Source organism: Ambystoma mexicanum, chromosome 9 (genome assembly GCF_040938575.1).
Source record: "Ambystoma mexicanum isolate Mex_15411 chromosome 9, UKY_AmexF1_1, whole genome shotgun sequence".
NCBI lineage: Eukaryota > Metazoa > Chordata > Amphibia > Caudata > Ambystomatidae > Ambystoma > Ambystoma mexicanum.
Window position 1 is genome coordinate 1392778745 of NC_090931.1, and position 943425 is coordinate 1393722169.

The 943425-nt window shown below is 47.0% G+C and overlaps 1 protein-coding gene and 1 pseudogene across 4 annotated transcripts; both read right to left on the minus strand.

Annotated features, from left to right (window-relative positions):
- Nucleotides 1-277110: 277110 nt before the first annotated feature.
- LOC138489144 (peroxisomal trans-2-enoyl-CoA reductase-like) lies at nucleotides 277111-836096 on the minus strand. Of its 4 annotated transcripts, none has more exons than XM_069616796.1 (8): nucleotides 835862-836093; nucleotides 828121-828254; nucleotides 664728-664893; nucleotides 577164-577245; nucleotides 381398-381494; nucleotides 370585-370692; nucleotides 300281-300392; nucleotides 277111-280873 (listed from the first exon to the last, which is right to left on the minus strand). In XM_069616796.1, exons 1-8 carry the CDS (start codon nucleotides 835971-835973, stop codon nucleotides 280785-280787), a joined length of 900 nt encoding a protein of 299 aa, XP_069472897.1. In that variant the 5' UTR covers nucleotides 835974-836093; the 3' UTR covers nucleotides 277111-280784. The 4 variants fall into 4 exon arrangements, with proteins under 4 accessions (XP_069472897.1, XP_069472899.1, XP_069472898.1 ...); XM_069616797.1 differs by having other exon boundaries at nucleotides 280809-280941; nucleotides 835862-836096; XM_069616798.1 differs by lacking the exon at nucleotides 370585-370692 and having other exon boundaries at nucleotides 835862-836094.
- On the minus strand, nucleotides 742484-742637 carry LOC138490036 (5.8S ribosomal RNA; annotated as a pseudogene).
- Nucleotides 836097-943425: the final 107329 nt, after the last annotated feature.

The window sequence follows — 943425 nt, forward strand, 5'->3', positions numbered from 1 at the left end:
CATTTTGCTGCAATCTGTTTTAAACGTTCCACTCAATTTCGAACTGTATGCTTTTGGTAATCCATTCTTTGTGATTATTATTGTTGTTGCATTGTTCCTTTAGTGAGGAATTATATTTGCTTCAAGGTTTTTAACACACATTCATTATTTATTTGTCCATTTCCGAGTGTCATTTCATAAAATTGCAAGGGGTTTTTCTCTCTTTTTTGGGGAGGGAAGGTCAGATTTGGATTCCGTTTCATGTTCCTTATTCCTGATTACCTGCTGCTTCTGTTTATCCACTCAGAATTGATTATTTGTCGGTTGAAGGAACATTGCAGGGGGAATTCTAACTTTGGTGCTATCTTTCCTAAATCAAAAAGTGCTCCTATTGCGCTGTGCTGTGTATATGTTCCACTAGAAGGTTAGACCCTGTGCATTGCTCACATTCTCATTGTAATTTTCACCCACTGGTGATTGCTGCCCCATATTAGTGAATTTTAAAATAAATAAATATTGTATTGTACCACCCCACCTGGTTCATGGTCCATTGAAAAAGGGGTGTGATATAAGTGGTGTACCATCTCAATATTGAACCTATATCATAAAAAGAGATAAGCATTTCAGTTGTGCGCTGCATACTAGGCCGAGACCAAGGTGTGTGGTGCCTGATTGAAATCCTTAACAGGAGGAGCGTGCACTCATCCCTGGGACAGGTGGGGCTCGGCAGGAACAGAACGAGGTACAGTTACCAGTGAGGCCCAGGCGGGCGGAGAAATACAGATGAGCCAGATGGCCCTCCACGGGGAAGCGAGCAGTGGTGGTGGGGAGGCTCCCGGCGAAGACCAGAACCGCCTGGGGAGCCAGAAACAAAGGAGGGAACTGGAGAGGAGGTGAGTCCCAGGGAGCTGGGAAGGCCCTAGTGAGAGTCAAGGAGCGACCTTCAGGGATCTTGACGCCTGGGAGAGCTTCAGAGCTTCAAAGACTATATTGCTGGGCCGGCTTAGTTAAACCCGCCTCTAAACAACTGGATTGGACAATTAATATTGGTTGCCTTCCCTGGGATGTGACTCATTCAGGAGGGTGCATTTTATGATGTAAAAAGACTTCCCACTGACCTTTTTGCCAAAAATCTGTCATACCAGAAATTACACATTTGTACAGTTGTGGCATCTTCATAAATGACATATTCAGGTTACATATTTTATGTAGAGCACAGCTGTGCATTCCTTCAGTTTGTGAGACATTGTTTGTCCTTTTATACTTTTTTGGTCATTTTCAGTGTGGAATATTCGGCCTAAAATCCCATAACTTTATACATGGGTGCGGATGAGCATAAGGGATCTATGTACAAAACTTTTCATTTGCAATATGGATGCTTTTCTTGTAATCCACAATACTTTGCCATTTCTGTCCCCAAAGTGTCCGTGAATTCTACCACGTCTTCAATAAAAGCCCATGAAATCATATTTAAACTATAACATTTTCACATTTTACAAATTGTTGCTGCGAGATTGAAAGTCTTTAAAGATTATTTATGAAATAGTCTTTGGAAGCAAATGGCAATCCTTTCTCTGTCACTGGACCATTTTTTTCTTTATTCAGCTGCCAACAACTGTCACTTCAGCCCTGTGTTGGGTGGGGGTTCCCAGTTTGATTGAAGGTTTTATGGTGCCCTCCACTTCACAGGTTAGTGTCCCAGGACTTCTATTGTCCCAGCCTCGAGCACAGATGAATGTCTGACGAGCGTGTGAACTTTCTTTGTCTTGGTCCATTCAAAGTTTTTCAAGTTAGCAATTATCACTTTCGTGTCCTGGATGTTTATGGTGTGGCTCCCTTCCTAGGGGGAAGCTTTAACTCTGCCAACCGGAAAACCTGTTTTTGACAGCTTGCAAATCCAGCCAAGGTGGTTTAAAACCTTTATTTTCTGATATTTGGTCGTGAATTAAAACAAACCTGTGGAATAAAATAGCCCATGTATGTATCTTCACTAGCCACACACCCCTTCACATTGCTAGGTAATGGCAGGCTTTCCTTCAACAGTTTACTTTTTAAACGGGCATTTTCCTCCTTTAGTTTTGTAAAAGCCCATTTTTACACATGTGTTGAAAACTGCTAGCATTTCCTTTCAAATTCGATTTTGCCATCTGACTTCCCAATATTGCCTTGCAGCCGTAGTTATTTTCTTCTAGGCAGTAGTTTATTTGAAGCACAGATGCATTGAAACTGACATGACTCACATAGCTGGAGTCTCTTTTGAACTACTGAGCTTTGAAACATTTGTAAAGAAATGAATGTGTTTTCCCATGCGAGTAAAAGTGAGGTTCCTTGTTGATTTCTCTCAGAGTTGGTTTGACAGGGCCTGTCATTCAGAAATCATGCCTGGCTTTGCTGAGGCACAATGAGATACTGGGCATGGCATGGCCTTATTAATCACAGTGATTTAAGGAAGAACAGATGGAAATAGCATCAGCAGCATTATTTTAAAGGTGAAATGTTTCCTTTATAATGGAGATCTTGGGCTTTCAGCAAAGCAGGGCTGCCTTTTCACTCCATTTCTTTTGTACTGGTAAGAACACACTGGCACGCTCCCTTAGTGTGTCCCCTTGTTCCACCCTGCCCCTGTGTGCTTGGCAAGAAGGTGCAGCCATCTTTGTGTTGTGCAATTTTGAGGCCGTAGCATTCACATGAGCCAGCACAGCCAATTTGCTGTTTCTACGCATATGCATCTTAGTGATGTGGGGAAATACTGTTGAGTGGGTCAATATATCCCACACCCCTCACTCCTTCTCCCCCAGTGGATGGTGTCGTGATCCACGACCGTTCAGGGATCTGCTCTTCGAAGGAGCTCCCTCAGTCCCATATGGCTCTTTGTCCGGGGCTCCACTTCTCCCCCAGACGTCCATGTAGTCGATAGGGGCGGGGGTTGGCTCAGCACTAGCAAGCGCACCTGTGGTCCCTTGCTCCTTCCTGTCGGTGTTGCCAGATGACATCTCTGAATGGTCCATGATGCACCGCGGTATGAACTCCGTGATCCTTCCAACATGGCCGACAGTTTCGAAAGACTGCACACCAGCCCTTGCACGTTACGTTCGACTTCCTAGAAAACTGCTACGCCCCCGCAGCGCCACGCGTCTCAACGCTACTGCTTGGAGTAGTTAGACGTGTGTTGTCAGAGTCCGCTCCGTGCTCTTTTTTGATTCCTTTGTTTTCCTCCTTCCTATTCCTGGTACCCATTCGTTCCCTTCCTTTACTCCTTCCATGGTTCATTCCTGGATTAATCTAATGCTCGGTCCTACGGTGCTTTGGTTCCTTCCGAGCCTGGACTCTATCTCCCTCCAGGTTCCACGTCCTGGATACTGAATGCTTCCTAGCGAAGGGCAACCAAGAAGTCACACTGGAATCCGAAGACCCGCGCCCAGAACTATACAAGTCTCGGACAGTACGAAAGAAGGAAGCCACTTCCAAGAAGGTCGCAAGTAAGGAGAAACAGGTGAGAAGGGGAGAAACTTGTGACAGATTGAGACGCCTGAAACCTGATACAAGGGCAGATATGGAAGCCGCAGTTCAAGACCTCATGAGAGGTATGCAAGAATTAACCACTGACGTCCAAAACCTCAAGGCTGAGAATGCGGCATTAAAGCAGTTAGTCTTATCTCGTGACTCTGCAGCCAAGGAAAGTGTCCTGTTAGGGGGAGTAGTGGACAAATACAACGGATCATCAAAAACCCTACGTGCCTTCCTTGATTCTTGTTTAGTACATTTCACCTTCAAACCGTACTATTTTTTCACCCCACGAGCAAAGGTTGGATTCATGATATCTCATTTTACGGGCAATGCCTTAACCTGGGCAACTCCCTTAATCAATGCGGGTGATGCTCTCCTGGATGATTATGATGGGTTTGTGGAAGCCCTTAAGGCCATGTTTGATCGCCCAGAACTCATTTATAGTGCACAAGAAAGACTGCTTGAATTCCAACAAGGAACTCAGGATATGCTCACTTATGTGACTCACTTTTAACAGCTAGTAAAAGAAGCCGATTGGTCCCAAAAAGCTAGCTTCACCCTCTTTCGAAGAGGTTTAAATGACGAGATAAAGGATGAATTAGCTAGAGTAGCTCGCCCAAGTTCCATCCAAGCTCTTATGGACCTCTCCCTACAGATTGATTTCTGGATTCAGGAAAGAAAGGCAGAGAAAAGGAAGTCTAAGTCAACATCCCCAAAAGCAGCCACAGGTTATCCCTGCCCAAAAGAAACAACTGCTTTGCAAGTATCAGATCCAGAACCCATGCAACTAGGCGCCTTCCGAGGACCAATTTCTCCCCAAGAAAGGATCCGTCGGATTAATACAGGACTGTGCATGTATTGTGCCTCTAATAAACACCTTGTAAGAGAATGTCCTATAGCGCCACCTCAGCGTTCGGGAAACGCCAGCTCCCGATCCTAAGTGGAGCACAGCTTCGGGAGAAAGATGTCTGCTCCTCATCTATTCCTTCCTTGAAATCTCCAGGACAGAACACTCTTGTGATTCTACAGACATTCGTGTCCCCTTCCAAAGAAGAATCCTACCCCATCCTGGCCTTAGTGGACTGCGGTGCCATGGGCATTTTCATAGACCATGATTGGGTTGTCAACCATCACATTCCTCGAGAAACCAAAGAGATAGTACAACCTGTTGAAGCCATTGATGGCAGTCCCTTGTCCTCTGGACCCATAACTTACAAGGACTTACTACTTTCAATAAACAACCATCAGGAAATACTTAGATTTGACATCATTAAATCTGCTACGGAAACATAATCCATACATCAATTGGGCAGCTGGGCCCTTGTTTCTCGGTTCAGAACATTGCATGTCCCATTGTTTATCTCTTGCCACATTGCCAAGTCCTTCAGCGGACTTCCAGGAGCTCAAGCAACCATCCGTTACTGTATCCAACATTATCCAAATTCCTCAGGTGTACCAAACATACTCAGATGTGTTTTCAGCAGCCATTGTTCAAGCTCTCCCACCTCATAGACCCGGGGATTGTGCCATTGATACAGACCCATCTGCGGTGATTCCCTTCGGAAGAATGTTCATTTTGTCTGAATCAGAAAAGAAAGCTCTCCGAGAATATCTGGACACCAATTTGACAAACGGTACAATTCGACCTTCCAAATCCCCAGCTGGTGCTTCCCTCTTCTTGGTTCCTAAAAAAGACACCAAGGAACTTCGACCTTGTCTGGATTACCGTGGCCTCAACCAATGCACACTCAAGGACCGCTATCCATTACCACTTATTTCGGACATTCTGGAGGCAGTGACGGGTCCTGTCATTTTCACTAAACTTGATCTCAGGGGTGCTTACCATCTCATTCGCATAAGGCAAGGCGATGTGTGGGAAACAGCCTTCAGAACTCCCTTTGGCTACTTTGAGTATCTGGTAATGCCCTTTGGTCTCGCCAATGCCCCTGCAGTATTTCAACGCTTCATGGATCGGGTTTTTTCTGACATGCTGTTCCTTTTTGTCATTGTATATCTGGATGATATACTAATTTACTCCAAGGAACCCCTGGCCCATCAAGAACATGTAAAAGCAGTTTTACAACGCCTACGTGAACACAAGCTCCTGGCCAAACCTGAAAAATGCCTTTTCTATGTATAAACCGTTAATTATCTTGGATTCGTACTTAGTTCCAAAGGTATCCAGCGCTCCTTCCAAGGTTGATTCCATCCTGTCTTGGCCCGCTCCCACTACTGTGAAACAGATCCAATCCTGCCTGGGACTTGCTAATTTCTACAGAAAATTCATACCCGCGTTTTCTGACATAGTACATCCCATTGTAACACTCTTAAAGAAGGACACTCCATTTCAATGGTCCTCGGCTCAAGAGACGGCCTTTCAACAACTAAAATAGGAATTCACTCGAGCTCCAATCCTAGGTCAACCTGATATAGATCCACCCTTCTTGGTAGAGACAGACGCATCCGACTATGCCATTGGAGCAGTCTTAAAACAAGAACTTGAGGACAAGATGGAGCATCCTGTTGCATATTTATCCCGCACCTTCACTCCCAGTGAGACTCATTATTCTGCCCTGGAGAAGGAGCTGTTAGCCATCCGACAAGCCTTCACCGACTGGCGTCATCTTCTTTTGGGTGCTAAACACCCAGTACAAGTTCGTACGGACCATCTAAATGTACAAGCCCTACAATCCCTGGAGTGCAGAAACAGTCGTCAGGCCCGTTGGGCCTTCTTTTTTGCCCAATATCAATTTCAAATTCACCACTTTCCTGGGACACATAACATCATAGCTGATTCCTTGTCCAGACATCCTGATTATGAGCCCCTCGAAGCACAGACCTTTCCCAAGATGTTTCCTAACACCGTGTTTGTAGCTCAAGCCATTTCTCTCCTTGAGGACATTCGTGCAAAGACCCCTTCTTCCGAACTCTGGAAGCAATACAAGGGGAACAATCTAAGGAACCTCATGATGAAGGACGGATATCTCTTCAAGGAAACACAGCTGGCAATACCCACACAAGAACTGAGATTACAAATCTATGCCATGATACACTCCATTCAGGACATCGAAGCATCACCACCACCCTCCATCTTATAAAGAGACAGTTCTGGTGGCCAAGGATGAAAGACGACATAAGAACCTATGTCCAATCCTGTGCAGTTTGAAACCAGAATAAACATGACAACAGAAGACCAGTAGGCCTCTTACACCAACCAGCAATGCTAACACGACCTTGGGAAATCATCGCCACAGATTTTATCGTGGAATTACCCCCATCCAGAGGATACACAACCATAATGGTTACCATCGATTTGTTTACACATATGGCTCACTTTACACCCTTGTTCAAGCTACCATCCTCATCTGAATTGGCTGGGATTTTCCTGGAACATATATTTAGGCTTCATGGACTACCTTCCAAAATCATCTCCGACAGAGGACCCCAATACATATCCCAGTTTTGGAAACAACTGTGTCAAATATTGGGAATCCAGCGCGCGTTGTCCTCAGGATATCATCCACAGACCAATGGAGCAACTGAACTAGTCAACCAGACCCTAGAACAGTACCTTTGCTGTTTCGCCACCATAGTCCAGGATAATTGGTCACTTTTGATTCCTGTAGCTGAATTCTCTTACAACAATTCGGATCATTCAGCTATCAAGACCAGTCCATTCTTTTGTAGTCAGGGATTTCATCCTTCAGTTCTACCATCTGTTCTTCCACATCCTACCCCAGTTCCTGCGGTCGATTCCTGGATTGAAACACTGGACAACGTACACAAAGACGCCAAGGAACGACTGGAAAAGGCCAGAAAAGATGTCAAACGATATGCAGACACCAAAAGGAGACCAAGTGGGAGATAAGGTTTGGCTGTCTTCAAAACTCCTTCCTCGACATCTGCAACCAAATAAACTGGCCCCCAAGTATTATGGGCCCTTCTCCATAAAGGAAATCATTAATCCAGTGGCCTACCGACTCCAACTTCCAGAGTTGTGGAAAAGGATTCATCCAGTCTTCCACACTTCCTTGTTAAAACCATTTGTACAATCCACCCAAACTGCTCCAAGACCCACTCCAGTGATCATCAATAATCAACTTGAATTCGAGGTCTCCAGGATATGTGATTCCAGATACGGACGAGGTCAACTCCAGTATCTGGTTGAATGGAAAGGATATCCTCCCAGCGAGCGCACCTGGGAACCTGTCCACAACATGAATGCCCCCTGTTTAATACAAAGATATCATCGGATCCACCCAGGCAAACCACGAGGTGCAGGGCTTAGGAGGAGGCATACTGTCATGAACCGCCGAATTCGTCCATTCTGGACTTCATGGTCCATGATGCACCGCGGTATGAACTCCGTGATTCTTCCAACATGGCCCACAGTTTCGAAACACTGCAGACCAGCCCTTGCGCGTTACGTTCGACTTCCTAGAAAACAGCCATGCCCCACGGAGCCGCGTGTCTCAACGCTACTGCTTGGAGTAGTTAGACGTGTGTTGTCGGAGTCCGCACCGTGCTCTTTTTTGATTGCTTTGTTTTCCTCCTTCCTATTCCTGGTACCCATTCGTTCCCTTCCTGTCCTCCTTCCGTGGTTCATTCCTGGATTAATCTTGTGCTCGGTCCTACGGCGCTTCGGTTCCTTCCGAGCCTGGACTTTATCTCCCTCCGGGTTCCACGGCCTGGATACTAAATGCTTCCTAGCGAAGGGCAACCAAGAACTCACGCTGGAATCCAAAGACCCGCGCCCAGGCCTATACAAGTCTCAGACACTACGAAAGGAGGAAGCCACTTCCAAGAAGGTCGCAAGTAAGGAGAAACAGGTGAGAAGGGGAGAAACTTGTGACACTATCAGCAGGGGGGGGTAATCCGATGCCATCAGGCGGGCCTCCAAGTACTCGCACCCTCCTGGTTATACTGTGGGGACCCAGTCCTCCAGGCACTGGAGACCTGTGTTACGGCAACGGTGCGTGTACAGCCCTGTCCCCTCAGCTGCGCCTCCGTCTCCGGCCATTACAGCAAGGTCTCCTCCAGTGCTCGTGGATGGGTGCGGATTCATTTCGGGGTGGTGGGAAGTGTCTTTATCCTCCAGGGGCAATCGGAGCAGCCGTCGGTACATCTACTGGGTGCCGGCGGCCATCTTGGAATTCACCTACAGATGTTACTGTAAGAAACTAGAGAGTATGATATTGCAAATGTTGTATTGAAAGCCTGCTTTTGTTTTGTTTTGTTTATTTTTGATTTTAAAGTATTGTATTCTACTGTTGATGGGTTGATCCAATGATAAAAACAAACAAAGTTATGCACACTATCATGAATGTACAAAACCAACCAAAATGCAATTGTACCTACAGATGTTACTGTAAGATACTTTAGAGCTGGGGTGCACAACATACGGCCCGCGGGCCATATGCGGCCCACGGTATTGTGCTTTGCGGCCCCCTGAAGAACAGGACTTTCATAATGAAGTGCGGCCCACTTCAAGCAAAAGAAAACAAAGCTGGCCGCACTTCATTATTAAAGTCTTTGAAGCATGACATGTTGCTGGCATAGGCGAGGCATCCCAGGAGGGGGGTAATTGCCTTTCTAATTGATGGCCTGTTCCCCTCCTCCCAGACTTCCGGCAAAGTACTCTTTGCAAGGGCCTTAAAGGTGCTCCTTAGTCCAGCCATCATTCGCACCTAGCAGCCTCCATTTGCACTGCCTGTGTTCTTTCATCTGGCCTGAAAGGGACACCACAGGAAGCAATGGGCCATGAATATCACTGGGGTGGGGGCTATCACTGATAAAAGCAGGCTATGTACATGGTGGGCACACTTTAGTTTACCAAATGTGCAACTTACACTGGTAAAAAAAAACAACAAAAGACATTTCCAAACTGAAACATGCTTCTGGAATTTACATTCATTTGTGTCCTTTGAAATGTGTTTATTTTTTTTGTCTGTCACAAATACCCTGTTGTTTTTGTCCTTTCCTTTGTGTTTTTTCACAGGATACATTTCTAAAGCTGCTATATGCTTGTCAAGCTGCGTAATCACAAATAAATGCTTCTTTTGCACTGACAGCAGTTATCAGGAAATTAAACGGTGGGTTCATGGGTGCCAATTTTTGATATTCACTGCGCGAGCAAAAATTCCCCCACCCTCACCCTGAATATAAGCAAGCTAGCAGCCCAACATATCCCCTGGCTGCATACATTTTATAGCACTTATTTTTATAAGGAATTGCAAAGTCATAGGATTTGCAGCCAGTTTTAAATATATAACATCTTAGCAACAGTCACTCAACCTGCTGAGCTAACATGGTAGCTTTCTTCTGTAGAACCTGTCTATGAGTCATTAATGTATTCAAAAATCACTATTACCAACAGTGCAGTTCATGTCCATGACTTCAAAGTCAACAGTATTTCATCTCCATCCACACCGACCCTGTGCATACTTTCTTTGACGGTGCACCAGTGGCACTTCTCCATAATGGGCAAGGTTGCACCAACCCACAGCTCTAGACAGAGAGGAAGGGAGAGGCTGTTCCAGAGTAGGGAGCCAGCCGAGGAAAGAGATCGGCCACCAGCTTGCTGTTTAGAGAAGCGCTTGACACGCAGAGAGTTGGCACTGGAGCAGCATAGAGATCTGGAGGGAGAGTATTTGGTGAGAGCCTATCGTAGATACCGTGGTCCCCAGCCCCAGAAAGCCTTATGGATGATGCAGAGGGATTTGAATTTAATACTTGCAGCAACAAGGAGCCAGTGGAGACATTTTAGGGCTGGAGAGATGTGGTCCCCGGGGTTGAGGCCAAGGATAAGTCTTGCAGCTCATTGGATTTTATCCAGTGAGCCATGTAAAAAAGGGGCATTTTGCTTCCCCAACCTTGCATGGCCCATTGGGGATGCTGGCTGATGAACTGCATGTGTGTATGTATGAGGGAGGGGCTCCTGCGCCTCCTACCACATACAAAGGGAGATGGGCTCTTAGTCATCAGCGCTCCGGCTCTTGGGTTCATGTGCGCGAACCAGGAAGCGCTCTTTGCTTCTTTTTTATGCTACGCAGGAGCTGTAGCACTGGGAGAAAACATCAGGACCAGGGCAGAAGGTACTTTAATTTAAATTATGTATGTCATTGTGTGTGCTTGCGTTTTAAAATTATTCCCGGGGTGGTGGGGGGGGAGACCCCCTGCCACCCCCAACACCTCTTGATTGGTTTGGGCTCCCTTGCTACGCTCCATCACACTGGCATATATGGGGGAAATATTTACACCCCTCCAATTTAGTACACAATTTTATCAACACTAGTGCTATAAAGCATGGTAATAAGCAGTATAGAAAAAAAACTATATTGGTTTTATTTTCTTTCCATGGCCTGTACACACCACCTTTGTATGATGCTTCAAATAAAAGTATTGTAAAGAGAACATTCATTTATTGCCCCGGTTACAAAGCAATGTTGATAGTGGGTATTGAAGTCTTTTGTGGCATTACTTCTGAAAGCAGATGTGTTTTGTGGTGGTGTGTGGAGTCATGTAGTCAATGTGGGCAGATCACTCATCAGCCACATCTGCACATCTCTTTTTCACCTGCAGGGCAGCCAGTTCTGTTAGGTTATTGCTGCTGGGCGTGCGGGATGATTCTGTTCTCACACTATTGATAACATGTTGAAGCCCAGGGCCAATTCAGTTTTTCTTCTGGCTTGTTAATAACGTGTACTACAGAATTGAAAGCACAAATAGCAATAAAGACAAGAAGTACACCTCAAAATGCCCATTTGTTCCCCCACATACTTACTATAAATGTCTTAGGAGGGGTCGTAAAATTCACCACGTGCCCCGCCCGGCTACCCCACACAAACAATCTGGCCCCCGGTAGATAGCTTGTAAGGTACATGTCGCCCTCTGGCAAAACTAGTTGTGCACCCCTGCTTTAGAGTATGATATGGCAAATTTTCTATTGAAAGCCTGCTTTTGTTCAGTTTTGATTTAAAGTATTGTATTGCACTTTTCCATCAGTGGGACTCTAGATAGGGTCCCTTTAAGTAGGAGTCCTTTGATACACTATGCATATAGATTTAAACTATGCCGGGTAATGGACAGCCTACCTCCAGCCTGGGTTGTGTCAACGAGCATCTGTGTAATAGAGTACTTTTAACATTATCTGTGCACTATTATTTTGGTGTTAAACCAGATTCTCGCCTTTTTCACAAGGCATTTTGATAGGTTACGGCTATAGTTGGCTCCTGGGTCTATTTTGCTTGGCCCGAGTGGGAAGTGCCCACACATGATACTTTCATATATGGTCAGTTGTCTCATTCGGAGGCTGTATTATAGGCTTGTCAACATGGCGACTATCATCGAGGTATGGACCCAGATAGTCCTTCTTCCATTTTGAACCAAGCTGCATGGCTCGTGACTGCATAGGTTACTTAGCAACCGGTCACGTTGCCTGGCCCATGCTCAAACGCATTACAGACATTATGCTGGCGGCTCCTGGGAAGATTTAGTCCATGATGGTGAGTTCTACCTACTCTGATCAAATTGATGTGCAGCCAATACCCTTGGCCAAGATTAGATCTCACATATAGGTGTAACATGTTGGGCCGGGGCAGCAGCGTGACCAGTTCCCATGGCAACGGCCCGTCTGCATGTTAGTCTACTAAACTAAATGCGCAAGTCCTCCTGCTTAATTTTTATTATATTTTATTTGCTGCAGTAGTAGCTTTGTGCCCCTTCTGGAGACAGGGCAGATTAATTTAACCTAATGTGCCTGGGTTAGCTCATTGACTAAAGACGCATAGTTGTTCCCAGGCACTTTTCATTTGCTGCAGCCCTTCTTCATTCACATTTTAGTTCTCTGTTTAATGTATGCTATATCATTGTAGAGATGGCATTTGGATTTGTTTGGCCACAGTAATGAGTTTGTCATTCCCATGCCCCCCGGACTAAGTTACCTTTAGTACGTCACTGCAGTGATTGTGCTGTAATACTGAGGAGCGTGTTATTGTTTGTATGTCTCCTCATGCAGGCCTCCTGGCTACTGCCATAAGGTAGGGAGTTCAGCATTGCATTAAATGATAATTGGAACAGCCAATGACGTAATTAGACGTCCTATTAAAATTACATCTCACACTCCACTGTTCTAGAATTGATGTACATATGTTTCATTTCATTTGTAGACACAGGATACATTTGATTGTCAAAAGAACTGGTTATGGCCTGATGAAGACCACAATTGGCAGGAGCACCACCTAATGTTCTGGGCACTGGCACGCTCCCTCAGTCAGGTATGAGTCCTTATTCCATCAGTTAACGAACGTCCCAACACTCTCGCTGTCTCTCGTTGGAGCGTGGAACGACACCCCCAGCTTTCTCTTGGATCCTCCCTTATGGTGTTGAGCGACAACCCCAGACTTCCTTGGGTTTCTACTTTCCAGGTACCCGAGGAGGTCCTCCTTGGTATGAAGGTGCAGCCAGTACAAATCTATGAAAGAGAAAACAAACCGGTTACTACCATTTCCCACTAACTACCCTCCAATTGGGTTGACAGCAGTGGGATACGCAGGCATTCAATGATGACAATTGATAATGAAGAAAAATACTCCCTGTTACATAATTATACCGAAAACTTTATCTGTTCCCTTCTGGTTCTTCTTTTCCTTATTCTCATGTTTCAGATGTCTCTTCTATTTGATTCTCTCTGGGCTCCTCAATTTGTTTCAAAGTGAGCCTAGGGTGACAACTCTTTAGCTGATTAATATGGACCCATTTCTCTTCTGTCAATTCGCCTTTGGGGAGGCGGATTCTGTAGGCGACAGGTGAAATTGTATCTACAATTTCAAAAAGACTGCGCCGACTGGGCAAAAATGTGCGCACTTTGGTCTGGTTCCTTTGGAAATTGTGCAAGTTGACCCTGTCTCCTACTTGGTATTCCTTTTTGGTTGTTTTTAGGTCATATTGAGACTTCATGCCCTCTGCAGATCTTTCTAGATTCCGCTGAACGTATGCAAAAGCATGTTGAAGGTGTTTTCTTAGATTTTCAACATACTCATGAGTTGTGGAGGCGTTTATCAGTGTCTGCTCCTGTGTTCTATAGAGCAAATGCTGAGGTAGCACCATCCTTCGTCTGGTCGTCAGCTCAAATGGAGACATCTTCGTTGCAGAAGAAGGTATAGATCTGATGGCCATCAGGACAAGCGGTAATCAGATGTCCCAACTTGGCCTAGAGTCTGCCACAAATCTTTTTAGAATGCTCACAATGGTTTTTTTGTACCTCTTAACTCCACCATTAGAGGACGGCGGTAGGCAATGTGAAGTTTCCTTTTTACCCCAAGTATCTCCCACAACTTTGTCATCACTTCACTGGTGAAGTGACTACCTCGGTCTGACTCAATCCTTTGGGGTAGGCCATAATGAGAGAAGATGTGATTGATCATCAGGGCAGCTGCTGTTTCTGCCTTGCAATTTGGGGCCTGGAGACATTCCACCCATTTGGTCAAATAGCATGTTACGGTTAACATGTACTTGTTCCCCCTAGAGGAGCGAATCCTGGGCCCGATGAAATCTACTTGTAAATCTGACCAAGGCAGTGTCACCCCCCTCTTCTGGAGGGGAGCTCGGTGTGTGAGTGATGTTGGCTGAAATTGTGCACATACAGAACACCCCTTCAAGTATTGGTCGAGGTACTGCCCCACATGTGGCCAGTATGCAACCTCTTGCAAGATTTCTAAAGTGGTATGAAACCCCTGATGACCGGCTGTGGCCACATCATGGCCGTGACTTAGCATCAGGCTTCGGAATGAGGTAGGGACCACCCACTGGTCACAGCCAGATATGGATCTACTTACCAACAAACCATCTTGGATTTGGAACATTTTTGGACATTTCATCAACACTCTGAGGTCCTCTTTCCCAATGTAATCGGTATCCATCAGAGGTCATGGTTCTCGATGTATTGATAACATTTACCAATAATTGGATCCCCTTTTTGTGCCGTGATTAAATCAGCATCTGGGGTCTCCTTACTTCATTGGGCAGTTGAGAGTTCATTGTGAGCATTTGTCTGGGACCTAGTGATAGCATTGACTTGCATTTCCCCCAACAGGGACTCAATCTCAAGGAGATCCCTTTAGATGGCTCCGGTTTTGGCCAGCTGATCAGCTAGGTCACTTGCAGTTTTGTCTGGCCCCTCTATTCTGGAATGACCCTTGATCTTTTTCCAATAGATAGTCATCCCACTAGAGGTGACCAGATCATCAATATTTTGGTTAAGCTTGCCATGTTTAAGCGGTTTGTTGTTAGCACATAGTATGCCTCTGGTTTTCCAATTTACCTGGTGCTCCACGAACCCGTTCCAGACATAATCTGAATCAGTGATTATGACCAGTTCATGGAGTTGGTGTTGGACGGCAGTGAGGATGGCATCATTCCGGGCATCATTCACCCAGGCATACCCAACGCCTGCCACCAGTTGCTTTTCCCATTGTTTTTTATTTTTTATTTCTTTTATTGATTTTATACAAACAAAAACAACGAAAACCAAACAAGCAGCATAATCATAATGGTTCAAATGCACATCAAGTGATCGTAGTCACTGCTCCCATTATCCCACCCTCCCCCCGTGAGCCTATTTGTCCATCTCTTACAGTGTTTGGCACATGCGGCTGAGTTTCGTCTTCTCCGGAGTCATTTGGGTTTGATGTCACTTCAAACAATTCTGTTATTAGCGCCTTCCAGGCCAATAGGGTGCCCACCTCCCCCTCATCGGCCCGGATGCTCGCCTCTTGCCATGCCACCGTTTCAGCCTCCGCCCATTTCTGTAGATCCTTCCACCATACATCCACCTTAGGTTTGTGGCATTTCTTCCACCCCATGGCGATCCTACGTTTCGCCAGCACATACGCCAGATTTCTTAGTTTCTCAATATGTTTGAGTTTCCGCGGCCTAGGGAACCCACCCAGTAAGCAGGCCCAAGCCGTGTCTATAACCAGAGTAACCCCTTTATCAGCTAGTTTCTGCGCCACATCACTCCAGTAGCTTATAATAATCGGGCAAGACCAAAACATATGTGTCATGTCAGCGTTTTCTAGGTTACATTTAGGACACACTTGTATGCCAGCGTTTCGGAACTTAGATATCCTCAAGGGGGTCATATATGCCCTATGCGTTACATACAGCTGAATTTGTTTTAATCTGGCATTTCTAGATACTTTTTTGTGGTAGCCCAGGGCACGCTCCCACATCCCGTCCTCCATTGGGGCCCCCACTTCCGTCTCCCAGTCCAGTCTCAGATGCGTCAAATCTTTCCCCACCTTAGCCATCACCATCTCGTACAGTCTCGAGATCTCATGACCTCCTTCAGACATATCATACATTGTTTCCAAAACTGCATCTGGTTCTTCTATCAGAACTGTTTCTGGCCAGGTGCTCTTAATCAATCGCACCAATCTAATGTATGTGACGTATTGCCCCGTGTGTAGCCCCACCTCTTCGTTGAGTTCTATAAACTCCTTAATGGATCCCTCCTGCCAGACATCGCCTAACGTCGCCAGCCCCACCGATTCCCAGTAGTTCCTAACAATCACCCTTAGCTGATCATCCCCCCCTGTTAAAGCAACCAACGGTACCTGCGGGAGGCACGGGTATGGGACCTCCATTAGGCGACAAGCCCTACGCCAAATTTTCCGCCCCAGCTTCAACATCGCAGGGCGCCCCCTCATGTCAGTTTCGGACAGCCAGATAATTTCTTTCAAATAAAACGGGGCACAGTCCTGCCCAAGTACCCTGTGCTCAGGGGTCACTTCATCGGAGAGCCACTTAGCCACATATTGCAATTGTCCTGCCAAATAATAAACCTCAAAATGGGGCAGTCTGACACCTCCTTTTTCGTAAAAGTTCTGAAGTTTCCAGAACGCCACCCTATTTTGGGTACCGTGCCACAAGAAGTCCCTACACATGCTGTTCAATTTACTAAAAAACGTCTTGGGTATTATGTGTGGGATATTGCTAAAGTAATGCAATAGCCTGGGCAGAACTACCATCTTGAGCATAGCCCCCCGCCCCATCATCGCTAAGATCAATCTTGCCCAGAACTGCAAGCTGTTTCTGATTTTCTCAACGGCTACTTCCGTATTGTGTCTGTGTTCGTCCTGCAACGTGTGATATATATCTATGCCCAAATAGCGAAAAGAGCGCGTTGCCCACGGTACCTGTAGCACCGGCAGACCTCCTGCATGGATCCCCCTTATAGCTACCTAATGGGAACATGACAGACATTTGGGGGTTTATCGAGATGCCCGACAACTCTGCATACCTTTCCATCACTTAGAGTATATATAAGAGGTTTTCTTCTGGGTGTTGTAAATATAGCAACAGGTCGTCCACGTACAAGGATATCAAGTGTTGTTCCCCTCCCACCTCAATGCCAATCGTCTCGTATTGTGCCCTAAGGTATATTGCCAAAGGCTCCAGGGCCAAGATGTAAAGCATCGGGGACCAGGGGCACCCTTGTCTGGTGCCTCTGCCAAGTTGCCATCTTTCGGATATCACCGCTCCAGTTCGGACCCTGGCGAGCGGCTCACTATACAACATCTTGGCCCACCTGACATAGCACGGCCCCATTCCATACCCTTCCAAAGCAGCCAATAGCCATGACCACTTGACCGAGTCAAAAGCTTTAACCGCATCTAGAAACACTATTGCCATCTCACCCTCGTTTTTGACACCCCACTCGACTACCCGATGAAGTCGCCTATGGTTGTGTGTAATGTTCCTGTTCGGGACATAACCCGTCTGATCAGGATGTATGAGTCTACCAATAACTTTCCGCAATCGGTTCGTAAGAAAAGCTATGAGAATATTGCTGTCTTGATTGAGCATCGACAGGGGCCTGTAGGAGCCAACTCTGTGCTCCGGTCTATTGGGCTTGGGCAGCGGTATTATAATCGCCTCTCTAAGTGACTCAGGCAACCGTCCTATCTCAAACGCTTCATTCAACATATCCAGCATGGGGAGGAGGATTTCCTCCTTGTATACTTTATAAAATTCGCTGGGGAACCCATCTGCCCCTGGGGCCTTACAAGTGGGCAGCTGCTTTACTACCTCTTCTAATTCTTCCAACGTGATTGGCTCATCTAACTCCTCCCTCTCTTCGTCGCTTACCATGGGCAGCCCTATGTCTTCTAACGTTTCGTTTATCATGCGCTGGTCACCTATCTCATCATCTCCATACAGCAATTTGTAATATTCCTCAAATTCTTTGTTAACACCCTCTTGCGTGGCCACCTCCTCTCCGTCCTCCCTAATAATGGTCCTAATCGGGGATTTAGGGGTCTCGATTTTGTATAGCCAGGCCAAAAGGCGGCCCGTCTTGTCTCCCCCTGCGTGCTGCCTCTCGACATATTTTTTATAATTAAGATTGCAGAGTCTTTCCCAGTACCCTGCGCATTGTTGCTGTAGTTGGAGTACCTGCTCTGTGTCTACCTCTTCGCTCTTCAGCGTTGTTTCCAGCTCAGTTTCCGCCCTCTGTAGGTCAGCCAAAACCCCACCCTGTAACCCTCTTGACTTAGCAATGGCCGCTCCCCGCATCACCACCTTAAAAGCTTCCCATAGTGTGCCCGCAGAGTCAACACTCCCAGTATTTTCTACAAAAAAGTTGGCAATCACCTCCCTTATATCTTCTCTAAAGATTGGGTCTTTAAGCGCCTCCGCCCGGAGGCGCCATGTAGGGATTTTCGCCCTCGGGGGGCAATATTGCCAACCGAGGGTCAGGGGCGAATGATCCGAGAGGACCCTGGCCTTGTATTCGGTTTGGGTAATCTCGGCCATCACATCTGCTGTAACAAAGACATAATCGAGCCTAGTGTGCAGTTGGTGCGGGGACGAATAGTGTGAGTATTGCCTCTCAGTGGGATGTTTCATCCTCCACGCATCTGTAAAACCAAAATCTGTTAGCAGCGTCCGCAATGCTCTCGCCGCTGGGCTAGGCTTATTTACCCTGTCATCTGACCTGTCCACCGCCGTATCCAACACACAATTGAAGTCCCCTCGCCAGATCACCGCGCTTCACATACACACACTAAGATTGGCATTCAGGGCTCTGAAATATGCTGTTGTGTTTTGGTTGGGGGCATACGTGTTTACTATGCATACCTCCCTGCCCTCTACCAGCCCTCGCAATATAGCCATCCTTCCATCCGTTTCCACCACCTCCTGTGTCAGTTTGAACGGGACATGCGATGCCACCCAGATTAGCACCCCCCGGGCATATGCAGAGTATGGCGAGCCCACTACGGTCCCTTTCCACTTTCTCTTAACTAGGTCCAACTTCTCCCGCGTCAAATACGTTTCTTGTAGTAATGCAATGTCTATTTTCTGCCTTTTCAGATACATCATGATCTTGTTCCTTTTCAGGTAGCTGTTAAGGCCCCTGACGTTCCACGTTATTATCCTGAAGTCCCCCATAGGTCGTTAATAAGCACCCACCCAATCCTCCATCGATTATGTCCCTTCATGCACCGCGTGTGCCGCAAGCTGGTTCTCCCAAATAGGCTCAACTCAAAACGTATGCTCCCCATAACCACACACACACTCAACTCCCCATCCCCCAACTTTCTGCCCTCCCGCCCCTCCCCCAACAGTAACCTCCCCAACAGTTGCCCAGCTCCATTCCTGGATCTCAGGCATCCCCACATCTAGCCCTGCCGAGCACTAGCCTCTACTCAGGGCTCAGTAGGATATAGCCGCCCTAATGGCCGCTGAAACTAATAGTCTATTGGGGTAGGTCGTCCGCGTTCTGTTGCTCCTCCCCAAAAAAAAATGACACAATCGATTGCCAAACCGTTACCGATTACAGTTACACTCACTATATTCCAGTCTGAATCGAGCACCAGGCTCGGATCGTGTAAAAAGTTCAGTTAGGCACAGCTTCTCCATACAATCAGGGTCCTTTTCCTTACTGAATTTTCATTTGGTGTGATCCTGCCGATCCCGATCTGCTTCTTGTTCCGGGCAGCCCTGCAGGTCCAACCATGTGACAACATCCTCGGGGGCATCGAAAAAGAGCCCTTTGTTCATATGTAGCACTTTCAATCGTGCCGGGTACAGAAGCATATATCTGATTCCTGCTGCCCTCAGCCTCCTTTTGACGGCTACATAGCTGTCCCTCTGCCTCTGTACCAGCATCGTGTAGTCCGGATACGCTGTGATGTTAGTGGATGCTCTCTTGATCGTGCCGCCCTTACGAAAGTATTCGAGGATCTTCTCTCTATCTCTGTAATTTAGGATCTTCACGATGATCGGTCTTGGTGGGGCCCCCGGCCGGGGCTTCATCATCAGGGCGCGGTGCGCCCTCTCCACCGTAAATCCCTGCGAGAGATTACCAGCTCCGATCTCTTGCAGGATCATGTTTTCAACATAGTTTGTGGGATCTTGGCCTTCTTCTCCCTCCGGAAGGCCAACCACGCGAATGTTGTTTCTCCTCGCTCTTCCTTCCGCCTCTTCTACCCGATTTTCCAAGTTAGCGACCTGTTGTTTTAAGACATGGATCTCCTTCACATTGCTCGTGCTAACATCTGTATTAATCTTCACCCCACTTTCCAAACCGCTGGTCCTTTCTGCAAGTGCCCTAACATCTTGGCGAAGCAGAGTGAGTTCTGTGCCTACGGCATCGATCTTATTCTCCAGGGCTGTGCGTAGCTCCGCCATTGCCAAGTCCCATTTGGCGCTTAGCCCCGTTATAGCTTCAAGGATCTGGTGCTTGTCCCCTTCGGGGGCATCCTCCGTGGGGGTCTCGATCGCGCTCTGCACAGATGTTGAGGGGGTCCGTTGCGTTCTCGTGAAAGTCTCCATCGTGGGTTGCTTGATCTTAGCTCTCAACCCTTTCGCCGACATGGCGCTTTCTCGCTGCTCCTGTGCGCCTTTGCTTTAGTGCTACTGTCGCACCGTCCTCGGTCCGGCAATGGTCAGGCTATCAGGTCGCCAAGCGCACATTAGAGATGGCACATCGGATTGTCCTGTGGATGGGCTATGGCTTCGCACTCCCCATGCAACTTCCACAGGCCTCGTCACCCAAGCATCCAATGTCATCCCCTCTTACGGTCAGATCGCCGAGGCTCCATTCGCGTATATCAGGCCGGGCGCTTTTGTGGGTTAGACCACTCTGCCATATCACCCAATTGTGTTGCTTCTCCAGGCATTTACCGCAGCCGTGTCCCGCAGGTCCAGGGAATCAGTTTAGTTTCCCCTCGGAGGCCTTTCCTTTGTTAGCCGCCATCTTGGTGTCGCAGCAGCCCCACAATCGCACTGACAAAACCATGTATATCTCACGATTCTCGGGGGCTATGAGCTTCTCCAGCGAGCTTCACGTATCTTGCAGCTTCCGATACCTGACCTTCAAAGTTCTAGGCGCTCGTTGCAGTTTTAGTAGGTAAATTCGGCAAAAATAGAGTCGGATCATCAGGAGCTCCATGACAGATCCCTTATCGTCCTCTCCAAACCCAGATCTTTCCACTCCCTCCTCACCTAATTCACTGGAGTCGGAGCTGCTCTTGGTCAAGCGGCGTCTTGAGAGGTAGTCCTTTTCTTTTTTTGGTGGAGCGGTCCTGCCCCGATTAGAAGCCACAGTGGCTGCCTGTGAGCTGCATCCATGTGGCCCCCTTACAGAGAAAGGCTGGAAATGGGGGAAAAAGCCTTAGAGGCACAAAAACCACACGGAAAGCAAGGATCCGAAAAAAGGTGATGTCCTCCTTGTCCTCCTTGTTGTTGAGCCAGCAATGCCGAATCACCAGGTATAGAAGCTCAACTGGTATCTGTTCGGTAAATACCCGACTGTAGTGGGCCCATTCAGAGGGGAGTGCATGTACGCCTATAGAGTCTTCTGAGAGGGCTACCATGGTTTACGCTTTGCTGTAAGCCATGATGGGAAGGCAGTGTTGCTTACAATAGGACGAGTCGAACCCCAGCTGGTTCTTTGTCCAGTTGATCCGAGGGTTGTGTTTCCTGAGGCAGGTGATACCCTAGATGATAGGAAAATGAGCGGCTCATATAATGTCGAACTTGATGCGTTCGGTATGTTGTGTGATTGTGACGAGCAGGTCTTCGGTGGTATGGATGATGGGACCTGATGAGGGTGGAGTACCATCCTCTCCTTCTACCTTCTGTCCCTCCTAGCGGGCAAGTCTGTGGAGGCCCACCTTGTATGCCCAGACGGTGTCAACAATGTTACCGGCCGCTCCACAATCCAGTAGTGCCAGGGACTTGTCGTTGGTTTATGCAGACTTGGATGGCCACCACCATGAGACTCGTATCTTCTTGGACATCAGTCGAGGAGACCAACAGAGAAACATAGGGACTGATACTCACATTGTACCCTCGGAAACCGGTCCATCCTAGGATCGAGGGCGTCCGTTTCCCGGATGACAAGGTGGTACCTCTGGACAGTCCCTGGGGAGATGTTTGTCTGAGCCACAGTAGGCACAAAGACCCTTCTCCCGGTGCCTTCTGCATTCTTCAGACCCGAGGGGAGCACGCGCAGCTCTGATCTGCATGGGTTCTTCTCGAGGAGATTGCAAAGTGGTGGTGGGAGTGGGTAAGGACTCGCTAAAAGGGAGGTTTCCCCAATGTCTTCTTCTTTCAGATCTTCTCTCCTGGAGCCTGAACTCAATCTGCAGAACGGAGGACAATAGGTCTGTGAAACTCAGAGGCCTTGGTGAGCGTGCAAGCTCGTTCTTGATCTCTTCTCTCAGCCCGCGTCGATAAATGGCATACTGTGTTTGCTCAGGCCAACCGGCCTCTGTAGAAAGGGTCTTAAACATGGTGATGTAGGAGAGCATGTCCATCAAGCCCTGACGTACACCGAGTAGGTCTTCGCAGGCTGTGTAGGTAATCTCCGGACGCTCAAAAGCCTGGTTGAGGAGGGTTTGAAAACCCCCAAAGTCATGAAGAATCGGGTTGGCGTTGGTAACTAGGAGTGTAGCCCAGGCGAAGGCGTTGCCTGTCATATTAGAAATCATAAACCCGATCCGGGCGTGATCTGTAGTGAACGTAGTCAGTCTGAAAGTAAAGTGAACTAAGCAGGCATCTAGAAATTCTTTCACCTTCTTTGGTGTTCCGTCGAATTTGCCGGATAGTAGGGCCATAGAGGGTAGTTCGGAGGGATGGTGGTCCTGTGCAGTTACCAGTTGTCGCAGCATGGTGTTTTCAGATTTTAGAGCCTGGACTTCCTGGGAGAACCCCTGGACCGCAACCAGGAGTTCTTGAACTTGCTCGGCTGTAGCCATACTTTCTTCTTGGCGTTGCAAACTGACAGATCCCTTTTTGTCCTCTCCAACCCCAAATCGTTCCACTCCCTCCTCACCTGATTCACTGGAGTCGGAGCTGCTCTTGGTCAAGTGGCGCCTTGAGAGGCAGTCCCTTTTTTTTGTAGAGTGGTCCTGCCCCGAGAGGAAGCCACAGTGGCTGCCTGTGAGCTGCAGCCCTGTGGCCCCCTTCCCGAAAAAGGCTGGAAATGGGGAAAAAGCCTTAGATCCACAAAAAAACCCACAGGAAGCAAGGATCCGAAAAAGGTGATGTCCTCCTTATTGTTGAGCCAACAATGCCGAATCACCAGGTGTAGAATGAGTCAAACAGCAGGTAATCCGATAAAGAACTCTACTGCAATGGCAGCAGTAAGACTGCGTAAGAAAATAGGAGTGTCCAAAGATGTAGTACGGCGGAGAGAGGCCGCCGCATGGAATCCGAAGGAGAGCTAAAGAAATTAGGACGCAGTGAGATATAGATCAGCCAGAGCAAGGGAGCACAGACAGAGGAGTGAAGGACAAGCTCTGAAAGGAGAAAGGGAGAAAAAAGCTAGACAGAAGCAGAAAGAGAAAACTAGAGAAGCAGAGAGGATGCCCTTCCAGAGATCGAAAAAAGAAGAAGAAGGAGAGAGAGAGAGAAGGAGTACGGAACCGGATCGAGGCCGGCAAGGAAAAAAGGACAGCCATTCCGTGAGAGGAACAACAAAGAGGAAAACTCACTAGCGTGTGGCCGCAAAAAGAATCTACCAAAGTGGTTGGAACGCACCATCTGCAGGGAGTGTTGGGGCTAAGAACCTCTCTGCAGCGGCCATTTGCAAAAAGACTAGACCATCACCCTGCAAAGCGGGAAGAGCGTGACATAACCAGTCAATGTCAGCCTAACCGCCACGTATTCCATAAGCGCCAGTGGCCTGGCCGCATGACACTCCAACACAGGGAAACTTCAGGAATGCTTTGCCACCTACTGTCAAGAAGTTCCCCCCTTCTCACCTGAGTTCGATCTTTGCTGGATTCCTTGGTCGATACCTTCTTGCGGACTGATCGAGTCTTGAATAAGGCTGCACAAGTTTCTTCTGACTCCAGCGTGTGTTCAAAGTTCCGGAATGCAAGGATCCAGGAATCCGGGAATTTAACAGAGTGTGCTACCAGCACACGAGTCCAGGAATCAAGAAAGGGAGGAAAGGGACTAGGAATGGGGTAGGCTGGATGAAGCAAGGGAAACAATACCGCGAGCTACGGAGCACACGTCTGGTCGCTACTTCGCAATAGTATTGATTCGCGCGGAGCCGCGGGAGGCGTGGTCTATAAATAGAACACGCTACGTCCAAAGTGTAGAGCGACGAAGGTGTTTCACAGTGGCCAGCCATGTTGGAAGTACAAGGGAGTGTAAGCCCCGTTGAGACAAGGACCAGGAAGTCCAAAAGGGGTGTGTTCTGTAGTTCATTACAGCATGCCTCCTCCGTAGTAGTCGAGGGGCCTTGAGGTTAGAAAGTGGTTCCCAGGTTCTTTCTCTAGGGCAGAGGTCTTCAAACTGTGGGGCGCGCACCCCCAGGGGGGCGCGGCCGCCTCCTAATGGGGGCGCCAGAGCCCAGCATGAAATGTGTAAAAAAAAAAAAAAAAAAAAAAAAAAACTTCTTTTTTTTTTTTTTTTTTTTTTTTTTTAGATTGGAGGAAATGAGAGGGGGAAGATCACATGGACCATAAAACGGTCTTAGGCGCCAATGAAAACATGGCCAGCAGTTGCAAATGGATATTCAGTCCTTTAGTCACAGACTGAATAGTACCCAAGGGGTTGTTTTTTATTCAAATGTAAACAAATTGTGATATATAAAGAATATTTATTCAGCAACAATGGTCAAAACTACTAGCTGCATAGTGAAGCAACTCCTCAAACTGGCCCACATTGGCCAAAAAAGTGGCCCATTTTGATTGGCCTAGACTAGCATTTTGCATTTTTGGTACAGTCATCGCCCTATTGCCCTATAGGCCAGTCCAAGCCTCCCGACTCATCCATAATGGGTGAGGAGGCATCCACCCACTGGCCACCTCACCCATTATGGAGGAGCCGAGGAGCCAGCGCAGTGAAACACTGAGCACTCCCTCAGCTGCTTTATCCAGCTGAGGGAGTGCTCCTGGGCCAGCTGAACTGTCAAAGGGAAACACTGTTTGCCTTTGACAGTTAATTTCCCCAGCCGCACATGACCACTGAGCCATGCAACGTTGGGGGTGTTTTGCTTCGCCAGCCTTGCATAGCTCATTGGAAATGCTGGCTGGGGCACTGCATGTATGTATGTGCGAGGGGGTGCTCCTGTGCCTCCTCGCACATATGGGCAGAGCAACCTGGAGCGGGGCATTATAGCAACCACGCGCAGGCCCCTGCAGAAGGTACGTTTATGGCGATTTATTTTTTATTTAAATGTGTATGGATGTGTGTATGTTTGTGTTATGGGACTGTGGTGGGAGCAGGATGGGCGGCAGCACTGGGATAGTGGTGTGAGTAGGGTGGGGGAGAGCCCAGGGTCTGTACTGGGAGTAGGGTGCGGTGACAGCACGCAAAAGTTCATAACGATTTCTACATACTGTCCATCCAGCACTTTTAGGGGGGCCCGGCCTGCCTAAACTTGGCTCTGGGGGGGCCCGAGCCAAAAAAGTTTGAAGACCACTGCACTAGGAGGATATCCTTTCCATTCAACCAGGTATTGAAGCTGACTCCGTTTATACCTGGAGTCACATATTCGGGATACTTCATATTCCAATTGGTTGTCGACCAGCAGAGGAGGAGGTCGGCAGGATTTCCGGGAGGATTGGGTGTAGGGTTTTATAAGGATGTGTGAAATACTGGGTGAATTTTCTTCCAGGAGTCTAGTAGTCTGATCCGGTATGAAACTGGATTGATAATTTCCTTGATGGGAAATGGACCATAGTACCGAGGGGCCAACTTGTTTGGCCGTAGATGTCGGGGTAGTAATTTCGAGGACAACCAGACTTGATCACCGATTGCATAAGAAGGACCTGGTCTTCTTTTGAAATCTGCATACCTCTTAGTCTGTGTTCTGGCCCTCTCTAAGTTTTCTTTGGCCTCCTGGTGTACGTTGATGAGGGTTTCTATCCAGGAGTCGACAGTAGGTACTGGTGTAGGATGAGGGAGAACAGAGGGTAGAACCGATGGATGGAAACCTTGGCTACAATAAAAGGGGCTGGTCTTAAGTGCTGAATGATCGGAATTGTTGTAGGCGAATTCAGCCACGGATATCTGGAGCGGCCAGTCATCCTGAACCTTGGTGGCGAAACATCGAAGATAGTGCTCCAGGGTCTGATTAGCACGTTCTGTGGCCCCGTTGGTTTGGGGATGATAACCAGATGAGAGGGCGCGTTGGATTCCCAAAATGCGACATAGATGTTTCCAGAATTGAGAGACATATTGAGGTCCTCGATCAGATATGATCTTGGAAGGAAGTCCATGTAAACGGAATATGTGTTCCAGGAAGATTCCAGCAAGCTCGGACGAGGATGGCAGCTTACACAGGGGTGTAAAATGAGCCATATGAGTGAACAAGTCTATGGTAACCATGATGGTCGTGTATCCTCGGGAAGGTGGTAATTCCACAATGAAGTCTGTAGCAATGAATTCCCATGGCCTTGTTGGCAGTGTAGGTTGCAGTAGAAGACCCGCCGGTCTCTTGTTAACATGTTTATTTTGACTGCAGACAATGCAAGCTTTGATGTACTGCTGTACGTTGGTCTTCATTCCAGGCCAGCAAAACTGTCTTTGTATAAAACGGAGGGTGTTGGTTATGCCACGATGTCCGGAGTGAAGGGTATCATGACAGAGGTTTATTATTCTTTGTTGTAATTTCTGTGTAGGAATGACCAGTGCATTGTCCTTGAATAAATATCCTTCCTTAACTCTTAGGTTCCATGGATTTTTCCTTGAAATATCCTTCCAGAGGCCAGAGGATTGGGTTTGCACTCGAATTTCTTCCAGGAGGTTGACTGCTTGAGCTACAAAGATCATGTGGGGAAACATCTTAGGATAGGCCTTGTCTTCAGTAGTTACATAGTCAGGACGTCGAGATAAGGCATCAGCAATCATGTTTTGTGATCCGGGAACATGAATGATTTGGTTTTTGGTACTGGGCAAAGAAGAAGGCCCAATGCGACTGACGACTGTTCCTGCACTCCAACGACTGTAGAATATGAAGATTCCGATGGTCTGTGCGGACCTGAACTGGATAGCTAGCACCCAGAAGTAGATGTCACCATTCAGTGAAGGCTTGGCAGATGGCTAACAGTTCCTTTTCCAGGACGGAATAATGTGTCTCACTGGGAGTCAGGGTTCGTAAGAGGTAAGCAATGGGGTGTTCCAGTTTATCCTCAAGTTCCTGCTTCAAGACCGCTCCTATGGCGTAGTTAGAGGCATCCGTTTCCACTAGGAATGGCCGATTAATGTCGGGTTGGGCCAAGATGGGGGCTTGTGTGAACTCTGTCTTTAAACGTTGGAATGCCTTATCTTGCGGTGTAGACCAGACAAAGGGGGTGTCTTTCTTCAAGAGGGAACGATCGGCTGAACGATCTCGGAAAAGTTAGAGATGAACTTCCGGTAGAAATTGACAAGCCCCAGGAAGGATTGAACTTGTTTCACTGACGTGAGAGCGGGCCATGCCAGTATAGCCTTTACCTTTGAAGGGTCCATACCAATTCCTTCTGGGCTAAGGATGAATCCCAGGTAGTGAACAGAAGTAACGTGAAACAAGCATTTTTCGGGTTTGGCTAAAAATGTTTGTGTTCACGGAGTCGTTGTAATACTGCCTTTACATGTTCTTCATGCTTTAGAGGATCCTTAGAAAATATCAATATGTCATCCAGATAGACAATGACGAAGAGGAATAACATGTCAGAAAACACCCTATCCATAAAGCGTTGAAAAACTGCGGGGGCATTTGCTAGACCAAAGGGCATGACTAGATATTCATAGTGACCAAAGGGTGTTCTAAAGGCTGTTTTCCATTCGTCTCCTTCCCGGACATCGATCAAATGGTAGGCACCGCGGAGATCCAACTTCGTGAATATTACGGCGCCTCTCACAGCTTCCAGGATATCCGAGATCAAGGGCAGTGGGTACCGATCTTTGAGGGTGCATTGATTTAAGCCACGATAGTCGGGGCAAGGTCTAAGTTCCTTGGTGTCCTTCTTGGGAACAAAGAACAACGAAGCACCCGCTGGAGATTTTGAGGGTTTTATGGTGCCGTTTTCAAGGTTGGTATCCAGGTATTCTCGGAGGGGCTTTTTCTCTGGTTCGGAAAGGATGAACATTCTGCCGAAGGGAATCACTGCTGAGGGATCTGTATCTATGGCACAATCTTCCGGTCTGTGAGGGGGTAAGGCCTGGACTATGGCAGTTGAAAATACATCAGCATATCCCTGATAGGCCTCTGGGACTTGTATGATATTGGAAACCATGAGTGGTGTTTGCTGGTCCTTGGTGGTTCTTTAGGGGGTGTCGAGGAGGGATCCAGGAATAAACAGTGGGACATACAAAACTCTGAGCCTAGGAATAGTGATCCTGCTGTCCAATTGATATACGGATTGTGCTTCTGTAACCAGGGCATACCCAATACCATGGGGTAATGAGCTGACTTAATGATGTCGAATGTAATCCGCTCTTGGTGATGGTTTTGGAAAGCTGAATCTCTTTTGTCTGCAGGCTTACGGGTCCTGAAGTGAGGGGTCTTCCGTCGATTGCTTCCACCGGCTGCATGGTGCTTCGTGTCTCGTACGGAATATGATGACTAACAAACCAGTCTTGATCAATGAAAATTCCCATAGCTCCGCAGTCTACCAAGGCCAGAATGGGATAGGTCTTATTCTTGGAGGGCGACAGGAAGGCCTGTAGTATCACCAAACTGTTTTGTCCAGGAGAGTTCAAGGAGGGAATTGATGTGGAGCAAACATCTCTCTCCCGAAGCTCTGCTCCATCTAGGATCGGGAGCTGGCGTTTCCCGAATGCCGAGGAGGGGCTAGAGGACACTCCCTAACCAAGTGTTTGTCTGAGGCACAATACATGTACAACCCCTTATGAATCCTTCTCATTATTTCTTGCGGGGATATAGGTCCATGGAAGGCTCCTATCTGCATGGGTTCTGGTTCAGAGACTGAGCCTGGGTTTGTGTCCGTCTTGGTGGTACTCTCAAAGGACAGCTTCGGAAGATTACCTCTGGATTTCTTCTTCTCTGCCTTCCTTTCCTGGATACGGAAATCTATTTGCATGGCAAGGTCCATTAGTGCCTGGAATGAGTTTGGGCGAGCCACTCTGGCCAACTCATCCTTAATATCCTCATTCAGTCCTCTCCTGAAAAGGGTAAAACTCGCCTCAGGGGACCAATCAGCTTCCTTGACTAATTGCTTGAATCGAGTAACATAGGTGAGCATATCCTGGTATCCTTTTTGGAAGTCTAACAGGCGTTCTTGGGCACTATAGACCTGCTCTGGACGGTCAAACATGGTCTTAAGGGCTTGTATGAAGCCATCATAGTCATCTATGAGAGCATCGCCGGAATTAACGAGGGGCGTAGCCCAGGTTAAGGCGTTTCCTGAAAGGTGGGAAATTATGAACCCCACCTTAGCCCTGGGAGTTGAAAAGTAGTAGGGCTTAAAAGTAAAGTGGACCAAACATGAATCCAGGAATCTGTGAAGGGTTTTTGCTGACCCATCGTATTTGTCCACCATGCCGCCCAACCACACACTTTCTTTTGTGGCAGAATCACTGGATAGAACTAATTGATTGAGAGCTGCGTTTTCCGCCTTTAGATTCTGCACCTCGGTTGATAGCTCTTGCATACCACGCATCAGGTCTTGGACGGCCGCTTCCATGTCCATATCGAGTTTGGTCGGTGGGCGTCTCAAACTGTCAAGGAGGTCCCCCCTTCTCACCGGAGTTTGATCTTTGCTGGATTCCTTGATCGATACCTTATTGCGGACTGATCAAGTCTTGAATAAGGCTGCACAAGTCTCTTCCGACTCCAGTGTGCGTTCAAAGTTCCGGGATGCAAGGATCCAGGAATCCGGGAATTTAACAGAGTGCGCTACCAGCACAAGAGTCCAGGAATCAAGAAAGGGAGGAAAGGGACTAGGAATGGGGTAGGCTGGAAGAAGCAAGGGAAACAATATTGCGAGCTACGGAGCACACGTCTGGTTGCTACTTCACAATAGCATTGAGACGCGCGGAGCCGCGGGAGGCGTGGTCTATAAATAGAACACGCTACGTCCAAAGTGTAGAGCGAGGAAGGTGTTTCACAGTGGACGGCCATTTTGGAAGTACAAGGGTAGTGTAAGCACTGTTGAGACAAGGACCAGGAAGTCCAAAAGGGGCGTGTTCTGTAGTTCATGACACCTACTACATAGTTCTGTATAAGACTCAAAACCCACTGAGCCAGCACCAAATAGAATTTCTGGAGGGAATTCAACTCCCCTCGGTGAGAGGGGAGGCAAGAGAAATACTTGGACGGGAGGTCACGCAGGCAAAGGTTGAAAGGTCATAGAAGGCCTTCCCCCAAAAAAGGCACCTGGACTGGATGGCTTCACAGCAACCTTTTACAAAACATACGTGGGAGTTGTGGTCCCATATCTCTCCGGCCTATTTAACCACTTCCGGGAGACAGGGAGAATATTGGCCTCTATGGAGGAAGCAATACTAACTCTAATCCCCAAGCCTACTGAAGACCACACCAAATGCACGTCCTACCGATAGCACTGATAAATGTCGATGCCAAAATCTACACTAAAATTCTGCAGAGCTGACTAGAGGCATTTCTTCCAAGTCTGATCCACCCAGACCAGTCAGGCTTTGTACTCGGACGACAGACACTCAATAATATTAGGCAGGTTGCACACTTACTAGAGAAGGCCCACAAGACAGAGACACCCTCGATCCTTCTATCCCTGGATGCTGAGAAGGCTTTTGACAGAGTGGAGGGGACATTCTTTTTTAAGGTAATGGAAAGGATGTGGATGGGAGGGGACTTCCTATGAATGGTGCAGGCCAACTATAAGACACCGAAGGCACGTCTCCTTATAAACGGGTCCACATCCTGGGTCATTCAGTTAAGCAGGGGAACTAACCATGGGAGCCCCCTTCCCCGCCTGCTTTATGTAGTATATTTAGAACCCTTTCTACAGGCCCTGCAAGAATTGAGGGAATGTGAGAAACCAGAAGGTGTCTCACCTGCTAGTCCCCGGGGGTCTCTCTCTCTCTCAGGTGACCGGGGCACAGCCATTGCCTTAGGATCCAGACACTGGGGGTGGACCAGTATGGGAGGAACACCTGGGTGAGGGGTCTTCGGGGAGTGGTACAGCTGATGGCGAGACGCAGTATCCCCCTCCCTGTAATACCTTTACCACATCCTACACTGTAGGATAGTTAGGATTTTAACCCCCACCCCTTTTCCTTCACAAACACTTTCACACGGACAACTGGCTCTGGGAGAAAACAGACTCACACCTGAGCATTGTACATGACATGTCCCATTACTATGGTCAAGCAAGGTCAGGCAATTACTGATAATTACTAACACCTGACTTCAATTAAACTTCCACACACGGATAAAAGGCAGAGCACGAGAGCATACTCTGAGCAAGGCAAAGCACACGAAAGAACAGTGGTCTTCTGGTGGCAGCTGAACAAGGGAAGAAAGACGGCAATCCAAGAAGGATGCACAAGGAGGGTGTCATGCCTGTCAGTCCTCACGTACCTGCTTCTACACGTAAGTCTTCCTGAACTGTAATGTTGCCTGTCCACACGGCCAATAGAACAGCCAAGCCGTTTTATACTCAGTGGAGACTGTTCGGGAAGTTACCTGGGAAACGTTTCCATTAACATTCAACACTTGCATTTGTAACACTCGGTTTCATTGACAATCAACACTCGCAGTGGGGACATCATGTGGTATGTGAGTGGTCACATGTTACTAATGCTCTGGGAACGTTATGACATCACGTGGTATGTGAGTGGTCACGTGTTGCTATTGCACACATAAAGCTTTGCGTGTCACTGCATTCGCTGCTTCTGATCATAATTGATTCCTGGCGTTCCAGAGCTTCACCCGCTTGCTGTGGACATTTTCCTTTTCGGTTCCTACCCAAAGTGTTCTTTCCACAGCAGTTTGTTCTAATCCTTTGTTTTCATTTCGACTCAAGTCCATTCCATTCCACGCGGAACGGCTGCTTCTTTGTACAATCTGGCATTGAAATCTGTTGGCTTCTCATCATAGCAGTCTATCCGCTAGTATTCTATCAGTTACAGTAGTCTCCCCGCTGTCTAAACTTTTATAGGGGATTATGCTTTAACACATAGGTGGTTATGCTTGTGACAATGGGTGGACAGGGACCATTGTTTCTTTCCCTATTTCATTTTCTATGTGCATTAACCAGCCTATAACTGTGGATAAACCTGTCTCCATTACAAGGGCAAGTCACTTCTTTCAGACACCAAAGACTTGGAACAACAACTGCCAATACCAACGTTAGAACACCCTTGGGCATTTCTCCTTAATTCAGGACACGTGCACTGGACTTATTGGACGCTATCCTGAGTGCACCAACCCGACACCAGTGCGGCCCTCGCTCCTTTCGGGTTTAGTTATCTCTACTAACATGCTTTTTCTTTTCGTTGTTTCCCACTTGGATTACCTGGTGTTCATTGGATTCCTACCTGAGACTGGCCTTATCAGCAGGTTAGTGTTTTACGGAAAAGTCCATATTCTATCCGTAGCATTAGTATAGTCTTTAATGTACGTTTTGTTTCTATTGAAGTCTGGCAATTTATTGTTCCTCACACGCCCTTTCCACTGATTGCTCCCTTTGGCTGTCGGCTTTTACAGCCAGAGAGTGACATCAGTTGGAAGGTCTAACTTTGACTGGAAGTCGTTCTACCTCAGGCCACTCCTCAATATCCAGGAACGATTTCCACTTGTATCCTTTATTGTGTTCCAACCTGTATCCTTTGCTTGGTATACTGTTAGTGATATCACTATTAGTACAGTCTGGTTTATGACAGAATCAGAAGCCGTAGAAATGGAGGGCACTGACCCCTTGACTGTCCTAACTCAGCTAGTGGCAGATTTGAGACAGAAGATGATTACGGCCCAGGATACATTGTGCCATCGCGTGCTGCAAGACGCTATGCATGCATCCCCCCAGGGGGGGGGAGGACCCAGCTCCCGTTGCCTTTGGTTCGGGTTTCGCCGCACCACAACGTGAATCGGTTAAGGTGGTAATGCCAACTCAGTTTCCTTTGGCACCTCCTGAAAGGTTCACTGGTGACACCAAGGCATATTGCACTTTCGTAAATCAGTGTCGCCTCCATTTCCTATGCAGGCCCAATTCCTTTCCGGACCTAACGACAAAGGCAGCGTTTGTATTGTCACATCTAGGAGGCCCTGCTGCAGCTTGGGCGAATCCGTTACTGGAGTCTAACAGCCCGTTGTTGTATGATTGCGATGCCCTCCTGTCGGCCATGAGTAAAGTATTTATTTATTTTGTAAATTCTTTTTATGGTTTTCATCATCATAATTAAAACAGGAGAAAAGAAACACAGAAATGAACACAAATCAAGAGCAGCATCCAACTAAACTAAATCCCCTCCCCCCACCATATCACCAATGGATCCCCCCACCCAGCCCTATCCCCGCCACAGATTATCCATAAATGTCCAAAAGCTTAAGTCTCTGGGGGCACCATTGCTCCCTAAAGTCCCCTTTCAAGCATGCCAGCATCTCTCCCCAATCTGCCAGGAAATTCTCCAGCCTGTTATTTACTGCATAAGATGCCCATTCCATCGAAACTATGTCCCACATTTTCCTTAACCAATCTTGCTCTGTCGGGATCGTGGGGCTCTTCCACTTCTGAGCGATGAGGGCCATCGCGGCCAACGGGAAGATAACTTTTGCCTTGGTTCTACCCTTCCCTTCTTCCTCGCCCCCCAAACCTCTCTACCCCAGGAGAATCTCCCGTGGGTCCTGATTGGCCCCCTCCCCCAGTGTCTGAGAGAGGGCCTGCGCTACCCCGCTCCAGAAAGGCCTAATGACGGGACAGTCCCACCATATGTGGGCCGCTGAGCCCCTTTCCCCACATCCCCTCCAGCATTTCACCTCAGACGCCGGGTACATCGTGTGCAAGCAAGCCGGAGTATAATGCCAGCCATACAAATATTTATACCATGCCTCCTGCAGCTGAGTCTCCCTCGCCACACTTGGGATCAACTTCCAAAGCCTCTCCCAGTCCTCCTGTCCCATGCCGAGCCCTGGTTGCTGCTGCCAGCTCCTCATATACGCCCATGTGGTTACTGGGCCTGCCTGCTCTAGTTGTCTATACAGATCCGAAATCAACCCTTTGGAACCTTCATGAGTGGTAAGAAATCGCTCGAATTGCGTGAGGCCCTGCGTCGCTGCCTTCCTTATTTCCCCAGACATTACCCAGTGTCTAATCTGGAAGTAACAATGCCTCTTCCGTTCCCCCACCCCAAATTCCTGCATGCATTCCTCGAAAGTTTTCACTCTTTCACCACTAAACATATCCCTCAGTGTTCTGCAGCCCTCTCTCTCCCACTGTGCGAACGCCCTTGCTCCAGCCCCGGTGTAAAGACCCCGTTATTAAAGATTGGGGTGAATGGGGACGGAAAGGTTGTGATCCCCCGCTTCTCCACTGCCCTGTCCCAGTTATCCACCACTCCCTTCGTAATCGCACTTAAATATAAATGCGATGGCCTCACTCTTCGTGGGAGTCACAATACTTCCCCCAAATGGTGCTGAGCTACGGCCCTATCCATTTTTACCCAGTGTTCAAGATAGGTATCCGAAAACCACTCTCTGATCACCCTTAGTTGAGCGGCTTCATGATAACGGCGAAAGTCAGGGAATGCCAGGCCCCCCCTCTCTCTAGAAGCCGCTAACAGCCGCCTGGATAAGCGCGGCCTCTTGCCCTCCCAGATGAACTCTTTGGCCGCCTTATCTAGTCTCTTGAAAAAACTTTCTGGGACTGGAAGAGGGATAGCTTGGAAAAGATACAATACTCTGGGAAGCACCACCATTTTGAGGACGGCACCCCTTCCCAACCAGGACAGTCATAGAGCGCCCCATCTTCTTAAATCTTTCTTGATAGCCGACAACAGGGGCTCATAGTTGGCCCCGCACCAACCCGCCAGAGAAGGTGTGATCCTAACTCCCAGGTAACGCAGCCCGCTAGGGCTCCACTTAAATGGGGAGGTCACCTGCGTCTCTTCCGCCTCCTGCTTCCCTAGGGTCAGATTCATGAGCTCCGATTTCAGAAAATTGACTCGCAGGCCCGATAGTTCACCAAATCTGGTCAGTAGTTCTATACTTGTTCTAATGGAAACCTTAGGGTTCGTGAGGGTGAGCAACATGTCATCGGCGAGAGCCGCTACTTTATGCTGCCAAATGGTATTCCCTGAATCTCCTCCGCCTCACGAATAGCCAAAAGCAGTGGCTCCAGATATATTGCGTAAAGTAAAGGGGAGAGGGGGCAGCCCTGCTTCGTCCCCCGCCCCAATCTGAACGCTGGGACATCTCCCCATTTACCAGGATCCGCGTAGTAGGGTTCTTATAGTTAGCTGAGACCATTCGTATAAATCCTATACCCAGGCCCATCCTTTCCATCACCTGAAATAAGAGCGACCACTCCACCCGATCGAACGCCTTTTTGGTGTTGAGCACCAAAAGTACCGCCGGAGTGGACGTCTTGCGCGATTTCTCCACCAGGTGGGCCACCCTTCTGATATTATCAGCGGTTTGCCTCCCCACGACAAAGCCTGACTGGTCCTGATCGACCAAAAGAGGCAGGTGCCTTTCCAGGCGCTTCGCCAGGATTTTGGTGAAGATTTTTGCCTCCGTATTTATAAGGGCAATTGGGCGGTATGAGGTACATTCCTTTGGGTCCATCCCCACTTTGTGAGTGAGAGAAATGTTTGCCTCCTCCATCGAGGGAGTAATACCACCCTCCTCACCAAATGTGTTAAACAATTGCGTTAAGTGCGCAACCAAGAGGTGGGAGAACGCCCTGTAGAAGGAGGCCGGGTAGCCATCAGGCCCAGGTGCCTTGCCGAGGGGGAGCGTCGCTATTATGGCCCTAACCTCATCCTCTGGAATTGGTCGGCCTAAATCCTCGCCTTCCTCTCTGGATAATCTCGGGAGATTATATGTCTTCCTGGTTGGGGTCTCCTGCACGCGTGCCCTGGCCTCTTCAACCTCATTTTCCAGCTGAGTTTCCAAGGCCTCTCAGTAATCTATTTCTCTCTGCTTTCATAGCAATGATTTCCCCCCTCAAGGTCGCTTTAAAGGCATCCCACCTCACACTCTGGCTTGTGTCCCAACTGCTATTCCTCTCGAAGAAGTCCCGGATTCTGTCTCCTAGCTCCTCTCGCAATACCTGATCTCTCAGGAGCTCCCCTGGGAACCTCCAACTCCATACCCCCGGCCTACGCCTCCCGAGCCGCATATTCAGTTGCACCACCTTGTGGTCCGCTATCCCTAGGGGGCCCACCTCTACATCCTCCACCTGCCCCACCAAACTAGCCGAGATCCAGATGTAATCAATTCGGGACTGTGTTCTATGGACATCTGATAGAAAAGTAAATCCCTCTTCCTCGCCCCGTATTGCACGCCATACATCGCACAGCTCGGCCTCCTCCCATTTCCCCCTCAGTTGGGGAGATGCAATGGCGCTGCCTTGTTCCCTTTCGTGCCGGGACCGGTCCCCCTTCCTATCCCAGGCAAGATTAAAATCCCCCATCACTATCACCTGTCCCCTAGCGAAATTCTCTAAGGTGCCCAAAGTATCCCGCAAGAATTGGTCTTGGCCCACATTGGGGGCATACACCGAGGCAATAGTATATTGAGACCCCAATATCTCCCCTCTCACCATAATGTATCTTCCATTGTTATCCCTGAGGATATCATGGGGTCTAAAGTTAACTCCCTTCCCAAAAGCCAGGGCGACTCCCCCCCTTTTTGTGGGGCCCGATGCAAACAGTATCAGTGGGAAGCCCCTCAGGCGCAAGCGACCCTGGTCCCTCTTTAATAAATGCGTCTCCTGCAGCGCCAGCCCGCCTGGCTTTTGAGACTTAGTAAACAGCTCCAACTTAGTGCATTTGAGGGGGGAGTTCAGTCCCCTCACATTATGTGTCAACCACCTGAATGCTGTGTAGAGGAGCAGCTTGCCAACCGTACCCCCATGTTAACCTTAGCGCGCCTCCCCTCCTCCTCTTGGAGAAAGTACCGACCTCCTCCCCTTACCTCTGCCCCCTTCCTTTCCATTCTGCCCCGCCCAGAGCTCCATTCTTCTCCATTGGCAACCATGGTGGCCCCCCACCCCCCCCCTACCCTCCTCTCCACCTGTAAACCCCAACTGTGGGTGAGAACACCCCCTCCCCCCTGCCCAGTCCAACCTTCCCCTCGGTCTGTCTCGCCCTCCCTCCCCAACCTAGGGCTAGGACTCCCGCTCCCTCCCCCCACCCACTAAACCAGAGCAAATGCCCCCTCCGCTCCTTCCCCTTCCCCATACCGGGCCACATTGCCCTTGCTGATCCCAAAATGTTGCTCCCCCTTCCCCGAGCTCCTCTACCATCCTTTAGGGTCCACCACCCCTTGCACATCAAGATCCAAATCAGGTACTCCCCTTGCTGCCGTTTCCTCCCTCCGCCCCACTCCCTCCCCCTTCCCACGGGGAGCTGCTGTTCTCTCTCGTGCCCTTCCTCCTCTTGTCTCCCACCGTGGACCATTCCCACGGCCTCTGCCTTGGCCTGTTGTCTCCGGCTCGCCTTGCACCACTCGAGGGATCCTCCTCGAGGTCGATCCGCAGCAAAGCAGACCCCTCCTGGACAGACGTTATCCGTTTCTGTGAGCCTTCCCATTCAAATACAAGGCCGAATGGAAATGTCCACTTGTAGATAACACCGCGTTCCTTCAATACCTTCAGTACCGGCGCCATCTGGCTCCTCTTGACTAGGGTGATATTTGCCAAATCTTGAAATAAAGCTATCTGTTGCTCTTTGTACACTATTAGTTCCTGTTTCCGCGGGGCCTGGAGAACAGCCTCCTTTTGTGCGTATCTAGCAAAAGCAGCTAGTACATCTCTCGGTCTCGAGGTGGGCCCCTTAGCAGGCCTACCCACCCTATGGACGCGATCTACTTCAATGGCATCCGGGCCCGCTTCTCCTAGAATGTTCGCGAAGATACCCTGAACCTCCCGTTTCAGGTCCCTGTCCGAGACTGACTCCGGTAATTGCTTCACTCTTATATTGATTCTTCGCAACCTGTTTTCGACATCCTCCATCTGAATCTCAAGGTTCTGGGTCGCTACATCAAGGCGCTGTATGGCTTCACTATTGGCGGTGGTGTCCTTTTCTATTTCCTGGAGACCCCTTTCCAGAAGATCAGTCCTTTCCCCCAGTTGCCGTAGGTCCCGCTTGATCTCCCAGAGAGCCTCATTGAGATCTGTCCTCATCAACTGAAACTGATCTTGGAATGTCTTAGCCAAATTGGCATGTAGCACCTGGATCTCGCTCAGTACGTCCTGTCTAGCCACCTTGGGACGGCTCTTGCTGTGCCCCCTCCGTCGCTCTTCCCACTTCCGATTCCTCAGCGCCTCCATCCGAGCCCTCACCCATATCCTGCACCGACCACAATGAACGGAGGGTGCCCTGGGACTCCCGTAGGTGCTGCAATGCCTTCCCACTTTTCCCTTTATGGCGTGTAGCCATCTGTCCAAACTGTGGCCCGCTGTGTGGGGGCTGGCTCCTCCTTGTGCTTGACTCCCCTGTGTCCCTCCGGGGTAATCCCTTCACCCTTCACTGAGCCAGTATCTTGTTCCTAGAAAACAACCATTCTGCTGGATGAATGACCGTGACGTCAGAAGATGCCTTGCGAGAGAGAGCGTCTGCCAAGGTGTTTTGGTTACCGGGAAGGTAAGTGATGCAAAAGTCATATTGGGCAAAGAAGGGTGCACATCGGGCTTGGCGGGAATTAACACAATCCATGGACTGCAGGACTCGAAGGTTCTTATGGTCCGTCCTGATCAGAAAAGGGTGAGTACTCCCTTGGAGAAAGTGTCGCCATTCCTCGCAGGCTAGTTTCATGGCCAGGAGTTCCTTTTCCAGGACAGAGTAATTGCGATGACTGGCTGTAAGAGTTCTTGATAGGTAGGCCATGGGATGCTCTACCCCATCTTCTCCTTGTAGCAGTACTGCGCCTATTGCTGATGCGGATGTGTTGGATTCCACTATGAAAGGCCGATCTTGATCCAGCTGTCGAAGGATGGGCGCTGAGCAGAATAGTTCTTTAAGATGTGTAAAGCTATTGTCCACCTGTTAGGTCCACTGAAACGGCCCCGGGGCATTCTTGAGAAGAGATGTGATGGGTAATACGACCTCTGAGATGCGTGGCACAAAACATCTATAAAAATTTGCTAGCCCTAAAAATCTCTGAACTTCCTTGACTGATGTTGGAGCAGGTCAGTCCAAGATGGCCGACACTTTCCTCTTATTCATCTTGATTCACAGTTCAGATAATATAAAGCCCAGATAAGCTATCGAAGATACTCTGAAAATGCATTTCTCGGCCTTCGCGAGTAGGTTGTTTTTCTTGTAGACTGTTCAGTACTTCTTGTACATGTGAGTTATGGATCTGAGGGTTGTGCGAGTAAACCAAGATATCATCTAAGTAAATTATTACAGAAACAAACATAAGGTCTGAGAACAGTCGGTCCATAAATCTTTGGAAAACCGCTGGGGCATTGACCAGCCCGAATGGCATCACCTTGTATTCGTAGAGGCCAAACGGTGTACGAAATGCTGTATTTCACTCGTCCCCTGAGCGTATCCTGAGCAGATAGTACGCGTTCCTTAGGTCGAGTTTGGAGAATGTCGTGGCCCCCTGCACAGCCTCGATGATGTTGGTGATTAATGGCATGGGGTAACGGTCTTGTATGGTAACCTTGTTGAGGCCCCTATAATCAATACAAGGGGCCTCATTACGAGTTTGGCAGCAGCCATGGAACTTTTAGCTCCATGGCTGCCGCCAAACTGGGCTCCTTTACTGGGTTCCCAGAATGGGGAATTAACAGGCCATTCTGAGTTCGGAGGGCCCGGTAATTCCTCCCTCTGGGAACCCGGGCCCAGACCTTCCCATTCCCATCTGAGCCCCCATAGGGCTCATGGGAATGGGAGAGGGAGCTAACAATGGGCCGATTACGACCTGCCCATTGTTAGCTCTCTCTTCCCCTCGCGGGACCCGGTAACAACGCCTGGTTTTACCAGGCGTCCTTACCGGGTCCCGAGGGGACCTCATAATGAGGCGGAATGGTGTTAACGGGCCTGCCACCATTAGCGGAGCCCGTTAACCCATTCCACCTCACTTGTAATGAGGCCCAAGGTCTTAATTCAGCCGAGTCTCACTTGGGAATATAAAAGATTGATGCCCCTGCTGGGGATTTAGAGGGTTGGATGAGTCCGTTATGTAAATTAGCATCCACATATTCAGAAGGGCCTGTTTCTCAGCATGAGAGAGAGAGAACATGCGACCGAACGGAACCAGTGCATTGGGTACCAGGTCAATAGCGCAGTCCTCGGGCCTGTGTGGTGGTAGCTCAACTGGTATCTGTTCGGTAAATACCCGCCTGTAGTGGGCCCATTCAGAGGGGAGAGCATGTACGCCTATAGAGTCTTCTGAGGGGGCTACCATAGTTTACGCTTTGCTGTAAGCCGTGATGGGAAGGCAGTGTTGCTTACAATAGGACGAGTCGAACCCCAGCTGGTTCTTTGTCCAGTTGATCCGAGGGTTGTGTTTCCTGAGGCAGGTGATACCCTGGATGATAGGAAAATGAGCGGCTCATATAATGTCGAACTTGATGCGTTCGGTATGTTGTGTGATTGTGACGAGCAGGTCTTCGGTGGTATGGATGATGGGACCTGATGAGGGTGGAGTACCATCCTCTCCTTCTACCTTCTGTCCCTCCTAGAGGGCAAGTCTGTGGAGGCCCACCTTGTCTACCCAGACGGTGTCGACAATGTTACTGGCCGCTCCACAATCCAGTAGTGCCAGGGACTTGTCGTTGGTTTATGCAGACTTGGATGGCCACCACCATGAGACTCGTATCTTCTTGGACATTAGTCGAGGAGACCGACAGAGAAACCTAGGGACTGATACTCACATTGTACCCTCAGAAACCGGTCCATCCTAGGACCGAGGGCGTCCGTTTCCCGGATGACAAGGTATTACCTCCGGACAGTCCCTGGGGAGATGTTTGTCTGAGCCACAGTAGGCACAAAGACCCTTCTACCGGTGCCTTCTGCATTCTTCAGACCTGAGGGGAGCACGCGCAGCTCCGATCTGCATGGGTTCTTCTCGAGGAGATTGCGGAGTGGTGGTGGGAGTGGGTAAGGACTCGCTAAAAGGGAGGTTTCCCCGATGTCTTCTTCTTTCAGATCTTCTCTCCTGGAGCCTGAACTCAATCTGCAGAACGGAGGACAATAGGTCTGTGAAACTCAGAGGCTTTGGTGAGCGTGCAAGCTCGTTCTTGATCTCTTCCCTCAGCCCGCGTCGATAAATGGCATACTGTGTTTGCTCAGGCCAACCGGCCTCTGTAGAAAGGGTCTTAAACGTGGTGATGTAGGAGAGCATGTCCATCAAGCCCTGACGTACACCGAGTAGGTCTTCGCAGGCTGTGTAGGTAATCTCCGGACACTCAAAAGCCTGGTTGAGGAGGGTTTGAAAACCCCCAAAGTCATGAAGAATCGGGTTGGCGTTGGTAACTAGGAGCGTAGCCCAGGCGAAGGTGTTGCCTGTCATATTAGAAATCATAAACCCGATCCAGGCGTGATCTGTAGTGAACGTAGTCGGTCTGAAAGTAAAGTGAACTAAGCAGGCATCTAGAAATTCTTTCACCTTCTTTGGTGTTCCGTCGAATTTGCCGGATGGTAGGGCCATAGAGGGTAGTTCGGAGGGATGGTGATCCTGTGCAGTTACCAGTTGTCGCAGCATGGTGTTTTCAGATTTTAGAGCCTGGAATTCCTGGGATAACCCCTGGACCGCAACCAGGAGTTCTTGAACTTGCTCGGCTGTGTCACGCTTACTGGGAGACCGGGGTTCGCCACACGTGCTCTTCCTTCCTGGCGCCTATATCCGCGCTTTCGCGCTTGGGGAGGCGCCGGAGGGAGAGCTTCGGGGACCAGGGCTGCAGCTCCTCGGCGCATGCGCGGGAGACCTCGGTCACGGTTCCGCGCATGCGCCGTGGAGTAGTTACCCGGGATTGGAGCGGCTTGCTGTCCAAGCCTCGCTCTGGGTCCGCCGGTGCCCGGCTACCATCAGGCTTGCGTTCCAAGCCTCGCGGGCGCCGGCGGCCCATAAAGGGAGAGTGAGGATCGGGAGCAGATCGCGTCTCAATGCGTTCTGTTCCAGATGGTGCTACTCGCTCTTCCTTGTGTTCCAGCGCCTAGCCTCGTTCCTTACTGCAGCCTGGGGATTCCCTTCCCTGTTCCTCCTCAGCCTGCCTCCTGTTTTCCCCTTGTGTTCCCCTGGATCTTCCCTTGGTTTCCTTTGGTTTTCGCTGGGGTTCCCTGTCTTGCAGTTCTCCTCTCCTAACCTGGTCCTTGTTAAGTTTCCCCATTTTTTCCCCGAGTTTCTTCTCCCTTTGCCTGACTAGTATTCCCTGCCTTCTCTTACCTCTTCTCTCCAACCTTGCGCCAGCCTGTGCCCTGTGGTCTTCTCCCAGTGCCTTCCCTGGTGCTTGCCTCCGCCATCTTTGGACTCTCAAGCATCACAGCATCCAGTGTCTTCTTCTGGAGTACGGCCCTGTCATCTTTGGACTCTCAAGCATCACAGCATCCAGTGTCTTCTTCTGGAGTACGGCCCTGTCATCTTTGGACTCTCAAGCATCACAGCATCCAGTGTCATCTTCTGGAGTACGGCCCTGTCATCTTTGGACTCTCAAGCATCACAGCATCTAGTGTCATTCTCCGGGAGTACGCCTTTGTCTTCTTTGGACTCTTGTGCCCCTTTGCTTCAGCGTCATTTCTTGGGATCGCCTCTCCCATCCTTGGACTCTGGAGCTTCATCACTTCAAGAACTTGTTCCTTCAACCTCACCTGCCTGTGCTTGCACAGTCCCGACGTCACAGGAATCAGGAGAGAGCAGCTTGTGGCGTTGGGAATCGGTCCATCTTTTACCCAGTACCCATTCTGGGTGGAGGAGAGGCTGGTTTCTTGGGTCACCTATTCTTCTCGTCAGTCTGGCTGCCCCATCGAGATCAACCAGATATTCAGGTATGCAACTTTCCCGCGACTCCAACCTTAACAGGCTGTAGCCATACTTTCTTCTTGGCGTTGCAAACTGACAGATCCCTTTTTGTCCTCTCCAACCCCAAATCGTTCCACTCACTCCTCACCTGATTCACTGGAGTCGGAGCTGCTCTTGGTCAAGTGGCGTCTTGAGAGGCAATCCCTTTTTTTTGTAGAGTGGTCCTGCCCCGAGAGGAAGCCACAGTGGCTGCCTGTGAGCTGCAGTCCTGTGGCCCCTTCCCGAGAAAAAAGGCTGGAAATGGGGAAAAAGCCTTAGATGCACAAAAAACCCCACAGGAAGCAAGGATCCGAAAAAGGTGATGTTCTCCTTGTTGTTGAGCCAACAATGCCGAATCACCAGGTGTAGAATGAGTCAAACAGCAGGTAATCCGATAAAGAACTCTACTGCAATGGCAGCAGTAAGACCGCGTAAGAAAATAGGAGTGTCCAAAAAGGTAGTACGGCGGAGAGAGGCCGCCGCATGGAATCCGAAGGAGAGCTAAAGAAATTAGGACGCAGTGAGATATAGATCAGCCAGAGCAAGGGAGCAGAGACAGAGGAGTGAAGGACATGCTCTGAAAGGAGAAAGGGAGAAAAAACTGCAGCTAGACAGAAGCGGAAAGAGAAAACTGGAGAAGCAGAGAGGATGCCCTTCCAGAGATCGAAAAAAAAAGGAGAGAGAGAGAAGGAGTACGGAACCGGATCGAGGCCGGCAAGGAAAAAAGGACAGCCATTCTGTGAGAGGAACAACAAAGAGGAAAACTCACTAGCGTGTGGCCGCAAAGAGAATCTACCAAAGCGGTTGGAACGCACCATCTGCAGGGAGTGTTGGGACTAAGAACCTCTCTGCAGCGGCCATTTGCAAAAAGACTAGACCGTCACCCTGCAAAGCGGGAAGAGCGTGACATAACCAGTCAATGGGCCTCATTACACGGTAGGCGGTAAAAAATGCGATTTACCGTCATGGCGCTATTAGCGCATCCGCCATCGTAGGAGACCGCTAATAGCGTTCCATTACGAGTAAGCGGACACGCGCATAGGGCCATGCCGGTAAATGACCCTACCGCCATGGCGCAAAAGCACCTTACCGGCTCCGACCAAAGTGCTGATAGCACCACCGCCCTCATGCTGCATGCTATTAGCGGTCACCGCTATTAGCGGTCACCGCTGTTAGCGGTCACTGCTATTAGCGGTCACCGTAAAAGACCGGAACCGGAAATAGCGTCATCGCACAGGAACGGGAAAGAGCCCGGCGGCCATCTTGAAAAACACAATCCATTGCCATCCCCTGCACTCAGGACCTGCAGCAACACCACGACTGGCAAAACCACATCCCACAAGAACAAACAATGCCCAAGGCCCTAAAGAAAGCCGATGCGCGCCAGCGCAAAGAACGCTTCTCAAACGAGGAATTGAAAATGCTGGCAGACACCCTGGCTGCAAATGCAGACGTAGTGTTTGCTAGCGACATGCGGCGCCCTGCACTCCTGAGAAAAAAGGAGATCTGGGCTGAGGTGGCGCAGAAAGTCAGTGCGGTGGGCTCCACCCCCCGCACCGTAAAGGACGTGCGCAAGCGGTGGGATGATCTGCGCCTCCGTGTACGCAGCATTTTATCGGCCAACAGGAATCTGGCCATGGGCACAGGAGGCGGAGGAGGATCCCCGATGAAGATGCAGGAGTGGGAGGAGACATGTGCCAGCACCATTGGCATAGAATCCATCGAGGGAGTGGGCCGAATGGAGTGTGGTGTGGCAACAACGTCAGACGGAGGTGAGTGACCACGCTAAACACTGCAATGCTAAGTATGAGTCCCTCCCCCAAATGTGAAATGGGAATTAGCTAATGGATGGGGTCATCACACACACATGTAGACAACCCTGCATATATGCCGTGCACATCCCCACACAACCACATGCATGCAGCACCTCACACACGTGTCACCCTGACTCATGTCCGGATGACCCACCCATCTGGCCAACAACCTGCATGCCCAAACTAGATGTCCAAATCCAAAGAACTGCAGCAACAACAACATATGCATGATGCACGTTGACCCATCATTGATGCTATCCCTGTCTTGCTCCCCCACAGGGTCACATTCTGACAGTGAGGAGCTGGACTCTGCAACGCAGGCCCCACCACCCAAAAAGCAGGCCAAGGGAAAGGATGCAGGCACCAGGCCCAGTACATCGAGGGGCACTGGGATATCTGGAGTGGCCCAGCGTTCAAAAGCCACACACGCACCGACCACACCAAGGGTCGAAATGCCATCCGACACTGTGGTAGCACCCCCACCACCCACCCCCACCACTCAGGAGCCAGTGCCAGAAGGCACACCGTCCGCAGCCAATAGCTCCGTCGGGGAAGCAGCAGCCACGGCACCTATGAGTGATGTGGACGACCCATGTCCGACACCGGAAGGGCAGCGTACACCCATCACCCAGCTGTCCCCACTCCACAGCCCATGCAACACATCCAATGGCAGCATCCATGAGGTGCATGCCGGAGATTTAATGGATGGGTCATTCAGTCCCGTGGCGAGCTCACCTGATGTCGGCCACATGCAGCAAGCTGCGCCGAGGAGTAACAGGGGCAGGGCCGCAGACGACAGCATGAGCCTGATACGACAGCGCCAGGAGGAGCTCAATGCCCTGGTTGCCCGGCAAGTGAGCGAGGCTGCCTCGACCAGGGAGGAGATCCGGGGGTTGTCAAGGGACATGAAAGCTGCCATGGACAGCAACACGACGCGCCTATGTGACGAGATGGCCGCTGTGAGGCAGGTCCTAACGCGCATTGCTGAGGCGATGGAGAGCATGCGTCACACACAGGGAGCAGATCAACCAGCCACCCCCTCGTCTACTAGCTCCGACCAAACAACCATCCTGCGCAGGTCCAGCCGGTCCTTGCAGCGGTCAGACTCACAACCCCCCAATGGTGGTAGTGGAGGAGGGAAGTAGGGTCAGCCTGTCCCTGTTGACACTTGGAGACTAATGCAGCACTGATGTGCACACCATGTTTGGTGGAGTTGTGGGGGGAGGGGGGTGAGGGTGTTTGGGGGAGTTGTGGGGGGAGGGGGGTGAGGGTGTTTGGGGGAATTGTGGGGGGAGGGGGGTGAGGGTGTTTGGGGGAGTTGTGGGGGGAGGGGGGTGAGGGTGTTTGGGAGAGTTGTGGGGGGAGGGGGGGAGGGTGTTTGGGGGAGTTGTGGGGGGAGGGGGGTGAGGGTGTTTGGGGTGGAGGGTACATGCACGTTTGAATGTCATAATGCTCAATACACACGTAATGGCATGGATAATCACATGACTGGACATTGATTATTGTGTATGTGTGCTTTATTGTTGAAGGGTGCACTGTGTTTATGTCCTCCATACACCCCGTGCCCTGAGCTGAACATCAATTGCACCCTCCTAATCCATGTGCATCAGAAACAATGGTCTATCAGGTGCTGCCGCACAGCACGTCCCTCATGGGCATCGCCACCTGCATGACCTGCAGCCCCCTCTCCTCCATCCTCATCCCCGTCATCATCCTCAGACGGTGGTCGCAGTTCAATGTCAGGGGGCATTGGCACATTCCGTCTGATACACATATTGTGAAGCATGACACATGCCATGGTGATCTTGGCCACCTTCTCATGCCCGTACAGGAGTGCCCCGCCCGACCTGCTGAGGCACCGGATGTCACGACTCGCTCCCTTCGCTCCCGTTCCCGCCACTTGGGGGCATGTTTTGGGACTTATTCCTTGCTGGACATTTCCTCCGAACCTAATGCCACAATGTTGTAATGAATTGAGAGCGCTAAATCCCTATTTTCCAAACTACTTCCCTTCCGGATCCATTCCAGGTTTTTGGCAGCCAGCATGCTTCTTTAACCAAATGACTGTGCTTCCCAGAATGCCTGGCCCACTGCTCCACCTCCACCCTTGCAGGACAAGGTTGGGTGGAGGATAGGCAACACCTGTGGCTGCAGGTGCAGCAGTCAGCACACCTGAGGCGTGTGCTCGTTAACAGCTTTAAAAGCCTCAGTCTCACTTCAGTCCAGCGCTGGTCATCGTCTGCAGTGTTCCTGTTTTGACTAGTCCCTGGTTCCTTGCTCCTTGCCATTGTACCTAGTTCCTAGTTCCTGTTTTCTTGTTCCTCCGCCCTGAATCTGATTCATGCGCTAATTGATTTTCTGCTCCCTTGATCCCCTTTTTTGTCTTCCTCTGTTTGCAGGCAGCATTTCTCAGTGCTTTCCCCTTTTAGAAGCAGCCCAGTTTGTCTGTGTTCTATATTTCTTTGACTTTGTCCTTTGCTGCTGTAAACCTTTATGCCTTAGCCTTCCTTTTAGATTAGCTTTCTATCTTTTGCTTGGAGGAGTGGGGGAGGTTTGCCTTGGTTATTTCGTTTTTCCCTGCTCCTGATCCTTACTTTCTATTGTGATCCATTCCATGTTTTCCATTGCACTTCTGCATTTATTTCCCATTTGATTATTAGGTGTGGTGTGTGGTTGTAGCTAGCTCCTGTGTGAATGCTTAGGTTTTCCTCTCTAATTTGTAATCATTATTCCAACTTAGGTATTTAGTTTTCCTCCCATTGCTGTTATAGCCTTTCTGGGTCCCAGTTTCATCAACAGGATTCGTGGGCTAGCTGACATTCAAGAGGTTTATTTTCGTCCTCGTGAGTACAGTTCTTTAGTTTCCTTATTTAATACCTTCAAGAGTGTTAGTCCACAGATCCTGTCATTGCTTGCCCTCCACGTGGGTTTAGCGCTGTCAGTACCTGTAACAGCAATTGGGGGTAAGGCGCTTGCCGACTTTCCTCGCGGTCAGGTGCTTACCCCACATCCCTTTTCACATATTAGTTTTGTTGTCACACTCTATTTGCAATCCTGGGTGTAGTATACATGAGTCTTGGTTCCTGGGTGCACATTTCCCTTGCCATATTCGCTGCCTTTGTACTCGCCTGACTAATCTTGACACCGGAAGCGTTCCTTCAATAGGCCGAATGTCTGCTCGATCACCACGCGGGTACGGGTGTGTGCATGATTGTAGTCCTCTTCGTGCCTGTTCTGTGGGTTCCGCACAGGGGTAAGGAGCCACCTCTTCAGGGGATAACCTGCATCACCTGCATGGGTGCAACAATGGGTATGTGTAAGTGTCTACATAATGTGGAGCGTGCACATATCACACAAACAAACATAGCATTTTCAACGACATCCACTGATCCAAGCACGCATGGCAATCAGGGTAACTGCAATGTGGGAAGGTGAGGTGGTCCTTGCAAGTGGACATGCACCATGCATGCATACGGCAGGGATTGCCATGTCCCACCTGAGTTTAAGTGATTTGTGTTTCCTGGCCCTGGCAACGTTAGTGCCACACTGCTAGTACACTGCCATTCCTTAGTTGATGTCCCCATGCTGTTCTATGGCAATTCAGTGGTGGGGTACGGGTGTGGCTCACTACAATGGCTACAGGGGATCCATTTGTATGCACTCATGTGCACGGACCATTTCTGATGTTGTTCAGCGTACATTTCAGATGTGATTTTGATATGCATGTTGCTGATTTGTGTAATGGGGGGAATGGTGTGTTGTGCGGTGTGCATGTTGTTTGGAATGGCCTGTTTGGCGTAATGGATTGATATGTTTGTCGTGGCACTCACTTCCAGCATGTGGTTTTGTGTCTGGTCCATTGTGGGCTGCCTCACTGTACAGTGCTGCATATATGTATGTCCATTCTTCTCATGACACCAGTTCACGCCCAGTTGGAGTATGCATCTCCCCCCCCCAATCACGCCCAGTTGGAGTATGCATCCCCCCGCCCCCCCAATCACGCCCAGTTGGAGTATGCATCCCCCCCCCCAATCACGCCCAGTTGGAGTATGCATCTCCCCCCCCACTCACAATCCACATCACACTGACATGTGGTTGGCCTGCTACTCACCAAGTAGCCACGAACGTTGTCCAGCATGTCGCTCCATGTATCGTGGTATTGTCGAGTTCCGCAGGACCATTGCATCATGGGTTGAACCGGGATATCGGGCACAGCAATGTGTGATGATCTTGTTGGAGTCACATACCATTTGGACGTTGATGGAGTGGTATTGCTTTCTGTTACGGTACACTGCCTCATTGGCATGTGGGACCACCAGTTCAACATGGGTGCATTCGATGGCCCCGATGCAACTTGGGATGCCTGCCAGTGAATGGAAGCCAACTTTGGTGTTGGAGATCTCCTGGGCAGTCCGTGGCATGTATATGTGTTGACTTGTGTGCTTCAGGAGGGCATCGAGCACCTGGTTCAGTGTGCGTGAGAATACTGGTTGTGATATGCCATGCATCTGACCTACCGTATGCTGGTAGGTGCCTGTGGCCAAGAAGTGGAGCACTGTTACAACCTTCAGTAGAGGGGGGATGGCAGTACGGATGTCAATGAGACTCACAATGTCGTTGTATATCATGTCTACAATGGTGGTGATGGTATCCCAGTCCAGACGGTACAGGGTGTGTATCTGCTCAGGGGTTAGGTTGACTGGACTGGCTCTGATCCTGGGAATTGGTGGCTGCCTCTGTGGTATCACTAGGTGCACTGGTGGTGCTTGCTGCGCCTGTCTTGCCCTCCTCCTCCTCCTCCTGCGTCTCCTCTGTGCTGCCTGTTGTTGTAGCTGCTGCACTGCAATCATGTCCTCTAGCCCATGTAATGCTGCTAGTATTGCATCCATCTTGGTGTGGGAATGGGTGTGGGGAGGGGTGTGGTGTGCTCTTCTGTGCTGCCAGTCTCCATTGCCTCCACCTGTGCTGATTTAGTCCACCTGTGGCAGGTGGGAACTCTGCTGTGCTCTTTTAATGTGTGGTTCGCAATGCCGGTATTAGCGCCTTGCCGGTAAGGGGTTTTTGGGTCTACTACATGCCGGTATTGGCATGTACGCATGGCTCGTGATGCCGTGATATTAGCGCTATGCCGCTATTTCCGGTCTGAGGGGGCGCGCGCTCACGGACTTGCCGCTAATAGTGCCACCGTACTTAGCGGTGCCGCTAATAGCGGTATGTCCGGGTCGTAATTGGGGAGGGGATTTACCGATACCGGTAATCCCTTACCGGTAATGGTATGTCCCTACCGCCTACCGTGTAATGAGGCCCAATGTCAGCCTAACCGCCACGTATTCCATAAGCGCCAGTGGCCTGGGCGCATGACACTCCAACACAGGGAAACTTCAGGAATGCTTTGCCACCTACTGTCAAGGAGTTCCCCCCTTCTCACCTAAGTTCGATCTTTGCTGGATTCCTTGGTCGATACCTTCTTGCGGACTGATCGAGTCTTGAATAAGGCTACACGAGTCTCTTCTGACTCCAGCGTGTGTTCAAAGTTCCGGGATGCAAGGATCCAGGAATCCGGGAATTTAACAGAGTGCACTACCAGCACACGAGTCCAGGAATCAAGAAAGGGAGGAAAGGGACTAGGAATGGGGTAGGCTGGATGAAGCAAGGGAAACAATACTGCGAGCTACGGAGCACACGTCTGGTCGCTACGGAGCAATAGCATTGAGACGCGCGGAGCCGCAGGAGGCGTGGTCTATAAATAGAACACGCTACGTCCAAAGTGTAGAGCGAGGAAGGTGTTTCACAGTGGACGGCCATGTTGGAAGTACAAGGGAGTGTAAGCCCCGTTGAGACAAGGACCAGGAAGTCCAAAAGGGGCGTGTTCTGTAGTTCATGACAGCATGCCTCCTCCGAAGACCCGTTCCTCTGGGTTTGCCCGGGTGTGTAAGGTGAAATCTTCTGAGTAGTCGAGGGGCCTTGAGCTTAGTAAGTGGTTCCCAGGTTCTTTCACTAGGAGGATATCCTTTCCATTCAACCAGGTATTGAAGCTGACCCCGTTTATACCTGGAGTCACATATTCGAGATACTTCATATTCCAATTGGTTGTCGACCAGCAGAGGAGGAGGTCGGCAGGATTTCCGGGAGGAATGGGTGTAGGGTTTTAATAAGGATGTGTGAAATACTGGGTGAATTTTCTTCCAGGAGTCTGGTAGTCTTATCCGGTATGAAACTGGATTGATAATTTCCTTGATGGGAAATGGACCATAGTACCGAGGGGCCAACTTGTTTGGCCTTAGATGTCGGGGTAGTAATTTCGAGGACAACCAGACTTGATCACCGATTGCATAAGAAGGACCTGGTCTTCTTTTGAAATCTGCATACCTCTTAGTCTGTGTTCTGGCCCTCTCTAAGTTTTCTTTGGCCTCCTGGTGTACGTTGATGAGGGTTTCTATCCAGGAGTCGACAGTAGGTACTGGTGTATGATGAGGGAGAACAGAGGGTAGAACCGATGGATGGAAACCTTGGCTACAATAAAAGGGGCTGGTCTTAAGTGCTGAATGATCGGAATTGTTGTAGGCGAATTCAGCCACGGGTATCAGGAGCGACCTGTCATCCTGAACCTTGGTGGCAAAACATCGAAGATATTGCTCCAGGGTCTGATTAGCACGTTCTGTGGCCCCGTTGGTTTGGGGATGATAACCAGATGAGAGGGCGCGTTGGATTCCCAAAATGCGACAGAGATGTTTCCAGAATTGAGAGACGTATTGAGGTCCTCGATCAGATATGATCATGGAAGGAAGTCCATGTAAACGGAATATGTGTTCCAGGAAGATTCCAGCAAGCTCGGACGAGGATGGCAGCTTACACAGGGGTGTAAAATGAGCCATATGAGTGAACAAGTCTTTGGTAACCATGATGGTCGTGTATCCTCGGGAAGGTGGTAATTCCACAATGAAGTCTGTAGCAATGAATTCCCATGGCCTTGTTGGCAGTGTAGGTTGCAGTAGAAGACCCACCGGTCTCTTGCTAACATGTTTAGTTTGACTGCAGAGAGTACAAGCTTTGATGTACTGCTGTACGTTGGTCTTCATTCCAGGCCAGCAAAACTGTCTTTGTATAAGACGGAGGTTGTTGGTTATGCCACGATGTCCGGAGTGAAGGGTATCATGACAAAGGTTTATTATTCTTTGTTGTAATTTCTGTGTAGGAATGACCAGTGCATTGTCCTTGAATAAATATCCTTCCTTAACTCTTAGGTTCCATGGATTTGTCCTTGAAATATCCTTCCAGAGGTCAGAGGATTGGGTTTGCACTTGAATTTCTTCCAGGAGGTTGACTGCTTGAGCTACAAAGATCGTGTGGGGAAACATCTTAGGATAGGCCTTGTCTTCAGTAGTTACATAGTCAGGACGTCGAGATAAGGCATCAGCAATCATGTTTTGTGATCCGGGAACATGAATGATTTGGTTTTTGGTACTGGGCAAAGAAGTAGGCCCAATGCGACTGACGACTGTTCCTGCACTCCAACGACTGTAGAATTTGAAGATTCTGATGGTCTGTGCGGACCTGAACTGGATATCTAGCACCCAGAAGTAGATGTCGCCATTCAGTGAAGGCTTGGCAGATGGCTAACAGTTCCTTTTCCAGGACGGAATAATGTGTCTCACTGGGAGTCAGAGTTTGTGAGAGGTAAGCAATGGGGTGTTCCAGTTTATCCTCAAGTTCCTGCTTCAAGACCGCTCCTATGGCGTAGTTAGAGGCATCCGTTTCCACTAGGAATGGCCGATTTATGTCGGGTTGGGCCAAGATGGGGGCTTGTGTGAACTCTGTCTTTAAACGTTGGAAGGCCTTATCTTGCGGTGTAGAACAGACAAAGGGGGTGTCTTTCTTCAAGAGGGAAACGATCGGCTGAACGATCTCGGAAAAGTTAGAAATGAACTTCCGGTAGAAATTGGCAAGCCCCAGGAAGGATTGAACTTGTTTCACGGACGTGAGAGTGGGCCATGCCAGTATAGCCTTTACCTTTGAAGGGTCCATACCAATTCCTTCTGGGCTAAGGATGAATCCCAGGTAGTGAACAGAAGTAACGTGAAACAAGCATTTTTCGGGTTTGGCTAAAGGTTTGTGTTCACGGAGTCGTTGTAATACTGCCTTTTCATGTTCTTCATGCTTTAGAGGATCCTTGGAAAATATCAATATGTCATCCAGATAGACAATGACGAAGAGGAATAACATGTCAGAAAACACCCTATCCATAAAGCGTTGAAAAACTGCGGGGGCATTTGCTAGACCAAAGGGCATGACTAGATATTCATAGTGACCAAAGGGTGTTCTAAAGGCTGTTTTCCATTCGACTCCTTCCCGGACATGGATCAAATGATAGGCACCGCGGGGATCCAACTTCGTGAATATTACGGCGCCTCTAACAGCTTCCAGGATATCCGAGATCAAGGGCAGTGGGTACCGATCTTTGAGGGTGCATTGATTTAAGCCACGATAGTCGAGGCAAGGTCTGAGTTCCTTGGTGTCCTTCTTGGGAACAAAGAACAACGAAGCACCTGCTGGAGATTTTGAGGGTCTTATGGTGCCGTTTTCAAGGTTGGTATCCAGGTATTCTCGGAGGGGCTTTTTCTCTGGTTCGGAAAGGATGAACATTCTGCCGAAGGGAATCACTGCTGAGGGACCTGTTCCTATGGCACAATCTTCAGATCTGTGAGGGGGTAAGGCTTGGACTATGGCAGTTGAAAATACATCAGCATATCCCTGATAGGCCTCTGGAACTTGTATGATATTGGAAACCATGAGTGGTGTTTGCTGGTCTCTTGGTGGTTCTTTAGGGGGTGTCGAGGAGGGATCCAGGAATAGACAGTGGGACATTGTTTGGCAGAAACCTGTGCAGTTCCCTCTGGGACCACTGCAAAAGATTTAAGACTACAGGCGTTTGGCAGTAAACCCACTTGGTAGCAGTCCGTACCACACAGATTCACTGTGGTAGCTGTGGCTGAGCAGTCAGACTTCCCTCAAGAAGAGTTAGGCAGTATATAGAGGATACATAATAGGTACAGAGGCACAGTAGTACAAGCAAACACTGACCAGAGCTAGGTGTAAAAGTATATACTTATTTATTTCAAAGGCACACTCATAAATTACACTAGCACAGAAAAAGGTAAGTAAGTCAAAACACAGTCACTATTACTTATATTTACATCCCTAGTTATTTGTTGGACAAGTCTAAGTTAACACCACTTATTTCCAAACAGAGGTGAGCGCTTAACGTTAGATGGCACTCCAACAAGTTAGTTAAAAAGGGAGGGAAAAAGGAGCAGAAGTAATGAAAGCAGCAAGGTAAAACACTTTTCACATAAGGTTAGCAAGGCAGTCTATTGTGGAACAAGGAGAATTGGTTCGGGGCCCGCTTTAGGGAGAGCCAGGCGAAAATATGCCCAAGATCACACAATGTCACAAGTCTTGGCAGGTGAGTAGAAAAGGTTTTACTAAGTTTAGAAAAGTTTAGTTAGGGTGTCCCAGGCTTACCCAGGTTCGAGAGCCGAGGGCTAAATCTACCCCGTACAATCGGTGGCAAGGGAAGCCGGGCGGAACACAGTACCTTTAAAAGTGGAAATGATCCTCCCGCGGTGGCAGTTGTTCCTGGTAGTGGGTGCAAGTCGCGGCGTCGTCCAGAGGAAGAGATGATCTCGACGTGGAGGAAAGCTGAAGGTCGTTGCACTACCAGGGAAGAGACCAGCCGTGGAGTTTTCCGGTTACAAAGGATTTTACCCCTCTTTCCCGGTTGAGGTAAAAAGTGGTATCCCGGTTGCCGGGGTGCTTGGCACAGGCAAGGCGGCCACGAGATGCTTCGGGACGGCGAAAAGAAGGTAGAAACTGGTTGTCCCCACCAGTCAAGGGAAGAAGACTCTCCGGCGGGAGATCTCCTCTGTCGTCGGGAAAAAGTGGTGAGACGGTTCCGCAGGGCTCCACCGGTGGTGTCGTCTTGGCAGGTCAGCTCGGCTTCTCCCTCTTCGGCTTCTTAGGTCCTGTGGCGACTTCTGAAGAACCAGTCCCAAAAACCCTGCTTTTATGCAGCAAACCCCCATTCATACAGCCTAGCTGTCACTCAAACATGCTAAGTGGTGAGCGGGGTGGCTCACCACTTGGGCCAATCACACCAGAGTGCGACATGAGTTGGCAAGGCAACTCAGTCCAGGGTGCCTAAACCCCCTCCCACACCCCCTGTGGTACCCAGACAGAATGGCACCACTTTGGAGGGCTTCTGTGCAGAAGCCCGCCAAAAGTGGAACAAAGGCTCGACTCGGGTTCAGGGTTACTGAAGTGAGCCTAGACACCATTTTGGCGGCGAGTTCTGGCAAAGAATCCCAACCGGTGAATTTATATTAAATAAATAAACCGGCGGTATCTTTAACATTGCACCAAAAAGTGGTGCATTAAAAACAATGGGAAATCCCATTGGGAAATATTCCGGTGGAATATTTCCGTGGTATCCACTGCCACCAGCCAGAAACTCGGCGAGGGGGGACGGGACAGTACCCCCTCGACAACAGACCCAGGGGCAATCTAATTGCCCCTACCAGTACTTCCACAGTATGATGGTTTGTACTGGTTAAGTTCCTAAGTTAAGACTAGTAAAGTCAATGGGGACTTTACAGACCTAGGGAGACAGTAGTCAGTCCCAGGGTGTGGAGTCTATGTTTGGGGGTCTCTATGACACCCCTGTGTTACTGCACTGAGGGTGCTGTGTAACACACATTCAAAAACCAATGATAGCCTATGGGGAAAAAATACCCCATAGCCCATAAGCACATAGCAAGTCACAGAAACACTCTCAAGTTATGTCCAAGAGTGAGGGTAAAAGAGTCTCACTCTTGGCAGGAGAAAAAAAGAAACCCCAAAAATCCAGCAAAGCTGCTGGGGGACTCACTAGGTTAGGAAATTCAGCCTAAACAGAGAATTCTCCCTAACACTCGCCCCCCCAGACTAAGGGACAGGAGGATTTAATCCACTCCTGGATGAACCTCATACCTCTAGTCGATGACATACATCCTAGACAGTCCATCAGCATTTTGATGGTGACACCCTGACCTGTGCTCAATGGTGAAATCAAACCCTTGAAGGCAGATTGACCATCTCAATAGTTTTGGATTTTCCCCTTTCATCTGCATTAACCATCTCAAGGGTTGGTGGTCAGTCTGAATGACAAAAGTAGAACCATACAAGTATGGCCTAAACTTCTTCAGTGCCCACACAATAGCAAAGCATTCTCTTTCTATTGTTGCCCACCTTGTTTCAGGATCCTTCAGTTTTCTACTGATGAAGCAAATGGGGTGTTCCCTACCCTTCTCATCCAGTTGGCTAAGAACTGCACCTATACCTACATTGGAAGCATCAGTTTGTACAATGAAAGTTTGGTGGTAGTCAGGAGCTCGGAGTACTGGAGCTTGGCAAAGAGCTTTCTTCAGGTTTTCAAAGGCCTGATTGCATTCCTCATTCCATTTGACCTTCTTAGGGAATTTTGGAGAGGAGATCACATTCAGAGGAGAAGCTATGGTCCCATAGTTCTCAATGAAATTCCTGTAGTACCCAGTGAGGCCTAAGAAGGCTCTCACCTGGGTCTGAGTAGTAGGTGTTGTCCAATTTTGCACAGCTTCAATCTTGCTGAGCAAAGGCCTTATTTCTCCACCTCCTACCTAATGCCCAAGGTAGACCACTTTACTCTGTCCAATTTGGCATTTGCTTGCCTTTATGGTCAGATTGGCCTGCTCAAGAGCCTGCAAAACATGTCCTAAGTGGGTCACATGTTCCTCCCAGGAGTGGCTGAAGACTGCAATGTCATCCAAGTATGCCATGCAGAAGTCCTCCATCCCAGCTAGAACTTGGTTCACCATCCTTTGGAATGTTGCAGGTGCATTTTTCAGTCCAAAAGGCATAACCTTGAATTGGTAGAGGCCAACTGGGGTAGAACATGCAGTTTTCTCCTTGGCATGGTCTGTCAGGGCTATTTGCCAATAGCCTGACGTAAGGTCCAGTGTGCTGAGGTACTTGGCTGCACCAAGTTTATCCACCAACTCATCTGTCCTTGGCAAAGGGTGGGCATCAGTCTTGGTGACTGCATTAAGAGCTCTATAGTCCACACAGAATCTCAACTCTTTGGATCCTGCCTTTGGTACTAACACCACTGGGCTAGACCATGGACTAGTAGAGGGCTCTATTACCCCGAGATCAAGCATCTTCTTGACCTCACCTTTGATGTGGGTTCTGCCATGTTCTGACATTCTGTATCCTCTGCTTTTGACTGGCAGACAGTCACCAGTGAGTATATCATGCTGTCCCCAAGGGGTCAAGCCTGGTGAAAGTGAGAACAGGGGGGCAAACTGATTTAACATAGCCTTGCACTCCTCCTGTTGCTCAGGGGTCAGATCTGAAGAGAGATTAACTCCTTCAACCTTTTCGTCCAAAGGTAAGCCTCTCAGGAGGTCAGGTAGAGCTTCACTCTCCTCCTCCTCTTCTGATGAAGCTAGAAGCAATGCTCCTACTTCTGGTCTAGAGACATAGGCTTTGAGGCGGTTGGTGTGGAAGACTCTGGGAGCTTCCCTGGGTTTGCCCAGATCCACCAGATAGTTGACCTCTCCAAGTTTTCCCACAACCTTGAAGGGTCCCATCCATTTGTCTTGCAAGGCCCTCTGCCTTGTTGGGAGCATAACTAGAACTAGCTGGTCTTGAGTAAACTCAACCATGTTAGCCTTCTGATCATGCCAATGTTTGATCAGAGCTTGGCCAGCTTTCAAGTTGTCACTTGCTTCTGCCATCATGTGTGACATTCTCCTTCGGAGACCTATCACATAGTCAGTCAGTCTGACTGGCTTGGGGGAAGGAGCACTCTCCAACCCCTCCTTAATCAGGGCCAAGGGGCCTCTGACTAGATGGCCATAGAGAACTTCAAAGGGAGAATAACCTACTCCCTCCTGAGGGACTTCTCTATAAGCAAAGAGAAGGCATGGCAGTAGAAGGTCCCACTTCTTCTTAAGGGGTTCTTCTAAATCACCTATCATGCTCTTCATGGTTCTGTTAAACCTTTCTACCAACCCGTTTGTCTGAGGGTGGTATGCGGTTGAGAACTTGTAGGTGACTCCGCAGGTTTTCCACATGGCTTTCATGTAGTTGGACATAAAATTTGACCCCCTGTCAGAGATCACCTCCTTAGGAAACCCAACCCTGGTAAAGATACCAAGGAGGGCCTTAGCCACAGCCTGAGCTGTAACAGTCCTCATAGGAATTGCCTCAGGGTACCTAGTAGCATGGTCTACTACAACAAGGATAAACCTGTTGCCTGAGGAGGTTGGAGGATCAAGGGGACCAACAATGTTAATCCCTACCCTCTCAAATGGGACTCCCACAACTGGGAGAGGCACTAAAGGTGCCACATTCTTGGAACCAACCTTACCAGAAGTCTGGCAGGTATGGCAGCTCCTGCAATATCTATCTACTTCAGCCACCATTTTTGGCCAATAAAAGTAGAGGGAGAGCCTTTCCTTGGTCTTCTTGAAACTCAAGTGACCAGCCAAAGGAATCTCGTGGGCTAGTTGCAAGAACTGTTGTCTGTTCTCTTGGGGCACTACCAGGCGTTGGTAGGCTACAGGTTCAGATTCAGTTGGTTCACTGTAGAAGAGGCCATCTTCCCAGTGTAACCTATACTTCCCAGGCTCTTGCCCATCAGCCTGAGAAGCTGCCTGTTGGCGAAGGCCCTCCAGAGTTGGACATTCTCTTTGTCCCTTACGAAAAGCTGTCCTGCTGGGTCCACCTTCTGCCAGTAAAGACTGCAGCTCAGGATGGTCAGCCGGGTCCAGATCTCCAATAAGTTCTGGGCCTCCTACTAGCTCTTCTTCAGAGTCTAGTTCAACCAGACAGGGTTGTACCTCTCTCTCAGCCTCAGCTGGAGGTGGAGTTACAGGTGTAACTTTGGACAACCTCAGGGAAGTCCTTGTTGGAAGCACTGGAGTGCTTGCTGTAGGCTTTTTCCTAGGAGTCTTGGGTTGCCCCTTTGCTCCTGTTCTGGTAGTTACTGCAGTAAGTTGCTCCAGTGGGAGAGGAGTGATTTCTGTCATCATCTCCTGAGATAAACCTCGCAGGGTTTTCTCTCTTGCAGGTTTTGTGAGCTCCTGTAACCTTTTACTAGGAGGTCTGGGGGTATGTGACACAACTCCAAGAGCTTTCAGGTCATTACCCAACAGAACCCTTCCTGGCACTTCACATTGTATACTGACAGGTATCTTCACAGCCATATCATTACACTGGATGAGAACTGGTAACTGGGGACACATCTGCACAGGCCCTCCAGCTAACTTGGTGAGGCATTTGGGTGCCTTAGCAACATCCTCTGCCTTGAAAAATGATTCATCCACCACAGTTATGCTGGCCCCAGTGTCCCTGATGGCAGGAGTCTCCTGACCATTCACGTGGACACTGTCCTTATAATACTCTTTAGTATTATCTGGGATAGAATTATACACATCTAAGTTCTGTTGTTCCCACAACCCCAGAGAGACTAAAGAAACACTGGCTGAGACTCCAGTGGGTTCATCAGCCAGTAGTAGAAAGTTTCCACTTGCCATAGTGACTTCCTCCTCTGGAGCGAAGGCTAAGGAGACAAGCTGGACCCCTGAAGGTTTACCCTTACATCTGGGATCTCCTTTCACATGGTCAGTAGCCTTACAAACATAACAGGATCCAAAGGTCCTTTGGAATGGAGGCTTGTTCTGACCTCCTTCTGGTTTGGCACCAGAAGGTATGCTACTCTGCTGTGGTTTCCCAGGTGGCTTACCCTTATGGTTTGGTTTGGGGCCCTCTTTGGAATTAGAATTATTAGAATTCTCTTTGGAGTCTTTCTTAGGCTGTCTTCCCTCATCCTTCTTCTGAGTTACCCCAGAATCCTTGTGAGTAGCCCTGTTGGCAACCCACAAGTCAGCAGCCTTAGCTAGCTTCCTAGGATCTAATTCCTGTGAATCAGCCAAGTGCTGTCTGAGCTCAGGAGAGCAGGCATCATAAATTGACTCCATCATTACACGATTTCTCATTCCTTCATAAGTGTTCACTTTGTAACCCTTAATCCATCCCTCTAAGTTTTTCAACCCTTCACACACCCAGGTAGCCCAAGGGGCACCATCATGATTTTTGAGGCTTCTAAACCTCTTAAGATATTGGGAAGGGGTCTTCCCAAACCTAGCTATCAAAGCTAGTTTCACACATTCATACTCTTTCCTATCCTCCTCCCCCAACTCCATTACCGCATCAGTTGCAACAGGGGGGAGCCTAGAGAACAACCAGGTGAGTAACTCATTACCTGTGATGTTCTGGAGCCCATGATTATACTCAAACATAGACAACCAATCCAACACATCCAACTTAGGCTCATACATACCAATCAATTCCTTAGGCATCCGGGGTCTTTTAGGACTGGAACTTCTAGAGGAGCCAGAGAGAGAAGCATTCTCAACAGACAATTTCTTCATTTCTAGCTCATGCTTGAGCTCCATTTCCCTTAGCCTTAGTTCTTGTTGCTTGTGTTCTGTTTGAGCACTAATCCTTCTATGCTCTAATTCTAGTTTCATTTTCTCTAGTTCAAAGTATTGAGGGTTAAATGTGGGACCTGGCAAAGGTCCAGTAGGTACAGCTGGTAGAGCAGACAGAGGCCTAGAGGGAACATCTACAACAGTTTCATCTTCCTCTTCTGGTTCTGACCCAAGATCATCAATACTTTGTTCAATATCAATATCATTGCTGTTCTCTACATTTGCTGGAGTGATAGGTTCCTCTGAACCATCATCCAGACTTTGGTTTTCTAACAACCTTTCTATTAGCTCCATTTTCTTTCCTTTAGTCATGAGATTCTTATGCTTACAGAGAAGTCTTAGACAATCAGCAGTTTTTGTAGCAAGGGACTCTTGACTATAACTTTCCATAGTAGACAGGTTAGAAAATGACTTTTTTTCTTTCTTGTGCTTAAGCTTTGTGGTTAGTTGCACTAAGGTATCTCAAAAGTACACTAAAGTGTATACTCAATACAAATCCCACCGCTGTACACCAGTGTTAGGCAGAAACCTGTGCAGTTCCCTCTGGGACCACTGCAAAAGATTTAAGACTACAGGCGTTTGGCAGTAAACCCACTTGGTAGCAGTCCGTACCACACAGATTCACTGTGGTAGCTGTGGCTGAGCAGTCAGACTTCCCTCAAGAAGAGTTAGGCAGTATATAGAGGATACATAATAGGTACAGAGGCACAGTAGTACAAGCAAACACTGACCAGAGCTAGGTGTAAAAGTATATACTTATTTATTTCAAAGGCACACTCATAAATTACACTAGCACAGAAAAAGGTAAGTAAGTCAAAACACAGTCACTATTACTTATATTTACATCCCTAGTTATTTGTTGGACAAGTCTAAGTTAACACCACTTATTTCCAAACAGAGGTGAGCGCTTAACGTTAGATAGCACTCCAACAAGTTAGTTAAAAAGGGAGGGAAAAAGGAGCAGAAGTAATGAAAGCAGCAAGGTAAAACACTTTTCACATAAGGTTAGCAAGGCAGTCTATTGTGGAACAAGGAGAATTGGTTCGGGGCCCGCTTTAGGAAGAGCCAGGCGAAAATATGCCCAAGATCACACAATGTCACAAGTCTTTGCAGGTGAGTAGAAAAGGTTTTACTAAGTTTAGAAAAGTTTAGTTAGGGTGTGCCAGGCTTACCCAGGTTCGAGAGCCGAGGGCTAAATCTACCCCGTACAATCGGTGGCAAGGGAAGCCGGGCGGAACACAGTACCTTTAAAAGTGGAAAGGATCCTCCCACGGTGGCAGTTGTTCCTGGTAGTGGGTGCAAGTCGCGGCGTCGTCCAGAGGAAGAGATGATCTCGGCGTGGAGGAAAGCTGAAGGTCGTTGCACTACCAGGGAAGAGACCAGCCGTGGAGTTTTCCGGTTACAAAGGATTTTACCCCTCTTTCGCGGTTGAGGTAAAAAGTGGTATCCCGGTTGCCGGGGTGCTTGGCACAGGCAAGGCGGCCACGAGATGCTTCGGGACGGCAAAAAGAAGGTAGAAACTGGTTGTCCCCACCAGTCAAGGGAAGAAGACTCTCCGGCGGGAGATCTCCTCTGTCGTCGGGAAAAAGTGGTGAGTCGGTTCCGCAGGGCTCCACCGGTGGTGTCGTCTTGGCAGGTCGGCTCGGCTTCTCCCTCTTTGGCTTCTTAGGTCCTGTGGCGACTTCTGAAGAACCAGTCCCAAAAACCCTGCTTTTATGCAGCAAACCCCCATTCATACAGCCTAGCTGTCACTCAAACATGCTAAGTGGTGAGCGGGGTGGCTCACCACTTGGGCCAATCATACCAGAGTGCGACATGAGTTGGCAAGGCAACTCAGTCCAGGGTGCCTAAACCCACTCCCACACCCCCTGTGGTACCCAGACAGAATGGCACCACTTTGGAGGGCTTCTGTGCAGAAGCCCGCCAAAAGTGGAACAAAGGCTCGACTCGGGCTCAGGGTTACTGAAGTGAGCCTAGACGCCATTTTGGCGGCGAGTTCTGGCAAAGAATCCCAACCGGTGAATTTATATTAAATAAATAAACCGGCGGTATCTTTAACATTGCACCAAAAAGTGGTGCATTAAAAACAATGGGAAATCCCATTGGGAAATATTCCGGTGGAATATTTCTGTGGTATCCACTGCCACCAGCCAGAAACTCAGCGAGGGGGGACGGGACAGTACCCCCTCGACAACAGACCCAGGGGCAATCTAATTGCCCCTACCAGTACTTCCACAGTATGATGGTTTGTACTGGTTAAGTTCCTAAATTAAGACTAGTAAAGTCAATGGGGACTTTACAGACCTAGGGAGACAGTAGTCAGTCCCAGGGTGTGGAGTCTATGTTTGGGGGTCTCTATGACACCCCTGTGTTACTGCACTGAGGGTGCTGTGTAACACACATTCAAAAACCAATGATAACCTATGGGGAAAAAATACCCCATAGCCCATAAGCACATAGCAAGTCACAGAAACACTCTCAAGTTATGTCCAAGAGTGAGGGTAAAAGAGTCTCACTCTTGGCAGGAGAAAAAAAGAAACCCCAAAAATCCAGCAAAGCTGCTGGGGGCTCACTAGGTTAGGAAATTCAGCCTAAACAGAGAATTCTCCCTAACAGACATACAAAACTCTGAGCCTAGGAATAGTGATCCTGCTGTCCAATTGATATACGGATTGTGCTTCTGTAACCAGGGCATACCCAATACCATGGGGTAATGAGCTGACTTAATGATGTCGAATGTAATCCGCTCTTGGTGATGGTTTATGGAAAGCTGGATCTCTTTTGTCTGCAGGCTTATGGGTCCTGAAGTTAGGGGTCTTCCGTCGATTGCTTCCACCGGCTGCATAGTGCTTCGTGTCTCATACGGAATATGATGACTAACAACCCAGTCTTGATCAATGAAAATTCCCATAGCTCCGCAGTCTACCAAGGCCAGAATGGGATAGGTCTTATTCTTGGAGGGCGACAGGAAGGCCTGTAGTATCACCAAACTGTTTTGTCCAGGAGAGTTCAAGGATGGAATTGATGTGGAGCAAACATCTCTCTCCCGAAGCTCTGCTCCATCTAGGATCGGGAGCTGGCGTTTCCCGAACGCCAAGGAGGGGCTAGAGGACACTCCCTAACCAAGTGTTTGTCTGAGGCACAATACATGCACAACCCCGTATGAATCCTTCTCATTATTTCTTGCGGGGATATAGGTCCACGGAAGGCTCCTATCTGCATGGGTTCTGGTTCAGAGACTGAGCCTGGGTTTGTGTCCGTCTTGGTGGTACTCTCAAAGGACAGCTTCGGAGGATTACCTCTGGATTTCTTCTTCTCTGCCTTCCTTTCCTGGATACGGAAATCTATTTGCATGGCAAGGTCCATTAGTGCCTGGAATGAGTTTGGGCGAGCCACTCTGGCCAACTCATCCTTAATATCCTCATTCAGTCCTCTCCTGAAAAGGGTAAAACTCACCTCAGGGGACCAATCAGCTTCCTTGACTAATTGCTTGAATCGAGTAACATAGGTGAGCATATCCTGGGATCCTTTTTGGAAGTCTAACAGGCGTTCCTGGGCACTATAGACCCGCTCTGGACAGTCAAACATGGTCTTAAGGACTTGTATGAAGCCATCATAGTCATCTAGGAGAGCATCGCCGGAATTAACGAGGGGCGTAGCCCAGGTTAAGGCGTTTCCTGAAAGGTGGGAAATTATGAACCCCCCCTTAGCCCTGGGAGTTGAAAAGTAGTAGGGCTTAAAAGTAAAGTGGACCAAACATGAATCCAGGAATCCACAAATGGTTTTTGCTGACCCATCGTATTTGTCCACCATGCCGCCCAACCACACACTTTCTTTTGTGGCAGAATCACGGGATAGAACTAATTGTTTGAGAGCTGTGTTTTCCGATTGTTTGATAGCTCTTGCATGCCACGCATCAGGTCCTGGACGGCCGCTTCCATGTCCATATCGAGTTCGGTCGATGGGCGTCTCAAACTGTCAAGGAGTTCCCCCCTACTCACCTGAGTTTGATCTTTGCTGGATTCCTTGATCGATACCTTCTTGCGGACTGATCGAGTCTTGAATAAGTCTGCACGAGTCTCTTCCGACTCCAGTGTGCGTTCAAAGTTCCGGGATGCAAGGAACCAGGAATCCGGGAATTTAACAGAGTGCGCTACCAGCACACGAGTCCAGGAATCAAGAAAGGGAGGAAAGGGACTAGGAATGGGGTAGGCTGGATGAAGCAAGGGAAACAATACTGCGAGCTACGGAGCACACGTCTGGTCGCTACTTCACAATAGCATTGAGACGCGCAGAGCCGCGGGAGGCGTGGTCTATAAATAGAACACGCTACGTCCAAAGTGTAGAGCGAGGAAGGTGTTTCACAGTGGACGGCCATGTTGGAAGTACAAGGGTGTGTAAGCACCGTTGAGACAAGGACCAGGAAGTCCAAAAGGGGCGTGTTCTGTAGTTCATGACACCTACTACATAGTTCTGTATAGGACTCAAAACCCACTGAGCCAGCACCAAATAGAATTTCTGGAGGGAATTCAACTCCCCTCGGTGAGAGGGGAGGCAAGGGAAATACTTGGACGGGAGGTCAAGCAGGCAAAGGTTGAAAGGTCATAGTAGGCCTTCCCCCAAAAAATGCACCTGGACTGGATGGCTTCACAGCAACCTTTTACAAAACATACGTGGGAGTTGTGGTCCCATATCTCTCCAGCCTATTTAACCACTTCCGGGAGACAGGGAGAATATTGGCCTCTATGGAGGAAGCAATACTAACTCTAATCCCCAAGCCTACTGAAGGCCACACCAAATGCACGTCCTACCGATAGCACTGATAAATGTCGATGCCAAAATCTACACTAAAATTCTGCAGAGCTGACTAGAGGCATTTCTTCCAAGTCTGATCCACCCAGACCAGTCAGGCTTTGTACTCGGACGACAGACACTCAATAATATTAGGCAGGTTGCACACTTACTAGAGAAGGCCCACAAGACAGAGACACTCTCGATCCTTCTATCCCTGGATGCTGAGAAGGCTTTGGACAGAGTGGAGGGGACATTCTTTTTTAAGGTAATGGAAAGGATGTGGATGGGAGGGGACTTCCTATGAATGGTGCAGGCCAACTATAAGACACCGAAGGCACGTCTCCTTATTAACGGGTCCACATCCTGGGTCATTCAGTTAAGCAGGGGAACTAAGCAGCGGAGCCCCCTTCCCCGCCTGCTTTATGTAGTATATTTAGAACCCTTTCTACAGGCCCTGCAAGAAATGAGGGAATGTGAGAAACCAGAAGGTGTCTCACCTGCTAGTCCCCGGGGGTCTCTCTCTCTCTCTCTCAGGTGGCCAGGGCACAGCCATTGCCTTTGGATCCAGACACTGGGGGTGGACCAGTATGGGAGGATCACCTGGGTGTGGGGTCTTCGGGGAGTGGTACACCTGATGGCGAGACGCAGTATCCCCCTCCCTGTAATACCTTTACCACATCCTACACTGTAGGATAGTTAGGAACTTAACCCCCACCCCTTTTCCTTCACAAACTTTCACATGGACAGCTGGCTCTGGGAGAAAACAGACTCACACCTGAGCATTGTACCTGACTTGTACCATTACTATGGTCAGGCAAGGTCAGGCAATTACTGATAATTACTAACACCTGACTTCAATTAAACTTGCCCACACGGATAAAAGGCAGAGCACGAGAGCATACTCTGAGCAAGGCAAAGCACACGAAAGAACAGTGGTCTTCTGGTGGCAGCTGAACAAGGGAAGAAAGACAGCAATCCAAGAAGGATGCACAAGGAGGGTGTCATGCCTGTCAGTCCTCACGTACCTGCTTCTACACATAAGTCTTCCAGAACTGTAATGTTGCCTGTCCACACGGCCAATAGAACAGCCAAGCCGATTTATACTCAGTGGAGACTGTTCGGGAAGTTGCCTGGGAAACGTTTCCATTAACATTCAACACTTGCATTTGTAACACTCGGTTTCATTGACAATCAACACTCGCAGTGGGGACATCATGTGGTATGCGAGTGGTCACATGTTACTATTGCTCTGGGAACGTTATGACATCACGTGGTATGTGAGTGGTCACGTGTTGCTATTGCACGCATAAAGCATCGCGTGTCACTGCATTCGCTGCTTCTGATCATAATTGATTCCTGGCGTTCCACAGCGTCACCCGCTTGCTGTGGACATTTTCCTTTTCGGTTCCTACCCAAAGCGTTCTTTCCACAGCAGTTCGTTCTAATCCTTTGTTTTCATTTCGACTCAAGTCCGTTCCATTCCACGCGGAACGGCTGCTTCTTTGTACAATCTGGCATTGAAATCTGTTGGCTTCTCATCATAGCAGTCTATCCGCTATTCCATCAGTCATAGCAGTCTTCCCGCTATTCTATCAGTTACAGCAGTCTCCCCGCTGTCTAAACTTTTATAGGGGAATACGCTTTAACACATAGGTGGTTATGCTTGTGACAATGGGTGGGCAGGGACCATTGTTTCTTTCCCTACTTCATTTTCTATGTGCATTAACCAGCCTATAACTGTGGATAAACCTGTCTCCATTACAAAGGCAAGTCACTTCTTTTAGACACCAAAGACTTGGAACAACAACTGCCAATACCAACGTTAGAACACCCTTGGGCATTTCTCCTTAATTCAGGACACGTGCACTGGACTTATTGGACGCTATCCTGAGTGCACCAACCCAACACCAGTGCGGCCCTCGCTCCTTTCAGGTTTAGTTATCTCTACTAACATCCTTTTTCTTTTCGTTGTTTCCCACTTGGATTACCTGGTGTTCATTGGATTCCTACCTGAGACTGGCCTTATCAGCAGGTTAGTGTGTTACGGAAAAGTCCATATTCTGAATGTAGCATTAGTATAGTCTTTAATGTACGTTTTGTTTCTATTGAAGTCTGGCAATTTATTGTTCCTCACACGCCCTTTCCACTGATTGCTCCCTTTGGCTGTCGGCTTTTACAGCCAGAGAGTGACATCAGTTGGAAGGTCTAACTTTGACTGGAAGTCGTTCTACCTCAGGCCACTCCTCAATATCCAGGAACGATTTCCACTTGTATCCTTTATTGTGTTCCAACCTGTATCCTTTGCTTGGTATACTGTTAGTGATATCACTATTAGTAGAGTCTGGTTTATGACAGAATCAGAAGCCGTAGAAATGGAGGGCACTGACCCCTTGACTGTCCCAACTCAGCTAGTGGCAGATTTGAGACAAAAGATGATTGCGGCCCAGGATACATTGTGCCATCTCATGAACGGTGTCCAGTCATTTGGTCGAATAAAAACTGGTCGAATGACATTTGGTCGACGCAATTTGGTCGAAAACCAAATGGTCGAATTTTTATTTTTTATTTATTATATATTTATTTTTCGGGTTTTCGTTTTAAAAAAAAAAAAATTCGACCATTTGGTTTTCGACCAAATTGGTTCGACCATTTGTCTGGTCGACCAATTTTTTTCGACCAAATGTCTGGTAACCCTCATGAACGTGCTGCAAAACGCTATGCATGCATCCCCCCAGGGGGTGGAGAACCCAGCTCCCGTTGCCTTTGGTTCCGGTTTCGCCGCACCACAACGTGAATCGGTTAAGGTGGTAATGCCAACTCAGTTTCCTTTGGCACCTCCTGAAAGGTTCACTGGTGACCCCAAGGCATATTGCACTTTCGTAAATCAGTGTCGCCTCCATTTCCTATGCAGGCCCAATTCTTTTCCGGACCTAACGACAAAGGCAGATTTTGAATTGTCACATCTAGGAGGCCCTGCTGCAGCTTGGGCGAATCCGTTACTGGAGTCTTAACAGCCCGTTGTTGTATGATTGCGATGCCCTCCTGTCGGCCTTGAGTAAAGTATTTATTTATTTTTTTAATTCTTTTTATTGTTTTCATCATCATAATCAAAACAGGAGAAAAAAAACACAGAAATTAACACAAATCAAGAGCAGCATCCAACTAAACTAAATCCCCTCCCTCCACCATATCGCCAATGGATCCCCCCACCCAGCCCTATCCCCCGCCACAGATTATCCATAAATGTCCAAAAGCTTAAGTCCCTGGGGGCACCATTGCTCCCTAAAGTCCCCTTTCAACTATGCCAGCGTCTCTCCCCAATCTGCCGGGAAATTCTCCAGCCTGTTATTTACTGCATAAGATGCCCATTCCATCGAAACTATGTCCCACATTTTCCTTAACCAATCTTGCTCTGTCGGGATCGTGGGGCTCTTCCACCTCTGAGCGATGAGGGCCATCGCGGCCAACGTGAAGATAACATTTGTCTTGGTTCTACCCTTCCCTTCTTCCTCGCCCCCCAAACCTCTCTTCCCCAGGAGAATCTCCCGTGGGTCCTGATTGGCCCCCTCCCCCAGTGTCTGAAAGAGGGCCTGCGCTACCCCGCTCCAGAAAGGCCTAATGACAGGACAGTCCCACCATATGTGGGCCGCTGAGCCCCTTTCCCCACATCCCCTCCAGCATTTCACCTCAGACGCCGGGTACATTGTGTGCAAGCGAGCCGGAGTATAATGCCAGCCACACAAATATTTATACCATGACTCCTGCAGCTGAGTCGCCCTCGCCACACTTGGGATCAACTTCCAAAGCCTCTCCCAGTCCTCCTGTCCCATGCCGAGCCCTGGTTGCTGCTGCCAGCTCCTCATATACGCCCATGTGGTTACTGGGCCTGCCTGCTCTAGTTGTCTATACAGATCCGAAATCAACCCTTTGGAACCCTCATGAGTGGTAATAAATCGCTCAAATTGCGTTAGGCCCCACGTCGCTACCTTCCTTATTTCCCAAGACATTACCCAGTGTCTAATCTGGAAGTAACAATGCCTCTCCCGTTCCCCCACCCCAAATTCCTGCTTGCATTCTTCGAACGTTTTCACTCTTTCACCACTAAACATATCCCTCAGTGTTCTGCAGCCCTCTCTCTCCTACTGCGCGAACGCCCCTTGCTCCAGCCCCGGTGTGAAGACCCCGTTATAAAAGATTGGGGTGAATGGGGACGGAAAGGTCGTGATCCCCTGCTTCTCCACTGCCCTGTCCCAGTTATCCACCACTCCCTTTGTAATCGCACTTAAATATAAATGCGATGGCCTCAGTCTTTGCGGGAGCCACAATACTTCCACCAAATGGTGCTGAGCTACGGCCCTATCCATTTTTACCCAGTGTTTAAGATAGGTATCCGAAAACCACTCTCTGATCACCCTTAGTTGAGCGGCTTCATGATAACGGCGAAAGTCAGGGAATGCCAGGCCCCCCCTCTCTCTAGAAGCCGCTAACAGCTGCCTCGATAAGCGCGGCCTCTTCCCCTCCCAGATGAACTCTTTGGCCGCCTTATCTAGTCTCTTGAAAAATCTTTCTGGGACAGGAAGAGGTATAGCTTGGAAAAGATACAATACTCTGGGAAGCACCACCATTTTGAGGACGGCACACCTTCCCAACCTATGACAGTCGTAGAGCGCCCCATCTTCTTAAATCTTTCTTGATAGCCGACAACAGGAGCTCATAGTTGGCCCCTCACCAACCCGCCAGAGAAGGTGTGATCCTAACTCCCAGGTAACGCAGCCCAGTAGGGCTCCACTTAAATGGGGAGGTTGCCTGCGTCTCTTCCGCCTCCTGCTTCTCTAGGGACAGATTCATAAGCTCTGATTTCAGAAAATTGACTTGCAGGCCCAATAGTTCACCAAATCTGGTCAGTAGTTCTATACTTGCTCTAATGGAAACCTTAGGGTTCGTGAGGGTGAGCAACATGTCATCGGCAAAAGCCGCTACTTTATGCTGCCTCCCCCCAAATGGTATTCCCTGAATCTCCTCCGCCTCACGAATAGCCAAAAGCAGTGGCTCCAGATATATTGAGTAAAGTAAAGAGGAGAGGGGGCAGCCCTGCTTCGTCCCCCATCCCAATCTGAATGCTGGGACATCTCCCCATTTACCAGGATCCGCAAAGTGGGGTTCTTATAGTTAGCTGAGACCATTCGTATAAATCCTATACCCAGGCCCATCCTTTCCATCACCTGAAATAAGAACGACCACTCCACCCGATGGAATGCCTTTTTGGCGTTGAGCGCCAAAAGTACAGCCGGAGTGGACGTCTTGCGCGATTTCTCCACCAGGTGGGCCACCGTTCTGATATTATCAGCGGTTTGCCTCCCCACGACAAAGCCTGACTGGTCCTAACCAAAAGAGGTAGGTGCCTTTCCAGGCGCTTCGCCAGGATTTTGGTGAAGATTTTTGCCTCCGTATTTATAAGGGCAATTGGGCGGTATGAGGTACATTCCTTTGGGTCCTTCCCCTCTTTGTGAGTGAGAGAAATGTTTGCCTCCTCCATCGAGGGAGTAATACCACCCTCCTCACCAAATGTGTTAAACAATTGCTTTAAGTGCGCAACCAAGAGGTGGGAGAAAGCCCTGTAGAAGGAGGCCGGGTAGCCATCAGGCCCAGGTGTCTTGCCGAGGGGGAGCGTCGCTATAATGGATCTAACCTCATCCTCTGGAATTGGTCGGCCTAAATCCTCGCCTTCCTCTCTGGATAATCTCGGGAGAGGGAGGCCCTCCAGGAACTCTCTCTGCGGCTGAGTGTGTGGGCTCTGTGAAGAATACAACGCCCCGTAAAATTCTACCCACCTCCCCTTTATCTCTTCAGCCTGGGTAAGCCTCTTTCCCCTCGTATCTTTAATTTCTGTTATAACCCTCTGCTCCATTTGTCCCCTCAGGAGGCAAGCTAGGAGTGAGTCTGCCTTATTGGCCTTGGCGTAAAAGTTTTGCCTGACCCTGAGCATTGCCTCTTCTGCTTTTTTAGTGCGCAAGATCCCCAGCTGGCCCTCTGCCAGCCTATATTTCCTATATGTCTTCCTGGTTGGGGTCTCCTGCACGCGTGCCTTGGCCTCTTCAACCTCATTTTCCAGCTGAGTTTCCAGGCCTCTCAGTAATCTACTTCTCTCTGCTTTCATAGCAATGATTTCCCCCCTCAAGGTCGCTTTAAAGGCATCCCACCTCACACTCTGGCTTGTATCCCAACTGCTATTCCTCTCGAAGAAGTCCCGGATTCTGTCTCCTAGCTCCTCTCGCAATACCTGATCCCTCAGGAGCTCCCCCGGGAACCTCCAACTCCAGACCCCCGGCCTACGCCTCCCGAGCTGCATATTCAGTTGCACCACCTTGTGGTCCGCTATCCCTAGGGGGCCCACCTCCACATCCTCCACCTGCCCCACCAAACTAGCCGAGATCCAGATGTAATCAATTTGGGACTGTGTTCTATGGACATCTGATAGAAAAGTAAATCCCCCTTCCTCGCCCCGTATTGCACGCCATACATCGCACAGCTCGGCCTCCTCCCATTTCCACCTCAGCTGGGGAGATGCAATGTCGCTGCCTTGTTCCCTTTCGTGCCAGGACCGGTCCCCCTTCCTATCCCAGGCAAGATTAAAATCCCCCATCACTATCACCTGTCCCCTAGCGTAATTCTCTAAGGTGCCCAAAGTATCCCGCAAGAATTGGTCTTGGCCCACATTGGGGGCATACACTGAGGCAATAGTATATTGAGACCCCAATATCTCCCCTCTCACCATAATGTATCTTCCATTGTTATCCCTGAGGATATCATGGGGTCTAAAGTTAACTCCCTTCCCAAAAGCCAGGGCGACTCCCCCCCTTTTTGTGGGGCCCGATGCAAACCGTATCAGTGGGAAGCCCCTCAGGCGCAAGCGACCCTGGTCCCGCTTTAATAAATGCGTCTCCTGCAGCGCCAGCACGTCTGGCTTTTGAGACTTAGTAAACAGCTCCAACTTAGTGCGTTTGAGGGGGGAGTTCAATCCCCTCACATTATGCGTCAACCACCTGAATGCTGTGTAGAGGAGCAGCTTGCCAACCGTACCCCCATGTTAACCTTAGCGCATCTCCCCTCCTCCTCTTGGGGAAAGTACCGACCTCCTCCCCTTACCTCTGCCCCCTTCCTTTCCATTCTGCCCCGCCCAGAGCTCCATTCTTTTCCATTGGCAACCATGGCGGCCCCCCAACCCCCCCTCCCATCCCCCTCTCCACCTGTAAACCCCAACTGTGGGTGAGAACACCCCCCCCCCCCTGCCCAGTCCCTCGTTCCCCTCGGTCTGTCTTGCCCTCCCTCCCCAACCTAGGGCTAGGACTCCCACTCCCTCCTCCCACCCACTAAACCACAGCAAATGCCCCCTCTGCTCTTTCCCCTTCCCCCCTACTGGGCCACATTGCCCTTGCTGATCCCAAAAGGTTGCCCCCCCTTCCCCGAGCTCCTCTACCATCCTTTAGGGTCCACCACCCCTTGCACATCAAGATCCAAATCAGGTACTCCCCTTGCTGCCATTTCCTCCCTCCGCCCCACTCCCTCCCCCTTCCCACGGGGAGCTGCTGTTCTCTCTCGTGCCCTTCCTCCTCTTGTCTCCCACCGTGGACCATTCCCACGGCCTCTGCCTTGGCCTGTTGTCTCCGGCTCGCCTTGCACCACTCGAGGGATCCTCCTCGAGGTCGATCCGCAGCAAAGCAGACCCCTCCTGGACAGACGTTATCCGTTTCTGTGAGCCTTCCCAATTAAATACAAGGCCGAATGGAAATGTCCACTTGTAGCTAACACCGCGTTCCTTCAACACCTTCAGTACCGGCACCATCTGTCTACTCTTGACTAGGGTGATATTTGCCAAATCTTGAAATAAAGCTATCTGTTGCTCTTTGTACACTATTGGTTCCTGTTTCCGCGCGGCCTGGAGAACAGCCTCCTTTTGTGCGTATCTAGCAAAAGCAGCTAGTACATCTCTCGGTCTCGAGGTGGGCCCCTTAGCAGGCCTACCGACCCTATGGACGCGATCTAATTCAATGGCATCCGGGCCCGCTTCTCCTAGAATGTTCGCGAAGATACCCTGAACCTCCCGTTTCAGGTCCCTGTCCGAGACTGACTCCAGTAATTGCTTCACCCTTATATTGATTCTTCGCGACCTGTTTTCGACATCCTCCATCTGAATCTCAAGGTTCTGGGTCGCAACATTAAGGCGCTGTATGGCTTCACTATTGGCGGTGGTGTCCTTTTCTATTTCCTGGAGACCCCTTTCCAGAAGATCAGTCCTTTCCCCTAGTTGCCGTAGGTCCCGCTTGATCTCCCCGGAAGCCTCATTGAGATCTGTCCTCATCAACTGAAACTGATCTTGGAATGTCTTAGCCAAATTGGCATGTAGCACCTGGATCTCGCTCAGTACGTCCTTTCTATCCACCGGGGACGGCTCTTGCTGTGCCTCCTCCGTCGCTCTTCCCACTTCCGATTCCTCAGCGCCTCCATCCGAGCCCTCACCCATATCCTGCACCGACCACAACGAACGGAGGATGCCCTGGGACTCCCGTAGGTGCTGCAATGCAATTCCCACTTTTCCCTTTATGGCGTGTAGCCATCTGTCCAAACTGTGGCCCGCTGTGTGGGGACTGGCTCCTCCTTGTGCTTGACTCCCCTGTGTCCCTCCGGGGTAATCCCTTCACCAGGTGTGTCCACGTGGGACGGCCTTCCAGCACCACGCCTGCCATGACTAAATACCCTAACGGGCCTCCTTCCCCTCCTGCCTCCTGTCGCGCCACCAAGCTGCCGTGCTCCAAAAGTATCTCAGACGGGTGTCCACACCAGGGGGCAAGAGACCACAGGAGAGGCCCAGTGCCAGTGATCTTCAGATACAGGAATCAGTAGGGATCAGTGAAATAGCCCCAGGTGGCACCCCTCCCGGGTGCAGGCATGCACCAGGGCTCACAACAATATATGGCTCTCCTACGCAGAGGGCCCCCGTCTGCAGGTTCATATGCTAATATAGTCACTGAGGCAGAGGGGGTGATCTCAGCCCGCAAGTCTCCCAGAGGGAAGCCGGGCTTTCTAGGGCTGTGACTACCGCCGCTTCATGGGCCACCACATCCAAAAGAGCAGCCAGAGCAGCTCCCGCCTCCCGCTCCTTCTCCTCTGCTGCTGGAGGTCTAGGGGCCTGCCCGCGCCCGTGCCGCTGCTGCCCCCACTCACCGCTGCTTTCGAGAGCTCCAGGCAGCCTCACTCCTCCTCTCCACGCTCGGGCCGCTGCCCGCCGTCCTCCTGGACCTCTCCTGCCTCTCTTCTTGCGACCGTCGGGGGGAGGGAGCCCGCCCGAGGCCGCGAGGCTGCCGGCGGTCACCTCCCGCGGTGGCGCCCCCTCCTCTGGCAGGGCTAGTATTCGGCCGAGGCCGCAGGGCCACACCGCACCCGACCCACTGCCCACAAGCCTCCACGGGGTGCCGAACCCGGGCGCTCGCCTCCCGCAGTCCCCGCAGGCGAGCAACTTCCACCGGGGGCCATCCAGCACCCCCCTCCTCCGCTCCGGCGTCACTCGGCAGCCGTCAGGCGGGCGCATTGACTCTCTCCCTTTGCTGGTCTGCCAAACCGGCCCGGGGCCACCACACTACGGGGCACAGCCTTTAAGAACCCTGTCCTCTGCGTGCCTCGCAGTGCACTCCCGTAGGCGCCGGGAGCTTTGCCGCTCCGCTCAGGAGTTTCTCACAGTTAGCGGGGTGGTGGACCGCTCTGTGACTGCTCCGGAGTCGGGAGCGTCGGACAGCACGTCTACTCCCTACTGTCCGCCATCTTGGAATCTGCCATGAGTAAAGTATTTGATATGCGATATGCAACACAGGCAACCGATTTAGAACTGTTGAATCTACTACAAGGCAATCAGTCCTTGTTGGCTTATCTCGCCCGATTCAACCAGTTGACAGCGGAAACCCATGGCCAGAAGACAAAAAAAATGTGGTTTTCTTCAAGGGTCTATCTGGGGTCTTGAAAGATGGCTTGTCAATGGTACCCGTGGTTCCTGCAGGTTTTACCGAACTACTGGACTTCGTCCTTCAAATAGACGCACAGAGATCTGCCCGAAAAGGCGTAAAGAAACCCTTCTTAACAGTCCCTGGGCATTCTGATGTTCCCCAAAACACCTCCAGTGACCCAGAATCGATGCAAATAGGGGCTATTCGCGGTCGCTTGTCATCTGCCGAGCGGGAAAACCGTTGCAAAAACAATCTATGCATGTATTGTGGTTCTGCTGAACATTTATTGGTTTCATGTCCAAAGAAACCACTCAAAAGGGCGGGAAATGCCAAAGCTCGGCAATAGTGGGGGTCCCTCTGTTGAGTGCCAAACTGGACTCCACTTTACATATGAGCTCCTCCTCCATAGCGGTAGCTGTGTCATTGGGTTTCAAAGGCATAACTATTCAAACCAAAGCTATGGTGGATTTTGGTGCATCCAACAATTACATTGACGTTACTTTTGCCAGACAATCGGCCATTCCCATAGTAACCAAACCAGTCCCTGAAATGGTCAATACTGTCGATGGGTCAGCCTTGTCTTCTGGTTTAGTAATGGAAGAAACAGTTCCTATCAGGGTGTCTTTACCGGATGGCCACTCAGAGGATATGGTTTTTGATGTGATCGCAGCACCTCAATACAAGTTCATATTGGGTCTTTTCTTGGCTCAAGCTACATAACCCAGTTATAGATTGGGTGACAGACCATATACAGTACCCTTCTGATTATTGTAATGAAAGATGTTTTCTAGAACCAGAAGTGTTCGAACGCACACCTGTCCTGGCCTTTCTTGATGGAGTTTCTAATATAGGTGCGGTCCTTCCAATCAAGGTGTCAGTACCTAAGGAGTATATCGGCTATACAGATGTATTCGATAAAGGCAAGGCGAAACATTTACCACCGCATAGACAATATGACTGTCCTATTGAACTGGTTGGCTAAAAACGAAAGAAACATTGTGTGTAACAATCACGCTACAAGAATGCAAGATCTGATGATCTCCATCGATGGAACTGTCCGGAAACGTACCTCGAGCATCTGAGTGACATCTACGGTTGTCGTCAATGCGTTGGACTCCTCAGCATCTCCCTGAAAGACAGTACTTGCATTATTTTGGATAACAATAATTATAACTGAAAACAAAGACTAGAGGACGAGTACTGTGGTGTACCATTAGGTAAAATAATTACACGATAAATTAAAACTATTGATTTACATGCCTAAAACAAGTCAGTGGCAGAATAGCTAAGTAAGATTACCCGATAGGCGCTTGAAGTGGCTGATGACTGCAATAACGACACGGATGGAGAATCTTCCGCCTTCATATTGAGTGGAGACATAAATGGGGAAATTATGGTTAGCTAATGCTACTCACACTACCGCAAGGCCGAGAGCTAAATCCGTAAACTTGACTCACCAGTGGAGGGATGTGGACGAATAGAGTGGGGATAGCGGTTGAGAGCAATTTTCGCCTCGCTCGCGGTGTTTTCTTCTTTATTAGCAATGATGTGGAGTACATGTCTGAGCTAAAGTGCCTGCTGCAGATGCGGTATCGATCACCCCTCTTGTCTGCAAAGACTTCTAGGACTCTACTTTCTAGCTCAGACGGTGGATATCCGCAATATCGGACCCATTCTCTTATCTGATCTATTGTCTTAGGGAAAACATGCATTATAGTACCTTCAGATTTATTATGGGTCTTCGAAGGGCAACCGCCAATGGAACAGGCAGGCATTGTGGAAAGTTCTGAAAAGTAAAGATCAACAATTCTCTATGAATACCAATGTGTTAAAAAATTAAATGACACATAAAAGGTTCGATGCAAGGTTCGTTTTGGTTCTTGGAACTATACACGTTATTCACATGCGGATAAGTATTTCAATAACTTTAAAAAAATAGAAAAATATAATTTGACTAAACTCAGAACATGTGACTAGTTCCTTGCATGTACTGTCGTGAACGAAAAGAAAACATGGATGCAATTTGATGACTACTAGCAAATAGATATAAATTAAAAAATTGGACGCAAAATGATTATGGTACATGGCCTTACCTTGACGAACAAACAGTTAGATGCAGGGATCAGAGTAGTTTCTTGTCGTAGAACAGGGAGCAGTTCACAGGTTGCACACTGACGAGTTTGCTCAAAGTGGTCACGGAAGTTCACAGAGACGAAGAGCAGATAACCAGCACCTTCACGGGTTGACTAGCAAAGCGCAAAGAAGTTCTCATTAGAAATATGAAGTGGGTTATAAAGAATTCGAAACAGGGGTGTGTTTTTGAATGAATGACGTGTATATGTCGTGGCATTATGCGGATTGCAGGGGGGCGTCCAGCGAGAGGGGGGATGCTTGGCAGGAGACACGGGGTCTGGAGGTAGACATGGGAACAACAACCCATGCTCTATAGACCACTTTGAAGTGTACATGGTCTTTGGCACCTCTTGGCCTTTATCGCTCCCTGACAGCTCCACTTGCCAGCAGCACAAGTACCCTGGTGCGAACTGCCTTTGATAGGGCGGGGGGGGGGATTGGGGCGGTGGTCGTGCAGACAAGACACAGGAAGACTCGTGAATGGAGACACACTTATGTGGATTGCAGGGGGGCGTCCAGCGAGAGGGGGGATGCGTGGCAGGAGACACGGGGTCTGGAGGTAGACATGGGAACAACAACCCATGCTCTATAGACCACTTTGAAGTGTACATGGTCTTTGGCACCTCTTGGCCTTTATCGCTCCCTGACAGCTCCACTTGCCAGCAGCACAAGTACCCTGGTGCGAACTGCCTTTGATAGGGCGGGGGGGGGGATTGGGGCGGTGGTCGTGCAGACAAGACACAGGAAGACTCGTGAATGGAGACACACTTATGTGGATTGCAGGGGGGCGTCCAGCGAGAGGGGGGATGCGTGGCAGGAGACACGGGGTCTGGAGGTAGACATGGGAACAACAACCCATGCTCTATAGACCACTTTGAAGTGTACATGGTCTTTGGCACCTCTTGGCCTTTATCGCTCCCTGACAGCTCCACTTGCCAGCAGCACAAGTACCCTGGTGCGAACTGCCTTTGATAGGGCGGGGGGGGGATTGGGGCGGTGGTCGTGCAGACAAGACACAGGAAGACTCGTGAATGGAGACACACTTATGTGGATTGCAGGGGGGCGTCCAGCGAGAGGGGGGATGCTTGGCAGGAGACACGGGGTCTGGAGGTAGACCTGGGAACAACAACCCATGCTCTATAGACCACTTTGAAGTGTACATGGTCTTTGGCACCTCTTGGCCTTTATCGCTCCCTGACAGCTCCACTTGCCAGCAGCACAAGTACCCTGGTGCGAACTGCCTTTGATAGGGCGGGGGGGGGATTGGGGCGGTGGTCGTGCAGACAAGACACAGGAAGACTCGTGAATGGAGACACACTTATGTGGATTGCAGGGGGGCGTCCAGCGAGAGGGGGGATGCGTGGCAGGAGACACGGGGTCTGGAGGTAGACATGGGAACAACAACCCATGCTCTATAGACCACTTTGAAGTGTACATGGTCTTTGGCACCTCTTGGCCTTTATCGCTCCCTGACAGCTCCACTTGCCAGCAGCACAAGTACCCTGGTGCGAACTGCCTTTGATAGGGCGGGGGGGGGATTGGGGCGGTGGTCGTGCAGACAAGACACAGGAAGACTCGTGAATGGAGACACACTTATGTGGATTGCAGGGGGGCGTCCAGCGAGAGGGGGGATGCTTGGCAGGAGACACGGGGTCTGGAGGTAGACATGGGAACAACAACCCATGCTCTATAGACCACTTTGAAGTGTACATGGTCTTTGGCACCTCTTGGCCTTTATCGCTCCCTGACAGCTCCACTTGCCAGCAGCACAAGTACCCTGGTGCGAACTGCCTTTGATAGGGCGGGGGGGTGGATTGGGGCGGTGGTCGTGCAGACAAGACCCGTTTGCCGCAGGGCCTCACCAAGGAGAGGCCATCTAACTGAATGTAAGAGGATGGCTGCAGGATCTACTACATGGAAGGCAGGGGGGTGAGTTTATAAATACCTCACCCTCCCAGGAGAATATATGGGGGTCATCTCTGTACCCGGTGCCCAAAAAGAGGATTTATTATGATCAACCATATTTATTATTTACCTATAACCATGTTTTGTATCAATAAAATCCAACGGCATTTTATTGCCAACGCTTGATGCCAACCCACAAAATAATATATGTATGACTGCTGCATATATGGGTTCAACGGTTATGTGGCTTGAAGGTGTGCGGCCAGCGTGAGGGAGGATGCTGGCCGGAGACATGTGGTGTGACAAGACAAGGCACTGGAAGGCTATTCAACGGAGACACACTAGATTCATTTAAAAAATCAAAACAACCATTGTTGAAATATATGTTGGCCTTTATTTTAGATTTTAATTAAACATAAATAATAAACATTACACATTGTAAAGTTGAGGTTGCAGCACATCGAGGGAAAACCCGCGGTATTGTCCACTGTCACTGGGGAAATGTTGTCTAATGGCAAGTACCGCACAGGCAGGTATTACTCTCCGAACGCGGTGTCCGAGCCTCCCGTGAAGCCACCAAGTGAAGCAACGATAGGCCACCAGCCTGTACCACCTGTGAAAAAGAAAGATGCAAACTGTATTAAACTGACAAAACTTTCTTATCAATGTCGATTCAGGTAAAACATGTCATTTTGCTTAGAAAAAAATTATATCTAGAAAATGCACAATATGGAACCAATTTACATGCGTTCGAATGATATGTAGATGTACTTTTATATGTGGGAGACGACCATGAAATAGTAGTGGCATCACTGACATCACAAACAGAGTATACTTACTCGTTACTCGGATTACGCGGACGAACAGTGCCGCGAAGTTCGTGCATAAGCACCATCATCATCCTCAACACGGTCCGTGAGAGGCAGGCTTCCCTGAACTCTGGCAGCTCGGTGATGCATTGCGGACTTTGCTCGCCTTCCTGCAGACTTTGCTCGCTTTCCGAAATGTAGGCCAAGCACCCGGAATTTTCACGGCAGCAGCAGTTCTCCTCCTCAGTGGGCATTAGCTCGCACCGATTGCACGTGCACCAGGTGGAGACGCCGTCCATGCGACATGGTCCAGGCTCTTCATCCGTTGACTGGTCCTCCCAACTGCCGTCCGAATCCCCATCGTTTCCGCGTGCTTCCCTTTCCAGTAGTTCCTCCTCGGTGTACTCAGGCTCGTACATGTAGGGCATTATTGTAGCCATTGTGTGGTAAACAGAGTAAAATAATTTACCGAGATGGTACAGGTGTTTACACGGGCTACAAGCGACGAAGGTAGCTGACCAGAGCACTGAAACGAGTCACAGAATACTCAAAGTAACACACAGAGAGGAATGGAATCGAAAATCTGCTGCTGTGTGTTGTGAAACGGTCTGTTTATACTTATTGGGGAAAGAGGCGTCCTGCCATTTCCATGGCAACACGTCAATAGCTGAGGCGCAGCGATTGTTGACACGAGACGTGCTTGAAATGGGCAGTACGCGTCTGCTGATGTCAGGCTCAGGGGAGGGGGATTTGATTTAGTGCCGCAAAGGCAGGTGAGCCAGGTCGATGGGGCGAAATGATAGGATTATCACAAAATGGAGGCTGATTTCGAGTGCGATAATGGGCGAAAAGTCGGGTAAGGTCCATAGGAAAGTTTTCTACGATCTACCGATTTATGCTTACAAACACATGGCCGACCCCTAGGGACAATAAAAAAAAATTCCCGGAACTATCCTTTAAACACCGACCGGTCGAGTGTACTCACTGACTCAACAGGAGGATGCAGTCCTGAAGAAGTACATTGACAAGGCACTTAAGATGGGCTTCATACGTCCTTCACAATCCCCTGCGGCCTCTCCTTTGGTTTTTGTCCCCAAAAAAGAAGGTTATTTAAGACCCTGCGTAGATTACAGAGCACTCAATGCTGTTACTGTAAAAATCAGTATCCTTTGCCATTAATTAATGTTCTATTGGATCAGTTGGGCACCTCTGTCATTTTCACCAAACTGGACTTGCGTGGGGTGTACAATCTTGTACGCATTATGGAAGGAGACGAGTCGAAGACCACTTTCAAGATGCGGTATGGTCTGTTGGAATACCTCGTCATGCCTTTCAGTTTGTGCAACACCCCGCGACCTTCCAATACTTTATGAATGACATATTTGGGGACTACATTGATCAGTTTGTTGTTATCTACTTGGATGACATACTGATTTATTCAGCATCTGTTGAGGATCATATTGAACATGTGTCCAGAGTTCTACAAAGGCTGCATGACAATCATCTTTTCGTCAAGGCGGAGAAATGTGTGTTTCACACTCAGGCAGTAGAATTTTTGGGTTATGACATTACCAGTCATAGAGTGAGGATGAGCCATTCCAATACCTAGTTCCATCAAATCCTTGCAATCCTTTCTTGGGTTTGCAAACTTTTATAGGAGGTTTATCCAATCCTTTTTTAAGGTGGTGGCACCACTTACAGCCTTAACAAGTCCAAAGACCGCATTCCTCTGGACCCAAGAGGCTCAGGCCGCATTTGAGTTATTAAAGGAGTAATTTACCACGGCCCCTGTCCTACAACATCCGGATCCAGACATACCATACATCGTAGAAGCGGACGCTTTAGGTGCTATCCTTTCGCAGGAATGTAAAGATACTGGGGTGGAACATCCTGTTGCATTTCTTTCTCGTAAGCTGGCCCCATACGAGAAGAATTATACAGTGACGAAGAAGGAATTGTTGGCTATCAAGGATGCATTCCTGACATGGTGACATCATTTCCTTGGGGCTAAGTATCGGGTGTTTGTTTATTCAGATCACCGTAATCTTCAAGCAATCAAAACAATGAAGTGTCTTACTGCACGTCCCGCTCGGTGGCATTCTTTCTTTGCCCATTTCAATTTCCACATCACGTATCGACCTTCCAGGGAGCATATGCACTGTCCCGTCTCCATAGTAGTGCTAATGAAGAGTGCAGTAAGAAACTTCCGCTCTTGGCGGATAACGTGATTTGCAGTTGTTCTGTACAACCTTCTCTAAAGCAGGATATTCAGGAATGGGTTTCCCAGAATCCACAGGAGGTGCATACTCTCAATCTAGAACTCAGAAATGGCCTCCCTTTCATGCATGGCGTTTTGTATCTACCTAACGAGGAGACCCATAAAAAGCCATTGCGTTGGGGACATGACTCTTTGGTAGCCGCCCATCCGGGCCAAAAGAGGACCTTGGACTTGCTTCAACGATGGTGTTGGTGGCCTAGAATGGCACGGGATGTCATAGACTATGGGCCTCATTACAACCTGCCAGTCCGGGACCGTGCAAAATCCGTGACGGCAGTAAAAACGTTTCCGTGTCCGCAAGGGTGCGGAAAAACCGTCCGATTACACGCTGTCGGTCGCGCGCTCCACACGGACTCGGAAACGTTGTTACCGCCGTCACGGAAAACCCCACGGAAATGGAAATAACGAAGCCACAAGTGGCGCAAAACCCGTTTCCGCCTCCGCCGCCACGGACACGGAACCGGAAATACCATGATCGCCAAAACAGGAAACAGAGAGGCGGCCATCATATAAAAGCACAATCCATTGCCATCCAGAGCCAGCACAAGCACAATCCTGACTCTGAGAAGCCAAAAGGGACCACCAGCATGTCTGCCAGGATTCCTGCTCAGAGGCAGCGCAAACAGCGCTTCAGCGAGGCGGAGCTAACCGTCTTGGTGGAGCACATTGTGGACAATGCTGAGATGCTGTTCAGCGCCGACCAACGGCGTGCCACACAGCAGCGGAGGAAGGAGGTGTGGGCCGAAGCTGCACGCAAGTGTACCGCCGTGGGCGTGGCAGTGAGGAGCGTGAAGGACTGCCACAAGCGTTGGGACGACCTGAGGCTGAGGGTACGCAACCTCATTTCCACGCACCGCCAACGCAGCAGTGGGACAGGCGGAGGACCCCCTTCCCCACTGAGGCTGCAAGCATGGGAGGAGCGTTGCAGCAGTGTCCTCCACCTAGAGGGAATCCATGGGATTGGGCAGGCTGAGGCAGGAGTGAGCCCACCTGCAGATGCCGGTAAGTGCCCAAACATGAATGCCACATGTAAATATGCAGTTGTGAGTACTGGGCCAAAGGACCCATTAACAACCCCCCCCCCCCCCAGGCAGTGCATGTGTGGGCCAAAGGACCCATTAACAACCCCCCCCTCCCCCCAGGCAGTGCATGTGTGGGCCAAAGGACCCATTAACAACCCCCCCCCCAGGCAGTGCATGTGTGGGCCAAAGGACCCATTAACAACCCCCCCCCAGGCAGTGCATGTGTGGGCCAAAGGACCCATTAACAACCCCCCCCCCAGGCAGTGCATGTGTGGGCCAAAGGACCCATTAACAACCCCCCCCCCAGGCAGTGCATGTGTGGGCCAAAGGACCCATTAACAACCCCCCCCCCCCCCAGGCAGTGCATGTGTGGGCCAAAGGACCCATTAACAACCCCCCCCCCAGGCAGTGCATGTGTGGGCCAAAGGACCCATTAACAACCCCCCCCCCCAGGCAGTGCATGTGTGGGCCAAAGGACCCATTAACAACCCCCCCCCCCCCCCGCAGGGGACCCATCATGATCCGTATGGCAACCAATATCACTGAATGCAGACACCAGCAATCAGATGCATGTGACTAACACTAATCAATGTACAATCTTAATGACGCATGTGATGCACCCATCTGCCACCACAACAACACTAATTGCATGCCCTTTGTGTCCCCACAGCCGTTTCAAGTGACAGTGATACTGCACAACAGGCCAGCCAATCAGCATCGGCAAGCACACTAGCCACCGCCACCACACAGGAGGATGCTGCCGGCAGTTCTGCACCTCTGGTCACATCACCAGCCACTACAGATGTGCGGCACACCACCACCACCACCAACATCCCCACCGTCTCCACACTGGCTGAGTCCAGACATGTGCCACGGGAACCTATCATGGCCACCCAACACAACACCGAAGGCAGCAGCACTGCAGAGGGGGCGGCCTGCAGTGATAACAGTGCCCCGCAAGAGCACTCGGAAACGGGGCCACAGGGGGAGATGCCCACATTGGAAGACCTGGGCTCCTTCCATGAGCTGGGGTTCAGCCCCACTTCACTGGGGAGTCCCATGAGGTCGCCCACCCCATCCATGGCCGAACTGAATGCCCGCATGCAGCGGATGGAGGACCAGCAGGCTACCCTCACCCAGCTGGTGGAGAGGCAGCTAGAGGAATCCAGGCTGCAGAGGGAGAGCTACAGCGCCTCAGTGCGTCGCCTGTCGAGGTCCATTGGACGCTTTGCGAGCACCATAGTGACCCTTGCACGCCATGTGCGGGAGGGCAATGACCACACCTCCAGGCTTGTAGAGGCCATGTTGGTTGGCCAACAGGCAAATCTGGCATGGATGCCCTCAATCCCTGATTCTGGCCAATCAAACACTACCACCCCATCCAGCTCCACTACTGCCAGTCCGAGGAGGCGCTCGAGTAGGCTAACGGGTCCCTTGGGCAAGGTTGCACAGAAGCGCACACGGAAGTGATGGCATGTGTGTGGGGCAGTGCAGGACACATGTGGACTACAAGGGTGTGAGAGGGGTGGGCACGTTTGGGTGGTGGGGTAGGTAGTTTTGGGTGTTTGGACAATGGGCTCTGGGTGGGGGTGGGCACGTTTGGGTGGTGGGGTAGGTAGTTTTGGGTGTTTGGACAATGGGCTCTGGGTGGGGGTGGGCACGTTTGGGTGGTGGGTGGCCCCGGGTGTACAGCTTCCCTAACCAATCCACCTTCTTCCCTGTTGTAATTACATCAATACATCACCATTTCAAATCAAGACATACATGTGTGGACATTGATCATTTATTTTGCAGTGCAACTATTAATTCATTCTCGTCGCCATGTTTGTGCATTACTGTGAATGTGCTTTGACTCAAAAGTAAATGCGAATCAGGGCATCCCGTGCTCTCTGGCCATCATGTGGACCCCCAGGGGGAGGCGGTGCCATCCCATCCCCATCTCCATCTCCATCCCCATCCCCATCCCCATCTTCCTCATCTGCGTCTGGTGGCATTGGGATGTTCCTGCGCAGGCATATATTGTGCAGCATGGCACATACGAGCGTGATTTTGCCCGTCTTCACTGGGCTGTAAAGCAGTGATCCGCCAGATCTGCTCAGACAGCGGAAACGGGCCTTCAACAGTCCAAATGTCCTCTCAATAATTCCACGTGTGCGGATATGTGCCCTATTGTATGCCTCTTCATGCCTGTTCCTTGGTCTCCGTACAGGTGTCATCATCCATGGCGTGAGTGCATATCCCGCATCACCTACATGGGATGTAGATGGGGGAACATGTCAGTGTTTGTGGCATCATGTCCTCATCTGCTGCTGTGCATTCTTGTATCATCATTCATTCATGCATATGTGCCATGCAGTGTCTGGAGGTATGTTTTGGCCATCACGAGGTATGTCGCTGACTGCATATGGGCCTACACATTAACGTGCATGTTTGCTGTGCCCTGAGGGTGACATTTGATTGTGTGCATGTCATGGTGCAGTGCTGTCCACACATGGCAGAGTGACTCCACTGTACGGAAGTAGTAAATACACGTCGTCTCATTCACACGCCTCTCGTGCTTTTTGGGGCAGTGTTTCAATTGAGGGTGGGTGTCTGCAGTGGCACAGGGTTCATGGGACAGTGACGGGATTGGCTGTGGCAGCGTGTGCACGGGCACATTGTGGTGCCCTGTCATGTCTACCTTCATGATGTTTGGCATCCGCTGTGTATTTGGTAGATGGAAGGGGGGTGATGCATGTGCGGTCACAGCGGCACACTCACAATGCTCATTGGCCTGGACACACACACACACACCACTCCGACAGGGTTGTAGCATCATCAGCTGTACTCACCCAATAGCCATGTGCTTTGTCCGGCATAGCGTTCCATGTACCGTGGCAACGTGGAATTCCGCAGTACCATTGAGTCATGTGATGAGCCTGGGAAACGTGCACAGCAGTGTGTAATCAGTTGCATGGCATCACAAACCATCTGGACATTCAAAGAGTGATACTGTTTCCTATTGCGGAACACCGCCTCAATTGCATGTGGTACTGTCAGCTCGACGTGGGTGCAGTCAACTGCGCCTATGCAATTTGGCATGCCTGCTATGGCATGGAAGGCCAACTTGGTGGCAATGACCTCGGGGAGGGTGCGGGGTAGGGCTATGTGTTCCGACACATGGCGCAGCAGGGCATCCAGTACCTGTACCAGGATTTTTGAGAAACACGGTTGTGATATGCCGTGCAGCTCACCAACCGTGTGTTGATAGGTGCCAGTGCCAAGGAAATGCAGAACTGAGACAACCTTCAAGAGGGGGGGATGGCGGTGGGGGTGTCAATTAGGCTGCTGATGTTGTCCTCAATCATGGCGGTGATGTGCAGGATTGTTGCACGGTCCAGCCGGTATAGGGTGTGGATCTGTCCTGGGGTGAGGTTCCAGGGTGAGGCCCTGATGCGTGGTATTGGTGGCTGGCGGCGGGGTCGGGCTGGCTGGGCAATGGGGTTTGCCATAGCTGCAGGGTTGGCTGGTTGCCGCCTGCGCCTCCTCCGCCTATGCCTCCTCCTCTGCGCCATTACTGCCACCATGTGCAGTACTGCCTGTTGGTTGAGTAGGCCCAGTCCCAGTGCTACTAGCCCTGCTGCCTGCATGGTTCTGTGTTGTGTTGGGCTGGGTGTGGCCCTTTTGTAGGCTCCCAGTGGCCTGCTAGGTCCAGCTGGGCTGATTTGGTGCACCTGTGCCCTGATTCAGTACAGCAGGCAGTGTATAACGCCATGTTCGCGGTGGCGGCGGTTCCGCCACCGTGATCACGGTATTTCCGCAATTTTTTTCCCGGTATTTCCGTGTCCGCGCTAGTTGTGATGCTCACGGTGTTTCGTGTTGCCGGTAACGGAGGGGTTTCCGTGCAGGCGGAATTAAGGGGAACCCTATTTCCGCGGTGGCGGTTTAGGGTGGTGCTATTACCGGGGCCGCGGGTCATGATTGCGCGGACATGGAAACGGTGCCGGTATGGTTTTACCGGCAGTGTTAATTCCGGACCGGAGTACTTGTAATGAGGCCCTATGTCTCTTCCTGTTCAGTATGCACACAGTGCAAAAACACACCAGGCAAACCTATGAGGCTGTTACGTCCTCTACCAGTGCCACATAAACCATGGTACATGGTTTCCATGGATTTCGTAGTTGATTTACCTCCGGTCCATGGATACGATACTATATGGGTAGTGGTTGATTACTTCACTAAGCTGGCCCTATTCATACCATGTAAGGGAATCCCTACTGCAAGTGTCCTGGCAAATTTATTTTAGCAGCATGTTTTTTGGTTTTTTGGATTACCTTCTGTGGTGATTACAGATAGGGGTTTGCAATTCGCATCCCGTTTTTGGAAAGCCTTGACTTCAGCCCTTCTTATGGATGACCGAATGTCAAGTTCTTACCATCCTCAAACTGATGGACAGACAGAACGAGTCAATGGCACTATGGAACAATATCTACAATGCTTGTGTCTGCAATACCAGTCTACATGGTATTTGGTATTGCCAGCAGCAGAGTTTGCATACAACAACTCGGTGCATTCTTCAACTGGCACCATCCCGTTCTATGCCCTGTATGGACAACATCCGAGGTCCATTCCATTGGATTTGGAACCTTCTGGAGCGATTCCTGGTACGGCCAACAAATTGATAGCTCTCACTGAGTTGTATACTAGAATTAGGAAACATCTGGTGAGGGCTCAGGCTCGCTCTAAATACTATGCTAATAGACATAGGGCTGCGGCTCCTGTCTACAAGACAGGCATGTCTGTCTGGTTATCCACCAGAAACCTGAGGATTCCCAGGAAAAAGAAACTCCTGCTGAAGTTTATTGGTCCTTACAAGATCACTGAGGTGCTCAATACTGCAGTGGTTCGTCTGGAATTGCCCTTACTTTGGCGGGTACACCCCGTTTTCCATGTTTCTCTTGTGAACCCTTGTATTTCCATGACTCGGTTGCCCGTCCGGCCTTTGGCGGTTTCTGTGAGGGGCTCCGACGAATATGAAGTCCGGGCCATTCTGGTCATGAAAATACATGCTGGTATCCCTTACCACCTTTATAGAATGGAAGGGATACGGACCGGAGGACCGGTCGTGGGAGCCTTTGGTAAATATCCATGCTCCGACTTTGTTGCGTCGCTTCCATGCCAGCAGAGTGGTGGGGTGCTCTTTGGGGGATGGCACTGTCATGCCTTCAGTCCTCGCGTACCTGCTTCTACGCGTAAGTCTTCCAGAACTGTGATGCTGCCTGTCCACACGGCCAATAGAACAGCCAGGGCGTTTTATACTCAGTGGAGACTGTTCGGGAAGTTGCCTGGGAAGCGTTTCCATTAACATTCAACACTCGCATTTGTAACACTCGGTTTCATTGACAATCAACACTCGCAGTGGGGACATCATGTGGTATGCGACTGGTCACATGTTTCTATTGCTCTGGGAACGTAATGACATCACGTGGTATGCAAGTGGTCACATGTTGCTATTGCATGCATAAAGCGTTGCGTGTCACTGCGTTCGCTGCTTCTGATCGTAATTGATTCCTGGCGTTCTGGAGCTTCACCCGCTTGCTGTGGACATTTTCATTTTCGGTACCTACCCGAAGCGTTCTTTCCACAGCGGTTCGTTCTAATCCTTTGTTTTCATTTCGACTCGAGTCTGTTCCATTCCACATCCATTCCACAAGGAACGGCTGCTTCTTTGTACAATCTGGCATTGAAGTCTGTTGGCTTCTCATCATAGCGGTTTCTCAGCTATTCCATCGGTCATAGTGGTCTTCCCGCCATTCTATCAGTTATAGGAGTCTCCCCGCTGTCTAAACTTTCATAGGGGATTACGCTTGAACACATAGGTGGTTATGCTTGTGACATTGGGTGGACACGGGCCGTTATTTCTTTTCCTGCTTCTTTTTCTATGTGCATTAATCAGCCTATAACTGTCGATAAACTTGTCTCCATTACAAGGGCAAGTCACTTCTTTCAGACACGAAAGACTTGGAACAACAATTGCCAATACCAACGTTAGAACACCCTTGGGCATTTCTCCTTAATTCAGGACACGTGCACTGGACTTATTGGACGCTATTCTGAGTGCACCAACCCGACACCAGTGCAGCCCTTGTTCCTTTCGGGTTTAGTTACCTCTACTACCATCCTTTTCCTTGTCGTTGTTTCCCACTTGGATTACCTGGTGTTCAATGGATTCCTACCTGAGACTGGCCTTATCAGCAGGTTAGTGTGTTATGGAAAAGTCCATAATTCTGAACGTAGCATTAGTATAGTTTTAATGTACGTTTTGTTTCTATTGCAGTCTGGCAATTTATTATGCATGTGAAAATCCTGATAAGAAATTAACTTTGGTGCTTGTTTGTTACCACATGCCCTCTGCAGTAAGAGACTGTTATTGGAAAGAAGGCTTTGGCAGAAAGCCCTAATACCTATGCTTTGAACTGTATCCTCGTGGCAGAGATGCCAGAGTGTGTGCGAAGCTCGAACGTGCTGCCTTGCCCCGTGCTGAAAACCTGGGGAAGGGAAGCCAACTGCTCAACTATGCTGACATATTATTTCTTGAAAACGTTTCTTTTTGCATACATTATTGTCCCACACCATTTTGTATTTAGAAGCAAGAATTGGCAATAGGTCTATTACTATAGGCCCTTTTATTTTGACAGACTCGACTAGGACGGCGTCATTATTATTTGATGGTCGTAGCTTGCTCCCATCCTTAGATTTAGGTTTAGATAGGCGTTCAACCAACCCATTGAAGTTTAATAAACACCCTTGAACTGTGATCACTTGTGGCTGTCTTCAAGTGTTTGATACCATGCCTTCCTTACAGCAGAAACACAAGGTACCCTTTGGTGGGGTCCAACATAAAGGTGCTGCCTTTGCAGACGACATGCTCTTAACATTATCGAGGCGAGAGAGTCACCGAGGGCATGAAGGGAATTACTAGAGAGCTTTGGGAGAGCCACATCTTAAGATCAGCATTGAGAAGTCAGAGCTGCTCAACGTCACAGTGAGGGGCAATGAGGTAATGGAGCTAAAAGCATCTTCACCTTTTTCATGGAAGTCAGGAGGGATAAAATATTTGGGAGTTCAGAACAGGCCATGGCTATCGGAATGGGATGCATTCAGTTACCCATCTATGTTATCAGAGATAAAGTCGGACTTACAAAAATGGAAGAATCTTAGGGTCTCATGGGTGGGTAGAATGGCGGCAATCAAGAGGGTGACACTCCTGAGGCTGCTATACTTGTTCCAAGCAATGCCCCAGGCAGTTCTGAAATGTTTTTTGAAGGAACTGGCAAAGCTGGCAAGCGATTTCATATGGGATGGGAAGGGGCCGAGGATGAGTCATGCTCTTTTGACAGCCCCAAGAAGGGAGGGCGGGATGGCACTTCCCAACTTTCAGCTATACTACAAAGCGGCCCAAATGCGTATAATTCAGGAGTGGTTCTCCGGGCATAAGGGGAAACAGTGTGTGGCCATGGACAGAGCAGTAGCAAGACAGCACAGACTAAAGCATATGTACCCGAGTGCAATCACAAGATTGATAGCAGACACGTGGGACAGGCTTGTAGGGAAATACAGGATTCCAACCTTCCCATCGCCCTTCACCCCCATTTTTGGCAACACAGATTTCACACGAGGAAGGGAGCAGGGAGCATCTGGCAAATGGCAGGAAGGAGGGTGCCAAGTGCTGAGAAACATGTTTCAGGGCTAAATATCAGGTCATTTATAGAATGCAAGGAAAGCTTTGGGGTGGGGAAAATGAGAGGCTGAGCTATTTTCAGCTACAGCACTGGCTACAAAACATGTGGATAAAAATGGCAACCACCCGACAACTCACCCCCTTGAGAAATTCCTTATAACACATGTCAGGGCTAGAGGCATGGTGTCGAACCTTTACAGGATTTTGAGCAAAGCCACCCCCGAGAGTCATGGCCATATATGGACCTCTGGGAGAGGGTGATTGGAAGGGGAATTAACAGGGAGCAATGGGAGAGACTGTAGAATTTGATACCATGGGTGGCCAGGGCTTCCCAACTGCAAGAATGTTGGTATAAAGTATTATTCGGATGGCACTATACCCCAGCTCGTCTTCATAAGATCTTTCCGGAGGTTGCGCAAGACTGCTTGAGAGGGTTTGGGGGAGTTGCCCTAAGATTGAATCATTCCGGAGGGAGGTGCAGGAGTCAAAAGCCCAGGTGTTCGGGGAAGAGACGCAGGGCCCCCCGGAGGAGGTCTTGCTGGGGGTGGACAGAGGTGCAGAGGATGGTGAGTGCAGCCGAAGGACAAAGGCACAGGTGATACTTACCATGGCAGTAATGATGCTCATAGCCCAACGATGGAAAGGAGAGGCGACCCCCATGATCCAAGATTGGATCCGCAAGATCTGGGACTTTGTTGTGCTGGAATGGGCAACGTACGCCATGAACAATAACTTGTCATGATTCCCCAGGGACTGGAGGAAGGTTCTGGCTTTCCTATGGGAGAATTATAGAGCCCAATGGTACCCCCAGCGCTTAACACTCTTGGACTTAAACTAACAGGGAGATTATGGCAAGGTTTTGGGGGGTTAAAAGGTTTCATGGACTCCAAGGGAAGCAGGGGCTTGGGGGGAAAGTGGGGAGCAAAGGGAGGAGGGCTTGTTGGGGGGTGGGTTGGGAAATATTGTTGGGTATTGTTGGAAATCAATAAAAAAAGTTTAAAAAAATCATCTGTAGGTACAACTGCATTTAGTTGGTTTTGTACATTCATGTGTAGTGATACACAAAATTGCAACCTTGCCAATCAGGGCTTTAGATGACAGCAGTAGCCGCTGAAAGCCAATAGTGTATTCAAAGTATGTGCTACAAATACTGACAGTAGTCTGTTGTAGCACTTCCATTATGCAGTAGTGAGCTACAAGGAATATGCAAGCCTAGTATGAGTGATAGGTCACATTATGCATTGTTGATAGACAGGCAGGGAGAGGGCCCTAGCTCTGTACCTAATAGGTATTTTTGGAGTGTTTGGAACATTATGGCACCTATATAGCGCTTAGATAGCCAGTCTTAAGCGCTATAAACACTAAGCTATGAGTGCATGCCTTTTAGAGCTTGCAGATGGGGTTAATACATCCCTGCTTCCCTTAGAATATTCTGCCTCACTAACGGTAGCCCTGCATGGCCCCAAGCTAATCTTCCTTTTCTCTGGGAAGGCACTGATAAGACATTCCTGAGCTTTCGCAGATGGGAGCCAGGAAGGGGCTCAGAAGGAGCAGTGGAAATTAACAGAGTTGGGTTTTTTCCATGAGCCAGCCTATATTTTGCACAGGGAAAGTTCTGGAACTGTGCGTCATGGACGGGCAGCACGAGATTATAAAATATCCATGCTCCCATGACTCGGGTGGGAGATCGTCCTGTGGAATTGGTTCGTGCAAAATCAAGTGCCCGGAATTGGAGCTCTGACGGCATCCTGCAGCACGGTTCTCTGAGCGGGGCTTGTTACAGCTAGCTTATGAGGGCCAGGGTCTCCCAGTGCTGATTAAAGGGACGTAAGACTATGTTTCTCTATATTTCTCTATGTTTCTCTATGTTTATCTAAGTTCCATGTTTCTCTATATTTTGCATTTGTCTAAGTTTTATGCTTTGTAATCTTCTCTAACTTGAATCCCAAATGTATATGAAATTCACTGCTTAGAATAAAAATACTAAAACTTATTGAAGGTGTCATTTGTCACTAGCATGAGATCACTGCTCAGCACAATAGAACCTGTATTTTGGGCTGAATTGGGTATTTTTTGCTCTCAAAGGGCTGGCCCCGAGGAAGATTTTGCCCATATCAAGACATTTGGTGGCAGCTTTGTGGGATTTGTGAAGAGCAGTGCCTTGCTGTGAAATGACAAATTGTGTGAGAGAACACAGTGTAGAGTGGGGAGCAGGCTGTCGCATTTCCTTGGTGGTCTCACTGCAGCTCTGAGACTTCAAAAGACAGCAATGTTGTGTCGGCTTGCCGTGGCCGATAGCTTGTGTGGTTAAGACTCCCTTCAGTAAATCAGTCGTGACTGACTTATTGCTTGGGAATGGAGCCAGGGAGTACAAGGCGATAAACAAGCGGGAAATGGCTTTGTTTAAAGCACTCCGATGAATGGTCAAGAAAGATGTATGCTCAATTAGAAAAGAATTTTATCATGCGGTTTCCCCAGTTTAAAGTTGTAATTTGAAATGCAAAGTGAGACGGAGTTCTCATCTCTATTCTGTCATGAGGGCAGGAAAAATAATTGCAAGTATTTGACATGCAAATTGTGAATAGTAATCTAACCATTGACTCAGCCCCAGTGTGCTAGCGAGTGGGGGGCTGTAATGTTCGGAGGCGAAGGTTCGCTTTTTTGATGTATGCTTTAGAAGTTTTGACATTCCTGAAAAATAACGTGGGGAATGAGCCGTGCTTAGGAGAAAGAGTAACATCTGTGCTGAGAGCCTAAAGGGTTTGTTTTTTTTCTTTTGGCAACTGTAAATTCTATGTGCTAGTGGTGGCATTCTGTTTTAAGGAAACACACTAAAATGACTATAATTATATTTTAAGCTGTGCCATGCTTATAATGGGTGAGAGACTCACTTAAAAAGAAAGTGAGTGAATGTTATTTGGATTTTCGATTGTTGTGTATTGATTTGAAATTGCAGAATCAGTTTGCAATGGTTTTGGGGGGAAAAAACAATTTATATTTTTCTAAATTGCCTCTAAATTGCCCCAGGAGTATTTTTTGACTGTTCCCACGCTATGCCATGGATTTGTACTGTTGCCTTATAAGTGATGCATGATTTAGAAATAGTGTCCTGTTGACTGTGATACATGGTGAAAAATGTTGTTGACACAATAACAGCCCACAAGCAATATAGAGTGTGGGTTGTTCTTGCAGGAAAGAACCGTGCAGGGAGCTGCACTGAACATGGCATTTTTTAAATGCACTGAAATAAGTGGTTATATTCTGGCAATGGTACAACAGAATGAAAAATCTGTGTGTGATAAGACAGCACAAAGATTTAGTAGGTTGCGGGTTCTTTTAAAAAATCGCACATTGCATTGGATTGAGCTCGTGAAGCAAAACTACAAGGTTACGAGGAAGAAGGAGAGAAAAAAAAACGTATGCTTTTAAATGGGACATTAATCAGTTCAAAACAAGCTAAAAGACGCTTTGACATTTTGCAAAATTACATGGAGTAGAATCTGATGACAAGAAAAGTGCCTCTTTTGAAAATAAGAGTCTTGCTGTGTGTGCAGAGCTTGTGCCTTGAAGCTGTCTTGGGCGAGGTGCAGGAAGGCAAACAAAAGCAGAATACTGCACTCCTGTTTAATGGTGTTTCAGATATGGGAGCTTTTCTGAGTTGCTGGAGCAGTGCAAGAAAGAGTTAATCTGGATGAACTGTCTGAAACGAGTGCCTTCCATTGAAGCCGCCACAGTGTAAGAGTTAAAGGCAAAGAGATAAGCTTGCTGCGCGAAAGATAAACAATGACATTCCTGCATTACATCCCCTGTGAGAGACACGGCAGTGTGAAAAACAAAAAAAACCGAGGAGAGGGGGTGCAAAGACAGAAATGCTGATCAGAAGTAAAGAATTTGCCCAGTAACACTGGAAGGAAAACAAATGCTGCATGCAGAATGGCAGATGGGCACATCACATCTGAACATTTGTGGAACCTGTGCATCTGTGAATGGGATAAGAAAAGACAGCTGCCCATTCCAACAGACATTGCTGTGCAAACTGCATTCCCATGCACCATGTGATGTGAACTGAAGTAAAGCGCTGTGCACTGGAGAAGAAACCTCTAGGCGCTTTGAGAAGAGAAAATACACATCTGGCAAACTGCAAGCTACATTGCCAGGGATGGATTAACTGACAAAGACATTATGGCATTCCAGATGGAAGCAAAACTGACAAAAGTGCTTAGCCGTTTTGCAAGAGACAACATGCAGAGCGGGGCTTTGGAGTACAACATGAACACTGCACATTAGCCATGATCCAGAAGCCTCACGGCTTGGTGCAAGAATGAATGATTTGTTGAAGCAACAAAAGAAACTGACTTAGACTATCGCGCTCAAAGGGGTGGTCCAAGAAACAGCAAACACCCTTTGAAAAAATGACAAGTGAAAAAAACCAGAGGCTTGGAAGACACTAGCTGTATGGAGAAAAATAAACAAAGCTGCTTGTGCAACTGCAGGCGGTATTGGACTGAAGGACTTTACCTTTGAAAAATGGAGTGATGCCAGCAGGGCAAACTAAATCAAGATCATGAGACACTGGAAGCACGTTGGCGCCTGGCATTCGTGATCGCTTTGGTGAAAAAGAAAAGCATTGTGCGACCTGGGTACTTATTATATGGCTTTTGTAAAAGCACAGATCAGTCTGAGGTACCATTGACAAACTATGATCGCATTGCACAAATGAGTTTGTGATTAGGCATTTACACCCCGTATGGTTGAGTGTAAATAAGCCCCCAGAAACATGCAGAAGGGTGATAAATAATTGCAGTAGCAATGATAAAGTGTGTAGTTACCTGATGAGACTTTTTGAAGATGGGGGTGGTATTATGGGAAGGGGTGGATAACGCTGATATTGAAGTTTTGATGACATCCTAATGTGAAGAATAATGACATTGAAGTTTTGATGAAATCCTAACATTTCTGTTTGTATTTTGCCTAGACAAAAAAAAAAAAAAAAGCAAGACAATTTATTTCACAATAACAGGAGTAAATGTGTGCAGTTTGTGGGTGACACTGATCTCAGAGAATATGCGAGTCAACTTTAAACATGTCCTGCACCGCACTCAATGCTGCTATCTGTTCTGCAACCTGCGAAAGGTGTCCAACAGAGTAATAACTTTTGCTGAACTGGCATGGTGCAGACTTGGCTACTTATCAAATATTTGATGCTACACATTCAAATGATTCAGTTGCTGGAAATAACTTAATTGACATGTCTTGCCTTTCTTGTTTAAAGGACTATGGACAATGAGTTGTGGACTGTAACATCATGCACCACAAACAGCGGTGTGACACAGCACTTGAATGCTAACACATTGAAAAATGGTTTTTAAATGCACTTTTGAGATGAATCTGAAAAAACGAAATGGTTTTACTCTTCCAACTGAATTGCTTTAACCAGAGATGTTTTGCTTTTTGAAAAAAAAAAACTTCTATGTTGCACGTAGGCAGGAAAATGATTTATGAATTGTTGGGGCAGCAGAATTATGCAAGTAGGAGCGTAATTTATTTTGAGATAAGATGAGTGCGCACATCAAAGTCACCTGTGCGTAGGTTAAGATTCTTAATTTGAAGTAATGCTGCCAAGTGTGTGAGCTCTAATTTGAGATGGTAACCTTTGAAACACTGGATACTTTTACAGCCACTTAAGGCAGGTAAATGAAACCATGACTGACTTGATGTTTGATTTTATGACACATAGTGTGACACGGTTTTTGTTAAACCAACCAGTTTCATGTTTTTGTGGGGACAGCTGTCTCCAGCACACTAATGCAAAGAGTCACCTTTTTGATTGTAGACATTTGGAATAATTCTTTGGAAAAGCGCTACAAATGAGTATCCACATGGAATTGCTAGCGTACTGGCCTGGCACATTGTCGGGCATCTTTTGTCACTGAATGGATACAACGATTTGTTTAATTTGTTTAATGTGATGTTTTTTCTGACCAAGAACTGCAGCGAGTGTTCTCGCCAAGATTTTATGGACTATAACTTGACTAAATGCATTTTACACAATGATGTGATGAAACAGCCACTGCCGGATAGTAGTATGGTGTTTGTGGCTAAAAACGAATATTGTATATGGTAGATATCCCACTTGAAGAAGGGTATTCTCCAAGTCACAATAGGTAGACACTGTGAACATGTTAGATTTTCCAGTAGTAAGCAACATGTAAATTGTAGGCTGGTAATGCACACCTCCATTATTACAGTGATACACTTAGACATAGATTTATCATGAGGCAATGTTTCCTTAGTACTACCAAGCTGCTACAAATGGAGTCCATTTCTATGGCCCATCACAAGAGTGCGCGTAGCTAGGGAGCTAGATTCATTAATTGCAGGAGCTTTATATGCTTGTGACATAGAAACTGTGCACAATAAGCTAGCCACTATGGGTTCTGATGCCAGCTCTGCTATAGAACTTCTGGCCTAGTGGGGCCCATTGATACGCCCAACACTGCTACAAGTATTGGCAACCACTGAAGATGGCAGAATTTTTAGGTATGAAGACATTTTTTCTGCCATAGGGCAGGTCAACAAGACTGCTAAATACACACGATGCATTGTATGGCAAACATTGTTTAATCAGCAGGTGTTGGCTTTTTATTGAGTGGGGGCGACCATCCTCCACACACTGGCACACAGAGCTACAGTTACCAGCATACATATGGATCAAATTGCTTGCTTTTGATTGCATGAATAACACATGCCATGCTTTGATGTAAATTAGTAGAATTGTTTTTATTTAGATAACCTGGTGCCCATGGGTTCACCTTGTTCACGAAATTAGATGGTTTCTGGTTGGGTTCCACATACATGGGGGAAGTGTCTAGTCACACAGCCCATAGTCACGCTTGAATGCCCTGGGATCAGGGGGAGGGTAGGCCCTTAGAGTGAAAGGCTGCCAGGTTTTAGAATTGGTAACCATACATAAATGCAATAGTGCATTGTAGATTAGACTACACCGGATTGCCTTGACATTTGTGTAGGTATTTTTGTGTAGGCCAGGTTTTGGCAAGGGTATATGTCACTGTTCACTTTGTGTACATTTTTGTTTAGGTAGTGTTTTACCTTGCATGCCACGCTGACTAACCGCTAGAAGATAGTTTGCTTAAACCTCTTGCAAAGCCCCAAGGTCTTTATCACTGCACTAAATACTATATTGATAGGTATTAGTCAGCATTTGTCGCACACACGTTGAATAGGGGTGGAATGTAGTGATACACAAAATTGCAACTTTGCCAATCAGGGCTTTAGATGACAGCAGTAGCCGCTGAAAGCCAATAGTGTATTCAAAGTATGTGCTAAAAATGCTGACAGTAGTCTGTTGTAGCACTTCCATTATGCAGTAGTGAGCTACAAGGAATATGCAGGCCTAGTATGAGTGATAGGTCACATTATGCATTGTTGATAGACAGGCAGGGAGAGGGCCCTAGCTCTGTACCTAATAGGTATTTTTGGAGTGTTTGGAACATTATGGCAGCTATATAGCGCTTAGATAGCCAGTCTTAAGCGCTATAAACACTAAGCTATGAGTGCATGCCTTTTAGAGCTTGCAGATGGGGTTAATACATCCCTGCTTCCCTTAGAATATTCTGCCTCACTAACGGTAGCCCTGCATGGCCCCAAGCTAATCTTCCTTTTCTCTGGGAAGGCACTGATAAGACATTCCTGAGCTTTCGCAGATGGGAGCCAGGGAGGGGCTCAGAAGGAGCAGTGGAAATTAACAGAGTTGGGTTTTTTCCATGAGCCAGCCTATATTTTGCACAGGGAAAGTTCTGGAACTGTGCGTCATGGACGGGCAGCACGAGATTATAAAATATCCATGCTCCCATGACTCGGGTGGGAGATCGTCCTGTGGACTTGGTTCGTGCAAAATCAAGTGCCCGGAATTGGAGCTCTGACGGCATCCTGCAGCACTGTTCTCTGAGCGGGGCTTGTTACAGCTAGCTTATGAGGGCCAGGGTCTCCCAGTGCTGATTAAAGGGACGTAAGACTGTGTTTCTCTATGTTTCTCTATATTTCTCTATGTTTCTCTATGTTTATCTAAGTTCCATGTTTCTCTATATTTTGCATTTGTCTAAGTTTTATGCTTTGTAATCTTCTCTAACTTGAATCCCAAATGTATATGAAATTCACTGCTTAGAATAAAAATACTAAAACTTATTGAAGGTGTCATTTGTCACTAGCATGAGATCACTGCTCAGCACAATAGAACCTGTATTTTGGGCTGAATTGGGTATTTTTTGCTCTCAAAGGGCTGGCCCCGAGGAAGATTTTGCCCATATCAAGACATCATGATAGTGTGCATAACTTTGTTTGGTTTTTACATTGGATAGACCCATCAATTAGTACATCAGATGAAAATACTACATTGCTGGAGCTTCACAATTGTCTCCTCTTTCAGGCCTCCTGGATATTGCAGTGACTACAAATGATTTGGAGAGAGTGTCCTGCATTCCGCAGGTAAGCTTTTTAGAGACACCAGTCCATGAAATATTGGACAAAAGGCTAGATATTATTTACATGGTGATATAACCCTGACACATATATATACTAACAAAAAGCGTTGTTAAAGGGATGTTATGGTTAAGTTGCACTACTAAAAAAACTTGTGAAACTCAATGGAAAAACTTTGTTACAGGAACATTATGGTTACAGGTAAAACCGGAAAAAAACCAAATTCGACAGTTATGGAAAGGTAAGCAACTATAACTCGTGCCACCAGTGTGCACTGCACGAACTAACACCCATGACATCAAAGATGCCATCACAAATCTCATTCATGACATATTGGCGCGCTTTCCTCTGACGCACACCCTGAGCAGCACATGATAGGACAATCACTAGAGTCCCATCCAGAAGGTTTGTGTCCCAGGAGGAGGAGGTGTTGGGAGAAGCCAGGAGCAGGAGAACCGAAGGAAGGGATGTTAGTACAGGAGTTAGACCCAGGCGGCACAATGGATACAATACGGCACAGGGAATAGCAGCGTAGCGTCCGCAGTCTTTTGTGCCAGGTGTAGCGCGTGGAGAAGGAGAGGCAGAGGGACCAGGAGGGAAGGAAGGTAGATGGCAAGGGATTGAAGAGGTAAGGTATGACCAGGAGTCCCGAGGAGAAGGCGCTGCTCAGTATAGCAACAGGAAGTCCAGGGGCAAGCCGGGTCAGACACTAGCAGCTAAAGTAGAAAACAAAATCAGCAGGAAATCTCAAATCCAAAAGGCAACCCAGGTTAGTCACAGTGCAGGAGGCGTCTGGAGCTAAATCAATGAGTAGTAGAATGGTCCGAATGGACAGCTGAGGTCAGCACGGTGAGGACAAACAATACTGCAGAAACTGAACGAGGAGCAGAGTCCGACTTCAAAACAGGGTCGGCAACAGGAATCCAATAGAATGAAACAGCAAAACATCGTAACAGGGAACTTTACAAGGAAGTGAGCTTCGGAAAACAAACACAATCAGAAGCGCCGCTTCAGCCGTCACTTCCAGATTTTTTTTTTTTTACATTTGCTTTTATTGGTTTTTATCATATACAACAATAATTACAAAAAAAATAAATAAACAAAAAGGAACAATGAAGGAACATCAAGATACATACGAAATAATGCACCAGTTGACACAGTTGGGTAAAAGAAAAACAAAAACAAAAAGGCTTGGTGTCAGCTCACAGTGTCATACAATTATCTCAGTTCTCAATGGAGGTGCATTTCCTAATACTCAGAAAGAAAAAACAACTCCCCTTTCCCCCCTCCCCCCCCCTCACTTAACTTGGCACCAGTTCGTTTAGCACAATTAGAGTGTTGAGACGTTGATAGGGCAATGTTTCCGACTCCAGTGTCTGACCACACAGTCTTCGCTCGTGTCAAGAGATTTTCCCCTTTTTCTTTTTTTTTCTTTTTTCAGTCACCACTACCTGGGCATTGGATTTCCATTAGGTCTCCTCAGGTTCATCTGATAGGGACTCCTCATCTGTCGTTAAGTGTCGACTTCTAAAGTCCATCCATAGGGTTTCGCATTGGGTTGCCCTTCCATGCAGAGCAGCCGTTATAGTTTCCATCAGGTAGATGTTGGTGGCTAGGGCAATCCATTCACTCTTCCTAGGGACTGTACCGCATTTCCATTTGATCGCCAGGAGGGCCCTGGCGGCCAGGAGTAGGTAGGGGGTCAGGCCTGTCACTCTGTTCCACTCGTCGACATCTCGTTCCAGGGCAAAAAGCACCAGGTAGGGGTCAGCATCTCTCTGAATACCATCAATTTCCTTGATCCACCCCAGTACTTCGTTCCAGAACACTTTGATACATGGACAACCCCACCACATATGCCAATAATTAGCTGTTTGCCCACATTTCCTCCAGCATGTCGGACTCATTGTCTGAGACATTTTGGATAGCCTGAGGGGGTCGTATTGCCACCTATGCAGAAGTTTGATGGCGTGCGATTTGTACTGACACGATAGCGATGTTCTACAGGCAGCCCTACACATTAGGTTCCATTGCTCCCGGTCTAATTCTTCCCCAAAGTCCTTTTCCCACCTAGCTTTCAGAGGATCCGTGGAGCCATCTCCCGCTGCTATTAGTTCCTGGTACATTATTGATGTGAGACCTTTCCTCTCCACTCTAGAGTCCAATATTTTCTCGAATGGGGTCAATTCTCTGTTCAGCTTGTCCTTCCATTCAGCCTTCGTCAGGACCCCTTTCAGTTGGGTGTATTGGAACGTGGATAGTGTACCTATGCCCAATACTTCCGTCAGTTCCGGGAGGGAGATATAGGAGTCCTTCCTCTGGAGCTGGCCCACTCTCTCTAAGCCAGCTTCATACCAGGATTGGTATCTGCCAACCTCAGGTATGCGATCGTTCATGCCAGGAGACCATAGATGGCTGAGAGGGGATGGCCAAGTGACGATCCCGCGCATCTCCCGATTTGCACGCCATACACTCCAGATCGTGCTCAGTATCGGATGGCCCTTGATTTTCCGTAGTATCCTTTTGTACGGGGCCCATAGCCATTCTGATACTGTGGCCGGTGCAAAGTAATGATTGTCCATTTGGACCCATTGGAGGTCATTGTGTTCTCTGAGGTGGGGAATCATGACTCGTAATTGGGAGGCGATGTAGTATGCTCTCAAGTCCGGGAGCCCAACCCCTCCTCTGTCTTTGGGAAGTATCAATGTGGTGTATGCAATTCTCGGTTTCTTACCCTGCCATATAAATCTCATCAAGATCTTCTTAGCTTCCCTGAAAAACGATTTGGGTATTTCGATTGGTAGCATTTCGAATGGGTACAGGTAGCGTGGGAGGAATGTCATCTTAATCGCGTTGATGCGGCCCAGCCAGGCGATCGTAAGTTTTCCCCATTTCATAAGGTCCGCAGTGAACAGCTGGAGGAGTGGAGGGAAGTTAGCTTCAAATAAGTCATTCAGGTTCCTAGTGATCTGTATACCCAAGTATTGTAGAGTGAGGTGTTCTAGCTTGAGACCTAGCGGGCGAAACTTAGAGTCATTTTCTGTCCTAGTTCCCTGCAGGGGGAATAGAATGGATTTTGCCTTGTTCACTCTGAAGCCGGAGAATTGGCCATACTCGTCCATTAGTCTAAGGACTTGGGGAATTGACTCTGTGGGATTGGTCATGTGTAAGAGAATGTCGTCTGCATATAGCGCTATTTTATATTCCACCGGGCCTAGTCGGATCCCTTCAATCGCAGGGTCGGATCTTATCCTATGTGCTAGGGGTTCTAATGAGTGGGCGAAGAGGATCGCGGAGAGGGGGCATCCCTGTCTAGTCCCTCGTTGTAATTCAAACCAACGGGAGTATTCCCCATTTACGGCTATCGATGCTGTAGGAGCTGTATATATCGCCCGTATGCCCCTCCTAGTTTTGGGGCCTATTCCGACCTTCTGCAAAACGGCTCCCAGGAAATCCCACTCGACTCTGTCAAAGGCCTTTTCGGCATCAATTGATAACAGGACGGGGTCCCCAGGGAGGTCGCGGGCCACATGAATGAGGTGCAATGTTTTGCACATGGAGTCGGCTCCCTGTCTCCCGAGTATGAACCCCACTTGATCTGAATGGACAAGGCGGGGCACTAGCGTTTCTAATCTAGCCGCCAATACCCTGGAGTACATTTTGGCGTCAAGGTTGAGAAGGGAAACAGGGCGATAAGATCTGCAGCTTTTGGGGTCCCTACCCTCCTTGGGAATCACTGTTATCAAGGCTTTTTTAAAGGAGTCCGGGGCCTGTCCTGTCTCTAATATTACATTAAATAGAACTGCGAGGAAGGGGGCTAGTTGTTTGGCAAAGGTCTTATAGAAACCGGCGGTATAGCCATCTTCACCCAGAGATTTGCCTAGTGTTAGCCTTTTGATCGCTTCGTGCACTTCCTGTTCATTAATCGGGGAATCCAGAAACTCAGTTTCTGCGTTCGTTATCGTGGGCATAGGGATTGAAGACAGGTAGGCTGATGGGTCAGGTCGGCCGGGAATTATCTCAGAAGTGTAGAGTCTCTCCTAAAATTTGGCAAAGGATTCTGGGATATTGGGTGGGGCATGGGGAGGGGGGGCAGGGTCGTGCTGCCAGTAAGGCGTCGGCCTTATCGCCTTTCTCATAAAATTTCTGTTTTAAACATTGCAATTTACGCACTACTTGATTGTACTCCAAGAGCCTCAATTCTTCCCTTTTCAACAGCTCAGTTTCCAATTTATTAGGGTAAACTCTCTGTTCTTTTTTCATCTGCGCTTCTAATCGACCTATATCGGCCTTCAACTTTAGCTCTATCATTTTCCGTTCCCTTTTCTTTGTGGCCCCCTCCCGTATTAGAGTCCCTCGCCATGTGGCCTTCCCTGCCTCCCAGATCACTTGTTTGGAAACCTCCCCATCGTCATTAATTTTGAAGTACTCTTCGATTTCGGTCTCCATCGTCGCTTTGAAAACCGGGTCCTTCCAGAGGGTTTCATTACACCGCCATTTCCCTCCCATGGTGGGTAGGTCCGCCCAGGAAATATCGGCTTGCACCATGTCGTGGTCCGACCAGGTTATTGGAATAATATCTGAGTGCTGTGTGGTTGGTATGAGGTCGTTCGACATGCGCGTAAAAGTGTGGTGGGGATTTGAGTAGAAGGTGTATCCAGCTACACCGGGATGCATTATTCTCCATATGTCCCCCATGTTGTACAAGTCCATTATCTCGACGAGGTCGGTACGTCCCTCTTTAATCTGACTCCTTGTGTCTGGGTTCCCCGGTTTCCGATCAATACCTGGGTCTGCCCATTGGTTGAAGTCACCCCCCAGAATTACGTGCCCCGTTGCCTCCATCATTATTTTTGGGATTACTCTCTGTAGGAATGCCGTCTGACCAATGTTTGGGGCATATACAGTAGCAATAGTCACTTTTACTCTGGCTATTTTCCCCGTAATCAGGAGGGCCCGACCTGCCACATCCGACCATGTCTTTTCTACCTCAAATTGGATGCCCCTCTTGAACAGGATGCCAACCCCACCTTTTCTCAGCGGGCCTGAGCCCCAGAATTCCAGACCTCCAGCTTCCCGATGATGCTTCTCTCCTCCCCCTTGGCGAACTTGGTCTCTTGCACAAGCATTATGTCAATGTTGGATCTGCGGAATTCCCTTGCTACTAATGACCTCTTAGTTGGAGAGTTCTGCCCTTTTACATTAATGGACGCCACTCTGAGTGAGTCTTTCATTTTTGGGTTATCAAAAGACGTCCTCTTTGAGTGTCTCTGCAGTGTCTCTCAAGACTGTTGGCCAGACAGTTGCTCGCTTCTCAAGGCCCATATCGACGTTGGTGTTGCAAACGAATCCAAGCGGTGCTTTCATTATTCCCACATCCCTTTCCCTCGTAAGTTGTTGAGGCTCAAAGAAGCCCACAAATTGAGGGTGCTGCATCGGCAGCTTTTGGCGGCGTCCGAAACAGACTAGGTGACAGTGTTCCGTCCATTGTCGGACCATCAATGGGGACCGTTACCTCACGGTCCCATTCAAATTTTGCATCACAACATAAGGGTGAGCCCCCTTCCCACTCCCCCCCCCTCGCTTCATGTAATACAACATCTATAACAACCATAACCATACAAAGATATAACAGTCTAACGTTACGTGCATTCCCGGGGTCGTCTCACTCGGGTTCCTACCCCCTCTTACTTCAGAGGGGTGTTCTACTTCCCTCGTCCCCCGAGCACTTGGCGTCCCAGCTCTCGGTCTCCATATGACCAGCGTCTCATGCTTCAACCATGCATCCTCACTTTTCGTTATCGGGTGTGTTATTGGGTTGTCGATATTTTCTGGATCCGTTTACTCTTTTGCGCCTAGGGCCCTGTAGGTCCCATTGCATTCCGTCTCGTCCGTCATCCCCGTTTTCGCGGTCTTTCGGGCCTGTATTCAGAAGGTCGGCGATGCATTCTTTTATGTCATCCTCTGATCTAAGGACAATTTTCTTACTTCCGAGTTCAAATGTTAGTGAGAATGGGTAGCCCCATCTGTATCGTATGCCCTGTTCTTTAAGCCATTTTGTCAGGGGGCTGCAAAGGCGTCTGAGTGCTAACATGAGCGCAGATAAGTCCTGAAAGATCGTAATTTGCGCCCCTCCCATCGTGAGTGGGCCTTCAGATCTGGCCTTCTCAAGAATCCTAGTCCTGTCCTGGTATCTATGAAATTTGGCCAGGACCGAGCGGGGGCCACCGGTGGGTCCACCAGCGCGATGTATTCTTTCAGTTTTGGGCTTGTCGATTTCTTCATCGGCCGTTATAATTTTTATGATATTGTGGATCGTGTCCTTGAGATCCTTTTCGGTTTCCCCTTCACGTTCCTTAATTCCAAAGAAGCACAGGTTATTCCTTCTTGCCCTATTTTCTAAATCGTCCATTTTAAGGCGCATCTCCTCCTCCTTTTTCTCAGTGTTCCGTATCCTCATGTCCATTTGTATCCCGAGTGTATCGAGCGACGTCTGATTGTTTTTGACACCCTCCAATCTTTCTTCGAAGCTGTCCATTCTCTGGGTGATCTTATCAATCTTGCCACCAAGGTTGGAGCCCATGCTTTTGATCTCGCTTAGTAGTGCCGCAATGACCCCCCTCGTGGCCGCGGCTCCCGCCTCCGAGGCCTCCAGCGACATGATGGAGATGTGCCGCACAGTCGAAGAGGATGGGGTGTATGCAAATCTGGAAAGTCTATGTGCGCCTCCTCTGACGGATGCACCTACCGTCAGAGGAGGCGCACGCCCCTGGCTTGGGGGCCTTGCCCTCTGCGGGGTCGCGTGGGGCCCTTATCACCGGACAGATTCAGCTGCCTCGCTTGTGATGTCGGTCTTCAGTGCAACCTGGGTTCTGCTTACCACCCGGCCGCGGTTCCTCTTCCTCAGGCCGTTGTCTCAAGCGCAGGGGCGCTCCTCACGTGTATTCAATGTGTCTGGGTTCGTGGGTCTAAGGCACGATGGTAGTGTGGTGCCGTAGATCTTCGTGCTCCTTGATCGGGGCTCGGGTTCGGGGTGAGAGGAGGCACACGCCCCGAGTCGGGGGCCTTACCCTCTCCAGTGTGTCCCCGGCGATTGAGTTCCGGGGGCGTTCTTGCACTGCTACAAGGCTGTCGTTCTGGGCGTCAAGGCAGGGTGCCCACTACTAACTCGGATCCTCACCCTGTAACCTGATGTCAGGGTTGAGCCACAGTCTATGACCGGCCAGAACGCGTGTTTCCGCTCGGGATTCTAACGGAACAGTATTCGCGGGGAACGGGCGCGCTAAAGTGGCTGGGCCCTCATTAATTACTGCCTTCCGTGCCCGAGGGGCACATCCATCCACCTTCAGCGGGGGCTGGGCGATTCGTCTTCCAAGCACTGCCCTCAGGAAGTCTTCCGCCGGATTGCCGTGACGCGAGGGCGCGGTCTCGCTGTCATTGCTGGGCCACCTTCGGGCCTAGATATTCACACAGTGATATCTCCGCTTCTACCGGTCCGATTTTGATCGCGTTTGCTCCCAGGTGGGGGGTGGGGGGGTCCTCATACAGTTCCTCAGCACTTCTCAAACGGTGGGGGGGGGTCGTGAGACGGGGGCTCGGGTCACCTCAGGGACCATGGGTGCCGGAGCTCACGCGGAGGTGGTGTTCATCCGCGCGCCCCCTGGTGGCCAGTCCGTCACTTCCAGTTTTAAGCTCTCATTGGGTATGGTGTTGACACCGTACTGCAGGCTTCGGGGTCATGTGACCGCGTGTGATTGCGAATCGTGATGCGGTCAAGCCGGGACTGCGGGAAGCCCAACGTGACCATGGCAACCTCCAATTCGCTTTCCAAGACCCAAAAACAGGACAGGACCTAAGCCTGGAGCCAGATGTTACTAAGCCATGTTGGGAAGCAGGTGAAAGCCGCAATTGAGATGGTAAGCGTGAAGTGGGGGGCCTGACAGCCCCCACTAGCTTTCTGACTACAGCCATAAGGTAGGGAGTTCAGTATTGCATTAAATGATGTTTGGAACAGCCAATGACGTAATTACCTATTAAAATTACATGTCACATTCTACCATTCGAGAATTGATGTACATATGTTTCATTTCATTTGTAGAGACAGGAATACATTTGATTTTCAAAAGAACTGGTTATTGTTACGCTCACCTGGCTCCCACGGGGGCGTCGATCGGAACTGGCCCGCTGTTTCCACCAGCGTGACGCGTAGCGCCGAGATGACTGACTGGAATGGCCCACTCAGCCTAGTTTGTCTGGCTCGCAGGAATATCCTTCTGCAAAGGAGAAAGGGGATTAACCACCCGTGGAATTGAGCGTTAACCCACCTTCCCCACCCCCCGTTGTCTCCCCACAGATCACTCTTGATATCTCCTCTTTAGTCTCACCTGATGGTTTGGAAGGATGAGCTCTCCATCCTGCATCGAACGCAGGGGCGCGTAGATGACCAGTTACTTCACTGGTGTGGAGGAATTGGCGAGTTCCAGAGCGGTATTGACTCTGAGAATCCAGGCAAGGCGCCGTGAGACGGTAGGTAGAAAGAGTTCAAAATGTCTGATCTTCACTCTGTCCGATTTCTTGCAGGTTGCCGGTTTGCCGTCACAAAGAGTTCCACATGGCAACCGGTAAGATTTAGGTAAGTCTGTTGTAGTCCTTTGTTTTCCCCTTAGGGACCGGGGTACGGCGAAGATGCAGTGTAAGCTGCGCCGACCCGAGATGAGCTAATTACCCCCTGTGGTAAATCAGGTAAGTCTTGGGGGAGGAGTAGCTTGCCTTATTGTCCTTTTGTTTCCCCTTAGGGGCCGGGGTACGGCGAAGATGCTGTGTAAGCTGCGCCGACCCGAGATGAGCTAAGCACCCCCTGTGGTAATCAGGTAAGTCTTTGGGGGGTAGCTTGCTTACTTGTCCTTTTGTTTACCCTTAGCTCACCTTGTTGTTCTTGTCTCCCTAGGTGTCGGCGAGCGGCGGGAGATGCTGAAGATCACGATGGAATGCGGAGATGCAGCGAAGGCCGGTGAGTTCAGCGCGGCGCCGCGAGATGTGAGGCGACTCACGTGTGACTTCTTGCTTCCAGCTCGAGTGCGTGATGGATCAAGGATTCAGGTAAGGATTACTGTGATGCTCCTGTTCTAACCTCTTCTCCTTCTTTCTTCTTAGTTCTAGGAGCTCCGGGCTTGAAGCGGGCGTGGCAGAAGACTGGAAGCTGCTGCAGGCACGGTGAGCGTTACGCTGCTGGATGCAGAATAACGCGAAGCGTGTGCTGCTGTTTGGGCGTGGTTTAAATAGCCTTGGAAGAAGTCGCAGGTAAGTATCCTTCCATAGCCCCACCCGAGTAAAAAGTAGTCCCTCAGGTAAAATAGTCCCTCCTAAGCCTCATTTGGCTTGAGGCCTTTTGCAGTATGGTCTGCACCAGGTAAGTATGCAGCATGGTCTGCATCAGGTAAGTATGCAGCATGGTCTGCATCAGGTGGGTTTTTCTACTATGAGCCTGGCGCCCATGGCGCCAGGACTGACTCTGTTTATTAGCCTGGCGCCATAGGCGCCAGGACTGCACCCAAACAGCCCCTAGCTGGGGTATTTGGGCGCGCTCAAAATGGCATGATGCCTGCTTTCGGGGTTGCTGGGCCTGATCTGGTTTTCCGGGGGCAGGCATCATGACAGCTATGTCCTGATGAAGGCCACGATTGGCAGGAGCACCACCTAATGCTCTGAAAACGGCTGAAACACACTGTGTCGACTCTATAAGAAGCCATCACAACACTGCAAACAAGGGGCAGGTCATAGGATAAAAGGACTAGCAAGACTTTAAGTGTCCCCTGATGTGCCAGGGGCTTCTCTGCACTTTATACATACATGTTGGATCTATATTTGTTTGGGTCTTATGTTGAAAACGGAGGGTTTTTTGTGTGTCTGATAAACTGAGTATATTTGTAGCTGTGCAATATGTTTAAGTGTTCATGTATTGTCTGTGGAAATATGTACATTACATGTTTAACCTTTGATATATGAATACAATTATTCTTTTGAAAACATATTGAGTGATTAGAAAAGATTGGGTGGAATACGTGTTACGTGGTGGCCTTGATCACCTTTTTTTGTATTTGTTGATTTTAGCCTGGAAAATTAAGGCCTACAAGGCAACCTAAGTGTGTAGATACCTCACACTGCTCCATACATGCCGCGTCCACGCCAGATTCGCCTGCAAGTTGCAGAGGATTTCAAGCGGCCACTTGGCGATCATAGCTCTGTTCCACTGGACGATTTGGGCGCCAAGCCATCAGGAGCACAGGACTCAGTCCTCAGTGCCACGGTAAACCAGGATTCTGCAGGATATCGGGTATAAGTTCCCTTGGTGCGGCGGAGCTCAAGGAGTTGTGGACATTTTGGTTGGGCTCTCTAGCGCCCCCCCTTAAAATGATATATGTTTAATCAAAGGTTTATTAGGGCCTTGAACAGATGTGGGCCAAAGCAAAATAGAGTCTCAATAGAAGCCAGATGGCTTCTTCTTGAGATAAATGTTTGGTTCCTTAGCTTGCAAGTGCTAATCCCAATTTCTATCCGGGATGAATTATCAATTCACAGTCACTTACAGTCCTGAGGTTTAAGTGTACCTGAATTTCTTGCTTTTTTCTTTGGTCGATGCACTCAATCCATCTGCTTCTCGTCCTGGGTGTTGGTGAGCCCATTGTCCTAGAACTCAAGCCCAAGTGTGTTCACCTCCTAGACAGCTGGGGAACGGTAGCAGTGAACAAAACCCTAGTGTTTCCACCGAGAAGTTGGCAGGCTGTACTTACCTAGAGTCTAGAGTTCCACTTGCTCACCACCACTCTGTCTCAGGGTCCTGCTTCACTCCCCAAATCCCTGTGCTTGCTTCCTCACTCGCTCAGCAGCAGCAGTCTCATGAAAGCAGAATCGAGCCTTCCAAGAACGAAAAACATTCACATAGCCCACCCAAAATTCAGCTTTGCAATAAAAAAAACAGCATACAGCCACTGTTACCAAGAGTCATGGGGTAGAAAACAGTCCACTTCAAAGAACCAGATACATTTTCCCTGTGACTTGTGTTCCTGCAAAAGATACACTGTTGCCAACCCATTTTTTACTATCAACATTTCCACTTGTGAGTGAAACAAAGTTGCAATCTGAGGAGACATAAACATTCTTTCCACGCACAGAAGTATCAGACACACTTGTATATGATTTATCAACCTCTTTCCCTAAAGTAGTGTGACGAATCTGAGGATGTCATCCCTTCTTTCAAAGAGAGGGACCAGGGGTGGACCAGGCTTGGATGGTACCTCCCCAGTACAGTTATCCCCCTGCGGGAGGTATGCCGGGGCAGAATCAAATTGAGAGGTAGTCCCCCTGTAGGACTAAGGACAATCATTATCAGAGAACGTGGTATCAAACCCTTGACTGTGTCCAACCCCTCAGACAAATCCAACTGTTCCCTCCTTAGACAAAACTAATATATATTGTTGCCAAGACAGCCATACTGCTTTACCATGTTGTTACCCAGCTAGTCATCCTAACTTGGATAACAACATTGCAAAGTCAAATAATAGAGTATTGCACAAGTAGCTTGAAAGCAGATAATGTGATAAAGAAGATGCCCAGTATATATTGTTGCCAACCCAAATTGCATTACAGCAATGAAAACCCAGATGATACAAAGTATTGTGCCTATAACTTTAAGACTGGTACTGTGACAAAGAAGATGATCAGGAGGAGAAGGATCACTTGTGAGAAATCAAGCGATTGGCTACACGGAATACAACAATCCGACTCGGGAGATTCGTGGCAGTTCAAGCTTGCAGATTGCCTAGGAGCTGTGAGAGTTCTGGGGAAGCAACAGGGTGTTCTCAAGAAGTCGAGAACAAGAGGGCTTGGGATCCTACCCTTTGAAAGTCAGAGGCATCCCTCTGAAAGTCAGAGGAAACAATTGAGCGACCAAGAATAAGAGAGTCTGGGACCCTACCCTTTGAAAGTCAGAGGGAAATCAATGAGCAACCAAGAATAAGAGGGTCTGGGACCCTACCCTTTGAAAGTCAGAATGAAATCAATGAGAAACCATGAACAAGAGGGTCTGAGACCCTACCCTTTGGAAGTCGGATGGAGACCAATGAGAAACTAACCAGATACAGCATAACTGCGAGTCCAGGACCTGCACCCAAAAGCTACAGGCTCAGGGACCCTAACCAAAGAGCGGGTCTGCGGCCATGAAGTACATCAGAGACAGTTGTACACTTGGCTGGATAGTGAACCAAGAAGATACAACTCAGACAAAAAAAGGGCTTGGCGAGTACTAACGGGAGGACAGGAGGGCAAGTGCCAGGGATTGCATGAGGGGGATGGGGGAGAGGGACCCTATGCTAAGTGTGAGGAGAGGTGGACTGCGCAGGGGGCCTGGTGCCCTATAGAACTCATAGGGAACCAGACAGCCAGTCACTATGGCAGAAGGGGTGTTAGCAGGGGAGGGGGAGAGGGAATGAGAAGAGAAAAGGAGGGTCTTGAAGAGCTTCCAGAACTTAAGGACATTGATCTCAAGGCTGAGTCCATTCCAGATGGAGGCTCCTGCAGAGGAGAGGGATCTACCCCCCACTCTTTGCATAGAGAAGCGTCTGATCTGCAGATAGTTGGAGAAAGAAGACTGAAGGGCTCTAGCAGGGAGGTATTTAGGGAGAGAGAGTTGGATGCTGCATGGTCCCAGGCCCCAGAAAGCCTTGTGGATGATGCAGATGGTCTTGGACTTGATCCTAGCAGCAACCGGGAGCCAGTTGAGAGAGATTTTGGGGCTGGAGAGAGATGCAGTCCCTGGGCTTGAGGTCAAGGATAAATCTTGTAGTCCTATTCTGGATTAGGTGAATGGGACGAAGGGAGGATAGAGGAAGATTGAGGAAGAGGCTGTTGTAGTAGTCCAGCGCAGAGAGGACCAGAGCTCTGGAGACATTGAGTTTCTGGGGGAAGGTGAGGAAAGGGAGAATGCCTCTGAGGGGGTGCAGTTGATAGTTGGTCTTCTTGGCAAGGTCCACGATGTGAGGAGAGAAGGAGAGAGAGGAGTCAAAGATGACACCAAGGTTTTTGCCTCACAAGAGGGTGAGGGGAGGGGACCCATAGAGGGCGACCAGACTTACGGAGATCCTTCTACACTTGGCAGCGGACGTTCCAAGCTAATAGGACACAAGAACTAACAACCCCTCTTCAATTATCAAGTGACTTCAAAGTTAGAAGAAGTCTAGGGGAAAGGAGCACAGGTAATATAGCTCAGTGGCAACGCGCTCGTCTTGGGAGCAAAACAAGGCAGAGCAACACAGGTTTGAATCCCGGGGTCTGTGCTTAGAAACCTTTTCGGTATTTACGCGTTATGAAAAAAACGATTACAATTACAACCCTAGCATGGGAAACTTGTGTTTATAAACATTGTTTATTTCATCACCTTTTATTAACTGAGAGACTGGGAACCTTTCTGTTTGAAAAAACAAGAACGTTTTTTGCTTCAAGAAGAGACCATCCTTGCACAGTTATCTTAGATCATTAGTGTTAGGGACAGAAGTAGGTTTTGGGACGTGACAGTGACAGACTTTTCAGTTTTGGACTTCCTGAATGTTTAATTAGTTTCCTTTGAGGTAGGGAAACCCCTCTTAGCTTTTGGGAAATAGAGGCATTTTTCCAACCTTTTCTTGTTTAATAAAAGTTTAAATATCAGAAACATGCAACGTTGTGTCCTAACCTTACTTCTGCACCCTGGCAGAAGCCAGGGAAGGTGTACAGCTCTCAGGTAGTTTCCCCAGCAGATTATGAGGAGGAATTAATTACAAGATGTCCGACCCTCCAGAGGAAAGGCTGACTCTAAACTGGAAAATAACTCTAAACTGGAAAATACACTTCGGTGAGCCAGTTAAGGGCAACCTACTGAAGCTCCTCACAAGTTCTAGAACACAGATGCTTACCATTACATGGAGCCCAGCCCTATGTTTGGATTAGGAGCAGGAGAGTGGAAACAGGAGTTTGTTTGGAGAAAGTTGGAGGTAAAAGAAAGGGACTGAGCAAGACCTGCAAGAGTGGGGCACAGGTCTAGAAGGGCGGTCAATACTAGAACCTTGCAGCTGGAGACCAGAAGAAGGAGTCAAGAGAGCTGGAGTAAGAGTCACAGAGTGGGAGAGTAATGGCCAAAAAGGGTGAAATTATTTAGAGAGAAAGGGAAGTCCATAGGCGTGGAGATAGTGGGATAGACCTACAGACTATTGAGATGGAAAGTAGAGAGAAAGATGGTGGTGCCCAGATGGGCGAAGAAGGTGTGAGAAACTTGCAAATCTGTGAACGCGAACATAAGATGGAGGTGGCACTCAGAGGAGCAAAGAAAGGGCCCAGAGGGGTGAAGAAGGAAAAAGCGGCATTGATGCTATTAAGGCTGAGAACAGAGTGAGAGAAAGAAGAATGACTGAGTGACCGTAATACCAAAAGAGCCCAAGAGGTGAAGAAGGTTGGAGAGTTGGAAATTGAAGACTGGAGGAGGAATGTTGCTCAAAATGGGGAAGAAGGTGCCATAGGGAGTGGCAAGTTGAGGAAGAGTATACAGAGCAGAGATGGTTACGAAAGGAGTAGGAACTGGAAGAGACCAAAGATGCATACAAAAATGTAATGCGGAAATGGACACCTTGAACAGAGAAGCAAAAGCAGGTGAAGCCGAACTCGTAAAAGGACAAAGGGGGCAGATAGGTAAGCAGCACTCTGTAAAATAGCAGGGTAGAGGAGCCTATGGGGTGTCATCTTGGATGGCTAGCCCCTCATTCAGCTAAGTTCTCCTGAACCTTTAGCTATGAACATTCAACCAAACCTGATATCTCAGTGGCGCTTTATTTCTACTTGTTCATTATTTTGCTGCCACATGGTTAAAGTTCCCTATTAAAACATTGCAAACTCACATTTTCTGTGTTTGTCTAGTCATTAGATTCCCATCACAGTTATGACAGGTACTAGTCTCTCCCCACCTCTGTACATTTGTGATTGTTGGATTGGGACCGCTGTTTTCTGCCATCAATGTTCATCCTTTTCCATTTTGGTTGCCATAAAGATGAACTATAAGCTACAGGCTTGCTAGTGCATAGAGCTACTCACCATACTCAACGAAACCCAATAGGGCAGGAGAGCTCAGTAGATGTGGCCTATGACGATCCCCTGTCTTAGTCCTAGGGTCCGGTTCGGCGTCCCTGCGTACCCCCTCTAAGCCCAACATTTCATGGCAGGACAGGAGCAGTGCCTATCCCTCAGGACCACTGCCTCCAATACCCCAAGGTGCATGCAGCTACCACTATAGAACCCTAGACTGAGCATCAAAGAAAGAGGACCCAGGAAGGTTAGAAAAGAACGCCATTAACATCGGTAGACTGTTATAGGTAATATTTGTCACGTGGTTTTTCACTTCGACTGCACCATTTACCTAAGTTCATGGCAATGGCAATGTTTTTCAGTTTGTGTTTATATTACTGGGAGGCCCTTCTTTGAGATTAAAGTATTTATTATTATTATTTTTATTATTATGGTATTTATTGAGCGCAGACTTAGCTTCGAGAAGCAACGGGGCGCTTTACAGAGGTATACATCAATACAGATACACAACAGAGCACTTTATAGAGGTATACATCAATACAGATGCATACAGAGCGCTTTTCAGAGGTAACAGAACAGATATACAGTGGGGGTAGGACACAGAGGGGCACAGAGGAGGTGTACAGCTTTACAGGGTGGTGGGGAGGAGAGGGGCGGATGGCATCTAGCAAGTCAGGTGGCACAGGGTGCAACATGATGGTCTAGGTGTTGAGGAGGAGAGACTCCTTGAAAGGTGGGCCTTGAGTTCTTTTCTGAATTGTAGGCGCATGGGGGTGTGCCTGATGCTGACGGGGAGGAGGTTCCATAGTCTTGGGGTGTAGGCAGAGAAGGGTTGTTTTCTGGTTCTTTCCATTTTGCAGTGGCGGATTTCAAGTCTGCATGTGTCCTGGTTTCTGGTGGTGCGCTGTCCGCCAAAGATGCTGAGTTTCTCTGCGAGGTAGCTGGGTGACTTTAGGGCGACTGCCTTATAGATGATGCAACAAGACTTGAAAGTGATTTGTGAGTGTAGTGGGAGCCAGTGAAGGTCGATGAGGGCCGGGGTGATGTGGTCGTATCTGCGTAGACCCTTGATGAGGCACATAGATAAGAAAACTCAGACAGCTTGGTATCAGCTCTCCCTCCTGCGGAAAGTCAAGCCCTTCACGAGTAGTTAGATCAGTAAAGAGAAGGTGAGTTTTGTAAGGTGGTAAGAACAAGAGGAAATTATTATCAGGAGATAGAGGGTCGTTGGGGAGTGGTGGATGCAGACCATCAGTGCAAGTTGGGAAGAGGTTGGAAGGTGAAGCGTGTTTCAAGAAGGAAAGGAGTTGTCATCAAGACAAGAGAGCAGTGTGGAAGCTGGAGGTGTATTGCTGTCATAAAGGAGGAGAGAAGGTGGGAAGCTTGAAGCAAAAGAACCCCCAGAAAGACAGCTGGTTAAAAGGATAGGGGAGATGAAATGCCTTAACATCAGTGGCACAGAAAAGAGAACTAGAAAGGGAGTTATAACACTATACCCGAGAAGGCAGGAGGAGACCACGTACCCCATGTAGAAACAGATAATAGAGAAAGTCTGGCAGATCAGGTCAGTCCAGGGCAGAATCCACAACCGGGGGAGGAGATGCAAGATGGTGCACTCACACTGTGGGACAGGTGGCATATTCCTAGGCGAGGTTAGAGAGAGAGTGTCCCAGGGATCAAGACCCCACAACAGCAGATCAGGAACCCCCTCAATGACAGTGATCCCTGAGCCAAAGACGCATCACTACCACATAGATCTTCTAGGCAAGTTATTCCAGCTTTCCCTAAACCCAAGACATGTTGGCCACGGAGGCCTGAGCAGCATACTCATTCAACAAGGGTCTGGTGTCCGCAAAACGTGCAACCTGAAGATAAAGAGCAGGGCCTTCCATTGGACTTAGTAAGAAACTCTGTACTTTAATATGAATTTCCATGAGAGACTGTCACAAATGGCCTGGAGGACTTAGAGAGTTGGGAGTGCCTGCTGAAGCAAGCTAAATTTGAGTTTCCTTATTGCTGCTCCTTTAACTTTCCAGTTATCCCCTACAGTTGCTTTACCTAACCTCACATTAATGCTTGTACAAAACTCAACAAAACACTTGGTTGACATCAACCTAACCTTGCCCCGTTTTCACCCCTTGCTAAGTATTGAAGTGCAGTGGTAAAACAAAGAAGTTCATTTTCAATCTCACATAACTTTGCATTCTGATTCTTGGCGACTTTCCTCATTCATGACATGGGAAATGAAGCTCCAATCATTCTCTCTTTGCTTAATATGTTACTATAAGAATGTGCATGTTGTAATGTTGTTTTATAGTGTGATTTGTGCAAGTATTGTCTATGACACAGAGTATTTGTGTGGGTCTTGCAAGAGAAAGCTTCGAAGATATATGATCGGTTCCATGTGATTACAATGAAAACAGGAATAATGAAAACTTTTCTCGCGACCCTAAATTAATGAAAAATACCAACTGTGTTTTTTTTATTTTTTATTAATGGACAGATTTGAAAAAGGCACGAGATGCCTAAACACGTGTAATCTTATGGGCTTTTCCACAAGAGTGGAATTACATAATTTAAAAAAATCAGTTTTCTCTTGAAACTATTTGTGGCGCAGTCATTTTTGAGATATAACCAAACTTAATCAAATACAGTGTTGCTCCATATTTACTAATACTAGCACCGGCCATTCATACATTTCTCAACACAAAGGTATTTGTCTCTTGACTTACTCAGTGCAGCACCACTTAAAAATGGAGTCTCTTTTCTGACTGTAAAGTGATGTAAATTACCTTTAATACTTCTATATTGTCACGGCTAAGGGATCAAGAGAATGGCAGCAGTGCGCTGTATTAGAAAGTCCAATAACAACTCAAACCAAATTCTCAAGGTTGAAGTTTCTTTACTAAACAAAATAAATGCTAAAGTTGACGACAGAACTGAAGCAATGTTGTGAGAAAGAAGTAACTCGAGTTTTCCAGAGGACCTAGTGAGTCAGTCCTTCTCTTTCCCTTTGTCTCTACCAAGGGGTGATCAAAAATACACTCAGTGTTTTGGTGTTCAAGGGCCACAGCCCTTCCCTTTCTTGGCTCTTGAGGTCAGAAGCCTGGCTTTCAGGAAAGTTTTCTTCATGCTCTTCTTCTCTTGAACTGTTGCCGCCACCATTAGCCTTGGCTGCCCGGGACATCTGTAGGTGGGCCAAGTGCCAGGCTCATATTTATCTTAACTAAGATTCTGGTAGTACTTGGAGTTATCAGCCTAAACCCTGTTGTTGCTTGTCACAGACCCTGCCACAGTTTCTCCCAGCACTAAATAACTTGCTGATGCTTCATTTGGGCACATTTTACTCCTTTGTTATCCTGCCTGCCTTTGGTCTTCTCATTTCTCTCATTGGTCTTCTCTTGTGTCAGGTCTTCTTTTTTCTCCCCTCTCCTCCTCTCCTTTTGGCTTCTCTCCTTTGACCCTATCCACAGGTCTCCTTAGAATCATTGGTTCTCCAGTTTGCATCCTTTTTTTTTTATTTTTTTTTTTAAATATTTATTTTAAACAGGCAGGATAAAACGATACAAAACTTGATCATTCACGACATATGGCATAAAAGTGATACAGTTGGTTGCTCTTCCCTCCCCTCCCCCGGGTCTTAATGTTCTTCTTCCTGTCCCCGCTGGGAGTTATCGTCCCGTAAAGTTCTCCTGGCTAATTGGGGCTTGTATGTCAGGGCTGGATAATTCTGATCAAAGTATAGGATTGGGCCCCAGATGTTCTCGAAGCGATGTAGGTGGCCTGCCCCGGCAGCCGTCACCTTCTCCGCGATTAAGACGTCCCAGATTTTTGCCCACCAAAAAGGCATTAGTGGTCCTTCTGCGGTTTTCCAAGTGCGAGCTATTACATTTCTGCCCGCCAGTAGGCATTGGGATAGTAGTTTGGCCATAGGGCCAGATCTAGGGTAGATCCCGGGGACTGGGGCTCCCAGGAGGATGGGTTCGGGCTCCAGGGGAAGTCGTACCTGAGTGATGTCTGTGATTGTTGCTAGGCATTGTTTCCAAAAGGTCTGGGCCCTCGGGCAGGACCACCACATATGAAAGAAAGTCCCTACGTGGCCGCATTGCCTCCAACAGTTCGGGTTGAGTGTGGGGTTCATATGGTGTAGTCTTAGGGGAGGATAATACCATCGAAGAAGGATTTTGTAGGCGCCTTCTCTGTTCGTAATACAAGATGAGGAAGTGTGGGCCCGCGACCAAATATCAACCCATAGCTGGTCTTCAATTGGGCGGCCTAGGTCCGCCTCCCATTGGGCCATGTACCGGGTTTTAGAGATTAGGAAGTCATTTTGGAGGCGTTTGTATAGGGTGGAGATGCTCCCCCTGGTTGGGAGATCATTTAGGGTCAGTTCAATAGCCGTGGGGGGGTGGGTGGCGGCTTGGCGGGTCTGTGGATGGGAGCACCAGTGGCGCAGCTGAATGTACGTGAATCTGTCCTGTTCCTGAAGTTGGAAGAGTTCTTTACAACGCCCAAAGGTGCAGGGCTGTCCCCCTTCGAATAGTTGCCCCAGGGTCTCCAGGCCTCCCGCTATCCAGGATCTGAAGTTCCGGGTGGACCAGCCAGGGGAAAAAGCTGGGTTCAGGAACACCGGGGAGGAAGGGCTGAGTCCCACTGGGGTTTTCTTTTGTTTCAGCGCTTTATCCCAGGTAGCAATAGTGTGTTTGGTGGCCATCAGGAGGTTCTGCCACTGTCGGCGCTCGGAGGGATTGATATGCGGGAGAAAACGTAGCAGGAGCGGCAGTTGTGCCTGTTCGAGGTCCACCCATCTCGGGCGGTTGGTAAGTATCTGCCATGTTCGGATGCAGGCGAGTTGGGCCGCCATCTGATATTTTTGTAGATCTGGAACTCTGAGGCCACCCAGTCTAGCATTGCCCAGCATCGTGGTCGTAGGGATTCTGGGCTTCCTCCCTTTCCAAATAAATCGTGACATTTTCTTTTGTAGATTCTGAAGGGCAGGTGCCGGGATAGGTACTGGAAGCGAAGAGCAAGCATATAGGAACCTTGGTAGCAAGTTCATTTTACAGGCCGTGATGCGGCCCATCAGTGAGATCTCTTGTGCCGCCCACCGTTTTAAGTCCGCCTTGAGGTCCGAGAACAGTGGGAGAAAGTTTGCCCGATAGACTTCCCCCGGGTCAGCTGGGATCTGGACACCCAAATAACTGATGCTCTTAGTTGTCCATTGTATCGCACATAGTGGGGCCAGAGCCTCCCGGACCTCTCGGGGCAGGGCCACCCCCATGGCAGCTGACTTCCGGAAGTTGATGGCAAAGCCGGTGACCTTTCCATAGCTCTCTATCTCAGCTAGGGCCTGAGGGAGGGAGGTACGAGGTTCTGTGATGGTTAGTAGGACGTCGTCTGCATAGAGGGCCAGTTTATGGTGTATTGTGTTCGATTGGAAGCCCTTGATCGCCGGGTTTCGCCTGATCCGTTGGGCGAATGGTTCCATGATTAGTGCAAAGAGCAGTGGCGATAGCGGACAGCCCTGTCTGGTTCCACAGGTCAAGTCAATAGGGGGGAGAGAGGATGCCATTGACTCTGAGAAAGGTCTTGGGCGCAGTATAGTTAGCCAAAGTCATGGCGCAGAACTCTGGACCAAAGCCAAAGGCCTCGAGAGTAAGCCTCATGAAGTTCCAGTCCACCTTGTCAAAGGCCTTAACTGCATCCAGGGCCAGAAGCACCAGCTCTCGGGAGTCTCGGGAGTCAAGTTCCACCAGGTTCAAAGCTCTACGAATGTTATCAGCGGTAGAGCGGTGTGTGATGAAGCCACTCTGGTCGGCGTCGATTATCTCTGGCAAGATCCGGGACAGGCGGGTTGCTAAAATTTTGGAGTATATGTTGGCATCTATATTGAGCAGAGCAATCGGTCTGTAGGACGCAGGATTCTTCGGGTCACCGCCAGGTTTGGGCAGCAAAACTGTGATTGATTCTTGCATTGACGGGGCTATAGTGCCTGTGGTTCTGAATGAGTTAAACAGCTGTACCAGGGGTGGCAGGAGTTGGGGTTTGAAAACTTTATAAAACTTTGTCGTATAGCCGTCCGGGCCTGGGGCTCGAGATTTAAGGGATTTTATCGCCTCATCGACTTCCTCGTCGGTGATTGGGGCTTCCAACGAGTCCCGAGCTGCGTTCTCCAGTCGGGGGAGCGCCGCCCTTTGCAGGTATTCCCTCTGTTCTTTGACATTCCGGGGCGGGGCGGTCATTACCTGGGTCAGGTGGGTCGATGCGATTTGAAGCTTGTCGTGATCTGAGTATTGAGTCTTGCCCTGCTGATCCCGTAGGCCCACGATTGTGTTATTTCTTCTTATCTTGGCAAGTTTAGCCACCAGTAGTTTGTTTGCTTTATTATTTTTGGCATAATAGAACTGTTTGGCTTTCGTCATTTGATGGGCGGTATATTCAGCGTAGTGGGCTTCAATTTTCTTTTTTGCTATTCGGAGAGCTCGCTGCGTTTTAGGGGTCCAGCCCTTCTCCTTATGGATCCTTTCTGCCCTCTCAAGTTCCTCTTCAAGGCCCTGACGAATTTGTTGTTTATGTCTATGATAGGCTGCCCCTTTGGCAATCAGTTCTCCCCGCACCACTGCCTTCATTGCATCCCAGGTGTTGGCTAGAGAGGTATCTCCGCTAGGGTTTTCCTTAAAGAAATTGTTGATCGTGGTTGCGATTGCGTCTCTGAGTGGCATCTCATTAAGGATGGGATCATATAGAGTCCATCTGCGCCGCTGGGGATCAGGAGGTCCCTGGACTCGGATTTCCAAGGTTACCGGACCGTGATCGGATAGGATTCTGGAGCTTATAGTCACCTCCTCAGTGAAAGCGAAGATTTGCGGAGATATCAGAAGAAGATCTATCCTGGAAAATGTCCGGTGAACATAGGAATAGAAGGAGAAGTCTTTTTCAGATGGGTGGAGCACCCTCCATGAGTCCACCACCCCTAGAGTCCTAAATAATCGCAAGAGGGCTAAGGCCGTGGTGAAGTCCCCGGCAGAGGGTGGATGCGATTTGTCTTTTAAGGGGTACGGGACCCCATTAAAGTCCCCACCGATCACTATCTGGCCCTCCAGAAAGGGAGAGAGCGTTGTGGTTAGCGAATCATAAAAGGGTGCTTGGCCAGAGTTCGGCGCGTATACGGAGACCAGGGAGAACAGCTGTCCCGCTAGCAGGCATTTCACTGCTATGTAGCGTCCCTCCGGGCAGCTTATGGAGTCCAGTATCTGGGGATTCAGCCCCCTCCGGAACAGGATTGCTGTGCCACCTCGCTTGGAGTTTCCAGATGCGAAGAGTTGCTTTGGAAAGTCGCGAGAGTGTAGGCGGCCGAAGTCTGCCGGGAGCAGGTGAGTTTCCTGTAGCATGGCCACAGCGGTAGTATCATTCTGGAGTTTTTGTAGAATTGATTTGCGTTTAGCCGGCAAGTTCAGTCCCTTGACATTCAGAGAGACAAACTTCCAGGTTTGCTGTGCCGGAGCGGGACATGGGGTCGCTGATGAGGCTGGTGGGAGGGGGGGAGCTACTGAGGAATCAGCCATTATGTCGTGGGAAATGTGACCATCTGTTATCCTGCTTCTGGGGTTTTTGCTCGGACCGCCAATGGGAAGTCCAAGATTTAACTGGGGGTGGGGGACCCATTATGGGGTCGGGCCCTCCCCTGGCCAACGGGGCCGTAGAACAAAGAATAGCCAACATGGCTGAAGGTGTGAATAGTCTGAGTGAAATGCTCCAAGGACTCATAGGTGGAATGTACCTTGAAGCTGCGCATGGGCCGTGGGGGGGGGGCCCTCTGCATCGGGGATGGAATTCATCCATGTTTTCAAAAGTGGCGGTCGGCTCTGCAGCGCCAGGTTCGCTAAGCCGGGTCATAGGGGTCAGAAGAGTCCCTCATGGGGTCGCTCTGGGTTATTTCCTCCTCCTAAATCTCGGAACCTTCGACCATGTGTTTTGTTTGGATCTAGGGGAGGCTATGAGGTCCGAGTCAGTCGCCGCTTCAGTGGCCTGTGGGGACGAGGAGTTAGCGGAGACCGGATGCAATATACTTCCAGCGTCATCTAGGTGATTGATCCTACGTATGGTACCCTTATAGGAGAATTGCAAGGCTGTGGGAAAGAGCCATTTGTAGCAAATTTTTTGGGCTTGAAGGAAGGAGGTTAGTGGGCGAAGGGCTCGCCTTTTCTGAAGGGTCAGCGGAGATAGGTCTTGATAAATCTGAAGGGGAATCCCCTGGAAGGTGATTTCGTTCTCGGAGCGACTTATTGCCAATATGGCTTCCTTTGTCGTAAAGAAATGCACCCTGGTGATCACATCAGGTGGGCCGTCTGACTCCACCCCACGGCGGGGGTTTAGCCTGTGAGTGCGATCCAGTAGCAGTAGTGAGTCCTCCATATCTGGGAGGAGAGATTGAAAGAAGAGGCCCACGTATTCGGCTAGCCCTTGGTCTGGGACTGACATGGGAACCCCCCGAATGCGGAGGTTGTTGCGCCGGGCTCTGTTCTCCATGTTTTCCTGCTTATATTCCAGGATTTCATATTTGTCCTGCAAAAGCCTAACGGAGCGCTGGATCTCAGTCAGGGAGGAAGCGTGGTCCTGGGCGCGATCCTCAATCTCTCCCACTCTCTGTTCCATCTCCGAAACCCTTTCATCAGTATTCTCCAACTTGGCGGTAAGCTCAGACATACATGATCGAAATTCGGTTTTAATGTCGGCCATGAAGTCCCGGATATCCTCCTTAGTTGCTAGCGGTCCCTTGTTGTCCAGGGATTCTCGTGAGATGGGGGGGAGAGTGTCCAGTTTCTTTGCTTTGTCGGATGACATTAGCATTGTTGCTATGTCTGAGGACTTGGTGGATTTCGGTTGCCTAGACATAGTGTGGCCCGGCAGGAGTGGGTCAAGGGCTGCAGGCGGCTCAGGCGCAATAGTGGCGATGATTTGAGGGTAGCTTGAGGCCTCTCAGGGGGCTGGGAAGAGTGTTCCGATGTCTTGGTTGAACGTGGGTGATTTCAGTGCGAAGAGGAGGAAAATTGCAGTGTTGTCCCGGTCTCCCTGGTACCAAGTTGGGCAAGGGGATGGCGAATGTGGGCCGGGGCGCCCCAGGAAGCAAACAGGGGGACAAGAGGGAGCAACTTAGATACTGGAGCACACCAGTCCAGGGTAGTCTCCTGGAGTGGAGGGCGCGGATCCAGATCGCCACGGGTGCCAGCAAGATTCTCGGTGGTAGTGGTGGCAGTAGAGGGTCTATTTCAGGGCGTATTGCTCAGTTAAGAGGGCAGCAGAACGTGGCGCCGCTGACCGGGACCACAAGCCAGGAGGTCCACTCCCGCAGGGGTGCAGAGTCTGGAGGCAATAAGGTGTTGCAGTCACCTCACAATTGAAGGGAGGGTTGTTCTGTGTTGCACCCTCGAGGACTCTCCGGCCCCAGCCCCCTCTTCTGGAGTGGAGGCGGAGGGGCGCAGCGGAGGGCGAGAGCAGGGAGACCGCAGCTGCGTGTCGTGGCGCGCCCCAGGCGCGGTCGGGACGGCTGCAGGGTTTTATCCTCCTGGGGATGTCCGGGAGAGGGGCCAAAGCAGAGGAGGCCCGGGGCCCGAGGCACCTACCTCACCCTCCGCCGCCCGCGCGCCTCGTCCCCCAGGGCATTCCCCAGAGCGCCGCCGGGAGTATCAGCTGGGTCACCGGAGTGCGACCTGGGTCCCTCTGGTCATGTGGGGCGGGAGGCTTCTGGGTCCAGATCGACTCAGGGGTCCATAGGAGGAGCTCCGATGGCGAGGCCGCGTCTCGGCTGTCGTCGCTGGGTCCCGTCCGCCATCTTGGATTACGCGGCGGAGGGGCCGCGGGATAAAGATAGCCCGATTATCTTCGTTTCGGCGATTCTGGGTCCCAGCAGCACACCGGCGGGGCTCCGGACCTTCTCACATCCCCTCACCGAGTTGGGTTCAAAAACGCTGCCTGGGAGCCTTAGAAAGCTTGAGATGCAGCGGGCGTCCCACGGAGGCCATCAAGGAGGCGACTGCATAGTCAGCGCTCCAGGCCACGCCCCCAGTTTGCATCCTTTTTAAGTTTCTTGCCACCACCTCTTGGCTCTTATCTCCACACTCCTCATTCTTCTGGGTTTTTGTCCATGTCTCTTTCTCCTCCTCATAACTACTTTTCTTCTTCTCAGCTGCCTTCTCTTTCACCCGTAGTATGATCAAGGTTGAGATCTGTCCTTCCCTTGAGGCTGAGATCTGGTGTTCTTATCCGATTGGACAGGCGACGTGAGAATAAGTAGGGCAGTCCCTTCCAGATACCACCGCGCCCACCCTGATGTAACAGGGGGGTGGGGGGGCACAATGGGTGCCGGGGTGATCTTCCCCAAATCAGGATGGAAAATCCGGTTGACACAATAACCCTCGAAGGCATAGGTGGCAGGCCGTAACCAAAGATTGCAGGACAAAGTAGGGGAAAGCAGCAAAAAATAGAGGATGAACAGAGGAAACTGGGATGAGGAACAGAGGCAGGAGGAAAGAGGGAAGCATCAGACAGGAAGGCAGATACGTAACAGGGAAGAACAGAGAGTGGTAGAACACGTGAGTAAGACCCCTGGAACACACAGCAATGGAGCGTCTTACCTCTGAGGATGGTTTGTGATGCACTGTGTGACTGGGAGCTGGCTATAATGAGGCGGCGTCTTCCAGAAGTGTTGGGTGCTGTAGCAAGAGAAGACTAGAACACTTGTTAACGTTCATACAAAGTGTAGCGTCCCTCTAGTGAAGCGCGTCCAGCGTTGTCACAGAGGCCACTGCGATGCGGTTGGTTCGACATTCTACTTATTTGGTCTCTCTTCCACCTGTTGATAACTCCTCACACCCTCCTCCTCTTAGTTGTTTGATAGATCCTCTCTCCTTCCTTTGCCTTATCCTTTCTCTCTTCCTTTTCATTCTCCCACACCTCCTTGGATGTTCCCTCCTAGTCCTCCTCCCTCAAATAGGTCCTGTTGCCCTTCACCTACTCTCCACTCCCATTATTCGGCAGCATCTCCTCTCTGCCCCTCTGGATTTCTGCCACCTTCTTCTTTCTCTATGCCACCTTCTCGTTATAGTTTTCTGGCCACACACTCTCCTTTCCTCTACACATCTAACTCCTAGCACCCACACCTTGGCAAAAAAAAATGTTCCTTTTATAGACCTGTTGGACTTTCCACTGACACTTTGATTATGTGATTTTGTTCAGCTGGAGTTTTGTTTCATGCCAACCTTGTGGTTTGCTGACTAGCCATTGGATTAAGAATCCCCTAATTGCTTCTTACTCGTTTGCATAAACAATGCAGGTACGCAGATGTTAATTGGAGGGCTCGCCATTTTGGATTCTTTCAATGTGTGACCACGGATCGGGATGCTTGGCCAAAACTTGCAGTCCTCATTCCAAACATTTGGTTAGCGTGCACTTCCTTTTATAAAGCTACTGCGTCTGAAACCCAGCTAGGTAGGCTTACAAACAGCTGCGAAGGGAATGAAGACTGTCTCAGTTTGGACCAGGATTTTGAATTCATATTGTCCTGCTTGTGGGGACCTGTTTGAAGGTCCCATTGTGCAGCGACAGGCCGGGAATCACTGCATTGACTCAAAGCGAGTCATATTCAATGGGCCAGTACATTACACTGAGGCTTAAACACAAGGCATTATGCTTTTACACCTCCATTTAACACTCCACCCATTTCCATTGCGTAAGAGAAGAGCAAAGCAGAGTTTGCATCTCTGCTTTGCTTTCCTCCTCCGTCCAGGAAGAGCACTGTTTTACGCCTGTATGAGAGTTTCCTGTCGGTCAAACTAAAAGATTCCTGTGGAATTCGCCTTGCATTTATGTAAGTAGCAGATGGATTCCTCTCAGGTATACCAACAGTTGTCTCAACTGTCTGATGCAGAGCCTCTTCAAAGTGAACTGCTTGCATTGATCTTTACTGTCTTTGTTGTGCAGCTGGACATCCTTCAAAGAGATAAGGCCTATTCCTGTCTATAGCCACAGGCAAGGCACTGTGGAAACCAGAAGGAAAAGACCTTCTTGCGGAAAAGATGATTCCGGCACAAAAAACCCCAAATATGATAGAGACATAGTGCTGGGTGAAACAGAAGTAAATCCCACGAAGGACTCCGGTAAATGAGTTTCAGCCAGTAATCACTGAGGTGGCGGTACGTGTGGTTGTTTTAGGATAGAGACGGTAGCTTCTTTCAGAATACAGCAAATCCGGGGGTAAACAGCAATAGAGAACTTCGAGAGGTAACAAGGGATGAAAGAGACCAAGGTGAAAGAGGCGAGTAGGCAGAGAGGGCGAAGAGAATTACAAGAGGAAATAATCCAGGCGGCAAGGAACAGGAGATAAAGAATTTGCGTCTTACCAGAGTGGGAGGCAAGGGTTGCAGCGCACTGGCACCACACATCTTAGAATGTTAAGTAAGACGCACGGGTGCCTTATTGGAGGAGGACCAGACCGGTAAACAATGTCTACCATGAGAACGTAATGGAACACAGACGTGGATCCTTTTCCACTTATGCCACAATGACCATCGGCGTGCTGTGACAGTTCCATAGGAATCCACTATAAAAGGCCACAAAAGGGTCAAAGATTGGACCTTCTGCGGCAAAGCCCTCACAGGACAAGGCTGCAGTGTTGAGCAACACAGGTGTGCAGGAGACGCTGCCCGACGATACATAGCATGCAATGTAACATACATGCTTCCGAGCCTTTAAGAACCAAGGATGCGACCCTCTGTGGCAAAGCTGTCGCAGGACAAGCCTATGCTGTTTTAGTGATGCAGGTGTGCAGGAGATGCTGCCCGACGATATGTAGCACGCAACGCAATGTCCACGCTTCTGAGCCTTTAAGAAACAAGGAACGGACCCTCTGTGGCAAAGCCCTTGCAGGACAAGGCTGCGTTGTTGTGCGACGCAGCTGCGCAGGAGACGTAGGGATCGGAACGGGACACGGAATCGAAGAGTGCAAGCATGCAGCACAGCCGTCATCCAGCAGCACCCGCAAAGTAGGAAAGGTGCGGGCAGGGAGGCGCAGGCATTACTGCGTCCTACTAAACTGCCCTACCTCGTGCATATTTTCCTTTCCAATGCATTTTCTTACCTTGCACTGTGTGCCACACATCCACTAGGCTGCCCTTTCTCCAGGATAGCTGTATTCTGTTTCTTCACTACTACTACTGTTTTTTTGCACTCCTCTCGCATCTCCTGCTTTTTCCTTCTAGGTGAAAGCTTGTGGACCCCTGCAACTACTTTCCCTACGGTCGGTATTGTGCCACGGCTCTGTGCTCATGATTGGCTTTTTCCAATAGGCCTTTCTCCTCTTCTCTAGGTTCTCCAACTTTGGCTTCCAGCTCCCACCACCTAGGGGACTCTGAGCTGGCTTTCTTGTAAATTTAGGGACACCAGGCTTACATGCACTCCGGTCAAGCCTGGTTATAACAAGCACGGGTGCAGAGATTCACTCTTACAGGAGACCACGCCAGCATAAGGAATAATTAATACAGAGGGCAAAAGGATTCAATTTACTATCTTTAATTACACAATATAAATTGATTATTTATTAATATACAACAAAGCGCTGTCCTAAATACAGTTAAAACTCCAATTAATGATTAAAGATAAAACTAACAATAAATACCTCATTACACATTTCTAGAATCCAAAAACAGACAACTAATTCAACATAAATGCACACACAAAATACAAAACAAGTACATTAATCCAACTACAAATTGTAGTTCATACACCACAGCTAAACTACTAATTAGGTAAAATAAAGTGCAAAAGTGACAATCTAAAATTTCTGTAGCCTTTCAACTAGGGTTAGTCGCTACCCAACATGTTAATTCCTATCGAGATATTGATGAAATTACAGGAACTTCTTCAGGGGAACTTTCCTTTGAATTCTGTGTTGTCGTTCTACACTCAACTTCAAAAAGGGGATGTGGAGGGCTCCTCAATAGGCATGTGGTATCCTGTATCGTGGAAAACACATCAGAGCAACTCTTCATTAGTTGTTCTTTGTTATTTACTTAACAGATTATCTGAAGAACATGGGTCATCAGTAAATCACTAAATTCCAGAAATCGTTCACTCATTTAGCTAATGTATATTCTTTACATAGGGCATTTCAAGGAGTTTAATTACTCCCATATCTCTCTTCCTATAAAAACACAAGTACAAAGACCCGCCATAAGAGACTACCGGTGGCAGCTACCTCTCACTTTCATTTCATGCTGAACAAAACGTGATTAGTTAAGGAGATCACTTACTCTCCTACTCTCATAGTTGTAATAACTCTGACTGTAAATGAAGAGAAGAAGGTTGTCTTGTCAGCAATAAACAACTGTAGTATGCTGGAAATTATGTACCCTGCATCTGCAATCGAAATAACGTTTTAGCTTCTGGCCAAAATTCTGCCATTTGTATTACCAACACTACCCTTCTTATATTATTAAAATGAAAGATAGATGATTCTAAGGATTGTTGTTACTCAGATTACATAGTACGTTGACACTCGAGTCTCAGGGGCATACGGGAGCGAGTCAAGTTTACTTAAAACATAGTTATGTTTCCATTGCGTCATGTACTGTGTAACTAAAGGCTCATGGTTACTTATTTGTATGGTACACTCTACCTCATTCAGACATCTGAATCATCGCTAGGGGTCGACCTCGTTGGTCTGCTTTGGCTGACGGGAGTCGGCTCCCACTGTTGGTACTTATTGTCTGTGGCTGTTCCGTTGTTCTCTGTACTCTGTTATAAAAGTTGTTACCCTACTGTAACAACTGTTCTTAGCCTGTTCCCTGTACTTGTGTGTTCCTCTGTTCTCTCTTCTCCCTCCCACTCCCATCATACCCCTCCCATGCACCTCAGTTGCTGAGCCTTGCAAAGTGCCTCCTCTCCTCCCTCGCACACCCACTATGGTGCTCTCTATTTCCCCCATCTTCTCTAATTGTTTCTCTAACGCCTATCCTTCTCCTCTCACTAAGTACGGTAGGAAGATGCTTAAGAAGGACACACTGGTCTCCAACCCAGTCTTTCCCATCGATGACACCTATCTCAGTGCTTCCGCTAGAGAGACTCTGACCAGCACCGTCTTTGTCGTTCTTTTCTTTTTTTTTAATGTATATGGTTACAAAAATATAACCTTTCACAAATCTCAGATCAAATATATATTTTAACAGGAACAAACTAAAAAGAAGTTTATACAGTTAACAAACAAAGCATTCGCATCCAGACCAATTCAAACAGAGTTTAAACAATATTTTAAAAGGATTTTACAATACTATCTTACAGTCCTCAAGCATCTTGACAACAGCTATTGTCTTTTGATGCGAATGTCCATCAATCAGGCTTTCCCAGAAATGGTTGTGTGCCCAGTATGTTACATCGGACATAAATCTGCTGAGAAATTGATGCCTAGAATTTCTTGTGCCCACACACTCCATCATCAGATGTTTGATTGATTGTCGTTCCTTTACCCGACCTATGGACCTTGCATATGGTTGCTCTGCTCTCTCCTTACTCCTCCTCACTCATTAATGGTGGCACACGTTGGGAGGTCCTCTTAGCCTCCTTCCATTTCTCCAGAGTCATCATTAATGTCTATCTCAATGGTACCATCCTGGTACAAGGGCCTCAGCCCAACCTTCTACTTTTCGATAGGCACCTCCCTCGCCTCATCACCTTTCTTCCTTCTGTCACCCAGCTTCCTCTGCGCTGGCCTCTCAGCCACCTTTGTCCACCACCCTGGCTCCCTTGCCATCTTCCTCCATGGCTCCCTAGTCACTCCCTCCCTCCGCTACTCTAGCTCCCTTGCCACCCACCTCCATGGCTCCCTTGCCACTCCCACCCCTCTGCTACTCGGGCTCCCTTGCCACCCCCTCCATGTGCTACTCTGGCTCCCTTGCCCTCTACCTCCTTGGATCCCTTGCCACCCTCCCCTCCACTACTCTGGGTCCCTTGCCAGCTTTGGCTCTCCTGGCTCCCTTGCCTCCCTCATCCTCTACCTCTCTGGCTCCCTTGCCAGATGCCTCTCTCCTGGCTACCTCGCCTCCCTTGGCTGCCACCTCTCTAGCCCCTCTGCCATCCACATCTTCCTTGCCTCCTCTACCTTCTTCCCAGGATCCTCTGCCACTTCTGATGGGGACCCCTGTCCCCTGTACCTCTCCCCGGAAGTCTTTCAAAAGTGGCAACCTGCTCCACACTGCTACTTTGAACTGTTGCTCTGCTGCCAAACACCCCTCTGACATCTGCCACCTCCTTGAACTGCTGGGTCTAGATGTTCTCGCTCTTACCGAGACATGGTTTAAGGCCAGCTCTGTCACAAGTTTTGACACACTTCTCCCTGTGGGCTACAAGATCCTCTTCAAACCCAGGCCCAACAGACCCGGAGGCAGAGTGGCCCTGATCTCTCCTGAGTGGATTCCTGTCTCCATCATTCCCACTCAAGCCTACTCCTCCTTTGAATGCCTGGTCTGCAGCCTCTCTGTTTCTCCTGGCTCCTCTCTGACCATGGGCACCTTCTACAGGCCACCTGGCCAGGCCACTCTCTTACTCTCTGAATGGGCTGACCTCACTTCTTCTCTTCTCTACTCTCCTCTCCTCTACCTCCCAGCTTCTCCTCCTTGGGGCTCTCAACATCTGCCTGGACTCTCCTGACTCCTCAGGGCTTTTCCGCAACCTCTGCGACTCTCTCTCTCTTTCCATTCTACCCTCTGGTCCGACCCACTCTGCCAGACACTCCTTGAATGCTCTCATCTCCTCTGACATCCCTCTCTCTAACTCTCTCACTACTCCAATCTTCTGGAATGATCACTTTCTTCTCTCTTTTCACTTGAAGCTTCGTGTTCCCCTGGCAATGGCCCACCCAGAACTGCCACCCTCCTTCACAGGCTTCTGACCCATGATGAGAGTGTCAGTGGCAGCCTTTGCCTCCACCTACTCGTGCGGCTGTCTCCCACCCTGACACAGGCGTTTAGAACTTGCATCTTTCCATCTCTAAGGCTCCTGACATCCTTGTCCCTGTCATGAGTATCCGCCTGAAGGCTGCCAAAAAGTGCAATTCTTGGTACGACTCTGCCATAGCTGCCCTGAAACGCAAGTACAGAGCAGCTGAACGGAAGTGGGGAGCTTCAGGTGCACCCTCTGAAAAACTGGCCTGCCGCCTACTTCAAAGGCAATATAGACTCTGTGTCCTCTGTAAAAAAAGAGACTACATTCAAGCCTGCATCTCCGCGGCATCTAACAACATGGCCAAACATTTTAAAATCTGTGAGGAGCTAGCCAATCTCACTGCAGGATCTTCCTCCACCACACCCACCCAGGCCCTCTGCTTGGCTCTGGCCTCTCATTTCACCACAAAAACTCAGAACATCCTGTCCTCACTCTCACCTGCTCCCCTTCCCCCCTCTACCTCTCGCAGGTCCAACTTGGCTGCCCCCTTTTTTCCCCTCCGCTCCTCCCTCTCCCCTGTCACACCTGACAAGGTTTCCAGACAGGTCTGGACTATGAAAGTCTCATCCAAACAGGTTTCTCCCTGCCCCTCCAGAACCATTAAGGACAACATTGACTCTCTTGCTCCAGCCTTGGACGATCTCTGCAACCACTCCTTTGCCAGTGGAGTTTTCCCCTCTCTTCTTAAGCACTCCCTTGTGCACCCCCTGCTCAAAAAGCCTTCTGCCGACCCCTCCATCCAGTGGTCGAAGTGTACGAAAAGAAGTAGTGGAATTATGTTCCCTACTGGTCTGCACCGCTCCCCACAAACCCCATCACCACGTCCCCTCCCACGCACAATACAATCCCCAAAACACATGTGCCTGCTGTTTAAGGGAACGTCCAGTGCAGTGCACTGAAAGTGCAAGTTTCAACTTCTTCCTACACTTTTATTTCAAAAACGAAACCGCTCTGGAATGGTTTCTCTTTAAAATAAAAGTATAGGAACGGTAAAACTTAATTAAAAGAAGTAGAGGAGCACCGCTCCCGCCCACTTTGACCACTGCCTCCATCCGATCAAACTATTGCTGAATTTCTATTAATCCTTTCCTGGGCAAACTCTTGGAGAAATTGGCTATCTCACAGCTAACCCTCCACACTAATCTGTTGGTTGTCTCCATGACCATCAGTCTGGCTTCAGAATAGCCAGAGGCATGGAAACGTCTCTCCTGAACACCTGTGAAGATCTGATCTCTAACCTTGACTCTAACTCTCCCTCTGTCCTCATCCTCCCCGACCTTTCGTCTGCTTTTGACATGGTGAGCCACAACATCCTGATCACCCATCTCCGAGATACACTGGGCATCACGGATCAGGCTCTGCTGTGGCTATCCTCTTTCCTCTTGGACCGACCATCCCAGGTTGACCATGGGTTCTTCCTCTCCTTCATCACACTCTCAACATGTGGTGTTCCCCAGGGATCTACCCTCTTGCCCTGGTTTTTCAATGTCTATTTGGCCCCCTTGGCCCAACCAATCTCTTCCTAACTTTTATTATTAATGCAGATGACAGGCAGCTCTTTTTCAGGCTCCCTTCGGCCTCCTCCTCTTCCTCGCTCATCCATGACTATCTTTCTGCTATTCAGACATGGTGTGCCTCCAATGATGTCTGCCTTAATGCCAGTAAGAAAGAAAACCTTCTCATCTTGAAGCCTGCTCCCGCTTGGTCAAAGGTCATGGGATATAATTATGTTTCTTTGATAACACACGTAATACAGAGTGGTTTACTAAGCGCAGGATCGGGATTCGAACCTGTGTTGCAATGCATGGTCTTGTTTCCAAGACAAATGCACTGTCCCTGAGCTATCCTTCCACCTCGATGGACTGAGTCTAGCCTCTGAATGTTGACTGCGTCAAGGCCTTTCAACTGTTTCATTTGAAATGGGCCCGCAACCTTGGGATTGTGCAGAGGGGATGCAGGGGTCAGGGGGAGGCTTTAACATAGGAAGGTTAAAAGCTTACCTTAAGGGGTCATTTAGAGTTTCAGCCCCCTCCCCCTTGATGATCTGCACCCCTTTTGGGCATCCCTTTTGTCTCTTTATGTCCCGAATGTCTCCAGAGAATCAAGTCACAACACAAGGCTGTGAGCGTGCGCATATTACCTAACGAAGCCCGTCTTTCTGTAATATGTGGCCCTAGGAGGCCTGTCATGCTTCAAGGAACAGGTTTAAAACGTTGTAAAGCATGGCAAACACTTAGTTTTCCAATAATTCTTCTCATTGCTTATGACATGCGTCACCAGATATCTGCACCAAGTGAAAGGGCTTGTGCCCACTCTTGCGTTTAAAATCACGTCACCTACCCCACCCAGATCGATGCATTTGAGTTACTGGTATATGGGTTTGCCAGCTGAAGGCAAGGGGGCCCCCCAAGACCTCTTGAAATGGGCCCTCGGGTGTCTTCATGCCAGTGCAGTAATGAGAGAGTGAAAGAGAGAAGAAGTAAGGCTATGAAGAGGTAAATGTGGCAAAGTGAATGCAGAACAAGTAAAGACATACACCCCCTGTGCACCAGTCAGGAATGGAGATATAAATATCAGGGCGCTCACTAGAAGGTGGCTGCTGGGTGGAGCGGGGAGCGGGTGCTATGAATGTTTGGTTCTTTGTTCGATGTTCTTAGATCGCCAGGTTTTTTCTGAGATTTTTGTCCAATATTTGTACCGAAAAAACACATTGAATGTTTTTATTATTTTTATTTGTGGGGGTTCCCCGCAAGTCCCCTTCCCTATCATCTAGTCTATATTTACCACATCTCCCTACCGCTTATATCCCCTTACCCACCCATCCCCACATTTTTCAATTCGTTTTTTCGGCCAAAACCACTGCGCGAAAAAAAAGCCTGGTGATGTAACCACACTGTACCGAATGTTTATAGAACTGGGCCAACCTTATTCCTAGGAAGTATGATGCGGCCTCCCCTTTAACTCTACTTAAAGGCAGCCATGAGCTAGGTGGATGACACAGCCCACGGGGGTAGTAGTTAATGAATTACATCAGAGATAAAAACAAAATACAAAAATCGTACACAGAGAGCAGATGACAAAAATAATCATTTACTAGCCAAGTATGACAAATATGCGATAAACAGGAGGCCAGGTCCATGTTATTAGTTCAACACAATCACACACAGCCCATACATTCCAAAGGTTGTGGAAAACATGACGAAAAGCACAAATGTGCGCATGCCTGAACGCTGAGGCGTTGAACTCCCTTCCTGAAGCAATGCCAACTTTATAATCGCCAATCATAGAAAACAACAGAGGAAAGCGCTCTTCTTACAAAAACTTCATTTTGCATGAAGGAGAATACAAATATGCTTTTATATAGTGCTTCGTGAAAATTCCTCCCACCTTCTAAATTGGCCGCTCATGATGTTGAAGGTATTACCTGCAGCAATACTTCCAAACTCAATCCCAGCTACAACGCATGATTCCAAGTCACGTGAATACTTCTGTTACTCCCCATTTTGGAGCCCCATAGAATACCCTGGAGATTTTTTTTATTGCGTGAGGTAATTACCACATGTCGTATGCACCACATTCGGTAACACTTTCGTGTGGAGGCCATTACCTCCACACAAAACAGATGTAACACAGGAGTTTTCTTAACGAAACTCAGTTTGTTTTCAAATACCGAATCTTTTACCAGTACCTCCAAACACATAATCCAGCCTTCAAAGCTCTACTAATCATTGTTATTACCCAATGTAATGGTACTCAATTGATTGACCTCTAAAGGACAAAAGGTCGACTCAGTCCTTGTGTCTACAAAGTAGATGTCTGTAGCAAGGCCCTAACTCCCTGATCTATCTTACCGTTAAATACCCATTTCAGATTTTTTCTTATGTAAAACATGAAATGTTAATGTTTCGATTTTCATTGGAAATAAGTACAAAGAAATCACCAAAATATGACTAGCCAGGATCCAGTGAGCATGCGAGAGGAGGCAAACTAAACATTGGACTGCTCCTCAGTAATCAGTGTTATATCCGCCTTACGTCCCGCTACGCAGGGACGTAAGGTGTCATGAATAAAGGCCCTGCCCCCGCTCCACGTAGGCAGTTCCGGGGCAGGACAGCAACACACGTGTGTCCGTGTCTTTACTGCTCCCGCTGGAGATGCGCAGCGGGGCCTTGCAGCCCGAGGCCTTCATCTCCTGTTTCCCGCCGATGCATCGGCACAGAAACAGGATACAACACTGGCGACGAGGGAAGCGATCAGAGCGGCACACGCGACGCCGCCGCTCAGCACACAAAGCCCTCAGGAAGGGCGAACATTTTTGGAATCACGGTGGGGGGACTCTAAACTCATCCAAATTATTTTTAAAAAAAGTACACGTTGGAGGTCAACAGACTTTCCCACAACTGCCACAATTTCAGCACTGGGAGGCCCAACACCAACGGGCAGACATTTTGGGGCCCAACAGCCGGAAAAAAAAAGGGAGAAGTAGAAGCCTCGTGCCCAGCATTTGGACACACGACGGGGAAGCCAAGTGAAGTCGCCCACAGCATACCAAGGTGAGGGGGCATTGCCACAAGTGCGCACTGACAGACGCCAGATCCACGCAACATGGCGACAGGCACGTCCACTCCCAGGCCCGGGATGCTCTCTAGATTGGCCGCCAACCTGTCACCGTCAGCGCCGCAAGCATGCCCGCAAGGAGGGGCAACCATCGCACTCAGCCCTTTCGATCCATACACCGACCCATCATCGGTTGGCCCACGATGGCAGCTGTGGATACAAAAATTCGAGATGGCCATGGATTGCAAAGACATTACCACGTCAAGAAAAATGAGGTTGCACCTCCTACTGAATGTCGGGGATGAGGTTCTACGCATATTCAACTCGCTGGCGATCACAGACGGCCTCGACGTCTACCAACAAATGACGGATGCCTTGATGGCCCACTTCATGCCCCAGCTTAATCCAGACTATGAAACATTCATCTTCTGCACCACCATTCAGCTGGAGGACGAGACACTGGATGCCTATCACACCAGGCTCCGGAAACTCGCAATCTCATGTGACTTCACCGACATTGAAAAGGAGATCCAACGCCAGCTCATCAATGGGATACACTCAGAGAAGCTAAGGAGGATGGTGCTAAGCGAAAAAGGCCTATCCCTGACCAGAATGCTGGAACTTGGCCGCCAGAGGGAGTTGGCACACGCCAGAGCGGCACACATGGGCACGACCCTGCAGAAACTCCAGCCGGCACTTACAATGGCAACCGTGGCTCAAATCACAAACCGCCAATACACGAGAGATGAGGCCAGCGTAAACAGTACGCACTCCAGATGGCAACAGAGGATCCCACGACCCACGGAATGTGGGTGGTGCAGAGGACCGCGCCAAGGAAGTCGCAACTGCCGGGCCCAAGGTACTACATGCGTTGCATGTGGCAGAAAAGACCACTATGCAAAGGTATGCAGGTCGTCGGGGCTGCCACAACAACCCAAAACACCCCAGGACAAAACCTCGGGAAAGAAAAAGAAACAAGCTAGCGCTCGCCGAGTCGAGACCGCCAATTCGTCGACCGAGGAGGAAGGGGACGATGTGACACACACCCAGCAAGAAGTTGCGAACAACCAATGGAAAAAAGGAAAGAAAGTGTACCTGGTTTCAGCACTAAACTACGGAGACACAACACCCAAATGGAAACTGAGAATACGGAAATGCCAAGTAACAATCCAAGGACAAGACACGTAAATGACCATAGACACTGGGGCATCCGTTAACGTCATGCCACTGACTGCATTCAGAAAACGAAGTGTTTCAGCAAACTATCCAGGAGGTAATACGCGGCATCCCGGGGGTACTAAACGCCAGTGATGACATTCTCATACACACAGAAAACAAGGAAGAACACGTACGACGGCGCCACATGCTACTCAGCAGGCTAGAGAGTGCAGGCCTAACAATCCACAAGGACAAGTGCGAGTTCCTAAAGGAAGATATCTCCTTCTTTGGGTACGCTTTCAAGAGCGCAGGCATCTCGGCAGACCCCCAAAAAGTAGCGGACATCCAGGCTGCCTCACCCCGCACCACACCAATGGAGGTACGCCGTTTCCTAGGAATGGCAACCTACTGCGGAAGGTTCATCCCCAACCTGGCCACACTATCAGAACCCCTAAGAGAACTCACGAAGGCCAGCACGAAATGGGTTTGGGGCCCCACCTGCCAAGAAGCGTTCGAACAAATCAAGGCATCACTCTCGGCAGACACCACCATGGCATATTACGATCCCACAATTATCAACCGAACTGTACGTTAACGCCAGCACAGTGGGTCTAGGAGCCATCCTCATACAGGTGGTCAACACAGGAGAGTCAATGCCGATCGCATATGCCTCCAGCGCCCTGACACCGATGGAGCAACAGTACTCCCATATTGAAAAGGAAGCGATCGCGGTGCTGTGGGGCTGCCGCCACTTTCATCTATATCTGTACGGCCGAAGGTTCAAGGCCTACACGGACCATAAACCACTACTCCCCGTCTTCCCTGGCTCTTGATCACACCCCCGAGCCAGGATCGGAAAGTGGCTACTATACTTACAACAATATGACTTTGAGTTAGCATATCAGCCAGGCATTGGAAACCCAGCAGATTTCCTGTCTAGACACCCAAGAGCGGCCACACCGGGGGAAATACACATGGCGGAAGAAACAGAGTAATACATTTGCCAGGTCATCCACACAATTAAACCAAGAGCCAACAGCATTGAAGACATTGTAGAGGCCACGCAAGCTGACCTATGCTTGCTCCTCTTATTACTGCCTTTATAAACGCCTCTTTCAAAACAGGAACAGTTCCCAACTGCCTCAAAGAGGCGTGGGTACGTCCACTCCTAAAAAAAAAACACACTAGACCCCTCTCAACCTAATAACTACAGACCCATAACAACAGTCCCATTTCTTCTTAAAATATTAGATAAGGCTGCCCACAGACAAATCCAACTGTACCTCGAAACCAACTCAATCTTAGGAAAGAGACAATCGGGGTTCCGCAAAGGACACAGAACGGAAACCGCCTTACTAGACCTGAAAAACCAAATCACCACCATCCTTGATAAGGGCAAGCCTGCCCTACTTCTGCTCCTAGATCTCTCAGAAGCGTTTGATCTCATCGACCAAAACACCCTCACCAACCACCTCACGCATGCAGCGCACTTCTACAATCACGCAGCAACCTGGATCACTTCCTTCTTCGAAGGCAGAGCCATGAAAGTGTTCTCTAATATAGCCAACGCAGAACTCACTATCATAAACTGTGGCATCCCCCAAGGATCTTGTACCACCCCCACGCTTTATAATCTATTTACAAAGCCTCTTTTTGATAAACTGGATGTACTGGGGATCACATACACAAACTATGCTGGTGACACCCAAGTGTTCCTTCCCCTCACCGGGAGCTATCTCCAAGACGCATCTACCATTCAACAAATTTACTCCATAATCCAAGCCTGGATGGCCACTAATGTTTTATGCCTCAACTGGGATAAAACTGAAATCCCCAATACTTGGCCAAAAATACACACTAGCCAAATTGGGTCCGACCTATCTAAACTTCTGCATTGACAACTGTGTCATCCCAATCCTATCCTCAGTTAAAACGCTCGGAGTCCACATTGATGCTACTCTATACATGGATAAACAAGTTAGCGCCATTGTATCGGCCTCCGCCTTGAGTACCAAACTTATCAATGCTATAAAGCCATTTCTAACAAAAGACAACTGCCTCTCCATTGCTAGAGCCACCATAGGAGCTAAATTGGACTACTGCAATTCCCCCCTAGCGGGTACATAAAAAAAAAACATAGCCAAACTCCAAATCACCCAAAACAACTCTCTCAGAGCAGCACTCAGTATTCCTAAAAGAGAACACATCTCTCAAGCAAGAGAAAATGTACACTGGCTACCAGTTAAAGACCAAATCACTTTCAAGATTCTCTCCGCCACAATGCCCACAGGCTGCTGTGCACTTAACAAATGCGAATAAATAATAATAATAATGATGTGATCTAGTGAAAGACACGATCATCTCTGGGTAATAGAAATCTTTCCTACGGAAAATCCACAATCGAACAGCTGAAGCAAAATAATTCCTCACTGGCATCTTCACAGTAAGACAAGACCTATCAATCACAGAGGAAGGGCTTATCCTAAGAGGGACCAGAATCGTCATCCCCGCAAGCATGCAGGACAGAGTCGTGGCGTTGGCGCACAAAGGTCACCAGGGAATGGTAAGAACCAAGGCCCGGATCAGACACCGTGTCTGGTTCCCACATATTGATGAAAAAGTGGAGCAGCTCATTACCACATGTCTCCCATGCCAAATAATGGGGGCGACGCCCAATCCCAAGCCCATACTATAAGCCGAGCGAGGGTCCTTTAGATGGGACGCCATCAGTAGACTTCTGCAAGATACAGGAGGGCACGTACCTATTGGTGGCGATCGACAACCACTCCAGGTACCCTGAGGACGAAATCGTTACCTCCACGGCAGCGCAGCAGGTCATATCCGCAATGGAGAAAATGTTCACCACTCACGGCCTTCCAAGGCGGATTTAGAGTGACAATGGTCCACCATTCCAAGGAGAGGAATTGAAGAAGTACCTCACCGAACTCAACATCCACTACCATCACATAATGCCTAGATGGCCACAGGCCAACTGTGACGTTGAATGATTCATGCGAACAATAAACAAGGTCTTGCACCTGTCGCGTGTCAACGCAAGCCCATGGAGAGTGGACTTATACAGATTCCTGAGGAATTACAGAGTAACACCTCACAGCACAACAGGGATACCGCCGGCGGACATAATGTATGGAACCATCATCAACTCATCCATCCCACACCACCCGAGCAGGAGTACAGACACGTATGACAGTGCACGCACTGAACTAAGAAGGACCGTGGCAAACGAACACATGAGCAACAAGAGGAACGACAAGAGGTCCACCACCGACTCGGTGATCAGGTGGTAATGATGAGAAACCCATCCAAGTCGAAAGTAGACACTCAATACGACTCCGTCCCATGGACCATAACCCAAAGGCACAGGACTATGATAACAGCCAGGAGGGGACAAAGACAAGTCACAAGAAACGCGTCTTGGTTCAAGACAGTACCAAAAGATCTATGGACGGATGGCGAGCCGCAACCTGAAGAAGAAGAAGAGGACCAGCCAAGGGGAGAGAAACATGACCACCAGGAATGCGAAATGACCATGGACGGCAGAGTGGAAGAGCCGCCGAGTGAACCAGAGGTGGGTGAGCCGAACGATGAAGGTGAGCAACCGGGAGTCAGGGGATAGCACCCAGGGGTGAACAGTACGATCTAAGAACTGTGCCCCAGCCCCCAGCCAGACTCAGAGACTATGAGTGGTGGAAGACTAGCCTGAGAGACTACCGAACTCACTGTCTGAAACAGTTGTCTAAAATATATTTGTTTGTTAATGTTTGGTTAAAATAAAGGAGGAATGTTATATCCACCTTACGTCCCGCTAAGCGGTGACGTAAGGTGTCATGAATAAAGGCCCCGCCCCCGCTCTGCGTGGGCAGTTCTGGGGCAGGACAGAAACACACGTGTGTCCGTGTCTTTACTGCTCCTGCTGGAGCTGCGCAGCAGGGCCTGGCAGCCCGAGGCCCTCATCTCCTGTTTCCCGCCGACGCATCGGCAGGGAAACAGGATACAACAATCGGCACCATTCATGAAGTTGGAGCTGTCTCTTGGGAACCAGGAGCTGTTATATAGCTTTCCACAAATGTAACTCCCATATAAGATGCAGTCTATAACTTTGTCAATTATATAAGACCCATTATGCTTTTAAAACTCTTCTAGATGTGTTCTAATCTTAATTTAGACAGATTCCCAAACACACTATTTAATGCCAGGAAGGTATGTTTGCAGTTGGTTTGGGGAGCCCCCTGTAGCTGCTGGTGCCTGTTGGTCTCAAGTCTACCGGACCCATCTCGGCTTTAATCAGGAGTTAAATAGCTCCCAGCAATTTCGAACCGTGCAAGCAGAGTGCAAGGTTTTCCACATAGCCCTCCTCCCCCATTTAGAAAGTATTACACCATAATTGGAAACAGGCAAATACATTTTTATTTTTTGTGATATGGTTTAAAACAAACCATACACATATTAATTACAACATATAATAAAAAGATTGCACAATTCCACAATTAATTCAATGTAAAAAAGCGTTCAGAATAGCATATAAACAAGAATAATGTCTATTATTTTAATTTACAAAACTACATCTAAAACTTCAAAGATATGCATATAAAACTTTACCAAATTGATTTACGTGAGCTCTGTTGGCCATTCATGAGTCTGCCCCAAAAGTATTCCATACTGATAAAATCTGTATTGTGCACAAACACGCTTACAAATGGCTGTCCCTTTCTGGTTCCGGCCTGGGCAATATACAATTAATGGTCCGATTCATGGAGAAGAGCGCATTCATCCGGCAAGGGGGGTGCACCGAGAACAACACTACGCGAGCCTGCGCGCATAAGTAAATCTGCGCGCTCTGCGTATTCATGGATCCAAACGTGCATTTCTTGGAGACACGCAACGGGAATTGAGTTGCGTGAGGAACGCCCACAGCACGCCCCCATGCAATCCAAAAACCAAGCCATTTCCCAACCTAAGCGCAAACGTCTGGGTCAACCCCTGATCTACAATCCAGCACCCCTGCGAAAACGCGAGAGCTCCCTAATAACTCAAAGCTGCAACCCTGCGAAAGCATGCAGCCTTCCTCGCAAGTCAATGCGGCACCCCTGTGAAAACACAAGAGCTCCCTCGTAAGTCGAGGATGCACCAGGATGCACCCCAGCGAAAATGCACAGCCTTCCTCGCAAGTAAATGCAGCACCCCTGCGAAAACACGAGAGCTCCCTCGTAAGTCGAGGCAGCAGCCCTGCGATAACGTGGAACCTTCCACGTAAGTCAACGCGGAACCCCCTATGAAAACGCGAGAGGTTCCTCATAAGTCTAGGCTGCACCCCCTATTAAAATGAGCGGGCTTCCTCGTAAATCAAGGCTGCGAAACTGCAAGTCCCCCTACACCTTAGGCACCCAATCTGCAGGCATATACCCCTACTGCACAACCCCCTCAAGTACAGACACCAACCACCAGCCCCCCTCACCTCTGACACTACCCCAGCCAGCCCCCTTAAGGCCAGACACCACCCACCAGCCCCTGTCGCCTCCGACACTACCCAAGCCAGCCCCCTGACAGTACACCCGCCTCTGCATGCTGCCATCTCCTTCCACACTCCCCCAGATAGCCCTCTCAAGTCCAGACACCACCCACCAGCCTCCCTCACCTCCGACACTACCCCAGCAAGCCCCCTGACAGTACTCTCCCCTCTCCACACTGTCCTCACCTCCAACACTCCCCCCAAGCAGCCCCTTCAAGTCCAGGTACCACCCACCAGTCCCCCTCACCTCTGACACTACCCCAGCCAGCCCCCTGACAGTATGCACCCCTCCCCACACTGCTCTCACCTCCAACACTCCCCCCAGGCAGCCCCTTCATGTCCAGACACTAGCCACCAGACCCCCTCACCTCCAACACTCCCCCCCCCCCCAGGCTGCCTCCTTAAGTACAGACACCACCCACCAGCCCCCCTCACCTCTAACACTACCCCGGCCTGCTCCCTCAAGTCCAGACACCAGCCACCCTCACCTTCAACACTACTCCAGTCAGCCCTGTCAGTGCACTCCCCTCCCCCACACTGCCCTCACATCCGACACTACCCCCAGGCAGCCGCCTGACAGTACACTCCACTCCCCACACTGCCCTCACCTCTGACACTCCACCAGGCAGCCCCCTCAAGTCCAGCCACCAGCGACCAACCCCCCTCAACTCCAACACTACCCCAGTCAGCCCTCTGACTGTACACTCCCCTCCCCACACAGCCCTCACCTCTGACACTACCCCCGCCAGCCCCCTTAAGTCCAGACATCACCCACCAGCCCCCCTCACCTCTGACACTCCCCCCAGGCAGACCCCGCAAGACCAGACACCAGCCCCCCTCACCACCGATACTACCCCAGCCAGCCCCCTGACAGTACACTCCCATCCCCCTCCCCACACTGACCTCACCTCCGACACTACCCAAGGTAGCCCCCTGACAGTCTCCCACACAACAAGTACAATGCATGGCTGCAACTCACCTGAACCTCTGTGGTCTGCCTCTAGCATGAAGCTGAGCCCCAACATGCCCACCACCAACACGATCAACGGGAAGCACCGAACACCATTCCAGGACCGGACCATCCACTGTCACTCCTTTGCAGACCGTAATCTGCAGCACCCCAGCCAGACAGCATCATATTGCACCAACAACACTGTGGCCCTCACATCCACATGTTACAAGTGAATGCAATGCAAAGTGGCATGTGCATGTTGGCCATGGGTCACTGCAAAGGCACCAATGCACAGCAAATTAATGTTACCTCAGGACAGAAGTAAACTCATTTGAACATTGGCCAGATCAACAAATAATGACCTAGCACATCACAGTCTGAGCATAAGTGATCTGTGTCGAAGGGGTGGTAAAGTCCCTGTCAGGGACCACAACATGACCGGCCTGTGCATGGGTGATGTGAGGTCAGAGAGTGTATGACTCACTGAGACAGGAAATGTGTGCTGCCACACAGAATGAGCAAACATGGGTCACAACAGCATTCCAGGGGCAGAGGTGGAGCAAGACATGAGAGCAGGCAGTGTGTGGCTGCACATGCTGTTGGGCGTGTGCGCATGACATGGGAGTGAAACAGCAATGATAAACCAATGTGCAAGTGACGTGACCAGGCCACCCATCCACAGTGAGACCACCTTCCATCGCAACAACATCAATGCGATTTACACAATGCATTGAACAGACCATGGTCACATACACAATTCCAAGCATGTGCAAAGTGGACACATGACCAACAGTGGGCATGAAATGAAAACAATGTGAAATTGTGTGAACACACAGGAACAGGTGGCATTACATCCACAATCAATGCAACCATACCCGTACATCATCTCACACACACCAGAGCCCCCCTGCCCAACCACATTGAGGCCAAACACACAATGAAGCTGAACATGTATATGTAATTCAAAACACCCAGTGCAACCCACAGTTGTCTGATGGACCCACCCCCACATGTCAGGCACAATTGAAAGCATCGAACCACAACCGTCACAGCAACAGCACACACAGACATGCCACAATGCACATGACCTGCAATGGTGAGATGCACTGTGTGAAATGTCAGCAATGAAAGTTGCAGACACACAAATGAACTGCATGAAGCATTGAATGGAACCCTATAAAACCTGTATTAAACATAACTATATACAACTAAATCAGGGAAGGAAGGTACAGGAAGAGACGTCTGTGGCAAATGAAAAATGAAAAGAACCCTATACCTAAATAACTATACACATGAAAAAGAGGGATGGAAAGTCACCAAAGTCTGGGGCAAAAGATAAATAATAATTAATTAAACCTATACCTAAATACTTATATACAAAGGCAGCGAACTAGTGCTCATCCCCAATGTTACCCAACCTGTCGACCAGGGCTGAGTCACACACCACGTCCTCCTCTAATCAGGTTGGGCCCTGTTGATTCCTGGGGGGCTTGCAGGGTGCAAAGCATATGCAGTTTGGCGTCCCGCGCCGCACTGCAAGTGGCCTCCAGGATGGCAGCTCGCCTCCTCGCTCTACGCAGCGCAACCTCAGCCCTGGCCACCATCACCAGTGCCTCATGTGCCTGCTGCCTCCCTGCCAGCAGCTGCCTCTCATAATCACGGAACATGGAAGACAGCGTTGAGCGCTACCACATGGTCCTCCTGCCTCGAAATAGCTGCCTACCTCCTTGTGGTGGACTGCCCTGCAACACTTCGCCTCCTCCTAGTTGCCACCTGCTGCCGCTGAGCCCTGTGCATGCTGCTTTGGTATGCCCTCTGACCTGATGATCTTCGTGGGGGGCGTACAACACCTACACTATGCTGCGTAGCCTGCTGTCCTTCCATTGCCTGTGCCCCTGTCGGTGCCTGGGTAGGCACAGTGACAACCTCAGCTGCCGCACCTGTGACTCCCTCCACATGCGGTGATACAAGCTCTACCAGATGGGGTGTTGGGGGTGGGTCTGGTGCACAGGTGACCGTGCTGGTATTTGGCCTGGAAGGCACCCCGGAGTACAACTGGCATACAAAGGAGGAAGCCGAGGAGGAGGTTGCAGCAGTGAACAGCCCACAAACTCCACCAGGGAACAGGCCCGCTGCCAGCAAGACAACAATGCGGTACAGCTCATTATGATGATGGACAAGCAGGTCATGAGTAGCCTGGCCAACATCACGCATGCCTCTGGTCCACCTCATCAGGCCTGCCAGCAGGGGTAGCACATGTTCTGCGATGGAAATGGTATGCTGGTCTGGGTGTAGGCATCCCGGAAGGCGTGCAGCGTTGCATCGAATGGTCCATGGACAGGATTTTGCACAGGCACCTCCACAGTGGCCTGCACAGCCTCATGCCACTGGGACAGGGTTGCAGCATGCTCTCCTTCCTCGACACCCCCACCTGACCCAAAGGGTTGTGCTGCCACCTCTCCCTCCGTCAGCCTGGATGCCTCCAGGGTGTCTTCCACCTTGGATGGCCCCTGTGTGCCATCACCCTGTCCCACCGCTGCTGAGGAGTCCCCTATCACCTTTACCTCCATGGACTTACCACCAGCAGCCACGCCTGATGTTACAGGCGCTACCTCAGCCACAATGCCCCCCGAAGATGAGCTCTCAGAGGGGAGTGGTTGGGGTCTTTCCCTTTGTCTGGTGGAAAGGTCCCAGCATCCATGCTCTACAGCACTGCCTCTGCCCTCTTCATCAGCTGCAGCAACTGTGGTAAAGGAGACACAGAACAGCGAAATCAGTGTACTGCGTTGAAGCTGGTGTGGCAGCAACAGAATTCACATGAACATGATTTGTCAAAGGCACAATCAACAACATCCACAATCCCACACAAGGACAATCGACATCCAAACAGACACAACAACTCAGGGACGATGCAAACCACAGTCATGACACATACACATGTAAAGGCCGCAAAATGTGGGCATTGCGCAAACACAAACCAAGATGAATGACATGTACCAATGGGAAAGTGAACGTGACACAACTGCAACTTGATGCACATTTATTTATTTATTGAATTTATTTGTAAGGCGCCGAAAGCCTGCAAGCATCGGGGCGCCACATGAAGATGATTACAAACATAAAATAGAGGGACTGGACAATACAGGGCACAAGACACTTGGCATGCCAAGAACAGGTAGAGGCAGGTACTAATCAGGGTCGCTTAGTTCATTTAAATAGAAAGGTTCACAATTGTTTTCGGAATCTGAGGAGGTTGGATTCAACTCTCAGGCTCAGCGGCAGTTTGTTCCAGTGGAGAGCGGACCAGTTTGGAAAGGCTCTGCCCAAACCATTTGCTTTCCTGTGGAGGTTAGTAGTAATGAGCCCTTGGGCCTAATATCTAAGGGAGCGGGTTGGGATGTAGCCTGCAATCTTGGATTTAAGGTAAGCCAGAGATTTACCGTATAGGCACTTGTGTGTGAGTGTCATTGATTTGAACATTACACAGTCGTCAACCCTTAGCCAATGTAATTGCTTCCTTGTGTCACTGATATGATCAGATTTTGTATTATTCTTGATTATACGCACAGCATGATTCTGAATATGCTGAAACTTTGTCAGGCATTGTTTACTTGCCGTAATCCAATCTAGAAAGTATGATCGCTCTGGCTATAGTAGCACAGTTTGATTTGTTAAGTACAGGTCTGATGGCATTTAGTAATCTCAAGTAGTGGGAACAATTTTTGCTGGCAAAGGAGGCTTGAGGATCTTAGCTCAGGGAGGCCTCCAGTGTCATGGCCAGGGCGTTGACACTAGTCACTACTTGGATGTGGGACTCTTTTATCGTGAAAGACTCGTAGCTGGATGGTAGTTTGGGCCTGGCTTCATTCCTGGCTTCATTGGACCCAAAGACCATCAGCTCCTTTTTTTCCCCATTCATACACATCCAGTTATGATCCATCCACTGTTCAATGGTATTGTAAATTTCATTCACCATTTTGTTGTCTTTCGTGTGGTCCCCACTCAGTTCCACTACAAGCTGCGTGTCATCAGTGTAGTTAGTAAAAAAGTTGTTTATATTGTCTAAGGCTTGACACAGGAGGCGTAGATATAAATTGAAAAGTAGTGGGGAGAGACTAGCTCCCACAGAAAATGTTGGACTCACTAGAGAATTTATCGCCTCAGTGTACTCTAGAGATTCGGTCTGCTAAGAATGACATTAGCCAGCCTATGGCTTCCCTAGAGCAGTTGGCAATTTTCTCCAGTGCTTCTTGAAGTAGCTGATGGTCTAGTAGGTCGAACGCAGCACTGAGGTCTAGCAGGATAAGCAGACCAGTATTGCCCCTTCGATGATACTCAGCATTTTTGTCTGCAGATCCAGCATCGCCGTTTCTGTGCTATGGGCAGCACAGAAGCCCAATTGCTGGTGATGTAGTATACCATTGCTCTCTACATATGCTTGCAGTTGTGCAGTAGCAATTTTGTCCATTATTTTTAGTAAGAAGTTGCAATTAGTTATGGGTCTTAGATTCCCTGGCTCCCGTTGGTCTAGGTTAGGCTTTTTGACCAGTGGGGTGATAGTCACCTTTTTTATATTCTTGGGTACCATTTGATCTCGGAAAGAGGCATTAACCATTTTCATGAAAAATGGTGCAAAAATATCCATATTTTAAAGTATAATTTTAGGAGGGAGAGTATTTTGGTGCAAGAATAAGGTTTCATAGATGGCAGAGTGTTGAGCATATCGGCAAACTTAATCTCTTGAAAGCGGAATTTGTCAAGATGGTCTATTGGCTTACTTATGTGTGGTTGTTGGTACTTGATTTTGTTAAGTTGGGCGCTCGCAATAACTTCTCTAGCTTTAGTGATCTTCTTGCTTAATGCAGCTTGAGTGTTTTCACATTCTGTTTGGGATGGGACAGAGTCAGCGAATCAGGCTTGTCAAAAGATTTGAGTATCTCGAAATGTTTAGCTGGGGCATTGTCAGCTGTGGGATGTATTAACCCACTCCGCTATGCTATGCAGCATCACCCTGCCAGTTATGGTGAAAGAAACGGCAACAATGGCGGCAAAACCCTTGTGCGCGCCAAAAACCTACAAAAACCGTGTGCTTCAGCACTCAAAAAGAGGGATGCACAACCTGCCAACCATGGTGCATGTGCGGTGGAATAGAGTAGACCCTGCAAATAATGTGCCAGTGGGTTCCATGACCAGCAAACAGAGTGCAGAGAGAGAAGCAGCACTTTGCAAGTGAAACCCCAAAATGTGCCTACAAATGACATCTGCCTTGTTGCTAAAAACTCCAAAATGCCTATAACACAACACTCCTCAATATTCACAATCTTGCCTGGTGCTAAAATTCATGTATCTAATGAAGCATTGTGAAACATACAAAGTCCTAATGTGAAGAGCAAAACATTCTTCAGACAAACTGGATTGTCTGAAAACAGACAGCCCATGCCAAAATCTGGGTGCAGTACCCTGGGCTACCTGAATGACAGCTGTCAGATGAGTTACTGATGAAACTTTAAAGTGAACTAAAACTAAAAGTCTGCTGGATTAGCAAACATAAAAAGGATTGTTGCCAAAAAGGAATACAGATTTTAGTTGTGTTTTTGATCCCACAGATTTTAAGGCTAAGAAAGTAATGTATTTATGTTTGATGCAACAAATTTGGGTTTTGCTGGATTTAAGAAGTTAATTAGCCTGGCTGAGCTGCAGGAACTGGAAAAGCAGGTTTCTCCCAGAAGGAGGGTCTTCCACTCAGCAGAAACTCACAGGGAGATGATAAATGCGGGTTAGAACAGACCCTTGTCTACAGAAAGAGAAGGAACAATGACAAGCCTTTCAGCCCAGGAAGCGGAGGTGTGAGGGTGGTTTTAAACTCTCCTGGAAGGAACTTCCCCCAAGGAGGGGGATGCACTGGACTTCCAGGAGAGACAAAGGGGTGGAGCCAAGCGACCATCTGCTGTTAAGAATGAACAATGAACCATTTTTAAAAGACTCATAACTTGTTATTCAAAGTGGTGAAAAATATAAAAAAAACAGAGTTGTTAATGTAATTTTTGGCTGCAAGTGTGAAGAGGCAGTAGAACTGTGTGACATGTTCTGGGCAGGAATGGCAATATATGTGGTTTTATGTAAAAGGTATTAATGTTAGAATTGTGAAAATGTACACGCACTGTCATGATCTCTGCTTCCAAAAGGTCAGGGTTTTCCCAACTCCCTTGGAAGCAGATCCATAACCCAGGTTCCGAGTGCCAACCAGTCCCAATTGGGACCTTTTGGACCCAGTCCTGGCGCCAGTGGCACCAGGCTCATAAATATGCCCAGTCCCAGCGCTGGAAGCGCCGGGCTCATAATGCTTGGGTGGACTTACCTGCAGCAGACCATGCTGCTTACTTGCCTGCCAGTTGAGCCTCTGATCCTCTTCTGTTTGGAACTACTTTTCCTGTTGGGTGGGGCAGGAGCCACTCCCTAGATTCAGAACACTGGAACTCTTCTGGAAAGCAGGAACTCTTTTCTTACCTAGGCGTGGCTGTGGAAGGAGACACCTAAGCACTACAGGAGGCTATTTAAACCACACCCGATGGATGAATCTTGCTTTGCGTTATTCTGCATCCACTGCAGCAGAACGCTCATCGTGTCTTCTGCATCTGATCCTGGGCCTAAGGGAAAAGGCTTACCATCCTGAATCCAGTCTTCAGCAACACCTATAAAGACAAGAAAGAACAGGTTAGAATTACGGTCTTCAGTGACAGCTCTCCACTTACCTGGTCCATCGGCTGTCACCAACGCCTCGCGCTGCATTCCGGCATCTGAAAGACAAAGGCTTACCTACTCTTCGTGCGCTCCGGAGGTCTTCACTCTGCATTCCGGCATCTGAAAGACCAAAGCTTACCAACTCTTCGCACGCTCCGGAGGCCTTCGGCGCTGCATCCCGCATCTGAAAGACAAAACAAGGTGCGTTTAAAGACATTGGGGAACTTTAATACTCACGTGCCATTACTCCTTTCCACATCTAACCCAGTGGGTATTCCGGCACCCTGAGCCGCTCCGAACTTGTACCTGCAAAATAAAAAGACAGTTAGAGCGCATCGGAAGCAGGCAACAAGCGCTTACTTACGTGCTTCCAGGCGCTTCTATTCATCACACGGGCTCCATTTTCAACTCACTTCAGCCCGTCATCCGCCATCGCCGGAACCCTGCAAAACAAGAGACATCATTACTAAAGACTTTAAAGACATTAGAATTACTCGAAACTTACCGTTCGTGCAGTAAACGATGGACAGCAGTCCTCTGAAGTCAAGAGGCCTGCTCCCCTTATCCAGTGAAGAAACTGGTTACAGCACCCTGCCCCGAGGCAGATGGAGAGCACGGCGTTCACTTACCTAAGGTGAGAGCGTTAACCTTTGTGGTTCTACAGGAGAAGAGAAAGGGAAGAAGAGAGAGACATTCAATAACCCAGTTCCTTAATCCATATTTTCTATCTGCAGACATCTTACCCTTCGAGTCAGACATACAGTGCACAGAGGTCCAGCCCAAAGAGCCAGCCGTGTGTTACACATCACCTCTGAAGATACGGTATACGCCCAGTCAAGACCTGCGCCTCTACGGGAATCAGGTGAGCGTTACAGAACGCAAAGCCTACCACAAAACTCCCGTCCAGGCGCTATGGAAACCTCGGATACCGACCAGCTAGCCCAGTTACTTGGGGAACTAAGGGCAGAAGTGTATGCAGCCCGTCAGGAAACGAACGCTCTAAGAAGGGAACTGATTATTTCCAAGGAGCGAACAGATGATCTCGCTAGACAATTGCTACAGTCACAAGCCGGACAGACCCCGTTACCCGCATCTGGGGGAAATCTTCCTTCTACATCCTCTATGAATCCAGTGCAGATCAACCTACCTGGGAATGTACCTCTGGCTCCGCCCGAACGATTTTCTGGTGACCCAAAGAGGTTTGCAGTATTTATCAATCAGTGCCGGTTGCATTTGTTATGCCGGCCAGTAGCCTTTCCAACTGATCAAGCTAAAGTAGCTTTCGTACCTTAGTGGCAATGCGGCAGACTGGTCGATCCCTCTAGTAAATCAAGATGATCCGGTCCTCCATGATTTTCAAGCTTTTCAGCTCAGTATGGAAAAACTGTTCGCAAGACATTCACAGGGGCAGGCCTTGGACAATGAGCTTCTTTCGTTGCGACAAGGTAATCAAGACCTTTTGGCTTATATTGCGTCTTTCAACAGACTGATAGTGGAAACTCAATGGCCTGAGGACAAAAGGATTACGCTGTTTTATAGAGGTCTACGTGGAGAGCTCAAAGATGTGTTAGCCCAAGTAGTGAATCCCCCACAAGATTGTTCGGACTATATAGACTTAGTTGTTCAAATAGATCACAGACTGCAGAACAGGAAGGCCGATCGTTCCAAGTTTGATGCTCGAGTATTTTCCAAACCGCCAACTCCTTCCAAAGGAGTAGACTCCGGGGAACCCATGCAAATAGGGGGTCTGAAAGGTCCTCTAACACAAAAGGAGCGGGAAAGGAGAAAACAGTTGCAATTATGCCTCTATTGCGGAAACTCAGGGCACTTTCTTCGAGACTGTCCAGTGAAACCTGCCAAGAAGGCAGTAGGAGCTGCAGTTACCAAAGTTACAAACTCTGAGCAGGGAAACGACCTCGCCCGACAAGAATAGAGGTCCTCTTGCCGAGCGTGAAAACCAGTTCCGTGACCTCGCATTTCGTGATACCTATGGTCCTCATTAGCCCTGATAATCCGGATCGATTACATGCAATTGAAGCTTACGTCGACAGCGGTGCCATCGGCAATTATGTGGATCATGAAATGGTTTTGAGGATGAATCTAACTCTTTGTCCCAAGGCTGTAAAGGACGTCATTACTACGGTGGATGGTACGGAGATAGCCTCCGGGCCAGTAACGCATACCACTCAAGAAGTGACGCTAGTAAGTCAAGATGGACACCATGAGAAGATCGTGTTCGATGTGATCAAGGCCCCTCAGTTTCAGATTATTCTAGGAATACCTTGGTTAGAGAAACACAATCCTCTGATCGATTGGCGAGCAAGAACGGTCCAGTTTCCAGAATGTGTCTCTACTTGTCACCCTCCACCTGGTGTTGCACTGGCAGCAATTTCTTCAGAGACTCTCCAGTTACCTCCCGAATACCTAGAATACCAAGATGTTTTCCGGAAGGATCAGGCTAACTCTCTACCTCCTCATAGGTCTTATGACTGCCAGATAGACCTGATACCTGGATCTACTCCTCCTTGTAGTAGAATTTATGCCCTCACCGAGCCTGAGAACCTTCACCTTCAACAATACCTGGATCAATACCTGGCAAATGGGTTTATTCGTCCTTCCAAGTCCCCTGCTTCTTCAGCTTTGTTCTTCGTTCCAAAAAAGGAAGGAGACCTTAGAACTTGTATAGATTATCGCTCCCTGAACCAGATCACCGTTAAGAATAGATATCCGTTACCTTTGATCCCTGAACTCCTGGACCAAGTAAGAAAAGCATGCATATATACAAAGCTGGATCTTAGAGGAGCTTACCACTTGGTACGAGTAAAAGAGGGCGATGAATGGAAGACGGCCTTCCGCACCAAGTATGGGCTATTTGAATATCAGGTCATGCCCTTTGGACTTTGCAACGCCCCGGCCGCCTTTCAATATTTTATGAACAATGTCCTCAGAGAGCTCATAGATGTGTGTGTTGTTGTTTACATTGACGACATCCTCGTTTATTCTTCATCGGAATCTGAACATCGGAAACACGTGAAAATGGTCCTCGAAAGATTGCGTCAACACAAACTTTTCGCTAAGTTGGAAAAATGTGTTTTCAACGTGACTGAAGTTGAATTCTTGGGATTCATATTATCACCTGGCGGAGTGCGTATGGATTCAAAGAAGGTCGATGCAGTTCTCAAATGGCCATCACCATCCTCCGTAAAAGGTGTGCAAAGCATGTTAGGCTTCGCTAACTTTTACCGCAGGTTTATCCCCGAATTCTCTCGGATAGTCCAGCCCATTACTGCCTTGTTAAAGAAAAACAAACGTTTTGAATGGTCTACCGAGGCGGAACAAGCTTTCCAGGATTTCAAGACTAAATTTATCTCTGCACCAATCTTAAAACACCCTCGCCCCGAACTCCCCTACATCGTGGAAACTGATGCTTCAAGCCTTGCCATGGGGGCAGTTCTATCACAAAAGGACCCGGTAACCAATCAGTTGCATCCCGTGGCATTTTGGTCCCGCAAATTCTCGCCTCCTGAAATCAATTACACGATTACTGACAAGGAACTTCTGGCTATCAAGTCTGCCTTTAAGGCTTGGCAGCATTATCTGCTGGGGGCCCGACACACCGTTACTGTGATTACGGATCACCGAAACCTGCAATATTTGAAAACCGCAAAAGCCCAATCCTCTAGACAACTCCGTTGGGCATTATTCTTTGCCGAGTTTGACTTCATAATTACCTATCGACCTGGTACAAAGAACGGTAAAGCTGATGCCCTTTCTCGGATGGGAGTGGAAGAACACTTGATCAACCCTAAACCTGTACCAATCATTCCTGAAGAAAGAATTCTGGGTGTAATCGCCACAGAATCCATAGAGGAAGTTAAGGATAAAGCCAGGCAACTTGTAACTCCAGCAGACATACAGAATTGGCATCTGCAGGGAAAGGACTTTGCAGTAAAGGACAACTTATTGTATTTCCAAGAACGATTATACCTACCCAGCACAGATTTACAGAAAAAAGTAATCTCTTGTTATCACGATTCTTTAATGGAAGGACATCCCGGTATGGCCAAGACCTCAGAAAAGATCAAGTGCTACTTCTGGTGGCCGTCTTGGAAAAAAGATATCAGAGACTTTATAATGTCTTGTGGAGTATGCGCCCAAAACAAGAGTCAAAAGGAAAGACCAGCAGGCCTCTTACGCCCTATTGACATCCCACCTCGCCCTTGGCATACGCTTTCTATGGACTTCATCACCGATCTACCTCCATGCTCCGGATACAATACGATTCTAGTAATCGTGGACTTATTCTCCAAGATGGCGCATTTCATTCCGCTCAAAGGCTTGCCAACAGCAGCAACTCTGGCCCGAGAATTTCTCGAAAAATTCGTCCGACTGCACGGTTTTCCTTCGGTTCTAATTTCGGATCGAGGTAGTCAATTTATTTCTCATTTTTGGCGAAGTTGCTGTCGGTCGGCTCAAATTGATGTGAGACTATCGACCAGTCACCACCCTCAGACCGACGGACAAACCGAGAGGACCAATCAAACTCTGGAACAGTATTTACGCTGCATGCTGCAACAAACTGAAAAAACTTGGAAAGACATCCTTTGGATAGCCGAATATGCCTACAATAACTCTGTCCATTCGGGAACTGGGAAAACCCTGTTTTTTCTTTTGTACGGCAGTCACCCTCGAACCTCGGAGTTGGATCCCCTCCAAGATCTTGAAACACCAGCAGTAGACTACCTGCATTCTACAATCACCCAAGCCTTTAAGGAAGCTGTTTCTCACCTTCAAAGGGCTAAAGAACAATACAAGAAAGGAGCAGATCAACATCGGAAGGAAGCCCCTCAATATCAAGTAGGGGATCAAGTCTGGTTATCCACCAAGTATCTACCTCTAAAAGGGCCACGCACATTCAACCCAAGATACCTTGGTCCCTATTCCATCACTACCATAATAAACCCAGTAGCGGTCAAGTTGGACTTGCCCCCGCACATGAAGATACATCCGGTCTTCCACGTCTCTCTATTAAAACCCGTGCAACCTCAAACCCGACTAACTAAATCTCCAAAACCTATCCTAGTTGATGGAGAACTCGAGTTTGAAGTCAAAAGCATTCTGGACTCCAAGATCTCCAAATCTAAACTATTTTACCTAATTGACTGGAAAGGCTACGGCCCCCAAGAGAGATCCTGGGAACCTGCTGAATATGTCGACGCTCCTCGCCTAATCAAAGGATTTCACCGAACATTTCCTGACAAGCCAAAACCCCCGGAGAAGCCTGGTTTGGGAGGGACCTTGAGGGGGGGTACTGTCATGATCTCTGCTTCCAAAAGGTCAGGGTTTTCCCAACTCCCTTGGAAGCAGATCCATAACCCAGGTTCCGAGTGCCAACCAGTCCCAATTGGGACCTTTTGGACCCAGTCCTGGCGCCAGTGGCACCAGGCTCATAAATATGCCCAGTACCAGCGCTGGAAGCGCCGGGCTCATAATGCTTGGGTGGACTTACCTGCAGCAGACCATGCTGCTTACTTGCCTGCCAGTTGAGCCTCTGATCCTCTTCTGTTTGGAACTACTTTTCCTGTTGGGTGGGGCAGGAGCCACTCCCTAGATTCAGAACACTGGAACTCTTCTGGAAAGCAGGAACTCTTTTCTTACCTAGGCGTGGCTGTGGAAGGAGACACCTAAGCACTACAGGAGGCTATTTAAACCACACCCGATGGATGAATCTTGCTTTGCGTTATTCTGCATCCACTGCAGCAGAACGCTCATCGTGTCTTCTGCATCTGATCCTAGGCCTAAGGGAAAAGGCTTACCATCCTGGATCCAGTCTTCAGCAACACCTATAAAGACAAGAAAGAACAGGTTAGCATTACGGTCTTCAGTGACAGCTCTCCACTTACCTGGTCCATCGGCTGTCACCAACGCCTCGCGCTGCATTCCGGCATCTGAAAGACAAAGGCTTACCTACTCTTCGTGCGCTCCGGAGGTCTTCACTCTGCATTCCGGCATCTGAAAGACAAAAGCTTACCAACTCTTCGCACGCTCCGGAGGCCTTCGGCGCTGCATCCCGCATCTGAAAGACAAAACAAGGTGCGTTTAAAGACATTGGGGAACTTTAATACTCACGTGCCATTACTCCTTTCCACATCTAACCCAGTGGGTATTCCGGCACCCTGCAGCCGCTCCGAACTTGTACCTGCAAAATAAAAAGACAGTTAGAGCGCATCGGAAGCAGGCAACAAGCGCTTACTTACGTGCTTCCAGGCGCTTCTATTCATCACACGGGCTCCATTTTCAACTCACTTCAGCCCGTCATCCGCCATCGCCGGAACCCTGCAAAACAAGAGACATCATTACTAAAGACTTTAAAGACATTAGAATTACTCGAAACTTACCGTTCGTGCAGTAAACGACGGACAGCAGTCCTCTGAAGTCAAGAGGCCTGCTCCCCTTATCCAGTGAAGAAACTGGTTACAGCACCCTGCCCCGAGGCAGATGGAGAGCACGGCGTTCACTTACCTAAGGTGAGAGCATTAACCTTTGGGGTTCTACAGGAGAAGAGAAAGGGAAGAAGAGAGAGACATTCAATAACCCAGTTCCTTAATCCATATTTTCTATCTGCAGACATCTTACCCTTCGAGTCAGACATACAGTGCACAGAGGTCCAGCCCAAAGAGCCAGCCGTGTGTTACACATCACCTCTGAAGATACGGTATACGCCCAGTCAAGACCTGCGCCTCTACGGGAATCAGGTGAGCGTTACACGCACAGCCCTATGTTAAATACACACATTTGTGGAAAGTTGCATAGAATTTGGAAATTGTGTTCCTAGAGAAAAGGACAAAATTCTGTAGAAAGTTGAGACAAGATCCCACCGCTGCAGGGTTTTGAGGAATAGCTGCTACATAAAATATGGCATCTTTGTGTGTAATTTGTATGAAGGTGACCAATGTAGAAATGTACATTTAGTATCAAATCAGACTTTGAGACCAGTGGCTAAAGGGAGGTCTCTGAGGACTGTAAAGCAAACCGTAAAATGTGACATCATCCGGCATTGATCCAATCACTCAAATTGCACGGCGGGGATGAATTTTGGATAGTATCCCAGCTCACAGGGGCAAGCTTAGCTAAGCCGGCCCATACACCCACTTTGTGATGTCATTGTAAAGCATAAATAGAGACAGCTGACAGCACATATGGACTCACAGATCCACTCACTTTCCTGGTTCCGGCGACGCACTCTGATCCAGCATTCTACATCCAGCTTTAATATTGTTCCAGATCCAGAGAGCAAATCTCTTATCAGCAATAGAGGACTATTGATTTCCAGCAAGGCCCAAATCCTCAAATTTATTCTCTCCACCCAGTGAAGCACTGTGTGGTGTGAGAAGGCCTTTCGAACCAGTATCCTGAAATTCTCTGGCTTGCCACCACTAGGCTTGCCTGAGGAACTCGCTATCCAGCTGATTCAAATACCCACAGACTATTTTGACAGCAGTAGGCGGGATGTTAGACTGCATGGGGAAGGGGACAAGGCGGGTAAGCTGATGGTTTGGTTGATAGGTAGGGAAAACCCGGATCGAGTTATAACCCAACTTAGGTTAAGCACGGGGGAGGTAGTGGGGACCCAGAGAGAGATCAATGGAACCTTTGTGGCATTCTATAAGGAGTTGTACACAAGCAAGGATGGATACGTGGAGGTGGATGCAGAGGATTTTATGGAGTTGTTGAGGTTACCGAAACTAGGGGAGGACCAACGGGAAGAATTGGAGGCCCCGATCAGGGAGGGGGACATTCGCTGGGCGATCCGTACAATGAGAAGAAGCACAGCGCCGGGCAGTGACGGGCTCCCGGTAGAGTTTTATGCAGTGTTTGCTGACCTCCTGGTGCCGCAGCTCCAAAAGGTGTATGAGGAGGATTTTCAGAAGGGTTGCCTCTGTCATGACCACTGCTTCCAAGGAGTCAGGAGCAGCCCAACGTCCTTGGAAGCAGGCTCACAACATTCTTTGCAGACGCCAGCAAGTCCCTTTAGGGACCTTTTGGGCCTTGTCCTGGCACCGGTGGTGCCAGGCTCATTGTGGGGACTGGTCCCGGCACAAGAAGCGCCGGGCTCATAGCAAATACAGAAGTGCTTGGGTGGACCTACCTGCAGCAGACCATGCTGCTTCCTTACCGACAAGATGATGTCTTCATCCTCTTCTGGCAGGAACTACTTTTCCTCTGGGTGGGGCTGGCACCACTTCCTAGGACTGGAACTCTTCTGGAAACTGGAACTCTTTTTCTTACCTGGGCGAGGCTGTGGAAGAAGACGCCTAAGCACTCCTGTGCACTATTTAAACCACACCCGATTGGTGCAACGTGCTTCGGGTTATTCTGCATCAGCAGCAGGACGCTCACTGTGTCAGCTCCAGGGAATCTTCCATTCCGGCTCCTGTGAACGCAAAATCTCCGGATTTACCTGATGAGAATCCAATCTTCAGTCTTCAGCAGCATCTGCAAAACAACAAAAACACAGATCAGCAAAGTCAAGGTCAGCGCTTCAACTTACCCGATCCACCGGAGTGTTTAAGGTATTTGCCGCATTCTTTCTCCGCCATCGAGCCCTGCAAAGACAAAAGAACATTGGTTAGTAACGTTCTGTTTCTGAACGGCTTACCTGTGCAACGTACGCTCCAAAGTCAGCTCGCACCGCACTCCGCCACCTGCAAGCAAAAGAGAGACATTAAGGTGTGTTTAAAGGCGTAGAACAGACTTTCTACTTACGTGCCTTCATATGCTCCATCATCTTGTTCACTCTTCGGCACAAACCTGGGCATCATCTCCGGCGCCTTCATCATTCTCCATCTGAAAGGGAAAAGACATTAAGGTGCGCATTAAAGTACTGTGGCATTCATTCTACTTACGTGCCTCCACGAACTTTGGCATTCTTTCGCCATCATTTCTTCTCAGTGAACCCTGCAGAAAAGGGACGTTAAAAGAGAACATTAAGGACTTTGATATATGCAAAATACGCTCGTGCAATTAACGGCGGCATCGTTCTCAACTTACCCTCTGCAATCAAGAGGCTGATCCCAAATCCAGTGAAGTAACTGGACCCAGAGCCCCTGCACAAGACGCAGGATGGAGAGCCCGGCATTCACCTATTTAAGGTGAGCACAGTTAGCAACCGAGTACCACGGGAGGAGAGAGTGTGGGGGTAGAGACTTCATCCAACCTTCCAGCTACTAATCCCCTGATTTTTCCACTTGTAGACATCTCACCCTCCAAGTCAAGCTTTCGGTGAGAAGGGGGCCAAACCAGGGAGCCAAACGAACCCTACGCCTAACATTGAAGACGGTTTCACCGCCCAGCCAAGACCCGCGCCTCCGAGGGAACCAGGTGAGCGTTGCAAAATGGTGATTCTTCCACGGTTGCTCTATTATTTTACTAATATACCATATGTGGCCAAAAAGGTGTTCTTTAGAATGCGGGACGTGGGGTACGGTGAGGAGGAGGGTGTCTTTAGACATATTGCAGAGAAGCAGAGAGGAAGGGGGACTGGGCCTCCCAAATTATTAAAAGTACTTTGTGGTGACACAATTGCAGTCGATGCTGGTATGCAACCAACTGGGTGGGGAGGCCCTTAAGGGATTGATAGGCTACCTGCCGCAGAATTACAGGCTGGTTGAATTGCTCTGGGACCCACTGGGGGATAGGGGTAGAACTGCAGTATTTGAGGCGGTGAGAGAAACATGGAGGAAGTACGTTGGTGGCAGGGGGGTTGGAGGACGGTATGAGAGAAACCTCCCATGGGGTGTTGATCAGAAGCTCCGTCGGGCGATTGGGAGGGTAGGAATACAGAGGCTCCGGGAGAAGGGATGTGAGAAGGTGGGGGACCTTTTTGAAGATGGGAAACTACTTACCTGCGAGGGATGGTGCCGGAAGTTTGACCTACCACAGGGGCTCTTCTTAGCAATAGGGCAGTGGTTCGTAGGTTAGCGGAGATATGAGCAGGAATTCCAGAGGAGCCAGAGTCTTGTCCAGTGCTCCGAGTTCTGCTGGAGCAGACGGGAGGTAGGGTGCGCATTTCGCTGATTCATAAAGCCCTGCGGGAGGGGAACTCAGAGGGGGAGTTGAAGGTTAAGGAGAAGTGGGAGGTGGACATGGGATGTCAAATACCGGAGGAGGAATGGGCACAGGTCTGGGAATTGGACCGGAAAACATCAAGGAATACTACTAGAGCACACCAGGCGGGTGGAGGACGCCTTAGAAAAGAACAATCAGACCAGTAAGGACCAAACTCAGGAGGTGAGTCCCCTGCAGCAAAAATTGGCCCAATACTCCCAATTCAGGCAGGAAGCACAGAGAGACAATGGGCTCTCTGTGAAAAGAATGACAGGCTCCACCAACAGATAGTCATGCAAGAACAACTCATAGAGACCAGTAAGCCCTTAATAGAGAAGCAAAAAGGTCAGATTTTGGCATGTCATCAGGAAATAGGGGCTGAAAAAGATGAGTTAAGATGGGAGAGAGAAACCCCTGAGCATAACCTCAGGAACCCTGGCATCAGGGACTTTAATCCCTTCAACTCCATGGACTCTGCCACCCCCATGTCCACTGGTTCATATGAACCAAGGGCCACGGGATGGGAGACTCCAACACAATGGGAAATATGGGACTGACGGATCAACGTCTCCCAGAAATGGATGGGCGGGCATCTATGTACAGGTTCCCAAATATTAGGGCCAGCCTCTCTGATCTGGGAGACTCCAGTGAGGGGAGAATCAGAGAACTGGATCCTCAGAAATATCACCTACCAAGAGATCAGTCAATCAAATTTGGTGGGGAATTCCATGAGACTAGGCCCACACATGGCATTTTAAAAACCTCTTCCCAGCTAGGACAGTGGGGGTGGGGGTACTCAGCCAATCCTGGGAGCAAGGGAGAGTCAGAAGACACTTCTGAGCACCACAGGTTCCAAGAGACTAGGCCGCCACATTCTGCAAGCCTTTCCCAAGCCCGCAGAATTAGGGAGAGCCTAGAAGATCAGACAGCCACCTCTGGTAGCAGTGCCTCTGAGTCAGAGGATGAGTGGACCAGGGTGACCAGAACTAAAAAGGCCAACAAAGTTAAGAGAGCTTTACTGAAAGATCCCAAGAAGCAAATAAAGGCTATTAGGAGCGTCATCACGCCCTACCATAAAAATGCCAAATATTCGGTATGGGAGCACCTTGAGCTATTTGAGCAAATGATGGAGACTTTCCACCTGAAGGACAGCCAAAGCTGTATTCAGTATGTCAAGTGGACATTTTCACCTGAATACTCCAGCTTCTTTACTGGGCTGGAGGATCAGAACCATTCAAGATGGTCCACCTATAGGGTGGCCATCTTAAAGCATTTTTCAATCCATAGAAACCCTCAAGAGGCCCGCAAGGTAGCCTACAACCTGCAACGTGGGGAAGACCAGGCCCCACAAGAATTTGCCCAAGAGCAGAAACGTGCCTTTGCGCAGGCCACCAGGAGGGTGACCACAGACAGCAGTGAATTTATCAATACCGTCTTTCATGCCCTCCCTAAATACATTATGACCCAGCTGGTGAGGAACTTTCATGAGAAAAGATCACTAGACTGGGTCATTGAACAAGCAACTCGCATCTACGAAGTGCAGAAGCCAGTAGAAAATAAAAGTGCCAATAAAAATCCAAATCCAACCAACACCCCTGCTGCTGCTAAGGTGGCGGAGGTGAAGGTTGCCCCCATTTTAGATCTGGAGATGGGGGGCCTAAAAACATTCCTGCACAGATCCTACCAACCCAAGACCCAGAAGGCCCTCAGGCCAATCCCAAACAGGGAGTCAGGGAGGTAACCCCACAAATGGGACTGCATCAGCCCCCGTTACAAGGGCAACAGACCCATCCTGGGCTATGTGTGGACTCCTCCAGCCCAAGCGGGGGGGAAAGAGTGGGCTCCAACCAGGCAGCTGCCAACCCAGGAAACTTCCCTCCTCACTTTCCCCAGGAGGGCAGTAATCCCCCAAATGCCGGGTTGAGTTTCTTTCCCCAGTACCCACCAAACACCAACCCCAAAACAACCCTTCGTTCTTTCCCCACTTTCCTGAGCCAGAGAGCCCAATCCAGGAGAGGGGAGGCCAAGTGTGGAGGGGTATTAAAACTATCCCAACCAGGGGTATTATGGGAGAAGGGACAGTTACCCTTCCCGTGATCAACCAAGGGTAGAACAGAGAACCCTATACCAGCCAGAGTGGGTGTCCCAACTGGACCGCCAGGTCCAGAACTTGGCACAGGATCTGGGTTGCATGCTGAGGGCTCAACAGAACCCTCAGATGAGCATGGCAACTCAGAAATCCTCAAATCAATGGTTTGGTGCTCCAGAGCAATGACAGGGAGACAACCCCGACAACCCACCGGTTCCCAGAGAGGAGGCACACGGGGGAGGCGGGTGCAAAGATACTTAGAGGCAGCTTCCTTCCCCACTTGTGGAAAGCCCCTGGAAACCCAGGAACCGAAACCAGAATCTCCTGCCCCCGAAAGTCTGCAACCTAAGGAACAGAGGGCGAGTAGGAGAAATAAAGAGCCTAGAAAGACCCATTTTGTGGAGGAGGTGCCAATCTTCCAATTTGAAGGAGAGGGGTCCTCAGAGGATTCTGGGAAAAGGATCATCTCCTTCAGGGATGGGGGGAACTCCTCCCAAAGAAAAATGGGTCCCAAGAGATCCTGATCAAGACTGGGTAGATGTGGGGACCGAGTCAAAACCGCCCATCATCAAACCCCAGATTGACCAGAAAGATAATCCCCTTGTTCAAACCAATTCTGGTGACTGCCTCCAAAATGGGGTGGGGGCGCCCAGAATCAGAACCAGGGGAGTCTAAAACTTCCCCCATATCCAATTGCCACCCTTTTTTTTACAGGTTTCTAATATCCCAAACAAAATCCTGCCCAAATCACCCCTTTGTCAGAATCCAAAGCAAAGAAATTAACCTACCAATTGGCCAAAAATGTGCATTATCTTTGCCCCCTTGAGGAAAAGGGGGGAAGATGTTATGCCCCGGTCCAAATACAGGGGCAATGTACATTGTTGCCACTGGTGGACACTAGACCCCAAGCCACCCTCCTGTCAAAAAGGGCCTTTGATCAATTTTAATACAAAGTCCTAATGTGAAGAGCAAAACATTCTTTAAACAAACTGGATTGTCTGAAAACTGACAGCCCATGCCAAAATCTGGGTGCAGTACCCTGGGCTACCTGAATGACAGATGTCAGATGAGTTACTGATGAAACTTTAAAGTGAGCTAAAACAGATTTTAGTTGTGTTTTTGATCCCACAGATTTTCAGGCTAAGAAAGTAATGTATTTATGTTTGATTCAACAAATTTGGTTTTTGCTGGATTTAAGAAGTTAATTAGCCTGGCTGAGCTGCAGGAACTGGAAAGGCAGGTTTCTCCCAGAAGGAGGGCCTTCCTCTCAGCAGAAACCCACTGGGAGATGCTAATTGCGGGTTAGAACAGACTCTTGTCTACAGAAAGAGAAGGAACAATGACAAGCCTTTCAGCCCAGGAAGCGGAGGTGTGAGGGTGGTCGTAAACTCTCCTGGAAGGAACTTCCCCCAAGGAGGGGGATGCACTGGACTCCCAGGAGAGACAAAGGGGTGGAGCCAAGCGACCATCTGCTGTTAAGAATGAACAATGAACCATTTTTAAAAGACTCATAACTTGTTATTCAAAGTGGTGAAAAATATAAAAAGGACAGAGTTTTTAATTAAATTTTTGGCTGCAAGTGTGAAGAGGCGGTATAACTGTGTGACATGTTCTGGACAGGAATGGCAATATATGTGGTTTTATGTAAAAGGTATTAATGTTAGAATTGTGAAAATGTACACGGACAGCCCTATGTTAAACACACACATGTGTGGAAAGTTGCATACAATTTGGGAATTGTGTTCATAGAGAAAAGGACAAAAGTCTGTAGAAAGTTGAGACAAGATCCCACCGCTGCGGGGTTTTGAGGAATAGCTGCTACTTAAAATATGGCATCTTTGTGTGTAATTTGTATAAAGGTGACCAATGTAGAAATGTACATTTAGTATCAAATCGGACTCTGAGACCAGTGGCTAAAGGGAGGTCTCTGAGGACTGTAAAGCAAACCATAAAATGTGACGTCATCCGGCCTTGATCCAATCACTCAAGTTGCAAGGCGGGGATGAATTTTGGATTCCAAGCTTAGCTAACCCGGACCATACACCCACTTTGTGATGTCATTGTATAGCATAAATAGAGACAGCTGACAGCACATAGGGACTCACAGACCCACTTACTTTCCTGATTCCGGCAAAGCACTCTGATCCAGCATTCTACATCCAGCTTTAATATTCTTCCAGATCCAGAGCCCAAATCTCTTGCCAGCAATAGAGAACTATTGATTTCCAGCAAGGCCCAAATCCTCAAATGTATTCTCTGCATCCATGAAGCACTGTGTGGTGTGAGAAGGCCTTTTGAACAAGTATCCTGAAATTCTCTGGCTTGCCACCACTAGGCTTGCCTGAGGAACTCGCTATCCAGCTGATTCAAATACCCACAGACTAGGAGGGCAGATCCTGTGCAAATCTGGCGACCGGCCTAGCTGATCCAGTACCGTACCTGATGTGCTGTCTTTCCTGGACCAGACCCAATCCAATGACCAGAGCTGACGGTCCCATTTCATAACTATCCTGTGAGTATTAATAGGAAGAACTGTGACCCATAGTATATTTGCATTGTCTTATCCCTATCTCAAACCCATCCTATCTTTCATTCAGAACCGGTATTGTTAGAACTATCTTTGCGCTGACTCTTTTCTCATCTGAAGAAGTCAAGTTTCCTCAGCGGGCGGGTTACACTGATCACGTGACTGTAAGATCCCTCAGTGGTATTCACTTTTTCATAGTCACCCTCTAGTGTAAGCAAACCCATTTTTTATTTTCAAAGTGCATTTCTGTTTTCCATTCTCGCGCCTATTTTACAAAAACGACCTTTACTAAAACCTCTCTAACTCCCTCAGTTTTTATGATAGAAACGAAATTTCAACTCCTACTTGTACCATCTGTAGCTATCCTGTAGCTCCCGTTATCGCGAATACCGCGCAAGGAAAAGATTGCCGCGAATTACAATTCTGAGAAATTTTTACACTAGTAAAATAGCTTACATTTGTTTCCGACTTGGACTTTAAGATTTCAAATGTTTTCTTTGGACTAAATCTATGCTTGTGATTGTCTGCAACTGTTCAAAGCGGCTCCCATAGGAATTTCTAACACTTTAAGTATTTTTGACCACATTTGGTGTTTTTGCCCAGTCAATTCCAAAGATAATTTAAAAGCCATCTGACAGCTGAAAAGTCAATTCCGTTTTTCTCTTTTGTTTGAAGGCGGAAGCTGGGACTGATATTCTGTTTGATTTGTGCTATTCCTGAATACCTGCTCTCTCCTCCCATCTCTTTACATTGCATATTGGGGGTTGAGGGGTGTTGCAGGGGGAACCTCTAACCATAGTGCTATCTGATCTGAACCAACACAAAAGTATTATTTTCTGTGCTGCATTTGTTTTGCTCATTACTTACTCCTAGTGTATTAAAAGAGATAATTCTGTGTTCTGTCACCCCATTGGTGATTGTTGTTTACCGATTAAAACATATTGTGATTACATTTTAAATACCTAAGTAAATATTTACCTTTGCAAACTAGCCTGATTCCTGGTTCAGTGTGACCGGGGTGGGTGGTCTCAGGAGAAGGGTGTGATATGAGTGGTATATCGTTCAGAATATTGAACATATAGACAAAAATAAATAAGGGTTTCAGCTGTGCTTTGACTTGGGTGTGTGCTGGATTGATATCACTTACACAGCTTTCTGGATTTGTGTGTTAAAGTAGTTCTTTTTTGTTTCCACAAGGTTCCTTTTGTAGGACCTCTCAAGTTCCTTCCAGCTGTTCTTATTGCTACTGTTAGGTTTCTTCAACCATCTAGTTTCAAGCTGTCTTTTCTCCTTTTTTTGGGCTGCTAGATCCGAACTGTACCATTTCTGATGGTTGGTATTAGGTCTGACTAATTTAGGGCGGATAAGGGCTATCTTGTTAATAGGATATGAAGTGTGTTGTTCATATATGAGTATGATTTATTCGCAGGTATCTTCTTCTTTGAGGTCAGCTAAGATTTTATTGGTACAGGACACTAGGTGTGCTCTTTCATTTTTTTGAAATTCCTACATGTCATTTTCTTGGGTTCATTGGGACTTTTTTTAAGTGGAGTGGGCATGGTCAGAGTAAAGGATATTTTATAGTGGTCGGACCAGATGCAGGGAGTGGTCACATTGTTATTAGTCGCTAGATTGCTCGTAAGGATCCAGTCTAGCTGGTGACCATTGTCCATTGTAGGTTCTGAGTTTTCTACTTGAAAATCAAGGTCGGTTAGGGCCTTCTCTAGATCTATCGCCTTTGTATCTTTAGTGTCACCCCTCCAGTGAAGATGAATTGGGTCTTTTGAGTAGGTTGAGTAGTCCCATGAGTTCCTCATTGAACTCTGACGTGAGGGATGGAGGTCTGTAGATAAGGACAATGTTCAAGCAGTTTGTGTCGGTAGGGCAGTGTTTCAGATGAAGAATTTTGCAGCCTTGGCAGGTCAGGGTAGAAGGAAACATTAGGTGCAAGTCCCGAATTATCATTGCTACTCCACCCCCTTTTCCTGTGTCTCTGTTAGTGTGGTGTATGGTGTAGCCCGTTGGGACCGCGATGTTGCAGGTTGGACCAATCGGGTCTTGCAACCATGTTTCGGGGAGACACATGATGTCAATGTTTTCCTCCTGTATAAAATCATGTACGCTTTGGGCATGTTGATTTAGGGAGCACGTGTTTAGCAGACATACACTTAGGTTTATATCTGGCATGATTTCGGTTGAGGTTCTGACTTATTTGTCTTACGTTTATGTGCCTGTTTCTGGGAGGGTTCGCGTTTCAATAGCAAACACTGTAAGGCTTTCTGAGGCTGTATCCTGCCCTGCTCCATGACCAGCATTGCATGTTGTTGGACTGCCTCCAGACGCTGCATGGCATGTAATGCTACCCACAGATTCCCCATGGCTTCAAGACCCATTCTTACTGTGTGCTGTGGGTGAGGCTGGGGAGAGAATGCCAGGGTTCTGGGCCGACGGCGAGGACCAGTGCAAGACCGGCTTGGCTCTCGAAGCGCCGGCGGTGAAGCGCCTGACGTTCCGATTTGTAGGGTGCCGGTGCTTCTGGGACTCGTAGTACTAGGTCGGAGTCTTTAGCCGTTAGAAGAAACATGCAGACAACAGCGGCTTCCCAAGTGACAAGCTTGGGTAGCAGCTGCAGAATCTTGCAGCCAGTAGATGAAACGTGTTAGTTACAGGCTAAGCAGTTAACAGATGCAATCAGATGGAAAAACACACACACACTGTTTTATAAATCACAGCGTGTGTGGTGACTGTTCACAAAGTTGCAGAAGTATAATCACCATTCACATGCACACCGCAAGGTTCTTAGTTCCAACGCACAAGTCGTCAATCCCAAGCTCACAGTTTAACAAATGAATTAGGAGACTTTTCCCTGCCACCTAGAGTAGCGTAATTGTTGCTAGGTTACCACCACCACAACAACCCCCACATCCATGGGAGACTTGCCACCTGGGCTCTGGGGTGGGCAGGGAGTTAACTGGTAGGATGCACACATGCCAAATGCATGGAAGCACTGATGTGCCAGCCCGCTACCATGGACACATTGTGGACAAGACACACAGTGGAATCCTGACCACCAATAGCCAACCATAATTGCACTGCATCCAGCATGGCCATGCAAACACCTGTATGGGCACCTCCCCACACAATCAAAACACACAACATGCTTCCGTCACAACCTGTCTGGCATGCATGCAACACATACATGCCTCAATAGCACAGCCACATGTTGGCATACCATAGCCCCAGGCACATACACATGGCATGCACACACATTAACTCCGAGTGCACAAGCTACACCATGACCAATCACATCAGAGTCCCGGGCAAAATCAACAATGCAATGTAACAGTGCCAAACATCCAAATGCACACGTCACCTCTACATGTGGGGGATGCATAGTCACACAGTGCCTATGTTGGCACAACAACATGGACATCATGCATGCACATGATATAGCCACCACATACTCATCTGGCACCCTTGGCATTCAAGCACATCTCCTCCACTAGTGACATGGCATGTGCTTGGTTGGCCCAACTGTACGTCATACACTGCAAATAGCAGTGCATGTCCAATCCACAGACTTCACACCTCGCACATGGGGTGCGTTGTCCAGGGTCTGCATGCTGATGTTGAACGCTGATAAACACGTGCAGCCAACACAAAGGTTAAAACACAACCAAGCATGCGCATGCACAACACATATGCCTCATTGGGCATTTCACAACATGCCTACTCACCAGCAGACTTCAGGTGGTCTTGCCTTTTGCAGCCCTGGGCATGCAGCACCGGTTAGAACCTGGCCAGGACCTGCATGTTGTTTGTCGAGAGCCTGCACCTGCGCACACAGTGCACCTCCACAGTTGCACTGCGCTTAATGGCGCGCAGGGCCTTGGTGTGGGTCCTGGATTTTAAGTCCTCCCAGCGCTTGTAGAAAGACTTCAAGCAGCAGACTGCCACCCCGTCCACGTTGATGGCAGCCGGTATGTCCCCACAGATCTGTCGACGTCTTTCCTTGCCGCATTGCTTCACTGGGTCCAAGAGGGCTTCATAGTTCTCCAGGACCATTCCCACCAGGATGCCAACTTCCTTGTAGCTGAAGCTGACAGCCCTTTGCCTCACTGCCATGGGGTTGTCACTCTGATCTGAGGAGGATGGTGCAGACATTACAACCCCCGAGGCAGGTGTGGGTGAGTAAGCTGGTCCTGGAGATGGGCCGTGGAGCAGTGGTGGTGGTATGCCGAGATGGGTGTCCGGAACATCAGCTGAGGGGGTCACAGGGCTAGAGACAGGAACACAAAAAATGGCAGAATGACAGGCCCTCCCAACGAAGTGCAGGTGGACAGCAGGCACATGCACAGGACTTGCAGCAGCAGATGGCAACATGGGAGGCAGCACATGGTAGGAGGGGGCAGGCAAAATGTCACGGAGGCAGGAGAGTCATGCATTGCCATGTTTTCCTGATACCAGGGCCCGGTGCAGTGGTGACATGCAGAAGATGTAACTGTCATGTGTGCTGCCTGGGAAATGATCATAAACTTCCATGATGATTCCCTTGGCATCACACACTGCCTGCACATTAATGGAGTGCCAGTGCTTTCTGTTACCGTAGATGTGCTTTGTCAATTGGGGTGGCTATAGCGCTACATGTGTGCAGTCTATGGCACCTAGTACATGGGGTAAGCGTGCCACTGGGAAGTGTGCCACTGCATAGAAATCCTGCACGACTGTCTGCCTTTCTGATGGTGTTCGGGGCACATGCATGGGCTGTTATGCAGGACAGCACCTGGTGTAGACAGCGTAATGGGGTGGCCTGTGATATCCCACCAACTACAGCAGTGGTCCACTGAAAGGACCCAGTGGTAAAGAAATGGAGTACAGTCAGCACATTTTCTAGTGGGTAAGGGTCTGGGAGCAGATGGTTGGTGATGTTAGGCCATCTTCCCACTCATTGACATGGTCTAGGATTATATGGGGGGAACCTGTACCTGTCATAGATCTGATCATCGGGCATCCCAAAAGATGTGGTGCGTGTTGTGAACATCTGGGCCCTGGATATCCTCCTCCTCCTGCAGTGTCCATGCACAATGGTTCCAAGTACTGCTGGATTCATTGTGGCTGTAGACGTTTGTTTGGTATGCATTGCGTGCTTTATACACATTTGTTCCAATGAGTGTTGAATGTGCATTGACATTTACGCCTGCTATCATGTGGAGTATGGATTCCGGGATTTGCATGTACTTTTTTGCAACCCGACGTTCCCAGGTCAAATCCATGAACACGGTTGTATTTGCGGTACGACGTCCTTTCGTCGCAGGATGTTTTTTCGCTGGGTTTTTTACTGCGATTTATTTTTCAAAAAAACCCATCAACCTTTTTAGAAAATCAGGGGGTTGGGGTTGATCTCCCCCCCCCCCAAAAAATGTGATGGGTTTTTTTGGAGAAAAAAAACGCGGTAAAAAACCCAGCGAAAAAACATCCCGCAGTGAAAGGACATGGAACCGTATTTGCAAGGGGCTGGGCGTGCGATTGCATGGCCGTGTACCGTCCCTCAACATGCCCACATTTTTGCACGCTCTTCCTCATTCTGCATGTTCCGCCCCCTATTTTGGTCGATGCGCAGGCCTGCCCCACACTCTCACATTCCACGCAAGTCCCATGAAAGTCCCGCGCAGTCGGTTCCACGTATATACTAACGTGGATTTGCGTGCAGTTTGGCACGCAAGTTCCTTATCTTTAGCGCCAATAATTCCATGAATCAGGCTCTAAGAGTTTTATTGTTTGCGTGATCCCAACAGAATGGCCACATGGCATTTGCTTTTCTCTATTGGTATTGTCTGAATGGGACCGACTCTTTCTAAAGTAGACAGTAAACTAAATCTAAATGTTCTAAAAAATCCCTCTATATCTTGGGTCTGGGAACTGAGTTAAATATGTTGGTAAAGATCCCAAACTCCTAACAAAACTTGAAGATTCCTTCTGAGATGGATTAATTTTATCCTCTAATCTTTTCCTAACTAGAACATTTCTAACATTTTCTTTTTCAGTTTTTGGCAGTTCAGTGTGTCAAACCTCTCGTCTTATTGGAGTTCCCTATGAATTGATTCATCATTGAGGAACACATCAAATAATTAAAAGGGGAGACTTTGCCTTCTTCATAAACACTCAGCAAATAGTACATCAACGAGCCAGGAGAAGCTTGTAAAATGTTGACGATGGATTGATCTAGGGGCTGCTCAGATGACTTCTGACCCCATGACTGCCACCTTTGAAAGGTCGTTTCACTTCAAAATGGGCTTCAACTGGGCTGAGAGCAACACAGAGCACATTACACCACCAACAGAACCACTCATTACATCTGCCAGAAGCTGCCTGCAGAGTTTAGGGGGGCCTAAGGAAGCATCCAGGGTCGATCTGGGGTCTGCACAGGTGACCTTTGACCCCAAAACTGCCATCTTTGATAGGTCTCTCAATCTCCAAAAGGGGCTTCAACTGGGCGGAGAACAAAACAGAGCTCATTACAACAACACCAGAGACACTTCTTCTGTCTGCCTAATGTTGCCTGTAGAGGTCAGTGGGCCTGTAAGAAGTATCCAGGGTCAGTCTATGGGATGCTCAGATGACTACTGACCCCAAAATCTCCATATTTGAAAAGTCTTTCCACATCCAGGACCAACTCCTGCTTCTAGCCAGCACTGCTACTAGTTTTCCCACAGACCTTCCTCCATTTTAACCACCAGTTTGGGGTGCTGGTCTCAGATCACATGACCGGGGTCCCAGAGCTAAAAGCGGAAGACATCTTAAGGTGACTTTGCCCACCGGAAAGCATAGTCACAGCTACTGCACACAGCCGGCACTACTCCCAGTTCCCCACGGAACTGCCTCCATTCTAACCACCAATTGGGGTCGCTTGTTTCAGATAACATGCCAGGGTTTCTGGAGCCAAAAGTGGCAGCATCTTCGAGTGACATTTCCTCATCAGATAGTTTACTAGCTCCATATGGGTGTCCAGCCCATGGGCGTCTTCAGTTAAGGGCGTTTACGTAAAGGGCAATCTCACAGTCTTCTTCCTTCATCATCTTTTGCTTTGCTACGTCCTGCTACTTGTCTGAAAGCATCCATTATGGCTTGTTCTCGGCCCCTCTCTCACCATTAAATTCTCATGCTATGTTTTCCTTTCCCTTCTACTTCTCTCTGCATTCTCCTCTGCTCAGAACCATCCCAACTCCCTTCCCTTACCTATCATCTTTTCTCCTCGACACCACCCCTTTCTTGCTCCTCTACTCTCTCCATTCACAAAACATACTCTAACCCCAGCTTTCTTTACACCTCCTCTTCACACATATACCCCAAGCGTCTCTCTATTTCTCAATGTCGCTATGCTTCTACAACTCACTCTATTTCTGTTGCTCTTTGGAACGAGCAGTCTGTCTGTAATAAAACCTCTTTTACCTCAGACGTCTTCCTTACTCATTCTCCTTCTCTTGACCTCATTACCCTTACCAAAACCCTTCGATTCTGCAACTCTTGCTGCCCTTCATTACCCTGCTTAAACCTTCACCCCTCTCCTCGCCTCACTGACAGGGGTGATGCTGTAGGAATGTTTTCATCTTCTAAACTTCCAATCTCACGCTAATTCTGCCTTTTTCGAATACACTAGCTTCACAATCACTGCCCTCATATGGGATACATATAATCGCATTTAACAGCCACCTGGTCCGGTAGGTCAATTCTTCTACCACCTCTCCCAACTAATTGACTATCTCCCTCCAGATCACCACCTCATTGTCAATGGGGACTTTAACCTCACCTCATTCTATGCTGCTCTATCCAGTGACTTTAACTCGCTTCTCCTTAACCACTAACTCCCTTCTGTCCACTCTCTCTCCACCCATTCATATGCAAACTCCCTGAACTTTATTCTCATCTCCTCTCAACTCTCTGCCTCTAATATCTCCACCGCTCCTTCTCCCTCTGATCACTCTATCGTTTTTGCCTCAATCTCCACTCCTTCTTCGTCTTCACTCTCTAAACCTAATACATCTTTCCATCCTCTGAGGAAGTCCTCACTAACTTGAACACTCCTCTTTATGCTCCCTTCTCTACTCACTACCCTATTTCCACATTTATCCCTTAAATCCTCCTCTCCACAACCCTGGATTAAACCTCTCATCTTCACCCTGAAAACAAGAAAACAACTATGTGGAAAAACTATGCAATTGGAAAAGGTCAGGACACTCCTCAGATCTCCAACTTTACCTCACTGCTCTTCAAAACTACTCCTCGACTCTGCCAAACATTCATCCGTTACAGTAATACCAAATCAGAAGCAGGCTCTGTACTGAGTGTTGAGTAACGAGACTCGAGAGAGGAGGTGTGGCTTGATTCACGCTGAGCACATTGTGCGGTTCTTTCCTCTAAGCATTTTTGGCTCACTGATCGTACTGCACCAGGAAGACGCAGTGCTCGGAAAATGCTCCCTGGCTGTGCGGCGCAAGCTACTTGAAGTCCTAGGGGTGCTAGGGGCCGGCCGCTACTCAGAGCTATCCCACAGAGGTGTGCTGGGAAGGCTTGCCCTTGGGCAGTGCTAGCTGTTTGCTGTGGGCAGACCCGGAGTTAATTGGCAGTTCGACTTGGCTAACATAGATATGTTGGGGAGCTCTAGCTGCCGAGAGTCGAGTGTCGGGATCCATAAAGGAGCCAATGGTGAGCCTGTGCCACATAATTTAGTAGGCACTGAGCCTGAGTGGAGAGCCGCGGGATAGGTAGTGAGGAATTTCTGCTATCCCGGCCCATCCCAGTGGCTGTTTAAAGTACATCTGCCAAACATGACTTCTATCTTGCTCTCATTTCATCTCAATCTTCCCAACCCAAAATCCCTCAACTCAATTCTTTTACCTCCCAAACCATCCTCAATCTCCTGTACTCTTTCCTCAAATAATCTACTTTGCTTCTAAAATTTCTATTAATCTCAGTACCATCGCTACTTACTTTCTACCCCCTCCTTCTGCTCACTTTTCTCCACCACTCCTACCCTCCTCTCCAACTACTATGTTTTCCTTTACACCCACCAACCCTGATCTGATGAGATTCTTGCCTTAACCCTCATGGCTAACCCTTCCTAGGCACCCACTGACTCATTGCCCACGCACATTGCGAAGCACACAGCTCCAATGTTTATCCAAATCTTACTTCCCTCTTCAACATTTCTCTTGATAATGCTACTTTTCCTTAATCCTATAAATCAGCTGCAGCCATCCTTCTCCTTAAGAAACCTGGTTTCGATCCTAACTGTCTTGCTAACCTTCATCTAGTCTCTCTTCGACTGCACTATTCCAAAATCCTAGAGCAAGTGTTATTCAATCGACTCAGTTCCTTGATTCTCATGAACTCCGGAGCCCTCTTCAACCTGACTTCTGACCTCTGCATTCTACTGAGACAGCTTCCGAAAATGTCAGCAACTTCATCTCTTCCGTACGTTATGTGAACCGTTCATCTATTCTTTTTCTTCTCAACCTCTCTGCTTCCTTCGATACTGTTGACCATTCTGACCTTCTTTCTACATTATCTCTCCTTGGATTCAAAGATAAGGCCCTTGCTTGGTTTGCTTCATACCTTGCCCCTAAACACTTTCGGGTGTTCTGAAACATCCTTACATTCCCAATCACTCACCCCCCTTACTGTTGGAGTTTCCTAAGGGTCTGTCTTTGGTCCAATTCTCTCTTCAGCTCTTGGCACCCTGATCACCTCTTACAGCTTCTCCTATGCACTCTTCGCTGATGACACTCAGATCTTCGTCTCCTTACCCCCCTTATCCAATGAGCTGTTGTCAAAAATGTCAAACTGTCTCAAAGCCATTGAATATTGAATGGCGTCTCACTCGCTCATACTCAACTCCACTAAGACTGAAGTTCTCTACTTTCCAGGCAAATAGACTATCCCCTCTTCTCTTCTCTCCTGACTACCTTCCTTACTCTACTTTAGTTCGTAAACCTGTTGTCTTCTTTGACCCATCTCACAACTTCTCGCTGTTAACCTCCAAATCTGCCACTGCAGCCAGACTCAACCTGCTCAATATCAGATAAATCCAACATATTCTTCCTTTCAATACTGCTAAACAGCTCATCTCCTCCTTAGTCCTTTCTGGATGTGACCACTGTGCCAGTCTCATGTAAGCCGTCCCAACTGTGCTTTTCCACATCTGGATAAAGTCCTCAACTTCGCAGTATGCACACTTTCTTTTTTTTTTTGTTGAGTTTTATTGGTTTTCAAAACATATTAATGAAAAGAACAATTACAACATATTGGTATCATTGCCATGCTATATCGAGATAAATGTTGTACTCCTGGAGAAACATGTGTCTGTCGCTGATGACAGTACCATTCCAATTACATTAATATGTCCCTTTCCCTCCCCCTCCCCCCAAAACGGCAGGCAGTTTTGCAAGATTCGATGACAGAGACGTATCTTCAAGTGTACTTTGGACACAGTTCGTGTTTAGTTTACTCATATTCACAGCTTGTGGCAGGCTCTTTCGCCTACGGTTTGGTGAGTGGGGTCTGATCTTTTATTGAGTTTGTGAGCGAGGGGGCTTAGCATCATCGGATCGGTTTTGTCACAGATTCGGGATGTGTAACTCAGCAAAGTCACACCAGAGTTCTTCATGTCGGGCAGCTTTACCGTGGAGGGCCGCTGTGATTTTCTCCATAGTGAATATGTTCGTGGCGATTTCTATCCATTCTGTTTTTGCTGGGAGGTGTTCGGATTTCCATTTGGTCGCCAAGCCTGCTCTCGCTGCTAGTAGTGGTGGGGATGCTATTCCTTTTGTCCTGATTAGTTCTTCTTCGTCCTCTTCTAGGCCGAATAGGATCAGGAAGGGTGTTGCCTTTCTGTCGATGCCGTCTATCTGCTTATTCCATCCTAGCACCTCATCCCAGTAAATGCGTACTTTAGGGCAGTCCCACCACATGTGTCAGTAATTGGCATTGTGTCCACACTCTCTCCAGCATTCGGGGCTGTTGGTATGAAACATTTTAGATAGTCTGTGAGGGTCATATTGCCATCTGTGTAGATGTTTTATGGCGTGTAGTTTATATTGTGCAGCGATTGATATTTGAGATGGTATTTTACAGATTGTGTCCCATGCGTGCTGGTAAAATTCTCTGTTAAAGTCTTTCTCCCATCTGTTTTTGAGGCTTGCGATTGGGTTTTGGCCTTTGTCTAATAGAGCACGATACATGCAGGCGATCAATCCTTTAGTCGTGGTGGCCGTGTCGAGGATTTTTTCAAATGTTGTGAGTTCCCTACATAGCTTTGTACGCCACTCTCATTTGGATAGGACACCTTTTAAGCATAAGTAGAGGAAGACTAGTATGGGGTGCAACTGGAGGGCTTCCTCTAGTTCGGAGATTGCGATGAATTTGCCATTCCTCCATAACTGTCCAACTCTTTCGAGCCCTGCATCGAACCAGGATTGGTATCTGGGGTGTTCGGGAATTTCCTCTCTATTTCCAAGGGCCCATAGGTGGCTTAGAGGGGAAAGCCATGTTGTTATCCCTAGCATTTCTTTTCCTTCTTTCCATATGTCCCATATCGTTGACAGGATGGGGTGGTTAAGTAGTTTTCACGTGAGCTTCGTTCTGGGGACCCATAGCGATTCCGCGAGGATTACGGGGGACAGATTGCCGTTGTCCAGTTGGACCCATTGTAGGTCTTTTCTCTCTCTTAGATGGGGAATGAGTACTCTCAGCTGGACAGCCTGGTAGTAGAGCTTAATGTCAGGGAGGCCTACACCGCCTTGCTCTTTGGGGAGTATGAGTGTTTCGTAAGCTACTGTGGGTTTTTTCCCTGCCCATAGGAATTGTAGTATCGCCCTTTTAACTCGTTTAAAGAAATCTTCTGGGATCTTCACAGGGAGAATTTGGAATGGGTAGAGGAAGTGTGGGAGACTAACATCTTGATGGCGTTGAGTCGTCCCATCCATGAGATCGTGAGGGGTCGCCATTTCACGAGGTCTGCGTGAAACGCTTCGAGGAGCTTTGGGAAATTGGCCTCATACATGTCTTCAATGTTTCTCGTTAGGTTGATATCTAAATATCGAAGCGTTGGGCCTCTAATAGTAAGGCCCAGCTGGGAGAATTCGGAGCGTTGGTGTGTGGTGGGTTCGTGTAGCGGGAAGAGGATGGATTTGGTTCTGTTGATTTTGAAGCCTGAAAGTGCACCGTATTCTTCTATGAGTTGTATGGTTCGGGGTATGGATGACATAGGGTTTTGAACATGGAGTAGGATGTCATCGGCATATACGGCCAATTTAAATTTCCTTCCCTGAACGTGCAAGCCTTCTACCAGTTTGTCCGCTCTGAATGTTTGGGCTAGGGGTTCTAGGGATAATGCGAATAATATTGCTGAGAGGGGGCAGCCCTGCCTCGTGCCTCTCCCCAGGGAGAACCATCGTCAGTATTGTGAGTTCACCAGTACGGCTGCTTGGGGTGAGGTGTATACTGCTTTAATTCCTCGCCGAAGTGTTGGGCAGAGGCCTATTTTTTTTTGCGTTGCCTCTAGGAAGTGCCATTCCACCCTATCGAACGCCTTCTCCGCGTCAATTGATAGCAAAGCAGGGGTATTTGGCATTTTCTTGGCCTCGTGTATCAGGTGCAGGGTTTTACGAGTGGAGTCAGCACCCTGTCTAACAATGATGAACCCAACCTGGTCAGGGTGGATTATGGAGGGCATAGGTGTTTCTAGCCTGACGGTGAGGACTCGTGTGTACATTTTGGCATCAATGTTAAGGAGGGAAATTGGGCGGTAGGATGCACACTGTTTGGGGTCTTTGCCGTCTTTAAGAATCACTGTAATTAATGCTTCAGAGAAGGATTTTGGCGCTGTTCCGGTCTGGAGGATATGGTTAAATAGCTCGACCATGAATGGGAGGAGGGGGTCTATAAAGGTTTTATGAAATCCCACGGTGTAGCCGTCATTTCCTGGGGCTTTCCCTGTCGGGAGCCTTTTGATGGCGTCTTCTAGTTCATCGGGAGTGACGGGGAAGTCGAGTGTATCAGCTATTTCTTGGGTGAGTCTTGTCATAACAATCTTGGCCACATATTTGTTTATTACCTCATCGTCTCGTGTGCTATCGGAGGTATACAATTTGTCGTAGAAGTCAGCGAAGGACTCTGGGACATTAGTGGGGCTCGTTGCTTGGGGTTCATTTATATTTTCTATGGATGACACCCATCTTTCTGCTCTTTGCCCTCTAAGCCTGGATGCTAATAGTGCGTCCACTTTGTCACCTTTCTCATAGTGTTTTTGTTTCAGGAATTGGAGTTTACGGATTACTTGGCCAATCTCCAATTGATGCAGGTCCTCCCTTTTTCGGGCCGCTTCTGCTATTTTCTTCCCTCTCTCAGCACCGTTAGATTGTGCTCAGAAGTCTAATTGTGAGATCTCATTTCTGAGCTTTTTTTTCTATCAGTGTTCGCTCCCCTTTCTTGTCTGCACCCTCCCTCATCAATATACCTCTCCACGTTGCTTTACCAGCCTCCCATACCGTGTTTATTGATACTTCGCCCGTGTTATTCTGGTCGAAGTATTTCTTTAGCCATTTGTTCATGGAATACCGGGTCCTTCCAGAGCATTTCGTTACAGCGCCATTTCGAGTTCCTGTAGGGAAGCACCAACAAGGTAAGGGTGACCGTGACCATGTCGTGATCTGACCATGTTATTGGGGCAATCTTTGCTTTGGACATCGCATCGATTAGACCAGGGGTGAGGTATATATAATCAATCCTGCTATATGTGGCGTGTGGTGCCGAATAGAAGGTGAACCCAGTCTGCTGGGGTTTCATGTGACGCCATGCATCTAGTAGCTTATAGGTGTTCATCATCTCAATTACTTCGGAGCGGCCAGCATCAGGAGGGTCATTCGCGCGCGGGTTTCTGGCTTGTCTGTCTAATGTAGGGTCTGCCCACATGTTGAAGTCGCCTCCCAAGATCATGTCTCCTTCTGCTTCAGGCATGACTTTGGGGACTATATGTTGCAGGAATCTTGACTGTCCAGTGTTAGAGGCATAAATTGAGGCAAGTGTTATGGTGGTATCATGTATCCTGCCCACTAGTACAATTGCTCTACCACCTACATCTACCCAGGTTTTCAAGATTTCAAGTTTGAGGTCCTTGCTGACAAGAATGCCAACACCGGCTTTTTGGAGTGGGCCAGAGCTCTAGTACTCAAGACTGAGTCTGGCTTACAGAACCCTTTGTTCTTCTCCTCTTATGTATCTTGTTTCTTGCAAAAAAAGTATGTTGAGTTTGGCCCTTTTGAATTCCCTGGAGACTAATGACCTTTTGGTAGGGGAGTTGAGTCCCTTGATGTTTAATGTTCCGATTCTGATTGATCCGGGCCTGCCGATTGGTAAATTGCTTGTATTAGCCATAGCCGTGTACTTCTTGTCTGTTCACATGATCCCTTGTTTTGTCTCTGACTGCCAACAAGTTGAGGTTATTTCGTTTGTTGTACTTGTCTGCCTGGAACTGTCTCATTTTCGCCCATCGACCCCCCCTCCCTCCCCTTAACTTTCAGTGTCCCAATTCTCCCCTTCCCCATGCCCCCTCGTCTCCGTCCCCCCTTCTGTCCCTATTCTCCGTCCCTGGTTGGTGGCATCCGATCTGGATCAGATGGGAACAGTCGATCCAACGTCGGCCCACCGGTGGGAACCGTTAACTCACGGTCCGTCTTTCAAACACATTCTCTTTAACATTTGAGCCCCTTTCCCACCCCCCCGACCCGTATAACCCAAAGATAACTTCTGCAAAAGGATATAAGGTGACATATATTACTTTGCCACCCATCATTAGCGGATTGTTCGTCCCCCTCAAAGGGGGTGTGTCTTTCCATAGAGTGTGCTCTTCATGTTGAAACTCTTCCTCTTCATAGTTCAGGTCGCCCAGGTTTTATTGATCTGTCTAGCCCCGCATCTCAGCAACCTCTGTATCATATTCTGTCTGTGTTGTCCTTGTGATCATTTATTGCTGTTCGGTGTCGTATTGCCTTGTCTATATTTCCTCGATCCGTTCAGGGCCATCTTAAGCACTTATAAAAGGTATATGTAACCCATAATAGACAGAACTCACATTAGCTACCTCACAGAATGCAAAAGTGCTCATGCATGGATAGAGACCACCAATTGGAAGGGAGGAGAACGCTACACATACCATAGCATGGATAGTGGAGGCAGATTAGAAACTACCAGAAAGGTGTCTTTATCCAGACAGACTGAGATTAGAAGTGGGATATGGTTTTCAAATAGTGTTGCCATTAGATATCGAAGGAACAAATGCCTGTGGTGTGTGATATAAATATGCTCACTATTAACACAGTGAAACCATGAATAAGGCTTTTATGAAGATCATACCATGAGAAGGAAATCACCCGGAAGGGCTGACAATTTTGAAAGGTTTAGGGACTGGCAATATTGAGAGGTTCGGCAATACAAGATTAAATGAGATGCCCAGGATCACACATTGGGTGAAGGGGTGATGCTGGGATTTGTGCCTACTCTGCAATTTCTGCATTTGAACACTTTCCTTTCCAGTTCTTACCATGAACAAAAACAATCTATTTTTTTTTTTATCGGACTTGGAAAGTACACAAATCACATGACCAAACATTACCATTTTTAAACAAAATATTATAGAAGGGTGTTATGCAAAATGGGAATGATTCTAGCTTCCTTCTCTGCATCATCAAGGGAACTGTATAAGAACCAGCATACCAATCGATGTGATTTAACACATTTAATCTGGGTTTGTCATTTGTATTTTAAAGCTTTAAATACTTCCAAAACAATGGCTTGTGACATTTTCATTTATAAACGTGCATAAAAACCTTTGACTTTTACCAAAAAAGCAAACCGTTTTTTGTGTCAAACAAGCAGACCTTAAAATATCTTTGCCCGAGGCCTCGAACATATGGTCCACTCTCTTCTGTCTACCAACCCTTGGACCCAAATGGCCTACATAAGAAGAAAGATCAAGTAATGGGCTGAACGATACCAGCAATAGGCAAGAAGGCAAACCTCACAGAAGACAGCACAGTAATGTAAGATATATTACATGATTTGACCAGGATCACTGTATCATCTGCTGGCAAATCCAGGATACAAACATGAACGCGGTTGTTCCATAGTCTTGAATCTGGAAACGTATTCACCTCTTGGACTAACTGTTTATGCCATCATTGGAGGCGATTGCCTAGGTTTTACATCACCCCATCAGAACAATCCAATTTCTAGACCTTCACCATACGGATGATATGTTAGTTTTTGTAGCAACCCCTATCTGGTGCAGGTACATTGCTGATAATAGCAGATGTTGTTCTGCAAAACCAAGTACATATGCAGGCAGGTTTATAAACTTCAGACATAGGAAAGGCTCAGCCAGCCTTGCTGGAATGTGATATTCTAATTTTGCATATGACCCCATATATCTGAAATGGGTGCTTCACACACTGAGCTAACTTCTGAACCATTCTGGTACTCAATTTATCAATATGCATTTCACCATTGCCTATTGCACATGATCAACATAATTCTCACAGGAAGGAAATAATGCTACAGAGTTGTGCCATAAGGAACACATAAACTATGTATACCACAGTGAACACAAAAAGCAATAGATGATGAATTGATCAAGGCAGAAAGCACTTGCCAAAACAGAATGGCAATGGGTTTAGAGTCTCAACAGCACCCCATAAAATATCCTGACGTGTGCTATTTAAGACAGGTGAACAATGGAATCTTACTTCTTCAGATCAGCTGGCCATGTGGGGCCCCCTCCAAAGTGGGGGCCCTGGGCAAGTGCCCCTTTTGCCCTCCCATAAAAACGTCTCTGAATCCCTTTACTCTCTTTCTCTGTGGTCCCTGGGGTTCCCATCGTCCTCCATTCTGTCCAGGTTTTTCCTGCTCTCCCCCTTCTGGACGTGTTCCCAGGAGGTCAGCAATTCAGTCTCGAATCTCCCTCTCCGATTTTAGTCAAATTTTCCTGCTTCCATGTTCAAATGAAAGGGAGAAGGGATAACCCCATCTATATTGAGTTCCTTGCTCCTTGAGCCATTTCGTCAGCGGGCTACACATACGCCTCAGGACCAGGGTCAGGGAGGATAAGTCCTGGAAGATGGTAATTTGGGCTCTCCCGAGAGTGAGTGGGCCTCCGGATCTGGCTTTCTCCAGGATCCTGGCCCTGTCCTGATACCTGTGAAATCTGGCTAGGACTTATCTTGGGCAACCGGTTGGCTCTCCTGCTCTATGTATCCTCTCCGTTTTGGGCTCATCGATGTCTTCGTCTGCTATTAGGATTTTAATGATGTCATGAATTGTTTTCCTGAGGTCCCCTTGGTTTCGCCTTCCTGTTCAGGGATACCGAAAAAGCGTAGGTTATTCCTTTTCTCTTGTTTTTCCAAATCGTCCATTTTTAGGCAGAATTCCTCTTCCCTCTGCTCAATTTCTCTTATCCGTGAGTCCATTTGGGTTTCGAGAGTATCTATGGAGGCTTGATTATTTTCGACCCCTTCAAGTCTTTCTTCGATGTTGTCCATTCTCTGTGTTATCTTGTCTATTTTTCTGCCCAAGTTGGCTCACATGTTATTTATTTCGTTCAGTAGGGCTACAATGTCTCCTTTTGTAGCCGCTGCACCCATCTCAGAAGCATCCATCTTCACTTTGTTTGTGCTATCCAGGGCCGGTGGCAGTGGGGTGTAGGCGTATTTGGCCAATTTTACTTTAACGTCCATGTGGTGTTTGCTGCAGTGGAGGAGGTACTCGCCCCGATATCGGGGGCCCAACCCTCTATGCAGTGGTCTGTGCTGGTGGCTTCCGAATGACTCCAGGTGTAACTAGGTGAGCAGGGTTGCTCTGTGAGCGAAGGGCTGGTTCGTGGCGTGCCGTCCGCTATGGGTCCCTCTATGCAATTCCGGCACCACAGACAGTCGAGGTTCGCTAATTTATTCCTCCTTGTTGTGGGACTCTGCCTTGCGTTTACGTCGTGGTGTGATTCGGGCGGGTCCCTCAGCCTAGCCAGGAGGGTAATCTCCTATTTCCCTGCACGACTGGGGTTTTCAGTTTGGGTTCACTATTTTATGTCTGCACCCAGAGATGGGCAATATGCGTGAGGGGTGTTCATAAGATGCAGGTTTTGGGGGTGTAGTCCTGTATTCTCACTTGGCGTGTCACTTGGCTGTCCATTATTATGAGATCTGCGCCGTGCGTCGCGCTCTCAACGGGGTGTGTCCTTGGAACGCTGTGTTTTCAGGCTTATATCAGTGTTCTACTGATTCGTAGTACGGCTTATCAGTGTGACTCGTGGTGGGGGGGTGATGCTTTAACTCTAGTGTTATTGCCTTGCGCTATCTTCTGGTATCTTGGATCGGGATGTCTATTCTGTAGCATAGAGCACTCTTGCGCTGCCTTTTCTTGCAAATTGGGGCTTTCCCAGTCTTTTAAGTGCCCCCATGCAGGGGTGCGAGTGGGCTTCAAAGTGTTACCTCGTTCCAACTTCTTACAGCTCCCCCCTGCAGTGTGTGAATCAGCTTGCTCTCACGTTTTCACATTGTGGTCGTTGTGAGGCTCACTCCCTTTGTACTCACCAAATGATGGTGTAGTGAAGCAGCCTTGCGTGTCCTGTGTGGGTCTGCGGGCCGCTGTGGTGCCCCTACCCTCTCGCTGTGTTGGAGGCCTGTTCCTGGTTGCAGGTGTCCCAAGTTGACACTCCGCTGGTTTGGGCCAAAGGGGATGCCTCTGCACTGCTCCCGCACTGCCGGCCGGGCGCCTTGTTCTTCCTCCGCCCTCACCAGCTCCTGCATTGGTGGACCCGAGGGCAGCGCACGGGCCTCTGCAGCCCACCCGCCACTGCCGGAGGGGCTGTGCTGGAACAGCTGGGCCCACTGCGGAGTCAGGGTGCTCTTTCTGTGGATCCCTCTGTTGGCCCGTGGTCCTCGCCTCCCCCGGGGTCAGCCACCCGAAGGAGGACCCCGGTCCGCTGTCCACGCTGGTTCCAGGGAGCTCTGCGTCACTCGTCAGGTGTGGATAGAGCAGTGCTGGGCTCCATGTTGTGTCAGGGTTTTGTGTTTCGGATCCAGCTGAGGAACGTTCGCCTCTTCTCACGTTGAGGATAGGAGCCTCACACTAAAATGTTATAACGGTGAGGAGGGGGCCAAGCGGAGGATCTCCAATGCTAATGATCCGGACGTCTGGTGGATCTGGGGACGTATCTTTGAACCTCCGTGTGGGCCCAATGTAGTTTCACTTTTATTTTTGTTAACCTGCGTTGTGCGTCGGGCTTCACACAGTGATTTCTTCCCTTTGCTCGCTCCGATTTCGCCTGGGTTTTCACCCACTGAGGGGGGCACCTTCATGCAACACCTCTACAATTTACAGTCCGTGGGGGGTCACGAAGTGGGGGCTCAATTCACCTCGTGGACCCTCGGAGGGAGAGCTCACACGGAGAAGGTGTTCATCTGTGTGCCCCCTGGTGGCCAGATTGGTATGCACACTTTTAAACCTTTCACGCTTTACATCTACCTCCTCGGCCGGCCATCCTCGCTCACTTCATTGCTACTACTCGAGCCACCTGTTTCCACTCTCTCCCACTTCTCTTCCTCTCCCTCTCCATACTACTCCATACTACTCCAACTTTAACACTATTTAAATCCAACTTCAAAGCCCTCATCCTTCCTAAAGAACCTGCTTTCTAGCACTCTTCGTTAATTCATCAACCTGCTTCCCTGTAATTCTGTCCTGTGCTCATTCCTGGGTTATGGTTCTACTTTCCCCTGCAACAGCTGGCCTTCAAGTCACATTCTCTCACCTCATTATCAAGGACCCATGTCCTCCGCTGTCTTCAATGTTAAATTTTGTCTGCGTTTTTGTGCCAAAAAGGCAATGTTTTTCAGTGATTTCTATAAATAAATAACATTTTTAAAGTATATAGTTCTACTTTTTTTCATACAATCAAACATTCGAAAGATACAAATCCCAGCTCGTGGTGGATGACTGTTAGGAAGAATTCTCTATTAAGGCTAATTTCCCAAACCTAGTGTGTCCCCCAGCAGCTTTGCTGGATTTTTGGGGTTTCTTTTTTTCTCCTGCTAAGAGTGAGACTCTTTTTCTCCCACCCTTAGACATGATTTGAGATATCCTTCGACTTTGTAATGTGTTTTATGGGCTATGGGGTCTTTTACTCCATAGGGTTTCATGTGGTTTTGGTAAGTGTGTTACACAGCACCCTCATTGTAGTAACAAAGGGGTGTCATAGTGACCCCCAAACATAGACTCCATACCCTGGGACTGACTACTGTCTCCCAGGGCATGTAAAGTCACCATTGACTTTACTAGTCTTAAGTTGTGAACAGAACCAGTACAAACCATCATATTGTGGAAGTACTGGTAGGGGTAATTAGATTGCCCCTGGGTCTGTTTTTCAAGGGGGCACTGTGCAGCCCCCCCTCGTCGAGTTTCTGGCTGGTGGCAGTGGTTACCACGAGAAATATTCCACCGGAATATTTCCTATGAGATTTTCCCATTCATTTTAAACGCACCACTTTTTTGGTGCAATGTTAAAGATACCGTCGGGTTATTTATTTAATATTTATTCCCCGGTTGGGTCTTTTTGCCAGGACTCAGTTTTAAAATGGCGTTTGTGTTCGCCTCTGTAACTCCAACCCAAGTCGAGCCCTTTGTTCCACTTTTTGGCGGGCTTCTGCACAGAAGCCTCCAAAAGTGGTGCCACTCTGTCTGGGTCTACAGAATGTGTGGGAGGGGGGTTTAGGCACCCTGGACTGAGTTGCCTCGGCAACTCACGTTGGACTCTTGTGTGATTGGCCCAGTGGTGACCCGCCCAGCTCACCACTTAGCATGTTTGAGTGACAGCTAGGACTGATGAATGCATAAAAGCAGGGCTTTGGGGACTGGAACTTCAGAAGTTTCCACAGGACCAAAGAATCCGAAGAGGGAGAAGCTGAGCCAACCTGCAACGATGACACCACTGGTGGAGCCCTGCTGAACCGCCTCACCACTTCCCGACGACAGAGAAGATCTTCATCCCGGAGAGTCTTCTTCCTCTGAACTGGTGGGGATAACCAGTTTGCCCTCTTTTCGCCTTCCTGGATCGCCTCAAGGTCGAATCGCCCGTGCCAAGCACCCCGGCGGCCAGATAGCCACGCTTCACCACTACCGCAAATAAAAGGGTAGTACCTTTTAACCGGGAAACTCCACGGCTGGTTTCTTCCCTGGCAGTGCAACAACGTCCAGCTTTCCTCCACGTTGAGTTCCTCTCTTCCCCTGGACGAAGCACCGACTTGCACCCGCTGCCAGGAACAACTGTCCCCGCTGGAGCTTTCTCACCATTTCAGGTACTGTGTCCCGCCTGGTCTCCCTTGCAACAGACTGATCAAGGTGTCCCGTAAATCCTTGACTCTCTATCCTGGGGTGACCTGGGGACCTGCTAACTAACTTTTTCTGAACTGATCCAACCCTTTTTGAACTATCTGCAAAGACTTTTCAAAGTATTATTCAACTGTGTGATCTTGGACGCATTCTGCCTTGCTCTCTCCAAAAGTGGGCCTGGCCTATGAATTTTCTTGCTCTAACAGTAGACTCTGCCTTTTTCTGACTTGCTGTGGTTCTTTTAAAAGTGTTGGTATTATGTGCTGTCCTAATTCTGCCTTTTCCCTCCATTTTTATTGGAGTGCCATTTTACGTTAAGCCAGGGGTGCACAACTGATTTTGACAGAGGGCCGAAAGTACCTTATATGAGGGCTATAGTGGGCCGAAAATTAAATGTGGGCGGGGCGGTAGGCGGGGCGTGGCAGAGGCTTTTTAAACCCCCAATTTGTATTAAACACATGGAAAAAGAATATGTTTTTGAGGGGTAACGATTTTTATTTGCATTTCAAACTTACATTTTGTACTACACATTTTCCATTGTTATAATTTATTTCTATTTAGTTATTGTATCTCGTCTGTTTAATTAACTTGTATATATTTTATTGACCCTAGATTGGACATCCCATTATTTTGGACTGCTATAGTTTTCTGTTTGGGTTGCCCAAGAGGAGTATGGCCTTCGTTGAGTCAGGTTTCCTCAAAAAGCAAAGGATGTACATCTCCTAACTGTGCCTGTTTTAGCTTTATTATTGGGTTCACTCTTGGAGTGCAACACTATACCCCATGGCTCCCACCCCCAACCAAACACTATGCCCAATGGGTCCCACCCGCAACCAAACACTATGCCCCATGGCCCCCTCACCCCCAACCAAACACTATGCACCATGGCTCCCTCAACCCCCAACCAAACACTATGCCCCATGGCCCCCACCCCTCAACCAAACACTATGCCCCATTGCCCCCTGACCCCCAACCAAACACTATGCCCCATGGCTCCCTCAACCCCCAACCAAACACTATGCCCCATGGCCCCCACCCCTCAACCAAACACTATGCCCCATGGCACCCCCACCCCTCAACCAAACATTATGCCCCATGGCACCCCCACCCCTCAACCAAACACTATGCCCCATGGCACCCCCACCCCCAACCAAACACTATGCCCCATGGCCCCTCACCCCCAACCAAACACTATGTCCCATGGCTCCCTCAACCCCCAACCAAACACTATGCCCCATGGCCCCCACCCCTCAACCAAACACTATGCCCCATGGCCCCCACCCCTCAACCAAACACTATGCCCCATGGCACCCCACCCCTCAACCAAACACTATGCCCCATGGCACCCCCACCCCTCAACCAAACACTATGCCCCATGGCCCCCACCCCTCAACCAAACACTATGCCCCATGGCCCCACCCCTCAACCAAACACTATGCCCCATGGCACCCTCACCCCCAACCAAACACTATGCCCCATGGCACCCCCACCCCTCAACCAAACACTATGCCCCATGGCACCCCCACCCCTCAACCAAAAACTATGCCCCATGGCCCCCACCCCTCAACCAAACACTATGCCCCATGGCTCCCTCAACCCCAACCAAACACTATGCCCCATGGCACCCTCAACCCCAGCCAAACACTATGCCCCATGGCCCCCACCCCTCAACCAAACACTATTCCCCATGGCACCCTAACCCCCAACCAAACACTATGCCCCATGGAACCCCCACCCCTCAACCAAACACTATGCCCCATGGCCCCACCCCTCAACCAAACACTATGCCCCATGGCACCCTCACCCCCAACCAAACACTATGCCCCATGGCACCCCCACCCCTCAACCAAACACTATGCCCCATGGCACCCCCACCCCTCAACCAAAAACTATGCCCCATGGCCCCCACCCCTCAACCAAACACTATGCCCCATGGCTCCCTCAACCCCAACCAAACACTATGCCCCATGGCACCCTCAACCCCAGCCAAACACTATGCCCCATGGCCCCCACCCCTCAACCAAACACTATTCCCCATGGCACCCTAACCCCCAACCAAACACTATGCCCCATGGAACCCCCACCCCTCAACCAAACACTATGCCCCATGGCACCCTCAACACCCAACCAAACAGTATGCCCCATGGCCCCCACCCGTCAACCAAACACTATGCACCATGGCCCCCTCACGCCAAACCAAACACTATGCCCCATGGCTCCCTCAACCCCAACCAAACACTATGCCCCATGGCACCCTCACCCCAACCAAACACTATGCCCCATGGCCCCACCCCTCAACCAAACACTATGTCCCATGGCACCCCCCACCCCCAACCAAACACTATGACAGTTGGACCCCCCAACTCAGCACACACACAAACATGCACCGATACAGACCCGCACCCCCCACCCTCCAAATCAGCACACTCTCAAACATGCACCCATACAGACCCGAACCCCTCACCCCCCAAATCAGCACACTCTCTAACAAGCACCCATACAGACCCGAACCCCCACCCCCCAACTCAGCACACACACTCTCAAACATGCACCCATACAGACCCGAACCCCCCACCCCCCAAATCAGCACACTCTCTAACAAGCACCCATACAGACCCGAACCCCTCACCCCCCAAATCAGCACACTCTCTAACAAGCACCCATACAGACCCGAATCCCCACCCCCCAAATCAGCACACTCTCTAACAAGCACCCATACAGACCCAAACCCCCCACCCTCCAACTCAGCACACACTCTCAAACATGCACCCATACAGACCAGAACCCCCCTACCCCCCGAATCAGCATACAAACTAGCAAGCATGCATACATACAGACCCTGCATCTCAACATACACTGCACTTACACTCCAAAACAAACATTCATGCACACCCGACACCCCCCACCCCCGCATCTCAACATACACACAAAAAACATTCAAATCCAAACATTCATACACATCAGACAACCCCCACACACCCCCACCCCCGCATCTCAACATACACACAAAAAGCCTGAGTGCAGTGATCTAGAAACACGTTTTGTGTGAGTGTCTTGGGTGCGAGAGGCTCTGTGGGAGGATCTGGTGATTTAGTTTGGGCTCTGAGATAGTGGTTGCAGGCTGGTCCTAGATGTGGCACAGTTACTGGTACACTAGTGGACAGGTAGCCTGTTACTGGATGCACTAATAGTGTGTCGGTGGTTTGTGGTTGAGAGGGTAGACGATTGCTTGAGTCTATCTCCACTTTTGGATATTCTGAGTGATGGCTGGCAAGGTGAGTCCCTAGGGGATTCTGCCGTGGGTGTAGTGGAGTCTGGGAGGGGGGGGGGCTGTGGATATAGGACTTGGTAGGGTGAGGCACTGCGATGGGGTAGGGTGCCTTCTCTTGGTAGAACCCTTATATGCCTGCGTAGGTGGCAGGCATGCCCTGGAGTGGGCCTGGGTGATGGGGTGGGCAGTATCCCTTTGTGGCAGTTGTAGGATTGGAGTTTGGGGTGTCAGGTTGGCTAGTGTGTCAGCGATGGGGTGACACATGGTGGTGGTGCATGACGAGAGCCTGTAGTGTCCAGCGTGATACTTTAAGGGCTGTGCTAGTCCAGTTAGTTGTTTGTGGCGTCAGGCACCTGGTGCAGGAATGAAGCTTGTTTACTCACTGTGTACCTAGGCTAGGAAGTGAAAAGCTGGTTTGGTGGTGCTCCTGGAGTGTAGGGTCAGATGTTGTAGGCAAGGGGGGGGTCAGGTAGAGGGACATCAGTGAAAAGGGACGCACTGGGGTACTTTGTAGTGTGGTAGTTATACTCATCTAGTAATGGTGGTAAAAACGGTGTGGATGGTACTGTAGATGGCAAGTGGTTATGCTTCAGTGTGGTAGGTAGCGATATAGGCGAGCAGCGGACCGGGGGCAGAAAGGGCATAGGGGTCACCCAGGAATGCCCATGCCTTCTTTATGGTCTTTAATTTTCACGTTGCTTTGCCTTTTATTTTTATTTTTTTATAATTTGATTTTGACAGCAAATTGGCCTCCAGTTCATCTTTTTGTGTTGCCCTTTTCTGTAGAGGGCTCAAAAACCTACGAGAGTCAATGCTGTTCCTTTTGATCTTTTTTTGCTTACTCTATTTTTTTATTTGGAGCAGTTCCTACCTCTAATACATTTACTTTATGAGATTGGGTCCTCTTGGAGACTGTACCCGTAGGTTATAATATGTGAATTATCATAGACACTCAGAACAGATCTTAAATCCACTTGGCAAAAATGTAACCTATGCAGAATAAAAGTTCCCAAGATGTGAGAACTCCCATCGTCTGCACACTCTCAATGACCAAAACTCAGCCAAATTATTGTGTCAAGAGTTCGTACATATATGTAACAGTCTTAATGCAGTTGTAAATAATCAAGTATTTATAAAAGAAACAAGTTAATATGTGAAAATCAGTTAATATTTGCAAAAGAAAGATTTCCGACAGGTTCCTTTGTTCTTCACAAATTCTCCTTTAATGGGAAACCCAACATGTTTTGAGCTGGTATGCTCTTCATTAGGGGTTCATGCATGTGAAGTATTTTTTTCCACATATCTTTATTGATTTTCAACAGCACACATCAATTCCCTCAAATAACATTGCCTTCCCCTCCCATCCCTCCCTCCCCTCCCCACAAGACCCTTCAGGTGAACAACAACAGTTCTTGTACAGTTCTCTTCTTCCTTTTAACTATTTACATTCGGGGCTTCCTCCCCTCTATTACCCTCACAACATGTCCAGATCCGAATGTTATGAGGGCACTCTGTAGGTAAGCGAGGACACTGCCCCATTTCGTTCGGAAAGCCTCTTGGTTGCCTTGCAGTTCATAAGTCACCCATTCCATCGTCACAAACCTCCAAACTTTCATAAGCCAATCATATATTGTTGTTGGCTGAGGTTTCTTCCAGTGTTGGGCTATTGTCAACCCTGCTGCTATTACCAAATCCATAATTCCTCTTTGTTGGGTTTTCGAGAAATCCCTTTGTTTTAGAACCCACATGCCCAGGAGCCATGTCCTTGGATCTAGGTTATTCGCCCCTGCAACCATTGCGTTGACTTGTTCTATTATTTCTTGCCAGAACATTTTGATCTTCGGGCATCCCCACCACATATGGTACCAATCTCCAGTTGCAGGGCACCCACGCCAACAAGAGTAACTTACAGAGGGAAACATGGCATGAAGTTTCGTTGGTATATAGTGCCATTGGAGTATTACTTTCTGCCACATTTCCCTCAATTGAATGGAGCGGGTTAGTTTGGGGAGTTTGTTCCACAAGTCTCACTATTGCGGTCTCGATATAGATTCCCCAAGTGTTAATTCCCAGTTCTTCATGTATTGCCATACCACCTATTACCCCTGTGAGCTCAGATGAGCATACAGGTTGGTAATCAGTTTACATGTTCCTGGGTCAGTTGTTAGAAACGTTTCAAAGTTCGTGAGTTGTCTAGTGGCCGCTTTCCTGATATCGGGGAGTTGAGGCCAGTGCAGGAGTTGCGTGTATTGAAAGTATTCAGAGGCCGCACCCCAGTTCCTGCCTACATTCTTGGAACATCCTCACTTTCTGATTCTTGTACATATCTTTAATTATGATGCAGCCTGCTTCCGTCTAGCTGGTAAAAGCCTGCCTGTGCAGACCGGGGGAAACTCAGGATTGCCAAACATAGGTGTAAATGGGGATGGCATTGTGGTTAAGGCTCCCCTTTTAAGTGCCCCATCCCAGGTCTCCAGCCCTGCTCCCATTACTTCACTAATGGACGTGTTCAGATGTCTGTGCTTCCTATGATTCCACAAAAGGTTGGACAGGGGGGCCCCTGCCACTGCAATGTCCTGGCATACCCACGCGTGTTGAGGGGACGGGTCTACCCATTGCCTGATGACCCTCAACTGCGCTGCCTCATAATACTTCTTGAAATGCGGGAACGCCAATCCGCCCTCTAGTCTGTGGGCTTTTATGGTCACCCTTGCCACTCAGGGAATCTTATTTTGCCAAGCATATGTCAGTATCATCTTGTTCAGCGCTTTGAAGAAGGCTCTCGGGATCCGTATTGGAAGTGTTTGAAAGTAGTAAATCAGTTTTGGAAGGACAGCCATCTTCACCACCGTTTGTCTACCCCACCATGAGATGTTGAGTGGATTCCATTTTGCCAGATCTTGCTTCAGGCGACGGAGTAGTTGTGGGTAATTGGCCCCGTAGATTTGTTTGATTGACGGTGTCTGCTTAATCCCTAGATAGGTGATTGCCTGATGAGCTATCTTTAGACGGGTTATTTGGGCCAAATTGTTCACTAACGTAGGATCAGCAGTTAAATTCAGCATCTCAGATTTGTTCTCTATCCACCTCCGAGATTTGGGGGAGAGTAACCCCTCTCAGGAATCCCTCCTGTGTTGACTTTCCTGGCCTTTCTGATTTGTACAGAGCTTGATAGTATCTTGCCATTATGCCTCCCATTTCTTCATTGGTCGAGTGTGTTTGCCCATTTTCATCCGTTAGTTGAGCCATTCTGCAGGTTTTGTCCCTGATTTGACGAGCTAGTAATTTGTCCGCTTTATTAGCGCCAATATCGTATCTCTGCTTCACTTTCAGGAGTGCCATTTCGGCATTTCTGTTTTGTATCAGTGCATGCTGCTTCTGCAGGAGTTTCAGAGACATATTTAGCTTCCTAGTCGGATGGGTCGTTAACTCAGCTTGGGTGACTCGGAGTTTCTCTTCTATGTCCTCTTCCCACTTAGTTTACTCCTTAGCCTTGAAAGCTTTCAGCGCTATCAGTTCCCCCCTTAGTACTGCCTTGAAGGCATCCCACACCATGGCTTTTCCCGTCTCGACTGTGTCATTCTCCGCAAAGTACAGTTCTATTTTTTTCTCTGATTTGGTCTACCGTTGTGTGATCATGTAGGATATCGCTCGGGAATTTCACGGCCACATTGTCCCCTTCTGGTTTCTAAGCTTCATCGATATAACAATTGATGCATGATCGGACAGTGTAATTGTGCCTATATTGATGTCCTCTATTTTCCCTAACAGACCTGTGGAGGTCCAGACATAGTCCATTCTTGATTGCGAGTTGTGGACATGCGAATAGTGGGTGAATCCTTGTGCATCCTCCCTCTTGGAGAGCCAGACATTGTGTAACGCCAGTGTGTCCATCATAGTGCTCAGGGCTTTAGATGGGGAGTGCACATATGATCTTGCCCGTAGGCTCCTATCCTGCACTGGATTTCAAGCAATGTTTAGGTCTCCTCCCAATACGATCTCACCTGTCGCAAAGTCTTCCAGTGTTGCGAGGGTTTCCCTTAGGAAATTATCTTGACCTGTATTGGGTGAGCAGACTGACGCTAGGGTGAGGTCTGTTCCCTCTACTTGTACTTTCAGAAACAGGAACCGCCCTTCTTTATCCGCCAGACTCTTTTGAACGTTTGCCCCAAGACTATCCTGTAAGGCTATCAGGACCGGGCTCGTTTCTTTTCTGCATTCGCCTGATAGACTTGCGTAGTGCCTCTGATCCTAATTTTGGCTTTATCCTTTTTCCTAATATGGGTTTCTTTGTACAGTAGAATCTTTGCGTCTTCTCTTCATGCTTGCCTCTCAAGTTTCTTCCGCTTGATTGGGGTATTCATCCCCCTAACGTTATGTGTCAGGATCTTAATCCCTCTCACATTGGTTCTGTCCATGTGATGTCCTTTATTTTGATTGTTGCCTGATAGAATTTGAACTGCCCCTTCAGTAACATGTCACCTTCAGAGTCTTTTTCCCATTTGTCCACCTCAAAATCCCCCTTCCCTCCTCCCTCCCTTCCCACCTGAGTGGGGGCCTGGTAACTAATTGCGTCGGAGCATGCCGCCCCTTGCTCCACGCCCCCATCTTGCCTCAGGTAAAATGTGTGGGGATTCCTAAACCCCATTCTGGACTTCTCTATGGGTCAACTTCTACCCTGCCGGGCCTCGTCAGTGTGGTTGTAATCTAGTTGCTGTGTGTAACTTCCCTCTCCCTCCTGTCTGATATCTTCCCGCTTATTCTCATGAAACCGAGTTTTTTTATGAATTCCTGAGCTGCAGTGGGCAAACTATGCTTATTGTCTTTTCCTTCCCCTGTTTTTCTACTCGACGGTCCTCCAGCTGTTCTGGTTCTTTGGGCCTATTAAGCTCTCCTTAGTTCGTCGTGGCTCTTCCCCTCGTTCCTGCAGTATTCCGAGCAGCTGCTCCCCTTCCTCACATGTCACAATTCGACGTTGGGCCCTTTCCCACGTAAACAACAGACCAAATGGAAAGGTACATTTATATTTGATTTGCTTGGCAATAAGTTGCTGGACCACCGAGCCCATTTGCCTCCTTTTCAAGAGGGGTGATGGAGCTGGACCTCGTGACCGTTGACGGTGACTTGAGCGGAGAGTCTTGCTCTTCTCAATATTTGCTCCTTTTGGGTGTAGCTCGACAGAGCTACCAAGGCATCTCTGGGTCTCGTCCCCGATTCTGGCGAGCGTCTTGGTCCCACCCTGTGAATTCTGTCTATTCGTATCCAGGGTTCGTTATCCTCGCCTAGCACATCTGCGAAGAGTTGTGAGATTGTTGCCCGAAGGTCCTTGTCATGGACGGTTTCTCTTAAATTTCTAATTTGTATATTTGACCGTCGAGACCTGTTTTCAAGATCTTCACACTGGAGCTCAAGGCTATTCGTCGCTATCGCCAGCTGTTCCAGAGTCCCATCTGATTTCTTAGTTTCCTCTTCCAATCGTTGGACCGTCCTTTCCAATATATCCGTTCTCTCCTCAACCTTCACCAGATCCACCTTCACCTCTTGCTGGGATTGTTTTGTATCTTCTCTCAAGGTGTGGAATTGTTCTTGTATGGACATTAAGAATTGGTCTTGCAGTTCTTTGAAACAGGATTGCATGTCCTTCTTGGTCATAGTATTGTCCCCCATCTCTTGCCTGTTGTGATGGTGTGGATCCTCTTTTACTCTATTTAGTTTATTCGTTTTCTCTGTGCCGCATAGCTGTTTCAGACTTTTGTGCTGTTTCCTTTGAGGGGGGGGAGATTGGGTTAAGCTTGGTGTCTTCGTTCTAGTTTTGGACATTGAAGCTGTCCAAGCCCGATACCCTGTCTTGGTTTTAGTGGTGCGCAATTCCGCCGCAAACGTCCCCCTGTATCTGTTTATGGCTTTCACTGGGTGCCCTCCAACACGCTGCGCATGTATGGTCCTTACACTGTTGGATATACTATGGTGGTCGTTACTTAGCTCCTCTGAGCACTCCCTTGCTTCACTGGTGGGGGACCACCCCCCCTCCAGTGGGGGTCCCAGGCCCAAGTTGGGTGACTCCCTCCGATCCCCTGCCACGACTCCAACCTTCCTTCTGCAGGCAGTGGCTAACAGCGTGCTGTGTCCCGATGAGTGGTGGGGAGAACACAACCCTCTCCACCCTTTTGTGTTCTGGTGGTGTGCCCGCTGCCGGTGCGTAGAGTGGGGGGGCATGACAAGGACGTTTCCGAGAGTCTTGTTGGGGCACCCCCCGTGGGTGCAGTCGTCGCTTGGTCTCTCTTCCCTCCCTAAGCGCCCGCCTCCTAGTTGGCCATTACACTCTGTCCTGGGGGGGTCCTGGAGGTATGTGCTGCAGTTGGCCGAGCCGCTATGGGAGCTATGCCAACTTACTTGTTGCCCCCTGGCCGGATTCTCCTGGTCTCACCGCATGTCTGCCACTGTGGAGGCTGCTTCTGGACCGGCTCCAGGGGGGGCACACCCGATCCGCTTCCCTGTGCGGCCCTACTGGGGGGGTACTGCTCTGTGGCTTCGTGGTGTCTCTTGCACCCCAGGCACCGGAGAGGGCGCCCTCTGGCTCCCGTTGCGGAGGGAGGGCGGGGTGCAGCCTATTATCCCCTGGCAGGATTCGCTACTCCAAGTCGCCGCAGAGAGGTCCCTCTCTCCTTACTGCTGCCCCTCTCGACACTGACCGTGTGGCTTGGGATCCGCTATTCCAAACCACGGTGAGGTCCCTCTCTCCGTACTGCTGCCCCTCTTGGCTCTGCCGGTGGTGGCCGCCCTCCGCTTGCTCCTCCTCAGACTTCTGCACAGCGCGAGCCCCTGGACGTGAGGCCCGCGCCGCTCTGCTCTGCACCTCGCGTCGGATAAACTGCTTCCCGGGGTTGTCGTCAGTGGCTTGAAGTCTGTGGGCGCGCGCCCCACGGATGACACCGGGAGGGGCCTCTTATTACTACTTTATGGCATCCGGATCGCTTATTGATGTGCTATGTTTGTTGACCCGGCCGGGAGAGACCTCAAGCGCGTCCTCTCATTCAAGCTGCCATCTTGAGAGTGCATGCATGTGAAGTTTTAATGTGATTTAACAAAAAGTGGTATCAATACAACAATTTCCTAATCATAATGTGTGAATTGCTATGTAACAAAGATCCAAAAGCATCTTAAGCTTGATAAGTCACCTGATAAGTAAAAAGTTCCAGAAATGTTCTGGTCTTGTGCACACCGTACAGATGTTGTCCAAATCTGTTCATCAATAGTGCCCATAATTTCTACAAAGCAAAAGAATTCCTGTACATCTCTTGTCTGCCTTAACTTTTTGTATATGTATTTTAAGCCGTCTTGAAATGCGCTCAGTTACCTCGAGGTCCGGAGTGCTTTATAAATAATAAACAAACAAACAAACACACAAGGCAGAAAGTCTCCTTCCTGTTGTAATCGTGACCATAGTTACGAGATAGAATTCGTCGGCTGTTAAATATCTCCAACAGCGCCCTGTGCTTGCGGTGGACATACCATGACTGCAAGCAGCATGGTAGATGAAAGTAACTCTATCACCCTATTTAATGGAAGAATACTGACAGGCTGTCTATTGTGTTGTTTGTCTTGCCACAAACAACCGAAGCATGGACACTCAATCTCCCTGTTACACAGAAAAAGACTGTAAAGCTGCCTATTTTGCTGTTAGTCTTGCAAAAAAAATTTGAAACACATAATTTGGCCTCTAATATGCAACGAGGCTATGTGCTTGGGTGGCCATATCTAGGGATATAGAGAACAATGTAAGAAATATTATATTTCTATGGTCTAGTCACTTCACAACAGGTAAGGGCACAATGGAGCCACTTGCCAAAGATATAGAGGCAGCCATAGTGCTGCAGAAAAAACTCTGACTATATGGAGATAAATCTAGGGGTGCAGTTGGTAGAGTGGAATTTCTTCATTGAGTCCCCTTTGGTTGTCCAAAGTCTGCAAGCAATGAATCCCTCTTGATTCCTTGTTGTTTATTGTTCGCTGTATATTGGAACTATTTTTGACAATGTCAATAATCCACCATTTCATGTCATCAGGAGAATGGGCAATAATTCTTCCAAAAGAACATGAGTAATTTGTTCGCCTATTGTGTGAGACTATTGGTTCTAGATGGTATTTGCATCTAATCCTTGAACAATGCTTATTAATCCTTGTGTGGACTGGTCTTGTGGTCTGTCCCACATATCTTAGTCCACACGGACATTCGATGCAATACACCACATTCGAGGTTTTACAATTTGATAAAAATCGTATGTCCCATACTCTGTCTTCGATCTGGAAACTATTCGTTTTCTTTGTAAACTGACAAGCTGGACAGTTTCCACATGGGAAATGGCCCACCAATGCACGAAGAACTCTCTGACTGGTGTTAGATTTATTCTGGCTTGAAGAATGAACCAATTTGTCTTTCAGGTTCCTAGACCTTTTAAAAGCAAACAAAGGTTTGTCTCTAACAGGGAGACAAGTATTCACCATCGGCCAATATTTCAAAAGAGCTTTCTTAATTGTAAATGATTGTGTGCGGTATGTTGTCACACACGTTATTCTTTCTTGCGTTTGATTTTTCAATCTAGGTGCCAACAGATTTTCCCTGGGCGTGAATCTCGTTCTTTTAAGAGCATGCAACACCAATTTCTTTGGATAGCCTCGTTCTCTCAGGTCATTGGCTAATTTATTAGCATGACCATAATAGTCTGCAATCGCTGTGCAGTTTCTCCTGAGCCTGAGGAATTGGCTATATGGAAAATTCTCTTTTAAGGACCTTGGATGGAAGCTGGTGAAATGCAAGATGATGTTTCTATCAGTTGTTTTCTTGTATAGAGTGCATGTAAGATGTCCTAGCTCCACTTGAATACACAGGATAAAAAAATTAATTGACGTCTTGCTGTATTCCATCGTGAACTCAATGGTTGCATGTTGATTATTAAGGTAAAGGAGAAATTCATTCAAAGACTCGATATTACCTCACCAGATGAAAACTACGTTGTCTATAAATCTAAACCACTTTCTAATGTGTGGTTTATAGACGTTGCCTTCAGACAACACACATTTCTCCTCAAAAGCTGACATAAATAGGATAGCCAAGCTGGGCACAAATGCTGCTCCCATCGCCGTGCCCCTTGTCTGTAAATAGAATTGTCCAGAGTTCACAAAGACATTTTTCTGCAATGCAATGGTCATAAGTTCCACAACAAAGGCTGCTGGAACCCTATATTGGGTTGCCTGATGGGTAAGGAAACTATGGACTATCTCAATCGCCTCCTCTTGTGGGATGTTAGTATAAAGAGATTTGATATCCATCGTGATTAAGAATTCTTGTTCAGCATCAAAGGGTTCACCCTAAAAAATGTTGATGGTAGAAGTTGTGTCTTTAACAGTTTGTTGACTTATGGGTTGCAAAAAAAGGTCTATACATTTGCATAATGGCTCCAAAATGGAACCACACCCCGACACCATCGGTCTCCCTGGGGGAAGTGTCTGATGTTTGTGGATTTTGGGGAGGGCATAGAACGAGGGAATCCTCGTGATTTAAATAATCCAGCGTCTCCCTTGTGATCCAGGAATGGTCTGCTACAAATTGAGTAACCTCCCTGATTTCCTTCTCTATATCATAAGAGGGGACTTTACGTAGGGGATGATAACTCTGAGTGTCCTCCAATAAGTCCAACACCATGCGGTTATACTGTGACCAAGAGAAGAGAACAATCACCAGTTGTGGATTTGATATTAATTCTTCTAATGCTTGCTTTTCACTATTCGAAAGATTATTTGTGGTGTTATGAGTTTGACTTTGAAGTCTTTTAAGGTCATTCATAACACATTTTTCTAATAGGATTATTTCCTGGGCCACTTGATTATCTGATGCAGTAAAGGCAAAAGGGACCCTCAGGCCAGAGTCCTGTATGTTTTCACATTCCCCTTGCTCACAAAAGAGGTTACTGAGTCTAAGTTTCCTAAAAAACATTTCTATCTCTATTTCCGTAGAGTAACAATCTCTTCTGTTTGTAGGAACAAATGAAAGGCCCTTTTCTAAAAGCTGGATTTTCATATTGGACAAATCTATGTCTGAGAGGTTAAAGAGTGGAATCGTTTTTTCTATTGGATTTATTTGTGGGGGTATGCAAGTATCCTCTACTGGTTGTATCCTCTCCTACGTGGTCGTTGACACCTCCTGCCTCCCCAAGGGTCCCACTCTGGATTGTAAAAGTCCCCCTGATAGCCTCCGAATCGGCTTTTTCCTAAAAAAAGATCTCTGGCCTTGTGGTCTAAAAGCTTGTTGGGGTCCAGACTGATATGAGTCTTCTCCAGCCAAATCACTGCTTGTGTCTGAGAAGGTTACCCACTTCCGTGGTCCTCTTCTATTGCGGCCAGTCTGTTGGGATCTTTCCTGTTTTTTTTGTTGTATGTAGTCAGCACTAAAATACGGGCAATTCTTCTCTATCTTAAATTCTTGGATATCTTTTCCAAGTTTCTTTGTTTTTTTAGATAGCGTTGATGTTTTAAATTCTTCAAAAAGCTTTTCAATCTCTCTTAGCTTCTCATCTGGGTTAGTGATCAGTGGGTTAGACTTACATTTCAGTTCATCTGCCTCAATCTCTTTTTGTAATGAAATTGTTAATCTTTGAGCTGTAGAGATTGTCAGTGCCATAAGATCCCTACTGCATTTTGTGGCTATTTTGCTAAAGCCTGTTTTATATTCCTCATCCTCCAGGAATAGTCCTGGTTCATTACGTATAACCAGGCCAGCTGGTATAATGCTTGCTCTAAGATATTCTCTTAGATAATGGCCATGAAGTTATGTTCTGAATCCCTTTTTCTTTCATTTCAATAACTCATCTGTGTTACTGGGTGGGAGAGTGAGGCCTGGGTTTTCCCCTTGATCAAAGAATGAAGGACCTCGAATGATATTGAGTATCTGTTCCTCACTGAAGCTCAACGTGGCACTCTCTGCCATATCATAGCTGCTAAGTATGTGAATGTGAAAAAATATATTAAAGAAAAAACAGAAAAGGAGTGAAGAGGAAAATACTATAAAAGTACCAACCAAAGTTGTTGTGCTCAAAGAAAGAACCAAAAATTCAGAAAAATGCTAATCTAGAAGAAACAGACAACAAACTACAAATGATAAGTAGACAGATACCCCTAATGTGTCGTAGTATACTGTGCACTATCTATACTCTAAATTCAGCCTATGCTGACACTAAATTTGTTTATACACTGAAAGGTAACTCCCTACTCTGTCTGGGACTGGGAAAAAGTAATCCAAAAACAACAAAAGCTGTCCCCACACAAAAATTATCTTATGAAGGCTGCAGTTAAATAATTTACTGCACCGTATCTTACTCCTAGAGTAATAAAGAAAAAGACAGAATCACTACTAGCTGGGTGCTATTAGTCACTACCTCCGATGGTGTCCTATTTTCGGCTATTTTCTCAACACAATATCACATACATATAAAACTCAATCATATAGCTTGGTTAGCCATTTTTGCCATTTTGCCAACTGTATTGGACATGAAACCTAATGATACAAAAAGACACAATTTATTGCAAAAAATATCATTTTTCCACAAACTCAATTTTACCCATTTTCCATGAAAACGTCATGATTACACAAATTCAATATTAATATTTGACATGAAAATACACAGTTTATATCTCGTAAAACAGAAAGTACTGTAGGGATTGGAGTGGGTTACACATAAATAATATGCTTTAAAAGGCCCAAGGAGCTCTTTTTCAGGATCATCTGCAAAGTCAAAGATCAGCTGGGACGTTAGGGTATGTCACAGCCAGAAGGGATCAACAGATGACCCAAAATCCAGTTGGTAATGGTCAAGGATCTTTAATCAACAACAGAAAGCTACGGGTGTAGATTCAACTAACGTCATCAATTGGGAGCTCAGCACAAGATAATAAGGCAAGATTCTCTGTAGGACCTTAGTCCTCAATTCTTCCTTCTCTCCCTGCATTGTGGCAGGAAATAAACAGTCAATCACAGTTTCTGAGGTTTTAAGTGCTCTGCACTTCTTTCTTGACAGTATCTGTGGAAGCCTTGGCTTTTGTTGATGGCAGGATGTCGCTAGATGATACCATCACCCCGTTCCTGGTCTTTTGCTCATCAGAATGGAAGCCAGGTGTCAGACTTTGCGAGATCCTTTGCAGGATTGTGGTAGGCCGTGGGCTTGTTAGGATTCACCCTGTGACAGAAAGCCAGGGAGGTCCTTGAGTATGATTTCCCCACCAAGCCAGGAGTCTCCTTAGTAGTCTGGGTCTAGAACAGCTCTTTATTGTCTTCTTTTTTTCACTGGTGGCCTTTCCCCTCTGGGATACTGATTTTGCGCTGTTTGTTGACCTGTACCCCCTCCACTGTTTGCCACAATCACTTCCTTTCCTCTATAAGGTTTCACTACACTCTATTTTTTGCTCTGCCTACCCTTTCTACTTTACTCCATCTCTCTCTAAGAACTGGTAGTTTCCTCCACTCCTTCAAACTGCACATTTCTTGCTATATTCCCTTCTCTCCTATTCACTATAATGATGACCTCCTCCTTCCAACCAAACTATTCCTTTCTTTCACCTTCATCACCTCTTTTGCTCCTCTCTTTTTTGGTGGTCTCCTTCCCCCCAAACTGCTCCATTCCACCTCATTGGCGTAGCACAAAATTTGGGGTCCTCCTTGCGAGCCATGCTGAGGGGCCCTCCACCAACTCGGCAACAAATCATGGGTCACGCCACACTCTCGACCGGCCTAGATTGCTGCGCTTGCGCAATACGCACAAACCTGCTGCTGCAGTGGTACGCCGCACACTGCACTAGGAGAAAAATATAAATATGTGTTTTAATGCATTATAACGGCACACTTTCTGAGAAAAATTGGCTAAAAGGCCAGAGCGTTTGCAATTGTTTTGTAGGGTAACACCAATCTAAAAATCCTATACATGCAAGTCACCAACAGTGCACAGGAACATTAATGCTTTAATTAATATAACGCTTTGCTATTAAAAATGCCATGCTACGATGAAAACATGTCCAACTGACTGCGCAATGCAGACCAGTCGAGACACGTAATAACATATTACAGTAAAGCGTGCCAGGCCACATTTAGACATACCTAGACCGGTTGCACCACAATGCCAGTCGAAGCAATACAACTTATCATAGTTATTTTATTACAGATGTCCAGAAAAATATACAATGCTGTAGTAAGAAACGGCTAGACTGGCAACACACAAATGCCAGTCTAGCCAGGTAATTACACTTAGCAGGACTGCTTTATCAGAGATGCCCAGTTAAAAAAAAGTCAAGCAAACTGGCTAGAGAGGCATTCTGGTGCAGCCAGTCTAGTTATGAAGTAATATGGGGATTGTGCAGTAAATCGTAATGGTCATCCATGTCCAGGCTAAGCAGGTTTGTTATGTGGTATTAGTGGCTAGAGAGGCATTTTAGTGCAGCCAGTCTAGTTATTAAGTAAAAAAAAGCCCAGCAATTACTGACTTAAAGCATTTCACTGTTAGTACCTGCATTCAAATGCATAATTCTTTAGGCAATTGAAATTTTGATGTGTGTTTAGTACTTGCATGCCAGGGAAGTGATTTGGAGGGTAGAGAGGGGACAGGAGACCGCTTATTCTCACAGCAGTCCATTAAGTGGGAGCTTTCAGACTTATAGGAGAGAGTTAACTGCTTGTAATATTGAAGTTTCTCTCAGTGCATGGGACATCTACCTCTTTGTGTTAGATCATAGCAAAGACTGGTGAGCAACGTTTCCACGAAGGCAGAGGATCTTTGAGGGCATGTCACTCAGCTAGGCCTACCAGATCAAGGGAAGAGACCGCTAGTTCATCAATTCCCTCTGATTGGGCGAAGACTAGTATACTCAGATACAGTGCATTGCTTCATGGTCAGAACACTTCTAGGACGAGTGCAGAGACCAGCTTTGCGATTCCTCCTTGGGTAGGTGTTTTCTTGCTTCGGGATCCTAGTGTCATGCGCCCACTTTCCACGTCCGCCATTGAATGTTCCACTACCTTTTAGGCCATATCGAGCGGTAGGCCATATCTTCATAAAAAGAAACCAGGATTGAAACTACCAGGAAGAAAGAAGCCGGTGGAAAAGGAATCCAGCAGCTCAGGTGAGGAACGTTATCTGAGCTCAGAGCCCGACAGTGATATTGACGCCTGGGTTTCGACACAATAAGAATGTAGACCATCTTGTTATATGGGAGGTTGGGGACTGAAGGATGTGACATAGTAACAGATCGGGCATGACCCCCAAAGTGAAGTTGAACACCTTTATGAACTTTATCATGGAATTTGTGCCGGTGTGAAGCCTTGGTTTGGAACGACTGATTTGGCAGTGCTACCCTGGCCCGCGTTCCCGCTGTCCTCACCGGCGCTGCTCCCAGATGACATTTCACTGTTCTTGCCCCCGAGAGAATCGGACGGGGGAAGATATGATGGCAATGGACATGGCAACAAGCGATTATGAAGGTAAAGGGCTGTTTTCTGGGGCCAGAGCATGTGGCATGGACAGCTTGGAGCCAATTCTGGGATAATGAACATGGAACGCAGCAGTGCTAGGGCAGATGACAAGGCGTCTGCACTTCTGGGGACAAAGGATGTGACATGACAATTCTGAGGGGGAAAAGGCATAATGGTATGTGATATGGGGCAGTTCAGGGGGAAATTCAAGTTTCATGGGGCAATGTAGGTGGCACCAGGATGCATGTTGCATGGTACACAACCACTACCCAACCAAGAGGGGGAAGGTGTAGGTTGTTCATGCGACCAACAATGTCCTTCCTAGCCTTCTCAGTGAGTATTCCCACCACTGGCAGCGGAACCAGGGGCCTTTTCAGTTGTCCTTAGGACAAATTAGAAGAATGCCAAGTCAGGCAGGCCTTGCAGTCATGCTCTTCTTGACCTCTTATGGTGGGCCAGTTGAAGTGAGGAAAACATCTCCATGTTGTCTTTTTCACCCTGCAAGAAAGACTCTGGTTGTCTGACTCAGGGAGAACCACCGGCCTTTGTAGTGCATCCAGCTCAAGCTCTTTAGGTGAAATGTGTAGTAGGCCACCTCTCAACTAAGCATCAAACTGCCCCGGGGCCTCCCCTTTTGACTGTGTCAACACCTGTCTGCAAACACCCTAGACAGGGTTACACTCTGCCTGAACCATGCAGAAGGTGCTCTGCCTGAACCATGCAGAAGGTCCTCCCTCCACAAAAGCCTCTTGTAGCTTGGCCAAGTCTCCCAAGTTAGTGATTGAAGTCTCTTCAGAGGCCTGGCACGCCAAGGAATCAACCAACTTCTTGAAACCCATAAAATAGGGTACTTATTATTGATTGTATTCGTTTTTTGTAAGCTTGTGTCACAGTTCCAAGAACTTTTCACATATTCCTATATATAAAACAAATTCATACATTACATTACCTTTTCTTCCTTTCAGGTATTTCTATATATAAAACAAATTCATACATTACTTTTCCTTCATCAAAACAATAAAATAAAACAATAAAAGAAACCAAGAAGGAACACGTTTGCTCAGGAATATTTACCATACTCCAAGTATTTCATTCTATAATAAATCGTTCCGACTCCAACTACCCTTTCTCCTTTACTTTAATTAACTTATAATAATATGTTTAATTTACACCACATTTAAAAAAGGGCCATGTTCAAATGATTATTACCTGTAACCTGCAAGTAATCAAAAAAGATTTTGATTTTATTCCATTCAGTTCATGAGTGAACTCCCCCAAATACCTCATATAAACGTCTCACTGGGAGCTGCATTGTGTAAGAATGTGTCTGTTTCCAGCATTTTTTTACTTCTGCACAATCGGCACCATCTTTCGCTCTTAGGGATAACTATTCTAGGGCCAGTAACTGATCGAGTGGGGAGTTGATTCAAAGGAAATCAAAGAATAAATCTCTGCAATGAAGGTGAAGGGGCCCAAGTTAGATACTTCTGGGGGCGCAGATAATCACACTGGATTCTGACATATTCATGGTAGGACCTCAGTGAGCTAAAATGGTCAAAGTTGAGGCCCCAATCCCATAATCTAAGCTTTTTTCTTAAATTCTCTTATGATGGTATTCATGTCACCCCCCCAGCACAGTGCTCAACTGACTTTCTCAAAGAAACCTTCAACCTGATGTACATAGCACCTTGTAAATGCTTGCTCTCACTGACATATGTTGTCCTACTCAGTAGAGGCCACATAGGGGTCTTTATGCACTTTATACCCAATAGTCCCTTTCGCTGTAGTAACAGAGCCTTCATTGATGTTAACCTTGGCTCTATCCTCAGTACTGCCATTGGTATACAGTGAGGTAGCGAGAGTAGGGACCTTCATACCTTCCCCTGCAGTCTATTTAGCCAAGTGATATCTGTCATTTGAGTGGCTTCGAGGCCATAAAAAGCTTTGCCACCAGACTTTCCTGTGCTGGTGGCAAAGCACTGGAACAAGCTGCCCTTAACCCTCCGACTCGAGCCCAGCTACCGGGCTTTCAGAAAGCATCTTAAAACCTACTTGTTTAAATAATTAATTCCAGACTCCCTGACTGCCTGCTAATTCAGTGAGATTGTTTTAGTCGTGTCTGTTTAGTACATGTTTTATGTACGCGCCCCGATGCCTGCGGGCTTTCAGCGCTTTATAAGCATGCAAAATAAGATAAATAAATAAAATAAATAAATAAATAAAACAAAAAAGGCACTATACTCTGTTTATACACCAAGAGTACTCCTTCGATACTATGCTCCATAGTCTGTCCAGCGTAGGACCTGAGTATCGCATTTTAGCCTACTGTGTTGCGAGTTTTAATTCTAATCATGTCCCCATATTTATTTTCTGTTCTAATCTAGACCCCCAAATATCTATATACTGGCCCCCTTTTTATATCAGCCAGTATCATAGTCAATCTCCTGATCACCACTCAGGAACCACTAGCTATCATAGCCTGGGTCTTTTCTATGTTGGTGATCAGCAGGCAAACATGCACCCCTGTTTCAATCCTTTCTTAGTGAGAATGCTAGGTGTTCAAGCTCCCATGCTGCTCAACCCGACCTGTACACTGGTTTCCTCATGGATTTGTTGAATCATTTCCAGGAGGGATTTGGCCCACAATCGGTCTCTATTTACTGTATCAAAGGCAGACTTAATAGAGCACATAAAGTATAGGGTTACCATGCTTTTGTGCTCCTGCTATTAACAGATCTAGGGTTAAAATATTCTCTAATGTGGAGCCACCAGCCCTGGAGCAACCAGCCCTGAATCCTGTGTGGAATGTGGAAAAGATTTGCTTTAATTGTTCTCATCTTTTTACATTTAGGGTACATGAAAGGCTTATTTTACAAGACAAATAAACCAAGTGGTTCTCAAAGAAATCAAAGAAGAGCAATCAAAGCTTGCTTAATGATTGAGGTTATCTATCAATCCATCCCCCACTTGTATGGGGATCTGCCCCCTGGTATGCAAATGAAAGTAACTTGCAATTTGTGGGGTTTCTGATGTTCCCTGCACTTCCTTTGTGGCTTGATCCACAAGCGGGGTGTCTGCCATATTGGATCTCAGATATATCTCACTCTCTCATCTAGGGGCTCAGGGACTGAGACAAGTGCTTAATTAGCTTAACAGAAGATGCACACTTGGAATTCTTTGGCAGATCAGAACCAGGGATAGCACTGGCATTGAAGGATCCCACATTGGGGAACATTTCCATGTCTAAACACCCGAAGACACAAAAAACTGTGGACATCTCTACTAAGCTGCTTCAGGCAGAGAAAAGTAAGAAACCGGAATTGGGAAAATCCCTGCATACGGCACGAGTGGGCCCCTCTAGACAACTAGCCATCAGAGAGGACATTCAATCCGTCATGCTGGACATCAAAGCAGAGCTCCGCAGCTGCATGTCTGAACTGTCTATTGAACTAGAGCATATCGATCAGAGGCTGGTGGAAATGGAACAGAGACTGGGGGAGGTGGAGGAACAAACCCGGGACCATTCTGCTGGAGGTCCAACGCAAAATCTGAACCTTGGAGGACAGGAATGAGATCCTGGAATTTAAACAGCAGGACATGGAGAATAGTGCTTGAAGAAATTATCTGTGAATTAGGGGCGTTCACTCATCTGTCCAAGATCAAGATTTGGCGGAATATATAGGGGACCTGTTTCAATCTCTTCTGCCACATATCGACAAACCAACCACTGCTGTTATTGGACAGTGGGCTCGAGTCAGAGTATCCCCCGGATGTGATTACCCAAGTCCATTTTTACACGACCAAGCAAGAGATCCTGGCGGTGGGTCGCTCCTGGGACAAGCTCACTTTTCAGGGCTCTCCCCTACAGATCTTCCAGGACCTGTCGACAGACACTATACAGAAATGCAGAGCCCTCCGGCATATAACTCCCTTTTTGCGTGACCAGACGATCAGGTACTGTTGGCTAATTTACACTTCCGTACAATTTACATTTAAGGGGGTATCCCGGTTGATTTCATGCTAGGAGAATGCAGAGGGGATTCTGAATGCCACTTCCCCAGACAAGGGGAGAGACTCTTCACCAAGCACGCTTGTGGGAAGTGAGGGCCCCCAACCAAAACCGCAACATCCCACCTAGTCGAGGATACAGAAAAGACGTAATTCAGGGATTTCTCTTCCACATGCCCAAGCCAGAAAGATGACGGTGCTGAAAGGATCCACTAGTCTTCTATTGAAACCTAAAGTTCTGGCGGCTGACACCAATGGAGTGCTGAGTAATGCAATGCTTGAGATGGGCTTCATACGGCCTGCGCCTGACCTCAAGGGGGATGTCGCATGAAGTTCTCCTTGGGGTGTTTGGGCTTCTGTTTTTGGCAATCTTAAGTTTTAGAGTTCTCTGTTGGAACTCTATATTTTGCGTTTTATTTGTTTATGCAGTTAAACCTTGGTTGGAGCGGGAGAGCAGAAATTCCTTTAACTTGGATGGCAACTGAAACCCACCTAACCCCCCCACCCTCTGTGACAGGGGAGAAGAGCTTGGCAGCGCCCCACCAGAGCCCGAACTTTGTTTCGCTAAATGTGAAAGGGTTGAACTCTCCGATAATACAGAAATCTATACTAAAGCGGTTGAGGGACTTAGAGGGTACAGTGGCCTTTTTGCAGGAAACATACTTTCTTCCAGCAGACTACACTCGCCTTCGGAGCAGAGACTTCCCTAAGCAATTCTTGGCTTCTGGGGGAACTAAAACAGGAGGGACAGCAATCCTGATGGCGAGGGGCATTCAGTTTGAAGAACTGGAATCTATTCAAGATCCTGGTGGCCGGTTTATTGGAGTGAAAGGTATGCTTTTGGGGCAACTATATTCGCTGATCTCAATTTACGCTCCTACTGAAGGACGAGAACACTTCTTCAGGGATCTAGAGGAGTCGCTCCTCCCCTTTCTGGAGGTCCAGGTTATCGTGGGTGATTTTAATGGCATCCCTGACCCTAACAAGGATAAAACGCATGTCCCCTCCTCCAAAGATTTTAAAATCGACCTGAGCATCCTCCATTTGTTCAAATCTTTGGGAGTTGTAGATGCTTGGAGGGTATTACATTTGGAAGAACGGGACTTTACTTTTTTCTCGCAGGTCCATCGTTCCTCCTCCCGTATAGACCTGATCTTGGTGTCTCCCCTGCTAATGCCGTTTATTGGTAAGGTGATCATTGCCCCCAGGGTGCTCTCTGATCATGCCCCGGTCCTTTTGCAAATTAGAGCCTGGGATCCAGTCCCAACCCCCAGATCGCAATAGTGCCTATATGACCCGATCCTAAACGATATGGGCCTGAGGGATAGGGTAGCAAAAGCAATAAAGGACTACTTCTGAGAGAACCCCCCTGACCTGACGTCACCAGCCATGACATGGGATGCTATGAAAGCTGTAGCCAGGGGGGTTTTAATAGCCCACACGGTGGCCTACCACAAATGGAAAACACAAACCCAAGCCCAACTAGAGCAGGAAACCTTAGAGATTGAGGGGAACTATAAGAAGGGTTGGTCCCCCAAACTCCACTCAGCCCTCCGTATCGCCTGTAATAAATTAGAGGCCCTATATGCTGAGGAGACGGCTCAGTCTCTGCCATCTATCAAACAGGGATACTATGCCAAAGGCAATAAAGCCACCTAATCTTTAGCGAGGAAACTGGCACAAACCAGAATACGCAACGTCATTATAGGCTTTAAAGACCTGCGAGGGGTAATGCAGCATGGGGAAGAGAATAAATTACAACTAGCGAAAGCCCACCTGATGAAGACGATCTCAGCTCTGGTTGGATCAACCGCGGCTCAAAAAAGGTACCTTGAGGAGGCTGCCCTGCTGTGCTTGTCCCGGGAAGAGATGGAGAGGTCGGAGGCCCCAATTCAGCAGGAGGAGGTGGAGGTGGTATAACGATCCCTGAAAGCTATAGCCCTGGGCCTGACAGCTTCTCACCGAGATTTTATAAACTCTTTAGCAGCCAGCTGCTCCCTGTCATGGCCACTGGTCTAGGGCCATCCACTTTATATCCTGCAGGGTCCCAATGGACCCAGTCTTGGCGCCTCTGGTACCAAGCTCATTTCAAAGTGTGCTCTGCACACAGTATGCTCAGGGCACGTGCATCTGGGCCGGGCAGGGCCATAGAAATGCATGGAAGGCATGTGCAGAAGGCAGGGGGAGTGGCAAGGTTGGGTCACAAGGCGAGGCCTAAAGGGAGTGGCTGGGGCCAGACTATATAAGCCAGACCCACCCGCATGCTGGCGCTTCGCGTTTGTCTGCTTGTGCAGCGTAACGCTTACCGCCGTCTACAGACCCTTATCTGTTCAGCACGAGCATCTTCAATCTACGGAACCCATCCAGCATCTTACCTGGGATCAGCCACGCCATCGCTGGAAGCACCGCTGTCCGCTTCCCACTCTGCAGCTGCTGCGCGCATCTAACCTTGAGGTCAGCCACGCCATCGCTGGAAGCTCTGCTACCCGCTTTCGACTCTACAGCTATCTTTTCTTACCTGAGATCAGCCTAACCATCGTTTGGAGCACTTCTACTCTTCCAACCCAGCAGCGGCCACACGCCTCTTACCTGTCTCCTCGAAATCCAATACGGGCGGCGCCTTGCACTTACCTGTACCGAACTCCCAATCAACATGGGGCCATCTTCCGGCACAGCATCCTCGCGGATCTTCTCATCTGGCAGCCGGCAGGAGTTCGGTGAAACCGCTTGCCATAACCTGCAAAGGAGACAGAGAGCACAAGGTTAGCAATTGTATAAACTTTAAACGCTGGGCAACGCAACTCGCGAACTTGGTGCATCATCTGGAAAGTCAATTTACCCCATGTAGGTTTTACGGATTGGACTCTCATCCATCACCACGCACTCGTGGGCCATCTTCATATCTAGAAAGAGAGGAAAGGACAATATAACATTAAGGACAGTAATCATTGGGGAAAATCACCACAAAGGATACGGACAATAATCATTGTTATAAACACCTACCTTCAAGGTGGAATAAGTCGCAGCCGGTCTGGACCTCCAAGCTAAGGACCAGTGATGCAACTAGGTCCATCCACAGCGCCCCTGCTGAGAGAAAGCAAGACGGAGAGCTCATCCTTACATTAAAAAAGGTGAGCTTGAATGGGCAAACTCTTTCTCACTTCATTCTGGCACAAAAGAGTTGAAGGGGATCACGACACCACCACGCCACTCTCACTGCCTCTCATCTTCTCTCAGGGGCAGTACCAGCATCCCGAGTCTCTGATTTCCCAGCAGCGGGGGAGAGAGTCGATCTGAGGGAGCCAAGTCCTGGGAGGGCTCCAACCGTGCCCCAACATCCCTGCAGAGACCATGTGAGCGTAACACTCCCTCATGTTACTGCTCTCTTTAACTCCTTCAGGGAGGTGGGTAGTGTGACCCCCCTCAATGCAAACTTCCAACACAACATTATTGTTGAAGCCCGGTAAGGATCTGAGAGACTGTGCTTCTTATAGGCCGATTCCTCTATTGAATATGGATGCAAATATTTACTCGAATGTCTTGGCAAACCGCTTGGCCCCACTGCTCCCCTAACTGAGTAACGCTGACCAAACAGGGTTTGTCCTGGGAAGAAAGGCAGGGTATAACTTAAGGCAGGCTTTGAACTGATAGAAACTAACAATACGAGCCAAGGAAAATTAGCCCTAGATGCCACTAAGGCATTTGATAAGGTAAATTGGTCCTTTATGCATTTAACTTTAGAAGCCTTTCTTTATGGACCCTGATTTAGAAGAATGATTGAGGCCAACTATTCTTCTCCGAATACCTTACTTCAGGTTAACCGGGATCGATCATACCCGATCCCCCTTACATGCGGAACACGACAGGGCTGCTCCCTCTCCCCCCTACTGTTTGCCTTAATTATGGAACCGTTGGCACAATGCTTACAAAATGACATATCAATCCAAGAGGTTATGGTGCGGGAGGCTTCCCATGAGATATCTCTATATGCCAATGATGTACTACGCTCCGTCACTAACATTCGGTCATCTCTTCAAGCTGCCCTTCAGGAACTCCAATTCTTTGGATGAGTAGCAAGCTTCAAAATAAATGACGGGAAGTTGGTGGCATTGGGGGTGGGAGTATCCCCAAGGGAGATCTATTCTTTCCAATCTCTTTGTTCAATTCACTGGGAGACCAAGTCCATCAATTATTTCGGGGGTCCGGCTTACGGCCTCCCCGAAAGATCTCTTTGTGACTAACTTTCCCCCTCTCATCAAATCGCTGGAAAACGACGTAGAGAGATGGACAGGCCAGGAGATTTCCCTGATGGGCCGAAACACAACAGTGAAAATGAACTTACTTCCTCGCCTCCTCTATTTCTGTTGATCCCTCCCGGTGGAAATTCCGAAAAATGTATTGGACCGTCTCGATTTAAATGATGGGGTAAAAAAAAACAGGATCCCTAAAAGAGTGATGATGGGTGGTTCCCGATTGGCAGTACTAGGGGTGCCTGACTTACAAAAATATGCAGAGGCGGCACAAATATTGCACTTGTTAACATGGATGTCCCTTTTTCCCTCGCTGAAATGGGCTGAGATCGAACAGTCCAAAATCTCTCTCCCCCTCCGTTTTCTGCCCTTTAGTCCTTATACTATCCAAAAACAATGGCAGAATCTGCTCTCATTAATTGTCATGCCTGCGCCACGGGCGCACTCATTGGCAACCATCATGGACTAATTGTTATTCATTCATCTTCATAATACTCTTTGAACAACCCCTATTCACACTTTGGTCCTTAATTCCCATTTGCGCAACATTGGTACTTTCCTATTTAATTCAACTAACTACATGTACCATAATGCACCTTGCTACAACTATCAATTCCTGGCCATTCCCATTCGTCAGTATTGGAACCTCAATCCCCAGAAGCCCTAGCGATCAGTGCTGCTTCCACCATCTCAGGACCAGAGAGGGAGGAGGCAGATTATCTTCAGGTGTGCTGCTCCAGGTGCTGCCAATTAGCCTGCCTCAGTAAAGGGCAGGGCTGTATTTAAGCAGCTGCCTGCAGGAGCTCAGTCTCTTGCATCAAGAGTCTTCCAGCCCCTTTTTGCCTTGAGCCACGATTGTGTATGCTGTTCTTGCTTTATCCTGCTTTTGATCCAGTGCCCTTTGCAGGCTCCCTGCCTTGCAGCCGATCACGCTCCTCTGCCTTCTACCTACAGCCCTTGTCCTCTGGGCTTCCTGCCTTGCAGCCTACTACAGTCCTCTGCAGCCCTCTACAGTCAGCGGCCCTGCTCCTCTGGGCTCACTCCTAGCTGCCCTGCTCTTCTGGGCTCCTTGCCTTGCAGCCTGCTTCTCTATGCTGCCTACAGCCCTTGTCCTCTGGGGTCCCTGCCTTGCAGCCTGCTTCCCTCCGCTGCCTACAGATCTTGTCCTCTGGGCTCCCTGCCTTGCAGCCTGCTTCCCTCCGCTGCCTACAGGCCTTGTCCTCTCGGCTCCCTGCCTTGCAGCCGGCTTCCCTCCGCTGCCTACAGCCCTTGTCCTCTGGGCTCCCTGCCTCGCAGCCCTGCTCCTCCGGGATCGCTCCTTGCTGCCCTGCTCCTCTGGGCTCCCTGCCTTGCAGCCTGCTTCACTCCGCTGCCTTCGGCCCTTGTCCTGTGGCATCCTTGCCTACAGCCCTTATCCTCTGGGCTCCCTGCCTTGCAGCCCTGCTCCTTTGGGCTCGCTCCTTGCTGCTCTGCTCCTCTGGGCTCTCTGTCTGCCGTCTACTACAGCTCTCTGCCCTGCTCCTCTGGGCTCTCTGCCTTGCAGCCTACTACAGTCCTCTGCAGTCCACAACAGTTTACCTGCACCTTGTGCCATCCGTTACTGCAGTCCTGCTTCCCTGTTTGCAGCCCCCCTGTTTCCTGGCTCCCTTGCTCTCTTCCTTGTTTGCAACCCTCTGTTCTTGATCCCTATCCTTTTCTTCCTTGAGTCCTCTGTCCTTCCCTTAGATTACCCATTTCAGTTATACTGCTTTTTCTTCATTTCCTTCTGCTAGATTGCTCATTGACTTCCTGTTCCCTGGATATTTCTGTTCTTGTCTTCTCTTGTATCGTATGTTGATCCCTTTGTACAGAGCTTGACTGTTGGTTTCCGGCAGGCAACCTCTGCCCCTTCCCTTGTCGCGTTTTCAGTGTTACAGACACCCACAGCTGTTGTTTCCAGCCATGAGCATACAGAGTGGGCCCCTGTAATAGCAATCTGTGCAGAAGGCTGGAGTTTCCTAAGGTCCGTGGAACACTCTTTCCCATTTCTGCATACACCCCAAGAGCGAATCCAGTTTGTTTGTACCTTTGTATTTCCTGCTACAGTTGCCTACTCTTGGTTCTTGTTGAGCTTCCTGCTGTGTTTTTGCTTATCTGTCACCTTACATCAGCACAGCCACCCAAACCTTACCTGGGTGCCCTGTGCCACTCTTGATAGAGTGCCATCCTTGACAGAATGCAAGAGCCAATATATTCTTGTTTCATAGGCAGGAAAGGCACACACAGGCCAAAGATGCTTTCCTTTCGGTCCAAGAAACCTCTGCAGAAATCTAAAGTTTTCCTAAGGACAGCAAACAAAAACCTTAGTTCAAAAGACAGACTCGCCCTAGTAAACAAAGGTTTGCAAGCACAGTACTACACTCACTGGCTCTCTGACCCTTCTTCTATGTATAATTACTATGACATTTGCAACTATGATCCGCAGTCCCTATCTGTAGAAGAACTACAGCAAGATAGTGACTTCTTGCAGATTTTGTTAGCTCAAACAGTGGAAAACACTCCTGCGCTTTCTGCCATTTCTTCTGAAACAGCATTCGACATTCAGCCTGTACACAAACCTTGTATTCCTTTATCCCAGGCTGCCCTGTCTCCGGACCAATGTCTGAACACTGCTTCAGCCAAAGATGTTGTACTCATTGTGGCAAACTCTCAACCAGAGTACGTTATTGCCAAATTGATATGCTCAAGATCAGCTTGGCAAGCTACACAACCTCCCCAGACTGCTGATTACACTCATTTAACAGGGCAAGACATTCAGTATACTGAGGTTAGTGCAGCTGGTCCTGGGTACAGAGGACCAATACTGACCATCGGTTGTCTTAATGCTTCCCCAGTAACTACTAACCACGATAACACTAAGGTCAGTCTTCATATCGCTACACCTGGCTTTTCTGCTATACCAGATTCTGAAGTTGTAGAACTGGCAAATGGAACATACCAGTTACAAGAGCAGCTCTTGCGCCTTAAAAGACACACCGAAGACCTCTATGATGAATTTGTCTATTTGCATTGTAAGAATCTAGCAAAGGGACACAATGTACCAGACCATCTGACAGTATGTCCAACACCCGACATTCTGTCTTTAGAGATCTACATGATAAGGCCTGGAATGGCAACGCAGAAAAAGATACAGACTTCTACAAAGCAGATGGAAGACCTGAATTTGGCATATGCATCCCTTCTAAAGTTTGACACAGCTCATTCACTTACTAGCCACAGTAACTCAGGCTGTTGTTCAGATAGTGAAGAATTAACTCCTTCGGTGGGCCGAATCACTCACACTGCCATTACACCACAAATCAAGTGTAATCATCTGACTGGAGATCCTGCTGAGTCAAAGGATTGTTCCGTTCTTACCCTTGACGACGGTCCTTTACTCACACTTACAGCCTCTACTGAAGTGACCAAATCAGAGATGTACTCTGCTTCTAGGGGTTTTTGTGCACCAGACCATGAGTCAGATCCTGAACTATACCCAGTACTTGTCTGGAATCTAGCTTTTCCAAAAGTCAATACCCCAGACCCACCTAGCTACCTGAGCACACCAGACTTTGAAGACCAGCCATCAGAAAGCCTACCCTATCCTGACCCCATGTCAGCCATGCTACCTGTTACAGAATCTGCTAGCCCAATCTCTGCTGCTTCTCCTGCTAGTACTCCTGAATCTGTTGCCGATGCAGCATCTCACATCACTCTTACTGCAGTAGAAGCACCCCCTTCCTCTCTGCCTGCAAGGACAGTACCTGTTGCTAAGCCAGTTACAGCTCTTCTATTAAGGCTACAGCGCCGGTTGTTCCTGCTGGTGCCTCTGCAGAACTTAAACTACCAGACTCTACTCTATCAGTCTCAGGTGTGTCCCTGCCCGCTGGTTCTCCTATGGCACCTACACTCCCAGTTGCTACAGCACCGGAACTACCTACTGCCATTCATGATCTCCCTGCTGCTGTGGCTTCTGAACTCCCTGCAACTCATGGTGAACCCGCCGCTGTGACTCCTGAAGTCTCTGCAGTAAATCTTGACTTTGCCATGCTGCTTCTGACGCCTTGGAAAACCTTCCTAGAGCAACCAATTCAGCTGTATCTCTGGTTCCACCTTTCAGCACTATACCGTTGCGAGCCCTAAGGAAGACCACTACTTTCAAAGAAATATATGCCATGGAGCCTGCAGCAGATCTTCACAGTTCCTCAGTTCATGAACGCACTGTTGGGTTTTGTGCCCCTAAGACTTTGTCTTTTCTGAATTCTACCTCAAAGGTTCGGAACATTGGTAATGTCTCCTCCCTTCAAGACTCTCACCCTGCAGCCTTAAACAGTTTTTGGAGCTTCATGATGTGCCTTTTTGGTATAAGACTTTTTCACAGTGTGGCAGGTCTTGGTCTTGCTCTTCTTGTTGGTCAGTCTTCAGGGAGCCTGGAGCGGGGCATGGAGAGGGGCATACTGTCATGCCTGCGCCACGGGCGCACTCATTGGCAACCATCATGGACTAATTGTTATTCATTCATCTTCATAATACTCTTTGAACAACCCCTATTCACACTTTGCTCCTTAATTCCCATTTGCGCAACATTGGTACTTTCCTATTTAATTCAACTAACTACATGTACCATAATGCACCTTGCTACAGCTATCAATTCCTGGCCATTCCTATTCGTCAGTATTGGAACCACAATCCCCAGAAGCCCTAGCGATCAGTGCTGCTTCCACCATCTCAGGACCAGAGAGGGAGGAGGCAGATTATCTTCACGTGTGCTGCTCCAGGTGCTGCCAATTAGCCTGCCTCAGTACAGGGCAGGGCTGTATTTAAGCAGCTGCCTGCAGGAGCTCAGTCTCTTGCATCAAGAGTCTCCCAGCCCCTTTTTGCCTTGAGCCACGATTTTGTATGCTGTTCCTGCTTTATCCTGCTTTTGATCCAGTGCCCTTTCCGGGCTCCCTGCCTTGCAGCCGATCACGCTCCGCTGCCTTCTACCTACAGCCCTTGTCATCTGGGCCTCCTGCCTTGCAGCCTACTACAGTCCTCTGCAGCCCTCTACAGTCAGCGGCCCTGCTCCTCTGGGCTCAGTCCTTGCTGCCCTGCTCTTCTGGGCTCCCTGCCTTGCAGCCGATCACGCTCCGCTGCCTTCTACCTACAGCCCTTGTCATCTGGGCCTCCTGCCTTGCAGCATACTACAGTCCTCTGCAGCCCTCTACAGTCAGCGGCCCTGCTCCTCTGGGCTCCCTCCTTGCTGCCCTGCTCTTCTGGGCTCCTTGCCTTGCAGCCTGCTTCACTCCGCAGCCTACAGCCCTTGTCCTCTGGGCTCCCTTCCTTGCAGCCTGCTTCCCTCCGCTGCCTACAGCCCTTGTCCTCTGGGCTCCCTGCCTTGCAATCTGCTTCACTCCTCTGCCAACAGCCCTTGTTCTCTGGGCTCCCTGCCTCACAGCCCTGCTCCTCCGGGTTCGCTCCTTGCTGCCCTGCTCCTCTGGGCTCCCTGCCTTGCAGCCTGCTTCACTCCGCTGCCTTCAGCCCTTGTCCTCTGGGATCCTTGTCTACAGCCCTTATCCTCTGGGCTCCCTGCCTTGCAGCCCTGCTCCTTTGGGCTCGCTCCTTGCTCCTCTGCTCCTCTGGGCTCTCTGTCTGCCGTCTACTACAGCTCTCTGCCCTGCTCCTCTGGGCTCTCTGCCTTGCAGCCTACTACAGTCCTCTGCAGTCCACAACAGTTTACATGCACCTTGTGCCATCCGTTACTGCAGCCCTGCTTCCCTGTTTGCAGCCCCCTTGTTTCCTGGCTGCTGCTCCCTTGCTCTCTTCCTTGTTTGCAACCCTCTGTTCTTGATCCCTCTCCTTCTGTTCCTTGAGTCCTCTGTCCTTCCTTTAGGTTACCCATTTCAGTTATACTGCTTTTCCTTCATTTCCTCCTGCTAGATTGCTCATTGACTTCCTGTTCCCTGGATATTTCTGTTCTTGTCTTCTCTTGTATCGTATGTAGATCCCTTAGTACAGAGCTTGACTGTTGGCTTCCGGCAGGCAACCTCTGCCCCTTCCCTTGTCGCGTTTCAGTGTTACAGACACCCACTGCTGTTGTTCCCAGCCATGAGCATACAGCGTGGGCCCCTGTAATAGCAATCTGTGCAGAAGGCTGGAGTTTCCTAAGGTCCGTGGAACACTCTTTCCCATTTCTGCATACACCCCAAGAGCGAATCCAGTTTGTTTGTACCTTTGTATTTCCTGCTACAGTTGCCTACTCTTCGTTCTTGTTGAGCTTCCTGCTATGTGTGTGCTTATCTGTCATCTTACATCAGCACAACCACCCAAACCTTACATGGGTGCCCTGTGCCACTCTTGACAGAGTGCCATCCTTGACATTAATGAAGGTCACTCTGAAGTCATGGGATGAGGCTTTGAAATGAAAGAAGACTCCAATTTTTAGCAACCCTGCCTTTTCGCCGGGTATGCACTCGGAACCTTTTGGGAAGTGGAGGCGAGTTGGTCTTCAAACTCTCAACTATTCGAGGGAGGCCAACCATGCTCTTTTGAGGACTGTAAAAAGACGTTCCAACTCTCAGAAGTGGACAGGTTCTCTTATGCTCAGCTACGTCATTGGATTACTCACCCTGAAATAAGGCAAAAGGCCACACAAACCCTAAGTCCACTTGAATTAATGGCTGGGCGGGGTCTCCAAACTTTATAAACTCATGAGGGACAATTTGCTGGCTTGTACTCCCGACTACATGGGCTGGTGGGAGACAGATTTGTGTCATCAACTGGAGGATCAATCGTGGATAGACATTTGGACCAGGGGGACACTCTTCCTCCATATGTGTGACCAACAATGAGTGTGTCTTGAAACTCCTATTTTGCTGGTATTATCCGCCAGTACAGATACATCACTTCCAGGCCTCGCCACCTCCCTCTTGCTGGCGAAATTACAGGGGCGCTAGGCTCCTACTTGCACATGTGGTGGGACTGTCCTCTGATTCATTCCTTTTGGGAATGTATTGTGGCGATCATAGATGCTTTCACTGGCAGCAAACTCCTGATGTGCCCTGAAACTCTTCTCTTGGGGGGCCCCCGTGAGGAGATATACCCTAAATCTGGGGTGGCGGAGGGCGAAGTAAGTAACGCATTTATGGGTGGCTACAGGTATTACGATTGCCTGCCGCTGGAAAGTGGCAGAGGGCCTGGACCTGGCTTTATGGTGGAATAAGGTATGGGATGCACTGGTGGCAGAGAAGGTTATGGCGGCAAAGGAGGGAAAGATCCACCAGTTTCTGTCCATATGGGCTCCCCTACTAGATTATGATCTGAAGTACCCAGCGTTGTCATTTAAACCCTACCTGGCAAAACTCTATTTGTATCCAGGTGATAAGTAATAGTTGATTCCCGGGGGTAAGCGGGCTAAACAGATTGTGTGGGATTTCGGGGGGTATTGCTTCTCTTAAGGTATTGGTATTGATATCATCCACCTGGCGCAAAATGGATGATTTAAGTTGAATGTTATGACTATGTAATAACCTTGATGCCATGTTTTTTCTTTTTGATACCTTTTCCGTGCTCCAACCAATTAATAAAAATATTTAAACAAAAAAAAAACTCAAGAGCACCTGCCTCAAATGGGCTTGCGGATATAGTCCGTAAAAAAGATCCAGATGGTTGGGATTGTATCTTGGTGGCACTTTTTGGTAAGGTGTGTAGAGACCAGCGAATACCAGGAAGTTGACCGCAATCTACGATGGTACCTAATTATAAAAAAGGGAAATAGATCTCTCCCAGAGAATTATAGATTGCTGTCAATGTTAGACATAACTGGGAAGGTCTTCGACACTTTAGTTTTGAAAGAGCTGCAGGGCTGTGTGGAGACGGAAAACATCTTTCCTTTCTGTCAAATGGGCTAGATCAAAAGAAACCACCATAGGTGCCAGGCTCATTATGGGAATGCTTGGGTGCACTTACCTGATGCAGACCATGCTGCAGGATCCCGGCCTCCTTGAGGCCTGAAAGGAACTACTTTACCTGTGGGACTAATTTACCATCCGGGCGTGGTCGGGGAAGGATACATACCTGATTGGAGGAAGGATACATACCTGGAACTTCTTCCAAGGCTATTTAAACCCCACCCGAACAGCCACACGTGCTTCGCGTTGTTCTGCATCTAGCAGCTGGACGCTCACCGTGTCTGCTCCTGCATCCTGACTTCTGCCACGCCTGCCAGCATCCTGGATCACCTGCAAAGGAAGAGAAGAAGAGAACAGAAGAAGGAAAAGTCCTTACCTGCTAAATCCACATCCCAGAGACATCTCGCCGACAATCCTGAAAAGGAAGACTTTAATTTAAAAGCTCATCGCGTCGATCGCTGCAGCGCCGCATTCCACTCACCTTTACAGGGCGCCTCCATGTTCAGCAGCGATCATCCGGATTCGCAGTCACGCCCCAGCGCCTAGGGAGAAAAACACCAGAACAAAAGGTGAGAGAGAGAAGGGAATAAGGAAAGCTAAATCTCCATGTTAAGACTTACCTGTTGATTCATTCCCTCTTCATTTCGGGTCCGCGCCGCATCCTGGCATTTCCGGACCCCAGCCCCTAAGGGGAAAAAGAGACGACAGCGTTAATGAGCGAATGAAAAGACATTACCAAAAAACGCTCATTAAAGACTTACTTAATTTCTACAAGGATTTCACCTCTCATCTCGGGTCGGTGCCTGTTCCCCGGCATTCCGTACCCCGGCCCCTATGGGGAAAAAGACACTAGCATTAGTACATTAATGCATGGACACAAGGGGAACCTCTTATCAAAAAAGTTACCTGGAAGCCAAGCAAGTTTGGTTCTCACCAATCCGAAAATCCAGTGAAGTAACTGGATACCAACGCGCCCCTGCATCAGAAGCAGGATGGAGAGCTCGACCTTCCAGACCCTAAGGTGAGACGCTATGAGAAATCACAGAAGGGTTTCGAGGAGGGTGAGAGGGGAAAGTGGGAGGCCGATTTCATTACCCCGCAGACAGTTAATCCCCTATTTTCGCCTACAGAAGGATACTTCTGCGAGCCAGACAAGCCAGATTTGGGGGCCCGGTGCAGTCCGTCTTCCGAACCCTGCGCATCACCTTAGAAGAGGTCACAGCAGCGCGAACCAGGCCAGCGCCTCCGTGGGAGTCAGGTGAGCGTAAGAGAACGCGAAGCCTTCCTACAAATTCCCACCCAGGCGCTATGGTAAGTTCTGAGACTGATCAGTTGGCCCAATTACTGCGGGAATTACGGGCCGAAGTACATGCCGCTCGTCAAGAGACTAATGCCCTCAGGAGGGAATTAATAATATCAAAGGAAAGAACTGATGACCTGGCCAGACAGCTTTTGCAAGGTCAAGATGGGCAAACTCCTCTACCCGGTTCCGGAGGGAACCCCGCTCCTGTGGTTTCCAGTAACCCTTTGCAGATTAATCTACCTGGAAACATGCCGCTGGCCCCACCCGAACGCTTTACTGGGGACCCCAAACGATTCGCCGTATTCATGAATCAGAGTCGTTTGCACTTCCTATGCAGACCTGGGGCCTTCCCTAATGATCAGACCAAGGTAGCCTTTGTATTGTCATATATCAGCGGCTGCGCTGCCGATTGGTCAGTTCCACTGGTTACTCAAGATGACCTGAATCTCCGTGATTTTCAAAGGTTTCAAGCAAGCATGGAAAGGTTATTTGCTCGACACTCTCAGGGGCAGGCTCTGGATGACGAACATCTATCCCTGCGACAGGGAAATCAGGACCTCCTATCCTATATTGCAACCTTTAATAGACTAATTGTGGAAACGGGATGGCCAGAGGATAAAAGAGTCACGTTGTTTTATCGAGGCCTTCGCGGAGAACTTAAAGATGTCTTGGCCCAAGTTGTAAATCCGCCCCAAGAATGCACAGAGTATATAGACTTAGTGGTCCAATTGGATCATAGACTTCAAAACAGAAAAGCAGATCGGTCCAGGTTTGAGACCCGGGTGTTGGTCAAGACCCATGCTAATCCCAAGGGAGTTGATGTCTCTGAGCCTATGCAAATTGGAGGGGTTAAAGGACCCTTAACTCAAAAGGAACGTGAAAGGAGGCGGCAGTTAAAATTATGTCTTTTTTGTGGTAATTCTGGACACTTTCTACGAGATTGCCCGGCAAAACCGCCCCGAAAGGCGGTAGGAGCCGCTGATAAAAACCATGAAGACTCTGTTTCGGGAAACGACTCCGCCCGACAAGTGTAGGGGTCCGCTTGCCGAGCTTGAATACTAACTCTCAGACCTCGCATTTCATTGTGCCAATGGTTCTCGTAGATCCAGAACAGCCTAAGCGGTTGCATGCAATAAAGGCATACATCGATAGTGGGGCTATTGGAAACTATGTGGATCGTGAATTGGTCTCTAGGATTAACCTCCCTCTCCATCCTAAAACCAGCAAAGATGTCATCACCACAGTCGATGGAACTGAAATTGCCTCTGGACCGGTAACACATTCCACTACTGAGGTGACTCTTATTGGTCCCGACGGCCATCGGGAGGGTGTTCTGTTTGATGTAATCAAGGCTCCACAGTTTCAGGTTATTCTTGGAATCCCTTGGTTAGAGACACATAATCCTCGAATTGATTGGCGAGCTAAGAGAATAACCTTCCCGGATTGTACACAAACCTGCTACCCAGAAAACCTGAAGATTAATCTAGCATCTGTAACCTCTGCCTCCATGCAACTACCTCCGGAATACCAAGACTTTCAGGACGTCTTCCAAAAGGAACAGGCCAACACGTTACCTCCTCACAGATCGTACGATTGCCAAATCGATCTGGTGCCCGGTGCACAACCCCCTTGTAGCAGGATTTATGCCCTTACCGAACCTGGTAATCTGCATTTGAGACAATATTTGGATCAATACCTAGCTAATGGTTTTATTCGGCCGTCAAAGTCCCCGGCATCCTCGGCTTTGTTCTTCGTGCCCAAAAAAGAAGGTGACCTTAGAACTTGTATCGATTACCGTGCATTGAACCAGATAACGGTTAAAAACCGTTATCCTCTGCCTCTGATCCCTGAACTCCTTGACCAGGTGAAGGACGCTTGCATATACACCAAGTTAGATCTCCGGGGGGCTTATCATCTGGTACGAGTTAAAGAAGGCGACGAATGGAAAACTGCCTTCCGTACTAAATACGGATTATTCGAGTACCAGGTGATGCCTTTCGGATTGTGTAACGCGCTGGCTGCCTTCCAATACTTCATGAATGATGTCCTTCGGGAACTCATCGATGTTTGTGTTGTCGTATATATCGATGACATTCTGGTGTACTCCTCTTTGGAATCTGATCACAGAAAACACGTCAGGGCAGTACTTGAAAAACTGCGCCAACACAAACTATTTGCTAAATTGGAGAAATGTGTTCTCCATACCACAGAAGTCGAGTTTCTAGGTTTCATCCTGACACCCAAAGGAGTCCGAATGGACTCAAGAAAAGTGGATGCCATCCTCAAATGGCCATCACCTAGCTCTGTAAAAGGGGTTCAAAGCATGCTCGGCTTTGCCAATTTCTATCGCAGGTTTATCCCGGAATTTTCACGCGTGGTACAACCCATTACTGCACTCTTGAAGAAAAATAAACGTTTTGAATGGTCTGAAGAAGCCGAGCAGGCCTTTCAGGATTTAAAAGCTAAGTTTACCTCCGCACCTATATTGAAACACCCGCGTCCAGATCTCCCTTATGTCGTCGAGACTGACGCATCCAGCCTAGCCATGGAAGCTGTCCTGTCCCAAAGAGATCCCGAAACCAACCAACTGCATCCCGTAGCATTTTGGTCCAGAAAATTCTCGGCACCCGAGGTTAATTATGCAATCACGGACAAAGAACTGTTAGCCATTAAGTCCGCTTTTAAAGCCTGCCGGCATTATCTGCTTGGCGCTCGACATACCATCACAGTGATCACTGATCACCGGAATTTACAGTATTTGAAAACCGCCAAGGCTCAGTCATCACGGCAGCTCCGATGGGCTTTGTTTTTCGCTGAATTTGATTTCGTGATTACCTATCGACCTGACTGCAAGAATGGCAAAGCAGACGCCTTATCCCGAATTGGAATGGGAGAATCTGATGCAAACTCAGAACCAGTACCAATAATTCCCGAACAGAGGATTCTAGGCATGACTTCGTTACAGACGCTTGAAGACATTCAAGCCAGAGTGAAACAACTCCTGGACCCTACAACCTTACAGGAATGGATACAAAAGGGATCAGACTTTACCATGGATAATGGTTTACCTTATTTCCAAGGACGCTTATTCCTGCCACATAAGGAATTACACGAACTAGTTATTTCCGGTTATCATGATACATTAATAGAGGGACACCCCGGTATTGCCAAGACAGAGGAAAAGGTGAAACGACAATTTTGGTGGCCCTCTTGGCGAAAAGATGTTAAATCTTTTGTGATGTCCTGTGGTGTTTGCACCCAAAATAAAAGTCAAAAGAAAAGACCAGCCGGTCTCCTTCAACCTCTAGACATACCGCCAGCACCCTGGCACACCCTATCAATGGATTTTATTACGGACCTGCCTCCTTGTTCGGGGTACAATACTATTCTGGTAATTGTGGATTTGTTTTCCAAAATGGCCCACTTTATTCCTTTGAAAGGTTTACCTTCAGCTTCTGTCCTAGCCAAAGAATTCCTCGAAAATATTGTTTGGCTACATGGATTCCCATCTATACTAATCTCTGATCGGGGAAGCCAATTCATTTCCCACTTCTGGCGCAAATGTTGTCAAATGACGCAGATCGACGTAAGATTATCGACCAGTCACCACCCTCAGACCGATGGTCAGACCGAGAGGACAAATCAGACCCTTGAACAGTACTTACGGTGTATGTTACAGCAATCTGAAAGCAACTGGAAAGACATTCTTTGGATAGCCGAATACGCATATAATAATTCGGTACACTCTGGAACTGGCCACAGTCCTTTTTATACTTTGTTTGGGCATCACCCTCGAACCTCAAACCTTGACTCACCTCAGAACCTCGGAATGCCTGCAGTAGAACATCTGCATTCTACAATTACCCAAGCCTTCAAAGAGGCAACTACGCATTTACAACAAGCCAAGAGAAAATACAAGGAGAATGCTGATCTACATCGGAGTGAAGCACCTCCGTATCAGATTGGGGATCAAGTGTGGTTAGCTACCAGACATTTACCACTCAAAGGGCCTCGAACTTTTAACCCAAAATATCTGGGACCTTATTCTATTACGGCAATAATTAACCCAGTGGCTGTTAAACTTGATTTACCAGCTGGTATGCGAATTCACCCTATTTTTCATGTGTCACTTCTGAAACCAGCGGTACCCGGAACCCGACTACTCAAACCTCCAGAACCTATTCTAATAGATGGGGAGCCCGAATTCGAAGTGAAGAACATTTTAGACTCAAAAATGTTTAGGTCAAAACTGTTCTACCTAATTGATTGGAAGGGGTACGGACCTCAGGAGAGGTCGTGGGAACCCAGCGACCATGTGCATGCACCTCGATTAGTCAGGAAATTCCACCGACTCTTCCCAGACAAACCAAAACCCCCGGAGGGAACAACCTTGGGAGGGGCCTTGGGGGGGGGGGGGGAGTGCTGTCATGATGCCCTCTCCCGGGGAGACGGTTCAAGCCCGGCATCCCCGAAAGCGGACATCCAGTCCCCAAGGAAGGACCCAGCAACCCCATATAGGGGTCCTTTGGACAGTGTCCTGGCACCTATGGCGCCAGGCTCATAAAAGACATCAGTCCTGGCACCATAGGCGCCAGGCTCATTATGGGAATGCTTGGGTGCACTTACCTGATGCAGACCATGCTGCAGGATCCCGGCCTCCTTGAGGCCTGAAAGGAACTACTTTACCTGTGGGACTAATTTACCATCCGGGCGTGGTTGGGGAAGGATACATACCTGATTGGAGGAAGGATACATACCTGGAACTTCTTCCAAGGCTATTTAAACCCCACCCGAACAACCACACGTGCTTCGCGTTGTTCTGCATCTAGCAGCTGGACGCTCACCGTGTCTACTCCTGCATCCTGACTTCTGCCACCCCTGCCAGCATCCTGGATCACCTGCAAAGGAAGAGAAGAAGAGAACAGAAGAAGAAAAAGTCCTTACCTGCTAAATCCACATCCCGGAGACATCTCGCCGACAATCCTGAAAAGGAAGACTTTAATTTAAAAGATCATCGCGTCGATCGCTGCAGCGCCGCATTCCACTCACCTTTACAGGGCGCCTCCATGTTCAGCAGCGATCACCCGGATTCGCAGTCACGCCCCAGCGCCTAGGCAGAAAAACACCAGAACAAAAGGTGAGAGAGAGAAGGGAATAAGGAAAGCTAAATCTCCATGTTAAGACTTACCTGTTGATTCATTCCCTCTTCATTTCGGGTCTGCACCGCATCCTGGCATTTCCGGACCCCGGCCCCTAAGGGGAAAAAGAGACATCAGCGTTAATGAGCGAATGAAAAGACATTACCAAAAAACGCTCATTAAAGACTTACCCGATTTCTACAAGGATTTCACCTCTCATCTCGGGTCGGTGCCTGTTCCCCGGCATTCCGTACCCCGGCCCCTATGGGGAAAAAGACACTAGCATTAGTACATTAATGCATGGACACAAGGGGAACCTCTTATCAAAAAACTTACCTGGAAGCCAAGCAAGTTTGGTTCTCACCAATCCGAAAATCCAGTGAAGTAACTGGATACCAACGCGCCCCTGCATCAGAAGCAGGATGGAGAGCTCGTCCTTCCAGACCCTAAGGTGAGACGCTACGAGAAATCACAGAAGGGTTTCAAGGAGTGTGAGAGGGGAATGTGGGAGGCCGATTGCATTACCCCGCAGACAGTTAATCCCCTATTTTCGCCTACAGAAGGATACTTCTGCGAGCCAGACAAGCCAGATTTGGGGGCCCGGTCCAGTCCGTCTTCTGAACCCTGCGCATCACCTTAGAAGAGGTCACAGCAGCGCGAACCAGGCCAGCTCCTCCGTGGGAGTCAGGTGAGCGTAACACGTACTTGTACTGGACCTCAGGGCAGCATTTGACCAAGTAAACCGGACGCTACTGTGTGGTAAAATTGACATTTTAGGCTGTCCTGGGTGGCTACTTACCATAGTTAAATTACTACAAAGTAATTTGACTGCTAGTGTTCGCTTGAGTAATGAGGGGCAGATGATGCCATCTATACGGATTAGCAGGGGAATCAGGCAAGGTTTTGTGCTGGCTCTCCGGCTTTTTAATATATATTTGGCTGGTCTGCCCGAACGGCTATCAAGCTCCTCAAATTGTTCCCCTAAGATTGGTGCTACCAGAGTCTCTAAGATATTATATGCTGCTGACCTGGTAATACTTGACCAAACTTACACAGGAATGAAATCCGTGCTCAATTAATTGTTTAAGTATGCTGAAGAGAATGAGTTATCGATTTACGCAGAAAAGACTGAGATAATGCTGGTCACAATGAAGAGGATAAATAGAGTTGTGATTACCACACCTTAGGTCCCTATGGAATATGTTAGGCACTATCCATATCTGGGCACAGAAGTGAATATAATCACTGACTATAGTCACATTAAGGAGAATAAAGACTAGGAGAGCTAAACAGCTTATCCTACTCTTTAATAAATTAGCAAATCACACAGTGGGCTACTCGATGGAGGGAATTTTAAAACTGTACCATCAATGCTTCTGTCCCACCCTCCTTTATGGACTAGAGGTCCTGACAATGGATAAGGTAGCCTGGTTAAATCACTTTGAAGGCAGAATTTGAAAAACTATGTTAAAAATGGATTCCAATGGACCATTTGACAGTTGGGGCTGATATCCTTGGCCGGTCAGCTCCAAAGGAATTGGGGGAAATTATTTATCAAAACTAAAAGTACCCCAAAATGCCAGCTTCTGAAAGTTATGGTAGCTGTTAATGACGGAGGATCGACGAACAACGGCAGCAAATTTGAGGCCTAACATTTGGCGATGTTTGAGCAGATGAACTGGGAATGGAAAAAGGATGCCGGAAGCAATTACGAAACATCCAAAGCATCCTTTAAAAAGAAATTTAACTTGTGCGACTGGAACAATAACTACGAACACAAATATACACTTAAGAACTATAAATATGTATCAAATGTTCATCATTTTGTACGTCCTCAGTTGTATATACTCCAGAGCCCGAATCTGGCAATACGGTCATTAATTTTGGGTTTGAGAATTAATCAGCTGCCTCTGTTGACAGTCTTTGGCCCTCAGTTGAAACTAATCGCCTCATGTTGACTTAACAGCTAAACATTTATTTATAGAATGCAAGAGTTTGGGCACCTCATGCATGTGTATATATGAGGATTTAGTACATAATTATGAAACGATCAGATCTGAGGAGATTTGGTGCTATTGCCTGAATTCTCCACCAACTTCTCTACAGGTAGCATTATATCGTTTATGGCTTCTAATTGAGAAGAGTTTAAAGTCTCTAAGTAAATAGAAGTCTAATATAATGTTTTAGGGCAATGTCTGTACAGTATAGCACTGTGGGTTTTACATTTAAATAGAATTGAATAGATGTGTGAAGATTGTGTACATGTATGCATATATTTGTATACACATGGGTGTATTTATGAATTCATTTAATTTGTAATCGACTGATATTGCTATGATTATAGTAGGAGTATGTATGTGTGTGATTATGATATTGTTTATAAGTAGGAGATCATGTGATCTTGTGCTGTGTTTTGATTTAAAGCATACAATAATTTGATTGTATATGTTTAAAAGATTTTATAAATGTTTTATTTTGTAAAAGTCAAATAACTATTATTTATATTTATTCCCACCTGCATTATTATTATATACTTTATTTCTACGCGTGTGGCTCGGGCCTGCGGCCCTGGCTTCAGTGCAAAACTAGGCGTTGATTCCAATATGGCTGTTATTTATGTAAGATGGCGTTTCATTCCCCATGTATATCAGAACAAAACAGACACCACCCACGCTGCTCTATAGTTCCTAACGACACCCCTGTTCCCCTTGTTACCTCTCCTAGCCCCTACTGCACAGTTCCAGGCCTTTGTCTCATCCGAAAGCACTGTGGGGCTTGGGATGGTTGTCCCCCCTTCCCAACATTGGTAAACACATGTCAACCCCCTTATTGTTTCAGAGAAACCTCAAGCCAAAATAGAAAACAGACAACCAAGATTTGTATATGTTTCCCCTCAGTCACACCACGCTAGTACTGCAGGTTCGGACTGGGACATAAAATTGTCTCGGGCACCAACGAAAAAGTGGCCCACAGTTGCTAATTGGAATTCATTCCTTTTGTGATGCTGTTTGAATAGTACCCGAGGGGGAGGTTTTTGATACAATGTGATGTAAATTGTACATTTGAAAGAATATTTACTCAGCAACACTGGTCAAAACTATTAGCCGCATAGTGAAGTAACTCATCTAACTGGCCCACATTGGCCAAAAAAGTGCCCCACTTTGATCCAAAAAACTGGCACAGACAAGCATTTACCCTTTTTGGGTCGGCCATTGCCCTTTATGCCAGTCCGAGCCTGTAGTACTGGGACGAGGAAGAGGCAACTAGGAGTTGGAAACTATTGCAAGTGTCAGGCATGTCCCAAGAACACAAGTAATTGGAATCAGGCAATTGAGTTGAAGGGCTTGCACCTGCAGCCTGTTAACAGGTCACAGGTGCATAGAAGGTGGAGCCAACAATGTGAGAGGAGAGACCAGCAGGAGAATAGCCGGTACGGGCCTGAGAGGGGAGACATCCTGTTAAGAAGGAAGCTGCCAAAGTGGGTCCTGCCTGGAGGCCAAGGAGAGACTGCAATGCCAGGGCCCGAGTGGACCGCGAGAGGGTCAAAGCTGTCAGAGCCTCCTGGGTCGGGTGCCTGCTGCCAGAGCTGTGTGGCATGGAAGAGACCCTTGTACTGCAGGCCCTGTTAGCATCCGCGAGTGAAGGGCAGAGCTACCAGCAACCCACAGCGAAATTTCTGAAAGGCGAGCGCCGCTCGCAAAGCTACAGAGAAGTGTGTGTGGAGCAGACAACGAAGAGAGAAGATGCCCAGAAGAGCTGCCTAGGACCGGTGAGTGAATCAGAGGGAACAGTCATACCGGGGCACTCCTGAGGCTACTACAAGGCAAATGTTACTGCCGGATGAACGGAAATATATGTGCAATTGAAAGATTGAAAGTGAACCCAAAGTGATGGGTTTTATTGAACAATACGAGCAAGTTGAACTGTAAGTGAAAGAACGTGAATCAAACATTATTGAATACCAAACTAAAGGAAAGCTTTGATGAGTTGATGAGCCTACTATTGGAATGCAAGCATGTGTGAAGCACACGTAATGAATACGGAAAGACAAAGAACGAATCTTACTGAATGAAGTGAAAAGCCAGTAATAAACATTGCTGACGATTGTGGAAGTAAATTGGGGAAAGAGAGAGAGCACCACAGAGTGAATTGTGTGGAAGAACACACTATGGCAAAGCCAAGAGACTGCCATGGTGAAAAACACATTGTGGCAAAGCCAAGAGACTAGCAAGGAGAAAGCAAAGCGACTGTGAATAAGAGGAGAGGTGCTGTGCCGGAGAAACTTGTGCGGGCAAGAAAGTCAAGGGTTATCGGTTGTGTGATCTGTAATGGGTGGACTGTGTGGTCCGACAACTGCATCTAGACTGAGGATAACCTGTACGAAAAAGCCAATGAAAAATACAGATAACAAATCTTTACTTATGAAATAGATTGCTGAAGTGAATGCAGAAGATAGCAATGTGTGTAAACTATTGAAGAATCTGAAGCAGTGTAAAGTTGACCTGGAACTGGTTTTGAGTGTTAAGAGACTGGCACTGAGCGTGAGTTGGCGCTGGACAAGCTGACTTTTTGGGGAACAGAAACCTAAGACATAGTGCACTTTGTTGTCGCCTTAGGGAAAGGTAAACCTGAGGCCATTACAGAATTGTGTTGTCACCTTGGGGAAAGGAACCCTGAGGCCATTTTGGAACTGGATTTTCCTCTTGGGGAAGTGAACTGAGACATCTGTTGGAGACTGCTTTGAACTTTGGGAAGAGAACCCTGAGACTTCTGGACTTGTGTCGTCACCTTGGGGAAGGGAACCCTGAGGCCTTTTCAGAACTGTGTTGTCTTCTTGGGGTAGGAAACCTAAGGCCCTTTTGTAACTGTGTTGTTTTCTTGTGGAAGGGAAGCCCGAGGCTTTGTGGAACTGTTTTGAACTTGGGGAAGTGTATTGCTCTCCTCTGAAAAGTGCCCGGAACTACCATAAATCACCAATGCAATTATAGAGCAAATACTTCAACCCAAGAACAGACAGACACAATAACTGATTTATGGTAGTTCCGTGCACTTTTCAGAGGAGAGCAATACATAATGGCGCTGTAAGCAGGATTATTTGTGATGAAGTGTTCCAAATATTCTGTTTGAACGCAGACAGGCTTCGGTTATCTTGCAAGTGAAAGTAATTGGGCAGTGAGAGCTGAACTGTGTTAAGCTGTTTTTTTTCTTTTCCCTTGCTTTTCCCTTGCTGTGAAATGACAAGCGCATGCTGTCGCCTTTCCTTGGTCGTCTCACTGCAGCTCTGAGACAGCCAATAGACAGCACCTTTGTGTCAGCCTGCCGCGGCCGATAGCATGTGTGGTTGAGATCTTTCCCCTTCAGTAAATCAGTCGTGGCTGACTTACTTCTTGGGAACAAAGCCAGGGAGCCGAAAAGCAATGAGCAAAGCGGGAAAATGGCTATGTTCACAGTGCTCCGATGAATGGTGAAGAAAGATTTATGTTCAATTAGAAAAGAATTTTTTTTTCATGCGATTTCCCTTGACAAAGTTGTAATTTGGATTGCAAACTGAAAGCTTGCTCTATTTTGGCATGAGGGCAGAGAAAAGAAAAAATTGCAAGTATTTGACAGGCAAATTGTGACTAGTGTTTAAACATTGTGACTCAGCCCCAGTGTGCTAGCGAGTGGGGGGGCTGTAATATAAGGAGGCGAAGGTGCGCCTTTCTTATAATGTATGCTTTTGAAGTGTTCACATTCCTGAAGATAACGTGGGAATGAGCTGTGTTTAGGAGAAAGAGTAACATCAGTGTTGAACGCCTAAAGGGTTTGTTTTTGGCAACTGTAAATTCCATGTGCTGGTGGTGCATTCTGTTTAAAGGAACACACTAAAATTGCCTGCAGGGGTGAGAGACTCACTTGATTAAAAAAAAGGTGAGTGAATGGCATTTGAATTTTCGATTTTTGTGTATTGATTTGAAATTGCAGAATCAGTTTGCAATGGTTTGGGGGGAAAAGACTATTTATATTTTCTAAATTGTCCCTAAATTGCCCCTATAGTATTTATGACTGTTCCCACACTATGCCATGGGACTGTTGCCAATGGCAAAAGTACTGTTGCTATTAAGGGATGTATGTTTTACACAAGACAAGGACAAGTTGATTATGATATATAGTGATAATGTTGTTGACACATTAACAGCCCACAAGCAATATAGAGTGTGGGTTGCTCTTGCAGAAAACGTGCATGGAGCTGCACTACACATGACATGCTTTAAATGCACTGAAATAAGTGGTTACATTCTGGCAATGGTACAACAGAATGGAAAATCTGTGTGTGATAAGACAGCACAAAGATTCAGTGGGTTGAGGGTTCCTTTTAAAGATCGCACATTGCATTGGAGTGAGTTTGTGTAGCCAAACTACAAAGTCCCCAGAAAGAAACATGATTTTACATGGGACATTGATCAGCAGCCTGTCTTTAAACAGGCTAAAAGACACTTTGCAGATTTGCAGAATTACATGGAGTTGAATCTGATGACAAGAAAAAGTGCCTCTTTTGAAAATAAGAGTCTTGCTGTGCAGAGCTTGTGGCTTGAAGATAACTTGCACAGAAATTCCTGTCATGGGCTGGCTGCGTGAAATGGCTATGAGTGGAAGAAGTGAGAAAAGCAGAATGCCGCGCTCCTGTTCAGTAAAATGGTGTTTACAGAAGCTGGCATATATGGGAGCTTTTTATGAGTTGCTGGAGCAGCGCAGAAAACAGTTAATCTGGATGAACTGTCTGAAACGAGTGCCTTCCATTGAAGCCGCCCCAGTTTAAGAGTTATAGGCCTAAGAGCAAAGAGACAAGCTTGCTGCGTGGGTATGGCGCTGCCATGTGCACAGGAAAGATAAAGAATGATATTCCTGCATTCCATCCCCTGTGAGAGACACCGTTAGTGTGAGCAAAGACAGAGGTGGGGCTGCGAAGCCAGAATGCTGAAACTTAACTGAAGGCAATAATTGCTGTGAGTGAGGAGATGAAAAAGAGCGCAATCTACCTTACACATGCTGATGTACGCATGCTTTCTGACACTGGCATGCAATAAAAAAGCTGATCAGAAGTAAGGAATTTGCCCAGTATCAACACTGGAAGAAAAAAGAAATGCTGCATGCAAATGGTAGGCTGGGCGCATCGCGCATCTGAACATTTGGGGAAACTGTGCATCTCTGAATGGGCTGAGAAAAGACAGCTGCCCATTTCAATAGACATTGCTGTGCAAGCTGCATCTCAACGCCCCATGTAATGTGAAGTGAAGTAAAGCGCTGTGCACTGGAGAAGAAACCTCTAGGCGCTTTAAGAAGTGAAAATACACAGACAGCAAAATGCAAGCTACATTGCCAGGGCTGGAGTAACTGACAAAGACATTATGGCGTTCCAGATGGAAGCAAAAAACTGACAAAGGTAGCCGTTTTGCAAGAGACAACATGCAGAGCGTGGCTTTGGAGTATAACATGAACACTGCACATTAGCCATGATCCAGAAGCCTCACGGCTTAGTGCAAGAATTAATGATTTGTTGAAGCAACTAAAGGAACTGACTCAGACTATCGCTCTCAAAGGGGTGGGCCAAGAAATCAGCAGACGCCCTTTGGGAAACTAATAAGTGGAAAACCAGAGGCTTTAAAGACACTGCCTGTATGGAGAACTGGAGAAAAGATAAACAAAGCTGCTTGTGCAACTGCAGGCGGTATTGGACTGAAAGACTTTACCTTTGAAAAATGGAGTGATGCCAGCAGGGCAACCTAAATCAAGATCATGAAACACTGGCAGCAAGTTGGTGCCTGGCATTCGTGATCGCTTTGGTGACAAAGAAAAGCATTGATCCATTGAGAAGTGCGACCTGGGTACTTATTATGTGGCTATTGTAAAATCACAGATCAGTCTGAGGTACCATTGACCAACTATGATCGCATTGCACAAATGAGTTTGTGACTAGGCAGTTACACCACGTATGGTTGAGTGCAAATAAGCCCCCAGTAACATGCAGAAGGGTGACAAATAATTGCGGTAGCAATGATATGATAAAGTGTGTAGTTACCTGATGAGACTTCTGAAGGCGGGGGTGGTGTTAAGGGAAGGGGTGGACAACACTGATATTGAAGTTTTGATGACATCCTAATGTGGATAACACTGATAGTGTACCTTTTGATGAAATCTTAACATTTCTGTTTGTATTTTGCATAGGCAAATAACCAAGACAGTAGCGTGCCATGATTGGGGGTAGACGTGTGCAATTGCCGGGTGACACTGATCAGTCAAGCAGACGCATTCTCAGAGAAAGCGGGTTACTGCGAGGTGCAATGTGAACTTTGAACCTGTCCTGTACCGCACTCAATGCTACTAACGTGCGTGAAGCGTGAGGACATTTGTTCTGCAACCTGCGAGAAGTGCCCAACAAAGTAATAACTTTTCCAGAACTGTCACGGTGCGGACTTGGCATATTGTCAAACATTTGATGCTGCACATTCAAATGATTCAGTCGACGGTTGTAATGACCTTGTTGATATGTTTTGCCTTTCTTGTCTAAAGGACTGTGGACAATGGGTTGTGGACTGTGACATCATGCACCACAAACAGCTGTGTGAAACTGCTTACCAAGTTTGAAAAAGCATGTTTGTCTCAGCACTGTGAATCTAACACTTCAGCAAAATGTGTGCAGCCTTTCACTGCGGAGTGAAGTAAATATCCAACATGGCTGCGAGCACTGCCAGAATGCATTGTGCCTGCGCCTATTTACCCAAATAGGTGTGTCAGGTGTAGTGCCTCAGTCATGGCAGACAAGTCATATATTGACTATCCATAAGAAAGGGGCATGGGATTGCCCAAGCAATTTTAGGATGCTCGCAATGCTTGATACGTCTTCAAAAATATTTGCAAAGGTTATTCTGCAAGAATTGACTGTGTGGATTGCGGAAAGTAATATCCTTCCACCCAATCAAATTGGATTTTGAGCTAAGTCGGGCACCTTGCACGGGCAGTTGTTGTTAACTACCGCAGTTGAACATTCATGGAGTCGTCGCAACCTTGACGTGTATTGTGTATTTATTGATTTTTCTGCTGCGTTCGATACGGTGCTGAGAAATAGACTGTGGAAAAAGCTGTCTGATTGGGGCATTCCACCTGGCCTCTTGAGGATGCTAATGTTGTTGCATTCCGACACTTCAGTGCGTATTCGTTTGAATGCAGCGGGGAAATTGTCAGCTTCTATGATGACTTTTAGTGGTGTCAAACAAGGGTGTATGGTCGCGGCGACACTGTTTAATTTGTATCTTGCAGACATGGGAAAAGCTTTCTCTATAGCAGCAGCTAACCCAGTGAAGATCACTGAGGTGATTCTTGGATGGTTGGCATATGCCGACGACCTAATTCTGCTTGATTATACACCGGCTGGTCTTCAGTTGATGCTAGATGCTCTAAGTAGTTATTGTATCGACAACGGCTTACAGATCAACCTAGACAAAAGTAAAGTGATGGTCTTCACAAAAAAAAGGTGTCCTAAAAAATACGTGTGGTCACTGAATGGTGAAATCTTAGAACAAGTAAATACCTATAAATATCTTGGCATCATTGTAGATGACCGCTTAACTTGTAAGGCACACTGGTCTATGCTTCAAGCTCGGTGCATGGTATCTACCAATGCGCTGAGCATTTTCATCGGAAGTAATAGTGGTTATTCAGTATCTGCAGTACTGACAATTTATATTGCAAAGATAAGAGCAGTCCTATTGTATGCTATTGTTATATGGGGCCATAATTTAATCAAACTTGTCGAAAAATTCTAAGTTTGTTTGCTTAGGAAGTTGCTTCGATTACCTAAATGTGTAAGTGCGGAACACATATACCTTGAACTTGATCTGGTGGCAATCTCCTATGTATTTGTTAACCATTGTGTTATTAACTTTGAGAAGCTGAAACGTCTCCAGATAGACACAATCATTGGTGCATATATGGTTGCCTACTTGCGCCTAGTGTGTAACTCTAAATTTGGAATAATGGGCAAACTACAAAAACTTCATAGCAAATGGGATTGCCAGAATTCCCCATATAGACTGATGAGTATGCCCCTCATGAAGTTAAAGCATGTACTGAAGGAAGTTTGCTATGAACAGCAGATGATAAACCTATCCACAAAAACATTTAGTGGAATCTATTATAATGAGCGCTCATCACGTTGCAAACTCCCTAGTTATATTTATGCATACCCGAGCCCTCAAACGGTGCGGCAATATTTGTTACTAAAATTTTATATTTCTGAGGCATTGGAAATACATGGAACACAAATGGGTATTCCTCGTGACATGCGTTTCTGTCGATTGTGCGGCCATAATGTCAGAGACACTACACCATTTGTTAATTGTATGTGATAGTCTGTATGCACTGTGATACAAACATATGAAGTCATATAATAATACCACTAATCCTGACGAAATTGAGACACTGTGGTCATTGTTTATGAGTGGTAATGACATAAATCTAATTTATTTTATGGTGACATTTTATAAGAAAATTGTATTGATATTACATTGTATTGTATAATTATGTAGGGTACCTCAAGACTGTCGTATGAAATCAAATGTGTTTTTTAATGTGAGTTATTAGTAAATTGGCATATAATCTTGTATTTTAATACTGTAATAATGTGTAATCTCGGTATATAAAACATTTGTTTTGTTATATGTATACCAAATAAACTATAAACTATAAACTATTGTGCCTGTGCCATTTTGAACTAAGCATAAATTAAGCAGACCAGGAAGGGGATCCTAGAGCTGGAAGAACCTCAGAACGCTATTCTGGAACAATACTTATTTTGTTGTTGATAGCCCGACAAATGATTAGCTTTAGTTGTGAGAGCAAGTATAGGTTCTGGACACAGACAGACTTTTAAGTTGAACTTACTCAGACTTTCCTTAGTTTGTTTAGGTAGGGAAATCCCACCTTAGCATGGGGCAAGTTGTCTGTGTCTTGCTTCATGATGCCTTCACTCACAGGCCCTTCAGGGTGGGGCAAGGCTCACTTAAGTGTTTTGAGTGTGTAGCCAGGGCTGTGTGTCTTGCAAGTTGTGGGATATATTTACCCACTCAGCAGTACTTCCCCATATCACCAAGCTGCACTTCAGCAGAATCAGCAAAACGGCTGCGCTGGCTCCTGGGAACACCATTGCACCAAAACTGTGTTTGCAGCGACAAAAGGATGGCTGCTCTGTTTTGCCAAAGCGCCATTGGGCAAGATGAAACAGGGAGCACCCTGAGAAAGGCTACTATGGTGTGTTCTTGTTTGTCTTAAGGAAATGGAGGGAAAAAGCAGCGCTGTTTTGCTGCAAGCCCAAAATTCCCATTGAAAAAGGGAATATTTCACCTTTAAAATGATGCCGCTCTGATGCTATTTTTCCCTGTTTTCATCAAACTGCTTTTATCAAAAAGACCCTGTCATGCCCAGCCATATTCACACTGTGCTCCATCAGAAAAGAGCCTTATTCCTGAATGACAGGCTGTGCCAGCCAAACCTGAGAAAATCAACAAAAGCTTTCTTTCAGCTACACAGGAAACGCTTACATTTTGCTACAAAATGTCAAAAAAATCAATGCTTGAAAAGAAAATCATAGCTTTCTGTGCACATGTCAATTTCATGAAGACTTTTGCCTTGGACAGACTGTTGTGTAAAACAAGCGGACTACAGCTACAAAACCATGTGGGAATCCAGATGGAAGAGCAAAACCGAATTTGAAAGGAATATGTCAGCTTTCACCACATATGTCAGAATGGGCTTTTACAAACCAGAGGAAAATGAAATGCCTGTTTTAAAAAGTACAATGTTGAATGAAAGCTTGTCCGTGCCTAGAAATGTAAAGGTTTTTTTTGCTGGGTATACATATATGGGATGTTTTATTCAACAGGCTTGTTTTCATTCAGGACAAAATAAAATAAAAATAAAACTGTTAAACTGCACGGGCTGGATTTTGCAAGCTCCCAAAACAGGTTATTCCAGTTGGTCAGAGCTAAGACTTCCCACAAAAGGGAACCACCATAAACTTCCAGGACACCTGGCTGATAGTAACTAGGTTGGAAAACTTTGACTGACCAAGAAACTTCACATACTCATCAGACTTTGGTTTGGGCTGAGCCATCTTCCAATGGAACTTCTAGGACACGGATGTGTGAAGTGAAAAATCACACCTACTCATGATTTCTACATGAAGCTTCAAATGAAATCTCTGTGACAACCCTGGATTGAGGGGGTAGCCTTGGAAAGGCTTCCCATATATGGGGAACAATACTGACATGTGCTTCCAAAGACAATGTATTAATAAAAATGTTAAAGACTTTTATCTCTGCAGCTGGACTTTGCAAAAATGTTAAAAGTTAAACGTTTAAATGTGATTTTATGGGCTTTAATTTAAGATGTCATAGACTTCACTGACGCATGGGGACTAGAAATGGCAGAGAATTGGGTACTCCACGGAAAGTGTATAGGATGCCACTGTCAAATTTAACACCGATATGCCTAACAATAATATATACACAAGTGTAAAGTTATAGAATTTTAAGTAATATAAGTCTCACTGAAAAACGTGAAGAACTGGTAGAAGGGTGAAACAAGGTCCCACAGCCATGAGGATTGGACTGCTATGCTCTACATAGAATATGTAATCTGCCCATGTGATTTGTTAAAGTGCCACAAATGTATAAATGTGTAAATTAGGTTATGACTGATTTTTGGCAAAAAGGACTGTGGGATAGCTTTTTACCTCATAAAATGCAACCTCATAAACTCGTACTTCTCCTCGATGAGGCAACCAACATTGATTGTCCTATCCGCTTCTTTGAGGTAGGCTTAGCTCAGTTCTGCCTACCAATAATTCTGTGATGTCACTATGCTCTATAAATAAGAGTGGTTGACAGAGCTTCAGACACACACACTCTCCTGAATTTCCTGCGCCAGTGTTCCTGACCTGTTCCATTCACCTCGCTGATTCCAGATTTCACTACAAGGCCAAAGCATTGCTGACCCTACTCCAGCAAGGCCATGGCTGGCTGATCCTGTCCCAGCAAGGCCTATTGATCCAGAAAAACCCACTAAAATCCCATTAAAAAAGGGGAAAGCTGTGGTACCTTTTGCATCCTGAAATCAGACCAGCTTGCTGGCACTACCGGCATGCCCGCTGCAACCCTGCCATCCAGCTGTCCTTGCCATCCGGGGACCAGAATTTCCCTGCGGTTTGCTGTAAGGCGCATCTGCCGTGTGGTGACCAGACCCAGTTGGCTGTTCCAAAATTACAAACCTAAGTGTGGAATGTGAGTATCTCCCCATCACAGAGAAACACATAGTCTCCCCATCTTGACCCTTTTGTCTGTATTACACTCTCTAAGCAATCTTATTTATACCCTGGTAACTTGTTAAAACTGTTAGAATTATCCGTGCACCCTGCCCTTGGCTTTCTAAGTGCTAGCGCCATCTCTCTTCATTTCTGTCTGGTGTAAATCCTAAGCCCTTGGTTATATTTTGAGTAATCAAACTAATTTCCAGTTAAAGTTGAGCACTGGGGTGATAAGGTTGACCTCGCGAATCAACCTTGGAGCTTACTGTGTTCCTCTTTAACAATATAGTCTAGATAATTTAGTTTAAGTAGCATTTGCCTTTCTTTCAAAACCAAAGTTTTTCATTTTAACTGCTCTATTTTTCCTAAAACTGAACCCCATTCCACCATGAAAATCTCATCCAAATCTTCAGCTACCATCATTCTTTCACTTTGATATTGTTCCTGTGATATACATCTGTTCCCAGACCAAAAACCGCATTGCGATTTTCAGTGTTTCACCAGTTAAAAAAAAAAAAAACACGTTTGGGTCATTTTAAACGGGAATTGAGAAAATTGCAACTTTCCAACGTGTCATTCAGCTGCAGCATGTTCTAACTTTCCACTCATTTTTGAATTGTATGCTTCTTGTTGATCCATTGCATTGTGATTGCTAGTGTTTCTGCATTCCTGTTGTTGGGAGAAATCATATTTGGCTCGCACATTCATTATTTGTCCATTTCCGAGTGTAATTTCATGCCTTTGCAAAGGGTTTTAAATGTTTTCTGCCCCTTATTCCTGACTACCTGCTGCTTCTTTCTATCCATCCAGAATCTGATTAATTGGGAGTTGAGGGAACGTTGCAGGGGGGAACCTTACCTTGGGTGCTATATATCCTAATTCAAACACTGCTCCTATTCACCTGTGCTTTGTATATGTTCTAGGAGAAGGTTAACCAAGTACATTGCTTCTATTTTAATTGTAATTATCACACCATTGGTGATTGCTGCCCCATATTAAAAATGGTATGATTTCTTTTGAATTTTAAAAATATAAATAAATATTGCAATTTCACCAACCGGCCTGGTTCATGGTCCATTGTGACCCGGGGTATTTGAGTACCATCTCAAATTGAATCTGCATAAAATAAAGAGAAAGGCATCTCAATTGAGCGCTACATCCTAGGCTGAGACCAAGGTGTGTCGCCTGATTGAAATCCTTAACAAAGTAATGCAATTGCCAATGTATTCATCAAAAGGTTTCTGCATGTTTGGCATAAACCAATTTTCTCACAGGTCAGCAGCAATACTGAATTTAGAGGCATGTATTGGGTGATGTAATTGATTAAAGGCAGCACTGAGCAATGTTTTGGGCATGACAGGTTTTCCTGAAATATTCTGTCTCCATATGAGGTGTTTTGGGCATATGGAGCATTCCCTCTCAATCCATAACTCATTTCTTGCTTGGGAGTTTGTGCTTGTAACTCAATGAATTATTTGTTGGAAAGTGCATTGTACGTTACTTTTATGTCGGTGTGTTGTGAAAACAGTACGTGGAATGCTGTGTCATTTGGATTGTCTAAATATGCAGCTTCTTTTGCCGCTAAGTCTGCTCTACGGTTTACCTCTGCTATCAGGTCCATGTTGGCTGTGTGTGCGGTGCATTTCACCACTGCTACTGTTGCGGGGAGGCGTAATGTGTCTATGAAGTTGGAAAGTAGTTATGTGTGCTGAACCTGTGTGCCATCCGATTTTCGAACCCCCCCTGTGCCATCTTGACATGCTTCAGTGTACCGTAGATTTAATTCTAAATCAGAATAAATTATAGTGTGCCACCCCTCTGATAGCTGCAATGCTTTTATCAGTGCTACTAATTCTGCTGCTTGTGCTGAGTTGTGTGGTGGAAGTGGGAATCTGGCTTCCACATGGTATTCCCAACCCTCAAGGCTTACTACCATTGCTGCTATGTGCCTCACTTCTGAGTTCTGGTCTATTGTTTATGACCCACCTGTGAAGAGTACCTTCCCTTCCTCGAGTGGGTCCTCGCTTTCATAGGGCATGTCATCCGTGGTGTCCTCGTATGTGGCACAGTCATTTACTCTGTCCTTCACTTGTACTGGTTCTGTGATGAATGTAGTTCGATTGACAGTGCAACACCTCACTATTTTTATGGAGGGGTTCATCAAAATAACTTCATATCCTGAAGCTCTTTGTGCCATAAGTGTGGATTTTGATTTTTCTAGTAATGCGAAAACAGCATGCTCTACGTAGAATGACACTGGGCATCCAATAGTGATGGTGGCTGATTTTTCTATGTCGAAAACTTTGGCTGATAGAGCCTCCCCCCGTGTAAAGTGTCCCTGCATGACCGGTTCCAATAGACCACTGGAATAAGCCAGGTGCTTGTCTCCCATTTATGTCTTCTGTGTGAGAACCACTGTCACTACCTGACCATTTGACTGGGAAAACAGGTAGAATAGCTTTTTTTAATCCAGTGTGGCTGGAACAGGGGCATTACTGATTGCTTTTTTGAATTCCTGAAATGCCTTAGTCATTTGGTCTGCAAAGACAATTGGCCCTTTACCCCCTGTGCCACATAAAGCCCTTGCAGCAGTGGCTTAGTGTAAGATGAATAATGAAATATCCAAGCTCGACAGTAATTACATAAGCCCAAAAACGGCTACAAGGGCTTTATTATGGTAGGTGTTTGTGTGTTCTGTACGGCTGTTGCTCTCTCCAGAGTTATTCTTTTCCCTGCTGATGATATTATCTGTCCCAGGTATACAACCTCCTTTGAACAATACTGCAACTTCTCCTTGCCCACCTTATAGCCCTTTTCTGCCAGTAACGTTAGGAGCTTCACTGAGTCGTTTGCACCATGCTCCTCTGTGGTGCTGCACACTAAAAAGGTCATCTACATATTGTATTACTGTGCTCTGGGTTTGCATGTTTTCTAGGTCCATCTGTACTACTCTGTTAAAAATGCTCAGAGATTTGCAGTACCATTGAGGCAAACAAGTGTGTTGGAATATCTGGCCTATGTAGGTTAATTTGGTAAGGGGCTGGGAGTCTGAGTGTAGTGGGATGGAGAAGAATGCATTCTTAATGTCTACCGCAGTGAAGTGAGTTGCTTCTGCTGGAATATTGCAAAAGATGGTTTAGGGACCACTGGGAGTTAGTTCTGCTTCTACAATGTTGGTCCAACGGGTGAAAATCTGGAACCACCCTGCAAGATGACCCTTTTACTTTTTTGACTGGGTACACAGTCGTGTTACACAGGGATTCTGATAATTGAATGACCCCTTGCTGCCACAATGCTACAATGGTCGGGTAGATGCCTTCCTCTGCTTCCTTTGACACAGGGTCCTGTTTTACTCTGGGGAGGACTGTGACTTGCTTTTGACTGATGCACACTGCTCCTATGCTCTTCAGTAACCCCACATCATGTGGGCCACTGGTCCACAAATAAATAGCCTGTTAGGCGTCAAGTGCCCATCTTACCCGTTGTCTTCCCAATCAACATCTCTATGTAGATAAGAACATGACCAGACCATGTGATTGAACCTATGGAAGAATTTGTGCCACCTTTAAACAGTTTCTGAGATACAAATATCGTATCTAATATCAAAACAAACCATACATGTGAACTAGAATGGAGGAAAAACTATGACCAGGCAAAACAATTAACTATCAAATGCAAATCTGAGCATACAAAAAGGAAATTCTCAAAGCCAAAAAGAAATACAACAACCGAGTTACAAAAGCCACCAACACACAGAAAGAACTATTCAACATCAGAAATGAGATGAGAAACCCACCTGGATGCAAAAACACACCAATACCTTCACAAAAACGATGTGTTGATCTTGCAAACCACTTCAAAGGCAAAATTACTGACATACATCGGATTATACAAAGCAGACCAATCAAACAGACCGTGCACCATGCCCCACCTACCTTGGAACCACAGAACAAGCTGCAAAGCTTCATCCAAATATCAGGAAAGAGATTCCTCAAGCTGGTGAAACATAGCAACAAAGCAGGCTTCCCAATGGACCTCTGTCCATCAGGCATCTATAAATCAATCCTTACACAGGGCACAGCATTGGAACGCCACAGAAAGCTCTTCAACCAAACGCTCTCAACGGGAAGAGTACCGCAGGTTTTCAAATCTGCATACATCAAACCACTCCTGATCGATACAATGGGCGATGTGGAACACCTCTCTAACTACAGACCAATATCAAACATTCCCTCTGCGACAAAACTGCTAGAGACCTATATCTATGAACAAACATAGGAACACATAGAAAACCACAAACTATTGGACCAAGCACAAGTTGGCTTCAGACCCATGAGAGGGACGGAGACAGCAATTTTCTCTATCTGAGATGACCTACAGACCAACGCAGGTTCCAACACAAACTCAGCACTGATACTACTCGACCTGTCCGCAGCTTTCGACACAGTCAGCCACAACATCCTCATCAAGAGACTTGAATAAATAGGGATCATCAATGCAGCGCTACTCTGGATTAAATCTTTCCTATTTGAAAGAGCAGAAACAGTATGGATGAAACCATTCATATCCGTGCAGCGGAACATCACTTGTGGAGTACCACAAGGATCCTCCCTATCCCCACTCCTCTTCAACATTCACATGACTCCACTAATCAATCTCATCAAAAGGTACGGCCTCACCTGCTACAACTATGCATATGAGACTCAAATCTCTACAATAATCAAGAAATGCTTCTTTCACCTGCAGCCAATCAAAAAGATTCTACCATTCCTCTCCTTTGTGCCCAAAACACTGGCCATCATCTCCCTCATCATGTCCGGGATAGACTACGCCAACAGCCTATACTTTGGAATGGCAGATTATCTACTGAAGAAACTGCAACATATACTGAACGCAGCAGCCAGACTTCTGAAACTCTCACGAAAGGACCACATCCCTCAAGCGCTAAAGATTCTACATTGGCTGCCAGTCAGAAACGATTCACATTCAAAACAATGTGCATAACGCACAGAGCAATCCACGGTCAAGAAGCAGAATTCTTTCAAAAGAAAATCACCATTTACTTTACCAGCCGACTAGAACACTCAGATCCAGCAACGACATCCGCCTGGAACCTGAACCATACACAAGGAAAAAAACTTGGTGAATCAGCATTCTCTTGCATAGCTGCTAAACTTTGGAAGTCCTTCCAGAGAGAAATACAAAACATGAAGGTGAAGGACCATATAAAATTCAGATAACATCCAAAAACCTGGCTTTTCGACTCAGAACCAGACAAAAAAACGAATGAGCAACACCCACCCCCCACGGAATGAACACACAAATGGCAAGATGGAGGACTAGATCAGACCATGCCAAAGTGCGACAAAGTAGAGAGACCTCCAAATGGAAAGTAGAGCCAGGTAATTAAGGAGAGAGATGGTAACGTCCTAAATTGAACCACAGACAGAAGGCATTAGAATTGAAGGGGATAGAGCCGCGACTGAACAGATAAACCACAGGGCCCAGAGAGCTTAAGGGCACAGGAAAAAGCCCCCGCTCCCTCAAGGGACCCAGGGAGGCGATGGTGCCAACACACCAGGATATGCCAGGGGAAAAAGCGGTGTAGACATCCATTAATCTGAACACGGGGTGGGTGGAGGAGGCATCACTACTAAACAGCCCTCCTACCAGCCCACAACTCTGCACAGAAAATAGGAGGCAGACCCCCCGGCACACCACAATGCATGACACTGACAGAGACATGTGCCACAGTTGGGAAACAATGAGGGGGGTACGATAAAGCACCAGCACTAACCAACCCCACTAAAACATTCATCCGTCTGCTTACACCTCTCAAACTCAAGACAAACCACAACCACACCTATACAGCACAACAAACTGCATGCACTTCACTACAGCGCAACAACAAAACAAACCACACATAGCCTTGCACAACAGCACATGACAACTACCACTGGAAAATCACACTTGCGCTCAGAGAACGGTGTAAACCAAACTGAAGCTGCCAACAAACAGCACATCACAGCTCTCTTGTGCTTTTTCCCGCTCAGTCCTACTTACTGTACCCTCTTGCTTTTCAGATCCACCAGAGCGCCAGGGGACAGCTCATGTGGTGATAAGTGTGCAGTATAAATATCCTTTAAAATAACATAACATCCATACATGAGTACAAACGATGTTCATTTGACCAACAAGCGGAATCCATTTCTTCTGAAAGGGATACTCTTGTCACGCTCCCCTGATCTCCACGGGGGTGTAGCACGTGGCTACACGAATGATGTCTGCGCTGGTGTGGTAATGCATGATTGGTGATGTTGCTGCGGCTTTTCCCCGGTTATCACCCTCCCGAGGTGTTGTCTGCAAGGTTAAAATAAGGTATTAGCGGCTGGGAGAGAGTTGAGTTGGACTCCCTCTCTGCTACCATCTGATCCCCTTCTCCGCTTGCTCTCACCATGTAGTTTTGTAAGGCAGGCCCTCCGTCCTGCAATCTGGCAGGGGCGTGAAAATGTCTTCCAGGATCGAGTTACTTCACTGATCCGAAGAGCGAATGCTGAGTTGCGGAGAGCTTGGACGAACAGGTAAGTCTCTATGCCAATGACTGCTTGGTATAAAGTCTTTGAGTCGTTATTTTGCCCCAACTCCTTTAATCAGTGTCTTTCTCTCCTTTCAGGCGCGGCTTCGAATGGGTTATGCATGGGGAGTCAGATGGACTTGGCACGCCGAGCAGATGTATTACAGGTAAGTGGAGCGCAAGAATGAAGCGCTGTTATCTGAAGTGTAGTCTTTTCCTTCTGTGCGCGACTAACCTGTCACTATTCTTCTTTTGCAGAGGCGGTGTGGCGCTGGAATGAAGAATGGAGGAACACTCCGAAGATGCTCTGGAAGGATACTGGGCCCGAGAGGGCTCTTCAGCCTGAACGAATTGAGTCGGCTGATGCGAGGGCCCGGGAGCGGCCGAAGAAGCCAAAGATGCTGCCGGTTCAAGGATGCTGCAGGTAAGGTTTCGCTGCTGCGCTGACTCGTATTTTCTCTGTCTTTTTCCCTTCCAGATGCCGATGGTTAGAGTCCTGGATGGGCGTGGCTGTAGAAGTTCAGGAACAGAACAGACACAGTGAGCGTTACGCTGCAGGAGTGCAGAATAACGTGAAGCGTGTTCTGTATGCAGGGCGTGGCTTAAATAGCCTCACAAGTAGTCCCAGGTAAAGTAGTCCCTTTACCACTCCCTGTTCTGGAACAAAATAGTCTGTCAGCCACAACCTGAGGAAACAGAAAGGTCCAGTCCTGCCTAGACTGGGCAAGTAGTTCTACATGAATCGTCCCATATCATGAGCCTGGCGCCAACGGCGCCAGGACTGAGCCCAAGAGGCTCTGGGGGCTTGAAAGGCCCTCATGGGAACCGATGACTGGGGGGCCCACCAGATCCAAGGGGCTATCAGTGTGAACGCTGACAACTCTACATCAGCCAACCGATCCCATATTTGTCTTTCTTATATTTATTTATTGTATTTTAGTTGTAAATTATAGCCTTTCACAAAATTCATATCAAATCACAATTCATTACAACAAAGAGAAAATGCCATGATAAAAATATACAATAAAAGTATTAAATACAAATCAAAAGCAAAATCATTAAGTAGCAATATAAGATGTCAAGAACAACATAATTCGCGTCCAAGACAATGCATACATTTACTCACTCTCCTAAACTTACTAGTAATTTGGTTTGCGCAGAGGTGTCACCTAACAGCCCAAAGATGTGCTGTGGGAATGCATGCAGTGCGATAGATAGGGATATATACTTGATACTCAGCGGCCGTCTCCATGGGTCTTCAATAAAAACAGCCAACGTTGAATATAGAAAACGGCTAAAATAAAACATACGGCTTAAAAGCCACGGAAAGTAATCCTTACAGGGGGCTTTACAGACATAAGGTAAAGGAGTACCTCCGCTCAGACCATCTACTGCAGTCTTTAAGTACTCCTTGTATGATCTTAATTTAAGTCTGAATGGCATGGTTCCTACCAGAACTGATGACCTGGGGTTTCATCATTCGAGCTCTGGATCAACCACTACGTTTTGCTCCCCGGTTAATATGATCTGCCTCTGTGCTTTAACCCGTGAGCCCCCGCTGAGAAAGAAGTCTTGGCCCTCAATAGGCATGCAGACCGAGATAACATATGATCCTTGCATACCTTCCCTCTCAAAAAAATGACACTGGCACCCTCCGGGTCTACACTTGATGTGTCCAGGCTAAAAGACCTCCCACCCACCACAAGCGGTACAGCAACCCCAGCAATTTTAGACTTTACCCCTGCAAAATACTGTTCCAGATATGCCCAGGAAGACAACCTTGTTCGTTCAACATCATGTATTAGTAATACCCCGCCGCCCTTCCCTTAAAATATTGCCCACCTGTTCCTGTTTAAGGGCGTAGACAGAAACGTCTTTCTTTGTGCAATGTTATGAAAAGAATTCCGAAAGGACTATTTCGAAAGGTTTACTGGCCAATTAAACTGGGGAAAGTCGATCCATTCACAGTGGGAATGTGTGAATACATCATTTTACAATGTTTCTCAATGGATCTATCCCGAGGTCTTGGCCAAAACAATGTTCTCAACCAAAATGTAATCTACTTCCACTTACTGGCCCCAACGATGCATTATGGGAGGTCGAAGGCCCAGGCTGTTTCTCGCTGGCGGAAGTACCCGTACTGTTTGCTTTTTCCTGATTTAACAACGTTTGTTGGCAAATGCGCTCTAATTTGAGGTTTCCTTATCAATGGGACTTTGATATGCCCCTGAGGTAGCTTTCGCGTCTCAGTGCTAGGGCATCTTAAAGAGAAGCTGTTCTTATGCATGTCCCGTTACATATTGGCTGGTGGCAGTCTTTACCTTTCGGGCCTCAAGGGGGTGCTGCTGCGTTAGAAATTAAGTATGGGCTTCACTGCTAATCCTTGCTCCCTTGTGCAACTGGATGAAGCATACGATGGTCATGGCTTTTTTGGCTGATTTGCAAGGGTGAGGACAGACGAAATCAAGGGCAAATCTACTTGAAAGATGTCTGGGATTCCTGAGCAGAAAACATATTTTATATTTAAAGTTTTTTATACTGAACCACTCACAGTTTTAGTGGCCTAACAGTCAGAGCCTAATCTTGTCTGGAGGATGTCGTATTGCAACCCTGTCTTGTCTATCTTGTCTATCCTGACTTTGTGGTGTGAGAGAGCAGCGAAGGGTAGAAGAGGAGGGTAATGTGAGAGAACGTCTTAAAATTACCCTAAAGCGTGAAGGGCATGTATGTTCGCCCTGAATTCCCACAAGAAATAATTGTAGGCTCTGTCCACTCCCACAGTTAAGTTTAAGCACCCATGAAACATTTTTAAAGGTAAGAAAGGAAATGGGGGATTACTTATTGGTAATCTTCATCACTCATAGCCCTACTATTCCTCCTCCCCGTATTCAGATATGACGTGCCCTACCTCCCCCTTCTTCTATTTCTTTTCCCCTTAGGCCCGTGCTCCTCCCATGGGGATATAACCCCACCTCTGGCCCAGCCACCTTAAACCAAGTCAAATCGTCATTCAGCCAGGTTGGGAGGAAGAGGCGTGACTTGAGCAGTGGGAGGAGGAAGAGTAGAAGTAGGAATAAAGAGGATTACTGGTAAGTAATCCCCCCATTACCTTGATGTCCCTCTTCCTCGTCCCAGTACTCACATATGAGGAATACCAAATGCATGCCCTGAATGATGAAGGAACACACACACCAGGAGAGAACGGGCATCCCATCACCAACCCATCGAGAGCAAAAACGCAGCAGCAGTCATCATGAATCACAGGTTACCAACCCACAGAAGCCCATCACCAAAGGCCCTTGCACCCGCTCTGTGAAGATCTAGGCAGCAGTGCCGCACAAAAGTGTAGTGGATGGCCTAAGCATCCTAGAAGTCTAGGCTGGCCGGATATCCCTCACTTGGAGCAAGAGAGCCTCCCTCTGCATGTATTCCATCAAGAAGCGACATGACACTACGTGGCTGAGAGGATTTCCAAATCCAGTATCAGATGCAATTACCCACCCACACCCCCTGGTGTGAGCAGAAACACAAAGGAATAGTTACCCTGATCCCATACCCGCCGTGGGGCAGGCCAGATGGTATGCTACAGGCGGAGGTCTCGGCACGGCACAGACATGGGCCAAGGACACTGGCGTGCCCTTCAGTACAGAACATCTCCTGCACCAACTCCTCCAGAGTATCCCAAAGCAGTGTATGTCCGAAAAAACCGGACCTGCTTGGCACCAATCTCAGATGCAAGTCAGCGAGGCAGGCTGCAGGCTCTCACATACCAAGGAAGGGCTCAATGGACCCCATTGCTATTGTGGACGGCTACACAACAAGCACATGCAAGTTCCAAAAGGAAATCCCCCCCGCCCCCGGGACAGTTCAGATGAGCGGGGCATGATCCATACCATGTGGCAAGGCCAGAAAACAGACCAAATCCCCTAAAGCGCAGCTTCAACTGTGAAGGAAGAGAAAGTCGCTGGCCACATAGCTAGGTGCATACATCCATGCCCTGCGCAAAGCGACATCTGACTGTCTGACCGTAGTACCTGAAAAGGCCACATCAGGAGCCCTGGAGGAATGTCCCACCAAGCACAGGAGGAATGTGCCAACCAGAATCGACAGAGGCAGAAGCAGTCCTCCACCTGGAAAAGGAGAAAGTCTGGAGAAGAACCAGGGCACCGTCACACGGTCAGGTTCCGTCCAATCAAACACGATCCAAACCATAATGCAGGTCATAAATGGGAACTTCGATGGTAGCGCCCAGTCAAACAGGAGAGGCGGAAACCCACTAGCCGCAACCCCCATGAAGTGCGCAACCAGAAGTAGAAAATGAGCAACAGAGTCCATGTCCAGCCAACTTTCCCCCAGCATAACCATCATGAAAAACTGGAACAACCTCCATTCAGGGATCTCAGACCTTTTCTTCACGGAGCCATAAGTTGAAGAAGATTGGAATACACGTTCACACACACCTGTGCTTCACAGAAGGCTTTGCACACAGAGAAACTCAACAACACATTGAAAATAGTGACCCAGAGCGTGCCAACAGCCCAGCAGAAAGTGTCCCGTAACCATGGCAACCACCGGTGAACACCAGAGCAGACTGACACTATATGACCACTACAAATGTCTCCCTACACCCACAGGGCTCAGCAGGGGAGTCCCACGGCTCAAGCAGAATCCCTGGTTCACAAGTTGCCCGCCCGGAAGTGACGCATCGCGACAGGTGCTGGAAAACAGCACCTGGAGCTCAGCTGGGGCACGCTTTCGGAATCCGCTCAACCGGAAGCACCTCTCTTCGAGGGGGCCCCATGAAGCCCACCTAGGGAAGACCCAGGGACCCATCCCAAAGGGACCGTTCCTAGGATACAGCATGGAAGAGAACCACCTGGCTATGTCAGCAGAGGTCAATCCAAGGGCAGGATATTTGAGGTGGACAGGGTCGGAGGTGGGGTTATATCTCCATGGGAGGGGTGAGGACCTAAGACAAAAATAAATAATAGAGCGATTTCTGAGGGAGATAGGACACCTCATATGTTAGTACTAGGATGAGGAAGAGGGGCATGGAGGTAAGGTAATAAGGGCTAGAGCTCAATTGTGTGTTAGTTTGTATGTTAGTAGAGTCAGGGGCCGATTCAGAGGTGCGTGAGTGGTAGAGATCCCCTTTTATCTTCATCAAAATGTTGACAGGTGGCCACGCCCCCTGTTTCCGGTCTTAGTCCTGCCCCTTTTGATATGCTTTGATATAAATGTAATATACATTTGATTTAAAAAAGTGAATTAACATTTATTTATATCAAATGTATATTTTATATGATATGGGATGTTAAAATGTTTTAGAAAATCTATATAACGAGGGTATTTCTTTTCCCTTAGGCCCGTGCTCCTCCCATGGGGATATAACCCCACCTCTGGCCCAGCCACCTCAGTTACATACATGCCAACACTCCCGATTTACGGTGTTGCTTCGTGGAGCGCTGAGAGCAAAGTGAGCTCTGAAGACAGGGACTGTGAATCTAGGGTTTTGCAGAGTAATGCAGTGATGATGTCACAGAGGGGTTCCGCCCGATGTGATAGGCACCGGAAAATGATCTAAAACTATTTTGATATCTTTCTAATATTAAAATGTATACACACACTGATAAAAAATATTTCTGATATAGAAATGTATATAAAATTACTATTTTTTATATAACATTTGTATTTAAACTGTTTATATTTTTTTATGTAAAAATGTAGATACAAATGAATATACAAATATTCATGATATAGAAATGTATACATCAATATAAAAAAGCATATTTTGTGATATAGAAATTTCTATAAAAAATATACATTTTTATATATAATATTTTATTTTAAAATTTTGTATAAACATCCCAAAAAATGTGATATCACATTTTTTTATATCAATTTTGACATAAAAATGTATATCAATGTTATATGAACTGGCTTTGATACAGAGTGTAAATGATGAAAACAGTTGCTTCATACTTAAAGTGTGCTTACCGGAGCCTGTACAAAAGTTCAAACTATTCCCTTTGACATCTGTGTTTGTTTCTATATAATGAAAAACAATTCAGGTTATAAGTAAACTGTGCTTCCCAGAGCCCATACAAAGATCAAACTATTGTTTTTATTGAGTTTGCAGTTTCTCGTGTGCAGCTTACTCGTGTCCCTCTGCCGTTCTGTGACCCAGCAAACCGCGCTGCTGTGGGGTTTTATCTGCAACAAGGCCTGTGGAATCTCAGGAATGTGGTGACTCACAGACCAGCATTCTATTCACATTAGCAGAAAAAAAGGACAGGTCTTTATATTTAGCTCACCATAATACAGGTGTTCTGCAACAGCTGTGTAAATACACCCCAGGAAAATACACACTAACAGTTGTTTATCAACTAAACCCAACTGACAGAATGATGGCATAGGAAACATCCGCAGGTTCAGGTTAATTTGACATGTTTCCTGGGTCAAGTGCCACTCTCTAATATTGCAGAGTATGCATGAAATAGAATGCTGTGATTTGTTGATAAGAAACCCCATTTCTGCAAAGTAAGCTCAAAATACATGATGTCAGGAAATCTGTATGTGTTGATAAGAAAACTGCTCAGGAAATGATGTGTTTTCACCCCTTAAAAGGGGGAGTCTGATTCCATCAGATGTACTGTAAACCCCACTGTCAGAGCGATGGCCTGATGATCCCCTGCAGTGCCACTAATTAACTTGGAAGAGTTAATTGTAACTCTGCGGGGACCTTGCTTTTTGGCTGGATTTGATCCTAGCTCTGAGAGACCCCCTACAAAGCCTTTTTTTTTTTTTTAATTCGATTTTATTGGATTTTCATCGGTAACATACAACATTAATACAAAATATAAAAGAACAAGAAAGAAAAGTTTTCTTCATCGTTTTTTCACGTAATAACATTCGCTCGAAATACAGTTTGTAAAATTAGGAATGTGCAAGCAAATTAAGCAAAGAATAAGGCAGACATGAAGACAGAACCTTGGACATTCCATTCAAATGTTAACAATTCTCCCCAACCCCCCTCCCCTACCCTGGGAAAGAGAGACGTGTCGTGTTGGGAGTGAGATTATATAAGTGACAGCAAGGGTTGAGTCCTAGTCGTGCAGTATGTGTTCAAGGGGGTCAGCGTGTGGGGGGGTCGCTCCACATTATCTGGGTGGTGCTTATCTACTGGTGATGGGCGGGGGGCGGGTGTGTGGCAGGAGAGCGGCAGACCGCGTACTTCCATAATGTTCACAATGGGGAGTCGTCAGTACCTGGTGTTGGATGTTCCGTGGAGATGTGAGTTCTTAGAAAATCCGACCATAGGAGCTCAGTTTGTGTTGCTCTACCGTGGAGGGATGCAGTGATTTTTTCCATGGTGCAGATGTTTAACACCACGTTGATCCACTCTTGTTTGGACGGGGTCGAGGGGGATTTCCATTTCGCAGCGAGTAAAGCTTGTGCTGCGAGCAACAGGTAGGGGGTCAGTCCATGAACCTTCGACCATTCATCTTCATTTTTTTCCAGACTAAACAAGACTAAGTGTGGGTCAGCCGTTCTATGGATACTGTCAATGTCCCTGATCCATCCCAGGACCTCATCCCAAAAAATCTTTATCTTTGGACACCCCCACCACATGTGCCAATAGTCGGCAATTTGACCACACTCACGCCAGCAGGAGGGGGAGGAGGACTGATACATCCTGGATAATCTATACGGGTCGTATTGCCAGCGGTGTAGAAGTTTAATGGAGTGGAGTTTGTATTGGCATGATATTGAGGTACGTGAGGCCATGACACACAGTTTATCCCACACATCATTATCTATTTCCATTTCCAGATCAGTCTCCCACCGACGTCTGAGTTTAAGCACAGGGTCACTATCTCTTCCCAGAAGCAGTTTATATATGAGGGAGATCAGTCCCTTCCTATCTGTCTTGGAGTCAAGCATTGCTTCGAAGGGGGTGAGATCTCTAGCTAGTTTTTCCTTCCACTCCAGTTTGGTCAGAACTCCCTTGATTTGTAAAAAATGGAAGGCGGAAAGGACTCCAATATTCAGGGCCTCTGTAAGCTCTGGGAGAGTAATGAATGAGTCCTTTCGGAGGAGTTGGCCCACCCTCTCTAGACCCGCGTCAAACCACGCCTGGAACCTTTCTACATTGGGGATATGGTTGTTGATGCCCGGGGACCATAGATGACTCAACGGGGACGGCCAGGTTGTGATTCCCCTCATTGCCGGGCCCTCTCGCCATATATCCCATATGGCAGTGAATAGCGGGTGGTCTCTCGCCCTCCTCAATACCCTGTTTCGCGGGGCCCACAACCATTCCCCGATCGTGGCCGGGGCCAAGTAATGGTTGTCCATGTCTATCCACTGCGGTTCCTTGTGACCGCGCAAATGGGGGATAAACACACGCAATTGAGCTGCGATATAATACTTCTGGAGGTCGGGGAGGCCTACCCCGCCATTGTCCTTGGGGAGTGTCAGTACCGAGTAGGCTATCCTGGCTTTTTTCCCTTTCCACACAAATTTCAAGATTTCCCTTTTGATCTCTGCGAAATATTGATCTGGTATTTTAATCGGAAGCATCTGGAAGGGATAGAGAAACCTTGGGAGAGCGGACATTTTGACAGCATTGACCCGGCCGAGCCATGAGATCGTGAGTTTGTCCCACCTGGTGAGGTCCAGACGAAGCTTGGCAAGAAGCTGCGGAAAATTTGCTTCAAATAGGGAACCCAATTGTTTTGTTATTTGAACCCCTAGGTATTGCATTTTGTCATGTTCGATCGACAGCCCCAGGAAGGAGTATTTCATTGTGTTTGCATCAGCTTCTCCTTGGAGGGGGAAGAGCGTGGACTTAGCACGGTTAATCTTAAAACCCGAGAGATGACCATATTCTTCCAGGAGTAGAATGGCTCGGGGGACGGATCTATCGGGGTTTACCACATGTAGGAGGATGTCGTCGGCATACAAGGCCAGCTTGTACTCCGTTTGTCCCAGAACAATCCCCTCTATGGCATCATCCCCTCTTATTTTGTGTGCGAGCGGTTCGAGGGACAGAGCAAACAAGAGGGGAGAAAGGGGGCATCCCTGACGGGTGCCACACCTCAGTTTGAACCACCTGGAATATTCTCCGTTGACGGATACGGCGGCAGTAGGTGATGAATATATCGCTCGAATTCCCCTTATGAGGTTCGGGCCCATTCCGAACTTCCCAAGGACCTCCATTAAAAAGTCCCAGTCTACCCTGTCAAACGCTTTTTCAGCGTCAATGGAAAGAAGTGCAGGGTTGGTGTTTAGATTGCGGGAAGCGTGTACCAAGTGCAGTGTCTTGCGCATGGTATCCGCGCCCTGACGGCCAAGTATGAAACCCACCTGGTCGGGGTGGATGAGGCGGGGCATGAAGGATTCAATCCTGGCCGCCAGGACCCTGGAGTATATTTTGGCGTCTATGTTGAGTAGGGAGATGGGACGGTACGATCCGCACTTCTTGGGATCTTTCCCTTCCTTCGGGATAACTGCTATAAGTGCCTTGACAAATGAGTCCGGGGGATTTCCTGTTGCTAAAATTCGGTTGAATAAACCTACGAGGAACGGTGTGAGTTGCGGGGCAAATGTTTTGTAAAAACCGGCGGTGTACCCATCCTCGCCCGGGGATCTGCCCAACGTGAGCCTCTTAATGGCCGCCTGGATTTCCTCTCCCGTAATGGGGATGTCAAGTGATTCCGATTCAGCTCGTGTCATTCTGGGCATAGTGATGTCGTCTAAGTAGGATTTAATGCTAGTAGTGTCTGGGTTGCGCTCCGGGGAATACAGGGTCTCATAGAAATCCGCGAAGGATTCTGGGATACTGGGGTTAGGCCTACCCAGGCCGGGCTCCCCGTGCAGGATCTCTCGAACCCTGCGTTCAGCCTGTTGGGCACGGAGTCTGGCTGCCAATAGCGCGTCCGCTTTATCTCCCTTTTCATAGAATTTCTGTTTCAGGGAGAGGAGCTTGCGGGTTACTTGTTCGTGTTCTAGAAGGCGTAACTCTTCTCTTTTTTTCTTGGCCTCTAAGACTTTAACCGAGTCAGTAGTGTCACCTGAATTCGCCTCCCTTTCCAATTGGGTGATTTCTTCCCGGATTCGATTTTCAATTAGAGCCCTCTCCCTTTTCTTTTTGGCTCCCTCCCGCATGAGGATTCCCCTCCACGTTGCTTTAGCGGCCTCCCAGACCCCCTGCTTCGAGACCTCTCCATTATCATTCACTCTAAAAAATTCTTCAATCTCCGTTTCCATCTCGAGTTTGAAAACGGGGTCTTTCCAGAGTGTCTCATTACACCTCCACTGCCCCCCTCTGACGGGTAAGGATTCCCAGACTAGATCTGCCGACACCATGTCGTGGTCGGACCATGAGATGGGTATGATTTGGGAGTGTGTGGCTGTGCGGGCTAAATCATTCGATGAGTAAAGGTAGTCAATACGGGAAAGTGTATTGTGCGGGGTTGAGAAGAAGGTGTACCCTCTCTTCGAGGGATGCAAACGACGCCATATATCAACTAGACCATATAAGTCCATCATTGCCATGAATCGGGTTGGGTCCCCACAGAGTGTGTCGCGTGTAACTGGATTTCCAGGATGCCAATCCAAGTCGGGATCTGCCCAGGTGTTAAAGTCCCCCCCGAGGATGATGTGCCCCGTCGCCTCTAACATTATCTTAGGGATCGTTTTGGATAGAAATCTGAATTGACCCACATTGGGAGAGTAAATCGTGGCGATTGTGATGGACAATTTTCCTATAGTCCCGACCACCAGGAGGGCCCGACCCTCTTTATCGGACCAAACTTTCGTGGGTCTAAAGTCCAGTCCCTTTCTAATGAGTATTCCCACTCCTCCTTTTTTCAATGGCCCGGAGCCCCAGAATTCCAGTCCAAATTTCTTACCCAGAATAGGCCTTTCCTCGCCCCTCATATACTTGGTTTCCTGTAAAAAAAGCATATCCATTTTTGACCTTTGAAATTCTCTAAGGACCAGCGATCGCTTTGTGGGTGAATTAAGACCCTTAACGTTGAGCGTTCCCACCCTCATGACGCCCTTAGTACATGATTCAGCGGTCAGCATAGGAGTGTTTTGGATGCTCGAATGGGCTATGTGACCATTTCAACCTCTCCCCTTGACGTTTGGACAACCTCCTAGGTACTTCAGTTTCTAGGACTCTGACTTGCTCCCTAAGCGTGACACTGATTCTCTTCCCCATATCCCTCCCCCCATCCCTCCCTGAGATCGGTGGCGTCCGATTGAGCCCAGTTTGAAAGCACTGGCCCAGAATCGAACCACCGGAGGAGACCGTTACTTCACGGTCCCCGTACATAATAAAACATCAAAAAATGTCTAATGAGCCCCCAACAAGCCTCCCCTGAGAATAATCAGATAGGCGACATATAAACGGGAGTTTCAGAAACGTACAAACAACTCTTAACTTTGACTTATCCATGGCAAATACCAGTTTAGCTCAAATGTACCATAGATGTCCACTGTCAGCTGCCTCCCTCCGGGGAGCCATTTCCTCTGCGATACTTCCTTGAGCCCTTTACTTTCTTCCTCTTCGGGCCTTGCACGTGCCATTCACCCTGGCTCACGGGTGGTTGGTCGTGAGAACCGTCCCGCTCGTGCTGGCCCAGTAGGTCCGCGATGCATGCTTTAATGTCTTGCTCGGAGTTTAGTCTGATCCGCGTTCCCTCGTGCTCAAAGGAGAGAGAGAAAGGATATCCCCACCTGTACCGTACGTCACGGCCCTTAAGCCAGGTGGTGAGTGGTCTGCACATTTTCCGTAAGGATAAGGTCAGGGACGAAAGATCTTGAAAGATAGTTATTTGCGCTCCAGAGAGGGTGATAGTACCCCCACTCCTCGCCTTCTCCAGGACTCTCATTCTATCTTGGTAACGATGGAATCTTGCAAGGACTGATCGCGGGCCTCCTGGGGGGCCGCCGGCCCTGTGAATTCTTTCCGTCTTGGGTTCGTCGATGTTATCGTCTGCAACGAGGAGTTTGATGATGTCGTGGAGGGTCGATTTCAGGTCTTCCTCTGTTTCACCTTCTTTCTCTGGAATCCCGAAGAAGCGTAAATTATTCCTCCTTTCGCGGTTTTCCAGGTCATCCATTTTGAGTCGGAATTCCTGTTCCCTTCGCTCCAGTTCGGTTATCCTATGGCCCATTTGCGTTTCGAGGACGTCGATTGAGGCCTGGTTATTCTCGACCCCTTCAACTCTGTCTTCTATGCTGTCAAGGCGCTGAGTGAGTTTATCGATCTTCCCTCCGATGCTGGCTCCCATGTTCCTTATTTCGGCTAATAAGTCCGCTATGTCCCCTTTCGTGGCTGCAGTTTCCTTATCCATGGTCGATGGTGCGGCCATCTCGGGTTCAACACGAGATTGAGGAAGCAATTTATATGCGTAGGCGGCAAGCTTCTGTCGGGCGTTCATGCGTTTGGGCGCCTTGGGTGTCAGGAATGTTCAGCACCATAGAGGAGGCACACGCCCCTGTCTTCTTTACCCTTTCCCTCTCCGCCTCGCCCGGAGTAGAGTACACGAGGGGGCCTTTCCCTCCGCGGTGCCAGTGTTCTCCGTGATTTTGCTCCGCCCAGGGTCCTACACCGCCCTGTATCTCCGTGGAATCGTGTGTCGGTATCTTGTGTAACGTGCTTAGGGACTGTTGTTCCAAGCTACACCCGGCAGTGCTGTGGTGGGAGGAGGCACTCGCCCTAGAATCAGGGGCCCAACCCTCCGTTGTCACTCGAGTAATTTCTCGGTACGTGGGGTCCAGAGGCCCCCGTTCGAGGTCGCCACAAAGATGTTTTCGGCTGTCACTGGGAGGGGTTCCCTGGGCCACGGGGCCGGGTGGTAAAGCAAGGTCCAGAGGCTCGGTGCCCGTGGTCGAGCGGTGGGTCGTAGGGGGAGTTCTGCGTGTTACTATAAGGCAACACTTACCCCTTTCGCCCCCTGCCTCAGGCCGGGCCACGTTCGATGAATCGGCTCCTTTTCTGCTTGGACGGCAGGGGCCCCAATCACCTGCCCAGGGCTCGACCAGTTCGCGGTGGCCGGCAGGCAGGGCGTCGAGATCCGGAAACGCCGCGTGTCTCCAGCGTCCGCGAGTTTCCACGAGGGCGCGGCTTGGAAGGTCCCTCGGGAGGGTCTAGGCCGCAGGACTTTTTCGTCGTGAAAGTCTCACCGATTTTCTCCGGAATTTCGTTCACCAGGTGGGGGCCAAGGTCATGGAGGTTCTCCGTCGTCTTCATAAAGATGGGGGGGCCAAAAGTGGGGGCTCAAAGCACTTTTGGGGGACCGCGAGACGGAGCTCACACGGAGAGAGTCTACATCCGTGCGCCCCCTGGTGGCCAACCCCTACAAAGCCTTTTAAACAGAAACTGGGCCTGGTGTTTATACAAGTTGATTTCAACAACATTAAAAAGGTGAGAACAGGGGTATTTTAAGATGTGTGCTTTAATGTATTGGTCAGTGTATTTTTCTAAAAATGTACAATCTGTGTGGTGTTTTCAGAATCGTGTGATACTGTATTTATTGATATTCAGGTCCTTTTTGAGCCAGGCTGATTAAAGATGTTTCATAGCGCTTAGAATGTGCTCAAAGGCAGTAGGCTATGCATTTTTAAACTAAACAGCGGTGTGTGCGCTTTTAATGACATGTTTAAAAATTTACAGTTTGCTTAGAGAGAGAGAGAGAGAGAGAGAGAGAGAGAGAGAATGAAACTATGGAAAATCTGAGTCAAAACATTCAATTTAATAGTCTGTCTGTGTTCAGAACCCATCCTTGCCCTCACAACTGAAACAAACAAATGTGTGGGGATTTCAAAGTCAAAAGAAACAGTATTCAACTGAAGGTTCTGCGCTTCTTCTAGCGCACAGCTTTCTCTCAGCTCCCCTCCCCCAAGCATAAGAAAGTTCCATAAAAAAGTCTTAAAGTTTACTTTTACCAGTTCAAGGCAATATAGTTCAGACCCAATCCTGGGGTTTCCTTCCCCAAGTTTCAAGTTACACAAATCCAAAACAAATCGGTCTTGAGACTCCATTCCCAAGACGACATGTGGAGTCCTTCAAGTCTCATGATTCCCTTCACCAAGACTTCAGTGTCTCACAAAGGTTCCTTGGTACATGTTCCTGTGCAACCAGTCACCTTTAATTCATTGTGCGTCCTATAGTTAATGTTGTTCAATTGTAGTTCAAAGTTCAATGCGCTCTTATGTTGCTCAATTATATTCAGTATTCAATGTATACTTGTTTGCTTCAATGTTAAATTTCCCTTTAGTTTGGCATTCAATATGCATTGGCTTTCTTCAATGTTAAGTTTCCATATGGTTCGGTAGTCAATGTGCATTTGTTTTCAATAATTTCACAATTCACAAACTTTACGCGTGTTACTTTCATTCTTTTCAATTTTGGACAAAGTGTCACTTTCATGGACTCATTCATCTTTTTTTAGCCATTGTCCTTTTTGCCACATGCAGTAAATATTTCACTTTCCTTAGTTGGAGACTTTCGATAACATTCCTTCTTTCCTCCAAGGTACACAACCGCTTCAACAATACTTTAATTGCTTAAGAATGAAGAGTTCATAGCATTCAGAGACTCTAAAAATGTGCTTGTTGCTTTATAATGCCACATGATCACTGTGATACAATGTACAAGTCTCTTGTTTCATTTAACAATAGCGGTTCACTTTGTAAGATTCGCGGTTGATGTAAGACCAGGTTTGTCTACCTTGGAAACTCCACGGCTCACTTTGAAGTCCTTCTTCGTAGCCACAGAGTTTGTGGTTTCCTTCCTGCAGTTCCGTCTGCTCCCCTTAGACACTCTTGTGCCCTTGCAGCGCCATGGAAGAACAAGCTCTCCTTTCAATGTTAATGAAGGACGCCCCTCATCTTGCCTCCTTCCTTTGGCTCACCTCCGTCCCACGGAGCTCCTGCTCCACGTCACACTTGCCTGGACCCTCAGCATTCTCAGACCCTGCTTTGCTTCTCAAACTGCACAACGGCTCACCACGGCTCCCACCAGCGTCTCTCTTCCCACGTCTGACCTCACCTCTTTTATACACCTGTGTAAAGGGGTTTCAGGTGCAAGTCCTTCTTTTCATTGCCTGGTCATTGCTAGGCTTATTAGTAAGACATGCTTGGCCTTTGCAATGGTACTCCTCTGAGGCCTTCTTCCTTGCCTCAGTACCAAAGTGGTGTAGCTACATGTTGGTGTGTACAAATCCTAGTTGTCTATTCGTCCCAGCACTGTCAGTTGTCCCATGTGGGAAAATGAGGTGAGCTGGTTTATAATAGCCCATAAAGGTTGAGGGAGGGTTAGGTTTGTCAGCCATAGGAAAAGCGGAATACCATGTCTCGTCCAAGGGTTCCCCACTCCCAATCCCCAAGGACCCTCCACCCAGGTGACCATCCCTCGCTTCTCCACCCTCAGGATCAGGATCCAAGAGTGAGGGCCTTTTCCTGGCCACCTGCACAGAGGATCCAAGGGGACTAGGATTGAGAATACCCTCAGATTTCTCACATTATATAAAAATACATATTTAATACAGAAAGGAAAAGAGATTATGCACAATCAGGTCAATGCAAAGAGAAAAGGTTTTAATGAAAAGAAAAAATAAACATTCAGATTCAAACAACCAACTCTCAGACACTCAGCTAGAAAGGGTGCATCGCCTGTGTGACCTAGATGATTCAAAGGTAGAGACGGCAAGGGCACTGTGAAATAGTGAGGGGGTTAAAACCTGCAAGACAACACTTAAAAACGGCGGTGGCTTCCATCAGGCCCTGTAACGCCGGCAGGGGGCTCAATACCCCTACCTATAGCATTCGATCATTGATTCCAAATGTATAACCCCTTGTGACAACAAAGTAGCGAATTCTGTGGCGGTTCCTTGGCCCTGCATCCATAAGCTGAGACATTTCCAAGACACTGATTACAGAGGCGCATTGTGGAATCAGAAAAGTCTCCTGTGCCCATTGGCAAATCTAAAGAACAACTCTGCCACAATGGAGCCACCAATCCATCGGCCCTTGGTTATCTGGCAAAAAACATGCGCCCCAATCCTCGGACCTCGAGAACATCCGGGGCGTGTTGCATCAGCTGCACACATTTCCATAAATCGAGCAGGTGACGCTTGACAGTTGACACAGGCCATTTTTTCAGACTCTACCTGCTGCAACATCCAGATGTTCGAAGACATCTAAATTAAAAGAATATGGAATCAGAATAGGCAATCTTTTACGCAGAAACAGTCCTCCATCAATACATAACACATACCCAAACACCTCAAGCTCAGTATAACACCCTGGTTCTTTCCAGACTTAAATAAATTCACCATTCCAGCGTTTTGTGTGAATAAATCTCAGCTACACCATTTCATCAAAGGTGTGATCTCTGACACATACTCAAATACAACACATGTTGGGAGGTGTCAATAGTGTCTAAAACACTGCAAAAGTTAGAACCGTATTTTAAGTTGCTAGCACACTTCAACCTCACAATTAACAAAGCGTTGCTTTTAAAGATGTAACGATGCGGATCAACCCTCTGCGCTTCCCTTGCAGAGAGAGAATAGACACATTTTGTTTTACTTTGTGCCACTTTGCGTATAGAATAAAATAAATTGTAGCACCTACTTGAAAGTACAAAACGAATCCAGCACAATTTAAAACATGAACTGGTACAGTCATTAGGACTTGAAAGAAGCCAACCATTATACACTGCCAATCCCTCATCAATACAACGCATATCTTACATAACATATCAAGTAAGATGTAGCACCCTGGCACTTTGCACCCTTAGAATATCTGTCATGCCGGCAGCTTGTACAAAATAAATCTCGGCTACACCACTTCATCAAAGGTGTGATCTCTGACACACTCTCAAATCCACTGCATCTTGGGGTGTGTCAAGATTGTATGCAACACTGCAAAGGTTAGAACAGTATTTAAAAGTCCTAGCACACTTCTACCTCACAATTAACAAAGCGCTGCTTTAAACGATGTAAAGACGCGGACCAACACTCTGCACTTCCCTTGCAGACAGAGAATAGACACATTTTGTTTTCCTTTGTGCCACTTTGCGTGCAGAATAAAATAAATTGTAGCACCTACTTGAAAGTACAAAACGAATCCAGTACAATTTAAAACATGAACTGATACAGTCATGAAAAGTTAAAAGAAGCCAGCTTTTACACACTGTCAATCCCCCATCAATACATAACACATCCTATATAACATATCAAGTAAGATGTAGCACCCTGGCATGGTTGAGTGTGTGCCGATAAGACGTGAGAGAAAGCAAAGCATTGTAAAGAACTGTAAATTAAATATAACAAAGTAACAGAGTGGTCCGGCAAAAGAAGATTGCCCAATGGAAAGACTGTGAAATGCCTGATGCCGTAGAAGCGGCGGGAAGAGAAAGAAACTTAGATGCAAGATTTGCAATGTTAGGTTTGATCCCGGCAGAGGGAAACCTGGATGTGAGAGATGTCTTTGAAATAAGTACTGTGCTCGAAATTATATTTACCAAGAGGTCTTGGTGTATGATAGAAAAAGTGACGTTTGAGGAAGGAAGGTCGAAGTAGTCATGCCGAGGTAAGAGCAAAAGTCTTGCAGTTTTGAAACAGCGGAAGAAAAGTGAAAGGAGGCTTGAGCCCGACGGAGGAAAGCCTATGATGATGTGATTGAAGCCTGGGGAAGGGAACCCCCGAGTATTGTGATTGAAAAGTTTCAGCCCGGTGGAGAGAAATCTGTACTGAATTGTGGTAAACAGAAGGAAGCAAACTTTTGTTGAACTGTATTACAAGCAAAAAGGTGACCTGGGCTGGAGTGTGGGAAAGTCGAGAGGTCCAATAGATAAACTAGTGACTTTTCGTCGAAGGCCAAGTAGGACCTGATCCACAAAACAAACTGCTTCTGTGTGTCTGAAGCCAGAGTGTGTTGCAAGGTCCAAGTGTGCCACCTTACCCCGTGCTACAAAACACGGGAAAGGGAGTTTACTCTGCCCTACTGACACTTCTTTTGAACACTGATTTTACTTTTTGCATTACACATTCCCTTTACGAATGTATTGTATTAGAAAGAGATCAGGCGTTGGGGTTATTACTATAGGTCATGTTATTTTGACAAAAGACTGACTAGGGCTGTATTTTCTTTTTGTCTGATGGTCGAGAACACTCCCATCTTAGTTATAGGGTAAGAAAGAAGATTTCCAACCCCTTTTAAACCATTAATAAAGGTTTTGAAACTTGCAGCTCTTGTGTTAGTGTCTACTTGTGATACCATGCTTCCCTCACACAGCACAAATTCCAATAATCTTGGTTTCACTGATATGCACATTGCTGTCATACATTATACAAGAAAAAAAGAAATTGCTGTCAAACGCATTTGGAATAGGTTTTGGCTCTGTGAGAGGCCAGGAATGAGATGCAGACACAGAGAGACCATATTTTTAACTATAGACTTTTATTTCAAACAAAAAGGGGCTGGAAAATGTCTGGCTGTATTTCCCTAGCTAAACCAAAACTAAGGATCTGTCTGATGTCAAGATGTCAAAAGCAAAATGTCCTGTGTCCAAAGTTCTATTCTGGCCCTCAAAATCGAAAAATAATGTCTAAGGTGACATGGCTAACGTTTTGAAAAAGTGTACAAAAATATTTCGAGTTCAAAAGGGAAAAGGTAATTCTAACACAAAAAGTGATTACTACCTTCGGTTCTAGGGAGACAATTATGTTGCCCCTACTGGGAATTTGAAATTTGTGGGGAAAGAAAAAGTTATAAGTGTTACTCTCCACACTTCCGTAAGTGGGGAAAATGGTTTGGGAGGTCAAGGGGAGAAGCCCAACTCCTACTCTTTTGCCGAGATGGTGAAGGGGATCTTGTGATCTCTCTATAGGACCCAGCCCACCAGTAGAAAATAGGATCTGTAGGGCCCCTTTTCCAGGTGTCCACATTATGGGATTAGAATCAATCTTGGTCTACTAAAAATGTATTTGGCTTCCCCAGTTTGTGTCAACTGGACCGGGTCCCACTCCTAACACCATATGTTAGGAGCCAGGAATGAGACGAGGACACAGAGGTCATCGTTTTGGATATAGACTTTATTTCGGGGAACTCTTGGAATCTTGCCATACACTTCTTCGCTGATAACGTTTATGGTTGCCCCAGTATCGACTAGGAACTCCGCCAGTACTCTGTGTATTTGTAGTAACAAAATGGGGCTATGTTCTTTGGGTGTGGGGATTCCCAGGGCGTACAAGTATCCTTTCCACTTTGGTTCTTCTGGGTCTAGTTGCCTGGCTCTGTGTTTTCTCCTGTCTTCTTCAGCCGAGAAACAGCTAGAGTCACTGTCCGAGGCCGATTGTTCCATCAGGCATCTAACATAGCGTTTGGGCCTTAACTGGGGCCATGTGCTGGAAACACGAGTGTGCCATTCTGGTATTGGTTTGTCATGTGGACGGCCCTCCCCTACTCTGCCTTTGTGGCCTCTGTGTGTGGGTTCATATGGTGTTGATGCCCCCATCTGGAGTGTGGTCGATTTGTCTCTAATTCAGGACATCCCGACTTGTGTGCCTTCTCTTGCCTGGCTGCGGGACATTCAGCATACTGCTTTGATATGGCCCTCTCCTCCATATGCCATGCATTGCTGGCCCAGGGCAGTGCACATACCTCTGTGGGGAAATTCAGATCTGCACCTGTAGCAGAAAGGGTCACTGTTCTATTGGTGTGTCAAAGACGTGGCCATCTTGCGAATTAACTCGAACGGTGGGGCTGATACTTTGATGTTGCCCATTTCTTCCACCTGTAGCTCCAGAGTGATGTCAGACCTGGCAAGCTTCAAGATCTCATTGAGCAACCGTTGCTTTTGAAAGAGGCGTTTTCGGAAAACAGGGGATTTACATCCCGCAATGATTGGGGATTTCAGAGCTTCTTTGTTGGAATAATTGTTGAAGTCGCAGTGCTTCAACTGTAAATGCAGTCACATTACAAATGTGTCCATGGACACAACCTTGTTCTGTTTAGTCGTGGAGAATATGTGGTGCTCTTAGTCCACGTTGGTGTGAGGGATAAAGTAATCCATAAGTGCCACCCTGAAGCCTGCCTAGGAGTCTGTTGTGTCAGCCGGAAGCTCGTCCTCGATGATCCCTCACATTTGGTCCTATCGCTAGAGACAGCAATCTGTGTTTCTTGTCATTATCCAATGGCCTATGGCCCTTATGTACACGTCGAAATCTTTAGCCCACCTTTTTTCATCTATGACCCCAGGGTGCTGGTCTCCATGATGTCAAAATGGGCGGGAAATTGCATGGCCAAGTTGAGCTGTAATCTCAACGGTAGGCCTCTGTGCGGCGTGGGTGGTAGTGTGGTGTGTATGGTATTGTGATCGTGATCCAACATGGTGTAGGCGCTACTTGTCCCCAATTGTCAACTAATCTCTTGACTGGCTGTTCTGCAGCAGTTCTGTTGCCAAGGCTTCCCAGGCTGTGATGCTGCTGACCCCTTTTTCTTTTTAATGCTATGCGGTGGTGGTCTAGTGGGGTCTCCTTGCAGAGTATGGTACTGGTAAGGCTCAGATTGTTCCCTTTTCACCCCTCCCTTAGTATTCAGCAGCATTGGAGGTCCCACCATGAGGAATACAGCCTGATTGTCATTCACACACAGCACTAGCAAGTGTCTCCCTGCTCCTGCAGTGCTGTTATTGCCAGAGACTTGAAGAGTCTTTCTTTTCTTTGATGAGCATGTGTGCTACTACTCGTATGCACTGAGAGTTCCATTTAGGGCCGCCATAGCTCCATGTGCAGTCCCTGTTGATGGCTCCTGCTTTTCTGCCGTCGCACACTTCCACCCAGCCCATAAATCAGCCTGCCACACGCTGGCAGGGCTACGGCATGTTGCGCTGCTACCTACTGTGGGGAACCATCCAGCACTAGTTGCGAGCGTTCCGCTCTCAAACGCAGTGTGCCGGCCTACTAAGGCCAATGGATCATACACACACGGAGAGTAGGGGAAATAACATCTTTATTCCTTCCTCACATAACGGCCAACTGCCAACCTCAAGCAACATGTGACACCCTCTGGTCCCGCCCCCTTTCTTAGCCCAACAGTACTCAAACCTCGAGCCACCCACATAACGATGTGAGATGGCTGGAGAAGTCCCATTGCCTCATGACATCTCCTCCCCTTTTAAAGTTCAACTGGATCATCGCTATCATTGAATTTCTTCAATTAATTGGATGGGCTTTATGCGGCTGTGCTGAGGTCTTCCAAAACACGGCAGTTCTCGAGGGATTACGTCATCTTCTTCCATTGAGTCTTCCTCATACGAGGGTTCCCTGTCACCTTGGAATGATTCATCTGAGCTAGGAAACCCATCACTGTATTTGGTCAAGCTCCCTGTCTCAGGAACCTGACCAGGAACTCTTTTAAAGTATGAAGAGTTTCTTGTCACTTCCTGTTGATGGTCTCCACAGGTGGTTACCATGTTGCCTTTTATTCCAGTTACTACCAGTATTTCAGGGGCAAATGTAGAGACCTCTTTTCGGATCTTAGGTTGACACATTATGACTTGGTCTCCTAACTCTATCTCACACTCTTGTGCCCTTCTTTTCTTATCAGTGCTGTTCTTCATTTTTTCTTTTTGTTCTGATTCATGAATTTGGACTTGTTGTTCAAGTTGTGTGGCAGGTGGTTTGCTGAGATTCTCGGGCAGTCGTGATCTTATGATTCTTTGAAACATCAGGTTCGAGGGGCTTACCCCAGTGGTACTATGAGGAGAGTGACGATAGTCACGTAGCAATTGATACAGTGCCTGTTCAAAAGGATTGTTGACCAAATGGGCTATTTGTAAAGATCTTTTGATGTTAGCCATTAAACGCTCTACAATTCCATTAGCTTGAGGCCATTGTGGCGTGATCTTGAGGTGTAAGAAGCCCATGTATTTGGCGAAGTTTTCAAAATCATAACTTGTAAAAGGTGGTCCATTATCTGTTTTCAGGATTTTTAGTATTCCATAAACTGATAGCATGCGATCGAATCACATAGTTCGCAGAAGTAAGGGTCAATGATCTGAGCATCGGTAAACCTAGAATATTCATCAATTAATACTATAACATATTTATTTGTTTTGCAGGGGCCCAAATAAATCATCTGCCACTTCCTCCCAGACACTTCCTGATTACGAGGACATTTGCAAAGGATTTGGATGTGGCTTGGGAGTCACTAGGGTACATAGTTCGCATTTCCCAACCACTTGTTCAAGTAGGGTGTCCAATTTTGGAAACCACACTTTTTCACTTAGAAGGAGTTTTGTGGAAGTTAAACTGCAATGACCTTCATGAGCTAGTTTGATGACACGTTCTCTTAGCGTTGAGGGTATGTCCATTTTTGATCCATTCATCAGCATATGATTCTCAATAACTTTCAGTTCATCTTTTACGAGATCCAAAGCCTTGAAATCTTCATTTATTGTCTCCTTTTCTGACTTGGCTTGTTGTTTTGCGTGAGACATCCTATTTGTACATAAACAGTGAGCTTTATCATTTGCTGATTCTCTCCTTAGAGTTAACCAATCCACGGGTAGTAGTTGAAGATTATGGATGATGTAATTGATATAATTATCTGCGATTGATGGATTAGCATCAGGTGGTCCCACTGGATGTCTAGACAGGTAGTCTGTCAGGTTATTTTCTTTTCCAGGGCGATGTATGATGTCAAATTTGTGATCTAACAGGCGTAGACCCCATGTTGCTATTCCTGATGGTATACTTGATTTAGGATCACCGAAGATTGGAAGAAGCGCTTGATGATCAGCGATGACTGTAAATGCTTTGCCATATAGAAAGAAATGAAAGTATTCACATGCCCATACCACTGCTAAACTTTCTTTTTCTGCCTGTGAGTAAGCTTCTTCTGTCGTTGTGAGGCTTCGGCTCGCATAGGCCACCACACATTTTCACAAGGTTCTACTGGGTTGCACTGTGTCAATATGGCCCCAAGTCTTACGGGGCTAGCGTCCACTATTACTTCAGTTTTCTTAGAATTGTCAAAATATGCCATGTTATCTGCATGAGTGACGTTGTCACAAATGGTCTCAAAGGCTGTTTGACACTCCTTTGACCACTCAAAATTGTGATTCTTGTGGGTGAGGAGGTGTAACGGATTGCTCACTTTTGCATAGTCTTGTATGTATCGATAGCAATAGCTAGCCAAATCAAGAAATGATTGAAGTTCTGACATATTCTGTGGTGGCTGAGCTGAGTTAAGGGCAGTCACTTTTTCAGGATCTGGTCTCATTCCTTTTTCCGAAAAGATGTGTCCAAAAAAATCTTAGAGTGTCTTTACCAAATTCACATTTGGCTCTATGAAGTATTAAATCTGCTGTTTGAATAGCTGAACATACTCTGTGTATAGATTCCTATAATCTTTTCCTTTACGCCTTTGTCTTCTTGTATCAGTGTCTGGCCCTTCTACCCGTGCCCTTGTGGGGGTTAATCTTCTTGACTCCCTGAAGTTTTTCCGTAGCATGGGTTGAAATGTGGCATTCTTGCACATTGCCCTTTAATGATCATATCCACCGCAGGCTGCGCACTTTTGACCCATCGCATGGCATTCACCAGCATGGGGTTATTCATAGCCACATCTGTAGCAGGTAGCTTCATGTTGAGGTGCACTTGAATTAACAGTCGATTGTAATTTATGAACTGTTTCTTGATCAGAAGGTTTTGTTTGCATAGTGTTACGCTCACCTTGTCTGTGCGGCGGCGTTGGGCCTCTTCACTCAGATGGACGGTCTTCTCGGGATTCCCTTCCCTGTCCTGGTAGCTTTGGATAGCTGTTCCTAGGATATAGGGAAAGGATGATGAGTTGTGGGCAAATCTAGGTTGCGACACCCTCTCCTGCCCCCAACAGTTCGTACCCCTTTATGGATGGTTAGGCCAGATGGCTCACCTGATATTTCATAAAGATGAACTCTGCGTCCTGCGTTTCATGCAGGGGCGCAATTCTTCGTTGGACCAGTTACTTCACTGGTCGTTGATGATGACTGCCCAGGCCAGCTGTGGCTTAGTCCTGTCGGTTTCTGCTTCTTTTCTTTAGCAGTTTCGTTGATTGTCCTTGTACTTTTATTCCCCTAGTCTTCTTTTGTGTTGTTCATTATGATTGGCTATTGTCCGTGTGTTAATAGTGTAGTGGGCAGGGTTTAAATAGCCTTGGGCGGTTTAGCCCCGCACATTGGACACACCCTGCCACACCCAATAGAAGGTGCTGGGCAGGTCCTGCCACACCTAATGTACAGGGCACGTGCTGGTCTGGCCTGGTAACAGGCCAGTCTTGCTGCTTCACATGTTTGGACCCTTCTCATGAGCCTGGCGCCCCAGAGGCGCCAGGACAGCACCCACTGGGCAACATGAGGGGTCCTGGATCCCTTCAAAGAGCCCCTTGTATAGAGGTGAATGGGCATGTGTGCCCTTTATTGGGTAGCCATGACAGCACTCCCCCTCAAGGCCCCTCTCACGGGTGGTCCTCTCTCCAGTCCCGGCTTGGATGGACGGTTGATATGGAACCTTCTGACTAACCGCGGGGCATGAATGTTATTGCTGGGTTCCCAGGTTCTATCTTGAGGCCTGTATCCCTTCCAATCCACAAGGTAAAATAGTTTAGATCAGACGATCTTAGAATCCAGAATGTATTTAACTTCAAATTCTGGCTTGTTGTTTACGATCACTGAGTTTGGTGGTGTGTCCATTCGCGTGCCAGGCTGAACTAGTTTCAGAAGAGAGACGTGGAATACTGGGTGGGTCCGCATGTTGGATGGTAGATCTAATTTGATGGCGACTGGGTTAATCACAGCCTTTATGGTGTATGGACCTAAATACCTTTGATAGAATGTTCGGGGTCCTTTTATAGGAATGTATCTGGATGCCAACCAAACTGTATCCCCGGTTTTGTAGATAGGTGCTTCTTTTCGATGTTGGTCTGCAAATTTCTTTTGTCTGTCTTTAGCTTTATTGAGGTGTTCAGTGGCTTCTTTAAGAACCTGATTGATGGTGGTGTGCAAATTAGCTACTGCTGGCATTTCCAGTGCTTCCACTGGATCAAAAACAGACGTGCATGGGTGTTGTCCGTACATTACATAGAAAGGACTTTGCCCGGTGCTGGTATGGATGGAATTGTTATAAGCGTATTCAGCTAACCACATCACATCTTTCCAGGTGTTTTTGGTTTGGTGTAGCATGCACCGCAAGTATTGGTCCAGTGTTTGATTAGTTCATTCAGTTTGTCCATCAGTTTGTGGATGGTGACTTGTGGATAATCGTAGGTCGGTTTTTGCGAGTTCACAACTTCTTTTCCAGAATTTGGAGACAAACGGACTCCGTCTATCTGATATTAGGGCTGATGGGAATCTATGTAACCTGACGATTTGTTCCAAAAATACTTTAGCCAAGGTGGAGGCAGTTGGTAGGCCTTTCAGGGGAATAAAATCTTTGAGAACAGGTCCACCACCACCAAGATAGTATTGTATCCGTTACAGGGGGGAAGATCTGTGATAAAGTATAATGATAGAGTGTGCCATGGAGTGGGAGGCACAGCTAGTGGGTGTAGAAGACCTGCGGCTTTTGTTTTTGAGATTTATTTTGTGCACAAATTCCACAAGTTGAGAAACTGGATGACGTCTCTTCGCCAGGTTGGCCACCAATACCCCTTTTTTATCTTTGCCAAGGCCTTAGATATGCCAGGATGCCCTTCTACCACAGAGTTGTGGTATCTGGTAATTATTTGAGTTTGTAGATGCTTATTTGGAACATAGAGGCACTGTGGATAATAAGGTAGCCCATCAATAACAATGTGATCCTTTCCTATCAGAGCAAACTAAACATTGTTCCGAATTACTTGAGCAAGTTCCCTAATAAAGCTGCCAGAAACTTGTTTTTGAGAGCGCGTCTGAACCTACTGCCGACAAATGAGATCTTAAAACTCAGAGGACAAAGTAACTCGAACACGTGTCGTTTTTGCAAAAACGAGACACATGTAGAAACCATACGCCATCTCCTTTTAAATTGCCCAGGAACAAGAGCCGTAGGTGAGAAATTTCTGCTACCGCACCTTTCTGCATCATATACCAGGGAAGAAGAAACGTGGTGGACACGTCTGATGAGCGGAGAAAGAAATACCTGGACCATCGCTACCACACAGACTCTGAAGTTTATTCTATCTCTCTGAAAACTTAAGTTCAACTCAACATTAATTTTTATTTTATTTTTTTCCTTCGGTTTCACTTCGGTTTCATTTCGGCTTCACTTCAGTTTTTCTTTCCTTTTCAGCTTTACCCTTTGTTCTTCACTTCGTTTTGATTTCGATTTTGTTTGTAAAAATCATTAATTTGATTAAATCAACTAAATAAATAATAATAACAATGTGATCCTTTCCTCTTGTTATCCATTCTTGTTGTGTCTCCTTGCTCATAAAATCTTGAAGCTCGGTCTTCAGGTTGTCCAAGGCTGAAGGTGCCGTGAGGGTTCCCAAGATGTTCTCCTCTGGGATGATAGCTACAGGGTCCTGTGTAGCATACGCTTCTTCTCCCTCACCCATACGAGATGGGGCGTCGGCCTTGCCATTACGCACTCCAGGTCTGTATATGACCACGTAATCATACTTGCCGAAAAAGAGTGCCCACCTGAGCTGGCGGGATGATTGTGCCTTCACTGTTTTCAGGTATTGTAGGTTACGATGATCCGTTATTACGGTGACCGTATGTCGAGCTCCTAGTAGATAGTGTCTCCAGGCCTTAAACGCTGCTTTGATTGCTAACAACTCTTTGTCAGTGACTGCATAATTTTATTCTGGTGGAGTGAACTTGCGCGACCAGATCGCCACTGGGTGCAATTGTCCTGTATCTGGGTTCCGTTTAGATAAGACTGCTCCCATCGCGATGTTGGAGGCATCTGTTTCAACCACATTTCTGAAAGGATACTTCAGCTTCTGTAGACCAGTTAAACTTGTTTTTTCGTAGTAAAGATGTTATTGGGTGCACGATCTGGGAGAATCAGCGACAGAAGTTAGCGAATCCTAACACATTCTGGACTCCTTTTATGGATGTTATTGAGGGCCAGTTAAGGATGGCTTCCACTTTGCGCGTGTCCATTCGAACTCCCTGCGGTGTAAGGATTAAATCTAGGAATTCCACCAGTCACGTGGACATTTTATTTTTCTAGTTTGGCATATAATCTGTGTTGCCGTAGTTTGTCCAAAATGGCACGAACATGAGTAACATGGTCTTTTTCGTTGGCCGAGTATATTAAGATGTCGTCAATGTACACTAGGGCACAGACATCTAGCAGTTCCCGAAGTACGTCATTCATAAAAAACTGAAACGCTGCAGGAGTGTTACAAAGCCCAAAGGGCATGACCTGGTACTCGAAGAGACCATACTTCGTGCGAAAAGCAGCCTTCCGCTCGTCCCCTTTTTCTACTCTTACTAGGTGATAGGCTCCTCTCAGGTCCATTTTCGTATAAATCTGTGCGTCCTTAACTTTGTCTAGGAGTTCCGGGATGGGTGGTAGAGGGTACCGTTTTTTTACTGTTATTTGGTTGAGTGAGCGGTAATTGATGCAAGTTCTCAGGTCCCCCTCCTTCATAGGCACGAAGAAGAGGGGCGAGGCCACAGGTGACTTGGATGGACGAATAAAGCCATTTGCCACGTATTGGTCAAGTTAAGTTCGTAAGTGGAGGTTTTCTTGCTCAGTCAAGGCATACATCTGACTGCAAGGGACTTGGGCTCCAGGCACTAGATCTATTCGGCAATCATATGGCCTGCGTGGAGGGAGCGTATTAGCCTGTTCCTTCTGGAAGACATCCATGTATTCTGATGGCAGAGAGCCAGTTAAACCTAACATGACCCTTTCTTTCTGTATTGATCTCCCTGATCCTGCCAAGAGAGACCCCATGTTGTAGCAGGTGTCAGCACAATCCTTAGAGAAGGTTAGAACTCTTGTACGCCAGTCGATTCTAGGATTGTGGGTCTCCAGCCAGGGCATTCCCAAGATCATCTGGAACAGAAGAGCTCCAATGAGGTCGAAGTCAATCTCTTCCCGGTGCCCATCCCAGGAAATGTGAACACTATTTGAGTGGCAGTTTTTTATTTGAAGTTATCCCTTTTGTTGAACTTGAACATATATGCACTTTTCAAGACCAAAGACATTATCCTTAGCACCGTAGTTACTTTATAGAATGTGGGTGCCAGAATAGGATTTCGGACACAGGACATTTTGTTTTGGACCTCTTGAAACTGGACAGACCCTTCGTTTTGGTTGAGGTAGGCAAATACCTCTTAGGACAGGGACAGCAAGGCATTTTCTTACCCTTTTATGAGCTAAATAAATGTTTAACAACAACCATGCATTCTGGTTCATCACAATATCCTCGAAAACGCTCTCCACCACTTCCTGATGTTCTACTACCTGTACTGCACCACATCTAGCACCTCCTTCAAGTCTCATGTGTCCTCCTCTGGATGTTCCTCTACCATGTTAACCAAATCTTGACCTTGTCCTGAGGTTCCTCTAGTACCCCCTCCTGATTATCTCCTCCTCTGCTTTCCAACTTTCTCCACCACACACTTTCCTCTCTACCAAAAGCCTTCCTCGCTCTCTAACTTCCTGCATACCCGTTGACAGCGCTTATGCCAAACTACCCACATAGCTGGACTGAGAACCCAGGTTTATATAACCCGGCATGCCTTCCCCTGGAGTCCAGCTTCTTGTGATGGTCAGCACCTATGGGGTTGACCGAGTGAGGACCTGTTCATAATTGCTGTCTCAGTGTGAATTTTGGCATTTGCAGGCAGGGCCAAACCTTTAGAAGGCTGGCCACCATTATTTTATTTACTCACACCTCCAGTGTCTCCCAGGACTCCCCCATCACCCAAACACTCAATAACTCTCCAGTACTTGATACGTGCGGGCCCAGGCTCGTGGTTTTCTGGAGCTTGCAATTATGGGGAGTGAAGACAATACTCTTAGGCTGCAACATTTCCCTGGGAATGCTCTGCAATGCCAAAGACAGAGTACAGTGTTCTCTGAACAAGCGGGATCACCGCACGAAGGCTACCAGTAAATGCAACATGCCACCGTTGCCTGTGCTGGTTTGCGGAGCAAGCGGCAATAAAAGGTTTGCTATGCTTGTGCATTCAATGCATGTCTCATGGACATTTCCAAAGCTTCCCCAAGATCAGAACAGGGTGCAGCAGTTAGCACTAGAGAAATAGGCTGGTGGGCTGCATGGTTGTTTTGAGTCTGATTCCCAGTCCTTTAAAGGGAAGGGATAAGTAAGTAATACATAAATAAATAAATGCATTAGCTTTCCGACTGAAAAAATGGCTTTCCTACCATGACAGGCGAACCACTATCATTCCTGACATTCAATAATCTGTTCCTCAGTGCAAGAGCTTACTCTCTTGAGGGGATAACAATCTCCTTTGATCCAAAATCCCACAAAAGACTTCGCTTTGAGCATGAGGATGGCATGTTATGCTAAGGCCTTTGTCCCGATTTCCCATGAGGAAGGCTTTCTCCCTCAAGGGAACAGTCCCATTCCTTGCTAAATGCGAACTGGAAGGGTCAGAGGCTTTGCAGGATGTTTGGGTTTGTTTGTGTATGGTATGGGTAAGGCATTGTTGGGTTTAAGGCCCATGTTTGAGGGCACCCAGCTGCGCCACAGGGAGGACATCTGCTTGATTATCTCCTGCTTTGGAATGGGGACTAAGTGAAGCTGACAAGAGGAACCTCCCCATACCTTCCATGGGCCTCTCTCTATTAGCTCGGGGAGGCAGCTCGCCCTCCAGGTCACCCTGCCAGATATCCCCAGAGTCAGGCAGGGACTTTTCCACATAAGCTGCAATATGATCAAAACACCTGCAACAAAGCTAGTCAAAATGATTGGTACATTATTGTAAACATTGGTAGAGCACTCTATTAATGTTGTTTATTAGTCATTCTATACCATCAATAAGAAATTTTATTTCATACATGTTCTGTTGTGGTGCGTATCCCACTGGTGTCAGATTAAAAGAGCTCTGTACAATTCGGACCTACAATTTGACATTGGGCTTATAAGCCATTGAAAGAAATCCTACTCTGCGCATCCATTCATGCTTAGTATTTGCAATGTTTGCTGTATGATTGTGGGCAGGATGACAGCTCGAGAACTAGACGATCTCCCATATTCACAAGAGAAGATTTGTACAACTCAATGTCGCTCACCACCCAGACTGGAAATTACCTGTCTAGCATGTTTAGAGAACTACTTTAAAATACATCACGTTTATTTCTATTTTGTTCAGTTTCCTTGGTTGTTGCTGAAGCAACATTACATTTTAAATAAGGCACTTAGGTTTTTGTTTTGCTTTATTTTGCATTGGCTTTTCTGCATTGCAGATTTACCATCAAGCCCTTTTGGTGATAATAAACAAAAGATTGTGCCGTCACTTCTATACGGCCAGGAGATTAGATACCTGACGAGATCTCATTTGCAAAAAGGCATTGGGGTTGCCTGCCTGTGTTTTCCGAATGCCGTTTTATGGTTTGAATTGGGTATGGTTTTGCTGGAGTCCTGGTACCAATGGAGGGTTCTGTCTTTATATGGCATATTGCTGAAACCAACGAGGGGCTCTCCATTTATATTCTCAATGGTGAAGTGACAAGGAATGTGCTGTCCTCGATTGGGCGATTCTCTATGCGTGCGACATCTTGCATAAGGTTCCAGTCAGCACTGCGCTGTTGATTACCATGCTGCTACTTGCCAAATAACTACTTTTTAGAGAGGATTGGATAGAAACAGTCCAGAAAACGAGGTCATATTCTCTCTACAGCACTGTATCTTGGATTGATAAGCCAGTAAACGGGATACAGAGATACTTAGCGTGTTTCCCTCATCCCTACTGGCAACAGCAACTCATGCGCCTCTGGCTAAATCTTCTTTTGACTGGGGAAATACAAGCTATTAGATCTGGGATTGACTCAGGCGATGTGGTATGTGATCTTTGTAGGGGGCCAGGTTTGAGCCAAACAAGACAACATCTGACTATTGGTTGTAATGCTGTATACGAGTTGAGGCTACAAATACTTTCTTTTATAGAGCCATGGGGGAACATGAGGTAGGAATTACCATTGCCTTGTTGACTGACATTCCTTGGAGCCATAGGTATAGTCCCCATAAATGACCAATGAAAAAGTCTCTTTTTCTTTGTGAAACTGGGTATAGTTCAAAAGTGGTGAGCATTTCTTTTTTTACTTATTTTAATCAATTGAAAGTGCAGGACTCCGCTACTGATTGCCAGATTTAGATTTGAATATTAATTTTTGAAATTATTTTATGAAAACTATTTGTCTTAAATTTTGTTATTGTGTTCTTTGATGCTGGTGGTTGTTTTTTTATTTTTTTTAACTTTTTATTATAATGTATAGTCATTTCTTTTTATAAATAGTATGAAATGAATTGCTGAATCAATGAACTGATACAAGAATAACTTGTTGATATTTTACGTTTAAATTCCTAAATGTTTAAACCTTTACATGTTTTTGTAAGACCAATTTTGTTGGTCAATGAAAAAAAAGAAATTGGCCTTTCTGTACAATTGGTCTTCTAGCTAGTCAAGTTCGAGGAACAGTAGCTTCTCGGATAGAGTTCTGCAGCCCTCCTGTATTGCTGGGTAATGCTTACAGCAATCATGATGAGGTCACTGCCAACAGGCTTCACTGGAAATTGCCACATACCGAAGTTACAACATTCATAACTGTTCATTTGTTAGCATCCACCAGGCTGACCCAGTGGTATCCCAATTCTTAGGTGTGGGAAGACCTCCCATCTCTAGGCCTCCCAGCAGTATGTATGGCTGGCAATGGCGGGAGCAGAAGTGGCATGCCCTGTCACCTGCATTCAATGCATGCAGAGCACTGACACCACATGGGATTTCTTAGCACTAGACCATGCACTTTTAAATGCCACAAGCATAGCGATACACTAAACATCTAAAATAAAGTCTACACCTGATTCATCCAGGGTAGCTACGTTTGTACATATCTTCAGGTTCGGTGACTGATCGTGTCTTCACATCCCAAGAGACCTTTTAGTGGTCTTCAAAAGCTCATTGTCGAAGTTTAGTTTCACAGCTGGTGATGTAAAATGTCTGATGATTCCAATTCTTAACAAACATGCAATTTGCAGGGCCACTGACCAAGCAAGATTGTACGGCTGCAAGCATCGTGCAGGATTAAAAGACTCACTCTCCAAGTTGCTGGTTAAAGATGGATGGAAACGCATGGCGGCATTTGAAAACTATTACCAAAAGCCTGTCTGGTGAATCTATGTGAAAGCAGTTGTTGGTTTTAGACAACACCTGGTTGGCAGGCTACCAGTTCCCACAAAAGCCACACAACAGCAGGTCCAGATGACCGACTGAAAACCAAAATCAACAACCCTCTCAGTGGCACACTGCAGAGAACATATTGGTCGATGAGGTTGGAGACACACTGGCAGGAAGGAAGCATTCCCACTCACCCCTTGTGTTGTTGCTAGTTACTGCATGGATACATGACAAGTGTCAACTTTAAATGCTATCAGCCAAGCAATCGAAACCAGCAATAAATAAGAACACACAAGTCTGCGCTAAGCATTTTTAGCCATAATGTCTTCTACTGGTGATCCATTTTATGCCTGAGAGCAGAGTACTCACAAAACCACTGGGTGACCAATCCATTATTTCTCCCTATAGTTAGCAGTTGATCAAAGACTCACAACCCAAGCCCCAAGTTGTGGAGGACTCGTTTAGAGATTAATTGGCTACGCACCCTCGAAACCTTTTCAATGCAGGTTAATCGTTTTTTTCCTTAATCACTTCTGTTTTCTTCACCATGTTTAGCCTCACTGCTTGATCCATTCTTCCCTCATACGGACTTTTCTGTGTATTGCAAATGTTTTAAACAGACTACATTACTGGTCAATTAGTTCAAAAGAGCCATCAGCAGGCTATGAAAACCAATACACAAATAAGCCTAACAGCTTCACAGATGACAACAGCTTTGACCAACACTAGGTGAAGGCCGCAATTTGCCCAGCAATATGTGCAACAAGAGTTCAGTATCACTTGGCTGGTTTGTAAAAGTACAGTATGTATTCAACCTGCCATAATTAAGCCGCTTAGTGCAAGTCCTATTGTATCGCTAGATCCCTAATTAAAAAGAATCTAATCATGTTAATCAAAATGGATAAAACAAAAAACACTTGGGCCCGGGCCCCTACTATATAGATCCTAGACATACAGCACCATCTCATAAAATCAGATTTTTGGGTGCGAATAATGCAAACCAATCCGATCACATGTACTATGCTCATCAAGCCATGATGGTAGCGATTCACTGCCAGAAGTTGCATTACATAAAAAAACATTACATTCAATTTCTTTATGGTGGTTCAAACATCACTGTTTCTGATCAAGAAGAAGGTAACTGGGTCAATGGACCTCAAGGTAATGGTCCCATCCAAGAGAATTTAAAGCTGAAGTTCAATTGCATCAGCACCAGGTCATCACAGGGATTCATGATCAGCCCTATGAGGAAATAATCTTATTTCTTCAAGTTTAGAGTTTGGATGGAGCTTTGTCGGACAGGAGCTTCTCCAAAGTTCTGGCATTCTTTCCTTCCGGTGCGGGTTCCCACTTGTCATGGTCTGGGGAGAAGCAAAAGAAACCGGATCCATTTTTGCCCCCATACATTAAAAGGTGAAGCCATGTTTGACTGTCAAAATGAAAATGGACACATTATTTAAAAGCACTTACATATTCAAGTATTTTTGAGGTCAAACAAATTGCCAATATTCACCTTCAGAGAAATGCATAAAATTCAACATGGCATGCTTGTGCCAACCGATAATTGAGGAATATGTTAGACAAGCATTGGCATTCAATAGTTTTGGTCTTTAAAATCATTTTTCCAATATGTTAGGTAGTATAAAAATGCCCCCGCCATCAAATTGTAAATAGAGACCAAAAACAAAGAGAGCAATATTTATTTTTTAAGCTGCAGGCTGGGCTCCCACACTCCACACCTCTTCTTACACAACTGCAGACACTCATTTTCCCCAGAACATCCACAAAAATAAATGGTAGTCATGTGGGTTTTCAAATGGATTTTTATAAACAGGACGGTCAATAGACTGAGTGGGGAGCACTGATTGTTTTGAATACAAATTTTTGATAAGAATGTGCCCATGGTGAATGTTCCAATTCAAATAATAGTCATAAAACCTTTTGATTGTCAGCACTTCTGAGAACTGTATTTCTTTGCAATTAAGTCTAAAGCGAATGGTATACTTTGGGAACAAAAGTCCTCGAGGGCACAGGTCACATAATCACAGTGCACCAGTTGAGAAACAGCAGCGTTGGAATCAATTTGGGCCCTAGCGGCCATGTTTTGGTGGCGTTGTGGGCAGCAAGTGGGTGTAGACATTAGGACAGTCCCCTGACTTGCAGAAACCTGGCAAAGAGATGCACAGGGGCCAGCAAAATGGAGTAAGGCAGATAGTGCTAGCAACCTCCACGGCAGTTAGATGGTAAGCAGAGAGGCGACAGAGACCTGCAGTGTCACTTGCGGTAATTGTGTTTGCAGAAGGTCCCCACCGTGATCTACCTAAAAAAAAGGTGCAGCCCGGGCTATTGTCTCCCTCTACTAGGATGGAAATCTAAAAAGCGAGAAAGAACACCTGTGGGAGACATCTGACCAAACATCTATCATCATCATATTTGCTCAGCCACACTCCATTCAAAACCTTTTTTTCCTGCAGGAACATTTCTGTGCTCAATTGTTTAATGTAAAAAAATAAATGATAAAAATGTAAAAATATCTCAATAGCACCAAATATCAGTCTTGTGGATTGTTTTTCACAGAAATAAGTGATGGTGTTAGTAAAAGTGACTTAAAAAAGCTCAAAGCAGCAATATCACATCTAACAACAAATTCATTGTTCTCAATCCACAGACATTAGTCTGGGCGGGTCGCCTCAATGCCTTTAACTCTGGCCATTTACAGTGTTCACACCTTATTTCAATATTTTCTGATGGCCAAATGACAGTGGCAAAGCCATGACAATCTAAACTAAAAGGTCATGTGTTCCATCTCAGACTTGCATATATTTTCTTTGATGCACTGTGTGTTATACAAACGAAACAGTGTCGATAGACGTGTGTTTTGGCCTCTTATGGAGGAGTTTCTATCTTCACAACCCCTCAGTTTTGGCTAGGCCTTCGTCAGGACAGATAGGAGCTGACTCCCATGATGAAACTGAAATGTATATGGCACAAGTAGACCCTTCTCCTCTCAAAAGTCTACCCTTGCAGGTGAAAAAAACATATGAAACAATCTACCATCAGTTACAAACTCCCTTACAAAGTCCTTCTACAAAAATATATATTTCCTCCTATTAGACCGTCAGAGTTCACAGCTGTACTTGGGACTCTTAGTAGCGCTCCCTGTTCATGAAGCGAATGCTCTTCTCCATGTGTTATTCATGGCACACAGATGGCCTTGCCAACTGGTGAATCTGCAAAGATAACATGATTACTCTATTATCCTCTCTGACATATAGAGAGCAGAATTGTTGCCGCTGTCCCGAGGAAACTGACTGTATTTACCTTATCACGAAGACTTCCTGGTCACAAAGAGATCTGGGGCTTCTTCTTGAAGCTGAACTTCATGCAATCGCTAACCTGTCTCTGTGAGAGCAAACCTAATACTTATTGTTCTCCTGCTAGTTAAAAATTCATCTGACTCCTCTCTGAGGCGACACGAGAATTAAAACATGCCTCCCCCTAGAGATGGTTTGAGTGAGCAATGCTGCTCTCTACCTGCCTGTGAAACCTGGGAACTGGGTTTAACACATTGCTTGGTCGTGGGTGGGCTACAAAAAATGTATTGTCTGCCGCTTGCAGACATGCCGAGTGAGACCGACTATTTTCAGTTTCCAAAATATACATGCCAGGTTTCCAACAAAAGAGACAAACAGGTACAGTGTTTACAACTATAAGCTGGGAAAACGGCCATAGTCCTATTAAAATGCGTAAAGAAATGAGATGCCCCCACAAAAAAATGCCTCTCCCCCACCGCCTGTGAAGTTAGCGCCTCTCCCAACATTTGAAGGGTCAGCCCCCCCCCGAAATGTAGGTTTTGTTGCACCCCTGAACACAAGCACACACACCGTTCACCATATACACACATGCACACACAGCCATCCATACATTTAAGCGTGCACTCTTTCACCATAGACTCACACACGCACACGTCATGGGGTTGAGGGGAGCCCTATTACTTCATAAAGACATTATTTCCGTTAAGGACCGAACCATAACAGAAATAAATTATTTATGAATGCAGAGTGACTTCAAATATAAACTGTTTCTTTTTTAAGGCATAGGGCTTTCCTCACCCCATGACATGGAGGCCTCCAGCCTACGGTCTTCCATGGCGGCATGGGGTCGGGGGGTACCCTCGGACTTCACTCTGCCTTCATAAAAAATTATTTCTGTAACAGAAATAATTTCTTTATGAAGGCAGAGTGAAATCAAAAAGGAAATTAAAAAAAAAAATATATATATATTTTTTTTCTCCAATTGGGGCCTCCTCCCAGGACATGTGCTGGTGGGGCCCCCTGCACTGCAGGGGGCCTGTTACGCCAGTGTGCAGCAAAAGAAATACACCACTAGAAGGTAAGGCCAGCACTTGACACACAAGATAAAACCCTGGCCTTTATCTTCTTTTGGGACAAATTACATTGATTCCAAAAAGAGAAGTTCGGAGAAGCTCTTGAGTTGTGTCACACATGGCCTTAATCACTCAGAATCTCCAGGCAGGTTTACGTGTTTTTACATTTTTATCACAAAACAGGGTAAGGTGTATTGACTGCTGTGGTCAAACTGGCAAGAGGTTCAACAGATCGCACCAGGCTGGAGAAGGGAGCTTGAGGGCGCTTGTTAAGGGCCATCACACTGCCCCTCGTCTTATTTTGCAACTCCTCCCTAACCCAGGTGTCCCTGACTAAGACTAGTCTCTAGCGATCTGTAACCCCTACTGTTGAAGGTCTTTGCTTATCTTGATGTGATGGCCTTAAGGCAAACACCTTGTTTAGCTAATCTCCCTCAGGGAATTCCTAAACTGGCTTTACACCAATGATGTTAGTGCTATAGGGTGGTGGATGGATGTGCTGCTCACTCTCTCAATACACTTACTCTCACTATTTCCTTCCCCTCGTCTCTCCTGCACCCTTCTGCATGCACCCACTTCCTCCCACACCCTTCTGTACTATCCTTACGCTATTCTAACACCCACTCCCTCTACTACTCCCGCACCCCTACTCCTAACTACCACACTATCTCAATCTTTTTCTCTCACACATTTGCTATACAGCCCCAGTCCCCTTTCCTACACTACACTACACTACACTAACCACACACAACTGGTACCACTCACCCTCACAAATACCTCATTTGCACTCTGCTCAAATTCCGCCAATGCTCTATGTGCACCACTCCTCCGTTTGTCCAGCGCCTGGTCTCTCCGTACAACTTGACCTCCTCTGACCTCATTCGAATAACCCACAATCTGCTTCTCCTACTGTATTCTTTTATACTGTGGTCCTGGTGTGGTCAAACTGGCAAGAGGTTCAACAGATCGCACCAGGCTGGAGAAGGGAGCTTGAGGGCGCTTGTTAAGGGCCATCACACTGCCCCTCGTCTTATTTTGCAACTCCTCCCTAACCCAGGTGTCCCTGACTAAGACTAGTCTCTAGCGATCTGTAACCCCTACTGTTGAAGGTCTTTGCTTATCTTGATGTGATGGCCTTAAGGCAAACACCTTGTTTAGCTAATCTCCCTCAGGGAATTCCTAAACTGGCTTTACACCAATGATGTTAGTGCTATAGGGTGGTGGATGGATGTGCTGCTCACTCTCTCAATACACTTACTCTCACTATTTCCTTCCCCTCGTCTCTCCTGCACCCTTCTGCATGCACCCACTTCCTCCCACACCCTTCTGTACTATCCTTACGCTATTCTAACACCCACTCCCTCTACTACTCCCGCACCCCTACTCCTAACTACCACACTATCTCAATCTTTTTCTCTCACACATTTGCTATACAGCCCCAGTCCCCTTTCCTACACTACACTACACTAACCACACACAACTGGTACCACTCACCCTCACAAATACCTCATTTGCACTCTGCTCAAATTCCGCCAATGCTCTATGTGCACCACTCCTCCGTTTGTCCAGCGCCTGGTCTCTCCGTACAACTTGACCTCCTCTGACCTCATTCGAATAACCCACAATCTGCTTCTCCTACTGTATTCTTTTATACTGTGGTCCTGGTGTTTTTCCTCTCTAAGCACCTCTCCCTTTTCTAGCATAGTTTCAGAAACAGTCTCTGATGAGGTACATCTAGGTGCCTAAGATCCTTGTCATTCTCTTTGTGTTGGTGCATGCTTTTGCCATTTCACTTAGGTAAGAGTTTGTGGGCCTCATTACGAGTCAGGCGTTAAGGGGTTAACGGCGCCGTAAACGGCGCCGACCCTTAACGCCTGATTCCGAGGTCCCTTAGCGCCATGGTGAGTTTAACGCCTGCTTTTTGCAGGCGTTAAAATTCATGGCGCTAAGGGACCATGGTTCTAATTACGCCACCGTAATTTACGGTGGCGTAATTAGCGCCTTCCCCACTCCCATTATGCCCTATGGGGCAAAAATGGGAATGGGGAAGGGTAAAATGGGAAATGGGGATTTACCGCCCCACTCACCTTGGAATGGGGCGGTAAATCCGCCATCCACCATGGTGTAAACATAGTTTACACCATGGTGCTAAGGGTACGACCCAGGCGGTAACTTACCGCCTGGGTCGTAATGAGGCCCTGTGTCTTTCTTCATTCCTAATACATTTTCAGATGGTCCACCATTGGCCTAGGGTCTGGCCAGGATTGTCAGGTTGGGTGCTGTGTGTCTCATTCTTCTTTGCCAGGAAGATTTGCATTACATTTCCTGGTTGTGCTCAATTCCACTCAGGGCTCCGGTCTGGGTTTTTCATCGTTGATTTCAGATGCATTTTGGGAGTTCAAGTTCTGAAACAGAAAATACAGAACCATGGCCAGAAAGGCTAATGTGAGGCATTGAGAGACAAAGTTGTACCAGTGGAGGCATTTGTAGCTTATTGGGGAGGGGGAGTCAGAGGGTTCAGGGACTGGGGTCCCCTAACCCCACAACTCCCACTTCCTGAAAATCATGTAGGCCAGACTCAGGCATTTGTCCTGCCCCAGGTTGGGAGTGGTCCCCCATCTCCACCCGCTCCTCTCCCCGACAGGAGGACGCTGAACCAGTCACAGCTTGTTTTCTGGAGGTTTGGCAGCGAAGAAGGCAGGTAGCAGGGAGAACCAATGAATAATCACTGATAATCATATTCAAAATCCAATTGCTTTGAGTAATGAACTGGGAAATCCTCCTGAATACTGAGGATGTATGTTGCTTGCTGTGAACTGGAACTGATGTTATGCTCATCCCTGGATTGAAGTCGCATAGCTTTTTTAGCTTCCTGTGTGAAAAGATCTTAAATTAGTTGAAGAAATGGACATCACCTTAGATTTGCATCTTCTCTTTTTAACTGAAGCATAATTTGGTGTAGAAGCTACGGAAGCTGACCCATTTGAAGAGATCTTGGAAGGATTATAACACTGTTGGTGATAAGACTATTTAGCAGAAATCGAACCTGAAGATTTTGCAGTTGTTACATTTGCTTGTAATTCTGCATAACCTTGTCTGTTGATCGATCAAACAAGGTTTCATCATCAAATAGTAGCAGAAAAATAAGTATGTCTTTGCATGCAAACTACTCCAATTACAGCCCTTGCCATAGTATTGGTAATATCTTTTACAACCTGTAGTTGTTTTAGAGCCGCTTTGCTGCTCTCTAAAGTTCAGAAGGCACATTCGACTGCTACTTCATGTTGTAGAAATTCTGTAAAGCATTCTAAATGTTCCCAATTTAGAATTTGAAACCTGACAAAACTGTAGCAGCCTTTGTCTCCACGGAAAAGCATACTCCCCGATTGTCCCAAGAAACCAGTACCAATGGTGCAGAGAATTCCCATTTATCAGGTGTTTGAGTGGGTACTAAATCAACTCTGCAGGTGATCTAACAAGCTGTGTTTGCCTGTTAGGTGTTGATTGATGGGGCATAGCTTTTCCTCAGTACCAGATATAGTTTGTCAGGTTTTAAACTGATCGCCCAAACGGAGGTACTAGACCTCTTCCCAGCTACTTTCCCTCCAAGGGGTACTTGTGTTTCCCCACCAGGAGGAACTCACAGTTTTCCACCAAGGGGAACCCGAGGTATAATTGCCTGCTGGTTCTTGCTAAACAGCCCAGAGGATACACCGAATCTGGGAGTACGATCTTCACAGAAGAACCGAAGGCATGTAGCGAAACCCATTCCACACCCAAGGTACAGTCTTCCTCTTAGTGATATCAGCAGACTACCTGGTCCTGCTGACATTTCTTTTTACACCTATGGTATCAGTCCACGATTTGACATGGAAGAAGTCTGCTTCACCGAGACCTCAGATAAATTCTGTTGCAAGAGATTCCAGAATTCACTGGATGACAATTACCCAAACTATACACGTGGATCGACCGTTGAAAACTGCTTCTTGCACTGAAAACATTACATGAAGCTTGTTTTATATGGCATACAAGGAGCCGGAAGTAAAGTCGCATTAGAATAAAATGAGGAGTGAGCAGTCAAGAGCAAAGTCTAAAAAAGTAGGGGTCACGAAGAGCAGCAAATCCTGACCATTGGAGTAGGTGGAAAAAACAGGAACGGAGTGTGGGAGTTGTTGAAGCAAGGGCAAATGGCAGAGCGTGTGACTGGAGGGACGCATACGCGGAAAGGCCTCCAAAACATTCAAAAGTTTCTTAAAGTAATAGCTATTTTTGGGACAATTTTCCCAGCTGGATGTCAGAGGAACCTATGCCCCGCATGTTTTTGTGATGTCACTATTAGCAAAATAGAGGGAGCCTGCTCATCATTTTCCGTACTACACCCCACAAATTTGAGGAACGAACCAGTTGGTAAATACCATAAGGTGAACTTGGAGATTACTTTCAAGTGTGAATTTAAGAGAAAGTGACACAACTAAGAGTTACATCTGAAGATGCAGTCTGCCTAGGATTAGGATAAACAATGCCGGAAAAGAGTGCACAGATGGAAACCTGTGAAGTATTTTTTTATTGATGGTAGTCCGCTAATCCTGGTGTGGCATAGCAATTTCTTTATAATGATTAGGAGGATAAGTATCCAGTCAACTGTTGCAGGGAGGCTAGCAAAAGGAGGATTACACAGCCAACGGAAGCAGCGGATTTGTGAGACCCTTAGACTGCGAGCTAGCTTGCTACCGACACAGAAGGGTACAGAAAGCGAAGTGACCGACAGCACAAAGAATGTCGAAAAAAGAGGCAGTGAGTGCCATAGAGGATGAAAAAGGATCCCTCCCAGTCCAAGTGGAGAATGAAACAAAGTATGGTCCCGACTGGAAACTTCTGCAAATGAGTCAGGATTGCCGTATCACAAGAACCAAGCAAGCTGGAGGTGAAAGACCCATCTTCACCAAGGTTTACGGGACAAGAAAGCCAAGTTGAGGGGCTTGTAAACCCCACCTTCCATGTAGCTAGAGAGATGAGCCCCGAACGTAAATGCAACTTTGAGGGAGAACATAATGGCAATTCCAGAACCGCGTTGGAAGTTGTGTGAAGAATGCTGCATACTGAAAAGAGACAATTTGCCTAAAGCCACCAAATGCTGGGGAAGAGGGCCCAACTGCCCAGAGCGAAATCAACTTTGATTTGTACAAAATGCTTGATACCACAAAAGAGAATATTAAAATCTAGAACTGTCATTTCTCTCGTACCACTTCATTCTGGAAAAGAGTTTCAAAGCTCAGAGTCAATTGAACTGGCAATGGGATGAACTGCCACATGCTGGTAAAGAGTCAAAGCCCAGAGTGGATTCATCTGTTAATGGTCCAAAGAATGTATGCAGGGAAAAAGAGGCTTAAACCCCGTTCTTGTTATTTGTCTAAACAACTGCATACTTGAAAAAAATTCTATCGTTGTTTAAAACCACAGTCTTTTTGGAAGGAGTCAACGTACAGAGAACTGATCCACCAGTAGTCCAAAATGTTGTATCTTGTGAAAGATCTTTAAAGGCTAGATTGCGTCAAAATGGTATTTGTCTAAAATACTTTATGTGGGGAAAGAATTACTTAAATCCCAGAACAGTTCTTTGTCTAAAACCACCACATGCTGGGAAAGAAGGTCTTAAACCGTGAAGAAAGGGCCACTGTTATTTGGCTACCTTACTGTAGTCCATGGCCCAAATAGGGCCCGGATAGGTAGGGCTATGTGCTTGTCCCTGAGGAAACTGTAGAAATGAAGACACGAACACCTGGATGTACAGACAAATATTTTATTTAATGTAGTGTACGTCTATGTAGTATGCGTGGGTTTTATGTACATGTACGTATCTGGACTACACCATCCAGCCCACCATGGGGCTGCATGGAATGTAGAGAACAGAAAAAAACAGAGAAAAAGAACAGTAGACAGCGCTCCCCTTCCGAGCAGTGGGCTAGTCAGGGGAGTGAAGATTCTGAAGAAAGACTGCCAGATAAGAAAAGAAAAGTAGGAGAGAGAAAATGGAAAGGAGGCAGTGTACAGCAGCTCTCTCGGGGGCTGGGGCTGGGCCTGGAGCCCCCGTGCCCAATGACAAATGAAACATGCCCGGTAACAGATATGGGTATGGGATGCGTGTTCGGAGGATACCGGGCACCCACTGGGCCGTGCAAGCTGTTAACATGCCCGGGGAACAGACCGGACAGGCTCAATCAGTGAAACCTCAGACCGTGTAGGGACGGTCCGTGTGAAGATAGGGACCGCCTAGGCCAGGCTGCATGTGCCACGTGGCCCTATCTGGGTGATACAACTGTGCCCCAGTGACTACCTGTCCAGGGGTGAGGTGGGATGTGTACAGAAGAAAACTCCTCCTGCTGCAACCCAGGAGGTACAGAAAAGGAGGAAGCTGCTGAGGTCTGCCATAGTCGTGCGGGGCGATGAAGAGTAAGTCGCGGGCCGCGATCTCCTTGTTCCCTGAGTGAAGAAGGGCACTCTGGCAAGCGGGCGGAAGCTCTAGGAAGATAAGCAGACCCCACCTGTGAAGAGAGGAGAGGAGGCAGGCAGCGACCGAGGAGCGCAGGAGCACAGCAGAAACGTGATGGTGTCAGCCCCTTAGCAACGGGGATGCTGCCAGAAAAACGTGATGTGCTGCTGGCATGCTGGTAACACGGGCGGCCCTCAAGTCATTGGGGCCGTCAATGAAGATCAGAGTGTGCAGTGGTGACTGCGGCAACCCCCGGTGCACAGGGCCACCAAAAAAGATCAGTGGCTGCTGCAGGGGGTTGGGGTGTGAAGACAGCTGCATGTGGCTGACAATGCGGCCTTGAAGAGACATTTGGATAGCGTGGGCCACGCAAGTAGTGTTTGCGTGGTTCCACATGGCAGGCAGGGCCACCAGAAGATACTACAGGTGTGGTCCCCTGTGATGTGGTTTCCCATGTGGTGGACAGGGGTACTGGAAAGGGGTGGCTTACTACATACATGTGTTGTTGTGGGCAATGTAGTTAACATGTATATTTATTTGTGCTGGCATGTTGGGGTGTATATTTATAGCTATAGTTAAAGTAATTAATGTCTGAGTGATAAATCAAGTAACAGAGTAGAAATGGGTAGGAGTGTAGATAATGGAGGGTATAAAATAAAGAAATGGTCTGACACAGGAAAGGGGAAGTGGCGGCCCGCCATAGACCACTAGGGGATGGAACCACCCACTAGGGCCATCTCTTAGCCATTCTCCACAGTGGTTGGGACCACTAGAGGATGGAACCACCCACTGGGCCATCTCTTGGCCACTCTCCACAGTGGTTGGGTCCACTAGGAGATGGAGCCACCCACTGGGCCATCTCTTGGCCACTCTCCACAGTGGTTGGGACCACTAGGGGATGGAGCCACCCACTGGGCCATCTCTTGGCCATTCTCCACAGTGGTCTACCTTTGGCATCTCTATGGGAGAGCGGGCCGACTGGGCAGATCCCTTAGAGGGAAAGCGCCCCTGGGGGACTAAGAACACGGTTTGTCAGAGGGGAAATGTTTAAAAAGATTGTGTTGTGTTTTATAAATAAAAAGGGGTCCCGTGGGGATCCCTAAAAATAATACACCTTGGTGTCTGTGTCGTATGGTGTGTCAGAAGGTAAGGGACTCAGGGCGTAGCCCACCTCCCGCTGTTAACATCTTTTAAATTGCCAGTGGCGCAGCGCCCACTCCTATCCAGCTGGTCTGGGGAGTGGGGTGGCTGGTTCCCGTGGGATCTGTCCCTTGCCTGGGGTGAGACAGGCGCTACATAACTGTATACGGGAAAAGCAAGTATTATATTTAGAATCCTGAGACAGTGAGTCCAAAAAAAAGACACGAACAGAGAAACCACTTGAAGTGTAGACTCGAGCCAAGGGCAAGAGTTAACACAGGTCATCAAGAAAGCTGCTAAAAGAAAAAGAAGAGTTTGTTCAAACATTCATTGGAGAAGTCAATCGTGGAGGTCAGTGAGTGTGCCTCAGCCAGAAGAAAATCAAGATTCCCCCCAGTGGTGATGCAGTTGCACTGGACAGTGACAGCAGTGACAGCAGTGACAGCACTGCTAAGGAGAAAGTGTCAGAGAAAAGACCAGATGGCAAAGAAGACGGCTCTCGCAGACCTTTTCCTTAACGCCAGGCAATGACAAAAAAGGTGAAGAGGAAATATGGCAATGGATCCACTAAGATCTGATAGACAAAACACAGTCAATATGCAGCAGGACATGAGCAAAGGGGGTACAATAATAGAAAAGAAAAATGACAATGACTACAACAGTATATAAGAAAAGTGGCACTACCTGGTAATATGAGGAAGTATCCTGGACACCTAGGATGTGTGTATAGAATTCCATTCTAAATGTTAATTGCACGCCGGGGGGTTGGGGGGACAAGTGTAAATGCCACCAGCAATGAACGCTTGCAGGAGGCATTTACAATGGATCTCTATGGATTTTGACCACTTTTACCACCAGGATGAAAATCCATGCAAGCACTAAGGCAGAGCGGGAAACGGAGGTGCACATGGCATGTCAGCCCTGCTCTGCAACTGTGCCTGACAAACACAGGAACACGAAGCTGATCGGTGAAAGTGGGGTAAACACTTGGGCCAATCCGGTCAGGAACCAAAATAAGCACCGAAGAGTAAAGCGTAGGGTGAATAGCAAATTGCAGGTGGCATCAATGCTCAACAGCTGAACAGGCAGTAGTCCATCGAAGAATTGTAGAGGTTTGGTAATGTGCAGATGGCATCAAGGCTTGAAGGCTGAGCAGGAAAAAGGTCCAGTAAAACAGGCTGTGCTCGGTGTGCAGGAACAATACGGAAAACGCTATAGTGGAATACATGCACAAAACTCAGAGCAGCAATCAGTCCGGCGGTCCCGGATGGAATGAAGTAGAGGCCTGCCAAGCATGCAAACGACTGATGGGAACCTTAGCACAATCTACAAAGCATTAATTGATGGAACGCTTAGAAAACATGAGCCGTTGACCCGCCTCGCCTCTAGGGGACTAGCCACTCTCAGGATCCATTGTGACTGTGGCGCTGACCATAGGGAGTATATTGATGCAACTGCCATTTCCTGTGGGTCATGACAGAACGATGAAAAACACGCAGATGCTTTTTCAATTGAAGAACAAGTTACTTACCATATCTGGTAACATTCTTTCGATGGGATATTCCTCCGACGTATTCCACATCTATGACAGGTAATGTCCACAGCTGTGCTGCTTCGGAACATTTTCGGCAGAGGGCGCCTGCGTCGATGGCGTCAATCCGTTGTCCCTTGAGGGCCTCCGTCGAGGGTCGACGTCACCGGATGTTACATATAAGACGCACGGCGCCCGTAGCATCAGTTGTAGTTTTTTCCCAGAACGTGTGGCACCAATCTCCTGCCAGTATGACTGCAGCAAGCCTTGCGGAAATGTAGCTGCAATTGCATAAAAAATTCAGTAGAGGGGCAGGCTGGGAGGGCGATGTGGAATACGCCAGAGGAACATCGCATCGAAAAAACATTACCAGATATGGTAAGTAACTTGTTATTCGAGGGGATTGTGCCCTCCGACGTATTCCACATCTATGACAGACTCCCAAAGCAGTACCAACTTATGGAGGTGGGAAAATTATTTTACAAATTTGGAATTTTAGAATGCCCAATCAAATGGCTGAATAATGGACTGCCTTACCAAAGGCCAAATCCGGCCCATGAGTTCAAGGAATAGTGTCTCACAAATGTATGGACAGAGGCCCATGTGGCTGCTTCGCAAATATTGCGAATAGGAACGCTCCTCTGTAGAGCAGTGGAGGCAGCCACACCCCTAGTAGAGTTAGGCCGTAAGCCCACTGGAGGGTCCTTTCCTGCCAAACGGTAACATTCAGAGATCGTCAAAATGATCCATCCAGACAAGGTCTGTTTGGAAACAGCCTGGCCCAAGCGCCTTCCAGCATAACCAACAAAGAGCTGATCGTCCACTCTGACCGGGACATCCGTGAGAGATAGAAACTCAAAGCTCCTCTAGGATCCAACCTATGGAGCCTCTCCTCTTCCTTACCAGGATGCAGAGGAGGATAAAATGCCGGAAGAATCACATTCTGGCTCAAATGGAATTCCGACACAGCCTTCGGAAGAAAAGAAGGCTGCACCCGCAGAACAACCCTGTCCTTATGGAAAACAGTAAAGGGTGGCTTGGCGGAAAGTGCCTGCAACTCACTCAACTCTGCCTGCGGAAGAAACCGCAGCTAAAAACACAGTTTTAAAAGGACAACAGTCGCAACGGACAAGAATGTAAAGGCTCAAACGGAGCTCCCATTAGGAACTTTAAAACCAAATTCAAATCCCATCCCGGCACCTGGAAAGGCGACGGTGGAAACACATTAATTAGCCCTTTTAGAAACTGAGAAATCAAAGGGATCATAAAATAAGAACATTTCTCAGACAAGCGCTTAAATATGTACAGCGCCGCCAGGTAACCCTTAATGGTACCCACTTGCAGGCCCTTGTGTGCTAAAGAAAGCAAAAAAGACAACACCAAAGGAATGGAACATTGGAAAGGATCCACATGCTGTACCCTGCACCAATTACAGAACTTTCTCCAACGGCAACGGTACAGGGATTTCGTTGCAGGCCTTCTGGCCGAAAGCAACACCTCCATCGCGTCTTCACAATCCTTATACCTCAGCCTTTCAGATACCAAGCATGAAGGCTGAGAGACCTGACCTCTGGATGGAGAACCCGACCCCCCTCCCATGAGAGCGGATCGTCTCGGTAGGGAAGACGATGTGGAGGGCAGATGGACATGTCTAGAAGGTCCGGGTACCACGCTCTCCTGGCCCATGCCGGAGCAATGAAGATCATTCGGGAACCGAACCTCCATAACCTCCGCAACACTTGCGGAATGACGGGGACTGGAGGAAACACGTACAGCAGTGGGAAGGACCACTCCATTACGAACGCGTCCCCTAAGGCTCCTCTTGTAGGAAATTCCAGCAAGCAGAATCTCTCGCATTTCCGGTTGACACTGGTGGCGAAGAGATCCACTTGTGGGGTTCCCCAAAGGACGAAGATCTCCAAAAGAATTTCCTGAGCCAGCTCCCACTCGTGAGAGACTGTGCTCTGCCTGCTCAGAGCCTCCGCATCCGTGTTTTTGTCTCCGGCCAGATGAACTGCCGAGATCGAAATTTCCTGCTGGATGGCCCAGATCCAGAGCTGCATCACCTCCCTGAACAACGGGAGTGACCCTGCCCCACCATTTTTTGGTGAGGTACTGCATGGCCACTGTATTGTCCGTCATAGCCAGGACCTTCTTCCCCCGCACTGATGTGGAGTCTGGACTCCAACGGAGATCAACGTCCGCTGGCTCTCAACTCGTTGGCATGAGCGCCCCAACCTGTGAGGGATGCATCCGTCACGATCGTCACCTCCGGCCATGGTTCCCAAAACGGTGCTCCCTTCATCAGATTGACTTCATCGGCCCACCATAGAAGATCCTTGGCGACCGAGGTCGGAATCTGAACGGGATCCTACATCCTACCGGAGAACTGCGACCACTGCATCTTGAGAGCCCACTGCAGAGATCTCATCCGCAGCCTGGCCTCTAGCACCAGGAAAATGCAGGATGCCATGAGGCCGAGCAACCTCTAGAATTCGAACACCGGGAGACTCTGGGCACGTTGACACTTGTCCACCATCTGCAGAATGTGATGAGCCCTCACCTGGGGAGGCGAACACTGCCCCTGGGATGTGTTGAGCACTGCTCCGATGTACTGGAGCCGCTGGGTAGGTGTCAAATGGGACTTCTTTAAATTGAGGGAGAAGCCCAGCTTGTGAAGGGAGTGGCAGGTGACAGACAGATGATCCAGGGCTTGCTTGGGAGAGCGTGCCCGGATCAACCAATCATCCAGGTAGGGGTAGATGTGAATCCCCCCTTTCCTGAGATACGCTGCCACCACCACCATCAGCTTGGTGAAGACCCTCAGGGCGGAGGTCAATCCAAAACGGCAGGACCCAAAACTGAAAATGCGAGTCGCCAACCACGAACATCGGGTACTTCCTGTGATTGGGATGAATTGGCACATGAAAGTAAGCATGCTTGAGGTCTAGAGGCACCAACCAATCCTGAAGTTGAAGGGCCTGGAGGACTTGAGAAAGAGTTGCCATCTTGAACTTGTCCTTCCTGAGGAGCTTGTTCAACCAACGTAAGTCCATGATGGGTCTCAATCCCCCGTCTTTTTTCGGGATAAAAAAATAAGGGGAATATCATCCCTTGTTCCTCTCCGCTACAGGCACCAGTTCTAGGACGCCTTTCTCTAGGAGGGATAGGATTTCCTGCGCAAAGAGCAGATCTGGACGCTTCAAAGAGAGCTTCCCCGGTGGATTGTCATGAGACCTCTGCCGGAAGGGAAGACAGTAGCCGTGGGCTATGATCTCCAGAACCCATACATCTGAAGTAATGGCCCACCATTCTCCAAGATGCTGCGCAAGTGTGCCCCCAACTGGCGAACCATGGGACATGGCCTTATGACTGAGCGGACGCGGCTGCGGCAGTGCCTGAGGGCAAAGAGGCAACTGCCCGAGCGTCTTTGGCACCCCGAGTACCTTGCTTTCCACCATGGGTACTCTTACAGTGGCCCCTTTGACTAGCAGCTCCTCTCGATCTACCAAAGGAAGAGTAGTACCGAAAGGAACCTCCCCTCCATTGCTGTCCCCTAGGACAAAAAGGCAGTGGTTGACGTACTGCAGCGCTAAAAGACTTCGCTGCTGCTTTGGAGGTCTGCAACCTCTCAAGGCTCTCATCAGCCTTGCTGCCAAACAGATGAACACCATCAAAGGGCATGTTCAGAAGACGGGATTGCACATCAGGAGCAAACCCCGACTTCCGCAACCACGCAAACCTGTGTATCACGGTGCTCGCAGCCATGGACCGGCTGACACAGTCTGCCGTGCCCAAACCCGACTGAACGGCCTCGCACATGGCATCCTTGCCGTCTTGCACGAGGGCTAGAAAACCATCCTGTTCCTCCCCTTCGGGAATATGCTCAGCAGCCATAGATGCACAGTTCCACAGAGTGTGTGTGAATCTCGCTAAGGCACAAGTGGAGTTGGCCGCCTTCAACGCCATACTCCCAGCCGAAAATACCTTCCTCACCCAACCATCAAAGTGATTATCGTCCCTATCAGGAGGGATGGTAGGGTACGCAGCCTTCTTCGAGGAGGCCGTAGCGGCCTGCACCACCAAACTCTCCGGAGTAGTGTGTCGATAAATAGCAGGGGTCACCACTAGATGGGCAGTATTTTTTCGGAAGCTACTTATTAACTGCCAGTAGACTCTCCGGAGCAGTCCATGCCGCCGCTACCCTCCTTTGCAAATCCATGTGAAATGGCAACACCGGGTCAGTTGGTGGACCTTGATCGAGGATGTCTGTCAAATCATCCTGAGCAAAATCAACAGGTGGAGCAGACCACCCCAAGTATTTTGTCACCCTTAACATGAGCGCCGATAGGAGGAATCTACATGCGCCCCAGGCTAAGGACGGCCTAACTCCACTTCCTGAGAGGTGTCAAGGCCACTAGCCTCAACAAAAGATTATCAGGGACATCAGGAGGCACAGCCATCTCCTCATCAGACAGTTCCTCAACCTCTGAAATATCTTGTAAAGGTTGGAAAAACTCCAATCTAGGAGTAGGAACAGAATAGGGCTCATAAACAGGCCTCACAGACTTATTGTGAGCCTTCCTCTGAGTTTCCACAGCCCTCCGGGGCACCTCTGGCAAATCCTCCCCAAACGGCGTCGAGGGCGCCGAGGGAATCGGCATCGACCGAGGCGCCGACCGCGTCGACAACTTCTTCGAGGGCAGAGCCCCGAGAGTGTCCCTCGACAGACATGACGTCGATGGCATCGACATTTTCTAGGGCAGAGCCTCGAGAGAGCCCCTCGATGGACATGGCGTCAATGCCTTCTTCGAAGGCTTCACAGGTTCCGACTGTCTCGATGGCGTCGAGGACCAGGGCCTGGATCTGGCACGGCTATGGCGATCTCCCGTGTATGAGCGGGACCTCGACGGCTCCCGATGATCGCGCCAACCGCCTGTAACGCTCACCTGGTATCCACGGGGACGTCACTCAGCCTGTTCTGACCTCTTACGACCTCAAACCCTTCCCTGGAGGCTATTTGACTGGAGACTGGGCCTGAAACACAGGATTGGTAGAGTTTAACTCCCTATTGTCTCTGTGTGCTTGAACCCCTTCTTCCCCGGGATCCAACCTTTCCCTTTGATCCACAGCTCACCTTGTTTTCTTGGAGAGTGTGCTCTCCGTCCTGCCTTCAGCGCAGGGGCGCGTTGGTTGATGTGGGCTCATTGCTGCCTAGTTACTTCACTGGCAAGAGTCCGACAGGTAAGTATAATGAGTATTTTGAACAGTTCTCTAACTTCGTTCCTTTCCTTCCTTAGATGATGGCCAGCGTCCGGGGATGGCGGCGTGCTGCTGAGATGAGTAGCGCTGAAGGTGAGTGAGAGCGCGATGCGCGATGCACCCCTTTTGTATTTGCACTGAACTGAGTTCTTTTTCTGTGTCTTTTAGGTGCCGCAACGTTTTCAGCGTGGATGCCGGTTATGAAGAACAAATGCGGTGGGTAAGTGCGGTATGCAGCACCTCTAGATGTTTCCACGCTAACCTCGAGTGTCTTTTCCCTCTTGCAGATGGATGAGAAGTTCCGGAGACAGAGTTCCCCCAGAGCGGCTGGGATGCAGGTAAGCGTTTGAAGCTCGTACAGTATTTAAAAATAAGCAAAGATTTGCAGAATGCTTACTAATGCCTTTTTTCTGTTCTTTTCCCTTTTCCTTAGGAAGCGGCATGCCGGGATGGGAAGGACACCGCCGAAGATGTCCACAGAACAGAAGGAGCGATGACTGATGGGCAGAAGCGCCGCAAGGTAAGGCTGTTCCTGACGGTGTTCTTGTTCTTGCAGGAGGTGAGCGCAGAAGAAAGATGCAGGCCTACTGGAGACCGATCCGAACACGGTGAGTTTCACGCTGCAGGTGCAGAAAACGCAAAGCATGTTTCTCAGCCTGGCTTAAATAGTCTCTGGGTATCCCAGGTGACTCAGGGCTGAACCACACCCAAAAGACTAGACCGCACATGAAGTTCTGGGAACCGAAATATGTGGGGGCATCCATCTTGTCCCCATCAATACACGACAAGTCCAATCCCCAATGTTATCCTATGGGAGTGAGTGAGTCTGGTGCCACAAGCGCCAAGTCTGACTCCAAGTGGGTCTTTGGAGGGATGGAGAGGCCTTTGAGGGCCATGTAGGTGATCGTGGCCTGGCTCCAGCCTGACATCTTGGAGGGCTAGGTACATGAGGGACAGGAATCATGACACCGCCCAAGCCCGAAGGCGTGCGAGTGGTGGACCGAGCCCGTTCCTTGCCAGCTTCTTTCGAAGGTGCAGACGGAACTGTGCCTTGCGATTCGAAAATCGCTAACAACTGCCGGCAGAATGAATCCCATTTGGCCGGCGACGAAAAGGACGGGGAAGTCGACCAGTGACGGCACTTCCTAGAATGCCTCCACGAGGCAGAGGAATGGCGGGAACCACTCCTAGACTGAGACCCCCTGGATTTTCACCGATGCAGAGAGTCGCCCCTCGAGTCATCGTTCGAAAGCCCAGCGGACTTCGATTTATGGTGCTTAGACACCCTACCTACCTTCAATTTCTTCTTACGTCCTCGCAAGGCCTTAGACGTCAGGGACTGGCAATCCTCACAGTCGTCGGGGGCGTGGCTTTCGCCGAGGCACCAGAGACAGATGTCGTGCGGGTCTGTGATGAACATCTTCGAACAGCAGTCCCGACATTTTTTAAAGCCTGACTTCAGGGTAGTAGAAAACGAAGACATCGCTTTCGAAGATAAGAATCGAGCGCGCTGCGATTCCGAAGCAAACATGCTGCGGAAAAAACGGAACTGAGGCTACGGGCGCCGTGCGTCCTATATATAACATCCGGTGACTTCGAACCTCAAGGGACAACGGATCGACACCATCGACGCAGGCGCCCTCCGCCGAAAATGTTCTGAAGCAGCACAGCTGTGGACATTACCTGTCATAGATGTGGAATATGTCGGAGGACACAATCCCCTCGAATCACTGTTAGTTATTGAGTTATAGAGCTGCAATTAAATACATGTTCCCTTGAGAAGAGAAAGTTTGGGTAGCTGTCTTTTGTAGCATTATACTGAAGTCATGGATCTTTGTTTTGTTTGTTTCTTCCCAGAAAATATACTTCCCAAATCAAGGGGCCAATCATAGATTGAGATTGGGAAAACTGCAAGGCATGCTGCAGATATTTCTCATTAAGAAGCTTAACATATTTACCTGGTATCTCCCAAGGTGAATGATACAGGCTTTGTCCAGCATCCACCTTCACGGTTTCCCCAGTGACAAAGGTGGCAGCAGGGGACAGCAAGAAACAGACCATAGGAGAGATCTAAAGCAAATGAAGCAAGGAGGTTAATACTCTGGGTGTTGAATGCATTTCTGCTACAATGCCATGGAGGTCTTCTAGATCGAATATAAATAGCGTTGCTGATTGGGTCTTGACCTTACAGGCTCTCATAACATTTTTAAACAAAGGAAATGATCAAGAACAATGTATACAGAACAGGTGTTAGAGATTTATGGAGCATTGGGTACCAAGACCTCTCATTTCTATTACTTGTTCATTTAATAAATTTGATTCTGTTAGAAACAGTGAACACTTTACAACACCATATAAGAATATAGCATATCTATAAATAATCTGTCACATTAAGTTGTGCAACTAAATCCATGCATACCTCTCATCCATACACATTAATTTCACCTCGATACATATCATTACGCGCAAAAGGTAGCATAAATTTCACAAAGATTGACATTTGTCTGTCGACACGTGTTTCAAGCGGTGCTCGTTGGCGTTTAATTCATGCCAAATCCTACACCCGCCATCATCAGACAAGAGTGAATGGACTGCATTCCTTTCTATCCTTTGGTGTTCATAAAGAGTCTACAACAAATGAACAAATTACTTACCAACTGTAACATTCTTTCGATTGGATGTTCCTCCCACGTATTCCTCATCTAAGATATATCCTTACCTTCAGCTTGCTGCTTTGGAAAAAAAGTCTTCTCTCCGCCAGAGGGCACTCCTCACGAGGCCGTGGCGTCGATGTCCCTCGGCGGCATCCATCGAGCATCGACTTCATCCACTGTATAAGAGCCTCGAGCGCGCCTGTTGGCTTCAGTTCTGTTTTTCGTATATCATAGCCCATGGGTTTTAATAAATGGCGTGCCTCTTTTGACCCAACCCTTAAAAGAATTTAGAGTGTAATTCACGTAAACTGTACTGGGGGGTTGGTTGGGAGGGTCGATGAGGAATACGTGGGAGGAACATCCAATCGAAAGAACGCTACAGTTGGTAAGTAACTTGTTCTTCAGATGGATTGTGTCCTCCCACGTATTCCTCATCTTAGATAGACTCCCAAAGCAGTTTTGTCTCGGAGGTGGAAGTACAGAATTTTTCTAATCATGTACAGAATGGAGTACAGATTTAGCAAACAGACTTCCTTGAGAAGAAGTCGAGTCCAGAGCATAATGTTTTATAAAGGTATGCATGGATGACCATGTGACTGCTGCACAAATATCTTGTACAGGGACACCCCTTTTTAATGTTGTTGAAGTTGCCATGCCCCTGGTTGAATGAGCTCTCAGTCCATCAGGTGGTTCTTTACCAGCCAATCTATAACATCCTGTTATAGCCAAAATTAACCATTTAGATAATGTTTGTTTAGTTACTGCAAATCCCAGTTTGCGTCCAGTGTACCCCACGAAAAGTTGATCACACTGATGTACTTTTGCCAATCTTGAAATGTAGAAACTAAGAGCTCTTCTGGGATCTAGTCTATGTAGCCGCTCCTCTTTGCTTGCATGAGGAGGAGGGTAAAATGTAGGTAAAGTTATTTTCTGTGACAGATGAAAATCTGAAACAATTTTTGGCAAAAAAGATGGTTTAACCCTGAGAACTACTTTGTCTTTATAAAAGATAGTGTGAGGAGGACCGCTAGAAAGCGCCTGCAACTCACCCTGCGGTCTGATGTCAATGCTTCAAGGAGTATTGTTTTCAAAGTAAGGAGCCTTAGCGGACAAGAGTGTAAAGGCTCAAATGGAATACATGTGAGCAACGTTAGAACTAAGTTCAAATCCCACACTGGAACCTGGAAAGGTATTGGTGGAAATACATTATTTAAACCTTTTAAGAATTGAATTATAAAAAGGTATCTTGATTTAAGATTCTTCTTCTGAAGAGTGCTTAAAAATGGATAGCGCTGTTAAGTATCCCTTTATCGTACCAACCTGGAGCCCCAGATTAGCTAAATGTAACAGAAAAGATAAAATTGTTGATCCTCTCTTCTTGGAAGACGCATTGGAGGGCAGATGGACATATCCAGAAGGTCCGGGTACCACGTTCTCCTGGCCCAATCCGGGGCAATTAGGATCATGGTTTTCCTGAACTTTCTCAACCTCCTGATTACTTGAGGGATCACAGGGACTGGAGGGAATGCATAAAGGAGTGGAAACTCCCAGTCACTACAAACGCGTCCCCTAGAGCTCCTCTCAGGGGTAATTCCCTTGAGCAGTACCGCTCGCACTTCCGGTTGGTACTGGTCGTGAACAGATCCACTTGAGGGGTTCCTGAGGTATCTCCCACTCGTGCTCAGAGCGTCCGCTGCTGTGTTTTGCTCTCCGGCTAGATGAATTGCCGAAAGAGAGATCCCTTCTTGTATTGCCCAGAACCAGAGTTGCATTGCCTCACAGCGGCAGTGACCCCACTCCTCCTCTCTTGTTGAGGTAGTACATGGCCACTGTGTTGTCCGTCATTATCAGAACATTCTTTCCCCGTACAGAGGGCAGGAAGGCTTTCAGCGCTAGTCTGATTGCCCTCAACTCCAAAAGGTTGATGTGTAGTTTGGATCTAGATTGGAGCCGATTGTCAGATCGTTGGTATGGGCTCCCCACCCTGTGAGTGAGGCATCTGTCACTACTGTTATCTCTGGCCATGGTTGCCAAAAAGATTCTCCTCTGAGGATATGATGTCTGCAAGCCCACCATTGTAGATCCTGTGCTACTTTGGCTGGAACTTGCAACAGATCTGACATTTCCACTTAGAATTGGGACCATTGAGTTCTGAGAGTGCTTTGAAGGGATCTCATTCTCAATCTGGCTTCTGGCACCAGAAAAATGCAGGATGCCATCAGACCGGGCAACCTGAAAAAATTGAAGGCCGGAAGATACTGGGCATTCTGGAATTTTGTTACCATTTGCAGAATGTGGTGAGCTCTCACTTTGGGAGGCGAGGCTTTGCCCGAGCAAGTATCCAGGATTGCTCCGATAAACTGGAGTTTCTGTGATGGTATCATGTTTGACTTTTTTAAATTCAGAGAAAACCCTAGTTTGTGAAGGAAGTGACAAGTCTTTGACAGATGATCCTGGGCTTGCTCTGGGGAACGTGCTCTGATCATCCAATCGTCCAGATAGGGGTAGACATGAATACCCCCTCTCCTGAGACTCGCTGCCACCACCGACATCAACTTGGTGAAAACTCTTGGGGCGGAGGTTAACCCGAATGGCAGAACTCGAAATTGCCAATCGCAAACCTTAGGTACTTTCTGTGCTTGAGATGGATTGGCACATGAAAGTAAGCATCCTGAAGGTCCAATGATACCAACCAATCCTGGAAACGGAGAGCCTAAAGGATCTGAGAAAGTGTGACCATCTTGAACTTGTTCTTGCTTAGGAACTTGTTCAAGTTTCTCAAGTCCAAAATGGGTCTCAGTCCTCCGTCCTTCTTTGGAATGAGGAAATATGGGGAATACCAACCCTTGTTCCTCTCCGCTACAGGTACATGTTCTATTGCACCTTTCTGTAGCAGGGGTAAGACTTCCTGCAACATGAGCAGATCCGGATGTTTGACAGAGTTGTATCCCGGGGGGTGATTCTGAGGTTTGTTTTAGAAAAGGAAGGCAGTAACATTGGGATACTGTTTCCAGTGCCCAAGCATCTGAAGTAATGCCCCACCATTCTTCTAGATGTTGTGAGATTCTGCCTCCCACTGGGGTCTTGTGGGTCAAAACCGCAGAGTGGTTTTGCGGCAGCTACAGCAGCAGCTGAAAGGACAGATGCCCCTGCTGGGGCAGATTTAGCACCTTTTCCTCGCCCCTGAGGAAATTTTCTTTGACCTCTCTGACTGGCCTGCCCTCTTCCTCTTCCTCTTCAAACTGAGGAATAATAACGAAAAGGACGACCCCTCCAGGAAGATGAGCCTGTGTAGGGGCGTTGCTGAGGTTGCCTTATAGCGGCACAGAGAGATTTTGCCGCCGCTTTGGAGGTCTGCAGCTTCTCCAAACTTTCATCTGCCTTGCTGCCAAACAACCTTGAGCCGTCAAAGGGCATATTAAGAAGCCTGGATTGCACATCCGGAGCAAGACCAGACTTTCATAGCTACGCAAATCTACGTAGCACCGTGCTAGTTTCCATGGACCTACTGATACTGTCAGCTGTGTCCAAACCTGATTGAAGGCATTCTCCCGAAGCCTCCTTTCCATCCCTTATAATGGCTAGAAAGCCATCACGCTCTTCACCTTCTGGGATGTGTTCAGCTGCCGCTGACATGCAGTCCCACAGGGTATATGTAAACCTTGCCAAGGTACAGGTTACATTAGTAGACTTCAAAGCCACACTACCTGATATAAAAATCTTCCTAGACCATGCATCCAGCTTTTTATCATCCCTATCTGGAGGGATTGTAGGATATGCAGCATTTCTTGTGGAAGTGGCTGCTTGTACTACCAGACTTTCTTTTTTTAAATTTTTTTTTATTTTGTCATAGCTGATTACATCAACTTTTCAAAATGTAGAAAGTTTAAGTATCATAACAAAGTGAATACATGATAACAATGAAAAATGTAACAAGTAAAAATTACAATTTTGTACATATGGATAATACAATTTCTAAGATATTCATGTAGGTGATAAAAATCATCATTAAGACAGACAAGATAACTAAAATAGCCATCATAAAAGCCATAAGACCAATTGTTACTATAAAATTCTCAGTTTTAAAACGTTTAGATTATTGATGAGTCTGTTGAATATACTTATAACAGTATCTCATCATATAAAACATTTTCCAAGAAATGCACAATAGCCTTCATGACTGAAAATCTGGTACTCTTAAATAAAATACTCCAAATCTCATTTTCATCCTTCTCAATGTACAATTTCAGAAGATTTTTGCAATGTTTTTGACGAATGTCGTACAAATGTGGACATGACACAATTAGATGTTGGAGTGTTTCTTTCGCACATTGATTTTTACAAAAGCGGCAAAAGTTAAAATCCACATGAATAATTTTACGCCTAACCATAATCTCTCTCGTCAGCCACAAATTCAGCCTCATTCGTAAAAATGTATTGTGAATGTTTGCTGAAGGGCATTTCAGCAAATATCCAGCCGTTTGTCCTAGTCGTTTGGGACCAAAAAGATTAGGGGTAAAATCTTTGTAATTTGCACATAACTCCTGATTTGTAATCCAATCCCAACAAAGAAATGTTTTCTTAGCACCAGTTGGGTTATCTATAAGGAATTGCAGAGAGATATTAGCTCTAGCTAATGAATCTACTACCAAGTTTCGCCATTTCATAGGGAAAGGAGCGGAGGATCCTGATAACTGGCGAGCTACTGTACTCAGGATATTATTATTAGTAATTCCAAGCAGACTTTTCCGAAAAAAAGCACACATTCTCCATTTCAGTCTCCTATGCAGCGAATTCAGACCCAATTCAAATCTTAATATGGGCAGAGGTACGCAGTTTGGAAGGTGCAACACCTTTTTCCAGAAGGTGGCCTCAAGTCTATTCCATGAGTTGTCATTGGAGTATAATTTTGTCTCCGCACCATAAAGCAAGATGGGTACTACCTTTTGTTCATAGAACATCAAAATATGTTTCAGCGTAAATTTTCCGTATTTGTATACAAGAATTTTCGCTTGCGATATAAAACTCAACAATTTTGTATCTAGGATATGTGTGAAAGCGACCTTAGTGGCAGTATTTTGAATGCTAACGCCCAAATACTTAAAGTTCGAAACAATTTCCATGGTTTGTCGTTGCAAGAGCCACGGCCCATTATAAGTTCTACATTTACCATAAGGCTTGCAGACCATAATCTGAGATTTAGCCAGATTAATTATGAGATGGTTTGAGTCTGCATAGTGTGAAAGGGCCGTCAGCAAATTCTGCAAACCCTTTGGTGTCTGTGAGATCAAAACCAAATCATCTGCATAAAGCAACCACGGAATATGTTGGCCACCCAACTCCGGTGCATCGGCAATAATGCCACGGAAGGATAAGCCTAAATCTAATATAAAAAGATTGAACAATATGGATGCCAAAATACATCCCTGCTTGAGTCCAACAGACGTAGAAAAAGGTGCCGATAGGAGACCTTCGCGTGTAAGTCGGACTCGCATAGAGGTATCCGTGTGAAGTTGAACAATTAGGGCCAGAATAGAGCTGGGGCAGCCAAACATTTTTAATTTATTAAAAAGAAGGATCCGATCTATAGAATCAAATGCTGCCCGGAAATCTATGAAAGCAAAAAATAAAGTCTGTTTCTTGGTTAAATATTGGGCTTTCAGCATATTGATGGTAATAATGTTAGGAATTGTTCCTAAACCGCTGACAAAGCCCGATTGAAAAGGATCCCGTCTCAAGTGATTCTTGGTCCACTCATTTAGTTCTCGTAAAATAAGTCAACAAAAAATCTTCCCCGAGACATCCAATAATGAAATGGGTCTATAACTTGCCGGGCATGCTCGATCGCCCTTCTTATAAATTGGAATAAGAATCGATTGTCTCCACGAAGTGGGGATTTTTTGGAGTTTGTGAACTGTTTCAAACATAAGGAATAATATGTCAGCCCAGATCTCCGGGAATTGTTTTAGGTGTATATTAGATAGGCCATCAGGGCCAGGGGCCCTGGAATTACTGGCCTGTCTAATTAACTGCTCTATGTCATCTTTATCAAAGCATAGATTAAATGCAGTGTCAAACTTTGTAAGTGAAGCAGAGGAAGGTGGTTGCGCACTTGTGAATTGCTCAGAGTAATAACGTACCCACGTGTCCTCTGAGACATCGTTTGTTTGAATTGCAACTTGGTCCCCTGATGTTGTTTGATTTATAATATGCCATGATCGGGACAAATTTTTAGATGCTAAGGATACTAGCATATTTTTCCCATCATTATGATACAGTTTAGCTTTCATACCTCTTACCCAATTTCTATAGTTTGTTTGTATGCGCGAGAGAGCAGCCTGGCGTAATTCTGGAGAAAGTTTATTGGCCTTTCTTTTGTCAGCTCGGACTAAGGATTTTTTTAGTTTGACTTCATGATTGGGAATATGCAGATGCGGTGTTTGTTTCTGTTTATGCTTAATAGAACATGATGCGAAGAGCTGCATTAAGTCATAATGAAAATTATCAGACAAAGTATCACTCATAGTATTACTTGTTAGGTGGGCATGGTAACACGATCTAAAAGCTTTTAAGGAGTGTTCCGACCACTTTAAACGATTTCTAGCCGGATTCACTTCATGGGTCCCTTTAAGATAGACTGGTTGAGGCTCGGTGGTCATTTTGTTGATACGGCAAGTTGTCAGCAAAATGTTATGATCGCTTGCATTTGATGCTATTATGCAAAAATCTGAGACCAAATCCAGCATCTTTGTATTGACATAGGTAAAATCGATGATCCCAGAGCTATTGGCCCGATGCCATGTCGGTCTTGGTGGAATATCATGTAAAAGGGCTCCATTTAGCATGTAAAGATTACGTGATTTAGTAAACGTTAACCACATGTCAAGGCATTTTTGCTCAGATTTAACGTAGGGCCCTAAACAATGTAAATTTAAATCTCCTGCTAAATAGATCAAATTAACATGCCCATCCAACATGATTAAATCAAATGCATGTGCTAGAGATTCAAAAAAACTATCATCAGAAATACCCATATGATTCCAGTAAATGTTAATGACAGCACATGTAAGGTTCCCTCCATTCACTCTAGACATTTGTATAAACTCATTCGGACAGAACCAAGGGGATATTTTTAAACCAGAGGATTGTTTAACAGCGGTTAGCAGGCCAGAAGTTGGACGTCCCACACAATGTTTTACTGCAGGAACTAAACAGATATCATAATTATTCCAGGAGGGAATAGTGGTCAGCCAAGATTCTTGAAGCAGAATTACATCATAGTTCAAATCATGCTGAGTAAGGTTGTTAATTAGATGTCGATTTCCTCTGGAGTTCCAAGTAACAAAATAAAGATTAGATGATACGAGGGACGTGTGCTATCCTTGCTTGGATTGACATTGACAACTGCAAGACTGTACTGGGCGATCTTGGGATCGACTTCTTTGTTGGTTTGGGGGTGGCAGAGGACCTGTGGAAGACTTATCTGATACATCTGGGGTTGGAAGTAATATAAAGCCAAGGTCAGTGATTTGAGATTTCGCAGCCCAGATAGTATTTACTACCACCCTAGAGTTGATACATAGATTTACTAGAGATTGATTAGAGGCATCTGGAAATTCAACAAGTTCGATGTCTACAGTTCCTATATCATCAAGGTGCGGGATTTCACGAAAAATCAACAATACAGATGCCCGATTTAGGTTATACTGTCTAGCAGGTAAAGGCTGACAACTAAGAGTCAGAGAATGAATCGCCGGGCGTTTAAACCGGGCGGTGATGGATTTTTGTTTGTTTGTTGATGATAATTCATTAGGTTTTTTACATGCACCATTACCTATATTTGGAATAGGGACTGTTTGAGAAAAGGTAGAAGCCTCCAAAAATTTAGTTAAGGTTGCTTGTAAAAGGCGTTCCATGTCACCAGAGAAAACTGGGTTGGCCCCAGATACCTCTGATCTGACAGCTTTTGTAGAATTCGCCTTCCATGTAGATTGAAGAGGATTAGTAGGAAGAACCTCCGACATATCCGGTAATGCTGGTTTTTTTAAGATCGATACAACTGCAGGCGCAGATGTCTGCACAAATGCTGGAGCTTCCTGCAGGAAAGTAACATTTTTTGAGACTGATTTCGATGCTAGATATTCATCAACGGCCTTACGTATTTCTTTACGACGCTGTTCGTCGACCCCTAGGTTCTGAATCACAGGAGGCTTACAGATGGGTTCAGTTACTATTGAATTGGGCCCACCATGATCATCATTGGTTAATGTACTCACACTTAATTCGATAGGATTGCTTTTGGAGAGCTGGTTTGCCACAGTAACCAATTTGTTTAAAGGGCTATAAGCTAAGACTGGCTCAAGAAGAGCTGGCTGTGTTTTTACTTTTTTTGTTTGTTTTTGTAGCGCATATTTTTTTGTGATAGCTTTAGATGCCGCTATAGTAGGAGTGGTTGAGAGTGATAGTTTACTAATGAAAGCTTTAACTTGAGAAGATTGTCGAGATCCTGTTTTCATATTTTTTGTTTTCATTGTCTGTGCTTGTGAAGACGGATTTTTAGTACTGGTGTTCTTAGCGTTTATAGTCTCAAATAAAGCATATGTGGGGATCTTATGTGTATTAATTTTTGGCTCAAATTCTTTTTCCATAGAGTCCACTATAGGCTCCAGTATAAACGGTATGGGCTGAAACTCTTGTACAGTGGGTTTGATAGCCGATAGAGTCTGTGTGGACACAGATTGTTTGACAAATGTAGGTAGTTTCGCATTAATCAAATGATCTAATCTATTAGAGATTATAAGCTGATTCGTAAATATCTGATCAAACTGATTTGAATGTGCCTCTGCCTTTACAACCAGGACTTCGAAGAGCTTGGCCAGAGCTAAGATAGCATTGTTCATAGATGTTAAGGCTATGCTCGTATTTACAGTCCGTGATTCATTTGGACACATATCAGTGGGGGCTTTTCCAGTTGCCCTTCTAGGGGTAGGAACAGTAAAGGAAGGATTCGCCACTGAATCAACGGGGCTAGGATTCGTAAATAACACAGGGGACTTGGATACATTTTCAGAGTTCATATGAGAGAAAGCAGCAGAAGAATTATTCTCCAAGTCAATAACAGGAATGTCCTGAGGCACAGAATCCACAGATGACATAGACATTGATGTATCACCTACAGTTATAACAGACATATTACAGGCTTCGGAAGGCGGTGCCACAACACCAGTTAATACATTCGTAAGTATCACACTATCAGTAAGCGAGACATTTTCTTTAGCAAAATTGACAGTTGGACTAGAGACTTCGATTGATTTATAGGACTCACCAATTCGATTTTCCCCCACTTGGGCCACAGACATTTCTTTGTCAATTTGCATTTTTCCCCCTGTATTGCTACTCACAGGATAACCATGTGAGAAGCTTTTCGGGTCCAAATGCTCTGTTACTGGTCGTTGCAAAGTGGACTCTCCGGGCCTTCCAATTGGTAGTATTGCGTGATCAACTCGACTTGGGTCTTTACAGAAAGGGCGAATATCCATTCCATGGAGAAGCTCTGCTTCACTTTGTCTCGTACCTCTGATACTTGTACGTGGAGTGGAGCTGAGGCGAGCTCTTTTTATGTTAATAGAAGACGGAGATTTAGAGTAGCTTGCGTCATTGGATCTATGTATTGTAGTTACCATCTGCATACCAGTCTTTAGGGAGTTTAAATGACGTTTCATAGTTGAAATAAAAATTTTAAATTAGGTAGTAAGTCGCCAAATAAGGGCAATCCGTATTAATATATGACAATATATAAATTGCTTTTGCCGCTTGCCGCGATGAACGCGGCGAAGCGGCAAAGCGGGACTTAGACCGGGACTTTCGAGTTTCGTTTTATAGCTCCGCCCAAAGAGAAAGGGTAAGCAAACCAGTGCCTACAAGGAAAACATAAATATATTGTGTAAAATCCAGCAACGCCCAATGTGATGAATATAACTAAGTATGTTTCTTTCTGTGGTCACCTTCTGGTTGCCGTAGTACTATTAGTAAAATCACAGGTAAGCAGCAGCAAAATTCACGGGTAAAATCACAGGTAGCAGCAGCAGCAGGATCAGCGTTCTCAAGCGGCAAAGCGGGACTCAGACCGGGACTTCGCCGGTGCGCCAGACTTTCTGGAGTTGGGTGTTTGCTCAGGTATTCTGGATCAGAATTGCAGGGTCTATATTTTGACACAAATTTTTTTTATTTACTGCCGGTATGGCTTCAGGATGTTCCCATGCAGAATTAACCCTTCTCTGCAAGACAATGTGAAAAGGGAGAATGGGGTCTTGTTGAGGTGTTCCTGATAGTATATCAGTCATGTCATCATCCTGACAGACTGGTGAACTTCTACCCCACCCCATAAATTCCGTAACTCTATTCATGAGTTTTCTGTAACCCGCATCAGCCTGCTCTGATGGGTCTGGCTTCTCAAATTTGTACTCTGGAGAAGTGTCCAGACCACTTGCTGTTTGTAGGCATTCTTGTAAATCTTGAATTTTTGATTGAGGATTAATTAATTCCTCTGGAACAGATCTTGTGCCAAATTTAACACCAGCAGAGGTGACTTCTTCCTCTTCTGATGATTCTCCCTCATAAATGGATGACATGGTCCTGAAAAAATCATGTCTACTCTCAGGTTGAAAAACCTTTTCTGGTAATGTGGGATTTTCCCTTATTAAAGGCTTGGGCGTCGTCGTAAACGTCGATAGCGCTGATGCCGTAACCACAGCCTTCGATGTCGTTGAGGGAACCTTCGATGACTTCGATGTAATCGTCGAGGGAGTTGTGGAAACTGTCGAAGGAGCTTTCGAAGTTATCGATTGTGAACTCGACATAACTTCCTTCGAAGGAGTTGTCGACTCGAGAGCCTTTGAAGTCTTCGATGGCGTCGATGTCGACTTCGATGGCGTATGATGTTTCGACGCCATTTTGTTTCCCTCTACCTTCGATTTATGCACCGAAAGGTCTTTTTCACGAGGTGATCGGGAAGAGTCCCTCGATGACACCCTCGATTAATTTTTATCAGCTTTTCTTGTTTTGGACCTTTCTCTGTCACGTTTTTCGTGAGCAGGGGCATTTTTTTCTTTAGCCTTTTTTGAGAGGGTCTGGGCCGCGTTCTCAAAGATTTTTAGCATGGAAACTCGAAAGGCTTCCCATTTACTCGGGGAGTTATGCTTTGATGGGCATGCTATCACCTCCTCCGACGATGTCGAGGAGGATGAGGGAGATCGATGCTGTCTTTTCTTTGTCTTCTTAGATGACGAAGAAGAAGACTTTCTCAATCTACTCCTCGACCTATGTTTTTTATGATATTTTTTCGAAGACTCGGCCGAGTCTTTCCCCTTTGAAGTAGACTTCGATGAACCCTCCCCCATCGCCAGTTTACCTATACGTTCTTTTAAGGCCTTATGGGTCATCGACAGGCACAACCAAAGTCTTCAATTCGGTGGTCGGAACCGAGGCACCAAAGACAGTTCTTTTGTGGATCGGTCAAAGACATTTTCTTTCCACATTTCAGAAATTTTTTAAATCCCGTCTTCGGTGTGGAAGGGTTTGAAGAAGACGACATAGCTTTCTTTTTCACGAAAGATTGAAGCACCGTTTGAAAACGAACCGAGGCGAAGCTAACGGAAAAACAGAACTGAAGCCAACGGGTGCGCCCGAGGCTCTTATACAGTGGATGATGTCGATGCTCGCGGCCTCGAGAGGAGCACCCTTTGGTGGAGAGAAGAAAAAAAATTCCGAAGCAGCAAGCTGAAGGTAAGGCTATAGCTAAGATGAGGAATACGTGGGAGGACACAATCCATTCGAAAGACCTTTTTAAAAAAAAGAAAATCCTGTCTGCACAAAATGTTAAAAAAATGACAATCATGTGAAGTCAATTAGTGATTAAATTAATTCTCACATAGAAGTGTATACCCTGTGTTGCTTATGTGCACTTAGTTCAATTTGCTCATAGCCTCTCTTTGCTTATGTAGGCTGTATATTGTCAAAGTAACTGTACACAAAAGGGAGAAGTATTCAGTTATTTGAAAAACCATTACGTTCTCAATAGTTATATCCTATCTGTAAGGCTCTCTCACCTGTCATGTGATATTCAATTCAACTATGGAATGGTGCTCATTGAGGATTTCAGAGAGTCACCCCACAGATCTTTTTCAAAACGTTCTCGGCTCTTCACTCTGGAATGAGGAAAAACAGAACTTATAGAGTATTTGGAAAGCGAGTGACACAGTCAACAAAGAATCACATTGCACGCTAACTTACTCATTGCGGATGTATCCAATGTATGTTTACAGATGCCGGATGGAAATCTGCACTGCTTCTTCACGCATGATATCGAAGGTTTATGTGCCAGGGGAGTCGAATTAGAACCTTTTATTAGGGTATCTGTACATATCTCCTTTTTGTTTACAATTTGTGAATACAGCAATTCCATCTTGCCACTGGGTAGGTGGTATTCGTGCCACTTAGCATTTTGGACATCTCTAACGCGTACTTCTCTATATTTAAAAACATATTTATTCACACATTTATTTGAACAGTCCTTGTTGACGGCTCTGCATGGTCGTAATAGCCTAGTCTCCATAGTGTTTTGTTGACCGAGCGTCGCCGTCAGAGATTATACTGGGTGTTACCAGAGTCCCTACTCGTATTACCAGTGAGGACTTATCTGGTATGTGTATCTACTGACACGCTATCTCAGTATGTGGATTTTTAGCTCAAAAAGGTTTTTAAAGGCGCTTACCGTGCTGGCTGTTCCTGTGTCAGTAAAAGGACTGCCTCTGTGCCAGAGCCGTGAATGCTGTACACAGCTTTACTTATCCCTGTTGAAGGACAAAGAAAGGAGACTACAGGGAGCATCCGTGTCTACGGCACAAGGCCGGGGTGGTAGTTGGCTGTAATAATGCGTCTAGTTGCGATATGTGTCCGGCCTATATTGGTAAATTGTAGATTTTGTGTTTATTTGAAACACAGACTGTTGGCTCTCCACACAAAGCCTGCGTCTCTGAAGGTACCATTGTGATGCTAGAGTCCCTTCTATACCTCCATGATTCATGATCCATGTTTCATGGACGTAGAAGGCCGACTACTAGACAGTGTTTCTTCCACTATGCCCAAAATACACAGTGTGATGGCATCCAGCCTGCATAGCTGCGGGTGAACATCAGCGGGATGCCAAAGTATTTGTGGATCAAATCAGTTCCAATGATGGTGTAGTGACAAATGATTATCTAGTCTTTACTGGTGTGTTTTTGGGCATGTAAAAGAGTCTGTATGTGACCTAAGATTTTGTGAAGACCAAAATCCTGACTTTAAGAGATCGACTGAGTCAGGAACCTATGGTGGAGAAACCCACATGATGGTAACTAGTTAATGTGATTCAGCCCCATTGTTATGGGTTAAAACACCCCACCTAGTACAGAAACACAAGTATATGATCAGCCTCTCATCTTTATCGTGAGTCATATGACGATTAGCTGATTCCACTCTAGATGCTAAGGCCCTGATTGACAGTTTTCAAGCGATAAATCCATCTTTGTTCCAGTCTATGTAACTGTTCTGCTATATTTTCGACTCGCGGTGTGGTTTGATGGTCTGTAAAATAAACCAAATCATCTCTCGGTATGTGTGTTCCTTCCTGATATAATGTTCAACCAGCGGTTTGTCATTGACTTTATTTCTAATGCATGACCGGTACTCTGATATGCGTAGTTTAACTTGCCTGATGGTTTTCCCCACATATAGTAAATCACATTGGGCATTTGATGATGTAAATTACATTTTTGATATTAGAATTTGTATGGGTTTGAAGTTCCCACTTTATATGTCCATGTTCAAAAGTGTGTTTGCTGTTGGTAAACTGACAGGCTACGCAGTTACCACATTTATAGTGTCCTGTAATGGGGAGGTAGGCCCCAGATGTTACGTACTGTTGTTTCTTCCCCTGTGCATCTGTATGTGTGTACTAACTTTTACTTCAGGTTGTAGTTTTTTTAATGCAAACATGGGTTGTTTGGATAGAGTGTCACTAGGTTTAACCAGATGCCAATTTTAGTGAATGATATTTCTTAATGTCATTACTGATAGGGCTAAAGGTTGTGACGTACATAAGTCTGTCTGTGGTGGTCTTTTTATTTGAGCTGAGGCAGATGTCCGTGTCGGTATTCACTGCTCGTTTGTAGTTCTTAACCAGGTTGTGTGGATACTCTCTAGAAATGAGTCACTGTTTTAGTTCTGCATGTGTCTCAAAATCTTTTTTCACTGAGCAATTCCTCAGAATTCTCAGAAATTGGCCATAAGGTGGGTTCGTTTTTAGTTCTTCTGGATGGAAATTGGTGTAGTGTAAGAGGCGGTCTTTATTTGTTGGTTTCCTAAATAAAGTGGTGCGTAGACAACCTCTACCATTCTGGATCTTCAGGTCTAGAAAGTATACTAACTGTATATTACATTCCATGGTGAACTTGAAGTTTCTATCACAGATGTTTATCCAATGGTGAAACTCTTTCAAATCATCCAATGTACCCCTCCAAATGAGGAATACATCGTTGATGTATCTTTTCCATGTCAGGATGTGATTGATATATGGGGCAAAAGTAGCTGTCATACTAACCCCTTTATTTTCGATGTACATCTGTTTTTAAAGAGGTAGAAGTTCTCCTTCATGGCTATTCTTGAGCATTCTAGAATGAAGTTGGTAGGTGGTTCCTCAGGGTACCTACGTGTGTCCAAAACAGATCTAAGGTCTTCAAGACTCTTTAGTTGTGCGATGGAGGTATACAGTGCCTCTATATGGTGTCCAGTTAAAGGTGCAAATACAAAAGGTTTGAATGCAATAGGATCGGGTCAATAGGAACGAAAACAAAAGGTTTGAATTTTTTTTTCATTATATATTTTTGGGGGGTTTTCGTTGAGGTAAAAAAAAGTGGTTTTTACCACAAAAATGGGGGTTGGGGGCCACCCCCCCCAAAAAAAAAATATTTACAAAAAAATAAATGTCAGACCTTTTGTTTTCGGTCCTTTTGATTCGACCCTATTGTATTTCGAACCTTTTGATTCGAACCTTTAACCTATAACCCCTCTACATCCATGCTGACAAGTATATCGGTTTCTTGAACGTCTATCTTCAATATCTTGATCATGTCTGTAGAGTCTTTCACATAGGAGTACATGTTAACTACAAATGGTTTAAGAAAATGTTCTACATAGACCGACAGAGGTTCTAGCAGTGAATTAATAGCTGAAATTATTGGTTGCCCTGGTGGCTGTGTCAGGCTTTTATGAATTTTTGGGATGATGTAAAAAGCTTCAATTCTTGAGTGCTGCTTTTGTAGAAATTGTAGTTCAAATTGGATATCCAGCCCTCTTTTTCAGCATGGTCATTTAGACTGGCAATCTCCTCTTTCAGTCGTGTGGTGGGATTGATATCAAGTATTTTATAGGATGTGACAGCTGCTAGCAACCGTAGTCATTCTTTATCGTAATCGTCTGTGTTAAGAATACCTATACCTATGCCTTTATGGCCGGTTTTATAGTTATGTCTAATTTATTGTGTAGATTTTGTAGACTACTTTGTTCCTTTGCAGTCAAATTGTCTTTGGTGAAGTTGCGTTTCTTGGCTACTTCTAAATCCTGTCGGATCACTATGTTCTCAAAAGCTTCCTGCTCTGGAGGACATGCATGGTTGGGGAGAATAAATCGAGAAGTAGCAAAGAGTAGCAGTCCTGCAGTGGAGGCTCTCTTTGTATCCAGTCTGCTTTTGGTCTGCTTTTTGGGTTTGTCATTAGAGGCAGAGCTCCTGAATAAAACCTCTTCCATACCGCAAAGCAGCGCATAGCAGCTAAGAGTAGCAGTCATGCAGTCCTTGCAGCCCGCTGCCCGTGCTCCGCAAACCTCCTAGAAATCACAGAGTAGTCGACTTCATTTTCTACAACCCAGCAAGGTATGGATTTGAACTTGCCCGCTCAGCGCACCAGGAGTCAAGCTTGCCTGCTTTCGAGGGCCGGTGATCTACAAGCGTCCTCATCAACCAGAAACCTAGTAAGTCTACTTTGTGTCGGAAAATATGAATAACTGTTCAGTATCTGACCCCCTAAGTGAGACGTACCACATTGACCCTTCAGTGCCTCTTACATCCACTGGTACGTCCATCACACATTGGAACGCTCTCTCAATGGTAATGCACATAAACATTGAAGCACACAAATCAGCAAACGGGACCTAATTGTGTCCAACGATTCGCTAAACAAAGCCCATAACTCCTTGTCATCGCTGATGGGTCCGGACGATGCAGTAATAGAGCCGCAAACTTGGCTGCCTGCAAGCTTTGAAGTGTTCCCCGAGGAACAAGAAGTATTGATCCCTAGTGCTGTCGGGGTGCTGGGCAATTGCGAAAAAAATATTTTAGATGCCCATCTTCCAGCGCCTCCCTCTGATGCTACTCAAATGCCAGAACTACCTTACCCACAATTCCTACTCTCAACACATTCTGTGCAGAGGCTTGATGAGGAAATGTTGGTGAATGTCATGACGCCAGCGAACCAAGAGTATGAGAAGGACAACACGCAATGAATCCTGGGATGACCAGGGATATAATGACCGCCCCACCTGCAAACCCACCTCACACCTGAATGCCTCAAACACCTACAAATCCATAGGCGCCACAGTGGAAAGAGATCCAGACTATGGGACTGAGCGCGGCAACACTGTCAACACCATCAGTCTTGAGCATTCGTGTAAGTCTGGACTTTTATCATATGAAATCTCACCTCTAGAAACTAATTATCTTAACAAAAAGAATGTGCAATGCGAAGTTTATGATACTCAGACACCCGAGTACAACTTTGCTAAAATGTGCACCATTCTATCCCTGTCTGGGTTCGCCGAAGGAACTTGAACAATCATACAGAACTGAAAGATAGACTCAAAATACCCATAGCATCATAGTTCTGCAACAACAAAATGAGGCTCAAACCCATGCAACCACGATACAAACAGTTGAAGACTACCAAAGCCCTGGTCTTGCCAAAATTTCATACCAGCAAGCCCTAGCAAATCATGTCAACCCTAGTTCTTCGACGTCTTGCCAACCATACATAAACCAGTTTGAAAAGTCAATCTGTATGTGTACTGATAGAACTAGAAATAACGCAAGTATTTGTAGGCCTCCACAGCTAGTGAACCGACCATCTGAACGCCGCAATCCTGATTCCGACTCTGACAGTGATTCGCCTGATGATTCATTTGAGGCTGCTCCAAAGTGGGGCTCTCATAGGAGTCAAGGGATCAAAAGGGCGACAAGGGTTAATAGTCAACGAATGCTGACACCTAGTTATGATCTTTATTGTAGTCTGATGTCAGCTTTAACAATCTCCCTGGCCCTGTTCCTCAAATTGTATGAGTCCATCAATGAGAACTATAAAGACCAGGTGACCCGGTTAGCAATGACCCACACTAAATTGATACACACAGAAACCTTCATACTGAATCTTCAAAAGAAACTGGATCAGAAACTAAACTCAGAAGGGCGACTTCAGAAAGTGTTAGCGGATCACATGTCCGAAATAGGAGCAAGCAAAAAAGTACAACTAGAAGCTGTGAAAGAAACACTAAACTGGGGAAAAGATGCTGCAAAGAGAACCCATCCAAACCCCATGGTGGTAATTAAAGATGCTTGCCTTCAACTACCCAACCATCATTACCATCAAATCCAAACATTTACCAAGGTGATGTTGAAGGAATATCAAAAATCCCAGAGAGTGAACCGACCGGAAACACTCTTCGCAGTGAAATACAAATCCCAATCGATTTATCAGTTTTGGAAACTAGGACAGCCAAGAAGATCACTCCAGAAAACCAAAAAATACTTGCAAACTTGAGCCCAACAAGTGAAGCGGAATGCCCTGATGTACCCAGGGCTGAGTGTCACTGCACCTTACCAGACGACACCTCTGCTGCTGCAACTCCTGGTCCGCCGGGTGTGATCGATCACGTAGAGGAAGTAAAATCTGAGCTAATTAATGAGACACATACACCAGAGGATACCTCCAATGATAAATATGAAATTTTCTATTCAAGGAAAAGAAGAAAGCAGGGTTAAAAAACAGCAAACGTTGTCGACAACAGCTACAACAATAAAATTAAAAAAATGAACAACATGAAGTCAAAAACTATACCAAAAACAAATGGTTCTGGAACCTTTATACGAGATTTACAGGTTTACCTATCTTCCACAGAAAATACTAAGCCCACGATGTCCACAAAATTGAGCAGCAAAACATCGACTCTCCAAGAAGAAACTAAAGCCCTTCCTGCAGCTGAAATAGCAGAGCAGTCTCTTATGCAATCGTCGAATGTGGAGACCGAGGCCACTAGTGATTTAGAAGAAATTTCAATCTATGAAGAAGAAGCAGGTGAATTGGTCCGCATAATAGTTCTATTACCATCTTCGAAAACCAAGAGGCCCGCATTGGCCATACAGGAAAAGAATGCCACTATAGCTCCAACCTCAAACGCCTCAGCTGCAGACGACTTGCCTGAGATGCCCTTTTTAACACTAGAAGAAAGGCATCAAACTCATGTGCATACAGAATAGAGCATTGATAGCTACAGAAACAAAACTAAACGGATTTGCAAAGATGGTTGTGCTGCCCACGTGGGCTTAATCAAACCAGAGAGACTAACACGCCGATAGACGGGCATCTCAGTGTAAAAGCAAGCTTGCAGGACTTGAAAATCCATCTCATTGACCATGATAAATCCAAGCAGACATCAGAAACTGCGACTAGGAGACAGGAAGAAGATCTTAAGCCCTCGAGCCAGTGTTCATCTGCACATCTGAGAACATAATACACAAATAAGTGCCCTTCAGGCAAGCTATGAAAATTGTTGGAGAGAATACTGTCAGTGGATGACAGCCTCAGAATGAACTGCTCCAATGTGTTCAGACTGTTCCAACATATTCCCAAATTGACCTGGAATCTAGTGATATTTCTGCAATCGACTTTCCAGTTTAAGATCGATTTGATTGTGTATGTCTCCACTTCAACTCCCAAATTGTGCGCTCACTAATTTTGGATTCTGTGGAGCATTCTGGCACATGAGGTTTGATGTTAAAGACCGCAGCTTAGAAGAGACTGGCTTACTTGGGGACACACCATCAGCAAACCTTAGAGCTCTTTCTGTCTCTACTGAATATGCAGACAATCAAAAACGCTGGGGTAAGGCCACAATCAACTTGCCAAAATCCATTGCTGCTTTGAAAGAGCCTGAAAGGGATTTACCAGGTGGAAACGTTAGGTTCAAATCATGATTAAAAGCCAACAAGATGCGAAACGAGAATTCAAACCTCTAGGCCACAAACCAATCATGATGAGTTAAATTGAAGATGGCTAGCTGGGCCACTGATTGCAAATGAATCCCAATAACAGTCAACTAGTCCAATTGAAGAGGTCATCACCGTAGGCAGCTGGAACACTCAAGGTTTCAAACATTTCTTTTATAATGAAAAATCCCTGTTAACCCAATTTGATATATTGTGCCTGCAAGAGACCTGGTTAATCACTTTGCCCATGATAGAGGATTACTCAATCCTGCGACCAATGGCCTAAAAGGCAGACCGTCTTCTGGCCTTATGACGTTGATCAAAATTGGAAAGGGCCTAAATATTTTAAGTAAAAAGAATCTCAATCCGCATATGCAGATCATGACATTAGAGTTAACACAACTAACAGACATCAAACCGGTCCATCTGGTTATTTTGGATTTATACTGGAACCCAGTGGCGTGGAAAAAAGATTGCTTCATTAAAACCACCATGGTAGCCATCGACGAGAGCATCACTGAGAACCATGACCCCATGATATTCTTATGTGGTGATTTTAATATAAATTGCATCGGAGACACATTTTATAATGTAAAAACCGAGGATGGCATCAAGTCAAACATTGAGAGCTCTAAAGCAAAAATGTGGAAAATAGAAATGGATGAGAGGAATCTCCATCTCCTGAATAGTCATGTTAGTGGTGACACTCCAGCTGCCTGACATGTAAGCATGGTGATCAAGTCTCAATCTTGGACTACTTTTTTGTGTCATATACCCTACTAGCACTGGTCAAATCTCTAGTGGTCATTGAAATGCCTCACAGTGATCATGACTTGCTAGAGGTCCTTCTTCATTTGCTGACCGAGAACAGTGCTGTTGTATGGGATCATAAAGTAATGCTTGGTCCTGGTAGACATAGGCTTTATTTTCTACCCATGATATTGTCCAACTAAACGACAATTACAAGCATGCAATAAAGGAACAGAGTATGGATGCCAACTATGTCCATTGTTCAGCGATTTTATCATCTCTAAACCCTTCAGTGGAAATGCAAATTAAGCCGAAACATACATACGATGCGGAAGTGGTCCGCAAGAAACGTGAGTTGATCCAAGAAATCAGATACCTACGTCTGGCAGGAGGAAAGGAAATGATCAACTCCATGAAAAGGCGCCACTAATAATATAAAAACTTGGTGCAGTGCCACAAAGGCACAATGTTTCAAAGAGACGCTGAACAAATGTTGAGGACTCTCGCATCTAACGATTCAAGAAGTTTGTGGTTACGGATGAATGAGCTAGATGGGAAGCAGACACTGTTACAAAGCAATCCTATTCATGTAGAGGCATTGTGTGTTCTTTTAGCACATTATACAGCCTTCCTGTAAATTATGTGACTCCAGAAAAACAAGAAGCTAATCCCACATGGGTACTGTCATTTAACGAAGAAGAGATCGAAGATCTAATTCGGAAAATTAGTAATTCCCTGGCACCAGGCCTGGATACACTATCGAATGCAATGCTCAAAGCCGCCGAGGAATGGGCAGGGTTCGGCTTGACCTTATTCAGCACAATTTTAATAAATAAACAAATCCCAGACTCATGGAAGACTGCCGCCATCATTCCCATTTACAAAAAATGCAATAGATCAGACCCGAAGAGTTACCGCCCCATCGCCTTATTAGATTTTCTTGGCAAAGTATTTGCCACTCTAATGCTGGGCCAATTAAAAGACTGGGTCAAGAACTCTGGCCTCTAGGACCAGAGGCATACAGGATTTGTCAAGGGCGTCGTCTGTTCTCTAAATCTGTTTATTTTAAATATCCTCAAACTAAGGGCCCTAAAGGATAAAACTAAAATCTATGTTGCTGCAGTAGACCTGGCTCAAGCTTTCGACAGTGTTGACAGAGCATTGCTGTGGGGAAAAAATGAAGATTGGGTCTGTCCAGATGAAATCTTGGAACCCATCAATGCACTCTATACAACAACCTCAATTCGAATAAGGCTGAATCAATCAGGCCTATTAACTAAACAAATATTCACCTTCTAAGGGCTAAAACAAGTCTGCTTTCTTGCAGCAGAATTATTTAACCTCTTTATCTCAGATATACAACATCCAATGTCATCTGAAGGCTCTTTCCCACCAAAGCTTCAAGGGTCTCCAGTTGGATGGATGCTGTACTCCGATGAGCTTATCATCTTAGATCAAACTCCCATCGGCCTACATAGAAAAGTCGTCAAACTACATACCTACATTGACACAAATGCATTAAAAAACTAAGCTCCAAAATCAGTAGTCTTGATTCTACAAACACCAACAATGAAGAGGAAATGCCAAAGCTTTCAATGGCGAATCAGCAATGACATTTTAACCCAGGTGACCCACATGAGATACCTCGGCTTGGATATCAATCTGAGCATAAATGACACACCACGGATAAAAGAGCTAAATTCTAAAATGGAGAACTTGACAACAAAAGGTAGCATTATCCACAAAACATTTCTTAAGTTTTCATTGTTGCCAGTAATTAGGTTTTACAGACAAAGTAATTCCTATACTTACCTATGGCTCTGAAACATCCTTATGCCTCCCATTGGGGACGTATGGAGTACATTGGAGGGACTATTCTGGAAAGAAAATCTTAAAATTGCCAAGATGTGCTCCTATATCCATCATACGACAGAAATTAGGTCTGCTTTCTATCTGCGCGGCCGTTGTATGAAAGTCTATTGCCTTGTTTAGTATTCTGTCCCTGCAAAATCGACCTAAACAATATGACATCGTTCACTTGGACAATACAGTGAACCAATACTGTGCACTTGTTCTTTGGTCTAATGAATGCCTAGCAGTAATGGCGGAAGCTGACATATATTTAGAACTCCTTATGAATAAAGGATGCAGCCAAAAAAAAAAGTTTGGGACTGGATAAAAACTGTGGAATCGAAAGTGAAGTATAATCCTTATGGTTACATAATAACTGATAACAAAACAAGGAATGTGGTCCCGAAATATCTGACCAAATTCCCCAGTCCTCATCATCGAAACTTGCTGCTACAAATCAGATTGAACCTTCTTCTAACGTACCAAGTGCTGACATCAAGAAAAATGGGCATTGGAGACTCTGATGCTTGTAGACTGTGCAAAGCCCAGAGAGAACCACTAATGCACTTAGCCCTCATGTCTCTCAAGTTGATGGTTCACCGAACTCAGTTTCTAGGTGCCCTGGTGAGCGGGTTCCGAATTCAGGAGGTCGAAGTTTGGTGGGCGCTGTCGTGTAAAGGAGACAACATTAGAATGTCTCTTGCTCTAACGTCTTTTATGAATGAATAATCTAAAACCATTTTAGTGAAAAATTAAGGAGATTCCAGTCTCTGACATCTAGTTATATGATAATGTATGTTTACTTATTTGTAATTGTCTTGAGAGAATTGGCAAAGGTCTGTAACAAACTAAATAACAAAAAAAAATAAAACATCGAGAACCCCTTTTTAAACCAATGATGTTTATGGTGTCAGTCTCCAATGTGGTGGATGGATCCCTATCTTTCTGTTGTTGGAGCAGATAAACTTCGAAAAAATGCTTGAGTCTGATGTTTGTAAAGAATTTACGTAGTTCAATCTCACAACTGATCTGATCTGCTTTTGTAGTGGGAACAAAAGACAAACCTGTGGACAGGAGTTGTTGTTCACATAAACTCAAGGTATAGGTCGATAGGTTGACAATGTGTATATGATCTCCTATCATAGGTTGGAGTACCACTGCCCTGTCCGCATTCTATGGTTGGACTGTGGAGGTATTTGTCTGTGGTGCCCTCTTTGTCTCCCTCTGAAAAAACCTGCTGTTTTCCTACACTGCCTGATGTACTAGGGTCTGATCCTCCACTCAATGTGGTGGGGTCTGAGTCGGTGGATGATCCTGACGGGTTCGAAAAAGTTGCATATGAATTACATTTATTGTTGATATTATTGGCATTCTTTTCCATATAGAAACCCTCTCTTAGGAATGGATATGTTTTTTCTTCTATATAATTGTTCACGTCTTTTTTCAGTTTCTGTATCTTTGTCTCTAGATTTAGTTGTCTGAATTTAACGATTTCTTCTTCCAATTGTTCTGTTTTTTGGCATCCTGCACGGTTTCATTCTCAGCAATTTTTTTTCTACGGCCGCCAATTCATCCCTATGTATCTTTGCCTCTTCATCAGCTGTCTCGATGATCAGGATGATCCAGTCTCGTGAGCATTTATTTCCTAGCCCGCTGAAGTGTTTTTTTTTTAAACAGGGGTTATCAATGAATATGCGTGGCATATTTTTGACTTGGAGACCTTTTGGGATGACTCCAGCCTTCAGATACTTCAGCATACATGTACCATGTAGTTCTGTTCTAATACATTTTTTCTTTATCTGATTTATTTTTCCAATTCATCATGTATACCTATAGTCGCTTCATTACCACGATTTGTGACAAACATAGGTGGAGCATTTATCAGCTTCTGGTAACGTTCTTCCGAAAACTAGTAGATATTAACATTTCGCATATTGATGTTATCTACTCCTATAGATATTTTAAGTCTACAATCGACTCTCCAGCCGTGGGCTTTACATATCATTAAACATAAATAGGGTTGCCTGATTGGGTCTTGACCTTACAGGGTCTCATAACATGTTTAAACAAAGGAAATTATCAAGACCAATTTACACAGAACAGGACAAAACATAGTTAATTTACCATAAAGAATGTCTATGGTTGCTTGCAGAAGTCACAGGCTACAATAAACTTAATAGGTTTCCCACCACACAACTGAAAGAGGAGATTGCCAGTCTAACTGACCCTGCTGAAAAAGATGACTGGATATCCAATGAAGAACTACAATTTCTACAAAAGGAGCACTCGAGAATTGAAGCTTTTTACACCATCCCAAAAATTCATAAAAGCCAGATACAGCCACCCAGACGACCAATAATTTCAGCTATTAATTCACTGCTAGAACCTCTGTCGGTATATGTAGAACATTTTCTTAAACCGTTTGTAGTTCACATGTACTCCTATGTGAAAGACTCTACAGACATGTACAAGATATTCAAGATAGACCTCAAGAAACCAATATACTCGTCACCATGGATGTAGAGGAACGTTATACCTCCATCCCACAACTAGAGAGTCTTGAAGTCCTTAGATCTGTTTTGTACACACGTAGGTACCCTGAGGAACCGCCTACCAATTTCATTCTAGAATGCGCCAGGATAGCAATGATGGAGAACTTCTTCCTCTTTAATAAACAGATGTACATCCAAAATAAAGGGGTTATTATGGGAGCTACTTTTGCAGCAGATGTGGCAAATTTATGTATGGCAAATTTTGAAAAGAAGTTTGTTACTTCGGGTATCAGTCGCCTTACCAATCACATCCTGACATGGAAAAGATACATCGATGATGTATTCCTCATTTGGACGGGTACATTGGATGATTTGAAAGAGTTTCACCATTGGATAAACGTCTGTGATAGAAACACCAAGTTCACTATGGAATGTAATATACAGTCAGTAAACTTTCTAGACCTGAAGATCCAGAAAGGTAGAGGTTGTCTATGCACCACTTTATTTAGCAAACCAACAGATAAAAATAGCCCCTTACAATACGCCAGTTTCCGTCCAGAACGCCAGGAATTCGGAGGAATTGGTCAGTGAAAAAAGATTTCGAGACACATGCAGAACTAAAACAGAGACTTATTTCTAGAGGGTATCCACGCAAGCTGGTTAAGAACAACTACAAACGAGCAGCAAATACCGACAGGGACATCTGCCTTAGATCAAACAAAGAGACCACCACAGACAGACTTGTGTTTGTCACAACCTTTACCCCTATAAGTAATGCCATTAAGAATATCAGTCACAAAAATTGGCATCTGGTGAAACATAGTGGCATTCTATCCAAAAATAAACATGTTTGCATAAAAAAAATAAACAACCTGAAGCAAAAGTTGGTACACACATACAGATGCACAGGGGAAGAAACAGTACGTAACATCTGGGGCCTACCCCCCTATCGCAGGACACTATGTGGCAACTGTGTAGCCTGTCAGTTTACCAACACCAAACATACTTTTGAACATCGACGTATAAAGTGGGAACTTCGAACCCACACAAAGTGTAATACCAAGAATGTCATTTATATCATCAAATGCCCATGCGATTCAGTATATGTGGGGAAAAAACCATCAAGCCAGTGAAACAACACATATCAGATCACCGGTCATGCATTAGAAATAAAGTCAATGACAAACCGCTGGTTGAACATTATATCAGAAAGGAACTCTCAGGCCGAGACATGAGTTGGTTTATTTTACAGACCATCAAACCACACCTGAGGCAGAGATATAGCCAAATAGTTACATAGACTGGAACAACGATGGATTTATTGCCTGAACACTGTCAATCAGGGCCTTAACATCTAGGTAGAGTGGAATCAGCTAATCTTCATATGACTCGTGATAAAGAGGAGAGGATGATCATATACTTGTGTTTCTGTACTAGGAGGGGTGTTTTAACCCATAATACTGGGGCTGACTCACATTAACTGGTTACCATCATGTGGGTTTCTCCAGCATATGGGTACATTCCCTGACTCAGTCGATCTCTTAAAGTGAGAATTTTGGGATTCATAAATTTGTTAGGTCACACATGCCCAAAAACAGTCAGATAAGGACTAGATCATCATTTGTAACCACACTATCATTGGCACTGATTTGATCCACAAATACTTTGGCATCCCGCTGATGTCCACTCGCAGCTATGCAGGCTGGATGCCATCACAATGTGTATTGTGGGCACAGTGGAAGAAACACTGTCTAGTAGTCTGCCTTCTACGTCCATGAATCATGGAGGTATAGAAGGAACTCTACCGTTGCAATGATACCTTCGGAGACGCACTCTTCGCGTGGAGAGCCAACAGTCCATATTTCAAATAAACACAAAACCTACAATTTAACAATGTAGGCCGGACACATATCGCAACTTGATGCATTACTACAGCAAACTACCACACCGGCCTTGCGCCGCAGATACGGTTGTTGCTCCCTGTAGTCTCCTTTCTTTGTCCATTAACAAGGATAACGAAGGCTGTGTACAACATTCACGGCTCCGGCACAGAGGCAGTCATTTTACCGACACAGTAACAGCCAGCACGGTAAGCACATTTAAAAACCTTTTGAGCTAAACATCCACAAACTGAGATAGCGTGTCAGTAGATACACAAACCAGATAAGGCCTCACTGGTAATACGAGTAGGGACTCGGGTAACACTGAGTATAATCTCTGACTGCAATACTCTGTCAACAAAACACTATGGACACTAGGTTGTTATGACCATGCAGAGCCATCAACAAGGACTGTTCAAATAAATGTGTAAATAAATATGTTTTTAAATATAAAGAAGTACACGTTAGGGATGTCCAAAATGCTAAGTGATACGATTATCACCTACCCAGTGGAAAGATGGAATTGCTGTATCCACATATTGTAATAAAAAAAAAGAGATATGTACAGATACCCTAATATAAAGGTTCTAACTCAACTCTCTATGCACATAAACCATCGATATCATGCGTGAAGAAGCAGTGCAGATTTCCATCCGGCATCTGTAAACATACATTGGATACATCCGCAATGAGTAAGTTAGCGTGCACGCTGAGTCTTTGCTGACTGTGTCACTAGCTTTCCAAATACTTCTGTTTTTCCTCATTCCAGAGTGACGAGCCGGGAAATGTTGAAAAAGATCAGCGGGTGACTCCCTGAAATCCTCAATGAGCACCATTCCATAGTTGAATTGAATATCACATGACAGGTGAGAGAGCCTTACAGATAGGATATGAGAACGTAATGGTTTTTCAAATAGCTGAATACTTCTCCCATTGTATCTTTTGTCTACAGTTACTTTGACAATATACAGCCTACATAAGCAAAGAGAGGCTATGAGAAAATTGAACTAAGTGCACATAAGCAACACAAGATATACACTTCTATATGAGAATTTATTTAATCGGTAATTGACTTCACATGATTAAGTCATTTCTTAAACATTGTGCACAGACAGGATTAAAAAAATAAAAATAAAGGTCTCATTCTTTATGAGCCCCCGAAGGATAGAAAGGAATTAAGTCCATTCACTAGTCATTCCTTGTCCTGATGATGGCGCGTGTAGAAATTGCCATGAATGAAACGCCAACAAGCACCGATTGAAACGCGTGTCGAGAGACAAACAGATTCACCATTTGTCAATCTTTGTGAAATTTAAGCTACTTTTTGCGTGTAATGATATGGATCGAGGTGAAATTAATGTGTATGGATGAGAGGTATGCATGGATTCAGTTGCACAAATTAATGTGAAATATTTTCTATAGATATGCTATATTTTATATGGTGTTGTAAAGTGTTAACTGTTTCTAACAGAATCAAATTTAATAAATTACAAGTAACAGAAATTAGAGGTCTTGGTACTCAATGCTCCATAAGTCTCTAACACTAAATTAACAGTGTGTTTTGTCCTGTTCTGTATAAATTGGTCTTGATCATTTCTTTTGTTTAAAAAGGTCTCGCAGATAGATACTTAAAACCCACTTTGATTTACCTTGTAACTATACATTGGATTGTCAAGCTCTATTGCCCAGGCAGACCCTCATCACTCAGAACCTATCCCAAAACAGTAGTATTGTGCAGTGTGGGTTGCTGAGGTTAAAAGGCAATTGTAACCGAAACTAGGTATCAAACCAACAATGTTCCTTGAAGTTACCGACAGGTTTGCTAATCCTAACAAGCACTGATAAGGCCAATAGCTTTGACTTGGGTATACTGAGTAGGTTTCAGGAGTGGGGGCATGTGACAACCTGTTTGGTGGAGATGGGTGAAGAAAACGGGGGAGATGGAGCTTAACCTAGGTAAGGAGCCAACTTTGAACCAGGCAAGAACAGGTGGAAGGTTGAGCTGGGGATAGATTTGATTTATATGAGCAAGATAACATACAGTAGTACTTCGAGATTGATCGTACATTTGAGATGACCCTGGGTTGGACATTTGCCTTTTTGAGTGGTAACATGGGAAACAAGCACTGGCATAGCCAATAGTTTTGGTGTCTGTAGTTTATTGCATTTTACATTTAGCACAACAGAGAGGAAGAAATGACATCATGGCAGGGAATTAAGGGCAGTGTCAGGGGTGAGAGAAGCACTGTGGAAGGAGGAATTTTAAATAAATGGCTACACAAGGAAGAATAAAAATCCAATAGATGAAAGGTAGGCCAGCAACAGTACACAGGAGCATTGTTCAACATTTGAAGGAAGGAGTGACAGAATGGGGGCAACGAGTGACAGGGCAAAGGGGGGGTGGAGCAACAGCATAAGGGTGGGAGGAATGACAGTGCTAGAGAGGGAAGCTGCGACAGCGCAAGGGGGAGGAATGACAGCGCAAGGGGGAGGATCGGCAGCGCAAGGGGGAGGATCGACAGCACAAGGGGTGGGGAGAAGCGACAGCGCAAGGGGTGGGGAGGAGCGACAGCGCAAGGGGTGGAGAGGAGCGACAGCGCAAGGGGTGCGGAGGAGCGACAGCGCAAGTGGAAAGTGATATCTGTTGGTTTTATGTATAACTGCAGCCTTTGGTCGTAGTACGCCTATATTATAGTTTTTATCTTAATGTGATTTCTTACAAGGACACCTGTATGTTGTTATTGGTACTGCATCTATCCAATTAACTAAAACCTTCAGATGTCCTCACAACTTATTTTATTGGAGAGGTGCAGTACCACTGCCAACATACATATGTCCTCATAAGAAATCACATTGAGGGGGCGTTGTTGCACTCGAGAAGTATGGCCACCCGAGCGTGAGCACCGCACTGGGGAAGATCTTAATTTCCAAATAACCCGTAGTGGTGCAGTGGATTTTTGCAGAGAAACTGCCGGCTACCTCCCATAACCTTCCTGCAGGTGCTGCTTGCCTGGCGTCTCCTGAGAGTAAACTATTGTAAAGAAATCACTGGTCCGAGGTGCGCCTCTGCGATCGCTCGTGGCGGCCCGTGCTGCGCTTCCATAAGGAACGGACTGACACGAGCGGCGAGCCGGCGTGGGCCTGCTGGGCAAGGGGCGCCGGCTGCTCTGAGCTGCGCGCCTCGCCTGCTCTGGCCTTGGCGGCAGCACCGGACAGGCCAGGTCTATTGCCTTTTCGTACAGAGTAGGCACCCGAGCAAACGTCCTGCAACGCTCTCCTTCAACCATCAATCTTCACGACCCCACTGCCAGTGGCGCACTGCTCTGGAGCCAGGACCGTGGGGGACATCTAGGCCGCGCTGCTCCTGCCCTGTCCAGCGGCACCCTTGATGCCGCACGCATCTGGCGGTTTCCTTCCTGAATCGCAGGTGCTGCTGGACACACCCGAGGGTTGCATCCCTGGCTTTCCACAACTGGCCGGCTCTGGAAGTTGCGACACCGGCCCTGTTGTCAGACTATAGGTGCTGACCTCCAACGTCTGACACAGGACTGTAGGTGTATATGATCCATCTCTCTCGCCCTCCTTTGGACACGGAAGGCACTGTGGGGGTCACACTTACTGAAGGGGCGCTGGATGGGCTTTACTACCCTGCGTCCTACCTATGATTACCAGGACATTGCCGTGGAGCCACCCCCTGCTCAACACGGGCCGCCTAAACCTCTTGCTGGCAAGGTCGCGCACATTGGGTGACACAGCCACCATTTTGAGTGTATTTAACTGAGGGCCCGGTGAACGTGCGCTGCATCGTTCACTCACGAACACTGGACAAATGTTAAACATCACCTCCAGCGGAACCCTCTGCCCGATACCAGGCAACTGTTTAGCAATATATTCGTGTGTGGTGAGGCTCCTGAAGCTCACATGATTGTGGGACGCCACACATGCACAGCTATTGGGATAACAGCAACGAACATCCTTGCTCCCATTTACGGTCCTGTTGTGCAAGGGAGCCACAGACCACCTGATAGGGGCTTGACCAGTCCCATTAGGTAGGTAGGTAGGTAGGGGGGGTGGGTGTGTGTGTGTGTGGGTGTGTCTATTCCTGTGTCTGTGTCTCTCTACCACCCTTCCTGGCTCATGATACCAGCTGCCTGCTTGACAGTCTGACACTGTCATGCCTGTATTGGATCTGCCTGGCTCGACGTCACTCTAAAAAGTTACATGACCCTGCAACCTGGCTCTTAACCAAACAAAAACAGATACCTGTGCCATTTCTTGCAATTATGATTCTAACGAACCAGAACAAGGAGCATCCATGTCAACATCCTCTGAAACCTCAGAGTCACAGAAAATGATGGAATACATGCGTGAGGGGTTCACTGCCCTTCATTCAAAGTTAGATGACATGAGTGGGACCATATGCTCGATCAAAGCCCACATGGAGAAAACAGAAACTCGGGTGACAGAGGTGGAGACTAGGGTCGGGACGGCTCAGGACGATATCATGGCCCTTCGGGCTGAAGTGAACACCCTGTCCAGACGGGTCCAGGATGTCAGCAAGAAGAAGGACAATCTTGAATCACATTCCAGAAGCAATAATATACGCATCATCAGCGTTCATCGAAGGCCCCATGGAGGACTACATCGAGCGAATGCTGCTTTCTCTGTTACACTCACTGAAACTTTCGCCACAGTTCATCATCGAGAGAGCCCATCGATCCTTAATAGCGAAGCCTAGACCAGGGGCCCCTCCCCGCCCCATCATAGCTAAAGTATTTAACTATCACGGCAGGGATGCTCTGCTTCATGCAGCGAGGGCCAAAGGCGACCTTCTCTTGGGCTCCTCCAGGATCCACCTTTATACAGATTTCTCCACGGCCATCAAGCAGGAACGTAAAACCTTCCTGGCCATCAAGAAGAAACTGCGAGACCTAGGGGTTTAGTACTCTATGCTATACCCTGCTAAACTCAGGATCGAACACTCAAACCAAGTCTTCTTCTTTACCATTCCTGAAGAGTCCTCCAAGTTCATTCAGGACCATTTCCCTGGCTGATCGGTTTAGAAGATTGCCCCTGTGGACACCTCTGTTTCTGTTCATTGTTTTATGTTAAGTACTCCTAGTGCAGGCAGTGCTCAGATGACCAATTCTTCGACAGTCCGCTGATCTGACGAGACCATCCGACATCCAGCTCTGACCCACAAGTTTGATTTCCTTTTTGCTGTTTCTGTATTGTCATTATACTATGCACGGATCTGCATGATTTTTCCATCGCGGAAAAACCCACAACGGAAAAGTTTGCATGAGAAATGTGGAACCACAAACGGTTTGCACATTTCCCATGCAAACACGCATTTCAAAACCCCTTACATACCCACACCCAAAACCACAACACTCCCCCACCCACACCCCCAACATAAACAAACCCTACTTACCTTTTTTACACACTGAGTACCTGCAATGCCAGTTCCCTTTCACTTCCATGATCCGGAACTGGCACCGCAGGGTCCATTTATTTTTTGTTGTTGTTTTTTTCGGATGTGCTGCAGGGTTTTCCCCTGCAACACCCCGCTCACTATACCACACAGTATAGTGAGCAGGGTGTTGCGGGGGACACCCCTGCAGTCTGTTTTATACTTACCTACAATGTTACCACCAAAGGTTCGAAGTTTTGGTGTTCGAACCTTTGGTGGTAGCATTTTTCTGACTTTTTGTACGGTCTGACCTTTTTTTTTTATGTCCGATTGTACAATTCCCTATGCACCACATAGTGCCTAGTCAATACCCCATTCCGGATGCGTTGCCGCTCATTACTGGCGCAAGGTCCCCCGGTGATGTTGCCACTGGTTGTGACTGGGTTTAAGTTGTTTGGGGTTATCACCTCTCTGATTGGGGAGGGGTGGGGGACGGCGGGAAGCGGGTTAAAGTTGGAAAAATGCTTGACATGCGACTGGGGATCCGAGTTCCTGTATCTACCCTGATGGGACTTATGAGACTGTGGCATCGCTGTCCCGTACCGGGACCCTGTAATGTCGGGATGATTCTCTATTAATGTTGGACTTCAGATACAATGACAGATGATAATTTTATATGTATGAGCTGTAATGTCAGGGGGCTTGGTAATCATGTTAAAAAGCGGAAATTGCAATTGTATATTGAATGGCATAAGGCTAAACTACTCTTTTTACAAGAAACACATGCTCTCTCAAGGGGGATCCGAGGGGTTCGCAAGGTCCTTGGGCTCCCAACGATACTACACCACCTACTCCACCCAAAACTGGAGAGTTACGATCCTCATTCATAAAAGCCTACAATTCCAACATAAGGTGATTCATGTTGAACCCCTAGGACGGTACGTGTTGCTCTTTGGGACCTTGCAGGTTAGAGAAGTTGTATTGCTGAACATATATGGCCCCAACATTGATGACCCCGATTTCTATATTCATCTCTCCTCTCTACTATCTGGGTTCCCCTCTTATCCCTATACTCTGGGGCGGGGATTTCAACACTATTCTGGGCATCAACTACGACAGATTAGGCCCCAAACCCCGAGAACTTTCCAAAGCAGCTAGAACCATTATAGACTTGCAAGCCCAATTTGAAATCACTGATGCGTGGCGGCTGCTTTACCCCGATTCCCAAATGTTCTCCTTCTACTCCTCAGTACACGACTCCAATTCACGCATAGATAGATAACTTATCTCAGGTACACTCGTCAGGACCATCTACCAAATGTCTATCCTTCCCAGAACATTCTCAGACCACTCCCCCGTAATGGTCTCCCTAAGGAGGTTATGGAGGTTAAAACCACACTCTTTGCTAGATATTGCTTTTGAAACCGAAATGGGAACTGGCATAAATGATTTTTTCTCAAATCATCCCATCAATGAATTTTCTCAATTCATCAAATCAAATCAATGTCTCCCAGAAGGTGAATCTCGGGCCACCTTCTGGGAGACATTCAAGGTTTATATTAGGGGCATAGCGATTTCCAAAGAAGTAGGGATTCTCAGAACAATACGAAGAGACATTGCTGAGAGTGAATCTAGACTTACCCTCCTCGAGACTCAATATGCTTCCTCTCAACTGACTGATACTCTTGCCGGTATAGGCACTGAATTGGATACGTCCCGCGCTCATGCCGAACGGGAACGGAAGTTCCTCGATGACCCCCAGTCTGCATGTAGGTACAGGGAGGGCGAGCGCCCAGGTCGCGTCCTGGCTATACTGCTCTGTCTAGAGCATGCAACATCACATATCCCGGCTTTAGAGAGGGCTGATGGCACTCTGGCTGTCATCACACGATGTTAACACCAAATTTCGCTCCTTCTACGAAAACCTATACTCCAGCGCAGGCAAGGCCACTATGATCTATATAGAGACATTCTTAGATAGCCTTCCGCTCTCTGTCCTCTCCTCAGAGACTAGAGAGGCTTTAGACACCCTAATCACACCTGAAGAAATCTCCACCAACGCCATAGATTTACTAGCCTCTGCAAAAGCTCCTGGATCAGACAGTCTACCAATCAAATTTTATAAGCGCTACAAGTCCCGCCTTGTCCCACAATTATCGATCCACCCTGTGCAGCGAAGTCTGTGATACAGGTATCTTTCCCGCATCTCTTTGTGAAGCAATAGTAATGGTATTACTTAAATCAGGCAAATCCCCACACAATGTGGCTCCTACTGCCCCCCTCTCGCTTTTCAACTGTGATGTCAAAATCTACGCAGGTACTAGCCCTGAGATTGGCCCCTTACAGGCAATATATTATACACCCAGACCAGTCGGGTTTTATCCAGGTCCTTCTAACTCTCTCAATTTGCATAGTTTATTTAACATACTGGCCCATTTTGACCCGAACACGGAAGCAGTCGCGGCGGCCCTCGATATGCAGAAGGCCTTTTATTCTGACTCATGGAGGTACCCTATGGCAGGTACTCGAGAAATGTAACTCCGGCCCTAATTTTAGATCCTGGGTTAAACTCTTATCCTCTTCCCGTGTTGCCAGAGTTTGCACCGATGGCCTGTGTACGACTCAATTCCTGATAGCCAGAGGCACGAGACAGGGTTGCCCCTTCTCACCATTAATCTTTGCTTTAGTTATTGAACATACGCTTTGGTGAACTATCAGGCTTTCAAGTAAACAGTTCCAAATCCGTATTGTTCCCATTGACTGAGGCCACCACCCCGCCTTGAATCCTCAGGGATTTGCATGGGCACAGTCCAAGATTACCTATCTGGGACTGGTGGTCTCACGACACAAAAACACGTTATATGAAGCAAACTTCAGGAAATATTTAACCACCCTCGCCCGGAAGTGCATGGGCTGGGCCAGACTGCCGATCTACCTGGCTTGCAAGATCGCATCCTTAAGATGGTTGTACTGCCCCAACTCCAATATAGATTCTTGAATGTTCCTATATGGCCAGGCCAAGAATTCTTTGGAACACTGACCTGAACTACCAATACTTTTCTATGGCACTCTGGAGCGGTTCGACTGAAATTGGAAACACTGACCGCCCCAATGTCCAAGGGCGGATTCAGCGCCCCTAATTACAGGGGGGACTGGATGGCTGCCCAAGCACACTTTGCGTCATTTGGGTTTGTGCCTATTGACCGCCCCCCTTCACGTTAAGCTTGAGTGCCTCGCTACGGATGGGTGTGACATTCGCTCGATAGTTCTCCCCTCCTAACATGACATTTACATGACATTTGAACCCCTTGATCCGGTTAGGTCCACAGCACTAGCCCTGGGTAAAATGTGGGAACAGGCTGGTACCTCGTGCCCCTTCCATGGTGACCTTCCCCTCTGGAATTTCTTTCCAGAATCTCCTCTAGTGGACGCCGCAACCACACAGCGCTGGGCGGGGGCTGGATTGGCTGCTGTCTAAGACGCGTTTGAACAGGGCATCTTCATTGAGTGGTCTGATCTGCCGGAGTCCCTACGGGGTAGACCCTTCCACTGATTGCACTATGCGGGCTTGCGTCGCTGTCTTAGGAACAGATTCCCAGACTTCCCCTCAAGCGCCCTCAGATGATCCAATACTGTCAGAAATGTTAAATACTATGACCCTCAAAGGGAAGGTCTCTAGAATATACACCGCCCTCCACGACAAGGCGGCCTCTCCATTTACCAGGCTCATAGACTCCTGGAGTAAAGATCTGGGTGTCGAGATATCAGACCAGCGCTGGGAGCATAGGTGCGCCCGTACCCACGAAATTTCATTTAATTCACGGTTCAAACTGACCAGTTTAAAGTACTCCATAGATTCCATTACACCCCGATCAGACTGCACCACATATTGCCGGACCATCCACTCACATGCCCGATATGCAAATATGTTGACACAAACTACATACACATGGTGTGTTCATGTTCTCGACTGACCCAGTTCTGGGAAGAGGTGTGCACATCATTTTCTGAAATGTTGGATTGCACTATCACTTTTTCACAAACTTCCCAGACTGGGCCGGGACTCTAAGAAATTGGCGGGCCTCTGTCTGCTTCTTGAGGCCTGTTGTATTATACTACTTTGGCTGCGGCCTAGGACCCCCAAGCACGCTCAGTGGCTCTGGGCTGTCACCTGGGCCTCTGACACTGAAGAGTGCTGGATACACCTACAACCGATGGCGTCTAGACCGAGAAACATCTGGACTACTTTCCGTTTATATATCTCCTCCCTGTCCACTGACACAGAAGATGAGACCGACGACCTAGTCTCTCCGATCCCCAACTCTGCTTAGTCTATATGCTTTGATTGCCTTTGTGTTGCCTGTATCTATGGCTCTTTCGCCCCTACTGGCGCTTCACTGTTTTGTACAATCTGCAGGTCAATATGTACACTGAACGTATACTCACCTACCAACTGTGTCAGGCTCGTTTTCTCTGTTGCACTGTCAAGCTCAATAAATAAAATGTAATAGAAATCACATTGACATTTATTTCTTATGAGGACATCTGTATTTTGTCAGTGGTACTGCTCCTCTCCAAACAATAAAATTAAACAAGAACCAGGGAAACACGAAATAGAAACGGCTTGTGAGCAGGAAAAAAACATTTGCCAGTGGTACTGCACCATTCAATGTACTACACCTTACATATGTCCTCACAATGTATTTTATTGGAAAGGTGTTGTACCACTGACAACATACATACGTCCTACTAAGAAATCTTTCTTAGGAGGACATATGTATGTTGTCAGTGCTATTGCACCTCTCTAAAAGAATAATCGCTTGTATGTTGACAGTATCCAGAAAGGGAAACCTACATGTAGCCCAATGGGGTTAGGAAGTAATCCAAATATAGCCCATCTACCTCTGTCTGCGAAAAGAACAATTCCTATGCCATACCAGAGTCACATCACATGGTGCGTGTTAAACAAGCCATTATTGGATTACATCAGTGCAACGGAACAAAGAATATCATCAAATGTGTCGGCATTTCCAGTTGTCATGCCAACCACAAAGTCAGCTTTCTGGCACCCGTTTACTCTTGCTCGTCTCTGTAGCAATGGTGTTGGTGATATTTTAGTGCCGGTGCTACGAAAATGCGCCAAAACCAAAATTGAGGGGGGTGTTATTGCATTGGAAGATAGGGCATTATGAGCTGTTATCTTGAGACTCTGGTAGAGATGGGGCAGTATTCATCACAAATGAGGTGTACCCTATTTAACCTCTGAGCCATTGCAAGGTGATCAACCGAGTACCACTGAGATGGTTAATACTAAATGGGGAGATGCATTGAAATGCAGGTACTTATGAAAGGACAGCACAGTTGGGAAAAATCCAGTTGCTTGCCCAATGTACTTGATCTTTTTGTCCATCTAAAGAGTTGAATTCATGCATTATATCAGGCTGCCATATGTAAAATGCTAATATGACTGAAGCAATACCATGTGTAGGTTTGGTGTGCCTGTTCTCAGAATGATCAAGAACATCACATAAGTGATAGAGCAGAGAGACGTCTAGAGGAGTCATGGATTGAGGGACTCTGTGGCCAGAGGAAGGAACAAGTTATGTGATGTGACCCCCCCCTTGAGGTGGTATATGGATATTTCCAGAGTCCACCCAGTCAGCCTAAACACATCCAGTGAGGAGCTCCAATGTCATCTACCCAGAGGCCTTTTCATGTAGTCTATCAAGAGATGGGTTACCTAGGACGTTGAGGAGCAACCAACCATAGAGTCCCAGTAATGGTGGTATGTCAAAAGACTGGAAAACCGAGAAGTATGAGGGTGAGCTGGCAAGAAACAGCAGGAATTGTGCGAGAATGCTACCATCATGAAAGGTACCAATTATGTTTCTGTTTTTACTAGTAAAAGAAAACATACATAGTTAATTAAGGTTGTTTGAATTTCTTTGCAAAGAAAAGTATATTGCAAATTAACTTCCATGGATGTTGAACTAATAGCCTTCTATAATGGTCACGTTAACAATTTTTTATCGAATTTGCTATTCCTTAATAAACCTTTTGAACAATAAAGTAAAACATTAACAGAACGGTGGAGAGCACAGGAGAAATCATATGCCAGCAGTGCAGAAAACAGGACTGTGGAATAGCACCACCACCATAACGAACTTGCCTGACTTATAAATGGCCGCCAGCATATTTATGTCCTTGGCCAGGTGAGACAAAAGTAAGAGCGAGAATGCAAAAGAGAGAAAGAGCACAAAAGGAACTGCGCAAAAGAGAGAGTGCAAAGTAAAGAAATTGAGCAAGAGAACACATGCGCAAAACAGAAAGAGCAAAAGAAAGAGAGAGAGAGACAAGATCACAAAGTGGTAGCCAATCCCACGGCTCTGGGTTAGCAAGGAAAAGGGGTAACAATCCTTAAGATTGAAATAGCTGAATCCAGCAAAGAAGTACAAACGAAGGAAAAAGGGGACATCATTGAGGGAGTTGGGACAACATTCCAGAGAACTGGTATGTAGAAGGAGGAGAGTACAGGTGGCATAACCAGAAAGCCTAGTGCCTGATAAAGGTTGGAGTTCAAGGAAAGACTGCTGCAAGAAAGCTGCTGGGCACTTTAGCCCAATCCCTGGGAACAACCAGAAACCATTAGGAAAGTGGAATGACATAGTTGGCTGTGGGCTGTAGCCTACAGCCTGGCAGGGACTGTTGAGACCACCATAACCTCACCAGAATTACTGGAACCTGCTGGAGAAGAGAAAAGTGCATTAGAGCCTTTAATAGCCTCACGCCAAAGGGAGCAACCCTTGGATGGTGGGCGAGAAGAACATCAGTCTGAGAAGCAAGCAGGCAGCAGAGGTTACTGCAGCCTGTGTAAAACATTCCCAAAGGTAAGAGGGGACTATTGCAAGGTCTTTTCCCTCATAGAAGAGTACAGGAGCAGCATCTAGAGAGCCCATGTGGGAAAAATTGCTGGGAAGCGACAATCAAGACCAATACAAGGGAAATGGACATTGGACATTAGGTCCTTTTAGAATAGAATCTCTGCATTAAGTTTTGTTAATCCTCCATCCTAACAGCCATAGAACCTCTCTTGTTTTAGATGAACTTGTCCTAGGCCCCGCAGGAGTTCTCCAAACCCACACCCCAGGGGCATAACCAGGGCCGGTTTTACACCAGATTGCACCCCAGGCAGGAAGCATCGTTGGCACCCCCCACCCCCATTCATCAGAATGGGCCCCTCCTCCCCCGACTGGCTCATGTCACTGCCAAACTACACCTCTGTTGTGCGACAAAACTCCTCCTCAATATGAATAAATATTTGCTATATAAATGAAGCTAGTTTCATTACATTGTAATTCAAGTACTTTACAGAAGAATTCTAATTTGAAAACAAGCTGTTGCTGCCCAAGTAAATGGTTTTTCTGTCACCTGCTCTTAGGGAAAGCCTTGCCTCAATGCAGTTTCAAACTGTCCGTACTGGCACACTGCGGGGTCTGAGGGCCACTGCTATCTATCCGTGGGCACCACTATTATCTGGGGTAAATCTTGGGGACAAGAGCTGCCTTTGTGAGCTTGGTGGCCACTGGCTAGACCAGTATCAACAGGCCAATGCAGGCACCACTGCTTGTGGGTACTGCACTTCTGGTGCCAAACCTGTCGTCAGGGGCTCAAATTGGCCTATTGGTCAATAAATGCCCAAAACCGCTGGCTTAGCATCTTACTGTTGGGCAGTTTTTTGGGGGGCCAAAACTGGTCTGTCTAAATATACTTGAAAATGCACAATATGTCACAATGCCCCCCCCCCCCCCTAGGTAAATAGCACTCCAAAAGTCTGTCCCCAAAAGTATCTAAAAGAAATGTTGCCATTGTGGCTCACTTTTCATCGGCGCCCGGACACATTTAAATCCCGGCCCAACCCAACCCGGCCTGCGCGGTCTTATTTTCCTTGGCTCGTTCTAGAGTGGGTACAGTTAGTGACTTCGAAGAACCCCCACTATGACCACACCCCCTGTGATGAAAACCCAGCTATGTACAGCAGCAACACGAAAAGGACAGGGGGATGTGGGGGAAAGAAAGAAAGAAAGAAAGAAAGAAAGAAAGAAAGAAAGAAAGAAAGAAAGAAAGAAAGAAAGAAAGAAAGAAAGAAAGAAAGAAAGAAAGAAAGAAACAGCCCAGGGGCGTGGAATAAGAGAGAACCCAACAATATTCTGGACTAGCAGCAACACAATGCAACAGCGTTCAGTGCGGAACGGAAACAACCACTGGAGAAATCAGAGTAGAAAACATTTTATACAAATATCTGCGTCTGCGAAAAATCTGCCTGCCCTTTCGCACCTGTTTTGCTGCATCTCAGACAGATGTCCCCCCAAGTGCCTTACAGTAACGGTTACCTCACAAACTGCCATACCAAAGACCCCCGCCCAAGGCTCCCTCATGCTTGAGCATAACCAAGCAGAGTTGACTAGCATGTTGGCCAAGTGTGAGGTGTGAAGATCAAGAGGAGGTTGAGTTTGTTGAGTGTGAGTCAATGCTTGGTATACCGCACGCGTAGAGTAGTGTGAGGTGGGTTATAGCCAGGGGCGTTGCTAGGGGGGGGCTAAGGGGGCTATAGCCCCTGATCTTTTGGTTGTAGCCCCGGATAGAATCTCAGGAGCTACAGCCAAAACACTAGCTAGCCCCCAGTCCCAACAGTTCCGATATCAGCGTAGCCCCGGGTCTTTTCCAGACCTAGCAACTCCCCTGGTTATAGCTGTGAGAGGCATAGGGTCCCCGCAGAGTGATAGTGTCGAGGAACTAGACTGGCTTACAGGGAACCGCTTGAGAGATATTGGCACCGGGTCACTGCTGTTTTCACAATATATGACATTCAGTTGTGAATGTTATCGACAGCGTTGTTGTTGTTGTTGTTGTTGTTGTACTCGTTATCATTGCAACCAATTAAGCGGTGACAATTTCAGGAGATTTTGCCACAGGTTGAGTACTTGGTACGTTGTTCAGCTGCCAATAAGCCGGTCAGCCAGTCACTATTCGACACTAACATTCATGACCTTCGGGGCAATGTGATGGGGCTAGGGCTAAGCATAGGAGGATTTAGGGTGCAGAGGACCCCAGACTGGTGTGCAGTATGGCTGAACCTGTTTCTGGAGCTCTGACACACTTTTTTTTCTGAATGTACTTAGGGGCTGGTCTGCAGTCCCACTGACATTTCTGTATATCGTTTATTGTGTATTAAGTGTGTCCACGTCTGGTTTTCCAAAAATCTAATCACTCGTTATGTTTTCAAGGTGGGGGTCAGCTCGCCATACATTGGATGCATATCATTTACTACAAACAGCACAATATTGCCCAAAAAAGCGCAATTCTTTTTTTCCATGCACTCCGTTCTCATGGTGCGCGGAGACCCCCAATTGATCACAGAATGCATGCAATAACAGCCTATGTCTCTGGAGGGGGGCCAAAGTGCTCGCCTTGGAAGCAAAACGACACAGAGCAAACACAGGTTTGATCCCCGCATCAGTGCTTAGAAACCTCTGGGTATTTAAGCGCGTTATAAATAACCTATCGTATCATATGTAATATTACAAATACAAAATAGTTTATGCTTCAGGACTGCATAACGCCTCTCCACCATCAGTAACGAAATGTATGTGATATTACACAATGCACTAGTTGAGATAGCCCACGGGCGAGAGAGCGGAGGAGGTGATAGTAAAGCGGATAAAAGAAGGGAATTTAAAGGAAAATAAATAGGAGTCGCAGAGATGGAAAGAGAAAGTGAGCAGGAGAGGAAATCACAGTCCGGAAAGAAAATGCGGGTGTCTACAGTCCGTGACCATCATTCACCGTCCACCCACCTCCGATCAATGCTTTCTACCTTTCCCTCCTGCCACCGTTCAACTTAATGTCTGCCGGGCACCGGGAAAGTAGGTCAGCCTACCCGCTCGCCACTCTGCCCCCCCCCTGCTCCAAACACATACCTTCACGCACGGTTGCACCGCACGTTGCACGACCCACTCCTCTTTTGCAAAAAGAGGGTTTTTCAACCGCAACACCGTCGCCAACGCCAGCAGCCCCTCAATCCCAATCCGTGTCAGAGTAGCAATGCACCTCTGTGTGCGCACGCATGGGCTGGAGGAGGGCTGGCTAATGATGCATCATTTTAATGTGTTGTTAACTTACGTTCGTATTCCTAGGCTGGATGGCTTTGGTTGGTCTGTGCGACCTGGCCCAGTGGCTTTGCACTGTCTTGAGGCTCAGGCGAGTGCCCCCTAGAGGCTGACTGACATCAGGCAGCCGCCTGAGCTACCTGACACAAAGACCGGCCCTGGGCATAACCTTAAAGCTCTTTTTTCACCCTTCCGAAGGGGAAAAATGAGTACCACTGATGTAAGGAATGCTAAAATAGCCGGATTTCAAGATAACTAAGAACCAAGTCAATAGCCAGATTTCAAGATAACTAAGAACCAAGACAAGTATGGCTCGGGTACAGCGAGTCACGTGCACCCTACTTTGCATCCTTCCGAGGGTTCTAAAAAGGAAGAACAGTGAATTAAATACTACAAAATGGTGGGGCCTCAACAGCTGGTTTAAAGTGTCACGTGGCAGGTAGGTTTCACTCAACTTTTCACCATTCTCAGAGTGACAAAAAACGATTATCACTAAAGAGTGCATTTAGATTCAATGTAGAAATGCCATTGTTATGAACTTGCGAGGTCAAGGATGCAGAACAATGGCAAGTGACTACACGTTATTCATCCATAAGCAGGAATATAAACGGAAAGATTCGGTGAAATGTATATAAATATACAAATAATTGGTTATTTGTAATGCGCCGGTGGGGATTCAAACTTGTGTTGCTCTGCGTCGTCTTGCTTCCAAGACGAGCACCTTGCCACTGAGCTATACTAGCTATGTTCCTAGACGCAAGTCTAAAGAATGTAAGACCTTCTCATCTTCCCAGCTAACCATTTCTGTAAATAATGTTAATGTTAAAGGTTATTTGTACCACTTACTATCACCACCGGAGTGGTCCCCTGGCGCTCTGGCGGTGACCAATGTATGTCCTTTCCACCTCAGACGGTCGTGGGGGGTGAAGTGGTGGGGGGAGCTTTGGGGGTTGGGTAGCACAGCAAGATACATAGAGAGCCTATAAAATGTTAATTGCTGTGCATAAGGAACAAGTTACTTACCTGTAACTGTTGTTCTCCAGCACGGGTCTGGCATGGATTCACATGCTCATGAATATTCCCCGTCGTCAGGCCGGGAATCCTCGGTATAGAAATAAATCAGTATCAGTTTCGTTTCTGATCTGTCTTTCTTAGTAGTAACCAATCACTGGTCTCTGGGTCATACTGCCCCCAGCCAATGACTGCCCTCTCCCTAAGCCCCGCCTCCGGCAGCCATCCTCAGATTTGGTAGCACATAAAGTGGCAGTATGACCAAGTGAAGAGCCGCAGAGGGGTAGGCGGGAGGGTTCGCATGTGAATCCATGCCAGACCCAAGCTGGAGAACAACAGTTACAGGTAAGTAACTTGTTCCTTCTCCAGCATGGGGTCTGTCATGGATTCACATGCTCATGAATAAGAGAATACATAGCAGTACACACATGCACGACCACGGGAGCTGGCAACAGGCTCAACATTAAGCAATACAACAACTGAACATTAAGCAACTCTTACCTCCTCACCAGGCTCACCTTAGGCGAACAGGTTGCGCAGCACTGCTTGGCCGACCCTGGACTCCTCCCTGGAGTCCCAATCGACGCAGTAGAATCTCGTGAAGGTGTGCGTCGACCTCTACGTCGCAGCCCTGCAGATGTCCAGCAGGGGCACACCAGACAGGAATGCCGTGGTAGCAGCGATCGCTCTGGTCGAATGGGCTCTCGGACGGCCGGGCAGCTGTCGGTTTGCCAACCGGTGACAGTGCATGATGTAGCCGGAGAGCCATCTGGAAATGGAAGTCTCCGAGAGAGCCTTCCCTTGATTCACAGTCCCAAAGTTCACAAACAGCTGTGACGTCTTCCGAAAACTCTTCGTGCGGTCCACTTAGAACTTCAGCGCTCTAGCTACATCCAGCGAGTGCAAAGTCCTCTCAGCCGGCGACGAAGGCGACGGGAAGAAAACTGGCAACACCAAGGGCTCGTTGAGGTGGAAGTCCGACGGCACCTTGGGCATAAAGGATGGGTGTGTCCTCAGCACCACCCTCGTGTCATGAAAAGTTAAGTATGGAGGCTTGCAAGATAGGGCCTGGATCTCTCCCATTCGTCGTGCGGAGGTGATGGCCACGAGGAAAGCTGTCTTCCATGACAGGAACTTCAAAGGCGCCGAATGCATAGGCTCGAATGGGGCCCCCATGAGCTTGGTCAGCACCACATTAAGCTCCCACGCCGGGGCAGGAGCCTTCACCGGCGGGAATGATCGGAATAGTCCCTTCATGAATTCTTTCCCCAGGCGATGAGACCACAAGGACACCCGTCCCGTCGTTCTGGTATATCGGGAGATTGCAGCAAGATGTATTTTGATGGAGGCGTGAGCCAGTCCAGCTTTGGCCAGCGACAGTAGGTACGGCAGTACTTGAGGGGCCGTAATCCGCAGAGGGTTAATCTTCTGTGCACGGCACCAGACAGAGAACCTCTTCCATTTATGTCCGTAGCACTTGAGAGTTGAGGATGCCCTGGCCTTTGCAAGAACCTCTCTGCAGTCGGCCGGGATGTCGTACCCTCCAAACTCTAGTGCTGCAGGAGCCAGGCCTGCAAGTTCAGCGAGTCCGGGTTGTGGTGAAGAATGGCGCCTCCTTCTCTGGAGAAAAGGTCTGCGTTGGTCGGCAGCTTGACTGGTGGGGACGTTGACAAGTCCAGAAGGTCCGGGAACCAGATCTGTCTCGGCCACGCCGGTGCGACGAGGATCATCCTGCACCGGGACCTCTTGAGCTGGTTGATGAGCCGGAGCAGCAACGGCAGCGCAGGGAACGCATAAAGAAATAGGCCGTCCCAGGAGAACGAGAAAGCATCGCCCATGCTCCCCGGCTGGGGGAACCTGTTGGCGAACCTCCGGCACTTGGAATTCGTCGCCGTCGCGAAGAGATCGATCTGGGGTTCGCCCCATCGTCGGAAGAGTTGATCCACTTGATCCTGGCGTAGTTCCCACTCGTGGCACGAGCGCAGCTCCCTGTTGAGTGAGTCGGCGATCGTGTTTTTTATTCCTGCCAGATGAAGAGGCACCAGAAACATCCCTTGGGCGACGGCCCAATGCCACAGATCCTGGGCTTCCTTGGATAGGGCCGGGGACCTGGTTCCGCCCTGCTTCCGGATGTAGAACATCGTGGTGGTGTTGTCGGTGAAGATCCTCACCACCTTGCCCTTGAGGAACGGAAGAAAAGACCTGAGGGCCCAGAACACCGCGCGGAGCTCCAAGATGTTGATGTGGAGAGACTTCTCTTCCGGGAGCCAAAGGCCTCTCGCGTGAAGATATCCGGAGTGTGCTCCCCAACCTTCCAGGGAGGCGTCCGTCGTCACCGTCACCTGGTGAGCTGGGGTCTGAAAGTCCGTGCCCGCCGACAGATGGGAGCGGGTACCCCACCACCGGATCGCCTGACGGAACGTCTCGTTGAGAGGGATCCTGTCCTCGAAGCTGCCCGTCGACTGGATCCAGCGGGCGTCGAGGAACTCCTGTAAGGATCTCATCCGAAGCCTGCAAAGGCGCACCAGATAAATGCAGGAGGACATCATCCCGAGGAGGGACTTGATAGATCTTAGCCTGGCCATGTCCGTGGCCAGCAGACACTGCACCTTGCCCAGAATGGTCCTGGTCCTTTCCTCCGACGGCGAGGCCAGCCGCGCCACTGTGTCGAGCTTGGCTCCCAGAAACAGGGCGACTTGTGACGGAACCAGGTGGGATTTTGGAAAGTTGATGGAGAATCCCAGGTCCGTGAGCAGCTGGACGGTCTTCGCAGTGTGCTCCACGGCGAGCTCCCTTGTCCTTGCCCGGATGAGCCAGTCGTCCAGGTAGGGGTAGACGTGGATCCCCTGTAGGCGCAGCCGCGCTGCCACCGGTGCGAGGCACTTGGTGAACACCCTGGGTGCCGACTTCAATCGGAACGGGAGGGCCTTGAGCTGGTAGTGCCGCCCTTGGACCACAAACCTGAGGAACTTTCAGTGGGCCTCATTACGACCCTGGCGGTAAGGGGTTAACGCCAGCGTTAGCTGCGCCGACCCCTTACCGCCAATTCCGAGGTCCCTTAGCGCCATGGCGCTTTTAACACCTGCTTTTAGCAGGTGTTAAAATCCATGGCGCTAAGGGACCATGGAGTTAATTACGCCACCGTAATTTACGGTGGCGTAATTAACGCCTTCCCCACTCCCATTATGCCCTATGGGGCAAAAATGGGAATGGGGAAGGGTAAATGGGGATTGGGGATTTACCGCCCCGCCAAGGTCGGAATGGGGCGGTAAATCCCCTTACCGCCATGGCGTAAACGTAGTTTACGCCATGGCGGTAAAGTGACGGCCCTGGCGGTAACTTACCGCCAGGGTCGTAATGAGGCCCAGTGTCTTTTTAGAATGGGGATGTGGAAGTACGCATCCTCCAAGTCCAACGACGACAGGAAATCGCCCTCCTCCAGCTGTCCCAGCACATGCTGGAGGGTGACCATACGGAACTTCTGTGCCTTGATGTACTTGTTCAGTCGTCGTAGTTCCAGGATGGGGCACCATCCTCCTGTCTTCTCTTTTACGAGGAAGTACCTTGAGTAAACTCCGGAGCCCCAAAGCCTCTTTGGGACGAGCTAGATGGCACCCTTCTTGAGCATCGCCCTTACCTCCAACAGTAGTTGGGGGATGTGATTTTCCTTCCTGGCCACGGGTGGAACGCGAGGGCACTTCTTCTGAAACTCGAGGGCGTGCCCTTGGGCCAGGGCGTCCAGCACCCAACGGTCGGTGGAGATGGACTCCCACACGCTGACGAACCTCGCCAGCCGGCCTCCCACCGGGGTGCTTCGGCGGGGCCTCGACCACATGGTCGGTTCCATCTTGTTTGGAGGCCGCCTTGCCTCCTTGACCTCCTTGTCGACGACAACGGGCACCACCTTACTTGCCGCGTCCCCTGTAGGCTTCCTGGGACGAAGATCTTGCCACTTGGCGGTAAGTGGAGGAGCCACTGCCCGATCCCTTGGAGGCACCTTGTCTGCCTCCGGAGCTCCGAAAGGATAGCCGTCGTTGTTGGAGCACTCCCAGTGCCCGGGCCGTCTCTGTGTCTGTCTTGATGGCCTGAAGGGACTCATCAACCGCCTTCCCAAACAGGTTGTTCCCGTCGAAGGGCATGTCCAAAACCTTGGTTTGTACGTCCTGGCGGAAATCCGTGTCCTTGAGCCATCCTCGTCGTCTCAAGCAAACGCTATTGCCCAACTGACGGCAACTGGTGTCGGCGATGTCCGTTTCCACCGTGATGGCGTGGTCCGAAGCAATCTCCCCCTCCTGTAGGATTTCAAGGGCCTCAGCCCTTTTGCCGTCCGGAAGGAAGTCTAACAGAGGGGCGATTTTGAACCACAACTCCCTGTCGTAGCGGGCTACGATAGCCAGGTCGTTGGCCACCTTGATTGTCGTTGTTGCGGACGAGATGATCCGTCGTCCCATCGTGTCCAACTTCCTGCCCTCGCCGTCCGGTGGGGAAGTTGATGTCGAGGCCGATGCCCCCCTAGCTTTCTTCTTTGCCGCCGCCGAGACGACCGAATCCGGGGTAGGTTGTGCCCGAAGGCACAAGGGGGCAGCGTCGGGGACCCGGTACTTCTTCTCATACCGGTCCCTCTTTGCCGGTGCCGTGGCAGGGTTCTTGAGGAGGGCGAGCCCCTCATCCCAGATGTCATCAAGAAGCGGTACGGCGAGGACTGTCTTCCTTTTAGCCTTGCGCCGTTGGTAAAGGAACCCTTCTTTCTTCTTTTCTTCTGGGCAGAGCTGAAAAGGCTTGGATGCCCTGGAACTCATGGCATGAAAGGATCCAATCTCGTTGGGCGGGGACGCCCGAGCAGGGGGCGACGGGGGACACGCCCCGTCGTCGCCTCCGTCGTCATCTGTACCTGTCGTAGCCGTGTCCATGCCTGTATCATCCCCATGGGTAGTAGACCGGGGGGAAGGCAGAGCAGGCCGCAGAGGTGGGAGAGGTGGCGTAGGATGCGTCCTCCTCCTCTTATGCGGTGGACTCTCCGAAGGTCCTGGCTCCGGTTCCCCCGTCGGGTCTGGCTCAGGTACCTCCGTCGGGGGAAGGGGCAACCTTGTCCTTATCTCCGAGCATAAGGACTGAATCGCTGACAAAATGGCCGCCGAGGTGTCCTGCGGCGCCGGAACCGACGGGCGCGAGGGCTCTTGAGGAGCCTTGTTGGCGACACCGTCGCTCTCGTCGTCGCCCTCGTCGGGATCCCTCCCGATGGGCTGGGCCTCTTCCACGACTTCGATGAGCTCTTGTTCAGAAGTTATGTCCATATCCACGATGGACACCAGCCCCTCCCCCACCTTTTCCAACAAGGACTTTGTGGGGGTCTTCTCAATGGGCCTGAAAGACGACTCCTTCCGCGGTGGCAGGGAGACTCTGGGTCCTGAGGGCGCCTCCACTGGTGCAGCCTCCACAGGCTGAGCCAGGGCCGCGGCGACATCCTCAATCGAGGTCTTAGCAGGGTGAATTAACGCCATCGTCACCTTCTGGTGCCTGGGGCCTTCACCTTGGGGGGAGGGTCCGAGCCTCGCTCCCCCTCTGCCGGAATCTTCGAGATCGACCGGGGCCTCTCCAGAAGCTTTGCCGGGTTCTCGGACTTCCTCTTACCCGAGCCAGAGCGTTTGCTCGTGGTTCATGGCGCCGGGGAGGATGCGCCCTGCCTGGCAGCCAAGGAGCCCGACCGTTCGGCGCTCCTGGTGCCCAGGGACTCGCGGTGCTTAGCCTTTTGTTGGGCCCCCGTCGCCGGGGCACCCTCACAGGACTTAGAAGACCGCTCGGACTTCTTTTTCTTCTTCTCGCCTGACGGGCTCTTCCCTTCCAGCCAGTTGGCGAGACGGAGGTGGCGATCCTTCATGGTCCGCTCCGACATGTTCCCACAAAACACACAGTCCTTCTCCTTGTGCGTCTTGTCCTCATGGAGACAGTAGAGGCATAACGAATGCTCGTCCTCCTTGAAAACATTCTGAAGCTGGCATCTAGGGCAGGTCCTGAACAGCTTCCCGGGCGTCGAGCTTCCTTTCTCCTGGGCCATGTCCGGGGTAGGCCTCGGAACTTCTGGAATCCTCCAAAAGCGTAACTCGACGAAATCTTCACCCTTGAGGGGCGTAGAAAACTCTGAAACGGATCCCTGTTGATCGGGTGTAGAAACGGTGGAGCTTGAGGCTCTATTTAACCGAAAAATGAGAAAAAGCTCCTGAAAAAGCGCGGAAACGCAGCAAAAGCTCGAGAGCTACAGCACGAGGACTCCCAACACTTGAACGTGCAGTAAAAATCTGAGGATGGCTGCCGGAGGCGGGGCTTAACGGAGAGGGCAGTTATTGGCTGGGGGCAGTATGACCCAGAGACCAGTGATTGGTTACTACTAAGAAAGACAGATCAGAAACAAAACTGATACTGATTTTTTTCTATACCGAGGATTCCCGGCCTGACGACGAGGAATATTCATGAGCATGTGAATCCATGCCAGACCCCATGCTGGAGAATTTATGCTGTGAATTCTCCTGAAAGCTACCCACAGGTACTGATGATGCACCCAGGAATCATCTAAGCTTCTGCAAGAAGGCATTTCACAAAACAAGGAATTCCGAAAATGGAAAATAACTGCATGATCTTTATGTAGTAGGGCTAACCATTGGATTCTATATATGAAAATAAGGGGGAGCAGACTTAACATTTGTAATCTGGTTATGAAGTGATGCTGACATTTTATTCAAAGCCATTGTAATCCAAAATTGGGACCCCAATTGGTTGATATCATAGGAGAAAGGGCTTTTAACTTACGTAAGCAATAATTGCAGGATTCCCGGGGTGGTACATTCGGGCCTTTAACAAGCACCCCCATAATATTACCCTTGGGACAGCCCCAGGGAGCCGGTAATTGCTATTAGCTCCTCCGTGCCAAAGTCCCAGTGAGCTAATTTGTTTGAAACGTGTCTTGAAGAGTGTGCGATCAATTTTTTCAAACAAATATTTACCCAACATGGCCACCATGGAAATGGGAGAAAGGCTCCGAGCTGACCCCTGATTCCATTTACATTGTACCCTGTGGATATGAGAGCAGCAGTGTGGCAATGTGTAAGTGGGGTGCAGGCAGGGAAGAGTGGCATCAGGTGGTCCGGCTCAAGTTTGAGAGGGGCAGGGAGGCCATTCCAGAGGGAGGCTCCGGCAGAGGAGAGCGAGATCTACCCCTCCTCTCTGCTTGGAGAAGTGTCTGAACATCAGAGAGTTGGAGGTGGCTGAGCGAAGGGCTCAACAAGGAAGGTTGTTTGGAAGAGAGAGTTGGATGTAGTGCAGGCCCCCAGCCCCAGAAAGCCTTGTGGATGATGCAAAGGGTCTTGAACTTGATCCTTGCAGCATCAGGAGTGTTAGGCAGAATCCTGTGCAGTACCTTTTGGGAACACTACACAAAACTAAGACTACAAGGGGCAGCACAAATTCACCTTTGGTACAAGCCTGTGCTATACAGAAAAAGTGGTAGCCGTTGCTGAGCAGCCAGGCCCATCTCAAGAGTAGGTGAGCAGTATCAAATAGTTAACACAAAGTACAGAAATGACTATGAACCAGGCAAACACTGACTCAAGGTTTCCAAGCAAAAGAATATATGTTTATTTACTCAACAGTTATATAACATTTCACTAAAGTATAGCAGTCTAAAAATCACACTCTTAATACACCACACCACTCCCAATAGTTTTCAGACAAGTTAAGCTCACAAAATGAAGTGGGAGCAAAATGGCACTCCGATAATTAAAAAGGGACAGAAAGACAAAGTTTGGTAGAAATGGAACCACGCCAACAGGTAAGTACTCCGGGCAATTGAACAAAAGAAACTACAGTGATAGGATCAGGTAGAAAAGGCTTAGGGCCAAAGTCAATGGGACAAAAGTCTTTTGCTCAAGATCACACAGTTCAGGGTAGTTTGCGGTAAGGTTCGTGCCACGAGTTCCAGACGGTCAGCAGAAAAGTTAGTTTTATAAGAGGAGAAGGACAAGCCCTCGGTTTGGCAAAAGATTTCACACTATTTCACTGCGGCTGAACGAAACGAACAACTGGATTTGCACAGTACCTTAAAACGGAGAAGATGTTGTAGCTGCGGCGGACATTCCTGGTAGTTCCGGCAGGATCACGGTTCCTGAAGCGACTGTCGGACTGACACGAGTAGGAAGCTGGAGGGTCCAGCGCTACCCAGGGAAGAAAGCATCAGCAGAGCAAAACAACGAATAAAAGGTGCGCTCCTTAAAACCCAAGCAGGGTCCAATTGTCCTGGCTATCCGGCCCACTGTAGCTCTGTACAGCGAATTCAACCAGAGGAGGGGTCCTGGCTTGAAGTTTGGATGAACTGGTTGGTCCCACCAGCTCAAGAGAAGAAGATTGCTGGAGGATCCTCTCGTGCCGTTGGAGTTGAAGATTCAGACCTGCAGCAGGGCTTCACCGGGCGGTTCAGTCGTGGTAGGGGTCCTCTTCCATCAACTCCTCGTCGGTTCTTTCGTTCCAGTGGCGACTCTGCTCTTACAGACCCAGAGACCTGCTTTTTATGCAGTTTTCCCCCATTCACACAGCCTGGCTGTCACACAGCAGGATGGCTGTCCTGGCAAGGACAGTCACCCAGCCAATCAAACAGTAGTGCGACAGTAGTGCGACCCATGGCAGGGGTCCGAAGACCCCTCCCTCACATCCTGCCTACCCAGAATTTCAGGCGCTTAAAGGAGGGCTTCTGTGCAGAAGCCCGCGAAAGGAACCAAACCTGGTTTGGCGCGTAGAGACGAACACAGGAAAGACTTTACCAAAAAGAAATGGCGACTAAACCCAGCCAGAACAATATTAAAATCAATATGGTCAAGCGGGTTTAAGTTCGAGGCTACCAAGATAGCCTAAAATAATACCAGGGTTATTTAAGATAACTGCAGTAGAAAAAATAGCGTACTTACCACTGCCACCAGCCAAGTCTTAATGGAAAGGGAATGAAACAGTGCTCCAAGAGGAACAGACAAAAAGGGGTAAGATTTAACCCTTTCCAATACTCCATGTAAGATGGGGTGTACTGGGTCTGTGGTTTGAAGAGACCAAGTAAAGTTAATGGTAACTTTACATGTTTCTGGGAGACAGTAGTCAGTCCCAGAAACTGGAGTCAGTGGGAAGCCTGAAAGAAAACCCTGTGTCACTGCACTTGCACTAAGGGTGCTGTGTAACACGCATAAGAAATTGGTGTCTATAGGGTAGGTGAGGCTCCATAGCCCAAGATCACACAACATGTCAAACACACACAGCAAAACACATGTAAGAGTGGGAAAAAAGGCTTACACTCTTACCAGGTGAAAATAATAAACCCTACAAATCCAGCAAAGCTGCTGAGGGACTCATTAGGTAAGGGAAATCAGCCATTTATGAGAATTCTCCCCAACAGGGAGCCAGTGGGGGGGATTTCAGGGCTGGAGAGATCCGGTCCGTTGTCTTGAGGCCAAGGACAAGACCAGCAGTCCTGTCCTGGATTAGTTGTAGAGGGCGGAGAGTAGAAGAAGGCAGATTGAGAAAGAGGCTGTTGCTGTAGTTCAGCCTAGAGAGAACCAGGGCTCTGGAGACAGTGAACCTCTGGGGGAAAGTGAGAAAGGGGAGAATACCTCTGAGGAGGTGCAGCTGGTAGAGGGCCTTCTTGGCAAGGTCCGTGATGTGAGGAAAGAAGGGTGGTGTCGAAGATGACACCAAGGTTTTTTGCAACTACACAGTTCTCCAGTATCACTGATGAATACCCCAGTCACTCTTATCGAGGTGAAAAAACCCTCTTCATACATATTTTCTACTTTTAACCAGAAATGACTTTAATCACATGCAGATACAAAGATAAATGATACAAATTTCGTAAGTCTTCAATATACAGTAATTTGCTGTTGTCTTGTAAAGAACAGTACTCTTCTCAATCAGGGGAGTTGGTAGGTCTGGAAAAGACCCGGGGCTAAGCTGATGTTGGAGCTGTTGGGACTGGGGGCTAGCTGACCTTTTGGCTGTAGCTCCTGAGATTCTATCCGGGGCTACAACCAAAAGATCAGGGGCTATAGCCCCCTTAGCCCCCCCCTAGCAACGCCCCTGTTCTCAATTATACAGATGGAAGAGAGACCACAATTACAGTCAACAATTTGGTCTTCACATATGATTCATGAGAAATATTATATGTGCATGTTATATAGCTAACAATTTCATGTTCAATCTGAGCAATACCACATCAGCGAAACAAATGTTTTCTTAATGGGTGTGATGCTGGAAATGCATCAGAGGGACAGGGCCTCTGCATCCTTGTCCTTTTCTGCTTTTTATTGTGTGTTCTGTCTTGTTTTCCACGCAGGAGTTCATGTGGGACCCATAGGTGGGGGTACAACCCTGTGCCCCTAGTGTATGTTTTTGGGCACTTGTGTGTGGCCCACAGAGCAGGGTACAGGCTGGTGGCTGCTCTGTGCTGAATTGACAGGTGCCCTGAGCGTCCGCCATTTTAGGATGCCCAAGCCCTGTCATTGGAATCGGTAGATTCCTGATGGAAACAAGATGGCCCCCGTGGCCTCTTGCCTTCCATCGCCTGTTACCTTGGTTTTCCGGAAAATCCTGGGAAAGGCCTGACTCTGTCCCTTCCCCCTGACTGGCTGTTGGGTGGAAGTTCCATATATGGTAGTTTGGGGAAGTGGCGACCAGACTGGCTGGAGCCTTCCCAACAACCGTATGTTGTGCGTACACCTGTGGATGGGACCTGGGTGAATGGAGTGTGTGACGAATATACACTTCTTGTTGTGGATGTCTGGTATCTGGTGTTTGACACAATGACTGAGACAGCCCTACCCGAAACTGGTATGAATGCAGTGGATAGTGTTTAATGGTGTGGTACTTGCCTGAATCCACATTCTGTGTTGTGAGTGTCTGGATGGAGAAGAATGGCCTGAATGCCTCATGCACCTGATTGGCTGACTGACTGCTGAATGCCCGTATGAGTGATTGGTTGCCTGAGTGTGACCCAGCAGAAGGAATGGGAGATCAACTAGTATATCTGGGGGCCTCTCACTGCTAGAAGTCGTTCAGAAGATGGAGTTGAAACTGGCATTGAAACTGATGCTTAACCTTGAAACCCTGCTGGAAGAGAAGTAGTGCAGTTGCCCTACTTTGTCGATCTGAAAGATGCTGTGTCCTCAAGGACTGATCCAGGGAGGACCTGGTTAGGCGCCCTCTTCCCGAGCTAAGAGGGACCATCGTGCCCTGCTAACCTTCGCCGAAGTGCCCTGGAAGTCAGTCTACGAAAGACTGTCAGCCGGAGACGGGGACCGCCGATGAGAAACGAAGAGTAGCACCGGACACCCGTCCACCGTCGTCGACAAGGGTTCGCTGGTTTGCTAGAACCGCTGGAGGCCCGTCGAAGTTACTTACCCAGACGCAGGGACTACTTGATGCCATGCTGCCGATGACTGGAGATGCATTGCTCCTTTGCCTAAGACTTTTGATTCACGGACATGCTCGTCCACACCGCCGACCGCCTTATCCAACCGGAGAAGGCCGGGCCGTTGACGCGCCAAGGAGCATCTGCCGGTTGGGTTACCGCCACCCCGAGACCGTAGAGATGCCAGATGACTCGACGCCCTTGCTGGGCTACAGTTCTTCACAAACTCTTTGTAAAATAGTGAATCCAGCCATATTTATAGCTGAACCAATGACAGAGGGAGAGCCTGTACACGATTGCTCGAACTATGAAGAGTTATGCTATGAGCTCCCTAGAATAAAGGAGAATGCATTAGCAGGAGGAGAGATTGTTTTCATTGACAGGTCTTCAAGGATCGATCAAAATGATGGACAAACGTATACAGGTGCCGCTGTGTGAAAGCACACAGCTAATGGGGAATTTTGTGTGCTTAGTAGCACAAGATTGCCGTATCATTAATCAGCACAAGCTGCAGAATTATTGGCATTGATAGTTGCGATCAAAAGTCACGCAGACCAGGAAGTAACAGTGTACAGCGACTCCGCCTATGTGACGTCAACGGTGCACGCAGGGCTAGCACGTTGGAAAAGGAGGGACTACCTCCAAGCGGACTGCACGACGCCAGTGCAACACGCCACCTTATTGGGTAGGCTCTTCAAGGCACTACAACTCCCAATGGGCATTGCAGTCATTAAATGCACAGCCCATACTAAAGGGGCAGATTTTATCTCACGTGGAAATCAAGCAGCAGACGCTGAGGCTAAGCAACTACAGATATGTGGATGATGATTGTTGAAACTTGTGATCTAAATGAAAGAATGACTGTAATGATGACTGTATCTGAAGGATATAACCATTTGTCTAAAACGCAGTTAGTGTAAATCCAGGGGGAAGCACCTCAAGAGAAAAAGAATTTGTGGACGCGAAGAGGGTGTTCTTTAAACCCCTTTTGAAGCATTGTGGCGACAGGAGAGCACTGGTAAACCGGTGATGCCTGTAGCCTAATTAAGGGTGGCGCTAGAACAGCTACACTACCCCGCGCATACAACTAGGGAAAATCTTGCTGCAACTATTGCTGAGGATTGGTTTGTGCCAAATTTGATGGAGCATGTTGTATTTTGTATAGTGAACTGTATTGGGTGTCAACAATTCATGACTGGGCATACATTGCGCACAGTTAGGGGAGTCATTCCAAGACCTAATGACCCTTTTCAGCACTTGCACATCAACTATGTTGACATGATACAAGTATGTAATGGATATAGATACCTGATCGTAGCGGTGTGTCCTTTCTATAGATGGATAGAGGCAGGCCCATGTACACACCCAGATTCCACCTGTGCAGCAACATTTTTGCGGGAAGTATTTCCTAGATGGGTAGCATGTGAAGTTATGAGGTCAGATAACGGTCCTCACTTTGTTAATACAATTTTTATACAGATTAGCTTGTTGCTTGGTATAAAGCACACGTTTTTTTCGGCTTATCATCCGCAAGGAAATGAACTTTGTGAGAGGCTCAACGGGTTGCTTAAAAAAAGAATAGTCAAGTTGAAGTTTCCTTGAAGAAGGGGTGGTTGCATTGCCTACCACTGGCATTATATGCTTTGAGGAACCAACCAGGTTCTGACCACCATCTCACGCCCCACGCAATAGTGACGGCGAGACAAATGACAATGCCCCTAATGCCCCCATCAAGAATTAGAAGTGATGCTCAGCCAACATCAGAACTGTTAGGATTGGAATTACGTGATTAGTTGAACTGTATGACTTCCAGTATCTCTGTCATCTGTCATTTCAGTACAGCTGCAAAGACAAGGGTGTAGAGCAGCACAGAACACAGAAGCAGATGCTTCAACAGATCAATCTAAATAACTTTCTGTTCCCAAGCTATTCCCAGGAGATACGGTTCTAATCTGCAATCATGTGAGGAAAAAGTGGGACGAACCCCGCTTTTATAGTCCTTTCATTGTGGAGGATATCACGCCGTCTGCTGTCAAATTGCAGGGCAGGCGTGCCTGGATTTTTCTGAGAAACGTGAAAATCTTTGCTGGAAAGACTCCCCTGCCTGCACCCCTACACGACAAGGCAAGTACAAGCATCGGGTAAGAACCACAGCATGTGCAGACAAGATCGATGACGAGGAAGAAGGACGCAGAATCTGACAAGTAGAAAGACAAAGAACCCAGAGGACTGTGGCTTGGTTTGGAACACTCCTTTTAAGTCATTTATAAAAGGGACAAAAAAAACAAATTCGAACACTCGGAGTCTCAGTTGCAGGGTTAAGGGAAGATCTGTATTCATAAAAGTCACAGTAGCTTATTGACTTTGGACTGAGGCATGCTTAAGCCTGCATAAGAAGCAGATTATGCCAGATTTTGATCGTGCACACAGCAATTGGAAAAGGGTACAATACCCAGATTTGTTTGACACAGAGTTCCTGTTTGGATTGACTTATGGTGTTACCCAGTGATGACCTTACTAGAAACATTCTCACCAATTTCGAGTTAGCACTGTGCAATTGTCCTTCGCTGGTGGGGAGAACCAGCCACATTCCAGCCCTTTTCCAAAATCCTAAGAATGAAGAAGTTATAAGAAGATTATGCAGTCATTACCGAACAATTCTTGCAATTACCTGAATATAGTGCGGAGTGTACAAATGCCCCTATCAAACGAAGCAGCTCATAGACTAGTCAGTGTGGTGTTCTTTCGTCTAATTGAAGAGTATCCACACCTTGTTGGGAGGCACACTGATGTGCGCACCTTTCTCAGAGATCCAAGAAACACTGCGCATCTGAATGTGATCCTGGAAGGTATCATTATCCAAGTGAGCATCTATCCTGAAAGAAACCATAGATCAGTGTAGAAACTTTCCACCGAGGGACAGATCGAGAAATTGCTGATAAGGTAAGACTTTTTTAGTTCCTGCTGAAAGAAATTCGACATGTCATCTGGGCTGAGGCAGATTCGAGGCATAGATTGGGAGATAATCTATGTCATAGACATTGTATAGACTTACTGAGGTTGTTTTTCTTCATACTAAATAGGGGTCTGAATTTCGACTAGTGAAAGACTGATTCCAGAGACACAGAAACAGTGTTTTCATCATCCCGTAAGCAGACAATTGATCAATGACGACTTGCTGAATCAACGGTAGCTTCCAGAAGCAGTTCACCATGATGAATCATTAAAAATTAAGTTTTTTCTTCCTTAGGTGGTCAAGATGGGTATTCTGAATAGCAACATTATTCTGCTGCATGAAGAAAAGCGCTCAAGTTGTCCAAAAAGTAGATCTTGTAGGATACCGTACCATTGTATAATCTACACTTGCATTGTGTTCATAATCGTACTGCTTTCCTTGACTGTGAGAACAGCATTTTATATTGGTGCACATGGAGCTAACACTCTTGTGCATGTTTCTGAGCAGATGGAAACTATACGTGTGGCAGCTACTAGGAGGCCTAGACCCTATGTAGTTATTCCTGTCCCAAAGAAATATGGCAAATTGCCTGAGCTTCAGATGGATGTCATTAGTAATAATTCACATTATGAATTAAATCACATAATGACAAAACGTGTCTAGACGCCAGAGACAGGCTGGGAAAACCAGGCAAGGTAAAGGGGTGTTAAACGTTGAGCCTACACAAGAGACACATGCAAATACACCTGGTCCAGTGACAATTGAAACAAAAGCCTAAAAGAAAGTCCCAGATGGAGATTATGAGAGACATTTTCATGCCTTAATGGGCTGCTGAACAGATGAGACAGTCTGAACTTTCTCCTACACAGGGAACCCGGACGGATGTTCCTCTGATTAGTTCAGTGAGAAAAAGCTACATGGGTACACTTCATTATATGATTATGGAAGCTCATATGAAAAGAATGAGACCTAAAAGAAGCACACAGGAAGATAATTAAGAATTAAATGATTACCTGGACAGCACGGCACACTTGGGAAATAACATATGGTACCAACACATGAAGGAAGTTGGGAGAAGAACTTCAAAGTAAGAACGCTTTGTATGTGCACTCCTGCCATACAGCATGGGGAAGTCGAAGATCTTCATAGCTGTTGAAATAGATGTCCAAACAGCACATTGTCTTTTACACGTGGCACTTTGCAAAACAAGAGGCCAGTTCATGGGCAAGATGCCTCTCTCAAATGGGCAACTGAGAAGACAGATCCAGACGAAGATGACTACATTCAAGATGTAAAGACAAGAAACAATGCAAAGTCGAGAAGGCTGGTGATCAGATACGAGAAACCTGGAGTAAAAGGAGCAGAAATCAGAAGAGAAGTGATCAAGAAATTGGAGATCGCAGTAAAAACTGCAGACGAGATTCGAATTTGGAAGAACAGAGGTCAGATGCAGATCTGGGGATCAGTGCTATCACCAGATGGATGGGAAAAAGGAGTAGTGATCTGCAGAGCTTGGATGGTAACTAATCGTTCTGAATCGACTATTGTGAATGTACAAGAGGTGTGCCAATTGTTGTGACGAAGACTTTCTAAACTACTAACATGGGTCAAAGACAGAGGAGGACCTCGGCAGATAGTGCCTTTGGAGAGCTAAAAACTGTGCTTCAGAAGTAATGGCACAAGAAAATTGGAGAAAATCAAAAATGCAATTGCATCTTTGATACATTAGGAATGATGCATGGAACAGCAGTGATCATGGATCATTATTAGGCTTGTGGATCCAAGGCCTACATCAGGCTACCTAAAGACTGGGGAGGAATATGCACATTAGTGAATGTCCATGTTCCAGCATTAGTGATTCCAAAAAGTGACCTGAATCTTGACAGTTTTCCAAAAGCAGATGCTCATCTGAGGAAGAATAGATCTGTGGAGCCGATACAGAGAATAAAGAGAGAACTACTTTTCAGCCAAATCAGTAGAAGCCTTTGACTCTATCCCATATGAGCAGAGACTGTTCAGCCAAACTTATTCAGTGTTCACTTTATGCCAAGAATCCAAGTCGGAGCAAATACCAAGTGGCTACAGATAACCAGATGGGAATTTCTGCAGACAATTAACACTACTATAAAGGGATTCAATGCAATCAGAGAAGAGATGAGAGCCATAAGACTGATGACTCTCCAGAATAGGTACGTCTTAGACAAGATCACAGCTATGGATGCAGGTGTTTGTGCAAAGGTAGGAGAATCATGTTGCACGTTCCTACCTTCTCATGAGGACGAGAATGGAACCTTGACAGAGGCCCTAGATATGCTGACGAAACTCCATGGCCAGATGATCGACGAAGTAGAAGACATTGCTGATGACAACTATTTTGGATCGCGCTTCTCTTGGGTTCCACAATGGATGGCAGATATGTTCAAGTTTCTTGGAGTCCTGATCATTTTGGTATTGCTTGGATTTTGTGTGATCAAGATAATAATTTCACAGTGCAGGAAGACTGCAAAGAAAGCTATAGGGATGGAAATTATGATTGATGTTGAACCAGGATGGAAGCCCAAGGATCTGACAGATGAAGAGATGAGAGACTTTGTGAAGGCCAGTATCATGCAACTGAGGGAATGAAGTTCCTGTACCTGAAGAACCACAAGAAATATGTGGGAAGATGGATCTATTGCAGTCCAAGTAGACAGTGCATGCTCATGACATGGAACAAGGATGAGCATGTGAAATCAGCATGATGTCTGAAGGGAGTCAAAGATATGGATACCAAAGAATCAATTCTTCAGACAAGCATGTCTAGAAATGAAGGATGATGAGAAAGTGGTCGATAAATCGCCCAGAGGGGGGAGTGTAGAGGAGGAGCCAAGTACTCCCCCTCAAACTGCCCCACCCATATTACTTATAGAATGGGAACCAAAGTATGTCACATACGTGGCACAGTTGAACCAGCAAAGAGCAGAGCGTGGACTCTGCAGTACCCAGAGAATACCAGTACCTAAGAGAATCTGGGAGGCAAGGTACCCATTGAGAAAACAGTACCTGCATGCAAGACAAAATGATGGCCATCTGAATGAGATTCCCGAAGAAGCAGAGCAGTTAAAAGGCAAGAATGAATGGTGACGTCACACGGAAAGAGATGCAGAGATCAGAGAATGCAGATATTCTATAAGGCATCAAGAAAGCAACAAGGATAAGTGACATCTTGGGCTCAAGATGAAGAAGATTATGCCGCAGAAACAGATGAAGATATCAAGTCATTTTACACGTGTACAGATGCAATTGAAACGCAAGCACAAAGTGATCGTGAAGTCAACTCTAAGCTTATAATAGACAGAGAGCGGCAAGCATATTATATATATATATATATATATATATACACACACACACATATACACACACTTCTATAGATGCATATGGACAAATAAAAGATGGATGTTGCCAGTATACATTATAAAGCAGTGCTGAACATAAATAAGAAGGCCTCACTTCAGTGTGTTACAGTTAAAAGCAAGTTTTAATTGCACAAATGAATCGCAGCAGACAGAGATAGGACGAGCCAGGAAGCCAAAGATTTTATCAAACAGGACTTAGCTGACAGTGAATACAAATTGTGTGAAGGAACAAGGGGCTCCTGTTCAGGAAGCTTGAGCAAAACAAAATACGTCAGAGGACTATTAAGAAAGAATATTAAATACACAAAAAGCTCGATTTCATGGTGTCCAGTCACATGGAAGGAAGAAATTGGACAATCGAGGTGCTCACACCTACACATGAAGGCCGGTTGTGCCTACATGCCTTAAAATTCTCAGAGGAAAGTACAAACTCAAGGCAAAACTTCAAAGCACTAATTGACACTGGACTGTTGAGGTGATGATGGATTGATATAATAATTGGTGGGAAGTTAGTTTCTAGATGAGCCCACTAGCACCTGGATGTTCAGTCTGCATGCTGCTAAACGTAGGTGGAAAAGTACTGATGGGGGTCGGAAGCCAACCAATTGTAGAGGACCATGTAATCAAGGGTCCTATAGTTTGTTTAGCCAATGGAACGTCGTGTATTTAGTGACGTTCATAGTGGCCATGTTTAGGGAGGGCTTAGTTGCGCCGCCTGATGTTAAGCACCCTATCACTTTCCTTCACGACTCTATACTGATATGGAACTTCTGCTTAGACATTCACTTAGAACCAATAACTCCCTCCGATAGGTTTTTGTAGTTTGCCACATAGGTAGTGACGCAGGTCATAGTCAATTATGACGATTTTATGCAATATAACCTCAGTTTCTACTAAGATGCATTGAGTAAGAGGATCGAACGACTGCTGATGTTCGTTGTACTCCCTGTTTTATTATACTTGTTAATAAAACGGACTCCCCTTTTACCAAACTACCCAAGTCATTTTGATTATTGATTTATGAATAAAATCTGCATCCCCATCTATCTCCAGGGTACTGCTACTCATCTTAAAGGGCTGGGAAACCCAGTTCACTAGAATACAATTGAGAAGGACCAGCGCCCAAAAGAGGCTCACCCAGGGGTGAAACCATCATCCCATATGAACTGTGGTAAACAATTGAAAAGGGTCAGAGCCCAGAAGAGGGGGACCCAGGACCCATCAACCAGCGAATATTGGAAGGAAACTTTCATTAGTTAAAGGAACTTTTGTTTTTGTTAGCTGAACACGCCAGGCCCTCGAAGGCAAGAGACTTTCAAGTGAGACGAGACTTAGCCATCGACGGTCCTGAAAGCTGTCATTAGAACTGTCGTCTCATGCTGAAGAAGCCCGAGACTGTACTGTGCCTCAAGCTCCAATCCTACCCCGTACACAAAACTTGGTGAAGGGAGACCCAGGCTACCGCATCCTGACATATTTGAGAACACCTTTTCTTGAGAACTATCTCACACCCTTTTTTTGTAATAGTTGTAAGGTTTGGCAATAGGTTTCTTAGTATAGGCCTTTTTACTTGACACAACGCCACTAGGACTGCCGTATTTTTCATTAGATGGTTGACGCTTGCTCCCATCCTAGATTTAGGTTTAGAATAGGCGTTTTTCCAACCCGCGTACAGAATTCATTGTTCAATAAAGACCTTTGAACTGCAATCACTTGTGTCCTTCTTACTTGTTGTCACCATGAGTTCCTTACAATACGGATTTACTTGGTTATTGCAAAAGAGAACGTCTAATGACCATTTCAATATGGCCGCGATTGCGTTCTAGGAATCTAGTGAATTAACAATGTAGTCACATGGGACGTCGCATGTGACGTTAACGTCATGTGACGCCGTTGATCCAGCTTAAAATGCTGGTACAGGACGGGAGGCTGATTTCACAGCCACCTTCCTGTTCCTGTATCTGGCATTGAATGACTATTGTGAAGGTGATGAACGTTGGACTAGTTGTAAATGGGTGTAGACAAAAGTGGTAAGGTACGCTGTATTTTTGCAAGCATAATATTGAAGGGCTATTCTTTGGTTGTGCCTTGGTAGAGTTGACAGGGAAGAGAGGAGTGGACTTGTGGTTGACAGTCTGGCTTGGAACTAATTGAGTACATTGGAGGTCTAAAAGACAGGTAACAGGTCAGTTGAGTTACAAATATGTGAAATGTATAGTGTGAGGTTGTCTTATAGTGAGAGACTGTATTTATATTCCCTACAGCTCTCTAATTGGTGCTCTTTCCGCCAGTCTGAGAATAGACCAGTTAGTATTCTGGCTATTAGAAATATCTGAAAGTAATTGGTGCATAAATAGATGAAATTGATGTTTATTTTCTTTTTTATTTTCATTAGATTGTTGGAATAGATAATGGTTACACCAGATGAAGGGATGGAGGGTCCGGAAACTCGTACTGTGGTGTCAACATGTGAGTATCCCATTAAGAAAACCTTTGTTTTGCTGATGTGGTATTGCTCAGATTGAACATGAAATTGTTATCTATATAACATGCATATGTAATATTTCTCATGAATTATATGTGAAGATCAAATTGTTGAATATATTTGTGCTCTCTCTTCCTTCTGAATAATTGAGAAGAGTACTGTTCTTGTTTGAGGTATATATTTACAAGACAACAGTAAATTACTGTATATTGAAGAATTACGGAATTTGTATAATTTATCTTTGTATCGGTATGTGATATGTGTATGAAGGTTTTTTTCACCTCGATAAGAGTGACTGGGGTATTCATCAGTGTAGACGTTAGTGTAAGTTCTCTGTAGCAAGAGATGTACCCAGGGCACCTGAAATAACACAAATTAAATTAATTGAAATCAAGTGACCAGTAGTAGTGCACCCTAGTAAAACATTTATTATTTGTAACTAAGGTTTTTTGCCTCACAGGAAGGCGAAGGAAGAGGGCCCAAGGAGGGCGACTAGAGTTAAAGAGGGAAAGCAGGAGCAGGGGTCCCAAAGAGAAGGATCTCAGTCGTACTGGCATTAAGGCAGAATATCAGTCTTACTGGCATTAAGGCAGTTCATTGGAGGGGCCCCAATCCTGAATAGCGGATAGAGAATCAGGAATGAGCGAGAGAGGAGAGGAGGCTGAGGGCAGCCTGAAAGAGAGCCGAGTGTCATCTGTATAACACTGAAAGTTGGGGAAGGTAGAGATCAAGTGGTCCAAGTAGACATTGAAGAGCCAGGGTGAGAGGTTAGAGCCCTGGGGAATACCACATGAGGTACACCGATTATTAAGGCTGTTGGTGTTCTGTTTTTACTCCTAGATACAGAAGGACGTCACTGGTTCCCTTTCAGTATCTATTTGTAAAAACGGAAATGGAGGTTGGCCAATGGCTGTAAAGTAGCACCAGGGCGGGGCTTAAACATGAATGGATTTCACTTGCAAGTTGACAAGGCAGCTGCATAGATGCTGCTTGTTATGTCCGCCTTGCATCCCGCTACATGGTGACGCAAGGCGTCGAATAAAGGCCCCGCCCCCGCTCCGCAGAGGCTGTTCCGGGGCAGTGAAACAAGCTGAATGTGTCTGCGTATCATTAGCTCCCGCTGGAGCTACGTCAGCGAGGCCTACCCACGCGGGCCTCACACTACCTGCCTCCGGCTGTTTACGAGCCGTGACAGGACCCAACACTGGCGACGAGGGACGTGAGAACAACGGCATGCGTGCCAAAGCATAACAGCTGATCGCCACACTCAGCCACAGTGTAATTTTTGGAAACCCGGTGTGGGGGGGGGAGCACACAAAACCCCACCCACCCAAAAAAAAACTTTTTTTTTGAGAGAAGGCATTCTCTCCACTGCGTGGCCACAGAAAATGTTCCCTGATCCCCTGACAACGCGGGATCAGAACGGACACGCTGCACAACGCTGGATCTGCCCCAACTCGCAGCAGCTACACCAGGATACATCAACCCTGCGCAACAAGACCCTGGGAAGGCACTCCATCCACAGCCCGCACGTGTACACACGGCCAAGGGAGACAACAGAGCCCCGCAGGGGCAAACCAAGGTGAGGCATCGGGGCCCGCACGTGGCAAAGTGAGGCCCAGTCATGGCGACCGGCACATCCACTCCCAGGCCCGGCATGCCATCCAGACTAGCTGCCAACCTATCGGTGTCCACACCACATGCCCGCCCACAAGGTGGCTCTTCAGTATTGATGTACCCCTTTGACTCATACACTGATCCTTCATCGGTTGGCCCAAGATGGCAACTATGGATTCAAAAATGTGAGATGGCATGGAGTGTAAGGACATCACCAATGCGAGAAAAATGAGATCGCACCTATAGTTGAACGTGGGGGATGAAGTGCTACGTATCTTCAATTCTCTGACAATTGATGACGGCCAGGACATTTACCAGCAAGCGAAGGATGCCCTAACGGGCCATTTTCTCCCGCAGCTCAATCCAGATTACGAAACATTCATATTTTGTACTACCATCCAACTGGGAGAGGAGACCTTAGATGCCAACCACACCAGGCTCAGGAAGCTGGCGATATCGTGCAAATTCACAGACATTGAGAAGGAAATTCAGAGACAGCTCATCAACGGCATCCAATCAGAGAAACTGAGAAGGATGGTACTGAGTGAACAAGGCATCTCGTTAACCCGAATCCTTGAGTTGGGTCGCCAGAGGGAACTAGCTCACGCCAGAGCAGCACATATGGGCACAACCCTTCAGAAACTACAGCCAGCCCTCACAACAGCCACCGTAGCCCAGATCACAAATCGACAATCAACGAGGGATGAAACTGGCGGAAACCACATGCACGCCAGATGGCAGCCTTGAACCCTGGGGCCCATGGAATGTGGGTGGTGTGGAGGACCGTGCCACGGAAGATGCAACTGCACGGCCCAGGGGACCACTTGCGGCGCGTGAGGCCGGAAGGACCATTATGCCAAGGTATGCCGGTCGTCAGGCCCCCAACAACAAACACCGCAAACAACACAGGAAAAGAGTGGGGGCAAGAAAAAGAAACAAGCCAGTGCCCGCCGAGTGGAGCTCACAAATTCCTCCATAGAGGATGAAGGTGATGACGCCGCTGGTGCCCAACAAGAGTCTGTCAATGACCAATGGAAGAAAGGGAGAAAAGTCTATCTGGTGTCAGCCCTCAACCATGGAAACGCCACGCCAAGAAAAAAACTCAGACGATGAAAATGCCAAGTGGCAATCCAAAACCAGCAAGTATTAATGACAATAGACACTGGGGCATTTGTGAATGTTATGCCAATGACCACTTTCAGAACACTCCAGCCACAACCGGACCTAAAGGCGACGGACACATTGCTATTCGCATACGGGTACAAGACCCCACTGCCTGTCCTAGGCAGGTTCCGCACCACCCTCAGCCATGGAGAAACTGTGCTACAATCCAAAATCTATGTGGTGAATGCGGGCATTGAATGCCTCCTGAGTGGAGATGCCGCAGAAGACCTGGGGCTGGTGAGCTTCATCTGCGAAGTGACAGACTCACAAGAGGTCGAGAGGGTCCTGGAGAAGTACCCCAACCTACAAAAAGGGATAGGATGCCTAAAGGGGAAATCAATCAGGCTCCACATCGACGAATCGGTCCAACCAAGAGCAGTATGGCACAGAAGAACTCTGTTTCATATGCGCGAACAAGTAGAAAAAGAGCTCAGGGCGTTGGAGAAGGCCGGCATAATTGAAGAGGTGACGGGACCCACACCATGGGTCTCCCCCATGGTAGTCAACAAAAAGCCAAAACAACCTGGCAAGGTTCGAATATGCATAGACATGCGCCTCTCAAACGCCGCCATCAAGCGGGAGCGCCACATTACCCCGACACTGATGAAATAGTGGCTGACCTCACGGGGTCCAAGATATTCTCCAAGGTGGACCTGAACGCGGGCTATCACCAGTTGAAGCTACACAGGGACTCCCGGTATATAACAACATTCTCAACACACATTGGCCTACGAAGGTACAAGCGCCTGAGCTTTGGGATCTCCTCGGCCGCCAAGGTTTTCCAACAAACAATACAGGAAGTAATACGCGGCATACCAAGTGTCCTAAATGTCAGTGACGATATCTTGATTCATGCCAGCAATAGAGAAGAACACATGAAAAGGCTTCACATGCTCCTCAACAGGCTAGAAGGGGCAGGACTAACTATTCATAAAGAGAAATGTGAATTCCTAAAAAACGAGATATCCTTCTTTGGCTATATCTTCAGCAGCACAGGCATCTCAGCGGACCCCCAGAAAGTTGCAGACATCCAAGCCGCTAACCCACCCACCACGCAACTGAGGTGCGCAGTTTTTTTGGCAATGGCGACTTACGGCGGGAGGTTTATCCCAAATCTGGTCACACTGTCAGAACCCCTTCGAGAACTCACCAAAGCCAGCACAAAATGGGAATGGGGTCATGCCTGCCAAGAAGCTTTTGAGCACATAAAAGCATCACTGTCAGCGGACACAACGATGGCCTACTATGACACTACGCTACCAACGGAACTGTATGTAGACGCTAGCCCAGTGGGCCTAGGGGCCATCCTCACACAGGTGACGAAGGCGGGTGAGCAAAGGCCGATTGCATATGCCTCCAGAGCGCTAAGACCAACGGAGCAACGATATTCCCACATTGAAAAAGAGGCAATAGTGGTGCTATGGGGGTGTTGCCATTTCCACCTATACCTGTATGGCATAAAATGTACAACCTACACGGACCACAAACCGTTGCTGCCCATATTCATGGGCACTTCCTCCCACCCGCCGGCTAGGATTGCCAAATGACTATTACACCTCCAGCAATACAATTTTGAACTGGCATACCAGCCTGGCAGTGGAAACCCAGCAGACTTCCTGTCAAGTCATCCAAGAGTGGCAACAACCCAGGAAATCCATGTGGCAGAAGAGACGGAGGAGCACATCTGCCAGATAGTGCAAACTATGAGGCCCAGGGCCGTAAACCTGGACCACATCATGGAGGAAACACAAAAGGACCTGTGTTGCAACTTGATAAAGGACACCATAATATCAGGGGAATGGAGGTCTTTCCTGAGGAACACCCACAACAAGACAGCAGAGGCGAAGAACTTCCTCACAGGGATCTTTACGATCCGACAAGACCTTTCCATCACGGAACAAGGGCTACTACTCAGGGGAACTCGAATAATTATCCCCCTAAGCCTCCAGGACAGAATAGTGGTGTTAGCACACGAGGGCCACCAAAGAATGGTACGAACAAAAGCCTGAATCAGGCATCGCGTATGGTTCCCCTAGATAGACGACAAAGTCGAAAGACTGATCAGCACCTACCTTCCATGCCAAATAACAGGGGCTCCACCCGACCTGGAACCCATCCAATCGGCAGCTCGAGGGTCTGGCAGATGGGACGCAATAAGCATCGATTTTTGCAAATTACAAGAAGGCATCTACCTACTAGTGGCCATAGACGACCACTCTCGGTACCCAGAGGTCGAGATTGTCAACTCCACGGCAGCTGAGGTGGTCATCCTCGCGATTGACTCACGGACTGCCAACGAGAATCAGGAGCGACAATGGCCCACCTTTTCAAGGGGAGGAGTTCAAAAAATCCCTCCAAGAGCTCAACATCCGCTACCACCACATCATGCCACGATGGCCTCAGGCGAATGGTGATGTGGAACAATTTATGAGGACACTCAACAAGGTCCTGCGACTGTCGAGGGTCAACGCTAGCCCCTGGCAAGTTCACCTCTATCGGTTCCTGCAAAACTATAGGGTCACACCTCACAACACGACTGGCGTCCCGCACGATCGTCAACAAGCAGACAGAAGCAAGAAGGACTGGAGCCAACGCACACATGAGCGCCAAGAGGCGGGCAAAACAATCCGATCACCGAGTGGGCGACCAGGTGGTCATGATGAGGAATCAGTCTAGATCTAAGTTGGACACCCGCTATGAGGCAGCCCCGTGGACAATCAGCAAACGACAAGGAACGATGATAACTGTACAAAGAGGACACAAACAAGTGACGAGAAATGCGTCATGGTTTAAGGCAGTGCCATTAAAACTGTGGACTGACGGTGAATACCCCCAAAAAGAAGATGGTCACATGCCGAGTGATGCCGAACCCGAGAACCCGCAGGGCAGAGACGACACAGACGAAGGAACCCAGGAGCTGTTGAGTGAACCAGAAATGGGTAAACCGGACATTGAAGCCGAGACACCCGAGGGGACAGTAGAGCCCAGTTCCAGGGGTGGGAGATATGGTTTGAGAACCGTCACCAGGCCGCCGGCCCGGCTCAGAGACTATGAGTGGTAGACAAACCCCACAAATGACTCTAAGAGAGGGGTAACCCGTTTGGTTTAAGAGTTTCAAATGTATGTTATGTTTATTTGGTTCAAGTTAAAATAAAGGAGGAATGTTATGTCCGCCTTGCGTCCCACTACGTGGTGACGCAAGGCGTCGAATAAAGGCCCCACCCCCGCTCCACGGAGGCAGTTCCGGGGCAGTGAAACGAGCTGAATGTGTCTGTGTATCATTAGCTCCTGCTGGAGCTGCGTCAGCAAGGCCTACCCACGCGGGCCTCACACTCCCTGTCTGCGGCTGCTTACGAGCGGTGACAGGACCCAACACTGCTCAGGCCATCAGCAATAGCAGGCCGGATAGTGGATTGAGGTTCAAGAACCCAGCACTGTGAGCACCCCATTGCAGGCATCCAAGCACTGTATTTTCATTTCAAGACATGCTGAAAATATTAGTTGCGACTTATTTGTTTCACAGACCAAAAAATAAATGTGGATACATACATATGGAAATGTTCATAAACGAAATACCATAAAAAGGCGAGCCTGGCGTTTAATATAGATATTCTCTATGGATATTTTGGGGTTGAACCGTACACACCTCTTCAGGAAGTCCTAATCTCTTTGCAGGAATCTTGGGGATAATGTTCTTAAAAAGTCCTATCCCGTCTGTGTAGTTCGCAGCAGCAGTTTCCGAAAAAATTATTCCCTGTACAAACAACAAAACATGCCAATTTAGACGCTTTGCGCAATGTTCACAACTCTTTCTCCAGCCATTATTATCAGTATACTGAGGTATGACAGTTGTGTACAAGCTACTGGTTATCATGGGCCAACTGCCGTTTGATCCTAGACAAAAACAGAACCAATAGACCCAGCATCTGAGAAAAGCCATATACCCACTGCCTCTCTCCCACTCAAACAGCCCATTACAAGACAATGCAAAGACCACATCACAGCAGCCTCATTCAAAACTAACTGCATACGACCCTTTCCAAGAACCCTGAAGTGATGGCTAAACACTCACTCGGCAATTTCAAACGCAGCCAACATCACAGCCGTCCCCACCACCCACCCCGGAGGAAGTCTTCATCACTGAAATATTGCTGACACCCAGGGGTCAAGTCCTAAAATTAAAAGTGGGGGGACTCATCAACAAACGCATTGGAATGTGACGTCGCCAGAAATTAGCATATCAAGGTGAAATATGTACATTTCATTAAATTGGCTTTGCATAACCACCCAAATTGCACAGGACGAATGGAAAATCAACACCCGCACAAAACCAAGAGAGGATATTTTCTTCTAATAGTGTTTTTGAAATCGTTTCAATATGTGCATGTTTTAAACTCCAAGAACCAATTCAAATGTTTTCCCTGGAACTTGCAGTACCAAAATGGGATATTTCACCTTTAGTTGTTTGATATTTTTTATCAGGTTAGATAGTGCAGTGGTAAAGTGTCCGGCATGCAAACCTGACGAATGGTTCGATCCCGAGGTCGGCTTTAATTCATAAATTCAAAGAGAACATTCAATGTTTCTCATTTTAGCTGGGGGCACTGAGCCCACCCCCTGAAAAAAGTAGGTGGACTCCGTCCAGCGGCGTGTACACTCAACTTCAGCCCTGCCGACACCCACCTCTAGGACATCCTCAATCCCAACGCATACAGCATTCAACTCAGATAGGCCACATAGGACTGGTGGATGACCTGCCATCATCCACTACTCATCCTAGACCTGCCCCATGACGTAAATAGCCAACATCAGTTATGATATGATAAGTCATTTATAACACGCCTGTACACAAGTGTTTCTAGGCGCGACAAGACAAGGAGGGGGAAACGGAGGGAGGACAAAAAAATTATCTTACTAGGCCTTGTGTCATTCAGATCGCGCAAGTGCAGGGAAGAGGGGGGGAGAAGTGCCAAGAGGAGCCGGAGGGGGGAAGAAGTGCAGGTGACTCCATAGGTGCTGCCAGAGGATGGCTCTCAAGTGCAAAGAGAAGGGACTGTAGGGTTACAGCTACAGACCCTTAAGTGCTGAGGGAGCCTGGAGGCAGCGCAAGGCCAACTGGACATGGAGTTCCCTCAGAGCCTTCTCCTGCTACTTACCCTTTACCCCCACAGTCACTTCCATCTTCAAACACATTACAGACCACCTATGCCCAACACATCCTTCCATCATCGACTTCACCGGCCTGGTTAACATACCACTAAGAAACCCATACCACTAAGAAACCCATCCGTGGCAATTTCTTTGCTGACAAACTTAAGAAAGGTTTTCCAAAGCCTGTACACCAATTGTAGCAACTCTAAAGAAAACATCTTATTCAGATGACATCTGGCCAAAGTACATCCTCAAGGCACTCCCAATTGAAGATATCCATACATCCTGGAAATCTGCAATGCATACCTTATTGGCGGGACCTTCCCCCACCACTCGGAAATCAAGATAAATCCTACTGCTCTTCAAAAAACAACACTGGACCAGATTACCCGAGCACCTACTAACCCATCAGACAGCTTTCTTTTAAAGGCACATTGATGCCAATGGCTTCACTACCAAGCTATCAAATATGCTTCAGGCTCAGATGCAGCACAGAGACAGCCACCATCCAAGTTGCAAATGATGCAAACTGGATCCACGACAATGCAAACCTTTGCCTCCTGGCACTACCTGATGTCTCTACAGCCTTAGATACAGCAGTTCATTAGGCCCTAATCAAATGATTGCACAATTGCATGGGGATCCGAGGGAAGCACTCCACTGGACACCAATGGGTTCACCCATTAATATCAAAGGATTTCATACAGACTGCCACCTCTGCTTTGAAACACAAATAGTAAAGAAAACATAGACGCAACCATCCCTCCTGCAGAAATGCAAGACCTTACTACCAGACACCAACATTAGATCCAAAGTACAGGCCTTGATCCAATTTCACCTTTCTACCCACCACGCCCTTTTCTCCCCATAAGAAGGGGCCTTTACATTGCTGCCTTCCTAAATGATCTCCACAAATACAATCACACTCACACTTTACTGGCTACCACTATAAGCACAAATCCCTGCAAAGAAACCTGAATTATATACAAAGCGGCCAAACCATCTCTGGCAGTTAGCCAGAGGACAAGGCCTGCACTCCTCTTTGCAGCTCTTTGCTGCTCGAAGTCTGCCGTTTGCCGTGGAACCCTGCCCGATGTACAAGGTAAGGAGTCCCTAACTCCTGGGCTACTCAAAACACTCGCCTCCAGACTTCAGCGTCTGCGTGCCCGCACCCTTACATGTGCACTGCACTCAAAACCTTTGTCCACAGACGTTCGCAACACACGTCTGCAATCCAGGTCCCTGAAGCCACCCACCAGCCTTAACGTTCCTCCCTCAGCAACTCATAAATCCCATAGGCTGCGCCACACCATGACCCCTGCCCACACAGTATACAAGGCCCTGACCATAATGCAACTGGAACAATGGCTAAGACTATCGAAAATGTGCCCCCCACTACTTTGAATGTGAATACCGCAATGTGCAATTCTTCTACCACAACCTTGCTACCCACTGATGCAAATGCTACTTTACCTGTGTCTAGGACCCCAGAAAATGTGCCCCCCACTACTTTGAATGTGAATACCGCAATGTGCAATTCTTCTACCACAACCTTGCTACCCACTGATGCAAATGCTACTTTACCTGTGTCTAGGACCCCAGAAAATGTGCCCCCCACTACTTTGAATGTGAATACTGCAATGTGCAATTCTTCTACCACAACCTTGCGATCCACTACCACCAATGGCACCCCTGAACCCCACCTCAAATGTGCCCTCATCAACGCCCCATCCATCAATGCTCACGCCCTAGACATCCACGACCTCATCACCACCCTAGATCTAGATCTTCTAATGGTCACTGAGACCTGGCTACATGAAGCCTCAGGCCCCGCTCTATCCCTCGCTCTCCCACAAGGCTATGCTATCACGAGACAAGATCGCCTGACCACAGGAGGCGGTGTCGCTCTCATAGCCAAAGACTCGATCACCATCAGAAAAGTAGACAAAACTATCAACGATAACAGCGACTACCTTCAATTGAAACTCACTATCTCACACCACTGCACCATCACCTTACACCTCATCTATCGGCCACCAGGCCCCTTGGGAGACTTTCAGGCCTCCCTCACCCACCTCCTGGCTGACAACCTAAAAAAGTCATCCAAAGCCATTCTCCTCGGTGACATCAACCTAGGCTTAAATGACACCAAAGACCCTGCTGCCAAATCACTTGACGCAGCCCTAGCCACTCTAGGATTCGCCAACACCATCACAGACCCCACTCATGCCCTAGGCAGATCCTTAGACTGGATAGCCCATCACAACTGCCCCCTCACAGTCACACGCAATACCCTCACCCCGTGGTCCGACCACCACACCATCACCTTCAACATCCCCACCACCACCCCAACCCCCCTCCCCCAACCCTTACCACCAGCCCTCACAAGAAGTGGCCGCCAACTAACCAAAGAAAGACTCTTACCCTTCCTACAGGGACCTGCCTTTAGACCTCCCTTCTCCAACGACCCAGAAACTCTTGTCAAGAAGTACAACTCTGCTATCTCGTCAGCAATCAATGCTATCGCCCCACTTAAACCGCGCAAAACCAAACCTACCAGCCACACCAATGCTTGGTTCACCCAAGACCTTCTCAAATTGCGCACTGACAAACGAGCAGCTTTAGCCCAATGGCAATCATCCCATGATGATAAAGACAAACTCAACTTCAAATCCCTTGCAAATGATTATAAGAAAGCCATCATCAAAGCCAAAGCCAAATCCTTTGAAGATAGAATCTCTGAGGCCAAATCAAACTCCAAGGAATTGTTCGCCATATTCAGGGAACTTGAGACCCCTACACCCACCCCCCAAAAGTTCACCAAAGATAAAGCATTGTGCGATGACATCCAAACAGCCATGCGAAACAAGATCAGCTCTCTCCAAACCAAAATTCTGAATACCAAACTAGCGCTCCCTACCCCCTTGCCCCCCACCAACCCCCCCCTCCTCAGCCACAGAGGCCCCCCTACCTTCTCATTCAAAACCATCCAGGAGAAAGACATGATTAACATCATGAAAAATATCAAACCATCCAATTGCAAAGGAGACCCCTGCCCCGCCTCCATCATCAAAGACTGCGCAGACATCCTTGCCCCTTTCCTAACAGCCTTCGTCAATGCCTCCTTCACCACGGGGAAAGTCCCCTCATGCCTCAAGGAAGCATGGGTCCGACCCCTCATAAAAAAACCAACACTTGACCCCACCTCCCCTAACAACTACCGCCCCATAACCACAGTCCCATTCCTCCTCAAGATTCTATACAAGGCAGCCTACCTGCAGGTCCAGCACTTCCTCGAAGAGCACAACCTCCTAGGACTAAGACAATCCGGCTTTAGGCCTAGACACGGGACAGAAACCGCCCTACTCGACCTCAAAAACCAAATGGATGACGCAAGGGACCAAGACAAACCTTTCCTGCTCCTCTTCCTCGACCTCTCTGCAGCTTTCGATCTTGTAGATCACGACATCCTTTGCCATCACCTCACCTCCACAGCCAACTTCTCCCAAGAAGCTACCACATGGATGCCCTCCTTCCTCCAAGGCAGGACCATGCAGGTCTTCTCTGACCTAGCCACTGCGTCACCCACCATCATGCTATGTGGTGTGCCCCAAGGCTCCTGCCTTTCCCCTACCCTATACAACATCTTTACCCGCCCCCTCTCCCTTATCCTCGACGCCATGGGCATCTCATACACCAACTACGCCGACGACACTCAGATCCTTCTCACATTACCAAGTGACTATGACACTGACTGCGCAACTCTCAACAACATATATAACACAATCCAAATGTGGATGGCCATCAACGGCCTTTGCCTTAATTCCGACAAAACTGAGCTCCTACTTGTAGGTTCCCCAGACACCCTCAAGAAACTTGACGCCCAGTTTAGCCACTTCACCATTGACTCAATCAGAATTGCAGTACTGGACACAGTAAAAACACTAGGGGTCTATCTTGACTCCAACTTGTCCTTGACCAGACAAGTAAATGCAATCGCCTCCTCTGCGGCTTACCATGCAAAACTCCTCAACGCAATCAGGCCGTTTCTGTCCAAAGACACTTGCACCAACATAGCCAGAGCCATAACTGGTTCCCGGCTAGACTACTGTAATGTTCTCTTTCTAGGGACCTCTAACAAAAACCTCGAGAAGCTGCAAGTAATCCAGAACAGCGCCCTGCGTGCTGCAAAAGGCATTGCCAAGAGAGATCACATCACTTCTGCCAGAAAAGCATCCCACTGGCTCCCCACAAAGGAAAGGATTTTATTCAAAGCATTAAGCATCACCCACAAATGCATCCACCTCTCAGCCCCAACGTACCTATCCCAGAGAATCCACCCGGCCGCCTCCACCAGACCCACCAGGACACCCTATGCCAATATGCTCTCCGTACCCAGGGTAAAAAGAGCTAGAGCAGGTGGCGCCAGCTTCCCCTACCTTGCTGCTCTACATTGGAACACCCTGCCCACCTCTCTGCGAGCTGAACCCTCATTAATTGCCTTCCGCAAAGCCATGAAAACTACCTTGTTCACCTAACCAACCCCACATGTTTAAACCTTCATGACTAACATGTATGATGTACTATGGTGTATGATGTGCTATGGTGTATGATACTCCTTATCGCTTAACAAAGGATCTTGCCTTACTGTAACCCATGGCACAACCTGTACCTGTACCTGTAACTAAGTTCCCCTACAAGTAACAGCGCCACAATGCCCCAGGGCTGCCCGCGCGCTATATAAATGTAATAAATAAATAAATTAATAAATATCACGAGAAGTCAAAACCTTGCTAGACTTGGAATGGAAAAAAGAAACAGGAAACCAGAACTCTTCATCTACACTGCAAAGACTGTGGACTCTCATACCTGTTAAACTTGCCCTCACTCTCATGCAGTCCAGAAAGGTATTCCAGATTACTGTCTTCCTCGAGGACATTCTTCAAATCCTGTAAAATAAACTCCACCCCCCAAACCTCCCACCTAAATATGCTTTCTAACCCCTCACCCCAATATTCCACTCCAACTCCCTTTACACACTATCAAATGCTCCCTGCTAACTTTATACATTACCTTTTACCTGGTACCCAACATGATATGCAAAATCCCTATCATATCTTCCGGGAGGTCCCAATCTCGACCTCTCAGAAACCATGCGTGATGGCTGGGTGTATTAACCTCTGGATGGAGAACCCGACCCTCCTCTCACGAGAAAAGGTCCTCTATTTGTGGAAGACATGTTGGAGGGCAGATGGACATGTCCACAAGGTACCACGTCCTCCTGGTCCAATCCAGTGTAATTTGGATAATGGAATTCCTTAACTTTATCAACCTCCTGATCACCTGTGGAATGATGGGGGTTGGAGGAAATGCGTAACTGGAAACTCCCAGTCCACCACAAACGCAGCTCATAGAGCTCTTCTTGGGTGAAATTCCCTTGAGCAGAACAGCTCCCACTTCCGGTTGACAATGGTTGCGAACAGATGCACTTGAGGGGTTGCCCAAAGAATTAAGATCTCTTGAAAGACTTCCTGAGCTAGTTCCCACTCGTGGGAGACTGCTCTGCCTGCTCAGAGCGTTCGATGCCGTGTTCTCCTCTCCAGCTAGGTGAACTGCTGATAGGGAGATTCCTTCTTGAATTGCCCAGAACCAGAGCTGCATTGCTGCTCTGCACAGTGGTAGTGACCCTACACCTCCTCTCTTGTTGTGGCAGTACAATGCCACTGTGTTGTCCGTCATTATCAGGACCTTCTTTCCCCGTACAGAGGGCAGAAAGGCCTTCAGCGTAAGTCTGATTGCCCTCAGCTCCAAAAGATTGATGTGTAGTTTGGACTCCGATGGAGACCAACGATGGCTGATTGTGAGATCGTTGGCCTGTGCTCCCCACCCTGTGAGTGAGGAGTCATCACTACCGCATGGTTGCCAAGAAGGTTCTCCCTTCAGAAAGTTTTCCTCGCGGGCCCACCACAGGAGATCCTGTGCGACCCTGTTTGGAACCTGAAGTAGGTTTAACATCTTGCCTGAGAATTGGGACCATTGATTCCTGAGTGCCTAGTAGTGGGATCTCATTCTCAGACGAGCCTTTGGCACCAGGAAAATGCAGGATACCATGAGAGCAAGCAACATCAGAAAATGGAAAGGCCGGAAGAAGCTGGGAACTCTGAAATTTAGTTACCATCTGCAGAATGTGCTGAGCCCTCACCTCGGGCAGCAAGGCTTTTCCCGAGGAGGAATCCAGGACTGCTCTGATAAATTGTAGTATCATGTTTGACTTCTTGTAATTGAAGGAGAAGTCCAATTTGTGGAGAATGTGGAAAGTCACACTGAGATGATTTAGGGTCTGTTCGGGAGAACGAACCCTGGTCAGCCAATCATCCAGGTAGGGGTAGATGTGAATTCCCCCCTCTTCTGAGACTCGCTGCCACCACCGCCACCGACTTGAAATGAAAATGAAATTATATTTTATTTATATTGCGCTCATACACAATTGTTTCACTTGGTGAATACCCTCGGGGTGGAGGTCAGCCCAAATGGCAGAACTCGAAATTAATAATGAGAACCGCCAACTGCGAACCTCACATACTTCCTGTGCTTGTGATGGATAGGCACATGAAAGTAAGCATCCTGAAGGTCCAATTACACCATCCAGTCTTGCAGTTGGAGGGCCTAAAGGATCTGAGAAATGGTAACCATCTTGAACTTTTCCTTCCTGAGGAACTTGTTCAACTTTCTTAAGTCCAAGATGGGTCTCAATCCTCTGTCCTTTTTGGGGATTAGAAAATGCGGTGAGTACCACCCCTTGTTCCTCTCCGCCACAGGTACTGGTTCTATTGCACCTTTCTCAAGCAGGATCAAAATTTCCTGCATAAGGGGCGGATCTGGAAGTTTCAATGAGCTGTTTCCCGGTAGATGATCCAGAGGCCTTTTTAGCTAAGGAAGGCAGTAACCCTGGGCTACCGTTTGAAGTGCCCAAGCATCTGAAATAATGTCTCGCCACTCTTTCAGATGCTGTGAGAGCCTGCCTCCCACTGGGGTCTTGTGGACTAAGAGAGGTTTTGCAGCGGCTGAGGGCAAAGCTGCTGCTGCTTGGGTTAATTTAGTACCTCATCCAGCACGAGGGAATACTCTTTGTCCCTATGACTGGCTTGTCCTCTCCCTCTTCCAAATGAGGAGTAGAAATTAAAGGACTTACCCCGCCAAGATGACGCACCAGAGTCGGAATGTTGAGGCTGTCTAATAGCGGCACTAAGATTTAGCCGCCGCTTTTGAGGTCAGTAGCCTTTCTAGACTTTCATCAGCCTTGCTACCAAACAATCTCGAACCATCAAAAGGCATATTTAGTAATCTAGTTTGCACGTCTGGTGCAAATCCAGACTTCCTCAACCACGCAAATCTGCGTAGCACAGTACTAGTCGCCATGCATCTGCTAATACTATTGCAGTATCCAGACCTGACTGAAGGCACTCACACATTGCCTCCTTACCATCCTTGATGATAGCCAGGAAGACACCTCTCTCTTGCCCTTCGGGGATGTGGTCAGCCGCCATTGCTGCGCAATCCCACAGGATGAACAAAAATATAGACAATGTACAAGAGGCATAGCTGATTTCAAAGCCATGCTACCGGCAGTAAATGTCCAAGCGTCCACCCGTTTATCATGCCGCTCTGTAGGAATAGTAGGGTAAGCATATTGCTTTGTGGACGTGACTGCTTGGATCATCAAACTTTCCGGAGTCGGGGGCTTGGTTAAATAATCTGTGTCACTGCTTGATGACCTATATTTTTTGGGAAAGTTCTTATTAATCACAGAAATAGAATCTGGGGTTTCATAATTTGTTGTAACCCTTTTTTGTAAAGCAATACGGAAGGGCAAAATGGGATCCTTTGTGGACCTTGATCTAAAATGTCAGTTGAATCATCTTGCTGAAAAGAAGGAGCAGGTCTTCTCTATCCGAAATATTCCACTACTTTGCTCATTGTCTGTATGAGCTATCAGCATGATCTGCAGGATCTGGCTTCCCGAATTCCAGCTCAAGAGACTTATCTATCCCACTGGCTGATTGTAGTTTTTCATATGGGTCTTTATGCCTAGATTCCTCTGAAATAAATTCCTCTGCCATATTGAAGGCCAAAAGGTGTTTGATCATCGTCATATGGTTCATGTTCTTCATAAAGTGAACAAAGAGATACAAAGAAATCTTTTTGTGGCAGAGATTTATAAGAGTTCTCTTTGAGGCCTCTCTCTCTCTCTCTCTCTCTCTCTCTGTCTCTCTCGTCTCTCTCTCTCTTTCAGATTTTCATCATTTCCCCCCCAAAACTCTTCCTGTTTTGCTGGGGAGTCGGATTTTCTTTGATTCTCTCGGTTGAGGAGTCACTCGAGGATGAAGGAGACCTATGACATCTTCTTTTCTATTTCTTGGAGGTCGAAGAATGACGTGAACGACTTCTCGATCGAGATTTCTTCTTTTTTTTTCGACGAGGAGACTCTCTCGACTCATCAAAAGTACGTTTCTTTGGAACGCAAGGGTACTTAGGAATTCTACCCACCGCCAATTTAGCTCTATGCTCTCTCAGAGCCTTGTCAGTCATCGCCTGACACGATTTACACTCCTTCGTACAATGCTCCGTGCCGAGGCACCTCAGGCAAACGCAGTGGGGGTCGGTGATGGACATCTTCGAACCGCAGTCCTGACACTACTTAAAACCCGTCTTGGGTGTCGATGGAGTCGACTGTGAAGGCATGATGCTTTCTTTTAATGAACCACAGAGTGCTGTAATTTCTTTCGAAGCAAAAGCTTTCATCGGAAAAACAGAACTGAATCCAATAGGCGCTGTGCGTGCTACATATACTGGGGATGTCTACGATCGGACAAAGGCCCTCGGGTAACACAGAATCACTGCACCCTCTGTCGAGAAATTATTTTCCAGAAGCAGATGAAGCTGGAAGGATAATTATCATAAGATGAGGACAATCCATTCGAAAGCTACGTTTGCGCTCAAATCCTCAAAATAAAAATATTAATAAGTGGAACATTCAATGTGTTTTTTCAGTCAGTAATTAAGAAAGGCATTTATCAGAAGGTGTTTTAAAGGGAAACATTTGTTTACCGTGCAAAGTTTCTCAAACTTTATTCTTTACTCAGCTTGTACCCAGGGGAGAGCTTTTGAGGCTGGTTTACCTGGTCATGTTTTTTGGGACTAAAGTATTTGCTTGCTCTTTAATCCATACTTGCTTAGACACTCGCCAACTCTTATAGATAAAACAGCTTTTACAAGCGAAAACATAAGAAAAAGAAGCTGCTACTTACAGGAGCAACTGAGTTGATTCTCACTCCATTATGGGCCCACTCAATGGCTAAACTCTTGGTCAGATTATCGACAGCCGCTCTTGCAGCTCCGCTGTGCCTGTCAAAGATACACACAAAAAAGGACAAGATATGTATTAGCGATAGCATGTTACTCCAGGTAGCCCTCTCCTCTAAATGCTGTCCTGCAGACTGCTCCCCCTCTCAGAATCTACTAATGTGAAACAGATTATGTAATTTATAGATATAGCCCGAATCCTGCACATTGCTCGGATGAACAGTCCAAGGTGGATTGTTTCACGGGTAGATACCACTACTTAACAGAAGCACAAATGAAATCATAGAAACCAACTTAATTGGTAAAATGGCACAAACCCCATTCCCGCAAAATCATTACCAAAGGAGTACAGTAACTGTAAAGCAAGCTCTTGCAATGCCAATTTGCCTAGCTTTGTTCAAGGGTGTGTTCTGTGTTGCATAAACTGGTGGCGTGGTGGGGGTTACCTTCAAAGTTTTATTAAAAAAACAAAATGGAACTGAACATAGTAGAAACTCTACATCCTCAATAAAGTGCTTTCGCCTAGGACTTAAACTGCCCTTCCCACCAAACACATTGGACGTAAACTTCTTTTGAGGCTTTAGAGGTAAAGGGCCTTATTGGCAAATGGGTTGTTGGTCCCACCAAGAAAGGTAGCTCTGGTGGATGCAGTGGGGTTGAGGATGGAGCAATTATATCTACAGATGTGTGCGAGTGAAAATGTCAGAGCAGATAAGAGTGGTTGGTGAAGGAGTTAAAACTAAGAAAGGGATCAAAGACGGTCTGATAAAAATGGATTGACGGAGGGGAACAGAATGCGGGCCTGTGATAGAAGTGACTAGAGGCTAAAAGGCGAGACAGTTTGATTGTGGAAAGCCAGAATAGAAGGTAATCAGGGACAGAGACACTAAAGTAAAAGAAGTGAAAAAAGAATTGCAGGGAGTGTTGTGGAAGGAAGGCCAGGGGAGCAGGGACACAAACTAATGATGAAAGGTGTGACACAAAGGAAGAGAAAGAAATATAGCTTGTTGAGATAGGAATGTTAGGAAGAGCAGAGTCCAGAGCCCTCAGTGAAACACATTTGGAAGGATCCAACTAGTATTTTATGTTTTGTTTCAGTAAAAAAAAAGAAAGAAAGAAGGAATGGCCAAAGGAAGGGCCCTCCTGTTATTTTTCAATCTCGAGATGGAACGAATTCAGGACAATTACTTCAGAAGACCTAATCAACACTTTTGCAGCCATCGATAACACCAAATACAAAGACAGCATTCTCCTCTCCTCCATTGCGAGGGCCATAATGGTGAAGCACTCCCATCACTTCTCAACATCATAACTGCACCCCTCGCCCAGGGAACCTTCCCAGATGCACTAAAAACAGATTGTCTGCCTGTTCCTCTACAGAAGGCTGACCAACCTATTGGCTTATCACGCCTACTCCGGCAAAGTGATTGAGAAGACCACTGCAATCCAGTGGCAAGAAATTATCACTCAGCATAATCTATTACAGGACTAACATTTCGGTTTTGGCCACAATGCAGCACAGTGACCGCCGCAATCAAAGTCAACAAAGCTGCTCTACACATCCCAGACAAGCGGGAAACCTCCTCACTCGTTCTCCTGAACCTCTGCTGCATCCCAAATCATTAATCATCAAGCCCTTTTCAACATCCCTGCCACATGCATGGACTTTGATGGAACAGACCTAGAGTGGTTTGCATCATACATTTGCGCTAGTGACTAACTCGCCTAGATGGGCCCCAAAAGATCACAGCATTGTCTACTAACCAATGACTACTGCTCTGCATGTGTAAAGGGATGAGTAGTGACCAAATTAACTACTCAGCCACACACTACTCAGCCTTTCCAGATAAGGTGCGTATAAGGCCTTTTTACGCACAGAAATATTTCCAATACGGACCTTTTAATTCTTCCTTGCGTACCACTTACACAGGCTATTTATGGCAGCACTCCCCGAAATCATGGAGCTCACTGATGACAACCTTGCCAGCAGCAACTTGAAAACCCACTATTTAGCAATCCACACAGTTCCTTGAAAGAAGCAACTGGGATGAGTCCTGATCTGTTTAAGTTTTAACACTCTCCTCTGTTAATGATTCTATCAAGATAATACTTTCTGAGTAATGTAAAAGGGAATTTGTGTTTTGTTCACTTTGTTCACCTGCCTGCATTTTGTAGGTTACAGTGTTATTAAAGCATCTTGAATCATGAACATGCTTTTCACCTTACTTTAGGACACAGGTATTATTGTGTAAAATGAAAATGGTCTTAAACAAGGGCTGCATTTCTGTTTCATTTTCCTCGGTCTTAATCCGCTTTAATAGAGGCAGCACAGTTGCAGCAGCATGGGCATTTCATCACAGAAGCACATCAATTGCATTCAGTGGCTTGGGGTTCTTGATCTCTTGAAGAGAGCCTCCCAGCAAGCAGTTGTTTGGCTTTCTTGGTGTTCCATTTGAAGATGTCATTTTCTTTTTGTCTTAAGATTGCATTTGTTCGCATGCATGAAAGGGCACTATACATAGTTTGGTTTCTTAGAGAGCAAACAATAGCTAGGCAAGTGGTCTGAACTTTAACTCCCTTTCTGACCACTCACTGAAGCAGGTATAATGGAAACAGGTAGAAGTAGTGCTGTATATATTTTCAGTGGCACAGATTGTACCAGACCTCTCAACAGGACAGCTATATATTCAGGCAAAGTAGCCTAATTTTTCAAAGTAGCTGGTATATGCATGGCATGGCCCAATGCCAAATATTCACAGCAGGGATGATTGCATCATGGCCACATTTCCTAGCATGACTGATATGTTTTGGCCCAGTACCTGAATTTCTTAACAGAGCTGCTGTTAAGAAAGCACAATCATACCTTCTGGGCCTTACGGAAAAGGAAAGATACCAATATGAACAACTCCACCACTGGCTCTCCACCCCGAGAATAACACAGGCAATAACAACAGACCTGACCCCATTCAAAAACATACATCATGACACAGACGGGGGAAAAAAAATCGTCTCCACACTATACAAATTCTTAAACACCCAAACAGAGGAAACAAAATGGCAATATATTAAAAAATGGGAAAGCACACTAAGGAAAAACATCACGAGGGAGCAATGGAGGTACTTATGGCACATAATTCCCAAATGGACATGGGAGATCCAGACAAGAGAAGCATGGACAAAAATGATGATACAATGGCACTACACCCCAGAAAGACTCCACAGAATGTTCACCACAGTACAAGAAAGGTGTTGGAGAGGATGCGACGCAGTTGGCGACTGGAGACAGATCTGGTGGGACTGCCCGGAACTACAAAACTTCTGGTCAGAGGTAAAAACCCAAATGTTAAGAATGTTTAAGGGTATAGAGGCACTTGGAGAAGAGGTATGGATGTGCGGAAGAACCCCCGAGACAGAACTCTAACAAAGACACAGAAGAGAAACTTCATGGGATTCCTCACAGCTGCATGGCTAGCAATTGCACAAAAATGGAAACAGAAGACCGCCCCATCCGACCAGGAATGGCTACAGAGAATTTGGGCATACGTGGCAATGGAGAGAATCACATACAACATTCAAGGGGCCCGGCAAAAATTTGTGACAGACTGGGGAGAGGTGATAGACTATCTACAAAGCGACTATATGATGCAGTGGTGCCCACACAAAATCCGCATATTGGACATGTTCACAGGCTGAGTCGGACTACGAAGAGTGTCAGCAGATGAAAAGGAAGGACAGTACAACCGGTGAGGGGAGAGGGAGAGGGGGGAAGGGATGTTGTTGAATCCCGTTGGTTTTGTATAAAGAAATACCAATAAAAATATTTTAATTTTAAAAAGAAAGCACAATCATGTATTGGCATCTTCTGCAACGAGCTAAAGTACTGAGCAAGAACAGTGGCTAAGCTCTTCCCACCAACCTCCAACAGTGTGAGAAGATGGCATTGCTGTCATATACTTCAATCCCTTCTACTCGGTCTTGCGCTTTTCAAAACTTCTGCTTCTCCCATGTCTGATTACTGAGCCCCACTACCAAAAGTCTAGCAAATTCCAAAGCCTCATGAATCTCTTGACTCCTGTAGAATAGTACAAACAGGCTTGAGAGCTTTTGACAAGCCGTTTATGTCAGGCAGGCCTCACATGGAACTGCCCCGTGCCCTAACACTATGTGCCTGTCTGTGTCTATAGCCGGTTGGGAAAGGCAACTCAGTGGGTCAATAACCCTACTGCAGAGATTATTGTGTAACCTGTTAGTTCAAATCCTGTTGATAGGTGAGTTAATGAGTCTGCATCAGAGATATGCATTTAAGATGCAGGTAACATTCCATTGTACAGAGTTGACTTAACTTTCGACCTATCAAAAGGATTACTAAATGTTCAGTGATTCAGAACACACATCATCCGGGATGCTCTACTTGCAATGGATTAGAACACCCCTCATCAGGGCTGATATACCTGTAATGGTGTAGAACACACAACTCCTCAGGGCTGCTATACTAGTAATGGCTCAGAACACACAAATTATCAGCGCTGCTATACCTGTGATGGCTCGAAACACATAACTCTTCAGGGTTGCTATACGTGTAATGGCTCAGAATACACACTGTATCGGGAGTGCGATACCCGTAATTGCTCAGAACAGAGACATCTCCTCTGGGCTGCCATACTTGTAATGGCTTAGAACGCACACTTCATCAGGGCTGCTATAACTGTGACGGCTCGGAACACACAACTCTTCAGGGCTGCTATACTTTTAATGGCTCAGAAGAAGCACATCCCATGAGGACCGCTATACTTGTAATGGCATACAGTGTTGGTAATGAGAAGAAATATCTGTACCCTTACTGGTAATGAATGCTATACTTAGAAAGCAGTTATTACGGTGGACAGATACAGAATTTTAGGCCTGTCTCTCACAAAGTTTACAAAGGTTTGGTCTCCTAAATTGGAGATCCAAAGGGTGAGCCTGAGAGTACTAATCACTCACTGTGTTGCGAAATACAAATGTCGGAAAACAATAATTTTTTTTTGTAAACTCTTTTTATTGATTTCACAAAATAACACGCAAACAATCCCCCCCCTCCCTTTCCCCCTCGCCCCTCGGCAACAAGCTAAATCCTTGCACCCTCCAACCCTCTTAGATGAGAAGAGAACAAAAACAACAGAATACAGTTATCGCAGATCCAGAAGCCTCAATCGCTGCGGACACCACATCACCTTATAATCGTCATTAAGAACTTGCAGTAGTTCCCCCCAGTCTGCTGCAAAGCTTTGGGCCTTATTGTCCATGGCATAGGTTGCCCATTCCAAAGCCACTATCTCCCACAGTTTTCGGAACCAGTCTTGTATTCTAGGAACTTCTGAGCCTTTCCATCTCTGGGCTATTAACTGCATAGCTGCCAGAGTCGTGATGACAATCGCTTTTTCTCTTCCTCTAGGTTCACCTGCCTCAGAAACCACCCGCTCCCCCAAGAGAATGTGCGCTGGGGTCCTCCCGGCCTTCAGCCCAAAGGCCAGCCCCTGTGCCTCCCTCACCTCCCCCCAGAACGGTTCTAGCTTGGGGCAGTCCCACCAAATGTGTTCCGCGGAGCCCACCATCCCGCATCCCCTCCAGCAGAATCTCGTCACAGTAGGAAAAAATCTGTTCAGCCGGATCGGGGTATAGTGCCACCTAAACATAATCTTATACCACGTCTCCTGTAGTTGGGACGCTCTAGCCAGTTTGGGGATTTTCCTCCACAGTTTCCCCCAGTCCGTCCGGCTGATCCGGCGTCCTAGGGCCTCCTCCCACTCTCACATGTATGCCCATTGGGCCCCCTCCTTCGAGCCTGCCAGAGTCTTATAGATGTTAGAGATAAGGCCTCTCACCCCGTCACTTGTAAGCAAGAGTTTTTCAAAGGGAGTCGGATCCCTTGTCGCAGCTTTCCTATTCCCTGGATGAAGAACCCAATGGCGGATCTGAGCATATCTCAACCTCTCCCTCTCTTGTACCGCAAAATGCTTCTTACAGTCGCTAAATGATAACACCTCTCCTCCAGAAAACATATTGCACAGTTTCCGACAGCCCCCTTCCTGCCAGCTCACAAAAGCGCCTTTCTCCACCCCGGGGGAAAAGTCCCCGTTACCGAATATGGGGGTGAAGGGAGACGGGAATGTGGTAATCCCCTCCGATTTTGCTAGCCTATCCCATGTGTCTGCCATAAGTTTGGTGATGGTGCTCTCGTAAAGATGGTCCGGCCTGTGCCGTTTCGGGAGCCACAATACTTCCGCCAAGTTTCGATGTGCTACAGCCCTATCCATTCTCACCCACAATTTGTCTTGCGTGCCTTCCTCTCCCTTCAACCATTCCCTGATTATTCGCAGCCGAGCTGCCTCGTAATAACGTCTAAAATTCGGCACAGCCAGGCCTCCCTCGCTCTTCGGTGCCATCATAATTTGAACTCCCACCCTAGGTCTCTTGCCTTCCCAAATGAATTCCCTGGTTAGAGTTTCCAGCTCCTTGAAATAACTTGCCGGTACCGGCAACGGAACGGCTTGGAATAAGTACAGGAGCCTGGGGAGTGTAACCATTTTAACTGCAGCTATCCGCCCCAGCCACGAGACCCTCAATGCTCTCCACTTTAGAAAATCCCTCTTAACGGCCTTAAGAAGCGGAGGGAAATTAGCCCGAAACCATCCAGACAGGTTGGCAGTAATTCTCACCCCTAGGTAGCGTATCCCTCCCGGGCTCCACAGAAAGTCAGAAGCCGCCCGTAGATTCTCTCGTTCCGCTGGATCGAGCGTTAAGTTCAGGATCTCGGATTTGTTAGCATTAATCTTCAGACCCGAGGCCGACCCAAAAGCCTCCAAAAGGGCCACACAGGCCTGCAGTGAAGTTCGCGGGGCGGTAAGCATGAGCAACATGTCGTCAGCAAATGCTGCTACTCTGTGCTGTTCCCCTCCAAATGGAATCCCCTGGATTTCCCTTGCCTCCCGGATGGCTTGGAGGAGTGGCTCCAGATAGAGAGCAAATAATATTGGGGAGAGGGGACAGCCTTATTTTGTCCCTCTCTGTAGAGAAATTTCCCTGGAGGCACTCCCGTTCACCATTACCCTAATGGAGGGTGTCTGATAATTAGCCTTGACCATCCTCAAAAAGTCCCCCCCAAACCCCATTTTTTCCATTGTTCGAAAGAGGAAGGGCCACTCGACGCGGTCAAAAGCCTTCTCTGCGTCCAGAGCCACCAGGATCGCAGGGGTGCGTGTTTTATGAACTTTCTCGATTACATGAGCCACCCGACAAATGTTGTCCGCGGTTTGTCTGCCTTTGACAAACCCGGCTTGATCTGGATGTACCAGGTCCGGGAGGATGGCGTCCAGCCTGTTGGCTAGGATCTTAGTAAAAATCTTAGCATCCAGATTGATCAACGCTATAGGGCGATATGATGCTAGGTCTTCCAGATTTTTATTAGGCTTCAAGAGTAGGGTGACTTTGGCCTCCTCCATGGAAGGCGTAATTCGGCCAGTGAGGCGAAATGAGTTAAACAGCGAGGTGAGGATTGGGGTTAGTTGCACACTGAACAGTTTATAAAAAGCGGCCGTATAACCATCTGGGCCAGGGGCCTTACCCGGCGGAAGGGCTCCTATCACCCCCCGTACTTCATCCTCTTCAATTTTCCGATCGAGGGCTTCGCGTACCACACTACTTATTTTCCTCAGGTGGACCTTCCGGAGGAAGTCCTCCTGTTTCTCACCTGGAGGATACTGGGTGGCGTAGAGCGACTCATAGAACTTGGCAAAAGCTTCCTGGACCTCTCCTTGATCCGAGACCCGCTCCCCCGCTGGCAGCCTCAATGCCGTAATCGTATTCCTCGCCCTTTTGCCTCTCAGTAATCGTGCCAGCAGAGTGCCCGATTTATTGGCCTTTGCATAATATTGTTGGCGCACCGACAGCATTGCCCCTTCTGCCTTCTTGGTGCGCAACAGTTCCAACTGCCCAACCGTCTTCCTATATACCCGCATTGCTCTGCGAGAGGGAGTGTCCCCAGCCGCCTTCCTAGCCACCTCCACTTCAGCTTCTAACTGCGATTCCAACTTCTGCAGTTGTTTCACCCGATAGGCCGATATGGCTATTAATTCCCCCCTAAGGGTGGCCTTAAAGGCATCCCACCGCACATCTTCCCCAGTATCCTCCTTCTTGTTAGTGTAAAAAAAAAGCCTAATCTTCTCTTCAATATCCTCCCTGAGTACCGGGTCCCTTAAGATGTATGCAGGGAGTTTCCAGCCCCAAATCCCTTTCCTTTTCTGACCCACCTCCATCACTAAGGAAACTATTTTATGGTCCGCAATCCCTAACGGTCCCGTGCTGACTTCCCAAATTGCTCCAACTAATGTGGCAGAGACCCAAATGTAATCAATTCTGGATTGCGACCCATGGACACCCGACAAAATAGTGTGGCCCTCCTCATCACCTCTAACCTCCCTCCAAGTGTCACGCAGCCCCAGCCTACTGACCCTTTCCTTCAAATCATTAGACATTACCGCTCCTCCGCCCTCCCTGCTACCACCTGTTCTATCCTTCCCCTTGTCCCAGGCGATGTTAAGATCCCCAAGAAGAACAATATGGCCCCAAGAGAACTCCTCCAGCAGCTCCACTAGCCGCCGTAAGAAGGGATCCTGGCCCGAGTTGGGGGCGTACACCACCGCTATTGTCAGAGGGACCCCTTGACACTTCCCTTTAACCATAATATACCTCCCGTCCTTATCTCTTAGAATTCCCTCGGGTTTAAAGTCTACTGTATTCCTAATTGCCAGGGCTACCCCCCTGGCTTTGCAGTGACTCGAGGCATGCAAAATCTGATCAAAACCCCGCAGTTTCACCCTGCCCTGATCCCTATGAAGTAGATGTGTCTCCTGGAGCCCCATAATATCCGGTTGCTCCTTTTGTGCGAAGTGCTCCAACTTTTTCCTTTTGAGGGGGGTGTTCAACCCCCGAACATTATGCGTTACCCACTTGAGTGAGCCCTTAGCCGAGAGAGTTTGCTTGCAACAGGGGAGGTCGTGTCCCCCTCATCGAGTATCATTTGCTTGTTGCCGCCCCCCAACCCCCTCGAAAAACTACCCCACCCACCCCTCCTCCCCCCTGAAGGATAAAACCTTCCCGCCCTCTCCTCCCCCCAAGCTCGGGCATCTCCGCCCTTCCGCTTCCAACATGGATGCGCCCCCTGTGACCCATACGCTAAGACACCTTACTAAAGCCCACCACCCCTCTTATCACATATCAGATCAAGGTTGCATAGCAGAAGCACCGCCTGAATCACCAGGAGTCCCCTCCCTCGACCACGCTCCCCCCCTAGGGCCTCTCCTCCTCCTTCCCCGGACCTTCGTCCAGTTCCAGGGTCGCGTTCCAGTGCGACCGCTCGCGCCCGGAGATCCCACACCCGGGGGAAGATCATCCAACTCGATGCGAAGCAAAGCAGCCCCCTCCTGGGGGGATGTAATTCGTCTCTGGGACCCCTCCCAATCAAAAAGCAGGCCAAAGGGGAATGTCCACCTGTAGCGAATCGATCTCTCATTGAGGACCTTTATCACAGGGCCCATCAGACGCCTCTTTGCGAGGGTGCTGCTTGCCAAGTCCTGGAAGAGAGCAATCTTCTGACCCTCGAACATTATTGGCTCTCGTAACCTTGCCTCCCTGAGAACCGCTTCCTTCTGGGCATATCGGGCAAAAGCGGCTAAGACATCCCTTGGTTTCGCCGTCTGGCCAGTGATTAGTCGCCCGGTTCTATGCACTCGATCCAGCTCCACCGTTTCCGGGCCACCCTCGCCCAATATATCGGCGAAAATTCCCTGAATCACCACCTTCAAAGATTTATCTGACACCGATTCAGGCAGCATTTTGACCCGAATGTTGACCCTGCGAGACCTGTTTTCCAGGTCCTCTACTTGAAGTTCAAGATTCCTGGTGGCGACATCCAACCTTTCTATGGCTTCGCTTTTTGCCGCGTTCTCTCTGTCCGCCTCTTGGAGGCCTTTCTCCAAGATGTCAGTCCTCTCCCCTAATTGACGCAATTCCTGCTTTAACTCTCCCACAGCTTCGCTCAGGTCTGTGCGTAGCAGTTGAAATTGCTCCTGAAAAGTTTTGGACAGGTTTGCCTGTAGGGAGTGTAGTTCTCCGAGAAACTCCTTCTTGGGCATATTTGCCAAGTCCTCTGTCTGCCCCTGAGCGATGTCTTCGCTTGCCGCTCCTCCCGGGAATCCCGACCCCTCCTTCAAGTTTTGTGCCGACCACATGGTGCGTAAAGTAGTGGTGCTTTCTCCTGAGGGCTGTGCTTGCCTTCCCCTTCTGCCCTTGGGCCTTGTGGTCATGCCTAGAAGCCTCCTGGTGGGCAGCTCAGATCTTCGCCCGGCCCTCTCCCAGGCCCTCAACCAAGGTCCCACGCCGGCTCCTGGGCCCCTCACACACCCACACTTCAGCCCCCAGTTGCAGGGGGTCCGCTTTCCCAATCTTCACTGAGGCGCCACTCCACCTCTACTGTTGGAGGGGTGAGTCATTCCCTCCCGCGCCGGCCAATGGTGGTTTGCAGGCCCTTCTCCCAGGGCGGACGCCCCCAGGTCCTTCCTCCACCCCCAGAGTTACCGGAGGGTAGTTCCCCCGTACTTCCGTGGATCTAGCTGGGCCCTCTCTTCCTCTCGCCCGGCACTGCAGGGCTCGCCACTACTGGACTCCTCTCCGGACTTTCACCCGGCGGCCTGTTGCGGCCTCTGCGCTGCGGGCACTCCCCTCAGCCGGCGCCGGCTCGGAGTGCCCCCCCTCTCCGCCTCCGCCTCTGGGCTCACCTTCTTCGGGGCTCCGCCGGCTGCCGGGAGCGATCTCCCTCAGGTGTCCTCCCGCTCCGCGTTCTTCTTCACACTGGGGGCGCCGGGGCGGGGAGCGAAAAGAGCCCCCCAGCAGGCCACAGCGCGTCTCCGCGGGCCAGCCCTCGGGCGCACCCCCCTCTGGTGGGGGCCACCGACGGATCCGCACCCCGCGGCACTGCTTCCCCCAGACCCCCGCCACAATGCGCTGCAGACTTGTGGGCCGCGCCAGCCGCTCCTCCTCCTCCGCTCGGCAGCCGCGACGCAGCACTCCCGTTCGCTGCAGCCGCTCCGCTCCTCTCCCGCCGCCACTCGTCTCCGACCCCCCGAGGGTCGCAGGGGGCTCAGGCAGCGCCCGCAAAGGTTCACTAGAGGGGTGGTGGGCACCTTCCCTAATTTCGGGTCTGAGGAGCGCCGTCGGCACAACTACTCAGTGCCGGCGGCCATCTTGGAATGGAAAACAATTATTTATTTTCTAATCATATGAAACATGTAGTACATAAATGAAAAATTATTAAAGAATACGACATACATGTGAGAATTAACAGTTGACGGTGACATCATAAAACATATATACAACAAAAGAAAGAAAATACTGTACAACTAATATACAGACAGGTATCAATTATTATTTCATTGGTATAGGTAATATACATGCTTATTTGAATACATAAGTGCTTTATGATAAATCCAAAGGAAAAGAACAATAGAGTGGCTGTAAAATCGCCTTTTCAAAAATGCCTTAACTAGGGTATGATTTCCCTTAGGCAGTGAGTATTTTTTGGAAATATAACAATAAATGTTACAGAGTCATGAGGAGAAAAAGATATCTTTGCCAATGTAGCAGAGACTGACTAGACAGATTCTGTGGAAACAGGGAACCGATTTGATCAGGTGTTCCCAGTTTACTTCACGTTTCGGCGGAATTGCAGTAAATTGCGTCCGCCTTCATCAGGGCTCCATGTGGGTGACCCTGCCGGTGCTATGTATCCCAAGTACTCGGTTCTCGATCACTAAGGGGCATAATGCTGTGCAGGGCGGATCCTTAAGCGGGTCCCGTAAAGGTTACGGGAAACCGAACAGTAGTGGTCTTTCACACAGTGGTTCTGCTAACTGAGTAGTTGTAGTTAGCGGTGTCGTTTAATAGCTGTTGCAGAGGTTTGTTTCCTTGACTGCGTGGCTGTGGTCCGGTGTAACTCCTGACATGTGCATTCGGGAGTGCCTCCTGTGCGGGGAAAGCTTGCCGGCATTCGGCGATCGCGTCTTGTCAAGAAATGAGAAGTGTTGGTAAAGCATCTGCATTCAGCAAAGGGCTGCATCTGGTGAGACAAGCCTCTAACGCTATAATTCCCATGCATAATGGCCAAAAGAATGTTTGCACACATCTAAAAAAAAGGAGCAGCCAATGGTAAAGCTGCACTAGATTTGTAAATAGAAAAGGCATTTTCAGCTTTTTGGATATTTATTGGTGCTATGTCAAAAGACAACCAGAAAAACAGGAGAGGAAGAGCAACTCTGAACCTAAGCAATACAGGAAAACAAAGGTATGGTTGGTAGGGGAGCGAATGGACAGAGAGCATACTAGACAATCCAAAACAGGAATTTGGGCAATAGGAAAAGAGAGCAATGAGCTACATGATAGGGCAACAAAGAAAGTGAGAAGGGAAACAGAGTTACTAATAGGACAAACACAGTAGGAGTGAGGGACAGAAGCCGAGCAAAAGAGACATTTAGAGACAGTAAAATAAAACAGATCAACAGCAGGTGCAGAGAGATGGAAATAGAAAAGCAAAACTAGAGAAAGGCAGGTCAATAACATAATAGACAGTGTAAGAAAGATAATGAAATGCAGTAGCAACCACAACCGAGAAAATGAAAAACAAGATAGAGGAAGAGGAGTTATATCAACCGATACAGCGAGATACAGGAGGGAAACAGCAACTTTAGAATGCATAGATGGGAGAGGGAGAGTGACAGAGAAACAGACTGCAAAATGTGGCATTGCAATACTTAAGGGTGAGCGGCAGAGATCAGAAAGTGAGAGACAGAGGAAACAGTAGCAACGGGAAGGCGAGATGGAGCAGAAACATGGCGTGGCTGTCAAGCAGGTAGTGCCAGGCAGCAACAGTAGGCACGAGAGGCAGAGAACTGATGCTGGTAGAGTGAGAGACTTGATTTATGAATCACCCAATGTAGCTATATGGCATTTGTAGCTTAACAGCGTTTGTGCTCAAGTAGCATGAAGATGAAGCTGGGTAGTATGCATCTACAAGGTTCTTATGTGGTGAAAATGTTTTCAGCAGATGCAATACATTATTTAGAACCTCTTTGAAATACAGCTATTTTGTGACTAATGTTTTCGAACAAAGTTTTCATTTTATGCACAAATTGGATAGTTGTCAGACACTTTACTCTCTTACGGAGGAGGAAACTCATTTTTAGTCTCTTGAAATTACATTTACTCTCTAATTCTAAAAATTGGGAGTAAAATGCTCACTTCAAAATCTTACCTGGAGCACTGACGCCACTAATAAACCAGTAGTGATCACCATCATAACGATAAAGAAGGCAATGTACAATAGTATACCTCCTAATTTGGTAGCGTGGACTGAGGGAAGGATCTATTCTTAAAAGGTTTCTGAGCTGGTAAAAGTAGCAAGCCATACACATTTGTACAATTTATCGAAATGAAACAAATGTCAAATCAAAGGTCTATAGAAATAGGAACTTGGGTCAACTAAAAATGCTCCCAACTGATTAAAAACACTAAATACCACTCAACCCCCTTGTTAGAAAGAGCACAGAAAATGCAGACTTTACAGTGAAATTGGGCCTCTGGTCCTGTGGTCAGGAGCAGGACATGCAATATTTCAACAGTAATGTAACTAAAAAGAAGATGTCTTTGGAAAAAGGTAGAGCATGGGGTCTTACAAGTCAATAAGGCCTTCAAAGGAAGGCCAGGGGGGCTATTGCAAATACTTTTGTTTTGATCTTTGTGCTCAACAGCATCAAGCTAAGCTCAAAGTGCTTTCTGAGACAGTGATCTTTCGTCTGGTTGGTGAGCACAAAGAAACTTGGGACAGGCAGATGAGGTCTGGGTAAGTGTAGCTCATAAGCAGTTTGATGCAGGAATCCGTGCCAAGAACTGTTCCTTGATTTCTAGGTTGATGGGAGGCCATCTCTAGGGTCTCCAGGGGCAAGGGTAAACCGTGCTCCATATTTCCATGCCAGGAAGGTTACCAGAGAGCACTTTCAAAAACTGAACTTCCAGTGTGCAGGATCCTGGTTCAAGTTTTCAGGCACAAACAACCATCAGGGATTCAGATTCGAAATTCAAAATGTAGCCTTAAGTGTTAATTAAGGTAACTTGTTATCACACACAGGAACACTTTAAAGGAGAGTACTTTTTGGCATGATTCTTTCTTCACTAACTGTATTGCCTACCTGTCCCTAATTCGAAGAACACCCTTTCCCTATGTGGGGTGCTGTCCCTAGGTGGTGGACCGGTTATCTAATAGGGAAAGATAAGGAGAGCTGTCCCTAGGTCAACAATGTTATTTACTAGATATAAATCTTGGTTTAAAAGCAGAACAGGGGGGGCGCTGTTGAGCAGCCGTCAAGATGGCTGCCTAGCTCTTGAGCTCCGTGCATAGCCGCTCCTTATCCGAAGACATCTGCGGGCTAATGCAGTGCTGCGACTAATCGACCGACCCATTGGCACCCCTACAGCTGTAGCTACGCGTCGATGTGATCCTGACTCGGATCGGACCTTGGAAACCGGAGATCCACCCTGCGAGACCCTCGGGCCTACCCCGCTGCATCCCTTCACTGGCCCGCCCGCAGAGACGTTTATCGCTGGGCCTGCGCCCTGTGCCGGGTGCACCGCGGACTGGTCACACTCTTCTCCGGACCGGCGCCCGCTGTTCGGGCCGTGCCCTCTGCCGACCATCCCGAATTTCCATCAGGCTTCGCTTAGCCCACCCACCCCGAACGTGAGGCCCGGCACTGGAAGGCCCCTGGCTGTCTCCCCTCCGCGCGACTCAACGCTTGGAGGGCGCGCCTCTCTGGAGGGAGCTGCGCCCGCTGCTGGGCTTGGCTGCGGCGCCTGGCTGGGGCACGCTGGCCTGACGCTGGCGGCCTTGTCGCGCCCTCCGCTTCGCGGCTGAGATCGGATCTGCACCCGCCCTCCGACTGGACACTTGCGGGCCATACACCAGGTGAGGAGCTGCTGGGGCTGCGGCGCGCTGAGGCTTTCGTTGTTGCCACAGAACTTCCCTGACCTGGGCTCGGTCCCCGCGCCCAGCGGCCCCAGCTGGCTCCCGTGTCTCCTTGACCGCTATTCGGGCCCGTGTCCCTACATCCTTGCGGCCCGGGTCGGTCCGCCCCCGCCATCGGCGCGGCGACCCCGGACTTTGGCGCGACCCGCTCCTACACCCTCACCTCCGTGGGCCCATACATCACCCGCAAATGTACTAAGGCCCGAGCTCCTGCAGCTGGCGCTCTCCTTGGTGCTCGCTCCGGAGCGGCTGGATCGCGCCGTCCCTGCTGTCACTCCATACCTTCTCGAAGCCACAGGCCCTATCACCTTTGCCGAGTTCCGTTTGAACTGGCGAGCTGGACCATTGTCATCGGCCTGAACCTCTCGTGCTTCTTCCCGCACGAGTCCTCACTCTGACCGATCAGGACCCCGCCACGACAATCACGATGTCCAACAGATGGAGGAATAACAATAAAACTGGGGCCATGGACAAATTTGCTAAAGCCGCCCCGAGACCCGACTTGGCCCACGCACCATGCGACCCCGCTGATGAATCACCGGGCACAGAGGCACCCACTACTGACCTCACAACGATAATGGAGACCATGGCTAGAAACTTTGCGGCCTTCCATGAAAAGCTCGATGACATTAATGCCAATGTAGCCTCATTGAGAGTCAAACTCGATCAGCAGGGGGCCCGAATCACGGAGACCGAAAACAGGATCGGCACCAATGAGGATAATATATCTGCACTCCAGGGCACGGTGTCCACTTTGGTCTCGGATATGAAGGCGGTCAAAGCCAAATGTGATGACCTCGAATCTAGGTCACGCAGGAACAACATACGCATTGTGGGTGTCCCTGAAAATGCACTGAGGGGTAGACTGGAACTAGCGGTCGAGGAACTTCTGAAGGAACTACTGGGAAATCCGGACATGTCTCCCTTCTTCACCATTGAAAGGGCCCATAGGGCGCTCTCACCTAGGCCTAAACCCGGCGACTTTCCGAGACCCATCATTGCCAAGGTCCTGAGCTTCAAAGACCGCGACCTAATTCTTCGCCTCGCACGGGAGAAAGGCGAGTTACGCTTCGACTCGCAGGTCATCAGGATTTTCCCCGACTTTTCCACTGGAGTTCAGCAGGAACGACGCCAGTTCCTTGGAGTGAAAAAACTCCTCAGGGAAAGGAACATCCCATATGCCATCCTCTTCCCTGCACGCCTGAAGTTCACATTTAATGATAAACTATACTTTTTTACAGTGCCTTCTGAGGCGGTTAAATTCATCGAAGCACATGTACCGCTCCATCCCCCGGCTGACGACAACATGAATAATGAGTGAACTCTATAATTGCGATGTATACGTTGATACCATGCCATTATGTGAATTGGGTCCCGCCTCTCCTGGCTCGCGCACGCGAGCGATCACACTTCTGTATCCACTTGTATGCAACGCCTTCCTATGTGGGCCTAAGCACTGCTCCTTGAGGAGCAACTGTCACTTCATCCAAGTCACTCAACCACACTTACTCCTGCTGCCTTTCAATATGCACAGCTCCCATGGTTAGGCCGCAACCGCTCCCCTTTCTTCACGACCACCAGAATGTGGTCCCTCTCACAGCTTCCCGTGGGATGGGTTGCTGAATCTATGTGATATGTGTGTTACTTGCTACGCTCCATGGGGCGGAACTGAGGTACCAAAGTATTGCCTGCTAACAATGTTCGTTTTGTAACGGAACCAATGGTTCCTAGCGGGCTCCTGCACGGCAACGGCGCACCCCACTGCGATTGCACTGGTTTTGTACACGCCCAAATTGTGGGCCAGCCCCTGTTGGGCGTTTGGGCAGTCCGGGCCATGTTGGGGTCGGCCCGGCCCTGCACAGTTAAGGGTGGGTATTGTTTACACTGCTGTAGTTGGGTCGGCGGTGAGGGTGGGGGGCGGTGATGGGGTATTCGGGGAAAACGGCACACTGAAGTTCACGGCACGCACACTGGCAATACATAAGCGCACTCCCGACCGCAACCCCGACAGTGAACACCACTGTTACACCTGGGATGTTCATTGATACGGGTACACCGGGATTAGAGATCCGCCATTGACATGTCTGCCGTTATAATGTCCTGGAACATTCGCGGATTGAGCAATCACACCAAGGCCCGCAAGATCATGGCCTTTGCTAATAGGCATAGCTGCAGGATACTACTCTTGCAGGAGACACACTCCAATGCCCACATTCCGGGCACCATGGCACCGTCGTGGGGTCCCAATAGATTCTTCACTTCGTACTCCTCCCAATCCAGGGGAGTCCTCACAATGATCCACAAATCGGTCAAATTCATCCTGCATAAAAGTTACGTGTGCCCCGAGGGTCGTTATATTATATTACACTGCACGATGGTGAACAGGGAATACTTACTTGTTAATACATACTGCCCCAATGTTGACTCCCCTGAGTTCTTTGATGCGATAACTGCCATACTACTGGGCTACGTGGGGGTTCAGATTATATGGGGGGGTGACCTAAACCTTATTCTTGACACGGTCTTAGACAGGACTGGCACGTCATCCCGTGCCCTTACAAGTGCTGCACGCAGGCTGTATGGCCATATGCAGACGCTCAATATCTGCGACGCCTGGAGGACGTTACACCCCGTGTCCAGGGAGTACACGTATTACTCTTCGGTCCACGACAGCTCGTCCCGTATAGACCTGTTCTTAGTGTCCAAGGAAACCATGGGAGGGGTGAAAGGGTCCTGGATTTTCCCTCGCACACTATCTGACCACGCTCCAATCGCACTCTCTGTGAGGCTGGGTATACCCACTCCGACTCTGAGCACCTGGCGCTTTAAATCTGAGGCCCTCAGGGATATAGTCTTTAGGGCTGATATACTTGCAGACATTACATCCTTTTTTGACCTCAACTCTCTTCAGGACACCTCAGCCGCGGTTCGGTGGGAGGCTTTTAAGGTATACATTAGGGGGATGTCCATCTCGCGGGAGGCTGGGGTACTGAAAGCTATCCGAGCCAGCCTCGACCGCTCTGAAGCTAAACTGAAACAGCTGGAGCAGCAATGCTCCACTGGCGCTGATCCCGCCTTACTTCTCCAAATCACCGAGGAACTTCAGGCATACAACGCGCTCGCCACTAATGAAGTCCAGTACTTCAGCCGTCCACAGGCTGCCAAGAAATATGGCGAGGGGGACAGACCGGGGAAGACACTGGCAGGAGTGGTGAGGGGGGAATTTGGCCGAGCTCAGATCACCTCCATCAAAGATGCATCTGGCAATGTACAATGGGCTGACCATCAGATCTTGGAGATATTTACCGAGTTCTATAGGTCTCTCTACTCCCAGCCTCCCGAACACCCTGAACGACACATGCGCGAGCTGCTTACTCAAATCCCCACCACCGAAATTTCTCCTGCTACCCGCGACCAGCTGGACTCCCCGATAACGCTGGACGAAATAGTAACCTCTATATCTAACCTGCCCAAAGGCAAGGTGCCGGGACCTGACGGCCTCACGGCTGAGTTCTACCAAGAACACGTGTCCATACTGGCTCCCAAGCTGCTCGAGGTCTGGGTCGAAGCGCTCCGCTCTTCTATTCTCCCCCCGTCCATGCGTGAGGCCGTCATCACGGTACTGCTCAAGCCTGGCAAACCGGACAACGAATGTGGGTCTTATAGGCCCCTTTCCCTCATGAACCTTGACACGAAAATCATGGCCAAGACCATAGCTAACCGCTTTCTCCCCATTATGCCATACCTGGTTCACGAGGACCAAGCGGGCTTCGTTCCCGGCAGGTCCACCTCACATAATATAAGGAGACTGTTCAATGTCATGTCTTGTATAAATCAAGAGGCCCAGGCCGCGGCGGTCACTCTGGACGCCCAGAAGGCCTTTGACATGGTCTCCTGGAACTACACGTGGCTGTTGCTGGAGACGATGGGAGTTGGCCCAAACATGATCGGGTTCATTAAGCTATTATATGCCTCCCCTGTGGCTCGGGTCAGAGCCAACTCTTTGACATCCGACCCCTTCACACTTTTTAGGGGTACCCGACAGGGTTGCCCCTTCTCCCCGATCCTCTTCGCCCTCGCAATTGAGCCTATGGCCGATTATATCCGTGCGCGGCATGCCCGCAAGGGGATACGGCTAAAGGATGACCCCGAAATCATATCCTTATATGCAGATGACGTGCTATTATACATTAGAGAGCCCGCAACCCACATTGACCCCATACTCAGGGATATCACCCGTATTGGCACCTACTCTGGCTTCGTGATCAATTACTCAAAGTCGGATATCTTCCCGCTCACGAAATCTACCCAACAGCCTACCACCGAGTTCCCCCTTCGTTGGTCTCCGGACGGTATCAGATATCTGGGAGTGCAGGTATCCTTGACCAAATCTACTCTGATAGCCGACAATTACTCCACCGCAGCGCAAGCTGCCGAGGCCAAGATGTTAAGATGGCGATCGCTCCCACTATCCATGGCTGGTCGCCTCTCCCTAATTAAAATGATCCTGCTCCCCAAGCTCCTTTACACTTTTAGCAACGTCCCCGTGTGGCCCGGGAAGGCCTACTTCACTAAATTGCATACATTATGTGCTCAGTTCCTATGGCACTCTGGTGCAGTGCGTAAGAAGTGGTCCGACATGACGCTCACCTATAAGCAAGGGGGGTTCGCTGCTCCGAACCTGTCACTATACTGGACTGCGGCCCAGGCTCAACATGCTACCCACTGGTACCCGGGCTCCCCAACGCGACCACATGTCAAGTTAGAGCGGCTAGCAGCCGCCGGCACCAACATGATGTCCCTTATATTACATCGCCATTACACACCTGGTTCACCCATTGACCCTGTCGCCACGACCATCCACGCATGGGAACGCTTGCTAAGCCCGACGGACGGGTCCCCTCCCTACTACAGATGGCTCCCGGTGTGGCGCCTGCCCGCTCTGGAACCTACACATGATGGTGCCCTGGCCCAACACTGGGGAACGCTGGGGTATCAAGCGCTGGCCGATTTCTACCCGGAGGGCAGGTTCATTGATCCCCAAACATGGAAGCAGGGCCACACTAGATCCGCCTTGGAAACCCTCCAGTACTATAGGCTACGGGCAGCGTTCCGCACTGCATGGCCCTCATTTCCCGATGAGCCCCGGATAACCCCGCGATCGCATACATTGCCAACTCAGGCGGTGCCCGTAGCGTCGTCTCCTCACTATATAGGATCCTTCAGGAGTCCATCACAGCTCCAGCACTCAGGGCGCGTGGCGGCTGGGCGAATGAGCTGGGCCTGGAGTTGTCTGATGGCGACTGGAGCGCGATGTGTCTACATACTCAAAAAGTCTCCTTCAACTTCCGATACCGAGCCATACAGTACAAACTTCTTAATAGGCTCTACTATACTCCACACAGGACCTCGGCGTTCGCCCGGGCCGTTACGACCGGGTGCCCTCGCTGTGGAGCTGAGGGGGCTGATCACCTGCACATGTTTCTGCTTTGCAGGGAGCTATCTGGGTTCTGGGAACGCATCTTGAAAACACTTTCTGACATAGCTGAAGCTGTGGTTGATCCTGACCCCCTGTCGATTCTGTTTGGGATCTGGAAAACTGACGGAACCAGGCGTCTAGCTAAGTTCCTAAACATAGGCTGTATGACTGCTAAAAACTGCATACTCCAGAGTTGGAAAAGCCCCACTCCCCCGTCCTTTCAGAAATGGTTGCGCTTACTTACCTGGTCGCGCAATTGCGAAGAGGAATACTTGTCCATGCTCCCCGCCCACTCTCGCCCCAGGAACATTTGGGCTGCATTCAACACCTACCTTAGTATCCGGGACGAGGCCACCCCCGAATCTGGGCTGTCTCCCGCCCCGTCGGGCTCTGATCCCACTAGATGAGCCCCCACCCTGTTCCCTTGTCTTTGGATGCCATGCCCCCCTTTCAGATACCGCCCGGCTGTTCATGTTGTGATTGCTGTACCCCTCTTGATGTGTTGCTCCAAGATGTTACTGCTATGTACCTACTGCCTTGTGTGTGCCTTGTGTACTTCTGCCGATCAAAAATAAAAGTTTAAAAAAATAAAATTAAAATAAAAGCAGAACAGTATCTACTTCAGTAGTGCAACATTTCAAGGAGGAACCTTTTCTCTATGGAACTGGGGCCCTGTATGGTTTTATTTGACCTTCCAGGAAGTGTGTTAGCGCTATACTGTAGATCAGTTGCTCGGTTAAGGGAAACCATAGAGTCCTTCTTAAAAGAAAAAATATAATATATATGTAACTTCTATACACCACTAATGGATCTTAATTATTTAGAAAAATTAATTAGTTAGTAGAGGGCGGAGGAAGTCTGTTCTCCACTACAGTGGCATTGATTATGTCCCGTATCCCATATGGTTTCAGGGATATCGTCCGTCCAGGTGGTCGACTGGTTTCAATGACTTTCCAAAGTGTGTCATCTTCAGGACTAAGTGATTTATTGCGTCTGGATCAGATCGGCTTTTCCAATTGATATGGCGTGATCACATTTACCTAGGGAAAATTATTAAAAAGTGGTTTTGGTCTAGGTCCAGTAGGTAATTCATTTCTTTTTATAGGCAAAATAGCAAGAATTTACATTACTTTGACAATGTGGTAACAAACTATTCATTATTGAGTTAGGCTCTATCTGCAGCCTTGGGCACCCCAGCCCTACTTAGATGTTTTGTCAGGAGGTGTATAGTACAACCAATTAGTTCAATCTCGAACATAATGAGTGTAGAGATACTGTACGGTTACCTTAAACCCAGACTTTTCCGCCTTGTGTCTGACTGGTCTTGGAGGGTCCTGGTCTCTGGGTATTGTAATAGATCCAGGTGATTTCAATTTCAGTTTTGGGTCCCCTAGAGGAGGTGAAAAAGGTTAATATTAATCATTGTTTCCCCTAGGGTCCCGTAATTCAGATTTAATCCGTTCACAATCCTTGCATCCTTCAGGGAAAACCTGACTCTTTGCTTTTATTAGCTATCCTCTGATGCACGCTCAGATGGAATATCGAATCTTTATCGTCAGTTAGGGTTGCCATTATGTTAATGGTTTCCCCCAAAGATCTGTTCGAGGTGTGGTGGTGGCTGTGGTTGTTTGATTAATCAGCTCACGGTTGTCTATTGGTTAGAGCATGACATCATTTTTGGCTTAATAAGCAGCCGAAGTGCGTGCTTTCTAGAAACAATCAGTTCAACATGCCTATGTCGTGCAGGAAAAACCTGCCTATTCGCTTGTATTTGACTTTCATCTGATGCGCGCTCAGTGGACAGCATTCTCATCTGCCGCGGTGTTCTGATTCATTTTGTGTCCACAGCAGATCGTATCTGTGGAGTTTTTCCCATACTTTACGATCTCCGTGTACAGTGTGCTGCCCGTTCCATGCTCAGTGTTTAGAAATAGATCAACTCGGAGTCGGGTGCATTAGCAGTGAGGCTGGCGCTAGGCTTTATTTTGCTGTGATTCTGTACTGGAAAAACTGCTTGCGCTTTCTTACAGGGTAGTACTTCTCCGTCGAAGTGAAGCATGCTGGTGTTTTACACGCACAGCTGTTCTGAGCTACTACATATTTCTGAGTAGTGGGCGTACTTCTGCCGCGCATCTGACCTAGACCGAAGGTTAGGGGTGCCGGTTTCTTACCATTAATGTGGGAAATCCCAGCCTGCAGTGTTGGAGGAACGCCGTCGTACTCGCGCTCCAGTGTCCGCACAACAAAACAGTTCCTAGGCAACCCGATGGTGGCTTTAAAAGGCCATCTTCTGTTTCTACATCAGAGATATACTGTCAGCCATCTTGGAGTGGAGCAAGTGTACTCACAGGCGGATTGGGCGCTGCCTGGTGGGTAGCTCCAATGAATTCTTTTTGGATCATTTTTCTTGTGTCACAGATGTTTTCGCAAATATTGGTATATCTCATCTTGTTTGTATGTGCTTTTACAAAAAACAGTAAGCGTGACATCTTCCAAGGCACAGCGGAAGAACTAACTACATTCCATCAATGGCTCAACACCTGCAATATCCACCTACAATTCAGTATGGATTTCAGCAAAACAGAAACACACTTCTTGGACCTCCACATTGTGGCACAGGATGGATGATTGGTATCCAAAATATACAAGAAAGATACAGACAGGAAATCATTACTACAATACAACAGTTACCATCCAAAGGCACTCAGGAACAACCTGCACTTCGGCCAGTTCCTGAGATACCGTAGGACATGTACACTGATGAAGGATTACAGTACACAAGCAAGAGCCCTGAAAAGACAACAAGAAAACAGAGGCTACCCTAAAAAAATCATTAATGACACCTACAAACGAGCTAAAAATATACCTAGGGAAATTACCCTACAACAGCACCCGAAGACAACTGAAAGAGAAGGAATAATAGCAGTGTTGAGTTACTCACCAATCTTTAACAGATTAAAGCAAGAACTCAAAAGACTATGGCCTATTCTCAATACAGGCACCAGCTCCCTGGCCATGCCCTCATTTGCAATCAAAAGGCGTAGAAATATAAAAGACTGCCTGGTGCACATCCTAAAAGAAAACAATACGGCAGCCGGGGAATCCACCATCGGGGGCACAATAAAACCCATGAGCCACATCCCGTGTGGAGGATGCACAATGTGCGCCCAAACCACCAGGAGCACAAGCATCGAAGTAAGGTTGAAAACCCCATGGGACCAGAGGAACCTGATCAATTGTAAAAGCAAAGGTGTCATATACCTCATCACCTGCCCCTGTGAGCTACGATACGTGGGCATGACAGTGTGAGAAGTGAAAAAAAGACTCATTGAACACAAGTCATGCATCCGAAAAAGCAGACTCACAGCCCCGCTGGTGAGCCATTTTCAAACACATGGACACACCCAGGATGATTTCAAATGGACTATTCTGGAGAAGGTGAGACCGGCACGAAGATGAGGACATTTTGCTGAAATGCTACTGAAATGGGAACAGCTGTGGATATTCTGCCTTAACACAGTCAGAAATGGCCTAAACAAAGAGATTCAATAGCATGAGCTTGCACTGATGAAATAATGCATCAGAAGGGGGACCATCTCTCCCAAACATCATCAAAATAGAGGTTGGCGCTCCAATCCTCGCTCACAAGATCACAATCACCACTCGAATATATAGCTTATAAATCAAATATAGATGCCATGTCTCGCTTACTGTTTTTTGTAAAAGCACATACAAACAAGATCAAATATACCAATATTTGCGAAAACATCTGTGACAAGAAAAATGCTCCAAAAAAAAATAATTAGAGCTACTCACCAGGCAGCACCCAATCCGCCTGTGAATACACTTGTTCCACTCCAAGATGGCTGATGGTAAATCTCTGATGTAGAAACATAAGATGGCCTTTAAAAGCCATCATTGGGTTGCCTAGCAACTGTTTTGTTGTGCGGACACGAGAGCACAAGTAAGACAGCGTTCCTCCAACACTGCAGGCTGGGATTTCTCACACTAATGGTAAGAAACCGGCACCCCTAAAATTAGATCTAGGTCAGATGCGCTGCAGAAGTACGCCCAATACTCTGAAGTACATAGTAGCTGAGAACAGCCGTGCGCATAAAACACCAGCATGCTTGACTTCGACGGAGAAGTACTACCCTGCAAGAAAGAGCGAGCAGTTCTTCCAGTACTGAATACACAGCGAAATAAACCTTACACCCACTGCACTACTAATGCGCCCGACCCCGAGTTGATCTATTTCTAAACCCGGAGCATGGAACGGGCAGCACACTGTACACAGATCGTAAAGTATGGGAAAAACTCCCCAGATACGATCTGCTGTGGATACGAAATGAATCAGAACACCACGGCAGATGACAATGCTGTCCACTGAGCGTGCATCAGATGAAAGTCAAATACAAGCGAAGAGGCAGGCACTTCGGCTGCTTATTAAGCCAAAAATGATGTTATGCTCTAACCAATAGACAACCGTGAGCTGATTAATCAAACAACCACAGTCACCACCACACCTCGAACAGATCTTTGGGGGAAACCATTAACATAATGGCAACCCTAACTGACGATAAAGATTGAATATTCCATGTGAGCGTGCATCAGAGGATAGCTAATAAAAGCAAAGAGTCAGGTTTTCCCTGAAGGATGCAAGGATTGTGAACGGATTAAATCTAAATTACGGGACACTAGGGGAAACAATGATTAATATTCACCTTTTTCACCTCCTCTAGGGGACCCAAAACTGAAACTGAAATCACCTGGATCTATTACAATACCCAGAGACCGGGACCCTCCAAGACCATTCAGACACAAGGCAGAAAAGTCTGTGTTTAAGGTAACCGTACAGTATCTCTACACTCATTATGTCCGAGATTGAACTAATTGGTTGTACTATACACCTCCTGACAAAGCATCCAAGTAGGGCTGGGGTGGTCAAGGCTGCAGATAGAGCCTAAATTAATAATGAATAGGTTGTTACCACATTGTCAAAGTAATGTAAATTCTTGCTATTTTGCATATAAAAAGAAATTAATTACCTACCAGACCTATACCAAAACCACTTTTTAATAATTTTACCTAGGTAGATGTGGAGATCACAGCTGAATCAATTGGAAAAGCCGATCTGATCCAGACGCAATAAATCACTTAGTCCTGAAGATGACACACTTTGGAAAGTCATCGAAAACGGTCGACCACCTGAACGGATGATATCCCTAAAACCATATTGGATATGGGACATAATCAATGCCACTGTAGTGGAGACCAGACTTCCTCCGTACTCTACTAACTAATGAATTTTTCTAAATAATTAAGATCCATTAGTGGTGTATAGAAGGTACATATAGATTATCTTTTTTTTTTTAAGACACTATTTTTAAGATTTCCCTTCTAAGAAGGACTCTATGGTTTTCCTTAACTGAGCAACAACTGATCTACAGTATACCGCTAACACACTTCCTGGAAGGTCAAATAAAATAGTACAGGGCCCCGGTGCCCTAGCGAAAAAGTTCCTCCTAGAAATGTTGCACTACTGAAGTAGATACTGTTTTGCTTTTTAACCAAGAATTATGTCTAGTAAATAGCATTGTAGACCTAGCGACAGCACTCTTCATCTTTCCCTATTAGATAGGCGGTCCACCACCTCCTACCTACAGACAGACACCCCACAAAGGGAAAGGGTGTTCTTCGAATTAGGGACAGGTAAGCAATACATCACGCCTTAAAACACTTATGTATAGGCGCGTTATAAATGCCATATCATATCATACATTTAGTGAAAAAAGAATCATGCCAAAAAAGTACTCTCCTTAAAGTGTTCCTGTGTGTGATATCCAGTGTTCAGGCACCAGGTATGGCATTGGTCCACACAGCAGCTTCATCCCAAATATGAGCCTGAGATGGTTGGGACAAGAGCTTGCCTCTTGCTTAGAAGTTGTTCGTCTTCACCTACCTGGCAGAAGCCTTCAGAGCAATCTGTACTCCCAACAAGGTTTCGCTAGGCACAATCAGCCTAATATTCCTGATGTACAATCCCACCCCATAATTCTGGGCAATAAACAGACCATGATTTCTCAAAACTCAATGTATTTAAAAGCATATAGTCAACTTCCAAAAAATGTGGACTCGGCTTTATACCGAGAAAATGACTATAAACAATAAGTCAATACAATAATTTGTTCCCTGCCTACATGAATCTTGCTAATTGACAATTCACAGAAGCATTAATTTACATAATCAATTCTAGGTATATATGATACTCTAAAAGACACTAGGCATTTTAAATACACACCTCCCAAGACTGCTTCTATCTATGCAACTTTATTTACTTCAACAATAGCATTGCCGCTTTTCAGCCAAGCGTATGCACTAATTGATAGAAAACCATCTAAAAAACACTTCATTTTCTACAGTGTCAAAATAAGCATGGTATCAGAGAAAAGTTACTTTAACAAATAACACTTATAACCACAGGTTTGGATTAGGAAAATGGGGCTCACGGGGATTGTGCACTCTTCTCTGAACAAATGTGTGTGCAGTCTTTTCAGAATAATTATGTGCATATTTATCTGCACATGAGTATTGTGACGAATACAGGGAATGTGTACCTTCTCCCCAATGGGGAGCAACCCCCTTTGGGACTATGTAGGTGAGTCCACAATGCTTAACACCCACTACGGGACAGGGCAAGCAGGATCTCACTGGGGGTGACTCATCTTAGTGGACAAGGAATTGGCAGGTGAAGATGTTGCTACACCTCCCTTCCAAGCACAATCCCAAGTGCTTGTTGGCTATATGGGGATTGAACGGTACAATAACGTGCAGGGCCTTTTAAAAATGAATGGCTTGATTTCTGACCCCACTCTCTTAACATCCATACCTGGGAGCGGCGCCAATGGTGTCGCCTCTCACGTTCCAGTGAGGAACATAAAGGAGGCAGCGACCATGCAGAGAGGGAGAGAGCCAGCCTTATGGCACAAAATGGAAGCCTCTGCTGTAGCGTAAAGAAGACTGAGCCTGGAGGCAGTGCCATGCAGATGGTGTGGTGAGTGGAGGAAACACAGAGCCCATGGAACACTGCAGAGATAAGGAAGGTGAAAAAGCTCAGGGCCACCGAGAAAGCGAGATACCAAGTTGCCACAGAGGAGGCATACCGGCATTCAACAGCTCCAATGTCAAAGTTCTGTCAGTCGCAGACAGGAGGAACAGAAGCGAAACACACAACCAGAAAGATGTCAACATCATGGTCCCACAGCAAACGGAGAAGCCACCTCCCCCGATGAGCACTGCTATCGAGAACCAGGTACGCGGCTGACGTAGGAGTGGGAAGAAGGGAAATGAGGCACTGGAATACAACAAGAACTCCAGATGGCTTGAGACCGTATACCCAAAGCCCGGCTGACCAACAAGATACCCCACAAGTGGGAGAGAATGATACGAAACCCAGAGGGCCTGAGAGGCCGTATCACCCATGCTGGGCTGATCCACAAGATACCCCAGAAGGGGGTGAAAGTGATAAGCGACAGATGGCCTGAGAGGCTGGATAGCCCAGGCAGGACTGAGAAACCAGGTACCCCAAAGGCAGATGAGAACAGTGCCAAGCTGAGAGGGGCTGAAGAGCCAGACTGCCCTGTAACAAATCACAGGAATACGTCCCCTCTCTCAAGGGGGCCCCCTTCCCCCTCCAGTGAGGCTAGGGAGGTGAGCCCGCTCCGCAATACCTTCCCTAAGGGGAGAGGCAAGTGGGACCTCACCAGGAGAGACTTGCCCTATGGGGGCAAGGACCCCCGTTCCCAAGAGGAACTCCCTAGAGAACCTACCAAAGTACCATCTTTAATACTTCCTGATAATATCTGTGAAGAAAAGGCCAACATGTGTTATTGCCAACCTACAATTGAAAACCTCCTTGATGGCCCCCAGTCCACTGGGACAAAAAAGATGACGTATGGGGAAGAGAATCCGCCAGAGAAAGAGAAAAAGGAACAGATTCAAATGCAGGGGGTAGCCCCAAGGCTATATCAATCAAAAATGGGGTGCAGCCTTTGAAAATGATAATACAGCCCGCAAACTTCAAACAGACACACCTGCTGGATACAGAAAGCAGCAGCAGGGACGAGACCTGCAGCGTCCTACAGCTGTGAGGAACGGACAGGTATCAGGTGTGCTACCGCCATAGCAAGGACACCGAGTGAAATGAAGCAGGACGCACAGTGTCTCGAAGCCAAGGAAAAGAAAGACATTGAGATGAGTGCCATGACCACGGGAAGTTTGTAGTGGACCAGGGGTCCAAATAACACTGAGACCATTAGATATACGTTGGTACACAATATACTGGAGCACCATCCAAGAAGAACGAAGGAAGAAGAAACGGACGAGGGAAAAAGAGACACCCGATTGAGAAGAAAGGAAGCCAATTATCACCAAACGATAAACCGGATGACGTTAACCCAACAAACTGAAGGCAATAGGGATAACGGGAGCGAGTGATCACGATTATTGGCATGCTCATACTCATCAGTCTAGAGAGAGAAACCTCGTCACAGACCAGAGAGAAAACCTAATAAAATCAAATGAGAATCATTGCAGGAAAATTCATACTCATTACAGTCAAGAGAGAGAATATAACAAAAGTAAATGAGAATAATTATTGGAGTCATACTTGTCTTAGTAAAAAGAGGAAACTTGTAATACCAATGGCAAGAGAAGAGAAAGATATATTTTGGGAAGGCCCCAATGTATGATAAATCCAATTAAGGCCTAAGAGAAATAAAAGAACAAGCCAGAACGGAGATACCCGAGGACAAGTTGGACTTTGTAGAAATAGACCCAAAGAAGGAGAAAAAGAGAAACACAGACTATGAACTAGTCAATAGCCCAGAAGGTTGTGAACTAAGTCTCTAACAACTGTAAGCCCTCCTCCAAAATGATCCTATTGGGCGATGTAAACTTAGGTCTTAACGACCCTGCTGACACCAATGCTCTGGCTCTAGCCTACACCATTGAAGCACTAGGCTTCACGCACCACATCTTAAACCTCACTTACAACAAAGGCTGCACACTAGATTGGCTAGCAAATATGAACTGCAATACAGATATAATCACAAACACCTCATGCCCCTGGTCTGACCATAACGTTATCTCGTTCTCCATCCCTAAAAATAGCCAAGTAAGTGTCTCCATGCAAGTTGCATCAACCACCCTCTGAAGAAACGCCCGCAATATCACGCCAGCAAACATGCTTCCCCCTATTGCAACCTATAGTGCACTACCAACACGTAGCTAGCAATCCTAAATCCATGGTACAGCTCTACAACACTCCAACTAGCCATCGACAAAGTAGCCCCCTGAGGACACACAAATCTAAACCACTGAAGCACCTAAATGCTTGGTATACCCCTAATCTCAAAGCTCTAAGCACCACTAAGCGAGCCGCCGAAGCTATGTGAAAAAAGTCCCCGCCGGCTGCCAACAAACAACTCTTCAAGTCACCAGCTAAATCCTACAAACAGGCTATCCCCCTAGCCAAAAGCGCAATCTACAATGAGCGAACCCATAACGGCAACTCTGGCCCTGAAGAACTCTTTGCCATCCTGCGAGAACTGGAATCACCTGTCACTCCCCCAGATAGATGCCTTAAAGACCTCACTTGGTGCTCAACATCCAAAAAGCCCTAATTGACAAAATGTATTTATTAATAATATGCACATAACCAACAATGGATTTACATATGATAGCAGCATACATACATCCAATAGAATAAATACTTTAAAAAAAAAAATAATTTAAATAAAAGGAGTCATTGTAAAATTGAAATTATGTTAATAATCATCTCTTAATAATACAACGTGCCAATTCATAATTCTTTTAAAATGGCTAAAACTGTTTCATAAAATTTCATCATATAAAAAATCAAATTTATATCATTACCACGCATCAAAGATTCCCATATGTCATTGATAGTACCCTTCTTTCCAGTGTTATCATAAGCTGCTAAGTACTTTGTGCGCAAATACTGTAAACTTTCACACTCGCATAAAATATGTTTTGCTGATTCGATGCTTAATGTTCCACAGAGCCTACAATGGGCCTCATTACGACCCTGGCGGAAATGGAAAAACGATGGCGGAAATGCAATACCGCCATCGAATACCGCTCGTTGCGATTATGACCCGTCACCGTAAAGTACGATGCCATTAGCGACACCGCAGTGAACGGCAACGCTAACTGCACCAAGTACGCGCACGCGCGCCCTGCAAAACCGGAATGACCGCCATGGCGCAATGGTACGCGAATTCCGACCTTAGCGGACATGTACTGAACGCCATCAAGGACGGCGGAAAGTACCAATCCGCCATGGCGAGAAATACGGCATCGTGAACCAACCGTAAATGGCCCACTGAGTGCCTGTACTCCACTCCCTGGCCACATTGCACAACTCCTGGCAGGCGCAATGTACTCACACCATGCAACCAGTGAAAACTACAATTCACCCATGCATGCCAACGTAGAAATGCATGCAGGGGCTCAAAGCGCCCCGTGAGTGGCCATCCATGCACGGCATGCCACCATAGCCGTACTGAAGCAGCACAGGCATGTGAAGGTACAAGGACACCAAAATGAAAAGCAAGAATACATGACACACCACAACAGTAGTCCCCCATCGCTTGCCACCAGCGCAAGGCAACCCCCAAAGCAGTATCCTGACGGAGATTGCACCAGCCCTGTACTCTTGCCAGTTAAAAAACCAACCATCAGCAGAAGCACGTACCACACAAGTCGGCAGAGCAACTGAGCAGCCAGGCCATCACAAGAGGGTCCGACAGGAGCTGCAGGACACAGATGGCACGAATACAGAATCAATTCCAATGGACATGACCCCAGTCCCCTCCAACAAACGCACGCAAACACAGGCACCTGTGACCATCCATATACTGATAATCCCATCATCCCACCAATCCACCTGGCTGACAGGCACCAGTTGCCAAAAAGCTAATCCCCCTCCCATGAGCAGCACATCATGCAAACAGTCACAATCACGCCCAATCCGTCACCATACAGTGCCACGCAGGAAATCGCTGCCAGTACAGTACCACGCAACGCAACACAGAATGCGGAACACAACAAATGCAGATGAACCCACGAAACATAGCGCCACTAATAGGAAATAGATACAGGTGTCGAGGGTAAAATCCATCTGGAGGAGTGGCGTACAGATGGCATCTGCAAAAGGGCAGGAGATACCTGACACCCAAAAGAAAGACAAATCAACCGAATGCATAACGGGACTCCTGATGCATCACACACCTCATGACACACACAGAATACACACCCATATGCATGCACGGCCACTCCAACGGAACATATACCCCCCTAAAGTAGCAGCGAATCATTATGTAGACAACAGGGGTAAATACACCATTGCCAACGTCTGTTTCCTTGCATCCATTCATCATTCCCTCATCCCGCCATGCAATCGCATGTATATTCACTCACATAATATTAGAAGCTTCCATTGCGTCTGTGCGTAATGCAGTCTGCAAAAATTACTGTGCACCTGGCAGGATCTTCAGTGTTGTGTGGCAACATGGATTATTAAACGTCCAGCCTTATCGGCCACTACGCTATTGCGCATGCCATTCAATGAATATCATTCATTGCTTGCTCGTCATGGGCCCTGTCCCAAGGACATTCTACAATAGAACGTTACATTTCCAGCAAGACCTGTGGGCGTATCCCCGCCGCTACTACAAGACCACGAACGCTGACCTTCGAATTCCTAATTTGCAACATTACGCCCGAAAACGCGTCTGTGAACGCCTGCATCCACTAATATATCAATCTAGTGCGGCTGTGTGTGAAAATGCTAACTGGCTGCTATCACGATTGGGAGGCCACGCCCGTCGGTGAAGTTCGTAGTTGTGCTGCATGAGGGTCCTCCGTCGATCGAGCCCTACATACCACTGAGTCCCCACAAGTATGCCTGCGATAGTAAATACAGCATGTGTAAAAATGTGAGCATAGCCATATAACCTGTCAAAGTACATCACACTGCCATCGGGATTTGATACATGACTGCAATCCCAAGATGCCATGCGGCCATATGCAGCCTTACGGGCGGGACGTGCTCGCCCAGAATGGATTGCAACTGCCACAGATTCATTCAATCAGCACAGGTGGAAGCCATACAGGCCGACAGCACATATATAGCAGACCCAAGCACCTCCCACGACCACTACCACTCCAAAATGCGACCGGCAGCACTAGCGATGTTGGCCCTGGGGGAGCAGATAGCACTGCAAGTACTTCAACTGGAAGAAGACGACGAACTACAACAGGTACAACAACCGGCCGCACAGGGGAGACGGAGGAGAAGGAGGAGGAGGAGGATGGCAAGGCAGGTGCAGCAAGGGCCACCAGCACAGCCACTACCACCACGCAGGCGGCCCGCAATCCAACGCATCCGTGCTGATCCGTTCAACCTCACTGCTGAACAGATCCACACCCTCTACCGTTTGGACCGGCAAACCATCATCTCCATTGTGGACATGACACAGGCAGACCTCGTGAGCATGATAGATAGCCCAACCGCCATCCCTCCCCTACTGAAGGTGGTGTCTGTACTCCACTTCCTGGCCACAGGCACATACCAGCACACAGTCGGACAGTTGCATGGCATTTCACAGCCACTGTTCTCACGGACACTCTTTCAAGTGCTCGATGCCCTCTTGAAGCACGCCGACGACCACATCACACTGCCACGCACGGCCCAGGAGATCACCAACGCGAAAGTTGGATTCCATGCACTTGGCGGCATCCCGGGTTGCATCGGTGCCATCGATTGCACCCATGTTGAATTGGTTGTCCCACTTCCCATGGAGGCCCAGTACCGCAACCGGAAACAGTTCCATTCCATTAATGTGCAAATGGTGTGTGACGCGAACAAGATCTTCACGCATTGTTGTGCCAGATTTCCAGGATCCACCCATGATTCTATGGTCCTAAGGAACTCAAGAATACCCCGCTACATGGAGCGACACGCTGGGCACAGATCCTGGCTACTCGGTGAGTCTCATTCAATGCATGACATCGTGGCCCATTTGATGCGTCAATTATCTTGCAGGAAGGGGGGGGGCCCAATTAGCACTATCATTCCACTGACACACTTTATCTGTCTCATATAGGTGATGCCGGGTATCCGCTGAAGAGATGGCTCCTGACACCAATACGGAACCCACAGAACCAGCATGAGGAGGAGTACAACCATGCACACTCACGTACCCGTATTGTAATAGAGCAGGCATTCGGCCTACTGAAGGCTCGTTTCCGCTGCCTCAGCAGGTCTGGCGGGGCACTCATGTACAGCCATGAGAAGGTCTCTAAGATGGTAATGCTATGTGTCATGCTGCACAACATGTGCGTTCGTAGGAATGTGGCCATGCCACCTGACGCTGAAATGCATGCACCTGATGATGATGGACTTGATGATGGTGGGGATGTGGCGGCACCTGAGGGAGTCCATGAGGCACAGGATGGACGTGAGATCAGACAGGGCATCATAGATGCATGCTTCTAACAACCACGCTTTTTTGCTATTACATGGAAAGGGGACCTGTTGCACAGGCACTTTATTTGGTTTACGCCTAAGAACTAATCGTACGCAAATAAATGACCACGCTTCTCATCAGATGTTTATGTTGTACTGTATTGCTCATGTGGATTGATCAAGTGACCCTATATACCCGCAACCCTGTGAAGACCAGCTCACCCCCTCCACCCTCCTAACCTTCCCCCCCCCAACACCAGTGTCCAGATATGCATGTAGTTCGTGGGTAGACGCTATTGCAAGCCCCCTCTACGGGTATCAGGGGTACCCCTGGCCGTGGAGCGCCGGTGCCTGGCAGATCTGCGTTGGGGGCTGCCCTGTACCGAACTTGCCACGGATGAAGTCTCTGCCTGCTCGCGTCCATGCATCTCTCTGAGTGTTTGTGACAGCTCTGTGAGCACACGGCGAACAGCGGCAAGTTCAGCACATACGTCTTTTGACGTCGCATGCAGTTCACCCCGCAGGGTCTCTGTGCTTTTCTCAATTTCTCCCCTCAGGGTCTCTGTGCTTTTCTCAATTTCTCCCCTCAGGGTCTCTGTGCTTTTCTCAATTTCTCCCCTCAGGGTCTCTGTGCTTTTCTCCATTTCTCCCCTCAGGCTCTCACTACTTTGATGTATTTGTGCCCTAAGTGTCTCAGTGCATGTTTCCATGGATGCCCTTGAACCCCCACATTCTTTGGCATGATCCTTGATTATCGTGGCCACTTGCTGCTGTTGCTCGAGCAGCTTGTTGAGGGATTTTTGCCTCTGCTGGGCCATGGAAATTAGAGGTGGTGTGACAGAGGGGCTGCTCGACACGTGTTGCCTTGGCACAGGACTTGAGGGGCTTGGCCAGTCCTCGTCTTGTGGGTGCCCCTGCGTGCTTCCCTCATGGTGTAGGGGATATGACATACTTGGGGATTGGGACAGGTCATGGATGTGGCCTACATCGCCAGCACCGTTCTCTGTGTCGGAGCATGCTGGCATGAACGCAGTGTCAACCATGGTGCTGCTACCACCAGAAGCATTGCCATCTGATACATCCTTTGGGGGGGACTGTGGTGCTGGTGTTGTGGACATGCTGGCTGCTGGGGTGCCTGTTGCAGTCCCCCCCGGTGTGCTGGCACTTGATTCCTGCTGCTGCCGTCGTCTCTTGATCCTTGCACCAGAGGTGGAGGCGCTTGGGACGTTTGTCTTGGCCCTCTTTGCAGGAGTGCTGGTAGGGGTGTCCTGCAGCTCCTCGTTGGATTGGGACCCTGTGGTGGAGTAAGGGGGAGCGAGCGTTAGTTATGGGTCGGTGTAATTTGGAATGGCAATGTATCACATGCATTGGGGTGGTACATGAGGGTGAATTGGGACTGGGCCTTGGGGGTGGTCTCTTTTTTGTGTGCAATGCTGAAGCTTATATTGGGCTGGCTGCAGTTGGGGGTGCTTGCTGCACATGTGGGGGTTTCCCTTAGGTTCTTTATTAATTTGTTTTTTTAGTCTGTTTTAGAGGGCGCTATCAGGGCTAATGCATTGCACTATGGGCACACATGGAACTGTACATGGTCGTGCATAGTGGCTTTGGCATTGTTTGTTTTGGCCACCCTACCTGATTCTCCGGATGTCGGCACTCCTTTCTCCATCCCTCCGACTCCCTCTATGCTCTCGATTCCTATGGTGGAGGCACAGATTTCCTCCCAGGGGGTCAACTTGATGGGCGAATCTGCTCCACCCCCGGTCGCTGTGGCGATGTTCCTGTTCGCAGAGAGTATGCTGCGGACGCGGATCCGCAGGTCGTCCCAGCGCTTTCGACATTGCTGGGGGGTGCGGGGTGCGGTCCCCACCGCACTTACGCGCTGTCCCACCAGGGTCCATATGGCCTTCTTGTTGACAAGGGCCGTCCTGGTCATTTCACTGGAGAAGACGACGGAGGCATTCTCCTGGAGGGTCTCGGTGAGCACGGTCAGTTCCTCACGGGAGAATTGGACCTGCCGCTTGCGGTCACACGCTTTCTTAGCTACTTTTCCCATTTTTATGTTTTTAACTGGAGTTGCTAACGGGTTGGGCTGTGTGTCAGGGTCGGATTTTTAATGGTTGTGTTGGGATTCTCATTTTATAGGTGTGCGGCGTGCTGTTTCCCGTTCCGGCTACATGCTTTTACTTCCGTTTCCGTACTTTTACGGTTGCCGGAATTTGCGTTGTTCGCTCATTACGGTGGCCGCTCATTACGGTGACCGCAAAGATGGGTGGCGGTATTGCACCTGGTGCAGCGTACGGCGGCGGTAAGGGGCGTTTTGGGGTCATTTCCGCCATCGCGGACTTTCCGATTCCGCCATGGCGTGAGGCTCGTGCCCGATGGGTCGTGATTAGCCGCACTTTGCTCCCTCGTGCAATGGCGGAAACGCTATGTACGCCATCGCGGTCCGGTCTGTGGATTTCCGCCAGGGTCGTAATGAGGCCCAATATCTAATTTCTTTGGGTATATACAATTTTGCACCTAGAATTCCCATGGTGGCTCTTCTATTAAATTTAAACAGCAGATAGCGTCTGATGGTTTCACTCTCTGGATAAACCATCTGGTAACTGGGTTTGAACATCTTTATAGACTAAAATTCAAGATACATTCCACTATTGCTCTTTGCTGCTAAATTAATCATGCTTTGTTCTCTAGTTTGAGCATAAATTACTCGTTTCAATTGCCATTTGAGTTTACTAATGGGTAATATTAGCCAATTGTTTGCATCAACTTGGGCCCATTTGGAATAGATACAACACAATCTAATAGTTTTGGATCTTTTTGCTTATTCAGAATTCTAATGATTTTCATCAATTCTACTATATATGTATCATTATCTAAATTTGCTAATTTCGCATAGAGTGATGCCATCTTAAATTCAAGTATATCGCTCACACTAATCATATTACATTCAAGCAATATATATTCGCGAGGTAGGCTTTTGGGCCTTCTCAACGGTATCCGCAATATTTTGACTTCAAAGTTCTCTAGTTCTTTTCTAAAGAACATTGCCCATATTTCGGCACCATATAATAAACATGAGGCATTCTTAGGCAGAATATGACAAAATCGCTGCACTCCAAACTAAAATGAAGACTAAAAATAACAGACAACCTCCAACTGAATTGTAGCCCACCGCCTCTCCTCTATATCAATCCCTGGAACCTTTTGACTTCAACCTAGTGTCCACCCTAGAAGTTACAAAAATCATCCAAGGCCTAAACCGCTGTAGATGTCAAGGCGATATCTGCTTAGCCTCCCTCATCAAAGAATGTGTGACGGCACTCGCCCCCTACATCACATATCTCATCAATAACTCCTCCTCTGTACAAATCCCCACCAACCTAAAAGAAGTGTGGGTTTGTCCACTCCTAAAGAAGCCAACCCTTGATCCAGACATACCTACTAACTACCGGCCCATTATAACTGTACCCTTCTTCAAAATTCTAGACAGCGCTGCCTACCTTCAAATCCAGAAATACTTGGAATCTAACAACCTCCTTGGGCTGCGCCAATCGGGCTTCTGACCAGTTCATGGAACTGAAACTGCACTCCTGGACCTAAAAATCCAAATGGACGAAATCATGGACAATGCCAACATAGCCATCCTCCTATTTGACCTTTCGGCAGCGCTCGACTTAGTGGACCATAAAATCCTCTGCAAACATCTCGCCCCAGTAGCCTACTTCTCTCCCAAAGCCATAATATGGATAGAATCCTTCCTCTGCAACCAGACAATGAGGGTTTTCTCCAATACTGCAGTGCCCCCTTACCCCCTCAGCACTAGTCACCTGCAGGCTCCCCCAAGGCTCCTGCATCTCCCCGACTCTTTAAAACATTTTTTACAAAGCCTCTCTTTGATTTACTGGATGAGTAAGGTGTCTTCTGCACTAACTACACGGAGAGGGCGTGGCTAGCTGCCATGCAGTAGGACATCTTCAAAGCTAGCTCCCGCTGAATCCTTCATGATCCATGAAAATGGAATGATTCGCAGTCACTTACGGCCTGGAAACCAAGTGACTGAAGAGAAGGGTCCCGTGTGTGCAGTGTCGAGAGTGTGGAAGGTTACCCTGCACAAAACACGGGCAACAGCGCTGCGAAAAAGTCAAGCCGACAACAAGGCCCACATCAAGATGGCGGTTGGGACACAGTGTTCGGGCTGACTGGGGGTCTGTGGCTGGAGCTGTGGAAAAAGGCAAGCACTCCCCAGCAGAAGCGAGGTGAAACCACGATAGAGTGAGCGGACGCCTTGTGAGGCAGTGAAGCGCCCGCAGCATTGAGGAGAACGTACCGGGCTGATGCAGGGGAGCCGAAGAACGCACACGGAGGTGCGCATAGCAATGTACACTGGCACCTGGAGGAGGAACGCAGCAGGCATAGGAATACCGGTGCAACCCCGGGACGAGCATTGTATGTGCATCACAGGAGGAGGTCTGTATGTAATCCCCTCAGGATGGCATGCTACCGGCAGCAAGACTGCAGTGGAGGAGGTTTGCTATAGCGAACCCGGCTGTGCGGTGCTGCCGGGAAGAGACATCCCCTTTCACTGGGCAAAGCAGGTAATCAGCAGACCCTGCCGGCCACCCTAATAGGAGGCAGGAGCAGGGGTGAAGCAGCCGCGCATGTTTGCACATAATTAAAAACTAGTAGTGGAAGGCTGAAACACGACAGAAGCGATGGAGGGGGCACACTCCACATAAGAAACAGTGCTCATTCATTGCCACAAGCATTGGTAAATGCCCACGGGAGTCCTGGCGTATTCAGTCAGGTGCCTCACATTGTACCCCACATCCTCTAGCTGCACAAGGCAAACAGATCCCAAAGGCCTCCCAGCTATGGAGCTGTATGAATTGTACGAGGACAGCTGAAGGATGGATAGGAAGGCCAGGGTACTGGGGATGAAGGTAACAGCTGGGGAATGTGTACAAAGGACTACCCAGCACTTGTAAACAGCAATGCCCGCAAGAGACCCACACGTGTTGTGAATCCAGGTTAAAGCGCATGAATAGTTGCTGACCAACATCACAGGCCCCTGCTGACCGAATGCTGCCCAAACCCACCAAGATGAAGGCGGGACAAACGCTGATCGAAAATAATACTAAAGCAGTGCAACAGGACCAGAAAAGGACCAGAGAGCCCTTGCAGACATCTACTGGAGACACCATGGAGCTTCATAACCAGGTCTTGCAGGCCATTACAGACCTCATTAGGGACACAAATTGAGGCAGTACAGCTAGATGTTGGACTATTGCACCAGGATGTTCGCGGCCTAGCTGAGCGCGCCCCTACACTTGAGGCTCAAGTGAAAAAGAATGCGGACGAGCTCCAGGAGATGCATGCAAGCATCCACATTTTGCAACAGAAGGTCGGCCTCCTGAAGAACAGACTAGAAGAAACAGAAGGAAGGGCACGGAGGAACAATATACATATAGTGGGACTGTCAGAGGGTGAAGAAGGTACGGACCACACTAAATATATAGAAAACATGCTACTTCAAGAAATCGGGCCCAGCAATCTAACGCAAGGATTTACAATCGAGAGAGCACACAGAGCGCTAATCAGAAGCCCACCAACGGGGGCGCCTCCCAGACCAATAATAGCGAAGGTCCTGAACTACAAAGACAGGTAGAAGATACTGGCCTACTCCAGACAAGGAGGGGTACTACAGAGAGCCTCCACCGATCTGGCGGTATATCCCGATTACACATTCCAGGTGAAGAAATGCCGGGCACAATTCACAGCTGTCAAAGCCAGACTTGGAACAGCGGGCCTCAAATACATGCTAATCTACCTGGCACGACTGAAAGTCATCCATAAAAACAGGGCCTGGTTCTTTGCACTCCCATAGGGGGCGCAAGCGTGGATGGATGGAGGTAAAATAGGTCCTGACGAAAAGGAGGAGACAGGGGATCACGAGAGGCGTAAACCCGACAGGTCCTGACTGACAATAGAATTGGTTGGCTAAGCCGCCCCTAGAGGCAGTGAACCATCAGCGTGCCTGGGGCAACATTGGAGCGCACATGGGAGCCGCAGGACAGGCGGACGCACAGCATTTATCTGAGGAATTCATTACTTGGTTTTGTAAGTGAGTTCTGCATTTTACTTCGAGTCTGCATAGCGGGTGATGCCATTGGCTGACAACTCACACTACACGAGGAGAGACCTGACTTACAGCAGGGCTAAGCTGCATTCCCAGAGTTCCATGTCAGAGGGCACTTGTTTTATGTGCCCACCTTTTGTGCACTGGCCAGAGGTATGAACACTGAAGGCCGATGTGAGAAGCGGATACGCCCGAGCATGGAAGATGATGTTGGGCAGTTATATGTTTTGGGAGTTGGGGAAGTTAATGGGGATTGGGGTTTGTCCACCCGAGTGTCAATGACGAATAGTAGCATATCACACTTAAACAGATTGCCAAATAGTAGAAAGGAGGCAACTCCTCTTGTGCCAGGAGCGGACTGCCTTCTTAGACGCATAAAGAGCTCATGGCAGGGACATTGAAGGTACTTACCTGGAATGTAAGAGAGCTGAATGCTTATGTGAAATGAAACAGGGTACACGCGTATCTGAAAAGAAACGGGGTGGATATTGCAGTGTTGTAGGAGACACACCTAACAGCCGGAAAACAGACATTATTAGCAGACAAATGGGGTGGGAAAATGTATTCCTCTGCATATTCCGCTTATGGCCGGGGTGGGTGTTACTATGGATAGCACCTATGGTACCATTCAAGAGGACCCACTTTAAAACGGACAAGGCTAGAATGGTTCTGGTACAAGGCCTCCTAGAACACGTGGATACCTGAATTATTAATACGTATGCACCCAACCACAATGCGACAGCATTCATTCAATCATTACACTCAAGGCTGGGCACATATAGGAAAAGTAATATATGGGGGGGCGTCACTTCAACTGCATGCTTAAACCAATCCCAGATATATCAGATGTAATGTATAGCAGGCTGGCTCCATCAGCCAGGGCACTGCGAACGCTGTTAGAGGCATTTGATTTGATCGATATTTGTCACGCATTCCATCATAGGGCCACTAGGCATTACTCACACTACTCCGTGCCGCAAGCAGTTCATACCAGAGTAGATTATCTATTTATGGGGCAGTAAATTGCCCATCTAATCACTAATGCGCAGTAACAAGGGAAGGTCCTGTCGGATCACAACCTGCTAAGCCTACAATGGAGGCTTAAGCCCCCTAGGCCCCCAATACCCACATGGAGACTTAGGGGAGAATCTCTGCAGGACCCTCCATTTAGAGATGGTGTACAGGCAAGCATTGTGGACTACGTTACACACAATGACGGCAATGTGGCTAGTGCAGGAACATTCTGGGAAGCACTGAAGGTCGTAGTTAGAGGAGCTGCCATAGCCAGTACATGGAGCGTCCAAGCTAGTATTAACAGGAGGCTGACCTCACTGGTGAAACAACTAAGAGAACTGGAACAATCCCCCACAGGACAAGCGGGGCAGGTTGCGAAGGTAGTGCATTAAAACAGAAATGTATTGAATGCTGAAAGAGGCAGGGCAAGCATAATTACACTAAATGTATCGAGAGGCAGCATAAAGAAGGGGATTAAACAGACTGACTATTAGCATGGCTATATAAAAAAAAAAGGAGGAGAAGCTGGGACCAATCCATTCCATCCGCACGATGGAGGGAGGCCTCTGCAATACCCAAACTGGAGTCAATGAGACCTTTCAGGAATTCGATCAGGGTCTGTACAAAGGGGGATCCCCGATGTCACACGGGCATTTAGAGGAGGTGCTGATATAGATCTCCCCCAATTAGATAAAGTGGCTAGGAATGCCTTGGAGGGACCCATCATGCTAGAAGCAATTCTGGAGACGATTAGGACCCTGCCAACATACAAGACCCCAGGTACGGATGGACTGCCGGGGGAATTCTATAAGGAATATGCACAGGAGCTAGCGGTGCTCCTACTTAACACCTTTATTGAATCTTATGAGGCTGGTGTAGTTCCCCCAAGCCTAAGGGAATCTGTAACTATACCCCTCCCAAAACCCCACAAACCAGCGACAGAATGTAGCACTTACAGGCCCCCATCAATGCTCAACCAGGATAATAAAATTCAGACATCTACACTAGCGGGTAAAATGAATAGGGTAATACACAAACTAGTGCAGCTTGATCAGATGGGCTATGTGCCCGGCTGTAATATGTCCTGGAATCTAAGGCGGTTGCACCATCTGATAGATGGAACAAGTTACTTACCTGTAACTGTTGTTCTCCAGCATGGGTCTGGCATGGATTCACATGCTCATGAATATTCCCCGTCGTCAGGCTGGGAATCCTCGGTAAAGAAAAAAATCAGTTTCAGTTTCGTTTCTGAACTGTCTTTCTCCTAATAACCAATCACTCGTCTCTGGGTCATACTGCCCCCAGAGAATGACTGCCCTCTACCGAAGCCCCTCCTCTGGCAGCCATCTTCAGATTTGGTCGCACGTAAAGTGGTAGTGGGACCAAGAGAAGAGCCGCAGAGGGGTAGGAGGGAGGGTTTGCATGTGAATTCATGCCAGATACATGCTGGAGAACAACAGTTACAGGTAAGTAACCTGTTCCTTCTCCCGCATGGGGTCTGGCATGGATTCACATGCTCATGAATACAAGAATACATAGCAGTACACACATGCACAACCATGGTAGGTGGCAAGGCTCAACATTAAGCATTTACATCAACTCAACATTAAGCATCTCTTACCCCCTCACCAGGCCCTTCAGGCGAACAGGTTGCGCAGCACTGCCTGGCCGACTCTGGACTCCTCCCTGGAATCCCAGTCGACGCAGTAGAATCTCGTGAAGGTGTGCCTCGTCCTCCACGTAGCAGCCCTGCAGATGTCCAGCAAGGGCACACCAGACAGGAACGCTGTGGTAGCAGCGATCGCTCTAGTTGAATGGGCTCTCGGACAGCCGGGCAACGGTCGGTTTGCCAACTGGTGACAGTGCATGATGCAGCCAGAGAGCCATCTGAAAATGGAAGCCTTCGAGAGGCCCTTCCCTTGGTTCACAGGTCCAAAGTTCACAAACAGCTGTGATGTCTTCCGAAGACTCTTTGTGCGGTCCACGTAGAACTTCAGTGCTCTAGCCACATCCAGCGAGTGCAAAGTCCTCTCGGCCGGCGACAAAGGCGACGGGAAGAAAACAGGTAACACCAAAGGCTCGTTGAGATGGAAGCCCGACGGCACCTTGGGCATGAAGGAGGGGTGCGTCCTCAGCACCACCCTCGTCTCGTGGAATGTCAGGTAGGGTGGTTTGCAGGAGAGGGCCTGGATCTCTCCCACTCGTCGTGCGGAGGTGATGGCCACAAGAAACGCTGTCTTCCACGATAGGAACTTCAACGGTGCCGAATGCAGTGGCTCGAATGGCGGCCCCATGAGCCTGCTCAGCACCACGTTGAGCTCCCACGCCGGAGCCTTCCCCGGCGGGGAATGATCGGAAAAGTCCCTTCATAAATTCCTTCACCAGGCGATGAGACCACAGAGATGATCGCTCCAGAGTCCTGGTGTAGCAGGAGATCGCTGCCAGATGTATCTTGATGGAGGCATGAGCTAGCCCCGCCTTGGCCAGCGACAGTAGGTACGGCAGCACTTGAGGGGCCGTAATCTGCAGAGGGTTAATCTTCTGTGCTTGGCACCAGACAGAGAACCTCTTCCATTTGTGTCCATAGCACTTGAGAGTTGAGGACGCCCTGGCCTTTGCAAGCATCTCCTTGCAGTTTGTACCCTCCAAACTCTAGTGCTGCAGGAGCCAGGCCTGCAAGTTCAGCGACCCCGGGTCATGGTGGAGGATGGCGCCTCGTTCTCTGGCGAGGAGATCCGCTTCCGTCTGCAGTTTGACTGGGGGGGACGCTGACATGTCCAGAAGGTCCCGGAACCAGATCTGCCTCTGCCACGCCGGTGCGACGAGGATCATCCTGCACCGGGACCGTCTGAGTTGGTTGATGAGTCGCAGCAGCAACGGCAACGGTGGGAACGCATACAGGAACAGGCCGTTCCAGGGGAATGAGAAGGCATCGCCCATGCTCCCCGGCTGGGGAAACCTGCTGGCAAACCTCCGGCACTTGGTGTTCGTCGCCGTCGCGAATAGGTTGATCTGGGGATTGCCCCATCATTAGAAAAGTAGATCCACTTGATCCTGACGCAGTTTCCACTCGCGGCACGAGCGCAGCTCCCTGCTGAGCGAGTCGGCGATGGTGTTCTTTATTCCTGCCAGATGGAAGGGTACCAGAAACATCCCTTGGGCGACAGCCCAGTGCCACAGATCCTGGGCTTCCTTGGATAGGGCTGGGGATCTGGTGCCTCCCTGCTTCCGGATGTAGAACATCGTGGTGGTGTTGTCAGTGAAGATCCTTACCACCTTGCCCTTGAGGGATGGGAGGAACGACCCGAGGGCCCAGAACACGGCTCGGAGCTTCAGGACATTGATGTGTAGTGACTTCTCCTCCGGGAGCCAAAGGCCTCTTACGTGGAGATCTCCGGTGTGCGCTCCCCATTCCTTCAGGTCATTGTCTCCTGATGTGCCGGGATCTGGAAGTCCACACCTGCCACCAGATGCGCACGGGTGCCCCACCACCGGATAGCTTGGCGAAGGTCTCGTTGAGCGAGATCCTGTCTTCGAAGCTGCCCGCCGCCTACATCCAACGGGTGTCGAGGAACTCTTGCAGTGGACACATCCGCAACCTGCACAGGCGCAGGAGGTAGATGCATGAGGACGTCATGCCGAGCAAGGACTTGATGAACCTCACCCTGGCCACGTCCATGGTTGACAGCTGTTGCACCTTGCCCAGGATGGCCTTCGTCCTTTCCTCTGACGGAGAAGCCAACCGCGCCACTATGTCGAGCCTGGCTCCCAGGAACAGGGCGACTTCTGGGACTTGATGTACTTATTTAGATGACGAAGGTCCCGGATGGATTGTCAGCCGCCGGTCTTCTTTCTTACAAGGAAGTATCGGGAGTACACTCCGGAGCCCCGGAGCCTCTTTGGGATGAGCTCGATGGCTCCTTTCTTCAGCATTGCCCTTACTTCCAGCAGCAGTTGAGGGACGTGGTTTTCCTTCCCGGCCTCGGGTGGAATGCGGGGGCACTTCTTTAGAAACTCGAGAGTGTGCCCTCGAGCCAGGGCATCCAGCTCCCATCAGTCGGTGGAGATGGACTCCCACACGCTGACAAACTTCGCCAGCTGGCCTCCCACCGGGGTGCTCAGGTGGGGGCCCGCGCTACGGCCGGTTCAGTCCTGCTTGGCAGCGGCCTTTCTGCCTTGGCCTCCTTGACGACAACGACGAGATCCTCCTGACTTGCTGCGTCCTCTGTAGGCCTCCTGCGAAGCGGAGCGGGCCGCTTGGTGGTACGTCGAGGCACTGCCGCCGAATCCTTTGGAGGCATCTTGCTTGCCTCCGGAGTTCCGAAAGGGCGGCCGTCGTTGTTGCAGAACCCCCAAGGCCCGAGCCGTCTCTGTGTCGGCCTTGATGGCCTGCAGTGACTCGTCCACTGCCTTGCCAAACAGGTTGTTACCGTCGAAAGGCATGTCCAGAACTCTGGTCGGCACGTCTTGGTGAAAATCGGTTGCCTTGAGCCAACCATGCCGGCGAAGGCAAACACTGTTGCCCATCTGGCAAAAACCGGTGTCAGCAATGTCTGTGGTCACCGTTATGGCGTGGTCCGACGCCACCTCGCCTTCCTGTAGGATCTCCAGGGCCTCAGCCCTCTTGTCGTCCGGGAGGAAGTCCAGCAGAGGAGCGATCTTAAACCACAGCTCCCGGTCGTAGCGGGCCACGATCACGAGGGCGTTGGCCGCTTTAATCGTCATCGCTGCCGACGAGATGACCCGTCGTCCCATGGCGTCCAGTTTCTTCCCTCGCCGTCTGCCGGGGAGGTCGAAGTTGAAGCCGTTGCCCGCGCCGTTTTCTTCTTGGCTGCCACGGAGACGACCGAATCCAGGGTTGGCTGCACCCTAAGGCACATGGGGGAGGAATCCGGGACCCGGTACTTCTTCTCGCACCGGTCTCTCTTGGCAGGAGTCGTGGACGGGTTCTTCAGGAGCGACAGCCCCTCATCCCAGATGTAATGGGACTGAGAGAACCGTCTTCCTCTTGGCTTCACGCCGTTGATAGAGGAAACCTTCCTTCTTCTGTTCCTTGGGGCAGAGCTGGAAGAGCTCGGATGCCCTGGCGGTCATGGCGTGGAAGGAGCCAATTTTTGTCGGGGATGGTGGCCCGAGGAGGTGGTGATGGAAGGCCTATCCCATCGTCACCACCGTCGTCATCCATCCCCGTCGTGGCCAGCTCCGTTCCCGTGTCATCCCTCGGATCAGGGGAAGGCGAAGGCTGCGAAGGCCGTGGAGGCTGGCAGGGCGGGGGGATGAATTCTCCTCCGCTTGCTTGGAGGGCTTCCCGACAGTCCTGGCTCCGCTGGGTCGTCCGTTGGGGGTAAGGGCAACCTTGTCCCTATCTCCGTATACAAGGCCTGGATCACCATCAAGATTGCTCCCGAGTTGTCTTGTGGCCCAGGTACCAGCTGCGACGGGCGCAACGGTTGGGGAGTGGAATCCTCCGCCTCCATGGGCTCCTTGTCAACACCACCGTCGCTTTCTTCGTCCGCCTCGTCAGGATCCCTCCCGTGGGGCCGGACCTCCTCGAACTTCTTGTTCAGGATCTTCGCGACTCCAGCCAGCTCCTCTTCAGAGGCTGCATCTGTGTCCGTGATGGCCACTGCCCCCCCCTCTTTTTCCACCTGGGGTTTCACGGGGGTCTTATCGAAGGGCTGAAAAAAGATTCCCTCCGCGGTGGCAGGGAAACTCTAGTCCCCGAGGTCGCCTCCACAGGTTTCGCCAAGGCTGCTGCGACTCCCTCGATAGAGGCCTTAGCTCGGCTGTCTTTGTCGGGATCAACCGGGGCTTCTCCCGAAGCTTACCCGGGTTCTCCGATTTCCTCTTCCCCGAGCCAGAGCGTTGCCTCGTGGTTGATGGTGTCGGTGATAATGCGCCCTGCCTGGCAGCCGAGGAGCCCGACCGATCGGCGCTCCTGGTGCCCGCGGACTCGTGGTGCTTTGCCTTTTGTTGGGCCCCATCGCCGAAGCACCCTCAAAAGGTCTTAGAAGACCGCTCAGACTTTTTCTTCTTCTCACCTGCTGCTGGGCTCTTCCCCTCCAGCCAGTGAGTGAGGCAGACACGCCGATCCTTCATAGTCCGCTCCGACATGTTCTTGCAAAATGCACAGTCCTTTTCCACGTGCATTTTGTCTTCGTGAAGGCAGTAGAGGCATCTGGAATGCTCAACCTCCGTGAAGACATTCTGCAATCCACATCCAGGGCAGTGCCTGAACAGCTTGGATCCGGGCGTCGTGTTTCCTTTGTCCTGGGCCATGTCCACGCGGGGTAGGCCTCAAAGATCTTCCGGAATCCTCCAAGAAGCAAAACTCAATGAGAACTTTGCCATTAAGAGGCGTAGAAAATTCCGAAACAGGTCCCCGTTGATTGGAAGTAGAAACGGTGGATCTTGAGACTCCATTGACCAAAAAAATGAGATTAAACTCTCTGAAAAATCGCAAAACGCAGTAAAAGCTCGAGAGCTATAGCACGAGGACTCCCAACACTTGAACGTGCGGTAAAAATCTGAAGATGGCTGCCAGAGGAGGGGCTTAGGTAGAGGGCAGTCATTGGCTGGGGGCAGTATGACCCAGGGACCAGTGATTGCTTATTAGGAGAAAGACATGCTGGAGAAAGCACAGCAAATTGGGGGACCCTGTGCGCAATAGCCATGCTGGACGCGGTGCAGGCGTTCGACTCAGTAAAATGGGACTGGTTGTATGCAACACCGAGTAGATTTGGATTCGGGCAGACCTACATTAAGTGGGTTCAGATGGTGTACTCTAGACCGATTGCAAGAGTCAAAACGGGCAGCTGTATCTCGGAAGCTTGGGAACTGGGAAAGGGTACTACACAGGGCTGCTCACTATACCCACTGCTTTATATGCTTGCCATGGAGCCAATAGCACAGTACCTTAGAAAGGATTATGTGGGGGCAGACATACAAATAGATGGAGTCACCCGCCTGATATCGATGTTTGCCGATGATATGCTGTTAAATATACAGAACTCTGAAGACAACTTGGACCTCCTGTTAGAGGCGCTGGAGTTATTTGCAAGATTATCTGGGATCACAATCAGCAATGATAAGTCTGCGCTGTTGACTTATACTATATAGCGGGACAGTTGCAATTTGTGGTGGATTGGCTTGCAGATGACCCGACTTCGGATACATTGATGCTGCAACCCGAGGGGTCTCGGTATTACCTAAAGGAACTGGTGTGGGATAAGAAGCCCCGGGGAAGATACAGATTGCACCTAGTGACCTTGGGGGTAAGCATGTGGGATAGAGCATTAGCTGAGATAGGGCTCACAGACCTATTGTCGGTACAGATTCCGCTGGTTGCAGTAATAGCTGCCTCACCACAGGCGAGACAGATGATACGAGTGCACTGGGAGCCCGTGGAGTGGCCACGATAGGAGACCTACTGCAATATACCTCATTTATACCCTTGGTTGAGTTGGTTGACCACACAGGCTTGCATAAAGGCCAATATCTATTGTACAATACTATTAAGAGAGAAAGCGCGGAAGTGGCCGGCATATAATGAACTGAAAGAACAGCATGCCTTGGTAGATATTCTGTATGACCTATCGGAGAGTGGGCACGCCATATGTCGGATATATGACTTCCTGTTAACTAATAAGATGCCCACCCCTCTGGCAATAAGAGGTAAACAGGAGGAAGATCTAGAGGCCCCATTCACAGACACTCAATGGACAGGGGTACTGGGACATGAAGTGTCACAGAACGCAAAGCTGCAATTGATACAGTTGTTGATCACACACAGGGCATACATGACACCCCAGAGAATGTTAAGGTTCCCAGGCGCAGCAACACAGGAGTGCAAAGGCATACGGCATGCTTCATATGTTTTGGAAGTGTCCAATAGTGGAACAATACTGGTGCGATGTAGCGAAGAAAATGAATGAAAGAAGGAGGGATAGAGCTGGATGCTTGTTCCGCACCGGCATGTCTTTTGGGCCGTTTCCCCATGTCCTACTGGTATGAAACACATTACCAAACTGAAGGATCTAGCATATATACACTAGCAAAACGCAGAATCACTATGGCATGGAAGTCCCCCAGAGGCCCAGATGTGAATGAGTGGGGCAGGACATGAAGAAATGGGCGATGGCTGAAACAGCGGCGTGGAGGGGGGCAGTACAGCTTACTCATGGTGAGCACACAACGAGTATCAGAGTGGGAAGTAACGTTACAGGCCCTGTTCAGGGTGGAGAACAGAGAGTTGGAAAGAGGGGATGAACCCCATAAAACTAAGAGGTAATCCGCTACGTAGATGGGAGCAACATTGACATCGAGAGGGTGTTTTGGACAGTTGTGAGGAGAGGGAGTTGCTGGGGAGGGGGAAGGAAGAGTTCGAAATAGGACTATGTAATGTGGTGTTTCTCCTTCTTTATGCATAAGCAAAAACTAATAAAACAACTAAACGGATGACACCCAGATTCTCCATCCCATCACTGGCAACTACATCTTCGACTCCACTGCCTTAAGAAAAATGTACCAAATCATGCAAGTCTGGATGGCACGGCACAGCCTATGCCTCAACAACAAGAAAACAGAGCTACTCCTTGTAGGAACTCAAACTCATCTCATTAAACTAAATGACAACTACAAATCCTCTGTCATAGACGGGTACACCACCCATGTTTCTAAACAAGTGAAAACTCTGGACCTGGACTGCTCACTCTCACTAACAAGACACGTGAACGCAATCGCTTCAGCAGCAGCATCCACCAAACTCAAATTCTAGTAGACCCTTCTTGACCCGTGAGAGTTGCATCACACTAGCTAGAGCACTGATTCTCTTCAAGATTGACTACTGCAACGCCCTCTTCACAGGCACAATCACATGTAATATCCCAAAACTCCAAATAATACAAAACAATGCGCTGAGAGCAGCTTTCAATATTCCAATGCCCATTGGCTGCCGGTACCCGATCGTATTCAATTTAAAACTGTCACTCACGCATAAAGGTCTAGCCAACCCTGCCCCTCTATACCTATCGGGCAAATTCCCTAAATCTCAATCGAATAAACCCACTTGTGCAGCCTACTCACACCTCCTCACTGTCCCCAGATTGAAGCAAAATAAGGCAAGAGGCCACAGCTTCCCAGTGTTGGCAGCTAAATACTGGAACGCACTCCCACCTGCTCTCAGATCAGAATCCTCCTTTTGGTCCTTCCGAAAAAAACTCAAAACCTGGCTATTCATACTTTACACTTGAATCCACTAGAGCCACCTTGACCCTTCAGGTAGGCCAACTGTTTATTCTCAAAGTAACAACACTGTAGGGCTGGACTGTGCCTTATTGTAACTAGCATCCAGCTTCATGCGAAATGCAAGTTGACCGACTGCTTTATTCTCACATCACTCAATCGGAGATGCAACCAGCGCACAGATACCCGTGGGCTCGGAGTGCTTTACAAATGCTAAATAAATAAAATTAGGGAAGAAGAAGTATGAATCCTTATAGGAAAAGTCAAGAGAAGAACCAGGAGTCCAACACTCTAATAAAGGAACTGTATGAATTGATACAAGTGATCACTAAAGCATATCTACAAATCCTGTATTGAAAAGTGGCTGAGAGAAAAGCCATCAAACCTCGGGAGAAGTGCATCATTCTCCTGACTTTGAGATGTTAAAATAGAGATAGGATCAGATAGATTAGATTTGGACGGTTTCATTGATATACATTCTCTGATAACGGACAAGCACCGTAGCTAATTTTGTTAGGTAGGGAGGCCTTATAGAAAAGGGAAATAAAGGCTTAATTCCTATTCTTTAATAAACATCTCTGTAGAATGTCTAATCGGCACCCATGTCCTTCATCTGATCTACCACAGCCCACACTGGGCTGAGAGATACAATAACCCATGAGAGACTGAAACACCCTGGAAGAGTGAATATGAAACAGATTCTAAACAAATAGTCTGTTTACAGGACCAGTTACTCCAACTGAGGTTAGAACTCTGAACTGACAAGGACATTTTTGTGGGGTCCGGAATTCAGCTTTTCTAGAAAGAGAGAAATGATTAATGACTTATTTGTCATGGGCCAAAAAGAAAAAGAGAAAACCAAAGACAAGTGTGGGGGTGAGGAACATGCCATCACAAGCCAAGAAAAAGGGAAAGTAATGATTTCCTAGGTTTCGTTTATTTTTCCTTTGTTATTTGTGGTAGGGTCTTTTTGTTTTTGAAAGACATCCTGATAAACACCAATTTGTTATTTTCTTTTAAAGCGTATGGAAAACCATCATCAAAGTTGCAGGGAAAGGTGATGCATTCTTTCCTTTAATAAACATTCTGAGTCTGGACCATTTCTTCTTGTCTGTCTCCTATGTCTGATTCGCCACAGTATGTAACTTTCAATCTGTATGTGTTTAGCTTTCAGTATATATATGTGTGTGTTTTTAATCTATTCTCATTTGCCTTCAGGGCTAAAATTTGGGCTGGAGATGAAATCTTTTCAATTAATAGGTACCATGTTAAAGCATTCTAGACCTTTCACATTAAACAAAGGGTCTGCCTGTGCATTTGAATGTAAGGGACTGCAAGGGGTTAACACTTTGCAAGATTTTCTTTGAATAGTTTTCATGCTCTGTGATAATTGTGGTTGCAGAAACATATCATTTACGACTAGACTCATGCTACCTGCTAATTCACATATCACCACCTTAAACAATAATGTAATGATTACACTATGTCAGCATGAGGCAAGGATTTGATTTAATGATTCTTCCGTTTTACAAAAACAATACGCATTCAAATGCATTAAATATTGTCAGTTTGAAATCACGCCTCTCAATACAATATGCACTGGCCTTTAAGGAAATGACATCTCGTTTGGTGCTCAATTTAAATGAGAGACACATGGCATTTTATTTAACACTGCACCTGAATTTTGCCAAATTAGCGTTCCCCTTGATTCAGAGTTATATCGGCAATGAGCAAGTGTTAGAAATCCAAAAGGAGGCATAGTTTTGCTAATGGTGCCTCTCTTGCTGTTTCAGAAAGACTTTTCTGTTGTCAGTTTACTTTAAAAATACTATCTGCACTGTATTTTCTCCGACACACTGTCCATCTCTCTTTGAAGCCAAGATTTCAAGCACCTACCTGAAAATCAACCCTACAAACACCAAATGAATTGGCCTAGTGAACCCCACCAAGCCTGCACAAGTCCAGAATTGGCTGACTGACATGACATTTGACGGACTGATAACCCATCTCTTGACCAAATTCAAATGTCTCAGCTTTACCATTAACTATGACCTCTCATTCAAAACACACATTACTGAGAAACCCAAGAAGCATGGTAACAGCTTTACTCTGCAAAGTCAAGCATGTCATCCCTGCCCAGAGTTTGAGTAGTTGTCCTGGTCTCTCATCTCCCACCTTGACTGTTTAATATCCTCTCCAGAGGAGTCCAAAATGCCAACAGGGCCCCTCTGAAAGCAGTCTAACATGCTGCAGCTTTTTAAAATTTTATTGGTGTTTGGTTATAATAAACCTTTACAAAATTACAACTTTACTTAACATCAAATTCATTTCATACAACATAAAACTTTAGAATATTCTGAAGCATCTTTGCATTCTTAACGGGCTATGCATTAGTCCCATATATTCACAAGAATTTTTAAAAATAAACATAAAACACAAACCCATTAATACAAGACCTTTCGGCAGTTCTAGTTTTAAAACAACCGTTATATTCAATGACATTATAAAGATATATCAATGCCATCTTAACTTTCAAATCGAGCAAGCACTTCTTCCACAATCTTTAAAAAATTGCCTAGTGCTAGAATTAGAGGGTAATATGTTCCATTCATAAATCGGTCCCATAAAAATTCAGTGCAATCAGCAAATTCAACGGTAACAAATTTCATCAAAAAAAGTGAGCGCAAATTTTAAAAATGTGGACACTCGAGCACCAGATGTTTAAGGGTTTCATAGTGTTCCATACAACTGGGAAACCTACATTCCATAGATTGCATAGTAATTGACAGACCAGTCCATCAGTGACAACGTTCTTTAGTGTGAAATTGATTCATCCTAAAATGCATGAATACACTTCTTATAATAACAAGGAAATATGGCAACATAAGGAATACCTGGTACACGTTTCGTAAGAATTTGGCATATTCACAATATGAAGAATAAAGTTTCAGTTGATCTTAAGTGCATATCCAATATTCTTCAAATAATTTTTTTTTAACAAAACCAGGTCGAAAGCATAGATCATCATGTGATACCCCATCTAAAATCACTTACATGCGGGCCTTAAACATATTAATAGAGCCTAATGATTGTTTTTCCATCAATACTTGCAGATCTTTAAATAAACAATTTTTAGGCGGATTCAAACATTTTGCATAAATGGACAGCAAGCGCCATGACACTCTGCATGATAACGATATCAGACTTAACTTGTGTCTAATCACGCAGTTGGGGATAGACAATGCCATGCGTAACGCTCCTTTGAGTAAACGACCTTGCAAAGAATCGAGGTAGGTGCTTAAATCAAAGGGGCATGTATCCAAGATGTAAATAATGGCAGCTTGCACTTTCATAGTGAGAAAATCACACAGCATGCCTCATCACTGGAATAATAAAATTTGACCTCAACACCTCCGTATTCAAGAAGCTGCACTGGATATCCCTTCAAACATGCATAATGGTGGTTAATGCCGATCATCATAGGGAGGCTCATGAATCTATGTGGAAGTGGATGTTAAGTCTTCCTTCATTTCTTTCCCTACCTATAATCCGTGGCAATTGATGATGCGGTTATGTGCTGGTGGAACTCCTATACAAATTCTGTTTGTTAATGTATAATTTTGATTTTGGTACGTTTTCTGTTATCATGACAATATGATGGTATTGACAATGGGGTTTCGGAATGTCCATATCTATGGGTTTGTCAAGGGGGCGTGGCTAAGCAGCCGATATAGTAGGTCAACCTTTGTGGCCACACCCGGAAGATCCGAAGTAAATACGAGCTTTGGACTAAAATGCACAGACTGTGAACAGACAGAGGGGTGTGGGAGCCTCTCAGGAGTGTGCTATATGAAATTGTTAAGTGGAAGTTTTATCACAGCTGAATAGCGGAGCGCGATACTTGAGGACCACCATTTTAAAATGGCACCGCCTAACAAGGAGATAGTGGACCACGGAGGGGCTACCGGAGACAGCGAGGCTGCGGAGCTGTTCGAGAGAGGTGGTGGGCTGACCATAGAGGGAGCAGCTAAGGCAGCAAAGGAGACCGGCATTGATCCAGCCAGGCGGAGGGAATCAGCAGTGTGCAGTGAGGGATGGCGGCAGTCCATCCGAAAGAAGGGGACACCACGTTGTGCAGGATGGCAACGGCCCATTGAGGGAAGGAGGACCTAAATGCTGCGGCGTACACAGGCAAGTGCTTCCCTCCTCGCTGAGGAGACCGATCCCCTTCTGGGAAGTGAGTGAGGAAAAGACGCTGACCGGTTCACCCACTTGACACGGGTAGTACGGGAGTGCTTTTGTAGTGCCGGAAGGGCCTGCAGGGCATTGCTTTGGCCCACTGTGGACACCAGCCACAGAGGAGGAAAGAAGCAGCTTGGGAAGGAAGCAGAGGGACAAGGCCGCGCGCTGAAACTGAGGAACACGTTCCTTTCGGTGATGAGCAGCGAGACACACACGGATGAGCCGTGTGGGCTAAATGATACGCCGCTGTGGCACTGCTGTGTGTGCAGTGGACAGGATTCAGAGGGGGCTGCCTGGTATAAGGAGCAGATGAACCTGGGCCATGGGGCGACTCCTGGAGGTACACCTTGACTGTACCTGGAAATTGGAAGACAGGGATACAGCCTGGTGAGGAGGGCTGTGGAACCCAGGCTATGCTGGGGTATTGCAGTTGTGGAGTCCTTGCAAAGAGAACGGTGCACCCACGATTCTCACTGGTTCAGGCTCTGTACAGCGGGATTGAGATACATGCGGATCTACGCATCACGGCTTAAAATGATATATAAAAACAAGGCCTGGTTCTTTGACCTCCCTGTAGAGGTGCAAGCTTGGATGGATGGGGAAAAGATAGGATCCTCTGTTGAAAGAGAGGACAACCGGAGGATACGCGAGGGAGGTTCTACCCGGCCTGAGGCCAGAAAGGATTAAGGTACTTTGCCTAGAAAGCACCATGTTCCGGGGGCACTGCAGAAACTGCATTTAAGTAGACCGTCTGCGATGGCGCAAACCCTCTGCAATAGATGGACCGCTCTGAGTGACAGTGTCTGAAGCTTTTAGATTGGTTTATATATAGTGGGACTTAGTGTGGGTCAAGGCTGTAAAACATGGAATAGGCGGCTGCGCCGGCGGCTTTGATCGCCACACCCCATGAGTTCCTTTTTTGGGGGCACTTGTTTTTGTGCCCACCCGCTGTGCACTAGCCCAGAGTGATTTTTCTTGGGGCGGATGCAAGAAGCGGAGAAACCTGAGCAAGGGTAGCAATGCTGGACAGTTGTATTTTGTTGGGGAAGTTGGGAAAGTTCAAGGGGACCGGGGTTTGCCTGCATGTATATTGGAAACGTATGGAAGCACTGCATTTGGAACTGGAGCGTCAAAAGCTGGAAGGGAGTGATTGGTACGGAGCCAGAGGGGGATGTGGGAGTGGATGTAGATGGATATGAATGGTGTTTATGACACCAAGGCGGGTTTTGCGGTTTCCGGTGCAGAGGTACAGGGATGTCCCAGGTGTAAAGAGACAGACGCAGGGATGCTGCATATATTCTGGGCATGCCCAGTGGAGGGGATATACTGGAGGGAGATGGCGGATAGACTACATAAAGGCAGGGTGGAATTAGATGTGCTTTCCCCAGGTGCATGCCTACTGTGCCGTTTTGCACACCCCAAAGGCCAGAGGCATATCACGAAGATGAAGCATTTGGCGTGTAGTCTAGCCAAATGTAGAATTGCTATGGCATGGCATGGAAATTGCCAAAGGGCCTACGAGTGAAGGAATGGTGGAGGGATCTATACAGGTGGGGAGGGGTGGAAACAGTGCCATGGAAAGGGGCAGTGGGACGGGACCAGGAAGGGGCTACTGGTGGAATTCTGGAATGGGAAATATTGTAACAAACTTTGTTTGCAGCAGCGGCTGAGGAAGGGGCGGAAGCGTATAGACCCTAATGGTGATGGATGGTGGGCCCAAGCAACCGAATTGTAGTGTACATAAAATATAATGGCGTACCAGGCAGGATTGGAGGGTGAGAATCGGGAAGGGGGCAGGGGGATGGATGGAAATGTTAGAGTAAAGGTTATGGTTTGCTAATAATGCGTTTCATGATCTGCATATTTGAAGTTGAGATGTTTTCTTTTCTTATTTGTTGAAAAACCCAATAAAATAAAGATCTATAGGTTTGGCAATGTATAATTCTGTTTGCAATTCATGTAATACGGGTGTGCTAATGTTTGATTTTGGTTTTCCCTTGTAAATTGTAAATGTAATACATCTGTACGGCTACGGTAGCCCTGAAGAGGACCCAGTGTGAGGGTCGAAATATGTGTTGGTACACTACCGTTTCACTGCAATTAAAAGAGAGAAATTGCCATTCTTTGGCCACTGTTTGCTATTGCTTATTGTTGAATATGGAAATGTTTAACGTATACACTGGGGTGAATGCGCATTTGGGCTTAGGACACCAACGTGCTCTGTTTCTTTTTTGTGCCTGGAGCCCCCAGTCACGCCTTTTGACCGCTGCAGCTGCCCATATTTTTAGCGTTTAGGTGTCAGCTCGGTGGGGTTGAGCCCAATCCTCATAAACGCTAACCATTTCATTGTCACTGCCCCCCCACAGCTCATTACAATTTCAAGAGATTGAGGATTAAATACTTCTCACCGAAGTCTATGTTGCACAGGTTTAGCTCATCTAGTGATGGTTGTTAATTTGCTTGATGGGACTTGTAGCCTTGACATTTCAATTATAAACATAGGACTAATAATACAAGAATGCAGACCAAAAAAAAGGACTGACTGGGTTACATCCGCCTGACATTGATCAAGTTGAGACCTCTGGAATTATGTAGTACAAAGGCACAGAGACCCAGTGTAGGCCATGAGGAGAGCGCAGTACAATGGTAGGAGATATGGAGATCGACTCTACAGAACGATTCGGGGATGGCAACTGTTCCTCAAGCCCTGCCTCACATCATCATCAGCAGAACACTCTTTCCCACTAGAGCCCACCTGTGCTGCATTCTCCATCCACATATTGTTCCTCCAGAACCGTTCCCACAAAACATAATTTGTATCTTGGAGAATAAGAAACAGTACCGGACCATCACTGGCTCAAAAAAAGGCAGGATTATTAAGAGTGAACAATGTATACATAGAGAATGATTTGCGAGGTGGTTTGCCCAAAAAGTTATTGTTTCACAGCAATAAAAGACAATACCAACTTATGAGATCCGAATAAAGTTTATGACGCTGACCAGATGGGCTAGCAATATTGAGAATGTAGAACAGCATTGATTCGCAGCATCCTGTCATTTAAAGTCCTCTTTACTAATTAATGCGGCGTTCCCCAGGGATCTAATCTCTCTCCCTGGCTGTTCAACCAGTATCTGGCACTCCTTGCCCACCGCATCGCCGCCCTCTGCCCCAACTTTCAGTGCTATGCGGACGATACCCAGCTCATTTTCAGGCTACCCTCGGCCTCCTCCTCTCCCTCCCTCATCTCTGACTGTCTGTCTGCTATCCAGGAATGGTGTGCTGCCAATGACCTCTGCCTTAATGGCAGTACGACTGAGATCCTACTCATCGGCACACCCACTCCCTCCTTCCCTGCAGCTCTCTGGCCGGCCTCTCTTGGCCCTCTTCCTGCTCCTACCTGCAAGGCAAAAAACCTCGGGGTCATCTTCGACCCCACTCTCTCCTTCTCTCCTCATATATCTGACGTCTCTAAGAAGTCACATTACCAGCTGCACCTCCTCAGAGGTATTCTTCCCTTCCTCTCCTTCCCCCAGAAGCTCACTGTCTCCCGAGCCCTGGTTCTCTCGAAGCTGGACTACTGTAACAGCCTCTATCTTAATCTGCCTGCCTCCACTCTCCGCCCTCTGCAACTCATCCAGAACAGAACTGCGAGACTTGTCCTTGGCCTCTCTCCAGGACTGAAATCTCTACACTGGCTCCCAGTGGCTGCGAGGATTAAGTTCAAAACCCTCTGCATTGTCCACAAGGCCTTCTGGGGCCTGGGGCCTAAATACCTTCAACTCTCTCTTCCTAAATATCTTCCTTCCCGAGCCCTACGCTCATCCGTCTCCAACTCCCTCAGGGTCAGCCGCTTCTCGAAGCAACGAGCTGGGGGTAGATCTCTCTCCGCGGCAGGGGCCTCCATCTGGAACAGCCTTCCTGCCTCCCTGATACTTGAGGAGAACCATCTCCGGTTCCGGAAGCACCTCAAAACCTTCCTGTTCACTTCTGCTTTCTCTCTCCCTCTCCCCTGCTAAATTCTTCACCTAAACTGCACTGATTCTGCAACTGGGCCACTCTCACCGACCTCAGTCCTGGGCCCAGTCACTCTTCACTTGCACTGCCTCCCTGGCAACCCCTGCACTGCGGGACTGTCTCTGTATCCCTACAGCCCTCCCTCCCCCCAGCACTTGTCTGCACTTACCTTGCACTTGCCACCAGCTGGCCCTATTTATTTATTATTTTATCTCTATTCTACTTATTTGTACTGCCCCCCCCTCCCCCTTCCCCTTGCACTTTTTCCCTTCACCCTACCCCTGCACTTGCGCGGTCTGAATGACACCTGGCCTAGTAGGATCGTTGTCTGTCTTCCCCTTGTTCCCCCCTCCCTGCCTCGTCGCGCCTTGAAACACTTGTGTATAGGCGCGTTACAAATGCCATATCATATCATATCATATCATATCATAATTTGGTCTGCTTGCTCTCGAAAAGCAAAATGTTAAAAAAAAACATCCTCTCTCTAAAGCCGGAGCATATACCAGTCCCCCAATCGCACCTTTGAGTTCAATATTATTATTCGATGCGTGGTGACTGCAACAGTAAAAGCAGCTTTTGCTCTGATAAACCCAGACCGCGTAAACCACTTAAGTCTAGGCTTGTGCGAAGTGCTGGCCAAGGGTGAGTAATCTTGGTAGGGAAGAAGTTTGTTTTGGAGTCGTGGCAACGGCCGTGGCAAAGGTGGCGCTTTTTCCAAGGAACCTAAAACCTGAAAGTCACTTTAGCCCAGCACTCACATGAGACAAGTGTGGGGAGTCCACGCAGGAAGAACGGGAGCCAGGGGCCTTCGTCGGCACAATGTTTTTTTCGGGTATTGAAGAACAAGAGTCTCTTGATCTGTGTTTGTGATTTGTATCAAAGCTAAGACTGTGTAGTGATCTCATGTAGCTGAGTGAGTGCACGAGCCAGCTTGCTGGTGATGTCACCTTTGGAATGTTAAGGGGCAATCTGAGGCTGGTGATTTGAAGGGTGACACTTGCGGCCAGCTTGCCACCAGGGCTAGTGGATGTTTCATCGCTTGCTCTTAACTTGATATTTACGCATATTCCTAATGAATAAAGTACTTCAGAACATACAGCCTATTTTGTGTTGTCACAGTTAGAGGGGGGGAGATCATTACATGGTGGCTGCTAACAGGTTCAGTGTCAAATCTGCAGTGTGTCATTTAGTGCTGCTTAAGGACTAGTGTTTCCCGGCACCATGGAGCTGTGAGGTGAGGGTGCCGTCGGGAAGCCAACTGTTTGTCTGGGTCTGAGCGTGTCCACTGGAGGCTGTTTCAAGCTGAGCAGCTGAGAAATGATGACGTCGGACAAAGCTGTAACGGCCGCGGTCCCATTGACAGATGGGTCACGTGGGCTTGTGTTTTCTTTCAAGGAGCAGCAAACAGTTCGGGAACAGCGCGTGGTGTTGCAGCTGGAGAGGCCGTGGTGTACTGACAAGGGCAAACGCGCGTCGGAGACCGTAGTCTAACAGCTTCTGGAGCGGGTGAATGCGCATCACGTGAGCATTGTGGCGCTGCCCGTAATGACGGGCTTACGCGGCGGCGTGACGCTGCACGCCGCCGCCGAGTTTATAAATAAAGGGACGTTCCCGGCCGCAAGGGGAGCGACCGGGAAGCCCGAACCGAAAGGCTGTGTGTGTGTGTCCTTTCAGGTGGGGGGGCTTACGGGAACGCAGTGGGGGGCTCAGGACTGCCCCCAACAGTGGCGACGAGCGAGTGCGGATGCCCAGGCCCGGCGGTGCAGGCTTCCGAATTTTTTTCTGCATGAACGGAGCGCCTGGATGCTCCGTCTTACGCCGTGGCTGCGGCTCGTACACGCGGCTGGCGGCCATTTTGTCTGACAGGCCGCGGATGTTCTCCGAGCTCCGGTTTGGAGGGGGAAGTGAATCCGGGCCAAATTTTTGGCAATTCTGCTTGCAGGCAGCATGATCTGCACACCCATGTTTGGATTGTGAATTTTTATGTAGTTTTGGTGCAACTACGTCGTGTGAAAGCCAGGAGAAGGGTTAATATGGCTGGACCTGCTTAGCCTACTCCATGCTCATGGCTTAATTTTTGGGACACCTATACATTGGTCGTCATCAAGTCGCTGTGGTATCTTCTTCATCCTCTTCATCATCGGAGAAGGTTGTAATTGAGAGACATTCACACCTGCATGCTGTGTTCCTGGTCCTTGGAGCTGGTGCCCGTCCCAGGTGAGCTGTCAGGCTCGTAGTGTGTACCTGGTATCGGATTTGACTGTTATATGCACTCACACTGTGGTTGGTGAAGGGTGGCTGAGTTGCGGCCTCCAGGACAACTGGTGGGGGTGCCTGTGCGCTCAGACCTATGTTTGACTCTAAAGATTCGGATGACGGGGCACGGGCTGCGGTGATTCCTCGACAGCCTGGGCAGCCTCCAATAATTTCAATGCAACAGCCGGTACCGGCTCCACAGCTGCCCCTGCAAGGACCTCCCGCGGTGCTGCCAGCTGCCCAACCTGGAATCCCCATCATGGCTCAGGCGAGAGCACCTGCGGCCCACGCTGCTCTGCAGCCCATTCCGGAATTTGATGCATCGGGGCCACCTTCGAGCATGGGCCCCCGGTGGAGGAGATGGATGAGTTGCCTCGATATGTATTTCAGGGCCTCTCAGGTGACGGACGATGACAGCAGAGTGGCCACCATGCTGTATTCCGCAGGGCCTGCGGTCCAGGAAATATTTGAATCCCTCACACCTGCTTATGATGCGGCCAAGGCGGCACTCCTTGCACATTTCCTCCCCCTTGCTAATGTGGACTATGAGAGATTTGTTATGCTGTCGGCCAAACAGAAGGATGATGAGACACTGGACACCTTCTATGGTCGTTTGCGCCGCCTCTCCCTAGGATGTGCGTGGACGGACGCGGAAGACATGATGCGCACGATGTTAATCCAGGCATGCTCCTCCGGCACACTTAGGAGGCAGGTCCTGAGAGAGCCAGGCATCACTCTGCCCCGCATACTGGAGCTCGGCCGTTGCCATGAGGTGGCTGAGGCTCGGGCCAATACGATGGAGGCAGGATCCCGGTCAGTGAGATCGGAGGAGGTGTGCGTCGTGTGGCGAGGTGGCAGAGGCATGAGACGTCCTGGTGGAGGACCCCGTGACAGGGCAGGCAGAGCCGCGGATTCGTGCCAGAAATGCGGGTACGACCTTCCTCACCCGACAGAATGTCCGGCGGTGGGAAAGACCTGTGGCAGATGTGGACTGGCCGATCATTTTTCAAGGGTATGCCGTGCAGCCCTGCCGGTGATGGTGCTGAGAGGCCAGCCACGGACGTGGATTCCACGCCAGAACCCGCCGCCGAATGTGGCCCAGGTAGATCAGGGCGAAGTGGATCCCCAGGTGGAGGGTGCCGAGGAGGAGGACGAGGAGAACATCTTTTTCGTCTCGAGCGTGGAAATTCTGAAAAGGAAGAGCCGGAGACAGCCCAGATGTGTGGTGGAGGTCAACCACTCCCCAGTCCCGGTGCTCGTGGATACGGGGGCCTCCGTCAATGTAATGGCCAGAGGACATTATGACACGCTTGAACCCCTCCCAGGTCTGGACACACCGAAGGCTCGCATATTTGCGTTTGGAGGGCTGGAACCGATACCACTGGATGGTGCCTTTGTAGCCTGTGCTGAACATGACGGCTCACAGATCAAGGCTTGCTTCTATGTGACTCCTGTGAGTGACAACACCCTGCTCAGCTGTGCCGCTGCCGAGGCCCTGGGAATTGTCAGTTTCGCCTATTCAGTCTATATGGAAGTGTTAGGGAGAATTCTCTGTTTAGGCTGAATTTCCCTACCTAGTGAGTCCTCCAGCAGCTTTGCTGGATTTCTGGGGTTTCTTTTTTTCTCCTGCCAAGAGTGAGACTCTTTTACCCTCACTCTTGGGCATGTTTGAAGTGTGTTTCTTTGGTTTACCTTGTGTTGAATGGGCTATGGGGTCTTTTACCCCATAGGGCCTCATGTGTTTTTATGATGTGGGTTACACAGCACCCTCCGTGCAGTAACCCAGGGGGTGTCCTAGGGACTCCCCAACATAGACTCCATACCCTGGGACTGACTACTGTCTCCCAGGGCATGTAAAGTCACCAATGACTTTACTAGTCTTAAATCCTGAACAGAACCAGTACAAACCATCATATTGTGGACGTACTGGCTGGGGCAATTCGATTGCCCAAGGCTCTGTTAGTCGAGGGGGCACGTCTCCGTCCCCCCTGATCGAGTTTTGGCTGGTGGCAGTGGAAACTACTTTTTATATTCAACCGCGAATATTTTCCTATGGGATTTCCCATTGTTTTAGGCTAATACCTTTATTTATTTATTTACGGTAGCCTCAAACATACCGTCGGTTTATATATTTATTATTATAACTCCGGTTGGGATTTTTTGCCAAAACTTGATTCTAAAATGGCGTTGGCGTTCGCCTCTGTAACTCTGACCCAAAGTGGAGCCCTTTGTCCCTCTTTTGGCGGGCTTCTCCACAGAAGCCCTCCAAAGTGGTGCCACTCTGTCTGGGGTACTTAGGAGGGGTGGAGGGGGATTTAGGCACCCTGGACTGAGTTACCTTGGTAACTCAAGTCGCACTCCATCCTGATTGGCCCAAGTGGTGAGCCGGCCGGCCGGCTCACCACTTAGCATGTTTGAGTGACAGCTAGGCTGGGTGAATGGGGGTTTGCTGCATAAAAGCAGGGCTTTGGGGACTGGAACTTTAGAAGTCGCCACAGGACCTAAGAATCCGACGAGGGAAGAGCTGAGCCGACCTGCTACGACGACACCACCGGTGGAGCCCTGCTGAACCGTCTCACCACTTTTCCCAACGACCGAGGAGAACTCTTAACGGAGTGTCTCCTTCCCTTGACTAGTGGGGACAACCAGTTTTCACCTTCTTTCCGCTTCTTCGAGGTATCTCGTGGCCGCCTTGCCAGTGCCAAGCACCCCGGCAACCGGAATACCACACTTTTACCACAACCGCGAAAGTCGGTACAACCCTTTAACCGGAGGACTCCGCGGCTGGTTTCTTCCCGGGCAGTGCAACGATCTTCTTCTTCTGCTCTTCAGCGAGATCTGCTTCTCCTCTGACCGACGTCGATCCTTGCTGCCACTGCCTGGAACAACTGCCACCGCTGGAGGATCCTTCCCGTTTAAGGTACCGTGTTCCGCCTGGCTTCCCTTGCCACCGACTGTACGGGGTAGTTTTAGCCCCCGGCTTTCGAACCTGGGACCGCCTGGGACACCCTGGCTAAACTTTCTAAGCCTCTCTAAACTCTGTCCGAACTCTTTTGCGAGACTCTGAATCCCTAATAACTGTGTGATCTTGGGCACATTTTCGCTCTGTCTGCTCTAAGAGTGGGCCCTGCCTAGTGACTTTTGCTCACCTGTGACTTTGTGCTTCTCTGAACTTACAAAAAGTGTTCTTAACCTTAGAGTGGTGTGTTTATCCTATTTCTGCTCTTTTCCCTCCCTTCTTTAAACCTACTAGAGGGTCATCTGAAGTTAAGCACTCACCTCTGTTTGAATTATGTGGTGTTAACCAAGAGTTGTCTAGTTAAGGAATAAGGGTAGGGACTGTTTTCCACATAACTGTGTTCGGAGTGTTTTACTATATATTGCTAGAGTGTTTTCAACTTATGTGTTCGTAAAATAAATAACTATATACTTTTGAAACCAAGCTCTGGTCAGTGTTTGCTTGTACTATTGTGTCTGAGTACATATTGTGTATACTTTGCATACTGCCTAACTCTTCTTGAGGGAAGTCTGACTGCTCAGCCACAGCTACCAGGTAAATCTGGGTGGTACAGACTGCTACCAAGTGGGTTTACTGCTATACCTGTAGTCCTAAATCTTTTGCAGTGTTCCCCAAGGGAACTGCACAGGTTTCTGCCTAACAGGAAGACATCAATGATCTCCTAGACAAGTACGCAGCACTCTTCAGTGGGATCGGGAAGATGACCGGCGAACCAGTTCGGCTTCACATTGATGAGTCGGTCCAACTTATTGCCCTGAAACACCGTAGGGACCGTTTCATCTGAGAGAGCAAGTGGATAAGGAGCTGGACAGTTTGGTAAACCTGGACATCATCGAAAAGGTGGAGGGCCCGACCCCCTGGGTGTCTCCGATCGTGGTGGCCAGAAAACCTAAGCAACCTGATTCGGTCCACATCTGTGTCGACATGAGGCTCCCTAACAAGGCAATAAAGAGGGAGCGGCATCTCACACCCACGATCGACGACATAATTGCGGAAGTACAAGGGGCTCGGTTCTTTTCGAAACTGGATCTCCGAGCAGGTTACCACCAGGTCGTTCTCCACCCTGAGTCCAGGTACATAACAACGTTTACCACCCACCGGGGGTTGTACCGATACAAGAGGTTGAGTTTTGGAGTGTCATCTGCCGCCGAGGTGTTCCAGAACATCATCAGGGGTGCCCTGGCAGATCTCGAGGGCGTCCTCAACATCAGCGATGACATTCTGGTGTTCGCGAAGACAGAGGTAGCCCATATGAGGAGGCTTGGTAAGACCCTGGAACGGCTCCAATCACTGGGCCTTACCCTTCATAAGAAAAAATGCGAGTTCATGCGCACCTCCGTTGAATTCTTCGGTTTTGTGTTCAAGGAGGGAGGGGTATCGCCCGATCCAAGAAAGGTCCAGGACATTAAATCGGCACAACCTCCCGAATCGGTGTCTGATGTGAGGAGTTTTCTGGGGATGGTGACCTACTGTGGACGTTTCATCCAAAACCTCGCCTCAAGGTCGGAACCACTCCGGGCCCTGACGAAGAAGGAGTCAACGTGGCACTGGGGCCCACTTGAGCAGGCCGCTTTTGAGGACATCAAAGCTGCCCTCACGACGGAAGACACCATGGCATTCTTCGACCCAGCCCTGGAATCAGAGATCGTTGTTGATGCCAGTCCTTTTGGCCTGGGGGCCGTGCTAACTCAGGTGGATCGCAACGGCGGAGTTCAGCCCGTGGCATATGCCAGCAAGGCACTCTCAGAGACTGAGCAGAGGTACTCCCAGATCGAGCGGGAGGCCCTTGCCGTGCTGTGGGGCTGCAGACATTTTCGACTCTATGTCTTGGGTTGTCCAGTGACGGTGGTAACCGATCACAAACCGTTGCTTCCAATCCTGGTTGGGTCATCGTCAAAGCCACCGGCAAGGATTGATAGGTGGATGCTCGCCCTCCTTGAGTATTCTGTTACCCTGGTGTACCGGCCCGGGGCCAACAATGCGGCGGACTACCTATCCCGCCACCCGGGGGTGTGCGGGGGAGAGTGGCATGATATCTGCGTAGAAGAGGCTGACAGCCATGTACGGATGGTGGTGGAGGCGGCCACACCAAACGCGATGCCACTGGTGGAGCTGGAGGCCGCGGCGGCCCAAGACGAATGTTTTCAAGTATTGAGGCACTCAATGCAACACGGCTCCTGGAAGTCCGTCCTCGAGGCTGTGGCCGGGCGGACACATGAGGCCAAAACAACACTTGAACAGCTGTGGAAAGTGAAGGACGAGTTGTCGTTTTCGGAGTCGGGCCTGCTGCTCCGGGGTGACCGGATTGTCGTCCCCCTGTCAAAAGTGAAGGAGGTCATCACTTTGGCACACCATGGACATCAAGGCGCAGCCAAGACCAAGGCGCGACTCCGGTTGAAGGTCTGGTTTCCTGAACTAGAGAAGAGGGTTGATGACTTCGTAGCAGCATGCGTGTGGTGTCAGGCAGCCTCTCCTCTGCAACGGGAGCCGGCAATAGAGGTGATGCCCCGAGGCACCCGGCCTTGGGAGGTCATCCACGCGGACTTTGGATCAACGTCGGTGGGCACCCACTTCCTGGCAATTGTCGATGAGTACTCTAAATATCCAGAGGTGGAGTTCGTCGAATCCGTGGCGTTTGAGTATGTGGTGGTGGCGGTGAAGAAGATCTTTGCAGCCCACGGGTTTCCCCACACCCTGTGCTCAGACAATGGGGCTCCTTTCCAAAGTGAGCGGTTCTCCGAGCTCATGGAGAGCTGCGGGGTGCAGCACAGGAAGGTGTCACCGCTGTGGCCCCGAGCCAATGGCGCTGCGGAGAGACTCATGCGGACTCTTAATAAGACATTCCGAATCGCCCAGAGACAGGGTCAGCCCCTACAACGGGCCCTGTACCAATTCCTGCGGGTGTATCGAACCACCCCGCATGCCTCAACTGGAGTGGCTCCTGCAGAAGCGCTGTTCAAGAGATGCCCCCGGGGTCTGCTACCCGAGGTTGTGGAGAAAGAACCGGGAGTGATTGATAACCAGCGGGTTGCAATGGAAAGGCGAGTGAGAATTGACCAAGAAAACCTGCGAAGGGGTCTCCGGCCTCAACGGCTTGAGCCGGGAGATGAAGTTCTAGTCCGCAACCGACACCCCCATGGGAAACTCTCACTCCCCAATGAGCCCGAGCCTTTGGATGTTGTGGCTGTCAAGGGATCCATGGTGACGGCCTCGGATGGGCGATCTGCCGTCACCCGGAATGTGAGCTTCTTCAAGAAACTGGGTGATCCCCGGACTGAGACTCCGCCTGAACCTGACCCACCAGAGGACCCCGATGCTGGAGATTTCCGGGATGAGGTCCCAGACTCCCCAATCCGGGGAGCCGTGGCTGAGGGACACCACGGGCCGGAGGTAGGCAGGAGGTACCCCCAGAGGGCTGGGCGAGGGAAACCTGCTTACCTCAGCGAGTATGTTCTTGGACACTTAGCCAGTAAACTGTGATGAAGGGATCCGGGTGGTTGACAATAAAGGGGTGTTGGGTGTGCAGTGGTGGTTTATAGTGTAGCTGTGTGTTAAAAGTTATTATCGTTAAAAGTGCCGTTGTTGTGGTTCCTCCCGAAAAAGGAGGAGTGTGGCGCTGCCCGTAATGATGGGCTTACGCGGCGGCGTGACGTTGCACGCCGCCGCTGAGTTTATAAATAAAGGGGCGTTCCCGGCCGCGAGGGGAGCGACCGGGAAGCCCGAACCGAAAGGCTGTGTGTGTGTGTCCTTTCAGGTGGGGGGGCTTACAGGAACGCAGTGGGGGGCTCAGGACTGCCCCCCAACAAGCATCAAGAGGTTCCTTTCTCGGAACTATGGTGAAACACGCAACTCTGCAAACGGAAAACGAAGGGTGCAGGCGAGGGCAGAAATGAATCGGAGAGGGCAGATGCTGAAGTTTGTGTTTTCAATAGTGATTTTTATTCGATGGCAACAAAGGAAGAAGAGCGTTATGGCAAAATGTTTAAGCTGGCAGAGGATTCTCTTGCGGTTGCAGGGGCAGTGACGAGAACAAACAAGAACCTTCTGGTGACTCACAGTACCCATCAGGACATGAATTGTTCTTTGCCCACTGAGAAGGCGCAGGAGGAAACGTTGAGTGATAGTACAATGAAGAGAAGTTTGATGTTACAAGAACTGGATCCAGATTTGCTGTGCTGTTTTCAGGAGCTGCAGTGTTATGACAGGGAATACTAGCAGTAGATCATGTGAGGCCGAGTGAGTGTGAGCCTAGCATTTGTCTGTCGTGGCCTCCGGTAGAAATGGTGAAATTTATAGTGTTATGCAGAGTGGGTTCTTGTTAACAGTTTATTGGCAGCATGGTTATGCTCATATTCAAAGAAGGTCTTAAGTCCATTTATGCACTGTTTCTGACTAGGTTCCCATTTCATTGTTTGTACCCAAATTCAGAGAGTTATGTTATGGGCGTGGGATGCCATAGGGGAATATTGGGATTTTCAGGTGTGTGTGAGCAGATGGACATGAGCTGCCATATTCTTGTGTGTGAGGAGATGGACGTGAGCTGTGCGGGTGATGTCAGTGATCTTTAGGGGCCTGCGCCCATCACTGTAAATGATGTGATGGTTTAGGGGCTCATTCCTGAGAGTTAGGCAATGGGGTGAGTTTGCCATGGCCTGTGAGGTGAAGGCAGGCGTCCCCAGATAGCACGATCCTCCCCACAATGAGAGACAATAATGGACTCTCCCAGGATGGGAATAAGGCCAGAACAAAGTGCGGATGAGCTTAAATGGGAGTTTATCAATCAAAATAGGGCATGCAAAGAACTCTGCAAACTCCGAGAGCGCTCTGTCTGACAATAGCAAAGACAGGCGTATATATTTACAAAAAACGTCATAAGAACCTACATGCTATAGGGGGCACAAGTTCGTGGGGATTGGGTGGCGACGACTAGCTATAGGTGCTGCTGCGATGTGGTTTGCCGCGGTTGGAGGATGTCACTGGTTACCCTCGTGGGTTGGGCTGGGCCTGGCAGGTCAGCTGGGCTCATCCGGGCGGTGTTGTGCCAACCGTGATCAGTGTCAGAGATGAATGTCTTTCCTGACTTTCTGCCCTAGGGCCACGCACACCGCAGTCATTCAACATTGCATTATTATCTTCCCTGGTAAATCTTCCAATAGGTTATTCTACAGGTTAACGCAACACAGGAGGAATGCACCTAGAGTGGGGTCTGTTGGCGATTCATCAATACATGGTTACCATCGTCCTGTTGACCGGGTATAAGAGGTCGTGGGGTTGGGTCTCGGGGCATGGGACAGGCGGTTCGTGTTATCATGTCTTGTTAGAAGTCATTATGGATGTGTTCCTGTAATGTTGCCATAATATTGGGTGTCCCAATTTTACAGGGGCCATTAACCTAAGGTGAGCCGGTGGGTCGTGGAGCCTAAGGAAGGGCGCCTTTGGATCTGTGTTTTAAGGCCGGGGTTTACTGCTGGGTTGTAAATAATTCAGGTGGCAGGCCGTGGCCTTGGGTGCTGCGGGGGAATGTGAATGCTTGAAGCGGCTCCAGCCGAGTTGGGGGAGGTGGAGCAGGGCAGCACAGGCCTCTGCTTTTTCGTCTGGCCGGCTTCACTGGGAGGAAGGGGGGAATGGCCTTGCGTCTGCTCACAAAGGTATTTTCCTCGTGTGTTGCAGACTTTAGGTGGAAGAGACATAAACATTCATATAATATACAATACTTATTGAGTCTTTCCAAAGCTCACGTTTTTGACATTGCTGGTGCCATCCATATGGCCAATTTGAGCACATTACTTGTACACTACGTTTTTAACAACTACAACATTTTGTTATATGCTTATACATACATGGTAAGTGAGGTAGTAGTAAGGTTGGTGGAGCACGCAGGAACAACCCGCCATTGAGACTGGCGGCAGTGGCACATAGTGGGCTTGGACACACATATGGTGCATTTTCGTGCACCTCTTACATGAGCCCTCAATATGGTTGCATTTGTCTTCCTTTGCACTCTAGCAGCATTAGTTCAGTTTTGGCGCGGGACCGTGGGGCACAGTCTTCTCGATAACACACATAACATAAAAAACCACCGGGACGCTTTTGCCATTTGCGCATAACTACAGGGATGTGGATGCTTCATCCCTAATGTCATATGGGCACCCATTCTGCCATTTTCATATATTTTACAGGTTTTTTAGTCAGAGAGGTTGTGGAGAGAACACTTTCATCACAGGTGGTTTGCTCATTAGTATTTGGGGACTTTGCTTTTGTCAGGGGACCATTGTACAGTTCTTTTCCACCCAGGCCCTGCTTGCCGGGTCATGCTGGAAACAGCGATACACTACGGAAGGTGAAATGTTACAGTGTTGGTATCTAACGCTAGCTCATGTCCGTCTTTTCGTGGGAACGGGCTCTTAGCGGATCTGCCAGGGAGTTGTGGCCACAGGGATAAGTGACACTCTCAAAGGGTGGGGGCCGCGCGGCGGTGCACAGGGCTCAAACCATTTTTATTATACAAAATGGTTTTCAGGGCCTAGCTAAATTGAGCAGGTTTGGTCAATGTCTTCAGCCAGTGCCCCGCCCGCCACCTGGGCCCTGGTGGCAGGGAGGACAATTGATGAACCATGAACCTCACCGGGGGAGAAGAGGCATGGTCATTAGCCGTAGTGCTCGCAGTTCCACTTTTATTACGTTAAACCCTTCTTCAGTATCATTTGCCAGTTGGATCAGTTCCCAACGTGTGATTTGGAGCCACTTTGCATTTGTTCGTGCCTGGATGCTTGGGACGAGCGAGGCGAAGAACGTTTCTGCAGAGCTGAATAATCGATATTTATCTGGGATCTGTGCCAGCAGTTCTGGTGATGCTTTTGATATGTAGTTCGATGATCGTCTGTTTCGGGACAGCGCCCCTTCCTTGTTTCCGGAGGACAGGACATATACTTGTGATTCTGCAGTTGGTTGGGCCCCACTCTGTTGAGATTTTCCTCGCGTCTCCTTGCCCCCATCAATGTGGCTTTCCGGAATTACCATTAGCGCGGAGTGCAGGGTGGCCAATGAACAGCTGCCACCCCATGATTGTGGGAGGTGTAGGTATGCCTGGTTGCCACATACCCAATAGGTATCCATTAGGGCCGCTGTCCCTTTTCTCATATCTGGGATGGTTAGGGTCTTGTTACAGTTCTTGTTTGCCCCCATGAAGGTTCTCCCGTCTCCCTTGAAACACAGTTCATAGTTTATTTCTTTCTGCAGCTTGAATGGTTTTTTGATGGCCGTTACCCAAGTCAATTTTGAGATGTGTTCCTTCCATATGGGTGTGCATGTCTCTTCTATCCATTGCAGTTTCTCTGGTGCCACACCCCGCAGAGCTTCAGCCTTGCACATTATTTCTTCGTCCTTCCACTTGTTGTCCGAAAAAAGTGTCCCTTGTATTATAAAAAATGGCTCCTCCAAATAGACCACTCCTACTGCCTTTGGGTAACAGGTCTTTTCGTTCTGCAGCATCCTAAAAGTTATCTCATGTGCCTGGAAGGTGTTCTTAATTCTGCACAACGTGAGATGAAGGAGACACTGGGCATCGACAATAGGCAACTCTTTCGGTAACAATACTTTGGGTGTACCAGAAGCATGGGGAATGAGGGAGCAGACATAACAGCTCTCATTTGTTGTTTGCTTAGCCGTTGCACTCATGTCCGCATTCCATTTATTTGTCTGGTGGGGGTGTCGTGGGTCTTCCATTTTGTCTAATCCTAACCCATAATATTCATCATATTTCCTCCTCTCCACCTCTCTTCTCCGTCTGTTATTCTTTTTTCTAAGGTATTTCCCGGCCTCATGGGCGATGGACAGTGTGGGCCCCCCTTTCTCCCTCTCGACCCCCTTTGCCCAATTATCATATAATATTTCATATCTCGCTGTCATGTCTTCATTCTCTTTCTTTATGCTATCTATCAGTGTGTTTTTGGTTACGGGAGCGGGCCTGCTGGTGGGGGTGTTATATAACCAGGATATAGCAGAGGGGTTACGATCATTCAGACTGCAGGCATTGTAATAGGACACTTTTGGCGGGGGAGTTGTGCTGTTTTGCCTTTTTCCCTTCAAGTCTTCATTTTGCTTGATAGCAACATTGGATGGTGTCGTGTAATATCCCCATACTAGTTTAGTTCCATCCCATACCAAAAAATCACCTTCTTTAGTATTTACAATTGCTGTTTCGTTTGTCACATTAGTCCCGTTAATCCCTCCCCCCTCGTTCATCTCAATAGAGATGAACGCTATGAACCAATACGTAACCAGTCAGAACATGATTGTAAAAAATAACGTAATACAAACAGACAACCCACACTCATACGAATATCTACATCTCTCAGCTAAAAATTCCCTATATCTAATAAATCTATCCGTTGCAGGCTGTCCGTTAGTTGCCATTGTAGTTCCTGTTTGAGATATAAAAGTGGATTAAGTGCATGCATGTAAACATTTTGTTGGCACTACCAGTGCCAAGATATCATGGAATAGGAATAGGATTGGGTACGGCAGGGGGGTTGGGATGTACAGAGAAGGGAGCATGTAACATACGTATTTTTCACATTATTATTTACACATAAATCCTTTTTTTTTTTTTCGTTAACAATTTTCTCTGGCAGGTATACTTCATCCACACACATTTTTGTATTCACTCATCATTTTCATTACCATTGTTTGCTGTTGTCTAGGCCTCCTCATCCACCTCTTCCTGTACACTATTATATGCTTTTCGTACATCCGTCAAATGTATCCAGTACTTGAGGCCCTTGACTTTTACAGCCGTAGGGGTGCAAAATACCACTTCATATGGTCCGTGGAACTGTGGTGCATTCCACCGGCGCACAAAGCTCCGGACATAAATGAACTCTCCCGGCATCAGTTGTACCGGTTTTTCAAGTTCCGTAAGGGACTCCGTTGTGTTCCCTTCTTCCCTTGTAAATGGTGGTACAAGCTGCTTTGATATTGCGCGCGCTGCCCTAGTTAGCTTTTTCAGGTATTCTGTGAACTCATCTCCCAATATCGCAGCGCTTCTGTGCGCGTCTGAGTGTTGGCGCAGTGGGGAGTGTGCTGTGTGCATTCGTCTCCCTGTCACGATTTCGTGCGGGGACAAATGGTGGTCCTTGCTTGGCTGATTCCGCAGCTCAAACAGCGCAAGGAGCAAACAGTAAATCCAGTTTTTCTTTAATGAGAAACACAATTTGGACAATCTCCCTTTTAGCAGTATGTTCATCTTTTCTACCACGCCATTACTTTGAGGATGATAAATTGAGCACAATTTATGTTTTATTCCCAATAATGTCGTCACTTCTTTGAAGAGCTCGTTCACAAAGTGAGTGCCATTGTCTGAGCGAATTACGTCGCAAATTCCCCAGCGCGGGAATACTTCCCTTACTAGGAACTTTGCAGCGCTTTTAGCATCAGGTTGTGCACATGGGCCTGCTTCCACCCATCTTGAGAATGGGCATACAACCACAATCATGTAGCGCGCCCCATTACACCTTTCCCCCATATCCGCGTAGTCTATGTGCAATTCCTTGAAGGGTCCTACTGGTTTTGGGATTGTTCCCCTGAGTGTACGTAACGTCATTCCAGAGTTGTATATCTGGCACGTTGTGCACTCCATTGTCAATCTTGATACATGCTCCTGGAGACAGGGCACGAACCAGTCTTCTTGTAGCTCTGCTGCAATGTGTTGTCTTGTGTTGTGTGCTGGAAAATGTAATTGCAGAAACGCTATTTCTAATAGCTTGACTGGCATTACCACTTTCCCTGAGTTATTTTGTCGCCATAGTAAATCTGTTGCTGATTGGCTGCACCCTCGTCTTACGCACATCATCTTTTCATCGCCACTTCTCCTTCCTGTAGATCTAGTATTTGTGGTATGGGCAACGCATTGTATCCTTCTGGGAACTCTTCGTTTGTCTTGTGCTGTAGCATGTACTCACCTGTTTCATGTTTTTCAAAGTATGAAGCTTCCTTGGCGGCAGCGTCTGCTGCCGCGTTCCCCAAAGACACAACATCTGTGTTTGACGTATGTGCTTGGCACTTCACTATTGCTACCACTGTTGGGTCTTTTAGGGCCTCAATTAACTCCTTCAACAATTCTGCATGTTGCACTGGAGTCCCATCTGCTCTTCGAAACCCCCTCCGCCCCCATCTTGCCAGACCTCCATGTACTGTTGTCGTCATGTAAGCTGAATCTGTGTATATTGTTACTGCACAACCTTTAGCTGCATGTAGTGCTTCTATTAAGGCAATGAGTTCCGCTGCCTGTGCTGAGAAATGGGATGGAAGACGATACTGCACTAGTGTCTCATACTCACCTTCTTCTAACCTCACCACTGCCAACCCCACATCTTTCTCTCCCGTGTCCATGTCAATTGATGCTGACCCATCCACAAAGTACACCTCCCCCTCGCTCAGGGCATTCTCGCACACCACCGTATGCTCCCCTGTTTCCCCTGTGTAAGTCGCACAATTGTGTTCCTGCATGTCCTCCAGTGTGCATGCTTCTGTAATGAATGTTGCCGGATTCACTGTCCTGCATCGTACCACATGGATATTGGCGCTCGATAATATTATCTCATAGGCAGTTGCTCGCTGTGTGGTCAGTGTACTTTTTGATCTCTCAAGTATTGCAAATAATGAGTGTTCCACAAACAATGTGACAGGGCATCCCATTACTATTGTGGCACTTTTCTCAATGGCAAACGCGGCGGCGGCGAGAGATTGCTCGCACGCGAAGTGTCCTTGCATCACCGCATCCAAGGTGCCACTATAGTAAGCCAGCGGTTTGTGTCCTAGAGAAGTCTTTTGTGTCAGTACAGCTGTCATGAGTGTTCCCTTACAATGTGAGAATAGGAAAAACTTGCGTTCATAATCAGGGTTGGCGAGTACTGGAGCACTCGAAATCAATTCTTTTAGTGACTTGAATGAGTCACTCATCTCTTCTGACCATTCTATTTTCCTGTTCTCTTGTTGTGCCTCCTTGAGTGCTTGGGGTAATGGTCTCGTGTAGGCTGCATAATCTAATATCCATGCTCTGCAATAATTGCACATTCCCAAGAATTTCTGCATCTCCTTCACTGTTGTGGGTTCTCTTACTGATTTGATGGCTTCTACCCTGTCAGGGATTATTCTCTTTCCGTCTTTCGATATCAGCTGTCCCAAGTATAAGACCTCTTCTTGACAGTATTGTAGCTTTTCCTTGTCCACTTTGTACCCCTTGGTTGCCAGCAGGGACAGGAGTGTTACTGACTCTTTTCTGCACGTTTCTTCATTCTGTGCGCAGACGAGCAGATCGTCTACATACTGAATGATTGTGCTTTCAACTGATAAATTACCCAGGTCTTCGTGTAATATGCGGTTGAATATACTTGGGCTCTCACAGTATCCCTGTGGTAATCTGCAATGTTCGTATCTCTTTCCCCCTAAGGTGAATGCCGTCAGGTATCTACTTTCTTCAGCTAAGTGTCATGCCTGCTAGGCCTTATCGTCCCCGAGTACAGCATTATTCATCTACAGCTCGGAGATCTGCCAGACCATTCTATACTCGGTGGCGACTTTGGGGAAGAATTCCTGGTAAACGTCTTCATTTCCGCTAAATCATGGCGGATTTAACACACTGAATACATTATCGTTCCACTCGACAAGTCACATGACTGGACGTCACAGCGCTACTCACGCTTGTTACGTCACAGCGTCACTCACGCATTGTCAGCTGAGACCTATTTAAACAGAAGTCTCCCGCTACTCGGCGCTTCTGATCGTTGTTCTTTTGATCCACGTCCTGGAGCCTGTTCCTACTCTTCCTCTAGCATCCAGTCTACCCGTGCTATTTGGTGGTTCCCGGACTACCTTCCTGTCTGCCATCTGATCGGCACTAAAATTCCTTCTGGTCTACTGTTCATTCCAAGGTCCCAACCAATCTCAAGTAATTTGGACTTTCATGTTCCAGGTTCTGCCTTCATCCAATTCTGCATTTCAATTACCACTTAAGGAACTGTGCACTGAACTTTATGGACGCTATCCGGTGTGCACCGACTCGTCCCTAGTGCGGCCCTCGTTCCGTTCGGGTTAGTTTCCTTACTAACTTCCCCTTTCCTTCCGTTGTTTTGTTAATTGGACCCTACCTGGAACTATTTTGGAACTCCAATTATTTCCTCTTGTCCACACATACACAGGTCAGTTAATATTCTTAGCTACTATTACAATTCTTTAGTTTAATAGAATAGTGTCTAAAACTTATCATTCTTATTCTACAGATTGGTATCTCTCAACACGGACCTTTCCACTAATTACTCTCTCAGGCTGTGTTTTTACTACAGTCTGAGAGTGACATTGGTTGGAAGGTTTTCAGTCATCAAACCCATTTAGAAGATACTTGAATAGGAATAGAAAGGAATCCCGGAAATCAACTTGTATCCTTTTACATCAGTATCCTTTTATTTGGTATTTTTCAAAGTCTATTACATTTGTAATCAAAACTATAACAGAATCAGAAGCCTTAATAAAAGATGGAGAGTACTGATCCTTTGCAAGTCCTTACCCAACTCATAGCCGATTTAAGACATGAGTTGATATCCGCTCAGGATACTCTTCGTCATCGCATGGACGTTATGCAAGACGCCATACGATCCGCACCACAGGGAGCAACAAGCGGTGAACCAGTGGCTTCCGGTTCAGGCTTTTCACCTCCCTCCAGGGAAGTACAAGTCTTGATGCCTACACAGTTTCCTTTGGCTCCACCTGAAAGATTCATGGGAGATCCAAAATGCTATCGTACCTTTATTAATCAATGTCGATTGCATTTTCTCTGTAGACCCAGTTCTTTTCCGGATTTAACTACTAAAGCAGCTTTTGTACTGTCTCATTTAGGTGGCTCTGCTGCAGCCTGGGCAAATCCGTTATTAGAGTCAAACAGACCTCTACTATATGACTGTGATGCACTACTATCTGCCATGAGTAAAGTGTTTGATATGCGATATGCTCATCAGGCGACGGATTTGGAAATTCTGAATTTACAACAGGGTAGTCAGACACTCTTGTCATATCTTGCCCGTTTCAATCAATTAGCAGCAGAGACCCAATGGCCGGAAGATAAGAAAACGGCAGTGTTTTATAAAGGACTATCAGAAGAACTAAAGGACGCCTTGTCAACAGTTCCTGTGGTTCCTGCCGGTTTTTCAGAGTTTTTGGATTTAGTCCTCCAAATCGATGCACGACGATCTGCAAGAAAAGGGGAGAAAAGAACCTTTACGTCAATACCTAGTCAATCTGGTGTGACTCAAAACATTCCAAGTGAACCTGAACCCATGCAGATTGGCGTTATACGTGGACGCTTGTCATCCACGGAACGTGAAAATCGCCGTAAGAATAACTTATGTATGTATTGCGGTTCAGCTGAGCATTTATTGGCTTCTGATTCTGTTATAGTTTTGATTACAAATGTAATAGACTTTGAAAAATACCAAATAAAAGGATACTGATGTAAAAGGATACAAGTTGATTTCCGGGATTCCTTTCTATTCCTATTCAAGTATCTTCTAAATGGGTTTGATGACTGAAAACCTTCCAACCAATGTCACTCTCAGACTGTAGTAAAAACACAGCCTGAGAGAGTAATTAGTGGAAAGGTCCGTGTTGAGAGATACCAATCTGTAGAATAAGAATGATAAGTTTTAGACACTATTCTATTAAACTAAAGAATTGTAATAGTAGCTAAGAATATTAACTGACCTGTGTATGTGTGGACAAGAGGAAATAATTGGAGTTCCAAAATAGTTCCAGGTAGGGTCCAATTAACAAAACAACGGAAGGAAAGGGGAAGTTAGTAAGGAAACTAACCCGAACGGAACGAGGGCCGCACTAGGGACGAGTCGGTGCACACCGGATAGCGTCCATAAAGTTCAGTGCACAGTTCCTTAAGTGGTAATTGAAATGCAGAATTGGATGAAGGCAGAACCTGGAACATGAAAGTCCAAATTACTTGAGATTGGTTGGGACCTTGGAATGAACAGTAGACCAGAAGGAATTTTAGTGCCGATCAGATGGCAGACAGGAAGGTAGTCCGGGAACCACCAAATAGCACGGGTAGACTGGATGCTAGAGGAAGAGTAGGAACAGGCTCCAGGACGTGGATCAAAAGAACAACGATCAGAAGCGCCGAGTAGCGGGAGACTTCTGTTTAAATAGGTCTCAGCTGACAATGCGTGAGTGACGCTGTGACGTAACAAGCGTGAGTAGCGCTGTGACGTCCAGTCATGTGACTTGTCGAGTGGAACGATAATGTATTCAGTGTGTTAAATCCGCCATGATTTAGCGGAAATGAAGACGTTTACCAGGAATTCTTCCCCAAAGTCGCCACCGAGTATAGAATGGTCTGGCAGATCTCCGAGCTGTAGATGAATAATGCTGTACTCGGGGACGATAAGGCCTAGCAGGCATGACATAAGGGGATGGAGAAGAATGCGTTTTTCAAATCGACCACTGTAAAATGTGATGTCGTTTTTGGGATACTGCATAGTATTGAAGCAGGGTTCGGGACCAAAGGGAACTCTTTCTGTATGATGTCATTTAGGGGGCGTAAATCCTGGATCATCCTCCAAGCCCCTCCCTTTGCTTTTTTAATCGGGTAGATACAGGTGTTGCATGGTGAGTTTGAAGGCACTATTATTCCCTGAGCTAATAATGCATTTATTGTCTCTTTTATCCCCTCCTCCGCTTCACGGGACAATGGATATTGCTTTACTCGAGGCAGGATTGCCCCTTGTTTGAGTTTTATGACCACTGGCGTCACTCCATGCAACAACCCCACATCATGGGGGCCTGTTGTCCACAGATTGCCTGGCACCAGTCGCATGTCATCGTCGAAGAATGACAGTGGTGTTCCCACTACTGCCATCAACTGAAAGGGAATTTGCCTAGCCTGAATCAAAATGTCACAGGGCATCGCTATTTCCATTATTATTTCACCATCATTGTCTGAATCAGAGAAAAGATCCTCATCAGATAAGTCTCGTAGGGCAATGTTAGCATTTATGCACAGTACTGTGCGCCATTCACACCCGTCTATGTCCATCCCAATTACAGCAATCCTTTTCGCTGACACCTGTACAGCATGCAAGTCTAATGATACCACTGACCCTGGTGCTATGTCTGGGCGCACTATTGGGCGGAAGATGAATTCCGCGGGTATTCTCCAATCCAGCTTTTTTAGCTCAGGAACTACTTGGGCCAGTGTTTTCAAACCTTCAATAAACATTCTTTCATCCACTGGCAGGCCACGTATTTCCGGAGCAGTTGTTTGAGCCTCTACTACCAGCATTACACGTAATGGGCATATGCCTGGTGTTGAACACACTATTCCTCTTTCTGTGAATGATATTGTCATGTTAAGCTTGCTAAGAAGGTCCCTCCCTAGCAAGTTTATTGGCGATTGTTCGTAATACAGTAAGGGTGTTTTTACAGTTTTACCCCCCACTGTCACATCCAAAGCTTCTGTATAAGGAACTTCAATTACAGCCCCAGAGAACCCCAGCGTCTCTAACTTCCGGTTAGATAACGGAAACCGGCCCTCCCTAATGCATGATTTCTCCGCTCCCGAATCCACCATGAATATGAACTGCTTGCCTCCTATCTGCGCCCCTACCAATGGTTTCTCTGCTGCATCGTAGGTGGTAGATAGGACAGGACACGCAAGTGTTCTCTGTGGGCTGTCCTATGCGGGGTGTCTCATTTCCCCCCCTGGTTGAACACGCTCCCTGAAACTACTGATACCCCACTATAGGGGGCTGGTGCTGGGGCTCCATTTGCTGTTGTTGCGAAAGGGTTGCCTGGGGTGTAGTGCATAGTGTCATTGTTCTGTGGGTAATTCTGTGTTCTGTATTGGTGTCCCTGCCGTTGCCCTGGGTCCCTTTGTTGTTGTCCCATTGGGAGACCATATGGGCTCCCCGGATGAGGATGGCCATAGTGTTCTACTTCTGGAAACCCGTTGTTTGGTCTACTCCTGCACTCTCTGGAAAAGTGCCCCCACCTCCCGCAGTTCCAACAACTTCCTTGTGCACCCCTGGGACCCTGCCATCCGTTTCCTCCCATTCCCCCAAACCCTTGTCCACCCCCTCTTCGACCCCTGTACCCACCTCGTCCCCCTTGAGCGGCCCACTCTTGCCACTGCGGACCTCCACTCTGCTCCTGCTCGTTCCACTGCCTCTGCCCTGCTCCTGTCCAATTCGTTGCCATCCTCCCTTGTATTGCTACCAGCCCCTCCTCCTCATCATCTCCCTCCCTGCTGTGTGGGAGCGCGGCTCCTGCTGCGGCGACCTTCACCAGCTTTGTCTGTACTAGTTTTGCTTCGTCTGCCAATCTTCTCTGCGCCACCTCCTTTTCCCTTTCTTTTATTCGTTTACAGTAGTGAACTATTATGCTCTGAATTTCGGGCCAACCTTTTGCTTCAATACCTGCTATTTTGTCAAGTGCTTTTTGCACCTCTTTTGGGAGCCCCCTCTTTATTATAAAGTAGAATAATGATGTTGATTGATACCAGGGCGTGCCCGTTTCGGCTCTCCAAATCTCTTGGACTCGAAAAATGTAATCCATAGCATCTTCCCAGTCATTCATTGTTCATTGCATTACTGACTGCAAATCTGGGGTATCTGGAAACGTTTCCCGCAAGGCATCCCACACCCTGGCACGTACTGTATTGAAAGAGGCACCATCATGACGATCGCAGTCTAACATTACTCCCGGGAAGCCAGCTTTTACCCATACTCTGTCAGCTTGATCCCCAACTGCTGATACTAGCAAACTCTTCACGTCGCCTATTGCTAGAGGTACCCCAGCTGTGTGTTTCTCAAAGGCATATATCCACTTGCTTGCCCTTCCTGATAGCGGGGGCAATAATTTTAACAAATTGGCCTTATCCATCTGAGCCCAGGGTATGTAATTCGGCCTCCCTCCTCCTCTATGTATTAATGGGAGTTGTAACCTCCCCTTTGCCGTTGTATCTGCACTCACCTTTATTCCTGATTTTCCTAATGGCGCCATTTTTCCCAACCTGTTCCTTAGTCGCCCTGTCCACTCCTCGTCCATCGTTCTCATTGAGCATGCGCCATCCAACTCCTCGCTTCCCCCACCCATTGCCACACTTAGCCTTTCACCTTCTTCTAAGTCATCCCCTATATCACACAATAGCTCCTCTCTGCCTCCTGTCGTCCTTACCTCATCACCACTACACCTGTCTCTTCCCCCTAGTTCAATTATCCGTGTTGGTTCTTCTTCTATCCTAAACAGTATCTCTCCTTTTTTCCATCCTTCTCCAAATGTCCTATTCTCACTCTGCGCTCCTGATGCAGGCTCTGATCTAGCGGCATTGATTGCAGTCCGCTCACATATACTTTTTATCCACGAGAGCTCGTCTTTGGCTATAGAGAGTCTGGATTCTAGATCTCCTGTCAATTTCTCTATATCCACCCTTGGTGTACTTATCTGCTCTCGTTCCCTATGACTCTCATATGGTGGGGGTGCAGTTGGCCCTTGAGTGGTAGTGGTTGTTGTTGGGGGTACATAAGTTGGGTCACTATATCCCTCTGTGGGCACTGGCTTATTTAGTATTGGGTACAGCCTAGTTACCTCTATCGGTGGCTTCCCTTCTGGAAATACCTTGTCATCTTTTGGTATCAGTAATGGGTTGTCAGTAGTAGATGGTAGGTCAGTATCGAACTCCCTTTTCTTAGGTGGGGGTATTTCTTCAAACAGTCTCCATAAGTCTAATATTTCTCTCCTATTGTGTAGCTGCTTCCCCTTATATTTCAAACAAATGCATGTGGCTACCATATCTAAGACGCCCTTGTCAAATGATCCCCCTTCGGGCCATATCTGAGGTAATCCTTACCCCTTCAACTCTGTGATCCACTGGTCATGATATTTCTTAATCCGTTCTGCGTACCCAGGTAGGCTCTTACAAATATGTGATAAGGGTGTTTCTGCCCCCATACTTCGTACTTACTGGATACTAGTGTGCCTCTCGATGTATGTCTGTCTCTTAATATGGACATATCACCATATGAATTCACGTACTTATGTCTTATTGAGCATGGGCGTGTTTTCCCACCACCTGTACAGTATGAGAATGGCTGCACACAGCCTCTATTCTATGCTCTTTAGGGGGCACGCACAAGAGCAAACCATCAATAACTGTGACAATTGAACCCAACAGACCAAAGAAATTAACCCTCACTTTACCACATTACGCTCTTCTTTCTGATATTTCTCCTGGTCACACTTACCGTAACCATACCACAATTACGTATTTCTGACCACCTTTACACACTTATTATATCAAATATGTTCTGACATACACGATGCATACACACTCATAAGCAGCACTCTATTCACAGCCCAGTTTGTCCTCCCTTTCCTACCTTGCCAACTGTCCCTATCCGTCTCGATCTGATATATATATATTCGTCTCCTAATTTTGATGTAAAATTATTTTTCTACTTGCATTATATCTTTGTTTGTACTAACCCGCTTTTATTTTCCCGTAAACCCAGAGAGAAAAATAGAAATAGTAGCAGTCACTAATGTATTTTCCGTGTCTTCCTTTACCAGACACCTTTATCTCATATTCCACTTCTTCATATATTCCCAGTACTAGTCAAGATAGCACTATGCGGCGCCGCCTTCCACCCCCTTGCGGAGCTAGGTTCCCGTCTCTTTATCTCTGTTCACCTCTTAATCCTAATGGCCATATGCAAAGAAATAGCAAAGAAAGTTTAGGATGGTCCTTAGTAGACCCAAAGTGCCCCCCTTTCAACCAGCCTCGTTCCCTGTCCTATATTTCCTCCCTTACTCCCTTTATGGTTGCTCGCACTCAATACTCACGTGCCCGTCTTGAACCGAGAGTCTCCGAAACTGGGTCCGTCCAGGCAGAGTTGCCGTTTGCTCAACGGTCAGCCCCGGCTCCGGCGAGTGGTACTCAAAGGGGATTTTTCAACCGGGATCCCGTACCCTCTCTCTGGTGAGTGCGCACTTCTGAGCGTACCAGTCGCCGTTGGCGGGCAGCCTCCCGGAGCCGGCGCACCATGCGTATCCCTTTTCGACCGGAGATTTTCATGCCAAAGGGGATGGTAGGGATATATATATATATATATATATATTAGGAGAGAATTTAAAATCACGCTTTCGGGGTCACCACTGAAGGCAGGCGTCCCCAGATAGCACGATCCTCCCCACAATGAGAGACAATAATGGACTCTCCCAGGATGGGAATAAGGCCAGGACAAAGTGCGGGTGAGCTTAAATGGGAGTTTATCAATCAAAATAGGGCATGCAAAGAACTCTGCAAACTCCGAGAGCGCTCTGTCTGACAATAGCAAAGACAGGCGTATATATTTACAAAAAACGTCATAAGAACCTACATGCTATAGGGGGCACATGTTCGTGGGGATTGGGTGGCGACGACTAGCTATAGGTGCTGCTGCAATGTGGTTTGCCGAGGCTGGAGGACGTCACTGGTTACCCTCGTGGGTTGGGCTGGGCCTGGCAGGTCAGCTGGGCTCATCCGGGCGGTGTTGTTGTGCCAACCATGATCAGTGTCAGAGATGAATGTCTTTCCTGACTTTCTGCCCTAGGGCCACGCACACCGCAGTCATTCAACATTGCATTATTATCTTCCCTGGTAAATCTTCCAATAGGTTATTCTACAGGTTAACGCAACACAGGAGGAATGCACCTAGAGTGGGGTCTGTTGGCGATTCATCAATACATGGTTACCATCGTCCTGTTGACCGGGTATCAGAGGTCGTGGGGTTGGGTCTCGGGGCATGGGACAGGCGGTCCGTGTTATCATGTCTTGTTAGAAGTCATTATGGATGTGTTCCTGTAATGTTGCCATAATATTGGGTGTCCTAATTTTACAGGGGCCATTAACCTAAGGTGAGCCGGTGGGTCGTGGAGCCTAAGAAAGGGCGCCTTTGGATCTGTGTTTTAAGGCCGGGGTTTACTGCTGGGTTGTAAATAATTCAGGTGGCAGGCCGTGGCCTTGGGTGCTGCGGGGGAATGTGAATGCTTGAAGCGGCTCCAGCCGAGTTGGGGGAGGTGGAGCAGGGCAGCACAGGCCATTGCTTTTTCGTCTGGCCGGCTTCACTGGGAGGAAGGGGGGAATGGCCTTGCGTCTGCTCACAAAGGTATTTTCCTCGTGTGTTGCAGACTTTAGGTGGAAGAGACATAAACATTCATATAATATACAATACTTATTGAGTCTTTCCAAAGCTCACGTTTTTGACATTGCTGGTGCCATCCATATGGCCAATTTGAGCACATTACTTGTACACTACGTTTTTAACAACTACAACATTTTGTTATATGCTTATACATACATGGTAAGTGAGGTAGTAGTAAGGTTGGTGGAGCACGCAGGAACAACCCGCCATTGAGACTGGCGGCAGTGGCACATAGTGGGCTTGGACACACATATGGTGCATTTTCGTGCACCTCTTACATGAGCCCTCAATATGGTTGCATTTGTCTTCCTTTGCACTCTAGCAGCATTAGTTCAGTTTTGGCGCGGGACCGTGGGGCACAGTCTTCTCGATAACACACATAACATAAAAAACCACCGGGACGCTTTTACCATTTGCGCATAACTACAGGGATGTGGATGCTTCATCCCTAATGTCATATGGGCACCCATTCTGCCATTTTCATATATTTTACAGGTTTTTTAGTCAGAGAGGTTGTGGAGAGAACACTTTCATCACAGGTGGTTTGCTCATTAGTATTTGGGGACTTTGCTTTTGTCAGGGGACCATTGTACAGTTCTTTTCCACCCAGGCCCTGCTGGCCGGGTCATGCTGGAAACAGCGATACACTACGGAAGGTGAAATGTTACAGTGTTGGTATCTAACGCTAGCTCATGTCCGTCTTTTCGTGGGAACGGGCTCTTAGCGGATCTGCCAGGGAGCTGTGGCCACAGGGATAAGTGACACTCTCCAAGGGTGGGGGCCGCGCGGCGGTGCACAGGGCTCAAGCCATTTTTATTATACAAAATGGTTTTCAGGGCCTAGCTAAATTGAGCAGGTTTGGTCAATGTCTTCAGCCAGTGCCCCACCCGCCACCTGGGCCCTGGTGGCAGGGAGGACAATTGATGAACCATGAACCTCACCGGGGGAGAAGAGGCAGGGGACGGGGGTCTCCTGGACCAGTCCTCCCATACAGAGGACATTGATCATTAGGGGCCTATGCCTATCCCAGAGAGTTATGCGATGGGATAGGGACTCATTCCAGAGAGTTATGCGATGGGTGGGTTGCTAGTGTGAGCCATGGGTTTCCCTGCACTGTGGTCACTTTAGTTTTATTGTGTTTTGAATTCAGCATGGCGCTGAGAATGTGGCAAGGCGCCATGGGGTTATTGTGGTATTCGGGAGATCAGTATTGTGCTGTATGCTGTCTGGTCTAAGGCAGCGTTTTGTGGTTGAATATAAGTGATAGAGTTCTGGTTTGTTGCGAGTGTTTTGAATGATGGTTAGAAGTTAGGGGTTGGTTCCCTTTTGACGAGTTAGCTGTTTGGCCAACAGTTGATGATTTGGTCTGGGCAGTTGGAGTGCAGTATGTGGCACATTTGTGTGGTGTGGGAAAGGTATTTTCTACTATACGTGGTATTGATTGGGGGTCTCTATCTTCTTTTAGTGATTGTCATTTGGTTGGTTTGTTCTTTGTTTTATCACAGTTATAGGGGGGGAAGATATGTAGTGATCTAATGTAGCTGAGTGAGTGCACGAGCCAGCTTGCTTGTGATGTCACCTATGGAATGTTAAGGGGCAATCTGAGGCTGGTGATTTGAAGGGTGACAAATATATTTATTTATATCTGTATACAATTGTAGCCCCTGATTTCCAGCTTTGGTCCGGGCAAGGGTGTACACCTCCCTCATCACAGAAACGGAGTAGTCCTCATGGAAACCACCCGCCACCCCTCCCCCCAGGCCAGCTGGAAAGAGGGATCATGCTGCACCTGCAAAATAAAATAATTAACAGTAGAGACCTTTCCCTATACCTTCATGAGACACACACCAAGATGATTTTTTTTTTTAAGAGATCACAACAGGGCCCCTCCATTTATAAAATCACTCCGACTTTTTATTATATAAAATTTCTATTCTATTCCTTAATCCCCTTTGAAATTTCCCCTGGTGGGAGTTCCTTCGAAATAGATATGCCCTATCAGCTCACCTTTCCGCAGATGGCTCAAAGGGAGACCCACAGGGAAGGCTGATGGGTCAAACTCCTGTCCTAAACCTGACAGCACTCACATGAGCATGAGACCAGAGGGTGGCCTCTGGCAAGCCGCTACTTCTCTCACCATCCTCATATGAAGCTAAACAACCCGTCTTTTCCTTATCCTTCTAAACATTTCCCATAATAATTCCCCCTTATTTAACCATACTACCCACTAAACATTCTTATAAACATAACACACCACTATATATAAACCACTATATCCTCCTACTAAACATTCCCCGTGCTAAACATTCTCTATACAATTCTATGCCATGAAAATGCATTTTGTTATATACAAACAATGACATAACAAAACATATAATGCATTATGTTGCATAGAGCTGACTGCTGCAGTAAGCACCTTTTCTCAGTACCTTATTTTGTGCTGTCCTGGTGTTGGATTTCCTACTGATGGCATTTGGGGTCTGTCCCCAGAGTTCTTTTATCTTCTGGGTGGTCCTGTCCTCCACATGGGGCCCCAAACTAAACATGCGGTCACTGCGGCTCACCATCTGTCCTGGCGATGCCCTGCCCGAGTGGTGGCCCATCATCTTCACTGCCGTAACCTCTTCAGGGCGGCTTTCTCTTCTGGGGGCCCCCGTGGGCACTCTGCCATTCACCATGCTCTTCAATGGCCCGCCATGGTCTGAAATGGCCACATAACATCACTTCTGCAACCCGCTGCCATTCTACCATCTTCTGGGCCGCCCTGTGTCCTGGGGCCATCTACTATCGCGACATCTTGACTTCAAGCGGATTGCCCGATATGGGAAAGCCGTCATTGACACCACTGCACCCGTGGCGCAATCACGGCCCTGCTCCCTCTGCATTGCATTATAGGGATGCAGGGGACGACTGAGGTTCCTCTGGGAGCATCAGCCAGTGTGCCATAGCTCCCTACTTCTACCGGGCTGCTCCATCATGGCATTCCAGGACTTTGCTTCACCCGGGCTGCTCGACGGAGCAGCCAGGGACTTACCCCACCTTCACTGCTCTTCACTTTGGCCACTCTGCCGGCCCAGAATTTCCAGACTTTATTAAATACTGTCTCCAACACCTGGAAACTCTGTGTCACATCTCTTAAATGTCTCACTGCTTCTTCTACATCCCCCAAATCTTGAAATCTATGTGGCACTAACTTCGGCCACCCCCTCAAGAAGCGACATACCTTTACCGTCCTCCTCTATGTAGCTGGCCAGAAAATAGTAAATTGCTTAGTACGTGTATGAATAGTGAAGAGCGCATCAGACTCTGGTGGAGCTGAGTTCTACATATCGATCCTTACCTCAAAACAACCTTCTCCCTACCAAACTGTAACCAGCTCCCTCACCGTCCCAGCCCACTATGTTTCCAGCCAACGCTATCCGCCCCTCACTTAGTTTACTCAAACATTGCAACAGTGGGGGCTGTAAAGGCCATAACCCCTAATTTGCACCAAGACTAAACCACAGATCAGGAGTCATCCTTGAGGCAGATAGCAGGTATCGAGAGGCACTGTTGGATGGTTTGATTTCCCATACTTCATGATTTGTCACCCACTCCCATTTACATCCTGTCCACGTTCCAGGCAGTATTCTGCTGGCCAGTGCCCATAGTCCTTTGATTGGCCCGTGTGCTGTGAACAAACACTCTTCATCTTCACAGTCCCAGCCACTGTTCTTCCAGGCGTTCCTCCATTGCCATAGACGTTCAGGTATCCCAGAGACATTCTTCAGCAATCTTGGCCAACTATTATGTCACACATCTTCTCTGGTCAATGTCAATTGGGCGTTAAGATAATCGTGCACCTCTCTGCATGCCCTGTCCAACTCCAGCTTCCTTCCTACTTTCAGCACGCCATCCATCAGCATTTGAAGAGCACCTTTGGTAAGCTGATTGGTAAGCTGGTTGAGGGTGCCTATCACATGAAGTTAACCAATATATGCCTCACTACATGTAAGCTCTGCCCCTGATATGAGCCTGATGGCCTTCTAGTGTTGGTCAACTCGACCCCTCTAAATTTGTATCTTTACACATGCCCCAGGTTGCAAGTGCAGTATTAGCCCCACTACACATGTTAACCAATACTTCCCTTTTCTGTCGTACTTCAAACAACTCCTCCGGCTGTTGTACAAACCAGATTCCAGCCACCTTCGTGCAATTACAGTAATGGGTAGAGTCATCTCTGATCTCGTGGCAGTGACCTCCTCCCACGTGACAGCTCAATTTACATCTTTAATTTGGAATACCTCAGACGGGGTGCGAGGATTTTACATATACTTTTATGATCTTACCATCAATATTTCGATCATTAATACTGTAGGACTCTGTTTGTCCCCTGGACAGCTCCTGGGTGTTCGCCGACCACAGAAAGTCGTACCTTACCTACCAGTGCCTGAAGCGAAGCAGGCATGCTTAAACAAATCCGCAAGAGGCACTGGAACGAAGAGAAAGCAGTCACAAGAGGAAAGCAGGCGGTGTACCTTTGCCGGTTGCATGCGAACAAGCCTGAAAACGCTATCAAGAGCCGGTAAGTCAACCCAAGGAAAGCGGGGACCCCGGGCATATTGGCGAGCATGCCAAACAAGAATAACAGTAAATAGAACGGAAAAAAGAGAGAAAGCAAAGTGACTAATTGTGAAGCGAGAAAGTGAATTGCAAGCAAGACCCCTATCAGTATGTGAATGTATGGAATACAAATACATGAGGAACCCAAATCAGATAATTTATCAAGTGGATATATTATGCAACAAAGGGAAGGTTCAAATGTGGAAGTGGAGAGTAACCATGTGAACATAATAAGCCCTGGCAGGAGAGTACACAAACCAATGACAAGTACATAAATACAAGACGTCCTGGCAGGAGAGTATACCAGGCAACTGCAAGTGTATGTATACAACAAATTATAAGAAGAAAAAGTAGAACTGTGTTGATCAGACAAGAAGGAACAAAAACCGGGCAGAAAGGAAAACAAGGAATTCTGAAAAAGAAATAACAGAATTACAAGGCTAAGCCACTTCATTCATGACAGTGCTATTGTGGAACACAAGGAACTGTTGTATGAAGAATTGTTTGTATTAAAGAGGAATCCAGGGCAAGGGAACCATCCTCTGGAACACGGACTGCTTATCATTGATGAACTGTTGAGTTGGAACCATTCTTCATTTTACAAACTTTTTCAAGCACCTAAGGTTAAAGATATTTCCCTTTTCACCTTAAAGTTTAGTTCATAGTGCGAGGGTCAGAACAGAACCTTTGGACACAATGGCAGTTTTGATTTTTACATCCCGACACAGACATTCTTAGTTTTGGTTTTAGGTAGGGAAATTCCTCTTAGACTAGGGACAGAGAGGCCTTTTCCCAACCCTTTAAATTTTCAATAAAAGACTTTAACCAAAAACATGGCTAACTTGTGTCCGAGTTTCATTCCTGACTCCTCACAGTAATCACCTGGAAAGCAGACAAAGGAAGAGTAAACAAAACCATGGCTACAGTTACATTCAACACCATATATCTACAGCCCGATCTATCCGGATTCGACACATTGTTATACCATAACCGCTGATTATACACTTAAGTATACTTCATAAACCCTCCAATTTCCATCTCTGGGGACTGCAATGCGTAATCATAGTACACGCTTGATTGTCTAGATCAGGGTGCATAAATGATTTGGGCAGAGGGCTGAATGTACCCTACATGCTGCCTATAGTGGGCCGAAAAGTAAATGTGTTTGCGGTGGGGAAGTAGTCAGGCAGATTGGGGGGCGGTGGAGGAGACTTTCAACCCAAATTTGTATTCAACGCATGTCCCGGTGTACTTCCCCATATTCCCCATCACTGGCTTGGCCCTGGTTTCTCCTATTCCCCCACCCAACTGCATGGCCCTGGACCCCACTAAGACCACCACTCCCCACAAATGGCATGGCTCTGGTCCACCCTAGTCCCTCAACCAAACAATAGGCCCCACGACCCCCTCCCAAACACTATGCAAAACATAAGGCCATTCCCATGCCCCCCCAACACAATGCCGTCCCCAGGATCCCACCCTCCCCCACAAAAGGTCATCCCCATAAAAAAGGCCATCCCCATGATGCCTCACCCCACAACAAAAGGCCATCTCAATGACCCCCCACCACACAATAGTAGGCCATCCCCATGACCCCGCCTTCCAAACAAAAGGTCATCCCCATGACCCTCCCACAATAAAATGCCAACCCCATGACCCCTCCCCCACCCCCAACTAGAATGCACTTACTTGGGGAGCTGATGGGCGAGGTGGAGGAGGCGAGAGCTTGAAGGCAGTCAGGCTCGGGAGGTGCTGTGCGGGTGGGCCTCTTCTGAACTCATACTGCGGCTGGCTAGGCCAGGATGAAATTCCTTCTGGCAACAAGCCTTTAGCCAAGCCAGACGCAGTTCTGGCCCTCCATTGGTGCAGCGCGAGCACTACGTGACTCGTAAGAGCCATGTAGTGCATGCAGTAAACCAATTGAGGGTTAGTATTTTTCCCGACCAGGCAAACAAAGGCTTTCTGAAAGGAGGGCAGCCGTTGCTGTTTGCGGGCCACCCTCCATTGGGAAAGTGTTTGACCATGGCGGGCCGGAACAACCATCATACCGGGCCGCACTTGGCCTGCGTACCATATGTTGTGCACCCTGTTATGGGAGTTTTCCTAAAGTCCTACTGGTAGAAAGAGTTTAGTAAGCTTTCCAGTGGTTTGTAAATCCCCAACTCTTAGTATCAGTCTGTACTAGCTCAGGACCTTGGTAGAGTGGCAGAGCAGTCAGGCTTGGAAGATGCAAGCTGTAGGTAAGTACACTGAATCTTAGCTAGACAGGCACAACAAAGAAGCACTTACACATATATTTATATAAAAGATATATATTTATTATATTTACACAAGAATCACTTACTTCAGACATTTACACTAGAACACTTAGTAACACTTGATAATACACGTCAAAGGGCACTTTCACTTTTCTGTTTGTTCGCGGTTATATTTGTAGCAATGTTAGAAAGGGAAAAGACAAGGTTATCGTATTATCGGTTATTGCACACTCGTGCGGTTTTTGACTGGTTAATACATTAATGCATTTACTCTGAAAACACATATACTAAAGTCACTTAAAGGGAGGAAAATGGTTAGTTAGTGTAACATGATCTTAGTTCAAGATTCTAGAGGTTTCTTTGCCTGGCAAGTCTTTTAAGTCCAAAAACGCAACCCTAGCTAAATGCAGCTCGGAGAGGGCTTGAAATCTTGACAAACAGCGAATTACAAAGGGCTCCTGTGGTTTCTTCCAGTGTCTAAATTTATTGAAGCAGCAAGTTAACAACTAACAGAGGAGTCCTTAAAACGGACTTGAGAAGAGGACACAAGCAGCAGCTTGGGTCAGAGGTAAGAGGGGTTGCCATGGATACCTGTATGTGCACTCCAACACTATGGAGCGACTTATTGGAATCAGGTAAGCAATACCTTTCTCCCCACAGTACCTTAGGTTGGAAGAAAATGTTGTGCTTGATGCTCCGCGATGTTGCAGCTCTAGACTCGACCATCGGATTCCTTGGTCTGGTGACGAAAGGGAGGACAATGGACGGTATCTCTCAGCAGCAGTCTCGAGGGAGGACCTGTGACACGACTTTCAGCAACGTCTTGGTTCACTCTGCGGTTGGGGCGCCTTTTCTGCAGCACCAACAAAGGACATGGTTTGCCCGATCAATCTTCTTCGCTTCCTGCAGTCCCACGCTCTGGTGAGGGGTCTGGGCTAGTTGGATCACATCTCCGGAGTGTCCTTACAGGTTCTGCAAAGATTTGGACTGATTCGGCCTTCCCACATTGATGCACTCGAAATGGGCAGGTCTCCTGGTATTGGGGTTCCGCAGCTCTGGAAACTCCTAGGGCCTCGGGAGATGGCTCGTTTGAAAGTCTGTCTTGGGACTGGTTGTTCCCATCAGCCAAAGGGAAGGACGATCAAATCCTTTATTTGGAAACTACAAGGTAAGAACGTAGGGCAAAACCTTTTGTTTACCACCTTGCCTTTTCACAATGAGTGGGTTTTAGGACCAAGTAAAACTTTAACAATAGTTTAATTCCAAACATATCACCTCATTAAAAACGACGGGGGGAATAGATACCCAATACAAAAACAAAAATTATTATTTTGAACCTTGAATTCCAGATCTTTAAGAGTGGCTTCAGCACTGAATTTTAAACTTGAGAATAAACAAACCATTTTATCTCCATGGTAAAACTGAATACCAATTACTTAAAGCATCACAAATAGACAGAAAACAGGAAATAAACCTCAATTTGAAGAGAGGAAATCCACATAAAGCTCTAGGGTCAGTAATAAAGTCTGTACAAACAAGAATTAAGAAAAAGAGATTAGATTCTAAGAGTATTTATGGTTGAAAATGGTATGATTTTTGAAATGGTATGTTAAACATTTTCACTTTGATTATTATTTTATTTTTGTTGTCAGACTCTCTCCTGATGAACCATGGAAATTATCCATGGTGAAACACGTGTAGAGAAATGAAAATGAGTGAAATGGAACTATAATAATAAAATACAAAAAGTAACAACAGATTGGATCATTATTGATTATTGTGGAAAAAACAAATCACTTGATAAGAAAACACTTTGCAGTTGGTGCACTGGAAAAGGGACACCAGTAGAATAAAAATCAGCATTTCAGATATTGTTACGGTCACAATAGAGATGTCCAAACGTGCTGACAACTATAATAAATTAAGGACTCGCCCGGGAAAAACTGCCTAAATTGGCCGAACGTCTTGCAAACAAAGGGAAGGAAGAGTCCACTTCGGAGCGCCTCTGTTGCACAGAAAACTGGAACAGGACAGCAGTGGTCGCTTCACAGTGTTGCAAATGGTCTGCAGGCGTCTATGGTCATCTTCAGTTACATCAGCTTCCAGTGGACAACTTGCTTTTCACTCCAGAAGCCTCATCTTTTATACAGTTCCAGCACACACACTCTGCAATCTCTCGCAGCATTTTACAGAAATGGGTGTTTGGCTGTCCAATTAGGACAGCCAGACCCCCCCCTTCTATGTGACTAAAACATCACAGGAGCAGAGAGAAGGGGGGATACTAGGCATCCCTTTGGCACCCCACTAAGGTGGTGTGTGCCAATCTCTCAGACTATAGAGTTTTGGGAGAGATACTAAGTAAGCACTGTAGTTACTTGAGGATTTCAAAAGAAACTTAAAGGAGGACCCTTAGGGTCCCCAGCAACACTGCCCATAAGGAGCTGTGTGCTGCAGTTGTAAAAACACAGATGCCTTTAAGATCTATGGAGCAGACTGACTCCATAGTACAGGAAGAATGCAAAGAATAGAGTTCCAAAAGACAGAGCCCACAAGAATTCATGAGTGGAAAAAGGCTCCACTCATTCCGGATTGAAAGAAAAACATTCAGAAGTCCAGCAAAAAGTACTGGAGGTCTCACTAGGAGAGAGGGTGAAGCACAAAAATGATAAATCTCCCTAGCACCCCTGTGGTCTAGACTGTCTGAAGAACGTCACTGGGCATCAGTAGAATTCAAACACCCCATCACTGACCTTGTACTATTTTTCCCATCCAATATGGTTAATAAATAACACTCCAAACATACAGGGCACACCTTCCTTTTAGCTACCGAGATCGTCCAATTCACAATTTCCTGGCACAACTACTCTGTACATAGCCATGGGCAAGTTTACCAAATTAGGAGCATGCTTCCATTACCACCAAGTTCTTTTCGTGCTGTCACCACCGTGGTGCCTGTCCATTAGTTATAGCAATCAATGAGTTTAGAAATAATTTTGTTTCTCCTATTAAAAAGCACTGAGTGACAGCAATATATTAGATCAGAAACATGTGAAGGGTCTGGATGCAGTGCAGTCAGCTTTTTGGTTACAGTAGTAGGTAGTTGCACTTCTTTCTCTACCTCTAAGGTTAGACTGGAGCTTCACTTTGGGCTCTTCTAATTCAGAGTTCTGAACTTTCAAATAATCTTCACTACTCATCCAATTCGGTAGAGCCTCACAGGGAGCTGGCACTACTGCGACTGGACATTCAGCTGACAGTGGTAGAAATCCTAACCATAGTTCTTTCCCACCTTCCCATTCTCCATTTAGATTACTGGTTCCTCCTTGCCAATTAACTATCCATCGTTTCTTATGATATGATATATGACATTTATAAGGCGCCTATGCACAAGTGTTTCAAGGTGCGACGAGGCAAGGGAGGGGGAACAGAGGGAAGACAGACAACGATCCTACTAGGCCAGGTGACATTGAAATCGCGCAAGTGCAGGAGAAGGAGGAAGGGGGAAAAGTGCAGGGGGAAAGGGGAGTGGGCAATGCAGTACATAGTATAAAAGTGAACTAGATCACGACAATAAATACCACGGCCAGGCCCTGATATTTGCTGATGTCACAATGTTAGTCAAGTTTTTCATAGATTATATAGTTTGTAAAAAAGAGTCACCTACTCCTATAACTACATTAGTGCAAGCCAGCATAGATCGATAAACCAGTAAAACAGTAACTACACTGCGAGGGCTCCAGCCAGTTTGGTTTGCAGTGGTTCACAAGCTGCCATGTTGGATGCCCCTGAACCTTTACAGCTGAGTTTGAGGTGAGTAGTATGAGGAAAGGCCCCTTAAAGCTGGGGGCTAGAGCTGCTTATCTTTGCTGAACCTCTATCAGGACACTGTCACCAGGCTGTAAGAAATTACCTGGAGAATCTTGTTCCCGTGGCAGAGCAGCTTGAACCTAACTGTGAATAAGACTGACGGAAGACATTAATGTCTTGACATTCCAACAATCGATCCGACAATTGCAAATGAGCTGGTACACTTTTCACTGGTGGTGCTATGGCCAATCTCATTGGCCTTCCATAAGGAATTTCATAAGGACACAAGCCAATTTTCTTAGTAGGTGTACTTTTCATACTAAATAGAACCAGTGGAAGGGCTTCTGGGCACTTTAATCCGGTCTACTGACACAGTTTGGCCAATTTACTATTCAAGACCACTTTTCGTCTTTCTGCTGCACCTGTTGACTGGGGGTGGTGAGGGCAATGCAAATTGTGCTAGATTTTCAATGTGGTTAACAGTGTTTTAATGGCATTATTGACAAAGTGTGTTCCCTGATCACTGTTGACACAAACAGGTATTCCAAACTTGGGTACAAATTCCTGAATCAATATTTGTGTGACAGTCACAGCATCTGCCTTCTTACAGGGATAGACTTCCACCCACCCTAAAAACATGTCCCCTATCACTAGCAGGTATTGCCACGGATTACACTTTGGCAGTTGGAGAAAATCAATCTGCAACTTTACAAATGTGCCATAAAAGAGAGGATGCGACCCTAGTCTAATCGGCACACTTTTCCCTGCCCCCATGTCAACAGATTACACATCTTTAACAGTATTCTTGGGCCATAGTGGTTAACTCTAGTGCAAACCATGACAGTGCCACTAGCATTCTATGACAAGACCGGAGGCGATCATTATGCTTTCTCTTTTATTGCCACTTCCCACAGCAGCTTAACTTTCAAAACCTGAACTTTCTTTTCTTTCTTAAAAACAGAACAAAATAGAAAATAGAAATAAAGAAACAGTCCACAAGACTACTGCAACTTGGGACTACAAATCCCCATAAGTCCTCAAGGTCCCTGTAGTCTTGACCTTTCCTTTGCACCAATCCATGACCAGCACAGTCCATGTCTCATATACTGCCCATACTGCTTCCTCTTTCTTTGCTGCTTCCTGAGCATATAAGTCTAGTTTTCAGGGCTCTGTGTGTTGGTGTGTAGAGAGCTGTATTACTTTGGTGCAGAGTGTGGATTTTGCAGGAGCGTTGGCTCGTGAACTGGTTGCTGGGTCTTTCCTGCAAGCAAGTGTGTTTAGTTTAGCGAGTGAGCATGTGATATTTACTGGTACAGGTAGACTGTCAGAGCGAACGCCGGGACCGCGAGTCATCTTGCTCGTGTCGGGTGACCGGCGTTTCCTCTGTATTGTTGTGCATGTATATTTGTATTGGAAATTTATTTTTGGCCCGATTCAGAGGAGTACTCGCAGGGCTTTAGAGGAAAACACACGTGAGTCCCGTGGTACATGCGTCCTCGCGCATCCGCGTCTGTCGTCAGCGCTAATCAGAGTAGAGTAAAGCACCCGCGAGCGCGAGCGTCTCACGTGATGTGCGTACCGTCATGCATGCGAATAGCATCGGATTTAGTCTTTTTCGGCGCCGGAGCTACGTTCAGCTGTCCACGGAGCCTGTGATTTTGGGGAAGCATCGCAGCGAGCCTCTCATTTAGGTTGCCCTCTGCTTGGCATTGGCACGTGATGGCACTCAGTATATAAAAAAAAACTTTATAAAAAAAAAGAAAAAAAGAAAAACTTGGAGGATAAAGGGAGTATAGGAAGAACAAGTGGCCAGAGTTATTGGTATTTCTGAGATGGAGGCCAGTTCTTCTCCTGACTATTCTGAGGAGGAATGGGGCACTGATAAAGATTTGTCCCTCAGTTTTAAGAGAATTCTTGGGGATTCACTGGCTGTAGCAGTATCCCAGGGTGTTAAGCCTATCCAAGAGCGGCTGGAAGCGTTAGAATCCCTCCTCTCAACTTCGGCTCCCAAACGAAAAGTGAGAGAGCTCAGCCCAGGAGAGGGCACATCTCGAGACCCACCTGAGAAAAAAGCAGCTGCGCAAAAGAGGGTGTACAAGACCCGCAAGAGCCCCCACTCTTCTACCCCCCCCGGGTCAATCAGGGTTGCAGCAGAAGCCCCGGGAGGTTGCCGACCCGTTTGATAAGCTAAAGGTGGCTTTTCTTGGGAAGACGGCAGTGCCAGACCTCGGACCGCCTACCCAGCCAGTCTCCTTTGTGGAGACATCCGAGGTCGTCAGAATGGGTTCCCTCGCCCAGGGTGGCTCAGTACATGGCCACGAGGATTCGCAAGCCGCTGGAGAAGGAGGTCCGTTTTCGAATGAGGGCCAAGTGTCCGAGGCCTGATCTCCCGCACAAAGTTATGGAGACACCAGAGTTGGATGCCAAAATGGTTACCTTTGTAACAAAGGCCACTAAAGATGTGAGGCGTGGTGTCGATCGTGCCTGGAAAGGATGCCAGGACAAGGTGTTGGACATAGCGGGTCCATTGGCCAAAATTATGGACTTGGCGGAGAGGGCCAGGAACACGGGTGTTCCGGTGGACCCAGGTACGCTCGCCAGCTGGGCGCAGAGGGCGGTCTGCTTCCTTGGCAACACCAGCAGTGCGCTTTCGGCAGAGAGACGACAAAGCTTACTACTAAAGATCGATAACAAGTTGGGAGATCTTGCCAATTATGAGGCAGGTGCGGCAGCCAATGGACTGTTGTTTGGTGAAGCCTTCGTGAAGGAGATGTCCCGTTTTGTGGGGACCTATACAGCGCTTGAGAACGCACAGGCTTCCATTCGTAAAGTCTTTCCAGGGCGAGTTTTCGCTGGGACCGGTCGACAAAGAGGTTGCGCGGCCGGTCGTTCTTTCACAAGACGGCCTCAAGGACACAGGTCGCAGTACTGGGAACATAGGCAGCAGGATGCCTTCTTCCCCGTCCAGGGCAGAGGTTTTCGAGGAAGAAGAGGCAGAGGGAATTTCCGTCAGCAAAGTGCAGCTGGAGGTAAGAGCATACCCCAAAGTAGGGGGGGCGCACAGCAAAGTGTATAGACAAGTGGCGCATGTTATCAAGCGATGCTTGGGTTTTGCAAGCGGTAGTGGGGCTGACATTAGAGTTTCTCAGTGTTCCTCATCAGAATCGACTTCCAAATTGTATAAGAATGTCAAAAGAGGAGGAAAGTCTTCTGCAGAAGGAGCTTTCCGCGCTATTAGAAAAAGGGGCGATAGAGAGGTGTTCAGACGAGAATGTCGGGTTTTACAGCAATATGTTCCTCGTGCACAGGAAAGGAAAGTCGAGACCGGTTATCAATTTGAAAGAGCTGAACGGGTGGCTCGTGTACAGACATTTCAAGATGGAAGGTATCCATCTGTTGCTGGATATGCTCCGCAAAGGAGACTGGCTGGCGAGGCTAGATTTGGAGGACGCCTACCTTACCATCCCGATAAGAGCGAGAATACAGGGACTATCTCAGGTTCTTTTGGAGGGAGCAAAGCTGGCGTTTCACATGTCTGCCTTTCGGGCTTGCTTCAGCGCCCTAGGCGTTCACAAAGGTGATGAGGCCAGTAGCAGAGGCCATCAGGAGCAGGGGTATCAGGATTATCATCTATTTAGACGATATCTTGTTGCTAGCTGAGAGCAAAACGGTTTTGGAGGTGCAAGTGAGTTGGGTCAGCAATCTATTGTCTTCTCTGGGATTTCTGATCAATCAGGAGAAATCGGAGCTCGACCCGAAGCAGAGAATGGAGTTCCTGGGGTTTGTGATAGATACCAGAAGGGCCACGTTAGAGTTGCCTCAGCAGAAGATGAGAAGTATAAAGAAGGAACTGAGGAAAGTGTTGGAGAAGTCAGTCATTTCCTTATGGAGTTTAGCACGTATAGTGGGGTTGCTAGCATCGTCTATTCAGGCTGCATTACAGAGCGCTCCAGAGATTGAAGATCAGACATTTGAGAGAGGGGGTGAGATATCACCAGCTAATACCTCTGGATGAAGAAGGAAAAGTAGAACTAGAGTGGTGGCTTCAGAACATCGAAGCTTGGAACGGCAGAGCCATATTTGGGCACGTGCCAGAGATAATCATAGAGTCAGACGCAAGCAGAGCAGGCTGGGGCGCCAGGTGCGGTGCGGTCAGTTGCAGACAGGAGGTCGCTGGTTGGAGGAGGAGTTAAAGCTCCACATAAACTGTCTGGAGTTATTAGCAGGCTCGTTCGCTGTGCGAGCGTTGGCGAAGGACAGGGTGAATTGTTGCATTCTTCTGAGAATGGACAACATATTCACAGTGCGCTATATAAACAAGCTGGGGGGTACGAAGTCCAAGATGTTAGTAGAAATAGCGAAGGATTTCTGGCATTACTGTCTAGAGAGGAAGATAGTTTTAGCGGCAGAATATCTTCCAGGAGTCCAGAACTCGACAGCGGATTGGAATTCCAGGTATCTAATGGACTCCAGCGACTGGAAGTTGCACAGAAGAGTGTTTGAGCAGTTACAGAATTTGTGAGGTCCGATGGAGATAGATCTCTTTGCCTCCAGACTGAATGCTCAGGTGGCACAGTTTTACAGCTGGAGGCTGGACCCAGAAGCGTTGGGGACAGATGCGTTCCTTCACAGCTGGAAGGGAGTCCTGACTTACGCTTTTCCTCCTTTCATAATGATAATGAGGACCCTGGCGAAGGTACGTCGAGAACAGGCAGAGATGGTAATAGTGACGCCGTTCTGGAGGTCTCAAGCGTGGTTTCCGGTTCTGATGGAACTTTTGTCGGATTTTCCGAGATTAGTTCCATGGGAAGCGGACCTACTCTGGACCCGATAGGTCAGAGGCACCCTTTGATTCAAGAAGGAACTCTTCAGCTGTTAGCCTGCAGGATTTCAGGAGTAGATGGGATTTGCCGGGCCTTTCGAGGGAGGCTGCGGATTGTATCAGGGATTCCTGGGCCCCCTCTACACTTAGGAGCTATGACGCCACTTGGGATAAGTGGGCGGACTGGTGCAGAGAGCAATGTGTTCATCCCGTTTTGGCATCTGTAGTCCATGTGCTTCATTTTCTAGCGGAAATGGCTGCGAGTGGAAAAGCCTTTTGTACGCTTGGAGTGTATAGGTCAGCTATATCGGCGGGACATGATAGGTGTGAAGGGCATCCTATCGGAGAACATCCGGCGGTGGTTAGACTTTTAAAAGGTGTGAAGATGCGGAAGCTGCCAGTTCCTAAGTATTCTGTGATGTGGGACGTGGAAAAGGTTTTCCGCCTCTTTAAGCAGTGGCCGGATAATAAGAATTTGTCAGCAAAACATTTATCGGGTAAATTGGCAATGTTATTGTGTCTAGTGTCTTGTAGACGAGTCTCGGATGTGAAAGCATTGGAAATTGATAGGAAGATTTTTTATCCAGAAGGGGTTGCCTTTCAAATTGCACAGAGGACAAAGAGTGCTTCTTCGATAATTTCATATCCATATTTTCCTGAGGAACCGAAGCTATGTGTTGCACGTTGCATTAAAGAGTACGAGAGAGTGACAGAGAATGTGAGACCAGCAGGTGTGCGACAGTTGCTGATTGCGCGCAGGAGACCTTTTCAGGCAGTAGCTACGGCCACCATATCTAAGTGGGTGCGTGAAGTCATGTGTTGGGCAGGTGTTGATCTAGATGTGTTTGGTGCGCATTCGGTGAGAGGAGCTATGGCATCCAGAGCGTTTGCAGCAGGAGTCTCCTTGCATGATATTTTAAAAGCAGCAGATTGGTCTTCAGAATCTACGTTTAAGACCTTTTATTTCAAGCCAGTAGATTCTTTAGCCAAGATGGTGTTGGACAGCTTTAAACAAGCATAATGATCGTCTCCGGTCTTGTCATAGAATGAAGATTACCAAGGCGGCTAGCGCGGGTAGTCTTGATTCTATTAAAGACACGGAGGCGAGCATTATTCCCACGCTTGTACGCGAGAAGGAAACCTATAAGAGTTGAATTGGATTTATTGTCATAAGAATGTCTTGGGGAAGAAGATTTTGAATTTGTTTGCTTATCTATTTTTGTATCATGTTTGGTGTCTGGAAATCGCGTACTCCCACCCAATTAGTTTATGTTTGTGTTGGTTTCAGGTGAAGACGTCAAGAACGGTTGAAGGAGAAGTGGTTTTGGAGCGGCTCGTGGTTGACTACGGATTGAAGTGTTGTGCTCGCTGTTCCAGTTACGTTTAAGGAGTTGGCAATTTATGGTTTTCAGATCATTGAAGAAAGAGGAAGCAGTATGGGCAGGATATGAGACATGGACTGCGCTGGTCATTGATTGGTGCAAAGGAAATCAAGACTACAGGGACCTTCAGGACTTATGGGGATTTGTAGTCCCAAGTTGCATTAGTCTTGTGGACTGTTTCTTTCTTTCCATTATCTATTTTGTTCTGTTTTTAAGAAAGAAAAGAAAGTTCAGGTTTTGAAAGTTAAGCTGCTGTGGGAAGTGGCAATAAAAGAGAAAGCATAATGCTCGCCTCCGTGTCTTTAATAGAATCAAGACTACCTGCGCTAGCCGTCTTGGTAATCTTCATTGTCATTCCATCCCTGCCGACATGTGCCTGCCCATGGTACAGCCTGACAAGGTTTTACACTGTTTTTTTGAGCCACTAACCAACCCTACTAATCTCGCCACAGTGAGTCCTCATCAAACCGGCTACCCTTTTTAATCCAATTATCGTTTTCATTAGACACATTTTCTTGTATGTGCACAAATTCTTCTAATGTTCTATACAGAGTCACAACCTGCACCGTTTGAACAGTTAGGACATATACATGACTGTCCTCTAATGTTGCAGCTAATTTGGCGGTTCAATTAGCAAAATCATTCCCACAACGAACAGGATCATCCAGTGCCTGGCACTGCGGCTCTCTAGCAATCTGCTCAGGCAGCATTATGGCTTGTAAAAGAGCTAATATACACTGACTGTTTTTAATGGGTGTACTGTTTGTGGTCATGAACCCTCTCTACTTCCAGGGCTGACCACAGTCATGGGGAAACGCCAAATGCGTATTGTGAATTGGTATACACGTTAACAGACTGCTGGGCTGACAACCTGCAGGCTCGTGTAAGGGTCGCTAACTCTGCCACCTGGGGCAATTTGCCACTCTCCACCACCTCCGCAGAGGTACATACCGCATATCCTACGACCAGAGTTTAGTAGGAGCATCTCGTATTTTGCTAGCTCTCAAGACAGACATGTTATGTTACTTGTTATGTTACTTGGGATTTGTACAGCGCTCTATATATCGTTGGTATGATCTCAAAGCACTGGTAGGTTGAACGCCCTCGGGAACCGTAGTTCTGGTCAGTAGAAAGAGAATAGTGTCGTAGGGTGCGTGGGTGCACCAGATATATGTGCAGCTGATGTCATTTCCGGATGGTAGCCCCATCCTAACGTTAGGTGTGGTGATGAAGAAATCAGTTGGATGTGTGCAGTCTGGTGGGTGGACACCCAGACTGGGTTCTGGCTACGTTAGGCCTGAAGGAAGTTTATGTGAGCAACTGGGCCAGAAATGTCATCGGCTAGCTGCGTTTTATTAGAGTGATGAGGTGATCATGGGGTAGTATTCGTATGTGAACAGCTAGGCCAAATTTGTCTGGGGTATAGCTGTGTTCTAGTTGTGTGATGGTGTATAGTAGAGAGTAAGCGTAGTGATGTGATCTGATGGTTATCTTTAAAGCGCCCTAGACCAGGAACGTGAACAGGATGGCAGAGAACACAGCGACACACGTACACATAGTGACAGAGGGCTGGGCTTACAGTGACAGGCGGCGGGCTTATGGATAAATGGCAACAGAATGAGGAACAGGAAAGCAGGGTACAAAGTGACATGTGTGGGGTATGCTAATAATTACATTCACATTTATATCTAGGTGCGATTCAGGCTAATGTTCACAACTCCACCCAAGGTTGGGACATGCTAATATTTGTATCTAGTTGCGCCTCAGGCTGATGTTTGCGAACTCATCCAAGTAAGGTACTGTTACGCTCACCTGGTCTCTGCGGGGGCGTTGGGGCACGGTTGTAGCCCTCCATGGACTCCTCTGGTTCAGGCTCTACCCTCAGCTGCAGTAATGTGGACTGCTCTGGTTGCTGGTAATACCCTTGGGAGAAGGTAAGAGGCAATGAGAATGCTGCAGTGGAATTGCGACACCCCTTGAGCCCTTCGTTCCAGAATGAGATGAGCATGCGTTTTCCCATATGACCTCACCTGTTTTGTAAAGATGAGCTCTCCGTCCTGCTTTCTCTCAGCAGGGGTGCCGTTGGAAGACCAAGTTGCGTCACTCGTGTGCCTGGTGGCCCAGACCGGCTGCGACCAATCCACCTTGAAGGTAAGTTTTGTAGCAGTGATTATTGTCCGTGTCCTTTTGTGTTGGCTAAATCCCCAATGATTATTGTCCGTACCTTTTGTAATGTCCTTTCTTTCTCCTATAGGTAGAAAGATGGCCCGCAGAGACGCAGTGATGGAAGCGAGTTCAACCGGTGCCAGAGGGGATTTTAGAAGACCCCACTAGAAGGTAAGTTGGGTTTCCGGATGGTGCGCAAGGTTTGCGAATTGCGCGGCCCAGCGTTAAATGTTTATGCAGTTGCTAACCTTGTGCGTTCTGTCTCCCTTGCAGGTTTGGCCCAACGACACCTGTTGGTGAGCGGTCATCCGAGCACCTGTCGGCTGCCAGATGGATGGATCTGTGAGGGTGCTGGAAGATGCCTCCGTGTTGCTGGGCGTTCGGGACAGGTAAGGTTGAGAGGCGCAGCAGGCGTTGGATTTGCAGAGACAGGTAAGATGCACATGGAATCTGCAGAAGTCGAATCAGGTAAGCAGCACTTCGAGCGATGGCGTAGCTGGTCTCAGGTAAGATGTGCGCTGTAGCTGCAGAATGAAGATCAGGTAGGTGCGCACTGAAGATGAAGTTCCGGAGACTGAAGAGAAGCGTGCAGGACTGGAAACAGGTAAGGAGCTGTAGACGGCGTTAAGCATTACGCTGCTCCCAGCAGACTAAAGTGAAGCGCCAGCATGTGGGTGAGGCTGGCTTCTATAGCCTGGCCCCAGCCACTCCCCTTAAGCCCCGCTTTGTGGCCCCAATTTACCACTCCCTCAAACGTCTGCACGTGCTTCCAATGCTTTTTTATGGCCATGCCCGGCCTGGATGCATGTGCCTTAGGCACACTGTGTGCAGGGCACACTTTCAAATGAGCCTGGCGCCAAAGGCGCCTTGACCAGGTCCATTGGACCCTGTAGGGCATAAAGGCAATGGCCCTTGACCAGTGGCCATGACAGATACATGCTTCCAGCCACAGGTCCATCCAAGTGTGGGACATGCTGACATTTGGATTTCTATCTAGATGTGACTTAGGCTAACGTTCATGATTTCATCTAGGTGTGGCACTAGATGCTGCCATTCACAATTCCATGTAAGTGTGGGACATGCTACCATTAACAATTCCATCTAAGTGTGGGATAAGCTACCATTCACAATTCCATCTAAGTGTGAGACATGCTACCATTCACAATTCCATCTAAGTGTGGGATAAGCTACCATTTACAATAATTCTATCTAAGTGTGGGACATGCTAACATGCACAATTCTATCAAAGTGTTGGACATGCTAATATGTACGATTCTATCTAGATGCGACACAGGTTAATGGTCACAATTTAGTCTCTAAGTGTGACACATGCTACCATTCAAAATTCCATCTAAGTGCGGGATATGCCAACATCCACAATTCAGTTTAAGTTTGGGACATGATTACATTCACATTTCTGTGTATACGTGATGCAGGGTAACATTCATAATACCATCTAAGCGTTCTACTCCCCACCCATGCCACACCCACCTGGACGGTCGGTGCTGGTCCCTGGCTTCCACTTGCTGACACCTAGCCACAGGGGCTGCCGGGAAGAGGGCTGCCCTGGGAGGGTCGGCCATGACCAGGTGAGTCAGCCAATGGGAGGTGGAGGGCAGGAGGGAGAGCCGAGGCAAGGAAGTGGTCGCCAGGCACTAACGCAGGCACACATGGCCTGGAGACAGTTTTGGCAAAATGGGCAAGCTAATGTTCACAATTCTAAGTGCGGCATTGGTAACATTCACAGTTCAGAGGTAAGATATTGTTGAGTGGCAGGTAATTGCTCTACTCCCCAACCATGCCACACTTACTTTTTTGGTTGCTGCTGGTTGATGGCAGATCGCTGGTTCACTGGCTTCCCCTGCGGACACCTGCAGACACGATGTGGAGCCGCCTCTGTTGGAGCCGCCCTTTGCCTTGAGGCCCTTAGCCACAGGGGCTGCCGGGCATAGGGCGGCCCTGGGAGGGTCAGTTGTGACCTGGTTGGGGTGCCAATCAGGGCTCAGAGGCTGGCTGAGGGTGGAAAGAGGAGTTGAAAACACGTAAGGAGCGCGGCTTGGGGAGGGAGGTTACTTGCAGCACTCACAGGCCTGTGGGGTCTCTGGGCTGCGGGCAAAGGTGTAAAATAGCGGCCCCAGAAGGGTATAGGGCGCAACACTCACCTGGATCTGCTGGATGGAGTGTGCAGAAAAGCGCGTGCAGTGCGCAATGGTGGGCCCAGCTGTTTAAGTTGGAGCTGCCAATCAATGGTGGGGGGGGGCTGGGAGGCAGGAGTTAGGGCCGGATAAGAATCAAGCTGGTCCGGGAAGAAGGCGCGGTATGGGGCCTGGGCAGGGGGCCAGGCAGCACTACAAGGGCATGTGCAGAGTTTTTGATTTTAACAATCATGACACCACCACATGTGGAACAGCCACCTCTAAAGGTGATCCCAATATGATATTCTAACATTGTCTGACGCCAGGTCAACAGCAGCCACAGACCATAAACAGGGCGGCATTGCTGCTGCAACTGGGTTCAACTCTTTGCTACAATAGGCTATGGGTCTACAATGGATTCCATGCTTCTGGGTAAGGACACCCAGAACAAATCCCTTTCTCTTGTGACAGTACAAGGTAAATCCTTTTTAATAATCAGGTAGGCCTAATGCGGCTGCTTCAGCTAACAGTTGTTTAATCTTAGTAAAAGCCTCTTCTGCTGCTGGCATCCACTGCAATGGCTCAACATCCTTCAGTCGGGGGTATACTCCTGAAGCGGTTTAACAATTTCTGCATCCATTCCTGGCAGAAACTGGCTACCCCTAAGAAAACTCAAATTTAGTTATAGTCTGGGGCTTGGTATGCTATAAACAGTCTTTTTCCAAGAAGCGGATATCAGCCGACATCCCTTGTTATGTCCCAGTTGTGAACCTTGGGGGAGCATAACTGCAGCTTCTTTGAAGCCTTATGCCCTTTCTCTGCTAATGCTGTTAGCAGGATCCTGGTATCCTCTTTACACGGCTCATATGTGGGCAATTAACAAATCATCAACATATTGTATCAACACTGACTTCCCTTGCAGGTTTATATCATCCACATCTTTCTTTAGCTGTTGTGAAAATAGGGTTGTGCTCACTGTATTCCCCTGGGGCAAACTGGTCTATGTGTATTGGACCCCCTGTGTGAAAATTCGAACAAGGACTGACTATCCGTATGCGTAGGAACAGAGAAAAAAGCTGAACACAAGTCAACCATTGTAAAATGCCTGGATTCTGGTGGAATACAGGACAATGTGGTGGCTGGGTTTGAGGAATTAACCAAGTTGATTGAAAAAAAATGGATCGAATGGTACATTTGACCAATTTCGGCAATTACCATTCGATCGATTTTCAAAAATACTGAACATGAAGAGCGGAGTTGGTGGGTGTTCCCGCTCCCCATGTTTGGTATTTTTGTGCTTTGGGTTTGCGGGGGTATCCCCTGCTTCCTTGATATTGGAGGCTGCGGACAGGAAGAAAAAAGAAAAAGGGACCATGCGGCAGCAGATCCGACCCGCGTTAGAGGGACGGAACTGACGCTGCAGGGTACAGGAGAGGTGGCGGACGGAGAAAAGGTAAATGGGGGGAGGGTTGTGGGTATACTGGCGGATTGGGGGGACATGGGTTTGGTTTGTTTAACCGCAGTAAAAACGTATTCGCAGCAAAAATTACTACGGTCAATTCCCCCACAAATATTTCTACCACAGTCAACAATTCAAATCTGGGTTTGACACCACAGGTAAGTAAGGCATCACCACGGTATTGATAGCTCGTACGTCCTATACAAATGGTAAACTCCTTCCCTGGCTTCTTCATAGGAAAATAGTAGCATTGCATATACTACTGGTCAGAACAATAATTCCCTGACTCAGCAAAGATGCAATACCTGGGGTGATACCTGCCTCTGCTTCAGGAGATACTTGTGTGTGGGGCAACCTTTTAAACAGAGCCACTTTTATCTTCACCGGTTCAGCAGTGTGTATATATATATATATATATCACCTCATTATCATGGGTGGCCCACAAACACTCTGGTATAGACTCAATTAACTCGCGTATGTCCTCCGGCCATTGCTCATCTTTTTCTACTACTCTCCCTCATGTTTCTTCCCTTAATGTAGCCTTCACTGCTACCACATTATCTGAGGATACACTCAAAAACACCTGTGGTGCAACAGATAGTGAACCTCATATTGCACAGCAAATCTCTCTCCAGCAAATTTACAGGCGATTTGGGACTTAAAAGAAAAGCATGTTGATCTGTAATTGGGCCCAAAGTGACAGCAAGGGGCCCCATCAACGGATGTACAACAGTGCTTTCCGATATGCCTACCACTCTCACGGTCTCTCCAGATATAGGAATATGACGAAAAATGTTAATTCGCAAAGCAGATCTATTTGCCCATATGTCCACCAAACATGGTACCGGTACCCCTTGCTCATGGCATTGTCCATAAGGACCCTCCTAGTCAACTGGGATCATTAATGCTTCCATAGTCCCTTCCCCTTCTGGTTGTCAGAATCCATTTGAATGCCCACCAGATCTGTGTGGGTCTCTGGGGACGAAAGGGTTAGTGTTTGGGTTTGCAAACTGGGGCATTACCCGTCCTCCTTGCTGTGGCACCTGAACATTATTCAGAATAGTGTTACCTTGTCGCTATGGTCTAAATAGGCACCCATTTTTCCAGTGTCCTTAAAGCTTACAATAATCACAAATCAAAAGGTTTGGTGCCATGGCTCTAGGAGCCTGCTGGTTATTCCAATGTACCTGTACCTGCTGACCCTGTGCTCCAAACGCCTGCTGTTGATTAAACTGTCCCCTTTGTCTCAGTTGCTGCTGCTGTCCCATATATCCCCTGTGATGAATCTGATGGTGTCATTACTACTTTCCCAGCGGTGGCCTCTCCCCATGTGGCCAGGAGACGGCAGCCGGTAACTGATCCCGACCGTGGGGGTGGCTATATGAGGGAGGTAGGTAACCCTCAAGGGTTTGACACGACATTATCGTGTGAGATGCGGTTTGCACACTAATCAATGAACCCTAAACCCCTTTCTTACAGCCCTAAAAAACATCTGTTCCCTAATGGATTCATGCGTTGTACTTATCCTTCCATTGCTCGAAGCAATACTGGGACAAGGAGGAATAGGGGTATCCTGAACGAAGATCACTTTCCCTACTGGGAAAGAGGAAGATCCCCCCCCAATTACTCACAAGGCTCGGGGGAATAGCGCTCGTCTTGGAAGTAAGACGATGCAGAGCAACATAGGTTCAATCCTCGGGTCCATGCTTGGAAACCTCTGGGTATTAAGCGTGTTATAAATAACCCATTACAGTTACAAGGGAGTTATACGATCAGTACTGTGACAAGGGAGAAGAATTGAGGAATGAGAATTAAATGTAAGAACAACATACAGCAGTCTAGTCTTTCCCAAAATCCTATTGGCCAGAGCCAGTATAAAAGCAAGGAAAGACTCGGAGTGTGAGAGGCCATCCCTGGAGGACCTGACTGCAGCAATCGTTTAATGTAGAAGAAGGGGTCTTGAACTGCCTGTGGAGAACTGGGAGCGCTAGGGAAACCCATGGAACTACTGTGGCCACCAAAAAGGGGGAGAACCCCTGGACACCAGCAGTGTGCCAGAGGGAAGCTGGAGGTTCCCTCACTTGTAATTGGTTATTTATAACACGCTTAATACCTAGAGGTATCTAGGCGCGGACCCGGGGATCAAACCTGTGTTGCTCCGTGTCATCTTGCTTCCAAGGCGAGCACGTTGCCCCTGAGCTATCATCCCGAGACTGGGGAAGTGCAGCTGAAAGCAAGAGTTCTTCTCCAGCTCACGGCAGAGCAAGGTACTGGCAGCGGTGCAGGAGCCCAGATAGCTACAAGGCGGAAGAGGACAGCCCGGTGAGCAACACGCTTTGGAGAGGCTTGCGGAAAGCAGAGCGGGAGGATCCAAGTCGTGCTTCTTGAAGGTGGCAAAGGCTGGGACGCCATTCAGAGTATAAACGCTCACCAAAGACTCAGAGAAGCCATAAACAGAAAGATGGTGAGCACAGGGAAAGTGTTGGGAGACCAAAGCACTGTCTGGCAGTGTAACAGAAGCCCTAGACAGTGGTACTATAGTCTGGGATCCACAGTTCAGATTTGGGGAAGACCAAGAAGGGTCTGGGATCCCAGTACTAGTTTGGGGAAGCAAAGACCGAGCGAGGTCAATGGAGAGAAGGATAACACCTCACCTTGTGGACTTTGTGAAGCTATAGCAAGTTACAAGTCTGTTCATAGGAGAAAGCCCTGGCAGGAGAGTATACCAGGCAGATTCAAGTTGCAAGTGTGTTTCTATGAGAATTCCTGGTAGGTGGATATACCAGGCAAGGTCAAGTTGAACAGTGTAAAGTACATCATATCAGGAAATCCTGATCAGGATACATCAGGAATAGAAAGAGACTGAATTGAAGGCATCTTAGAGAGAAGAAGAAACCTAGCAGGAGAGTACACCAGGTATCCTATCAAGATTAGAATTAACAAGCAAGTTGTTTTGTATACCAGTTTTGTTGACTAAAAGAAACTCAAGGAAATTAAGGTCTATAAAGTGTAATGCACAGTGAAGATGAATCATAGGGGAAGAGAACAATCCCCTGGAACTGTGACGTTTATCCATTGGAAACATTTATGTTGGAGTTACACATTTCCTTTCTAACTTTAACATTTGTGCACTTTCAAGGCCAAAGACATTACCCTTTTCACCTTCGAGTTAATTTTGTTAGCATGTGAGTGCCAGAATAGTACTTTGGACACAGGACAGTTTGCTTTGGACATCTTGACATTGGACAGACACTTCATTTTATGTTAGGTAGAGAAATACCTCTCAGAGTAGGGACAGAGGCATCTTCCATCCCTTTTTTATTTCAATACACGTTTATGGACAAAATCTTGAACCCTGTGTCTCATTCCTGGCTCGCCACCCCTCCCCTGCTGAGTTTCATATGCCTGCAGGCCCACCTGATCTCCACCTCTGCCTCTTTGTCGGCCCCCCTTTTGGGCCCGATTTCCCAGGTAGTGTGTCATTCCCTGGACCCGTTCCTGCACTTGCCCCAGAAAACTGTTAAAATGTTTCCTTCTTTTGCTCCTCCAAGCAACGCAATGATTAGCCACCGCCACTAGCTCTGCTAACGGCTTTGTCTGCCAGCCTGTACACACATTCTTAAGCTGTAGCTGTAGCTTCAGAAGTAGACCTGAAACCAGCAAGTTTGCTATAGCCTCTTGGGCGGTCCTCTCCGGCTTTGTAATACATCAGTTTTCTTTGGTACAACTCTGCAACCGCCGTCACTATCCTTTCCCTCATCTGCACCAGGGCGTCCATTATGCCTGGGTTGGCAGTTGTCCAGCCAGCTCCCTCCACTACGCCTGCTCCACTAATTGCTGTCTCACCTACGGTGGCATCACTAGCCGCATAGGTTGATTCATGTCAGCCCACAACTGGTTATAACACTATATTACGGTTTGCAGTTCTTCCACAAATCGTTGAGGCTCTTCTGTTAGATTGGGGTACTCCTTTATTTATTTTAGTCAGGCAGCTGCAGGGGTGTCCCCCGCAACCCCCGCTCACTATACTATTTTGTATTGTGAGCAGGGTGTTGTAGCGTAGATCCCTGCAGCCCCCGGCTCTTTTTTTACATTTTTTTATTTTTTTGGTCCTGTAGCTGCGGGGGTGTCCCTCGCACCTCGGCTCACTATACCTGACCAAGGGTTGCGGGGGACACCCCACATCCCCCGGCTTTTTATATTTTTTTTGGCCGACCTCACCAAAAGACTTAAACACACACCACAAAAAGTTCAAACTTTCGGTAGTTAGAACTTTTCGTAGTGAGTGTTTTAGGTCTTTTGGCGAGGTCGGTAATTTTAAGGTTAGGTAATTTTGTACAATAGCTTTGACTCCCCTCCTTTGCGGTTCAGAGAGGGAAATGGACTTCCGTTTAACAACCGGAGACACAGCGGAGTGGTCCTGTTGGGGATAAGGACTCTCACCATGCAATCATCCGCCTGCCCCCATTTAATTCTGGGCTTTACCCATTCCCTGCCCCATAACCCTTATCTCTAACCAGGTGTTGTACTGGGCTCAGTCGCTAGCTAGATTAATCTCTGGATAAAAGAGAGACAGAACTAAAAGAATCAGAGTTATGAAACAAGCAAAAACTACGAACTACAACCAATACTATATGCCCAGTTCAAAATCTTCATCCCATTTCAGTTTATCCCCTAAAAACATCCCATCCAGCTTTGTCCATCGCCTGGCCCCACACCAGACCCTCGGTTCTCTGTGTGGCCCTGCATGCACTCTCACCATCCACAATATCCTCTTCCGGAAACACGCTATGGACATTTGCAAGTAGGTCTCCTACGTTATCGTTTTGAGCGCTCGTGGGGGTGTCTGGATGGAGGCCTACGAGATCGGCTGTAGCGTTGTGTGACAGGTCTGAGTTGCAGTCACCATCTATCAATGCAAATCAAAACAAAAAGGACTAAGTGGTTGCAAACGACAAGGACAAGGCAAGACACCCTCTATTGCTAGTTTGCAAACCAAATAGACAGCACCTCATTAACCCACCACCCAAGCTAACCCAACCTGCCCCAAATTTGTCTTCCCCTTATAGCTCCACATGGTCTGGCTGCTCACAATATGCAACACTTCTGTTTGACCTCTCCCGCCACACAAACAGAACCATGGCCCTTCTTGTATATTCCGATAGTCTGTCTTCCGTTTCCATCCCATCTCTCATCATCATATGATCCTCTGCTTCCAAGTCAGACGCTCTGGTCTGACCATATCCGGCGTCTACCTCCTCAGGTGAGGGGCCTAGGGGTGCCGCCCCCAACACACTTCTGGCCAAGAATAAGGTTCCATTGTCCTAACCGGTATATGCCAGTGAGATCAGAAAATGGCAGTCAGGTATCCTTCACTCAGTCACCCTGAAGGCTCCTTAAAGTGCTGTATCAGCATTCCTACTGTGCCTGTCCTTTTAGAGAGCCCTCGGGCAAGTATTACCTCAAGCCAACAAATGGGGATTTCCCTATCCAGTATCCACTAGTATTTAAAAACGAATAATAAATACTTGGGCATATATGAAAGGAGTGACACGTCAAGTATTCAAATACATTTCCAGACTCCTCCACTGTCCTCGTTTATTCTCGTTTATGATCAATCATCGCAGCATGCCTTTATGGCATAATCATAACATGAATCTCATTCCCCCTCTCCCTCTGGGGTTATCAACGTTCACAGAATAAAAGGGAAGGCGTAAACTGACCGTTAATGCCCCAAAACGTTGAATACTAATATAACAAGGATGAAAATGCAGTTATTTTAGTCTAATTTTTCGACCTTTTAGCACATTAGATAGCTAGTGGGGTAAGGGACCATATTTACAAATACTCTCAGCCTCAGAATTTTTTATTCGAAATGTTAACGTAGATCCAGCTGACCAACCCTTTTTTCTCAGGTCTCTGCCCAAACCCAAGACAGCCACCCCAAACACGTACACACACTACAACATTATCAGGAGGTTCCCAAACATTCCAATATGGGGCTGAGCCCAGCCTGGGGAACAGTAGTGAAAATAAAAGGACAACTGCATGGGAATGCCAGCAATGCTGTAGTATTGCTTTTGTTTTCGTTATATTTCCCTTCTTTTTTGCCACGTCTTCAGCAGAGCCATTGATTACCTTGTCCCTGGTGGTTAACTCGATTAAAATGTTCTGCCTACATTGAACAGTTTGGGAAAATAAGCAGCCAAAGTAGGGAAGCACAGGGCTGATACCGTGTGAAGGAGACGCGTGACAGTAAATTGCACAATATGTCATCCACAAAAATGCGCAACTGAAGAGTTCACAATCATCAGCAACCGAGTCGCTGTGGTATGCACCCGCAGAGTGCTAAATTATTTCCTAGTGAGGCCCATAATACGGAATTCTTGTTTTTCAAACTATTTTACATGAAAAGGGTTGGAAGAACGTACACACTCCAGAGTAAATACTGTGGATGACAAGTCTCGGTGTGTAAGCAGTTTTGCAGTCACCCAGCAAAATCCCAATGTAGCTCAATGTAGGTCAAGGGGCGTTTTCATGAAAAATAAGAATCTTAGCCCTAAGAATTCAATAATAAAGGACTTAAAGGTTAATGTTAATTATTTTCCAGCTTTATCTGTACAGGATCTGCCATTGTTGCAGATATCAGAAGGCTATTCGGTTTTGGCATCTTCAAGGAATAGTGCGCTCAGAAATATTATTGTCCCGAAGGTTCGGGCATGTGTTTTTAAGCATACGTTGATCGATCGTACAAACGTTTCCTATGCACCTTACCATAGTTTTTCACTTTTGTACACATGCGAAATCAGGCAGCAGGGCGTGGCCATTTTGTGATAATCTAATCCGTTGCTGCATCGCCCAAGCAGGAATGCCCTGGCGGCACTAATTCATATCCCCCGCCGCTGAGCCTGACATCACTAAATGCTTACCGCCCATTTCACAATGCCAAAGCACGTCTCGTGTCAACGTTCTCTGCGCTTCAGCTAATGACATGTCGCCATGGAAATGTCAGGACGCCTCTTTCCTCAATAACTATAAACAGACTGCTTCACAACAGACAACATCAGATTTTCTTTTCCATTCCTCTCTCTGTCTTTTTTTGAGTATTCTGTGCCTCGTTTCTGTGCTCTGGTCAGCTACCTTTGTTGCTTGTAGCCCGTGCGAACAGATACCAGTACCATTACTATAAATTATTTTAATTTCCCCCACAATGGCAACAATACAGCCCTACCAGTACGAGCCGGAGTATTCCGAAGTGGAATTACTCGAAAGAGAAAGATGCAGAAACGATGGGGCTTCGGACGACAGTTGGGAGGACGATTCAACAGATCAAGAGCCGGGGGTGCTCTTGAGCAGCCAACGGATGAGGACGTAGATCTCTGCTGCTCCGTCCGGGCCGCCCGTAATCCTGGAAGATATCCTGATTGAATGCAAATGAATTTCACCAACAAACCTACAGACCTAATACAAAGAGGTCCGACAGCAATTCGTTGAAATTGGGGGAGAAATCGGAGCTGCCTGTCCACAGAACTACCGAGCAACAACTGCGGCGGCAAGGCACGGGAAGAGGGCCGCACACTGGCGCCGCACGGAACATGGCTCGCCAACGTGTGGGAGGGCCGCGGCTCTCCTGAAAGGGCACCGCCGACCCCCGCCGTGCTCCCCTCCCTTCTCGCGTCCCTGGCGGGCACAAGAGGAGCACCCCAACATCCGCTGGGGAGAGCATCCGGGCTGTCGCCTTCCCCTACCAATCCTAGCTAGGGGACCGCAGCCTCGAGGGAGGTGCGGCGTGGCAAGAAGACCGGGCAAGCCCAGCCGGATCCCTAACGGGCCGCAGAAGCCCCCGAGCACAGTAAGCAGACCAAGAGAGGAGCATCCCAACATCCGCGGCAACAGAAAGGGAGACACGGCTGGAGAGGGGACCGATCAGCTGTGGGGGGCCGCCAAGACCATCCGGGCTGCCACGCCCCCGACCCTAGCCAGGGAGTCACAGGCGCATCCCAACATCTGCGGCCCCTGGAGTGGACACAGAAAAAAGACCAAGAGAGGAGCACCCCAACACCCGTGGCCCCTGAAGGGGAGACGCGGCTGGAGTGCAGCCTCGGGGGAGGTGCAGCACAGCAGAGAGAAGACCAGGTCAGCCGAGCCAGATCCCCAACAGCCTGCAGAGGCCGCGGGCCCGGGCCATCAGGATCCCCGCCAAACATCACCAGCCCCCAGCCCCACTGGACCGTGTGGGGGGGCAGCCAAGGGGCCGCTACCTCTGAAGGAGTGAGTGCGGCAAAAAATGGGTAACAGAACAGCATCAGGAGGGCCCTCACCTGCTAACATGAGATCGGAGACCTGGCCCGCCAGCCTCCTCTGGCATTCAAGCCCCAGCCTGAAGCCACGGACCGGGCTGGCACAGCATCCTGGGCCGCCATCCTCCTCGGACCACGTGGGACGGACAGCCACGGCCTCGGTGGGGTAGAGGCGCGTCATAGGAGTGGGCTTATCACGGGATGCCAGTCCGCTGCAAAGACAACAGCACAGGAGCGGCCAGGGAGGACAGGAGTGGCAGCATTCAAGTAAGGGGGAGAGGCCCAAACCCCAGAGGGGGGAGCAACACCCAGACCACAGCACTGGCACGAACAGGGCTGGGGGAAGACGGGACCCACGGGGGACACTGAGAGAGACCCCGGGGGGACACAGCAGTAAAAGAAGCCGTAGTGGCACGCAAGCCCAGGACACTCCCCCCCCCACCGACCCGAAGCGCCTAAGACTAAACGGGGCGACCCCCAACAACAAGCCCAGGCACCTCCCGGGGCCATCTCCACAGCCACAGCACCTGGGGCTACGGGACACTTGTCAAAGTCCGCTGCACATGGGATTTCACTGCCTGAACCCGAGAGACGCGACCACCCCCCGAATGGGGCGACACATGCTCCGAAAGACGGCTGCACAGAACACAATAGACAGATTCAACATGTCTGCCCCGGCAAAGGACCCCGCTGCAACAGACCGCGCTGAAAGGCCCAAGCCAGCCAGCGGAACGAGCCAGGCACTGTCACTCACAGACATAATGGCTGCCATCAGGGAGTCAAGGACGTCTGTCGAAACGAAAATAGAGGGCCTATCCTCAGAGGTCTCCTTCCTCCGCCAGGTCTTGCAGAACCTGACGTCTCGGGTGGGGGAAACGGAGCAGAGAATCTCCGATGCTGAAGACACGACCAAAAGAGTGGAGGAACGCCTAGGGCAGGTAGAGAAAAAAACTCGCAAATCTCGAGGCCAGGGCTGAAGACAGTGAAGGCCGTTCCCGGCGCAATGATATGATAGGTATGATAGGTCATTTATAACACACTTAATACCCAGAGGTTTCTAAGCGCGGACCAGGGGATCGAACCTGTGTTGCTCCGTGTCGTCTTGCTTCTAAGGCAAGCACGTTGCCGCTGAGCTGTCCTCCCGAGATAACCTCTGCATCCTTGGGCTCCAGGAACGGGAGGAGGGCCCGTCCATGGAACTCTTCCTAGAAAACTGGCTAGCGGACATAATGGCCCCCCAAAAGCTCTCAAAATTCTTCTCTATTGAAAGGGCACACAGAGTCCCGACAGGCAGGCCAGTACCCAGAGCACCCCCAAGAGCGGTGATAGCCAAGCTCATGAATTACCGAGACCGGGACACAATCCTTCACATGGCACGATCAAAAGGCCCAATTACGTACAACGGGAACAGGATAGGTTTTTTCCCTGACTACACGCGTGAGGTCCAAAAAGCCTGCCAGTCCTACGACTCCATTAAACGGAAACTAGCGGCACTGAACATCAAATATGTGCTTTTCTTCCCGGCCACTCTTAAGCTGTACTACAACAACACGGTCCACGTATTCCAGAACCCTAAAGAAGCATGGGACTGGGGTGAGACCCACGTTCTATCCTCCCCAAGATCCAGAGATCACACACCGAGAAAGGTGAATGGCCACACCACCCCGACTCAGGGACAGACACCCTTCCCAAGCATGGACAGCACAGATGATAACTCGCCTGGCGGGAATGGAAAGACCAATGAACCATAGGGGCATCGGAGGACCCTCACTGCTTCGCACCACTCTGCGGGATGACACACGGGATCTCCTCCCCTGCTCCCCCCCTTTCTGTGCAGGAAGGGGATGTCTAATCTGTGTGACACTTGCAACTAAATGGACGGCCAGGAACGGGTAAGCAGAGCAGCGACCCGAACCCCTGGGGATATCCCCGAACAAGTTGGCATTGTTGATGGTTGCAGGTTTGGGCGACATGTGCTTCCAGTTGGGGGGGGGGGGGAGTACAGGGTGGGGGGAGTTCAGGGGTGTTGGCTATCAAGCATCACGGAACCAGATGCCAAAATAGCGGTTGTTATGGGCAACAGTTGTGCCGGAACGAGGGATCCGGCGTTCCGGCTACCAGAGGATGTTTTAGTTTATGAAGTGCAGCTACTTGAGAGAAACGGGTTGGGCATTGATGGGATGGTGGGGGGTGGAGGGGAGCACATGGTCCACACGATCCTCCTTGAAGGCCGACGGCACTCAACCCATTAACGGACCACAAATGGGTCAGTTGACCCTGCTGACCTGGAATGTGAATGGCCTGGGCTCAAGCATCAAACGGAAATTAATACTGCAGTATCTTAACAGACAAACCCCGGATGTGGCCTTCCTCACAGAGACCCATTTGGCAGGGACGGAATGCAGGTTTTTTTAAGAAATCCAACTACCTGCAGTCATACCAGGCAGGGTTCTCAAGGGGCGCCAGGGGCACAATGGTACTCGTCCATAAGTGCATCCCCTTTCAGGTCAAAAAGGTCCGAACCGACCCTGGCGGCCGATACATAGCCGTGTTGGGTGACTTATGGAGAGAGGTAGGGCCTCATCACAGCATACGCACCCCCTGCACTCACAAGGGATCTCCTTCACGACCTGCAACTGATACTACGGGAAGAGAGGGCGGATGCATGGGCTCTGGGAGGGGACTTCAATGACGTAATGGAGGTCGCCAGGGACATGTCACGCAAGGGGGTTACAACTCGGGGGGGCCCGACTGCACTTTACGGATTCACGGACTCCACTGGGCTATTAGACACTTGGCGGGCTCTACACGGGAACGAGTCTGGGTTTTCATTCTACTCCCACGCGCACAAAACAATGTCCAGAATCAACTACATCCTTATCCCCCAGAACGCATTCCACAGACTCATATCCGCGACCCTACTGGCCAGGGGGATCTCAGACCACTCTCCCCTACTAGTGACCCTGAAGAGCAATCACCAGAAACCAGACACTACCTGGCGCCTGAATGCTTACTACTTGGGGATCCCAGAGATAGCGGAAGGGCTGATAAACAAATCCAACGAATATTTTGAGCTTAACGAGGGCTCCGTTGACTGCCCATTCACAACCTGGGAAGCTTATAAATCCGTTCTCCGGGAGGGAAGCCATTGCCCTGTTGACCGCCCATCGGCAGAACCACACCCGCGAACTCACGGAGGCCGAGGGACAGGTCTCCGAACGGGAGTCACAATTTTTGGAACTAGGCACTACAGCCTCACAAGAGGCCTTGGAAACAGCACAAGTGACCCTAAGCAATCAGGCCCTAGACAACGCTCGGACCGCCCAATGGTCGATCCGGAGCCAGATCTATGAACACGGGGATGAGGCGGGAACAACTCAAGGGGCATGTTCAATCGATTCAAACACCAAATGGGAAGCTATTGACGGATGATTCCGATATAGTGGACGCCTTTGCCAACTATTATGAAACCTTTATTCCCCCCCCGGACCTGGGCCCCGGGACTCACCACTCTAACTTCCTCAATACGATTGAACTCCCAATCCTCTACATGCAATAGAGGGAAACACTCGACCGTGAACTGTTGGAGGACGAATTACAATCCGCGCTCACACAACTCCAGACCGGGAAAACCCCGGGACCTAACGTCTTCCCAGTGGAAACTTGGAAACGCCTTGGTGGTTCACTAATCACACATATGCACCAAATGTTCCTACGGAGCAGAGAGCTGGGTGCCCTTCCCCCAGACCTCCGAGAGACCTGTATCGTGGTACTGCCCAAGCCGGAACGACCCCCTGAGCAATGTGTCTCATACAGGCCCATCTCACTGATAAATGGGGAGGCCAAAATCCTAACCCGAGCCCTAGCCAACAGACTACTGGGAGCGATCGAGTCCCTGGTCCACCCCGACCAGTGCGGATTCATGCCTAATAAGTCCACATGCATGAACCATCTCAGACTCCAACTTGCTCTGGACCGAGCCCCAGAGATACCCGACCTGCTAGCCTTACTAGCGGTCGACTTTGAGAAGGCATTTGACTCTGTGGGGTGGGAGGCTCTGAGGGACATCTTAGACCGCATGAATTTTGGACAGGGCTTCATCTCCTGGACCAAGCTCCTATACGAATCCCCCATTGCAAAAGTCATGGTGAATGGCAGACAATCTAAATCATTCCCGCTGAGGCCCTTTTCTCCCGTTGTTCCTCCTCGCAACAGAACCACTTGCGATCAGGCTTTGCACAGACAGCGGGTGGTTGGGATTCGTCTGGCCTGGGGAGGGGAAGACCGGGTCTCGTACGCCGCCGACCTCCTCATTTACCTTAGAAGGCCGGTGGCCTCTTGTCCTGTGGTGTCCCGAATCCTCACGGACTACCAATGGTTTTCTGGCCTGAGGGTGAATACCCAGAAAACAGTGTTCTTCCCAATTCAGGGGGGAGCAGGCACGATCCCGGACACCTGTCCATACCCAGTTTCCATCCGCAGCTTCCTACCTGGGCATACGAATTGGCGCCTCGCTAGAGGAGTTCCTCCAAATGAACTTGCAACCTGTCCTTGACAGGCTCGCCACAGACATTTCCCACTGGCAATCCCTACCACTGTCCCTAATGAGCAGGGCTGCATTATTCAAGATGATGGCACTCCAGAGACTACTATACGTTTTACAGAACGCCCCACTACCCATCCCCCCCGGAATCTTCACAACAATAGACCAACACATACGGACCCTCCTATCGGGGGGCAAACAACCCAGAATTGCTCTTACGACACTACAACGGTCAATTTGGGAGGGTGGGATAGGACTGCCATGCATCCGCACATACTACCTAGCAGTGCAGATGGGGGTGGTAAATGACTGGCTACACAAGGATAGTGCGCTACCCCACATCCGTATGGAACTGTCCGCCATGCACCCGCTTTCCCCCCTCCAAGGGCTATACGCCCCCGGGACGAATGGCCAAAACTCCACGCATGTCACTCCACATCCGCTGCACATGGGAAGAAGCACACAAACTTGTCGGCTCGGGTTCCAGGCCCACACTGGCCCAACCTCTCTGGCATAATGCATATCTCCCTGAAATCCAAAAAATGGGGCCTCTCGGGAACTGGGAAAGGCTTGGGATTCTCACACTGGAACATGTGATTCAAGGGGGGGGTGCATGATTGAGTTTGACACCCTCAAGGAGCACTTTGACCTGGGCCCTGGCGACCGCTTGAGACACACCAACTCATTCACGCTGTGAATGCACAGTTTCCGGACCTGGGGGAGATCCCGCCATGCTCCCCCCTGGAAACCAATATCGCCGCGAAACGCATCCCCTCAAAGGTTACCTCCACGCTATACCAAGCCCTTAACTCCTTCGGCACCAAAGAACTCACTACACTGAAGGAGAAATGGGAAAAAGACATGGACAAGCTGGAGCAGGAGGAATTGGTGGAAGCTCTGATGTTCGCTCGCAAGATAGGCATTGATGCGAAATTACGCCTGATCCAGTTTAGGATACTGCACAGATCCTATTACTCCCGCACCGTGCTGGCTAGATGGAGTGGGGTGGGCGCGGAAGTCTGCCTTCGATGTAAGCATGAAAGGGGCACCTTCTTCCATACAATTTGGGAATGCTCAGTGGTACGGACTTTCTGGGTAAAATGCACACGCACAATCTCCGCGGCGGTGGGATCCCAAATACCAATAGACCCAGAGCTGATACTACTTGGGATATGGGGAGAAACGGACCTCACGAAGCATGAGAAACTGTTAACGGCTGTGGCACTGGGGGCGGGTAAGAGGCTGATCGCTGCAAATTTGGGATCAGCTGCAGCACTGAGCCTAACTCGATGGTCGAATGAGGTCACCAGGTGCGCCTCCTTGGAGTGACAAATCTCCACAGCAAGAGGCTGCCCACGCAAGTTCCAAAATGGCCTGGGGGAGATGGATGGAAGATCAATGATTTCCACCCCCCCCTTCCTCCCCACCACCCCCTCTTTTTTTCCCTCTCTCCTCCCCCCCTCCGTCCACACTCAAGGTGGTATATGCCGCAATACAACTGTATGCACTACTGAATTAACCGTTTTCTGCCTAATTTCTACATGTATGTTCCATGCACTTGTTAAAACCAATAAAATGTGTCATAAAAAAAACAGATCAGGAGCCTGAGCCTAGTCGCATGGGCGGTGTTTCCACCTGGTGCCACTGCAAGTGGTGCGCACTAATGCCAACCGAGGAGGAGAACTGCTGCTGCCGAGAAAACTCTGGATGCTTGTCCTACATATCGGAAGGCGAGACACAGCCGCAATGTGTTACCGAACTGCCAGACTTCAGGGCAGCCTTCCTCACACGGTCCGTGTTGAGGATTATGATGGTGCTTATGCACGAACTTCGCGCAACAGTTCATCCTCGGAATCCAAGTAACGAGTAATTGTACTTTAGTTGTGATGTCACTTAGGCCACTACTATTTCATGGTTGTCTCCTATATTGTCGTAACTTTAATATATCAATGCCAAACGAATTTAGTTTTGCAATTCTCTAGTAATCGTCGTATAATAGTCGTGCAATATTGTACAGTGTCTAGGTAGCATTTGTACTGGCAACAATGCCATTGGATACAAGAATTGTCATTGGCAACTAAGGTTTAATACATCTATCTTGGTCATTTAAAAACAGTTTGTATCTTTCTCTTTCACAGGTGGTACAGGCTGGTGGCCTATCGTTCGTACACATGGTGGCTTCATGGGAGGCTTGGACACCGCGATCGACGAGTAAAACCCGCCTGTGTCATTGGTGCCATTAGAGAAACTTTCCCCAGTGACAGCGGTCAGTACAGGGGATTTTCCTTCACTGTGGTGCAACCAGAGCTTTACAACGTGTAGTACATTTGTGCCATCAAGATAATACTCAAAATAAAGCACAACAGAACTTTTATCATTGGTTGTTTCAGTTTTTCAGTGAATCAAGTGTGTTTTCATTCAGCAGTGTTCCGGGCCTTGTGTGCACGCCTCATGCCCATCCATCCCCCTCCATTATCAAAGGCAGTTCTCACCAGTGGATGTGCGCTGCAAAGGGGTGCTGTCAGGGGCGGGAACGGCCAAGGTGCCAAACACCATGTACACTCCAAAGGGATCTTCCGGACAGGGCCATTGTACACATGGCCTCCTCAGACTCTGTGTCTCCAGGCCGGATCCCCTGAAGCAGGCTGCGCCCCTACAATCCACATAAAATCACGACATATACACGTCATTCATTCACATACACACCCTCTTTTCTAATTCTTTATAAATCACTTGATATTTATGATGAGAACCTCTTTGAGCACTGCAAGTCAACTCGTGAACGTGCTACCTGAGAACTTCTGTGACCACTGCGAATCAGCTCGTCGTCATGCTACCTTTGAACATCTCCCTGTTCTCCTACCACTAACTACCCTGCTTGCAGAATCTAACTGTTTGTTGGTCTAGGTAAGGGCAGGTCACCTAATCATATCGCCTTGATCTCTAAATTTCTATCTATTTCGAACGAACATACCCAGTAGTGTTATGTTCATTCATCTCATTGCCATTGGCTTGATTTTAATTTGTTATGTTATCGATATATATCAACTGTCATTAGTGTCAATTGGGATCGAATTGCATCCTTTGCGGACCGTGTCTATAAGCATGTTTACTTTTGTTGCACGATAGTACATTCAAGGGACGAGTAACATGGTCTGATTTTCGTCACATCAATGAATTGTTTATGAAAGTTATCCTATAATACAGCTGGCCGCGCTACACTGGTTTTGCTGCAGTGACCAAACCATAGCTTGCATAGAAGAATGTATGGTATAATTCCTTCTTTCTCACGTTTTTATGCAAAGTAATTTTCGAATAATGTTGACCTTTTCTTAGCAGAATTTCCAACAATGCCTGCATGTGTGATTTTCGGTTGCCCTTCTAAGACCCATGAGAAATCTGAAGGCACTACAATGCATTTATTCCCAAAGACTATACATCGAATAAGAGAATGGGTCAGATATTGCGGATTTGCGCCGGCAGAGCTTGAAAGTAGAGTCGAAGAAGTCTTGCAGGACATGAGGGGTGATCGATTCCGCATCTGCACCCTGCACTTTACCCCGAATATGTACGACCCATCCATTTACACAAAGAAGAATCGACTCAGAACGGCTCGTAAATTGCTCCCAAATGCAATTCCGACTCTATTCGTTCACAGGCCGCGTCAGGTGAGTCATGGTTCCGGATTTAGCTGTAGCCCTTGGGGTAGTGAACAGGTCACTAAATGGACGGATTGGTGTTTTAGGTGTAAATGTCCCTTATAATACTTTTCATATTTACAAGATTGCATTGCTTTTGAAATAAAGACCATTTTGCTAAACATCTGTCCTTGGTTTTAGGAGCATCATAGAAAACGATTTACGGGCACAGAAAACTATGGTATAGTGTCCTTTGAAACAAGCATAATGTTTTCGTATTCTGTCTCCTTTCATGCCAATTTTTAAGATTAGTATTTCTAAATCAAATCAAATTTTCCCTTTACAACTCCATGACTATGCATTGAATATGAAGGAGCAAGATTCAGCATCCATGTCTTGCCTGGAGTCAACAACCACTTCGAGCGCGTATCAGGTAGTTTCACTTAGCTATTCAGTTCTTCAATTGTTTTATGCATGGAATTTCAGATAATCTGATCATATTTACGTATCATGTTATTCGTTTACACAATGTTTCATTCGTGGTTTGCTATTGATATGTACCAATGTCTGCATCCCATTGGGTGTGTTCAATTTAAAAATGTTCATCCATACTAATACAAGTACTGTGTTACAAGGAGATGCTGATGCTTTGACTACAATTACATCATCCCTCGTAGTTGATCCAGAGCCAGAGTTATGCGTACTGACAGTTCCTAAGAATGAAAGAAAGTCAGTACTAGATCTGATACTATTAGACAGTGACAATATTAGAAACAAGCAGTTTTTGCAAATTGCTTGAGTGCAACATTGCGGACAGTGTGCTTCGCACAGTCAACTTTGATCGAGTAAACTAGCCATCAATCAGGTGAAATTCAAAATGTATATTTTGACTAAATGACGTACACGATGTACGTGTTTATCTGTGTAAACCATGTGTGCGAAGGAATAATATGATTTCTAATACAAATTACTTATTTTTAATGGATACTATTTTCTAAGGATGTATACAAGATCAGGATATAGAAGAGGAGGCACGTGGATCCGAGTCGGTAGACCAGCTTGCTGTTGCTGACATTACAGTAAAGAAGGTTTCAAAGAAAAGCAAGAAAGATAAGGTCATTTACAAACAATTTCATTTTTAAACAGTGCTTTGTGTTGGCACCTTCATAACATGCTTTTTTTAATGTAAATTGTCCAATACTGTATGTTGGATTTACATTGAACATCTTTTTCCAACCTGTCTTCTAGTTGCCCGATGGTGTACGAACTATGCAGACACAGACAGCGACAGAAATGAGAGATGCTGCTTGCCAAACTGATTTCACCATGGAGCAACTATTATTTGAGACGCAGCGTGTTCAAATCAATAAGCAGACTCGAGATGCTTTTGCCAATGGTCAGAAAATGAATTTAATGTGACCGGCGAAGCCAGCAAAGTGTTTTGCACCATTGCTACAATGCGACTGCTCCACCAGATGAAGATAAAACTGAATGTATTGAAGATGCTTTTGAATTAGTCGCAGACCACTTGACACAATCGACACCCGCCAAAAAAGGGCCACCCAAAACTCAATCGACATTGACGATTTCTACGATTCACGTTCAAGTAACAGACGCTGAAAGGACAGAGACTGAAGCATCAATACAATTGACCAAGGAACTAGACAAAGATTTCGACTACAGTATGTCCAGTTTGGATGATAGGTCAACCACAGCTCAGTCAGAAACAACATTAATGCAGGATGACAGTCTAATATTAAAGGAGTACAACAGAGAGAGGTGTCCTGGCTGTAGGAGTCAAAGCTAATTACAACTTGTTTCTTGTAAAAATAAAAGTTGTAGACAATTCACTATCCTTTGGTGGCACAATTTATGCATAACCTAGGGTAGGAGTACATGAAAAACAAATAATAATCCACATGTGCTAGATTATTGATTGGAGGAGCAGCTTTTATTAAGTGACTGTCCTCATCCATTTAAATACTTTATGAAGGAATAGAAAGTGTAATATACAAAGGTGTAAACATTCCACCCATATGACACACCACAATTCAAACAAATGTAAGTAGTAAGCATAGAACAAAGACCAAAACAAATTAATACATGAACATGCTGTATGTTTAACAGTGTTAGAAAGAGACAAGAGTACAAAGGTATCAGATTGCTTCTAATGCCTTCTGTTCTTTTCACTGTTGACCAGGTTTTTTCAGCAGGTTTAAATCAGATTTACCCAATGAAAATGGAACTCGTATAACCTTATTGTTCCTCTGTAATGAAGACCTTGGAAGGGTCTAACATAGCCAGGCTAAAGGGTGACCAAACATAATGGGTTGACGTCACTGAATTAAATCAAAGCTAGAGTTCTGGGGGGAACCTAACACCACCACATGGGTGAGGAAATCCCAGGACGTTTCGGCTTTCAGTGGGTCACAGCCTTCTTCATGGAGCCAAGGAGAGGAGGCCCCTGTAGAAAATGAAGGGGAGCTAAGGTTACTATAAGTAATGTATAAAGGATTTAGTAAGAGCGCAGTGGTTAAAAGACCATGTACATAAAAATGTCATTGTCAAACATATAGGACCCCGTGAGTTAAAAAACATCTAGTTTGCTCGTATTGGTGGTCAAGTACTGACCTTTACACCGGCCTGGGTTCTGGATGGAAGCCAGGTGCTGAGGATGGTAGAAATATGGTGAAATCCTCATCAGAAAAGTAGGAAATACATCTGCTGTGGAAAAACAGAGGCATGGCTCTGATTAGAAAGTGACCCGTATTACCCTACATTACGGGGTGACAAGAACGGGTCAAATAAATGAGCACGTCCCCAAGTCCAGTGGCAGTTCCGGCAGGGTCCCCATTCTTCCCCGGAGGGAAAGGCTGTAATGCAGCCCAGCCAGAGCTCCAGGATGGGTGGAGGTGTTGTCCCCGGCCTTGGACATCCGTTTACCATGTGGGTGTACCATCCCCAAACACAGCGGCAGATCCAGGGAGCCCGGCAGGGTCCCCTTCTCTCCCCCGAGGGAAATTATGTAAAGCAGCCTAGCCAGCACTCCAGGATGGTTGGGGTGATTTCCCTCGCCTTGGACGGCTGTCTCCCATTTGGTTTGACCGTCCTCAAGCCCAGCAGTGGTTCCAGGGAGCCCCGGCAGGTTCCCCGACATTTCCCCCCCCCGAGGGAAATTCTGTAACGCAGCCGAGCCAGAGCTCCAGGATTTCTCAGGGGTAATGTCCCTGGCCTTGAGCGGCTGTCTGCCATGTGGGTTGACCATCCCCAAGTGCAGCGGCAGTCCCAGGGAGCCTCGGCAGGGTCACCATCCTTTCCCAGAGGGGAGAAGCTGTAACACAACCCAGCCATAGCTCCAGGGTGGTAGGGGTCATACCCCTGGCCTTGGGCGGCTGACTCCCATGTGGGTTGAACGTCCCCAAGCCCAGCGGTGGTTCCCGGGAGGCTTGGGTGTCATGCCTGTGCCACTGGCGCACAAATTGGCAACCATCATGGACGATTTGGTACTCATTTATCTTCATAATACTCTTTAAACAACCCCTATTCACACTTTGGTCCTTAATTTCCATTTGTACGACTTTGGTACTTTCTTATTTAATTCAGCGAACTACATATACCATAATGCACCTTGCTACAGCTATAAATTCCTGGCTATTCCCATTCATCAGTATTGGAACCACAATCCCCAGAAGCCCTAGCGATCAGTGCTGCTTCCACCATCTCAGGACCAGAGAGGGAGGAGGCAGATTACCTTCAGGTGTGCTGCTCCAGGTGCTGCCAATTAGCCTGCCTCAGCACAGGGCAGGGCTGTATTTAAGCAGCTGCCTGCAGGAGCTCAGTCTCTTGCAACAAGAGTTCTCCCAGCCCCTCTTTGCCTTGAGCCTCGATTTGTTTGCTGTTCCTGTTGCTGATTTATCCTGCTTCTGATCCAGTACCTCGCTGCTCTGCTCCTCTGGGCTCACTCCTTGCTGCCCTGCTCCTCTGGGCTCCCTGCCTCGCTGCCCTGCTCCTCTGGGCTCCCTGCCTTGCAGCCTGCTACACTCCTCTACCTGCAGTCCTGCTCCTCTGGACTCCCTGCCTTGCAGCCTACTACAGTCCTCTGCAGTCCACTACAGTTTGCCTGCACCTTGTGCCATCCGTTACTGCAGCCCTGCTTCCCTGTTTGCGGCCCCCCCGCCCCATGTTTCTTGGCTGCTGCTCCCTTGCTCTCTTCCTTGTTTACAGCCCCCTGTTCTTGATCCCTGTCGTTCTCTTCTTGAGTCCTCCGACCTCCCCTTACGTTACCCTTTTCAGTTATACTGTTTTTCCTTCATTTCCTTCTGCTAGTTTTCTCTTTGACTTCCTTTTCCCTGGATATTTCTGTTCTTGTCTTCTCTAGTGTCTTATGTAAATCCTTTGTATAGAGCTTGACTGTTGGTTTCCGGCAGGCAACCTCTGCCCCTTCCCTTGTCACGTTTTCAGTGTTACAGACACCCACAGCTGTTGTTCCCAGCCATGAGCATACAGAGTGGGCCCCTGTAATAGCAATCTGTGAAGAAAGCTGGAGTTTCCAAAGGTCCGTGGAACACTCTTTCCCATTTCTGCATACACCCCAAGGGGGAATCCAGTTTGTTTGTACCTTTGTATTTCTGCTACAGTTGCCTACTCTTCTTTCTTGTTGAGCTTCCAGCTGTGTGTGTGCTTATCTGTCACCTTACCTCAGCACAGTCACCCAAAACCTACCTGAGGGCCCTGTGCCACTCTTGGCAGAGAGCCATCCCTGACACTGGGACATTCCCCAGACTTTCCTGGAGGGATAAGCTGTAACGCAGGCCATCCAGAATACCATGATGGTTCGGGATCATGTACCTGGCCTTGGGCACCCGTTTCCCATGTGGGTTGACCATCCCCAAGTGCAGCAGCATTATGCATGCAGACGTGAAACTGAAAGCAATCCAACCCTGGGGCTGCCTCACATAGAACCTCCTACTCAAATAGCCCGGGGTTTGGATTTCATTTTTGTGCGATCCCTGATTGGCATGGATCGCACAATATGAAGTGCCAAAATGGACTTAAGGGGTTAAACTCGTGTTTTTTCCTTCACCACCAAAACATATGTTGCTCTTTCCACTATGCCCCAATATCCTCTGGAGGGGTTATTATTGTTTGGGATAATGACCCTTCCCCCAACTGAAGGTCCAGCAATAACGACTCCTCCCTCGGTCTATGAAGCTATATAGTTGTGCACTGGAAATCTTTCTCTCCGTGTTTACAAATGTAGTTCATGTTTCTCTTTTCCACAATGTTCAATGATTATGGTTGCCCATCTGTGAAACTTCAATCCAGGTTCCAGAATGTAGCGTGGGGTTTTATCTCCTTCGCACAATGTTCATTGGTGCAGTGCAGTTAGACAGCTTGTTACTCAAGTTTCATTGGTGGTTGTTTGGTGCTTGGGGACTCACCTAGATTCAGGTACCATCCTGGTACCCTCCTGCTCTTACAATCTCCAGTGGCGATTGTAACTTGTTTGAGAACCTTCACACCAGGTTCCAGAGTGCAGCGTAGTTGCTCTCTTACTCTCACAATGTTCATATCTCTCCCAGTGGCCGGGATCGTCACCATTTCCCATAGCCTGGGAGCTCAGTCCTCCACTTGGCCAGAGTTCTGCATCCCTACTACCACTATTGTCACAGTGCCAAACAAAACTACTTCCAGATTGTTGCTCCCCAGCATTCTTCGCATTGTCTGCACCTCCTTGGCAAACCATAGCCGAGCCCCACCCCCTCCTTGTCAAAGGCTCGTCTCCCTCCATATCCTTAACATATTCTGTATTGCTACAGCTACTAATAGCTTCATTGTCAGACATCCAGCTGCAAGTCCCTTAAAGTATTTATACCAGCCGTGTTGGATAACCTCTCTAACATATCTCTCAGCCATACATCCTACTTCTGCCTCTCAGTGGGTACTAACCCTCAGTATCTCTTACACTCTTCTAGAGTCTCCTTTCCAATACACACAATATTCAGCACCCTCTGAAAGGATTCTCTCACATGCCAAGAGTCATTACTCATGAACATCCTTCTTTCTCTTTAACTGGATTTCCTTTTCTTTCAGCACACATTGCTCACCAGACTCCCGAATCCAAACTGGAAGGATTCATTCGCCTTTCAACTGAAAATGCTCCTCAGGATCCCAGGCTATAAGGATCGCTGGGTTTTCTCTTCCTTGCGTTCCTGCAATCCACTGAAAAGACAAACATCAACAGACTGTGGAAGCTTCTCTGTTGCAGGCTGCAATGGGCATACTTCACCTCAGTAGCCAATTTTGTATTACTTATATGTATTTATGGTTGAAGGTGATCGTTCAACCAGAAGAACTCTACAAGAGATCATAATGGCTCAGTCCCATTACTGGCAGCTGTACATCGGACATGTTCTTGGTTAATACATATACTAGATGGTGGAGTTGAAGAAGGTGGTACAGTTAGTGATGAGAGGACAAATGGATGTCATGTAAAACTATGGACTAGGTGCATAAACCAAATGTATTGCACAGTTTTGTACTAACATGATTGGGAATGATCATTTGGCAGACAGTGATTACCCATGTTCATTTTGGGTGATCAGGGGAGTGGATATAGATTACAGTACAGGGTGGGGTTGTGCACTATCATGTTAGGTTATTGTTGAGTTATGAGGAGGCCAAGTAGGGGTTCCAGATCATTTATTTAAAACCCACAGAGTGCAGCTTCAGCTGTGGCCTCGACCGCCAGCCTCAACTACCAACTGACAACTAAAGCAATAACAACGACTGAGCAAAGTCTTTAAGCTATCATTGGGCTTTCCTCACCCTTCCAGTAAACCTGATGGGCACCACACACTCCTGCAAATCAGGTACATGCTTCCTGAGTACAGGCTTGGGTACAGAATCAGGTATATTCCTGAGTACAGGTTCATCATTAAATCCTACTTTCCTTTCCTCAGAAATACTTGCCAGCATCTCCTCCTCGAAAGAAGCTAGTCTGTCTATAGACCAAATTTCATCTCCTTCAACCACCACTACCAACACTACACCATTCCTTACAGCTGTAATTCTTTTGGGACCCACGAATTTACTTTCACAACATTTGGGACCCAACCTGGGATTCTTTACCAGAACCAAAATCGCCAACCGTCAAAACACGATCCTTTACATCATGGTGCTCATCAAAGACACCTTTATAATGATCCTGCCCCGCTCTCACTACCCTCATCACTTTCTCACAATCCACCCAAACGGCAACTGCTGAGCCCATACAACCAGGGCATAATGTTGTTCCTGGCTCATGGCCCTTTAAAGAAACAAAAGTTGAAACATTGGTCACTGAGTGGGATGTGGAGCAATATCCCCCAAATCCATTGTCTCAAAACTGCCAGGGCAACACAGCTTTCAACACTAATTGAATTCCCCCTTTAATGAATCTATGGACTCTCTCCACTAGGCTATTCATCCTCAGATGATACAATGCTGTGTATACATGAGATATGGAATATTCTTCTAGAAACTTCATCATTCCTGATAAAAAATTGTACACCGTTATCGGCAACCAACATCTTCGGAAAACCTTCTCTGAAGAACACTGCACGTTCCCATTCTGCTTCATCAATGGCACTACCCTCAATGCTTGTCACCACTGTTCCTTCGGTGGTGACTATGTCCAACGATTCAGGCAAACTCACTGGTAATCTTGACAAACAATCCACCACAGAATTACTCTTGCCAGGCAAATAACACACTGAAAAGTCATATTCTTGAAAGCCTAATAACCACTTAGAAACTCTAGGGGATCCTCTACTCCAACTCACACTGGATAACATCTGTACCAAAGGTTTGTGATTTCACCTCACTATGAAGTGCTGGCCCCACAAGAAGAACTTGAAGTGTAACACAGCCCAATGCAAGTCTAAAGACTCCCTCTCCACTACTGAATAGTTACTCTCTGCACCTCTCAAAGCCCTGGAAGCAAACGCCATTACGCGTTCTTCCCCCTTTCCATCATTGTGCGTCAGTGACGCTCCTAACCCCAAAATGCTAGCGTCAACTGTTAGATATGTCTTGCTTCCCAAGTATGGGAGATGGGGCATTTGGCAATGCACCTCTTAATTTCCTCGACTGGTTCCTTACATTCCCCTGACCAAACATATCTTACTCCTTTTTTTAACAACGCTCTAGGGTGTGCTGACAAAACTGCACATTTCTCCACAAACTTGTGATAATACTCTGATAAACCTAAAAAATAACAAAGCTGTTCCTTATCCGTGGGTTCAGGGCCAGACTTATTACTTCAACCAAACTATGCTTGGCTACAATACCTTGAGCTGATACAGTAATGAACCAAATATTCCACACTCTGCCCACCTATTCTGCATTTACTCCATTTGACAGTAAGCCCTGCTTCATGCAATTTGCACAACACTTCTCTGAACACATTGTCATGCTCCTCAAGGGTGCTGGCATGGATTAATAGATCATCTTGAAAAACAATCACTCTACCCGCACCCTCAAGTACTTTTTCGATAACTCAACGGAAGACAGCAGCCGCTGATGCTAGTCCGAAGGGCATTCTGCGATACCTGAAGGTCCCTTCCGGTGCAATGAAAGAAGTGAGTTATTGACAATTGTGTGTAAGTGGCACTTGATGGTAAACCGAAGAAAGGTCAATCACTGTAAAATGTCTGGCATCCCCCAAAAGAGATGCCTGTCCACCAAAATGTTCCTATTCAAATCCCTAAGACAACACACATCCTCAGGCTTCCATTTGCCATTGTGTCAGGACTGTCAGTAATATCTACTTCTGAACCGCTAAACACTGTTTGATCCCCTTCCTCCTCACCGGATTCTTCTGAAGAGGATTGTAGTTTCTTGCCCTTCTTTCTCCAATCCGAAACAGGTGAGTGTTGATATCCGTAGGAAGGGCGAGCGGTGGGCCCAGTGACTCTCGTGGAACAGGAAGGCTGTGTGGTCTGGAGACCACTATCCAGGTAAGCGTGCAGTTATAAAGGCTGCGTGGACAGAGGGACCGTACACCAGGTACGCGTTTGCTGGTCCAAAGGAAGGGAGAAGTCACAGAATGGTTGTTACAAGATCCTTGAATGAAGGTGGAAGGAAAGGTGGCGTAAGCGCCGGGAAGAGCAGGGAGCGGCAGAATACCACTAGAGGAAACAAAACGAAAAGGAAAGGGTAAGGTGAGAAAAGAGCAAGCAGTTGCCGGAGGAGATGGCAGATAGCTAAAGAGAAGGAAACAAGCGGGCAGGAAGAACATAGAGAGCAACAGCGCGTCCTTGACTGGAACGGAGCGAGATCCGTAAAGGGCAAGGAGAGATCGCAAGGCACAGAACCAAGACTAGGCAAAGGAAAGCCACAGGGGGAAAAACAAAAGGGGTGAAGCAGCAAAAGGCTGAAAGCGGAAACTAGTGCCTAAGACCCAAAGCAAAGGTAACTTGCGGGTTGCAACGCGAAAGTGAAAGTAAGAGGCGGGACTATGTACTGTAGAGAGAGGGAGGACCAAAAGACTAGTCAGACAAGCGGGTAGTGTGAACAACATAATGGAGCATTCTAATGGCGGCGAAGTCTCTAAGCGCCAGGATGGCAGGCGCATGACAGTATGCCCCTTTACTAGGTGTCGTCCACCGGGTTTGGTTAGGTGCAACCGGTAGAACATGCAAATCAAGCAGTCTGGGTGCATGTACATGTGAAACAGGTTCCCAGGACTCTTCAGAGTCGGAATATCCTTTCCAGTGTACCAAATACTACAAACGCCCCTTCTTATACCTAGAGTCCACTATCTGAGTGACTTCGTAATCTGCTGGTGAGGTGTCCACAGGCAGCCGTAGGGAAGGAACAGAACGCTGGTACGGATCCCCTTAGAATTCTCTGCGCAATGAGGAATGAAACAAGGGATGAATGCGTTTTAAGCATGTGGGTAATTGCAGCCTATAGGCTACCTGGTTCATTTGTTTCAAAACAGGAAAGGGGCCCAGGAAGCAGGGCGACAACTGGGTCAAACCCAGCGTGGCAGATACTTTGTAGAAAGCCAGACCAGTGTACCTTTGGACCAGTCAGGTGATTGTTGGCGATAAGGATTGGTTTGGCCTTGATGACGGGCTTGGCTGTCAAGTAGGCCTTCGCTGGCAATCTTGTGAGCCTCTGTTATGTTGGCTAGGATGTCATCTACCAATGGTACAGTAGTAGCTTTCAAATCTCTGGATAAGATATCCGAAGGATGGAATCCGTAATTGAAGTAGAAAGGACTTAAACCGGGTGCTGTGTGCCTGGCGTTTTTATAAGAAAACTCGGCAGTGTGTAACGGAGACACCAAATTGTCCTGTTGGTGGTTGGTGAAGCACTTCAGATACTGTTCCACGGTGGCGTTTAAGCACTCAGTTTGCCCACTGGTCTGCGGGTGGAACCCTGAGGACAATGCTCTCTCAATGCTGAGCTTGTCGCATAAGGCCTTCCAGATGCGTGAAGTGTACTGACTGCCCCCATCTGAGACAATCTTAATTGGCAGACCGTGCAGCTGGAAAATGTCTTTGGTGAATACGGCTGCCATGGTAGAAGCTGTAGGAACGCCTGGGAGGGGGGTAATGGGCCATCTTAGAAAAAGTGTAGACAGTGACCATGATGCAAGCGCAACTGTCTGAAGGGGGAAGATCCACAATGAAGTCCATCGTGAGGTTACTCCACGGTCATATAGGGATCTGGTCTTGATGAAATAACCCTAGGGGCCTTTGGGTGCCATGTTTGCTCCTACAACACGTAGGACATGTGGAGACATATCTTCTGACCTCGGCAGAGAGACCCGGCCACCAAAACGGTCGCTGCAGGAGTTCCAGGGTGGATGCAATGCCCATATGACTGGCTATTGTGACACCATTTTAGGGCAAACCGCCTAGAGGCAGAATTCGGGAGATACAGACGGTCATTAACAAACAATAGCCCGTCTCTCCTGCAGAGAGAATCTTGAGAAGAAACCCAAGGATTGGTAGTAGCGTTCCTGTAGCTTCTCGTACGGTCTGGAGAAAAGAAGAAACCTGACAACCCTTTTATGAGGAAACATGTAATCTGGTCGGTGATCTGATGAGATGCCTGGCAAAGGAATCCGAGAGAGGGGTTCGGCCAAGACATTGTTGCTACCAAGCAGGTATGTTATGTTAAAGTCAAAGTGAGCAAAAAAATTAGCCCAACTGGCCGGGAGTTGACACATTCCATTTGTTGAAGTACTTTGTTCTTATCGGGAAAGGGTGTATAGTTCCTTGCAGCAGATGATGCCACTCCTCGCAGGTGATCTTCATGGCCAATAGCTCCTTTTCTATAACTGAGTAATTCAGTTGACTTGGGTTAAGAGTTCTCGAAAGGTAGGCCGCCGGATGCTCCACTCCTTCATGCTCTTGTAGCAAGACTGCCCCAATAGCAGCTGCACAAGCGTCTGTTTCCACGATGAAGGGAAGGTTCTGGTCTGGCTGGCGAAGGATCAGGGCAGAACAGAACTGCCTTTTCAAGTGGTTAAGTGCATCTTCAGCCCTGTCTGACCATGAAAACGGAGTAGCAGACTTTTTGAGAAGGGCTGTCATCGGAAGAACCAGCTCCGAGAACCGCGGTATGAACAGGCGGAAGAAGTTAGATAGGCCCAAAAACCGCTGTACTTCCTTGACAGAGGTGGGAGATGGCCAGTTCAGTATCACAGTCATCTTTTTGGGATCCATTTCCACTCCATGCTCAGACAAGATGAAACCCAAATACGGCAATGTGCATACCTCAAAAACACACCTCAGGATTGACCTTCAAGTTGTGTTCCTGGAGGTGTTGGAGGACCTGCTGAAGATGTCTCCGATCGTCTTGTAAGGACGATGAGAATACCAGGATGTCATTGAGGTAGAAGATGACACTATGGCACAGTAGGTCAGAGAAAATCCAGTCCATGAACCGCTGGAAAATAGCAGAAGCATTCACCAAGCCAAACAGCATCACCCGGTATTCATAGTGTCCAAACGGGGTGCGGAAATCGGTCTTCCATTCGTCCACTGCTTGGACACGTAGCAAGTGATAAGCCCGCTTCAGATCTAACTTGGAAAACAAAACTGCACCCTGTACAGCTTCCAGGATGTCACGTATCAATGGCATGGGGTATCGGTCCCTGACCGTGACCCGATTGAGACCCCTCTAGTCAATGCATGGTCTCAGCTCCTGTGTGTCTTTCTTGGAGACGAAAAATAGCGACGCTCCTGCCAGAGAACGGGAAGGCTGGATCAAACCGTTGTGAAGGTTGGCATGCGACCAAAGGGAATGAGGGCGTCAGGGAGTAGTTCAATGGCACAGTCCTCCGGTCGGTGTGGAGGTAACTCTTGGGGATCCTGAACCATATACACTTTGTTGAAACAGCCTAAGTTGGTAGGTATCAGATGGATCCTCAGGGGCTTCAAGGAGGAGGAAGACGAGTCGTCCATGGCCGTCACTTTTTCATAAGAAAAACTGGTTAGACAGAACTTGCGGCAGAATCCGGAGGTAAAGGCGATCTGGTTCTTTAACCAATCTATCAGCAGATTGTGCTTGAGTAACCAAGACACTCCAAGAATTACTGGAAAGTGTGCAGCCCGTTTAAGATCAAACTGGATTGACTCTGTGTGATGTAGTACGGTCATGCGCATCACGTCGGTCGAGTGGGTTATCAATCCGGACCTAAGGGGCGTTCTGTCGATGCATTCGACCTTCTAGTCTTCTTCCTTCTCCACCTGTTTGATTTCCATCTTGTTGGCCCATAGGATGTCCATGAAGCTGCCGGCTGCTCCGCAGTCTATGAGGGCCAGGGTATCTAAGGTCTTCCGACCTACAAGCAGCTGGATGGCCAGCACCATCAACCGGTTATCCTCCATAGGGATGGCGGAGGGAACTGTCAAGGAAACATAGGGACTTAATGCAGTACCTCAGAGACCCGTCCCTGTTAGTTCCGAGGTTGCCCGTTTCCCTGGCAACTAGGAGGCACCTCAGGACAGTCTCGAAGGAGGTGCAAGTTTGAACCACATTACATACAGAGGTTGTTGTCCTTCTGCCACTTCCGTTCCTCTGGAGACAAAGGGCCTCTCGCGGCCCTGATCTGCATCGGTTCTCCTTTGGATGTGCGAGGTGAGGAGGAGACAGGGATTGGAGACTCGGCTGGATACATGGGAGAGCATACCCTCCTTCCTGATCGATCTGCAGCATGGTCTACAGCAATTCGGAAAAATGTTGTGGGACGTGGCGAGCGGGCCAGCTCATCCTTAAATTCTTCCCGTACTCCCCGCCTGAATATGGTACATTGCGCAGCTTCAGGCCACCCCGTGTAAGCAGCGATCCGTTTCAAGTGCGAAATGTAGGTTAGTAGATCCCAAGACCCCTGTCTGATGTCGAGTAGCTCTTCACTGGCTACTTGGGAGGATTCTTGTCTTTCAAAGGCCTGTTTAAACTGGGCCATGAATGCCCCATTGTCTTGCAATATGGGGTAAGCCCATGTCACTATTGGAGTGGCCCACGCCAGGGCGTTGCCTGTCAGGTTGACACCAGAAAACCTATCTATGCTTTATCCGAAGCTTAAGTATGGGGACGGAAAGTGAAGTAGACAATGCATGCCTCCATAAACTCCTTACATTTCTTGGGAGACCCATTGTACTTGCATGAGGCCAACGGCATGGGTGGTAATTCGGCATGTGGCTGATCCTGCGTAGTTATCATCTGCCGCAGGGTATTGTTCTCTGTCTTTAGAGTCTGGACCTCCTGAGAAAGGCCCTGCACAGCATTTACCAATTCCTGGATCTGTTCTGCCGTTGCCATGTTGGAGGTTACTGGGCATTGCAAACTGTTAGATCCCCTTCCTCCTCACTTGATTCTTCTGAAGAGGCTGGTAGTTTCTTGCTCTTCTTTCTCCAATCCGACTTCGTCTTTGTGAAGAGGTACGGCCTTCCCCAGATGGAAGCCACAATGTCGCCGTATAGGATATGGCAGACAATGGACCCCTGCCCTTGAATGCCTGTGCAGGAGGAAAAAGCCAGTGGCAGAAAAAACCTCTTGTAGAGCTGGTCGCGTGTAGATGTCCGTAGGAAGGGTGAGCGGTGGATCCGGTGACTCTTGTGGAACAGGAAGGCTGCGTGGTCTGGAGACGACTATCCAGGTAAGCGTGCAGTTATAAAGGCTGCATGGACAGAGGGACCGTACACCAGGTAAGCGTTTGCTGGTCCAAAGGAAGGGAGAAGTCACAGAATGGTTGTTATGAGATCCTTGCACAAAGGTGGAAGGGAAGGTGGCGTAAGCGCCGGGAAGAGCATAGAGCGGCAGAATTCCGCTAGAGGGAACAGAAACAAAAAGGAAAGGCTAAGGTGAGAAATGTGCAAGCAGTTGCCGGAGGAGACGGCAGATAGCTAAAGAGAAGGAAACAGGCGGGCAGGAAGAACACAGAGAGCAACAGCGCGTCCTTGACCGGAACGGAGCGAGATCAGTAACGGGAATGAAGAGATAGCAAGGCACAGAATCAAGGCTAGTCAAAGGAAAGCGACAGGGGAAAAACAAAAAGGGGAAAGCAGCCAAAGGCTGAAAGCGGAAAACTAGCATCTAAGAACCAAAGCAAAGGTAACTTACGAGTTGCAACGTGAAAGTGAAAGTAAGAGGCAGGACTATGTACTGGAGAGAGAGAGAGGGAGGACCAAAAGACTAGTCGACAAACAGGTAGCGTGAACAATGCAATGGAGCATTCTAATGGCGGCAATGTCTCCAAGTGTTTCATAGCGCCAGGATGAGAGGCGCATGACACACTGCCAGCAGAACCACAGGAGATAACCATTCTGTGCCCTCAACCCTTTCAATCACACCTTTCTGCAACAATGTGTCAAGTTCATCCTTGTGTTGAGAACGAAGGTGGTGGGGAACCAGACGTACTTTGTGAACAGCTGAAGTAGCATTCTTTTTTAATCTGATGTGATGTTCAAGATCTTTGAACCAACCCAAGTTGTCTGAAAAAAGTCTGGAAACTCATTCTTCCATCTATCCGGGACTTCTGCTCTAGATACCAGCAGCGCCAGGTTTGCTTGAATCTGAATTCCCAAGCTCGCCTGTTCATCCCATTCCAAGAGAGGGTAACCTTTCTTGGTCACATATACATCTGCAATGCAATTTCGACCTTTGTTCCTGTCACAGCCATGAATTTCCAAGCATCTCAATCCCCACTTCCCCATAACCATGTGGACAGATATTCTTCAGAAGATGCTCAATTCTACCACCAATGGTATTTGTGAGAGTATCACCTGAGACAATGGTCGAAGGCGACGCACAATCAACCTCCATAGTTAAGGGTCTCCCATGATAAATTGGTCTCAGGGGCCTTTCTTGCCACCATTGAGAGCAGAGATTTCAAACACATGGCAGACAGCTGCAGGTTTGGAGTCCGTTTGATGTAGATGTGCCTGAGATATCTGTGCAACCTCTTGTTCAGCCTTGGGGCCCACTTGTTGCTCCAGAGTATTTACTCCTCCCTCTTTGCAAACTCAAGTAAAATGGCTCCTATGCTTACACTTAATGCAGTTGGCATTTCGGGCCAGACAGAATACACTTGAGGATAAGCCGGTCCGATAGCACAGCGAGTAGAACGCTCGCTTTGACATTTGTGCAGAGCCTTCTGACGCAGGTTTGAATCCCGGCAGGGCCAAACTCAGCCTTTCATCCTTCCAAGGTCGATAAATGAGCACCACACACCGTGGGTAATAAGCAGCGCTCAGATAACTGAGGGTTTGTAGCGCTATCTAAATGCTAAATTATTATTAGTGCCTGGGACTTCCACACTTAAAGCATCTTGTTTCTTTAGTTCCTTCACCTCCTTTCCGGTTTCTGATAGCACACAACTCATAGCCAGGTTGCTCCAACTTCCTGTTCCTCATGTAGTGAGCTGTTTGTTCCATACTGCGGGTAAGTTCCACGGCTTGTTCCAAAGACAAACCTTTTGCCAACAGCTTTTCTTGCACTTGGACAGGACATTATTAATGCATCTCAGTAGCTGGTCCCTAATGAGGTAGTTTGTTAAACGGCCAAATTCGCAGGTGTGGCTTAAAGTGCAGAGAGTCGCTACCTAACTCTCAACAGGCTCAAGTTGCTCTTGGCGTCTCTGGAAGAATCTATGACGCTCAAAGGTCAAATTTTTCCTTGGCTCATAGTGATCTTGGCGTTTCCTAATGGCAATGGTGAAGTCATCCAGGTCACCAGCTCTGACTCCTTCAAGTTCTGGCAATCCATACACTGTGTCTCTCCGTACCAAGATTATGGAGAAGAGGTTGTTTTCTCGCAGGAGTGAATTTGTTTAGTTTAGTTTTTTTATTTGTAGCGTGCGCCGAGCCCTGAGGTAACTGGGCGCCATAGACATACAAGATAATGACAGCAAGTGCATGTGACCGGGTTACATGGTGGTCAGAAATGAAACAAATAAGCATAGGATGATACAGTGAAGAAGCAAGGTGGGTCAGGCAGTGGAGGAGTACTTGTTGGCCAACCAGGACTTGGTTAAGGCTCTGAAGGTCCAAAATAGGGGTTCCGCTCTCAGATTCACCAGTACAGTGTTCCATAGTTTGGCAGCTAGGACCGGGAAGCTGGATACACATGCCTTTTTTAGGGCAAATTTGGGGATGGAAAGGCAATGAGAGTACAACGTTCTCGTTGGTCTGGATGAGATGTGTTTGCTAAATTTGTCTGCCAAGTATTTGGGGGCGTCATTAGAAAGGCACTTGTGGACGATAACAAGAGATCTGAGTGTGATTCGGTCACATACTGGGAGCCAGTGGGCATCTGGTCTAAAGCTGGAGATATGAGAGTGTTGAGGGATGCTCTGGGCCACTCTGAGGGCATTATTCTGAAGCACCTGCAACTTGTTCAGGTTGCGTTCTGAGGTGCCCAGGAAGAGGGTGTTGCAATAGTCGATTTTTGAGAGCACTAGCGCTCTGGCCAGGGTAATGCAGCTAGTAAGCGAGAGGAAGGACTTGCAAGCATTGATGAGCTTGTTTGTGTAGATGGCTGTGGCATTAACTTGTATTTGAGTGAGAGTGTGGAGTCATGGTAGACTCCTAGGGTTTTGATTTCTTTGGCTACTGTAATTAGGTTACCATCTATGGTGATAGATGCGTACCGGGGGTCGAGTTTGTTAAGCCATGGTTGGGATCCAATGAGAAGGAGCTCAGTTTTCTCGTTGTTGAGGCAAAGGCCATGTTCTGCCATCCAGACTTGGATCTCCAGTTAGAGGTTATTAATCCGTGTGGAATCCTCTTCATAGCATCCGGAGAGGGGGATGAAAACCTGGGTGTCATCAGCATGTTTGTGTAAGTGACACCCATATTGTCGAGTTGGTCAAACAATAGCTTGGTGAAGATATTGTATACGGTTGGTGACACGCATGAGCCTTGTGGAACGCCGCAGAAGGTGGGGATGGGATGGGCTGAAGTCCCGGAGAAAAGACCCGGGTGGTTCGGTTGGCAAGGAAGGATTGGACCCAGGCCTGACTGGAGAAGGCAGCTGAGGTCACAAGATGTTCTGTCAGGATCTGGGGGTCAATGAGGTCGAAGGCTGCTGAGAGATCGAGAAGCAAGAGGATGGCTAAGTTGCCCTTGTCCTTCGCCTCGTCCATCTGGATTTTTAGGTCCAGAAGGGGCTGACTCAGTTCCGTGCCTTGGCCTGAAAAGGTTGTTCAAAAGGTTGTTCTGAGGCCCAAAAGGTTGTTCACTTCCAGATGTTTCTGGATCTGCAAGTAGGCTACTCTGTCTAGGATCTTTAGGATGTAGAGGACCGTGGTGATTGGCCTATAGTTAGTAGGGTTGTTAGGGCCAAAGTTAGGCTTTTTTAGGAGGGGCATGACCCAGGCTTCCTTGAGGCTGCTAGGGACTGAGCTTGTTTTGAAGGAGGAGTTGATTAGGGCCGTTATGAACGGGGCAAGATCATTGGCTTCCTGAATGATGGAGGCCGGGCAAGCATCCCCTTGACATCTGGAAGGTTTGAGGCCTTTGATGATGCTTTCTACTTCTTTTGTTGAGACCGGAGTGAAAGAAAATGGGGGTCAGGTTGGGATTTTAGGAGAGGCTGGTGGTGAGGAATTTATTTTTTTAGCTAGGCTGGCCTTTTTTTGTTCGATTCTACATTGTAGCATGGTGATTTTGTCTGTCAAGGCTTTTTGGATTTTCTCACACCAATCTGCATCTTTAACGCAGGTTTCGGTCGGTGTGGAGGGGGCCTCAAGTTCCCTGAGGATAGTGAAGAACTCTTTTGTTCTTGATTTGGCATTGTTGATCCTATTATCATAGGTCTCTTTTTCGGCCAGGAGGATGGCTGATTTGTAAGTGGTGGCCGCAGTCGTGAATAGCCTGTTACAGAAAAAGTTAGGGTAGCCCCTAGGTGTCAGTGTGGATTCAGGGCCGTATATAACATTAAACAAAACAAGAGGGGAGATCCACACTGTAATCAGACTAAATTACTGTCCTCATTTATTCTAATTCAACAGAAAATGTTCTGTGCTCATATACAAAGTCACAAGTAAGAAATACCAAAGGATATGTCTGAAAAACAACTGATCATTTAATTGTGATAGAGCAAAATATTCACAAAAGAAGCAAACAAATCATAACAGTTTTTTCAAAAGGTAAAACAGGGTAACCAAAAAGACAATTCCAATGGATTACCCCAGTAGTGTAAACTTAAAAGTAAATGAAGAAAGAAAGAGAAACGGAAACAGAGGTACAAATGCAATAAATAATAACATCGAAATGTTACTCTGTAGTGGACTAAATGCCTTACTTTAAACCTTAGTAGGGGTGTCTATTCCTAAATGATTCGCTATTATGTATCATGATCAGTGTATGATCATGTTTTTAATATGCCCATGAATGAGTAGTGAATAGAGCTTTGTTGGTCAGGTTAGGTGTTTTTCTCCAGATGGATTCTGCCGCCCGTTTGGTGTTCCAGAGGATTTTAAGCTCCAGAGTGAACCATTTGTTCAAGTGGTCTACCGGCTTGGCTTTGATAAGTTTGATGGGGGCGATTGTATCGACTGCTGACTCAAGAGTTTTGTTATAGAGGTCGGCAAGTTGATCCACCTCTAGGTTGGAGTAGTTTGCAGGGGTCAGGATGTTATGGATGAGAGGGCGAAGGCTGGGTAGCGTGATGTTGCGGTTATTCCTGGAAAGGGTTTGCGGGCGGCTCGCCTGTGTGGGGTTTGACTGTGGCTTCCCTTGTATGGAGAAGGAGATGACATGGTGGTCTGACTAGGCAATGGGTTCGATCTTAAGAATGGTGGTGGTGCAGTTGTCGTCTGCCAGCCAGTCCAAGGTTCTGCCTTTGTTATGTGTCGGGGTTGTAACCCTGTGGTTGAACCCTAGTTGGGAGATGGTGTTTTCTTTAGATAGCGCATTAAAGTCATTGGGATCGTTGAGGCCTCGGTTAAGGTCCCCAAGCAGTATGATTTGAGATCCTTTTTTAGTGTTGTTGGTGAGGAGGTCAGATATTTCTTCCTCAAAGGAGGAAATGTGGCCTGGTGGTCTATACATGAGGTGCATAAGGGTGGTTTGTGTTGCAGTGAGTTGGAACTTAACTGAGAGGAGTTCCACAGACTGGAAACTAGGTAGTGGGGTTGCTCTAAGGTCTAAGGATGTTTTGGCTATAAAGGCCACTCCGCCTCCTTTTCCGGCGTGCCTGTCTTTCCTTAAAATTGAATATCCCTCTGGGATGGCAAGGGAAAGTGCTGGGCCTGCTGCTTGATGCAGCCAAGTTTCTGTGATAGCCAAGAAGTGGAAGTTATTAGTGGAGATAAGGTCTGCGATGTCCAGAGCGTGGGCGACCAGGGACAGGGCATTGATGAGGACACCTCTGATCAGAGTAGGTTCAGCAGAAGGTAGGGTGTCCAGGTTGTGCTTTGGGGTGGTAAGTGGATAGTTAGGATTGGTGTGTCGGTGAGTATGGTGTTTTTTGTTGGGTGACCTGTGTGGCGGGAGACGGGAGCCAAGTCTTAGGTTTGTCCTTTACAGGGCATGGGATCCATGGTGTAGGAGATGCGGCAAAACGGTGGATCCAGTCTAGTGGGCTGAGTGGCTGGTTGAGCAGAGAAGGCCGAGTAAGGTCTTCATGGGTCAGGGTCATGATGTGTGTATGGGATAGATGAAATGATGGGAGAGGGGAACTTTTGCGTAGGTGGTATAGTGGTGAATCAAGGTTGACTAGAAGTAGTATAGTGGCTATAGTTAGTATTGGTCTGCGGGAGGTTACCATGTAAGCGCAGTGTGGATGCTGGAAGCAATTCCTTGAATATCGAGGTTGTGTGTGAGGTGAGAGGCACAGAGGCAGTTGCTAGGAGTACAGTGAGCTCCAGGTGTATTCAGGAGAAACAGAGGGGCAGTAGGCTAGTCCACATGATCATAATCAACAGTGTAGAATAGGCTAGTTCAGTAATACGCAGTCGGGTGCAGTAAGCTAAATCAATGGGGCACATTCAGTGAGGCATAGCTAGTGGGTGCAGTAGGCTAATTCAATAGGGCGCATACAATTGGCACATTCAATGTAGGCTAGTTCACATTCAATAGAGTGCGCAGGACAAGATCAAGAAGGCAGACGAGCAACAGAGCGTAGTCTGATGGTCCCTTGGATGCAATTAGGAGAAGGTATTCAAGTCCGTGTACTACAGCGTAATATCTCACTGGTAGTAGTACTCACATGTGTAGCGGTACAGCTCGATCTGCAGCATTCGGCAAGCGAACAGCTGATGTGGTGCAGTTCCATCTGATGAGGCAGACAAGGTTAGGGATGCACGTAAATAGGTGCTCCCGGTGCAAACAGGGCAGCAGGCCTTATATTGGCCTTAGTAGTGGCTGCCGGCTCGTCCGCCTACCGGCAGATGTTGGGGGTTTAAAAAGAAAATAAACACGCGTTGCCTAGCGACACATAGAATGCACAGTCTCGTTCTCAGGCTGCATCGTGCCCGACATTTTGAATATGGATTTTGTCGGTGCGTGCAGTCCTGAGAGGGGCATGCCAGGTATTAGGCCAGATTGGAGGTAAATCTGCACCAGAGCCTGCAGGTGCTAGCCCAGGCAGAGCAGGGGCAGGAAATACCTCGGCACGGTCTCCGCCAGTAGGGGATTCCGATGACGCGATGCACGTGGCCTTGGATCCGCAGGGTCCTGGTCTGCTGTGGGGGCTCCTGCCCTCTACACATCCGGGGGTGTGCTGTCCCCTCCCATTGCAAGCATGTAAGTCCCAAACATCTTTCTCCACCTGTCTCACTTGACTGGAGGCGTACCAGGTTCTACCGGAAAAGGTGGAGTGGGTTGGGGGGAAATCCCTGCAGAAGCCATTCTTGGAACTGGTTTCATTGGCTAAATAGCAAGCTTCCTTTGCTAGTAGTTATTCTCTTGAGGACCCTCTCTTTAATTTGTCATTCCATCAATGAGTATCCTTTTCCTTTTGTTTGTGGTCCCTATATCTTGAATTTGCCAGATTGAGTGAACAAAAGAAGAAAAAAAAGACAAACAAGCAATGCCTGTTTTCCGTCACCGTTCAGCTGATCGTGCTGCCGGTCCAGGCCTTCGCAACGAGTCGTCGTTGCTAGGAAGGAGAGAGGCGGCTTCAGCTGTGGCATTGACCGCTAGCCTCAACCACCAACGGACAACTTCAGCAATAAACAATTCCAGAACACGGAACAGAGGTGGAATACAGAACATGGGAAACAAGGTAAGGTCATGCAGAACTAGATATAGCACCATAGACTAGACATAAAAGTTACCTATGGTGCGCATTGAAGATATGTGAACCTGCTGTTTGCAGCTGCAATGGCCAGACCGCATTTTGTTAATTAAAATTGTTCAAACAACCAACTATGGGCAATACAATATGTACAGTATCAATTGTTGATCATGGCAGGAGGGGATGGTCCTCCTGTCATGATCCATAATATGTTGCTAGGACATCTTCCAGCGAGAGCAGGTAGTTCATTGATGAGGGGTAGGGGAGAGGTCATGAATAGGGGTGTCCTTGATTCCTGGAGGTAGTCAGTGTCATACAATAACGTAGGAACAATGACACTTGAAGCTGGCTGTTGGAGCTTTCACAAATGGCGGGTCAAATGTAAACAGTGAGTAAAACTATGCACTGGGGAGAGATGGATACATGTGAACCAAGTATGGGCGAGATTCAAATAAATTGAAGGTTCTGTATAAAAATGCTAGGGGCCATTTTGCAGCAAGTGATATTCAGCGGTCTTTGATTCATATGGAGTCTTCATTTCTACAGCAGCATCACTCCTGCAAACTCAAGTAGATCCAGGTGGATGCTATGGCCAGTGTGGATTTCATCAATGGGTGAGTAGCAAAATGCCAAACACACTGAACCAATAAAACCAAACTATATACAAAAAACCAAGATCATTAGTATAACCGCTAGAATTCCTCCCAAGTGGAAAAAAGTCCAGAAATATGGTTCCTCCAATTTGTCCGTGATAAGAAAGTACACTAGGGGAGGGTAAGAGATCACAGTGTCAGAAGAAGCACAGGGGCAACAGCAGAGAGAAGGAAACCGATTTGCTGTAGACACAGAACAAAAAAAGCAGCAGAAAAAGCAGACGCTGGTACATGAAAACGGTCTTTTGTAAATGTGTCAATATTCGACCAAACCTGCCCTATGTTGTGCAGATTTTTGTTTTCTCATTCAGCCTTCTTGTTTTTTTTTACTCTAACTCTTTCCCCTGTTCACAGTCTTTTTAGGTCATCATTATTATTATAAATGTTTTTTCCCAGTCGATCTTACAACAAAATGTTATTTTTTTCCCAAATTCTTTTTTTCTTCATGTTACCGAAATTGAATGGTGGGAGTGTATGGCTGGCCAAATCATAGATTGGGCTCATTTTCTAAAATAAATGTTACTTCAAAGCAGGGGACCAGACAAAATAGCACTTTTGTATTTTTGGCTACCCTGCAAGCAATTTTCTACTTTTGCAAAGCTGAATGCAAAAGTAAAGAGTAAAAACAGGCAAAAATCCCCTCACTCTTCACTTTTACTCTCTGTTGTGTAAAATATGTAAATTAAGCCACCAAGTAACGCTTTGCATTTACAATTTGCAATAGATTGCTATGGAATCCATCTACTTTTAGCAGGTTCGGCTGAATCCACAGGAATCCATTTGTTTTACAGCGGCATGAGTATCTCATGCAGGCATACAACAAAGAGGTTTTGCAAGCAGAGTGGGAAGGAAGGGGAATAAGTTGTTTACTTGTAACTCCAGTTCTCCAGCTTTGGCATCTTTGATAGATTCACATGCTTTTTTAAAAAACGTTATTTATTGAGTGCTTGACATTACATTAGAAGACAGAAAATCAGCGCTTACAGTAATAGGGTTTCACATACGTTTTGTTCTCATTGATTGACAGTGGTTGAGGCATTACTCAGAGTGGTTGCTGGTGCCTACAGAATACCCAGCAGTAGCAGGGGGTTAGAATGCTTAAGGGGGGGGCGGTTGTCAAGTGGTTGGGGAGCTCCATTGTCCTGGTTAACTTCCTGTAATGACGTTAGGTAATGGTGAAACCGGGGACGGGGTCCATATATCAATCGGTTTACAGTTTCTGGGGTGTAGCACGGACCATCGCTCCTCCTGGTCTGACGCCTATGTAACGGCTCGCAGCCAGTGTGGAACAGTAGGGCAAATGGGCCATAACAACAACATACCCCGGGCTGCCAGCAACATACATAGACTCGCCAGTCTACGGAGGCCCTGCTGAAGATGCTGAAATCTGTGGAATAAACAGTTAAGTGGGGTGGGATCAACAGTATAATTCAATATTTTGGACACAATGTCACATACACCGCCCCAATATTCCCCTAGCCTTGGGCAGTCTTAGAGCATGTGGAGCTACCTTGCCCCTTCCGCCTTACATCTAGTGCATAAAGCAGAATGGGTGCAAGAAAAAAGGTGTAGTCTGGCCGGGGTGTAGTGGAACCTGTGCAGTATTTTGAATTGTATGAGGCGGAATCTGGAGTTGTAGGACACTGCTTGGGATTGCTTGCACGTAGTCTCCCAGATCTCACCAGTGATGTCCATATCTAGGTCTCTTTGTCATGATTCGCAGACCTTGGAGGTTGTGGAATCAATGGAGGAAGGGCTGAGCCATTTCAATATCAAGTAGAAGCGTGTGCAGCATTCTAGTGTTTACACTTCCTGTTTATGATGTGTATTTAGACGCGTCAGAAGATTCCTGCAGCGCGTTGCAACCTGCGTTCTGACGGGTTTACACGCTGTTCGAGTGTTCCCTCTTTCCTTCTACGGCTCCTTTCCTGTTTCCATTTGCCCTCCTACCTGTTCCCTTCCTTCTTTTTTTCCGTTCCACTCCTCGGAACGCTTTCCCATTCCTTTCTGTTCACGGTTGCAACTCGGGCTTCCGAGTTCTGAACCGCGCTACTCGCGGCTATCACTTACTTGCTCTAGTTCCCGGGGCGATCCTAAAGTATCGTTCCCTTGGTAGTGCTACTTTCCTTTCCAACTCATCTCCTTCCTGGCGGGGTCCTCATTCCCGGAGTTGGATTGCCATTCACAGCCAAGCGGATACTATACCGGAACGACACTCAACACCATTGCATGCTGGACATTGTAGTTCTCCACTCATCGAGACTTCAGCTACGTGGTCAACTGTTTCCTCAAACCCATACGGATATTCTTGGACTCAACATCTACGCTCTACAAATACCAACTCATGGTTTTTCGGCAAAGCTTTTCACTGATTGTGGGGTGGTCTCCCTGAGGGTCCCACTGCCGGGCAATTGCATAAGGCAAGGTGGCCTCCAGAGGAGCCCTTCCTAAATTCATCAACAAAAAGCCTGAATCTGCTTGGAGAGAAAGGAGAGACATTCTCAGGGACGAATCATCCGACGACGGACATACAGGTAAGGAGGAGGAGGAGGAGGCGGGTGACAGGGGCCTTCAATTAGATTGTGAGAGATTGCAACGCCAAAGGATGACCTGCCTAGAACAATACCAAGAACTCGTCAATGCAATAGAAGGAATCAATGTAGAGGTTCAATCATTGAAAGCCGACAACACTGCCCTGAAGGCAGACAACACAACTCTAAGGCAACAGGTACATCAGAGAGAAGAGGGTCGTGGGGACCTTCCCCCATTGTCTTTGCCTTGCGGCAAGTATGACAGTAACCCCAAGCGAATAAAGGAATACTTAGATTCCTGCACAATATATATACACATTCCGCCCGAAAACCTATGAGTTAGACAGGACCAAAGTAGGTTTCCTCATTTCCAATCTCGTAGGAAATGTGCTGGTTTGGGCTACTCCGCTGGTTACTAATTCAGATCCTGTACCTAACGACTACGGTTTGTTTGTGCAACAGTTTCGCACCAGGTTCGAAAGGCCCGAAGTGTTGTACACTTCATACAAGACTCTTTTGGACACCAAACAAGGCTCTTCAGATGTTCAGACTTCTGTATCTAATTTCCAAAGAATAGCCCTCGAGACAGGATGGCCTGATTCCACAAAACAAACTCTTTTCAGGAGAGGCCTCCACAAAGATATAAAGGATAAGTTGGCCAGAATGCCAGACCTACTACATTTCAGGACTTGGTCTCTCTAGCCCTACAGATTGAATACAGGTTATCAGAAAGGAAAGCTGAAAGAAGAAGACCCAGGCCTTTCACACTGGTACCTCCTAACCTCCCTGTTACCTCAGACAAGAGCCCACCAGTATCCCAGACAGACGAACCTATGCAAATAGGAACAGCCAGAGGACCCTTGACTCCTGCAGAAAGGAAACGTCGTAAGGACTTGAACCTCTGTATGTATTGTGGCTCCGAGAAGCACCTTCTACGAGACTGTCCCAAAGTACCTCCCAGGAGATCGGGAAACGATCAACCCCGACCCTGAATAGGGACAAGGGAGGGGTTTCCACCATAAATCCCTGTGTCTCCAATCCACCGAAGAATCTAGACACCTCTCATCATTTAATGGTGTTTAGAATGGTGTTGGAATGGGAAAAAGGCCGTGAGGTGGAGTGTCTTGCCATGCTAGATTGTGGCGCTGTGGGCAACTTTATGGATGACAAGTGGGCTAAACAACAACTCCTTCCCAGAAGAAAGAAGCTTCTACCAATTCCCGTAGACGGTGTAGATGGTACGTCCTTAACTTCGTGCCCTATAACACAAGAGACCCGAGAAATTACTGTGAAGATGAATACACACCAGGAATTACTTGTTTTTGATTTGATACGAGCAGCCAATTTCCCAGTTATTTTAGGGATTCCCTGGCTCCGGAAACACAGCCCAAACATTGACTGGGAGACTAACAAGGTGGAGTTCAGGTCTAAATACTGTTTTCAGTCATTTTGGGTCCCAAGGAAGAACAAACCCACCACGGTGATCCGATACCAGTAAGTAGTGTAAACACAATACCTCTAGCTTACCAAGAATTTGAGGACGTGTTTATTGATGTTCAACCTAGACCTTTACCACCTCACCGACCAGAAGACTGCAAGATTGAATTGTTACCAGGAGCAGTGCTTCCGTTTGGGAGGATGTTTCCTTTGTCCCTCCCGGAAAGGGAAGCCTTAAGAGAATATCTATATACCAATCTAAAAAACGGTCTTATCCGGGAATCGACCTCCTCAGCTGGGGCCTCACTGTTCTTCATCTCTAAAAAAAGAGACAACCGAACTCCGACCATGCATTGATTTCCGAGGGCTGAACATTCTAACACTCAGAGATAGGTACCCTATGCCCCTCTTGAAGGACATCATGGAGGCTGTACAGGGAGCAAGATGGTTTACTAAACTCGACCACCGAGAAGCATACTATTTACTCCGGATCCAAGAAGGGGACGAGTGGAAAACGGCGTTCTGAACTCCATTGGGTCATTATGAGTACCGAGTGATGCCCTTTGGTCTTGTAAATGCTCCAGCCCAGTTCCAAAGATTTATGGACAAAGTCTTTGCTGACCTGCTTTTTACTTCAGTGGTGGTTTACTTGGATGATATCTTGATATATTCAGACACACTTGAAGTTCACCGTAAGCATGTAAAAGAAGTACTTCAGAGGCTCCGTCAACACAATCTATTAGCTAAACCGGAGAAATGCCTTTTTGAAGTCTCTACTGTTCCCAATTTAGGCTTCATATTATCTGAAGACCATCTGGAAATGGATCCACGCAAGACAGAAGCTATCACGAACTGGCCTACTCCGGAATCAGTCAAGGATATTCAGAGATTCCTAGGACTGGCAAACTTTTATTGTAAATTCATCACAAGTTTCTCGGACATAATTTTACCCATTACTGCTCTACTTAAGAAGGGCACAAGATTTGACTGGAACCAAGAAGTCAACAAAGCATTCAAACAATTCAAAGAAGCATTTCTAACATCGCCTAACAGACCAACTGTTACCCTTTATAGTGGAAACCGATGCTTCTTATGGGGCTATAGGAGCAGCACTTTTGCAAAAGAAAGAAGACCAGCTGGAACATCCTATTGCCTATTACTCCAGGACTCTCACCTCAAGTGAAAAGAACTATTCAGTTCAAGAAAAGGAACTCCTGGCCATCAGACAAGCTTGTGAAGAGTGGAGACATCTACTACAAGGGGCCAGGCATCCGTTCATAGTTTGCACAGACCACAGAAATCTCAGTATTCCCGTCACACCAAGTGGGCATATTTTTTTTCTCAATTTGACTTTCAACTCACTTATTTACCAGGAAGAGAGAACCAACTAGCAGACGCCCTCTCTAAGAGTCAGGGCGAGGAATCCAGGAAATATACGGGACATGAACTAATTTTAACCGGGAAAAGATTCATAGGAGTGGTCAACACCTTTCTACAAGAAGTATTAGAGGTCCAAAGAGCAGTTTCCTTTTGGGATCAATCCTTACTCAAGAAGGGGAGATACTGGTTCAAGGAAGACCAGCTGTACTTACCAACAAGGACACTTCAAACAAAGGCTCTATCTTGGTGCCATGATCTTCTAACGGCAGGACACAAAGGTCAAACAGCCACATTGGAATTAACAAGACGCCACTTTTGGTGGCCTACAATGACTAAAGATACCAAGTAGTATGTATCCACCTGCCCTACTTGTGCCCATAGTAAATACAACACAGCAAAACCACTGGGATTACTCCAGCAAGATACACCCCCTGCAGGTCCTTGGCAACATTTATCAATGGACTTTATAGTGGAACTTCCCAACTCCCAGGGGCACACTGCCATTATGGTAGTGGTGGACTCATTCAGCAAGTTGGCCCTCTTTTCCTCCCTGACAGGTACTACTACCGCTTCAGTTACGGCAGAGGCATGTCTTAAAGATGTGGTGCGTCTTCATGGACTACCTCTTACCATCGTATCCGATAGAGGATCGCAGTTCACATCCAAATTCTGGACTTCGCTATGCAAGCAGTTGCAAATCCAAAGAGCTATGTCATCTGGATTTCACCCTGAAAGCAACGGACAGACTGAGCGCCTAAACGCAACCCTTGAACAATATCTTAGGTGTTTCTGCAATCAAGCTCAAGACAATTGGAACCATCTCTTACCAATTGCAGAATTTTCCTACAATAACACAACTCACTCCGCGATTGGTATGAGTCCTTTCAAATGTACTTATGGATATAATCCCAGACATCTACCCTTTTCTGCAATACAATCCACTAATCAACCAACACAACCTCAAGGACTGTCACAGAAAGGCCCAAGAGATCTTGTTATCCAGTCGCCAAGACTACAAGAGGTGGGCAGACAAGAGAAGACGACCAAATCCAGAATGGCGAGCTGGGACAAAAGTTTGGTTATCAACTAAATACCTACCTAGGTGGGTACACCCTGGGATGTTTGCTCCACGATACATTGGACCTTTTCCCATTGACCGGCAGATTAATCCGGTGGCATTTAAGTTCTCTCTACCGCATTCCTTAAGAAGAATACATCCTGTATTACATTCTTCCCTACTGAAGGAAAACAAACCAGATCCCCACAACAGACGAATCAAGAAGAAAGATCTCTGTACTGACCCCACTAAGGAGTATGAAGTATCTCGTGTACTTGACTCAAGGTACAGAAATGGACTGGTACAATATCTCATACTATGGAAAGGGTTTCCGTGGTCAGAGAGATCCTGGGAACCCGCAAGGAACCTTAAGGCACCTCGACTCCTACGCCAATTCCAGTATTTTTCAAAGTCTGGAGCCGCCAGTCCACCCTGTGAATAGGGCCGGTTTAACATATCCCATTTTAGTCTGACCGCACCAGCGTGCCACAGGAAATTATTAATCGCTACTTTCAGTTTATCAAAAAATGCAGCACTGGCCATGTTGGTACATTCAAAAAATTATATAGAAGCTTTGGGAGTGTGATCATTTTTAGGAGCGCCATTCGGCCTGCTTTCGCAAGTGGGATTTTCGCACAGGCACAGAGTTTGGCTGTGAGTTGGGGTAGGTACGCACCATAGTTACGGGTCTACAGTGTAGTTGGGTGTTGTATCACTACTATCCCTAAGTATTTAATTTCTTGCAGTGACCATGCAAATCCCATAAGGTCTAGCGGGGCAGTCAGTAAGTGGGAACAATTCAGACTAAGCACAGTTGGCACGTAGCCTGGACAGAGTATCAAAGGATAGAACCTAATGCATAATTGGAGCAAAATTTACTGTGGGGTCTAATACAAATAGGAGTGCGTCATCCCCATATAAGGAGATGATTTCAGGTTCACCCATGATTCCGATTCCTCTTCGGGCGTGACTGCATCTAATCTCGTCCGCCAGTGGTTCCATCACAATGGCGAATATTAAGGGTGATAGTGGGCATCCTTGACGTGCCCCACTTTGGATATCTATGGGATCGGAGAGTGTGTCGTCTATATTGATTCTGACGGATGGTGACGTATAAAGTAGTCATACCCATGATATGAACCTGGGTCCAAAATTGCATCTACCCAGTACCGCCCACATAAATTGCCATGATACAGAATCGAAGGACTTCTGAACTTCGAGGGGAGTGGTAACTGCCATCGCCTCAGAGTCTATTTGGGCCAGGATGTTGAGCAGACGCCTTAGATTCAGTTCCATAGAACAGCCAGGGACAAAGCCAGCCTGGTCTGGATGAATGACACATCTCATGTATGGGGCCAGTCTAAGGGCTAGCACTGTTGCATATATTTTAACATCAGAATTTATGTGGGAGACAGGGCGGTACGAACTGCATTGTTCCGCTGGCTGATAAGACTTAAGTACAACTGTGATTATGGCTTTGCGTAATGTGACGGGGGTGTACCCAAAGTGGACTCTTCCCACAGGGCAGCCAGCCGGGGAGCAAGGCAGGATTGAAAGTGTTTGTAAAATTCCATTGTTAGGCCATTAAAGCTTTTCCAGATGGGAGGGCGTCAATGGCACTGGATATCTCATCTAAGGATATGGGCCGATCGAGCGTCTCTCTGGTTTTGTCCAAGAGTACTGATAGCGGCAAATTGTCTAGGTATATTTCTATCTCAGGGAGATCTGCTGTGTCTGTATTAGCATATAATGTTGCGTAGAAGGAGTGGAACACCTGGGTACTTCCATTTTGGTGTACACAGTGTTACCGGGCGTGTCTTGTACAAAATGAGATGTGGTTGCTGCCTGACACATGTCGTACCATTCCGGCCAGTAGCCTGCCAGGGCTCTCTCCCTCGCCGTATTGCCTCGTCAGGCCTGGATTATCCAGATATTTCAGTTCACTATCACTATGGGCCCGAAATCTATCAAGTTTGATTTTAATATCTCCCAAGGCCGTATTGCTGGGTGCCGCTGTGTGTTGTAATTCGAGTCTTGCTAGCGTGAATATCATGTCGTATAGCCTTGAGTAGTCCTGATTCAGTGGCCAGGGCCATACCTCATACATAAACTTTGAACGCCTCCCATAGCATCACTTGCATCTCAACTGCGCCAGTATTTATCGTGAAATAATCATCCACACATCTTTCCATTTCGCTCTCAAACGCAAGATCCAGCAATGCCTGTGTTTTAAATCTCCACATTCGCCTCGCCCCCAATATGTCCCCTAGTGTTAGTGTCAGTGTTATCAGGGAATGGTCAGAGAAGGTTCTGGGTAATATGTCAATGTCCTTGAGGTGAGTTAGTAGGGTGCCAAGTCAACCACCACATGTCTATTCGGGAGTGGGATTCATGAACTGTGGAGTAGTAGGAGTACTTCCACAATGTTGAATTGAGTATCCTCCAGGGATCTACCATCCCCAAGTCGGCATGTCCTTCCTGCATCACCTGGGCTGCCATAGTGAGTTGTCGGTCCTTGTTTCCGGATCTATCCTGGCGTATATCAACTATAGTATTAAAATCGGCTACCAACAGCAGTGGCACTTGAAGGTACTGTGCCAGTAGCTCGAACACTTCAGCGTAGAACTCGGGGTGATCTATATTTGGCCCATATATGTTTAATAGTACTATTTCTTAACCTTTTAGTGTACCTCGCAGTCATTCCTAGCGCCCCCAGTGGATCTATATGTGCCTTTTAGTGTATGTATTGTACAGACCTTTGGATAAGGGTCATAACCCCTCTACATTGAGTCGAATATGTGGTAAGGAATGGCTGTGTGCCCCAGCTTCTAGCAAACCACTCGCAGATCACAGCCAAAGCAAGTGTTCCCTGTAAAAACAGGATGTGTATCTTATGTTGCTCTATGTTCAACTGGAGGCATTGCATTTTTGTCAGATTGTCCAACCCTTGCACATTCCAACTCATAAATTGCAGCGGTTCAACTCCCATCTGACCAATGTGTAGGGTAAGTCCTAAAGCCCTGTGGGCCAGATCTCAAAGAGTGCACTAGAGTCTGAATTAAGTAGTGTTGCATCTCATCAGCTATTGCATCTATGTCAAGCATTTTTGGTATTGTCATCCTGCGATCATCAACTCCATCCCTCACCCCTCTCCCAATCAGAGAAGTGATCAGCCCCTGCCCAACTTCCCAACAACATTTGCAACTTTGCATGCTGGGCTGTCTGCCAACTTCAGCCCAACATCAACACAGCCCTACTTTACAATTCTAACAGAAAAACAGATTACGGGTGCATACTTCCCAAGTGTTCAACTTCTCCATCTAGAGAATTCAAAAATGAGTGACTATTATATCGGGGGAAATGCAGTGGAGCCATGCAGAGTCCTATCAACAGTGCAGGGCACTGAACAAGACCAGTCAATAAGGGCTGCCAGGATACGGGAGCATGCATTTTAGGTGATCACTCCGGGAAGTGGTCATCCAGGAACTTCATCGCCTCCTCCAGTATGGTAAAGAAATATATACTTTATTACTCTGTTCGATCCTTAGTTTGGCTGGGTATAGCATGGTGTATTTTACATTTAGATCTGGTAGCCTTTTCTTAGTAGGCGCAAATGTTTTGCGCTCCTGCTGCACAATGATTGAGAAGTCGGGCTATAGGTGAATTCTGTTGGAGCCCAGCATCAGTTCGCCCTTGGCTCTTGCTGCACACAGAAGTGTGTCTCTGTCTCAATAATTGAGGACGCAAGCTATTATTGGACGAGGTTGGGCTCCTGGCCTGGGTTTGTGGGCAAGTGAGCGGTGAGCTCGTTCAATTGCAAATTGCGGTGACAGCTTGGGGGCATCCACTAGGGTGAGAAGGGTGCGCTCCACAAATTCCTCCATCGAGCCTACAATGTGTTCTTCCGGCATCCCTATTATTCTTAGGTTGTTACGCCTTGATCGGGATTCAAGATCTTTGTTCTCTTTACCAATGGATATCACTTGTCTCGAGAGGAAGGTGACCTCAACCCTAAGGACAGCAACCTCGTCCTCGGTCGTACCAATTCTAGTTTCGGCTTCTGCGATGCAGGTGTTGGTCTTGTCCATTCAGGATTTGATTGAGCTGATGGTGCTGCACATGTCATCCAACTTGGTATGTATGGTAGTAAACCATTCTCGCATGTATTCCATCATGCAGTGTAGTTCACTGGGCTTGCCTGGCTCGGACACACCCCCCGCCGCACCGTCCCTTCCCTCTGATCCCTCCACCGCCATGGGGGTGGATTTGGCAAACATGTTCATCAAGCTTTGCTTCTTCTCATCCCCTTTAGTCATTGTTATGTCACCGGGATGGTGCGATGCACCTGTGGCTAGGAGGCGCGGGTCACGGAGCAATACCAATATTGTCCCTTTTTTGCTCACAAGCTGTGTAGAGATGTCACACATGCAGTCGTCGCCCAGCAGTCTGGGATAATGTGGCCTATGGGTACTGAGGTGGAAGGTTTCCTATGTCGCTGCCCCCGGAGGTGTCTAGACAGCCTTGCAGAGCATTTAGAGTGTGTCAGGACGGCTCGGCGGGTGCCTCGCCCTAGCAGTCATTCTGTCACCACACCTGTGCAGCAGCTGCACACCGCCACTAGCAGGGATGGGTAGCACTGTGTTGTACCTGTATCAGGGCAATAAGCCAGTTATATCCCATGCAGTTCTAGAGTCCAATGGCTCCTTGGGTCAGTATCAAGGTCTTGAAGGTTGTTATGCAGTGCGTTGGCCCAGCATCTACTCCTCAGTGGGGTTGTGCAGGGTAGGTCAGCTTACAGTGATGCAACGCTGGTCGTCAGTGGCTGCGCCTCTGCGTCGATGCCCAGTTACGCATTGTTTGGGAGGGAGACTCTCTTTATTTTCTGGCTGCGTTGAACTCAGTCTTTCCGCATCCAAGGACCGAAGTAAATGTTGAAGGTGCCGCACGGCCAATAGTGAAAGGAGGTTCATTACACCACAGTCGGTAACTGTGGCCTCAGCTTCATAAGCAATGCACTCCTCGGTCGGTCTGGGTGAGTTGTGTGGGGAGCATCCTTACGCTGGCAGTCCCCAACTCTGTGATGGTGTGTCGGGCAACTTTCTGCAGATGTCAACGCCACCCGACAGTACAGACTAATTCAAAGAGGGGAGGGAGCAACAGCAGCGGACCACCAGGTCGGGGGGGGGGGCAGGGCCCGCAGTTTCAAGCACTCATACCGGAGATCAGCAGGTCAAGTCTCTGTGGCGCCACCCAGGCAGGCCAGACATAGTAGGTTAATTAGGGGGCCGTCCGTAGCCGAGAGGCAGCCGTGCACACAGTTGCTGCAGGGGGCACCAGTCTATAACGCTGCGCCGGGGCGGCCCTTGGTGGGAGCCGTGGTGTTGGTGCGGCCTAGCAGAGGGGGTGGGTGGGGTAGATGTGGAGTGTCTTGTGTGTGGCGTTGTCCCCCATGCTGGGGGATCAGGTCTCAGGGGAATTGTGTGTCACCCCGCGGGGGGGAGGAGCCCCTAGTGGCAGTAAGGAGGTGGACTAACCTGGGCTATTTTGGTGACTGCCAAAGGAGGAGCCACATCACTCGAGCTGGTTTTCTCTCTGGCTGCAGCACAGAGGTTTGGCTCTCTCCTCGGCTGGTGTGTTGTCTCGGCAGGACTCAGCAGCCACAGTAGGGGGGAACTCTGCGGTCCCGGCAGTGCAGCTTTGCCCCCGGTCGCGGGTCATCTTTTTGCAGCGAGATTCAGCTGGCTCAATAGTATATATGTTCTGCAGCAGGTTCAGCCGCAGATATTGTTGAAAATGCGCCCTCGGAACAAGGATTTTCTGTGTGTGTCAGCGTCGGGCTGCAGAGCTCTTCGTTCATGTAGCCATCTTGTCATTGCCACAGCACCCCCCACCATACCCCCCGATTCACATGCTTTCAATATTCCCCAGTCGTCAGGTTGGGAATCCTTGGTTACCCACTTCTTACTGTCACAGTAAAGAAAGAAAAACAGGTGTGTTTTGCAAGTCTATCCACCTAGTTTTGGGTGCTTCTGTTCCCATCCAATGGGATGTTGAGTATTGAGCTCCACCCCCACAGGCCATTTTCAGATTCTAACCAGGCATCTAGTACAATTTGTTATTTTAGCCTAGCAAAGCCATTATTGTGGTGGAGGTGGGTGCATGTGAATCTATGAAAGAAACCAATGCAGGAGAACACAAGAGGTGACACAGTTGTCTAGTGGAATGGGCTTGCACTTTTCTGGTCAATTACTCATTGACTTTCACATGACAAACATACCACTGAAGTTATCCACTGGCCAAACTTTGTTTGGAAAGGGCTCTTCCTCTATTTGACGGTCCGAGAGCAACAACGAGTTGAGTAGTCGTAAGAAAGGTTTTGGTTTGGTCTATGTAGTATTTTTGCACCCTTTTGGCATCTAGAGTGCAGGGTGGTTTCTTCTGGTGAGGCTACCCTTTGGGATAAGGTTGGTAGTGTGATGGTTCAATTCATATGAAAATATGTAGGCACTTTACGGATGAATTGAGGGTTCCTCTTGAGCACCACTGTGTCTTTATAGAAAAACAGAGGTATGGCTCATTGATCAGCAGGGTTTACATTTCGGACACTCTTCTGGTTGGCGTTATTGCAACTAGAAACTTTACCTTCCATGAGGCATCTTATATGTCTGTCATTGCCAGAGATTCAAATGGTGCTTTTTAATAGCATGTTTAGCACCGCATTTAGGCTGTGAAGGAAGGTTTCTTAATTGGCAGAAAGGTACGGAAAAGACCCCTCATGAAGTGCTTCACTAGCATGTCACTAAATAGGGGTGCTGAGGGCTGTGGGTCCATAAGTCAGCCATGACGCGAAGAATACGAGAACATCCAATTCTGAAGGTGTTATGGTCACTCTGGCACCCCTCCCGAGCCATGCAAGGGGTCACAACTTGGCCCTCCCTGTTGAGTTGTGTCTGGTCTCCCCCATACAAAAGCTAATCTGTGATGTTCATCGCTTTCAGAATTGGTACGAGGCCAGACTCGTGAGGGCAGCCCAAATGTGGAGGGAAGGGGTATACATCTCTCTTGAGGACTTTCGTGATGCCCTGCAGGGGGTGAGCATATCTCCCATGCAATACTTACAATTACGGAGAATCTTAATGGACCCCAGTTGGGGAGACACCCTTCGACGTCCCCTCACTGCTTTTGAACTAATTCTTAGTGGTATAGGAAGCAGTGGTACAACAGCAGGTGAGGAATGCGGTATCACAGGGCCTCCAATGCTGCAGCACTTAGCGGAGATGACTGTGTGGAATTGTCCACAGAGGAGGGTGTGTCTAAGCTGTTAAGGTAGCTGTCAAAGGCGGACCATATATTTTTGGGGCGGGAGCGAGCTGGGATCATACTGAGGAACTCCTCTTCACAGTTTCGGGACCATGTTAGTAACTTTAGCCATTTCTGGAATGTGGGAGGGGAGGAGCACTTCCAATTTTGTAAAACACATTTCTTGGCAATTATACAGCTCTAATTCTTAGTGTCCCCCAGACTACAAAAGGACTCATTACCTGTATGTACAGAGCTTCGATTACCAGAGGTCATTTGAGCCATCCGTCCTCCGGGGTGAAACGGGAAGCAGAATTAGACTTGGCAGACCAACCCGGGGTTTGGAAGGCTATACGAAGGGCGGTCTGGGGGTCGTCTATATCTACACAATACAAGATGCAGAGTGCGCTGTCAGGATTACCTGGTCAAGATTGTCCTCGTAGTGTAGAAGAAGAATTCCACCCTACAATGTAACCCTGTGTCTGGATACAAAGAAACCAGCACCATGGGTCAATTGTTTGGAAGAATGGACCCAAACGCGTGGCAGGCGACTTCCTAAACCGGAAAGGAAAAAGAGTAATTAGCAATAACCCTTTTTCTTTCCTTGGCAAAATACAGAAGACAGATAATCTTACTACCTTAATGTAGATGCTCAAAACCCCAAGGTAACAAAGCTTGAACACCACATCACATTAATGGAAGCCCTGGGATATCTGTTTACAAATAGAAAAACAATATAAAGAATCCTTAATACTCATGAACAACCAGGTCGAAATATGGAAATCAAAGAGGAAATAGACAGACACTTCTTACAATGGGATGATCAAGTGGTAATCACAGACAGGACAAGTGCTCCAGGTAAGACTAAGGTACTGAGGGGTACGGGCTATTCCAGACGGCACGCGAATGCCTAGGGGTGAGGAAGTCCAACAGAAGCCCCCGATGAAACGAGAACGCTCCTCCCTTTCCCCCAACAATGGTACAACGGCAGTCTCTAGTCCGTACCGGGATAAGGCGAGGAGGATGGTACCAACAGTCTATACGGGGGAGCACTTGCGGTTGAGTGGGTCCAGTGAAGATTCAGAAGTCCAATGGATTCCGGGTTGGCAACGTGTGTGGAGGAAACAATAACCAGTTTGTGAGACGAAAGCAATCCAGTAGGAAGTCCGGGTCGGCAACGTGCGTGGAGGAAACAGTTACCAGTTCGTGAGACGAAAGCAATCCAGTAGGAAGTCCGGGTCAGCAACGTGCGTGGAGGAAACAGTAACCAGTTTGTGAGACGAAAGCAATCCAAAATGAAGCCCGGGTCGGCAACAGGTAATCAGGTATAAAGCGAGATGGATAGCACAGGATCGGGATACAAGACACAGTGGAAAACAAGGTGCAGAGAGTCAGGGATGGGAAAGGTTGACACAGGGAGAAGTTATAACCCAGAGGGCACTGAGAATACAGTGAGCAGGGTGAAGCCCTAACAAGCAAGTATTGTAACACAACAAAGGAGGGCAACACACAACTGGATATGATTCACGCTAGGCAGTAAAATTCTGATGTGCAGAATTGTTTTCCTTAGGGATTCTCCCTTGATCTATATAAGGAGACGCAGTCATTGGTGCCTGCGTTGTCCTACTCGTAGAGTGCATGGCAGTACCTGGGGAGTGACCGTGGTTTACTGTTTTGTCTCTCCACAGGTTCTCCTCTTGAACCCTCCTGCTTTGGCGCTAGGAAACGGGGTAAAGTATTAACCCTGTGGCAGAAATGTGGTGATTGAACTTGGAGTTTCACTATAGTTCTCCTCCCTCTTGTTTTAGAAGACTGTCCTGATGAAAGTGGTTACACCCAAAATACACCACTGAAACCGGTAGACAGCGGTTGTTACATGGTGGAGAATTTTATAAAAAAAATATATTCTACCTGCACCATGAACAACCTTATACATGTCTTGTATTGTAGTCTCACGCCCCGTCCTACCACCTAATATCTTGTTGGAAGGGTTACGTGGTCTACATGTTTTTGTCATTACTTGGAAATTGGCTCCTTCCCATTTGGGAGTATCTGCTGGATTAAAAACCTGTATCACAGCAGCACGATAATAGTGATTTGAGCCTTCCTCGTAGTTTTAATTGAGTCCCCTTGGTAAGTCCTGATTTATCTATGGGATAATAAAATTATGATGTACCCATAATAGACAGTCCGGATTTTTCAGTCCAAGGTGTTAACTTTACTTTCACTTTTACATTTTTACATTTCCTTGCCTACAGCCCTTTTGGAAGCTTAACAGTGACCAAGGACATACAGAAGTCTAACAACCTTCATGTTGTTACTGTTTTTCAAAAATGGATTCTCTTTGACCTCTTTTGCTGTCTCCCCCTTTTTGTAAGCGGCACATCAGCACTTCCTAAGGAAAATTGTACCTCTATCTTAGATTGAGGACCGGGTCAGATAGTGATTCACTCTCTATCCTTCTGTTTTTCCAACTGACTCCGGATCTCCTTGGCCACTGTGTCATAGCGCCTTTTGCCCCATACTGAATGGGGTTATTTTACTGCCTAGCGTGAATCATATCCAGTTGTGTGTTGCCCTCCTTTGTTGTGACACGGGGAGAAAACAGGATATAATAGTCTCTCAATAGTCTCTCAAAAGGTCAAGAACAGGGATACAGGCAACTTGAAAACAAGAACGTAGTGCACTTCGGAAAATAATCTGAAGCAATGAGCGCAGGGCAAACAGGAGTTTATGAAGTTAAGGTCACATGACCATAACGTGTGTCTGACGTTGAATGATTCAGCGTCTCTGACTCAATTTCCATGGTAACCGCCACTGCGAAGAGAAGGAAGTATACTTTCCTATGAACCTGGTTCGGCAAGGTGTTAATACTTCCTTAAGAGGGTTACTACGAGATGGTACGTGCGATTGAATGTGTGAATCTCGCACTTTAGAAAGCACATGTTGTGTTTGACAAGACGGAGATGGAGCAAACCCACCTCGATTCCTGACATGCGCGCATACTGTGGGGAAATCAGTGATTACTGGCATCAGTGGTGGGGATGTGACAAAGTGAAAGTGTACTGGAAAGAGGTCTTAGGGTGGATCCAGGAGATTGACGGGATCCTCAGAGCATTCACACCAGCACCAATTCCATTTGGGGTGGAATCTGACGAGGAGGACTCCCATGTGACTCTCTCACATATGCCACGAAACGTATTGTTAGTGCCCAGGGTATGCTTAACTATTAAATGGAAGTCGGCGGTCCTCCCCTCTAAAAGAGAATGGCTCAGTAAATCTCATGCAATTTACGAAATGGAAAGCCTGACGGCCGCAGTCATGGAATCTCGTAGGAACATAGACTCGATCTGGTTACCCTTTAAGGAATATTATGCAGAATACTGGGGTCCTCTAAACCACGCTAAGTAAAGCCATCACTCAATACCTACCTCAAGGTTATTAGGCGAGCTTTGGATGGACTATACTCCCACAATTCAGTAAAACATCGTACCATGAAGCCCGTTCAATAATTAGCCCTGATGATTCTGTGCGATTCTGTTGGTTTCCTATTTGTTCAACGCAGCTTAGCCTCTTGTCCGATGAGTGGGGGGGGGCAGGGGAGAAATGGGTGGAAGGTGTGAGGGGAGGGGGTACACACAAGTTACAATGTCTTGGTCCATTGTTTTTTGAATTCTTACATGATGTTAACAAAAAGCTTAACTGACCTTTACTGGGAATTAAACATGTAATATGTCAGACGTGTTACAAAATCAATAAAGACTATTTTAAAAGAAAAATAGGGGCGCTGAGCGTTCCGTACCCTAATGCAGTGGGATATGGCCGCCAGAAGAACCCTTAAGGAAGACAGCCCTCCTTCTGACAAACTCAGAGGATCCGGCAGAATTTGGTGTACTTCAGCCGTCAGTGTTAGCAATCCTCGTTGCATACACCAGGCACCTAAGTGCTTCCACTAATTGTTAGTGGGTGTGGCTATCACCGCCTGCAGGATCTGCTTGCATCCTTCTGATATATCTATGTCCCTAAATTCAGTGCAGTCAGGAGCCTGAGAAAACCCGGCTCATGGTGGTAAATGTGTGCAGCAGGGTTATCTCCGCACCACCTATCATTCTCTGAATCAATGGGATTGAAGGAATGGTGTAGGCAAACAGGCCCTTCCACTGGGAGGTGAACACATCTCCTTGTGAGCCTTCCTGGGGATACCTGCTGGCTAAGAGTTTGCATTTCCTGATGTCTTTGGTGGCAAACAAGTCTATATGCAGTAAAGTCCAACCTCTGTTGTGAGCTCTTCAGTCCTACTCGTGGCATGGGTTGGTAGTACAACAGAGTCTGTATGCAAACGTGCTGCAGGTGATATGCTGGCAGGAAGATTTTGTTGACAATTGTCTAATGCCACAGCTGCTGAGCCTCCTGCGAACCTGGAACTTGTAACCACCCCCTGCTTATCGATGTAGTACATGGTTGTCGTGCAGTCCACGAGCACTCTTACAATTTTTCCTTTTAAAATTGCTAGGAGTGAGGTGAGTGCCCATCAGACGTCTCGCAGCTCAAGGAGGTTGATATGCAGTTCTTCCTTTCTCCATCCAATGGCCCTTTGTGCACAGGTGAGCCAAGCGTCCACCCCAACCGGTTAGGGAGGCATCTGTGATTAGGGTCTCTTGGTGCCGTGGTTACTTCAGCAACTTTCCCTCGGATAAGTTACACCTCAATCCCCACCACTGCAGTTGTCAAACCAGAGCCAGACTGACTGTAATCTTGTCCTCACATCGGACTTTGTCAGCCAGGAATTTCTGGATGGACCGTACATGGAGTCATCAGCATCATGAATCGGCTGACTGACCCTTTCCTTAGGGATATGAAACTGGGTATCATGCACAAGATAGTTAGCATCTTGTCAGGGAACGGCTGACTAGAGCATCTGTTGCAGCGCAGCAAGCTCCCAGAAAAGTTAACTGACTTGAAGGCTCCATGCAATCATTTTTGTAGTTGATGGAGAAGCCAGGGCATCACAGGGTATTTACTGTGAGCCTAAGGGACTGTGTCACTGCTTGACTGTGTGTAGCCGTCAGTCATTGAGATATGGGTATACGTGGTGACATTTTCATGTGAGGTGGGCTGCTACAGTTGGCAGGCATTTTGTGAACGTTCTGGGTGCTGATCGTATACTAAATGGCAGGACCTTGAATTGGTAGTGTCTGTTTCCTATGGATCTACGTTAAAGATAACATTTTTTACTGCGAGGCGCAAAACGAAAACCCATCACCAAAGCTATTGTTGAAGTCTAATCACGGCCTCATTATTTACCTGCTTGAAGCCTGTTTCAGTGATGTCCCCTGTGATGTTTATATTATGATTGGATGTCTTTTCTCGAAATATCCCCAGGGCTTCTTTCCTCTTTTCCCCTCTGGTAAATGCTCCATTATGGGTGCCATTAAATACCACATTGCCCTATCATATCTGGCAATTATGGCCAGGGCATTTGCTACCTTCACTGTGGTGGCTCCTTTGGCAAGAATGGTCTTTCTGAAGCCATTTGTCTTTCATCCCTCGCTATCCAGAGGGACCAAGTATTTTGTGGCTTGTGAAATGGTCTTCCGGCCAGCCACCATAGACCACCGATTCTAGTGTGGCTTCTGCAGTGACACGTTTTGGTGCAGAGTCCAGTACCCTAGATATCTTTTTGAGTTTGTCTTTTAGCGTAGGGTCTGAGAATAGATGCTTCATGCGGAGAAGAGCTTCCCCCCATACATGATCTACAATGGGGATGGAGACCACTGTTTCTTTCCAAAGCCATTTGTCTTTCATCTCTCGCTATTCAGAGGAACATGGCATTTTGTGGCTTGTGAAATGTTCTTCCGGCAGCCACCACAGACCACCGATTCTGGTGTGGCTTGTGCAGTGACACGTTTTGGTGCAGATTCCAGAACCCTAGATTTCTTTTTGAGTCTGCCTTTTAGCGAAGGTTCTGAGAATTGATGTTTCATGCGGAGAGGAGCTTCCTCCCATACATGATCTACAATGGGGATGGAGACCACCGTCTTTCTGCATCCATTCATATGGTAAAATAATAATAAGCAATCCTTTCCCTCCATGGGTTTTAGGCTAATGTTTTTGCGGCTTTCATGATCGTGGCATGAAATGTTCCTGCCTCCTCTGGTGGAGATTGCCTTGGTGGGTTACCAGGACATCCTCTTTAGGAATTAAATTGGTATCCCAGTCGTCATCTCGGAGGCAGAGGATGAAGAATCTGTATACCTCGGGTCATCATCTGTGCCAGTCTGTAGCATTTCTTCACCTTCAAGGTCCTCCAGACTTATCAGGGGGTAGGTCAGCTCATTAAATAGACGTCAAGGTGACCTGCATCTTGGACTCCGTGCCTCTTCTGCGCTATGAGGCTGTGTTGGGCGCCTAGGTGACCTAGACTTTTGTCTCGGGGACCCGGATCTTGACCATCTTGTCCCTTCTGTGTTGTGAGTCTGTGTAACTGGCGTGGCCTGCGGCTGTTGCGGCAATGGTATGTGCCTGTTCAGATCGAAGACTAGGGAGGATAGCTCAGCGGCAACGTGCTTGTCTTGGAAGCAAGACGACACGGAGCAACACAGGTTCGATCCCCGGGTCCGCACTTAGAAACCTCTGGGTATTAAGCATGTTATAAATAACCTATCATATCATATCATATCATATCATATCATATCATATCATATCATAGGGTCTGAAATGAAGTTAGCACATGTATTGACAGCAGCATTTGTTTGTGGGTGCTCGGATCTGATATTGGCACCTGAGGTATTGGCATTTAGGGAATTGCCACTTTTGACAGTGTAGGTCCTGGAGGCGTTGGCCTTTGCACAGGTAGGGTGGGTTTGTTATATGGACTGATTCCGCAGTGTCTGAAAACATTGGCGAGAACCCTTTCTGTGCCTCAAGCTCTTGAGTCAATATGATGCTAAAGGATTTTATCTGGCATCACCTCTGAGAATATAATTGGTGAGACAGATCTAATTGGTAAGGTTATTTTTTGGGGCAGAGTATGATGTCTGCTCCCTTTGTCCCCATTTGATATTTTTAGTTCCCTCAGGCTTTTTAATTTGGCTACCCCCTCTGCCGTTGATGGGCATTTTGAACCTTCGTCTGCCACGAGGCATCCCGACAGGGGTGTTTCACACCCTTGTATTGTACATAGAGTCGTCGTCTGTGCCCTTACTGGACTAGCTGAGCCGGAAAGTCTAGGCGTCGCTGGCAACCCAGTCAATGGGCCTCATTACACGGTAGGCAGTAAGGGTTTACCGGTACCGGTAAGGGCACCGGTACCGGTAAACCCTTGCCGCCTTACTACGAGGTCCCTTTGCGGGTCCTCCCTTAACGCCTGGTTTTTCCAGGCATTAAGGACGGGACCCGCAAAGGGACCTCAGAGCTAATTACGGTACCGCAATTTGCGGTACCGTAATTAGCACCTTCCCCATTCCCATTATGCCCTATGGGGCAAGAATGGGAATGGGGAAGGGTAAATGGGGATTGGGGAATTACCGCCCCCGCTCACCTTGGAGTAGGGCGGTAATTCCGCCATCCACCAAGGCGGACTCGGTACGGTACCGGCGGCAACCATGGCGCTGATAGCGCCATGGTTACCGCCTACCGTGTAATGAGGCCCAATGACTTGAACTGTGACAACCTTGATTGTCCTTTTGACCTGACCATTTCTTCCGTCGACAAAAAATTAGCAGCCTTTTTTTGTTGATGGTTCTCTTGTCGTAGAGGGTCCCGTCGTCGATGAGCCGAGGTGCTTTGTCGATGATGTTGTCATCGACGGTAAGCGTTTGTGTAATTTCGGCGACTATGCTGTCACTGCTGGGTCATTTGGTGATGTTTACAATGTTGTTGTCACCGATTGCTGTATTCCTGTTAGAATGGATTTCTAAACTAGCCTGATGGACAGATGTTTAGGAGGCCACCCTTGTTAGTGAAACATGGGACACTTCTGGGTAGATAGCCAGGCCAATTCATGGTAGATCGGAGAGCAGTCAAGGCTAAATTTCAAGAGCAGTGAGGGTGATTAGAGGTCTTCAATGAGCACACACAGTGAAACACCAAGAATTACCATTAGACAGAAGCACACAAAAATATACAATTTATTTGGCCTAAGAATAAACACAAATTAATAATAAAGAGCAATAGCTGAATACCCACAAGTAACCAATACCTTTAAGAGAAAAGGCAAGAAGAGCATAGACAATATTCAGAAATGGAAAACCCTAACTTTATAAGTTCAACCCTACGATGAATGGACCATTGTGCTCAATGTTCGAGGCGCGCGTAAAAGCGGTCGGTCGTGCGTAAAAGTCACAAAGTACCTTTTATGAAAGCTGGCAAAAGTAGGGACAGGATTCTGAAGGGTGAAAACAGGTTCCAAGATTCGGGGGCGGATCTGCTGTGATGAACAAAACTATTCCCAACTTTCAGAGGTCTTTAGGAAGCAGAGACTACCCAAGCCAAAGACTGGACCCCAAGAAATCCTCTGTGTGTAAAACATTATGGATGAGCAAGGAGCCACTGGAAAGTGGTTTCAGAACTCCCCGCCCTTAGCTCAGTTTTGGTTTAAACTTGGCAGTTCTGGAAAGGGTCATCAGAGGTTCAATATCCCACCCTTGGGTCGGCTTCAAAGTGCACAGGCGCTCCGGGTGCAGATGCAGGTGTGGTTTGCATCAGGAGCTGTAGCTCTCAATTCTAGTCATAGTACAGGAAGGGACACAGGAAAACCGCCTTCAACGACCGTCAATGTAGCAATGTGAAGCTGGGGCACCCCACTCTTGTGATCCAATGCAACCTTTTTTCTTATGGCCCAAAGCAGCTGGGATGACAACATTCAGTGTAAATGTGCTTTGCAGTGCAAGCTAGAATTCCCCAAAGTTTCGAGTCAAAGCTCCACACAACATTGCTCCTGCACCGTGGCCAAGGTTTGAGCTGCACAGCCCACTGGATGGTCCAGGGACACTTCTGAACGAGGTCCTCAAAGCTGGAGCTGTATTGAGCTGGGCAGGTGTGCGGGCCGACCCTCATTGCGGGTCTAGATACTGCCGGGGGATAGCCTCATGCAGCAGATACATCGCTCCTGTGCCGGCGTCTGCTGGGAGGAGACAAGGGTGTGTGGAAGACCATGGGCTCATCGGCTGGGAGGCCAGTGATTACAGGGCGGGAGCCGCGCCGCAACGTGTGCCCTCTGTTGCACAGTACTTGCTCTGGAGGCAGCCTGTCATACTCTGTTGCGGCTGCCTCCGAGTCCTGGAGGCTGGCAGCAGCATTCCAGCCTCGCTGCGGAGCTACGCACAGCCTGTAAGTCCATTGGATGCTGTAGATTCCCCAACTGGGGTCTTGAAGGGCACATGGCCCGCCACCTGAGGAGCAGGCTGATCCTCTTGGAAGCGCATGTGGTGACAAATACTAACGCTACCTAGACCTGGATTGGCAAGTGTGCCATACTTAAAAGGTGTGGTTTACTGCAGTGTGCTTTTGCCTGGATGCTTTAACTTGCGGGAGGAGGACAAGTGGAGCACCCCCCCACCCCCCGTGGTAGGGATCACTTGCACAGACAGACCAGGAACTGCGCCCATTGTTGCACTTGTGTACATGTCTCACAAAACACCCCTTACACAGGCTGGCTGGGGGCATTTGTACTCCTGGGGCACTCCAGGCCTTGAGCCCAAAATTAATTACTTTTTCTGCCTGATAGAGGAGTTGAGGCGCATGCTGCTGAGGGGGTCGGGGGGTTCCAGCATTATGGTTTCCTGATGGACGCATGCTGCGAGAGGGGTTGTTCTTGCTGCATCTCCCCATATGAGATATGGTTCACTCCACCGATTGTTATAGTGCCATGCACTGAGGGGTGTTTATCCAGAGTACCCTTTGCTATGTCAACTTCCAAACAGAAGGGAAAGGCCACGATCATGGAATCCTTTTCAAGTCAGGGAAAGCAACAGGACCCTGATTCGGACAAGGTGGCAGAGCAGCCGGACACATCGGTGGTGCAGAAGGGGCCGCAGGAAGATAACATCAAGGCTGCTATCGCAGCCTCACGATCCTCCCTGGAGAACAAAATCGAGGACGGCAAAGTAGATGTGAAACCCCTAAGGAAAGATCTAAGATCTCTGGCAGAGAGGGTCACGGCTACGGAATCACTGTTGCAGGTGAAAGTGACTACCACTGCGGATCTGGAAACAAGGATCAAAGCCTTGGAGGTGAAGAATGCTGCACTGGAGCTGCATGCCGAAGATGCAGAGGGTAGATCACGTAGGAATAGCATTCGAGTGCTTGGCCAGAGGGGGAGGGCAGACTGGATACGGGTGTACGTATTCGAGGGTCGAGAGTGGGGTGCTTGTGTGGGTGGATGGGGTGGTCCCATTCCAGCTGTTGGAGTTGGAGGCGGACAGTGAGGGCATATGGGTAATAGTGCATGTCTATATGGAGCATCAGGAAATTTGTATTGTGAACTCCTATACTAGTACATATTCGCCCGGTAAGTGGTCGATTAGCCCTGAAGAGAAGAACAAGTTACTTTCTTACCTGGTAACGTTCTTTCGATGGGATGGTCCGACGACGTATTCCATATCTATGATAGACTCCCAAAGCAGTACCAAGCAAGGAGGTGGGAAAGAATTTAGAATACAAATTTAGCATGCCCAATCAAATTGCGGAATAGAGAACTGCCTTGCCAAAGGCCAGATCTTGCCCTCTGATGGAATCAAGGGAATAGTGACGTACAAAAGTATGTACTGAAGCCCAGGTGGCTGCATCACAGATGTGATGAATAGGAACTCCCCTCTGCAAACTCCCCTCTGCAGGGCAGTAGACGCAGCCACTCCTCTGGTAGAATGGGCCCGCAAGCCAGCCGGAGGGTCCTTACCCGCCAAGCGGTAACACTCGGAGATAGCTAAAATAATACAACGAGACAAAGTCTGTTTCGTCACAGCTTGTCCCAAACGCTTTCCAGCGTAACCAATGAAAAGTTGATCGTCCACTCACCCAGGACATGCGCGAGATATAAAAGCTCAACGCTCTCCTAGGATCAAGCCTATGGAGCCTCTCCTCTTCCTTACCAGGATGTGGAGGAGGATAGAACGCCGGAAGAACAACCTTCTGGCTCAAATGAAAATCCGAAACCACCTTCGGAAGAAAAGAAGGACGAACTCTAAGGACAACCCTGTCCTTGTGAAACACAGTGAAGGGTGGCTTAACTGAAAGTGCCTGTAACACACTCACTCTGCGAGCGGAAGTAACCGCAACTAAAAACACAGTTTTCAGAGTTAACAGCCTCAAAGGGCAAGAATGTAAAGGCTCAAACGGAGCACCCATAAGAAACTTAAGAACAAGGTTCAAATCCCAACCTGGCACCAGAAAAGTTGACGGAGGAAACACATTAGTGAGCCCTTTCAAAAACTGCGAAATTAAAGGAATTTTAAAAACTGCGAAATTAAAGGAATTTTAAAATAGGAACACTCTTCAGACGAGCGCTTAAATATGGACAGCGCCGCCAGGTAACCTTTAATGGTCCCCACTTACAAGCCCCTGTGGGCCAAAGAAAGCAAAAAAGACAGAACCATGGTAATGTCACATTCAAAAGGATCCACCTTCTGAACTCTGCACCAGTCGCAGAACTTTCTCCAACGGCAACGGTACAGAGACTTTGTTCCCGGCCGCGTGGCCAAGAGCAACACCTCCATCACGTCTTCAGGGAGGTCCCAATCCTTATACCTCAACCTTTCAGAAGCCAAGCGTGAAGATTGAGGGATCTGACCTCTGGATGGAGAACCTGACCCCTCTCCCGTGAGAGCAGATCGTCTTGGTAGGGAAGACGACGTGGAGGGCAGATGGACACGTCTAGAAGGTCCGGGTACCACGTCCTCCGGGCCCACGCCTGAGCAATGAGGATCATCCGGGAACCGAACCTCTGTAACCTCTGCAGCACTTGCGGGATGACAAGGACTGGAGGAAACGCGTACAGCAGTGGGAATGACCACTCCACCACGAACGCGTCTCCTAAGGCTCCTTTTGGAGGAAATTCCCGCGAGCAAAACCTTTCGCACTTCCGGTTGACACTGGAGGCGTAGAGATCCACTTGAGGGGTCCCCCAAAGGGCGAAGATCTCCAGGAGAATCTCCTGAGCCAGCTCCGACTCGTGAGAGATCGAGCTCTGCCTGCTCAGAGCGTCCGCCGTCTCGTTGTCGTCTCCGGCCAGATGAACAGCCGAGATCGAAACTTCCTGCTGGATGGCCCAGAATTCGAGCTGCATCGCCTCCTTGCACAGCGGAAGTGACCCTGCCCCCCCCTTTTTGTTGAGGTAGTGCATGGCCACCGTGTTGTCCGTTAGAATCAGGACACTCTTTCCGCGCACAGTCGGCAGAAAAGCCTTCAGGGCTAGCCTGACGGCCCTCAGCTCCAACAGATTGATATGGAGTCTGGACTCCGACGGAGACCAACGACAGCTGACTGTCAACTCGTTGGCATGAGCTCCCCATCCCGTGAGGGATGCGTCCGTCACAATCGTCACCTCCGGCCAGGGCAGCCAAAATGGGGCCCCCTTCATCAGATTGCCCTCGACGGCCCACCACAAAAGGTCCCGGGCTACCGAGGGCGGCACCTGAACAGGGTCCGACAGCCTGCCGGAGGACTGGGACCACTGGAGCTTGAGCGCCCACTGCAAAGATCTCATCCGCAGACTAGCCTCTGGCACCAGAAGAATGCAGGATGCCATGAGGCCGAGCAGTCTCAAGAAATCGGACGCTGGGAGACTCTGGGCAAGCTGAAACTTGTGCACCATCTGCTGAATGTGAAGAGCCCTCACCTGGGGAGGAAAACACTGCCCCAGGGACGTGTCGAGCACTGCTCCGATGTATTGGAGCCGCTGCATTGGTGTCAAATGGGACTTCTTTAAATTGAGGCCCAGCCTGTGATGGGAGTGGCAGGTGACAGACAGATGATCCAGGACTTGCTTGGGAGAGCTCCCCCTGATCAACCAATCGTCTAGGTAGGGGTAGACATGAATCCCCCCTTTCCTGAGATGCGCTGCCACCACCACCATGAGCTTGGTGAAAACCCTCGGGGCGGAGGTCAATCCGAATGGCAGGACCCGAAACTGAAAGTGCGAGTCGCCAACCGCGAACCTCAGGTACTTCTTGAGCTTGGGATGGATCGGCACATGGAAGTAAGCATCCTTGAGGTCGAGAGACACCAACCAGTCCTGAAGTTGAAGGGCCTGGAGGACTTGAGAAAGAGCAACCATCTTGAACTTGTCCTTTCTGAGGAGTTTGTTCAAACCGCGCAAGTCCATGATGGGTCTCAATCCCCCGTCTTTCTTCGAAATAAAAAAATAAGGGGAATACCATCCCTTGTTCCTCTCCGCTACATGCACCAGTTCTATGGCGCCTTTCGCCAGCAGGGCTTGAATTTCCTGCGCAAGGAACGGATCTGGACACTTCAAAGAGAGGTTCCCTGGTGGATTGTCGTGAGGCCTCTGCCGAAAAGGAAGACAGTAGCTGTGGGTTATGATCTCCAGAACCCACACATCCGAAGTAATGGCTTGCCACTCTACAAGATGCTGCACCAGCCTTCCCCCAACCGGCGAACCATGGGACCTGGCCTCATGACTGAGTGGTAGTGGCTGTGGCGTTGCCTGAGGGCAAAGAGGCAACTGCCCGAGCGGCCTTGGCACCTCGAGTACCTTTGTTTCCACCTCTGGTACTGTTATGATGGCCTCTTTGACTGCTAGCTCCCCTCACTTTACTGAAGGACGAGTAATAGCGAAAGGAACCACCCCTCCATTGCTGTCCCCTAGGACGAAAAGGCGGAGGTTGACGAACTGCAGCGCCCAACGACTTTGCTGCAGATTTGGAGGTCTGCAACCTCTCAAGGCTCTCGTCAGCCTTGCTGCCAAAAAGGTGTTAACCGTCAAAAGGCATGTTGAGGAGACGGGACTTCACATCAGGAGCGAACCCAGACTTCCGCAACCACGCAAACCTGCGCATTACGGTGCTCGCCGCCATGGACCGGCTGACACAATCCGCCAAGTCCAAACCCGACTGAACGGCCTCACACATAGCATCATTGCCATCCTGAACCATTGCAAGGAAACCATCCCGTTCGTCCCCTTCGGGAATATAATCAGCCGCTAAAGCAACACAGTTCCACAGAGTGTGTGTGAAACGAGACAAGGCACATATGGAGTTGGCTGCCTGAAGCGCCATACCCCCCGAAGAAAACACTTTCTTCACCCAGCCGTCAAAACATTTGTCGTCCCTATCCGGAGGGATGGTAGGATACGACGCCTGCTTTGCCGGGGCCGTAGCTGCCTGCACCACCAAACTCTCCGGGGTGGGATGCCTAGACAAGTAGCAGGGGTTGCTACTGGCTGGACGGTATTTTCGCGACAAAGACTTGCCCACTGCCGGAAGACTCTCCGGAGCAGTCCAAGCCGCCGCCACCCTTCTCTGCAAAGCCATATGAAAAGGCAAGACCGGGTCAGTGGGTGGACCGAGATCAAGGATGTCCGTGAGATCATCCTGAACAAACTCCCCCGGGGGAGCTGAGCAACCCAAGTACTCGGTAACCCGAGACATAAGGCGCCAATATGACGAATCGGCATGAGTGCCAGGCTCCGGCCGACAAAACTCCACCTCCGGAGAGGTGTCCAGACCACTGGCATCATGCAGCGACTGCCTCAGGTCATCAAACTGGCTATGGCTCGAGATAAGTTCATCTGGAACCGTAACCGGAACCAGGCCGCCATCAGAGCCTTCATCACCCTCTGAAATGTACTCCAGGTGGGGAGAGGAAGACCTCTGCGGACCAAAGCAGTGCCGGACCTTAGCTATAGCCTTTCTAGGTGCAAACCCCGTGCCACGGGGCCCCTCCGACACCACCGCCTCGAAAGGCGTCGAGGGCGCCGAACGAGTCGGCGCCGGCGGCGCCAGAAAAGGCGTTGAGGGCGCTGAACGAGTTGGGGCCGGCGTCGACAGAAAAGGCGTCGACGTCGAGCGAATCGGCGTCAACGTCAGCTGCAACGCCTCCAGCATCTGCGGCATCGACACAGTCCTCGAAGCCGGAGCTCCGAGCGTGTCTCTCGACAACCTGGCCGCCGACAGCATCGACGACCCCCTCGGAGGTAGAGCCTCGAGAGAAATCGTCGACGACCTCGGCGCCACAGGCGTCGATGTCTTCTTCGAAGACGGCACAGGATCACGCGGTCTCGAGTGCGTCGAGGACCGGGACCTGGAACAGGCATGGCGAGAACGGCTACCCTTGTCCGAGCGGGACCTCTCCCGCGAGCCGTGCCGACCACCCGAGCCCGAAGGCGTACGGGCGGTGTCTCTCGACCGGTACCGACCCCACTCGGAGGCGCGGACGGACCGGTGCGGGGAAGGCGACCTATGCCGGCGCTTCCTGGAATGCCTAGAAGAGGTGGAGGAGTGGCGGGATGGACTCCTGGAAGGAGACCCACCGGACTTCCGACGATAACGCAGAGAGTCACCCCTCGAGTCATCGGTCGAAAGCCCCGCAGACCTCGACTTCCGGGGCTTAGACATCCTGCCTACTGACAGCTTCTTCTTGTGTTCCCGCAAGGCCTTTGCAGTGAGCGACTGGCAGTCGACACAGTCGTCCGTATCGTGGGCCTCCCCGAGGCACCAGAGGCAGGCGCCGTGCGAATCCGTGACCGATATCTTGGACCCACAGTCCCCGCAGTTCTTGAAGCCCGGACGCGGGGTCGAAGATGAGAAAGACATCGCCACTAACAGGTCTTCACAACAAACAGAACAGGTTCAACGGACCGAGAATAGAAAACAGCAAACTCCAACGAGTCAAGGCGTACCGAGATTCACGAAGCGAACACGTTCGCGGAAAAAACGGAACGGAGGCTATGGGCGTCGTGCGTCCTACTTATCACATTGGGTGACGTCGGCCGTCGGAGGAGGTCCTCGGGGACGGCGCATCGACGTCATCGAAGCAGGACGCAGACACCAAAGATTTTCCAAAGCAGCACAGCTGTGGACATTACCTGTCATAGATATGGAATACGTCGGAGTACCCAATCCCCTCGAAATGCCATGTTCCTTTGGGGTGGGGATTTTAATTGTGTTCGGAACCCAACTCTCGACAGGTCATTTCCTGCACGGGTGGGTCCTCACCGGCTTCGGGGGTCCTTAACGTTGCTTAGATGGAGTTAACATTGGTGGATATCTGGCGGGAACAACATGCCGGCAAAAGGGGGTATTCCTATTATTCTGCCCCACACCCGCTATATACAACAATTAATTATTTGTTTGTTGGGGCCGAACACGTGGCAGCGGTCTCAACTGCAGAATATATGGGGCACTCCGTTTCGGACCACTCTCCACTGATGGTGTGCTGGAACAGTAGGGGACCTAGGCCTCCCGTCCCGATGTGGCGCATGCCGAAGGATGTGCTGCAGGACGACTCTTTCAGAGGCCAACTGGAGGACTTCCTGGTGGCCTTCCTGGAAACTAATGTGGGTAGCGTCTACTGTTGAGGGTCTGTGTGGGAGACACTTGTGGATACGGGAAAGTAATTGCTGGCACAGGGGGTATTAGATGAATGATACATGAGGGCCTGGGGGCTACGTAAATTAATTGGTTGATTAATGCACTAGGACCAGACAGGTTTTGTAACCGGACATAGCACTGCCCTGAATCTCCATCATTTACAGCACATAATTGACCAGACTAACCTCCCCCCCAAGGAGGCACCGTATTCAGTGGCGTCTCTTGATGCTATTAAAACGTTTGATTCCCTTTACTGGGAATGGATGTACGCGGTACTGAGGGAATCCAGGATAGGGGAGGGGAGGGTTTTATTTGCTGGATCAGGTTACTGTATACACAACCAGGGTGAAAACGGGGAAGCAGATATCGAACTTATGAGATATACAGAGGGAGACTCGCCAAGGGTGCCCTTTGTCCCCTATACTTTACATTCTAGCATTGGAACACCTGGCAGTATAAATTGCGACATATATTTTTAGAAGCTGGTATTGAGGTGGGGAGTTTCAGGCATTTTATATCCCTTTATGCAGACTATGTCCTCCTATACCTGTGCGAGCGGGACCATAATTTGTCTATTGTCATAGACGTTTTAGACAGTTTCGAGAGGCTGTCAACAGAGAGAAGTCATGTCTCTTTCCTTTGGCTGGACTGCAGGGGTAAAATATCAGGGACCTACCAGAATTTGGGCTTAAATGGCAGACTCACACTTTTAGATACATGGGTATTCATATATCACATGCGTCTGAGGGTATGCATGTTAGATATAGGAGCAGGGAGATGGAGGGAGCGCGTGGGTCCATGAGGTTTTGGAGAGGATTGCCACTTTCTCTCATGGGTCGGGTAGCCCTAGTGAAAATGATTATACTCCCACGGCTACTTTATGCTTTCATGAATGTCATTATTACATCGGGCTGATTTATTTTGTGGCCTAGACACAATGCTCAGGGGCTTTCCCTGGGGTCATGGACGGCACACGATTGCACTACACACTTTGTGTATGAGACACCATGACGGGGGAGTGCAGCTACTGGGCTTGGCACTTTATTATTTGGCTGCACAGCTTCGATATGTTGCAGGGTTGTTGTCGGATCAGCCTACTATGGAATCCAGATTGTTAATGGCACTGGTGCATCCAGCATGGATAAAAGACGTCTTATGGGTCCTGGATTGCTGCATCAGTCAGCAGCCACTAATGGTTAGGCTGGGCAGACATGTGTGGGACAGAACCCTGAGGGTGCTGAACTTACAACAGCCATATACGTTGCATGGCCCCATGACAGCAGATGCATGTTCCGATGAAAGTGAACTGGCGGTCACCAGGAGGTGGGAGGAGCTAGGACTGACCACATGGGGGGCATGTACAAACAGGGGGCCTTCCGGGACTTGGATGACCTGGAGCAAATGGAGGGTCTACCCAGTGGTCAGTTGGCGCCCAGTTTTCCGGCTGTATGAGTCCTTATTGGGCATGGTTAGTGTCTGGGATGTGCGCAGATTTGGGGTGGGAGATTACTGATGCGCACAGGGATACTTCTTTACTTTTTGCCAAAAGGGTGTCGCGCAATGCACAGCTTCATCTTTTGCAGCTCAATGTGCTCCACCGAACTTGCATGACTCCTAGACGGGTGGCCAGGTTTGATCCTAAGGTACCGTTTTCCCTTGGTGTGTCGTGGATGGAGCAGACCTCATGCACATGTTTTGGCGATGCGTGTTGGTGCTTGGTTTTTGGCAACGGATAGAGCTGGCCTGTGCTGGGATCACACAATATCAAAGGGACCCGGTTAAATGGCTGCTGGACGCATATTCTAGACCGGACAAATATAGATATGCGATCAAATTTATGTACCTAGCATGTGTACTGGCAAAGAGGTGCATAGCTATGTCTTGGAAACTAAAGGGGGCCCTCAGTATAGTTTATGGTATAAAGATTTTGAGCAATGGTCCACAGAGACAAGGGCCTGGTATAGGGACTTGGTAGATGGTGCCCGTGAGCCTTCCATAAACATTGAGGCATGGAACACACTCATTCTTGCGATTTTCCACCTGTCAGGTAAGTCCCTGTGAATGCTGGATGGTAACCTCTTTCAAACCTTCAACTAAGGTGGGACAGCGCTGTCGGATTACGAACCCAACACTATTGATTGGATGGCAGTTACTACCTTGGAGATCACCTGGATGGGCCCCTCAGGGACCTTGTTAGACCCCGGCTCACTCACTGTATGATGTTCCTTTGCAATGCCTCATTTTTCTTTCCTTTTTAATTCTTTTGTTGTATTATTTATATTTTGTTACGTTTGGATGTGCAATGCATGTTGCTCTGCACGGTCTATACTTTTTATAGTGATACTGCCTTGATGGAACAGTACTTGATGTCTGCATGTCCCTATCAATAAAACAAATTTTAAATAACTTCTGTGATTGAGCGCAAAGCAGGGCTCTACCGGGACAACAGTGGGCTCTGGGTGCCAGCCTTCTTCAGCGCATCTCTGGATAGTCCTTTGTTCTGCTTGAGTCTTCCGGGTACCTTGCTCAGTCTACAGGTCTGCTTGGACGTGTTGCTGGTCTGCTGGTCTTTGTTCTGGAACCCTCCTCATATCTAAAAGTCTGGCGAGTGCTCGCACCCAGTCATGCAATGAGGAGATCTGCCCCACTCATGCACACTAGCAGTGGTCCAGTCAGGGACCACTGTGGTTCTCATATCATCGGTAATGTAAGGAACTCTTGGTGGCAACAGTAAAGACAGACACACATGATAAAACTGTATTAAACTGTATAATGGGTGAGAAAAACGCCTCATCTAAACCTAAATCTAAGATGGGAGCAAGCTACGACCATCAAATAATAAGGCAGTCGTAGTCGCGTCTTGTCAAATAAAAAGGGCCTACACTAAAAAAAACAATTGCCAATCCTTACAACTAAGCTACAAAAAGAGTGTGGGACAATGTTCTCAAGACAAGAAAGAAGTGTTCACCAAATGATAAGTCAGGATCGTATGGCTGGGGCCTCCTTCCCCCACGTTTTTAGCACGGGACAAGGCAGGACCTTTCAAGCACAGCACACTCCTGGGCCTCGCCAGCATGAGGTTACAGTTCCTTTCTACAATGCCAGGACCTTCCCGGGACAAGTCTCTTTCCTGCAAAAGTCTGTTGCCCAAGAGGGCCTTATGTACCATAAACAAACAAAAAGTTCCTTTTGTAATCCTTTCACGTTGGGCGATTGCTCTTCGCCCCTGGGATCCCACTCAGCCGGGCTTTGATCCTTCTTGCAACGTTAGCCTCCCTCAGTCGGGTTCACTATGGCCTTTAATCCAAGAAACACATTGTTCTTCACCAACTATCCATTGTGGACATCCCTCAGTCAGGTTCACATTTATCATCACAATGTTTACGGGTACATCACTATTTACCCTCTACTCGCAGGCATCCCTCGGTTGGTTCACAATTGCCAGTTTCACAGTTCAGTTTTCTCCAATGTGTTCAAGACTTTCAAGTGTACGATGGGTTTTGCTCGACTCTTGTAGAACCACTTTAACACATCACACTAACCTCTCCTAAGACCTCTTGGTTTTCGGAGTTTCAAAAACAACATAACCGAAAGGGGTTTCAGTCAGAGTCCTTTGAATGAGCGCCCCGCGACACCTGACCACTCTTCTTCTGAACCTTTTACTAGGGTTTCTTTAATGTTCAATTACACATGTCCTTTGTTCGGCTTGGGAGGATAGCTCAGGGGCAATGTGCTCGCCTTGGAAGCAAGACAACACTGAGCAACACAGGTTCGATCCCCGGGTCTGCACTTAGAAACCGCTGGGTATTAAGCGTGTTATAAATAACCTATCATATCATAACAAGGTTGCCGCCTGCACCCTTGGGCCCAGCACAGTTCATTTCTTCTATCTATTTTGTCACTCACCGGCTGTGCTGAACTATTGGAGTTTCTTGTCTCGGGAGTCAATGGTGGCACCACGATGGCAAGCACTTCTCCCCGCTTTGACTATCAGCGCGGGAGGGACCCGTGTGCCGTTGACACCTGTCACACCACACGCCAGCTGGACTTCCCGGTCTTATGATTTCCCTTTTGGAGGCTTTGCGTGTCTGAGTTCGAAAGGGCAATACTCTCATCATCCCGCCAGGTCTCTCAGCCGTTCTCCTCCGTTTGAACTGCCGGTCCGGAATACCTGCTTCCTTTGTGAGTTCGGCCTAGCTCAAAACATGCTCTCGGGAAGGGAGAGGGCTGTCAGGTGTGTGTAGTTATTGTCAATTGCCTGACTTTGCCTGACCCTTGTGTTGGGACATGTCAAGTAAACGGCTCTGGTGTTGGTCTGTTGTCTTTCACAGTGTAAGAAAGTGTTTGTGTCGGAAAAAGGGGGAGGGGGTAGAGCTTCTACATATCCTACGTGGTAGGATAGGGAAAAGGTTGTTGGTCAGCTCAGAAAGGTGAGCTTTATGGGGTAGGCCGTGGGAAGGGTAGTATTTTGTCAAAACAAACTGAGTTCGGGAAATAATAAATTGGAGGGACAGGGAGGAGAATGACTGGGAGTATTTGAGTAGGACACAGAAAAACAGGGATTCTGGGAGAGATAGTTTCCGAGTGCAATAGGGTTTCTGTTCCTAGGGGATTTGTCATATACGTAGGGGTAGTTAGATATGGTCAAGAGAGATCCATTGGGAGGAAAGGAGGAAGATGTGGTACAGCCTGCAAAGGTCTCAGGGATCCCATCCTCTTCTCCTTCCCTGGTATAATACTCCGTCTCACCTGGGTTATTCCCCCGGGCACAACACCAGGCTCCCTATCCAGGTGATCCTCTCTCACTCGTTCGCCGTCAGGGTTGGGGTCTGTGAGTGTCAGCCCTTCCTTGGCCACCTGAATAAGGGATTCTTGAGGTCTGCTTGGGAGAATACCCTCAGGTTTCTCACAGTAACCACACACATGGTGTAGGAGCGCGCAAAAGAAGCAGCTTTTGCAGGCAATGGCATGCCCAAATAAGGAAGTCCTGGGTCACGAAGACCAGGGGTAAGGCCAAAGGACAAGATGGCCAAACAAACAGACAAAAGACCTTATGGCACGGCCATGACGGACACTAGCCACAGTCATCAGCTAAACACAGTAAGCATGGCATGGCTCAGTAAAAAGTTGTAAAAAGACAAGAAAAAGCTTCTGCTTCCACAAATCTGTTCCTAGGCATACTGTAAAATTGCCAAAAAATCCTTAGTGGATGACTAAGCCAGTACACAGAAGGACCCCATTGTGCGGTACAGTAATGTACTTTGCACAATGATAAAATGTCACCAAAAAGTGGCAATAAAGTCAAATGACTAGGAGAAACAAGGTGTCTCAGTACTAACAGACCTGAAGGACGTGTTAGTTTCCTTCCCTGTAACAATGAGCGGAGTGCAGCTGAGGGCTGTGCTCCACTGGCAAAAGTCAGGGCAGGACACTGTAACAAAAGCAAAATGTTTGGGGTTCCACAAATATAGAGGGAAAGTTGCATTTAGAGAAACTTTTCCTAACACTGAATTTGACATGTCTTTCCATCTTATTGTCGACAGGTTCACATCGCCATGGTTGCCTTGTGAGATTTTGTCACTGCTTTGGTAGACAAACAATCGACTGGGCAATGTGGTATTGGCGGAATTCTTTCCCTTTTTCTCACTATGGGGCCTTCCTTCAGTCCTCGACCTTTTTTGGGTAAATGAGGTTCTTTCTCTAGATCCAATAGTTACCATGCTCCTACAGGACTTCACGGACTTCACCTCTGTAAGAGGCACTTGCACTCATTGAGTCTGAGGTATCCGTCTATTCCTCAGCATTTTGGCTCTAAATCCTTGACATACATCACAATTTTCAATAATATGATTAGGGTATAAGTGATAGATGTAGTCTTCATGCTTATCCCCTGCATACAAGTTTCATTAGGCCACAAGCAGAACAAGCCCTAAATATGGACTTTTTAGAGTAGCCTTCTTGTGAGATATGACAGATTTCTTTGCATATGGATTGAGCTGCAGAATTCTGTAGATAATGTGCTGCTTGGTGAAAGCGTAAGGACTCCTTCCAGCATGACGTATGGTTAGAATCTGAACATGGCCTCTGGGTTGGGGCTCAGCACTCGACGCACCCAAAACAAGGTGGATAGACTGCAAAAGAGACATGTTTTCTTTCTTTATTGTAAAAGTATTAAGTGTGCAGCCAAGGATTCCCAGCCTGACAACAGGAAATATTCAAAGCATGTGAATCTATCAAAGATCTATTGCTGGAGAATCAGACTTCCCCTCCCATCTCACACCACCAGCAAAAGATTTACAAAAATCATTATAACAGTAAAATAGGTATACAGACAGTTTTTATTTTTTTATTAATTGTTTTTGATCAACGTTTGATATTTACAGTGTAGAAGAGAATAAAAACACAAATTCAACGTTTGATCTTTACACTTATAAAAGAATAAAACCAATAAATTCATTGCATAAATTCATCATACATGAAAACATTATTTAAGATTAAGTTTGTGTACATCCCCATACATCAGCACTGTAATGGAATAAGGAGGTTTAATTATTAGGATCAGAACGCTTCTAAGTAGGAAGGTGTCAAGTAATTGTATATCTCTACATAGATTTCAAAAGGACCCCCTACCTTGTACCTGGGCTAACATGATTTAGGGGTATCCTCAAGATCTTACATTAAGCAGATCCAATTTATTTTCCACATGAAGCCAGATGTGATGCACTGCAGCCGTCACTACCAAGGATTTTGCCGCATACAATAAACTCCAGAACTGGTCTGAAGTTGGGTCAATATATTTATGATAGCCCTACTTATAAAGGTTAGAGCTCCTAAAAATCCTGGACAAAGCAGCTCACAATCAAATTCAACACTTCCTCAAATCCAACTCGATCCTAGGTAAAAGACAATCAGGATTCGGCAAAGGCCACGGCACAGAAACCGCCCTTCTAGACCTTAAAAACCAAATAACAGAAATTATGGACAAAGGTAAGCAAGCTCTCCTCCTACTTTTGGATCTCTCGGCCGCCTTTGATCTTGTTGATCACAAGATTCTTACCTCACATCTCACTCATGCTGCACAATTTTCCAAAGAGGCCTCCGCGTGGATCACATCTTTCCTAAAAGGAAGAGCCATGAAGGTTCTGTCAAACCAGGCCAATGCAGCTCCAACCACCATCCACTGCGGAGTCCCTCAGGGCTCCTGCAAAGCTCCTACTCTCTACAACCGGTTCACAAAGCCGCTCTTTAATAAACTGGACACCTCTGGCATAGCATACACCAATTATGCTGATGATACGCAGGTATTCCTGCCACGCTCAGGTGTTTATGACCAAGCCACTGCTGCCCTTCATCTGATATACTCTACCATCCAAGCTTGGATGGCGGCAAAAGGGCTATGTCTCAATGGAGACAAAACGGAGATCATCCTTATCAGCCCTAAAGAAACGTTATCCAAACTAGGTAAACAATGCTGCAACTTCACCATCGATAACTCAATCATCCCTGTCTCTTCGTCAGCTAAGACATAGGGGGTCTACCTACACACCACTCTGTCGATGACAAGTCAGGTTAGCGCTATTGCCTCTTCTGTGGCCCACACTACAAAGCTACTAAATGCAGTAAAACCATTCCTCTCCAAACCAAACTGCGTGTCAATAGCCAGAGCCACCATTGGGGCTAAATTTGATTATTGTAATGCCTTTTAGCAGGTGCCTCTGCAAAAAATCTAAAAAGACTCAAAATAATGCCCTTAGAGCAGCACTAAGCATCCCGAAAAGAGACCACATGGCGCAGGCCAGGCGAGCTGCTCACTGGCTCCCCGTTAAGGATTGGATCATCTTCAAGAGCCTCACTTTGACGCACAACTTTCACAGACACGCCTTACCTCTCAGAAACTATAGCCAGAGATGCCTCATCACGTCCCAAAAGAACTTGCCACGACAACCAACTTTGCATCCCTCCCATCAAAAGGGACAAAGCAGGTGGGATCGGGTTCCTTCATATTGCACCCAAACTCTGGAATGCTCTTCCCAACACACTGAGAGCTGAGACGTCCCTCCGGCGTTCAGCAAAGTGTTAAAAACTACACTCTTCAACTAACACAGGCGACCACCTCCTCACCTGCCCCCTGCCTCTCTCTCCCTCGCACTCCTGTACCTCTGATGTAAATATGTATGCATAAATGTATTTTGTAACCAAGTATGTTGTCTTGTAACAGCGTCTCAATGCCTCAGGGCTGTTGCACACTTTATAAATCCTAATAAATAAAATAAATAAATAGCACAGTGCATTGTGTGCGTAAATGCCTCGAGGATTCAATAGCATTGTTACATAGGCGATCTTCCCTTTTAAGGCCAATCCAAGCCCCTGTATTTTTGTATACCAGGAGAATTTTGTATACCGGGAGAATTTCTAAGCGTAAGGCTAGGATAAATCGTACCAATTGCGGAGAGTATGATTTGGTTAAGTAGTCACATGGGGAATAGTCCCTGGGTTGAATATAGGGCATATTTGCACTTTCTTGCTAGGTAATCTACAGACCGTGAGCGATCACAGTCTCTAGACTTACTCTCAAAGTCCGGCCTGTATATTGCCTCCAATGACTCAGGGAGACCATTCATGCCGATGTTTAGGCAGAATTTTATGACCAGGTCTTGCATAGTCAACAACCACACACTACGCAAGTAGCATTGTCCATGTCTCACAGCCTTAGGAATCGTCTGTCTGCTGGGTCACTAAAGTACATATTTGGCCATAGTTTACAGACTGCCGTCATCCATAATATATTTAAGGACAGCAGTCCTAATTCCAGGCAAATGGCTTTGACCGGGAGAGTGAGAGGAAAACCCAATAGAGATCTCAAATGTTTACCCTCAATTGTCTTCAGCCAACCCACGAGTCCCAGAGGCAGAGTCTCCAGCGCGTACTGAATCCCTGGAACTATCGACATTCTGTAGGCACAGAGTTTGGCCTCAATAGAACTGCCTCCTCGTCTACTGATGAAATTTTCCAGAGATGACCATTTTGTCGAGGCCATAGAGACAGTCGCTTTTGCGTGATGAAGAAAGTTGTGATGAAATATGCTATATGCATATGTAGGTATTTAGAAGTCTCAACGTCAAGGCCGCCCAGTGGCCGAGTGAAGCGTTTACCCGTTAAGCCTCTTTTCCAATTACCATAATTTTAGTCTTGCTTGTGTTTACACCAAGACCATTTAAATCAGCTGATGCTTTTAAGGCATCAAGTGATCTTTGAAGACCTACCAGGGTTCGATCGAATATGACGGTATTGTCTGCATAAGTGATGCACTGAATTTTCTCTCTACCATAACTAGGGGGATAGTGTACGAACTTCAAAGCTGCCTCAAAGTCTGCTACACATAAATTGTACAGTACCGGGGCGAGGACACAGCCTTGCTTGAGGCCAACGTTTGTGTGAAATGGTTCCGTAAGTACTCCTGCCTGGGACAGCCTCACCCTCACTAATGTACAGCAACTACAGTGCAGCAACTTTATAAAATATAAAAGGGAAGGATCCAAGCACCAAGCATGAAATTTGCTCCATAATCTTCCTCTGTCAACATCAAAAGCAGAGCTATAATCGAAAAAACATAAGTAGAGGCCTGACCCCGAAGTGCAAAGAGTATCAGAGAACAGTAAGAAGCACCCAGATGGAATGACTTGTGCTATGAGCCTTTCCAAATCTCATCCGAGTAATGTTTAAGATAGAGTTTGCATTTGATCATGATACAAGGAGCTCCTGTAGTAGACATGAGAAAATCTTCGCGCTGCTGTCCAACATGGCCAGTAGTCTATAGTTGTTTAGATCAGAGCGAGGATCTTTCTTGTAAACCGGAATCAAAATTGACTCCAGCCAGGTTGGAGGGCAGCAACCGGTCTCACATACGTGCAAGAACAAGGTCCTCAATTACTCAGCTCAGTTATGAGGATCGTTCTTCAATACTGCATTGCAGAGGCCATCATGTCCCATTGCCCTTGATGATTTAGATTTTACAATTTTTCTTTTTAACCATTTTTATTTTTCAATGGAGACATAATCAATTACAACATTTGATCTTTACACCTTGTTATTATAAAGCATAGGCCAACTTTCAATTCAGGGTTAACGTCATCCGTTGCTGCGTAGATTGTCTCCAATTTCTTCATCCGGAATTCATCAACCCTCCCTCCTCCCCACTGTCCCTTTACAACTTTTGTAACAGCCTTGAAGAGGTAAAATTATTTTAATATTTCAACAAATGTGTAAGAGTATAACTTTTGATATTATGAGTCCACATTATAATTTCATTGTCTGTTACTATACAATAGGTATCTCCCAGTTTTATTGTTTCATTCTTAATTTCCTTCTGACTCTGTATCTCTTTTTCTGTTCTGATGTTGAGTGATCGATATATTTCTGAGGGTTCGTGGTTTATAGAAGAGGGCCTCCCTGTCTCCAACAAAGTCTCTGAAGGGGGACCATATAGATAGGTATCTCTGATATGTTTCTGTTCTTATGGCAGTTACCTTCTCCACTGCCATTACTCCCCATAGTTTCATCCACCACCATGGTGTCGTCGGTCTTTCTAGTGTTTTCCACCTTTGCGCTAATGTTATTCGTGCTGTTGATAGTAAGTGTGTTATTAACGTGGATATATGCCCCGATGCTGCATATATTCCCTTTGCCTCTACTCCCAGAAGGACCACCTTAGGTGATAGTGGTAAGTCTCTGCCAGAATGTCTTTGATGTGTCCCAGTATCTCCTTCCAGTAGGTAATTGCTTTGGGGCATGTCCACCACATGTGGAATAGATCTCCTCTCCCTCCACATTGTCTCCAACAGTTTGGGGGATATTCTGGATTAATTTTGTGTAGTCTGTGGGGGGACATGTACCATCTGTAACATAATTTATATGCAGCTTCTTTAATTGCTGTACATTTGGAGGATCTGTGAGCTCTTGTCCATATTTGGTCCCACTCTCTTTCCGTTATTGGTTCTCCTATATCTTTTTCACAATGCTCTTTACATTTTAGATTGTCCGTTGGTTGTGCTCCATCGAGCAGTATGTAGATTCTAGATATCCCCTTCTTTGGTTCACCTTCTTGCATTGTTAGTTCCAAGCCTGTTAGGGTTCTCGTTCCCGCTCTTTTCACTGAGGGATGAGAGATCCAGTGTCGTACTTGCGTGTATCTGAACCTTTAATTTTCCCCTAGATCTAATTTCTTTTTGCATTCTAGGAATGGGATTGGGTCTGTGTTTTGGTACATGTCCTGCAGTGTCAAATTATCCGCGTCTTTCCAGCCTTTCCAGAAACTCTTCTTCAGGCCTGGGGTGAAGTCGATGTTATGTGCTATTTGAGATAGTGGACCCAGTCCTCGTTTGATCTTTTTCATTTGCATGGCTTTGTCCCAGCTATACAGGGCTGTTTTAGTAGCTCCTAGGAATTTTCCTTCTGGTTCGCGGGCCTTGGGGCTCAGTGCTAGGAGCGCTTTTATCGGGATCTGTGTGGGTGCTTGTTCTATGGCTCTCCATCCTTTGGTGTCGTCTGGGTTAGCCCACTGAAGAATGGGGGCCAAGTGCGCTGCCATGATGTATCTGCCTAGGTCCGGGACCCCCAGGCCTCCCAGGAGCGGGGGACGAGTCAGTATGCGTCTCTGTATTCTGGGTCTCTTTTTCGCCCATATGAATTTAAATACTGCGTTTTGAAGTTCTTTTATTATCTGTGATGGGATCGTTGTGGGTATTGAGCTCGTCACGTATAGAAGGCGGGGGAGAAGGGTCATCTTTACCGCTGCTATTCTGGCGAACCACGATAATTCTTGATTATCCCATCTCAGCAGGTCCGCTTTTAGTTGTTTCCAGAGAGAGGGGATGTTTGATTTATATAAGTCCTCGAATTTCTTGGCCTGGTGAACTCTAGTATTCTAGTGTGTTTTCCTCCCATCTCAGGGGGAATCTTTGCTTCATGCAGTTTATTGTAGTTGCGTCTTCAGTTATGTTTAGTGCCTTTGATTTATTGTAGTTGATTGAGAATCCAGATATGGTGGCAAATTCTTCCAGTGTCTCCACGGCTTTCGGTAGTGTATTCGTAGTATCTCCCATATATAGCATCACATCATCAGCATACAGTGCTATTTTCTGCGGGGTCTCCTTGATTTGCACTCCTTTTATGTCGGGGTTTCCTCTGTATCTTGCTGCTAGTGGTTCCATAGCCATTGCAAATATTAGTGGAGATAGGGGGCAGCCCTGGCACGTACCCCTCCATATCTCCACTTGTCTTGAGTCGCAGGCATTTATCCGAAATGATGTAGATGGGCGCAGAACATTTGCCAGGATCATCCTGCTGAATAGTGTTCTGCATCCACATTTTTCCAGGATCATCCGTAGGTATTCCCAGTCCAAGCTGTCGAAAGCCTGTGAGGCATCCAGGGCAGCTATTGCAAATTTCTGGTTTGTCCGTCTCCCCCATTCGATCACATCTATGGCTCTTCTGACATTATCTTGGGTGTGTTGTCCCCTGACAAAACCCGCTTGGTCCTCGTGGATGATATCTGGGAGGATCTGCGATAGTCTATTCGCTAGTATCTTTGTGTTTAGCTTTGTATCCGTGTTTAGGAGCGCTATCGGGCAGTAACTTGAGCATTCAGTGGGATCTTTGTTTGGTTTCAGGGCAAGGATTGTGGAGGATCTTGCCATATCTGAGGCGATCGATCCGGTGTCTCTAATTGTGTTGAAGAGTCAGGTGAGGGGTCCCAGTAGTTGCGTTCGGAATATTTTGTAGTAGGCATTTCCGAAGCCGTCTGGACCCGGGGTCTTGTTCCTTGGTAGTGAAGAGATAGCCTCATTGACTTCTTGAGCTGTGAATGGCCTCCCCAGGATTTCTGCGTCCTTGTCTGAGATTTGGGGTAGATTAGTAGCCAGTGGGTAGGATTTTTGGTCTGTCGCGTTTAGGTTTGTTCCCTGTTGTAGCTCTTCATGGAATCGGACCATTATTTCTCTTTTCTCTTCCTCTTTTGTGATCTTATCTCCTTTTTCATTTCTTAAGGCAACTATATAGTTACGGGATTTCTGTTTGTTTAATTTGGCCGCTAGAAATTTATTTGCCTTGCCGCCGTGGACGTAGTATGATTGTTTCGTGTTCAGCAACGTCTGTGCCACCGCGTCTGCAGTGTGACTTTCTAGTTGGGCACAAACCTTCTTTCGCTCTCGCCAGGATTTCTGCATTTGTCGGGCCTTGTGATTTTTCTCCGCGTCTTTTAGGGCTAGTTCCATCCTCCGGGTTAGTATCGCTCGTTCCCTACAGTATACTGCTGCTTCGGCCATGAATTCTCTCCGGATTACGGCCTTCCCCGCATCCCAGACTGTTTTCCAGTCAACCTCGCCGTTGTCGTTCTCTTTGAAATAGTTGTTTATGGTTTCCTCCATATGTGCTCTAAGCGCTAGGTCGCGCAGGATCAGTTCGTTGAGTCTCCACGGTGGGCGTTGCTTATTTTCCCCTCCGTCTATTTCCAGGCTAACTAGTACTGGGGCGGGGTCTGTAATATATTGTGTTCCAATTTCCACCTTAGTCACTTGGGGGATTAGAGTTGCTGACACCAGGATCATGTCTATTCTGGAGTATCCTCTATGTACTCCAGAATAATGAGTGTATTCTCTCGTGTCTCCTTGGAAGAGGCGCCAGGTCTCGATTACTTCTAGCTCTCTGAGGAACTTTCCCAGCGCCCGTCTGTTTCTCTGGTCGGCTGCCGTAGGGGGCAAGGTTTTGTCAAGGTTAGGGTCCATTATGCAGTTGAAGTCCCCTCCTATGATTGTTTGGCCTTCACATCAGCTCCCTATTTTCAGTAGGAGATCTGTGATGTATCGGTCTTATTTGTCGTTAGGAGCGTATATCGTCAGGATTGTGTAGGTATTCCCTTTTAAAGTTCCTTTGATTCCCAGGTATCTCCCTTCATTATCACTAATCATCTGTTGTTTTCGGAAGTTCAGTCCCTTAGCCAGCAGTATTGCGACCCCTTTTGTTTTCGAGCCGCTGGAGGCGAAGTATTGTTGTGGGAATGCCTTGTTACGCATTCTTTTTTCATCCGTTTTCAAGAGGTGGGTTTCTTGAAGGATCACTATCTTTGCAGGCATCTTCTCGAGAATCGCACGTCGTTTCCCGGGGGAGTTCAGCCCTTGTACATTTAGCGATACGATCAGTGTATCTGCCATTTTTGTATGTAATATGTTTGTTGCTTCTGTCTTTTGGTGGGTCTTGTTTTGGGTTAGTTTGAGGTGGCCCACCTGCTGTGGTCAGGTGTTTCCTCGGTTTCTCTTCCAGTTGCTTCTTTATTTAGTGTCTTCTTCAGGGTTTTTCGTTCGTGATATTTGAAGGGGCCTGCCAGTTTCTTTTCTCTGTTAGGTCTTCTTTTCCTCTCGGATGACCATTCCCATTGGTTATTTGGCTGCTGGGTGCGCTATTTTGTGGGCTAGTTTCGGTTTGGCTTTGTTCTTCCTCAATTTGTAGTAATGAAAGGCCTTCTTCGCATGTACTGATCCTTCTTTGTTTCTCTTTCCAGGGGAATGCTAGTCCAAAGGGGAATGTCCATCTGTATGCGATTTGTTTGGCTTGTAGTGCTTTTGTGATCGGCTGCATAAGCTTCCTTTTATGTAGGGTGATCAACGCTAGGTCCTGGTATAGTTGGATTCGCCCTCCATTGATTTTTAGTTCTTTGTGGGTACGTGCGGCTCTCGAGATGTCTTCTTTCAGACTATAGGAGGTCATGGCAATAAGAACATCTCTAGGTCTCACTCCTGGTTCATTCCTTTTGGGGCCCACTCGATGGATTCTGTCAAATTCAAATCTCTCTGGGGGGGGGGGGGGGGGTCGTTCAGGATGCTGCTGAAGCAGTGTTGCATGGTGTCCCGTAGGTCTTTATCCTGGATCGTCTCTGGGAGGCCCTTGACCCGGATGTTGGATCTTCGTGAGCGATTTTCCAAATCTTCGGTTTGGATCTCTAGGTTATTTGTAGCTCTGGCGACCTGGTCTAGTAGGCTATTGTATTGCTTTGCTTCCTCTGCCATATGTGAGAGTCAATTTTCGAGTGTGTCCACTCTGCCTCCAAGTTCGTCTATTTATTGTCGTACCTCTTTCAGGGATGTCTTCATCTTGTCTTTCATTGTTTCTAGTTGGGTCTGGAGTGTGTTTGTTATCCTGGATTCCATGCCCCTAAGGCAGTCAAGTAGTTCTTCCTTATTTATAGCCATATCAGAATTGTTAGGCGTCGTTGATTCTCCCTGGTCCGAAGGTCCTTGGGGGGCACTTTGTTGTGTTGTGCTCCAGCAGCTTTCTAGCAGACGACTTGGGTGTTTCGCCAGTGTCTTGGTTCTTGTGTGGGGGTTTTTTCCTTTAATCCCGGGCATCAGGTTTTCTCCCCGTTGAGACTCCATGTGGGCCTCTTGACACTTGTTTTCATGGGTCTCTGCTAGGGATAGCTCCGTCCGATTAGGTTTTCCTAGTGGTATTCCGTGTGGTTGGGTATGATAGTGTCCCCAAACACCAAGCTGGGGCTGATCAGAGGGGCGCAAAGGGCACCAAGCACAAAGTGTGCGGTAACCCCAGATAGTCACGTTTTTAATGGCAGGGGGGAGGGGGCGGGGGGACCCAGGCGCGCTCCCGCGTCAGCCCGAGGTGGTGGCAGGGCCCAGTTGGGGGGGTCAGTACCCTCCCGGGTGTTGTTGGCCTCAAACTTCCCGGGGCTCTTTGGATGCTGCCGGCCGCTGTGTGGGCGGCCTTGCCGGTCTCCCCGCGGCCGCTGCCTCGGGTCTCAGGTGGGGAGCTCCCCAGAAGCTTTCTGCTCGTCGGATGGGCCCGGGGGGGGGGAAGGTTCAGTGCCTGGCCCGATCGGCCGTGGGAGGTCTGCTCTTCCTCCGCTGGTGGTGTTTCCCTGGTCGGGATCTCCACATGCCCTGCCCCCACTGGGCCTTCCGTCCTGGGGCTCCCACCCAAATCTCTCAGATGGTGTATCCTCGTGATCTGGAGCGCTTCCCCGCTTGCAATGGGGACGCCCGTCTGCCAGCACCTGTGGGAGTGCAAATGCCGTTCTTGCCTGTGTTTTCGGCACTTTTCCGCGTGCTTTTAACTCCTTTTTATTCCTGCTTTTGCAGAGCTCGGGAGACCTGCGACTTCACCTGCAGGTGGCCATCTTGGAATCGGACAGATTTTACTATTTTTAAAACAATGTCAGCCTCCTGCACATGTTGCCAAACTAGTGAACCAGACTTGTGGCCTCATCACGAGTTTGGCAGTAACCCTTAAATTCAGCACTAACCCTATTACCGCTACATTTAAGGGTCTGCCAAATCACGGGCTTGGTGGATTTCCCCCCAGCTCTGAGCTGGGGGAAAAATCTGCAGCGATTTTGCCGATTTTCGGCACCATCACCGTCAGCGGTATTAGCACCAGTGGTAATAGCGCCGAACATTCCCCATTGGGCCCAATGGAGAATGGGAAATTCCCAAATAAGCCCAATGGGGAATGGGGACTAACCGTTCTGCCAAACCCATGATCCGGCGCTAATAGGGTTTGGCGGTAGGGCTAATAGCCGCGGCAGTAATACCGCCGGGGTTAGCACCCAACTCGTGATGAGGCCCTTAGTAGCACTTTGCAGGCTCGTTTGTAAATCATCTTGTACCCAGTAGGATTTGGCGATATGGTTGGCCCAAGTGGACTCAGTAATACCACAGATCGCCAGGTCAGAACCTAAGGATTTAACAGGGCAAAGAAAAAAACAGAACTTCTTGGTATCCCTTGTCCTAATCATTCCATCTATGAATTTCCAGTTATGTGAGTTTTCAGACTTTTTGAAAATGGTCTCCCAGATGTGTTGTTTTGAGGCATAATGTCAAAAAGATCAAACCTCCAACAAAAACATTTAGGACAGCAATGTAGGATTTTGTGGGCTTAGTCTAACGCACGGTCGCAATCACAGAAAGCCTTGCATGCCAACACCTGTGGTATATCATTGTGCATGAAGGCTACTCCTCCGTCATCAAATATTTTGAAACTTAAACTCACCTTCCTCCATCCTCAACCAAACACCCACAGTGAAGTGGGCAGCGACATAAGAATAAAAAAAGTAAAACAAAAAATTCCTAACCAAGTTTTACATTTTGGTGTTTTTTGGAACAAGTTAGCTTAATGGATCAAACAACGGGAGCAAAGTAGGTAACTAAGTGGACAGGGTAAATGCAGGCTGAATTAATTTAAACATACAGTGAAATTGAGATGCAAGTAAAGTAGGAAAAAAGACAAGCTTGTCTTTATAAAAAAACATTTTGCAAGCAGTGTGAAGAAAACTGCAAGTAAGGTAGCTTCAGAGTGGATCATAAAATTTCATTTTATTTTCTTTTTTTCTCCAAATGTATTCGTTTTGTGCAAAAATCTGGAAACCAACATTGCTGTGCCCACTTATCCAAAAAACCAACATAGAAGCCAACGACAGCAATACAGAACATTCTTCTCAATTCGCAATCTTACCCTCCCCCCTCTGTTGGCATTCTCTCACCCCCTCCACCCAAGTCCTCTGGCTGCGTGCGCCCATCCACAGGGCTACATTGCAGAGTTAAATGTCCATTACTGTGATTGGGGAGCCCCCTTACCCGATTACCTCCTAGCTCTACCCATTCTCCTATCCCCGGTTGTCACAGCCCAATGGGTATCTCCCTTCATGGAAGTCCAGAGAGGTGGTAAGAACATTAAACAGTTGTCTCCAATACAATACACACCCTCTTCGGATTCCAATTCTACATTGTTTTGTAGCGTCTCCATCCCTGCCAATCCCCACCTCTTAAGGTCCGACATCAATGTTGGAGAAGCGGAACCCTGAACCCCTTCCACAATATTGCAATCCTCATGCGTTATTTTCCTACTGTGTTTTGCCCTTTTGCCCCTGGATATTTTCCCAAATAGACATACCTTTGAGGTACATTCCAGGGAACTGTGAGGGGTCTGGAATGTGAGGCGTTTTTAAAAGATGGCATTTTATTAACTGAAAAGGCTGGATAAACGCCTCACTAACCCTACTCTGACGAGGATTTCCCTCCATAAAATAAACAGAGAACAATACTAACAAAAGGTTTCTGTCACTCACACTTGTACATACAGCAACTCAACAGGTAATATATTTGTTTCTTTTGAACTGCTATACATAACAGTTAAATTCACAATATGTTAAGTGTTTCTCCTTATAATCTGGGTGAATTTTTCTTTCCCATATTCAAGCAGAATTCTGTTCAACATTTCCAAAAGAATAAGGAAATCCTATCTTATATGAAAGTTGTAATGCAGCTCTTTTGATTTCTACAAAAAGTTCCAACACTTGAGGATTGCTCAACAAGGTTTCTTTCTCTTCAACTTGTAATATTACGGCAAACAACCTCTTTGCATAAAACCAGAACAATTCCTGAATTCAGAAGAATTAACTTAAATTGTCTGTCAGAATTAGTCTTCAATCACGTATTTGTTTAGAAACAATTATACACTTCTACAGCAGTTTATACAACACTTTCTTCAGTAATGAAAGTTTGTCAGGATGATTTGTAAACAACACTTCATAGCACTTTATCAAGAACACTGCCTGTTTATAAATGCTAATAAACACATTTTAAAATAAAATAGCACTTTATCTACTTCCATGCCAGGCCTACTACTTCAATTACACCTGGTTTGCTCCCATGCCAGGCCTACTACTTCAAAGTTCTGTTTGGGTATACTTCCCTGCCCAAACAGGATACAGTGTTACTAAATCCTCTGACCTGGTCTACTCCCCTGCCAGGCCAGCAAATTACACGTGCTTCTTCTGCTTCAGTTCTGATCCTCTTTAGCTGCCCTCTTCGTCCCAGTAACCTGGGGATTATGGGACGAAGTCCATAATGCAAAAATCTGTTTTTCTAACTTCTTCCATTTTACAATAGGCCATTAGAAGGTTGGGGTCTCAGGGAAGTCAAACAAGGGGATTTCCCATTCCTCCTAGAAGCATGTGATCCTCCCGCAGAACACCACCCCCAGCGTAAAGCCTATTGCCTTTCCCTGGCCATATGAAAATGGTCCTGGGACATGTTTTCTGGGGGAATCATCTCTAATTCGGAATGCCAAAGCAAAGTGTTTATTCTATCCACCACCTCCCTCCAGTAGGACTAAATGATCGCATACTCCCATTCAGTGTGCAAAAATCCTGCCCACATCTTGGACAGTTGTGAGGCAATTGTGTATTACAGGTATGAGATTTCACTGGGGTCATATAAACCCTATGTAGAAAATGATATTGTATAAGTTTAAAACAAGCATTTCTGGATAAATTCTTGATATGTTCCAATATACCCATCCATTCCTAGTCTGAAATAGAACAGCCCATATCTCTTTCCCATTTGGTCTCTACTTTCAAAGACATTGGCGGCCTCCCCATCACCACCATACCATAGATCCATGAAACCAATCACCAAAACATTTAATTTAAAGTATATAATTTGTCTGCGGGTTCCACCAACATATAACTAGGAAAATGATGTGGATGATTATAGATCTGTTGCATATACAATTATGCAAGGACATGGAAAAAGGCACAAAGCAGGAAAAGCTGTGGTCAATATAGGGTAAAATGTATCACTTACGCCATTGCAGGAAGCCCTTTCCACATATCAATTAAAATGTTAACAATGGCACCCCCATGGTCCTTCATCCAAGCGTTGTACACTGTAGAATAAAAACGGAATTAGTGCCAGATTCCAATTTATATTAAGTTATTTTTTAATAATTTTTATTGCCATGTTATACCCAAAAACTTTTCACACCAAATGATGTACTATACATAGAATACAATTCCTTATCAATACAATTCACAAAGTACCAAACAAGCCATACATGACTGATGAATATCAAAAAATTTAAAATACACAGATTGTTGTACCAATCACAATCCCATTTCTTCACTACTAATTCTAAAAGGCCAGTTTCAGTTATATAATTACATTTCTGCATTACTAAAATAATCTTCCACAGATTAAAAAGTGCTATAGTCAAGGCGGGAATGTTGCCCAACAGACACCTGCACCAAAATGACAAGGTGAAAAGTATCACTATTGTAGATAAAAATGTAATTAGTAAACTTAGGTGGTCTTTCCTTATCTTAGGATAGATGGTAAGTACATGTCTAAGTGTCTAGACATAGGCGACAAATTCCTCAGCACTCGGAATTGCCTCTGGGCATCCTCAACAGCATAGCAGGGTAGTTGGTTCAGCCTAACCATCATTAGAAATCTTCTCACCTGGGCACTATATACAAGTGGGTTGTACCAATAATTTCAAGGAAGAGTACTTAGACACACACTCGTTTATAATAAATAGTCTCATTCCTGGGCCTTTTTTTCATAGCTGTGACAACAACTTGTGAATGTGCTCTGAAATATCCAACTTCCAGCCAAATCGCTCAAATAAATTAGTGCATAAGTGGCATTACCATGGTAACAAAAAAAAGGGGTTTGCCCTTGGTGATGCAGCTTATGGTGGGGGTCTGACAGTATGCCTACGTTAAATTCCAAAAACTGCTAATAAAATTATTATTTAGCCCAAGTGATGAAATAAATTCAATTACTTTTTATATGTGGTATCCTAGATATCCATATATATTGACACCTTTGAAGTTACAGTGCACAGTCAGCAGAAAAAAAAAAGAGGAAAAGAAAGAGATCTTGACAATTGTATCCCATGTTGACAAAAAAAGTAATGCAAATAGTTTGAAATGAAAACAATAATACTAAGAACCTGTGTGGTTCTAAATAATGTAGTTGCTAAATAACTCAAAATTAGACAGATATAGAAAATGAAATGCAAAGAAAATACTTTTCTTTTTTTGGAAAACAGTTTTGTGAAAGCAACCTATACGAACGAAAAAATTACACATTAGGACAACAATAGACAATAAAAGAACAAAAACAGTTTATGATATTGTTTGTGCAAAATAAGTTATTTTCAAGTTGTCAAGTTTATCTAGATGAGTTGTTAAAGGATACCAAATATAAAAAGTAATTGAATTTATTTCATCACTTGGGCTAAATAATAATTTTTCTAGCAGTTTTTGGAATTGAACGGATGTATAAGTGGCATAACCAATCACGTTTTTTGATGCCCCGGTGATGGACTTCATCTTTCAAAAGCGCAAGAATAAGAGTCTTCTGCTGCTTAATGATTTGGATCCAGAAGCAACCCTGTCTAATTTCAACCATGGTGCTCAGGGAAGTTATCCCCAGTTGGAGTCTGATCATGCTGAGGGGTACTCCATTTGCTACTCCTAAAATACGTCACAGTATTTTACATCTAGTCTAGTCTATGTAGCCATGCTATAGCCAGAGTAGCCCAAGCCTCCAGGCCATACGAAATATAAGGGACCAGGCTTTGCTTGCCGACTAACAAATGGTCACCAATACTAAAACCACCCCTGGATTGTCAGAAGTGCATTATTGCTCCAGGTTTCTTATGCACATTCAGTTCTATGGCCATCATCAGGATGTGTTCAGTATGCTTATGCAACATTACACTGCTCAAATAAACATAGTCTGCGTTCCATTCCACTAGCATATTATCTACTTACATTAATTTGCGATGGACGCTTCCTGCCATCAAAGATCATCACACAAGTCTTTAGATTTATAGTCAAATAATTAGCAGTTGCATAATTCATTAAGATTTGCATGAATCCAACGATACCAAATTTAGTGTGATCCATCAAAATGATATTGTCTGCGTATGAGAATAGCAGAACATGCAATGATCCCCATTTGGGTGCAAAACATTCTGGCCTTCTCAAATAACTCTGGGATGTTGGCCAGATAGAGGTTGACTAACAGGGGCGCCAAGACGCACCCCTGCTTCAAACCTCTGTTAGTAGATATTGGATCATTTAGGGGGTCCGTCCCTTCAATACGCACTTGTACCGCAGTTCCGGAGTATAATTGCCATATCATATTCAAGAGTCCTTTGTTAATATCCCAATCCATAAGCTTGTTTCACAGTTGGATTCTGTTGACACAATGAAAGGCTTTGCTGAAAGATGGCATACAGAGGGGGACCATTTCTAGACTTGGCTCTGGCTGTAAGGGTGCATAGGTGAGAAATTAGATGGAAAACCCACCTGAGAAACATGCAAGATAGTTTGTTTTAAAAATGCACAAAAAGGTCTGAGAGCCCCTCTACCGGGAACGAACACAGTCAAATAACCTGCTCCATGGTGTTAATTATACCAATCGGGCATCACACACCAGACCAGGATACTTGGTCTTATCCTGGGATGTGGCGCTCAATAGGAATACTTTTTCTTTAATTTTAATGAATTCAAATTGAGACGATACCCGACCCATCTCACACCCCCTTTTACTAATACCCCAGGTCACAGTGGACCATGAACCAGGCCGGTTGGTGAAAATACAATATTTATTTTTAGGATTCACAAAAATCACACACATTTTAATATTGGGCAGCAATCGCCAATGTGGTGATAATTACACTAAAAACTACTGAACTACACTTGGTTAACCTTCTACATGAACATATCCAAAGCACAATTGAATAGGAACACTTTTTGAATTAGGATAGATGGCGCCCAAGTTAAGGTTTCCCCATGCAATGTTCCCTTAACCCACAAATAATCAAACAGCAAACAGAATCAAAATCCGACCTTCCCTCACAAAATAAGAGGGAAAAAGGTAGAGTGAGGTTTGTTTTTAGGAAAATAGAGCAGTGAAAACGGGAAAATCGGTTTTAAAAATGAAAGACAAATTTGACTTAAACTGGTTTTGATGGCTAAGAAAAGAGGAACGCCACCCGTGAATATAAAAGTTACGCTGCAGTTGTAACCCTTCACGCAGTGTACCCCTTTTCTTTAGGGAAAATTAACTTAATCAAAATATTGCTAATGACTTATGATCTATGCAAGACAGAAATGAAGAGAAAAGTGGCGCTAATGCTTGGAGGTCAAGGACAAGAGGCACAGAGAATTCTGACAGTTGGACAAGTTAGCAGGATATGGATAGGATTGCTTAGACAGTGAAACAAAGACAAAAATCAAGATCGGGTAGACTATGTGTGATGGGACGTGGATACTCACAGTCCGCTCTTAAACTTGGTATTAGGCACAGTCAACGGGGTTCTGGACTCCAGGGCTCTGGTCACCGGACGGCAGACTCTCCTGGAAAAAGACAGCTGGCCAAAGGTCTGGTCACAGCACAGCGACGCTTCAGTGGGTTGGAGCGGGTAAGCAGGGCAAGCAGTTAATGGGAAAAAAGCTGGTCTGGTTTCAGGAGGCTTCCCAAAAGAACACCACCGCTTTCCCTTTGGTTATTGGGATTTTTAGATCTGGGGTCTCTGGATTGAGGCCTTGCTGGGATGGTCAGCAATGCTTTGGCATTGCAGTGGAATCTGGAATCAGCTATGCTTTGGCTTTGCAGTGGAACTGGAATCTGGCAAGATGAATGTGGAAAATCAGGAACGCAGGCCCAGGAAATTCAGGAAAGAGTGTGTCCAGAGTCCTGTCAGCCACCCTTTAGATAAAGCATGGTGACATCATAGAACTATATGGTGGGGCAGGCTTAGCTGAGCACGCCTCTAAACAACTGGATTGGTCAGGGGTAATGGTTGACGCCTTGCTCTCAGTTGGTTGGGTTTCAAGGGCATGCTGTCAGATTTATGATGTGAGTTTTACAATGTCCAGACCCTCCCACAGTTACTTTAGCGAAAATCCAGTTTTGCCATAAATGGTACATTTGTACAGTGGTAGCATTTTAACAAATTACATAAACAGGTTACATATTTTATGCAGCACATGCCAGTCCAACTCTGCAGTCTGTAAGACATTGTTTCACCCTTCTAATAATTTTGGTCATTTTTAGGGTGAAATATTCGGCCTACAATTCTATAACTTTATCCATATGTGTGGATTATCATTAGGCATGTCTGCATTGAAATTCGCAGTGGCACCAGGTATACTTTCTGTGGAATACCCAATTCTCTGCCATTTCTATTCCCAAAATGGCAGTGAACGCTACAATGTCTTAAATTAAAACCCACAAAATAACATTAAAGCAGTTACATTTTTTAATTCCTGGAAAGTCTGGTTACAAAGATAAAAGTCTGCAAAGTTACTTAATAAAATATCTGTTTAAACCAAATGGTCAGCATTGTCCTCCAAATATGGTCATGCCTTTCCATAACCCGTGTGGCTGAAGTAAAGCTTCTTTTGATTCCTTCAGAACTGAACAGGGATACTGCTCTTGTCTGCTGGAGCACAATGTGAATGTGAATGGGCATGCATAGTCTCCTTAATAAAATAGTGTGATGAGGAATCAGAGGAAAAAGCATCAGAGCAACATCATTTTTAATGTAAATATTTCCCTTTTTCAATGGGAACTGTGGGTTTGCAGCAAAGCAGCACTGCTTTTACACTCCCCTTCTTTGGTACATGTAAGAACACACTGGCACCTTTCTCTATGTGCTCCCAGTTCCAACTCGCCCATTTTGTGTTTGTCAAGATGGTGCAGCCATATTTTGTCGCTGTAAGGCACAGTTTTGACACAATGGTGCCCCAAGGAGCCAGTGCAGCCATTTTGCAGTTGACTGCCAAAGTGCAGCTTGATTATGGAGAAGAATTCTGTTGAGGGGGTCAATGTAGCCCAAAATGGGAAGGAGCCCACTCGGGAGGGTCTACAACCACGCTTCAGCTCACTGTACCTTTCACAGAGGAGAAATATCCATTTGCATATCAGTCTTTGTCCCACCTACAAGGGCAGTCCAGCACCGAATTTCTAGGCAATTCTCCTCTGAACAAGAGTGGCAACAGCAACCCCAGACACGTGTTTCGGCCTAGTCGGGCTTAGCTTGGCCTAATTCGTTCTTTAGCCTATGCTTCTAAGGCCCATCTTAACAAGGTAGCAAAGATAGATAGCATTATGGAAACTACAGAACCCATACGACCAGGGGGGCATTAGATTGCCCAATTTTAAAGTATACTATTTGGCTAGCCAACTACAATACGCAGCGAGGTGGTTATCGGATGACCCTACACCAGAGTCTAGACTGTTGAAGGCCAAGTGTGCTCCTTTTTTTTCCGAATGAATGGATATGGGTGCCGATATCACAGCAAGACGAAGGGATGAAAATGTTAAGAGTTGGGTTGAAAAATGTGGTGAAGAGCCTGCCAGGTCATGGAGAACCCACTCCCGTGCTCCCCACAGATGCCGCTAGTGGCACTGAATGGAGTGGATGAGCAAATGAGGAGGGCAGTCAGAAGGCATTGGGAACCAATTGGTATAGCAACTATGGGAGATGTGTGGCAAGGCGGGAAGGTGGTGGAGTTTGATACCCTGGTGGAAGACATGGGTTTACACCGGGGACAATATATCACTGGATGATAAAGGGTACATGGGCAGAGAGTGTTAACCCGACAGCCTGATAAGGCCATAGAAACATTTTATGACATAGCAGACGGAGGCCACGAGGTCTCCCGAATATATGAGTTAGTGATGTCGAGGGTGGGGAGGGAGGTGATCCAGCTGCGGTGAGATTGGGAGGAGCAAGCCAGGGACGGGCTGTGGGTAAGGGTACAGGGATACCACAATAAAGTGTCCAGGAATGTAATTGCAGCAGATCCAGTTATATGTTACCCACAGAGCATATATGTCATGACCCGTGACCCAAAACCCCACTGGCATGGTCACATGCCAGGTAGGGTTAGAACTCAGGGATCACTTGGGGCTCCAAGGGCCTTGCATTATCATCATGGACTCTCCTGGAGTCATTCCTGGCGCCACTGGCGCCAGGCTCATGTTCAGGTTGGGACATTGTCTTGAAGGGACTACTTTTTCCTTGGAGGCCTGCAGTCAACATGGAGGCACCCACACAGTCTAGTTCTTAGAACCAGACTGTGCGGTGCAGTGTTTTGGGTGTGCCAGCCCGGACTACTTTACCTGGACTACTTTACTAGGGGTGGCTATATAAACCACACCCAAGTTACAGAACGTGCTTTGCGTTATTCTACAGCCATCAGCGTGATGCTCATCGTGTCCAGAGACCAACACCCGGCGATCCTTGAACAGCGAGACAAAAGATCATTAGCAGTCTCTGCTTACCTGCAACTCTCCATCCGTCGATTATCCGTCTTCCTGCTGCTCGCGGTCTTCCATCCAGTCGGCAGCATCATGGGGACACCACGCACGCACCGGAACGAAGCACCTGGAGGGAGAGAGAAAGAAGGACAACCTTAAAACAGGTTACTCACGGCATTTACAGCAGTAATCACAAGAACCTCACCTGGCTGGGCATTTCTTGGCCGGTTCCGCTCTGGAAATCTTCACGCGCCCAGAAAGACCATTGCGACCTGAAAAGGAATAAAGAATACAGGTTAGCAAGAAAAGACATTTCTGTGCAGCACTTCACGCTTAACTTACCATCCATCCATCCATCCATCATACGCTCCTGCGTCCATCATCCTGGCAGGAGCCTGATCCAAGCAGGGCAACCACCGAACCTCCGTGCACCTGAGGGGGAATAAATAAAGAAAATACATTAATAGCAAGAAAGGAAAGCAAGGACATTTTAAGACTGCTATAACCAGACTTACCTCCTTAAAGACACTTGAATGGGTTAGCACCAGTGAAGTTAACTCGGTCGCTCTAACCCGCAGAAAACTACACGCCCCTGCACAGAAGGCAGGACGGAGAGCACGCCAGACATCACAACAAGGTGAGGAGTGGGCCATCAGATCGAGTCCAGGGGGCTGGTGGGAGGAAACGCACTCTGTTCCTAAGTCCAGTCCTCCTGTGTTTTCAGGCCCGACCTCCATAGAAGTCACCGTCCGGAATCGTGAAGGGTCCAGGGTGAATCCGGCAACCAGGGCATAAGGGCGTCCCTGTGGATACCAGGTGAGCGTAACAATATATGACCCCCAAAAAGATAGCTACGTTTAAAAATGCGGGAACAAAAGCGTGCCCTAAATGTGGAGAAATAAATGCCGGGTTGGTACATATGTTCTGGGCATGCCCCGAAATAAGGAGATTCTGGAGGGAAGTAGCCCACCTCATGGCGGAGAAAGAGATAAGTCTGGATGTGAATTCTCTGTGGGCGTGCATGGTAGGGGGGGTTCCCAGGCCGCGCAAATTGAGACATGTGAGCAAACCTAAGGACCTGACTTACATACTTGCCAAGCGCAGGACAGCTATGAGCTGGAAAGCTAGCAGCAGACCGAAAGTAGAAGTCTGGTGGCACGATCTCTGGAAGTGGCCGGAAGCTGAAACAGTGGTGTGGAGCGAAGCAGTATTCAGAGGGGGGGAGGAGGAAGCGGAGACGTTGAGAGCCTGGAGGCAATTAGTAGCCACACTATCTGGGACTGACCAGGCAAGCCAGAAGGAAGGTAGTTCCTCAGGGGGAGCGGAAGGAGGCGCGCCCTCAGAAATGGTGATAGGAGGTGGTGACGTGGGGAAGGCTCGGGAGAGTGTGGGGGCGTAGAAGGGGAAGGGGAGGGGAAACATGAAACCGTACATGTGAATTGGAATGTATAACTGTTGTCACACTGTTTTTTTCTGGAGTTGAAAGTAATACAAATGGTTTAAAATAAAGAAAAAAGTAGCAAAAGGTAGGGCTAGAAACATCTAGCATTGATAGACTATAATTAGCCAAAATATCACACTGACCACTTTTAAATATAGGTACCAATAGTGAGTGTTTCCATTTCTGTGGAACTTTATTAAAATCCACTATAAATATGAAATATGCATGGGAAAACGTTGCCCAAGTAATCAGATTATCGTTCACTACCAAAATGTGTCTGGCGGTCCGGGAACTGCGGCACCCAAACATTTCAATGCTCTTATGGCTTTAATATCCGAGGGCTCATGTTATATGTATCTCAGGGAGGTTTCCAATCATATTGTTGGGTAGAGCAATACAGATTGTTAATGTGCTCATCCCATTTAGACATTTACACATTGTTAAGTAATGCTGTATTTACCTTACTAGTATTTTTATTCACTAGGGAGCAGAATTTATTATGAGGATTTGAGTTCCCTCAGACAGTTTTTATATGTATTTATGTATTCCCTAACTCTGCAACCTTTGTCTGACACATATCTTAATTTGTTCTTCTGAATTCATCGTACAAAATGTCTTAATAGACACTTCTTCTCTACAATTGCTCTATAATATCTATCATACCTAGGATTTAAAAACATCCTTTGTAGGCTTCCCCCAATTATTTAATATAATTGCAATCCAACTATCAGATTTGGCCGTATTACTAGGAGCCATGCTATGAACATCTTTAAGCCATTGATGTAGGTGTCATTCCTTTTAGTCCAGTAGACTCAATTTCCTTGCTTATTTGTTGCCAAAACCTCCTCCATATTAGATTTCAGTGAAGTTGTGGCCAAGGCAACAGACGTTTGTTGAATATTATGATTGCTATGCTCTGTCGGAAGCACATGCATCTGGCTAATTTTCTCCCAATTGTAGATGTCGACAAAGAAGTAGTCAATGACTGAATGTTTGTGACCTGCCCGTCATGTGAGATTTATAGCACTTGGACCCTTGGAGCTGTTATTTAGTATGAGAAAACCTTTACTGGCCATGAAGTTGAGCAACTCCATGCTCAATTCATCACATCCAGGCAGAATATCTTCTTCACTCAAATCTGCTGGTCTACTATTTTGGGGGCATTCATCGGCTTGAGCCAGGGGACACTAAGCATTACTATCCCCTCCAATCACAATCATGCTCTCAGAATAAGAACATGAGTGGCTAAGCTATAGCATTCACAATGTTGTCTTGTTGTATTCCACCAGGCAGACTATATACATTAATTATAAGCATGTTAGCACCCTTATCCAATTGCATCTGTACTGTGTAAGGAGTCAAGAGTAAGAGTTGGTCACAACTTCATGGTTTTGTGGCTATAAACGTTTATTAACCAAAGAAGGGTTGGATAAATGCCCATCTTTCCCTACAGCTATGAGGGTTCCCCTGCCTGAATAATACTAACAAAGGGATCAGTCAGGAAGAGTAGAACATCTCTGTCACATGTCCAAAACTCTAATCTGACCATCACACTTTAAACATAAAAAGAGGAGATAGGGATAACCTTCTTTATCCACACTTTTACGGCTTTAGCCAAGTAGATCAAACACAAAGTTCCAAAGGTGATGAAACAAAGTATAAATGTTCAAAAGTTCCAGGAAAAACAGGAATGAAGGACTGTTCCCTTCGCCTAGAATATTGCACAATGTTCCAGTGCTCAGATTTTCTAACAATCCAAATTGCTTATTAGTTTCAGCTTCCTTTGAGGAAACCTGGTGTACCCTACAACCAGGAATCCCAATTCTCCTTAAACAGTTCCAGATTTCTTTAGAACCACCAGGTATACTCTCCTGCCAAGATTAATAGTTCTACATTAAGCAATATTACGTTTTCTTTGGAATACCTCATGTATTCTCCTGCCAGGATTCCCAGTATTTCATTAAACTGCCTTCAGCTTCCTCTGGAATACCTGAATAGCTTATCCTGCCAGGTTTCCCAGTATTTCATTAAGCAATTTCACTTGCACAAGACCTGGCCTGCAAAGGTTCTAACTGTTGCCAATATGCATGGTATACTCTCCTTCCAGGACTTGCCCAGACCTCTTAATAGTTTTCCCTTTCTCCAGTATTGGATCTTTGACCCTCCTCTCTTGACACTTGACAAGGTTACTCCAATTTACTTCTTGCCCCTTCTCTGGGTTTTCAACCTTTCAATAGATTCCCAAATGTCTTTTGTTAAGGAGTCCCTTCCCTCTTGGATAACCTTATTTGAGTTTATACCCTTTTGGTTATGGTCTTCCCCCAGGCTCACCAGACCTTCTTGGTGACTTCTGCATCCTTTGCTGTGTAAAAGCTGCAGCTTGAACTGCCTTCTCGCGGCGACTGCTCCAGCCCCTTTCGCTCCGTTCACTGCTTCGGCATTCAATCCGCAACTTCGGCTGCTCCCAGCCTTGCGACAGTAGTCTCCCTGAATCTGACTCTTTGACACACGAGTTCTCTGGTTCTCTCCCACTTGCCGCTCCATGCTGACGCTGTTGCTGCTTCCCAAACTGTGTCGGGATCCAAGACTCTGTTCTCTCCCACTTTTAAAGTTCCCGGTATTGATCACATGATGAAAACAACTGGTATGAGTCAGTGGTTTCTTCATTACTCGGTTGTCCTTTACCTAAGGATTTTTTTCCTGGCACTTATAATCACATTCAAGAGTATCCCTTGTATCTTGTACCGTAGAATATGACATACACACAGGGGCTAGTGTAAAGTTGCAGTTGTTATTCTGAACTATGTGGGAATTGTAGGTTAACTTTTCAAATAACAAACTCTCCTCTTCTCGGGGTCGGACTCTCCACAGGTGGTCCTCCCACAGATAGCCACCCCCAGGATTGGTGTCGGGTAGCTTCTGCCCTTCCCTGGCCACCTGGGAATGGACTTTCCCTTAGAAGTTAGTGATGTTACCTTCAGGTTCATCACAACTGCCACTAGATAATGCACATCATTAATCTACCTCACATTCTAAAAATGTAGTGGAATTATTAACTATTTTTAACCCCCCATTAAGGGGACCTCTGGGGCCCTTGATAACCATACTATAACCATCTAATAGAGAGGGGGTTCTAAGCCACATCACTTGCATCAATATAACATCTGCATGAAGGAAAAGGGGCGACATTACTGACTGAAGCAGATATTTAAAACCCCTTGTACTCCACGATATTATGTACACAAGATCTGGGTCGGCATTAGGAATAACACTTTCTATGTGCTAATGCCTGAGGAATCCACGCCCAGTCCATGATGGTGTGCAAGTTATGCCTCTCAATTTCTGTGGCCAAAGTACTTGTCTGCTGCCCTTGATCATTGCATGTGACCCTTAAATCCTGATAGGGTTCTTGCAGGCCACTGGTCCTGTCCTCCTTTCAGGTTAGATCGAAGCTCATTTTGACAAAATGCAGATAGTTGTGATCAAATAAATGACACAACTTTAGTAGAGTAGCAATGCACCAGCCTCTTCCTAGGGAAGACTTGGTCCACTATTTCAACAACGTCTATATCTTTGTGATGACACGCAATTCTGAGATCGGATGTAATAGCATTAGAAAAGGCTGGCTATTGATGACCCCATTGTGGTGGTGGTCAAAAATATCTTGAATTATCAAACAGGTACTCATAATCTGATCCGCATACAGCTTCAAATTTATATAGGTGACAGTGGTATCCTTAACTTGCTCCATTCTTTGCAATGGATCCTCAGTGCCACTCATTACTATACTGTCATCCAGCACCTAAACGACAGAAAGGTCTAATTAGGTAACTTCTGTTTCAGGGTGAAAGTTAATAGGGGATTGAATTTTTCCCTCCCTATTGCCACTCCAGTTTCTGCCACAGTTTGGATGGTTGGCTAATTCAAAGCAAATTGCCCTCAAATCAACAGTCTGTTGTTCTGTTTAGCTGTTTTTTTTTTAAGTGAGCAATATTCTCTGACACACTGTGCTGGATACTGATCTTATTATGAACCAAATACTAATAAAATACTTCAAGACAATAGATAAGGACATTTTATGTTATTTAATACTGTATTATACAGTTGATACTGAATTAACCAGCCTAAACGTGTTTTGACCCTTTGGGTCTTTTTCTAGGCCAAAAGCAGCAATTCACACATGTAGTTCATCAAAAGGGAGCATGCGCGGAAACACAATATTACAGTTAGCAGACCCAGATTTGGCTGAGCTGGCCTGCATCAACCATCTTTAAAAAAGTTCAACTTCTTAAACAATTGTTCTGAGGTGCTTCTATCACAGACACGCTCACCAAAAACAGCCCTCTGCATATTTATGCGGGCCACCTAACACATCAAAAGTTGGACTACTATCCAAAGACAGCACCCGCGTCTTCAGCTGGACCACAGGTCAGGCCGCACAGCAGCTCCAACTGCTACCAGCCCCGCTGTGCTTCTCCCATAACCTCACACGGCAGACAAACACGTACTACAGAGTTACAGGTAAAAAATGTCGCCCGTACTTCCGGGTGCTCTTACCATGCTGAACCATAACTCACAGTACTTCTCCATGTTCAGCTCTATATAACAGGCCTCAGCCAAACTTTGCTGATCCTTATGACCATCACAACATATTTTGAGGCTCATTTTCTTCACAATTGCAGTTAATGGGCACCCAGCCCCTCTAACAGGACTATGGCTCCAAGCCCCCAAGGTGCAGGCACGGGCACCAAGCCCCTCCAAGTGCTGCAATGGTCTCCAGGACCTTCCTCGGTCAGCAAATGGGCTTTGCCCCTCCAGGTGCCTTGTAAATGAGTTTCAAGCTCCTTCATACAAACTGTCACTTCTAGGCGCAGCTTAGGTTTCCAATCTCTTCTAATGCTGCTGCCCTGGGCTCCAAGCCCCCAGCTGTGCAGCAAGGCTTCCCGATATTCCAGGCGTAGCTTAGACCCCAGGCCCCCAATATTGCAGGCATAGCTTAGACCCCAGGCCTCTTCACTTGCTACTGCCCTGGGCTTCAAGCCCTCCATGCCGCAGCGTGGGTTGCCAAACCCCTTAAAACAGTCTCTGGGCCCTCAGCCCTGCCAAAGTCTCTGTGCCAATCTCTTGACTTTATCTGTGCCTGACCTCCCTAACTGCTGGCATGCCAGCTGACACCTGGCCCTGGCACAGCTCCTTGTTTCCTGTGCCTGTTCCTTTTGCGCTGGGCCTCTGTGCGCCAAATGCATTAAGCGCTTGCCCTACCTGAGAGAGAGGGTCTTCCTTGGTTTGGGGGGCGGTGCTTGTCTCTTCTCCTGTGCTGTCCCCCCAGCACAGCCAGCATCCTCGTCACCAATGCAGAATTCTGGGTTCACATATAATGACTCCAACATCATGGTGTGGATGAGTAACTTCTTTATTATGTTTCCATTTATAATTTCTAGAGTCATATTAATCAGACAGTAGATTCCAGTTCACATAGGCAAGCACCGGCATCCTCTCTCTCAGGCTTACATCTACAACTGCCCTCTAGAGAACACCAGTCACACAAACATTCTATCCAGCAGCATTCCAACGTCAGTCAAACCTCCCTTCCTTAGGTTCTACTAGGATGCAACATGAATACAGATCCTTACACTGGTGTACCGAGTGGACGCGTTTTTCCTTTCTTGCAGTATCTGTGTGCCTGGATGCCTCAAGTGCAGTCTGCCGCTAAAGATCCATCGGCGAACGCTGAAGTGTTCCGGAGTTGCCCTCTTGCACGAGTTCACATCAGTAAGAAGTAATAATTTGCGCTTTGGTGTGTGAATGCTTGCCCGTCTTAGTCCCTGTGACCATAGCCTATACCTTATGAAACAGTTCTGGATAGGCTCTGCAAGGCCAGGGACGTCATTTAGGGGTCGCCAGTGGTCACAACCGTGACCTCTGAGGTCTCCCTTGCGGCCATTAAAAATTATTATTATTATTATTATTTTTTTGTAATGGAAGCTCCTTGGCTGTGGCCAGCACCATGTGGCTCTTCAGTTCTGGAGTGGCTGGCTTTCTTGTTCAGGCCCCTTAAAAAAAAATAAGAAAAATAAGAATAGGAGTGCCACAAGTCTAACACTTTCAGCACTGACTCTAAATAAGAAAGAATAGGAATACCAAATAATGTGTCTTTCTGGAATTCAATAATTGCTAGACTCATTACAGGTTTATTTCAGGCACACTTCAGGGGTGAGTCACTGATTTAGTCTGTTCTTAAACGCCTCAACTCAGCCTTTCATCCTTCTGAGGTCGATAAATGAGTACCAACACAGGTTCGGTGATATTGGGTGTATATTTTTTCTATATAAAGCTCTTAAGCGTAAGTGCTATATAATAACACATCATTATCATTTGATCATGGACGTCTGCTTGCATTCACAGTAATTTGGTAATATGGGCCTATACACACTGATCTTAACGATACATATGGCGATCCATTCTTGTACATCACATTATAGTGATATCGTAACCATATTTTTCATAGTGTACAATACAATGTGATGCCACTTCCTGTTTTGTCAACGGGTGAAAGGTCGTGTTCCATCGCTTCCCGCGATATCACTTTGGGGTGGGGTCAAATGACATCACTTCCTGTGATGTCATCAGGGGGTCATGGGTCGTGTGATGTCACTTCCGCTCCCTGTGGCTTTTTGGTGAAATGACGTCCATGCGCAAGGCACATGTATAGAAGAGGCTAATCGCTGCAAAATTTGGGGTGACCATGCCGAAGGGGAAGATAACTGACTTCTTTCTTGCTCCTGGTACCTCTGCAGAAGTGGGAGTGCAAGTGACTCTGGTAAATCTAGCCCCATCCCACCTTCGATCTGTCGGAGATAGAATGGTGTACTCGTTGATAGACTACAACTTGCTACTCAAACTTTGCCTTAGTCGACAAAAAAGGGGGGGGTTTAAGGCTCAAGCTTGTTCAATGATCTCGACCGATTGAACGGTGCTCTCAAATCATTTGACATGACCCCATGATGAATGCTGGACCTGAATGAGAATCTATGTTTTAGTCCCCACCTTGGCCCGTTCACGATCAGGTGCAGTCACGCTCATTGTTGGAGTCGCTGAGTGCATCTCAGAGTTGATTTTATTTACATTGTCTCAATCCAATGACAATGGGCCTCATTACGACCCTGGCGGTAAGGGGTTTACGCCAGCGTTAGCTGCGCCGACCCCTTACCGCCAATTACGAGGTCCCTTAGCGCCATGGAGCTATTAACACCTGCTTTTAGCAGGTGTTAAAATCCATGGCGCCAAGGGACCATGGAGTTAATTACGCCACCGTAATTTACGGTGGCGTAATTAACGCCTTCCCCACTCCCATTATGCCCTATGGGGCAAAAATGGGAATGGGAAGGGTAAATGGGGATTGGGGACTTACCGCCCCGCCAAGGTCGGAATGGGGCGGTAAGTCCGCCAACCACCATGGCGTAAACATAGTTTACGCCATGGTGGTAATGTCACGGCCCAGGCGGTAACTTACCGCCTGGGTCGTAATGAGGCCCAATGTCTTGTAATGTACCGAATTTACATTGTTATTGGTGAAGATGACCTGTTTGCTTTAAGGTCGAAACACGTGTTGGCAAGACCTAAACAACATAAAATAAAAATATTTGATTGTTCTCAATAGTAATTTTTGAGTGTTATGTGCATTGGACAGACTAATTATATTGTGCTTTGTGTCAGGCTTGATAAGGTACTATGAATCTCTTCTCTTTAGTCCATGCAGCAGTAACATACATACTTGTATAGCATTCTAGCTATTTTTTAGCTGACTAATTTTGAGTTGTTTGCGCATTCACTCTTTGTACCAAACCCTCACTAGACACAGAGGTGCAAGCAACTCAGGAAAAATCTAACAGAATCAACATCTATTTTATTAAACAAATAAAAAAATGCGACAGATCATCAAATCAATGATGGCATCTGCCTGGTATACTATCCCGCCAGGGCTTTTCTTATATGTGTATTGCATACACTCACAAACTTCAAAGTCTCTTACTCTTATAATGGATGCCAATACGCCCCGGTGTCCCTGCTTCCCTTGGGTGGACTCGCCGACTCTTGCTGGCACTCTCTGTTTCTCACACAGCAAACCGGTGGTGGTCGTTTGTCATTGCCTTCCATCTCGCCGCCTCCGTTCCTCAGCTTCTCCACCTGTCACAGTTCCTGCTGGGCTCTTCTGCTTCAGGCTCCAGTAAAACAAACGCTGCCTCTCAACACCTGCAAACGCCCAGGAGTCCTTCGTCGGCTTCGTACGTTCCTGGAGCATGTTCTTTCTCACAGTCAGCTTTCCTTTTCCTCTTTCTCGAGCAGGTCGGATCTACGGAATACTCACCAGCCACAGTTTCTCGGTCCATACCGAGAGGAGCAGCTGCTTTTGCAGTTTACATTTCCCAGCATTTGCAACAACTACAGCGCTGCTTGTGCTCTTGGCCTTCTGTGCTCTGCATTACTTGGCTCATCTTCCTCATCCCAGTATTCTTTTATTTGTGGGAATGGAAGTCCATTCTTGACGACTTGCATGTAAAGTCTGGGTAAGTGTTCTTAGTGATCTTTAAGGGCAAGTCAGTTCTGAATGATTTGTAGGTAGAATCTGAGAAGGTGTTTTCATGAGTCTTAAAAGGCAAGCCAGATGTTAACGGCTTGCATACAGATCTTGTTAGGTCTTCAGTACCCTTCCTAGGTGGATGAGGCGAGATCTAACAATATGCCATTAAGGCATTGGGCATGGATGTGTTATCCTCAAAAGAAGAGGGATACCATGTCTCGTCCGCTGGTGCCCTGCCACTCCCCCATGTGATCCTCCCTCATATAGCTGCCCACAAAGTCAGGATCAGGTAGCGGCTGCCGTCCCCTGGCCACATAATAATTAGCCATTTTATATTGCGCTACGAATCCTCAGGTATCTGGCGCTGCTTATTATTACCCACGGTGTGTGGTGCTCATTTATCGACCTCGGAAGGATGAAAGGCTGAGTTTGGCCCTGCTGGGATTTGAACCTGCGTTAACAGGCTCTGCACGGATGTCAAAGCGAGCGCTCTACTTGCTGTGTCACTTGCCCAGCTCAGGGGGGGGATCACTGGGAGAAAGACACCATCGGATTCATCACATAAGCTTCCCCCAACGTTGCTAGTTCTCTCTGCATATATTGGGAAATGGGAAAGGAAGTCTACATTCCCCTGTTCTTTTCCTTTCCAGTGTTCTAACTTTAAACAATAGGGCTGCATGTCTAAGAACCTGCACATGATCCATGCATTGGTGTCCCTGCAGAGGCTCATCAATGTTCATTTTTTAATTGGGTTTTTATAATGCGCCTATACACAATGTGTTTCAAGGTGCAAGGCCTAATGGAGAGTGCTCTCTGACCAATCTAAATTTCATGCCAGTGAGGTAGTATTCAAGGTATGGCACTGCCCATTTTGTAGCAAAGTTCTCCAATTCGATAGTGACATAGTTCTTTTCTCAGTGGCATAGTTTCCTACGGAGAAAAAAAAAATAGGGTGTTCTATGACATCATGATCTTGTAAAACGACAGCCCCCAAACTGAAATGTTAAGCGTCTTTCTGTAAAATGAATTCCACTGGTTCACTGCACACAATGTTTTTGAGTTTGCCAAAATATAGCTGGTCTTCATATCTTCACTTTATCTTTTGGGGGTTCTACATTCTTAAGTTTATCAGTAGGGCAAGATGTGATGAAGACTAAATGGGGATGAATCATCTGGAATACCCCCACTAAACCCCAAAGGCTCTTAAAGCTTTCTTGGTTCTGGGCACTGAAGTTTCCTGGATTTTCATGATACAAAATGGGAGGATGTTGTATAAGATGAGGGAGTGGTGATTGAACTAGTAACGTATCAGCACGATCGTACATGTACACTAGTTAGTACAACATGAGATGTATTAAAGTGAGAACGCTAGTCCTTTCTTTATTCCGGATACTGATAAAAAGTATTCACTGATTACAGGAAAGAGAATGAGATCCACATTGAAGGGACTTGAAAGTTAGTCCTTCGTCTATTGTTGACATTGCGCCACCATCACGTCATGACGCCGGCCAGCGCCTGACGTCACGCGCAATTCGATTGTTCAGTAGGAAGTCGGGCGCGGGACCAGTGTTGCCAACCTAGCGACTTTCTCGCTATATTTAGCGAGAAAGTACGCCCCCCTAGCGACTTTTTCATCAAAAAGCAGCTAGCGAGAAATCTAGCTACTTTTTTCAATTGGTTTGGAGACTTGCTCATTTATGCAAGTTTCCAAACCAATTGAAAAAAGTGTGGTCATTCGCCCGTTTTCTAACGGGAGTAATGCAAAAACACACTGATAACTTAAAAGGGAGGTGTTAAAAGGGGAGGGGGCCACAGTAAAAGCCATAAATCGCAGGGGGAAAGAGGAGGTAATTATGCAAATTAGGCAGTGACGTCATCTAGCTACTTCTGGCGACTTCTAGGGGAGCCAATAGCTACTTTATTCACTGAGGAGTTGGCAACACTGCGCGGGACAGGCGGCTGCTTGCCAGCTGCTCTCCGTCCCACACCCAGCTGTTTATTGATTTTTCGCAAACGTAAGAAAAGAAAAAGATTATTTACAGACGCGATGTGTCCTAGTCAGCCGCTTGATCCTCACGATATTAAATTGTAACCAAGCTATTTTCGGCAATGTCAGTTTCCCCTGGTCGCTCCACAGGAGAAGACCAGAGTGTACTGTTCGAATTAACATTTGACATCCTTACGGGACTGTCAACAGTAAGTGTCTTTGAGTTACTTTCAACACACAAACACAGATTATTGGTAAAAACTTGAATATCCATATTCTACATGTATGGTTTTATCCTAGGGCTAACGGGTTCTGCATGTGAGTGACCACAACTTTACATCCCGAAGTGTAGTATTTTAAATTTTTTTTAAAAACCTTTATTTATTGGCAGAGGTTTACAGCACACACAATTGGGAGGGTTTACATTCTATATACAGAGACACATTTCTCTTAAGCGGTAACACAGTGCCCATCAGGTTGCATCATAAATATACAGTGTTTATATTCACAGTATAGCGTGGATTAGTTCAGTGTTCAATTTCGGCTTGGTGACCCCAGATCAGTTTCGGCTTGGTTAATGAGGTAACTGCGAAATTCAGTCCATACATTCCTTGGGTGAGTGATTGTCGGGATAGAGTTTATGTATTCCTCCACGCACGTCTGGGTACAGGTAAGTGCGTTCAACACATTCTAAAGGTTGGAGGGGGAGGAACGTTTCCAACATTGGAGGATACACCTTTTTGCCACCATACAGCTTATATTCACAAAAGTGGAAATTTTCTTAACACTAGGATTTGCCCATAGCCCAAACAGTACACCAGTCGGTTCAGGGCCCACCGTAGTGACTATGATCTCGGAGAGAGCCTGCAAGATCTCACCCCAGAATTTGAGCAGCTTGCTGCATGTCCAGAACGTGTGTGTGTGTGGTCAGCGGTTGCGGCCCGGCATCTTGGGCAGTTGTGTATCGAATTGCGATTGATCTTGGTGAGTTTATAGGGAGTGTAGTACAATCTATTCACTAGTTTGAATTGGATGCAACAGAACCTGAAGTTAAGGGAAACTTTGTTTGTGTAGGAACACAGCTTCTTCACATATCATCTGTGATCTCGAGGCCTAATTCGAATGCCCATTCATTACATGCTTTAGGGGGTTGATCCGGGGTTTTAGCTAATAACATCTTATACAGTGAGGAGACCACGCCTCGGGCACCACTTGAATTGACTATGTAAAGTATTTCAGGTGTATCAGGGGGTTTGTCAGAGGCACAGAGTCTATATTATTGCAACCTCTCCAGTGCTCTCCCCGAATCTCTGGGCCGCCACATTTGCGGGGTAATGAATTTCCCCTCCGGGAATAGGTCATTCAGCACTTGGTATCCCAGTGTTTGCCAGTGTTGGGACAGGAGTTTATCGTATGTGGGATCAAGCCCAGGATATCCCCAGATGGGAAGCCACTTATAATAAGGACACAGTTCTGAAAGTGGGCGCAGTAGGCCGTCCCAAGCTAGTAGTGTGGTTGTAGTGGGATCTAGTGGGGAGTCATCCCGGTAGGTTCAGTGTAGAATCAGTGTCTTCAGATGAATTTTGTTGGCTGCAAGTCTTTCCAACTTAACATGCAGGGGAGCGGGGGATTCTGAGTACCAGTGTGTGGCATATTGGGCTTGTGCTGCTATCCAGTATAGTTTCAGGTTAGGGGCGGTGAAGCCCCCTCGGACTCTCATATGGTAGTCATGTGTGTCCATTTTCTATGAACTGCACCAGCGTACCACAGGAATTGTGCACACATATTTTGCAATCTGTCAAAGTATTGCTTTCCTGACCAGACTGGGACGTTCGCAAATATGTAAAGGAGTTTAGGGACCAGGATCCTTTTCCCCAGTGATACTTTTACGGCCAGTGTAAGCGGGTGGGATCGCCATCTCACTAGTTTGGATTCGATATGTCGTTCAACAGTTGCATAGTCATCAGTGAGCAGTGTTAATTTAGCTCCAGACACCTGGACCTCGAGATATCGGATTCCTCCCGTCTCCGGAGGGAGTATTCGCATGTGGGTTGCTGAGTCGTTGTGGTAAGTGGGAAAATCTCAGACTTACTGTAGTTGATTGTGAATCCGGAGTAGGTGCCTATTCGGATCACATCCCTCAGTATGGGGTCTAGGTTTGTGGATGGGTTTCTGATATATAGTAGCACGTCATCTGCATATAGCGATATTATTTCAGGGGTATCCTGCAGGCGTATTCCTTTCTGGGCGTGTTTTGCTCTAATAAAGTCCGCCATTGGTTTCGATGACCAGTGCGAAATGAATGGGGGAGAACGGGCAACCACGCCAGGTGCCCCTGTTCAATGCGAAGTCTGCTGAGGACTGGGAGTTGACCAGCACTCTAGCCGTGGGATTTGTGTACAATAGTTTAATATATTTAATCATGTCTGCTCCCACCCCCATTTTTCTCAGGACTTCCCACATGTATTGCCATGAGACCATGTCAAAGGCCTTTTGGGCATCTAATGTTACAGCTACGGCATCTGCACTTTGGTCAATTCTGGACAGTATATTGAAAAGCCTTCTAATGTTTAGGGCCGTCAAGTGCCCAGGAACAAATCCTCCTTGATCCCTGTCTACTAAATGGGGCAGGATTGGGGGAAATCTATTAGCTATTGTTTTGACAAATATTTTCATATCTATGTTCCTAAGTGACAGAGGCTTATATGACCCGCACTCGGTGCTAGATTTGCCGGGTTTCAGGAGGACTGTTATCGTTGCTTCCGTTAGTGAGAGGGTGTGGTGGGGAGGGGGAGGGGGAGGACAGCCTTGCGAAGCGATTCAGTCCAGACCTCCAGCAATTTTGGTGCCAGGAGTGCTACATGTTCCTGATAGAATTCTGAAGTAAGGCCGTCTGGGCCAGGCGCTTTACCTTTTGGCAGCTCGGTTATGGCCTTGACTATTTCATCTAGCGTTATCGGGCTGTCGAGTTGGTCTCTGGCCGAGTGGGAGATGGTGGTCATGGGGATTTGTTCAAGTAGCTCACGAATAACGTGCAAGTCATGTGGATGTGCAGCTGCGTACAGGTCAGTGTAGAATCTGGCAAAGACATCAAATATGTGGTGGTATGTCCATTGCATAATACCCTGTCCATCAATGATAGATTCAATTTGGGATCGACCACCCTCTGCCCTAACCAGTCTGGCAAGTTCGCCACCTGCACTAAGAATCGATCCTGTGTTCCTCTCAATTCGGAACAAAACAAAATGATGGCTATTCTCGCAATCTAACTAAATAACCACTTGGCTCTACCGTGACCTCTAGACCTCAGCAACCCCTTCGACCATGCCTAGCCTTTGGGCTTGGTGCGTTATACAAGCAAATTAAACAAACCAACAAAGTGTTTTGCAGGGTCTCTCGCCTTCCCCATATTTCCTTGCCGTCCTTGGGCGTGAAAAGTAGTGTATTTCTCACAAGGCATGTGATTCAAAGACCTCCAATTCCTCCCTGATCTGTGCTAGTTTAGCAGAGGTAGCTGCTGTAGTGCATTCCTGCTGTAGACCCTTATGTTTGGCTTCAGAGAGATCGAGGTAATTTCTAATTACTTTTAGTATTCCCGCCTCCATTGATATAGCCATGCCTCTTATGTACACCTTGAAGGCCTCCCATCGTACCCCAAGTGCCGTGTCATGTTGTGCATTGTATTCAGAAAATGTCACAATGTCTGATCGGATCTCGGCCTTGAACACTATATCGATAAGGGCCTCAGATTTAAAGCGGCAGGCAGTATGGGCAGGAGAAGATGACGCCAACACTAGGGACAGCGTAACTGGGGCATGGTCTGATAATGTGCGAGTGAGTATATCTGCATTTTCTACTTTGCCAATAGATTGCCTGATGTTAAGAACAGGTCAATCCGAGACGAACTATCGTGTACCGATGAGTAGTACGTATATCTCCGTTCTTGGCCGTTGAGGGTTCTCCAAGTGTCTCGCAAGCCTACTGATGTCATGTGCAAGCGTGGTTTTCGGGCCACCCGTGGTAGGGCCCTTGGTGCAGCACCTGTTCTGTCTAGGTCAGTGTCCAATATCAGGTTCATATCTCCTCCCCATATGGTTTGGAACCCTATATATCCCATGAGTATGGAGACCACTGTGTCAAAGAACTCTGGAGTGTCAACATTGGGTGCATATGTGTTCACGACTAAGTATTCCCTGTTCGCTATAATATAGTGCAGTTTGACGTATGTAACTTTTGGGTCTATATAGCTCTTTTTCAGTATGAATTTAACCGACTTGTGAATTAGTATCATCACTGCCCTGGCTTGAGTCGAGTAGGTAGTGTAAAATCTATTCAATCCCCAGGAAGGTGCCAGGATAGTCGCTAAGTGTTTTGTGGCATGGGTCTCCTGCAACAGGAGTATCTTAACACCATGTGTCTCTGGGCATATGCAATAATTCTATGGGCCTTTGTAAAATTACCAATCCCTCGGATATTCCATGACATTATTTTGTCAGGGTTTATCCCAGATGGTCCGTCTACGTACGAATGGATTTGTGTTTGTTGAATCTTAAAATTGCTCACCCGATGTGTGCATTGATGTGCTACCCCTGACATTTTTAACTACACCACCCACCGCTCATATCCCCCCACCCTCACTGCCCCTTCCCCAACAAGCAGTGTATTATCCCCCTCCCGGTCCTTTTCCTAGCAGGCCCGCCCAACTTGACCAACCCGCATTTTGGGTCCAACAGGGACCAGTACACCTAGGAACCCCCAAAACCATTGCAGCTGCAGAGGGGTGCACTGCTGCCACACAACCGACAGCATAGGATCCGTAGCATGACACCACTTATTATAACATATGGTGGTCGGTTAACATTCACATGTGCCACTATCAACACGTGATCAATAGGATAACAGTACTCAATAGTGAAGCATTTCGGATTCAGCATCTGCCACGCTTAGTCGTTGTCCATCATGTCATCCGCAGGGTTGTGCAGTGGGACTTGTGCCTCAAATTTCACTGCCTCATCCGGGACAGTAAAAAAGTATAGTTGACCCCTAAATGTAAACTTGAGGCAAGTCGGGAATAAAATGGCATACTGGATGTTTCGTTCCCTAAGCATTTTCTTCACTCCAACAAATTGGCGCCTCTCCTGTTGCACGCCCACGTAGAAATCCGGGAAAATTCTTATGGTCTGGGACCCCAGTCGGAGTTGCTTCTTTTCCCTTGCCAGGCGAAGCACTTGGTCTCTGTCACGATAGCTTAAAATCTTTGCAATGGTGGGCATAGGGAAGTCTCCAGGTTTGGGGCACGGGGCCAGCACGCAGTGAGCTCAATGGTGAAAAAGGGCCAGTAGGTCTTTTAGCAGGTTCTCAACAGCTAGCTCGATCCTTCCCATAAGCGCATCCTAAGGCACGCCCACAATTCTACTGGTTCTGCTTGAGCACGATTCCAAGTTGTCGCATTTCGCCTTGACAGATTTCATGTCACGAGTGAGGAAGGCTACTGAGACCTGAAGCGCCTGTATCACATCCTCGTTAGCTCCGATCCTGGTTTCTGCCTCATTAATTCTAGTTCCAGCATGATCCAATTGTGTTTTAAGTGATGCAACATTTGCGTCAATATCATCCAGTTTTTCGTGAAAGGATGCAACGTTTTTGGCCATGGATTCCATCATGCTGGTGAGGCCGGGGGTAGGTGCAGTTGCAGGCGTAGAAGTGTCATTGTGGCATGTTGTGGATTGCCCCTGTTCCGGTCTGGGTGTTGCCTTCGTAAATGTATCCATGGCACCGGTCTTATTGGCACGCCGGGCCTTATTGGGCATTCTCTGGGTAGGCAGCTGTCTCCACAATCTAGCAGGTCTGTGTTAGGTCCCAGATGGCATAGGAGAGTATGGAAGTAGCGCCCCATCGTGGGCCTGAGGGGTGCACCCAGTGGGAGCAGCGTGAGATGTTTAGGGTCGAAAAGTAGGGCTTTGTGCAACACGTTGTGTGTGACTCCTGTGCATGTTTGGAGGTCGTAGAGTGTGCCAGTCGCAAGGCTGGGTCAGTAGAACTTTCCAATGGGACTTTGCCAGGCTCCAGGGTGTACTTTAGGAACTAGCTGGAGGAATGACCAGGAGCGAGGGGGCCTTTCCCGTAGTGGGAGAGTATCTCCTCCCTCCATGTCACTGTGGTCAGCCCCACTAGCCAGTACTTGTGGCAGCCCCCAGGACCCAGATCTTCAATGGCACCAGATTAACTGTTGAGGTGGTGAGGTGTCTAATATCGATTGTCCCACGGTGCGCGGCGAGTGTCTGTCACTTCCAGGAGTGAATGATATGTCAGTGGACACAGGAGAGGGGGGAAAAAGTCTTAAGAATGAATATAGTACGGCGTGAGATTGTGGCCCCAGATTGCGTTGGCTGTGCTCAGGGGCGCATCAGGCAAATGGTGAACCCTTGTAGCCCTTACTTGGTGAGGATGTAGGCATCCATGGTTGTTGAATCATTAGTGCAGCCATTGGATTAATATGGGCCTGGGGGTCAGGCAGTCGGTAGCAGGAAGAAACCCGGCCCAAGTGGCCGCCAGCCCACACGGGAGGCAAGCAGATCCAGCTCCTATTCCATGTCACATCGCTCACTCCTAATGGCGCTCCACTGGGATCGTAGCTTCTATAGTTGCCCTGGCGTAGATGGCCTCAGAAGTGTGCAACGGGTCGCCGCCATCAGCCCCAGCCTATCTAAACACTGGGCGCCAAGCGCTGCCGCGGCAGCTGGTGTGGCCGTGCACACTTTGTAGGGCGGAGGGGGCCGTGGCCAGCGGAGAAAGATGAGGGGGCTGCACAACCATACCGTATGCAGCCTCAGAGCAGCGGCTCCCCCGCTGTTGTTGGCTCCTCCCACAGCCTGGTATTTGTGTAAGTCCTTACTGCCTCAGCCGCTCACTGCATCCCCTCCTTTAGGACATGCTATAGGGTTTTATTGAATCGTACCACTAACCCGTCAATTTGTGGGTGATAAATGGATGTCCCAAGAGTATTTATTTGTAGGATTTCCTTCACCTCTGCCTTTAGCTGACACATGAAGGTAGTCCGCTGGCAAGTTAGGGAACCCAACTCGCGAGAATAAAAAATAGGATCAAGTGTTTGAGGATTTGTTGGGCCGCATTATTGCATAATGGGAATGCTTTGGATATCTAGTTGCATAATCCACAATTACCAATGTTTATCGGTTCCCCAATTTCGATGGTTGGGAGGGAATCTAAAAACTGGTCTTTCTGCACAGGGCACAAGAAAGCGCCAATAGAAACTGCTTAATATTTGTGTCTTGTCTGTTCCTAAGTGACCACCTATTAAATGGAAATGAGCAATTTCTAATACCATTCTTTTGTGGCTTTTGGGTATCATTATCTGAGATCTGGGAGTACCATCAGGACTAAGATCACCCCTATAGAGTAGTCTAGTTTTAGAGAAAAAAATGCCCCCCTTTCTCTGCCCTCCTCTTCAGATAACGCATGAAGGAAAGTTTCTGCAAGCAAGGGATCATTCCTTTGAGCGAACGCCAAACCTGGAATAATCTCTGCTTCCTCCTGAAGGGCTTTAGGTGGTACTGCCTCTGATGTAGGCGGGGAATCTGCATCTGCTTCTCCAAAGCCTTTGCTCCCCTCTCAGTTTTATCAGTATTCTTAACTTCCTCTGCTTTGGGAAACCAGGCGATCTCCAGGATCCCCTGGGCCATTTTTCCTCCTACCTTTACTTGATATGCTTCCTTCCCACTGTTCTGAACCAATACTTTTATGTCACCTCTATAGTCAGCGTCTATGATGCCTGCTAAAGACTTCCAGGCCATATCGCTAAGCCTGACTTAGAGGCAAGTCTGATATAAATGCCTGATGGGGTATTAAGACCAGATCAGTTGGTATTCATACTCTTTCTCCAGGTTGTATTAGCTCTGCCATGCTACTACATAAATCAAATCCAATGGATTGTTCTGTAGCTACTGAAGGAACGGAAGCTCCGTTAAGCTTTTCAAACCTGAGAGTCCCCCGGTTTATGTCAATTGATCTCAATCCCACTCCTTACACCATATGAGAGGAGCCAGGAATGAGACAAGGGAATCATAGTTGTGGCCAAAGACCTATTTCTGAAAAAGGGGCTGGGGAAATGCCTCAGTCCCTGCTCTAGTGTTTCCCTACCTAAAAACAAAACTGTGGGTCTGTCAATGTCAATATGTGCAAAGCAAAACTGTCCCGTGTCCAAAGTACTATTCTGGTCCTCACATTCTAACAAAATTAACTCCACTGTGAAAAGGGTAATGTTTTGGCCTTGAGTAGTTTATAAATGTTCAAAAAGGAAAAATGCAAAACTCTAACACAACATTTCTAGAAAGATAGAGTTTCCTGTTCCAGAGGGTGGCTCCCTTCCCCTGGATTTCTTACCCTGCTGTATATTCACAAATATCAGATCCTTGAGTTTCTCTTGATCCACAACACAATAGGTACATAAAACAACTTGGTCCTGCCAGGTTTTAACTTCTTTTCTCTTGATCTGCACAGCCTTTTTGCTAGTCCTGATATATCTTTCTCAGGACCTCTTTAGGGGATGTATTTCCCATACACTGTTCAGCTTGCCTTTGGCTTGTGTGCTTCCCTACCAGGGCTTTCTTATCTGAACACACTTGATATGATATGATATTTATAAAGCGTCTGTACAGAAGTGTTTCTAGGCACGACAAGAAAGGGGAGACAAAGGGACCACAAAACATTATCTTACTAGGCCTTGTGTCATTCAGATCGTGCAAGTGGGAAAGGAGAGGAGAGGTACCAGGGGAGGATGGTGGGAAGTGCAATTGCGCACAGCTCAAGTAAGTGCTGTCAGGGTGGCCAGATCTGAGTAAGTGCAAGAAGGAAAGGGACTGTAGGGTTGCAGATACAGTCCCTAAGTGCGCAGTAAGCCCGGAGGCAGTGCATGGGGCTACTGGTTGTGTAGGAGCCTGGTGCCCATTAAGGTTCTGAGGGTAGACAGGTAACCAGTTAGCGAAGCAGACAAGTACATCAGCAGAGGAAGCAAAAAGGAAGGTCTTGAGTTGCTTCCAGGACCTTAGGTGGTCCTGGCTCACGTTTGAGAGAGGCAGGGAGGCTATTGCCGAGAGAGGCTCCAGCAAAGGAGAGAGATCTACCCCAGACTCTCTGCCTGGAGAAGCGTCTGACCCTCAGAGAGGGCTGGAGATGGAAAGTGCTTAGGGAGAGAGAGTTGGATGTGGTGAGGTCCCCAGCCTCAGAAAGCTTGTGGACGATGCAGATGGTCTTGCACTTGATCCTTACAGCCACCGGGAGCCAGTGGAGCGATTTCAGTCTGGAGAGATACGATCCCTCGGCTGGAGGTCAAGGACAATTCTTGCAGTCCTGTTCTGGATTAGTTGCAGAGGGCGAAGAGTAGAGGCAGTGAAGGCATGCCCCTAAACGTTCACCCCAGAAAAAATACAACCCACTAGGGAAAAAAGACCAAGAGATTCTTGCTAGTATAACAAGTTTCAATTTTACAAAAAATAGGTGTGCCAGCAAAGAACTCTGCTGCTCAGGAACGTTCTGAGCATAAATGGTGCAAGCTAGAGCTTAAAAGGGGGCAAAGCGTCATTGATATACAGTAAAAACCAGTGCGGCTGGTTGGTGCACCCCTATGCATGGTCATCCTACTCCATAGGGGATTCCGGCCGATTGGCCCCAGCCAGTCTGTCCGTCTTCCATCACGTGGGGTCAGCTGGGCTCATCGTCTCCAGGGAATTAAGGTCAAAAAGGCTATTAAATATATTCTAACAGTGCTGCTATATTACTACCCAGGGCACCTGGCATGATCATGGGCTGGTACAGGGGAGGCTTGAGGTCACTGTAGCCTGCACATATTTCACTCATCCCAGTTGCATCGTCCGGCGTCCAAGGCTTCCTCCCTTGTTTTTGAACTATAATATTTCCCTCCTCACACCTTGCTACAAATCATGTCATTGTAAAGTACAGATAGGGTGACCATTCGTTTAGATCTTTTATGGTTGTCTGGTTTATGGTCGCTGGCTTGGGGTCTGCTGGTATCTTGGAATTCAGGGGTCTTGAGACTCGGACAGTTGTAGGGGCTATCACTTGTAGTTGGCTGGGTGGGGTTCGTATGCTTGTTCTGGCCTGGTTTTGATAACGCGCACAGCTAGGCGCCTAACACAGTCTCATGGCCTTGCAGGATACATTCTTTCTTAGGATAACCGTATTGGCAACAGTTTTAGAACAAAGGAGGGTTTCTGTGTAAATTAACAGCGCAGGTCTCACTCTCATCAGCACTTGGCCCTATTCAGGTTCTTCATCAGGGTTGCGGCCTGTGTCCACCGCGTTGCCATGCAGGCCCTATGTTGCTGCCATAGCTACAAAATGGCACCTATTTATATGTGCACACCAAGTCTAAACATCTACAATTGCCATAATAGTATGTCCTTGCAGGGTCTCTTAGTACGACCCCCTGCCACATCACAGGTTTCCTGATGGGATGGGATTCACATCACCCTAAAGCGCCTAGGGGTGTGTGTAAGGAATCATGGTAAGAAACAGTGAAGACAGACAAGTGATCACAGTTCAAGGGTGTTTATTGAACTTCAATGGGTTGGTTGAACGTCTATCTAAACCTAAATCTAAGGATGGAAGCAAGCTACAACCATCAAATAATAAATAACCCAGCCCTAGTGCAGTCTATGTCAAAATAAAGGGCCTATATTAATAAACATATTTCCAATTCTTACTTCTAAATACAAATGGTGTGGGATAACAATGTATGCAAAAGAAATGTGTTCAGGAAAGAATATGTCAGGATAGCTGAGCAGTTGACTTCCCTTCTCCATGTTTTCAGCATGGGACAAGGCGGCACGTTCGAGCTTCGCACACACTCTGGCATCTTTGCCCCGAGGATACAGTTCAAAGCATAGGTATTAGGGCCTTCTGTGCCAAAGTCGCTTTACCATTCCAAATCTCTTTAATGCAGAGGGGCTGACATAATAAATAAGCACTAAAGTTCCTTTCTTCTCAGGTTTTTCACAAGTTCTCAGGTTCACTATTCACCATGGGTCTCTCACCTTCAGGTTCAGACCCCCCTTTATCACAACATTCGCAATTGGTCTTGCTCAATCGGGCTTGGACCACAGATCTCCCTCGATTGGGCTCGGATCCATTTAACACAATGTTCTCCCAGACTGTCCCAAAAATCAAAGGATTTTGCTTAAACCGTTGCAGGACCACTTCGATTCACTTAATTTCTCATTCTTATCTTTTACTCTTCAGAGTTCATCACTTTTAGCTAGACACCTTATAGAGATGTTTGACTGAGCACACTCCCAGTGTCGGACCACTCTGTCTCAGGTGTTGTATCCTTCTTCTCTTAGTTCAAACATCCATCAGTAAGTCAGCTTTCCTCGCCATTTTCATCACACGCGTTACAAATTTGACTTCTTATGCTTGTTATACAATGTTGCTGCTTGCAACCTTGACTTTAATACAGACCGGTCTTGCATCGGTCCCCCCAAACCAACGGCTGTGTTAATCTTACTGGCGCTGCTTTAATCTTGGAGTCAAGGGCGGTACCACAGTGGCTGCTGCTCCTCCCCGACTCGACCAGCCATGCAGCAGGGCGCCGTGTATCTCCGACACACAATACAGGATTTTTCAGTCTTATTTCTTGGCCCTACGCCTTTCGTAGCGGTTTCCCTCCTGAAAGGCTAAGGGTATCTCCGTCCTGGTGCACTCTTCTTGGTTTGCCATCTGTCTCCCCTTGTTCAGCTGCTGTCTCGGAAACACTGTTCCTTCGTGTACTTTGCCACACTCAGAGTGTGCTCTCATGCTCTGCCTTTTATTTGTGTGGGGAAGCAACGGGAGTCAGGTGTGAGAAATCTGAGGGTGCTCTCCAGAGTAGGGCCATGAAATGCCTTATCCAGGTGGCCAGGACACGGCCATCGCTGTTGGATACAGTTCCTGGGTGTGGACCAGTGGGGGATGATCACCTCGGTAGGGGTACACAGGGTTATGCCTGGGGAAAGACCCCAAGAGACGCAGTATTATGCCAAGGTAGGAGGAGAGGTGTATGACATCCCGGAAGCCTTTATAGGATACATAATCAATCATCTAAGGTCCCAAACCCATTTACACCCAAAAAGCATAACTCATACAATCATTGTTTCACCGGTCTCCATTTGAAAACTCCCCCATCCTTCTTCTTCCCGTCCCTCTGATTATCATTTTCCGCATTCCCAACCTGATCAGACAAAACACTACAATTCTTTGTTCATGCCACGATCTCAGCTATTCCCTTTTACCCCAAAAACACTACCAATCCCATCCCTCTTGTTGTCATCTTTCAAAACCCCAAGCTACTAGGACAGAATACCCTTGGTTCTGTTCTTCATTGCGGTCATTCTCGTCCATTTCACAAACCTTCCCTATCCTGTCCCATAGGCGACTGACACTCCAATACCTCCCCTTTCCAATACAAAGACTATAATTTCTAACACGAACACCTTTACATACCTAAGACAATGGACTAAAGTAAAGCCTGTCTACCTGACATGTCCCAACCCCAACATCAGGCAAAGTCTGATCGAGAGGGTGGCGAGGAGGAAACAATAGCAAAAGTGTCTTGCATTAGATATCAATGCTACACGGGGCAATCTTATGCCGATAACGAGGACCAAGGAAAAATCCCACGCCTGTGGTACCGGTCTTGACTCCAGGAAAGCCAAAAGCCAAGCGGTTCATCACAGCCGGTGAGTCAAAGGGAGAATCGATAAGAACCTGGCTATGTTGAATGAGAAGCACAAAGTGGTAAGTTTGAACCAAGATAATGATTTGTTAAAAGAACTATAACAAGTATTGAAGGGGAGGCCAGCTGCAGAGGGATACCAGCACCACATGCGTGCTAACTCAAGAGACTCTGGTCGAGCCCCATATGAAAGAAACTGCAGAAACCAGAAGGCCATAGGAGAGCCGCAAGGAGAGGTCAAAGTGGTCAAACTGGAGGTCCAGTAAAATCCTCGTACAATGGAAAGACTGATATACAAGCACAAGAAAGTAAGGGAAGTGAATCCTGCATGTTGTAGGCAAAAGGGAAGTGAATCCCGTGAATATTGAGAGTAAAATGTGAATATGAAACCGGCAAGAGTTAACCCAGAAGAGAGGTGCTAAAGAGAAAGGGGCAACGTCTAAAAGTCAAGAGAAACAGGGTGTTGACGAGGGCAACGTGGCCAAGAGAGGTCCAACAGAACTGTTTAAAAAGAGATTGGTGGGGGTAAGCCATTATCGCCCTGATAAAGTGAACCAGAGAAAGAAAGGTCCACAGGCTAACTATTTGAAAGAACATTGAGAAGTCGAGGGTAGTGAATCCCTCCAAGGAGGAGGCAGGTGAAGTAAACTGTCCAGCTGGTTGTTTGGAATCCGAGCCCGACCGAGGGAGAAACCAAGAGACACCGTACAACAGGAGAGGTACACTGTCCCTCTTGTCATTGAGGGTCCGAGCCCGACCAAGGGAGATCTAGGGGTGAAAAGCTAACGCCCCTGAAATACGTGAAGAACTTCTTTTAGGTTTGTTAGTTTTCGTAGAAAATCTATCAGATCCACTGGGTCAGGAACCCGCAGTCCCAAAAGGCCTTCATATGGATAAGAACTGTTAAGAAAAGGTCAGCTCCAGGAAGAGGGGGACCCAAGGGTGAAGCCGTCGCCCAACATGAACTGTGAAAGTGAACTGAGAGAGAGAACTGTGTGTTTGTTTTGTTAGTGGATACATCAGGCCCTCCAAGGTAAGAGACTTTCAGGACAAACAAGACTTGGCCATCGACGGTCCTGATTGCTGCCATTGGAACGGTTAACTCATGCTAGGAAAGCTTGCGTGTGTGCTGTGCTCCAGGCTCCTATCTTACCCCGTGCAGAAAATGTGGGGACGGGAGTCCCAAGCTACCGCATCCGGACATATTATTTACGAACAATTATTTCTTTTCTTGATAATTATCGCACACCCCTTTTTGTATTAGTTGACAGGTTTGGCAATAGGTTTCTTAGTATAGGCCCTTTTTATTTTGACAAGACGCCACTAGGACTGCCTTATTTTTCATTTGATGGTCGAAGCTTGCTCCCATCATTTAGGTTTAGAGTAGACGTTTTTCCAACATATATACAGCATTTATTGTTCAATAAACACCCTTGAACTGTGATCACTTGTGTCTGTCTTACATGTTGCCACCATGAGTTTCTCGCAGTGGTTAGCATCAATTACAGGAACAGTAGGGCACTGAGAAACTCTTTGGTAACAGCAGAATTGGTTACTTCAAGAAATTTGAAGACTACATTTATGGGAACACAACCCTGTCATAACTGGCAGCATTCTGACAACCTCATCAGGGGTAACATCATAACTTACCCAAACTTGGGGATGGGGAGGTGGTACAAGAGATTTACCTGAAACACCCTTGTACATGTGATCCTACAAATGTCATATATGCACTCAAGCGTCCTTGTGGATTGAGAGGTGTGGCTTGCCATGGCACCGTAAGCAGTGCCTAAGGTTAGCTCCCGAGGCAGATCCTGTTGCTGAGCCTTGAGCCTGGGCTCAGGCAAGATCCTTCCCCGATACGAGTGTGAGAGTGTGCAGGGAGCACCCACGTAAACTTTGGTGTGCTCTGGTGGCCGCAGTCAGTTGATTTCGGAGTGAATCTGAAGCACGGAGGGGTGCCAAGATGGTGACCACTGCTGCGTCGCAGCAGCCCTAGACATAGGGAGGGGAGACCCTTAGAGGAGGAGCTGGGCACATCTGCCCAGAGACACTGGCGGACTGATAACGTGGCTGTGAGACCGCCTTGCCTTCCACTCGAGACACTAATGCGCTACATTGCTGGACAGCGGCAAGGAGGAACAGCTTTGTTGTCGACACAGAGGGTGATGGATTAGACCGGATGATCGGAGACTGAGTGGGGCCAGAGGTGCTGAGGCTACGCCCTGTATCCCGTGTGGGCTGCGTTTGCCAGGGTGAGGGCCCTGCCGGCGCTCCGCGGACAGGAGGTCGGTATTAGCCCGGACTATGTGGCAGGAAAAGTCGAGCCAGGCATGGCAGCGGAGAACCCGATCCGGGACAACCAATGGGGAGCGAGACCGGAGGAAGAGGCCCCTGACTGCGGCCTTGTGGGGTAAGTGTTGCCACGCCCTACCCCACGGTCAACAGCAACACTCGAGACCTGAGCACATATTTGTACGGAGGCCAGATAAGGCAGTCAATTTGCCCCGCTGCACCCCTACATGCACCCCAGACCACCCCCCCAGCGTAATAGTCCAACTGAGTGCAGGAACAGAGGGTGTGGCCCCTGCGAGGCCACCTTGATACAAGTGGCCAACATGACACAGGGTGCGGGAGGTTGGACGCAGGGGGTTGGAGACCCCTGCAAAGCACAATACGTTTCGGTCTATGAAGTTGGGAGAGCCAGGGCCCCGTTGGCACAAGGGTTGGCCAGTCTGATTGGAGGAACGCCCCGTGTGCCACTGGCCCGGGACTGGGAGGAAAGGGACAACTGCTTTAGTGGGAGGATCCCGTGGCACGTATTGTGTAATCCAACTAATTACACCGGTTCTCTTTCAGAGTGACTGGCTGCTGTATTCCTGATGCAGGAGGTTCCTGCTGCTGGCTCTAAAGCATATAGGAGGAATAAACAAACCAAAGTAGTGCACAAATAGACTTGCTTTAAACAATACAACAAAGGGGAAATAAGACCGATACATCGCTGCCCAATCCCCACATGAAACTGGATCCATATGCCTCAGTGGAAAGAGTGCACATAAGGCTTGCAAACAAGAAAGTGGCAACACTAGGAGTGCCAGGCGCACTGGTAGTAGTAAAGCGTACACCACGTACCCTGGCCTGTCCCTGTCACGCCACAGCGTCTCAACACTCCAGAGGCCTGTCTCATGGGCCAAAGCACTGACCGAACTCAGCCCGATACACTTCCCGATATTTCAGAGAGGCACACAAGGTCTACAGCATTTGATACACACTGTGCAGCGCGGTTGAGACAGGATGCCTCCGAAGACGGGCAAACTGAGGGCCACCCAAACGACTCTTGGCAACTATGCTACGAGTCCGGGGCAACCACGGTGGCTGACAAAGCGACACTGCAGGTAAAGGAAGGGGACGCCATGGAGATGCATAATCAGGTGATGCAGGCCATCGCAGAATTGAAGACCACATTAGGCACTCAAATTGTAGTGGTCAAGATCAACGTGGGACTACTACGCCAAGACATCCGGAACCTGGCTGAAAGAACTACGACTTTGGAGACTCAGGCGAAAGAAAAAACAGCGGGGCTCCACTTAGCAAGCACCAATGTCCATATCCTGCAGCAGAAAGTTATCTTACTTGAAAACAGGGTAGAGGATGTAGAGGGGAGGGCCCGCAGAAACAATATCTGAATTTTTGGCCTGCCGGTACTCGAAGAAGGCAATGACCAAATAATGTATGTCAAAAATATGTTCCTGAAAGAAATCGGACCGGGGAAATTTGTTTTCAAGGAACTTTGCGTAGGTCACCCTGAGTTCTGAGTTACCTGGGGGAACACAGACGTGGACTCCCTGCTCACTGTGCTCAGATTGGCACAGCTCCACCTCACTGATGAGGCCCAACAAGGCTGAAATATGTGTATGGGGTTGCTGTTGATACTCTTGTTCAGAGGGGAATTGCCATAGCATTTCGGTGCTGGACTGCGCATGTGGGCGGGACAAAGACTGATATGCAAATGGATATTTCCCATCTGTGAAAGGTACAGTGAGCAAAAAGCGATGGCAGCAAACTCTCAAAGTGGGAAAAAACCACAGAACAGGTTATCATGTCATGTTCATTCTAGAGAAGAGCGCCTGCTACCATTTTTGAAACTTCTCCCAAGGCTTTGCAATCGAAAGCGCACATAGAGCCCTCACCAGACGCCTGCCTCCTGGAGCCGCCCCAGACCTATAATTGCAAAGGTTCTGAACGTCAAAGACAGGGAAAAGATCCTTTCATATTCCAGACAAGAGGTAAACTACGGAGAGCCTCATCGGACCTGGCCGTCTACCCCGACTATATCTTCTAGGTGCAAAAAAGCAGAGAACAATTTTCGGCGGTCAAATCGAGACTCAGGTCGGCTGGTCTGAAATATATGCGAAATTCATCCCACATGTTTAAAGGTCCTGCACAAGAATCGCACCCTATTCTTCGACCTCCCAGAGGAAGCACAGGAGTGGATGGATAGAGAGCAGATAAGACCTCCCGTCGGTGAAGCAGACACTTTAGACAATCATGGAGCTGATGAGTTTACAGCGGACAAATGTTAATGTTGGGCCTACTCCTGCTTTAAAAGATTGGTTTCGCCGAGACTCGAGCGATGGCAGCAAACCCCTGAACAAACAGATCCCTGACTGGGCGGTCCGCTCACACATCTCCCCCCCTTGTGTTTCTGTTGTTCCACTTTTTGCTGGGGGACTCTTCTCTCGTTATGACAGACATCTTTACGGAGTATGACCTAGCCCTCGGTTGCTGTTATTATGCTCTCTGGGTGCTTTCCTTTTCTTTTTATAGTTATTTTTCCTTTTCCTCTTCTAACGGGGACTTGTTTATGTGCCCATCCACTGCTCACAAGCCTCCGGTTCACATACCGGCAGCGGTTGCGAGAAGCGGACACTCCTGAGCATGGATAACTTTGCTGGGCAATTGTTCTTAGTTGGGGAAGTTTGGGATGAGGACTATGTTTTGCCTGTACGAGAGCCTGAGCGATACCTCAGTAACGATAGATCGTGTTGCTTGCCACGTTGCAATGGAGGAGGGTGCATGACCTATCAGCGATGCGGGGCCCCCTCACAGTACTCTTATTTTCATGGCTAGCACCGTAAATGTACTCACCTGTAATGTCTGGGGTTTGAACAATTATGTGAAAAGGAACATGGTCCACTCATACCTAAGGAGAAGTAAAATAGATGTAGCTTTGCTGCAAGAGACACACTTAATGGCTGACAAACAAGCTCTGCTATCTAGTAAATGAGGCGGACGCATGTTTGACTCCCCTTTTTCTGCATGCCAGGGAGGTCTTGTTTTGGATAGTGCCTACGATACCGTTTAAGGCTACCCAAATAAAAACTGATGAAGGCAGAATGGTGCTGCTACAAGGGCTTTTGGAACACTTGGACATACGCTCCCAATCACAATGCTGCCAGTTTCTTCCAATCGTTATACCCAAGGCTGAGCCCCTTTAGAAACAGTAAGATTATATGGGGGGGGGGGGTGATTTTAACTGTAACTTAAATACAGTACTAGACAGATCAGAACCCAGGTTACATAGACCTGCTCCACCTGCTAAATCCCTTCAGACGCTCCTGACATCATTTGATCCGATAGATATATGGAAGGCGCTACACCAAGACACGTCTCTCATTTCTCCACACCACACACAGCCCACACCAGCATAGATTACTTCTTCATTAGACAAGAGATAGCGGGCAGCTTCACAAACGGTGAATACAAAGGCAGAGTTCTATCGGACCATGCTCCTCTCCGATTGCATTGGCAATACGTACCCCCAAGGGCTTCCATACCTACATGGAGGCTCAGAAGTGAATCCTTGCAGGATATCCCCTTCCGAGACCATACTAGAGAGAGCATTGCAGAGAACAATATGCACAACACGGGCAGCGTCTCCAGTGCAGGAACCCTTTGGGAAGCTCTTATGGTGGTTGTCAGGGGCACCATTATTGCAAAATCCGGCAGTGACCATGTGGTGATCGGCAGGGAACTAACCTCTGCAGAGGAACAGTTACAGACGCTGGAACTGACCCACATAAGCCATAACAGCATAGTGCGTAGAATGTTGGGAAAGTCTGGGCTGGGCAAATAATACTACAGTTAAAAAAAGAGAACATGAAGATGCTCATTCCATCCCTCTTCCTGTGATGCATGCTATGAGCACCCAGACTGACGAGTGTCCTATCCAAATAACGGAATCTACATCATATGTACATTGAATTCCGCACATAATACATCCCATAATTGATCTAACTTGCGGAAATTAGAATGAAGTTAATAATGTTATCAGATCTGGAAATATGGGTGAAACTAGAATGAAAATAAATTATGTACTATTCGGGGGGAATATTACAAATGCCCCTGAACTGCCTTCCAAAAGTACCCAAAGTAAAATCAATGTAGCCACAAAGTTTAAAAACCAAACAAATGTCAAATAAAAATCTACATCACAAACAAAAAATGTTGTTAAAAATTTGACACATCCAAGGACAGCTGCTGTTGCAGTGTCCAAAGCCTTGCTAAAAAATATATGTTACAAACTCATACCAAGAAAAATCAAAATTCATTAGATAAAAATCGACTAATGGAATCTTATAGCCCTTTAAATGAGCTAATAGATGTTGCAACAAACCATTCGGCAAATAGACTTACCCCTCATGTTGACATCCCTACCTCTCATGATCTGCAGTCTAACAAATTACTGTCTGAAGACCAAAATCTTAGGGATCGCCGCAATGAAATTCGGCATGCAGTAGACGAAGACATGTCTGCTAAACTACCTCAGAAATCTTTACAAGCAGCAATCGCAGTCGAGAGAGTGCTGAAAGCAGATTTGAATCTACCCACTTTTGGCACTCAATTGAATGACTCAAAACATTTGGAAGTACATACAAGAGAGGTTTGTGATAATGCTCCTTTTAACACTAAACCAGTTGTACTTACTTCTCACTGTCAGACATCAACAGACAGTGAACTACGAAATCTGATACAGTCAGTATTAGCTCAAATTCTGCATGAAAAAATTACCTCAATTGAACCAGATACTAGATCTATTCCAACTGGTAAATCGGTACAAATCTCTAAAGACCAAGTTAAGCAAACTAAACCTGTTACATCGACAACAAAACGTCCTGCCCTCCACTCACTAACTTTGATCTGTCGCCCTCCTCCAGTTACTCAATATAATTTGAATCGAGCGTCAGTATTAGCAATATTTAGTGAGATACCTGCTCTGGATGACATAGGTTCTGTCGACATAGAGCTAGTTGAATTTTCTGATATGTCAACTAGATCGTCAGTAACCCTGTGGTTAAATTCCAGAGTTGTTGTTAACACCATTTGGGCGGTTAAATCTGAACTCTTTGACTTGGGATTTGTACTTATATCTGGTCCTAATTTGTCCAATGTTCTGATAATAGCAAGTCAATTAAACTTAATAACAACATGTCATTACCAAACCAACCATCTCACAAACAAATATGTAATTGCAATCATGAAATGAAACAATGATAGCTAGTCCAGGATGACCTGCAAAAGTTGTCGCTAATTAGTTGGAACACAAGAGGGTTTAAGCATTTAATGAATAACAGGAGCAATAACCTTCAACTGCATGACATTGTCATGTTACAAGAGACTTGGCTAAACATCTACCCCGTCCTGGGATAAATATAACATCTTTCTAAATCCAGCAATTAAGGGAAATGCGGGGAGACCAGTCTCAGGGTTATTAACTGCCATCAAAAAAAGCTCCTTTTCAAATACACAATTATGGTATGCTCCAAATCCTTTTGTACAAATGCTTAAACTCTACAGGGACAACATTTTGCATGTACTTATTAATGTATATTGGAATCCTGTAGGGATTTCTGACGATGAGTTCCTGAAAAGCATGAATGAGGCACTGGACCTAATTTTATATGAAAACCAACCCATCAGACTAATAATAGCTGGTGATCTAAATTTACATTGTTTGGAACCCGCGAAACAAAAAAGTTTGATTTGATTCGATTATTAAAATGGTCAAACCTTATCAGGTCCAGAAACCTCTACATGCTGAATGGTTCTTGCTCGACAGATGTCCCGTCAAATCCAACTTGGCATAGAGGACTTAGCACTGCAATTATTGATTATATTTATGTGAACGTAGAATTGTTACACCTAATTCAGGCCTTTCAAGTTCATCATTCTATTGCAAGTGATCACAACCAACTGAGCATAGTTTGGGAAGTAAAAGGGAAAAAAATAAACAAGAACCAATATATCACAGGTTCTGTTACTACCAACACTGCCCGAAATAGATTGATTTGGACAGAAAAAACGGAGTGCGTTCAGAGATTGTTATGACTTGCAGATGAGTGATGAGAGAAAGGGACTGCAGAACTCCACAATTTTATATCCTGAATTGATGCAAATGTTTCAACCTGATTCTATAAGGCATAGAAAAAAACAAGTGCCGCATTTACATGCCTATAACCATGATATTAAAATGCTGAAAACACAAATTTGAGCCGAAAAACGAGCAATCCATGAATTACCCAAAGTTAATCATCGTATAGCTCTTACTCTCATCAAAACCAAATATAAGAACTGGTTAAGAGGCATGAAAGCCAAACTCTTATCAAAATGATGGGAGCCATATGCTAAAGATATTGTCATCCAAAAACTCTGCTGAATCATGGAGAATCATAAATCAGGCAACGGCTGGTCATCAAGTTGCCGTTCAAACAAACGATGTAAAAGAAGAGACGTGGATTAAATGCTACTCTACAATTTACTCTAAATCCACTTCTTCCATCGTTTGCTCATCTTAAGTTTGATAGAAATGACATCCTATATTTCATTCATAAATCCAGCAGTTCTAGAGCTCCTGGGCCGGACAGTTTATCAAACTTAACCATGAAGCAATTTCCTGAATTATGGGCGGACATATTGGATATTATGTTCAGAAATATACCTCAAGAAAAAAATTCCAATCTCTTGGAAACATTCTATCACCATCCCTGTATATAAAAAAGGCGACCGAGCAAATCCCGCAAGCTATAGGCCTATTTCCCTACTAGATGCTCCGAGTAAAGTATTTTGTCGCATCATATTAAGGGAATTAAATGAGTGGTCCAAATTAAATCTTAAGAGAGACCCTTTTCAATCAGGCTTCGTTCAAGGGCTTGGGACTTTGCCCAACATGATTGCCATAAATCTCCTAAAATCGCAATATGCCTCCCAGAAACAACCACTTTATTTTGCTTTTATTGATTTTCGAATGGCATTCGACTCCATCGATCGAACCTTATTATTTGACAAACTACAATCATTTGGCTGTCCAACATCCATATTGGTCCTGATAAAGCAACTGCATTCAGATACTACAATGCAAGTACGTCTCTCAATGGACGGTCTTTTATCAGCAATATTCAACACTTACTTGGGTCTTAAGCAGGGTTGCATTATGGCATCCATCCTCTTCAATTTCTTTATTTTGGATATGGGATCTTCCTTTAGTGATATTGTTTCCGATGCACCAAAACCTGGCACTCAGCGTTTGGCTTGGTTGCTTTACGCCAATGACCTGGTGTTGATGTTTCAAACTCCACGGGGACTACAAAACTTATCAGCGCTAGCAACCTATGTCACTAAGAATAATCTGGTAGTGAATCTGGAGAAATCCCAGATCATGGTTTGCAAGAATTCAAAGAAATTTGAGAATTTCAAGTTGAAAAACTGGACTCTCCATGACACTCCCCTAGAAATAGTTAAAGAATATAAATATCTTGGAATCACAATCCAGACTACAAACACAAATACTACATGTTTTATTAACATTCAATCTAAATTGACATCTTTGATTTCTCAGGCAAAAGTTTTGACCTACAAATTTGGGAAATGTACATATAAGCATATACTTCTGTTCTATGAACAGAAAGTGATTCCAATACTAACTTATGGTATTGAAACATTGATATATACCACAGTTGATGTGTGGAATAAATGTGAAGCACGATTCTGGAGGAAAGTATTACATCTTCCTGATTGTGCTCCAATGCCAATCTTAAGGTTTGAATTGGGGCTCGTATCCCTTGCGGGTCACGTTTTGTGGCGTTTATGCTCCTTCTTTAGAAAATGCCTTTTGGGCTTAGACAATACCAACATGCTAAGTGTGGTAGCCTGGCAACTAGCCTCTGCTAAAACCAACTTCCCCACTAGATGGCGCAATATTGTTCTGAAGGCATTAACTGAGGCGGATATTACAATTGAACTTCTTGGAAATCAGACTTGCGCTAAGAATAAATTCTCTCAATGGGACTGGATGAAAAATAGGGAAGTTTGTTTAAAGTATAAAGACTTTGACACGCTAAGTTTTAGTCACAAAAGATTATGACAAATGTCCACTTATCTTTTAAAGTGTCCTTCACCATAAATAAGGCAGAAATACTTACGTTTTAGATTGAATCTGTGGCTCACTAGAGACATCTTTGTAAGGAGAAAAATGTTACCTCCTATGTTGAATTTCTGTCGATTTTGTCAAAATCGTACAGAAAATGAAACAATACAACATATTATAGTTTCATGTCTGCAATTGATTGTTCAACGAAAGAAACATTTTTTTAATAAGTTAAAACTATTCCATGATTCAGAAGAAAAAGATATATGGATTTTACTCTTCCAAAGTGTTAAATTTACTGTTATGAAGGCAATTGTACAATTTCTTGATGAAATTTACCCCAAAGAAAATGAATGATTATTGCCAAATTGAAATTTGCTTTTTATAAGTTTTGAATTATATATATATATATTTTTATAATGAAAGAGTTTGTAACAAATGTTGATATGTTTTTTAAAATTTATGTTTCAATTTAAACTAATTACAGAAAAATTTGATAAATGTGTATGTATTTGAAAAGTTGATTAATCAGCTAAATCAAATAAAAATAAATAATAATAATAATAATACTACTCCAAATTCATTGAGAGACAACACAAGGAGGGAGACAAGCCGGGCAGGTTGTTGGCCTGGTCATATGAAAGGGAAGAACAGAACCAATGTGCTACTACTTCTCCAAGCAATACCACAGCTGAAAACAATTTCCACGGGAGACATCAACGTTTGTGACTTTTGAAGATGACCTTCTCCTAGACAAAATATGACTGTAACTTCGAGACAAGAAGGTCATGGAAGACATCCTATCGATGGGGACAAAATTCCTTAAATTCGGATTCAAATGCTCGCGCATCAAAAAAAGCACCAACACCCCTCTCCGAACCAACAGCCACCTAACTGGGAGGCCCCACGTAGAGAAGAAGTCAACTAATGGACATGACAGAGCAACTTCCACACAATGCAGTCGATCCCTAACTGCACAACCCTCATATCCCACCAGTAACTATGAGAAAAATACAGAGCGCCCAAATGATCAAATGTGGCCGATTAGAAGAGAATATGACAGACATCTACTGAATACATCAAATCATTCAACTAACAACTCATAACCACCAACTGAACTAGAATACACTTGGTCCCTATGCTCATGGAATACAAGGGAGAACTCACACCTGTTTAACTAGCCATCGCCTGAACTCTATCATCATCATCATCATACTATCTGCCTCCAGGAAACATGATTCACGGAAACACCATGTTGTGACAGATTCCTCACCTCACATTGATTAAGATGAATCCCGAATGGAGTAGAATACATTCAGAAAACATCAATCCATGGATCCAAAACACCATCTTAAGCATCCAAACAAACTCTGCTACTCAGCAGTCACCCCATGGAAGATTAATCTCAGTCATGAACCTTTACTGGAACCCAGCAGCCATAAACAACGATACGTTCCTTGACAGTGTATTTCTAACGAGTGATCACTCAATCAACAAACATCAGTCAATTGAATTTATCATCTGCGGAGACCTTAATATCCACCTTCATGGTCCCGATGTCCAACTCATTGACCAGAAAGACCTTCCAACATGTGCACGGAGATGGCTCACAGAAACAAACATCTGTAACCTCACCCTGACTGACCATGCCACCGATGACAGCAATAAAATCATTCCGACCTGGTCACGAGGAAATTCAACTGCCATAATCAATTTCATTTTCTTATCTACTGAACAACATGTATCCATAGAGAAAGTGCATACCTTACCATCTTGCGAAAAGTGACCATAACCAGCGGATAATACAAGATCAAGGAATGACCCGACACACACACAAGTCTCAATTGCAAATCCAACTAGAGCTGACCAGTACAGCCACAACCGAACCGCTTCCAACAATCAAGATTGAAGGATGCAGACAAACTAAACTACCAATGGATGCTTATTCCTTTCCCCAAACAGAGCCTCCCACATGCTAAAAAGCAACACCAACAGGTCTATAGTGAATAAGTCGAATTCAAAAAAGTTGAATGCATAAATGTCGAAAAAAAACAATTTCGAATGTGTTTTTTTATTATTTTTTTTTAATTGGGGGGTTCCCCCTGCCCAGCCCCCGGTTTATTTTTACTAGCTAAAGCCAAAAAAACATACAAATAAAAAAAAACACATTCCATTTTTTTTTGACATTTATGGATTCGACTTTTTGCATTCGACATTATGACTGGCTACCACACCAACACACATATAATAAAGAAATAGCAGAGAAAAGAAAGACCCTTCGGAAAGCACTTCGCCTGCTAAGAAAAGTAAATAGACAACATTACGAAAGCAAGAAAACTCAAACAAGTATACTCAAACTGGAGGAAATCCCATTGAATGATTTCACAACAACATGATGCAGAATCCATGTTGAAAACATACAGATCTCACAATCTAAGAGACCTATGGAATCTCCTGAACAATAACTCCCAAATCCAGCACAAACTAACTGCAAATGTAACACAACAAAGATGGATACACCACTTTTCTGACATCTACAAAGCCCGGCCTTCAGACTCTAAACCTGTTGAGATAGGCAGGACAAAGAAATGGCAGGTCAAATGGGAAAATCAAGATATCATCGAGAAGATGCAAAAACTAAATGCTTCCCGAGCCCCGGGCCCTGATGGGACTTCCAATGCAGCCATCAAGAAAGACCCACAAACCTGGGCAACTCTTATGGGAAACCTTCTCCTCCTGATCAACAACCTAAACCAGATCCCGCATTCCTGGCAGACCGCTACAATAGTCCCCATCTACAAACAGGGATCTCGAGATGAACCAGCAAACTTTCGTCCCATTACCCTTCTCAATCCCCTTGGGAAACTCTTCATCTCAATTCTTCTGCAAAAACTAACCAAGTGGGCAACAGACACTAACCGTTTTGCCACCAGGCAAACAGGCTTCACGGCAAATATCGGTACAAATATCAATTTACTTTTAATCAATCTGATCAAACACAAAGCCATAAAAAGCAGCACTACTGTATACGCTTCATTCATCGATCTCCATATGACCTTCGATGCCATCTCAAGACAGAAACTATGTACTAAACTAAAAACATGGAACTGCCCGACGGACCTATCAAACAGCTTTACTCAAACGCATCGATTACAGTCAGATTGTCCAAAGAAGGTGCAACTACCCCCGCTATCCAAACATCAAACGGCCTAAAACAGGTTTGCCCACTCGCCGCCACACTCTACAATCTGTTCATCGCAGACATCGAGGAGCATCTTCAAACTAACGCTCGGAATCCCCACAAGATTAACTCTACACCTGTCCCAGTCTTGATGTATGCAGATGACATCATTTTCCTTGACAAAATGACAGCTGGACTTCAAATCAGCCTTAATTTACTAGGTGAATATATGGAATTGAACAAACTCTCCATCAACACCAAAAAAACAAAGGAGATGCCTCTGGCGAAGCAGCCATTTAAGAAAGAAAAACAACTGAATCTGACGCTCGACGGGAAACCCCTAGATGCTGTTAACATGTTCAAATACCTGGTAATCTTACGCTGTCGACTGGTTAAATTGAACCAGTCTGCTGGAAGGACCTTTGTGGATATCTCACTAATTTGCTTTAAGTAAATGTTCAGAATTTTCCAAGAATTCTTCAAAAATAATAATAAGCAACTGCATTCAGATACTACAATGCAAGTACGTCTCTCAATGGACGGTCTTTTATCAGCAATATTCAACACTTACTTGGGTCTTAAGCAGGGTTGCATTATGCATTATGCAACCCTGCTTAAGACCCAAGTAAGTGTTGAATATTGCTGATAAAAGACCGTCCATTGAGAGACGTACTTGCATTGTAGTATCTGAATGCAGTTGCTTATTATTATTTTTGAAGAATTCTTGGAAAATTTTGAACATTTACTTAAAGCAAATTATGCCATGTTCACAATTTTCCAAGAATTCTTCAAAAATAATAATAAGTTTATTATTATTATTTTTGAAGAATTCTTGGAAAATTTTGAACATTTACTTAAAGCAAATTAGTGAGATATCCACAAAGGTCCTTCCAGCAGACTGGTGCAATTTAACCAGTCGACAGCGTAATATTATTTCATACCTCCCTTTGCAACGGGGAGGAATCTGGCGACAGGACCAAATACTTTACTAAGTTTAAATTACTGAATTAACTTACAATGTAGTGCCCACTCTATTCTTTCTTTGGACAATTGTCAAATACCTGGTAATCCCCATTAGCCAATCCAAGTCAGAAACACAATGGTTAAGCAAAATTGAGGAAAAACACAATCACTAGCAAGACAAGGCTGCGTCCTACACCGTAAATACAGTACATTTTCATTCAAACCCATAATCTCTTACTATAGACAAACATTCATTCCAATGGTAACCTATGCAACTGAAGCAATGCTCAATGCAAGAAACATCAACTGGATGAAATTCAAAGCAATCCTCTGGCGCAAGATTCTTCCGATGCCCATATCCTAACCTATGCCCAGAATAAGACACGAGATAGCAACACAATCCCTTGACTCAATCGTGCTCTGCAAACAACTCGACATATTCCGTAAGATACTATCTGATCACAAAACGCTCGCCATCCGAATCTTGAGATTCCAGCCGAACACTATGAACAACTCTGTCTTACAAGCTTGGAAAAACAAATTGATACGAGAACTCGCAAATTAGGACATCTCACAGGAATTGTTAACTCTGCGCCCCCTACATGCAAAAATCTAACTAATGCAAAACGACTGGATAAAGACTACCAAGCAAAAGGAAATCTACCAGTTGAACCTGCATTGCGCCACAGATACCAAGCCATTGACGAGCTACCTAAATACCTGTCAATCTTTCCAGACAACAAGATAAGGACGATCTACATGAAAATTCGATTGAACACAATCCTGATGAGAGCCAACCTGGCCACCACTAGACTGATACCATTCACCGAGCGGTACTGCTGTTTCTGCAAAGACCACGAAACACCAGAAACGCTATACCACCTTGTGATGGAATGCACGGAACTCCTTACCCAGAGAGCACGCTTTGGTACCTTCTTTAAAATGTCATCACAACGAATGGACCCTGAAACAAGATGGGCTATGATAATGAATGGTCAAAGCAACAAGCTTATCTACACAATTGCCCAGTTCCTTCATAACATCTTGGTATTGGACAAGAGAACAACTCAGGATAACCCCGCAAGAACTGCAACACCTTTTTACACACAATCATCCAGCAGTATCACACGGGTCTAACCAGTCAAGAAACTTGATACTAAATCATATCTTTTAAAACTACTATAAATGAAAGGTTTACAATTAAACTACAGCATTTAGATTGTATTTATTTATTTATTTATTTATTAAACGGAAGAACACCCGAGTCCCATCCACTTGATTTGCAGGGGGAGATGGGACCTGTGTCATACTCAAGAGGGAATGAATGCGAATATTATCATTCCCTTTATGAGAAGGGGCCCCAGGTATCACTGGAATACATACAAGAAGTGCTGGACGAGATAAACCGCCCCCGCCTAAACCAAGAGTAGAGTGATAGTTTGGATGCACTCATCACGTTAGATGAAATACAAAGTTCGATTAGATCTTTGCCGACAGGCAAAACCCCAGGCTCAGATGGCTTGCCCAGCGAGTTTTAAAGGAATGCACAGAGGTCCTGGCCCCTCAGCTCCTGAACACATTCGCTGAATCCTACGAGGATGGAGTTCTTCCTCTTAGTTTGAGGGAATCGATTATTGCTCCCCTTCTGAGACCCCGAAAACCACAGATGGAATCCATGCTCAATCAGGATAGCAAGATATTGTCCGCCACATTAGTGAATCGGCTGAAGAAGGCGGTACACACAATTGTACATCCTGACCGAACCAGATACGTACCGGGTAGAAACATGGAAAGGAGCTAGTGGATTGCATCCCGTAATTGATAGCACTGCACCCTGGCAAACCCTGTGTGCAATTGCAACACTTGATGCTGTGAAAGCGTTCAACTCAGTGAGTTGGGAATGGCTCTATGCAACGCTGCGAAGACTTGGCTTCGGGCCTGTGTACATAAGATGGATATGTCTGGTATACACCCAACCAGTTGCAAAAGTCAAGAGTGGCAGACACATTTCGGATACGTGGGAGATAGAAAAGGGTACCAGGCAGGGGTGCCTATTGTCCCCATTGCTTTACATATTGGCCATGGAACCGATAGCGCAGTACTTGAGGACAGAATATATTGCTGCGGGCATAGCCATAGACAGTGTAAGTCACCTTATATCAATGTACGCTGACGAAACCCTACTATACATACAAAATACAGAGGATAACTTAGAGATGATTATGGAAGCCCTGGCACCGTTTTTGAAACTATCAGGGTTTCCAATCAGCTTAGGCAAATCATCCCTGTTTCCATTGGCAGGTTTCTCTAAGAAAGCGCAACACACTTTGCCAGTCCTGGCACTGCAATGGAGCATCAGCACGTTCAGATACCTAGGGTTCAACATATAACACAACCAAAAGTCGGAACATGTTAACAACACCCTGAACGCCATAGAAGGTATTAAGAACTCCATTTGGCTCTGGAATAAATTGCCCCCCTCGCTCATGTGGAGAGCTGCTCTGTTAAAAATGGTTATTCTGCCTATGCTACTTCATTACTTTGTGAATGTCCCGTATTATATCCCAAAACCTCCTTTAGGACCCTAAACTCCATTTGTAGTGATTCCTCTGGCAGAACAGTCTGAGTAGGATAGCACTCACCTCTTTATATAGACCTCATGAAGAGGGGGGAATTAGGGTCCCACACTTTCAATTGTATTACATAGCAGGGCAACTGCAATTTGTAGTGGACTGGTTAGCGGATGACCCTAATCCAGACACGCAGATGCTTCTCCCTACAGAGCCGTGCTTTTACATGAGTGGAATTGTTATGGAATAAGAGACCCTGGGCCCGCCACAGTTCTCACTTGGTGACTCTAGAGGTTCAAATGTGGAATAGAGCTCTCAAACAGATCGGACTCACTGGCCCAATCTCAGTACAGATCCCCTTGGTATCAGTGATATCGTCCACCACACAAGCGTGTCTGCAGATACGAGTGAACTGGGAACCCAATGGCGTTGCTACAATAGGTGACCTGCTGCAGGACACCTCCTTTATACCCTTTAGTGAGTTAAGCTAACACACGGGCCAGCACCGAGGGCAGTACCTGCTGCACTGCTCTATAAAAAAGGAGATTGTAGACAGATGGCCCACATATGGTTAATTAATGGAAAAGCACTCAATCATAGACATCCTGCAAAACATCTCAGAGGGAGGTCATACTATATATGACTTACTTCTAACGGGGGAACCCCCCCCCACACACACACCCCGATTTGGCGGGTAGACACAAGAGGGAGAAAGACCTTGGAGCACCCTTCTCAGACACACAATGGAAGGAGATACTAGTATATCATAAGAGAGTGTCCCGGAACGCTAGATTGCAGCTGATACAGGTGTTCGTGACACATAGGGCATATATGACCCCTCTTGAGAATCTCACGTTTTCCTGGCGCAAAGCCTCAGCACTACTGCCCTAGATGAAAGTCCAAAGAGGCTGGTATGTTACACATGTCCTGGGCATGACCCCACGGTGAGAATATATTGGCAAAAAGTGGCAGCCAGAATGGACAGTGGAGGGCTGGCATTGGAATTAGTTTCCCCTGGGGCTTTTTTACCTAGCCAATTCCCACGCCCCAAACGCGCGAAACACATCCATAAGATGAAAGATATGGTGTATATTTTAGCTAAACGAAAGCCCCAAGGGGTCCTAGCATAGGGGATTGGTGGCGCGATCTGAAGAAGTGGGTGCAGGTGGAGTTAGCGGTTTGGAGGGGGGGCGGCACACTTCGGCCGACCTGTAGACAGTGCGATAGTTACGGCATGGCATGTCCTAATACAAAGTTTGTATGCTCCGGTGGCCATAGAGGCAGACACGATGAACACACCCCCATGAAAAACATAAGCATCATACTTATAGTAGTCATCATGAGTCCAGTGAGCCGAGGTTCACATCCGGTACGGGCTTGTAGTATAGGTGACAAGGGGGAAGGCACTAGGGAGGGGGGAGGAACTGTTGGGGTGAGGAGTTGGGGGGAGTTAAAGTTTGATTATTCTGATAATGTGCAAGATTGTTTTACGGAACGTTTATCTTATGTACAAGCAAAAATCAATAAAACTTGTTAAAAAAAAAATGTCCTTGTGGATTATTTTATGTGGGTATGACCACGAGGAAAGTTAAAATACGGTGGACAGAGCATAAATCAAATATATACGCTGTAAAAACCTTAAACCGCTTGTGGCAGCACATTTCACTGAGGCAAGGCACTCAATGGGTCAGTTAAGATGTACCATTTTGGAACAAGTAACGCCATCCACCAGGGGTGGGGTGACCCAACAAGAAGATCATTGCAAAAAGAAATTGTATGGGTGGAGCGTATGGACTCCATAACACCAAGGGGTATGAATCAGGATGTAGACTACATGGGTTACCTATGAAGGAAAAGGATGTGAAAGGGGACAATGTTATGGTAGACTGTGGGCAGGCTAATCTGCAGGACGTTGGTTTTTTGAAATTTCCAAATATGTATGTTTTGTGCACGTAGGATTCCCAATGATATGGGGTAATACGGTATTTTTCTGATGCTCTGGATGGCCTAATTATGGTGACATTCACTCCTTAAGATTGGGATTGACTAGGATTACTGTTTGCTGTATTGAGGTTACTTGAGTTATGAAATAGGTTCTCGTGTTTCTTCACTGTTCTTTCAATGATTATCTTAATGCTGTGGGCACTTACAAGTATGCGCTCACAATACTATAGTCACTCCAAAATGCCAGCTCTGTTGGCCATTCCAAAAAGGCTGCCTCGCCTGACCTGGAAGTGCCTCATGGCATTTGTCTCTGCCTTAAAATACAGCCACAGGGGACTAAACTGGTTTGCCGGTCTTATGCTCAGCGGTCCGAGTGAAACGTTTCTGACAGGTAGAACTACACGGGTATCTGGGGGAAATGTGTGCGTTTTACACTTTGGGGCGTTCTTACAGAATTTTTCATTTACAGATCCATGTATATTACAGAAGTCTGAGGAAGAAATGTCTCTTTGCAAACGGGATACACTTGCTAGATTACTTCTGAGGGGTGTTTCTTACCATTGTGATAGAATCCACCAGTTGAAAGGTTGGTGTTGTAAGCATTATTGTTTTAACGTTATTTACGTATGAGAACTGATGTATGTTGAGACTTTACACCATACTCTCAGTGTTACATTTTTGACTTGCAGATGTTAATGAAGGTTAAGTAGTAACAGGTTGACCGCCTTGAAAAAGGAATTTGTGATTCCGTAAGGTGCCGGTATATTGGAATGTTTTACTATTGAGACTTATCAAAATGGGCATTCCATGTTAACACTGTGAAATGAATATCTAGATGAATTTATGATGTTTCATCCGACCATATGTACATTTCTACACATGTAATGTGATTTAGACCCTATGGATTCAAATTATTCTTTGGTTTCAGAGGAACGATGTAGCATTGTATTTAATAGCAATTGCAAAAAGATCCATGTGATTGATTGCATTAAACACACTTGTTGTAAGATAAACTCACAGTATATATTTTTTTAATTTTGGTATAGAAGTTCAATTTAACTGCAGAGAGTTGTTGGACCCTGAGGAGTGCATTCAGGGTCACCAGTCGGCAACAACTGGCATGTGTTCTGTTTGTTTCCATCAATTGCCTGACCTTGCCTGACCATAGTATTGGGACATGTCAGGAACAATGTTCGGGTGTGAGTCGGTTTTCTCCCAGAGCAGGCTGTCCATGTGAAAGTGTGTATGTAGGCAAAGGGGTTTGGGGGTGCAGGGCAGGGGGTAGAGTTCCTAAATATCCTACCGGGTAGGATGGGATAAAAGGTGTTGCAGTGAAGGGGATACCGTGTCTTGCCATCAGGTATACCACTCCCCGAAGAACCCTCACCCCGGTGATCCTCCCGCACTGGTCCACCCCCAGGAACTGGATCCCAAAGCAATGGCCGTGTCCAGGCCTCCTGGATGACAGATCCCTGTGGACTAGTGGGTGAGTCACTTTCTGGTGTCTCACAGGTGGGAGAGGTTAATTTCCTTCCCAACATTCTCCCCTTTCGTTATTTCTACAGTAACAAACTCCCCCCCCTGCGCATGTATTCATTCTCCCTTCTCACTGCAGCCTCATAAGGTGGACTTCCCTTTATTGGCATCCAGGCCCTAGATACTGATCGCAAACTTTCTCCTGCTTGAGCATATTTGTCTGCTGTGCATGTCATATAAATACATTCCCCATCGCCTGTTAGATCAACTTATACCTCCTCATAATTTTCATGGTTAGGGGGTGGGACAATGATGGTGTGGTATAAGCAGTCTACTTCGTCTCTACAGGGAATGGAGAGCATTCGAGGAATGGCATGGTGGGTTTGTATTTCAGTATCCTTTGTATTGTGAGTTGCTTTTGAAACCCCAACTGAAACCATCATCATTGCGCTACTAGGCACTGCTGTGGCACAACACCAGAGTCCTATTTGGCAGGTGCAGAAGATGACCAAGATGAACACGATGACAGGTACCAACATTTTAACAATGGCACCTGCCCAGGATGGAGCCCAATTGAAGGCAGTGTGAAACCAATCCTCCCCTTTGATACCAGCTTCTTTTTGCATGCGCACTCCCATACTGTTTATTGCTGCTACTATGTGAGACAATGATCCATTCTCTGCATCTTCGGGAGGCACGAATATGGAACACTAATGCCCGGTTTTTCGGCACACGCCTCCTTCCACTGCAGTCAGAATAATGAGGACATAGTAGTTCTGCATCGTCATCAACCTCAGGGCATGCAGCTTGGCCTTTATGACGTTGAACCCATGCTCGGTGTCGTTTGCCAAATAGACCAGTTCCCAGCAAACTATCTGCAGTGTTAGTGAGAATTCTCAGAAATGTGCTAATTCCCTCCACCTTAGAGACCCCCAGCAACTTTGCTGGATTTTGAGGACTTGTTTTTGTTAACCTGGAGAGAACGAGACCCTTTTCCCCCACTCTCTCATGTATTTTAATGTGGATTTTACCTCTGTGTTTCTTTTGGTTGTGGAGTCTGACAAACTCCATAGGCATAATCTTTTACATTGTGTCACACAGCACCTTCAGATTTAACTACCTTATCTGGGATAAACTACTGTTCCCAGAGCAGTAAAGTGAAATTGACTTTATAACTTCCTAGACCCAGCACACACATCTTACAATAGAGTGCTGGAGGAGTTACCTAGTATCCCCTTTGTCTATCTTCTCATTTAAAAATGTTTATGTTACCCCTTTCTCATTGAATGGCTGGTGGCAGTGGTTTCGTTTAAACTACCATGGTGTGCATTTACTGCGTTCACAGCTGCTGTGAATTAACCACAGAGCCATCTTTGTCAAAATGGCACCCGGTCTTCTTTTTTCGCCATTTCTTTGTGGAAAGATCCTTCTTGAGATTTACTCTGCGCACCAAACCAGGTTTGGTCTCTTTGTTCATTTTGCCTTTGGTGGGATTCACGAGTGAAACCCACCTCTGGCTCCAGAGTGTCTGGGGTAGGCAGGAAGTGAGGGAGGTGCCAGAAACTCCCTGTGCTTAGTCTCCTAGGAGACCTAAGTGCACTCTGTGGTGATTGGCTGGCTGACTGTCCGGCAAAGACAGCCACCCTGCTGGGTGATTGACAGCTATGCTGGAATGAATGAGAGAGAACTAAATAAAAGGCGAGCCGTTTGGCTTGGAAGGCAGAGTCGACCACTGGATGAAGGAACCGAAAAAGAGATTGAAGAGGACGCATGCTGCAACTCCTGGACCGTTGGTTGGCCCGGTGAAGCCCTGCTGCAGTGCCGAAACGCCAAGTTCGCATCAACCCGAGAAGACCCTTGCAAGGACGACTTCTGCCTGTAAACAAGTCTTAGAGAATTTACCTCTTACTGTAGAGTTGCTTGAAACTTCTACAACTCACAAGTCTAATCAGCTTGTGGCCCTACATTTGATTCTTCTTTTCATCCAAGACTCCTAAGAACCTGTGCAAAGACATTTCCATTTACTTACCAGAAGTGCTTCATCCTATACAAGACTTTTACCCATTGACTTTGGCTTAGCCTATTGAATTCTATGACTCTTCTTGGAGGATCCAAATGTATTTGCCTGCTTAAGAATATGTGTGGCCTATTGTGTTCTAATAACCTTTGCCTTTTACAAATTCCTAAAAGTATTCTAAATGCCAACAGTAAGATATGAATGTCCCCAGCGCCCTAGTTATTGAAGTCACCTGTGGGTGTATGTTGTGTCTGTGGGCCATCCCAACATGGCCTTTACTGATTTAGAAACTAAGAGTGTACAGTATTGAAGTCTATTTGTGTGTTACTATTATATTGCTGCCTTCTGAAGGAGGCTTTCTAACTGACTGATAAATTAATAATTGTTTATGCAAGAAACCTTGAGTGTAAGATTTTATTTGAATACCTGTAACTGTAAATCTCTTTGTACCTCCACTACAGCTCACATTTACCCCTCTTGAGATAAGCCTGGCTGCTCAACATGCTACCGAAACTATGTAGTACAAGCTTATACCAAAGGTTGGGTTGCCTATACCTGTGGTCAGAGTTGTGAGTAGTGGTCCCAGAGGGTAGTGCATACAAACTTTGCCTAACATGCAGCCATTTTGCATTAGCTGCTGACTGTACGCTGGGTAGCAAGAGCGAAGCAAGAAAGGTTTCAGCTGAGCTGAACAATCTGTATTCTTCACGGATTTCCCCAAGCAAAGCGGCAAGTATTTTGATAATCGCTTCTTCCTTCACAGTTTTTCAAACTGTCTTTTCCCGGGGAGGATGCAAAATTCTGGTGGCGGCACTGGGTTCTGTTCCCTGAACGCAGGGGAAACTATTTGGGGCTGTGTCAGTATTGGTCCCAGTTTCAAGTTTTCTTCTGGGATTACTAGTAGCGCTGAGAACAGCGTGCCAGCGAACAATAGGCTATACATGATGGTGGGAAGTGCAAGTGCGCTTGTTGGCCACACACCGAGTAGCTGCCGTACCCCTCTTCAGGTCTGGGATGAGAAAGGTCCTGTTGCAATTCTCATTTGAACCGATAAAGGTAATTCCTTCACTGTGGAAGCAAAGTTCACAGGACAAGTTCAGAGGACAAGGCTTGCACTCCTCTTTGCAGCTCAGCTGCAAGTGCCATCAGCTGATCTCTGCCTACAATATCTGCTTCGGTGCCCAAGCCGCAGCGCGCCTTGCACACACAGCAGGGCCCCTCCTCATGGAAGGCCCGGTCGCTGTGTCTCGAATCATTTCAAAAGCATCTTTTGAATTTGCTGCCAAATCTGCTTCCTTTCCCGCCAGCAGCGCAGCCCCATTCGGCCATCAGCCCTGCCAGCTGCCCCCCACCCCCGCCTTAAAGGGAGAGGGAGTGAACTGCCAGGTGAAGACGCGAGGAGAAGGCCAGAGGACAAGGCCTGCACTCCTCTTTGCAGCTCTTCGCTGCTCGTCTGCCGTTTGCCCAAAAACTATGCTGCATCCTGGAGGTAAGGAGTCTGACTGCTACCAGCTCCACCCTAACCCAGGCCCTGCTGCCAGGAGCCTCAGACAACGTGCCTGCACTCTAGAAGCCCACCTCCATCTCCCAGCCCCCCCCACAAACACCCGCAATGCTTGACTATGTTCCCGTACTCAGCCACCCACTATACATGTTAACAAGCCAATCTCACCCGCCCAACAAGAAGACCCACGGCACTGATAGCTACCTCCACTATAGCTGCCAATGACTTACACCAACCCACCACCAATTGTACTGCTTTTGTATCAAATGTGATTTTACCTGTGCCTACCAACACTGAAAATGAGCCCCCTACTGCAAAACCTGTGATGTGCAAATCTTCTACCCCCATTTCAAATGTTATTGTGCCAAATGTTATTTTACCTGTGCCTACCACCACTGAAAATGAGCCCCCCCCCATTGCAGAGCCTGCTATACAACCTGCCACCACTAATTGTACTACTTATGCTCTAAGCACAACCACGCCCACTACCCCACCCACTCCTCCCATAGACCCTACTCTAGCCTCCTCAGAATCCCACCTCAAATGCGCCATGGTCAACGCTAGGTCCATCAACGCACATGCCCTGGACATCCACGACTTCATAACCACCCATGACCTCGATCTGCTCATGATCACAGAAACCTGGTTACATGAGGCTTCCGGCCCTGCGCTCTCCCTTGCACTGCCCCCCTGGCTACTCCATCACCAGACAAGATCGCCCCTCTAAAGGTGGAGGTGTAGCAATCATTGCCAAAGACTGCCTCTCCACTAGAAAGGTAGAGGAATCCATGCACAACAACAGTGACTACCTCCAAGTCAAAATCAACCTCTCTCCCCCCACTGCACTATTGCTATTCACATTGTCTATCTCCCCCCAGGTCCCACAGGAGATTTTCAAGCCTCTCTCACCCACCTCTTCTCTGACAACCTTAAAAAACTCGAAAGCCATTCTCTTTGGGGACGTCAACTTAGGCCTCCTTGACAGCAAGGACCCAGCAGCCAAATCCCTTGATTCGGCCCTCAAGGCATTAGGCTACAAGAACACCATCTCTGGCCCCACTCACACCTTGGGCAGAACACTCAACTGGATCGCACAGCATAGCTGCCCACTCAACATCACTGGAAACACTGCCACCCCATGGTCTGACCACCATATCACCACATTTAGTATCCTCACCACCAGCCCGCCCATTCCATCACCCCAACCCCTACCACCCTGCTTCGCTAGAAGCTCCCGCCAGCTCACCAAGTAAAGGCTACTACCCTTCCTCCAAGGCCCAACCTTCAGACCACCTTTCTGCTTAGACAAATAAAACTTCGCAACAGCCTATGATGTTGCCATCAAAGCAGCCATCAACTCCATAGCCCCACTCAAACCCTGCAAATCCATACCCACTACCCATTCAAACTCATGGTTCACCCCTGACCACCTCTTACTTGGCACCGAGAAAAAAGCTGCACTTACAAAGTGGCAAACGTCCCACTTCGACAAAGACAAGACGATCTTTAAAGCTGTCTCCAACAAATACAAAAAGGCAATCACCCATGCAAAGGCTAAATCCTTTGATTCCAGAATCTCTGAAGCCCAATCTAGCAGAAAAGAAATCTTTGCCATCTTTAAGGAGCTAGAGACTCCCACTCCTGTCCCCCAGAACTTCACCAAAGACAGTCTGGTGCGATGAAATACAAATGGCCATGCGAACCAAACTCAGCCTTCTCCAAAATAAAATACTAGCTACCAAACAAGCTCTCACACTCACATTCCCACCCCATCACCAGCCTCAGACCCCCCCCCCCGAACCCTTCTCCTTCAAAGCCATACAGGAACAAGACATCATCAACTTAATGAGGAACATCAAACCCTCTAACTGTAAAGGTGATGCCTGCCCAGCTTCTATCATCAAGGACTGTACCGAAGCCCTAGCACCATTTCTGACTACCTTTGTTAATGCCTCCTTTGCCACAGGGATAGTCCCCGCCTATCTCAAGGAAGCCTGGGTCTGTCCTCTCTTTAAAATAAAATCTACTCTCGATCCAACCTCCCCTAACAACTATAGACCCATCACCACTGTCCCATTCCTCCTCAAAATACTGGATAAAGCAGCCTACGTGCAGGTTCGGCACTTAATTGAAAAGAATAAACTCATAGGACTCCGCCAATCTGGTTTCTGCCCCAAACACGGGACTGAAACTGCCCTACTTGACCTGAAAAACTAGATGGACGATACCAGAGACATGGGCAACCAGCACTTCTCCTACTTCTCAGCGGCATTCGATCTCGTAGATCAGGACGTTCTCTGCCACCACCTCTCCTCCACTGCCAAGTTCTCCCCTGACGCCACAGCCTGGATCACCTCCTTCCTACAAGACAGAACCATGCAACCATGCAAGTAGTCTCTGACTTATCCTCTGCCTCGCTCACCATCATGCTTTGTGGTGTGCCTCAAGGCTCCTGCCTCTCCCCCACCCTCTACAACATCTTTACACGGCGCCTCTTCCTCATCCTCGACGCTATGGGTATCTCCTACACCAACTACACGGACGATACCCAGATCCTCCTTACCCTCACTGGCAACTATGACCCAGATTCCTTGACCCTCAATAACCTCTACAACACCATCCAAGCCTGGATGGCAGACAATGGACTATGCCTTAACTCAGACAAGACCGAACTCCTCCTGGTAGTTTCCCCCGACACCTTAAAAAATCTAGACTCCCAATTCAGTCACTTCTCCATTGACTCCATCAAAATACCTGTCTCAGACTCAGTCAAAACTCTTGGAGTCTATTTGGATTCCAACCTATCCATGGACAGGCAAATCAATGCAATAGCCTCCTCCGGTGCATATCATGCTAAACTAATCAACGCAGTTAGGTCCTTTCTCTCCAAAGAGAACTGCACAAACATAGCCAGAGCCATTACTGGCTCTAGGCTAGACTACTGCAACGTACTCTTTCTAGGTACCTCCACTAAAAACCTGGAGAGGCTCCAAGTCATACAGAATAGTGCTCTCCGTGCAGCCCAAGGCATTGCTAAGAGAGAACACATCTCTGAAGCCAGGAAACTAGCTCACTGGCTCCCAATAAGGGAAAGAATCCTCTTCAAAGCCCTTACACTGACCCACAAGTGCATTCACCGCACTGCTCCTGATTACCTCTCACAAAGGATCCACCCAGTCTCCTCCAAAAGGCCAACCACATCAACCTATACCAACATGCTCTGTGTTCCCCTAGTAAAAAGAGCCAGAACAGGCAGATCCAGCTTCCCATACCTTGCACCCACACACTGGAATGCCCTCCCTCCCAGGCTCCGAGGTGAGGCTTCCCTCATCTCTTTCCGTAAAGCTATGAAAACCATCCTCTTCACATAAGGCCCACTCTATCAGACTTGAATACTAACTTCTGACCCACTGCATAAGCTGTACTGATGGAATTATGTACTGATTTGTAGTTGTTTACTGATTTGTAATGCACCCCACTACCGCTACCACTTCTGTAAACCTGTAACTAAGCTCTTGCAAGTAACAGCGCCTCAATGCCCTTGGGCTGTTTGCGTGCTATATACATTTAATAAATAAATATATGTTTCTTCTCGATGCACTTTCACTGGTTTCTCTACCGCTGTAATCCATGCCAATTTTACAATGTGCTCTGTCCAAATTTGTGTGCAGGTTACATACACTTGTGCTAGTAGTTCCTCCTCGTATCCTAATAGTCCTTCTGCCAGACAAGTAAGTGTGGTTTCTTGCCACTTGCTGTTTTTATATTCGAGTACCACTGCTGCAGGCATTTAACATCTTTTGGGTTGTCGTTACATTGCAGAGGATCTGGATCGATGAGCTCTAGTCGCACTCTGCGTGCATGGAAGTGCCTTTAATCCTACATAGCACAAGATGAACTAGGCACTGTGCCTCTATAATTGGTACTTCCTGTGGTACTAATACCTTGGGAGCCCCTGGCATGTGTGGGATTAGTGAACAGACGTAGCAGCTACCATTCGCTGTTTGCCTCCCTACCACACTATGTCTTTGTACCAGCTATTTGACATTTCCGGATGTTATACATCCTCAATGGCATCGAGGCCAGGTCCGTGGTAGGCGTTGTATTTCGCCCTTTGTGCTTGCCGTTTCCTTCTTTTGTGCAATTTTAAGGATTTTCTAACAACACTTCCACTACTGTCATCATAAATGCTTTATGTTATGCAAAACATTTTTAAAAATAAATGGAAAAAGGTGTTATGCTGATTTTTTTACTAATATATGCAGGTGCATTTGTTGATTTATTGTAGCTGTTATTATGTTTGTTACTGATTCTACGCATATTTACAGTTCTGTTGGTCTTTGTAAACGGGCTCCCCCCTCTTTTATATGAGCTCCCCATGTAAAAGAAGCTCCACAGTAAATTCCTAGTGCAAACATCAAAATAGTAAATAGTGCTGCCCTAAAATGCAATCCACATGTATATGAATAGTAACATCTAGGGACAGTTTGAAAGCCAATATTTTTTCTGTTGTAAACAGATGTATCCGATGGTGCTGGTCCATATCTTCCTGAAGGGAAAGGATTATGCACACAAAGTGAAAAAGGGAGGGAAGGAGAAAGTGGAGGGGGATGAGAGAGAGAGAGAGCGAGAGATAGGGAGCAATAGAAAGAGAGAAAGAAAAATTATTGAAATGTTTTAATTAATAACGGGCTTATGTTATTCTATCTTTATTCTATAATTGATAATATTTTGTAGTTGTTTACTTAACTATAGGAGCTGGTTGAATTGATAATTGGAACTGAGGTGGGAGAGCAGGGACGTGGGGACAGACTCAGGGTGGTTGTGTGCGGTTGGGGGTGTCATACATACATCTTAAAAATGTATCTAATATTGAGCCCCTTTACTTTTACAGCAAGAGGGGTTGAGAAAATGACGTCGTAAGTCCATGAAATCTGGGGCTTTTCCATTTTCGACGAAACTACGCATGTAGATCATTTCTACAGGCAGGAGTGGTGGACTAGGCTGGGAGCTTGGCACTGCTGTGTGTGTGGTACCTGTTGTGTCCTCTGTCTAGGGCGGTGCAATTTGTCATGAGATGCATTTAATGGCATTCTAAGGGTTGTCAAATACTCCCTCACCAAGGCTAGATTATTGACATTCCAAAATACCAACTACAGCGACTGCAGGTCGCCCACAACTCTGCTGTAAGGCTGGCTCTCTCACTGCCCAGGAAATCAGCAGTTTCACAGTTTTGTTGGGTCCTTCACTGGCTTCCAGTGCAGCAGAGGGTCCTCTTCAAGACTCTTTGCTTGGCTTTCAAGTGCATCCATGGCTTGGCTCCAGCCTACTTATGCTAAAAAATGGTTACCGATTGCCTTAATTGCTCTCTTTGCTCTACTAGGCAATGACTGCTGGAGGTCCCCTTATCCAGGTCAGCTACCTGGAGTGACAGACGCTTTTCCTACTTGGGGCCATGGTTCTGAATTTGCTACCACCTGACCTGCGTAGTACTGATTCCTCCATCTTTAGGAAAAAACGAAAAACCTATCTTTTTGCATAAAAGCGTTGTAACGTCCTTGTCATCATTGATCTACCATCTGTGCCCAGATGCAGATTCTGCTTGGATCCTTGTGATATGCGCGATATGAATTTAAAAATCAATTTGAATCAATCGGATTTTTAGATTATTATTCCTTCCATTCTCTTCAGGTCTTTAGCAAGTCCATTCTCCTCAGGTCTTTAGCAAGTTTGGCTATCTCACATTCAGTTGTGTCCATTCTTCCTTCCACCAAACAGGGCACTACTAGACAGTTCGGAAAATGTATCATGGATATCTTTCAAGATTCCAGGCCTCATTACCAATCCAGGATGACTGCTTTGGAATTAATGGTGCCTTCCTTGGCGCTTACACACCTGAACTACACTTCCTGGCAACCTTTGCCGTGGCTTGCCTCCGGCATCTTCCCTGAAACAACACAGCAGCAATCACAGTGTACCCTAACATCGTACAAGCAGTAGCTTGAAAGAAGCCGCAGAAGAAGTTGCTGCGCTCAACAATGCTACGGTGAGTCCTTCCTGCTGTTTTGCCACTCTTGTCCCGACATCAGATACTTTCATGTGTACCAAACTCTGCCTTGCTTGCTGGATTACCTTGTCTGTCTCTCCACAGTGTTTGCCCTGCTTACTGGACTGCCTCGCCTATTCCTCAGACCTCGATTCCTCCCATTACTTTAAAAAAAATATATATGTATTGACATTTTTCATTAAACAGTTCAGCACATACATATCAGTAGTGTATTCATATAGCATTAGTGCATATCTTCCCCATGTTAGTTTACCATTTTTGTGTGATCATTGATGGTCTAATTACCCTTTTAGTAATCAGTACTTCATACAACCGTGACACAGCATGACCGCCCTTGGCTATATCATGTATTGTCTCTACTACCTCATGTTTTGTCACTAATTCAGGTATCGCAGGCCCCCTGTGCTTACTCCTATGTGTTATCGCTAGACATGGTAAGTATTGCCCGTTATCCATGCCTACTTCCTCTGTCAGTGTTTTGAAGTCCATCAGCACATCTCCTTGTGCTAGGTCTCCTATAGTTACTACCCCAACAGGTTCCCAATATTTCCTTATATATAATTTAAACCTCTGTACCGCCACTACTGCTGCCGGGGGAATCTGCAGTGAGATCGGATCCGTTATGTCCCATGTTTTACATGGCCTTCTCCATATTTGTCTACCCAATGTTATCAGCAGTGGACATCAACCTCCGTGTGGGATGCGTGTCCATAGTACTTCATTTAAGTGTAATTGATTCATTGCCGGTTGTACTAGATGTGCGTCTATATTAGGGTCATCTGCTAACCACCCTACCACAAACTGTAATTGACTCACTATGTAGTATAGTTCAAAATTCGGTATTTCAATCCCCCCCTCCTCATGTGTTCTTTGGAGTGCTCTTAGGGAGATTCTATTTCGTTTGCCTTGCCAGATAAATGTCCTACACTCTGTGTCTAGTCTTTTGAAAAAAGAGTTTTGGTATGTTATACAGGATGTTTATGAAATAATGCAATAGTCTGTGCAAAACCACCATCTTCAACAGCGCTGTCTTCCCCATCAGTGTCAGCGGCAGCTTCCCTCATAAGTTCATACAATTTATAACTCCCTTCAGAGCTTTTTGTGTGTTCACGTTATGCTCCTCTAGCGGTCATGGATTATTTCTATCCCTAAATACCGAAAGGATTCAGGGCATCATTGTAATGGTAATCTTGATAGGCATTCTTTTTTCAGCCCTTTTAGGCCTGCTAGGTGGAACAGACAGGATTTCCCTTTATTTTTTTCCCTTTATTTATTATAATACCAGATAATTCGCTGAACTTATCTAGCGTGTCCAATATGTGTTGTAAATTGTCTTCTGGTAGTTGTACATATAACAACATGTTGTCTGCATACATGGACACTAAATGTCTAATCCTGTCCTAGTTCTATTCCGGCATCTCCGAATTCAGTTCTTAGGTAGGCTGCAATTGGTTCCATTGCAAAGATAACAATCGTGGCGACAATGGGTGCCTTTTTGTAGATTAATTGCGGCCGAATACACTACACCTGTCCGTACTCTAGCTTCTGGCCTTGTATATAATAATTTGACCCACTTAATGAACCCTTCCCCTATACAAAATTTACCTAAGACTCCATGTAGCCATTCCCATTTTACAGAATCGAAGGCTTTCATTGCGTCTTATGAGGGCATTGCACAGTGGTGTCGATAGAACCTTGTATTATCTATCAAGTGGTGTAGGCGCCTTAAATTCCAAGCCATGTTCCTCCCTGGGACATAACGCGTTTGATCTGGATGTATCAACTTCCTGATAGTGATCTGTAACTGACTTACCAGTATCGCCACCAGTATCTTGCTCTCTTGGTTTAGTAGGGCAAGGAGTCTATATGAGCCGCATTCCGTCTTAGGCTTGTTGGAATTTAACAATGGGATGATTACTGCTTCGTTCAGGCTATTTGGCAATATTTCTTTTTCATATGCTTCATTGAACATTTTCGCCATTGTCAGTACAAGATCTTCTGCATACGTTTTATAGAACTCGCCTGGTAATCCGTCTAACCCAGGTGCTTTCCCAGTGGGAAGCGCGCTGATTGTGGCCAACACCTCCTCTTCTGTTATGAGGCCCTCCATATTCCCTGCCTCCTCTTCACTTAGGTATGGTAGCAAAATTAGATCTTACGCTTCCCGTAATTCTGTATGTTGTAGTGTATCTATTTCCGTGTAGAGGTCAGTGTATTATTCATAGAAGGTTGTATTAACTTCCACCTGTGTGTTGCAGATGTGGCCTTGTCTGTCTTTTACTGCGCAAATGATATCTCGTACTCTGTCGCCTTTATATAACCATGCAAAGAGTCTTCTGGGCTCATCTCCCTCTGTGTTCTGCCTTTCTATGTATCGCATGTAACTCAGTTTCCACAGTCTGTGCCAGCACTTCAGGCATTCCTGTCTTAGTTCTATTTCCCCGCTACAATCTGCCTGCTCCCTTTGCCCTATTCCGTTCCTATGACTTCTAGTTCGTCCTCTGCTTTGTCAAGTGCTCTAGTTAACTCTGCTTGCATACCCCCAGCTCTGGTTATGGCTTCCCCTCTTACCACCACCTTAAAAGCCTCCCGTAGTGTGCCCGCTGATTCTGCACTACCCGTGTTCAGAGAGAAGTTTTGGCCTATGCATTCTTTGATTTGTGTTCTAAACGCTACATCTCGGAAGGCTACACTTCTAAGCTTCCAAGTCGGGACCGGTTGTCTGGGTTGTGCTACTTGCCATTTAAGGGTCAATGGTCCGATAATACCCACCCTTTGTATGTTCCTTCAGTAAATTCCCCTAGTGTTTCCTTTCCGGAAAGAAAATAGTCCAGTCTAGTATGTACATCATGTGGTGCCGAGTAGTGTGGGTAGTCTAGCATGTCTGGGTGGAGATATTGATCCATATGTCCACCATTGCAAAGGAGTGGACTAAGTCGCCTGGTGCTTTTGCTGTTGGGGATGGTTTTTAATGTTTTATATCGGAATGGTCTATGCTTGGGTCTAACGTGCAGTTATGATCCCCACCCCATATTATAATATTGAATCAACTACCTGTCCGCTACACTTTCTAGTCAGTGTACTTTGTCTGTCTTCAGTGAGATGTGTCTCCTGTAACAGAACTATATCTACTTTCTGTCTACGTAGGTACGTTAGCACCCTGTTCCTCTTGATAAAGTTATTCAACCTCCTCGCATTCCATGTTATTAACCTAATGTTGTTGACCATGTCTAGTATGAGATATATATTCTCTAGTCCACTTCCTGAAACCATAAACCCATCTCTCTAGTCGCGTCTAGTGTTTACTATGTTTTCTTTCATTTTTGTGTACTCTGTGCATTGACAAAGATTGTAACCCCTGTTTAACCCTCCCCCACCCCCAACTGTTCCTCCCAACTTGAACTTGTCGTTCAGCTTTGGCCAGCATTCTCAGGCGTGCTCGCATCTAGCACTTCGCCTCCCAACACCTAAACACTGAAACACTTGTGTACGAGCGCGATATAAATAAAATATCTGGTGCCCTGCGAGTGGGTGCTTTCAAACTAGCACCCTAAACTGTTACTAATAAGGGTAGTGATGCCAGTGCCTCTTCTACCGTGAATACTTCTGTGACCCGACCTATGGAATTTTCTGCTAACATGTATTTATCTTCAACAAAAGCTCTGGTAAGTAATAATCTAAACCTGTTACTGCCTGCCTCTATCTGAGGTAAATTAAGTGGGTACACTTCCGAATGTCTCGAGGCTCTTGATGCCATTGTTTTCTTCTGAGACATTTTAGCTCCTCAGACTAACATCAATCTCTCCATTTATGATACAGTGTCTTCTGATGTTGTTGCTAACCTTTCCTTGTTCAACCAATCTTGTGTTTCCTCCGGGCTGTCCAAGAACAACGAGCGCCCATTCCGTAGGATTTTAAGTCTTGCCGGATAAATTAACATGTACTTGAGTCCTGCTTTTCTCAGCCTCTCTTTCGTGGGGCCAAACTTGAGCCCTACGTCCCTGCACCTGGAATATATAGTCTGGATAAACAGCTAATTTCGCTGAAGCTCTCTGCACGATTCTTCTGTTCCTAGAGAATGCAAGTATCTTCTCTCTAGCCTTAAAATTAAGGATATTTCGCCATTATTGGCCTTTTAGGGTGCGCCTGGAGAGGTTTTCTTTGTTAGGGGCCTATGTGCTCTCTCCACTGAAACCCTGTGTTAAGTTGCCTGGGCCCACCTCTTGTAGCAATAGGTTTTCTAGATAGGTCGTTGGGTCCATTCCTTGCATTCCCTGAGGTAGACCAATCAGCCTTATATTATTTATTCGGGCCCTTCCTTCTGCATCCTCTGCACTTTCTTCAAGCAGCTTCACCTGTTTCAGTATATGGACTTCGGTGTGCGTCTTACTCATGTTAGTGCTATTTTCTTCCACTTTCTTCTCCATGTTGCTTGTGCGTTCCGACAGCACACGCACATCTTGGCGCAGCAACTTCACGTCTATTACGCTTCTATCTTAGTTTCCAATGCAGTCTGCAGCGCAGCAATGGCAGATAGGATTTGCCGTTCGCCATCTGCTTGAGTTGGTTGTGTATCTGATTTATTTTCTATTTCTTGACTGTTCACTGTTGCATCTTTAGTAAAGGATCCAAGAGTGGTCTGTCTTCCTTTACTTGCTTTATTTGCCATCAGTGCTTCAGTACGTGCCTGTAGTGCAGATTTCAGTGTATGTGTATATATATATATATATGTTGGGTTATGCTCAATACAGTGTAATTGTTAACTTCTCTGCTATGTCCCATCTATGAGGTATTAGCTGAGTTCTGATGTAGGCTCCTTTACTCCAGTTGTTGACCTTCTTTGCGCTTAGAACATGCACTAACTGTAATGCTGTCCGTTCCTCGCGCGCCTTCTCTCCTTACCTATACTTTCAGGAGCAAGTGTTTACCTCCCACTTTGAAGGTCAGGGGTGGGTGGTATTAGTGTTTGTATTCGGGGATGGGGGTGTTTTCCAGATGAGGTGTACTCTTGGGCCGTCAGCCCTACGTTGTTAGCTGCCACACTTCTCTCGATATACTAGTTTCTCACTCTCCCTTCTTTCCACTGTTGGTAATAAAAGCTTTCGGCAGCTCTGGAGTGCGGCTTACCATCGTGCTGCTTTCCACCTCTGATTTATGCACTTTCCCCGTAGTATGGCGTCTCCGTCTGCCTCTGCTCATCTCTTCCACTGACTCTGAGCCACCGGCTGGGCTCTCCGATCACTCCAGGTCCCTGCGTTTTAGCTGCGTCTTGTCTTCCGTTTTCTGCCGGTACCTCTCAGAGCCACACTGCACGAGAAAGTGCAACGTGTGGTTTTATCCCCTCTTTAGTGTTATTGGCAGTCTTTTGTAGTAGCCGCAGGGCACCTCCCTTAAGTCTGTCCTATTATCGGCCGCCATTTTCTGTTCGCAGTAAGGTTCTCTGCATAAGCCTGGAAGTGTTCTTGTGCTGGGGAGTGGCATGCGGGTGACAGGTATCATGGATGACAAGTATGACATGACAGAAAAGATTGTAATGACAGTTACCGGAATGAGGAGACAGAAACCAGGATGTGAGGTGGAAAAACTTTGGCCACAAGCTTTATTTTAGTACAAGCCATGGTGCAAAAGAAAAGCTAACCATAAAATCACATAAGAAGGATAACAATATATTTTGGGGACAGAGGGAGCAGGTGAGCGGGGGGCCCTAGTCCCAATTAAGGCCCGCTCGAGGCTGATCCCCGCTGCCATTCATATGAAAGCTTGTGACAACTGTTTGGCCACAGCATGTGAGCTGTGACATGTTCATAATTTGCTTGTCTTCTGGAGCAGGTTCTGCCTGCTTTCTCTTGTCCTTTCCATGTGAGTTGGGGTGGTGTGCGCTTATGTGCCTTTCATTGAAGTCCAACCTGACCAGGTTTAGCACTTCCGCCCTCGCTTTCTCACAGGGTGATTTTCACTGAAGTTATGGCCATTGATCCGCTTTTCTTGACAAAACAACCCTCCGTTGTAAAACTGTTCACTTCGATGCTCCTCGTGGTGGGATCTTAGAGCCATTTCATTTTTAGGTCATGTGCTTTGTAGTTTTCCGTGGATGGAGGCGTTTCAGCCACTTGGTGTAATCTTTGTAGATGAATTCGGCATTTTCTACTCACATGATCCACTTGCAGCCAACTTGGTTCCTCAGAGATGGGTTCTTGTGTTTCCACCTGCAGCCAACCTGATTCCACAGCAGTGGGTTCTTGTGTTTCCACCTGCAGCCAACCTGATTCCTCAGTGGTGGGTAATCTTTGTAGCTGAATTTGGCATTTTCTACTCAAATGATCCACTTGAGTTTTTGAAGCCCCCATGCTCTGTTTGTGGGTAATTATTTCTTCAGGGTGGGTTCCAAGAGCCTTACCAGATTTTTGCCCTGCTCCCGATCCACTTGTGTTGTGAGACCCCCTCGGCGCTTTAGGTTGCTTGTTTTTCAGCAGGGGTGGTTTCAAAGAGTCTTACTAGGATTTTCCATGCTCCCGATCCACTTGTGTTTTGAGACCTCTTCAGCGCTTGTGTTGTACTATTTTGCCGTTGGGGTGGGTTCTAAGGGCTTTACTGGGAACCTCCTCTGCCCATGATCCACTTGTGTACCCCAGTGCCCTTTTCTTGGATATTTAAGGCAAGGGGGTGGGGGGTGGGTTCCGAAGCCTAACTAGGAACTTACACTGCTCCTGATCCTCTTGCAGTGAGACCCCTTTATGCATGCAGGAGGTGGATACTTGAGGCTTACTAGTATGTGTTTCTGCTCAAGGTCCTTCCTCCTTTTCTGTATTGTAAGACCCCTAGAGCTCTAACCTATATTGATTTTATCTGAAATGGGTTCCTGGAGACTTGATGAGGATCCTTCTCTCTCGTGATCTGCTTTTCTTGGTGCATTCTGAGCGCCGGGGTCTTACAGAACAGTATTTTTATAGATAAATTAAATAATCAACAAAAAACTCCTGGTGTCTTTTAAAGCCCTTCTTGGAGTTCAGTTTTATTTTTATTTATAAAGTGAGGCGTTTTAGCCTCCCCTTGTATTTGTGTACATTCCAAAGTCTACCTGGCCCCCGCTACGGGCGTTCTATACAGCTATTTGCAGGTGGGAGGGAGGTATTTCTTTAAACCTGCAGCTGTCCTGCTGCTGTCAGAGATGGCGGGGAGAAAGAATGAGAGGGGCCACCTTGCCCCCGCCAGATAAAGGCAAAATTCTGCCTTGGGTCAAGGCACCCCCTCTTTGAACTTCAAAGGTCCCACTTCGCATCCACCAGGATGGGAAGGGGGGACATTTGAAGTTGGAGCGAGGTGACAGGGGGCAGGGACTACCTGTTGTCACCTGCCCCCCTCACCTCGCTTTCCTGCACAGGCGACATGCAGTCTGGGTCCCCTTTGTCTCGGGGACCCAGCTGCCCGCCCCCACCATGTGGGGCAGCACCTCTCAGGTGCTGCCCCACCGGAAATCGCACAAACCTTCCACCTCCCAGCTTACGGCCGGGCCTCCCATCAGGGGGGGCCCGGGTGTATAAGCCTGGAAGTGTTCTTGTGCTGGGGAGTGGCATGCAGGTGACAGGTATCATGGATGACAAGTATGACATGACAAGAAAGACTGTAATGACAGTTACCGGAATAAGGAGACTAAAACCAGGATGTGAGGTGGAAAAACTTTGGCCACAAGCTTTATTTTAGTACCAGCCATGGTGCAAAAGAAAAACCAACCATAACATCACATAAGAAGGATAACAATAATATATTTTGGGACAGAGGGATCAGGTGAGCAGGGGGCCCTAATCCCAATTAGGGCCCGCTCGAGGCTGATTCACGCCGCCACCCTAGTTATGAATTAAGTACAGCCCCTGGCCGCCAGGGTCCAGAAAATGTTCCTGTTGAAAATGTCCATGCCTTCACAGGTGGACCCAGTCACTGCAGAACATGGCCTGGTTATGCACCGAGATCCCATGTTTAATGAATTTGAGGCCTGAGAAAAGGCAGAAATTGGCCACTGCTTTATTCAGTTTGCGCCTAGATATTTCCATGGCTTTGTTGCACTCTGCCCCATGCCAATGTTGGCGCGGGATGATTTCTGATATCATCACTTCTGTTTGAAGTCTTAGCATGTGGGCCAGGGATCTGAGGGAGGTGTAGCTTTCAGCCAGGAGGAGCTTCCTGCCTGGTTGAGATAAGTCATTGCCCCCGAGGTGGGTGATGAGATAATCAGGGGGGGGGGAATGCCCCAGTAGGCCGGCCACTTTGTAGTGTAGGACCCCCCCCAGTGCATGCCTGGCTTGCCCCACCAGTAAGTGATGGTGTCCTGACAATGCATTCCGACCTGGGTTCCTTTTTCTGGAGGGAGGTTGCCTGTGAGCACCCATGGGAGGAGGGAATAGGGGAGGGAGAAGACTGTTAGAGCAAGTCTTTCCTGATATATCTTTTATGAATCCCTGATTTCCCTATCCTCTTTATGGCTTTTCCTGCAACCCTTCCATCTAGGCTGGAGTGGCTGCTCCTATCCTACAGGAGTGGGACCCCAATTCGGAGGGGGTTTCCTCCTATTGCAATTACGTTTTATTTGAGAACTGACCTCAATTGAAATCTACTATTTTATTCATTTTTTGGAGGCGATTTAGCCTTTGTTTGGTGTTTAAATCGGCATTTTCTTCGCTCATGATCCACTTGTTTTTGGACCCCTTATGTGCTCTTAATGCATTGTTTCTCCTCGGGGGTGGGTTCTTTGAGCTCAAATTGGATTTTTTTCCTCTGCTCATGATCCACTTGTGTTTGAACCCGCTTTGTTCTCTTATTGCATTGTTTCTCCTTGGGGTGGGTACTATGAGCCAGGGTTTTCATAACTGAATTATCTTTCCCTTAACAGGTTTAAAGCTTTCGCGTTTGATATGAACCCCCTCTGCTTGCTTTACCTGCTCTGTATTGGCCAGCAGGTCCCCTCACAAGTAGGGGGCCAACCATATGGGGAAAAAATCTAGCAGGGTGATGTTACTGGTCTAACCCCACTCCTGCCAGCGGGGGTGGGAAGGCAGTGGCCGGTGCACTGCTTGTTACCCAAGCATATCTCAAAGCTTATGCTGCCAGCCACATCTGTGAACAGGGCCCTTTTCCCAGCATCATTTATGAGTTTGCCCCATATCACTTTGCCATTGAAATTGTCAAGGAATGACTCCTATGTGTCTGGGTCCTGTGCTATCTCTTTGCCCAATCTGATCTGGTGGTGTGGCTTGGTTACCCCCTTTATTTTCAGTTCCTAGCTTCTGTGGAAGACCCGCCCCTGGGGCATGATTTGCATGATTTGGGTAGCAAAAATGGCCTTCCTGGCGAGAGATTGCATTTCCCGCAGGGTCGCCTTGTCCCTGCCTGTCATCAACTTTATTGTTATTAAAAAAAATACTTTATTTTTTCTTTGGGTAGGAGGACAATCTCAATTCCCAGGAATTAAGGGGTGGTGGTAGGTCCTTCCGTTTTGTCTGGCACCAATAGGACCCCCAAGGTCTGCATGGTTTTTGCTAAGTATTTGGATGGGTGAGCTGCATAAAGGTGACCCTGCTGGGCCCGTGAAGAAGAAGTTGTGCATATAATGCACCATTCTTGCTCAGGGCATGGCTTGCTGGAGTGTCCATTGTAAAAAATGAACTGAACTGTTCGGAGTGGGCACACGCAATGGCGCAGCCCATGGGGAGGCTTTTGCCAAAATAAAGAATTTCTTCTCAATAATGAAAAACACAGCCACTGGTAGGCGTTCTCATGTGCGGGCAGTAACCTAAATGCTGACTTAATGTCGGCTTTGCTATTCGGGGCATGGCTACCTGACAGCCTAACACAACTGCATCTGGTACACAGCTGTAGGAAACAGCAGCCTCTGTGGCATGGGCGCCTTCATTGAAGGAGCTCCCAAGCGGGTGATAGTGTATCTAGAATCAGTGGTGGGGCCCCCATTTTAACTTTAGTGATTTACCTCAAGCACTGGGCCTTCTTAGGGGGCTAGAAATGCGTAGCTTTGTATTTGTATGGTGTTATGAGCCCTCAGGCACTTGTGTGCTGTTCATTGTACTCCCACAGTGTTACATACTACTTTGACAACCTAGGGAGGACTTGGGGCTGCATTGGGTCCTTACAGGTCTTCCGGCGGTGTGAGTAGGTCTGGCCTTACACTGGGATAGTAGCCAACCCCCCTGCTCTAGTGGAGAGGTTGAATAAGGTTAATAACTTTATGAAATGGAAAGCGAAAAAGTGCGAGTGCCTAGGTTGCATATGCACTGAAAAAATGCTTTTATTTTTTATTTTGTCCCCCCATATGAGACTCGGCCCTGCGCTCTGCTGGTATCCCGCTGGCGTACTGTTGCCACACGCTTACTGTGCGATTTTCAGACTGTGATGACCGCAATACATGTATCAGGAAGCTTAACTATTTATCCAATTGTATGGGTTCATATGTAACCCATGCCTTGTTACTTATCCTCTTTGTTTCCAAACTACATTATTATTTATCGTTAATATTGCAATATCATACTGGCTATTGTATGTCTGCTCTTTTTGGGATACTGTACTTCGCATGAGCTGGTAGATGACCTTTCTACGGTTCAGGATGAACCTATATTAGGGCCTTGCCTAATTAATAATTATGTAGCGCTACTAACCGTCAGGCATCTCAGCACTTGTTATTATTACTCACTGCGTGCGGTTCCCCTTCATCGACTTCGGCCGGATGACAGGCGGAGTGGTTTGTTGGATCTGAAATTCTTCTGTTGCTCTTGAGGCTTTTGCTCCAGTCTCCTGGGTGTGGGAAAAAAGCGTTTGGAGCGTGCCAATGGCAATGTTCCCAATGTTCTTAAAAGCTGCTCTGCGTTGTCCTGCTTCCAGCTACCCGCGGCCCATCACTGCGGAGACCCTGTGAAACCAGCCCTACTATGACAAGACCACACAGACCAAGAAGAATACAAACCCACGACTACATACTCAACCCGAGAAGATGGAGTAATGAGGCTCAAGCCTCGGTATCCAAAAAATCACTGCTGATGGATAAAAATCTATCAGCAAGAAGAAGAACAAGCGCACCTGCTTCCAGTGAGAGCCTTGTCGTTATGCCCTGCGCCGGCAAACAGCTGAGGTAAGGCCCGCCGGCCTCGGGTGTGCTGGACGGGCCAGGGGAATGCCGGGCGGCTTGCTGGTGTTGCACGCACTGCTCCAGGTGCCTGCAGGGGCTGTGATGTCTCCGTTCAACTTTTTCTCTGTGTCGCCCGTGCTGCTTTTGGGACAAAAGAGCGCCCGCTGCTGCTGCTTCTTTTTGCTGCGAGGAGCCCCGCCGTCATCTAGGATGTGCTGGGAGGGCTGGGGTGTTACTGGCCAGGGGAGCCGACTTATGAATTTCCTGGGGGGCCCAAATACAGGAAGTGACATCACTGGCATTTATATGACCGCAAATTTGCATGTAGTCGCCAACTTGGTGCAACGGCGCGCGGGTGGCGGGTGTTGGCGCGCGCAGCGTAGAACAGTGGAAACATTGGCTAGCATGCACTGCATATACTAAAGTCAAGAAAGAAGGAGATTTAAGCCTTCGAGTTGCATTCCAGTAAGACATCATTGCCCCTACTCCACCGCTCTATAATCGTCCAGCAACACAACTAGGATGGGAGAATGAAATGCTTGCTAAACAGAAGGTACAGCTGCAAGGTGGAGTACCATCACCACCACCAAAAAAAAAGTTCCCAATTCAAGGGAAACGAGAAGTAAAGACGTTTCCCGATTAAAAACTACCAAGCAAGACATGTGTGGTGCCATAGTTCAGTAAAACATCAACAATTCAAACTTACAATAGTGCTGCTGTAGATTGGCCAGCCACAAATGACATTTGCTAAGATGTTACCTCTGGGTAACCAGATAGAGTTAGGGATGTAGCTTAATCTTAACCCTTTCAGTGGACACATCAGATGTGCTGCTGAAGTATAATGCAATCCTGGCTGAAGTATAATGCAATCAAGTGTGGTTTCAGACTTGGGGGGAAGAGTGTTAACTGCTTTTAACATTGTAGTTTACCAGAAATTCTGGTAAAGTAGTGTACAATGTTAAAAAAAGCAGTTACCCAGGCTCACCCTGCACCCAAGTGATGTTTGGGACTGATGGAAGCACTCATGCCTAAATGTTGTAGCCATGGTTGTCTCCATGTTTTAAAAGATCCCACTTTCCGGGTTTTCAACATTCATTTGAAACACCCCTTATTCAAAAAATGAAGGAGTCAGTAAAAAAGCCAATGCTGAAAAGCCTATTTCGCACAAGTAGTAAGACCCAAAGGGTAAGAGTGACGGTATAGCAGACCATGCCAATGTAGGATACTCCAGGATTACCTTCAGTCAAAATTCACCCACTGCAATGTTCCTAAATTCAGATTGCAGAACAGTGTCCGACTGAACCTCAATCAGCTCTTCCTGGGGATCAAATGGATGATGCACCACTTCCTCTGCCAGAAAAGTCTGCATCACTCAGTCATTAATGCCAGCATTTACTTCAGGGAATTATTCATCAAAGCTGGACCTTAATGTTGGTAGGTGGCTTGCCCAGCTCCAACTGTTCTTTTGCAAAGGTCTAGCTTCCTCTTGAAGGCAAATACTTTTTTATTAATTCTTTCCTCTGTGTTCCCATGTCCACAGGAATGCCCCCAAAGGTGGGATTGGGAGTTTCTGGGGTGGTGAGTTCTAGTGGTCTTAGATTCCTTTATAAAATACACAAATCACATAGTATGTCAACCAGACAATGTATCATTGTGTACAGTTTAAAGGGGGCCACCTGACCCAAAGCAGCACACCAGGAGATGTATTTTGGAACAATCAACATTGTAAACACACCTCTAGTTTAGATTGTAAAGAGTGATTGTGCTGCAATTACAAGCACCCAGTTAATAAAGTCCAGACTTAAAACACTTGATCAGCATTCAGTGAGTAAAATAAACTTATACAAATAAAATGCAGCTTTGCATAAAATTACAGAGAATTTTGGGATTATCAGGCACTGGCAAGCGGGCTCTGCTGTTGCTGTGGGAGAAGTGAGACTTGCAATGGTGACAAATTTAAGGTTAATAGCTGCCGTTTATCACAAGATGGCAGGCCAGCATAGATCTTAACCACTGAATGCCAACTGAACAGCTATAAACCCTTCTATGTCAGCAAGAGGAACCAGTGTTAGAAAGCAATGAGGTAATTATACTGTACCATATCCCGTGGGAGTTGATGCCCCCCCAAGACTCAGTGAAGGCCCCTCATGTCAAAAGGTTGAAAAGTCCTGCCGTCTCAGTCCCCAAAGTCCTAACTTCTCCCCCGCTTAGAATGGAAGCAGTCTGCGGCACACAGGTTGTAATGCAAATCGCACATTTTAAGCGTCAGGACAAAAAACAAAGAACTGAATACATTGCTGAGATAAATGAGTTCTGACTGGCAACACTGGTAACACCGTATAGAGCCGCATTATCGCACCGCCCAACTATGAGTTTGAGGGCAAAGGTGGTGGAAAATCCTCCAGCAAGAAGCTGGAGGTATTTCCTCCACCATACCGCCCAAAATAGAACAATTTGGGATATTACCACCAGCAAAATTACTACCAGCAGTAATTCCGCTGAAATCCACCATGGAGTCCTATGGACTCCAATTAATGGGGACCAACACTGCCTGCTACCACTTGTAATCCGGCAGTAATACCGCCAGACCAAGTGGCAGTAATGGTAGTACAGTTTGGTGGTATCTCGGCAGATTTACAGGCCACACAGAGACATCACCTCTCTCCATGTTGTCTTTTATTGTAAAGTGGATTACCAGGTTTCAGACCTGTAAGATACAGCTGTCTCCTCGGGTGACTCAGACCCCCACCATTCTATCCTACATAAACTTGATGCCCCCAGGCTGTTCTTCTAGTCTACTTTTATTCTACCCATGTAGATCCAGGATCGTCATACTCCTGTTACTTTCATGGATTATTTTACTTCCTGTTCCTTAAAGCCAGGGGTTTTAAACGTGTGGCTCTCCAGATGTTTTGGACTACGACTCCTATGATCCATCATCATTGACTATACTGGCTGGGGCTGATGAGCATTGTAGTCCAACACATCTGCAGAGCTAAAGGTTGCAGAACCCAGCGTCCAAGCAGAGGCCTGGAACCCCATACTGCCACAAGCACCTTATCATTTGACTCTGGCTCTGAAATAGAGACTTTATGCCAGCCCTTTACCCACAAACACTTGTTGTTAATATTATACCGTGGAGCTGCACGCGTTAATAGCACTAGTGCAAGAAACAGACGTTCAGGACGGGTGGTAAAAAGACTTCTGTGGGTCTTATGCAGCCTATGAGTTCACAGGGTTAGGTTGACCAGGGAATAGCACACGAGGCATGGAGTTGGGACAGGATGGCAGGTTAGCTGCTGGCAACCTTTAATGTGGCAACCGTAAACCCATGAGGAGGGAGCGGAGATGTGCAGTGCTTCGTTGCCCCCCTGATTCTCTGATTTGTCAGAGCTACATGTTCAAAGCCTCTCTCTGAATGGAGCATGAGTACATTCATCTCTCAGTTGACTCACACAGTTATTGTTCTGTCTGCGTCTTTCATTTTTTATAAAACAGCACCCAAGGTTGGTGGCTCTCAGGGGGTAGGGAGCCTGGGACGCTCCAAGGACAATGAACTGGCAGCCAGGGGGTTTTAGCAATGCGCTACTTTTGTAAACAAAATGAACCCTCAAAAAATCTTTTTTTTGTGACTGCACCAGTAAATCATCAAGAATCGATGACTGGGAGAGAGGCTACAGGAGAGCGAGTCGCCCTTATTTGTATGGTACAGCAGGACAGATAGGAGGAAGCGGTTGGTTGGCTCTCGACTTACATCTACCTGTTCAGTAGCACACCTGGGAGTGGGTAGTTGAACTGGCTTTGGGGTCCCCATTTCTCTGTGATAGCATACTCTTGAGGGCATACTTTTTTAATGAACATTTAATTGCAACTGCATGTGCAAGTTCCCGACCCCCCTCATCCCAATCTGCGATCTTGTGTAAATTCACAGTTTGCCTGCAGCCTTGATTTACTGCTTTCCTTCTCCGGCTCCTTTCTTGGTGCGCTGGTGTAACTCAGTCCGTAAACCTGCAGCTGTCCTGCTGCTGTCAGAGATGGTCCGGGAGAAAGAATGACAAAAAATAAACTTCTTTTATTGTCCCGTGCTGGGGAATCGAACGCTAGGCCTGCGGATGACAAGCCAGCGTGGGATGCACTGTGTCACGAAAGAGTGCTTATTCGCACTGTTGAGTTCTCCCCCTCTCGAGGGTGCTCTGTGTCCTGCTTCCAAATAGGAGCCTTCTCCGCTTTTCACCCCTATCCGTGGCTCTGCAGCTGTGCTTGCGGTGGAGTCAGAGGGGCCGGTGGGAAGTCTGTGCTTCCGCGCACTTCTGGGGCCGCACCTGGTTCTTGTGCCGTCGGCTGTCTGCCAGAATTGTTTAGCCGGTATTATTCTTTCTGCCAATGTTCAATCTGGCAGTCGCCGACCTTTGCCCTCCGTATGCAGGACACTGTTCCGCGTCCGTTTCTGTCGTTGGGGCTGGGGAGCAGAGACATTTTTATGGGAAAGCAAAAGGGGCACTTGCCCAGGGCCCCCACCTTGGAGGGGGCCCCACAAGGCCCCCTGATCTAAAGAAGTAAGATTCCTATGTTTACCAGACTTAAATAGCACAAATCATGATATTTTATGGCATGCTGTGGAGGCTCTAAACCTATTGCCTGTCTGTTTTGGCAAGTACATTCTGCCTCGATCAATTCATCATGTAATGCTTTCTGTGTTCACTGTGGTATACATAGTTTGTGTGTTCCTTGAGGCAGAACTCCTGTAGTATTCGGTTCAGAAGTTAGCGCAGTGTGCTAAGCACTCATTGCAGTGATATGTGTTCCTATGCAAGATTGGAATAGCACATTCCCGTAAGTCTGGCTGAGCCTTTCCAAAATCTGAAGCTTATAAACCTGCCTGTGTATGTACTTGTTCTTGCAGCACAACAGGTGCTATTATCAGCAATATACCTGCACCAGATAGGGGTTGCTATAAAAACGAACATGTCATCCTTATGGTGAAGGTCTAGAAATTGGTTTGTTCAGAATGGGTGTTGTAAAACCTAGGCAATCACCTCCAACAATGATGATAAACTGTTAGTCCAAGAGATGAATAAGTATCAGAACTTGGAACCCAAGCATTCATGCTTGCATCCTGGCTTTGCCAGCAGACAATACCGCGATCCTGATCAATCATCTTATATCTCGTACATTACTGTACTGTCTTCTGTGAAGTTTGCCTCCTCTCATGCTGGTGGCATCGTTTAGCCCATTACTCGATCTTTCTTCTTATGTAGGCCATTTGAGTGGAAGGGGTGGTAGACAGAAGGGAGCAGACCAGATGGTTAAGGACTCGGGCAAGCATGTTTTATTAAAGTTTGCTCGTTTGACACAAAAAAACGCTTTGCATTTTTGTAGAAGTCAAAGGTTTTTCTGCATGTTTATAAATGACAATTTGACAAGCCAGTGTTATGGAAGTATGTAAAGCTTTAAAATACAAAAGACCAACCCAGATTAAATCTGTTAAATCACACTGATTGGTATGCTGGTACTTATATACGTCTCTTGATGATGGAGAGAATGAAGCTAGAATCATTCTGTGTTACACCCTTCTATAATATTTTGTTTTTAAAAATGGTCATGTTTGGTAATGTGATTGGTGTACTTTCCAAGTCAGTTTTATAATGAGATATTTTTGTTCCTGGTAAGAACTGGTAATGAAAGTGTTCAAATGCAGAAATTGAAGCGTTGGCACAAATCCAATATTCACCCCTTAACTAGTGTGTGTAATGCTGGGCATCTAATTTAATCTTGTATTGCCTAGCCTCTCGAAATTGCCAGTCCCTAAACCATTCAAAATTGTCAGCCAATCAGAGAGAATTTCCTTCTCAGGTTATGATCGTCAAAACACCCCACTCATGGTTTCACTGGCTATAGTGTTAATTCCACCATAATAGTGAGCATTGATATATTGCACACCACAGTCACTTTATTCTTTTGATCTCTAATGGCAACACTATTTTAAAACCATGTCCTACCCATAATCTCAGTCTGTCTGGATACAGACACCTTCCTGGTAGCTTCTAGTATGCATTCACTATCCATGCTATGGTATGTGTAGCTTTCTCCTTCCTACCAATTGATCTGCTCGATCCAGCTTGAGCACGTTTGTATTCTGTGAGGCAACAAACGTGAGTTCTCTGCCTATTCTGGGCTATATGTACCTTTTCCATACGGTCCTGTATTAATACTATGGGCTGCATACCTTCCCGGATTCTATTGATAAAAAGTCTCCTGTATCTATGCTAGAACAGAAGTAACCTATTCATAGACTGACAATGTTGGCCTTCAAATAGTACTTGCTTATCAGCCTGATTAGAGCAAGAATGAAGTGGGTAAGGGGACTTAAAGGGAGTAAACATCCTTATTTCTAATGCTGTGGGGCACCATATAAACCTATGGGTTGCGATTGCGGCAGGGGGGTGTGGGGCAGATATTCCGGATAACTTAATTCCTTTGGTTTGGTGGAGGGGGCTCCATTGATGTCTGTGCCCAGGGCCCCAAAAGTGCTTAAAATGGCCCTGCTGGGGAGACTCAGGTACAGCGCGGAACCTTTGCTGCGGTCTCCCTCTGCCAATCTTAGATCTGGCAGTAGCTGCCCTTTGACCTCCTTTCTGCTGGACAGTGTTCCTCTCTCCTTCACTGTCGGCCTGGCTGGAGATTCTCCTGCCCCGCAAGGACCTTTTGCAGCCTTCTCCCCCTGCTAATCCTCGATTAGGAAATAAACAATATTTGGGCTCCCGGACGTTGTTTCTTTGCAAACGCTCTGGTTTCGCTGATTTCGTTGATCCGTGTGCATGCTAAATCAAACCTCCCAGCCCCCAGTTTACGGCCCGGGCCTCCCATCCAGGGGGGCCCGGGTGTATAGGGGCTTTTGCGTTCACCGTTCCACACACACGTTCCTCGCACGGTAGGTCGTCTGATGTTCTCAAATTAACGCTTTTATCCACAGATGTACAAGGGATCAAGCAGGAGCTTCTTTCAGGTCGTTGATTCCTCCCATTACTTGTTCTATACTGGATCTGACTTCATGACCCTGCACTGTCTCCTGCAGTAATCCTTGGTCTCGCACTTGTGCCGCCCAGGAGGTCCTTTCAGTATGCTTTTGGTTTTTGCGTCCTCATGCCTTCATTTTGGTCTTCCTATTCCTGTTCCTGTTCTTTGTTACCCTTTCCCGATCTTCATAGACACCTTGTCAGGTAATTCCTTCTCTCAATATAGCCTGATTGGACGAGGGAGAGGTTGCCCTTCACTTAGTAATTTTGTGTTTGTTTCCTCCCTGCTAGATTCTGCTGTGCTTATACTCGCGGACTCCACAAGTGGGAGTTCCTCCCGACTACTTAAGGATCACTTGGGTTCAGACTTGGGGAGAAAGGTGGGGTTGGCCCGATACACACAGCCAGACTGGTTTTCATAACAATATCAGCCACCCCACATTGCAATACCTTCCATTTGGTTCAACACGGGTGGCTTGTGTTTAATTCAGTCAGTGCTTCCTTCAAAGTGATTGGCTGGTTATCATGGGATTGAATACAGTCGTTTTTGTAGATTTACAAAGTTTTTGTATATTTACTGTTGGGCCAACCCTCTTAGCTGTATACTTTCTCTTTGATCATTTGGACATTAGGCAGCCAGAATCAATAGCTGGTGTTAGGTAGAATCCTGTGCAGTGCCCTTAGGGACCACTACACACAATTAGGACTACAAGTGGTAATACAAGTTCATCTTTGGTACAAGCCTGTACCACACTGTTAAAGTGGTAGCAGTAGTGGAGCAGCCAGACTCATCTCAAGAGTAAATGAGCAGTAGTAGAGATTACACAAAGGACCACAATTACTGTGACTCAAGCAAACACTGACTCAAGGTTTCAGGTAAAAAATATAAGTACATTTAATTAAAACCATCTGTTCATAAAGCACTTCACTTCTATAAATTCAAAACCACACGTAAAAATACACCACACACAACCACTTCCACTTGTTCCAGTAAATTCAAGGAAAGCACATTAGGATTTGACAGACCAGTGTTGCGATACTAACGCGTACCCGCGGACAGAAATGCTCAGAAAGTTAAAACACACTTTGTACTTTAGAATTTCAAACAAGGGAAAAGGGGATAAAATCACAGGCAAAACTTTTCTCTAGGCAAGGGAATCAGAGGACTTGTTCAAAGATACAGATTCAAGTCAATAGGCCTGCGCCAGTGTTACTGGAGCAGATGCTCAATTGCCGAGGATCACATGTTACACAGTTCGAGATTCGAGATGCTAAGAGTACTTAGATATTGTCAAATGGAAGGAAACGTTATAAGAGGGTGGGAAGAATGGGAGGAAAAGTGTTCACCCATATTCCGGATGGTCAGTCGGAGGGAACAACCAAATGTGCACACTACTTTATTCCATTGGAGAAAAGCTGGTGCCACGGCAGTTGTTCCTGCAGACTCACGGTTCCTGCGGCTTCAGTCGTTCGGACAAGAAGGACGACGTCTGGAGCGATCTGCCCTACCCAGGGATGAGGCCAGCAGCAGTGAAAAAGACAACAATGAATAAAAGGTGAGCTCCTTTAAATCAGGAGAGGGCTCTTCTGATGACTATCCGGACCACTACGGCACAGCACTGATTTCGACCCAGGAGAGGATGCTCTGACTGAAGAAAGGGTGAGCTGGTTGATGCCACCAGGCTCAAGGGAAGAAGACTCCGGACTGGATCTTCTCTTTTTGCTGAAGGCTAGATAGCTCAGGACTGCAGCAGGGCTTCACTGGGATCCGGGGTTGCAGCAGCCATCTTCTTCTCCGCTTCTCTACGGTTCCTTGCAGTTCCAGTGGCGACTCTGACTTCTAGCCGAAGAGTCCTGCCTTTTATGCCAAAATCCCCCATTCACACAGCCTGGCTGTCAATCACTCAGAAGGGGGGTTGTCCAGCCCGGACAACCACCTCAGGTAATCAACACAAAGTGCGACTTAGGTCTCCAAGGAGACCCTGTCCAGGGGGTGACTATACCCCTGCCTCACATTCAGCCCACCTAGACACCCAGACGCCAAAGGAGGGCTGTTAGGGAGAATTCTCATTTTGTGGCTAATTTCCCTCACCTAGCGAGTCCCCCAGCAGCTTTGCTGGATTTCTGGAATTATTTTTTTCACTTGGTAAGAGTGTGCCTCTTTTTCCCACTCTTACCTGTATTTTGCCATGTGTACTTCACCTGTTTTTGTGATTGTGGACTCTGGAGTACACCACTTCAGTAGCCCCCTCTTTTGTGTGTTACACAGCACCTTCAGTGCAGTGACACAGGGTTGTCTTTTAGACTTCCCCCCGACTCCATTTCTGAGGCGGACTACTGTCCCCCAGAAAAAGGTAAAGTTGCCAGTAACTTTACCTAGTCATTTAACCACAGATCCAGTACCCCCCATCTTACATGGAGTACTGGAAAGGGTTAATCCTTAGCCCTTTTTATCTGTACCTCCTAGAGCATTGTTTCGCTCTTTTAACATTTACACTTGGCTGGTGGCAGTGGTATCTATCCTAACTTTTCTACCGCGATTATACTATATAAACGTGGTATTGTTTTAGGCTATTATATTAGCCTCGAACATAAATCCGCTTGACCAAACACTCTTTCTTTTGGCTCCAGTTGGGTTTATTCCCCATTTCTTTTTGTTAAAGTCCTTCTTGTGTTTTACTTTGCACGGCAAACCAGGTTTGCCTTCTTTGTTCACTGTCTTTTGGCGGGCTTTTGCCAAGAAGCCCTCCTCCAGGCGCCTGGGTGTCTAGGTGGGCTGAATGTGAGGGAGGGGTGTATGTAGTCACCCCCTGCACAGGGTATCCTAGGAAACCCAAGTCGCACTTTGCCATGATTGGCTGAGGGGGTTGTCCGGGCTGGACAACCCCCCTGCTGCGTGATTGACAGCCAGGCTGTGTGAATGGGGGATTTTCGCATAAAAGGCAGGTCTCTTGGGCTAGAAGTCAGAGTCGCCACTGGAACTACAAGAAACTGAAGCGAAGCGGAAAAGAAAGCGGCTGCTGCAACTACCCCGTTCCTGTGAAGCCCTGCTGCAGTCCTGAGCTATCTACCCTTCGACGACCAGAGAAGATCCAGTCCGGAGACTTCTTCCCTTGAGCCTGGTGGGGATAACCAGCTCATCTTCCACAGCCAGAGGATCCTCTTCTTGGTCAAAATCTCTGCACACTGCTGTAGTGGTCCGTATAGCCATCTGAAGAGCCTCTCCTGTTTTTAAGGAGCGCACCTTTTATTCACTGTTGCTGCTGCCGGCTTCATCCCTGTGTGGAGCAGAGACGTCCTCCTTCGTACCGAAGCTCCAGGAACCGTGGGTCTGCAGGAAACTACCAGGAACAACTGCCGTGGCACCAGCTTCTTCATTGAATAAGGTACTGTGTTCTGCTTGAGGAATTAGGGTGAATTCTTTTTCTTCGCCTCCAAGGCTTGCCCTGGTCTTCCCTCCTTATAAGTTTTGCTTCCTCTGTTGACAATATCTAAGTACTCCTGGCAACGTTGAATCTTGAACTGTCCGACTGTGTGATCCTGGACAACAGGAACCCGGTTCCACTTGACACTGGCTCCGGTCTATTGACTCTTGAATTTCTGTCAAAGAGTGTTCTCTGATTCTCTCAGCCTTGACAAAAGTATTGCCTATGATTTTTGCCCCCAACTCTCTCTGGTTAACTCAGGTGCTAAGTGTGTTTTTGCCCCGGTAACATTTCTTGTCGCGGATACGCATATCTTTAGTAAGAATGAACTGTCATTCCTGTCAAAAAGTGATCGCATACGTATTCCCGGTAACGTCTTTTGTTTCACAACACCGGTCCGTTAAAACATCGGGTACTTACCTTGAGTTAGAGTGTACCAAAGTGAATTGGTTGGTGGTAGTGTATTTTACGTGTGATTTTGAATTAATAGAAGTGTTGTGTTTATAACAAATGGTTTGAAAATAAATGTACTTATATTTTTTTACCTGAAACCTTGAGTCAGTGTTTGCTTGAGTCACAGTACTTGTGGTCCCTTTGTGTAATCTCTGCTACTGCTCATATACTCTTGAGATGACCCTGGCAGCTCTGCTACTGCTACCACTTTAACAGTGTGGTACAGGCTTGTACCAAAGGTGAACTTGTATTAACACTTGTAGTCTTCATTGTGTGTAGTGGTCGCTAAGGGCACTGCACAGGATTCTTCTGCCTAACAAGGGCTTCTGGTCAGAAGCCCGCCAAAGGTTGGCGAACAAAGGAGGAAAACCTAGTTTGCCACGCAATGAAAGACCCGAGAAGGATGTTAACAAAAAGAAATGGCGATTAAACCCAACCAGAGAAGAAATAAAACGTATTTGGGCAAGAGAGTTTAAAGTTCGAGGCTACTAAAATAGCCTAAAACGTTACCACGTTATATAACATAACCGCAGTAGGAAAATTAGGGTAGGTACCACTGCCACCAGCCAAGTCTTAATGTTAAGGGAGCGAAACAATGCTCCAAGAGGCAAAGATAAAAAGGGCTAAGAATTAACCTTTTCCAATACTCCAAATAAGATGCGGTGTACTGGATCTGTGGTGAAAAAGTGACTGTGTAAAGTTAATGGCAACTTTACCCTTTTCTGGGGGACAGTAGTCAGCCTCAGAAAATGGAATCGGTGGGAAGCCTAAGAGACAACCCTGTGTTACTGCACTGAAGGTGCTGTGTAACACAGAAAAGGAGTGGGGCTACTGAAGAGGTGTACTCTAGACTCCACAATCACAAAAACAGTCAAAATACGCATGCCAAAAACATATAAGAGTGGGAAAAAAAGCTCACAATCTTACCAGGTGGAAAAAAATAAACTCCAGGAATCCAGCAAAGCTGCCGAGGGACTCACTAGGTCAGGGAAATTAGCCATTGAATGAGAATTCTTCCTAACAGCTGGTTAGATCAAATTGGTGATACACCACCTGTGGACTGTGGTATATATGCTGCCCACTCAGCTCCAGTTGTCTGTGCCGCTGAAGCAACAAAGGACCATGCATTCCAACAGCTTTACTCTTCCCAGCACCACAAGGCAGTCCCCACACGCATCATTCAGCTGCCCCACCTTTGAATGAAGTGCCAGGGCCACAGCAAACTCTGCTAACTTGTCCGTTTGCACTATCCGGGCTGGCGCCATCTTCGATATCTCTGCCACTCAAATCTGGTTTGAAGAGCTGCATTCACTGTCCCACTTTCAAATAACTGAGCTGAATTAGATCAACAACAGGAGAACCCTGCCCAAAGCATCTATGCTGGGGTCCGCCACTCCGCCCATCACATGACCCCTATTCAGCATACACCAAAGTTCATTTTGAAACAAGTACACAGTCTGGAACAATGATTCCGTTACCTAATTTACTAAACTCTTGTATGCACACAGATGTCTATGCAGTGTTCAGACATTTGGTATCCCCATGTCTACCGGATGTAGTGTCTAGTTTTTAATCCCCTTCTCATGATAGTCTGTGTTTACAGTTAATTTTGTTTATGTGTCTGAATGATTCACCACATTTGAACATCATTTACACTCCCTACTATTCACCCAAACATCATGATTTCTGATACCAACAAGATGACCAAATCTGTTAAAATAAGTTTTGCAAAGATTTGGAGAAGGCCTGCAGCAGTGAAGCAGGGCAGCAGCTGGTGAGATGGGGTGGGGATTTGGGGGAATGAGGGCTTTCTGAATTGAGGGAGCTTGCCCACAACAGTCTTAAAAGAAATACAGAGGCAGGTTGTGGACTGCAACAAGATGATGATAGGGCCAAGTTCAATTGAAGAAATAGGAAACAGTTCCATATGAATGGTGTGAAGGATGATAAAGACTCTCTAAGCAGGGGGAAAAAAAGGCAGGCACAAGCAAAACAGGAGACTGACATCCTCTGATGAAAGTAAAGTTGACAACAGACATGATAGGTGCGCTCCAAAAGTACTGTCCAAGGCAATGTTTATCATTAAGACAGCTGAAAATTCATTCAGTTGTTCTGTATTTCAATCATACAGAACATTGTGCATTCAATTGTTTCTTTTTCAAAGCAAATTTTTTTTAGCAATTGTTCTAAATTTCATTAAAGCAATTATGATTTAACTTTCGATACTTGCATTCAATTGTTTCTTATTCAAAGCAAAATGTCTTTTAGCAATTGTTCTGAATTTCAAGCCCCTCTGGTTTCCAATATTGATGAAAAAGAGAAAGAGAAATGTTTGTAGCCCCTCAAAGAAAGATGTTTGTAGCCCCTCTGCACTTGTTTCTACATCCAGTTACGATGGTTCATCATGAGGTTTGTAGTGGTTTAATTTTATCGTACACTAATTCAAGAAAATATTTGTTGCTTCAGAGCTAAGTTATTCTGATGTTGATCCTTTTTCTTTGGCTTATAGCCATTAGTTCAAGAGGTGTGCTGTTAGGCAGATCTCGCATACTTTTGTTACTCCTTTACAATTTTGGCAGTCATTAGCCCACTTTTATTTTAGAAGAGAAAAGGAAATAATCCTGGTCCTAGTTTCTGTGGTCACACGCGAGATCCGATAAACATAATTTAGCTCTGAAGCAACAAATAGTTTCTTGAATTAGTATATGATCAAATTAGACTACTACAACCCTCCTGATGAACCATCCTAACTGGATGGAGATACACGTGTGGAGGGGCTACAAACATCTTTCTTTGAGGGGCTACAAACACTTCTCTTTTTCTTTTTCATCAATATTGGAAGCCAGAGGGGCTTGAAATTCAGAACAATTGCTAAAAGAAATTTTGCTTTGAATAAGAAACAATTGAATGCAAGTATCGAAAGTTAAATCATAATTGCTTTAATGAAATTTAGAACAATTGCCAAAGAAATGTTGCTTTGAATAAGAAACAATTGAATGCAAGTATCGAAAGTTAAATCAGAACAACTGAATGAATTTTCAGCTGTCTTAATAATAAACATTGCCTTGGACAGTACTTTTGGAGCGCACCTATCATCTCTATTGTCAACTTTACTTTCATTAAAAGCACTGGTCAGTCACAGTGTTACAGAGACAAGCTGCTGCAAACAATCTCAAATATAGTCTAAACCTCACCAGGAAACTCGCCATAATTGTTCAGACTGTATTCACCCAACACTAGGGATCCTCTGATGGTTTGGATTTCAAAAGAGAAAAAAGTTACCAAGTTATCAGATTTGGGTGCAGATTATGTGATGGACGGAATGAGCGGTAAGGAAGTAAGGCTGTTGGTGAGAGATTGCAGGGTTCTGAATAATTGTGTGGGAGGTGGTGATAAGCAAAGGAAGTACCAGGACTAATCATGGTCACTCACCAAGAGGCAGTTGTTTTATGCCAATTTCTCGGTTCTATGTGATATTTCCGCATATTGAAGCCCGAACACAAACAAGATAGATTTCATTCCCTCGATTTTGTGCGGCCTTCAGTATGCGGAAAATATGCCACTTCCATGACACCGCTAACCTACCTTTCCCCCAAATCTGATCCCCCGCCCGCCCCGATCCCTTCACGAGCTGGCGTGATTTGTTGAAAATAAGGGGGTTTCACCCCCAAACTCCTTTTTCCTTTCCCATTACCACCTTTCTACGGCCAAAGCCATCTTCCTATACCCACCCCCACCATGGACACACTGTCACACAAATGTGCACGCGCTCACTTTCACCCGCTCCCTGCCCCCTCCCTTCTCTGCCACAAACATTACTCACATACACAAATCAAAAACACTTGCCCGAAACGCCCACGTCTTTCCTATCTAGTCCTGGACGCGCCTGTCAGCCCCTGCGCGTACTCTTGTGCGGATGACGGTTCAATTTAGAAAGACCGCTCAGAGTGGTCTCCGAGCAGTCTTTCCACATTGATCTTTAACACAATGCTATGGTTAGCAGTCTGCCTAGTCCTGCACTCAGTCATCAGATGAGCAAAATACCCAGGGAAAAAAAAGAGACATATAAAGTTGCGATAGAAAGGAGCCATACCAGAGAAGAAAAAGTCCAGCAGTTTACAAAGAGGTATGTCATTGCCCCAGTCACATCCCAGACTCACGCGATTTGCAGCAGTAAAATGTTCCAGTGAGATTGGTTTCAGTCACTGCATTCCAGCCCTTGGAGGTGATGGCTTCCGCCGGGCTGAGGAACTGACCACCCCCATTGTTGACGAGGAAATCAATGCGTCCATGGAGAGCGAGTGTTGACTTTATTAATGTCTCCACCTTCACAGGAAAAACAGTAAACATTGTGAAAACTAAGCTTCAGATAAAAAACACAATCGCTGACAAAAACATGCAGCTAGTAAATGGGTATTGCATTGATGTATGTAGCAGAGAGCCTACAGGACCTACTTTAGAACATGACTAACCCACACAGAAGCCAGACTATGGAAAATCTGGAGCATATCACGCTGCAGCCAGTTTGTGGAAACAGTATCATGACTAAGAAGTATGGAAACAGAAAAAAGCCAGAGTGGATGCCACTGGGATTGAAAACGACCTGCAATTGACGAATGTCTACTAGATGGTGGGTTTGTCAACTGAAATGAGAAGTACAGTATGCCTGGCAAAATCTACACACCCCTACATGAAAACACTCTTAAGGACTATTGTTTTATGTTGGCCATGGCACTGAATTTGGTGCATCAAAGCAGTGACCTGTGGGCATAAGTGAAGAAGAAAAGTTTTGAAAACAGCAGAATGTTAGCCCCCTAAATACACAATCAATAGGGGCTAGGGGAAAAGCTCAAATTCGAAAATAGAGAAAGTGCAATATATATGTGTGGAAAGTATTTTACAGTAACTTGGAAAAGGACCTGGAAATATCTGAGCAGGCAGATTGATCCCAAGGCTCATAAAAAGTAATTTATGGGAACTCGATTGGAGTCTTACAGTTCATCACATACCATCATCATCATCATATAGGTTACGCTATGATTGTATATGGGAAGGAGATACATTAGTCAGTTCCAAATTAGAGAGGTTCCCTTTGTGTAAAGCATGTAGAGAGATTCAAGGATTTCGTTTAACTTGCTACCTACCTTAAAGATCACTGGCCCTAGAAACAAGTCATCATCTGACAAGCTGTACTGTTGTTTATGTGGGCTTCTTGATACATCTCATATTTCTTGAAGGTTACTCATTTCAGCCAATTTGTAAATTCCATACCTAGCAAGTGTCCACTGAAAAATGTTGTCGGTGTTTAAGAGTGAGTGTTCAGGTCTTATTGGTTTTATCATCGTTAACATTTTTATCTGGTTTTATTTCATATATAACTAGTGAATTAAATATTGAGAACAAATAATTGGTAGTGTAGAGAGAGAAATTATAATTAGTAACTTTTAGTGATGAACTTGTAGTTTGTTATTTTGTTTAGGTTTATGAGCCTTACTAGAATACATTTAAATATTTTAGATTTCAAATCTAGACTATGCATGGTAACACATGATTTTAGTGTCTTTATCTCTTGAGTCCATTCTGTATTTTGATTTCTTTGTTTTCTCTTTTTAGTGGGAACGTTTTGTATAAATCAGATCACCCAGAATAAAAATATCACTAATGGTAAACATTGAAAATGAATACTCCTAAAACTAGTAGTGACAATACATGGATTGACATTTTTGTATTTCAATATTTACACAAACACTTATAGAAAGCTGCTGTTGCTCCTATTATGACATCATCACATAGTGAAATTTCCTCCTTTTGTTTGGCTCCAGGCAGTGTGCAATCAATAGTTTGAAATGCTCTATTCACCATGTATATTTTGTGCAGCTTTAGAATGTCACCTGCACACAAGGGAGAAGAGCAGCTCTATACTTGCTTCCAGAATGAGTCAAATGACTTTATGAAATTATGTACACATCCCTTCAGTATCAACGTGTGTGACAGAGGTGGCTAATCCCTACTAGCCACATTAACAAAATGTAATTTCATGGAAGGCACCACAAGATTTATCAATTGGGGCGTACACCTTCAAGGAACAGAAACTCAGGAAATCTCATCTCCAGTTTTTTCGATAAATTCGCACCCATGCTGTGTAAAAAAAAAAAAAAAAAAAGACTAAATCAATCTTTGCTTGTGTTGTACGCCCCGCCTTTACTGGGCTGTGTGGCTACAAGGTTCGAGGAGACCACCAAGTGGCGCCATAGTGATTGCTATAGACTATTCTTAAATGATAAACCGAACCTATCTATCTCTAATGCCAAGGGGATTTCCTTACATTAAGAAAGTTGGGTGCTCTTCAGGAAGTCTGTGTGAGTGAAAACAAGAAAAGACACTGCCCAGTCACACAAGTTCCAGCTACTGTTAGTAATTCAAGAGAATGACTCCCTTCTCCTTGATGCAAAGCATCCCAACGCCCCTCGGGTTCTTCAAAACAAAAGTTCCATACGAATTCTGGGTTCTCTGTAATGCAACAGAAATCTGTAATCGCACAAAGTTCTTGTGGGGCTAGGAAAATGACTCCCTTCTCCTAGCTGGTTCCCCAATGTCTTTCACAGTTCTTAATAGTTTATGCATTTATTTATTTATTTATTTCTATAGTGCCGGGGCACTAGTTGGGGAGGTTCACGGGGCGAAGGGGGGACAAAAACACAATGCGACGAACAGAAAAAGAGGACAGCTCCTTTGGGGGTTATCCAAGAGACGAGGAGGACTACTCAAAAAGATAGATTTTCAATTGTCAGCGAAAGTTGACCAGGTTTGTTTCAACTCTCAAGGTCTGAGGAAGTGTTTTCCAAAGTCGGGCTGAGGTCACAGGGAAGGACTTCCCCAAACTGTTGACACCTTTAAATATGGGTTGAGTAAATAGGGCCTGAAGAGCTCTTGTGGGATGAGGAGTCACCATGTTCTTAAGGTATAGCGGTGCATGTCCAATGAGACATTTGTGGATGAGCAGAGCCACTTTAAATTGTATACATGCAGAGAGAGGCAGCCAGTGAAGAGATTTCCGGGTACTCGAGATGTGATCTTGCCTAGATTTACCTTTAATGATTTGCACAGCATCATTCTGGGAGATTTGCAATTAAGCCAGGTTTTTCCAGCAGTTGTCCAGTAATAATGCCCGTAATTCCCTTTTGGAGGTCATCATAATCTCAGGGTTTTGCACATCTCTGGCTCCGCCCCCACTGGGACGATGGAGACATTCCTGGAGGCCCTCTTGACTTTCCAGTATCACCCTTTTGTGGAATTGGCCTGGGAACTGTATCACAAAATGGTTTTCCCTATTCCTCTACGGTTTACAGACTCGTAAATTCTCAGCCCCCCCCTCAGACTTGTATGTATTCCCGTTACCTTCTAGTTTTGCCAGCGGTTGCGGGTTCGCTGTTCCTACTTCAGCTTCTTCTTTTAGCAGTACTCCGCCTCTCTCCATCTCGAGTAGTTGTGAACCGCCTCGGTGTAGCTGTCGGCCCCCTATGTCCTGCTGCGAAGGTTTACATCTCCTCCACGGTCTCTCGCTTTCTCCAACTCTGCCACAGTCTATGGTAGGCGGCCTCGGCACCGTTGTTAGACCACCTGGTCCCCACACTACAGGTCGTGCCACCACCTCTCCGTCTCTGCAAGTTTATTACACAGGTTCACAAATGACTCACACGATACCTCTCGGGCGTCCCGCTATTACTCTTCTCAGCCTTGGAGAAGAGCCTTATTGCAGTCTCCTGAAGGCCTGCGTCAGCTTTTCCGGATTCAATGCGGCCTCCTCGGCCGCCTGGATCTCCATCTGGCCTAATCACAGCATCCAGCTTGCCAGAACCACACAGGTGAATGACGAATAACACAGCCCTCTCACGCTGTTCAGTTTAAATAGCGTGAACGGCCCCAGCGTAACAGCCATCTAATTGACAGCAGCTTTTCTAGCCTTCGTCCCTCTCGAATTTAGTGTTTTTGAGCTCTCCTTCGTCTCAGTGCCTACGACAACAGGAGGGTTTGATGTTTTACAATAACACACAAGTTTAGTCACATAAAGTTCAGGTACTAACGTCAGAATACAAGGTTGGAGTTTAAAGGGGTTATGCTTCCCAATCGCGTCCTCATCCAAGGGAGAGCAGTCCCTTCTCCATGAGATCCTCCCTCATGTGACCACCCCTAGTGGGACTATTGGTTAGCAGCCCCACCTCCCTAGCCTCATGGAAAGGGGTTCTCCCCTGGGGAGTGACACCATCTGATGGATCATCACAGCTGCCACAAAAGACTTGGACCTTCAAATGTCTAATGGCCCTGAACTCTAATACCTTGCAATGACTCTGTTTAAAATCAGGGAAGAACTCTGTGGTTTCTGCACAAAAGCTCTTGGTGCAGCCGGCAGCTCTTGGGATGCCCTCCCTGATGCCAGCCTTCTGGACGGAAATCATTATCAGCACTCTGCCCCTTGCCCCCTCTGGACCCACTATAGGAACTTGCGTCTTAAATCAGGGTGGCCACTGTCTGGGTTAGCATTAGTTATAAAACGTTATCTATACACTTTGTCTAGTTACGGTCAATCCTCAAGTTCACTATGCCAAGAATTCTCATATTGGTTGCATTTCCCAGATGTTCTAGCCTTACAACTTTGTTTTTAGAAAACTTATTATTTTCATATTAATGCTTAACAAACCACCATATACCACTGCATGACCATTACCATAAAGAAGTTACCATCAACACATGAAAAAAAGCCTCGACAGAAAGGATACAATCATGTTCCAATAATAAATTTCTCGAAATACAAGATAGGAGCTAGTAATATTCTTCAACCATCCCACGCCCATTTACCCCAAACTTTATGAAACTTTGGAGGAGCAACCTTGTGCATTATACACTCTCCTCGCCAGGACCATACACATATCAACTTCAGCAGACAAGCTACTTTTCCTGGGGCAGTCCAGAGCACGCCACAACGAGGCGGTGATCCTTTTAGACAATCCCAAAGTTGCAAACAAAAACACTCTTATATTTCGTGAACGCAACCTCCCCCGAATTCCAAGGAGCACAAGTTTTGCATCTTTTGGCACATCGGAACCCATAACAGCAGCTAGCTTTTCAAGGCACTTCCACGAAAATACTTGAATCCGAGTACACTTCCATGGCGTGTGGAATAAAAGTGCCCTCTGGACTCCCACATCGTAAACAGTGATCACTGTCTGTCCTCCCACCATTCAAACAACGCTATGCGTGAATAGTAAACATGCTGTAAAATTCTATAGTGTATAAGACGCAGTCTAGCGGATATCCCGATCTCTCTGGGAAACATTAATGCTTACACCCATTCCTCTGGATCTAGCAAACCTATATCTCTTTCCCACCTATCCCTAAGACAAGTCAATTCCTTAGTCACAAAAGCAGTCAGTGATTGATATAAAATGGAGTTTACCTTGCTGTCAATGTGCTCAGGAAGGTTGTTAGCTTCTAGCGGGGAACTCTGGGGAATATCATTCCAAGATGAGAACTGAAATCCCATTGCGTGGGTTAGTTGCATGTACCTGAAGTGCTCTCTATTCGGGAGTCCGAACACATCTTGCAAAGTATCAAAGGGGAGGAGCTGACCCTCTTCTACCACATTTGCTAGGGTTAATATCCTACAGTTCTCCCAAACCCTAAAGTTGCAAATTTTGAGTATCTCAAGCAGGTGTGCATTGTTCCAGAGGGGTCGATCCAGGGTATATTTTCTACCCCATCACCGATATATGCATGTGCTTTGGCCCATTTCTGCTGAGTATGTCGAGCCATATGAGGGAGTGCAGTCTTCGCCATTTTGCCTACATACAGCACCTGTATAAGAGACTTCCCCAACATCCAGCCCTTTTCTAGTTGAACGTGAGGTAACCTGGGGTCTCCGTGCAACCAATCATTCACCACACTCAGTTGTGCAGCCGAATAATACTGCTGCATGTTAGGTAGGCCAATCCAGAATATTCCCAAGTCCCCACAACGTATGCCATCTTGGGGATAGAAAGAAGGACTTGCCTCGTACCAAGCCCCTCCACCCCCATAGCAGGACACTCTGAACCACCTTCTGCTTCAGCCCAAACCCCAACAGAGCAAAAATTCATTGGACAACAATTTAGCTCTCCACAGAGCCTTGATTAATGCCTGCTCCCTCTGCGCCCATGCTACTAACATCCACAACCTCATCGAAGAACACCACCTTGACTTCCTGGCAGGAACGGAAACCTGGCTACACAATGCAGCAAGACCCTCCCTCTCTCTGGCTTTACCTCCCAACTATTTCATCCTCAGAGCCGACAGAACAGACAAATTAGGAATCGTTGTCGCCTTCATCAGTAAAACTTCACTTGCGTTCAGGGAGATACCCTTACCCCCCAACCAGGCTACAAACTCCTCCTCTCCAAGCTCCTGGTCAACTAACAAACTAACATCAACTAACTTCCTCATTGTCTACTGCCAACCCAAGCACCCAACGACATCCCCCTCCTATCGCCCATCATCAAACCAGCCACCAAATTCCTAGTACTAGGGGATTTTAACCTTGGCTATAATGACACCGTAGACTCTAAACCAAAAGATCTAACGAAAACACTTACTGAGCTAAACCTCACTCAACTAGTCCACTCTTCTACCCACTCAAAAGGTTGCATCCTAGACTGGGTACTTTCCTTGAATACCACGGTCTCCATCACCACCATAGTGCCCGTGCCCAGGTCAGACAACTCAGTTATCAATTTTTGCCTCTCCCAAACACTATGCAAACCAGATGTCAAACTCCCACCCACTCTCTCTCGCAAAACACGCAGTCTCACTGAAGCCTGCCTAGCCCCCACACTGGTGAAACACCCATCTAAGAACATGCCCACACATGATGACCGACAAGCCCTGGTCTCAATGATCCTCACAGCCGTCTCACGGACCACTGACCAACATGCTCCGCTCAAACCTAGAATCCCCAATCCAGGCAGAAAAGCCACCACTTGGTTCACAGAAAATCTCACCTCCCTAAACTGGTTAATGCGCACCCATGGGCACTCCTGGAGAAATGACCCTCAACCTCGGGTCAGTCCGCACCGCACAGCCACCAAAACCTTCAGAAACACCGTTTCCTCAACAAAAGCCAACTCCTTCAAGACCCAGCCCCGACCCCCTCTCTTATCCATATTGACAAAGCTTGGTGTTCCACCATTCAAGCAGCCTTTGCAAATAAACTCAACAAACTGCAAGACAAAATGTGCACCAAGTAAAAACTTCTCTTCTTCAAACCCCCTCCCACCACCCAATCACCCTAGTCCCCCCGACCACTGCAACCACTCCCTCCCCAATTGCACTTCACAGCCATCTCCATGGAAGACATCACCACAACATTCCAACACCTCAAACCCTCAAATTGCAAAAGGGATACCTTGTGCAGCACTCTTGCTCCGGCCATAGCCGATTTTCTATATGCCTCCTTCCTCTCCAACAACATACCAACCTGCCTCAAAACCGCATGGGTCTCCCCCTCATAAAAAAACCATTGCTCGATCCTACCCTCCCCACCAACTACCGACCCATCACCACTGTCCCCTTCCTACTCAAAATCCTTGACCGAGTTGTGTATCCCCAAACTCGAAACTACCTCGAACACCACCAGTTCTAGGCACCAGACAATCTGGATTCAGACCTGAACACAGCACCAGAAATGCCCTCCTGGATCTTAAAATGAAATTAGACCTCACACACGACTCAGGCAATTTGTCTATTTGTCTCTACCTAGACCCGTCAGTGGCATTTGACTTCATAGTCCATGACGTCCTCTGCCAACATCTCCTTACAAACTTTCGCTTCTCCCACCAAGTGGCCCACTGAATCAAATCATTCCTGAGCGAGCACACATCCAAGGTCTTATAGGTGACTGCTCTGCTGACCCCATCGTGTCCAAAGCGGCATCCCTCAAGGCTCTTGCATTTCTCCAGCATTGTACAATACCTACACTAAATCCCCCTTTGATCACCTTGACACCCTGGGGATCCCATACACAAACAAACTGTGTAAATGACACGCAAGTCCTCCTGCCGATCACAGGAAATTACGCCCAGGACATCGAAGTGATCAACCAGATGTACAGTGTTATATAGAATTCCAGGTCTCCAAGCATGAAGACAATGGGTGTTCACCTTGACGTAGAACTTAATATGTCCCTCCACATAAATGTGCTGGCCTCATCCACAGCCTAAACGGCCAAGTTCATCTCCCGTAACAGGACATTTATCTCAACCTTCAGCTGCCTCACCCCAGCACGGACCATCATTGGTAGCAAACTTGACTAATGTAATGTGCTGTTTTCCGGCACATCTTCCAAGAACACAGGGAAGCTTCAACTCTTGTAAAATAAGGCACTAAGAACTGACGTAAGTCTTAAACTCTCCAACCACATCACAACAGTAAGAAGGGTTAACTGGCTACCCATAAAAGCAAGAATTGACTTTATCCCCCGCATTGTGACTAAATGTAGTATCTTCACATGTGAAATAGCGTGCATCTGCACGAGAGTATGCTCGTGCAGGAGAATGGTAGTGACGAGATGGAACGTGGAGAAAGGACAGTTGGAGGAGAAGCGAAGCAGTGAAGATGCACATTTCGTGTCCCCTGTTTATTTATAATATTAGCATAAAAATAACCTTATGGAAGTAATTAATAAATTATATAAACCTTTCTAATTTGCCCCTCCTTACTTCAATGGCGACGAGGATGGGATGCAACAATATGTTACTGCCCTGAGGAAAATGGCCCGGAATTGCAACTTCAACCAACAACTCGATGAAAGGATCAGAGACCAATTTATGCTTGAGTGCAGGAGCAGTAAGGTCAGGGAGAGACTTTGGTCTGAAGATGATCCCACACTCGATGTTGTACTTAGATTAGCCAAGGAAGTGGAGCACACGGAAACGTGTGTTTCTACTTTAGAAAATAGAATGAAGGACATATCAATCAAATCATCGATCAGTCTTGTACAATCAGACCAAGATGAAGAAATTGGAATAATTAGAGGCAACAAGAAAAAGAAAATGAGATCACAAAGAGACGGAACAATACCCAACACCAGCAATTTACAGCGAAGATCCTTTGAGAGTAGAGATACGTACAACAATCTAGCCAATACAAGAAGGCCTGGCAGAGTCGAATCTAGGAGAGGGAATAGACCCGACATGATAAGGACGTCTACGTCAGGAGGAGAACGTCAAAACAGGAGCATGTTTCCCCAGGATGGTAGAGGGAAGACCAGACAAAGAGGATGTTACCGATGTGGTAGCCCAAGTCAGTGGGCTGACAATAAGGAATGCCCTGCTCTTAAGATGATTTGCAGAAGGTGTGGGGGAAAAGGTCACATAGCAAAGTACTGTAGGACCAACCCAAATGGTGAACAAGAACAATCCTCTAACTGGATTGGAGATGATGACGATGAAGAGGAATGTGTATTCATGGTTACTGATGAAGACACACACATAGAGAGCCCCAGAACTGAAATCGTTGTGAATGGATTTCCAGTCAATATGATGGTTGACTCTGGAGCGAAGTATACGCTGATACCAGAAGAGATGTGGAGGAAATGTGGCCCAGAGTATTTACATGAAGTTGATGTAAAACCCAAAGCATACGGTGGAGTCAGGATAGAATTGCTTGGGTGGTTTGTTGCAAACTTAGATTTCAAAGGGAGGAAAGCAAGTGGTCGCATTTATGTATCTAAAAGTGGAGAGTCTGCACTACTCAGTTGGACACACCAGAAATTACTCAAGGTCCGTTTAGACCCTAATGCTGATGAAATGGTTTACCAAATCGATGGATCATACATTGGTAACATTCAGAAGATAAAGAATTAAATATTTAGAGATGATGTAATAGGATGTTTAAAGGGGTTCTCACATCGCATATTGCTAAAAAGGGATTCAAGACCCGTGGCCCAGAAGCTCAGAAATATTCCGTTGGCTCTCAAGAAGGAAGTCAAAGAGGAACTAACCAAATTGGAAATGCAAGGAGTTATTGAGAAAATTGATGCAGCGGAATGGGTTTCACCATTGGTCATTGTTAGGAAAACTACAGGAAAAATAAGAATATGTGTCGACATGAGAGAGTTGAATAAATGTGTGATCCCCGACAGACACCCATTACCCAACATACAAGAACTAATATCCACTTTGGGCCCTGCATGGTTTTTTCCACACTAGATCTCACAGCAGCATACCACCAAATTAAACTACATGAAGATTCTAAACCTTTGACGGCTTTTATCACGCCAGAGGGGCTCTATCAATTTCGCAGGATGCCATTTGGGTTAATATCAGCAGCTTCAGTTTTTCAAAGAATAATGCAGAATATACTTGGTGATATGGAAGGTGTAGTTTTCTTTCAAGATGATGTATTGGTTTTTGCAGATGATCAAGACAAACATGATATGAGGTTGAACAGAGTTTTGCACAAACTACACCAGGCTGGAATGGTGTTGAGTGAAGCCAAATCGAAAATCAATAGAAAAGAGATTGAATATTTAGGACACATAATATCTGGTGATGGTATTAGACCCAAAAAAGACTTGGCAGAATCTATCAGATCCATGAATACTCCAGACAACAAAGATCAACTAAGAACCTTTCTCGGAATGGCAGAATATTACGCCAAGTTTATAGAGAATTTTTCAGACCACACAGTTGAAATGAGGAGTCTAATGAAAATGAATAAGAAATTCGTCTGGAATAAGAAGAGTGAGAAAGAATTCCAGTTCATAAAAAAGGCTTTAGCCCAAGCCCCGGCACTGCAAAGTTATGTTAGAGGCAGGAAGACTGTAATAACCACTGATGCAAGCGATGTGGGTTTAGGCACATCCCTATCGCAATATTATAATGGACAAGAATTAGTAATTGCTTTTGCATCAAGGTTACTTAAAGGATCAGAAAAGAATTACGCCACAATTGAGAAAGAGGCTTTGGCAATCAAGTGGGCCATTGAGAAATTCCGATCTTTTGTTTGGGGGGTACAATTCACCATACACACAGATCATAAACCTTTAGTGGAAATATTCAGTACCAAAGGCCTGGACAGAGTATCCAGCAGGATTAGGAGATGGGTTACAAGACTTCAGGAGTTCAATTTCAAAGTTATATACATTCCAGGTTCAAAGAACATTACAGCGGATTGTTTGTCTCGTTTGACCAATCTTAAGGATGTTGAAGAGGATCTTGGAGATCAAGAAGCTGTGTGTGAAATATCGAGTCAAGCTGTATCCGAGGAAGATTGGAGCGATGGCATGGTGAAGGATGACACTCTATTAGAAGTTGTGAAGATGGTCAAAGAAGGGAGATGGAGGAAGAATGAAGTACTTTCTCCAGAAGTAAAGACTTTTTGGGACGTACGAGAAGAATTATACCTTCAAAGTGATTATCTCATGAAAGGAGACAAAATAATACCCCCTACCAGCCTAAGAGAAAAGATTATAACAATGGCTCATGAAGGACATCAGGGCATTGTAAAGACTAAAAGAAGAATCAGAAGCACATATTGGTGGCCCGGTTGTGATAGGCTGATCGAAGACCAAGTTAGAAAATGTATCCTTTGCTCCAAGAGCGATAAAGTGTGCAAGGGTGCGGACTATCCAATGGTTTTGAGAGAAGTCCCTGAGAGTCCGTGGAGTGAATTAGCTATGGATGTGATTGGTCCTGTTTGGAGTGATGGGTGTGCTACGTATTGTTTAGTGATAATTGACATGTTAACCAGGTGGGTTGAAATTAAATTCTTATCTCAAGTTACCACACGCGATGTTATAAAGTTCATGGAAGAAGTGTGTGAAAGAGAGGGTTATCCCAAAATAGTTCTCACAGATAATGGCTCACAATTTAAATCTGAGGAAATGGAAACATATTTGAAAGGCAAAGCCATCAACCATAAATTGTGCGCCATTTACCATCCACAAACCAATGGTATTGTGGAGAGGTTCAACAGAGTAATAAAAGATTCTATTAAACTGGCATGGGCCAATGGAAAGGAATGGAAGGTAGCAGTCAAAGAGACCCTGTTAGCCCACAGATTCACTCCTCACAGTTCCACTGGAGTCACGCCATTTGAACTTAATAGAGGCAGGAAAGCCAATACAAACATGTCTCCAGGGTGGATGAATGACCTTGTGAGAAGTGAGAATAAAATAGAGGTAGCAAAGGAGAATATTAGACACAGGCAAATTGACAACAAAAAAATGCATGATAAAAAACGCTTTAGGAAATTACCTGAATTTCAAGTGGGTGGTTGGGTGAGGATAAAACTACCTGTGAATTTGAGAAGAGATGGTTGCAAATGGTCCAAGCCCGTGAGAGTGGTAGAGATATATTCCCATGCTATTAGGACCCAGGATGGCAGAGTATGGAAGAATGAAAGGGTAATGGATATAAGTGATCAATGTTGGGGGAGTAAGTCTGATGGCTTGGGTGAAATGGATAGTGAGAGAAGCAGAGTAGGTACAACTGTTGACATTGATGATAAGAATGTGCGAGGTGAGAGTGAAGTGTCGAGCAGAATCTCTAAGAGAGTTCCTTCCTTGGCAACAGATTCAGATGAGTATCAAGAAAGAAGTAACAGGATAAGATCCAGGACGGGAAGAGAATGCAGACCACCAAGATATCTTTGTGACTATGTAGGATAATGAGAATGAGAACTATGCCAAAGAGTCTTCTATATAAAGAAGGGAGATGTGTAGTATCTTCACATGTGAAATAGCGTGCATCTGCACGAGAGTATGCTCGTGCAGGAGAATGGTAGTGACGAAATGGAACGTGGAGAAAGGACAGTTGGAGGAGAAGCGGAGCAGTGAAGACGCACATTTCGTGTCCCCTGTTTATTTATAATATTAGCATAAAAATAACCTTATGGAAGTAATTAATAAATTATATAAACCTTTCTAATTTGCCCCTCCTTACTTCACTAAACCAGTGATCCGATGCCTCCAGTCCTCATCCAGCAGCTCATTACTCACCCCCAGATTCAACCGCAAGCGAGCAGTGGGCACCAGTTTTTGTGTTACTGCCCAAACCCTCTGGAACCCTCTCCCCGACCACATCAGAAACGAACCTTCACCCTCAACATTAAAAAAACTCCCAAAAAACTGACTTTTTAACAAATATGTTTAACTTAACTCAATGATGCACACCGTATGTTTGAACTGCTAATTACTGTTTTGGACTGTTTGCTCTCACAATTCCTGTACAAGCGCTGTGATACCTCCAGGTCTGGGTGCTATACAAATGAAAAAAGAAAAAAAGTAATAAATACCACCCTCCTACACTGAGCGCTGCAAGGGTTTCAGGGCAATGCGTGGATGTCTCCACCCCCTAAACCCCTCACACAACAAATCCCGAAGAGCCGCCTCCATCTTGACAGAAACTGATTTGGGGACCGGAAGAGGGGCGTTTTGCAGCACATAAAGAAATCTAGGCAGGGATAACATTTTGAAGAGAGCCGCTTTGCCCAGTAAGTTCAAAGGGAGAGATTGCCAGTGCACCACCTGGAGACTAAATTGGTCTATCAGCGTATGAGGATTTAACGAGAGAAACTCAAAGAGATGAATACCCATCTGGATGCCCAGATACCCAAAGCCTGTTACAGAGTTCTGATAGGGGTAGTCTTGTGGAATTGCCTCGTCCCCTCTGTGAGAAACCAGAAGGTGTCTCACCCACTAGCCCCCGGGGATCTTTCATCCAGGTGGCCAGAAAACAGCCATCGCTTTTGAATCCAGTTCCTGGGGGTGGACCAGTGCGGGAGGGTCACTTGTGTGTCGGGGGCAGGGGGGAAATGGGGGAGGTCTTTGGGGAATGGGAGACCGGATGGCGAGACGCAATACCCCCTTCCCAGTAACCCCTTTACCCCATCCTACCAGGTAGGATATTTAGGAACTCAACCCCCAACCCCTTTTACAACACAAACACTTTCTCACAGACAACCCACTATGAGAGAAAACAGACTAACGCCCAGGCCATATACCTGACGTGTCACAATACAATGGTCAGGCAAGGTCAGGCAATTACTGACCATCACCCACACACCTGACTTCCATTATACTTCCCCACATGGATAAAAGGCAGAGCACACTTTTTAGCGAGGCAAAGCACAAGAGGAAACAGCAGTTCCAAGATGGCAGTTGAAAAAAAGGAGAAAGCCGGCGGAACAGAAGGGGATAGCAAGAAGGGAAGTTCCCTTGATGTTTTCGATGAGGAACCATTACTTTCACAAAGCCTCAAGTATAGAAAGCACAAGACCAGGAAACCAGGCTGAGGAATCCTGTATTGTGTGTCACAGGTACCCGCAACCCTCCTGCGTCGGTAATCAAGGCCGGGAGACTGGCCAGCTGCTGTGGTGCTGTCCTTGGCTCCACCAACAAAGCAGTGTCAGTGAAATAAGCACAGCCGGTGAGTTGGGGAGATTGATACAAGAATGGTCTGTGTTGAAGCTAATGTTACAAGGGGCAACAATGTATGGTGAGCGCTGGAAAGAACATTGTATGAAACGCGTGTGATACCCAACGCAAGTAAAGTTGAACTGCAGATGAGTGATTGAACTTTGAAACCAAGATACAATACTTTGACAGAGTGGTCTGGCACCGTGTGAGTCCTCAATAAGGTCTCTGTAAGGTATCCAGCTGAGAGTTGACGAAAGTGAAAGTGTGGCAAAGGATTGTGAATTGAAGTGGTCCTGCGACCGGTCAAGCAAAATCCTGCACACAATTCGAAAGTCTTCGATGTTGATACAGTAAAGAAAGTTTATAACAAAGTAGATAAAGTTGGTCCGAGCCCAGCAGAGAGAGACTGATTACAGATTTTGTGCCAAAGCGTATCCGAGACCGGCAGAGGGGGATCCGGGGTGATCCATGAATCAGCCAAGAAATTGGAAACATGAAAACCCAGAGTATTGTGTTAAAGTGGATCTGAGCCCGGCAAAGGGAGATCTGAAGTGAATAGTAAATCACCTAAGAAATTTGTGAAGTACAAAAAGGAAAGTAACTTTATTGTTAGTTTGTTACATCAGGCCCTCTGGAAGAAGAAACTTTGAAGGGCAAAGGGACTTTGGCACAGAAGGCCATGATGTAACTGCACCCTCCTGCTAGAGAAGCCAGAGACTGTGCTAAGCTCGAGTGTGCTGCCTTGTCCCATGCTGAAAATGTGGGGAAGGGAAGCCAACGGCTTGAATATCCTGACATATTTCTTGACCACTTTTCTTTTGCATAACATTGTTTCCCACACTATTTGTATTTAGAGTTAAGAATTGGAAATAGGTTTATTAATATAGACCCTTTTATTTTGACAAGACACCACTAGGATTGCGTTATTATTAACCGATGGTCGTAGCTTGCCCCCATCTTTAGATTTAGGATTAGATAGGCGTTTTTCAAACCCAATTGAAGTTCAATAAACACCCTTGAACTGTGATCACTTGTGCGTGCCCATCTTACTTTTGATACCATGCCTTGCTTAAACCTCCATGTATAGGGAAAAAAAATGATTTCTGCCAATTGATTCTTAAACCGCTGAACCCTGGAAAGTCTTTCAGTATTCGGGTAACTCTGAACAACAGGAGATTGGAGGGTTACCCATGTAGATCAAAAGGCCATCCACATACAGCAAAACCCGGTCTTCTCCCCCGAAGGCCATTTCAATATCTGCAAATCAGGGTCGAAGTTTAATTGCTAGTGGTTGTATGGCCAGAGTAAAAAGTCACGGAGGCAGGGGGCATCCTTGCCTTGTTCCCAGTCCCAGGGGAAAGATCCTTGAGGAGACCCCATTGACTCTGACATCAGCCACAGGCGAATTATAGAGCAAGCATATGCAGCTCAAAATGTTACTGCTAAGCCCCATGTCTTCCATAATGCCCCAAAGGAAATCCCAGTAAACAGAATCAAAAGACTTCTCAAAATCCACTGAGAGAAGTGCTAGTGGATCTGGTATCATGGAGGCTTGACTTATGGACAGCATGCACGTAGATTCAGTAGGCATGAACCTGCATTGGTCGGAATTAATTAAGGAGTAAATTACCCCCAATAAGCAGTTAGCTAAAACCCTTGCAAAAGTTTGCCTCACCATTTATGTACAAAATCGCCCTTTCAGAAGTGCAGTGCTCTGGTAGCTTACCTTTATTGGGGATAACTACAATAAATGCTTTCCTTACGGTCAGGGGGAAGCACTCATCTTGCTTACATTGTATGAATAAGTGGTGAGGTGGTCCATTGACAAGATCCCCAGGCATCTTCCAAACCTCTACTGGAAAGCCAATCAGGCCCGGGCTCTTCCCTGAATGAAGTTGAAAGACAGTTGTAACAATTTCTTCCTCTGAAATATCAACACATTTTCTGCTGTTTAGTGAGATGTGGAAGGACCATTGGCTCAATACCTTTCAGCCCCTCAGATATGGGCTGCTCTAACAGGGCACGATATGACTCATAATATATTGCAAATGCATTCGCGATTTCAGCGTTGTCCGTTAGAATATTCCCATTGGCATCGTGCAAAGCTCTCGCAAATCCATTATCATTATCTCTTCTTTTCGACCATGCTAACATTTTACCAGATTTAGCTCCAGATTCACTGCGTCTGTTAATTGTTTAGTGCTACATTATGAAGCACCTCCTGGGCCTTCATAAGCGCAACCTGTCCACTGGGCACACAGTGGCAAGGAAATCCACCTCGGCCCCTGTTGCGGCCGATTCAGCCTTCCTTACCGCTGACATGTGCTGTGTCTGTTTTGGTGACATCAGCAAGATTAATTCACCCCGAGAACCGCTTTGTATCCCTCCCATAAAATAATGGGGCTACCCGCTGACCCTTCATTAGTAGCAAAGTATTCCGATGTAGCGTGAGATATGGCCTCCATGAATTCAAGGAAACCTAAATAGTACATGTTTAATCGACACATGCCTTTGGGTTTTGCGCACACACTTTCAAGTTCAATAAGGAGTAGAGAGTGATCCAAAATCCCTCTAGCAAAAACGTTGCAGAGAGAAGCCTATGACTATTATATTGTGGGATGAAAAAAATAACCCAATCTTGAAATGGAGCCGAGAGCCCCCGAACAAAAAAAACGAAAACCCTTTTTCTGAATTATTCAACATTCTACAAGTGTCCAGCAGACCCATTGCCATGGCGAATGAGCACAGTTTAGTGTGCAAATCAAGGTTCCTACTGCCAATGCGTGTTCGTTCCAACCCCAGGTCCATGACGTCATTGGAATCTGCCCCCCCAAAACCCAGGAATCAACTTGACTATGCACCATTATTGATTTATTATATTGTTCATTTATAATATTGTTCACTTATAACATGCTTAATACCAGAGAGTGATTTCTAAGCGCGGGATCGGGATTCGAACCTGTGTTGCCTTGCTTTCACGACAAAACGCATTGCCCCTGAGCTATCCTTCCTACCAGGCTTCTGAAGATCATACACATATACACAGGAATCTTAGTACCCCATGCTCCCTTGGAGCATGGGGCAATAGGATTCACTACACAATATGTAGTGATTAATTGAACTTTATTGTCATGTTTTGGTTTTTCCTTTTGTATTAGTGTTTGTAGTCTTGGTGTTTGCTGTGCTTTATTCCGAGCTATTTGGATGCATTTATGCGAGTACCCGCTAGCTGTGAATCTGGTAGACCCAAGTTTGCATTCCTCGTTTGTTGGATCTGCACAGTTTCTTCTGGCTCTTATAAATTCCCCTTTTGGGATATTCCTGATCACCTGTTCGTAGTGGCAACTAGTAGCAAACGGTGTAGAAATGACTTCAGTCTCTCTACAATAGGTTTTAGTTGTAAGGTGATCTCCTGATACATGAATTGTCAAGTCTAAAAAGTGTATCTCTGTTTTGCTGCTGATTCCTGTGAATTCTATTCCCCAATTGTTATTATTGATTTGAATTCTGAAGTCTTCCAAGTCTTGAAGTGTACCATTCCATATAAGAAGGATGTCGTCAATGTAGTGCGTCCATTTTATAACGCTTTTTTTGCATGGGCAAGCAAGTCCATATTATTCTCCTTTTTTTTACTAAACGAGGCACACTACTTTTGATGCACCGGCCAGCCGCACCCAGATGAACACTTGTACAGCCATGATTTTTTGCCGCAGCTACACATAGCAAGCACTTTTTACTAAAGGAATAATACAAGTTTGATGCACCAGCCAGCCCTACGCAGACGAACATTTGTATAGCCATACTTTTTTGCAACAGTCAGACGTAGCAAGCATCTTTAGGAATATAATGCAAGCAACAGAACAATGCTCAAGCTATATTTTTATACCACTTATTATTTTCAATCAGTTCCCACGACCAAAAAACATTGGGAAGCTTGCAACCATAATTTAAGCAATTTACTTTGATCTTATCGGTTAGACGGTTTTAGTTGCACAATCCTGCTACTGGAAATTATGCAATGAGACATAGGAAATTTGCATTGACAAACACCAGGAACAAAACGCTGGAAAAATGCAGGACAGTTAGCTTATACTATCCCTTGTCTATTTTCTCCTTTTTCAGACTGGATTTAGCCCGGTATTATTCAACAACTATCGGCTATTTAAGCAGTTATGACCTACGGCATAGGGCAAGAGCAATCCCCATTGCAATCTCCATATGAACAACCGCACAAACTTCATAATTAACTAACGTTCTCACGCCTATTTTTTCTCCTTATTTTGCTACCTGACTTACCTCCCTGATTCCCCACCCCGAATCTGGGTCTTTTTATTGACTTTTTATTCACTTTTCATTATTTGTTTGGTTTCCAATGTACTTCTTGGTTTTTTTTTACATTATACCGTATGGCTTATGTTGGCATTTTACATATTTTTTTCCTGTGTGATTGTTGTTTTAATGGCATTTTCATTTACAATTGGATTCTATTACACAATATGTATGATTTACTTGGCAACAACATTTTTTGTTTGACTTTTTTTGTTTGATTTGTTCCCTCTTGATGATATGATCATATGAGGTTAATATGATGGTTTTGAATGCTTGTGATTCAATTGGCTGATTATATGATTTTTTCCAATGTAATTACTTTAGACGCAAAGATATGCCCTGATTTGAGAAAGGCATTTATGATGCCGAAACACGTGTTACCAGAAAGGGGCAAAAATAAACCAATTAACTTAACACCTAATGGCACTTTGGAATTTGTCTTATACTATGGCACAGTAATAAGGTGTGTTCAAAACACACCCATTTGCAGCAAGTTCTCATATAGAACTTGCAATCCGACCCCGCTAAGTGAGTTTCTGTGAGAAGGGCGAAATCTGCCGAATATCTAGTGAGAGACTGCAACACCAGCCTCTGTTTGATGCTAGAGCACAGCCCATTCACATTCCATGTTAATAGAGAGACCGCCCTATCATGTGCCATCCTACCTGAAGACCCATTTCACAGGTCGTGTAGTGAGCTAACCCATACCCCTACATGACATCTGGCATGGAGAGAAGCCCCCACCAAACACAAACCTCAAGCAACCAAGCCAAGCAATATAGGTAAACCAAAAAGAAAAAAGTTCCCAACCCCCTCGACCCGCACTTCACCCTCAACTGAACCATCTGTCGCCCTTACCTTAAACATACACGTGCAAACTGAAGTGCAGGCATTATCAGGCGCTCAATAGCGCAGAGGGCATAATAGTTAGAGCTACACAAGGAGGAAGATACTAATCGATCCCAAGTAAACTGAAACCAAAAAGCCAGAGCGGAACACAACTTCATCCATTGTCTGTCATGGCACAATTGTTGCCAGTGTCCTCAAACAGTGCAGGCACCTGTGAGCTCAGTGGGGCAGAGGATGATGCCTCCTTCCTGCAGCGTGGAAACTGGCTTAGACTGGATTTGGGTTTCAAACCAATCCCATGCAACTAGTGGACGATTCAAGAACATTTTTTACCCCATGATATACTTTCAATTGTGCAGGAAAAAAGAGGGCATATTTGATGCCATGAGAAATCAGCTTCTTCTTTCTAGAGTCAAAGGATTGTCGCGCTCGCTGTACGTCTCTGGTAAAATCCAGAAAATCCAGAAAAAATCCAATGCTAGAGCCATTTACATGATCAGACCGGTGGCCCTCGCCATTTGTAACTCAACTCTTCTGTCCCTATAATTCAATAGCCTTGCAATCACAGTGTGTGTAGGGGCACCAGGTACTGTCCTGCTTGCAGGAATTTGGTGGGCACGTTCTCTTGAAAAGAAGTTGGAGAGCTTCTTTGGTGCCATAAAGTCAGTCAACCAAAGCTCCAGGAAAAGTTCCATACAGGGCCATTCCTCCTTCTCTGGCAGCCCTAAAATACAGAGTTTAATCTACCTTCACTGTCCTCTGCCTGGATCTTCACGGATTTGAGTTTTTGGGAGATGGACGCTAATTGCTTCTCCACCTCTCTTATTACCTCCTCCGAATCAGGATATCTGTTATTCTGCCTCCCCTACTGTCGAGGATAACTTGCGGAAGTCCTGGCGCAGGAAGGATAACTCTGACGACAGTCCGTCTATCTTCTCTTCCACTGAAGTTCGCGATTCAGCGATAGCCCCCATTATCTCTGCCAGCAAGATCCTGACCAATAGCCCACACGGTTGAAATATTGGGGGATGAAGGTTGGGAATGTGGAAGACTGTTCACTGTAAAGTGGTCCATTTTGCACTAGACTATTTCTTAACTTTATACTTTTCCATGTTGCCATATACAGCAATCCAATTAAGGAGACTCCAACACACAGCAACGCATCTCACAGGGCTGCTAATATTTGTGTGGCCCATGTTGCGCCCCTCTCCAGAGCCAGATCAGACCTCCCTATTAATGCACAGCGAGAAACCGCCCAATCTGTCTCCCACAGTGCTTGTGACACCAGTGAAATATGAGTCAAGGACAGCCGTGACCTACCTCATATCACGGGGCGCAACAGGCACACAAAGTTACCACACTATTTAAAAAGGTCCCAGGATCTAGGGAAAACCCCAGGTAGCAGACTCCTAGAAAGGTACCCAGTCCTGATGTAGCCTCTTAGTATAGAGAAGAAACCACTGGGTCATTCGCTGCGCCCTGTAAATTGAGGCTCCTCCACAACAGGAAATGTCAGGTCTGGTCTAAAAGTACTGAGAACCTAGCAGACTCTGCAGCTTCAAAGTGACCTCTTCAAGTTAGTGGCTTTGGGTTTCTTTTTTTACCATTTCCCTTGCCAATGTTTTCACAAATCCCTTATATATTGGCCCCACGTCCAGCCGCTCTAAAAAGCCCTACTGTTTTCCCCTAGCTGCTACGTCCTACATCCTGAGTGGCAAGCTGCCTGCAGAGCTAGACTGAGGCAAACACAGCACATCGCTCTCATTTCCGCAAACAGTGCATACCACCAGTGGTCTCCGGCGCAACAAACCACAACATGCTGGATTGTCTTGGCCTCATCTCGCCTCCATTATTTTTACTGGACACGTCCTATTTCTCCTCTGGGCCACACAAGCCCTGCGACATCGCCAGGAGAGGCACTCGCACTGGCCATCTTGCATACTCTCCATGGGCAGGAAGGTATGGCGGGCATTGCATGGGGGATGAAAGGGTGGTGCAGGCCAATCCATTGGTTCCTGGAAAGAGGCTCAAACCACTTGTCCAGGCATTAGTACCGAGAGGTGAACCTCATATATATGCCACCAGTTTTCCACCATAGATCCCGATCTGCATCCATAGCCAGGAAGAGGCCATAATTGCAGTGCAGTTCGGAGATGTGGCCATTTTGGAGATTTACCAACTCTGCCGGCCGCCCCCCCCCTCTCTTCTGGATATCCCCCCATCAAAACATATTTTAGTGCATAATGGTCAAAATGTTTGTAAAAGCATGGAACAGCCTTCCAGCAGGTGTAGTCAGAAACACTTAATTCCTGGGACAGTCCTAAGAGAAGGGAAGGGTATACAGTGAAATATTTGGAGATCCTTTAAATATAAACAGTACTAATGCAATAAAGATCTCAATGTATTCTAAGTAGAAAAAGGTTGCAGTCACAAGAGAAGACCCTATATTTCAAAGGGGAACTTCACAATGTTCGTTAGGAACTGGAAGTGTTGAAATTAAGAGTCTGTTGGTATTAGAACACTGAGCCCCTCGCATACCAATAATTTTGGAGCCTGCTGGGGCCTCAAGAAGCCCACAATGTAACCCCTGATCTGTTCCCATATTTTGACCTACGTTCAGAACGCAACTTGAAAGCATGACCACATAGGACCTCCTCAGGCATGATCATTTCAGGATCAGTTGCAGCTTACTGTTCTAGCTCCTTTAGGAGTACTGTTACATGGCATGGGAGCTGTAAGTCTCCCACTGTTCCTCGTTTGCACTGGTCAGCCTGCCTGGGCTGCAGTGCATGCCTCTTCTCAGTAGGGAGCAGTACTGCATCTGGGAGGTAATGTAACTAGGGAGGGACCAGCCTTGAGTGACAGGAGTGGGAAACCGTAACAGAGGGGATACAGACAGGATTACACAGTTGTAGTTGTTACTGGTAGGACTGACCGTTGGTCCCCGAAGAGAGTTAGTGTCTGGATCCTAAGAGGTCGGTTGGCTCTGGTAAGGGGAGCAGAGTTCTGCATCAGGGTTTAAGAGTAACGTTCCTGTGGCAACCTCTCCATGTTGGTTCTGTAATTCAAGCTTTGAGCATCTATCACTAGAGAGAAGAGTGAGACTGACCGAATGATGGCTGCTTTGGCAGGAATATGATTGGGTAAAGGGTAATAGATGAAACACCCCACATGTTTTAGAGGGGCATTCGGTTGGAGTGATTGTTCTCAGGGTGTGTGGGTTGTAGTGACCACCATAAGCATGTACCACTTCGGGGTGTGGGATTGGCCGACCCTACAGTTATTTTGTTGGATCCTTTTTTCGAGCCTTGGAATTAATACCTGGCTGTTCGATAGAAACAAAAGGGAGGTAAAGTTTGCAGACAGATTTATATGATATGGCATTTATAACGCGCCTATACACAAGTGTTTAAATTGCACACATGTACAATGGATTGGATGCTGAGCGAGTCAGCTTAAAATAAACATGAATTTAATACAGACATATAGACTACAGTTCCATCTATTCCTGTCTGGTTTGCATCAAAAGTCATTGTTTATTTATATAATTCGGAGGGGGCGCATTGATGATAAGTGGTGTGACATTATGTTGATTGCATAAAGATTTAGCTCACAGGCTGTTTCTAAAACCAGTTAGAGAGGGGGTGAGAGCACCGGGAACATTTGGCTATCGCGCTGAACGTGTCCAATTCAGAGAGTTACATACAGGCATCCAATTGCAGGAATCCGATGGGGCAGTGCTCATATGCACCAGGAGAAAGATTAGAGAGTTTTTTGTTGGATTCCCATGGTATTGGTGCTGCGTACACAGTTTGTAAGAAGATTATTAACGTTCATTCAATTTGTTTGGTCACAATTTGTTGAAAAAGGAGCACACTTGCTCTAATATTGTGCCATTAGGTCATTATTGTCACTGAGGGTGCGGACACGTTTTTCGACCACGCAAAGGTCTTTATCAAGGCTGTGTTAGTCATACATCAAACATAGGTTGTTATACATTAGTAGGATGTCGAATTGTACACAATTGTGGCACATCATGGGACCCAATTCGAGTACCAGGAGGTGAGAAGTGCAAAGTGAGTGTTTTTTTGTGACATGTGCATTTTGTGATAAACATAGGAAAATTAGCGTGGCTTGGGCAGCCATGGAGTAGGACGTGCTTCCTGAGCAGCTCTGGAGGATCCGACATATGATCCGTGAAAAATACCTACAAAAATGCACTACTGGTTCCAGGATTGACTATACATGCATGGGAACGTGTGTTCTGCTCACTGTATAAAGACAGAGTGAATCGTGTGTGGAATTCTGGAGGAATCGCTCGGCGAAGACGGCGGCTGCTCGGTCCATTGTCACACAAGATGGCCGACAACAAAGGAAACAAAACTGAAGCACCCGGAGCGGCAGAATAGAGACGGCAGCAGCGGGGAAAGAATGATGATGCGAAGTGGAGACGGAGCGAAACCCCTGCGGCGGTAAGCCTTGTGTCACGTTGGCCTGCGTGCTGACCCGGAAGGCATAAGCCCGGGAGCAGCGGGGGTGCGAATAGATAGGCCGCGCCATGATAAACATATTAAGTGCTTGCTCGGCATCGATGAGCAGAAAGCCGCGGTGAGAGGCGGCGGACGGTGCGACTGCTTGAAGAGTACTACAGTAGCTGATAAGGGTGGAAAAGACAGTTGGGGAGGCACGCGGACGCTGAATCGAGACAGCGAGGCATAACGGAGGCCGCAGAATGTCGGCACGATGGGCCGTGAGCAAGAACAAGAATAAGCAATCCACAATGGATATATATCTTTGCCAAAACGCAACATTCTCCTGCGGCCATCGCGCCCAAAGGCTCGATGGCACCAGCGGAGGGCACCACAGTGGCTGAAAACCATCAGATTTTAGAGGCCATCACAGAGCTGAAAGACTCATGGGGGGTTGCGATGTCGGACCTGCGCACTTCCCTGGAGGCTAAAATAGATGCAGTAGGCACAGAAGTCACCCCGCTGAGGCAAGAGGTCAGGGGGCTGGCAGAACGAACAAGCAGCCTGGAAGGTGCAGTGAAAACCAACACGGACACCAGCACTAACAACGCAAAGGAGATCCATGTACTCAAACAACAGGTAGCTAACCTGGAGTCTCGAGCGGACGAAGCAGAAGGGAGAGCGAGGAGGAACAATATTCGCGTGGTGGGCTTGCCAGAGGGTGAGGAGGGACAGGACTGGACAGACTACGTCGAGAACCTACTCCTACAAGGAATTGGGGCTGGAAAACTCTGGCAGGGATTCGCAGTGGAGCATGCACATAGAGCCTTTATGAGGAAGCCGAGACCAGGGGCCCCTCCCCGGGTGATAATCGCCAAAATATTGAACTACAAAGACTGCAAGAAAATACTGGAGTACTTCCAAAAAGGTGGAACAATCGAAAGAGCCTCGAGCACCATCACGGTGTATCCGGACTACACTATGTTGGTCCAGAGGCAACGGTATAGCTATGTGGCAATCAAAAGAAGGCTGCGCGCGGCTGGGATAAAATATATGCTTCTGTACCCTGCGAAATTGAAGGTGGTGCACAAGAGCAAAATGTATTTTTTGACACTCCGGAAGAAGCAACGACGTTGCTGGATCTGCAGGGCTGCCCGGAACGAGACACGGAAGAGACCCAAGAGGGACACGATATGTGACTGGGATACGGTATGTATACTGTTAAGGCGTTGAGTGAGCACCCCAGGGGTGCCTAGATGAAGATTATGATTAATGGGCGCGGCTGTAGGAGGCTGATATTTTGATAAGATACCGCTGACTGTAACGGACTTGAAGGACTGGAATATAGTAGCGTGTACATATATGCAAATTGTATAGCAATGTGTAGTTAACCCGAAGTGACATAGGAGCGGCAGGGCGAAAGCACCCTACCCCCCCGAATTATAGTTGTAGTAGTAGGTTGGCCACTAGTGCGGCCTCACCCTGCGGAGCTTCGAGTACAGGCGAGAGCCAGAAAGAGCTAGATGCGGGGGAGCCTGAGATCCAAGAATGGAGCTGGGCAACAGTTGGGGGGAGTGATGTTGGGAAGGGACAGGAGGCGGGAGGGAAGGGGAACGGGAAGTTTGGGGTGTTTTTGGTTAAAGGAAATTTAGAATGGGACACAAGCCTATATAGATTGGATTGGAATTCAAAGTCAGACTGCACCTGGGGGAGGAAGAACGGAACTTGTACAGGCCATGGGGGGACCTTAAGATACTTACATGGAACGTGTGGGGGCTCAACAGCTACTTAAAAAGGAACAAAGTTATGTTGTACCTGCGCAAGCAGAAAATAGATATTGCATTGCTGCAGGAAACCCACCTTACACGAGAGAGGATGGACACGATTGCTGGGAAGTGGAAAGGAGTGTTGGTGGGCTCATCCTACTCTGCTTATGTGAGAGGAGTGCTTATTTGGGTGGCGCCACATGTCCCTTTTCAGCGATTGCAAGTGGTGGCTGAGACAGACGGGAGGATGGTTATACTGAGGGGACTGGTGGAGAACAGGGAGATAAGCATTGTTAACACGTATGCCCCGAACCAGAACACAGCGGCGTACATTAGAACATTGAGTGCGAATTTGAGCGCATGCGTAGGAAGCGCAATGAACTGTGGAGGGGACTTCAACTGCGTATTGAACCCGAGGGTGGACAGATCGGATGGGAAGATGGATAGACCGGCCCCTGCAGCCAAGGCGTTACAGACACTGCTGGATGACTTTGGTTTGGAGAATGCATGGAGAGTGAGGCACCCCCAGGAAAGGCAATATTCACATTATTCTGCCCCACAGCGGTTATCAACGAGGCTGGATTATGTCTTCACATCACCAGAAATGATAGCAGAGATCGCACAAATAGAGTACAAGGCCAGGGTCCTTTCGGACCACTCGCCCCTGATTCTCGCATGGCAATACTGCCCCCCGAGAGCGAGGATCCCGACATGGCGCCTACAAGCGGAAGCGTTGCAAGACCCCTTTTTTCGGGAGGACTTGAGGGAGGAGATAGTAAATTATTTTGAAACAAATACTGGGAGCGTGGATTCGGCGGGAACACTATGGGAGGCCTTTAAAGTTGTCATGAGGGGGTAGCCATGGCGAAATCCAAGGGCCTACAAGGTGGGGTTTTAGCCGAACTGCAGGAGACGGAAGAAAAATTCGAAGAGGCCTTAAGGGGGGGAGACGGTACAGCAGAGAAGCTAGAATTGACACTTAGGCTACAGCAAAAATGTGCAGAATATTGGGAGAGATTGTGTAACCTTAATTATAAAAAATACATAGAGAGACATCATGCGGGAGGTGATAAACCGGGGAGACTTTTGGCGTGGTTATTTAAGAGTGAGACCCCCAGAGTCACAATCAGGACTATAGAAGAACAAGTTACTTTCTTACCTGGTAACGTTCTTTCGATGGGATGGTCCGACGACGTATTCCATATCTATGACATGTAATCACCACAGCTGTGCTGCTTCGGAAACTTTTTTCGACGTCTCCGTCCTGCGTCGATGACGTCGATGCGCCGTCGGCGAGGACCTCCTCCGACGTCCGACGTCATCCGATGTGATAAGTAGGACGCACGACGCCCGTAGCCTCAGTTGTAGTTTTTTCCCCCAGAACGTGTGACATTAGTCAACTGCCAGTCAGACACAAAGCCTTGCGGAACGTAAGCTGCAATCGCAAAAGAAATTCTGCAGCGGGGAAGGCAGGGCGGGAGCGATATGGAATACGTCGTCGGACCATCCCATCGATAGAACGTTACCAGGTAAGAAAGTAACTTGTTCTTCGAGGGGATTGGGTCCTCCGACGTATTCCATATCTATGACAGACTCCCAAAGCAGTACCAGAGCAAGGAGGAGGGAAAGAATTTAGAATCAAAATTTAGAATAGCCAATCAAATAGCAGAGCAAAGGACCGCCTTGCCAAAGGCCAGATCCTGTCCTCGGATGGAATCGAGGGAATAGTGACGTACAAATGTATGTACTGAAGCCCAGGTGGCTGCATCACAGATGTTGCGAATAGGAACACCCCTCTGCAGAGCAGTAGATGCAGCCACACCCCTGGTAGAATGGGCCCGCAAGCCAGCCGGTGGGTCCTTACCCGCCAAGCGGTAACACTCCGAGATGGCTAAATTAATCCAGCGAGACAAAGGCTGTTTCGTCAAAGCTTGCTCTAAACGCTTTCCAGCGTAACCAATAAAGAGTTGATCGTCCACTCTGACCCGGGACATGCGTGAAACATAAAAGCTTAAAGCTCTCCTAGGATCAAGGCTATGGAACCTCTCCTCTTCCTTACTAGGATGCGGAGGAGGATAGAATGCCGGAAGAACAACCTTCTGGGCCAAATGAAATTCCGTCACTACCTTCGGAAGAAAAGAAGGACGAACTCTAAGGACAACCCTGTCCTTGTGAAATACAGTGAAGGGTGGCTTAACTGAAAGTGCCTGTAACTCACTCACTCTGCGAGCGGAAGTAACCGCAACTAAAAACACAGTTTTCAGAGTTAACAGCCTCAAAGGGCAAGAATGTAAAGGCTCAAACGGAGCACCCATAAGAAACTTAAGAACAAGGTTTAAATCCCAACCGGGCACCAGGAAAGGTGACGGAGGGAACACATTAGTGAGCCCTTTCAGAAACTGTGAAATTAAAGGGATTTTAAAGTAAGAACACTCTTCAGACGAGCGCTTAAAGATGGACAGCGCCGCCAGGTAACCTTTAATGGTACCCACTTGCAAGCCCCTGTGGGCCAAAGAAAGTAAAAAGGACAGAACCATGGGGATGTCACATGCAAAAGGATCCACATTCTGAACTCTGCACCAGTCGCAGAACTTACGCCAACGGCAACGGTACAGAGACTTTGTTGCTGGCCTTCGGGCCGAAAGCAACACCTCCATCACGTCTTCAGGGAGGTCCCAATCCTTATACCTCAACCTTTCAGAAGCCAAGCTTGAAGGTTGAGGGATCTGACCTCTGGATGGAGAACCTGACCCCCCTCCCGTGAGAGCAGATCGTCTCGGTAGGGAAGACGACGTGGAGGGCAGATGGACAAGTCGAGAAGGTCCGGGTACCACGTCCTCCGAGCCCATGCCGGAGCAATGAGGATCATCCGGGAACCGAACTTCCGTAACCTCTGCAGCAATTGCGGGATGACGGGGACTGGAGGAAACGCGTACAGCAGCGGGAATGACCACTCCACCACAAACGCGTCTCCTAAGGCCCTTTTGGAGGAAATTCCCGCGAGCAAAACCTTTCGCACTTCCGGTTGACACTGGAGGCGAAGAGATCCACTTGAGGGGTCCCCCAAAGGGCGAAGATCTCCAGGAGAATCTCCTGAGCCAACTCCCACTCGTGAGAGATCGTGCTCTGCCTGCTCAGAGCGTCTGCCGTCACGTTTTCGTCTCCGGCCAGATGAACTGCCGAGATCGAAACTTCCTGCTGGATGGCCCAGAACTCGAGCTGCATCGCCTCCCTGCACAGAGGAAGTGACCCTGCCCCCCCTTTTTGTTGAGGTAGTGCATGGCCACTGTGTTGTCCGTCAGGATCAGGACACTCTTTCCTCGCACAGTCGGCAGAAAAGCCTTCAGGGCTAGCCTGACGGCCCTCAGCTCCAACAGATTGATATGGAGTCCGGACTCCGACGGAGACCAACGACCGCTGACTGTCAGCCCGTTGGCATGAGCTCCCCATCCCGTGAGGGATGCATCCGTCACGATCGTCACCTCCGGCCAGGGAAGCCAAAATGGAGCCCCCTTCATCAAGTTGCCTTCGACGGCCCACCACAGAAGGTCCCGGGCGACCGAGGGCGGCACCTGAACCGGGTCCGACACCCTGCCGGAGGACTGCGACCATTGCGTCTTGAGTGCCCACTGCAAAGATCTCATCCGCAGGCGAGCCTCTGGCACCAGAAGAATGCAGGATGCCATGAGGCCGAGCAACCTCAAGAACTCGAACGCTGGGAGCGTCTGGGCATGCTGAAACTTGTGCACCATCTGCTGAATGTGAAGAGCCCTCACCTGGGGAGGAAAACACTGCCCCAGGGAAGTGTCGAGCACTGCTCCGATGTACTGGAGCCGCTGTGTTGGCGTCAAATGGGACTTCTTTAAATTGAGGGAGAAGCCCAGCCTGTGAAGGGAGTGGCAGGTGACGGACAGATGATCCAGGACTTGCTCGGTAGAGCTCCCTCGATCAACCAATTGTCCAGGTAGGGGTAGACGTGAATACCCCCTTGCCTGAGATGCGCTGCCACCACCACCATGAGCTTGGTGAAAACACTCGGGGCGGAGGTCAATCCGAACGGCAGGACCCGAAACTGAAAGTGCGAGTCGCCAACCGCAAACCTCAGGTACTTCTTGTGCTTGGGATGGATCGGCACATGGAAGTAAGCATCCTTGAGGTCGAGTGACACCAACCAGTCCTGAAGCTAAAGGGCCTGGAGGACTTGAGAGAGTGTAACCATCTTGAACTTGTCCTTCCTGAGGAGTTTGTTCAAACCGCGCAAGTCCATGATGGGTCTCAATCCCCCGTCTTTCTTCGAAACCAAAAAATAAGGGGAATACCATCCCTTGTTCCTCTCCGCTACAGGCACCCGTTCTATGGCGCCTTTCTCCAGCAGGGCTTGAATTTACTGCGCAAGGAGCGGATCCGGCTCTGCAAAGAGAGGTTCCCCGGTGGATTGTCGCGAGACCTGTGCCGAAAGGGAAGACAGTAGCCGTGGGTTATGATCTCCAGAACCCACACATCTGAAGTAATGGCTTGCCACTCTACAAGATGCTGCGCCAGCCTTCCCCCAACCGGTGAACCATGGGACATGGCCTCATGACTGAGTGGGAGCGGCTGCGGCGTTACCTGAGGGCAAAGAGGCAACTGCCCGAGCGGCCTTGGCACCACGGGTACCCTGTCGTCCACCTCTGGTACCCCTGCGTTGGCCTCTTTGACTGCCAGCTCCTCTCGCTTTACTGAAGGACGAGTAATAGCGAAAGGAACCACCCCTCCACTGCTGTCCCCTAGGACGAAAAGGCGGAGGTTGGCGAACTGCAGCGCCCAACGACTTCGCTGCAGCTTTTGAGGTCTGCAACCTCTCAAGGCTCTCGTCAGCCTTGCTGCCAAAAAGGTGTTCACCGTCAAAGGGCATGTTGAGGAGCCGGGACTGCACATCAGGAGCAAACCCCGACTTCCGCAACCACGCAAACCTGCGCATCACGGTGCTCGCCGCCATGGACCTACTGACGCATTCAGCTAAGTCCAAACCCGACTGAACGGACTCACACATGGCATCCTTACCATCCTGGACCATAGCAAGGAAACCATCCCGTTCGTCCCCTTCCGGAATATGTTCAGCCGCTAACGCAACACAGTTCCACAGAGTGTGTGTGAAACGAGACAAGGCACAAATGGAGTTGGCCGCCTGAAGCGCCATACCACCAGAAGAAAACACATTCTTCGCCCAGCCATCAAAACGTTTGTCGTCCCTATCAGGAGGGCTGGTAGGGTACGACGCCTGCTTTGCCCGGGCCGTGGTCGCCTGCACCACCAAACTCTCCGGAGTGGGGTGCCTGGTCAAGTAGCAGGGGTCGCTACTGGCTGGACGGTATTTTCGCGACAAGGATCTGCCCACCGCCGGGAGACTCTCCGGAGCAGTCCAAGCCGCCGCCTCCCTTCTCTGTAAAGCCATATGGAACGGCAGTACCGGGTCAGTTGGGGGACCAACATCAAGGATGTCCGTCAGATCATCCTGCACAAACTCCCCTGGGGGAGCAGACCATCCCAAGTACTCAGAAACCCTAGCCATAAGGCGCCGGTACGAGGAATCGGCATGAGAGCCAGGCTCAAGCCTACAAAACTCCACCTCCGGAGAGGTGTCCAGTCCACTGGCATCATGCAGTGACTGCCTCAAATCGTCAAACTGACTATGGCCCGAGACAGTTTCATCTGGAACCTGACTAGGAACCAGGCCATCAGAATCCTCATCCGCCTCTGAAATATATTCCAGGTGGCGAAAAGAAGGCACCCGAGAGTGCTTGCTCTTAACCAGAGCCTTCCTAGGGGGTTCCCCCGTGCCACGGGGTACCGCCGACACGAAAGGCGTTGATGGCGTCGAGCGAATCGGCGCCGACGTCGAGAGAACAGGCATCGCGCCGAGAGGATCGGCGTCGAGGAAATCGGCGTCGACGTCAGATGCAGCGCCGCCAGCGTCGGCGGCGTCGACACAGCCCTCGAAGCCGGAGCCCCGAGCGTGTCCCTCGACGACCTGAGCGTCGACGGCTTCGAACGACTTCCTCGGAGCCTGAGCCTCGAGAAAGCCTGTCGACGCCCTCGACGCCTCAGACGTCGATGTCTTCCTCGAAGACCTCACAGGTGCACACGGTCTCGAACGCGTCGAGGACCGGGACCTGGAACGGGTACGTCGAGAACGAGTCTCCTTGTCCGAACGGGACCTCTCCCGTGACTCGTGCCGACCACTCTTGCGAGCGGTGTCTTTCGACCTCTCACGACCTCTCACGGCCGACCCCACTCGGGGGCACGGACGGCTTAGTACCCTGCGACTCAAGAATCGGCAGCATTTTCTTCCCGAAGGAAGCCCATTCCTCTGGCGTCGCATGGCTGGTGGGGTAAGCGACGTGCCGGGCAGAGTCCTCCGAAGAGGACCTGGAAGACGACCGGTGTCAGCGCTTCCGAGAGTGCCTCGAAGAGGCTGAGGAGTGGCGAGACCGACTCCTAGAAGGAGACCCACGAGACTTCCGACGATGACACGGAGAGTCACCCCTCGAATCATCCGTCGAAAGCCCCGCAGACTTCGACTTCCGGGGCTTGGACACCCGATCTACCGACAACTTCTTACGTTCGCGTAAGGCTTTGGACGTGAGCGACTGGCAGTCGATACAGTCATCCGTGTCATGGGCCTCCCTGAGGCACCAGAGGCAAGCGTCGTGTGAGTCCGTCACCGACATCTTGGACCCACACTCCCCGCACTTCTTGAAACCCGGACGCGGGGTCGAAGACGAAGTAGAAGACATCTTCACACGAAGGATTTTCACAAAACGAACAGGTTCGAAGAACCGAGAAGAACAGAACTCCAAAGAGTCGAGGCGTTAACCGAGATTCACAAAGCAACACGTTCGCGGAAAAAACGGAACTGAGGCTACGGGCGTCGTGCGCCCTACTTATCACATCGGATGACGTCGGACGTCGGAGGAGGTCCTCGACGACGGCGCATCGACGTCATCGACGCAGGACGCAGACGCCGAAAAAAGTTTCCGAAGCAGCACAGCTGTGGTGATTACATGTCATAGATATGGAATACGTCGGAGGACCCAATCCCCTCGAAAGAGAAGACGGTAGCGTAGAGGACACCCAGGAGGGAGTTAATCAAGCGTTTGTGGATTATTATAAGGTATTATACGGAGACGACAGGGAGAGTAGTCGCGCTATGATGGAAGAAATGCTTGAGGACATGGGGTTGCCCAGGATAAGCGAGGAGGAGAGAGAGGAACTAGATACCACGATCACCTTGGAAGAATTAGGGGAGGTGGTGAGGCAGCTGCCTACTAGTAAAACTCCAGGGACAGATGGACTCCCAAGTGAGTTTTACAAAGTATACATGGAAGAGGTCCTCCCCCACTGTTAGAGATGTTAAACAAAGCGTTTGAGACAGGACGCTTACCGGAGTCACTGAGAGAGGCTGTCATAATACCGCTCCCCAAACCTAATAAACCTGGGCACAGCTGTGGTTCCTATAGACCCTTGTCAATGCTGAATCAAGGCAGCAAGATATTAACTGCTGTTTTAGCAAATAGACTGAAGAAGGTTATTGGCAAACTAATACACCCGGATCAAACGGGCTATGTCCCTCATAGAAACATTACCAATAATCATAGACGACTCCAGAGAATCATTGAGTTTGGCAGAGAAAGAGATGAGGAAATGGCAATTGTGTCTTTGGATGCAATCAAGGCCTTTGACTCCGTTAAATGGCCATGGCTGCTTGCGGCCCTGAAGTACTACGGGTTAGGGCCTGGATATGTAAGGTGGGCAAAAATATTATATAGCGAACTGCTGGCTAGAGTTAGGACAGGGTCTGTGATATCGGAAAGGTGTCAGCTCAGCAGGGGTACTAGACAGGGATGTCTGTGGTCTCCAATGCTCTACATACTGGCCCTGGAACCTCTAGCAATATATCTGAGGCAGCAATATGACACCATAGGCATCGAGGTGAAAGGGGAGCGGCATCTGATCTCCCTATATGCTAATGACATGCTGCTGTACTTGCGATTCCCAGTAGAAAATCTCCAGTACATCCTAGAAGTGCTGGAGACATACGCTGTGCTGTCCGGTATAACAGTGAACACCCAGAAGTCCAGCATGTTCCCATTAGGGGGGTACATGGGGATTCAAGTGGAGCGACTACCTGTACTGCAAGTGCCGTGGGCGGTTAGCACATTTCGGTACCTGGGGATAGATATAAACCACACCGTGGAGGAAGAGCATAGGTGCAACACAGAAGTAGCCATCAAAATAATTGAGAAGTGCATGCAATTTTGGCAAAGCTGCCCTTGGCGATGATGGGGCGGGGAGCAGTGCTAAAGATGGTGGTCCTGCCAAGGCTCCTACACTACTTCGGGAACATACCGTACCTAATTCCTAAGAAGTTCTTCACCAAACTGAATAGCATGTGTAGGGACTTTTTGTGGCATGGCACGCGAAATAGAGTGGCGTTATGGAAGCTACAGAACTTCCATGACGAAGGAGGGATAAAGCTGCCCAACTGTGAGGCGTACTACGTGGCAAGCCAGTTACAGTATGTTGCCAAATGGCTCTCTGACGGAGAGACCTCGGAATTTAGGCTGTTTGGGCGTGATTATGCACCCTTTTATTTGAAAGATATGATGTGGGTACCCAGGGCGGAAATGGTGGGGCGCCCTAAGATAATGCTACTGGGGTGGAAGGTGTGGCACAGGGCATGTCAAATGATGAACCCGTCCCCATACTCACCACAGATACCACTGGTTGCATTGATGGGGGCAGACGGGCAGCTAAGAATGATACTCAGGAACCACTGGGAACCGGCTGGGGTGGCAACAATGGGTGATATTTGGCGGGAGGGCTCTAGTATTACTTTTGAGGGGCTGCGGGAAGAAACTAGGTTGCACGAGGGCCACTATATTACGTATCATAGAATGGTACAGAGGATTAAGAGAACATGGCCTGAAACTGTGTTGGAGGAAGAATCAGATGCCACCATAGACATGATATACGACATAGCTGAGGGGGGTCATGATATTTCCAGATTGTATGAAATGCTGATGTCTAAAGTGAGGAAGGAGGTCACGCAGTTGAGACTAGATTGGGAAACGGAGGTTGGAGCCCCGATGGAAGACGGGATGTGGGAACCGGTGCAGGGGTATCATAAGAAGGTGTCTAGAAACGCGAGGCTGAAACAGATTCAGCTGTACATAACGCATAGGGCATATATGACGCCTTGGAGGATATCTAGGTTTGAAAATGCAGGACGGCAATGCCCCAAGTGTGATGAGGAGAACGCGGGCATGCTGCATATGTTCTAGTCATGCCCGATCATAGAACGTTTCTGGAGGGGAGTGAAAGGGAAACTGGAAGAAAAAGGGGTCAAGATTGCACTGGAGACAGTGTGGGCCTGTCTGCTGGGGGGGTTCCCCAAGACCACAGAAGCTCAGGCACGTGAGTAAGCTGAGGGATCTGGTTTATGTGCTTGCAAAGTGGAGGATTGGCATGGGATGGAAGCCATGTGCCAAAGGTAGAGGTGTGGTGGAGAGATTTGCAAAAATGGGCCGAAGCCGAAACCATGGCATGGCAAGAAGCGAGTAGCAAAGGGGGGAGGAGGAGACTGAGTCCCTGATGGCCTGGAAATCACTGAAAGCAAACTGTTTGGGTCATTAGATGACTCAGTGGAGCCTGTAGAAGAGGAGACCGAACCATAGGATGCGGAAACTGAAGGTTTAATGCAATAGACTTGTAGAGGGGGGTGGGATAAGGGAAGTAGTGGCTAGAAGTTAAGAAAGTGTAATGAAACTGTTGGAACATGCACTGTTTGTTTGGTTTGTATTGTTTGGTTGTGTTTATAAATCAATAAAATGTTTTTTTTTTTAAAAACAGGAAAATTACATTTAGTTGTAATTACATTGTCATTAATGCATTATAGAGTTTGACACAATTTAAGATTTATATAAGCGAATGTACGATTGTAAACCAGTGGAAAGGTGGGCGGATAGAGTCAGATTGCACCATGGAAGGAAGAGGAGAGAGTAAAATGCGTCATGATTGGTATCAGTGATGGTCTCAGCTCAATTGTTTCCTGTCATATGAGCAGGGTGGTGTGAGCTTACCAAGTTTGGATGTTCTGGGGGAATAGAGTATTGTGGCGTGAGGCCTAGAGTAGTTCTTGGTAAGGGTGGATGCAGTTGGTTAAAGCAGTACAAATCAGGAACTTTGTTGTTGGCAAGAGTGAAGTTCAACTGTTAACGATGAAGCCAGCAAGAGTCAATGGAATAGGATTGTGTTCAGTTGTCTTCTTAAAGGCCAGTACAAAATCTCAGCACGTAGGTGGGGCGGTAGGTTGTCCCACAGCTCTACTGCGCGTAAAGCACGGGGTGCAGCGTCTATGACTGTAGGATAGTCTGGTGGGTTGGGACAAGCTGGTCTTGGAGATTCTCTGCCGACAGGTAGGGTGGTGCCGAGTGGGAGAGACAGCGATGAGTAATGGAAAGTATTTTTAAATTGATCCTTTCTTTTACGGGGAGCCAGCAAAACGCTTTTCTGTGGGTTGCCACAGGGTCGCGTCTTGAGAGACCCATGGTAGCTTGGATAGTGTCTGTAGAGACCCATGGCAGCTCGGATAGCATTGTTCTGTATGGTCTGAAGTTGGGTGAGGTTGCGTTCTGAAGTACCATTGAGAAGGGAGTTGCAGTAGTGAAGGAGCAAACCGATTAAAGCTCAATGGTAAGGCAGTCTTGTGCGAAAAGGAGGAGTTTGGTTAAGTTCAAGAGTTTTATGGTTTAGGCGGCTGAGGATATCGAGGTAGTCGCCAAGTGTTTTGACTGTCGGCGAGACAGGGATGGTGCAGGTGTCAATTGTGAAGGCACGATAGGCTGGGTCAAGTTCGGCTCGGCGGGTCGGCGGACCTACGATCAAGATCTCAGTCTTCTTATCATCAAGACAAAGTTGGTGAGTTTACATCCAAGTTTGGATGGTGTCATAAATGCTGTTGTTGTGGCTAGAGTCCTTCTCATAGTTACCAGAGTGGGGGATGAGGATCGGAGTATCACCTGCATAATCTGTGTAGGATATACCCAGAGAGTCGAGGAGGTGAAATAATGGCTTTGTATATATGCTGTACAGAGTGGGAGATACACAGGAGACCTGTGGGACACAAAAAGGGACCTGGGTAGGCTGTGCCACTGCGCTTCCCTGCCTGCCAGGTAAGAGAAGATCATTTAGTGGCCATGGGGTAGAAGTTGGCGGCAGAGATTCAAGTCAAATGCTGCCGATAGATCTATTAGTAGGAGGAGGCGAAGTTTGCTTGTGTCTCGGATTTCATCCAACTGGTTTTTGATGTCCAGGAGGGCAGACTCAGTACCATATCCTGGACGGAAGCCTGACTGACGTGAGCACTAGATGCTGTGTAGTTCTAGAAAGCCTTGTGCGTGGACGTATGCTACACAGTCTCAAATTTTAAGGAGGCACAGGACTATAGTGATGGACCTGTAGTTAGTCGGAATGGTGGGATCAAGGGAGGCTTTTTTTTATGAGCGGTGCTACCCAAGCTTTCTTGTGGGCAGGTGAGATTAAACTGTTGGCAAACGAGGAGTTGATGAAAGCCCTGATGATAGGGGTGAGGGCTGTGGCATAATCCTTGATGAGGGGGGCTGGGCAGGTGTTACCTTGGCAGCGGGAAGGTTTCAGACTGGTGATAAGGATGGAGGTTTATGCCTCTGTGACAGGCCTGAAGCTAAAAGTGGTGGCAGTGGAAGGGGCGGTAGGAGGGGTTCATGACTCGTACCTGTTAGGTTGAGTCAAGGAAATCTGTATTGTTACATTTAGATAATTGCAGTGAGCCATTGCGATACATCAATCCTGTGGAAAATTAGTCCTAAGGGGCATGTTTGTGGATCAGTGTATCACACTAGTATATCCTACATTTGGAAACCCTAAGTCCAGAAATCCATTGGTCTAAACCTTAACTATTGCTACTCAAATATGTAATACTAACTACACTAGAAACGCAAGGCGTTGGCAAGTGAGTGCTAAGTGAGCAGTCAGAAGTCTAGAGGAAGATTTTTGTCTGTATCCTGTGCTTCACTGCTTTTGGCTGCCTTTAATCCATTGTGCGGCACTCTATTATCTGGACTTACCTCCCGACCATTCAAGAAATGGAATCGGGGGGGCGTGGCCAGCATGCAAGCGCAGAGGACGTGAGCCCCGCGAGCTCCGCTTGCCGCCGATAATATCCTGAAGATATCATCCTGTCTGGTGGGACGATTGATCCCACGACTCCGGGGACAGCTTAAAGACTGTTGGGGGAAGCTCCGTGACAACTTTCAGTCCAGAAAACCCAATCCGTGGCGTGATAGAGCGAGGAGAAGTCTCGGCGCGAAGAACGCGCGAATCCGACTTCAAAATGGCCGCCGCGGACCGATTCTAGTGACGGACGAAAACCTCCTGGAGCCTGCAGCGTGTGAGAGCTCCTGTGCTGCTCCGCAACGGTTCCGGAGAATCACGAACAGGAACCGGGCCACATTCCAACACTCGCCCGGTGGAGAAAAGGCACAGCGCAGACACTGCTGGTGCGGAGAAGATCGGCGGCTGGCGCCCTTCTGACTCTGCCGCTCAGAAGCGAAGGCCTCTCGTCGGGAGGCCCGCAGGAGTTTTCCTGGCTGCCGGAACGGAATATAACTTGTGGCCGACAACTGGCAACTCAAGCCCAGGACGGCCGACGGAGCCCGGTGAAGTCCCCGTGCGGCGGAGCGCTCTCGGAGCGCACCAAGCAAGTAAGCGGCCCCTTTCTTCCCCGACCTCGCCCGCCGTCGCCCCGAGGCCGGAGGCACTGGGAGTGCGAAGGGACAGCGCAAGCCAACAAGGAGGAGGGCTCGCGGCAGAAACCGCGAGGGCGCCCGCAGGCCGCACCCGACACCTCCGCAGTACACAGTGCATACCGAGATGGGGAAAGACAGGCTAAGGAAAGCGTCTACCCAAAGTAGCATGGACAAATTTGCGGTCGCGACGGCCCCGGCCATCGCGGGGGCAACAACACGAACAAACTCCCCCACGGAGGACGAGTCCCTTTCCCTGCGGGATGTCATGGCGGCCATAGCCAGCTCCCGCTCCTCCATGGAGATCAAGATGGACAGCATCGCGGCAGATGTCTCCTTCCTGAGGCATGACTTACAAAAGCTGACCTCTAGAACTGGTGAGGCCGAACACCGTATCTCAGCGGCAGAGGATAACATCAACGGGATTAACAGGCAGTTGGCCCAAGCTTTGACCCGCCTGAAGACCCTGGAAGCTAAGGTTGATGAGGGAGAAGGAAGGTCTCGCCGTAATAATGTCCGCATTCTGGGCCTGCCAGAAGGAGAGGAAGGGCAGTGCATGGAACTATTTCTCGAACAGTGGCTTTCCGACATTTTTGATCCCCACTCCTTCTCAAAGTTCTTCTCTGTGGAGAGGGCCCACAGGATGCCCTCGGGCAGACCGATCCCGGGCGCTCCGCCCCGAACAATAATCGCCAGATTACTCAACTACCGCGACAGGGATGCTCTCCTGCAGATGGCGCGTTCACATGGGGAGATCACACACAATGGGTCGCGTATAGCCTTCTTTCCGGACTATACCCGAGAGGGGCAGCGTGCAAGGCAATCCTTTGAGCCACTCAAAAGGCAACTGGTACAGCTAAACGTGAAATACGGCCTCCTCTTCCCGGCCCAACTGAAAATTCACCACAAGGGCTCGACAGTTCACTTTGCGGACCCACAAGAAGCATGGAGATGGGCCGAGGCGCACATCGAAGGGGACTGGTCCACGAGACCTCGGAGACAGGGTGGCAGAGCCCGCCGCGTGTCACGGCGGGCCTCCCCGGGGAGAGACCCGGAGCGGGAGGAGCGAGGGGCCCCGGCGCCAGCTGAGGTACAAGAGGGACATTGATAAAGCAGCCTGCCCTGCAATAAGGTGAGGGAGCGCCCCTAGGCAACAGACAGGCACATCCGAATCAATCCCCCAGAGTCGTGGGTGGCGTCCTACCATGTAACACACCAGCATAAGGCGCAAGTAAGAGAACCCCCCTGGGTAGTGCCTTCCCTGGTATCCAGTTAGAGGGCACTTCGCAACTATATCTCTAAGTTAGCTTGTTTATGTGAGTTGTCCGGTTGACAACATGTATTTCTTGTTCGGGCGACCGATGCTTCTAGTTGGGAGGAGTATAGGGTGGGGGGTTATGGGTTTGTTATGTTCAAGAAGGGAAAGGGCCAGTCAAGCACACATCACATTAACATCAGCTATGGGGGTAAGAGCAAATGAGCACACAGTAACTCGGTGCCCAGCGTCGCCACTAGCCGCACACACACTTTCGTTCATAGACAGTCATGGCATTAAATAACACTAGGCCCAACACAACCAAGACACTCACATTTTTAGCCTGGAACGTCAACGGGCTTGGCAATGCAATCAAACGCCGACTGGTAGGGCAATACTTGAAGAGGCACACGCCAGATATAGTTTTTCTAGCCGAAACACATCTTGCAGGCACAGAATGTTCCCTATTTAAACGGACTAGCTACAGACTCGCACTCCACGTGGGCTTCACAATGGGTTCCCGTGGTGTCCTGATACTAATACATAAAAACCTTCCCTTCCACTTGAACACAGTGACACAGGACACTGGTGGGAGATACGTACACGCGACGGGTATGCTCTGGGGCAATTCCATCACACTACTCGCTATCTATGCGCCACCAACCCTACTAACGCCATTACTGACCGATATTTCCCCCATGATCACGGAGGGTTCTTCCGACATCACGATAGTAGGAGGGGATTTTAATGAAGTCATGGACACAGCCTTAGACCGTTCCCACCTGCGCAATAGGAACCCCAGCACACGTACCAAACTCGCTACCTTCACGAATGCTCTGGGTTTGTGTGACGTATGGAGAGACATCCACCCCAATTCCAGGGAATACTCCTTCCATTCTGGGGCCCACGCGTCACTGTCCAGACTAGATTACTTCTTTATTCCATCAACTGATTTGCATAGAGTACAGGAAGCACATCTACTACCCAGAGGCATCTCTGATCATTCCCCGGTGGTGTTGAAAATCATAACTGCTAGACCAACCCCACCGCCTAGTTGGCGCCTGAATAACTATCACCTGGGTAATCCGGAGCTAATTGCTAAACTCCAGGAAGTGACCGAAACATACTTCGAGTTGAACACTGAATCTGCGACAAATCCCGGGGCACTATGGGAGGCGTACAAAGCAGAACTAAGGGGGGAACTCATTTCTTGGACGTCCACATACAAGAAACAGCGCTTACTCAAGATACACGAGGCAGAACAACAGGTTAAATTGTCAGAAGTAGCACACATTACCCAAGACACGCCTGAAACGAACCGTGCCCTACTCATAGCACAGAAGCGACTCCAGAACATAGCACTGGATAACGCTAAACAGGCACACACTGCAATGAGGGCACGTATATACGAAACAGGTGACAAAGCTGGCAAGATGCTTGCGTGGCTAGAACGCAAGGAGCAGGGTCGCAGCCACGTCCACCAATTGCGAACAGGGGGCCCAGGTCCACTAGTGTCAGATCAGGGAATCTCACAAGGTTTCGCGGACTTCTATGCTGAACTCTATAAGAAACCCACCACCGGTATGGACACGTCAATAGTCCATGAGATCAACTTCCCCGCTTTGAATGAGGCACAACGTGAGCTGTTGGAGAGGGATATAACGGAAGATGAGGTATCAAGCGCCATGTCTGCCCTCCAATCTGGCAAATCGCCAGGTCCAAACGGCTTTCCGATAGAACTGTGGCGGAAACTAGGATCTAATATAATTGCTCCTCATCTACTAAGAGCATACCAACATGCAAGAGAACAGGGTTCCCTATCCCCAGACTTAAGAGAAGCTACGATAATCGTATTGCCCAAACCGGACAAGCCCCCCGACGACTGCAACTCATACCGGCCCATCTCACTCATAAACAGCGAAACCAAAATCCTGGCGAAAATATTGGCAGACCGGTTGCAACAGGTGATCTCCTCTCTGATACATCCGGACCAGTGCGGCTTCATGCCTCAGAGATCGACGCGCATGAATCTCTACAGATTGCATACGGCACTGGAGAGAGCCAACAGTATTCAAGGGCCATTGGCCTTGCTGGCGATTGACTTCGAAAAAGCTTTCGATTCTGTGAGATGGGAGGCCATCTGGGACATAATGGGGCACATGGGGTTTGGCGAAAACTTCATGAGCTGGGTGCAACTGCTGTACAGATGCCCGACGGCCAGGACTAGGGTTAATGGCTGGCGATCAGAACCCTTCAGTCTGGGCAGAGGCACTAGACAAGGCTGCCCGTTGTCGGCGATGCTCTTCGCATTGGCCATCGAGCCCCTGGCCATTCTCCTACGTGACACACCGCTGTGGGAAGGATTCCGCTGGTCGGAGACATGGGAGGATAAAGTCTCGCTCTACGCGGACGACCTGCTTATTTACTTAAAAGACCCATGCAATTCCTGCCACGGAGTTACACAGCTATTGAAGAAATACGGAGCCTTCAGCGGGCTACGCGTGAACTGGTGCAAGTCGATCCTATTCCCCATAGGCAACACGGCAGTCGCCGGCTCCATAGACTGCCCATACCAGATTGCGACAGAACAATTTAAATACCTGGGGGTAATCATCACGAAGTGCCTTACAGATTACACGGTGCTGAACCTCCACCCGATTGTGACAAGGTTCACAGAGGACACTCGCCATTGGACCTCCCTGCCACTAACCCTGATGGGCAGGGCAGCCCTATTCAAGATGATCGCACTCCCGAAGTTTTTGTACATCCTGCAAAATGCTCCACTGCACATTCCACACCAGGAATTCCTTAAAATAGATCGCATTCTGCGCAAGCTACTGTGGAGCGGAGGCCACCCGCGGATTGCTCTCTCTACCCTACAAAGGTCCATCTGGGAGGGTGGGATCGGGTTGCCCAGATTGCAGACCTATTACTGGGCCAGTCAGATGGCTGTGGTAAACGACATGCTCCATGGAGACAAGGACCTCCCGCACATCAAAAGGTTCATCGCCCAGGGTAGAACCTCCCCCCTGGAACTCCTGTACCGTGACCGGCGGCATGCACCTGCTCTCGACATGAACACGCACATCACACGCATCTGGACCGAAGCACACCGCTACATAAGCTGGGATGCAAAACTGACTCTAGCCCAGCCGCTGTGGAACAACAGCACCCTCCCGGAAATACTGAAGCTACCCAAATGGCCGGCATGGGCCCGCAGAGGCATTACCAGAGTCGGAGACGTAATAAGGGAGGGGACACTAGTCACGTTTGAAGCATTGCATTCTGAATTTACCCTTCCGCTCACGGAGGAATACCACTATACGCAGCTGAAACATGCACTGCAAGCCCACCGACAAGCCATCAATGACATTCCAGACTGCACCCCGCTGGAACGCAACATTGTCCAAGACCAAATACAGCGGAAGGTCACCTCAACCATGTACTCTGCAATCACATCCTTTGCCACGCCTGAACTGATTGGCCTAAAAGCCAGATGGGAGCGGGACGTGGGCCCACTTCAACCTGAGGACTGGACAGAAGCACTAATGTATCCCCGGGAAGTGGCCATCTCATCAAGACTCCGTCTGGTCCAACTCAAAATTCTACACCGGATCTATTATCCTAGAGTGGCACTCTTCCGATGGGGCAGAGTCCCGGACGCTCGATGCCTGCGCTGCAAACGAGAGGAAGGCTCGTTCTTTCATATTATATGGGAATGCGACAAAATACAGCAGCTATGGAGAAAGTGTTGTGACAAACTGTCCAGGGTCATGGGCAAGCCAGTGCAAAGGGGACCCAAACAGCTTCTGTTGGGGATCTCTGACGAAAGCGATCTGACCCGTTATGAGAAATTGCTCTGGTCAACTGCAACAGCAGTCCTCAGAAGGAACATTGCGCAACTATGGGGATCTGAGAGAACACCCTGCTACGACCAATGGGTCACGGACGTGGACATCTGTGTGTTAATGGAGCGCAGGGTGTATGCTGCGAGGGGATGCCCGCAAAAAGCAGATAAAATATGGCAGAGATGGGAACAGGATGACTAAGCCTCCGACGAGACGTATAGAGCAGAGTGCTCTATTTGGACGAGGTGGCGCTGGACTGCCGAGCTTGGCACACACAAGCTGCTTCGTGTGCTCCCGTATAATAGACTGAATGGCCCTGGGGCCAAGGCCCCTTATTTCCTTTCCCCTTCCTTTCCCCGGTGCTGCTTACCCTTTCCTTTCCTTCCCAGTAATGTAAGATGTTTGTAATGTTGATTCATGTTTTTTGAAAAAGCAAATAAAGTTTTTGATAAAAAAAAAGAAATGGAATCAGCGTGTTAGTACGCGCGTTGGCAAGTGAGCAGTCTACAGGAGGCTTCTTCGCTGTACCCTGTTCTCCATTGCTTTTTGCTGCCTATAATCCATTGTGCGGCACTCTATTGTCTGGACTTACCTGAGGACCATTCGAGAACTGTAATCAGCGCGCTAGCGTGCGCTTTGGCAAGTGAGCAGACTGCAGTTTGCATTTGGCAGAGAGGTGCTCTTTGTCCATCCTCTCAGCGTGACAGACAGTAAGTGGCTCAGTCACTGTAACTTTGTCACAACAATTAACTGTTAATCATCTGCCCACTTTTTTGTGGAGTTACTGGGACTACCGCACTACACTGCTTTGCTACAGTCATTTTTTTTACCTGTAACTAATCTCCCCCGACTCACTAAATCGGAAGCACTGAGGAGCGAGCTATGATCGCTGCGTTTGGCTTGCTGCTTTTCTGGCACTTTTCTTTGTATTTATTTTGGAGCTCATTTGTTTCCCGTTGCCACTTCTGTGTCATGTCCAAACTACGGAATGGTTGGGCAATCGAGACAGAAACAGAAACAGAAGCCTTTCCAAAACCGATCAGTACCACGATGGGCCAGCAGAACATGACAGCAAGGGAGATCCCTGCATGATAGATCCATTACTGTACTAACTTTCTCTGCAGCATGTTTAAACGGGTAAAATAAGGGGGAGGTATTGAAGCAGGTATGCCTCACACGACTTCAACAAATGGATGCAACTCCTATCGAGAAGCAGGGTCATGTCCTTCAGCGGCTGTTAACATCAGCAACAAACTTGCCTTACCAACGGCTGCCTCGTTCACTGGGGGACTCCTGGACCGTGAGGCCGACGACCTGTTCCCTCATGTTTCTTGCCCTCTAACTCCATGTTCCAAATCAAGCCTGACTAACATTACAGAAACCCGAGTCCAGTCAGCGCACACTAAGATGGTAGATGTTGAGGTTGTAGCTGAGCCTGGAGCTGGGTCTGAAGGGGATTGGAGGACTATTATCCTAGACCATTTGTTTGTTCTTTTATGCCAGAATATTGATGGTATGATGGATATCGGGGCCAAGACATCACATTTGGGCACGTGTTTGCCTGCTGGTCCCTCTGTACCACTGTCGGAACGACCAGGGGCGAGTCCCCCACCCAGAAAAGGTCCTGACGTGAATGCCTTTTGGCCAAAGCCCATCTTAAAAATACAGACAAATACAGACTACTTCACCCACCGGAACACTTCTCTGCGACGTGACTACATCATATTACCCAATGTGGACACACTGGGCCCAGCTTCAGTTTCAGCTTTACACCTCGCCTTGGAATCCATACTGCGTCTGTACGAAAACATCAAGGATATGATACAAGACAACATCTTAAAGATAGGCGACACTGACCGGAACTTGCAGTATTTACTGGATGGTGTGACAAATGGAAACATCCACCTTAATCATAACATTGAAAACATCAATATTGCCATAACACTTGTGGCATTACCCATAAGAGTCAGCGAGGTTCGAAGTAGAAGAGGTCCTCATTAACAGCTTCTCTCTAAACTAGTTAGGCTTTAGACAGTCCAATGGTCTTACTTGACTGTTTCCCCTTGATGGATGGTTCCCCGGTTAACTCTAATTCCTCCAAAACAGGAGAGGATCTTATAAACGTGACAATTGGCGACAACCCTATCCCTAACAACAACGAACCTACGGTCTATGTGCGCTCTAAGAAACAAAAAAAACAAAAAAAGGAAAGTTGCCTGAGAAGAGGAAATCCAAGAACTTACCTCCTGCAAACAGGTGGAAGCCATCTTTAAAATGTCTGTGGTCGTTACCTACAGAGGGGAAGGGGATTAATTCGGGCTCTGAACCACAGACCCTAAGGGAAAGTGCTTTAGGGAGTGATCACATGAACGGAAATTAACAAAACATCAGGTCGAAAAAGTCTGCGTAATCTACGCGAAGCAAAAGCCCATAGAAAGTAAGCAGCCCTTGTACATGGGAAGTATTGCAATGCAGAAGGGGCCCATTCAGGGCAATGATGTGACTGAAGACAACCTAAGATCGCAATTACCTGTGGTAACGACGCCGATGGAAGACTCGGCTCAAAGGTCAAATAATTCTAACAAAGGGTCTGTTTCCTTGGCTCAGTGAGAGACAGTCGTGCCAGAAACAATTCTGGGGAAAACCATGGGATGGGAAAATTAACAGAGGGCAAATACTTCAAGCTTTCCAGGCGATCCCAATGCTATGTGCCCCTCATACAGGCAATATTGAAATATGTAACATTGCCGGAACTAGGTGTGGAAAGATCAGTAAGCCACTTTACTTCTAATCTGGTGGCCAAGTTGCTATGGCAAGAACGTAATCCCCCGAGATCATTAGGATAGGACTTGTTTGAGCTAACCACCCCCAAAGCTACTGCCTCATTTTTGGCGACAGCAGAACATAACCCGAATCCCACTTTAAACTTGCACGACCAACAACACTAAGAGCACCTATCTGGTGTCACTGGCAGTAATGCACTAACTTTGGGGGTAACGATAAACGCACTCACTGAAGATTGGTCTTGGTTGCAGGCAGCAATTAGGATGTTCATGTTCAACAAATCTAAATTTAACTCAAATAGTCTTTAACCCTGAATTCCTAAACATAGACTCCTGGAATACTTAGGATTCACAAACATTGCCAGGGCTTTGAGGGAGTCGTAGGTAATGTTCATGTTATGTTACACTACTGCAGGCGACAAGAGAATGTCCATACCTACTGTAAAAGAAAGAGCATCCAGAGGTGTGTCGAGGAATCCTTCGGGTGGGCTGGCTATTGCTGTGGACCTAAACTTCAGATCCAAGTATTACGAAATTGAGACTTTTAATGACAGACTTTTAGTGATTGGGTTTGTAATACATAGCTGGATAGGGAGTTATTGCTTGTAAACATTTATTGGAACCCAGGCAACTATAAACTCTATGTCTTCCATGCGGCTCTGGACACCCTACTTACTAGATGGCTGCAGAACAGAAATTCCCTTATGATCATACAGAGTACGATTTTAACTCTAGATGTGCCGACAATTTCAGATTTAAAGACGGGGTTCTTGGGTTTGCTCTTCCTACACATAATGACACTACCTTAGGGATTTTATGGGATTGTTACTTGTCGAACTGGGATTTTGTCATGTGCCTGCCTAAAGAGGGTTTAGGAGGTTTGTACTTGGCCACCTGCCTTTATTTCGAACTATTCCTATACCAATACTTTATCCCTTTGCCAGCTGAGCGTCACTCTAGTTGCTCCGGCCAGGGGAGGACTTCCTGTAAGAAAACTGGCATGCAAGAAATGTACTGCCATCTTAAAGGACTTGATTTATAAGGTCAGTGTTACAGAGGCTATTTTTTGAGGGAACTTCAATACTACTTTAATAAATTGTCTAAAGGTTTTGAATGACAAAGAAAACTTTGTTGGAGTAAAAGAAAGCACCTCCATCTTCATGACTCTAGAGTAATGGAGGCAAAGAACATCAAAATAAAGGCCTTACGTGAACTCTCTCACCAAAACCATTCTGTAGAAAGCTATGGTGACAAAAAGGAAGCCATTCTTTGAAAATAGAAGAACTTTATAAAATCTATAAAAATAGGCATGTATATTAAAAGACAATCAACTGGTTTTACAATCATTGGCCAACAGGAACTCCTCAGACTTTTGGGCTATCAATGGTAAGACAAGTAAATCTTTGGACTAAAATGGTATGTCTGATACCAGAACAAGTCTGGGTATCATATTACGAGGACAAATACTGTCCCATTGGTGAGCAAAGGTGTGCCTCCTCTGTTCTAGGCAAGAGAGATACTGGTACTTGCAGGGCCATAGGCAAGGCGAAAGCATTTAGACGGCCTTGCACTATCCGTCATCAAAACTGATCTGCTGGTTTGGCTCGGTCCTTTAAGGACTTTGTATCTGATAGAGCATGAGACTCGCGTATCCACACACCTGGTTGGAATCTACATTCATTCCGATCTAAAAGCAGGGGAACAGCAACAATCTCAGAAACTTTAGACTGATTGCCTTGCTAGATGCAACAAGTAAAATCTTTGCATCGCTCTTGCTGAGAGACTTAAACTAGGGGTGCTCCAGACACACCTATTTGACATTTGATAAGGTCGGTTTTAGGTCCGACGTGGGGATCTCACTGAACGCAAATGTGATGGCTCATGTGTTGGCAGCAGTTCAGAAGGGTTTGGTGGGTAGACAGTCAGTAGAAATAGGCTATTGAACAAAGGCATTTCTGGGAATGGTCAGTTGAAGATCGTCCAACCGCTTCCTTGAGGGACAGATTGTCTAGGGAGGGGGCTGTGTCGGCTTCACTGCCACTTTTGTTGGGCTTGAAGCAGGGTGTGTTGACCCCCTCCCTTTTCAACGTATAGACCTCCAACATTGACAGTCTTTGGCCATAGGGTTTTACCTATACAATCATATTGGGAGTCTTTAAAACTGAACTAGCTGGCATTTGCATACAACCTTATTCTCTGCGACTAAACCCCGATTGGGCTTCAAAGGAAACAATCTCTTCTATAATTACGCTGTGGACAATAACCTAGTGGTCAATGGCAGTAAATCAAAGATTATAATCTTCACCACAAAGACACGGCCTAAAACATTTAACTGGAAGGTTGGTAGTTACCCAATGGAAAGAGTCTTGCCGATGAAATACTTGGGCTATGATATGTCTAATATATATTCCTGCGCCACCTGGAGCGACATTTTGAGAGGTAGATCGGACCCTTTGCTTTCTCAAATGAAAAGGATCCACACACAATTGTGTAAATACTCTCTTTTGCCCCTTATCAGATTCTACTTGTCCAAGGTCGAACAAATGATCCTTTATGGATCGTACATCCTCCTTACTGACATGGGCTCTTACTTGAACACTCTACAAGACGTGTTCTGGAAGAAGACCTTACACTTGTCCACCTCTATTCCGAATACGGTTATTCGGCATGAGTTCAGTTTAATTTCATTGTCTAGGAGGGCTACTTGGAGAAAATTAGCTGAGTAGGCCAAATTTACAAACCCTCCTTCGAAATTTACTGAACTTAGATCTGCCCATTGACATGTTGTATGGTTCTGCCACATCTATAAGTATCTTCAAAAACAGTATCACTGCTATTTTAAGTACGATAGGGTCCTATGAGGAAGAGTTGTCTGGTAGACTCGCAATGTTCTAATTACAAGAAAAATCTGCCTGTACATGTGTCTCTCTCTAAGAATGTCAGCATACGGCATATTCATGTATCCTTCCACTCAGGTTCTGCTTTATGCATGCCACAAAAGTCTCCATGCACCATGTTTTTGAATATGCGGAACAATTGTATCAATGTATAAATGCAATTTTTGTTTTTCATATTGGAATTGATAATCCAATTTTTGTTTCCTTTTTTAAAAAAAAGTGGTTCAATGACTAAAGAGAGAAAATAAAACTACTCTCAGGCTTAATTTAATTTAATTTTCACGAGTGGTCCCCAGGGACCTATGCCTCAGGAAGTGGGAGGTTGCCTACATCTATTATGGAGACATTAGTGGCCATCCTACCTAAGCTGGGTAAAGACAAAACTGATTGCAGATCTTACACACCTTGGTCTCTTATGAAAATAGATTTTAAGATACTTTGATATGATATGGCATTTATACCATAAATTAAGTGTTTCAAGGCGCAACGAGGCAAGAGAGGTGAACAAAGGGAGGACAGATAACGATCCTACTGGGCCAGGTGTCATTCAGATTTGTAAAATACTAGCAGACAGGCAAGTAAAGAAAGTCATAAACTGGTATGCACCGATCACGCTAGTTTCATTCCTTGGCATAATACGACTTCCAACCATACGTTTTGCTGCTGACTATGTATAGGAGTAAGGGAACTGCCTAAATTATAGCTAATCTCTGATTGTCAATATAAGTGGATGGTCTTAAAATGGCTCTGGAAGACAGGTGTCCTCTGGGCCGCTAGAGTGTGGCGACCAAGATGGCCATGCATTAACGGAGCGCAGCACCAGACCAACAAAACCCTTTAAAATATCAACAGCAGATGGGAAAATAAAAGTAACAACGGTGCAGGTCCCAAATGGGGATGGCACTGGGACCATACTCCATAATATGAGAGCCTGTGGCATAGCAGCATTTACCTATACAGTTTGGAGTCCCTGGGTGATTCCATTCTGTCTTACCCACATTTTTTAACATATTAGTGACAGAACCGTTTAGTTAAAAAGTTACTCCTAGTGGTCTAGGTCCCTATGTCTACATAGATTTCCCTGAACGCAACCTCTTACTTTCCCTTCATGGGGTTCTAGTCATCCCTAGGGAGCGCTGGTGGGACGCCATAGCAACATTTACAACAACTGGAGATCAGCCCTGCCAGACAGATCTGTGGCCGGATCTGAAGAGGCTTGTACTAGCCAACATGCAACGGCGCGGACACAGACACTCACTGAAACAACTTGTAAATCCAGGGGTGGATATAAGCTGGTGAGGGGAGGCAGCGGCTGGCGGAACATTGGAGCAAGGAGCGGACTGTGCCAGAGTGTGGTGCATGTCGCAAACTGATAGATCCCCATGCACCCAGTTTGTTGGGTGACGGACTGTGCAGGAGGACCACAGCGGAAGAAGTGTGTCCACATCCACTGGTGAGGGGGCGAGCACCGGGGTGCTGTGCGAGTCGAGCGTTCTGCTGCGGATCCCCTGGATTGCTCAGCATTGGCCGACGCTGGAGATGACAGAAGTCGGGCATGGCCCCCTATGAGCCAAGAGGAATGATAAGCGGCACGTGCCAGGCTCATAGTAAAATAAAGCCTGCTGTGGCTCGCTCCATCCTGCTTAGAAAAACTAGGACAGGCAGTGAAATGAGAGACGGTGCCTGTGGCCCAGCCTTAGCAGACGGTGCGTCAGCTGATGGTTGCTGGGGGGTCCTGGCAGCAGCACGCAGAAGTAAAAGAATATAGGCAACAAATCTGGGATCTCGAAGGGCGTTCCAGGGGGAACAACATTCACTTGACTGGACAGCCAGAATCTACAAATATCAGTAACAAAATGAAATAATTTATTGAAAATCTATTACTCAAAATCCACCAGTGCCCCATCACCTCATTGTGGAACGGGCCCCCAGGTTTCTGATGGTAAGACGTCCAGCAGGTGCACCTACACAACCAATTATAATCAGGACCCTCCACTACCGGGACTGTGACATCCTGCTTGCAGCGACAAGAAAATGCTGACCTATGGATCAACGAACATCTCGCTGCTCCCAGATTTTAGCCCCAGTGTGCAAGATGCACAGATACTCTTCCAGAAAGCTAAATGAGTAATACGGAAGGCACGTCTAGCATAAGCTAGGATATACCCGACCAAACCGCTCCCGCTACAACACACTCTCCAATTGATGATGTTGGGTAGTAGTATAATCACATGAATAGAAGAACTACTAGCTCATGACGGTTGCCATGATAACATAGCACCTTAATCACTTTTATGTAGGCTGATAAAGCCTAGCTCGGCAGCTGGGACCTCTATCATGGCCAGGTAGCCAGCCTAGCCTACCCATGTAGCACACACCGCTGAAGGGTCTTGGGGTAAAAGATATGCTTTGTTGTATTTTAGATATACTGCTTTGTTTGGGGAACTAGCATGGGTCGGGTAGGCAGAACGTGTTGTGTTTCTTATGTGTTTTAAAGTTCAAAAGCACAGTCACGATACAGCAGCTACTTATGGACAATTGTACACCATTCGGTTCCTAATAACAATCAGATACTGGACGGTGGGGAAAGTACAGCGAAAAGCACCCAATGACTAGGCCAATCTAAGTAATGACATGGAACATAAGAGGGGTGAAACATAGAAGGAATACTAGACAGATAGCTGAATACTCCATAAGATAACATATCCACATCTCTTAGTACAGGAAATGCATCTGCATGACAACAGTAAGAAAGCCTTGGCTCTGTCTTGGAGTGAGCACAAAGAGTACTCCTCCTTTACCTCAGGATTCCAGAGAGTAGCCACATTCATACGCAGAACACTAGGTTTAAAACTCCATGTGAGGAAATCAGATTAAGAGGGACGCATGTTAAGATAATGTTGGTGGGGGATTCCAAGATGGCGGCCGCTGAGTGAGGACGCGTCCAACCGTCTCTCCTCCAAAGGCCGCGACAATCAGCCCATCAGTAAAGCATATCGGGCGATTCCGAGGTGAAAAAACAAAGAAGCATGATCCATGGGAGAGCGGGATTAAAAGAGATGTAGCAGCCCAGGGCTGACAGAGTACATTGGAAGAGCCGCAAGCCCAGCCCGCATCATACGCGGTGCCCGCCGGAGGGAGAGGCCGCCGCTGCGGGAACCAGCACAACATTAAAGGAGAAGGCAACGGACCCGCTCCCCCACCCACCGAGGACTGTATTACGGGCCCGCAGGAGGGGAGACCGTGCTGGCGAGTGAGCGCGCACCCCAGGCAGAGAAAGAGCAGCGCGCCCGCTGCATGAAGCGCGCCCGCCCCGGGGAGTGGGGTGAAGGTGACGGGCGGCGGACCGCACCGGTGGACAGACCAGTGGGAGGGAGGAGGATCCCCCAGGTGGAGAGCGGACCCGCGTCCGGGTGGGCCCCCCTCCCCCAGCGACGCCGGAACCCCTTGAGGCACCAACAATCCAGCAGCATTCCAGGGCAACCTGCCGGGAGCCGATTCAGAGCCCTACTGATCTTTGGAAAAACGAAGGAAGCACAGGGGCGTGACAACACACCCGTGGGTGCCCCCCCGAATAAAAGAGGCCCCCGGACACCGCAGGGACTGAGCGAGGGCACACAGGAAAGAGCAGCCCCAGGAGGGGAACTTCATAAGAGTGCACCAAACTGGGGCCCAGCGAGCCGCACAAGCAAGCCGGCACCCGAACAGCCGGCTCTGAGAAGCTTGATCTCACCACACAACCACCACCACAGAAGGCACCGCAATGCGGTGATCATCTCACGCACGCAAGTAGACCTGCACCAGCCCATCCCTCCCCAAGCAGTAGGTGAGGAAATAACGCACACAGCAGGTTAAAGTGGAGGGAGGAGGCCCATAAGAAAAACGTACTGCCTGGAGACCACACTCGGGAGGCCCCAAGACCAACGTTGTGCCACAGCCCCCCCCCGGGTGACTGCTGGTGCGGCGGCACGCAGAATGTATCCCACAGACAGAGGCCGACTCTCCCTACAGCATAGGTGGCGCCACGCAATACCCTCAGAATTGCAATCAAGGACTCGCCTTGGATTCCTAGAGCAGGCCCACAGAGACCCCCACAGACAAGCACCACCAGGTCCGACAAGGTGTATTCATCTCCAAATCACGGGCAAAGTCCACAGCACAATCCTCCCCACAGAGAAATCAGGGCAGGAACCTTAAGCAGCTTTGGGGGACACAAGACAACCTCACAAAGACGAAATTGCACCCAGCGACCTCCAGACCAGCTTATTTATCCCTGGCCGCCCTGCATCCATCCACCACAGCATACCCGAAAGAAACGTGGCTTTTTTGTGTTTTATTGCAAAAACGAGTGGCTACAGCCATTGCCCGCCACGAGGACCCAGCACACTCCAGCATGGCCGCTCCAGCCTCCTGCATTCTCGCCACTGGTGCCATTGAGCTTGGAAGCTCCAGGATTGGCTGCCAGCCTGCCTAAACAGCCAATCCACAGCGCCGGTAGGCGAGCGCCGGCCCACAGACAAAGGCACACGAAATAAGGCACTGACTGAGCTGACCGAGCTTGCCGCGCTGCGGGCTGCTACAGGTCATAGCTCCTCGGTAGTGCCTCCGACTACTCATTTCGCCCGGAACAGCTGCTAATACGGTGAGAGACCCCGCTTCTCACTATAACAGTATAAGATCCATAACAACTAGGTCCCCGCCAGCCTCAATTGCAATACACTCCACAAAATGCTGTGTACAAGCATGCTCGCACCGCCCCACCTACCTCCACTAACCTACCTATGTCTTGCGTGAGGTACGGATGGCTTCACACGGACAACTCACACATGTGTTTAAACATGACACTATATGTACTAGACTACAGCCCTTGCCCTATTATAGCATTGTTACTTTAATGTAGGCTGCGCCCATATCCATGCTATATACACGCGCACTGCCACTCCTTGCATTGCCACTGCGGCCACTACCTGCACATAAATGCCCAGTCGCTGCTAGACCTATGTGATATCTGAAAACTGCTACATATCTAGCCATTGTTGCCTATGTCTAGCCACTGCTGCCTCTGCCTAGCCATTGTTGCCTCTACCTAGCCATTGCTGCCTCTACCTAGCCATTGCTGCCTCTACCTAGCCATTGTTGCCTATGCCTAGCCATTGCTGCCTCTACCTAGCCATTGCTGCCTCTACCTAGCCATTGTTGCCTATGCCTAGCCATTGTTGCCTATGCCTAGCCATTGTTGCCTCTACCTAGCCATTGTTGCCTATGCCTAGCCATTGCTGCCTCTACCTAGCCATTGCTACCTCTACCTAGCCATTGTTGCCTATGCCTAGCCATTGCTGCCTCTACCTCTGACTGTGTTGTGCATTATGGTCGCTACCAGACCACTCTGACTGTGTTGTGCATTATGGTCGCTACCAGACCACTCTGACTGTGTTGTGCAGTATGGTCGCTACCAGACCACACCTTATAGTGTTGTGCCTTATGGTCGCTACCAGACCACTCCTTATAGTGCTGTGCCTTATGGTCACTACCAGACCACTCTGACTGTGTTGTGCATTATGGTCGCCACCAGACCACTCCTTATAGTGTTGTGCCTTATGGTCGCTACCAGACCACTCTGACTGTGTTGTGCATTATGGTCGCTACCAGACCACTCCTTATAGTGTTGTGCCTTATGGTCGCTACCAGACCACTTTGATTGTGTTATGCGTTATGGTCGCTACCAGACCACTTTAAACTGTGTTATGCTTTATGGTCACTTCAGACCACTTTAAATTGTGTTGTGCCTTATGCCTTACGTCAATTCTAGGTGCCATGTCGCAGCATGTATGCATTATTAGCCATGATTAGGACTCTCTAAGCCAGTAGCCCTGCTGTAGCATATCTGCCCTTTAGATATTAACAGGATTGTCCCATCTAGATGCCCCTGTGATAGTACATCTGCACCCCAGTCCCCACCGCACTTGCAAAATACAGGCGCTATCTTGCCACTCTCTCAATATGCGCAATACTAAGACCTGCTTCTCACACACACGTGGGTCCCTAGCCTGGACTCTCCTAACCATCACCATAACAATGGCCCTCACCAACTCTACACCCTGCAACTTGCAAGAGAGAAACTTGCGACTTAGAGCTAGGCTGCCACGACTTTATGACACCAAAAATAGAACAACCAGTCCACCAGTACCCACACGCACCTCTATTGCCAATAATCCTAACCTCCTAGACTTAGCGACGACAAATCGTCCTGAACCACTTGAGGACCTATACTACAAACAGAGGAGACCTAACAACCCCAATCCCAGATCTGCCAAAGACAACACTACAACCCCGACACTATCAGGAGCCCTTATTAATGCTAGGTCCCTTATAGCACACAATACTGAAATAGCTGATATACTGGCCATGGACAACTTAGATATCCTTGCTGTCACTGAAACCTGGCTCCACGATGCAGCCGGCCCTGCCCTCATGACTGCCATACCGGATAATTACAATATCCTAAGAGTCGACCGACCTAACACCAGAGGAGGCGGCCTGGCCATCATAACCAAAACGCAGCTAGCTGCCAGACTAACCCCACACCCAGCAATCACATTGTGCGAACTTCTTTCAGCAAAAATACCTATCTCAAATAATAGCACACTAACGATACTCCTAATGTACAGACCACCAGGCCCACTAGGCAACTTTGAGGAAGACCTATCCAGCCTCCTCACTAACAGCATTAAAGACTCCACTCAGCTCCTTCTACAAGGTGACCTTAACCTAGGCTTTAATGACGCTAAAGACAAACAAGCCCAAGCTATCCAATCCATTCTAGTTAATCACGACATTACCCAAAATGTCCTAGCTCCTACACACACAAAAGGACGCACACTAGACTGGATAGCCAACCACAACTGCAACATCACCATCTCTAGTATCCTACCTCAAATATGGACGGACCACTACCTTATATGCTTTACAGCTAGCATCGAACCTCCCAAACCTAACAAGAATAAAATAGCACCCCCCATGCCAACAAGAAGTAAAAAAGAAATCACAGCTGAAAAACTACTTCCACTTCTCCTACCAGCTCTCACAGCTAGCTCCAATGAATCCAACCCTAGCGAGTTAGTTGAATCATTTAACAACTCCATGACCAAAGCTCTAGACTTGATTGCGCCTACCAGACTCCATAAAAGTAAACGTGAAACTCACCTTAACTCTTGGTTCACCCCCCATCTCAAAGAAATGCGCATCCAAAAACGCAAACTCCAAGCTATTTGGAGGCATACCCCTTCTGATGACAATAAAACCACACTTGCCAACTTTGCCAAAAAATACAAAAAGGAAATAATCCAAACTAAAAAAGATTCATTCAATGATAGAATTAGTAAAGCCAACTCGAACTCCAAAGAGCTCTTCACCATTCTCCGTGAATTGGAAAATCCTATTGCCCCTATAGACAATGTCCCCAAAGACAAATCCTGGTGCACCAGCATCCAAAATGCCCTAGCTAACAAAATCACAACCCTTCAATCTAAAATTGCTAAGAAAAAAGCCTCCTTGAACCCTAGTGGAACTCATACCACCCCACTGAAGGAGATACCCAGCATATCCACCCAAAGTAACTGCAAACCCTTCAGGTTTACCAATATTTCCATATTGGAAACTGAAAAGGTCATTCTATCCCTTAAACCGTCGAACTGCCAAGGCGACAGCTGCCCTGCGCAAATCATCAAGGATGCAGCCAGAGATCTAGCACCCTTCATCTCGAAACTCATCAACGCCTCCTTCAACACGAGTACTGTACCCACTAACCTTAAAGAATCATGGGTTCTGCCCCTACTTAAAAAACAGACGCTCGACCCAGCAATCCCTACTAACTACAGGCCTATTACTACGGTCCCATTTCTCCTTAAAATCATCGATAGAGTAGCCTACCTCCAAATCCAAAACTATTTGGAGACACACCAACTATTAGGTTCTCGGCAATCTGGCTTCAGACCACTGCACGGTACTGAAACGGCCCTCATTGACCTCAAGACACAAATCGACGAGTTGACGGATAAAGGTACTACAGCTATGCTCCTCCTCCTTGACTTATCAGCGGCCTTTGACCTGGTGGATCATGCAGTATTATGCAACCACTTAGCGTCTGCCGCTCACTTCTCAAGTGAAGCTATAACATGGGTACAATCCTTCCTAGCTAACCGTACGATGAGAGTGTTCTCCCCTGTAGCGGCAGCGGACCCAATCCAGATCACTTGTGGTGTCCCACAAGGCTCATGTGTCTCCCCGACAATGTATAATATCTTTACTAAGCCTCTCTTTGACAAACTTGACAAATTAGGGGTAACCTATACGAATTATGCGGACGATACGCAGATTCTCATACCACTATCAGGCAACTTTGTCAAAGACACAGCTTTAGTAAACACAATTTACCTCCTCATTCAGGCATGGATGGCCTCCCACGGCCTCTGCCTAAATGACGAAAAAACTGAGATATTGATCTTGGGTTCCGACTCCAACCTAAAAAAACTGAGTCCCAACTATCGCAACTTCAACATAGATGGTAACACAATCAAGGTGGCTACTGAGGTAAAAACTCTAGGCTTTTACCTCGATTCCACTCTATCTCTCAAAAAACAAGTTAACACCCTGGCATCCTCTACAGCGTACACCTGTAAATTAATCAGGACCTGTAGACCTTACCTCTCTAAAACTAACTGCATCTTGCTAGCCAACGCATTAGTAATGTCCAAACTGGACTATTGCAATGCCCTCTATGCAGGTGCCAACAAATCCATTATCAATAAAATGCAAATCCTCCAAAATAATGCTCTTAGAGCAGCCCTTGACATACCCCGCAGAGCACATATTTCTAACGTTAGGAAAGATCACCACTGGCTCAAAATCAGTGACAGAGTCCTGCTCAAGACACTATCACTTACCCACAAAGGGCTCAACAACACAGCACCCCCCTACATCTCAGCCAGATTGACTAGAAAATCATCCTGCCACCACACTAGGGCCACCAACCACTACCTGCTCGAAACACCTAGAGTCAGACGATCCAAAGCAGGCGGAGCAAGCTTCCCTGTCAGAGCTGCCCAGGCCTGGAACGCATTGCCCATCGCACTGAGAGCTAACCTACCCTACTCCAACTTCAGATGCAAGGTAAAAAATTGGCTTTGGTCGAACGACAACTAATTCTAGTGGCACCCAACGGCCATGACACCCTTGTAATACAGTCCAAGATGATTCTGCTTTCTTAATACTGTAACGTGTTAGTGTCTCATTCCAACTGCTTGCATTGACATGTATGTACCGCTCTGTTATGTACTTTTATACTCTGTATGCAACCCAAGCTTAAGTAACCTTGTACCTGCTGCGCCCGGCTACCCCTGGGTTTTGTGCGCATTATCAAATAATAAACATAAACATAAACAACTACGCCGGAGGACAACCCCCCCCCCCCGCCACCTGCTGGGCTCCGTCTCAACCTGGGGAAGGATGGAGGGAACTCTAATGAACAAAGAGGACATGCAAATGTGTTTTAAAGAACTTCAATCGCAACTACTCAACTCGTTTCAAGAGAAATTTAAACTCCTAAGGGGCGAGATGGTCCAATCAATCCAAGAAATCAGGCAGGACATAACCAAACTGGGGGAGAGAACCGACTCAGTGGAAAGAAAACTGCAGCAACTAGAGGAGGACTCCCTAAAATCCGAAGAAATATTAGATAGGGTAGCCCAGACAACCATGTACCTTGAACAGCAATGCGAGGACCTGGAAAACAGATCGAGGAGGTCCAATGTGAGAATCAGAAATTTGCCGGAAACCATAGGGGAGCCAGACCTGAAGTCAACGGTAACGTAATTGTTCGCCGAGATCCTGGCCGAACAGGAGGGCCCGGGAGTAGGGATCGACCGCATTCATAGAGTGGGCCCCAAAAGAGGGGCCGAGCTGGGAACGAGGCCCAGAGATGTGCTGGTGGCCATAACTTCTTACACCCAGAAAGAACAGATACTGAGAGCCAGACAGGCCCCCCCGATAAGAGTGAATGGTCAGGAAGTGCAATTATACCAGGACCTGGCTCAGTCCACCCTTCTCAAAAGACGGATGATGGGCCCGGTAGTTTGCCACTTATCTGCGGCCCAAGTGAAATACAAATGGACTTTTCCATTCGGCCTCCTGTTTACATGGGAGGGATCCCAGCACAGGATCACCTCCTGCGAAGAAGGAGAAAGGATACTGGGCATATAGAAGAAGCACACTCGAAACGCCAGAGGAGGCTCAGGGGGCCAAACCAGCAGGAGGGGTGGGAGACGGTCCACAAGAAAGGAAGAGACAAGAAAACCAAGTCAGCTACGGGACACGCCAACGCTAATCAGGAACTGAAAATAAGTTAAGGGTCGCTGCTGCACACACCAACCGGAAAAGAAGGAAGTGTTTGAATCGCCCGATGGTCTATTAGGCCGAGGAGAGGAAACGTAAGAACTTCAATGGATTCTCCAGTGGGGTTTAGGACTCCCCACAATGTGTTTATGAGGGGAATTACGAGCCGGGGGCACTGGACATTTCGTCTCAGGGCATGTAGCGACCCGGTTCTGACCTCAAGGGTTCTTTTGAGGGGCGAGGGGATGAGGGGAGTTTATAAGTTAGAGACGGCGAGACAAACATTTGGCAGAATGCAGAGTGAATCTGGAAAACGGGGCGACCACAAAGAACCCACCCATCAATCTTCTCATGAATACAATAAATAAAATCCCGGTGGCGGTCCTCTCGCAGAATGTAAGGGGCATGAATACTCCCATAAAGAGGGCCAAACTGGACAGGCAAGCCTGGAAGCAGAAAGCGAACATCCTTCTGTACCAGGAAACGCATATAAAGAAAAGTGAAAAAACTCGTTTGAAGATAAAAGGGGCGAAACATATTTTCCAGCCAAATGCGGAGGGAAAGAGAGCAGGGGTCCTGGTAGCCATAAAGGACACTTTGAAAGCACAGATCCATGGCCACAGAACCAACAAGGAAGGGAGATATGTCATCTTGAACATCACGGTGGAGGGGAGGAGGATCACCCTGGCGCCGGTCTATGCCCCCAATGTGGGTCAAGAGACATTCCTAAAGGAATTGCTGAGAACGCTTGAAGAATTTGCAATGGGAGATGTTATACTGGGGGGAGATCTGAACCTGGCCTGGCACCCCGCTCAGGATAGGACGGGTAGAACTAACGAAGGCTCGAAAGCCCCCTTGGAGGCATTGAAGAAGTCATTTGACACCCTCTCCCTCCACGACACTTGGCGCACACTGAACGGGGAACAGCAGGGCTTCACGCACTACTCTCATGTACACAGCTCGTTATCGAGAATAGACTATATATGGGTCTCCACGAACCTTCAAGGCACAAAAAAGGGAGGTGGAGACGGGTCCCATTGTCCTCTTGGACCACGCCCCAATAACTATGTCTCTTGCATTCAAAACCAGGGAGGGTGGTGGATGGGCCTGGCGATTCCCATCGGAGCTCCTAAAAGACACAGTGCTGGCGGAGGAAATCCAAGAGAAGATTGATATGTACTTCAACGAAAACGACACGGGGGAGACCCCGCAAGACACAGTATGGGATGCCTTTAAGGTGGTTCTGAGGGGAGAACTAATAGCCTTGAAATCTAAAAGAGATAAACAACTAGCACAGTGGGAAAGGGATCTCGAATCACAATTGCGAGATGCACAGAAGGAGGCAGCGGCTAACCCAAGTAGAGCCAAGAGGCGAGCCATGCAGCATATCCAGGGCCAACTGGAACTCCTTCATACTCGGAAGGTGGGCCACTCACTCATGAGGACGAAGCAAAGATATTACATCCTCGCCAATAACGCGGACACCCTACTCGCTCGACAGCTTTGGCAGATGACCTGGGAAAGATCCATAATGGCGCTGGTGGATCCATCCGGCTCCAGGAAAACAACCAACGACGAAATGGGCGATATTATGAGGACCTTTTATCAGGACCTGTATACCACCAGTAATCCAAAAGAGGAGGACCAAGAAATGCATCTCCAGAAAGTGCCTATGCCGCAACTGACCGAAGAAGCCCGAGAAGCACTAGATCAAGATATCTCACTGGCGGAAGTGCTGCAGGCCATCAAGCAACTCCCCAAGAACAAGGCACCGGTCCCGGATGGGTATACTGATACATTTTATAAGAAATCAATGAACGAGGCAAAACTAGTGCTCTTTCCGAAGCGGGACAAAGATCCCACCCTCCCAGGGTCATACAGACCGATTGCCCTGATAAATCTGGATGCAAAACTTTTTACTAAGGTCTTAGCTAACAGTACACATATCCTCTCTGGTGGATGCAGACCAGTCGGGCTTTGTCCCCACAAGGCAAACAGTGGACAACACCAGGAGAGTGTGCCACATAATAGAAAAGGCAGAGCGTACGGGTATAGAGGCTATACTAGTAGCCTTAGACGCTGAAAAAGCGTTCGACCGAGTTGAATGGTCGCAGCTCTTTCTTACGATGGCACATATGGGCTTTGGAGACTCATACATGAGATTGATCAAGGCAAACTACAAAAGTCCCTCCTTAAGAAGAGCCGTCAACAGCTTCTTGTCCAAGTCTGTCGCCCAAACGAGAGGCACTAAGCAAGGGTGCCCACTATCCCCCCTTCTGTACGCCCTGTTTCTAGAGCCCCTCCTAGCGAGGATACGACAACGGCACCGAATTAAGGAGTGCGGATGTACGGGCTGGAACATAAAACCATGACTTTTGCCGACTACATGATGATGGCTCTGACGGACCCCACCAGACCCATGCCTACACTGATGAACGAGTTGGAGGCATTTGGGGCCATCTCAGGCCTCAAAATAAACAAAAGTAAATCAGAAGTACTGAACCTGTTGGCCGACCCCATGACTATATCAAATCTGGCCCGGGAGCAAGGAGTTAAACTGGCACGGGGCAGTATAACCCATCTCGGAATCAAACTCACCTCCAGGATTCAGCAACTGTACACAGCAAACTATCCAGAATTGCTCAACCACCTCCGAAAACTATTGACAAGATGGACGCCACTATCCACCTCATGGTGGGGACGCATCTCGGCAGTCAAGATGTGCATTCTCCCTAAAGTCCTGTATTATTTTCAGGCCCTCCCAATTAGGCGCCCTAGGTAATTCTTTCGCTCTCTAAACAAGATGACATCTGCATATGTGTGGCAGCGCAAGAGACCAAGGGTGGCAATGGCTACCTTGACAGCAGCATTGAAGGAAGGGGGCCAGGCTTTCCCACACTTTAAAGGTACTACAAAGCGGCACAATTGCGAGTCATCAAAGAGTGGGTGGCAGATTTCCCACACGTCAAATGGACAAAACAGGACATAGCTGTGGCGGGGGCCCACTCTCAAACCTTCTGTGGTCCCACAGAAGGTATAGACACGCGAATACCCGTCTGAGCGAGGTATTGAGCGCTCCCCTCAATGCGTGGGACTCGGCAGTAAAGAGGGGGAACTTGACGACACACCCATCCCCATTTACGCTGCTCTTCCACAACCCTGACTTTCCACCGGGAATGGACCGGATGGCCTTCATGCCTTGGAAACAGGCGGGCTGCATAAGGATTGGCAATATGTACAAAGACAGATCACTTAGGTCGTTTGAAGACTGCGTTCACGACCTGGGAGTAGCGAAGGCGGAAAGGTACAGATATATTCAACTGACTCACTGGCTATCCTCCCCGATCAATGAAGAAGTGGGAACGTGAGACCTTACGAAATTCGAGACCTATATGATAATGGATCCAGGCACACGCAAATTGATATCCAACCTGTACGCCCACCTGAACTCGCAAGGGGAAGAGGTTAGATGGATATACATGAGGAAGTGGGAGGGGACACTGGGGATGGAAATCCTGCGATCCCACTGAGGAGAGGTTTAGCGAAGCATCGCTACACTGACAAGATCCATTCACCTGAGGGAAATGTGGGAAAAAGTACTGCTGCAATGGCATCTAACACCAAAGAGACTGAAAGAAATGTATCCCGAAACGGATGGCTTATGCTGGCGTGGATGCCGCCAGGAAGGAGCCTGGAGACACATCTGGAGAACTTGCCCAAACATTACACGCTTCTGGAACGATGTTAGGGCCCAAGCTGGGAAAATGGTTCAAGGATCGGAAAGCCTTGGGGACAGTGACTGGCTGGCGGGCATAGGGGACCCCACGCAAAAAACACACACAAGGCGCCAGTGGAAGGTGATCATGGTCCTGGTGGTAGCTGCCTGGCTGGTGATAGCCCAAGGGTGGAAGCAACAGTCGCCCCGACACAACTCCAATGGCTCAGAAAGGTATGGCACTTTGTAACAATGGAGTGGATGACATGTACACTACAGGGAGCCACCGAGAACTTTCAATTGGACTGGGGCCCGGTGCTCCAATACATACATAGTGACTATATGCTTCAAAGGGGCCCCCATAACATTTGCATTCTTAATATGTTCTAAAAGTGCAGCTCTGTATTGATTTCAAAAGACTGGTAGCCATGTTTTAGTTGTCTTGAGTCTCAAGGAATAAGGGAGAGAGGAGGGAGCGAGAGAGGGGGGTTATCAATGTTGATTTAAGTTGCATCTAAAAACCATTAAAAAGATATTTAAAAAAAGAATGTTGGTGGTGGAGACAAGGGGCGTGAGACTGGTCATTCTAAACAGATTACCACCCAATACTGACAATACGCCACTTTCTAATGGATTTGCTCCACAGCTGCATAAATACAAAGGGTACAGGTGACTTCAACATGATCGACACAGAGAATGATAGATCCACCACCAGGGCTGGAACCCCATTATAAGCAGGAACGCCTGGCTACAAACTGCACAATACCACGCACTCACTGACGTCTGGCATAACTATTACCCACAAACAGGAATATACGTTTTATTCCACTGTACACTGCATTCCCCGTATTGACTATGTAAGGATATCTGCAGAAGGGGTGACCTCGGTTCTATCTAATGCAATTCTTCTGAGCACCTTGTTGGAGCACGCGCCTCTTATAATACAGCATCAGCCTCTAACAGAATTCTTAATCACAGACAACGGATGTTTAAGGAAGAGGCTCTTGTGGTGGGGCAGAAGGACGCATAAGGCTTATCTCTCCCTATCGCTATGGGGTACTCCCTACCTATATAAATAACTAAGGTGCTCACCAGTTGTCAGGAAATGCCCAAACAAATGAGTCTGCTGTCCCAAGACTAATCCTAACTGACCCTACCGCTATTCAGGCTAACTAAGGTCAGGAGAATTGCTGCCTGCTTCTGATGAGGCAGTGTTCTGCTTTTACTTTAGAGTTTCTCTTACTATACTATTTTGAGATGGTATTTGGTCACCTTCTGTACCAAAGTTTGTAAATGAAAAACATTAGCCACAGTTGTGGTGCATTTCATTTTGAGTCAGTTACAGCACCGATTTTGGTATGGTTCATTGCTTAATTCCAGTCTGTTTATTTTTTCTCCCTTCTCTTTTCCTTCGCTTTTCCATTTTTTTCATTGCTTTGATTTATTGACTCCCACTACACAATGATATTGTCTTATTGGACCATGTGATCACTGACATTTTTGCAATGTTTTGTCTCTTTTTAACCATGCTATATGACATAACGAATATGTAATTGCGGTGGCGGGATGCAACCACTAAATGCATTTTGCGACATTTCCACACGGTTCACTATTGATGGATCTTTCTGTTATCGGCATTGGGGTTGCCCTTGATCCACTGACTGTTTGGGTCCCGATGGCCTTCTTTTTTTTTTTTTAAAAACTTTATTTTTGTTGCACATCACGGCTGTCACATCATGCGTTACATACATACTTTACAAACATATTATCTGCATCCAGATTCGTATCAGTTGTTGCTGATTTGCCTCGTGATTATAACAATTAGTGATCTGGGCGCACACCTGTAGAAATGTATATGAAAAGAAATAGGGTACCATACAGGATCAAGACACATTAAAGTTCGTATACACTGTTATCATCAGAGCTTTCTAAGTCCGAGGAATTTTCTGTTAGGTATTTCCTGAGCGGTGCCCAGATGTCCTTTGGTTTGCATGGGGTAGGCAACAGTCCCACATACTTTTCCTCACATTCATTCACATATACTAGTGTGGAGAGAAACTGCCCCAATGTCGGAGGCTGTGCACTTTTCCACTTCTGCAGGATGCATTTCTTAGCGACTGCACAGGCGACATTGAACAGTCTCCTAATTTTTTCGGACACCTTCCCGATGTCTCCAAACAGGTATTTCGGGGGGTCAAGATTAGCAGGGATTTGTGTAATGCATTCTAGGGTGGTTGCTACTTCACACCAGAATTTTGCTATGAAAGGACATTCCCAGTACATGTGATAGGCGTCTGCTCCGGGGGTTTGGCACTTTGGGCAGGTGTCAGACACATTGGCATAGCACTTCGCCATCTTTGCCGGGGTGAAGTGCAATCTGTTCAGGATCTTAAACTGTATTAATCTTAAGCCCGCATTTAACGATACCTTTTTTGACAGGAGACAGTATCTGGACCATTTTCCCGCCTCGATGACAGTGCCCATATCTTTTTCCCATGCTGACTTGATGGTGCCCAAGGCGTCTGTGTGAGTTTGGACCAAGGTATACAGTTTGGACACCCCTATGCCAGTCTGGGAGTGTAAGGATTGAAAGCATGCATGCTCCAGAGGTTCGTCTGGAAATGTGGGCCAGCGCTTCTTAAACGCTGCTCTCATTCTGTGGAACTGCAAGATTTTTAGGGGAGTCTCGCCGACCGATTCCGCAAAATCTTCAGGGGTTACAAATTTACCATTTGGAAACATGGATTTCATCGTGAACTCGTATTCTGGGAGCCAACTTCTTTGAATACCAGTGTCGTACGTGGGTGCGATGCCTGGGAAGTTCCAAAGCGGGGCTTGTGAGTCATACGGAACATCTATATTCAGTCGCTTACTGATAGCTTTCCATGCTGTAATCATGCATGTGGTTGGGTCAAATTTGCAGTCATCTCTATGTCTTTTCGAGTAGATGACTGAGCGCAAGTCTGTTGGGTGGACTGAGCGACGCTCTATGGACACGTGCGGTGTCGTGTCCAAGGGGTCTTGCCAGTATTTCGCATATTGGGCTTGTGCTACTTGCCAATAGAGTTCAAAGTCCGGAGCCGCAAAGCCCCCCTTATCATAAGGTTCGACCAGCTTGGCCCAGCTAATCCTGTTCGCCCCCCCATTCCACACAAAGGTTGTAGCCATGGATCTAAGGTTGTCGAAAAAGGATCTGCCCGGCCAGATGGGGACATTACAGAAAATGTAGAGGAGCTTGGGTAGCACGGTCATCTTGAGCACCGCAATGCGGCCAGCCAGGGATATGGGGAGCTTAGCCCAGATCTGAAGTTTAGAATATATATTTTGTAAAGTGGTCTCATGATTATCTATGTACAGGGAAGCGCTGTCGCGAGAGACCTGTATTCCCAGATATCGAATGTGTGCTGGAGCCCATGCTAATCCATGTGTGTTTGTGGGACATTTGGTGGTATTAGTTAACGGGAAGATTTCAGATTTGGTGTTATTGACTTTGTAGCCCGAATGCAGGGTGAAGTCGTTTATTACGGCCAGTATGGGACCTAGGTTTTCCTCAGGTTCTCGAATATATAGCAGAGCATCGTCCGCATACAACGAGATGGCCTGGTACTCTCCCGACATATATATGCCTCGATGTTCCTGTTCTGCCCTCACTGCAACCGCCACTGGTTCGATTGTTAAGGCGAATAGTATGGGCGAGAATGGGCATCCCTGTCTCGTCCCTCTGTGTAGTGAGAATTGGTTAGACAGCGTCCGGTTGGTCAGTACCCTGGCTTTAGGAGACGAGTACAGGAGCCCAATACAACTGGTTAAATAGGGTCCAAACCCAAATTTATGGAGAACTTCAAACATATACACCCAGGAGACTGAATCGAACGCTTTTTCTGCGTCTAGGGATATCGCTACCGCCTGTGCCTGAGGTTTAATTTGTGCAAGGATGCAGAACAGTCTGCGCAAGTTTAGCGCAGTGGATCTCGTGGGTATAAATCCACACTGGTCGGGGTGTACCAGCATGGGCATCCCAGGGAGCAGCCTGTTGGCAAGAACTTTCGCGTAGACCTTAGCGTCCGTATTTATCAACGACAGGGGACGATAAGAGGAGCGATCGTGGGCTGGACGTCTAGGCTTCGGGAGTACTGTAATAACAGCCTCCGTCATTGAGACTGGGAGCGAGCCAGTGTTGATGGCCTCTTCCCACACACGGGTGAGGACAGGGGCGAGGATCATTGAGAAAGATTTGTATAGCTCGGCACCTAACCCGTCAGGGCCCGGGGTTTTTCCTGAAGCCAGTGATTTAATTGCTTCGGTTATTTCGTCACAGGTAATAGGCTGCTCGAGGATCTGGTGATCTGCCAGGTTTAGTTTAGGGAGGTCAATCTTACTCAAATATCCGCGTATTTCTTCTTGTGTACTATTATCACGATTAGAATATAAATCAGTATAGTAGCGCAAGAATACGTCATTTATTTCTTTCTCGCCGTTGACAACTACATCTTCCTCTGTCAGGATGCTCGCGATTGGGGTATGGGAGTGCTCATTGCGGAGCATACGGGCTAAGAGGTGGCCTGCTCTGTTGCCCTCCCCATATCTGCGTGCTCTGATGGGAGTGGCCATGTATTGCTGTTCTTTAGTCGCCAAATCATTGAACGTATGGAGCTGTGTGTTGATGTCAGCCAGGATGTGTCTGTCATGTGTCATGCTATATTCAGTTTCGAGTATTTGCAAGTGTGATTCTATGGTGTCTAGTTCGTTTCTCACGGCTTTGAGAAGACCAGCCGTCTTGGACATCAACACTCCTCTCACCCACACCTTAAACGCCTCCCATACAGTCGCCCATCTGTCTACGGAGCCATGATTCAAAAGGAAGAATTCCTCTATGTCAACGTGGAGAGTCTCCACTACGTTCGGGTCTTTTAATACGTTGGGGGACATTCTCCATCGTCTCGTTGGACGGTCTGTGCCAGGGAGTAACGTGGTCAAGGTGATCGGGGAATGGTCTGAAAGCGTGCGGGGAAGGATTTCGCATTGTTCCGTATAATTAATCAAGGAGGACGATATAAGCCAATAATCAATTCTAGATTCAGTGTCGTGTACTGAGGAATAAAATGAATACTTCCTCTCCGTGGGGTGGATACCCCTCCAGGCATCGGAGAGGGTGAACTCTTCGAGGGCATGTCGTATAACATTCGCCGCTTTGGTGAGGGCCCTAGGTCTACTGGAGGACCTGTCTAAAGTAGTGTCAAGAATAGTGTTTAGGTCTCCTCCCCAAAGGACCCAGGCATTAGTTGTGAGGCCTATCATGGCGAGTAGTTGTATATAAAACTGCGGGTCATCATTATTCGGGCCATATGTATTTATAAGGACCAGTTTTACCCCAGCCAGGCTACCCCAGACCACTACGTATCTTCCTTGTGGGTCTATCTTGCATTTGTCGGTGGAGAACCCCAAGGAGGGGTGTATCAGTGTGATGACCCCTCTACTCTGAGAGGAATATTCCGTATAATGTCTATTACCACCCCATTGCCGAAGTAGTTTTTCATGTGTGGGCTTCAGCGCGTGGGTTTCCTGGAGCATTACAATATGCGGATGGTGTCTATTAATGTAGGCGCCTACCTTACTAGCTTTTGCTCTGTTATTTAACCCCCGAATGTTCCACGTGAGTAGTTTCAGGCGGAGCCCCTGGGGTGTCCTACTGGTTTGTGCCATTAGTGGTCATGGTGATAGCATCTAAGAGTGTGAATGGACCCGTCAGGAGGAACAGCGAGTGAGCCAATGAGTGCAATTTTAGCCAAACGTAACCTATAAGAACTAATGTAAACTTTATATTAAGTGCCCAACAGGGGCGTCTGGAGGCCTCAACAATGGCCAGCAAAACCAATTGGTAACCCATATCGCCATATCCCACCCCCTCCCACATCATCACACCCAACCTGATGATGATCCCTTTACTCATTACTAACTTGTGGGAGAACCCAAAGATAGGGGTCGTGTGTCGCAGCAAGTCCGGCCGCATTCAAGGATTGAGAGCAGAAGTGCGTCTATGCCCCCCGCAGATTCCACTGCCAGACGCAGATCACATGTTCACCAGGCTCTCTGGCTAGTCAATATGTGGTGAATGTTCAAGTTACACCGGCAGTTGCAAGTCATCATGTTCAGCGCCCTGTCTTCCGGGCGGTAGGGGTATCGAAGCCTCCATGTAGGACAGGGCAGCCGCAGGGGATTCGAAGAAATGTGCTCTTCCGCCATGTTGTATTCGAAGTTTAGCTGGATAGAGGAGTGCATAGGGGACCTGTCGCAGCCGTAGTTGACGTTTGATTATTTCGTAGGATCGTCTTTGAGTTTGGACCCCGGCTGAGAAGTCCGGGTAGACGTGGATGCGATCATTTCCAATTTTTAGGGGGCCCTTCTCCCTGGCCAGCCGCAGGATGGTATCTCTGTCTCTGTAGTTTAACAATTTTGCTATGACAGTGCGGGGTGGGGCTCCAGGTCTAGGCGGTGGTGCAAGGGAGCGGTGGGCCCTCTCTACCATGAATTGAGACGAGAAGGCCTCTTCCCCAAGGAGAGATTTCAGCATGTCCTCAATCCGGAGTTCCATCGGCCCCTTGCAGAACGATTCAGAGAGGCCGACAATGCGGATATTGTTCCGCCTGGAGCGAGACTCCAAATCGTCGCACTTACTACGGAGCGTGTCCATCTCCCTCTTCAGAAGGGTTATGTCCTGTGCGTTTTGCCGGGTAGAGTCCTCGTTCGAACCAATTCTCCCCTCCGCTTCGGTGATTCTGGCACTTTCCTTTTCCACTCGGGCCTTCAGTGAGCCAATTGTGGATACGATATCATCGAGTTTGACGTTTATAGCCAGAAATCCGCTCTGAACCGTGGTGAGCAGGTGGTCGAACTTGGAGTCCTCCGACAGCGGAGGTGTGGCGGAGGGTGGTGTATCAGGGCTAACAGGAGGCATCTGCGAGCTGGTGAACGAATCCATAGGGCCGGTTCTTCTGCACTTATTCGCGTTCTTGCCAGGCATGTTGTGGGATAAGCAGGAGCCTGGCGTTCACGGCTCAAAGTGTCGCTGAAAGGGGTTTGTGCGACAGTGGGCCCGACCGGCGGCACCGACCTGGGGCGGCACGAGGATTAAGACAAGGCTGACCCGCAGCGGGGCGCAGATGTCAATACCCGGTTCCAACGCAGGTATGGCCCCTACGGATCCGTCGTGAGCAGGCCGCCTCTCGGTCACCTCCGACGCAAGGTATGGGAGAGTCTCCCCAGCTCCGCTACTCCAACGCGGGGATGAGGCACCACGGCGGGGCTACGCCAAGCCAAGCGCAACGCCTGTCAGCGCCCGCGAACTTCGGCGACGTCCCAGAAGTACCCTTTAAAGTCTTGTTTTCTCGTTTTCCCACGCAGCAGTGCAGGGCCAGGGCCCACCGCTCCTGGGCCGACCTCGTATCAGCGACGCAGCTCGGTCTCTGCTCGCCCTCTCCGGTCCCAGGGCCGTGCCAGGGTTCGACTCCTCGTTGCGTATCGAAGGATCGGGTCCGGGAGACCGAGTCGCAGCTCAACGGATATCCGTTCACGTCCACAGCGGCCCCAGCGTAGGAGTGTCTGGGCGGTCTCAAGCCACGGTTCTCGCGTGTTAGGCCACGGGGCTGTGCGGCGGCCCAGGCGTGCGAGACCACGGTCCCCACTCGCTCACTGGCTTACAATGTCCGATTTCGGTCGGGATTTTTCCCAGCGGGGTCTGGACGTGGCGGGAAACAGCTCAGCTAATCTGGGGGTTCGACGCACTCTGGATCCGGATGAAAATGTTAACAAGGATTCATGCCGGAGCGGAGCTCCTCGGCTATGCGGCCATCTTGCTGCGCGGTAGCCACGCCCCCGGGTCCCGATGGCCTTCTTAATGACATGGGCCCAGACGGAATGCATAGACATAGACTTAGCTTTTTGGCATTGTCCGCAGTATACTGGTCAACACATTGAATACAACATTGTTTTGACTCAACAAGAAGCTTTTCAACGTACGAATACCAAGATCACAACACCATTAACATATATTGCCCTGGCTCTTTATCTAGACGAAGGGTGTGCAACCCACACCGCAGGCTCTCACTTACCAAGGGTACAGTTTTGACATTATCTTGAATGCCCTGTGCGCAGGCATTTTCCAATGGGTATGCAACCCTCACTATGACATTAACCAGAAAAACCAATAAACAATTTAGAATTCTGAACCTACCTATAGCGGTGCCCGCTTACATCTAGAGTTTATTCTCCCCTCTTCCCAGGGCAGGCATATCAACTTTTTAGTAGTTTCTGTCTCAGCTTTGATTAGAAAGTTTGTTTCAGTATTGTTACAGTTCATTAACTTTACATTTCAGATTTCGTCAATTTCACTGAGACGAGTTTCTCCAATTGCATAATGAGTCCCGTTTGGTCTCCTGGTCTCCCAGTTACCTCTCTTATCACAGGGGAACTTCTCTGGGGTGTAAGGGAGGTATGGTATCACAAGTATGACACTGACACAAGAGTCACAAGTTTCAAAACCCTTATTCAATTTGTGGGGTTTCGAAAAACTCCTACTTTGTTCTATAGCTAAAATGGGAGTAGTCTCTACCATCAAATAATAAAGAAAGCACAGTCCTAGTCAGTCTATGTCAAATCAAAATGGCCTATACAACAAAACCTAATGCCTGTCTTATCTCTCATATGAAAAGTGCGTAAAGGGGAATGTGTATGCAAAGGAAAGTCAGTGTAATAACAAAGGATCAATGTGGCTGAGTCAGCTCTCCTGCCCACGTTGGACAGCATGGAGTAAGGCGGCCCCCATACACAGGAGGACACACTCTGGCTCAAGTTATAAACAAAAGGCAGCTCAAATCGTGGGTGGAGGCCCGCTTGGCTTCCATGTTAAAGTCACTTATTACAGCTTTCCAAAGTTCCTTCACAGTTCAACAAAAGTTCACATAGGTCTCCCTTAGTCAGGCTCAACCTTTCAACCAAAAAGTACCCGATTCAACATAGATCTCCCTCACCCAGGCTCGGACCTCGTAATCACAGCACTTGCAGGGCTTCCCTTCCCTAAACTTATTTCATGCTTCCGGTCTCCCTCAGTCGGGCTCAGACCATTCACTGATGTCGAAGACTTTTAAATGTGCAAAGCTTTTACCATAGACCTCCGCAATACCACTTCGAATTTCACTTTAGGTCTTCCTTAATCTTATTTGCCGGAATGGAGTATAGTGAGCGGGGAGGACACCCCTGCAGCCCCATTTTCTTTTCAATGTTACCACCAAAGGTTCGAAGTTTTGATGTGAGAACCTTTGGTGGTAGCATTTTTAGAACTTTTGGTCATTGCGACCATTTATAGTCGGTAAAAACGTCCTATACCATTGGTAGTTTGATTCCACAATCAGAAAAGTTCAAGAAAATCTTTCTCTTCAAACAATCACCTTTTATTTAGTAATTTAAGGTGTTATCGATTTTCTTACGAAGAAAAACGTTTCACGTTATTAAATCATGATTACAAAATGAAACAATTTCATAAGTTAGTTATACTAAAAATATCTAAACGAGATAAGCTAAAACAAAAACACAAAATCAAGAACATTCATGTTAATAAACAGTTGCCATGCCTAAATAGTTCAACAATCTCCCCTCAAACATTTATCTTACAGGATTTGCCTAAACCACTTAGCTAATCCTTACTACATAAATGGATTGTGTAGCAATGTCATATTTATATATTTAAAACCCCAAAAAGGGTATCATACTTTAAGGTGGCCTCAGTAATTCTTCTGCCACTAACCAAACCCTGTAAAGTGATAGATGTAATCTTGTACTCAATGTATTTATGCATTGATGCCAAAATGATATATCCAATGAAATCACCTTTTAACTTCGTAGGGGTTCATCTTGACCATTGGACATTTCAGAGTTTGTTCACTTTGCCGCTTTTTAACAAGACAACAAACATTTTGCAGAGACTTTTGAGTGGGCTACTTCCTTTCACTGGACCACTCCGCTACTCTTTATTACTGGCTTCACTGTTAGACGGTTTGCTTTCCTTCGCGTCTCATCAGCATGTGCGCAGCCTTCAATCGTGGGTTACACTGTTGCGGATTAAATCTTTCCTTTACACAAACCAGCCTTTCATTTGTTTCACTAACTCACAGGTTGTGTGCACTCCATTCTTGTTACTGCGGCTTTGATTCACGAGTCAAGGTTGATAGCACAGGCTCAGCCTCGCCTCCCCAACTCCATCGTTCACCCGGGAGGGTCGCTGGCATCCTTGAAACATAATGTGTGTTTCTTCTTGTCTGCGATTTGGCTTTCTCTGAGTCTCCTTCACGGTTTCCCAGAGGCAACAACCTCCTGCAGGGAACTTCAGGGTTCCTCTATCCCTTGCTCTGGTCCCTCGATCGGCTGGCCAGTGGGTTCGCCTCCGCCCCGGTAGACCTGCTCATTCAAGTGTCTCACCTTGCTCAGAGTGTGTCTCCATGTTCCCCATTTTATCTGTGTGGGGGAAGATAATGGGTATCAGATGAATGTGATTACGGTCAAGTGCCTGACTTTGCCTGACCTGATAAACAGGACAGGTCTAATGAGATATGTAAGCGTTGGCCTTTTTACACTCATTGCCCTCTTCCTTAGCCCAGTGCTTGTGCAGAAAGGGTAGGGAGAGGTTGGAAGGTTGGAGAATCCTACAAAATAGGATAGGGTATGGGTACGGGAAAGGGAGGGTGATACCGCGTCTCACCATCGGCTGTCTCACCCCCACTCCCTGAAGATCCCCCTTCCCCCCCAAGTGAACCTCCCTGCACTGGTCCACGCCCACAGTCTGGATCCAAAGGTGATGGCTGTGCCCTGGCCACCTGAGAGAGAGAGAGAGAGAGAGAGAGAGATCCCTGGGGACTAGTAAGTGAGACACCCTTTGGTTTCTCACAGGGGCCAGCAGTCATTTGGGACTCTCTCTCTCGCTTGGCTTCTCCACCGGTTAGTTCTCGCCAGCATCCATCTCTCGCTCTCTTTTCATTTGGCGTTCTGGTGTCCCTTTGGGGTAACCAGTGCAGTGGCTGATTCCTCAGCAGATTGGTGTTAGCGTAGTTGGTTGGGTAGCCTGCCCACCACAACGTTTCCGTGGTCACGTACCATTGAGTTTCTGGCTTGCGTACTTTCGGTTTGTCACAGACTCTGCATGCTGGCTCTCCAGTGTCTGCTGCTCTCGTGCTGCTCTCGTTCAGAGCAGTTCTGAACTTTGCGAACAGCTCCGCCTCTCATCTGGGTTATGCTATCAGGAATCCTCCCCTGCTGGTGTATGATTCTCTCTCTCCCGGCTTGGCATATCCTCTCTCTTAAACCTCCTCATTGTGGTGAATTGGAGGTTTGTCCTTAAAGAGACAGATTCTGCTCCTTGATCATCACAGTATATGTTAACTTTACCTTCATCACAGTTTCTGGATTTATTGCTGTTAGGCATCTCAGAAAGTCCCATGTATGCCATTATAGGGAACTGCTTATTGAGTTCCTTCGAGGAATGGGTAGCCTTGTCCCCAAAGGGGGAGTCTCTCCCAGGGAGGTCCCAGTTGCCCAGACCGTTATGGAGGGTCTTGCAGAGGAGGCTCACCCCCCCTAACCTCAACGGTGGAGGATCCCCCTTGGGGAGAAGGGACAATTTCACTTGATTAGACACACAGAGTTTGACGATGAGTTCAGGCTTGGCCTCCTGCAAGATATTGTTGCCATTTTATTTTTAAGAATGAAGTCTCAGTCAACACTACCTTTACCCTGTGGGAAACCTTTAAATGTTATGTAAGCAGAATGGACATTTCACATGAATCAGGTATTCTAAAAGAGGAAAGAGCTAGGGAAGTGTGAGAGAAATTTTTAAAAAGCTGGAATTGGAGTATACTGCATCCAATGAAGGGACGACCTCCACACCCTGGGGCCCAGGGCTTAAGCTGCCACCTCTCTTCCCTGCCAGACTGCCGGGCTGGGTTGAGCCACTCTGCCAGCCGCCCACTGGGCTGAGGCCAACTGGTCTGCCAGGCTAACCGGGAGTGCTCCCCGCCCAGCCTGCACACCTCCACAATGCTTTGTCTGAATTAAAACAGTCAAATTCCCCTGGTCTGCACCAGTTCTAAGTCAGCTGCCAGGCATTGGGAGGGGAAGGGAGAAAGGCGACCACTGCAGCTGGGGCGATCCACAGAAAGGGCCGGGCTCACGTGCAGAGTCAGCGCCGCACCTGGAGGGGAGACTCGTCCAGCTGTGGCACACGCTCAGCACCGCTTCCCGGCCCAGCCGACTGACTGAGACAATCCTTATCCCAAAGTTATGGATCTGACTTGCCAACTTCCCTTACCTACATTGTTCCAACATGCCAGATGCTGTTCACCTTGGAGACCTGCTGCGGATATGGGTACGGCCCGGCACAAGATTTACACAAGTTCACCCGGATTTTCAAGGACCAGTGAGAGCTCACCAGACGCCGCCAGAACTGTGATGCTTTCCAAGGCTAGGGCTCCTCTCTCGTGGAGAACTCATTGCAGGGCGCCCTACCCTTCACAAAGAAAAGAGCACTGTACCTGGGGCTCCCACCGGCTTCTCCGGGATTCTTTGTGTTACCGCACTGGACGCCACAAAGGCGGCCGTCTTTGCCACTCCGGGTTCGGGGATCTGAACCAGACTCCCTTTCGATCGGCTGATTGTAATGGAGGCCATCACCCGTCTGTTCCGAACGGTGCTCGGCCATCTCTTAGAACCGACTGACCCATGTTCAACTGCTGTTCACATGGAACCCTTCTCCACTTCAGCCTTCTAAGTTGTCGATTGAATATTTGCTACTACCATTAAGATCTGCACCTGCGTCGGCTCAACCCAAGCCCTCACCTCAGGCTTTTGTGCGCACCACAGCGGCCCTCCTACTCGTCGCGACATCCGGGTATTGGCGCCATCCATTTTCAGGGCTAGTTGATTCGGCAGCTGAGTTGTTACACACTCCTTAGCGTATTCCAACTTCCATGGCCACCGTCCTGCTGCCTATATCAACCAATACCTTTTCTGGGGTCTGATGAGCGTCGGTATCGGTCGCCTTAACGCTGCGTTCAGTTTATCCCACAGCGCCAGTTCTGCTTACCAAAACTGACCCACTCGGCACTCGCATTCGATTCCCAGCTTCACGCCAGCAAGCCAGGCTTCTTACCCATTTAAAGTTTGAGCCCAAAGACCTTGAATCAATCGCTTTACCAGGTAAAACTGGGGTTTCTGGGCACCAGCTATCCTGATGGAAACTTCAGAGGTAACCAGCTACTAGATGGTTCGTTTATGAACGATGCATGTAAGGACTGCTACGGACCTCCACCAGAGTTTCCTCTCGCTTTGCCCTGCCCAGGCAGACTTCACCATCATGCTCATGCTCCACCTCCCTGACAGAGCAGGCCAGACGGGCCAGTGGTGCCCCCACCATGGCGGGATCCCACCTCAGCCAGCGCGCCAGCCCTCACCTTCATTGCGGCACAGGTTTAGTTCAGCCCTCTGACTTGCGCACGTTTTAAGACTTCTTGGTCCATGTTTCAAGACAGGTCGGGTAGGTAACCGACTTCACTGCAGACCCCTGGCGCCCTTCGTAGGCCTCCTGGCCCAGCGACGCAGTCAGGGAGCACTGAGGACAGTCCTCCCCAGTCGACTGGAGCGGGGGGGCCTCATCGCAGGGGTTTGTAACACTCACCGCCAGAGCGGAGAGCCACCTGACCTCCGGAGCAGGTTCACCACCACGGAGGAAATGTGCCCTGGGGGGCTGCGTGGTTGTTTCTTTTCCTCTGCTTAGTAACATGTTTAAATTCAGCGGTTCGCCATTTGTCTGATCTGAGGTCATAGTCGGGGAACCGGAGCTCAGGGTGGCCAGTCTTGGGCCAGGGGCTGTATGCAGGGGGGGTTGCCGCAGCCCCACACCCTGCGGAACGTCAGAGTGTGCGCTGTCCCGATCTGCGGCCAAAGCCCACCTGGTCGCAAGGCCCACGCTCCAGGGCTGTCCTGCTCCAGCATCCATGGGACACCACAGACAGCCACATGTGGCACAGCCTGGTGCCCCGGGGTAGGGTGAAGGTGCATCTGGCTTTTTAAAAGCCTGCCACCACCACCACCGGAGCGCATCCGGCGCCCGGCCCTCCCAAAATGCACAAGGCAGGGGGACGGGGAGGCCACAATGTGCCGAAAACAAGCCTGCGCACCAGGTCCAGGGATCCTGCGACTGTGCTGATCGGGGTCTGACCTTAGGGGGATGAAAGGAACGGAGACCCCGCGACAGCCCAAGCCGCGCACCGGGGAGGGAAACACAGGGCAATTGACGTTCATGGGACCCTCAGACAGGCATAACCCCGCGAGGAACCCGGGGCCGGGAGGTGCGTTCGAAGTGTCAATGATCAATGTATCCTGAAATTCAAATCAATTCTCTCAGCTAGCTGCGTTCTTCATTGACGTGCGAGCCGAGTGATCCACCGATTCCAGACATTGGCCTGTACCTGCCGGTGCAGCAGAGGCTAGGAGGAAGGCAGCGCTCAGCCCAGGAAGCCTACCCGCTGTCTGCAACACAGTGACAGAGGCAGGCCGCTCTGCCGCCGGCCCACCCATCCAGATCCACTCATCTTTCCCCGACCTCCCACTCCCCTTTTTGGGAGTCGGGGGGGAGCGGAGAGGAGGGCCAGAGGAGACAGCATGTGCAAGGGGAGTCGGGTGGGACGGCGAGAGTCTTCAAACCCAAGCACGGCCACACAGTGCTCTGCCCCAGTTACCTGGGAAAGAGGGAAGGTCGTCAGCTGCGCCAGCAGGCCTGGCCATCAGTCGCCCACGGTGGTGGGCGGCTAGAACCTCGACACCTGCCCATCAAAAAGTAGCCCCGGCTGTGCCACGGCTCAGAGCGTGCCCGCCCGTCCAGTAGGCCCGGTGCCGGGCCCCTGTCTACCTCAGCTGCCCCCACTCAGGACTTCCCTGCTGACCGGAGCGCACCCACCAATGCCCGCCTGCTGGCAACTGGGATAGAGGAGCATGCCCCCGACCAGCACAGCGGCTCAGGGGTCAGATTGGTGAGAAGAGGGGGGGCGTTCCTGGCTCCCTCTCTAGTGCATAGTTGGTGACGTCCCGGCAGGTTAACCAACCCTGCCGGATGTCCCAGTCCACCTCCTGGGTCGCGGACCCTCTCCAATTGAAGGGATCCCGCACCCCAGTCAGTGTCTGGTCCCCCACGCTTCCCGGCCGCAGACCGCTCTGCTGGCCAGACCGTAGTGCGAGGGGAGCTCAGGGTGTGCATGTCTGGGATGGAACCCAAGGTTGGGCCCACGGCTGTCCCTCCGGCTGCTCCACCGTTAATGATCCTTCTGCAGGTTCACCTACGGAAACTTTGTTACAACTTTTACTTCATCTAGATAATCAAGTTTAATCGTCTTCTCGGCGCACTGACAGGGCCGTTGCTGATCCCCGCCAGGGACGATCTGAGGACCTCACTAAACCATCCAATCGGTAGCAGCAACGGGCAGTGTGTACAAAGGGCCGGCCGGGACTTCATCAATGCAAGCTTATGACCCGCACTTACTGGGAATTCCTCGTTCATGGGAAATAATTGCAATCCCTATCATGAATGGGGTTCGGCTAAGGGTAAAGACACGCTGATCTGTTCAGTGTCGCGCACGTGCAGCCCCGGACATCTAAGGGTATCACAGACCTGTTATTGCACGATCTTGTGTAGCTGAACGCCAGTTGAGCTTCTAAGAATTTGAACGCTGACCGCTGGGGATTGCGTAATTAGTTAGCATGGAAGAGTCTCGCTCGTTATCGGATTTAACCAGACAAAATGCTCCAACTAAGAACAGCCATGCACGACCACCCACAGGTATCAATCTGTCAATCCTTTCCGTGTCTGGGTGAGATTTCCCATGCTGAGTCAAATTAAGCCGCAGACTCCACTCCTGGTGGTGCCCTTCCGTCAATGTCTTTATGTTTCAGCTTTGGATGCGCCCGACATCTTGGATCCGCGGAAAGTGGAGCAACAAACAGCATAAACATGCTTTTTTCATGAAACAATTTTGCTATGTCATAGAGCATTGGGAAAGGTTCAGACAGTAGGACATGGGTCATCAATGCATTTCTTCTTTGTTCTTTGGTCGTCATGATGTAATTTCTATGGACACCTTGTACACACAGTAAATGTGGGGTGTAATATCGATAGCACTTCAGTCCATGTAGTGGGCCTAGAGTCTTGGATGCATGGCCGTCGGACGAAGGCCGTCGGACGAAGGCCGAAGGCCTTACTTCCAAGACTGTAGGCCCTGGCCACAACCACCACCGCATGTGCCACCCATGCATACACCCGTAGTGTTGCATTTTGATTGGCAAGTTGTGGGGAGTACGTGCAGTCTTGGATGCATGGCCGAAGGCTGAAGGATAACACACCTATAGAATAACCCCCACTACCACACATCACCGAGGTACTCTTGGGTGCATGGCTAAAGCCCATGCACGCAAGACTGAAGTCATAAGCAGTGGACTTACAAGTCAATATGGGTGTGGTGGAATGTGCTAGTTGTGTTGATGCCCTAGTGTTTTAACTTCATGGCTGCAGACGATGGTCCGAAAAGTAAATTTATAAGCAGCTAATTTGCAAGGACCATGGCTTCCATATGCAGCGATGGTTGTGGATAGGAACTATACTCCTTCTACCTTGGTTGTAAGGCGAAGGTGGCAGGTTACTCACCGAAGATGGAAGGGCAGCCTACAGGCGCTGCAGCATATTAGTACCATAGATTAGACGTGTACATTCCCATGTGTAGAAAATGCCTGCCAATATACTTACTCTTTACTTGGTTCAGGATCCAATTTTTTTATTTTATTTGGCTATCGTACTTGGCGGAAGTATCACTTTTTCCATTTCTGTGATGAAACAAAAAGGTGTGTTAGTGTTTGCATTTTTTTTAAATTTACTACATTGTATAATAGACAGCTAACATTTTTTTTTTTATCCTCATATTTAGTTTACAAACGAGTGTACTGTGCATTGCGCTCAGTTTCTGTGTTTGCTTTTCTAATCCTTGGGTCTGGGGAAATAAATCCTGGTCGGATTAAAAAAAAAACCTTCATTTCCTATGTTACTAACTACTTCATATTTTCCTTTCAGTGTTTTCTTCATCTTTCTGATCAATGTTATGTTTGTTGCCTTCCTGGCCTTTTTTAACAACAGTTAGATACCTGTAGGCGTATTCTAACTGTGCATTTGTTCCTACAGATTTGTGTTTCCTTCATCTTTCCCATTAATGTTTTCTTTGTTGCCTTCCTGACGATTTTTAACAACAGTTAGATACCTATAGGCGTATTCTACCTTTGTATTTGTTTGCAACGATCTGTGATAATCATTTATTTGTGTCATTCTTCCATCCTGTTGGGTAGTTGGATACCTGTAGGCGTATTGTAACTGTTTGTAGTCTTTCACATGCTTTGTTGACAATATTGAAGTACACATTATTTCGTAAATTTTGGCTTCAAGAAGATTAAATACGCATTTGTTAGGTTAGCTGGCAACCTCTGCTTTAGAGTAATGGTGTTATCACTACATTCAAACCATCCAGAATTCTTTTAAATGTATGCAGTATCTTGTTTCCTTCATCTTTCCCATTAATGTTTTCTTTGTTGCCTTCCTGCTGATTTTTAACAATAGTGGGATACCTATAGGTGTATTCTAGCTGTGCATTTGTTTCCAACAATCTGTGATAATCATTTATTTGTTTCATTCGTCAATCCTGTTGGGTAGTTAGATACCTGTGGGCATATTCTAACTGTTTGTATTTGTTTACAATCTTGAAGTACACATTATTTCGTAAATGTTGGCTTCAAGAGCATTAAATACGCATTTGTTAGGTTAGCTGGCAACCTCTGCTTTAGAGTAATGGTGCTATCATTACATTCAAACCATCCAGAATTCTTTTTAATGTATGCAGTGTAGTGACCTGCATTGGTTGTAGCTCCTGCATGGTAGATTATTCCTACTGTTGTGAAGGTTTTCTTTCCAACTTGGCCGTGTGTGAATCCAGTCAGTTTGCAGTTGTTTTTGGTGCCATCTGCATTTTAACGTAAAAGCATAAGTATTATGTAGGCACTATGTGATTGTAAGGTGGAGCGATTGTCTGAATTGCAAATACTACATAATCTTCCATGGTTTGCATTTTGTACAAGTTGCTGAAATGGAATGCTCTCACTATTTGGTATGGAAATATACACAAATCGCTCATTTGAGATTTTTTCCTGTATCACTTTGCTACAGAGAGTGCATGTATGTTTCCACATGTACGAAATTTGGAAGATTTCATTTACAGGTATGCTTTTGTTTTCCAATACTAATAGTATGTACATTAAAAATTATTGTGGATCTTCTTGTGAGTTCATAGTGAATTTCACCATTCCAGCACAGTCGTCCAATTGTTGCCTTACTCCATGAACACTGTATGTGTTGTCAGGATTGCTTGTTGCATTTCTATGCAGCACTAACATTTGCAAACACAATTGGTCTGTACTGTGCAGGTAAATATTGTTAACAATTGGTGGCAATTGAAATAGAATATTCATTGCTACATTTGCAACTTAACCCACTTTTTTGTAAATTTGAATGGGCCAACAAGTTCTGTATCTGAGTGCATTTTTCGGTTTTTCTGTTGTTTCTTTGCCGACGTGCCTGGTTTACATTCCCTAATAGGTTCTTCTATGTTTGTGGCAATTGATGAAACTTTAGCTTCTTTTCTTTTCTTTGCGGAATTTGCTGTTGCATTCTGTTGCATTTCTGTTTCATTTACTTTTCTTTTACCACGTTTCACTTTCTCTGGAACAGGGTATTGTTTCAGATGAGGGGTGTACAGTGAACGCAATCTATTGTATTCTAGAATGCAAGGAATATCAGCTTTGAGTTTACTTGAATCAAAGTTTATTAGCAAGACCGTCAAGTGTACGTAAGCGTGATAATGCTACGTAGCTCATGTCTTCCTTAAACACTGTGTTTCCTATATCTATCAATGCTTTCTCTAGGGTAAGACCTTGGGATTTATGAATGGTAACTGCATATGCAAGAGTTAGAGAAAATTGCTCTCTACGTACATACATGTCTTTGAAGAGAAGGAATCGAGCAATTGAGCGCCCTATCCTTTTCACTTCTGAAACTTTATCAAAGCGAATATTTACAAACTGAATGTTGCTATCACGTGGGTATGATTGAAAGCCAACAACTGTGCCCAGTGCTACATTAACTAGCCCTTGCTCTACGTCAAGGTTACGTTTAAGCATTACTCTACAAAATTTAATGATAATTTCAATATTTTTTCCAACCCAGCTGTGTTGGAGATTGAATTTTCTAAACTATTTAGTCTTGTTGTGGCTTGTTCACACAGGGATACTGTCATACCATGTACGTCTAGTTTGTCTGTGGCGCTAATTTCTATGATTGCTTGCATTTCTTTCTTTAACATTGTTTCATTGAATTTGAAACAGCTTGCAAGAGTTGGCATACAATTGACATTTTTGTGCGCTATTTGTTCCATAACATCAGTTTCACATACATTATTGCCATAAAGTGCATGTATATGCTGCTTTTTCAATACAGCTTGTGCTTCTTCTGATAATACACCAATTCTAATACTTTTTAAGATGTTGGCATAAGTGAGATCTGCAGATTGCTGCATGTTCTCTGTTAATTCTCTGTACTGGAAATGTTGCCAAAGGTTAACATTACCTATGCTATCAACAGTTTTCCGGCAGAGTTTGTGGCCTAAGGGTTTAAAAATCGGTTCACCTTTCACTGGTGTCAATTGTAGAAGATCTCCAAAAACAATAATGTGTTTCCCTGCAAAGAGTTCTTCGTTATTATTGTTAAGTACTTCTTGCAATCTGAGATGAATCAAAGCCAACATTAGGTTGGAGACCATGCTCACTTCATCTATTAGTAGCATTTTCATTTGTTTCAATACTCTACGTAATTCCATTGCAGCTTCTGCAGAAAGTTTGTAGCCGTCTAATTTATTTTGATGCTCTGTTGGAAGCAGTAGTAATCGGTGTAAAGTTACACCGCCTATGTTGTAGGCAGCTAAACCTGTGGGGGCTGTTACAACAGCTGACAGTTTGTTGTTTGTCAATTGTTGAAGAAACTTGCTGATGATTTTGATTAAGAATGTTTTCCCTGATCCAGCTTCTCCACTGACGTACAGCAGTATAGGTTTGTAATTTTGGCAGGTGCATTCTTTATTTTCGTGTTGTATACCATGTACAATTTGTTTTGTTACGTCTTCAAAAATGGTGCGCTGATTGTTGTTAAGTTTGCTTGTTGTAGAGTTAAGTCTTCAGTATCTTCTTGATACTGATACATGGTGTGCCAATAGTGGTTGTCCTAATGGTTCTTGACTTCCTGTTACAGAAGGTTGACTACTGTCGGAAGAGTCTTTATCTAGTTGGGCCTGAAGTTCTTCCTGTTGCTGCTCATTGTGTAACATTGTTTTGTACTGCGTAAAGTTCACATCAGTGATAGTGCTTTCATTTGCTTTGAAAGCATCTTCATAGCACTCATAATTATCTAGTATGTCTTCCTCTTTTCTCCATCGTTTGAAAAGTTGTAACAGAGACATGTAATATAGTTTATTTCTGTTGCAGAGCTTTTAATGACAATTTCACATGATTAATTAAGCTTTGTTTGTTAAGTTTCGCTAAGCTCCCTTCACAATTGGTCACTCTATATCTACGTTTGCTTTCATCGGGTTTTACATTATTTTTGTATGCAAAGTTTTGAGCTATGTGGTATAGACACATGCTTTCCAGAGTGGTACTCCTGTTCGGATAGTATGTGTCCAGTAAATTGTTTTTTAGAATGTCTTGGCTGTTGGGATCATTTTTGGCAATTGTTTCTATGTCCTCATATGATTTTAGCACTCTTTTTCTAGATTTTACAGGACCAAGACTGAGCCATACTATGTTGTCTGATTTTCTACACACAACAGTGCCGGTTAAACGATCTGCTGCTTCATAGGCCCCACATTCTCTATGAGAGAGTATTTTTATGCCTAGGCTGTACAATTTCTGTGATAATGTTTTGTCTGATGCTAGGTCATCCCAGAGGTTTTGAAGCTCTGTTTTTTTCTGCTTTTGTTAAGTAGGCTGTATCATAGCGTGCAACAGCAGTTGAATTGTCTGCAATGTACTGCACATCTATGTTTGCATTCCATAATAGGGCAATGATTGCATTGTAATCATTGATATAGTTTGATTCGTCCCTTCTTTTTATGTAATACGTGTTTTTGGGTGATTTACCTTTAACACTATGTCGAACTGAAGACATGAAGTTGTTTACTTCACCTGTTTCTGTAACTGGTCTAGGGAAACCAAAGCGGCATTTGTGTAGTAGTTATCTTTGTTTTTGTATTTGCGGTGACAATATTTGCCACATTTGTGTCTTTGAAATTGTAAAAGCTGCCCATGCAGCTCACTATGTGTCTGTTGTGAAGGGATTTCACATCTGACATATTTTTGGATAAACTGCAAAACAGTGCTATCACTGTGGTGCCTAAATTTCAGTACTCCTTTGATCCATAACAGCATGTGAATATGTGGTGCTGGTCTTGCTTGATATTCTTTTCTCCAAAAGAAGTGTTGCACTTCTCCAATGGGAGGAACAGTTTTATTGCAAATAAAGTGTAGCATTGCAATGAAATGGTAAAGGAAATATCTTGAGACATTAACTGGATCTGGAAAGAGCAAAGTTCTCCAGGTGTTAATATATCTATGTTGTTTTTGTTGCTGTTTGCTATACGTAGGAACTCATGTAAATCTTCCCATGGATATTCTTCACAACTTAGCGTAACACACCAAGTTGGTGGTCCAAGGTTTCTGATCATGCAACACACGTCTCTGTGCCGTCTGAACCAGTATTCCTTTGTACCACGCATGTTTGCAAACAAATTTGTTATACTTGATTGTAAAACCTCATTTTTTTCTTGTACTTTTTGTATTAACTGCGTAGCTGACATATTTTGAAAGTGCGTTCCAGATTTAAGAATGTGTGCAACTCCATAACATAGTGTTGCTAATTCACTTTCATAGAGTAGGTGGAATATGTATTCCGCATTTTGTCTAAATCTGGGATCTTGCGAATACATTCGCAATGAGCAGTATTCTGATGCCCCAATTTGAGTGGGTCTATCATCGTATCTTCCACCTTTGCCAGTAGGAAATAGCAGTAGAAAAGCACGTGCTTCTATACTTTTTTCCCAAATACTCATTGGTGACCCTTTGGTTTGTCGCATTTGGTAAGTTTCTAGTGCATCATCTATGCTTTCATTGGAATGCAATGGATGAATTGTGTAATGGTCCAAAAGAGTGGATACTGTAGCTGGATCCAGAAGTTCGAATTGTCCAGTTTCTGATGAATTATTTCAGTTGTTTGCCTTAAGCTTTCATCAATATTTATTTCCTTGTAGTACTCATTATTGTCTTTTAGATATTGCAATGCTTGTCTAACTTTCTGTAAGTCCAGTAATTGTTGCCACATTTTTTTGTCCTTTGTTGGTACCCCATTTACCAAGACTATTGAACGTTCCACTCCTAGAGTGTGTACATTTTCCGTTAGATCTAATGGCAAGTAAGCTACTTTGCCACAAATGCCTTTCACCAATTCACAGGAAGGTAATTTTACTGTTTTTGGATGAAGGCGTATAATTGCTTGAAATGGGTGAACTGTTTGAATTATTATGCTCTTATACAAATTGAGCTGTTGCAGGATTTTTGGTAATGGAAACAATTCCAAATTATTTGTAATAGCACGTGAAGGAGTGTGGTTGTTGTCTAATTTTGCAGTACAGTAACTGCAACATATTAGGCGTTCGGTTATTTCATATTTGCTTTCAGCTAAAAGATACAAAGCTAATTCAAACCATTTAGAGTCTTCATTGTTTTCTATTTTGTATGCTATGTACACATTCTTTGTGTTTCTTTTGTAAAACGTTCTGCAGCAACACACACACACACACACACACACATGGTTTGGTACTTCAGCCGATGACCTTTTAAATTTTACTATTTCTTTTCTGTATGTGTGTAATAGAAGGTTGCTATGTGCAGAATTGTCGCTACTATGTTCTAAAACTGTTGCATTTTCTAAGTGGCTCTCACTTCCAAAATACTTTTTCTGAATACGGTCCATTTCTTCTTGTAAGTATTTGGGTGTACCATGCAGAAGAGTGGTATTTAAATTGCCTAATTCTGAAGCTGGACTTTTTGCATAGTATATTTTATACACTAAATTTCGTACATTGGAATGATGTACTGATATTCTTTTGATATCATGGAAGGTACTTTTGCAAATAGGCCCAGAAATGCAGGCTAATGAATGTCCTTTAATCCTGTGTCTTTCCGTTCTGCACAAATATCCATATTTTGCAGCACTTTCATTTTACTTTTGTCTTTACCTTTTACATATTGATTGAGGAACTGACGTAAAGATTTGAAAGCTTTGTTTGGAATGGCACACATTGATGTGCATGGCCATTTGTATACTGAACGGTGTGGTCCTGCTGAATCAAGAGGTAATTCTGAGTTTTCAGGAGATAGTTTTGTAAGCAGATATTCTTGTTCCATGATGGTAGTATTGATTTTCTCATACCTTCGTCCACTGCTATGGATGGCAATTGTGTTTGTTTGATTTTGTTTGTATGCTTCTTCATTAAAATATGGCTCTGTGGTTGTTGTGTGACTCCATTCACCACCACAAACTTGCAAGAAATTATTTTTGTTCACATTCCGTTTATTGCTGAGTTTCTTTTGTAGTTTGGTACTTAGTTCAGTTAGTGCTTTCATCCTATTTAACACTAATATGAACAACTTCCTTTTGAGAAGGATTGCACTGTCAACGAGTGCTTGTAGAATTAACTTTCTACAGTACGTTTTAAGGGGTGAGGATGATTTTGGTCCTCTTCTTAGTAGATTCCGAAGGACTCTGATGAAACATGTTTGCTAAAATACCTTTTTTACTATGGGTTCTTCTTACACTATCAGGATTATTAGGAACATTGTTAGCTGTACTGGCAGCCGTTTTTTTGACAACATTTCTGTGTTTTGTGACACTTTTTGATGGAGGAGGTACAGTTTCGGTAGTTGAGACTTCCTTTATTATGTTACCCAACTGCATTAGCTGGTTTGTACCAAGATTCTCTACAAACTCTGCAACAGGTGGATGCTTACATTGGCCACCTTTATTTTTCTTTGCTCTAATTCTGCGTTCTTTTTGGTAGGCATTCTTTGGTGTCTGTTGAGAAAAAATGTATGTCCAATGTATGTGTGCAGTGTGCATGTGTACATAAGTCTGATGGGGAAGCTCTTTGTCATGGTGTGTCAACGTACAGTGAACTCTAACAGTCATTTGGTAAGGCTACTTTACTGTTTGTATACTACTACAATGTCCTTCAGATGAGAGTACAAGGTGGCCTACTTGTGACGAGAACCATTATTAATAACCGAAATGCCAAAAACTTGCTACAGCAACTTCTTTTTTTTTACAATCTAACCTTTTAAGGATTACCTATGTTATTTCAGTACCAAACACACAGGGATTTGTCAGCCATTCTGCCTGTTATTGTTTGTTCAATAAATTGATATATTTGTAGGTAGACTGGTTTACAAATCAATGCTTGCTTTGGTGCCCAAAATAAACAAATAACCCACGCAGCCTCTTTAAGGAGTGGTTACAATATAAAGGTTGTACTGTACTTACTTTTTTGCGCACGATGACCAGGTTTCTTCGGATATGTCGTCTGCAGTATAGATGCTGTTGATTCTCAGGAGAGTAGTCTTCACTGCGAATAAAAAAAAAAAAAAATCAATTACTGTGTGTGTTTGCAGCTTTGCAGCATTGATGATACTGCAGACATTACTTGTGCTTCTTTCGTCAGAGGATTGAACTTTCATATTTCAACCCAGTGCACATGCACATTGCACTTCACTCTGTGCAATGTTTGCATACTACTTGCAATATGGTACTTGAAAGTCCTTCAAAATATCTAAATCTTTTAAGGGTATGGAAATACCTTGTTCTTTACAAAGTGTACTATGCATAGGAGAGAGGTTTGTAAGCGATAGGGCAAAGTACTAGATGGGGAATTTTTTTTTACTTGTTAATGAAAAGCACGATGTTGAAAAATCAGGAGACCCTCAGAAGGAAATGTCAGCACTACAATCGGGAGCGCGTACTATTCTCAAACGATCACATTGCAAGTAGCATTACTGTAGGCCGTACAGAGTACAGAACTCCGACATTTCCACATATAAAATTGAGGTCTGCCCTAAATAGGCATGCTTGCAACGTATGTACAGGTTATGCGGAAGACAGTAAGCAGTCGTGCGATTTGTGAATGACAAATCGGCAATCTTGCACTTTAAAGGGGGAGCATTGTTATGTATTCCCTATGGACATTTAGCGGCATTATTTTGTCTACTTGAAATCATAAGGCTTCCACATGTTCTCTGATTAAAATATACATACCTGTACTCTATACTGATGCATGTGGACATGTATGGAGCTGTACGTAGAAATTCGCAATCCTTGCACAGTAGCTTGTGAAGTAGGTGCTTTGCAATGGTATTCGACTTCCATTCAGAATCATCGACAGTAATTTTGAAGTGCGCAATGTTGATGACAGAGTTCAAATTGGCGATGTTCTATGTGATTGGTGGATGATTGTGCGACCGCTTAGTTGTGTCCAATGAGGGACTCGCTTTGGTACCGCTGTAGAAAGGGTGGAAGGACTGCATAAGAGTGATAAGGCTGTGTGTGCATTTTTAAGAGATGTTGGCATGTCCTCTTTCCACAATGAAAACATTTTGTTTCGCAGCACTTTCATGTTTCGCAGCACTTTCATTTTCCGCAGAGATGGAGTCCACCTCACATATACTGACAATCAGATTTTTCTTCGCAATGTACAAAATGCATTGCGACCTCTTTTGCAATCACACTAACCTATCTGACAATCCGTTTTCCCCAATCCACTGTTTTTGACCCACACCACACACCACTGAAAGGCTCTTTTCAGAGCCGCCACTTACTCCCAAGGTACACTTTATTGCTTTTGCTCTGCTTGCACTCTCCCTTTTTTCCTCTGACTGTCCGCAAACTTTTTCGGAACTCTGCAGGGGTCTACGACCGTCACTTCATAGTTCTATTGTTATACTGAAAAAGGCGGCTCTGAAAAGAGTCTTTTGTGTAATTTTTGTGGTTTTTACGTTCATTGCTTAACAGCACACAGCACACTAGGAGAAGAGGCAAAAGGAGGGTAATGAAGGGACACCAGCCATGGGGATAAAAAAGGGCAACTGAACAGATAAAGATTTAGGGTGAGTTTTATTTAGGTAAGGAGCAGATTTTCTGGTGCTCGCTGACTGCAGCCTCAAAAGCACTTTGAAAACTCTACCCCCTGCAAAGTACTGCGTCACAATACGTGCACACTACTGTCACCTTTGAAAGGTAAGGGTCAACAGCATTGCGAATGGCTTGTGAGGCAGCTGGAGGGAGGCGCTCCCCCACAGGAGTGTCTCTTGTGGTGGGAGGATCGGATACCGAGGATGCTGTGGAGGAACTCAAACGACTATGCTCTTCACATGGCACCACCTTGCAAATGTCCGCAGTGTGGAACGAAGTGAGGTGTCACTTCATGGTTGTCGTACCAAAACTGTATGCGCCAAATCTCCCGCGACTCAACACCACCTCGCACTGGTTACACTTTACCAGGTTCGCACATGCCTTTGGTACTTTCCCATGAACGGAAAACAACCGCCACACCCACGACTCCCGTCGAGTGCTCCTAGTGCGGAGTTCCTCCACTTCATTCTCTTCCTCCTATTCTTCCTTGATCTCTACATCCTCACCCATATATCTCTCTGCAGGCCCTTGGTGAGGTGGTGGTGGTGGCGGGTTTGGGGGTGGTACAGCAATAAAGGCAACACACCTCAATCTGCTATAGCTAGAAGGACAATGAAGATGCGCTCAGGGGTGTGGCCTTTTGTAGGGGTGCAGGGGTGTGCCTTGTGACCGTCTTCATCCCTACAAAACAGTACACACATTTTACATGGCAAGTCCTGAGGTGGCCTATTGTTTGGGATGTGTGAAATTACATTTTTACACTCTACAATACTTTGGCTTGTGTCTACAAGTTCATTTGTTTTGTTGTGGAAGCACACCAACCGCGGAAATTAGTCCCCACGCTCAGCGTAGGTGCGGTCACATGATGACATCCTTGTCAGGGAGAATTCTCATTTATGGCTAATTTCCCTCACCTAGTGAGTCCCCCAGCAGCTTTGCTGGACTTCTGGAGTTTATTTTTTTCCACTTGGTAAGAGTGAGAGCTTTTCTCTCACTCTTACCTGTGTTTTCCTATGTGTTTCTATCTATTTTTGTGATTGTGTACTCTGAAGTACATCACTTCAGTAGCCCCCTTCTTTTTGTGTGTCACACAGCACCTTCAGTGCCGTGACACAGGGTTGTCTTTGAGACTTCCACGACTCCATTTCTGAGGCGCCTACTGTCCCCCAGAAAAGGGTAAAGCTACCATTAACTTTACTTAGTCAATCTACCACAGATCCAGTACACCCCATCTTCCATGGAGTACTGGAAAGGGTTAACTCGTATCCCTTTTCATCTGTACCTCCTAGAGCATTGTTTCGCTCTTTTAACATTTAGACTTGGCTGGTGGCAGTGGTATCTACCCTAACTTTTCTACCGCAATTATATTAGATAACTGTGGTACTGTTCTTGGCTATTATATTAGCCTCGAACATAAACCCGCTTGACCAAATCTTCTTTCTTTTGGCTCTGGTTGGGTTTATTCACCATTCTTTTTGTTAAAGTCCTTCTTGTGTTTTACTTTGCGCAGCAAACTAGGTTCGCCTTCTTTGTTCACCATCTTTTGGCGGGCTTTCTGTTCAGAAGCCCTCCACCAGGCACCTGGATGTCTAGGTGGGCTGAATGTGAGGGAGGGGTGTAGTCACCCCCTGCACAGGGTATCCAAGGAAACCCAAGTCACACTTTGTCATGATTGGCCAGGGTAGTTGTCCGGGCTGGACAACCCCCCTGCTGGGAGATTGACAGCCAGGCTGTGTGAATGGGGGTTTTTCGCATTAAAAGGCAGGTCTCTTGGGCTAGAAGTCAGAGAGTCGCCACTGGAACTACAAGGAACCGAAGAGAAGCGGAGAGAACGACGGCTGCTGCAACTACCCCGTCCCGGTGAAGCCCTGCTGCAGTCCCGAGCTATCTTCCCTTCAACGACTTAGAGAAGATCCAGTCCGTAGTCTTCTTCCCTTGAGCTTGGTGGGGATAGCCACCTCATCTTCTACAGCCAGAGGATCCTCTTCCTTGGTCGAAATCGCTGCACACTGCTGTAGTGGTCCGGATAGCCACCTGAAGAGCCTCTCCTGTTTTTAAGGAGTGCACGTTTTATTCCTTGTCGCTGCTGCCGGCTTCATCCCTGTGTGGTGCAGACCCCCTTCAGACGTCCTCCTTCACAACGAAGCTCCAGGAATCGTGGATCTGCGGGAAACCAACAGGAACAACTGCCAGGGCACCAGCTTCACCACTGGAACAAGGTACTGTGTTCTGTTGAGGAAACTGGGTGAATCCCTTTTTCTTCATTTCCAAGGCTTGCACTTGTCTTCCCTGTTCCTTATAACTTTTGCTTCCGAACATTGACAATATCCAAGTACTGTTGGCTACGTTGAATCTTGAACTGTCTGACCGTGTGATCTTCGGCAACTGGTCCCGGTGTCTTTCGACCCTGGCTCCGGCCCTTTGACTTTTGAACTCCTGTCTCTGCGTGTTTCGTGATTCTGCCTGCCTAACCAAAATATTGCCTGTGATTTTTGCCTCTAACTCCCTCTGGGTATCTCAAGTGCTAAGTGTGTTTTTGCCCCGGTAGCATTTCATGTCACGGATACGCGTTTGTTTAGTAGACCGAACTGTCAAAAAGTGATCGCAATTGTATTCGCGGTAACGTGTTTTTGTGCCTAACACCGGTTCATTCCAACACAGGGTACTTAGCTTGAGACTTACTGTATACAGTGAATTTGTTAGTTGTAGTATATTTTACGTGTGTTTTTTTGTTGTTGAAGTTTCATAGAAGTGTTGTGTTTATAACGAATGGTTTAAAAATGAATGTACTTATATTTTTATACCTGAAACCTTGAGTCAGTGTTTGCTTAAGTCACAATAATTGTGGTCCCTTTGTGTAATCTCTGCTACTGCTCATATACTCTTGAGATAAGCCTGGCTGCTCCGCCACTGCTACCACTCTGACATAGTAGTACAGGCTTGTACCAAAGGTAAAACTTGTATTGCCACCTATAGTCTTAATTGTGTGTAGTGGTCCCTAAGGGCACTGCACAGGATTCTGCCTAACACTGGTGGCAGCGGTGGGATTTGGAAGTAAAGTGATTACACTTAGAGTGCTGCTATTGCTTGGGTTCAACTAACCACAAGGCTAACACCACTAATTCTATTTAACTAAGAAATCATGTCAAATATGGAAAACAATACTGAAGAGAGTCTTTACTCTATACTGCTGAGGTTCTGAGAACCATGTGTAGGGATAAGAATATCTCTGGTAAAGGAAAAAAAACTGAACTGGTTGTCAAAGTTAATGGGAAAAAGTCTGGAGAGTGGGTCAGAAGGACGTACCACTCCAGCAAATGTGGATTTTGATGTTTCTGATTCTGAGAGTGTTAATTGTGAAGACGTAGATGAGTCCTTGCTAGGAAACCCTGCAACTCCCTTGCCTGCTCAGAATGCACATCCTCTGTCCACAGGGACCCCACAGGTCCTACACTTACTCCTGAATTTATTGCACTTGAGAAAAGGCTCAGAGAAATGGAGCTGAACCATGAACTAGAAATGAAGAAATTGTCTCTAGAAAATGCTTCTCTCCCACAGTCCTCAAGGTCTTCAAGCCCTAAGAGACCCCGTATGCCAAAGGAAATGATTGGTATGTATGAGACTAAACTTGATATTTTGGATTGGTTAGCAATGTTTGAGTACAATCATGGGATTCAAGGTATCTCAGGGAATCAGTTGATTCCTTGGCTGTTCTCTAGGCTCCCCCCTGTTGCAAGTGATGATGTAATGGAGTTGGGGGAGGAGGATAAACAGGATTATGAGTGTGTGAAACTAGCATTAATAGCTAGGTTTGGGAAGACCCCTTCCCAGTATCTTAAGAGGTTTAGAATCCTCAAAAAGCATGATGGTACCCCTTGGGCTACCTGGCTGTGTGAATGTTTGAAAAACTTAGATGGTTGGGTTAAGGGTTACAAAGTGAACACTTATGAAGGTTTGAGGAATCTTGTAATGTTGGAGTCTATTTTTTATGTCTGCTCTCCTGAGCTTAGACAGCACTTGGCTGATTCAAAGGAGATAAATCCTAAGAAGCTAGCTAAGGCTGCTGACTTGTGGGTTGCCAACAGGGCTACTCACAAGGATTCTGGGGCTACTCAGAAGAAGGATGAGGGGAAGCAGCCAAAGAAAGACAGCAAAGAGAATTCCAATAATTCCAATCCAAAAGAGGGCCCCAAACATAACCAGGGTAAGCCACAAGGTAAACCGAATCAGGCTAGTGTACCACCTGGTTCCACACCAGATGGAGGGCAGAGCAAACCCCCATTCCAGAGAGCATTTGGAAAATGCTTTGGTTGTGGGTTGCCTGGCCATGTGAAAGGAGATCCCAAGTGTAAGGGTAAACCTTCAGGGATCAACACTGTCTCCTTAGCCTTCTCCCAGGTGGATGAAGTACCTATGACCAGTGGAAACTTTCAGCTACTAGCTGATGAGCCCATGAGAGTCTCAGCTAGTGTTTCTTTAGTGTCCTTGGGTCTTTGGGATCAACAGAACTTAGATGTCTATAACTCAATCCCAGATAATACTAAAGAGTATTATAAAGATAGTGTTCTTGTGAATGGTCAGGAGACCCCTGCCATCAGAGACACTGGAGCCAGCATAACTGTGGTTGATGAATGTTTTTTCAAAGTGGAGGATGTTGATAAGGCACCCAAACACTTAACCAAGTTAGCTGGAGGCCCTGTGCAAATGGTTCCCCAGTTACCAGCTCTCATCCAGTGTAATGACATGGCTGTCAGAATACCTGTAAGTGTGCAAAATACCGTACCTGGGAGGGTCCTGTTGGGTAATGACCTTAAAACTCTTGGAGTTGTGTCTAGCACCCCCAGGGTCCCCAGCAGAAGGAAGCAGGAGCTCACAAGGTCTGCAAGGGAGAGAACCTTAAGAGGCTCTCCTGGGGACATGATAGAAGAAGCTATCACCCCAGGTCCACAGGACTTACTTACTGCCATTGCAGGACAAGAAAAGACAAAGGGGAAACCTAGGTCTGCCAGCAAGAAACCAGCAAGCACTCTTGTGCCCAGAAGGACATCTCCAAGACTGTCGGAAGTCACACCTGTGACTCCCACACCAGCTGAGGCTGAGTGTGAGGTTCAACCCTGTATGGTCAAACTAGATACTGAGGAATCAGATCTAGAAGAGGATCTTACCTTGGTAGGAGATCTTGACCCTGTTGACCATCCTGAGCTGCAGTCTTTACTGGCAGAAGGTGGACCCAACAGAGAAGATTTCAGTAAGGGACAAAGATAGTGTCCTACCTTTGAAGGTCTTCGCCAACAGGCAGCTTCTCAGCTCAATGGGACTGAGCCTGGGAAGTATAGGTTGCACTGGGAAGATGGCGTCTTCTACAGTGAACCAACTGAGTCAACCCCTGGAGACTACAGAAGACTTGTAGTACCTCTAGTGAACCGACTCCTGTTTCTGCAGTTAGCCCATGAGGTACCTTTGGCTGGTCACTTAAATTTTAAGAAGACCAAAGAAAGGCTATCTCTGCACTTCTACTGGCCTAAGATGGGCACAGAAGTAGACAAATTCTGCTGAAGCTGCCACACTTGCCAAACCTCTGCCAAGAGTGGATCCAAGAATGTGACACCCTTAGTGCCCCTCCCAGTGGTGGGAATTCCTTTTGAGAGGGTTGGGATTGACATTGTTGGTCCTCTTGACCCTCCCACAACTCCAGGCAACAGGTTTATCCTGGTTGTAGTGGACCATGCCACTAGATTTCCTGAAGCCATACCTATGAGGACTGTTACGGCTCTGGCTGTGTCTAAGGCCCTACTTGGTATTTTTTTACCATAGTAGGTTTTCCTAAGGAGGTGATATCTGACAGGGGATCAAATTTTATGTCCCACTACATGCAAACCATGTGGAAAACCTGTGGAGCTACCTACAAGTTCTCAACTGCCTACCACCCTCAAACCAATGGCCTGGTAGAGAGGTTTAACAGAGCTATGAAGAGCATGATAGGTGCTTTAGAAGAACCCCTTAGAAGAAAGTGGGACCTTCTACTGCCATGCCTTCTCTTTGCATATAGAGAAGTCCCTCAGGACGGAGTAGGATTCAGTCCGTTCAAACTTCTCTAAGGCCATCCACTCAGAGGTCCATTGGCCCTGATTAAGGAGGGGTTGGAGAGTGCTCCTTCCCCCAAGCCAGTCAGAGTGACTGACTATGTGATAGGTCTCCGGAGGAGAATGTCACACATGATGGCAGAGGCAAGTGATAACTTGAAGGCTGGTCAAGCTCTGGTCAAACATTGGCATGACCAGAAGGCTCAAAGAGAATTGAACACAGTATGCACACCAGGGTATAGAAAAAGGTCCTATAATGCTAATAGAGATTTGGTGAGGTGCATAGGAGAAAAACACTGCCTTGACACTAGGTAATGGTACATAACAAGAGAAAGAAAGTGTCCACGGGCTGTGGAACACTCGCGTCCCCTGCACACTCGAGTTATTGCCACTGGCAATCAGTTATTCACAAGATATAGATAATGTTCTTAGGGATCTACTTCAATGCTCTACTTATAGTGTAAATTACTTACAAAGCAACGAGGAAATAAAAATATATAAAAAATGTGTTTGGAGTAGCTGGCTAATTCGTCAACAAATAGGGTTTACTATATAGGTCATAATATACACTTTCTTAGTCTACAAAGGTAGTAATTAAAAAGTCACTTAGTTATTGATTTCAGTAAGCAAAATATTTATTAATACATGGCAGCCTATATTCAGCAATATTACCAATTGTTGATCATCATATAGTGCCATGTCTTCAGTCAAACAATGTATGCATCTTTGATACAGTAGAGGCCTAGCTACTGTTCAGCTAGCCCAACGCGTTTTGGGAAGTAATTTCCCTTCTTCAGGAGCAGAATATTCTATATTATCAAATGTCAAACTTCGGATTTTCATAATTTCCTATTTTCTTAATTTCAGTTCTTCCGGACAGACTGTTTTCCTTAAGACAGAAAAAATAGGGATACTTTTAGTGCACTATACTCCCATTTCCATAAACATAGCAATATACTTTTACCAAAAGTGTCCCTACCTCTCATCGGTGCCCCTTTTGTATATTTCTGGCAGGAGTGTTCAATTTTCAGAATGGGAGTCCCCTGGAGTCCGGTAATATGGTTGGACCCAGACAGGAACTGGAGCTGGGGAGTACTAGAAAAATATGGGGATATATATGCTGAAAGTAGCATGATTCCATTTATAACAATTTAAACTAATGAGCGAATGTTCATTAAGAATGTCTTAAAAAACAAGATATTCTCAGTTACTTCTATGTATGTATGGTGCTCACGAGATCTTGTGCATGAAAAAATGTAAAAATGTCATTTCGCTCACCCCTTCTTAAATGAGAAGTCTGAGTGTCCAGTAGTCAGTCAATGACCCCCGAGCTAGGAGAAGCAGTGTTTGTTAGATGGGCGCAGAGCAGTGAAGGCTTTAATTGTCACCTGCAAGTAAAAAGGGTGATTTTTGTCAACCCTTGTCATGTCCACATGGTGCAGGAATTAAATTAAGTCCGACTGGACAGAAAGAGAACCTCTAGCCTGAGCGGTCTGTAAAACTTCTTACCTCTCGGCAGCTTGAGAATGTTCATGGACAGTATCCGCGAATGAAGTGGAACGCGAGTGGCCCATTTTTTATATTCAAACGCGGCAACGGCGCACGTCAGCGCGATGACGTCAGATGTAAACATCTGATGTCATAGCACGGCGAGCCTCCAGCACCGCGTCATTTTGCCAATTCCCTACAGGCGGGTTGGAATTCATACATCCGCTGTCGGTGTCATTCAAATTGAGTTATGGCCCTCAGGGTGATGACAACCCCTTGTATGATGTGAGTCCTATCTCCATAGAAGATAGAAAGTAATATTTGTCATAACTGCAGAGAATGCAGATTAGAAGTTACCAAAAGGGGCACCTCTGCTCACAATCTGTGTGCATCATGTTACAATATGGTTTAGTCACATTTCTTTCATTAGTGGAGACAAAGGAAATTGCTGAAATGTGAACACAATGTTGCTATTAAACTGTGCTTTCCGCAATTACTTTCAAAGTCACTTTCATGGGTAATAATTCACAATGTAAATAAAAGAGTAAGTCTATAGTCTTGATAGTGTGGTAATAGAAATATTACATAATCAGATCTTTCAAAGAGGGTATGCACCCAATATGACTATAGTTAGTTCATGTGGTGTTGCCAGTCACGAGTGGCCCATAGAACAAGTGCTCACAATGTTGGCAGAAGCAGTCAGCACGTATGGGGTCGTTTTCACGGGTAATTACTCACAGTGTAAAATAAGAGAGTAAGTCTATATTATGATAGTGTGGTAGTAAAAAATATTACATAATCAAATCATTCAAAGGAGGGTATGCACCCAATCTGACTATAGTTTGTTCATGTGGTGTTGCCAATCACAAATGGCCCATAGAACAAGTGCTCACAATGTTGGAAGAAGCAGTCAGCACGTTCACAGATAGTGTAACTTGGTTATGCCAGTGAGGATATGTATGCATCCTAGGCAGTATTTATACTCATAGGAACGCTCCTAAGTGGAAATCTTCGTTAATTCCATATGGGCACATACTGTCCAATTAGTCTATCCAGTACAGCTCGCGTTGGTCCATCTTTTTTGCGTGGTTACCACCTCTCGAAGCTCTTTGTACCACCTCTAGGATTTGATATCTCAGTTGCGCCACTGAATTTTTTTTCTCATTAAAATGTCTCGCTACTGGAGACCGTTCGTTCTTTGTACGGATGTTACTCTTATGTTGATTACATCTCTCCTTCATCTTACGCTTGGTTTGACCAATGTAATAGATGCCACGTGGGCAACTCAAGGCATAGATTATGGATTTGGTATCGCAGGTTGCATAGTGTTGAAGTTTAATTTTTGCACCCGTTCGAGGATGTCTCATGTAATCACCTTTTGTGATGTTGTTGCAGTTATTGCAATGTAGACATGCAAAAGTACCTAATTTTTTAGTTTGTAGCACCCTTTGTCGTTCAGCTTGTATGCGTTCTGCCTTCACCAATCTGTCTCTAAAGTTCTTCCCTCTTTTATAGGCAATTAAGGGTGGTTCTGGGAAAAGCTCCTTCAAATGTGGATCCAGTTGTATTGTCCTCCAATTCTTTCTGATTAGTCGAGTGATTTGGTGACTTTGGCTGGAATATTTTAGAGAATATAAGAATGGAATCTCTTTTTTTCTCAGGTGTTTTCTTCAATAATTCCTCCCTGGATATAAGGGTAGTTCTTGCTTTAGCTGCTAATATCACATTTTCCGGATATCCTCTCTTGGAGTATTTGGACTCCGTTTTCTCCATTTCAACCGTTAGTGTGGCTTCCACCGATGTTATTCTTTTGGGCCGAAGGAGTTGGCTATAAGGGCGATTATTCTTTAGGTGTTTCGGATGTGAACTTCTATAGTGTAAACTGTTGTTGACATCTGTAGGTTTGGTGAATAAGTTAGTAATAATAACTCCATCTTTCAGTTCAAGTTCAACATCCAGATAGTAGATTTTTGGTGTCCCAATTTCCATTGTGAACTTTATCCTCTCATTGACTGAATTGATATACTGCAAGAGTCTTTCTAGTAGTGCCCTGTCTCCTCTCCAGATTACAAAAACATCATCAATATATCACATCCAGCATACCAGTCTGGGACCCCATTTTTCATGATTGATAATGTGTTGTAGTTCTAGATGATGCATAAATAAATTTGCATAGGATGGAGCCATGGCAGAGCCCATAGAGGTGCCAGAGGCCTGTAAGTAAAACTGGTTATTGTATCTGAAAAAGTTGTTGTGTAAGATGATTTTAGCCAGTTCTAGTACAAAGGTTTTTTCTGCTATGCACTCATTTTCTCATAGTAGTGCCCGTTCCAATGCCTCAATTCCTTTGTCATGTGGGATGGAGGTGTACAGGCTTTGTACATCTAATGTTACTAGAATATAATTTCTTTGGAGATTCTGTATGTCCCCTATGATGTTGAGGAAATGGGTGGTATCTCGGAGGTACGTGTTGGTCTTCTGTACTATCGGTTGAAGAACCTGATCCACATAGATATCCAGGGGGTCGAACACGCTGTCCGTTCCAGCTACTATTGGTCTCAATGGTGGTTTAGTGAGTTGTTTGTGGATCCTAGGAAGTCCATAAAATACTGGAGTGATAGGATGAGTTTTGAGTAGATATGTCCAGTGCTTTAAGTGGGGTAAGAAATTGAGGGGGGGCCCTCGTTTGGAGGCGTGGCCTCCATTGTGGGCGTGGCCTAAAAGTGCACAAATCATAGTAAGGTGCGCAAACAAATATATAAATGTATTTGAGCATTTATATATTTGTTTGCGTACTACTATGGTTTGTGTTTTTTTCAAGCCTTCTTTTATATTCATAGCAATGTTACATATTTCTATGTTTATAAAAGGTGGCTTGAAAGTGCACACACCATAGTAAGTTACGCACACTTGTGTGCTTACCTTACTATGGTTTGTGTACTATTCAAGCTGCCTTTTATAAACACAGACATTTGTAACATATGTCTATGTTTATAAAAGACGGCTTGTAAACGTAGGCATCTTTTATAAAGCGTTGAGGACGGACAAAACCCAAGGTGGCTTTGTCCGTCGACAAAGCTTTATAAAAGTTGCTTTGAATTGTGCACGATTCAAGCCATCTGTTATAAACATAGAAATATTTCTACGTGTATAAAAGATGGCTTAAACGTACACAGTTGAAGGCATCTTTTATAAAGCCTTGCCAAAGGAGAAAGGCGCCTCGGGCTCAGTGATCTCTGCTCAGAGCACTGACCCCGAGGCGTCTTTCACTCTCTGCGAACCCGCGGGCTCCGTGATCTAATCTACATATTAGATCACGGAGCCCGCGGGTTCGCTGAGGGTCAGTGACCTGGCGAGGGGAACTAAGGGACTGTAGCTTCCTCTGATGGCCCCTCAGATGAGGGGTCATCAGAGAAAGTTACAGAGACTGACGGAAGTGCCAGCCAGTCACAGCAACGCTGTGGCTGGCTGGCACTTCTGACAGCTTGCCTGATGTTAAACTGGCGGGCGCATCTCTCGTTGCGGCTGCGGCCGTGGCGGGATAATGCGTCCTGCCATGGCGTGGTGGGGCTGGGGGGCCCCGGCAGGGCCCCGGCTCAGCCTCACTTTTTGGAGACTGCCGGGGCCCGGCCCCGGCAGGCCCCGGCCCACTTAAAGCACTGGATATGTCTTAGTTTTAAAAGTAATCCAGTCATTATCAAGTGCTTTCTCCAGTGTCAACTCCATCATAGCTTGAATTCCTGGGGTGGGATCTTCATCAATCGGTATATAGGTGTCCCTATCGTTCAGAAGTGCGAGACATTGGGCATTGTAGAAGGAGGTATCTGTCATGATGCCTGCCCCCGGAAGACCAGACCAGGCCCAGCAGCCCCGGAAGCAGGCATCATGCCACTTGGAGCATGCCCAAAAGCCCCAGTTAGGGGTTGTTTGGGTGCAGTCCTGGCACCTATGGCACCAGGCTCATAAAGATAAAGTCAGTCCTGGCGCCATGGGCTCCAGGCTCATTATTGATAACTTACCTGAAGCAGACCATGCTGCATACTCACCTGAGGCAGACCATGCTTACCTGGATCTTCTTCCAAGGCTATTTAAACCACGCCCGGACAGCCACACGTGCTTCGCGTTATTCTGCTTGCTGCAGCGTAACGCTCACCGTTTTTTCAGCAGCTCCAGTCTTCAGCCACGCCCGCTTCAGTCCTGGGACTCCTGAAACAAGAAGACAAGAAGGATTAAAGGTTAGAACAGGAGTTTTAACTTTAATCCTTACCTGAATCCTGATCCATCTCGCCACGGAACTGAAAGACAGAAGTCTTTGAAGCATCGCTTCGCATTCCTACGGCGCCGCGCTGAACTCACCTGCTTGGCGGTACTTCAGCATTCCATCACGCTCTCTCCATCTTGCGGCCGCCCTCCGACACCTAAGGAGACAAAGACAGCAAGGTGAGCAAGGGGACTCTCTAAGGCTATACAAGCTACCCCCCAAGGACTTACCTGATTTACCACGGGAGGTACTCACCTCGTCTCGGGTCGGCGCAGTCAACTCTGCTTCATCGCCGTACCCCGGCCCCAAGGGGAAAACCACAATAGACTTACCTGAATCTTACCGAGTGCCATTTGGAAATCTTCGAGTGGATTAATCGGCAACCTGCAAGGAATCGGACAGAGTGAAGAGCAGACATTTGAACTCTTATGAACAATTGGACTTTAGAGTCAATACTGGAACTCACCAATTCCTCTACGCCAGTGAAGTAACTGGTCATCAACGCGCCCCTGCGGTCGATGCAGGATGGAGAGCTCATCCTTCCAAACCATCAGGTGAGACTAAGGAGGGGACATCAAGAGTGATCTGTGGGAAGACAACGGGAGTGGGGAAGGTGGGTTGACACCAAATTCCATGGGTGGTTAATTCCTCTTCTCCTTTGCAGAATATTCTTGCGAGCCAGACAAACTAGGCTGAGCGGGGCCAGTCCAGTCAGTCATCTCGGCGCTACACGTCACGCTGGTGGAAATAACAGCGGCCCAGTTCCGGTCGACGCCCCCGTGGGAACCAGGTGAGCATAACAGAACACAAAGCCTACCCACAAATACCCACCTGGGCGTCATGGAGACCTCGGAAACTGATCAGTTGGCCCAATTATTAGGGGAATTAAGGGCCGAAGTGCATTCCGCCCGCCAAGAAACCAATGCCCTCAGGAGGGAACTGATAGTGTCAAAAGAACGAACTGATGAGTTGGCCAGACAACTATTACAGAGCCAGGCTGGACAAACACCTCTACCAGGACTTGGGGCAAGTCCAGCTCCTGTACCATCGAGTAACCCGGTGCAGATAAATTTACCTGGAGCCGTTCCTTTGGCTCCGCCTGAACGCTTTGCCGGAGACCCAAAAGGGTTTGCAACATTCATGAATCAATGCCGCTTGCACTTTTTATGTAGACCTGGAGCTTTCCCAAACGATCAGGCCAAGGTAGCCTTTGTACAGTCATATCTCAGCGGCAGTGCGGCGGATTGGTCCATTCCACTAGTTAACCAGGATGACCCGATTCTTCGAGATTTCCAGGGTTTTCGAACAAGCATGGAAAGACTATTCGCCCGACACTCCCGAGGACAGGCTTTGGACAACAAACTTTTATCCTTACGTCAAGGTAACCAGGATCTTTTATCTTACATTGCAACTTTCAATAGATTAGTAGTGGAAACCGAATGGCCTGAAGCCAAGCGAATCACATTATTCCATCGAGGACTTCGAGGAGAACTCAAAGATGTTTTGGCCCAAATCGTGAACCCGCCTCAAGACTGTGCTGAATATATAGATCTAGTGGTCCAGCTGGATCACAGACTTCAAACCAGGAAGGCTGACCGAACCAAGTTTGAGAACAGGGTGTTGGTTAAAACCCACGTAAGCTCCAAGGGAGTAGATGTCTCAGAACCTATGCAAATCGGGGGGGTTAAAGGACCCTTAACCCAAAAGGAGAGAGACAGAAGACGGCAACTGCAATTATGTTTATATTGCGGAACTACTGGTCATTTTCTTCGGAACTGCCCTGTAAAACCACCCAAGAAAGTTATAGGAGCAGCGGACTAAAACCATGTGAAATCTGACTCGGGAAACGACCATGCCCGGCAAGCGTAGAGGTCCGCTTGCCGAGCTTAAAGAAGGACACTCTGACCTCGCATTTCACCATACCCATGGTCCTTGTAGATCCAGAGCAGCCATCACACAGGCACGCGGTAAAGGCGTACGTAGACAGTGGAACCATAGGAAATTACTTGGACTGGGAATTGGCTACCAGGATGAATCTATCTCTCACCCGCAAGACCACAGCAGATGTTGTCACCACTGTAGATGGAACGGAAATTGCCTCTGGACCCGTAACTCATTCCACTGCAGAGATGACATTGCTGAGTCAAGATGGGCATCGAGAGGCTATGATGTTTGACTTAATCAAGGCCCCACAGTTTCAGCTGATACTGGGGATACCTTGGTTGGAAAAACATAATCCCTGTATTGATTGGCGAGAGAAGAGACTAACCTTCCCAGAATGTGCTCCCACCTGCTACCCAAGGAAAACTCAAAATTCAGTCCTGGCCCCAGTAATTCCAGTAGCTATACAATTACCTGTTGAATACCAAGACTTTCAGGATGTCTTCCAAAAGGAACAGGCAAACACCTTACCACCTCACAGATCGTATGATTGTCAAATAGATCTTGTACCTGGAGTACAACCACCTTGCAGCAGAATCTATGCCCTTACGGAACCCGAAAATCTTCATTTGCGGCAGTACCTAGACCAGTACCTTGCCAATGGCTTCATTCGCCCGTCCAAGTCCCCTGCATCTTGAGCTTTGTTCTTCGTACCGAAAAAGGAAGGCGACCTTAGAACATGTATAGACTACCACGCACTGAATCAGATAACCATCAAGAATCGATACCCACTGCCTTTGATCCCAGAACTATAAGACCAGGTGAAGGACGCTTGTATATACACGAAACTAGACCTTCGGGGGGCATATCATCTGGCACGTGTCAAAGAGGGTGACGAATGGAAGACTGCTTTTCGCACCAAGTATGGACTATTTGAGTACCAGGTGATGCCCTTCGGACTATGCAATGCACCAGCAGCCTTCCAGTTCTTCATGAACGATGTCCTCCGAGAGCTTATCGACGTTTGTGTGGTCGTTTACATCGATGACATCTTAGTATACTCTTTATCAGAATCTGAGCATGTAAAACACGTCCGAGCAGTCCTAGAGAAGTTACGCCAGCATAAATTATATGCTAAACTGGAAAAGTGCATCTTCCACACTACGGAAGTGGAATTCCTTGGATTTATTCTGACCCCGAGAGGAATCCGGATGGATACACGAAAAGTGGATGCCATTCTTAATTGGCCTTCGCCAAGTTCAATCAAAGGAGTTCAAAGCATGCTTGGCTTTGCCAATTTCTACCGCAGGTTTATCCCGGACTTCTCGCACATTGTACATCCCATTACAACGCTATTGCGAAAAAACAAACGCTTTGTGTGGACAGAGGAAGCCGAGAACGCCTTCCAAGAGTTAAAAGCTAAATTCACATCTGCTCCCATATTAAGACACCCGCGCCCCGAGCTTCCCTACATAGTGGAAACAGATGCATCCAGTTCAGCCATGGGAGCTGTCCTTTCCCAAAAGGATCCCGAAACTAACCAGCTTCACCCAGTGGTGTTTTGGTCAAGAAAATTTTCAGCCCCCGAATTAAACTATGCCATAACCGACAAGGAGCTGCTGGCCATCAAGTCCGCCTTCAAGGCTTGGGGGCACTATCTACTGGGTGCCAGACATACCATCACGGTCATCACCGATCACCGCAACTTACAATACCTAAAGACAGCCAAAGCCCAATCTTCGCGCCAACTCCGTTGGGCATTGTTCTTCGCCGAGTTTGATTTTGTAATAACCTATCGACCAGGTTGTAAGAATTGTAAAGCAGACGCCTTGTCGCGGATTGGAATGGGAGAAGCAGAAATAACTTTAGAACCCGTACCCATAATTCCGGAACAGAGAATCCTTGGCCTGACATCCATACAGACACTGGAGGACATTCAAGATCCACCAACTCTTTGATTCCGTTGCCTTACAGGACTGGGCAAAGAAAGGTCCAGAGTACTCGGTCATCGATGATTTACCTTATTACCAAGGCTGGCTATTTTTACCGCAAAAGGAACTACAGGAACTTGTCATTTCCCATTACCATGGCACCTTAATAGAAGGGCATCCGGGTATTGCAAAAACCGAAGCTAAAATTAGGAAGCAATTTTGGTGGCCCACCTGGCGAAAGGATGTCAAGTCATTTGTCATGTCTTGTGGCATTTGCGCACAAAATAAATGGCAAAAGAAAAAACCTGCTGGATTATTACAACCATTAGACATACCACCTACCCCATGGCATTCCTTGTCATTAGACTTCATCACGGATTTACCCCCGTACCAAGGTTACAATACCATTCTAGTTATTGTAGATCTTTTTTCTAAAATAGCCCACTTCATTCCTTTAAAAGGGATACCTTCAGCTTCAATCCTGGCCAAGGAATTCCTTGAAAATGTTGTCCGCCTGCATGGCTTTCCTTCAGTGTTAATTTCAGATCGGGGCAGTGAATTAATTTCACATTTTTGGAGGAAATGCTGCCAACTGGCACAAATTGATGTTAGGCTTTCGACCACTCACCACCCTCAGACCGACGGTCAAACGGAGAGGACCAACCAGACTCTTGAACAGTACCTCCGTTGTATGCTACATCAGTCTGAGGGGAATTGGAAAGACATTCTGTGGATCGCAGAGTATGCGTACAATAATTCCGTACACTCAGGAACTGGACAAAGTCCTTTTTTTACCATTTATGGGCACCATCCTCGAACCTCTGATTTGGACTCACCCCAGCATTTAGAGATGCCCGCAGTGGACCATCTCCACGCTGTTATTACACAAGCCTTTAAAGAAGCAACCAGCCATTTGCAAAAGGCTAAGGAAAAATACAAAAAGGATGCGGATCAGCACAGAAGTGAAGCTCCTCAATACCAAATAGGGGACCAAGTATGGTTAGCCACTAAGCACTTACCACTCAAGGGGACTCGGACCTTTAACCCCAGGTATTCGGGACCTTTTTCTGTCAAGGCAATTATTAACCCAGTGGCCGTCAAGTTGGACCTACCTGCTCATATGCGAATCCATCCCGTCTTCCACGTGTCTCTTTTGAAGCCAGTGCAACCAGGAACTAGGCTAACCACTCCACCTGAACCTATCCTCATAGACGGGGAGCCCGAGTTCGAAGTCAAGAATATTTTGGACTCAAAAAGAGTGAGATCAAAACTCTTTTACCTAATTGACTGGAAAGGTTATGGTCCGCAGGAAAGGTCTTGGGAACCTAGTGACCACGTGCATGCACCTCGTTTAGTGAAGAGGTTCCATTGGGAATTTCCAGACAAACCACGGCCAAGGGGGAGAATGACTTTAGGAGGGGCCTTGAGGGGGAGTGCTGTCATGATGCCTGCCCCCGGAAGACCAGACCAGGCCCAGCAGCCCCGGAAGCAGGCATCATGCCACTTGGAGCATGCCCAAAAGCCCCAGTTAGGGGCTGTTTGGGTGCAGTCCTGGCGCCATGGGCGCCAGGCTCATTATTGATAACTTACCTGAAGCAGACCATGCTGCATACTCACCTGAGGCAGACCATGCTGCATGAAGACTCAAGCCAAATGAGGCTTAGGAGGGACTATTTTACTGAAGGGACTATTTTGTTACTTGGGTGGGGCTGTGGAAGAATACTTACCTGGATCTTCTTCCAAGGCTATTTAAACCACGCCCGGACAGCCACACGTGCTTTGCGTTATTCTGCTTGCTGCAGCGTAACGCTCACCGTGTTTTCAGCAGTTCCAGTCTTCAGCCACGCCCGCTTCAGTCCTGGGACTCCTGAAACAAGAAGACAAGAAGGATTAAAGGTTAGAACAGGAGTTTTAACTTTAATCCTTACCTGAATCCTGATCCATCTCGCCACGGAACTGAAAAACAGAAGTCTTTGAAGCATCGCTTCGCATTCCTACCGCGCCGCGCTGAACTCACCTACTTGGCGGTACTTCAGCATTCCATCACGCTCTCTCCATCTCGCGGCCGCTCTCCGACACCTAAGGAGACAAAGACAGCAAGGTGAGCAAGGGGACTCTCTAAGGCTATACAAGCTACCCCCCCAAGGACTTACCTGATTTACCACGGGAGGTACTCACCTCGTCTCGGGTCGGCGCAGTCAACTCTGCTTCATCGCCGTACCCTGGCCCCTAAGGGGAAAACCACAATAGACTTACCTGAATCTTACCGAGTGCCATTTGGAAATCTTCGAGTGGATTAATCGGCAACCTGCAAGGAATCGGACAGAGTGAAGAGCAGACATTTGAACTTTTATGAACAATTGGACTTTAGAGTCAATACTGGAACTCACCAATTCCTCTACGCCAGTGAAGTAACTGGTCATCAACGCGCCCCTGCGGTCGACGCAGGATGGAGAGCTCATCCTTCCAAACCATCAGGTGAGACTAAGGAGGGGACATCAAGAGTGATCTATGGGAAGACAACGGGAGTGGGGAAGGTGGGTTGACACCAAATTCCACGGGTGGTTAATTCCTCTTCTCCTTTGCAGAAGAATATTCTTGCGAGCCAGACAATTTAGGCTGAGCGGGCCAGTCCAGTCAGTCATCTCGGCGCTACATGTCACGCTGGTGAAAATAACAGCGGCCCAGTTCCGGTCGACGCCCCCGTGGGAACCAGGTGAGCGTAACGGTATCCATGACTACAATTGCTCCTCCCTTATCTGCAGGCTTAAGGGTCAGTGTGTAGTCTTCTGATAGGTCTTTAATGATCTTGCTCTGATGTTTCCTGATATTGTACTTCTTTATATTATTGTAGTCAATTCTTTTCAATTGGTTCGACATCTGTGATTCGAATAGCTACAAAGTTGTATTGTGTATGGGAGGATCAAATGTGCTTTTAGGCTTAATCTCCAAGAATTCAGACGTGATTGGGTGTTCCACTGGTATCTGTGTGGAAAAGAAGACTTTTAGCCTCATTTTTCTCAATAGTCTATAGAGGTTTACACGTTCTTCCAGGTGAGTAGTATTTTGGGTTGGTGTAAAGGAAAGGCCCAAGTTCAATACTTCTAATTTACTCTGTGTCAGTTGTTTGGAGGAAATATTCACCACTAGGTGTTGGCTTGTTTGTTCCTTGATCTTAGGTTTCTTAATACCTCTTCTGGTGGTCTTCTGTCTAAAAAAGACTGTGGGACTGTAGATGATGTGGTGGCTTCTTAAGAGTTGTGTAGAGTCCCTCCCCTCAAGTTCAGAGTCGGTGGCTGGATTCCTGTTTTATCTGCTCCTCTAGTTCTTTCTTCCCCACTCGAAGGAATCTCACTGCTGGCTTCACTTGTATCTTGTCTTGAATATTCTGGTTGTGGCCTCTTGGGGGTGCTGTGGTCTATTGTTTTGGTAAAATTCTTGCCACGTGTATACGATATCCTGGGAGTAGTCTAACGTGTCCCGTCTGAATTTCCGGACTTTTCGTTGCTCAATTTCTTTTTTATATTGCACTAGTGATGCATTAATGTCTTCAAGGATGGTTTTTAATTCCTCACTTTTTTAAATGTACTGAGTTGTTCACTTAACTCACTTATCTCTGAGTCTAATTTTGTGACTGATTTGGACAACTCCTCAATGGTAAGTAGTATGAGGTCTAGGGAACATTTATTTAAAATGTGTTCCCATTTCTTCACAAACTCTGGTACTTCCTTGCATAAAGTGGGTTTAAGATAGACCCGGAGTCCCCTCGGTATCCTTTGAGGGCGATAATATCGTGCCAGTGTCGTGGCATGCAGGTTTTGGGAGATTTCCCTTCGTTTCAACTTTTCTAAGCAAAATATTATTTGTTCTTGATTAGTAGCTGCCGGAGTTGTAGTTTCTATATCTTTAATTAGACTTAGAATACGAGTAGCTTCTTCTTCATTGAAGCCAAAGGTGGTGGCATGTTTATCGGTAATGGCATTAATTTTAAAAAATGACATATTTTGGTAAGTGCAGTTATTTATGCGGGTGCTATCTGTGTCTGTGTGTCACACACTCAGGGAGTGGAAATCTACATGCACAAAGGGCATTGAACACAGTATGCACACCAGGGTATAGAAAAAGGTTCTATAATGCTAATAGAGATTTGGTGAGGTGCAGAGGAGAAAAACACTGCCTTGACACTAGGTAGTGGTACATAACAAGAGAAAGAAAGTGTCCAAGTGCTGTGGAACACTCGCGTCCCCTGCACACTCGAGTTATTCACAAGATCTAGATAATGTTCTTAGGGATCTACTTCAATGCTCTACTTATAGTGTAAATTGCTTACAAAGCAACGAGGAAATAAAAATAAATATATAGAAAATGTGTTTGGAGTAGCTGGCTAATTCGTCAACAAATAGGGTTTACTATATAGGTCATAATCACTTATACACTTTCTTAGTCTACAAAGGTAGTAATCATAAAGTCACTTAGTTATTGATTTCAGTAAGCAAAAGATTTATTAATACATGCCAGTCTATATTCAGCAATATTACCAATTGTTGATCATCATATAGTGCCATGTCTTCAGTCAAACAATGTATGCATCTTTGATACAGTAGAGGCCTAACTACTGTTCAGCTAGCCCAACGCGTTTCGGGAAGTAATTTCCCTTCTTCAGGAGCGGAATATTCTATATTATCAAATGTCAAACTTCAGATTTTCATAATTTCATATTTTCTTAATTTCAGTTCTTCCTGACGGACTGTTTCCCTTAAGACAGAAAAAATAGGGATACTTTTAGTGCACTATACTCCCATTTCCATAAACATAGCAATATACTTTTACCAAAAGTGTCTCTACCTCTCATCGGTGCCCCTTTTGTATATTTCTGGCAGGAGTGTTCAATTTTCGGAATGGAAGTCCCATACACAATTCAACTTTGAACCTATTCGAATCACAGATGTCGAACCAATTGAAAAGAATTGACTACAATAATATAAAGAAGTACAATATCGGGAAACATCAGAGCAAGATCATTAAAGACCTATCAGAAGACTACACACTGACCCTTAAGCCTGCAGATAAGGGAGGAGCAATTGTAGTCATGGATACCTCCTTCTACAGTGCCCAATGTCTCGCACTTCTGAGCGATAGGGACACCTATATACCGATTGATGAAGATCCCACCCCAGGAATTCAAGCTATGATCGAGTTGACACTGGAGAAAGCACTTGATAATGACTGGATTACTTTTAAAACTAAGACATATCTACTCAAAACTCATCTTATCACTCCAGTATTTTATGGACTTCCTAAGATCCACAAACACCTTACTAAACCACCATTGAACCCAATAGTAGCTGGAACGGACAGCGTGTTCGACCCCCTGGCTATCTATGTGGATCAGGTTCTTCAACCGATAGTACAGAAGACCAACACGTACCTCCGAGATACCAGCCATTTCCTCAACATCATACAGGACATACAGAATCTCCAATGAAATGATATTCTAGTAACATTAGATGTACAAAGCCTGTACACCTCCATCGCACATGACAAAGGAATTGAGGCATTGGAAGGGGCAATACTACGAGAAAATGAGTGCATATCAGATAAAAACTTTGTACTAGAACTGGCTAAAATCATCTTCCACAACAACCTTTTCAGATACAATAACCAGTTTTACTTACAGGCCTTTGGCACCTCTATGGGCTCTGCCATGGCTCCAGACTATGCAAATTTGTTTATGCATCATCTAGAACTACAACACATTATCAATCATGAAAAATGGGGTCCCAGACTGGTATGCTGGATGAGATATATTGATGATGTTTTTGTAATCTGGAGAGGAGACAGGGCACTACTAGAAAGATTCTTGCAGTATATCAATTCAGTCAATGAGAGGATAAAGTTCACAATGGAAATTGGGACACCAAAAATCCCCTATCTGGATGTTGAACTTGAACTGAAGAGTTATTATTACTAACTTATTCACCAAACCTACTGATGTCAACAACAGTTTACACTATAGAAGTTCACATCCGAAACACCTAAAGAATAATCTCCCTTATAGCCAACTCCTTCGGGCCAAAAGAAGAACATTGGTGGAAGCCACACTAACGGTTGAAATGGAGAAAATGGAGTCCAAATACTCCAAGAGAGGATATCCGGAAAATGTGATACTAGCAGCTAAAGCAAGAACTACCCTTATATCCAGGGATGAATTATTGAAGAAAACACCTGAGAAAAAAGAGATTCCATTCTTATATTCTCTAAAATATTCCAGTCATAAAATCACTCGACTAATCAGAAAGAATTGGAGGACAATACAACTGGATCCACATTTGAAGGAGCTTTTCCCAGAGCCACCCTTAATTGCCTATAAAAGAGGGAAGAACTTTAGAGACAGATTGGTGAAGGCAGAACGCATACAAGCTGAACGACAAAGGGTGCTACAAACAAAGAAATGAGGTACCTTTGCAGGTCTCCATTGCAATAACTGCAACAACATCACAAAAGGTGATTACGTGAGACATCCTCAAACGGGTGCAAAAATTAAACTTCGACACTATGCAACCTGCGCTACCAAATCCATAATCTATGCCTTGAGTTGCCCATGTGGCATCTATTACGTTGGTCAAACTAAGCGTAAGATCAAGGAGAGATGTAATCAACATAAGAGTAACATCCCTACAAAGAACGAACGGTCTCCAGTAGTGAGACATTTTAATGAGAAAAAACAAAGTGGCACAACTGAGATATCAAATCCTAGAGGTGGTACAAAGAGCTTCGAGAGGTGGTAACGACGCAAAAAAGATGGACCAATGCGAGCTGTACTGGATAGACAAATTGGACAGTATGTGCCCATATGGAATGAAGATTTCCACGAGTTCCTATGAGTATAAATACTGCCTAGGATGCATACGTATCCTCACTGGCATAACCAAGTTACACTATCTGTGAACGTGCTGACTGCTTCTTCCAACATTGTGAGCACTTGTTCTATGGGCCATTTGTGATTGGCAACACCACATGAACAAACTATAGTCCGATTGGGTGCATACCTCTTTTGAATGATCTGATTATGTAATATTTTTTACTACCACACTATCATAATATAGACTTACTCTCTTATTTTACACTGTGAGTAATTACCCGTGAAAACGACCCCATATGTGCTGACTGCTTCTGCCAACATTGTGAGCACTTGTTCTATGGGCCACTCGTGACTGGCAACACCACATGAACTAACTATAGTCATTTTGGGTGCATACCCTCTTTGAAAGATCTGATTATGTAATATTTCTATTACCACACTATCTAGACTATAGACTTACTCTTTTATTTACATTGTGAATTATTACCCGTGAAAGTGACTTTGAAAGTAATTGTGGAAAGCACAGTTTAATAGCAACATTGTGTTCACATTTCAGCAATTTCCTTTGTCTCCACTAATGAAAGAAATGTGACTAAACCATATTGTAACATGATGCACACAGGATAATACACTGTTATAACAATATAGGAACGTGTCAAGATTGTGAGCAGAGGTGCCCCTTTTGGTAACTTCTAATCTGCATTCTCTGCAGTTATGACAATTATTACTTTCTATCTTCTATGGAGATAGGACTCACATCATACAAGGGGTTGTCCTCACCATGAGGGCCATAACTCAATTTGAATGACACCGACAGCGGATTTCTGAATCCCAACCCGCCTGTAGGGAATTGGCAAAATGACACGGTGCTGGAGGCGCGCCGCGCGATGACGTCAGATGTTTACATCTGACGTCATCGCGCTGACGTGCGCCGGCGTGGCGTTTGAATATTAAAAACGGGCCACTCGCGTTCCACTTCATTCGCGGATACCGTCCATGAACATTCTCGAGCTGCCGAGAGGTAAGAAGTTTTACAGACCGCTCAGGCTAGAGGTTCTCTTTCTGTCCAGTCGGACTTAATTTAATTCCTGCACCATGTGGACATGACAAGGGTTGACAAAATCGCCCTTTTTACTTGCAGGTGACGATTAAAGCCTTCACTGCTCTGAGCCCATCTAACAAACACTGGCTTCTCCTAGCACGGGGGTCATTGATTGACTACTGGACACTCAGACTTCTCATTTAAGAAGGGGTGAGCGAAATGACATTTTTACATTTTTTCATGTACAAGATCTCGTGAGCACCATACATACATAGAAGTAACTGAGAATCTCTTGTTTTTTAAAGACATTCTTCATGAACATTCGCTCTTTAGTTTAAATTGTTATAAATGGAATCAAGCTACTTTCAGCATATATATCCCCATATTTTTCTAGTACTCCCCAGCACCAGTTCCTGTCTGGGACCATATTACTGGACTCCAAGGGACTCCCATTCTGAAAATTGAACACTCCTGCCAGAAATATACAAAAGGGGCACCGATGAGAGGTAGAGACACTTTTGGTAAAAGTATATTGCTATGTTTATGGAAATGGGAGTATAGTGCACTAAAAGTATCCCTATTATTTCTGTCTTAAGGGAAACAGTCTGTCCGGAAGAACTGAAATGAAGAAAATATGAAATTATGACATTTGATAATATAGAATATTCTGCTCCTGAAGAAGGGAAATTACTTCTCGAAACGCTTTGGGCTAGCTGAACAGTAGTTAGGCCTCTACTGTATCAAAGATGCATTCATTGTTTGACTGAAGGCATGGCACTATATGATGATCAACAATTGGTAATATTGCTAAATATAGACTGCTATGTACTATATGTACTTTGCTTACTGAAATCAATAACTAAGTGACTTTATGATTACTACCTTTCTAGACTAAGAGTGTATAAGTGATTATGACCTATATAGTAAACCCTATTTGTTGACGAATTAGCCAGCTACTCCAAACACATTTTTTATATATTTATTTTTATTTCCTCGTTGCTTTGTAAGCAATTTACACTGTAAGTAGAGCATTGAAGTAGATCCCTAAGAACATTATCTATATGTTGTGAATAACTGATTGCCATTGGCAATAACTCGAGTGTGCAGGGGACGCGAGTGTTCCACAGCCCGTGGACACTTTCTTTCTCTTGTCATGACCAGAAGGCTAACATGGTTGAGTTTACTCAAGACCAGCTTGTTATTGTTATGGTCCCCACAAGGCAGAGGGCCTTGCAGGACAAATGGATAGGACCCTTCAAGGTTGTGAGCAAACTTGGAGAGGTGAACTATCTGGTGGATTTAGAGCATCCTAAGGAGGCTCCCAGAGTCTTTCACACCAACCGTTTAAAGGCTTATGTCTCTAGACCTGACATAGGAGCTTTGCATCTAGCTTCAGCTCAGGAGGAGGAGGAGAGTGAACCTCTACCTTTAGATGAGCAAGTGGAAGGAGTTAATCTCTCTTCCAGTCTCACATCTGACCAACAGGATGAGTGCAAGTTACTGTTAAATCAGATTGCCTCCCTGTTCTCACTTTCACCAGGCTTGACCCCTTGGGGCCAGCATGACATACACACTGGTGACTGCCTGTCAAAGGCAGGGGGTACAGAATGTCAGACAATGTCAGATCCCACATAAAGAATGAGGTCAACAAGATGCTTGAACTCGGGGTAATAGAACCCTCTACTAGCCCATGGTCTAGCCCAGCTGTGCTTGTACCAAAGGCAGGATCCAAAGAATTGAGATTCTGCGTGGACTATAGAGCTCTAAATGCAGTCACCACGACTGATGCCCATCCTTTGGACAGATGAGCTGGTGGACAAACATGGTGCAGCCAAGTACCTCATACCATTTGACCTAACGTCAGGCTATTGGCAAATAACCCTGACAGACCATGCCAAGGAGAAAACTGCATTCTCCACCCCAGCTGGCCTCTACCAATTCAAGGTAATGCCTTTTGGATTAAAGAATGCAGCTGCTACATTTGAGAGGATGGTCAACCAAGTTCTAAATGGGATGGAGGACTTCTGCTGGGCATACTTAGATGACATTGCAGTGTTCAGCCCTACCCTACATGGAAAGAACATGTTGAACACCTAGGTCATGTATTGCAGGCTCTTGAACAGGCCCATATGACCATAAAGGCAAGCAAATGTCAAATTGGTCAGAGTTCAGTGGTCTACCTTGGACATGAGGTAGGAGTAGATGAAATCAGGCCACTGCCTAGCAAAGTACAAGCTGTGCAAAACTGGGCCACCCCTACTACTCAAACCCAAGTGAGAGCCTCCCTAGGTCTCAATGGGTATTATAGGAACTTCATGGAGAACTATGGGACCATAGCTTCTCCCTTGAATCTCATCTCCTCTCCCAATTTCCTAAAAAGGTCAGTTGGAATGAGGAGTGCAATCAAGCCTTTGAAGGTCTAAAGAAAGCCCTTTGTCACGCTCCAGTCCTAAGAGCTTCAGACTACCACCAACCCTTCATTGTACAAACTGATGCTTCTAATGTAGAAGCATCATAAACCTATAGGTGCAGTCCTTAGTCAACTGGATGAGAAAGGTAGGGAACACCCCATTTGTTTCATCATCAGGAAGTTAAAGGATCCTGAGACAAGGTGGGCAACAATAGAAAGAGAATGCTTTGCTATTGTGCGGGCACTGAAGAGGTTTAGACCAGACTTGTATGGATCTACCTTCACCATTCAGACTGACCACCAACCCTTGAGATGGCTGATGCAAATGAAAGGGGAAAACCCAAAAATGACTCAGATGGTCAATCTGACTGCAAGGATTTGATTTTTCCATTGAGCACAGAGCAGGAAGTCACCAGCAAAATGCTGATGGTCTCTCTAGGATGTTTGTAACCGACTAGAGGTATGAGGTCCATCCAGGAGTGGATTAAATCCTCCTGTCCCTTAGTCTGGGGGGGGGCAAGTGTTAGGGAGAATTCTCATTTATGGCTAATTTCCCTCACCTAGTGAGTCCCCCAGCAGCTTTGCTGGACTTCTGGAGTTTATTTTTTTCCACTTGGTAAGAGTGAGAGCTTTCCCCCACTCTTACCTCTGTTTTGCTATGTGTTTCTATCTGTTTTTGTGATTGTGGACTCTGAAGTACACCACTTCAGTAGCCCCCTTCTTTTTGTGTGTCACACAGCACCTTCAGTGCCGTGACACAGGGTTGTCTTTGAGACTTCCCTCGACTCCATTTCTGAGGCGACTACTGTCCCCCAGAAAAGGGTAAAGTTACCATTAACTTTACTTAGTTAATCTACCAAAAATCCAGTATACCCCATCTTCCATGGAGTACTGGAAAGGGTTAACTCGTATCCCTTTTTATCTGTACCTCCTAGAGCATTGTTTCGCTCTTTTAACATTTATACTTGGCTGGTGGCAGTGGTATCTACCCTAACTTTTCAACCGCGATTATATTAGATAACCGTGGTACTGTTCTTGGCTATTATATTAGCCTCGAACATAAACCCGCTTGACCAAATCGTCTTTCTTTTGGCTCCGGTTGGGTTTATTCACCATTTCTTTTTGTTAAAGTCCTTCTTGTGTTTTACATTGCGTGGCAAACTAGGTTTGCTTTCTTTGTTCTCTGTCTTTTGGCGGGCTTTCTGTTCAGAAGCCCTCCACCAGGCGCCTGGGTGTCTAGGTGGGCTGAATGTGAGGGAGGGGTGTAGTCACCCCCTGCACAGGGTATCCTAGGAAACCCAAGTCGCACTTTGTCATGATTGGCCAGGGTAGTTGTCCGGACTGGAACACCCCCCTGCTGGGTGATTGACAGCCAGGCTGTGTGAATGGGGTTTTTTCGCATAAAAGGCAGGTCTCTTGGGCTAGAAGTCAGAGAGTCGCCACTGGAACTATAAGGAACCGAAGAGAAGCGGAGAGAACAATGGCTGCTACAACTACCCCGTCGAGGTGAAGCCCTGCTGCGGTCCCGAGCGATCTTCCCTTCAACGACTTAGAGAAGATCCAGTCCGGAGTCTTCTTCCCTTGAGCTTGGTGGGGATAACCAGCTCATCTTCTACAGCCAGAGGATCCTCTTCCTTGGTTGAAATCGCTGCACACTGCTGCAGTGGTCCGGATAGCCACCTGAAGAGCCTCTCCTGTTTTTAAGGAGCGCACCTTTTATTCCTTGTCGCTGCTGCCGGCTTCATCCCTGTGTGGTGCAGACCCCCTTCAGACGTCCTCCTTCACAACGAAGCTCCAGGAATCGTGGGTCTGCGGGAAACCAACAGGAACAACTGCCATGGCACCAGCTGCACCACTGGAACAAGGTACTGTGTTCTGTTGAGGAAACTGGGTGAATCCCTTTTTCTTCATTTCCATGGGTTTCCCTTGTCTTCCCTCTGTCTTATAATTTTTGCTTCCGAACATTGACAATATCCAAGTACTGTTGGCTACGTTGAATCTTGAACTGTCTGACCGTGTGATCTTCGGCAACTGGCCCCGGTGTCTTTCGACCCTGGCTCCGGCCCTTTGACTTTTGAACTCCTGTATCTGAGTGTTTCGTGATTCTGCCTGCCTAACCAAAATATTGCCTGTGATTTTTGCCTCCAACTCCCTCTGGGTATCTCAAGTGCTAAGTGTGTTTTTGCCCCGGTAGCATTTCATGTCACGGATACGTGTTTGTTTAGTAGACCGAACTGTCAAAAAGTGATCGCAGTCGTATTCGCAGTAACGTGTTTTTGTGCCTAACACCGGTTCATTCCAACACAGGGTACTTAGCTTGAGACTTACTGTACGTACAAAGTGAATTGGTTAGTTGTAGTATATTTTACGTGTGTTTTTTTGTTGTTGAAGTTTCATAGAAGTGTTGTGTTTATAACGAATGGTTTAAAAATAAATGTACTTATATTTTTGTACCTGAAACCTTGAGTCAGTGTTTGCTTGAGTCACAATAATTGTGGTCCCTTTGTGTAATCTCTGCTACTGCTCATATACTCTTGAGATAAGCCTGGCTGCTCCGCCACTGCTACCACTCTGACATAGTAGTACAGGCTTGTACCAAAGGTAAAACTTGTATTGCCACCTGTAGTCTTAATTGTGTGTAGTGGTCCCTAAGGGCACTGCACAGGATTCTGCCTAACAGTCCTCAACACATCCGCCCCAGTAATGAAAGTCCCCTGGACAGCAAATGGAAAGTATCAAACGTGCGCATGCGCACAAGTGTCCTACGGACAGTGTTCGGGTTCTCAAACTACTTCAAAGTGCGAGTGCTACACAAGTGAGACGGACAGTTAGGAACAGGCGCGATGTTCGCAATACGTAAGTTTCTACAGCGGATGTGCACGCATGCTATGTTCACTGTACGGACATTTCCAGTGTGCTTAGGACAACTCCATTTTGTTTCCCTACGAACCTGCCGGCCACCGTGCTTGTACTACGGATGGCACCATTTTGGCTGCGCCCGATACGGACTGCTATACTGTCCTTCACACACTCCCATTTTCCTCTTTTACATCCATTCCGGACATCCGGTGTGTTCTACGAACATGTATTATCTCGTTTCCAAGCGGTACGACGAGGTGGTATATCCTTTGGACACCCCTTTCTGTTTATGTACGCACAATTTCAACAGATGGTGCAGTCACACATCACATCCGTCTTACTTTCCATTAGACAGCACCCACATTCCATTCCTTGCGGATAGGTCGAACAGGTGCGCTGTTCGCGAACATTTTACGTTTAAAAAAAATAATAATTCTACACACAAACTTTCTCTACAACTACTGTACAAAAACATTTCAAACACACACACACACACACACATCATTCTAAAGAAATACCGGGGGAAGCGGGCACTGAAACAAATATGGGGAAATTAGGATTCAACACGGCTGGTTATGAGGAGAAGATTTGTGAGGGGAAGAAGGGATGGATATTTCGTCAAAACGTCTATTTTTCTGTTCAACTTTTGGGGAAGGTTCACTAGGGAATGGAGAAGCAGGGCAGGTGCAGGTGGGGCAATGATAACTAACATTTCCTCTCACACAGTCCTCCACAAACTCCCGTAAACTTTGAAAATTGTCATTCAATGTGTCCAGTTTTTGCTCTATCATTTTTATCCTGTCTTCTTCTGTCTCGTTTGTTGCCCTTTCTTCTTTTCTTTCCCGGTCTATTAAAAAAAAAAAAAATACATGAGTTGAATGCCTCTAAAATACTGGTCACTATTTCGCATATGCAGAGCACTCTGTACCATTATTGTCGCTGTCTTCAGACATTTCCCCATGCAGGAAATACTCCTCCAGCCACTCCAAAGTACTAGCCATTTCTGCATCAAAGCAACAGAAACAAATTAATTTTTCTGCACCACATACCACAAAAAAACATCACCCATCTAAAAAAATGATCTGCACTCACTCTTTTGCTGTAATGTCCCTTCGTCCTACTGCATCCGTCCACTGTCGTTCCAGGCTGTTGAGTTTCTAAAAAGTGATTACGCTGGAGACATCCTTTCTTTTTTATGGTACCATCCACTTTATTCTACATGGTTATTAAATGTGTCATTTTCTTTTCCCAGCTTCAGGTTTCGATATTTACGTATTACTACTTATAATATCTTTATGTCCTTCTACATTGCAAATTTATTGTGTAAGACAATAGTATATTTTCAGCTATCCCCCGCCTCTTTGGGTAATGTTGATCCTGTCCAACCCCGTCCGCAAACAGGCGCTAAGTCCGTCCCTTTCCAATATCAATAGGGAGGGGGTTCTGTATGTTCTATGTTAAATGTATGCCAAGTATGTAGATTATACTACATATCTCTCAAAATCACATGATTACAGTGTATATTCTGCTCAACGACTTCATTGCCACAATTTCATGCTTAAGTTCCACATTCCAAAAACCTATACAATTCCGTACAAAAAAAACTTTGTTACGGGGACGTTATGCTTATGTTGCCCTCCCAAAAACCAGTGAAATTCACTACAAAAAAACTTTGTTGAGGGGACGTTATGGTTAAGTTGACTCAGAAATGGCTAGTACTTTGGAGTGGCTGGAGGAGTATTTCCTGCACGGGGAAATGTCTGAAGGCAGCGACAACAATGGTACACAATGGTGTGCATATGGGGAATAGTGACCAGTATTTTATAGGCATTTAACTTATGGTGTTTTTTTTTTCATCAGAGCAGGAAAAAAGAGGAAAGGGCAACAAACGAGATAGAAGAAGACAGGATAAAAAGGATAGAGCAGAAAGTGGACATTTTGAACGACAATTTTCAAAGTTTGAGGGAGTTTGTATAGGACGTTGTGAGAGGAAAAGTTTGGTACCATTGCCCCACCTGCACCTGCCCTGCTTCTCCATTCCCTAGTGACCCATCCCCAAACCTGCAAGAGGAAAATAGACGTTTCGATGAAGTATCCATCCCTTCTTCTCCTCACAAATCTTCCCCTCATATCCAGCCCGTTTTAAATCCAAATTCCCCCATATTTGTTTCAGTGTCCGCTTCCCCCGCTGTTTCTTTAGATTGATGTGTGTGTATGTGTGTAGTAAATGGTTTTGTACAGTAGTTGTAGAGAAAGAGTTTGTGTGTACATTTTTTTTTAAAAAGCCGTAAAATGTTCGCGAACAGCACGCCTGTTCGACCTATCTGCAAGCAATGGAATGTGGGTGTTGTCCAATGCCAAGTAAGACGGATGTGATGTGCGACTGCACCATCCTTTCAAAATGTGCGTACATAAACAGAAAGGGGTGCCCAAAGGATATACTACCTCGGCGTACCGCTTGGAAACGAGATAATACATGGTCGTAGAACACACAAGCTGTCCGGAATGGGTGTAAATAAGTACAAAGGGATTGTGGGAAGGACAGTATAGCGGTCCATATTTTGGGCGCAGTCAAAATGGTGTCGTCCATAGAACAGGCATGGTGGCCGGCAAGTTCGTAGGCAAACAAAATGGAGTTGTTCTAAGGACACTGGAACTGTCCGTACAGTGAACATTGCATGCGTGCACATGCGCAGTACAAACAAAAGGATTGTCAAAATGGCGCCAGTTGCTAACTGCCCGTCTCACTTGTGTCGCACTTTGAAGTAGTTTGAGAACCCGAACATTGTCAGTAGGACACTTGTGCGCATGCGCATGTTTGCATATTTGCATTTGCTATCCAGGGGACTTTAATTAAGGGGGCGGATGTGTTGAGGACGTCATCTTGTGACCGCTCCTACGCTGTGCGTGGGGACTAGTTTCCGCGGTTTGTGTGCTTTCCCAACACTAAAAATAAACTTGTAGACACAAGGCTAACTATTGAGGAGTGTAAAAATGTAATTTCACACATCCCAAACAATAGGCCACCTCATGAGTTGCTGTGTAAAATGTGTGTACCGCTTTGTAGGGATGAAGACGGGCGTGAGGCACAGCCCTGCACCCCTTCAAAAGGCCATACCCCGAGCGCATCTTCATTGTCCTTCTAGCTATAGTAGATAGAGGTGCGTTGCCTTTACTGCACCACCCCCAAACCCGCCACCATCCCCACCTCACCAAAGGCCTGCAGAGAGATATATGGGTGAGGATGTAGAGATTGAGGAAGAAGAGGAGGAAGAGAATGAAGTGGAGGAACTCCGCACTAGGAGCACTCGGCAGTAGTCATGGGTGTGGCGTTTGTTTTCCGTTAATGGGAACGTACCAAAGGCACGTGCGAACCTGGTGAAGTGTAACCAGTGCGATGTGGTGTCGAGTCGCGGGAGATTTGGAGCGTACAGTTTTAGTACGACAACCATGAAGCGACACCTCACTTCGTTCCACACTGCGGACATTCGCAAGGTGGTGCCATGTGAAGAGCGTAGTCGTTTGAGTTCCTCCACAGCATCCTCAGAATCTGCTCCTCCCACCACAAGAGACACTCCTGTGGGGGAGCGCCTCCCTCCAGCTGCTTCACAAGCCATTCGCAATGCTGTGGACCCTTACCTTTCAAAGGTGACAGTAGTGTGCACGTATTGTGATGCAGTACTCTGCAGGGGAGAGTTTTCTAAGTGCTTTTGAGGCTGCAGTCACTGAGCACCAGAAGATTTGCTCCTAACCTAAATAAAGATCACCCGTAAAATGTGTCTGTTGAGTTGCCCTTTCTTATCCCTGTGGCTGTTGTCTCTTCATTACCCTCCTTTCGCCTCTTCTCCTAGTGTGTCGAGTGCTGTTAATTAATGAACGTAAAAACAACAAAAATGACAGAAATGGCTCTTTTCAGAGCCGCCTTTCTCAGTGTAACAATAGAATTATGAAGTGAAGGCCGTAGATCCCTGCGGAGTTCAGCAAAAGTTTGCAGACAGTCGTAGAGGGGAAAAGGGGAGGGTGCAAGCGGCGCAAACATAATAAAGTGTACGTTGGGAGCAAGAGGCAGCTCTGAAAAGAGCCTTTTGGTGGTGTGTTGTGTGGGTGAAAAACAGTGGATTGGGGAAAACTGATTGTCAGATAGGTTAATGTGATTGCAAAAGAGGACCCAATGCATTTTGTAAATTGTGAAGAAACATCTTATTACCAGCATATGTGAGGTGGACTCCATCTCTGCGGAAAATGAAAGTGCTACGAAACAAAATGTTTTCATTGTGAAAAGAGCACATGCCAACATCTCTTAAAAAGGCACACACAGCCTTATTCACATTGTGTCTCGCTTTCTCCATTTGTGGACCAAATGCTGACGAACGCAACAATGTTTTTCTTTGGGCAATACGGGAAAAAGGTATTTGACAATTTGGAAACTTGTCCATGAGCTTCGCGAGTCCTTCCGTCATGGCAAATTGTAAAGAAATGCCAGATACATGGCGTAAACTGTTTCCTCCACAATGAATGATGAGTATATCTGGAGGACGCTCTGTCTGTAAAGTAACACAAAGAGGTACCAAGTCCACCCATCTCATGCCACGCACGCCATGCCAGTGCACTTCCGCATGTGGAAATCTGAGATTTGTAGATAAACTGCAGCTTTCTGCATGCACCTTCAACCAATGTATCCATGAGCCTCCCACAATCCAGATAATCTGTTTTTGAGCATGGAAAGCCATGGCTGTGTGGTGTCCTGTGAGGGAGAAGACAGTCTTACTAAAGTACGTCGGTCAGAACACACCTACTGAACTTTATGGACCAATCCCTAGCTCCGCTTATTCTCATTTACATGCGGCTCCACCCTTCAATCCCCGGTGGTGATATGTGCTGGCTGCTAACTACCGCCATGTTTGCGGACATGTACAGGATCAGAGCGTGACGACGGTACATTAAAGTACTATTCCTCTTTTTCCCCTTTAAGGTAGGCTCTGAAAAGAGCCGTTTTTTTTTTGCCACATATCGTATAGACATGTGGTATTTTATGTATTTTTTTGTATTTTTTGTCCTTGCTTAACTCGGGCAAACATTACAGAACCTTCTCTAAAGCAAGTCTTAGGTTCCAAAAAAACATTGCATTTCCCAAAGAGGATAGCGCAATACCATCTCCTTCAAAGTAATGTGCATTGCTTGGTGCAATGTTATCGTGGCTACAAAAAAACATACCAACTCGTAGCATGAATGCACGCATGCCGCGATTGATGATGCACATCCCGATGCTTTGATCTGGACAGAAAACAGAAGTATTGTTCCATTGCACTCTAGGGAGTAAAGCAGAAAAAATTAATTTCGATGTTGGGAAGATGGTCATGAGTGCTTCAACCAACTGTGCCAAATCTGCCAACAAAGTACGTGAAGTCAGGTATCCCAAGTGGCAAGCACCGTAGTGCAAAATTACCACATGAGGAGTGGTCATTCAACGCATGTTTCTGCAAACTTGCAGAATTGCCGCAGCATTGGCATCAGTGTCAGCGCTCCACACCACCTCCACTCCTCGCACATCGAAATGGTGTGCCACATGCCTACTCTCGGCATAGTGTTGTAAGCCTTGCACAAAAATGTCTCCAAGCAGCAAAACCCTGACCCTCTGCTCCTTTGCCATTTTCAGTGTGCGCACCGTCTTTCGACACAAAAGACTAATGTGAACATCTGATTGGCTGATGCCTACAGTCGTCTTGCCATGCAGGATTTGCTGTTGAAACCCGTATGTGACACGCCCTACCAGCGGACAAGCGTTGCCTACGTGCAGCACGTAACTCTTTACCAGTCCTTCCACCCTTTCTACAGCGGTACCAAAGCGAGTCCCTCATTGGACACAACTAAGCGGGCACACAATCATCCACCAATCACATAGAAAATCGCTAATTTTAACTCTGTCATCAACATTGCACACTTCAAAATTACTGTTATTGATTCTTAATGAAAATCGCATACCATTGCAAAGCACCTACTTCACAAGCAACTGTGCAAGGATCGCGAATTTCTACGTACAGCTCCATGCATGTGCACATGCATCAGTATAGAGTACAGGTATGTACATTTTAATCAGAGTACATGTGGAAACCTTATGATGTAAAATAGACAAAATAATAGAGGTACATTTCCATAGGGAACACATAACAACGCTCCCCCTTTTAAAGTGCAACAATGCCGATTTGTCATTAACAAATCGCACTACCGCTTACTGTCCTCTGCATAACCTGTACATACGTTGCAAGCATGCCTATTTAGGCATAGGTCTCAACCATTTTTGTCTTAAAGGTGGGTGAAATCAGCCGATTTTGTTTTTGACGGGTGAGTCGTCCATTGGATAGAATGGCCGTGCAGGAGGCTTGGCGGGTGAGTCTGCCCTTTACAAGGCGGGTAACACCCGCCAAAAGCGTGTGAGTTCAGAAGTAGAATTTAGGGCAGACCTCAATTTTGTATGTGAAAATGTCGGAGTTCTGTACTCTGTACTGCCTACAGTAATGCTTCTTGCAATGTGATCGTATGAGAATAGTAATCGCTCCCGATTGTGGTGCTCACATGTCCTTCGGAGGGTCTCCCGATTTTTGGACATCGTGCTTTTCATTAACAAGTACAAAATGTTTGCCCATCTAGTACATTGCCCTATCACTTACAAACCTCTCTCCTATGCATACTACATTTTGTAAAGAACAAGGCATTTCCAAACCCTTAAAAAATGTAGTTATTTTGAAGGACTTTCAAGTACCATATTGAAAGTAGTATGGAAAGACTGCATAGAGAGAAGTGAAATGTGCACGTCGACTGGGTTGACACATAGTAATTGATATTGTTTTTTTAATTCACAGTGAAGACTACTGTCCTGAGAATCAACAGCATCTACACTGCAGACAACATATCCGAAGAAACCTGGTCATCTTGTACAAAAAAGTAAGTACAGTACAACCTTCATATTGTAACTACTCCTTAAAGAGGCTGCGTGGGTTATTTGTTTATTTTGGGCACCAAAGCAAGCATTCATTTGTAAACCATTCTACCTACAAATATCCATTTATTCAACAAAGAATAACAGGTGGAATGGCTGACAAATCCCTGTGTGTTTGGTACTGAAAGAACATAGGGAATCCTTAGAAGGTTAGATTGTGAAAGTAAGTTGTGGTAGCAAGTTTTTGGCATTTCGGTTATTAAAATTGGTTCTCGTCACAAATAGGGCACTTTGTACTCTCATCTAAAGCACATTGTACTAGTATACAAACAGTAAAGTAGCCTTACCAAATGATAGTTAGAGGTCACTGTGCGTTGACACACCATGCCAAAGAGCTTCCCCATCACACTTATGCACACATGCACACAGCACACATACATTGGAGAGCAGACATAAGTATACTTTTTTTCTCAACAGACACCAAAGAATGCCTACCAAAAAGCAGCTCCGTAGAAAAGAATGCAGAATTAGAGCAAATAAAAATAAAGGTGCCCAATGTAAGCATCCACCTGTTGTACAGTTAGTGGAGAATCTTGGTACAAACCACCTAATGCAGTTGGGTAACATAATAAAAGAAGTCTCAACTACCGAAACTGTACCTCCTCCATCAAAAAGTGTCACAAAACACAGAAATGTTGTAAAAAAAACAGCTGCCAGTACAGCTAACAATGTTCCTAATAATCCTGACAGTGGAAGAATAACCCATAGTAAAAAAAGTATGTTAGCAAAAATGTTTCGTCACAGAGTACTTCAGAATCTACTAAGAAGAGGATCAAAATCATCCTCGCCCCTTAAAACGTGCCGTAGAAAGTTAATTCTACAAGCACTCGTGGACAGTGCCATCCTTCTCAAAAGGAAGTTGTTCATATTGGTGTTGAAAATGATGAAAGCATTAACAAAACTAAGTACCAAACTACAAATGAAACTCAGCAATAAACGGAATGTGAACAAAAATAATTTTTTGCATGTTTGTGGTGGTGAATGGAGTCACACAACAAGCACCGAGCCATACTTTGATGAAGCATACAAACAAAATCAACCAAACACAATTGCCATCCATAGCAGTGGACGAGGGTATGAAAAAATCAATACTACCATCATAGAACAAGAAACACTGCTTACAAAACTGTCTTCTGAAAACTCAGAATTACCTCTTGATTCAGCAGAACCACACCGTCCAGTATACAAATGGCCGTGCACATCAATGTGTGCCATTCTAAACAAAGCTTTCAAATCTTTACGTCAATTCCTCAATCAATATGTAAAAGGTAAAGAGAAAAGTAAAATGAAAGTGCTGCAAAATATGGATATTTGTGTAGTGCGGAAAGTCACAGGACTAAAAGGATATTCATTAGCCTGCATTTCTGGCCCTATTTGCAAAAGTACCTTCCATGATATCAAAAGAATAGCAGTACATCATTCCAAAGTAAGAAATTTAGTGTACAAAATATATTCTGCAAAAAGTCCAGCTTCAGAATTAGGCAATTTAAATACCACTCTTTTGCATGGTACACCCAAATACTTACAAGAAGAAATGGACCGTATTCAGAAAAAGTATTTTGGAAGTGAAAGCCACGTAGAAAATGCAACAGTTTTAGAGAATAGTAGCGACAATTCTACACATAGCAACCTTCTATTACACACATATAGAAAAGAAATACTAAAATTTAAAAGGTCATCGGCTGAAGTACCAAACCATGTGTGTGTATGTTGCCGCAGAACGTTTTACAAAAGGAACACAAAAAATGTGGACATAGCATACAAAATAGAAAACAATCTAGACTCTAAATGGTTTGAATTAGCTTTGTATCTTTTAGCTGAAAGCAAATATGAAATAACTGAATGCCTAATATGTTGCAGTTACTGTACTGCAAAATTAGACAACCACCACACTCCTTCACGTGCAATTACAAATAATTTGGAATTGTTTCCATTACCAAAAATCCTGCAACAGCTCAATTTGTATGAGAGCATAATAATTCAAACAGTTCACCCATTTCAAGCAATTATACGCCTTCATCCAAAAACAGCAAATTGACCTTCCTCTGCATTGGTGAAAGGAATTTGTGGCAAAGTAGTTTACTTGCCATTAGATCTAACGGAAAATGTGCACACTCTAGGAGTGGAACGTTCAATAGACCATTGGCAACAATTAGTAGACTTGCACAAAGTAACACAAGCATTGCAATATCTAAAAGATAACAATAAGTACTACAAGGAAATAAATATTGATGAAAGCTTAAGGCAAACAACTGAAATAATTCAAGAGCCATCAGAAACTGGGCAATTCGAACGTTTGGATCCAGCTACAGTATCCACTCTTTTGGACCATTACACAATTCATCCATTGCATTCCAATGAAAGCATAGATGATGCACTAGAAACTTACCAAATGCGACAAACCAAAGGGTCACCAATGAGTATTTGGGAAAAAAGTATAGAAGCACGTGCTTTTCCACTGCTATTTCCAACTGGCAAAGGTGGGAGATACAATGATAGACCCACTCAGATTGGGGCATCAGAATACCGCTCATTACGAATGTATTCACAAGATCCCAGATTTAGGCAAAATGTGGAATACATATTCCACCTACTCTATGAAAGTGAATTAGCAACACTATGTTATGGAGTTGCACACATTCTTAAATCTGGAACGCACTTTCAAAATATGTCAGCTACGCAGTTAATACAAAAAGTACAAGAAAAAGATGAGGTTTTACAGTCAAGTATAACAAATTTGTTTGCAAACATGCGTGGCACCAAGGAATACTGGTTCAGGCGGCACGGAGATGTGCGTTGCATGATCAGAAACCTTGGACCACCAACTTGGTTTGTTACGCTAAGTTGTGCAGAATATGCATGGGAAGATTTGCATGAGTTCCTACGCATAGCAAACAGCAACAAAAACAACATAGATATATTAACACCTGGAGAACTTTGCTCTCTAGATCCAGTTAATGTCGCAAGATATTTCCATTACCGTTTCATTGCAATGCTACACTTTATTTGCAACAAAAACTGTTCCTCCCCTTGGAGAAGTGCAATACTTCTTTTGGAGAAAAGAATATCAAGCGAGAGGAGCACCACATATTTACATGCTGTTATGGATCAAAGGTGCTCCGAAATTTGGGCATGACAGTGATAGCACTGTTTTGCAGTTTATCCAAAAATATGTCACATGTGAAATCCCTTCACAACAGACACATAGTGAGCTGCATGGGCAGATTTTACAATTTCAAAGACACAAATGTGGCAAATATTGTCGCCGTAAATACAAAAACAAAGATAAATACTACACCAAATGCCGCTTTGGTTTCCCTAGACCAGTTACAGAAACAGGTGAAGTAAACAACTTCATGTCTTCAGTTCGACATAGTGTTAAAGGTAAATCACCTAAATACATGTATTACATAAAAAGAAGGGAAGAATAAAAATATATCAATGATTACAATGCAATCATTGCCCTATTATGGAATGCAATCATAGATGTGCAGTACATTGCAGACAATCCAACTGCTTTTGCACGATATGTTACAGCCTACTTAACAAAAGCAGAAAAAACAGAGCTTCAAGGCCTCTGGGATGACCTAGCATCAGACAAAACATTATCATAGAAATGGTACAGCCTAGGCATAAAAATGCTCTCTCATAGAGAATGTGGGGCCTATGAAGCAGCAGATCGTTTAACCGGCACTGCTTTGTATGGAAAATAAGACAACATAGTATGGCTCAGTCTTGGTCCTGCAAAATCTAGAAAAAGAGTGCTAAAATCATATGAGGACATAGAAACAATTGCCAGAAATGATCCCAACAGCCAAGACATTCTAAAAAACAATTTACTGGACACATACTATCCGAACAGGAATACCACTCTGGAAAACATGTGTCTATACCACATAGCTCAAAACTTTGCATACAAAAATAATGTAAAACCTGATGAAAGCAAACATCGATATAGAGTGACCGATTGTGAAGGGAGCTTAGTGAAACTGAACAAACAAAGCTTAATTAATCATGTGAAATTGTCATTAAAAACTCCTCAACAGAAAGAACCATATCACATGTCTCTGTTACAACTTTTCAAACCATGGAGAAAAGAGGAAGACATACTAGATAATTATGAGTGCTATGAAGATGCTTTCAAAGCAAATGAAAGCACTATCACCGATGGTAACTTTACGCAGTACAGAACAATGTTACACAATGAGCAGCAACAGGAAGAAGAAATTCAGGCCCAACTAGATAAAGGCTCTTCCAACAGTAGTCAACCTTCTGAAACAGGAAGTCAAGAACCATTAGGACAACCACTAATAGCAAATGAGGCTGAAGTTGCTATGGCAGAAGTAGAAAACACCATGTATCAGTATCAAGAAGATACAGAGGACTTAAATGTACAACAAGGAAAACCTAACAACGATCAGTGCACCATATTTAAAGAGGTAACAAAAATTGTGCATGGCATATAACACGAAAATAAAGAATGTACCTGCCATAATTACAAACCTATACTGCGGTACGTCAGTGGTGAAGCTGGATCAGGGAAAACATTCTTAATCAAAATGATCAGCAAGTTCCTTCAACAATTGACAAACAACAAACTGTCAGCTGTTGTAACGGCCCCCACAGGTTTAGCTGCCTACAACGTAGGCGGTGTGACTGTACACCAATTACTACTGCTTCCAGTAGAGCATCAAAATAAATTAGACTACTACAAACTTTCTGCAGAAGCTGCAATGGAATTACATAGAGTATTGAAACAAATGAAAATGCTACTAATAGATGAAGTGAGCATGGTCTCCAGTCTAATGTTGGCTTTGATTCATCTGAGATTGCAAGAAGTATTTAAAAGTAATAACGAAGAACTCTTTGGAGGGAAACATATTATCGTTTTTGGAGATCTTCTACAATTGACACCAGTAAAAGGTGAACCAATGTTTAAAATCTTAGGCCACAAACTCTGCCGGAAAAATGTTGGTAGCATAGGTAATGTTAACCTTTGGCAACATTTCCAATGCAGAGAATTAACTGAGAACATGTGGCAATCTGCAGATCTCACTTATGCCAACATTTTGAAAAGTATTAGAGTTGGTGTATTATCGCAAGAAGCGCAAGCTGTATTGAAAAAGCGACATATACACGCACTTTATGGCGATAATGCATGTGCAACTGATGTTATGGAACAAATAGCGCACAAAAATGTCAATTGTATGGCCTTAATGCCAACTCTTGCAAGCTGTTTCAAATTCAATGAAACAATGTTAAAGAAAGAAATGCAAGCAATAATAGAAATTAGCGCCACAGACAAACTAGACGTACATGGTTTGACAGTACCCATGTGTGAGCAAGCCACAACAAGACTAAATAGTTTAGAAAATTCAATCTCCAACACAGCTGGGTTGAAAAAAGTATTGAAATTATCATTAAATTGTAGAGTAATGCTTAAACGTAATCTTGGCGTAGAGCAAGGTCTAATTAATGGAGCACTGGGCACAGTTGTTGGCTTTCAATCATACCCACGTGATAGCAGCATTCAGTTTGTCAATATTCGCTTTTGATAAAGTTTCAGAAGTAAAAAGGATAGAGCAATTTTCTCCAACTCTTGCATATGCAGTTACCATTCATAAATCCCAAGGTCTAACCCTAGAGAAAGCAATGATAGATATAGGAAACACAGTGTTTAAGGAAGGCATGAGCTACATGGCATTATCACGCTTACGTACACTTGACGGTCTAATGCTAATAAACTTTGATTCAAGTAAAGTCAAAGCTGATATTCCTTGCATTATGAAATACAATAGATTGCGTTCACTGTACACCCCTCATCTGAAACAATACCCTGTTCCAGATAAAGTGAGACGTGGTAAAAGAAAAGTAAATGAAACAGAAATGCAACAAAATGCAACAGGAAATTTCGCCAAAAAAAGAATAGAAGCTAAAGTTTCATCAATTGCCGCAAACATAGAAGAACCTATTAGGGAATGTAAACCAGGCACATCGGCAAAGAAGCAACAGAAAAAACAAAAAATGCACTCGGATACAGAACTTGCTGGCCCATTCAAATTTACAAATGAAAGTGGGGTAAGTTGCTATGCAAATGTAGCAAAGAATATTCTATTTCAATTGACACCAATGGTTAACAATATTTACCTGCACAGCACAGACCAATTGTGTTTGCAAATGTTAGTGCTGCATAGAAACGCAACAAGCAATCCTGACAACACATACAGTGTTTATGGAGAAAGGCAACAATTGGACGACTGTGCTGGAATAGTGAGATTCACTATGAACTCACACGAAGATCCACAAGAATTTCTAATGTACATACTATTAGTATTGTAAAACAAAAGCATACTTGTAAATGAGATCTTCCAAATTTCGTACATGTGGAAACACACATGCACTCTCTGTAACAACAAAGTGATGCAGGAAGAAATTCCAAATGAGCGATTTGTGTTTATTACCATACCAAATGGTGAGAGCATTCCATTCAGCAACTTGTACAAAATGCAAACCATGGCAGATTATGTGGTATTTGCAATTCAGACAATTGCTCTACCTTACTGATATAATCACATAGTGCAAACATAATAGTTATGCTTCTACGTTATAATGCAGATGGCACCAAAAACAACTGCAAACTAACTGGATTTACACACGGTCAAGTGTCACTTGGAAAGAAAACCTTTACAACAGTAGGAATAATCTACCTTGCAGGAGCTACAACCAATGCAGGTCACTACACTGCATACATTAAAAAGAGTTCTGGATGGTTTGAATGTAATGCTAGCACCATTACTCTAAAGCAGAGGTTGCCAGCTAACCTAACAAATGCGTATTTAATGTTCTTGAAGCCAAAATTTACGTAATATAAGGTATACTTCAAAATTGTCAACAAAGTATGTGAAAGACTACAAACAGAATACGCCCACAGGTATCTAACTACCCAAAAGGATGGAAAAATGACACAAATAAATGATTATCACAGATCGTTGGAAACAAATGCATAGGCAGAATACGCCTAAACGTATGTAACTGTTGTTAAAAATCGGCAGAAAGGCAACAAAGAAAACATTAATGGGAAAGATGAAGGAAACAGGATGTAACAATGACACAAATGAATGAGTATCAAACATTTGTAAGAACACATGCTCAGTTAGAATACGCCTACAAGTATCTAACTGTTGTTAAAAATGGGCAGGAAGGCAACAAACATAACATTGATTAGAAAAAGGAAGAAAACACTGGGCCTCATTACGACCCTGGCGGAGGTCCATGGTGCAATTAGCACCATGGACCTTGGCGGATTTCAGAAAATACCGCCATGGGGGTTGGCGGACTTACCGCCCCATTACGACCTTGGCGGGGCGGTAAGTCCCCAATCCCCATTTTGCCCTTCCCCATTCCCATTTTTGCCCCATAGGGCATAATGGGAGTGGGGAAGGCGTTAATTACGCCACCGTAGATTACGGTGGCGTAATTAACGACGAGGTCCCTTACCGCCATGGATTTTTCCGCCTGCAAAAAGCAGGCGGAAAATTCCCCATGGCGGTAACGGAACTCGTAATAGGGCGGAGAGGTACGCCATGCATTACGCTGGCGTAATTCCCTCTCCGCCAGGGTCGTAATGAGGCCCACTGAAAGGAAAAAATGAAGTACTTAGTTGCATAAGAAATGAAGGTTTTTTTTATCCGACAAGGATTTTTTTCCCCAGACACAAATATTAGAAAAGCAAACACTGGTTTGTAAACTAATTATGAGGGTCTAAAAAAAAAGTTAACTGTCTATTATGCAATGTGTCAAATGTGGAAAAACTGCAAACATTAAACACACCTTTTTCTTTCATCACATAAATGAAAAAACTGATTCTTCTGCCAAGTACGATAACCAATTTTAAAATAAATTATGGATTCTGAACAAAGTAAGGAGTAAGTATATTGGCAGGCATTTTCTACACATGGGAATCAACTCGTCTAATCTATGGTAGTAATATGCTGCAGTGCCTGTAGGCTGGCCTTTCGTCTGCGCTAAGTAACCTACCACCTACGCCTTACAACCAAGTTTCAAGGAGTACAGTTCCTATCCTTGAAACACTTGTGTATAGGCGCGTTACAAATGCCTTATCATATCATATCATATATCCACAACCATCGCTGCATATGTAAAACATAGTCCTTGTAAATTAGCTGCTTATAAATGTACTTTGCGGACCATCGTCTGCAGCCATGAAGTGAAGAAACTAGGGCATGAACACAACGACCACAATCCACCACACCCATATTAACTTGTAACTCCACTGCTTATAACTTCAGTCTTGCGTGCATGGGCTTTAGCCATGCACCCAAGACTGCAGGGTCTCCCCACAACTACCTCGGTGATGTGTGGTAGTGGGGGTTATTCTATGTGTGTGTTATCGTTAAGTACCTCTGCCCAGAGGCTTCCCTCCTAGGTGTGTGTCTGTAGATCTTACATGGGATGGGTGTGCAGTGTCTTCCATCTCTAGTACTTACCACTTTGTTCTTGGTTGCATGGCCTTTGGCCATGCACCAAACACTGCACGCACTCCCCACAACTTGCCAATGAAAATGCAACACAAGGGGTGTATGCATGGGTTCCACATGCAGCGGTGGTTGTGGCCAGGGCCTAGAGTCTTGGAAGTAAGGCCTTAGGCTTTCGGCCGACGGCCATGCATCCAAGACTCTAGGCCCTGGCCACAACCACCATCGCATGTGCCAACCATGGGAGCGTACTAATTAATATAATAATAGCCATTGGAAACAGTAATGTATTCACAGCATGTAGGCAATTTCAATGTTCCCTAACACCACACGTGACCTTACAAATGTAACAATTCCCCCATGCATTGCACGGGCTCAAATACTGCCGTTATTGGACCACTCCTTTTCTATTCGTACGAGGAGGCCATGGAACATACATCATTAAGTAGGTATAAGAGTACTGTGCGTACAAGATGTCCATACACATTACATCATGACGACCGACCCCCCAGAACAAGTGCATTATTGACCCATATGTTAAGACTGTAGCCCCTGGCCTCTACCACCGTAGCATGTGCCACCCATGGCGGCGTGCTAATGAATGTAAAAATAGCCATTGGGAGAAATAATACGTTCACGGCATGTTGTCAATTTCAATGTTGCCTACCTATACCCGTGTGCTTTCACGAGTTAAAAATGTTCCTGTCCGCTACATGGACTGAAGTGTTACAAATTTCCTACCCACTACATGAACTGAAGTGCTATTGTTATTACCCCCCACATTTACTGTATGTACAAGGTGTCCATAGAAATGACATCATGACGGCCGAAGAACAAATGCATAGATCACCCATTTCTTACTGTCTGAACCTTTCCCAATGCTCTGTGACACAGCAAAATAGGTTAATGAAAAAAGCATGTGTACGCTGGTTGTTGCTCCGCTTTCCGCGGATCCAAGATGTCGGGCGCATCCAAACCATCTAACGCAGAGCACGTCTCGCAGCAGCCAAAGGGCAGAGACGTTGCATGTACGCGGTCATTACGGCAGCCCCTTAGCCAATCGGTTTTTTGTTCGTCGACCAAACAAGTGTGACCGCAGAGCGAACATAGATATCACCAATTATTTCAGACCTACTTTTTCATAATTATAAATAAACTTACTGCACGTATGGTGACAAAATTTACAAAAGCACGCTTTCTGCACCTGTAGCCGTGTGTCAAGTTTTTCCCCCATTCAGTCTATGGGAAAAAAAAGACGTTTTGGGACCCGCCCTATAACGCCGCTACCCCTGGACGAATTCTCACCAAACTTTACAAAAAAATTCAGAGTGGCCCATATACTTTTTTTGTATTGTTTGGTTTGGTGAGGATTCGTCCAGGGGGAGCGGAGTCATAAGCCACCCAAAAAGTGCTCTTCCTATGGAAACAGCAACCTAACCATAACTACATGGCCACTAACGTGGCCATGTAATATATTTCTGTGTGTTTTGTCCCTAGTAGATGCCCCACTATTTTTTTTTAACAATCCCTGCACGCCCCCACCTCCCAAAAAAACTGGCTCCACACTCTATTAAGAATTGTGCTATTGTAAAGGCAGCCTACGCAGGAGTGCCTCCACCATCTGTAAACGGGTCACTTTAAGTCATTTCTCATCTAAATTGTCATTTGTTATTCAAATCACATTAACCTGGAAGAAGTCTCCGAATTAGAATGGTTGGATTGCTGATATTAAAAAATGAGTGACTGCACAATGGGATACTGTAGCTGAATGGAAGGGTCTTGATGGACAGAGTTTATTCTACATGGTTTGGCAATTTTGCAAGCAGTTCCTTTTTACTCTAACCTTAAACTGCCATGAATTGCACTGTGACTCTGAACTTGACTTGAGGAGGGGACATTTTATTATAATAGCTATCAAAGTGCCCTGGGGAGTCAGAACACACAGGGCAGTGCAGACAGCCAGATTTCCACTGGGGTTGAATCAGGGGTTTTTTGTTGCCATGTATGGGATCAGGTTAGTTTTGTAACTTCCCTATATGGTCGTGTTGCAGGGCTTCCATCACCTATAGTATGATGTGCCTTTGAATAAATATACTTCTTAATGATGTTAGTTTTCATATTCAGAAAAAGACGGGGGAAAACAAATATGACATGAATCTATCAATGGCCAATGACCTTTCTCTCAAGGTCCGGCCCATCCATCTATTAGCTGCTCCCACCAATCTCCTTTATGAGCCATGGTGTTAGGCATAATTCTCATTCTATGGCTAATTTCTATGGCTAGTGAGTCCCCCAGCAGCTTTGCTGGATTTCTGGGGTTTATTTTTTCCACTTGGTTAGAGTGTGAGCCTTTTTCCCACTCTTACCAGTGTTTTGCCATGTGTATTTCGACTGTTTGTGTGATCTGGGGCTCTGGAACACACCACTACATGAGCCCCACTTTTTGCAGTAACACAGGGTCGTTTGAGACTTCCCTCTGACTCCATTTTTCTGGGGCTGACTACTGTCCCCCAGAAACCTGTAAAGTTGCCATTAACTTTATGTAGTCATTTAAAGACTACAGACCGAGTACACCCCATCTTACATGGAGTACTGGAAAGGGTTAATTCCTATCCCTTTTTGTCTGTGCCTCTCTGAGCTTTGTTTTGCTCTTTTAACATTTAGACTTGGCTGGTGGCAGTGGTATCTACCCTAACTTGTCTACCGCGATTATAGTATATAAACATGGTATTGTTCCAGGCTATTATATTAGCCTCGAACATAAACCCACTTGACCAAATACTCTTTCTTTTGGCTCTGGTCGGGTTATTCGCCATTTCTTTTTGTTAAAGTCCTTCTTGTGTTTTACTGTGCGCTGCAAACCAGGTTTGCCTTCTTTGTTCACCGTCTTTTGGCGGGCCTCTGCAGAGAAGCCCTCCTCTTGGCGCCTGGGTGTCTAGGTGGGCTGAATGTGAGGGAGGGGTGCAGTCACCCCCTGCACAGGGTATCCTAGGAAACCCAAGTCACACTTTGCCATGATTGGCTGAGCTGGCTGCCCGGGCCGGACACCCCACCCCCGCTGCGTGATTGACAGCCAGGCTGTGTGAATGGGGGATTTTCGCATAAAAGGCAGGACTCTTGGGCTGGAAGTCAGAGTCGCCACTGGAACTACAAGGAACCGAAGAGAAGCGGAGAAGAAGACGGCTGCTGCAACTACAAAGTCCCGGTGAAGCCCTGCTGCAGTCCTGAGCTATCTACCCTTCGACGACCAGAGAAGATCCAGTCCAGAGTCGTCTTCCCTTGAGCCTGGTGGGGTCAACCAGCTCATCTTCCACAGCCAGAGGATCCTCTTTGTGGTCGAAATTGCTGCAGACCACTGTAGTGGTCTGGATAGCCATCTGAAGAGCCTCTTCTGTTTTAAAGGGGCACACCTTTTATTCACAGTCGCTGCTGCTGGCCTCAGCCCTGGGTAGTGCAGCTCACTCCAGACGTCCTCCTTCTTGTCCCCATGACTGAACAGCCAGGAACTGTGAGTCTGCAGGAAACTACCAGGAACAGCTGCCAAGGCACCAGCTTCATCAGAGAATAAGGTACTGTGTCTGACTTCGAAGAACTAGGGTGAACCCCTTTTCTCCTCATCCAAGGCTCGTCCTTGTCTTTTCTCCTTCTTATAACTTTTGCTTCCTCTTTTGACAATATCCAAGTACTCCTGGCATCCTTGAATCGTGAACTATCTGACTGTGTGATCCTCGACGTCAGGAACCCTGTTCCACCTAACACTGGCGCAGGACTATTGACTTTTATCTGTGGGTTAGAAAGTGTTCTTATTTTTTATTTTTATTTTATTGGTTTCAATACAAACCTTTAAAATATTACAGGCGCGCACCAAGCAGAGTACCGAAGAGTACCCGCTTGGTCACTTTCCCTGGTTGTCTTCCCGTGTCTTGGACGTTGATTTGAAGAACAGAGCAATTTATGAACACTATTGACTCTGAATTCGCGGCTGATCCGCGCTGAAATTTCACTGCTCCGCCCCTTTTTTCACGTGTCTACATAAGGTAGGGGGTGTGCGCATCAGCGCGCGCGCACTGAGCAGAGTACCGAAGAGTACTCGCTTGGCTGCTTTCCCTGGTTGTCTTCCCGTGACTTGGACATCGATTTGAAGAACAGAGCAATTTATGGTATTTCTGGCGCTCACTCTACACTTTGAGACTTTATCCTGCACGAACTTGAATATTGGACTCCATTTCTAACCTTCATTATTGTGTTCCTCCGTTTTAGAACACTATTGACTCTGAATACGCGGCTGATCCCCGCTGAAATTTCACTGCTCCACCCCTTTTTTCACATGTCTACATAACGTAGGGGTGCGCGCAGCAGCGTGCGCGCGCACCGAGCAGAATACCGAAGAGTATCCGCTTGGCCGCTTTGCTGCCCTTGTCGCAGTTTGCGGTCAGGAGGCTTTGCTTTCCGGTACTTGAAGCATAGAATTGTTGCCTGTCCTAGCTATAATAATCTAGCCTATTGTTTTCTGCAATGAAGAGAACATTGCTGACTATCAAGACTGGCATGCCTTCTGTGCTGCTAGTTACAAGCACTAATGGCGTTAACTATGCAAGCATTTTATCACCATGCCCTGTTAAGAAACTTCACCTGAGCTCTACCCCCCGCGTCGGACCGCTGAAAACAAAATCAATACTGAAACCACAAAAGTTTCTAGCAGAGATATACACACGTTTTGTAAGGATCAATCATCTGGACTTACCCATGTTGATAAACAGGTCGATGTGTCAAAAATAATTTTAACCGCAACACTAAAAACGGACTTAAACTGTGACACGCCAACTAGAACGCCACATGCAGTTAACAATGATGAGAAATCTGTAATGGCTAAACAACAAGAAACTCAAGCAAAAGAGGAGATTGTTGCTGGTTCATCCGTCATGTTTGCGAAAGAAAATGTTTCTGTATCAGATAGCATATTATTATGCAATGTGCTTACAGGTCTGACTGGCAAGGTTGGTAAATACTCTAGCCTAAACACTGCTGATGACTTGGCTGTCATAGATATAGATATAAATAATTCAGAATTTTCTACGCAGACTTTATCTGAGAATCCGTCAAAATCCCCTAATCTGTTCATTAATGCTAGTGATACAAACCTAGATTCTATCAAGAAACTTTCTTTTATAGCACCAACTCCTCGCAAATCTATGGGCTTTCAGCCAATCATCGATACTAACACTCATGAAAGTAATACAAGTGTCTTAGCTGAAATAGCTTTAAAATCAATGAACGCCGCAATCCACTCGCTTGCCAGATTGTTTGAAATGCTGAATGCTAAATCTGATAAACAAACGCAGCAGTTAGAACAAATAATAGCATGGCAGAACAAAATGGGTTAAAATATCCACCCCACGAGTACATCCGTGAATTCTACTACTGCCAAAATTTCTGCGAGTTCTCAAACTGAGGTATATATACACGAAAAACATGATCTGAAACTTCGCGATCATTCGATTCCATTCATTTTGAATCCGATTATTGATCTCGTCGGTGACGGTTCCAAAGAAGCTGTCCTTTGCAGCAAAGATGGTTTTGTGACTAAACCAAATTACGCCCTTTTCTGAGGCATTAGTACTAATGCCCCTGAACTTTCTTCAAGAAATATGCTGAAAAAAGTTGAATCTTGAAAAAATCTAAAAATAAAACAATGGCAAAAACACCTGCTTCGTCACAAACTAAATCATTTGTTAAAAATGTAACTCATCCACGAACAGTGTCTATTGCACTATCAAAGGCAATTGCAAAAAAAATATACACTTCAATCTAAAAGTAAAAAAATGCAGACCATTGTTAATAAGACCAAACAAATTGATTCATATGGTCCTTTAAACGATCTGGTTGCGGCGGTCACAAATAATACGATGACTCAAACTATCAATGTAAATGAGACATCCATATCTGCGACCCCTAATCTAATACCTGAAAATCAGGCCTTAATTAATCATCGTAAGGAAATCAGACATGCCATAGATGATTATATGGCTTCGATACTTGAAAATATTCACGGTAGAGGGCAGAGAGACCGCAGCAGATACCACTGCTGCTGTCTCTTGCCCAAAAACTGTGATGTTTGAAGATACTTTACCAAAGGCTGATTGTGGAAAAGTGCAGTATAAAACAACTCACATTGAATCTTCTGATCAATCACTCATGGGGAAAGATATAAAAAACTTGATACAGTCAACAATTTTACAGATCTTAAACGAAAAAATGAGTATGACTGGTTCCGAGAACAGAACATCCTCTAATAGCAACCCGAAGCAAGCCCCATTGGATCAACTGAAACAATCTAAATCTTTAATTCGGTCTCAAATACGACCATCTGTACATTATTTAACATTGGTCTGCCGTCCTCTGCCAGAGATTTAATATAATTTGAATCGTGCTTCTATATTATCAATTTTTAGTGATATTCCGGCTTTGGACGATATAGGTACAATTGACATAGAGTTAGTAGAATTTAGTGATGCACCAAATAGATCATCAGTAACCCTATGGCTCAATTCAAGAGTAGTAGTAAACACCATTTGGGCTGTTAAAACACAACTCTTTGACCTTGGCTTTGTACTTCTATCAGGGCCAAGCCCTATAGGTCCCCTTCACAATAACATGTCAAGCAATTTTTCGTTAAATGTGTTGCCTTCTAATCAAACTTCTGGTTCTCAATCATGCAAGTGTAGCCAACAGAATGGTCATTGTTAGCTAACTTTGGATGACTCTCTAACTTTAGCCCTAATCAGCTGGAATTCAAGAGGATTCAAGCATCTCATGAATAATAAGGATTCCAACCTGCAGCTTTACGATATCATCATGCTGCAGGAAACTTCGTTAATGTCTGTACCCTTGTGGGATAATTATGACCTCCTCTTGAATCCTGCCACTAGGGGCACTGCTGGCAGACTTGTTTCTGGTCTACTTATAGCAACTAAACAAAGTTCTTTTACCAAAATCCATTCATGGTACACACCAAATCCTTTTGTACAGATGATCAAGCTTTTTAGAGATGATGAATTGTTTGTTCTTAATTATGTATATTGGAACCCTTTAGGATTAACCGATGATGTTTTTCTTGAAAGTTTGTATGAGGCCTTTCATCTGATCTCTTGTGAAAACAAAAAATGTAAACTAATTTTAGCTGGTGATCTAAACCTCCAATGTTTAGAACAACAAAACAAACTAATCAGATTCGTTTGTTGAAATGGAATGGATTTATCAAAGCCAAAAATCTATTTATGCTGAATGGATCTTGTTCAACTGACATTCCGCCAAGGTCTACTTGGGGTAGAGGCCTTAGCTCGGGGATTATGGATTATATCTATGTCAACGAAGAAATGCTGAATCTGATTGAATCCTTTCAAGTCATGCGATCCAATGCGAGCGATCACAATCAACTGGAAGCTATTTGGTCTCCCAAATGTAAATTAATTACTACTCGTGATTATTTTCCTGGACACCTTGTTATAAACACTGCTTGCAATAGACTCATTTGGACTGAAACATCTTTAAGAGCTTTCAGTGATTGTTATGCTTCGCTGATGATCAATGATGAAAAATTCCATTCGAAAGACTTAATTCTGTATCCTGCATTAATGCAAATGTTCCAACCAAAATCTATTGCCCATAAAACCAAGCAAACACCGCATTTGCATACCTATAATCATGACATCAGAATTAGAAAAGCACAAATTTGCTCTGAAAAAAGACAAGCTTTGAAACTCCCTATGGATGTACCATTGTTCTTACCCGAATTAGAACTAACTATAAAAACTGGGTAAAAGAAATCAAATCTCAACTTTATCAAAATGATGGGAGTCTTATGCTGAAAATATTATCTTCCAAGAATTCTGCGGAATCCTGGAGGATAATAAATCAAGCAACGGCCGGGCATTAAACAGCAGTACAAGCAAATGTAATAAAAGAAGAAACTTGGATTCAGTATTATTCAACTATATTTTCTGGATCCTCTTCTTCCATAACTTATCCCAATATAAAAATTGACAATGAAATTGACTTAAATTTTGACAAGGATGATATTCTATACTACATCCATAAAACTAGTAGATCAAGAGCCCCTGGGCCTGACGGTCTTTCAAATATGACTATAAAGAATTTTACAGACCTATGGGCAGAGATCTTGAATACTATGTTTAGAAATATTCTTCACTCAAAAAGAATTCCATCATCTTGGACACACTCGATCACCATTCCAGTGTATAAAAAGGGTGACCGAGCAAATCCCATAATTTACAGACCCATCTCACTCCTTGATGCCCCTAGCAAAATATTCTGTCGCATTATTTTACGCGATTTAAACAATTGGTCTAATTTAAACAACAAGAGAGACCCTTTTCAATATGGTTTCGTACAGGGTCTAGGTACATTACCAAGTTTGACCGCCATAAATTCACTCAAATCACAATATGCCTTTCGAAAACAACCATTATATTTTGCTTTTATTGATTTCCGTATGGCCTTCGATTCCATAGATCGAACTTTATTATTTGAAAAATTACAATCGTATGGATGTCCGTCGACCATACTAGCATTAATTGTACAATTGCATTCTAACACCACCATGCAAGTACGTTTGACAACGGAAGGTTTACTATCGGCAAAATGTAATACCTATCAAGGTCTCAAACAGGGCTGTATTATGGCATCTATCCTGTTCAACCTCTTGATATTAGATTTGGGAGTCTCTTTTTCTAATATTTTCTCTGATGCTCCGAGAATTGGGGAACAGCGTATAGCCTGGTTGCTTTACGCTGAGACCTGGTCCTCATCTCTCAGACCCCGCGAGGACTGCAAAATGTATTACTTGCACTAACAAATTATGTCAACAAGAACAAATTGATTGTAAATCTGGAAAAATCTCAGATAATGATCTGTAGCAATTCTAAGAAAACTACTAAATCTGGGTTTCAGAATTGGCCACTCCATAAAGAATCAATGAAAACTGTAACAGAGTATAAATATTTGGGATTAACAGTTCAGAATACGACCACAAACCCCATATTTTATAATAATATACAGTCCAAATTGACATCCTTGATTTCCCAGGCAAAAATTCTAGTTTACAAATACGGGAAATTTACATACAAACATCTCTTTCTATTTTACGAACAGAAGGTAGTTTCAACACTCACTTATGGAATTGAATCTATGTTATATACCACTGATAGCATATGGAATAAACTTGAAGCACGATTCTGGAAAAATGTGTGATCTCTTCCTAATAGCACTCCTATGTCCATTTTGAGATTTGAACTGGGGCTGGTATCCTTGGTTGGTTGAGTTACGTGGCGAATGTGCTCTTTTTTCAGGAAGTGTCTTTTGGGTTTACAAACCAATAACATGCTGAGTGTGGTAGCCCGGGAATTAATTTAATCCAATCTTGATTTCCCTTTAAAATGGCGTAACTTTGTTCTTAATGCATTGATAGAAGCTCACATCTCTTTAACGCTCCTACTTGAAAATCAAACACAAGCCAAAAATAAATTTTACCTTTGGGACTGGACAAAAAATCGTGAAAAATGTTTAAAGTACAAAGATTTCGATGTTGCTGGTTTTGGACATAAGAGGCTACGCCATATGTCTTCATACTTATTAAAATGTCTATCCCCAATAATAAGGAGAAAGTATATGCGTTTTCGATTAAACTTGTGGCCCACTAGGGACATTCTTGCTAGGAGAAAATCTATACCATCTGCTATGAACTATTGTCGATTCTGTAGAATTGGAACCGAAAAGGAAACATTACAACATGTAATAGTATCATGCCTTCAATTAAATGTTCAATGTAAAAAGCACCTAACATATTGACCTTTTACGATATTGCAGATGTTAAATCTATATGGGTCCAACTTTTTTCAAGCACAAAATTTACAGTAATGAAGTCAATAGTGCAATTTCTGGATGCAATTTATCCTGAAGAAAAGAAGGAATTAGCCATGTAAATCTGGTTTTAACTTATTGTTAATTATAAATTGAAGTTGTGTATTTTATGTTAAAGCAAGTAGAAATATGTAGAAGGAAAAAAACAAAACTGTATTGTTGTAAATTGAAGTGAAATAACTCTTTTCTTTTTAATTTTGTATTTGAAAAGTTGATTTTTCAACTATATCAAATTAAAAAAAAATTACAGATCAATCACATTACATTTCCATCTTCCTACTGATCCGCACTATGGCTCAGTTCTTAAAATGGTACTGAGTTTACTCTCATATCATCATAACCCATTGAGTCTGCCCAGATTTATTCGCACATACTCAGGCCTCCTCGCTTTATTATTTGTCGTTCCTTGGGACTAAACTGACACTGATTTTTAGCATGGATTCAATCACTGCTAACGGGGATGTCGATGGAATTACTAATTTCATGTCAATGCCATTGAACATTCTTTGCCACCAATCGTCGGCACACAATGATGGGTGTTGTTCGCTCCAAGGACCCAGATGGATCAATCTAACGTTTTTCAGTTTGCTGCAAAACAGCACTAGATGTTTAAGGAACTCCTTTTCACAAGTACAAAATTGACAAGATGTGGCTAAGGCTGCGTTGCAAGTCCATGTGCAGAGCTGTTCTTTGGTTTTAAAGGCATTTAGGCGGAACAGCATAAAAAGTCTCCTTGCATTAGGATCCGGAAACAGCTGTATATATTTTTGTAACACATTAAAACCCCTTGCGTCCATGGGCGAGTTTACCATCAAATAATTTGCAGCTCTCCCGGCACATGTCGCCTCCCAGTCAGCACGCCAAATTTTTTGTTTTGCTGCTTTTGGGTTGTCGTGTAAGGTTTCCAAGTTGATGTCAAACTCTGCCATCAACCTTTCGCAGCACAAGACCCACATTGAAACGATGTTATGACAGACCGAGGATGCCACATGCAAAATTTTAAATTGCAGGATTTTTTCACATGCTCTTGTTTTGCGATACAGGACAGCACATTCCAGTTTATTCTGGCATATAAAGATATTAAGGCTAGCTCATATTTTATACAAGCTGTTGACAAGCCCTTTGGTAAACCTAACGCCTTTGAACAGAACGTGTTCTCAAGCGTAGACCAAAGCATATACGAACAACCTAAAGCATTTTCTGCTCCGTAGGTTAAAACTGAGAACACTTTTTGTTGATAGAAGTTCCGGACTGGTGTTAAAGAGAACTTCCCAAATCTTTTTTGCAACAGACGTGCTTGACAGGCCAATTGCAGACCTTTCCGCTTGATTTCACCGACCCACGGGCCATCACAAATACTCAAGCTTATCTGCATGCCTAAATATGTCACGCTGCGAGATGTGCGCAGAGATTCTTCTCCCAATTTCCAGGCAAAATGTTTGTTTCGTCTGAGACAGGCAGTTCTAACGTTTTCGAGCAGCAGAATTCCGCATTTTGACGTGTTAATTTCTAGTTGATTTAGATTCACGTATTTCTGCACTGCTTCAAGTTTTCTTTGAAGCCCGAATGGCGTTACATCCAATATGATCAAATCGTCCGCATATAACAGCCAACTAACATGCGACGTATGTAACACAGAATTTATGGGCACACCAATGTCTAATATGAAGAGGCTAAAGATTGCAGCAGCTAGGGGGCACCCTTGCTTCACCCCCTTATGGGTCTTGATCTCTGCTGACAAGGTGCCCGATTGATCTAAGCGAACTCTAATAGAAGTTCCAGTATGCAATTCTTTAATTGCATCTAATAGGCCAAGTTGACAGCCTCAGACTTGCAGTTTTTGCCAAAGGATTTCTCGATAGTATCAAAAGCATAAAAGAAATAGAAAAATGCCAGGTACATTTTTGTGTTCAACCGTAGGGCCCCAATCTTCAATAAGTTCAAAATTAAAAGATTTAAGGAGCATCCAACGTTTTTAACGAAACCAGTTTGTCTTTCGTCTATACATTGTGCTTTTGTCGACCCTTCAATCAGCTTTCTTTGGAGTACTGTTGCATAAATTTTGCCAAGCACACCCAACAGTGCCACAGGACGATAATTTTTGGGGAAAGCTCTGTTCCCCTTTTTAAAGATGGGCACGATTATAGCAGATTTCCACGATATAGGGGTCTGGCGTTGTAAATTTATTCTTACAAATAATTCCAGGCATATCTCGGCCCAGAGTTCTGGATGCTGTTTAATGGTGAAATTTGTAAGACCATCAGGTCCCGGAGCCCTACAGTTTTTAGCTTTTCTGATTATCTCTATAATCTCATCTTTTGCAAATGTCAATTCCCAAGGTGAATCATTCAAAGCAGATGATGAATTTGCATTGGATTTACTGTATAGTCTCTCAAAGTGAGTTATCCACTCAACCTCAGACACCACACACGCTTGCAAAGCACTTTGGGGGGTCTCCATGTTATTGATAATTCTCCAAAATGTTCCACTGTATTTTTTAGGCATTTCATCATAGCCTCAGCATCATGTTGTAACAGCAGATGTTTATGCCCCTTTAGCCAATTTTTTAAGTTTTGTTTTGAAGCCCGGTTACTGAATGATCTTATCTGGAAGGGCAGTTGTTTATTCTTTCGGATCTCCGATCGCATCAATCTCTTCCTCCTCAACACCTCTAAATCAAAACAGTGAGTATTTTTAAAAGATAGCTGTCTAAGTCCTGTGTTCTGTGGTTTAAATTGCATTAAAAGTGGTATATATTCAATGACTGAGCTTTCATGTCGAAATTGGGTGGATAAATGGGCTACCTCGGTTGCATCCAGCCTCAGTCTGATTCGGCTAGGTTATACCAACACCTTGGTCGACCATTTTGGGCCTAGCTGCAACTTGGACGTTAGAAGCTCCATTTTTACCATTTCATGGTCACTGTCTCCCGTTTGTGAACCTTCAAAGAATTCACTCACGGGTGAAGGGTATCAGAAATGTAAATGTAATCGATCGTGGACGCTTGCTCACCACAATGCCAGGTTGAAGTCTCATTTAGGGCTAATTTCCCCTCACCTAGTGAGTGCCCCAGCAGCTTTGCTGGACTTCTGGAGTTCATTTTTTTTCACTTGGTAAGAGTGTGAGCTTTTCCGCCACTCTTACTCATGTCTTGCCATGTGTCTTTTACCTGTCTTTGTAATTGTGGGCTCTGGAGTACACCACTTCAGTAGCCCCCTTCTTTTGTGTGTTACACAGCACCTTCAGTGCAAGTGACACAGGGTTGTCTTTTAGACTTCCCATCGACTCCATTTCTGAGGCTGACTACTGCTCCCCAGAAAAGGGTAAAGTTGCCATTGACTTTACTTAGTCAATTTACCACAGATCCAGTACACCCATCTTACATGGAGTACTGGAAAGGGTTACTCCATATCCCTTTTTATCTGTACCTCCTAGAGCATTGTTTCACTCTTTTAACATTTAGACTTGGCTGGTGGCTGTGGTATCTACCCTAACTTTTCTACCGCGATTATACTATATAAACGTGGTATTGGTTTAGGCTATTATAGTAGCCTCGAACTTAAACCCGCTTGACCAAATACTTTTTCTTTTGGCTCCGGTTGTGTTTAGTCGCCATTTCTTTTTGTTAAAGTCCTTCTTGTGTTTTACTTTGCGCGGCAAACCAGGTTTGCCTTCTTTTTTCACAGTCTTTTGGTGGGCTTCTGATCAGAAGCCCTCCTCCAGGCGCCTGGGTGTCTAGGTGGGCTGAATGTAAGGGAGGGGTGTAGTCACCCCCTGCAAAGGGTATCTTAGGAAACCCAAGTCGCACTTTGCCATGATTGGCAGAGGTGGTTGTCCGGGCCGGACAACCCCCCTGCTGCATGACTGAAAGCCAGGCTGTGTGAATGGGGGATTTTCGCATAAAAGGCAGGCCTCTTGGGCTAGAGAGTCGCCACTGGAACTACAAGGAACCGAAGAGAAGCAGAGAAGAAGACGGCTGCTGAAACTACCCCGTCCCGGTGAAGCCCTGCTGCAGTCCTGAGCCATCTACCCTTCGATGACCAGAGAAGATCCAGTCCAGAGTCTTTTTCCCTTGAGCTTGGTGGGGATAACCAGCTCATCTTCCCCAGCCAGAGGATCCTCTTCTTGGTCGAAATTGCTGCACACTGCTGTAGTGGTCCCGATAGCCATCTGAAGAGCCTCTCCTGTTTTTAAGGAGCGCACCTTTTATTTATCGTCGCTGCTGCCGGCTTCATCCCTGTGCGGTGCAGACCCCTCCAGACGTCCTCCTTCACATCGAAGCTCCAGGAACCGTGGGTCTGCAGGAAACTAACAGGAACAACTGCCAGGGCACCAGCTTCTCCATTGGATAAGGTACTGTGTTCTGCTTGAGGAAATAGGGTGAATCCCTTTTCTTCATCTCCAAGGCTTGCCCTTGTCTTCCCTCCTTCTTATAACTTTTGCTTCCTCTGTTGACAATATCTAAGTACTCCTGGCAATGTTGAATCTCGAACTGTCCGACTGTGTGATCCTCGACAACAGGAACCCGGTTCCACTTGACACTGGCTCCGGCCTATTTACTCTTGAATTTCTGTCTATGGGCCATCTACCCTTCGATGACCAGAGAAGATGCAGTCCAGAGTCTTTTTCCCTTGAGCTTGGTGGGGATAACCAGCTCATCTTCCCCAGCCAGAGGATCCTCTTCTTGGTCGAAACTGCTGCACACTGCTGTAGTGGTCCCGATAGCCATCTGAAGAGCCTCTCCTGTTTTTAAGGAGCGCACCTGTTATTCATCGTCGCTGCTGCCGGCTTCATCCCTGTGTGGTGCAGACCCCTCCAGACGTCCTCCTTCACATCGAAGCTCCAGGAACCGTGGGTCTGCAGGAAACTAACAGGAACAACTGCCAGGGCACCGGCTTCTCCATTGGACAAGGTACTGTGTTCTACTTGAGGAAATAGGGTGAATCCCTTTTCTTCATCTCCAAGGCTTGCCCTTGTCTTCCCTCCTTCTTATAACTTTTGCTTCCTCTGTTGGCAATATCTAAGTACTCCTGGCAACGTTGAATCTCGAACTGTCCGACTGTGTGATCCTCGACAACAGGAACCCGGTTCCACTTGACACTGGCTCCGGCCTATTTACTCTTGAATTTCTGTCTATGGGTGTTCTCTGATTCTGTCTGCCTTGACAAAAGTAGTGCCTATGATTTTTGCCCCCAACTCTCTCTGGTTAACCCAGGTGCTTAGTGTGTTTTTGCGCCGGTAACAATTCTTGCAGCGGATACGCGTTTCGTTAGTAAGACCGAACTGTCAAAAAGTGATCGCAAGTGTATTCCCGGTAACGTCTCTTGTTTCGCAACACCGGTCCGTTAAAACACAAGGTACTTACCTTGAGTTAGAGTGTACCAAAGTGAATTGGTTAGTTGTAGTATATTTTTTGTGTGGTTTTGAATTAATAGAAGTGTTGTGTTTATAACAAATGGTTTAAAAATAAATGTACTTACATTTTTCTACCTGAAACCTTGAGTCAGTGTTTGCTTGAGTCACAGTAATTGTGGTCCCTTTGTGTAATCTCTGCTACTACTCATATACTCTTGAGATAAGCCTGGCTGCTCCGCTACTGCAACCACTTTAACATAGTAGTACAGGCTTGTACCAAAGGTAAAACTTGTATTACCACCTGTAGTCTTAATTGTGTGTAGTGGTCCCTAAGGGCACTGCACAGGATTCTGCCTAACACCGTTTAACATCGACAAGTCTCTTGCTTTTAATTCCGCCAACTATTCTTTTAATAATCTGGCCTTCTCAGAGTGCAAAGGCTTAAAGTGATCCATATTCATATCTCTGCACACTATCAGACTTACACCTTGTGTGGAATCTATTAAATTGTCGATAATTGATGAGACTTGATCTATGAAAGAGTAGGTTCCTGCCCCGTCATGATTCCAGTACAGGTTTACTACTTTTATAAGATCCACACCATTCTGTAAAGAATCAATCTTGCCGATCTCCGAGACTTGGATGTAAGGTGAGTGGTTTGTTGATTTTAACAAGCGGTAGCCAGAAGATCGCTTAATCAAGGTTAAAAGGCCAGCCATTGGGCGCCCCTTCTCAAATTTAATAGCAGGATTAAGGGCGCACTCGTATTCTGCAACAACTGGTAATTCACTCATCCAGGTTTCTTGTTGACAAGCGAAATCAACATCTTGTAGGCAGTTACAGTTGAATAAATGGGAGAAACCATGTGTATTCCATGATGCAAAGGTACAGACATTTGCAGGTTCATCGTCTGGCATTAACTCAAAGATTTAGAGTTTAAGGATCGTGCACGCCATTTCCAGTCTCCATTTTGGTCTTTATGAATGGGGCTACTCGAGGATACCAATCCAGAAGTATCGACTCTGTTAAAGCCGTTTATGGTAATGCTGATTTTGTCCATAAAACCAAGCATGGGAGCCGGTTGGTTATCAGCAAATGAAACCATAACCGGTCGAGACTTCAAGGTTTCATTTCGTTTCTGAGGCTCCAATATCTGCTTGGCTACCCCAGTCATTGAGTCGACAGAGGAGATGAGCTGATGCTTCCCAGGTAAGAGAGTTTGAATGTCATTAGGCCTTTCCACCACAGTGACAGTTAACATGGACTCATTGGTTTTGTTTGGCGGCTCTTCCTTGATTTTATATATTTCAAAGCCCAATGAAAGTAACGCATCAGAAGCATCCAAGATGGTGCCAGCAACGATAATTGATGCTAAGTGCAGCATCACCTTATCATTGCATTTTTAGTCAGGGAACTCAACGATGTTTATGTCCCATGAACTCAAAGCACGTAAATGTGGTATGTGATGTAATAGTTTTATCACATTAGTGCGATTCAGAATCAGCTTATCACACGAGTTTATTCTCTCCAGCATGATCTTGGCAACCATTTTATATTATAATTACTATGTTTTTCCAATGTAGATGCCTTACATGCTGTGGGAGACGTACAGGCTATTTTCGGTGCTTGTCTTTCCCAGTTCTGTAGTGTTGAAGTTTTTGTTGATGGTTTTAAACATTCTGGAAGATCTCTCTCCCCTTTGACTCGTACTCCCTCTATGGAAGCTTGAGTTGTCTTCAAGATACCTACAAGGTTCCTTTGTGAAGTTGCTGTTACGAGATCTCTCTTTTCTTGTAGCGTGATAAACACAGGGCTCTTTGGGGCTTGTTCAGGAGGCAAAGTTTGGCTGACTTGAGGATTATTGAACATGTTCTACTGCTGTTGGCAGTAGTAAAGCCATTTGATAAGTTTATGGGTAGCGGGAGCATGCTACTCTGTGTTCGCATTGGCCCCATCTGTAAGAGGTTTCCGTATTGCATTTTTGCACACTTCATCCTGCTTGCAAAGATTTGGTTTGTTGGTTCCTAGTGGCACCAGCACAATACCCGCACTTTCCTCCTCAATTATGTCATCATACACAGAGAAGTCCAATAAGTCGTCCGGAGTGTCAAGTCCAGCCTTGTCACTAATGACCACCACATCCTCGTGTACTAGGCCGGGCAAGACTTCTGTAGTACTTGTACTCGCCTTGGTGGATGTCTGCAGACGTAGGTGCCCAATTTCTCTGTCATGCGTGTTACTTTGATGTTTCTCAGAAATGTGCGTGTCCCACTTATTTGAGTCTTCATACGACTTGGGAGAGTTTTGGCTTTATTTGAGGCTGCTGTTGTCGTTTTTGTTTCCTAGTTTCTTTAGGAGTATTTGTTGCGCCACTAAAGATAGGGAAAACTCCTGTTGTTTTACCAGTTCCATCTAGAGGATCGGTGCCAGCGTTGTTAACGACTGGAAGCAGGGTTTGTGTTGCTGACGGGCCTGCAACTTGTTTGTTCAGACATGCCATATTGTCTGTACTTCTTGCTTGATGAAAAGCAGTATTAAATGAGATCTCAGCCGCATTTAGCATCAGAGAATTTTCAGGAGCAGGACCACATTTAGTTGGTAGCAGAGTATCAACATTTGGATCAGTGGGTACTGGTCTGTTCTCCGAGACAGAGGCTGTTAAAGCCACACTCATTGGCTCAGCTATAATTTCAGCATTAATGCCCTTGCTACTAGCGTGAGAAGCCAGGTTACCTTTTAGAGTGTCAGTGTCCAATCCCAACACAGTCGTTTGAGTCTGCGGCCGTGCGTTAGGCAGGTGAATTAGCTCCTTAATCACTGAGTTTGGGACCTTTGAGTAATGAAGTTGGTGGCTCAGTGGTGTTTCCATCTGATTAATACGAAAGAGGGCCAAAGCCTCTTTCGCAACTTCTGCAAATAACTTTTTGTCAATAATATCGTTTTGATTCTGTTCACTCGCCGAAGACAGTACTGCCATCAACATTTTAGTTGACTCATCCTGACTATTGTTGTTAATGCTGTGTAGCTCTTCGAGATGCACTAGTTTAGAGTTCATCAAAGCTACTAAAGTCGTTATGTTCTTTGTGGTTTCATTAAAAGACTCATAAAGTTTGGTAAAAGGTACCATTGAAATTGCCATTGAGGAGATCAAGACTGCTTGTAGCTCATTAATAGGCACATGGACACATAGGGGTTCTCGATCTCCATTGTCTTTCCTTACGTCTTCAGTAAGTCGCACACTCCGCAAACAAGCATTATTATATCTCCTAATTTTGGGGAACGGCCGGTCCACAAATGAGGAATCTGTAGATGAACTATTATCTAAATTCGAGTCTGTGCTGAAGTGTTGGTATGTTTTTCTTGAAATTCGATGGCAACTTTGGGGGTGAGCCTTCATGTCAGTGTTAATTCTTTTCTGGGATTCTAACACATTTGGTGGAGACACTTGAATGGTCTGATTAGTCTGAGCAGCTTCACCAGTCAATTCGCGAGTAGGCAAATCATCGATGAGTCTCGCGCGTTTATAATTGACTCTCAACCAGATATCCTCATTGGCGTCTGTTAGTTTAGTACTGTTTCTTTTCAAAGATGTTTTTGCCGGAGACTCATCTTCTAAGATTGACTCTTGAGCATACTTGAAATTACGTGCTTTGTTGATGGAAAGCAGGTTTTGTAAAACATTGTTTACCACGTCCAAGGAATTTCGCCTGCCAGAATACACTTCACCAGGCAAAGATAATTCTTGTGAGGTGCTCAAACATTCAACTGTGAAAGTGTCATTCAATGTAGGTGGCTCAGCGCAATTGGCTGCAGAATGTGGAGTGACCGGCAACACAGTATCGAACACCTCATCGTCGTTCTCTATCTCGCCCTGAGTAACAGACGCACATGACGCCATAGGTGGCGCTAGTGCACCTGTCAAGGCGGAAGCACAAGTCTCTCGGTGCAGGGCTTCCGCACACACGCCAGCCGCCGCCATGTCAGTCCCCAAACATAGTCCAGCGCGACCAAGGGCGGCCCCGCCGCGCCCAGAGGTTCCACCCGAGTCTCTGGCGGCGCCCAACACAGATGCAAGGCCACCAGTGCCCTGCCTCTCGCCCACCATACTGCCGACGCCGCCGACCTCGCACACCGCGGGACTCCGCCCGCCGCCTCCAACCAGCAGGCAAGGTGGATCCACAGCACACACTCGGCTGACAGCGCCACAGGCAGAACAAACCGCACGCTGCGCCAGCTCAGGCAGAGACCCAGGCGCTCCGCCACTCAACGGGACCCCAGTCGCAGACAGCGGGGCCACCGCAAGAGAGAGCGGCACCCCCCTCTCCACCACAGAGGTAAGGCCGTTAGATATGCAAGACAGTACAGGAATCGCTGGAGCCCCGCTAGATGTCAAAGTATGTACTTCAAAGACAATGCTTCTCCTCCATTGTTGATAACATTTATGATTTATTCCTCAATATCATTAAGAGTTGTAACTTCTGAGTCTACAGTCAATATATTGCTATGATTTCCAAGCATTGGTAGATTATCAATTTCTGAGGTGCAGGAGTAATATCGACTTACATGGGCCTGTCGTGAGCGCCCCGCATCAATTTCCTCTGTCCTTGCTGTGCGCTTGGTTTGTGCACGTGTCTGTGGTGAGACGATCACAGTTGACATGATTAACGATCAGCTGTAAGTTGTTCTGGAAGCCTTCGCCCGCTGCGCAGCCAAACAGGAACAGCTTGCCCTTTCTCCTTGGGGCTTACGCCGCAAGGGCGAACGAGGCGGCCTTTTAAGGTCCGCTGGCTAAAGACCTTAAAGGTACCTTAAAGGTACAGGCACACGCACCTCAAAGCCACAGGGCCACAGGAAGATAGAGTTCTCTTCAGTCCACTCGACACAGCCAAACAGGAACAGCTAGCCCTTTCTCCTCAGGGTTTACGCTCTCTGGACAGGAACCACAGGGGGTCTGCGCATGCATCTCCTTGCAACAGCTGTTTATGACGCAGACGTCATCAGAGTCGGTCCGTAGCAATAAGGTTTTTCCGAGCACCAGCGGCCCGTTGCATGAAATTGTTCTCTGATTCTGTCTGCCTTGACAAAAGTATTGTTGATGATTTTTGCCCCCAACTCTCTTTGGTTAACTCAGGTGCTAACTGTAACATTTCTTTCTGCGGATACGCGTATCTTTAGTAAGACCGAACTGTCATTACTGTCAAAAAGTGATTGCATGGGGATTCCAAGATGGCGGCTGGTAGAGGGTAGACGCACCAGCCGTGCGCTCCTGCTCCTCGGGGGGGGGGGGGGGGAATTGAGCGGTCCACCACCCCGCTACGAGACGGTAATACCCGCAAACCAGAGAAAGAGCCCCCTGGTGCGCCTCTAGGAGGAGACATTCGGGTAGTTGCCGAAAGGAAGGCTGATCCCCGAGGGTGCAGGTGCTCCGGGCCGGTTCGGCCTGCGCTGCTGCCGAGGAGTCCGCCGCTCGTGGTGCGGAGCCTGAGGGAAGGCGCCTGGCGAGCTCCGGGCAGCAGGCTGTGCCGGTCTGGTGCCGTTTTGCTGGGGGTGACGGTGCCCAGGAGCCGCGCCGAAGCGGAGGCCAGCAGTCGGAGCGCTGAGAGCACGAGGGGTGCTGCAGCTGCGGGCGGGCGTCCGCTGCGTCAGGCGGGAAAAGGAGGGAGAAGGAGAAGAACTGGCCTGGTCCCCGCACGAGGGACGGGCGAAGTAGCCGAGGTCCAGGAGGAAGAGCGCCACCTCCAGGAGTATTGCAGTAAGTCGGGGACCCCGCGGGGAGGCCCGAGGTGGAGCGGGCGGGTCCCCAGCCACCGGAGAGAGAACTGCGGCTGGAGTGTGTGGCGGGAGCCGCCCCAGCCGTTCCTGCAGCGGTGGGTGCACGGGCAGAGGCGGAAATAGAGGTTGCAGAGTAGTTCAGCTGACCTGATATTTGATCTCATGGGAGGAGGCAGCTTAATTTCAGAAGCCCGTTGTGCCCCCTCATCCTAAGGCTTTAACCATAGGGGCCAATTAATATTCTATTAAGTGCTAAGGCTGGTGACTGTGGATCACTCCGGACTGTTTGGACCCCCGTATTGTTTCCATAGCTGGATCTTGTGACTGCAAGTGACTACCCCTCCAGCATCTAACCTCCCCCCGGATCCATGCTAATGGTTTGCTAAGGAGAGTGCTTCCAGGGTACAGCAGCCACCGCAAACATTCTTAACGGCCCTGGTGGGGGAAGGACTCGGGGGGGGGGGGGGGGGGGGAATCATTGGTGCGTCACTAGCCTGCGCTGGGAGGCGCGTGGGCAGGCTGACCCCCGAGAAGATACTAGGGGGCGGGGCAGCCGCGCTAGGAGGTGGTGGAGTGAAGAGGAAGCAAGAGCCGGACCCTACGCTGTGGGTGAGAATTGATTCAATGGCTGCACGAAACAAAGGGAAAAGTGGCAAGTCGTCACAGGACCCACGGGACCTGCAAAGTACCCTCCGATCTTTGTGGTCAGTACAGGATAGGGGAGATGGCTCGGAGGGCAGTACCGAAGGGCCAGAGGAGACGGGACCCACGGGGGGGATGCAGGACTTATCCCCGGTCAACAGACAGGACTTTGTAGGTGAGATCCAGGCCCTCCCCTCCAGCCTGGCTAAGACTTTCCAGGAGCAGTTCCAGCTTATGCGGACAGACTTAAATGAAGCTCTGGGGGAAATTAAGTGAGATCTAAGGCAACTAGGGGAAAGGACGGATCTTTTGGAAAGGGACTTCAGGAAGTGGAAAAGGATTCTACTGCTAACAGCAAAGCTATAGAGCGCCTTGATGTGGCAACCCATAACCTGGAGGTGCAGATGGAGGTTCTAGAGAACAGATCTCGAAGGATTAACATACAGGTGAAGCTACTGCCGGAATCGGTGTTGGACAAGGACTTAAAGCAGGAAATTCAGGGCCTTTTCGCAGAAATATTAGGGGAGGCTGCCTCGGCCAGTATCGAGCTGGACCGTGTTCACAGAGTGGGCAGACTCTCCAAGGGACCCTCCTCGAGACCGAGGGATGTCCTCGCGGCCTTCACCAGATACACCCAGAAACAGGCAGTCCTCAAGGTAAAAAGATCCAATAATGTTTAAAGGCCAACAAATAGCTTTTATATCAAGACCTAGCAAGTGCCACCTCGATAAAGAGGTGACAGATGGCGCCATTGTGCTGAAGGTATTGAATGAGCGTGGTGTGCGCTACAAGTGGACCTTTCCATTTGGCCTCGTTTTTGACTGGGAGGGCCGTCAGAAACGGATAACATCTGTCCACGAGGGGGCTAATGTGTTGCAGATCGACTTGGATGGGGGGTCCTCCGGCGGTGAGGGTTCAGTCACAAGCAGCAGGCCAAGGCAGAGGGTGTGGGAATGGTCAATGGTGGGGGGACAAAAGGCGGAAGGGAATGCGAGGGTCTGACAGTTCATCTAGGGAGGGCGGGAAGGTTCCTGTGTAGAGTGCGAAATTGGTGGCAAAGGGGTTGATCTACGTAAAATCTCAGTGGGCAAGGGGTGGTGGACCCGTAAAGGCGGCAGATGAGCTCGGGGGCTAGGGGTGCAACATACGGGGATCAGAAAGGGTGATGAGGCCCGGTTGGGGGGGAGGGAAGGAATAGAGGGAGCGGCTGCTCGGGGGAGTTGGTAAGTGGGGTGGGAGGGAGCTGGGAGGGGAGTCTCACCCTAAGTTGGGGATTCGGGGTGTGAGAAGGGGGGGGGAGTTGGGTGAAGGTCGTAGTGTCTAGCCGGTAAGTCCAGTTTCCAAAGGAGTAAGACATGGAGGTCAGGGGCATAGGGGTAATGGAGGCTCAAAACTTTCTGCTGAGGGAGAGGGATGGTGGGGGTAGGGTGGGACCTGGTGCGAGTGGCAGGTGCTGATCAAGAAATGCGCGCTAGACACCAACTCAGTATTCAAGTGGTTAATGCATAATGTTAGGGGGTTGAACTCCCCTCTTAAGCGTACGAAATTAGAGCAGTTTACCAGGTCCCAGAGACCAGATGTTTTGCCGATTCAGGAAATTCAGGAAACCCGTTTATTGCGGAAGGACCAGCATCGCCTGTGGTTGAAAGGCTACTCGCAAATATTGTTTGCATCGGGTTCCACTAAGAAAGGGGGAGTGGCATTGGCATTCAGGAGGGGGATGGACTTTCGAGTGAACGATACCCTCCGGGATACGAACGGTAGGTTTATCATGGTGCGGGGTGAGTGCATGGGCACTCCATACACGATAGCTTCGGTGTATGGCCCAAATGCGGGCCAGGATCAGTTCCTTCGGGAGACATTGGGCACATTACAGGACTTTGCGAGAGGGCAGGTGATTTTAATGGGGGGATCTCAACCTGGCTTGGGATAGGAGAGGGGACTGCACGCAGCAGGGGAGGGGTAGCGGAGGAGCAGTAGCCTCGCCTCAATTAAAGGGACGGTGGGAGGAAGCAGGTTTGCGGGATGTGTGGAGGGCGCTAAGGGGAGAAGAGGAGGGATTCACCTTTCTCTCAGATGTTCATAGAACTCAGTCCAGGATTGACTATATTTGGGTGTCGGCAAGCCTGATCGGAGGGGTGGAGTCAGTAGAGGTGGGCCCCATGGGGATCGCAGATCACAAGGTTGTCCGAATGGAACTCAGGCTGGGAGGGCGCAGGCCGGGGGTGTGGAGCTGGAAATTCCAAGAGATGCTCCTGAGGGACCAGGTGATGAGGGAGGAGATAGATGGTAAGATTCAGGATTTTTTTGAGCAGAACAATAGCGTTGATATGAGCCTAGAGACTAGGTGGGATGCTTTCAAAGTTACCCTGAGAGGGGAATTGATTGCCCTGCAAGCGGAGAGAAATAGATTATTGAGGGGGCTAGAGACACAGTAGGAAGGTGAAGTTGAGGTTGCAGAGCGCGCATGGTGAAGGACCCTACCAGAAAGGTGTACAAGGAGTATAGGGCAGCAGAGGGTCAGTTGAGAATCCTAAGGACTAAAAAGGCTGAAGCGGCCATGCTTAGGGTTAAACAAAGATTCTATGCGAAGGCCAATAAGGCGGACTCACTCCTGGCACGTTTACTGAGTGGGAACAGGGAACGGAATGTTATTGTGGCCATGAGGGATAAGAGGGGGGAAAGGCTCACTCGGACAGAAGAGATTAAGGGGAGGTTAGCAGAATTCTATGAAGACCTATACTCTTCGCAAAATACGGCACTGGGATCACAGAGGGATTTCCTTGGGGCTCTCCCCCTACCGCGGCTGTCCAGGGACGAGAGGAGCGAGTTAGGCCAAGCCATCACGGAAGACGAGGTTAGAGCCACTATAGCGGCTCTCCCCCGTGGTAAAGCCCCGGGCCCAGACGGCTACCTAGCGTCATTTTATAAACTTTACTCCCACTTGTTGGTTCCACAACTTACACAATTATTCAACTCATTCGGGCCTAGAGGTGGTATAACCCCATCGATGGAAGAGGCAAAAATAATACTCATACACAAGGCAGGTAAAGACCCTGAGGAGTGTACATCATATCGGTCCATTGCCCTTATAAATACGGAGGCGAAAATATATACTAAAATATTGGCTAGGCGCTTGGAAAACCACTTGCCTTCGCTGATCCACCAGGATCAGACAGGGTTTGTGGCTGGGAGGCAGACGGCTGATAACATTAGACGGGTAGCCCACATTGTTGAAAAAACACGTAAGACGACCACTCCAGCGATCCTCTTAGCGCTCGATGCTGAAAAGGCGTTCGATCGGGTGGAGTGGTCGTTCCTGTTCCTGGTTATGGAAACAATGGGTCTTGGATCGGAATTCATCAATATGGTGGCGGCGAACTATAAAAACCCTAGCTCACGGATCCTAGTTAATGGGGAAGTATCACATCCAATTAGGCTTCGGCGGGGAACGAAACAGGGGTGCCCACTGTCTCCCCTGCTTTTTGCTATTTATTTAGAACCCCTGTTAATAGCTATAAGGGAGACGGACAGGATTCAGGGCGTCCCTTTTGGGGGATACCAGCACATGGTCGAGGCCTTCGCGGATGACATGCTTCTCATGTTAACGCAGCCAAAGGGTTCCGTCAGGGCATGCATAGAAGTGCTGACCAAATTTGGGGAGGTGTCAGGGTTGCGGGTCAATTGGCAGAAGTCCGAACTGATGAATCTATCCCTCGGGCAGAACGAGGCTAAAGAATTGAAGGCACTCTCCCCATTCCAATGGAGCCCGGGTGGGTTACGATACTTGTGGGTCCGGGTGACCCCTTCCCTAGGCGGCTGGTATGGTGCGAATTACCCCCCCTTGTTAAAGGCAATCAAAAAGGATTTGAATATGTGGAGCAACCTTAGAATTTCGTGGCTAGGGAGGGGGGCAGTACTAAAAATGGTGATCGTTCCCCGCATACTTTATCTGTTCCAGGCGATCCCTCTGTCTATCCCCGCTGGCTTCTTTAAGGAACTGGACCGAGTGGTCAAAGAATTTGTTTGGGAGGGAAAGAGGCCGCTTGTCTCTTGGCGCCTTCTCACGGCGTCCAGAGGCCGTGGGGGTATGGGTCTACCGGACTTTAGGCAATATCATTAAGCTGCGCTTCTCCGGGTGATTAGGGAATGGTTTGCAGCGGGCTATGAAAAGCATTGGGTAAAAATGGACAGGGCAGTCGCCCAACATCACCTGGGTGAAGTACTATGGCTCCCCCGAAGGCTGAGACCACCTCATATATACTTGAGCGACATTACGAGGGGGATGGTAGACACATGGGACAGGGCAGTGGAGAGGCGAGGGATCTCATCCTTCCCGTCCCCGTTCACTCCGATCTTCAATAACGGGGACTTTATGCCGGGGCTGGAGAGAGGAGCGTTCCGAATGTGGGAGGAAGGAGGATGTAGGACCCTTAGAGATATGTTTCATGACCAGGGAGTGAAGACCTTTGAGGAACGTAAGCTGCAATTTGGAGTTGGGGAGGGGGAAAGGCTCAGATACTTTCAAATCAGACACTGGGTCATGTCAACGGAAGTCAAGAAGGCAGCTACGCACGATCTGACACAATTCGAACGTTTCCTCCTAACCCACGATGGTTCCAGGGGTCTTATATCGGATTTATATAAACTGTTAGAGAGCATGACCCCGAAGGTCTCTTGGCCGACATGAAGGGTTGGGAGCAGCAGGTGGGGACGGAGATGGAGTGGGGGGACTGGGAGGGACTATGGAGGTTAATCCTTAGAGTGGCCAGGGCTTCTCAACTACAGGAAGCATGGTATAAGTATATCTATGGATGGCATTATACCCCTGCCCAGCTGCACGCAATGTACCCAACGACTTCAGATGCCTGCTGGACGGGTTGTGGGGAGGTGGGCACAGCTGTTCATATATGGTGGGACTGCCCGCGTATTAGATCTTTTTGGCGTGACATTGCACGTGTCCAATCCACAGCCCTGGGGACGGGGGGGTGGTCAAGACCCTCAAGAGATTTTGCTGGGGAAGAACATAACGGGTGGGGAGGAGAGGAGCCGGGGGAGTCACAAGGCGAAAGTGGTCTTTACCTTAGCGGCGATGGGGCTAATCGCTCAAAAATGGAAGAGCCCGGTGACTCCCGTGGAGCAGGATTGGCTTAAGAAAGTGTGGGATATTGTTTCATTGGAATGGGCCACGTACGCGGTGGAGGGGAAACTGGAAAGTTTTGCTGCCAATTGGGGTGAGACACTGGACTATCTGAAGGGGGAGTTCATGTAGCAATGGTGCCCCCAAAGACTGAAGCTGCTGGACTTCCATTGTTGAGGAGGTGGAAGGGGGTCTTTGAACTATAGATCTTACTTGCGCTACGACCGGGGTTGGACGAGGGAGGCGGTAGGAGAATGCTGTTGGTTTTTCTTTGTTCTGAAATTGTTATGTTTTATATGCTGAAATCAATAAAGAGATGTTTAAAAAAAAAAACTAAAAAAAAGTGATTGCATATGTATTCTCAGTAACGTCTTTTGTTTCACAACACTGGTCCGTCAAATCCCAAAGTACTTACCTTGAGTTGCCTTATCCAAAGTGAATTGGTTGTGTGCAGTGTATTTTACGTGTGGTTTTAATTTTAATAGAGGTGAAGTGTTTTGCAAACAGATGGTCACAAATAAATGCACTTTTACTTTTTAACCAAAAACCTTGAGTCAGTGTTTGCTTGAGTCACAGTAATTGTGGTCCTTTGTGTAATCTCAAGAGCAAATGAGCAGTAGTAGAGATAAGTCTGGCTGCTCCGCTACTGCTACCACTTTAACAGTGTAGTACAGGCTTGTACCAAAGGTGAACTTGTATTGCCACTTGTAGTCTTAATTGTGTCTAGTGGCCCCGAGGGGCACTGCACAGGATTCTGCCTTACACATGGCAAGCATCTTTAAAGTGATCCTTTGATCTGGGTGGGCAGCCAAAGCGAAACAATGCGGCATCCACCTCTCCTGATGCAAGACAGCAGCCTGACAACAGCCTGCATCAGCCGCCCATAACCACACAAGGACTTTCCCCAAGACTGAGGAATCCTGAGGTGTTGTAACTGCTTTAGATGGGCAAGCACCTTTTGATAAGGCCAGGGTGGTGAGGCTGCCACCCGATACTTCCATGGGGTGTGGAACTATCGGGTGGAACATGGGGAGAGAGGACCCCACTGAGAGCAGTAACCACTTCGGGAGAATACGGTATCCCCTTGATCCTCCCACATCCCCTCGAGACCCTTCCTATTCCCCATAACCCATTACTTCCATGTGCTGCAGTAGCATATCCCCAATGAGAACCACTGGGAGGAGAGGCCACGAGGAATGATGATCACTAGCCAGAATGAGTACATGCGTTCTAGTCTCCCTGATGTTCCCATTGATCCGCTGTCAGTTGAAGTAGGAGAGGGACGAGAACGATGGTGTATTGAACTTCGGTCCAACATGGACTGAGAAGTAGGCGAGGCCCGCACAGACCCAGAGTGCAGAACGTCAGACGGCATGCTGGAAGGCAGCACACTTGCAGAAGAGCTCGCAGAAGGTAACAGACACAAGAGGCAGACCAGAGGGGAAGCACGGCACTCAGCGGTAAATGAGGTGGCTGGAGTGCAACATAACTGCCAGAGCACTACAGGGAAGGGACGCCGAAGACCGAGGGTGGTCCCGAGAGGCCAGGAAAGCCACAGAAGCTCCTGGGAGACCCGTGAACAGCTGGATGGGGACGTCACAGACCCTACAGGTACAGGGTGGCTGGGAAAAGGGCTGGGGAGACCCAGAGAAATTGGACATAGCTGAAAAGAATCTGGGGAAAGGGAGACAACCCCTTGAGTCTTGAGAACATTTTAGTTTTTCTACACCCTTTTGGAACTTTGGTTTTAAACAGCCAAGCTGGGCCGCAGGTTGGCAGCCAAGAGACATTTACTCTTTTCACGTTACACTGAGTTTTAGCTTGTGAGGGACAGGTTAGAATTTGGACACAGGACGGCGAACTTTACTTTGGACATTCTGACACAGACAGTTTCATTAGCTAGTTTTGTTGAGACAGGGAAGCCCCTCTTAGCAGTAGGGATGTCCCCCAGCCCCTATCCCATTTTGGTTGTTAATAAAAGTCTTTGCCAATCAACATGCTACCTTTGTGTCCGTCTCTTTCTCCCAGACCCTCACAAAACCCAATGGGAGGGCTTAACTTTATAGGGCAATACAGCCTGGCATGGACTAACAGTGATTACAACTATACTGCCATTAAATCACAAGAGCAGCATTCACTTATTGTGCAAGCCTTCTGGGTACTTTTGAGTACTTTGAGAGACTTCACTGCGCTCCAATGTCAGAAAAACAGACGGTTTAGTTAGCAAAGGAAAACAAGGGCATCATTACACCACAGAGGATGTTAAATACTAACAACACATTCACGTGAATGCAACTCTGGAGCCAATCGTGATCACAGAATGTGGACATGTTATTGATTTAACACTAAGTGCACTGAATCAGACTTTGGGTAGCTTAAGTGCAATAAATAGGCAGGCTAGCATTTGCTCTTACCTCCTCCTCTTTGCGTATGTTACACTGCAACGGTGTCACTATAGCTGGATTTGACTTGGAGATCCTTGAAGCCAATTCATCAGCAGCTTGTTTTAATAGGTCTAGTTTCCGGGAAGCGATCACTACTTTGCATCCTGTGCAGAAAAGGGCACACATTTCATTAATAGCCTACAGCCCTGCCTTCAATGAATAGGGTTCTGATAAGTTAGGCGAGTCTTTGTATTCCCACCACATTGCATTCAGGTATTTGCACCTTTACATGTGACACGTACACATATTTAACAATCAGAACACAGGAAATAAAATGCCCCATTATCTTCATGAGTCACCCATCTCCTTACTTTTAGATCATATCCACTTGCAGTTAACTGCAATTTAACTTTTTTTAATGCACTTACACAAGCCACACATTGAAGTAACTACGCGGCTCCATTTATTTTCCATAGCGTTATCTTTTATGCACATAGAGAGCCCAATGTAAAAAATAATCATTCTTAGCGGCTTCCGGAAGATCAAGTAAGAGACGATCAAACACAGGGACAATGCTTATATATACAGGACATGAGGCGAGAATGATGCTCCTCTAACTTTACTTTGAAAAATTAAGCAGTAAGTAAACCAACAGAGAAAAACCACATTTCACCGAATACCTGGGAATTGTGGTAAGTCAGAAGGTGGGCAAGAAGACATGGTTCAATTTAATCAAAGGGAACACTCAACTAACCCTATAGCTAAGATGATGGGCCCTAACTTCAAGTAAATAATAAAACTGGTGCTCGTCAGGGTGTCTCTAAAAAGTCAATCTTCTGCCATAACCTATGCTATCCTATGCTCACTCTACCACTATAACTAAATAATATAACTTGACTACAAGTTGACTCCCACTTTACTTGGCTTCTGGAGGCTGGTTTCTGACACCGACACAGTTGTAACTTTAGTTCTCTCTCTTTTTCAGGCCCTTGCCTGCTCATAGGGTTAAAAGTTGTGTCCTGCCAGTCTTTCTCTCCTCCTGGAGACGATTACTCGGGACCCCATTGCAGCCTGTCTAAAAGGTTTAAAACGTTCCAGTGGTTGGTGCTCCTGACCTTGCCTTGCTTGACACTCACAAGGAGTCTCCTCTTGAGCCTGGTTACGGTCTTTAAATCTGGTAGCTCGAGCGGAGCTGTCTGGCCATTCAGGCTGTGGAATTTCTTGGTGTGCCTTCAACACCTCGTGGGGTATTCTTGGTGTCTGTCCCTTGTGGCCTGCCGGCCTCTCAGGCCTTCAAATGCTTGGGTTCCGATCACCCCTTCATGGGGTTTTCTCAGCATCATGCCCTCGTGGGCTTTCTGACCTTCGGATGCATGGGTTGCGTTCACCCTATCATGGGGCATTCTCAATGCTAGCCCCTTGTGCGCTTTCTGGCCTTGGGTTGCCTTCACCCCCTCATGGGGTATTCCCAGTGTCAGCCCCTAATGGGGTTCTTTGGAACCTCTCTGCCCTCATCCTGCTTCCACTGACCAGCCACATACCGGTTTCCATGCTGCGGTGTGCAGCGTGGAAGGTGCCGCCTCTGGGTGCTGCGGAACCGTGAGTCGTGACGTCCTCCCAGTCAGGTCTTCCTCCTCGGCTTCTTCTTTCGGTGACCAACAGGACTTTGGCATCAGGATTGCGGGCTGCCTGCTGGCCGCTTCAGCAGCGGTTAGGTGTCTCTTGGGTTTGGCGGCTTGGGACTCTGTCTTCATCCTGGGCTCGGCAGCGTTCCATGGGCTTTCCGCCCAGCATGCCTCCAACGTAGTCCAGTACCCTAAGTGGGTGGGGGGCACACCTGAGATCCACTTTGCCCTGTCCTCTAGGGAGCGTCCTGCATAGCATGCTCACATGCCTAGTCCCAAAGAGTGTGGCTCCCCCTTGAGGAGAAGGGACGGCTTCCCTGGATTGGACCCATAAATGATGGTACTTATGTTCATTTTCAAAACAGCAACCACATTTAGGTCACATGAGTCTAAAGCCCAATTCAGAACGGTCCCTTACGACTTCATATCCTCTTCAGAAGGCACCCTGAGTCTATGCTTGTTTCAGAAGATCAGTTCTCTCTGTTATGCTTGGCTGCCCTTCTGTACTAGGAGTATATTGTATTGGGTTTTCCTTGCCATTATGTGCTCTGGTGTTATCAGAAACCCTTCTGAGTGCTAAACTATGTCACACTGAGCTTAATATGCCCTCAGGCTTCCGTTGTACCCGGAATCGGAAGAAGTGACCAAATTCAAAAGGTCCGACCTGACCAAAAGTCCGAAAATGCATACCACCAAAAGTTCGAACCTTTGGTGGTATGCATTTAAGGTAGGTTAAAAAAATTTAAAAAAAGAGAGAAAGGACCCTGCGGAGCCGGTTCACGATCACAGAAGTGAAAGGGAACTGGCACTGCAGGGACACAAGGCGTCTTAAAAGGTAAGTAGGGTTTGGTTATGTTGGGGGTATGGGGGTGTAGGTGTCTAGGGTTTGGAAATGTATGTTCGCATGGGAAATTTACGAACTTTTTGTGGTGAGTACATTTCCCATGCAAGCATTTCCATCGCCGAAATTTCCGTGATGAAAATATCACGCAGATCCTTGTACCCAGTGCTTACTCACAACAGATTTCTCTAGCCAGCTGCAGTTACCACCATACACCGCCCTGTGGGCCCACAGAACACGATTTCATGGTAGCATGTACGCTGCATATGCTGGCTCACTATGACATAAGAGCAGCCAACGTATAGTTTTCCCCCACGCATGTGTGTTTTTTTGCCTTTTTTTGTCTCTCAAACTGGATACTTGGCCCACTTTCTCCTGCATCTGATAAAATGTATTTGATTGCCTTGCCAACTGTCCTTAAAACACACATTTGCCATCTGAGTTATATCCATGTTTTGCTATACAAGAGGAAACCTGGGTCTCATATTTTTCTAATATGTACAATATATCTAAGCTAGCCAATATCCAGGTTAAAGAACCTGGGAAAACATATATGAAAGATTGGTTGCTGGATAAGTTCATAGGTACCATCATGGAGCGTATCTTGAAATTGAATAAATACATCCAGATCAGCTGGTCCAGATGATTTGTCGAATGCAACCATAAAACCTTCGCCCTTTATGTTTGCGGATGTTATACAATGACTGTTCCTACAAGTGGTGAATCAGAGAAAGATACCCACATCCTGGAAATCTTCTTATGGTATACCTATTTTTCAAAGGGGTAATTTCAAGAAAAAAGAAATCGACAAAATGCAATCAGGCTTCGGCAGGAGGCTTGGAACCACCTTCAATTGCCTGATTATAAAAACCTTCCGTCAAGACACCTGCAGCAGGAAAGGCTGTCTATACATGGCCTTTATTGATGTAATGGCTCCTAATGGTTGTGGCAGAAACTGAAGATGTGGGGTCTACGTTATCAATTCTAGGACCTATTATCGACCTCCATACAGGCAGATCACTTGAATACAGAGGGTTCGCTTACCACTAAAGTCCCAAACCTTAAGGCTTTATGACAAGGGAGTGTTTTAGCCCTTAGGAGCGATTCACTGGTTATAATCAGCTGATGACCTTGTTATATTTGATTTTACTCTAATTGGTCTTGTTAGATCAATCGCAGCCTTAGAGCAATTCATGGAATCACAGGATATGGAGATAAACAAGTTCAAGTAAAAAACTAATTTGGTTCTTCAACATTAGGAAAAAGAACGTGAAGCATCCGTTTGGGAGATTATTTAATAATACATTGTTGAAGAGTTTAAGTACCCAAGATTCCATATTTGATGAACTTCTTTCAAAATTCCGCTCTGGATAAGGACGCGCCAGAAGTGGTCGGTTTTGTGTGTGCAAATTATCTATTTGATAAAAAATATGTTATGTTTCCTATGGTACAGAATATTAGCTATTATTAATTAAAGGTGATCCCTGCACTGCTATTTGGCGACGAGATTATAAACCTTAACAATAAAAACTGGTGTGATAAGTTGGAAGGACTATTGCCGGTTGCTCTAATCTGCTTTGAATTAGGTCTAGGCCTAGTCAGTTGGAAATGACTGATGCTCCAATTAAAGGTTCTTGATCCCCCCTGCCCCCTTGGCACTCGCTATATGTGGAGATGAATTGGACGATGCATAATGTAGGGTGTGGGTTTTTACATAACTGGAATCTGGAATGTCAAAATATATTGAAGGACGCAGACATACCCTTGCAGCTATACAAAACTGATCCGAACCGTACAAAGAAACGAAGGGAACTAAGGGCGCAGCTCTTTAAATTCCACAAGGCTGCCCCGGCCTTCACACAGTGCATTGAAGCCTTATCACTGGCTTCACATTCAGGGGCATGCTATTCAGGTCTTTGCTCCTCACCCCACCGAGCTGCTCGCTCACAGGGTACCTACCTTCTGTGTTCCTCATGCATAGGGTGCACTCGATCAGGATAATTGGCATTGAGGTCTATCCTTTTATTAATCAATGGGCCGTTCTGTGGCATTTGATATACTTCATGAGTATGGAATGAGAGGAGGAAGCGTGGACGTGGCGTTAAGTAATTCACATTACACCTAGTCCTACTCTTCCTCTACTAGTCCTACTCTTCCTCTACTAGTCCTACTCTTCCTCAGAACAATCCAGACTGTTGCTTCCCCTCTCTTATGGGTTTCCCCAACTCCTTTAGTATTAGTGCAGAAGGACTATGGGTAGGTGCACCACCTTATGCCCTGAGGGTGGTATGCAGTGATGAAATTGCGGCAAAAACGTTGCCACAAAAAATTGCTGCAAAAATGCGTTTGCCGCGTTAAAGGTGTACCCCATTACACCATTTAAGGGGAGCTCCCCTTAAATGGTACAATGGGTCCGGGGGTTGTGGGGGTGTCCCCCGCATCCTTAACATGGATAGCGAAGGCAAAACCACAGCCTTTTTGACGGAATATTTTGTGTTCACGGCCATTTTTGCTGCAATTTTAACACAAGGAACCCTGAGGGTGGGTCAAAAGAATAAAATGGAATGGAAATAGATATTACAAAAAAGAAAACTGGGGTAGGCAGATTTAAACAGTAGAAAAAAGGAACCGTAGTGTTTCTAAAAAAGGATGTCACGCATTAGACCTGCTGATTGCTACAGCCAATCGAAAAATACTCCACTGTGAGGGTTGATGGCTAACTTTCAGGACCGGCTTAAGGCACAATCGAGCGGTGCACCCGCACAGGGGCGCACATTCTAAAGTGCACATCGCATCACCCCTTAAGCCAGCCCTGAATAAAGCAGTACATTCATAATATCAGGCGTTGTCACCATCACTGTGCTTCCATTCTATAGTACTTGCAAAACGCACAGGCTGCCTGATATGGCAGTGTGTACAGGAACCAGAGTTCCCCACAATGTGGACACTACTGACTGCACTCCCTGTCAGGACAGCCTTCATTCATTGCCTTTCCATATAGATGAACCTTGATTAGTGACATCTGCGTTCACAGGCACTCCTGGCACCTGGGAGAGGGTGGGGCTGGAGGGAGCAGCAGGGGCACTTCTCGGCCAGGACTTGCTTCTTTCACAATGAAAACGCACATAAAAAAAGGGTGGCACTTTCGTTCTCGTGTGTGTTTACATTGTGGGCAGAGAAGTGTCGCAATCTAAGCCATTACAAATTCAAAGTTCAAGCTGAATGGCTTTCTTGTGCTAGACGACACACAAAGCTTCCTGGACTGGGCTGTTCACATTCCTTTAATGACCTGCAATTGCCCCTTTCTCTCATTCCCAGCACGCCCTTTATATGCCGCTGATGAACTTGTTACCTTAAGAAGGGGGGTCACTTAAAATAAAGCTCCCCTTTTAAAGGTTGGCCATGAGGTCGGACATGTAAAAAAGTGTTGCTTTATAGGCATATGCTCTTAACTTCTTACCTGCTGGAAGGTTTGTGACAAAAGTAATCTTTATCCAAGTAGTGGTCTAAAAAGAAATATTTTTTTAAGCTGGTCATATTTGGCATTGTGGGCCTTCTAGTTTCCACTCAGGAAGTTGAAAATAAAGCAACAACAATATCATTTTGCTTTAACTTGTGTCTCTATTTCGTTTAAAATCTGTTTACTGGCATAGAAGTGTCATCCCAGTACAGGAGGAATATCAGACAATCATAGTACCAAGATACAGGTTGAAATGTAACAAACCAAACAGACAAACAAACAGAGAGCATCAGTCTGACAAATACAGTGTTAGATTGGTGTCTTGGGAACGAACCAGGGGGCCCCAGGGAGTCATCTCCACCCAATGAGCATGGCAAGGGCCATCATCTGGACGGACTAGAGACACCATTCAAGAAGGGGGAGCAACCACATCATCCTGTCCCTCAAAAGAGCTAAGTAGTCCTCTTTTTTTCGGGGGCTGTGTGGAGGAGGACCAATATTTAACAATACCCAAAAGAGGTTCCACAAAACAGCTACCCACCTTCACAAGCACACAGTGTGATACTCCACACCTAACACCACCTAACACCACTTATAGAACGGTCATGTTTTATTTAGACAGAAATGCACAGGTTTAACATATTTTAATCATTATCTACAAAACATAAAAAATATAAGCGTAACAAAACTTAAAACAGCAATGCATGATCTGACAATCAAAGGGAGAATAACAAAGAGGGTTGATAAATGTATGTTCATTTCCTTACTAACCTCACGTTTGTGATGATAAAATCTGACTCAGACATCGATTTGTGGTAATTGCCCTAGCCATTCAGGGCTTTTTTGATTCTCAGATCATGCATATTTTTAGAAGCAACTAACTCACTCCATTTCTGAAAAGTCACACTTAAGGACTGATGTGATAATGAGATTTCTCATGTCACCACTTCCCTTATAATCACTCCTATGGCATGCAAGTACTGACCCCACATCACAATTTCAATTACCTAAAAATGTGTGCATATGAATGCAGGTGCTAAACGTGAAATGTTTTATGTTAGTAATTGCAGGGCCTTTGTTAACAGCAAATCCCAGGCACTGTTTAATGTCTGTGGCTTGTTCCGTCAGGCCACGACTCTGTTGGTTAGCCCAGCATGGGTGGATGACGGTTTTGAAAGTGGATAGTGAGTGGGGCCAATAAACCCATTGCACTGTCAGTTTCCCGACTGAGGGATGGAGTCTGGGTCTTTCACTGTTTGCAGTTGAAATGGACCCCCAAGCAGCTTTTAACCACCTTGCTGCATTATTTTGACTATGTCATTTGTTTGAGCACTCCACAGGTGCGTTGGCTTATTTTTCCAATCTGTAAGACCAGGGGTGGCCCACAAGCATCACAATGAAATGGGCCCCCACCAGCCCTGACACATCTTCAACCAGCCCTGCCCCCACTTCCCTCCCAATTCCCTAAGACCAGCTGGGAAGCTGAACAGCTATGTCACTTTCCCTTTGGCCAGTAGTCGTACCTTTCACCCTAATTCAGAAGCTGTTTACTTTCATAATGATATGCTAATCTCTGGAGAAGTGGCCCATCTAAAATCTGAGACTTGCAACTTGGGGTTTTCCATGTGCTGCCATACAAAAGCAATTTCAAACTGTATAGATTTCTACCCAATTTTACAAAGAAAGTGCTTTAAAATGCATAATTTTACATGATTTATTTCATCATTCACAGTAAAGAAATAACTCCGTTCCTAGATGTCCGCTAAGTGTAGGTCAAACTTAGAAGACCTTGCCTTGCATCAAAGTGTAACGACTTGGAATGTTGCAATGTGTGGAGAAACCAACCTAAGGTGAGCAGTTCCTCTGCGATGGCTCTGCCGATGCCGGTGCCCCCTCCCGTCACGATGGCTACACGGTTGTTGAAGAGCCCTGGACTGAAGACGCTGCGAGCTGCCATTATTGACTATGGACTTTGCTCTGGTAAAGCAGAGGAACTGTGTGAAGTAAATAAATTGCTTGTCCCCCTCGTAAAGAAAAAAATCAACAAAGAAAAGGGACCAATATGTTAAAGTCTCTTGTTGGTGTTACATATCTAGCCGTCATATTGGAATGTTGATGATTTGTTAGATTGAGGCACAGAGTTCTGATATATTTAAACATGGAATCACGTTCGATGTTCGTGTGTTCGCCAACATCACTGGATGCCATTAGAACTCTGGGGCTGGACCACACGCGCTGTTTCAGGCAACTCTCGGAAATTCACTAGAAAACTAGACTGCTGACTTTAATGCCACAAAGTGCCAGCAGTGAGCACCATCTTGATAGACATAACGAGTTTAGAACCCAAGTCTGCCAGTTTAAACTGCAGAATGAACGGTTGGTGTTTGTGGTGGTACAGGCTGTAAGCACAGACTGGGAGACGTGGCCCAGAGTTCTCAAGTTTCCCCTGGATGTGAGTTCAAAGGGATTCAGGTGTGCAAGAGAATGAGAAGTGGAATAGAAAAAGGGAGGAAGACATTGAGAAAGGGTCCTACAGATGATGAGCAAGAGTACATGTGAGTGAGAAAGGGTGAGAGTGGGAGGGTTGGAGAAAAATCGAGGGCTGAGAGAAAAGAGGAGAACAAAAGTACAGGGTGCAAGTAAAGATAAGATTTGGGGAAGTTTAGATGAGGGTTCGAGAGGGGATATCTTTAAGGGTGCCAGGGTGAGTGGTAGAGTAAGGGCATGAAGATGAAGGGTGGAAAGAGATTGGCAGCGCAGGGTTAGAGTGAGTGTGACCGCACTGAGATGGAGGGTGACTGCAGGGAGAGTGTGACAGTGCAGAGAGGGAGGTGACATTGCAGAGGGAGAGAGACAGGGCAGCGAGAGAGAGTGACATCACATGGAGAGAGTGCAAAGAGATCTTTAGTTCTGCTACTATACATGAATCTGGTGTACTGAATGGCTGGTGAGGCTATATATCTGTCTGTCAAATCAAGTGATATGGAACTGCAGGCAGGCTAATGCAACAATATTAGAATTGTGGGTGACGGCATTTGGGGGCCATTAACAGACAAGCCGGAGGGTACACCATTTGGTCCCTAAAATCATTAAATCTGCCCCATTGTTAAGGCGTCTTTTTTCATATAAAGTCAGTTTAATCACTTATGAAGATTCTAATGTGTGCAGTTAAGAGTGAGATTAAATATTTTTTCCAGGATCACACCCTTTGGCTAAACAGTGAAGCTGGTATTATAACACACTCTGCAATTTAAGCACTCGACCAATTTAAGCATTGACCACACACCTTCAAAGCTTTACCTGGTACAAATATTTAAATTTAAAATGTTAGCCCTACAATAACACTCTATGATAGAGTTTACTTTCAAAATACACTGATTTCAGCAACCTGACAACATGCAAGTTCTCGAAAAAACATGTTAAGCTAAAAGAATATCATTGTAGCTTTATTTTTGACCGCCTGAAAGGAAAACTATAAGTCACAGACTCCAAAATAATGAAAGCCTGAAACATCCTCTATTTAACGCCCCTATACTTTGACCAATTTAAGAGACACAATGAAAGAAGTTGTTCAATATTTAAATTATTTATGGAGATTCCGTAGCAAACTTGCAGCTCGTTGTTATTTATGATGTGAAGAATATTTGACTATGAATATCATTTTTTTAAAACATTTTTATTTAAATGTCTTTCATTTATAAAAACAACTTTTAACATTATTAACACATTTCACAAAATACAATTCATTCGAGAAAAAAGCGGAAGATTCAAGTAATGAAAAACAAAAAAGAGTTATTGATTAAAAGATCAGTTAAAATGTTCCTAAAACATTGCTCCAACAAAAAATCCAAATGGAATTCAATCCTGTAAAATTCTCATCCTAAATACAGAGGAAGATAAAAGACAAAAAAAGAAGGAAAAAGGAAAAAGAAAAAAAAAGAAAAGAGACTTGTCATTTTTAAGATAAACCTTTTAAGGTGCATAACATTCCTGTAGTAAAGTACATAGGTTAGCTTCACAATAAACCAGAAAACTGCAGAGTATTTCCCGTAATTTTTTAAGAACATTGTGCAGGGTCTAATATCAAGGATTTTATGAATCCCGTCACAGCTAACACCAATGAGGTTGTACGACCAGCCAAACATAATTCCCATTCCATTTCATTCATGTCCTGGTCGAAAATTCTAATAAATCTTTTAAAGTATTGCGAATGCAGGCCCCGATGTCCTATACGTGAGGTCAACAAATGTTTTAAGGACTCAATCTGATCTTCCTCGTTGCAAAATCTGCAATCCACTGTGACCAATGTTGGTGAGCTATATTTCTCAAGAACCTCTCTTGAAGGAAATTAAATTCCATTTGAATCTTAAGAACTCACTCCTGATACATTTGTCAGGGTAGATTGCTAAATAAGGTGACAATACTCGGATGTTCTTATAGTCAAATCGAAGATGTTACAATGACGTATAGCTGTGCATAGTGTCCAAGTCCGTACGATATAGATTTATTTTTGCGTGAACCGGATTTTTCTATAAAATCATTCAACCTCAATCCCAAGGATTCCAACAATGATTGACAGTATGTAACTTTCTCCCTGATAAAATAATAACCTTCCTCCATGCCCAAACTCTTTAAGTCTGCAATTCCGAATTCCGAGCAGAGGCCTCCAAAATTGACCCTCAATATAGACCAGCCAATCCAGAATCCAAGGGGGATAAACCTCAACACCATGAAGCAGTTTGGGTTGAAATTAATGGCTGGAATCAGTGAAAACATACCAAAGCAGAGATCGATTTTTCTCATTTGATAGTATAAGCTGATTGCACGCATTACAAACCTGTCTTTAACAAGAGACTTTTTATCTTTTGCTCCAATAGGAAAACCTAAATATAGGATTCTCTACCCTTTCCAATCTCTCCAAGCCAACTTTCCAACTAAATTTCAGATCATTCCTCTTTTTCTTACATACCAACACTTTGTTTTGGAAGCATTAATAGAAAGAAAGTGTAAATGTACATATTTAAAAAAAGCTGAAATAAAACGTTAAAGGCCAATTGGTGCTATGTCGAAAAGGAGAAAATCGTCTGCACATGCCAACCACATGGGCTTGAGCCCTTGCATTTTAGAAGGGGCCAAATGCTGCTGCATTCAGACTCATACCAATATAACTCAAATAGAGGTTAAACAGGCAGGGAGCGAAAAAGCATCCCTGCCTGACGCAACTATGTGTTGGCACGTTCAGTGAAAGCGACCCCTGGTTGCCTAGTCTTATCTGAATGCTCGAGCTTTCATGTAACCCAACAATGAGGTGTCGCAAGCCACATGGTATTCCCCAGGATTGCAATTTAGTCCATAATAATCCAAGGTCGACATACACATTCGCAGAATTCCCTCTCCAGGCCTCATTCAGGATAGACTTTAACAAGAATCCATTAAGGGAGGTGCCCAATGACTTCCAAAAAGCTGGTCTGCCATTTTTTAATCAGCCCTCTAGATTCTTGCCAATTTTATAGATACTCCAACAGCACGGCCGCAAAGACTTTTCTGTCGGCATTGAGTATTGCTATGGGGCGGTAATTCGCTGGATTGGACAGCGCACCCTTTTTTGAATATCGGCATTATAAGGGCTGTGGACCAGGACTCTGGAAAGGTGCCGCCACAACACTAAATAGAAGAGTAAGAACTGAGGCCCAAGCAGGCGGATTCCCCCTAAACAACAGGTTCGATAACTGATTTGGGCCTGATGCTCTAGACAAGCTGATTTTCCAGATCACTTCCTCAATATTCTCCCTCTCAACACACAACCTCCATTCCACTTCCTCACTCATTTTAAGGAGTATTTCGTCGTGATTTTTGAGCGCATGACTATTGGGCACGTGGAGACGAAAAACCTTCTGGAAATAGGAAACCCACTCAGCATTGATCACCAGAGAGGCCTCTGGAGTCTCCAAATGACTTAGCAATCTCCAAAAGGCTTCGGTATTCTTATTATTTAAAACCTGAAGCATTGCCTCAGCCTCTCGCTGCAATGCTTGTGCTTTTTTACCCTTATGTCAATTACGGTGTTGCTGTTTCAAAGATTTTCTTTTGAAGCTTATTTAAAAAAAGGGTCCGTCCCTTGACTCTTGCCAAATACTTTAATTGCCTTCTCAAGTCTCTCTAGCGATCAGCAACCCCTGAATTGTATGCGTGATGATGCCTCCTCCAATCAGCCTGTGGAGTTCTTTTCTTGACTGCCACACCCGTTGCCCGCAAATCTTCCACAAAGTTGGCAAACCTTGGGACGGCCAGGGTTTCAAACAACCAAGACTGCAACACCTCTTCCAAATATTGCTCTAATTTAGAATGTATTCTAGCTACAGAGGTGGGGTTCCATTGCATTCTGTTCCCAGCTAAGTTCACCGAAAGACCCAAAACCATTCCAAACGGTGCTTCGTCAGCTGTGCTGCCTTGATTAAATGAAGCTGACAGTGGACAATGGTCACTAAGTTCAACTGGCAGAATCTCGAGGGAAGTACACATGTTAAACAAAGCATCAGTTAGGATAGTTGAGACAATACCCTCACTTACACAAGTAAAGATGGGCTGTCTGTAGTGAGACGAGGTAACTTGAACGTCAGCACTAATTTCCAAAGCATGGCACGAATCGATTCCATTGTTAACCTGTTCTAATTATTCACAGTAAAACACCAAACTTCTTTTGTCTAGTTAAAACAGCAGGTACCAATATTATAAACTATGAACAATCTGATTCGCTTAGAGCAGAGAGGTTAACTTTGAAAACTTTATTATCATGTGGCAATGGCTGTACTACTGATTGGAATAGATTACCTGCAATCAAACTCTGATATTATCTGAGTTCTAAGAGATAATTCCTAAATATTAAAGGGAACAGGAGAGCAACATATGCACATTCAGAAAAGCTGTTGAGGCGAGCAGATACACAAGTCGTTGTCAAGTTGCCACCAAGCTGTGGAACTCCTGCCCCACAGCACTTCGAGCCGAACCGTCCTTCAGAAACAAAGTAAAATATTAGCTTGTTGCAGTCGTTCTGGTCCTTCAGAAACAAAGTAAAAGATTAGCTTGTTGCCCAGCAAAATTAAATCTCTTAAAATTCTGACCAGGTCTGATTCTCGATACCTACTGACTTTATGCAACCGGCATGTCCGGTTCACATTGTCATTGTCGGGCTTTATATGTTGATTCTTGTTCATTGTTGCTTATCTGTACCAATTGTTTCCCGCTGCATTTTTTGTATGCTTAGTAAAACAGGCCTCTTTCTGGCTTGATGACGTGACTTGTCTTAGCCTGATCACGTTCTACCCATCTTGCTTGTTGACCTGATTTGTAACACAACTCAACTGCTTATTGTTTGTTGTTGCTGTAACTTTTGCTCAAATGTAAGCGCCCAGATACCTGAGGGTTAGGTGCGCTCTATAAATAAATAAACTAAACTAAGTTCTGCCCATCAACGTTCAGTGAATACCGTCTGAAAACATGACTGGATTAAGAGAGGCGAATCATGCAGATTTTACCTGTTCTATTAATTCAGTGAATCAGTAATGTAATTGCATATCTATACTATTTGAGCTATGAATTCCTAATTCTATGTCAATACCTGGAGCCTCGGATTATGCTGAACTCTACACTTTACTTCTTGAGCAGCCCATATAAAACATCACAATCTTAATAATAAACAATAAAAAGAACTACAATTCCCTCGAACATTAAGTGATTTTGTAGTTTAATTGGTTGCTTTCACAAGACTTCTTATATCCAATCACAGTCCTTAATCCAATATAACATCCCTTGGCCTCATTTCTTTTTCTTCTTCTTCCTATTGATTAAGAATTTGATTAATCATTTGTCAGCGTGATCGTTTTAAGGGGGGGAGGGTGTGTGTGTGTGTGTGTGTGTGTGTGTGCGTGCGTGTGTGTGTACTTCAGTGAGGAGCGCCGGTCATCGGTATAGGAGCGGACAGTTCTCCTGGCCCGGAGAGAGTGTCAGAGGCAGCGCAGGAACAATTTTTTTCTTCACAACGGTTTTTCATAGCAAGGCCATCTACTGGCAAAAAGGTATACCGCAGTAATACTGATAACTGAAAAACACCAATTGCTAGACGAAGCACAAGTCGGCTTCAGACCCGCAAGAGGAACAGAATCGGCACTGCAATCCATCTGGGACGACCTAAAAACAAACACAGACTCCAATACAACCTCAGCTCTGAATTCTGCTCAACCACTCCGCAGCCTTCAACACAGTAAGCCATGACACCCTAACCAAAAGATTGGACGATATAGGTATAACAGACATGGCACTACTCTGGATTAAATCATTCCTAGCAGACAGGAACAGAAACCGTATTGATAAAACCCTTCAAATCTACTCCACAAGTTAACGACTGTGGAGTACCACAAGGATCCTCAATATCACCATTATACTTCAACATCTACCAGACTCCAGTAATTAGGATCTTCAAAAACTACAAAATTACATGCTACAACCAGGAAGACGACACTCAAATCATCTACAAAATCGAAGATACTGAGATCACTCCACCCTAATAGAATGCCTAAAAGAAGTCTGACTGGATGAACGCCAACAACTTGAAAATCAACCCAGGAAAGACAGAGATCATGATTATATCCAAAAACCAAGAGAACAACACCCACATTCCCTGGCCTCCGGAAATGGGAACCGCGCCAACACCATCTAAGGTAGTAATAAATCTGGGAGTCCTAATGGACAACGCCCTAACTTTAGAACCACTAGTAAATGAAATAATCAAGAAATGCTTCTTCCTCGTTCACACAAGAAGAATCCTACCTTTCCTCTACTTCACCCACAAAACACTGACAATCATCACCCTCATCATGTCAAGAGTCGACTACGCAAACAGCCTTTACCTCAGGATGCCAGAATACCTCCTGAAGAAACTACAACACATCCAAAATGCAGCAGCCAAACTATCCAGAAGAGACCACATCACTCTGGCACTAAAAACACTGCATTGGCTCCCAATCAAACATCGTATCACGTTCAAAACAATGTGCATAACACACAGAGCATTCAGCGGACAGGGATTAGAATTCCTACAAAAGAAAATAACAATCTACAAGCCAACGAGACTCCTCAGTTCAAGCAATGAAATCCGCCTGGAACCAAAGCCATTCGTCAAGAAAAAACTAGGAGGCTCCTCTTTCTCCCACCTGGCCGCAAAACCCTGGAACAACATCCCGAAAGAAATAAGAAACACCAGAGACCACCTCAAATTTAGAAAACTTCTAAAAACATGGCTCTTCAACACCTCAGAACCAAATTGCAACACAAGTAAACAATCAAACAGGAAACACAAACAACAGATTGACAGAATATATGATGGCCCAGACACCACCCGGAACCGACTATGGGAAACTCCTACAACAACAAGAGAGATGACGCTAGGTGGAATAGAACACAAGCGACAACCCCACGAGGACAGAAATTAGCATACATGCCCAACACTACCAACAACCTTAACCAGACCATGAACATTAGCAAGTGCCACACTTAGATAGAATTGTGAATGCTGGCAAGTGCCACATTTGGACAGAATTGTGAACGTCAGCCTGTGCCAGACCCAGATAGAATTGTGAATGATAGCAAGTGCTGCATTTAATTAGAATTGTGAACATTGGCCTGCTTCGCATCTGGATAGGATTGTGAAGGTTAGCAAACGCCATGCATGGATGGAATAGTGAATGTTAGCGAGTGCCACACTCAGATAGAATTGTGAACTTTAGCCTGCGTCACATCTAGACAGGATTATGAATGTCGGTCAGTGCCACATCTAGATAGAATACCAAATATTAGCCATTGCCACATCTAGACTACACTGGGAATATTAACAATGTCATATTTAGATAGAATTGTGAATGCTAGCTTTATTCACATCTAGACAGGTTTTTGAAGGTAGGTCAGTGGCACATCTGGATTTAATGGTGAAAATTGGCGTGCGTCATCTATTGACAGGATTGTGAATATTAGCCAGTGCCGGATCTAGATAGAAATGCAGAGGTATTCCCAAGCCACACCTAGAAAGATTGTGGAAATTTAGCACATATCACCTCTAGATAGCGAGGCCAATAACCCACCCACTAACAATCTCACCCCTCTGCATACACCTCTCAAACTCTAACTAAACACAACCACAAGCCTAAAGCACAGCAAACTGCACAAACTTTACTACACTGCAACAACAAAAGAAACCACACACATCTTCTCATAACAGCACACAACGGCTATCAACCGGAAAAGCACCCAAAGCTCAGCGAACGGAGTTAACCGAACTGAAGCTGCCAACAGCACATCACTGCTCTCTTGCCCTTATCCCGCTCGTTCCCACTAACTTCATCCCCTTTTCCTTTTCAGATCCGCCAGAGCTCCAGGGGACCACTCCAGTGGTGATAGTGCGCAGTACAAATATCCTTTCATATTAACATTAACATAACTGATACGAGCTGTGAAGAGAAAGCACAACGGGTGCAGACCCAAGGTGATTTAATACAGGCCCAGTCCCAAGATAAACTTCACGCAGCTCCAGAGGGTCATAAGCCCAGGAGCCGCTTCGTGTCATAAGGGCGCAGTCTCAGGAAAATGTTTTGATAATATACCCAAAGACCTGCCTATCTGTGAATTGAAATGTTTGTAAATGGGGGCATCTCAAGTGAACTGCTATATACTACATTCTTGAACCGATAAAACAAGAATCAGCATGAGCAGGAGAGAGATCTCAAGTGAGGATTCAGGCATGCCAAACACTACTGGTGGTAAAATGAGTCAGGCAATTCAAAGGGCACTGAGTGCCGGCAGAGGCCCATTAAGCAGGGGCATGGGCATTATGGATGAACTCTTGGCCTTCTGTCTGGAGAAGTTGAGGAGGAGAGAAGCACATAGAGTGGGCTGCTTAACTAACTGCAGAGTGTCTAACCCCTGGTGACCTCCCTTGTTGCCCCGTTATGAGTTATGAAACCCGCCAAAGTCATAGACCTCTAGTTCAAGGAGACCCTGGAGAACAATCTGACATCTGCAGTATGATCTGGGGTGGTTTAGATCACTAGAAACACAACGAGGCAACAGCCCCTGAGAGTGCAGGCTTGGCAGTGGAAAATGCCAGACAGTGCTGCCCCAGGTGTGTAAAGAACCGCGAGTCAGCGAAGAGCAGAGCGGGAGGCCGATGCTGAGGTGAGGGACTGAAGAGAGTGAGGGCAGCGAGGCAGCAGGAAACCTAGGGCTGCGTGGCGATACACGCTGCAACTTCCAGAGCCGACTGCAGAAGCGCCCAGGTGGTGCAGAACCAGAGCGCTGTGCGGGGCAGTCATGCAGTGTCACACCCCGCTGTCAGGCAAGCCGACATGGAGGGGACGCTGGGTGGCTGTGCGGAGGTAGGAGCTGCAGGACGACCAGAGCATCTCCCGCGGTCTAATACATCGAGAGGAGGAAGCTTACGGCACGGTTCATGTGAGGCAGGCATGCCGCTCCCCGCTGCTTAGCCCACATAATGAGCAGTCGCAGGCAGTAGTGGTTCAAGCACCCAGCCTAATTGGGGACATACAAGCTGCAGCATACTGAAGGATACCAGCCCACAACAGAGACCCCCCTTTTGGATGGGTACAGATTCAGAGGTGGCATCTAATACATGGCGCATGGAAGGAAGAGAGATGGCCGCACATTTTTCCTCTTAAAGTGGGTGTAGAGGCAGAGGAGAACACAGTCTGGAAGGCTGCTTCTTCGCAGGAGCGGGCATCACATATACTGATGTCAGCCCCAGCAGCAGCGCCCTGTGCACAGCCACTGCAGGTGCAGCGTATAGAAGGTTCAAGGAGCGGGCCCACACGTGCAAGAGTAAGGGGTGAGGAGACCATTGCGGCAGCCGGGCAGAAGGCAGAAAGGAATCAGCAGAAGGGCAGCACAGACACGGGGGCTGTGCCGCCAGGAATTTAATGCAGACGAACCCTGGGGGAGCAAAGAACTGACAGCGGGGCCAAATTGGAGAGCACTGCAATGTAGAGGAGAGCTGGCAGGCGGCAACGAGTACAGCGGGGGTTTTGGTCAACTAATAGAGCCGGTGCAGATCTGCATGGCTATTACACAGACGGGGATGGATTTTACGCTCACCTGGTCTCTGCGCAGGCATTTGGGCACAGTTGCAGCCCTCCCTGAACTTGAATCACCCTCTTCAAGCCTCTCCCTCAGTAGAAAAGCTTTGAGGGGTGGTACGTGATGATACTGCTCCTATGTGAAGATAAGAGTGTGTGAGTGCGTCAATCTGTGATTGTTGTACCTCTTGAACCCTTCACCCCAAAGTAACGTTTCTGTGAGCATATGCCGGCCCATAAAGCTCACCTGTGAATTATGCAGATAAGCTCTCTGTCTTGCTACTTCTGGCAGGGGCTTGTCGAATGGGATCTAGTTCCTTCACTGGTCCCTGATAAGGATTAGTCCAGTCCAGCTGCGACTCTGCTTCTCCTTATGATTATTAAGTCTTTCTTGAGCTCTTGTGATGCTGTTTGTTCTGTTTCTTGTCTTTATATGTTGCTCCTATTTATGCCCGCAATAATGTCTCTCTTCTGTTTTCTTCCCTTAGATGGAAATGCAGCCTCAATGCAGCTGTGAGACGCGAGATGCGGCCGGATGGAAGATAGATGCTACCGCAATGTTCGACAGCAGGTAAGTGATGGTTTAAGGAAAAGCACAAAGTATGGCGAAGCGCAACCTTAAACTGACTGTTTTTTCAATGTATAACCTTGTCTTCTGTTTTTCGTTGCAGGCGCTGCTGTTGACGAAGGAGCGTGTCGTGCTGCAATGCCAAGATGCAGATATCGGCGTTCCGGAAAGTGTAAAGATGAATACTTGGTTCGCCGAAGAGATGTACATGTAAGAACAGCTTTCCCCAGTTTGTAAGTATGCTGGCAGGAAGCAGGATGTCCAGGAAGCAGGATCTTCAAAGGTAAGTCTGACCTCAAGCAACAGTGAGCGTTACGCTGCTTGCAAGTGCAGAATAACGTGAAGCGTCTGTCTAGAGGATCGGGGCAGCTTATATAGCTGAGATCGTAGGCACGCCCATTAGGGCTGTCTTAACAGCCACACCCTGCCGCTCCTAGAGAGTGAGCATGTGCAAAGGCAATCCATGAGCAGCCACACCCAAGAATGCACTTGGGGCTGCTTAATGGATGGAATGCTCAAGGTTAATGCATCTGAAGTGCTATATCCATAATAAAAGCTTTTTGGTGTTAAATGGATGTTCTTGTTTACTTTTGTTCATGAGCCTGGCGCCAAAGGCGCCTGGACAGTGTCCACCCAGGTCTCCTGTGCATGCGACCCCTGCATGCCTGTGCCCCTGACTTCATGACAGCACTCCCCCCCCAAACCCCCTCTCAAGGGTGGTTCTCCTCCCGGTCCTGGTTTGGTGGAATTATTGCAATGGAACTGTCTGATCAAACGCAGAGCATGGACGTGTTCACTGGGTTCCCTTCGGTCTTGAGGTCCGTAACCTTTCCAGTCAATTAGGTAATACAATTTTGATCGAACCACCTTGGAGTCCAGGATGGATTTTACTTCATATTCTGGTTCTCCATACATTACTTCGGGCTCTGGCGGAGAACTAAGCTGTGTATTGGATTTCATTGGTTTGAGGAGAGAGACATGAAATACGGGGTGAATTTTCATGTGCAATGGTAACTCCAATTTCATGGCGACAGGATTAATTATGAACTTTATAGAATAGGGGCCCAGGTATCTTGGGCGGAAAGCTCTTGGACCCTTCAGGGGAATATATTTGGATGCTAACTACACCTTTTCTCCAATCTGGTAGGCGTGAGCTTCCTTCCGATGTCGATCAGCAAACAGTTTTTGTCTTTCCTTAGCCTTGGTCAGATGCTCTGTCATCTCCTTAACAACCTGAGTGAGGGTTTTATGAAAGTTTTTTATGGCTGGCATTTCCAGGGTATCGGATGGATCAAATATTGATGTGCTCGGATGTCTTCTGTGCTCAGTGTAGAATGGAGTTTGCCCTGTGCTTGTGTGAACTGAGTTGTTGTATGCATACTCGGCTATCCAGAGTATATTTTTCCAAGAATCCTCAGACTGTTGCAACATACACCTGAGATATTGCTATAAAGTTTGGTTGGTTCGTTCAGTTTGCCCATCAGTTTGATGGTGATGGCTTGTGGACAACCAGAGATCGATTTTGGCAATTGTACAACGCTTTCTCCAAAAGGCAGAAACAAATTGAGTTTCGCGATCAGATACTAAGATTGATGGAAATCCATGCAATCAAACAATTTGCTCTAGGAACACAGAAGCGAGAGTTCATGCAGTTGGGAGTCCCTTCAGAGGGATGAAATGGGCCATTTTGGAGAATAAATCCACAACGACTAATATGTTGTTGTATCCATTGCAGGGTGGAAGATCTGTCATGAAGTCCATCGACAGGGTATGCCTGTTACGCTCACCTGGCTCCCACGGGGGCGTCGATCTGAACTGGACAGCTGTGGTCTCCACCAATGTGACGCGTAGTGCCGAGATGACAGACTGGACTGGCCCACTTAACTTCGTTTGCTTGGCCCGTAGGAGTATTCGTCTGCAAATGGAGAAAGGGAGTTAACCACCCGTGGAGTTGAGTGTTAACCCCTACCCCCGCTGTTCTCCCCACTGACCACCTTTAATGTCCCCTTTTATAGTCTCACCTGATGGTTTGGAAAGATGAGCTCTCCATCCTGCTTTGAGCGCAGGGGCGCGTAGATAACCAGTTTCTCCACTGGTTCGAAGGAATTGGTGAGTTCCAGAACAATATTGACTCGGAGATTTCCGGCAAGACGCCGTAAGTATATGGTTCGTAAGAGTTCAAATGTCTGACTTTCACTCTTGTCCGATTCCTTGTAGGTTGCAGCTTGACTCTAGCGGAGAGTTCCTCGTGGCAGCCGGTAACATTCAGGTAAGGATTTGAATTATCCAACACAGTTCGATAAAATATTGTCAGAAAGTAACCTGTTGCTTTCTCCCTGATTCAGGTGCGGAGTGAAATTAGGAAGCCTCGGTGAAGGATGCCTCCGGCGGTAAAATGAGGTAAGTCTGTTGCAGTGAGAATGGTTTCCCTTGTTTGACCCTTGGATTCACCTTGCTGTCCTTTTGTTTCCCGTTAGGGGCCGCGGTACGGTGAAGATGAAAATGAAGGTTGCGCCGACCAGTGAAGAGGAATAGTACCCCTGGCGGTAAAATCAGGTAAGTCTATGGGGGGTAACTAATATTGCCTCTTGTCTATTCCCTTGGCTCACCTTGCTGTTCTTGTGTCCCCCTTGATATGATATGATATGGCATTTGTAACGCGCCTATACACAAGTGTTTCAAGGCACGACGAGGCGGGGGGGGAACAAGGGGAGACAGACAACGATCCTACTAGGCCAGGTGTCATTCAGATCGCGCAAGTGCATGGGTAGAGGGACTGGGAAAAAAGTACAAGGGGAAGGGCAGAGGGGAAAGTGCAGTACATGGTTAGTAGAATACAAGATAAATAATAGGGCCAGCTGGTGGCAAGTGCAAGGAAAGTGCAGTACATGGTTAATAGAATACAAGATAAATAATAGGGCCAGCTGGTGGCAAGTGCAAGGTAAGTGCCGGGAGAAGGGGCTGTAGGATACAGAGACAGTCTCGTAGTGCAGGTAGGCAGTGCAGGGAAGAGTGGCTGGGCCAGGGACCGAGATCGGTGAGTGGCCCAGATGCAGATTCAGTGCAGGTACAGTGATTTTAGCAGGGGAGAGAGGGAGAGAAAGCGGAGGCAAAGAGGAGGGTTTTGAGGTGCTTCCGGAACCGGAGATGGTTCTCCTCAAGTTTCAGGGAGACAGGAAGGCTGTTCCAGAGGGAGGCCCCTGCTGTGGCGAGAGATCTACCCCCTGCTCGTTGTTTGGAGAATCTGCTGACCCTGAGGTAGTTGGAGGTGGATGAGCGAAGAGCTCGAGAAGGAAGATATTTAGGAAGAGAGAGTTGCAGGTAATTTGGCCCAAGGCCCCAGAAGGCCTTGTGGACAATGCAGAGGGTTTTGAACTCAATCCTTGCAGCCACTGGGAGCCAGTGTAGTGATTTCAGTCCTGGAGAGATACGGTCCCTGGGCTTGAGGCCAAGGACAAGTCTTACAGTCCTGTTCTGGATGAGTTGCAGAGGGCGGAGAGTAGAGGCAGGAACATTTAAATAGAGGCTGTTACAGTAGTCCAGCCTAGAGAGAACCAGAGCTCTGGAGACGGTGAGCTTCTGGGGGAAGGAGAGGGAAGGAAGGATACCTCTGAGGAGGTGTAGCTGGTAGTGTGACTTCTTAGAGATGTCAGAGATGTGAGGAGAGAAGGAGCGTGTGGAGTCGAAGATGACCCCGAGGTTTTTTGCCATGCAGGTAGGAGCAGGAAGAGGGCCCAGGGAGGCCGGCCAGAGAGCTGCAGGGAAGGAGGGAGTGGGTGTGCTGATAAGTAGAATCTCAGTCTTACTGGCATCAAGGCAGAGGTCGTTGGCGGTACACCATTCCTGGATAGCAGAAAGACAGTCAGAGATGAGGGAAGTGGAAGAGGAGGCCGAGGGTAGCCTGAATATGAGCTGGGTATCATTTGTGTAGCACTGAAAGTTGGGACAGAGAGTGGCGATGCGGTGAGCAAGAAGTGCCAGATACTGGTTGAACAGCAAGGGGGAGAGGTTAGATGCCGGAGTGCAGCAGGAGCATGCAGAAGGGTGCGGTGGATCGTGAAGGTGCTGCGAAGACCGGTGAGTTCAGCGCTGCGCTGCAGCAGGAGAGGCGGCACGCATAAGCGACTTCTTTCTTTCAGCTCGAAGGCGCGGTGGATCAGGAACTCAGGTAAAGATCAAAGGTATTGCTCTTGTGCTAACCTTTTCTTCTTCTTTTCCCTTTTCCTAGGAGCTCCAGACTCGAGGCGGGCGTGGCAGAAGACTGGATGAAGACTTGCAGGCATGGTGAGCGTTACGCTGCTGGATGCAGAATAACGCGAAGCTTGTGCTGCTCCTCGGGCGTGGTTTAAATAGCCTTCAAATTAGTTCCAGGTAAGTATTCCTCCCCAGCCCCACCCGAGTAAAATAATAGTCCCTAGGTAAAGTAGTCCCTCCAAGCCTCCTTTGGCTTGGAGCTCTTGCAGCATGGTCTGCAGCAGGTAGTTTGCAGCATGGTCTGCATCAGGTAAATTTTACCCTATGAGCCTGGCGCCTATGGCGCCAGGACTGACTCTCCATATGAGCCTGGCGCCATAGGCACCAGGACTGCACCCAAATATCCCCTAGTAGGGGTTGTTGGGCTTGCTTGAAATAACTTGATGCCTGCATCCGGGGTTGCTGGACTTGGTCTGGGTCCCCGGTGGTAGGCATCATGACAGCACTCCCCCCAAGGCCCCTCCTAAAGTTGTTCTTCCCCGTGGTTTTGGTTTGTCTGTGAAATGTCGGTGGAATTTTTTCACCAATCGGGGTGCATGAACGTGGTCCCTAGGTTCCCATGACCTTTCCTGTGGTCCGTAGCCTTTCCAGTCGATTAAATAATAAAGTTTTGACTTCACCAATTTGGAGTCCAGGATGTTCTTAACCTCAAATTCGGGTTCCCCATCTATAAGGATGGGATCTGGTGGCTTGGTTAGTCTTGTCCCTGGTTGCACTGACTTCAAAAGTGACACATGGAAGACGGGGTGAATCCGCATGTTAGCCGGTAAGTCCAACTTGACGGCCACCGGGTTGATAATGGCCTTAATAGAGTAGGGTCCCAAATATCTGGGGTTAAAGGTTTGTGTTCCCTTTAGGGGTATGTGTTTCGTGGCCAACCATACTTGGTCCCCTATCTGGTATTGTGGAGCATCACTTCTATGCCGATCAGCATCTTTCTTATATTTTTCCTTCGCTTGTTTTAAATGTGCAGTTGCTTCTTTAAAGGCTTGTGTAATTGTAGCGTGCAGATGGTCCACTGCGGGCATTTCTAAGTGTTGGGGTGAGTCCAGGTCCGAGGTTCGAGGATGGTGTCCATATAAGGTATAAAAGGGGCTTTGTCCAGTTCCAGAGTGTACAGAATTATTGTATGCATATTCGGCAATCCAAAGAATGTCTTTCCAATTACTCTCAGTCTGATGTAACATACAACGCAGGTATTGTTCGAGAGTCTGGTTGGTCCTCTCCATTTGACTATCGGTTTGGGGGTGGTGACTGGTCGATAACCTCACATCGATTTGCGCCAATTGCCAACATTTTCTTTTTTTTTTTTTACAATTTGTATTATTTTATTTTAAAGGAACACTCCAAACATTACAACTTTTAGGACATACATAATCAATATTAAATCAACACATTATTCGTTTCCTGTCCTCCCCCCTCCGTCCCCACAAACTCGAGTCGTTTCATCAGTGTCATCTGCATGAGTATTTTCGGGAAACTCAGTGTTCGTTGACTCGTCTGAGTCCTCAGTTTCATGACTGGCCTCGTGGGGGGTAGCCATCGAGGTCACCAATTGCCTCCAGGCTATCAGGGGGCCTACCTCCTCTTCTCCCCCCCTGATGACAGCCTCAAACCAGACCACAGTTTCCGCTTCTGCCCATTTCACGAGGTCCGCCCACCATATCTCGACTCTAGGCCTATGGGCCACCTTCCAACACATTGCAATCCTGCGCTTGGCCAGGATATATGCTAGGTCCTTCATTTTGCTGATATGCCTTAAATTGCGCGGCCTGGGGAAATGCCCAAGCATGCATGCCCCTGCAGACCCCACATCTAGCACCACACCGCCAGCGGCAATTTTCATTTTTATTTCTTCCCAAAATGTGCGCACCTCTGGACAAGCCCAGAACATATGCAGCAACCCTGCCTCCTCTACCCCGCACCGGGGGCATTTCTGTATGGCTGCACCTCCAAACCTGGCTATTCTCCCGGGGTCAGATAGGCTCTATGAGTGACATACAATTGAATCTGCTGGAGTCTTGCGTTCCGGGACACCTTTTTATGATACCTCTGGGCTCTTTCCCATTGACCATCCGTCATGGGTTCTCCCATCTCCTCTTCACAATCATGCCTTAGCTGGAGTAACTCCCTGTCTGTCTTCGCTCTCAAGAGCTCGTATATCCTAGATATTTCATGTCCACCCTCCGAGACATCATACATCATTTCCAGGGTGGTGTTAGGTTCTGCCTCCAATGCCGACCCCGACCACCTCCTCCTTACCCGTTTTAAGAGTCTAACATAAGTAATGTATTGGCCACCGTGCACCCCCGTCTCCTCCCGCAACCTCTGAAACTCCAATACCTCCCCGTCCTGCCATATATCTCCAAGGGTGGCTAAACCCACCGGCTCCCAGTATTTGCGAACCGCTTCGAACAATTGGGGGTCATCCCCACATAGAGCTACCAGCGGGAACTGCTGAGAGGGTGGGTCCGGGTCGCCCACCATTTTCCACGCCCTGCACCAGACTTCCCACCCCAACTTCAATAGCCTCCCCTTTGCCGCCATCTTAGTTTTGGGCATCCACACTGTCTCTTTTAAAAGGTATGGGGCAGAGTCGCCCTGTAGAAGCCTGGCCTCTGCCGAGTCTTCCACAGTTAACCACCTGGCCACATACATCAGCTGCCCCGCCAAATAATACAGTTCAAAGTTTGGCAGGTTTATGCCCCCCTTATCACAAGCATTTTGTAGTTTCCACAGGGCAACCCTATTTCTGGAGTTGCCCCATATGAAGCCCCTGCACATGCCATGGAGTTTCACAAAGAAGCGTCTGGGGATCAGGTATGGGACATTCACAAAAAAGTGCTAAAGTCTGGGCAGAACGACCATTTTGAGTAGAGCCGCTCTTCCCATCATAGCCAGGGGTATCCTAGCCCAGAACACCATTGTTGTGGCCTAAATAGATGACAGGACGCTGTAGGGTTTCTAACAGTCTTTATTGACTGACAACAGGGAGAAAGGCTCTAAGGTGGCCTGGTGATTCTGGGCGCTTACTTACAGTTCATTGCCATCCAGTCCTGTGCTTTCCCAGTTGATTCACTGTGGAAAGGTTGTGCTCACCGGTGGCACGCTGTAGACTTCTAGGGCCCCCATGAAGCCTCCTGTGGCTGTGGTGTTACGCCCTAGAAGCTGTGGTGTGAGTTCTGTCACTCACTGTCTTTTATCCTGTAATCAGGAGCAGCGCTCCTGTGTGACCGCTTCAGCTGGCCGAGCGCCAACTCTGAAGCGGGAACGTTTTCCCGCAGAGCGTGGGCTCGCGAGATCCCGTCTCGCGAGATCTCGCGAGAACACGCTCCCGCGATCATGTGATGTCCCCACACACCTCCTTTGCTGGGAAAAAGGATGGGTGGTCACTCCATGATGAAGTCCGCATATTTCCTGGGTTTCCTTCTCTCTCTCTGGGGCCTGCCAGGATCGGGGTATGGAGCTGGATCGAAGAAGTGTCTTTGGGAGGGTGCTGGTGATTCAGGTTCTCTTTGTCCAGCTCTTTGCTATGATTCCCTGGGTGTTGTTGGGGAAATGGGGCTTGCGAAGTCGTTGTGATGGTGCGGCTCTATGGTATCTCTACTCGGGAGGTGATGGTTCTCGTATGACTCTTGGCAGACTTGATCTCCTCCAGTGTCTCCTTGCGAGTGTACATTGTCTTCTTTCCTGCGGTACATGGCTACCCTTTCCAGATTCCATCTCCTGCCATCGCTGGTGCAGATGTGGTTTGCCCCTCTCTCCATGACTTCTATGGGACTGCTGTATCTGGAACCAGTGGAGGTGTCCTTGTGGGGAAGTCGTATCTTCACCAGATCCCCTTTGTTGACTTGTGTGTGTCGAGCGGCTCGGCGCAAATCCCCCTGTGCTTTCATTGCTTCTTTGTTGCGCTACATGCGGCACGTTATGTCATCCATGTCAACGTCTTCGTCGGCCCTCACTTGCTGGAGCCATGGTGGTACCAGTGAGGATGCTGCCCTTCTCCCCCTCAGCAGATGGAAAGGTGAAACACCTGTGACGGCGTTGGGGGTGAGATGGTAGGTCGCTACGGCTTCTTTGACTGTCTTGTATGGGTCCAGGCCCGAGGCGTGAGCCAGTTGTAGCGCCCCCTTGATGAAGCGGTTTGCCCGCTCGACTAGGCCATTTGCCTGTGGGTGGTATAGACTTGCTTTTCGCTGTTTGATGTTGTTGAGCTTGAGAAATGTTTCCATTTCTCTGGAGACTAGCTAGACTCTGTTGTCCGTGACGAGTTCTTCGGGTAGGCCCTCCCGCTGGAATATGGCGGTGAGTGTTTCAATGACTGTTCCTGTGGTGATGTCTGGGGTGAAGTCAGCTTCCACCCATTTCGAAAAATAGTCGACCATGACTATCCCGTACCTGTGCTCTGGGGGCATGTTGTCCAGCGGCCCTATGAAATCCAGCCCCAGTTTTCACCACACCCCTTTGGGGACTTCGGTGGGCAGCATGGGGGCTTGCCTCACGGCTAGGCGCTTGTCGCTGTTTGAGCATTCATGGCACCTATCGACCATCTGCCGTACGTCCTGGTCCATGCCTGGCCACCAGTATGCGTCGCGTATTCTTCGTCTGGTCATGTTGCACCCTAAATGGCCTGAGTGTGCTCTGCACAGTATGACTTTGCGGATTCCGCTGGGTGGGATGACTTGATCACCTCTGAGAATGAGACCGTTCATGGCAGTGATTTCCTCGTTCACCTTCCAGTAGGGACGAAGGCCTTCGGGGATCGCTCTCTCGTTGGCCCATCCATTTCGAACCCAGGTGCTTACGTGCCTTAGGGCGTAGTCCTGCTCGAACTCTTCCTGCCAGTGGCGCTCGCTCATTTCCATGTACTCAACGTTCCTCAAGTCGCCGATGGAAGCAACGACACATTCGTCTTCCAGGAATGTGGTGCCGGGGGCGCTTTGGTTCAGGAGCCTGGACATGCAGTCCGCTTGTGCGTTTTTCCAGCCCGCAATGTGTTGTATCTCATATGTGTACTCTTGGAGCTTTGCGGCGATCCTGGCCAGTCTGGGGGTGGCCGTCTTGGTGCCGCCCGGGCTCAACATGTGAATTAGGGGTTTGTGATCGGTGATCAACTTGAATCTTGTCCCCCATACGTATGATCTGAAATAGTCGACGGCCCAGGCGCATGCCAACATCTCTTTCTCTACCGTAGAGTAATTCTTCTCGGATGAGGATAGTGCCTTGGATGCAAATGCCACAATGTTCTCAGTGTCGCCCTTCTTCTGGGTCAAGGTGGCCCCTAGGCCGTATGTGCTGGCGTCAGTGGTGATGTAGGTGTCCCATTCAGGGTTGTATGGTTTAAGACACGGCGCGTGTAGAATCCTTTTCTTGATTTCGCCGAAAGCCTCATCCTGTTCTGAGCCCCAAGAGTACGCTGCCCCCTTCTTCAGGAGCTCCCTCATGGGAGACGTGGTCTCAGAGAACCTGGGGACGAATTTGGCATAGTACTCGGCTAGGCCCAAGAATGAGCGTAGTTCCTCTTTGGACATCGGCACCGGTGCTTCTGTAATGGCCTCCATGAGGTTCTTCTTGGGGCTTACCCCATCACTCGAGATGCAGTACCCAAGATATTCTACCTTGTTCACCCCGAAGACACTTTTCATGGCGTAGGTGAATGCCTTCCTCCTGAAGTCTGCTCAGGACTGACTTGAGTACCTTGTCATGGGTCTCGTTGTCTTTGGCGTACACCAGGATGTCATCCTGGAAGAATGAGACATTGGTGAGGCCTTTAAGCAGGGAGTTCATCATCCTCTGGAATGCAGATGCTGCGGACGATAACCCGAAAGGCATGCGGGTGTATTGGAAGGTGCCAAAGGGAGTGATGAACGCCGTCAGGGGGCGGGAGGACTTGTGTAGAGGAATCTGGTGATAGGCATCACGCATGTCCAGTTTCGAGAAAATGGCCGCCTCCTTCATCATGAGGACAATCTCATTGATGCTGGGGAGTGGGAAGCTATCCGTGATCACCTCCAAGTTCAGGCTTCTCAGGTCGATGCAGATCCTGAGGTCGTTGCTGGACTTTTTCTTTACTAATACTACCGGACTCAGCCACTCTGAGGATTCTACGGTTTCAATGGTTCCTTCTTTGACCATCTTCCTCAGGTGGGCGTCCAAAGCTGGTCTTGCGGTGGCAGGTACTACCCTTACTTTGTGCTTGACTGGGGTGGCGTTGGGTTTCAGCCGAATCTTGTGGACAAAGTTTTTGACTTTTCCCGGATTCTCGGAAAACAGGTTTGGAAAGATCTCCTTGTAGTTTTGCGCTGCTCCTGATGAGATCATGAGCATCTGTTCCGGAGTGCTGGGATCTAGTTTCATGCTGAGTTTGTGTTGGTCATACCACCCCAGCACGGCTGGACCTTTGGGTGAAAAATACACTTTGGTGGTGGTAGACCTCCCTTTAAAATCGATCCGGGCCTTGATGTAGCCCAACAGGTCGACCGTTGCCCCTCCAAACACGGTCGTTTTTTGCTTGGTTGATCTAATCTCCACTTTTTCTTGTCCCATCATCTCCTTGTACGTGTTGATGGGCAGAATGGTGAGGTCGGATCCCGAATCAGCCATGACGCGCGTTTCCATTCCGTTCACTTTAATGGTGCAGTGGGGCTTTTCTCTCCTGGCATGGGGGGCCAGTCTCATATGGGTCTGTCCTGTAGTTCATCATCGTCAGTTGAGGTGCAGTCACCGTCAACACGGGAAACAGTTTTCTCCCGCCACATGCATGCCGGAGCCACGTGGCCAATGCGTCCGCACTTGGAGCACTCCTTATTCCTGGCGGGGCAGTCGCGGTCGTTCGCCATGTGCTTGGAGCTGGCGCATCTGTAACATTTCGGTGCCTCCTTTTTCCTGGGACTTTTGTCTTTGGGGCCGTCGCGGGAATGCTTGTCTCTGCGACCTCTCCATTGTAGCGCCGCCATTTCGGGCAAAGGCAGGTGACCTCCCGCCTCCTTGCGTCTGCTGGAGGTTTCTTCCTCTGCCCTGGCAATCTGGATGGCTTTATCGAGGGTGACCTCCTTTTCTTGGATGAGTTTGTCCTGTACTTTCCTAGAGTTGGTGTGGACAACGAGCATGTCGCAGATAACCTGTTCTGCATTTTCTCCAAAGGCGCAAAGAGAAGCGAGTTCCCTCATCCTGGTGATGTAGTCATCCACGGGTTCGCTCCCTTCCTGTTTGCGAGTGTAGAATCTCAGCCTGTGCAGTACAATGTTCTCCTTATTGGTGAATCTCTTCATGATGCGACGAGTCGCTTCTTTGTAAACATCGTCGTCTTCGACGTCATCGTCGGCCGCAGGTATTTCTTTAAGGCCGGCAAAGATGCGCTGACCTTCAACCCCTAACGCATTCAACAGCATCGCCCTCTTCCTGATGGGGGCATATCGCGTGCCGCCCACTGCTTCCAAGTAGGTGGAAAAAAGGGGTTCCCATTGCATCCAAGGAATTGCCGATGTCCCTGGCAAGGGGAGAAACGCAGGGGGTGGTGTGGCGCCTTGCATGGTGGGTCCGTGGGACTTCTGGTATCCTCGTCGCCAGTTATGTTGTGGCCTAAATAGATGACAGGACGCTGTAGGGTTTCTAACAGTCTTTATTGACTGACAACAGGGAGAAAGGCTCTAAGGTGGCCTGGTGATTCTGGGCGCTTACTTACAGTTCATTGCCATCCAGTCCTGTGCTTTCCCAGTTGATTCACTGTGGAAAGGTTGTGCTCACCGGTGGCACGCTGTAGACTTCTAGGGCCCCCATGAAGCCTCCTGTGGCTGTGGTGTTACGCCGTAGAAGCTGTGGTGTGAGTTCTGTCACTCACTGCCTTTTATCCTGTAATCAAGAGCAGCACTCTTGTGTGACCGCTTCAGCTGGCCGAGCGCCAACTCTGAAGCGGGAACGTTTTCCCGCGGAGCGTGGGCTCGCGAGATCCTGTCTCGTGAGATCTCGCGAGAGCACGCTCCCGCGATCATGTGATGTCCCCACAACCATGCTATTCCTAATGCCTTCAATCGCTTTCTCTGTGTTATGTTTGTGCTCCATCTCTATTTTATGGTAAATATTCACACCCAGATATTTAAATGTAGTGGTCTGCCAGGGTATTTGTAGAACGGGTAATTTCGCCGATGGGGTGTTTCTATATCTTCCCAAGGGGAACAAGCTGGACTTCCCAGCGTTCACCGATATGCCCGAGAGGGTGGCGTATCGGTCCATCACCTCCAGTACATACTGCAAATTTTCCTCCGGGTAGCGCAAATAAAGAAGCATATCATCTGCATAAAGTGATATCAGGTGTGTGCCCCCAGTCGTGCGAATCCCCACCTCTCCATATTGTTGCCGCAAGCATATTGCTAGCGGTTCTAACGCCAGGATGTATAACATGGGCGACCAGGGGCAACCCTGCCTGGTCCCTCTGCTGAGTTGCCATTTGTCTGAGATCGTAGGTCCAGTTTTGACCCTCGCAATTGGGGAGCTGTATAACAATTGGACCCATCTAGTGTATCCTAATCCCATTCCGTATCCTTTCAGGGTCTCTTTCAACCACGGCCACCTCACCGAGTCAAAGGCTTTGACCGTGTCCAACGACACGATAGCTATCTCATTCAGGTCATCCTTGGTGTGGTCAATGATATGGTGCAGCCTTCTATGGTTATCTGTGATATTTCTACCGGGGACATAACCCGTTTGGTCTGGGTGTATCAACTTGCCGATGACCCTCTTTAGCCTGTTGGCCAGCACTGCCGTGAGTATTTTACTATCCTGATTAAGCATGGACAAGGGCCTATAAGACCCACAGTCCGTGTTCGGCTTACCTGGTTTCAGGAGCGGAATAATTACTGCCTCGCAGAGGGACACTGGTAGTACCCCCCGCTCATAGGCTTCATTAAACATGGCCAGCAGCGGCTGTATTAATTCCTGTTTGTATGTTTTGTAAAATTAGCTGGGTAACCCATCCAACCCAGACGCTTTACATATAGGAAGATGCTGGATCACCGCCTCCAATTCGTCCGCGGTGATGGGGGCGTCTAAGTCCGCGCGTTCTAGGTCATCCAAGGTGGGCAATCCCATATCCTCTATCGTTCCCGCTATATCCTGGCTCATGTCCTCTCCTGTGTCTTCATATAATTGTTTATAATACTTAAGGAACTCCCCATTTACTCCTTCCTGGGTGTTGTAAATTCGGCCTTCTGCATCTCTGATCTCTCTGATCACCGGACGGGGGGGGTCTCGTTTTTGTATAACCACGCCAGTAGTCTACCCGGCTTATCCCCCCCTGCATGCAACCTCTCTGTGTATTTCTTATAATTTAACTTGCATAATCTGTCCCAGAGTTCACTACAGGCTAACTGTAAGACTTTTATCTTGGCGCTGTTTTCTCGGGCGGTCTCATCGCTGCGGGTAAGGCCCTCCAGCTCTCTTTCTGTTTCCAGCAATTCCCGTTCAATTCCCCCTTGGAGCCCTCTGAATTTTGATATAGCTACCCCCCGCACCACCACCTTAAAGGCCTCCCATACTGTTCCCACAGAGCGTACACTGCCCGTATTAATTTCAAAATATTCCTCGATGGCCCCCATCAGGTCCTCTCGAAATTCTGCATCCTGTAGAGCCTCAGTTCTGAGCCTCCATGTTGGGATACGCGCTCGGGGGGGTTGGTGTTGCCACTCTACAATCAAAGGGGAATGGTCGGACAACACCCTGGCCTTGTATTCGGCCCCCACCATTTCCCCGGCGATCTCCGCTGCCACAAGCACATAATCCAATCTTGTATGCAGGTCATGTGGCGCTGAGTAGTGCGAATACTGCCTATCTGTGGGGTGTAGTCTTCTCCACACATCCTCCAGATTAAGGTCTATCAATAGTGTCCTCCGTGCTTTCGCTGCTGGCGCAGGCTTCCTAGTTTTATCCACTGATCTATCTATCCTGGGATCTAGGATGCAATTGAAGTCCCCTCCCCACTCCATTGCGCCACCCACCAAGGGGCTAATTATACTATATAGGGACCTAAAATAAGCCGCTGTATCGTGATTAGGGGCATACAGATTTATAATGTTCACCTCCCTGTTTTATAGGATCCCCTTCACCACCACCATTCTACCCTCTGGATCTCCTGTCGAGCTAAGTAACTGAAACGGCACGTGCGGTGCTACCCAGGTGATCACCCCTCTTGCATATGCCGAATATGTGGCACCTATTACACTACCTTTCCATTTCCTGCTGACCACCTCCAGCTTCTCCTTAGTGAGGTGGGTCTCTTGTAGCAAGGCTATGTCAATGCGCATCCTTTTTAAATACATCATCACTCTGTTGCGTTTTAAATAACTATTCATACCCCGCACATTCCAGGTCACTACTCTGAGATTACCCGATGCCATCTACTCGATGTACTCTCCCACCACCCCCCTCTCCGATGTCTTCCCAGATGACTCGTTGTCCGACTCTGAACCCTCCCATCCTCAACACCCCCTTCCACCTCCCCCTCCACCCCACTGCACACAACCCCTCCCCTCCCCCCACCCTACCCGACCCCAACAAATGCCCAGCTCCATCCCTGGATCTCAGGCTCACCCGCGCCTGGTCCTATCTCGGAACCGAGGATAAGGACCCCGCGGGGCATCACCAAACTAACAGTGACCTACCCAAATATACTTCTAGGGGGTTTGAGGACTACCTCCCAGGAGCTCCCGCCCACCCAAATAAAATAATCGCTTTCAACGGATCCTTCCAGTGCAAATTCGCTGCAGCCTATAGCCCACAACTTAATTTAACCCATGTTCAAGTGTCTCGCAAGCCAGTGTTTGCTGCAACGCACTCCCTGCAAGATCTATTCAATTCTATACTCTAGTCCCAATGTCCCGTGTCCGATCACCAGAGATGACCCAGCTGCGCGCTACTCTGCGGCTCCCGTCTGGACGTCCGGTTCTTGAGGGCGACCCTGCGCGTCCAGCCAATCCATAGCCTCTTCCGGCATCTCGAAGAACAGAGTTTTTGTTCTTATAGAACACTTTCAATTTGGCCGGATAGAGCAGCATATATCGGTGAACAGCCTCTCTCAGCCTCCTTTTCACCGCCCCAAAGTTCATCCTGCTATGCTGGACGTGCAAAGTATAGTCCGGGTACGCCGTGATTTTAGCCGACCCCCTTTCTATCGTCCCCCCCCTTCCGGAAGAATTCCAATATCCTTTCACGATCCCGGTAGTTCAAGATCTTTGCGATCAGTGGCCGCGAGGGGGCGCCCGGGGTGGTCTCCTTGTCAAGATCCTGTGCGCCCTCACCACAGCGAGCCCCTGGGACAAAGCTCCGCCGGTAATCTCCTGCAGGAGCATAGATTCAACATATTCTGTTGGGTCAGGCCCCTCCGTTCCCTACGGCAGGCCGACAATACGAATGTTGTTGCGTCTAGCGCGCCCTTCTGCCTCCTCTGCCCTATTCTCCAGGTTGCCCACTCGCTGCACAAGATCATGAAGTTCCGATCCATAGGCGGCACATGCCGCTGTATTCGGGGCCATCTCCTGTTCCAGGTTTCTGGTGCGCACCGCAAGTGTGCGCACGTCTTGTCTCAATAGATTGACCTCCTCCTGGACCGCTCCGATCTTGAGATCCAGACCCACTTTCAATTAGTCCATTGCCAGGCCCAGTTTGGTTTCCCAAGCAATCTTCAGATCCGCTATCGCTGCCAACACTTCCTGGATCGTGCCTGGAGTCTCCGGCCCTGCAGCGGTGGAGTCTTTGCTTCTACCTCCTTCTGCCCCTCTGGGCGTCTTGACATAGGCCTCCAGTGTGGGCTGTTTGCTTTTGGGTCTGACAGTCTTGTGAGACATCTTACGCTGCTATTCGGGCGTGTGGCAGCAGTACGCCTCTTTGAGCGAAAATCTGAGGGGCACCAGGCCGTCCGGGGTCGTTTCAACCGTATTCGGGTATATCCTTGTCCCTCGCCCCTCACCTAGAATGGGTTGCGTCCTCCCACGTACCTGAGCTCTTTCAGTGCCACTATTTCACAGGTCGGGAGTCCCAGTTCGGATGTCTATGCTTTGTGTCGGGCAGCTCTCCTGAGCAATGCGCTCTCCTGAACTGTAGTAGCCCAGTGTTTCCAGGTGCCTGTTCAGTTGTTTCTTCCAATCAGCCGCTAATATGCTGCATCAACAACCAGCCACTGTTATCTGGGCATGTTCAATAATGCTCGTGGTGCACAGTGTAAATGTCTGCAGCCACCAGAGCTCTAATGGTTATCACTATGCCCAATCCCATTGTTCACGGCCGTGTGCCATCTTGTCATCGCTCTCAGGTAATTCAGAGGTCCTCCTCCTCTCTTAATGGCATCCGGGGTTCAGTGTGACCATGCAAGTGCCTTCCACATTGACTTTACCTGTCTCATCTGCCTCTTAGTATTTACTTAGGCAGCCCACAGCCATCACATATGCTGCTCGGCAGGATTCGTCCTTCTCAAGCGACGCCAATGCGGCAGCGCATTTGTTCAAGGCGTTTCAGCCGCCGAATCAACGTTCACTCTCGGGTCGGGACCGTGGTGGTTTCTGCGTTGCCTGCGGCTCCCAGTCATCCCCTGCAGGGGCACAGGCAACGCGCGCGCTCGGGTGTTATGGGCTTAGCATGAGCATCTCCCCTGCTCTGCGGCATCCGCAATCACACGGCCACTTCACAGGCCCCCTTCAGAGCCGTTCCTCGGGGCTCGGCAACAGAATTCACCCGAGGTCGCAACACTGTTGCAGCAACTTGAGTGAGTGTCCCGGGTACAGTATTGATACTTTTTTGGCAGACTCAGTGCGTACGCGGCCCGCGGGCATCCGACAGCGTCGCCGGGTCTCAGGCAGGACGCACCCACAAGCCTACCATGGACACAGTGAGCATTTCTGCTCGGTATCTTGCAGTGTCGCCCTCCGGAGGGGCAGTTTCGCAGCACCGGGAGAGCTGCAGTATCACATTGGCATACTCGTGATCACGTTGTTCGTTTCTTTCGGGATCGGTCTTCGGTCCCTTTGTTAGTTGGCGTCCGCCATCTTGGAATTCACCGGTCCAGTCGTCCGCCACCCCACGTAACTCCAGGTCGTCAGATCCAACCGATTTCCTTGGGGACTGCCGCTCTCACAACGGGCCGCACAAGTTCCTAATCATGTGCCTGCTTTCTTGTCCGCCGCAAATGTGTAAAAATGCACTTCATCCTCGGATCAGCATACGGATGTGCGGGAGCCCCTACTCCTCCAAGTCCTTTCACATGGCGCTCAAGCCACGCCTAAGCAAATTGGCAACATTTCGTCGAAAAATGTGAAATGAATTGACTGCCCCGGTCAGAGACCAATACGGACGGAAATCGGTGTATGCGAACAATGTTTTCGAGGAACTCCTTGGCCAGGATTGAAGCTGAAGGTAAACCCTTTAAAGGAATAAAGTGGGCCATCTTGGAAAAAAGATCCACGATAACTAGAATGGTGTAAATCCATTGCATGGAGGTAGATCAGTAATAAAGTCTAACGACAAGGTGTGCCATGGTGTAGGCGGAATGTCTAAAGGTTGCAAGAGTCCAGCTGGTTTTCTCTTCTGACTTTTGTTTTGGGCGCAAATGCCACAAGGCATTACAAATGATTTAATATCCTTTCGCCAGGTGGGCCACCAGAATTGTCTCTTAATTTTAGCTTCAGTCTTTGCGATACCTGGGTGCCCCTCCATTAGGGTGTCATGATAACGGGAAATGACTAGCTCTTGTAGTTCCTTGTGTGGCAGAAATAGCCGCCCTTGGTAATAAGGCAGGTCATTGGTGACAGAGTAGTCCGGGCCTTTCTTTACCCAGTCCTGCAGGGCTGTAGGATCAAAGAGTTGCTGGACCTTTACCTGAATGTCCTCTAGTGTCTCTAGAGTAGTCATGCCAAGAATCCTTTGTTCGGAAATTATGGGTACTGGTTCTGGGTTTACTTCTGCCTCTCCCATTCCTATTCGAGATAAGGCGTCGGCTTTACCATTCTTACAACCAGGTCGATGGGTTATTACGAAATCGAACTCGGCAAAGAACAATGCCCATCGGAGTTGGCGTGACGATTAGGCCTTGGCTGTCTTTAAATACTGCAAGTTCCGGTGATCGGTGATCACAGTAATGGTATGCCTGGCACCGAGAAGATAGTGCCGCCAAGCCTTGAAGGCGGATTTAATGGCTAATAACTCCTTGTCGGTAATCGCATAGTTTAACTCGGGTGTCGAGAACTTTCTGGAGCAAAATGCTAGTGGGTGAAGCTGGCCAGTTTCAGGGTCCTTTTGGGACAGGACAGCTCCCATGGCTAAACTGGATGCATCAGTTTCCACTATGTACGGAAGTTCAGGGCGCGGGTGCTTTAATACAGGTGCAGACGTGAATTTCGCTTTCAGTTCTTGGAAGGCCTTTTCAGCTTCTTCAGTCCACATAAAGCGTTTATTTTTTCGCAAGAGTGCAGTAATGGGATGTACAATATGTGAGAAATCCGGGATGAATCTGCGGTAGAAATTGGCAAAGCCGAGCATGCTCTGCACTCCTTTTACTGAACTTGGTGATGGCCACTTAAGGATTGCGTCCACCTTTCGTGAGTCCATTCGGACTCTTCTTGGGGTCAGGATAAACCCAAGGAATTCAACTTCTGTGGCATGAAAAACGCATTTCTCCAGTTTTGCATATAGTTTGTGCTGGCGCAATTTCTCAAGAACTGCTCGGACGTGCTTTACATGGTCAGATTATGAAGCGGAGTACACTAGGATATCATCGATATATACGACAACACAAACGTCAATGAGTTCACGAAGGACATCGTTCATAAAGTATTGGAAGGGTGCTGGTGCATTGCACAACCCGAAGGGCATCACCTGGTATTCGAATAACCCGTACTTAGTCGCCCTCTTTTACACGTACCAGGTGGTATGCCCCCCGGAGATCTAATTGAGGGTATATGCAAGCTCCTTCACTTGGTCTAATAGTTCGGGGATCAGAGGCAATGGGTATCGGTTCTTAACAGTGATCTGGTTCAATGCGCGGTAGTCTATGCATGTTCTGAGGTCACCTTCCTTTTTGGGCACGAAGAACAAAGCTGAAGATGCAGGGGACTTGGATGGGCAAATGAAGCCATTAGCAAGTTACTGGTCTAGGTTTTGTCGTAGGTGAAGGTTCTCAGGTTCCGTAAGAGTGTAGATCCTGCTACAAGGGGGTTGTGCGCCGGATATGAGATCGATTTGACAATCATACGATCTGTGAGGTGGTAAGGTGTTTGCCTGTTCCTTCTGGAAGACATCCTGGAATTCTTGATATTCTGGAGGTAATTGCACGACTGATGTGGTACCTGTGGCCAGGCCTGCGTTCGAGTTTTACTTTGGGTAACAGGTTTGTGCACAATCCGGGAAGGTTATTCTCTTCTCTCGCCAATCAATACAAGGATTATGTGTTTCCAACCAAGGTATCCCCAGTATCATTTGGAACTGTGGGGCTTTGATTAGATCAAACAAAATACTCTCTCGATGCCCATCCTGACCCAATAGTGTCATCTCTGCGGTGGAATGAGTTACAGGCCCAGAGGCAATTTCAGTTCCATCGACTGTGGTGATGACATCTCAGGTGGTCTTTCGGCAGAGAGGTAGATTTATCCTGGAAGCCAATTCGTAGTCCACATAGTTTCCTATGGCCCCGCTATCAATGTATGCCTTTACCGCGTGCATACGTGATGGCTACCTTGGATCTACAAGGACCATTGGTATGATGAAATGCGAGGTCTGAGTATCCTTCTTCAAGCTTGGCAAGCGGACCTCTACGCTTGTCGGGAGTGGTCGTTTCCCCGAGTCTGACTCCATATGGCTTTTATCTGCAGCTCCTACCACCTTCTTGGGTGGTTTTACAGGGCAGTGCCGTAGAAAATGCCCAGAAGTTCCGCAATATAGACACAATTGCATTTGCCGTCTCCTTTCTCTTTCCTTCTGGGTCAAGGGTCCTTTAACCTCTCCAATTTGCATGGGTTCTGAGGCATCTGCTCCTTTGGGGTTGGCGTGGGTTTTGACCAACACCCGATTCTCAAACTTGGCTCGATCAGCCTTTCTGTTCTGAAGTCTGTGATCTAACTGGACCACTAAGTCTATATATTCAGCTCAGTCTTGAGGTGGGTTCACAACTTGAGCCAAGACATCCTTGAGTTCTCCTCGAAGCCCTCGATGGAATAACGTGATTCGTTTTACCTCGGGCCATCCGGTTTTCACTATCAACCTGTTAAAGGTTGCGATGTAGGATAGAAGGTCCTGGTTACCCTGTCGTAGGGACAAAAGTTCGTTATCCAGGGCCTGTCCTTGGGAGTGCCGGGCAAATAGTCTTTCCATGCTCGTTTGAAAGCCCTGAAAATCCCGAAGAATTGGGTCATCCTGATTAACTAGTGGAATAGACCAATCAGCTGCACTACCACTGAGATATGACAATACAAAGGCTACCTTGGCTTGATCGTTTGGGAAGGCTCCAGGTCTGCATAAAAAGTGCAAGCGGCATTGGTTCATAAACACGGCAAACCTTTTGGGGTCCCCGGCAAAGCGTTCGGGCGGAGCTAATGGAATAGTTCCTGGTAGGTTTATTTGCACAGGGTTGCTCGATGATACAGGAGCTGGAGTTCCCCCGAGTCCTGGTAGGGGTGTTTCTCCAGCCTGGCTTTGCAGTAGTTGCCTAGCAAGGTAATCAGTTCGCTCCTTTGACAAAATCGGTTCGCTCCTTTGACAAAATCAGTTCTCTCCTAAGGGCATTGGTTTCTTGACGGGCGGAATGCACTTTAGCCCTCAGTTCCCCTAGTAATTGGGCCAATTGGTCAGTTTCTGAGGTATCCATAACGCCCGGCTGGAAATTTGTGGGTAGGCTTCGCGTTCTGTTACACTCACCTGGCTCCCACGGGGGCGTCGATCTGAACTGGACACCTGAGATATTGCTATAAAGTTTGGTTGGTTCGTTCAGTTTGCCCATCAGTTTGATGGGGATGGCTTGTGGACAACCAGAGATCGATTTTGGCAATCAAACAATTTGCTCTAGGAACACAGAAGCGAGAGTTCATGCAGTTGGGAGTCCCTTCAGAGGGATGAAATGGGCCATTTTGGAGAATAAATCCACAACGACTAATATGTTGTTGTATCCATTGCAGGGTGGAAGATCTGTCATGAAGTCCATCGACAGGGTATGCCCGTTACGCTCACCTGGCTCCCACGGGGGCGTCGATCTGAACTGGACAGCTGTGGTCTCCACCAATGTGACGCGTAGTGCCGAGATGACAGACTGGACTGGCCCACTTAACTTTGTTTGCTTGGCCCGTAGGAGTATTCGTTTGCAAATGGAGAAAGGGAATTAACCACCCGTGGAGTTGAGTGTTAACCCCCCCGCTGTTCTCCCCACTGACCACCTTTAATGTCCCCTCTTATAGTCTCACCTGATGGTTTGGAAAGAAGAGCTCTTCATCCTGCTTTGAGCGCAGGGGCGCGTAGATAACCAGTTGCTCCACTGGTTCGAAGGAATTGGTGAGTTCCAGAACAATATTGACTCTGAGATTTCCAGCAAGACGCCGTAAGTATATGGTTCGTAAGAGTTCAAATGTCTGACTTTCACTCTTGTCCGATTCCTTGCAGGTTGCAGCTTGACTCTAGCGGAGAGTTCCTCGTGGCATCGGTAACATTCAGGTAAGGATTTGTATTAGCCAACACAGTTCGATAAATAATGTCAGAAAGTAACCTGTTGCTTTCTCCCTGATTCAGGTGCGGAGTGAAATTAGGAAGCCTCGGTGAAGGATGCCTCCGGCGGTAAAATGAGGTAAGTCTGTTGCGGTGAGAAGGGTTTCCCTTGTTTGACCCTTGGATTCACCTTGCTGTCCTTTTGTTTCCCCTTAGGGGCCGGGGTAGGGCGAAGATGAAAATGAAGGTTGCACCAACCCGTGAAGAGGAATAGTACCCCTGGCGGTAAAATCAGGTAAGTCTATGGGGGGTAACTAATATTGCCTCTTGTCTATTCCCTTTTCTCACCTTGCTGTTCTTGTGTCCCCCTTAGGTGCCGGAGTGCGGCAGGAACATGCAGAAGGGTGCAGTGGATCGTGAAGGTGCTGCGAAGACCGGTGAGTTCAGCGCGGCGCTGCAGCAGGAGAGGCTTTCTTTCAGCTCAAAGGCGCGGTGGCTCAGGAACTCAGGTAAGGATCAAAGGTATTGCTCTTGTGCTAACCTTTTCTTCTTCTTTTCCCTTTTCCTAGGAGCTCTAGACTCGAGGCGAGCATGGCAGAAGACTGGATGCAGACTTGCAGGCACGGTGAGCGTTACGCTGCTGGATGCAGAATAACGTGACGCGTGTGCTGCTCCTCGGGCGTGGTTTAAATAGCCCCCAAATTAGTTCCAGGTAAGTATTCCTCCCCAGCCCCACCCGAGTAAAAAAATAGTCCCTAGGTAAACTAGTCCCTCCAAGCCTCCTTTGGCTTGGAGCTCTTGCAGCATGGTCTGCAGCAGGTAAGTTTGCAGCATGGTCTGCATCAGGTAAGTTTTACCCTATGAGCCTGGCGCCTATGGCGCCAGGACTGACTCTCCATATGAGCCTGGCGCCATAGGCGCCAGGACTGCACCCAAATAGCCCCTAGTAGGGGTTGTTGGGCTTGCTTGAAATAACTTGATGCCTGCTTCCGGGGTTGCTGGACTTAGTCTGGTTCCCCGGGGGTAGGCATCCTGACAATGCCATGCTGCTGGCGGTACTGTTAGGGGATGTAGTAAGCCAGCAGGGTTCTGTTTCTGAGACTTGTGTTGTGCACAGACACCGCAGATTTCAATAAATTGGGTGATGTCTTTTCGCCAGGTTGGCCACCAGTAGTTTTGTTTTACCTTAGCCTGAGTTTTGGCTATTCCTGGGTGTCCTTCCACTAATGAATCGTGGTAATTTGTGATGATTTGCTTTTGCGGTTCTTGGTCTTTGACATATAATCGTCCTTGGAAATACGGTAGATTGTCTTTGATGGTGTACTGGTCACCTTTTAACAGCCATTCCTGTTGTGTTGATTTGTCCATCAGGTATTGCAAACTGGTTCTTTGGTCATCGACACGCGGCAGCTATTCTGGTTTGAATACTTTCCTCAGGAATTATGGCCACGGGGTTGGATGCTGTAAAAGCCTCTTTTACTTCACTCATGCATGATAGAGCGTCTGCTTTCCCATTGCGTACTCCAGGTCTATAAGTGATAATAAAATCATATTCCGCGAAAAAAGAGTCCAACGAAGTTGACGCGAGGATTGTGCTTTGGCGGTTTTCAAATATTGCAATTACAGTGGTCCGTGATGACAGTGACCGTATGCCTCGCCCCAAAAAGGTAATGTCTCCAGGCCTTGAATGCTGCTTTAATCGCCAGTAATTCCTTATCTGTGATTGCGTAGTTCAACTCGGAAGGCTGAAAATTTGCGGGACCAGAATGCAACGGGGTGTAGTTGTCCTGTTCCAGGGTCTCGTTGTGACAATACTGCTCCCATGGCTATTTTTCAAGCATCTGTCTCAACTATGTAAGGTAGGTCTGGTCGTGGGTGTCGAAGGACTGGTGCTGTAGTGAATTCTAGTTTCAACTTCTGGAAGGCTTTTTCAGCTTCTGTCGACCAATGGAACTTTAGATTTTTCTTTAACAAGGAGGTAATTGGATGTACAATTTGTGAAAACCCAGGTATAAACCAACGTTAAAAGTTGGCGAATACGAGCACGCGCACTCCTTTCGTGGATGCTGGTGAGGGCCATTGGAGGATTGCATCCACCTTTCGTGTATCCATATGTACGCCTTGTGGTGTGAGCATGAAACCGAGAAACTCGACCTCGGTTACATGGAAAAACATTTTTCCAACTTTGCATACAATTGGTGTTATCGAAGCTTCTCTAAGACTGCCCGGACATGGCCTACATGTTCATCCATGGAATTTGAGTAGATAAGAATGTCGTCAATGTAAACAAGAACGCAAACGTCCAGTAGTCGACAGAGTACATCATTCATAAAGAATTGGAATGCTGCGGGGGCATTGCATAGCCCGAAGGGCATGACCTGGTATTCAAAGATGCCATACTTCATGCGGAAGGCCGTTTTCCACTCGTCTCCCTCTTTTACTCTTACAAGATGGTATGCTCCTCTTAAATCCAGTTTTGTGCAGGTTTGAGCATGTTTCACTTGGTCCAGGAGCTCTGGTATAAGTGGGAAAGGATCTCGTCCTTTTTTACTGTGTTCTGATTGATGGGTCTATAGCCGATGCATGTTCTTAAGTTCCCTTCCTTTTTAGGCACGAAGAATAAGGCCGAGGAGGCAGGTCACTTGGACGGGCGAATGAAACCGTTCGCCAGGTACTGATCCAGGTAAGTTCTAAGATGCTGATTTTCCTGTTCTGTCAGTGTGTAAATTCGGCTGCAAGGGATCTGGGCTCTGGGTACAAGATCTATTTCACAATCGTATTGTCTGTGTGGGGGCATAACGTTGGCTTGCTCTTTTTTGAAGACATCCTGGTCATCTTGGTATTCAAGCGGTAAGGAGCTGATGAGGCCAAACACGATTCCTTTCTTCGGTTTCAGGTTGATGTCATCTTTTTTGTAACATGTGTCAGCACAATCATGAAGAAACGTCAGAACTTGTTTTCGCCAGTCGATCCTAGGATTGTGGGTCTCCAGCCAGGGCATTCCCAATATCATCTAGAACTGAGAAGCACCAATGAGATCGAAAGTAATCTCCTCTTGATGCCCGTCCTGTCACAGAAGCTTGACTTTCTTAGTGTATTGTGTCACCGGGCCGGATGATAGCTGAGAACCATCCACAGCAGTGACGTTTTCCAATTTCTGCTTCTGTCAGAGAGGAAGGCCTATTCGGAGAGCCAAATCTTGGTCAATGTAGTTACCCACAGCTCCACAATCAAAATATACCTCGAAGGCATGTATTTTTGATGGTTGCTTGTGATTCACCAAAAGCACTGGAAGGACTAGATGTGAGGTCTGTATGGATTCCTTTTTCATGCTCGACAAGCGGACCCCTACACTTGCCGGGCATTGGCATTTCCTGAGTGATGTTCTTCTTCTTCATCAGTTTTGTCTGTTGCCCCAACTGTTTTCTTGGGTGGTTTTACCGGGCAGTCACGGAGGAAGTGACCTGCTTGTCCACAATATAAACAAAGCTGCTGTTGTCTTCTTTTTTCCCTTTCTGCTTTGGTAAGGGGACTTCGTAATCCACCAATTTGCATTGGCTCAGACTGTTCATGTGGTTTAGTCTGATTCTCACAAGGTCGTACGTAAACTGACCGTCCCTCTGATCTACCTCGATCCATTTTCCGATTCTGCAACCTATGATCGAGTTGCACAGTCCTGTCTATGTAGTCTGCACACCTCTCAGGGGATTCACCACTTGTGCCAACATATCATTAAGTTCTCCACGTAACCTTTGGTAAACGAGTGTAGTCCTCTTCTTTTCTGGTCAGTTGGTCTGGGCTATGAGACGATTGAATGTTGCAATATAGATCTTGACTCCCTTGTCTGAGTAACAACAATTTGTTGTGCAGAGCTTGTCCTTGAGTATGACGGGCAAACAATTTCTCCATCTCATGTTGGAAATTCCCAAAGTTCCAGAGTAAAGGGTCATCTTGATTTACCAAAGGTATTGACCAGTCCGCTGCACTACCTCCTAAATACGAGAGTACAAACGCCACTTTGGCTTGGTCATTAGGAAAGGCTCCTGGTCTGCACAAGAAATGAAGGCGACATTGGTTCATAAATACAGCAAACTTGTTTGGGTCACTGATAAAGCGTTTGGGAGGGGTTAGAGGCACTGCTCCTGGAAGAACCATCTGAACCAGTGTTGATTGTTGTGGTGTGGAAGAATGAGAAGAATCACGTTCGGGAGGAGCTAGAGGCACTGCTCCTGGAAGAACCACCTGAACCGGTGTTGATTGTTGTGGTGTGGAAGAATGAGAAGAATCGGTCACTCCAGGCAGTGGAACCTGTCCTGCTTGTGCTTGTAGCATTTGTCTTGCTAATTCGTCAGTTCTTTGTCGAGTTACAATAAGATCCCTCCGTAATGCATTGGTTTCCTGTCTTGAAGCAGGTACTTCAGCCCGTAATTCCCTTAGTAAGAGGGCTAACTGATCTGTTTCTGATGTTTCCAATATACTCAGGCAGAGAGTATTAGAAGCTTCGCGTTCTGTTATGCTCACCTGGTCTCTGCGTAGGCGTTGGGGCACGATTGCAGCCTCCCTGAACTTGAATCACCCCCTTCAGGCCTCTCCCTCAGTAGAAAAGCTGTGAGCGGTGGTACGTGGTGATACTGCTCCTGCGTGGAGATAAGAGTGTGTGAGTGCGTCAATCTGTGATTGTTGTACCTCTCGCACCCTTCACCCCAAAGTACGGTTTCTGTGAGCATACACCGGCCCATAAAGCTCACCTGTGAATTATGGAAGATAAGCTCTCCGTCCTGCTACTTCTGGCAGGGGCGTGTCGAATGGGATCTAGTTCCTTCACTGATCCCTGATAAGGATTAGTCCAGTCCAGCTGCGACTATGCTTCTCCTTATGATTGGTAAGTCTTTCCTGAACTCATGTGATGCTGTTCGTTCTGATTAATGTCTTTATATGTTGCTCCTATTTTCTCTCTTCTGTTTTCTTCCCTTAGATGGAAATGCGGCCTCAATGCAGCTGTGAGACGCGAGACACGGCCGGATGGAAGATAGATGCTACCACAATGTTCGACAGCAGGTAAGTATTGGTTTAAGGAAAAGCGCGAAGTATGGCGAAGCGCAACCTTAAACTGACTGTTTTTTCGATGTCTAACCTGATCTTCTGTTTTTCCTTGTAGGCGCTGCTGTCGACGATGGAAAGTGTTGTGCTGCGGTGCCAAGATGCAGATTCGGCGTTCCGGAAAGTGTAAAGATGAATACTTGGTTCGCCGAAGAGATGTACCGGTAAGAACAGCTTCCCCCAGTTGGTAAGTATGCTGGCAGGAAGCAGGATGTCCAGGAAGCAGGACCTTCAAAGGTAAGTCTGACCTCAGGCGACGGTGAGCATTGCGCTGCTTGCAAGTGCAGAATAACGCGAAGCGTCTGTCTTGAGGTTCAGGGCAGCTTATATAGCTGAGATCGTGGGCACACCCATTAGGGCCGGCTCACTAGCCACACCCTGCCACTCCTAGAGAGTGAGCACGTGCAAAGGCAATCCATTAGCAGCCACAACAAAGAATGCACTTGGGGCTGCTTAATGGATGGAATGTTCAAGATTAATGCATCCTGCTTAATGGATGGAATGTTCAAGTTTAATGCATCTGAAGTGCTATGTCCATAATAAAAGCTTTTTGGTGTTAAATGGATGTTCCTGTTTACTTTTGTTCATGAGCCTGGCGCCAAAGGCTCCAGTACAGTGTCCACCCAGGTCTCCTGTGCATGCGACCCCTGCATGCCTGTGCCCCTGACTTCATGACCATGACAGCGGAGTGGGCTATGTTGGATCTAATTCTACAGCAATTTGTCAAGCTTAATGAGGCCATTGGGGACTTGGATGCTAAACTATGAGATGCATAAACCGCGGTGCTGGCAGTGAAGACGGGCGTGAGCAGGCTGGTGAATAAGCTGACAGAGGTGGATGGGAGAGTGGGGCGAGTAGAGGAGGTAGCAGACAAGATATTCACGCTTCAGGCACAACTGGAGGAAGTGAAGGTGGCGCAAAACGAGTTGGAGGATAGAAGCAGGCACTGTAACATACGCTGCTTTAGCTTCCCAGAGAAAGTGGAGGAAGGGGACCCAGGGGCATTCCTGGAGAAGTGGATACTATCAGTCTTGAAATAGGAGCTGACCAGACATCTGCAGATCCAGAGACCGCATAGGGTCAGGTGACGAAATGGGAGAAATGCAAGACCGCCTCAGCCCCTCATCGCATGCCTCCTAAGATATCAGCAAGTGTGACAGATTCTGACTTTGTCCAAAAAAGGAAACACCACGGTAAGGGAAGGTCATAAAATATACATATCAGCGGACTACTCCAGGGAGACGACGGAGACTAGAAAGAAATTCCTGGCATCCAGACCACGACTGAAAAAGTTGGACATACGATATGGACTGCTTAACCCTGCTACAATGCTGATAACAAAAGAGAACGTTGGAATTCAGGGAACCAGCGATGCTGGGGGACTTCATAAAAGAACAGTTGCCAGTATTGATGGAAATGTCTCAGCTGGAGCTGTGAGGAAGCTGAAGGTGTCTCACCTGCTAGTCCCCGGGGATCTGCCATCCAGGTGGCCAGGACACGGCCATCGCTATTGGATCCAGTTTCTGGGGATGGACCAGTGCTGGAGGATCACCTAAATGGGGGGGTCCTCGGGGAGTGGAAGTGGGACACCGATGGGTGAGGCGCGGTAACCCCTTCCCTATAACACCCTTTCCCCATCCTACCCCATATGATATTCAGAAGTTCTACCCCCCTTTTCCAACACAAACACTTTCCTACACAGTGACAGACAACAGACTAGCACACAAGTCGTTTGCCTGACATGTCCCAACACAAGGGTCCGGCAGAGTCAGGCAATTGACAATAACTACGCACACCTGACAGCCCTTTCCCTTCCCCACAGGGATAAAAGGCAGAGCACGAAAGCACACTTCGAGCAAAGCTGAACGCACTTGGAAGTAGCTATTCCAGACCGGCAGTTCAAACAGAGGAGAAAGGCAGAGAAACCTGGAGGGATGACGAGGAGGAATTTGCCATGGTCCATTTCAACTCAGACCCGCAAAGCCTCCGAAAGGGAAATTATAAGACCGGGCAGTCCAGCTGGCATGTGGTATGACAGATGTCAATGACACACGGGGCCCTCCGGTGCTGATAGCCAAAGCGGGGAGACGTGTGTGCCACTGTAGTGCCATCCTTGACTCCTGTGAGAAACTCATGGTGACACTAGTAAGACAGACACAAGTGATTACAGTTCAAGGGTTTTTATTGAACAACTGAACATTGAATGTTTGTATGCGGGTTGGAAAAACACTTAATCTAAATCTAAGATGGAAGCAAGCATCGACCATCAGATGAAAATAAGGCAGTTCTAGTGGCGTCAAGTCAAATAATAAAAGAGCCTGTACTAAAAAACCTATTGCCAAACCTAACAACTAATACAAGAAAGGGTGTGGTGTAGTTCACAAGAAAATTGACAAGGGGGGTCCTGGGAGTCTCTCTGCCAGACATTAGTCCTGGTTACGAGAGACTTACCCAGAGTCTTTAGCTCACTATCTTTCACAGAGAAGAAATATCCCAAACATATCAGTCTTTGTCCTGCCCTGGGGCAGTCCAGCACCGAAATGCTAGGCAATTCTCCTCTGAACAAGAGTACCAACAGCATCCCCAGACACGTGTTTCGGTCTGGTTGGACCTCATCAGTAGGGAGGAGCTATGCCTCTCTAAGAATAGTGAGCAAGGGGTCCACGTCTGGATTCCCCTAGTAACTTAGGGTGAGACCCAAAGTTACTTGAATATGCAAATTGACAAGGGGGGTCCTGGGAGTCTCTCTGCCAGACATTAGTCCTGGTTACGAGAGACTTACCCAGAGTCTTTAGCTCACTATCTTTCACAGAGAAGAAATATCCCAAACATATCAGTCTTTGTCCTGCCCTGGGGCAGTCCAGCACCGAAATGCTAGGCAATTCTCCTCTGAACAAGAGTACCAACAGCATCCCCAGACACGTGTTTCGGTCTGGTTGGACCTCATCAGTAGGGAGGAGCTATGCCTCTCTAAGAATAGTGAGCAAGGGGTCCACGTCTGGATTCCCCTAGTAACTTAGGGTGAGACCCAAAGTTACTTGAATATGCAAATTGACAAGGGGGGTCCTGGGAGTCTCTCTGCCAGACATTAGTCCTGGTTACGAGAGACTTACCCAGAGTCTTTAGCTCACTATCTTTCACAGAGAAGAAATATCCCAAACATATCAGTCTTTGTCCTGCCCTGGGGCAGTCCAGCACCGAAATGCTAGGCAATTCTCCTCTGAACAAGAGTACCAACAGCATCCCCAGACACGTGTTTCGGTCTGGTTGGACCTCATCAGTAGGGAGGAGCTATGCCTCTCTAAGAATAGTGAGCAAGGGGTCCACGTCTGGATTCCCCTAGTAACTTAGGGTGAGACCCAAAGTTACTTGAATATGCAAATTGACAAGGGGGGTCCTGGGAGTCTCTCTGCCAGACATTAGTCCTGGTTACGAGAGACTTACCCAGAGTCTTTAGCTCACTATCTTTCACAGAGAAGAAATATCCCAAACATATCAGTCTTTGTCCTGCCCTGGGGCAGTCCAGCACCGAAATGCTAGGCAATTCTCCTCTGAACAAGAGTACCAACAGCATCCCCAGACACGTGTTTCGGTCTGGTTGGACCTCATCAGTAGGGAGGAGCTATGCCTCTCTAAGAATAGTGAGCAAGGGGTCCACGTCTGGATTCCCCTAGTAACTTAGGGTGAGACCCAAAGTTACTTGAATATGCAAATTGACAAGGGGGGTCCTGGGAGTCTCTCTGCCAGACATTAGTCCTGGTTACGAGAGACTTACCCAGAGTCTTTAGCTCACTATCTTTCACAGAGAAGAAATATCCCAAACATATCAGTCTTTGTCCTGCCCTGGGGCAGTCCAGCACCGAAATGCTAGGCAATTCTCCTCTGAACAAGAGTACCAACAGCATCCCCAGACACGTGTTTCGGTCTGGTTGGACCTCATCAGTAGGGAGGAGCTATGCCTCTCTAAGAATAGTGAGCAAGGGGTCCACGTCTGGATTCCCCTAGTAACTTAGGGTGAGACCCAAAGTTACTTGAATATGCAAATTGACAAGGGGGGTCCTGGGAGTCTCTCTGCCAGACATTAGTCCTGGTTACGAGAGACTTACCCAGAGTCTTTAGCTCACTATCTTTCACAGAGAAGAAATATCCCAAACATATCAGTCTTTGTCCTGCCCTGGGGCAGTCCAGCACCGAAATGCTAGGCAATTCTCCTCTGAACAAGAGTACCAACAGCATCCCCAGACACGTGTTTCGGTCTGGTTGGACCTCATCAGTAGGGAGGAGCTATGCCTCTCTAAGAATAGTGAGCAAGGGGTCCACGTCTGGATTCCCCTAGTAACTTAGGGTGAGACCCAAAGTTACTTGAATATGCAAATTGACAAGGGGGGTCCTGGGAGTCTCTCTGCCAGACATTAGTCCTGGTTACGAGAGACTTACCCAGAGTCTTTAGCTCACTATCTTTCACAGAGAAGAAATATCCCAAACATATCAGTCTTTGTCCTGCCCTGGGGCAGTCCAGCACCGAAATGCTAGGCAATTCTCCTCTGAACAAGAGTACCAACAGCATCCCCAGACACGTGTTTCGGTCTGGTTGGACCTCATCAGTAGGGAGGAGCTATGCCTCTCTAAGAATAGTGAGCAAGGGGTCCACGTCTGGATTCCCCTAGTAACTTAGGGTGAGACCCAAAGTTACTTGAATATGCAAATTGACAAGGGGGGTCCTGGGAGTCTCTCTGCCAGACATTAGTCCTGGTTACGAGAGACTTACCCAGAGTCTTTAGCTCACTATCTTTCACAGAGAAGAAATATCCCAAACATATCAGTCTTTGTCCTGCCCTGGGGCAGTCCAGCACCGAAATGCTAGGCAATTCTCCTCTGAACAAGAGTACCAACAGCATCCCCAGACACGTGTTTCGGTCTGGTTGGACCTCATCAGTAGGGAGGAGCTATGCCTCTCTAAGAATAGTGAGCAAGGGGTCCACGTCTGGATTCCCCTAGTAACTTAGGGTGAGACCCAAAGTTACTTGAATATGCAAATTGACAAGCGGGGTCCTGGGAGTCTCTCTGCCAGACATTAGTCCTGGTTACGAGAGACTTACCCAGAGTCTTTAGCTCACTATCTTTCACAGAGAAGAAATATCCCAAACATATCAGTCTTTGTCCTGCCCTGGGGCAGTCCAGCACCGAAATGCTAGGCAATTCTCCTCTGAACAAGAGTACCAACAGCATCCCCAGACACGTGTTTCGGTCTGGTTGGACCTCATCAGTAGGGAGGAGCTATGCCTCTCTAAGAATAGTGAGCAAGGGGTCCACGTCTGGATTCCCCTAGTAACTTAGGGTGAGACCCAAAGTTACTTGAATATGCAAATTGACAAGGGGGGTCCTGGGAGTCTCTCTGCCAGACATTAGTCCTGGTTACGAGAGACTTACCCAGAGTCTTTAGCTTACTATCTTTCACAGAGAAGAAATATCCCAAACATATCAGTCTTTGTCCTGCCCTGGGGCAGTCCAGCACCGAAATGCTAGGCAATTCTCCTCTGAACAAGAGTACCAACAGCATCCCCAGACACGTGTTTCGGTCTGGTTGGACCTCATCAGTAGGGAGGAGCTATGCCTCTCTAAGAATAGTGAGCAAGGGGTCCACGTCTGGATTCCCCTAGTAACTTAGGGTGAGACCCAAAGTTACTTGAATATGCAAATTGACAAGGGGGGTCCTGGGAGTCTCTCTGCCAGACATTAGTCCTGGTTACGAGAGACTTACCCAGAGTCTTTAGCTCACTATCTTTCACAGAGAAGAAATATCCCAAACATATCAGTCTTTGTCCTGCCCTGGGGCAGTCCAGCACCGAAATGCTAGGCAATTCTCCTCTGAACAAGAGTACCAACAGCATCCCCAGACACGTGTTTCGGTCTGGTTGGACCTCATCAGTAGGGAGGAGCTATGCCTCTCTAAGAATAGTGAGCAAGGGGTCCACGTCTGGATTCCCCTAGTAACTTAGGGTGAGACCCAAAGTTACTTGAATATGCAAATTGACAAGGGGGGTCCTGGGAGTCTCTCTGCCAGACATTAGTCCTGGTTACGAGAGACTTACCCAGAGTCTTTAGCTCACTATCTTTCACAGAGAAGAAATATCCCAAACATATCAGTCTTTGTCCTGCCCTGGGGCAGTCCAGCACCGAAATGCTAGGCAATTCTCCTCTGAACAAGAGTACCAACAGCATCCCCAGACACGTGTTTCGGTCTGGTTGGACCTCATCAGTAGGGAGGAGCTATGCCTCTCTAAGAATAGTGAGCAAGGGGTCCACGTCTGGATTCCCCTAGTAACTTAGGGTGAGACCCAAAGTTACTTGAATATGCAAATTGACAAGGGGGGTCCTGGGGATGGACCAGTGCTGGAGGATCACCTAAATGGGGGGGTCCTCGGGGAGTGGAAGTGGGACACCGATGGGTGAGGCGCGGTAACCCCTTCCCTATAACACCATTTCCCCATCCTACCCCATATGATATTCAGAAGTTCTACCCCCCTTTTCCAACACAAACACTTTCCTACACAGTGACAGACAACAGACTAGCACACAAGTCGTTTGCCTGACATGTCCCAACACAAGGGTCCGGCAGAGTCAGGCAATTGACAATAACTACGCACACCTGACAGCCCTTTCCCTTCCCCACAGGGATAAAAGGCAGAGCACGAAAGCACACTTCGAGCAAAGCTGAACGCACTTGGAAGTAGCTATTCCAGACCGGCAGTTCAAACAGAGGAGAAAGGCAGAGAAACCTGGAGGGATGACGAGGAGGAATTTGCCATGGTCCATTTCAACTCAGACCCGCAAAGCCTCCGAAAGGGAAATTATAAGACCGGGCAGTCCAGCTGGCATGTGGTATGACAGATGTCAATGACACACGGGGCCCTCCGGTGCTGATAGCCAAAGCGGGGAGACGTGTGTGCCACTGTAGTGCCATCCTTGACTCCTGTGAGAAACTCATGGTGACACTAGTAAGACAGACACAAGTGATTACAGTTCAAGGGTTTTTATTGAACAACTGAACATTGAATGTTTGTATGCGGGTTGGAAAAACACTTAATCTAAATCTAAGATGGAAGCAAGCATCGACCATCAGATGAAAATAAGGCAGTTCTAGTGGCGTCAAGTCAAATAATAAAAGAGCCTGTACTAAAAAACCTATTGCCAAACCTAACAACTAATACAAGAAAGGGTGTGGTGTAGTTCACAAGAAAAGAAAGAAGTGTACTCAAATAATAAGGCAGGCTCCGGTGGCTTGGGTCTCCCTTCCCCAAGTTTTAGACACGGGATAGGATGGGAGCTTGCAATACAGAAAAGTCTCTGGCTTCTCCAGCACGAGACAGCGGATCCAATGGCATTTCTCAGGACCGTTGATGGCTAAGTCTTGTTTCCTTCTTGCCTCCGGGCCTGAAGTGTTCAAACCACAAAACAAAAAGTTATTTTAACAAATGAAAGTTTGTTTCCAAAGTTCAAAAGAGGGTGATGCTTTCACCCCTGGTTCCCGCTTTTCTAGGCTGACCCTTTTCTTATCGTACTTTATAATATATCACAGTTCAGTAGGGTGAGGGCTTCACTCCTGGGTCCCTGCTTCTGGGCTGACCCCTTTTCAATAGTATTTCTTTGCCTCTCTTATTCCTTTCTCATTAGATTTTGAGTGATGGCTTCACCCTGGATCTCCCTCGTTCGGGGTCGGACCTCTCGCGATTGCCAGTGTTGAGTTTAGCTTCATCCCGGATCTCCCTCGTCCGGGCTCGGACCCTTCTCTGTGCTTTCTGCTGGTTTCAAATGTTTGCAGGAGTTGCGTCCCTTTTCCTTATCTATTGTACAGGATTCACTTCCCTTGCTTTCATGCCAATTCACAAATCAAAGTCTTTCGAATGTACTAGGCTTTTGCTCGACCCTTGCGTATGACCACTTTGAGTTCCTTTGGTGGCCTTCCTATGGCCTTCTGGTTTCTGTAGTTCTATTCTAGCAGGGAGTAACCAGCACTTCTTGAGTTAGCACCCACGTGGTGCCAGTTTCCCTCTTCAGCTGGTCTCCCCTTAACACTTTTTATAGTTAATTCACAGTTCATGGACTATAGTTCAAAAACTTGCCACTTTGCGATTCTCACTCAACACAGCCCGGTTCTTATCGGTTCTCCCCTCGACTCACCAGCAGTTATGAACTGCTTGGCTGTTGGCTTATTTGGAGTCAAGGCCGCTACCACTGGCGCAGGAGCCTCCTCTGCTCCACCTTATCTGCATAGGCTTGCTGCATGTACCGTTGACATCTGCAGCAGGACACTTGTGCTTTTGTTCGCCGTCTTAGATTCCCCCCCACGAAGGTTCCACGGGCCTAGGACAAAAAGGCCAAGGTCACTTCTTTCCCTCTTGTTTCCTGCCGCCTTTCTCCTTCTCTTGGAATGCTGCGCCATATTAGCCGTCTCTTTGTGCTGTCTGCCAATTGCCTGACCTTGCCTGACCCCTGGGTTGGGACATGTCAGGCACACAGATTTAACATTAGTATGTTGTCTATTGTGATGTGAAAGAATGTTTGTGTCAGAAAATGAGGGGGTTGGCATGTCAATATAGCCTATGGGACGAAATAGGGAAGGTTGGGAACATGGATGAAAATAACCGGGATGGAGAACGGAACATTAGGGATTGGAGTGATTCAGGAAAAAGGGTAGTCAGAGGGACCGAATTCTTGAAGCAGACGGGAATAACTGAGATCGTAAAATAGTACAGGGGGTTATGGAAACAGTAGTATGTTACCTGAGCAGGTGGGGATTGTAGGAAAGAATAATCAAAGGGATAGGAAGAAGAATGCTTGGGAGTATTAGGATAGTGAACCAGATGACAGGGTTTTTGGGAGAGACGGTTTATGAACATGACATGGTTTGATATCCTAAGGGATCGGTTCCATCTGGAAGGGCTAGTGGGTTTGGGTAGGAGAGATTTAATTGGAGGAGGTGAGGCAGATGTAGTGTAGCCTATAAAGGCTTCGGAGATCTCATATGCCTCTCCTTCCTTGGCATATTACCCCGTTTTACCTGGGGCATTCCCCTGACATAACCCTGGGGCCCTTCACCCAGGTGATCCTCCCTTGCTTGTCCACCCCCAGGGTTGGGATCTGAGAGAGCCAGCCCTCCCCAGGCCACCTCAATAAGGGTTTCCCAAGGTCTACCTGAGAGAATACCCTCAGGTTTCTCACATACCCTTCCCCAATGCTGGTTGGACTGCGATGTTTCATTGGGAAATTCCATCACGGGACATCCAGACTGCTGGTCCAAGCCTCCCAGCATGTAACCTGGATGGTTATCGTTAGGACTCTTGCCCCTTTCTTGGTTAATTATGGTTAGTCCAGAAGATGGATTCAAGATTTCTTCCACCTGCTCTCTCTCTCTCCATTTTCCTTTCCCTTTCCTGAGCGTCTATTAGCTCCTTCTCTAAATTGTCAGGGTCGACCTCCATATTGTGGCCCCACTCTCTACAGAGCAGGCACTGTTCTAAATGCAAGGTCTCTGACTCATCCAAGGATATCATGGATGTTGACCCTCTCTTGTTCTTATTCAGGGGTCTAAAATAACATTTCCGGGTGTTAGAGTTCTTTGGAGTTTGCTCTACTCCAGTTGGTTCACCCTCTATTTCCCCAACTTTGTAGTAAGAAGGGAGTTCCTGAATTTCCTTCTCGATAGAAGGGATTTTAAAATGTTCACTTGAGGCTTTGCAATGTGGTATTTCTCCCAGGATGTTATACATTGGGTTTTGTTTGGGTATTTTCCTCCGCTAGGGTTCATTAGATGTTTCATTTTCTACCCCTCCCAATTTTTTCTTTTCCTTGTTTCTACCAATGTAGGACTTCGACGTACCTTGGACTGAATTCGCTAGTAACTTCGCAAGCAATGGATTTTTGTATTTCAGCTGTCAAGGAAAGGGGTGGTTCATTAGATTTTCCTATCCCAATGTTACGGGATCTGGGCCTTCAGACAAGAGGAATGGATGCTGTATCAGAGGTTTAGTGGGAAGGGGAGACCAGCTACAGAGGGAAAGCGGCACCACGAGAGACTCTGGTGGAGCCCCATATGAGAGAAACTACTAGTACCAGAAGGCTGTAGGAGGTCCCGCGAAATAGGTAAAAGTGGTTATACAGCCTGTCGAGCAAAATCCTTGCACAATCGAAAGACTGATCAACAAGCATTTTGAAAGCAAGGGAAGTGAATCCCGCTTTGAGAGAAAGCAAGGGATGTCAATACCGCAATGAGAGAAAACAAGGGAAGTGAATCCCGTAACACTTGAGAGTAAAGTGAAAAGGAAGTCAAGAGGGGTCCGAGCCTGACCGAGGGAGATCCAGGGGTGAAGCCATCACCCAAGCAAAATACATTGAGAAATTGAGGGAGGAGAAATCATGCAAGAAGGGTCCAAGCCCAAGTGAGGGAGATCCAGGGATGAAACCATCAACCAAGAATATAAAGAGAGAATTGATAAAGGAACTTTGATATATTTGTGGAATACGATACAAGAAGGGTCAGCACCTAGAAGGGGGGGGGGCAAGGGTTAAATCGTCACCCTATGTGAAACTGTGATGAGCGATTGAGAAGGATTGACTCCGAGAATGGGGGAACCAAGGGGTGATCCCGTCACCCAGCGAACATTGGAAACAAACTTTCATTTGTTAAAGGAACTCTAGTTTTTGTTATTTGGCCACATCAGGCCTCGAAGGCAAGAGACTTTCACAGGAAAAGAGAGTTGGCCATCGACTGCCCTGAGAACTGCCAGTGGAACTGTCGTCTCGTGCTGGAGAAGCCCAAGACTACTGTACTCCAAGCTCCGATCTTACCCCGTGTCCAAAACATGGGGAAGGAAGACCCAGGCTATCGCATCCTGACATATTATTTGATAACACTTTGTTCTTTTCTTGAGAACTATCCCACACCTCTTTTTGTATTAGTTGTGAGGTTTATCAGTAGGTTTTATAGTGTAGGCCCTTTTCATTTTGACACAACACTGCTAGGACTGCCTTATTTTTTATTTAATGGTTGACGCTTGTTCCTATTTTAGATTTAGGTTTAGGATAGGTGTTTTTCCAACCTGCATACAGAATACATTGTTCAATAAACACCATTGAACTGTGATCACTTGTGTCTGTCTTACTTGTCAGCATAGGGTCTTCACACAGTGCATGGCAGAACATTTCCACTTTCAGGGGCAGCGGAGCGCGACTGGCTGTTCGCCCTATAGTGACTAGAGCCCCCCCATCAGAGGGCAGTGCCCCACAGAAGTAGTTCAGAGAGCGACGGGATTCAGCGGTTCTGGCACTTACAGAGCATACTTCCATGGTGTGGGAGAGACTAGGTGTGCTGGGAAAAAGCTAGTGGCACGGAACTGTAAATTTGTTTTTGGAGGAACGATTAGTGACATCTACTGGCCACTGGTAGGATACTGGTATATCATTAAAAGAGGTTGACTGTTGTTGAACAGTGCACCGACATCAGCTTCAGCTGAATACGTGACAGGCTCATCCCCAAGAAAAACTGGCAAGCTGTTGGACAATAAACTATCAATGGCCCACTGTGTTAATTCTGCATGATTAAAGTACTGTGATGGCGGCAGGCCCAGGTTTCCTGTGTGTTACCCACCTTTATAGGCACAGTGAGAATTTGGAGCATTGCAATGAGTAAACAAAACAGCAGCTCCAGTGAAGAGTGCGAAGGGCCCCACTGGAGCCACAACAGGCTCCAACCCAGCCTTGGTGACATTATACAGAAAGCTTTATGCGCAGGCCTGGGACCCAGCTAAAACAGATGAGCCTGGTGGAAGACTGGTTAGTGTTCTCCCAGGCGATGGAGGAGCTGAGAGGCAGCTCAGATGATGCTAGAAGAATCAAAGGGGGAAGGAAGAAAACCTGCAGGGTTTGCAGTGCCCAGGACTCCCCACACAAAGAATGAGGTTGCAAAAAGAAGGCAACAAGGTTAAGGGAAGGAGTGGCAGGAAGCCACTGCAAGCAGCTTGGACAAGCAAGGTTAAGGGAACTGGCAGGAGTCATCAGACGAAGAGGCTCATAAAAACACAGTCATCCTCGAGTGAGGCCCAGAAGAGCAAAGCTTCCAGGAAAAGGAAACGGGCAGAGGAGCAGGAGGTAGACAGGGATGAGTTTGAGCCTGACACACTCATACAACCCAGATACTCTGAGTGGGTGCCACTAGCAAAGATTGCAGCATACTTGAAAAGATGCTGCGCATGCCACTGTCCCAAGAGGCCAGGAATAAATTAAGAGCAGAATGCCCTAGACTGCACCTATGAGAGGGTGTGGCAGGCACACCTGAAATTGACGAGATAATCCTCACATTCATGGGGACGTTATACTAAAGACATCAAGAAAGGCCTGGGAAAATCCTTGAGATCGTGTCAGGACAAAATGTTAGATGTAGTAAGCCCACTGATGAAGATACTGCAGTTAGCCGGAGAGGCGAAGCAGAAGGGAGAGCTAATAGATTCCAGTATTCTGGTGGGCTGGACCCAGAGGGCCATATGCTTGTTCGAACAGTGCCATTATGGCGGAGAGGAGAAGAGCCATACTTTTCAAGATAGACCCCAAATTGAGCTAACTGGCAAACTCAGAGGCGGCAGCAGATGCCAAAGGCAAACTGTTCGGGGAAGCCTTCATCAAAGAAATGGTTAGGTTCGCTAATACATATACGGGACTCGATAAGGCTCAGCATTGCTTTCATTTGGCAGGAAAGTTTTCGGACGAGCTGGCATAGGCCATTCGGCCAGCTGTTACTCATCCTTCAGGCCTTAGAATAACAGAGACAATTTGATGGAACAAGATGACAGAAAACCTAATCCATTTTTCTCATCGCAGGGAAGAGGTAGAAGAAGTGGTTGGTGAACAGCCGCGAAGCAGCATTATGCCAATGCAGGTGACGCGCTATACGAGCACAAGCAGAGATACCTGCAGTAGGTCGAAGAGTAGCACTGTGCTTAGAGAGGTGGAGAGACATATCTGGTGATCCTTGCGTACTCGGCACAATCCATGGTTTTCACTTAGATTTCTATCAGAAATCGATTCAGGTTGTTCCCCCAAGGCCGATAGTGGTCATTGAAGATGAACAAAAGATGCTGCTGCAGAGATCAAGGAGTTACGGTGAAAACAGGCAGTGCCACTGGGGTTAGACGCCTCATGCGGGTTTATAAGCAACATGTTCCTAGTAAATGTCAAACGCAAGTTGAGAGCGGTGATCAATCTCAGGAATCTCAATGCTTTTTTTTAGTGTACACACTCTTCAAGATGGAGGGAATGCATCTCATGTGAGACATCCTTCAAAAGGGGGACTGGTTAGTCAGAGTAGACCTCAGAGACGTGCACCTGACAGTACCCGTAGCAACATAATATCGTCAGTTCCTTTGATTTATCTCAAAGGGACAGATGTGAAGGTTTACAAGTCTGGCTAGAATCAGCATGTGGTGTTACACCAAGCCGATGAAACCAGTAGTGAGCCAGCTAAGAAAGCAGGGCATTCCAGCTGATGAAACCAGTAGTGAGCCAGCTAAGAAAGCAGGGCATTTGTCTGATTGTATACCTGGCCAATATCTGCCTGATGTGTCAGGACAGGGATCTGCTATTGAGACAGGTGCAGACCACAACCAATCTTTAACAGGAGCTATGATTCCTAGTAAACAGGGAGAAATCTCAACTGGATCTGGCTCAGTCTATGTAATTCCTGGGGTTTGTAGTAGACACGAACCAGGAGACTCTCAGGTTACCATTGGACAAGGTGAACATGATCAGGAAAGTGATCAAGACAAGCTTGGCAAAAGAAGTGATATCTCTAACAGAGCTAGCCAGGTTAGTGGGTTAGCTGGCTTCATCGATCCAGGTCATTTTCCCAGGGCCTCTTACAGTGTGTCATGAGGGACCAATTTCGTTGGTCTCTGTGGCACAGATGGCGCGGTATTCATGCTATTGTAGTTAGAACCCCCAATATGGCGGCCGGTTCCTGTGTTCGCGTTCCAGTCTCTCAAGGCAGTCCGGATTCATGGACTCTGCCTCCTGTCATCCAGCAGCCTTTTCTGTCTGCGCTTCCGGACACTCTCTGCGTTGCTACTTTTGATAGCCAACGTTCGTAAATTTGCCTCCCATTAGTCCTGACTCTTGGTATGTGTGATTCATCTTCTGTCTGCTCTAACCTATTTCATTTCCTCCAGACGTCTCTCACACCGCCAGCTTCCGCCATGAGACTCCCTCTGGGCGTGGTTCACGGAACCAGCCCCACTCGGCGTATTGCTCAGTACGATTCAGATCTCAATCTCTTAGTCCCATGTCTTTTAGTAATTGAATGATCAGCATTTGACTTACCTTATTATTCCTCAGACTGTCCACATAACCGGGAAGGATCCGCCAGCAAACATTACACGTCGAAGCCGGAGTCTCTTCCAGGTATGTAAATGCTAAAATTAACCAGGCGGAAGTCTCCGTCAAATAAACACACTTGCAAGTGAGTTTAAGAATAATTTATTGCAATCAAGACAAAAGCTTCCGCGGAAGGGCCGACTGCAGGACCTCATCATAGGGATGCAGTCTTAAGTGAGCTGCTAACATTACAGAGCGGATACAATTCATAGGAAAATGGTAACATTCATCCTTATGGCTAGCAATGAAACGAGACACTTCCAGACATGCAATTTCCAGCCAAAACACTCTTGGCTGTACTCCTAAATATTGCTGTGAAGACCACAAAGGCCGGACATTGCTAACGACTATTAAATCATATCACTTATCAGGGCATGTCACAACATGTTTCAGGATGCAGATGCGACCTTGGCCTGCATAGACGTGCAAAACAAGCATTTCATCAAACTTGATACAGCGGGGAATTTTGCAAAATAACACATATCTTGCCGCGGCAGCGATAATAATTTCCTTTTAAGGGCTGTTCAACAAAAGCAGGACATATATTTTACAGAGTGACGCACGAACGCCGGACAAAATCTCCCTTCGCACACATTCCAAGAGATAACGACGCCAAATATAGATGGGTTTTATGCTTATGTTTTCGGGAAAGAGCGCTGATGTTTGAACAATCATTATTCATGGAAGAGACCGAAAGGTCGGCCAACACATGCTGACTTGCAAGCCGCACACTGTGGGTATGGTAGCGAAAGAGTGCTAACAGATGCTGTTATGTACGCATTTACAGGAAAGGCAAGCAGAGGGGACATTTCTAAATCTATGAGTAATGTGTGCTCAAGGCGAAACCCTGGAGCTTGTGCATGGACACAAAATGCAATCAGTTTAACATGAATATAATGCTATAATAGAAACAATGATTTAGTCTTGCTGAAGCAAACCAATATGGCAGTTCTTAGGAAAAATGATTTCTGTATTTACAAACAACCATTTTGCGTCAGCAAGACTATGGGCCTCATTACACGGTAGGCGGTGGACCAAGGTGCTATTAGCACCTTGGTCCATGCCGGTAAATTACCGGCACCGCCTTGGAGGAAAGGGGCATTACCGCCCTATTCCAAGGTTGGGAAGGCGGTAATTCCCCCTTCCTCCATTGCCCTTCCCCATTCCCATTTTTGCCCCATAGGGCATAATGGGAATGGGGAAGGTGCTAATTACGGCACCGCAAATTGCGGTTCCGTAATTAGCTCCCTGGCCCCTTTGCGGGTTGGTTTTTAATGCCTGCAAAAAGCAGGCGTTAAAGTATCCGACCTGCAAAGGGAACTCGTAGTAAGGCGGTAAGGGTTAACGGTCACCGGTACCATTACCGGTGACCGTTGACCCTTACCGCCTACCATGTAATGAGGCCCCTTATCAGTAATAACCTCGGTGTGCCTGGTAGTTATTCATCTTTTTAACAGGTGATGTCTCCCTGTTGGACACTGGCTGCGGCTCTTTGCCAGGCACTGGACAGAGCCCAACTGCGGCTCTCTGTTGGTTCAGTTGTTCAGTATACGTTACATATTCTGACTTGAATGCTCCGCTCTTTTTACTTTCACTGTCAGAAACATCAATCTTTTGTAACTCTTCTATTGCTTCCTCCAATGTTATCATCTCATTGGTTGCCATAGCATTAGTGGGTTTGGGTGCCAGTGCCCCCATCATTTTCCTGCAACAATCTCCTATGACAGATACACATAAGGGAAAGCACTGAATGCAACAGCAGCAAGCAGCTATCTATCCTCCTACGACAAGTAGAGGGGTAAGAAGCTTCCAACCCCAACTCCGTAATAGGTCCCAGAACCAGGATGTCCCATCCCCGGGCCCAAATGCAGAGTGTATTTGAGCTGCCATTTTATGCATTTCATCGATCCTCTTAAAGATATTGGTACTATAATCAGGTGTGAGGGTGCAACAGGAAGTCCCAATAATTTTACAAGCTCCTCCTACTTCCGCCAGCATTGTATCCAATACCAGGTGATTTTGTAGTGCGACCATCCGAACTGCCTGTAATTCTTTGGTAACATTAGTGAGTATTTCGCTGGTCACATTGAGTTCCTTTTCCACTAATCTAGCCAGGTGCCTAATGCTCTGGGAATTCATAACTATTCCCATGGGCATCACTATGGCCTTTAAGAAATCAAAGAATTCGTCCCAGGTGGTGTCTTCCTTATCAAAGACACCTCTTTTCCTCCGCCCATAATTACCCATATTCATCTTTGTTCTCCTCATTTCTTGTTTTAAGTTTACTGCCTCCAAAGGTTTATAATGCCAGCCTAACATTATATAGCCAACGGTACATCTGCCTTTCCAATAGCGGGGCAACCAAAGAAAAGCGTTTTGTCCACAAATAAACTTTACCCCTTTTGGAGGTCTGAAGGGGCTAGGCATATCATTCAGATCTATGGTAAATTGACAGTTGTGTAGACCCATAAACATGCCTTTCTGTTCGACATTAGGTAGGGGTATAACCCCAGTTTTGCCTTTTTCAGGAAACATGCTTTCGTTATACGTTTTGTTTCATTGATAGCAAAAGGGGGCCTTCCATACTATATTATGCACAGGGATTGGTTGGGGCAATTTTTCTTGTGTCACTTTCTCCCCGTCGAACCGTATATAGATCAATCGTGTGCACCATCATGTCTGTGTCTTTGCCTGGGCAAGGAGTGGATTTCTTTAGAAACCGGATTGCACTAGGTGTTAGTGCAATGTGTGTGTTACGGGGTTGGGTAAGGTTATTGGAGGTATGCAACATAAAATCTCGTAGGGGCACACATGTATCATTTGTAGCGGGAGTCGCATACCATTCGGTTCCGCTTTCATGGCTGTGGGGAACATACGTGCATATGTAACAATTGGTCTTATTCAGTATCTGTTTGGTATCGTTCATCCATGTCAAGATGCTATTCCTGGGGTGCTTCTTCCGGTACTCCTGATCTATATAGGGAATAGTTACTAGTTCTGGTGTCGGGGGCTGCATTGTAGCGGCTAACAGGTTACGGGCAACAGAAATATCATAGTGTTCAAGGTACCAAAAGAATATAGCGAACCCCACTGCTATAAAGATACAAACTATGGATATAATAAGTTTCTCTTTTGGGGTGCATGCATACCTATTAACTCGTGGACGCCTTTGTCCTGTGTCCTCGTTATCCATTGTAACAACCTACTTGGTTCCCTCGTGCAGTGCTGATACCAGATGGCTGCGTTCCGGAACTTGGCTGTTAAATGTCACACGTTACATACAGTATTTAAACAAAAGGTTTAAAAATCCCTAACAATTACCCTAACGGTACCGTCCGTTTATGCGCAAGATTGCAAGGGTTGCACAGTATAACCCGTTCTGCTGTCACCGCTTCTGGCACCTACCTTGACACGTCTTGGTGAGGCTACTTCCTAGCCTTGAGGGGCTGTTGAGGCCACTTCATCTGTGCGTCTCGGTGGGGCTACTTCCTTACCCAGGAGGGGCTGTTGAGGCCACTTCTTCTGTGTGTTCAATTGTCCTTGCTTGTTCCAACCCTTTACCAAGTCCTTTCTCAGCCAGGTGTCAGAGTTCAAACATAGGAAATCAATGTTGCTTCCTAGGGCGCAGATTGTACCTTGGAGTGTCCTCCGTTGGTTCGGCTGCAAAATGGTCTGTGTCCTTGGTCAGGGGGTGGACTATCTGAGGTGGCGCTTTCTTCAGATGGTTAGCATGAATCCATGTTTTATGGCCAGCGATTTTTACCGCTTTCTGTGTCGCCAATCGGAGCAAGTAAGGCCCCTTCCACCGAGCCTGCAAGCAATTGGTCCGATCAAAACTCTTCATGAGGACGTAGTCCCCTGGCTTGATAGCTTGGTCCTCTCCTTCAATGGCCGACGGAGCTGCCTCTTTCACCTGTTGATGGATAATAGACAGTTTATGCATGAGTTCAGCACAGTATTCTCTCAACAATGGCTGCTCAATATCACCAATAGCTTTTGGCTTAGGGATGGACCAGGCACTTGGAGGGCGGCTCATAACTATTTCAAATGGGGATAATTTGTGTGTCCCCTTCGGAGTGGTACGCATGCTGAGCAATGCCAAAGGAAGGGCATCTGGCCACTTCAAATTTTTGGAGGCACAGATCTTTGGCAGTTTATTCTTCACCACGGAATTAGCACGTTCAATAATCCCGGCAGATTTTGGATGATATATTGAATGGAATCTTTGATCACTTCCTAAAGCAGTACAAACATATTTTACAACCTGGCCGGTAAAATGCACTCCGTTGTCAGAATACAAAAGGCTAGGCACCGTGTACTGGGGCACCCAGTATTTCAAAATACATTTAGCTGTGGAAATAGGAGTGTTATCTCTCAGGGGGTAGGCATCTGTGCAGCCGGAAAACCCACACCTCATCACAAGACAATATTTCAATTTGGCAACTGGTTCTATTTGTATAAGGTCCATATACACCACTTCAAATGGCTGTGTAGGGAGCCTGCTATGACCTGCCGGCACCTTTACAGATTTACCCACATTATGCTGGAGGCAGATGGCACACTGTGCTGCCCACCTCCTGCAATAGGATCCAATTTTCCGGTTCTTCCATACCTTGCTCAGAATGTCCTCCATTGCGCTTGCATTAACGTGGGCATTCCCATGTGCAATGTCTACTACCATGGGTAAATAACTGGCAGGGAGCAGCCACCACATTTTATTTTTATCCAACCACACACCCTTGGAAGTTTGTTCATTGCTACTGTCCTTAGTCCATGCTTTAACTTCGCAATCTGCTGCTTCTCTTTGAATGTCTTTTACTATTTCTTCAATGTCTCTTCCCAGTTAACCATCCATCCTCCCTTCCACATCCCTTTGTAACATGTTACATTCTGGAAGGGGCAATTCACAATGTTCCGTGGCATATTTAGCCACCTGGTCTGCTAAATCATTTCCCTGTCCCACAAAATCTACTATCTTTCTATGGGCGGAGCACTTCACTATAGTCACCTGAGCGGGTTCAGCCAATGCTGCTAATGATTTGCTTATCAAATTGGCATGTTTTATTTTGGTACCATGAGAGGTGAGAAACCCTCTTTCTTTCCATAGTAGGCCAAAATTAAAGGCCACACCATGTGCATAGGCTGAGTCCGTATAGATGGTTATAGCTAAGTCTTTGCTTAGTTCCAGAGCCTTTGTTAATGCCCTTAATTCTGCAGCTTGCGCTGATAACTCGAGTATGCGTTCCATATGGACAATTTCATTTTCAGTTGTTATCGCGTACCCATCCACTGTCTCCCCACTTTCCAATTTTAACATGAGCCATCACAAAATAGAACCCATCGCCTTCCTCCAAGGGAAGGTCACTCAGGTCGACCCTACCTCGGGTCTGTTCATCTGTGCGTATCAAACAATCATGCATGTCTTGATCTCCCTCCTCACTTGGCAAAGGTAAAAGGGAAGCTGGGTTCAAAGTGTTGCATCTCATGATAGTTACATTTGGTGCGAACAATGTCAATTCATATTGTGTTAGGCGGGCTGCCGTGAGATGCTGAGTCTGAGTTCTGTTGAGCAACACATCCACGGCATGGGGCACTCTTACAATTATGGCATTCCCAACACTAAACCAGCGCTTTGTTTAAGAGCTACCACTGCTGCAGGAACTGATCGCATACATGGGGGAAGCGCTGCAGCCACACTGTCCAAAAGTGCCAGATAAATAAGCACACAGCCTTTGCCTTCCATTTTGTTCCTGCGTTAATACAGATAGGGCACAGCCTTTCTGTTCATGTACAAAAAGGGTAAATGGTTTGTCGTAATTGGGTGTCCCGAGCCCTGGGGCACTGCACAAGGCGCTTTTTAGAGCGTTGAAGGCCTCTCTCATTTCTTGTGTGCAATTGAAGGGTATCTGATCCTGTTCTGTTTTCAAACATTGTAGCACTCAGGAACCCAATGACGGCAATATGAGGTGATACCTAACAGACGTCTCAATTCTTTAAAGGTACTGGGATAGGCCATTTCTTGGATTAACCGTACTCTTTCAGGTGACACTGATCGACCCTCTGCAGTGGGGACATATCCCAAATAATCAACCTTGATTGTACATATTGCATTTTCTTAAGTGACACTTTTTGACCATGGTATGCCAAATGCTGTAACACAATCAAGGTACCTTCTTTACAACTCAATTCCATATCTCCACAAATGAGGATGTCATCCACATATTGGATGAGTATCACCCCATGGGGTAACAAAATCTCATCCAATTGTTGTTTTAGTGCTTGGCTAAAAATGGCAGGGCGCTCTGTGTAACCTTGGGGTGCTCGACAAAACCTGTATTGTGGCTGTGCTAATACAAAGGAGAAAAGGTATCTAGCTTCTTCAGCTATGGGTATGGAGAAAAATGCATTTTTCAAATCCACAACACTAAAATAGGTGGCTGTGGGGGGGACCATAGTTAGAATACTTGTTACACTGGGCACAGGTGTATACCTGGGATCTACAACTTTGTTAATTCTTCTGAGATCAATAATAAATCTATACAGGGTCACTTCATCTCCTTTCTTGTGAACCGGAAGCACCGGAGAGTTACATGGGCTGTCATCACACTCCTCAACAACCCCAAGCCGTATTAAGTCCTGTACAATCCTAACCAATGCTGCTTCCCATTCTGGAGATATTCTGTACTACGGGGTCTGGGGTCGGTGGACCCCATGTTTTACCTTGATTACAACAGGGGGGATGTTCAAAACACCTACATCATTACTGCCAGCAGCCCAAAGCTCTGCGGGCAATACCTGTAACTCTGGTGGCAATGGTTTAGCCAGATAACAACCTCCAATTTGGATTTACATATAGTCATGCTGTTGGGGAACAATAGATAGTTGCATTCAAAGCTTTCAAGAGATCCAACCCAAGGAGATTCTCAGGACACCTGTTGGTAATTAACCATTTGTTTGTCAATTGTACTCCACATATGGATGTCTCAACTCTCTGGGACACTGGAGTACATATGGGCTCCCCACCAAACCCTACAGAAACCTTATTTTCACCCGATAGTGGAACTGAGGGGACGGTCTTGCATCAACCGAGCTGTTAACTGCCCATGTATCAACCAAGCATTTAACGGTGGGGTGCTGTCCTATTTGTAATTTAACATAAGGTCCTTTTTGGTCTATAGGAACAGACACCGCCTCCTCAGGTTCACTAGGGGTGTTTAAACTCATTGCTGCTGTATTATTGAAAAACATCGTTCCACTCAATTCATCTTCCACAAACCCATTGCCATTCACTTCAACCATTTGTCGCTGCGCCGAGCCAGTTGAGAATACATTATTCTCAGGATTTATAAACTTTCCTCGTCCTTGGGGTGGCCCCATAGGAGGTCCACCATGACCTTTTCCTCTCCCACCCGCCAGTTGACTCCCAGTTGCCAATAATGTGGGGCAATTGTTTTTCCAATGTCCCATCTGCCTACAGAATGAGCACTGATCTATTCTTGGGAGTGTCCATTGCGGGGTGTTACCTGTGGGATTTCTTACCTGGGGTCTCTGGTCCTTTGGTTTATTATAAGGTGCCTGTACCAATTGTTGCATCAACACTTTGTTTTTCAAGTTTATGTCTGCCTGTTTCTTACCTTCCATTTCTTCCTCCTCCTGCCACTCATAATATTTAGCCATCTCTAGGATCTGGGACGGGGTGCTTGCCTGCCAAGTACTTTCGCCCAATTTGAGTGGTTTCTTAATTCCCTTACGTAAACCCTTCACAAAGCCCATGGCGAAATATCTCTGACCTGTGGGGTCGCTAACAGACTGACCACTGTGTGCCATAAATGCACTTTCCAATTTCAGGAATTAGTCCCCAACTGTTTCTGTAGGGCTTTGTATAACAGCATCCATTTTCTCAACATTCACGTCCACCTCTGGCAATGTGTCACTTAGTGCTTTTAATATTCACGTCCCTAGTGTTTTTAGGTCGTCCGGAATGGGGTCAGTTGGTTTCCGATCTGTATCCTGTTTTTCTAATGCGGTCCAGGTACTAACATGCCCAGGGGGGTCCCGAGATCTAAAAGGCTCCCATACATCAGCCGGGGTTACGGCGGACATCACATGATTGATTTCCTGCAAAGTCAAGGTACACATTTTAAATAATGCTCTCAGCTCTCTGTAGAATCCTGCGGCATTAGTCCTAGGGTCCGGGGTGCTTTTTATTATACTGAACAATTCTGCTCTAGTGAGGGGTACGTAGACATACGACTTGGTTATAGTGGGGTCTTTGCTTGGGTCTGCGTTTGCTGTAACAACGAGCGCACATTCCCCCAGGGGTGCCATCACTTGGATCCCTGGGAGAAATACTTTTGACAATTCTCTGAACAATCTGCGTGTCCTAAGATCTTCAACTTCCCAGTTAGCGCTATAAGATTGTAACTCAGCCTTGCACTCTCTCACTTTCTTACAAACTTCCTCCCGCCCACCTGTTTCACATTCCGATCCTATCTTGTTCAGAAGTCCTTCCAGACATACCAGTCGGGTCGCCACGCTATGGGTGGCAAGTGTGTCCGTCCAGTAGTCTAACTTCCCTTGCTCACTTTCATTAAATATCTTTTTAACCAAAGCGTCGGCAGTCGAATTGGCTTCCCATTAGGCCTGCTTCCTTCTTCCAATTTCCTGTTCCTGCCCTATTAGTTGGTCATCGTAATCTTTCATGGCCTTTGTTACCTGGTCAATTATCTTATTGTATTTATCCCATAGGGCTGTCCGATCTCTCTCAGTGCTAATGCTCTGATAAATTTCATACAACCCTTTGGGCCGCTGACACCTAGCCTCATCCCTAAACCACAAAGTGACAAGGTTACAATGCAACTTCATCACCTGTCGAAATTCCCTTTTTTGGCAGGTATATAGCTTCTGCTTGACCCCTGCCTTTGGGTCGGTAACCAAATTGTGTGCGATGTTTTCTAAGCGGGCAAATTCTTCCTGTGTAAAGGCAGGAAATCTGGCTAGGTTCCCAATTTCCTCTTCCTCAGTACTATTTGGATCCATAGTGCCGGTCTGGGTACCATATGGATATGCTGGGGGGGGTGCAGAAGGTACCTGAGGCGCAACGTTGGACGGGGATATGATGGGTACTGTTAGTCGCAAAAGATTCTCTGTTAATCTGATTGCATCCTGATCAATCTCGCTGTTAAGGCCGATGATTTCCTTTTCTGTTTTCGGGAGGAGTGGGTACATACCTTTCCTGTATTTTATTAATGCAGCCTGATCCTCTACATCTAGCTGGTGTTCAAACTCTTTGTTATCTAACTCACAGGCCTTCTCCTGTATGGTTTGTTTTTGTTTCTTCCTATCCTATTTGTCTTGGGACATTTTCTGTTTTATTGTTTCTGTTCGCCACTGGCGAACAGCATCGTGTTGGGCGGGGCAAACCTTTTTTCTTAGCAATACCAATTCTAAGTGTTCAATCGTTTTCACATCAAAAGTGCCTACTTTAGGCCATTTAAACTGAATGGACTTCTTGGTATAGTCCTCCCAATTTTTACAAAACTGTACTGCCCCAGACCATAATTCGTTAACATGGTGTAACACGGAGTGCCTTCAGCAGGCGCATACATAGGTTCCTCATTTTTATTTCTATTACATAGGTTTCCCATTTTTAATTAACAATATATACTTAACAGAATCAAATAATACGTACCATAAAACTGATACCAATGTGGCTTACCATCCACCAATACAATATCTGCAGATACAATTCACTCACCGCACCAAGGAGACCACCTTCCTCTGTCTGGTTCTATTCTTCGGCAGAGCAGTCTTCTCTCCTTCTCCTTCTCCCTGATCCCCGTCTTAAGACGAGGACTGCGCTGTTTGCATCAAAGGTGCGATAGATGTTTGGGCCCAGAAGTCATCGTCTGAAGACACGGCTCAGTGGAAGGCACGCATCAAAGCGAAGGACTGCAACTGCAAAGCCCACCCAGGGACGCCAATTTTGTAAATGCTAAAATTCACCAGGCGGAGGTCTCTGTCAAATAAACGCACTCGCAAGTGAGTTTAACAATCATTTATTGCAATCAAGACAAAAGCTTCCGTGGAAGGGCCGACTGCAGGACCTCATCATAGGGATGCAGTCTTGAATGAGCTGCTAACATTACAGAGCCGATACAATTTATAGGAAAATGGTAACATTCATCCTTATGGCTGGCAATGAAACGAGACACTTCCAGACATGCAGTTTCATGCCAAAACACTCTTGGCTGTACTCCTAGATATTGCGGTGAAGACCATAAAGGCCGGACATTGCTAACGACTATTAAATCATATCACTTATCAGGGCATGTCACAACATGTTTCAGGATGCAGATGCAACCTTGGCCATGAATAGACGTGCAAAACGAAGATTTCATCAAACTTGATACAGCTGGGAATTTTGCAAAACAACACATCTTGCCGCAGCAGCGATAATAATTTCCTTTTATGTGCTGTTAACCTCTTTAGTGCCAAGGACGAGATATCTCGTCCTTGGAATTGCATGTGCAGTGCCAAGGACGAGATAGCTTGTCCTTTTTGGCACCTATGTGCACAACCCTGGGGGCAGATGGCTGATCATCTGCCCCAGGGAAGGGGGCACATTTTATTTTAACAAAAAATAACAAATAGAACGGGGAAAGGGGGGCCACCCCTTGGAGCCCTCCCTGGGGGCAGATTGATGCCCCCAGGCAGGAGTACATAAGGTGGCCCCCCATCCAATTGGGGGGCGGGGGAGGGCTACCAGGAATTAGTGTGCAGGCCCCCCAAAGGATGGGGCCTGCAGGTTAGGCCCCCATGGGGGCAGATGGCTGATCATCTGCCCCCAGGGAAGGGTTCAAAACAACACAAAAAAAATGAAAATAACAAAAAGGGAATTTTGGGTGGGATTGGGGGGGCCACTAGCCACCAGGGATATATTTTACAGAAAAGGGGGTGGACCTCTCCCCCTCATCCCAAGGGAAAATGGGGGCACCCCTTGTAGCCCTCCCTGGGGACAGATATCTGCTCCAAGGAAGGGGCATCTGACCCCAGGGAGGGCTGCATGAGATGCCTCCCTCTTATCTGCCCCCAGGGAGGGCTGAATGAGATGCCCCCCCTGCATTTGGTGTGGGGGGGATAGAGAGTCACCCCCCATTACATTCGAAAATTAGCTGGCGGTTTAGGGTGCCCCTCAGCCCGCCCTAAAGTGTAGTGTAGTTTTGGGGGCCCTCTCCCCCCCACACCAAATGGAGGGGGGTGTACCTCACGCAGCCATTTGTAGGAGGCCCAGGGAGGCCTGCATGAGGTGCCCCCGTCACCCATTTGGGGTGAGGGGGGAGAGGGCCGCCAGTGGGTGGGGCAGTAAGGTTTGGGCACCCCGGGGCCAGATTGGCACACCAATGTGCCCCTCTGCGCCAAGGCAAGTTTCGTAAACAAAGAAAAAAATGGAAAATGGTGGAATGCATTTTAGGGGGGGCTGTGGGGCACCCCAAAGGGACGGGGAATTTTCTAATGGGACGGGCTGGTGACCCCGTCTCCCCCACCCACAATGGAGTGGGTGCCATGTCATGGAGCCCTCCCTGGGACCAGATATCTGCTCCTAGGAAGGGACGCCTGAGCCCAGGGAGGAGTGCAGGACAGCCCACCAACTTATCTGCCCCCGGGGAGGGCTACATGAGATGCGCCACCCCTCCAATTGGGCTGGGGGTGGAGAGGTGCACCCCCCTTCACATTAGAAAATTCCACAGCAGTGTAGGGGGCCCCTCCGCCCACGCTAAAGGGCAGCCTGCCATTTTGAATTATTTTCTTTGTTTACTATACCTGCCTTGGCGCAGAGGGGTAGATTGGTGTGCCAATCTGGCGCCAGGGTGCCCAAATCCCACCCGCTGGGGGCCCTGTCCCACCATTTGTGGGGGCCCTCTCACCCCCACCCCAAATGGCAGGGGATGTGTACCTCATGCAGCTGTTTGTAGGAGGCCCAGGGAGGCCTGCATGAGGTGCCTCCGCCACCCATTTGGGGTGAGGGGGGAGACGGCCCCCAAAAATGGTGGGACAGGCCCCCTAGTGGGTGGGGCAGTAAGGTTTGGGCACCCCGGGGCAAGATTGGCACATCAATGTGCCTCTCTGCAACAAGGGGAGTTGGGTTACCAAAGGAAAAAATTGAAAATGGTGGAACGCTTTTTAGGGGGGCTGTGGGGCAGCCCAAAGGGACGGGGAATTTTCTAATGGGATGTGGCGTTGACCCCTCCCCCCCACCCGCATCCAAGTGGGTGCCATGTCATGCAGCCCTCCCTGGGACCAGATATCTGCTCCTAGGAAGGGACGCCTGAGCCCAGGGAGGAGTGCAGGACAGCCTCCCCTTATCTGCCCCCGCGGCTACATGTGATGTGCCGCCCCTCCAATTGGGGTTGGGGTGGAGAGGTGCACCCCCCTTCACATTAGAAAATTCCACAGCAGTGTAGGGGGCCCCTCAGCCCCCGCTAAAGGGCAGCCTGCCATTTTGAATTATTTTCTTTGTTTACTATACCTGCCTTGGCGCAGAGGGGCACATTGGTGTGCCAATCTGGCGCCCGGGTGCCCAAACCTTATTGCCCCACCCGCTGGGGGGCCTGTCCCACCATTTTTGGGGGCCCTCTCTCCCCCACCCCAAATGGCAGGGGGTGTACCTCATGCAGCTGTTTGTAGGAGGCCCAGGGAGGCCTGCATGAGGTGCCCACGCCACCCATTTGGGGTGAGTGGGGAGACGGCCCCCATCAATGTGCCTCTCTGCACCAAGGGGAGTTGGGTTACCAAAGGAAAAAAGTGAAAATGGTGGAACGCTTTTTAGGGGGGGCTGTGGGGCACCCCAAAGGGTCTGGGAATTTTCTACTGGGATGGGGAATTGACCCCCCCCAGCCGCAATGGAGTGGGTGCCATGTCATGCAGCCCTACCTGGGACCAGATATCTGCTCCTAGGAATGGACGCCTGAGCCCAGGGAGGAGTGCAGGACAGCCCCCCCCCCTTATCTGCCCATGGGGAGGGCTACATGAGATGGGTCGCCCCTCCAATTTGGCCATGTGTGGATTCCCACGGGTGTCCTCTTTTGGGAAATGCATGGGGTTCCCTGTTTTCCTTGCTGGCTTCGACACCCTAGGCCCAAATCTGTAGGTTGCCCACATGAACAAAATAGTCAGTGGCGAAAGGCTTGGGGTTACCAGTGGGTTACCCTTTTCCTTTTGCGCCCCCGGTAGGTGCACCCACACATGTGAGGTACCATTTTCATTGGGACACGTGTGGGGACGCGGGAAGGTAGGCCATGTGTTGTTGACGGTGTGTTTCGGTGGGTGGCCAGAGCGAAATGTCTGAGAATTGTCTTCATTTCCAGCCAATTTCAGAGACATTTCCCTGTGTCCACTCACCGAAACACGTCGCCAACAAAAGATGTCATACCTTCTCGTGTTCCCACAGGTACCCTGACGAAAAAGGGACCTCACATGTGTGGGTGCACCTACCGGGGGCACAAAAGGAAAAGGGTAACCCGCTGGTAACCCCAAGCCTTTTGCCACAGCACAATTTATTCATGTGGGAAAACTACAGATTTGGGCCTAGGGTGCCAAAGCCAGCAAGGAAAACAGGGAACCCCATGCATTTCCCAAAAGAGGGCACCCGTGGGAATGCACAGAGGTCTGACTGGCACGAAGCGGCCCAGAATTTATTACCCAGAACCCCAGACAAAGTGAACATTGTGTTTTTTCCCCACCAAATATCACACTTTGTCGGGGATTGTGGCTAATAAAAACTGGGGCAATTTGCGCAAGGCAGACCTCTGTGGATTCCCACGGGTGTCCTCTTTTGGGAAATGCATGGGGTTCCCTGTTTTCCTTGCTGGCTTGTACACCCGAGGCCCAAATCTGTAGGTTGCCCACATGAACAAAATGGTCAGTGGCGAAAGGCTTGGGGTTACCAGTGGGTTACCCTTTACCTTTTGCACCCCCGGTAGCTGCACCCACAGATGTGAGGTACCGTTTTCATCGGGACATGTGTGGGTATGCGGGATGGTAGGCCATGTATTCTTGGCGGTGTGTTTCGGTGGGTGGCCAGAGCGAAATGTCTGAGAATTGTCTTCATTTCCAGCCAATTTCAGAGACATTTCCCTGTGTCCCCTCACCGAAACACGTCGCCAACAACAGATGTCATACCTTCTCGCGTTCCCACAGGTGTCCCGACAAAAAAATACCTCACATGTGTGGGTGCACCTACTGGGGGCGCAAAAGGAAAAGGGTAACCTGCTGGTAACCCCAAGCCTTTCGCCACAGCACAATTTGTTCATGTGGGCAACCTACAGATTTGGGCTTAGGGTGTCGAAGCCAGCAAGGAAAACAGGGAACCCCATGCATTTCCCAAAAGAGGACACCCGTGGGAATGCACAGAGGTCTGACTTGCGTGAAGCGGCCCAGAATCTACTACCCAGAACCCCGCAAATTCCAAATTTGGGGGTAAAAAACACAATTTCCAGACATTTCACTCTGCTCAACCACCGAAACACGCTGCCAACAACAGATGTCAAACCTTCCCGCGTTCCCACAGGTGTCCCAATGAAAATGGTATCTCACAAGTGTGGGTTCACCAATCTAGCCGCAAAGGGAAAAGGCTAACCCACTGATAACCACAAAAGGGTTTGGGGAGATAACCTACAGATTTGGGCATACGGTGTCCAAGCCACCAAGGAAAACTGGGAACCCCATGCATTTCTGAAAAGAGGGCACCAGTAGGAATCCACAGAGGTCCAACTTCCACGAAGTGGACCAGAATGTTTTACCCAGAACCCCCGACAAAGTGAAAAATGTGGGTTTTTTCAGCACATTTCAGACTTTGCCAGGGCTTCTTGGTAATCAATTCTGGGCCGGTTTGCGCAAATCATACCTCTTCAGATTCCCACGGGTGTCCTCTTTTCGGAAATGCATGGGGTTCCCTGTTTTCCTGGGTGGCTTGGACACCTGAGGCCCATATCTGTATGTTGTTCTTGTCTGGAGAAAGTGTGAAATTCAAGTGTCAAAACAGACTTGGGGTTACCTATGTTTTAGGTAGGTGCACCCACACATGTGAGGTACCGTTTTCATCGGGACACCTGTGGGAACGCGGGACGGTAGACCATGTGTGGTTGGCGGCATGTTTCGATGGGTGAGCCGATTGAAATGTGCGAAAAATGCTTTTTTTCCCCCCACATTTCGGACTTTGCAGGGGAATCTGGGTAATAAATTCTGGGCCGATTTCTGCAAATCATACCTCTGCGGATTCACACGGGTGTCTTCTTTTCGGAAATGCATGGGGTTTCCTGTTTTCCTCGGTGGCTTGGACACCCCGAGGCCCATATCTGCATGATGTGAGAGTGTGAAATTCAGGTGCGAAAGCAGACTTGGGGTTACTTGTGTTTTAGGCTTTCCCCTTGGCGCCCAGGTGGGTGCACCCATGCATGTGGGGTACCGTTTTCATCGGGACACCTGTGGGAACGCGGGACGGTAGGCCATGTGTTGTTGGCGGCGTGTTTCGATGGGTGAGCCAAGTGAAATGTGCGGAAAATTGTTTTTTTCCCACATTTTGGAATTTGCAGGGATGTTTGGGTAATAAATTCTGGGCCGATTTGCACAAATCATACCTCTGCGGATTCCCACGGGTGTCCTCTTTTCGGAAATGCATGGGGTTCCCTGTTTTCCTTGGTGGCTTGTACACCCGAGGCCCATATCTGTATGTTGTGCTTGTCTGGAGAAAGTGTGAAATTCAGGTGTCAAAAGAGACTTGGGGTTACTTGTGTTTTAGGCTTTCCCCTTGGCACCCAGGTAGGTGCAGCCAAACATGTGAGGTACCGTTTTCATCAGGACACCTGTGGGAACGCGGGACGGTAGGCCATGTGTTGTTGGCGGCGTGTTTCCATGGGTGAGCCGAGTGAAATGTGCGGAAAATGTTTTTTTTTTCTCCCACTTTTCGGACTTTGCGGGGTGTCTGGGTAATAAATTCTGGGCCGATGTGCGCAAATCCTACCTCTGCGGATTCCCACGGGTGTCCTCTTTTCAGAAATGCATGGGGTTCCCTCTACACCTTAGGGCCCTATATAATATAATCGCTGACTATAGTCACATTAAGGAGATAAAGACTAGGAAGGCTAAACAGCTTATCTTACTCTTTAATAAATGTGCAAATCAAACAGTGGGCTACTCGATGGAGGGAATTTTAGAACTGTTCCATCAATGCTTGTGTCCCGCCATCCTTTATGGACTAGAGGCCTTGACAATGGATAATGTAGCCTGGTTAAATCACTTTGAAGGCAGATTTTGAAAAACTGTGTTAAAACTGGGCCCTTCGATTCCAATGGAACATTAGTTGGGGCTGATATCCTTGGGCTGTCAGGTCCTAAGGAATTGGGGGAAATTATTTATCAGTACTAAAAGTACCCCAAAATGCCAGCTTCTGAAAGTTATGGGAGCGGTTAGTGATGGAGGATCGACGAACAGAGGCAGCAAATTTGAGGCCTTAAATTTGGCGATGTTTGAGCAGATAAACTGGGAATGGAAAAAAACTGCTGGAAGCAATTACGAAACATCCAAAGAATCCTTTAAAAAGAACGTTAACTTGTGGGACTGAACAATAACAATGAACACATATATACACTTAAGAACTATAAATATGTATCAAATGTTCATCATTTTGTACGTCCTCAGTTGTATATACTCCAGAGCCCGAATCTGGCAATACGGTCCTTAATTTTGAGTTTGATAATTTATCAGCTGCCTCTGTTGACAGTCCTTGGCCCACCGTTGAAACTACCTCCCAATAAGAGATTTTGTAGAATTTTGCAAATTGCCTCAAGTTGATGAAACAGCTAAACATTTATTTACAGAATGCGTGAGTTTGGGTACCTCATACATGTGTATATATGAGGATTTAGTACATAATTATGACACAATCACAAATCTTTACTTATGAAATTGCTGAAGTGACTGCAGAGGGCATTACAGAATTGTCTTGTCACCTTGGAGAAAGGAACCCTGAGGACCTTTTGGAACTGGATTTACCTCTTGGGGAAGAGAACCCAGAGATCTTTTGGAGACTGCTTTGAACTTCGGGAAGAGAACCCTGAGACCCAGATCACAGGAGATTTGGTGCTATCGCCTGAATTCTCCACTAACTTCTCCACAGGTAGCATTATATCATTTATGGCTTCTAATTGAGAAGCATTTAAAGTCTCTAAGTAAATAAAAGTCTGATATAATGTTTTAGGGCAATGTCTGTACATTATAGCACTGTGGGTGTTACATCTAAATTAAATTGAATAGATATGTGAAGATTGTGTACATGTATGCATATATGTGCAACATATATTAAGAGTGGTCAGATCAACTACCCCTTTCTCAATACGCTTGGTTCGAGGTAACAGGTATGGTACTTAATCTATTTTATATAAATCACAAAATAGTAATAGCAAACACGGTTGTAGTAGTACTTATTAATACACATTTTATTCATCAACACATCTAAAAGCTTTAAGAACACCAAGAAAAGCCAACACCAATTCAGCATTTCAATTCAATTTCCTATGAAAACCTAATGTTCTCTGTGAGGTTAGTACGTGAAAAGAAAAGTTGTTATTAATCAACAGATTTTTACTAATGTATACAGTTGAAAGGGGTAGTTGATCTGACCACTCTTAATATATGTTATTTCGTCCCAACATCATATCAATCCCCCGTTAACAAAAAGAGGGACAATAACCCATAAAGTGTTACCACTGCATATATGTGTATACACAAATATGTGTATGTACATGTGGGTGTATATATGAATTCATCTAATTTGCAATCGACTGATTGATTGATATTGCTGTGAGAGTATGTGTGTGATTATGATATTGTTTATAAGTAGGAGATCGTGTGCTGTGTTGTGATATAATGCGTAAAATAATATGATTGTATATGTTTATAAGATTTTATAAAATTTTTATTTTGTAAAAGTCTTAAATGACTATATACAAATTAATATTATTTCTATTTATTCTCACCTGCTTACACTTTATTTCTATGTGTGTGGCTCAGGCCTGCGACCCTGGTTTCAGTGCAAAACATGGTGTTGATTCCAATATGGCTGTTATTTATGTAAGATGGCGTTTCATTCCCCTTGTATATCAGAACAAAACAGACACCACCCACCCTGCACTATATATAGCGACACTCCCTTCCCCCTATAACCTCTCCTAACCCCTGCTGCACACTTCCAGGCCTCTGTCTCATCCGAAAGCACTGTGGGGCTTGGGATGATCGCCCCCCCGTTCCCAAAATTGGTAAACACATGTCAACCACCCATATTGTTTCAGAGAAACCTGAAGCCAAAATGGAAAACAGACAACCAAGATGTGTACATGTTTCCCCTCAGTCACACCACGCTAGTACTGCAGGGACAGACTGGGACATAAGATTGGCTCAGGCACCAACGAAAAAGTGGCCCACAGTTGCTATTTGGAATTCATTCCCTTTGTGATGCTGTTTGAATAGTACCCAAGGTGGAGGTTTTCGATACAATGTGATGTAAATTGTACATTTTAAAGAATATTTATTCAGCAACACTGGTCAAAACTATTAGCTGCATAGTGAAGTAACTCATCAAACTGGCCCACATTGGCCAAAAAAGTGCCACAGTTTGATCCAAAAAGTGGCCCACACAAGCATTTACCCTTTTTGGGTCGGCCATGGGCCTATTGCCCTATAACCCAGTCCGAGCCTGTAGTATTGGAACGAGGAAGAGGCGACTAAGAGTTGTGCACACTGACATTGTTACAACACTCTGGTACTGAGATGAGGAAGAGGCCTGGAAACTATTGCAAGCGTCAGGCATGTCCCAAGAACATAAGTAATTGGAATCAGGAGTTTAAGGGCTCACACCTGAAGCCTGTTAACAGGTCACATGCGCATAGAAGGTGGAGCCACCAATGTGAGAGGAGAGACCAGCAGGAGAATAGCCGGGCTGGGAGGTACGAGCCTGAGAGCGGAGACATCCTGCTAAGAAGGAGGCTGCCGAGGTGAGTCCTACCTGGAGGCCATGACACCGGCAAATGTCAAGGAGAGACTGCAACACCGGGGCCTGAGCAGGCCATGAGAGGGTCAAAGCTGTCAGAGCCTCCTTGGTAAGGTGCCCACAGCCAGAGCTGTGGGTCATGGAAGAGACCCTAGTACTGCAGGCCCTGTTAGAATCCGCGAGTGACGGGCAGAGCTACCAGCAACCTACAGCAAAATTTCCGAAAGGACAGTTGCTCGCAAAGCTACAGAAAAGTGTGTGTGTGTGTGGAGCCGAGAACGAAGAGAGAAGACACCCAGAAGAGCTGCCTAGGACCGGTGAGTGAAGAGGGAACACTCAAACCAGGGCACTCCTGAGGCCACAACAGGCCAAATGTTAGTGCCGGATGAACGGAAATATATGTGCAATTGAAACTGAACCCAAAGTGATGGGTTTTATTGAACAATATGAGCAAGTTGAACTATAAGTGAAAGAACGTGAATCAAACATTACTGAATACCGAACTAAAGGAAAGCTTTGATGAGCCTACGAATAGAATGCAAGCATGTGTGAAACAAACGTAATGAATACGGAAAGACAAAGAACAAATCTTACTGAATAAAGTGAAAAGCCAGTAATGAACATTGCTGTAGATTGTGGAAGTAAGGTGGGGAAAGAGTGAGCACCACAGAGTGAATTGTGTCGAAGAACATACTATGGCAAAGCCAAGAGAATGCCACGGCGAAAAACACATTGTGGCAAAGCCAAGAGACTGCCAAGGAGAAAGCAAAGTGATTGTGAATCAGAGCACGGGTGCTGTGCCAGAGAAACCTGTGCAGGCAGGAAAGCAGAGGTTATCGGTTGTGTGACCTGTAATGGGTGGACCATGTGGTCCGACAGCTGCATCTAGACTGAGGATAACCTGTACGAAAAAGCCAATTAAAAATACTAATAACAAATCTTTACTTATGAAATAGATTGCTGAAGTGAATACAGAAGATAGTAATCTGTGTAAACTATTGAAGAATCTGAACAAGTGTAAAGTTGACCTGTAACTGGTTTTGAGTATTAAGAGACTGGCACTGAGCATGAGATGGCAAGCTGGACAAGCTGACGTCTTGGGGAACGGAAACCTAAGACATAGTGAACTTTGTTGTTGCCTTAGGGAAAGGGAAACCTGAGGCCATTACAGAATTGTGTTGTCAACTTGGGGAAAGGAACCCTGAGGCCCTTTTGGAACTGGATTTACCTCTTGGGGAAGAGAACCCAGAGATCTGTTGGAGACTGCTTTGAACTTAGGGAAGAGAACCCTGAGACTTCTGGACCAGTGTCGTCACCTTGGGGAAGGGAACCCTGAGGCCTTTTCAGAACTGTGTTGTCTTCTTGGGGTAGGGAAGCCTGAGGCTTTGTGGAACTGCTTTGAACTAGGGGAAGGGGATCCAACGTCAGACTTCCAAGAAGCACTCCTGCACATCCTCGGCGACAACCTCAAAAAATCCACCATGTCCATCCTCCTTGGTGACATGAATCTCGGCCTCAACGACCCCACAGACGGGAATGCCTCCTCCCTCAACAACGCCCTAGAAATACTCGGCCTCAAACAAGTAGTGTCAGAACCAACCCACAATAAAGGTCGCACACTGGATTGGATCACCCAACACAACTGCCCACTTTCTAGTCCTGTCATTTCCACCATCCCCTGGTCAGACCACACGCGATAAACTTCAAACTTAATTATGCTAAAACTCCAACCACCAGCCAAGGGACTCTGCCACCTGCCCTCACCAGAAGCGCCAAACAACTCACTAAGGAAAGGCTACTCCCACATCTCCAGGTTCCAGAACTCAAGCACCCATTTTCTAATAATCCAGACACCCCTGCAACTACCTACAACCTCATCATTGCCAAAGCCATTGACACCATTGCTCCCCTCAAGCAAAGAAAAGCCAAACCTATCAAGCAAACAAACTCGTGGTATACCCAAGATCTTCTGAAATTACGTGCACAAAAACGCTCAGCCCTCACTGCATGGCAAACGAAACCCAATGACGACACCAGACTCACCTTTAAAATCATCGCCAAACAATATAAATCCACCATCATCACAGCCAAAGCGAATTCCTTCAACTCCAGGATAGCCAACGCAAAATCTGGATCCAAAGAAATCTTCGCCATCTTTAGAGAACTCGAGACCCCTACTTCCCCGGCCAACCTCATAATCAAAGACAAAGAATGGTGCAATAACATTCAAGAAGCCATGCTCAACAAACTGAACACCCTCCAAGACAAAATCATCAGCCACCAAAAAGCCCTAACACTACAACTCTCCAATCTTCACCAGAACTCCCAAACTGAAATTCCAGCCTTCTCATTCCAAGTGATGTCAGAAGGAGAAGTGCTTACCCTACTAAACTCAATCAAGCCTTCCAACTGTAAGGGGGACTCATGCCCTGCCCAGCTCATCAAGGACAAGGCTACTACTCTAGCACCTTTCTTCACTGCCTTCATCAACACCTTGTTCCAATCAACGCCAAGTGCCCTCCTTCCCCAAAGAAGCCTGGGTGCGCCCACTGCTGAAGAAACCCACACTCGATCCTAAATCACCGACGAACTACAGACCCATCACGACAGTCCCATTCCTACTGAAGATTCTGGATAAAGCAGCTTACACACAAGTCCAAAAATACTTAGAAACGCATCATCTGCTTGGCCTCCGACAGTCAGGCTTTCGACCTAACCATGGCACAGAAACCGCATTATTGGACCTCAAAAACCAAATTGATGACCTCAGGGATGTGGGCAAACCAGCCCTCCTTCTACTCCTCGACCTCTCAGCGGCATTCGATCTGGTGGACCACGAGACTCTCTGCCACCACCTTTCAACGGCCGGCAACTTCTCTCCAAATGCCACTGCATGGATTGCATCCTTTCTTAATGGGAGAGCAATGAAAGTCTTTTCAGACCAAGCCTGCGCACACCCACATCTAATCAAGTGCGGGGTTCCTCAAGGGTCCTGCCTCTCACCCCCCCTTGCTCAGCGGGTTGAGCACTCGCTGCTGCGATCTGAGCGTGATCTGCAGGTCGCAGGTTTGAATCCCGGCAAGGCCAACTCAGCCTTTCATCCTTCCGAGGTCGATAAATGAGTACCAATTTCGGTTGGGTGATATTGTATGTAAATATGTGCTCTGTAAAGCGCTTTGGATTAAGGCGCTATATAAATAACACATCATTATCATTACAACCTCTTCACGAGATCCCTATTCAAATTCCTTGATATGATGGGTATTTCATATACTAACTATGCCGATGATACGAAGGTCCTCATTCCCTTGTCAGGTGACTACGAGGCAGACCAAAAAACCCTTAACTCCATTTACACCACTATCCAGACCTGGATGGCCAAAAACTGGCTCTGCCTCAACAACGAAAAGACTGAACTTCTTATCATTGGCTCTCCAGCCACAATAAAAAAATGGGTCCCCAATACGACTCCTTCCTCATAGATAGCTCTCGTATTCCCGTATCCCAGTCAGTCAAAACACTGGGAGTTTACCTGGAATCTAACCTCACCATGACAAGACAGGTGAATGCTATTTCATCAGCTGCTGCCTACTACTCAAAACTCATCACTGCTTCCAGGCCATTCCTAATGCAACAAAACGCCCTCACCATTGCTCGAGCAATCATGGGATCTCGCCTAGACTACTGCAACGCACTCCTACTAGGCACCTCAGCAAAGAACATCAAGAAACTTCCAACAGTGCAGAACAATGCCCTCAGAGCTGCCACAGGGATCTCCAAAAGAGAACACATCTCGGCCACCAGAAAATCCGTCCACTGGCTGCCCATTAAAGAACGCATTCTCTTCAAGTCCCTTGCATTGACCCACAAGTGTCGCCATGACACAGCACCTCGCTACCTGGCGCAAAGATTCTCTGCGCCCACGTCAAGCAGACCTGCGAGATCTAACCAAACCAACCATCTCGCCATTCCCGAAAGCCTCAGGATCAGAGCAGGCGGCTCCAGCTTCCCAGTTCTAGCGGAGACTAACTGGAATCTGCTTCCTCCCTCCATCAGAGGCATTGAATCCCACATGGCTTTCAGAAAAACATTAAAAACCCTGTTGTTCGTATAGCCATCTGCTCGACATGCAAGCTCACAACCATTGTTAACTCTGCCTGTTAAAATGTGTAACTCATGAGCTGTGTATCACTGCCTGTAACAATGTAGATCCTACCATCCTATGTTCCTACCCCTACCCATGTAACTAAGTCACATTCTTGAAACAGCGCCGCAATGCCTCTGAGCTGCCAGGCGCTTTACAAATAATAAAATAAAATAAATAAATAAATAAATAAAATCCTAGAGCTGGAAGAAGCTTAGAATGTTATTCTGGAACAATTCTTATTTTGTTGTTGACATCCTGACACAATGATTAGCTTTAGTTTTGAGGGCAAGTATGGGTTCTGGACACAGAGAGAATTTTAAGTTGAACTTACTGACTCAGACTATCCTTAGTTTCTTTAGGTAGGGAAATCCCACCTTAGCATAGGGCAAGTTGTCTGTGTCTTGCTTCATGATGCCTTCACAGGCCCTTCAGGGTGGGGCAAGGCTCCCTTAAGTGTTTTGAGTGTGTGGTAGGGCTGTGTGTCTTGCAAGTAATGCAATTGTCAATGTGTTCATCAAAAAGTTTCTGCATGTTTGGAATAAACCAATCTTCTCGCAGGCGGCAGCAATACTGAATTTAGTGGCATATACTGGGTGATGTAACTGATTAGGGGCAATAGTGAGCAATGCTTTGGGCATGATAGGTTTTCCTGAAATATTCTGTCTCCATATGAGGTCTTTTGGGCATATGAAGCATCCCCTCTCAATCCATAACTCCTTTTCTTGCTTGGGCGTTTGTGCTTGTAACTCAATTCATTGCTTGTGGGAAAGTGCATTGTATGCTACTGTTATGTTGGTGTGTTGTGAAAACAGTACGTGGGATGCTGTGTCATTTGGATTCTCTAAATATGCAGCTTCTTTTGCTGCTAAGTCTGCCCTGCAGTTTACCTGCGCTATCGGGTCCGTGTTGGCTGTGTGGGCAGTGCATTTCACCACTGATACTGCTGCGGGGAGGCGTAATGTGTCTATGAGGTTGGAAAGTAGTTCTGTGTGCTGTACCCGTGTACCATTCGATTTTCTGAAACCCCTGCTGTGCCATCTTGATAGGCTTCAGTGTATCGTAGATGTAATGTATGCAGAATCAGAATAACTTATAGTGTGACACCCCTCCGATAGCTGCAATGCTTTTATCAGTGCTACTAATTCTGCTGCTTGTGCTGAGTTGTGTGGGGGAAGTGGGAATCTGGCTTCTGTGGTGTCCTCGTATGTGCCACAGTCATGTACTCTGTCCTTTACTGGTTCTGGGATTAATGTAGTTCAATTGACAGTGCAACACCTCACTACTTGTATGGCGTGGTTCATCAAAATAACTTCATATTTTGAAGCTCTTTGTGTCATGAGTGTGGATTTTGATTTTTCGAGTATTGCAAAAAAAGCATGCTCTACGTAGATGGTCACTGGGCATCCTATAGTGATGGTGGCTGATTTCTCTATGTCGAAAGCTTCAGCTGATAGAGCCTCCTCACATGTAAAGTGCCCTGCATGACGGGGTCCAATAGACCACTGGAATAAGCCAGGGGCTTGTGTCCCATTGATGTCTTCTGTGTGAGAACTGCTGTCACTACCTGACTATTTGAATGAGAAAACAAGTAGAATTGCTTTTTGTAATCCAGTGTGGCTAGAACAGGGGCATTACTGATTGCTTTTTTGAGTTCCTGAAATGCCTCAGTCATTTGGTCTGTCCAGACAATTGGGCCATTTACCCTCTGTGCCACATTAAGCCCTTGCAGCAGTGGCTTAGTGTAAGACTAATAATGAAATATCCAAGCTCGACAGTAATTACATAACCCCAAAAACGGCTGCAAGTGCTTTATCATGGTAGGTGTTTGTGTGTTCTGTACGGCTGTCACTCTCCCCAGAGTTATTCTTTTCCCTGCTGATGATATTATCTGTCACAGGTATACAACCTCCTTTCAACAGTACTGCAACTTCTCCCCGTCCACCTTATAGCCCTTTTCTGCCAGTAACGTCAGGAGCTTCACTAAATTGTTTCTGCCCTGCTCCTCTGTGGTGCTGCACACTAAAAGATGCGCCCGGTTGCCTTCGGGCCTGCTGCGCTATATAAATAAAACAAATACAAATACAAATAAATACAAATACAAAAATACAAATACAAATACAAATAAATACAAATAAAAGGTCATCTACATATTGTAATACTGTGCTCTGTGTTTGCATTTTTTCTAGGTCCAACTGCACTACTCTTCTCTATGTAGATATGAACATTATCAGACCATGTGATTGAACCTATGGAAAAATTTGTGCCACCTTTCAACAGTTTCTAGATACAAATGTCATATCCAATATCAAAACAAACCATAAACGTGAAATAGAATGGAGGAAAACTATGGCCAGGCAAAACGATTAACTATCAAACACAAATCTGAGCATACAAAAAGGGAATTCTCAAAGCCAAAAAGAAATACTATGACAACCAAGTCACAAAAGCCACCAACACCCAGAAAAAACTATTCAACATCGTAAATGAGATGAGAAACCCACCTGGATGCAAAAACACACCAATACCTTTACAAAAACTATGTGATGATCTCGCAAACCACTTAAAAAATAAAATCACTGACATACATCGGATTGTACAAAGCAGACTGTGCACCATGCCCCACCTACCCTGGAACCACAGAACAAGCTGCAAAGCTTCATCCAAATATCAGGAGAGAGATTCCTCAAGCTGGTGAAACATAGCAATAAAGCAGGCCGCCCAATGGACCCCTGTCCACCAGATATCTCTAAATCAATCCTTACACAGGGCACACCATTGGAACGCCACAGAAAGCTCTTCAACCAATCGCTCTTAATGGGGAGAGTACCGCAAGTTTTCAAATCTGCGTACATCAAACCACTCCTGAAGGATACAATGGGCGATGTGGAACACCTCTCCAACTACAGACCGATATCGAACATTCCCTCTCCGGCAAAACTGCTAGAAACCTATATCTACGAACAAACATAGGAACACACAGAAAACCACAAACTATTGGACCAAGCACAAGTCGGCTTCAGACCCATAAGAGGGACCAAGACAGCACTGTTCTCTATCTGAGACGACCTAAAGACCAACGCAGATTCCAACACAAACTCAGCACTGATACTACTCAACCTCTCCGCAGCATTCGAGACAGCCACAACATCCTCATCAAGAGACTGGAATAAATAGGGATCATCAACACAGCGCTACTCTGGATTAAATCTTTCCCATCTGAAAGAACAGAAACAGTATGGATAAAACGGTTCCATGTGTTAATAGCCCTGCAAAAATATCACCATACAAAAATATCACCATATTTTTGCAGCAATATTAAGGCATGGAACCTGCGGGGGACACCCCCGCAACCCCTGCATTATTTTTAATGGAGCAGGGGACACCCCCGCATCCCTGCTCCCAAAAAAACCCAAACTTATCCCCCCCAAAAATATCACCTATAGCCATTCCTGACGACCATATATATGGTGATATTTTTGGTGGGCATAATATGTAGTGATATCGATAAAACCATTCATATACATGCAGCGGATCACCACCTGTGGAGTACCACAAGGATCCTCCCTATCCCCCCCCCACTCCTCTTCAACATCTACATGACTCCACTAATCAATCTCATCAAAAGGTACGGCCTCACCTGCTACAACTATGCAGATGACAGTCAAATCATCTACAAAATCGAAGATGTACAAGACGAGAACACAGCGCTAGTAGACTGTCTCAAATAATTCTATGAATGGTTGAACACAAACAGCCTCAAAGTCAACCCGGGCAAGACAGAAATCATGATTATATCCAAAAACCAGGGAAGCAGCCAATACATCCCATGGCTCACAGAACTTAGAACAGCGTCCATGCCATCCAAAATAGTCAAAAACCTTGGAATCCTAATGGGCAACCAGCTTACCATAGAACCACACGTAAACGCAATACTCAAGAAATGCTTCTTCCACCTGCACACAATCAAAAAGATTCTACCATTCCTCTCCTTTGCACCCAAAACACTAGCCATCATCTCCCTCATCATGTCCAGGATAGACTACGCCAACATTCTATACCTTGGAATGGCGGATTATCTACTGAAGAAACTGCAACATATACTGAACGCAACAGCCAGACTTCTCAAACTCTCACGAAAGGACCACATCCCTCCAGCGCAAAAGATTCTACTGGCTGCCAGTCAGAAACAAATCACATTCAAAACAATGTGCATAACGCACAGAGCAATCCACGTTCAAGGAGCAGAATTCTTTCAAAAGAAAATCGCCATTTACCAGCTAACCAGAACACTCAGATCCAGCAACGACATAAGCCTGGAACCTAAACCATACACAATGAAATAACTTGGTGGATCAGCATTCTCTTGCCTAGCTGCTAAAATTTGGAAGTCCTTCCCGAGAGAAATACAAAACATGAAGGACCATCTAAAATTCAGAAAACATCTAAAAACCTGGCTTTTCAAACCAGACGAAAAAACAAATGAGCAACACCCACCCCCCACGGAATGAACACACAAATGGCAAGACAGAGGACTAGATCAGACCATGCCAAAGGGCAGCAAAGTAGAGAGACCACCGAATGGAAAGGAGACCCAGGTAACTAAGGAGAAAGATGGGAACGTCCTAAATTGAACCACAGACAGAGGGCATTAGAATTGAAGGGGATAGAGTGGCGACTGAATAGATTAACCACAGTGCCCAGAGAGCTCAAGGGCACAGGAAAGAGCCCCCGCTCCCTCAAGGGGCCCAGGGAGGCGATGGTGGCTAGACACCAGGATATGCCAGGGGACAAAGCGGTGTAGGCATCCATTTCACTGCTATGCAGACGACACCCAGCTCATTTTCAAGCTACCCTCAGCCTCCTCCTCTCCTTCCCTTATCTCTGACTGTCTGCTATCCAATGACTGGTGTGCTGCCAATGACCTCTGCCTTAATGCCAGTAAGACCGATATTCTCCTCATCGGCACACCCGTTCCCTCCTTTCCTGTAGCTCTCTGGCCGGCCTCACTTGGCCCTCTTCCTGCTCCCACCTGCAAGGCTAAAAACCTTGGGGTCATCTTCGACTCCACACTCTCCTTTTCTCCGCACATTTCTGACATCTCTAAGAAATCACACTACCAGCTGCACCTGCTCAGAGGTATTCTTCCTTTCCTCTCCTTCCCCCAGAAGCTCACTGTCTCCAGAGCACTGGTTCTCTCTAGGCTGGACTACTGCAACAGCCTCTTTCTAAATCTGCCTGCTTCTACTCTCCGCCCTCTGCCACTTATCCAGAACAGGACTGCGAGACTTGTCCTTGGCCTCAAGCCCAGGGATCGTATCTCTCCAGGACTGAAATCGCTGCACTGGCTCCCAGTGGCTGCGAGAATTAAGTTCAAAACCCTCTGCATCGTCCACAAGGCCGTCTGGGGCCTGGGGCCTGAATACCTTCAACTCTCTCTTCCTAAATATCTTCCTTCTCGAGCTCTTCGCTCATCCGCCTCCAACTCCCTCAGGGTCAGTCGCTTCTCCAAGCAATGAGTTGGTGGTAGATCTCTTTCATCGGCTGGTGCCTCCCTCTGGAATAGCCTCCCTGCCTCCCTTAAACTTGAGGAGAACCATCTCCGGTTCCGGAAGCACCTCAAAACCTTTCTTTTTGCTTCTGCTTTTTCTCCTCCTCTCCTCTGCTGACCTCCTGGCTGTAACCGGAACTGCACTGGCTACCTGGACACCCTCTGATCTTGGGCCCAGGTCCCTCCCACGCCAGCGTTACACACCTACACTGCCCGCCTGGCAACCCATGCACTTGGGTACTGTCTCTGTATCCCTACAGTCCCCCCTACCAGCTCTTGATACTTGATTTGTGCCCTTACCCTTGCACTTGCCACTTGCTGGCCGTCATTTACTTATTGTTATCTATTCCCATGTACTGCACTGTCCCCACCCCCTTCCCACGCACTTACGAGATCTGAATGACACCTGGCTTAGTAGGATCGTTGTCCGTCCTCCCTTTGTTCCCCTCCCTTGCCTCGTCGCGCTGTGAAACACTTGTGTATAGGCGCGTCATAAATGCCATATCATATCATTAATCTGAATACGGGGGTGGGTGGAGGAGGGATCACCACTAAACAGCCCTACTAGTAGCCCACAACTCTGCACAGAATATAGGAAGAGACCCCACCCAGCACACCACAATGCATGACACTGGCAGGGACATGTGCCACAGGTGGGAAAAACTGAGGGGGTACGATAAAGCACCAGCACTAACCAACCCCACTAAAGCACTCATCCCTCTGCTTACACCTCTCAAACTCGAGACAAAACAAAAACACAACCATACCTATACAGCGCAACAAACCGCACGCACTTCACTACACCACAACAACAAAACAAACCACACATAGCCTCGCACAACAGCACATGACCTAAAAATCGCGTCCAAGACAATTCATACATTTACCCACTCTCATAAAGTTACTAATAATTTGGTTTGCGTAGAGGTATCGCCTAACAGTCCAAATATGTGTTGTAGGAATGCATGCATTGCGATAGATAGGGATACATACTGGACACTCAGCAGCCGTCTCCATAGGTTTTCACTAAAAACAGCCAACGTTGAATATAGAAAACGGCTGAAATAAAACGTACGTCTCGAGGACAGGGCCTCACGTTTTAAGAGTAAATGATACAGCGACTTGACGTCATTGCTCTTACATTGCGTGCAATTCCCGTTGGCAGTTGGCAGGCCCATTCGCGCCTCCGGCCCACACCTCCAGTGAATGCAAGCTATAGCGTAAAAGCCACGTCCAGTAATCCTTATAGGGGGCTTTACATACATAAGGCAAAGGAGTACCTCCACTCAGACCATCCACTGCATTCTTTAAGTACTCCTTAGTCACAATGGCATGGCTCCGTCCTACCAGAGCTGATGACCTGGGGTTTCATCATTCGAGCTGTGCATCAACCGCTAAGTTTTGGTCCCCGGTTAATATGATCTGCCTCTGTGTTTTAACCCGTGAGCACCCGCCGAGAAAGAAGTCTTGGCCCTCAATAGGCATGCAGACCGAGATAACATATGATCCTTGCATACCTTTCCCCTCAAAAAAATGACACTGGCACCCTCCGGGTCTACACTTTATGTGTCCAGGCTAATAGAACTCCCACCCACCACAAGCGGTACAGCAACCCCAGCCCTTTTAGACTTTACCCCTGCAAAATATTGTTCCAGATATGCCCAGGAAGACAACCTTGTTTGTTCAATGTTAAGCAAATGTGGTTCCTGCAGCGGAGCCCCTTCTGGCGTGAAGGGTTTCATTCTCCAAATAGCCAGGCCCTTTTATGTGGTATATTAGACCTCTTACATTAAGTGGCCATATTTTAAACATCATATATTAGTAATACCCCGCCGCCCTTCCCTTAAGATATTGCCCACCGGTTCCTGTTTAAGGGCGTAGAAGAGAAAAGTCTTTCTTTGTGCAATGTTGTGAAAAGAATTCCGAAAGGACTATTTCGAAAGGTTTACTGGCCAATTAAACTGGGGCAAGTCGATCCATTCACAGTGAGAATGTGTGAATACATCATTTTACAATGTTTTTCAATGGATCTATCGCGAGGTCTTGGCCAAAACAATGTTCTCAACCAAAATGTAATCTACTTCCACTTACTGGCCCCAACGATGCATTATGGGAGGTCGAAGGCCCAGGCTGTTTCTCGCTGGCGGAAGTACCCGTACTGTTTGCTTTTTCCTGACTGATTTAACAACGTTTGTTCGCAAATGCGCTCTAATTTGAGGTTTCCTTATCAGTGGGACTTTGATATGCCCCTGAGGTAGCTTTCGTGTCTCAGTGCTAGGGTATCTTAAAGAGAAGCTGTTCTTATGCATGTCCCGTTACATATTGGCTGGTGGCAGTCTTTACCTTTCAGGCCTCAAGGGGGTGCTGCTGCGTTAGAAATTAAGTATGGGTTTCATTTGCTCTTTTTGTGGAAGTGCAAATGTATGAAGCATAAAATGGCCATGGCCTTTTATGGCTGATTTGCAAGGGAGAGTACAGACGAAATCAAGACCAAATCTACTTGAATGATGTCTAGAATTATTATGTTTAACGTTTTTTTATACTGAACCACTCACAATTTCAGTGGTCTAACAGAGCTGAATCTTGTCTGGAGACTGTCGTTTTGCAAACCTGTCTGGTTTATTCTGACTTTGTGCTGTGAGAGAACAGAGAAGGGTAGCAGAGGAGGGTAATGGGGGAGAACGTCTTAAAATTACCCTAAAGGCGAAGGGCATGTATGTTCGCCCTGAATTCCCATAAAATATCATTGTAGGCTCTGTCCGTTCCTGCAGTTAAGCTTAAACACCCATGAAACATGTTTAAAGGTAAGAAAGGAACTGGGGGATTACTTATTGGTAATCTTCATCACTCCTAGTTCTACTCTTCCTCCTACCAGTATTCAGATATGACGTGTCCTACCTCCCCCTTCTTCAATTTATTTTTCCCTTAGGCCCGTGCCCCTCCCATGGGGATATAACCCCACCTCTGGCCTGGCCACCTCAGTTACCTAAACCAAGTCAAATCGTTATTCAGCCAGCTTGGGAGGAAGAGGCGTGACTTGAGTAGTGGGAGGAGGAAGAGTAGAAGTAGGAATAAATAAGATTACTAGTAAGTAATCCCCCCATTACCTTCACGTCCCTCTTCCTCGTCCCAGTACTCACATATGAGGAATACCAAATGCATGCCCTGAATGATGAAGGAACACACAGACCAGGAGAAAACACGCATCCCATCACCAACCCATCGAGAGCAAAAACGCAGCAGTCAACATGAATCACAGGTTACCAACCCACAGAACCCCGTCACCAAAGGCCCTTGCACCCGCTCTGCGAAGATCTAGGCAGTAGTGCCACACAAAAGTGTAGTGGATGGCCTAAGCATCCTGGAAGTCTAAGGCCGGCCGGATATCCCCCACTTGGAGCAAGGGAGCCACCCTCTGCAAGTATTCCATCAAGAAGCGACATGACACTAAGTGGCACAGAGGATTTCCAAATCCAGTATCAGATGGAATTAACCACCCACACCCACCCCCTGGTGTGGGCAGAAACACAAAGGAATAGTTACGCTGATCCCATACCCTCCTTGGGGCAGGCCAGACGGTATGCCATAGGCGGAGGTCTCGGCACAGCACAGACATGGGCCAAGGACACCGGCGTGCCCTTCAGTGTGGAACATCTCCTGCACCAACTCCTCCAGAGTATCCCAAAGCAGTGGATGTCTGACAAAAACGCACCTGCTTGGCACCAATTTCAGATGCAAGTCAGCGAGGCAGGCTGCAGGCCCTCACATACCAAGGAAGGGCACAATGGACCCCATTGCAATTGCAGACGGCTACACAACAAACACAGGCAAATTCCAAAAGAACCCCCCCCCCCCCCCGGGACTTGACAGTTCCAAGGAGCGGGGCAGGATCCATGCCATGTAGCAATGCCCATAAAAAAGACCAAATCCCCTAACGCGCAGCTTCAGCTGTGAAGGAAGAGGAAGTCGCTGCCCACATAGCTAGGCGCGTACATTCAGGCCCTGTGCAGAGCGCCATCCGACTGTCCGACCGTAGCACCTGAAAAGGCCACAGGAGCCCTGGAGGAATGTCCCACCAAGCACGGGAGGAATGTGCCAACCCATAATCGACTGAAGCAGAAGCAGTCCTCCACCTGGAAAAGGAAAAAGTCTGCAGAAGAACCAGGGCACCGCCACATGGTCAGGTTCCGTCCAATCAAACACAATCCCAACCATAATGCAGATCATAATCGGTAGACCCAGTCAAACTGGGGAGGTGGAAACCCAGTAGCCGCAACCCCCATGAAGTGCGCAACCAGAAGTAGAACATAAGCAACAGAGTCCTTGTCCAGACAACTCTCCCCCAGGGTAGCTATCATGAAAAACTGGAGCAACTTCCATTTAGGGATCCCAGACCTCCCCTTCATAGAGCCATCAGTGGAAGAAGTAGTGAACACACGTTCACACACACCTGTGCTTCATAGAAGGCTTTGCACACAGAGAAACTCACCAACACATTGAAAATAGTGAACCAGAGCATGCCAACAGCCCAGCAGAAAGTGACCCGTAACCATGGCCGATTGACACTATATGACCACTACAAACTGCTCCCTAGACCCACGGGGCTCAGCAGCGGAGTCCCACGGCTCAAGCAGAATCCCTGGTTCACAAGTTGCCCAGCCGGAAGTGACGCATCGCGACAGGTGCTCGAAAACTGCACCCGGAGCTCAGCAAGGCCACGCTTTTGGAATCCCCTCAACCGGAAGCCCCTCTCTTCGAGGGGGCCCCATGAAGCCCACCTAGGGAAGACCCAGGGACCCATCCCAATGGGACCGGTCCTAGGACACAGCAGGGAAGAGAACCTCCTGGCTATGTCAGCAGAGGTCAATCCAAGGGCAGGACATTTGAGGTGGCCAGGGCCGGAGGTGGGGTTATATCTCCATGGGAGGGGTGAGGATCTAACACAAAAATAAATAATAGAGCGATTTCTGAGGGAGATAGGACACCTCAAATGTTAGTACTGGGACGAGGAAGAGGGGCATGGAGGTAAGAAGGGTTAGAGCTCGATTGTGTGTTAGTTTGTATGTTAGTAGAGTCAGGGCCCGATTCAGAGGTGTGTGAGTGGTAGAGAGATCCCCTTTTGTCTCCATCAAAATGTTGACAGGTGGCCACGCCCCCTGTTTCCAGACTTAGTTCTGCCCCTTTTGATATGCTTTGATATAAATGTAATATAAATTTGATTTAAAATAGTGAATCAACATTTTTTTATATATCAAATGTATATTTTATATGAAATGGGATGTTAAAATGTTTTTGATATCTTTTTTATATAAAATCTATATAACGATGGTAGCAGCGAGCAACGGTGTTGCTTGGTGGAGCGCTGAGAGCAAAGTGAGCTCTGAAGACAGGGACTGTGAATCTAGGGTTTTGCAGAGTGACGCAGTGATGACATCACAGAGGGGTTCCGCCCGATGTGATAGGCAGTGGAAAATGATATAAAATGTAGATACAAATTAATATAAAAAATATTTATGATAAAGAAATGTATATACAAATCAATATAAAAAAGCATATTTTGTGATATAGAAATTTATAGAAAAATGTATATTATATATCATATTTTTATTTAAAAATGTTGTATAAACATCCCACAAAATGTGATATCATTTTTTTATATCAATTGTGATATACAAATGTATATCAATGTTATATGAACTGGCTTTGATACAGAGTACATATGAAGCAAACTGTTTTCATTATTTACAAAGTGTGCTTACCGGAGCCTGTACAAAAGTTCAAACTATTGCCTTTGACATGCATGTTTGTTTCTAAATAATGAAAAACAATTCAGGTTATAAGTAAACTGTGCTTCCCAGAGCCCGTATAAAAATCAAACTATTGTTTTTATTGAGTTTGCAGTTTCTGGTGTGCAGCTTACTTGTGTCCCTCTGCCGTTCTGTGACCCAGCTGCTGTGGGGTTTTATCTACGACAAGGCCTGTGGAATCTCAGGAATGTGGTGACTCACAGACCAGCATTCTATCCACATTAGCAGAAAAAAATGACAGGTCTTTATATTTAGCTCACCAGAATACAGGATATTCTGCAACAGCTGTGTAAATACACCCCAGGAAAATACACACTGACAGTTTATTGACTAAACCCAACTGACGGAATGATGGCACAGGAAACATCCACAGCCTGAGGTTAATTTGAGATGTTTCCTGGGTCCAGTGCCACTCTCTAATATTGCAGAGTATGCATGAAATAGAATGCTGTGATTTGTTGATAAGAAACCCCATTTCTGCAAAGTAAGCTCAAAATACAGGATTTCAGGAAATCTGTATGTGTTGATAAGAAAACTGCTCAGGAAATAATATGTGTTTTCACCCCTTAAAAGGGGGAGTCTGACTCCATCAGAGGTACTGTCAATCCCACTGTCAGAGCACTGGCCTGATGATCCCCTGCAGTGGCACTAATTAACTTGAAAGAGTTAATTGTAACTCTGCGGGGGACCTTGCTTTTTGGCTGGATTTGATTGTAGTTCTCAGAGACCATCTGCAAAGCCTTTTAATCGGAAACTGGGCCTGGTGTTTATACAAGTTGATTTCAACAACATTAAAAAGGTGAGCACAAGGGTATTTTAAGATGTTTGTTTTAATGTATTGGTTTGTGGATTTTCTTAAAATGTACAATCTGTGTGGCATTTTCAGAATCGTGTGATACTGTATTTGTTGATATTCAGGTCCTTTTTGAACCAGGCTGATTAAAGATGTTTCATAGCGCTTAGAATTTGCTCAAAGGTAGTAGGCTATGCATTTTTAAACTAAACAGTGGTGTGTGTGTGCTTTTAATGACATGTTTAAAAATGTACAGTTTGCTTAGAATGCTCTATGGTTTTGCATGTCAGCCAGGATAGGTCAGAGGTGCTGGTAGCACCGGAGTGTGTGTGTGTGTGTGTGTGTGTGTGTGTGTGTGTGTGTGTGTGTGTGTGTGTGTGTGTGTGTGTGTGTGTGTGTGTGTGTGTGTGTGTGTGTGTGTGTGTGTGTGTGTGTGTGTGTGTGTGTGTGTGTGTGTGTGTGTGTGTGTGTGTGTGTGTGTGTGTGTGTGTGTGTGTGTGTGTGTGTGTGTGTGTGTGTGTGTGTGTGTGTGTGTGTGTGTGTGTGTGTGTGTGTGTGTGTGTGTGTGTGTGTGTGTGTGTGTGTGTGTGTGTGTGTGTGTGTGTGTGTGTGTGTGTGTGTGTGTGTGTGAGAGAGAGAGAGAGAGAGAGAGAGAGAGAGAGAGAGAGAGATAAACCCTAATTGCACTTTTGGTGCACTTGTCTTTTTGTGATGCAGCATATTTGCATGCATTCAATGCATTGTTTTAGTTTCACACCGCCGATAACATATTCCTAGTGTGTCAAATAATCGGTCTTAAGTGAAAAGTCTTTTTGAAAACACACAAAGAAAACCATTTAGAAAGACCACTCAGTGACCACACAGTGCAGCCTTTCTAAATAAAACTGTCATGCCCCTTCCACACACGAGTGCGCGCAAAGACTGAGAAGCATGCCAGGACCCAGAAGTACTGTCAGGGGAGAATGGGTAAGTGTATGTGTGTATATTGAGTGTTTTGTGTGTTTGAGTTGGGGGGAGTCATGGGTGTGGAGGGAGGCAGCAAAGGCTGAGGGAGAGGTTCTGGGGTGAAACGCCCCAATTTTAAACTAATCCCACCAGAGAGGTTGGGGGTACGGGGCGATGCAATGTGGTCTTTTTGCTTTTTGTTGGCTGCCTAAAATCGGCAGACAAAATGTTGTCTTTTTGTTACGCGACCTACAAAAAGCGAAAAAAATTACCTAGAACCAAATAATCAGAATGTATTCAAATGCGTGCAATGTGAAGTTAGTATTTGAGTATGTGCCAAAGATCACACATGTTTTGTTTAATAAAAGAACATTGGAATGGTGGATTTTTCTTTAAAGGTTTGAAAGTGCCAGGGTGCTACATCTTATTTGATATGTTATGCAAGATGTGTTTTGCATTGATGACGGATTGACAGTGTATAAAAAACGGCTTCTTTTAGGTTTTCATGACTGTACCAGTTCATGTTTTAGATTGTGCTGGATTCATTTTGTACTTGCAACTAGGTGCTACAATTTATTCTATTCTGCATGCAAAGTGGCACAAAGTAGAACAAGATGTGTCTATTCTCTATCTGCAGTGGAAGCGGAAAGTGTTGCCCCGTGTCTTTACATCTTTTAAAGCAGCGATTTTTTAATTGTAAGGTGGAACTGTGCTAGCACTTTTAAATATGGTTCTAACGTTTGCAGTGTTTCATACAATGTTGACATGCCCCAAGATGCAGTGGATTTGAGTATGTGTCAGAGATCACACCTTTGATGAAAGGGTGTAGCAGAGATTTATTTGCACAAAATGCTGGAATGGTGGATTTCTTTTAAGGGTGGCAGGTACCAGGGTATTTTACCGGGCTTGAGGTGTTTGAGGATGTGTTATGCACTGATGGAGGACTGTTTGTGTAAAAGATGGCCTATTCTAATTCCATATTCTTTCTCTTTATAGCCAGGGATGTCTTCCAACAATTTGATGTTGCAGCATGCTGATTCTGAACAAAACGACCTGTGTCAACCGACAAGTGCCACCCACTAGATTTATGGAAATGTGTGCAGTTGATGCAACACGCCTCGGATGTTCTGGAGGTCCAAGGATTGGGGCACATGTTTTTGCCAGATAACCAAGGACCAATGGATTGGTGGCTGCAATGCGGCAGAGTTGTTCTTTAGATTTGCCAATGGGCACAGGTGGATTTTCTGATTCCACAATGCGCCTCTGTAATCAGTGTCTTGGGAATGTCTCGCTTATGGATGCAGGCCCAAGGAACATCCATGAATTGTGCCGTGGATTTTGCACCTATCTCTCAGATGTCCGTGCCAAAAATATTGTTTCACAAAAGAAAAGGGCCCAGGGCATCATTCTGCCGGTCGCCCTATAGTCAGTGCTAAAAGAGATATATACTTTAACACTCTAGGTTAGTGTTCATTTCATTTTTGCACAACACTCACCCTAGCTTTATAAAGGTTTGTATCCATGACCATAAACACCTGTACTCATTCGACCAGACCACGGTTTTGGATTTGAGATTAAAAGGCTATGATATATTTTTATGTGTTTGCTTTCTTGTGGCTGGAGAGTTTTAGAATAAAAAGTCCTGGCTCTCATTGTGGACATGCCCAGCATCCATAGCTCAGATATCCGAAGAGAATTATACATATATGCTGTAAATATATAATTACTATGCGTTATTTTATTTAACCCCAAGCCACCTGCCCCAAACATGTTACTGTGTCACAATGCCATGAGAAACATTTACATGTTTAGGAGGTTGTGTACGCATGCACAATTATCTTTAAGCAACAGTCTGCACAAAATGCAGCCAGTTTTACGTGAACATACTTGCACACGTTTAGAGTTCTCAACTTCGTTTGCAGCCTAGCAGATGAATGAGGCCTTAAAATTCCCAGAAAGGTTGGCTTTTAAAAATTGAAGTGCATAAGGAACATGCCACACATTGTGTAGCCGCCAGGATCGTCGTACAACATCTGATAACCCAAACTATTGTCAATAAAATCTGAATAAAAATGGTTGTTTTAAATGTGTTGTTTATAACACCTAGTTGCGTCTTTATGTTCAGTGGTTATGGGCCGAACTTGCCCGGGCATGTCAAAGGGACATTGACGGATATGGAAGGATGTTAAGAGCTTGGAGCATCATCTGGGAAAATAAAAAAGCCAGCATCTGGAACAACAACAGAGTTCTTATCTGTACCATAACTTACAACGTGTGATTAAAAACACAGAAACTGTTTCTTTAGTATGTATTGCATTGCTGGTCCCCACCATATCCTAGCATTACACCTCTGAGTAAAATAACTTTTTACAAATCAACAAGTGATGGGTGTTATTATATATAATAAATAGGAACATGTAAAAAAGAGCAAGACCATTTTATGATTTTGAAAAAATATATATTTATTGTGAAGGCATCATGAAGGAGGACACAGACAAAAGATTCAAAATTCAAAATAAACACTTTTATTAATTTCAGTGTCAGAATGGTTAGAAGCCTAACGTGCCCTATACTAAGGAGGCATTTCCCTTCCTGAATGAAACTAAGGAAAATCTGAGTCAAAACATTCAATTTAATGGTCCGTCTGAGTTCAGAACCCATCCTTGCCCTCACAACTCGAACAAACAAATGTGTAGGGATATCCAAGTCACAAGAAACAGTATTCAAATTAAGGTTCTGAGCTTCTTCTACCTTACAGCTTTCTCTCAGCTCCCCTTCCCCAAGCATAAGAAAGTTCCATTAAAAAAGAGACTTAAAGTTAACTTGTCCCAGTTCAAGGCAATATAGTTCAGACCCAATCCAGGGGTTTCCTTCCCCAAGTTTCAAGTAACACAAATCCAAAACAAAGGGGTCTTGAGACTCCATTCCCAAGACGACACTTGTAGTACTTCAAGTCTCATGGTTCCCTTCACCAGGTCTTCAGTGTCTCACAAAGGTTCCTTGGTACATGCTCCTGTGTAACAAGTCACCTTTAATTCATTGTGCGTCCTATATTTAATGTTTTTCAATTGTAGTTCACAGTTCAATGTGCTCTTAAGTTGCTCAATTATATTCAGTATTCAACGTATACTTGTTTGCTTCAATATTAAATTTCCCTTTAGTTTGGCATTCAATATGCATTGGCTTTCTTCAATGTTAGGTTTCCATATGGTTCGGTATTCAATGTGCATTCGTTTTCAATAATTTCACAATTCACAAACTTTACGTGTTTTACTGTCATTCAGTTCAATTTTTAACAAACTGTCACTTTCATGGACTCATTCATCTTTTTTTAGCCATTGTCCTTTCGTTATAGCCACATGCAGTAAATATTTCAGTTTCCTTAGTTGGAGACTTTCGATAACATTCCTTCTTTCCTCCAAGGTACACAACCACTTCAACAATACTTTAATTGCTTAAGAATGAAGAGTTCATAACGTTCAGAGAATCTAAAAATGTGCTTGTTGCTTTATAATGCCACGTGACCACTGTGATACAATGTACAAGTCTCTAGTTTCATTTAACAATATCGGTTCACTTTGTAAGGCTCGTGGTTGAAGTAACATCGGGTTTGTCTACCTTGGAAACTCACCGGCTCACTTTGAAGTCCTTCTTCGTAGCCACAGATTTTGTGGTTTCCTTCCTGCAGTTCCGTCTCCTCCCCTCAGACACTCTTGTGCCCTTGCAGCGCCATGGGAGAACAAGCTCTCCTTTCAATGGTAATGAAGGACGGCCCCTCATCTGGCTTCCTTCTTTTGGCTCACCTCCGTCCCACGGAGCTCCTGCTCCCACGTCATACTTGCCTGGACCCTCAGCATTCTCAGTCCCGGCTCTGCTTCTCAAGCTGCAGAACGGGTCACCACGGCTCCGATCAGCATCTCTCTTCCCACATCTGACCTCACCTCTTTTATACACCTGTGTTGTGTAAATGGGTTGCAGGTGCAAGTCCTTCTTTTCATTGCCTGGCCATCGTTAGGCTTATTAGTAAGACATGCTTGGTCTTTGCAATGGTACTCCTCTGAGGCCTTCTTCCTTGTCTCAGTACCAAAGTGGTGTAGCTACATGTTGGTGTGTACAAATCCTAGTTGTCTATTCGTCCCAGCACTGTCAAGTGTCCCATGTGGGAAAATGAGGGGAGCCGGTTTATAATAGCCCATAAAGGTTGAGGGAGGGTTAGGTTTGTCGTCCATAGGAAAAGCGGAATACCATGTTTCGTCCAAGGGTTCCCCACTCCGAATCCCCAAGGAGCCTCCACCCAGGTAACCCTCCCTTGCTTCTCCACCCTCAGGGTCAGTATCCAAGAGTGAGGGCCTTTTCCTGGCCACTTGCACAGAGTATCCAAGGGGACTAGGATTGAGAATACCCTCAGATTTCTCACATTATATAAAAATACTTATTTAATACAGAGGAAAAAAGATTATGCACAATCAGGTCAATGCAAAGAGAAAAGGTTTTAATGCAAAGAAAAAATAAACATGCAGATTCAAACAACCAACTCTCAGGCACTCAGCTAGGAAGGGTGCATCGCCTGTGTAACCTAGATGATTCAAAGGTAGAGACGGCAGGGGCGCTGTGAAATAGTGAGGGGGTTAAAACCTGCTCGACAATGCTTCACACTTAAAAACGTTGGTGGCTTCCATCACGCCCTGTAACGCCAGCTGGGGGCTCAATACCACAACCTATAGCATTCGATGATTGATTCATGGTAGCAGCGCTTTTCCAAATGTATAACCCCTTGTGACAACAAAGCAACAAAATCTGTGGCGGTTCCTTGGCACTGCATCCATAAGCTGAGACATTTTCAAGACACTGATTACCGAGGCGCATTGTGGAATCAGAAAAGCCACCTGTGCCCAATGGCAAATCTAAAGAACAACTCTGCCACAATGGAGCCACCAATCCATCGCCCCTTGGTTATCTGGCAAAAACATGCACCCCAATCCTCGGACCTCCAGAACATCTGCGGCATGTTGCATCAGCTGCACACATTACCATAAATCCAGCGGGTGACGCTTGTCGGTTGACACAGGTCATTTTTTCAGACTCTCCCTGGTGCAACATCCAGATGTTCGATGATATGTTGGAATCAGAATAGGCAATCTTTTACGCAGAAACAGTCCTCCATCAATACATAACGCATACCCAAACACCTCAAGCTCAGTATAACACCCTGGTTCTTTCCAGACTTAAATAAATTCACCATTCCAGCGTTTTGTGTGAATAAATCTCAGCTACACCATTTCATCAAAGGTGTGATCTCTGACACATACTCAAATACAACACATGTTGGGAGGTGTCAATATTGTCTAAAACACTGCAAAAGTTAGAACCGTATTTTAAGTTGCTAGCACACTTCAACCTCACAATTAACAAAGCGTTGCTTTTAAAGATGTAACGATGCGGATCAACCCTCTGCGCTTCCCTTGCAGAGAGAGAATAGACACATTTTGTTTTACTTTGTGCCACTTTGCGTATAGAATAAAATAAATTGTAGCACCTACTTGAAAGCACAAAACGAATCCAGCACAATTTAAAACATGAACTGGTACAGTCATTAGGACTTGAAAGAAGACAACCATTATACACTGCCAATCCCTCATCAATACAACGCATATCTTACATAACATATCAAGTAAGATGTAGCACCCTGGCACTTTGCACCCTTAGAATATCTGTCATAGTTTGTACAAAATAAATCGCGGCTACACCACTTCATCAAAGGTGTGATCTCTGACACACTCTCAACTCCACTGCATCTTGGGGTGTGTCAAGATTGTATGCAACACTGCAAAGGTTAGAACAGTATTTAAAAGTCCTAGCACACTTCTACCTCACAATTAACAAAGCGCTGCTTTAAACGAGGTAAAGACGCGGACCAACACTCTGCACTTCCCTTGCAGACAGAGAATAGACAACATTTTTTTCCTTTGTGCCACTTTGCGTGCAGAATAAAATAAATTGTAGCACCTACTTGAAAGTACTAAACGAATCCAGTACAATTTAAAACATGAACTGGTACCGTCATGAAAAGTTAAAAGAAGCCAGCTTTTACACACTGTCAATCCCCCATCAATACATAACACATCCTATATAACATATCAAGTAAGATGTAGCGCCCTGGCATGGTTGAGTGTGTGCCGATAAAACGCGAGAGAAAGCAAAGTATTGTAAAGAACTGTAAATTAAATATAACAAAGTAACAGAGTGGTCCGGCAAAAGAAGATTGCCCAATGGAAAGACTGAAATGCCTGATGCCGTAGAAGCGGCGGGAAGAGAAAGAAACTTAGATGCAAGATTTGCAATGTTAGGTTTGATCCCGGCAGAGGGAAACCTGGATGTGAGAGATGTCTTTGAAATAAGTACTGTGCTCGAAATTACATTTACCAAGAGGTCTTGGTGTATGATAGAAAAAGTGACGTTTGAGGAAAGAAGGTCGAAGTAGTCATGCCGTGGTAAGAGCAAAAGTCTTGCAGTTTTGAAACAGCGGAAGAAAAGTGAAAGGAGGCTTGAGCCCGACGGAGGAAAGCCTATGATGATGTGATTGAAGCCTGGGGAAGGGAACCCCCGAGTATTGTGATTGAAAAGTTTCAGCCCGGTGGAGAGAAATCTGTACTGAATTGTGGTAAACAGAAGGAAACAAACTTTTGTTGAACTGTATTACAAGCAAAAAGGTGACCTGGGCTGGAGTGTGGGAAAGTCGAGCGGTCCAACAGATAAACTAGTGACTTCTCGTCGAAGGCCAAGTGGGACCTGGTCCACAAAACAAACTGCTTCTGTGTGTCTGAAGCCAGAGTGTGTTGCAAGGTCCAAGTGTGCCACCTTACCCCGTGCTACAAAACACGGGAAAGGGAGTTTACTCTGCCCTACTGACACTTCTTTTGAACACTGATTTTACTTTTTGCATTACACATTCCCTTTACGAATGCATTGTATTAGAAAGAGATCAAGCGTTGGGGTTATTACTATAGGTCATGTTATTTTGACAAAGGACTGACTAGGGCTGTATTTTCTTTTTGTCTGATGGTCGAGAACACTCCCATCTTAGTTATAGGGTAAGAAAGAAGTTTTCCAACCCCTTTTAAACCATTAATAAAGGTTTTGAAACTTCTAGCTCTTGTGTCAGTGTCTACTTGTGATACCATGCTTCCCTCACACAGCACAAATTCCAATAATCTTGGTTTCACTGATATGCACATTGCTGTCATACATTATACAAGAAAAAAAGAAATTGCTGTCAAACGCATTTGGAATAGGTTTTGGCTCTGTGAGAGGCCAGGAATGAGATGCAGACACAGAGAGACCATATTTCTGACTATAGACTTAAACAAAAAGGCGCTGGAAAATGTCTGGCTGTATTTCCCTAGCTAAACCAAAACTAAGGATCTGTCTGATGTCAAGATGTCAAAAGCAAAATGTCCTGTGTCCAAAGTTCTATTCTGGCCCTCAAATTCGAAAAATAATGTCTAAGGTGACATGGCTAACGTTTTGAAAAAGTGTACAAAAATATTTCGAGTTCAAAAGGGAAAAGGTAATTCTAACACAAAAAGTGATTACTACCTTCGGTTCTAGGGAGACAATTATGTTGCCCCTACTGGGAATTTGAAATTTGTGGGGAAAGAAAAAGTTATAAAAGTTATAAAAGTGTTACTCTCCACACTTCCCTTAGTGGGGAAAATGGTTTGGGAGGTCAAGGGGAGAAGCCCGACTCCTACTCTTTGGCCGAGATGGTGAAGGGGATCTTGTGATCTCTCTATAGGACCCAGCCCACCAGTAGAAAATAGGATCTGTAGGGACCCTTTTCCAGGTGTCCACATTATGGGATTGGAATCAATCTTGGTCTACTCAAAATGTATTTGGCTTCCCCAGTTTGTGTCAACTGGACCGGGTCCCACTCCTAACACCATATGTTAGGAGCCAGGAATGAGACGAGGACACAGAGGTCATCGTTTTGGATATAGACTTTATTTCTGGGAACTCTTGGAATCTTGCCATACACTTCTTCGCTGATAACGTTTATGGTTGCCCCAGTATCGACTAGGAACTCCGCCAGCACTCTATGTATTTGTAGTAACAAAATGGGGCTATGTTCTTTGGGTGTGGGGATTCCCAGGGCGTACAAGTATCCTTTCCACTTTGGTTCTTCTGGGTCTAGTTGCCTGGCTCTGTGTTTTCGCCTGTCTTCTTCAGCCGAGAAACAGCTAGAGTCACTGTCCGAGGCCAATTGTTCCATCAGGCATCTAACATAGCGTTTGGGCCTTAACTGGGGCCATGTGCTGGAAACACAAGTGTGCCATTCTGGTATTGGTTTGTCATGTGGACGGCCCTCCCCTACTCTGCCTTTGTGGCCTCTGTGTGGGGGTTCATATGGTGTTGATGCCCCATCTGGAGTGTGGTCGATTTGTCTCCAATTCAGGACATCCCGACTTGTGTGCCTTCTCTTGCCTGGCTGCGGGACATTCAGCATACTGCTTTGATATGGCCCTCTCCTCCATATGCCATGCATTGCTGGCCCAGGGCAGTGCACATATCTCTGTGGGGAAATTCAGATCTGCACCTGTAGCAGAAAGGGTCACTGTTCTATTGGTGTGTCAAAGACGTGGCCATCTTGTGAATTAACTCGAACGGTGGGGCTGATACTTTTATGTTGCCCATTTCTTCCACCTGTAGCTCCAGAGTGATGTCAGACCTGGCAAGCTTCAAGATCTCATCGAGCAACCGTTGCTTTTGAAAGAGGCGTTTTCGGAAAACAGGGGATTTACATCCCGCAATGATTGGGGATTTCAGAGCTTCTTTGTTGGAATAATTGTTGAAGTCGCAGTGCTTCAACCGTAAATGCAGTCACATTACAAATGTGTCCATGGACACAACCTTGTTCTGTTTAGTCGTGGAGAATATGTGGTGCTCTTAGTCCACGTTGGTGTGAGGGATAAAGTAATCCATAAGTGCCACCCTGAAGCCTGCCTAGGAGTCTGTCGTGTCAGCCGGGAGCTTGTTCTCGATGATCCCTCACATTTGGTCCTATCGCTAGAGACAGCAATCTGCGTTTCTTGTCATTATCCAATGGCCTATGGCCTTTATGTACACGTCGAAATCTTTGGCCCACCTTTTTTCATCTCGGACCCCAGGGTGCTGGTCTCCATGATGTCAAAATGGGTGGGAAATTGCATGGCCAAGTTGAGCTGTAATCTCAACGGTAGGCCTCTGTGCGGCGTGGGTGGTAGTGTGGTGTGTATGGTATTGTGATCTTGATCCAACATGGTGTGGGCGCTACTTGTCCCCAATTGTCAACTAATCTCTTGACTGGCTGTTCTGCAGCAGTTCTGTTGCCAAGGCTTCCCAGGCTGTGATGCTGCTGGGCCCTTTTTCTTTTTAATGCTATGCAGTGGTGGTCTAGTGGGGTCTCCTTGCAGAGTATGGTACTGGTAAGGCTCAGATTGTTCCCTTTTCACCCCTCCCTTAGTATTCAGCAGCATTGGAGGCCCCACCATGAGGAATACAGCACGATTGTCATTCACACACAGCACTAGCAAGTGTCTCCCTGCTCCTGCAGTGCTGTTATTGCCAGAGACTTGAAGAGTCTTTCTTTTCTTTGATGAGCATGTGTGCTACTACTCGTATGCACTAAGAGTTCCATTTAGGGCCGCCATAGCTCCATGTGCAGTCCCTGTTGATGGCTCCTGCTTTTCTGCCGTCGCACACTTGCACCCAGCCCATAAATCAGCCTGCCACACGCTGGCAGGGCTACGGCATGTTGCGCTGCTACCCAGTGTGGGGAACCCTCCAGCAGTAGTTGCGAGCGTTCCGCTCTCAAACGCAGTGTGCCGGCCTACTAAGGCAAATGGATCATACACACACGGAGAGTAGGGGAAATAACATCTTTATTCCTTCCTCACATAACGGCCAACTGCCAACCTCAAGCAACATGTGACCCCCTGTGGTCCCGCCCCCTTTCTTAGCCCAACAGTACTCAAACCTCGAGCCACCCACATAACGATGTGAGATGGCTGGAGAAGTCCCATTGCCTCATGACATCTCCTCCCCTTTTAAAGTTCAACTGGATCATCGCTATCATTGAATTTCTTCAATTAATCGGATGGGCTTTATGCGGCTGTGCTGAGGTCTTCCAAAACACAGCAGTTCTCGAGGGATTACGTCATCTTCTTCCATTGAGTCTTCCTCATCCGAGGGTTCCCTGTCACCTTGGTATGATTCATCTGAGCTAGGAAACCCATCACTGTATTCGGTCAAGCTCCCTGTCTCAGGAACCTGACCAGGAAATCTTTTAAAGTATGAAGAGTTTCTTGTCACCTCCTGTTGATGGTCTCCACAGGCGGTTACCATGTTTCCTTTTATTCCAGTTACTACCAGTATTTCAGGGGCAAATGTAGAGACCTCTTTTCGGATCTTAGGTTGACACATTATGACTTGGTCTCCTAACTCTATCTCACACTCTTGTGCCCTTCTTTTCTTATCAGTGCTGTTCTTCATTTTTTCTTTTTGTTCTGAATCATGAATTTGGGCTTGTTGTTCAAGTTGTGTGGCAGGTGGTTTGCTGAGATTCTCGGGCAGTCGTGATCTTATGATTCTTTGAAACATCAGGTTTGAGGGGCTTACCCCAGTGGTACTATGAGGAGAGTGACGATAGTCACGTAGCAATTGATACAGTGCCTGTTCAAAAGGCTTGTTGACCAAATGGGCTATTTGTAAAGATCTTTTGATGTTAGCCATTAAACGCTCTACAATTCCATTAGCTTGAGGCCATTGTGGCGTGATCTTGAGGTGTAAGAAGCCCAAGTTTTTGGCGAAGTTTTCAAAATCATAACTTGTAAAAGGTGGTCCATTATCTGTTTTCAGGATTTTTGGTATTCCATAAACTGATAGCATGCGATCGAATCACATAGTTCGCAGAAGTGGAGTCAATGATCTGAGCATCGGTAAACCTAGAATATTCATCAATTAATACTATAACATATTTTTTTGTTTTGCAGGGGCCCAAATAAATCATCTGCCACTTCCTCCCAGACACTTCCTGATTACGAGGACATTTGCAAAGGATTTGGATGTGGCTTGGGAGTCACTAGGGCACATAGTTCGCATTTCCCAACCACTTGTTCAAGTAGGGTGTCCAATTTTGGAAACCACACTTTTTCACTTAGAAGGAGTTTTGTGGAAGTTAAATAGCAATGACCTTCATGAGCTAGTTTGATGACACATTCTCTTAGCGTTGAGGGTATGTCCATTTTTGATCCTTTCATCAGCATATGATTCTCAATAACTTTCAGTTCATCTTTTACGAGCTCCAAAGCCTTGAAATCTTCCTTTATTGTCTCCTTTTCTGACTTGGCTTGTTGTTTTGCGCGAGACATCCTATTTGTACATAAACAGTGAGCTTTATCATTTGCTGATTCTCTCCTTAGAGTTAACCAATCCACGGGTAGTAATTGAAGATTATGGATGATGTAATTGATATAATTATCTGCGATTGATGGATTAGCATCAGGTGGTCCCACTGGATGTCTAGACAGGTAGTCTGCCAGGTTATTTTCTTTTCCAGGGCGATGTATGATGTCAAATTTGTAATCTAACAGGCGTAGACCCCATGTTGCTATTCCTGATGGCATTCTTGATTTAGGATCACCGAAGATTGGAAGAAGCACTTGATGATCAGCGATGACTGTAAATGCTTTGCCATATAGAAAAAAATGAAAGTATTCACGTGCCCATACCACTGCTAAACTTTCTTTTTCTGCCTGTGAGTAAGCTTCTTCTGTCGTTGTGAGGCTTCGGCTCGCATAGGCCACCACACATTTTTCACACGGTTGCACTGTGTCAATATGGCCCGAAGTCTTACGAGGCTAGCTTCCACTATTACTTCAGTTTTCTTAGAATTGTCAAAATATGCCATGTTATCTGCATGAGTGACGTTGTCACGAATGGTCTCAAAGGCTGTTTGACACTCCTTTGACCACTCAAAATTGTGATTCTTGTGGGTGAGGAGGCGTAACGGATTGCTCACTTTCGCATAGTCTTGTATGTATCGAGAGCAATAGCTAGCCAAACCAAGAAATGATTGAAGTTCTGAGATATTCTGCGGTGGCTGAGCTGAGTTAACCCCTTGTGGGGGTTAATCTTCTTGACTCCCTGAAGTTTTTCCGTAGCATGGGTTGAAATGGGGCATTCTTGCACATTGCCCTTTAATGATCATATCCACCGCAGGACTTTTGACCCATCGCATGGCATTCACCAGCATGGGGTTATTCATAGCCACATCTGTAGCAGGTAGCTTCATGTTGAGGTGCACTTGAATTAACAGTCGATTGTAATTTATGAACTGTTTCTTGATCAGAAGGTTTTGTTTGCATAGTGTTACGCTCACCTTGTCTCTGCGGCGGCGTTGGGCCTCTTCACTCAGATGGACGGTCTTCTCGGGATTCCCTTCCCTGCCCTGGTAGCTTTGGATAGCTGTTCCTAGGATATAGGGAAAGGATGATGAGTTGTGGGCAAATATAGGTTGCGACACCCTCACCTGCCCCCACCAGTTCGTACCCCTTTATGGATGGTTAGGCCGGATGGCTCACCTGATATTTCATAAAGATGAACTCTGCATCCTGCCGTTCATGCAGGGGCGCAGTTCTTCGTTGGACCAGTTACTTCACTGGTCGTTGATGATGACTGCCCAGGCCAGCTGTGGCTTAGTCCTGTCGGTTTCTGCTTCTTTTCTTTAGCAGTTTCGTTGATTGTCCTTGTACTTTTATTCCCCTAGTCTTCTTTTGTGTTGTTCATTATGATTGGCTATTGTCCGTGTGTTAATAGTGTCTTTCTTTCCTTCCCCAGGTGTTGCTGCGACTTCGAGATCGCTGTGCAGTATACAGGGGGGGCGCCGCGATGAAGAGGAGTGAAACCGCAGTAGGCAGATGATGGCATCGCGGTATGCAGAAGATGCGAGTACAGGTATGTAGAGCTGCACGCGAGTGCACAAGTGGTTTGAGCGCTGCGCGTGTCTTCGATGTGCTAACCTGTCTCCCTTTTTCTGCAGCGTAGCGGTCACGGCAGAACGTCTATTCCAGTGATGAGTATTTGCTGGCAGCGCGAGTGGTTTGGGCGCTGCGTGTGTCTCAATATGCTAATCTTTCTCCTTTTCTCTCTTTGCAGCATAGCGGTCGCGGCTAGTTCTCAGATCCGATGGTGAGTATTTGCTTGTTTCCAGGCTCTTCGTTCTTGCAGAAGAGGTTGGCTCCATGTCAGAAGGTAAGCTGCTGCTCATTAGGTTCTCTAGTGGGCGAGGATCACAGTGAGCGTCACGTTGCTGTAAAGCAAAGTAACGCGAAGCCTCGATCCATGTATGGGCAGGATTTAAATAGCCTTGGGCTGTTTAGCCCCGCACATTGGACACACCCTGCCACACCCAATAGAAGGTGCTGGGCAGGTCCTGCCACACCTAATGTACAAGGCACGTGCTGGTCTGGCCTGGTAACAGGCCAGTCTTGCTGCTCCACATGTTTGGACCCTTCTCATGAGCCTGGCACCCCAGAGGCGCCAGGACAGCACCCACTGGGCAACATGAGGGATCCTGGATCCATTCAAAGAGCCCCTTGTATAGAGGTGAATGGGCATGTGTGCCCTTTATTGGGTAGCCATGACAGAACTCCCCCTCAAGGCCCCTCTCACGGGTGGTCCTCTCTCCAGTCCCGGCTTGGATGGATGGTTGATATGGAACCTTCTGACTAATCGCGGGGCATGAATGTTATTGCTGGGTTCCCAGGTTCTATCTTGAGGCCTGTATCCCTTCCAATCCACAAGGTAAAATAGTTAGATCAGACGATCTTAGAATCCAGAATGTATTTAACTTCAAATTCTGGCTTGTTTACGATCACTGAGTTTGGTGGTGTGTCCATTTGCGTGCCAGGCTGAACTAGTTTCAGAAGAGAGACGTGGAATACTGGGTGGATCCGCATGTTGGATGGTAGATCTAATTTGATGGCGACTGGGTTAATCACAGCCTTTATGGTGTATGGACCTAAATACCTTTGACAGAGTGTTCGGGGTCCTTTTATAGGAATGTATCTGGATGCCAACCAAACTGTATCCCCGGTTTTGTAGATAGGTGCTTCTTTTTCGATGTTGGTCTGCAAATTTCTTTTGTCTGTCTTTAGCTTTATTGAGGTGTTCAGTGTCTTCTTTAAGAACCTGATTGATGGTGGTGTGCAAATTAGCTACTGCTGGCATTTCCATTGCTTCCACTGGATCAAAAACAGACATGCATGGGTGTTGTCCGTACATTACATAGAAAGGACTTTGCCCGGTGCTGGTATGGGTGGAATTGTTATAAGCGTATTCAGCTAACCACATCACATCTTTCCAGGTGTTTTTGGTTTGGTGTAGCATGCACCGCAAGTATTGGTCCAGTGTTTGATTAGTACATTCAGTTTGTCCATCAGTTTGTGGATGGTGACTTGTGGATAATCGTAGGTCAATTTTTGCGAGTTCACAACTTATTTTCCAGAATTTGGAGACAAACTGACTCCCTCTATCTGATATTAGGGCTGATGGGAATCTATGTAACCTGACGATTTGTTCCAAAAATACTTTAGCCAAGGTAGAGGCAGTTGGTAGGCCTTTCAGGGGAATAAAATGGGCCATCTTTGAGAACAGGTCCACCACCACCAAGATAGTATTGTATCCGTTACAGAGGGGAAGATCTGTGATAAAGTCTAATGATAGAGTGTGCCATGGAGTGGGAGGCACAGCTAGTGGGTGTAGAAGACCTGCCGGCTTTTGTTTTTGAGATTTATTTTGTGCACAAATTCCACAAGTTGAGAAACTGGATGACGTCTCTTCGCCAGGTTGGCCACCAATACCCCTTTTTTATCTTTGCCAAGGCCTTAGATATGCCAGGATGCCCTTCTACCAGAGAGTTGTGGTAGCTGGTAATTATTTGAGTTTGTAGATGCTTATTTGGAACATAGAGGCGCTGTTGATAATAAGGTAGCCCATCAATAACAATGTGATCCTTTCCTTGCCATTACGCACTCCAGGTCTGTATATGACCACGTAATCATACTTGGCGAAAAAGAGTGCCCACCTGAGCTGGCGGGATGATTGTGCCTTGACTGTTTTCAGGTATTGTAGGTTACGATGATCCGTTATTACGGTGACCGTATGTCGAGCTCCTAGTAGATAGTGTCTCCAGGCCTTAAACGCTGCTTTGATTGCTAACAACTCTTTGTCAGTGACTGCATAATTTTATTCTGGTGGAGTGAACTTGCGCGACCAGAACACCACTGGGTGCAATTGTCCTGTATCTGGGTTCCGTTGAGATAAGACTGCTCCCATCGCGATGTTGGAGGCATCTGTTTCAACCACATTTCTGAAAGGCTACTTCAGCTTCTGTAGACCAGTTAAACTTGTTTTTTCGTAGTAAAGATGTTATTGGGTGCACGATCTGGGAGAATCGGCGACAGAAGTTAGCGAATCCTAACACGTTCTGGACTCCTTTTATGGATGTTGGTGAGGGCCAGTTAAGGATGGCTTCCACTTTGCGCGTGTCCATTCGAACTCCCTGCGGTGTAAGGATTAAATCTAGGAATTCCACCACTGTCACGTGGACATTTTATTTTTCTAGTTTGGCATATAATCTGTGTTGCCGTAGTTTGTCCAAAACGGCACGAACATGAGTAACATGGTCTTTTTCGTTGGCCAAGTATATTAAGATGTCGTCAATGTACACTAGGGCACAGACATCTAGCAGTTCCCGAAGTACGTCATTCATAAAAAACTGAAACGCTGCAGGAGTGTTACAAAGCCCAAAGGGCATGACCTGGTACTCGAAGAGACCATACTTCTTGCGAAAAGCAGTCTTCCGCTCGTCCCCTTTTTCTACTCTTACTAGATGATAGGCTCCTCTCAGGTCCATTTTCGTATAAATCTGTGCGTCCTTAACTTTGTCTAGGAGTTCCGGGATGGGTGGTAGAGGGTACCGTTTTTTTACCGTTATTTGGTTGAGTGAGCGGTAATTGATGCAAGTTCTCAGGTCCCCCTCCTTCATAGGCACGAAGAAGAGGGGCGAGGCCACAGGTGACTTGGATGGACGAATAAAGCCATTTGCCACATATTGGTCAAGGTAAGTTCGTAAGTGGAGGTTTTCTTGCTCAGTCAAGGCATAGATCTGACTGCAAGGGACTTGGGCTGAGGCACTAGATCTATTTGGCAATCATATGGCCTGTGTGGAGGCAGCGTATTAGCCTGTTCCTTCTGGAAGACGTCCATGTATTCTGATGGCAGAGAGCCAGTTAAACCTAACACGACCCTTTCTTTCTGTATTGATCTCCCTGATCCTGCCAAGAGAGACCCCACGTTGTAGCAGGTGTCAGCACAATCCTTAGAGAAGGTTAGAACTCTCGTACGCCAGTCGATTCTAGGATTGTGGGTCTCCAGCCAGGGCATTCCCAAGATCATCTGGAACAGAGGAGCTCCAATGAGGTCGAAGTCAATCTCTTCCTGGTGCCCATCCCAGGAAATGGGAACACTATTTGAGTGGCAGTCTTTTGGTTGAAGTTATCCCTTTTGTTGAACTTGAACATTTATGCACTTTTCAAGACCAAAGACATTATCCTTAGCACCGTAGTTACTTTTTAGAATGTGGGTGCCAGAATAGGATTTCGGACACATGACATTTTGTTTTGGACCTCTTGAAACTGGACAGACCCTTCGTTTTGGTTGAGGTAGGCAAATACCTCTTAGGACAGGGACAGCAAGGCATTTTCTTACCCTTTTATGAGCTAAATAAATGTTTAACAACAACCATGCATTCTGGTTCATCACAATATCCTCAAAAACGCTCTCCCCCACTTCCTGATGTTCTACTACCTGTACTGCACCACATCTAGCACCTCCTTCAAGTCTCATGTGTCCTGGATGTTTCTCTACCATGTTAACCAAATCTTGACCTTGTCCTGAGGTTCCTTTACTACCCCCTCCTGATTATCTCCTCCTCTGCTTTCCAACTTTCTCCACCACACACTTTCCTCTCTACCAAAAGCCTTCCTCGCTCTCTAACTTCCTGCATACCCGTTGACAGCGCTTATGCCAGACTACCCACATAGCTGGACTGAGAACCCAGGTTTATATAACCCGGCATGCCTTCCCCTGGAGTCCAGCTTCTTGTGATGGTCAGCACCTATGGGGTTGACTGAGTGAGGACCTGTTCATAATTGCTGTCTCAGTGTGAATTTTGGCATTTGCAGGCAGGGCCAAACCTTTAGAAGGCTGGCCACCATTATTTTATTTACTCACACCTCCAGTGTCTGCCAGGACTCCCCCATCACCCATACACTCAATAACTCTCCAGTACTTGATATGTGCGGGCCCAGGCTTGTGGTTTTCTGGAGCTTGCAATTATGGGGAGTGAAGACAATACTCTTAGGCTGCAACATTTCCCTGGGAATGCTCTGCAATGCCAAAGACAGAGTACAGTGTTCTCTGAACAAGCAGGATCACCGCACGAAGGCTACCAGTAAATGCAACATGCCACCGTTGCTTGTGCTGGTTTGCGGAGCAAGCGGCAATAAAAGGTTTGCTATGCTTGTACATTGAATGCATGTCTCAGACATTTCCAAAGCTTCCCCAAGATCAGAACAGGGTGCAGCAGTTAGCACTAGAGAAATAGGCTGGTGGGCTGCATGGTTGTTTTGAGTCTGATTTCCAGTCCCTTAAAGGGAAGGGATAAGTAAGTAATACATAAATAAATAAATGCATTAGCTTTCCGACTGAAAAAAATGGCTTTCCTACCATGACAGGCGAACCACTATCATTCCTGACATTCAATAATCTGTTCCTCAGTGCAAGAGCTTACTCTCTTGAGGGGACAACAATCTCCTTTGATCCAAAATCCCACAAAAGACTTCGCTTTGAGCATGAGGATGGCATGTTATGCTAAGGCCTTTGTCCCGATTTCCCAGGAGGAAGTCTTTCTCCCTCAAGGGAACAGTCCCATTCCTTGCTAAATGCGAACTGGAAGGGTCAGAGGCTTTGCAGGATGTTTGGGCTTGTTTGTGTATGGTATGGGTAAGGCATTGTTGGGTTTAAGGCCCATGTTTGAGGGCACCCAGCTGCGCCACAGGGAGGACATCTGCTTGATTATCTCCTGCTTTGGAATGGGGACTAAGTGAAGCTGACAAGAGGAACCTCCCCATACCTTCCATAGGCCTCTCTCTATTAGCTCGGGGAGGCAGCTCGCCCTCCAGGTCACCCTGCCAGATATCCCCAGAGTCAGGCAGGGACTTTTCCACATAAGCTGCAATATGATCAAAACACCTGCAACAAAGCTAGTCAAAATCATTGGTACATTATTGTAAACATTGATAGAGCAGTCTATTAATGTCTATTAATGTTGTTTATTAGTCATTCTATACCATCAATAAGAAATTTTATTTCATACATGTTCTGTTGTGGTGCGTACCCCACTGGTGTCAGATTAAAAGAGCTCTGTACAATTCGGACCTACAATTTGACATTGGGCTTATAAGCCATTTAAAGAAATCCTACACTGCGCATCCATTCATGCTTAGTATTTGCAATGTTTGCTGTATGATTGTGGGCAGGATGACAGCTCGAGAACTAGACGATCTCCCATATTCACAAGAGAAGATTTGTACAACTCAATGTCGCTCACCACCCAGACTGGAAATTACCTGTCTAGCATGTTTAGAGAACTACTTTAAAATACATCACGTTTATTTCTATTTTGTTCAGTTTCCTTGGTTGTTGCTGAAGCAACATTACATTTTAAATAAGGCACTTAGGTTTTTGTTTTGCTTTATTTTGCATTGGCTTTTCTGCATTGCAGATTTACCATCAAGCCCTTTTGGTGATAATAAACAAAAGATTGTGCCGTCACTTCTATACGGCCAGGAGATTAGATACCTGACGAGATCTCATTT

What these genes read in the sequence shown, in the direction of transcription:
- LOC138489144 (XM_069616796.1), bottom strand. Translation starts at nt 835,973, where the DNA reads ATGGCAGCTCGCAGCGTCTTCAGTCCAGGGCTCTTCAACAACCGTGTA. An exon ending in AGAGGAACTGCTCACCTTAG is followed by an intron (nt 828,255 to 835,861) that starts GTTGGTTTCTCC and finishes TTTTCTGCACAG; the next exon opens with GATGCAAAGTAGTGATCGCT. An exon ending in GATTAGGACTTCCTGAAGAG is followed by an intron (nt 300,393 to 370,584) that starts GTGTGTACGGTT and finishes CATTTGCTTTAG; the next exon opens with ATCTCTCCTATGGTCTGTTT.